Genomic DNA, 1,040,048 nt, shown 5'->3' on the forward strand with positions numbered 1-1,040,048 from the left:
ACGTTAGAAACCTCAGGAAAAAACGTGGTTTCAACGCCTTCTGCGCGAAATTTCTTCTATTTCGAAAAAAATTTGTCGCCAGTTTTATTGGAAAAAGTCGAGAACCTAAGCTTGAATTTATCAGAGCGAGAAGGGAGAGAGAGAGAGAGAGAGAGAGAAATTAAGAAAAAGAAGATTGAATAGGCATACAACATGGAAGAAGAAAATTGAGTGGAAAATGAGAAGTCGCGGTTGCTCGAGCTACAGCGGTGAGCAGTGTTGGATGTTGGATCACTGAAAAAGTTGAGCAACTTTCAAACAAAATTGAGAATATTTTAATAAGACTGTCTTCATTTTGATCTTCTGAGAGTTCTCAACTTGAAGCATTCATATCTTACTTAATTAATCGGTACGTCCCTTGTCTTAGATTAAATAATAGTAAAATGGCGGAAGATAGAGAGTTTGACGAGAATTTTAACAATGTGCTTCGAGACTAGTTCGTCCTACACCCTTCATTTTCTCTATGATATTCTCTTTATTTTTATTAATACTGTGAGCGACCGCGTGAACGAGAATCGATTGTGTTGCTTCCGCTAATTTAAATAGCAATTAGACGAATGCGCGAATTGATTGGAGTTCTTCTTCCCTTGAGTTTCTTCCCGTAATTGGGTGAGTTGCGATCGATACAGTTCTTTTTTCATTTGACAGCCTTGTCAATAATTACACGAACGTGTATCAGCAGGAATGATTTCCGTTGATTTCATTGTCGTATCGTTACACAAACGCGTCGCGATTATTGCAAACCACGTTTGGGTAATTCCCGTACATAATTACACGAAACGCTCTGATGTAATAGAACGTCGCGATAATTGATAGCGTTAAACGTCGCATTAGATTTAAGATACCGTAAACATACAATAGGGAGATTTATCGAATTCGAGTTCATCCACGACAACAAATGTTAATACGTGTAACGATATATTGACTGACAAGGTATTTTAATATGGATCGAAATAATTGTCGTAAATGCCGTGGAATTTATAGTTAAAAATGTTGCACAAGATAATTGTACGCCGTTGTGCACTTGTTTACGGTTGTTTTAAAGTGTTATATGCACAATATTAAGATTGGCAATATATAATCTTATTAACAATCTAAGTAACGGTATATTAGTTGACGAAGTGTTCTAGCGTGTGTTCATACTATTGTCATAAATGTTACACAAAATAGTTAATTTCATATCAAACCATACTACACTTATTTCAAGATTCAGAGTCAATTACACATACAAAGAAATTAATTTTGAAATTGACGCGAGAAATGTAATAGTCATTTACGGACTATTACATTTAATTGTATTGGGTAATTGCTTATTTATTCTAACCAAGATAAATTTCTAATTTTATCTTCGCGAACACGAACACTTGTAAAACTTGTACCCAGCTATTTACAAAAAAGCCCTAAGATTTGTTGTCCGTCCTTTTTACTCTGTCATTACATCCACCTCACAATTACCTTCTATTATTTCCTCATAGAAATATTACCTGTTTGACACGCCACTTAATCAGATCTAAAAATAATTAATCTTTCTACTTGAAACTCCTCGTTAAATAACGAATAATATCTCTTAAAAAAAGAGAGAGAGAGAAAACACTTTTAAAACTCACCATTGGTCGAGGGCCGCAATACGGACGTTCACGGTCGCTCGTTGTTCGAAGTTCAAGGAACGTCCGCTTTAGTTTGTGGCAACGAACGCAAGAGAAAAAGTCGTTTACCAATCACTTACACAACTTTCGTGATCGCAGTTCTCACCCCGAGTGTTGTTGTTTATGTTGCGGTTACACAGTCGAGCGATGGGATTCGACACACATAAGGGACCGTTGTTTCGCGGTTGCACGAAACGCGTACGATGGAGTGCGTCGCGACGCCGCGTGCTGACTGAAGCCGTCGTTTTTCCTTCTGGGACCACAGAATCGCCAGGAGGGGGTCGGGTGCGTCTACCGGCGCTGGACGCCAACAACCCCTCCCCCCACCTCCATGTTTTCCGTCCCCTTTATCCGAGCTAGGCGCAGTCTACCCCTACTATGCTACCCCTACTGGCGCGAATTCAGATCCACGTGGTGCGCAATCGTCGCCCAGTCGACGCTCATAACTTGTCGAAACGTACTGTCTGTTTTACTTTTCTCTTTCAGCAGAGGATTCTACTTTCCTTAGTTAAGAAATAGTATCGTTGGATTATAGATAACTATAACACAGTAGAACCTCAGTTATCCGAATTAATTGGGGATCAACGGTGTTCGGATAAGAAAATTTTCGGATAATAAAAAAGCATCCTGATGTGCATCTTCATGTATGAATTTCAGAAAAGAAACATAAATATTAACAACAATACAAGTAATGGAATTAAATATGATTCGATTAAAGATTTATGAGTGACAAATCTCTTCAGCTGCTAAATCACACGACTTTTTCAGCAGATTCAATTCGCTACAGTCACAAAACTTTGTTCCTCTTACCATCTTAACTCTATTTTAAAAGCTTCAAATACTTCAAAATGTCGAGGAATATCATTACTGCTATTATATCCATGTCTCAATTTATTATTCGAAGCACACATAACATTAGTATCATGGTCAATTGAAGGAGATTTATTACATTGAAACCATTCTACCACGTCGGTATTATCAGTCATCGAATCCTGGTATTGTATTCAATGCAGAAAGAGCCTCTTCTACATGCTAATATTAACTTCTATTTCCTCCTGTATGGTGTCTTCAATGTATTTCGTTAGCTTTTTTCACGCTCTTTTTAGTGTTACACATTTAAAGTCCACTCAAGCATATACCACCACATAATAAGAATTATTTTTTAATCTAATCGGTGATGAAGTTATTTCCTCTTTTTGCTAGTAGTATCGTTGATTGTTAATGCGAAACGTATTCGGATAATAGGGACTTCGAATAATAAGTATTCGTATAATCAAAGTTTTACTGTGTTATGTCAGATTATTAAAATTTAGGGTATTTATTTTGATTTTGTATTTTGTATCTTGCGTTCTTCGTGATAGGGATCAGTAGTAAAATTAAGTTACTAATTCCAAAATTATTCATTGAAATTAAGTGTTAAAATGTCTGATTTAGCATTTTTGTCATTTTTCAAAGGTTTATATTGAAATATCTGAAATTCTCCGTATTTTTTACTTATCGTTCAGAGGTCATGCTAATCAATAAAATAATATAAATCTAAATTCATAGAGAACTAACAATTACAGAATTATTTTTTAAAATTTATCTCGGAATTTACAAAGATTTATACTGTTTCCTTACATATAAAATGGAAATAAGACTTTTGTTTAAGATGTTGAGATATTGTTTTTCTTTTTGATTATGTTGTATTAAAATGAATCCTTTTAAAATATGTCGTAAAATATATCTATTGAATAATGCCAAAACCAGAAAATCAATAAAATTGTATGTATCAGATTTTTCCCTTTAGATTTCATATATAATATTTCAAACATTTCAAACTGAGAAACAGTTGTAGAAAAACAAGACAAAGGTAAAAGAAAATAATAAAACTTTTAGTATTTTGTGATGTTGCAAACATTTTGTATCGGATATTTTAATCAAAGACGACAGTATTACATGAATGTTTATACAGAGGATATTGACTCTGGGTAGGGTTTATGTTTGTTATATATGAATATGTGATAGAAATGAAAAAGAATGAAGTTTCTGAAGGAATGTAGGTATGAATGTTAATGTGCAAGGATGAGACATCTTAGGGGTAAATAGAGATTTCAGGGTGAAAGTTTAATGAAATAGTCTTCGAAGAACTATCTATTGTGAGACGCTTTAAGGCAAAAGAAAAATACTGTAATTATTATGTTCATATATTATTACTTATCGTTAGGATATACATATTATGTTTCGGAGGAGCATAAATTGTTTCATAGATGAGGGCAGTGGTGACGACGTATCTCTCCTTTTACGTTAATTCTTTAGGATGTCATTACTTCGTTTTACTAGTCAGAACCTTGTTTAACATCAAACATTGCAAGAGTGAACTAAATTAAAACATACAAGTCACCCTTTAATGATGTCAAAAAATCCATTCATAAGCAACCCTTTAATTCTATGCCTTTAATCCACAAATTCGAAACCCCGCAATAACATAACACCAATCAACAAACAATTATACAAATATACAAGCCGCCTCTCAATGATGTCAAGTGTGTCATCCAAAAAGCAACCCTGTAATTTTACGAATTTTCTTGATCAAACAAATTCTAAACCGCGCATGATATAATATGAGTTAACAAACAAACAAAAGAGAAGAAAGATCCAAACCGAGATTAAAAAACCAGACCGAGAGGCATAAGGCACCCTCAAACCTCCGAAACCACCCGAAAACCATGAAAAGGAAAAGAAGAAAGAAACCTAACCTAAAGGAACTAAATTAAGACACACAAGCCACATCAGCTGCTTTTTGCGAAACCGCGGAACACCGTTTCAGACTTTCGTTACGGGGATAGGTTGAAAAGCTGTGGCTCTTGTCGCATTGTGCGCCGTCGGAGCGGGAAACGTTGCGCCCTTCGTCGACCATGCAGCCGACGACGATCGATCGGTGCACCGTAGTATATGTGCAACGAGGATAACGCTTTGCCATGACATCGTCGAACGAACGAGGATGGTAGAATACGCGCCTCGAAGAGGGCGAGGAAACCAGCGAGCGGAATACCGCTCGTAAATATCGGTGCTGAGTTCACGGGCTGTGACGGAGGTCAAGTGCTTGGCCATGGTTGCAGTCATTGGATAGTTTGAGGGCCACTGGATCACCGTACTCCGTTGTTCACCAGGAAATCGCACACACTTTTCCTGCAATTTCGTGAGTGTGTCGTTCCGCCCAACTGGGTTATTTGTATGTACTATATACGCGCTAATAAATTAGCGGAAAATTTTTGACCGGAGACATCGCGCGATCAACTTGCTGCGGTAGATTGTCGAGACTGGAATTGAGAGTCATAGGGAGAAGAATGCGATCGCTTTTCAGGGTTTATTCCGCAGCGGTTGTAAACGCCGTGCATTGAACTTCGGCTAATGTATAGTTGGATTGGGGCTTCGGGTTTACTTTAATTTCGCTATTTGTGTTCCGCAGATTTTACGAAATGGGAACTTTTATGCTGTTTTTGTGGTCCTTTCGGATGTGTTGATAAATATTAATACTGTTTTGTTTTATTTTATTTGGTATCGTCTGCGGAAATGATTGTATTGTACTTTGTGTTGTATTTTAATAATAAAACTATCAGAGTGGTTAAAATGAACGATTTCTATGCTTTTGTAAAAATTTCATATATTTATAGCAACACACTTTTGCGAACTTGGATAACTTTTTTGTAAAGTACTGAAGTTACCAGAATGGTTACGATGATCAATTCGTACTTTTTTTTTAGTAGAAATTTTGTAGATTTGCAACACGGTTCATGTTTAAAGACTTTAATAAGTTTTTGCAAAGTATATAAATAAATACTTGCCTTTTTCCTTTCATTGATTCCTTTGATACGAATTCTAGACTATAGTGAATTATAGTGCTGTCACTTTTTTTTGGCGTACATTGTTGTCTTTATCTTATTCCAAGAAAATTAATTGGTTTTTATAATGATACAGTTGCTTCTATATCATTATTCATCCACAAGATGTATTAATAACTTTTGTTGTTAGACCTGTGAAAATCTATGTTCGCCGTACAAATGTGTTGATTGAACTAAGTGCAGCGGATCTTTAGAAAAAGTGTTAGATTTACGAACGTATCGTGCAGTCAGGAATTAAATAAAACGTGGAAAGAAAATTAGATTGGATCGAATGTACATCAGTACACCTTTCCGATAATTAATTAAGCTTCGTATTCTCTTGGTAGATAAAAACAAAATGTTTGATACTCGAATATAATCAAAATTAACATGGGTATGTTTAAAATATGCATGTAGTCGAAATCTGAGAATATTTATTTTAATACGTCCATAATTATAATATGTATATCATTAGAACCTTGACAGGATTAACAAACATTTTTCCTCAAAGAAATTGGTGATGATGGAATAAAGTAACCATTACAAAATTTTCAATTACACAGAAATATCATTTCATTGAATCATACCTCAAGTTACATACATACGATTGACGAGCTTCTATTTCGATTCTGAAGCGTTGCTTTAGAATATTCAACTAAAATCTTTAATCAAACATGAGATATTATTGCATAATAATACAACCCCTATTACAACTCCTACAAACCCTTTGTAGTTGGTTGATACAGAAATTCTACATTTATGTACCTATTCTTCCGAAACCTTATTTTATTTTCTTATCACTGCGGTAATATAATTTATCTATATATTGCATATATATATATATATATATATATATATATATATATTGCATCTATATATTGCAATTATTGCTGTTTAGTTTTTAAATCAAAGTAAAAATTATAATCAATTACAATTCTCCCAAAAATTGTTCTAAATACAAAATAAATATTTACCGTACACAAATGAAACGGAATTACTCTCAAGAAACTTCCCGGTTAGAAAAATTCAAGTAAACTCAGCGGTCAAATTCCACACTCTATATGCATCCTGTATTCTATTCTCTTGCGTACACAATAGCCAAATAACGAGTCGGGATAACGGAGGAAAGCTTGTAAAAGCCCACCGAAACAAAACGCGGAACCTTTTTGCCTTCGTTCTTCAAGGGATATGTTTTCGCTCCCTGTTGGAAGCGTATTTTCTATCCAATTATGGTTTACGAGATAGCTCTTTCGAAGTAGCTTTTGGGATACTATTTCTACATATGAAACGAAACTCACGAGCAATTCTTGATTTAACCTGGATCATGGAGCCAAAAATTCTTCCGTAATTTTGCAAGAAATATTGAAGAAGACAGAGACAACTGTGGTGGAAGTGTCCTGGGTTCTTCTGCATAATAATTTATTTAATAATAATACTAATGAAATCGACAAATAACGAGTGCAGGTTATAGATTTTTGTTGTACAATTTTATTATTTTACATAGAATAAAATAATTAGCTAGCTTGGAATTTGATTAAAATTGACTCATAGAATATCATTTCTAATTACTTTCTTGCCAAATTTAATACTATTATGTAAGGAAATTTATTAGCACTGGTAGTCTGGTATCTGTGATTTGTAAAATCATGCTAATGAGTTTAATTGTACAAGAAAACCTACGCCTAGGCCGACTAATGGTCAATTTCCTTTGGGCTATGACTCGCTGTCGTTTGTTACTACTACCAATGAAGTACTTAAGCGACGGGATTATAGGCGGTCCCTCTGTGTTTGCCCTTTCTTCCCTTCAGTGGGGGCTTTTAATAATTCTATCAGAGGTCGTTTACTTGTTTGGAACGAAGGTGAACGCTCCTATAGGAAAGGGACGAGTGGTTCGCAAGAGGTTTGGAGATTTGCAATAGTAGAAGTACAGTCGATTAGTTGGCAGAAGAGGAAAATTAGGCTGCCGCTTTATGATGGACTGAATTTATGTGGTTGTATTAGAGGTACTTAGTGGGAATGTTTTATAGCTATTCTCTTTGACGTAAATGTCGTTCAGATTAATAAAGTTGCTTGTATTTAAGTGACTCAAGCTTGAGTTTGAAATTAGTTGAATTCAAGTTTCTATTCATATAAGTTAAATTATTAAAATAAATAGCTTGAATTTCAATCAAATTCCAAATAATATCAAACCCTATCTTTTTAAAGAAAATGGGTAAAATTAATTTCCACTATGGCGATATGTAGTGGAATAAATCTAATAATATATATCACGATATTATTGTTTTATTGTCATAAAATGTAAACGTGAACCTATTACTCATGACTACACTTGTATGAATCACCACGACCATAAATAAGTATTCTACATAATTGTCAATTGCAAGAAGAATTCCAATAAAAAAATGTTACCACGGGACATTTCATCTTTTTTATATGAATAAACAGTCAGTTTCATTTGACGTCATAATCTCAAGGCATGAGATTGACACAACACGATCAATTTGTCGATGTATCCACGTTTACGATTTTGTCGTATCTTCTCTCTTTTTTCCTTCCTCGTCGTCACTTTCGTCCTCGTCGATGGACAGATCCGAACCATCGTCCTCTGCCTTCTCTGCTTTTTTTTCACCATCGGACTGATTTAGACGTTCGTTTTTCTCGCTTCCGTTCGCGTTATCTGGACTCTTCCTTTTCTCTCCCTGTTTCTCGAAGTCGTAATCATCATCGTTCTCGACCTCTACCACTTCTTCCTCGGCACCAGATCTAAAACGAATTCGTTCGGTTTAATTACTTAGAACGGCGGCCCTGGCAACGACATCAAGATCAAGTTAATAGTACTAATTCTATTATGATTGTCCTTCGGGATGGTTCTATGAAGTTAAATTTCTAAGAAGAAGAATGTTCTGGGAAGCTACACTTCATATTCCTAATATAAAACTTTGATGTGAAATTAATAATCAGATTATTAAATGTAAATGAATTATTACACTGGAAATATTGGAGTGCTACTATCGATAAATTATGGATTTTTCTATGTTTGCAGAAAATTTGAAGCAAAAATATACGGGACATATGCTGTTAGCAATAAATATAGTAACATACACTAATTACGTTTATTGGGAAATTCTACCTCTTACTTTATTTACTGTATTACGATATGAAACGCATATGATGCGAATCGAGCAATAGATTAACCCAAGATAATTGGAATAAACAGATCTTCTTTAAAAATACAACAATCGAAATCTTTTCATTCAATTGTTGACCGTGGCATTTCCTCTCTTAAGAAGGATGACATTTCCAAAAGGCTACTTTATAGAGTATTCTATAGAGTATTTTGTTTTATTGAGCTTAGATCATTATACGTTGAACATTCAATTTGAGCTTCAAACTTTCACAATACGCGTAATTGAAAGAGTTTCTATGGGTATTTCTCTTACATACAAACTTTATTTCGGGAAGGTAAAAGAAAAAAGAACTTAGTAGAATTACTCGTCACGCCTCCTGCCGTGTCTTCTTCGTGATCTCCTTCGCGATCTCCTTCGCCTTCTTCTGGATCCACTCCTGGATCTCCTTCGCCTTGAACTTCTCCTCCTCCTGCTCCTACGTCGTCGCCCCCTGGCGTCCTGCACCTCGTAGTCTTCGAATCTAATCGGCGTTCGACGAGGCTTTCTGTCCTCAACTTGTGAAACCGTGCTGTCCGACTTTCTATCCTTACTTTCGTAATTGCCTTCGTTCATGAGATCCGAGGATACACGGAGAACTTTGTACGCCGCGTCTTTCGGGATCAGATAACCGGATTCTACGCCGAAATCGATAGCCTTCTGGATGTATCTTTTCATTTTTCTTATTCCTATAGAGAAATAGGACTTTATAATATATTTGATAAATATAATGTATGCTCTAAATATAGAATTTTTAAGAATATGTACAATTTTGAGAAATGTTTCGCGTGTATTTGGTATTCAAAAATTATTTTCAAAATTATTGTGCTGCATTGAATAATGGATAGAAAAAATAATGCGTTGAAAAAACTCATAAATGGTTTGTATACAAGACTTGTTGTATTAATCAAATGATGCTGAATCAATGATATTGGTTTATCGAAAGAAAACGTGACTTGGAACGTGGAACTTCCAGTAAGTTGTATGTTGAAAAAAAGGGACGTTTTATTTCTATTAAGCAATACGTTACATATGAGGTGCAGTATGTCGGATTATCATTTAACTGCCTTCGATAATAATAATGCACTGCTGTGTTAATTAATCATTTTATTGCCTTTATATAACGGTGCAATAAAAGGTAACAATACCCATTGCTCGACTTTCGCCCTCATTAAGCAATTGCCATTATCCTCAGATCATAATAAATATTACTCGATCTACGATTATAGTTAAGTTAATTAGTAAGTAACAAATAATGGTATTTAGACAGGTGTGACTCATTATATAATTTCAGTACGTCATTAAATTGACCTAGATACTATGCCGATATCACAAATGTGACTGTCTTAAGTATAGCTATAGAAAGTGTAAAATATAATTATTGAATAATACAAGAAAAATCTCGAACATAATAATGATAGTTTATTTTTTCTGCCTCTTAACTATGAAAAGGCACAGGGTTTACAATTGTTATCTTTATTCGCCTTGAACTCTCGACCATACATCCTTCTAATACATATATCTCACACTCTTTTTACCAGACTATTTAACTATTAACCTAGCTATCGATATAGAGTATTCTACGCAAAAAGCGTAAAAAGAGATCTCTACTATAAAGGAATATAAAAAGGTTTAAAAGTTATACATAGAAAGTATTTATAAAAACAATTCTCATTAAACACCAGTCTAATGTAAACAAAGTATCAAAGTATATCTATCATCCATAAGATGAGAAACTCATAATAGCTTGTAAAAAGGAAATATATAATAAAACTTGAAAAACCTATAGTATCGATTTAAAAAGTTTATACAACAGTAGATTAAACGTAAATAATCTGCTAATCTGTTTCGGACAGTGCATCGTCTAGAATGTAGGAACAATTTCCATGACATCCATTGCACTAACCTTCTCCTCCATTGCCCCTATACATGCATGACGAGAGGGTGTGGTCCTTGGAGGTTTGGCGTCGTTTCACCCGGTGAGTGTTGGAATTCCTTGCCGAACCTTTCCGTTTGTTGGCCATGTTACCGCCAGGTCGAGAATCTAGGCAATCCAAAACTTCCTCACGGCGTTTCGGCCGCTTGCAGTACCGACACCTCGTACTGTAATTTCGCAACGCTTCACAAGCTTCCTCTTTGCTCCCGCCAAGACGTAGGAATTTGTACACCAGCTCCGAGATATTTGGTTTACGACGTAACTCTGAAACGCGATAAACTAGTCGCCGCGCTAGATTCCAGCTATACTTAGACAAGGATTTTCTTTTTCAAAGCTTCCAAGCTTTACGTGTAATTCTTTCGCAAGTTCAGGTAGAAACGCGCAGGAGATGCAAGAGAATTTGAGACGACTGCTAAGTGAAAATTCTGACGCATTGCAGGTTGTTTGATATTGAATGTAACTTTTTTTTTAAGAATTTTGTAAGATTTAGAGATTTATTGGTATTCTTAAAGAGCTGTGGTAGGGTATGAGAATTCTATGAAATTCGACCGAAAGCTTCTGTTCTTGAAAGTCCAAGGATGGAAACTGGAATGTGTCTATTCTAAACTTTGGAAAAAAGGTATTTCAACTTTAAATATTTCACTATTTGTGGATCGTCAAGCAATTTCAATATTACAGAGAAGTTCTAATCCAGAAAAGTTACAGAAAGTTAATCCGAGTGATCTTAAGCTTAAATGTAAAATTTCTAATCTTTTAAATCGAATACATATTTTAGAAATCCTCGTAAAACGTAGAGTCGATTATTTTTAGGCTGAGAATACAATGTAAGAATATACTGAATTTTTCTCCAAATCAAAAATATCTATATCGAAGTCGCGAAATTTCCAGTATAGAATAGGAAATCTAGGCTAAGTAAAAGAAATTGGCAGTTGTTTCAATTGGTCAATTCGATTTGAATAATGAAAACGCTTGGAAGGTACCTTGGAATTTGCGGGAGAAATTTTTAATGATGTTCCACGATGCTTGTTGCAAATATCGAACGAAGCTTGGCGTTTCAGTTCAAAGAAATCAATTGAAAAACGACGGAAGAATTACAAAGTACCAGACGTGGGTGTCGTTACGAAATGTAATAAACAAAATAGAATATATTTTCAAGCGATGAATGGCTTCTTTTGTGGCCATTGCTGACAATCAAAGAAATAGGTCAATAAAATCTGCTAGGCGATAACGTATCTTTATTTTGAAAAAAATATGTATTTTAGTCTCGATAATTTTCCAAATTAATATTCTAATGCAATTTCATTTCACCTCTTTCATCGGGAAAAACAAAAAAGTGTCGAAGAATATAAAAAGTCGTCACTTCTAAAATATATAGAGAATACGCTACGTCATCATTCCAATGAATTTCTCGTGGAAATAAAACAAGGATTTTGTCATCTCAAATCTTTTCCAAGATCATCACTCACTCATTTTGTGATGGCTTCGCGCATGAGGACGTCTCTTTATGTGGGCCATTTTTTGCTTACTGATGGATGTGAAACTCCTCTGGACGTCCGTACTTGTTCCTCAGCCGCCGTTGTTTCCGAAGGATTTCGATAGTGCAGCCGAATTTTTTCTAGGATTTTGATCGGTCGTGGCGCCGAATTTTGTCTAGGAATTTTCAGGACATTGATGAAAAGAAGAGAGGCACGACCGACGGTGCCAATCCATCGGTTCCTTGCGCCTATTCTTTTTTTTCACGGAACAACGAAATCTCGTCTCGTCGACTACATTCACACGTTTGCTGTTCTCTTTACGCGTTTCATAAAGCAGGCGTTGTCTTCTGCCTACTTTCTCATTCATTTATTTTCTATTTATCACTCGAAGTTGCCGAAGAATCATTTTCTTTGTCATTTTTTTGAAACTTGATCGTATTAAATACTCTACTTTCGATTTCTATTTAATTTCAATTAAAGAAAGATCACGAAATATATTAAGAAAGATAATAAAAAATGATTAATTAAATTGCTATTACACAATATTATGTACCAATTACTGTACCGATTGTAGTAAAGCTCATAATTAAATTAAGCTTGTAATTACAGAAAATGAAACTTTTTTTTATTAATGTGAAGGAAATCCGCACGGACACCAGACCGCTTCTGGGGAAAAGCGGTGTGATAGTGCCGGACTCCAACAGACTAAAACCTCCACGATGACCGTCCCGGCTGCGATCGAGAGGGGCCCGGGAACCGATGTGAGCGACACACCGCCCCCCCCCCACCCCTACGCACAATACATCCCCTAATGGAGCGGTGTGCGGCCATGTCACACCGCGCTTCGTCGTCGGAGCCGCCGTGCCAGGCAGTCCGGTTCCCCTAACGGACTGCTTTGCGGCCCCGAGGCGCTGAGCTGCCAGCGCCTAAGTTTGAACCCTACCCGGGCCTCTGCCGCACCCTCGCCGGCCGATCCTCTCGGGGTGGGAGTCCCGCACCCTCGCCCTCTCCGCAGCCTCTTTCCGAAGCATAACCTGCTCACAAAAGAAGGTCACGGCCCTCCTCCCTCTCTCGTTTACCAACAATGCCTCGAGGATCGCCGGAGGCGAGAGGTCCCATCCGATTTCCACGATCGCGCGGTCGCCTCTTTCCCGATTCGGTGCAGGTACTCACCGAAGCGTCCCAGTTTAGAAGGACGGCCTCGAGCATCGGGCCCGCCGTGCCCGAACCCTAACGTCGGCGTCCACCGGGCCGACCCCGCCCGACAGACGCCGAGTGTGGAGATAAATCTCGCGACACCTCAGGGCCTGCAATTCGAACGGGGGAAACCCGGCGAGCACCGCCGCTGCTGCCGCCGAAATGGTGCGGAAGCCCCTCATTACCCTGATGGCCACCGTTCTGTGTAGCCTCCTAACCGCTAAGAGACTGCGACGGTTGGTCATCAGGTCGTCCGCCCAGATTGGAGCTCCGTAGAGGAGCCTCGATCGCACCACGCTGGCGTACAGCCGGCGCACTCCGACGCCGGGCACGCCCAGCCGAGGCAGCAAACGTCCTAAGGCGTTCGCCGTCGCCTCGACAGACGGTGCCAGGCGCTCGAAGTAAGCGCCGAATGTCCAATGGCTGTCGAGGGTCAGGCCCAGATACTTTATGCTGGTTCCGACCCCGATCTCAGCCCCCTCCAACCTCAAGCGATAACCCGCTGGAGGCGTCCCGTGATCGGCCCTGCGGCAAAACCACATTGCCTCGGACTTCTCAGGGGGCACCCTCAGTCCCAATCCCTTGATCTCGGCGACCACGCAGGCCACCGCCAGCTCCGCCAGACGAACGATTCTACTCCACGCCGTGCCCCAGACCAGCACCAACGTGTCGTCGGCGTAGCACGTCAGTGCCGAGTTCGAAGGCATCGGCGTCCGAACTACCGCGTCGTACGCGATGTTCCACAGCAAAGGACCCAATACCGAATCCTGCGGGACCCGGCGGTGTACAGCCCTCCCAGTCATTCATCCGCCCCGGACGGTGTGGACGATACTCCGGTCCCGGAGGAACGCCCGAACCACACCCCGCAGGTACGCCGGTACCCGATGAAACTCGAAGGCCCGGCATATCCTGTCCCAGGGGATACTGTTGAAGGCGTTGAGCACGTCCAGCGATACGGCCAACACCACGTAACCACGCAGCTCGGCCCCATCGACAAGGGAGCGGACACGGGCGACAGCGTCGGCCGTAGACCACCCTCTCCGGAAGCCGAACTGGCCGTTGTGCAGTCCGGGAACACTCCGGGACAAATGCGACTCGAGGCGGGCAGCCACCAGTCTCTCCAGCAGCTTTCCAGCCTCGTCCAAAAGTCATACCGGCCGAAAGGCGGAAGGCGAGTCCGGAGAGCGCCCCTCCTCCCACGAAACGGGAAATTCGCCTCGAGACAGGCATCCCTCGAACAGACGCATTAGTCTCGAGGCCAAGACCCCGACGACGTCCTTCCGCAGGCAGGCCGGGACTCCGTCGGGGCATACACGAATCGCAGTATTGCGTGCATGTCGCGCCTCAGCCGGATCGCTCCCGCCTTCGCGTCTTCGTCGGTCGGGGATCCTTCCAACCAGGCGACGGCTATAGCAGCCGCCGCCATGAAGTCTTCGTCGCAGTGACCCACCGCCCACCGTGGAAATCTTCTCCTTCCCAGTGGGCCGATGGGCCTGCCCGCACCTAACGAACGGTCGCCCATCGCGCCGCCAACCGTCACCTTCATCAAGATGTAGAGGTAGTCTGAGAGGGTCTCCTCCGGGGACACGCCCCAACCGGAAACACGGCGGGATGCGGCAGGGTTTGCCCACGTGAGGTCCATTATGGGCTCGACCCGCCACGCCACGCACGTGCTGGACGACCCCTGGTTCATAAGCCGGAGATCGAGTGCGGCCGCCCAATCCTGCACGTCGCGCCCCCTTTCGTTGGTCCTGCAGGAGCCCCATGCCGTTGAGTGGGCGTTGAAGTCCCCGAGGACCAGTGACGGACAGCATTCCGTCCGGCTGATCTTGAGCGACACATCAACGGCCACCACGGCATATGACTCCCACGTTGATCTCGTCGGCGCGACAGCCCCCGGCCTCGGAAACGGCGGCTACCACCTCCTCCGGGGTGGCCGAATCCTCCAGTCCGGTCACTCTTAGCTCGGTCGTCCTTCGCGTCACGGTTACCTTGGCGGGCAAGTCCTTCAGCGTAGCCGCCATCCGCTCGGCCAGACATCGCATCCCTATACGTGAAGCCCGAGCCGTCCCTCACGGTGAGCGATACCGCGGCACACCGTGGGGGTCGGGGAAGGCCAGGCACTTTCTTACCGCGCGCGTCCCGCCACTGCCGGCCACCCTCCCGGGCGCCAAGGCCTCTGTTCGCAACGTCAACGACAGCAAAGACGACGATACCCGTCCCTTGGTTCTCGCGTTCTCGGTCGGCGCATGGACCGTTCGAAGAGGTTGCGCCGCTGGTTTCCTGTTCTTTCGCCTCGCTCTCCCTCTTCCTCGTCCTATGATGGTGGCGAATCCTACCTGGTCAGCCGACGACTCCACGGTCGACCGCGAGGTGTCTATCGCCGACCACAACTGTGCTTGCACGGTTCTTGCGGCGGCGGCAGCGTTTCGTAGCTGGGAGGATCGCTCCCCCTGGCATTGTTTCCCGCCAGCACTCCTCCAACTTACGGAGGAACTGGATCTTGAGATCCTCTAGTGGATCTCGAGGTCCTAGACCACAGAATCTATCCGTTTTCTTAACTTTTGTATTACTCCCCAACCCGTCGGGATAGCGGAAACGGCGCGACGCTGACCAGGGGTGGAGGGGGGTGGGAGGAGGAGGACCCATAATCGCTCCCGTTGAGGCCCCGGGAGTATTTTCTTTCGTCCCCCTCGTAGAGGTGATCCCCACCTCCTGTCCTTCACTACCTGTCGTTATTACCACCTTTGGCTGCCCTCTCCGTGCATTTCTTGGTCAACCGTTCCACCGTCTCTTGGAGACGACTGACTTCTCTCTCCAGAAGGCGCACCCTCCTCCGTAGGTATGCGACGTCCTCCTCTTCCTGACCGTGGGTCGGTTCCCCGTCTTTCACGTCACTTGTTTGCTCATTTCGTTACTCCGCGTGTCGTCGCCGCCGTCGGCACCGCCGCGGATGGTAGAGGCGGCGGCGGCCACAGTGGCAGCCTCGGCGTCGGTGTCGGTGTCCGGCCCGCACCTCGCTCCCCTTTTCTTCCTTTTATCGGGAGCCGGCAGTAACGCGGAGTCCGGATCCCTCACGGACGCGTCCCCCCGCCGCGAGCGTCGTCCCGCGCCTCCGCCGCGACAGTTGGCGGCGAGACCCCCCGGTTCGCGTGTCTCCTTTGCCAGACGCATGAACGTGTCCGGGGGTCTGGCGGCCAACCTTCGGACGGCCACAGGTACTCGATGACGACGCAGCGGGGCCTGCTTTACAACCCGCGGCTGCGCCGGTACTGGAGTATCCCCTACACCGTAAACGAGTTTTTGGTTCGTTTTATTGTCCATAATAATTCATAAAGAGTCGCCGAGGTCGTCAACAAGGGTTTCCATCCTGGTGCCACTCACTCGTTCGCACCCTACCCCGGTCAAGGCTGGTGCAGGGTGACGGGGAGCCCCACAAGAAGGTGAGGTGAGTGGTCTTGGCAGATACGCCAACCGGGCCCACCAACTTCTTCGAAGTTCTCCGCACCGGATCGGCAAACTGGCGGGTGCCAAAGGTGCTGACCAGCCACCACCCGGCTATAGGAGAATATTAGATTTATCGGGGTTTCCCAGGGCGTGGTCCTACGCCCCGAGAACCCGTACCCGCCTCGTGCTCCCCACAGAAAATGAAACTAAATTAGATCTATGCACAGAAGAATTTCAGCTTCATTATCTTTTATATCTAACAGGACAAGCAAATACTTCACAGTTTCTCATTTAGTTTCCTATTTATGCAACTTTCAATGTTATTACACTATTACTTACATGGCCGACTTGCATGGTAGAGAAAATCTCGTTATTGACTTTGAGAGTTCAGTCAATCGATACAAAGAGTTTCAAATATAAAATCTGTTATTTATAATTAGTATAAATCTAGAATCGTATTTCACGCGTGTTGTGATGAAAAGCTTGTCGTTGCTTGCACTGTAGTACAAATTTTAAGACATATATATATTTTATTCTAAATTCATGGTGAATGTTGTTGAAATTTTCAATGAACGTAAAATTATACTAGATGGTACAATCTTACGATGGTACAATGGTACGATCTTACACGATCACGCCGATGTCCTGCGGTAAATTTATACATTTCCAAACATATACTAAACTGCTATAGTTCTAAGAAATACATACTAGAGATGGTCTTGTTTCGCTAGAATTACCAGAAAATCGCCAGAGTAGCTGATATTACATATACGATTCAAAATTAATTTTATTTGAAATTTATATAATTACAAAAGGAATTAAAATTGTATACATACTAATAATACACTCCTAGTTAAAAGATATCCAATAAATCTCTATAAAAAGCTTCTTCTTTTAAATTTAATATTTCAAAATTGTGTAGAAATCTTTTACAACATTTTCTTCACTTTTTTCTAAATAAATTCTACAATAAATAGTTAATCCAAATTCTCAATTGTATCGTTCTCGTTATTTTCTTCATAGGAGGCATCCAACTTTTCTTCGACGATTTTCCCTGGATTTCCGGATGATCCGCTGCTATTTCGCAAAGCATCCTCTCGACTAGTCGTCGATTTCTGTCGTACTATCGCCATTCTTTCGTTGATTTCTTCGTTTTCGCTCAATTCCGCGTTGTATACATCCTCGTTGCTCGAGTCTGGTTTATTCTCTTTCGAATTCTCATTATCTCCTTTTTTTGAACGGGAAGACTTAGCCCTGCGATTTCTGTGATCCTCTTTTCCCTTGTCCACATCGTATTTGTACGAGTTTCGCGTATTTCTTATTTTCTTCTGAGTCTCATCGATTTTGTTGCTCGGGCTCTTAGACAGCGTTGATATTATTAACTTATCTCTGAAACAGAACATCAAATTATTTTTCAAGCATTTCGTCGTTTTGTTCGTAAGTACCCATTGCATCATTTTGCTCATAGTAGGTGAAATTTATAGATATTTTGCTGTTTTGTTCGTAAACACCCACTTGTTTGTTTTGCTATCCATAGACCATAATATTAGATCACTTTTTCGTTTTGTTTGTGAATGTCCGTAGTTTTCTTGTTATGTAATGAACTATTTTATCGACGAATAAGACTATAATAAATATTTTAAATAAAATGAATCGCTTTTCAGTAATTATAATATTAGAGGGATAATTTAGAAATTACGATTACATGGAAATATTAACATTGTTAGAGTTTATAAATCTCTATGTTCGAATCTCGATTTTGTTTCAACAAACCGGAAGATATTAGCTATTTTAAGAAAAACTTTAGTACAAAACTGAAATAAGACAACATTTCTCAAAATCAAGATATTTTTTAACGATATAAAAATATAATTAGTACGATAGTGATCTGAAAAACATAGTAAGGTTTAAAGATGCATTACTACATTGCGGGTGTTTATACAATTAGAATTATGTAGATTTACAATATAATTATGAAGTTGCAAATATTATAATTGTATAAAATTCATATATAATATGCAAAAATATAGAAAATAACAAAAATATGAGAATATATAAAAATCAGCAATCTAACCATTAAAACAGAATTCTAACGATTTTAATATTGGAAAAAGATTTTAGTTAGTATTCGATTAATTAAACCCTCATCAATTATTCAAACTTGACAAAACATCATTAATAGTAGAAAACATTAACCAGCAATGAGCAAAAAAGGCCTCATAAAAATTAACTAATGGTCCGTCACAAAAAGTGCAAGCATACCCAAAGATATTTGCCCCTAATTTCCAAAGCTCTTGTAAATCCACAAAAAGCAAAGAATAACATAAGAAACACATAACAGCGTTTAGATCACTAACTTTTTTCCTTTCCTAGTTCTCCTTTTTCTACTCTCCCGTGGAGTACGTTCCATGGTTTTCTTCCTGGGACTCTTCTTCACCTGAATCGAATTTTTCGAGGTCTTCCTTCTTTTTCGAGGCGGAGTTTCCGGATTTGGTGTAGTTTCACGGCGTGTGATGTTCTTCGTGTCCCAAGGAGGGGTCAATCGACGCCGTTTCTGGGCATCGGCTATCGGGTCTTCTTCACCTCTTCTGGCCCTCCTTCGTCTTTTCCGTGATTCTATGTCACTCTTCTTCGATTCTATCAACGTTGGAGATACTCGTATCACTTGTCCTTGTGGACCAGCAGGAATTAGGTAACCGGATTTCACGCCGAAGGAAAGTGCCTTGCGGATGTACTTCTTCGCTTGCCGTTTTCCTAAGGATTAGGTAAAAAGTTTGTCGCGATATAGAAACTTTATAAAGGTTAATAGAATCTGAAATGAATGATGAAATTCTGTAGATTTAAAAAACTAACTATAATCGAGTTACATTGATATAATAGACGTGTAAATTGATTCGGTGCCTTTAGATTTATCCGTCGCTAATCTAAATTCACGTATTTCCCCGCTTTATGGAAATTTTGAATCATCTTCGTTTATGTTTTATACGTTATATTTTGATGACTAAATTTATATTACGTGATCGTCAGGTTGATAAAATTTCTTCTTGCGATATTAGATACAATTAAAAGAATAAACTGAGTTAAAAAATATAAAGAATATTAAAAAGTTCCATTTTTAGAGATGTAGTTAATTTTTTATGACTATCAAAACTAAAGAAAACTTAAAAGAAAACTTGTACAAAATTTGTGTATAGTAGTCTTTCTATTTCCTCGAAAGTATCCCTGACAAAAAAATTGATACCAACGAACAAGGCCTCGAGCTTCTAGCAAATACCGGGATTAGAGAGCATCCAAGCGATACCTTCCTCTATTCCGGCCTTGATGTAATTGTTGATGACCTGAACGAAAGATTTTTTCTTCAGCAAGGCTCTAGTGTTATCGATCGTCTTCGCGAGAGCAATCGGTTCCATGGAGACATTCGAAACGCTGCTGTTGTCAGAGCTGCTGGCTATTGAGCTATTAGTGGCCTCCATCTCTCTCGACAAGTTCTCCACGGACGTTGCCACGGATTTTGTGTACTCTGAGTCCTGAATGGACGGCGAGCTATCGCGATGGGGCGAACTATCGTATGAGGACTCCCGTGTATTTTGGTATTTCCGCATGCTTCCATGAAACCTGCCGCCTCCAGGGACTTTTTGCTTTTTTCCTGAAAGAGATTCACAATTATTATTAATATTCTACGTGTTCGAAAGCTGTAATATCGTGTGAAATATTCCTTTTTCTCACAAGAACAAGCAGTCTAGAAGACTAGTGAATGCTCTATCGAATGGAAATAATTACATTTTTTGCATTTCAAGTTTTGCTCTATTAAATAAATTTCTTTATCTTTTTACTGTGCGGCAATTATCTTAGATCTATTCTATTATTCAAAGATTAATTTGTATTATCGCAAAATTTACTACTAGAGATCGATAAAAAGAAACTTCTGAGGAAGAAAGAAATTAAATCCTTTTTTTTTACACGCAGCTCTTTTATTTTCATTTCTAATAATATTCATTTCAATTGTTTTAATTGAAATGTATTGTATCTTCTTGGAGACTATAAGAAAAATAATATTATCGACGAGACTCGTTATGACAATTCATTATGCATAATATAGCACCTTGGTTATGTTTGCTGTTGAGCAGCCTGTACACCATTTCTCGTACAGTCGTGGGTTGATAAAGAGTCTGTACTCGGCGTGGAATGTTTTGTCGCTTAGGACGTTGTTGATAGCTATAACGTGGCCCTATTATTTGTTTCTTCCAGAGTCGGCCTTTTGATTTCCCCTTTGGCGGTGCCATTATTCAGTAATGACACTTTTTTTCTTCGTCCCGTGGATTGCTTCTCGCTGAAACAGCGGAGTTGTTGTCGCCGTTGAAAAACACTCGTTTCCTTCGGTTCATCGATTAGCAGCTACGTCATGTTGTATAAAAAGATGTCACATGTTTGCGTTTTTGTTCAGTGCCAAACTTTTGTCGAGTTTACTAATTCATTCTTAAAATATTATTATTTTTCGAAGATATTATTCGATATTATTCGATTATTTTGAAGATAACAACAAAATATTGGAAATCTAATATTTCTATGCAAAACAAATTATAAACATTGTATTATATATATAGTACAATATTTAGTATATTACTATTGTACTACTTTTATTACTACTAGTATTATGCTATATATATATAGTACTATATATATATATACAGTATTATATATATATAGTACAATAGTACAATGTGTGCGTGTGCGCGCGCACGTGCGTGTGTGTGTGTATGAATATATGTGTATGAAAGTACTGAAATTTGTTTGATGTTATTTGGACATTGACATTTTAAGCTATTTCAATTTTGGAGGGCCTTTGTGCAATGGTCTTTGATACTTAGGGTCATTTGAATATCATGAAAGGTCATATAAATCGCATGGGTACTTAGGGTGATTTGAAGATCACAAGGTTCATCGAGATCGTGTCGTTGCCAGTTAGATCAGAGTTAGTACGTAACATTGAAAATTTGGTACTGAAGATTATTTAAAGGTCATGAAGGTTCATCGAGTATTAATCATCAGCATTTCATGCAACTAGGAAGTGCCATATACATCATGGTGAGAATTTTCTGGATACAGGCTACTTGGAAAATATATTTAGGCAATAACTTGCTTGCTGTATGAGTTCTCCGAGTAATACACAGGAAGATCTGTCACGGTCCACCATCCACAAATCCTAATCATCTTTATTCAATTCCAATTCGAAATAGCTTTCACAAGTCCAGTATATATATCACAGATTTATTACTCTTACTGCGGCCGAATTTCACAATCGTGAAGACGTCAACCTTGGCTTGCTCAACTTAGCACCCGATGGATCTAAGTGTAGCGAGTCTCGAATCGTCTCGATAAGGTTTCCTTATTGCGGAATTAAGGATGTCCTGTTTTGTAATTTCGTGACTCTAACTGTCGTATTTTGCAACGTGCACGTCTTTTTTAATTTCAATGTATCCAATTTTCGTCATCATCATCTGAGGATTTCGCAATTATAAAATGAATCAAGCAACACTATATTGCCATCGGCGGTATTAGCAATAGCGCACTATCGTTCTTGTCAAATATCCAAGTTATTCCAGAGTTTCATAAAATTTTACAAATCCAAAATTCACCCCACTTAACCTTGACATAAACGTTGTCGAATCCCACAACAAGAGATTCTGCCAACCTCGCTATCGCCTCGAGCTCGTCGTTATCACCGTAGAAGCTATCTTCATTCTACCTTCGTGCATTATAACACTCATCTCATAATGTTTCCTCCGTTGTACATAGTATTGAAAGTTAATTCGACAACAATTTCCCTATCAGACTTTCTCAAAGAATCTCCCCTTGCAGATGATCGTCGAATTTTAAATTTTATACAAGTTATCTAAAATTTTGATATATAAGATCTGTGATCTATACATCTGGTTGTAACAATCTGATCACTAGAATGCGGATATTTATGCAGTCATATTTTGGTAAATGCAAGTAAAAGAATGGAACTTAGGTAGAAAATAGTTTTATTCTATTTTGGATATTTTTCATGTTTTTTGCGTATTATCTGTATTTTCTACATTTTTATTTTTAACATTATATAAAACAATTTTTTGATCTTTATTTGAAACTACCTTTAAGTTTCCCATAAATGCATAAAATTGACAATATTCTTAATCACTTAAAGATTATTACATGTATTATACATGAGAGCGTCTTTCTTGCAGAATCGCTGCTCGATTTATTGTACTTTAATCGTTGTTCGAGCAGTTAGCTCGTTTGCTACTTTTGGTCAGTCTGTGTATCGATCAACTGTCACGTGGACGAAAAACTTTCAAGCTTTGTCCTTGACTATGCAAAGCCACCCAGCGCCCCTCGCGAATTTAACGTTCTTCGCGCTCGACTGGCCACAAGGGAGAGTGTCACGGCTCTGTGAATGCCTCGCCGTTGGGATTGTCGCGGATTTCTGTCTCGTTCGAGTTGGAACACCAGTCAAGAACGCTTGATGAAACTCGTCCGTGTTAAAAGACGATGCATTTGCTTTAATTCGCCCTTCGCGGAAACGTCGCTCGATTGAACAATGAATTATAGTTGAAAAGCTTCTTGATAGGTCGATGATCGGTACGGTGTTAGGATGAAAACATTCTAATTCAATGATGTCAGATAGGGAGAATGTAAAACAGATGGGGAAGTAATGGATCGAACGTGCAGAATTCAAAGAGAATGGAGGTTTATTACAGTGTTAGGAAGTCGAAGATTTATTGCAAAATAAAAATTCTATTGCTAGGTTAAGTATTGGTGTATAAGGGCAACTGACTTTAAGGGATGGTTAAAGGGATTCTTTAAGAAATGAGCCAACTTTTTACGATTTGAATCGTTCTCCCAAAACGGAAAGTATATTTTTTACATATTATTAGTTTTTTCTATAGTCTCAGGAAATTTAAAAATTGTCGTAGAACGTGTCAGAGAGAGAGAGATTATTCCCTTCTTTTTCTATCACATGTTAGATACTATGAAATCTCTGAATAAATAAATATAAATATATGTTGGTAAGCAATTAAATCATAAGATGTGTCAAATTAATTATAATATGTTATGTCAAATATTATATCATTTTAGTCGTGCACTATAAAATTTCTTTTACAAAGAAACGCATCGTTATTTTCATTTCTTCTGCGAGCTCGTAGAATATCGAAATATGTCTCTCAGGAGCAGTTCTTTTTGTACCTTTCCTGAGAAACTAGTATGTATTCCATTTCTATATCGTGGAAGGCCAATAACGCTCGAAGGGTTAAGAAACATTACCAAATATAGAGAAACGTCTCCAGTTACGTTCTTACATACGTATATTGCAATAACTATTCCAAAAGGAAAGAAGGAAATGCTAAGTAAAATCGAGGCGTTCAAATGAGGACCAAATTTAAGAACAGCAGATTTCCTTTGATGTATCGGCATTATCTTAAATGTACATAAATATTAGCAATCCTTAGTTATTGTTCGTCATTCGTATCTCCGTCAAAGAAAATTCACATTAGCGAACATTAGCGAATATTAGGCAACATTTTGAACAGCGAGTATGTACTCCAGTATACAATTAAAAAGGATAGCGAGCGTTTGAAGTAGTGTTGACACATTAAAGACAATGGCAGTTCATTTTTGTTTTTGCACGTTCGGTGGAGATAAATGGCTATTCACCATTTCTACAGATCGATGGTAAATGCTCAGGTACACGTTTTCATTCACAATCATTTATCTGACACGGATATTCAACAATGATGAAAATTTTCATAAACGTTTACGAATGTTTATGAACGTTTGTTAAAAGCACGCGTTTGATGGTTATCCGACATTTAATATACGAAATTATTTTAAACAATTGCAAATACAATTATTCGTAAATATTCGCAAATGTTTGTTAAAATGGATATTCAACTTTTAATACATCCACATAATATATCTCACTTCAAACACTCGCAAATGCAATTATTTACGAATGACTGCAAATATTTGTCAGAAGCTCTTGTCACTTATAAATACTACAATTCTACTACAATACTACAATACTACAATAGTTCGCACACACTTCGTGTTTCCATTGATACAAATACATACTCGCGAACATAAGCAAACATTCTCAAACATTTTACACGAATATCCAGCTCTACATCCTCCGTTCTAGAAGCCGAGTGATTCTATGTAGGCTTTCTTTTCGACATAAAATACGTTTTGAAGGACGTGTAGCAACACACGAACGAAAGAAGTTCGCCGTGATAGCGAAAGCAATGTCCCGTGGAAATGTCTTACTTTCCTCTTAGAAGGACATCGTAAACTAGCGGTTGCAGGTGAACAACGAAGAAAGGAGGGAAAGACACAACGTAAGAATCCTCCAGGGAGGCTTTTCTTCTCCCTAAGCCGAGACATTAAAGGGAGTCTCGCGTTGCTTCTCACCCTTACGGTCGAGTTAACGTTTGCCGGTTTGCAGCTTGTGAAAATAGGTCAAGCATCGAACGATTGTCCGATCCGACGTCTCGCGTCGTTAATGGCTTGATGCAAACGTCGTCATGCCTCGTTTGAGAATGGAGTATATATATGGTTGGATTCGGATGATTATGGCAGTGAAAATGAATTCGTGAGTCGAGGATGGATAAGAGGTTTCGAAGCTTACAAATATAAGACGTGTTAATTTGTTGGAAATGTTAAGTGCGAAATTTAAGGAAAATTTAATTTAGAAAATTACATAGGTGATGTAACAAACACGATGACATTTGACGAACATTTCTAAACATTGTTTCCATACGAATAATCCATCATTGACCATTTACGATCTCTTGAAAAATTTTTTGTTCATTCGCAATCCACAAGATTGGAAAATTTTAACATTGCAAACGTAGCAAACTTCGTTATCAGGCCGATGTTCATAGTAAATAATCTTTCTCCAATTCCGTTAAATACAGCCGAAAATACATCATCTATCATAAAACAAACTTTCTGAGCAAACTAATATGTGAGAAGAGATTTCTTGTGATTATGAAAAAGGAGGTGATATCTATCTCCATGCTTTCTGTAAAGACAGGATCGATAGAATATAATTATAGTGATTCTTATGGAGGGAAGTTTAGCAACTTTGGTGGGAATTGGGTTTGTGTAGTCTTCTGTGTGTGAAGATACTAAGGCGAACATTTAGGATCTTCGACAGGAATCGAATTTGGGTAGTCTTCTGTGTATGACGGTACTAAGGCGAACATCTAAGACTAGGATCTTTGATAGAAATTGAGTTTCAGTAGTCTCCTTTGTGTGTGAAAATATTTAAATGAAGATTAATGGTAATTGCTAAATTGATTGGACCTTTTTTGTATTAGAGAAGGGCGAACAATTCTTTAAATTAAAGAGCATATAACAGGCGTGTAACAAATTCAAATTAAAACATTACATTTTTTAAGAAAATTATATACGCAGGAACACATTTCAATATCTGATTCATAAAGTAAATAAAAATGTCTCACATTCAGTGGGGACTATAGTTTGTATTTTCTTAAATCTTCTAATAGATCAACTTTTTTAGTGTTAAACAAAAAACAATTTCTGGTATACATAATTTAAGGTGTTTTATTGTTGAAGTTCCCATCTTATTTCGTCTCGGTGACTGGTTGTTCGGGTTTCTCGAGATCGGGTTGAATTGGCAGTGGAACAAGCCTTTTGACGGCCCGATCCAAAACGCTCTTTGCCGTCTGAACTGTAGCTGTCCGGATGACACCATCGGCGCCTGGATGAACCTTGATAACTCGGCCCAGAGGCCAATGCATGAAGGGCACGTTGTCCTCTCTGAGGATGACGATTGTGCCCTCTTGGATGCTGTGTCCACCCTTGCTCCATTTATTGCGGTTGGTTAGCTCGTTCAAATACTCCTTATGCCAACGGTTCCAAAAATGCTGTTTAAACTGTTGGATATGCTGCCATCTGGAGAGTCGGTTCGATGGAATGTCTCTGAAATCTCGATCACGTAAGCACATTAATGAATCGCCAATGAGGAAATGTCCGGGAGTGTGGACTAGGAGATCATTTGGATCGGTGGAGATGGGAGTTAGCGGGCGTGAATTGAGAACTGCTTTTATTTCTATGATGAAAGTATTCAATTATTCAGAGGTGAGTAACTCGTTGCCGACTACACGCCTAAGGTGGCGTTTGAATGACTTCACCGCTGCTTCCCATAGCTCACCGAAATGCGGGGAATGAGGGGGAATGAAGCGCCATTCGATTTGTTTGTCGGCTAAAAATGCGTTTACTTTTTCTTTGTGGTCGTCCGATTGTAATAAATCATGAAGCTCTCGTAATTCGTTGTTTGCTCCTATGAAGTTGGTGCCGTTATCAGAATGGATGATGGAGCAATACCCTCGTCGAGCGATAAATCTACGAAGAGCGACGATGAAGGCTTCGCTAGTGAGATCGTCAACGAGCTCGATGTGTACCGCTTTAATTGCTAGGCATACGAAGATGGCTACGTATACCTTTATCTGACGACGGTTACGATCTCGTTTTTCCTTGATATGGAACGGGTTGAGTCGCGTGAGCTTACCCTTTATCGCCGCGTTCCGATCTTTTTTTTTGCAACAATTTTATTAGCTAATCGTGTGTTATGCGTAATTCGGTAACGGTTAGGGGTCCTTTTTCTGTTTCCAACGGAGGCAACGAGCTATGATTCGTATCAACTTGGGCCAGGATGAATATCAAAACACCTCCAGCGTCTTCAAGGTTTGCGAGTCGCCCAAAAAATGTTGGTGATTTGTTTCTTCTAAGGAAAATCCGTGTAATAAGTCATTGTCGTTTGATGCCCATTTTCGTATGTTTAAGCCGGCCAGTTGAAGTAAATTGGTGAGTTCTGTTCTGAGCGTGAGGGCTTCGTCCTTCGTTTCAGCTCCGGTGAGAGCGTCGTCGACGTAGAAATCTCGGTGCAGTACCTGTGCTGCACGTGGAAATCGATGTCCTTCGTCCTCTGCCAGTTGCTTGAGGCACCGAATAGCTAGATACGGGACTGCGGATAAACCGAACGTTACGGTGTTAAGCTCGTATGTTTCTGTTTCTCCACTCGCGCTGCGCCATAATATCCTTTGATATTTCCGATCCTCTGGTCGTACGAGGAATTGCCGATACATTTTTTCGATGTCGCCAGTGAGTACGTATTGATGAGAGCGGAATCTAATTAATATACAAAATAAATCTTCCTCTAACTTGGGTCCTGTGTAAAGTGTATCGTTTAGGGAGATTCCGGTAGTGCTTGGTGCCGATCCGTCAAAAACTACACGGAGTTTGGTGGTTTGACTCGATGCTTTGGTCACGCCATGATGGGGTAAATAGTATCCGTTGTTGTCGGAGTGGTTGACATTGACCTTCGTCATGTGTCCCAACGCCAGGTATTCCTGTATTACCGTTCGATATTCTGATTCGAAGCGTTTGTCGTGCTGGAATCGGCGATTGAGTGCGGGGAGTCGTTTAATTGCCAGCGTTTTAGAGAATCCGAGTGACTGAAGCTGATCGTTGAATGGTAGAGCGACGATGTATCGTCCTTCGCTGGTGCGTCGGATGTGGGCTTGAAAGTGCTCTTCGCATCGTCGGTCTGCCTCTGAGATATGTTTAATCGAGGGCCCTTCGTCGATTTCCCAGAACCGCGCGAGGTCTGTTTGTAGACTCGTCGTGGATGTGTGAAATGTGTTTGTCGCGGTTTGGAAAGTTGGGCTCCCCCCGATTACCCATCCGAATCGCGTTTTTTGCAGACGCAGTTCAGGCTCGTCTGGCTGCGTTAGATTGATTTGTCCCATACACATGGACGCAAGTGTTGAACCTGAGCTTAGTAGCACGTCGATCGGAGCTGATAAATGAAATCGTGGATCGGCCAATTTGAGATTTTTTGGTATCTCAAGTGTCGACCGATCGGTGGGTTCGCTTCGAATTAAGGTTGATATGGTCAGAATGACAAGGAACGTTAATGTCCGTGTGTATGTGCCGTTAGTGGAAGTGATCGTAGCCGCGATGTGTCGCTTAGAGGTCGTCGCCAAGGTATTTAGAGTTCCGATTGGGACCGAATTTTGTTTTATTTTGAGCGATTTTGCTAATTCCTCGGTAATGAAATTCATATTAGATTCGGTGTCGAGCAACGCTGTGATGACTAGATCATTGGATAATGATTCGGATGGTGCTGGTCTGGTATGTTCGGTCGTCAACGGAGTCGTCGATCATCGGCGTCATTGGTTATGTTTTCGTCTGTCACTGGGCGGTGGACTTGGAGACGCGACTGTTCGTGGTGTTTCCGATCTTGTGGTCTGTTGTGTGCCTTTTGCGACGAGTGGGTGATGAGTAGGGTGGCAAGGAGGGTGTTGTGGATCGGCTATTTGATGGGGAAGATTTCGGGCTGGGCGTGCTGGAACGAGACCCTGAATGGTGTTTTGCTCTATGCAGCAACGTATGATGTCGTTCACCGCAGACGCGGCATGACCCCGTGAAACAATGCTTTTTTGTGTGCCCTTTCCCGAGGCAGTTGAGGCATAGTGATGCTCCTTTGACCTCCCGAATGCGTTCGCGAAGGGATTTGGTTTTGAAGGTGTCACACCTCCAAATGGGGTGTGGTCCTTGACAGGTGGGGCATGTCGGAGTAACCTGTGTCGCCGTAAATGCATGCCCTCGTGGTGCGCGTTAACGGACCGGAGTGGTTTGTTCCGGTAATTCTCTTGTTTGTTTGACCGTGGTGATCGGTCTGGAGCTTCGTGCTAATCTCTCTAGGAAGTTCAATAGCTGAATGTACGGAGGCAGCTCCTTATTAGGCAGCGTCATTTCCCATTGTTTTTGGATGCTTGATGGGATTTTCGATAGAATGAGGCTGTTAAGTACGGCGCTGGTATCGGGGTAAGAGTCTCCTAATTTGTTTAACGCGTATATGTGCTGTTTGAATGTATGGACTAAGCGCCTTAATTCCGTTGGAGATTCTTTGGTTAACTTTGGATAATCAATGATTGCCATGCTGTGACTGACAGCTGTGTATCGTGGACATTCGAAACTCTCCTTAAGAATCGTTATAGCCTGGCTGTAGTTTATATTACTAAGGGGTAACGCGTTTAAACAATCTGCTGCTTCTCCTTGCAGGGCGGACTGCAGGTAATGAAATTTCTGTACTTTCGTGAGATTAGGATTTTTATCGATGGTGGAAGAAAAAGTGTCATAAAACGTGTTCCATTTCTCTAAGCTTCCGTCAAAAGTAGGGAGCCGAAGATCTGGTAATTTACCAGCTATCGGATTTAAACTAGCGGATAATGCACAGGTTGGAAGGTTTATGGATGTCGACGGCAATGCTGCTTGCGCATTCCTCAGAAGATTTTGTAGCTTTATGTCTACCGCGACGTACTGATCCCTTATTTCGAAGCCGCGCGCTTGTTCCTCCTCGTCTAATACTTCTAACTCGAGTTGGATCGCTTCGAATTGACTCGCAGCTTCGGTCAGTTGTTTCTCGTAGTTCGTTAACAAGGAGTTTTGCTGACGCCCGGATTGTTCGTACTCGTCCAGTCGGTTCGATACGTATGTGAATCGGCCGCTACAATAGCCTCGTCTCCGACGCAGGGAGATGAGTTGGTCTTCGCTTGCCATCGTTGCCGAGGATAGGAGATGGTCGATATAAGAAACGAGCTTACCTTACTGTCGTGCGGCGTGAGGTCGCGTGTATGCTTGGCGAGGAACGCCTCGTTCCTTCCCGACGGCCACTCGTTTGGTTGTGTTGTTAAGTTGTGGAATTCGTTGGTTTGATGTTCGTCCAACTGTGGCGGGAGGCTGCGTAGTTGAGTTCCTTTGCCAATGGGTTGTGCTCCTTCGAATGTGACACACCTGACGTCACTGGCTTCGATGTGGTGATAACACTCCCGCTGCTGGTTTAATGTATTCACGTGGCACTGTGTGGTCACTGGCAAGTACACCTTTCACTGACATGTGATCCGGCTCGAAGGACCAAAAATGTTTCGACCATTCGCACGTCAACGGAAGTCGTAAATTCCCGTTACGATTGGATAATCGACGCCACGAAATGATCGATCCCTTGATTTCTATTGCGATAATAGGGGTGGTTGAATTGACTTTACACTGAATTAACGGATATAATTAATGTTTATTCCAACAACTTCTTGACTAGAAATATACAATTAAATTCGATTGATAGCTAGAGTAACAAGGTGTTGTACGCGACGCACGCTTAGATGTTGAAAGTTCAAAAAATGTATAAAGACTGACTTTCTGTAACGATGATGCAGCGGAGGACACTTGCGATGGGTGGGTCTAATGATGCGAGAAAAGCTGATTTGTTAAGACCAAGTTCTTGTTGGGAGAGTGAGGGAAGAACTTCTTTGGTAATTGGTTAATTTTCTGGATTGGTGTGGAAAGGTGGAGGAAGGGTGTTAACCGCCCCCGAGAGAAAGTTGCTAGTGTGAAACATCGTACATGAGAAAAACGAACTTCTCCTATCTTTCCGTAATAAACAATAACCTTTGGACAGTGACTTAGTGCAGGTGTTTGGTTCGGTCTGAAGGACCTTAGAAATTCCTAAGATTTATGATCGGCTCTTAAGACTATTGAAGGTACGCAGTGAAGGCGTGCGGACATCTGGTTGCCATCCTGTCAGCGGTGTGTGGCCTGGTCTAGGTAGAATGTCGCCCGACGTAACAAAGTTTGTAATGATCTAATTTGATTTTTGGCCTGATTTCCTCAGTTCCTTTTAGTCATAGGTCTCATGCATCTGGTATGTGAAATACGCAACGATATTGAATTATTCTCAACGAATCTCAGCCAGCTCGATACACCACTTATTCTTTCGTCTAACCAATAAAGCTATCAGTTCGTGCACGTTTCCTTGACTATGGTCGTTCAGATGGATTGAAGAGTAATTGAACTTGACTCTTCATCTATGTGTCGAGGTCTGTCCTTGAATCTTACAGCAAGTTCATGGCACAGGCGTGCAATAAATCACCGTGACTTGATAGACTATAGCCACGTCGTGAATTAACCGCGAGAGCCTCAGTTCCCCTTGTATTTTACAGCGAAAGAGCTTTTGCCTATCGAACGAGCGTCGCCTGCCAGGAGAATCTGATCGATCGATAAAAATTCAAAGTCGATCGTCACAGTGATTGCATAATCTTCGTGGACGTGTGACAAATTCACTGGGGATGGTTTCTGAATTGTATCAGAATCGTTCGTTAACATTAAAACTATTTACGAATTTAATACCTACAAAGTATAATAGTTGTACCAAAAAATTTAAATGATATATGGGAAAATATATAATTTTTAGAGAAAGAGCAAGTTTTTATTTGTATACTTTACATAAAATAATTTGAACCGCCTAAAATGCATCACTGTCGACAATGATTCAAAACATGGAATATATTTTCTTATCATTTATATTATTTTATCTAGAAAGAGAAGATATTTCTATATATGTGTTTAAATCAAATGATTAATTCGACAAATTTGAAGAATCAATCTACATAAACTATCAATTAATAGGGAATCCTGATATGATAATAAATTTGCATTTCTGCCATTTACCGAATTTAAATTGCAGTAGAATACCAAAACGATATGTACAATACTCGAATACTCGAAATACGTAACATAATATCATTATCTCAAAATAATCATAATTTCAAGTATAATAACATCCTAAAATTACGTTACAACCATTGAAATTCAAATCATAATAGCGTATCGAAAACTAACGAATTTGTTCTCTGGCTTCACATACACCTGTCTTCGTTCAATAAAGCCCCATTAACAAACTAAACAGTCTACAAACGCAAAATAATTTGTTAAATGTCATAAAGTACAATCTATTAAATAATAATTTATTAAATTGTAATCTATTACATTATTTCATTCAATACGAGTAAAGTATTACGTGTGATATTACGTTGGAGCGTTTCCAAATGAAACTAAATAATCGCCCACGAAACAATGGTCACGAACGTAACACGAAACGAAGAAACAAGCACGATATTTTCGACGTGATGTAATAAAACTCGGCGAAGTTTGAACGTGCTAGATCGTGGAAAAGTGAGCGTAATGACAGGAACGCGATGCGGGAATGTCGTTAACCGCCGATTGCAATTACAGTTTCCCATTTAATTACATGGAGGATGTCTGCAAGTGTTGCGAACCCGCGGCATTTTGTCTCATTACGGTCCACCCAGGAACAGGACCGTAAACTGATGCCCAAATTACATACCCAGCTACGACTACTGTACCTTGCTATTTCTTCATTATCCAATTTTATTTTGACAAATAATTTAACTATAATACAATGAATATATCTCTTGAGTCGCGGGGATAGATTTTTCACTTATGAAGTGTTAAATAAAATAGAATAGAATAATGATAAAGTGAATACAACTACAAGAAATATTTACGCACTGTTTATTTACTTATTTATTTATTTATTATAACATTTACATATTATTTAAGTAATTCACCGTACTTTCTTTTTCTCTAGAGATAACAGGATAAAAATTCCTACGGAAATATATTTAATAATACATTATTAATAACAACAACAATTTTCGATGTACTCAATGATGCTCACTCAAAATTCTTACTCTCGATTCCCTTATTTCTCGATTAAAAACTCTCGTCTCATTCAAAAACAATATGCCTGTCGTATTCGTACATTATGATATTAAATATTCTAACATCAAATCTCATATGTCAATTATTATTCCTAAACCTATTTTTCAAAATTATTGTTGTGCTTTCCCAATTTTTACGCCAATTACCATTTCAAAATCCATCTTCCAAAATTATTATTCCTTATTTCTAAGGATTCAAATCTAAGGATCTCCTCGATCCAAATAGCCCTCACTCGTGTCTATTTTCTATAACAATAATGATTGATATTCTATAATAATAACGATGCGATATTTTAGAGCCAGGCCACATGATACAGAAAATATCAATGGACAGAATTTATTTGAATAATTTTTCAATAACACACAGGAAGATCAGTGGGCGTTTAAGCTCGACGTACATATATTGCGTGCAAGGATCGGTGAAACGTAAAATCTCGTTTACCCGGTTCAGTTGGGCGTGAGAAGCGCCGAATTTTCGATAATAAACGCGTAGCTTTTTTCGTTCAGGATTCCACAATTCTGGAAATTCCATCGGTTTATAAATTTTTTAAATTTTCATCGTCGTCATTTTATTTAATATCTTGGTCAAAGGAGATGGAAATTTCATTGTGAAAATTAATCTCCGGATTAGTTGTACATTGTCCCAAATTTATTTTTAAGAAGATCCTCTTTTAACCATAATACGATTCTCGAATTTATATAGTAGATTACTCGTTACAATTTTTAGTAGATAAAACAAATCTCTGACTATATTCCACTGATTTAGTCGTGTTCATAAAAATATGAATTTGCATTAAAACCTACAATCTATCGGTAGGTAACTGTTACGTCGCGTGGAACATCTGCACTCCAGCCGACGCTACCTGGCAGCCAGCGGCCCACCTCCAGTCATCCTGACCCTCAATAAACTCAAGGACCCACCATAAAACGTTAACTTTTAGCTTCATTGTTTCCACATGTTTGCCAGTCAAACTGCTTGTCCGGAAGGAATTTACCATTCTAGAAGTATTTTCAGTTTATGTCCGCAGTTCGCTGTGGAGTGCCGAAGCGTGCAGACGTGTCCCTAGTGCCCAGCGTAGTTCGAAAACAGCACGTGTCGCCCAACCGTCGAAAGAGAACACAGCTAAGTGCCCCTTACCCCCTAGGGAGAAGAAAATCCCACGCACCTAACCCCAACACGAATACTAGCCTCACAGCCTCACGACTAGTTGTTCATTCCGAATTAACTAGCTCGATGATGGCCCAGCAACCGCGACCAGGCTCTCCGGAGCAGACTCGCAGCTACCCCGAGCTCCCCCCCCCCGTGGCAGAAGCGTAGCAGAACTCTCCGCACTAACGACGCTAACACTACAAAGAAGAGGAAAATAGAACCAGCAACGCAAATAAACACACACAACAGGTTCGCCGTATTGGAATCCTCAAACGACGCCATGGAAATCGTAGAACCGCCATCAAACCAACACTCACAGAGAATCCCCCCTCCCCCACCAATTTTTGTGGACGACGTCATTGACATACAGACAATGACCAAGTCCCTAGAGAGAGATACCAGCAAGGAGGAATATAACCTTAAGATAAGCAACAACAAGGTGAAAATACTACCGACGAACCCAGAAGCTTACAGAAAACTCACCAAGACACTCAGGACCCTGAACGCCAACTTCCACACCTACCAACTTAAACAGGAAAGGCCTTTCCGGGTGGTCCTACGAAACATACACCACTCAGCAGACATAGACGAACTAAAATACGAACTCTCAAAACTCGGCCACGAAGTCGTCAACGTAAGTAATATAAGGCATAGAGTCTCGAAAGACCCGTTATCCTTATTCTTCCTAGACATTAAACAAAAACCGAACAATAAGGAAATATATAACATCAGTCGCCTAATGAACGCGATAGTAAAGATCGAACCACCGCTCGAGAAAAAAGAAATAGTGCAGTGCAAAAGGTGCCAAAGGTACGGTCATACGCAGAAATACTGCAACCATACTTTCCGCTGCGTTAAATGCGCAGGCTCTCACTCCACTGACCAGTGCGCCAAATCATCGGAAACCCCAGCGAAATGCATCCACTGCCAAGGGGACCACCCTGCCAACTACAAAGGCTGCCCAGCATATAAAACACTATACACGAACAGGTACCCTAAGCTCAGAGCAAAAGAGGTATCCAACCAAACACCCAGCCCGCCGAAATTCACGACTACCCCAACCCCCTCAACCAACCAAACGCACAGTCCTACCAAATTCATCTCCACCTCAACCTCCTATGCCCAAGCAGTACAAGGCATCCAAAATAACCCGAACAGCCAAAGGAACCTTCCCCAAAACAGTGACCCCAACCCACCAAACACAGACAACTCCTCAAGGCTTGAAAAGCTAATAGAGAAACAATCGGAGCAAATAAATCACTTGCTATCGCTACTAACACTCATCGTGGAAAAATTAGCACGCCCCGACTCAAAATAAAACCAAGGCGCATAGCACTCTGGAACGCCAACGGTCTAGCGCAACACAAACTTGAACTAGAACTCTTCTTAAAACACCAGCAAATCGACGTAATGCTCGTGTCGGAAACCCACTTCACCGACAAGAGCTACCTGAAAATAAATGGTTACAAATTCTACCATACCCAACACCCCAGCGGAAAGGCCCACGGTGGCACCGGAATAATAATCAAAGCAAGTATTAAGCACTACGAACTCTCATCATTCCAGAAAGACTACCTCCAAGCAACAAACGTAGCAATAGAAGACTGTCATGGCTCAATCACCACCTCAGCAGTATACTGCCCTCCCAGACACTCCATCGCCAAAGAAGACTTTGATAACTTCCTGGACACCCTGGGCAACAGATTCATAGTTGGAGGAGACTATAACGCCAAGCACATCCAATGGGGCAGCAGACTGGTTACAGCAAGAGGCAAAAACCTCTTAAACAGCATAACAAACAACAACCTCAACTACCTCACCACATACGAACCCACATACTGGCCCACTGACACCAACAAAATACCCGACCTTCTCGACTTCTTCATAACTAAAAATATCCCATCAAGACACGTCCAGATCAACTCCTCGGCTGATCTCTCCTCTGATCATTCTCCCGTGATAGCAACAGTCAGTTCAACAATCATCGAGAATACACCTAATGGCTCCATTCACAACCAACACACCAACTGGCAGCTCTTCAGAGAAGTCTTTACACACTCAACCTCAGCCTTCACCCCACTAAAAACAAAGGAAGATATCGAAGCAGCCACGGAATACTTAAACACGAGCATAATAAACGCAATCCGCCTCTCCACACCGACAAAGCCATCTAACAGCAAACAAGAATATCCCCATTACATACTAAAAAAAATAGCAGAAAAACGAAGACTAAGAAGAGTATGGCAGACCCATAGAACACCGGAGGACAAACGCAAACTTAACAACGCAACTAGAAAGCTATCCAGAACCCTAAGAAACTATAAAAACGACTGTTTCCATAAATACCTCGCCAGCTTATCCCCCACAGCCGACGCCAACTACTCACTATGGAAGGCCTCCAGGAAACTCACACGCCCCCCACAAATAATCCCACCTATCCGCCGTCCGCAAGGTGGATGGGTGCGAAGCCCTATAGAAAAAGCCGACCTGTTTGCAAAACACTTGTCAAAAGTATTCAAACCCCATTCCCCCCAAACCGCCGCGGACGTTATTGAATACCTGCACACCCCCTTCCAAATGTCCCCTCCTATCGAACCCTTCTCCTCTGCTGAGACTATAGAAACAATCAGTCGCCTAAACCCCAAGAAAGCAGCAGGACACGACCTAATAGGCAATAGAGCAATCAAGGAACTTCCCACAAAAGGGATAGCACTCATCACATCGATTTTTAATGCTATCCTTCGCCTGGAACACTATCCTAAGGCTTGGAAAATCTCATTGATTACCCTCATCCCCAAACCCGGTAAACCGATATACGAAACCTGCTCCTATCGCCCAGTCAGTCTTTTACCTACCCTGTCCAAACTATTCGAGAAGATGCTCACGAACCGACTCCTACCAATCCTAGAGAACTTGAAAACACTCCCAGATCACCAATTCGGCTTCCGAAAACATCATTCTACAGTAGAGCAAATCCACCGCCTAACTCATACGATCAGCCAAACACTCGAAAAGAAAAAATATTGCTCAGCGGTCTTCCTAGACATCCAACAGGCATTCGATAAAGTATGGCATGAAGGGCTACTATACAAACTTAAAAAGATCCTACCCCACCCCTACTACTCCATCCTAAAATCTTACCTAACCAATAGGCAATTCATGGTTAAATACCTAGACGCCACTTCCGCAACATTCCCAATAGAAGCCGGCATACCCCAAGGTAGTGTCCTCTGCCGACCTACCTACTGATATACAATAGCGACATCTATTAGCTTCCCACGCTGACCCGGTAATAGCCTCATCCACTCTCCAGCGAAGTCTCGACTCCATGGAAAAGTGGTTTCACAAATGGGGCTTCAAAGTCAACGAAAAGAAATCCACACATGTAACCTTCACGCTCCGAAAACAAACCTGCCCCCAGGTCACCATCAACAATGCAACAGTTCCTAGCAGGGACACAGTCCGATACCTGGGCATGACCCTGGACAGGAGACTAACGTGGAAGACACACATCTCAGATAAAAGGAAGCAACTAAAGGACAAACTAAAAAAACTCTATTGGCTCACGGGCCGACGCTCCAAACTAAATATACAGAATAAAATTACCCTCTACAAGACCGTAATAAAACCTGTCTGGACCTACGGAATCCAACTATGGGGAACAGCAAGCAACTCCAACATTGAAATACTCCAACGCTTTCAATCGAAAACGCTAAGATCCCTAATTGACGCACCTTGGTATGTAACCAATGAAACAATACACCGCGACCTCAAGATACCCACCGTCAAAGAGGAAATAGCAAAATATAGCGACAGATACAGCAAAAGAATCAACAAACACCGAAACCCCCTAATCACTGGACTACTCGATACGACGGACCAGACTCGCAGGCTGAAGAGGCACTACCCGCTAGACCTAAACGTCAGATTCATTTAATTATCCAAATTAAGCATATGCACTTACTTATAATACTTATAAATTATACCTATCTATAATAAGTATTAACTTATTGTAAATAAACAGCCATGTCACTGCGCCACGCCAGAAAAATTACTGAAAATTCTCAACGCGAGAATTGATTGTAATTTCAACAAATAAATAAAAAAAAAAAAAAGTTTATGTCCGGGTTTCGGAAACGTCCTTAAGTTTATTAGGCGCTCTTAAAAATCACGGAGAAAGCGAGTAGTCACCCAATGGGAAAAACGAACATATGTCTACCGAAAAAGGCTGATTTTCCCCACGAACGAAGTCACCCCCCGATCCGCGTTGGTGGGAGACTTCCTCATATCCTTTTTCATTAGCATGGGTCATAACCGATCGGCATCGTGGATCGCTACCCTCACTTCCTTGACGAAAAGTGTGAACAACGAATCCGCGTTTTTTGTTCAAAGGGCACACCCACACCAAGCTTTCTTTCGGAAAAAGATAAGAGCGAATCGGTCAGTCTATCAACTCAAGTCAATCAGTCTCGATCAAGCATCTTATCAAGCAGTCAACAAGTCGAATACAGTCAGTTGACAAAATACATGTAATATCGTGATATAATGTGTTTACAAAGAGTGGACAATAGAGATGTTAATCAGACAGAAAAAGATGATTGTTGTTCAACCCGAACTATTCACGCCAAACGCACAGAAAACAGCGCAAACCAGACTCTCTCGGCAACGCCACTCGCAACCTCTGTCTCCGCTCAACTCGCACACGGCTCCTCGGCTCGCACTCTGCTTTTCTAATCACACTCTGTTTTTCGACTGACTCATCGTTCCTTTGTCTTTTTCTTAGCCCCACCACGCACGTGCTCCGCAACCGCTCGTAGTCAAAGTCACGTAGGCCTTTTTTTGCGTAACCTATTCGACCGAAAGACCGACGATACATTGTTGGGCCTGTCGGTGCTTCGACTTTCTGGCGACATTGTTTATAGTTCGCCCGATATTTCTTAGGCCTTTCGTCCACGATACTACATACATTATCATACGCGACAACACGAATAGATTCTCAGGTCGTACTCATTCATAGTCATCTTATATTAAACATTTATTTTGTATTACATCGAAGTTGTTGGATCGTGCAAATATATATAACCTGTTAATAGCAGCGTTATCTTCAATTTAACTATCCTTATTATCTCACAAGAAATAAGGGATCGAACGATTCGTGGCGTCGATTAGTTAATCGTAATGGGAATTTACGACTCCCGTTGGCGCGCTTCTTCGAGATCGCGTCTCCCCGCGAACGTGCGAAAACAGTAACAAAAACTTGATATAATTGAAATCAAAAAATGGATAATTTTCCGTTTCTAAAATGACATAAGATACGTAGTACACACAAGATAAATCCATCCCAGACATCATTTTAACGTGCCAAATTGCCGACGCACGGAAGTCGCCGAGTCTAGTTCATTTCTCATTGCCGCGGATATATCAATGTCAAGCTTTTATATGGTGCAAAAAAAGTGTGGTTGATTCCGGTAAATGCACTCTCAGTTCCCTCTTTTTCCGATGAAGGGAAAAACGAAGATACACGACGAAAAATTTATGCGGGCGACAAGAGACCCAAGCACGTCACCGACATGCAAATGAGCTTTTTCGCTTAGGCCCGTTCCATATACTTATTTTTTCAGACACGTCAATTTGTCATCTCGCATTTTCGCTTCCAATTATTTTTGTGTCACATTGTCTCTTTTGAACCGCGAACGTCGATTTACAATTGGAGAACTGCTGTACTATACGCTATCAATAAAATATCATGAAGTGAAGAAAGAGAATTATATTTTTCTATACTGTCTAGTATCTGCTATATGACTGGCAAAATTTTGCCATGAATGGACCCATATGTCAGAACCATATCGTGGTATCCTTTATTAAAAAGATGTTTATATAACTATGAAATCTCCCCTCTAGGTTTGCTATAGTTATTATATAAATATATCAATATTTTTCTTATATATATATATATATATATATATATATATATATATATATATATTGACTTCAATAATATAATAATTCAATCATAATTGACTAAGTAACGACTTCAAAGTTATTTACAAAAGTTTTGAATACTCCATAGCAAGGAAGATATATCGTAGCTATCAGTTTGATATTGCGATACCAATTGTTCGCTATACTAAAAGGTCATGCCAGGAGAAAATTGCTACGAATGATGACTCGCCCTGTACTTTGATCCTATCCCTACATTGTTATATATTTTATCCCTCAATTTTCCACGAGATGAACGAATATTGAGACTACAAAATAGTTTAGAGAGGGATCTATGTTCCAATAAAGAAGAACGTTGACAATGGCTATGTTAATAAAAGAAGGGTCTCCAAGGGATGTATTCTGTATAAGATCATAATCACATACCCTGTTGATATATTTAAAGTTGTGATTGCTTCTGTAGTAAGTTAGAAACATAATCGTTGACAATAACTTGATCAAATTCATTTACAATATTATCTAATAGAATTCTGACACTCCTTACTACTTACTACTATGATAAATACATTCGGCCGAAGCCTGAAGTAAATAGATGTAGTTCACTTAGTCAGCTAGTGAGCTAAAACTAGCTTTTTATTAATATATTTTTTATATTATATATTTTTATATTATATATTATTCTTCTAAATTATTTTTAGGCACATCCGATAGGCACATCTATCAGATCATCATGTTTATAATCTCCAAAGCTTAAAATCGAAATAATTTAAATATGAAAATATGAAAATCTTTTAATTCAACTATCTAAACTACTTGGAAGCATAAAAATGAATAATTTGAATTCTAAAATATTGAAACATTCGAATTCATCCATTACTAGGTCACTATCTCTAAGTCAGTTTCAATTACAATTTGAGTTTCCAAAGCGTTCGAGTATCGCGATGCTCGAATACAACGCCACGGTTTAAAATTGAATTGTTATATCAACGTTTGTCGAATTCGATGCAAACAAAATAATGGCAGATATTATTAGTTCTCAAGTTTTACCAGAAGCAATTTCAGTTATTGTCGCGTCGTATCGTCACGTTTCTCGTCGTCGTTTCAGTCTATTTGTTGCAATGATAAAAAGCGAAGCTAGCATGTTCTTCAAGTCGTGCCACTCGTCAGTCCTTACTCGAACTCTTCGCCTCCCTTTTCGTGATCCTTTACGGAAGAGACATCTCTTTGCAATCATTTATTTGCCACTTTTCTTATATCGTCTCCCAGTAGAATGTTTCTTTTCCTTCGATAGCAACTGCATTATTCGTTGCAGATCTTATTAAATTTTTGACTTAACAGTATGTTGAATGGCAACGATGTCTCGACTCTCTTTCACATTGAACCCTTACGATTCGTTTCTTCAAGCTTCACCTTTTCTGATCGAAAAGCACGTTGTCCTTGTCGATGGACGATATGAATTCGCGAACGTGAATTTTTAAATTGGACGTGAAATGTCTAGCATAATGTACGACAATGAAGAACTGTGAATATGTAGCAAATATTGCATACAATTGAAATAAATTGTTTTGATCATTGAATTGTATCTTTTGGTTCAATTACTCGCAGATTAGTTACTTCATAACTGGCATGATCACTTATTTAAAAAATTATTTCACTTATAAAATATCAATATATGTATAATGTATCTCTGTTGTATAGCGTACTACGTTAGTTTTATGGTGTAAATACTATTATTTATAACCATACAAAAAAACCATTTTATGCAAAAATCATCTCATGCTATCGTTTATATATATAGTTGAACATATATTTGTAGTAAAAATCGATAAAATTTACCAAAAGTTTCTGTATTTCTATCAATTAATCGGTTATCGATTTCCCTAAAGTTAGACTTCTCCGTTAACCAGCCAATATTGAACTTTAATCAGCACTTTATGCGAATCACCAAGACCAGTATATAAAATTATTTTTTACCTCTCACGTAAAAGGAATAAAAAAGAAGAAAATGAAAAAATGTATCGTATAACTTTTTCTATTAACAAAAAAAATAGAGAAAAATAAGGAAAGGAGAATTCACGTAACCCTTTCATACTCCGTTCCATAAAGTATTCGAAGCTATCGCGTTCAAGGCGAATTTCTACGCACGATCGAAGAAGAGTGCAATTTTCTTGACAAACAGGCAATACCTTTAACGATCGACGAAACGTACGGTAATTTTCTTGCTATTTCACCTTGTAGCAGCCCCGTGTGGCGTTCATTATTAGCGATATAGCGAGAACGTTCGTTATCCGCCCGTTCCTGCAAACAAGATCACTCGTCTGGGGTGGTATCTGCATGCAAATAGTCTAACAATCGAGCTCAAAGCATTGTTTTGTACGAATGTCTTCGATTAACATGCTCCCTGTGGAGATCAGCGGACAATTTTCCTGGAAAAGTGTCCGTAGAGGACAAGACGAGTCAGCGTTGTTTTCTGAGAGCAACAGTTACAACTTTTGACCCATGAATTGGGGTCACATACAAATATTTCATCTTTCTAAATATAATACTGTATTACAAATTGCATATTAAACTTGACTATCCACATTTCTAACAGATCAGGCACTTGTCTATTTATATTTATAACAATTCTGAATTATAATAAAGTCAAATTAACATTTTGAACTTTCCGATTTTTTAACTTATTACATATTTTTTTAATGGAATTTAAATCAGACTATCATGGAAGATAATGATTGGTAGTTTATTTTCATCTTGTAAATAACTTCTACACATTTTATTGCGTGTTTCGTATCGTTATTTTAAATAAATAAAAAATTCTGATTTAATTATTTTTCTAATAATCTATGCTAATCTGTCTAATATGATGTAACCTTACATAATTTTTGCTATCACATAGAAATCGCTTGTTCCCCACAATTCTACTGGAAAAGTGAAAAACTTCGGAAGTTTTATGTGGTTTTAAGTTCAATGGGCAAAGGCTGTGGAATTTTTTAAGATGTGGAATGCCATTAACTAAAATGTAATTAATAAGTTCGCCGATTTGAGAAACTTTGATGGTTATTGTTTTCTTCTATGAGATACGATTTGTAATTTGAAAAGGAAATAATTATACACCATGGATTCCGGAAAACGTAGTTTTAACTGGAACAATGGGAGAATGAAGGTTAAAACTGGTAGAAAATTCATTACGTAGGATGCGTGGGATGAAAGAAAATTACTGCAACATCAAGTGTGAAACTCGAACGAAAACCCCATTCAGTATAAACATTTACACCATCGTTTGTGTTCTACACACATTTCTGAAGTTGAAATCGCATTTTGCATACCATTCTGCATCTGTTTTTTATTTTTTCAAAGTTCTGTTTGAATTTTTGCTTTCAAAATAATTGCATGAATTTAACACTCAGTGGCTCATGAAAGTACATATTTGAACTTGTAGAGATCTTTCATAAGATTGATATGTTATGTGTGTTATAAGAAACATATTGAAATTTCATTAGTTTTGAAATGAGGCACAGTTGTCATAACTATATTGATACAATTTGAAACTAATCTGAAAATGTATATGCTCAAAGATAATGAAATAAACTTAAAAAATCATTCAGAAATTAAATTTATAATTCATGTTTTTATTATTTTATATGTATGTATGATATATGCGTGGTGCATGAAAACTCTATTTATTCTATATTGTAACAAAAATCTTATAAATAATACAATTATTTTAGCATTTGTGTTATTAAATTTCCTATTATATTCGTTATTCTTTGATTTTATGCATTTCATAAATGAGATTCATATTTTTACAAACTTGACTGAATTTCCTAACTAATTCTATTAAGCCTTTTTAATCCTGATCAATTAATTTTTCCTTTGACAATATAGATTAATTATGATTTATATGAGACCAATGGTTCTGTAAGTCATTGTATATGCAATCCAAATGCTAAAAAGCGGAATTCGAAATTTTATTAATCTTCTTTTAACGTTTTATTTAATTCCCGGTTGAAAACAAGAATAGGGCTGTTTCGAGAAAAATTTACACAAATCACTACCAGGAAAAAGTTGTTCCATTTTATCGAATTTTCAGTAGAAGTGAATTTCTCGTCCTTTGTTTTTCCAGAAATTTCTGACAGCATACGTTTTCGAATACAGAAGCGACAAGTGTAAATTTCACTTGTACAGTATTCACTTGGCAAGTATCCTGATTTCAAGTTCTCCTTGTTTTTCGATAATATAAATTTCTCGTATATAAAATAATTATTGCTATACACAGGGTCCTTCTGTTTTCGCCAGGTCATAACTTTGGCTCGTAAACATCTTTCTGTAAGACGTGTAACCGCAATAAAACTACGAAACATGCGAACGTAAAATCATTGCGCGACTTATCCAGTTACCGTGGATGTCCTTGAGAACCTCGATTTTAATTGTTCAATTTAATTTTAATTTTATTTAAATTGCTACAGAAAGTGTCTATATATAATCATAAATATACTTCATAAATATAAATAAATATATAAATATTTATATATATACACAAATAAATAAAAATATGATAAATAACAATTTATCGGGAAATAAGGACTGTGAGAATACTTCTTTAGCCTCTGTAAAAACTTCCGCGTTGTAATATTGTTCCAATATTATCAAACAGGAGAAAATTTTTGAAAAGGGTTAGTATTATTTTAATATCGTTAAACAAGGAAATATTGCATTGGCACGTGCTTGACGCTCGATAAAATGTGCGTTTTCACGGTTTTTTCACCTTTAACCTAGATCTGAAGTCACTCCTATATATTTTTTCTTCATTTCTGCGCGTCTTGAATAGCACACTAGCACACGACATTCTATTTGACGATCCAGTAAACATTTAACTCTTCAGATACATACTAAGGAAATGCAACTTAAAATAATATAAAAATTCACAGAAATATCAGTAATTTCTGTGACGTGATTTTGATTTCAAGATCTAAGTAAGGAACGCAGAAAATAAGAAATTTTCGAGAGAAATAATACGTCTATATGCAACAAATAATTGCATGAACAATGACGAAGGTCATAACTTGCTCATAAAATTAGACCGTAGTAATATTAATAACTCGATTATACGTGTACTAGTCCAGGAAACTATGTCGAGTAGCAAATTCCTTTTAATCGACATATTCTCTTGAAGGGTGTAAAGGGTGTCTTTATCATCCCTTCCGGTCGGTAAAGAATCTCCTGAATTATCCATAGTAGCTGAAAGAGTTGCTTTTCCAACACCAATCCAATGGTGAAATCGTGTCTGATCAGTGACCGACTCATACTATTGAAAAATTAAATCTTTATCAATAAACAGTATCTTTTAATTAATAATTTTTAGTTTTCATTAAAGTAACTTTTTAGTAAGTTTTTGTAATGATTATCTGTAAGATATTAGCATTATTAATTAATACGAACAAGCTGTATTTGATTATATACGGATTAAATATGGATATTAATAAGGAATTCTTAAGTGATTTCTTTCTAAAGATTTGGAAAATCTGCGTTATCATTAGATTACGGATGTATAAGAAAAATGCTTTTAGAAATACAATTAAAAAAATAGAATTTAAGCAGGAATATGTTTCACTCACTCAATATTAGACTAAAATTACTATAGTAAAGTTCAGCCCTTTCAATTTCTTTTCATAAAACATTTCTAAAACATAGTTTAACTGATAATTTGCAATGCAACCTCATAAGTAATTGACTTTTAACAGGAAACTTAGACACAATCGAAAAATGTAATTTTGATATAAACTACAACTATACTTAATCGGTAATGTTACATATGATACGAAAAATAAGAGTTGCAGATGACGCCTAACTCGCTAGACACGAAAAAGTATTGCGTATCATGTTTATTCTGTACCTCCTCTGTTCTGATATCAACTCTGCTTTATCAATCTCCACACCAAACCTCTTTGCCTGACTCCTGATCGATTCGTTCTACTGCAACACCGCTCTTACCGATAGCCAAACTTGTTGTAGCAGCACTGGTTACGTTTCCATGGAGCTTACCGTCGCTCATAGATTTGATCAATACTTCCCTTAATCGTGTGCCGAGCATCGTCCAAGTCGTGCTGGCCTTCGTGTATCGTGTACGCGTCCCGACGTTTTCCTCTTCGAATCTTTCAGTCCGTGACATGTCGTCGAAGGATCGATAGCGTTGCATGTATAAAAAAAGAATATGTTGCTACTTATTCTCCTGAACCTGCAAAAAGCATGAACGACGCGCGATCTGTGTTCGTGCAATCGAACGTGTAGAAAGAAACGTGACGACAAATCGTTGGGAGGTGTGCCGGATTTCGCGGTTCTTCTTGACAGACTGTGAAGATGAAGAGGCAGAATGTGAGGACTTTGTCGTTGGTAGTGTGTACGTTTACTTATTTGCTGATTGGCGCGGCGGTTTTCGACGCGTTGGAGTCGAACACGGAGAGGAAGCGCTGGGAGTTTTTATCGGGTGAGACTTGTCTCGTTGTCTTCAAGTGTAAATATGCGAATTTGTTGTTGGTAGAACATTGATATGAAAATAAATGCTATATGGAAAGTTGATGATGAAAGTTAAGGGTGAAAATGTATATAGAGGAAGGATGGAGGCAGAATATATAGAATTTGAAAATTCTATTGGATAAACTTTGCTTATTTTCACGTGTAAATATTTGAGTACGCGATTGGTAGATATATCTGTGGAAGACAGAATGTGTGTTATATATGGATCGTTCGTGATGTGAATTGATAGTGAATGTATGGAGAAAGAGGTAGAATATATAAAATTGAAAGTTTCTATTGGACGAGTTTTGTTTCGCTGTTCACGTATGTGAATGTGAGAAATGCTTAGAGTAAGAGATTGGTAGGAAATGAATAGGCAAATGAACAATATATAGAACACTGATGGCGAGCGATAAGGCCGGTAGTATATATAGAGGGGTAGTATAAATACACACGCACATATCAGCTGCGTCGGGGTTGATATTTTCACGTGTCGATGTTTAAGCGTGGGATTAAGGTAATCGTATAACGTTGAGGGTTGAAAATAGAGAGATAGGATGCACAGTATAATATTCAGCGCTGATATTTTCATAGATGAATATTTATATAATAATTAGTAGCATTTTCCGCTTGTGAATATTTAAGTATGTGATTAAATATTATGTTAAGAGTTAGGGATGAAAAATAGCAAGGAAGGGTAAATTTGGGGTAGCTATTCTCATACCTGCAAATTTTAATTCTCAATTAACAGAAAAATATGTAGCCAAGAATAGTAGAATATATACATTAATAATAATAATAATAATAATACTATCGAAAATTGTGGTTATGTTAATGATTTTAGAGGTTCGTCGAAACATGATCAAGAAGTACAACATCACGCAGGAAGATTACATAATGTTGGAAATTGTTATAATAGAAAATAAGCCACACAAAGCAGGCCCTCAATGGAAATTCGCTGGTGCCTTTTATTTCGCGACTCTTGTGCTTGCTATGATAGGTGAGTGATACCCTCAAGCGTGTTTGCTACGTGTTTAGAATGTTTATTTTGTGCAGTAGAAGTTAAATATGTATCGTAGATAATCGATATCAAGTTACAACCTTGGAATCTTTAATGTGTATGTATTTATAAAATACATAATAAATTCCTATATTCTATATGACACATAATAATCCTAAGTTTTTAGTTGATAGAGCATTATTCTATTCTATATTTATTATTATTCTATATTTGTATTACTCTAGATAAATTAATTTGACATATTCTGCATTATTTATATCAGAAACTTTCATATTAAGAGTTTTTATATTTGTCGAAGATGAAAGGACATCGAAGCCTCCCCTTTGGAACTTCGGGATAACCCCCCCCCCCCCATAACACTGTAATCTAGAGTCCACTATAGCTGTAATTAAACAATCGTAGTTATTCAATCCGATTGTAATTATTCGAGATTAGTGACAGTGAACTTTGGCTCGAGGCGGCAGTCTGTCGTAGTCCAACGTAGCCGCGGTTGTCACGTAAACTTAGGAGTTAGTTGACGAAAATAAAAAAATAGCTGAGTCGTAACACAACTATCGTCTTTAGTTCACAGCACAGGTTTACACAGATCGGAGAGATGTTCACTGTTCGGTAGTTTTGTCTATTTTTCCTCAGGTGTTCTCGTCTCATTACGGAGGAAAGCTCGGTGTGGATGCGCCCTTTTTAATTAACAACGCGGATTCGCTGTCCACACCTTCCGTTAGGAAAAGTGAGGGTAACGATTCACGATGCCAACTGATTATGAGTCATGTTAATAAATGAAGATAGGAGGAGAAAGCCTCCTACCAACGCGGCTAGTAGGTAATATTGTTTATGGCAAAAACCAGCTTTTTCGTTAGTCGAGTATTGGGTTTTTCCCATTAAGTAACTACCTGCTTTCCACGTAATTAGTAAGGACGTGTAACAACCTAAGGGTTGTTTCAAGGACCATCCATAAACAGATAATAGAAATAATAAACTTAAAAAGTTTAGGTTTATGGTGGGTCCCTGGGGTAATTGAGGGTTCGGAAAATTTCTTTTTTAAAACCAATAGTACATTAAAGTATGACATTCGAAGAATATTGTATAAAATTTTCACGGAGAAATATTAAAAAATACGGCAATGGCAGCAATTATTCGGACGTGTCTCGGAAAAAAGTATAATTGCGGTACCCCTCAGAACTTGGTGCTGTATCATCAGAAACCAAAAAGTTAAAGTTTATTCGTTAAGTAGCAGTTTTCCCCAGGTAACGCTGCGAAGATTTTTTCAAAATTTCAATTTCTCACTTTTTTGGAACACTTTGAAGGGAAAAACGCGATTTTGTGCGAAAATTTGCGGCTAATTTGTTATTTTAAAATAAAAATAATTAACAAATTTGAAAAAACTCTACAGTGTTACCTCGCAAATTATATACAGAAATAGTTTCTAAAATTTCAAAAGGATCGGTGCAGTAGTTCTGAAGTAATTGGGGGCACCGACTTTGAAAACGTGAGTTGTGGGGAAAACGCTTTAAAGTTTCGAACACTAAAAAATCTGGTATAAAACGTTCATAAGTGAATTTTATCGATTTACCTCTTCACTAGCGTGGCAATTGTTGAAAAGACTAATAAAAAATCAATTATCCTATAATATTTTTCACGATCCTTCGTAACTTGATCTTTAACAGTCACTTTTATTTTTTTAGCTGACGCACTATTTGTTGAAGTGCCGTGAAGTTCGTATTTACGTTTATGCGGAGGTACAATTTTTCTAGGTCTCGAACCAGTTGATTGTCTATCAGAACTAGTAACTTTTTTAGGCATTTTAGTAAGAATTTAACACAAAACTTAATGAAAATGGAATATTTACTCTTACACTAAATTTTTTACTCTACACTGACAAAATATACAGTACAGGTATAAGGAGGTTTGTACTTAAGTCGTTAAGTACTATAAATAGATCTGGGGGTAAGATTAGGTATTATATAGAGAAAAAAAACATCTGCGAAGTAACAATAGCACGCTCGGGTCGGGTAGGTAATATCATCCGACATGTATAAAAATACTCCTAACTTCGTCAATTTTGCTCCAATCAACTTGAAATTTTGACACAATATTCTTAAGATGTTATGCATTCAATTAAAAAATAAAAAAAAATGCAAAAAGAAAATTTTAAAACCTTACCTTAAAAGAAATATTTGTGGCGGCACGCGACAATAAACATCCCAACGGTTTCTGTCCCGTGGCTCGCCACACGCAGACCCTATTCTTCGAGTAAGATAATTGCCAGATGTCGATGCGTCTCCGCAGTACATGTTCAGCTAGCCTGAGGGCCCGTTATAAATCTTAAGATTTAGTTGACTAAAGTTCTTCAAACAGACAAACAGTCTTTGTCCCAACTACGGGAAGGTAGGGGGGACCTATCTTTTTCAACGAACGGCGTCTCCCACTAGCAACTTTCCCTCGAGGGCGGCTAGCATCTTTTTCTAACCACCGATATGGAGATTGATCAATTAGCAGCAACGCCAATTTCCCTTTCTCTCTGAACGAAGACGAATTGGATGGTCTCGTGTCCTTAGACACACCCCATCATAGTTTTCCTCTGTGGCATCATCGGGACGGAAACTCACTCTCTCGCTTGCGACCTCATCGACGAAAAGGTTAACACCTTACGGTCAGTGAATATCACCAAAGAATCCGACTTAGAGTATGTACACCTACCATTCCATTGACCGCGTATTCGTTAGCGAACCTAAGACCATTGTCACTAGTGTCGCGAGTGTGTGACCGCCGTGAGTTTGCGTCAACTTTGTAACCTCTTTGTTTGTGTCAATAAAAGTCACTTCCGTGGTGTAAGAAGATGGATAGCTTCAGTGAAGAATCATTACCTATCCCAAGCCCTCACCGTGATAGCGACTCGAGCCCGGACTCGGATCGTGACTCGACATCAGAAGTGGGATCCGAACATATGTTGTCGATGCGGGATCATATGTGCGTGAACTAATCCGGTCGCTAACAAAGAAGAACAAGGGACACAGGATAACAAGGATATCGTTACCGCGTTTTAACCCCGAAGCCGCGGACGCAGATCCAGCCGCCTGGTGCTCAGTCGTTAGTCTGCTTATGAAAGACAACCCTCTGAAAAACAGCGCGCTATATTCTGCTTTGAACCGTGCCCTAGAAGGCCCGGCAGCGTATTGGCTTATGCAAATAATGGATAGCGAAGAGGTCACATGGCCAGCTTTTAAGGAACAATTCATCGCGCACTTCGCTGGCCAAGAAACAGCAGCCTCGTCGCTAATCAAGGTATCCAAGGAACTACAGCGGGAGAACGAAACATCAGGAGCATACGGAAACCGTCTTGTTTCCCTCCTGTATTCGAAGTGGCGAAATTCAACAATGGAGGAAGTAGTCACCGCCACCGTTCTCTATCTAATGGGCTCGCGCGATCGACGCTTTGAACGACTAGCACTCACGCGTGATATTAAGTCGGTGAAACAATTTCGAAGAGAGATGCAGCCTTTCCTCTACGAGGAGAGGCGGACGTCTACGTCACGGAGGCCATCATCGGGCTCCGGAAATAAACGAAGCAGGTCATCCGCCCCCCGAAACAAGTGCCGCCACTGCAATAGTTACGGACATACGATATCTAAATGCCGCAAGAGGATGTAACGTCAATTCATATTAGAGGCAGGATGTGTGCAGGTTTTCACCGCGTACCCTCAATTACCCCAGGAACCCACCATAAACCTAAACTTTTTAAGTTTATTTCTGTTATCTGTTTATGGATGGTCCTTGAAACAGCCCTTAGGTTGTTACACGTCCTTACTAATTACGGGGAAAGCAGGTAGTTACTTAATGGGAAAAACCCAATACTCGACTAACGAAAAAGCTGTTTTTTACCATAAACAATATTACCTACTAGCCGCGTTGGTAGGAGGCTTTCTCCTCCTATCTTCATTTATTAACATAACCAATTGGCATCGTGGATCGTTATCCTCACTTTTCCTAACGGAAGGTGCGAACAGCGAATCCGCGTCGTTAATTAAGAAGGACGCACCCACACCGAGCTTTCCTCCGTAATGAGACGAGAACACCTGGGAAGAAATAGACAAAAACCATCGAACAGTGAACATCTCTCCGATCGGTGTAAACTTGTGCTGTGCTAGAAAATAAAGACAATAGTTGTGTCACGACTCAGCTATTTTATTTTCATCAACCCACCCCTAAGTTTACGTGACAAGGATGAAGTTGGAACCGAGGAAGGACTCCCAACGCCTGGAGGAAAGCCGACCGGCCGCATGGCCAAAAGCATCGTGCTTTAAATGCCATAAGAAGGGACACCGCGCCTCATTGCCCGTTGCAGCTATTTCCTTTTTTTAAAGAGACTTATAGAATTACTCCATGCCTTTGTTAGACAAAGCGTTCATCCCTTGACCGCGGCTACGTTGGGCGACAGACTGTCGCCTCGAGCCAAAGCTCACTGTCACTAATCTCGAACAATTACAATCGGATTGAATAACTACGATTGTTTAATTACAGCTATAGTGGACTCTAGATTACAGTGTTGGGGGGGGGGGTTATCCCGAAGTTCCAAAGGGGAGGCTTCGATGTCCTTTCATCTCCGACATATTTATATTCTTAATCATCATAAGATTTTATTTTAATTTATTCTATAAAATTTCAAGGGTACGGACACTCAACGCCAGTCACCATAGGAGGAAAAGCATTCTGCATGGCATACGCCATGGTAGGCATTCCTCTCGGTCTGATAATGTTCCAGAGTATCGGTGAACGTCTGAACAAGTTCGCCTCTGTAGTCATTAAACGAGCAAAGACGTATTTAAGATGCCAGAAAACAGAAGCAACTGAGATTAATCTAATGCTCGCGACTGGTTTACTTTCGAGCATAATTATCACGACTGGAGCTGCTGTGTTCTCGCGTTACGAGGGATGGAGCTACTTCGACAGCTTCTACTACTGTTTTGTCACGCTGACTACCATCGGTTTTGGTGATTACGTCGCCTTACAGGTAAATTCGTCTAACGATAAATTCAATATTTCATCGAAATCTTATCAAACCTTTGTCAATTCGTATTAATAACCCTGATATTTTATCGAAGTTTCATAAGAAGTTAGAATTTGTTAATTTTTAACAAGAACTTTTTTGTTGCTTGAATTTTATTGCTTCGTTATTATTAGTTTCTCAATTCATTTTTGTTGATAGGAGAATATTTCTTCTTCAATTCGCTTTATCTTAATATTTAAATTTAGCAAAAGACTTTTGTAATATTTGTTTGTGATAAAAACGTTGCAGAATGATCACGCACTTTCCAATAAACCTGGATACGTGGCCTTAAGCTTAGTCTTTATACTATTCGGCCTGGCCGTCGTCGCTGCCAGCATAAACTTACTCGTCCTCCGCTTTATGACGATGTAAGTACATATTCCCTCACCCCAAAGCGTGCACATATATCTCACTTGTCCCCTTTTACTTATCGCCATTCTGTCTTCTCAGGCCACGCAGTAAATGTAGGTCACGTCCAAGATATTACTCTTCAAAAATTTATGTGATATCTTTGAGCACATTTCCACTTATTTCACTTCTTCAATGATCAAAAAGTAAAGAGGGTTTCTTTTAATAAAATTTCAATTATTCACAGCCAAATTTTTTTTATTAAAAACTTCCAAAGATTGAAAAGAATTCTCCAGTTATATTTATAACATTACACTTAATAAGAGAGTTCTATCCCTAGATATCAAAGAAATATCAAAGTATTGCTACCGATTGTATGTTCTCAAGTCGTATGACTTGAAATTTTGAATCTTGAATTTTGAAGCCCTGAAAAATTCTGAAATTTCTAATCTTTCTTAATTGTTAAATAGGAACACGGGTGACGCTCGCCGCGACGAAGAGCTTCAACCAGCTTCTCATCACGTGTTAACACTAGACGGTGAGGTGGTCGCTGTAAATGGAAAACTATTAGCTGGCCACGTGCCCATAGTTCACGACACGGATGACTGCGTGAGCGTGTGCTCGTGCACGTGTCTAGGACCACCGAATTCTGAGCTTCTGGACCAAGGTTACCAAGGCTACAGGCCTCCTTCAATCTCGAGCCTTCGCGTGAAACGTGCATCCGTCTGATGGAAGGAGTTCCGTCGTCGCAGTTTACGTCGTCGATTATCGAGAGCTGACAGCAGAGAACTACTTGGTATCGACGTGTAAAAGATCGACTCGAAAATTAATATAACCAAATGGATTTAAAAATCCGCGAAGGAAACAATGACATTGGAAATAATTTCATTGGTATAGTTCACAATGGAGATTTTCAAGTTGATTCAAATTGGACCGATGTTCGAAATTGTGTTCTTATAAGATCTACCTTATAACGTTATAACGTTCAAGGACTCGTTATCGATTTTTGAAGACGTATTTTGAAGACAGCCAGTGGAGTTTGTTCTGTGGAGGTGACTTTAGAATTGAACTATTGAATTGTACTTGGCTCATGTTGTAACATTACGAATAGTCGTAAGAAGAAGGACGTTCAGAGAATGTTTGATCGTTTGTAGACGATTTTGTAACGGTTTGTAACGGTTTCGTACGTTTCATATCGTACCACGGACCATTTTCTCCCGGTGAATTCCGAGAGAATTTCAAATTCTCTAGAAAATTTAAGAATTCGAATTCGTATTCGGTGTTTATGCTGTGTCATATGTATTGAACGATTATTGAAATTATTGAAGATTGTAGATTAGTCATGAAGGTTGCATTGGTATTAGAAATTGTTGCTTAGAGGATTGCTTTGTTCCGAAGATAAGTTGGGTTTCTTCGAATAAATTTTCAAATTAAAATTTTTTATGATTTTCACTACCTATGTTGCATGTTAATAAAATCTTTTACATTTTACAAAAATCTGTTCTCAAAGTGTACGTATATGATTTACATAAATTATGACAGAAACATTTGCCTAGATTTTGATATCCTTCAAAAATGTTATACGGACAAAACGATCCTCGTAAAAGAGAAAATAATTTGTTTGATGAAAGTTGAAGAAGTAGAGATCGCCGTTTCGATCTCGGTTATTTGTATGTATACTGAATATATAAAACGTAAACAGAACAATATCCAGGCCTCGTTAGCATGATTGTTAAATACATATATACGACTCGATGTTTGTACTAATAAACGTAAAAGCTGGAGAATGTGAAAATTTCACGTAAATCGTCAATCGACGAAAAGAAAAAATCGATCCTAGGAAGTAGCTTAATTTTGTAGCTACGAAAATTGTGATTGTACAATTTTCGAGAATTGTAACTTGAACTTGAATAACAATTTTATCGTACTTGCGATGCGAAAGAAACATACATACATCTCAGCGTCGTATTTTTTAAACCTAAGATTAGAGAATATATCAACCGACAAACAGGAATAACCGGGAAGACTGATAGTTGAATTAACTGACTAGTTGTTATCTTTTTAACACAAATTTCTCTAGGCGCCTGTTTTAACCCTCCAAAAGTTAAAAAGTTAAGAATTGTAAAATATTCATGTAATTTTAGTATTTTTATAATTCATTTATTGTAGTATCTACGTTTGTCTGTTTAATTTTGTAATTATGTAGTATTTGTGTAAGCGATCGTGAATTTTGTAAAAGTATACGATAAATAGTCGCTTATTTGTTGTTGATTAAAAGCATTCATGTTTAGTTTAGTTTAAACGTGAAACGAAATTTTTGGAGACTAAAAAATGATATATTGTGAATATTTCAAGTAACTGCAGGGTGGTTTCTAAGTATCTTGTATTTTAGATGTTTAAGATATTACTAAAGATACTGAGATTTTAGAGGGAATTTTTAAACATTAATTTCGATCAGTCTCTATGGCCAACAGGAAAAATTTAGATTTTCGAAGATTTGAATATTTTGATAGTCTAGATATCTGTTTAGATGGTTTAAGTATCTAGAGATATAAAACATAAGACAAATAATTTTTCATTTTAAATATTACAAATATTTCATCGAAGCATGTTCTAACATTTTACAAGTGAAGCCAGATTATTCAACGCTACTTCGTAAATATTTAGTTTCAGAATATAGGGTCATAAATTTATCAAAATTTTCACAGCATGCACAAAGAATAGAAACATGGATAAAAGGACAACAGTTTACTTTTAATAATCATAATTATAATAATTAAATATATATACAATATAATTAATATATATATAATAAATTTGAAAATAGCATATTTTTCGTTTCAAACTAAAGTAAGCCAGAAACCAAATAAAACTTATTTCGATGAATTTGATTATTCTGGCTTCAGAGTAACTCACATACGTATAAAAATATTTGCCAGAAAAAATGATGCTCAAAAATGAAAGTGCATTAAACATAGCAAGCAAACTGACTGGAGGGTTAAAACGAATTCCAAAATATTTTATGTTTTATTGTTTCTTACATTCGAACTTACAGTTGCCGGTACCATACCATATCAATGCTTCTTTTCTTCCCAACGACGCGTTCTGTTTTCGTCAATTATCGATGATTGATCTGAGTGATCAACAGACGCACAAAAGCAGTTACGTATCGTTTAACAAAAATAGCGACAAAACCACGATCGATCCTCATAGGAACATCGCTGCACAGAGTAAACGATAATGTGCACTCATTTGTATACATGTACCTTAGTTCATAGGCGCTCGTCGTATTCTAAGACGGTATATGATTGGGTATATTTTTTATCGTCGAGAGTTTTTTAATAAACGACAGTTCATTATTTTCTTTCTCACGTTCATTTCTTCCCTGCCTGTTTTCACTTACATCGATTCAAAATTTGCAAACTTCGGATCGGGATTTGAAAATCGTGAAAACCCTTCAGGTTATGAATTTTGATCCACAATCGAGGAAAAGCTGGATTATGATAGAAATAAGTCAATATGGAAATTATTTTACGCTAAATTATATTCGCGGTGTACTCGAACTGTGTGAAAATAATCAAAATTAAAGTTTAAAGTTTACAGTTCATACTTCAGAGTTCGAAGTTTAAAGTTTGGGGTTAAAAGCTCAAGATTCAAGGGCGAAGTTCCAAATTTAGCGTTCAAAACTTCCGACTAGAAGTTCAAGATTTAATGTTACAATTCCAGATTTCAAATATCACATCTTAAGTTTCAAGTTTCAAATTGCTATATTACAACTAATTAGACAATTTGTAGCAAGAGAAAAGCATGGATTCCGGCGTGAAGCCCCATATCTGTGCCTTAAAAAATAGTGACAAATACTACATGTTTGGTTCAGATGAGGACATCACGTGTAAAAATATATGGATAAACATGTTCCAAATCAATGGGAAAACACCGAGGGCGAAAATATTTTTCGACAGTATAGCGCACGTGTGTGCCGAGAGAAGAAGGCATGCTTTGATACATTGGTGGATTATTCATCCTTGCAGTAATTGGAGGTACCTATGAAATTAAGGGCACAAACGAAAAAATAAAAAATATTTTTAAAAAACGGTTAAACAGATACAGCTTGCATTAAAGAAATTTTTTAGGTTTCTATGGGACTTGGTAATGACAGTGGTATATATGGTTGGCTTTCTGACGATCCCATTTTCCGTCAGTTTTATTGTCATGAGTCACGATAGAATTCGAATGGATAAATTCAATTTTTTAATCTACGCTTTCTGCTGGATGGATATAGTATGCAATTGCTTCACTGGATATTACGACAAGAAACTCATGCAGGTGGAATTGGCTCCCTTCAAGATATTCATGTACTTTCTTTACATATATCTTTTTAGAATGCAGAATTTGCATATAGAATATTTTGTATTCATTTAAATTTTAATTGATTTAAATATCATGTGATATTAAGAAATATCTAGTATGAAAGTTGATTGATTTAAGAGTGCAAATAACATGATTTATTCTCACAGGAACTATTTAAAAACCTTTCTTATAATGGATATCCTTTCCTCATTGCCATGGGATCACATAACGTTGCCATGGCGAAGTCTTCCTGGAAGAGAATCTAATCATTTAGTTTCTCTACTCAATCTCTTACCTTGTTTGAAGCTGTCGCGTTATAGCTACGTTAATATGCGAATCTCCGAGCTTTTTAGCGTAATCTCCCTTTTTTAAATTTAAAGGAAATTTTAAAAATTTATAAATAATTTTAACTGCGCGCGTACATCATTGTTACGGATATCTTTATTCGGCATTTTAGCATTTCGAAGTGATGCACTTTTATTACGAACTATTTTCCACCTTCATGCTGGGATTTTACATAATGTACTGGTCTTCGTGTCTGTATTACTTGATACCAGTGTTAGTTTTGCACTTCAGTAACTCTTTACCAGAAGTAAGGGATGAAAAATATATACTACTACCTATTCTTAGATTTCAAAATCTAATTAATAAATAATGTTTAATAATATATTATGTTCATGAGTGAAAGTTCATAGCATTGCATCTTTTTTTAAATTAAAAAGATTAATGAAGTTAAACAAGAAGAATTAAATATTTCACTTTTATTCAATATGAAGAGTAGAGAAATAATTGTTTCTAGTGATTGCAAATAATAAAATTGCAACAAATAAATATTATTACAAAACGATAATATTAAAACACAATTCGCGTGAGATGAAATTTCACTAATTATAGCCTCTAAGAATTGCAGAAATGTAGATAGAAAATTTATAGTAATATAATTTTATAAACGTTATACAGGAATGTCCTGAATGTTGGATGACAGGGTTAGACAGCAGCAGCATACCTTCCAGGTTTCAATATACACTCTTTATCGTCGTGGAGAAATTAGCAGCGAGTGGTTACGGTGGTTTCGTGCCAAGAACAAGCGGTCACATTGTACTGAGCTTTGTTCTTATACTCATTGGTAGAGTGCTCGAATGTTACATTGCAGGCAAGATACTTTCTAAAGAATCACGTAGACGCATATATTTTCAATCTCTAAATAGTATATGAATCTCATTTTAGTGATGCTGATTCAAATAAAAGCAGGAAAACAAGCATCGGAATCGAAATTTCAAGAAATAATAAATCAGTTATGCGCTTACACGAGTCAAAAACAATTACCAAAGCACATGAAGATTCGTCTTCTGGCTTATTACTATTATCGTTTTAGGAATAGTTACTTTCGCGAAAAGTCTATCTTATCTAATTTATCAGGTAACCAAATATAATTTACTATTTCATTCGTTTCTTGATTAAGATTTATAATTAATTAATAAATCGTTGTAATCTAGAACAATTACGTCAAGAGATTGCGCTTCAATCGAGCCATCGTTTAGTCCAAAATGTAGCAATATTCAAAGACTTACCCAAATACGTTTTACGATCCATCATAAAGAATTTGAAATTCGAGCTTTATCTACCGAACGACGTGATCATCAAAGCAGGAGCTTATGGCGATTGTATGTTCTTTTTATCTGCTGGAACTGTCGCTGTACTAACACCCACTGGCAAAGAGGTATGTGTATCCTTAACATTTCTAACCAAAGAAAAATTTAAAATTTCCATTAAATCTAACTTAAACTTTTAAATTACAGTATTGATTTAACGTGTCATATATTAATTTTCCTCTCTATTTATATCTCTAATCCCTAAACGTGTTTATACATGCTAATATAATTATACACAAATTAATAAGAACATATTAAAAAACATTTATTTACAATTTTATTATCGAACTGATACCATTAGATTCCATTTCTCCCGAAATACTTTCCCTGGTTTCAAGACCAAATTCCGTTCATGAATGTCCTTCCTCTTCATACCTACAATTTTCTCCTACCCTATAAATGTAATTATACACGTATCAACAAGAAAATATCAAACAAAATCATTTTCTTTCAATTTTGTTGTACCATTCATTGTTCAAGTACCATTAAACTCCATTTTGTATACGTTACATTTCATTTTTCATAAAGGTACTTGCCCGATCCAGATTTTACTTAAATTTAACACACCAGAAAGATCGAACCCTTCCCTTTAAAATGCTTTATGATTTAAGGTCCTACGACTTTTCGTCTTTAGGATACGTCAGTTTAAAATGAATGATAACTTGCAGCATTTCGCTATCGCTGTCCTTCTCGCACTCTCGGATCTCTCTGTCGCACGCGGCTTTCCTAACCTACTGCACACATGCTCATGCGCGCTAATTAGGAACGTGTACCGTACTACGCGCGTAAGCACGTGCAATAACTAGGTCACGTTGTTTCCGGCAATTTCGGTCATTTATCTTTTCGCACAAATTCGTACGCGTCGCTTTAAATCGCTGTATCTCCGAAACCACTTGAGATATCGACTTAAAACAAAAAGCATTCTGAAGTGTATGTTTCCTGCTATCTTTCAAGCTACTTTGCATTCAACTGAAGTGATTATTGCGGTAATTTGTTGTTGATTTCTATGACTACCTTTTTATAAGATGAATAAATTGTATGGCAATTAACGAATGAATGTAATGATCAATATTATAGAGCATAGTTAAAATTATATGATGTCTTTATAAAGATACTGATTGTGAGCTAATAGGCGTGTTATAGTTTTCTCACATATTAATTGAGATTAGGATAAAATGCTTGTTACTGATATATTTTTGTAATTACTTTTGATTATTTGAAGGAATTTCGCAGTAATTATAAAATGAGTACAAAAATCGATATAGAGAGATTTTTTTTGCAAAAAAGGTATTCGATGTGAGAAACAATTCTCTTTCAACTCGTTTCTCACTTTCGTTTCTTAAGATTCAATTTTATTAAGGCAGTAATGAGTATTCGTTATTTTCATCATTCACGAAGCTAATTTCTTTCCTTTTTTTTTCTTTTTTTTTTGTAGATCTGTCACCTGGACGACGGAGCCCATTTTGGAGAAGTAGCGCTTCTAGTTGGTGAACAAAGAAGAGTCGCAAGCGTGATCGCGATTGAAGTGTGCGAGGTGTACCGTTTGGATCGCAAAGATTTTCGAAAGTGCATCTCCGTGCACACGGAGTTATTCGCGAAGATCGAGAGACTCGCGACCGAGAGGATCGAGAGAGCTATGATCATTGAAGAACACCATAAACGTCATCTTAAGCGAAGTTCTGTTCAAGCTGATAGAAAAACTGTAGGACGTTATACGTAATACGTAATACGTAATAATAATACGTAATATTATACTCAATAATAATAAATGTTAATATAGTAATTATGTTAATAATTCTTGTAATTATTAAATAAACAATGTGATATAAAGATTTAGATGCAACAAAATATTGTTAGAAAAATTCGCATACCTATTAATTACGAGAAAGAATAATCCTCGTCAAGAAGTCGCTGATAGCAACAAAGTTCGATAAGAAAAATAATCATGCTAATCGTTTAATCATATATTTAAGGATCTTATATATTATTATTGTCCATACAATGTTTGTATAGTGGCATTCCTTCATTTCTACCTTTATTTTATATATATAATTATATATATTTATATTATATTAATCGTTACCTACGGTATAACTTACAAGTACTAAAATCACTAAAATCTTTAGCACTGTCGCGATGTGTGTGATGATACATTAGAAACACGAATTTGTATGATTAATCTAATCTTTCTTTCACGTCTTTCATTTTTCTCTTTTTTGGCGAATTTTCTCGTTTCCTCGTATTTTTCTCGTGTAACTTACGCTTAAATCCTTCGTCGGTGTATTCGTAGCAACAATCGTAAATCGTAGCTGACTCGTTAAGAGTTTTCTTCACTCTCTTTAGTTTATATAAGAATATTAAAACAAAATTTTTTGAAAAGACTTCTGTTGATTCTACGCGAGGTACGTTCCATTGCATATTTTTGTTTAACTTTATTCTACAGAAATTAAATGAAATGCGTTTCTCAAAACTGTAAAACACGTAGAAAAAGAAGTGAAATGAATTTCAAAATTACTCGTATAGAAAGATCCTATTTTCACTTATATTTTCCAAAACGATTAAATTCACAAAATTCAAGTTCTAAATAACTGATTGAAATTATTCATTACACGAATCAATAGTTCTATTATATTATCTTAAATCCTTAATTATTTGCGTATACAATTATAATATATCATTGTAACTATCATAGCCATTCTAAACATCACTATATGTTAATTATCATTATCACACTACCTTTGTGTTACAAAAAGAAAACGCATTGATATTTGGAAAATTGATTGGAAATCGACGAATCAACCGGTCACGATCGTTTCTACGAATTTTACAAAGTTTCCATAAGGAATTGTCCAGCGGTCTGTAAGATAGGTTGATTAAACGAGTACAGTACGTAATACAGGGATAATTATATACATGTCCAGTGTATAACGTGTAAGTGAATATGTTGCCATTGTATAGACTTTAAAATCACACGGTACAAATATAAATTATTTACTATAGAATAGAGAAAATCTACCGAAACAACTTGCTTGACGTTATGTACCTTTTGTTCTTTCCTTGCGTTATCACTTCTTGTAATAAACACGATACATTCCTTTCTACGCTACATTTTCTTTAGTCTTCTTTTTTTTTGTATTTTTTGCTTGTTACCGATATGCAATCAGTAGGATATATCTATGTAAACTAGGAGAATTTATGCTATTTATACATTTACTAAATAATGTCGTGTTGCTACGTTACTACAATCGTGTCATGTCTAGTTTGGTCATATCTAAAGGATTACGGAGGAGAAGAGTACTCAATATCTTTCCATTATTCCTTGTTTCTTTCCTTTCTTGCTACGATTCCTCCGGGTAAATGAAGAAAACGATAATAAAGGTTTACATGCTTCATTTCTTTTAAAGCAATACTGTGATTGTCACAATTTCCAAATTTTATCTAGATTCTACTGTACATAAAGACCACACATGAGAAAAATATGACAAGTTCATTTTTGTTGATTTTCTCATTATTTTGTTACACGTATTTTAATATAAAATTTTAATATGTTTGTTATACATTTTTTACGTCTATTTTAATATGAAATAGTTCAAAAAGGGCATCTTGTGATAAATGATAAATCTGTAATATTTTGTACGAAACGAACAATTATGTTGCTCTAACTTCATTAATATAATATCGAATATACAATAACATCGAATTTTGAAATTGCTCTTCTATAGAAGACTTGCTAAAAGAAATGTGACTTGAGTCATATTTCCACTTGTGGTCTTCATACGTTTGATACGTAATTAGGAAATAATATACGAATATATATTTTATTCGATAAGGAAACATAAAAAATTGGAGGAATAGCTTTTTCACACTTTGGTACGATCGTCTAATATCTTTTTCTTTTTAATGACTATCAGTAAATTTCTGCGATTGAAAATCTTCAGACAATTCGTTCTGCTTCGCGTATACTACTATTTTTGTATTTACACTAACGGTAATCTGTATGTAAAGTTCTATTTAGCACTCCTTCCTCGACACTTTCGAAGGGCTTCTAATAAGGCACTGTCATTTACTGTGACTGAAACGATCAGACGAAAGAAGAATATCCTTTTTTTCCTACAGTTCCGTGGATTCTTTCCATTATCGAGTAAAACTTACGCTTACAATATATCTATAATATTTATATATAATTATAAATGCTTTTGGTACCTTCCTTCAGAATTTTGATACGCTACAAGCTACTGATATTTTTGCGACACTTCAAGATTAAAAGCATAAATTATCTTTTACCGATGTTGGAACGAATTACGCATACAATTTTCCAATGATATGTAACCTTCTCCCACTCTATATTGAAATTAACCCTTTGTTGATTGAACCTTCCTGAACTTCTTTTTTGTCAATCAGTAATAGAAATACATTTTTTCCTATATTTTTGTGAAGAAGAGACAGTATATCAAAATTGGTATCAGCTTTACCAAGAAGAAATATGTCGTTTCTAACTTGTTAGAATATAATATCGTGTAAGAAAAGGAAATAATTTTATATAAGAGTTTCACGCTACTTTTTGATAAGTTCGGAATTGACAAACTTATGCTCTTATTCTCAAACATCGAGGCTTCACGATAGATGATACGCTATACATAGTAACAGTGTGTAGTTAACATTACGATTAAAATGTTCAGGAACAAATATATAAATGCAACACGTTAATATGGTGAAAGAAGGTGCGTATCGTGATTGAATTACTGATAAATGCTTGTAAATTGTTATTAACCTCTAACGACTTAACTGTTCGACCCTCTTTTTAACGAGCTTTGCAAATAAAATTTTAACCACCAAAACTTTTCTAATTTTATCGATATGTTTATTAATCTATTATACAATTTTCAGAACGAAACTACGTAAAAGCGCAAAACTTAAAATAATTGAAACGAAAACATTAGCAAAGAGTCAATTTTCCTTTCCTTTTTTACCAATTCTTCCCATTCTTACTCATTTTACGAGCCAGCATATTGTCGTCACGATGTTGCACCTTCGCCATCCTTAATCGTCGCTATGATAATCGTAAAATGTTGTTCATTGACAGAGGATTGTTTTGTGTTATGGCAATATATTGGAATATCGATAAGGGATATAAGTAGTAACAGTATCATAGAGTATATAAATGGTGTACTGCGTAATAAACTATTTATATTTTACAACGTAACGTGCGTATATTTGTATGCTTCATACAAATAGGTACAAGTTCCCCCTCCCCCGAATTCCCTATTTCTTCTTTTCTTTTCATTTTATGCGATCGCTTAATGCGATCTATCCGCTTAAAAAAAGAAAAAAAGATATAGCGATCTTAACTCGTTCTTTCGCGACATTTTCTTTGTTCCCCTGACATGTCTATTTTACGAAGCTCTTTCACTTACAGAATCAGATTGATCGATACATCGCGTTGTCGTATGGATTCATCGTGACGACTTCCTTGGAACCTTGCGAATATCTTTTATTCTATCCTCAAGAGCTTAAATTTTTGTTAAAATTTAACAGAATACGTTATTATCGCAAACGTATGATTTTTGTTTTAAATCTAGAATTAAGATATGTAATGGAGTTTTTTTAGAATTTTGAATCCTTTTATTTCTTAACTTAGAATACATTAAATGATAAAACAAAGAGAGAATTTTAGAATATTTGATAAATTGTCGAATTGTTTACGTTAGAGAAAAATAATTTTGCAAGAGTTGGATATTAAAAAAAAAGATCGTTTAGAACCTAGGTTTACTCATAAATTGCTAAATTATTTTTCCTCGACTATATCTTCACTAGCTATTTCGGCTTTCAATTTCTGTATTTCATCGCATGATTCCAGATTATATTCTGAGATGGCCAACGACTGGAACGCGAATTAAACGGAAAGTAAAATGAAAAGAAGAGCAAATGTTATCGATCGATTAATCGATCGAGATGCGCTTTCTCTCGTTCCCCGGAGGACAGCGATCATTCCTATCTTGATATGGCTTCGACCGACTAGGATTCCAGCGTCAGATCGTATATACATACATAAAACGAACAACGACGAACGACGACGTTGAAACAGAATTAAAGGAAAAGAAGAAACAGCAACGATAAAATCATTTTATGTCTCGTTCTGCAACTCTTTCGTTCTCGCGCTCTTCCGTCTCGCTGTTGCTTAATTATATATTAAAAGTATCTATGTATAGACGTTCTAAGGCTTTGGCAGTGAATTAACGTCACGTTTATGCGGCACGTGTTCGAGACAGAGGAGTTTTGTGTCCTCGAATCGGATCGAATGACCACGCGGCCTCGTCGTCGTCCTCCTTCGTTTCTTTAGTAACGATACATTTGAGAGCCGAGTCTTCTTTTTTTCAGACGTCTCTTTTGCATGATAATAGTGAATTTGACAAGCTACAATTTATAGATTGTAAACTTTTCTTTCGAAGTTTTACGATCCTACATCCTAGAATTTTTAATAATTTTACTATCCTGTGCCATCGAATCTTTAGTAATTTTATAATCCTATGTCGTAGAATTTTTAATAATTTCACTACATCATGTCCTGGAATTCTTAATAATTTTTCTATTCCATATTCCATCCAAGTAGGATAATTAATAGTCTCATAATTTGAGAAATTTATTTTTCTTCTTCTCAAAATTCATCAGTGCTGAAAACTTGTGACTTGTCAAATTTTATTAACAATACTAATTGAACTATGCAAGAGAGACCTTATCGTAATTGCTCTGCTTTGTTCATCGGGCTCGCAGGAAGCAAACGAAACTTTCTTAGACGAGATTCTTCAGAATGTACCTTCGCCTCCTTCTCGATGTGTTCAGGTGAGGCCCTCTGGAAGGAAGCTGGCCGGCTTCGGTACAGGATCGGCAGCAGAACTTCGCATAGTATTTGTGCGTACAGTATCTTGCTTTCACGATCAGGTCACACTTCGCGAAGAACGAGTTGTCCTGGCAATTAGGGTGAATGAAGATTCCTAGGAACAGAAAAATTATTTCTTGAACTCTAATCAATTTCGTTTCTTTCATGACATAATAACGTCATTTATCAAAATGTTGAAATTGTTGAGAATTTGTATATTTTGAATTGGTTGAAGATAGTTGCACTTTCTTGCACAGTTGAACTTTTTTTACTGTTGAAATAAGCTTTTATTTTTTAAGAGAGTTTTTATCTGTCTAATTATATGTATATGTCGGGTTTACATTAGAATTAGGGTTAGGGGCGTGAAACGCATCTTCATTTGGATTACACATTGTCGTTATGCAATAGAGAAGACATTGACTAGTGCAAATACGATTATTATAGAATTGGACAAGTAACCGTGGTAATTAGATATTCGAGAAACTAATGACAATGATCCTAGGTTCAATAACGAATCCGCGGTCAACGGGATGATAGATGAACGTTCTCACAAAATCTAAGTCTGAATCTTTATTGATAAAACGTGAAATAATCACTGATCGTAAAGACGTTACTCTGTAGTTGATGAGATCGCGAGAGAGAATAAATTTCCGTCCCGATGATGCCACAGAGGAAAACTACAATGGGGTGTGTCTAGGGAAACGAGATTGTAACGTCAATTCACATCAGACAGTTCGCTGTGGAGTGCCGAAGCGTGCAGACGTGTCTCTAGTGCCCAGCGTAGTTCGAAAACAGCACGTGTCGCCCAACCGTCGAAAGAGAACACAGCTAAGTGCCCCTTACCCCCTAGGGAGAAGAAAATCCCACGCACCTAACCCCAACACGAATACTAGCCTCACAGCCTCACGACTAGTTGTTCATTCCGAATTAACTAGCTCGATGATGGCCCAGCAACCGCGACCAGGCTCTCCGGAGCAGACTCGCAGCTACCCCGAGCTACCCCCCCCCCCGTGGCAGAAGTGTAGCAGAACTCTCCGCACTAACGACGCTAACACTACAAAGAAGAGGAAAATAGAACCAGCAACGCAAATAAACACACACAACAGGTTCGCCGTATTGGAATCCTCAAACGACGCCATGGAAATCGTAGAACCGCCATCAAACCAACACTCACAGAGAATCCCCCCTCCCCCACCAATTTTTGTGGACGACGTCATTGACATACAGACAATGACCAAGTCCCTAGAGAGAGATACCAGCAAGGAGGAATATAACCTTAAGATAAGCAACAACAAGGTGAAAATACTACCGACGAACCCAGAAGCTTACAGAAAACTCACCAAGACACTCAGGACCCTGAACGCCAACTTCCACACCTACCAACTTAAACAGGAAAGGCCTTTCCGGGTGGTCCTACGAAACATACACCACTCAGCAGACATAGACGAACTAAAATACGAACTCTCAAAACTCGGCCACGAAGTCGTCAACGTAAGTAATATAAGGCATAGAGTCTCGAAAGACCCGTTATCCTTATTCTTCCTAGACATTAAACAAAAACCGAACAATAAGGAAATATATAACATCAGTCGCCTAATGAACGCGATAGTAAAGATCGAACCACCGCTCGTGAAAAAAGAAATAGTGCAGTGCAAAAGGTGCCAAAGGTACGGTCATACGCAGAAATACTGCAACCATACTTTCCGCTGCGTTAAATGCGCAGGCTCTCACTCCACTGACCAGTGCGCCAAATCATCGGAAACCCCAGCGAAATGCATCCACTGCCAAGGGGACCACCCTGCCAACTACAAAGGCTGCCCAGCATATAAAACACTATACACGAACAGGTACCCTAAGCTCAGAGCAAAAGAGGTATCCAACCAAACACCCAGCCCGCCGAAATTCACGACTACCCCAACCCCCTCAACCAACCAAACGCACAGTCCTACCAAATTCATCTCCACCTCAACCTCCTATGCCCAAGCAGTACAAGGCATCCAAAATAACCCGAACAGCCAAAGGAACCTTCCCCAAAACAGTGACCCCAACCCACCAAACACAGACAACTCCTCAAGGCTTGAAAAGCTAATAGAGAAACAATCGGAGCAAATAAATCACTTGCTATCGCTACTAACACTCATCGTGGAAAAATTAGCACGCCCCGACTCAAAATAAAACCAAGGCGCATAGCACTCTGGAACGCCAACGGTCTAGCGCAACACAAACTTGAACTAGAACTCTTCTTAAAACACCAGCAAATCGACGTAATGCTCGTGTCGGAAACCCACTTCACCGACAAGAGCTACCTGAAAATAAATGGTTACAAATTCTACCATACCCAACACCCCAGCGGAAAGGCCCACGGTGGCACCGGAATAATAATCAAAGCAAGTATTAAGCACTACGAACTCTCATCATTCCAGAAAGACTACCTCCAAGCAACAAACGTAGCAATAGAAGACTGTCATGGCTCAATCACCACCTCAGCAGTATACTGCCCTCCCAGACACTCCATCGCCAAAGAAGACTTTGATAACTTCCTGGACACCCTGGGCAACAGATTCATAGTTGGAGGAGACTATAACGCCAAGCACATCCAATGGGGCAGCAGACTGGTTACAGCAAGAGGCAAAAACCTCTTAAACAGCATAACAAACAACAACCTCAACTACCTCACCACATACGAACCCACATACTGGCCCACTGACACCAACAAAATACCCGACCTTCTCGACTTCTTCATAACTAAAAATATCCCATCAAGACACGTCCAGATCAACTCCTCGGCTGATCTCTCCTCTGATCATTCTCCCGTGATAGCAACAGTCAGTTCAACAATCATCGAGAATACACCTAATGGCTCCATTCACAACCAACACACCAACTGGCAGCTCTTCAGAGAAGTCTTTACACACTCAACCTCAGCCTTCACCCCACTAAAAACAAAGGAAGATATCGAAGCAGCCACGGAATACTTAAACACGAGCATAATAAACGCAATCCGCCTCTCCACACCGACAAAGCCATCTAACAGCAAACAAGAATATCCCCATTACATACTAAAAAAAATAGCAGAAAAACGAAGACTAAGAAGAGTATGGCAGACCCATAGAACACCGGAGGACAAACGCAAACTTAACAACGCAACTAGAAAGCTATCCAGAACCCTAAGAAACTATAAAAACGACTGTTTCCATAAATACCTCGCCAGCTTATCCCCCACAGCCGACGCCAACTACTCACTATGGAAGGCCTCCAGGAAACTCACACGCCCCCCCCCCCCACAAATAATCCCACCTATCCGCCGCCCGCAAGGTGGATGGGCGCGAAGCCCTATAGAAAAAGCTGACCTGTTTGCTAAGCACTTGTCAAAAGTATTCAAACCCCATTCCCCCCAATGCCGCCGCGAACGTTACTGAATACCTGCACACCCCCTTCCAAATGTCCCCTCCTATCGAACCCTTCTCCTCTGCAGAGACTATAGAAACAATCAGTCGCCTAAACCCCAAGAAAGCAGCAGGACACGACCTAATAGGCAATAAAGCAATCAAGGAACTTCCCACAAAAGGGATAGCACTCATCACATCGATTTTTAATGCTATCCTTCGCCTGGAACACTATCCTAAGACCTGGAAAATCTCATTGATAACCCTCATCCCTAAACCCGGTAAACCGATATACGAAACCTGCTCCTATCGCCCAATCAGTCTTTTACCTACCCTGTCCAAACTATTCGAGAAGATGCTCACGAACCGACTCCTTCCAATCCTAGAGAACTTGAAAACACTCCCAGATCACCAATTCGGCTTCCGAAAACATCATTCTACAGTAGAGCAAATCCACCGCTTAACTCATACGATCAGCCAAACACTCGAAAAGAAAAAATATTGCTCAGCGGTTTTCCTAGACATCCAACAGGCATTCGACAAAGTATGGCATGAAGGGCTACTATACAAGCTTAAAAAGATCCTACCCCACCCCTACTACTCCATCCTAAAATCTTACCTAACCAATAGACAATTCATGGTTAAATGCCTAGACGCCACTTCCGCAACATTCCCAATAGAAGCCGGCATACCCCAAGGTAGTGTCCTCGGACCCCTACTGTACTTCATCTACACTGCCGACCTACCTATATCAAACGATATAACAATAGCGACATTTGCAGACGACACAGCGCTATTAGCTACCCACGCAGACCCGGTAATAGCCTCATCCACTCTCCAGCAAAGTCTCGACTCCATGGAAAAGTGGTTTCGCAAATGGGGCTTCAAAGTCAACGAAAAGAAATCCTCACACGTAACCTTCACGCTCCGAAAACAAACCTGCCCCCAGGTCACCATCAACAATGCAACAGTTCCTAGCAGGGACACAGTCCGATACCTGGGCATGACCCTGAACAGGAGACTAACGTGGAAGACACACGTCTCAGATAAAACGAAGCAACTAAAGGACAAACTAAAAAAACTCTATTGGCTCACGGGCCGACGCTCCAAACTAAACATACAGAATAAAATTACCCTCTACAAGACCGTAATAAAACCTGTCTGGACCTACGGAATCCAACTATGGGGAACAGCAAGTAACTCCAACATTGAAATACTCCAACGCTTTCAATCGAAAACGCTAAGATCCCTAATTGACGCACCTTGGTATGTAACCAATGAAACAATACACCGCGACCTCAAGATACCCGCCGTCAAAGAGGAAATAGCAAAATATAGCGACAGATATAGCAAAAGAATCAACAAACACCGAAACCCCCTAATCACTGGACTACTCGATACGACGGACCAGATTCGCAGGCTGAAGAGGCACTACCCGCTAGACCTAAACGTTAGATTCATTTAATTATCCAAATTAAGCATATGCACTTACTTATAATACTTATAAATTATACCTATCTATAATAAGTATTAACTTATTGTAAATAAACAGCCATGTCACTGCGCCACGCCAGAGAAATTACTGAAAATTCTCAACGCGAGAATTGATTGTAATTTCAACAAATAAATAAAAAAAAAAAAAAATTCACATCAGAGACCAGGCCACACATTACGGACAGGATGGCACCCAGATGTCTGCATATCCTTGGCGCGCACCCTCAATAGTCTTAAGTGCCCACCAGGGGCCTTGGCATTTTCATAGTTAAGGTCCTTCGGACCAAGCGAGTATTTCCTGTCTTAGATTTCCCTTTACGTTTATTGTCTACCACGTGTTAGCTTAGAAAGTTAGTTTTCTCCACATCTGGTATGTTCCGTTGGCAACTTTCTCGCGAGGGCGGCTAAAACCCTTCCTGGTCCACCAACCGTCTTATTATCCAATCGGAGACGGTGTCTACTGCCCTCACTTCCTTAACCAAAATTGTCATCAACAAATCCGATAGTCCCGTGTCCTTAGACACACCCACCCCTAGGTTTCCTCAGACACAGTATCGTCAGTAAAACTTCACTTATTCTGTATCCTTAGAATAGTCAACATATCTATATCGGTCTCTACCCTTATAAGTCGCGTACTTAATGTATTGTTGTAATTAAGTCTTACATAACGTGGTTGGAGTGAATTGTGATTTATGCTAATTCATTGCGTGTTACATTGTGATTGGTGAATTCACAATAAAGGTTGATTAAAACAAAGTTAATTGTTGTGTTACGACTCAACTATATTTTATTTTCACCAACCAACCCTAAAAATTACGTAACAAGATCATCGAATTCGTCGAGGATAGCCTTCGTTCAGAAAGTAAGGGAAATTGATGTTGCTAGTGGGAGACGCCGTTCGTTGAAAAAAATAGGTCTCCCTATCTTCCCGTAGTTGTTTGTCTGTTTGAAGAACTTTAGTCAACTAAATCTTAAGATTTATAACGGGCCCTCAGGCTAGCTGAACATGTACTGCGGAGACGCATCGACATCTGGCAATCATCTTACTCGAAGAATAGGGTCTGCGTGTGGCGAGCCACGGGACAGAAACCGTTGGGATGTTTACTGACGCGTGCCGCCACAAATATTTCTTTTAAGGAGAGCTATAGAATTACTCCATACTTTTGTTAGACAAAGCATTCATCCCGTGACCGCGGCTACGTTCGGCGACTGGCTGTCGCCTCGAGCCCAAGCTCATTATCACAAATCTCGAACAAATACAATCGGATCGAATGACGACAATTGTTTAATTACGCCTATGATAGAATCTAGATTACGGTGTTAAGGGATTATCCAAAATTCCAAAGGCTCCGGTGTTCTTTCATCTCCGATATATATATATTATTATTGACAAGTTGAATACTTGAAATTCAAAAATTTCTGTTTCTAGAAGTTATAGTTGTTTCAAAATTTGCGTAAATAAAATAATGGTAAATAAAATATTATTTTAAAATTATACTGGCCAGTAAAAATTAATTTTGATTTCAGCTTTCGGATACTTTCGTCTGTACAGTATATAGAAAACACAAAGGTTTACCAGCAACTTGTATATCCACCATCGCAAAAGCAGACGAATAATCGTTGTTCGCTTCGCAACGGTATTGACCAGAGTCTTCTCGATTTGCGTCGCTGATCACAAGTCTGTTCAAATCTGGAAATAAAATTTCACACATTTTTTGAACAATTTCTCTGCTGAAAAAATGAATTATTCAATAATGCTAGATAAATAGAAGTACCTACCAGTAATTTGAATTCGATTGTTTTGGTGAATCAGCTCGTTATCTTTGTACCACAATACTCGAGGAATCGGATATCCATCGACGTTACAAGCGATAGTAACGTCACTACCTTCTGGGAATTGGTTTTGTCCTATCGATATGTTGGCCGTGACAGGCACTGCGAAATAATTGATTTCACATTAAGAAATATTTGTAAATGAAATTGTCAAGAGAAAAAAGAAAGAAAGAAAAAAATACAGAAAGTAATTTGAGTATATTATAGATCGTGTGCTTACCTCTTTTTATCGACGTTTATTATTAACATAAACATTGTACATAAATTGAACATAATCATTACTAGTAAGAACATGCATGCAAGCAAATTAAGCATGGTCAATATAACATATAATGAAACCGAAGCATTCGCAGTCGTTACAAAAGAAGAGAGAAAAACCAAATTGCACTGTGCTCTCGAAAGATATGCGTGCCACTTCTGTTTAACATCATTTCAATAAAAGTCAGCATTAATTTTATCTATAGGATTCACAAATTTTTACTAATTGCAGGAATAACGAATTAAAAAATTCTAGTATTAAACAACACCTTTCTTCCATTTCATTTTATTATTATAAATAATTCTATGATATGAATTTGGAAAACATCAAAATCCTAATTGATAATATATTTAATATTTTGACAATATCTTTCAGTACGGTGCAATGGGAAAACGGGAAAAGACTACAGTAGAGTACCCTCTCACCTCTGAACCTCGAAGCAAAGTCCAAAGTAGTATATCCAATCGGATTGACCGTAGAAATATGTGTTTGTCTGGTCGTGTACACAAATCCATAGGTATGAAAGTCAGTAGTTTGAGTTCTGTTAGGTCTATAGGGATACAGAATATTCTCATCTTTTTTAGGAGGATCGACCAGATACTTGAGATATTGTTCGTATTCGGGATTGATGTTGTACACTGGACCGACAGCTTGTAATATTACCGACCAAGAGGCAGCTCTGCCAATCGCGTTAAACGCTTGACATGTGTAAACGCCCAACGTGGGCAGCGTGACGGTTCGGATCAAAAGCGTGTAGTCGGAATCCTGTTCGTAAATTTCCGAAGACAGTGGTAACATGCGATCGCCTTGCCACCAAGTGACAAAAGGTCTAGGCCAACCCCACGCGTAGCAGTGCAGAGATATGGGGGAGTTCATGGTTACCGTCACGCTAGCGTTAGGCTCTCCAATGATAGCCGCAGCCAGTTCTCTCGGCTCTGTATAGTGTGTAAGAGAAAACAGCATGCAGAAGAGAAGAACGTTGAATACCATCACCAATTATTGCAAAGAAAGGTAGTTTAAAAGTAAAGCTAACTCTGCCGCGGTTTATGGATATATTTGTGTTTCCATTTTCTTCTTGTTCTAATTAATTGCAATTCTTTTTAAGTGAATAGTTAAAACGTGCTATTACTAGTAAACACATGGCAGAACATTTCTACATAAAATTGGTTAGATTAGCTACTAAAAGATCAAGTAAAGAGATCAATCATTAAGTCTACGATGCACGATACATTCATCATTACAAGACGTCAAGACAGTCTTTATAGTACTTAACGTATAGTACGTACCTGTGACCACCAATTGGTATTCCACTCTTACCGGTGGTCCTAAACCATTGTCAGCTGTGCAGACATAAGTTCCTCCGTCGTATCGGTCTAAATTAATGATTTGAAGAGAACCATCGAGCAATATGCGACGCCTGCTCTCTGAAGCTGCAATCTGGAGTCATTAATCTTTGTTATTATTACAATTCCATCTAATATTTAAATTTTGCAATACTCTAATCCTTATCTAACGTCATTTATTTCTAGTCTTTTATTCTTACAAAGGCAGGATCCGATAAAATTTAAAACAACACAAATCCTTTTTTATAATACTTATGGCGGCACGGATCACGGAACTTTCCAACGGCTTCGTGATACAAAGCGCTACGCCGTCAAAACGCAACACCGACGTGCCCAATGTGCCATCGATATCTTCACGCTCCTTCCGCCGAATTTCTCGGAAGAGCATACACGTGCCAGCCGCGGCGGCACATCTAATGAACGCACGCTAGTGGGGATATCGATAGGCAACGAAGGGAAGAATCAGTTCGATCTGAAAAAAGGACATTCTACCCCGAGCCGCGAAGCGCGAATGGTAAAGAGAAACGAGTCGGCTATTTTCGAGAGATCGGTCAATCGTCGCTGTTGTTAATCGTCGTCAAGCGTCAACTGTTGTTAATTGTTAATTGTTATTCATTGTTATCGAGTGATAGAGTTTAATAAACGTTATTGGTTGAACATACTTGAGTGTACCTTCAGTACCTATTACACCATACACCTCAAACTGGTGACCTCGACGTGAGTTAAAGCTAAAGAAGTGACTGTGATAGTGATACTGAGACTCTAAACGTCGCGAATTAAAACAGCTGTGCGATGGCAAATACCGACGGGATCGTGAACGGCACACAACGAGCCTGCCAAATAATTAACATGCTCCCGCTGCAGCCTTCAGAGGTCACGGCGTGGTTTACGCTTCTGGAGATGCAATTCGAGGACATGGATCTTACGGACGACAAGCGAAAGTTCGCGACCCTCGTCAGGTGCCTCGGCGACCGGTATCTGTCGCATATTGAGGACGTGAAGAGGATACCAGAGGCGGAACAGTACGATAAGTTAAAAAACGAGATCATTCGAGAGTTGGCTGATAATGCCGGCACGAGGTCACGCAGGCTGCTGACTGATTGGGCGACCGAAAGCCGTCCCAATTCTACCAACACCTGAGAAGACTAGCCGGTCCCTCCATGCCGGACGATTTCCTCCTCACACGCTGGAGGGAGCGACTTCTGGAATATCTAGACATCGCTCTGGCCGCGGTGGATGAAACGGACGTAGAAAAGTTGACGCGGGCGGCCGACCGGATCTACGAGACACATTCGTTGGAAAAAGACAGAAGGTCGCTGTTATCGAGACCGAAAGAGCGGGAAGCGAACGACGAGATCGCCCCCCTGAATCGTCGGATGACAGGCTCTCCAGAATAGAGGCACAAATCGAGGCACTGCGCCTCGACTGGCGCCGCTACCAACGTCCAAACACGAGACGGTACGGACCGCGCCCGAGAGAAGAGTCACAGGATTCCGGTCTTCGTTACTATCATGCGACGTTCCGAGCACGCGCGAAGAAGTGCCGTTCACCATGTACATGGAACCAGGGAAACTAGGCCGGCCATCCGTAAACGCGACAAGCGACGACGGCCTAACATCCCGCCGCATATTTGTGAGGGACAGGAGCTCAAAAATCTCCTTCCTAGTGGACACCGGCGCCAACGTATGTGTATTTCCGCGCAACAAAATACACGGGCCCGCGAACGAAGATACGTACGAATTGTTCGCGGCTAACGGGTCACGCATCGCGACCTACGGCACCATCCTAGTGTCCCTCGACTTGGCATTGCGTCGAGCGATGAAATGGCGTTTCATTACAGCGGACGTCGACACACCCAACATCGGTGTGGATTTCCTCAGTCATTACGAATTGTGGGTGGACGCGAGGAATAAACGCCTTATAGATTCTACTTCGAACCGGTCGACGAGAGGATACGGCCACGACTCAGACGGCGTCGATCAAGACAATTATCGGAGAATCGACGTATCACCGACTCCTCGCCGAATTTCCGGATCTAACCCGCCCACCGGCTTTCGGACGAGAGAAAACTCGGTACGGTGTGGTATATCACATCGAAACCACACCAGGCCCGCCTGTTTACAGCAAACCCCGCCGACTCACACCGGACCGACTTAAACAGGTTAAGACGGAGTTCGAAATCATAAGTGAGAAAGGCGTGATGCAGCCATCGAGAAGTCCATGGGCATGGACTTACACGTCGTTCCAAAAAAGGACGGAGGGATTCGATCGTGTGGCGACTACCGGCCGTTGAACGCCCGCACCATCCCGGACAAATATACACCGCCGCACATAGAGGATTTCGCACAGACTTACATGGTAAGCGCATTTTTTCTAAAATCGACCTCGTTCGCGCTTACCATCAAATTCCGATTGCACCGGAAGATGTCGAGAAAACAGCCATAACAACACCGTTCGGTCTGTTCGAAGCGACCAAGATGATGTTTGGGCTTCGGAACGCCGCGCAAACATGTCAGAGATTTGTGGACGAAATCGTACGAGGTCTTGATTTCGTCTACGCATATATAGACGATTTCCTCGTAGCTTCCGAGAATGACGAGCAACACCGCGAACACTTGCGGGTCCTGTTTAAACGCCTCAACGACTACGGGGTCGTTATTAATAGAAGTGCGAATTCGGCGTCCGCGAAATTCAATTCCTCGGTTATACTGTAACCGCCGAAGGGATAAAGCCGCTGGCTGGTTAAAGATCTTCGAAGATACCTCGGTATGATTAACTTTTACTGATGTTTCATACCGAGAGCCGCGCATACTTTCCGACCACTCAACGACTTATTGAAAGGCACAACGAAGCGCAACGCGTCTATTGAGTGGTCCGAGCATGCCGAAAAAAGCTTCCGCGAGTCGAAACGCGTTTTGGCCGACGCGACAATGTTAGCCTCGCGGTTGACGCATCCGACTACGCTATTGGTGCGGTATTTCAGCAGCGCGTCAACGATTCTTGGCAACCACTAGGCTTTATGACGAAAATTCTATCCCCCGCGCAACGAAAATACAGAGCGTAGGATCGGGAATTGCTGGTGATGTACTACGCGGTTAAACGCTTTCGACATGCCGTCGAAGGTAGAGAATTCGCGATCTATACAGATCACAAACCCCTAATTTACGCGTTCAACCAGAACCTCGACAAGTGTTCGCCAAGATAGTTTCGACATCTGGACTACGTCGGACAGTTTACGATCGATATCCGACATATAAAAGGGGCAGAGAAACATATTGCGATATTACAGCCGAGACCGTGCGACCGTACGTACCGGAACCGTTACGGCGCATCGTATTCCAATCGCTATATGGACTTTTCCCATCCGGGGATGCGTGATATGCAAAAATTGGTAAGTACGCGCTTCGTCTGGCCGTCCGTAAATAAAGATTGCCGAACGTGGACGCGTGTCAGCGCAATAAAGTCACCAGGCACGTATTCTCGCCTGTTGGAACGTTTGGAAAGTTAGCATGCCGGTTCGAGCATATACACTTAGACATCATCGCCATGCAATATTCGCAAGGATACCAGTATTGTCTAACATGTGTCGATCGTTTTTCGCGTTTCGCGAAGCCATTCCTATCGCCGATATGGAAGCGCCAACCGTGGCTTCGGCCCTCCTTTCTACCTGGATATCTCGTTTCGGCGTACCTTTGAAAATTACGACCGATCAAGGACGTCAATTCGAATCGCGTTTATTCGAGGAATTATGCCGGTTGCTCGGCGTCAAACATCTGCGTACAACGGCCTACCATCCAGCGTCTAACGGGATAGTAGAACGCCTACACAGACAACTAAAGGCGGCGATTAAATGCCACGACACGAGCAACTGGGTCGGAATTCTGCCGATCGTCTTAGTAGGTATGAGAGCCGCGATAAAGGACCTAAACGCAACGGCGGCCGAAATGATTTACGGCACCGGCATACGTTTGCCGGCGGAATTCTTCTTATCAACTAGTCAACGGGCCAACTCGGAATACGCGAATCGGCTGAGAGAACGTATGGAGAGGATCAGACCACACCCGGTTACGCGTCACGGCGTAAAATTTTCGTTTTCTAGGAATTAGAGACGATGCCATACGTGTTTGTGCGCCATGACGCGCGATTGGAGGACCATTACAGCCACCGTACGATGGGCCGTATAAAGTTATACAGAGAGGCGATAAGACATATACGGTAAAAAATAAATAATCGCGACATAATGGTTTCCGTAGGTCGGTTAAAGCCCGCGTTCGTCATTCCCGAAGACCTCGAGCAAAGAACCGCTGAGACTCGCAACGTGCTAATTCCGGTAGACCAAACGAATGTTCGTGACAAAAACGACAATAACCAAACGACGAACGAAGAAAATACCCGGAATAGATACGTTACGCGGTCTGGGCGAAGAGTCCGATTTCTAAATCGGCTTCAGGCAGGTTTCGGATAGGCGTTAGGAACCGGCGAACGTGCACTGCTTTGTAATATTTACATATTTTTTATTTACGTAACGTTATCACTGGTAAGGGGGTACTGTGGCGGATACAAAGCGCTATGCCGTCAAAGCGCAACACCGACGTGCCCAATGTTTCATCGATATCTTCACGCTCCTTCCGCCGAATTTCTCGGAAGAGCATACACGTGCCAGCCGCGGCGGCACATCTAATGAACGCACGCTAGTGGGGGTAACGAAGGGAAGAATCAGATAGATCTGAAAAAAGGACATTCTACCCCGAGCCGCGAAGCGCGAATGGCGAAGAGAAACGAGTCGGGTATTTTCGAGAGATCGGTTAATCGTCGCTGTTGTTAATTGTTAATTGTTATTCATTGTTATCGAGTGATAGAGTTTAATAAATGTTATTGGTTGAACATACTTGAGTGTACCTTCCGTACCTATTACACCATACATCTCATACTTTAATAATATCCCTAACTTTAAGTTTTATCCAATTTCATCAATTTGCAATCGTTTTTCCGATAAATTCAGGATCCGATAAAATTGAAGATTATAGACACGAAGGCAGATTATATTTTATAATTTATAAAAAATCTCACCAGCATTGTGCCCTTCCTCCACGTAATGGTTGGTTTTGGATGCCCGAAAGCAACACACTTCAATGTCACATAGCCACCCTCCTGAGCGCTAACGTTTGGTTCTTCCGGTGGCTTGATCGAAGCTGGTTCCGAACCAACCGGCCGTGCAGTGATTACCGGTCGTGGAGTAGTCGATAGAACTTCATCGACAGCCGGTTCAAGACAGGAAGCGCCGCAGCCATTGTTACAACATTTCATTTCTCCGGCGCAATCAGCGTCTGTGAGACATTCCTGTTCGCATCTTGTGCTGTTCGACACGCTCGGACAGCGGCCTGGTTTCGTAACTAAATTAAAAACGAATTATTATATTATATACAGTTAAATTATGCAAGTAATAGTAATTGGGAAACTATTAGTTGACGTCATTCGTATAACAATTTTTCGTCATATATTTAATAGGTTTATCGTGAATGTGAGCGGTAAATTGCAAAGTTAAATCATGGCAAGAGAAATTCATTTGGTCTACGAGATATTCTAGAATGTTAATGTCGGTTTGTTTCTTATTAAAAGGAGAACAATGTTTAATTACTTTACTATGTAACTTGTCGTCAGTCGAAATCGGCAGACTTTCGTTAGAAGAGGGAAAAATTAACAAAGTTAGGATGGATATGGTATTTGGATTCTTGTAAGTGGATTTGGTTATGACTGGATCTGAAATCGATAAATGAAAAGAAGATTAAAAAAGAAGAGAAGGTATTTTTAATTTTATCGATCTACCGAATGTTCTCCTTTTTTATCTTCAATACAGACAATATAGAAAATATAAAGAACTTAATGTTTCCAGTTACCTGATCTACAAACTCCTCTGTATTCGGTGCCATCCTCGGTACCAACCAGAGTAATAGCACATTTGGTGTCATCGGGACAAACCTGTGTCCTGCAAGGATCCACGCAACGACATCGTCCGCAATCCTGAGAATCTACGAACTCCTCTTTGCCGTAAGGACAACGAATCATATTGCATTCCTCGCGAGCTTCCGCACAAGGATCCTTTTTATTCCCTTCGGAGTCGATCTCGTTAGTAGCTATGAAAACACCCATTACAGTCACAGCAAAGAAAAATACAAACATTCTTACAACAGAAAGAAAAAAATATAAAAATGTATACAAAAAGTAATAATAAAAGAATAATAAAAAACATATTGCGGTGAAAGCAATATTACACAAATTTTGAAGCTTACAACTAGGAACAATAATAGCTGATAGGATAAACGGTTGAGAAATAAAAACTGTGGAAAAATAAGAAGCAGAGATTTCAGACAAACAGACAATGTCGCTTTATGACTCGGAAGGAATATTTTAAAGTAAAATGATTAAAATTAAACAGTTAAATTAAAATCCATTGCTTTGTAAAAGAGAAATAGAAAATGTGATTTATCGTGCTCTTCCCCTCCAGATAGAAAAAGGATGTTAGGGAAAGGTAACAACAAAGGATTTGTAACAACATTGATATAAAACATTAAGGCTATAATGTACAGTGATATACAATAATGAAAATGTGTTCACCATGTTCGAAGCTCAAAATATTAAACGTGTAACAAAAATATCGTTTAGATCGTTGGGGAACACCGTTCCTCGACTTACTCGACTTACTGGTAAGGCAAGTGCTAATGCAAGACTCGAAAGTCTTGAATCTGTTACGATTTCCACCACATCCAGTATAAATGAACCCTCGACATGTTTGTTGTTCGTCGTCGAAATAGAATCGCTTGGTATAATCATGTCGACCCGAAGCACAAGATCCTGTGTCGACCGGTTCTTTGCAAATCGCTGGATCATCATTGTTCAAAATTATTGTTGTCGCGAGCTAATTTTATTCTCTCGAAAAGAAATTCCCGATTTCTTTTCAAAGATTTATTGATAGAAAATTATGAGAAATTCTTTTCGAGTAATATTCTTTCGAATTTCTTTCGCGTTTCGTTTAAAGATTTCGGAGATCGTTTACGTTGTTAGTAAGTTTGGGTGGAATTTTGCGTATCAAACGAGTGGAAGTACTTACACAAGCTTGAGAGGCTGGTACCGTTTCCAGGTGGCACGGGTTCTTCGTGATGAATGCAAATCGATTCACACTCTGCCATCGTGCTGAATCTATTCGCGTTGCCTTCACATCCGCCGTACAGAAATTCGCGACAAACGCGACTGACATAATCATAGTAGTATTTGGCGAAAGAGCCTCTACAAACGCCAGAATCCACTGGTAGATTACACATATCTGTAAAAAGAATTTTTTAATAAAGATTTAATAAAGTTGCACAACAGAGGAATCTTTCAAATTATTACTCAATTTCTTTGGAATACATATGATAATCTGTTGATTAGACAATAGAAAAATTAGACAATAATTCATGAATATATTTTAAATAAAATCAATATTTATTAATCTGTTTTATATAATCATTATATATCTATATAATATCACTGAATTTTATCTTACTAAATATCCTAAGAATAGTAAAAAGAATTATAAAACGATAATAAAACCGCTTAAAATGTCTAAAATCTCTAAAAATACAATTTATTACGAAAGATTCAAATGTAGCTATATCTATAAATCCATTAAAATTTTGTCATCATCTTGATGTCTAGAATCGATTCTATGCATATATCTGTAGATATTTTTCCGATAAATTTTGTAATATCCTGTATATAGAGCTATAGTCCTACAAACCATGCTGCCTGAATAGTAATAAAAGTAATAAAATCACTACACATACCTTGACCATGGAATTTTCCGCAAAGACGTTCACACTGTTCTTCCGTCTGGAACCTATTCGCGTTTCCTTCACAACCGCCATAGATAAACGCCTGACACAACTGATTGTGTGAATCATAGTAATAAGCGGTGATATCACCATTGCAAGAACCAGGATCGACAGTCTTGTAACAAATCGGATTCTTCGAGACAGTTTCAACTGATACAATAGGTACGACAGTAACATTTGCAGGTGTTTCTGTTTGAACATGTTTCTGACACTTCCTTTCACAGGATTCTTTATCCTGGAAACGATTCTTATTACCCTGGCAACCGCTATATTCGAATTCGTAGCAAGAATCTGATTGATGGTCGTAGTAGTGTTGTTTAACGACACCATTGCAGGGACCAATGACTTTGGGTAGAGTACATGGATCTGAAGAAAGAAATAAAAAGAAAAAAGTATGAGAAAGATACATAGTGTAACCATTAGAGCAATTAGTAGTAAGTATTATATTTAAAGTAATTATTTCTCCATTTTTCTCAAATTATAATTAAACGACTTGCAATTTGTAAAGTTTATTTTCAGAATTTCGTGTCTTTTGTTGTCAAACTTGTTACTATAGTGCAAGAGAATTTATTATAGTGATTATGGTAAATTTAATATTTATGGTAAATTTATTTACAGTGATTGAAACAAGAAAACGATGATTACTTAATTAGAGCTTAATGTAGTAATGTAATATAACTAAAACAACTAAAAGGATAATTCACAACTAATAACTCACAACAACTCGACAACTAATGGCTAACGACTCTTTCGCAACTAACTCGCAACTCGCCCCCAACTCGCTCGCAACTAACTCTCAACTAACGAACAATTAGACTAACTGACTTTCTCCACCAAGACGTCCCTTTATCATCATAGTTTTCGTATTCCCACAACACGCACGCGTTCCGCAGTCGTCCATGACCGACGATGGTCACGTACGCCTTTCCAAGTAACTATTTTTCTAAAGGACATATTGATGAGCCACTTGGCCCGTTGGAATTTTCCCTCCCTTCTGGCCTATGAGTACTTCCACCTTCTATCTGCACTGTATTTCATCGGGTCTTTCTTAATTAATCTTTACACGATACTGCATTATTAATTCTAACTTCGTTTTCTATTTCAAAGTTTCACTAGTAAATAATATTGGTTGAATTGCGCAAGAGAAAGCGCAGTCACATATGTGTAATGTGTAATGATACAAACCTTGAACATCTCCACATCGATATTCGCACTCTTCGTGACTGTCGAAATTATTTCCATTGCTCTGGCAGCCGCTATACATAAATTGCTTGCAGACACCATCGCCGCTGTCGTAGAACCATTTGACGTGTTCTTCGGAGCATTGACCAGTATACTTCGAAAGGAAGCAGAAATCTGGAAAATTTTACGTATTAAACTTTAAATTCGCATTTTTATGTTTAATTCATGTAATCCCAATGTTCCATTTTATCTGCAAATATTGGGGTTGTATTAGACAAAATATCCGATATTTTAGCTACAAAAAATATTACCTGGTCTAAATCCGTCCTCTTCCGATGGTGTGATGGTGCTAGTGGTAGTTTGGCACCTGTTAAAGCAATCTTGTTCGGTAACAAAATTATTCTCGTTCCCGCCGCAACCACCATAGTAAAATTGTCTACATTGTTGTTCGTACGAATCGTAGTACCATCGTTGAGTATAATTGTGGCATTCTCCCAAAAGCGCGGGCAGGAGACAGGTGTCTTGTTCTGTGTTTGGACAAAGATAGCATAAGAAATCTGCCTTGTTTCAGCATATGATACCGAGAAGTAAAAAGCTCAATAAAATCCTTGGAAAATCACTAAAATATTATCCTGAATCTCGAATAATTGTCGGGAACAATTTCTTGAAAAATTCTGTAATAAATCTTTTTCGTTTTCCTTTCATTCGTTTTAAAGATTTATTGAACTTCTTTCCTCACATTTTGTAACAAATAAAGCAACATACAACGTATATAACTTAATTTATTGCAAATATATTTATGCGATGGACGTATATTAAGAATATATTTGTTTTTGCAAAAAACGCACATTCGAGTGTAATCCGTAAAACAATTTACGTGCATGCGGTACGGTTGACATCGAGAACAATTACACAAGAAAGGAACAATAACGGTAATACAGCGAAACTGACACGGAAAGCGTTAATTAAGTTGTAAGCGTTAGATTATTTTTTGTTAATTTATACTAAAAGGAGTATGTTGAAAGATACTTTATAATTTAAAATAACCTAAAGTTTAGACAAAACAGAGAAGAGATAGTTGTATGTTTAAGAAATATGATGAAAATAAGATGAATGTGATTAGACGAAGTCTTACCAATTTTAGTCGGGCAATCAGACTCGCATGCGTCCCTAGATTCGAAATTATTTTTATTCCCACCGCAACCGGTATAATAGAATGGCATGCACCGATTCTCCGACTGATCAAAGTACCATCGAGATTGCTTCTCGCCACAGTTACCTTCGGCTCGTGGCAGCAAGCAACTATCTGTTAATCGCATTAATTATTATATCATGCAATATTAGATTGTAGTATATTGTCGTTAACGATCTGCGGTCTTTTTTTCTAAATTAATGCACGATACAGAGTGCTAAAAAATATTAAAACAATGAAAAAAATGTACGTACACTTCAAGTAATAAGTAGTTCAAACTAGTAAATCAAAACTGAAGATAGAAATTAGTTAATTTTAATCACGTTTTAATGATTAAAGTTTTAATCAAGTAAAATTTAATTTTTACGAAATATTTAAACGCTTAAAATTTACAAAATACACATAATATGCAGCAATCTCCAAAATAAAATACGCATTATACTACTTAAAAAGTGGCATAAATCTTTAAATTCTTTAATATAATTCTTAAAGCATATTTAGTATCGTGTACAATTATTTATACCATTATATATTTAATTTTATGTTTCACTATTTTGACAGATTAAATAAAGGTCATAATTATATAATTTATTGTAAGTCGTAAATTGTTGTGTTATTGCAACTATCTTACGACCTTTGAAATATAAGCATTATTTCGTGCAGCTACCAGTTCTATTTCTACATTTCACCATAAAAAATATCCCGTTTAAAATTTTTCCGTTAAATTCTCTTATCACAATCGACCAATAAAGAAATAAGACAAATAAAATCAGTGCGTTCATGAAAGAATAAGAAAAGCTCGATTATTTGAATTTTAAAGTCATACGAATTAACCAAGTTAAATGACTTTCCTTCTTTCTTGTAATACCACCAATAAAAAATCACCGACGCGATCACTCATAAAATATTAATGAAAGGAAATCGCACTACTCCATTGAGAGAGCTCGTTCGAAGCCAGACAAAAGCTATCGAACGATCGATCTCGAGACGAGAACCGCTTTGCGGAGGACATAATACGACAAAATCAAGTTCCATTGATTGGATTGACTCGTAGAACGCTACGACAGCTTGATATCGCGTGCAACTTAAATGGAAAGGGTGCTTTTAAGTGCATACTGTGCTTTGATAAAAGGCAATGCTTGATATAATCGATTACGATCAATAGTTAGGCAGAAGAAATAGAAATTTGTAAAACCAAGATATTCAAATTACAATCAACACTTTTCTCGTTAACCCCTTGACATCAGTCACTTTGAAGAAAATACTTTACATGGAATGAAACCTGGCGAAAAATAATAATTTTCACGACTATTTCTCGGAAGCTGTCATGGATGAAATTTCATCCCATGCGAATTTTAGCGTTAGTTAAAACCCTGTTATATCTTTTAGGCATATTCGATACAATCGAATTTTTCTAACGTTAAAATGAAAATATTCTTATTGATACACGTTATCCCGCGATTTAATTTCGTTTTAAATATCTTCTTGAAATAATACAAATCCTTTTCGTTGCTGAAATAAACACAGCAGAGTTAATATTAGTTGTCAAAGGGTTAATCGTGTTTTGTGCCAACAAATAGAGACAACGACAAACGAACCATCACCAACGATAACATCGAGAGTAATTTCTCAATTATCCAATATTAAACCATTCCTCAAATATCAATGAACGAGAAACGACTCTCTTTCTGAATATTTGCTAGCGATACTGTTATACAAGAAGCAGATAAGCTTGTTCCTTTGATCTCCCCGTTTTCTCTTTTCTCTGCTATCCTTTTTATTTGATCACTTTCTTTTTCTTGGATTCTTTTCCCTTCTTTTTTTCTTTTTTTCTTTATGATTGTTTCTTTTTTGCTTTTTCTGATACCTTTTACGGGGCAGCGCTGCTCACAGGCAGCACGTGTAAGGAATCTATTGGCATTGCCTTTACAACCGCCGTAAACAAATTGGCTACACATCTGACGCACGGTGTCATAATACCAGCGTAACACAGAGCCCGGACAAGGGCCCGGATCTTTCTCCAGGCGGCACACGTCCGTCAGTTTTACTGGAAATATGTATTTTTACGGATTACTCATAGAGCTTTGATATATTTGACGATGGTCGGTGCCAATTTGGTGCTTTTATGTGACATGTGGTGCCTGAATGTTTGCTGAGATCGTGTTTGATGTTTGGTTGAAAATGTAGATTCGGATTGTTGGCGTGATATTTTCAGACGAATACTAAGTCGCCAGAATTGTAGTACAATAGAAAATCGTAGTTCATATCCATTTAATATATCCGAATGTATTTCGTTGTATTGTATTGTGGAATTTGAACGAACTATCTGGCGATTTAGTTTCAATTATTCTTCTCAACTTCTCCGATTGACCGCAGCTTGAAAATTGTCTACTAATCAAAAAATTCTGTTCACAGTATGTAATAAAAAATAATCTTGCGTGAATTATTTTTCTGATCGTCTAAATAAATTACTATTAAATAAATTAATAATAAATCTTTCCACTCCCATTGCTAGCTGTACTTCTGTTCCCTTCACGTTCGTCAGAAAACAACTGTAAAAAGATCGCTTAAAAAATGAAAATCAGAAACAATTGTCAAAAAGGTTGCCATACGAAATATACGTTCTTCGATTCGTTCTACAAGCAAAACAATAGATAAAAATCTGAAACACTTTCAAACGAATCTGGTAGGAAAGAATATCTAATATGAAAAATGGGTTCAGGCAGTAGAACGAGCATGATACGTGCGAATGTCGAATCAAGAGAATTGTGCTGGAGAACGTACCTCGTGTCCTCCCTGGTTGCAAGCATTGTTGGTGGCATGCGATTTCCGTCGCGAAGTTGTTATCATTTCCTTTGCATCCACCGTAGCGGAATTGCTCGCAGGCTTGCGATTCTGCGTTGAAATACCATTTAGTGAAGTTGCCTTCGCAGGGACCTGGCTCTTTCGACTGTTCGCACGGATCTTCATAAGTAACAAAATGCAAGAGAGCATATTAGCAATGAAGTAGCAGTATATAAAACATAAACTTAACTTTTACTTTTTGGAATTACAGAAATTGTAAATTGAAAATATTTATTATCATATTAAAATAATGATTTGTCGTAAATGTTGTCAAACATTGGTAAAAACGAGAAAGGAATTTTAATAAGAATTGGTGAAGTTACCCAAATCATCGGGAGTGACACAAAGCTCTTCACATTCTTCTTTCGTTTTAAATTTATTCGCGTTTCCGAGACAACCGCCATAGACAAATTGACCACACTGTTTCCTTCCAGAGTCGTAATACCAAGTAGGGAAGTAACCCTCGCAGGGCCCAGAGATTTTTGGCAGGTTACATGAATCTGCGAAATGTTTTGACTTCTAATATCTCGGATATAATTAAAATATGCAATGTTTAAAACTATAAGAAAAATTTAACTTGTACGCATAAACGTTGTAAATATTGCGCAAATATTATAATGTCACAATTATTACAGATAAGGTGCATATGTTTTCTAATAAAAAACTAATTCCCTAAAAATATATCATTTTTAAATTTTTCTTAAATATCCAATTGTATTTCAACGTTTTAAATGAATTTGAATTTTGTTTTGTTTTATGTACTTTACCTTTTCCTTTGGGCTGCACACACACTTGCTTACATTCTTCTTGCGTCTTGAATCGATTCTCGTTGCCCTCGCAACCTCCATACCAGAACCGCGAGCAACCACCATACTCCGTGTCGAAGTACCATTTGACGGTGAAGTCCCGACATGGTCCTCTATCTTTCTCCAAAGCACACGCTGCCCCAGGAGTAGATGGAACAGACAGACAGCCCTCGAAGTTTTCTCCTTGAGCTTCTTCCACCCCATCGGGACAACATCCATACTTCGAGGTGTCACAAGTGCATCCAGCGAAGTTTGGACCCTTTGCTGGAGTTCTTCCATCCGAGCAGCACTTGAATTCTGTATTCTCACAACCGCAGCCTGCAAGAAACGATGCGGTACTGAGTACATTTTGAAGTTATGTTTCTCCACAATATGAAGTGAATTAGAATTAATTTGTATAAGGAAGAAAGATAAAGATTATAGATTTGTCTATTTCTGGTTCCATTTACATCTGTATTTCTATTTCTATGTATTTTTATGCTTTGATTATTAATAAGGATCTTTTCGCAAGGAAAATTCTAATATTAATAATTAATAGTAATAATTAAGTTAAGGCAGATATGAGTAAATAAGAATTTTAAACTTCCCTTTACCACGCTACTATATGTATATCAGAATTAACATGATTTCAGTTTTTGGCCTAATTACCTTGTCCATGAGGTCCTTTAGCGATGGTGACACCATCAGGGCAGCAACCAAATTGATACGTATAACACGGACAGCCCTCGTAATTTGGTCCTGTGGCTGGGGTGAAGCGGTTAGGACAACAACCATTAGCTGTATACTTGCAACCGCAGCCCTCGTTGTTTGGACCACGAGCAGCGGTGCTGTTATCTGGACAGCATCCGAATCTCGAGTATTGACAGCCACAACCGTAGAAATCTGGACCGCGAGCTGGAAGTATGTTGTCTGGACAGCACTTGAACGGTGTCGACAGACAACAACCCTCTCTGTTTGGACCATGAGCAGGAGTGCTACCGTCATCGCAACAGCCATAAGTACTGTTTTCGCAGGGCATGTGACAGCCATAGTTGTTGGGACCCAGGGCTACATGTGATGTGTATTAGCTGGTAATTATCTTAGAAAATTGGAAGACTGGAATTCTTTTTATATTTAATTTACTCTGATATATCACCAGCCTATTTTTAGAAAATTAGCGTGGTAGGATTCTTGTTTCTTGTTTTCTTTTTAGTTTATTTGAATACAATATTAGATGTTTTAGAAAATTGACATAACGGAACTTTTAGAAGAATTTATCTTGGAATAGAAATATTGAAGATGGCGTAATATGTGGGAATTGGAATTAAGTACTTTTACAGATAATAGAGCAAACCTAATAGAATCATTTGAATTTGTAAAAGTTTGACTAGAGAACTACAGAAATTTTCGAAAATGTATATTTTGAGATTTTTATATAATTATGCAACATACCTGGTGAGACGCCATCAGGACAACATCCAAAGTACGATATAGTGCAGTTCTCTGCATTTATAACACTGCATCCTGCGAAGTTTGTGCCAGTAGCAGTCGAAATACCATTCGGACAACATCCGTAGGTGGTATTTGCGCAATCTTCCTGTACTGTAGTTGTTTCATACTCTTCTGTGAGAGGTGTGACAGAAGTAATTTCCTCTTCGCAACCTGTAGTCATTATATTAACCAAACATCTCAGTATGATTAATAACATTTAAGGATTTTTAAATACACGCAGTAAAAATTACAATGTACCTTCTTCATTTGGTCCAGAAGCGGGCTTAATTCCATCAGGACAGCAACCAAATTCAGTGACATTGCAGCATCCGATATTATCCTTTCCGCTAGCTGGAGTCTCGTTATCCGGACAACATCCAAATCTGAAATATTTATTTAATATCATTAACAAATATCTAAAAATTAAATAAATATAATATATATTAAATATCGTACTAATTATTGCAACAGAATTTCTCATAACAGTATATTAAACATTAAATATTATTCTTATGGCGCTTAAAACATTATGTAGATTCTACTTACTGTTTCTCTTATCAATGTCTTTAAAATATTAATAAAACCTATTTTCTGGAATATTGTAAAACATAATAACTATCGCGATGTTTAAAATATTATGCTAACTCTGTTTCGCTGCAAGGTTTCTTGCATCCTTCGAAGTCGTTGCCCTCAGCAGCGATAATTCCATCAGGGCAACAACCGAACAACGTTTCCTTGCAGTGTGATTCGGGGCAACCTTGGTTCTCCGGACCAGTGGCTGCAGACACTCCATCCGAACAACAACCGTATTTAGTGTCGTTGCAAGTCTGTACCGTGGGACATCCTTGGCCAAATGGTCCTTCAGCCTTAGTAATTCCATCGTAACAGCAACCGAAGGGCGAGGCCTTACAGGTCTTCTTCCTCAGCACTTTGCACACACGATGCTTGCGCGTGGTTTCTTCTGGGCCAATGGTCGTCCAGAATCCGAATACTGAAAGAGAAAATTCATCCTCGTGTATTATTTAACGTTATTTTGTTAACCGTTTATTATTTAGATAATAAAATTAATATTCTAAAATAAAATTGGTCAATGTTTTTATAATTTTTATTGTATGTACTTTTATTAATACATTTTCATTTTATGAAAGTTTCTTTTATCTACCTAATCCATCTCATCAAATCTTTTAATTTACACTAATACAAAACATATCAATGAACTAAATGTACTTACGTCTGTCTATCTTCTCAGTTACTTCCGATTTTGCTTCCTCAGTGATCGGTGTCAATCCAGAAACAGTAGTATCAGTTACGCCAGACACAGTGGTTTCACCGCTCTCAGTGGTTGCACCAGACTCTGTAGTTTCTCCTGATTCGGTCGTGGCGCCAGATTCGGTGGTTTCGCCGGAAACTGTCGTTTGTTCTGTCATTGTTTTGCCAGGTTCTGTAGTCATACCAGATTCTGTTGTCATGCCAGATTCGGTAGTTTCTGTTGGACCAGATTCCGTGATTTCGGTAGTTGCTCCAGATTCTGTTGATTCTGTCGTGGCTCCAGATTCTGTCGTGGCTCCAGATTCTATGGTGGTTCCAGACTCTGTTGTAGCTCCAGATTCTGTCGTGGCTCCAGATTCTGTCGTAGCTCCAGATTCTGTCGTAGCTCCAGATTCTATCGTGGTTCCAGATGTTGTCGTGGTTCCAGATGTTGTCGTGGCTCCAGATGTTGTCGTGGCTCCAGATTCTGTCGTGGCTCCAGATTCTGTCGTGGCTCCAGATTCTATCGTGGTTCCAGATTCTGTTGTGGCTCCGGATTCTGTTGTAGCTCCAGATTCTGTCGTGGCTCCAGATTCTGTTGATTCAGTGACTTCCGTAGCTCCAGATTCTGTTGATTCGGTGATTTCCGTTGCTGCAGATTCTGTCGTAGCTCCAGGTTCTGTCGTAGCTGCAGATTCTGCCGTAGCTCCAGATTCTGTCGTAGCTCCAGGCTCTGTCGTAGCTCCATATTCTGTTGACTCAGTGATTTCTATTGGCGTACTTTCTGTCATTACACCAGATTCTGTGGTTTCTTCTGTAGCTCCTGATTCCGTAGACATCGTTGGTTCTGTTGATCCTGATTCGGTACTTTCTTCGGTGGCACCTGATTCTGTTGTTTCTCCAGTCACACCCGTTTCTTCTTCTTCTGATGTTGTTTCAAACGTAACTGCTGATATATAAAATTAATAATTAACAGCAACAATACTTAGTTAGTTCGGAGTTCAGAATGAGAGGCAAAACTTTTAGAAAGAAAAAAGTAGAAGCCTTTATGTGAAGAATTTGTAGTGTACTTTATCATGTAGATCAAAAGTCATCGTATAATTAAATTGCACTTATACCATTAACATATAATTAATTGTTAATATAATTGCGTTGTTATTTAGTATTTCAAAATATTTAATTGATTGTGTTTCTAACGTAACATTTCTGTTTATACAATAATGGAATTACGATTTACCAGATTCCTCGGTAGGGGTCATTTCTGTTGAAATGGTCTGCTCGGTAACCGTGCTTTCGGTTTCCGACGAAGACGTGGTTGGGCCCGATTCAGTGGATTCCGTGACCTCGGTTGGTCCACTCTCAGTGCCCTCCAGCATTTCGGTAGTCTCGTCGCTCGATCCAGTTGCTGTTTCTTCAGTTTCGCCAGACTCAGTTGTCATATCTGTTCCTGAATTATTTTGTGATATTTTTCAAACAATGTAATTATTCAATAAGATAATTTCACAATAGAATTTGTTGTCAATACATTAAATTTATACCCCAATTAAGGCCAAAAGACTAGAACTTACTATATTATCGGGTTAAAAAGGAAATGTCTTCAAATATTATTTTTTCGGAATACAGATAGACATTTCAATTAAGCAATTTCTTTACCACGCTACAATTCTTAAGAATGAAATCACATCAACTCACCATCAGACTCAGTCATCGATTCAACTGTCGATTCGTCAGTAGAATTCATGGTGGATTCGATCTCTTCGGTCACGCCGATTTCCGTTATTCCAAATTCCGTTGCAAACAGATCACCATCTTCGGTAACCTCGTTGGTTCCACTGCCTTCGAACGTCGATTCAAACCCTGATGTGTATGTGTATATATCCGTGAAATCTGTCCCACTTCCTTCACCCATTTCCATTTCTCCAGGAGATATGTCGCCCCTGGTATATCCGGCATCCCCTTGCATTTTATCATATATGTCGCTTCCGGTAGTATCACTCGTATCTGGCGAGCTCAGAGGAGTTGCTTCCGTAAGATCTAACATTTTACTAGATTTATCCTAAATCAATAGATAAAATTACATTTTTATGTAAATCGGGAAAATCATAAAAGTAAATTGAGAAAATAAATTTTAATAACACCTGTACTAATAGAAAAATGATAAATTAACATCACATTCATAGGAAAATGAGATATAAATGTAACGATGGATGAAGAAGCTGTGAAACTAAGTATTTGATTAACTACGACCAAATTTCACTTACGCTAGTTATCAAGTTTGAAGAGACAGTCACGAAGTTTTCATCCTCGTACACTTCGCACTCTTCATCCTCTTCAGTGAGATCTGGGATTTTCTCTGGTTGCATTGGTATCACCTCGTCTGAAAACAAGATTTTGATTAACTAAATTATCCTTGATTATTGTTTATTTCTGGAGAGAAACGATACTTACATTAAGAACACTGAATACATAAATTAATATAATTAAATTAGTTTAGGTGACTTATTAAAACACTAGAAAACCTGATTTTTTAATTGCAGCATGAATCAATTTCTAACTTTTCTGGACTTCTCCCAGATTTAGGACGTACCTTCCTCGCAAGCTTGGTTGTTGCAATTTTCCATGGAGAATATGATCGTATTAGAGTCGCAGTTGTTCATTGTGACCGTCATGTTGGCTTTCATGCAAATCACCTTGCGATTCATCGTGCCACCACCACACGGTTTCGAGCACTGGAACACGGTAAGGTGATTAATGGAAGAAATTTGAGGCGGACGCTTCTTGTTAGGTTCGCTACAAAGCCGTCGAAGATATTGAATTTCTTCGGCGACCGAGGGAATAGGACACGATGTATTTCTCGCGGATATTTCACGTCGCTAACGAGATTTTCGAAAAAAAAAATCAGCCTCTACACTTCTTGTCAACGATTCCGTTTGTTCAAGGAGAAATTGAAGAAGAAAGGCTAGATGAAGCATTATGAAATTATTTGAAAGAAACTTCGTTTCTCGAGTTATCCGTGTCAATGGTATTTACTTAACATTAGGACACCATTTTTTGGTTATACTTGCATTTGTCTCTATCGTTATTTTGTTATACATCTGTTCTCTTATATTTATTATTCATCTTAATAATAATCCTTTTATTCGCTACTTTTTTTTTAAATAAATTTTCTCATCTTTGATATACGAAATTATTCTTGAAACTACATACTTAAAATGAATGGTCTTCGTCAGAATCGTTGAGAAAAGTTGAAGAGGAGAAAACCTAGGGAATAGTCAAGATTATTTCAAATATATACATTACCTTGCTCCACGGACCAGCGAACCATTCACCTTTGCACTCTTCCTTGGCGGTGCAGCTCTTCGTCTCGTTGAATTTCTTGTCTGCGTCGCACTTCTCGTCTGGCACTTTCTTCACCGTTTCATCATCGAACGTGCCACAGAACACCTTGCGTGTCTGTACACCTGACCCACATTTCGCTGAACACTATGGGATCAAAATAATTGTGTGTCAAGTGTGACTTGAATAATGAATTTTGTTGATTTTGTGCCATTATATATGTCCTTTATGTTAAACTAACATCAAAGGTGTATTAACCCTCTCGAGGCGGACTTTTATTTTAATAACGAACGCAATAATATGTATAACAGTACAAACTATAATCCTTTTAAATTTGAAGAAAGTATCGGATTAAACGTTATTTTTAAAGTTCATTTTGTTTCATTTTCGTAATAGGACGTTCTAGACTTGTAGAAGTTGTAAATGTCTAGAAAATGAAGAATAATTGCAGTTCCAATTCTTCAAGAAATAAATTTAATGTCGCTATATAATTTGAAAAGCTTTCCAAGAAGAAATGTAATTGACTTACATCGCTCCATTGAGAGGCGAACCAGAGGAATTCGCAATCCTTTTCAGCTTCGCAATCTCGCGTCAATTCCGGCTTCTTTTCAGCATCGCATTTTTCGTCCGGATAAACGGTCCCATCTTGAGTAGCGCAGTACGTGGTCCTAGTCTCTTCAGTCAGACCACATTTGTCGTCGCACTAAACGAAAAGTGACCAGAATCAGGTGATAATCGCAAAGAATGTCCGTGACACGAAAAGAAATGGGACACATTTCATTTGTACGTGGCTTTTGTAATATTGCTTGCCAAAAATATTTCTATGAGAAGCTTCTACTTTTTCGCGGGGAATATTTTTAATGGAACGCGGTGATCTTCGGGTGGGTATCGCGTGAAAAATTACGAGCTTACTCCACTCCAATCCGACGTGACCCAGTCGAGGCCGGCGCAAGGTCTCAATTCGCAAGATTTCTCAGATTTGGGAACCTCTCCCTCGCAGGCCTGATCCTTCAGCAGTTGAATCTTTCCGTTCACCTTCATGTAACACGTCACTTTTCTCGTTTGCTTCCCCGGACCGCATAAATGATCACACTGTCCAAAAGATAACAAAGATTTTTATAAAATTCTAATTGATAGTTTCATTGTTTAATAAGTTGCCTAAAAATATATTAACAAAGTGATATAAATATATGCTAAACAACCACACTGTCTGATAACAGAGAATAAACACATTTATAGAGTTATACTATAATTAATACTTTCAGTGATTGACAAGTTACAGAAAAAATTTATTGGGTGCGGAAATTGATTTGGTGTCTGGATTTAAATAATTTCTTCTTTAATTTCATATATTTGTTCGTCTTTTGAAGAATTTTGAAGAAGTATTATAACAATGTCGCAAGATTTACAATCTTTTAATTAAAAATATAAAAGTAGAAAAGCAGGCATGATATATAAAGATATACGAAATAACATTATAAAAACGCTATGAAGTTAACTAGGTGAAACAAATCTCTGATTAGGCTCCATTCTTTTCATTGCATTCATAAAAACACGACTTTCTTTCAATTTCGCCATTTAGTGAACATTGAAAAGATCAAGTTGGAAAAATAAGACGTAAGTTATTCGTACCGGTTTCCAGGGTCCAACGTGAAATTGTGGGCACGTCACGTTCTTGTTACACTCCTGTTTGGTCGGTCCTTTTGGTCCCACCTTCTCCAGACACTGACTATCGTCCACCACCGTAGGGATTCCACCAGAGATGACCTGTTCGCATTTGATCCCTCTGCTCTGCTCACCTCCTTCGCCGCAATGCTTGCTACAAGGACCCCACTCGCCCTCCACCCACACAGGTGGACATGGATCCACGTTACAGGCGTCGGTTGTATCTGGTTCCATCTGTGGATCGCAAAGGCTCTCATCCACCGGTTGCCTGTCCCTTCTTCGTACGCAGGCCACTCGTCTCGATTGATAACCTTCGAAAGAGAATTATTCAACATGAATATTTATAAAGCAAAGTCATTGACCTATAGAGATTTGTAAACATTTTTTACTAAATTTTTAAAATATGTTATTATTTGGGAAATTATTTTATTAATACTATGTTCCTTATTGCAATTGTACGCTGTATTCTTTTAATGAATATTGATTTTTCAATAACTGAAACCTAATAATTACCGTATTATTGATTTTATGAATAAAATATGAAGGTATTAACGTTGTCAATATGCGTATAATAAGTGAGACGATACAATATAAAAGTAATCTAACAATTTAAGAAAATAATGTATCTGTAATTCATAATTTGCCTTCTAAGTAAATAAATTACGATAAATGATACTTCGAAACTAGAAAGCAAGAACTGCTTTTATAGTTAGCGAAAATACAACAACTTTCACCTTTGGCGATCTACTGATTCGATAATTCAATATGCGATGAACACAGAATGATCTGTTTCAGGTAGGTTAAATGAAAAGCATATTAATTAATAAACGTTCATCAAACGCTGAGTATCCGTCCGTTCGTAAATTACTCTATCAAATTTAGAACCGATGGAAACGCGTTCGGTACGCTAGCCGGACGGGCTATCCGGTTATTGATTACATTCACCGTGTATTTAGGTAACGGTATTAATTTTGGAAATATTACCTCCGCCACAAGTCGCACTGCAGCTGGAAAATTCATCGGTTATCCATGTGTAGCTATCCGCATCATTTTGCTGCGAGATTCTCTTCGGTACGCTATACTCGTAATGCACGCCGACATTGTGGTCTTGATACAAAAGCTGTCGAAATCAATTCGGCAAATTATTCTTTCTCTTATCCGATATAATGTAGTATACCCATCTACTTATTCGATTGATCATTTCTTAACAGTATTTTACATCGATTATTATATTATTATATTACATCTACTATTATTATATTGCATCGATTATTTTTAGTACAAAAAAATTATGCTCGATGAAACATTGTAGTCGTATTTCATCAAATTAGCTTCATAAATCAAAAGTGGAAAGAGAAATAAAAAAAATTATGGACAAGGCCCCATTTCACTATTTAGCGATTTCACTTATTTTATTGGGAAGAATTTGCACTTTTTTTTAACTGGATGACGCTGTAATTTGCTATTTAAGAGCGATGCAGCCACTCACCACCACGTAAATTGGTTCACTCGTCGGCCCTAAGGCGGTAATGGTATCGGGTGCCGAGAAACCTTGCGGATCTCTCGAATAATGGAATATGGTCCCGGCAAATTTTAAGCTTCGTGGAAAATCTATCCTCCAGTTTCCATTTAGATAATAATTGCCTGAAGTGTTTCTAATAGCTGCCGGTATAAAATGTATTAAAACATCAACAACGACAGGAGTTTCATCAACGCCTTATTGGATAATCATAAATGGTAATTACTTATAATTAAGATATTTTACTTACCTAGATAATTGTTCGATGGTTTGATTTCTTTTATTATCACGTTTGTTGCAGCCTGCGGGATTAGTATAATATCGATGTATCCTAAAGAAAATTTAATAAAATTGGTAATCTTACGATAAAGTTTGTTTCAGTATGTTGAATCGTGTTTCATTTACCAATCGTATCGTACAATAATATTAAAAATATAAAATTTCTCAGCTTACCCACTTGAAGATCGTCGGTATCGAATAAACCGGAAACGGTGTTACAGTTGGACCCATCACCACCGCATTCCCTGCATGCATCCTCCTTCACGTCGCTTCCAAGCATCATGTCACATCCGACGTGCTGACAATCAAACAGAAATTACGTGCCGGTACAGTAATGTTCCTCGCTAAAATTCCAATGGAGTTGTTTTGCCTAAATTCAAATGCTCCCCAACAACAAACCCATTCTACAATATTCAGTATTTAGAACTCAGCGTAACCTGAACCTGACAGAAATAGTACTTAAATAGATACAGCGAGAGTAAACGAGAAATATTATTTCTCTTTCTTGTTCTCGCTAAATCTACTCTTTTTCATGAGCTTTCGTCGTTCATTCGATTGTCTCCCACAGACAAAACAACTCGACGTGCACGAACGGAAACGAATTCGCGTTGGTCCCGCTGCAGTGAATCGAGGATCGTTAACTCACCATGCATTTGCCTCCGACACAGACGTCGTTCTTCTCGATCTCGCATGGCGTCCCGTCGATCACCATCTGTTTGTGCCTGTAGAAGAAACGCTCGCCGCGCGGCATGCAATTCAATTCGCACTTGTTCGGCCCGCCGGTGTACGGAATCCAACTGCGAACGATTTTGCGCGATTAGTCTCGCCGTGGGCCGTTTTATGGCGCGGAAATCGGGCGATCGTCATCGATCTTCTCGATAACTAGCTGTTCTCCCTTCTGAAGGTGTTAGCAGTTTTTTGAGTCACGATTAGGTACTGAGTTTTCACTTTTTTTGTTTTATTTTTATTTTATTTCATTTTTTAAAGATCTTCGTCTATCGACCAAAAATGTGTGTGTAGAATCTTAAAATTAAAAGATAATAGAGAATCAATTTTAAGTCATGATTCTCTTGCTCGATCACCTTTTATCGTGTTTGGAATAAATATAAACACATGACATCAGCGATCAATCTCGTTTCAAAGTATTATTGTTTAAGAAGATCGGTCACCTTCAACTGTTTAAATGGATCTATATACATATTTATTGCGTCTGCTTTCTTGGCCGCTATAAAATTAATATGAGTCGTATAACTCGTAACAAAAAACGTGCACCGGCTCTGTAATGAATACTGACGTTAAGTGCAAAACAAGGCTATATAGTTCTACTAGGTCAATTCTAAATTCGTATTCTAAATTGAGCACTATAATGGAGGTTCGAATTTATTACTATTTTCGTACTCGATGAGAGATCTGAAACTTTTGATAAAATAAATGAAGGTTTCACAGGAGAAGAACATGATAAGTATATTTTCGTTGAGTTTCGAATTTTAAGACTTCTTTATAACTAAACTTGTTATTAAGATAGGCAATATTTCAATATTATAACGACATTTAGCTTCAAAACTAAATAAAAGAACAATTTTAAGAACATAGAATTCACTCGTAAAGTATTGAATTTTAAAAGTACTTCCTTGTGTAAGACAGAAAATTGATTTATCGTGTTCTCTTTCCCCATAGCCTTGAAATATAATAGGATTATGGATTGTAGAAACCAAAAATTGAAATCCACAAAAAACAGAAAAAAATGAAAACATGTTACAATAAAAACATTTCAATAGATACTGTCAAAATATTTCTCTATCAAGAAAAAGTGCTTTTTTACAAACAGTTCGGGGTTTCAGCATGTATGTAGCGTGACGTGAAATTCGAGCGTGAAACCTCGCATTGAACGCGAATTTAAACGAGCATGGATTTCAACTTCGGACGACCATTAAATTTTGTCGGAGATTCGCAAAAAGTCCGTGACCTTTTCTTGTCGAAAATGACGTCGACAATAAATCATTTTCGCCGTGTATCCAGAAACTTTATCGGGATTCCACGACTATTTTGAGCGAATGTACTGACAAAATGGATCACAGGCAACTCGCGGTTTACGATACTCACTCATAGTGAATTCCTTCGAACGGAACGTTGTTGAATTCGGCGCACTGCTCTGCTCGGAAGTCCTTCGGTTCACCGGGACATTCCTGAATAAAGAAACAAAGAACACTGCATTAATAAGTTGCGCGAAATTCCTTCCTAAACGTGCGAATTATTTTGATTTATTCAGAAACTTTAAACAAATAATTTATAAGTAGACAAGGAATTAAATGCACATTCGTATTATTATTGTTGAGAATGCAGGAAAGATATACTAGTATATAATTTTGTTGGTCTTATGATTTTAATGTTATTTAGTGATTAGAAAACTTAGGTGTATTTAAGTATGACATAGTTGAAAAAAGAAATAATGCATTGGATCTAGAAATATAAGCATTTCAGCAATAGATGACAGATCCATGAAGTTTTGTGAAAAGATTAATCAAAAACCTTTTTCGTATACGAAGTGGAATAATCAATATTTTTGATGTAAACATTTTTCGAGAGAACTCCACATTCAAATTAAATAAAAAAGTTTTGGTAATATGTGAATGGTTGACAAGGTAATGGATTCTAAAATTGCTCTCATATGAAAAACAACATTTTACGCTCTTCAATTGCATCTATTAAAAAGAAAGATGAAAAAAACCCGTGCCAAAAATGATTCATCGAATGGTCATTCATTGCTGCATCATTCACAAATATAATTTGCTAAATCCGCACATCTGAAACCTGTACTCTAGATTTAGTCACCCTCTTGTTTTCGTCATATACCGTGACCAGGCACGTTTTCTAATCTTCGTCGTTGCTATACGCACACGCACATTTCTTCGCGAAGGGTCCGCCCCCGTTGGGTTACAATATTTATTTCCATGTTTCACAAGATCGTGTGGGGCAAACTGCAATTTTATTATTTCGTAGGCAACAAAGCAGAAAAAGAAAAGCACATGAACGCACGTTACTCGTAATCGTAACTGTGAGCTTTTCGTGTGTTTTCACATCAAGATTTTTTCCTATTCGCCTCAGATTCTCTCGCGATCCAATAATTTATCGTCAATTTCCATGTTCCAGTTTTAAGTTCGGATTTATGTTTCTCACAGACATCGTTATTGCAAAAGAAGCAGCAACAAGAAGTAAATAATAACCTGTTAATGATAAATATCAAGGTTAGTAAGTTTTGGAATGATGTATATGTATTTCAAAGCAAGAGGTACATATACAGGGTGGTTGGTAACTGGTGGTACAAGCGGAAAGTGGGTGATTCTACGCGAAAAAAGAAGTCGAAAACATAGAATAAAAATTCTTTTTTTAATTTTTTTTTTTTAATTTTTCCATCGAGACAACGATCTACAGTGAGATCCGTTATAACGTACCGCACGCGTACCGAGCGAAAATTCAAAGTCGATTTTCTCGAAAACAAAGCCTCAAACGAAAAATTTTTATTCTATATTTTCGACTTCTTTTTTCGCGTAGAATCATCCCGTTTCCGCTTGTACCACCAGTTACCAACCACCCTGTATAATCTAACATTGCAACTTTCTTAATTTAGTCACGTTTCTACCATTAATATTGCATACAGAGTAAAACACATTAAGTTAGTAAATATCCACATTGAGTTTTCATATCTAATAAATAAATATCATTTCATCTATCCATTTAACAAGTTCAACAAAGAACCCTTATAAAACCACAAAAAATCCTTGAAAAACCTCTATTTCTGGTCTTCAAACTGCGCAAAATCCAATCTCAAACAAATCTCAAATCAACCTGCAAAACATCCACACGTGTCCCCTATAGAATCTCCCGTATCAATCAAATGCAACCACCAAATCAATAATATCGCACACCCCAAAATTCCCCTTAGAACGATCCAACCATGATACTCCGCTACATTATTTTCCACCAACAACTGGTCACAAAAATTAGATGGTCCCAATCACACATGGGGAAACATTGTGAGTCAACAGAAGAGCTACAGAAAAGTTGGCCTGTTCAGGTAATGTCGATAAATCGAGCGAGGTGAAACGGGCAAAAAGATATCCCGGAGGGACTGGTACAGCACGCACGAGGATACGTCGGCTAGGATTTATGACGGGAGATTTCTTGCGGAGACACGGGACCCCGTGGAAAGGGGTGGGGCCATTGGGTGAAATCGGGCCTCTTGGTGACCGCAAAAGAAAAAGGATCCTGATCGCGAAACCCGCGATCCCGAAACGATGTCAAAGGTTCTGTGACCCTGGTGATTTATGGCGAACCGCTTTGTCGTGGCGGTCCTGCGATTGACCTTGAACGCTTGGTAGGGAATCGATTCACGGGGCACCGTTTAAGAGTCGGAGGAACCTGCACGAATCTCGTGGAAAGTCTGCAAGATGCATGACTCGTGATCAGAGACTTCGCCTCTTTTCAGGATTGCAATTATTGTTTCAAAATTGTGGTTAACTTCTGTAGTGTGGTATCAAAAAAAACTGATCGCAGATGTTGGTTTATTTATTATTGGGTTTGAAAGCTACGAGTTAAGTTTGATTTGATCTTATTTAAAAATAAGCATATGTACATTCTTCATACAGAAAAAGAATTCATCACCCAAGTTTTATGATTATGGAAATGAAACAATAATTTTATAGTAAAATGAAACGAAGTTATCCAATTGCTGAGGTAAATGGAGTGGTTTTTTAAATAAATGGGATGATCTGTAGGTATTATTAGAATGGACAGAAATGGAATAAAATTCTTCAGTTGTGAAACCAATGAAATTATTAATGAATAATGATATGAGAGATAAAATATGAACAATGAACATAATGTAACGAAACGTAATGAATTAGCAATAAAGGCCGTGAAAGAGAATTTAGAAGTACGTCTTTGGTACAGTACTACTACTGAATGATTCAATTTTATGTTCTCTTTTCCGTGTGATTTATGGACATAGGGGTATTAAAGCATACGATTGCTCTATCATTTTGCCAGCACCGTGGTCGTAATTCTCAAAAGAATCGCAATATCTCACGTTTGGGATACGAGTATGCGGAACGTCTGTTTGTTTCGATCTTTTATATGCCACTTGCCTTTAGCAGGTGTCGTCCACCCCGTCAAACGTCAAACATGCTTCAGCATAAAAGAAAGAGGAAAAATATGCAATGCATGTTTACTTAGTTTCAAAGAATGTTTTCCTCAAAGAATATAGAATAAACATCCAATATTAATGTAGAATGCTTATAAATCGACTATACTCACGAATGTATAATTAGATCTAGAGTTGCCAGACAAGAAATATATAGTTCTAAAGAAAGATCTGTTACATTTTCCATGTCGTCATTTCGAAGTGTCAGACGTAAAGAAGAGGAATTTATTCGATCTCATGTTCAAATAGCTCAAGTGGCGAAGCAATCGACTGACGAGTGGGAGACCTCCATCAAAATCCAAGTGTAGTTCGATTCATCGACTTTCATACATACTTTATCTACTTTCACACGTCTCTTGAAAATTTTTAAATCAAATAAAATATTAGGCATCGTAGGAAGTTCCGTTATTTTCTTTAAGCCATTTAATTGATAATAGTAATATCTCCCATAAAATTATCAAACTATCACCTTTCTACGATTCACAATCTACAAACTCAAAAAATAATTATTACATGTAAAAAGTCCTACCTAAGTCCTAAATCTTTTAAAAAATGGAGGAAAAAACTAGTAATTTCCATTGCTGTATTAATCTTAATAATTTTATATCTTACCCTACAATTATTCTCCTATCTAATTCCAGCAGTAAACTAGAGAAGTTGGCGAGAATTCAGTGGAAACAGTTTCATAAATACAGGATCGAATATTCCCGCAATTACGAGGACTCGCAATTAAAGGTTTGCCTCGTTAAAGGAATCCATCTTCTTCAGCCTCTTTTCCGTTCCTTCGTTTATTTCTCGTTCTGGTCTGGCTTTCATCCACCGAAGTCTCCTGGGAGTTTCCGCCGTTCAATAATCTCTGTTTAGCCGGCAGGCATTGTTACTAATTACGAAATGTTTCGCGGTGCCGGGACAAAGGGGCGAGAACAATGAGCGGTGTTCTGGGAGGGAATTTTTGCAACGGCGAGCAATTCGCGGCGAGAAATGGATTGCCCCTGATATCGTAAGTGGCCTGGCGTTCGTTCAATTCCCTTGGAATGTATCGCAGCCGTGGGACGTCTCTTTGCCGGGGAACTAGATTACCCGCCGAATGATTTTAGCAGAATGCACAATGGGACGTTAGGTAAGTATTAAAATTTAACGAGATTAATTAGTGTTCAGGGGATTTTTTCTTGTTCTGAATGTGAGGAAAATAAAGTAAAATTGAAATAGAATCGAAGGCAAAAATAGAAAATTTTTCATTCCGTTACTATCTTTTAACTGTTCGATTCAACTTTCTTGTCTTTTCTGAAAAAGATAATAATTTTGAAAGAATAGAGCGAAATACGATGAATCAAGGGACTTTTATATACTTTTTTAAAAATTAGAAAATCTTTTGCAGTGAGAACACAATTGAAGAATGCAAAATTTCAAATCTTTATAATGAAATTTAATTTATAATTTACTTATGAAAATTAGTCTCGAAAAAAATTCTTGTAACACACCAAAGATAAGAGATAAAGATAAAAGCGACACTTCTCGCGTCAATTTTCAACAGCTTTCTCGCACGGAATAAACGTAATTAGATGATGCTTGAATGTTAATTATCATTAATTCACTTATTGTTATGTTATATCTAAAATGTGACGACAATAGAAAAAGTAAAACGATATTTGTCATAGAATATCATTAAAAAAATGTATAATCATATTTAATGCGGGTGAACATTTATAAAGATTTGAAGTTGATTATCGTGGGGCAAGCTGAATCAGCGATCAATATCCATAGGCCGAGGACGCATAACAGCGACGCAGCTTGCGGCTCGTTTCATTTAGCACGTCACTTTAACGAAGTTAATACTTCGCGAGTCCATGCTGTATAATGCCCAGCCGTTCATAAATTTTAGCATCTCCGACAGCGCACTGCTGCGTTATCGGGTGGTTGGGTCATATTGTTGCTCTCGAGGATCATTAAAGAGCCTTTAAGCCACGCAAGATTTTCGACGATTCTCCTTCTATCAACTAACGTCCACAGTGTGATCTATCGTATTATAATATGTATCCTTTCATATTGTTGAATTATCATGTTTTGGAACTCATATCCTAATTAAACAAATACTTTTATATTGGTATTCTTCTTGTTCTCATTCTTGCAATGTTTTATTTTCTGCATCTATTATCTAAATAGTTCAAAAGTTAATCTTCAAACTTGATTTGTATTCAATCAATCGCGAAAGTCTTCTAGAAAATTTCACCGTGAAGTTAGTACGTTCTATATGAAGAAGACAAATTAAAAGCTATTTTAAATACAAAATATTATGCAAAAACATTAGTTCAAAATAATAAGGGTAAACAAATACAAAAAAAAGAGTTTCACTTTTTGTTTCTGCTTAAATATCTTTGTGAAATAACACATCTTGCTATAAAATATTCATTTCCATATGCTGTTGTATTATAAAATACAGAAATATGTTATAGATATGTATTATGATATGCATGTATGATATATAATATCATATATGTAACATCTATTGAAACATATCTACGTATAATATTTTAATTGCGGAAACATCAAAAAGATATCCCAGAAACTACTCCATTGAAAAAAAGAAATTTATGAATCTTTGAATTTTTAAGATTTTAAAGAAATTCTCTGTACTTCTACGGAGACCATTATATTCCCGGAAGAAGCGCGATTATGAGGACGTGCTTAATGCTGCATAGAAGTTCGAGTTAAATCCATCTAGCAGAAAAGTAATTCGAAGCATCATAAGTTTGGCGATGTGGTGGAAATAATTTTTATAGCGGGTACGTGACTTTCAGAAATACATTTTCACTAGTGATCTTCTCCATCTAGAAAGAAACGGTCGAGGGTTGGAGCAAGTGGTTCTGTTTCCGAAGTAGTTTCTTGTGTCTTGGTAGGCCGTGATCGAGGGTTCGTGATTCGGGAAAATGAAATTAAAGCTGTGGGATCGGTGGCTCGATTGGCGTGGCGGGCGCTCGTGAAAATTGATGCGACGACGTAGCTTCAATTACCGGCAGGAACAGCGAGGGAAAATCCCGTGGACCGTGTGTGACGGGGAAATTAATTTTTAACACGAAAGGGAAACCTCGTACGAGACTCTCGTACAATTTCTCAAAAGTTTGTTTCAACTCGATTCGATACGAACAAAAATTGGCTTCGTTGCTTCTATCGTACGGCCACTTGAAGTATTAACAATACGTTTCGACACTTAAAAGTTTTTGTTGTTTCTGTTTCATGGTTTGAGTAAGAAGTAGGTAATGTTCGCTACGGAATCGAATAAAAAATTAAATAACACACAAGTCTAAGAAAAAGTTTGCTTGTACTTCAACCCAATTTTAATCGAATGAATGAATTCATTCAGTAATTGAAAAGGTTTTCAAACCTACTGGTATGTGGCCTCAAGAAATTAAATAAAAATCCATTTTAACATTTTCTTCTCCTTGGCAAATCTTGCTATTTCTCTAAAGAAATGGAACTCTAATAAATAAACAATTACTAAAAAATCCACTTTTAGAATTACTTCTCCTGAATAAATCTGCTCTTTTCAAAGGAGAAATAAATAAAATTACTAAAAATCTACCGCTCAAATTCTTCCTCCCCAAAAATACTATCTCTGAACAGAAAAGTACTCTGCCCGCTGAATTACTAAAAATTCACCTTTAACATTCTACCTCCCCAACAAATCCCTTTTAAAGAAAAAGGAGAACTCCAAAAGAAGTTTACCAAACTCCGAGCCTCTCTACCACTCCGTTTTCCTCGAAGACGACTATGTACGGTCTCCATGTGTGTTTACGATTGCCACGAGCGAGATCGTACGGTTTGAACCTGACCAACCTTCCTGAATACACCCCCGAGTGCCCTCGACTCAAGATTTAGTGTTGGCTCGTGGGAGGGCGATCTTAACCGTGGCTATAAACTTTTAATCCCTGCTCGCGGCTTCGAAACGGGTCAACGCGTCCATCAACCAACGGATGTACTGCGAAACGATCGTCGTGGCTGCTGCAAACGCTACCTGGGCCAGAGATTTTACGGCGTCCCGGTGACCTCGTGAGCTTACAATCATCGGCTGGAATACAGCGGCATGCAACGTTTCAGGGATCGGCTCTGCTTGTCGCCGATTATTAACCCTTCGTTTCGCCTAGTTATTGATCGATAATTCTCTCTCGTTCATTTTCGTCGTGGGTTGATTGGAATCGACCGTGTCTTTGGCAGAACGTGATCGTTTAAGTGTTTAGAATCGTGCGTTATTTTATATCGTTTGAAGTATTTATTTCGCAACGAATGACTGTGCTTTTAAATTTTGGGATATAGTTTCTGACGTAATTGAGTGATAGAAAAGTAGAAGGTAGTTTCAATCGCCGGACGAAAATTGTCAAACTAAACCAACGAATTTTATTTTTCAAGTAAATTTAGTTATCAGATAGAGGTAAAAAGTTTTTCAACCGACTCTTTGCTTTATCAATATAAAATCAAATATCAAATCAAATTGAAATTCGGGTCCTGCTGAACGAGGATTGAGAAAGTAATTGTTTTAACCCTTTCAGTACCAATTGTTTTTCAAACTGACGAAGTTCTCAATTTTGTAATATCACACTATAAAATAGTGAATATTCTGCTTATAAAACTAAGTAAAAAGTAGAATTTGGATAATTAAACAACATAATTTTACGTACCACTCCTAACAAGTTTTCTCATGTTAGTGGTTCAAACTGTTCGTTTTTCCATGTCAAGAAGTTAGTAAGAAGAATAAATAACAAAGAGCTATCACTTAGAAGTAGCTAAAACATACGAGTGGAGAATGCAATATCCTATTGTAATACTCCAGGATTAAAGTCGTAAAGCGCGTTCGTGACCTGAATACATATTTGCTCTCTTTGCAAAAATTCTGAACAAATAATACAGAGATTATTTTCGAAAAGAAAGCTTCGGATTTATTTGATCATTTCTATCACTTTTCACCTTCAAATACTTATTCATAAATCGCAATAATACAATTTTTCTTGATCCATAAATATGTTTGTACAATAAGGACACATCTAAATTTATAAAGTCAAACAAGTTAAAATTACGCTTAGTAAACGAAAACAACGTTTCTCTTCTTTGAAAAATAGCATTCATAGATAGATTTTCAAGCAGAACCCGCGGCTCCATCCCTCGAATCGCGACTGTTAGTGCGGATTAATGGATCGCCAGACCAATTTGTCAAAATGGGGCGAATCGGACAGAAAGAAATGGTGATTAACAGTATCGCTTTGATTAAGTGGTTTTAAATGAAAGTTGAACGGGCAATGCCACGTGTACGGAGAGTCAAAGCGACGAGAATGATAGCCGGATCGATCCAGGTTAAACGGTGGAACGAGACGCGTGATAAAGGGACAAAAGTTCTTTCGAACAAGCCACACGTGAAACGTCGATCGTCGATGGGAGATCTGTCGTCGGGTTCAAAGTTCAGCCAGTCTGCGGCTGACATTTAACGAACTGAATTAAATAATGGTATAAATCATTTTATTAAAGACCGTCGAACCGATCCGCGAGAAATTGACCGACATATCTAAAGGTTAGGGACATGCACCAGGCAACGTATATTTACTCATAGCAAAGCCGTTCGTTTGATGAGAGATCTGCTTTAAACGCGAATAGCTGAGAGAAATTTAGCTGACGAATTTCTACTTCACAATACATTACGAAATTTTAGGAGGGAAGAGTAAGGGTGAAAAATGATTTGTTTGAATTGAAAAGTTCTTCTTTAATAAAATGATGTAAGGTGAATGAGATAAAATATTATTGTGTGATCAATTTTTATATTATTTCTTATATTATTTAGAAAATCTTTAACTATAGCAAGTTTATTATGCAAATTTATTTTTGTAATATTTGTACGATATAATATGCACACAGATTTATATGCACACATATCGAATATGAACTGTGCTGTATTTTACACGAATTAGTTTTCTGGTTCATAATTGTCAATTATGTAAACAAATTATTAATGTAAATTTATATAATACTGAAGTCGACTTCGCACGAAAATTGTTTATTAGTTTTATTCCACATAGCATGCATAATGAAAATGCAATCAGTTGTGGATATGTTAAATCATATATCTATGTATAGTTGTATAAAAAACTTGTTATTATCATCATTACTACAGAACTATCATTATATAATCTTCTTGTTAAACTCATGTGTAGGAGAAGCATAATTTCTTACGTGCCGGTAGAGATTCAATAATAACAGAGTAGAATGTATTAAGAAACTGTTTAGCCAAAGTGAAAATATCGGGCAATTCTAGATAATGGAGAACGATACTCATTGGCCATGCAGATGCAAGTAATTGAAGCATGTGACACGCGTCGCGGCCTCGTTACTGTTTGATAGATTGTCCAGAGAACTGACCTATTACAATAATAGATCACATAGATTTTCTCTAACTACATGACTATTAATGATGTATAACTACGCGTTTGATTTGTTTATCTTATGCTATTCTTTATGTCTGATATAAAAATAAAGAGAAAATTGTTTCAATCAAATTAACGTGGATGTTATCGAATAATGTTTATTATTAAATGATTGCTAAATGATTACCAAATAATACTTGAAATACTTAAAAAATTGATTTGATTTACGCAACTATATTTGGATTTTTTATTATATTATTGTGCTAAAACTTTATTGATATTTTACATATCGATATTTTGAGTAGAATAAATGTAATAACATCGCGTTTTATAGATCACACTCACCTGGATATTGCAAGAGAAAAATCGCCTCGACGCACCACTGCACCTGTTGTAGCCATTGTCGCTGCAACGATAAGACATCTTTATAGCATTCAATAAGCCTTTTCACAACAGAATATAGGATCAAATAATCAATAAGATTGATACTCCCGATATTTATCTTAGATTTAACTTTAAAATGATTCCACATTTATTGTTCTTAACAAGACGCAAAAGAAAATTTAAAAAAATCCAAAATCACAATTAATTTCATAGTTATCACAAATTTATTGTGACCAAATTAAATTTTAAAAAATTCGCGATTTCACAAAATTGCAATTTCATCCACAAAGCATGATTAATTCCATAATTCGATAATTTTATGATTAATTCTGCTCGTACCAAAATTTAATAGATAACACAAACAGGCGAATATTTGTAGCGTGTTACACTGATCCGTTCGATTCCAAAGCGTAGATCCAACGATCCGAAAAAATGGCGGCTCGTATCTCTAATCGGAAATTCACAGTCCGTTAAATCTTGCGTCGGTCGTACCTCCACGTTAATGAGCTTCTTTCGAGGAAACTCGAAGGAAAAGTGGAGCGACGAATTTTTTTCGCACCGTAAACCGCCAACGTTCTCCACCTCGACACGCTGGGAAAAAAATGCGATTCGCTGGCTCGGTTTCTAAATAATTCGCGCGCAATCCTTTCGGGGAAATTGCTCTCCCTCGCCTTACACGGCTTCCATTCGAATGAAATTTTCATGCGGAAATCAGGCGGAAGGAATCTAACGTATGAGTTTAATGCACTTGTAAAGCGGTGCTGAATTACCGCCCTGGATTAGTTGAACTACTCGCTAGAATTTTTTAAGTAAATATATACTTAGTACGAAGTTTTGAAGTTTGTTTCAGATACTTATTCCTGACTACTTTTTACTTTTAGGTCATAAAGCAAATCTTTATAGTACAAATGAGATGTCAATTTATATTGAGCTTATATCTGTTTACCTTTGTTCGTCTGAACAAATAGATGGGTGAAATGCAACAGATAGTAGTAATTCCCTACTTGTTTTGAGTAGTATATTATTAGATAGGTGTTTTGTTTGGAAAATTACGCTTGTTTTTCTATGTTTTTCAAATTTGAGTGTATTATGGTTCATACAATTATTTTATTACATCCACTAATTAAATTTAAAATACCTATCTTGAAAGATTTAATCTAAATATTTTATTAATTCCAACATCGTATTAAACCAGTGATTATAAGCCAATCAAAATGTTAAAATTAACTTCTATCGGAAACAATTAAAAATAGCACCTAGAAAGTTTCTATTTCACATCGTGAACACTTTCTTCAGCAATTTCGGATCACGATATTACGATGCAATATAATCGTAACATGAAATTAATCTAGCATCGGGTTCTTTGAAATTATATACGCTAGACGCAGAATGTTCGAAATTCTAGTCGCGGAAGTCGTGAAACGAAGTTCGTAAATTGAAAAGAACTGCAAAGCAACGCGATTAAGATTGACCTACGACATGATCCATCCATGAGATCATTCTACAAGCCGAATGCTTTCACAAGATACGATTAGCCCGCTTTCTCGTTTCATCGAACGTGTTATTAGCGATTGGCTCTCGATTTCTTCGACCGATATCCATCGTTCTCTCATTCGATTTTCCTCTTTTCCTCGTTTCATTTATGTAACGAACTTACGGTTTCCGCTACCTTCCTTTCAGTGCGAAATTCTTTGAAACGATTGGAACGATATCAGAAGAATGCATTAGTGGCTACGATTAGTCTTATTTCTTTATTATTAAATATATTATTATTATTAATAATTTGTTATTTATTATTATTAAACAGACTTTAGATATATTTTAAATAAAACAAATTTCTTAATAATTTACATAAATTAAACATGTAAAGTTTTATAATATAAGAAATATGGTTTTCTATACGAAAATTGCGAAATTCTTGAAAACGAAGTTTTAAGACGACATTACGTTGAAATATTTCTTTAATGTTTCGTGATCTTTTCTTTGGCTACCACGCAGATAATATAAAAACAAGTATTGATCAAAATTCATAATATGAAAACCTGCATGATGAAAGTTATAGCTAGAACATTTTACTCCTTTTAAAACTTTTATATATGATCTAAAAATATGTATTATAAAAAAGTGCTTCATAATTCATATAAAGCACAACATAAAATCTTACGATGTAGAAACAAATTTTGTACGAAAAAAATTGTGAGATCGTTTGAGACGAAGCTTCAGAAGGACACCGGAAGCGCGCGCTGGTGGTCGCGATTAATCTTAGCCGTGCATCCCCCTTCAGATAAGAAGGATTTACCGTGATTCTCCGCAAGAAGTTGACCCGTCAAAAACTCTCACCAGAAAAGTCTTCGAAGCGTGGAAACGGCGACGAGACCGAATTGAATTTGAATAAACCCATCTTTTGCGAAAAGACGAGATAAAAAATTAATTTTCCATTACCGAGTCCGACTGGGGACATTTCGCGGGTCGTTGGAATTTCAAGCTCAGTTTCGTTAACGTTTGCCTGCAGTTATGTCTTGTAATGAAATATTAACGCGGTATAAGAAATTCTAAACGTAGGAAAAACATCTCGTGAATATTTATAGGAACGAAAACCGTATCTGAGAATTGTCGTGAAAGTCTTCAGGTGCTTCCTGTTTGGATGTGTAATAGTGACTTAATTAGAACGTTCTCTTCGTCACATTAAACTGTATATATACGTGTAATTAATGTAAAGTATATATAATTGGAAGAGTTTCTATGGTAAACGTGGTCATTAGAATGCTGAATGTTCTCGTAAAATTAACATTATTAGCAACTAATGTAATAACAATTATAGGAAAAAAAATATAATAGAGCAATATTAACAAGATTTTATAAATTACCAGTGATAATAAATTCTCTTATAATAGTTATTTTAATAACAAATTTTCTGTTAAAGCGAGTGAAGTTCTATAAATGAATTCTATAATACAAAGTACGGTTTTACATAAAACCGTAGAGTTGTAAATATTTGTCAATTTATCACAAAGTCATCAACCAAACTTATCAAATCTTCCCCAAAAGGAATAAGTCGAATCACTTACTCTATATCAAGACACTGTCTAGTCTGATGCGCGACACCACCACCACAGGATCTGGAACACGAGCTAGGCGTGGACCATGGTCCCCACGTTCCTTGTTCAGGTTCATCCGTATCCAACACGAAGCTACTAGGCAAATAGCTTTCTCCATGTTGACGACGATGTCTTTCGTGCCTCAATTTTATGTGATGCTGAAACATAGAATCACGAAAATACACTTAGCACATTGTTCCTGTAGCACAAAATCCTCCAAAGAGGTTAAACAAAGGGCAAGGTTCGACTATCGAGTATCAGTATCAGAGGTCGCGCAGAAGACGTGGGAACACAGGGCGAAGGTTTCACGTTAAGTGCCTCCTTATTCACCTGTGTGTTGGGTTTTGCGTTGCAATAGGAGCATGACTGACCTTCGTGGGGAGCAACATAGGCGTGATCCCCTTATCGGTTGGCTTCGATAAGGTATAGGCTTTTAGCAGTGATAAACGGCCAGCTAGTGACAGGGGTGAAACGTGAACTGCGTTATCGTTGCCTGCAAGTGTATATTCGATGGCTTTATGGGTTAGATTCATGTTAAACAGCAGGCACAGGTGTGTAGTTTTTCTTTGGTTCAGCTGGGTTTAAGTTGGAGGTGAGGTGATCGAGTTACTATGGTATAGCTATATTTTAGATTCATGACGTAAGTTGGTGGCTATAAGTATTAAGATACCTACGCATTTGTTGGAAAATTGCAATAAATCTTTCTGTTGTAGTTTTCTTGGTATTTTAGTATTATGGGATACGTGTGAAGTAACAGATTTCTAATGTGAAGAAAATAAAAGCAACAGAACGCACTCAGTTTGTACCAAATACAGTATTTTATCGAAACGCAACAGGTGTTTTCGCAAAGTCTAGTTCCTTTTTATGGAATAAGAGATTTCTAATAGAAGAAAATAAAATAGGTAATAAAAGCTTAAACATCGAGCAACGTTTTCTTCAGCAGTTGATTAAGGGTATTAGAATGGTTTCATTTATATTTCTTTATTTTTCTGTTTCTACCGCTTTCGTCTGTATAATTCAGCATCGTTCTACTTGGTCCTACCATAAATAAAACAACCAATATTAGCAAAGTTCTGTTTCGCACTACCATCAAAGAAGTTCCTGTCTACGCTTATATTCTAATATTCCTCTCTTTCTACTGTTTTCGTCCGTATAATTCTGTATCATTCTACTTGACCCTCCCACAAACAAAACAACCAACGTTAGCAAAATTCAGTTTAACTTCATTCAAGTAACAACGCTGTATAATAGAAACTCCTGGTTTTGTTTATATTTTTCTACTTCCCTATTTCTTTTAATTTCGTCCGCATAATCCTGTATTATTCTACTAGATTCTCCTACCGCGAAAGGAAGCAACGGAACACTCCAAGAGACGAACGTTCCTCTAGTCATTCCCCACTTTCATACTTGCAAATTAGAAACCTGGAAGAAATATCGCAGTGGGTGAGCGTACCCCTTGCTCAGTTGACCCAGAAAGAAAAGCTGGAGATTAATATCCAAGCAAATGGGGCGACAATCGTGCGATCTTGAAAGGACTCCTGGGTTCTCCTTCGTGCCTCTTTTCTCTTTTATAGCTCTTCTTTCACCTTTAGAACGGCAGTCACATAACGTTTCCGCCGGTCGACCATTTCTGGCATGGCTCCAAGCCAGTTTGCATTGGTTGGTTGTAAAGTGCATGCCCTCCCGTTTCCAAATAGAATTATCGCTCCACACTTTTTGCCCTTCGGCTCTTCTCTCCTTCTCAGATAGATAAGATTGCCTTTCATTTAACGATCTCTACCGTTTCCTTCCAGTTTCTATATCTTAATATCTGGGAAGTTTAAGTTCTAGATTCCAGGTTCTAGATATTAGAGTATAGCAGGGTTGCTTTATTAGAGTCGGCTTCAACATCTTAAAATTCAACTTTGCACAGAATAATCAAAGTTGTTGTATCTTATGTGATATCGTTACTCCTTAAGATAATAACGAAAGGGTGAGAAAATATCGTATCCTATGCAATGTATTTTATCCAAATATTTCGTTATGTTAACGAGATCAATAACAACGAGTTACACAATCCATTTTCCATTTTAAGTTACTTAAAAATTATTCATAACCAAATTTGGCGAATTGTAAGGTAACTCGCTTAGTTCAAACATCCTTTTAATTCAAATGATCCTATTCTAGTTGGAGCTCATGGATCGAAGATACTCGTTGGTTAGAATCGAAAGGAAAGGAGAAGTTGCATGTTCAACTGGCGTCAGTGTACATTTCCTCGAGATTATTGGTCCGCGAAGGAAGTTTCCAGAGTTTCTGGTAACCAGTTGAAACTTGTCCCACGAGCTGAGTTAACCTCGCGGCACAATTTCGAAAGTTTCCTTGATCGAAGTGTATCTCCGACCGATAAATAGCGGTGATAAATGAACCGGCCCGAACAGCCGCTCATTTTTCACCGACTTTATTAAATTTCTTGCCGCTCTCGGCTCGAACCCAGTAACGCATTTACGAAGCTGGGTCGCGAGTAATCGCTCGATGATAGTCCGAGGCGAGATACTATTTCAGAGGAGCAACATGACCTGGGAAAAGTAATATAAATCGACACTTTTGGACAAATAAGGTATAAACCTCGATATGATACTACTTCGATATAACATGAAATAATTGGTCGGCAAGATTTATGTTTGACGAAATTTAGAAATTTTATATTTTCTTACAGTTCAATTCGATCGAAAATGGTAATTTTAGTTTCGGATATTCGACTGAACGGATGCTCTGTACCATAATGGAGGCATTCATAACCATTTCAACATTTTTTCAGATTTTTTAAAGGACTAGAACAGTAACAAAGAAAGAACTTGGACATGGGCGATTCACGACCGGTTTGACTACGGATTGTGCACAAATATATTTATGTATGAAAAGTTAAATGGCTCGAAATAATAATTTGTATAACATACAGTTACTATATATTCTATTTAAATGATTTTGAAATTCTCTAATTGTTATAAATATTTTAGTTTGGTAAAATTCATATCCCTGTTCTCTTCTTTCAGACTGATTGCTTTTCTCGTTCTTTAATTTACATAAATATACAGAGAATTTTCACCGTTTTAATATTTTAATTGACGCACATACAAAGAATTGTACAGTACAAGCGGCGGTAATTCAGAACCGAGCTTATAAATCTTCGAATCTTCACCGACCCGGCGTACCATGTTGGATAACACGCAACGAGATTTATTCAAACATCGGCTAATACATTAAGTAACTCTCAGGGAATCTCGTTTCATGATCTCATCAAAGTTGGAACACAAGCTGGGCATAATTTAACGCGTGGCTCGTGACTCTGTGCCGTAACTTGCTAATTGGATGAATTCCACGCGGCATAATCAATACGAACGCAATAAATCTATCTTCCATTAAACATCCGTGCAATTACGCATTGTAAACCCATCCATTCCTTCTCCGATCCCTCTGCGTTTGTCTTGGTCAATTATTCGTACACAAAATAGTAGTTAACCCACGGGTGAACCTTAAATTGGTTTTCACGATATCTCCAACGAAACAATTTCGAAGCAATTATCCACTGACACGCCAATGTTCGATTTCAGATTAGCCGGTAAACACTACACGAATATTTCTTCCTTCTTTCCTTTTTCCTCAAATATACTAATTGTATTTTCAATATATATTGAATATATATTGATATATATTTTGTATATTCGTTGTTATTTATGTACTTCTTGTGGAAGAAATCGAAAGTTAGGAAATTTTTTGAATTTTTGAAATATTACAAAACTGAATTTTTGAAAAATTACAAAAACTAGAATTTTGGAAAAGATTGAAGAATTTGGAAAAAATCTTTGCGAAGTTGCAAAATTAGAAAATGCTAAAATTTCTGTAATCTTTAGAAAAATTTATAGCAAAAGTTCCAAGTTTACAAAATTTTTAGGATCGGCTAATGGAATTTCCTAAGAATGGTACGAACTTTAGATTATCCCAAAAGTTTCAAAGATCTGTTAAATTTACACGGAACGTTTTACTTTTTATTATACACGCCACAGAGAATCATCGCTTCAAATTTCGACGAAGCCTTCAAGCGAACCATCTTCGATCGTCCATATTCTAAAACACTCTCCAACCGCAACCGGTTAACATGAAAGAAAAAAGAAAGCAAAAGAAAAATCACACAACTTAAGACGAATTTAATTCTATGGAAGTCTCTTCGCTCCCTTTGCAGTCTCTCCAGTCGCAATTAAAGATGTGTCGCGAAGTCTCTACGTCGGCCGTATCAAGCTTCAAAGGGTTCCATATTCCTGTTCCTTGTGGCGCTTTTTCCGGCCGTTCCTCCGCGATACAGCGAAAAAAAATAAGAGATTACAGACTGGCAGGCTGTAAATAAGTTTCGTACAGCTGTACGTGGATTTTTGTGGAGCGTGGGAGAACACATGGGCTAGAAGTGTCGTCAGTGTTTCCGCATGAGTCGACTCAGAGGCTTTTCTTTCCAGTGAGCATCTGCGCCGTGTGTCGTGTGGAGCCGTAACGTGAGAATATACGACGATAATAATGGCACGATTGCAACGTGGGTGACTATAAAACCCCGTAGACGCGATTCCGTTTTGCAAAACACCTCTCTAAGACGTCCATCGACATAGGGAAAACCGTGCAGATTAAAACGCCGGGTTTCTTCTTCGACGGCGAACACCCGGTGGCTGGTGTAATTTATGCGTCGTCGCTCGGAGAATCGTAATTTTTCGACGTTCTTTCTTCTGACTGGCAAGGACTTCCGGTCTCGCTCGCCTGAGTTACTCGCGGTTCAAGTGAAAGGTTAACCAATGGTAGGGATTGATTTACAATGAAGGAAAGCGAGAGGTGAATGTGGGGTGCGTAATTTTGTATTTGAGATATTGGATATTTTGGAATTTCGTTAGGTCAGTAGACTTTTAGGTTATGTTCTAAATTATCAAGGATATTAAGGATATCTTCGAATCTTTAAGCATAGTTTATTGATGATACATAATAAAATACAACCTCGGAGTAGAAATATGAATAGTTGATATGTTTGTTTAATATTGAAAGATACGACTGGTGTGTACGAGTTAATTCGCCAAAATTTCTTGAAGTGAAAATTGTCTATCTTCGTGAAACTTACATCCGTGTCAGTTAAGGTAAATATGAACCAATTGACAACTCATAAAAATTCCTTCAAATGAAGATCATCTGTTATTTATTTAGAAGGATACAAAATTTAAATATACAGAATACAGAACAATATTTAGAATTATACAGAATTACATTTATCAAAAATTGTTAAGTGCTTCTATGCAATAGTATCCTACATCCTCTTCTTCGTACATCGTACAAAATTCCTAGTAGAACAATCAACCAAATATTCCTAATCTAAAGTCACTCTGTCAAAGAAACAAAAAAAGCTCTCAGCTAAGAAATTTAAATGAAAGATTCCCGAGAAGAAGTGATCTCAATTCAAGCGATGACACAGTTCCTAAGATTGATCCAGCAGCTGTGCAGATTCCAAGATCTCGAATATTATCAATGACTCACTTCATTCCCTTTGATACCGCAGCTATAAAGGGATCTTTTGAAAAATAAAAGGGGAAAATTGGGTCTCCAGCAATTCTCACAGCAATATAGCCGCGATCACGACTAGCTCGCGATAAATCATGTAATTAAACCGGCTTCTTAAACGGTGACTAACCATTCCGTGTACGTGAAGCCAGCTGCTACTGTTGTATGGTTTACGTTTACATCATCGGGCGACACGCGCGTGAAATGATCGGCTATTTCTGCGCCAGACTAGCAGACGCGGCTCGACTAAATTGCAAGACGGCGTTCACTTCTGGCAGCCTAGTTGCTTCTGTTGGATACACACAATTAAAACAACTGCCGGGTTTTCTAGCCGCTTTTTCTCGTTAATCATGGAATAAGAATTCTTGGATTAACCCAGTTCCCGCGAGTCGAGTCGATGTCTGTCATTGGTGACTGTGCGTTTATTTGTGGTACGCTGTCTCATGACTCGTAAAGCTTCGTTAGAATGGTTCATTGTTATATATAGTTCTCCTGTATCGTATCATATTCTCGTATTGGCAATGACCATCTTATGGCGGGCCGAATTTTAGATTGAAATTGGAATGTGTTCTATTTGCATCTTCTTTCTTTTTTGTATTATTCGATATCTTTATTTGATATTGTTCCATTGTTTTTCATTGCGTTGTTATTATTAATAGGTAATAACGTAATTAATAATTAATAGATTTGTAAGTACAAAAAGTTGAAACTTCAATTAAGATTGAAGATCACAGACAAAAAACATGATAAGCAATTTTATAGTTGAATAATAATCAACTCCATGTTATCAAAACTGTTCTTTTATTTGGTCGTAGAATTGAACGTATATTTTTGCACTCTATTGAACATTTCGAAAATGACTTTTCAACTGTTTAAAGGTTTGAACCTCGAATTTTATACAATTTCTTTCTTTTTAAAATTTTAATTTTTCTGTGAACGGAACTGAAAATTTGATAAGAATGACTACAGAGAAAAGGTAGAATTATCAAAATTAGATGGCGATTAAGTTCCATCCTTATTCGACAGTTTCCAAAAGTCCGCAGATGAATATAATTTGGTTAGAAATTGCTATAGAATGTGGGCGGAGGATGAATTATTCACCGTTCATTTGGTTGCTTGCGCTCGTTCCTGTATGAGCATTTAGAAACGCGCGAAAGCCGTGCCACAATTACACAAATTATGTCAAAGAATGCGTTTAACCCGGTGCAATGTTTCACCGTGTGCGCGTCACTATATTAAAGCGGACGATCGTTCAGCCGTTTCTGACATCAAAGCGGGGACCTTACAATTGTTAAGGTTTACGACGCTCCATGGACGACCGGCTAATTTATGCTAATATGAGGTGGTTACGCATCGAGGAAGTGCAACGTCCGCACCTTTGCGGCTTGACGCGTCGGCATTCCAAAACGATGCTATCCAAATGACCATGGAATGCACCAAGAAATTGTTTCTGCTCTGTAACGGCCTTTCATTTCATTCAACTTCTATCTCGCGAGATATGTGCAATCCATACAAAACTGTATATTTCAGATTCTATAGGTTTTCAATTTACGAAAAAAATCGTATAATAAATATTGCATTTATTAAATTACCTTTATAGTCAATATAAAATAATACAGATGGAATTCAAAAGTTCAGTATTCGAATTAACAATTAAACAAAATCTTTTCTTCGTTGGATTAATTTTTCATTGATTGCGAGTTCACGAAAACTTTCTATGAAACTTTTCTATTAACAATATTCTCGAAACTTCCTCTAGATCATTTAAAATAGGAAATCCGCCCCGGAGGATCCTAAAATTAATATACCTCAATTATTAGCTTCATACCATATAATATCAACTTTCAATTCTAGCATCTATTCTTTCACAAATTCGTATGAAGCTCCTAAACCTCACGGAATCTTTTCGCTGGAATCATTCTTCAAATTGCCTGTACAAATCAACCGAATACGAAATGCATGGAAAATGCAAACAAGAGCTGCGAATCCTAAAATTATCATGCTAAATACCAAGGCAAAATATCACACTATATTAACTTTCAATCACGGTGTCGATTCTTTCAGTAGGTTTCATCAGCTGTCGAATCGTTGATCAAACAAGAGACGATCGACACGGATCGAGGCTCGGTAATCTTGACAGTGTCGATCACGCTCGTTTCCATGATCGATCCTGTAGTCGATTAGCCGTGGCATTGGCTCCGGCGCGTCGCACGTCTGCCGTGACGAGATACGAAACGTAACCTGTTAACAGTGAAACATAATCCAATATCCCGAGGGCAACGATCCGCAGGAGAGGCTTTCTGCGACCACCGATCGAATAACTTAGCCGAGCCACCGCTTCTCCGCATCGAGATTAACATAATCTCGATGACAGTGAATTAAGCTGCTCGATCGTATACGCTTACCTGTCGGGCTCGTTCTCGTTCGCACCTCGATAAAACACATCAATCGTTCTATTCTATTGGAAATCATATTCACTCGAAAACGATTTCATACGTTTATAGAGAATTTTTTTTCGTCGAATCGAAATCCAAGCGAATTTGATAGATCTCTGACGTGAATGAAGCTGATGGAAGATTGAATATTCTCGACTAGAATGTGGAAGCTCGAAAGTCGTTTCAATTTTTCATCTAAATTTGAATAAGTATGCTATGTGTCGAGATAAAGTTTCTTATAGATCTATGTATGAAAATTTTTAATTTATTATCCTACCTGGAAATTTCCAAAAATATATTTAAATCATGTTAGTTTTCATATATTTATTTTAGTTTTGAAATACTATGTGGAGCAATTCATTTCTCACTCATTTTTGTTTTGGTTATTTCTAAAAAATGATAGCTTCTTATACCTTAATCTTCCATATAATCTTTTATTTTTGTCAAAGAAAAGAGTTCGTAATGTTTTAAGATGTTTAACGTAAAATTGAAATGAGAAATCATGTATCACATTAATTTTTCATATTTTATGTGTGCAGTACTATGCAGCCATCTTTTAATAGAAGAAATTTATAATTGGGTCGAAAGTGATCGAATGAACATAACAGGTTTAAAACAAAGACACAGTATTCATAACTATATGACAAAATTCCTGTTTGAGATGACTGAATGACTATAATAAAATTATAACTTTCATCCATTTAAACTTCTCTTTGACTAATTTTCCCAGTTGGGATGTATAGTTTTCTATTATGGTATTAAGTGAACTTTGCATGGATGTAGTATTGAAAGGTTAAGAAGCAATCAAAATTTTCTAAAGGACGAAAAGTTCTATCGGCCGCATAATTTCCCATGAGAACGTCGTTATAACATGTACACGCCTAAAACACATTTTCGTGGAGCATGGACCAATAATCGCGACATTAGTGGTTAGATAAGCACGAATGCTTTTTAGTAGCAACGTCTCAGCAATAGAACGATAACTTCTCCTAGCAAGAAGGAGATCATTAATCATGCACACCATGAATTCGTGTTATGAAAGGTGGAGCAGAACTGGCAACAAAAACGAGGATTTAAATGCATCGACTTACTGCATCTCTGGTACTTGCGTTCGTGAAACTCCAGAATAGCTGGAATCGTTGGAAAGACTCACATACAGCATTATCTCCAGCCCTTTGGCCTTAAATTTCTAGATAATTGCGCCTTAATTAACCAACGATACAACCAAACTTCATGCTTAATGCCGTATTAGATAAATTTTAATTAACCTTTTTATAAAATCTAATCTCTATTACAAGTAATAAATGTATTTGTTCTAATTTTTGTACATTATATATTTTTTATAAAATCATCCGAAAAAAATGTTTCTATAATAATTTGAGAATAATTAATGAAAAAATAGCCTTTCTAACTGACAAAAATAAATTTGTTCCTGAAAGAGTTAATGGGCAATTTCAAATTTCGTTTAACTTCTGACCCACATTTCATTACACGTTCGTTGAAGTTATGCACACGATTTGGAGGCCGTGAAATATTACAATCACGTTTCGTATACTGACCACTGCTCCATGTTTTTGAGTATACATTTTCATTGTTGAACCTCATTCTAATTGGTCAAACAATCTGAATTCATGCAACATGCATCACCCCTTTATCAGTGTTATCCTGTCATTTACTTGAAATATTCGTTCACATTTCTATTTGAAGTATTCACACGAAGTTATTCAAACAGCTTCAAATCGAGGAGCACGACTTGTACCAAGACAGACTTCTCATTCCACTTATTTTACGATACTTTCTGTAGCCACTGTACTTAAAACAATAAAACAGTAAACTAAAAATTCATTTTACTCTTCCAATCCCCATTAAACAATTTTCTACATAATTACCCGCAAACTCATTCAAACCACGCCGGGCATGCATTAACCGCAATTACTCAAGAATTATCTACAATAATTACTCGAGAATTTCATTAACAGAGAATTTCACTAAGACATGATATACCTCCTGTACCAACCAGTGTACCTACATATCAACATTTACCTACAATGTGTCTGCAAAACAAATCTCATGCCGCAAACGTTTATTCGAAGATCAGTCATGAAATGCGTTAGGATCTCCGGTGGCCACTGGTCCTTGAAATTCGACGGTCATACGAGATTGCGGTTAGGAAAGAGTTAATTAAATGGTTCGGAGAAGTTGATGTCGCTTGGGTCAGTCGATGAACCATGAACGAAAGCAACCGTACACACCACCACGCCTTTCCCTTAATAATCAGTGCGTATACATTCCGCTCGTCTGACTGCTCGCAGAGACGAACCGTGCTCGAATCGTGCAAATTGCCACGACGATTTCGTCTGCTCGAGATCCGGCCCGATAACACAGGCGAAATGGGAATGTCTCTGACACGACGGTGAATTTATCGCGCCGCTTCGTTCGTTGACGAGCCGTCGTTTCGAGCCTTCGCGCGATGCAACCGCGCGCCGCGTTAACGAACGCGTTTTTTTTCCTGTAGACTTCCCTCTTTTTTTCCTTCTTCCTTTCTTCTCGCTCGCGTAAATCACGGACGACACCGAATCGCGGGATTTCTGGCAGACGGACGAGTTAACAGGATTTGGTAATGATGATGTACGATGCGTTGCTCGGGGTAATAGGTAGGCTTAAACGCGACATTGAGGGTGCAATTTAGAGACGAGTTGGGGATAAACGAGTTCGTTTAAAACGACGTTACGATTATGTGATTGTGTCTGCGATTTATTTGGGGAAGTATTTTCTGTGTGGATGGACCTGTCCCAAGTATTGTCGCTGGACTGTGTTAATGCAAATTATGCTTTTACGAATACGGCTCGAGAAATGAGATCTAAATGGACAATCTTCTCGCATCTTTTTAATTTGGATATCTTCTATACCTTTGTATATCTGTGTACATTTAATGTTATGTAATATCTTGGCGTGCAATCATCTTGGATAATTGTGAGTGGTAGAGGTTTGGTGTGGTTTCTATGGTGGAGCTGGTGGGTGATCTATGTAGAAAATTGTTTATTGTGGGATCATGGCCGTAGTAACAAAAGTATTTTTGTTTTATTCTCTCTTTCTGTCCTTCAGTATGGATATATTGTAAATGTTTGTTGAAATCCATAAAAATTTGTAATCTAGCAAGTATCACTATTTAGAGAATTATTATAAAAACAACGTGCTTAAGGAATTGGCTAATATATTTCATGAGAATTCTATTGAAAGTAAGTTTAGTGATTTACAGATTCATTAAAACTCAAAAGTAAATAAAGTGACCTTATTCAGAGAAGTATTTTACAAATTGATTTTTAGATATAGCAGCGCATAAACGCGAACCTTTATCGGATTACTTTAAAGTTACTTGTGTAATTAACGTTTACAAATATTCTGGTCACAACGAGGGTAATCACAGATAAGTTATCGTGTTTCTTAACTATTGCGGAGCCTGTAAGCTATGACTTGGCGCGTTTCCTTTCGCCGCTGAAATTTCTGTTGCATTCGGTGCTTATTCCACGGAGATACAATTAAAAGTTGCTTCTAACCTGTTTCCCGGCTTACATCTGCGCCACAGCGAAACAGCCAAATATAAAGCGAGAACCGTACGAAAATTAACGTTTACAGAAAGTAAAGAGAAAGAAAGCATTGCAAGAAAGAAAAGGCGTAATTCCAAGAAGTACCTGAGCAGTAACTTTTCGAACTGCCGCTTTATTTCCATTTTTTGCTACGTTTTAAGAACACGTGGCTTAAAAACACCGAGGAAAGAACGTTGCCGAAATAACCAAATGACTTTAAATTGCATTTAAGAGCATTGAGGGAATTAACCACGTTTTATCACAATTCGTTAGAAAATTACTTTCCGTGTTAATTCGAAAATTGGATTTGACGATCTGTTCTCTTTTTACAAAATAAACTGTTCTGTGTGCAATGACAAAAAATATATCTACTCTATTAAATGGCCCATAAAATCTCTTCACGTTCGTTTTACGAGCTGGATGCTGTGAAAACGAGCACAAAGAGATGGAAACTCGCAAAAGGAGTTTAATTACTTCATTCCTAATCCATCGCGGCTGATAGATACGGATTCGAGCTCCTCGTAAATTCTGCCACCACCACATTTCCTCATTGGAAGACAGGGACTGTACAATCGTCCTTTATCTTTTCCTCGTATGGTACCGTTATGATATCCTCGTTTTGTAACTATTTTTACGGGCACTCAGATTGATGTAGGAAGTGTTGTATAAATGGAAAAGAGGTAATTTTTTATGAAAAGATACTGTTAATTAATATGTTCGATTTTAATGTCAAGTGAAGAATGACATTATTGCAAAAAATGTCATAAAAGAGGAATTTAGGAATGCCTAGGTAAAGTTCGAGAAAACAAAATGTAAATTTTATCAAAAATATTTTATATATCTTTTGTTTCTGACGGATTTGTTTCTAATGGATTTGTTTCTAAGAAAAATATAACGCACTAAAATTTGGACCAGTTTCATTGAAAATAAATATATTTATGGTTTAACACAACATGTAACGCGAAAAGATTAATAACTGCGGAAAATTCGAATAATTTGAAAAATTTCATTCATTACCAAGGTACACGAGTTATGTTTATGCTCCATATATTCTTATATTCCAATATTCTCTCAGAGTTTAAAGTTAATAAGAGAACGAAGGGCATTAGTCGCGAGAGATTTCTTCTTTCGTTCATTGCAAACGTAGTTACGTGACAACCCCGATCGTACCGCTATTCACGGTGCTTTATTGCTCTTATTATATAGCATAGTTTCAAAGTACCACATTTGATACCTTCCTCTTCTTTCTTTCGTTTATGATCCTTTGAACCCCCTGATCCTTCGTATATACACCTAAATGTACACATAAACAGGGAAAAGTACCGTACCGATAATTACAAATCTAAAAGAGACAGGTTTTCTCCGAACCACGAGGCAACTTCCGACTATCAACGTTCACGTTCCAAGAATACTGTGCTCGATTCCCAATAGATTCTCAAGATCATTTGCATTCGTTCGACGTACGAAGATCGACGAGACTGACCTAAAGAGTTGCGGCCAGATTGACGCGACTCTCTTCAAGATTTTCTCGTCCTTTTAACTGCTATTTAACAGAGAAGATCGTGGATCACGGATCTAGAAATTTGAGCACAGAGCGTAAAATTAGTTAGCTAATATTTAATTAATTTATAAACGAGGGAAATGAGAAATCTATTTCAACTGTAAATTAGATAAATTAGGTTGGTTGCATTTGTAATTATGAAAATTATTGGGTTATTTCGTGAGTGGTTTAGTTCCATTATTAATTACGAGAATTATTATTTGGACAGCTTACATCATCACAGTATTGTTTTTTTACAATCCACTCCTTTTATTATAGATTTGATAGGATAGATGGAGAACTATATTATTAAGAATAACGAAATAATGAATTCGAACAAATGATAATTGACTTTAACAATAATTTGTACTCTCGCCCTCGTAAACTCTGTACATCGCGCCTGCAAAATTAGTCAGGAGAACCCTTAATTCAAATTAACCACGTACACCGCCAAAGGCGTCCACGTTTGCGATTGCAAAAGGTTACTGCAGAATCTAATTGTTATAACAGCACAAGCACACTAAATAGTACAAAATATGTAATAGAAAAACACAGCGTAAATTACTACAAATGAAATAAACTTTATGTGCAAGCGAGAAAACGAGAAAGTAGAAGAGATAGCGTGGGTCGAAATGACGCGCGATGCTCAATGGGAACACTCGGACTGCTTTTCTTCCTGCTTTTCTTGCGCGTTTCCATTGTGCCCGGTGAAAATGTCGTAAAAATGCGAGTCAAAGGTTTACCAACGTTTTCTCTGCGCTTTTTATTCCTTTAACACCTTTCCCCAACGACATACCATTGTATTCTAACTAAAATTTATGAAAATACTAATTAATAGCTACAAAAAGACGGTGTCGACTCTCTTGACCTCTGATCCAATAATCCCATCAGTAAAGTCACTGTGGATGTTTATGCATTTGTGAGAAATTCAATGGTGTCAAAATACACAGAATGCACAAAATATGCAAAAATATATAAAATATCTAAAGTATAATACTAGTTAAAATATTTAGTAAATGAAAGAAATATGTGCGTAGGTTCTATTTTTTTTAGAGTGTGTTCATAAAAATACCAGTTTGGATAATTTGTAGTCAGTGTTAAAGACATCACGGTTTTGTGCAGAAAGAAGCATTGCAAGCTTGGATTTTAAACGTAATTTCCAGATGTCGGTTAAAATATTGGCGCGTGTGACAAGTTCCTGACAACCACGAAATCGATACGATTTCGAAATGGGAAAATGGACGTAGCCGGTATTTTATATGTTGTTGGATACCCTGTCACGCGTATTACCGAATTGTACGATGTTCTTTCCAAATGAGCGTAATAGAATCGTCGAGAAAATGAACAGATTGCTGTCTTGGAACGTTGATAATCAGCAAATGATAATATTGATATTTTCACAGTTAGTTTTGTCAGTTTAGTATAATGTTATTTACATGCGCAGCGTAATGAATTGACTGAGGAGCTTTGTGCAAATTTATATTTCTGAGAATATAATTAGGAAAATAGAACCTTGGCAGAAAATTGTCCTTACTAAGTATTATAGAAATAATTAGTACCACATTAAATAATACCACAAAGTTTAGTAAAGAAAAAAAGGATACAATTAGCTTTTAACGAGATGAGAAACACACATGTTCAGTAATATAAGATTATTCGGCAGCGTATTGAATTAAAAAAAAAGTAAAAAATCTAAATTATCATATTTGTCCTCAATAGCCTTCTTACTTAGTTAAATGTTCGATTGTCTAGAAGCTTTATCGTTTTAAAAATTAAATTAAGTCAAATTCATGCTTGATCAGCAGAAAATATGTACGTTCCACGTAATACTGAAGTACCCGTCGTAGAATATATAACTAAGAGGATCGTATTTCTGAATATTCAAAGAAAACCAAGATAACCTAAACTGAATCACACTTCGCAAGTCAAACCACAAACACGCCATAAAGCCAACTTCTAAGTAACACAAAATCTCCAACGAGTTTTCCTATTTCTTATTCCACAATTCATCCTCTATAATCGCGATTACAAAACCGCTTCCTCAACGATTAATCAATTGAAATTTCTTCGAACAAAGCTTCGAACGAACACCCGCAGAGTTGATCCCGAGGCAAGAATACGGGAAAGGGGCACACGTTCATGGAGCAAAGTGTCGCGTAAAAGGGCCAGAGGGGGTAACACGATCCTGAGTTATTCCTACGGTGAGTTATTTCTCATGAAAGACGGATGCAAGGTGTAGGTACGTGTATGGAACAGCAAAAGGAACGGCAGCAACAGCGACCGAGCAACGAGATTATCGTTTCTCGTCTTCCACATTTCTACTTCCCCCTTGACTCCTCTACCCTCATCCTGAAATTCTTCTCTAGCAAAACAAAGCTGGACTTCCATTTCACACGCGAATATTCGCGCCATAACGATGAGATCTTCCAAACGCGCGTTTTTATTCCTTTTACCTTCTCGTGGTACCTTTCGTGCCTCGAGATTGTTTCTTTCGAAATTAGGGACCGCGTGGATGATATCTTCAGGATATTTGGGGTTTATTTACCCTGAATAGCATTTCGTGGTCTTTCGAGCGTCTTTATACGAGGAAAAATGGTTTTAGCCAAGTAGTTTCCGTTTTACCACTAGAAAGCAAATTGGGAAAATATTGCTGTTAAAGTTTCTGATTCAATTCGTGAGTAATGTTGAGTTCAGGTAAAAATTTGAGAAAATCTTGTTATTCTAACAGAAAACGATACGAGATGTTAACGATTTTTTAAAAATACGCTTACAGTCCCAGTATGTAAAAGAATTGTGGGTATAATAAGATGACATAGTCATATGCTACTTAAATTTTCCATTCCGGAAACACGTGTTACGATCCTTGTAGTACTTGGTTTGAATACGTTTCATATTCCATGTTAAAGGACTGTTTATTAAACATTAAGATTCATTTTAACGATGCTGTAATCTCCGAATTTTATTACTATCGATTCTTTTCAAATATGGCGTTTTACATCGAACGCGACGGGTCACCCGTGGCTTTTAATTCGAAATTAGCAGTGCTAATGAGTGAGACTCATTTGACATAAATTCTACATTCTACGTTTCCATATTTTGTACAAATTACGTTGATTAAGATAATTCGATCGATAACGTTCCTCATTCAACCTGCGGCAGTGATTTCAGAAACAGTAAAATTGAAAAGAATGTATCGAGTGGGTGTTTTGTCGAAAATGTTTTGTAATTATCGTTAAAGTTGAATAAAATAATGAGCAAAATAAAATAACAAGCTTATATACTCACGTGTTTTGCGAAGACGTCGTGCAAGCATAATCCTATAATAAATATAAGAAGCACCGACGACCTGAAACAAAATAATATTCTTCTTTACAATCTCGTTTTATCATCAAAATTAACACTTTAATTAGTATCCTACCAATAACTAATTTGCTGCGATCGTGATAAAAAATAAACGAATATATCGTATAATAAGTCATAAATCCTTAATGAATACTTCGTTGCCTAAACTATACTTTATTTCATTTACCTCGTAACATCCTTATTATATAAATCAAAGATAGAAAAAGAGTAAAACCTAACTTAAATTTAGAACAAATATAATATTCTCGTTTACAATCTCGTTTTATCACCTAAATTAGCGTTTCAATTAACATTAGGATATTATCTAATTTTCTATGATCATGATAAAAATGATCATATGATAGAGGAATGCAACTATACCGTATAAATTTCTAATCGGCATCTTCTAAGATTTATCTGTACAAAATTTACTTCATAACATTCAGTTTAGTACTGAAATCAAAGATTGAAGGAATCTTGACTCGAACCTAATCCGAACCTGAAACGAACACAATATCTTTACAATCGCATCTTATTGTCTAAATTAACATTTTAAGTAATACCACAGCGATATTTAATTTGTCATAGTCATGATAAAAATGATCAACGATACAATCATATTCTGTCAAATAAATACCCAATCAGTACCTTAAATTGTACTTTACAACATTCACTTTATAACATCCCCTTTATTACTTGAATCAAAGATAGAAAAAAGACAAGACAGGTAATAATAAACCATGGCTGAAATAATCACGCGTGTCTGCGTCACGATCTATTCACATCTGTCCTTTTCACGATTCACACATTCACCCATACGAATCAATCACTCGGCCATCCAACAAGTAATACCGCCAATTAAACCACCCAAGAAACCGCAAGCTAATTACAAGCCGCGCCGTCGTTTTCCACGATAAATCAAACGCAACGGGACCAATGCACGCGAGGCAAACTGGCGAGGAAACTGGTCGCCGGCAACATTGACCCAGACTTTGATTCTTGCGTGAACGCTGCGACGAGTTTCACCGCGAACTTGTCCCGCAAGTAGTTACGTCAGCCTTGGATACGCAGTTACGTGTGTCATTAGGTGAAACGAGTTCTGGCCGTCATCGATATTACTGACCGTAGTTACTGGAGAAAGGAAAAATGATTCTTAATTCGAAGATTTCTGAAATGAGAATTTGCGATCAGTACACCATGGATTTTTATGCATTTTTACGAAATTTGAAGATACAGAAATACACACAATGTATATAATATGGAAGAATATAATATGTTTGGTAAAAAATTTCTATTTAAATTGGATTTATATATGTCCATAGACATATAAAAATTTATAAAAAGTCTGATAATGAGGTTTTCGTGTCAAGACACGCTTTCGTAACTGAGGAGTTGAGATGGTAAATGGTGTAAGTGCTAAAAAAAAACAAAAAAATAAGATATGACCCTTTTTAGTGGATAAGGATGAAAATTCTATGAGAAATACAGAGAAAAAAGATTAGAATAATTTATTGTAGCTTTTTACCCTCTTATCCTCACGACGCAACGTTGCGTTACTAAACTAAATAAGCGTATTTAATGTTGATAAAACAGATCGTAATTTTAATGCATTATATTTTCTATTATTCTATAATAAAAATATATGTATATATTTTGTGAAAAATTTAATACGGTGAGTTTATAAATTCTATTTAAAAGTTTAAAAAATTCATACAAATACACTGTTCTAAATCTATAAAATCTCTATGAAAAATTACAAATTGGACATTTGGACTACTGTAATAATTGTACAACTGAAAATATAAATATATCTTCTCCCAATTGATTCTCAAAGGAAATCTGTCAATTGTACAGAATTGCAAATACTCCTATCGAGGTATTTTCGCAGAATCTTCGTGGGAGCTCTATCGAATGTGGAGAAATACGTGCAGTGCCTTAGTTTCAAGAAGTTCTGAGTTAGTATGCGAGTCTCACATCTGCAATTCATTCTAGATTTCACTGGAATCCCAATGGAATTTTGGAAAATGTAGACTGGATTCCGGATGTTAGTTTTAAGCAGTCTGCTATCCATCCTAAATTCTGTGTATAACAATCCATTTCGGCCACCGAGCGTCTAACATAGATTGTAGATTAATATTAAGATTAGTATCAAGGTCTGGCATTGAGGTTTACGCTAACATTAAGTTCTGGATTAACTACAATTATAATATCGTAAATTTCATATCCTAGATTATGCTACATATATACAATATAATTATTAGAATCTATCATTCTATTCAATCAATCTATCAATGTCAAGTCATGTTTTTAACATCAACTGTTCTTTTGCAATTCGTTGTAACTTTATCACACAATGAAACATTAAAAAAAATTTTAATATGACCCAATTTCACTCTACATGTACGAATACATACATATACATAAACAATTGGAAAAATAATATCAAAACGTCTGAATACGTAACGAAAACGACGTGAGATATATGATGGAAGCCACGAAGATCTCTAACTCTCAGAATTTATCTAATTAAGCTGATAAGATAGCATCTCAAGAATGTCGTCGACGTCTTCACCTGACAAACTGGAAATTCAAGATATTCTCCGTGCGTTACAAAACTGGAACAAGCCACTGGGTAATCGAGCCGATGCTCTCCCTTGTGGACGAAAGGATTTATAGAGAGAACAGGCGAACCATCACGCGCTCGTTGTTCCCCGCCGTCGCGACCGACGCGATAAATTATTTTGCAGCAGCCGCGAGGCTCCGCTCTCTTGCTATTTACATGCGAGCACGCGCCGAGGCTGCCGATAAATCTACCAACTGTCTGAAATTGTATGAATTAGTCGCGACGCTCGCTACTTTCTCGCCTGATTTATCGGCGAGTATCATCCGCCTGCGAATCAGGAGTTCTCACGTGGTACGAGTGCTGTTAGGTCGCAATTTCGTCGTGCTACCATGTAAAAGCGTGTTAAAGTAGTGGTTCCTGGGTGTTGTTTTAAGGAAACTGGAAAATTTTTGGTGAAAAAGATTTATCTGTTCGTATTGATTTCTGATGAAAGTTAGTGGGAGGGAAAAAAATGGAACTTGTAAGAGTGGTATTTTAGGACTAAAGTATTATATTATCACACAATAATGATACAAAATATCCTTTGTACTCATTAAAATCGTCATCTTTAGTGAATTATAAAATACTAAGACACATATGCAGATTCTTTATTCTTATGCTAGTTATGCTCTGTATTTTTAGTAAATTTATAAAAGACCAGCAATGCGTATTATATTACAGTATAATTTGTACCTTGTAAGGGTGCAATAAAGAAATTGAAACGGTATTACCAACAGATTAACAGTACATTAAAGACAAATTCTGGTAACTGAAAAAAATGTATATCCTTTCCTATCGCAGCTATCTCTATATGCATATCATAATTTACCTACTGTAATCTCATCTAATCTGTTTAAATTATCTCCTATTCTAATTTATCCTGAGATCACTCAACATAGTCTTCAAAGAAGTCACACATTCTTAAAGGAAGTTATAAACCCATTAAACAAAGTGGAAGTAGGTGTTACAAGTCTATAAACAAAAACCAATCACCAACAGACAAAATCGATCAGACCCTTTCATCCTCCGTCTCGAAAAATATTCGAGTAATGTTTCGAAGTAACAACGATTCGAATACACGTGTTGGAAGTTGAAACGTGCGAGTGCGCATCGATGTAAGTAGGAATGAAAAAAAACGGCGATATCTTGAATCGACCGGTGCAACGACTGCTTGTCCATCGTCAAAACGTGAATGAACGTGTTTTTCTGCTGCATCGGCGCGCGTCGTTACGTAAGTTCTTTGAGTGGGCGTCATTCACTGGTTTGGAACGTTGCCCGGGAACTGGCGTGAGCCATTCGCTGTTCGAATCGTTGAATCGGATCGTGGCAACGAGAGATAGAAAGAGAAAGAAAGGGAGTCCGTGTTCTGCTATCGGTCGGAAGATATAATATTCTCGTGAAAAATGGCTCACCGGTGCTATTGGCCCAGAACAATGCGAGATGTCGTGCCGTTTTAATGGCCGGTGAACAACAATCTTGCCCTGGCCGGATATAAATTGCTAAAAAGCTCGCCGCCCGTAAATTTCGCCACGCAGCTTCCTTCGCGAATTATTTCCGGCATTTCCACCCCCCCTCTCTCTCTCTCTCTCTCTCTCGCTGGTTGAAAAGGGATTTATCGCACGGTGAATTATGTCAGAAAGGGAAAAAGAAAGAATGTTTGTTTCGGTTAACGGCATACTTTCCTTCGACGGGAAAATTTGAATTTTTATTGGAACATATCTCTTACACGATAGAACGAAATCGATCATAGTTGCATCTACATTTATGTTCTTGTACTTTGCAAGGTACTCTTGTATTATAATTTGTCAATGATATAATTAATTAAAATTTAGAATAATAGCAGCAGCAGTAAATAGAAGTAAATACTACTTCTAAAGGGTTGTTTACTTTTTGATGGTTCCCTTTCTCCCCCTTATCCTTCTTTCTTTTCATTCTCTTCCTTCCCCACAAATTACCTAAATTTTCTCAAAACATATAAATAGAACAATAAATAGAAATCAATAACATATTCAAAAATAGAGTTATTACTTTTATATCTCATTTTGCTACTAAAACTTCTTCCGATGATCCATCTAAACTCCATATATTCGCATTCGAGTTGCATCATAATTCTACATGTACGTAGTATGTACGTGTAACGATAAATTTGATCGAATGAAACAGGCGAACGCACGAATACCTCTTTCGATCTACAATTACTTTGTAACCGGTCACAGGTGTAAGATACTTGCCCGAGGCGGTTGCATGAAACATGACAGCGAGCCACAGGGATCTACGGGGGCGTTAATTGGAACGCAGTTTTCAGAGATCTAATTGCGTCCGCGAAATCCTCGTGTGATGTTTCTGTTCGCGCGTGAAACACCATGAAGCAACCGGTTTCACTGAAACACGAGACTGGTTTATCGTACCTCGGCCTTGACGTCTGGATGCTTCGTGGGTGCGGTAATTGATCCTCGGTGAATAATTTTAATTGGGTGGCGAACGTGAAATTGATGTTAAGTGGAATTAAATGGCTCCGCTAAGAGACGACACGATTCTAACGCGTACAATTACAAAATCTAACCATGTTACGATGCGACACGCGTATGGTGTCCACGAAGATACACACTCGGTTGAAATTTCAACTCTTGGTTCCGTATAACTTGATGTTACTCGAGTTTTTATAGTTAATTAAAAATTAATTAACAATAGGATCGTTTAAGTAGAAGTGAAGACTGTAGGATCAGACAAATCAGTTACTTAAGTTCATTCTCAAAACTATTCTTCAAATCTGTACTGTTCTGTTATGGTGGTTATAATTCAGTGAATTTTGCATCACATTCTTGTAAACCTTTCCCCATTTTTATAAGAATTTGAGTAATTCTGTTGCTTGAGAGTAAATACATGTATACATCATTTTCATGAAATAAGCATTACTAACATATATCTACAATTCCAATTTACAAGGGTGATTTTTAAGTTAAAGTAACGAATCAATTTCACAAAACGATGCCATACCTGCCGAATTGATCCATTTTGTCAAGTATAATGTAATATTTGGTATTCTTGAAATATTTAGATATGAGATCTTTAAACTCCCCTCTCAAAATTACCTTAAATAAAATCATAACAATGCTCTAAGTGTCCTGTCAAACAGAACAACTAGTAAAGAAAATTTCTGTAATCTTCAAAATAACCACGAGACATAATCTTCTGCCAGCGTGGCTATTAACTCGATCCTATCGAATATTCTATTACGTTGTAAGCTTTTAAAGGATGGTAGTTTGGCCCTCGCGGTAATACGCAGCATCTTTTACGATTCCAAGAACGAGCTAAGCTTATAAAGCGACGAGCAGTTGGCAACTGTGAAATTCACGGTTCGCATCGAACGAGATTCGGAACGGCATGAATATGTAAAGCGAAGCGACCGACCGAACCTGCATCCTGAAGGCTTCTAACGAGGACCTCCTACGGTCGGGTTCGTTACAGATGACAAGTTCTTCGGCTTACACCCAAGTCCTACCCTGTTGCTGAGGTCAGAACAATTACGACGATCCTGCTTTCCATGCGGACCTCGAAGTTTAAACAAGGTTTTATGTCTAATTTTCGAAGGTCTATTTCAGGGAACCAGCACCAAGCTGTTTACATGGTGATACTACCTGTCCGTGATTATTTACGGAGAACGCGAGGAACTTTCTTAATCCTTTGCACTTCAAAAATATTTATGTATACTTTAATACTTCATGGAAAATATTAAACATGTGTCTTGTTTCAAAAAAGGAAGATTATAAATATACCGTAGATATTAATACAATTTCATGCTTTCATGAACATAGCTAAAGAGATGGATTTTAAACAACGATTTGTTTTCTCCATTAAATATCATAACAAATACTTTATTTTGGGTACATTACATATTTCTGCATATTAATTTCACACTTTCAAACTTCCCACAAATTATAAAAATTCACATTCTAGTTATAAACACTTGTAAATTAATTAACACTTGTAAATTGTATATAGACAAATAAGATCATACATTACTTAAAGAATTCTTTCTCAAATATTTTATACTAACATCTAGTCAAATAAAATCATCTACTGCTTGAATATTCATTTCTCAAATATCATATTTGAATGACGCTCGAATTTTTAAAAAAGAATTCAACTAACCCCAGTTCAATTTTCAACACAGCCTTTCTACGTACCCCCAAAGATTCTTAACATCCACCTCTCTTAGCTTCTATTCTCCTAAATATCCTTCTCCTTAATCTGCAAAGCAGCTTTTTCGTCACACGTTTCAACCATTACCTTATCAAATCGCAACAAGGACACGATGGAACCTTAACGAACCAGGGCCACACGTTTTCTCGTTATCCAACCCCGGTTCTCGTCAACATCCGCGCGAGCCGTGGCACGTTTTCAGCGACCACGCGAAAGTCGGCTGCCTAAACCGCAAATTGCCCGCGCTCCGGACGGAATAGGATCGTGATAAACGACGAGAGAGAGAGAGAGAGAGAGAGAGAGAATTGTAGAGGCGGATACGATGGGATCGCAGTGAATCCCAGCGCGCGGACAACGGGCTCATTAGTAGCGAACCGATATGCAGAATACCAAAAGTTGCAAAAACGCGGCGGTATGCGCACGCGAAAGTGCAATGTGGTATCTGATCGCGACCACGGAGCCACGCGTGCCTTCGTTGCATGCCACTGCAATGGATAACGTTTCCGACTGCGCTTTAACCGACCTATCGGTTATTCATAATTGGACATACGTGGTATCGAATACGTCGCGTGTTTTCGAGCAGACGCACGGAAATTATATTATGCACGTATTGTATTATGAGTTAAGTAAATTGTTCCCTGAACTGTCTTCGCTTTTTGATCGCTTAACCAATACGTTTATAATGTGCTTATGTTATCGTTTGGCAGTTTCTTTTTATCGTGATCATTGATTTGTACGGATTCAAGTTATGATATCTAGTGTCAAATCTGTTGCGATCCTCGATATTTATATTTCTTAATCTCGTTTTCATTTTGGCGAACTACAAAGGTTTTCATTCCTTTTTTCTTTTTAGAAATTTTTTGATATTAGTTTCATACGATTAATAATTTTTCGTTGGTGATAAAAGACTTATGCTATATCAAAACTCGAAGCTTGATATAAAAATGCTAACAGATACTACATCTTTGAAATTTATATCGTTGAGAATAGAAAAATGTTCAAAATGGTGTAAATAAAACAAAAATACAAGATACAAAAAAAAAAAAAGAAAAGAAGTAGAATTGAAGTTACAAGTTATTCGTAACTGCAACATATACATATACGTGTGTTAGAGTGCAATATCATCACACAGGATGAACATTTGTTTGGTAGACCAAAACGTTAACCACTTAATGAAGCGGTAAATGGAGTGGTAATCAAGCGACGTGTTGAACCAAGAAACCGTAAGTCCGCTTTAAAAGTGTAATTCCACACAGGCGACTCTCAAGCATCGGATTAAGCGATCAGCAACGCTGCTAATTCGTTAATCATAAATATTCAAGAGTCAATTAACACGGTGCGAGGGGTCGTGCACTCTCGCCGGATCAATTAATTATCGATTTCCATTACGCTTGCGTAATGACCTATTAACAACGCACGCTCGAGATCCTCCAGGCCGAAACTTCAATTTTAATGCCATGATTCGTGAACGTACGACTTATCCCGAAATTATGTTTTATCGATTCTGTTTAATATTGGATTAACGCCAGAACGCGAAAATCTGATTTATGCATCGATTAATTTATGGTGAGAATAATACGATGTTTTGGGATAAATAAATTCGAACGTTTTGGAGCTAAAAATTTCAAACTATGTCGGATTGATTTATTTTTTTCGATTTTAGAGTTCAAATTACTCGCTCACTGTCAGATGCACGACTTTGAAAATCCAGGATAGTTTCTATCGAATTAGTAAGATATTATGTAATACAGTTTATTATAGTATGCTAATATAATTTTATGGTATAAGAAACGTTTTTAACTACAAACAACATAACAGTGTTAAATTACGACTAAACAACTAAATGAACAAATATGAATTAACTTCAATTAACAAGTGGTTGCAAGAAATCTCTAAATAAGGAACAAATTCACATATAAGACAAATTCTAAATACTACTCGATACTTTATTCTAATGATTAAATTTCATTACGTTAACAACGATATCCTCTTACGTTTAAAATATTTTCATATTTCTGTTACAATGTATACCTCCTTTTCCCTTAACGAATCAGTTGTGGTCCAACATCCCAGAATAAACGAAACATTTTAATTCTAAAAAATATTCATATCATTTCGCGAATCTCATTAAAATCGACAGATGGTTTACACGCTAGCCCATATATCGCGCATCCTTAGTACATTGATTTTTGATCGATAACAGAAACACGGATATCATTGACCACCCAGTCGTTTGAAACCACGCGAAATATTGAATCCGATCTTGGTTCAGTGCATGCACCACCTTTCCAATGTAACCACGTCTTGTACAATGGATAGGCGCACCCCGTCAACGGCTCCGGTCAATTACTATCGTCTGAAAAACAAATGGCCCGGCTTCGATAATTAACGACACGGTAATCGGTTTCTCGAAGCGTCGACCCGTTTCACGCACACGATTCGCGATGAAATATTTCGTGGTGATTATCGCGTTTCGTAACGGTATATCCCTTTCACGATGATAACCCATATTACTCGAACAATTTCGCCATATTACATTTTTTAATTTTATAGAATCCCCATTGCTTTACATTCGTTTGTACATTATATTTCCTCGAACTAAATCGACAATATGATCGTTTCGATCGACTATGTGATTTTTTTCTAAGCGTAAAACGAACGTTTTGAAGGATAAAGAATCCGCTTTATGAAGTTTGACGAAGCTTGAATATGTTTGTCGGTTGGCACCGATGATTAAGAGTAGCAGTTTCTACCGTAGCGATTTTCGATCTTCTCGATGCGAACTCGCAAATGGAACGAGATTCGGAGGTGTATGATTTTCGAGGTTCGGTGAACACGTGCACTAACGTAATTCGACCACCCGACTGAGACGTGTAATTTTCACGATTGCACCGGGGAAACTGATCCCTTTTTATCGAACGCGAGCTCGCTTCTCCCTGTACTTGATCAAGTGTGATTACTGTGGACAATACGGCTGGGTGCTAACAGCACCAAATAAGAGTTATGAATGTTGTTCGATATTGTGTAATTTGGCGAGAATTTGCTGGAAATTTTTATACACCAACTTTCGACTTTACGATACGACGTTAATATCATTCCAAATTTTTCCATATCCATATCATTCTTTCATAACTTGTAGTTTTTAATTGTCTGTTAGATGTTGTTTCGTAAATAAAATTCACCTCCAGATTTTCATATAAACAATTTATACAATTCATCAATTTCATCTAATTTCGATTTGATAATCTCATCTGTGGATTTTATTTTTTCGAATACTGTTTCATAACAATAAGTTGGGATAATCTATAGCAGTATTAATAAAATATATTTACTCCAGACACTTGAATTACTTTATACATCTGATATTGGCATAAGAATATGCAAAATTCGATACAAACAATTTTTCTATGAATTATTGAAATACATATTCTCACGAAAAAAGCTCAATTTTTTTCAGATATTCCATTTTTTATAAGCTCATTTCTCTCAAACAATATTTCACGGGGTATTTAGCGCATTAATCGCGATCGAGCGAAGCAATGCGAGCTCCAGCAATTACTATCGATCATTTTCCCCATAATTTACGATTTCCCCTCCTCCCAACGGTGTTCCGGGACAAATTGGCCTTAAACATTTTTATGAATTCGGATTCGGCTCAGCCGTCGTCATTTAGGTCGTCACGATTAATTTAGGCGATACTACGCGTTTCCATCATCTTTCACATCCATCGTTCCTTCCTTTTTTCTTTCATTTTTAAACGCATAGAAATTCTCGAAGAATATAAACGAGAACGACCGCGTCAACCATTCATAGAAAATTGGTTAAGACGCGGCGTTAACTTGGAACTCTTTAACCAGACAGACGGGACCTCAGAAACCTGGCAAGTTTAATATTTTATCGAGCACTTTCTGCCTCGCCTCCGTCGCTATGGTTATTAATTGCGTGCGTGCAGCTCGTCTAGTTTTTCTCAAGTGAACATTTATGAGATGCGATAGGTATTACTTAGTCGCTAATAGACAACGTGGTATTACAGCAATCGTGAAGACACTTGTCTGAAATCAGCCAATACATGTGAGAGAGAAACCACTGAAGTCCAATCGAATTATTCTATCAATATAAAGACCGCAAGGAAAGAACATGGTAAGCAATTCCATGTTACCAAAACAGTCCTTTTATCTGATTTTAAAATTAAATATGTACTTTGCACTCTATTGGAGTTTCAAAAGTTTCGATTGTTATAATATTAAATATGATTGCCTAGAAAATTTCTTTGCAACTTATCTATCAAGAGACATAAAAATAAACAAATCAATTGAATAGCGTTCTTCCCATGTTTTCTTCATATATCACGAATTTATTTTTCACTTATAACGATTTCATAAAAAGATATAAGAACTATCATAAAAAGTACTTTACACCTTCATAATATCGAACAGTAAACGCTCTTCCATTTACGTCCTTCTTTACCCAATAATGCCGCCCAAGTTGCTTACTTTCATTACGATAATTCTTCAAAATACGTAGTGACTTTATACGCTGTAACTAATCCCTTCTTTTAACCCGACAAAGTTCCATCTACCATCACCGTGGAAAATCCGCCATCTGAAAATCAGATTCATCTTTCAAGATCCTCTACGATAAAAATTTCACGGGTCCAATCGCCAATTTATTCTTATAAAATTCACCCTTTTATCGCAATAATTTTCACCGTGAAAAATGTAGCTTGAACGTGTTATCAAATCAATTTCACGGTGCGAGTTTCGACGTAAAATGGAACCGGCGATCGCTCGAAGAAACCTCGATCCTCGAAAATTTGAAACGCGATTTCGCGGTCCTTATCTTTTGCAGCGCGAATAATCTCTTCATTATATAGCCCGACTTTGGTATCCAATTACTCGACTCCAGGGCCCGCCGCGGAGATCACTACCCTATTCGTGGACGAAAAAGAGCGTAAACCTCGGCATTAGCCGGTTATCCGAGTGAGCATCTAGCCGCCGGCCGGTTCTTGGCAACGTGCCAACATTGATGGTCGAAATTATGATGCCTCGTAAAATGGCGGTTAGAACTCCGTTGGTTAGCACCTGCACGCGAATCTCAAATATCTTATTCCCGTTTCATATACTATTGACAGTAACCTGTACCTCTGGCACCTTCTGCACTTCTTTTACGTAAATCTGGAATTGCAACTTCGGCTTTATCGTTCAATACAATATTTGTATTTGTGGATTTATTCTCCCCAGAATAGTAGTTCTTGTTTACTGTACGAGATCGCCAATAACTCGTATTTTTGGCACCTTTCATGTCTATTGTTGCGTGAATATGAATTACGATCTGGAATCCAATTATTTGCGGAGTTAGTCTTTTCGGAATATGTCTATAAATCTCTTCCATCAATTCCATTTTTTTTGCAAATTTCTCAAGTTTATTATTCAGATGCATGATTAGTATTCAACATATCAAAAAACAAACGACTTACTTCCATAAATTCGTTTATCAGGACGAAGTAGGATAAATACATAATTGCAAGTACCAAAGTCTTTTTTACTTAAGTATTCTAAAATGTAACGTTCACAAGATCGTCATTTTTCTCTACGTCTCATGTAACATTCTTAGAATTGATCACAATAAAGCGTACAAACAATTTTGAAGAAACACTGGAGCTCTGTTCCATAATAATTTATTGACTACGGTAATAAGATGATTTGTAAACTTTGATTGTAAAATTTCATTTGATTTAGCACCGAACGCATTGTGCGAGAAAATGTATTACTGTTGTGTAGTAATTGATGACTCTTGTCTTGTAAAATTTCATTATTAATATTACTCGAATTGTGCAGGAGGAGCCGTTGAAAAAACGGTCGATGGAAAACATCGAAGAGGTGGGTCCGAGCGATCACTCTAACCGCGTACATCGCGTCGTTTCGAACGTAGAAAAGTCTGCGGCTGACGCCCGCGGCCGCGTATTTCAGCTTTCAATTAAGCCGATTCGCCGTAACGAAGCCCGTTTATTAGCCTGCTCTCGAGGATTCGAGGATCGTCCGGAGAGAGTACAAACCCACTTTTGTTCCTCTCTGACACCGGCCGTTGCGTGGCCAGGTATATTGTTGCAATCCTAATGCGATTGTATCATGAGAGCAGGATTAAGTCGTATTCAGCCGGCCAATACTCCATTGTTCTCGAAAGAATACCGGTTACCGATGCTCAGAATCGATAGTAATTGCGGAATTCGATCGGCTCGAAACAGGCATGTTAGGCATATACGTACACGCGATTAGTATACTTCATGGCACTCATCTTCGTAATAAGACGTTATGAGTAGATGTAGATTGCTGCCGATATTTGACAAAGATGAGAGACTGAGAGCATATTGGCGACATTGTGTTTGCGTGCGTCCCTACGTTAAATCAGACTACGTCATTCTACGTTGTTCAATAGGATTGCGTAAAATATGTATGGAGTTCAGATTTTATAGAGTTTAACGCAGTGAATAGGACTCGTTGTGTATGAGATTAGAAAGCTTTAACCTTAATTAAACCTTCAACTCTGTCTAAAATTAAAGCTTTAACTGGTGAAGAATGAACTAGAGATGGATAGATGTAGAATTTTGACGATATATCAGAATGTTCGCTGATTCGCTACCGATATTGGTTGTTAATAATTAAAGGATTTAGTGGAAAATAGTACAAGCCCATCTTTCTCCGAAAAGAAAATGAGTATTTATGTGTGAAGAATCTTTTTCTGAATTTCCTAATCTTTGTAGTACGTACGTACGTGAGTACGTATGATGTACATATATGCGTCCATGTCTGACAGCCAACAAATTTTCCTGTCAAGATATCGGGTAACTTATAAAATTTCATTTATTCTATTGCCAAATTTGTCGCTGTCATATGCAATAGAATTTATCAATTTGGGTAACTTATGACACGTAACATTTCTTCTTACAACTTGTGGCTTGTAAAATTTTACTTATGCACGGCACACATACAAGTATAGTAATACAAACGTCACTCCCTTATACTAATAAAAAATCCCTAAGAATTAGAAGAACCAGGAATTTCTTTTCAATCCATCTCTCAACCCACCGATATCGATCAATATGAAATTCTTTCATCTTGCCCTAGACCCAGTCCCTCGAATCACATTATAAGACATTTGATTCCTTTGTCCTACCTGCAGAAAGAAGATAAAACGAACTGCTGGTTGAGAGAAACGAGCCGTCGAGGAAAGAAAACCGCGGGCGACGCAGCGTCGCTAATTGGCCCGCGTCCGTGGTCAAGCTGACGAGTCTCACTTCCGTCGAACTGCCAATAAATCCCGCGCTTTACGTTCCTTTCCGCTCCGTGTCTATATATATAGATATGTACGAACACTAGTTGTTGAAGTCGCACGAGGAAATCAGCGATCAGGTTTTGCATGGCGGAAACGGGTCGTCGTTCGTCGTTATTCGTTGTCGTCATTAGAGAATTAGATACGCATTCTTCGCGAGATGATTAATTGCAACAACTGGTCGACTCTTGGTCCGGCCTTAAGTCACCGGCGATTTTCTCATTGCGATAAACTCTCGCGACTAAAAAGTTTCGTTTGTGTTCCTTTCTCTCTTTCTTGAATATACAGTATGTTTCAAAAAGTATCAAATTTCGGGAGCATATAGCACTCGTCAAAATAAGCAGAAAGAACTTTATAAATCTCGCTAAAATAGATAGCATTATTTTCGAAGTTATAAGATAGTAGTTACGAGGAACAAGATATTTTTGCCTGTTTCGTTGAATATTACTTTTGGTGCTCCTGGAGTTTGACCCTAACTTCTTGAAACACTCTGTATAGCTCGTACCAAGATTATTATGGATGCAATATAATTCGATTCGTTTGCGGTGCAGCGCTCAAAGGAGGGTCTTAATGGGGAATATATTTAGTTATGCGGCCGGAGGAGGATTATTACGAGGCAGTGTTCTTGGCGAAAAATCGGAATTCTTTTCTGAGAAGCAAGTATCTAGGGCCTGATTGGTTCGATAAATGGAGTCTGTCCCGAAGGCTACGAGCCACCCACCGAGCACCCAACTCTCAGCCTAGTCGTTTTTATCCAGTGCTTTTTGCGCTTTGATCTTCCGCTGATAAATAGACCTCGCGTGCCTTCGACGGTGATGTTAAGTTTTTGATCCACTTGCTGGATAAAGTTCAATTTTTACTTCGGCTATGTTACCGCAACTTCCTTTTGTGAAAGCGTTAAGTGACAGAGTTCGCGATAATATACTACACGCTTGTGATAGAAACGCAGCGAAGATGATATTTTTTGGAGGTTATAGGATTCCAGTAGGAAATTTTCTTATATTCTTTTCTTTTTTTTTTATTGATCACTATTTCGGATAAACTGTATCACAGTTGACAATTACTGAATTAAAATTAAAACCGAGGTTGTGATATTTTCGCTAGAGTTTTACTCGATATTTATAATAAATATCGAAAGGATCGCGGTGATCGCATCGCGACACAAATTTTTGAACATTCGAAGATTGCACGCGGGTGATAAATCTTAACTCAGTGCACGACACAATGGAAACTTATCACAGAACGAGGAAACGATTTAGACGGAACACTGCGCCAATAGCAGCGAACAATTTATCAAATCCGCAGCGAAGAATTCACGGCTACCAGAGCCAGCTGTTCTTAAACCCATCAAAACTCCGCCTGATGAATTTCTGATTACGACCGGTGGCCCAAAGACTCTTCGAAATTAACTTTATTCCTGATATTCTTTTTTCAATAGAATCCACCTTGACTCGAGAAACTTCCATATGTGTAGTCTCACTAATGCCTCGATCCATTGAATCTTTCTAACAAAACATCTTTCACACAAATAATATTGTTCGAAAAGTAAAAAAAAATTTGAAGATTGTGTATCTTTATAGAAAAAAAGCAAAAAGATATTAAATTATTTGAAAAGTTGAAAGAATTTTTTACACAGTTTCATATTTTTATTAACATAGTCAAAAAAATAGGAACTACATAATTTGTTTCTCCCATTAAATCCTATAACAAGCACTTCATTCTGAATACTTTTTATATTTTTGCATATTATATTTTGCACATTTTGCCTATCATATTTTGCACGTTTTTGCCTATTATATTTTACACATTTTGGCAGCTTTAAATTTTCCATAAATGTATAAAAATCCACAGTTTACTCATCAAACATACAATAAAAGCACAAAATATGAAAAAAGTTGATCCACTGTCAAAAACGTTATGAATTTTTCAATATAACAAATCGATCTTCGACACCAAGCTATTCACCAGAGAAAATAACAGATGTCGTATCAAGACTATGCGCAATATTTTCGCGGCGACGAAAGAAAAAAAGTAGCGAGGAGCCAGTGTTGCTACATTGTTGTCTGCTGGCCGAGACAAAGAAACCGATTTCAAGGGTTTCTTTGCCAATGGGGAGGATGAACGTCATGTACCTGTCCCTATCCACTGTAACACTTATCTGTCTCCTCGTTTTCTGCTCATGGTCGCTGCAATCTTACTTCCACTGATGAAACTTTCCATTTCCATCCGTCCAACCTTATTCCTGGCGTTCTTTGAAGCGACGCGTTTCGTCTCGTCCCAATGAGTATCTTTGCCGAATCATCGAACACTATGGCGCTTTGGGTTTGCCAAAGACTATTCTATAGCGGGAATAATGGAGGTCCGGACTGGTTCCCGGGAATAATCGTGGATATTGCGGTAGACCAAACAAGTATCGTGATTGTTTGAAGGGTGTTGGGTATTTCAGTTCGTGATAATGATGTGGGTGTCCGATATTGTACTTGTGACTTGTTAGTTCTGCTTTAGGTGAATCGTACGTGTATACACTACAGTTCATAATTATTCGAACGACGTCGATAACTGGTGGATGTTGTTTGAATAATAGAAATTTGGCACACGTATAATTTTTAAACAAAGAATATGAGCAGTGTTCATCATCAGAATAAATTACTTGGTTTTATAGAAAGTTTAAATAAAGTATTTACATAGTGTGTATAGTAATACCATTCTCTAGTCCTGATTTATATCTTTCTGATTATTTTCAATAACTTTCTATGGCATATTACAATTTCTATATTTTCTCAATCTTATTTTGTTTATCATACAACTGAAAGATAATCTAATCTACAGTTTCCCTAAATTAAAGATTTCCATGATCCAAGATCTTTTTTCAATCTCTGTATTATACAATTTTTGCTCTGAACTACCATTTAATTTATGGGATAATATATTACTGTATCAAGATATGATGGACTACCAGATCTAGTTCTCAAAAAGTAACCAAGGCATACTCGAGGTCCATGAATCCTGCAACTTCTAGGGTTTCAGCATCGTTGGAAACCTGTTAGTGTCGAGGAGAAAAAAAGGATGTTAACACTGAAAATTCTTTATTAATTTCAGAGAATTCTTTTGATCACGAATCTCTAACAATTTCACGCACGTAAACCTTTTCAATTTTACTTTTAAACACAATTCTACAACAATCACTGCCATTTCCAAATCTGCTATACGATTTATTGAAAAAAGGTATTTTCGATTTTCAAAAACTATTCGAGTGAGTAATCGTCGACAGAGTTATAAATAGAGGATAAAGTAAATGTAATAAAATTAGTCTGGTATGTTCATTAAAGGGTTACGAGCGTTCTTATTGTATTGTATTATATACGAAGACCGCGGTTGTACGGTCGCTTTTGTAATGTAGTAAAAGAGGACACGCGGAATTGCGGCTAACATTACTCACTGGCTTCGAAAGCACGTCCAGTTTCACGCTCGGATGCCGTAAAAACAAGTGTCCCGGCCACGGCCACGTGAAAGAGAAGGGAAAACAAAGGGATGTCCTCGCAAATTCTAGTCTGGCCGCCGTGAATAGATTCACCAAGATATCGACGAACGGTTTTATTTTCTGTAGCTCGCGTTGTTTCTGAATGAATTACGGAACGGGCTAAGCGGATTCGTTGTATATGCTCATGTACATTCTCAAGTATTGATCAGTTTCGTGCTCGTTCTACTTAGAATATTGTTTCCAATGTTACATGCATCGAAAGATGATTACATTGAATATTAATTAAATTAATAAATGTTAGAAATTAATTAACGGAAATGTGACACATTGTGTATCCTCAAAATACTTTACAGGACACATACAATTTGCTATTCATTCCTTTCTGAAAAATATATAACTTCAGATATACGATAAAAAACATCATTATAACCAATGTTATTATCGTTACTGTGTTAAAATTTCTTTTATTATTTGTTTAGTACATATATAATTATCTCTTGAGTTAAAATTAGATTTTTTCAGTTTGAATAATAACGAGATCATATGAAATAATTCCAACTTAGAGGATCATTTCAATCTCAGTGCAAGATAGGAGGCTTTGTAAAATAAGTCAATGGATTCATTGTAGATTCCCGTGACGCAATTTTATTCGCTGCTACGAAAGCTAGTTGAATCCTGAACTCTTCTACGGAAACCGGCCGCGTCAGCAGAAATGTAATTTTCAGCTGTTTCCAGCAAACGTATTCCGAAATATTCTTTCTTTGATGTGGGCGTCCTTTGAAAGCAAAAACATACGTGGTACACAACCACCGCCGCCGGTTTTAAACGGAAACTTCGTTAATTTCATTCATAAATCGCATCAAATCCCGCGCATTGCATTAACTGCAGGCGGACGATTCCATTTTCTCCTAGTATCCTCCGGTGGTTCGCGTAGTTCTCGGAACAATAAACGATGAGAGCTTTATGGCTCGCGGTTAATGAGCAATTTTTTGCCAGAGAGACTCGCCACCAGTTGAGACTAACGAAATCAAAAAAGAGAAAGCCACCGAGACAACCTTAACATACGCTATGACAATTAAAAAATGGAAAACTGAAATAGACAAAAATGGAAAAGAAAGAAAAAAGTGGAAAAAGAAATTCCAGTGGAAGGATATTTTTATCCACGGCCCACAGCGCTATGATCAACGATTTCAAGCACCAGCATAATATATCAGATTCCCTTTTTTTTCAACCCTCCCCTCGTCAACTGCCTCGTGTATGTATTACGTTAAGCTCGCAAAAAAATTACGGGTCGCGTAAACGGCACCCTCTATCAAGATCGTTGTCCCTAAGAGAGACGATGGAGTAACGAAGCAAAATAAAAAAAAATGAGAGATACATAGGGTGGAGGATGAAGAGAGGACACGGAGAGGAGAAGGAGAGAAAAGAGATTCGTCGTCAACTGCCAAAACCGTCGGTAGCCCCTTTGTCTCTACTACGAGCTAATTGAGCGGAACCATAGCCATGGCCATAGGTAGAACAGGCTTCGAAGCTTCGATCGATTCTCCGCTTCTCTCGTCCTGGCCGGTTTTCTCTTCAAAGTGTATAGCCGGCCAACTTTGGCCAACCTCTCTCTCTTCTCCCTGCCGTTTTTACGCTAGCCCTTTTGGAATTCCTTCCACTGGTCGAGAAAAGGACCCTCTTCCTAGGATCATCGTGAGTAGGAGCCCTATGAACGCTCAGAGAATTCGCTACTCATCTCGATGCCGAGTGGCTACGGAGACGGCGAAATAATTTCAAGGAATGGAACATATACAGTTTCCAAAGGCACCGCGGTGCAGTCGTGGGCGTTTGTAAAGAGCTTGTAAAGAAGCTTCACCGAATACATGAAACGGTACACGAGATGTGTAATATACTTTATGCGTGAACGTATCAAGCATCGTAGAGAAGTTGAATAATTTAACAGTCGGCGTATGCTCATGTTTTCAAGTCTCTTGTTCTGAATCGAGGTTTGGTTAAGATGAAAAATTGAATGTAAGATGAGGCTTTGATATGTGTGTATTTGCGGAGGTTGGAATTCTGTTTCGTTTGAAAATAAATATGGGATTTTGTATATAGAACTTTATAGTACTTTTAGAACCTATCTTGCTTTTTTTCAATGTATGTATGCTTTGTTTAATATATGATACACAGAATCAGGATCGAATCTCGCGTTAATTTTTCAGCAACAAGTTGGATACTCTGGTATAGTCGGAAGATTGAAATATTTTTTCTCGCTGATGTTTTCATCAATCTCCGTACCTCAACATTCTGTTAATGTAAGCAAATCTACACGATTAAAACTGTCGTTGATAGCGCGCTGGCAATTCGACTATTTCAAATAACTTTAGTTACCTGCTGACCTATTTGTTGTTTGCATTTGAACGTGCAACAGTTCAAGACAGTTGTGTTCATAAGATGAAAACAGTTGAAAAATTTTATTGCAGTTTTTAGCTGCAGAAAGAAAGATTGAAGTTAATAGTGGTTTTTAAATAATATTAGTAAAAGACAGATAATTTTTTTGAGGATATTATAATATTAAGAATGAGTGAGTATGTTTATGTAGTATAGTTTAATACAGTTAATGTCATTTTGGGAAGACAATTATTTACTGAGTTGGGTGGTTTGCTAAAAGTGATGACAGCTAATTTACGAGAGGTTATGATGTAAACATTAAAATGAACCTTCTTGAGTGATGACGAATGGAAGGAGGAGACAAAAGGGTTTTGTTGGCGTCTTAGAGGCATTCCCAACCAAACTGTCGAAGAGCTTACGACTCACTGTATTAGGAGTCTTGATATATTGATATATTTAATCTATTTAATTTAATCTATCGATAATTGACATTGCATTGCAAGTACTTTTAAATTACATTCCTACAATCTCATAAATAATTCTTTCTCAATTAAATACAGTATATAATTCTTAACATTAAACAAAAATATCTGCCAACAATTGATGTACTTCTCCTTATATTTTATAATGTTTTCTAATATTTCTACTAATTGCAAATTTTCCATTGCTGTTTTATACATAAAATTTCTTTCTTAGAAAATTTGATCTAAGTTCAATTCTAAACAAAACCGCATTATTTACGGGATGATCTAAAGAAAAACCTTATTTAATATTTTATTTGATAGAATATGGTAACTTTCAAAGTATTGATTGCTTCCTTCGATCAAAACCAACTTCGCGTTTCCCTGAGATATTACAGTCCTTTGCTCATCTGTAACACGAAACAAATATCGACAAAAACGAAGCTAACAAATAACATAAAAGACTTTTCTTTCATCGAGCCACCTATCCAACCGACGACGGGAACCATCTTTCCATGTCCTCGCTTACAAACCCTCCATTTATCGGAGCAAAACTCTTTTTCCAGTCTGTTACACAAAAACATCCCCCGTTTGTTTCCTTCTATATTTTTGCTCACATCAAAGTTGAGCCAACATCATGAGAAACGAAGCAAATCATTCGTAATATTGTCCACTACAAGAAAAATCATTTTTTAATCTCGGTTTGGTCAACTTCAATTTCCAAACATCGCTCTACGTATATATAGAATTATCGTAAGTATTCTCAATTAAAAATGTTTTATCGCAGTCATCTTTTTTCTTCAATATATGTGAAAAAAATTAATTACAAACAAATTTTTTAAAAAATATTAGAAGTAATATCGCAAATATTTTGGAAATATTCTGTGGTAGAAATATCTCAAATATTTGGACAATATCAAGTAATATTTCAAATACTCCCAAACTACCGAGTAATATTTCAAGTATTTCGAAAATATCAAGCAATATTTCAAGTATTTCGAAAATATCGAGCAATATTTCAAATATTTGCATTTCATTCTGGATCGCTTGCAATCCTATAATATTTAAAAAAATCTCAACAAATTCAACACTATCGTTTTAGAGTTAAATCGAACGGTTCGCAGCAGCCGTGTTTTATAAAAAGCGTATGAGGATCGGAGGATCATCGCGTGAAACACACGATCCGTCGCGAAGGACGCGAAACTCCGTCATTTTCGGAGGATGATGCGTATTGAGCGCGAGGAAATGCGGGGGAAGAGGCACTATCGTTCGAGCATCCGGGATGTTGTTGCTATCTAAACGGGCAGAGGCTGGTATCGTCGCCTACACAATACGCCTGGCGAATAACTGCTCAATGAATCGACGATTTCGTTACGTTATTAAGCTTTTTGCGCACGAAATTCTCGTTGGAATTGAGTTCATCGTTGGCTAACTTGGTGGTACAAATTTTGACAGATAAAAAGGATTTTAGACAGATTTTATAGTGAGCCTGGTCCACACGAGAATTTGATAAGGAGAATTCTCCTAAAGTATTATGGTCATTTGATTTGCTTTCAGTTTTGGAAATTGAAACTTATCTTTCTGACAGTTCTTAATATTAAAAAAAAAAAAACAATAAAAATCTAAACTTTTTCTATTTGTATAATTTTTATAAACGAACGTAAATGATACTACTAACAATTAATCTATTCCTAAGAAGATCAATAAAATATTTTAAAATCTTCGATCTTTGTTCGATAAGCTTTAATTTCTTTAATAAAATAATAATTAAACCATTGAACAGTATCTAAAAAGTGCTTTATGGTTGATTTAAGAAATTCTCTATCCCATAAAATTTACTATTGTTTCTCCTGAATTTACGTTAAACCGGAACTTTGAACCATGTCAGTTAACGAAATTCAAACACCATCCAGCCTGAACACGGTCGAACGGTGGACCTCAACATCAGGCCAAACAACCATGAAACTAGATCTCGCGAGTGTGGATAGGACGCAAGGTTGCGTCGTTGCGACGAAAACAGTGTGAGTCGTAATTAAATCGTTAAACAATTTCATTTGCATCCGGACACGATCGCAAATATCGAAATCGCCGCGCACTACGTAATTCGTTGTTTACCAGGAACAACGGTGTACAACACGGGGCTGAAAGTTGTTTAAATGGTGGCCACGAGCCGCGTACCAATATCATTGTTATTATGTTAATGCCAGAACGAAACAAACCCCAGCTTTAATTATAATTGCATGGTGATCCCTGATCACGTGAGCGAAATACTAATCAAATTTCTTGGAAACTTTCAAATTGCCTCCTTTGAGATTCATCCACTGTCCAAAAGTGATTCTTTCAAAGCGAATTGTTGAAATTAGAACATTAAGAAAATTAAGTAGCGAAGGTGATTGTTATATTTTCACTGATGATTTTAATTTCTTGGAGCTGTTTCCGATCCTTTTATTATTATATGGTAATTAGTTATATCTATTATGAGAAAGCTATTTTACATTGATTAAATTTTTGTACTCAGGCTTTCGAATTATAAAAATATAAAATGATGAAGTATGAAATAGAGTTTAAGGAGATTAAGATGTTTAAGGAGATTTGTAAAATTTAAGAATAGCTGTTCATATCAATTATATGTCCAGTTGTAAATTTAGAAAATACAAATAGAATGTGCCAATGCCTGCATATTCCGATAACGATTTACATAACGACTTGCTAATATTCATATTAACATACATCGATCTTATCACTAAAAGTATGCAAATTTACCTAAGTAGAGAAATCAATTTCGTGCATGTAAGTACATTCACCTGGACTATTTAAAATGTTGACTAACCAAATAAAAGCTCTCCTTTATTCCTTGTACCAATATCTGAATATCATTAAATTTAATTATAAACAATTTCTCGATTTACAGGATTTCGATTTATAGACATTTTATAGATCAATAACGACATATTCTTGGGGATTCAAGTGATTTTTGATAAAATATATACTTGTCTTTGATTTCTCTGAAACAAGTTCCACATTTTAGTCATAATACAGACAATATAATTTTTAATAATATCCACAACACTAATCACCACAATTCAATAGTTACCACTTAAAAGAATTATTCATATCTTATCACCATCAATACCATCTCCAATCTACTACCAACTTCCGCCAACAATCACGTACGGAAGTGCTCTTATGAAATCCGCTTACATAAGCTTGCAAAGAATCAAATCCTCTTGCGTCCCTTACGTAAGATTCTCAAATAACAGCTGCAACATAAAACGTTGCGTTTCAAAAGGATCCTTCGATCGATCGATTTATGAAAAATTGCTCGATATTTTGCCCAATTATAGCGATTTACGAGGAACACCGATGCGCCTCAAGGACGCGGAGGACCACCCGCGCTAACGCGAACGCCAGACATGGAGACGGGAACACGTGGGACCTCCGGAATTTTTGATACTGTCCGCGTAACACAGCAACGAGATCTGCTGACGCAATCGTGCAAGACTTTCCTGGTTATTTTTACACGAAGCAGCACGTGGCGTGGATGGCGAAATTCAATGGAGAATTTCCCTTCTGTTTCCATCTTTCCATCTTCTCCCCCCCCCCTCTTTCTTTTCTGCTTTTTTGTCAGTATACGTTGGCGTTATGAAGTGATGAAAAAGGTTTCTGCAACCTCGTATGTGATTCCACGAAACCTGGTAAATTATGACCGGGCGGGATCGCTTTGACGCTTTTTTCAGAGCTCTTCTTTATGCATCATGGTGGTTTGTCGGCGTGACTTGTGACTGTTTCTTTTTGGTGAGGGTTTCGTTCTTGCTGCGTCCAGTGGATGTTGGGATTCTTGAGGATCTCCAGGAATTAGATTCATGATTTATCATGAATTCTGAATGCAATTTGTGTAAATGTTTATTTAGTTGTAAAGACATCGCCGTGATATATCTCGAAGATTTAGGTTTATGATTTGTGGTGAATGGCGTGTTGTGAAGTGCAATTTGTAATGATTATTTATGTAACTTTATAAATGTATTACTGTACTATGATATGTATTTTCAGGCCTCCGATTTGTGATTTATGATGAAAGAAGTGTTATGAGTACAATGTAAAACGATTACTTATTTAAGTGTATATATATTACTATGATATATCTTAGTTCCTTGGATTTGCAACTTATACAGAGTAAAGAGTTATGAATATAAATTGGAGTAAATAGTTTGGTTTCTCAAAAAGTCTAGGAATAGAACTAATTAACTTATTACTACTGCTGATTGCGATGACAATATATAAAAAGTTATAAATGCAACTGAAATATATTCATTTAATTTTCATAATATAACGTTACTGCAGATTAACATGAGAAATATTATAAAAATTTCGAGCTATATGTATCTTTACATTTTTAACAATCTTCCATCTATTCGTACGATTCTTCTGGAGCAATCGTCGGACGAATGAAAACATTTTTTACAATTTACTAAATGCGATTTTATGGTGAAAGAGATTTTCAGGTGAATTTATCCAGTAATTCGTACGTGGAACGCGTATTCTTCGGAACGCATACACGATTGAGCGAACATTCTGACACGTTTATATTTGGTGTTTTAAGTTTTGATGCGTCTCTATGGCGAGTTGAATGAATTATTAATGACGTTGTGCTGGATGTGATTACCATGTATCGCATACTGGTCGTGTGCGTTATGTCACGTCTTTTTAATGTATGCAGATGACTTGAGCGATGTCATCGTTGTGGTTTAACTGCGGCCGAGATTCGTTTTAGTTTGACACCAGTGTCGTTCCGCAAAAAATTATGTATGTCGATAAGGGGAAACATAGAAATGCTTCCACGTTCAAACACTTACATGTTTAGAGGTTTCCTTTCATAATGTTCTATTCTATTTCGCCTCCTTTTTTTCTCAAAGTAAAAATATCCTACAAAAATGACACAAACCTTCTTAAACATTAAATTCAATGTAATTCTGATATTACTAAAATTTCATGCTATAAATGTCTCAATTCGTACTTTTCTTGGAGTAAGAATATTTTATAGAACTAGCAGGAAGTTTCTTAAATATACGACATAATGCAATTTTGATATTGCAAAATAGGTAAAAGATCGTGCTTCAAAAATTAACGTACGTTGTATTATAATATTTCAATACGTCCTGTTTTTAGAGTAAGAAACAGGAAAAAGGTTTTTAAATATAAAACTAGAACTACTATGAGATTTTAATGAAAGGATAGCTAAAAAGTAGTGTTTGAAAAACAAATGAAAAATTTTGTAAACACTGAACGATTCTTTTTTTCTCAATTCATATAATACTGAAAAACAAGGTATCATAGATATATGGAATCTATCATGTACGAGGAGGCTCCGAAATTCAATAAGCTGAATGGAAATGCCATACAACTTTTACGATATTGCTGCCAAAAAATATTGAAAGCGGTAACATAAACCTACATGACAGTCGTCTGCTGCAATGCTATTTTTATCATTTTTGTTTTTTTTTAGATAATATAAAAATCAACCGAAAAGTAACGGGTATATTTTACTATCCATGTCCGCAATGTCTATACAAAGTCCCGTAATGCAGAAGTTGTTTCACAATTTACTTCGAATCGCTTTTTGGATTTTAGTAGCTCGACCACCGATGTTCTAGCGATGGTTCAATATTTGCGAACGACGTAATTATTTGCTTACGAAAATTCTCATCAATCACCGCGGATCCTACATTTTCAACGAGTTCTCGATTCGAAATAAAAATAATGTGTATCTCTACTCTTATGGATCTCGGAGAAATTGAAAATCTTCTATTAAATTATCTCAAAGAAACAAAACTTTCTGATGAAAACCAACTTTTTAAAGAATTTACACAAATTTCTAACGTTTTAATGAATAAGAGAATGATGAAATATTTATGTTGCAGGATTGATGGATTACTTATAGAAACTAAAAGTGTAATAAAAAGATCATATTTGCGACTAGCCGACATACTCATGAATAATGAAGTGTGTCTGAGCGAGTGTAAAATTGATTAGAAACGGGTCGATCAAATTTTCCATCAACCAAACACCGCGCTATCTCTGTTTCGATTCAATTCTCGATTAACTCAGTAGCCTCGAGGACAAGGCAACGCGCGCGTACATTTGGAATTAGTTACAGGCTAGATTAGGTATGGTGGGCGTTTCAATCAGTCATCAGGCATTTCAATGACGACATTAGTGAAGGTAAGTAGCCGAGACGCAGGGTTTCCGTTATGGGCCTAATATCGCTTGTCTCTTGTGCAATCATATAATATCGATAGAATGTCCATTGACTTCGCAGACTTCTCGTAATTATATAGATAAAAATCATAGAAGATTGAGAAAACAAAACCGAAATTCATTGTACTCGAAATTCAAGAACTTATGTATAAAAAATTAGTGCTACAGAATATGGAGTCAACAAAGTACAATCCTGTAGCTGTCAAAGGCTTCCAGCCAAACTGTAGCTACGTTTCAGGTCAAATTATATATATAAAATATTTAATAACAATGTATTCAACAAACTACGGCGTACAATAAGCCTTTGTTTTAAAATTTGATTACCTCAAAAATGTGTATAATAGAATTACGTCCTGGCTGAATATTTTTAATATAATTGTTCGAAGATAGGCAGTTTAAACACACAACTGAAATTCATATATAAGTAGAAGTTCATTAATTCTTCCAAGTAATCCATAATTTTTCGTACAAACGATATGAGTTCACTTTCAAATAAATATCTCTTATTAACTCAATCAGATGCATTTAATCCTGATTAAAATTTCGTTCCAATAAATGTATTACCATCGAATGTATTATTTTTGAAATAATAAATCGAAGTAAAAATTCGAAATATTTCTCTATTTACAATTTTCGGAGTTTGAAATATAAATATTATTCCCATAAATATTATTAATAATATAAAATTTATTAAATGTAAAATATTACTTACAATAATATTATGTAAATATTAAATAACATATAATATTGAAAGTTATATCACCGGCAATGATGTAACAACGGGTTCCATATTCCTCTGCCGATACCGATATCGCTTAAAATTTCCCGAACTATGACTAATAGAAATACCCAGTCTAAATCGAGCAAACGCTAATGCGCGGAACACGTTGACGAGGAAAACAAGAAATCACGTTACGGACGAGGAAGAGCCGATAAATAGCTACGCGTATGCGCGCAATCAGCGACTGGCTGCCGCTTCCGGTTTCCCGTGTCTCCGTGGCTGGTACTTTTAGAACATCCGATAAACAATCCCTATAATAGAGACGACGAGACGACGGCGTCGCGCCAGATAGACACGATAGGCTTTTGATCCTCTAATGGTATGCTGATGGAGTGACGCGCTCTGCTAACTCCGACCGATTGCATCTCGTTCATCGAATCTCTTTCCCCTTGTGCACGCGCGCACATTCGTTTGACCTGGCTAATGGCACGTGGCACGCGCCAACCTCGGAACATAACTTTTCATGCAACGAATCGCCAAGAGTTTGTTGGAATTTTCAGATGTTTACGACGTTGTAGAGCCTAATGTCTTCGTTTTACGAGGAGACAGAGAGCACTGAATGTTTGGATGACCCGGGCGAAAAACGCGATCTGGTTTTTGTAAAATCGCGCTGCACGCCAGATTTTATAGATGCTGCGAGCCGATGCGCGAAAGAGTTAGGGGGATTATTCTGTCTGTAGCGATGAATATTAAAACAGAGACGGTGTTAATAGGCTCCTGGAGAAGAATCTAAATTGTAAGAATATTCTTCAAATAAAATAAGAAGTGAAAAAAACGTGACAAAATAAAGAGAATTTTGCACATCAACTAATTGACCACTATTTGTAATGGAGGAAATTCTACCTATTTTTTACATGTAGCATATGTATGTACTCAAGTAAACTCGTTGTTGAAGGTGTTAAAATGTTCTCGAACAAGAAATAAATTACAGGAACACACATTTGGTGAATAAAAACGTTATAAAAAGAAATAAAAGATTATCGGTAGAAGAAAAATTGGCTTCCACTAATTATAAATTTTTATTCATTCTTATTTCTACCGTTTAACTTTCTCCTTTTTCGATATTTAAAAATCCATATGTCATATTTCGACCAGCTAAACGTCAGTTCGTTTACATATTGCCCAACGCTGTTTCATTCCTCACCCACCACGAACCATTCAAAACGTGCTCGAATGCTATTCATTGTGACAGCTTCACAATCGTATGAATTTATGAAGTTCCGAAACTTTCAACTCGTAAAACAAACGTCACCCACAAAGTCCTCGTTGTTAGTCGTTTAGTTAAATAATTCAAAAACAAGTAAACTCGTACGAGACTACTTTGAATTTAGTTATGCGGTCACGACACTTTGTGACGCTTGCGTCATCTCTGTATTTAAACAGTTTCTCTCTCTAAAGGAAAAAGAAGCGGTTTGCATCGACGAAGAGAAATTTAACAATGCGATAATCAAAATGTCCGCAGCCGCTTCCGGGCTTTTACCGTTCGCGGTTGAACCGCGTTATTTTTGGATACGACAGATAAAACTCTTCTTAAACGCATTTATACTGAGAGACGATGGAAGTAAAAAAGACAAGCCAAGGGTGCCGTTAAAAGTTCCCCCAGGAGAGAAGAGATCCGAAAGGTCGTCGCTTTGATGGCTTGGGGAACGAGTTATATCTTTGGAGGCGAAAGAGAACGTTCTCGGAGAAGACGGGGATGGAATTCTTGGAAGTTCATTGAATTCTACTTCGGTACTCCTAATTGACGATCGAGTTTCTGCTTGGATTTCTTCCTCTTTGATGGGCGTTTACTAAATTTTCGAAACTTTTGTAGTATAAACCATCTTCTTTCAGAAAAATATTACATAATCTGATGCAGAAAGGGTTATTTAACTTCAATGTGAAATTATCTTTCTGCTTGGATTTATTCCTCTTTGGTGGATTGAACTTAAATTTAACTTATTTTACTTATAATTAACTTGAATTTACTGGATTTTCGAAGCTTTTATAGTATACATTATTTTGATTTATAAATTTATTATTATTATTATATTATATAACTTATTATTATTATTTATAAATTATTAATGTGACGTAGAAATATTGTTATTTAACACAAATGTATAATGATCTCTCGTGTTGGGATTTCCTGTTTGTTGAAGCATTGAGCGTTCACCCGATTTATAACTTGCAAAAGTTTTTGTACTCGAAAATTATCACGTTTCGAAAAAATATTGTTATTTAATACGACGTAGAAATTATGTTGCGAAAAATATTATTTGATTTGATGCACAGATATGTATCTTTATTTAGCCTGATGTAAAATAATTTAACGTTTAGAAGATAATAGGAAACCCGAGAAGCTTCCTTTCATGCTATAAAATCAATTGTATAAATTTGAATCAGCAGTAAACACATTAGTAGCTATAAGTTTCACGAGTTCATTTACTTTTAACATGACTCAATTGGATGAATTAAGTGTAAACCATTTTCATTAATTCCTTTAATTGCTTGTTAATTCAATTTAATTAATTCAATTTCCACTACGTTATTCCACTACTGTTAATCATCAAATCACCCCAACCATCCTTTCTACACCTCTTCGGATATTTCTCCATCGTCATATATTTATTGTAGTATTTTCTTTATTTTTCTTGTCATTTATTCCAATATCAATTAGTTCCATCTGCGGGAATTTTTGGTAAATTTGATAATACTATGTCGTATTACGAAAAGTAACTTGTATTACTGATTCTTTATTGGATTGAAAAAAATGTGAACCTCCATAAAATACAAAGTGAGATATAAAACAGAACAGTAAAGAAAATAGAAACATTTGCGACGAGAGGAACTATCAATTTCAAATAAAATACTCGCAACGTTCGCAAATGTTTTAAAGAATTTAGAGCACTAAATTTTATTTACAGTGCAACTCGACGAAGCACTTATTGTTTCATAGAATTCTTCCGTTCAAAGAGCTCTCGCTGAAAGGTATAAAAGTCGAAACTGGCGCAAAATGAAAGCTTTTTGGACGCCATCAAAAAGCTACGAGATACTGGAACGTGTGCACGAAGCACGCGTGAAAAGTAAACGCCGCGAATATTGGAGAAGCAAGTGTAATTCGCCTGGTGCGAGTTTAAAAAAAGCAGGCATTTGCTTTCGCCTGGTAGCAATTGAGGAAACTGAAAGTCTCGGTCGCGAGTCGAGTGGAGAGTGTTTGGAAAAAAAAGAAAAAGCCAGACACGTTGGAGACGAGGATTCGTTGACGGGTTACCGAGCTATGATAAGTGAAAGAGCTAGTGTAGGATGATTAAAGGGAACGCACGGGCTGTTCGTGGAAGAAGGTACTTTGTACTCAATTTTTCTCTGACTTAATGACAACACTTCTTCAGTGCTCTTTCCAAAGTCTCGAGTTTTTTTGATAAACGAACAAGTCAGAAATCTGAAAAAATTGAAGGCGAGTTAAGATAGAGGTAATTAATTATTGCAGGTTAAAATAAGACTGTTGAGAGCCTATTTTAATATTTTATCCAAACTGGCTCAAACTTGATAAATCATATATATGCATCTATTAAATAAGATTTGAATACGAAAGAATGTATACTTTGTATCCCGTTCGAACTTCATTCAAGCAATCAAAGGATTTATACTTACATGTTACCTTAAATCCTAGAAATTAATCCTTTGCAATTTTATATCGAGTTGGATCTTAATTTATTGTAATTCATTTCGTTCCTCTATTTAATAGATGATAGATATATTTAATAGATGATTTTCAATAATTTATAATAATTAGATTTGTTAAAAGTCAGAAAAATAAAATTAAGTTTAGGACGGCTAATTATTAGGATTTAAAATGGGACCAAAATATAGATCAAACACAGATTGTTTTATCCAAGTTCGAATGAAATACAAATTTATTTAAAATGAACAAGATTTCATAATTGTGCATACAATATAATCATTCGCTGTTGCAAATAGAAAATCTAGCCATGTTATCTCATCGTTATCCATTTGAATCAACGCTGTCGAGAAGTCGATGGCCCGTGGGCCGTGGGTCGTGTCATTTCCAAGAAGGCATTCAGGACTACGAAAGTGGGTTTGAAGGATCCACCGGCGTACATCGTAAGGGGGATCTTCAAGAACGTTACTGCGCGTGAGTGCACGTAAAGTGGCCTTTAAGAACAACGCTCAAAAGCCTAATATCAGTATACTCGTTAGCCATAAATACGATACGAACGAATACATGTTCTCGGTTCTTTAAACGCCCACATTAACCTCCTTCTACGAAACCAAAAAAAGAAACAAGTGCTTTTACATATGTATTTTAGCAATCTGTATGAATTATCGACTAGCTAATTCATTTCGAATTTCATTTCGAATTTTGTTTGAAATTTTGATAAATTTATTTAATTCTTTATGCTCTGACAGGATTTTCAAGTATCATTACCATTAAAACGTCGTTACGAACTAAAGTCGTTCTTATCGAAGGAAGTTCAATAGCAAAGACTATTTCAGATAGCAAGCGTACTTATGAATTAGAATTCAGACGTTTGACGATGAAATATTGATAATGATTCCGTAGTAACACGTTTCTGAGCTCTGAATGCGTTCTGTTCGTGTCAATTAACGCTTGAAGTTCTATATCGTACTCCTGAGCTATGCAGCTCGTACATTGTTGGACTATTGTATGCTGTAGGTTATTGACAAGTAATAGATCATGTAATACGACGTCTTGACAGGTATCTGTGAACGACAGATTACACCGTATTACCGTAGGCGCGCAGTATATCAATTAATTGCCTCGAGTTTCGTCAAATTATGTTTCAAGGATTATGAATTAGACCTACAAGCTACAAGTATAATCCAAACCTAATACGCGATAAATAATATTCAACGTAATATCCCACTTAATCTCGATATCACTCGTGTATCGCTTTATACGTTTAACGGTTAGAAATCTAAGAATCCAGAATTCGCTTGCTTCAACAATTTTGAAATTTCGAAGAACGAAACCACTAACGAAATTCTCCGTTCGAATCCAGTTCGTATTCGAACAACACAGTTCTGGCAAAAATGAAATTAACCCTTCTCCACGCGAGAGCACGGGTGGAAACAAACGGAAGTAGCAGCGATTGAATCTTGGAAATTTCATAATAGACTCGCAGAAACTCGCTCGGGCGTCGTGAATTCGCAATACTGCAGCATTTGCAACTCCTATTTCGAATGTGCGTCTTTCCACCCCGTTAGTAGCACGCGGTCCAAAGTGGCGCTCGAAATTTCAGTGTTATCAAGCCCGCGAATGCCCGTACAAGTAAAACGTAAGAGTTCTTCTCTTGCGAAGTAACGTCAACAACACTCTAAGAGTATCCACTCTTTTCTCTCTTACGTAATCTAAGCGAGTCTTTCTGTCTGTGTCCTCGCGAGGGTGACTTTCTTCTTTTCGCTCTCTCGTTGTCCCTGTTGGAATTTGAGTGCACTCCACACCACGGGATTATCCTCCGTCTCACGCAAGGATTTATATGTATTACATGTGCTATACCTGAAGTCGAGAAACGTGTGTGCGAGATGTTTGTTTAGCTTTTTATCTCGGGGTGAAGGAAGCCAACGTGGGAGATTGTGTTATTTTCGTTGATAGATAGAGAGATAGAAGTTGGAGATAGGAAGATAAGAAAGTAGGTGGCCGAAATTTTTAAAAACTACTTACATAATAAAGTGAAACAAAACGAGGGTAGGTGAAATTTAAAGACTATTTTCGGAGTTTGTCTATTGAATTGTGTAATTTATAAATTGACGTGGAATGTTGAAATAGAAAGACAGTTCCGCTTTCTATTAATTTAGTAAACCGATAAAAAACGACTCAAAATCAATAAAAATTAAATTAGTTTTTCAAGCGTGCTCTAAATACCTTGTTAATTAATATTCGTAGCAATAAATATTTGCACTTTCGAATATTAAACTTATATCTTTCTTCTGCTTCCAATAAGTATTAGATATTGGAAGAACTTTATTGCTGCAAACTCTTCAATTTTTAATAGAAATATGTACTTCTAACTCTTCTAATTAATATGTTAGCGAGTTCAGAGTTAAGATCGTGAAATGTGTAACAGTGATAAAAAGACTTTTAGAAAAATTTTTTATTTTATCGTTCCATCATTATAAAAAATAAAAACCCGTGCAATTTATGAAAATTACTGTTTTTAACAAAAATATTTTAATTGTCTACAAATCCACGTTTGAGTAGAATGGAATAGGATACAAATATATGCAGACATATATAAAGATTTATTTTACACTTTAAATATACTATGACAAGTACATAGTGTACCTTAAATATTTTTTATATATTTTAAGTTTACCATAAATGCATACACATCCGCAATCTAATGATATCGAACGTGTCAATAAAAAAAAAATGAAAAAACCAGAAAACAAATTCACGCACATACATATACCCGTGAAAGCGTTAAGAATCAAAGTTTATAGCTAATATTATCACAATGTTTTACATTATGTTCCATTCCTAATTCCGTGCTTACAGTAAAGTACAATGTTGTATGTACATAAAACTGAGCGAGAAAGGATTAAGAACCTAAGTTTGCAGCTAATATCGCCACGATGCTTTGCATTATATTTCATTGTTAATTCCCTGCTTACAAATATCGGAAAACTATTCAGTATTAAGATCCAACGACAAATATTTCATTCCCTTTGGACGTTATTTTCCAGCCCGTATGTTAATAGGAAAACACCCGTGTCCCGTTTCTCATGCGAACGATTCCCTTGTAATTTTTCCGGGCTTAAAAAGCTTCCAGGAGATCTGCTCCTTCTCCAGTTTTTCAAGGAACGCCATTCTTCCAGGAACGTCCTTTGGAATCTTCCTCTTGGAAGGTCCCCGCGGCTCTTTATCGTACGAAGAAGGAAATATAAGAGAGTAGATGTATCGTCTAATCCTGTTACATTAGATTACTGCCATGTTTTTTTCGAGCTTTTTGTCTCCACGTTACCGTAGTTGTAACGCGGTTCGTCCTTATTTAACGAATAAAATTTTGCAACTGCAGCACAGCGTTGGAGTTTGTTCAGACGCAGGAGTTTAAGCTCCGTGGGTTTTGCCGAAGGGATTATGGCCGGCAGGTTGTTGAAATAATTTTAGCTGCAGTAGATAACGCCTGTTTCCTTGTTGGAGTATTGTAATTGTTTTGCTAGCGTTGCGTGTTTTATGTGGATAGAAATCTGGTGCTACGTTGTGTTGTAAAGTGAATATGGGTTAGAAAGATTAGAAATATCTTCGTTGAAAAGGCACAAATTACACAGTACCTTTCTGTGATTTTTACAACGTACGATGAAGTGAAACTACGTTTTCATGTAATAAATAGATTAGATACGTTTATGCATTTATGGAAACGTTTAATGTAAAGGAGTGAAAAGCCTGTATAATATTCAAAAATATATAGAAAGTATTTAGTACAAGCAAAGTTAAATAACTTTAAAATGAACATGATGAATAGCGCAAAAACTAATTCGAGTCCCATTAAATAATGTCATTACATTCGTGCATGTTTTCAACACATGTTATCAATATATACCATATATCGGTCAAATCTATTGTATATCAGAGACGTAGTCACGATCGCATATCAATAAACGAAAACGCGAAACAAGAACGCAACAAAGGCTCTTTCGAAGTTACTTTTCACTCGAATGTCATATCCCCTTCTAAAAAATTAAAAAATAAAAAAACCAGGAACTTCACGCCTCGGTCGATGATTTTCCAGCAGCATTGAGCGTGGTATCGTCGCCAGCTCGTCAATTCGAACGAGTAAAATTTTCATTTGCATCGGTGCACTTCCACCCACCTATCCATTTCCTCCTCCCACATTCCAGCTTTTCCTTTTTCCCTCCTTTTTTTCCTGTTTTATTATTTTTTTTGTTGATCCGTTCCTGTTTCGAGCGAAACGGACGCAACTCGTTTACGGGCGTCATACGAGTCGCTAGTTCCCATTGCAATTGAAGGGCGGTCAAAGCCACGCACACCGCTATTATTCCATCGCGGCGGAAATTCAATTCGAGATCGTTCTTGACCACTATCGCTCGCCTGGCGAGGAATTACGTAAAACTCAATGAACGCAATTCCGCGTGGTTGCGCGTGTACCCCGTAATATCATGCGAATTTATGCAAGAATCTTCGCGCGCGGAAGAGAGAGAGAGGGAGGAGGAGGAGGAGGAGAGAAGATTGACCCCGACTGCGACGACTTATCAGTCCGTCGAAATCGCGGGATTCTACGAGCCAGGATTTCTCTAGTGAATACTATAGTTCAATGGTAGGTTAGCATCTAAATTCACTCGTTGGGAATTTTATTCAACGATCATCGTCGATCGGGGAAATTGTGAAATTTCCGAAGATGCGATTAGAAGATTCTTACTGTACGATAGAGGGTTGTCTCTGAGAATGAAGATTCCTAGGGGACCTGTGATTTTGGATATGTAATGTACTGGTACACGAGAGTGTTTGAACGCTTATTATAGAAAATTTTTATGTATATGTTGCATATATTATACAAAATATTTTTAAATTGGCAGTTTTTGATAAATAGAAAGAATCGTTATCGTGATTTCAAAAACGGTGAATGTATTACGTGATCTACCAAAGTTTGTGGCCTACAACATGTCGAAAGTAGCCAGAACTTACATTCTTGATATCGAATGAGGTTAGATACTATTGGCGGAAATTCCAGCGAGGAAGAAACGAACGAAAAAAGTTATTGATTCATTGTAGAGGTAGTTGTAGTACACGCATTACATTGGAAATAGATGAAAGGTTATTGAACTTATAGTCGATATGTGTTGCAATACAAGATTCGTTTCCACGTAGATGGACGTAAGAAAAATTCGATTTAGGAGAATTTCAGGCAAATCTGCTTGGAATAAATATTCCGTGAAAAATAAATTTATCGGTTCTGCGGCAGCTGGAAAGCCTGGCAGCTGGTGCTGAATATCCAAAACGTAGTGAGAGATATTAATTTCAGCTTTTCATTCTCACACCGATGTAACTGTAGATGTCTCCGAGAAAAATAAGAATGACTATAAGATCTCGTGGAACCTGTTCAGAATGGATTTATACGGGGCCACCCCATAGACCATCTTACAGCCGATGAAACGTTTGACAATAATCGTCACGCAGCATCTTCTGGCGATAATATCTACCGCCCTTCATCATTCTTACCTGTTCCTCAGGCTCAGCTGAGCGGACGTTCCTGATTAAAGCCAACGATACCGTAACTGTTAATTCTCCGCGAGGACCTCTGCCTCTCGTCGCTCGTCGGAAATAAACGGCGAAACCTTGCTTGACGTCTTTATGCGTCCACGATACGGAATTCCAACGTGTAGGCCGAGAAAATGTGGTGAAAAATTCCAAAATTTTTCAACAGGGTAACGTGGAAGAGCTGTAAACTGGATTTTTAATAGAATTAAAGCAGCAAGAATGTTTTAACGCTAGATCAATATTTTTGAACTGTTCACAAGAATGGTAAAGATACATAATAACTCACAAACCAAATAGAAATATGATCCTAATTATATCTCAATTATATATATGATATTATATGGATATGTAATGAATTTTAATATCGAATCTTAAAAATCAAATTTTGACTTACTATCGAAACTCCTATCTAAAATTCAACACTTGGAAATTTCTATTCTATTATATTCGAATTATGTGTATGTACGGTAACATAACAAATTTTAATATCAATTCATGAAAACCAAATTTAGAATTACCATCAAATCAATCACTTATTTATAATCGAACAAGAAATTTTCAACAAGAGTAATCAAACAGCGATCTGACAGGAATGAAGATCCTCTAAACGAACAAGAAACCGCCAATTTCTCATTCCATTTAACACAGAATAGACAATCGATCGAATTCCATAACAAGGATCGTAATTCTCCATGAACCACGCGAAGTTGTAGGAAGTTGCGGGAGGGAGGAGGTGTGGAATAGCTCGTTCGCGTTTCTCAATCGAGCTAAACACGTGGCAATCAGTGTTAATTACATTCACGTGTCAGCAGTCCGACCTCGCGTTGTCAGGCTAATATCGTACGTTCCGGATTACGGCGACATTGTAAGTTACAGGACACGTTTCTGTGGTTACATTTGTGTTCAACGAGGATCCCTTGATGCCGTGAAGAGCGAGCTGAAGTTGCTAAAAGAACAACGATAGAGAGAGGAGGGACGACGATAGAGAGAAAAGGGACAACAATGGCATCTCGAGCGTTCCTGAGGATTATCTCCTCGACGAAGATACCCTCTCGCGTCATAGTTTCTACTCTTGATCTTCAGCTGATTGCCGGACCTCGGAAAAATTAGTCGGATCGCTTGAAACGGTGGCTCTCATCCTCTTACGGAGGATTTGTTCCACTTATTTCGTTCTTAAACCGAGTTTGCTTGTAACGATATACGCCTATTTATGAATCCGACCGGGCAATCTCGTCTTCTTTCGTTTTCCTATTCTATGTTCTCCTTTCTTCAAGGATTATTCAACACCGTTATAGTTTTCCAGCTTCAAAGTCCCAATCTTGCTTATTTGCTTATTTTGAGAAGAATTTTGATATTTTTTATTAAATTTAAGAGATCTTTCAGATAGGGAGTTGGAAACACAATTGGGTTGAAAATGCCCATAAGGACGCTGCAGAGTTAACAACAAAATCTAACGTTATCTTACATCTTATGATTTTATTGTGATCTTCGAATTTTTATGTGTCAACCTTGATCTCGTTACGACATACAAAGAGAACTTTCAATATCTTGGGGATTTATCTTCGATAAAGAAACTATATGAGATTGTTTTGAAAGCTTATTTGTTTGCAAATTTCGATGAATGATCAATGGAGGAACAAGTTTCACGATAGATCAAATTCATGAAAATGTTTGATATCAGACCTGTCAAATATGTTTCCTCGGTAGAAGCTGTAGTTTGAGGAATCTGCTCAAGTTCTTTCTCATATTTTCTCATATCTGTTACAGATAAATGTAACTTTGACGTAAATTCAATGCTCAGAAATATTAGAAGAAACATAAAAGGATACAGATACTATGTTACACAGACTAACAACATTATTTTGGTAACACATTGCATGAGGGATGAAGATGACTCTATTTAATCTAAATATACTTGAACTTTTTAAACATAATCGAATATATTAATGAAATTTCTGTGTTTTCCACTGGTAAATACTTTTATACAAAACAAAGTTGCCTCGCAATCATTCTCTTGCAAGAACAATAAAGAACGTATTTCGATTAATTTAATATTCAGTCAGGTCATTGTGGATTATAATATTTGTTTAAGTTTCATCGCAATATATGAAAGATAAAAAAACAAATAAATGCATAGAACATAATTTGTATTAAAATATAGATATAAACATCCGAAACATGAAATTAAAACTGAAAATTATTGAGTATACAATACAATAATAAATAGATAACGTACGATATTCAGGTTATCCAAAATTCCAGCCTGCAGAAAAGTTCATATTCGCTTATTAAAACGCGGAGACAAGCTCAGTATAAGCGAAACCAGTTGCATGAATAAATCTCATAATTAGAATTTTATTACATAATTTGGTTGTTCTAGGAATTCGTTTTTACGTTCATGATTCATTATTATCTTCTTGACCTGCATTATGGCTGGGAAATTACCCGGATTGTTTCTAATGACATCGTATATATCCTCTTAAAGGATTTTTGTTTCGTTCCTTTCCCCTTCTCGATTCACGGCGTCTGAAAACACGGTGGTGTACGCATGCACGAAGATTACGTTGCATATTCGCGGCGAGGCGAGGGTCAACCTGACTATTTCCTGATTACAGCTTTGTTGAATTTATTATGCGCTCGAATAATGCATCCTATTTGAAGGATCAAGCGTTTATATATCGGATGCGATTGCGACTGCAATGATTCGACGACGAACAATTAAAGATTTTACGGATCGATTGTGATTTGATAGGACACTCGCGAAAATAAAGCAGGATAAGAACATTCGAAACATTCACAATAAAATATTTCTGTTCCAGCCTAGCGAAACAATTTAACTTTGTCATCTATCCCCATCGTAGCGAAGATTCTCAACAGCGTTCACAAAGCAGCGCGAGCTGTATTCAGACTAACAGCTCGATTCCGTTACAAACATTGGAGAGATTCTGTCAAAGAGTCTTCGGACTTTTTGATTATCCCGCCTCGTATCTCTGACGATCGCAGTACAATCCTTTGAGCCCACATTTATCGCGAACAAGAGCTCCATCGAGTGCCGCGATCGAACAAAATTTATACGAAACACGGTTTCTCGTCGGTGTACGGCAATTTGCTGTAATCGCCGTTGCTGTTACACGCTGGGAATCTTACGGCCAACGACAAATGGTAAACATCGTGTTCGCTTTGTATAATCGCACAAAAGGAAGATTAGAAGTAAATGGAGAAACATCGTGAGACGATGGCAATTAGCTACGAGGAAATTCGTGGAAATTTATCCCGTGGAATATTCATCGGATGGAAAATTTAATACTTCGTTTGTCGGATTTATTGGTGAATTTATTGGATTGGTTTAATTTATTCTCTAATAATTAAATTAAATTAGAGTCTAATTTATTTAACCCTGTTATTCTTGTGTTTACCTTTGTATCCTTACAGACATTTTCTTTCCCAATTTTAAGATACTTTATTCACAAAAAGTAGTAGAACTTAAATCTGTATAAATATTCCAAAGCTATCTATTCAAAGAATAGTAAAATATTCGGTTTAGATCACAAAGAGAAGTTAAGGGATTAAAAGCTAGCGGTATACACACATATGTAGAAGTAAATGCTAGAATTAAAGTTTTGTAATTTCAAGGAAAAAGAGATTAGATTGGGCAAAAATGAAAGGAAAGGAGAAAGGATTAAATGATTAACCTTGCTATCAAAGAACTACTTTAGTATCCCGTATCACTTTACTGAAGGATTTAGGAAAATCCCGTGATAGAATTGTAACCATAAACCGAGTAGGAAGAATTTTTCTTAGACAAGTTTGACAAGTTTATAAGAATATACAAAAGTACTAATAAAAAGAAGTATTTATAATAGTCCAAAAACGTACGTGTAATCCAGAAATCCGCCAACCAGAAGTTCATCCACTTATTTGATCGAGTAGTAAATTACTCGAACGAAATTCCCATACGCCAAACACTCCTTTCCGAAAATTCGTAACTGGCTCGTTAAAAATGATAAAAAAACGAAATCTCAAGCAGACGAATGGAATTACCTTCAGCCAAAGTCGCTACGTAAACGGCACGAAAAACGGAGCGCCAAAGGGACAAAAGAGATTCGAGGTACGAAGGAAACAGATACCAAAAGAAGGCCAGAAATCCGGGTTAAAAAAGAGACCAAAATAAACGAGAGCAAGACAAAGAAAGGGGAGAGGAGGCAAAAAGAGCTAGGAAAGACCGGAGAACACAATAGAAAGAGGAAAGAGAAGGACCTCTTTAAAAACCGAGCAGAAATCCGGAGGAGGAAGAGGAAACGCGTTGGACCGCGCGCAAGTTGAAGCGGAGAGGAGAGAGAACGAGAGAGGCCGGTCGTTTGCGCGGAGGATGGGAGATGCAGAGAGCATCAGGAGGAGACAGAAAAATCGAGCAACAAAGAGTAACGCCGGCAGCGCTGAATATTGTATTCGCATTCGCCGGCTGCGTCGTTTTCGTCGTCGCGTCGCCGCCACGTATGAATGCTGCAGCCTCCTCTCTCGTCCGTGAAGTCGGCTAGCGAGTGTGCTCGCAGTCTTATTTGTGCAGCTACACAATATGCAAGTGTGCACACGCGCCTGCAAATACCTATACATTTTTATGGGGGAACGCGGAGATCGGCTTTCGGCGGTGCTATTCGCGTCAGGATTTCGTTGAAACCTTCCAGCTTCTCGCGAAACGATCGCGCTGCTTTCCTATACGATGATCTGGCAACGGTTGGACTTATTTGGCAAAGTAGGATTTGCAAACTACGAGGATCTTACTTTGGATAAGGGGTCTTTAGATCGTGAATTGCCGAGGATATAGCATCTTTTTTGGTGGATGTATCATTTTAGTAAGAGAGATTGAAGAAGATGGAGCTTTGGGAATTGAAACGTTCTTCTCTGATAATAAATGAGAGAGATTTAATAGTTGGTCTTTCGGTGCCAATTTGTCGTAGAGTATAAAAATCTTTTTTGGTATGGAAGTAAAGATGGAGCTTTGAAAATTTGATAACGATTGATAAATAAAATATGGTCGTTGGACTATTCGCTAAAAAATACGATACCTTTCTTCTCAATTGAAGCAATTTTAAGCGAGGAGATTTTAATTTTGAAAGAAGGAATTTGGCAGATCGAAACGTTCCTCCTCGGTAATGATTGATAAAAGATTTAGGATTTTCGTCTCTGGCGATCGTGGAGAAGCGAGCTCCTCACAGAATTCTGTCATAACAAGTTTTCCAAGAGATTTTCCGCTCTGTATGGAGGGCGAGGTGATAAAGGGAAAGTGCCCCCGAAGAGACGGAAAGTGTCGGAAATTGAATGAAACGGGACTCGAAGCGACACGGTAACCCTCATCGACGAAGTCTCTTCAGACGCAATTAGTTCAATCGCGCGTCTCTTCGTAGTTCTATCGATTTTCTCTTTGAGGTTCGGAGTGGCAAAAAGTCGGGAAAATGCCGGGGAAAGGTCAATCGTCGGTCCTCGAAGCTGTAATCTTCCTCTTAGAAAAAGGAGGCATACGCTGGCCGACAGAGAAGCGACGTTTCACCTTTGCGTCGAGGAGCGATTCGAATTAAACGAAAGGAATAAGACGGCATGGCGAACGAACCGAAAGGGGAGCGGAATGGAAGCGAAAAAAGAAGAAAAGACGCGTGGAAGGTCCGAAATGGGGTGGCACAAGGGGATCCCCGGATCAGTAATTAATTGCACCGTTGGTATCAAGATAATAGTTACTAATTAACTCTACCGAGGCCATCGTTGGCTCGATCGATTCGAGCTCTTACCTCGCATCTTCCACCGTAGAAAGGAAAGAGCAGAGCCGTGGTCGCGAAACCGAGATGCTTTTCTGTACGTATCACCATCACTATAGAAATTATGCAGCTGTATGCGCAATCGATAGTAATTTTTCTCCAGGCATTGCCAGATGTCGATACAGATACCCCGGAAGAAATGAATAACTTAGCGTCCTCTCCGGAAACCGAATTTCTCAAACTGCAGCTTCCCTCCTATTTCCATTGTAATTCACTTCTCGAGGCTAAATACCCGAGGATGAATTTAATCAAGACGAATCTTCCTCGTTCTGTCGTAATTGAATCAACGGACACCGCTGAATGAGAAACTTTAGGAATTTATCCTCGACGGTTTAATAAATCAGAACGAACGTTATCTTTATCACTAAGTTCTCCTCGCAGGATAATTTACTAGCTAATAGTATATTAGCAAACCGACGTGTAACTTCCGTCGCAGAGATCGTTTACGATTCTATTATTTCCAGATTTGCTCTGTAATTTGCAAAATTTATTTGTAGAAGTTTATGTATTTCCTCGTATCTACGATAAAACCATGCAACCCCATTGTCAAAGACTCTGAGTTTAAAAGAAGTTTTCTTATATTTATTTCAATCAATAATATGTAGCGTAAAATGCGATAAACACATACGTACTTCAAACTCTTATTTCTCTCTCATTTTCAAAACCTCATAACTTTTTACTTCGAAAGTTCGACAAGCATATTAATCTATAACTAGCTTGCGACTTATCAAGTTTCAAATCTCATTAACAGAATTACTTCAATCCTACAAAAAAGAGATCTGAGCGATTCTATGCGTTAAACACTTGCCAACCAATCTAATGGTCAATCATAATTAATTATTCCCACTGCCGGCAACATCTGTTATCCAAAACGCGAGCGCCAACGAAATAATTATCATGACCAATTAATCTACGCTGAGTTCCATCGGGAATTCCACGCGGTAAAACGCACTCACGCGGTTCGTCCGAGCTTCCTCGAAGCAAGTTCTCTCTCACTACGAAGACGTTGAAATTCCACTGGGAGGCATCACGGTTCTCTTCCTTTAAAATCGACGATAACGGCCACGGGGGGGACGTTTGTTCCCCAGACCTTCTCCCTCACCCCCCTTTTAAGAGTGGCGCGCCTTTAAAGCTTGGAATCGCAGGAAAACGACAGGAACGGGGACTTACCTGAAACAGATAAAAAGGTATACGTTAGAGGGCGACGGTTTTTAATTGGGACGACGTCATTTATTGCAAGCCAGCCGCCGCTGCCGTCACCGACGACGACGACGACGACGACGACGACTACGACGACTACGACGACGACCGGCTCCAGAGATTCCATGGTGGCTCTTTTGTGGACCATTAAAAGGGCTGAGAGAGAGCCTTTTAGAAAGGCCTGGCCGCAATAAATGACGGATGCCCCGATCTCGCACAATGCACCAACCGCACGAATTCAGACGGCACCGCAACACGCCGGAAGTGGACACTTTTTCCCTGCTTCCGACCGCCCCGTTTTGTTCGAACGAGATGGTGATTTTACTCTAGCTCGTGGATTTTTCAACGCGGAAATTGGAGATTGAGGTTATTAACCCGTTCATAATGAAACGAGGAGAAATTAAAAACGGGTGATATAGAGAGTAATTGTTTATTTGGATTACCGATGCGTTCAGTGTAATAAAGTGGCGGAAGATTTGAAACTCGTTATATTAAAAACAAATACATTTAACGTTTAGTTAATTAATAGCTTATAGAATGTACCACGTCAAGCGTGCGAACAGTTAATACTTACTATATATATAATTATTACGCGTATGTATTACGTAAATGTTACATTAGCAATTACGTATAATGACATCGGAAGAATAAAATTTCTAATATTATAATATCTCCGACTACTGAAGTCTCTTTGAGGACATTATAGAGGGATTAGTTCAATCGTAGTGTTGATTCAATATTAAATGTTTGCAAATTTGATGATCAATCACAGTAGCTATATAAAAATAATAACAAACGAAGAGAGCTTGAATAGTTTATTCTGCTAATTATTTCTTTGCATAAATAAACTAAGAAGCTTCAAATAAAAATTATTGTGTTTTGCTGGGTAAATGTTAAAAGAGTTAATAAAAATACACTGTGCTCACGAAGGCGGGTTTCTACTAATAAAACAAGCTCCCTAATCCGCTTGATCGGTCGTACCGATTTAAGCCGACTCTTCGAACCATGGAACGTGATTGAAGCAATATTTTTTCGGTGTGCGATTCGCGACGGCCAGACTGTCATGATACGGTTTTAAAGTCAGCCGGGAAAGAAAATATTGATCATCGTTCCACAAATTAAAGAGGATACAGAGTGTGGAGAAATAATCGGCAGAACGGCAAAAAAATGATCAAGCGAAACGTGCCTCAAAAAGAGTAGCATGATGGTGCGGTTTTTCGAATGGATTTAAATTAATCGAACAAAAAAGAAAGAAGAGAAGGGGAAAGCTCTTTCGAGCATGTAGCGTGTGTTCGTCCAAATTGCCACATAACAGCGCATGGGGAGAGAAAGAATGATAAATCTTGATTGTACAAGCAGTGAAAGAAATCGAGCTACTGTCGTTAATTCAAGCAAAACGGTGAGCGCGTGCCTCACGTTTTCATGAGCGTTTCGTAAGCGAAGAGACCGGTCCTATCGATCGCAGTGATCTACGAGAGTATCTCGATCGTAGTTATAAAATCGTGGTGTTGACAGCGAATTACGTAATTGAGAATGAATGATGAAGATAATGATGGTTCATAAAATAAGATAAAAGACGGTTCAAAAAATTTGGGACAGATCGATGAATCGTTTATTTGATTCTTAAAAAAAATTGGACGAAATTTTATTTTAGTTAGTGGAATGGTTATTTTTATATTGTGGTATGCATTATATGTCGCTGATACTCATTTTCGCAGACAATTTAGCTGATGGCTATTGATAGCAGAGACTGGAAGAATATGTTCTGTGTTCTCCACGTGAAAAACAGAAAGTACGTAAGTTCAACAAAGATTCAAAAAATATAGTGTCTCTTCAAGCCCATTTGTGTATTTTCGCCGAGCATTAGATTCGTGGCGATTCGATGGACAAAAAAAGAGATTCGTACGAATGACAGAAAACGAGTGAAGGCAAATGGTCAGAAACATGTCCGGGGCTAAAACGTAGGATAAAAGATGGAGGGTAAACGTCGACGGCGATGCGCTAAAAGCGGCTGTAAGTGCTCCACGGAAATTCATCGTTCCAGCATAAGGGACCGGTAACTCGATGGTCGTGTCGCTGTGAATGATGTAATGGCGATGATAAAATTCGTTTTCACTCTTCACCGGTGACACTGGTGAGTCGATGGAACCAATGGTCACGAGTCCTGTTTACTTAGTGCTCTCTTGTCACGTTGCCGACGCAAATTTCCAAGAGATAAGGAAACAAATTTCACTGTAATCCTACTTTTAGCATCTCCTAACTTCTCTCATATATTTTCGTTTCTACAGAAATAAATCTATTTTCCGAGAAAATTGGAATGAAATAAGGAATGGGAAGATTAACCTTCTATACTGTTCCCATTAAAAACATTTTCCAAAAACGTTTTTATATTTCCACAGGGGGAAACTTCAATTTCTTAAGGATACAAATAATAATTGTTCTTTAATTTTCGTTATACTTTTCTCTACAAAGATTTATATTTATTATCGGGGAAAATCAATGAAATATCTACGAGATTAAAGATGAAACATCGCTATCTGAATGAAAAATATTTTACGAATATCCTTAAAATTCTGTTTCCATAAATATTTCCAGATTTTCAGTTTGCAGAAAAAATTTCCATTTCTCTAAAAATCAAGCAGGTTAGTTCTTTTCGTGACATCTGAAAACCCATCCGTTAATTTCCTTCATAAATTTTTCGCGTGGAAATAAATTCTACCTTTTGATAAAATTGCTAAAATAAGGAATCGAGAGATCAAGCTTACACTCTATTTTCAAGGAAAACATCCTAGGAATATTCTTACCGTTTTATTTCTTCACATTCAGAAAGAAAAATTCTCACTTCTAAAAATTATACAACTGACCAATTCTAGTTACAACACCTGCATAAAACAAATCTTCTAACTTTTCACATATTTTTCCACAGAAATAACTTTCCTCTGCCGAAACGTAAGACATTCGAATCTCGATTTTAACAATTAAATATTTTCATTATCAATTCATAAAACACTACCCTAAGAACTTTATTTCCAAATAACTTCAAAGAAAACTTCCAATTAGTCAAATACATGCAACCAACTATATTATAACACCTATATTATCTATCAATAACATTTATGTCTCTACAAAAATAACCGTATTACCTTCTTCCAAATAAAACAAAAACTAAATCTCATAGTCCCAAAATTAAATACTTCCATTAGGAACATTCTACGGATGTTTTCCTCACAAACAAAGATCCCGTTCCTCAAAAGCATAAAATCATCCATTCCTCTTTACAAAACTCGCTTAATCCGTATCGAAACGCATTGTACCTTTGAAAAGTCAAATAAAACTGTTCGAATTCACCCTGTCAACGTCTCTCCGCTAATTACTACTGCGTTTCCGGCGTCGTGCAACATTATTCTCTCGTGCAACGGGATGTTCGTCGTGATTCATCTCGCGAAATATCTGTGGAACCGGTGATCCCAGCCGTCGACAGGGAACGGCGATCTCTCTGGCTTGGTTGCCAAAGGGCAGACTCTCCCGACGTAATTCCGCGTTGCGTAACACACGATCGGGGGCACGGCCGTGCGAGAGCGCGCCGCGCTGTCTGCACCGACGAGACTGCAAGGCGGCACCGCGATGCACTTGTTGCAACAATATGCCGAGGCTTATCCACCGCCGGCTAAGTGCATCCAGTGATTCATACTGGCCGCCTATGCAATACCAGCCGTATGTACGCGCCTATCCATGCGACTGCGTGTGTGTATTGTTTGCATGTACATACAGTTACGCGCGTTCGCTTTTTTATGCGTACGAGTTACGCGCGCGAATCAGCATCTGGTTGAGCCGGCGGCAGATCGTGAGGATGTTTTAATGTTTCTTCGAACGGTATACGAGGAATGAGAATAAAAGGCTGTGGATGGAAGACGCAAGAAGAGCTAGGGACAACGAAGTATGTGCGAAGAGGGTGGTTTATAGGTGGAAGATTGATGGAATCGTGAGGCGGTTGTATGACTATTTTGAGGATCGTATGAAGCTTCTTTGGTAATTGGGAAGATCGGTTTGTGGTGTGGTTGGGGAGCTTGAAATAGATTTTGCCTGGAGCGGATGAGAGATCGTTGAAATATATTTGTGGAAATTAACCCGTGTGTGACCAGTCTCTGGTTGTCATGGGGTGACATAATGCACATACTGTACACATATACATTGCACGGTTAACATGATTCACTGGTGTCTAATTTACATCGTAAAATGACAAATGGCAAAAGAATTAGCAAATATGAGATTATAACATTGGATTATGTGTTCATTGTTCGAATGTATATTACAAATGTATAAAATGTGTTTCTGGAGTTACAGTTAATTTCCCTCGAGCTATTTTCTACGATAATTCGCATTATTGTTTGTTCATAGTACAATCACTCATCCAATTGATTTATAAAAGAAAGAAATTAGTATTTGCAAAACGATTTTCAAAGTTTTGTTGATTATGTAAACGGTTAAAAATAGAATGAGATATAAAATGCTCAAATGATTCCTTCCAATTAATTTGTTTTCCTCAAGCAAGAAAGTATACTACAGAATATTTTCCGCTTAAAGACCTACGAATTCTATCATAAATTATATAAATCAATAATATATTCCCATTTGAAAGCAATTCTCGCTAGTTATATACGTTTACAACACGCTATGTAATCTTCTAGACCGGAATTATCGTAATTAACTAGAACTAAAATCCTCTTTTCGTTAACGTTGCTTAGTAGATACATAGTAAATACACACGAAATGCGTGTAACGATTTGCAGACAAACTCGTTGTAAAATCAGATTCCGTAACGACGGCGTCAACGTCGTCTGTCTTACGCACGATCTTCATCTATCATTCATCTTCCCTTCGTTGACGAGATTCCAAATGCAACTCGAAATGTGCGCAAACAGTTGCGACGACGTTGCAGGTTGCCAACGCAGGCTACCGTTGTATCAGCGAATGCAGCGATTATGTGCACTGAGGTGTTTATGGGAGCAGTGAACTCCTCGGGAAATCCCGGTAATCCTTTTCTCTATTCCTTGTCGTCATTCAACGACTACTTACTTACGTTTCCGTTCTTGCTCGCTGTCAGAGACACGCGCGACTATATACGTGAATTGATCTGCCTCTGCATTGTCAACCTGAGCGTAACCTTACGATAGCGCTCTTCCTTGTTCCACGAATTTTTCCATGTTTTTCCTGACGCAGACTGTTTGTCTTTTTCCTCAGAAACTTACTTTTTTCTATATTTTCACGGTATAGTTTCGTTTATTGTTTAATTTCATCGATTATGCTTTTGTACTGTAGAAAGTTGTTCTTGTTATATGGTGTTATTTAGTATTAATAATACTATATATATTATATAGTATTATTGATATAATATTATTATTTATATTACTATAAATTTATAGTGAGAGTGAAATAATTTTATCATTGAAAAATTACTGGATAAATGTTTAAATTACCAAATTATTCAAACTTTTAAACATCCGAACTTAATATTCAAATATGCAAGTTTTCGGAAACTTAAATATTTCCAAGCATTTAAATATATTTCCATATATTGAGATGTTTAAGTACTCAGATTTTTAAATGTTTAAATCCTTATTTTTCGAATTTTCAAATTGCGAAATGTTTGAATCTATGAGTTTCAGAATATTGATTTTCCAATTTTTTTTTATTTGTGTCATCGCCACACTAGCAGTGGAAACACCAATTTAAAATTCTAAAATTTCTAAAATCTTAGAAATAAAATTAATTCTCAGAATTAACAATGATTCATAAACACAGTAAATTCTCTTATCAAACTGAGAAGAATTCAACGTACCATTCGCCATTCACAACGAAGGACCTGTCCATTGATTTCACATTTGACCCTTTTATCCACATTTGCCATAGCTCAAATTTTATCTACATGTGTCTACAGTCCATTCTTTCCACCGATTGATCATTTTACCCAGGCACTTGCATTTCGTGGTTACTTCTTCCCTGGTTCTAGCTGGACTGGTTTCCTTGTTGAATTCTCAGTTCTGATCCGGTAAGTTCTTGCTTCCTACGCGCGACCACATGAAGACGTTCTATTCAGGGAACTCCTGTCGCAGCAAAACTTCCCCTCGTGAATCTAGGTTTATGGGTACAACGCTGCCGCCAGATATTTCCGAAAGAGAATATATCGATCGATGGGAAAAACCGTGTTTTGTACCTCTACGGCCGTGCCACGTTATAAATATTCCCAGCTATCAGCGATTCGGATTCGGTTGACTTTTGTTAACTATCAGCCTGTTTCACTTCGAATAATGTATTTTGATAAGTTTTTCGACAACTTCGTGGAAAGGTAATAAAGTAGTTCGGTCGAAAGATCGATCAATTTTTATTTAAGATAAAATTGGATTGAAGTTTCCGCAGTTTATCCGCTTTAAAGTCGATAGATACACATTGATAACCATTGTTTTACTAAAATCATGAATGATGCACCACGCTGTAGGTTTTGTTTCATGCATATGCCAAAGTATTTGATGACACGATATTGATAGAGTGGTACGTGGCTAATTAATTCAGCACATCTAGACAAATTAATTGTTCGGGTAAAGTTGTATGATTAAAATATCTCAATTTGCATGCTCAATTGGTATTTGCACCGGTTCGTAAAATTTTAGGAGAATTTGAACAAATTAAAAGATTTTTAATATCTTTAGAAAATCATCAGACACAAAATTGAAACAATAAATTCACGTGTCTGAATAACGATCTTATCATATTTTTCTCAAATCTATGACATTATTTAACGATAAAGAAGTAAAAGCGTACAACTGTGTCAAAAATAATAAAAGATGCGATATAGTTAACCAGAAATACTATGTACATATATAGAATGTAGATCCATAGAGTAATTTAGGCAAACGTACCAACCCTTTTCCTGTCTACTTATTTTACTTACTTACATACTTTACTTACATACGCATACACGAATTGTATCTCTTCATCTATGTTATGCTTCCTCTATTCTCTCAACTGTACCTCTTCGTCAACTCACGGGCCGATTTTTTATCATTCTTCTGACAAAGTGTATTTCTTTAGTCCACGATTTTCGCGAATCCGCTCGTGCACGATTATGCTCTTCTATCAGACGACTTCCTTGGTGGGAAAGATGTCAGGCACGCAGGTACGCCAAGGAATTCCATCGAAAGGTATCCTTCGCATTGCAAAATTCCTGCGTGCATCGAAATCTAGACGCGTGCAGCGAAATGTCGATTTATAAGAGGAAAACCCACGGCAGTAAATTTTTCGTAAGAGAAAGAGAGTAAGTTGTTTCTACAACTTTTTTCTTTTTTTTTTTTTTTTTTCTTCTTCACCAGGGAATAAGATATTCGACCGACGTGAAGTCTATTACGAGAGAAACACGTAAGCAAGCACGGCTATATTTTCACGTAGGCTCTGAGACCGAAATACCATCGAGGGATATAAATTATATCTGTTAGAGATACACGCGTTACGCGGTTAAGGAATAGTTGAAATGTGCCGGCGCGGTTTCTTAAGTCGTCGACGTTAATTTACGCGTGCAAGTCGTTGGAACGTGGAAATGTTTCGGTGGAACTTTCACCGACAGTTTAATGTTGTGAAAGAGATATTTACTTTATCTCGTGTATTTGCTTAATTCATAGGCGTACATTTATACTTGTTCTACGTGCATGCATACCGAACTGAGAAGTGAGCTTCAATTAGGTTGCTTTGGCTCTACCATCGTCCTATTGACTTGCCAGTATTTAATCGTTTAATCTAAAACCAAAAGATACATAGACGGAAGTTTGACGAGACTATGGTTCATTCCGATTATTCAATGTTTACGAAGCCTTATTAAATTATATGTAGAATGATTCATATGGCCCATCATATTTCACATTCTAATTTTCGACTTTTCATTTTTCATCGCGGAATATATATACGTCGGAGATGAGGGGACATCGGGGCCTTTCTTTTGGAATTTTTGGGAAGATCCTCAATACTTTAGTCTAGAATATTTATTATAGCTGTACTTAAATGATAAAACTTAGAAATAGTTGTTATGATTCAATCCTATTATGTTTGCCCGAGATTTGTGACGGTGGGCTCGGGCTCGAGGTGACACAACTGGTCGCCGAACGTAGCCACGGTCATGGGATGAACGATTTTACCTAACAGAGAAGTGCCAATATTGTGGAACACACGTTCTATTAACAATCAAACTCCGGGCAGGAGCAATGTCAGCTCTACGCGGGTCTGCATAGCGACGGCGGCTGGAATTTTGTTGATATCCCCGGCCAATATGCAACGAACAAACACGATCGTAAGGAGAGGAAAATTTCCATCAGTCTTTTATTCTTGCGATCACCTTGGAGAGTTTGCACATCGTCTTTACGTGTATTATTATACCGAGCGTCACAGCAAACGTTACTTTGTGCTTTAAAATACATTCTACGTTTAACAAAGAGTTACCCCGTTGACCGTGATTTCGTTATTGAACCTAAGAACATTATCACTAATATCTCGAGTGTTTAATCACCACGGTTATTTGTGGTGATTAAACAACCCATTTCTTAAAGTGTCGCTAAATAATAAAATAATCATATCGCCTATCATATTCACCACTGTTTCTTTTCTAAAATATACAACGAGATGGGAAGCTTATAGAACGATGGCTTGCTGGGATGATTATATAGCACATAAATCTTGTGAAATCATAGAACAACCAAATAATGCATCATATCTTCACTTTCACTTTACCAAAATAAACAAAATGCTTCTGAAAATTATAATTCGCTTAATTTTTCAAAAATCATATAATATTATATACTATTATACATTCATCTTTTCCAAACCTACCTCAACTGCATAAAAATTTATCTTTATTTTGTTAAATCCCTCGCAAAGATTAAAAACTTTCCCGATATTATGATTGGTTTCGAGTTTCCAATTTCTAAACTGTAGCTCATCATATCCACACCTACTTTCCTCCAAAACAAGCGAAACGTTAAAAGAACTTACGAAATACTGGACCAAAATGATCAAATTAGCTGGCGCGTGAATTTCTCGAAAGTTTCACTAATCGGAACCCCGTACGATCGGTGACGCGGCGGGACAGTTTCTCCTGCGGAGAACACGAGGAACTTTCGAACGAAGTCTGGGCACGTCGAAAAGTTGGGTCGATCGACGTATGGCTGGTTGACGATTCGACGTTTAATTGATTGTAATTACCGCATACCGAGATAAATAGTTAGTGTTCACCTTGTGCGCGGCTGGCACGGTGAACGTGGCCGGAGGTCGCCGATATCGATTCGTGGCAATCGGAAAACATAATTCGTCGACTAATGAGGCCGACTTGGCTCGTGTTCCATCGAAGAACGATCAGTGAATAGGAAGAGAAGGGCGCAACCGAGTCGTCGTTGCGGTGGTCCGACACAGATTCAATAAAATCGTAAAAATACGGTACAGCCAGCTGTTCAATAAAGGACAATCGATCGATGGCAACGTCCAGGATGATTATTTCGATGACTATTAGTAGAATCGACTCGGGATCAGTATTCGGGAAAGCGACTACCTTTGCGATTCGTTTTCATGCCAACAGTGAAATTGCGCCGCCTTTTAAGGACAAAAACGGACAGAAGCTTCGAATCTTAATACTCGATCTTGCTATTTATTGCGAGAAATTGAATGCGAAGGTTGTCTTTGGCCGCTGCTTTTATCATGGAGACAGATACGTACAGGATGTTCCTAAAATGGTAATCTTTGAAGGTTTAAAACTGCGTCACTGAAAGTTGTAATGCGTCGAACAAGATTTAATGAACGGGCTCGTAAACTTCTTTCTCTTGCAAGTGTAATGGTTTCTGATATTAATACAAGGACATAATTCGTGGTTTAATAAGAAAATTATATCTTGTATCCATAAAGGTATATAGAATAGGTCGTATTTTATTATGGATAATTGCTAATTACAAGAAACATTAAATATAATTGAAAAGGCATTTTAAGTAACCTTCGTTACTCTACCCGTACACAGAGGAATCATCGCTGAATTAAAATTTCAAATAAAGCAGCGAAGTCCACAAATCTAAATTTTAAATCCGCACATTTCCATCGATCGCAAATTCTGCATGACATTGTTGAATTTTCGGATATCATTTTGAAATCAACCTATATAACACAGTTTTCCAATTATTTTCTAAAGTTATGAATCAGATGTCGATCACGGTTTCCCTATCAGAGTGCCATATATAACGCCAAGATAAATATCCCAAGGGGTAGATTTTTGCCGTGCGTTTTACCTCCGATCATACCTATACGTCTCTAAATCATACCACATCGTTGCCCAGTTCTAAATCATCGTCGATTCGAGCAAACTGAGCAACGCTGTCAGCCAGTTTAATCTGATCTGGTGGCCACCGCGATTTATATTTTAATCAGCGAACTTCGGCCCCGCCCCACACCACACGCCGATTAAATCGCCTGTGCAAATTATTGTCCGACGTATTACCACCTGCTACGTCAACTGACTCCTGGTAAATATTCGATCTGTGCTGCCCATTTGGAGCTCTCTGTTCAGATTCGACGATTTTCATAGACAAATTCGATAGCGACACTTTGGCTGATTTAACGATATAATATGAGATGCGAATGTTTATTGTTGAATTAACAGTCATGAACATGGAATCCACAGTCATCATGTTACTAGAAACTCAGTCTCTTTCTTTTTTTCGTTTCTACTTTCTCATTATCTATTTTTTTAACGAAAACTTCTGGGAGCTTAATTATAGGTACGTGAGTTATAATTGGCAAGCTTGCTTTCTTAGGATAACATCTAGGACCTTAAATAATAAAATACACAAAACGTCTTACGAAATTACGTATATATAAAACGAGTTTATAACAAGAACTATCAAAGATCAGAATATAATTCATGGATATAAAATAGAAAGAAGAAGAAGGTTAGTATAAGTGTATAAATAAAAATCCATACATCACACATGGTTTTTCTTTACTGAAAAATAATTCTCGTACTGGAAAGATTTATTATCCTTGGAATTATTAGAGATATTAAATGTTATAACAATACTTCAGGTATAAACTGGGAAGCATTTTATGACCCAATTAAAACAGGTTACCTCTTATTTAATATTTCGAATTTAATTTCTGTTATTGGAATAACTTTAATAACCATCCAAATATTTCCAATAATTTACACAAGGAGGACGAAATTGTGGCAATAGCAGTAGAAATTGCAACGAAACTTTCTGTCGTAATGTTTTATCGCTGAATGAGAGTGTTTGAATGAAATAGCGAGCGATTATTTAAAAGAATGACGCGATCATCCAGTGCAATGTGATCACAAACGTTAATGGGGCTCTTTTTTCGTGGCTATGAATAAGTATCATGGATTACGTCAAGCGCCATGATATAAATAGTTTCACGGACAAATATAGAATTCTGCATGCCTCGAACGATTCGTACTGAGGTGTGACATCCGTGAAAGCAACGTGAACAGCATCGATGTGAGACTTCGCTTCCTACCGACTTCGTGGTACATCGATAACCAGTAATGAGTTACAGTTAAGTTAACGTAGTTAACTATTTCTCTCTTAGCGCTTAATCGCGATCACTTTCATTTGGATCGCTTGTTACGCTTATATCCTCTCGACACACACGCTGCTTCTCACCAGCTTCGCGAGTGAAACTAGACTCACAAGCAGTTATTAAGAAATGGCCTAATATTTAAGGCTGCACCAAGTAACCAATTCAAAATAATCACCCTATATCGTTCACGATTATCGTTTTACTGAATATTTTATTATTAATTCCAGAAATTTCTCGTTATTTCAACACAATCGAACCTCAATTCTTCTATCGACGACTCTCGCAATGTACACTTCATATTATCAACAAATTAGAATCCTGCAATTTCTCTCACTATCCCTACACAATCATACCAAGCGATCAACTCAAAATAAACTTACATCATACACAACTACTGTTTCCCCGAATCATGAAATTATTGGTTTAATCAACAAATTATCCAGAAATTCTCAATGTGATCTCGATCTTTCACTCGATTGTCTGCTTTTCCAACCTGCAATACGCATTATCAACAAACTAAAACTTACTGATCGTACATTGTTCTTCAAAATAATCACTTCGTATCATTCGAGAATACCGTTTCACCGAATCCTCGAATCATTAATTCCAAAACTCGATTCTTCTATCATCTACGATCCATTTGAAGCTATATACACATTTACACTTTTCGATAGCGCAGAGAGTATTATAAGCTTGATAACGAGCCATACCTACTGATCGCAATTGAGCGTGAAGTCGTGTGGCGGACGGTTTCTCGTCTTATCTCGCGGTTTGCACGGTGTCTCTACGAGCGAAAACGACGCGGCGAGAAAAGAACGGAAAATAATAAGAGGAAGTTTTGCAATAAATCGAACAACGGTTCCGCCTGGACCGGAAGCGGATCGCGCTCGAAGGAACTCGTGAAAATAAATTTCTAGTCCGGCGGCGATCGAGGTGAACATCGAACGGGCAACCGGTGAATTTCAGCGGGAGGCGACGTGTCCGGGCCTAGATTTACTGCTTGCCTTCCAGGAAAATAATCGACATTATCGATGCGCATTGCCCCGGTTCGGCGTGGCTGGCAACGTGTTTCGTGTCATCGTTGGCTCGATGGTGAAAATCCGCGGCTCCCAGTTCCGATGGAGAAATAAACGATTCGTTACTAGATAGCAGAGAACGCGAAGATGCTAAATTTGTCCACGATCTATAAATTCCTCTCTCCGTTCTTGGAGCTGCGAGATACCATCGTCTAGAAGCGATATGTACGATCGTTTTGACCAGCTTAGTTATGTTAGTTGAATACGTATGAAGAGATTTTTGGTGGTGTAAAATCCTAGTAAAGAAATGATACTTTATAATTTAAATATTTTTCTGGTTGAAAGTTTCTATGTGTTCAGTTATATGTATCATATAACCTAGAGTGAGATATTTTTGGTGATTTAGAATTTCAGTTAGAAGAAGATACTTGATATTTGTATTGTATTGTGAAGGAAAATTGAAATATTTTGTTGGGTGACAAGAATGTATCATATCACCGTATTCTATTACATTTAGTATTTACATTAAGGAAGATTAAAATCATCATTTGTCTTTTTATCTTAAATCTGATAATTAAGCCGTACCGTGATTATAAAATCGTGACATCACATTATACCAATATAATCCTTGTGTATGGCGATTTATGTGCGAAACTGAAGATTCGGGGAAAGACGAACAGTTGGAAGTGCAGGATAAGGTTCTTACGCAGACTCAAGTTATACAATGCAACGAGTAAATTTCAATTACGCTAAAACCATCCATTAATCATCTAACTTCCGTTCTACCGCACGAGTGAGTGGTCGTCATGAAATTCGGAGATAGTAATTAAGTCATCCAAAGGGCGCACAGACCAAGAACACTGACGGGCCGGTGTTCGTGGCTTTGTACTTCCGGCCGGCTTCTCCTGGCCAGGTCAGTGATAAATGGATCGTGGGCACATCCTCTTCCTTATGGTATTCGGTGAACAAGGAGCGTCAGCAACAGCGGCTGAGCCAAGATATAAGATCCAGCCAACTAGATATACTCGATTGGTTCTGGCCACGATTGGCCCTCGCGCCTCGTCCCGAAAACGTCCTGTCGAAGACGTCGATTTCAACCAGCGAAGATTTTTAATAAAACATCCCGTGCGTCACCTCCCGCTACTTCAAAACTTTCTTTTCAGTGATATCTTGCCAAGGAAATCGTTCACCTAGGTCGAAACGTGACCATCTCCATTTTTGGAGAAGTTGGAGAAACTTTGTTCGAGGAATTGATTTATGGGAAATTTCTTTAACAAAGGTACTGAATTCTAGGAGTTAATATTAGTACCAAATTATGGATGTTTGATGAACTGAAATCTAAATAAAAATTTATTTTGTGTTCTAAACATTATGAATACGTTACTTCGAATATCTTAGACACATTCACGCATTATGTGCACGGAATGTGCACAAAGGAATAAATACCTATAAGTTATTATAAACAAAGTGGATATTATTGATAAATCTGGATCTATTTGGAGTAATTTCAAAAGACCTAACAAATTCCTGAAGAAGAAGAAACTATACAAATCACCAATACTTTTCACCTAAAAGTCAACATCCAATCGATCGCTGCGCGTTAACTCAATGTAACTCTTAAGCACCGAAGTTTAATAGAGTTTTAGGAAAACAATGGAAGACACAAAACCCCGACACCCTACCAGAAACTCGAATCTCGTTCCATCAACCTCCCGTCTCGGTCCATGCACTTCGCCTGCTTTCCCTGCGAAACTGGTCCGCGGTGTTCGCGGAACATCCTCTCACTGGAACAGTTGGAACACTTTAGCGCCGATTTCCCGCTAGGTGAAAGGTGTCACCTCTTTTCGCGAGTGTTTGACTTTTCCATTAACGTCAGAACAACGAGAGGACTTTGATGTTTCGCGGTGGTTAATTAGCGTAACTCGCGTTAACCCTACTTGTGTGCTTTATGCCCGAAGAATGCGTGCGCCGTGCGAAAATCCAACGGCGGCGTTTCTGCTAATTAACCGGCGCTCGTGTGCTCGATCTGCGTCGTTCCCGCGCTGATTGAAAAATTCGTATCGCGTTACGCGACGCGCGGAATTTCTGCGAAAGTCGTTAACGTAACGAGCCAGCACGAAATAAAATAGGCGAAAAATCTGCTCCTAGTTGTTTGGTATGCGCTTCCAAAGAGTGGATGGAATTTTTCCGAGATTGAGGGAGTGAGCGAAATCCGCGATGGCTATGGAGCGTAAGCAGGATTTTTTGTTTTTGAGAAATTGAAATGGACGGAGGAATTTTTAACGCTTCGTCTACGACTCGCGAAGTATTTCGTATTTTTAGTTTCAGCATTTCTCTGTAAATGTGGTGATTTCTGTTCGCGAGTTATGTCGAGATTATATGAAAAGAAAGTGTAGAAATTAATTAATTTATTAAGAAATAAATGTATAAATTAATGATTCTGAAGGCAGATTTTAAGAAATTAATAACTAATTTCACAAAAGGAACTTTTTCTGAGAATTACTCGTTTTTAAAGATATCAATTTTGACTATATTCTTTAAAAGGCATATAAGAAATTTAAAAATTATATCAGAAATATTTTCTAAATATTTCTGCTAACACTAACAACTAATTTAGGGCTCAAATACATTCGTACTTTGAATAACAGGAATTATTTCAATGAAATAAGACTTGAATTTTGTTCTAACAAATACCTAGCATCTTACTCCTTTCTTTTTCCGCAACCAAAAATCCACCAGCAGCGATCCAATGTTTCACTCACCCAAAAGAACCGATAATTTATTAAAAATGACACCGAAAATCGTAGGCCTTGAGGCGTTCGTGGCATCCAAACGCTCGTAAAAGGAAGCAGAAGAGAATGGCGGAGGCAGAGGTATTCCGAATATCGACATTTTCGCGGAATCAAGGAGGCCTTCGAAAACCCGAAGCGGATATCATGGCGTTGGGCCAAGATGGAAATTATGGCCTACCTAATCTTTGGGATTTTCAAACCGGACTGATGAGAGAGCACCCTTTCAGGAACCGTGGAACGACGCCGCGAGGGACGAGCCACGCTCGAGGTGCCGACTTGTTATTAATGCTAACATAATCGCACGATCGTACCACGCGAAATCATCACGGCACACACCGTGCGGTCGATAAGTCATGCGCCGGATCGCGTCTCCCTGTGAATATTGTAATTATCGGCTTCGCGGCCGTCAAGAGACTGGCCCATGTAATGAATTTAATCCGCTTGCGATTTTCCACCGAGTTCTCGTTACGCGTCCATCACCGGTAATGCTCTCCTCAAATGGACTGCCTTCGATCGTGTCTTGCTTCGCTGCTCGATTTTATTAGCTTCTTTCCTACCTTTCGACGAGATACTTCTTTATGAGTTTTGGATACAAGTGTGGTGGATAAAGTGAGTATAGAATAGGTGCAATACAATCTTCAAGAAGCGTTTTTTGTTTTTCGAGTTATACATTTTCATAATAGCCAAATGACTTCTGTACGTTTGTACCAATACTATGTTTACGACTATAGTATAACCATTGCGCTACTATCATTATGTAGAAAGGCAGGTTTAACAGAGTAAAGTAGATACATGAAAATGGATTTCTCAGACTATAATTTTAATATAATTATATAATTTTATTTAATTAAGAAATTAAATATAATTTCTCTATCTTTACAAGGAGTATAAGCAGCTTCTACTTAATGAAAAACAGTAGAGGTACATTCATCGTTAAAATTATATAAACATGTCTTGACTTGTACCAAAGCATAAACATTGAAATACATAAGTTGTCATAGACGAAAAGACATAAATTAATTATATTTGATAAGTAAATAATTCTATAAAAACAATTCTAGTTAAAAATGACCACGACCCTTCAGAATAAATTTTACGATCCCCTTAAGATTCGCCCCTCAAATTTCACCCCTTAAAGTTTAAGGTAATCCAGGGACTGCTTCTCAAATCTATAGAAATTCATCCTTCTATTTCATATAATACATTCGAGTAATCTTTACCTGTCGAAAGTCTCATCGAAATTCCCATCGAAATTCACCGCTGTCGAACCAGCCATCCATAGACATACTTTATCACCGATACGTAAAGCCGTCACAGAGCGAGTAACGGGCTATCAACTACATTTTCTACGTAGAAAGTTGAACCAGCCTGCCCGATAATTACAGTTGACAGGTAAATAGAGAGGGCGAGTTTTCTTTTTTGGCGCGATTAATTAAGATTAATTAAACGAAACGCAACCGGTGCCCCACGGTATTTGAATCGGTCGTTGGTGGTCGTTAGTCGTCGACGTCGACGTCGACGCCGACGCCGACCTTTCCAGGCAAGAGAGCGTTTGAAAAGGCTTTCGCGGCTCTCTAGCGGTCGCGCGCAACTCCTTTCACCGTAGTCGGTTTAATAAACGCGTAGAAAGTGCCGCGGAAAGGCTGTCATGCACCATCGGCGCGCCAAGTAACACGTTTGGGTTCACGGAAAACGATACGAGCGTAGAGATACAGAGGTGCAACGTTTCGGAACGAGGGGCCTCCATATACATACGCGTCCTTTCTTCCATATTGAATAAATTTCCGACGCGAGGGTAATCGAACAAGTCCATCGGGGCAAACCCGATTTCTCACCGCGTGAGAATAAAGTAGTTGCGCGTCCGGATGGTACCGGGATGATCGTGATAAATGGCAATCTCCGTACAAGGTACATATTTCGTTAAATGACTTTTAGGACCAAGAGCTTACGTATACATATATGTATCGTGGCGAGCCACGATCGAGATAACCGGGCGCAACACGCTTCGAAAGTAGACGATGGGTCAAAGATGGAATATCGATCGTGAGAAATGGAAATTTTGAAAGATCGACGACTTGTGCATGTCGATGAATTTCTGAGATTGGTAGGAGAAAATAAAATTATTACGGCTATATTTCGTATCGAAAGATACGTTTAGTGTCTGATTACTCTATTATACTTATTAATTAAAAATTAATGTATGTCGCAGATAAAAATGGAAGAGAGAAATACATTGATCTATTTCTATTGTGACATTTAGTAGATACTCGTATTTAAGCCGTTAGCAAATAACATTAATTAACTCTATATATATTGTTAACTATGTTAGTACTACTATGTTAATCAATAGTATTACATGCAATTGAATAAAATACAATTTTTGCAACTATTTACTATTTTATTGCATTCAACGGTGTATTGAACCGTAAACGCGCGAGTCTAATTATTCGCTCGCCCTCTATACGCGTGTCCCTATTCTATTGGCCTACTCCGAACATCGAATACCTTCGGTTCCCGGAATACACGGAATACCTGTTATTCGTCGATGATTATCCCGCTCTATGCATCAATGTCATCGCGAGGCCCATTGTCTTGGCGAAGCTGGAATTGCGTTTCTGTAGATATTCATCTTGACCGATCGCAACTCACAATTGCGACGTTATAAACTAATGTCGACTAGGACGTTGGCTACCGGGTTTCAAACGATGTCTGATTGCAAGAAGGATCGAACAGAAAATGAGAATTCATTGCCTGTCGCATCGTCAGAAGAAGAATTCAATTGGAAAGTGGAAGAGTCATTTGTAACAGAGAAAAGGTAATAAACTCTAAGAGAGAATATAATTGAAAGATGTTTGGAAGAAAATCAATTTGTTCGCGTTTAAAGGATTGCATTATATGTAATAAAAAAATATGTTTATTAAAAAAGATTTAAGTATATTAATCCTCGTTATTTTATATTTATGATAAGAATTTATGAATGTTGCGATCTTACCTCATGAATTAAAAAAGGAAAGGAAGATGACACGATTACGAAAAGTAAATGGAAAGGTAAATGACCTAGATCGAATCTCGAAAAGAGTTTAATGCGTTTTAAGAGAAAAGAGTTTAAACTTGGAACGCTGGAATCGCCAGATATCTTCGTGATTCCACGCGAAGCTGTGGATACTATTATCATTGCCTTGTCGGAGTTGCGCCCGCCCTACTCTCATAATATTTAGTTAGACATCGGAGCAGGTTACCCTTTATCGTGTAACCCGCAAACTACCGTCTATGATAACGACGGCGAGATAACAGAAGCCGGATTTTCATGAAACGGTCCGTTCAAGAGACAAAAATGTTATTCATGGGCATTTATCTCGCATGGAATGAAGTGGCATGATCTTTGAAGCACGTACCGACGGATAAAGCTGTCGACAACCGCAAATTTTACTTAAAAAATATCGTTGTTCAACATTAGTTTAAAATTTGTAAAGATATTTTTTTAAGAACGTCCACGTTTCGCTAATTAGGATCAATTTTTTTCTACTTTTTATACTCTACTTTTTACACGTTTCTTTACTCAACAATACTTCAACAGTACTTTCAACAGTACTTTAATATAGCCGTGAGACACCCAGGTGGCGTTTACATTTCATTCTGTTCTCTCACGGTGCAACAGAGCTGTTCGACAAAGAAAAGTCATCAGGCAGTCATCTTATTCACCGAATCTCGCCTCACGCGACTTCCGGTTGTTCTCGACACCAAAGAGCTGGCTTAGAAGGGTCAACGTTTCGCGTCGGTGGAACGAGTCCAAATAAACGAGACGTGTTTTGGGAACGAGCCCACAGAAGGCTTGTTCGACTTTCTACCTACGCTACTATTGTAGACTTTTTGATCTTGTCGCTCGTAGTTCTCGACATTCAAATTTTCTCCAACGTAAATATAATCGAGGCTTTGGAGAACTCGGTCTTTCGATATTTGAAAGTTTAATTTTTTCCAAAATTTCTCTCGCCATGCCTACATTTCCCCGGAAACCTTTACACTTTGCTTCGAAAAAGTAAACCTTAGAAAAATGTCAAAACAATAATATTTCTAACGCTTTGATCAATCGATCAGAATTGATTAATTATAATTACAAAGTAAACCTCTAATGAATAAAATGTAACAGTTTATTCCCCATCTATTTATTAACAATATAAAGAACATTTTTAAAAAATAGAAGCAATGTCTTGTTACGAACATATGGAAAAATGGAAAAATACTGGATTACACAAAAGTTGCCAATTTTTGTGAAATTGTACGAAACGAACTATCTGCGTGCAAAATTTGCTCGAAAATCACCCAGAAACATCATTATGTTCGTCTACTATTTTACGACTTTTCTATCCCCGTATACTGCAACAAAAGAAACGAATCCAGCTCTTCGACACGCCCAATCAAAAATAAAAAAAGCAATTAATGAACAAACTGCTACACCCTGCCATCTCATTTACAGGGGAGCTCTAATTAATATCATCTCGGAACACTTGAAACTTCTCAAGGATGGCTGTGGGAAGGAGCAAGCTTTACGAAACGGATCCCCGTCTTAGGACTGCTAATTGACTTATTCCTGACGAAAATCCAGACGGCGTCTGACAGTCGCTTGATTCTACCTCTTCATTGCGAAACGCGCCTCTCTTCCTCGACACAGGCAAAGAGAAAGAGCAAATTTCGTGCGAGAATCGCGGTAAGAAAGAGAGAACGAAGGGGTGACGTTGGACTCCGCAAAAATCGCTCATTAGCGAACGGACTCGAAATTAACCGCGACCTTTTTACCCTCGTGCATCCACTAGCTGTTACCATAGCGGATTTTTACGCTACGTCGAATCCCGTTTTCTTTTCTTCAACAGCATCTTCTTAGACCGCCATTACGGTGTTTATTAACCTCTATCTCGGAAGCAAAATTGTCGGTTCGAGTACGGTTCCGAGGAAAAAAGACTCTATGGGGGTAACACGGTGTTCGTGAACTTGTGAATAGGACATTATGCGTCTTAATTTCTGATATCGAGCCTAGTTTCTTCGATTTTCATAAGGTTTCGGATATCTATCGAATTTCTAAGAATCTACACCGAATGTTTCGATTTGAGTATACTTTTTTTTTATAAAATTAGTGTTGTACATTGTTCGTCATTAGACTATGGATTTTTATTTAGGAGATGCAAGGACACAGAATACAGAGCATATACAATAATGTATAAAATATCCAAAATAGAGTGCTCGTTATAATTTTTAATAGCTAAAACAGATCCCAATTTTGAGATCTATTTACCTGTGTTCATAAACATATAAATTTACACAAACCGCAGTCGATTTGTCACTGTAAATACGAATAGATTTTATATTCCACAAAATAACATATTTTATTTTATTCAAAGTTTCAATTACAACAAGCTAAAGGTACAAACGTTATCAGCCTTTACTGTATCTCTATCATCCCATGGAACTGTGACAAGATTCGAAAGCTACGTCGAGCGAAATGGTGGTCACCCACATGGTTAGCAATGGTCAGCAATGAACGCATGTCGGAGACACCGATCAGAATATCGAAAACGGCCATCGAACGCCCGTCTGTTCGGCACATTAGACCGTGGCAAAACACTAATTAATGAAGACAGTGCGGCGACAACTCATGCACGAATGTCGAGTGCAGCTGCGCACGCGTGTTTCGCGTATGCCGGCGTGCGGGACAAGAGATGTCACATCAATTAGATTAATCACGTGTGCCATAGCCATTTGGATTCTCCGCTGGCCGAAATGCGGGCTGACGTTTGTCCCAGCCACCGTGTACGTACTTAAACGGCCAATTAATCATACGTGAGCATCGTCGCGCTCATATTTTCTTCAGCCACTGGACCTTGTTGGACGCTGTGATTTGCTGGTCGCAAGGGCTGGTTGCTTATGAAAGTTCCTTTTCTTTATGAGATCTTGTATTACGTACGTATGGTAGAAAACATCGAGTGAGAAACAGATTTATTTTTCATTGCAAACCCGAAATTCATTTTCTGAGTTAGTTTCAGCTCAAAAGTGAAAGCACGTTCTTTTAATCCTTTGCACTTAACTGACATAATATGAAAATTCTTCTCTGTACTAGTTTTACGGATATTAATAATTTGAGAATTGTTCTTTGTATTTCATGCATAAAAAATGAAAAAGAAAGAACATTTCATTGTAAAAATGAAATTATTAAAATTTATTACGAAAATATTAAAGTTAGATTATTAAAATTTATTGAAAGTATCTTTGTATCTGTACAAGGATGTATTTTTTGAATGTGACGTCAGGAGAGCAAGAAATTTTGCGGAAAAAGGTATCATTATTTTCGAAATTGTTCCTTTTGAATTCTTCTTCGTTTTATCACACTGTGAACCGGTTAATAATAATAAGTACATCACTAGAAAATAATTTTATAGATTTTATAATCTAGTTGCAGAACATTAGCGTAGGAGTGAAACTGAATGAGCCATTTAGCTTTGATATTCTTGGAGCAGAGTACAAGGTAAAATCAATGAATAAGAGCGTTTATATTCGTGTGTAAAAATCTATAAGTGTATGGTTTCTTTACGATCTCGAAATCACTGAAAGCTTTCAACAATTAAAAAAAATATCGCGAAAGGTATTGTGTCTTAATCGACATCGCACCAGTCTCCGAAACGACTAAAGAAAGGGAAGAGAGAAGATGTGCACGTTGCGAAATGCAAAACACTAAATATACAGACGTTCATCCTAAGTCAATAGTCATCAGCGGAAGATTTGTTTGCCCACTACTCACTGGTGGAGATCTTTTTCCGCGGTTATTCCAAGGATCGAAAGCGAATAATCATCGGACTATTCGTCTATTGTTCGTGGAATGACATTTGAATTTTAAACCGGGCGATTCATTATTCATGGGACAATGCAAACTTCTCGTGGCGTTAGAATTATTATTATGCTTCTAATTTTATAAGTAGATTGTGGGTGTTTATGGAGAATTGATATTTTTCTGGGAAAATAATTGAAGAAATGGAATATAAACAGAAAATTATTTCATTCATTGAATGTCATAAGAGTAGCTACCCTGCGTATATTTTATGTACTTTTGATTATTTATCATCTTTAGATTTTTCAGAAATATATAAACATCTGCAATCTACTTATACTAAAGTATATCGTTGATCAATGAAATATTTAAAATAAAAGTATTAAGTAGTATCGAATAATACTTATTTTGAAAATGATTACTTAATTCATAAACTTTTAGATTTACATATTTATAAACCAAGAATGATTAATTCATTCGAATATTTCTTTAATTCAGCAGTTCAAGTAATCTATGTAAAAACAAATTACATCTACAAATTTAAGTAATTAGTCCACTGTTTCGGATACGAAAATAGAGAATGAGATAACCTATGGCCTATACAGCTTTCTGACTAGATAATCTCTTGCGCAAAGCTCACTATTCATTCACAAGATCCCTAGGGACTATGGAAACTTTATTTTCAAGCGTATCTAAAGCAAATAATTTCCAGAAAATTATGTTTTCGTTCATCTCTGACGACGTAAAGATTTGTTGTGGCCAGAGGTAACCAAGGGGCCAATTTGTAGACGAGACCTTTCGATGGAGATTGAAGCGGCCGCTGAAAGGGAAAGGGCTCTCGTCTACCTGACGCGACCGCAAAAATGCTCGTTTGAGACGGGAGAAGGATCATCAAGGACACCGCGACAAAATAATCGTGGAACGTGCCGGACGAAATGGACCTCGAAAGAATGCACCTGCTGCCGTGGCGACAGATTGAAAGAACTTCAGGAAACTCGGTCAGCATTGTTCCCTGAGCGGACCAGAAAGACCTCAAAGAAAATTTCCACCGTAAATCTTTTCCCACTGCATGGCGAATAATTAACGACCATCGTGAAATTAATTAAAGACGAATTAATCGCGAATCTTTGAAAACGAAATGCGGTCTAGAATAATTTTTATTCTGCATCTGACATTGAATTTACTTTGACGAAAGACAAACGGGGCTGTAAAGTACAATTGCAAATAACTACAATTATACTTTAATTATACATTAAAATATAATGTATAAAAGTTAAACAGGCTTACATACGGTGTACTTGAGATACTTTCAACGAAACAATTTTCAACTATATTTTTTAATTATTTCCGAATTTGGTATAACTTTCTGTGCCGTTTTACACAATTTTCTTACGTAGAATCACATTATACTCACTAGTACTACGATACATTCTGAAGTACAGTGCATACGATCATTATCGTATCATTATTATTTATCATTATAAAGAGAGAGTCTGCAATTGTAGAACCAGAGACGAAGCGTAATTCACAATTCTTCCTCTCATCGTCTTCTGAACAGCGACAGAGCCGACGTAATGGAAGTGAAATGAATAAAAAAGCACGGCCGGCCGTCAACAGCCAAATTAGCCAAAAGTTCGGTTCTTTTACGGCCCGTCCAAACAGAAAAGCGATTGGTTGGTGAATGAGCAAAAGGAAAGACGCCTGTACGTCGATACACTATCATGGTCTGGAAAAAAACGTGGAAGGGAGGCAGGCATAAATCTCGCGCAAATATTGGCAGAAAAACCAATAATGTCATCGAGACCCGACGAATTGCGCCATTCACGAAGAAGCCGTCTATTGTCTCTGTCGCATAGGGGTGCAACGACCCCACGAGAGTGCCTTGCGCGTTTACGATACAACGCAGGGCGAAGATTTTCATTCACATGGGCAGAGGGATAGGCTCGGCCAAACCCCTAGTGTACGCAAGAGCTTTTGTTTGTTCCAGCCTCGGTATAGATGAAACCCTCGCGAGGCAAATATTTTCTGCCAGTGCATTGTGGAAAGCTTTCTGCCTACAAGGGTGCTTCATTCATACGAACTACATCGTGTCTCGGTATCGAAAAGGAAAGATGAATCGTCGACAATGCGACACGTGCCGCTCGACACTGCGCCGCGACAATCTCGCGCGACTGACGATCTGCAAACGAACAGGTACAACGTGACCGTTCCCTGCAAACAGGGCTCGATTGTATTTTTAATAATAGTTCTCTGCTTGGTAGTCCCAGCCTCTGGCGGATCTAGTACTCTTCCACCGGTCTCGAGGGCTGTTTAGATGAGAGCGTCGTACGGGCGAGAAGATGAAAAAGTAAGTCAGAGATGCAAAGGGCAATTCTCGGTGCTTGCGCTTTTCGGTATTCTTTCACTGCCGTTCTAGGTGAATAGAGAGCACGGAAATGGTTGCATATTCTGGTTGAATGACATTGTTTTCGGTTTAAGAATTTACTCAAATGATAAAACGTGTGATACATGTTGTAAAAGTAGAATTGAAGGTAGAATTATGTATTAACGTGATCGTTTCACAGTGAAGAATCATTTCTTGGACAAGAAGATTTATGAAGATGGATTGATTTAGTCTAATTTTTGCGAATCTTCAGACGATTTTATTATGCTATTGATAAACTTTTAAACAAATAATATAATATGATTACACGAGAAGAATTATAATTTTCACAACATTAATAAAATGCCTGCACCACGTTACTATAGATCGAACACAAAATACTCACGAGCTGTGTATAAAGCTTTATAAAAGACACTTATAAATAAGAACCATCATCCTCCCCGAGCAAAAAATCTCTAAACTTCTGTAATTATTATTCAAATTAGTATAACTCGCGCCTACAAGTAACAGGATAATCCGCAGCTCCGCCGCGGTACCTGAAAACTTTCTAGGATTTTAGAACTGAGAGGATTAATTCCAGCTACCGACATTGGTAACAGCAACTCTGCCAGAAATTTCACTTGACAATGCTTGAATACCACGTAGAAACCACTGCGAATGTTTCAAGAGAAAAGAAAAGAAAAAAGAGAAAAAGGTTTTCGGAAAGAAGAAGACACCAAACAGTCCACAGCCTGAAAGATGCAAACGATGATGCTTATGATTCAAAGAAGAGATCGTGTTGACTTTTGCGTTGCAGGTGCAATGGCGTCGCGGGGAAATAAGCTATCGCTTTGTCCAACGAGATTATGGCGGAAGTGTGCTTCGACGCGTCCTTGCTAATGCACTATGCATACAAGAAACTTGTCTTCAGGCACGGTAGTCGCGGGAAGAAGTAACGAGAGCTCACGCGGCCTTTGCACGAACGTTGCTTAATGTCATGACACACACGACGGAGGCTTATTCATAGGGAATATGGGTCGACGTTGCTCCCACAGGACAATTGAAGATAGGGATAGTATAATTGGCAGTGATGGGATCAATATGAACTTATTGCAATCAAATCCATTATACAGGGTGGTTGGTAAGTGGTGGTACAAGCGGAAAGGGGTTGATTCTACGCGAAAAAAGAAGACGAAAATATAGAATAAAAATTTAAAAATTTTAAAAATTAAAAAATTAAAAAAATAACGTCAATCGAGACAACGATCTACAGTGAGATCCGTTATAACGAGACGTGATAAAGTGCACACGTACCGAGCGAAAATTCAAAGTCGATTTTCTCGAAAACAAAGCCTCAAACGACAAATTTTTATTCTATATTTTCGATTTCTTTTTTCGCGTAGAATCACCCCCTTTCCGCTTGTACCACCAGTTACCAACCACCCTGTATATTCGAACTTTACTCAAAACATAGAATCTAAGGAGCTAAACTAATCAATTCTATTTTTTTACTTCCATAAGTTCGTTCGTAGCAAAAAGATGACATAAATAACATCAAGTTATAGTAATGGTAAATCATCACTTTTCTTCACTTTTCGATTTATGGAGTTGATGAACGTTACTTCTGAACAACTTACGTAATTGTAAATATTCGTGTCAAATATTCAACCTTCACAAGTTAACTTCGAAGCTCAATAACTTTTACTTGGGTATTCGCACTTGTAACTTTATAAATGTCCAAAAATTTCGATCACACGAATCAAAAAATGATTTCAAGTGAATTTTTGGCTATAAAGTTTCGAAATTATTCATCCAATCGCGTGTCTTTTAATCTACAATATCTTTTCTATGTTTCAAAACACTCATAGAAAGTTTGAGTCTGTCCTCGAACTTATCTACAATTTCGAACTTACTTGGAAGTATTTCTTCTTTGTACAAGATAGATACTTATAGAATGTTGAAATCTAATCTGTCAATGTTTTTACCTAGTTACGGCGAATTTGAATCCAAGACTAAATAAAGGGGTGAACTTGCGGTGAAAGGGCGGCGGGACTCTTGGGGTCGTAAAGAAAGACTTTAGGGTGAAAGACTTTGTCGAAACGAAATGAATCGTAAACGTGTCGATAGGGAATGTTTACGAAGTGTGCCTTGCAATTTCGTAATTGATATTGTGGTTGGTACTGGTGATGATGGAGTTCGGGAGGCGTTTGTGCGAAGTGGTAATGAGTTTTCGAGAGTTTAACATTGATGGTATGGCATTGAGTAAGAGTGACAGTTTTATTATGAACCGGAAAGTGCTGTAAGGCAAACTATTGAAATATCCATGGTGCGCCACAAAATTCCTAAAGACGCAGTTACGTAAAATATCGTCGTTCCAAAATTAATGCATAATTGCTGTTTTGATCTATATATATTTTATTAGTTATGTTTACTCGGGCTTAATGGTTTGTGGAGCCTAGTTATAACGCTATTTCTCTTTTATTTACAGTGCTTGGTCAAATTATTATTGTCACTTTGAAATGTGATATGTGAAACTTGTTTGAAGTTTAACATAAAGTAACGTTATGTCTTTTTAAATAAGGATCTTTAATCTTGTTCAAACTATTTGAAATTTCTAACTTTTTCGATTAATAGTCGTATAATCTATATGGTTTATTTATAATTTACTTTCCATACCATAATTTACTTTCTCTACATAATTCTTCATTTCTCATCGACCGCTATGTCAAAAAGCTATAATTTAAACACGCGATCAAATAATTGTTCGTTCGTGCCGACAGCATTCCAATTGTTGGACAATAAAAAAAAAAGATACGCGACGTTTTCCACGAGATCAACGCACTTGTACGAACTATTGAATCGATTGCAACGGGCCAATAACGAGCCGACCGTGATTTCCGGATAGCTCGAGTGAACGCTGGCATGTCAACGATCTCATAAAATTCGGGAATTCGAATTGACGTCACGGTGAAAACCGCGAGCGTTGGTTCTGCCGGATATCGTGCCAATAAACGCTCGATTTCGTGATATTCTCACACCTCGACTGATCCTGTTCCGTTCGATTCTGCTCTATCTATAGTCACGGCCAAAGATTTTCAATGTTCAAGGACAAAATTTCTTCCGTCGTTAGATACAATTAATTATCTCATAAATTTTCCACAAAAGAAAAGTAAAAAATTCCACGTTATTTCAACGAAACACAAAAAATTATCTTGTTAATCGTCATATGGATTTTCTATTTCTAAATGTATTATTTTTTATGTTTCTTTTTAAATACATTATGTCAGTTGTAAAATTGAAATGGATCTTTCTTCGTTTTACCTTTAACCCTACGGTTATAGAAGCTTCTAATTGAGAGATAACTTGCCTAATAGGTTAAAGAGCAACATTTTGAAACAATTTTTAATTACTGGCCTTGAATAAATAGAATCTTTGATTCGAACTACAAGTGGGAGATTGTGTCTCTGGTGTCGTCTTGACTAGTCTCGTTTATATTTGATTCCCGCGCGAATCCCGGCAGATTCTATTACAGATTAGACTGCAATCCGGGCTAGGATCTACGCGCAATCAGTGGGATTCGAGGATCGTTACTCGAAGTTGAATCCCTGGCGCGTACATTCGTTGAATGGCTCGATCAGCTCGATCAGTTACGCGATAGTGAAACTCCCTCGTAACTCTAGGCTTCACGTAATCGGTCTCCTTTCTTCTTTTATCTCCTAACGCGTTCTTTTCTTTTATGAAATTTCACTTCAAAAAATTCTAATCACAAATTCTAATTCTTCCCCCCTAAAAAACGAACATACACTTTTACTTAAAGTTAAAATTACCAAACAAAATTTCTTAAAAATTTAGAATTAATACTAAATTAGAATCTATACTAACAGTGTTGATACTAAAAATATTATCAAATAAAATTATTCAAATTGGCTTATATCTTGATATTGTTATTTTCTATTTGTTTAACGTAACGATGAAACGCAAAGCTGTGTGACAATGAATACATTTGCCGGACGATGAGAGCTCCAGATAGAACCACTTCGAAACGAGTATTCACCGAGATAAAATCTTCGAATAATCATGGTACCGTTTGATATTGTTCGCCGCTCCTATGCGTTTCCATTTCCAACTGATTCAACCCTCTGGAAACGTATCGATCTCCCGCGGGAACGCTATAATCCTTCAGTAGATCCAAACTATATCAACGTGGCACAAACGCGCGTCTACATACCAAAAGGGCTGGTTTCGAGAAACAGGACGCGGCGACGTATTATGCTATGTCATGTCGTGGAATATCGTGAGTAAGAGTCAAGATGACGAAAATGTACGGTGGTCAATGGTCGTTTTCTTTTCTACACACTCTCCTTTCTATACTCGTTGGAAGGCATTGACGATTGATGTTCCGTTTTTGGTACGAGGTTCCAAAATCCTTTTATGGTTTAAACGATCTTCTCAACAGCGATCATTGTGTGTTCGATGGCAAGTCATTTTTCAGGATTACAGCGGATAAATGGTTGTTAGAGATATTAATCTGTAAGATTATGGGTATTAATTTATAATAAATATCATTACGTAATTAGTGGAATTATGAGATAGAAATCTTTGATATACCATAATCGTCTGCGATTTTATTTTTCAGGGTTAATCTGCGAGGTTCCAGGTATTAATTTGTGGTAAATATTATTGCATAATCGGTAAATTTATGAGCTGGAATTACACACATAGGTGGGAATCGTTGATATACTCGTTTAGAATTCTAGCTAATTCTTGTCTGGGTTTACCATTTGCAAACAAACTGTATAGAGAATATAATTTCACTTTTTAATCGTCTTCTATTCGTTTTATATTCAAACATGGATAACCAACGAAAAGTTATTAAACCAACAGTCTCGTGAACGTAAATATACGGCTCGAACCGAGACCTGACTCGTCGGTTTTCACTAAAAACTGTATCGTTCTAAATCTCGAAAACTGAACTAGCGCGAAATTTTATTTCACTCTGCTATAACCATTTTCCATGTCGAACGACCAATCATTTACATCGAAATTTTTATTTGGATAAGATAACGAATAATAGGAAAGCAGTAAAATTTAAAAGTCAGCAATTATCGCACGGCTCTCGTATTATGCAAAAGCATTATTTGCAAGAGACGAAAACTATTTAGTTAACAAAATGCAAATACTAGTAATCACTGAAATTATAGCACTGGTCAGGGCATAACTCAAGCTGTATACGTATTAATGAAATGTTAAAAATCTTCAACCAAAAATAACCGCAACGGTCACCAAAATATACTCCGTCGAAAAATCTCCTTTACGTTAAAAATTTCTTGATACAATCTTAACTAAAATCTCAACTTCTCGTTCACTATCCGCAGTTCTCTCAACTTCGTTATTTTAACGTCTAGAACACGCTTATTCCAATTATCACCCAATTTTACGATCTCCCTATCTATACCATAACGTGTACCACGCTTAAACATAGGAAACTTAATCTATCCGCGAACTTCATCCAACTTGGGTCAGTCGGTAAACCACACTCCGTGTTGTCCATAAAGGAGGTTTACTAACAAACAAAGTAAAGTTTAACGAAACTATAACAGTAACGAACAATCCCTCCAATAAACTCTAATAAATTTTCGACAAACGACCCACGAAATTCGACGTTGTTCGAGTGTCAGGTACTTGGAGTGCACGTGAGACGTGTATCGAGTGACCATGGCAGGAAAGAGGGGCCGGTTGCTGGTAAGATATTCGTGGAATGTCGAAAGGATCTCGGGCTTTGTTCGAAAGGATATAGCCGTGCGAGTGCGTCGCGTTACAGCGCGGGGGTGGTTTAAAGAAGTCGTTGCTCGAGTACTTTGTTGGCATTGATTCATTGTGCGGTTACTCGAATCGTAATTCACAATGAAGGACGTTTTGTACAGAAGATACGCTCGCCTTGGACACGTGCGGGATCATTATAATGGCATGTTTGGGATACCGCGACCTACTGAGATCCAGTTCGTGTTTCGTCGATGGGAACCGGGAAGATGGTCAAGGACGGTTTATGTAAAAACGAACAGCGAACTAGGAGCGAAGGTAGATTTTTATTCCGTTAATGGTAGAATTACGAAATTCTATTACTTTACTAGCTTTGTAATTAATAGACTGCGGATTTTTATGAAAATTCGTATTTTTGAGAATATAATGAAAAAGTAGGATCTCGGTAGAAAGTTATTTTACCTGCCAAATATTATAGAAAGCATTATACTTTGGATATTTTATATATTTTTTCGTATTATGTGCATTCTGTGCAATTTTGCGCTTTTAAATTTCCTATAAATGCATACAAATCCGCAGTCTAGTAATTATAAAAACGTGCTTTTAATAGAATTGATACTGACTATCAAAAAATTGCGAATAACTATACTTATTGAAGAAAGTAATAGCTTTTATCGACTCCTTGACTAAAATAATCCAATTAATCGTTCTAATGTTAATCTCATATAATACTCCCATAAACAAACAGAGAATTATATTTTTATACTAAAAGTATTGATTTTAGAATTCATATGGATTAAACGTTTTTTATGAATGTACCATTTCTTAGTGAATGCTGTATAACACTTTCACTATAATGGTACATGCATTACAGATCTTAACACTAAGTTCTTCGAAGAACTCGCAATATAAGGTAGAGTTTACCTACTATACCTAAATATTACGTAAATGTTACGTGTAGAAAGTAAGAAGGTGAGTAACAAAATCGTCTCATTCGACGTGCAAGAAATATACATGTATCTCTGTGTCAATATTGCTTTAGAAATATTAAATATTTATGCAAATAAGGTTGTAAAGGCAATAGTTCGTTATCGTGATATTTATGTAATACTCCAGGTTAGAAAGTACGAGGACGAGACAGATTGTGTCTGTCCGTACGGGAATCACGAATTAATTTGTCAACTCAAGAAATCCGCGATGTTTACGACCTAACAAATCGATGTCTCCGATAAACGTTCAACACAACTGCACTCCAGCCGTCTAAAATTAGACGTCGCGTAACTCTCTCCTTATTTAAATATAACCGCGCAATTCTATCGGATTATATCATCCATCTTCAGAAAAAATAGATCATTAACTAATCTAATGAAATATATTTTATAAATATTTTTAAAACGTTTGGAATTTCTTGCACATTTTTCTAACGGCATCAGTAATCATATTTTAGTGCTATAGTACAATTTAATTTTTATACTATACATATAATTAATTATTTTAACAGTTTTTGGGATATTACAGTTTTAAAAGAAAACAAAATTCTTTAACTCGTAACCTTTTTTGTATCCTTTATATTACTAGAACGCATACGTATAATATGTATGTATGTGGTTGTAGATCTTCACAACCAGTAAAAGAGAATAAATTTTGACGTCATGCGAATAAATATCGATTAAAGCCAAACGCCGACCGTAGAATAATTATCGTTTCCCTTATGTAATCGTATCTTTCTGTCGAATAAAAAATAAAACAAAAAAAAATACAACTATATAATGTTATGACAATAAAAATGAAAATTTCCTTAAATTTTCTTTCATACATGATATTGCAAAGTTGTGGTTCTTATTACTATGTTGAACGGTGGTATAGTGATAGCTAAAGAAGCTATTATAAAAGTACTACAATTCTTATATGATTATTCAGTAGTCTGAGTAGTAGTTTTGAAAAGGATCAGCAGGCATGAAAGCAACCAGCAGACGATGAAGCGAGCCTCTTGAAGGGGATGTACGAGCACGTGAGGGATTATTGTAATGGGGTCCCAGCTTTAGAATTCTTTCGACAAACAGGTCCTACTGTCCTACATTCAACCGGGTGCCGGAGATACGAAATCGAGGCGTTCTCGAGAGGATCGCCACACCTCGAAAAGACCACCGGCACTCGGAACGGCGCGGCACACGGGCCTCGAGCAGTCTAAATGTTTCCGGGATGGTGATCGGAAACCTATAACTAAGCATGTTAGGAATTTAACTCGGGATCGAGGCCGCAAATCGAACAATCGCGCGGAATATATGAGAATTGTTTGACCTTTTTTCGATTGGTTGAAATGAAATTTGTATTCGTGTGAAAATAAATGAAAAGTTCGGTAGGTATTTGGTAGAAAAATGGAATTTTTAGCTGGGGCAAAATATGGGCGGATCACGGATTGTCATTGAATCTTTTAATAAAAATTAGACTCTGAATTGTTTTGGATCGCGTTTAAATTTTCACGATTGAGAATTGATCTTGATACGAGTTGTGGATCATCTTTGATTCAATCACGTTTTACTATCGATAAAAAAATTTTTGAATTTGTGGAATCTGAACAAAGCATTTTCGTTATGTATGCGTGATTTGTTGTTTCAATGTCATGTTAATCGTTCTCATATTAAAAGTCTTTCGGTTTTTATTAGATTGGAGAAAGATATACTTGTAGATTATTATATCTGAAGGAAAATTCGCTTAGAAAATGTACAACATAATGTCATCTGTTACGTGATATTTGGTGCAATTGAAATTTTGTTGAAATATATAAAATTCCGCGTTTAATAAAAGAACATCGTTACGTCAATGTCACGATACAACGCCATGGACGACGAATTATGGAGGTGTTTTCTTGGTAACATTGTGTTTGGCCAAGCGGAAAAGGAACAATAAATACATATTGCTATTTCAAACACTGGTATCAGGTTAATTGAATTTGAGCAAATGAGCTGAAATGCTTGTGCTTACGAGAGATTCTAATCGATCGTTTGCTAGCTTCCTCTTTCATTCATAATGAATACCAATTATAAAGACTAATTAACCGAGTGGAATGAAATATATACTGTTCGCAAATTTTTCTTCTTTTGTCGTGTACAATATTTTAAGAAATAAAATATTAATTTTAATACACTCCATATACAATAATTTGATAATATCTATGTATAAGTATTTATTATTAAGAAGAATATTAAAGAAAAAAACAAAGAATAAAAATTACAGATTACAGAAAGACTCATACATGTTCCATGCATAGTATCGTTTCGTTTAAAGAAAGGACGGACTTTTATTTAATAAAATAGAGACCAAAGCAAAGAAAAGGATAATTGAACGATGTCCGGCTAAATCGGCACATTGCCCGAGACTCGTCAAGCGAGAACAATTTGATTCGAAGCTCGAGAAGCTGCCGCGCCGTGCACGCGGATGGAAGTTCCAGTCTGCTGCGTTCTCATCTTACAACGTTAGACTGCGCCGCGGCTGCAATTGCGATCTATGCACCGGAAGTTTCGCGTAATGAGCGCTGGCTTTGAGGGAACGACGCGTACCATTAATACAACGTGAACCAAAAGCGTCGTCCATCTTTTTAACTGTCTGGCAAGATGTCTTTACATATGTGCGAGTATTATACTTCGACCTTCTTCACGGCTGGAAGAAAGAATTTTACAGCTGTCTGAATGTAGCTTGTTTATTAATGTATTCAACTAACATTGAATTTAATTTTAAATGTATACTTTTATTTAATTACTTCGTCTTCAATTGCAAAACGATAATCAAAGGTTATATTACATTTCTTTTATATTAAATTTTATTTTATAATTCTGAATGAATTCTATATTTAAAAATTAAGACAAAGAAAAAGTTGTTACTAACAATTGCTTGTAACTTCGATGAAAATATCGATAAATAGAGTTAAAAATATCTTAATGTGGATATATCGTTAATTTCATATTATATAAGTTTCATTAACTTCTGCTGCGGATACGAAAAGTAATTATCAAAGGCGGCCTTATAAAGGCGAAATTTGTTCGAGGATGAACGAATCCACAGCCATTCAGCGGCTTGGGACTCGTCCAGACTTTGGGTGTTCTGCGGTTTTTTGACCGCAGAACGAGAGGTGAAGCGCCGCACCGCAAATCGTCCCAAACTGTCTGCTCTGTTATTAGTCGCCCTCGAAAGCCACCGTGGTCTCGTTTGCAGTGATAAGAAAAAAAAGCGAGGAAAAATGAAAAAAGAACAAGGGTCTGGACGAAGAAAGGCGTACCTCGACACAGACGCCCCTTGATGCTCGAAAACCTTGGCTTCTCTTCTCGTGCAGAGACGATAATAATTTTTAGAAGACAGTTATGGCTGACGAACCACATCGTACGTAGAACAAACTATTGGATACAATGGCACCCCATGGTATTTGCAAATATTTATGATGAGACGTCATTCAACTTCACCATTCTTTTTCTGTCTTTTTTATATACACGCATTCTTTTGTTGTTTCTAGCTCTTTATTTTTTAACATATTTTTAAGTTCGTAATAAATTTGTAAGATTTATACAGTGGTTCAATGCTACTTTTCAAGAAATAGTGTTCTGTATCTATCGCTATAAAAAAATGCATTGTATTGTTTTGATTCACGAAAAAGTTCCGCTTTAAACATAGTTTTAATAAAACTATAAATTAATTAATTGTAAAACTAGAGAAGTGATACTCTAAAGAGTTGAAATACACAACTAAAATCAAATTTTCAAGATGTTAAATTACACCTCTATCTGCTATGTATCTTGAATCGAAATAAGCTTTCAGAAATTTTTTTCAAACCATATATTAATGTGATTTTATTTTCTTATCGCGTGCGAACGGAGTGTGGATGAAATTATATTTTGTCAAACGTTTCTCGGGTAATAATCATTAAATAACATATCGTAATAACGTTATTTAGCAGAACAAGTTTTTATCAAAAGGTGTTGCAACTTGAACCGAGAAAACTGGCCCCGTATGATGTCGTAATGGGTTGCTTGCTTCGACCAATTTATGTGAATCGATTAACTTCCTTCCTCGATAAAAATTCATGAGCTGACACCTCTTATAAATCGTTAGCACAAAGATGTCCGCGTGCTACAACAATTTGTTCGCGTATCTCCTCCTGACGCACGACAATATCCATAAAGATAAAGCTAAACGATATAACTAAACGTTTCGTGTGCGCGTGTTACCTTTCAAGAACCAATTACTTCCATCCTCTCACATTATCAGAACGACTGCAAATCTGTCATACCTATTAACACCATTCCGTGGCAATTGAGCCATTGATGGTCGACGGAAATCGGCACAAATGTAACTTGCATTAGGAACAATCTTCGTATTCATAAAGTTCTTATGATATCTTCAACGCGAATCCCATTTTTATGGAAAACTTAAAACTTTATGCACCTATCTGAAATATTTAGGGAGCAGATCTTGTGGCCATTTAATAATAATTTAAAATAATTAAAACTTTACTGTGTGGATATGTGAACAACCATCCTTCCGTAAGACATTTATTTATTTAGTATTTAATAGACAATAACCGCATTTAATTAATTAATTACTTAAGTTGTAATATATAATTAATTTATAATTAAGTTGTGGCAAAGCATTGCATCACCCGTGTCTATCAACCTAGAGTTCAGATTTAACTTTTAAGAACTGAAACTTTCTCCAAAGCTTTTCGTTACCGAAAGAAAACGTGACAGGGCAACTGATAACATGCCAAAACAGTTCGTCTCAAATTATTGTATAAATTAACGATCAAAACCCTAAGGAGAATGCTTTGAACGATCTAAAGCACCATTACTCCACGTAAATATGTATTATACACATCATTAATTTTTTAATGCCAAATGACTGTATATCTCTTAGGCAGACTTCGCACGTATACCAGTACCGAAGTAGTTAGAAAAAAGATAGGATGCAATGTCGAACGAGACCGCGCTCTTCTACATCGAGAAACATCGGATCAAGGCATCAGTAGTCGGTAGAGGAGGCAGCCGGCGCGAATTCGACCCGGCTAGAAAGCAGCGTGTACCACCGCCGCGACGCTGGAACGTCGTGTACGGCACACGCGATCGCAAGAAGAACGAGGAAAGCGAAGAAGGAAGAGCCGGGACGAGAAAAGCCTAGACGCGTGACAGCTGGGATGTCGGGGGACGAGCGGCGGCAGTGTGAGTCGACGAGAAAGCGGCATAGGCGTCGGCGACGGTGCGACGAGGACGAGGCGACCAGAACGGAGCAACAGAGTGCGACGCGTCCGGCCTCCGCGATACCAGGAGAACATAAACGCGGACGAGTCGCAGACGAAGGGCGTTCTATCGTTCCTGGAAAGAGGGAAAAAGACGAGAGGCAGCGGCGGAGCGCGAAAGAAAGAACCCCGACTACCAGCCAGAAAGAGAACGCACAGGCGTCGACGAGGAACGAGCCGGTGCAAGAGCAAGACGCGACAACTCTGCCGGTCGATCCCGAAAGAGGAACCGAGAAGAACGCCACGACTGGAAGCAACAAGTTGCTGCTGGGGTCGCAGAATGCCACCCCGGCCGGGGATGTGCGACCCCGGAGAAATTCCACGCTGATAGCCGCGATACACGCGTCACGACACGTCCAACGAAATTAGCAAACACACCAGAGGACCCGGGGACGCCACTGCGAATGATCGAACGACGCGTGGTCGCTTCTGCGCGATTACCGCGCCACGTGCTCGCACTACGTATGGGCTTCGTTCCACGGATAGTTGGACGTATGGGGAGTACGATGAGGGTGAAAGGAAACATTTTTGGCAAGGGGATATGGGTATCTGCGTTAATGTATTTTACGAATACAGTCAAAGGACGAAAACTAAATGGAAATTCGTTCCATCCTTTGTACATGCTTTGAACGTTTTGGATAATTCTGCATGTTATATATTTTTATACAAATTTGCACATTTAAAGTTTCCATAGATATATAGTATAGTTATAATGTTTGTCATAATTGTGTAATGACTATGTAGCTATGTGATGTATGTATAATGTTTTTTACAATGTTAGGGAAGTATCAAAGAAAAATACCACTCTAATCTAAACATGATTAGAATGTACGATATTTTTAAAAATAAATTGTATATCGAAAATATTATTACGATCATAAATGTGTCTGAAATTAATATGGTGTATAAAAAACGATTTAAATACGTCAATAAATTCCCAAAGAATTTCACTTAAATTTAAAAATGCTAGTTAAATTTACCGAGCCAAGTTAAACCGAGAAGTTCAAAGATTTTCACTCCAAACTCCCCCTATATCGAAAGTAAATTTTTCCCCATATAATTTAATGAGAAATATCTCCCTAATTCAATATCTACTCCAATATCTTGAATAATTTAGTTACTCCCTGACTGCGATCAGAATTTCAACAACGCAAATAGCCCGAACCCGACAGACAGAATGTCTGGCTCACCAGCACGGATCGTGGCACGTCGCCATGTGAATCATATTTAATGCAACAACGGCGGTGAGCATCAGAAGCGATCGTAAAACATGCTGCACCGCGGTGGCCAGCAACGAATCGCGGACTTTTTGCCTGCCTCCAGTAGAACACGTAGCGAGAGCAATTCTCTATGGGCATCTGGTCGTTCGTTTCTGATCGGTGATCCCTCGATAAACGTCCAACGAAACAGTAAAATTTCGCTCTTAACAACATTCTTCGCGTAGCTTCATCTTCGGCTTAATCTTCCTTTAATCGAAAAAGGATCGTGTTGTGGTCAAGGTAAAACAAGGTTACACAGAACTTTGTCTTTTTTTTTTATAAAATTCTGATTCTATATTTTTTCGTTGCTATATTGAACTCTTGACTATTGACACGTAATTAAACAGACTTTAATGTTCAGTAAGTAATTGAAACAAGTCCCATCTTTTTCAGTTTTTATCTCTTATCAAAATTTAGAATACGATCAATACATTCATTATTTCATTTTCGTATAAAGATTACGATACAATGTATAATTTCATAAATATATAATTTATAAGGATTTGATACTTGGAAGACAGTTATCAGTACAGGATTAATCTTAATCGCATTTGATTCTCTCTCCTATAAAATTCCAAAAACCAAGGTTTTCTCTTCACTTGCCCCTTCGAATAATAAATTCTCAAGCTACTCAATTTGCAATCCCATCAAGAGATTTATTCCGGACTAATCCCCTAAGGTTTCCCAAGCGAAAATCTGATCCAAACAAAACCAGCCACTCACTTCCAGGGCGTTCATCGCAGTCTACATTTCCCTTTTCACTCCCATCCTCAATTTCGCATCCACGATTCTCAGTTTCCTCCTCCTGATCCCCTCAAACCATGAGGCTAGAGGGTCGCATCCCTATCATGCCGTATCATCGAAAGATGAACCGTGCACTGTGCCTGTTGTTCTTTTTCCGCGAAGCATTATCATCCTGACCAGGAAAGAATCACGACGCGTGCACACACAGGTGAAGCTTGCCGAGGAACCAGCGACCATTTTCTCATCGCTTTCATGCTCGATCCTTTTGCTTCCTTTGCCAGGCATCTCGCGGCTCTCGTAATTACCATCATCAAACAATGCAACGGAGAATAGTTACGTTGCAACAGGGAATACTCGACGGCGTCGATTCCCTTCGTAGCTTCGCTGGTCCCTTCGTAGTGCTGCTGACATCATGAGATCTCAGCAATGCGGGATCTAAGGAGACATTCCACGATAGACCACCGCAGAGGCCGTGGATTGATTGTGGTTATACAAGATGCTCTTTGATCGGTGCATATGATAATTCTCAAACGGATCTGAAGAGCTATAGTCAAAGAATATCTTATGTAGTCTCATTTGCTCATGACGTTTACACGTAGAAAATTATTATCAAGTGTGATAGGTAAAGCTGTGGAATAAGAGGATTCTGTGTCCTCCATTTCTAAGATAATTTCGTATGAATTTCTTGGGGATCGGATGTCTTCCCGTTTTGATTATTTTGTGAGAAAGACTAATTTTTATTTCTTAGACTTCTTAGGATAAAAGCTTCATGGAACAATTGAATATCTTTTCAACATGGAAAATTATTATCAACTGTAACTAATGAAGCTTCGTATATACGAAGATCCTATGTATACCGTTTCTAAGAGAATTTCATGTAAATTTGTCGAACGGTGGAGAACAGTTCTATTTGATGAAAGTATCATGGAACCATTAAATATGTTTTCGGTACGGAAGATCACTATTAACTGTGATGGAGATACCAAGATTCTACGTAACCCATTTCTAAGAGAATTTTATATGGATCTCCTAAAAGTAAAAGTCGTTGGGTAAGAAAGATTAACTTCAATTTCTTAGACTTCTTAAAACGAATATGTATTACGAAATCGTGTTTTTGACGTGAAATATGGAACTGCGATAACAAATTCGATTACATCGATAGATTAAAGCTTTCTAGAAGATTTAAAAGCTCGAAGTTTACTGCATATCAACCATTCGACTATTTATCTCATCGGGAATCGCGTTAAAATTCCAGAAAAAGACTGTAGGCTGCTCGCCGGGCTAGTATATCCTAATCAGGATATAGAAGTTGAAGGAGGAAGAGCAAACGAGAGAGATGGAATAGCGTAAAGTGTTCTCCAGTCGGGTGGTGAAATATCCTTATCGTATAAACAAGGATGGAAGGTTATGGTGGCGCATGAATCACTTCAACCACGGGAATAATTCATGGAACAGTTAATACTGTTGCGAAACGTCTCGGCGAAAAGTTTGCGCATCTTTCAAAAATATAAAACCGAGAGGCTCGAAGTCTGGTCGAGAACTTGTAACTTCGCGCTACGAGATCGCACAAAGTTTAACCAGCCACGAATCTGGCCAACTCTTTGTAAATATGTATGTATTTTGCAAGACTGTGAGTTTCATTCCAGGCTATTTATGGTTCAAGAATAATACTCTTTAATGAATGAGTTGAAAATAATATAACTTATCTCCTGACTGAATATTTGTAAAGAAATCGTAGACGACTATTTTGAATGTCCTCTTTTAATCCTTTATGACAATTCTAAATGTGATAAAATTGTTTAAAATTGTCAATTTATGTATCACACTCTTATAGGAAAATAACTTTAAAAACCGACCTCACCTTTTTGTATCTTTTAATTTAAGAAAAGAAAAGAAGAATATTTTGTGCTTATCTAGAGGAAAAATCGATGGAAGAATTCGTACTTAACTAAAGCGTAACTCGTAAAAATTATATAATCCGCAAGAACTGAGACAATCCAACAAAAACAAAAAAAAAATTGTTAATGGGAAGTAGTTCTTAAAAATCAATTTTATTGCATAATTAAGCTGTATCGTGTTTTTTGAACGATACCGTAGGTATATACATAATATTGCCAAATAATTACGCTACGCATTAAAGGGCCAAAGATATTCGATCGGCATAACACTGCAAGCAAAGTGCATTGCGGCTATCGCAAGTACATTGACTTCGTAACCCGTAAGAGCACGATTCAATTAGTTTCAACGATCATCCGGTCAAATCTTCCGAGAATTAATTATCGTTCCTATCGAGTTTGACATTGAAAAAATACTCATCTAGAAACTCACCGTCATAAAGTAAATCTTCGTAATTAGATCTTAAAAAAAACACTGTGAATAATTTCTAATTCCAACATAAATATTTTTACGCAAACTACGTCCGATGAAATTTCTAATTTTCCAAGAAGCAAAGCGTTCAACGTTCAAAGCGATTCTCCTGGGAGACTGATATCGATCGCGGGCGTAAATTTCGGATTATCTGAGAACAGCAGCTCGCGAATGGAGAGCTAACGAGACAGAAAGAAGGTTCCACGACACCATCGTATCGCATCAGCACGGTCTTATCGGCTTCACGTCAACTTGTATACAGCGGGCAAAATATTTAAGCCGCGAAGTCAGCCTCGAACTTTTCCAGACGACATCCCTCGAAAGACACGGACCAGTTGCGCCAGTTTTACCACCTATTTTCGAGACGTGGAACGCACGAAATCGAACGGAAGGGTCTTCGCAGGGATTGAAAAAAAGAAGAGGAGAGGAAGGTAAAAAGAGAGGAGCACGCAACCCTCTCGAACCGAGAGGGCAAGAACCAGACGAGCGCAATCGAAAGGGCCATTGTTACCAGGAATCGGGGACAGGATATTACTCGTTAGTTGTGATTCGAACTTTTTATTACGACATTGTTTAACCCCTGCACCGCCCTTCCTCGCGTGTCTTCCTGTTATTCAAGCCTGCAATGGAATATTAAAATGCATCGTGCATTAATAAGTTGCTTCGAAATTCTGTAATTGCGCTCGTTACGATTGTACACTAGCGAAGCTTCATTGGGAAGTAATTAACCAAATTGCTGGAACGTTAGGTAGAATTATGAAACTCTTGTGACGTGTGCGAAAACGTAGTTATGTGTATAATATCGTGTAATCCGTATAATATTTGTCATGTAATTAAGTAGATGCTTGATGAGATATGTACGTATATTGTCGGTCAATGTACAATATTGTCTTTCAGTCCAACACGTTTTATGTAAATTTGAGCCCATTTGACTAACACATTCGCAATTGACAAGTTCATCGAGATATTACGGCAAGATATTATAAGATTATTCGATTAAGACACAAATAAGAATTTGGAGTTTGGTTGCAAATATGTATCACGTTTTGTATCACGTATGAGACTTGCCGATTTTTTATATATTTTGTAAATACAGGCAAAAAAGCTAATTTCAGTATTCATGACGAATACTTTGGATATTTTGTATATTTTTACATATTAGGTATAGCATACTTTTGTACATTTAAATTTCCTATAAATATATACATAAACATCTACAGTCCACTCATTGTATCAATTGAAATCCATATAAGAAAATTTTCTCAGTGTCAACGATAATAATTGTCCCATATTGCTCTAATCATGAAAAAACAAAGTAGTAGCTTGTGGTCGTTAATGGAACGTTAATATTCCGTCGGTCTATCGGGATTCCAGCAATCCAGCTCTCCGTTATTCTGCTAACATCTCGAAAGTAGAAAATTGTGACAGAAAGAGTCGATATTCCTAGCAAATGAATGTTACAAACGTGCATATAGACGTTCAAGGCCACACGAAAATATCAAGTACAATCCCGTTTTTCACAGTCATCGATATCAATCCAATTCTATAAATAATGGAGCTCCGTTCATTGAGTTCATAAATAATGGAATTCTTACTCTCCGGCTATTCTTACGCTGACAAGAATTGACTGGCCGCTACTACGGTTCGTGAATTCGAGGATACAACGTGCCGCTATTATTTCACGTAGAAGAGCAGCACGTGGAGCATATCCCGATGGATCTTCGTCCACCGTATGTATTTTTAATGGCAAAGGGAAGAACAAGGGGCTCTAATTTATTTACGTTAAACCGGAGACGTAAATCTAATTCGTCTTGAAAGAAAAATTGCGCCACGTTTTGGAATTCGAAAAAGGTATCTTTTACCTACGTTAGTACGTTGGTTCTTTTCAATAATTCCCACGCGAATTTCACTAAGAATATACATATACGAAACCATTCGGAGATATCGGCGTTTCGCGGTTCAACAAAGCGTTCCAACTTTGTTCCGCGCGTGATGGTTTAGCAAACAATTTTACCCGACTGAAAAAACATTGAGTATTACGTCTAAAGGTACGTCGATCCTCTGTACCGGAAATTGCGGGCGCAAACGATTATCGAGTCGGCCAACGCTACCCATCGACAATGTATATATAGGATCCAGAGTAACCAGACTAACATTCGAAAGACAAAAATATCTGTTGCAATGGAAATAGAAATCGAACCACTCACTGGAATTTCCTTTCGTACACTTGTATTCATTTGAAAATCTATATTCGATGAATATCAAATCTTTTCTATTTTTAACTAGAAAAAACTAGCTATTTCAAACCATTTACGTCATTTATATGACTCATTGAAGCAACAAAATACTTAATTAGTTATAAAGAAAATACATATAAATTCTAAAAAATTTTAATTTTTACAGAACAAACCCTTATGCTCACGATCGTTAAAATATTAAAGATATCATGCTTATCACAAGAAAATATTTGTACCATCTTTCTTCTAGATAAGAACAGATTCTACGTATCATTTTCTATATTTATCTTACAATTAATTATAGAAAAAAAGTACATTCCTGCTACTTTTCCGCTCAGCTCCTCGATTATTATGTTCCATTTAAATCGAATTATATCGAAAGATACAAAAAAGACTTATTTCGTTTAATATTTTACAAAAGAGAAATATATTAGATTGTATGAAAAACGTTTTTCTATAAAAAAAGTTTACTTCAAATAAACACTATCACTAACGGAATACTATAAAAAAAACACTAAATATTATATAAATACTATTTGCTGCCATAAAACAGTGATCTAAAGTGTGAATACACGTTTAGTATAAACGGCCTAATATATATTATACTAACAAAAAACCCATAATATCCTTAATATCATTAAAAAATGTTTTTTTCTCAATAAAAATGTATTAAAAACTTCACACCAAAAATATTTTAACAAAACGAGTACCTTAAGGCTTTTAAAAGCCTCTTTCGCTATCATATCTATTTAACAGCTAAAACGTTCCTCCGTGGCTCTTCATAGGCGTCACGGTATTCCCAGGCCGGCGTAAATTTAAAGTCGTATGGCGTGGCCGGAAAGGTCGTGGCGGAAAGTCTAGAAGTTAACGCGCGCGTCCTTTTCGGCCGACCTTTCTCCTTCCGCGAAAAAGCCTCGTGTCGGGACATGGATGGGCAACCGGGGAAGAACACATGTGCGCCACAGCGAAAGTTTAGCGTCGACCATTGACCTGGCTTTTCGAATTATTCAGCAAGATCCCGCCGACCCTCTGGCTGAAAACCGACCACCAGAGATATTGGAGTTGTTCCGTGAATGGTGGAAGTTGAGGACCCAGTCTCGAAACGCGTGATACTTAATTCACGAAACTGTGCTTTGTCACTTACACCCCCAGGTTCGGTTACATTCAACTACCGTTCTGTCTGTATCTCGTAGCTTGGTTAGGGTGTTGCCAACTACGTAGTTTTTACGAATGTTTAATAAAAATTTACAGTGGAAATTTGTTTGCTTACAGGATATTTGTATTAAGAAAGATAGGTGACTTGCATGTAAATTCTTACACTTCTATCATTCTTATGACTCAATGACTATTTGCATGTGTATTACTGAAATTAGTAACTCTCATTTACAGAGTTTTCTTCATATGCGTTAGATTTGTAAGGGAAACAGAAAATTTTGCCGCTTATAAGGAAGATGATCGAAACTAATAATATAATATGAAGAGCCTATTATGTTCTATTATATGAAATTCTAATTAGTGTTCGATTATCTAAATTCTCGCTTCTTTCATTCACTAATTGCAGGAATCGTATGTAATGAAGTAAAATCAGTAAACGCCTACACGTATTACGTATGAAATGTATCTTTATTAACTAACTGTTTATCCCTTGACAGGTTCAGATAAATAGAGTTCTACAGTATTGTATTTGTATTACGTAACCGTATTATTGTATCTGTATACCGAAAAATGTACAGTTTGTAATAATGGGATATGGCCGTAAAAAATATTCGTTATAATGTTATATAAGTTTCTTAGTATATATAGTGGTCAGTATAGTAATTGTTAAAGTTTCCGCCAAAGTTTGATGAAAACATAGAGGAGGTGTATATCTTGCGCATAAAATTTGCTATGAAAATGTTGCAGTTAATATTCATAATATTCATATTGTAGCATAATAGGGTAGAGTATTACGATGGCTCTGTAATTCATATATTAGGAAATTCATGGATTGAGAAACCTGTACAAGTACAATAATATATCGTTGCATTGTAACATATGCTTAATTTTTAGTGGTAGAGAGAAGGAGCGTTACAGATAGTAGTTGAGTGATTTTATATATTATTCAACACAAAGGGCCAATTGATAGGGTATTTTTGTGTATTTCGACGTGCTCCTTAAAACCATCCCGTCATTTCAATCACACTTTACTAGGAAAGATGAATTACCTTAATGAGCACTCGACGTTCATTTCGTTTACTGTGCAAGAATATAGGTGGCAATTACAGGCAACGTGCACACATGTGTGACTACTAAAGGGACGTTTGGTCGGCTGCATCAAAGAAACGTGCAGTCCCTCTTATTAATTCATGCTAATCGCCTACCCTCTAAAAGCGGTTCTCAATCATTCAAGGAACTCGGTTGTTCCAAGTATACGCATTAAGCATGGGGACGTTTATCATGAGAACGGAACGAAAAAATTTTATGCTGCATAAGATTAGACACAGAAAAAATTCCATTTATCTAAATAAAAATTACAGCTTCGAGATCATTATCGGGATAAAAGGTTCCAATAAGTAATCACTGGTGTTAAAATGGAAATTTTGAATGAACGTAAGAGACCATTTTAAACGATGCATTTTTATGCAGATTGTGGGACGAATTAGTTGTTTTAGAGATAGGGCTTGGATAAATGTAATATTCATAAAGAAAAATGGTTCTCCGCTAGTTCCCTTCAAAAAAAAAAAAAAAAAAAAACATTGTCGCTTTAAACGAATGATGAAACCAGTGAAATATATAATAGAATTATAGACTAAAACCTTTTGAATAAAACAATATACCAGCGGAAACAATACGAAATAAAAAGAAACCTTTTGAAAAAAACAAACATCAACTATTTCATAACTTTAAACTAATTGAAATGAGTCCGTAAAAGCCAAACATTTATAATGAAACAGTAGAACACCACTCATCTAAGCTTAATTTGTAACCACCACATCCTCATTTTGTAAACCGTCATATTCATCATTTACGTCCCTATCGTTTCGGATCACAAAGCCAAGACCTTCGGAAACAACCGAAATATCATCTTCCATCCACATTCAAAATAATCGAAGCTACTCTGTTCCGAAACGATGCAATGTATTCACTTAGTCTAGCAGAGGTAAACGTACTCTTCTCGACTCGAGAGATCAAAGCTACTATTTCGACAGCACTGTTCCGTGGGTAAAGTGTTCAACGCACGGAAAACAGTAATTTCACTTCGGCAAACAACAAGTTGCCTCGGCTACAATAAATAAACGGCAATACTTTCGAGTTGATCTCGCGAGCGACCGCGAATAAGGAGGCAGAGGAGGTGCATGCGTGTGCAGAACGAGAACCCGGTACCGAGGTTGCCGCCGTGCGTATTAACTTATGGAACAGAAATAACAGCTTTCCCCACGGGAGCCAAAATAACCCGGCGGAACACAGAATTGTCCGTGACTTACAAGTCTTTTTACTCGAGAGACCGCTTCCCAACTTGGGAATTCCGGGTCGATGCATATTCGAGGGCGCCTCCATTTGTTCCTCGTCGTCGTTGCCTGGTTATTTATTTCGACAACCCTTTACGGACACCCTGTCGCGAAGAGACAAAAGTTCGAAAGGCATAAGAGCCACCGATGAGAAAAGAGACCATGACTGGGACAGACACTTGTCCGTCGTTGGAGGCATTAAGATTAACCTTGATAGACATCGTTTTCTACGGGCGGAGGGACACAGTGGAAACGCGGCCTCGGCTAATCGTTTTAAATGGCTCCGAATCGGTTCTCACAGACGCGTTTAGCTTGTTCAATTTGTCGCGTGATTCTCGAGGGCGTGGAAGGACTGAGGCGCGAGTACGTAGTAGTTACGTATACGGTTTTAGAAAATTTTAGGACAATCGTTTGTTTGCGGGAGTATGTTCGCGTGGCTATCGATTAGGATCGAAACCATAGGAAAGGAAAATACGTATAATTCGAATCGTTTCATTCCTGAATTTTCAATGTTTCGATTATTTAAACTTTCATACTTTCAATTTTCCAAATTCTTTCATTCTCAAATTTTCAGATCTTTTCATTTCCAAATGTTCATATATTCAAACTTACACGTTTGAAAGTTTTCTAACTTGGAAATTTTTTAATTTTCAAATCGTTAAACCAGAATTTTTTAAACTTTAAACTTTACTTCCTTCTTTATAGACACCGCTGTATCACAGAGATGCAATTAAACCGGATGTTACTTCTTTTCTAATGTTGCAACCAAAATCGAGATAAGGTAAGAACGAAGGTAAAGATCCAAGTATAGGTATAATAGCTTGTTGAAAGTTTTTACGAGTTCTAGGCTGAGTGTTAATTACAGTTCCTATCGAGATCTAAAGCTTCCAGAGGGTTTCTTCTCGGAACACCAATCTGGATTTTATTTTCTTTCGTTATGACGGTGGTCTTGTACAGTTGTACGCGGAGAACGAGCATCAACCGAACACGGCTCACTGGAATATTACGGAACAAAATGATTTCTCAACGTTGCTAGCGATATATATTCGTGTCATAAAGGGTACAAATGGAACGTGTGCAGGGAGACAGACCGATGATCCGAGTCAGGGCAGACATTTCTTCCGCGGATTCCCGAATGGGCTGATTGATGACGCCGTTAACGTGTATTAACGATATGGTCTATTCGCAAGAAAAATCCTACGTCGAAATTTCAATTCGCGATTAAATAAACGCCGATTCCGATATGGATGAATAATCTGCTTAAATGAAGTGCGGAAATATTTTCACATGACTGCAATACTAGCTCTAATAAAACAGAAAATAAACTGTCGTGGAAATTCGTAAGTTCAACACGTTTGCCACTATTTACAGATTTATCTGTAATCGACGTTAACAATTGTAATAAATTGCAGAAACCAAAAGCCAATAAACATATTCGTTTTAATATAGCAATTTATGTGTGAAATCTACTTATCTCGCAAATAAATTATTCTTAGTCCCATCGAGCGTTAAACGAATACATATATTCGGTAACATGTATAACACGCATTCACGAAATTCACTCTAGATTCAAGTTAAATTTACATTTACACTCTGCCTCTGTCAGAAAATTCGCCGATATTAATAAATATCTAATAAAAACAAGTTTACAAGCAAATTTTGCAAAATTAAAATTTGAATAAAAGCTGATTGGACGGTTTTAAAGGTCAATAATTAAGAATTCACTTGTCAATTCACTAATATAATCAACTAATAAATTGCGAGAGGATCTTACTAGTCAATTATTGCAACTTAACAAAATCACCAGAGAGTATCCCAAAAAAATCAAACGCGAACTGTAGCCAGAGGAAGTCCCACGAATTCACTTTCGAAACCACTCGCGGGATAAGACACGTGGAATTAATCGCATCTCCTGTCGCACTTTCTTCCCTCCGTATTTTCTTTTTTTTTCTCCTCCTCTTTCCTCATATTTCTTTTTTTCTTCTGTATCTTCTTTTCGTTTCGCGTCCGCAAGCTCCGATGGTTAATCTTGTGCTCGCCGCGAGCGTGACCCGAGCTGAATTTTAAATCTGACGTATTACACGCGTAGCTGGTGTACAGGAGTCGGAAGGACATCTACATAGAGGCAGGGAATTAGCATAAGCCATTGTCCTGCCAACGGCTCGACCAAGAGAATGGTACCTGAAAGCTCTACCAGCTACAATAACCCTTTATACAGTGCAGGTGGAGTACTGTTATAACCGTAAATCGTATGAAAACGTATCGTGAGCGCTTTTGCGATTCTATTCGGTTGGCCAGAGGAATTACGACTTGCCAATTAACCGATTAGATTATCGCCAGGGCCAGATATTGTCAACTCTCAATTATATGTGCGAAGGGATGTCTTGATAATACAGGCCAAGTGCGATAATCGTTCCTCCTATTATATGGGACCGAAATTGATTTAAACAATCGCGTAATCGAATGTAAAATATCGATCGTGGTTATTCCCATGTTGTTGAAATAGAAACTTTGCTGATTCTTGAAGGATATTACGAACAAATAAGTAAAGATTTCTAAAAGTTAAAAGAGAGAAGACACTCTCCTAGAAAAACTTATTTTGTATTAGTTATTTGATTCGTGGAATATTTATTTGATAATAAGTTATTGAAAAAATGTTTGGCTTAGAGAATGAACAAAGAAGGAAGACTGTAATTTTGTATCGATTAGTTATTTGATTCGCAGAACTCTTTAAGGGTAACGGAAATGAGTGGTCGAAGAAATCTTTGACTTAGAGAACGAAGCGAAAATAAAAATTGATATTGCGAGTGTTGATCATTTGATTCGTAGAAGAATTCTTGCAGTTTGATGTGAATGGGTGGTTTAAAAAATCCTAAACTAAAAGTATGGCCATACAATAAACAATGATTTTATATTAATTAATTATTTGATCAATAAATAAATTTAAAAAAAACAGAGAAAATGGATGGTTAAACAAATACTTGGCTTAAGGAGTGAAGAGAAGATAGAAATTCGTTTTACCTTTCTTAATTATTGAATTCGTAAAAGAATGCTTGAAAATGAGGAGAATGGATGGTTCACGAAGTACTTGACTTGAAGAATGAAACAAGAAGAAAATTGATTTTATATAGGTTAGTTGGTTTATATGCTGGTTTATAGGTTGGTCTATGGATTGGAAGTAGACTGTAGTCTACTTCGTTATTAATATCGCGTGCAAGAGTACGTGGGAAGCTTCCTGTGATCTTAATTACTCTTTCGATTAAGTAAATACTGTTATATCAATCGTCATTGATTGCATAGACGCGTTCTACTAACATCCGCAGAACCTTCCAGTAAGTTTCAATCGTTCTTTTCGAAATATTAACGCAAATTATCAAGTATACGCAAAACTTGCGGTCTTGAAAGACTCATTGTCAGATAAATCCTGTACACTCCGTTTTAATTGGGAGACCACGTTAGACGTCAGGAATTTGCAATTGACGTAAGATATATTTTCTGTCTATATCGAAAAGAGGAAGCAAACAGTGGTGTACTAAGAAACGTGATTCATTCTATCTCATCCGGGATTTCAACTTTCCCGAACTTTGCTTCCAAGAAAAAGAGAAGAAGAAGCAAACGAAATATACAAAATTTCCTTATATAATGTTAGACCAACTTACTACGACAAAATAGCTTATAGCGACACACGAATGCTCGTAAAAATGCGACGGATGCATTTCCCTTGCTAACACGTGTCTGGACGAGAATAAAACTTTTATTAACGAAACAAAAATATTTTACTGAAATAAAGTAGAAGCAAGGGAAGGAATTTAGTATTTTTTGTTTTTTAATTAACACTAGCACTACGTGAAAAAAAATTACGCAAACAGCCATTGCAGGCTCCTTTCTATATCCACGCCTCGTAATTGCGATATTTATGTAATTACGCTTGTGTAGTACGATCATCCTGAATATTCATTTTTATATATGTACTTCTTAATCCTTTAGTACTACGATCGATCAGTCACGCGATAAAATGTTTAATACATTGGCATGGCAATTAAGTAGTAGTAATAACACATAGTACTTTACTGTATCTAGGTTAAGTAGATTAAATTACTATGTAAGTAGTGGGTAAGTGTCGTATGCAATTATATGACTACAGTGTTGCAACGAAGATGACACACAGACAACAACGAGTGATTTTAAACCAATTTTAAATAGCTGCTCATAGAATCTTAAAGTTAGAACTACCAGAATGGTGATCTGACAAAGTGATCAGTTCGTTATTTTTCATAGAAATTTTATAAATTTACAACAATGCGCTTTCTAGAATTTTCGTAAAAGTATATGAGTAAAAATATGTTTTTCTTCTTGGATTATATATTTTTTCGTACATCTTTCATCTTAATTTCTTTGTTCGTTTAAAAATTTAGTCTAATCAAAGATTTAATTGAAATTTGTAACCGCACATAAAACTAACATTACCAGAAATCGAAGAGAAATTAATTCTTAAGTGTGAAATTTGTCCAACTAACAATACAAGAAAATTCTAATAAGGTTTTCTCATGAGACATGTAATAAGACGCGACAAGCCTCTTTATCTCCCTTGAAGGAAGAGAACTGCTTACAAAGAAACTATGAGGGAAAAAAGAGGAACCGTACGGCACATGACGCAACACACAAGCTTTGCTGGAGTGTTTTGACAAATGACGAACAGAGTTCTCGGGGAGAAGAGTGCACATGTCTTCGGTTCGCATCTCGAGGAACTCGCCAGAGGGTCTACCCTCTCATAGCATATGCGAATTGTGTGTCAGGAGGATCGTAAAAATCCGAGAACAGCCGGGGACCGAGGATTTTTCGATGAATTTTCACACGAAAAGGACCCAGCTATCGACTCGTCCCCCCGTTCAATTAAGTTTCAACGCCGGAAACATGTGAACCTACTTTACGCTTTTAAAGTCATGCCTTATTCGGCTGAAAACCGGCGAGAAAAACCGCTTTGCAGCTTTCGATCGGCGATCCTCGATTAGCTGAAACTCCATCGAGCCGCGTTCTTTCCCCACTTTCGAAAATTGTCCGGTGTATTTTGTTCGAAGCGATTAAAGGATTAAATTTTTTGGGCGAATAGAGCAATCGAGGAAATACTTGAAAATTTCAAACATTTATTTTATGATCATAAAGGACAATTTTCTTGTAGAGCTTTTAGAATATCGATACAATAAGTTTTACTAATAATACATATTTGTAAAAGTAATCTTTTAAAGTAATTTTATTTGGATAATTTAGAGTAATCTGATGGTTAAGAGAAAGAAATTGAGGTTCGTGGAATAAGAGAACTCTATTCAATAGAATAATACCTATACTAAATATTTAACTTGTGGATTGTAATATAGTCTTTAGAGAAATAATTTCTTTCAAGAAAAATACAATTATAATATTTATATAGATAATCCTCTGATTGGAGAATTTCGAATAAAAGAGACTTTCCATACTTTCAAACATCAATTATAGAAACATTTCTAATATCTCCTATGAATCATCAAATGTCTATCTAGTTTGATACTTGAACTATTTCCTAATTTATTCTGATTAGTATGGCGCCGAACAGACAGCTTCTGACGACAATAAATTAACGAGAAATTTATATCGTTCAATCCGGCACAAGCAAATATGCATTGATGCATTATCTTCTTACTTGATGGACCATAACATCACTTACGAAAGCAGAAGCAACTGGGCTCGAAGGAAATGCGAAGGCAAGGTCGAAAAACCTGCGAAAAAAGTGGACAAATGCGACGTGCGGCCTCGTAATTATGTCACAATTGTACGCGGCGCGCGTATGTGGCGTAACACTCGGATAAGCGGAGTAATGAGACCGATAAAAATGTGTAGTCCTTGTATTTTCAAAGTTTTTACGAGTTTCGTCGCTAATACAATACATCGTCAAATAATTGCCTGATGAGAGGATCTACGTCTCGAAGTTATCCCCAAATTCAAAATCGAAATATAAAGTTAATTCACTTACTCACTTACTTCAAGAATGATAATTCATTTGAACCACACTACATAATATTAATTAATATTCGACCAGCATAAACTCTAATGTGTCCTAACTATGAACATTCCATGAAATATTCCAAGGCAAAACGAAGAATATCAATACAATAATATTTACCCACCAATTACGTGAATCTGGTGGACATCATTTCCTATATAATAATATTTAATCATTGTAAACTCTAATCTGTCTTACGTCCTAACAATAAATTTCAAAGTCCTCCGTTTATACTCCAAGGAGAAACGAGGAAATTAAATATAACAATATTTATCCACCAACTATATGCACCTGATGGCCGTCATTTCCAACGATAATAATTAATATCCGATCACTAGAAACTCTAGTGTATCCTAACTATGGATAATAAATTTCAAAGTTCTTCATCTATGCTCCAAGGAAAAATGAAGAAAATAAATATAATAATATTTGTCCACTAACCACGTGCTCCTGATGGCCGTCATTCCCGCTGAAGATCGGCCGGACCCACGGCTTGGATACCGGAAAACCCCTCTCGACACTGGTATGAGAGCCGAAGGAACGACAACGCGCACCACCTCCGCGGACGGGAGTCGGCCACTGACTGAACGTGACTCTGATTCTCTGGAACCGGGAGGAGGCTGCGTCGACCGGTCAGGGACCACGAGCCTGCGGCCTTCTGACACTCAAGTCACCGTCAATTTCTCCCCCTTCGTTCTTTCTCTCGTTCCCTCACTCTTCTTTCTTTTTCTCTTTCACCGAGCTGTTGCGTTTCGTTTACACTTTTCTTTTTTCCTCGATAAACAGACGATCCCTTTTACACTGATCAACGGAATTTGATTCTTTAGAAAACCGTCTGTGTGCTTGGTTACTTTCTTGCATGCTTTCTATTTGTCTCTAGTATCGAGATTCAAAGGTGTAATTCGAAGTAATGGTAGTTTCATTGGTGAAGTTTGGGATCGGCATCTTTTTGGAGATTACGGCGCAATAGATGATCCCAGACGTAATTGAATATACTTTGCACCGGTGTTTCTGTTTGAGGATTTTGTTAGTCCGTTTTTGCTAATCGTTCGCTAAATATGCTCACGAAATGGAGGAGATACGAGAGGTTCTAACAGATGGTTCGAACGCTATTTCATTTGCACGTTGCACTTTGGAAAGTTTCTGTTTCGTATAGACGAAAATTTTACTATTTTTAAATATGCTAACAAGCCAGTCATAGTGTTTAAATCAATTGAAAGGCTCAACAAAAAAGCGTGCAAGCGTATTTTTTCGTTTTTCTCCTAAAAGCATGTTAAATACGAAACGGTATACAATACATAGGTAACACTTATAATAATGTACAGGATTTATTCAGAAGTTTTCAAACGTTTATAAGAACGTATAACGATATGTTTTATATATAACGATATCAACTTTATTTATAATTTTTTCAAATTAAAGATTTTATCGCTTGTACAACATTTGCTTTTGACCTCTGCAATATTAATAGAAAATTTCGATGAACATCAGTCTATTTAGTTAATATATTTCATGCAATTTCTAAGAACCTAGTCCCAACCAACTAGCACGTTCTTCACACGAAACACCATTAATATTCATTCCTCATAGCAAACTATTAGATTGACCACGACAAAATTCGCATACTACGTCGATAGCTATCAACAGTACCAATGATCTATGTTCATATAATATTTTTTGTTTGGTTATATTCATAAAATATACTGATAAAATATAGCTATTACACTTTTGGACACTTTATATATACCATAAATTTTCGATATTTTACGTCAATACTTTCAAATCGTAAAACAAGAATATCGCCAATTTCTATACTGAAAATTCTCGATAATAACCGATAATACCATTGATATCTCTCTATTTCTCCCACATACGTGTTAAATATGACAAGCTGTAGAAAAATGAAGCAACACGGTTGTGACCCAGTGTGGAATGGTTCAAGGGCAAGTGGACAGGAAGAGCAATGGATTCTGGAAATTCATTCAGCCGCTCATTCACTCTACTTGCGGACGTCTTAATGAAAAGTGAACCGGCGATTTACGAGCGATCGTTCGATGCGAATGTAGAAACGACCGATGAATAATGGAACGCGTGCTTCTTGGATAGCCCCCTTAGTAGTAACCAGCGACACGATTCCATCATGATGGGATACTCGAGCGACAGAAGAACAGAGATAGGCAAAGTCGATGACGGGGAGTAGCGAGACAGTTAATTAAATTTAACGGGGAGGTTATCACGTCACCAACGATCGTTTCTATGTAGGTATCATGGACCAGCTTTTCGCGATTCTAGCTGGATTCTATTCTCGATCGTCGAACGAGAGAAGCGTACGACGTGTCTCACGCTTGAAAGAAGCTCGAAACGACAAGAAAGTTTTAACGACAAGATTTAATAGCTATGGGACAGGCGGTAAATCGTTTTAACAACCTATGTGCACAGAACCAATTGTTCTTTCGCCGTTCCTTTCCCAGTTTCTGCCCCGTTTTCTTTTTCCAACCCGGTTATTTCCAGTTTTCCTCGATGCCCGAGATGTTCTACTACTGTGAACGATTCGATTTTGATGCTTGAGAAACAACTACCTTAATCGCGCTGCATTTTATTCCCTCATCATGAAATTTATCCGGTATTTGAAAAGAAATCATGGATCTTTCGTAATGATTTTTCGATTTTTAATAATTCCGGAAATTAGGTTAATGCAATTTTTTTTTTTTAGTCAATTTATAGTATCAAATCCTATTCTCTCAGACTGTTCCTATGGTTATGAAAGACAATTCCAAGGATTTCTTTTTAGACGCTGGTTTTTCTTTCGAATTTAAATATTTAGGTCCTACGATTTTATGAAATTTGTACTAATTAATGTATTTATAACATTGTAATAATCTATTTTTTCAAACCTGTATGGTATACTCCTGTAAACTACCTATTATTCTAATATATTTTTCAATGTGAATTACCATATCCACGTTTTCCAATAATCTTATATATATGTAATTTTTTGTCGCGCTCAATACATAATACCTTAACCATAACATTTACTGGGAACACTAGCGAACGAAACGTCGGATGTAAAACCCTTCTTCACTAAAGTAGTCCCAAAATTACCAAATCGTTCAAATTCAAGTTTCCACTGTAACACAAATACATACACTCTCTCACCACCGATCGATCAATCATGCAAAACACGAAGCAAGATACAAGCCCCTCGACCATCGAACGTTCCGTTCGCCAGAATCTCGAGACGAATATTCACGGAAGAGAAAAACGACGTAAGTCGATCCATTAGGACTAACCGTGTGCTTCGACGGCGCATCGTGGCGGATGACAGTTCCCCGTCCAGCGGGAATCCTTCGACAAGAAGCCTCCTCCTCTCTTATCCGGTTAATTCACGTTAAGACCGGCACCAAGTGAAATCCTTGCGAATGGACGCGCGCGTGGAACTCACGAGAGAAAACTGACCGAAAGAAGCGCGGTACACGAACAGAGTACCGACCCCCGATACCGAGCTGCTCTCTCGGTTCAAGTCGAGAAGGAAAGAGAAAGAGCAGAACGTACGAAGAGAAATAGAGAAAGACTTACGAGAGACGCATGGAGAGAGGAAGGCAGATAGAAGGTTGGCGGCAGAAATGGTCGTAGAAGGGGCGGGAGGGACGAGAAACAGCGACAGGGTGGAGGACCAAAAGAGAAGAGAATAGTTGGAGGGTGGGAGAGAGGGTCTGGTGGGGACTTCTTACTCATTCATACTCAAACGCCCCCGCAAAATTGCAAGTACCGTAAAGACGGTGCTTCTTCTCCACGCTCGAACTGCCAGCTATACGCTGCTTGATTAACGAATTCGATGCACTCGGTTTGATCTTGCTCGAAAGATTGGATGGCGAAAGTTTCGGACGAATGCGGTGATTCATGAATAGAAGATTTTTGTTCGGGTTTCTTGGATGTTTTTCTATGAATTGGATTTTCAACCGGTTTGAAAATGAAAGCCTTGATAAGTAAGGGTGACCGATGTTTGAGAGATTTTTGTTTGTGGTGTGTTTGGGTACGATTTTAATTTCTGGTTGGAACACTTCTGGAGATTTATGAGTATTCTGTATGAATGAGTACATGAATGAACTGATCGGTATAAATGCAACCGAGTTACACGTCGTGTTATAATAACATTGTAATAAAGAGGTTAAATAAACAATATAGAGTTCAGCGATAAGATAGAGCGATTTGTCTTTAGATCGTGCTATCAGTTGCGTTATAGATTAAATATAAAAATTAAATGAAAATGTCGAATAATGTACATAAATAATGTATTGTTCTAGAATTACGTATATTTCGATCTTTGTGTATCTTATTTAATATTTACTTGTTTTGGAAAATCAATAACATAGTGACTTAAAATATTCGATTGTCGCTTCAAGATTTTAATCTTCAATTAATCAAATTACAAACGTTGTCACGAAGCTGACATAATCTGACAACCAGGGAAGATGAATCAACTCTTGGATAATATAATTTTTTTTGTATAAGTGACATATTTGATAACATAATTCCATCTGGAAGAAATAAAATGGATTTATCTAAAATTTATAATTATCGAAATTTCTCGTTAAAATGTGACCTGGATAGAATAAAATTTTACCTGATTCAATATAGATGCAATCAGAAAGTGATCCTAAGTTTTTCACCTGTCCGTTATCCTAACGATATATGGCAATATTACCCCAATCGCCATCTTACGGGCCTCCTGTATATTTTCCGTGGTAACGGGCAACGAGGTCACCCTTAAGCCGCAAATAGTTCACGCAAAGTAATCAAACAAGTTGTTACGATGTTGCAAAAAAAGGAAAACGTTAGCGTAACGTAATTAGAAGCGTGCCTCTTGTCGGTGCTATCGGGCGTGAATCTCATTTCGACTCGGACGCGACGTCGCGCGAAATTCGACGGACGCGATTAGCGGACGAACGTTAACGTCCGTTTGTTAATTAATGCGCGTGGTATGGTCGCACGAACAATACGCTCGTCGAACCCGCCAATTCAATTTCGACAAGCCGGATTAACGCGTCAGGATGAATCGGCGCCGGCGCTCGATCACGGCGTCAACACGTGCCTTTTATTAATCACCCTCCGATTTTGTTAATTATCCCCTATTACCAAATCGCCGCGATCGAAATAATCGGGCCAACATCGATCACACCTACGCCACTCTGCGTGGGCTTAAGACGAAATGGGCTCGCGATTGATATCAATTTTTGTATATTTATGACATAAATTTATAATTAATTCCTCTTTGGAAATTACAAGAAAATTTATTGATATTTTATTCTAGTTTATCACGTGTGTAACCAAGATCACATTATTTCCAAAACCAAAAGCACATTATTTCTGCTGTGTATATCTGATTGTGTATCAGGTTCAAGGATATACATGTCCTTTAAGCCTGAACGTGTATAAGTTTTGAGCTAATGATATCGATATGGACGAGAGTGATTGAAGCGCGAAGTTTAGATTACAGCGCTAATATAATGAGTGAAATTATGTATTTGTTTTTAGTGATAATATCTGTGAATGATTAACATTTATTGACAGTTATCCATATCTCGATGTCGATATTTGTAATAATCATCGATACAGTTTAATCGTCACTGCGAAAGATTTATATTTCGAAACTGTGAAAGAAGGCATGGAGTTATGCGAATGTTGTTGACAATTATATGATAATATTTGCCGTTGGTTATCGACATTAATGAAATTGATTTGGCGTGTATTTTACTTTTTGTATTATTATATTTTTGTCGATATTCCACTCTTTAATTTTGTTTTGTTCTGTACTGTGAATACGTATTATACACGTGTGATATTAAATATATTGTAAATATTGTTACAGATTAGTACTTATTTAAATATTATGCATTTTTACAATCGCATTCTGTACCTCCTCGTTCATTTAAGAGATTAATTCTAACATAAAAAACAAAAGAAATATAAACTTGAAAAGCAAATCTCGTTACTTCTCGGAAGCTATCGCCGCTTATCAATATTTGCCGACAATTATTGACTTTGTTCAATGTCTGTCGACGATTTCAAGATGAATTCAATCTAATATAATTTAAAGTTCCAATATTAAAACACAAAAACATATAAAACATCAATGATACTTTATACATGGGAACACTGATAATTTCCAATAAAAATATGTAATAAAGAAAATACAATAGAAACCTAATTATTTTTTCTACAATTCTTCGAACATTCATTAGCTTTGCACATCCATCGAATGATGCTATCCGATCACTGATCGAAGATCGATAACGTTTACATTTCCGCCGTTGTAAACGCGAATCCCTTTGCCAGACGCCACCTGTTATACCATTCGCGAAATTACGAGATTGAGATTATTAGCGATTCAGCCGTCGAAAATTCGCTATGTGCTGCGGTTTGACCCCTCCCTAACCGATCCCTCATTGACGAATTGACCCCGATGACAAATCGCGTCGCACGTGTGACTAACTGATAGCGGCGCGAGTTTCTGTAATCCCCGCGATCCTAAAGCCACTGGTGGCCGATTAGCGAACGCGATTGCGTTCAGTTAATTAGTGCGTACAGATTGTCAGCCTGCAGTCAGGATTTCCTCTCTCTATTCCAAATCTCCTGGTTCTATTGATTTTCCTGCAACTCTACATATTCGTATTTTTATCAATGACGATGGAAACGAAAATTAAGATTAACGGTTCCGGCTTCAAATCTCTAATTTGCTAGTCGTGATTTTTGATGGAACAACAATGTTTTTTGAATAGCTATTTTCAATTACTGTTTGTATAGAAAATTTGATCACGGAAATATTCAAGCAAAGTAATTATCTAGTTCAATGTGATAAAAATCGTATTATAATGGTTTGTCGCCGTACGCAAACATTCCATATTATGCTTTTAAATATATTATTTGTTATATTGCTTCAGTTTAATTACTTTTCCAATAGTAGTCCACAGTCGAATATATATTAAATTAAAATTGTATTTTGATAAATCGAATTTAGATGCGTTCCCTATTGAAAACACGTTTTAGCCAGTTCTGCGGGTCATTCTATTATAGGAAGGAATCGCGACCTGAAGAAGATTGAGAAATATAGACGAATTTAACCTGACTTGAAAAAAAAGATCGGTTGAAAGTATTGTTAAAATTAGACGGCGATGATGGAAAATTTGTTAATAATATATCGTTGTAACTTTATTGGCATTAGTTATTCATAGTGAAATTATGTATTTTGAAGAAACTAAAAACATTTCCAGTAGAGCAGAATTGTTTTTTCAATAAATAATCTTTTTGTGCAACATGAAACTGTAAACATACAGACTCTTACGCTCTTTGATGGAAAATATGTAGAACAAGAAACATATACTTAATCGGTTTTAAATACGAATTAAATACGAATTTTAAATTCTATTCAATTTATTAAACATATTTCCAGTGATCTTTTCGAAAAATTTCTTGGAAACAGGGTAATGCGTCAAACGTTGCGTCACATTTCATAAATAACATTTGGCAGACGAAGAGTTACAAGACCAATTGCGTTTCGTGTATGTAACGTAATCATGTTTAAAAGTCAAGGTGCTTGGTAAACTATTAACACTACGTTGGATGATCATTTCTCTGCGGCATATCTCCGTCGTGGTTCGAGGAGCGCGTGTTTAGAAACGGCTTGTCGTACGGTATAAATTGTATATACATATTGTAAGAGAAATTGGTCGTGTTCAAATAAATAAACATCCGTCTGAAAATGGGAGCGCTAAACAAACGATGATCTTGATCGTAAAATTCGCGGGGGCGGTGGCAGCATCGCTATTTATTTAAATAGTGGATATTTTTGTAAAAGTTCTCTGCGCGCTACAATTCTCAACTTGCTTGTAATTTCAATTTCTTTTTCTTTCTACTCTGCAGACTAATTTTTCTAACCCTTTCACGAAATTGTATAACTTTTGTTATTTCCACTTCCGCAATGTTATATAATTCTATAATTCGTTGTACGTAAATATGGTAGGTTAATAAATTCTAAAATTTACGTAATTTACGAACGAAATCAATTATTCCTTGCGAAGTTTATCTCTCTATTGGTGTAATCTTAGTTTCAATTCGGATCATAACGATCGGATAATTGGAATATCGGTAAATTCAAATTGTACGGTTACGTATTACCTAAAATATCACGGCGATGATTCCTTCGTTTTCGTTATTTTTATTATTTCCAAAAGGTATTTATCCGAAGATATTCTAAATCGAGCTGTTTCGTCGGTTATCGCTCTGTTAGGTCACTTTTTCCAATGGCAGGACACGTGTCCTGTTACACAGCACTAGGGATGGGCGTCAAAGGAAGCAGCTAGTGACCTCGAGAAGCAACGTTTCTATTTAGGGCAGACGATAGACGATAAACCGTGCTCCAGGATGCAGCCTGATAGAAAGCGGCGCGTGCGATTTAATTTCATTAAGATAGATGGTCATTCATATGCGCGACATAATTCATTCTCGCGTCTCTCACTGTACTGCGCCATTAGCTTGTTCATTGTTGATTGGATTTTGATTATCTCCGATGTTATATACTCACTATTAAATCATTATCGTATAAAATTTATATCGATATAGTAAAACTTCTAATTTGTGATTTACCTGAATTATTACAAAAGTCTTTGTTTTAATTTCATAACGTATATTTAATTTATTACTCGCATTCAGATCGACATCGTATACATAAATCATAAAAAATGCATTGCACTCTACGTCAGAAATATAAAACCATATCTTCTGCGTGTAATTTAAACCGAGTCTATCATCTATTTTCTATCTAAATATATTTCTATCTAAATACATCTATTTTCCACTACTCAGCCATCAGAAATCAGATTGTTTAAATCCCAGCTTAATTTCAGGTTAAATAACTTCAGTCGTATAAACACAAAGTTCAATAATTTAAATCTGACAATACATATATCTAGCCAAAAGGTAACTCATTTTGATACAAATGAATATGTTCACGATGAATCTCCATTGTGAATAACCTCATTATTTCCAGAAACAGGTATCAGCGAAAAATCAGCGGAGTAACATTTATCTGCAGGTTTAATTAATTTCATTCTGATTAACAACGTTTTCGGTTCGTTAATATAATTGGGTCATTAGATAACGCTTTCGAAACTGTAGCCGCGAGTAACCTAAAGCGTCCGTGGAGCGGATGAACGACACTGATTATACGCTGAAAATAAACGAAGGCGACAGAAAAAAAGAGAGAATCGCCATTGTCTGACACCGCGATATACGCGTGTTACAAAACGATGACATCAAATGTATAAAACGGTTACGTTTTAGTGTACGATAAAAATTAGATACATTTCGCGTAGTTTGCATCGAAAACAAGAGTAGAATCGTACAGAAATGCGTTGGCGGAGAAAATAAATCGATGTTTAAGATGGCGTACAGCTATAACATCGAAGAAGTACCGCCCGACGATGTTCCCTGCGTGGAACATGATATACGGCGTGCTAAAAAGTTTCTTCAAAAACACAGTCCGGAGTCAGGTGATAGCTTGTGAGTTCATGAATTTGAAACGCGACTTGCTCCACCGAATTTAATCGGTGGATCGGTGAATCGTTGAACGTAGAAAATTTGAAAAAGAAAGAGGAATTAACTTCTTGTGGGATCAATTGATTAAACTTAAAAGAAAATTGGGATGTGTTTCTAGATATAGAATGACTATGGAATATCGAAATTTCTGAGAAAGAAAAGTTTGAAACTTGTTAGGAATTGTAATTGATTATATTTCAAAGTGACAGTTATGATCACGATGTTCTTATTTCTCGATAGAATGTATGAAAAGGTTAATTTAATGTAAAAGGCTGACAGCGTACCAAACTTTTGAACGTATGTATATCATTGGTCACTATATCATTGTATATTTGGAATTATACTCGTTGTAAACAGAAACGAAATGTACAGACATCTCCTAGCATCCCTTATGAAGTTAGAATTTAATAATAATTACATATCAGCTTCTTAGGAATAGCGAGACGCTTCGAGGAAATCTTATCGAGGTTATCAAATCAAAAATATTATCTTTGACTACTACTCGCTTTTGAATATAATCAACTATTTTAGTGGTCGATTTATTATTAATAAGTTTGCTTTACGATCTTCTGGAAACTACTTAAGGCAACTTCAACTAGTAATTGTTACCATATCATGTTACGATAGTATATGAAAAGATTACACACAGACAATTTTTAATTAGTAATTCCCAATCTGCAAAAATTGCTAATAAGGTTGGAATTTAAATTAACCTTTGTTAGACATATAATCTTCCTTTATTGAATCAATACCAAATCTGTAACATGAATGTGACTCGATATTATAATATAAAAGAAGTGTTTAATAAAATAAAGACTCGACTGTTTCATTGCTCAACCTATAATTAATTAATAGTGACGATCGGAGTCGATCACATTATCTCTACAAATACAAAGTATTGTAATAGTAAAAATTTCCTTAGATATTATTTTCGATTCTGAACGATTCTTAGGTACGATCACTTGACGGAAGTTTTAGCGAAGATACTCGCCGAGAGGCCAAAGAACGCGGTGGATATTTTCGAGGAATTCAGCAGAAAAGTCAAGGAGGAGAGATTCAAGACTCAGTCCAATCATCTACGAGACGTATACGTTGCACCGGCGCAGTATGAGGATGCGAAAGAGATCATCAAGCTGTTCAAGGTACGGACAGTAGGCAATTAACGATTAAACCGGGATCTTTGATTTAACTGTCGTATAAAATAGTAACGTGAATCGCGAGGAAAAGTTGGTCGTTATATAGACGGATACTTTGAGCGTCTTACTGCAATTCTAGAATGTTCAGAGTATCTACGAAGACAAGGGAGAAAAACTCGAGACAGAAGAGGAAGAGGAAGAAGGGGATATAAAGAATAAAATACCCAACATGTTGGATCTTCTATTTTATTTCGAACAGACTGGCGTGGGGTTGCCACGGGGACAAATGGTATTGCTTAATTTGTCTATACGAAAACTCATGGCCGAGTCTCCTATAGAAAATGTCAGGTAAATACCGAGAAATTTTATTATCGTAAAAGAAATGTTCGAAAATTAATAAATTCGCGCGATAGATTTCGGATAAAAATCCTTAATAATTTAATTTTATGCGATATATTTTGGACAAAGATTCTGAATAAATTTTTAAACAATATTCTTAAATTAATAATTTCACATGATAGATTTTGGGGAAAGGTACTTGGGAGTCCAAAAAATTATTACGTGGTAGAAGCAGACTTGCAAACAGAGGAATTGAACAGAAGATTAGAGGTAAAAGAATGACTTGGAAACAAAACTTTCATTTTTCACAATGAAATAAATCCAAGTACTGTCTATCTTGATATTATTTGCTTGAATCACGAAACATTGTAAGCCAACACGATAGAGTAAATTCATTTTAGAAAGAGAGAGAGCAAAGCACTTTCTGAATATCGTCCACGCGTCTGCAGAGAATGGCGGAGGAGGAGAAACAGAGGCGTGAAGAGGAGCGAACCAGAGCGGAAGAAATGGCTATAGCAGAGAGAGAAGCTGCTGAAAACATGGAAAGAGAAGCGACGGAGGAAACTGAGGGAGTAGCTGAAGCAACGGAAGAAAAAGAACCGGAAGGTTTGAAGCTCGTCTTTCCGCCTCTACCTACTCATTCGTGGGTACCACCAACGGAAGTACCGTCGGAGAGAATCGGAACTGGTGCGAATACCAAGGTATACTTCACGAATATCTTTAATGTAGGAACAATAAAGACAGCAAAATTTTTTTACCGAAAAAAGAGATAGAAGTTAATTGTTACACGCGAATTAGATTGAGCTTTATGAAACTTATGGAAATTGTAATTCATGTGTTATTTTTTAAAAATAAAACGCTTTTCATGTATTCGTACAATTTTTACGCAAAATTACGACGTATCGTAAAAAGTTAGGAGCACAACTTCCACAGAATTAAAAATGAAATTATCTAATATGAGTCATGGTTTCTGACTAACGATTAAACGTAACGATATCATTACGTAACATTCCATTAATCGAAGTGGAATCACATTGTACGAGTGGAAAACATCAGCAGCATTCAAAGCGCAACGTTCGATCGAATTAATATGCGACGCAAAACACGGGGCGTGTTTTCCTGAGCGTGATCCCGGTGGTCGACTTTGTTCCAGGTGTATTTTGTATGCAACGAGCCCGGTTTGGACAAGTGGATCGAACTGCCACCGGTTACACCGCAGCAGATAGTAATTGCACGACAGATTGTTCGCTACTGTACAGGAAATTTGGAAACGCCGGTACGTGTTCATTTTCCACAGAGACAAAAAAATAAAATAAAAAAGAAAGAGAAAGGTGAAAAATATCAAAAATCGAAGAACCACGATTATATTTCCGATTTATAGTTTCACACTTTCCCACCATTCCCCGGCACCGAAAAGAATTATCTCCGTGCACAAATAGCCAGGATTAGTGCGACCACCCAAGTTTCGCCGATTGGATTTTTCACTTTTGGCGCCGGAGACGAGGAGGAAGAGTTGATGGAGGAAGTAGAGGAAGGTATATAACGTTTCGTGTTTATCTGGAAGAAAATTCGAAGAAGAAAGATCGGTACTATAAATTATTCGCAACGCTCGTTACTGTTTTATATAAGACTCGTTTTATTAATCATAAAAGAGGAATTTTTCTACTTTATTCTAACTTTATTCTACTTTTCTAATATTCTTTAAATACCATTCATTGCATGTATAGGCGGAGAATTGTCAGAGAACGTACATTACGATCCTTTGCCTATTAAGGATTTAATAGACCCTTCCATGTCGAACTGGTGTCATCATGCACCGTATCTTTTGAAACAAGGCCGCGTCGTATGGTGGAATCCAAAGGCAGCACAAGAAGAAGTTAGTCATTCTTATAATAATAAGAACAGAAACACAAGTTTGTAAAGAATAAACGAAACTTCTAAAACGATCAAATATACTTCGTTATGGTCGAAACAAAAGAATCTTACCGAAAAAGTTTAGATAAAATTAATCGAGAACAAAATTTTATTTTTAAAATGAATATTGCACCGATCTAACATTGGAAGCTAAAAGATTAACTTGAAAAAAGGACAATATGTATATAGAGTACTACAGAATGTAATCTACTTAGCATATATCTATGTAGAAAATATCTACATAGAAAATATCTATTATGGACTACTTATCATGAAATTAGGAAATTGGAGAGGAAGAGGAAGTGGGTGAAGAAGAGGAGGAGGAGACAAGAGCTGGACCCGAGGCAGAGGTTGGTCCACCACTTTTGACACCGCTATCGGAAGACGCTATCGTGGATTCGATAATACCGTGGAGAGTCTTGCAATCTTCTCACGTCCAACTTGACCAGGCAGTTGCGTTAATTAGATCAAATATTTGGCCTGGCGCATTCGCGTTCGCCTGTGGAAGGTGCGTGCACTCTAGCCCCTACTCAATAATGATTTTCCATTAAGCAGACGTATCTTTGATATTTATGTCGCCGACGAATATAAATTCCCCTTGGGATATCGAAGAAACAGCACGCCAAGCTTGGCCACGAGGGGTACGGTTTTATCATGGGGCGAATCAACCGGGAAAAGAGGAATTATGGCGCGTTAAAGGAAAATTAATGCGCGAGAAATTACGCTAATGTTACTTTAATGGTATCTCTCCACAGGCGTTTCGCTAACGTGTACATCGGCTGGGGTCACAAATACATCACGTACAATTACAGTCCACCGTCCATGCCACCTGTGCAAGATCAGTACATAATCGGTCCCGAGATTATGGAAATACAAGATCCCACCTTCGAACAAGAAGAAGCTTACAGAATTTCTCAGATGCCACCTCCGCCAGTTATACCGATGGGTAAAATCAATGAAATTAATAGTATAATTGGGTTGAGAAGATTTTATTTTTCTCGCGTTATGCAAAAAAGTAATTGTTCTTGCAGGAGAGGAAGAGGAAGAAGGAGTTGAAGAAGAAGAGGAGGAAGAAGAAGAGGAAGATTAAGAAGATGAGCAATTTGGATAACTACGTTATCAGTAAGGTTTGGATCTAAAGGGATCTAGATTTACTGGTAAAACAGACGAAATCGACTGTTGGTACCCTTATAATTGACTTATCTTGAGAGAGAGAATAAGATTTCTTACTATTTAAATCAGTCTATGTAAGAAAATAATATTCTAATGTTGAACACTTCATGTGAATACTGCATATGAAAAACTATGATACTATATATTATATATATTATAATTAAGTTTAGTATTTAAAAATTAATTGAAAAGATACATGATCTTTAAAAGTTTATATCTATCAAAAAATGTTTGGAAAATGGTTCAATATAAGTATTAAAAATTATAATTATGGTAATTTGTATATTTTAGTGGTGTACAGCATTTTTTAAGAATTAAAGTAAAAAACATTTCTTGTAGATCAGTTTTCAATCGGTAAAATAGGAATTCCTTCCTAGGGAATTTTGTTTCCTAAACGTTTAATTCGAATTACTGTAACACGTGCTATATATATATATATATATTATTCTATATCGTATCATAACCTCTAAACCACGAATTTCCCGCCAAGTATAATTAAACAACATATGCTTTTTAATTGTAAGAAGCGGACATGTCTGAAGAAACGCCGGAAGGTGAATTTAGATTACGACCAATGAATTGTGAATTAAACCAACTTTCAATGCCTGATGGATCGGCAATGCTAATGCAAGGTAGGTTAACCTTAATTATCACTATCATTATTTATTAATAACATTTTATGTATTTTAGGAAATACTGCTGTAGTTGCTGGTATATATGGGCCGATAGAAGCAAAACCACAAAAAATGATTTATGATAAAGCATCGGTCGAAGTATCATACAGTCCTATCAAAGGTCCAGCAAGTAAGTGAAACAAAATTTTTATTTATTGAATTAAAGCTGATTCAATTGCTCAACAACATAATGATATTAATACATTATTAATTTTTCAAGAGGTGGATGACAGAATGACAGAAATGTATATCAAAGAAACTTGTGAAGCTGCAATAATTGTTACTTTTCATCCAGCAACTGCTATATGCATTAATATACAAGAATTAGAAGATTCTGGTGGGGTATGATCTTTACATTCCTAGTATAAAATCACTTATACTATATATTAATAAATATGAATAAATTTTAGATATTAGCCTGTACAATAAATGCAGCATGCTTGGCACTTATTAATGCTGGTATTCCAATGAAATTTACTATTGCAGCAGTGAATTGTATGATACAGGAAGGCACTGAAAATATTGTACTAGATCCTGATACTACTCAATTACAGGTATTTAAAGGAATATTTATATACTTTAAGGGAAAAATTGAGATATTTAACGAATTATCTATCCATTTTAGGAAGCTAGAGCAGAATTTACATTTGCATTTGATAGTATGAATAAAGATGTTATATGTTGTAATACTGTTGGTAGTTTTACGGAGACAGAATTTTTGGAAGCAATGGAAAAATGTAAACAAGTTAGTCAATATGTATTTGATTTTTATAGAAATCTTGTAAAAAAGTATGCAAAAGTGATATAATATATATATATTGTTTGCAAAACATGTTCTAAATACTTCTGTCAGGATCAAGCAATTTGCCATTACCATCTTTTTAGCACATGCGAAGGAATTGATTTAATGATCTATTAAGTCAATTAAAAATGAGTATTTTGATTTTATCTCAATCTTAATCAAAATGATATAAATTTTGTCAAATATTAACTTTAAATATAAGAAAACAGAAAAATTACTTATTTATTTATTATTTATTTAGGGAAAAATTATAAGGAAATAAGTTCTGGCAACTAATAATCAAAAAGTTCTAAAAACAATCGCGATATCTCGTTATTCGTAACACTAAAACAAACACAACTATCATTTCATTGCATTAAATTTGTCGGGTCTCTTCTAAATTTAGTCCCGAAAATCTCTAATTACAAAAAAAAAAAAAAAAGAAAAAAGGAACCATGGTTAACCATTGTCTTACATACGTACGTGCAAACAATTATAATGCCCATACATAATTATAAAATCACAAGTTCGTTTTGAAAGCCATCTTGTGACCACGACCGTAATAATGAATTTAATTAATCGATAAGTAAAACTAGAGACAAGTTGTATTTTCTACTCGTGCCAGTTTTACGGTCGGTTTCTTAAATTTGAATTCCAAAGACAGGTTGGACACGCTATAACGCGCCTACCCGATCGGAGACTGTCTGATTTGTCCTGATCCTACCCATTTATAATTAACACTCACACCAGAAGGTATGCTACCTGTCTACCTAACACTAGATTTGGAAAAATGGCAAGAATCGAGTAAACCAACACAATCATCCTTCAGTTCTCAGACATATCCTCCGGATGCGAAAAGCTTACACTAGGGAGAGGTTCCGAAACGTCTCCAACATTCGAGTCTGACATACAACTTTTACATTCTAATTAACGTAACATTTTCCTGAAATCAACTGACGGTGGCTAGCGACCATTGTTTTATTAGCGATTAACTCTATCCTGAATTGATAAATAAAGCATAAAATATTATTACTCGCAGGTAAAAGATTTACGTTATCTAACCAATCACCCGTGTCGATTCGGACTATTCGCCTTACGACATGATTGGGTGACTGGAAGAATAAAAGTTACATGCAACTCATCATTAGACGCGAAAGATATCGTCATTAATGTTATCTCTGTTCAGAAAAGATCGTCCCTCAAATATCGTATCCTATGGTGGAAGTGAAGGTTATGCAAAATCTATAATAAAAAGTAATTGTACTCCATTAAATGCTCAAATTTACTTGGATGTTATAAATTAATGACTTAACTGTTATAAATTAATACCAAATCTCTGTAAATCGTTGAATACGAGAAAGTACTTTATGTTATATCCACTTCTTCAGTACCTTGACTTTGTTTTAAATTTTACCAATTTTCACGTTCGAATTGAGTATACAGTAGAATTACATTTATTTGAATTTATCGTGGGATAAATACGTAATTCATATAATTGAAGTTCATATGATAAAAGCGTACTTATTCTCCTTGCTATTTATAATTTCTTCTTCATATCATAATAGTTCACGTCCAGAGAAGTAAATTTAATCACCAAATGTTTATTTCATTAAAATTTTGTATAAGTAAACGAAGTGCGTCAAACGAACTAACTACATTCGACATAACGTTATAAACTGTAGAGGGCGTAATAAAACCTCTAAATGGTCGGTGTTACAGAACATGTGGCGGAATTTCTCTGTGGATATAATATCACAGAATAAGAACTTTATTCTGACTAATTTTTAATGCTATATTTTTATAATACTTTTTATAATATTTTTTGTAACATTTTTATAATATTAATTATTAGTGTACATAAAATATTACAAGACTTTAACACCCTATTCCTACAATCTTTTGTTTGAAATTAGCGTTTAGTTAAATACAGTAACTGCAGATGACTCCAATAATTTCTCTGTAAAGTGCTGCACTCTAGTTGTAGCTTTAGTGAAGAATTGTTATTCGCGGTTTGTGGTTTGTCACGTTTAAAGAAAATTTCGTTTTCGTCTTGTTGTCGTGTTATAAATCATAATTCAGTTTTTACTATACAACGAGCACAGTAAACAATCTAGTTAATCACTTTTCTGTTATCATTTTTTGCAATACAATTCCTTATTACGATGTACTTATTTCTATTTTCAGATCAGCGCTAGAATCAATTGGAAAGTACTTCTAACCGTCATACTTCAAATTCAATCAATTTCTGAGGAGATAGGTTCGTCTAATCAGTTTATTATTTAATTACATATAATTACATACCTGCATGATCTTTCTTATATCTCAAACGCATGCAATTGCGTTAATATGTTCAGAGTTATGTTATCGCCTCACCAGACATTCTCGTGCAATATTTCCCTGTAATGCATAAATATCAAGAAGCAAATTCAAATCAACAGGTAGCTTCTCAACTTCCTCCGTCGCCCTAGCAATATAACTTTAAGTTTCGCGGTCATTTATCATCGCAGCCCATTAACTTACGCCATAACAATCGGCGTTTCTTAGATTGCAATTATAGTAAATTTTCGTGCAGCTTTAACGAACCGTGTATATGCTTCTCTAATAACAGCTACGACTTTTCGTTGCCATCTTGTCTACTGGATACAATGAATTATTATACAAGTGTTTCGTTACTTCCCTCTTCCATCGTGATAGCTTGAGTGTCGTGACGAATCGCTGACTCAGCTGTGTCAATCATTTCGGTTGCGTTAATTTCTCTGGTTGCTTTCAGGGGAACCGTGCAGTAGACGATTTAAGAATATAGTATGCATAACCATATAGATACCTATAACCTATGCATATGTATATATACCTATCTGTAAAAAATAATGTATATATGTACCTATTTGTAAAATACCACGTTTGTGGAAATAATTCAAATGTAATATTATCATATTATCGCAGGAGTTTGACTTTTACATAATATTTCAAGTAATCGATCATATTCGCGCGATTTCGAAACAATGTAACAATGCATACAAATAGACTTCTCCGATAATCTTTGCATTACCATGCAAGAGTAGATATGCATCGGTTATGCATGTTGCTTCGTTAAAGGCAGTGTGGCGTGTAGCGAACGTGACATTGTGGAATAAATAAAGTTATATAATATGGTAGAATAAATGTGCATATCGATATCGTGTTCGGCGAATTTGCATCCGCGCACGTGGTACTATATTTCGACCTATCGCCGTAGCGCGGCGCTATTAAAAACGAATGGCAACCAATTACGCGGGAATGCAATTGCGACCATCTCCGTACGAAAATGATCGTTCTCTGCGATATTTCCCAGATCCGTTCTCCGACTTTGATAATTGCCAGTTGGCCAATTATCATTTGTAATTCCGTCAGAGATCGAAGCAAACCTGCTCGAAAGTAACTATGTTACCGTGAGTGAAATTCAGCTGTGCTTGTACGTTCGTTCTCCGTTTCTAAACTGGCAACAAACGGTTCCCTTAACGTACAGGATAATGAGGTCTATCCGCGATTCTGGTTATCGTTGCCGAGTATCTTAGACCTTTTCCAGAGAGGCAAAGAGCAACTAACTGACACGTAAAAAATCCTTACCAACGTCCTTGCTTGACGGTTTTCAACCTTGTCGGGAGTATTCCTACGCGATTATCCGTGTCATCGACGAGCGATTGACTGTGCATGCTAGTCGCGTATGAGTGTATCGTATGTGTACTATGTAGCGTATCGTGCAACGTGGGTGACAGTGGAGAGAGTAATGCCTACGAAGGAGATCTCGAAGAGGAAAGAGACAGCTAGCCTCGACGAAACAAGTAGAGTGAGAGGGGTAACGATGTGAAAGACGAAAGGAGAGGAATAAGGGGAGGAAAAGGGAGAGGAAGGGGGACGGAGAAACGCGTAGCATGAAATAAAAGGGGAGGGAGTGAACAGCTAAGGGGGGAGAGCAAAGTAGGGTGGGCGGCGACCGTTTCAAGCGGAGGAGTGCCGTAGGGGCCGATAGGAACGAAGACCGTTGAGTTTGAGGCGAGGTGAGTGAAGCGCGGGCGTCACGACGACGTCGGTATCGTGGCTGGCCTCCGCCAATCCGTCCCTCAGCGGCCATGTTGCTCGTATACCTGGGGCGGAGCGCCATGGTCTCTGTCTTTTTACGTTCTCCAAGCTTCTCTTCCGCTCTCTCGCTTGCTCTCCTCCTTCTTCGCAACCAACGTCGCGTCCTCGTCTTCTTGTCGTTTCTATTCTTCTCCTTCTTTCTTTCGTTCTTTCTTCATTCGTTTTGTTTCATTTTTCTTCCTTCGCCTCGCTCCCTCTGGTACGCGTACCTTGTTCTTCTCGTTCGCGCTCGCGTTACACTTCTCGCAGTCGCGTTTCTTTGTAGCTCCTCTTTCTGCTCGGCCACCTTCTTCTTCTTCAGGGGTAGCCGATCGCGCACCTGTGTGACCGGTGACGTAATACAGCTGGTATCTTGACCGCCAGCCGACCCTTTTCGCTTCGGTACAAGAACCGATCGTGTCACGGTAGCGTTGATCTTCGTTGAACACTCCTTGGTTCATCAAGTCTTGACGTTCTTTGGTTCATTTAGTTAGATATTCTATACAAACCGTTTAAAAATTGTACGTAGAATTATTATATACAGAATATTCTTAATCCTACGGAAATTTGATGCAATATTGCGGTATGATAGGTTATATAGTATTTCCGGGACAATTACTTATCTCATATTCTTGCCAGAATCGTTCATTTTCTATCATCATTTTTAAATGCCTCTCCTGCGTTCATTTTGTAACAGAATGATTTGGGACGTAATTGGGGCGTAACAGGACCATAGAAAAGATCTTATAGGAGAAAATACAAAATGGAGATATATGTATAAACTTAAGATTGTTTCAATTATTTCTGAATACGAAACGAATAATAATTGCTATTGTGCTATTAGTGTCATTTTCATGTAGATATCATCCCTTTTAATGCGATTTTAGGTATCCATCTTCTAGTACATAAGTATGTCCTACTTAAAGTGGGATGACTTGAATTCAGACAAATTTTAAATCAATTAACGTGTATAAACACAAGCTGGATATCAAGTTGTAAGAATTCATCTAACTCGACTAATCGAAACGAGGCTTAATTGAAGAACTGTATCCCTGAACAAGTGATCGGTTCGCGTGGAATCTTCCATGCGGTGGTTACTTAAACGCATCGACTCAATAGAATCTGTAAGATATACGAGACGGAGAAACGGGATCTGTGAAGTCGAAGTGAATTATTTCCAGCGTGGACACGAGCAATTATTAGGATGCACACGGCCACTCGAGTTTCCCTCCGCGTCGTTCCGTCTAGGCGGCGGCGTAGCAGTTGATTTACGCCGCGTTACTCGGCAACGTTTTCGCCTCGCAACTGGGAAATAACAGTTCCGTACTTAACATTTCGTTTTACGATTACGCGAATCGTATGTAATTGCTGGCTGCGAGCTCTGGCCGCCAGCGCGATTGTATTTCGCCTTCGAGACCGCGTCAACTGTCCTATAGATCTTCGCGCGGCGAAAGAGAGCCGGGATAATTGTACGAACGCGGGTCCCGCCGGGAAACTCTGCAATTATTGGTATAGTATAGCGTTGCTCTCGCGCGGATGGAATTCCTTGGCTCGTTACGATCTTTCTTACAAATCAATTAGCCGAACATGAAGATATCACCGAGGAAATCGAGAACGATCACGTTTCGTTGCACGCTTTTCTTTGAGAATTCATCTTTTTAAGTTGTTTGCTCTGCCGGATATGTGTAGGACAGAAGGTAGCATACCAATTTCTAAATACTTTATATATGTAACACGTAGATATATTAAATGGTTTATTTATTGTTAGTATATTAATTTAAACAGATTACTAAAATGGTTTTATTTCTTTATAGTAATAGATTATAAGTAAATAATATAATTGTTCAAGGTGTATAAACATCATTAAATTTGTGACATATGCTGTGTTTTTATTGCATAGAAAATATACAACGAGTTTACAAATCGCTAGGATTTAAATATTGAAATATTTTGTTGTACCTATGTAACTATCTACTTATATTAAAGACATTTAAATTATTAGAAGTTAAATTTGATATAATTATTAACAATTCATCTTTATTCATTTTTAATTTCGCGATTAAATTCCGATCAAGAAATAATTCAGTAGACGTCTATTCCAGTGAGTATTTTATCAAGATGATTTGAAACGTAATTACGATATCATTTGGCTTAAAATTAACTTTTCTTAACGTTTATCAACTTCTTTCCACAAACAGAGATAGTATAATTAAATATTATTCGGTTGACGACAGCGCGATGCGACATCATTCGGATTCTTTTGGTGCATCAAGGCTTATGCTGGAGCCAAAGATAGTAAATTGACAATACTAAAAAATACGATACACAAACGTAGTGCAATTTGTTCTACATTTTTTATTTATTTGTCTCGAGAGTAAAAACTTGAAAGAATATTTCAAATTCAATAAATATATGAGAGTTACATCGATATGGTAATTTCAAGTTGCTTGAGTTCGGATAATTTGAGTAATCTGAACAAAACTTAGTGATAGGCACTTTTATACAGAACTATAAAATGGGGATAGAATTTTCACGTAGGTATAATCCGTAAATATTTTTTCATCATTTTATTTAAGTACCTATACTTGCTTGCGTTAAAATCGTATTTAATCATTGTGAAGATCGCAGAACAGCATTCGAACGATCGTCCTACAATTCAACCGTCTTTTCCGGTGGAAAACGCGGCGTCCGGCATGCGGATCCCCGGTGTTTGCGTAACCCGACAAAATATACAGATCGAATTCGGAGTGATTTGTTTTCTTTGCCGTTAGAAATTTTGTTCGGCCGTCCTAGATGGCTACCGGGTGAAAATAAACATTTTTCCAGGCTTTTTTGCCGGTGCACACACGCACACGTTATTCGCGTAGCGTCGACGCGCGCGTCAAATAGTTGGAAACGGCCGAGCATTCATCTTCCAACTATTATCTCCAACATAACTCATCTGTTTTCCCCATCAGCCAAATTGCCGTTCTCTCTCGAAATCGACCAATCTCCTCCCTTTCATCCTGTTCTCTCTCTATTCTGTCAAACACTGCCCGCTTTTACATCGGTGACTTACGATTCGCGAAAAAGTATCAACCTGAAATCCCATCCAGTTTTGTGATTTACTGAAAAAGACAAATTTTCACCTAGATGTATGGTACAAAAATTCGAAAGTTGTTGCGGAAATCAAACCTATTCGGAGAAAAGTCTATCGTTATTTTTGACTGGCGATCAATGTAGTTTCAGTCTGAATAATTCTATGATCGTTAGATTTCGGATATTTATGTGGAATCATATTGTTTATCTATTACATATTGTAACTAACATCATACTTTACTTTGGATATTTTATAGATCTGTTTTTAAATTTCCTATAAATGCCTAAGAATGCACAGTGCAATTATCATCCCTCAATTTTGTCAGGCTTCTAGCGTCTGCCCTAGGTATCTGGGACAGCGATTTAACGATATCGCGTTATTTCACGTTACTACTTGACTTTCTTCCATTGGGGCATCGAATTTCAGGGTTCTGGGGGTTCTAGAAGCCAGGACATCCCGCGGACGAGACCTAGCTATCCACGGGGGTCAGAAACGTAGAAAGATAGATAGATAGAGAGAGAAAGAGAGAGAGAGAGAGAGAGAGAGAGAGATCGTGCTCGATCCGTTCTCGGCGGGGATGCTCCGAATTCCGAAAACGAGACCGTGCTCCTCTCGTGGGCGGATCGTGGCCCATAAATACTTGCGGTGTAAACACGAGTCGCCGAATGTTTGGCCAGCCCGAGCTCGGCCAACCGTGCCACGGATTCGATCGTCTGATGTAAACCCTTTGGTTAAATAAACCGGCCGGCAGCGTACGAGCCACGTTTCGTACGCACACATCCAACGATCGTTGTCTGACGGTGTTAGTGAGCAATAACGCGAGTGAATTAATTATTAATTCCACCCCTGGCCTGGCTATCCTTGCCTGGACCGAATGGCCTGGTACTGCGTTGAAACCAGACGAGATTTGCGACGATCTTCGGTTAGAAGAAACGTGTTTACGATACATAGAAAATATCGGTTTTATGGAGTATCGAAATTCGTAACATAAGGGAAGGAAATTTAACCGGTCGAAGTAAGATCCGCGTCTCGAGGAGCGAGGATTTTATCTTCACAATCGCGAGCTCTTATCTGATTCGGCAAAATACCGTCGGAGGAAGCAATAAATCATTTTGCCCCGGGAACAATCGAAATTCAGGTATTGTCACGTGACGGTCATGAGATCCGTCGTTGCGACATAGAGCTCGAACGTTCGATCTACGTTTCATGCACCGATTTCTCGGAAACTTGAAACACTCGTATCGTAATATGATCGTAACTGAGATATTTTTATACTTCTGAATAATTTTGTAACATCATGGCATGCAGCTACGTGATATAAGGCACTATTTACAGAAGTAGCAAATATTGTAGATAACGTATGGTTAATTAATTAAAATATTTAACAAATTGTACATACATATATTTGAGAGTTTATAAGTATTTGGTCATGCACGAAAAAATATACCTGCCATTGCATTGTATCGATATAAAACGAGGATTTTATTAAGAAATACTATATCCTTGTCATCTTATCTATGCAATTATTTAACACAAAGTACGGTTTGCTTCTCTTTTTTAACAAATTTATCGCGTCTTTAAATAAAATAAATGAGATTGATATATATTTCCAATATATCGACGCCGATCTCTATTAGCCACAAGCCTCAACGAAAACCGTGTATTTATAGTAGTAGCACCAAAATTAACCTCATTTGCGTCACCAAAAATTATCTCGCTCTTACTTTAAACACCCATATTTTTGCAAAATCGAAAACCTATAAACTCATCGATGAAAGTAATAAAAACTTCTACCAATACGTTAGCAATAAATATACCTAACCATTATAATGTGAAATAATGTGAAAAAGAAAAAATCTCGACTCGACCCATCAATTAAATCGTCCAACAAAATAAAAAACAGCAATTGATCCTCAACCCACCGGGAGAGCAGGCATTCCACCCGAATACCTCGTTCGTAAACGCGAATATTACAGAACTACCCTCAAACGGACGTGTTGTGTACGCGCCGATATACGAGCGAGTATTAAAACGCGTTATCGCGGCAAATAGCCGTCGTTTTTCGACGTGGGTAACAGGGAAAGAAGGGTCGCGAGTTTCGTCGTCAAGGCTTATTCATAACGCGCGCGAATGGACGCGCGAGTAGTGCACGTGTAGCCGCGAGGCGAGAGGCGCGTTTATCGCGCGATGCAACGTGCAATGTGCGTCGGGTGGGCTGCGCCACGGGGGTCTCTCGTCCTGGACGTGTATTTATGGCCGAAAAAATATTTTATCATAATAATACGGAGATACGTAGCCACGGTAGACTCTACCTTTCTCTCTTTCTCCTTCTGCTTCTCCTTTTCCTTCTCCTTATCCCTCGTTCGTGGGATCGTGGTGCAAATGAGCAGCTCGCGTATCCACCGTATAAAAGAGAACTCGAATCTCCACCGTGTTCTCTCAATGTTGCCTCGTTTCCTCGTAAGGACTCGAAGGTAGTAGATACGTGGTACGTAACCGACGCGATAGGTTCGCGCGATTACCAGAAAAGTTATTAGGATATCGATCGGGATCGAGGATTTTTCGTTGGTTTTTACGCCACTTTGTCCGTGCACGGGGCACGGGGGTGCCACCGTGTGCTGCTGGAACCGGTGTCGGCTTGCATGGCGAAACCGAGCCGCGCTATAATGCACGCTAACGAAGCATAAAATGTGAGAACGAGCGGAACGTATTACACTCCCTAGTACACTGTTCGTTTTGCTTGCTTCGTACGCGCGAGTGCACTCAAGAGTGGTCGAGAGGCTCGTCGTTATTACGCTCGATGGGGGTGGCGGGTGGAAAAAGAGGAGAAAAACGAGCCAGCGCGAACTCCGCGATACGTTACATGCATCGCGACGATCTCGCCGCCGGTGGATCGTCACTGGGGTTCAAAGGGTCGAAGTTTCGCGGGCTCCGACGTTCTCACGACCCTCGATTCACGTCGGGTGCTTCTTAATCGTCTCTAAATCTCGGAGGTGTTTCTCGATGTCCGAGCAAGCTTCATCAGAGTCAACTAAATCGATGATAAAAGCGCACGCTTCCTCTCCCGCTGGCTGGCCTGACTCGCGCGTACAACCACTTAACACATTAGCCGAGGCGTATACGCGGGGTGCAAAGTATCCTCGTTTAAAGAAAGTCCTGGAGAAATCGTGGTATCGTGTTCGGTTGGTTACTCGCTGCGACGTATGTTCAGACGAGTTACGAGGCGGCCGCGCGAGCAGTTGCAGCTGCGACTCTAATTGCACTACCGACTCGTATTTGCATACGCGAAAAATATCCTCTGCTTCGTAGCTATGATTATTATTAACTTCTCGACGGCGGGATACTGGTATTATTGAACCTTCGTTGCACAGCTGAATTTTGTGACGGCCATTTTACCGTCGTTGTTATTATTGTTTTGTGTTTATTGCGCGTCATAATCGACTCATTATGATCGACTCGACGAGGCAAGAGAAAATATGTAGGTAGTTGAATAACATATATTGGGTGCGGGAAAGAATTTTGTATACTTTATAATTTTAGTTTTACAGTCCATAACGTTACTTCAAATTGAGATATCTTGTTGCTTTTTGCCGTGTCTATGGAGGTGATATTGGAGTTTTTAGATAGCGTTTACCATTCTGTTTGGAATATAAATTGAAAAAATAGCCGTAAATGTATGAAAAGTATATTCAATAGATGTTATGTTTTCGTTATGCATTAAGTTAATAAAAATGTTGCTTAAGTTACGGAAATGATTTATTCTGCTTTTGATAAAAATCAACATCAAGATCGTGTAAAAGATTTTAATTTTAAAAGCTCGATGAGACGTACATCGAAATTATATCCATTGTTAAAAACAAAGATACATTTTATTCAGAAGAATACAGAACTCACTTTTAATCTTTGGATTTGTATAAGTCTTAAGATCGTATACGATGTTATTCAATGGTTTTTGTAACTTTTTATCATGATGTTTAAAATACTATGCAATATATTCACGAATCATCGATGTATATATCTCTTCTGTTATATATTTGTATATATATAGATGTAGTAACACTTATCTATATGGGTAAGTAATGCAGACAGTTGGGTAGGTTCGTAATAACAATATACAAGTGGTTAAAATAATGACTAAAAGCAATATTTATCATTTTATAAGATCAACAGATTATAAATTCGTGTAGTTTATTTAAAAACTTACCAACAGTATATTGGAATTAAATAGACAATTCATTGACGTGTTCACAGGCTTGAAACGTCACTGTTTATTAATCAAACATGATAGCATTTCTCTCTTCCTATAGTATACAACGATGTAGTACATCCGATCCGTAATGTAGAAACAAAACAATCCGAGGATAAAGAACTTTTGGAACAACATAATTGTTATATAACGTTTGGTACTTATAGATTTTATTATTGCATATTAGTTTTCGAGAATCAGGTTTATTACGTGGTATAATAGCTGTAATAGTAAAAAAGGATAAAATCGTCACTAGTATATTTACGCGTAGCTTCCTGTAATTACATCTCATCGTGTTAAAAATAAATAACATAATTGCAATGGCAATATAGTAAAAAATAATAGTAATAGTAAAAAAAGATAAAATCATCACTAGTATGTTTACTTGTAGCTTCCTGTAATTAAATCTCATCGTGTTAAAAATAAGTAACAAGTATAACATAACAAAATAAGTAACAGTAATTGCAATGGCAATATATGCTCATGTATGTATGAGGATAACATAATCATAACATAATAATAAGTAACATAATCGCAATGCCAATATATGCGCATGTATGTATGAGGATAATTTATGAACTTAATGCTAGTAGCTTCTGCAACAGTTAACATCAACAACTAAAATTAACGAAGGATATAATAGCCGACGAGTAGAACGCTAGATGCAGTTTTTCTAATCAGTCTTTCATCAAACGAATTATACATGTAACATTTTGTGTTGCGTTCATGTTACATAAATGCATAGAGTTTATCGTTAACGTAGACGCTAGACCTACTAAATTCGTTAAAATGATGTTCCAGGCCTTTGGTCTTTACGATTATTAAAAACATGTATTATACAGTAGTATTTCTAATTTTTAATGTAGAACCATGATTCTATCTATTCATTTTCATTCATAATTTTAGTTATAGTAATTTGTGTGTTACTTATTGTAGTACATTATAAGTCAGAAGTTTTGCGTTAAAGAATACAATTGCTTAATTATTAGTTCTCGCAGTCTATTTCACAAATGTTTCCCATTCATCTTAAGCTCATCACTGGACTCCAAATATTATCGATCGTAATAACACGACGATCGCAGTCGGCAATTTCTAACGACGACTTTTTGACAGGAGTCGCGGGTACATCGTAAGCAGCCCCGCTGGCGATCGTTAAACTTCCATTTATAACCCAGCAAGTAGTTTACAGTTTGGCGAAACGCGATGAATAGAGTTGTTTGGGCTGATCCTCGAGGATCCGATGACACGGCACTGCCCGCTGAATCGTGGGTGTATCATTAATCATCGTTCAGTGAAAAAAACAGATCGCGTCGCTTCGATGACGTCACAAGTTTCGCGGATTGCCAGGTCACGTATCATCATCGCTGAGTTTCTTATTGTTTTTTCTAGATTAAAATAGCTTGAAGAAAGTATTTTTATAGCTGTATTATGATCAGTAGAATGACTACGTTAAATATAATAAGTGGACTGTTAAGAAGAAACGCTCAATTGGTGTCTAGCACGTGGGACTTTAAAATAGGTATCGATGATCTTAAAAATCAATAAAATCTTTCGAATAAGTAATTCAATTATTCTAGTTATGAACTCTGACTATGAGATTAGATGGTAATTGAATTATCCATCCCAGTCAATCTTACTTGGAGAATTTACATTGATATAAATTGACACAACTACTTTATATACTTTTCCTGGTATATATTCTACAAAACAGATACAGTTAGATAATTATTTTTCCTACAACTAATGCCAACAACACCAGCGTGTCTTATACCACAATGATTCTCAGCGTACCAATTCTCTCAAAACCTTTAAATCCATATTACAGATCTAATAGAATCGTTAGCGAGAAAATTCAGTTCTATCCTTCGTGTCTCCACAATATTTTCTTTATCAACTTTACACATTATGCCAGGCTATTGCAAGTAAATACATACTCGTACTTATATTCATTGTCACGAGATCAGCTTAGTAGCTGAGGGAAAATACTACGAGTTTCGAGCTCTTAACCGGTACATCTGACGCAGGCAGCAAATGGAGAGTGAGAAAGAGAATTTCGAAAGAATCGGTGAAACCCAAGGGCTACAGGGGAAATTTCACCCTGACAGCAGGTGAAACGCCCGCCGCGTCCGCCCACATTTGACGGCTGCGGGTTACCTCTGGGCACTTAAACTGAAATCTTGACCGTTCCCCGCCCTTCGCTTCCCCTCTAAACTGGTGGAGATCGGTCGTCCGGGTCGGTCGATCTCGCGCGCTTTTAAAAAGCGTGGCAAGGGGTGGCCCACCGCATTTTGCCGGGCATTATTCGTCCCTGCGGGTGATCCCCACGGCGCGCTGCTTTCTCTTCTCCTGACCCTTCCATCTTTTCTTTCTGGCCCCGCGAAGCTTTTTGTTTCTTTTTCTTTCCCTTTTGTCTCCCCTCCATTCACCCAACTTTTTCCTTCTCGTAGGTCGCATTGTATCCTTTTATGAAGTCGTGCGCCCGTCTCGGATCGGCTGGACGCGATCTTTCGACGTATCGGTGTATCTCTGCCTCTCGTACCTTTCCCTCGTACCTTTCCCTCGTACCTTCTATTTGACGCGACTCTGCTCGAAAATAGTTTCTACTTTAGATGGATTTTTGTAGCTGGAGTAATTGAAACGGCTATTTGTAATCTCTCATAGGAATTTTATGGATTTGTAATGTTCTTTACATCTTTAGTTTCGTGATATGATATTGCACACTTTATATTTAGGTAATAATTTCACGTGTTGTTTAATTAAAAAATATAGTAACCAAACGTGTTATTTACGTTAGATGAAAGATTCTTTAGTACTATGAAATTGCAAATGTTTGTGATCCAAGGCTTAAAAATTTATCTATGGTCATTCTGAACTCTTCTTCGATATAAAACTGCAGAGTTGGAAGAGTTAAAATGGTAAATGATACAGGTGTCGAAAAAGTAAAAAGTTATTTTTTTAATGAAGGGGAATTTAGCGAAAGTAAAAGGTTATAAGTGCTAGAATAATCTGCTTTAACTTTTAAGTCTAAGTATTCCAAGATGGTACGTACTAGAATCGTGCCTGGATTTTGCGTAGATTGTCGTCGAAACAGACAAAAATACATATAATGTATAAATACATAAATTTAACCAAACCGATATTTTCTTTTTTTATCATTTACTCAGAAGAGTTTTAAAAGAATTAAATGGATAAACAAGTAGTAAAAATCCATATCGTTCATGAATGATAGCTATAAATACGATAATTAACAGAATTGCATTTTTCGTTTCCATCAGAAGCCTTAAGTTCGAACACAACCGTTTACCATTCCAATCTGCAATTCAATCCTCTCGATATCGATTCATCGTTTCGAGATACCTACACGAATGAAGCGAGCCGATTCTAAACTTCTGTATGTCGGCTCGGTCTGTGGAATCCGTGAAACGATTGAAAATCTAAAAACGAGTCGTATAATAAGATAAGTCGGAACGATCGGACGACTCCGGGGATCCTCATTTCGAACAGAGTCCGAAGGAAACCTATAATTACCGATTACTTTAACCGAGACTTCATAATTCCACGGCCGACGAACCAGGCACACCTGTTGAAAACACATCGTCGCGGTGTCTAGGAATTCCTCGAGTTTCAACTGGCGGAAACGGGTACCTGGCCGAGAGAGAGAGAGAGAGAGAGAGAGACCAACAAATTATATTCGGCCAGTCACGGCGAAAAATTAATGCAGCAGTCCGATCACGACGCGTAAACAACCGTAGTTCCACGCCAGTTATCGAGGATATCAGCAATTTCCATAAGTAATTTCGAGAACTATTAATTACAATGGATAGAAAATAACGAGGCAGATCAATAATCGACAGAGAAATTTCGTTTGGAGAAACAAAAATCGATTAATCCGGAGGTAACTTCTGCGTTTAACGAAATCTGTGCAAAACTACGATTTATAAACCATATTTATTTCCATAATTCATTCAAAAGCCCGACGAGATCATTTGATAGTTGCTTTCAAATATATTGACGTATCTATTAATAAAAATTCGTTATAAGAAAATGTTTTAATGAATTATCGAATTTATTTTGTTCTGAAATGTTCGTGTCATTGCTGGTCAATATATTGGTGGAAAATATTGCTGGTCATTTTCCTGCTCCTGCATAGTTGAAAACTGTGATATGGTTGCAAAAGTCAAATCTGTACATGCCAGGATACATTAGTATGGGGTAGTAAAACTGGCATATGAAAGGTTATATCCTGGACACTACTGTCTATAAATTATTGTCTAATTTTTTAGCAAATAACAATTATAAAATAATGCATTTATGCAATAAGCATAAAACAAACGAACTGAGAAAAAGTAGATAACAATGAAAATGACGTTTGTTGTATATTTTCACGAACAATATGTTTTGAATTCATTGAATTCAATAAGTGCAAAGTGCAAAATGTGCTAGATAGATATACAAATTTAAATGACACTGTTTTCAGTTCAGATTAAGATCAATGCGGGAAAATTAGAAATACGAAAAATTTTATAATTCGAGTATTATATTTAATCTCTGGAATTTTATTTCCTTCATATCGATTATGAAATCACTTAATATGTAAATATAATCCTAAATGCACAATTTATTTTCTAAATAAAACAGTTATAAGATCCAGAAGCTTAAGTATTCGGTTACATTATAACATTCCATTCTCCCGAAGCGCATTCCTTGTTAGTATTTCTTACATTACGACAGTCCTCCTAGATTCATAGTCTGTCGTGTTCTGAGCGACGGCGCATGTTTCATCGATTGTTGAAATTCGTCAAAGATAGCCAGAGGCAAAGAGAACGATTTGAATTTCGGCATCCTGTGAATTTGAGAATGAAATAGCAGGAGGAGCAGAGGTTAGTATTTGTAAACGGTAGGTAAAACTACATTTTGTCCAAGGTAAATCCTTGTAAATCCTTGATTTTATGTCAGGGATGGTTAGCTTTTCCCTGGACCAGGTAAAAGTGTCGGAAGCGAAAGTTTGCAATAAGAGGAGAATTGCGCGTTTACAATAGCCAGTGATACTGTGAAGAAGGAGTTTAAAGCGATTAATAGTACCATGTAATCAAATTCATAATCCAAATTGCAAACCGCATAATCCTTTTATAAAGCCGCATTTTCGAGGGACCTGGATACGTTTTTTTTTATTTAGTTGTTTACATTCACAATTTGTCCGATTTAGACATTTGGTAGAATTTTGGATACGTGTCACCTGAACATTGAATCCGGGTTACGCTTCGGTATATCGCGGGAATATTGGAATTCCTTTCCATGTATTGTCCCTATGCTTCCCAAGCAATCGATCATTTTCAGCAATTATTACTGTCTTGAAGTGCTTTCCAACCATTTTGTTTCAGAATTTCATTTTTTAAGATTTATATAAATTAAATCATGTGAAATAGTAAGTAAATAATGAGTAATATTTTGTCGAAATTGAATCTTTTAAATTGATCACGATACTAATGCAAAGACAGGGGGACGTATTGAAGATTTTCTTACTATTATTACACTTCTACTTCTATTCATTTTCATTCAAGTTACATGTAGGTATTACTTGAAATATTTATATCTCGTGTTTACACATTGCAATATATATAATATATACTTATATTACAATATAATAATTATCTTATACAAGGTGGCAATTTTGGCGTGTCTTCGTTATTAAAATCTTCGTGAGTAATCAATTGTATACGAATTATTGCATGAAACTATTGAATATTTAATTCAATTCGTATTTCAAGTATTCAATTCAACTGCAGCGACTCATACCTCACTATTCACGAATCTGGTGATTCACTTCGTTGAAATAAAATATTTCGACGAGGGTTGTCGAATGACTTTTTCATTATTGAACGAGCCGATACACAGTGTGTTTAGTTGTGCTCACGTTGCTATATTCGGAGCCCTTGGGTTTCGGGGATCGGAAGAAAAAACGCTTTCGCCATTACTCATTCTTGCTCTTGTTTAAAAATACCATGCGCGTGAAACATGGACCGAATTGAAAGTCTTCCGTAGTGGAGGACAAGGAAAGCAGGCTAGGAGGGGTTCTCGTGTTTAAAAGAGAAAAGAAGGAGAGGGAAAGGAAAAAGGAGAAGAGTAAGCAACCCCTGGCGTACGAGTCATGCCTCGGCTAACAGGGAGAGCTCCTGTAGACGCATGACCCCCAGAATATTTGAAGACAATTAATCATAAGATAGCTGGGAGAAACGCGCGTGAGAAATACGAGACAGGGATATCGCTTCTTGTATCTAGTCTATCAGCTGCGTGCCACGCTTCTCCAAGAGCCGATACGTCGACTAAAAATAGTAATCAAGTTTTGCGACGATTTATAAAAGGATAATTAAAATGTTGCTGATCTAGTCGTCATTACATTATAATTTACCTATCGATTGATAATATCGGTAAATCGAGAAGTTACAATCTGTACGTTATAGAGACATGTTTTTTACAATTGTATAATTTTATATCAAATTTAAAGATTCTGCAATTTATAAAATTTATTTAGAAAGATTCGTTTATTTTTTATCGCGAAATTTGTTACTGTTACATAAGAGAATTTACTACTGGTAACTTGTAACTTGTGATTCGTAAGATTGAATCAATAATAATTCTATTTTTCTGATTCAATTGCGCAAGAGCTTTTTACGGTATTCTTTGGTTTGTTAGCTTTTGACTCGAGAAAAGTTCTATCCTTTTTCAGCTTCAAAGAAAACATACATTTCAACAACTGTACAAAATTCTAGTACGTAAATCTCACATTCGTACTAGTATATTTTCATTCTAAGCACCTGCCATTTAGTCCAAACTAACTATTCCGGGCGTGCTCGATTAAACGCGCGAAATCCACGCGGAGAATTCAGCGGCTGTCAAGAAAAGCGTGGAACGCCATGTATCTCGAGAGCAGGATTTCCTCTCAGAATTGATTAGTCGCACCGTAGTCTCCATCCCCTTTTTTTAACTTGGTAATCTGAGCACCGAGTACCGGAAACGAATCTTATCTGCGGAAGGCGAAAGAGCAAACAACAGAATCGGCGAACGCGTTTCCCTCTACCGTCCAAACAAACCAGGTTTCTCCGTGCTCTAGTGTCATGAATAATCGAGGATCCACAACGTGGTTCTCCTTTTCTCCTTTTCGTTAGCTCCTTCTACCAAGGACCAACTTTAATCCCGTATGAATATGTAGAAGACCCAGACCTCGACCTGGTCTGTCCCTTTTTCCCTCGAATACCTCCCTTGCCTTTTCGTCGTTGCAATGTCGGTGACTCTTTGGCGCCGATCACTAGCCGACACTCCTTTATCTATGATTTGTAATTAACATAACATTTGTAATAAACATTGATTTGTAATTAACCAGACATTCCAGGACAGAGTGCCGGTTATGCGAAAATAAGAAACTCGGTGAAACTTTGTTGAAATTTGGATTTATTGTATGGTTCTAAAAATGTCTTTATATTGTGTCTAGTGGGAATAATTTACAAGCATACGAATGCAAGTGAAAAGGTATTAAGAGCTACTTAGTTTCTTTCGTATTGTAAAAAAATTTGTGTACGAAGTTGAATCGTCCAGCTAAATATCCATTACGGATCATATTTTCTATGATACCTTCGTATAGCATATTTGACTTTCACTGTAAAATATAAGTGTTTCAGATTTGTTCTTCTGTTAATACATCAGTTGTATACTCATTTATTTCGTAACTGAATGTTACAATTGAATTACTTCGTAAAATAAAATATAAATCGATCTTAAAGTATAAGATACATAGTAGCAAATGTTTAACAGATCAATGTCATTATTACTTATTATCGTTAGACCAATGTTTATCCGTTTACGATAAATTAATAAATTATATATATATATATATATATACGAGAATATATATATATATATATATATATATCTATATATATCTCGTATCTATATATATCTCGTATTAATTTATATATATAACAAAATAATGTAATATACAAAAATATTCAAAATATTCAACCTAAAGTACACGTTACACCATCAGAGGGTTAGGCACAATATTCAGGTCCATGAAAAACATAAATCTGCATAAATATCCAGACTCCAAACATCGCTTCTATCATAAAAGTAACTGAATCAACCACAGCGTATAGCTCATTCGTCAAAGCATAGAAAGGCATTTATACTTTTGTTCCTCGAGCAAGTTTTCGAGCAAGCATCAGGTGATGCTCACAGTGTTCCCCGAATCGCAAATCAATTTACCGTTTCCTTGTGAGGAAGCGCGCGTACTCATACGTATCCCCTGTTCCTTCTTCGCGTTCTAATACGAAATGTGTTGCACGCGGCACAAAGAGAGCAAGAGTCGATCCTCGGCTCGGGGGCAAAATTTATGGACGCGTGGTCCCTTAATAGAGACTTTGAAAGTCAGGTCGGTGCTGTGCGGTGGAGCTTTCGTCGTAATGGGTGGTATAAGCAGGCATTATGCACTTAGCGGACCGCTATAGTCACGCGTAAATACACGAACGTGGCGATCTCTACGTGGCACGAACCGGCGTAACGAAAGAGAAGTGACGCGAAACGGTTTCGAACGGTGCGTCGGTTCCTGGCGTTGTGTCATAAAAGGGTTGACGGTTGTATATCACTTCCAGAAGACGGAGAGACAGTATAGACAGATAGAAAGAGAGAAAGAATACGAACCATACGAATACTCGTCGTGTTCGACGAGGATCAGTGGCGCGATTTCTCATGTCTCGAATGCTACAGGTGTACCTGCGGGGACAAGATAATAATTAGTCCCGATGTCGGGACACCGATACTCCTTTCTGCCCTTCTTCTTCCCTCTTTCTTCTTCCTTCTGCCAGTTTTTTCACTCCTACTCTCTGGTCTTTTCCTTCTCCAACCAACGAACGGGGATAATAAAGCGGAACAACTATGCGCAGTCCATAAATAATTCGGACCACGCATTTCAGTGGTTGCCGCGCGCGATAGCCCGCGCTCGATAATTGTTTTTATTCGTTGAACCGGCTAATTTCACGTGGCCCGTTATCGTTTCCATTAGCTGGCCATTTTTTACAGGCTGCGTTTATCCGCGACGAAAATCTGGGATAAATCGTTTAGGTATACTCGAATTGGAGGGGTTTGTTACGTTTTCTGGTTGCGGTTCGTGTGCAACATTCTGTCCTCGTAGAACATAGAGCAGAGGAGAGGGATCGACATCCACTGACCGATGTATCTACTTATTAATCGGACGGAATCGATTGAAAAAGCTCGCTGCATCTGGACAACTGATCTTTCAATTTCCGACTGGAAGCTTGGCTGCTTTATTAACTTTATTGATTCGCGTCTACGTTGCTTCCACTACTATGCTACTCGTCCCAGTGGCAGATTCAACTGTGGTACAAGATAGTTCTTGAATGTAAATAAGTTGGAAGTATACGTGTGCGAAGTTTGAAGTTGTCGGTAATTTCAGTGATTTTATGAACATCGTTTTACATATTATTCGAGAAATGCGTTTTTATGACCCTAAAGAATACAGGATGTAAAATAATTTTTGTCACTTGGTTACAGATGGTTCTACGCCTTGAACTTGTTATAGCGTACTTTTGTAAAAGTTATTATTGTGTATAATAAAACACAGAAACTTACGAATCGAATTTTTCAATTCCACTAGATGCCCTCTTGCAGAAACTTGAAAGCTTTCGAGCATTAAAATATCTCCATAACAGTTGAGTTGCTCAGAAGCCATATATTGATTAACACTGTAAATTGAAAAATAAAAAGAAGTATGCTAACGTTACAGTTTTTTGATATTTAGCTTTACTTGCAGTTTTTCTTGCAGCAAAAAAAAAACATATACAAGGAAATAGTTTATTTCTTCGAGAACATGTCCAGATAATGAAATTAGAAAACTTACAAGAAGTGGAGTTGATCAGTTCGCATTTTTAGAGGCTCGTTCACAAAATTTCGTATTTCCAATATACTTTCACCAAGAAGTACTTTTTTGACGAATGACTCGAACCAAAGGCGAACACCAATTACCTCCAGCTGTATCCAATATTGTCACCAGGTGAAGAAATGCCGCCGTTTACGATCACGGTGACAAAAGTCCAGAATTGCAGACACTTAGAGTTGCATCTTGTCGGCTTTATGTCTGGTCGAAGGCATTCGGCCGGTCGTGTCTTCGCCTGTGTCCGTGACGAGATATTGCACTACCTGAAAGAGTGACAAAAGTGTGTAGTTCGGTTTTATTGCACTAACGACGGACGAAGGTTAAGGAGGAGGTGCCGTTTTTATAGAGGTCTACCTTTTTACAATGTTTGCATACAAGATTTGTCACGGCTATTGCAACATCGTAAATTATCACAGCCAACAATCCGCTGCCAGAATACAGTGGAAAAGCAGCGCAGAAAAGGGGTAATTTTTCTCTTTTGTGACGTACCATTGCATCCTTGTCCCTTCGCAATTCGATTTCTGACCTTTCCGTTCCGTTTCGTTCAACATATCAACGTATTCTGATCTTTTTCACTTTCGAATTTTGTGGTATCTATTATGTATATGCAGATCGAGGCATGGAAAAATCGTTCGAACAAATTAGATTAAAGAGTTGTCTTTCTCTCTTATACAATAATTTATTAATTAATAATGTTAGTAATTAATAAGCGACGGTAGTATAATATGATTGATAATAAATATTCTTTAGATTTCTATTTATTTTAAATAGACTATCCAGTCGATTTAAAAAGTACTCGTAAAATTCTATTAATAAAACTATTAATAAAATTTACATGTAAAACCAGTTTTATTATCAAACTTGTTACTACATGTGATGTAAGCAAAGACTTTAGTAATATGCAACTTGGTAGCATGCAAGTTATAACTCACAGGTTTGGGTAAATTGTAGACTGTGTAACTTGCAAAATTCTATCAATAACATTAGTTCAATGTTGCATGAAGGAACAGTAACTTGATTTTATCTGGTTAATATATCTTGATCAATTTAAATTATCTCGTAACTATCGTTTTAGAAACTAATACTTTGCATACTTGAAAATTATTTGAAGTAACACTATACAGGTAGAATCGCAAACATTTGCAACGTAGTAATACTCCAAAAATCCCATTTTTCCTCTTTCCCTACGTAATGGCCTAAATCACGTGTCTTGTACTCAAACTCTCCGTTGTTTAATCGTTCATCGATATTGCTACGGTTGTCAAGGCAATTAAAATAAAGACATATTTCCTTGAAAATATATATCTATGTAAATCCGTGCAAAATTGTAGTCCGCGGTTGAATTCATTAGAATAAACTCCGCCGTCGCGTTCAGTCCTGCGCAGAGCCTGGTAAAATAGTGTTTCAGATAGGAAAGACCAGAAAGTTTATCTCGACCGTACTCCAGCCTCTATAAATAATATTCTGTTGCAACGAATACGTGCCGGCGAAATAAATCCCTGGAAATATTTGCTACTTACTATTTAAAACTATATTCATGATTCTACTTCACTGCTCGCGAAACCTTGAATCGACGGTTCTCACGTAATCCCGTGAAAAAATTTATTTCATTTGCAACTTTTTTCAGTCAATTTACATTATCGAATTTTGCTTTTTAACATTGCCATTTTTAAAGGAAACTCTCATATTTTGCTGAATATTTCCTCTTTAATCTTCTTACATTCTACATTTTTATGAAATTTGAAGAAACATAGTATCTAATAACGTTATGTTTCGTACCATTTCACTATTCGACTTCTAATGACTCAACTTAACATTCATCACGACGTAATCATCCGAGATCCGTCAGAAAAGAATCGAGAGAGAGAATACGGCGATCGTAACGTTTAACGATTAATAAAGATTGTTTCTGGCTACAAATAAAAAGGATGGAAGAGATCCAAGGGAAAAGGTTCCCCCTTTTAATTCTTCGATCGAAAAGAAAAGGAAAAAAGGTACAGAAAAAGAAGACATTGGCCCGTGTCCCTGCAACAATGGCGTGAAAGATTTGAATATCGAGAGACCGACCGGGTAGCATCAAGTTTCCAACGGCACAACTATTCGAAGAATATGTAAATGCCTTTTTTATCTAGACATCGTCCTTTCGCGATCCGTTCGACGGGTTAAGCCGTTCGTCGCGTCCTACGCATCGCGTCGTTTATCCTGTTCCTGATAAAAAAGAAGGAACAAACAGGAGATCCGTGAGGCGCGTGAAAAAACGATGTCGCGACAATACAGCGGAGTTACCAGAGTCCTCTACCCCCAAACTTTTTCCCCATCGTTTGGTATCCATAGACTCTCGTAACGAAACGAAATTTCAAAAGTAGACTTTCTCGAGAAAGAGAGAAAATTTAAGAGAACAGTGAGACGAATAAGAAGGCAACTCGAACGAACGGCAGAAAGAAAGCCGAAAAGCAAAGGAAATCTAAATGGAAAGGAAATCTAGGGGGAGAGGTACGAGAGGATAGCCTTATGGGCAACTATGGAACGCCATGGGTATGGGATCGCACGCATGCGTCTCGTCCAACCCAGCGGGTGGTGGTGCGTGCTCCTTTTTTTCTTTTCCCTCCTTTCTCTCCTTCTTTCCGCTCTTATCCCTCTTACGGACTAGAACCGATCTCTCCTCTCTTTGGCTTGCTGCTTCCCCTGGTACCTCGCTGCCAGTCAGAAAACTCCTCGTTTTGCCTCCACGAGGCCCTTCTTCCTCCAGTTGGTTCCCCGCTCGCGCACACACGGCTTCGTCCTTCGTTTCGTCTCGTTTCGCCTTTGGATTTCGGCCTCCCCTTTAAATAATTGTCCGCCACGGGGAAGACGAGACGCGCGGCTTCGAACCAGAGGCCATCCTCCACTCCGGGGGGATTCAGAGATGCATCGGGAGATGCATGCGATGTAGTCCTCTTCCACGAACATGTGGATCGCGTTTTGGCCCCCGTGGAACACGCCGATCGCGTAAGTTCCTTGGAATTCCTTCACCGTTGCGATGCATTTCACTAGAAGTCGCCTAACATTTTTACTGTTATCGGAATCTCAGTTTTCTTCCCTAGCAAGGGATGATTTTTCAATCTGAAATTAGTTGTACGAAATATGTCATATACCTGTCCTTGTCAATATAATAATCTTCTATTAAGTAAAAACACGAAAGAAATAAAGTAGCTTGATCGAAGCTTAAAATTAATGATTGCAATGTTTCCATGTTCCAATAATTTCTAAATTCTGTTTCTATCAAACATTCTCTACTGAAGAAAACAAACTTGAAAGTCAATGCTTATACCGAAACAAGGATTATTACCAAAACATCGAAGATGATGGGAAGCGTCGCGCCATCAAGTCGCGGTCGATATTTATCGTTTGAAATACCACGATCATCGCCGTTGCTCCTTCACTGATTTCCAAAAATATTCGACCGTTAACTCGAACGATACCGAAGAAGGAGCATCGAAGATCGACGAGGCGCATTCTTCGGAAACGAATCGAGAACGGACGGATCGAAACATGGAAGACGTAGGAAGAATGGTGACCCGAATGGTCCCGGGTGCGAGGGCTGACAAAGGCGAAAGAGGCTAGCAGCTCGCGCGATTCACTGGAAGCGGCGGAATAGACGAGGACAAACATAATTCAGAATTATCCCGCGAGGCGGTCCCGTCTCACATATTTCATTTCTGGAAAGGGGTTTTGTCGGGGCCAAGGGGTGGAGACGCAGAGATCCCCGAGATCCCGCGGGCCGGCCGCTCTCCCGCGTGTATACTGCTGTACACACACGGCCGTGCGTAATCTCGTGATTGTCGAGCATGCAACGAGCGCGTTACGCGCGTGTACGCGATCAGTTCGAGCCAGAGTAAACTTTCGTTGGAGCAGAAAAGCGCTGGCCAGTGTAAATACGCTGGCGATTCGCTTGCGCGTTCGACCTGTCCGGATCTGGATTTCTCGCCATGAGGCACCGGACCCGCGTAATTTATCGAGCAAACTCGCGGCACGTTGGTAACGCGAGCTGCGGCGTCGTAAAAAGCCTATAAATTTGTGCCACCATCTATGGAAAATATTCGCTTTCGTTCTTTGGTCGTGTTGACCAAGTTCATCGAGGTGTTCACCGTGAAACATGATCAGTTGGAATCATCGTTCGATTCGATCAATCTTACCGAGCAAAATTAATTAAAGGAAACACTTTCGGTAGTAAGGAATGTGTCGCCCCCAGCTAGATTATGATACAGATAGCACACACATAGAATGCAAACACGACTTATCATTGCATGCGACTTCTTTAGGTAGGTCGACGTCGATCGATGGGTGGCGCGTCTTAAATCCTGGCAGGTGTCGCTCGCACCTGTCACCCGGCTACGTTGTCTCTGATGTCCCCTCGCGACAACATCCACTTTGACCTTTTCGCCCATTTTTTTCGCCTCGACGCGCAGCTGACCTTCGTTGACTGACGATCAGATACACGCTCGGTGCAGTAACATTGTGCCGGACGTACGGCCGAGATAAAAGATCCGCTGTATGTCCGACTCCAAAAGGGCATAGGGTTTATACGTTTCCCCTTGCACGAATTCGACTTCGTTCCCAAGGAGTTAACGACGACGATAACGCGATGCATTCGTTTCGCTAGAACGTATTAACCTCGTCTGTGCTCCGATCACGATCATGGAGTTTCACCTGTGAGGATACCGATGTTAAAGAGGCGTGTTGGTTTCGAGTTGAAACAGCTCGTTTTTACAAATGACACATACTCGTCGTGGCCGCGCACCATCTGCATTCGAGGCGTAGGCGGCCACGCCAATGTTTGCCTTCGACAGACGTGTCGACGTGGCTCAACCCTTGCGCCACACGTCTATTTTCTTTGCTTCTTAATTGTGTTTTCTCAGTTGTGGAATAACCTTCTAGCTCTCGTCCACTGATATACTTTTATGCCATGGCTTTAGCGTCGAACCTGCTCGCGAGCTCTGATCGCGAAAAATGAAACCGCTAGTGCGAGGTACGCGACGTTGATATTATCTATTGAGTTTAACATGTTTCATGACCTGTGGAGTTTTGGTACAAAGAGATAAAACGATAGATAGAGACGAAACTCTCGTCGAGGAAATGAAGATACAGAGTTCTTGCCATACTGTTTTGAAGATTGATGTTATTATATCTTAAAATATACACTTCCCTTCGTGAATTTAGATTTGCCCTAAAGTGTTTATACGTTAGGTTGTCTCATGTAAAACAACCGATTTTAGAACCACTTAAAATATTTCCGAATTTATAGTAATTAAACATGCAAACTAACTTAATACAATACGATTTGTATTTCGTGAATTGTTTTATTATAAAATTGCGAGACTGTGTATACATTACTCAAACCGAACCATGCATCAACGTCTAATTTGATTACTTTTCTTATATGAATTTCAACACGAGCATAATGCGAGGAAATCTGTTCGCAATGTTAATACAGCTTTGGAGAATAAATAACCTGTCGTTTGTGTGAAAAATTTCGATCGAAAATTATGAAGATAAAATAATAAACCATGTAGTTAAATAGTACCAATAACGATCAACTAAAAATACTAATCTGAACGACGACTTTGTTTTACAATAGCTAGGGTCTATTGCACCTGACCATGCTTTGATTAATATTATTTCATTGATTGTAATCAGGAACTCGATTATTTCGCCCGTAACAATCTGATATTCTCCTCGATCAATGGACTCGTTAACCGAAGCTTCACACAGTACATTGAAAACAATACTCTAAACTGCATCAGAGAACAGTCGATTAATCTAGGTTGTAGATTCTAGAACGTCGCTGGTTAATTAGATAAAACAGAATTATTGAGCACAGTCGTCCGCGTTAACGACAAACGTTTATACGAATAAAACCGGAGAGCAGCGCGTATAGGTGTCGAGGTTCGTAACTGCTCTCCGTATAAAATCTAGAATCTTAACGGCAGATAAAGGTGCAGTAAAATTTACAGATGGAACAAACAAGGTTTCAAAGGCCGGGCTATCTGTAGGGCAGCTGAGACGGTGTACCTGAAAAGATACTATCCAGGATGTAAACGTTGATTCAGAGCTCGAACGAGCTCGTTCAACGATGTGGCTTAAGCAGGGCGCGAGTTTAAATACGGCAGCGGAGTTCGCGACAGCTTTACCGCTCGCTGTAAAACAAATCCTAATCTCTTGACGTTGCTACCGTGCCACTATCTGCTCCACTTGTTTGCGCTGTGCCGAGGCAGACGATGGCGCGTATAGGCACACGCGTGAACTCACGAGGTTTTCGAGCGACTTTGATAAAAACGATCCGCGCGCTTCGTACCCGTTACAACGGGACGATGTTTAATCTTCGCGGTGGAAGCGAGGTGGGCGGGCGAAACGATGAAAGGAATCGAAAGAAGGCTGGCAAACAGTCTCGAAACAGGTATCAAGTGGGCGAACTCTTTGGAAAAGCTATCTTGAATATATGGAATTCGTCATTCTCTCTTCGTTTACAAGTGGAGTGACTCGGCCTCGATTCTCTCGAACGAATTTGGATTGAAGTTTGAAACTGAAAATAGAATATCGAATTAAGGTTTAATTGGCCAAAACTTTGGTTTTTGATTGATTTGTCCCTTGTTTTGTTGGAATGGAGTTCAATCGCGTTAGACAAGCTATCTCGAATATCTATGATATTCATCACGAGGTATTCAAATATTTGCAAAAATCTTTTATAAATATATAGTGTGTGTTATACGGGACATTTTCAAATTTCATTAACACTATAATGAGATTGATTTATGATTTATGATTCTCGGCTTATCGTATAAATATATATAAGAATCTATTAAACCTATATAGAACTTCCTTATGTTTGCTGAACTGAAGCAATAAAATCGGTCATGGTCCTTTCCTTATGGTATCGAGTCACATTTGTGGTAAATACCGTTGCTCAACAAAGACTCCTAACAAAACTTAATTTCGATTCTAATTTAAATTTCAGTCCTTCGATAGAGATCACCAACTTCAAGTTACATACAATATTTCAATACTGTGTGTCTGATATGACGTTACAGTAGCGAATACATAACGTTCGAGTAATTAGATATTTAAAAAATTATAGAATAAGAGATTGAAGCGTTAAAAATTGAATAAACGTAATAGGAAAATCAATTCGATCCAGCCATATTTCAAAGTCGCTTTCGCAAACTCCTCAGAAGAATCGATCGTTGTGTAGGAGAATATATCGAGGTTTAGACGAGTCGAACCGACAAAGAGCCGGCGTCCGCGCGCAGAAAGCGTCCTCCAGGCTAGTTGCATCGGATGGACTCATGCAGATGAGCATAAGCGATGCCTGAAACAGCGTGCACGAGCTCGAACAGGAGAATGGGAGGGGCCATTCTCTTGTTCCAAGTTCCCTTCCACGTTGCATCGGCTACCAAGATGTTTATGTAGATGAGCGAACCTGGTTGCCGAGCCGTCCTCGTCGTCGACGACGAGACGTGGATTCTGGGCGCGAATCGGCGAACCGATGGAAGAAAAAGAAAAAAAGAAAAAGGAACACACGGTGCCCGTTTCGCATAAATATCGAAAGGGCCGAGAAACGAAACGTTCGCGAACGAGGAAAGAAGATTAAACCCAGGCGGAAATTAACGTTCGATTCCAGCGGATGTCTTTAAACGCGAATAATTTCGTAAATCAACGAAATCGGCCAAGAAATCGAGGTATCGTGGGTTTACAATCGTCCGTGAAATTAGTAGAGCAACGTTATCGTATTTTTTCATCGCGATAACGGCTGCGTTTTCAAGCACACACTTTAGGAATTATATTGTGTTTACGACTTCGGTTTCGTCGTGTTCTTTCGATCGTATAGCCTTTTCGTTTCGTTACGGTCGTTCATGGAAAAGGATGCGAGAACATGGTTGAGAACATTCGTTTTTCGAAAGTAGCCTCTCTATGGCCGCGTTGAGCAGCTATAGTGCAATAATCGTCATGGTAGACATTGTAGAGTTTTTGAGTTATTCGACGAGACTTAATTACCCTTCAGAATCGAATCGTTTGTAAGAAATATAAAATCGAGATTTTTTTAGAAATCGAGTGGTTCGCGTTCCGATGATGCTTAATGTTAACGAGTTAACACTTATCCCATAATATTTATTGTACGCGCAAAATACAAAATCTATTATTTACTGGATTGTGAGTTGTAGTGTAAATTTCGATTTCTAGAGACTCTTCGTCTGTGACGTTCATTTTAAATGGGAACGGTGTATAGTTTAATGTCATCTATCTATTCACTAATTCGGAATATATTTATTCGGAATATTATTTATTAATAATTCATTGAAAGTTTCTATTCCTTTATAAATTGCGTAGTGTGTTTACCAACTGTAAACGACATATCTATTTATTGCAATTACATTCCTCGTTAAAGAGATAGCCCATGTGAGCTATCTTTCATTTCTCAATGACACGTGTAAAGTTTTTCGTCTGCAACGTATAATATCAAAACACTAGCTCAGGATATGCAGTTCGTTGAAAATAATTAAAAATATTATGAGGTTTAGTGTTTAACAAAAAAAATTATTTTATTTTAAGAACGAAATGATAGCACATGTACAATAAGAAAATAATAATCAACATAAATTGTAACTAACAATAATTACTTATCAAACGTATATACTTATTTAATAATGGGTACATCCCCCTTATTTTCTATTACTCCTATTGTACGATTTGGTATCGATTTATATAGTTTCTGGATGTAATTTTGACTTAACGTATCCCATTCGCGTACAATTGCATTTTTTAATTGTTGTACGTATTGATACTGCTTTCCACTCGCGTATACGCCGTGAACAAGTTCTACCCAGCCATTTTCAATAATATTAAGGTCCGGGAAGCGTGCAGGCCACGGCAAAATAGATATATTATTTTCATTAAAGTATGATTGGAGCAATCGTGATATATGTACAAATGCATTATCTTGTTGAAAGATGTAATCAGGTCCAGAAATGCGTTCTGCATGATTATTTATTTGTTCTCTGATTAAATTTATGTATCGGACACTATTCATTCTCCCAACGATGAAATTGATACTTGTGTTGTCGAAATAACCGATGCCGGCCCAAACCATCACGCTGCCTCCTCCCATTTGTCGTCGAGTTGCTGACATTGTCCGTTTTCTTGTGTTATGAAAATAATATTGGAACCCATCAGGACCATCCAAGTTGAATATTTTTCGTCTGAAAATAGTACCCTTCTCCATTTCTTTTCCCAATGCACTCTTTCTTTTGCAAAGCGTTCTTTTGCAAACGTTCCAGTTTGTGCTTCGTTGAATGAAGGTTTCTTTTTCAATTTTAGCCTCTTGATATTTTTGCAAGATAGTAGAACTCGACGAACACTTGAAACACTGACACTAACACTAGATTTTTCCGTTATTTGCTTCGTTAATTGTTTGCGTTAACTGCGAGTTGGATGCTACACGCAAAATCGCTCGCTTATCACGATCGAATAACGATGACAGCCGACCGGTACTTTTCTTTTTGCCATAATTTTCAACATTTTTTAAGAAATTGTGAATTACTTCTTACGACTTCTTATTATTACTTTCGATATTTTTGCTACTGATAACTGTTGCTGTTTTAGTTCTACAATTTGCTTTTTTTCAGACTCGTTTAATCCTTCTCCGCGTCCCATACTTACAAATTTATACAATATATATACTGTAACCTTTTCTCGTGGATAGATCATGAACTATTGAGCAATTTCTAAACATATTAATAGAGTGTGCTATCATTTCGACCTTAGATTGGAATAGTTTTTCTTGGTTGTATAAAAACATCTACGACATTGTGACTTATTTCCAGCAAGCCGCATGTCCTGAGCTCATAATGTTTTGATATTATACGTTACAGACGAAAAACTTTACACGCGTCATTGAGAAATTAAAGATAGTTCGCATGGGCTATCCCTTTGACGAGGAGTGTATATTTAATTATATTAATTTACGTTACAGATCAATAATTCTGATGCTCATTCATAAAGATAATAGCAATCTTTCAGAAATTTCTATTCCCTTATTAAATGCATACACATTCAACGTCACTAGGAGAAATCTTGTAAATTTCATATTTTTCCATCAAAGAAAATATTCTTGATCTTTCTTGATCAATTTACAATATGAAATTTACAAGATTTCTCCTAGTGACGTTGAATGTGTATGCATTTAATAAGGGAATAGAAATTTCTGAAAGATTGTTATTATCTTTATCTACCATCTTCTAAATGATATTTTCACCGGCTACCATTCAATAAAATCAGCAAGTAGATATAGATTCTTACACTTGTCAATGGAAGGGACCACCAGACGATCCGCATGCTCGGCATCGTGCCTTACACCCGTCGACCGACCCCGTTAAGTGATTCAGCTAATTGCGTCGTCCCAGTGACTCGATCCCTCGCCCTTAATCACCCTAATCGCCGTCCGCTAATTATTCGCGGCGCGATTGAAGAAGCCAACGTGGTCTACGGGCTGTGTGTAGGTCGGCCGTCGTGGTGTTTTGCTCGAATTTAAAACACAGGGACATAGGTTTCTTTGTTTTCATCCGATCGCACCTTTTTTCAAAATTTGACTGCTCGTTAAAACACAGTCGCTGTAAGATAGAATAAGATAGGATTATTTGAACCAGCTAAATTCAATCTTGAACTTTGCACAGGATAATAAATTTTATAATATACGTATTATAAAACGTTATTGGTCTAATAAGAGAGGAATGAGAAAATATCGTGTACTTTAGATTCGACGAGATAAAATATTGAAAATGAGAAAATGATTCTACGATAGGATTATTTCAGACCATGAGGAGTTTAGGCGAATGAAGTAAGAATTTCAGGCTTAAATGAAAGACGAATAAACGAAGATAAAAGTATTGACAAAACAATAAAAATAATATGATAATAATATTACGTTAACTCTGCACAACTCGATTCTTTCAAACTTTGTTTCTCCGAACTCTTCCTACAATCGATCTCTATCCCCTTTTTCAAAATAAATCGTTTAATCACGCGAAATAAACAAGCGTTGATGGTTCAAGTTGTTAAATTTAAATCGTGGACCGGGGAGATCTCTCGTAATTTCACCGTAAAGAGATGGATGAACTAATTGCAGGAATTTCGTTCCTACGTCGAGATACACGGGGAAGCAGGCAATTAGGAACAATAACGAGTGCCGTTGTTCCATGCATGAGCGGTACGTAGCCCTATAAATCGTGGTACGAGGCGTGTCTTATTTTTAATCGGCTTTTAATTTGTCCGTGGCGAACCTTTGTGTTCGCCGACACCAAGTGTTATCTTACTGCTAGTTCCTGGTGTCTGAAAATTTTCTATATTAATCGTATCACGTAATTATATTAATTTTAACGAATGCAAATCCGTCGCGCTTTCTAAAATATTTTCTATGGCCGCGATACTTTCAATTCTTTCATGCAACACGACAGCAGAAAGTCAAGAAGGAAGCGATGAACACGGATAAATAACTCCTACGGAGCAATGAAGAGATTGAATTGCAAAGGTTTAATTTATCTTCATGAATTATAGATAGTATAGAATTAAAATAGAATTTTCTTAATTCAATCGTGCGATCGAAAGTTATGAATTTACAATTGCTCCTCAACCGTATAGAATCTCCAATGCACTGACCCCACCGATAGTAAGTATGGTATCGAAGCAATACACGAAATACTATCACGCATTCCTTCGAAGTTTACTTACCTACTTACTTAAAAATCTACCTTAGAGATTTTGCTAATTCGTCTCTTATGCTCACGGGCAGGGGATTAACGCGTTTTTCGTTGCACGTCCAACGATCCAGCTACGATGCGAGGATCCTTGAACGACGAGACTGGATCCTTCGGTGATATCGCAAAATCGCGTGAGAGATCAGCCAAGGGGGATATTTGAAAAACAAAAATCTTGACGGGCGAGTGTCAACGGAACGATAGCCTTCATCGTAGGCGCGAACAGGATACGATTAGCATTTTCCATTTGCATATTGACGGGATTTCGAAAAGTTATGAATATTTTACGACCCTCGTTGCCGCAAAGCGGGCCACGACGTCGACGACAATGTCGACGACGTGTGTACGCTCGTTGGTCCATTGATAACGTTATCGTACGATCGCGTGATGAGTTTAACGAGATGTGGATACGTCAGGATGATCGTGTGATTCACGGAAGTCGAGGAACGTCTAGAGTGAATTATAATCGAGTACCTATCGTTGGATTCGCGTATCGTTGGTGGATGAAGGTTGTAACGAAGAGCAGTCGCCCCGTGATGGACGTACGATAAGGTTGAATTCTAAGCGAGGAACGATGACCTTAGAACAGTTTGAGCTGATAAGGGTACTGGAAGTATCGGCCGAGTGTGAATAGTTACGCTCTTGGTCGAGAGGTGGCAGCGCTTGGCCCTTTGCACTCTTCATCGAACAGAAATTATCTGATTCTTAATACAATATGATTTTGATTGTAGGAGTAAGATAATATTTTGAGGTGTAATCAATACTGAAATGGTTTAATGTCGGAATAGTATTCCTGAATATCCTAAATTATTGAACAAGCGGTAGTTAGAAATTATTTGTCTTCTAATTAAATATCAGTTCCATTATGAAAGTTACTAATAATATATTAATATAGTTAATGAGTTATATAATATAATAAACTTAATAAGTAATAAATAGTAAAGTGATAAGTTAAAGTTAATAAAATATCTCAATGTTAAAATTTTAATATCAATTCGTTAATACTATATGCTGTAGAGGAAGAGAAGGAACTTTTGCTTATGAATTAAATATTCCATTTATTGGAAAATAAATCGTTATATAATAATCGAAAGTATATAACGAATGTATAGAAAATTATTATATAAAAATATGATTTATATGTAAAAATAATAACCAGAGTATCGTACGAAACGATCGGCGATGGGGTATTTTCGATAAATATGACATTAATTCATACAATATTGACCATAATACCTATCGTAATGTAATCGTAATATTTTGCAACGTCGATCTTTCTAGGAAACAGAAGGGTTACAAATCATTTCGATGTCTACAGAACATCTGTTTCATTGCGGAAATTGTGTAATTTTTAAGATACTATCGACGATGCAATATTTTCTTGTCAAAATACTGTTATTTAAATACTATATTCTAGGAATTATTGGATTGGTAATTACGTAATTGTTGAACACTTAGTTTCCAACCCTATAAATTAGCTCAAATTTGTCTAGTTTGTAATTAATCATTGATATTGCTGAAAAAATTATATAATATTTTAGGGTGTAATCAAAGAAAAAGTTGTTTCGTGATTAAATATCGTGATATTATAACTTTTACGTCTAACTATTGCATCATAGAAAATAAAAATTCAAAATGTGAAACTTCAAAAAAAGAAAAAAAAAAAAGAAAGAAAATTTCCAAAAAGGAATCTCTCTGGGAAAACTATGTTTGAATTGAAATTGATAATTATAACGACTCCGAAAGAACATCTCGTCTCCTGTATCTACGGACGAAATAAAAATGTCACAGTAGCTAATTCAATTATTTGAGTAAGAAACACATTCGATACCTCTTTATTTATCCAGGAATGCTGTTTCAATAATCGGCTATCTAAAATATAGTACACATTGTACTATTTAATAGCGGAAATAAATCTTCGAATAAGTTTTATTACTTCAGTTATGTTCATAAATCTATGAATTTGTATAAACATGCGCAGTCTGTTAGAAGACTTTTTAGCTTCCATTTCTTCTAGAACCTCTTTGCTCACAAAAAGAACAGACATTTACAATATCTATTTCTCCAAATCGAACCAACAATATCATATTCGTCGTATCACGTATCTACCCCTAGAATTTGCCATACCATCCGCAATACCCTTGTGACACGGCCGCGCGTATCCGTGGAACCGAACTAGCTCGTTAGTCAGAGAGCAAGTTCAGTCGAACCGTATAAAATTCTGATTTCGTCGCGACGGAATTCGAGCTATTTGAAATTGACATTGAACCGCTTGCAGGTACGCGTTTCGCTTCCGGTACATAAGTTACGTGGCAGCAGTCGTGACTGCCACCAATCAATGTCCCGATTATCGATAGTTTCGGAATTTCATTATCACCGAGCATAAAACGGTCGTTATTTAGAAAACTTTCGAGCGATGTGACAAATAGTGACGCGAGAAGACGTAGAATATTTTTGCGAACCACTGCGCACGGTTGAATCACGAAGAACGATATAATAAGGTAGGATTATCTGAGACAGCTAGGCCTTAACATGTAAAAAGTCGATCTTGAATTTTATACGGAGTAATTAAACTTCCTGTACGCTATGAGCAGACCACTGACTTTTATGTAAATTTACATTTTTATGAATATGCATTAGTATAGTTATAGAGTTTAAAGAGAGAGACCTGTTTCAAATACTAAAAATTATAACAAGTGCTGTACATTGTACACTTGATATTTCACGTACTTTTGCAAATTATATATGTATATGCATTCTATGAGCATTCGCGTTTTTAAATTTTGTATAAATGTATAAAAATCCGCGGCTTAATTACGTGGCATCACTAGTCTTTAAAGTAATAACGGAGGAGTGAAGAAACTTTAGGCGTGCTTTAGGCCTAGCGAAAAGAAAAACTGCAAAACAAAACGAGAAAATGATTCGAAGAACTCTAAGGTAGAGTTATTTATGACAACGATAAGGTATTATGTATATAAGCTCTGATTAAATAAACAATAAAACAACTTGGTCACTAATAACCAGGAACCTACATAGTATATTTTCAAATCTATGCTGCTTAAAAATTATTCATAACCAAATTAGATAAATTACAAGAAAAATTACTTAACTTGGCTTACATATTCCAGTGACTCAACAACCCTATCTTATCTTAATAATTAATGGAAACTTGACCGGTGGTTGATACGTATCTGGCACGTGGTTCTGGCGATAACGATTCATCATTTCGGACACGTCGGGATGAATTTACTCGGTCGATGTATCGGTCCATTGGTTCGAATCCAAGAGGAGAGGAACAACGATTTAATAAGGCGTTATCAACGGAACTCGTTGAAAATAGGCTTTTCAATTGACAGCCGACGGAAATGACCGGGTGATCGATGGCGCTAGCAATGTTTTCGCGCACGGTGAAAAGAAGTCGCAAGACACATCAAAATAATCTCCTCTTCTCTCACTGGCTCTTTCTTGAATTAAAAGATAACCTGAACAAATCCGAATCGCCTAGCCACGACGTCGAAAAGGATGTCGCTCCAAAACAAGCGATTTATCTTTTCCACTGACTCATAGCGAGAAGATATCGCGTTGACTATCGTCGAGAGAAAGGTCCAGAACGTGTGGGAAAAAGTCGTGGAATAGTGGATCACTGACTCCAATCGAAGAAACCAAAGCAGCCACGAATGGACCGTGAGGTGCTGCCTTCTGGTAGGGAGACCCGACGTAGATCCAATCACGACGAGTCCTTGAACTTTGACTTTTTCCAACGAGAGCGAACCGGTACGTGTTATGCAACCCGTCTTGGAAGCTACTGTCCGATCGTTGATGCGACACGAATCGGCTTCAACGAAAAACAGCGCGTAATTGGTAGCTATAGCGCCAGCGATAAATTTTCGTTTCGTGTTACTCTTCCACGAGAGTTCACCATGGGTGCCTCGTCACTTCGTCGATTCCTCGCGTCTTCTGCCTTCGCACAAGGCATCGGCGATAAGATCGTGCCATCCAGATAGAGGGATTTTACTCATTGGAGCGGTGCCGAGCTCGTCATATTCTTCTCGATTAGCCGCGATAATGTCGCCTAACTAAGGAACGCGCGCGACAAATCAGCGCGTAACCAGAAACCCGATGTAAAAGTCAACGACGAGCGCGGTCGGACGAGAGCCTGCAAACCCGTTTCCCCGAAAATAATTCCCAAGACGCGGTGTGTCCCCATGGTGTTCGTAACCCGTCCCGGTCTCGGGACAGTCGGTTGATTCTCATCCAGGAATTCCTCAGGTAGAAGAGAGACAGGTCATGAGAGGAGCACGAGTTGCAGCCAGGCTGCATAGGGCTCCTTTTTTCTCTTCTGGGGCGGAGCACTGTCCATCTACCTGCCCGCGACCGGAGCACAAACGCGCATTCTAATAATAATCTATGGGAACCCTGCTCAAAGGCACGCTCTGAAGGGAGAGAGGCGAGGGCAAGCGCACGGGATGGAAGGAGCAAGAGGAACAGAGATCAGAGGTTAGAGGAGGACCGACGAGGACGATACAACGCGAGGATACGGTCAGGTGAAGGTACGCGGTGGGGCTGGGGGGGGAGGAGAAGCGAGGTATTAGAGGAGCTTAGCTTCGTAGAGCCTATTATGAACGCAGCGGGTGTGGGTGGACACGGATTGCGGTGGATGCGACTGAATCTCGGTCCATGGAGGGGAACCCAGAATGGATTCAGGCATTTTTCTCCTGATTTCGCTGCTCGTCTCTCTGCTGAAAGCCGGCTGTCGATATTTAATGCGATAATGTCCCGTCGCGTGTGACCAAACGTCCCCGTTGACTGACTGTTCGACCGACTGACTGACTGACTGACTGACTGATGTCCCGACTTTCGTGCTCACGGCCGTCGACATGGCCGACTTGTCTTCGAGAAACCCTCCCTTGGGCTTCCGGGACGAGCAGCTTCTCTTTCGCTGTTCAGCGCCCCGTTTTTCTGGACCAACCTCTCCGCTCTTCCGTTCACGGCCCACGTCTTCTCTCTTCCTTCTGCCGCGGTCTATTTCTTTCGTCGTACGTCCGACGGTTTAACGATTTTATTACCGTTGCGATTAGATTTCGTGCCGTTTTTGCGGGGCACGGGGCTCGACGAAAGAGTAACGGGGTCTTATTGTTGCTTTGTTTCGCCGGATTTATGAACCGACGGCTTTTTCGTTGATCCTTCGTTGGCTCGAATTGTTCAATGAACTAGCCACGATCTTTGATCGATGATCACATTATCTGCAATTAATTCTTCATTGGACTACTACATTTTCTATTACACAAGGAATCCAAATCGATCACCCTGCTTCCATTATTCACACTTTCGCTGTCAATGCGCTATTAAGACATAAGGAACCTGTCTAGATCTTTTGATTCACCGAAGTACGTCGTTTCGGTCGAGAGTAAACAAGAACGATACGACTTCGATGGGAGTAAAATAGTTTCGGCCGATATCTCTAACGGAGGGTGGCGTCAGTAGTTCATCTTCCAGGAGTTCGTGGAGGCGTTTTTACTGGCCGAGGTGGGCCGTGGTTGCAACGAAAGGGCTGCACGAGATGTGTGCGGGATTCTAAAGAATGGTTTCCCGCGGCGCATCACTCTTCCCCGCCGGTTAAGGCTCCGGATCTCTCTTCGTCGTTTTATCGGCTGTGTTTACACCGGGACTCGAATGGATCTTTTTCGGGAAGAGAACTTCCGCGACGTGTCCGTGTCCAAGAAGAACGATCGTCCTACAGCGGCAGATAACTCACTTGTCCGACCGCGTCAAAACAAAGGATCGTGTCACAGGATCCACCGAGGCCTGGCAAAAAATTCCGTTTTCAACAGCTCCCTCGGCCTCGTGCGTACGTCACAACGAAGCAGGATTTCGCGCAAATCACCGTGTCCCAAACTCGGTTACCTTCTATCCCCAAGGACGCTTGAAGACACTCCGATGGAGTGGTTCCCTGGCTGTGTCCTAAATTTCAATACGTGAAATTGCTTGCGACTTTTTCTCACACTCACTGATCGATTCAAAATTTATCGCGCGAATGTTCCATACGATTTCTTTTTATATCCATTCATTATACGTACGTGTAACAAAATTTCAGTAGGTACACTTTAAAGGTCACTAAAAGTCACGTCAAATCTATCTGGATGGTATGCATAGTAATTTAAAAAGATTGTCAAATGTCGTTTAAGGTAACTTAAAAAAAATCAAGGTTACACTAAGATCATTTAAAGGTCATTGAGACTATGTCAAGGTAGTTTGAAGATAGATCAAATTTGAGGAAATGCGGTTTATAGGTAATTCAGAAATAAATTGAAGCCTTGCAAGAACTTATCGAGTTATTGAAGAACATTCAAGGATCGATCAAGGACTGAATTATTGAAAGATTATCTGAAGTCGAATAAAGATTATTGAAGGTTTGAGATAAATCGTTTACAATTATCCATCGAAGATCGTGCAATATAAGACCATTTAAAAATCATTGGTTATGTCAAAGTCTTTCATCATCAGGGTTACATTTTGGTTTGTGCATTCTAGTTTTTGCAGAAGTATATTGAATTTTTCTAATAGCAGTGTCGAGAAGAATATCAAATTTTGGTGAACCTAATCTTTCTCGAAATTTAAAATACAGAGGCTTTAAATGCGTTCCAATGTTTATCCTTTCCCTGGTCGATGCGATGTTATCCTCCAGTGTCATCTACTGGAAAGGTATCCTCCGTTCCCCGGGTCGCGAAGTAACCACGGCAGTCTTACCGCCATAACTCACCCTCGCGTAATTACAGGGTGTCTATCGCACTCCTCCCCCTTTTCTCTTCATTCTTTCTCTCTCTCTCTCTCTCTCTCTCCCTCGCTCGTTTTCTTTCTATTTCGCTTCGTTTCACGTTCGGCAGTGGTCAGTGAAGCGTGGCTGCGAGGCCGTTTACCCGGTACAGGTATGGGACGCGTGTCACCTGTTCCGAGACATCTCGTAAATAACTGAAATAACATCTTAAGTCTGCTACGCGATGCCGATCCTTATTGCGAACATCGGTGTTTGTAAACACGCTCGATGTTACTCTGTCTCGATCGACTGTGCAACGGCTACGCCAGCGATCAAACGAGCAACGGCTACGCCAGCGATCAAACGAGCAACGTCGCCACCAGCGATTTACGACGTTAGTATGTATTTTACGTTACCAGAACAAGCACGATACCGCTTCTTAATTTTTGCCTTCGAGGGATACTACCTATCGAGCGAGAAATAAAAGAAAAGCGTTGCGTGAATGCGGCGCTCTATAATCTGATCTGATGATACGTTATCGGTTCGACCAAGTGTTAGGTATTCCGTAACTGATTATCATCTCGTGAAGTGGTAGGTAAGTATAACTTTGTGAAACGATAGCCAGTATACGATCTATGACACGCGTCGTGTATAAGATCATACACATACATACATGCTTTCCATCGTTCAACATCTCCGTTGAAATTACCTATCGCAGATAGTCCCCGATTTCCTTTGCTCGAAGAATTCGATGCAATGCTTCTCTCGTCAATGTCAACGCGAGTCACAAGCGACAGCAGCGCGTGTACTCTTTTCACAGTAATTTACGCGATTAATAACGAGACGTTGTCGTGCGTCGAATGCGTCGAATAAATTTTCGCGACGAGCGCAGTTCGAGCAGAAATGATAAATAGGTCCTGGCGAATACTGTGGCGCGAGTCGTTCGGTGAAACCACTCCTCGAGTACACACAGCGTTGACAAGTCGACTGGAACTGCAGTCGAGAAGGATAGAATTGGTGCGGGGCGACAATTGAGTCGTTATTATTATTGATTTCTCAATGGATAATTAATAACGTCCGTAGAGGCGGAGCGCACGGGTCGATTGAAACATTGTGAAGTCTCACCTACGCGGATCTCTGATCTCTCCGACGTCGAACGACAGTGTCAGATCGATGGATCTGTAAATGCCGCGTCGGATTGTCTAGGAGAGAATCGGACTGGTCTCAATAACCATGGCAGCATACTAGTCAGGATGAGTCCGCGCTTTCGAGACGCTCGAGCGGAGCGTTAAGTGGTTGTCGAATGGGGATCGAACATTTCCAAATAAAAGGGGTACCATGGATCATCCGGAGAGTTCGTTCTCGGTGGATCGTGATCTCGAATCGCAGCCACGCTCTGACATCGCAATTTTTTCGTTGGGGTGCACGCATCGTTCATCTTAATTATTCGTTCCTATATCTCTGTCCGTTCTTCGATCTTATTATTCGTATGGAACCGCTTCTTTTCTTCCTACATTATTCTTTATTCGTTATATTCTATAGAACGTGCAATATGAAATACGAATGTGATATTTATTTTGGATATATCTGTACGATTCGAGATTTTGGAATTGTTTTTTCTATTTAATTAATTAATATCTCGAACATGAGCGAAGACCAGTCGCCTCCTTTACTTTTTGCCCTGATACACGTTGGCTTTGGTTTTCCACGTCGTGGTTGTAGATTCGATGAAACTCCTTTCACGATTTCATTTCATCGGTATTAGGTTAGTCGACGCGAAATAGGAAAAATTGGATCGTGTTATAGAAATTAAAAAAAGAGATACTATTGGTGAAACGTCCTTCTGACCAGTGAAGCTTGAAATATTAAGCAAACTTTGGAAACTTGTTTCTCGGTAGATAGTCGCGTTAACCTGATTGGAGAAAACAGAGAATCATGGAGAAAAAAAAAAGCTTCCGGTCGTAGAAACCGGAGAAGAATCCGTTCATCTTGCGTTTAGTTATTTACGAGGAAAAGTGCACAATTGCGTTTATTATTCTCCGTCACCCCGTCGCACGTAGAATTTCTATGCATTTGCAAGTGACGACAGGGAGATGCAACGGGGGTTGGGATTTCTCGCATGTCATCGCCCGCCTGTGTTATGTATATGTATGGAGATGTGTACGGCGTTCTCCATTGTGAGGCAAACGCCATTCGATTTTCCACTCCGGAAAGAAGCCTGCACGGTTTCCCCGACGAATTCATTTCAAGTTTGTCCGCGCGTTGCCTCGCCAATACGCTTGCCTTTAATTTTCCATTACTTCGATATTTTACATTCACGTGGGATACTCCAGTTTCAAATTAACGCAACGCTTGCAGCCTCGCGTACAATCTTTGACGGCAACTTTGAAAATTCAACTAGGGATATGTCCATCCTCTAACTCAACAAAAAGAAAAAAGAAAGAAATAAAAGAAAGAATCGACATAGGAAAGATGTATGCTTGGATTTCTCCGATTTTTGATTGAATTTTAACAAATATCTGTTCAACAAGGTACAGCTTTATTCTTTCACAATATCTTTCGCAAAAATTAAGAAAACGGACACAGAGATGATTGATATGCGAATTTTTTCGACAAGTGGCACGAAGCTGGATATCGCGACACGGATTCGAAATTTGTTATCAAGTAGTCGGCGATGTGACGGCCGCGGTTAAGATAAACTATACAAATATGCCTATTTCACGGTGGGAAAGACGGTGGCCGGTGGGCGAACAGGCAAGGGGTCAGGTAATTCGGTCATTTTAGAAAATGTATGGGCCGACCTTACACGAAATGCATCTAACCAGTCCGTGCGCTCGACGGCCTCCAGTCGAGATAAGGTAGCCTACGAACGAGCATTACCGTCACCAGAAACGAACAGAATGACCGAAAGTGGCGTGGAAGGACCGACGGGGGATCCTTCTTTTCTCTTTCTGTCCTGCGGCCTCCTTTTCCTTCGACTCCGGGATAGAGAAAGAGCCCGGTACACCGTTGCCCGCTTTGACAGCGGCCCAACAGACGTAATGAGAGTGCCGGCTTGCATACTGAACGATCCTCGAGCGTGCATCGAGATTCTGATCTCGCGGTGTGTACAAACAATAACGTCGCCGCTGGATCGTTCGTCATTTTCTGTCGTAAATCAGGCTGCGCGTGTGCTCCCGTTGTAACGCTGACGAATGTCCCGCCGTCATAGTTGACTGACGTCATTTGCCGAGAGCAAAAGCCAAGGTCTGAAACGTGGAATATCGGAGAAGAGAGTCGACTTTCAAAATTCGAGAGGTATCCTCTAAGAAACCTCTATCCTAGGATGTTGCAATGAAGTGGACCCCAAGTACAACGGCAATACGCATGAGAAACCACGCTTTTGTATCTGTTCGGCTGGAAGAAACGAAGCTTTTTAAATTCTTCCAGACCTGTTAACTTTCTCGCGCATGCATAAACAAGAGATAAATGTTGTGTTTTACAAAAGGAAGATTGGAAATTATGCCAAATTCGTTTGATATGATATACACAATCGGTTGTTCGTTATATTAATAAACCACAATATTTAATGGTACTATCTTTCACATTTATTACATGTTTCGTATATTCTAAGCACTACTTTTATTACCGCATAAATGTCTTATAACTTTTATGTATATACGTTTGTAAATTATTTCAAATTTCACTGCTATAAGCATAACAGTCGTCTCTCGTTACAACGCTGATGAAATTTCAAAATGTTATATCCGCATAAAAGTTTTTTATGGTAAGCGTCTAACTATTTCCTAAGCTACTATGTATGATTCATAAAAATTGACTGTGGTAAACATCCAAGTACTTTCACGAGCCACCAAACTCGCCACTCGCGCGAAATTAATATCTCACGCCGATACTCTCATCCCACGATTCAATGATTCGACGTGGTCAATGGCTATCGTTCGGTAGACAGTTCCTCGAACGATCTTCGTTTCGATGCATCATCTCCCCGCCGCTCTTTTCCTGTTTTCCCCCTTACTCCTCCCTTTGGCTCGACCAAAATCTTTTTAAGTTAGCAGAGAGAGAGAGCGAGAGAGAGAGAGAGAGAGAGAGAGAGAAAGAGAGGCAAAAAGAGAAAGAAGAGATGTTCCGATGGCAATACCCGGGTCGACCCCAACCCCTCCGGCTGCATCCCGTATGCAGCCGGCCTGCCAGTCATCCACGGGGGTTTAGTCACACTGGAATTTCGTTGGAGGATTTCTGCTGGGCTGTCCTTTGCTCGATCGAGCCGCGTCTCCTGCTGCCGTGCGAGCAAGGCGCTTCGGAACGCAGCGAGCGACGAAATTCCTTGTCCATCCGGCGCTCCGTGGAATTCGCTGAGTTCCACACGACGGCCTCTTCCGAGTCGTCGATGCTGGTATTCGGGACTCGTTAGACCAAACTATTCCGTTTTGATGCGCATCGCGGCTGTTACTCGGTCTGGATCGGACCGAGGGAAAATGAAACGAGGGTTGTGCTACGTGTCGCCTCGATATTTGATTTACCTTTCGGTATTCCAAGTTCGGCTCGCAATTGTCTCTCTGTGGCATTCAACGCGTTACCTTCAGCTCGTCTTAGGATATTTCTCGGTTGGATGTGTTTGACTATTCTATTTTATTGTGTTTAGATAAATTATCGGTTTTCGAAAAGACTTTTCATATATCATGGTTACTATGATTAGATCGAGGAGGCGAAGATATCCAAGGATGAAATAAATTCTATTTATGTTCTATTACTTAATTGTGTTCGTAAGGTTATGACTTCAAACAACCATAGTATTATTCAATTGTCGTTATCAATATCATATTCTATATTTACTTGTCATCTTAAAGCGTTTGTGAGCAAGAGGATGGAATATAATTACAAGTTGGAAGAACTCACGGTTGTGTTTATGTGGTGTTCGATGTACAACGTTGGACTAATCCTTAGATATTTCGAAGATGGATCCATCGAATATTCAATTTCAACAAACTACCGGCCTCGGAAAATTTCTCCAGTATACCAAACTTATTGCCATTGCTAATATTACGATACATAATTGGAAATTATACAAAAAAAAAAAAAACAAAAATACGGGTACAAGTAGCAATAATCGACGCAACTTCAACGTCGATTCGCCTCGGCATTGCAACAAAATACCCTAAATTGAAGATCGCTTGACACTAACACGCCTGTCAATCGTGCTAGCAATGAGCAACTTCACCTTTGCTACAATTTTTATCCGAACGTGATCGACGTACCAATTATGTATGCACGATAGAATTTTCCATGGAATGTCATTTAAATCGATACTACCCACGAGTAGGATTTACAGTCTTTATCCCCCTTCGTACGTCATTGGCACAGAAAAAAAAGGAATATAGATATGAATCGTGCACATATGTAGCATCCTATTCGTTTCTTCGCGTTTCTATCATCGTTCCTCACTCATACCGTTCTTTTTTCCAAATATTCAAATTTATCGAATCTGCCTACGAACGTAACAAAAATCGTATGAAGACTACAGCAAAGAAATATGAAATATTATACATCATTGAACTTTCAAACTGCTTTTACAATAAAATATAAATGCATAAACATCGAACATCCACGAATCAGCCACACTCGGAACTAGCCGCGATTAGTTAAAAGGCCACAAGAATAACACGAAATGGAAATTGACGAAGCCGCGTTTTATCCGCGTGTGAGGTTTGGACAGCGTTGATTTAAATTTCAGCTGTCGGAATCGAAGTACATAGATCATGGTAGCCGGTAATCTATAAAAATCGCGAGTGCAACAAGGGAACAATTAGCTGTCCGTTGATAAGAAAACATCGTACACGCGATTATTGGCCGGAGCGCGATGCGGAACGAGAAACGAGACGGTCGCCGTTTTGTACGCTCGTTACCGACAGTCTCGGAGACCCTCCTCGACTGCTCGCGTTTTTACGGGCGGCGCGGTCTCGTTTTAACGCTCGCCGCAATTACGGCCTATCGAGGGAACTTCAGTATCGCGGAGGAGCGTTTAATGACGAGATCAGATTCCCTTTTGCTTCATTCACGATGGTAATTTATGCCTGGGCCCCGGTACTCTCGCGCGCCTTCTCGCTAAGACGCCCACGTTAACTTCGTTGCCTGTCTATCACTATTATCGCTAACGCAACGACCGTAAGAGGTACATTCGGCTAGATTCCGCGGATAGCGGGGAAAAAGACTTGTAATTATTTCACTGTTCAACGTCGAGCTCGTTTGTCCATATACAACGAGCAGATCCCTCGATTTCATGGAGATCATTGCCATTTAAAAACCGTGAAACACGCGATATAAAGCCACCCTCTTTGTAGCGATGCAGCGCGATGCTAAGCAGTTTAGCGGATCGCGATAATTGCTGCTCAAGAAGCGATTATTTTACGATCTTCGTTCTTTTATTGTCCGTTAATTTGCTTATCGATTTCTGGCTCTTTTAATACGATCAAGGTCGTATGTCTAGTGTCCAGAACAAGAATTTCCGTTCTTTCATGATCTTTACTTCAGATGTATCAACATATTTCTCGTCATTCTTCATTTAGGTAGTTGCAATATTTCATTTAACTATCCCTTATATATAAAAAAAAACACTCATGTAATTTAATGATAAACATGCACAAGCTTTAATAATCACACCTACATATCTGTCTCTTCATTCCCCATACTCACTAACACATCATCATCCCCAATAGATGTAATCAAAGACAAGCAATTTAGTGCTCAAATCAAGAACTATTCAGCACCTTTGATCAGCGACTCTCACGTACTTCCCACATGAGCTTCCAAAACATGTTTAAACATACCAGCCCCCTTCATCCCCCCATCACTTGTCACCTAGCCTCCGAACCTAAACCTAACCCATTACTTAATAACGTATCCGACAACAGCGGTCAAACATCAACTAGCATCATCGACTTCGATCGATCGCTGACGAATCGCAGGGGATCACCGGACTAAAATATCGAGCGTGGCCATTTCGTTCAATTATTTAGCTCTCGAGAGGCAAAAGACTGACGATTCCATCGCGCGAATAGAATGGTTTTAGGGCTGGAAGGTTTCGACTCGCGATAGAAGCGCGCGGTTCGCAAGGGCGGGCTTAATGGGGCGCGGATACGCGTTCCTAGGGGTGTCGCATTCACGTCGAGTGATCGATCACTGGGTTATCCGGCCTTAGTCCTGTTATAATACGGCACCCCGTATAACGTGTATACGCTTTCGGGGCTCCAGGACGAGATCACGCGTACGAGATGATAAATTCCTGAAAGGCGTCCGTCACGGTGCATCGGGTCACTGTGTTTACCATGAATAAAATTTGTATCGCGATGCGGAGGGTGGCCTCCGTCGTGACTTGGTTCGAAGCCGCGCATCTGCATAAGAAACGTGCGAAACAATGTAGCCGGAGTGTGTGGCGAATCGTGTGCGCACACCGAAGATTATCAGTTGGTCCTTTAATACGATTGAGAGCAATTGAACGCTTAACCTGCTTCAGAATCGTGTACGTAGGTGTGTCGTGATTGTGGGAAGGAGCTTTAATTGTTTGACGGGAATAATCGGTCATACGACATTAAAAACTACGTTCGACGACTTTAACACGTGAGCTGATGTACGATCGAATTTTCATTACCATACAAATAATCTTTGTAGCATTTTTTTATTGTAGAGGTCTAGCTACGGTATACGTAGAGTAGCTTACGGAAGTATTCAAACACATACGGAATTTCGTAAGCTCTATAATTAGACTGTTGTCGTAATTACGTCAGTAAGGTTTGAAACCAGTCGGAAAATTTATACAGAAGCAACAAGATATTTATTGCGAATATATCATTTTTTTGTAGAAAGTGTAAATACAAATACTTTCGCAAACTACTGCACATATCTGGTTTACGCGAATTATTGTAGGTATGCATATGGAGCAAAGTGTTTGAATATGGTAATTTATGAATATATTAAGCTTAGAGTTGTGAATATTAATGAAGAAACGGACGTGAAAGAATAAAAAAGAAGGAAGGCTGGGATTAGATATCCTCTCTTACATGTTAATTTAATTACTCCAAATAAATTTCTGCTATATATGTCTCAATTATAGATGCGAAAAGATTTTTAATCGATTAGTGAGAGTAATTAGCGATACAGTATTGAATTTGATTTATGACTGTAAAATAACGAAGTTTAAATTCGATGATACTTTTTCATCTTAATTCTCTTGCTTTGACCAAGTTTTGGACAAACGATTACGTGCAACGCAAAGTTATATATTCAGTTGTTGATAACCAAGTCACGTGACTCGATGAACACAGTTAAGTCACCTTGGTTAGCATACTTATCAGTCTGAATTATGCGCATGAATGCGCCACCGTATCGCGACTAAGTGGTACAGTGCGTTAGAAAAAAGCAACGCTTTGAAATATCCTTGCAAAGAACAAAATCACAAGCCCACGTAAGAACAATTCCACGATAACGATAAAAGGAAATCCTAGCGAAATGGAGCAAATATAAATAAGTATACTACACCATACCATACATAGTACAAACAGCAATTCATAAACTCGCAAGTCGTTACCAGCACACGTTGAGTCTCGTCACGTAAGTGGAAACCCGATCCACTATTACAACGACCATTTACGCGATCATTACCCCAACGAGAGGAAAAAAAGAATAACGTCGAACTTCTAGTCGAACAGCGTATCGACAAAAAACCAGTGGTTTCTTCGTGTCTCGCGAATACTTCCCAGAATGGTCTCGACCGAACGACTGGTAAAAAAGGGGCGAGGAAAAGAAGAAGAAAAAAAAATGGGACAAAACAGGGAATCTGCAAGATGTTCACGAGTCAGGAGGAAAAAGCTTGGTTGTTCGAAATATACGCACAAATGGTCAATGAATACAGGAAGATCGGCGGGAGGGAAAGAGAGGCAAAGCAAGCGACACGGTTTGCTCTGGTTCTTGTGCTCGAGGCTGGTTACGCCGAACCGTGTGGTCCGTGTTTACTAACAGACCTTTTTTCTCACGGACTTCAGCGTGTCTCCCGGATGGTGAGACGCTCGCAAACCCACAAATTCTCGCCGTGCGCACTCGTTGAAAAACCATAAACACGATTACAAGCGAGTCGAGTGTGCCTCGAGTGCGACTACTCTCACGAAAGAAAGAGAAGGGGTGGCTGTAGTGTCGCGTTTAGGAAACAGAGAAAGCCTCGGGAATTCGGTAATTTGAGAAACATAATCGGATCGGTGTCGCGTTTCGCGAGCCTGACGAACCACGCTGGTTCGAATCCTCCTGGCCTCGTTGCAATCGGGGATCAGCTGTTTTTATCCATCCTCCTCTCGCCCGTTTTTTCGATGGTCCCTAGAGGGGGTTGGAAAATTGGCGCGACGACGACTCGCGTCGTTACCGTTCCCATCGGACAGCTGCTAATTAGGCATCTATGTAATTGGCGAAACGAGACGGGAAATCGGTACGATCGTGGTTCGTTGATCGAGTTGAAAGATCATCACGATCATTAATCATATTAAACCGAATAATGGTTAGAGAAAATTTATTTAAATTTTGAAGAGAGGTACGTTTGATACTTTGGATAGATTACTTATTTTTAGTACTAGCTTGCGGATTTTTATACATTTATCGGAAATTTAAAGGCGCGAAAGTGTACACATCGCAAGCATATAAAAATATCCAATGTAATGTCGTAATAATATTTAATAAGTGAAATAAATTTCTATTTAGATTTAATTTATTTAATTGTCTTCATAAAAATATGAAATTGTATAAATATACAACTATCAAATGAATCATCATGAATATTGATAAAAAAATATTTTCAATTTTCGGAAACGAATATTTAATATTCCGAGAAGATTACTTATTGTACTCTTAGTTATCGATGATCAGATAAAATATCTTTAATTCTTACAGATAAAAAGGCATATATTATACTTCGAGTATAGAAATTATTTTATCTATTTATAGATATGCAGTGCCTACTTCTCATTGTAGTGTATTTCAATTTTAATTGCTTCAATGTTGTAACTTGTACTTGCTATTCAACGATTTAATGTATTCTATTATGTCTTCTTTTTTTATTCTTACAAGAGACACGCCTTACTTCAGGTAATTGTTGCTTGTTACTAGTGTACGTATGAATAATTTATTCTTATTGTGCAATTTATCAATGGCACTAATTGTTGTTACCGTACTAGTTTCCTCCGTATAATTATTCATGCGATTTAATTCAATACAATGCGATATTTATTACTAATTCAGTTCATAAAATTTATTCATAATTCAATAATTCGATTCGATGGAATATTTATAACATAGATCTGTGTATAAATGGTTCTTACAAGATAAATGAGTCTACACACGTCGAAATAAATAAATAAGATCTTTGACTTGTTTCCTCATCGGTTCGAAAGTAATCGAATCGTATTTTAATTTAATTTCTTCTTTGAGTGGAAAGTTTAAGCGCTGTAAATACGAAGCACGAGTTTATCCTTTCGTCAGTAAGATGAATTATAGGAAACGTTGGGATGATTCCAATTTTCTTGAATCAAATATTGGACGCTTGCATTGAGTGCCAACATCAGAAATCACTATCAGATGGTCGCGTAAATATATTAAGACTGTCAGAATGGAGAAGATAATTTTAGTTGCACGACTTGGTACATTAAATGGGTAGATATAAAAAAGAAAATTTCCAGAAAATTGTAGTGCCTTTCCGATAACGCTATTCGTCGATGTTGTAAAATTTTTCGTATCGTAAAAGGAAACACCTACACATACATTCGATATAACAACTGAATAATAGAATAGGAAGCCAAGATGCAAGATGAACTTAATTCAAAGGTCAGCTGTCTGGTGCTAAAAGTCATAATTCGTTTTCTTGCACAAAACTCGAAATATCAAGAGGCGAAGTTTCGATTCACAATGGTTTTCTTCCAGTCGTTCAAAGTTCGTCTTATTCTTGCTCAACCAATTTGGCTGCGTTCCTCGTCCGTCGCAAATACGTTGAAGAAACCAAAAGAAAGCCCTGGAAGAGGCTAGCTTTTCCCCGTGGAGTCGAGTTTTGGCTCGTTGCCGGCGGATCGGGCGAGAATCGCCTTGGATCCGCGGTTTAACACCGCCCGTACGTATCCTCGGGCACGTGAAAAACCGGCTGATAGTTTACAAGGGCTACCAGTCCCGATAATCCACGCTGGACGCGACGAACCCATTTATTTCGATCGAGCTGAAAAATCATTTCATACTTGACTATAAAGTTTCATATACTACCAAAATCTTTGACTTAATTTATGTAGTATATATGTTCGAACCTGCAAATTGTAAAATATAAAATTTCTATACATTCAGGTGACACATTGAATTTTCATTGGTCGTATCGTTGTAATTCTAGTTTTTCTGGCTTTTTTTACGTCTATTTCAAGTATAGCTTACGTTCCTCTAAATAACTGGTTTGCAGCAACAAGAAGGTAGCTCCGATATTTAAATTGTACTTATTGGGAGAGAAAGACAAGCATATGTTTCGTATTCAAAAGCGTAGAAGTTTATTATCACGAATATTAATTAACTGCAAATTCATATCACGTTCGAAAGAGTCGTTTGATTTTGATTGATCTTTTACGTTGGTCGTTATTGGTTTACTCAAATTACTGGAAAGCGTTCGAACTTAGATCTCTTTCTCTCGAGAGCCTACTCACGAGAAATTCAAAATCTTCCAGTCAGATTCCACCAATATTTGTAATATACTGTATCCCATCCGAAGAAAAAAATGCAGAAGCTGTATAATTGATGAGGTTGAGCGATACGATACATCGTTGTGGAACCCATTACGAATCCTTAATTTCAACAGACATAGTCTGGATTACTCGTTATTCGGTTACGAACTTTCTCGAGGAACGGCTCGTACCTGGATCGATCGATCGTTATGTAACCTCGAACGAAGCGAGCAACGCGCGCTTCATGGAAATAGAGTTATATTAAGATGGAAGGCATTTCCGAACGATACACCGGGTATAATACAGCAACGTAGCGTTCATACAATGGGTCTACGCGACCTAACTCGTCCACTGTCCCTGCGTAATTCTGCGAAACACCCCTACTGTCTCCTCTATTGTGCCTCCGGGCATAACAATGTCAATGTCTATACCGTTAAGCCGTCGACGAAACGTGTACTATGCGATGTACCCCAATTATTCCACTTCCGCAAAACATTTTCCTAACCCCGACTGTCGGCGATCCTCGCCTCCTTCTTCGCCTCCTGTAATTCCTTAATCCCTTAAACTGACCCTTTATCGACAAACTAAAATCCAACGTACCTCAAGGACAAGGTTTCGAAATGTGTATAGAAATGGCGAATCATATTTTCTTTCCGAATGAATTTTCTGTTCTGTGTATGTATGTATTTTTTACATTTATTTAAAGGTAATGAGGCGTATTGAATTATAAGCGACTATCGAAACTGTTATTTAATCGGTTCCAAGATTAAATTGCAGGTGTTTGATTGAACGTTGAAACTATATAAACAGTTATATAGGTGTGTAGTCAATTAGAGTTAAAGCGATATCACGAGAATAAATAAATATACCTACGTAATTATGTTTTCATTTTAATACAACATTAATATTGGCAATAGCGTACTAATTTCTAATAATCGCGCGAATAAAAAGCCTGATAACATCGACTTCGTGTTTCGTTTCAACGATTAAGGTTTGGTTTAAGTTTTATGAAAAATTATTTTACGTAACTTTCATCCGTTCCTCGTCTAAATTTCTTTGTGTATTTTATCCTAGCAACGTTATAACGTTATAACGTACAATAAAATTGCATATTTTATTATGGAAATTTTTATGAATAATTTGATGGACTAACGGACATGTCGAAGGTCGATTTTGGTAGTTTCCCAAAGAATATAAGCCTGGGCTTTCATGTTACGTAAGAATCGATCATCTTCGGGTATTACGCGCAGTTTAATGGCTCGTGGCTGTTTACTCCGCGAGGGGCCAAATCGCACGGGGGAGAATCCCTCGTTACTATCGACAAGCTCGGTTCCATCTCGCAGTGTGATTTATTGCGAAATAACAGGCTCGAAGTGTCCCGTGCCAGGTAAACCCCCGACAATGTCCGGAACACCTACGAATTAACCGGATAAATGGAGTTTCGACCGGCGAGAGATCCGCTCTCACAGTGATCGTGCGATTTTCATCGTCGCTGCGTGTGGCGTCGAAGGTCCGTGCTAGTTTCCTGCGCTTTCAGCTTTCATAACTGCTGAAAATATCGCGCGCCCCGAACATGCAGAATATTTTACAAATTCGATAGAACTCCAATTTCTAAAGCTCGACGCTTCAATTCAGAAAATAGAAAGATAACAAAAAAGACGATGAAATTTGCAAGCGCGTCACCGAATAACTTGGAGAAGCGTGTAACGATATCAATCGCAGAGTAGAATCAAAAGCAGATCCCCGTAGAATAATCGACTGCTGCGGGTAAACTTGCGATTTCGTTCAGATGCGATTTGAAATATGAAATGCCTGCGTCGCTTCGTGGCTCGTAAATATTTTTACTGCAACTGGAGGAAACCGGCGTTACACATGAAGTAACGCGATGTTGGCGAGCGAAATTTAATAGCTGAAAATTTACAATACAAATGTTTAGTCGTGGCAAATAGGTTTATTATACCGATGACTTTATAATAATTAGCGTTTGCGAGTGTTTTCATAAAAAGTATTACTTATTTATGCTCACGAAGGAATTAAGATTACTTAACGCTGTCTTTGAAGGCGGGCTTATAAATCGCGAGAACCGCTGCCCGCTCGTTGCCTCGCACCCTGGCTAAATGAATAGTCGTTCTCACTCCCGTGCATAAAACGTGTAATTATCCTATTTTCATCGAGACGCGTACTCGTTTAGATAATGAAGAATGCACGGTCTGATATTTCAGAATCAATTTAGTCATTTGATATTTATGGCACTTTCTTCTGGCCACTTCGTTTCGTTCGTTTTGCATAAATTCACGCCAGCTTAAAAGGCGTAACCACGCACAGTCGTTTAATTCATTGCGTTCGCTCGAGACGCAGAAACATATCGCGTATATATTACACGCGGTAATTAATCGATCGCGAAACGTTGAATAACGGATGGAGAAAAATAGTAGAGAGGAACCGAAAAGTGGTGAACAGCTTTCGGTTAAAACGATAGACCAGTTTTTGCTCGCGAGCGTTGGTTTATTAATGCAACGGATGATCGTTCTTCGCTTCGTTAAAACGTAATCACGTTCAATTATCCGAACAAAGTGTCCGCCATTTCGGTCGGATAATCGAGGTCGCGCTGTAATTTGAATAAACCACCGCGCGAAAAATCCGCAGATGCGTATCGCTAGTAAAAACGAAACGTTAAACGAGCGGGTGCATTCATCGACGACGAAAAATATTTCAATCTAACGAACGTTGCATATACGCTAGTATACGACTTTCTTTGTACGAGGAAGCTTCAAAGCGCGACGCTTTAAATTTTTAACGGGACGATTTAGTGTTCGTGCGATCGGGCATCGTCTTCTTAAAAAATCTCATGAATAATCACTTAAAAAAAGAAGGAAGAAGAAAAAAAAGGAAAAACGAAAGAAAGAATATAAGACGAAAGAAATCGAAGGAATAAGATAAAAAACAGAAATCCACGAGCATAGTCAAAGACGAAAAAAAGCCAACGGAAGAGGAGAAGCGCGCCCGATGTTCGGGGTCGAGGATTAAGCGCGAAAGCAACGACGTCTGGCCCATCCTTTAATCCGGCCGAATATTAACCAGATTCGCGGCTCTGGTCCTTTCATATTTCGCCGGTGACGGCATTCTTCGACCGACTGTTGAACGACTGTCTCCGATCGAACCAAGAAGAACGACTGACTGGACGAGGCAGACGAAGAGAAACCGAACGAACAGAAACGAAGAAAAAAGAAGCTACTTACTCGAAACGTAGAAAATAAATGGTGGAAAAAAAGTCTGACCAAAAACGAGAGACAGACCGAGAGGAGAGATACAAAGGAGAAGATGGAAGGAAACGGATACACGTCGATTCGCGATATTATGCAAACGCGAGGGGACACGCGTGTACGCGGCACTGTTGCGAACGCAACGGGGGCAGAACCGTAGGGGTCTGGGGGGTGGAAGTATACGCGCGGGATGAGAGAGAGTCATAAAATCGAGCGAAGTGAACGCCAGGAGGGAGACACTGAGTGATGTCGGTGACAGCCGCCTCTCTGCCCTCCGCCGCCTCCGCCGCCTCCTGTCGCTATTACTCACCCAACGCCGAATACCATTCAAAGTTCGAAACCGCACGTTCGCGACCCAATTCCTGCGTGGAGTCAGCTGTTCGTTCGGTTCATTCAAAGCTCGATCGACCGCCGCCGCCGGCTGGCCGTCCCGCGACCAGACGCGTTGAATTAATAACCAGGGAATAATAAAAAGGAAAAAAACAGAGAAGAAAAGAGAAAAAAAGTAGCGAGAGAGAAAAAAAAGGAAAAGAAAAGAGAAAAAAGAAGAACGATAAAACGAAACGATGTTTAACGCGCGAAAGTCGAGGGCTTTCCAACCTCTCGCCCTACTGCGGCTCTAACACCCCTTCTGCCCGAGCAATGAAATATGGCATCGAGCCGAGAATGACAGCGTCGATACGCGCTGGTCGATTCTGTAAATTCGTCGAGTCTTCGAACGCGTTCCAACGGGTCCGTCCGACGGCCGGCATTTAGCCGAGCCTCGTTATTTGTCAGGATCATCGGCTGCGTTATTTAAGACGTCGAGCTAGCGCGACGAATTCCTTGCCAAGAGACGCGCTCCTATCTCCGCGGCTATTCTACTATTTCTGGCGCGATATACGCGCACCGGCTTCCTCGCCTTGGCAGAGTCGAACGAGAAATGTCGAGTGTTCCTCGACTGTCCGTTAGAACAATACGAAGAGCGCGCGGAAGTTGAGCGATGGCGTTAAGATTCGTAGGACTCTCCGGCAAGCGATTAGAAGAAACTGCCTAGCTCGCCTCGACACTCTCGTTTACTGGTGGTAACCATAGGTTAGTCGTGGAATATATTCTTTATCACACACGGTTGGATTCGTTCAACGTCAATGATACAGTCGCGATTCCTACAAACGAATGCAGGAACATACATAGAAGGCTATCACTTGTTCGTCGTTTCACGGACACGGGTAGAACGGTACGCTTGTTCCGTTGGCTTCGTACAATCTTCGTGCATCACATCGAACGCGTAACAAGATTCTACCGTGAACGGTAGAAACCTGGATACAGAGCGGAGAGCGTGATAGAAGCGTCTAGTTTAACCGATACGGGCTTTCCTCTGTGCGAGAAGGTAAAAGCGGAACAACGCATTCTCGTGTACGACAGCGTCGTCCTCGTCCTCGTGTTCGTCGGCCTCTCGTCTCGTTCGTCGTCGTCGTCGTCCGTCGGCGGTCTCGTTGGTAGTGGTGTAGCGATGGCGGAGAATCCCGTGGTTCACGGTTTCGCCGGCGCGGCGCTACTTTCGTGGGCCGGTGGTAGGGAGATGGGCGGGACCAGAGGACGCATTGGCCGCGTTCGATGGGCGTGACTGCGCGCCTCCCACTCCTTCGTGTAGCACGGCGCTGATTGACAGTTAGCGAACGACTGCGGACGGCGCAGGATCTAAAACCGCGCTAGGCGCTGCTCTCCACGCTCGCTCGCTCGCTCTGCTCTTCTCTTACCCGTGGATCTACCCGGTGCTTTTTCGTGGGGGAAGAACTCGAAACACGCATATTCCCGTGGTTGCCTTTGCCTGCCGGCCCGCGCGCAACATATACACCAACCTTCCACCTTCTGTCCGCCGGAGTTACGAGTGGCACACGCAGTAGTAGTTACGGTAAGGGAGGTGGGTCGGACGCCGTCTCGCGGACAGCTCTCTCGCGCGTCACCTCTTCTCTCACTCCTCTGCGTGACCGGTTCGTTCGTTCAGTAATCGCCGCGAGGAGGAACGCGCTTCTTCTTCCGCCGCGAACTCTCCGTCGACAACGCGTATTCCGCACCGTTTCTCCACCTTGTCGCGTGGAGGATATTGCCGCTGGTACGAACCGCGAATCGCTCGGTGTGTCTATTCGTTTATCATCGTAAAACAACGGGCAACCACAGATATGTAATTTGGCGCGCGGTATCGCAATATTCGCAAACAAAGAGAGAGAGAGATACATCGTTACAACGCCGATACCGCCGCACCACCGACGCTCGACTTTTCGTTCGTGTCGCGCGAATACGCGACGACGAACGAACTCGGCTACCACGAATCATCCGATTTAACCACAGTGGACTGTTGTTTGTCGCGCTTGTGCGATCTATGCACGGGAACCTTTCTGCTTGACCAATTCAACGACAGCCCGTCGTCATCGTCCGACAGAATTATCGCGAAAGTAATATTATCCGCATATCGGGCAGATATCTTGATTTCTTTGTTTCGTGCACAAGTTTTGAAGCAACAGTGTGACGCGCGCGCGATCAACGGCCACGCGAGTTAAGCCGTCCGCTCGTGTGCTCCGCTCGATTTCCCTATCTCCTTTCGTTGGAATGAAACTCCAACGACAGCCTTGATTTCGCGCCAATACTCCAACGACTACATCGTAACGAAGGATGTAAACGTGTTCCGGCAGTGACGTATGCAAATCTTTCCGGTGTTTACCCGTGTCGTTTTATCTGTGAAAACAATAATAATCAGTGCAGCCGAGAATTGCTCTCCGACGGCCGACGTGATAAACCGTGTGTCGATTCTGAGCAGACAGCAGCGACGCAGCAGCAACAGCGATAATATCCGTGACAACTAGAGATCAAGTGATACGTCGTGGTGATACAAATCAGTTTTCAGTAGAAACGTGATCGTGAATCTTGTCCGTCGGGAAACAGAAATAATCTGTTGTTTCGTGTCGTATATCGGTGAAGTTTCATTTATCCGTCTTTGATATCGTCGATCAAGAGAAACTTATTCCACACTATCGTCGAATATCCGCAAACTTAACATAGATAATAGCGTCGAACAGAGAATCTATGAAAGACCACGTGTTGGAAAAAGCGGACTAACTCGAGCGTATAATGTGGCGAAACTGACGCTACGAAGAGACACGCTCCGTGGGTGCTTGTTTTGGTTTGTGAGTATCAACGGAACATCCGGCGGTGTGACCACGACGATGAGGAAGCACGTGTGTCCGGCCGTAGCCGTAGTCCTGCTGCAGCGTTCAATCGCGCGTGCTGAGCTCTGCTGACGCTCGCCCCGATTTCTCGCCATCATACAGTTTCTCGTGTCGCCGGTCGACTCGGATCCGGGGATCGTCGAGGACCGACGGAGCCAACAGCACACGTTAATAGTGGTTAAAGTGCAGTAGAACAATCGCCAAGTGCTGTGGGCCCGTTTTATTGCAAACCGTCGGCCGCGTTTCATCGTTGGACAATACTGCGATCCATTATCGTGACGTGACGAAGCACGAGGAAGAAACAGAAATTTGGAAGCCGATAGCGAATTACTCGAGAACGGACGTTTGCTGGCGACGGTCTAGCGTCGTTCTCTCTTGGTCGTTTTGTGCATTCGACGAAGGCAATAATCCGCGAGTCCTCTGAGTGTGACGAACGGGAAACGGGCAAACCGATCGCCCCGATAAGGCGAATCGAAAAGTGGGGAAACCAGTGTGTGTGAAGTGTTCGAGGTTACTTGCTTATACTGTGGGAAAATACAGCCGCTACGGTGGCTCAGCACGCAGAGTTCCCCGGCGCGGCCAGGGCGTTCATGGCGCAGCCAAGGGTACGTCGATTTATCGATGATTTTACTATGTTCAGATCATGCGTATTTACCTACTCGATCAGAACTCGATGAAAAACTTAGGTGCGTGGTTAGGAATAAAAAGAGCTCGCGAGTGAACCGCGGTACGCGATTCGTGGATAATTGTTGCCTTGCGTAATGTGATTTATAGTTCCGTACGATTCTAGGTGTTCGCTATGTAGGTATCTAAATAATAGCCGCAATACGCATGAACTTGAAAATCGTTGGCCGCCAATAGGTGCGCGGCTACGACCTTACCCTAGCGATCGACCGGAGATTTCGACGCTCAAGGGACTATAAATCTTTCGTATAGCGTAGCGTCCAGATAGATTTACCTTGTGACGTAACCGTTTGGGCATAGGATATTCGTTTGTAAGAGACGTGACAGTGTAGGTTTCGAGGTGCACTCGCAGAATCCCGTGAAAGTGGTCCATAGATCGGGTTAAAACGAGTTCGTAACCGGCAACAGGACGCTTGCTGTTTTGGACGCGTCGTATCGTACGCGTCGATACTCTGGCCAGACGATTCCTGCGCTACTCGAACTGGTCTCGATAGGACTTTGTTGTTTAACTGGGGCTTCGATGTAATCGAGCAACTTCGAAGCTCGAGGCTCAGTAGGTTCACGTAGGCAAAATCGTGGTAGGTAGCAGCACTCGAAGGGCGTCTCGAGGGATCGATTCATAAGCGTGTAATTTTATTCCCGACTCTTTCCACGTATATCTCCGTTGTAGCAGTGAAATCGACAAAATTTCTTGAATATCGCTGACGGAGTAGAAAATCGTAATTGCTTAGAAATTGGTAATACTCGCGAGACAAACAGTATATTTAGGAGAAACTAGGAAAATCTGTCGTTTGTCGAGCAAAACGGGTCGCGTGCAAGTGTAGTGTCGTCGATCCGGAATCCGTGTTCAAGTGGTCCGTTCCAGAGAAACTCTCTCGAGGTAGACAACCCGAAATTATCATTTTACGTGAATATCGTGCACGGCTGGATTGACATGCCATCGAGATGCACGAATCGATATGTGAGAGCGTCTGTTGGACGCCCGCGGATAGCCGCCGTTCGAGGAATTGATTACGATTCTTGTCGTCGACTGGAATTTTGTTCACGCGACGATCATTCCGACCCATTGCTCGCTGTGGATAGTATTCCCCTTGATTTTCACTTGGCGGCAGTCTCGAAACTCTGGCTGGCGCTGGTCTTCACTGTCCGTCGGACGTGAAACTGCGTCCACTTTGCCAGATGTCCTCTCCTTTTATACCTCGACTTTTATGTCTCCCTATGGGAAACCTCTCGAACCTTTTCAAGGAACGTAGGAATTTCCTTCGCTATAGAACCGTATTTTTAGGGAAAATCAGTGAAAACCATAGGATTTTTGGAGTAAAATTTCCACCGTGATTTACGAGAAGCTTCTTCTATCGTGAGATCTTATTTTTAGTGAAAATTAGTGGAAATAATTAGTGGAATTTTCGTGAGAAAATTTTAACCAATCTGATAGAACCTTCCATCGTTGTGACATTTTATTTTCAAGGAAAATTAGTGGAGATAATCGGTAAAATTTTTCCTGCGAGATTTAAACCTATATGATAGAACTTTGTTTGATAGCGAAATTTTATTTTGAGTGAAAATTAGAGAAAATAACGTGGAGAATTTTTGAGCTAAAGTTTAAAGTATCGTTCCGTGGCCTATAATTGGTAGAAATTTCTTTCATCATGAAATATTACTTTTAGTGAGAATACCGGAAAATAACCAGTAGGATACCTGGAGCAAAATCTGAACCGTGGTTTAATCTATTCCATAAATTCCCATTTGTTGAAATGAATATTCCGAGATAATAGTACAATTTGAAGAACTCTTTGGAAGAAAGACATCCAAGTTCGTCTGCGAGTATTTCATTAACGTTCCATTCATGCAGCGTTTAACGCACGAAAATGGCTATCGTTAAGAAATAAAAGGTTTCCCTTAGAACGATAGCACCAGATGTCGAGATAAAATTTATCAGCGGGTACGTCTAGTCGATCATCGTGTCATGATTTCGTCTAGCATAATGTTACTACTCTTGTAAAGGGTTAATCGGTCAGATTTTCTCTGACGTTTCTCAAATTCCAGCGACGATTACGGTTTTATCGGACACGGCCAAGTGAAAACGGTATCGGTGTCGATAAAGAGCTTTACGAGATCGTCGATAAGCGACGATTGCTCGCGTGCCGGTCGATTTTCAAGTGACGGAACTTACCTCTCGTTCAGATTCTACCGTCGGTCTCCTCTTCCCTGTCAGTATCGTATCTCGACAAAGTGCTTCTGTCGATTTTCCATGTGTCCAATCAGTAGACGTTGCTTATCGAGCTAAATATTTCCTTTTTAACGCTATCGCTCCATAATTTCCCCCTTTTATCCAGCGTTTTTGCGCAAAATTGCTTTGTACGAAATATCGTCTTACGTAAAAGTGGTTCAGAAATCGGACGTCTTCGAGAAATTCGACACGTTTCGAATATTTGAAACGGCGATCGATATTTATTGTGTAATATTTGTGTGGCTCGCTTTGTGAATGCCAGGGTTCTTCGAAAAGTGAATATTAATCAAAAATTTGTGCCACGTTTCGATAATAGATCATAGTTTGAACAGTGGCGCTTGGAAAAAGCGGCAGTGAGTCGTCTCGAATGCATAATTCGAAATTCGACATCGGACACAGCCGGTTTTGTCTGAGCAATTTCGTGGACGAGGAGACGAATGAATTCTCATGTATACGCGAGCAAGGTGAGGTTAGTTTCCGTAAAGTACGAGCGAACGATTTGTTAATATTGCAAATGTTACCTTGAGGCGTTTCGATTAGTCGTACATTATTCAGAAATATTATTTGAGCAAAAGTATGTTTGATGTGTTCCGGTCTGAATTATGTATCCAGCATTCTAATATATTAATTCGATAGAAAACTTCACCTAGAAGGCGCACCGATATTCCAAGTACGAGTAGAAGGAACGTTCTTTATTAATCTCTCTGACGCATTCGTGCTTCATAAACCTTTCATAACCCGTAATATGATCACAGCTTGGAACATTTAGTAAAAATTCAAGTCGGTTCGAGTCAAAATTCAATTCGACATTTGTATTACTGTATTCGTCTTTCGTTTCAAACACTGTTAAAATATATATATATTTTCGACTTGTCCGCCGCCATCTTGGTCATCACTGACCGCCTCCACTAACTTTAATTAAGCCGTACACACCACGTTGCCACTTATATCCGTCAAACCGCGACCCTGATCGATACCAGAAAAAAACTACCCTAGCATCGAGTGTACACGAGAGAGTACACTCTAGCTCAAACATCATTGCAACTCTGTTACGCAATCTGTTTGTCTTTCGAATCGCGAAAAATGATCCACTTCGAACTAGCGATCGAAACATTCGATGAAATCTCTTCTTCCATCAGCCATCGACTTTTGCTACACAACCGACGACCCAAATATCTTTGAAATTCAAAAAAATGTCGACAAAAAATGCTAAAAGATGCATCGAATTCACGGTATCCGAATGTCTAATCAGATGTTTTACGTATTGTTAAAGTACGATTGTAACGGTTAAACTAACTTTGCCATCGAGAAGAACGCAAGAAACGATAAAAATCGCGATGGTGATGTCGACACGGAGGACGGAAGCAGAAGGGGAGGCTTCTGTGCGTTTAATTGCGAGTCGGGCGAGCGTGGAAATAATGAGAGCCGCGGATTGGCTGGTTGTACGAAATAACACGGTGCATCGACGTGGCGTCTCAATCGCTTATCTTATGGCTGTGCACGTTTTACCGCTCAATTTTCCTTCATTGCTCCTTGCTCGAAATTGCCAAGATACCAAGATGCGTGCATGCACAGGTTTCGCGTGCGAATCGCTCTTTTCGTTCCATCGCCGAGCTCCGAATACCGCGTAAACGCAATTCGTGCGTTGCATCCGGGTCTATCGAGCTTATCCTGTCATATTAAACCAGTTCGTCGGTAATTTTATTGCGTATGCTTCCTCAAGTCGTGGCAGCGACGCTGTTGCCGTGATTAATGCGCACGAGACTTACGACGTTCCGACGAAATGAATTCTCTTTTTTTTCCCCTTTCTTTCTTTTTCCCCTTTTGGTTGTTTCTGGAAAAAATCGCCAGCCAGAGGGGAATTTCGAAAGTGTTTCGTCAATATGTTCGTGAATTTCGTGTTTTGGCGAATCGGTGCGCGCCGGTGTGCCGAGCGTTTTCGGGATTAAAAATTCCAAGGTTCGGTGAATAGCTGCGACGAGCGCGGATTTTTGTCCACGCGGTGGCGAACGAACCGTGATTATGTATTTATGGGTATCCATCAATCACTTTCGCTATCCCGATCGCCGCGGATATCGGCCTTTAGCCTGTGGATTAAAGTCGTATCGATTTCTCGCGCGTTCCATTCGCTGCCCTCGACCAGGCGATATTTTTTTGTCCTCCTTTTTTCTTTTTTCGCCAGGTTTCTGTAGGTTTTTCGACGGACCCCCTTCTGGTAACGGTATACGGGTCGGAGGAAAACGTTCGGCTGTTGAAAAAGAAAGTTATCGAGGGATTTCTGTCGCCTGACTGGTTATTTCGGAGTGAAATTTAGTGGGGGTCTCTAAATATCGTCTGCTTCCATGTGTCTTGCTTGGATGCCAGAAAATATTCCAGCAGATGTATACACCGTCCTGTCGTTTGTTTTCACCGTCGAAAAAATATTCAGGTCGCGGGAAAATTAAGAATATTGCGTTCTGTAGCATGTTCGGTTCTAAACATCAACGGGCGTCAGCTTGAATAATGCCCCTTCCTTGGAATTGTACCTGTACGTACTTGTAATTCTAATCCAGTTCTTGCTTCATTCTCAATTTCAGTTCTGTACTGATATATGTCAAAATTTCTTAATCGTAGGTACTGATTACTTTCGAGTAATCAGCCATGTTTTTTCATTATGCCACAATCTTCGTTGCGAGATAGACATGCTTCATTGCTATCTCAAAGCGAGACGAAATTGCTCCACTTTTATTCTGCAATCTTTTCATTACAGACGGTATTTTTGAAATTGGAAGCGTTCATAATTTATAGAATATTTAGGCCAGTCTTTATTGCCATGAAATACGCATATAAAAATTTAGATATTTTGCTTAATTGTCTAAACGGTATCGTCGGAGAAAGTCCATCCTACACTTTTTTACATATAATTATTCAATTCTTAAGAACGTATCTGTACGTATTCCGCAGAGAAAAAAACCAATGTCTCGCGATAGTCGTCTCTATGACAAAGACAAAAAGCTCGATTAATCGATTTCCAATTTACCGCACTCTTTCGCGCTTCCAATTATTTCGAGCATCTTCGTAAGACGTTTTAATCTAAGCCCAGTTTCGTCCAGCAGGGTCGTAGTGGTGGTATCGCCGAATCTTGGAGCGATTCGAGGGCTAAAATCGACGAGCTCGTTGAAAAAGAGCGCGCGATAAAGCGGACGATGCACGATGCGCCCTTAAGATAGGCGAGGCACATGGCGTTGTCCCGATGCGTGCTTGTACGTCGCAATGTTTTCCAAATGTCGACATCAATCAGAAAGTAACGAACAGTCGCCGGGCCCTTTCTCTCTCTTTCTTTCTCCTCGCCTCCCTCCTCTCCTCACGACTTCTTTCTCCGTCCTGGAATCTCAGCCATGTTTCTGCGAGCCAAACGTACTCGATAACCGCGTCCTTTAGGCTCTATTCACAACTGGTTTCTGGCCCCGTATAAATTTCTCCGAGAGCGTGGCGCGATTAATAATCGATTTACTTGTGGAACGTGGCCCGAGCCGCTATCGATTTGAGCAAATTGCCCGAACGATCGCGCTCTGAAATCTGTCGTTTCGCCACGCGTTGCAAAGTTAGGCTACGTCGCGAATATCCGCAACTTGCAAACCTCTCGATTTTTAAGATTTCTTAGAATAATCCTGTTGTGCGTGAAAGTATTAGATTTAACTATCAAGAGTTTTGAAAATCGTACGTTTAGTGGTTGTGTTTATTTCGTTTCTTTCTGTCGTGTGGATTTTTTTTATATTTCTTCGTGCGATTAGAAGACGAATGAAATTTAAATTGGATTGGTGGAAGTAAAAGTGTTGGAAAACCTCACTCATCGGCCATGATTCGATTAATCCACCGCGCCATCATCGTCGCGAACTACAACCACTTCTCCGAGGCGTTCGAATATCTATTTTACATTACGTTTCATCGCATTAGCGTCGGCCAGAAGTTTATACAAGCATTGCAACTAAGCCTGTAAGCTCATGTCATGTCGACGACCCGCAGGGTAGCCTGCACGTTAATATAGGACACCAGCACACCGTACGACCACCTTTCGAAATATTTCCGTCCAACGGAACCCGTTTTTATCTTTTTTCAATTCTGACTAAACTTCAGCAACGTGCAAACATTTTCAGTCGGACAAACTTTTCTTTCTTGCATTTTCATATTATCAACAATTTCATAGCGCATACATAATGGTTACTGATAATGATTATTGATATCGTAACAGTGTGTATAATACTCTAATTCACTATTTATACGAAAACGTATTTATGGGAACAGTAACTTTCTTCTACGAATACATCCTCATTTCTAACGTAACTAAAAATACACTTTTTATCCGTCATTAAAATTTTAAGTTCAAAGTTTAACGTTTATTTCCACGTACTGTTCATTTAAACAAATTATTGTTTCTTCTTATTATTAAGCCTTTTTATCGCACACAAACTCGAAAGCATAACATTTGCGTGAACAGAAATATTTAAATAATTGAATGAACTTAACAGCGAGTACACTGAAAAAAGCTTGGAGCGTTACGTTATTATCCAGAGTTCTCAAAATCCCTCCGCTTACTGGCGATGAAAATTTTTTTCACGGCCATACGAGATTAATAGCCAAATGGGAATGGCTTCGATGTTTCTTGCCGGCGCGTTTATACCATTTTGAAATTGATTTCGACGTGAAGGGTATGAAACCATACAGAGAGAAGGGCGAGGGAAGTAAGAGGGGGAGAAGGACCGCGATCGAGTTATTGGTGTTTACCTCGTCGGTTCGAAAAATTCGCCGGCGGCTGCTCGTCGATCACCGGCTAATTTTCTGGGTCCTCTGGCTGGGTGATCCGCCATTCCCGATGGATTTTCGTCGATTTATATTTCCGGTCGTGTCTATAATCGCGAGCAGCCGCGCGCGCGCGTTCACCGTATTGATCGTGAAAGAGAGGGTGCACACGCGTCTTCCGCGTCGTGCCCCTGCTCGCCCCCTTACTTCGTCCCCGGTGATTTATACCGTGGCGTTTAAGCACACTCGCCTTGACCTATCCGCTTGCAAATGAGCCACGTTTCTCGGACCACGGTGAATCCTCGAACCGGTCGATCCGATCGATCGGTTCCGTATGCCTCGTATCGACCATTCTAATGTGAATTCCATACTCGATGTGTTTGCGAGTCGAAACCAGTCGATTTTCGCAATTCCTTATGTATCCGCTTATGTATCTGCTCCCATTCTATAAAATAAACAAATGTATTTCAGTATCTACTTTCTAACGTATCATCTATTTTCTTACATGTCAATATTTGTCGGTTTCTCGTATTTATAAATTTCGATCAAATTTAATAACATTACACGTACGATATAGCGGTGTATGATGTTTTTAGGTGTACACGACGTTTCCTTCCTAAATTCCAACGGTGAAATCCTGTCTGATGATTCTTGCATGTAAGAGCGATCGTTTCTTCCGAATTTCTTAGGAATTTCAAGTACCTACAAAGGAGAAAATTTTTGCGTTTTGTTATCTTTGTCGAATTTCTAACGACACGTAGGCTATATTAACGTTATTCATTGGTGTACGTGATATTCTTTTGATAGATTCTTGCGGTGAAATCGTCTCTACGTTTCCGATCCAAGGATTCTTATTTTTTAGAATTTCTCGGAAATCTAACATATTCGAGAATCTCTTCGTGCTTCTAAATGTTTCATCGAGTTTCCTAATATGTAATGCGTATGATATGTTAGTGTACGCTGTTTCGCGTTCCCAGTGTTCTTCTGTCTATCAAGAACTAATGATGATTTGATGTATTTCTTCGATCATAGTTTTAGATATTTTAGTAATATCTACTTACTATAACACGTGTTTATAGAGATTCTACCGTTTAGTATAGGTACGCGATAGTCATCTATGTACTAAGAAAATTACGTCACCCTCGAAAGACGTTTTGATCCGGGAAACAAAGAAATATGCAAATGCCTATCCTCAATCAACGCTGTCGCAACGCAAACGTAGTGCACTAATAACGAGCATCGGGCAGCCTTTACCCATTTGCAATAACTCGTCTTATTTTCTTATTTTTCTACCTCTCTTATCGAGTATCGTTAAAATTTCCCGCTATGCGCATTTGTCGAATCGAGCGCGGCTCAGAAAAGTAAGCTCTTCAATCGCGTTATGAATATTTCATCGCGGCTGCAGCTGCGCACCGTGGAAATTCATGCCAAATAATTCGCCTCCAGGCATTCAGCGTCGTTTTACATCGGCGGAATTACCGCGTGAAAACATTTCTACGTTAACGCCAGATAAACTTCTGCATCTCGAGTCGCGAATCGACTCGCAGCGTTTTTTTCTTTCACGCTAACAATCGCCAACCAAGAAATTATCGTTTCAATTTTATTACGAAAAAATAAAGGAACAAGCGTTGATCATAACAGCGGGTAATTTAGCTAAAAAGTTGTGCTATCTTTCAAGTTCTTCGTAGGAAATAAAATCGTGGAACCCGGTATTGCTCCATTGCGATCAAGGCTTGAAGTTACCGCGTCCTCCGTTGCTCTCTCTCCCGTTTAAGATATTCTATACGATCGACTAGTGATATCTTCATAGCTTTGCTCTCCATGCTGTATTATTAGACGTTAGTCGTTTTTTCTTTATCCTTTTCTGACGATCGAATTCATTTTCCTTTGCAGCTTGCCGTATTTCATGAATTTCGGCGACAATGGAAAGCTACGTATAGATCGATTCAGATTCGTTTTCCTCATATTTTATGTAGTTTCTTTTATGAAACGGGATTCTTGATGCTGCTAACAGAGTCCTCGTAACATTTTACGATCAACGACGTAGTAATTATGCATATCTTTAACTTCGATTAAAAAATCCAACTTCGAAGATGGATAAATCATGCATCTATGACGTAGTATGCGTAGGAATTCTTCTTACGAATGGAAATATCAAAATATATTATACGTATCACTCTGTTTCTCTTATATCAAAAATGCACTTAAGGAAACGGTCAAGGAACTAAGGAAATATCGTTTCGAGTTTGCTCCACTCGATCGCAAACCGGACGACTGGCGTTGTTTTTACGATAATGCGGTGAAATCAGATGGCTCGTTCCGTCCTGCACGAAATATTTTGTACTCCGGTCTGTAACACATTCGATCGATAGTACTAGTCAAATTGAAAGCGCACGAAATAGAACTTTTTCAACGTTTCCATGTCATTTTTGCTAACGCTTGCGATCAAAGATTCGCGATTTACCGTGTAAACCATATTCCTTTCGAAATCACGATAGCCGAAGAACAACCGTCGTTCATCCCCTCTTTCATTTTCTCTTTAACCTTCCTTCTTTCTTCTTTTCCATCTTCTTCTTCTTTCCTTTCTTCCTTTATTTCGTCGTTTTTCTTTCCGTCGCGAAATTACCAGCTCTCAAACTTGACGGTCGAGCCACGTAATTAGCAATAATAATCGCCTTGCTTTCGTTTCCGCGATATCGTGACAAGGTACATGCCACGACGAGTCAAGAAAAATCATTGGCTTCCTTGTTCCTGATCGTTCCACGATCGAGATATCTTCGATACAAACTCGAGGAAACTTGCTGGCCGACGTTTCGCTGTCTCGTCCGTTTCACGTTCGTTTCTCGCACAAGCTCGTTTGCCGATATTCAGAAACTTCCTCGATTTTTTGCGCTCGAATAGCACGTCATTTACTGGCAAGTTAAGTAATTCCCTCGCACGATTCTCCGTTTAACGTTCAACGCTGATCTTCCCCGTAATCGACTCCGACTTCTGGAAGCTCCATTATGTTTCAGCGGCCAGGTTTCTAAATTCCCTTTGATTTATTTGATCGTTAATTTATTTTAGCGAACGGAATCTTTAATTCATGCTAACGTCCCGATCTCGCCATGTCTTAATTTTCTCCGCGAATTCCTCTCAAAATACGATTCCAGCGAAGCGCCTTCCACTCGATCAAATTTCAACGATTCCGCACACGCCACGTACCACGCACGCTTACGAAATTCATATTTCACGCGCGTCGCTATCGTCTAAAGGTTCGCTCCACTCATTCCACTTGCACCTCGAATTGCTTGATCGTGCGTTGCTTTCGCTTTCTAGCCATCTTGTACTATCCCCTACTCTATCACCTCTCTTCTTGGTCCATCAATATTGATTACTCATTCTACTTACGTATATTCTACTTACGTCCAGTCCAATGATAAGCTAAAAGAGAAAGAAAAAAAGGTGATAAAATAGATAGATGTAAGGAGAATAAAAAGAAGAGTAAAAAAAGACGCAGACAGAAACGCAGAAGAGGTTTCGCAATAAATTCCCAAGTGTCCCCCTCGGTATTTCTGTAACCCGGTGTATTTTCGATTGCGCGTACACCTCCCCGTTTGACGACGGTTGTCTCGCGGAGAGCGGAAATAAATTCCGCCTATTTTTGCGCGGAACAACCAGCATTCCATGGCTATGGCACTCGGAACAAGGACGGTCGAGTCTTCTATATTTAATGCATTAATAGCGCGAAATCGATGGATCCGGTTCGTTAAAGTTTACGACCGCCTTAACCTGTGACATTCGACTTTATCCTTCAATTATTTGTCACTGACACTCGTCGAATCGTAAGTTTCATAAAACTGTATCAAAGTCGAGCGTTGCTTAGATAAGCCAGAGATAAAGGTGCCTCGCTGTTGCTGTTCATTCGTGCCTTTGCTAATTAAAAACGTATTAACAAACAATGTTGCTCGTTTTTCGTTAGAAGGTTCACTTACGTTCATCTCGATATCTTAATCTACGCGAACTTATCGCGATTATCGCGAGCCGCTAAGGCGGGATAATAATGATGGCTGATAATGGAGGAGTAGCCGCTTCCGCGAAGTGGTATTTCAAAGCTCGCGTACGCGCTTCCGACGAAACAGAAACAGTCCATGAGTATATTAAACGATCTGCACACGATGATACGTACTGCAGCACTATCATCGATTTCTATCGATCCTGCGATAGTTGGATGATTATGTTTGGGTGTAATGGTATCGATGTATCGGTAGTAAAAATGACTTACATCGATAGAGGAATGAGTATGTAGTACATCTTTAATTGACTATCAGAGGAGACTTTATCGGGTCAGTTATCGCAGGTGACACGGAAATCTCGAGTATAGTAAACTTCTACTTATTTTTAGTTATCATCAAAATAAATAGTTTATATAGTAGAAATTTATTGGTCCTCTCTATTGTTTAGAATTTGTCGTTCACATACAGTCGATACGCTAAAATATCCATGCGTGCTTGATGTTTCATATTTGCTTGAAATATAATTTTCCAATGTATAATTTTCCAATCTGTGGTCACAGTCATCTAACGGGTGATAATAAGGAATATTTATCAAAAATAAATTTTGGCTTATTCTTTCTTTCCTATTTGTATATTATAGCGTCACATGAAATCTACAGATCGCGAATATATAACGTAGCCTGGGTACATTTATGATTAATTAACAGAAGTTCACGTTCGGATACATGAATTCAATCGGCAGAAATTCATTGAATTGGACACGAATAGTTAATTGCGCTGTGTCTCTGTTTTCTATTAAATGGAAATAAAATATATACGAGTCTCGTTGCACGAAATCAATTCTAAGAATCGATTGGGATAGAAACGGTCAGTTATCGAAGTACTGCTATATCTAGCTAACGAACGACATCTAATTCCGATATAGTTTCAGGAAACCTCGTAAAACTAGAGAGAAGTCAATAAGAACAATATGTATCAGCGTGCGAAGGCTGCTTTAAACTGCGCGAGCACGTGATACCAACTAGTCTCGTAATTACGTTCGATTAACAACTTTTTCGAGCTGAATGAAACCGAGCGTCGCCTGTTTTAACCTCGTAACGCGTAAAACGATTCACTCGAGTTAAGAACAATGGTAAATTTCCTTCTGGTCGATACTGTTTGGCCGATGTAATTTTTTCGGTCGCCTCGAACATCTGCCAGCAGTCAAGGTGTGGGTCTCGCGCTAATTACGAGCACTGCGTTACGCGTTTACATATATACATATACGGATATTCACACATATATACGTGTGCATACGCGAATACATACGATCGATAATTCGTACTAATTTTTTTTTCTCGCTTTCTGGTGGTTTCAGTATGACGACGGCGGGCTGCACGGGAGTTACCTCGAGGGCGGAGGTGGCGGAGGTGGCGCAGGGCTGTACGATCCACACGGGAGCGCCCGAGGTGTACCAGGTCTCCATCACAGTCCACACCTCGGAAGTATGGGACCTGCACATCCCCAGTATCCACCGCCCCCGCCGCAACCACCCCAACACGTTCTCGCGGCGGCAGCCGCGGCTGCAGCATCTGCGGTACCCGATGTCCACAAACGCGACAAGGACGCGATTTATGGGTGAGTTTGCCTCTTTACTCTCTGTTTTCTTTCTCTCGTCTCCACATCTTTCTATCTCTTTTCCCGGCTTGAAGATTTTTATTCTCATTATCCTTCTTTTCGTTGGTATTATGGAGTAGCGAAATACAATTGGAAAATACAGACAGGAAGCGACGAATATTTTTATCATTATTATTGTCCACTTTCTGTACCTGTCATAAGATCCAGAATAGTAAAATATAAAGAGCATGGCAGGGTAATTCCATGTGACGAGTAGACGAAACTTCTTATTCTTTTATGTATATCATCGGTGTTTTCATTTTTCACTGAAATAAAATGGAATACGGAGAGCAAACAACAAATAAGTATTGATTTTTTATTTACTTTTATCGAGGCATAGGGCAGGTAGTAATAAAATGAAGTAAAAAGAGTGTAAAGTGTAAATGATTTTTCTCAGTCTCGAATATTTATACTTCTTTATTTTTTAATTTTTCGCGAGATATAGAATTGTAAAACGAACTGTAAGAATAAATGACAAGGTGTATTGCGGTCGCAATGATGAAATCTAACCATATAGTATAGAGTATAATAACAGGCGAGTTAACGAATTACGTATAACGTTCAAGGATAATACACGTGACGGTGTGTTTGAATGATACGTATAGTTCTGTTACACGTATGGCTAGATGCAATAATATGCGTAAGTAATATGAGAAAGATGCTTACATGATATAATAATCTTCGTTACTTGGACAAGTATAAGATACATAAGTATAAGTGTAATGAAAGAAGAACGGTGAACATGTAGAAACCAAACAATTATGCTGTAACATGTACAAATCGTTAAGTTAAGTACTAACGTTAAGTACTAACACATAGACGCGTTTATAAGTATTTAAAAAGGAAGAAATTTGTCGACAATAGTTAAATTAATCAAATTAATTTCCATTTAGAGTAATCATTTGATTTCCGAGAAGTTACACATATATCGTACATATTGCTATTAAAATTAAGAACTTCTCGGACAGTATGATCTACTAGCAGACTGTGAATTTTTACGCAAATTGATATTTTTATAGACACAAATAGAAAAGTAGGATCTAAGTAGGAATTCGTTTCGTTTACTTTACTTCGGATATTTTACACTTTATTTTTATCTTCGTCTATTATTTGCGATCTATGTACTGTCTATGTACATTTTCTACATCTTTAAATTTCTTATAAACATAAAAATTTGCAATCTATCGATCATTTTGCAAGCCCATTCATTGGTACTCGCCCCCAAAAGTCTCATGTTCTCAAAAAATAAAGAAGATTTTGTAATCCCCCCCCCCCCACCTAAAAGTATATAAATACCTAAATACTTGAATTATCGTTCGATAAGGATTTTCGTTATCAACCGGTAGAATTACAGGCAATTTGAAAACGTCTAGCAGGGAAGAGTGGTATTGCGTACGATTGCAACGATAAGAGTTCGAAGTCCATCGACGTGCACGAACCTTGGAGCGTCGCGCAATTAAAACGCGCGTTTAAAATCGGTCGAATTAAAATCCATTATCAGAAGGGGGTCGGTTAATACTTAGAGGCGACCGTTTAACGCCGACACTCGTGTTAATACGCCCCTATCGGCATTAATCTGCTCGTAATTTCGCTATACATCGGCTGACATGGAGGAATGCAGCGTTACAATGGGGTTTGATAAATCGTAATGGACACGTGATTTACATGAAAATTCATGACGCGTTACGTGTTTATTTCTTTATTGCAACACCTTCTTCCCCTTCCTCTCTTTCTCTTTGCATATTCCTTGTCGTGTGTGCTTCTCACCGTGTTACTATCAAGAAACAAAACCTTCGTGCCGGTGTCAACTTTTAATATTCAACGCGTTCGGGTTTCTTGTCGCGTCGTGGAAGGTTCTTCTTCCATTGAACTTTCCTCCCCTCCTTCGACTACACGAATAAAATAAATTTCGAATGTGCACACGTACACGAGTCCCCGACCGATGATTCATGATCCAGCCAGCCAAATTCAGAGGATCCAGCGCCAGCGTCGTTCTTTTTCGTTCGCGAAACGAGGTCCAACTTTCGATCTTTCGCCATGCTGTTCGCTTTTCTCTCTTCGATATTACTTCTTACCGTGAGCGAAATTATCTTACGATCCTGCATTTCTTTCGCATTATACGCGTTTAATAGTTCGCGTGGCAAAGCGACGTGGCCTAAAATTCTAGTCGCGTGTTTTCAATACGCACCAGCCCATTTTCCAGTAATAACATAATTCAGCATATAGTAATCGACATTCCTACTAAGGTATGCGCGTACGTGAATTTCTATACTCTCGGTAAAATTCCAAGCTGCTCTGAATCTCAAAGTTCAAGATTTCCCTCGATCTAAAATCTTGCAGATAAAAAACGTCGAAGCGAGTACGTTGATAAATGAAAGTAACGGAACGCGTAACGACAGAATACGATTTATGAAAGGTACTCGATATCAACTTTGGGAAGCGAGTGTAAAATAACTTTAGCTTTAGCTCGTATCGAGAGACGCTTTCTACGACTCTCCCACCGAATGATTTCCCGTTTTTTCGTATCAACCGCGTTGGATTCGCAGCTCAGAAAAATAATAGCTAACCTTAATGGATTGCGCTTCGACTCTGGCAATATATCGACGTATTTCAACAAAAAATAAATGAGAAGATTAATAAAAAGAGAAAAACATAGATCTACGCGTGAAAGGTGATTGAGGGAAACGATGGCGGAAGGTGGATATGGTGAGCAAACGCGTTTCGAGACTGTGCCTCGTGCCACGCTCCCAGCAGGCTCTGAAACTCGTCAATTGGCCGTTTTACGAAGCGGCTCGGTCGTGTTCCGTGTGATTTATAGCCGCGAGATGGCCCGATTTCTGGTATACATCCTAGAACGGGAGCCTCATTATTTCGTGTACCCTGTAATTTGTCCACTCGTCGTGTGCCCTGGCCGCCGATCCCGAATGGATTCCAGCGCTTTCTCGCAACCGTCTCGGAGGGCCGTTACGAGACGGCGTTTAGCCCCTTCTAAGCCGTTCATTTCCTTGCTCGTTGATAAACTCGTGTTTACAAACTGATCGTGTACGCTCGTCCAAGCCGATTGAGTCGTTCAGGTGAAATCGACCTGCTGCTGTTGTCTATACCGCTCTCATTCGCTACCGCGACTCGTCTCTGTCTTCGTTTAGACGTGGAAATTGTGGACGATTTATTTGGACATTGCGAAGACAGCGACCGGATCGTTGCCTTATTTGATAGTCTGTCTATTTTGGATGGACAGCGCGAGATTACAGAGGATAGTGGTGATTTAGGATGTAAAGTCGCGGAAAGCAATTGGTTAACCCTTTCGAGATTAACGCGAGAATACGTCACGCAAATTACCGGGCATGGTTAACGATAAAACATCTAATCCACGGCGCGTTAACGTACGTTCTCTGACAGGATATTAGAAATCTAATACGTTACAGTAGATAGTAAATCTAACACCTTGTCTCCACTTATTAAAATAAATTATTAATGCCCAATTAAATGCACTTTGCCGATCGAATCTACTTATCCGAACTTGAACGCCAATCATGTAATTTCCAACTATATACATGAATTGTTTTTTACTATTTGCACTCAAACAAGCGATCACCTGATAGTGCCAAATTAACAAACTACTCTCCCTTTGTTAATCTCTGATCGACGAAATTTCTATCAAATTTCTATCAAAAATTCTATTCGTTGAAGATGTTATCATGAACGGATCAACAGCGAATAAGAAGGGGGAAATGCAAAAAATTTATTCGAAACGAGCGTTGATTTTTGCTATGGTTTTACGGCTGCACGGCGATCGCACGAAAGAGTTTTACGTAAGTCTGGCAGGCAGACGTAACGCACAAGCGAATCTGCCAATCACGGCTGGGCTCGGATCCTTATGCAAGGAGCATGATTGGCCGAGTCATTTATGGATTAGACGTCTTACGCAAATCTCTCGTTCTCTCTCTTCGGCAGCACACCGCGGAACACACGTTTGGCGTTTGTCCGTCCCATGTTCGCTCAAAGTGCTTCGTGATTTCGTACGCTGAAGCACGGGACTGTGGTCCTGTTTAATATTCCATTTTTCTGATTGACGATAATTAGTGCATTAGAGTGACGTTTCAGCAGATGAGCGGCTAATGAATATTAATGCACTGTTTAATGGAATTGATCGGTGCGCGTCGGCTCTATGATTACATCACACGCGTTGCAGTTAGACAGCCACCCGGTAAAACAGGATCCCGAGGTTTTATTTCGGTGTCTAGCGTACGTGTCTGGCTTTTTTCCCTTGGCAAACGGTTAAAACACTTTTCGTGTTCGGAAAAAATGCAGGTTTATTTATTTATCTGATTATTAGCAATTATTACATTTATTTGGTTACATAGAAGTCCGTCAGTTTGATATCAGATACCAGTAGTGAAAAGTAGTGAACGGAGAGGCACAGGAGAGTTAAGAGGAATAGAAAAGACAAAAATGTGGACCATTAGTTTCTCGCTACATTAAAATCGATTTTAATATCGACAAGCGATAGTGTTTCATTAGAAAATGTTCGACGCTTGATAGCAGTTTCTTTTGAGGGAGCAAGGAAACAGCTGCAAAAACCACCTGTGGACATTTCGATGAACCACATTGAATAAGATCGCGGTTTTCGGGAAATATAATATCGCGATTGATTTTCAACCCGCCACCTTTATCTCTTATTATCGGCAACGCGCATTCCCGTTGTTTTTATTTAAGCTGCGATAAAATCAGCGTACAAGAGCAGATATGCGAAGCAGAGTTCACTTTCACCGGCGACGGTTTGCCGCCGCTTCGCTTTGTCGTGTTGCGAGGGTTGCATTTCGATATTTCAATTCGCCGTTGATGTTGATTAATACGTGTTGATAAACTTTCCTCGACGCGTAGGAATGCTAAACCATTAGGATACGTATATTCCTATTCAGTTTTCTCACGCGTTGCACGCGTCTAAAACTTTAAGGCCAGCTAGTGTTTGGAATATCGGAATGATAGAATTCTCAACCCTCTCTAATTACAAATTAATACGTTTACATGTAATCTTCTTCTAAAAAAATTTTTTCTGTACTCGGATATTTTCAATCCGCCATTCTATTGTCCAGTTTTATATACTGGAAAACACCGAATAACCAAATAACAATTCTTTTCCAAGTTTAATTCCTTCGTAGCGAGATAAAACTATCATCCAATTATCCAATATCATTCGCTGAAACCATACGAACTGAAAATAATTCGAAATGAATGTAACATCAAACGAAGAAACTTTTAATTTGCCACAGAAAATCTCCGTGATCCTCTCCATGGATCCACCTTTTACGCCCAATTAATACCGCGATTCGCCACGCTTAATAATAATCATGCTGCCTTAACCACTGTTACAGACGTTCCACAGAAAAACATGGGCGTAAAAAGCACGATGTTGACGAATCCCGGAATCACTGTACCACCGAATAGTGTGTATCGTAACTGGCCGAATCACAGCGTGAAATTGCCGATGGCCGCATATAAAAAAGGGCTGGGTCGGCAAGGGCAAAAGGGGGTTCGGCGGGGACTAGGAATCGAGGGCGGAAACCACAAAACCGCAAATATCCTCCGCGTTCAACGGACAATCATATCATTACGTTCTGCGGTTCCGTCATTCTGACACCTCGTTCCGACCCGTCATTTGTCATCGACGTTGCACTTTGCTGCACCGCGACCGTTTAAGAAGCGTGCACCTCCATTCATAGCGGCGGTTTTCCTGATTGCACGAAAGACAAACCGCACGCCCCTTTTTAGAACCTGCTGAAACCGCTTTTAATTTTCCCCCGTACAAAAAAGAGGACGCTACTTTTATAATTCCTCTTTTTCACGTTACAGTGGTTAGTACCTTTACTTTGTTATCTTTATGCTTTGGAGTATAAGCGTAATTGTTCGCGGATGTTCCAAGGTTGTTGTCCGTTAAACGGCTCGTTGTTCGATCGGATAAAAGTAGGAGTAGGTTTTATTGTTAGGTATTTGTGGTTGATCGGTGCGGCGAGATTGAACCTGTGACGATCAGGCCATATATGTGGTGAAAGTGATCGTTTATGTTGGTCCTTTTTGCGCTGCTTCGGTGTTTGTTAGGTTGTACGTTTATAACAGGTGGAACCCGATATTTTTTTCCCAATACGCATTCAGAAGTAGACGTTTATTGAGCAATTACGTACAGTGCAGGCACGGTCTTGTATTAAGAATTACGCTTTTAATTAGCACGTTGTAAGTAGACCTGCTTCACGGTTCATTAAAATTCATAATACCCACCCTTCTGCGATCGTACAACGATCAAACTTCCAATTACGGAAACGACTGGTCCTAGGAAGTTCGACAGCCACGTATTTATGCATATACTTATGCATGTACGATATCATAAATCGCGAATACCATGATAATGGTTCTATCCATAATATCGCAAACCGAGTGAGCTTCTTCAACCACACGGCACTAATTAAATCGATACAATCTTCCAGAGACGAAAAGAACGCCACTCTTTTCCCTCGGCGTCAATAAACACGCACATAGTTTAATTTCACTGTTTCACGAGTGACGGTAATGGTTCGTTGATACATGTTACGCAATAATTAAGCACGGCCGAGACAAGCCAACTTTTAACTTTGCTTTTCCTTCTGCGATTTACCAGTGTTCGTTCGGCCGTTTTGTTGGTATCCGTTGCGGTTAGGCTAATAGGTGAAAATAGAAATCCCTTTCGGGATACGACAGAAAACGCAGAACGAGTCAACAAATGGAGAGAAAATGGAGGAGTTTTTCTCTGTTTTTTCTCCGGCTTGGAATTAAAAACAGGATGGGACCGGGGTTTGAAAATACACGGAGGGCTTCGTGGTGGACGGAAGAAAAGAGAACGAAAGAGGGCACGAGGGAAGCTCGTTTTTTTTTGTCGGCTAGACGGTTCAGCTCGGCTCTGCTCGGCTCGCAGAGTCGTTGCTCGCGGCGGCTCCGCGTCAATTTGTCGAAATTCGTTCCGATTCGTTTTATGTCTGCCACGCCGCGAGACGCGACCCGCTACCATGCGTACACAATGCCTCTGCCCATAGTGCTACCACGTATCTTGGTTCCACCGTGTAGCCGTTTCGTCGACGATTCGTCTCGAGACCTCCCGAGGCCGCGTAAAAATTCGTTCATCTCTCTTTCGTTGGTAAGAAAGGTGGTAAGAAAGAGAAGAAGGTCGTTTTCGTGCTTTTCCCTTTTCTCTTCCTCTTTTTTCTTTTCTCTTCGCTATCCTTTGCCTGTGACCGCACCACCGAGAAATTGTTCGTTTCCCGCTGGGAATTGTTTGGCGATTAGAGCACGATAATTGAGCGATTAAGGCTGCTGCACGTTGTCAGGGTTTTCGGAAGAAATGCGGGCCCGTATCGTGCCTTCTGTGAAATTCTACTTGCTGGTAGGATATCGAACAATAACCATTCATATAATCTAGAAAATAATATCGTATATACTTGTATAGTTTTTGATAGCTATATACCTGATTAAGAAAGATATATACACGACGCGAGGAAACTCGCCGTCTTTTTAAATCAGAAAGAATTGTAGTAATTAAAGAAGAACAGAAAATAATAAAAAAATAAATAATTTACGAGCGCACACATCAATAACTTAGCAAACGAGGTAGCATTATCCTTAGACTAACTCAGCGGTCATTTCCTTTTCCTCCGCTTTATTCATTTATTACGCACTACGTTTAAAAATACTAATAAGCCTTTCTTGCCTTAAGCTCGATCTTGCAATCAACTATTTACATATACGTTGTAAATCATAAGCCGAAAGGCTGTAAATCGTCACGGGTATATCTGTTTCTATTTTTTTCCTTCTCTTTTTTTTTATACAGATACACTCGTGTTGCGCGCACTTTAAATCAAGAGCTCGGTCCCTTCCCGGTTGCAACGTGTGGTTGCACCAGCATCGACTAATCTTATCTTATCCGGTGATCCTCCTAATGCCGCGGTTAACCGCGCTCGGTACGCAACACGCTTGAGAACACCATGGAAATATTCTTTTCGCCCCTTGGTTCGAAATAAAAGCGTTTAGTGCAAGTACAACTTGCGGCGGATGTTCACGATCGCGTCGATACAAGAAACGGGATAATTAAGGCGCGAAATAGAAAACCTAAGGCGAGACTTTATGGCAACACGTCGATCGAACACCTTCGTTAATTGACGCGTTCTTCCATTCTCTTTTCTTCGGTTTCTTTGAACGAGCGCGACGACGACATTCGTTTGCTCGCGGAGCAATCACTCAATTAGAAAAGCGTCGCCGGGAGAAGAAAAATATCGTCGCCCCTGGCGAAAAACCACGTGAATCGGCCACGAGCTACGTGTAAACGTCGATGGACTTATCGGACAACGCTCGTAAGAACGCTGGCCGTCGGACAGCGAAAGGATTCACCTTACGACTTTAACACGAACGAACGATTGTTATTTTTTGGTGAACGTTGATTGGCCTGCGAATCGAATCGTTCTATAATCGGGAACTTCTATGTAATGGAATTAAAAATATTGATACAGGGCGATCAATTTTAGTCGTTTGTAGTTTCTGCAAATGTAAATATTGCCACCTAATGACAAAATCCGGAATCACTTAGTTGCCAACTCAATATGAGACAACTTATTAAAAAAAAAAAAAAAAAAAAAGAAAAGAGAAAGAAGAAATGATATATCTGTGGCAGGTAAAATGTTTCTCTTTATTATTATATTACTTATATTATGATCGATTTGTAATTTTTGTATACAAATTTTAAGATTTGAAATTCTTCGTGCATATTCGCGATGTTTTTATAAAGTATGTAAATAAAGTATTTTTTTCATATACTTTTACTTCCTTTGTTACAAATTTTTCACCTTAGTCGTCGATAGTTATACCCGCGTAGTGTTAATCGCTAGTGTATTACGCTTACGTACAGTTTATTACGCTGATATCGCAAGTAAATAATTTAGATAAACAGAAAAAACACTCTAATCTCTATTATTTTATTACACAACGAAATACTTGTATTCCAGAAGTTATAGCTATTTTTGCCACCGAGGACAACACATTTTTTGTTTTTATCTAGTGACGCATTCAATAAGCGCCGCTTTCACCATTTCGTCGTTGTTTTCGCGGCTCTTATCTGCATCTTCGATAGTATTTAATCGCGTTTTAATCAAAGATATCGTTTTCCGTTCTACGGATAAATTTATTAGACGTTAAATACATGTCCATCTCCGTGCTCCTTCCTTTTAGCAAAAGAAAGTCGACCAAATGAAAAGTCAAGCAGGAGTATTTAAAAGAAAAAAAAAGTCGCTCGAGAAATGAAACGAGTTTGTCGACAGTCATGGAGTTAATTAATACTTCGAAATCCTCTCATGAAATACATTTGCTTGAGTTCTGGTTGAATTGGTAGGTTGCAGGCATTTATCTCACCGTGGCTTTCTCTTGCTGTGTTACAGACACCCCTTGTTCCCGCTTCTTGCGTTGATTTTCGAGAAGTGCGAGCTGGCGACGTGTACGCCGCGTGAACCCGGCGTCGCGGGCGGTGACGTATGCTCGTCAGAAAGCTTCAACGAGGACATCGCTGTCTTCTCTAAACAGGTAAGTGTCTCCAATTTATATTTTGAATATCCGACCGACATCGTATTGATAGCGTGGGGAAGTATATTTCTATTTTAAAGGTTCTATCCTTCTATCTATCTCTATTTTATTTATTTTATTTTAAATTTCTATTTTATTTCAAATTTCTATTTTATATAACAGAATTACGATATTGAAGTTCGTTCGGTTTTGGAAAATTTAATATTAATTACAAATCTCGATCTTATAATAGGTAACTTTATAAAACGTAATATAAATCAGTTTGGTTCCGAGTACAAAAACAGTAGAAAATCGAATAATCGTTTTCCTTTAAATTAAAGCTTCTCAAGAATAGTTGGGCTTAGTTAGACAACATAAAGAATTAAAGTCAGTATAGACGAATTTCACGGGACTCCGAAATACTCTCGCCCTTCGTAATTCGAAAACTAGAAACAGCGGTCCACTCCCCTGGTTTCCTCAATCCTACCCAACAACATCGTCGTCGCTTAGATGCTTCGTGAGAGAATGTTCAAATGTAACCTCTCCTAGGTCTCTGAAAAGAGAAAGAAAAAGAAAGGGAGGAAGATTTGAAGCCGCTCTAAATGAGTCACGACTCTCTCGACACGTCCTTTCCTCTCCGACAACGAAATAGCGTTGCGCGGCCATGGATGTAACCCGTGGGATGTTTCGGGTCCAAAACAGCGCTGGCTCTCATCGTTGGGACTTATTTTTAGGAATTCCAGCGAGCTAGTCGACGACGAGCATCGAGCGAAGGATCGTTCAGAACCGCGTTCTTCGTGGTTTGCCGCGGCCAACCAACCGGAAGAAGACTCGTATTCACGTTGTTGTTCGCGCGGCATGCTCCTTTCCTCCTGCTTTCTCACTCTTCGTTCCTAGTTTTTCTCCCTTGGGTATTTCTGTCTTCGTCGACGTTTCTCACTCTGGTAACTCACCTGAGGCGAGTCCTGTCAAGGACACACGCGTAGGTAACCGGAGAACCTATACGCGAAATCATTTCGGCCTTTTAAAAACACACCGTTTCGCCATCTACGTTCCTTAGCCCAGGCCGACGAGAAAGGTGTTCGTAGATCGGTCTTCAAGCACGTTCAGCCGTATACATCCGTAATTGTATCTGGATGGTATACGTTCTGGGATGTCGATGGATTTGTCGTCCCGAATAAATTATCGATTTTCCGTGCTTAGAAAAACGAAGATTCGTAGCAAAGAAACGGAAAAGATAGTGTTTCTCATAGGTAATGATAGAACGGTTTCGCAAAGACACGGAATAGTCATGGATAGTTCGCTGGTGCAAAACAAAGCGGAGGCGATTAAGTCGAGCCGACAGTACGAACGATAAAAATGTTGCCTTGGTGGTTCTTTGCGCGTTTAGTCGATGCAAACGAATGCAGCACATTTAGATTGAGGGATATCGACGCCTATGTATATCGTAGAGCTAGATAGCCACGTTGTTCGTGGGTTATCTTTGCATAAAATTGCACTTCTGCCTTCGACGAGACGTTCCTCGGTTTCTCTTGCCTGGCACGGTTGGCTAATTATTCTAGACGAGCGCCGTGCGAGCGCGGTTCTCGATGGCTTTAAACGTTCGAGAGCGTACGAAGGGTTACGTGCGATTTCATTGAGCGTGTCACAGATGGAAAAATCAGCTGATAGGTCGTAACGTTCAAATATAGAGCGTCGGTAACACGGTAGCAACGGACTCGAGCTACGGATACGCACAGATAACGATAAGAGTTAAACCTGGCCGCAAGGTAGGATAAGGAGTGAGCCTGGTTCTTCGCGTTAATTCCATGCTGCGTCATTGTTTCGGCGTCGTGTATGTAATTTGAAAACAAACTACGCGCTTTTTTTTTTTGAAGACCGAGTTTATGAATGCCTGCGATTCTTCTTTATCCTCGATCGTCTAGTATTCTCGTTAAATCGTTCACCCGTTCTATTATTTATCCGCGGCATGTCGACATTATACCGAGCGACACAACAGCGCGTACTATTCTCGAAGAAGTCCGTTAGGATTGCGAAATTGACATGACATTTGCATCTTAATAAGGTGCATAGTATTACGCGGTTGGACGAGGGACGGAGCGGGAGCGGAACAGAGAAAAGGAAAAAAATGTTGAAAGAAGGATAGCCGAAGGCTCCGTCGCGTTTCTCTCAACGCGGTCGCGTATTGCGAATCGTCGTTGTGCCGCGTGTAGTAAATTGCGCGCCGCCTTTTGCTCGTTTGCCTTCCTATCCGCGGCGATCCACGCCGTGCAAACGTATCTCTTTTTCTCGTTGACGCTCTTTCACGCAGGGACCTCGTATTTCAACCGTGCTATCGACGCAATTAATTTCCCTTTCTGTCCGTTGGAAGCGCGCAACGTCGCGAAGAGACGTCGTTATACCTCGCGCGCCTCTGTCACTATCTTCTCGAGAAGATGAAGAAGATTGCGCGACGCCGTGAAAAACTTTCGAAACGAGGAAGTGGTGTCACAGTGTATGCCCTCGCCCATGGGACGTGTCTCGCTAATTCAGAGATTACGCCGCGGTCCCCACAGAGCGGATAAACAAATTGTCGAGGGGGACAGCCGGTTACCCTGTTGTCGCGATCGTGTTCCCCCATTTCTTCCCAGTACAGATAATGAATTTTGATATCGAGTCAACACGGTCGTTATGAAAGTTTTTGTACATTCATCTTCTCGTTTCTTCTTGGTTGCTCGTAAGCACGATACTGAGAGTTAAATTCATTTCGCTAGTCTATGGTCGTCGACGGGAAGATTACACCGGCGATTATAGCGAAATCCGCGCCGCCTCGCCCATTCGTTCTTTGCTTGCCATCGATCTGTCGTCGCCGATGTCTAGGCAGGTCGTTTTATAATGTCAGAGGTGGAGGGGTCAGGGAGGTGAGATTATGTACACGCACATCGGCGGTACACGTGAAAAGATAAGCAGGTGACAATCCTCTTGCGGTGGTTTTCGAGGCGTGTCGTTCGAGCCCTTTTACACTCCGTCGATACTTGGACGGAGAGAGATATAGTAGGGCCGGTGCGCGTGACAAAAGGGCCGCGCGCGCCTCGCGTACACGGGATTATTCGTCCGCGTTTCGTTTTCGTTGCGTGCGCGGCACAGGAGCGGGCGCATGCGTCGTAGCTCGGCGGTGGCGGTCGGCGCATGCGCAGTCTCAGTTGTGGCACGACCACCGCCGCCGCCAAGTCGTGAGAAGCGACGAACCGTGGCGAGAGCACAGCACGTTGGAGGGGGCAGAGAGAAGGGGTGCTCCGCAGCCGCTGGAGAGAGCGCTGCTCATTTTCTGCCATTGTAAATTGATCTATTCAATGGGGCCTGGCATTATCCCGTGCGGTCCACGCATCGTGCGTGCCCTATGGGGCCCCGATACATTCCACACGCAACCCAGTTCCCCGTGGTCCGCGCGCTCCCTTTTTGCGCTCGCGTTGCCTCCGAGCTATTCGGTTTTGGCCTCTCCGCGTTCAGCCCAGGCTGGTAGCTGCCTGCGACGTAGCAGCGCGCACCGCAGGAGCGTCCCGCTGCGCCACGTTACGCGCATTGTTGTGCCCTTTTTTACCAGATGGATCGGCTGTCCCAGTTTTCGTGCCCACCGTGGGCGCTCCGCTGTGAAAATTTCGCTTTCGTCGGCGTCCCGTTGCGACGTGTTGCGCTTCGCCGCGCCCAAATTAATCGCGCGTCCAAGGGAGCATCGACGCTCTTTTATTGCGCGACCGAAAAACTCGTTCGACGAAATTCTTCGCCTTAGCACCCAAAAGGGGATTTATTCGCGTGGCCTGCGGCAACAACTTAAAGTTTAAACCACGTCACGAGGTAGTCACACTACCTGGAACGCATACGTCATTACTCTTTCAGACACTCGAACTGTGGTGATCTGCAACGTCAGTACAACGTCACTGCATTGACCCAATTCGTAAAGGCAGTAACGGTATAGAAAGGAGACGTACGGAAAAGTGCCGCATAAGGATCCGTTGTGATTTATCGTTGCAATTAGATTTCACCTCCGGGGACATTAAACCCTTGTAAAACGTTAGCCCCCGCATTTAGACGGCTTGACTAATGCGACCACAAAACAGGCACGTCCGCCGCGCACGCTACTTGCTTTACCGTCCCGAAGGTGCGGACACCGTTCCCCAGGAATGTATGTATTTGCCTCTTTTCTTTTCCTCTGGTGGAAGCATTTATAGGCATTTACATAGAATCATGCAATCTGTATGATTAAAGAATTTTCGAAGGGTTTACCAGACTTAAGTCAATTAGGAACGAATCAACGAATTGTTTACGCGTATAATTTTTAACGATCGGCATCTCGATAACCGCATCGATGACGTGTAGCATTCGAGGACGCTTCATTCCCTCTGCCCCGAGCACGAGGGGTAGTGTAAACAAGCGCAAAGCCGGATTATCATAATCGCGATAACGGCATCCGCGACATCTCTTTTGTCGCGCAGCCAGAGGCGTGATCGTCGCTTCCAAAGATCGATGATGCATCATCGAGTTATCTACGCTACCGGTCTTTCCATGCGAAGGTCGGTTCGTTTGTTCAACAGTAATCGTACGATTTTACGAATCCTTCTGTCTCTCTCTCATTTTGTGGAATGGAAAAATTTAATAGACTCGCACTTTATTGCTCGCTTTATTGGCCGCTTATAAAACGATGCAATTAAACGCGATTACACAGAATTCCAGAGCGTTGAACGATCGCAGGTTCCATTCCTGGCTTATCGATGCTTTGTGAACGGCGCGGCGTGCTGATCGATTCGAAGGTAATTAACCAAACGCACCTCACCTGCGAAAGCTGAGTAAGATTTTTCAAGCTCATTGCTTAGTACAATACTTCTCATTGGCTTTCGTATTATTCTTCCATTTTATCGTGGAAGAATTATTTTCTTCGTTATTCAACCATAAACGGTATTTAAGGCTGTTACACATTACTACATATGTTTTGCACTCACCTGGCTCCCCTCTGTTATCTTTACTAATCGCTCAATTGTTATCTTTTCGTTCGAAGACCAATCGATTATCCTATGGTCTATTTTAAATACACACATAATTTTATAACTACTTCGATCAAGGTAAGTGGAATTTTACAATGATCAATTTAAATAGTGTAATATCATAAAGTAATTTAAAGTAGAAGTCGGTTGAAATTAAAAAAAAAAATCGTGTACGTCGTCCTTCTGTGGTTCGTTTACATTTAAGAGCGCCTATGTGACTAAAGTCACCTAGTTCTTACATAGGTATGAGAAAAACAATAGACAACGTTAGATCAGAAGGACGGTTTCGTGTTTCAAGGTGGGACAATCGAAAGATCAGAGTGTGCGAGTCGAAAAGTGTGTGTGTTGCGAGAGTCAGAGCTAATCGAGTCGTCGAAGAGTAGAGTCGTTAGAATTAATCGAGACACCGAAGAGTAGAGTCGAGAGAATTGATCGAGTTGCTAGAGAGAGAGATAACTGTAAAGCTATTTGATATAGATCCGAGTATTGCATTTAGTTTCCGTTAAACAAACATCGTTTCTGTCCAATTTATATTTGTATATTCAATTTAATATTAATAAATTGTAAGCAATCGAAGAAAAAATTTATACCTTTATTTTCCGATTTTACAATAGTAGATAATTCTATAGGACACTTTAATAAATTTAGAAGAGTATTTTATCTTCTATAATGGCAATTAAATAATCATAATTTCCTAAATATAAAATAATTTCCTTTTACAGTCTCCTGTGTCGTGTTCGTCAGGGTAACTCCAATTCCATTTCGAATCGGCACTCGTTCAAATAATAAGTTGGACAATTATTTTAAATTTCTTTACGATCGCCAAGTAAAACTAGAAAGGATGACCATCAGAATCAAGGCCTCCGGGAGAAGTTAACAAGCATTGAAGTTTAGGTTTACGTTACGTGAAAAGGGACGAATATATATCTTCTCGTCCAGTCAGGTTCGACAGGCTTTTGTCTATTGCTTTATTGCGGCAACGTGCCTTTTGCCTAGCCACTTTGGAACGTGCTACGCTTGCTATTTCCACCAGACATTTCAGGCAAGGTACAAAGGTCTCGTGAAATTTACCTAGAGTGCAACTTGTTTTATCGTGCTAAGACAGTTAAAGTCTACCGGTCTCGGAGCACAAACACTATTTTTCCGAAACAGCCCTTTTATTTTAATTTCTCGTCGATTTTAGTAGAATACCGACAAATTCATACAAATGACTTGACAAATCGTCCCAAATTCCTGTCATTTGCGTTTCATGGTCGAAGATGGAAATTTAGGATACAAGGAAGGTACGTTTTTGGTGGCTCTAAAGCGATGGCCAAGGAAACAGAAGTAACAGCCAGACGGATGAGCAGCTGCTTCGTATATCTCTCGACGGGATCGTCGTACACCACGAATGGCTACGTGCATACCAGCTAGTCCTAAATAGACGTGTCGGAGCGAGAACATTTTCTAAATATTATCGCGCAATACATATTTTTATCTCGTGGTCGATGGAGATGTTGTATAGGTCCCGCGGAATTTCTCTGACGTACTCTATATTTATTATTTTTCACTAGCAGGCTGTCCGTCTTTTCCCCTGTTGTCTACAGCGAAGAAAAGAAAAACGAAGGTGTTCAGATATACTTCGTTCATGTTTTTAACGGTAATATTTTGCTTCGCCGTCGAAATTTCCACGTGGTTAGAGAAAGTTTACCTCAACGCTGCCTTCGTCGAAGTCGGATGTGTCTTCGTTTCATTCACGAGTTGGCGTGCGATAAATATGAACGATCTCAGATATTTAACGGCAAACAACGTCACATTAATAGCTTTCGTATTGCTTTATACATATGTATGCATGGGCTCAATTAGCTGTCACTCGCAGCCCCTCTACCTCTAATCGCCGTGATACAGTCGTCTCAATCATTCACGATAGAAGGCGCAAACTTTCATGTAGATTTTACTTTATCTTTATATCGAAACGATTAACCTCAATACTATCTCTATTTCTTACATGTTCCACGTAAAATTCTACGGTAGAACGATAAATTATACGTTTATTCGTGACCAGTGGTCGAATAGTTGATGATAAGGAACGAAATTCGAAAGGATGGGAGAGAGAAAGAGAGACAAGAGACGAAACTGCTTACAATTTGTAATCGTCGTGGCTACCTGAACGGGCGTTTAGTTTGCCGCTTGGGGATCGCCGAAAAACTACAGTGACAGGACCTTGCAAGAACTAGTTTCCCCACTACGAACAGTTGACAGTATTTTTGTGAAGCGTACGAGACGCCTTCATTATCCATACACCCAATGCGAGAGGAACTCCCATTCAGAATTCAGACTCATGAATACGCTTCTCGAACCCGTTCCCAGAATTCTCGCGATTGCGTTTCGTACGTCGATCTCCGTCGTCGACCGGTAATTCGATTTTAACGTTCGACCCGTTTTTTCATCTGGATTCCCCTTTTCGGTCTCTCGACTCTGTATATCTGAATTATTCGGGGGAAATTTTTTATTCGCCGAAGACACGATTTTATAAATCGTTATGCAATAGGAAATACAGAGAGATGAATTTCGATGGGGAATTTAAGAATTATGTGTGGCGCTTTGGGAAACTATAACCTGTTCATTACGCTTTAATGCGATTACTAAAATTCTTCAAGCATTTCTAATAGCCGCTTTCTTCATCCATCATGTATAGTTCCAAATTGATTTGCCCTTCGATGTCAAATTGGCGACGAGAAAAAGTCGATATGACGAAAATCCAATCAAATTTTGTTATTAAATTTATACATTCGAGCAATAAGTTCGTCCGCATCACGCGTCATTAACGAAGCAACGTTAAATTGAAACAAGAAATGGACGAAGGTTAAACGTCGAACCTATATCAAAGAAAATTGAGAAAACTTAATGTTCTTCCACGTCATGGAGCAATTTTCGACCCTCTTAATTCCTTTCTCCCATAGAAAACCGCGGGAACTGATTACGAAACTTCATTGGGTATCCTATTTCGATATACCGATCAGAGAAACAATATCGAGGACCGTGGCGGCGCGGGAAGAATGTTAACGATATTCATCCGAGAGTCGGGGACGAGCGATCTAATCAGATGGCGCGGTTCGGTGTCGAGAGAGCATAATCTGCTGCGGTCCGTCGGTGGATTCCACGAGATTAACCGGTACTTCCATCAAGATTTGTCGTTCGTCTTGTTCCTTCTTTTTTCCCTTGGATCCCGGCTCGCTTCCTTTCAGTAAGAACACCGTGGGTCCAATTAAGAGCGGGCCCCGAGCATCGAGCGCTCTCGGGCATCGAGCTCTCTCCCCCGTGCATTCTGTTTCCATTCTGATCGGCACTATGCGGCGCCATGAAAATGCTTGAGAATCTCCTCGTCTCGTTCCTCTCTCGTTTTTCACCGTTTCCCCTCTTTTACGCATCCCCAATGGTTGGAACTGTTCTCTTGCGCGCTTCAGAGAATTCCATCGCGTTCACCGACGCGTTTCCGTTTCTATACGTACGAATTGAACCGTAGGGGTCCAATTAAGAGAAAGCACGCGGAGGAAATCACTTGGAGAGAGACACTAGGCTGGAACAGCGAATCCCATGGCCAGTCACGAGGTGCACGGGAATAGAATAAAATGATGGTAAAAAGGGGATATGGAACGAAGGATCGATCTAAGAGAAGGAGAACCAGGACGTACAAGATAAAGGAACGCGCGTGTGCGCATATATAACTGGGCGAGATACGATCGTCTCTATAGTTTTAATACAGCAATTACCACCGAACCTAATTGTTAAAGATTCTTACGTGTCTGTTTGTGTGTTACAGATCAGACAAGAAAAACCTTACTACATCGCAGATCCGGAGGTCGATTCGCTGGTGAGTACATTGGTGTTATATATATATTGTTCACAGCGATATAGATTTTTCCACTAGCCACGAATGACAATTTCCTTACCGATAGACGTTTTCTTTCTTTATCGTTGGTGTTTCTTTGTTTCGTTTCGTACGCTCGACTCATTCAAAGGCTAATCGTTCTGTTTTATCTGACGATCGCTACTGGCCACCCGGCGCGTTCCTTTTGAAGAATGACGATGGAAAAGATCGTCGTCTTATATACGGGAAACGTTTAATCATCGGTGGAAATTAAGGGAGGGGAAAACAAACTGCTGGAAAAATCAAACCGGACGTTGCTACGAAGCTTCCGTAAACTCAGCTTGTAACTGGATTGTAACTTGCATATCTGATAATTGAAAAAAAGTTTGAAAATTACTTCCCCTTCTACGAACTGAGAGTAAATTAGTTTTTTTACATCGCTGTAGAAAGAAACATCCTGGCTGCGCAGAGTTATTGTTATTACTCCCTACGAAATTCATAACTTACGAGACTTATGGAAAATTCAGTATGAACAGCTCGTAAAGCAAAACGCGTGTGAAGCCAGGGAAGGGTGATAATTAAAAAAGAAACGAGACACGAGGACACGTTGCTGGTGCGCCTTTGTTTTCTCGTGCGCTGACCGGCAGCCATTCGAATGGCAGACCTTCGAAACACCGGAGGAAGAAATATTTCAAACGACCCTTCGCGTTCTCCGATCGAGATAACGGATAGTGGCCTTTTTAAATATCTCGGATGTATTCCTTGCTAGTCGAGGACGTGTATGAGGCCCATCGATGCTCGGACCAGCTCAACGTCGACCTGCCATTATGGATTCCTTCTTCTAGACAGCGCTGTCCCTGTTCTGGTCATTTAGTTTCGATTTTCTTTTCTTTCGATTTTCGCGTATATACGGTCGCACATGAATTCTTATTAATACAACAGAATGTTGTTCGATAATAAAATTTACACACACGCTTACGTTCGATGTTTTCAAAATGCTTATGTCTTTTGACGCTGCATACGAAAACAAACATAGATATTTCGATTACTTCGCTCTAATGCTTCGATAAAACCATATAAAATGCATTGTCGAGAACGTAAAAATGTTGAGGTGCGAAGAAAAGTAGTGTATTAGACATTTATGGCTATATTCGTTTCCAGATCTGATTTCTAACCATCCTTGAAAGAGCGACACCGAACCGCCACTACGATATTTCATCATAAAGTTCATTCAACGAAGTGAAGGCCTTATAGAGGCGCGTCGTCTGCTCGGAAAAAGGTGTCGCGCGTTTTCGAATATTCGCTCGTAATTCAAAATTGGATATATCGAGCGTGTTAATGGTGAACCGGTGTACGTTGTTTCACGTTGGCTCTCTTTTTTTGTTGTTCTGTTTTGTTGCATTTTTTCCTGCTTTTTTCGCGGAGCCAACGCTCGTGGTGGTGCAGCGGTGGAAAAAAAGGGGGAGAAGGAAAACGGACGACGAGGATGCATTTCGTTGACGTTGTTCGCATCGTTGGCCTCAATTTTTCAAAATGTCACGCCCGTTATCTGAGCTGTCAGGACGGCATCGGTCCGCGCGCAAACATCCACGCAAGGTGTACCGACTCGCATCTCGCGCCGCTGTTGTCACAACTGTCGCTCGGTCTCGATCTGCTGAAACAGAAAACGAACGAAATCAAAAAAAAATACGAAAAAAAATCGAAACAGAATGGAACAAAAATAAAAAATAGAAGGGAAAACGCAGAACCGCGTGAAAAAGGACGGGAAAAGCACGCGAGAGGAAAAAAACGAGCAAGATATATTTTACTATAGTTACCGATGGTGTTGTGTGCCTCTGTAGCTTCGTATCATCGAAAGGGCCGCGTCGAATTATGCATCCGTGATATTAAATAAATGTAAGCATGAAACGGCCAGACACGCGTTTCATCTAAATTTTAAAAGGAAATGAGACTGGACGCTTCGATGATTTCGCAGTGACGCGTTGGAATTAACTGTTACTACGTGCTTTCGAATGTTTTTTACCTCTATATTTGGTAGCTCGAGTATATATTATTGCATTCAACGAACGTATAAAGTCTCTTTTAGGCTTTATGCAGTTCTGTCTTCTTTTCACGTAGATTCTTTGATATGTTCATTGAACATATGGTTTGGTGAAGTTTATTATTTATTAAAGAAATATTAGGAAGAAGATATGTAGTTTGAAATTGAATTAAAATTTCAAATTTGTAATTTCCAGCCAAATTTAATCAAAGAATGAAGCGATAGTTAACGCGGTTCTTTGAGATCACTTTTCTATTCTTTTTTGGGCGCTCAAGTTTCTCTCCACGGACATTATTGCTCCAGTTACGCCATTATTACATCTGTTATTACAAATGCAATAATTCAAAGCGTTTCGTACAAGAAACCCCAATCATAACAAACCAGTTTAATCATCAATTACTAAATCGTCGCCCAAATCATTTTCATATCTCGTATATCTTTCATCACCATGCACACCGTTTCTCTATCTTCCCGGTCGTGGAATTTTCCCCCCAAAAATGACCATTGCCTCTCTGATTTCTTCGAAAGTAACGCTATTACAGACCCACGGATCGAATTCAATAAAAAATTCGAGAAGTGCAGGAAGGTCGAAGAGAATCAAAAAATCGTAGTCGTGGATCGGCGTAGCTCGTTCGCCGGCAAACGCCAGTAGCGTGGCTTCATTAAGTCCGTGGCAAATCGCAATCTACGAGCAATGAGCTTCTATCGTAAAGAACAGGCACGTAACGTCCGCGGTTTTTGCTGTCCGCGCCCTTTGCCCGCCTCCTCTCGTTCCCCTTCTTTTCATCCTTTCTCGGGGTCCTTTTTTCTTCCCTCCCCTTTCTCGCCGACACACGGGTCCTCTCTTCTCTCTGCTCTGTCTCGCGAGAGATGGCCGTCGATCGACAGAAGCCCGGTTTTTGCCGCGATTATTTCGCCGAACGGAAAGTGCTTCGCCACGAGTACTCCGTTACAGAGGTCCGGATCTACACACGCGAGAGACGACGACCTGTGTCTGTTGATTGGAAAGGTCGCCTGGAAACGACGTGGTGACACGGTCGAGGGAACAGCCACGAAAGGGCTCGAGATGGCAGAAAATGCGACACAGCTGTGGTGGTCCCCAGGAAAGCCCCGGGAAAGCGTAGAAAAGGAGCCTCGCTTCAGCTGGGCTCAGCTCGGTGCAACACAAAGGAAATTGTTGCGCTGTTCCTGAGTGTTTCCGAGCTTCAGAATCGTTCTGTCGTGTAGTGCGATTTGTGGTTGAATCGATCGTTTCGGATTATTCTTTATTTCGAAAGACTCGTTGGACCGCACAGTGAAGAAATTGGAGGAGATTTCTGAAAAAAATGGACTTATTAATCTGTGAGAAGTGATAGAATTATCGAGCGTATTTCCTAGTCAAATAGTTGGACTACTTTATAAAGTATTTTTACTCATTTCGTAAATCGAAGAAAACGAAATTCTGTTTCAATCTTATTATTAATTTTCCAAACGAGAAGAGCTTAAGGTGTTTTAAAAAGATGTTTAACATAAAATTGAAATGTCAAACCTGTCGCGCCAATAAAAATTTTTTCATATTCTGTTCAAATTCAAAACGCTTTTCTAAAAAAGACGTTTCATTAGAAAAATATCAGTGAATCGAAAATGATCGAAAGAACCTAACGGTATTAAGTCCTTACGAAAAATAAAAATTAAAACCCCATACATAGTTTGTTCGATTATCATTTTTTCTTCCTCCCCTCTCTTCCTCCCCGAAGTTCCTCGATATCAAAACGAAATAATTCTCGTTCAGTCAGCTGTCTTGGCAGTATGGTTGTTTCTTCGTCTTTAGGACGCGAATGACGCCCCAGAACAGGACAAACGATACTTGTATCGCGAGTACGTCGAATGTCGAGCAGTCCTCTTCTTTCATTCCTTCTACCTTTAACCTTCGACAACGGCATGCAAAACGGAGTCGGGGAGTTGTTCCACGCCGGAAGAGGCACGTACATACAATGGCGGACAAGGTAAGGCGTGTAGCGAGCTCGTTCTCTCAATTCAACGAAGGTCAAGGGTTTCCTTCGGGGTTAAAAACGAGAATCCACGTTCGCCCTCTGCGAATTCTTTGACCGCGAAGAAAGCGTGCTCTCCATTCGTCCCGCTGGAATCCATGTTTTCCAGCTGGCATGCGGATCTTATCTGAGGCGTTCCGATGGCACGAAAATATCCAGCGTAGCCTTCGAAAACTCTCTTTTTAAGTCGCCCCTCCTGTTCCTCTAATTCCATCGAACCTTATCTTTCTTGTACTTTCTCTCTCCCTTGTTTCGTGTTATCTGGATGGGTGTTAGTAGGCTTATTTTCGCCAATCTTGATGGAGATCGGAAGCTTTTCGATGGTTAGAGACCCCTCAGTTTATAATGATTTTTGACAAATACCTCTCGTGTTGAGGGGAATTTTAACTTACCAAGGCTTAACGTTGTGCCAATGTAATACTTGCAAGTTTTTCTCCAGTCAATTTATAGCTTTAAATTTTGCTCTTTTGTTTTTAACAAAGTGATTATGAACAGAAATTCCAAAGACTTGCTTATTTTAACAATGTTATGAAATTCGAGGCAAATTTTTAACTTGCTTTTCTCATAATAATATTACGTTTACGCAACTTCTCCGCTCAGCTCTTAAAGAATCAGCTAATTTCTGCTCTTTACAAAAATATTTCTCACGTGTTGTCCTCTCGTAACTGATAAAAATTAATTCTCCACACCTCGATATAACTTTTAAAAAATCTTTCAAAATCATTGCTATCCATCGCTCGAATGTTCAAATTCGTGGCTAATTTTTCCCGCTGTTTCCATGATCTTCACGAAGAAGCAACGCGGTGGAATCGCGCTAGTGGTCGAAATTTCGTCTCGTGGGCGGAGGAAACGGTGGTCAAAACATCTTCCACGGCGTCGTAAATGAAACGAGGAATGGTCTTATGCTGTTTCGACCGCGGAAGAGAGCAAAGCAAGCATACGAGAGTTTGAGCAACGTTTGTGAGAGGACCTCTGTGAAGGGATCTGCCCTCGCACGCGCGCTTTAAATAATACTCCCATTAGCATAAGCGAGAAATGAGCCAATGAGATGCTAATTGCCGCTCTCGCGTTTCGAGAATAATTATTACCACGAGGATACTTAACTCGCTCGGACGTTAGCCACCGGTTGACGACGTTCTCCATGTTGCTTCTTCGGAGGGGGAACCGATTCGTGTGGAGCCACTTTTTACACGCGCCAATACTTGCACGATTTTGGATTTGCTTCGTTTCCGTCCGGATTGAACCGTGGAACAACTACAATTTGGAGGTTTCTGGATTTTTAGAAGCAGAAAATAAGAAATATGCTGAGAATGATTTATTATTATTACGTTTTTACGTTATTACGTCTCACAAAGAAAAACACGACGCCAATGACGTACACATATCTTTTTACGGTAGTAAAGATAGTGCCATTTATTTATAGCGCTATCATCTATCTATATTTTTTTAATAGTATTACTCAGTAGCATTATTTTCCGTAGATTTCTAATGGCAATTTATGATATTCATTAGTTGTTGATTCTTTCATTGACATGAAAAATTATCACTGATCATAATATGAGAAATCCGGTTACGGGAAGTTAATGGCTGTTCTACCCTCTAATCCAAATATAATTCCAAATAGACCGGAGACATTAAAATGATCCAGTCGAGCTTGGTAGCTTCTCGCCTGTGTTTTGACTTATCGAATACAATCGACGATACATTGCACCATAGTTTGAGAAGAATCTTAAATATTGGATTCCTATCGCTTTGGAACGACTACAGAATTTTAAACAATTTTCTTGCATCATTGAGACATCGCTACAAGAATATAAAATTCTGGTATAAACGAAGCTTTTCTTTAATTTACTTTTCTTAAATTATCTTAAATACTTGTCTTAAATTTCAGCGTATTGTAGTTCGCGTTACTATATCATTGAATTCATCGTAAAAAACGAATTCACCTCGGAAGGGGTAAAAAACAAGAGCGAAATTATTGGAGAAGCTGTATAAAATTCGTAATTGACGTTCGTTAAAAAGTGAAAGTCAAAGAACGAGTAATCCACGAACGAAGTCATTGGAACCTGAAAGTATATTGGCCGAGGATCGTCTTGTAATGAGAGGGCGACCTCGAATGGGTTAAAGTCGTTCGTTTCCGCGTGGAATTGGTGTCCTTCTAGTCCGCTCCAGACAGTTATCGACAACGAACTCGAAGAGGAAGAAGCTATAAATTCTCGGCGAGTCGTTATTTTCTTCCCATAGGAGGCATCAGAAATTGTACAGCGGTCGCAGGGCTGTTTTTACCGACGCGTTGCAAAATGGAGAAGTATCGTGGTATCTATAGGTCGGCCAACGTCTATCACGGACAAGGTACACAAAGAAGCTAATTACGTGGCGGGAAAAACGCGTATCGTTTGAATGGATGTTAGACGAAAAAATGAGACGAAGTGCAGCGTCAATGATTAATGGATAAATCGAGAGGATGCACGAGTGTAATAACACGTAGACAGAGGAAAACAAGAAGATTGACTAATCCTCACGACGCATATTTACTATGATAGTACAAAGAAAATATCGCGTGTTAATGAGAATCGAGGATCTAAGTTATATAAATATAAACATCTATTTTCTTCGTTGTATCTCATCTGTCATATCAGAAATTACATTTTCCGTTTCTTTCTTGATGATTTTCATATCCGACACTAAATTTCTTCGCAAGTTTTGGACCGTTTCCAATTCCACCATCTGTTCTATGAAACATTTCTCATTAGCTGGCTCAGTCTTTGTAATTGATATATCGAAAAACTGAAGTTTCGTTTTTTCATCGAGATAAACCATTTAATAAAATAACAGAAAGTGGAATTATTGCGTGAAATTGCAGAGATTGAGGAAACGAAAGTCGATTAACGAGGTGATCTCAAGCATGTAATAATCTGTGATGTTCGATTAATAAGAGGATGCGAAAGGTTCGTCCGAGTACTTACACGTCGTGGAATCGATGTGTGAAAAGTGGGCGCGTAATGGCGCGAAAAAGAAGGCGGCAGATTTTCAATTGGAATGCATTTAATATGTCTGGAATTATTCCTTGACACGTTGAACGAGAACCGATGATTTCCAGCAGGGATATTTTATTCGTGCGTGCCCTGGTATACCGTCTATCAATTTGTTACACACCAATTTGTGCCGATCAAATATTTATTAATTGACCCTCGTTCGCCAAACCACTGTTAATATTACACGCGAAATACGAGATTTTTTCTCACGAAATATTTTCTTACCTGCACGTTGTCAAGATTCAATTCGATGCTGTATTTCTGGACGTTTACTTAGGAACGTTTGGCCTTACAAAATAAGAGAACTTTGTGAAGTACGCACAGAGAAAAAGGTCTCTTGAAAAAACGAGAGTATCGAAGTTAGTGACTAGACGAAGTTTCTTCAAATGTATTACCCATTCCTATGTTAATCAGTGGAAATTGTTGGTAATAGATTCGAATAACTTACACGTCCGTAAGAATTCTTTCTTGCTTCGGAAACACGTACGAGGAATGATCAGTTCGACGTTGATTATTTATAAACTGTCTCGGAATCTGTCTGCAGTCTGAGCTCAATCTCTCGATATTTTCTTTATTACTTTTTTCACAAAGTTGTAAATCAAATTAATCCTACATTTACAACTTTGACAATATTTCTTACATTTTTACGTTTCTAGAACTGCACCAAATCGTGCTCTATAAATCTTTCTCAAAGGAGAGTATCAAAAAAGGGAGGATAAAACGATTAATTTGTTTATTTACCTCCCATTATCTACTTCTTGGGGTGTCGGAAGAAAGGAACACAGAAGAGAAGAAAGTTCAGGCGAGGAAACATTAGAAGCCTCTTTTTCATCGGCTAGTAAAACTATACCCTCTCGTTTTGTTGCGTATCTGCTCCATTTCCATGAATAAACTGCGCGCGCTGGACACATCGGCGACGATGCGACGCTACGGTCGCAGGCGGTTGCAACCTTGCGTCGAAGCGAGCCCAATAAAAGCGACAAAACGCGCTCCTGCTCTCTGAGAGCCGGTACAAGAAGAGAAGAGGCATGGTAACGGTACCCGGGAAGCCAAGGATACCCGAAGCTGTGCCGCAAGGATCAGGAGAACGAAATCTTTCCGTCTTTTTTTCATCGGTCTCTCGATCGCAAAGCGCGCGTGTCTCCTTCAAAATGGAATCATCGCGAGTTTCTTCGCTTTTCATTCTCTCGATATCATTCACTTTGCACTTTATCCAACATTTAATGAATTTTATTGTAATTTGCGAATCGTGGATCAGGAGAAATTATATAATAGGAAAATCGTTGCATCGGTCGCTCGATCATCATGCGTGACACGTTTGTCGCATTCATTGTGTAGTCATCGCGAAGTTTCTCGTTCGTTACTCTCTTACCATCCGCTTTTCTTATTATTCAAGGATCTATTTCTATAAATTTCTGTGAATATAAATATCAAATGTAAATGATTCTAAACGTAAACCTTTATAAAATGTCCCTAAATTTCATCAATCGAAGCTAACACTAAAAGTTGGGTGAATCGCCTAAACTCTAACACACGTGTGTCGTGTTCGCCGTGGAATCGCCGCAAATTTCTTCATTCTTCACTCCCTCGTTCCATCACACTTTTCACACTACCCAAAAATCAAGGAAAAAATTTCATCATAAATTTCCCATAAATTTCACCAATGGAAATTAGGAAATGTTTCTTGCTTTTTATGTTATCGTATTTCTTCTCATGCTAGGTAAAGGGTTGATCGTTTCGAACGAACGATGATTTACATGGTTGATCGCGTGCCCGGATGCTCCTCAGATCTAATGAGCGACGCTGGTAACGAGCTACGTGACAGAACGGTAGTTACGCGGATCTCGAAGGTACGCGATGCGCAGCTTGTTATTCGAACCAGGTTCTGCGCGAATAATTGCCCGTCTTGGAGACAACGATGTTGGCCCTGGTTGCGTGTTTGATTATATGTATGATTGGAAAATCGAAATCGTTGGGTGGCTAACTCGTAGCACGTACACGGAATTTTCGTATCTAAAGGCGATTTTATCCTGAACGATGTAGAGTGTTGTTTATTGACTTTCTTATATATCCATGTGACAAACATAATTGAGTAATTGAATGACTCGTTTCTTGCTTTACCAGTATCATTTTCTCAGATATCTATATTTACTCACTTTCTTTTTGTAGAAAATTCCAAGAACTGGCTGGAAATCTTAACAAATGACTGAATACTTGAATAAATCATCTTACTTTATTTATTGACGTTATTTACTTAGAAAATTTTTCTCGTTTTTGTACACAGAAGTATCAAGCATGTACCGGCGAAATGTTTTCGTTACTGAAATAGAAATATATGAAATAGAAATTTTATTCAAAGTAAACGATAAATTGCTTTCTAAGGTTTACACTCCAAATGTCAGTTAATTATCGCGATGATTTTTAGATTAAGCTTCGAATCTGCTGTAAATACTGTGAGTAAAGAACGAATGATTTCTGCGAAAGACTCCACGTTGTTTCGAAGAGTTTCACGTTGATTTCGAGTAACTTTCGGAGCAGCTGGCTACGCCGAAACTCTTTACGCCCACGCCACTGTCGTTCTGCCAGCGATGCACCGCTTCGCTCGTGCGTCGTCTGGTTTCTTTTGGAGGCCGGTTCGCGAATTAGAAATAAAAAGCTGTCCGCGAGCTCGTAGGAGGTGTGCCTCGTGGAGATTCTGTTGGACGAGTCGGGAGTTAAAGAAGCGTTCTCCAAGGGGTGGGGAGCAGAGAAGCATGTGTAAAGTATAACGTAACAGAGGAACTGGCGAACGCGCTGCCACGCTGGTGGTCCATTATACCGGTCTTCCTGGCGACGAGGACAGGGCACTTTCTCGCAACTTTGTGTGACGCAAGATGTGTCCCCGTCTAAATTATCGAAATATTTGCTCTCCGATGGCTGGCAATTTTTGCCTGCAAGCTTTGCACCATGTATCCGACGGCGTGACTTTTCATCTGTCCCGTTATATTTTATTTATGCACATCGTTGGATACAAATCGGTGTAACGTATATATAACGAATAGTGGAAAGCAGTCTAAAATGTACACGGTCATTTGTAGGTTTACGAATATGGCATGATAGTGGACGGAAGTTACTTTATAAAGCTGCAAGATTTATTGGTTCATTCGTTCGCTCATTAATGGAGTGGCGCGCTAAACATGCAAACGCGAGAGGGAAAATAAAGTCGTAGAAAATTACAAACTCCCGATGGTATCGCGGAAACGCGGGTATTATTATGGAGAAGAGAAGCGTCGAGAAGCAACGGACAATTGAGACAACAGAGCGAACTGGCAAGATAAAGCGTAATAGCAGCTATTAGAGGACTTCCTATAAAACAATCTGATAGGTGGCTTAAAAAAAAAAAAAGAAAAAGAGGAAGAAAAAATACGAATAGAGAAACTACGAAGCAAACAGTACAGATGACAGAAGCACTTTGCAAAGCCGTTTTAGCCATGCTTGCACTTATCACGAGTAACTTCAAACATGCTTTACATGTTATTAAACGAAACTGCGTGTTTTAATGATTTTTAAACGGTTAAGTAGCAATGAAACGGGAATGGCAACGATATCGAGGGAAATATCTGAATACAAAATTATTTCGCGCGGTTATATCGATTAAACTGCGGTTGATCGTGCACGAGACGGTTCGATAATGACCGATAAGCGGGAGCTGGCTGATTCTCCGTGTTTCTGCGTGAGTTGTTTACCTTGGCGCAGGTGACGTTGAAAAATAGGTTCACGAGGTACGATCGACGCCTGTTGCGAATCGCTGTGAAAAATGCGCCAGGAATTCCACGGCCTCGATCGCATGCAAATGGATGCGCTGACGCGTTTTTCTTTCGAGAACGACGCCAGGCACCGCTGCTCGTCGGGAGAGCTATACGTTCTCCGCAAATTTTATAAAGAATCTTGCGTAACCTCATTTCCCTATGCAGAATTGTGCAAATGAGAAATTAATATGTTAGAGTTATAGAATTCTGATCTACATAAAATTGTACGATTCTACTCTATCATGATGTTGCTTAATTCTATTATTCTATATTTCAATGAGTATAATTATTATACAATGTAATAATGTAGCGCTTCAGAGTAATAAGAAGTAATAATACATTGAAATTTTATATGTTCGCACTCGATATCGAATCAGATTCTTCTTTTTCAAAGGAATTTCTTTTCAGGGTACAGGATTTTTCACAAAATTTGACCCTGTTGAGGTCAAGTGACGAGACCTTGTTAGAACGTTAATAGCCTCGAAAATGTTTCGTAAAACGCAGGTGGCGGTGGCACGGGAAGCCACGCGTGCTCGTTACATGTATTCTCGGTCGGTTATCGTAAATCAAACGCCGATTAACGTAATTGCCGGCTCGGATCGGCGCTCGTTCCTCCCGCCCGTATCTCTATGGTCTAATCTGTACGAATGTAAAATTGAAAATTTGCGGAATCGACGAAAAAACGTCGCCTAACGATGTTGTTTCCTGTTCGGCCGCCGAATAAATTTCTATGCCGGCCCTCTCGATTCTCTGTTTTTGTTCGTTTCGCCAAATATGGCGATACGTCGCGAAAGCAAGTGTCGTTCTGCTATCGCTTAAAGCGGAAAGAAACGACAAACAGATGCTATATAAAACACGCTAAGTTAATAATCACCGGGAGTTTCGACGATGTTCTAATAGCGTTACGTTTAAAAGATTTATCGTGGAAATGTTAACAATCGGGCTTTGAAAAGATATAAATTACTGATCTACTGGTAGAAAGATTTATATGCAGGGATATTTATCATTTCTATGAGCTATTCGTCTAACGTCAGTTAAATATTCAGCATTCGTATTCACGACGATTAAACGATCGCTTATTTCATTAGAATGAGAAATCCCGTAAATGATGTTCGTGATGCAATGATCTTAATACAATACACGACGGTACATATCGCGTTACATATTGTACCATGAAAGGTCGTTGGATATTATCTATATGTTTCCTCTTTTTAAACGTATCAATCAAGAACAATTATAATTCAAGAATTAGTAACAATTGAAACATATGTGATGAAAAAAACGTAACTGACTGGTGACATTGTTGGCAACATGTTCGTCTTGATTCTGCTATGATTCTCGAGTCCTTGTAATAATTAACAACCGTTTCTTTAATCGTAATCGTTTTAAGCCCTTCCATTAAACTTAAGAAATTGTCTTTAGAGGTATCTCACGTGGATACTTTTCACGACACACAGACCTGTTTCTAAAATCAACATCTATAAATGTCTGAGAAATTCGTTTGAAAACAACGAACAACGATTCCATTCCATCAAAAATTATTATTCGCCTGGAAAAGCGGCAAACCGAGTAAGTTTGAACAGGGAACTGAATGCGTGCAACCCTTGGCACAGTGTTGGCGGGTATAACGAAGAATACATATTAAGATGACAGTGCGTCCTGGCACGGGCCATCAAAACGGCGGACTACCGTCTTAATAGCCGGAGATTTATAGTCCCGACGAGTCGACGTGAACGTCACAGCCGAAGCAGTAAGAGAGGCAGGCCCAGCCTCGTCGTAACCTAATCCAGTCCATAGTCTCGAGCGCAGAAAGAACGACCGCGAGGTGTAGGTATATATAGGGACACGGCCAGGAAGAAACACGAGGAGATCCGTGGAGGACGGGGAAAGGTCTCTCTTGCCACCGCGAGAGAGCTGCAGCCAAAAGAGAAGAGAGCAGAAGAGACGGGGGAAAGAGGAAAAAAATGAAGGAAAGGGAAGAAAGAAGTTATCGCCTAGCCTGGGTGGTCCGCGAGGGAAGAAAGAAAGAGAAAAGGCCAAAGGACGATTCTTTGGGAAAAGGGAAGCGACCTATTCAAAAATACTAACCTCGAACGTCGAACTTTCGGGTAATTGGAAGATTTTTGTTTCTGGAACGTATCTAGGATCGAATTCCTTCGCAAGCAATTCCCCAAATTTTATTTCCATCGAATCGAGGACGAATGAATCGACACATTGTCGACAGACTGGTTCAGAATGGAATCGACAGGGTGTATTTTCATCGCGGTATGTTTATCGATGGTAAGTATCACGCTGCTTAGCAATATTTAAATATTGTCACGTCGAGTATGTTGGCCCGTCGAACGTGCCGGAGGGTCATATATAAACCGTCCTTTGCTTGCACAACGTTCTTGACTACCGTGTACCGCAGCTTCCTCGACAGTTTCCTCCTGTATACACAGCCAGGGAAACGAAGTCCATCGTTTTAGTCGAAAGTGCCTCGTCGGCCTCGAGGCGATCGTTTCCTCCATCGCTCCTGTTTCACGCCTCCTCTTACGTTTCTCTGAAAGATTTCCTCAAACCCCGAAAACACAGTCCTTCAAATTCCTTCTTAATTAAGTGTCAACGCTTCCGAAAGGAAATATGGAATAGAAAAACACTTTAAACGAAAATCGTCGAATATCGATAGATATTACATGATTCTTTCTATTTCGAAGATCTTCCTATTCCAATTTCCAGGTTCTTTCTGCGAAGCGTTAAATGTCAATAAATATCGACAAATATTAAACATATCTATAGATATTCGACGAATATCCATTAAAAAGTTTTCTAATATTTGTAAATATACATTCACTGACGGATGAATGTCATAATCTTTTGCAAAATAGGGCATTCCAACTCTCGTGTTGTCGTAAACTCTCTTTTTCATTGATACCTTGCGGTATTCGTCGCGCAACGGAATAAACTCCTCACAATGAGGAAACATTCTCAAAAACAGAAACTATAAACAGAAAGGTAGAAGGAAGAAATGAGAAAATCGCGCAGGCAGAGAAGTAAACGGAGTAGACGAGGACAACGAGAAAGCGGTTGGAGCAAATGGTCAATGAATAAGTCACACGCGATCGTGACAGTGGCCGGGATCGGTGGTTGGAAATTAATTACCAGGAAATAAGGGTGCGGCAGGGGGCGACGTCGGCGGTGGCAGGGCGTCGCGCAGTATTTTCGACGTCGGGCACACGAGGCACGACCGATAATGAAGCGGTCGCGAATCGGCCAAGTGTTGAGTCGAATCAAGGTTTACATGTCGGAAGAAGACGAACGTATACGCGATAGAGACGAATAGAAGGAGAGAGGAGAAGCAGAACGAAGTGAAGAGAAGGAGGCTCGGCTCGTAAATCACTGGACATCGATAAGAGTCGTCGCGGCGTTCGCGCGATGTCCCTCGTTAATAATTGATACAATTAACGACCATTCATTAGAGACGCCGCTCGTGCACGTATATAGATAGACGAAAGACGAAAGCAAAGGATTCGACAGCGAGGTGCGCCGTCACGTGATTCGCTTTGTTGTTAGCGCGTCTCGTGGTTGCGCTTCGAGATAACTGACTATCGGTTCTTCCTTATATTGAATGCTTAACAATGTTATCGGAATTGTTTGGTCTATGGATATTCTTGGACAGAATCGTTGTCGTCTATTTTTCTACGATAAACCGCACGATAGTGTGTCAAGTTGCTGTATATGTTCTCCCCCTACGTTTCGTAAGGTACATCACCTTGTAAACTTTACAAGAATGGTATATTAAAATTATTCTTTTTTAGCTAATATTATTACAATATATTATCATTATATTATAGATAATATAATCTTAGGTATGTTAAAATATTAATTCTTTATTAGATAATTATCAGATCGCGAATGTTTATGCAAATTTACAGTTATGAATACAACGGAAGAAACAAATCGTTCGTAGAAATATGTATTTATTGCTCTATTTGGTAAGATATGAAAAGTTTGTTAGAAGATAGTATTTTATTATTTAAAATTACACCGTCGTACCTGTTAAGATCTTGTCGGTTGCGCTACGCTACGAAAAATAATTTCTCTACTCGCTCGAACAAGAATAACATTGTGTAATCGCTTGTAATAGTTTTTAGATAAAGGTAGTATAACCGTATGGATCATTTAATTACTGATAGTAATACTCATTATCTTCTGATGAGATTGATATTCGTATTATGGATTTAGCGCACACGTTATAGGACGGTATGTGAAATCTATTCGTTTATACATGTAGTCGTTTTAAATTAACGGCGGTGGTCTTTCTATCAGTTTCAAAGAATCTTTTTTTATCAGTCCTGTAACTCAGAAATTAAGCAGCTCCCAGATAAAGAACTTTTATAATAACTAAGTAGTTTCGTCTGGTTTAAAAAGCTAATACACAAATTAAACAAAATTAATCTTATCACGATATAATATTTTACGATCGTTGTACTAATAATATAAAACAAATCTACTGTAACTCGTTCTGTCTATAACTTTCCAGTTAAATTACATGTTATCATCTTTATCTTGGGATTCTTTAATTATGGTCAATACCATCTAATGACAAAACCCGCAGTCACTTAGTTGCCAACCCAATAGTAAATTACAGGTTAGATTAGGAAGGTACTTGCAAACTGATACAAACACTCTCGACATTAATGCATGCAGTTTGCATAGTATTCTAATCAGTAATTAGACACTTTCAATTTGTACTCCTTGTTAATAGAAATTGATCAAAATGCTCGAATACTTATAAACTATAGTAGTATTATAAGTTGTAGTAATAGTCATCGATATTGACGGTTTTCTTTCTCAATACATCACGATCGATTGATACGTTGAAAAGAATCAGACGAATAGGGATCGAGGAACTCTTCATCGATTCGCTGACGTAGAATCGCGGCGCAATTCAATTAGCAACGGCCGGTGATTCGTTTATCGGTTACAATTATTAAATCATCGAGGCTCGTTCCGGTGGTCGCGCGGCGACGACGCGACAGGAGGAGGCCGCGCGGCGAGCGTAATTTATTTCGTTTCTTTCGCCTCGCGCGCCGCTTATCCATATTTCTATTTAGTATCACAACGGACCGCGCCGCGTCAACCGCGAGATTTACGACGTCGTAGATCCTCTCGACCAGTTGGAAATTCCGTTGAATATCGGCCGTTGAAGCACAGAGACTGACCTTCCCTTTTCCACCTTTCGTCGTCGTACAAAGTTCTTGGCTCTTCTTCCGCTTCCGTCAGTCAACTCCTTACATGTTGTTAGAATTCATTGGTTTTTTTTTCTATTAACAAGCAGAATTACTAGCTTCTAATTTTCTATTAGAAATTTCCTAAATTTTGTGATTTGAAGGAAATATAGGTTCGATATACTTTGACGGGAGTTTTATTGCTTTACTGATTTTATAATTGTTTTATAGACTTATTATAAAGTTATCTTTGGAAGATATGTTATAGATTTGTTTTTAGGGATTGCAACGATTTTTTGCAAAGAATATGAACGAAGATTTGTTTCTTGCTTTGCGTCGCGTATTTGTTTATATAGGTACCATCCATTTTGATCTTTTTGGTTGCAAGTTCCATAGTTTAATTGTCGATAGTTCTAGTGTTAATGTTGCAATAGTGAAATGCGTAATATAGAAATATTCAATGTCTTAAGTCATATTAGTGGTATATATAATTCCATTATAGTTATAATACTAAATCCGCAAAAATATATCAACCTTCATTTCAGTTCCATTTCGTGAGATTTGGAATGATTAAGTAGAAACTGCAATTAATATTTTGTATCATCGATGTTACAACAATGTATTGCGAGTACTTATACTTCTGAATGATATCCTAACACGTACCATTAATTAGCTACTTCAACTCGATAACGAGCTATCTCATCGCTTCTCACAGCTACTCCATGAATCGACTTTATTCATATGCAACGCAACTTTATAAATTCTTTTGGTGTCTCTTTCTTTTATAATTGGCGTTGGTGTCGTCCGTCTGGCTCGTTTCTGACTTTTTCTCTTCCTAAACGAGGATCAATTAATACGAGGACGACTTGGCGAGCGACTTGGTATGATCGAAACTGAGCAGGCAGACGAGAAATCGCGCGGTTTATAGGTGTCGAGGATGACGGGGTTCATTGGCGCAGATTAATGGGCGTCATTGTCGCGTTAGCTAATTTGCGGCTTGGTCTCAAGATGGCTTTTAATTAGATTGCTACATAGTGCCAGTAATTCGAAGCTTTCTTGTCTGGCTGTTTTCCTTTTCTTATTTCCTTATAATCAGAAATAATCAATTATTACGTTCTTGATATATTACGTGAAATATTATGCATATTTTATGTGGAACGAAAAGTTTGGATGTATTAGTTTGGAGAAGTAGAATTCTAACAAATGTAGTATTACAGCCAATCCTCAATTATTTCAAGCGGCGTGTCTAATTCTGAAGTCTCGCGATCCGTCTCGTTCTCTTTAATTCGGGCAAATTAGTTGGCATTGAAGGAGTACACTGGCCGCCAAAAGTTGCCGAACACGACGCAATCGACGCGGAAACGAGCTCTCCGCTTACCAAAAACATATTCCTATCTATTTTCACGTATTAAATCAATCGGCAGTGTATGGTAATTATCAAAGGTAAAATCTTCGTCAGACGCAGAAACGTGTCTTATAAATCATCAGCAGATACGACTTACATCAAAGGAAGCATGAAAATTCTCAGAACATTGAATACCACGTTTATTCTCCTACATTTTATACAACTGTACTTATATCATATTACAGAGTTGTATATTCTAACTATAAAAATAATTCAAATGGAATTTAAATGTTCGATGCACTAGATCAAAAGTGTATAGATCTATTGGCTACTGAATAGTCTCCGTCTTTCAATTGTCAGAGATCTCATACACAATAGGACTAATACTACTACTGAAATTCCACGAGTTATTAGTATCAATACAACGTCTTGCATAACGATAACAAGTTTAGTAACAAAGCGAATGAAACTCCAGAAATAAATTTTACGAGCTACAAGTCAGCAGATAATCCTATTTCGCCCAAATTCGTAAAGTTCTAATAGTGAAACGTGAAACACACGATATACACATAACTTTTCACTTCACCAATACATACTATTTAAGTAAATTACTATGCAAGAGGATTCAGAAAATGTGAACAACGAAAAATTAGTACCTTTCAAAAGCAATCGAAATGAAAACGAGTGACGACTGCACCAACCCATTATAGTACACTCGCGAATAAAATTTCTTCGAAAACCTGACATTCATTTGTCATGTATATCTCGCATCGCAGATTTTCCACAACATGATCGCGTCATAAATTTCCCACCAATGTTTAAAACATATAAAAAATGCAACACATACATTACGTTTCTTCGCGAAGGCTTCGTTAAAGCGGAATCAAGCCGGACAAGGATGTAAAAAACAGTGGAAATCAGCGTGCATGAATCGCTGGGCCCCGACACGGCGCTCATTTACGCGCGTACGCGTTTCGTATCTTGGGCATCCATCAAATACGCTTGCGTATACACGGCAGCGTGCGCGTCGAACGCCGCCGGAAAACGTGCAAGAGCGAAGAGGATCGACAGGCGTTTCGAGCAGGCAGCGAGCGTAGGGCGGAGGCCGCATCATCGGGCGTCGCTTCCGACTGCGTCGTCCCTGTCTGCTTATAAATAACACCATCTCCTCGTTTCTTCGCGCATTTCGCAGTTTTTCTCGTCCTCCTCTTCCGATTCTCCTCGAGGCCCTCTTCATCCTTACAGCATGCTGCTGCAAGGCTAATTAATATCACGTGATGAGCGATCGTGGCAAAACCTCGCCGCCGAGATCGCGAAGAAAGAATGCACATCGAGAATGGCATAACGGGACGGAGGCGGTTAACACTCGTGAATTACGATGACTCGATCATTTGCGATCTATGCTTCTTACGTATTGCGTGTCCGTTGTCTTGCTCGGTTGCATCTTTGTGATTTTGTTCTTTGAAGTAGAAATGGAGAAATGATAAATCGACGAAATGGAAATAGAGAAACGAGAAATTCTAATTATGTTATATTATGCAATTGTATAATATAATGTAACTGTAATTGATACATAAAATAATATAATTGTAGTTAATTACAATTGGTATTAAAAAGGATGGATTCACTTGTTTTTATTGCTGTTCGTTTACTGGAAGCTTATGGGAGATTTGAACTATGGAATTGATAGAAAGTATGAAAATTTCACTATGTAATGAGAAGTATAGAATCCTAAACACAAGAAGAAATAATATAAGTTAGGTATATTTTGCAGAGTAAAAGTTAAGTTATTATAAACGCTTTTTCTCGAAATATTAGAATATACTGCATAGAATATTAATCGTTTCAAGATCGAATGTCTCTTAAGTTGTGGCTAGAAATTTATTGTTATTAATTGCTGGTGATAGAAACATATTTTTCTCTTTTTTATCTTCTCGCGAGGATGACACAGTACACTAAAACTGTTTTATCAAACACAAACTCAATTATCAACTAATTAATTATTGACAATTTAAAACGTAATATTGTTTATACTCAACGTGTCAAACGTGAAATTGTTAGAAAACGTATTCTCTTATTCCATTTAGAGCTCAAATCATAAACGATCGAATCACAGTGAGCCAAAAGTGATATGTAGTCTATAAGAGCATAGAGATGATATTGTGCTTTCAGAGGAAGTTCAAGAAAACTTCGATGCATCTGGCATTCGTTTCGATAATTCTCGAATTCATACACAGGATCATCGTACATATATACGCTACACATATTTGCGATGGCGTTCGATCGAGGCGAGAGAAACGCGCGAGAACATCGAGCTGGCCGGAGCAGATAACGAAACGTGCGGCGAGGAACGAGGCAGCGGGTGCTGCTTTCGCTGGTCGAGAAGCAACAAAACCGCAGCTCGGATATAGAGGACACATTGTGCGCGCGCGGACAGAGAGCGGAGGAACGCGTCGCAGCGAATCGACTGCTCGCCTCGCACCATCTCGTCAACTCGAGCACTCGCAGCCCCTGCGAGTGTTGCGCGTCCGTTCGTTACCACCGCGATACCATCTTCTCTTTTTCTCTTGAAGCGCATTCTGTTTGCTGCGGCGTGCCTGCGCGTCTTTTTTCACCTCGCCTTCTTCGACGCCCTTCGCTTGTTCCTCGTCGACGAACGTCCAGTCGTTGCAAACCGTTTGAGATTCGATTCTCGATCACAGATTTTCCTTCCTCTCGCGATTTTCTTCTTCATTCAACTAGTGGTGGGAAATTAAGGAATTACGTTGATTTAAAAATTCTGTTGCGTGTCGGTAATAATGCGAGGTTGATAGAAGGGATGAGATATGCGATGTGAGTTTACTGGGCAGAATATGAAGTGCGCTAGTTTAGTAGAGAATGTAGAGATATATGGAGCTGAAATATTGCGACTTCCTTGATTGTATTAATCAGATATGTGGCTAGAAATTATCGTGTTTATTGAAATCCATAATGTTTGTTGCATAGTAGGACGAAATTTGTACCTACGAAATAATTATTCTTTCTGTTTGTCTCCTGTTTAAGCTGCTTAGAAGCGATAACCTGCAATTAATTACATAAGTTAAAAAGTGGAAGAATGATGGTTTTTAATCATTTTCTCCAATTCAATTTTTAATCATTATTTCATCAAAAAAGTAATAACTCATACGCTTGTAAAAAAGAGACAGCGTGAATTTTACCTCATACCTATGAATACACGATAGATTTTAGCGCATGCTAAACATTTGACAGATGCTACGAAAATTATTAAACCTTCATAGATAAAATACGTCAAAAAAGATTTTAAACGATAAAAAAACTCCTCATCGTTTATTATCATGTACAATCTGCTTGCATCTTGATAAGCAAAAGCTTAGGGCGCGACAAAATCCAGTCGCGACGATATTCTAATAACGGTTTACTACGTTCGAACATGCATCAATTAACCCTTCATTTCCAATTACGTGGCTCGGTAATTGCGAATAACGAGCGCCTCGATGATCATCGGTTTTCCCTCGCTTGGTTTACTCTCCTTCGACGGGGAAGAAAACAAGAGATAGTAAACGCGAACAAGACACTAAGATCATGCATTTAATTATGTCGATCCGATCTGCTGTGATTCTCGCTTTAACGCGCCGTTTTAGCGAACTGGACCTCGATTTTATAACCCAATGCGCTGGTTCGGTGTGATATTTACGGGACTCGTAACCGTGGCCACTTTTCACTTCGTTATCCGACTGTCGGCATCCAATCGGAGGTTCTTTATTATTCGACGAATCGGTGTTATCGCATCGAGAGACGCGTTGACGACGTCCTTTCATTGTGGCCTCTTCTTCTTTATTATCTCGCAGAAAGCTCCGATACGAGGCTCTCGTCACGGAAGTTAGTAAAGTGTGCTACCTCCATTATAAAAATTCCTTCGTGTACCGCGCCAAATTTTTGTCTTACTTACGCTCGGGAATCTCATGGGGAAAGCTTTCATTTCTAAAACGCTTAAACAAATTTCCATTAGGATTTATTCTCGTTATATAAAGATAAAACTTGTATTAGGGTGGTTATCTGCCTTCAAGCTCCTCGAGGATATCCACAAATAAATTAGATAACCAGATTAGTAAGAAATAGTAGATTATATAAATAAATGTAAGGTATTATTTTATATCGTATCTACACTTTTCTGTGAAATTTCGAAAAAAATTAATTATTTCATTATATGAGTCAATATTACTAACCGGCTGAATCCTTTCTATTATATTGAATGAGGCCAACTTCTGCATAAAAGTACGTGTGTATATTGCTCAAAATAATTAGCGGATTATTTAGACATTCGTTACATCCGAACATTTTTTTTCTCTTTTACAACTGTTTTAAATACCGTCTTTAACGCAATGTCATTCGAATAGCGTATTACTCAAGTCTATAGAGTTTCTTCTTTCCCTCTGTTCATTTAGTTGATACGATAAAATCATCCATGCTAACAATTCTCTAATTATATTGACTAGTATATAATTTCTCCATACTAATTTCTTTTTCTAAACTCTATATCGTCCCACAAAACAACATCTATTACCAATCTTCTGCTGTAAAATCCGTACTTTCATCGGAAGATTCGTATCAAAGCGAGCTCTCTCCGATACAATAATTTCTCCAAACCGCCTTCCTTACGGCACCTCTTTCAAAAACCTTCACCTACGATTGCAAAGACTCTCCTCGAGGTTGACCACCTCCACTCCATTAAAAGCTAATTGCGGATTGTCGGTATCGCGAGGACTCGCATCGAGAGGCACACGTGCGTCCTGTGGATCTCGTTGATCGGTGGCGGTACCGAAAGGGCCGGTAGGAAGAAGGTGGAGACGACGAAGGTGCGTCGAGAAGGATGGCGAAGAAGAAAGAGGTAAGGTAGCTCTCGAAGCAGTCACTATCTGAGGGAGCACTCATCGCGGCCGCTTCGTTATCGGCCGCGCGGAATCATAATGGGCCATAATTGCATAAATATAATGTTAATTAACAATTAAGATTGCCGCTTTGCCTAATTGAATCGCCGCTCCTGAGCTGAGCGGAGAAGAGGGAGGACACCCCGTTTCCTCGTTCGATCGGTCGCCAAGTGGTCGGTAAAAGAGGGACAGGAGGGGACGTGGATCCGGAGAGGGCTTCGAGGTGGCTTTAAACGTAACGCCGTATCGGAAAATTATGCCGATGGTCGTACCTCGAGTATGCACAATGCACACGTTCGATACGAAACGCCCTCGGAGAAGCGTGACCGTGTGTCGCTTTAGAAAAACGCGTATTTATATATACACGGCCGATGCCGATTCGAAGAAATAAAGAAGGAAGAGTGGAAGGTTAGTCGGAGAAGAAACTGCCCGCGATGAGCACAGTCCATTCGCGCGGACCTGATAGCGAAGGCACGACGACGATCGAGCAACGTGAAATCGTGCCGAGAGAAAATTACGAGATATCGTTATTTTTAGCAATTATCCAGAGGAAGAGGGTGGAAAAGGAGAAAAAGGAGAAGAGGGAAGAAGTAAGCTGGTCAGTATTAAGGCGTCTAAATATATATATATATATACATATATATATAATATATAATATATAATAAATATATATATATATATAGGTAATAAATATATATATATATATATTTATTACCTTTTATTGATAAGCTGCGACAAGTTCTAAGAGTTAAACACGTATTTAACTAGTTACGCGTAAATATTTAAATATCGTAAATATTTATTAACGGAGAACATGCTAAATACATATTTTGGCACATTTAATACAAACAAGACGTGACGAACGAAACAGATGGAAGACAAAGGCAAAAAGATAAGATAAAGAATAATAATTGATAAACTAGTTATTACAAGTAATAACTGTTGGCGATGACTCACTCGGTTCAAGGCTGTTATAGAATCATGAAAAATATCGATTTCGTCATCGAGCTTGTTGACCGATATACACATTCGGTTAATAGAATTAAATTTATCGAAAGGGATACGGTGTTATTATATAAAAAGAGTAAATAGGAATTAAGAGATGCGGATGCGATGCGGATAAAGTAACAGATTTATCGCAAAATAGATAGAAAATAAAACCAATGGGAAAAATTGAATTCGTACTAAATATCAGCAAGTATCTTAATACTTATATACGTAGGCGAAGCAAGAAATCGTGTACGAAGATCTTCTAATGGTCTCTCTTCGCTGTGTTTCTTCTTACTCGAGAGGTCTGCACGTCGTTACATACACGATATCGACATACACGGTCGTTGAACCGGTACCATCTATGCCCGATGCGTATCGATCGCTCGATGGAGCACACGGAATTTCGGGGACGCAATTAGCGGCGTGCAGATGCAATAATAATTAATTCCCGTTAATCCTCGCGGAGTGAATCGACCGATAGTCCGCGGAGCTTTCCATGTACGAGGGAAATAAATGGAATCGCTCGCGATACGCCAGTCTCGAAATCTTTGATTGTGGATTCTGTGAGATCGTCGAAGCTTCGTATTCCACCTTCCCTTTGGTTCGATTCCCTTTTACTCCTTTGTGTCGATCCGGTGCACAGCCTCTGGCGAACAAATTTTATTCGGTTCCTTTTATTTTCTTGTTTCAGATGGTACAGGCGATCCAGGTCCTCCGGTTTCACCTCCTCGAGCTCGAAAAGGTGAGCACTTTTCAGATTCCACGTTTTCTTCCCATTTCCAAGGCTATATAAAATGTTGGAAAGAATTATGATTTTTTGTCTGATGTAGTTATATTTCTTACAACATTTTATATAGCTTCATAAATTAGTTAAGATCGATTAAAAAATAATATACTTAGTAATATACCTAGTAGTGTAATAATAGATATAATAATATCGTAACGTATGAAATTTCCTACTTTGTGCTATCAAGTTTCTAAATCTTAATTAGTTTTACCTTTTTCATAGATTACTTTATTATCGTTTTATCATTCCCGTATGTTTCTAATCCTTTAATTGTTAGATACATTAACAATAGTTGATGGACATTTCTTGAAACAAAACGGTATTCATTCTCGATAAAGAACCGCATAAAAACACCTTCCACGTCCACGTTTCTCAATTCTCTAAATTTTATATTACTTATCGTTTGAAAGGAAGTATTTTACAACTACTACATGTAGAAGCTCCTCAGGTTTCAGAAAAGAGGAGGATGCGAAAGACAATTCATTTCGAAATTGTGTGAAAGTATATACTTATAAATTTTATAAAAATATGATTTATCATGTTGTCTTCATACTCTACGGCCTACAATATAAGTGTAACGATGACTAGCATAAACCAAAGGGTATAGTTCCATTAACAACTGAACAAGTAGGTAAAACTGTAGAGTAAGCGCGAGGTTGACGCGTTTAGGTGAACTTTCAAGCGTACTAGCGAACGTCAGCGAGCGGCGTGTTCTCTCGTCCGCTCCAATTGTCGGGGATTACCGGGTGTCGCGGTAGATAAGCCGTTCGTAACGCTTGAAAAACAACTGTTACGGGCGGAGCGCAATTTTCCGTAATTGTAGTGAAAGCTCGGCACCACCCGTCCTCGGTCGTCGGTCAGCTATGGTGCACACCTTGGCGGTTTGCTCGGCTCGGGCCGAGTTCCAGCCGTAAGTGGCGTCATTTAGCTGTCCAATGGCCGCTAGACGTACGAACACGGTGCACGCTCCAAGTTGTTTGCATTGGAACGGCCATCTTTCTCCACCGAGATCGTGATTTTTTCCCTTGCCCCTCTCGTAAACCGGAAACCTGTAAATCGGAGTACATGTCTCGTATTAGATCGTATAAAATGGTACGAACTGTGTTATACCGAGAAGCCGAACATAGAGGACATGTATTAGCATATTCATTCTTAATACGAAAGGTAGTTAGTAAAATATAAATATAAATATTAATTACTAAGATCGAGTGATTAAATTATTCATCGAGCTTTGCATTAATCAGAACCTCTTTTAGTCATGGTGTTGAAAACGAATGTAGACGAGACAATTTTTATTACGTCAGTTTTAAATCCTGCAATCGTACAAAGGATTATTGGATAATTAAATTAGTTGAAATAGTTTATAAATATTATAGACGCATAAAATATCGACGGTCCATAACGAGTGACATAATTAAACGAAACTCATTCACAAGTCTTCGATAATCCACAACGACATTGCTTTGTAAAGCTAGTACAGGTATTACGATTAAAGATTCTATCGGCAGCAACTTTCGATTTTCCCCGAATTCTAATTAAGACAGGGTCGGAAGATACCGCGGCCGCGATCGGTCCCAGCGGACGTCGAAAAAGTTGCAGGTTGGTTCGTGTCACGGTTCAATCGACGACACGAGAGGAACAGCGTTGGGATTAATTGAACCGGGCAGCCGGTTAATATTCCGCGTGCGTTCTCGCGTTGTTACTTCGGGACCAGGGTAAATAAATATTGCATTAGAAGGCCGGCATGTTTCGGCCCGTTTTTCCCCCGCTAACGATTGATAACCGTTCGACCGGTAAAGCCGGTGTACGCAACAGAAAAGAGAAAGGGAGAAGGAAAGAGAGTGCAAGTTTTCAGGAGGAGCTGTTTGCGTGGCCGCAGAATACCGGGGCGGGCCCCGTTCGGCCTGGCTACGCCGTTTTTGCGCCGATATTTTATCATACGAAATAGCGGACATCCATCGCATTTCCATCGAAATGGCAGCTGACGTGGCGGCAGCCATTGGCCAAGGGAGACCAGGCCGTCTCGATGCGCCCCTCGTGTATGTTGCTCCCTCTCGACAGGCCCGCCTGGATCGACCGGTCGATCCTGCAATTTTATACCAATTTTCCTCATTTGCCGCGATTACATTATTATAAAGGCCGGGGCTACCTACCGGCGAATCCACGTTGGCCTGGAGTACACGCGGGCCAACCCTTCTTCCTCTCTTTCTTCTTTAAGCATCCTGAGTAGGTACTTTTTCTTATGCACGTCGATTACTCGTGCAAAGAAATTCTGATGGTCGTGCCTGGTCCGTTACATGCAAAATCGTAATCACTATCGTCGTTCGTTTATTTAAGAAGTCTTGGCAAAAAGGATGATAAGAAAGATGCGTTAAGAAGACTGGAAATATAGCCAACTGGACGATAGGCGAGATTAAAACTAAAAGAAATAAATATGTATATACGAATTGTAACATAAACGTTCAGGTTCTGTTGCGTTCTATCCGCTCAAACGTAAATAACTTCCGCATCTTCCCACTGTATTAACAAGACGACTAGAAAACTGGACTCTAGAAATTGGAAGAACAGTAACATTTCTCTAGTTTCGTCAATTTTTATACATCGAAAGAATTACACGTACACTCCCACGAAAGATATCAATCGATATCGATACTGGAACGTCGAAAGTACAGATCGGAGTTGCAAGAAATCGGCGTACAGTCATCCTCCAATGGAAGACCGCTAAGAGATAAGAAACCGTCTCACCAGGATCAAGACGCCAAACCGATATTCGATCCCGATCGTAGCTTTTTCCTCCCACAAGTCCAGGCTCCTACGATTCCAATACGCCAACCGGTGGATTTATTTCAGCGAGATTGTCGGTCGCGATATCGGGGCGGGTCTCGAAAAGCCGCGACAAAACCTGGCCGCAATTTGGCACGGTGTGCGCCGCACTGGCATCGACGGTAATGAAGATTGAAACGTTCTTGGTCCCCGGAGTCCTCCGGGGACGAGCCGAGCCGGGACATGGAGGACGCGGAGCGAGCGAGCAAAGCGGAATGCAGCGAACGCGCGATCAAGAAGATTCCATAAATATCTGGAGCTCCGAGCAGCGAACGACAGACAGAGGACGAGAAAGTGATAGATGAAGAGAGAAACGAGACGAGAGAGGAAGAGGTGTATCGAGAGGGACGAGGATGTTTGACCAATAGGGAGAAGCATGGTAGCCCGCGGTGCTGCGCTTCGTGCATTTAACATTTTCGAGCCAATCGCGTATTAGCATAATTACGTTTTGCAGGGGCCCGGTGCGTGGAAGGAAGGTTTCTTCTTCTTTATTGCTCTTTCTTTCGTTTCGTTCAACTTTCTTGTTCGCTCTATACAATCTCTCTGCCTCCCTCCATCGCGAGTCGACCTCTCTTTCCACATCGATCTTTCCTTGAGTTGCAGCCTAGTTCGTCGTCTTCGTTCAGCTACCATATTTTCCTCCGTTCGTCTTCGTCGTTCGTTCTTCTCCCTTGGACCTGTATACTCGTGGCACACACCACCGTATATACACGCTATCACCGGTTAGAGAGCGGTAAATTTCTTATGGGGTATTATGGCGCACCGTGCATACCAACCGGGATTCATACCGGCGCAACACGCGGACACAACCCTCTCCTCCAGCTGCCCTACCTTAGAAACTGGTTCTAAGTTATACCTAGTCCTGTAGGGACATCCGCGTGCCTCCTTTCTCTGTTGTTCGGGTTATGTGTTTTCGTGGACATCTCGACGGCCAGGACATCCGGGTTGCTCCGTAGGCTGTTACCCTCTGCCTCCATTTCAGCGCCTTTTCGATCGTGAAGAATAGCGTAGCCGTGGCCCTTAAAAAGGATTCACCTATCTGGATCTCAATTGTTTATTTCGAAATTAATAGAGTCGGTTGTAAAATTAAAATTGGGGCAAAAAACTGTGAAAATTGAAAATAACTTTTTAAAAGCGCAGACTATAAGTATTCAATCTTCTTTAACATGGACTGCAAGGTTTTGACTACAAAAAGAGAGGTTAAATAATAATATCTATGATATATCTGTTCCACAAGACGGTCCCTGATATGAGATGCGTCTCCATTAGCGAATGTGTTGGCGAACACTGTTCGCGAATTAAACGTTCGAAAACCAGAATGACTCCCCACTCCTTCCGTTCGCCAGGACCAAGATGTCATCTATAGCCGAATGGAACGCATAGTACGAGTCGTTCGTAGGCGTACACCCGGTATATAGGTATCGTGCGTGCCGTAAGGGGTGGTCAGGTTGTGAATCGGGGCACGGTAGAGGAACTGAGACAGACACCCCGAAACCTTCATTACCTTCGGCTTCAAAGGAACCCATTGTGCCGTAAATGGGGTTCGCTCTGCGCTCCTCTTTCCTTCTTTCTTTCTTTTTTTCCTCCTCTTCTTTCTTTCTTTCCCTCCTTTCCTCGCTGTGTTCCTGCGCGTACCCCGGATCCGTTCCATTCTTCGAGCCGTTTGCCTTTCCGAGAGGCCGTCGACAGAAAGGGATGAGGTACAAGGAGAGAGAGTACAAAGAGGGAGAGACACTTGCTCGTTCGTTTCTTCGTTTACGTAAATTCTCGAGTAATTTCGGGGGTCGAATGAAAGGAGGAACGAGGGGGAGGCTGGGGGTACGCGAAGTTCTTGGGGGCGGAGAGGGCACGTCGCGATGGTATAATGTCGCCTCGTGCGGAACCTCCCCTCGCACGATTCAAGGGGAGGAGAAAGGAGGCAGAGAAAGGAAGAAGGGACAACGGGCCGTTTAAGAAGTCTTTGAATCGAGAACTCGTTTCGAATGGAGGGCCCGCTGCTCTCCGTTCGTCGGCGACACGCTTCTTCTCGCTGTCGCTGTCCCTTTTCAGCCGGAACATCGACGGTCACCGCGGACTGGTTGAACTCTCTCAAACGGAAACTCACGGGGATCTATCTGAGCGTGAACACCCGTAAGCAAGGGAATTTTCTTCTTTCCCTAGATAATCTAACAAATGCAATTTTAGTTCTTAGAAGTATTACTTAGTCGATCGTAATATAATTTTGAAAATATCACGTGGGTTTACGGAATAGCGCGTTTACTCCAAGCTTCTTTCTGTTTATTTACTGTTTATATCCTTGGACGTAGGTACGTGTTACGATCTTTATTTTTATGTATTTATGTAACGATAACGAGGAAGATAGAATGTTGACGGAAAAATCTCTGACGCGCAATAGGGACGAAATCCGGCGGTTTGGACAACTGGCGAGCCATCGAATCGACACCCCTATCCGCTCGCAACTTGTTAAATCGGCCATAAAATGGGAATAATCTCGAGTTACAGGCGACGTTGTCGCTGTAGCTGGTATCGTGCTCGGTCATCGCGAACCAGCCTCGATTTTTCGTCTCCTTCTGTGGCGTTTCTTCTACACGCGCAGAGGAGAGCCACCTTCCGGTAATGGCGTTGCCTCCGGTGTCGCATGTACCTTACGGAGGAACACGAGAAGCGTTCGCGGGGACGCGATGAAAGCGATACCCCTCGCTGTTTGCAAGTGTATACGCTCTCTCTTTTTATTCCTATTCTTGGCTTTTATTTCGGCCTCGGAGTGGCACGTGAAAGTTTACGCCCGCGGTTCATCGCAGAAATTAAATACCACCGCGCTTCGCCGGATAATTCCATCGATAGGACGAAGAGGAGAAGAGCTTTCACCTTCTTCGATGGAACCAGAAAGTTGACGAGGAGAGAAGGAAATGGCGATCCTTTGAGACACTCGATATTTTCCGTGCCATGTTCTTCTACCACCGCGAACCGTTCGCCGTATCAGAAAATCCGAGAAGCTAGTACCCGCTTGGATGAATTAGATACCAAAGAAGTGCTGCGCTTCCTAGCATATCCTTGGCTTTAGGACAGGGGGATACTGTGTCAACCATGCGGCAGTGCGAGCGGTGAAAGGATATGATATTGTAAGTGGAACGGCAGAAGAATCGTCCGAAGCCTCAAATTTGAATATTTATCATTATGTCATGGTAGTTCTCGAATCTTCTAGTTAAATTTGAACATTTTTTTAAGGGGGTTTCTATTTGGTTTTCTTCTTTACGTACATCTTTGTTCACTAGCATCGAAACACTTGCTGGTCTTGTATAAAACACGAAATTGGATGCGGTCTATCACAGAAACGATTGAACCTTGTACCTGAGCAAAATATGGTTCCGAAATGTACTATAGCGACACATGGTCATAAGACGATTCGAATCGAGGATGACTCATGTTGTTGTTTTGCCTCGGAGTCTTAACACCGTTTTGATATACGAAATGTAATAATAAACAAACTCCGGGCAAGACAATATGGCCGCTACACGCAACCGTCAACCGAAGTCGAATTTAAACTTTCTGGTACTCCCCCCACTAATATAAATAAACGAACACGATCAAGTGAGTTAGTATCACAATCAGTGAGTTAGTATCGAGCAATCTTATAGCGATTAATATCGAGCTAACGTACTGATTACCGTGTATAACACTGAGCGAACGACGACTAACTCTGCACTACAAATAATTTTAAATACATTGACTACACTAAGCATTAACCCGTCTCGTCACTACATACACCAACACGTACAATCGTACACCACAGTACGATGAAAATTGGCAGAAACCGTTTGCTAGAGAAGTAGAGGAATAATAAATTAACAATTATATGTTATCCTCACAATCTCCGAGGTAAAATTCATTAAAGAAATTTGCAGTGAAATTAAATGGGGAACTCGTGGAACGTATAATTTATCTGAGATAGCAATCTTTAATGATTTTAATAATTTCTTGTAAGTAATCTAGTATTCATGAGTGGGGATGTAAATTTCTCGACATATCACCTGTTATACCTGTGATAGATATTTAAAAAAACCCGCAGGCAGATCACCAGGCCCTTTTACTCGTGACAAGAAATCGGAGCAGAAAATGGTCACGCCGTTTCTAATAAAAGTCGAGAGCGGTCAATGTCGTAGAGGATCCGTTGGATCCTGTGTCAGTGCCGGTTGGACCGATCGTCTGCGGTATAGGGTGACGCGATTCAGAGGACCGATAGATGGCAAAAATTCGTGTCCGCGATGCATCGTATCATGTTCTAGATCATGAGCCGAATACTGGAGAGGTTTTTGGTGAACGCGGAGTACGGTATCAACTTCGAGCATCCACTCACGCGAGCCGATACAAACTATCCGCGGCACGGTCTCTTTTGGGCCGGAAGTTAGAGCGGTTAAAAGCGATTATAGAGACGGGAGATTCGAGTTTCACGCGATGCCAAGTTCGAAAAACGATTTTTGCTCAGTGATGGGGTCGGGGTGTGTTCCGAGCTCGTGTACGAGCGGTAAAAAATGGCTCGATAACCGTGTTCTGTGCTCGCCACGTACACAGAGAAAGGCGTACGGTGTAGGTGAACGCTTCTCAGCGTTCAGGCCGTGGCTCCTTTCGGCGATCCGTCCCGGGGAGGAGAGAAAGAGAGAAAAAGAGAGAAGGAAAGACGGAACCCCGTTTCTTTTCTTCGGTGAGCATTGTCGGCCGGTTCGACTCGACTCCCGGCGGATCAAATTCTAACCAGTCCAGCATTATAGCTGCTGTCCTTCGAGCTCTCTCTCCACCGCCCCCCTCGCCGCCCTTTTGGTCCCGCGTTAAAGAGAGTCTAGTCATCTCGAGGAGGCATTGTGTTACCGTGCTCCGTAGCATAGTTGGTACTTGGAAGAAAATTCTGGAGAACCTCGTGCGCGCCACCATGAGAACCACGATCTCGCTGACCCAGTGTATATACGTATAGCCAACGCGGCCGTCTTTGTCGATCTTCGATGTTCTTCATGAAGAAGCATTACAGAATGGAGGAAAAAAGAGGAAAAGAATCTCGGAGCAAGAAGTATAAAATACCGTACTATGTAACGTACTAAACGTGACAACATACGGTATGGTACGATCTATGAAAAGAGGATCGACTGCGGATCGGTTTCGCGTCCGATCAAGCGTTCTCTCGCATACGTTTAACGCATGATAAACGCGTGCATTGTCTACGGTGGTCGGTGTCGGCCACGGCCTTCCACCATTGGACGGTGCCGCCTACGGCAAAGATGGCCGTCTTCTCTATTACATATAAATGCCTAATAAGAAGAACGTCGTATAAGTATCTACTAGGTGGATAGGTTGCCGAGAGGCAGCCAGGCAGAGCCTGTTGGAGAAGTCCGTCGAGAAGGGAAAAGAAGAGAAGAGAAGAGAAGAGAGAAGAGAGAGGCCAGGAAGAAAGCGCGTGTACGCGCTTGCAACGAGAGAAGACACGCCGCCTCGTAATGCGCCTGGCTTCTCTCCGTTCCTCCTCCCTGTCGATTTACATATAACAAGATAAGCGTTTTTATTTGCTTTTGCTTATATAATACATTTTTTCTAAACCGAATCGAGCGACCAGGCAGAGGCGAAGTCGGTCCAAGGACCGGGGGGTAGGGAAAGGGGAGCGGGAGGAGGATGAACCGTGAGGAGGACGCTGGAGGACCGGGTATCCTATAGGCCTGTCAGACCTCATTTGCATACATAACATTCTGGTCGACTGGACACCGGTCAGACCTCCTCGCTCCCTCTCGCTTCGACTCGCTATCGACGATACAACGGGTCTCGTTGCTCGCTGCCGGACCGCTTCCACGGCCTCGAGATGCAACGAGCTCTTCGCCGGCCTCCTCCATCTTTGTGTATCGATACCAGCGTTCGTATCGGCCTCGCCATCCCGCGCGCGGCCCTTTCGGAACCGTGGCTTCGATGGTGAAAATACCGGGTGAACGTTTTACCCGAAGCCCATATGATCGTGGGTCCATTCCGATTCGACCAAACGAAATCATTGCCAATTTAGCCGATGTTTATAGCGGTTATAAGAATATTGAAATTACGGAATTAATCGAAGAGACGAGAGAGAGAGAGAGAGAGAGAAAGTGAAAGTCTCGGTTTAAATAACTCGTCTCGACGGTTCCTAGAATAGGTCAAGACTCGTTTGTACCATTTCGAATATCTATATTACGTGACATTCAAACGTCCATCAAAGATGTCCAATGTTTAATTCAATTCGTTCTTTCTTTATGCAATCGTAGGTCCATGAACTATGCGACAATTTCTGCCACCGGTACATCAGCTGCTTAAAAGGAAAGATGCCGATCGACCTAGTGATCGACGATAGGGAGAGCTCGAAACCGCCGGAGATCGGGAACGGTCTGGACGGTGGCGGACCAAGGAGCACCGCTGACAGCACCAGTCACACAGACGGAGCGAGCACGCCGGACGTCGTGAGTACCTCACCATCGTCAACGTCTTATTATCCGCACGACGCGATCACCCCCCACCATCACCACCACCACCATCACCACCACCACCACCAGAGCCAGAATAATAATAACAATAATAATAATCACGCCGGTATCGGCAGTACCGCCACTACCACCCCCTTGCAACTGAGCCAAAACCAAAGCCAAAACCACCACCCTGCGCCGCAGTCGAACACCACCACTACTACTGCTATTACCCCAAGTAGCGCCGCCACAACTCCCAACTCCCTAAAGCGTACGCACCAACAGATGATGATGGCAGCCGCGGCGGCATCCGCGATGGCCACCTCGCCGCACGCAGCCGCATCCGCGCCCCCTGCGCACGCGCACGCCGCCCTCGCCGCCTACCACAGCATCAGCTCGGCCGTTTATCCGTGCTCGTAATAGACGACGCGACTTCCGTGTCGATACCGCGAGACCTTTTCTCTTTCTATCCCTCTGTTACCCTCTTCTATTAAGTCTTTTTCCAATTCTATCGTCATTGCGCGTTATTCTGTTTCAACCTCTACTACTATTACTACTTCTTTTTTTTCTTCTCCATCTTCTTCTTTTTCTTCTTCTTACGATCCTTTATCCAATTTATACGCTGTCTGGCTATTCTTCGTCATCTAGACGTTTCGGTCATTCGTACTCCCCTCTGGTGACAATCTTTCTTCGAGATTTACTTCCTCTTTGTCAGCTGTGAAAATTAAAGGAGTTCGAACGTTCTTTCTATCTTGCGATCAGCTTCGTGGTTATATCCCGTCGCGTCTTAGTCTTTTGAAATGAGAAATTTGATGAGATCGCTGGTAACCCATGCCTCAGGATGGTTCGATCGCGACTGACCGTAGCGGGAACCACCGCGAACGCGCACGGCGCCCTCTTGATTCGTCCTCGTGGCTCGAGGTCACGTGTGTACACGTCTGGGCAGAAGTGCCATCCGAATGAACCACGCGAGCCGCTCGAAGAAAGATGTGTACCTAGACACGTTCTGCTCGTAACGCTTTCTCTTTCCTCTTCTTTTTCTTCTTCTTCCAGTTCTTCTTTTTCTTCTTCTTCGACTTTCCTCTTGTACTTCGTTTCTTCGTCCAAATCTTACGAACCAAGTTTCGACGATGAAAAAAATCGAGGGTTGCAGGGGTGTCACGTACGGGTCGTTAGGTTACGGTAACGCACACGATAGGTCGCGAATTGTTGGACTGGCGCTACTTGTCGGAATTTCCAGTACGTTGCTAGCGAGTGTCTCGTACTGCTCCAAGCAAAGGACGAGTGTTATTCTGTTTGGCACTTGGCTGGCTTTTGAGTTCATTCACGTTCCGTTTTTTTTCTCTCTTTTACTTCCGTTCTCTTCCACTCTGTCACTACCTTTCTGTCTTTCTCTCTGTTAAACGTTGCTCAATCCGTAGAGAAAAACCGTTCAGTTCACATCGTATGTACATAATTTTACACACGGTCTCAAAACATTCTCCGAATTCTTCCTTCGAGGGCTTCCTCGCGTTGATTCAGGTCGCTAAAGGAAACCACTGGATCTCAAAGATTCCACTCTACCTCCTTCGTCTAGAAGCTACAGACGGTGCAATGAAATTTATCGCAGGAATTTCTCCACAAATGGTTCTATACGGAAATACCATGTGTCAGCCAAAGTTCGGGCAAGTTCGCTCTTACGGTCGATTACGTAAGATCGCGACGTGCTAAGCGAGGAAGAACGCTTCTAAATTCGTCCCGAGTCAGAGACACCAGCCGTCCGATGACATCGATTTTCGGCTAGTGTTCCGCTTTCAAAACACGTCCGGAGATGTCCTCGTCTCTCCGAGACCGCCGTTTCGAGGTCCAACCAGTCACGATGAGCTATTATAGCCGAACGGGACCTCATGCAATCAATTCTACGTTTCGAACCTGTTGTTCTCAGGCGCTTATGCTTCTTCTTCTTCGTCTTCTTCTTCTTCTTCTTCTTCTTCTTCTTCTTCTTCTTCTTCCTTCCTTGGTTTCGGTCTTGAGCATCGTCGTGGTAGCACGTGGTACACGCGCCACGTGCTCCGCCGAAGAAACGACTGACGCGTCCACCCTTTCTCTTTTTGTCTTTCTCTACCCCCTTTTTCCTTCTGTTCTCCAAAAACGAAAGGTCTGTAGCGGTGCGGCACAGTGCACGGAATTTCGTGAACAAACACGGGCATTATAGTGAAGAAACGGCCGCGTACGGCGACTCGATGTGCTAGAGAAGGTCGTTAGGCGAGGATCAGGCATTCGAGGGGCACACGAACGAGAGCGATAGTCGTTTAGGTAGGTCGTTTCTTAGGTTTCGCGCGATTCGTTGCCACCTATAGCGTTTCTTTTAGTCACTCGAACTAATAATATTTACGATAGTTGACTTGCAACTTTTTACACTTTCGATATGGAAGATTATTTTAATTCGTTTTTCTTATTTTAGGACATAACTCGATTCGAACATCGATATATTGAATTTATTTTAAACGACTGACAATATCTCCCGTTCTCTGAACGCGGTGAACGAGAGCAGCAGATCGCGCGTGTCTGTCGAAACCGGGGAACCCTAAATCGTTCTTCTTGCTCTAGTTTTGTCTTCTTTCGTTTGTCCCCCTCGATTGTTCCCCGTTTGGATACTCCAGAGCCGGGGAAACGCGCTCAGCGTCGCGGATCGCGCGATCGATAGTATCGCGAGCGGTAGGCGTGTTTATGACAGGCGTTATATCGTCTACGCGGCGTCTGCTTTCTGAATGGTCCTGGCTCGTGGGCATGTGGAAGGTCGCGCGTGTCGTGGACCATAGTATCGTGTTTGGGTAGAAGAAAAAAGAAAACGAGCGAGAAAAGAAGAAAATAGATCAGAAACAAGCGCGAAAGAGAGGAGAATATGAAAGAGAGGACGAGTGAAAACGACGAGACGGTCGTTCGTGGACATCGCGTCGGGGCGTGAGCGATGCGAATTCATTGCTGAACCGAACTATTAATCGTGATCAGAATATACGTAATAGGATGTAAGGCTTATAACGCGTAACAAAATGAATTTTGTGTCTATTTTTAAACGGGAAAACTTGTTCAAGTTATTTCTAATTTAAGAATGAAGTACGTGTGCAACGGAGAGTGGAAACGATGAGAGTGCGAATGAGAGCGAGTGCTAGAGAAAAAGGTGAGAATGGGAACGCTCGTTCAGCGGTGGTAGACGTAAAATAGTTTTTAACTTATTAGTAGCTTTCGATTAATGGTTACCGGGCGGAACAAGCGTAACTGACGTTGATCTGATTGAAAAAAGGACACGAAGGAATAGCGTTGTTAATTGTACAGCGATAGAGCGGTCTCGACGATTTCACCCTGCTTAAAGTACATCGATAGATCTTCAGCAAGCATATTCCTATATCTCTGAACACTGAATGGATACGAAACTCGATCATTTTAAATTATAAATTTAACAATGTGGTAGTCTAGGAATCTATCAAGGGTATATTAAGCAGGGTGTCGTAACGATCTACGGAAAAATCGAGACTCGATCTCGGAGGTGCACGCGATCGAAAGAGAACAAAAACGGAGACACCCACGGTAAAGCGCGTGCAAAACAGCGACGAGAGCAGAGAACTGAGCGAGATGTCCAGAAGTCGTACGCGATCGAACTATCATCACCAGAACACTAGGTCTCGGTACTCGTAACTAGGGAGTTGTGTGAGGTACAAGTCCTGGCCGGCAGGGCGCGCGAGGTCCACCCCCAATCCCCGTACTTAATAACCCTTGATTTATGCTGCAGTAAAAATAAAACAAAAAAGAGAAATAATAATAAAGAACAATAAAAAAAAAACAACAAAACGATGAAACTTTCTGCATATACACTGATAGGAAGGGGTATCGAGAGAAGCAAGAGGCAGAAGGAGCCGAAGGAGCCCTTCAGCTGGTGCCCGTCGTAGAAAACGAGCCTCGAGAGCTCCTTGACCCTGGAAATTAGCATTTTCTACACGCGAACCGATACATATGCGATTCGCTGACACTCACTTATACGAATACATACATACACACATCTATAGACTAATACACAGAACACGATCGTTATGAATCACAGGAGCACACGAGAGACTTATACAAGCGGACACACGCGAACATTTGAACCAAATCGTCTCGCGGGTGTACGCTGCCAGGTACATGATCTACTGGTATACGCGACGATACACATTTACTATCAGAGGGAAATATATACACAATTACCATGCAAGTATATAGTGTATATACATATAGAGTAGAGTCTATGGGGAACAAACGTTGATCACTGACGGTAGGTACGTAACGCGGAAATAGGGTACAGGGCGCAGGGCACCAGACGAGGGAGGAACGTTCTCCAAGGCTCCTCGTGTTTCAATGTTCTCCCTTTGCTCCTTTTACATGACCAACCCCAAATTAGGATCTGAAATGAATGACGAAATGCAAGAACCAAAAGACGAAAAAATATGACGAAACAAAAATATAATGACGAAAGATTTCAATAATAAACATATATTATGCAACGATTAAAAAAAAGAAAGACAAATGCAAGGGTGTGTACGGAGGTTGGAAGGTGGGCTCCGGCACCAGTCGGTCGGAACCCTAGTTACGAGTGCCGAACCTAGGGTCGAGAGACCTCGAACACGGGTCTCTCGGCTTTTCTTTCTTTCTCCCCCTGAAAGAAAATAACGCTATGGATCCTGGGAAACGACACACGGTGGAGTGTCGAACGGAACACAGACAGCGCGATGGAAGTTGCCATGTTTGAAAAGACCGGGCTGAAGAAATGGAGAACCGCGCTACCGGTGTTCTCCGACGTGTTTTCTATTCGATCATTACATTGTATGTATCCATAACGACGCTCAATTTTTACATATTTCGCTCTGGAGGATAAGCTGCGTTTTCCTATTATAAGTCTCGTTTGTTCATTTTTTTTTTTTTTTTTGTTCAGCGCGCGGATTTGTACATTTTTTTACGCCTATTTTTGTGATTATTCAATTCTCGTTTGTTGCGTCTTCCAGTTGAGAATCGTTGGAATTTGTATATTTTTTGATTACCGCAACTTTATAGTAGAAGATAGAGAATATATAATTGATCGTTGCATCGCGATATTTACGTGATATTCTTCCTTTGTCTTCTTTAATAATTTCTTTTCGTACTATTGTTCTCGACACATAGAACTTGATCGAAAAGTTCTGTACTTACTACGATTATTAGAAGTTTACGCAAAAACAGATTTGCTCCAATTTACGCTTATCGAACGAACGACCGGATCCACGTCACACGCGGAGCGTCTTCTCGAGCGCGTTCACGAGATGAACCACGCATAGGTGATGATAAAACTGATGTGAATACATAGTGCCATAGGTGCAGGGCAGGCGCTCACGCGTGCGCTCAGACTGTGTACTTAATTATCATTAATCAAAATCTTACTAACTAATGGCTTCGACGCGAATGAAGCATGTGTCGATTGACCACGATCGCTTGACAGTCGATGCTGTGACACGAGGGACAAATCGGGACGAATCTACTTGTTTTTATTTGTACACGATTCATTTCCTGATTGAAGATCGCGAGCCACGTTTGTTGTTTTTCCTTCGATTTTAATATGATTTCGGTGGAAAAGTTCATTTTATTCGAATAAATTGTTGATAAATTGTCACATTTGTTATTCATTGCGACAGTTTCCTACTTAAGGTATAACGAGAGACTGACAGTTAGGGATCAGTTGTTACGAAGATGTATCGTATTACAATCTAACGCGTATATCAGTTTAGTGCATCGATAGAACGAGCTCTTCCACCGATCTAATGTTTTCAATTTCGCGATAATGCATGGATCTCTCTGCGATCGTGGTCGAATCGTTTCACGGAGATGTTCGGTCGGTATGGCTTGCGTCTCACGTGCTCTGTACACTTATTATTTTTGGGCGGGCGAGGCTGGCCTCGACGAACATTGAGGAAGCTCTCGTAAAGGCGAGAGGAGGCGAGCAATCGCTGTTCGATCGATTCCTCCTTCTATCAAGTGAAAAACTATCGTTTGTCGAGGATGTCGCCTTTTATATATTTCTTCTTTTATTCTTATTCTTTTCTTTCGTCGAATAACATTGTACGTACTTCGTTCTTCGTTTTTAGATTTTGTTCGTTTCGTATCTTGTTTCGTGCGATTGTTAACGTTTAGTCGAGACGAGACTTTACTCTTTCACCGTGCAAAGTCACATATGTATACGCGCGTGAGTAGTTGAATGAGTTTACGAAATGCATACGGACACTTAGAGGGTCACACGACACGCACGCGCGCGCACACACGGACACACAAGCAGTCACAACTATAGGGAGAGACATACGCGGCACACTTGCACACGTAGATCATACACGTATACTCAGCGGCAAAGAGAAGACACACGTGTACACGCTGTTTCGATTAACCGACGGTACATAATTATTGACGCGCGTCGGGAGAGACGCTCTCTTTCTCTCTCTTGTACACATCGACGGACATTGTGCATGTATGTGTGTTTACGATTACATCTTTTACCTAAACGTAGGCTTAAGGAACGATTGGATGAGATTTGGTACGGAGAGGGATCGGGCGTAGTATCGAAAAGAAAAGAGATGAAGGAAAAAGAAGAAGCGACGAGAAAATAAAAAGAAGGCGGACTCACCCGAACAATTGTATACGACTAGCATTACATAGCGATAATATATTACCGATAATGATAAACTTGTTTAAACTATTGTCTCAATCAACGTATTTTCATTATAAATAAATGTTAGCCTTTTGTTGAGTTAAAAAAAGAAAAAGAATATGAATGAATTACGAGAGATGAACAATACATTCACTTGCCTGGTAATTTCCATTAAGAAAAAAAACACCGATACCAATGAGATCTTCGCTCGAGATAAAAAAAACGAAGCCTCCAGCTCCTATCCCTGTGCATGCAGAACACCTTCGTGTCTTTTTTAATTAAAGCGTCAACGCACGGCTGTGCGTCGTCATCGTACTATGTTGAATAACGCGCTCCGATCGTCGCTGTTCCTCGTCGTCTATGTCGTCGTCATCGTCGTCGTCTTCGTCATGCTCATAGTCGTCGTTGGTTGTGTAATTGCGATCGGCTTAATTAAATTCCCTCGACTCATCGTCGAACGCTTGAGCGTAAGGGAAGACGTCTTCGTCCTCTCGACGTGTGACAATAATGGCGAATACACGACGAATCGCGAGGATAGAGACGATTCCTGGAACGATTCCTGAAACGATAAACTCGTCCATCGGGATCGTGGGAATTAATTAAGACATGAGTCAGGGAAACGCGTTCGGCGTGGTAAAGATTTCGCTGGATTCGCCTCGATTTTGGCTCAAGGACGATGTGGATCGTTTTCGAGAGAGCGGGAGAATATCGATCATCAAATTGCGAAGACGAGGCTGCAGAGAGGAACAACGTGGACGATATTCCCTGGAGGAACGACACACACCGGACGCGACGAGGGAATATTAGCAGAAGCTTGGCCATAAATCTCGGTTAACCCTCCGCTAATAAATATTTAACCCTTTAAATTTGCAACAACCCTCGGCGCGTGTAGCGATTTGCATAAGACTTCTATTTCATTTACACATCGCATAATTGAATATTTAAATTCAATTGCCTGCCGTTACGCGCTCGCTGTTCCGAGCCGCAAAACTGCAGTAAAACTTGTAACAGGGCCACTTTCCATCCCCCGAAAACCCACCCCCGTTTCGAGGCTGGCCTCTTCCGTGGCGAGAGGAACGGCCTCCTAACCTACCCTTCGCGATCCACGCTGCGATCAACCCTTGGAAACTGCTTCGAGAATATTTCGCCGCCCCCGGGGAACCAAGAGGGACGGACAGATTCTTACCTCGGCGAACGTAACGCGTAAGAAGTCTTCTTCGCTCCCTTGATCGTACCTTTATATCCCCGATAGTCACTCGCCCCCAAAGAATACCTCTCTTACGACGAATTGCGATAATTCGTCTCTTGTGGTGGTAAAATAATATTTAGAATTGTTTTCAGGATGATTATCGCGGGGTTTAACGCGTTAATATTTATGGCATCAGTTGTCATAGTTGATAGATTAAATTAGATCGAAACAAATGACAAAGCGTACAATTAATTTTGTGTCTATAGAAAATGTTTTAACTCATTCGCTCACAAATTATTCAGGAGCTACAAACATATAATTTTTCTGCCTGTTATATGTCAAAAAAGTAATTTAAACGAGCACTTTGACATTTCGAAAATCGAATGATTTACGATACCATTCGCGAAGAACGAAAGATTTAACAAAGCCTTTTTTAATATTAGACCAAAGATTATGACATCATCTAAGACACGTTTGATCTTTCCGGAAGGGATGCAGAATGGCAATCACGTGGACGATACTCGCGTCGCGTCGCGAAACTTTGCGTTCCACTAGCCAAATTAAAACCGAACCCTCCGGTCCTCTTGTTTTCCTCATTTTTTCTCGGTGCTCGTCCCGCCGCTAAATATTTTTAGAAGCGTTTCATCGAGTGACGAACGCGTATATACGCGCCACGTGTCGAGGCCCGTTCGTGCTTCGTGGTGAATGTCCTCGCGCCTTCTCCTCCTCTTCTCCTCCTCCATATTCTTCTTCTTCTTCTTCTTCTTCGTCGGGGTTCGCAACAACGATCTCTTCTACATTCTCATAGCGACATCTGGTGTCGCGGCACGTATATGGCCGTTAGCACTTTCACGAAAGGGATTACCATTGTCACGTTATTCATGCTAACGATGATCGGCTGAGATCGGTTGCGACGATAATCGCCATGTCACTAAAATCGAGGAGGCGGTCATTGTGAGCGACATACTGACAGCATAATAAATTATCCTTTCCTTCTCCCTCCCCTCGCCTTTCGTCTGTCCTCGCTCTTTCTTGCTCGCTCTTCGACATCCTCGCGTTCTCCAGACTTTTGCCCGGTTGTCGTACGGATCTTCTTCTTTCCCTTTTGCGAGATGATGCGCGTACCGGTACGTGTAGCGTTGTAACGCGATACAAGACGGTCCGGCACACCCGTCCCCCGACAATAATCGCGAGGACAGCCAGCGATTATATCGCGAGAACAGTGCCATTCTTTGGTCGCTGTTTATCGGACCCGTTTGACCAGTCGCCATCGTTCCAATTGCGACCGTGGAGAAATTAGCGCCGCTATGAGGCTCTCGGAAGAGTTCAGATTAAATTTTATCGTGTACCTACCATATTGCCTGAATCTCTTTCGATGTAACTGCTCGATTTGGACAGTCGGTAATTAAGCATTTTTCTTTTTAACGCGATTATTCATCTTTTTCCTTAAGAAAAGTATTAAAGATAATTATATAATTTCTACCATGGGAAAATTTTGTTCTTGGATACACACTGATACTCGTAATTATTCGAGCAATTTCACTAGTCGATTGACTGTTTTAATGGTTTAGATTGAAGTCACGTACAATCTTTAATTGACGATACAATCAAAGCAGCGTTCATTCTTCCAAAAGAAGATCGAGTGCGTTAATAATGGGGAGAAACACTTAATTGACTTTTATAGTAGAAGTGAAGTATACAAGTACGTATGAACGAAGAAAAATCGAAATAATGTCTTTGTCAATGGGTCAGTTGATAATATTCTCATTATGAGTAGAATGAGGGATGAATCTAAAATGTATAATACATATATTCCCGTTTGCATATTAATTAAGTTACAACGTTGCGTCGTCCTGGGTATGAAAGCCATGATGCTCATTTCTCATCCGTGATACGCAACACTACACGTATACACATCACTTGGCACCTACCACTTAAGCAATTTTTCACAACGATATATGTGCCGAGACCGACGATTATTCAAAATATTCCCGAAGCAGCTATGGTGCATGCCACATAACTCCGTTTCTTAGACCTCGTTTCTTTTTTTTTCATGCCGAACTATTTCTTAAACTTTAAGGTTGATTCCTGAATTACACTTTAATAAAATACTTTAAATATACTGTTGGAATATTTACTTCTATTGGAATATTTAATTAAAAACGATTAATTAAGAACACTAGATTGCTATTTACTTTTTTATTCTACTTTACAATTTTTCACCACGTGTCTTATCCACGAGAATATATCGAAAATTTTTCATCACCATTGAAGGGACAGAAATAGTTTCCGAAAGTTGATGCTGTATCTTCTATAATATCATGGAAACTAGACGTTCTGTAGTTTGTTTTCTGCAATTACGTATTACTGAATTTTGGAAATTTACAAAAAATTTATGAAGAAGATAATACTATCTACCCTCGAATTTCAAATTCTATTAATAGAACATTCATAGTTTCACTTAGATATACTTTCATAAGTAACTTTTGAAAATTACATGCTCATTTGATAGAAAAATACAAAAATTGAATAATACAACAGAGAACACCCCAATTTCGTTAACAAAAATTTTATCCCGCCATCAATGTCTACCTGTCTGTTCAACCCAAGTACGTAATAAGGAACGTGCTCACGAGGTAATATTCATAAATCCTGAACGAAAGCGAGGCTGCTGATGGCCGCGTCGTCGTTTTTTCCTCGCATCCCGACCGCACCAGCCACAAAGGAAAATCCGCTTGGATCGCCGCAAAACCGCGCGATACAAACGTCCGGAGAGCCGCGTTCCCACACCCACGCGACCATAGAAACCTTCCTAAAGATGTGTAATCATCACACGCTTATTTCAGACCCATGCTCGCGATAAGTATAACGAGTAAACGGATCAATTGCGTTACGTGACATTAGAACCGACTGTCTATACTAGTAAACATGCCAAACTATACGTATAGTAAACATACGTTTTGATGTCATCATGTAACATCGTCTTCTTCGTCAACGACACGCGTGTACGAATAGGTAAAGACGTCATGTGATGTCACTCGTAAATCTTCTCATCTCGTGGAAAATTCCCTATCGAGACGTTAAGCAATTTCTGTGTACACGTGCCTCTTACCTAAGATAGATAAATCCGCGGTAATTTGCTCGTGACGGTAGTTTCAACTCAATTTTGTCTGTGAGTTTACGTTATGTTATTCGTCTGTGACTCGAGTTTATACACGAATCGTGTGTAGACGATTTTTGGTGACGAATGTTTTGGCTCCTTCCTCGATAATTTTTGTATATATAAAGATTTCGTAAAGAACACCATTACATTGGTGTTTTAGGCTTTCGAGACTGGTTTTCGAGATTCTAATAGTTATCCGGATTACATGATTATTATGAAATGGTGTTTCTAATTGATTCTATACAACGAATCGATAATCGTAGTCATAGATAGTGACGTAATATATTCCGTCGAATATCGAAACTGTCCCCAATTAAACGTCTCTATAATTAACGAACAAATGTCCATCGTAATATATGCACTATCAACCATAAACATTTAAAAACATAGAAAAGCAGTTATAAAATTCAATTCATTGTCGATTGGTTTCGTATCACTGAAATCTTTTCATTTATTTTTTTGAAGCTAAGCGTGTGTTCTTTTATCCTTTTTCAAATCTTCCAACTATCGAAGATATTAAAATTCGCAACTTGTCAGCGACTTTTTAAACATTTACATCTTCAGATCTAATAAATCGTTTACATTTTCATTTACGCCATATTAAAATTCTCCTTTTTTATTGTAAAGCGACATTAATATCAGGTAAGGCTCCAACAACAGAGAAACGTAACTCCCAACGTAACTTTAAAAATATTACGAAAATCTAACGTAATATATAACAATAATAATACAATATATAACTCATAATACAATATAATTTTGATTGAATTGCATCAGGTGTTCAAACAGCTTATCCACAGTACTGTATATACAATTATATCGCACCAGTAACATCAACCACTCGCACCAGTTTCCACTTAAACTTCCCTAACGCGGAAGAACAGAGGACCTCGTCTTTCCAACCTTGTCTTTCTAACCTTGTCTTTCCAAAACTCGTGGTCGTGGTGCAAAACTGCGAGGCAGCCGATAATAACATCGTCGGGGCGACTAGCTACGTCAGCTGGGGATGTATATTTTCATAATGTAATATCGTTGCGCCACTTAGGGGTGGACTTTCTTTTCTGGAGGGTGGTTTCGTGGAGCGGATGCCACGCACAGCGGGCGTCAACGCTTCAGGGAGAACAGAGAGAGAGAGAGGGGGGGGGGAGGGGGGAAGTAGATGGGGGTGGAAAGTGCGCGGAGGGTGTTTTGCTGGTAATTGGTGCCAATTTAAACCTGCCCTTCGCTCGACGTAGCCTGTATTAACGGTAAGGGAGGCACACGGGAGTCTCGTCGTCGACGACGAGGGAGACCAAGCACGGGAGTTCGTGCACACCCTTCCCACGCAGTTCGTAGGGGCCACCCCACGTTCCATAGCGAAAACACGCACGCACACGAGCGCCACGCCACGTGCTCGCAGACGAGGACGAGGGATGAGTAGCGGGTACGCGCAAACACAGGCCTGCGTGCTGGTGAGAGGCCAGGAAAATATAATTAACGGTAATCGCTCGCGTATATGGCTCGGATTAACTCCGAAGGGGAAGCTCCGTGGAGCGGGAGACCCGCGTCAAATTCTTCGGGGTTACCGGATCGAATGAGTTTTCCTACGGGATTACGGCTCGCCGACTTTTGTTCGCTGTGGTCGCCAGCCACTTCCGGGAAATTGGACCGACTCTACATATTGTTGACGAATGGACCAAGACATATAAAATGACATTCGAATTTGAAATGTTTCGTCGTTGACTGATAGGCGAAATTTTGACTAATGTACGAATCTGTCACTTAGATATGCGTCTTGGCTTCATTTATGTGTCATGTTCCTAGCTCGTGATTCGTGGCAAGTCAGGCTTAGAAGGTGGTGAATGAACAAGTACAAATTGTCACACTTCGGGTTCTCCGTGTAAAACACGTCTGATAGAAATTATACATACTTCGTAGTTACGCTTCGTAAATGTTGCTGCTAGCTTCTTTAAGGATCAAGTGATTTAGTAATTAATTTCATCTTCCACAACTTGATAGACGCGCTTGACATATTTTCTACGTTTAAAATCACTGTACGGTATCTTCCGAATACGCGTGAAAAATTTCCAAATTTCATCAACCACGCGTCTTAAGATTTAAACTCTTCTAAATTCTTTAGTCCCCAAGGTCGTCGCTTACCTTGAATTCGAATGGACGGTCTCGCCCATTGTTCCCTACTGAATCCCTTTTCGACCGCGAGGTTCTGCCCTCACAGAAAGCGGCGTATATACAAAGTTACCCGCGAGTCGCATTCGAAGGGACGAGTTTCTCGATCGAGAGGATGAAAAGGAGAGGTGAAACCGAAAGAGCCGAAGCGGGAATAGCGGGAAGCGGGTCGCGACAGCGACGGCGACGACGAAAAGGATACTGCATCTTCTACCCTTGGAGCAAAGAGGACGGAGTAGAGACTGTTCAGAAGAGAAGACTCGGTAGAAGGAGGAGAAGGGGAAGATGCCAGAAGATCTTGTATGCAAATTCTCTCGGTGCATCTCCGTGGGATCCTGGCGGGATCCGTGGAGGATTAACGGGCCGGCTCGCATGAAAGGAAAAGGACGACCAAAGGGAGGAAGTGGGGGAGGATCGGCACTCTCTGTCTCATCCCCCTCACCTTTGTGTATCTCTGCTCGGCCAACTCTCTCGGTGTACATCTCTCGTTTCTCTTTCTCTACCCCGAAAGAGGATCGTCGATGCTGCCGGTTGCTCGTGTTCTTCGTCCTTCCATCCGCTCGGTTCGGCCAAGGACCGCCAAATAAGAGAAGCGTTTGCTCGCGCGCCGCTCGGCTAGAGTGGACCTCGAAAAAAAGAAGAGATCACGGCGTCCCGTCGCTTTCAGCCAGCGAGTCGAAGCCCAGTGGACACGCATTCCGTCGTCGTAGCTGCGATTCAGCCTGTCTCTCGGTCGCCTTCCGATCGTACTCGCGCAGGAACTCAGAAAGCAGAAACCGAAAGGAGCGGGTGTAACGCGAGCCAGCAGGAGAAGCTTCTTTTGACTATTCTTCCTTCTTCCACGTCTTCCACTTTCTTTCGCTTCTTGTCTCGTCGTTATCTTTAACATCGCATGGTTCAGTTGAGAGTTTGTTCAGAAAAATCACACACGAGGCTTTAGGCACGAGGATTCTTGGTATCTGGACTGGTCTTTCCGATAAACCCTTAGGGGAGGTAACGAAGAGAGGAGGATACGTTGAAAGAGGTGCGAAGAAAACTATTTGACGAAGATTTTTGCTCGGAACGAGCCGTTAGATATACGATCGCGAAAGAACCGCGACGCTACGTGAGTCGCCTACGTGAACGGAAATCTCCCCCTCGTTTCGCGTCACCGCGCGTTGGCTTTATCGTTATTGCGGCAGTTGTGGTGGAAGATGAAGAGGAAGATGGAGAGAGGGCACGTGTTTCGCGCGATTTTCTTCCAAAAGAATAGTGTTTGGTGTTCCACGAACGCGTTAGTTTTTTGCTTGCGAGTAGATTCCGCTGCGACCAGATTCTCTTTCGGATTTTTCTCATGAGCACTCCCACAGCTACGAAAGATTTCTCGCGCTTGTGGCACGCATTCCGTTCCTCTGCTCGTTCTCTTGTCCTTCGTGCCGCGCGATTTTTGCGTCCCTTCAAATCGAAACTCGCCACCTCTTTGCGTTTTCGGTTGTGTCCGATCGTGCTCGTCTGCGAGCTGCTTTTTCCCAGCTGATTAACCGATCGTGCGGTGAAATTAACGCGGTCAACACGCTTACGTCGTACTTCGAGCCCGGTGTTATCCTCTCGAGCGAGGGTAATCGAGCCCGAACGCATAAATCCTATTAGAGGATCAGAGGGACGAGCCCGCCGCACTGTACGTGCGAACACGCGCGTTACCGCTCCACTTCCGTCCTCGTCTGCGAAACTGTGCCCGTAAGGACGTCTCAACGACGATCCACACCGGATGCATTCGGGTAAATCGAGCGCGAGAACGACCCTCCGACTCGGGATCCTACGACTTCCCGACTGGAGCCCGAGCAATGGGACAGATACTCGATTCGTCGACTATAAAGTGGCTGTTTCGAGATTTCACCGATATCCTGGGGTGAATTTCGGTTCTTTACAAAGTTTTTTCTTCTGCCTTTTTCTTTCTTTATGGTACTTTTAGTACTCATTTTGCTTTCTTGGGAAACGTTTAATTCTGGGCACAGTTTTCTTGTGATATGTGACTATTTCGAGATTTCATTAATATCCTCGAATAGATTTTGGTTCTTCAGGTCTATCGTTTTATATAATATTTATAAAATTTCTATTGCTATTTTGGAATAGAACATTCATACATTTTTCATAACCTGCTTATTATTGGCAATTTCATTGTTCTATCAATATCTCCGAATATATTTCGGTTCTTTTTTTGCGGTATTTTCCATTGATATTTTCCTTGTCTTCCTTTTTATAAAGTGTTTAAGTACGAATGTGACTTTATAATGTTATAGATAGCAATTTCGTAGTATCATTCAACATCCTGGGGTGGTTTTCGGTTCATTCATATCTTCTCATATCTTGCCATTTTATAATATTTATATTTATCTGCTATTTGACATATATACATATGTTGTTACAAGTCTCTGGTTTTAAAGTTAGTAAAACGAGTATTCCAGATCTGTTCCAAAAAACGTTCCGTAGAACTTCTTAACTGATACTGCAGAACATGCCAGAGAAGTTTCATCTTCCAATTAAATCACTTGTCTATCACGAGCTATCATCTTTAAGCATGAAATTACACGAAGAATTCTCTTGTTTTTCACATAGTGTCATTTCTCAGTAATCAGATCAAATATCTTCAGCTTCACAGTCGAAAAATGAGTAGTATTAAACTTCGTAAATATTTCGCAACGTCATTTTCAATATTGCCTCCGTATCTTGGTCCGTATATCGTCGTCGAATAAGTCGTTCTCCCAAGATTTACATTCCAATCTCAATTAGTTTATACGCGTTGATCCTCTAACACATTGATTATTTATAAAAAATTGTGCGAGACATTCCACGTATGCAAATGATATTTCGATAATCTAGCGAGCCGTGAATTACTTTCGATAGCCCACCTCGGTTTTTCTTCTCGGTCGAGCGATAACCGTGTTCCCCTAGCCAGCTAACGCGAGTGGCTTCGAGAGTCACGATGAGTTCGTTTTTCGACCTCAGCCGGCTAAATTTAACCCAGTCGCCGCTTCAGAATTCGTTCGGCCTGAAAAAGGGAACGCACGCCGCGAGAATCTCGAAAAATCGACGTGCCTCCGATATTCTGTCCAAAAATTCACCATTCCCTCTCTTATACGATATAATTTCGCCTTAATAACGGAAATCATGTCGAATTTCCTTCTTTTTTCGACGTCGTCGAATTTCGTACTTGAATTCGTCTCGTTTCATCGCGACTGTTTAATCGATCGGATTCCAAGCGAGTCGATCGTCGAGATAATCGGCGTGACTCGAGAGCCCGACGACGGGCTGGTGTTAAGTGCTACGTTTGCCCTCTGCGTGCGGCTGTCTTGTAACACGTCAGCGCAGCCTGATTTCACGGGTGGAGTTCAGGCCGAGTCGCGACGCCCGTGTGTCACTCGGGGACGTTCGACAGCGGCGCTCGTCCATTTGCATTACGAACCACCACGGCCAACCAAAACGAAATGATCGAACGATCGAACCGCGCGGCGATCGCGACCTTAGCCTTGTGCTCGCTTTCGCGAATAGATACGCTGCAATTAACCCTGTTGCTGTCGCCTTACCACCTTTTTAGTTTCTTATTTAGAATCGAGAGACTTATCGGTTGTTTTGAATAGTACCGTGGCCAATTGGATATTACTTTTGAAATTTGATTGCATAAGTTCGAGCGTCTTTAACCCTGCGTAAATTGGGTCGTAAGGAACGAAAAATCTTCTTAGCTTCAGGGTCTTTTTAGCTTTTCATCTTTAACCTTCAATTTCTCTATCTCGAATTTTCATTTTTATCGGGTATATTTTGAAACATTTAATTTAACCGACAATCGTGCGATTTAATAGAGAAGTGTATGAATATCCCAGAATTTTTTTACATCTCCGAAAATACCGAAACATTAAACAAGAATTCACGTCGTGCACAAGGGAACAAATTGCCTAAGTAAATGAAATAAAATTAAGTTAAATTAAATTTAATATAATCAAACAAAATGTTAAGCGTTCTAATAAATTTCAAGTATACGAATGTTATTGTAAGTACGTTACAAGGCTATATTAAATTAATTTCTATTTAAGTCATTCCAATTTCGGAACTATACTTTCAAATATTAATTTCCATTCTGGAAATGATCGAAACTTCCTCCACGTCGAAATTCTCATTTACCAATTTTGCTCAAAATACGTTCGAATGCGTTTGTTGCTACCAATTGTTATTTGATTCACATTTTTCCCCGATACTCGTGATTCCCTCGTCGTTGTCAAAGGAAGAGAAAGTTATTGCGTGAATTGACAGTGAAGTAATCGCGCGGTAGTCGCCGCGGGAGTCACGCGTAAACGTAGTTCTGGCGATTTGGCAACAAAAGGCGCAGACGAAACGCGTCGCAGTGAACGACGGCAATCAGCGTTGGTCCGCGGCCACGCGCGTATTGAAAGACGCGCCGCTGAGAGGATCAGTCAGTCGGTCTGGTGCGAACCACGTCCACATCGCGACACGATCTTTTTCTTTCTGTCAACGTCGCGTGTGGGCGTGGGCCTTCTCTCTTTCCTCTTCTGCCTTTCTCTGGAATCCCTCCCTTTGTCGAGATCACGGAAAAAGGACCTCTTTCTCTTCCTATCCGGCTTATCTCACTCGTCTTATCTACGCCTCTCTCCTTCTCTATGCTATCTATGCGAGTTTCATCATTCAACCAGATAGGACAAAGTGCTTTCCTCGGTGGATGATTTCTTGTCAGTGTTCAGAGATGAAGCACCGTGAAGTTCGATGTTGCAGACATGAAATATTTGAAATTTTTAGTTGACGCAACTTTTTACCTTGACGTAATATGTATCGTAGTTTTTATTCTTTCGGTTATTTATAGATTTCGCATGTTCGTGAATTTATGGAAAATTGCAAAAATCCGCAGAGTGCGCGTAACAGACAAAGATATACAAGATATCTGATAATTTCATTTCTCGAAATATCAATTTATATAAACCATATCCAGGGTTTTGTTTTATCTTTATCTATTTGTTTCAATCTGCTCCATTATTGATATTACTTATTTACCATACATTTAGAGGATCACTACCAACTGAACTGAACCAAAAAACACAGTAGAGTTAGATTCATTTAAAAATTTCGTTTCTATAGGTATATATATATTGATATAAAATTGCTCCTTAGATTAGACATAATATTTTATCTTTTGTGGCCAATCACGATTATATTTGTAAGGATTAAACCTTCTTTTCCCTTTCGTGGTGTCACTCGTTTCTCGTATTGGAATCCTATAGAACTATGGACGATAGTATATCTCGGGCGTTATCTTCTGGCAAGTTGTTCCCACAGCGGCCCGGATGTATCGCGAGGACGCATTTGTCATTCACGAATAGGCGCTAGATCTTGGGTGGTCATCGAGTTGAGGGACAGACAGGCGTCGAAACCTTTTGCCTTCGCTTATCTTCTTCGACAATGGTCTCAGCATCTTCGATTAGCCCGATAACTTCGGCCTGTCGAGTGCTCGTGACTCGTGACTCGTCGCGTCTCTGCACGAAGGGAAATTGAGGAATTCGTTCCTGACCCGTTTATCAACGATAATAATACAACGTTACTAAGGATATTGTAATGCTTAACCATTTTACACTCTAATATATACAATATTATACTTCAACAAGTAAACTGTGGTATAGTATGTCTTTTTTATCAACTTGTGAGAAATTTGGAAATTGGTGTTTCTATTGTTAGTAATTGATAAAAGAATATCTTGTCCCATAGCCTCAAAAAAAAGCTTAATTTTACAAGCGTTAATATAATTATAGAAGAATCTTTAGTACAATTCTTGTTATGCTTATAGTAGTGGCAAGAATATTACACTCGAATATTACACTCGAATATTTGCATATATATCTGTTATTACACCTAAAAATCTATCTCTATGGCCTTGCTGTAGATTTTTAACAATTCTAAATGTCATCGAACTTTGCAAACAGAGAAAGAAACTTCGCGTGACGAAAAGCTAACAATCAATATCTTCCACGTCCACCCGTGTACGGTTGCGTGTACTAAACATCCTATTATGAAATCTCTGTCTACCCGGCGAAGATAACGAGATAACGTCGAGCCGTGACAATAACCCGGTGAGACCTACGAGTTTGTTATACGTGCTCCAAATATCGACTCAAGAATCTCTAACAGGTAATCTTCTAATCAAAATAAAAAAAGAGTTTCTAATCGGCTACAAAATACCTGGATCGCTATCCAAACAAAGAATCCTCGCTTTTAACAAACCGCTTAAATCCAATTATTACGTCGAGTAACCGAATGACGTACCTTTTAGGCGACAAAAGACGAAACGCGAATAATAAAAATGACTTTATATCTCTAACTTAAAAAATCTCTATGACTTTTTTTCAAGAACTCGACCAAAAGCTCATAGTAAAAGTTTTCTTATTTGAATATCAGAAACCATTTTTCTTCTTACATTTAGCTTCTGTACGAATCGAGTTAATATCTTCAATGCAACTGTTTTTCCTTCAGGAAATTTATAAAACATATAATGTCGAAAATTCTCCTAATCTAGGCTTTCGATCGCCATTCACTTATCATTTCGTCGATCGTTTTGAAATGTATACTTAGTGTATAGATTAAATAATACTATCTAATTGGGAAAATACGGAAATAGTTAAGAATTAAAATACAGTGTAATCTTGATATGTACGGTACAATGTTTCATTGATAACATATACGAAATGACACATACTGGATAAACTTTCAAACTCGACTTTTTCGAAGAAGGAGGTTCAAATGAAAAAATTGTTCTTTAAAGTGTCTATATATTTTTGCATGAAGAACAACCTTCTATTTACATGTATTACAGGTCCTGTCACATTTTCTACATATACATAGATATTTACATAGGACGAGCGTTATTTTTTAATCTTTCACCAAGGTATGCAGTTCTCAATTTGGTAAAACGCTCGAGAAAAAATCGCTAGCCTGCATCGAGCTTAATGTTCGTCCAGGGCCAGATAATCGGTCTTGGGGCGGCAGGTGCTTGTCCAACATGCACGTCTTTCATCATTGGTTCGGGAACGAGGCGACGTATTGCTAAGTGCTCGTTCGCGTGACACCGAGCTTAGGATAAACTTAGTAACGCGAAACTTAGAATGCCCGGCCGTCTTGCCGACCCTTGTAGAGGAGGCGCACGTGCATGCACGCGGACCTCTGATGCTACTTTTCGCAGCTCCTCTGCTTCTCTTCGTCCCTTTCGGCCTGTGTTCGATGCTGAATCCGCCGTGTCGGTTGCAGATCACGCGTGCGATTTCCCTTTTTCCGCGCCGCTTTCGCGCTACGCCCGCTGCCTACGAAGTTGCCGGCTCGTTTCATCGTCTCGTCACATCCCGTGAATCATAAGTTCTTGTTAATTGAGGATTTATAAGCGTAAGTCACCAGAAGCGTTGACCTGTGATCTAATGATCGTTCGCAGAGGCTGCTGCGTTCTCAGAGCGAGTTCCTTGTCCTTTTTTTTGAAATTCCGCGATTTCTTTGGAGTGTGGGAATGTTTCCAAGATCTATAATCGTCGTGTAATCGTCGAATGAAAATTAGAGCAATCTCTTTGCTTGCCATTGTAAAGAAAGCATTACCGATCTCATATTATTTAGAGCAACACCAATGTTTTGAAATAAAAACTTTCTAATTATTTGAATGTATCTTTCTCTATCTTTCCTAATTCTGATGACACCGAAAAGAGATTGACCCTTAACTTTAAACAATCACTCATTTTCCACCTAAGTGCTGAATATATATAGTTGGCACTACACAATTGTCGCGAAAGAGATTTATACCACGAACGTTTAGTATCCGTCGTCTTCAAAGATCTTCGTCGTCCATTTGCTGACACGTTTAATGAAAATTTAAATGCACGATTAACGCCAATTGTTATACGTTCAACTGCTTTCTGTTCGGGCCATTAAATGGGCCGACTCGTAGATCGAGAAATTGCAAAGGAGGAACCCGAAGGTGTTACTTTTTTCATTCGCGAACCTTCGACTCCGAAAAGTCTGGATCGTACAATGGATGCGGGGAAAATATGAATCGTTGCTAAGATAAACACAACCGAGAACGTCGGTGTAGATTCATAAATCCCGGATTCATTCAGTGCTTCACGCAGTTCCATTCATCTTGGCCGCGTTGTTCAGCTACTCCCTGTGATCGATCGTTAAAGCTTGGATCCCCTATGTTAGAATCCCGAAAGTGATAAGGGTCGCTAATCTTTGTCGTCTTTTGGGATTATTCGACTTGCTCTCGTCCCGTCCAAATCTAGGTATCTAGTCTACCTTTAAATTTCTTTCCGACCTTTTGATACATTATATAGGACACCTTCAACAACGCTTTAACAAATGTCTCGTGTTACAAATCAATCAAGATCTTTCCAATATTACTTGTTATAAATTCCTATGAAAAATTGTTTATCGTTTTGAAATTTTATATCAAATTTTGACCTATGTTTGTTGGGATTTTCTTCCTGCATTTGGAGTGTACTATTCATTCTTTATCTACGAAGCTTTGAAGCATTTTCTACTTACTAGCCTGTACGCTTTTATAATACATAGATACATAATTTTTACCAATAATTCTTATTAATATACATATTATATATAATATAAATAATTACAAATAAATAAAAATATAATTAAAATAAAAAAGTAAATATATATATAACATATGTACATAATTTTGATCAATAATTCGTATCAACAACTGCACTTCCATTCTTAACTTAACGTCCCATATCTGCAACCCCATTTTTACCAATATCATGCTATACATCTACAATTCCATTTTTAGCAGTAATTACAAATGTGTATACGCCCCATTTTCATTAATAATCGTGAATAATCTTCCGTTTTCAAATTTTCATCCACGATTGCTAACCTATTCACCAACCTCATGCCGACATTAGTGAACGCAAAACTTTTCCATGAAACGAGACGAGATACAAAATCAGGATCGTGTAGGAAGAGAACAAGAGAACGAAACAGCGAACGAGATCATCGAGCGAAACCGCTCGGCGTCGATGTCTATATGGAAGTGTGACATCCCGATGGTTATTCCTGGCCGCTTCGGCGTCTGCCCTCTATTAACGTGTGCGCGTTCTCTTGCGCGACTTTCCCCTTTCTCCCCTTTGGTTCGCTAAGGGGACATCGTCGTGGCTGGGAGGCGGCGGACCAGGGTCCGTGACGTGGGACAGGCCGAGAGGAGGCAAGAAGAAGCTTCTTGTCAGAAATAGTGGCAGTTCCCTGTCTCCGCGCCAGCCACCACCGATATCTATTCCGGCGCTGCAAAACAACATCTCTAGCCCTGTCCGACTAGCCTGCCCGCTATCTCTTGGCTGCTTGCGCCTCGCGAGACCGGCCACGTGGAAAAATATCGCGAATCCTTCCTTCGGATGGCCATTGAAAGTGGTAGAAAGTTCATTGTTAATTTGTGTTTCGTAGCGGAAGCGTCATCGTCTGTAAAATATTCGCTGTAGAATGCAGATCTGGAAGTCATGAAACTTTGAAGAAAGCTTCCAGAATAATTTAATAATATAACGTTATAATTTAACCGTATCTAAATTAGTCGTTTTATTAATCACAGAACTTAGATAAAATAAAACAGTAGAATGATACAAAATAATACATTAAGATATTTTCTGAGAACAAAATTAAGAAAGCTGATTGTTTTATCCTCTAAGTGACTCCATATAAATTTTTACGTCGAAACTGGTTCGGTAGGTTATTTTTGAGATACGAAACAGACGAAGAATTTCCAGTTACCTGATCCCGCGATTAATTAAAAACCATTGACAGGAAGAATTCCTGTATCATCGAGAAGAATATAAGCTCCATATACTTTATGTCGCGATATCCTCGGGATAAAAATCGTCCGGAAATTGGTAATAATCCGGGAATCAATTAAACAACGATACGGTGGTTAACAAAGTACCCAGATTGGTTAATTCTTTGAAAATTTGTCGGGCGATCGAGATAAAACGGCTTCAATCAACAAGCCATTCGATTCCTCTTAATTACGGTTAATGCACGTACGTACAACGCGCGAGAGCTCGTGCAATTAAGTTGTTATCCAGGGGTACAGGCGACGCAACTGTTTTACGACGACCACGCTCGTAATTCAGCCGTTTCGTAGCATCTGATTTGCCAAGGTATTTCCTCTTTTACGCGTGCGCCACTCTGACGCCGCAGCTGGCCTCTGCGTCCTCTAAAAAAGTGAACGCTGAAAGCCCGAGAAATTCAACCATACCGAGGGTTACGCTCTCTCTCTCTCTCTCTCTCTCTCTTTCTCTCTTTTCTGCCTTTCTAGCAAACGCTGATGCACCTTTCGGTTTCCGTGTGCGGGCGCGCAGCTGTACTTCGTTGGAAGGAAAGGTTCCATTTCCAAGAGAAAAATAACAGCAAGCAACACTCGGTTCAACGCAGAAAATGAAACTCGTCAAACATGTTTGATGCAAATTGTAATTTTGTGATAGGGGTTGGCATTTTTTCACGAGGTTTAATTCGTCGGAAAATGGTATCTCTATGGAAATCTTGAAAGGAGTTTGACGTTTCGTTTTGAACGCGTTGTGGTTCTGTCTGTTCCATGGGAATATTAGAGTTCATTAAATATGTAGCTAGAATTTATCTTTTTCTAAGAATTGAATGAGGGTTGAAGAAACATTCAATGAGATATATATTTTGATCTTTCGTATTTCCCATTTTCCTTGCCTCTTTTCATACTTTGTCATTGATACCACTTACGATTTACGCTTACAATAGAACTGTATCATGTCTGTATAAGATACAATAATTAAAAAATTAACAAATCTTGTGTAGATATTCAAACAAAAATATTCGTTTATTATTCTCAGCATTCGTAGCCTACGAAAGGTAGACTTTATTTATATATCTCCTTTCTATATCTAAGAGAAACCTCGAAGAAAGCTTCCAATACTTCAAATTTGTTGAATGCCACTCATTTAAAGTACTCCGTAAGATCACAAAAAAAAATTCACCGTCTACAACCAAACTAAAGCGACCATCTATAATCAACCCAAGATTACTCGAATCTTGCCACAACCCACCGTTTGGGTGAGTTTTGCACAAAATTTGTTGCTCCGTGAGCGTGCACCATGCTAATGGTTCGATCGGTTGGAAGACAACAGTGCACGCCATTAGGCTTTGTGAGGTCGAGGTCGGCCTCGGGTTGCTCTCCGCTCGGTGGAGGCACGAGCAGCGCGTGTAAAGAGAAACCAGCGCGGGGGAAACAATGTAGGTAACGCGGCGAAGGTTAGGGGCGTCGTAAATCAAGAGAACGAGCATCGACGCCCGTAAAGTCATCGGCCACGATCACTTCTATCGACACTGGTGGGAGAAACGATTAGGCCGTGTGCGGCCACGAGGCAAGAGAGGAAGAGACTCAGAGGCCGAGCCTTCGTGTTCAAACATCCTCCTTTATTGCACCTCTAAACCCGCCACGACGATCCGTCGATTGGAGTCGAATGTAAATCTGATCGCTTCCTCTTCGCCTGTTATGCCTTTTCATTTGCTATATTACTCTGTGGAACTTTCTAATCGTGCAGCTTGACCCGAAACGAATGATAGCGTTTGGTAATATGCATTTATTAAATGGAAGCATTAATTAGCATGTTTAATAGAGATGATTTAATAGAGTTTACTCGAGAGATAGTTTACCGTGTAGTTATAGTGGCGAAGATACACATTGGAATTCTGGCTTCTAAAATAACTCCTTTGAGGTTCATGATGAATGATATTAATCATTTTTGCTTCAGTGTTACATTATTATATAATTGGCCATCGTGGAAGATTTAATGCCGCTAAAAGTGAAGATTACGAGCATCCATGTTGTTGATAGTTCAATTCGTCGCTATGTTTAATGGTTATAAAGAGTCATTTAAATGTTTGAAAACTAGAAAAATTTCAACCGAAACGAATGTGAAGACCTCAATTAGGAAAACGTTCGAGTGGAAAAATAATTTGAAAGATTAAATAATATTGCTTTTGAAGGGAAGGTATTTCGATAGGATAAATGTTAATGCTAAAATTTGAGAATATTCATTCAAAACTTCTGACCCTTCTGCTTAAACAGATTCTCTTACTGCAGCCTAAGAAACTTCTAAGAACATATTATCAATAATATGAATAATTTTCATTGAAAATTCTCTTTTAGCCTAAATAAAGTACATTCGTTTCAACTTAAAAAGGACTAAAGAAAGATTCTAGCAAATATCGTATCACTATATATATGCCTATCACTATATATGCCAGCTATATAGCAGTCGTGTCACCGTTCAAATGTTAACTCCAGCCGGATGGCTGTCATCGTTCGCTACTTTACGCATAAAGCGTAAACAGCGTCGAATTAATCGAGAACTCGCGCGGTTGTGCGTGCTCGCGAGGGTAAGAGGAGGCACGCGGCGAACCGACAGATACAAACGGGAACCTTGGTGCGCCAGAAATCGGCTCGTTTAATTTTATCGCCGGAAAAAGGGAGTTCCGCGGCTCCCGCGGCGAGATCTCTTGGAAACATCGTACGCCACCACGGGCACGGTAGTAAGTATGTTAATGACTCGTAGGCGACAGCCTTTAGATCTAGACGTCTCTCTGTGCCGTGCCTTTAAGCTCCCGCTACGCTGCCAGCGAATAGTTCAGCATCAATCCCGACGTCTTATTATAACGTTATTAAAATAACCGGCCCTCGCCAACTTAGTTCACGATTCCTCCGCCCCCCTGTCCCTCGCTTCTTCGACTTGGGCGTCTCTTGGCTTCTATGACGCGCTCATCCCCATTTCGAAAACGCTCCCATTCCCTTTGAATGATTTTCCTCGTCATCAATAGCGTAATCCCTTATGATTTCTCTTCTTTCTCTTTTTTTTTTTTTTTTTTTTTTGAAATCTCGATTGAATGGGATTCCTTTGAATTGGTGTCATATGATGTTATATTTGAATCTTACGATTGGTATTTGATATCGTTGGAGTGATTTGTAAGATGGTTAGATTGACGATATAAACGGTAAGTGCAAATTACGTAGATATTGTTATAACTGATGCTTAAAGCTAAAATTTTTGATGAATATTAAATGACTTCCTCCTCTGTGTTGATATGTACGTGTATGTACGGAATTTCCATCGAGTTCTTTGAATTGATACTGTCAAAAATATCTTGAATTAGTGGCTAGTAGGAATATTAATACAATATAATATGATGTATGTACAAATATGAATTGATTTTTTAGATATGGTCAATATTATCACAGCAGATGCTAGAACAGACTGATTATTACTTAAATTAGTGGAAATTATTAGCGGCATTACAATCTTTATCCTTAATATTATTGCAACAAAAAACGTTCTAAGTCAAAATGTCCTTATTTTCATATAAAATATTTATAATCCTTTTTTACAAAATATCCAAATCGATTAGCCATTCGAGATTCCATCGTATCTATGAAAGGACCTATTTCCAGGTTAAATCAAGATTTTGCAAGGAAAGTGGCGTTAAAACGGAGTAAATGAGCCACCCTCGGCCACCCTCGAAAAAATCGCTCTTTTTCATTCACAGCCCCGTTCCCCGTTTCGCTTTTTCTCCATTGAAAAATATTGCAAATTTCCTGCCCTTTCGCGCGACACCCCGGTCGTGCAATCAGCCGCGAAAAGATAACTTCCCCTCGAAATCGCCAGGAGCGCATTTTTATCGTGTTTACGAGTTCATCGACGTGTCGCGTGTCATTGATATATCGTCATTATTTGCCTATTATCGAATCAACAATTATGCTGGTTAAAAACATCTGGTAGTTGTTTTTATCTTGTTGCTAATTATCGAATATTACGTGGTTGCTTTATCTGCCTTTCAGCGGGAGAATTCTGAAAGTCTTCTGAAAAGAGCCCTTTGTATCCACGATGGTGTTACGAGATCTTGTTCTATCTATTTGGCAAGCTGTATTTAGTTTACGTTTGAATGTGAATAAATTGAATCATTCGGAAATGAAAAAGAAATTCAAATACTATAAAAATAAAAATATAATATATAAATAAATATACATACATATATATAATTTATATTATATATATAAATTCATATATATATAAATAAAATATAAAAAATATGAAATTAATATAAGGTATGAAATATGAATTTACAGCTTCCATTTTATGAAAACTTCACACATTTTAATTTATGTATCATTACTAAAATAGGACACCAGACTTAATTAATACTTCAATTCTACAGACGTTCATATTTCAGTTTCATATTTTTATGAATAAGGTTGGAGAAATGTAACTTAAGTAGAGACTTTTTTGATTGCCTCACTGCTCTACATTCGTGTTAAATGTAACAAATACTCTATTTGGATATTTTACATATTTCTGCTTTCTATTTTCGCACTTTTGAACCTCCAAATTTCTTATAAATGCGTAAGATCCTGATCGTCATCGATTAATTGTTAATACTCACCCCTTAGATTTTTTAGGAAGTCAATGTTCTCCCTTGTCAAATCAGAACACTGTATAATATACTAAAAGTCAACACGCGATCAAGGAATTAATCGAAGGATCAAACGAACGTTTGCTGTTTTACGTGACTCGTGTTTTCGTAAACGGCGGCAGTAAAGTGGCGTTTTTTCAACGGGCGGTTTCGTGCGTCCCACCCCCGCTCGCAAATCGTTTATCCCTCTCGTAGCGGGCCTTCTACACGCTGGATATTGTATTACAGGCTTGAATATTTAACAAGTCCGGGCGACACTTGGCACCAGAGGGGCAGAAGAAGTTCTCGAACTCTTATACGTCTCCCACCCCCGTGGGAGGTGTACAGCCGCTGCCCCTAATTCTTTTCGCCTCGATTTTCCCGATAGTCGAGGGGCGAAAATTTTTCTCCTCTGCTTTCCTTTTTTTTTTCACGGAAACCACAGCGATAGCGACCCTCTTATCTGCTTGCTACATGTCACCAGCTTTATATGCTTAGGCGAGACTGTAACACGACACTGAAAGTCGTCGATATCGGTGAATTATTCAGCCAAAGGCGTTTCTTTTAATGGGACCGCGTGTTTTGCGCCTGTTACCGTGGCGTTCGCCTCTTTAAAGTTTCACTCGACATGTGTCCCGCAGCGTTAAATTTTTGTCGTGCAAGTAGCTGTTACAGTTACGACGTCTCTACCTTTAATAGGCTGTTTTGACGACACCTGTCTTAGGGTAGATCCTACATCCTTCATAGGCGAAATGATTTATCGAATGAGACATCAGTCGGACAATCGTGAGACGATTCACACATTCGCTTGGAGGTCTCCTATAATTGAAGTAATTCTAATTCCAGAAGTGGAAAAAGACAAGAGTTATTGGAAGAGGGACAGTCAAAGTTGATATGCGGTGATAGGAATTTGGTCGCAGTCATTATCGTAAATTATTCATTCTACAGAAGTTATACAGATTTCAATGTATGTATCATCGCTAAGTTACAACACAGAGATTTAATTAAAACTTCAATTTTATTCTTTGCCATCACCGATTAACTTCTAGAACTTCCTCCGACTAATTTTTATTAATAACAAAGATTTGTACCCTATTCCAATGATTGCGTGAAAAGTTGATATAATATATTAACATATTTAAATACATATTATAATTTGGTAATTGCAATATATCTTTTCCCTTGGTCCTTTTCTTTCGTTAGTAGTTTCTTCAAATAAGGAGATAAATCTTGCTCGTAATTTCGATGTATTTTTCTTAGTCGTTCAAGGGGGAAAAAGAGAGAATAGGGGGTAGCCGAAGCTGTCGTGTAACTCCAGGAACCGAGGCGTATCAAACCCCCGTCTCCGCCTCCTGGTTCCCTGCATCACCGAGCCCTTCGTGCAACGCCATAAATCACCTCGACAAATTTAATTATCCTGCTGTCTGCGATAAAGCCTGGCGCGCATCCTCCTTGTTGTCTAACTTCACCTATCTTGCAAGCCCTTTAAGCTTTCGGCCGCCTCCATCGACCCCTTTCCTCCACGTTCTTTGCGGAAAATCCGCGAAAAGATGGTTCCTACATTTTCCTCCTTCTAAATTGTGAGACGCCTTTCGTAAATTGGAAACCCGGCCTCTGCTGTTTTTCCGTTTCGTTTATGTGTCTATAAGACTGGCAAGGAGAGGTTCTTTGTAATTTGTGGTGCTTATTTCGTCTCAGATGAACACGAATTAGATTATTTCTTGTTACCAGAGGTTCCGTGCATTTAGATGTTTGGCCGATAATTTACTGTAAATAGGTGAACCTTGGGTAAACGTAGAAATTTCTAATTTTATTTGTAGGATTTTATTTTAGAAATATTCTATTAGTGAAAGATTACTGGAATTTTTATCCGTAATGCAAAGATATTAAAAATTTAGATAACGTGTAGAAGATATAATTCGTGAACTTGTTGATCAGATAGGAGAAGTTAATTTGTTACTTGATTGGCTATCTTCTTGGATAATTTCTCTATTAGAGGATTTTCACATCTATTATGTGGCATTTCGTTGCTTTCAAAGATAAATTACATCACGTTTATATCCGCACGAACTAAAACCAATTTAATGCAAATTTATTTGTTTCTATTAATTTTGAATTCCAAGCTTATAGAAGTTTGTACTTAAGGGATGACCGAGCTTAAGCGATTAAAATATTCTAATTTCTGGCGTAAAATTAGAGAATTGCGTGACAAATTGTTAGGTAAATTCCCCTATAATACGCGTTCTGATTCTGCCGGTTAAATGCACGAACGCCCAACAGTTTAACCCGCTACCATTATTACCATTATTGTTTATAAGTTTTCCGGCTAATGAAACGTACAGGGTAGAACGTGATTTCCGGTTCCAACCCCCAGATTACTCGGGACCTCTCGTTTATTCAGGTATACTCCGAGATTATAACAACTTGTTGTCCCATCGATTAATCGAAATTCACGTTTATCCCTTTCTTGTAGTACCCGCTCTATCTTTGCTTCTTATGGTGGGCTTATCCAGATCGTAGATATCAGGCCCGGAATTTACCTTGGTTTACCACGATTGTCTTCTTTCTCTCAAAAATTGAACCACCACCTACCTTCTGATCGTTGGAAACACTTCCTACGCGATTGTACCCACCACTGTGATCAAAATTTCATCGAAAAGGGATAGATGAAAAATTCAATTTATCTCTTATCGCTCTTTATCTCTAGTTATACAAAAAACAAGTTCCTCGAAAGGAAACAAAAAATTCTATTCCGTGTTCTAAGCCGATGAACACAAGTTTGATGATAAAACGTATCGATTCTGGAAATTCCGTAAAAACTCAGTCGCACTTTCTGGAAATATTTTCAAGAACTTGTCGACGAACCTATGGAAAGATTTGTGCAAATCATCTTTTTCTATAATTCCTGTCCTGTGACAAAATTTGATCCACTGACACACTCTTATTCAAACTACTTATTCAAAAGCAATTTTATTCACAGTCACGAGTAAACGAACTCAAAAAGAGCTCTTCTGCTTGAAAAGTACCTTGGAAAGCCTCCTGAATGGACTGCTATGAAAAAGTACTCACAAACCCACGATCATCTTTTTCGACAATTCCAATACCTCATTCAAAAGAAATTTTACTCATTGTCGGAATATATAGCAAACGTAAACCGACTTCGGAAAAAATTCTTAGCTGTTCACGGTTGGCCCACGAGCGGACGTAGGATTACGAGCGTCCGTGGTTTGCCCGATTAATCGAAATTCACGTTTATCCGCGTGGTCGAGCATCCGCGAGCTCGCCTAACCTACCTTTCGTTGGAGAGCTTACCGAGATCACTATTAACTGGGCCGGGATAAAGCAGGGCCGAGCAGGTTCTTATCTGTCCCCGCCGCCAGATAAATTTCGCAGGACCCGCGGATTAGGTTCGTGCGGATAGTGCATTCCGTTATCGGCATCGTTGCAGCGTCCTGCCACGCGCGTCTCGTTTCCGCGTTCCTGCTGCTGGATACGCGATTAGACGACACTTCGTGTGGGTGCGTGACTTCTACCCTTTGTGTTCCATTGTTTCCACTTCTGCTAGATATCTAGCTTTGTTGCTAGGAAAAATTTGAGAATTTTAGTATTAAAAGTGTAGTTACATACCAACATAGGATACTTGCAAAAGAGAAATTTAATCGTTTTAATTTTTATCGTAACATTATCTTTGAAGCAGAATCGCTACGACAGGATTTTAGTTGTCTTTTTTTATCATTCGTATCATTTCTTAAATCTTGTCAATACGTCATGCAATCATAGAAAATCAAGCCGGCTATGGTTCTTGAATTTTTACATCCCAATCTTGTTTCTGTTTCAACAAGTAAAAATATCTTCAACGTTCTAAGAAATTCTGTAGCATACCTAGCATACAACATCAATTCTTTCATACTTCCCTTATACTTAAGAAATTTATTAGAAATAAAAAGAAAAACGATTGAACCTAAAATGATTTAGAAAACACAGCAGGATTAACTAACATGCGTTAAAACATGTTTCAACACAATTTACCAATGACTTCCCTAAACAAGTAATTCGTCCATATCAAAGCACCTTCGTTACCATACTGTGTGATACGTCCACCGAACGTTACAAATCGTCGGTCCAAGACACCCAACAATGTTAGCTGCAACAAATAATAGTCCTGGTTTCTTTAGAATAACGTTACATGTTACAAGTATATTCTACGAATCCAAAAAGTTCCAAGAAATTTCACCGTATACACGAGATTCAAACAATCGCAGCTAACGAACCTTATCGCCGAGGAAGGAAAAGAAGGAACTGTTTCGAGGAGGGATGTCTATACGTAGAACTCTTTCGCGCAGTTTTCCCCGTAGCCCGCTCGGTTCCTCTTCATTGAAATCGTAACCGCCTCCGCCGCGAGATTGGCATAAGGCAACTTGACCGAGCCGCTCCCTCATTGTCCTGGCTGCATTATAATACAATTTTCAGTAGCTGAAGCAGAGGTTGTGGTCCTCGTGGGGCGAAGGTGGAAAGGGAAGAAAGACACGGGGAAGAGAGAGCGAGAGGGCCACCGTGTGCGAGCACAAGAAGAATATTGGCGTACGCACGCCGATTACTCGTGTGTATGCCTGTGTGCTTGCAGAGGTATAAAGTGAACCGGTGGCAGCGAGCACAATGCGCCATATCAAACAAAGCTGCTGCGCGCACGGGACTTCCATAGAAGTGTGGGTGGGTTCGCGAGGTATAGTATTACTCATTCAAATGATCCTTTCCAGAACTAGCTCGTTCTCCTTCTCTCCTCGTTGTCTTTCTCTCGTTCTCTCCCTCGCTCTCTTTCTAACTTGTTACCATCTCCTATCTCTCTTTCTCTGACCAATGTTGCGGCGCTCTCTTTCCCTGACAACCCTCTCACTCTCCAACCACCGCTCGTCACGATGCTTTTAATCCACCAGGCCAGGCATTCACATCTTTCTGTGCTCCAGTTAAATAAAGAGTCCTGCGCTCCGGGCCTGTTGCATGCGCAAACGCGCGCCACCGGGACCAAAGATCGGATATATGCAATAGGTATATATGCACGCACGCGTGTAAGAGACACAGATATCTAGGTGGTTCTAGGGAGAGAGAAAGAGAGAATGGCTAACAACCCCTTTTGCCTAGATCCCGTTTCGGAGCTCGAGAGCTTCCTCCCGCGTCCATTGTGCCGACAACTTTTACCCCCTCCCTCAGAGACTATTATTCGAGTCACATATCGAGGACGCCGCGGCACCGCTGATTTTCGAGGCTACCATTTTTGTTCGCCAGACACGCGGCTGACGGGCATTCATCGAATCGCGTTGTTCTACGATCTTGCGTGTTGTTCGATTTTTTCACGTTTGTTCGATTCATCTTGATTGATGGTGCTGGGTTTAGGGAGTCTGAGAGTTTTCAAATGGCTTATTAATTAGATGTATAATTTGTTGATTAACAGCATATCCATTATTAAAAATTCAGCTACTGCAATTTTGAGTTACATATTGTTATAAGAAATGTTTCTATTTTAAGTATTAATATTCGTTTCAATATATGGTTTATTGTATTTCTAATTTAGACTATTATAGATGCTAACGATTTCATTGTAGATCTGAGATATATAATTATGTTTTATAGTTTATGATACTAGAGCCATCAAATTCGTGAAAATAATAGATTCCTGTTCCCTTTATTCGAGATAGTAAACATTTGGAAAAATAAACGAAATATAATTAGATATATCTTTGAAAGTTCATATTAGGCGTTGTTTACTCTTTATACCATGCAGATCCGTTTCCTCATTCTCGATTATTTTCCATGGACTTCTGTCGCATACAGCGTGGTTCCGTCGACATCGGACTTTCTCCGATCACAACATCAACCTCGACGAAAATCTACCGTGTCCTGCCTTTCACGCACATTTTCCATCAACAGTGTTGTGCATTCAACCCATCCGGTCGGGAGGAGCCACTCTAAACGGATTTCCCTGTGCACCGTTCTAATGCCATTGTGCAAAATTGTCGTTCGCTTTGCCTGCGTCCGGCAGTAAAGTGTTTCTCAATTCTGCGCCCTTCTTTTCCCGCCCTTTTTCTAGGGGATTGTCAACAGTTATCCTGGGTCTCGGAGAAACGGACCAGGTTCTATGCCATGGAACTTCTTCCTTCAGCCTTTGTTGAGCGGAAAATTCTCAGAAGGATTCAAAAGGAAAATAGATGGACGAAGAACGGGCCTTGGAACACCCCCGCTGAGTGGAACCATTGTTCGAACCCACGTCAGGCCCAACCGACCTGTTTTCAACGATACCTAAGCTGCCCTGCTAGCTTGTGGATTAACGAATTCGGGGCTTTCGAAAGGATTTTCCAGCGGCGATCTTCCAGGGCCCTCCCTCTTCTTTGGTGTTCGGTGTCTTTCGTCCAAAAGCAGAAGAATTAGGACGATCTTCTTTGTAATTTTCCTAACTTTGAGTGGAAATTCGTTCTTCTTCCTCGTTCTTGAACAGGAAATACTAGGTTGTTCTAGAGTTCTCATCAAGTTTTAAGGGATACGTATTTTTGTAGAAGTAAATTTTAGATAATATATGTATATGTGTGTCTTCTTTGAGAGAATTTTTGTAATTTGTTGGATTGCATCGTGACCGTTTCTTTCTTTTTTTTATTTTTTTGAACGGTTCTTTTCCACCATGAATTTTTGAAGTTCCTTTCCACAAATTTCTAGAGTATCGAGTTTCTTTTATTCCAGAAAAGCTTCGTAAAAACCAAAATAAATGATCGTTTAATCACGCTATGTCTGATGGTTGGAACAAATCGAAATCAGTATTCCAATTATCATTCAATCGCGTAATACGCAAGATCATAAAGAGTAGAAGAAATGTACTGTTATTAATGTCTTTTTCTACTAAATGAACTTATCAAAATATGCAATTTGTTTTCTGAAAATTAAATATTGATCGCGTACATATGTAATGAAATCGAGAAATCAATAAAAGGTGCAGTTGATCGGTTTGATTCGTGAAAAACTCGACACATAAGACAAAAAGAGTGAGAGAAAAGGAGAAAAATAACCGTGTGAAAAGTGGACGATTCTTTTCACGACAGAACGATCAATGTAAACGTCAGGATGTGTGCAGGAGATAGACCGCGGACCCTGATTTCATCTTACGCCGGATTATCCAGCGCTCGCGATTATATACAGGGTGGTCCATTGTCAGGCGGAAATTACGGAAACGCAAATTGGCCGGTGTGACTGTGACGGGCGCAGACGTGGGCCACGTGCTGCCACGTCGCCGCCGTTGCGGTTCTGTAATCAGTAATACCGGCGTTCGAAGGGGGTTGAACAGGGGATGGCGAGATCGGGGCGGATTTCTAAGCCGTAAGCCCCGCTATTGAAACGATCAGTCCCGAAGGCTGTGTTCCGATCGTGCATTTCGGCAATTACGCGTTAACGATGCGCGCCCCGATACCAAATTGCCTTTCTCTTCTCTAAGCGCGATCCATTCACGATAGTTTTCCTTTGGAGGTGAAACACGTGCCCGTTGACTCTGACATGTTTTCTTGTTATTCGTTTAATTTCTTGAGAAGTGAATTTCCTACTTTTTATATGTTATTATACGGTACGTTGGTCTTCCATTTTTAATGGAAATATATTTTTCTGATATTAAAAAGTATCTCGAGTTTCGAACAAAATATAAGATAATTATCATTGATACGCATAATTTTTCATTTCAATTCTCTACAGTATACTTTTTTTTTAATATCGAGGAGCTGTTTTGCTTGCCAAAACTAGAGTAAGATTGAAATATAGTAAATTCGAGTATTGCAATAGGAATAACGAAGCTTGCGTATTTGATAACTTAAAAATTCTAAGAATTCTTCGAATAAAATTATTGAGATAAAATATTACATTTAAATATCTTTCAGAGATTATTTAATTTCTTTCTAGTTGCAGAACACATATAATGTCTGTCTCAAGACTTTTGAGCAGTGAATTCAGAGATTTTTTGCTTTCCTAGGAAAAATAATGTATACAGATTGCTTCTTGGAACCAATAGTGAGATAACCCAGAAGATTAATATTTACAAGATAAATTTGCATGTTTAAAGACGCGCGAATAAATATGTCTTGAGTTAAATCAATTATTCCCGCATGTTACATATGTAGAATGAATACTAACTCTGGTTTTGCAAGACTTTGACATTTGATATTCTTATTGGACTGAATAACTTTATAATTATTTAACTTTTTATTTATTTCTTTGAAACACCTCACACATAACTAATAGAAGTAACATTCATTTATATGATAAGGAAACTCTACATATCTAGTTCACTTGTACAAGAAGAACAGAATTGATTTTTATTTACACAGTTATTAATGCTAAAAACCGATACTGACCATTGCAGTGAAACTTGATTATTCGTGAAATCATTGATCGTGTACTCGACGATATTTATTCACAACGATAATCACTGCGTTGTTTGAAATTTACAAAGAAAAAGCTGAAACGACACCTGTATTTATTAAAAAGTTAATAAAAACGATAAAGATTCTGTTGATAGGAAAATTACCAAGTACTTTGTAAAATATTCAACTACATCGTTTTAAGATCAATTTAAAGTCTAGAGGATGAGTACTTAATCAAGCACTAATCGTGAAATGTTAATCGTTTCTGGATAGATCATCTTACCAGAGACATCAATTATTTCGTTTCATAGGGGATTAGAAGCAGATCGTTCCCACCAGTTAGATAGCTATCTCCTTAATGGAATATTTCTGCCTTACCTGTGTATCGCTGCAAGGTGCAGTCTTAAATTAACAAATGATATCTCTAGACGTTCTTATCGTCCAAACGTCCCTATCACAAATGCATCTTGATCTTCGGTATATCCTATCCCCTCAATACTTCATCGCTATTTTCACTCTCTTAAAACCAGTTATCGTATTGTTGTTTTCAGCCAAGTCTCTAGAGAACGTGTTATTAACAATAATTAATAGGTCTTATGCATAGATTATCTAATTATCAGATTACAGATCTTTGTGCAATTTCATATTTTTATATACAAATAGAGATAGATTTATTTCATTTAATAAATATTACAGCTTGATTATATTATCAATATTACTGACCGACAGAAACTACTTGTAAGTTTCCTCGACTTCTTTTCAACTGGGAATACTATTTCCAGCACCTGGACTCTCTTGTAAAATAATTTATCAACCAGTAATATTTCATGATGCCAAGTTACAAGTTGTAGGTTATAGATTTCGATTTTGCAATTTTGCGTTTAATAGGTTAATCAGATAACTTGCAATTTGAAAAATTACAAATGCTTCCGAAGTTTCATTTGTTTTATTAACTAGTTACGCTGGCGAGAAAATTTATGAACACTGATAATTTCAAACGTGCAATTTGTAAAGTGTTATTAGTAATATCAATCAATTAATATTGAATAATGTCAGTTCAATTACAAAAGAGAGCGGTATACGACATCTACTCAATGTCCATAAGAATGTCAATGTCGTATAAACCATGCAGAATATCGGGCTCTCAAAATATCCAAATATCCAAGGTATACGCATAAATTCGAGAAGATAGCAGCAGGGTGTTCTCACCGATGTTCCCAAATGTCCATTACAGGGGTACTCGGTGGCACTGTTTGCAAAAGTCACTGGCAGACAAGCGGGGCGGCGCGTAGTACAACATTGCGAGCGTTTCTCTCACACGGGGTGGCTCCATTGTCGTCGCCCTTCGGCTTTTCCGCAATTTTTTCAGCGTATCCAGCCCCTTCGTTCGTCATTCGAGGTTTACCCCGGAGTGAAGCCACCCCTGGTGTTTGCGGAGCCACCCGTTACGCGTATCGTCGATCGCATTAGCCGGTGCGACTATGAATTTCAGAATGCCTCGTAATTGTTATTGCGCCGTTACGAAGATTCAAACCCGCAATCGCGCGTTCTCGTATTCGCTGACAGCGTCTCATGGTCGGATCTATCCTGTCAAGTGGACAAATGAATAGATTTTCTATTTTAGAGTTTTTCGTTTACGATTGTTCAAGCTTCGAATAATTTTTACTTTCTACAATTCGTTTTAATATTTTTTTCTTAGAGGAATACGCAGTAGTATTTCAAGCTGTTTTACTCAAGGAATATTTTATTTATTTATTTATTTAACGATGGCACGTAGTAAGTACATTTACTTCAGTCAATAAATGCAATGAGTATTTCGTATGCTAAAATATTTATATATCTTATAGAAAAGTATTTTCTAACCATTTAAGCCGTAAGTTGTTCTTTTTATAATAACTTGATGATATTCGCTAATAAACTGCGCGCAAGTTTATAGGGCAAGCGGATAATTCTTATTTTCTGTAATAATTTCCAATAATAATATTTATTCAGAAATACTTTATGTTTCTACGTTATTACTGCAAGAAATGGAATGAAACATAATTTAAGAGGTTGATGATATCTATTACTTATAACCTCGAAGTTTCAAAGTTGATTAAATCCGCAATTACATCGAATAGTCGAGTTTTGTTATTACTGTATCACTTCACCATCACAGATCTTGGTATTTACGCTTGCAAAATATCGTCGTGATTCATCGTAACGTTTTAACAATGTTTCGACGATTACTCAAAAAGTTTCTCGGATCACCAGCAAAGTTCATCGACCACGTGACGCCTGAAATCGATCGATTTCCCGTATCGTGGCGGGGCATCTGCTGACACTGCATCGCGTCGCGTGATTCTCGGCGAGATTTTCGCAAACTTAGTCGTGACCGATAAGCGTAGAAAGTCAGAGATATCGGAACCCAGCCTATCGTTATCGTTCGGTTATCTAATCGTCGTTCGATAATCCACCAACATTGTAACGAATAAGCCGAATGGACCGATCAAGGTCGCCAGTGAAAGATGAAATTAGGCGAAGCGACGAAGAACGCACGAGTCGTGGGTGAACGTCACTCGTGGTTCGCAGCAACGCATAAATACGATTTCGCGTAACAACCGTTCGATCGATGACTCGACTGTGTCGACAACGTTCGGACCAGAGAGTGGCTATCACGGCCGGTTGATTAATTTCGCAGATAATCGATCGAAATGAACGCAGATTCGAATCGAATCCCGTCGATCCGTGGCCGATTGTTTCCACGCTGACGCGTAGCTTGCACGCCGTTATCTTCGAAACTTTTCCTGGTTCGATTGCGACAGATAGGCTCGAGTTTCGATCAAACGAAATTTTTCTAGATTGTACTGTTATATTTTTTTATTTCTATTTTTGGCCGGGATTTTTTCTGCACGGTTGATGTTTGGACGCTTCAGACGGTTGTAACTTTATTTTGTAAAAATTTCAACAGCAATATTTCTCACCTTTTCTGTATTTGCCTTTAGTGATAATGGTATAAAATTTAGAATAGTTTTGATCAGGAAAAATAATTTAATGGAAATGAAGCAAGAAATTGCACGTTGAAGGAGCTATGTGGAACACATGCTGACAGAAACGGAATTTAAATGATTGGAAGGATAATACGATACAGTTGATCAATTAAGAGCTCAGCAACTTTCCAATCTATGTAGTTCCGAGATATTATCTTCTCGAACGATTCTCGGCCGAGTATGGAGTTGAAAAAAATTCGTTCGAATTATAACCCGTCACAGTGGCCGCGGAACGAGTTAGCGGGTTGTAACTGTATCAAGTTGGCCGTGACACGGCCGTGCATAAATCACTTCTGCGGCGTAAGAAGCGTCGCCGACAGAACGCATTCTCATGCGTATTAAGAAAGGAGCGCACGCGTAACCGTATATTCGTAAATTATGTGTTCTCGCGTACCATTCATGAATCTCTGAAACAACGTCAGATTTTTATTCGGCGATCATCTATATTCTTTCGAAAAAGATAGTTCCTCCCATATTTACAAAATAAATATAAACTTAATAAAATAATTCAATAAATACTAAACTAAAGAGCATACTCTCCGTCTATGTATATATTAGCATAAATTTTTGTTACAAGACCTCTTTTCAGCAAGTTTCTCGATAATTACGAAATATCGTGCTGCTCCCTCTTAAACATGGCCTTCTTTTATTTTCTTCTGTCGCAAACTTGAACAACCGCGAGGCGGCTTAAAATTACTTCAGAATATTCGTCTGCTCAAACACACTCACGCGAAGTTTCAAGACACGATCACAATTTCCATATCGAGTAATATTTTGGTAAATGAAATTCCAACAGAAACGCGGACAGGTTGGGGGTTGCACGATATGCTGCGACGGCGTGCACGCGAAGTGTAACGAACGTCTGTCTTTTGGTCTTTTACATTCACGGAAAATTTCAAGGCTGAATTTACGGGCGCGGACAGAGAGAGAAAGGGGGTGAGAGAGAGTGAGGAGGTTGAAGTGGTTGTACGTGGGTGGAAGGGGTAGAATCCAGGTCCGTGTAGCGAAGTGGCGGACGGAGAGGAGCGAGTAGAAGCTGATTCAATCATGATAATTCCTCGAATGAAATTTACCGCCGACCATCACGCACGTAGCCAGTAACGTAGTGGCGGCCGAGCACCGAGGGTGCTTGGTAATCGGGGGATGCTCGCCACCCCCCTAGACTGCCAATCTAATAATACCAATTGACTCGAGCGGCCGGCGAATGCTCGATTTGCGGTCGTCCCTCGTTTTCTTCGCGGTCTACGCTCTTATCCTGTTAGTCGGTGGCAACGCCGTTCGAAAAGTGGACTGGGTTTTGCTCGGGAGTCGAGTGCCACTTCCGCGAAAAGGGGTTTCTATTCGATTTGAATGCGTTCTTCGGGAAAATTCGATTTACCGGATGCGAACGGGGTACCGCGGCTTCCGGCTATGGGAGATGCTTTGTTAAACGGCAGTTTAGAATTTAGAACGTCACGTTGAGGGAGTTGATGTTTGAAATATGAAATTCGTCGAGGGTGGTTTTCGACTGCGTGATCAAATGAAACAATGGTGAGAAATGGGATAGCGGTATGTTATGATTATTTATTGATATTTATGAGTTTTTTTAGGACATAGAACGATACTTTTATTATCGATACTTTTATTAACGATACTAGTACAGTTCTAATTGAATTAAATTAAATCAGCGTTGGAAGTTCTAGAAGTTCGCAAATGAGGGATGTGAAAGAAATATTCTCGACTTAAAAATACATCTTAAAAATAGTTTATCACAGCGTTATAAATTTTTCAATGTCTTCAAACTTCATAGCATTATAAGATATATATATATATATATAATAGAAAAAGTAACGATGAGAAATTTATTAGACACATCCTTGGAATTTCTTTTTACAATCGCGATATTAAAAAACAAAATTCAACAAACAAATGTTTGTTAAATTAACAAGAAAGACTAAAGTTACAAATAAGATATTAACGTAACATTATCGCTCAATGGATCACCCTATCAAGGGGATAAAAAAATACATAGTCGTGAGATTCCATTTTCTCTGCAAGTTAAATCGTTCGGCGATTGCCTCACCGATAGAGAAGCTTTCAATTTAGTTACTAGAGAGACTGCTCCGGTTCTTGATTTGATCTGCTCATGGAAACCACGTTCGCTGCCCCTTTCCCTTGAACCTTCTCGTTTATGCACCCTCAGTACGTTCTCGACATGTTGCGCGCATTGTCGATAGTCAAATGCATAACAGGGTACGGTGTAAAGGCGGCACGCATGGATGGTCCAGATCCCAGGCAATGCCAGATGGGTGACTGATGCGACCAGTAACCCCGCGTCAACGTGAAACGACGAGTCGAGTGACAGGGCAGACCGCCCGGGACCGAGTCGAGGGTCAAGTCGACACGATATTACATTTCCTGCCGATTTATTCGAAACTAACGAAGTGCAGCCCCTTGCCAAGAAGCGATAAGGTGTCACCGTTTGCTTTTGCCGCATCGTTCATTGGCAAGCTTTACCGATCACTTCCGGGATGGATTTTAGGGGTTTCTAATGACGAAAGGATTGCTTTTATGCGATATAATTATTTCATTATTTATTTCGTAGCGTGTTCACGATTACTTCGTGTTATATAGATTTATCGGAAATTAGAAAAATAATTTTCTTAAAGAGACGAATAAGATGTTTTAAATATATTAGTAGCTGGAATCGCGTTTCAAATTCAGATAGATAGATTCAATTAGAAGAGACAAATTTATCATTAGAATTTGTTGTCTTAAATATGTTATACATTTTTAACATCAGTGGTATGATGGAACTAACATCGACGCTTATTTCAGTCTGAATAAAAAGCAACATTAACTTGCCATTAATTTTCTATGAAACAAAATTGTAATACAATAGTTCTAGTAGCCAGATGAAATAAAATTTCTTTTAAATCATTCGTGTTCGTATACAAAAATTTCTACTGAAGTTTAGTAGAAACGAATTAGAAAATTCGTATTCCTCTGTATTCTACATTTTATATCTCTCCTCATAAATCTCCAGACATGAAACTGTATCTTTACGATATCTTCATTCTTCACGCACCGATATTGTTCGACATTGTCAATAAAGGTATACGGTACGACACAATTCGAGTGGTTACGTTCGATCAACGAATACACTTCGTGTATATATGCGTTACAGTGTCAGTTCTCGGAGGGCCACGGAAGGCAACGCGTTACACACTCGCTTCCGCGGTTCGTTTCACATTCCCTTCGAGTGTCCGCAGCTGTCACGGAAAAGTCGGTTGCGCCGGCAAACATTCCTTTTTTCCGGGGGTTCCTTTCATTGTTCGTGACAGTGGATCGCGAGCCGCCAGAAGAAACGATTCCATTCTGGTCCACGTACGATCATCCCCATCGCCGCTAAACAGACAGAGAGCGAGAGAAAAAAGTAGGAAAGAAAAAGAAAAATAAGAACCAGTCCTCCCTGTCTACCGTCCCTGACGTTATGTTCGACGAGGTAACACCTTCGATGTACATACGTACGTAATACAGAGGGTTAGAAACGAACTAGAAAAGGAGAAGGATGCAGAAGAGCTCGTCCTCCTTTTCTAACTCGAAAGAAGGGCAGGTTTGTTCGATTCAACGGTAGAGATCCTGCTATAGTTACCCGTCGTTTCTGCGGTGCCCCTAGCGCAGGACGCGAATAATGACGTAACAATGGCTGCCGTGAGCACACTACAAAAACAGCGGCCATTGTGTGCCGACGAGAGGAGCGCAGAACCGAAGCGGGCCGCTCCTCTCACCGGGTAATGTGATTACACGAGCGTGCAGGCCGCGCGTCGCTCGGTGCTTCAGGCGATTGACAGTCATCCTCGTTAATGGTGTTTTTAAAAACAATATCCACGTGCTCCGACACACCGGCCGGAGTCAAGGGTGCTTCTGGATAACTTATTCGCGCCTCCCTCCGCGAGCCGGCGCCTACGGATTTTTCGCTGCTAAGGGGATTACGCCGGTTTTATGGGGGTTTTAGATTTGTTTGTTGGTCCAACCTGGAGTTTGTTTTTTCATTTCCTTCGTTTCGTTTAAACACAGTGATCGGAGGCTTTCGGTCTAATATGTAAAATTAGTTCGATTAATTTACTTTATCGGATTTTAAATATATCGCTAAAGTAATTACTGTTCTTCGGCCTGTGTGCTATAACAGAAAGGTTTGAGAAATAAAAAACTCGTTATTTAATATTTAGATCTACGAACATAATGAAACGAAATATATGCGACGAGTATATTTTAAAAGCAATGAGTGCGTCAGAAATGCAGCTAAAGCTATTTTCTAAAAATCGTTTCGCACGAATGGTGAAATTCCCACTCTATTCGACGAGTAACAGTTAATTCCGAAAACATTGACACAGAACGAGAATAACTGACGAGCGCAGTAAATTTTATTGCAAATATCCATTAACCAAATAACGCAAAAATGCAGAGGACGAATAACTCAAATCTCGTTTCAAATTCGCTCTCCATTTATAACCTCCGATTACAAGTTCTGTTTTCATATTTTCCCTTGTCAACTCAATAAAAAATAAAAAATTTAGTAGTAGACTCGAGATCGTATAAACACCATCTAATAGTTCATAAAAAGAAAAATCTTGTACGATCCATCCCATAAACGTTGACGTATCCCTTTTTGCGCGGGAATCGAGTCTCGAGTGTTATCGTTCCCATATGATATTCCGGCTGTTCCCATTTTTCACCTGTCTCATGGAAAGGAAAGTCGTCCCGGCGATGATGCCGTGATCGACGTCTGCGATGGTGGTTGTGTTCGGTTTCCAAGATAATCGAACCGGGTTCTGAGAGCGGAACACGATGCATCGCGATTAATTACCTAACCAAAGCGGCGCGCCCCTTACATCTTCATTATGTAGGCCAGCTCGTTGTAGGTGCCTTTCATGGCGCTCACTCTCTTTCCGCGAATGGAGATCGGCTGCGTTACGAGCAATTTCGCTGTATTCCGATCACGTACAACGCGTGGCGGCTTGGCAGTGAGTTGGCCAACTTGGAAAATTGCTAACGTCGATAAGCCACGACTCTCGGAGATCCACCCGGTCTTGGCCAGGGACGTGTTCTAATTAACCGCCGGGCTACTGGTTTAATTAACGCCTGTTTTTCTTCCTTTACCTCGCGTGGTGAAATCGACGATGAGAATACTGCCGGTTTTTTAAGTATTCGCTCGATCGGTTTTGTCTTCGGGAAGTAATTTTGTATTCCTCGGTGGTATCTTCACGCGTCTTTCTTCGACTGAATTTATGGGGTGTTGATTGCTCTAAATGTTAATTACCGTATGGAATGCGCTATACTTACGATTATTCGAATGATTGTTTTTAGTTTTATATCGTTGAACAGACAACTATAACTTTCTCTGTTAATTATTATAAATGTACAAGTAGTCGGACTTGGTTCGCATTTATTAATTTAAGATTAATCGAAGGTCATAGAGAATCGTCAATTCTGTATTTCCATATTTCTATATCTCATCGAGACTGAAGATCGTGTGAAGGTGATAAAGGATCATCTATGTCGTGTTACACAATTCACATGAATTGTACTATTAGAGTTTCCAGTTATCTAGAGGTGATTTAAATGTTTATGATATAAATACGAATTCTCGACACGTATGCCCGTTATTATGCATGCATGCTGAGAACTCAATGAGTTCATGATTCTAAAACTGTTCCCATTTAATAGCAACGAAACGTAAAACTTTACTGAATTTCTTTCAACGTAAAAGATTCGAAACTATGGTTACTTTCAAGCCGTTCCGATACAAATTTATGCAGTTTCACCGAACTGTTAACTTGACCGCACCTATTAACTTGATCCACAGACACGCCTTCTATCTTCTCAATTCTCTCGGAATTATTAACAAATCGAGGTATCTCCAATTAACGCAAATCGATCGACATATACGTATGTATTTTTATGTTCCGGATCACGTTGCTTTCCTTATGACTCACAAGAACGCGAGATTCCTTCCGCAAATCATCTTCAATGAACCATAGAAAATCCCATTGCACGCGATCGTTACTTCGCCGATCCAGTTTTATCTTCGGAGTAAACAGCCTCGATCAACGAAGTGATTTTCTCGGGATTTTCTTCGAAGCGTTCACGCTCGAGGAAACGTAGCTGTCGCGCCGGGGCAATTTCCCATGCGCCAGTACCATAATCTTCGTTCTGGTCGGCGCTCCTTTCCACCGAGATTCGCGTGGCTTGCGCGTCGTACTCGCGTGTACGATCGGTCGGCTGCTGAACTCAGCCGTGTCCTGCTTCTGCGCCGCTTTCTGCCCGCCAGCCGGTAATCTCGTGTCCGTTCCCGTGATTCCAAGCCTGGCAACGCGTAATTTCGACCTCGATGTCGCGAGTTCCGCGACCGAGCCCCGTTCTACCAACAGGTAGAACGGTGTCTCGCGCGAGCTGCTTCTCGATGAGCTTGTCGCGCTCCGTCGTTCGATTCGCTTTAGTTCGCTTTAATTTCTTTATCGGGGCTATTAGCCGAATTGTTGAAATTTTTCTTCATGACAGGACCAGTGTTTCGTTCTTTGAAACCTTAATCGTGACAGGATTGGAACTTTCAAGGGACAAGTGTCTTTTAATAGTCGTCTTTTATAAAAATATTTTCTCTAATAAATCAGTTAATAAGTTATTCAAGTACTGTGAAATGGTGAACCCAAAATATTTGTTATACTTCAGTTAAATTGAATTCTTCATGTGAAAGCATAATTTCTTCTATTGTTTTGGGCTTCCAAAAAACCTGGAAAGGTTCTGACATACTCGTCCTTATCTCCGTTACCAACCAAGTTAACCAAATTAAGTCAAAGATCAGAAACATTTTTTGAATACTAGTTAAACGTTGCAAGGTGAGAAAACCACAGAATTTTGTGGCTTTAATTTTAATGAATTAAATAAATTCATCCTGTTTTTAAATTTACTCCCAAACGGGACAAATATATGTTATAACGTAATATTTAGTTAAAACGTAATTTGATAAAAATTTGAATGTATAAGATCATTATATCTCGAGGGAAAGGCAATGAATCCGCGATGCACCGAAGCATGCAGACGTGTGACTAAATTCAGTCACGTATTTACACGCACTGTAAACTTCGGTGACGAACGGGGAAAGCTTTATTAAGACGAGACTCCCCTCTTCGTTGCGAGGTATAAATCTCTTGGTAACGTCGCGCTTTCTGTTGCTTGATTTGTGACCGTGGTTAGGTCATGATCGTTGTCTCCGGCTACTTTTTAGCAGCTCAAAGCTGAACGTAGAATATCTATAGAAAAAAAACCTAATGGACGTTTCCAATTATTCAAACTTTTTATAAACATCATTCTCTGTTTCGCTATTTCCATAATAAGAATATTAAATCACTTCGTCTCATGCATTTTTTGTATCACTGTAAAATCTTCGATTAGTTTCATATGTCACGGAAAACGATTTCTACATTATTCTCGACAGTTTAAACTAGCATTTAACAGCAAGAAGATAATTGAGAAAAATTGCGAGAAAATGTAATCTCGATAATTATGGCTTTACGAACAAATATATTAGGATCTAATAATAGTACCGTAAAATCGAGATTCCTAATAAGTTTCCAAATTACTGTCGCATGAATTTAATTTCAATTATGTTTCTCTCAAACCATGAACTAAACCAGATGATTGGTATACATTTAAAAGCCTACGTCGTGAAAAATTTAATTTCAATAATTTCTTTTATTCTACTTCACAGTAACATATTTTATAGTTACAGCAAGATCAAATACTTCATAAGAAATTTCGAAGCTCTCATTGGACAAAGATTCAGTTTCAAGAACTTTACCTTTATTTCGCAATAAAATATACTCGATCAAAAAATGAAATCATCACGGGATGAAAGTCTGTGTAAAAAAATTCGAATTTCTATTCTCCGATACGTGTGTCATGCTCGTCAGATGAAACCGAGACCGCGGTTTTCTCTCGAACGGCGATTACAGTGGTCGGATGATATATTTTTCTTCGTGGCACCGTATTGCCGTGTAAACCCAATAAAGAGGCACGAACGAGCGGCCACACACGACGAACGACCAAGGAGAGGAACGCGCGAGGACGAGTGGAGAACGCGGGTTCCTCGCGCGCGCGAAAGGCGAGCCGAAACGAGATCGTTCCGGGCCGCGCGTTTCATTTCGAACACGGACAATAAAAGGATTCCGGTGATCGGACGTGGAAGAACGTTTCCACGAGGCAGACCGGCCCGCAAACAAACGAGGCCGGAATTTTCTCTTTTATAACCGGGCCAGAGCGGTTCACTTCGCGGAAGCCGCTGCTTATCGGTCGCTCCCGCTTCTTCTTCTTCCTTCTGGATCAACAAACGAGTAGCGTGTCGCCGCTTTTGCAGGCCCCCTGCTGTTCCTCGATTTCTTTTTCGGTTGCGCTAAAAGCACGTGTTATCCCGATATCTTCGCTCTATTTTCCAGCAATATGCGACTATTGAAATATACCTAAGCGAAGTATATTAAGCAATATGTATATAAACGGTCTTTTTTAATGAAATATGATATTGTGACGTATAGTAATGAATTGTTCGAAAAAGACAAGATATGGATTAGAAGTAAAATATATAGGTCTTTGACAAGGATAGTTAATGCCTCTGTGCTAAAAAACATTTAAATTGTTACATTAAGTGAAGTGTGCAAGAAGATAAATGAATACAGGTGACTAAAGTTTTGTTCTAAAACTTGTACCAGAGAAATTAGCATAATATATACATACATGAAAAAGCAATCGGAGCACTATCTTACACATATCTTAGAAGAAATCACTTAAACTTAAAAAATGAACTTACTCGCGAATCTTCTCTGACGAAGAAAGCTAACATTTTTTCCATCTTTCCTTGCCTGATAAGACCCGATTTGTTATTAAAACAAAATTATAGGAAACTACGAACTATGAAAAAAATGAACAAATATAGATAATACATAGATAACAATTTAACCAGAAACTCTCGAAAGCATCGGTTCACAATTTTCCAGAATTGCATCGATAGATCCTGTCACGTACTCCCGAACCGCGTTCTCCCGGCGAACGAATATCGTCCGCGGAAATTAAACCTAGATATCCATCTGGCGCGTTTAATATCGCGAAGCGTGCTGGAGCAGGAAGTGCGAGACAGCGCGTTTCTGCCATGCTCTATCGTTACGTCGAGATTAACGAAAGCGTGTAACGAGCGGCGGATTTCACGCGCGTGCACCCCTGTCAGATGAAACGTGTTCCCGTTTCGGATATGGGCTAACCCAACGCGGTCTACCAGTCGGTAGTAATAATAATACGATAGAAACCCGAAGAGCAAGCCCGTGGCGGGTGGTCAGTCACGCGGCCAAAGATTCCTCACAATGGCCCCCGGCTGGAGTCCGCCTGTAAAAAGCACAATATCGTCAAATTTCATTATCGATTCAATAATGCGGCCTTAATTCGCCTTAGACCGGGGCCCGTTGCTCTCTTACCTCGTGTCGCGGTTCGCTGCTTCCGTTTCGCGTTCAATGGCACCCTGGAACGTGGGTCCCTAGGGACCGTGGTTCACGCGTCGACCCGCTCAAAGAGCACCTCGACTCGAAAACGTCCCCTTCCCCAGCGATCTTCTTTCAGTTTTTGTCCTTTTACAGTGCCTGTTTTTCAAACGTAGATTGTCGGTGTATGGGGTTACGAAAGGAAATTTGATTAATGCAGGAGATGCAGTTGAGTAGCTAGATCAGGGTAGCTGGTGTTGTATTTAAGTTGGATAAAATGTTATTAAATTACGAAAGGTGAAAGTTAATAAGTTGCGATAGTTCGAACTGATTATATATAGAAAATCTGTGGAAGACTTTTTTAACGAAGAATTTTTTGTGTATAACATAGGTAATAATTTAATTAGAAACTTTCGAGAGGATGAATCCACATTTTTAATCTAACAGAAAGTTATTACATTATGATAGATGAAAGTGCAGGGTTATATAGAAGCTACCGCAGTTATTCGGCTTTTGAAAGTTTGCTAATGAAGAATTTTTTCTGTGGACTCTTGTATATTAAACGAAATACTTTTATCCGCTTTTAAGAATTCACCAGTTTGCTTTTAAAATACTGTCGCCACTTTTATGTTCCTTCACTTAGGTACCTATTAATTCAAGCTTGTCAGTTGAATGGTGTGAATTTATTAGCCTGTTACGTACGATCTTGCACTTCAAAATCTGGCTAATGGACGTCAATTACGACCGGATTATCGTCATTTCGGGAATCGGGCGTCGGCTATCTGTCGGAAATAACGCGGTCGATTTGTATGCACGCTGGCTCGTTAGACGTTTCACGGAATCATTTAGTCGGCCGTGTATGTATGTAGGTTAGAGACGTCGAAGATGGAGTCCCGGTCGGTCCATTGGCCGACCGGGTTAATTTCGCCCGTTGATTTCTCAGAATCGTTACCCAGAACAAGAGCCAACATGAGGAAGCATTTGCATCCTTCGTCTTCCCTCTACGGAAAATCCCACTGAATTTCTATCATAGTTTCATTAGTCAAACATTTTTTTCATAATTTATCGGTAAGCCGAGTCACTTTTTCCTAATTTGAATTTCTGCTAGAGTTTTAAAAAAATTCTAGCGTACTTATCAATGTCAGATAACCGATAATAAACAATAAAAATTAGAAGGAAGAAATACTTTAAAAGCGAACTTTCGTTTCAGTAGTAACCGATCCTCTTAGTCTATGAAAAGTTTCTCTGTGCGAATCCTAATTACATACAGATGTATGTATGGCTTTTTAACTTGAAAGATTTGTATATCGATCTCACTACTTAGAAAAGGAAATCTGTAATGAAGTGTGAATAATTAAATTCAGAATTTTAGAGTTCTTAAGAATTTTTCAAAATTTATAATTCCCTTTAAAAGGAGCGAATAAAAAATTATGATAGACACAGTTTCACTTCTACCACTGTGCTCGCAGAACAGACAGAGAAACTAACAAAAGATCGAGAATGCTCCGAGATTCCGACCTAGGGAAAAGAAGCATAGTCTCCAGTCAGCTGCTTTCTTTGCAAATCCAGCCCCAGAGAATCTGCCCCAAATGGGGGAGGGGGTCGTTTCACCGTTTTAAATAGATTTAAGCGAGTTTTTCCAGGCCAGGTAAAGCTTCTGCGCGGTCGTTTGACTATGCTTGTCGCGTTTATCTTGCCACTAGGAGAAGCGGCTGAAAGCAGCAACCACCAAGAGACGAGGGAAAGAGACTCCGCTGACCCCGTGTACTTCTGTACACAAACACGCTGTCCCGCGCTATCGCCGCAGAGATGTTTAATGTTTCGGACTGTTTGAGAATAATATTTACACGCAGCGCGCGCCCAGGACCTTGGATAGCTGCTTCCGGTTTATGCTCGTGTGCGCTCGCCGTCGTTCTTATCGCGTCCAGCAGATTCACCATACAGTCATTGGTCATGCACGCACGTGCCTTGTCAAGAACATCGTGGCTTTTGGTGTTAATCGTAAAGTAGCTTGCGTGGTTTCAAATTTGACCGCGATCAAATTTGGTTTCGATTCTTATTGATGCTCGTGCGTGTTCATTTCGAAGTAAGGGGAAGATCGAATTTCTGCCACCGCATTCTCCAATTTTTGTCTTTGAAAAATAGAAGATAATTGCAATAAGTGAGATTTAAAGATACATTTTATCGTTGAAATTTTCTTAGCATCATAAGTACTGATCTTTAACCTGCAATTAAGTATATAGTATACATGACTCATAATTTAGATTAATGTGATATGATGATTAATAGATGTGATGTAGTCCAGCATGCGTTTATTAACGAGGCAAAAGATATGTCTATTCACGAGGGAATACGGTGGTCTGTGGTTCAATAAAAGTCAACATTAATTTTGTCAAACATACGTATCCTCTTTAATAATCGTAAAACTAAAACGATCTGAAAAATTTCGTTGAAGTTTTATCAAACTTTGTAGTTCCCATATTAATCACAGTCCAACGATTCAAATGCATGAAATATCATTTTCAACGAAACTTTGTCGGCCTTCGGAAGCACTGGAATCTTCACAAAAATTCCAAACTCGCCGAGAACTCGTTTACTCGCGAACGTTACTATACCAAGACAGTGGCAAATCGAGCAATTTCCCCTTCCAAGTTCTTAACGCTCGTTCACAATTAAATGTCAAACGTGTTCGAGGGAAATGGAGTCCATCGATTCCGTGAAAGTCTTGTCAATCGAAACGTACGCGAACGGAATGGCAAGCAACGTTTCCAACGACGCGTCACCGCGGCGTCGGTTCGAAGGTACACCACCTACGAGCAACCTTCACCTACGAAGCAAGCCGCACGCGAGGTAATGATCGCGCGGTGCAATTACCCGACGTGACTTGCATTCTGCACCCTCCGCGTCACGATGACCCGTTCTCTCTTTGCCCACCGACGCGACGTTACGACGACGGCTCTCCGACCATCATGAATTTTCACAGCCGACCGGCGACACCGATTTCCTCCTTGTCGATCGATCGACACATTCTATTCTCGATCGACGGGCAAATTTGTATCGCGCGTGTCATCCACCTTCTATGCTATTCGCACGATTTTATTGTTAATTCTCGGATGAAAGGGTCGTGGTGTCTGGTGAACGATTATGCGATAGATGATTTATGCCTTATTTTATTTCTTCTTTTCGTTTACTACGGATGTTAGTATGCAGATTGCAATGGAAAAGTTTTGCAGATGTACTTTGTAAAAAAAAGCAGATAAGCATGGGAAATGATGCATAAATAATATTTACATTTATTTACATAAAGGATTTTGTTATGAATGTTCAGACTTTTTAGTGTTTAAAAGTATATAGATTTCTTAGAATTCCCATCAGAATTCTTTATTAAAGTTCTGGATGAGGAACGTTCGCCGCTATTTTCTCACGTTATAGATATCACTTTTCCTTTAAACTCTTCGATTAATCATACATTCCAATTTTATTTGGCTTCCAGAATTCCTCTATTCACGAATAAAATTTATCTACCAACTGTTATTGATAGGAAGGTGTCAACTATGTCTTCCCTTTTCAAATTTACGCTTCAATGACGCTTCAGAACGACCTTTAAGTCATCGCAGGTGCATTTCTAGCGTTTGACGTGCATCTCGTTCGAATTAGACGGGGTGATGACCGTAGATCGGAAACAGCCGTCGTGTGACACCGCAACGGGCAGACGAACGATCGAGAAAAAGAGAAAAACGGAGACGCGCTTAAGAGGCGACATTGGGTGCTTACACCCGAGAAACGAGCCCTCATAAAGTTTATCGTCGTGGCAGAAGTGAGAACACCTTACGAACCACTGAAAGAGAAAAAGAGTGGGGACTGCCTTTCTACGGAGGATTGTCAAAATAGCCGATCTTTATGTCGCTTTTATAGCCGCTCGACTCGTGGTCGTTACGAGCGTGAAATCCAAGCTTCTTCCGGGGACGACGCGGAGTCTGCACGCTTCTTCGACGCAGACTTTTACGAAAAACTTGCGGCCAGCCCACCGTAACCGGCTTGAAGCGTCGCGAAGGCCTGTCTGTCAGTTTGGAGACCACACCAAACCTTAGACGAGCAGGGATGTCCTTTGAAACACATGGCGAGCAAACCATCATCCGAGAGAAAGACTTTTACCCCAGGGGGCGGCCCACGTGGCTTTTCAAAGTCTTGTGTATTCGTCTTTTCTAACCGGAGTATTCGGTTACTCGGGTCCTCGGCGGTCGGAGAGCTGGAAAATATTCAGAAGTCCTTTTCGAACAACATACAGAATTTTCGGGGGGCGGCTTGCTACTAATTAAGAGGATTCCCGGTAAAACTTTTGCTTAGGACGCCGTAATTTAGTTTTTCCGACGAAATGGGATGGTTGGGAGAAAAGAGGTTGCTTGGATATTTGTTATCGTGGTGTCGATCGATTTGTCTTGACAGACGGCGAGTGGGCTTGGAATGCATTGCTTTTTTTTTCGTTGCATATCGGTCGTGATCTATGAGGGTCTGGTGTTTTTTTGGTGCTGAAATGTATGCTGTTTGGTACCGTTGAAGGGTGGGTTTGCGTGAATTGAAATTAAAATTAGGGGTGAAAATATTTGTTATGTTTTTCTACATTTCCTTTTTTTATAGATTGGTTGCATGTTAGAATCGGAGGATAGGAATTTTTCATATATTTTTATCTCCTTTTAGACGTCTTCTGTGTACAGCTATTATGTTAAATTTATTGTATTTCTAATTGTAACAAGAACAGAAACTATCTGCTACTGTGCATTATCGCAATAATTAGATTGTAAATATTCATGTTTGTCCAGATTCATATTTTTACAAACACAACTAAATAGAACCTGGAAAAAGATATATTTTATCCTTTTAAATATTAGAATGAATATTTCGTACATACTAAATCCATGTTAAGTATTTAAAAAGAGGAAAAATATCTTTCCGTCAGCCGCATTTATCGTTTACTAAAACTTTAAAACTTCCAATGACATCACGAAATATCATTGGTCTCGCATATTATTAGAGCTCCACCGGTGCCTTTTCTACCTTTTCTCAAACAAATGCCGAGGTTTAACCGGGGAGGCGCGTGGCCAACCTGCAATTATTACGCGCGGCTCCTTTCAAGCGCCCAGAGAACCGGACCATAAAAAATTCTGTCTGCGGTGAGCGCTATCGGACGGTGGCCGGAAACGTTCTAATTTCCGACAAACAGAGCGCCACTTTTTCCCGCGGCCCTTCCGCGCCCCCGGTATCGCCTCGTTGTGCCGGTTTTTGTCGTTCGGTGGACGACCTACTACCTGTTATTATCGCGTGTCGGTCCACCGGTGAGAACATAAAGCTGTCGACCAACACGGACGCCTCTCTGCTCTTTGCCACCCCAAAAAATATGAGCACAGATGCTTTCCGTTTAAAAGTTCTTCCTGTGCCGGTATCAGAGTTATTCGAAGGGACTTCAAACTGTGGCTTCGATCGAACGTGTTTCTTGTTTTTCTCGTTCAGGGGATATATACCGCAGTGTCAGATTTAAGAATCGAAAGAACTGCTGTGGCGGAAACAGAACGAAATCAATCAAAATCAAATCATTTTTTCAGACGTGTTATAAATTCGTGTGTACCTAACACTTAGCCAACCGAATAGGGACCTCTTCCCATTTTAAAGTATATCGTTGCATGATCTTAGCAACGCGTTTTATTTTTTCTTTTTTTTTTGTTATTATCAGTTATTGTTTATCTGAAATTGTTCCCATCTAATTGCGTCACTTTTTCTGCTTTTATAAAGTATAGTATATAATAAAATACACCAATTTAGTGATGTTAAAATTAATAAAAGTTACACTATCAGTTATGACTAAATAAAGTTATAATAGTATAAGGTGTAAAAACTAAATATTAAGAAATAAAGTATAAGATATTATGTCCTGTGACCCAAATATATTTAAATCCAACCTTCGGCCAAGACGGACAACAGCTATACAGATTGCTCGGACCTGCAATAATCCTATGAATAATCCGTTAAACAAAACCATTACTACAAAATATAATTGACCACTTAGATAATTTTTAGACTTCTTTGTTTTTCAAGTAGTGAATATTAGTCTGCGTTACTTGGAAAAATGCGCGATGGGCAACGTATAGGTTGGCTTGTTCGAGCGCGGTGAGAAACGTATAGTTCGCGGTTGGTTAGATGTTAAGTAATGTTCGTGGTGATAAGCTTTTGCAATTTTGGATATGGGATCTGTATTATTCTTTTTTTGCCTGTAAATACAGTTTAGACATTAGAGCTGTCTCCTTGCTGGTACAAACCCTTCAATTAACAACATTAGAATTACTTACTAGTGGAATTAATATTCAAGGTAAAATTAAACACTTACCATAATAGATATTTTAAGTAGAACAGTAGATAATTTATATTTGATCTCTCTAATTATCATCATGAAGCAGAAATTCCACAAATATTCTATCTATCACGTATCCAAATAATAAAAATATTATATTCTTTTACACTCCAAGCCTCCATAATTTAATATAACTGTGGCGGTGAACATCGAGCTTGGAATCGGTACTTTCGCGACACTTTCTCCATATGTTATCGAGTAAATTTTGCGCGTCATCGACTGAGAAAAGATTCCTCGAGTTCGCATTCCACGACTAATAATGATTATTCGTTTTATCGCGGTTTCTCCTCGTAAAAGGCAGTACGCAAATTCGTCGAGCGACGCGTTTATCGACGCCTGGAAGCGGTTGATAACGGAAACGCGACGGAATGACCGTTCGCGAATGATCAGGACAGGGTGGTCCGTCGTCTTACTCGACGACCAAAGAAACCGTAGATACGGCAGGCGAATAAGATCCGGAGTAGCTAGCGAGGAAAGGCAGGTGTTGGCGACATTCATTAGACTCTCCTCGTTGCATTGCTTCGGTATGAAAGCATATCGCCGAGTACGATGCGAGTTCTCATCATCGACATGGGACAGCGTTTCCGCTGGCCTTCTTTTTTCGTCGTGAGCTTCCGTCTTTCGATCCTTCCCACGTGATACGCGCATGGTGGAGTGTTTGTGTAATACCTATTTACATTGGAGCTTAAAAGCCTTCGATAAATATATGTTTGTACCTTTTATACCTGCTTCTGAACACGTTAATCCAGAAGTTATTTTGCAAATAAGCACGACTCAGTGTTTTTAAATTTATGAATATTTTACGAGATATCTATTTTAGGCTTTTAAGTTTTTTTCATTTTACGATGAAGTAACTGTATCTTCGCATTAGTTTCTTGAATTACAGACGTTATTCTAAAAGACGTTTGACTAGCAGCTTAGAGTAAACATTATTGTTACGTCGCTTTTATGTAGTTAGAAACAATAAAAAAGCATCTCTAGTGATAAAGGAAAAATTGAATTGAATATTTATATAAGAGGAACAATAACAAGCAACGCATTTTCTTTTATACAACATATTCTTACAATATACGATTTAAGGAAATTAGCTAATTTTCTGTTTCGAAAGAAAGCATGCAAAATCTGTGTGAAAATTTTCAAATATCTTAGAATTCATTCTACGTTCAATGCTCATCTCCATTACGTAAACAGTTTCCCTGTGAAAGCATCAGAACTTCGCCAATGTCTTCGAGACTCTCTTAAAATTAATTACAAGTAGCTACCAGGACTCAAAGTACGACTAAAAACGTCGTTTCAGCTACCTTTTAAAGACACGGGGGAGCATCTTAGGAGGGGGATGATACCCAACCACCCTTAACCATCCAAAATGGTATCCTTACAGGCTCCACGGCAGTATCTCGTTGTAAAGGCCGGACTCAATTGCTTTGATGAATCTTCAATTAGAGGGTCTACGGTAGTTTTAGGTTTAGAGTCGAGGGTGGGTTAACGCAATGCGGTGATAATATAAGATTGCGATAGGGCAGCGAGTAATCGAAACACGATGGCTTGCTTGATAACGTAAAAATTTGTCGACGGGCCAACGAGAAGACTTGCTAACGCGTTTCTATTCCTACGCGCGTATTTTGGCTAACGAAATCTCGATCGAGGAATTATCTCCTCTCTCTTTTTATGCTTATCCCTTTCCTCTTGTAGATTTCGCCTCAATGACTAGCGAGTATGTCGTACCTTAACGATGTAATTATACATTCCTCGTACGATGGCCGTCCGTGGCTCGATCGTTTTCAGCTTAATTGTCGCGCGCATTAAAGCCATCACAGTTTTTTTGTAAGTTCCTCTAATTTACGCCACCTTCCCCCCCTGTGTTTGTTCTCTCGTCTCTCTCTCTCTCTGTCTCTCACTCTCTCTCTCTCTCTCTCTGTCTCTCACTCTCTCTCTCTCTCTGTCTCTCACTCTCTCTCTCTCTGTCTCTCTCTCTCTCTCTCTCTCTCTCTGTTTCATTCGTTCCTTTTCATCTGAGAAAGAAAAAGAGAGAGAGAAAGAACTTACAATCAAGAAATTCCTCGTCCATATTTGTGTACGCCGTGGCTCGTTAACACGTGAACGTGACGAAGGGGGGACGTCGGACGTGAAAGAGGAAAAAGGACCGGGAGTCTTGGACCTACGCTACGTGGTAATCGGGAATTAATTAAAGTTTATGTTGCCGCTGTAAACGTTTATAACTGTCGGGGGAGGGGACAGGTGTTTTATTCCCGGAGACAGGCACGTGCCGTCCAAGAAGCTTCTCAGAGAAGACTCGTTTATTTGCTCTCTCGTCCCGCAGAAGCGCTTTCCTTTCTGGCCTACCGTGAAATATTTAGAAAAATCGAGCGGCCGTTGTATTCCGTCGCGAGCAACAGGTTGGCGGCGATATCGCGGCCTGGCCAAGCGCGACGCGGTTTAATTTATAAAGGGAAACCGCTTCGTCGATTTGGAAGCCGCGAGGACCTCGTTCGTCGATTCGATCCAGTCTCCAGTCGGAAGTGTAGCTCCTCCGGCGGCGTCCCGTTGTAATTTGTCGAAAAACTCGAATTCTTGCCAGTTTATGATTTTTTATCGTTTATGAGAAATACAAGAGCAAGATTTTCGTCTATTCGGGGGACTCTTTGGATAGTAATACTTTTCACGGAGTGCAATGAGAAGTATTTTAATAATAGACATTTCGATGTTACTTCGAGGTTTTGACATTTTTTGGATAATCCATTCTCCAATATTGTTCGACATTTGACACGCGTGACATTTACTGATTTTTATTACTAGCACGTACATCGCTGCAAATGTTATTTAATTTTAAAAGTTAAGTTAGATTTTGTTTAAAAGTAATTTAGATTTTGCTAAAAAAAAGAACGTTTATTACATCGTAGCATTTTCAACAATTACATTATTTGAACACTGTACAAGAGCGAAAGTCGAAATAGAAAATTCAGAATTGAATAAAACTTCTCCGTTGAAAAAAACCAGTTAAAATGCCACACCTAGTGACAGACAAGCAAGAGTACCGTGTAAATTTCCGGATAACACGCAGCATCCGGGTTATCGTGCGCGACTAATTCCCCCGCTAGAAACGCGGTAGCGCGACACGATGCGAGGCGCCTCGAGACCATGTTACGACGCGACCATAAACGTTCCCCGGCTAATATTGAATTATGATACCGGCGGCGTAGGTACACTCAATAAAATATTAAATTCCGCCAGATAAGCGGGACTCGTTTATTTAACCTCTCCTATTAAAATCTAGTTCCCGAACTCTCTGGCGATACCCGATAAGAATATTTCATTGCGCCGCGTGGTTTCCCCGAAAAACTCGATGGTGATTGGAGAAGAACGGTGTGTCGTCGAAGCCACGTGGCTCGTTTACATACACACTGAATCAGCAGAGGGCCCGCTATTGCTCGCTAAGCTTGCGCAATCTCTTATCAGATCGCTATCCTTCTTGTGAATACCGGTTGCAACAGCTTATAAGCCGAAAATACATAGTCGCGAGCAAATCGAGTTCCTTTCCTCTTTAGTTAACTGATCAACGCATGTCTGACGTGTAGTTGGTTACAAGGAAACGACATCGACGATATTGTTTCTATTCTGGAAATCCCTGGAAATCGACGTTGCCTAGGCATATCTCGAATATCACTCAAGATCTTGTGGGCAAATATGCTCTGTAGATCGTGTCAATTCTTTGAAAATAGAATTATTCGATAGTTGAAGTTCTAGTGAAAAGCGACGTGAAACGTGACATTATAGAACAAGTTTTAGGAAAGCAAAAAAGATACGAAATTCGGATCGTTTTAGAAGATGGTTACATTAGATGATAAAGGACAACTGCTATCAAATTTTGGCTACAATGATCATTATTTTGAATCACTTTAGAATATTTTTCAGTGTTAACAAACAAACGTATGAACGACACAAGTGACTCTCCATCAACATGCTCACGTACTTGTCTTTCTGCATATTCATCACAAATGAAGAATTGATATATGATCAATGTAACATTTGTTACCTATCTTCAAGAAGACATTCAAAGGGCATTGAACTCCACAATTATCAATTCGACAATGACCAGCCTATCTACAAAGTTCCTCTGACTTTATAGTTCGTCTACAAATTCCATATATCAAACCTAAAAAAATAAACCAAGAAGTACTTCACATTGCCAAAAATGTGGTAAAAAAAAGTTCACGAAGAAGGAAGAAGAGGACAAATGGAAATGACAGAAGAGGGATAAGGAGGAAACGGGTTGGCGAGTCGCGAGAGCGTAACTGGTATTCTCGGTTAAGTGGGAATGGTCGATGGTTCGTTAGGCAGAGCAGTTTTTCAGGGCTGACTTCAAGGAGTTTTTCGAGGCAGCTGCAGGGCGAGAAGGAAGACGACGCGAAAGGGGCACCTCCTGCACGTCGATCCTCTTCCTCTCGCCCTCTCTTTTCATTCCTTTTCCCTTTTTCTCTTCTTCGTCCAGAGGGTCGACATATGGACGCACACGAAGGACGCCTCCTTCGGTGCACGCGAAAAAGATCTTCGAGTATTCGTCGTCTTCGAGGTTCGCTAAAGCCTCGTTAAAGCGGCCAGAAACTTTGCATACCGCACACACCACCGTGCCTCTCCTACATTCCTCTTCTTTCGCGACATCTTTGCCGCGAGCTGCTTTTCTTTCTTCTCTAACGCGGTTCTGGGTTACGTTTCTTCTGTTTCTTCTGCCGTTAAGAATTTCTATGGTCAATGGAAATCGAATGGCAAACGGTTCGGTTCGAATCGTTTGGTTACGGTTTCTTTACCAATTTTCCAAGGTACAGACGGCGAGTATTGGGGACAACTTATGTCTATCGCAAGTGAAATTGACTGAAATATTGGAGCAGCCGATAGGAGTATCTAATCGAGATCTCCTTTTTCCTACGTATATGTAAATCAAAGTAACTGATCCAGCCGACAGGTATCAGAGACTACTAACTGGTTATTTAATAATTAGAGCAATTTTCATAAATTGACGTTAATGAGCTGCCTGTCGATAGATTGTAATTCATGTGTCAACCGGCAAACATATTGGAAAAATATTCATATACGCTGTCCCATCTATTCACGATGAATCTCTCTTTCTTCTACTCTGTTATTATATCGTATAGAACTTGATTTTAATCATATCTGTGCACATATATAACACAGAGAAAGAGAGAGAAATATAATAGAAAATTCACAAAAAGAGAGTCTATGATGGTCAACCTCTGGTGTCAAATGTTCGGTTTCTATCTACAATTCAATTTATTAACTCACACAATCTAAAATATTTTTCAACATTATTTTATCTATATATTGTATATATCTATATCTATCACTTAATATGTTTAATTTCTTTTTAATGCAGCCTTTGAACTAAAGTATTTTATATATAAGTAGAAAATAAAAAATTATTTCTTTGAGGACATAAAATATTTGTACTTGCAGAGATCAAACTGCTGACCAGTCACAGTTCCAATCGCAACGCCCAATCTTCCTCCTGCTCAAAAATTTTTCATCGTTCCACATCTTCTGTACTATTTCCTCTAGAAATCTCTCAGAAATCGTTTAGAAATCCAGGAAGTGGCAATCGAAGGCACCTGCGAGAAACGAAAGTGCCCTCGCGGCAAACGCGCCTTTCCAAACGATTCGATGGCGGAAAACTGCAAGAAAAGGCGGAGAGGCGCGCAATTTGGTCGCGTAGGATCGTCTATTTGCATAAGCTAATGAATATGTTAAATCAATTTCACAAAACAAGCAGAGTCGAAGCTGAAGCGGGCACCGGTTACTCGCTCGCACAACTGACCGCGGAGGCCTGTTATTATTGTAATTGCCGCGCGTGCAAAACCGTCTGTGGAAAATGAGCCTAATGTGACGTGTGCGGGCGGCACGTAAGCGGTGGTTGCTTTGACGCGCGTAAGCACGCGTGTCATTTACACGCTTCCCCGTTTCTATATTTTCGAAAGTTCAAACTCGATCGTTTTGCCAGCTAGAGAATAGTTTCAATGTTGCTCGATACGTTGCGTTGGTAATTTTGTGGCCAAACGTTAAATTGTCAGAGTCGAAAGGTAGATAATGTTGACGAAGACTGAAAGCAAAAATTGTCTTGAGTCTTAAAGTATTCGATGCTAGATACTAAAATGTGGCTATGCCATGTGTGGAGTTACAAGTGTCTTTATTTTAACAATGACTGTTTCAATAGATTGTTCACTGCTCGGTTGAATTTTCTGAATTATTTCATCGGAAGAAAAATAAAAATACAGCGGTTGTGTCGATCTTCGTACGATGGTTGCCAAGTACTAAGCACAGGGATTGCTTGGAAGTCACAAAAGTCTGAGAGTTGGCACAGAAATTATTCAAAAGATATCGAGATAGCAAAGTAGTTGTGATCTAACTCCTTTTTGAGAGCTATTATAATTAATACTCTCTCAACATGCTACAAAGACGCGCTACCTGTGCCCAATTAGAGTTGTGCCCAGTACAAATTTATTAAATTCCCTTTATATCATAGATAACTCTGCTAATAAATCTAAACAAACGATGATGATCTCCCGTTCAATTAGTACCTAATATACATATCTTTCCTTTATTTCGCCGATTTTTTCTTTTTTTTTTTTTTTTTGTTTTTTAGACCTCCGATTTCTTCGATTCGAAATATAAAATTATTTTTTAATCATGAATTCTTATGGATAGATGAAAAGTGTATATGCTGTTGGCTCATTTGAGTAGTTCGATTAGAAGACTGAACCGAGAGACGAAACAGTAGGAGAGCGGGGCGCGTTTTCAAAGCCGGTTGCGTGATTCAGTCGGATCGATGGAACGCAGCCTGATCCAACGATGGCTAGCTCGTTTGCTCTCGAGCATTTATTAAATCGCGCTGTTGGGAAAGGGAATCGTAAACGATTCTTCGCGGCGGTTTACGAGACTTTCTAAGAAAAGGTACGGGGCATTAGAAACCGTCTGGCTGAGTTTACGAGCCCTTTACGAACGATCCGCGTTGCGAAATAAGAGATCGTACGCTCTCGCGCTGGTCCGATTCACGACGACGGGGAACAAATGGTTAACAGTATACAATTCGCGATTCTATTGTGGTCACTGATTCCACTATCGATGAGAACTTTCTGGTCGTCAGATTTCTTTTTGCCATCAAACTGGAATTCCAATGTTGCCTTGTCTCGTAGGTATAGAACAGTAGAGTTTTGCTAATCTTCAACTAACTTAGAATCATTTAGTTCAGTTGGCTACTAATTTTTCTAATTATTAGTAAAGATGTAAAAATTCTGTAGGTAAAAATTAGGGAAATCTAAATATTTTAAGTCCGTAAAATTTTAATCTAAAAATTCCTAGAATTCTAAATCTAAGACTATTAATCTAAAAATTCTATAAAAATATAAATATACATTTTTATAGAATTCTAGACCTAAAACTGGACGTTACAAATGTCAATATTTCAAATAATGGTTTCTTCTGACAATTACCATTAATCACGCTTCACAAGGAGCAAGAAATTTTCTTTAAATGGAGAAGATTCATTAAGTGGAGAAAAAGTTTTTCACGGGGTTGAGAATCAGTTCATCATTGCTCTATTCTAGAGCCTAGCGAATCACGGAGGTGCTGCACGTGTCGAGAACATTACGCAGACCGAGCGTGCCATTATATCGTCATTAAATCGGTGTGCAGTTCTGATGCGTCTTTTCGGTAACGACCTGGCTCGATCCTAGCCGAAGGGAAAACCGCTGTTACGGAAGTAGTGCGCGAATCGCTTCGAGTCGATTGAGGTTAATGCAAGAATTAAGGAAAATGCTCTTGGTCTCGGGTTAGCTCGCCTGGGTGGCATGGTTAAAGTAAAGCGCGCCTCCTTTAACGAAATAACAACGCATTCGACTCGGTCTGGTCGCGCGAGAAATTTTACGTGACACTTTCTTTTTATGACGTTTTAATGGCTGCTAACTTCCACCACGCCGTTACGTTTCGCCTGTTTGTTTTCTACTTATACCGAGCGCCCGTAATTCTCCTCCTAGTCGACCGCTTTCGGTCCTTTATTACTCTGTGTAAGAAAATATTCTTCCGCGGTAAGTCAGGGTAACTGAATCTTGTATCTGTTATGAACGTCTATCGAGCGACAAAAAAGATCATCAGCGTCTATGAGATACAGATATCTTCTTCTGTATTTTCTTTTTGTAACTTTATCTTGCAACGTATGTTATGAAGCCTCAATTTTCATATAGAAAATTATTTACCACAATTTTACATCTGAAAATTAACAATTAATTTCAATTCTGTTACACCTGTTACCGACAAAGAAACATCAAATGAAAGAAAATCAGGATAGTTTTGTATGACAGTGAAGATGAATATTAGCAAACTTCGAATTAAAACATTAAATAAAAATCATACGAAATTTTAGAGTCACTCAAAATCTTTAAAACACGAATCCTTTTGCTTATTTCTCGATACAGGACGTCAAATTTCGTATGTATACGTGCATTATTTTGTGGTATTCATTCAACAAGAACACCCATTCTACTATTCTCGCATAACATATAGCTCTCGATACAATGCGGTACGTATCTACGTATTCTAATAATGTTACATGTACCTGAAATATATATGCAAAATCAAAACAAAACTAAATGAATGAAACCAATAGTACCCAAAGAACCAGAAGCTAAAAAGAATGTATTACATGTATATACTTGCATTATTGCAAACGATACGAATCTCTCGATGAAACTTTGTGGTCGTAGACGCTTAACGACGAAACAAGACGAAGAACGAATTTGCAGGGGAACAAGCTAGAAGGAACCACGTTAAAGATAAAAATGTCGTCGGCCGCACGATTTCCAACGGTGCCCGCCAGTTTCCCTCGCTTCGGGAGCGGCGTTCGCGCTTTGATTCTTTTTAATTGCGCGCGTCGCTTGATCGAGAGCGGCGAAATAACGTTCTTGGGGCACCTTAATGAGAGGGAATGTTAAAACGGCCGCGGACCCGGAGCCATTTAGCGGCCAAAAATTGCGGAATACCCCAGTGAGAAACAGCGGTTGGGGGACCTCCTCTCGCGCGAATCGCGCTCGGAAGATACGTTCGAACGACGTTAATGTTTTGCCCGTATCCCATCTTCTTCCCTCCGTTTGCTTCTTTCATCTGTGTCTCCTTCGTTTACCTTCACCACGTAGCGGCGTTTAAAGGTTGGAGCCAGGGGATGAGGTTCTGAGAGTACCGGTGATAAGCGTTTAAAGAAGTTCCAGAACCGGCGTATCTTACGAAGGATATTAACGCTCTCCTGACCGCCCACGTATATACCTTGGCCATGAATCTGAATATTCTTATCGTTGTTCTTCCTTTTGCATTTTAGTTAGAGGGAGATCAAAGATAGATACTCGATCAGCGTAATATGTGAAATGGTATAAAATACATAAGATTATCGGTTCTTCGGTATCAGAAAGATGTCGGAGATTCTTGGATTGATTCTTAGTGGATAGTAAATACGGATGGATTGAGAGTCGCGGCAGCAATGGAATTAGAAATTGAGAACAGATTTCAGATTAGAAAACTAGTCTAACGTTATAACCTGTTAGTTAGCCGGATCTTAATCAGAATCTTTCATAAACATGGAACTATATAGATGACGATAAAGATAAATCAATTTCAATAGGCTTGGTCTTAATCCCTGCACGTGTAGATATGATACAATTTTTTAATTTGATAGAAATCAAGCATAAAGATATGATTATGTCTAAGAGATTAATAATTCGAGCGTCTAATTAATCGATCCCTTTCAGATCCAAAAAAATTATATCTTAGACACGAAAACATTTCCGTAATGTGAATCTTTTTAGGAAACTTTTGGAAATCCCCATGGAAAAATGAAACAAGTTAAACAAATTCTAAAGGATTAAAAGATTCTTTCAAAGAGAAGCCATTTCATATAGCTTTGTCTTTCACCTATAGGAGAAATTCTCCTAGAAAAAAGAAATTGTTCCTCCTAATTTCCATATTGTCGTACAGTCTACCGCCCGAGCGTCAATAAAATCATCGGGCGTTCGCTGCGCGCGTCTAACCCAGTGACCGACAGAGGCAACAGCTCTGACAGTGAGCTTAGAGCGTGAGAGGCGGAGGGAGAGAGTGTTCGTGGCAGCAACGAGAGTCGAGACGGAATTGGGGGACATGTAGACGGTTGGGCGGATGCGTCGAGTAATGTGCTTCCGGTTATCGAACGCCGTCTGAAGGTTGACGGGAATTTCGGAGTTCCGCTGCGCTCTGAGCCGCGTTGCAGACTCCTCTGCCTGGCACCTGGATCCTTCTCGGACCTTTCCACGTAGAGAAACGCGTTACCCGAGTCCTGTACTCAGTCCTGATTAAACAGAACCATCACGGAAACATCTGTCCATGGGTTTGCTTGATTTTTTAACCGTTTATCAGAGGGATGAACGAAAAACGAAGGGATTCTTATTCATTGCTGGTGAGGTGGAGGACGTGTAGGATTGACTGATAGAGGAACGAGTAGATGAATTTGTAATAGAAAAGTATATTGAAATAAGTACAAGTACAGATATAGCGTATGCCGATCCAAATCCCCACTCTCGCAGTACTACAATACCAAAAAATCTGAACACGTTCATACATTTATAGCAAAGGGCATTACCACAAAAAGTTAACCTTAGTGTGAAACTCTAGCTGAAGGCTACAAGAAACAGCAATAACAATCTACTTGTAGTTCTTCTGTTTCTAGACCTTGTAACCCAAAACAACATTTATATCGAAGGACACAACAATGTGGGTCTCTCCCTGTTTTGAATTTTGTGCTTCACTTTTGGAACTTTCCCTACGGCCTTGGGCCGCTATACCGGAAATATTGAATCTTCGTTGAAGAAATATTTGATTTAGTTGTAAGTTTCGGAGTAACCAAAGTTGTCGAGGTGGTAGTAATAGTAAGGAAATTTATTTACAGTTTGCTACTCCAGGAAATGATCAAACTATTTATTAGAACTATTTATTAGGAAAAAGGGACGAGGTAAATCTTATTCATCGTTGCGAATGTCGGTTTATACTACGATTTAAATTTGGAGTATCGAGTTTGCTGAGAGTTTAGGAGGAACTGTGGTTAGTGAAGAGAAATAGACAAAGTGATACCGGAGAAATTGGAACTTTGATTTAGAAGGATATATTTGCCGAAAGTCTATTGAAGTCTATAGAAGTTAATAGAGGAAAAAATGGAGTGATAAAGTAGTGGTGAGGAAAAGGTTCTGTAAAAGGAATGCGAATATTGGAGCGGCGAGACGGTAATAAACGCATAGTTTATCAAAGTGTTTGCTCAATAATAAAAGCCACCAACCGCGGTGTTGTAACGCGGCGAGCCAAATTATCGGCGTGTCGTAACAATTGCTGCGGGCTGAACCCGTGGAATTTTCCCTCGGTGCATCTCTATCGCTTGCTCGCGACCAAGGCGGCATCGTATTAAGAAGGATTCGCAAAGTCGAGACTCGTTAAAACAATTTACAAACAGAAATAAAGAAACTTGTAGCGAGAAATTTTCAACAAAAGAAATTCGGCTTTTCCTTGAGAGAGATGAACACTTCTTTCTTGAAGAAAGAGAAGAGTCATCTTTTCAAGCAGAAGTGCTTTGTTCATCAACAATATTGGTTTATGCATTCGACATAACATCATGAAATACGGTTTCCGTCTACACGTGGACACCGGATATACAATTAACAATTACAAGTGAAAATACTCAGATTATTACAAATACAATTTTTTATTAAGTTCGAACTTTTTGTTGCTTCAAGTTTTAATCTTTCTTAAAATGAGAGCGCGATTTAAAACATATTTAATTGGAAATTCAAAATTATAAGAGTTCCAATCACAGATAGCAAAAAGCGAGCTAAATAAATTTGTCGAACGAAAGTGGTATTTCATGCAACGCGTTACGAATCCATTTCCGGTTGGCGTTCGCGTGAAACGATCGGATGAGAAATCAACGCGAGGCATCGTCGCCTAATAAAAGCCACGGCGGACCGTTGGTAATCCATAAAATCGACGTTACATCGTTCCTAAGGCGAGGTTAGTTCACCGATGGAGAACCCCTTGTTCCGCGGCTTTACGTCGTTGTAAACACGAGAGGCGGCTTGCCTCTGTTGCTTTCCTCTCTCTCTCTTTCTCCATTTATCTATCTATCTATCTCTCTCCTCGGCCGAATACACATTTAATTAGAGCCGCGTCCGACCGTAGACATAATCGTAATATGATAATTATACGGTGGATCCGTGTCGCTACCGTAAACTATGAAGCGAGTATAAAACACGATGATCCCTGACGATGGAGCCCCCGCGAAACACCTCGCCTTCGCTCGATGAATTCGCTCAATCAACTAGACGAGAATTCGCGATTATTTCTTCGCGTTGTATCTTTCCACGTGATCAATTATTCCTCGATCTCGTTTTTGTTATATTTGCCGTACGATCGAGTGCGTCCGTTTCTTCGCTTAGAATTCTTAAGTTAAACGGTTTCATCGATGATTGAGAGGGAAAGGTTGTCGAAACTTTATTTTGAAATAAGTGAAATATTTTTGTAGTTCAAAAGGAATAATTGATTCTGCGTAAATTTCGAACAAATTATTTATTGTTTGATATTTTTTGTTCCAGTCATACTCGATATCAACAAGTTACTTACCAGATCCGTTCGTAATTTATATTTCCATGTTGTATTTTGTAACAGACCTTAAATAAAATAGTAAGTTAATTTTTATTATTATATCGTAATAGAAATAAATAAGTTCATATTCTGCCTGTGAAATGGAAGAAAATAAAATATCGAGTTGAGTTCAGCATGGAATCGCAAAGAGAAACACTCTCGAAATAACTTCTCAAAATAATCGTCTTCTTTAAGCAACATACAACCGAGAAACATTCTAGAAAAGAAACCTGGTTACAAGTATCAAACGTAAACGAATAAAAACACTTCTTGTCTCCATAGTCTTTCCTCGTTTGTCAGACAGACACTCTACCGATTCACACGTAACTACGTTCTTCTTGCTGCGATCTCTAGATCAACCTTTACATTCGCGCTGATGTACGGTCACTTTCCACGAACTGTCAGTTACGGCAGTCGGTACAGCGGTCAGAGAGCTCTCTTTCTCCTCGTTTACGCTTTTTCCAACAGCGAACGTGCAGCTTGGATCAAAATGTAACTGGAAGAACTATTGGCCGGTAGATCAGATTGTTTCGATCCAAAATCGGACAGTTGCACTCTTGGAGGAATAAATGCAAGCTAATTCAATTCCAGGAGTGCCTTGTTATAGTCACAGAGTCACACCGATTCCTCGTGACAACGGCGATGGAAAACGCGTCTCCGATCGAGGGTCAAGTGAAACCCAGCAATCTGTCGCTGCCTTTTCTTTCTATAAAGGGAGAGGAGTTAGAAAGCGTGATAGACTGTTTCGACCTCCGTGAATTTCGTATCGGAACAGCAACATTAGTTCGCGACATTCGATCGATCTCATGATCGCATTTTGTTCGAATGCGGAAAGAAACGAGAAATTGAATATTAGCTGATGACTACGGTAGACTGAGAGTCAAGTCGGGTCGTTCGGACGTGAAATCGAATTACCGTTCGCGACTATGCACCTGTTAGCGATGTTTACCTGGTCTGCGGTTTTCCTGCCACCGCGAAAGAGTGGCCCTGCACGAAAAATATGCGAACACGCGCGGTGGTCAGCGTAATAATAGCTTGGCATGCGAGAGAACGCGTTGCGTGCGCTTTGTGACAGACGTAAGCGAAGGAGGCGCGCGAGAAAGTGACCAACCCTGGCACTCTCTCCTTCGCTGATGTTTCTTGATTTGAAAAAAAGACATTCTTCCTCACGAAGACTTTTCACTAACCACTTTTTACTCATCGTTGTGTCTCTGTTTGCGACAGAAATGTTCAAATATTCGGAATTTAGAAATAGATCGAGCTATTACAAATGGAAATGAAATATTGAGACTACATATGAATTATATATATAACGGTCTACTCGTGCAACTATTTTAAAACGTACAAATATTCTAAAAATATTTCTTCTATATTAGGACAATTGTAGTGGGAACATTAACTTATCATTAAATCTGTAATTGATTCCTTAGGAGAATAAATGATTATTTTCATATGGATGATATGCTGCTAATGCTAATAAGGAACGATATGTTACGCTGATATGTTACGAGGAATTGTAAATTCCAAGATAATCTAAAAAAAAAAACAATAATTTTTGACATAATGTAATTTCCACATAAAAATGTAAAAAAATAATACTATCGCAGAGTTTTCAACAAAAATAATCTGATTGCTTTTCTCAATCTTCTCTCATAAAGCAGTGAAAGTACTCTCTGTATAACTCTTAATTTCATTTATAATCTTCGCTATACTCTTTCATATTAATTGTAACAAATTCAACATCCACTTCAATTTGCGAACCAATTTACCTAAAATAGCCTGGATGACTATATATACAATGAAGTCAGGATAAAAAAGATCATTCTGATCCGTTCAATGCACCGTTTCTGGACAGAGATCGTACTGGCTGGAATCGATTGGAACAGAAGTCAGGCCGCGTGTCGAGATAAACGGTCATTATTGGCTGACCGTGCGTTTCGTTATCACAGTAGAGCGGCGCATAATGAGCGACGACTGGAGTAGCACGCTAATAATAAAGGCCGTAATTGAACGGTCGAGTTCTGGAGGCGAGCAGCGTTATATGAAGAACAAGCGGCCGAGGGTTTCGCGTTCGTGTCGCAACGGGACGAATGAATGGACCGTCGCCGTATAACAGGCCCGCCGCTGCTTCCGGTTTCGCCTCCGGTAATTGAGACCGTGCTGCTCTCCGGCCTTCGTGAGAATATCGCGAAGATTTCCTCGTTTGCTCGCGCATAGAAAGCCAAACAGAACTATCAGTTAACTTTATTACCGTACTCTGTGTAGACTTTCTTTCGTGAGTATTATATTTCACCTCAGAATTAAATTCTCCATGTGCCACGTGAGACATGAAATATCGAACGGACACTCCAGTGCTATTGTAAATCAAAATTATTTTCGTCTGCTCGAGGAATGGAATATTTAAGGAAGATTCAACTCTCGAAAATATTTCTCATCGAAAAATTTTTTTTATGCTACGCGTTGAACTTATTTGGGAGAAATATTGCTCGACTTAAATATCGATCTTTGTTTCGGAAAAAGATAGATTAGAAACTCGTGTATTCATTTATTTCGTTAGTCAACAGCATTCACGAGAACTGGGCGAACGATTGACGATCTTCCTTCTTTCAGAATCTCACAAATTTTTCATTCTACTTTCGATACCTAATTATACGCATATCGCAAGAAGTTAAATATTCGAGGAATTTCTTCTCAGAATACAAACGACGCCAAAACACATATGCCCACATCAAAAACCACATCATCTTCACTACATATGGCATCGCCAAAAGGTAAAACCATCCTCCAGTCACGAAAAACCTTAGTTCCTCAAAAAGCGTTCACGCACTCGATGCAAATCTATATTTGATCACTCATGGGAGATAGATACGGCGAGCTCTCGACTGAGAATTGAGGAGACGTTCTTCCATTTGCCTCGAAGACGTTGGGGCAGGCTTTCATAGAAATTTGCATCGCGAACCTTGTTCGTTCTCTCTTATTCCCGTTAAATATGGATGCATTTTACGTGCACGGATCCATATTCCGCGAAAAAGGGGACTGTATGGTGTGTATCTATGTACGTATGTGTGATCCCTTGGTGATGCGCGATCAAGGGAGAGCACGTGACACGGGTGTGGCAACCGGTGAATATATCCCGGATGCGGACGAAACCGACTGACAGACGGCGAACCGCATGTCATGGCCTCTCCGGTTCGCCTTATCGCGCCTCTGTATCAGATCCACCCTCGCCTAGGGGTTGCGGCTCCGGTAATGTCGCTGCCGAGCCCGTGGTTTCTGGAAATATTCGCGTTCGATCGCTCCATCGATCTGCTAACCGCTTCAGAAGGTTCTTTTGTGGTTTAAATACTGATTTTTCGCGGGAAACGGAAAATAAGGAATTATTAAATTAAGAAATACCATGTGAATGTACTAGAATATATTAACACTAGAATTATCAAAATGAACAAAATTAATTGGTAATTTTTCGCGGAAATTTTATACATTTGCAACGGTAGATCCTAGTCCTAAGGAACTTTCGAATGACCTGATGTTCTTCTTACATTATGTGTATATAGAATTACACATACAATTTTTCGAATATTTTCTATTGCGATTTCTTGGGCTTTTTTTATACGTTTTAATCGCACAATAGTGGCTGAGATGATCACAGACAACGTTTGAAAAATCATTCAATTTGCTAGGATAGAAACAGAAAAATTAATAAGAATTATACATATACTGCGATGAGTTCTCAGAAAGCATTATCCTTGCTAAAGGAATTTCTATTAGGGAGTATTATTAGATATTACTGGGAAGTATAATGACAGCAAGGATAAGTAACAATCTGATTGAGATTCACTGTGTCGATTATTTTATTCCCTTGCTCTTTAATTGGAAGTCCTTCTGGCAATTTGATTTAGCGTTTTCCCAGGGACAATTTCCCGTCTGGAAAAGTGGCATTTTCATGGTCTGCCGGATTTTGGGGCACTTTTGCTGTTACCCTCGTTCGATCATGTGTCTACCGTATGTGTACGTTAGTATATGTCACACGGTGCCTATGTGAATACGTTAACATATGTGAACAGAGTGGTCGCTATCAAGGCTTCGTCCGTCCGGTTTGTCTCTCTCTGACTCCCTCCGCTCTCTGTCGATCAGTGGTTCTCACAAATTTTACTCTGTCCGTCCAACTAATCTCTAAATCTTGAAAATAAAGTCGAAACTCGATGAATACTTCGAAAATACTCTTTTTTACCAATCTACAATTTCTAACAAAAAGTTACTTCTTCATTAGCTATAGATTATTATATATCAGAGCGAAGCTGTAAACAAGTTTATCTGACTCTGCTGCGGTAGTCGAACCTTGTACTTCTTTTAACAAAAAATGAAGTTTTTTAACATTTTAATAAAGTCTCTAGCAAAGTCGGAATCGGGAGAATCATACGTATCAGTAATAATTATTTCGTACTTTCCTCAGACGTTCGAAATTTGTTAACGCAGAAAGAATTTAATCGTGTCAAAGGTGACTCAAAGAATTGGACAGGATCTAATGTAATACTCAAATTCTCATATTATATTTTAGTGAAACGATAAGAATATAAATAGTGTAAAAAAGTTTGAGCTAACAATTAGTTATGAATACAATAATCTGAAATTTAAAACAATCTCTATAATTCCTAGCTCACCACTTCGGAACAATTCACGCCGTCAAAATTTCATTAGCCTTGTAAATAAGCTTCAGTCTTAGAAACCAGAAAGCATTAACATTCTTAAACGAAACCATCGCTGAAAAACATTATTTCCAGATTTCACACAAATGCAAGTAGCGCATTACCGAGTCAGCAGGTGCAATTCGTCATTCGGCCCCTCGAGATACGCTCCGTGCCAGCCAGCTCGTTCCGTCGGTGCGTTTTCCTCGTTACACAGCGCCAAATAAAGCGTCGACGGGCGTCCGGCATAATTTTCAATAACAGATAGACGATCGGAGGAACGTTGCTCGCGTTGTTATCCACCGGAAAGACAAAGCCTACTGGTGCAACGCGCGCGTCTTTAACGACTCGAGACGGGGCCGCGCGAGCACCGCTCGCTGAACCCTCGATTATTTTTCGCTAATGAACGTATATAATAGCGGCGGAGCCTGGGTGTCACTGTCCACGCTTAATGCGATCGCAACTCACGATAAGATGCTCGCTTCTTGGCAATCGTTAGCGGACAGCGCTCGTCCCGTACGCACGCGCCCCTTCCGTACGATTCGCGCGCGCGGGCGTGCGATAAAAATTCGCGCACCCTCTCGTTAGAGCCGCCACGTCGCGATCCACCGATCCTGATTGGTCGCTGGCACTTGAATATCCGATTTGCATTGTAAATCCGTCTACTGGTATCGATCTTCCTTTCGAACTGTCGAGCAGGAAACCGGACGAGCAACCTGGAATCAAGGAGTTAGCGCGAGTGTTGAAAGATTGGATAATATAAAGGTTTGAAGTTGTTCAGAGAGGTGGGATTAGTGTGTTGTTGGAATAATATTGTTGGTGATGATATCAAGGTTTTGTTACGCGGATAGCTTTATTGTGGGAATAATGGGAATATCGTTGATCTTCGAGTGGATTATTAAGACGGAGAAATGGTAGGGCAGGAAAATAAAGGAAATTAGCATTCCTTTTTGTGGCGTTAATTAAGAGCAAAAATAAAGATTCTGAAGACTCCGAATTTTTAACCAAAGACACCAAAGCACGTTTGCAAATATCAAATTTTCATTCCATAAATTCGAAGAATGTTTAAAATTAACAAGTCCTCATCGATAATTCTCGCTGACCAATCACAGGAAATTAACAATAACGCCCTCGTTATCCATAGCTTTTTGTCGATGAAGAGATTAAAAAGGAAGGAAACCGCGAAGGACGTAAGGAAGGTTGTTCACGATGGAAAAAAGGTGAACGATATGAGAGAGAAGAGAAAGGTGACCGCCTTATCCCGAGGGAGGCGAACGCAACACGGGAAACCAATTAGCCGAAGAACGCTGCGCCACCGTGCTACTAGATATGAGTCGGAGAGCTGTTCGTAGTGTATTCGCTCGAGCTGCCGGCTCGACCGCGTTGTTATACCAGCGATCTGGTTCCTGTTATCGTTACCTGCGAGCCTCGTAGACGAGGCGTCGATCGACGTCGCTTAAAATCCCCTGTCTCTTGCAGCCGGAGAACCATCCTCAGTTTGCCGGCTGTCGAGATACCGAGCTCATGCGGGTCGATCAGTTACGTTTCCTTCTTTGCTGCCCCTTCCTCGCTTTCTTCATCTCTGTTCGCGATATAGATGTCCCGCAACATCGTAGCTGTAGAGTAATAGCGAAGGTTTTATCGTTGAAGAAACTTTTTCTGCTGGACGATGTGGGCTGCGCTCTATGGAGGAAACTTTGTAGGATTTTATGCCTGACAATTGGTCTTGTCCGTGTTAATCCTACGTCGGCATGATGGTTTTAACAACGATGGATATCGTGAATCACGATGTTTTAGTCATTTTTGCATAGAAATGTTTGCGTTGCACGACCAGTTTGGATCGTCGCGTCGTCGGTCGACAGCAACAAAGGCAGGATATCGTAAGTCGTGAAACTCGATTTCGAAAGAAACGTAGGAGCCCCGAGGATCACCGAGCGACGTAGGTTTTTCGCCGGTCGCCGCGGTTTTTTGAAGGAGCACGATCATTTGGGAGTCTAATTTATACGGCGGCTAAATTAAAACGAATGCGTCGGCCGGACGCATCTGCAAATCTCTGCGGGTCCCGGGCTCTCGGCGAGAAGAAGCGTCTCGCATACGAGGAAAAAGAGGAAGAGGCTTGGTGGCGATCCCCGGGGAAAAGAGAGAGGCGACTATATTGTGATTAGGGAGGAATGTTGATTAGATCCATCAGCTGGTCGAGTGTCGGCCCTCCTTCCTCTGCTCAACCTTCTTGAAACTCTCTCGTCCGACTCGGACGAGAGTCTGTGGCCTCTGTTCAGTGGGACTCGTGTGAACATACTTGCTCCAACAATTTTTCTCGTTGCGTTATCTCGCTTGAAGTTTCTTTATACTCGAGATAAAGCAGCAAAGAGAATTTATATTTAGCGAGTTTCACTTGATTTATTTGGCTATCAGTCTGTTAACACTAGAAGTACTGATCTATAGTGTGTGTGTACTGGAACATATTATAGACACATTATAGATGGTTACAATTAGAGTAGTGTGATGAGAATAAATACGTGAAGAAGTCGTACAAGAACGATATCTGGTCAATTTCATAAATTAAAATATAAAAGAAACTGAAGATTAGAAAATTAAAAACATTATACCTTGGTATTCATAATTATTCGTATTGTCTCCTTGTAGTACATAAATTTATGAAAATATTTCATCTGTTTTTTGGAACACCGGATATTAAAAAGGGAATTGACCAATTTTAATTGATCGGCGTAATTGATTTATTAGTCCTAGTGTTAAATATAAAATAGTACATGTTTAAATTAACATAATTCTGAGTTAAATTCATGGAATCGGAATTTTATGTCTTTTTTATAGCTTGTGTTTCTTTCTACCTGTTTAATCGGTCGATATCTGCGATCTTCGCATCGATCTCGTATTCAATGGCGGTAGGTAGTCGGAACACGACGCAACTACGTTCCTTGACGAACAAAAGCGAAACACGCGGGTATTATGCAACGCACCTGAACGTAAAACATGGTATGGATGCGTGCAAGCATGATGGAGACTGTCAATACATAATTGCTCTGTCATTTATCACACTTGTCCCTACGTTCCTTCGGTCTTCGTCTACGATCTACAACGATCGCGCAACGTACCGGTAAAAAATATAAAACCGACAGAAACGTAAAATTCATGAAAAATTCTGCCACCCCTCGGATTCCCTCTTTCTTTTCCATTACAAGAGTCAGCATTTCGGTGAGCGTCGAACGAAGAGCACGATCGCGTAGGTTTTCAAGCGATAGGTGTGAAATTAACTCGATGCAATAAACGTCATCGACAAGCTGCTCGTTTTGAAATAATTGAACCCAGGATCGACGTGCACGTGCCCGTTTTATTATTTATAATCGCGCTTACGATCGCGCCGATAAAATGGCGTTGATGGATCGTAATGGCGAGAACTGGTGAAACGGTCTCTGCTATATTGTTCACGAAGAAAATTAATGTTCCACGCAATTTTTTCCCCCGATTCGCCGAGTACACATCATTGAAACTGAAATTCATCGAAATAGAATTTGAAGAAATTGCTCATCGCTTTAACCACGTCACACAATATTTATCTACCTCTCTGTTATATATGGAATATTATGAATAACAATTCTAGAAAATAAAAATATATGATTCATCGCAAACTATAAAATAACATCTTCAGCGAATACCTATACAAAGCTCGCGAAAATATTCGAACACTTGCAGATACTCTTTATAAATATATTACGCGTATTATACGAAACATTTAAGAATCTCATTAAATAATTTCATTAAGTATCTTACAATTTCTACGTATATTTTCAGATTTAATTCAAACTTAATCAATACGATGACAGTCGTGTCTCCTTACAGAGCTAATGAAAATTCAAGAAGTTTTATATAATACGTACAATATAGACGTAAAAATTTTCTCTGATAAATGTCCAAATACTTTCGTGAACCAATGTAGTTACCGTTTCTATGTCGTTCTTGTTCCACCGGAAGCAAGGGTGACGAGGCACCCGTTGAAGATTTCCCGCGGCGCGGTGTCAGGCGCGAAACCAACAACCCAGAAAATCCGCTGTTCCGGCTACGATCGCTGGGACTTCCGTGGCAAAGCCGGCCGGAATTCCATTACCGAGGAAAATGTAAATATAATTGTGGCGTGCTGACATAACGGCAAGATAATCCGTCGAGCGGAGGCGCTGGCTCCGCAATAAATCGTAATTTATGATCGCCGCGGACAGCCACCCGGTATCGTCGAGAAATTCAAGACCGCGAGACCGAACCGAGAAAGCTCGACTCTTTCTCTTTCTCTCTTCTCTTCTGGTAACTCGTCTTCGTCACTCGCGACCGACGATCATTCCGCGTCGCGCCCTCGACACTCGCTATCGTGGACGGCCTCTGCGCCTGTTTTCTCCGCCTCCTCTTCGTCCAGCCGAGAAACGACCTAGACAGGCTCGAGCCTCGATGAATCTTGGCCTCGCTCGATGGCCACGCTCTCGAACCTTTCGCGCTTTCTCGCTTCTACGATCCAGACTCGAGACTCTCATCTTCTTTCTCTTTAGAAACTTCGTCTTCCTTGCTCCTCACGGATCATCCATCTCTTTTAGAGACTCATCTATAGCTCTCTTCGTCGCTCCTACACATCTTATGGCGTGCTTGTCCTTTTCTATCGTTGGGACTCGCGCGACGTCTGGTCGTTTTCCTCCCGAGCACCAATAAATTAATTGCAGAGATTTACGTATCTCGCCCGTAAAACAGTCAGCGAGAGTAATGCTCGGCCGCTAATTACATAATTATACGGCATTATGTTACAACGACCAATTAATACGTGGGTACAATGACTCGGAGGCGCGCGAGAAGTACGAGCGCGTAAGTCATCGGCTTGCGATCACCACGCCGATAACGGCGCATCTCGCGTCGCCACTTCGACCATCGGCCTTATAATTTATCGTCCGCGTGCGTTTACGCTGTGAACTACGATCCCCTATTTACTATTGTTCTCTCTCTTCTGAACCTGACGTTTCCGACTTTCACATTTTGAACTATGCTCAAATTTGGCTTGTTGCTTTGCAGAGTCGTGCGTTAGAAAATTATTCATGACTAAAGATAGTTTACAATAATTACTAAATTCTTATATCTTTCTTAATCCTTTAGAAACATTTGCAAAAATTTATAAACGTTGATTGGTTGAATCAGTGCGTGTCATTCAAACAGTCAAATAATATTTAAGTTTAGATGCTAAATGCGCATCATTTAAAAAGTTAGTGGATCTTAGAATATCTAATCTATTATAGCAGTTAGTAATTCTGTTGCGTGTAACTGTTCAATGAAACATACAATTGTAGAAAAACGTTTAATTCCTTGTTTAATGCAGTGTGCGACATATCCAAATTAAAATTCAGTACGTGATCACAAATTATCGAAGAATGCCATTCACTAATCATTCGAACCGACACAGCTGTTGACAGATCATCGATCAATTATCGACTGTCTCCGCGTATCTGTTACAGTTCTCATCTGCGCAGTAAATCTTTATTTATGCTTCGTGATAGAATCTTTTGCCAACCTTGCATTCGCATATCGTCGACAACATTTTTAACATCCTTTTTACCTTCTGGCACACATCGATCTTATGTAATAAAAGATAGAATCTGATAAAAAACACGTTTCATTGAAAAATAAGTATTTTTCGTAAATACTGTACACAAGCTGCCTCACGAAATACTTGTACTAATTATTTAGTAATTTACATCGCTTACATTTACTCGTACATATATATATTTTTTCAGATCTGTTGAAAATTTTACCAATATAATCACGATAGTCAAGTCTCATAAAAATGCTAATGAAATTTCAGAATGCCTCTCATAATGCTCGTAATATATTCATAAAAGATGTTTACGAGTATTTGAATACGTAGTGAACTTATGCCCATGAATTCCTCCATTTTGCTCGCGTTGAGAGCAACAGTATATTTCCAGAAGTCGCTGGATGAAATCGAAAAGAAGGAATCACGCGTTGCTCATTTCACCGAAACTCGTGATCGCCACCCAATCGTCAGTCTTGTTTCGTCACCGATCACGCGTCCCGCCAGCATCTTGTTAGCTCATCGCTTTTCTTCCGTTCGGGGACGCCTTTTGACCCGGTGTTTTCCATCGTCGAAAAGGGGGCGGAGAGGGAAACGCTCGGTTACCAGAGCGGGGGTGGAATATGAGATGCGGGCAAACTGATTTATTTAAGGGGCAGACCAGACATCCGGTTTGTCGAATTACGCTTTAAGAGCGCCTGTAGACGGAGTGGCAGATAAAAACAGAGAGATGAACAGATTGGAGAGAAAGAGAGAGAGCGGGCAACGAGGTGGAACGAGACCGCGTAGCCCGTCGACCCGTTAACCGTTTATCATTGCATCGACACAAGTCACGCAGCCGGACCCTTGCCTGTCCATTTAAAAAACGAAAAAGACCGACGGGACTTTAGTAGGAAGTGACGTCACCAGGCAAGATCCACCTTCAAACCGTGTCGTTCGTCCATGCGAAATTCAATGGCAGATAAAAAATAGTTTAGAGAAGGTAAATGGTACGAAGAAATAGCTCTGTAATATAATACGAAATTATACTTGATAACAGTAACTAGGTGAAGTCATCGATTTTAAAATGGTCGGAGGTGAATGAAAACTTTATTAGAGGTAATTAAATGGTTGGACTGATGTATATAACTGCTTCGAAAGTGATGTGCTCCGTTACGAAGGTTTTATCATCTGTATTTGAAGAGTATTAAAATATGTTTGTGTCTTAAAACAAATAATTTTAAATAGATACTTTAACTTTAATTTTGTGAAACTTATCCTACGGAAAACAGGGAAAATGTAGTCTTGTATTTACGTTTACATTTTCGTGCATGCGTCAGGATAACTTTTTGTTATTTACCAATATGGTAAAAAGTGTGTAGTACAAAGATTTACATAGATATCAACTTCACTTGTCACTTTTTTACTATAGAGTTCTTAATACATATATGTATTTTATCTTCTCTTTCTTCTTGTATTCAGAAATAAAAAGTCTAGAGAACAAGAAAATGTTTATTCAATGGAACTTGATGTTGATGGAAAACTGCAGGAACCTAGTTACCTTTGACTTAGAGCGATCTTTAATATGTATACTTCGTTTTGTACGAAGTTATATATAGTAGAAGGGAATAAGGTTGATTTAATCGATTCGTCAACACGTTCGGATTAGACTCACCCATCGGAACGATCGTGGCCGACAAGATCATCTTCGCCTCGTAGGTGACAATGACAAGCATCGCCCTTTGTTTCGTACTTGCTGCTAGTAGGAAGCAATCCAGCGACAACCGATGCATTATTAATGTCCCCCTTTCGCTTGTTACCGCTCTTGTACTCGCTCGCGCGACGTATATATCCTCCGTGTGTCCGGGACGAACGATCGCGGGCCCCTTCTAATGAAAATTAAGACGTCCCGGACGAGAATTATGTGAAATTAATTGGAACGTGTACAACCGTGTCTATTCAATTTTCTTTGCTATTAAATCTAGATTAATGACCATGGGGACACGTAAATGCAGATAATGTAAATATAATACAATACACATCCGTATACAATAGAGATATGACCTATTGTCTTTATTCTTAATTCTTATAAATTGTCTTTACTCTTCATCTAATAAGGATTGTGGATGTTTATGTAAGTTTATAATTTGAAAGTAGTAGAACCTAGAATTGGAATTTATTTCACTTTCTATTTATTGTTAGAAGTACTTTGTTAGAAGTAGAAGTTTGTTTATTTGGATGAAACTTTAATTGCTCTTCGAGCAAATCAATTCTTGCTATCTGAATCTACTTATTTGCATGCGAATTTTTATTATATGCAACAAGGAAGAATCACAGATAGTGGGAAGAATTTATGTTGCTGTATTTTGTTATACTGTATTGAGTATCACGTGTGACGTACATATATGGAAGCGGGACATCGTAATCCTGTTAAGAAAAGCAATAAAGACACATGCATATATAGTGGGAAGAATTGATTAATTCCACATAAACTCCAATAATTATTTATACATTTTACTACTGTATTTTATATATTTTCCCATATTATGTACATTCTGTATAATTTTTTTACATTCAAACATCCCATGAACACATAAATATCTACAATCTACTTAACGCTTTCAATCAAATTCATGTTTGCAATATTTTCTATCGTTACAAGCTTACCACCCACGTGAAGTCGTAGCCATTACAATTCTATACAAAGCACGCGAATCGAACGCCATGGCGCCTCTACTTACGTATCATAAATTGCAACTAAAGTACAAAAGCTAGAATATGCGATTATTCCGTTGCCAAAGTAAAGTAGTTTATATCTGAGAATTCCGTTAGGTTGGTTCGCATGGAATTTCAATGATTCGTCGTATCTCCAAGGTGAATCGCAGTGACGACGATCTTTTCCTCGGTCGTGCTTTCATCAGCTTCATCGTCGTCGTCGTCGTCGATGCGTGCACACGTGAACACGTCCTCGGGACGCAGGAAGGTCCTATAGATTTGACCGTGTAACGATTTTAACCAGATACGAGAGCGACCAATCGAGAGAGGGAGACCGAGTCGGTACATTATCGCGAAGATGATGCCTATGACAGCATGTGGGAGTCAGCTGTCACTCATTGTTGCCCTGGTAGACGTGATATATCCAGACATTTCGCTTCGTGATACCGACCTGCCTGGAATTCTTATCCTACGACCTCGAGCCACGATCGATACTGTTGCTTTTCGCGTAAACAAATCTGCCAGGGTAGAACGATCCTGCGTGATCCCATGATTTCTTTTCTGCTTAAAATTCACTGATAAATAATATACACACGTATACGACTTTAATAAAGAAAGGGTTAATAATGCGATACAAATGAATGAAAATGGTATTTACTTACGAGGGTTGAATATATTCTATGTGTATACTTCGAAATAATTTAATGGTTAGCATTCGTAAAGTGAATTTATTCGTTTATTAAAATAAATATGAGTAGTCGATCAAATAACAAGAGGTTCAACGAGAACGACTACTCGAGTCGAGTGTTTCGTTTCCCAGTCGTGTAGCAAAACTTTCTTTCGATCAACGACACCGTGAACGCTAACAAAATAATAATTCCATTCTTACATTACTCATGCTGTTTCGATTCTCCAACCACTATCTATAATACGTATACAACGCCCTGTCTTCAACATGAATTCAATACCTCATTACTATACCAGTCCTTCCTCTTCTTACAATCTCACACCAGTAAGTAAAAAAAAAAAAAAGAATATAATACGTCAAATGAAAAGAAGAACACTAGAAATTTCCATGTACATATGTACATACAATGGCTGCGAAAGTATTAGCGCATTCCCTTATTTTCCAATGAGTTAACTTTTTCTTATCACGTTTCGTTTCTTTATTTTCATACTATCAAATTTTTGCAATTACATGAAAGGATTACTAAATAAAGCGAACTTCGTTATATTTGTGTTATGTAAATGCTACAACAAATGCAACGATGTGTTGATATTGTTTGTAGCCATTGAATGTACCATACGCGTCCACGAACGAATACTCAAAATACATAGTCGTCAATCCGGAACAGCCTGAACGAAGCCCGAGATCGAACGAGACATCGAAACGATCCGAAATGGAACAATTAGGCTCCGGTTCAAAGAAACGTGGGCCTCGTGGTCGCGTATTCCTCGCACGAGGGGCCGGCAGGCAATTTGCCGCGCGTATTTTCCCGAATGGGCAGGTTCGCGGCTTCGTGATTATCACACAGCTACACCCGCGGAATAAGCGAGCGTACGCTCGAGAATATTCAGCGGTTGGCGCGAGGCCGATTCGTAGGACGCGCGCGTCGTCAAATCGTTTATGCGATGGGCATTTTCGAGGAGTGGTACGTGTGCTCCGCCTTTAATCGAGATCGAAATCGGCCGCCGCGGCCTCGTCAATGGTATTCCCCGTGGATGGGCAACGGTATTGCGCGCGTACGCCTCGAAACAACCCTTCGGACGTGACGTTTGTTTCGAGTAACACCGAAGAAAGGGACCTTTTCGAACTCGATGACCGTGTCGTTCGATGCTTCGTGGCCGTTTCGTGTGTTGTTTTAATGTAGTGTAAGAGAACTGTGTATCTGAGCGTATCATCTGATCGTTTTTTGTTCTGTCCATTACAGAGGCCACCCTCCTCGTCACTTTCGTACCCCGGTGCGGGTGGTAATGACGACGCACGCAGCCCCGGAAGCGGGGGCACACCCGGACCTCTCAGTCAACAAGCGCCCGCAAGTTTGGACTCTTCGGATCCCGGTAAGCACATTGATGACTCTTTTTTTTGTTTGTTAATTGTACGAGAGAACGTAGCTATTTATGTGGCAAATAATTTTGTGAAAAGCTGCCTTTTTTCTATGATCGATTGGTCATCCAAGATTGTTGAGGATAGAAATACCGGAGTGTCTTTTGGTATAAAAGTGTAGAAATTAATCATGTAGATGGTAATGTTTAATAAATACTTGGATATAATAATTGCTAGATAATTGAAAAAGTGGCCTTTAGTTAAAAATATAGTTTGAACGTAGTTTGGGGTTAAGTTCGGAATGAATAGTACTTTCTCTTGTATCGTGTTAAGTGTGTAATATTAGCATTTTAAGCCGGAGCAATCTTCGATATAAATTGCTGGTTGGTAAACATTGTCAATAGTAATTATGGTACAAAAATCGTCGTATATTTAGTATGCCATTTCTACTAATTCGATAAAAATCGATAAGAATCCTAACTCAATTCTGTCCTTAATTCAATTACGGTATCTCCATTTTTTTCTAAATTTTTCTTTAAATCTTTTCCCTAAATCCAATGCGTGACCTTTCTTTGCTGTTCGATTTTGAAGCTTAAGCCGAATTTATGTACGCGGATAAAAGACGGGGATAAAAACAGCGTTCGCCCGTCGTGTTCTTCCAAAGTGGAACAGTGCAAGTTCAGCTTTACGACTCCTTCAGTCAACGATTTTCCACACGTTTGACGATAAAAACAAACATTTTATGATGTCTATCGATAAAATCGTACAAATTATTAATAAAACGGAAAGTTGATAAAACTCGAATTCACTTTAAATTCAATTCTTCACTCTACTTTCACGACATATAAATTATGTAAAGAAGGAAAGCGAGAGAAATAAAAGACAAATGGCTCTTGTATGTAAATAAAAGATGACGGAATTATTCGCCTAATCGTCGACCATCGACAGGTTTGCAATCGACGTTTACCGAATGTTTATCGATCGTATGAAGATTCACTCTGTAGAAGTCGACGGATCGTGAGAAGCATTCGAACGAATCGATCAACGTGGATCGATCAACGAAACGCGAAGTGGGTCTCTGCGTGGACGAGAGTGTCAGCGTTCTTCGGGGTTCGGCGCGCTAATGACAATATCACGCGACAAGCAACGGCTTGATGACAATCAAGATGCGACTCGTCGAGACCCCACGGACCTTCTGCACGCCCTTCAAATTTTACGAACACCGACTCGCGCGTCAACACTATCAAAGCCGCGGCAACGCCAGCGTCGGGTCTAATGAGCAACCCGTCGCATTGGCGTAATGTTTCCCCTCGTTTTTTTTTTTTTTTTGCTCTCTATGAATTATCTTCAAATGAAAAATTTTCTATCGAAAATGGACAAGGTTTACAGAATTTTTTAATCGAAAGTTTAATCAAAGAAGTTTAATTATAGGAACTATCTGATTTTGTACAATGGATATAATATATCTATGCATCTTAAAGGTGGGAAGTTAGATCCTATCGATCCAGTAAGGACTAGAGTTTTGTTAATGGAACATTTGTAACTTTTTTCCCAATCAATTTACGTCGTCGAATAGTGTTTTTTTAATATGAAAGGAAATTTCAAGGATTCGCTTCAATTACTGAGTCGCTATTTCTCACACCTACGTATTTTACAATTTTATGGAACTAAATATTTATAACATTATAATAAATTATTAATGGATTAATCCGTGAGTCATCGAGAATACTCCTGTCATTTGAGTTTCTTAAGTTACGTCCCAGTTAACGTTTCTAATTCGTTCTTCTAAAATCGCGAGCTTCCAGTATATTCCATTCATTCTAATACAAAATTTCATTTCCTATGTCGACAATCTCGTCATCAGGATTGCAAACAGTTATCACAAATTTCACGAACGAACAAAACGTTCCGCTTTATACATACCTTGCTAAACATCCAAACCACCTGCTGACGAACTACCCCGTTCTTACCCTTTAAAATTTCCGGGTACATTGGTAGTTTGAAGCAAATTTGCCTCGATCTTCACGCTGGTTGAACACAAAAAAGAGCGGAGGACAAACCAGAATAGAAGCATTCCGCGGTGATGAGGCGCGCCAATGGTTAGCGCGGCCGGGTTCAGTCAGTCACCGGAGGGTACACAAGTTCACGACACCATCCCATAAAGATTCATTAAGGTCCGCCCGTCTCTCTATATTCGCTGTGTCGTGGCAGCGTTATAGAGCCGCGTGGCGTGCCAGTTCGCTCTTGTTGCGTGTGTATCGTATAGGTGTACTCTACTCGTGCTCGTCCTCTCACTTTTCTGCGTGCTCGTGTAAGTACACGTCACAGTCAAAACGGTTGATCAATAATAATCAAAAGCGTGCGTTGCGCTGTGTCGATCGTAGGAACAACTTGGGAAAACGGTGTCGCGAGTTCCTTAAGCCGTTTCATCGTCCTCGATTAGACTCGTAATAACGCGTCGATAAGGTGGTCCATAGATTGCAATAATGTCTTTGTTAAGAGGTTTCTTTTTCAAATGCTGTATCTTAATTGGAATCTCACGCGATTGTGATTTCTTGATGAGAATTCTTCGAAATCTGTCTGTAATTAAGATCGAATTATCGCGCCTCGCGAGCATTGTTCAATATATGATTAATTAAGATTGTGTCGAAACGTGTATTTCAAAATCCCGGAATTTGATCGAATTAGTCAACAATACATTTATTAACGATCTTCTGTGAATTAATCGATTCTAGAAATAGTACGTAATTATTATGCAGATCCATACATTTATATTATTCTTATGTGTTACGATGAACGCTATGATATTTCGAAGATTGATTCATTGAGTGTTGCTCCATTTACATTCGGGGTGTATATAACGTATTAGCTTTAATTGATGAAAACTAGTATTGATGAAAGAAATTTGTCAAAATTAGATTTGTTGAAATTCGCGTTAACCAGGGAAAATAGACCTTGATGAAATTCGAATTTTATTTATTACAGTAAGAATCGATCCTGCTGAATTTTATAAAGGACAAGTGCGGAAATGAAATGGTCGATGATATAAATTGCGATAGCATACATTTTTTAGTTGAAATGTAACCTAAGAATAGTTACTTGTTCTACGAATATTTCATTAACGATGTGTCTGTCTTTGTCCACTTATAAATAAACTTACTAACTAAACAGAACGCTTGATTTAAAAACATTGATGTCCACTGTAAAGATGTGATAGAACTGACTGTACCGTAAGAATTTTTGGAGTGCAAATGCTTGATTATTCTTTACTGCCATTTAAAAAGAGCGAACTGCGAAGAACTTGTATTTTTCCAGGAAGAAACTTTTACACGCGTTTGTGGCCAGTGAATGTTCTGAGAAAATTGAGAAACGATTTGCAAACAAAACTTACATCTAATCAATATTACTATATTATGAAAATACAGTAAACTCTGAATATTAATTTCAACTACATCGCATAATGTTCATCGAATAATTCTAGCCAGAAGTAAACGAAGCACGTAGTATCTTTACGTTCACCGATGATGTCACGAATTCTTCTCGCTAAGCGTCGACGATTGCCGGTCGCATATTTGTCATCGGCCTTTAAAATTCATCGCATGAGAAACATCGGCCGTTTCGTGACGAGATTTCGATCAGGCACATTCTCGTTCGCGACTTGCGCTCGCACGTTTGGTATTAATTAAATGACGCTAAACGGTAACGCAACACCCCGTGGATCAAACGTCGTCGCGTTTCACCACGATCAGCACGGAAGCGCTTTTTATCCGCGAACGTATCGCCGCGCGAGTTACCTTGTTGAATATCACGATCTTTATCCCAATGTGACGCGGTCAACAATGAAATCACCACGATCGTAAAATATTATCCAACGTAATACATATTGAATCTTTTGCTCGATCCGAGTGAATCGAGGATATTCAACCGGATATCGATTTTAAAGGAAAGATTCTTCGCGAGGAGAATTCTAAGACGATGAATTGCGAGAAGGATGTCGTAGCCGCGACCTCGAGGAATTTTCGCGCGTAACGTAAAAGTGGAAACGGCCTCTGCTCGCTGAAACGCGGCAATCAGCAAGACTTTCTCCTCGATTCGCCTCGATCGCGTGCTAGAGCGAAGAAATTGTTTCCTCGTCGATAGATTTAACATCGACGTCTTGACTTTTCCAAGATTAAAATGGATTTGGATATATAGATTTATAGTATAAACGCCTACATACAAGATTTTGATTGTATAGATCTATAACTATTTTATTGAAAAATTTCTTTAAAATATTCATCCTGAACATGCATTTTCTTTTAGTAAATATTAAAAACGTTTCTAGTTCTATTGAGAACCTCTGTTAAACGTTGTTCAGCGAATCGATTCCCCTCGGTAAACGAGGTAGCGGGCCGCATGCTATTCTCTCGTTAATCCTCAATTACAATATTGTTTATACCTCAAACGAGCTGGAGAATCGCATTTCTGGAAAAGCACGCCGCCTTAAATTGTCCGTGCACGCCAGTGACCGTTGCGCACGGTTTGTTTGTCGGAACGAGCCATTCTATATCTTCCGATCTCACGTTTCCATCTCCGTTTTCTCTTTTCTTTTCTTCTTTTTTTTTCATTTTCAAACGATGTCACACGGTTACGAGCTTTTTTCACGATGGTATAAACACCTCCGACCTCGCCCACGCATTTCTACAGATCGTATGGAAACTATACGATTCGAACAGTTCGCGTTTGGGACACGAGTTCGTCAGGTTACCTAATGTCCAGATAGCATCAGTCTCATCGAAGTTGTCACCGACGGACAAGGCATTTGCTCGGCGCCCATCGAGGCTTTTCTTCGTCGTTTCAGCCCTGTCTATCGGCCCTTTTCGTCGTTTCCCTCTGGTCCCGTGGGCTCGTTAACGTGCCGGCTTGTTTGCCGATAGATATCATCTTCGACGAGGTCTCTCTGTTGCGTTCGTCTTGTCCGCGACCGTGGAACCTCTCTGGTTGGACCTAATTTCTGTCGAATGGAGGCTTAGATCGTAGTATCTATCCCATAAACGTATTCCACGACTATTCGTCTAGGTATAGAAATGCGAACCATTTGGAAATAATTATTCGCTTTGAGATTACGAAGCAGCCGGTTCAATTTCATGCCTCGTACTCCGTTTCTTTTTCCCATTTCTTCATTATCTAAATGAAACAGACGTTCGTGAGTCACAGTTAATTTTGGCGTGCCAGTTCTTATCGACAGATATGGATATTTCTCGAATGGGATAAGATACGGCGCCGATGGTCAGAGATTGTATTTATTCGTTGGTCGACGAAGATGAGTTGTCGATCTCTTTGACAAAGTAATTTCTTTATCTGGACATTATTTATCGTTTTACGTACCACTTCGATTCTTTTACAAATAAATCGTATCGTATAATAGTTAACGAAAATTGATTTGTTATTATTAATTGTTAGTTTCGTGATTATAGAAGTTCCTAGTTTAGGAGACGACCCGATTAATATATTTGAAGGAATCTTGATTTAGATTCGTAATTTTGTAAATTAAAATTGACTTCGTTGTTTGTGATGATTTTGTTTTAATAGTAAATGATTTCTTCGGCTTGACGAAATTATATTCGCTCACGGGTATATCGATACACGTCATTGGGGCGGAATATTTTTCCAGGACACGATGGAAACGCATGTCAGCGTCACGTGGGAAGAGCGCAGCCCGGGCATTAACATATCGTGTCGCAATCGCTCGCGGATAAACACGTTCGTTCTCTCGTCGAGGCTAGAGGAGATTCTATCTCGTCTAGCTGGTCGATCGCGATACGTCCTCGATGAACAAAGCGTTCCTTTCAGTCGAGGAACTGTTCGATTCTTGCTTTGTTGCACCTCGTGAGAAATCGTCAATGTTCGCAATAAAGTTTACAACGTTTCGAACAGTTTATATTTCATCAATATATAAACTTCTTAAACGATCAACTACATTTTTTGTAAGTTTCTTCGTTTTGTTTCCCTCATTTCTCTTCAATTGTTAAGAAATGATTTGTTTCTATAAGTTAAATATCCTAGGGCAACTCAAGATAAGTTCATTTATTATAAGAAGGAGACGTAAATAAGAGTAAATTCTACGCTTGTATCATCGTGTTCCTCCAAATTCTAAGTTTACAAAGTTGATCAGTATGGTTCATATAAATCACACCTACTAATATGGACACTCGGATAACTTTGTACGAAATATATTCATTGTGGCTCAAACGCGATTAACAAAGATTCCAAAAAACCAAACGATTTAGTTCAACGTCCACTTCTAACCATGCGCTTAAATACAAACTCCAATACAACTATCGTCAAACGGTCCGAAACTTCGATTCGATTCTCCGTTTTCTTGACCGGAGACCGATTGTTAGAAGGGGTTCGTTAGCTTAACAAGACGTCGATCTACGATCTAAAGCAGCGAACCGACGCAGACCTCGAAACAATCTCCGTGAGTCTCTATCGATCCCTCTATCTGCTATGTGCGCGGCGACCCATCTGGGGCCCCAATGTGAAAGGGGACCCATTCCACCTCCGCGCCCGATCGTTTTTTCCTACTATCCTCGGACTTTAAACAGTTAGATCGACCCTCTCGATTCGGCAGGAACGAGTCCTGTCAACGGAGGGCCCGTCCTCGTCGTCCTCCACTCTCTTCCTCCTTCTCTCCTCTGTTGCTGTGTAGAGTCTTCCTCCGGTAACAACCTTCCTCAAGCTTGCTGGGACTTTTCGTGCTTCTCGTGGAGATCCTTAATCGACGGTTCGTCGACTCTGTGGTCTCTGTCCCCTCTGGCCTGGCCCCCTTTCTTCCTCCCTCGTGTCGAAAGAGGGAAAAAGCCTGGGGACCAGATATCCTCCGGTTTCTGACAACTATCTGGCCGAAGACGGTTGAAGAGGCACGGGGAGGTTGGGTGAAAGAAATAAATGAAGAGAGAATCGAGGAAGAGAGGCGAGAGATACAACGAGGGACGAAGAGGGAGGGGTGGGAGCGTGTTAAAGCGTGTACGGGGACCAAAGATCACGGAGAATTCCTGGAAATCGGCGCATGTAGGAGAGGGAGGCAGAGAGAAGGAGGAAGATAGAAGTAATGAGGCTGATTCTCTGTTTTCTGTGTTTTCAGCGAGCGGCGGTATCGGCTGGTTATCGGGGGCCTTCTTTTTTTCCTTCTCCTTCTTTTCTTTTTTGTTCTTTCGGCCTTCGTCTTTCTTTGTCCCTCTTGGAGTTCTGTTTCACCGCCATCTTCCGCCCCCGTATTCCCCGAACGGTTCGCCACGTCGTGCCGCGCCGCTATCGGGGTCCCTCTTTCTGCCTTTCGAGTTTCCCTCGCGCGGCATAATGAGGCCTTCATGTCGTGAACTTCTGCGCCTTGTAACCCCTTTTTCATGCTGCTCCAGAGATCTCGGTGTCCTGCGTAAAACCTCGTCCCCGGATACCGACTACCTTTCCGCGTGTCTCTGTTAGCTGCCGTTTAGAAATCCGCTTTTAAAGCGAGAACTCTGTACTCCCTTCTGCTCGAACGACAAGAAAGTGCTAGTGGAATACATTAATATCATAAGTCTCATCAAACGCATATGACAATTTTCTTATTACATATTGCTTGCATATTGTTATCGGTTTCTGATATTCTGCTGTATGAGATATAGCCAGAATGACTAGTTACGGTGATCATGCAGATTGCTTATTCGTAATTTTATATTAATAGTATAACATTTTTTTATCTGGTATATTTTATTTTTTAGCATAGTCGAGTAATTTTAAGCTACATTCTGGCAACGATAAGTAAAAATTAATTCGTTTCGCAGTTTATGCGTCCAGCAAAGTATGGCCAAAATTCAACATTAAAATGCTTGCAGCGAAAACAAACGTTTCATCTATTACATTATTTTATTGGATGAAACAAGAAGTGAAATCAATAGGTTAAAAATTCCTATAAATTCTAATTATTCTTACGTGTACTATACTTATATTCAAACTGTCAAGCATTTTAATGTTGATCACAAGCAATTTATACTTCGTTCATTCTAAACATTCATCGTATGTTTCATTTATAGTAAATGTTCATATCCGGAATAATCAGTGCTCAGAGGGTTAAGAATATTCTCAAGATACACTTCGTATAAATACACATCTATCTACAGCTTCTCTTTGCCATTCTTCTAAACAAAACTTATTTCGATATTATCTTTATCTTAATTGCAAGTTTCTCCATATGCAAGTACTTTCCTGGTTCATATCCCATTCGAAATGAAAAACCGAATCGATAAGCGAATCTTACGGCACGTGGTGAACGCAGATGTGTTTTATGAAGTGACGCGAGAACGCGTACAAAGTTTACGAGGCTAGCTGCAACAAAGCGGCGCGGTTCAGGCATCACGACGACATTGGAGTTAATCGACACGTTAATGAATAATAAAGTCGCGCGTCAGCGTGGTCAGCTATCGATGGCTCGCGGGACAGTTCGATAGCCGAACATGACAGCCGGTGGAACTCTCATTAATATTACTGTTTACTATGCCTCTAATCGCAGATTTTTTCTCCGTTTCATACCCTCCCATTCCTCACGCTGTACTGTCAGAGTTCATTGATTTGAATAATTCTCGTCTATCGCGCTTCCTCGCTGATTTCTCGGTAAAACGTTAGTGCACGGTGCAGCAAAAATTCTCTTATCGAACGAGCGAATCGCTGACCGCGAATTCCTCGATAAATCCTCTCACTCGAGATTCCGACCCGAGTGCAGAATTAGTCTGCTTACTCGTTACGTACCTTCTTTTCCCCTGCAATTACGTAATATAACGTGCGTATTTAATTATGTAATATAATTACGTAATATTCAACCTTGGTTAGACGTCGTTCGGAATAAACGCGATTATCGTTGCTCTGCAAAAGTTCTTGCCGATAATGTAATATCTAACGATAGAACACGAAAGTGATCGTGCGATGCTTGTGCAACGATAAATCTCGCGAGGCTGAGCGTTCCACGGATCCGGATTGTCCGGATGGATGCGTGCGATAGCGCGATCCCCGCGGTTCGGTTCGACTAATAAAAACACAGCGACGGATGAAAAAGTGACGGGGCGCGAGAGGATCGCAGGTGAAATCGGCGATGGTCGAGCTCCCGGCCGCTCGATAATACGGCCATCGATAGCCCGGCTAGATTTGGCAATCGCGCGTAATTGCATCGATATTTCACATAAGCGGCTTAATTGATTTTTCTCTCGCTGGTTGGCCGGTTGGTTAGCTCGGGTGTGAGAGAAAGAGGGAGAGGGAGAGAGAGAGGAGGATGAGGATCGAGCAGGGAGAACGAGAGAGCCGTATTTACGACTATTTTTAAATCAGCCGGAATATACGGACGTTTATTAGGATGCCGATGAAACGGGCCGCGTGAAGGTAAATATTCTGAAATTTGCTGCTCGCGAACGCGGCAGATAAATAATGCAGCCCACGTGTATTTAGTTTTGTTAATTATTGCCACTGTTACCAGCACGCTCTCGATATCGAGAGAGATGCTCCAGCGTTTGTGATACGGATACATTTGGGGCTGCATCGATACGAATAACCACGCTGTTTGATTAGTTCACTGGGTTTATTGAAAGAATTTATCAAGTGGTAGCAGAGAATAGGACTCGCTTGTATGAAATTCTATTCTATACTGGAGGCATATAAGGAGTATACTTGAGACGAAGGTTTATGAACACACATTTTTTGAGATTCCATCTTACGTGTACGTGTCTAGTTGAAAAGAAAACTAATGGTGATGTAAGGGAGATTAGATGAAGATGATTACACGTGGAAAATTTCTTCCCGCTGCTTGCAACGTTCACCTATTCTGCAAGATTTTAAAGATTTACTAGTTCTTGCTGATTCGAGAATCAATAAAAAAAAAAAAAGAATTAAAAATTGAAAATTCAGTGTCTCTTCTGATATATAATTATAACAAGTTATCTGAGAAATTTCTTCAGGGGGAAATTCAACCCTCGAATATTTTATAATTTGATTTGTCTTACTTCGTTAAATAATGAATTCAATTCAATGTTCGTTTGAGGCAATATATTATTATATTATCCATGTCTATTATCAAAGTCATTTTTTTAATTGATTTATAGCTACTAGTTACGTATTAACAAATTACAGTGGCTGCTAAAGGACCTAGCAGTTAAAGTAGAAACCAACTGGGGAAACGTAATATTTATTGTACCTTATACAATATCTCGTCAGGAAATAGAAAAAGAAAACTAGGTACAGAAGATTCCATTAATTTAAGCTTCAAATAACCTTTTAAGAGACAGGTGGCCTAAAAACTTTTGACAACCACTGTACATTATCATCGATCGACGAGTAGATGGTCGAAACCGGAGCAGAAAGTCGAGAAGGACGCGAAGATCGGGCTAAAATGTCGAGCAAGGTCGCGTGCTCGTTCGCGGAACCTCGTCCAATTTCGTGTTGCCGATTTTTGCCCGCTTTGTTGCGGATCCTTGCTTCCGAGAAAGGAAGTCCACGGTGTCCCTTGGCGCGTGTAGCGTTGATTAACACACAATGTGACAGCCCCCCGGGAAAAAGAACGTGAATCGCGCATGTGTTATCGATTCATTGGCGAACATCCCCGACGACACATGCACCTGTACATCCCGCGACATCAGTGTCGGCAGCTTTGATCACGATCCACGTCTGTTCGCGATCGCGACGCTTTACTCGCCGCTCGTCGTTAGAAAGTATAATACTCGAGCAAAACGCAGCAAATAATGAGGCCTGGTTTTTCTTCGCGCCGGGACGCTCTTCACGCTGGAAGTTTCCACTTCGATGCAGGTTTTTTCCCGCGATTTTTTCATTTCTCATAGGGATACTCGTGTTACGGTAGTTTTCAACCGGGCAGCTTTCTTTCGTATCCCCGCGGAGAATGCGAATTGGCTGGAACTTGGAAACTACGAGGACTCTTCGTGATCTTTGAAGGGACGTGCATAAAATACGGTATAATCTGTAAGCGTAATTTACTAATGTTTTTAATTTTTATATCTGTGCTTTGATGAAAATATCTGTGCTTTAATATCAATCTTTAGTATTAAATCGCTTACTGTGTAGTGACGTCCGAGACCGTGGTGGTTTAAAGGTGAAAAATACAAGTCACGCTCGCGATACGCGTTACAGGGCAAACTTAACACAAATCAGACTTATGGCCTGCATATAAATCCAGCAGCGTGTAACTGAACAGTTTCTATTTCAACGCGTAAGAAACTTTCTCATGTACCGTACCACGTACGATTACAAATTAAGCCTACTGCAGTTTTCGAATTTTTGTAAGTCAATTTCGTGCTCGCATCGAAAATCAAATCATTCATTCTGTTCACGATAAAAAACATGAAAAGCTATTTGAAAGTTACATATTCTACTCATCACGAATTATTCGAACAATTTCAAGCATTAATATATGTTTCAACATGCTACTTATTTGTAAAAACACGCGAAGGAAAGGAATGTACATCAGCAGAATTATTAACGGATAAATGAACGGACGTAATGTATACATTAGCAGCACAGAACATATTAAGAAAAGAATTTCCTCCATTACATAGAGAATTCTGGTCCAAAACACGATCTCGATGGATTCTCCGTGCTATCACGGCGCAAGCAGGATTCGCGGTTGAATCGAGCCATGGATCAAGGCCTGGGGCCATTTTTCACCGCGACAAAGCGTTTTCTAATGACGCCGGATTAGCCTTGGCGACGGCGATCAGGCAGGATCACGCGATCCTCACGACGGAAAGCCAACGACGAGTGATCTGTCTCCATAATTTATTCCGTCGCGGTTGAGCACCTCTGACCGACAGCTGTTCCGACCACGTAAGATAACCTAACTCGCCTTTCTGCTCGCGTGCGTGCGTATTGACGTAGCAGTTTGGATTTTTTTAAGTCGTCAATGCCCAAATGGCTGCCGCCGTCGCGCCGTCGCGGCCTAGCTCCCTTTGATTGTCTTCTCGGAAGCACCGAGATTCTTTCTTCCTGTCAGCCGGTTAGCAGATCGGTCACGAATTACCGTGAAACTCTGTTCGCTCCTTGGACCACGGGTTCTTCGAATCGTTAAGTTTCAGAATAGAGAAAACGTATGGTCGAATCGATCCCTCAATGAATGGAGAAACGACAAAGTGACGAACAGTTGTCTGAAACAGGAGAAAATCTTTGGTAAGAGAGTATTATTTGAGAATTTGACGAGAAGATTTTTACAAAATGTTCTGTCGATTCGTCAGTGAACGAAAAAACTAAAAAGTGACAAATCTTGAGGACGAAACAGAAGGAAATTTTTCGTGAGAAGATTTCCATTAAAATATTTTAGGGGTTGCTTTTCCTAATTTACTAGTAAGAAAAACAGACAGGAATTTATTTTTCACTCGTTCTCGATGTTGTTAAGAGAAGTTCTCATGAATTTCAAATATCCTAGGAAATGTTAGTCGTCGTTGTTGATTTGCTTAATGAGGCAAATGATAGAACGATGTCTGTTCGAGCGTTTAGTCTTGCGGTGCATTTCGTCTCGCCGATTTCCAATTCCGAGCATAGGTTCTCTGTACAAATTACCTTGAAACAATCTTTGGATATAATTAAACGAATACTTCGAATAAAGTCCCCCTAAATTCGAGTATGTACTTATTAAATCAAGCAACGTTCAATAAATAAGAGAATTCTAAACGGTTTTGTTGGTTTCTAGGTACTGTACTTAAATCGAGAAAAAAACATTAATCTTTTCTGATATGAACGATGTTTGTAATAATTTGTAGATTCTGACTACTCGAATGTATAATTATCTAAAATGTCGAAGAATTTGATATCATATTTTGTATTATGAACTAAAACAATTCTAGAAGATTTCGATTCTATACAACCTCTAATAAAAATAAGTAAAAGAAGGAATACGTGTGTTTCATCTAGTCTATTTACCCGCGTGAAAATCGCGTTTCCTACGAGCTCGATCAACGTCGAAGATGTGTTTTGCCCGTTTTATCGTATGCTAATGAACGGAGCGCACAGTGACGCAGATGCGGTCGCTATTAATATAATTAGCATAGCCAGCTCTCGCGACTGGGGTTATGCAATATTTTTTTCCCTCGAACACGACGCGGAGGAAACGCGAACTCGCTGTCTCGCGTGCACGCGAGTTTTATATGGTAATTAGGGAATCGATTGCGAACGCTCGAGCGTGATTGCGATCGCGGCGCGGCGGCGGTCTCGAATCGGCCGCCTTACGCTCGGCCGGCTGGTTCGAACGCTAATTAGAGTCGAAATCGGAAAATTGACCGTCAGCGGTATCGGCTCGCTTCGCTGAAACGATCCGCGTTTCCCAACCTCTCTCCTTCTACTCGTTCCCTTCGCTTTGAATAAAGGGAAAATGTTCCGTTACAGAGGGTGGGGGATGCTTGGTAATTAATCGCGCGCGTCGAATATAATGTAGAAACTAGCAACGAAATGCAGAAACGCAACGGTTACGGAGGTGATGTCGAAACATCAATGAGCTTTTTCATTAAACATTGAGGATCGTAAATCGTGATAGATCTTATTTTAGAGCAAGGGCGACTGATACTTATCAAATATAAATATAAGTATGTTTCCTGAAAACCGTCACTGATATAAATTTAAGTAGTGTCCTGTTTTGAAGCATTCCGAATTTTTCATGTAATTAGCATATAACCGACTTGCTGTCCAGCACAGAACTGCACATACTTATATCATTATATGTTTATTAAAATAAACGTACTTACTGATTATGGAAAGCTGACGGTGCATATTCTTCGTATACGATAAGACTTTCGTTTTCAGTTGTTTTTTTAATCATACTGCGAAAGAGCCGAATATCGAGCTTCAAATATCGCATATGAAAGAAAATATCGCGTCATCTTGTTTCTTTACCAACAAAATATTCATACGCAGATCGAGAAGAAGATCAACAGCTTCCTCTATTTTCGACAAAGTTCCAGAATCAAGATCATGCTCGAGGTCTTCGCCAAAGTTTAAGCGAGCCACCTTTGAACTTCTCGCACGTTGCTCTTTATCTCGGCTAAATAAACAAGTTATTCCGTCCGATCTGGCTGGTCCCCTCTCGCCTGTCTCTTTTTCACACGCCTCGAGCCGATATTCTTGCGGGCAAACATGCAGGCGTGGCGCGAAACGCGATGAAACGCGAGCGACAATGGAGGCTGTTGCAATTGCCGCGACGATAACGCGCCGGCTGGACCGTGTCAACGCTCTCTCGTCTCGTTATACAAGAGAGAACAGGCCGGCTGGGACTTTGATTTAACGATTTCTTGCGGTATGCTGCTTCCACGCGCCCCGTTCCACCGCTACGAATCGTCACGGATACTTAAGACGCCGCTCATAAATCGCGCCGGTCCTCGAGGGAGTCCTCGCGACACCTCGTCGAAACGTATTCTTCTGGAGTTTATGTCCGTGCTGGCAGTAAAATCTTATCCTCGAGAGATAGCGGCGTGCTCGCGACCAGTGCCGTTCGATATCCACCGATTTCTTCTTTCCTTCCGGAGAAATACGCCGATCCTCTTCGACAACTGCCAGTTTCGTTTGTCAAACATGTTCGTAAATGTAAATGATGGTTTTCCGTCTTCGACATTGTGCAAGCGTTGGAAAAAGTATACATTAGCTGTTTCTTTTCTTGTAGTTTTTGCAAAAGTTACATCGTTTTTCTATGTACAATAAATTGGGAATTGCATTTCTGTATTCTAACATACAGTGACTACAAAATATTTTACAAAGTGTTTATCAGCTTCTTAAATATATATACCTTTTTCACAATATCAGTTATTTCATCCAGCAAAATCAATTTTAGGAGCGTACATAACCCATCCTCGTAAGGCAACATCCACTATCACCGTATCCCGAAACGCATCTCGCTAGAACCTCTCTGAAACTTCAAACTTAATCTTTTTTCACTCAATTTCATCAACTCTATCCGACTCGCCGTATCAATAAAAGGAACCAAGAAACGGAAAACAAATTATAAAAAGTCGATTTAGAGAAACGAGGACCAAAGATCCACCCCGAAGAAATACGTTGACTGAGGCAGCCTCGTGGCCGATTTCTGGCAAACCCCGGGAGGAGTCGGCTCTCGAGGCGCAAACAGCATTTCGTTCTAAGAGAGTCTGAGTCGCTCTAAGCTTTTCCGCAAGGATTCACCGGGTGGGCAAGCTTGAGTGGCCACCCCTTTTACCGTCGTTCTTTCTCCACCGGTCTCGCGTGTTTTCCTTCCCCTTCTTCCCCCGTCCTCTTTCTCTTGCTCCAACGACGTTCCCCCAACGTGGAAAGAGCCCTATCTATGCTTCTATCTTGTCTGCATTCCTTGGGGTATTACTCGGACGGGCGTAGCACGATTTTCCTCCAAGCTTCTTCGCGAAGTCGACGCTTGTTCCCGCACCTCTCCACCTTCGTTTCTCTTCGCGTAGCGAACATGGCTGGCCCGCAAACTCGTTCAAATCCCGATGCGGCCCCGGGAACAGCGCAAACCCATTACGGATTCATCGTGCGCCATTAGCTAATTCTTCCCTGCTCCTAACGTCTTCCTTTCCGCGCTCCCTTTTACCGTTCCCGCTGCGGTTTCCCTAGGCGTCTTACTCTGTGTGTTTTCCTCGCCTACGTCTTCCTCTCTCTCTCTCTCTTTCTCTCTCTTACTCTCTCTCTCTCTCTTACTCCTTCGCTCGTCTCGGTCTCTTATTCCTGACTCGGCTTCTCTCCCGAAGGAGCTCTTCGTCAGCTCTTCTAGGACCCCCTTTCAGCGAGTCCTTCGCAGGCTTCCCGAAACGCGAGAATGATTCGACGGTTTGGAAGCTAGCTCTTTGTTTCCACGAAAATTCGTGGGATTGGAAGGGTTTAGTTCAGTGGAATTTAAAAATGGAATTTCTTCTCTTGTTGGTTCTCGGAATCCTTCGATTTTGAAATTTAGATGGCACAGGTACATAGAAAATGGACTTGTGAGAATGGATTTGTGGATGGAAAATAATGGAAGAATTAGTAAATTCTACGAAAGTATTATTTCACTTTCGTTACATTGAAAAGAGTCGGATAGAATATTCGGAAATAAACTACGTGTAATAATATAATATCCATTTATTTTCTCCATTTATAAAAATTCGAATAATCTCAACGCAGCCACCTGTGCACTCAATTCGGTTCCGCCAGCTCAAAACCGAGCGAAGCATATATCGCGATGTCCATAATCAGACCATAGATAGAAAATCAGCATGGAAAACGAGAAAATAAGGGAACGAACGAAAGGGAATAAAGAGCGACGACTCGTAAAGATGCGCGACGCGGCGCGAGTAAACTCGACTCGTCTCCTGTGCGAGACGCATGCTTTAGCATTCGCCGGAACGAGCGAGGACGTGCCAGATTTTCCATCGTGTGTACGACCATCGAACAAAATTGCTTCGCCGTGGAGGAAAGATCGGCAACGGTCGGAGTGTAGAGAGGGAAGAAACAGGAACGCACAGGGGGTGAGTAGAAAGGGTGGCCCCGCGCGCGATGGAACGAAAGTGCAGTCACCCGGAATAAACGAGGAGGAGACCCGAAGTTGTTGGTCGAAGTTCAGCGAGTAAGAGAGAAAGAGAGACAGAGAGGGGTTGGGAATGAGTTTGCGTCGCGGCGGTGATGAAACTTTGCCGTGACGAGAAAGAGGGGTTGTCACGCCGTTCGCCTCTAAAACCCACCCTTTCGACCGATTCGCCGCCATTCCTGCCTTCGCGAGGCGTTTCTGCTTTTAAACGAACGACCAGCACCGTTGCTCTCGATTTTTCCTCGGATCGGTCGAGATACTTGCTGTTTGCTTTCTCATTGGCGGATCGATGTCATTCGAGTGCGTTCTTCGTTCGCTTTCCAGGGCAAAATTGGTAATCGAGAGCTGCATCTGTTGGTTTTTTTCTACTCTTCTCCTTTGTGCGTTGAAAATTTGAACGTTTTACATCCTGACCTCCGTGGTTTATTTATGAATTTTTAATTTTTTATCTAATTTTATTACCATGGTATATTACATTTATATACAGTCGATCAAACAACTATTCGTCCACGTTAATCAACACCTTATGATATTTCATTTAATTCTTTGTGGCTTCTATATCCGCAGAGAATAATTTCTGTGTACTTTGATTTCGTGTATTCATTGATTTATCTGTACGCAAACCGAGTACGGTACGCGGACGATTACTTATACAGTCGACTATATGTCAAACTCCTGTGACGTATCTGAAACTTCAAACTTTCAAGTTGTTATCGTGGTCTTTATAATTTGAAATTACATCTTTCAAAACTCCCCGGTTGGAAGTTTCGTTCGAGAATTAATCTTTCCGGATGAAAGAACACTATCGCGACGCTTTATTTGAAATCATCCTTAATTTCACACCCTTAATTTTCTGAAGAAAGATCCCCAGTTTTTTGGCCAACTAAAATCCGAACTTTCTCCAATATGAAATATATATTAGATACCAGTTGGACAGAGTATTAGGATCGCGATTAGGTGATCTTCAACAAAGTTCTCAACATCGCTGACGTTCCCAAGGGTTTTACGATGGACCACACATTACGACTGAAGGGCGAAGATACCTCGTGGTCGTGATGCATGGATATAAAGAGAAGTATGACATATTTTTGCGAAGATCGTGCGTGTGAGCACAGTCGAGCGCGAGTACGCGTCTACGAGTGTCTAAATATAGAGCGTGAGTCACGGTAACGCGCGGCTCCGAGAGGAGAGGAGAGGAAAGGAGTCGTGCAAAAATACAGAGGCCAGAGTGTCGTCCTCTTCGCCTTGTCACGAGGAACTCGTGCACGTAACCTCGAAGTGTCCCCGCATTTTCTGCGTTCACCTTCTCCACGCTTTCCGCGTACTTACGCGCTTTCCGCTTGCGATATGTCTTCGGATCTTCTCTTTGGATTTACACTTGAAATCTGTTCAAGGGGAAATAGTATGATATTTGGAAACGTTTGCATAACGTTGTTGATAATTTAATATTCCTTCTTGGTTTCCTGTAATTCGAAGAAGTTTTACAGTCGATCTTCAATCCTTTCATGTAGCATTGAATAAATTGATAAAGTATAGAACATAAATTTCGCTGTGTATAATGTGATTATTAAAAGTCATACGAGGTATGTGAAATAGTATATTTAACTATATATATATGTATATTTTTAACTGGTTTCGCAAGTAGTAATATAGATTATGCAAGAAGTACACGTGTCAATAAAGTGATCGAGACAAAAATTATGAAACCATGATGAGAGTCACAGCCGTTGCGTACTTCACCATACATTTTTTTATTATGTTTTCATATTTTAATTACATCGTTCTGTAAATTCTACCATTCTACTCAAAGACAAAAAAATCCTTTTCAAACTACTGCGCTTTTCGATATTCTGCAAATAAGAAATTTCTTCTTCGTGAACTATTTAAAATTTAAACTGTTCCGTTTCTGAATAATACTTCCTTGCCACAGAAACAAGGTGCAAAGACATCTTCCACGAGAGATAGCTTCCCTTGTAGTAACCCCAATCACGAAGGAGTCTCCAGTTGCACCCTCAAGTGTACTCGATGAGTCGAAACGATGCTCGAGGCGAACTCGAGGCGGTATCGTTCGTCAGGCCGGAATTCGTAACCCAATTCCCAAAGGCAAGAGAGCTCTCTGGTCTCCTCTTGGATGGTTCGACTCCTCTCGAAGCCGAGAACGACACGGCGAAACGAGATCCACCGATAGACCGGTGTATCGTATGGCAGCGTATCGCGATGCGCAACGGGGGACAAAACGAGGATGCGATCGTCGTCGCGAGGGACGCGCTTCGACACTCGAAACGTCGCGTCGTGGCGGAGGAACGGGTTCCGCGCGACCACGAGAAGGTCGCGGAGATGACGGCGGAAACCGCAGAACGATTGAATTCTTCGGGATAAAACACGACGCAGACGTATAAGGTGAAAAATAAAGGAACGTTGTCGGTGGTAAACGGCGCCAGGGGCAGCGAGGGGTGAAACCCGCTCTTTTTTCCCGCTCGCTGCGTCGAACAGACTTCATTCTTGGTTTACAAGCGTGCGGTCTACAAAGAGGTTGCAACGTTGTTAAAATAACCGCAGAGCTCGCCGCTCGCAGCCGTGCGTTTCAAACGTTCGCGCGTATGTGTGCCTGTGTATGTACGTGAGTGCATGTGAACACGCGCGTGATCACTCTTCGCTCGGTACGCGCAAATAGAAGCGTGCCCGCGTACGAGCACGAAGAGGGTGGTGACGAGAATCAACCCATTCAATGGGTCGAAGGCTTGCGGTTTTCTTCCGTGATTCGAAAGAAGGGAATTCTGCGGTAATTTGAGTTGTAATTGCTTGAGAATTGGGAAAGAAGTCAGGTAGAATTTTTTTGCATTGAAGTATTTGAATATTCAGTACAGTTCGAAAGTCTGATTCATGTTAAAAATGTTGTAGCAATTTAAACTGCAATTGCCTGAGAATCGTGGAAGATAGAAGTCGCACAGGAGATTTAATTATATACCTTCAAAATCTCTATTAGGATTTCTAATTTGTTCAAGAATTAAGTACACAAGTAAAACAATCATTTAGAATTATTTGATCGTAGTAAACCCACAGCAACACTTTCAGTCACATTATTTATCGTAAGCTACTTCGTTGCAACTTATAATTTGTATTGCACACCGTAAAGACAATTAATGCCATTTATTCTGTGAAATATGGGATATAAATTAAAATAAACCAACTTAACTCGGTTCAACCGAAATTGGAACAGTCACCTGTGACTTAACCGTACCAGCTGTAGAGTTAATGAAGCTTGGCGAAACATTTAAGCGCTTCTAACCTTAAGACAATTGCCCGATCTCCATATTAATATTCATTTGCATATGGTCAATCGTCTGAATATCCGCAACGAGGTTGCGTTCCGATTGATAAACCTCATTAGCTCGAACGAATAGAATTCCAAATAGAATGCGTTCGAAGTAGAACGGTTTGATAAACGTTTGTAATTTCCTGGTAATCTGTGAGGTGCGTTACAGCTAACGCGTAATGGCCGCGCGCGGCAATGGAAAGTGCAGCGATCAAAGTTTCGAAATACCTCTCCGGGTAACGCATCGGGTGCCAACGTACCAGACGCGAATAGATAAGCGTGAAAGGGTCATTTCCCCGAGGAGCGTGCTCATCACAGGTCCGCGAAAACAAATTGCTCGCGTTTCGAAATACGGAAGGCGAAACGATAACCGAAAGACAAAGTTCACCCGCGCCTCCACCCGAGATAACATCCGGCATCGACCCAAGATAAGTCGTCGAACTCTCGTACGAGCCTCGACGCTCGTTCCAAAGAAAGAGAGAGAGAGAGAGAGAGATAAAGAAAGAGCAAGAGCAGCCACTTCGCCCTTTCTCATGGTGTTTCTTATAAACCATCGATTTTACGAGAGAGCAATTTGCACTAGGGAAAAAGCTGTAAGCGCTTTGTTCATTCCTTGTACGTTTGGAAAAAAACGATCGTCGAAATTGCAAAGAGATACAACGAAAACCGCTTTCGAGGAAGCGTTATCGAGAAACGAGATAAAAGATTCAATTACTCGAGAAAGTGGACATGTACTGGCGAGATTGCTGCCTATCTGCGGATTTGTAAAATATGCTTTATAACTGTAAACACATGTCCGAGTTATGACCAGGCTACTATCAACTGGCTATAAATGTTCTACCCAATTCCAGGTTTCGTAATTTCGTTTGTAATGAAGTGCGAGACTTGACAAAGCTTCTTCTGATTCACGGTTAGCCAAATTAAAATTAGGATAATATCTAGTAATGTCTAATATCGGAGAACTTGGGCTTGGATCATCATTGTGAAATATTTTATTTTACAATAATAAAACGAAGAGCCGTCTGAAAATGATTTTCTCTTGACGTAATAACTATATTTACATAACAAATAAGATCGCTTGCATTTGAGTAGAGTAATAATACAGATAAACGTGCCGCGGATATTTCTGCAAATTCAAATTTTATTAATTGTAATTGAAAAAATGGACTTGAATATTCTAACGAGTTTTGGACATTTCATATATTTTCCTATTATTATGTGCATTCTGTGTGTTTTTGCATTTTCAAGTATCCGACAAGTGCATAAAAGACCGCGATTTATATCTGAGTTAAAATTATCCAGCCTCCGTCATGCGACGGTCATCCAACTCGCATAAAAGCAGGTAACAAAAAGTTACCATTTTACTTAAATATTCACATCCTCCTCCGCGTAACATCGATTCCCCGAACGACAAGTTCCAGCAGAGTCAGTTTTCCGGCGGATGATGTGTTCAAGCGTGTGGCTCGGTCGCAACGCAAGAAACTCTGGAAACCGCAAAGTACGGTCGTAAATGGGTGGGCCTCGTGCGCGTTTTCAGCAAGGGGCGCGAGAGACGAGGATCACATGTCGAAAGAGACGAGAGCAAGCGCGAAGAACGACGAAGACAGAGGAGCGAGCCAGGGTGTTCTTCGTGGGTTGATATTTTTTGCCTGGCGTCCCTCGTCGACGTCGTGACTTTTATTGCGTGTACGGCGTAAACGCGACGTCAAGAGGCGAGCGTGGCTTTATCTCGTTAGAACCGCACGGTTAAACTCGAACGGCAGAAGCTAACGAGTCGATACACCATCTGGACGTTGCGCGTTTGCAAAGAGAAACAGGTCTGAAGGAGCCCTATTGTCCGCGAACACCTTCCGCTAACGGCCGCCATTTTTACTCGGGCCTTCTCGTTGCGGTTTTAAAACGCAACGTCGACCGGCGAATGATGACGCGCCCACAATAATCGGTAAATGATACTGGCCGCGATGAATTGTGTATTAGTTCATTGTTGCCGTTAGATGGAAATTACAGCTGCGTTCGTAGTGTTTGAAGAAACCGCGATGGTTCGACGAGATTCCCTCTTTTGCTTGCGGTACCGAGGGTGTGCTTTGTGGTCACAGGAAAAGAACATCACCGTCTGAACGAGGTATTCCTTGGAATTGTAGCCTGGCTTGTTTCTGGAACAGATGTTACGGGTGTGTGGCTGCTTCCATAAACACGCTCTTTCGGAAGAAACTTGCCTTTTTTCCAACTGCTTGCCGCTTAACTTCACACTTTATGGTTTCTTTTTTTAATGAGAAGCATGCAAGGCTTCTCATCGATACATTGAATACTAGACCTTTTATAAATTTCTATTTCAATTATATATGTGGGCAATTATAAGATCTTAATTTTCCTTATATTTACGATTACAATTTTTTTCATTATGTTAAAGTCACCGTTTTAACTGTACTTTAACACAGTTTCAATGCCATTATATATTTTTGTAAGTAGGATTATATGGAATTTATCAGTGTTCGAAGCCTTAATGAAACCGTCGATCTGCACCCTTCTCATAAGTCGACCAAGTTTCAATGAAAATACGTTACTATAGAAGAAATATAAATATTTGTAGCGAATCTACCTTATTATATATCGTGAAACTTCCAATCGATTGTAAACGTTCATTTTAAATCTGACGGACAAGGGTGTAAAATATAGAAACGTAATTTTCCCCTATCAGAATAATAATTTACCATGGCGTTGTACGTGTACATGCGAGATAGGAAAAGGAGAATGAGAGACGTTTATCGATTACTCGGGGACTTATTGCCCCCGGAGGAGGTCTGGTCCCGAAAAAGGAGAATGCGAAGAATGCCTTCAAACTCGGTAATAATGAAACTCACTGATGTGTATGATTGAAAACGCCGGGGACCCGGTGAAATGGCTCAGCGAGGAGGGTCGATGTCGAGGAAGGGACGTGGCGCGCCATTACCGTCCCGTAATGCCGTTACGTAATTGCGTTTTTCTCCTCGCTTATCGCGCCATTTTTCGCGAGTTCGCCGAATGCTTTCTATTTGAATAAATGGCGTGCTGTGTTGTGGGGGCATAACAAAATTTCTCGACAAGTTGAATCAATATTCAAAACCTGCATTTCTTTGACTTCTAGTATCTGAAATAATAATTAGAGTTAGGTTACTTGAGGTTATTTAACTTTAACTCCCAGCTATTTAATTTAAATTGTTAAATTTCTATTCGCGATTAGTAGTTCTTGCAGTAGATAAAATATAAAATATGCAAGAAAATTAAACACTCTAAAATCAATCCCTGATATAGACAAATATATTTTTTCATCCCTGTTCGTTTGAATATTGTAGTCGATGTATGAATCTAATTTTTGTTCTGTTTTATACCAACAAAAATCTGAAAAGTTTCCATGATACTTTATATAATTATTCTCGAAGCCTTACATTTGACGTTTTTTTCCAATAAAAATGAAATATTTTTTCAAAAAATTTAAAGATGCAGCAATCTAATCTAAATCATTATGATTCCACTCAAGTTAGTAATACCATTAAAATAACGATAATAATATTCAAATGATTTAAAAGATGAAAGTCTTTTGTATTGTTGTGAATCTTCGTATGAATGGTGTCATATAAGGATCATCGAATCGGCGCGTCATCCGCTTTTTATTCGAGCGCAATTTTTTCTCCGACTCGCGTAAAGAAGAAACGGCGAGCGAGTTTCGCGTAGTGTGTTCTCTGGCCGATAGGAAAAAGAAGTCGGACGAAAGTGTTGCCGTGCGAAAGGGAATTTCATTAGTCACCGGGCTTTTTCGTCAGGCTTGTTTCGTCGAGCGATTTAACGCGCAACGAGGAAAAAAGCAGAGACGTCGGCGGTGGTCACGGCTCGTTTCCCTCGATTGATTCGTGACAAGGCGCGAACGAACGGACCGCTAAACGCCTTCGCGCGATTCGCGCGAGTAAACGCCGTTTTACCTCATTTCGTCTCGGAATATCAAACCTTTCGCGCTTTTACGCGCCGTTTAATATTTCGCCGCTTTTTCGCCGCAACTCAAATGCCACTTTGCAATCGTTTTCTTTTCCACTGCTACTACTTTTGCCCCATAGCAAATACGATTATCCGATGTTAGAAAATTCAATAATACGCTACCCTTCTCTCTGTCGAAATTCGAAATTCCAGTTCTGTTAAATATTTAAAATTACCACTTGTCCAAAGTTCGTTCTATACATACAGCGGGATTAAAAATTCAAAATGCTAGAAAATCCCGATATAACTATTCGGAAGTATCAAAAATTAGAAATGCCCAAACGTTGCTATATAAATCACGATTAGATAAGCTTTCGAGTAGAAATTTCGATCGAAAAATCGCACTCCTTTTCGAGAACCAGTAGCACCAAGTGCCCGTGGGTGGTCGCCGTGGAAAATGGCCAGATTCCCTGTGATTCGTGACGGATTCCAGCGTCTGTGATCCGTCACATGCAGATACTATTCTACGCTAGCTGCGATCGCCTCTTACACAACGTCGATATCGATACAATGGAAGGGGGAACTCGGTCGGTTTTTTGGCCACGCATCAATGCTCTTTAAAGCGACCTGCTTCTTCACTACGCTCTTCTGTTTGGCCTTTTTTGGCCGTTCTTCCTCCCCCTTTGCTACGTTCGTGGTGAATAGTTCCGTGTCGAGGGTCCACACAGAGGGGCAAGAGGGAGTAGATAGAGCAACGAAACGGGGTTGGGCAATACCGAGAACGCTAGGCTCTCTGTCTGGCTGCAAACGTTGCATTGTGTCACTTCTTCATTCATTTCTGATTTTGCGGTCGGCTTGCGTGGCGAATCTGCAAAAACTCTCTCTCTGACCCTCTCGCTCCCTCTTGTTCCCGTCTGTCTCCGAAATTTAGCTTCCCGTCTGCCTCGACGAGTCTCTTGTCGTGAATCGTGTTTCTCTTATTTCGACGCTCCTCCTTCGAGATCCGCGGGAACGATTCTCGTTTCGCTGTGAGAACGTCGAATATACGACAAACGTTGTTTGGAGAGTACGCTGAAGTACTTACACTTAGATCATCGATAGTCAAATGATTTACGATGATGAAATCCTCTTAGAATTGTTATTTTAAAGTCATTCCTATATAAATAAATTGGATCGTTGACGACGGACGCGAAATTTTTATTTTTATTGATATCAATAAAAAATTATATAGTAAGTACATCGATACATATCCCAGAATTTTTTCTATAATTTGATGTTTGCATATCTAGAATAGCAGAAATATTAGATTGGACATTAATTCAGTTTGTCCATAAAGTATAAAAATATATGTGTGTTTTTGAAGGGTTAATTAGATAAGGTAAATGATTGGTAATTACCAATTTAAACGGTGATTGAATCGAAATGAATCATTAAATAACAGTGGTTTGTTCAGATATGTTTTCCTCTTCCCCGTCTCTTATAAAACACTCGTGCAAACGGCTCAAACAATGAATCATTCAATTACTCATTCATTGGAAACTCGAGACTGGATTTATCGATTACGTAATTATCACCTGAATTCTTGAGAATTCCATAAGATCGCGTGGCAATCAGCTCTCCATCACCCTCTGTCGTCAATGCGACGATCTTACACCTGGATATACTCCTTGTATGTCGAAATGAAGAGAAAGAGAGAAAACGAGGGATACTTGGAAGCAGACAACGATGTTTGTTGTGTCGAGTAATCGAGCGTTACTCGAGTGGATCTCGCCAGGTTTGCCTTCGCTGAGAAAACAAACTGTGAATCTGGTCCGTGTTTCTCTTTCTCTGGATTGGGGGAGAGGCCCCCTCGACCCCAAAGGGGACAACAGGCTCGTGATTGGGTCCATTGAGGGTTTTCAGATGCACAAGCGATCCCTGTCCCTCTTCCGATCGTGGGAGACAACCTTCACGCTGTCACGAAATTCCTTCGTTCCCCTGCTGGGAACTATTCCTCGCGCTGAAAATTTTTCGACCACGAGTAACTCTGAATCTCTAAATCAGAAAGCAGTTTTGGTTTTCATACTGATTTATATTACCTTAATCCTTTGTCTTGTAATAATATGTATGTCAGGCTTGTAGTATGGTTCATGGTTACGATCCAACATAGGTTTTAGTTGTAACAAGGCTTAGCTTCATTTCTTTAGGCTGAAGATTTCTAAATTTAAGCAATTTTATGTTATCATGTTTTAATATTTTGTGTCAGACATAGTGTTACAGCAATGAATAGCTAAGTTATATAGCTAGCAGAAAGAGTTTAAGGCAATGAGTTAAAAATATTTTAAAAAAGGAAAAATATATGAGAAAATACGTGTAACTTCGACTCAATCGTAATGACAAATATAAAAACTATGAAACAAGTATGTTTTTACCTAAAACATGTTTCACTCGGTAATCATATTATTGAATAAACGTAGGGCTCATGAATATTCATCTGAATATTTGCTAAAATAACACTGTCGTGTTGGTCGGTGTAAAATGATCGAAGACTAAAAAAGGTAGAGTGCGTTCTAATCGCGATTATGTTTATTACCAACTGTAATCTTATTTTTTCTTCCCCCGTAATTCATAATGGATTTCTCTGAAATTATTGTTGATGGACGGGTTTGTCACGGCTGCCATTACGCGCCTCCTCTTCTTGTCGTTTCACACCTCGCGAGATAATCTCCGAATAAATTTGCCAGACGTATATCGTATCGTCGCGGCGTTTCTCGGTAGCCCGTGCGAAACTGGTCTGCAATCCGCTGGTGTGGCGCCTCGATGCGGAAGATCGTCGATCGGAATTCAAATTTCTTAAAAGGTTCAAGATCACTGGCGATTAATTTCTGGTTTAACTTGTTCTTATCTGAGTGAAGGTTTAATAAAGATGAGTAAAAAGTTTGATTTAATACTCGGGACATAAAGTAGTAACGTGTTCATTAACGTGAAAATATGGATCTCTTATTTAGATAGTAGATTTACATATGCATCCACCTGTCCACGATCTATCGTTCGCGTACGATTGATAATTTGCATTGACCATTCCAGTGTATAAAGTATGATATTCGTACAAACATATACAAGCTTCAAGTCTTTAAAATAAATTAGATATCTTCTAATTAATAGATATTTTAAATAGATATCTTCAAATCTTTTCAATTTCCCTTAACTTCTTCCTTTCTCTTGCGATATTAGATCGTAATATCTGTAACTGGAAAAAGAATGATCTATAATGTGCCCATGTCTCACATCAACACGATAACTGAGATTAATTAAAATTGACTTAAATAGTTAATAAAATTCATCCATTCTTCTCTGCACTTTCACTGACGACAAGTCTTCTCCGCTACATTGTCTCACACCACAACCACTTAACATGCCTTTAAAACACATCTACCGAAAGATGAGCGAGATTTCACGCACCAGACTTTCTCGAGCTTACCGTACAAGAGGAGAAAATCCTCCTCGCGTCACCGGAGCCTCTTGTGGAGGCTGCGGCATTCACGGAAGCGTGGCCCGGCCTGGCAACCCTCTCTCACCCTGAAACGACGCGATAAGAATGAAACGGCGCGGCTCACAATGAAGGTGTCGTTGCAGGAAATTATACAGCAGTTAGACGAACGGGCCTTTCCCTCCCTCTCCTCGTCCCTGGTCGCGAGCAATTGTCTCTTAGGCTGGTATTGTCTCGAACGGAACTCAGCCTCCACTCTCTCTACCTCCGTCTCTCTCCCGCTCCTTCTCTCCGCTTCACTCTCCCCGGGGGCCTAACGAACCGCTTGTCTGACACCGCGCAGCACAATGAGAGATCTAATCGCGGGTAAAGTACTTAATATCTTAAGGTCGGACGAGAGGCCCCCGGGGGTGGCCGAGCGAAGACGATGTGGATGGGGGTGGGGGCGTGTTCTTGTGCCGCGCGAAGATTCGCCTCGGTTACAGCGCGGCGTATCTGATGAAGAGGACACCTTCGAGTGACAGCTCGTGAACTCCGACGAAGTCACAGGTGTCTACGACTCAGAGAGTAGATAACCGTGTACCGTGACCTTGATCTGCTAGGGTGAGTGTGGTGCGGCGGAATGAATTTTTGCATGGGTGCTTTTAGAGAGATAATCGGGGAAATGAGAAATGAAAGGATTCTTGGGAATGATTGCGATAAGTTTTTGAATAGAATGTGTCTGGTTCTTATAAGTTACTTTCTTATTGTTTTCTTTCATCTTTTTCATCAGCTTCTTGGTGCAATAATAGTCATTAATAGTAATTCAGCTACTTGATAATGTTAACTATAATCTTGATCAAAGCTAAGGAATACACATATTCAAAAGAATCTGAACAATAGTTGTTTGTTTTTGACAACAATTAAAGTAAAAACTGGTTCTAATGAGGTATCGATCATTAATTTGTAAATTTCGATCAAATTTAAATACTATAATGGTGTACGTAGCTGAAGATTGATTAAACAATCGAGGAGTTACACCCACATATCCCATCAAAACCAGGAAGAAACCTTAAAATCAAGCATCATTCACAAACGCACCGCGGTAATTAAGCGATGCACGAGCATAAAGGAGGAAGACAGCGAGGAGTCTCGAAGCTGCGAGTCATCGACCACGACCTGGCGCAAGAAGCGGAACCGTTTCGTAAAAAAGCGCCTGGGTGATCCCTCTGATTACGCGTAGATTGCAATCACGGGGCCCGCGAATTCATCGACAAAGAGCGCTTAATGATCGCGCAGTAAAGGACCTTTTTTCACGCAGTTAATTACTCGCTCCGTCCTTTTTCGTCGTTGCACTTTCACGAGCGCCGCTTTCTGGAAAGCAGATGCGTTGCGTTACGAACGCGGCCCAGTCCGCGCAGGAAAACGGTGACTTGTAATATCGGGAACTAACGTAGGAGCCACGAAGGAGGATGAAAAAGGAGAGGCGGGGAGAAAGAGGAGAAGGAAAGTTGTTTCGTCGAGTCCTTCGGCAGTGTACACCTGCCACCTGGCAAATGAACCCTTTGTCTCTACTCGCCAAGTCATTAGGTGTACGCTGGAGGCAGTCGCGGCTTTAACTAGTTGACTAACCGAGAGTAATAAAAAGCGAAATAGCGGGAGTGAAACAAATCGCGAACGTTGCGTCGTGGTAACGATGATCTCGTCGCTGACACACGGACTTAATCGAAATATTCAATCTCGGGGGTGGTATATTACTCTTAAGCTCGACCGGTTACTGTACACGTTCGTTTCGAATCGATCATGCATGATTTACCTTTTATTTTTAGAATATCCTTAGTCGACGGCTGTTGCGAAATTTAGGGATGTTTATTCGATGGTGAAATCGATCACTCGTTTGAGCATACGATCTTAAAGTCGAATATTGGATCAAAGTTGCGTGGCGTTTGATCGATAGATCGTGACTGTTTGAAGCGAACTCTTTTTGTACGATGGTTTGATGTTGCCTAGATTTTTAATCGATTGGCTGATATTGGCGATATTAGCGACGGTAATTGACGGAGCGTGACTATGAATTTACTACATGAATTAATTAGTGAATATGAAGAAAGCGTAATGAAATAGGTTTCTTATGGAACACCTGAATATTCAATTCTCTAGTTGATAAAAGGAGAACATTCATTCATGAAAGTTTCATAGAGGGTTTTACTGCATATACATATATGTCCCGTTCCATGCAATAAAAACATTTACAGTGTGTCTGTTTGAAACTAGTTCTAAAAAGATTTCATATATGCGTATCTATCGCATCAACCTTCTGTTTACAAGAACATCTTCAAACAACAGGAACAGATATTCTGCAACGCGGCCAAACGTATCCCATTCCGGAGACGAAAAATTCTCTCCCCATTTCTTATCGTCGCAAGCAGAAGCACGAGGGAAGAAAGCGTTTCCCGTAAGAGCCGGGTACGAGGTCGTTTCGATGGAATAACCGCTTGTAGTTTGCCTCGTATGCCTAATATCGTAACCATAATGATACGGCGGCATGAGAGAGCTACGGATTCTCTGTAGGAAAGAGAAGGCGGAGGAAACGGCGCGTTTGAAAAGAAGGGGGAAGGAATATGGCGCGGAGAAGAGGCGTGTGCACGTCGACGTATGCAAAAGCGTGTCGAAAAAATGGAGGGGTATCTGGCTGGTCGGACGCGTATATGCAAAACTTCTGGTCGGTTTTCGGCTGCTCTTTCGTCCGGCCTTGCACTCGTTCCTCTTTTTACCGCGTCCTAGAGTCAGACAGCCCACCGAATCTCTCATTGTTCTTTTTTTTTCCCCGCCCAACATTTGCAATTCAACGAATACGCCGCGACTCGCACGCGTACGGGCCGATTCTCTAGCGATCTCATCGCCTGTGCGCGCGATACACGCGCGAGAAGAGACGTTGCATAATGAATAATAATCGCACATAACGTGGCAGTTGGAAAGTGGCACGCCACGGGGGATGCACCGTGTTCCCATTGTGCTCTTCCTCGACGCCTATCGGCGACCTCGACTCGTAATTTCTTTCGGTTTCCGCGTGACGATCTTATATGCTCGTCCTCTCTTTTCCTCTTCTTAGTTTCTCACCGGCGACCTTGTAGGCCCCGGTTTTATTGCTTTCTTTTTTAATATGCCACGAACCGAGACACCCACCGCGATGGTATGAAATTGAACCTTTAATATTCTATGGAGTGGCAACGCCGTGAGAACGGGGGTCGCCGCCTCTCTCTTTGATACAGTTATATAAAGCATCATTACGGGGACGAACGACGACTTTATATTGCTATCTTCGCGGCGAGTCATCCACCCCACTGAGAATCCTAACTTTATTAACGTTAACCATACCCCCATCCAGCTTGGGGCAAGGTGGTTTCTTGGTCGGTTACTTCTCGACAGGGGATGATCTTTTTTTAAACTTCGACTTTAAATCTCTTTGTTTTCCTATGATGTCGTACTACGAGTGAAGCTTGCTTCTATTAATAAGCATACAATGTTTTCCTGAAAAGGCATAAATCTGTAGGTTTCATTTTCTTAATTACATTAGTAGAAATATAAAATTGCATACGAACCCGCTTTTTTTAACGGCTGGGAATTAGTTACGACCAAATGTGATCTGCAATTCTGGCGCAGACTTCCTTCCCAGCTCGGCATACTATATACGTTATATTACAGAACTTGGCAAATCAAACGCGATATTCCATTACGTAAATTACCATTGAAGCATCCGATGAAGGAAAATTTTGAATCGGTTGACAAAGTCGATTAACGCGACACGTTCCAAAGAAGCCAGCCCATTAGGGGGTGGTTCGTGCGAACCTCAATTTCGCGCGGTGCGATTAAAGTCGGACACCGGGATGAGGGAAAGAAATTCCCCCACAGGGCTCCTCTGCCATTCATCGGGTCTGTTTACACGGGGGCGCGGCACCGAGTAATTTCTTTATTTCTTTCTCCGGCAGGAGTGCAAGGGCGTGGAACCCTCTTCGTTCCGTCTTGCCTTCGCGCCACCATTTGTTTTTATCAGAGGCTCCCGGGGGACGTTAACAGCCACCTGCCGGTACGTCGGCCTCCTCTCCGTCTTCTTACCACCCGACATCCCTGGTTTCGTTTTCGGAGGGTCCACAGTGAAGTACACGCGGTCTACTCCGCTCCTTAAGGGACCCGTTGCGAAAAGCTCCGGGAAAAGCCTTTCGTTCAGACACGAAGGGAAAAATGGCACGCGTGTCACACGTCGCGCTTCCCATGATTACGTTATTTCTTCGCGACTTACATTTATTATTCAAGTCCGCGACACCCTCGCGTCCTCGACAGGTTCTTTTCCTTATTTCCCCCTTTTTAAAACTTAGTTGACGCGAGTTTGAGGTTGTCAAGTTGAAGCGTGTAGCTTCTTGCTTACGTACTATGCGCTATCACTGTGTTCCTTAAAGCTAGCAGAGGAAGGAAATGATTAATGAAAATACAGAGTATCTTGGTTTCGCAACTTCGTTCAGTGACCTAGCGTTTGTTATGAGTAAAATCGTAGAAACAGTCTTCGTAATCGTCTATCTGCAAACATTTCAAGCGAGATGATCGAGAGCAAAGCTGAACGCATTTGGCCCGTGCCCAGGAACAACTAACGTAGCTGCCGATCGCCATTCGCGAGTGAAAAACGCGTGAAGTTTCGATCGGTGAATTTCTTTGCTGGAGCGTTGCCGGACGCCTGGGACGAATGATCGGGTAGAAGGCGGCCTGTTTAAAGCGACAGATTAGAATCTGCCTTGAAGCGTCGTCGATGCGTTATAGAGAGATTTCGGTGCAGCAACGATACGAGGGGGTGGTACGGGCGTAGTCAAGGTCCATTAGGAAACCCCCAGGCTAAGGAAGAGGAGAACGGCTGTTGAGCTTTCTCTTTTTTTCATATAGAAGAAAGGCTCCCTCTATCTCGAGAAGTGTCACCCATGATGAATAGTTGGCATGAACAAAAAGAATGCTAACCGCGTCCCTCCGGCCGCGCCCCGTCGACGAACCACCCTCGTGAACCCCCTCGGTTCGTTTCGAGAGCGAACTCTCGTTCCGGCTCTCTCTCTGTTGATTTCCCGGAAAGGAGAACGCGCCACTCGAGAGCGGGATGAAGCGAGAACGATACCATCTTAATTAAAAGTTGCCAATTCATTTCGACCACCCTCTTTCACCCCCGTCGCCAGTTCCACGCCGGCCAACGCAAGACATCCTTGCCGAAGGCTGCTTTTGTCTCGCTTTGCAAGGGGAGCAGAAAAAAGCACGTCGAGAGATGATAATAAGAAGTTTTCGTCCGTGAAGGAAATTAAGTAAAAGCAGCCACCCTCTTTTTCAACGCGGTCCACCGGGAAGACTCTGCGGACCACCCTCTTTTGTCTTTTCTCAGCTCGCTCTCGGCTCGTTTAAAAACGTGTACGTGGAAGGACTGAAACGGTGGCAAGGGTTTCTTAATCGCGGCAACTCGCCTGCATTGAGAAACGATAAAGAAGTACGCACGACCTTAATGGCCGTCCGACTCTTCTGTTCTCGTGTTATCGTTTGGGGTTACGCTATGGAAACAGTTAGGCGGGTTGGTTGCGATTGTTCGTTCATTGGAAGGACGAGTTTGTACAAGCTGGTCTTAGGGGAACCAATTATTCGGAGATTTGTATGTTTCTGGTTTAAATAATGCTTGTAAAAGGGATGGTTAGACGTCAGTAAAAATTTTAATTTCTATTTATAATACAAAATTCTTTATTCTCAGCAGAAGTAGTCAGAATTTTATATATAACCTAAAAGGGGGTCTCCAGTTTTATATATTTCCTATCACATCCAATAATTTCTCGATCTTAGCTCGAATATTTTAATCGTTTCTAATGATATTTTTACGGAATTGGAATGGGTTGATAGAGCTTCAATGAAGATCTTTATTGAATTCATTCCTAATGCACGATTAAATTCACTCCTATTTACAAACTTCCCAACTCAGCAAAAACATTCGCAGCCGTGCCAATCGTCCAAATAAAATCCAGATCCTGCACACCACTGAAGCATCGATTTCTCTATCTCGGCTCCGCAATCGTAAAAGTTCCTCTCTGTTAGTACGGTGCACAATATTACGGTGAAATCGCGGCGGAGAAACGATCAGGATCGTCATGACGAATCGTAGGTTTTCGTTGATGGCCCGTTATGCCACCGAATGCTAATTAGTTCATTCATGGGGCCGGAACCGATGAACCGAGGATGGAGCGAGTCGCAAAAGGACAGCCGCACGATTCGGCGCGGTTTACGCGCGAGGATCGAGAACAACTTTGTACAATGGCGTGTAAATAATTAAGAAATAACTCAGGTTCAGCCTCACTCCGCGTCTCTTCGTCTCTTTCGTTCTTGCATTCGCGCCTTTTCTAATTTCAGCCGCGCTCTCTCTCTCTCTCTCTCTCTCCCTCCCCCCCGTTTGTCCCCGCGTGCTTTACTTGCTCTAATTACGAATTTTTCGCCGATGTCCGCCGCTAGGTAATTTAGCCTTCCAATTTATATAAAATATCGCGCGGCTAATGAAGCAATTTGAGGCTGTCTGGCCGCCTAACGTATGGAGTCCGGCTCGCTTCGTTGTAATGGAGAGAAAACGGGGGTGGCTGGTAGAAGAAGGGCTTTACTTACAGAGATACCCCATTACCGGGCCAGGCATTAACTTTCCCGCTACGTTTCCCTGTTCCGATGAAAATCTCCAGTCGACACTCGCCGCAATGCGATACTTTCCCTTTCGCGATATCGCGTCTCTGGCTTCGACTTTGCTTCCATTATAGAAATAAATTGGTCTTTATGAGGTTTGTAAGTTGTGTGCTTAATTGTCTATTAATATTAGATTTATATCCTGGCTGCTGGGTATCGAATTTGCAATGATATAATACTTGCGTTAGATGACGTAAAAAAATTCTTTCGCCTTGAAGATACTTTCTTTTCGATGATAGAACTACTTCAGTGTTTTAAGTAGTCAAGGATGCATCTTTAGGATTAATATAATTTTTGATAAGATATCCTCATTTTTCAATGATTCATACCTCCTCTCAGAAAGAATGCGTTTATTTAATACACATGTAAATAGTAAAACATTAAAATCGTACATGAAAGTTAAAACATCTATCTACAAAAAAATGACTTAGGAAATCAGGCATTTTATATATCGCAATCTAATATCCATAAAAAATACTCAAAGGCTTGTATTTACTTACAATGTATTTTTTTCCATAAATGTTCACTTTAATATCTTCCTTCAATTTTCCAAGTCATGTATTATTCTTTCATTTACTCTTTGGTAGCTCTGGCGTTAAAATTTGATAAAGAAATCGCGGCTGTGATCTTTGTTGTATGTTTCGTTGCCGCGGTTTTTCCAAACACAGCATCTCGCCGGATTTCGTCAGCTCGTCTAGACGGCGCGGGTCACTTAATTGAGAGCGACCCACGGCTGCTATTCGTGCGCGTGACAGCGTGAATTATTTATGCACGCGAGAACCACGTGCCGTCATTGACGCGGCCGTCACGCCGACAGGCCGCGAAGAAGCCGTTCAAAACGACGAGAGGTGCTCGGCGCCTCCTGCTCGTGACGTTTTCATACCTTCGAGTGCGGTGAATAAAAAATAGTCTTATCGCGAAAATTCTCCTCGTTCCTCGTTATCGCAGCTCTATTACGACGCAACTGGACACCACTGAACTCTATTGTTCTTTTGTGACTTACGTGATCACTAGTGACAGAAAATTATTCTTCAAATGCTTTTTGTACTCTCATTAACAAATTATTGGGGAAGGTCATAAAATCTTTAGATAAAACTCGAATCATAGCGTAGATTAGTGGAAAGTCTATACTAGTAAATTCCAAATTTTATAGAATTTTAACGGAAAGTATTTCTGAACTATGAAGTATGTAGTATTATTGGGTCATAGGTGATCCACATCTAATTTTAATTAGAATTATAGTAATTTTATAGTATTTCTATAAGCTTATATTCTATATTCTTCGTTAGACCTGTAGATTTTTACATAAGTTCATATTTTTGCACAAATACATAAAAAGATAAAACTTAAATATAAAGATTCATTTCGTTGTCCAAATATCGCAATGAGTGCTTTATATTCGACATTTTAGAAATTTTTCCATATTATATACATATACCGTGGCACATTAAAATTTCCCATGAAAGCATAAATATTCACGGTCTAGCCATCGTCTATAATCCAACGGTACCAGCCAAGGATCAAGTATCTTCGTTCCATCTTCTCGAACTCCACCGATTTTTATTCAAACAGCATGTATATCTTGCATATTTCGTTTGAAATCACCTCGGACCTTACCTGTCGTTTAATTTCCTCGCAACGCGAAGGTTGATCCACGTGATAGTTCGTTAGAGCATCGTCGCGACGGAACACGGCTCCGGTGGCCGACTGCTTACGCGGCCGGCCATCAAATCGAGCTTAACGTTCCGGCGACTTCGGTTATTTGTATACACTCGCTGGCTAATGGAGCAGTTACAGCGTGGTCGCGACAACGCGCGAATAAATCGACAATAATGCCAGCGAGAGCGTCTAACGAGAGCCACGTTCCCTGCGAGAAAGCACGTCGTTTACGACGCTGCATAATTCCTTATTTATAATCCCACGCGTACGATGGGACATGTACGCGTGGAACGAGCAATTATCGCGTATGGATCATCGAACCGGCGGTTCGGCTTTTTCCGTAAATCTGCTGTCTGGTCGTTAATCGTGCCCACGGTTTATTCGTAATTTCAGGCATTAATCCTTATGTATTCATTGGGCAAAGTAGTCGTTAGGGATTTTTTTTCGAATTGTCCGGTTACTGGTTTGGTCATGTTTTGCTAGACATGACTTGAAAGTGGAGTCGAGAAGACGTCAAGTACATTTCGTATGAAATAAGCTAGTTTGCGTATTGCAAATTCTTCGAAACGTAAAGAATATTATCGTCGACGTTGCTGTAAAACAGATACCCTTGATCTTCGCTTTGAAGAAGATTGGAGAGTGTTCACTATAGCTATGCAATTCTCTTTTTATAAGATACATTTATCGATGTTATTGAATATGTGTTTAAACATACAACTCTCTAGTGGGAGAACCTTTTTCCAGTTACAAATTTCTTCCATAAGGAACAATGACGCTATCTGACGCACATTAGATACAAAAGCATGGAATATGAGTTAAATCATCACTGTGATTCCTAATTTCTTGAATATAATAATTTCTTTTTAAATATTCTACTAAAGTCAGTTACACATATCATTTTTTACACTTAAGGACACAGAACATGTTTCTGTATAGATCTCCTACCTTTTAATACGTCATGTCACTTCCCTTAAAAATCTAAGAACTACAATCAACCTAATTGGAATTATCTTTATAGTCATTTAACTCTGCAATTACAAAAATTTCTGATTAAGAAACGACCCGATTAACAAAATTAAAGGTACTTTCTTATTTAAGATAATTCCATTGCTCAAAGACCACTGACTGAACGTTCCACTGACCCAGTGCAACCCTTAAAATACAGCGAGACACAGTGGCACGCGAGAGAATCCGCACACGGTTCATAAAGCAACGAATGGATGATCGGTTCTGTAGGATATCGCACGCGTAGCAGGTTGCTCGTCGGCGAAAGCGGGCTAAAGCGTCTGCTCGTAAACTTGATCCCTGTATAATTTTCAATCGGGCCACGGATTTGACGACCTCGTCACGGTGCTACGTCTACTCCCTTCGGCCGACTTCTAGCCCCGCTCACTCGAGATCCATCGTCTTCTTCTTCTTCTTTCTCTTCTTCTTCTACGTCCTCTTACTCGGTATTCGTGGGGGGTCCCCGAGATAAGGGAGGAATGACGAGGTCGCAACGACCGGTAAAAAGGTGATCTCGGGCGGATAGTACCGGCAGCCGGAGGTGGAGGAGCTCGAGGAAACTGGAACTGGAGACGGTTCCCTGACTCCCTCGGGCGTTGGGAAACGCCGCTGCCTGCGAAGGCCGTAAAAAGACAATACCGTTCTCGCGCCACAAAAGAGTCTTGCCACCAAGTACCATTACCAGCGAGGGTTGCGCCGGTTCCGCGTGTACGGACATCGACGACAGACTGATCCCAACTCCGTGCGTGAGTTCGTATGTTTCTCTTGTTTCTACTTTTCCTTCGTTTCATTCTTCTTCTTTGTCTTTTTCCTCTTCGTGATGATTACAGAAGTTGGTGGATCATAGTATCGTCTTCGATTCTTTGAAATCATCCTTCGGATGTAAAAAGATCTTGGCTATATGTGGACGTGCGTATTTTCTCTTTTTCTTCCTTTTTCTATCTCTTTTCTTTCTTCTTTTCTGATTTATTCTTTTTCTCCGACTTTTTCGTCCTTGTGATAATTAGAGAAGTTGGTGGATCGTGTTATCACATGTGACTTTCTGAAATTATTTCTTAAACATAGGAGCCTTGACTATGCATGAGCTCGTAAATCTTTTTCCGTTTTTTTCTCCTCTTTTTCTCCTGTTCTATTCTTCCTCTACATGTCTCCCTGTGACGATTAAACTGAATTGATAGATCGTCCTTTCTATGCTTCCTTTTCCTCTTCTACTCCCTTTCCTTCTTCATTTTTTTTCTCGTTTAAAAGGAGTGGAGAAGTCGATGAATTCTACTACCACCTTCAGTTCCTCGAAATCAACCCTTGACGAGACGCAGCAGCGGACTGTCATGAACTCGAAGAAGCCTATAACGCGAGTTATATATCAAGAAAGTTATGCTCAAGAAAGAACTGTATTCTATACCAGAACGATTTATTTATCGATGCTGTTCACTCTGATCTAATCTTCTTTCTTCTCGAATTCGAAAGTTTTTGAAGATCGAACGAAGGATAGATTGTTTGTGGGAATGTTTAAATTCCTAGTAACGTTCTAACGAGGAGGAAGAAAGATATTTAGGATTTCGTAAGTAAACGATTACCTCCGACAGTTTATGTTTCTGTCTGAATGCAACAATGGAAAAAAATGTAAATGTCGAGATGGTCGATATGAAAATTTTTTTTTTTTTTTGCCAGACGAAGTTGCACCGGCTAATTAAATAAAGCTACGTATGTCCTGTTTGAGCCGATTAAAATCTCTATCCGGAGTTTCGCGCCGGATTTATCTTCGATCGCGTAACTAACCGAGTAATTCTCTTTTGTTTCAGGTAAGTGTGAATGACTTCGTTTCTGAGCGTGGCGGGTCGTGACTCGTGTGGATCGTGAGTACCTGGCGTTATTACAATTGAGCGTAACACGCTGATCGCCGCGCCCATTTCCCCCGCGATTACCTCGCCAATCATATCGTTGCTCGAACTTTATGCGGTTCCATGGAATCGAGTTATACCACTACACTTTGTTACACGTCGAATGTTCTGACATTAAGGCCGCACAAGATCGTAGGATACATAGATCGACGCTACAAGAACTGTTTGATACCTGAAACACTGTTCCATGGTTTAATTTAAGCAGTTTTATGGAGATTTTGTACATCGTGTACATTCAGATGACTATCAATATGTTAAGTAGACTGTCTCGTCGTGATATAATCGTTTACGATTTTTTTTTTATTTTCATCTTTCCTTCCATTTCATTGTTATATTTTATAAATACTACAACATATTTTCACTGGATCATCTTCAAAGGTGTTATCATCTTAAATCATTTATTTTTTCTCCCGAAAAGAGCTAGTTTTTTCATTATTATTCAATTCTAGACAAAATACAAAGAACAGTAATAATCTTTTAAAACACGTACAGTGGCGAGGACTATAAACAGGGAATTAAATTAAATTATATGTTATATAAATACAAAAGACGGAAACTAAATTACATTTTCGATTCATATAAAATTTTAAATATATTTCTCGTACTTTGAAGCACTATAAATATAGACTACAAATTTTTACTTCTAGTGCCAATTACAAACAAAATTAAGTTGAGAAAACTAGCTGTAAGAACTTCCCCTATTTATATGCTCGCCACTGAATAACAGACTATTGGCAATCGCTGAAAGTGCCCCCAGAATACGAAATCTTTATCCTCGGCTCGTAATTCTCTCGGTGGTAATGGCTCAAAGAAACGTCGACGCGATCGACTTCCCATCGAACCCTTAATGGCAGTCGGAAATTAAAATGCGATTCGAGGAGCTCTCTCGCGTTTCCCTTCTCGCGAGACGGCACCCTCGCCACCGTGTAGGGGGTGTCGGGGTTCGGCGGTGGCTTGATCGCATTTAACTTGGACGCTCATCCGTTGATTTCATTAAACGATAACCGGCGCGCAACTTTAAACCAGCCTGAGAGTACCGACGCATACGAAATCACGATGCCTCGTTTGGAGACAAGAAGCGGGGGTTGGTTTCGAAGGCGCGAAACGAGGGCGGTTCCAAATTCCAGAGGCGATACATTAACGACCCGTAATGACATCGGCGCGAGGGGAGGCTAGATAAAAATAACATTAGTCATTTGGTGTCGGTGTAATTGCATCTAGACTCGACTGGTTGCGATTTCGATTCGTGCCTACGTATACTTCAACGAAGAATAGGGTTGCCTTCTCAGTTTCGTTTCACTAGGAATCGAAACTTATTGTTACGAATAATTGTTTATTATTCATAGATGAGTGAAAGTTTATTCATATCTGAGAAATTTGATAAAGATTTAAATTTGGAGTTTATTCGTTGTTTGCTATAAATTGTATAAAACGCAGTACTTTAAAGGTTTAACTTCGTGGTATTCACACAATCATTTTTAAATCATACATATGATGGATAAACCTTCAACTTTATTTTTATTACAATATATTTTGATCAATTTATTCGAAAATGGAGTTAACACTAAACCTACCGGTGCGGTCAAATTGACCGCTCTCTCGACTTCTACACAAATTTAACCATATTTAAACTTTATGATATCGCTTCATAATTTCTGACTTTTCCTAAAACATGCATACAGTATATTTTTCGGTAATTAATTTTAGTTTGCTCTTTTATTTTCTGAGAAAAATTTGTACACTGTCTTGCCTACCATGAGCGGTCATTTTGACCGCCCGACAAAATATATTAGTTATTCTTAAAATAAATGCAATCAGTATAAAGAAAAGGTTATTTCAAGGTCAGATGACACACAAAATCAGTAATAACAAATAATAACAGCTGTTACATTCGCTGTTAGTCAAGATAGCCACCAGCAGTCAAGACATATCAACTCAGGTCCATAATAATCCTAAGGAACCGCCACAAAATTTAGCATTTTTTACAGTCTATTGTTACAAACCTTTTAAAAGTCGAGAAGTTTCTTAGGGTTATTGCTCATTGCTATAAAAGCTTTCCCAACTCCACCCTCGAGTAACCGTTGGTGGAGAACGGTCAATACTCACCAATATTTTCGTATAAATATCGCTGTCATAGATCATATTTTTACTTGCTATTGTCTTTTCGACTAGAATACATCTCGGTTTCTAAGTCGATTAGTCGACATCTAAATTTGTTATCTCTAAAACGCAGACAGAAAGCATCTCAGAGTGTTTTGTGTAAAATTGTTATAAAAGGAAAAATAAAACATATCAAATTTGACAATAACTTTTGTATTCCGTACATGGTACTATTCTGTGATAAATATTTACCCTAGAAGTGTCAAGATTTTTCAAAAAAAAAAAAAATTATAAAAAAAATGACGAACATAAAAGAAAACTGTTCAGTGTTATCGTTGACAGCAGAGAGTGAAACTGTTGAGTGTGAAAAATCGCGGGGAAAAAAGCCATGCAATAAAACTATCAACAAGTTCAGATTCATTACTACAAAAAACGTATCAAGTAAAAAATTGTAAAAGTTACAAAATTAGGAAAATTTGTTTAAAATGCGGAAAATATTTATGCGGCAAATGTACATTTGATAATAAGATAATTTGTAAAGAAATGCAACAAAGTTGAATAAGATATATCTTTATATAAATAAAAGTGTAATTCTATTTAAGTCTATAATTGAAATTAAACAAAAGTAAATTTGGACGAAATTTTATGAAGGTTCATCATTTTATATACATTTAGTTATAAAGTAAGCATTATCTAAGTTAAATCATAAAAACTATTACTTCTTTAATCACCGGTCATTTTGACCGCACACGGTAGAATAGGTATACACAAAGTGTCGGTAACTTTAGTGTTAAGCAATAATTATGTACCTGATAGATCAATATACAAATTATTCGAGTCTATTTGATCCGCAATAGGATATCTTTACATTATATCCGGATTTAGTTGCCTAACTCGATAAGAATTCCAGGTAATCGATTTCAAATCACACCTCTTATTCTCACTATCTAATCGTACAAGTATATTACATTAAATACGACTAAACATACAACTAACCAGACCAGAAAAAGACACGTGTCTTAATTATCATTGGCAAGAGTATCCATAGAAATATTCACGGTTCTATCGATCATGTAATCAGATTCATCGATCAAAGAAAAGGAATGGCGCAGATTTCAGCGTGTTCTCCGCGTTCTCCAACTAACGACGTTGTTAGCGGTCCTGTTACCATTATTCCGTCACAATTCCGCGGAGATTTATCGAATTCGGCGGGTGCCGTGGGTGTACGCGTATAAATGTTAACGACGTCGACGGTGCGTCCAGGTGTCGCGGTCACGAGTAATTGATTCTACCCACATGAGGATTCTCTCCGAGTAAGAAGCGTTCTGCTGCTAAGAAGCTACTGCCGCGTGTCGCGTTCAGGTGTAGCATAACCGTCGAGCAAATCGCCGATCTGTTCCCACGTTTTCTTGCGATCCGAGTAGTCCACCTTGTTCGAGACACGTGTGGGACGGAAGCCACAAGCCCTGGCTACATTTAAGTTCTGCTTAAGTACTTCTATTCGGCGTGACGATCGTGTCATTTGACGTTGGATGAATGATTTTTAGGCACTCAGTGAATGTCCACGTGTACGCGAAAGAGATTCTATCATTTTAAAAGTTCTACCTTCTACATGAGTGACAGGATTAATGACAATGTTTTGCAGTAAGTTCTGCATAGTACACTGTGCTTGATTTTCTTTCGTAAGGGACCGTCGAGAAAATGAATTTGATGCATCGAATTTTGCGACTGCTGGAATGTTTTGTAATAATTGTCCAGAATGGCAATTGTACGTGAAGATTTACGAGTATTGTGATAGAATTAATACGAAAAACATATTTTCTCGATGTCTTTATCACGATCTGTAATGTCGATTTATTCACGAATACTGTTCATTGCTTTTTAAATCTTTAGCAGATTATACGAATATAAATAGCACGATCAATTAATGTTTGGACGAGTATAAAAGATTAACTAATTATTATTTGTTTAATCTTTTATTGCACGTGTATATCACTTGAAGAGAATAACGAATGACGATGAATCAGAAACAAGAATATCTCCTTCATGCGATTCACCTTACTTAGACTCGCAACAATATCTTCTTCGCATAATGAAACTCCATTTATCGAGATGTAATATTGATTAGTATCTTAACATGAACTTCTACTATTTGTATGAGAAATCATGGATATACTTCTATTATATGAATTATCTGTCCTGCAACGAGATCAATGAAAATAAATAAAGTACCGTTCCATTGTTGGAATTGTACTTACGAATGAACAAAGAAACAGTATGTGAACAGTACGAAGCACGATACACTGTTACCACATGTAACAGATAAAAACCGACTTATCCAAACTTGCTAAAGCTTGGCTCAAACAATCAAGCAAAGTAACTTCCCATAAAAAGTAGAGCACTGTATGACAAGTAATTCACTTCATTTACTCATAAGTTACACTCCCTGGTGGAATTGTATTACCAGGCAATCTCGTCTTCCCGCGTCGAACAATCGTCGAAGCGCGACCAAACCATTAAATCCTCCCTCGTTTACAGACGTACAAGCAGCAACCAGCGGAACACGGTCTCGTTACGAGGTCTCTACGCGAGACAAGTTGACAAGACTCTCTTGTATTGGAGCAAAGTCTAATTAAATCGAGCAGAATCGTGGACCCATGCCTTGTGTCCACATTCGATTCTTGCCTCCCGGTTTTCTGCGTGGAATCGCCACAAGCCGTTTTCGTCTCGAGCCGGAAAACCAGCTAATAAATTATCGTACAGTCTCAAACGCGCTGCTGGGCGGAGAGGATCAGAATGGCGCGATCGCCCGAAGCTTCTCCGCTCGAAACGTGACTATCGCGGCGCCGTTCACGGTGTACAACGGCGGTCGATGTTAATTTAATTGGACGTTCGATTCGCGTAAATAGTCATCGATTTACAGCTTTCATCCTAGCCCATCCAGTCTTGACTATTTACGTACCGACTGATCATTTCCTCGCCTTTTTTGATCCTCTGTCGCTGGTTTTCATGATTTATCGTCTATTGCCACTCGCCAGATGCAATTCTGTTGGGAATCAGTCCGTTTATCCGGACGATTGCGATCGGTGATAAAGTGAGCCTCGTTGAGGAGCTAGCTTTTTGCTGGCTCGTGGTTTTTCACGATCCTTCTCAGATTAACATGTCGAGTAGTTGACTCTTCTTACAGGTTTTGTACAATCTGTAGTATTATTGATCGTAGTAGTTCACGATATACTGTGAGGTTACGAATAACTTTGCGAGTGAAAAGAGATTTGATTTGCATAGACATTTCTCAAAACTGAGTTTATAAGGATTTTTATTGCGGTGAGAGTTTCATCGAAGAAGATTAAAAAAGAAATGAAGAGAACAATTGGAAATTATTTTGCAGCACGGGAAAGTAAATTCCAGATGAGAAAATAAAATGTGGATCAGATTCAGATTAAATTCTCAACAGCTGTAATGAAATGGAAATATATTAACTGCGTGATAAGATTCAGAGAAGGGACTCTACAAAAATTGTAAATATGGATTGCAGAATCCATTTAATGGAAGATTGTACTGATTCAAAATCTTACAAAATACCTTATATGAAATTGATATAATCAAATAATTCCAACAGCAAAATATCACTAACAAGGCTTGTTTTCCTAGAACGTCCAAAATCTTACAAAATACATTTCTATACACATCGCCAAGAATCATATCGAGCACGACATGTTACTCTCGACATTCGTAGGATTAGCCCTCGCGTAATTACTCCGAGGGACTTGTATATCGGTTGCGTGCTTGGCGCCGTGAAAAGAAGTATTACGACGATGGACGGTGCTTAGGAGTTACTCAGAGCCAGATCGATCTTAATCCAGGAACAGAGGTGTAGCACTCTGGTATCGGGGTATTAGCTTCCATCATTCGTGGGATAGATCGCGTACGAGGCAGAGCAGAAACAGACGATAAAAAAAAGATAGAGAGAGAAAGAGAGAGAGAGAAAGAGTTCTAGAGAAGATGTGGTGCGAGTTCGGCACGGTGCGTTACCAGGCGAAAGCACATACATCAGGCTCGTCGGCTAATCTGATTCCCCTAACAATGTGCACGCGTCGGAATCTTCTTACATTCCCCTTCTTGCTTGGCTACCGCGTTCCATGTCCTTATTTCTCTTCCAGTCGTTGCTAGAGGATGTGTAAGAGAGAAACGAAGAGAGAATTCTACGTCCAGACGTTGCGTTAGAATCATAGTACCTCCCCGGATGTATAGATTTTTGGATTTGGTCCCTGTTCCAATCTGAGCGCAAACCCACGTAATCTCGCGCTAATAACCGCGATTTATCCTTCCGACTCTCGGTCTGTGCCGTCCCGATGATCAGAGCGTCGATTAGAGAAATCTTAGGGTTCAAATGATTTCCGTCGATGAGGGAGAGAAAGATTTTTCCGAACGTTTGTAATGCGACAACGTTCGTATCGTAAGGGAATACCCGCGCTTCCAACTTCTATCGAAATTTAAACTAGTCGCGTGCACATCAGTGCCTCGTATGGATGTTATGTTTGTTTAATCCACTTTTAAACAATTAGTATAAGACCTACGAAGGAGAATATCACCGATATCATTTATATCAATCAAAGTTAAAAAATATTGTTTGTAACATTGTCATCTTTACGCGTTTTTCAATTTATAGTATCTGTCAGTGTGACTTCTAAACGCAACATAGATTTAATCTAGACTACAATTAGTTGGAATAAATAGTTCGTTAGAACACTCATCCATTGTAAGCGTAGTCTAATGTTTTGCTATTTATAATATACGGAGTGTTACACGAGTCGTTTGAAAGCCAAATCGATTAACACCACTTTCCGTAATTTCCTCCTTCTTCTATTACTCCTAGTGAATTCCTAGTTATTTTTCTGAGATAGCTGCAAAATTTAAGACAATTTTTTGCAACACAAAGATTGCGAGACAAATTTATTCAGTTTGCCTGATCGACAACGGAAGTTTAAGCTTTCGATATCGCTCTTCCGGCGAGGATCTCTAAACTGGTTTGCCGGAGCAAGACGATTCTCACGGAAATCGCGCTGAGATTACGTCCATCCGTGGCGATTCGGGCGAAAACAACGGCACCTTTCATCGACGGTGTGATCTTGTGTGCTCGTCGCGAGACAGGTACAGGTTGAACGCCTCCTGTCGTAAACGTAGATTAGATTATCACGCGTAGGAAACCGGAAATTGTTGCTTCCACGAGGAAAAACGGAGCTCCAGAAACAGTCACGCTTTTATTGTCTCCGGTTTCTTGGCCGTGAAAAGGGCCCTTTCGTTAATAGGGCCGAATCGACCCACCTTTCTGGCTATCCCTCGAACTCTTTCTCTTTCCCTCGATCTTGGACGAGTTGTAGAAGCCGGCGGTGTTCGAGATAACGGCCAGGGGATCCGGCCAGGTACAAATATTTGACCGGTTAACTGGCTCCGTGTTTACCCTGTTAGCCGCGCTCATGGTCGTCGCGGTGCTTGTTGGCCCGTTCGTTGTCGCCGACGACTTCCTCGTGTGTATATTTCTGCGACGCCCCGGCTGGTACACACGTCGCCTCGGTGATAGTCCGCCCTCAAGCCGAGCCGGCGCGTTACACGCTCGTGGAACCAAAGCGTGGGATGTGTACCGTCTGGATAACGCGCGATGAACGCCTTGTTTCTTTCTCAGCCTGTTAAGAGGCAAACTTGGGGACCTGTTTATCGATCCTGCTCTTCGTAATGGTTCCTCCTCAGTGTTTCACTCGACTAGCGTTTTAGATTTGGTTCCAAGGAGATCTCTGCTTTTTCGTGTTGTTTCAATCGTTTTAGATTAACACAATGTTTCGAAAGTTTCTGAAAATTCCTCGGGAGGTTTCATAGTGTAGGATATTGGGTGGTTAAGAGAATTTATAACGCAGTAAAGAAATAATTCCAAAAAGATATTATAACGTAGATGTGGTCAAAATGTGTGTATCTCGGGGTGAATCAATAGTGGTTGGCTCGTCCATTGCTAGAAAGGATTGTACTAACGATAATGACAAGCCTACGAGTCCCGTTGCCTCGAGTAGCGGACAAATATGTTCAAACATGGTCGAGCAACAAACCGAGCAACACTTGGACGAACGACGACCCGTCTGCCTCGCGTTATCCTAAGCCTAAGCCAACAGGCTCCGATGCCAAGTGCTCTTCATACACGGTCTCGTGCCTCCATCTCATAACGAATGAGGAACGTGACTTCTTCCGTTTGTCACGCGCGGATTTTACCTTGTGTACGTTACCGAAGTGTCCCTCCGTGATAGCATTGAAATCTTTTTTGTTAAAGTGTAATATATTTCATACGTTAACTCATTTACGTAACTATGAAAATCTCTATTTTAGAGAATTATAAATTGCAACTCTCCACGGGTTAAAATATTCTGCTAAAAAATCTACGAAGAATAATTTTTGGCAATGATTTACTTATGAATGACAGCTCAAAATTAGAGCGTGAAGAAAGGTTGCGTGACTATCTGAGACATAGAGTGGACATTAATAAGGTGTTGAAAATGTCTGCGTAGTGTGATTAGAGTGAACGAAAGTAAATTGTTTTAATTACTTGCTATGTATCAAACTCCTATCTGTCCCTTAACTCTATCCAAGATATTACCTAAAGTGGTAATACAAATTTTTGTAATAATACGACGAGAGAGGTTGAGAAACATTGTTCTCTACTATTTCTCTCGCTCTTCGTTTAGTAGTACCAGAAATAATCGAACACATTCTCATGATGTCGATGTTTTCCATGTTTCAATTCAGCGACGCCGACGACGCGAATTTCTACGATTCCTGGCATAATCAAACAGCGTTTTCACACGCGCGCCAGGCCTCCGGGCGAGGGGTCGCGTCTCGCGGAAGTGGCACGCGGAGCTGGTTCGCCGGCGTGTACGGTGAGAAAAAATCCGGAACTCTGCCGTGCCTTAGCGAAGGACCGTGTCGGTGGCGCGCACGGTTCTTAACATGGAAACGTACTTACACACGCGCACAAGATTTAATCAAAACGCAAATGCCGCGTCGCCAGCCGAGGTACGCCGCTTAAGAGAGCGTCATCGAGCCGCATGCCTCGCCATCTCGTACCTGTCTTCGAGCTACTCTCCATGAGGAAGCCTCATAAAGAGTCTCGGCGGGTCTCCAGGCGTCTCTGGTTATCGCGCGTGGTACATTCTCGCCGCTTCTCGTCGCGAAACGACGATAATAATTAAGGATTCCCGGTGAACCGAGACGTGTGCATACGTACCAAGCTTACCGAGGCGAGAACAATTTTCGTCGTGCTCGTCGACAACAGGATTGCGCACATTCTCTTTCTCTCTCTCTGTCTTTTTCTCAGTTTGTTTTCAGTAGCGTACAGGCCAATAAGGAAACTCAAGTTCCCTACTCGTTTTGTTTTTAAACGATTGGTTTAGAATCTTCGCGCGTGAAAGGAGAATTATGGTACTTGGTTTGGAAAAGTTCGCACGAAGTTGCGGTGAGACTGATAAGAAATGTCAGACGTTTGATGTTCGTGGAACTTTATGATCACGGTGACCGATTTACGAGGAAAGAATTGAACGTTCTACTTTGTTTGCAATAGGACAGAATGGCTGCCAGTATTACAGAATTACAAGCGTCTTGGGGATGTAAGACGGTCCTTGTAAGGTAGTTCATATATGCTCTAAGAACTACTAAGAAGGAACAAGTGTTCAGCATATTGTTTACTTTGAAAACTTTGCCTAGGCCATAGCTCGGTAAACTCGCTTCGCGGGGGCCATTTTACCCGAAATTTACATAACTTCCGTCCCTCGGCCAACAGAATGACATTTGTAAAACGCAAACGTGAAATCTCGCGTTCCTTCAACATAATCATCGAAGTACAATTACCTCCAAAATTTCTATAAAATATATTTACAAATCCTCTGTTCGAAAAACAAAGGATTTAAATTAGAAATGAAAAATTCTATCGTTCTATTTGATCCAATTAACCCCAAACCAAATATCTTATCTATCCTATACAAGTGCACACAATTTATTTACCGCCTTATTTACACGAGAATTATTCAAAAGAAAAAATTAAGAATAAAAGCTCCTCCATTCTATTCGGTCTGAATTTACTCGAAGCCGAATATCTTATCCTCTCAGCGATTAGGTACCCCATTTTATGAAACGCCACGAAGAAAGTAATCGTACGGACAGATCGAGACGCGAAAGGTGTTCAGCTACGCCAGTGTTAAGAGTGTACGCATCGTGTTCTTACCGTTACGTTCACCTGGCCTTTTAGCGAGCGAGAGAAGGTGAGGAAGAGATCTCATCCGTGCTCCTGACGCTCGTTATCGTTCGCAGGTTCATGCCAGCGGACAGTTAAGGTCCCTGGTCCGCTGAATGTTCGACGTTATAAATTCGACCGATATAAACAGAGACAGACTATTGAGGTGGAGGAACCGAGGGATGGGGGATGCAAAATGATTCGAGATGGTTAAGCGGAGGTGTGCCTGAACCGGCCTACCTTTTAACACTCTCTTCTCGCATCCACCCCTCTGATGAAACACGCACGCGGCCCATTACGGACAACACCTTGGTTCCACGTCTACGTCGAGTCGTTCCTATCGCTCCACAAATTATGGTTAATTGTTACTTTCGTAAATCGTAATACACTATGATTTCATAGACCATGGATAGGTTACATAGATCGTAACATGAGTTGATTGTAGGATTGATTAAGAATCCTCTTTCTTTAATGTCGTTCTTAACTCTTGAAGATTTCCTTACTTTAACATTGTTTAATTGGTGGAAGGATATATTTATATATTTTCTACACATTTAATAAGATGATGGTGTTATGTTCTATTTGTATCTCGTTCGATAAAGTTGGGCGTAGTAAATAGATTCTCCAGGGAGACAGGATTTTCCCACGTTTTAGTGGTCATTACTCATTGCCACGCGAATCGACATACATGTCTCCCGTTGTCTTGATTTCCAATCTCGTGATATCTTGGTCTTCCCACGCAAACTAGGTCGAGCTCCAATTCGAAGACGGTAGCTGGGTATCTTTCATCTCGTCAAAGGTGCCCCCTTTGCCTATCTTTCTTGTTCGGTCAACTTTTCCCCCTCTCTTCCACGAATATCCATTTGTCGAAACTGTTTCTGAAACACAGAAAATTGCAGAAAAAGAAAATACAGAAAATTACAGAAAAATGAAATACAGAAAATTACAGAAAAATAAAATACAGAAAATTACAGAAAAATAAAATACAGAAAGTTACAGAAAATTCTCGTTTATCACTAACCATTTTTCGACCATCAAAGTTTATCATTCAGAGAAATGATTCTTATTTTTAACTATAATTATTTCTATGTTGTGAAACTCTTCATATATAATTGCCGTAAGTTATTTTAACAGTTTCCGTCGATTTTTAGTTTATATTTATTGAGATTGGTACTATATCCACAAAATAGAAATACTTATTTCCTCATTATATATAACGAACGTGTTAAATATTTCATCAAATCGTCCTAGCTTTATCCCTATTAACTAAAAGTCGTCTATCCTTCGCGAGAAATTAGAATAAGCTCGCAAACGAAGTGTTCGCGTGAAATGGTGGGCAAAGTCTTCGCGGGAACGAAGGGCGCGAAATACAAAGTCTTCGAAGGTGTAACCGCAGCCACGCCCCAATTAGGTTCAGCGGACGGTTTACGGGTGTAGCTGGGCCGATATTTATGATGAGAATGTCCGCACCTGTGGTGACACTCGCCACCGAACGGCTAGCAACCCCTCCTGGAGCAAAGCGCGAGTGTTTTATGGCGCGAAGATAGCCTCACGCACACCTTCCTTCTACGGCAACATTAGCTATAGCCAGGTGATATATGACGCGTATATTGCTCTTGGTGAACGGCGAACAGCCGCGAGCCACTCTATCCCCGTACGATCCTATATCCACGTCATCGCTTATTTCTAGGATACCCTCGCCACCGCGCTGCAAAGTTTTCGTGATGGAAGCGAGGCCAGACGATAGACGAAGGGTGGAAAGAGGGTGGAGAGTCTGGCTTTTTGGAAAATTCTCCGATTTTTCTCCGATTATTCTATCATCGTGTCACCTACGCCATTATTGAGAAATATGATAGTTCCACCCATCATCCACTGCAGTTATTGGAGTATTGGAGGATATACAGCTGTTTATTCGATTAGTTTCTCGTTCTCATTGTCGAATGGATAGTTAATTGTGAATAACTTTCTGATAGCCAGTGTGTAGTAACCTTTCAAGAGAAAGTTTAAGCTCACACGACCGACTGAGACAGCGTGTGACTAATGGTCAAAGGTCAAGGGTTAAGGTCAACTAAAAACAAAATCAAAGTATGAAAGAACGCTTCTACACTCTGGGTAGTTCTCTAGATATATTTTCGCTTTAGCTAAATCTTCAGAAGATATGTACATCATAGAGGTAGGTAGGTGAAGTTGTTTCGAAAGGAGGATAAGGGTTGGTCGCGCCTCCGCCTGGAGACCTCTGACATCAGAGGTATCCACGAGGAAGCGTTCGTGACGTCAGCCGAGAATATCCGTCCATCACTGTCGGCCAAGAAAACTCTCCGGCAACATTCTTCTCCGAGTAGAAAATTGACGGCTTCATATACCTAGCTTGTTTTTGGTCTAACGAAAACCAGGAATCTTCCACCGGGACTAACTTCCTCTTTCCTAATCAAATTATTTTTACTCGATATAAAACAAGGTAATCAAAACTATACTTCCTAACAGAATAACAAAGATAACTTTTAGAATACCTTCTGATTCTCTCGACATTCTCTGAGACTCTCAAGTAATTCTCTCAGATCTCACGCGCACTATAATTCTTGTCACGTGCAACCAAAGTTCCACGTGGTGCTATGCATCCCAGTATACTAATACATTCTTCGAATCCTCGTGGTATAAACGTGTGCTTTATCGCTGGTCGTTTACACGAACTCTTCCACACCTTCGACAAACAAATTTTGCTTAAAATAATTTAATTTTTTAGAAAGAAAAAAAAGGGGGAGGGAAAGGTCAAACTTTCTACTCAACGAATTCATCGTAACTTAAACCCTCTTGCGAAAGACACTCGAATCGATAGCAGAAACTAATCAGCTTGGTGTTCCGCGTCGCTCGCCGGTGAATCACGCGTGTCCCCGGCTGCGTAAGGCTCCGCTACAAGTTGCAATTCGATTTCGTGTGCCTGACAACGGAGGATCTCGACGAGGAGAGGGCGGTGTACGGAAGAGAGAAATACAGGAGTGTGGAATGGGAGAGGATGAGGCTGTTTTCCATCCGTTTCCATGAAGTATCAGCTCGCTATACGCGCTTTAATCGCATTCGAACGCAATGTCGTGGAAAATTTCATTGGGACGGAGGCGGAGGCGGCACGGCGGCGGAAGAGCCGAGAATCGAAACTGAATGGATCCCGCTGTGACTTTGTCTCGACGTTGCGGGACCCCCAGCCGTGTTCCATCGGAGAGATATTTGCATATCCACCAGTTCAGAACAGCGTCCGCGAGCTGCAATCGCGCCGAGCCGCGGCTCGAACCTTTTTACGAGGCCGCGAATTATGGCGTTACGATATCGTGCGCGCGTACATGTCGCTGATAAATGTGTATCACGACGCGTTGCTCCTTGCTTGGGATATCTCCTCGTCCTCGTTTCGGACGATCGCAGACTCTATTTTTGCCGGGAAGGATCGACGATTTTGCAACCGCTACGTTATCGCGACGCAAACCAACCGTTTCTTTTATACCGACTCTGGATCACGCGTGCTGACTCGTTTAGCTGTTGGAAATATCGTAGATTATTCTTTGTAAAGATCGTGTAGGGATTATTAATGATTGGGATTTGGAATTTTATATTAATGTCCGTTCTTATCGATTGCTTGTAAGGACAACTTTCTGAGTATTTTTCATGCAACAAATACTTCTGTATACTTATATCGTATATTTATAGATCCGCTTATAAAGGTGGACAGTTTAGAGCTAGAAACATCGAATAGATACTTCTATGTTGTTCGAAACTGTGATATACGGGACTTGAAATGATAAAACTGTCATGGTTACGGTATACAAAATACACTTACATTTTGAAGGAATAATTGTCGTCGTTCGATACTTAACTGATTGTGTGCTACCTGCTAGAAACGTCAATATATTTAAGAATTGTGCAGAAGAAATCTTTATAAAAATCATACAATTGAAATACCCCGTGTTATATAAATATTGCTCCAATTTCCTACTATGTTACAGGAATAATTAAATTATTCAAAGATCGCGAGCCATCTCAGTCTATTTCTTGTATACATCTTGTATCTTATTCTATTTTTTTCGCCTTAAAATACCTCACGCGCGATTGAAACCTACAATGCAACGCATATAACTGTGAAAACGATTCGAGTTTGAAGCTGTTGGTTAAACTATGACCTCCGTTATCCATGGCAATCTCATCTGGCGAAAATCTCGGTCCCGAGGGCGTAACACGGGTCGTCTACAAAAATGCGCGAAACTGGTAATTCCAGACGCGCCGCAACCATCGAGAGAAAGAGAAAGAGAGAGAGAGAGAAAGAGAGAGGGAGAAGTTCGTCTTGCAAGGACTTTCGTCATTATTCGTGCCGCGTACCATTTGATGCCGTCGTTACACGTCGGAGCAATGAGTCGCAAAGGTGTGGCTAACCGGCACTGGTGCGTGAACCATTCGTTTGTACACGTGCCGATTCGTTTGGAGTTCGACATGCGCGGCCGGTGGTACAACGCGTTAACAAGTTCTACAAAGATTTCATAGCTTCTGTCTTTGAACCGCGTTCCTTTCCCGAAACGTGTCGTCAATGATCTCGTGTATCGGTTCAGAGACAGGCAAACGAGTGGAGTAGCTTTGTCAAAATGGAAAACTAGGCTCGACACGCGAATATTAATTTTACTTGATAAACGTGTACGTGAGAGGCAAGGCCGTTTAAAGCCACTCGAATATCTTTGGATTTTGAGTACAGTGCAGTCAGTATGCTAAGAGGAATGTACGCGGATTCTGGAATTTTGTTTGCTATAGCCGTTGTTCTTTCTAATATGCATTGTTTTTTTTTTTGCAAATAATATATTCCAGAATATGAAACAAATTTCCTATGTAATATAAAAGTAATAAGGATAATATCAAATTCATTTATTCGACCTTTATACTGCACGATAGCTGCAAACAAATTTTTCTTAAAAAAAGGAATGAAGAATTTAACACAAATGAAGGAAATAAATCGCGTTCGTTATAGGATCCACCTTTTTGTTGTAGTATCCTGACTTTATTGATAAGTAACTGATTGTAATAGCATTCATTTGTCGTAGCATGTTCCATTCAAAAATACTCTGGTACATTTATAAAAGAAAGTACGTAATGTACCCCTTAAAGTGATTTTTGGAGTTGTAGATAGGTCATGCGTTTTTATACTGATCATTTTTCAAACTTCCGTTTGAGATATAGGAGGGAATTTGTATGGCAACGGTAAATATCTTTCTCGATAAGGAGCAATAATTAATTGGGTTGTTATAGCGAAGAAAGTATAAGACCTTCGTTGAAATCGCGCGGTTTCCGTTACACAGCGAATTTTAATAGCAACAGGAAACGCGTAATACGATGTGCAGGATGTGTCGTGTAGCTTCCCTCGTGTCTTGGAGCAAATAAACCAACGCGGCGAAGTCTGAAAGAAGTAGACAAGGGGGATGTCCTGATCGACTGGGACCGAGCCGGTGCATTTACATTTACAACGGGACTGATTGAATCTTGATTGAAAATCCACTTAATTAACGATCCGCGCCATTATGTTTATTGCAGACAAAACTGACCACGCATGGACACCCCTGTATTCCTTTTCTTCGCTCTGCGATATATTACTGTAGAAAAAATCGATGAAATGCCTGACAAATATTTGATCGTAATCACAATCCTTCGTTGCAGCATCAAGAATCTATGGAAACTGTCTTTGAAATTAATAGATGACAGAATATTCCGAAGAAACTGCAATAGCTACGAAAGTATTGATACATATCTTTGTGTACTCCAATAAAGCGTTTTGTGTCAGGTTCTACATTATTCTCGTAGTATTAATTTTTGTAGGCATATGAAAAATCATTAAATGATACGAAATTTAATATGCTTGGACCTCATAAGTATCAGTGAATATTAAATAAATACAGTTACAATAAATACAATGGTGTGCCAATACCTTCTGCAGCCACCGTAATTGATCCTTTTGCAAGAACAAAAGGAATTCCATTTACACTTGTTCTTTACTTACTAAAAAAACCAGATTTTCTTATGCCCTTGAAAAATTCTCGAAATCGCAAGAAAAAATCGCGACCAAAGGAGGAAGTCACCCCCTTGGGATAGGTCGAAGCACAAGAAATACCGCGATGATCGCGGGGCAAACGGCCGAGTAGACGCGTGTCGCTTCGCGGCGAGATAAATCTGGTCACGAGACGAACGTCCCGCTATGGGAGCGCATTCTTTCAAGGTGCACCAGCCGCGCAAATATCGATCCATCAATACCACCCAATGCGGTGAACGAAGACTGGCGTGGTCCGCGATCCGCGATTCCATCCGAGATCGATCCGTCGATCGACCGATCCATCCGTTCGAAGGGAGGAGAGGAAAGAGCCGTGTGCCGACGGTCACACAATTTGCAGGATCGACTTGGTGCCGCGTGCTCTCGCCCCACCACGTGACTGCCACGAGAGGACTGGCCAGGAGCGCGCAAAAAATCGCTCGTTAATTGGGATCAAGACGTAACCCCTCGAGCATGCGGACGTATAGGGACATGGCGCGGTAGTTACACGTATCCCACAGGTACCGGGACGGTTGCCTTCTGTGGATCACGCACACATCGGTCCGCGGCCTGTACGTAAGCGCCGCTGCCACGGGAAATAACAAACGACGTGCGATCCTAATTAATTACTTGTCCGCTAATTACTGTAATTATATGTTGCCACACCCGCCCGACCGCCTGTTCCTCCCCCACCCCTCTAATCCTCTCTCTCTCTCTCTTTCTCTCTCTTTCACTGGCTGGTTTCATCGGACGGGAGGAGAGAGGAGGAGAGGATTTGTAGCGGCGCGATGTTTATTTTCAGCCGGCCACTCGCGGTAAATCTGCTCGTAATTTCTCTCGCGTGTCTTCGCGCGCCACCGACCCGCCAGCCATTTCATCGTTTCACCTTTTCTCCCTCGATAGCGATATCACGATCCCTGTAATGCCTGTACACGTTGATGCGTCGCGTTGGCGTATCGTGGCTAACTCGACTTTCACGCGTTTAATTTTTAATGGAATGAAGAATGGAAAATTCATTCGAATTTAGTTTATCATTATATGTTGATGAAAGTGGCGTTATTTGGAAGATTTACCAGAGAATTCCGTGGAAGGCCGGTTTAATTATGAGAAGCTGGTTTAACGAGAAGATGGAGTTAGACTTAGCTTTTAAGTAGGTTTACGATTATTCGGGAAAAGGATTGAGAAAGTTAGCACGCTTTCCTACACATATATGGATTCTTCATTTGCATTCATGCATGTGATGGCATTCACCACAGATTGGAAAACAATGAAAACTATTTAGTTTATACTATGCTTTTGCTATAAATGGAATTGTCATTTATGAAAAATTAATAGTGTACCTGCCTGAAATTAATTCGAAAATAACACAATGAAAATGCCCGAAAGAAGTCGACCGTGCATTTTCTTCATAAGAAGGTATTAAAAAGGTGGCCAGACTCGAGGGTCTGGAAAAATTTCGGATCGCGACCGCTAAATTGGCCCGTCGAGCAGGGCGCGCGGCAAGAAATATGACAGCGGATCGAGGCCGATGATCGGAATAAAGGATCGAGGGCGGTTGCCCGAGCGACAGGTGACACTGGCAAAAAGCCACCGTCTCCAGGATTACGAAAGAGCCGATGCGTTTCATACTTGGCCTGACGAGAGGGCATCCGATCTTGGAAGAGTAGGTACGATCGGAGCTCTCTCTTTGCGTTGAAAACAAGTAGACCGAGAGCGTCGAAGAAAACGTGGGACGCGGTGTGCAACCGGGGATAGGGGAAGAAAAAAGGAAGAGGAATCGTCCGTGTCTTTGTCTCCAATTAACCGACCTCCAGCGACAAATTAGGTCGCGTCTGCTACGTGGCTATAACGATCGTATACACGTTCGCCACGGATAGACCTCTATCGGACCATCCTTGGATTTCTAAGAGAGAAACGCGTCCTTGAGAGGATCGAGGGAATTTCTGTATGATCTAGTCGTCGAAGAATCCTCCAGTTATCTCGCAGTTATCATTCAGTTCATAGAAATCGACGGTCGCCTGCGAAAGATACAAGTATCTTTATAGATTCCACTAGAACTTTGTCTATATACGCTGTATTCATTTAAACGAAATTTAGTTAGTGTTCGGTTCGATAAAATCATGGTGCTTGAAGAAACTTATCTCTGAATGTGAATTCTTATTGTATGAATGAAAAATCATAGATAGTAGGGAGAATCAGCGGCCTCCTATCGTATAAATTCCAATTACATATGTGTATAGGTTATTTCTTCTCCAACAAATTTATGTAAACGGAGTTCTACTCTACTAGTTCTACTGATTCTGTTTCATCGATTAAGTAGGAAAATTTTCTACATTATTAAATGGCTAAGAGAAAAACGTGTCCTTGAAAGAATCGAGGCACTGGTCTGTATGGCCGAATGGTCGAAGAATCCTCCAATTATCTTCCAGTTATCACTCAGCGTCTAGAAACCAACTATCGCCTTCGAAAAGTGAAAGATACAAGGATCCTTATAGAATACTGCGGTTCGCCGACTAAATGCGAAATTCTTGGAACGTAAGAAGAGAGGACGATAATCTCCGGACCGAGGAGTCTGCGCATCGTTAACTCGAAAATAACGCCGGCAATTTCAATAATCCGAAAAATACAATATATTAACGTTCCTGACAGAGAACAAAAAGCTGGCGCACATGGTACTCGAAGAGAAAAGACGATGCCCGCAGACGATGGAAGCGCGAGCGAGAGAGTCCGAAGACCAGTCCGGGCAGACAGTGTGGCACGCAGAGTGGTATAGTTGCGGCATTAACCTCTCGGTGGTGTGTATGATTGGGCCGGCAGATGTCACTCGTTATGTAAATGCCCGAGTGTTTACGAGGAGACACCTCCGGTAACTAGCACTCTGCACTCGCGGCTTCGTCGTAATGATGCGCTAGAAATGACTTTTCGTCTTTTTGCCCGTCCTCCCGTTCTTCGTATTGCCTGTTCTCCTGCTCGTTCTTCCCTCGGCCTCGCTGTACGGTCGTTCCCTCGTTCGTCAATATCCTTCGCCTCTGATTGCTTTCGCTGGTTAGTTCGCCGGACAAAATAATCGGCAATGCATTTGACGGAGACTCGATTCTATTGGCACTCGTAAGAGGTTCATTAAGTTTCCATTTTTTTTTTGTCTTTCTCGAGACACGTATCAAAGTTCAAAGTCGAAGTACAAGAAAGGTTCGTGAAATCTCGCTCGAGATACAGAGAGTTCGTCTACACTTGCTTGCATCGAATAGATAGAATTGAAAGATGTTTTTAGTGACGAATAGGCTGCAGATTTTTATGCAGTTTTATATCTTTACAAACATAACTAAAGAAATGGAATCTCCATAGAAGTTTGTTTCATTGCTGCATCTCAAAATGCATAAAAATCCGCAGTCTGGCGATAAATATTGGAAAAATCGAGACATTTTTTAGGGATGAAAGACAAGGGTTTAGATTATGTGGATATGAACAGTTACTGGTAAAGATGCTAATTACTTCAATTACGTTGCTCGACTAAAACTCGGAAAAGTTGAACGAAAAGTTGAAGTTACGAAGAATTGAAATTAATCATGGAAATGAATCTTCCGTTTTATCCGATTCCGCTATTAATGGAATTATCAACGCCGGTTCTCAATTTCTTCTCTAGTCAATGGACTCGATTAGCTACGATTGATGAATTCCGTTTTCCATCCTCCTTGACAATATAGAACGTAATTCATTCGACACAAGGTTGAAATTAAAAATTTTTTGAATGTGTTAAAATTACTCATTAATTTATTATGTTCGACTTTCACTGGAGGAAAGAATTTCGTTATGAATTTCTCCGCCAATACTCGATTTTCGTTCAATCATTTATTTCCTACATTATAAATTATCAAAGCTTCACGAAATTCATTCAATGAATAATTTGCGTCGATGCCTTAGAATCCTAAATAAATGATGAAGTAGCGCGCTAAATAATAAATGTTTTTTATATCAGCGATGTTCAATCCTCTATTGATGTTACTTTTGCAGACATCTTATGTTAATTATTTTAATTATTTTCAAGTCCAGATGATTTGATCATTCTTGGAGCCAGCCAGTGCAGTGCAATGACAAGGTCGTACGCGAATGGCTCCTCGCTGTCGCGAGATCGATATCTGCGCGTCGTTCGATGACGAGGACACCGATGATCATTCCGACTATGCTGTATCTTGATCTGCGCTAGAGACTAGGCTCCGGTTATTTCGAACTTTTCTGTCTCCGTTCGATCAGGGTGAACCTCGTATCCTTTGATTTGTCCGCTTAATGTCCTGCAATAAAGCTGTTTCGATATCTAGAAAATCAGTCGACCTTGTTAGAGCCATTATTAAACTGCAGATGTTTATGCAAATTCGTATTTTTATTAGGTAATTAAAGAAACGGAAGCTAAGTAGAAATACGTTTTAATATTTAAATATTGTAACGAGTAAGTACTTTGAATATTATCTGGAGTTTGTATATTTTTGTACATTTCAGTTTCTCATAAATGCATAAAGATCGCGGTTCGATTGTTACATTCTAAATGAAATTACATCTCGTGCTCCAAAAAACAAATCCACAATCAATCGCGACAATCTTCCTACGCCCTATAAAAGTACTACTTTAATCAGAATGAAGTGCTAGAAAATTTCACTGCAAAGTTAGTGCTCCAAATGTTATGTATGTGGACGTATCACGCGTTACTTCAAATAAAATTGTCCCTTTAACAACGTGTACGAATACTTTCGTGAATAACTGTCTATTCAAGAGGGCCGCGGTAACATCAATTTGTACAAACGTTAAAATCGAAATAAAAATCAAGATCCACAGAACGGTTACGGTTTAATCACCGTCACAGCAGCCCGTACAAATCAAAGTGAATTAGCCGGACAGGAAGGTCCGTGTTAGCGAACAGCCAATAAACCACGAATTTTCAGATAAACGCGGAATAGAAAGGCTTTTATTGGCGGTCGTACAACCAGGACCATAAATAAGGCCTCGTTCTGTGTAAATAGCATCTCATCTCAAAGAAGTGAGAGAGGAAAAGAGAAGCGAAACGCTGTTCGCTTTCGCGATATCTTCTCGCGCGAGCAGTTGGTCGAGAGTGTGCCACGCAACAAGGGGCCAGGACTTGGCGTCTAATTGCGTTAGATAGCGACGGCCTTATTAATAACCTCCGTGACGGAGGGATTATCCCGCTAGGAAGATATCCAAGAACGAAGGAAACGAGCCCTGGTTGAGGCGAAGAGCCGCGTGAGAGCCGGGAGATAGTGGACACGGCATTTCACTTAATGATAACCCGTCTCCTTTTGCTCCTCCTTCGCCCCCACCCTCGACTCCCGCGCCTTTCTCAACCTGGACGATCCAGAGGACCGCGAGAAGACCGGACTCCCTGACTCTTCTTCTTCTTGTTCGCCGTTCATCTGTCCTTGCTTCTATCGTCAGCCCGATCTCACCGACGCAGAAATGCCACATCGGACTCCTTTTTGCCCTTTCTATGAATATTGCTTTATGATGGATATTCTTCTCGGTTTCTATACCTGGATCGTGAGAATATAACGTGCTACAGCTTTAGACAGTTTTCTTTTTTTATTCCGACAACTTTTTATTTCTCGAGTGATTCCGTTCGGTTGCTGCCGACTCACGACAGACTGGTACAATTTCATTATTCCAGACTAATTTAACTTATTCCCGATACTCGTTATGTCGATATATTAACTGATATGTGTTACTTAATTTTGAAGCAGTAAATTTTAATTTGCATTTTATATTTTACGCAACGAAGATCATCCGTGGTATTTATCACGTACATGAGATATAGAATATAAATTAAAAATAAATACTGTGAAATTAAATAAATCGAATAAATCAAATCTAACTCGGATAATTGTGATCATCCATGATCCACTTAAGGATTACAAATAAAATTGAACATTGAACATGTACGATATAAAAATTGGTCGCTCTGAAGCTGCAGAAACTGAACAAGTCTCATAAAATACGTCAATGTAACAAAGAAAAGCGAACGTTTCCCACGATCAGACCGGATAATACGTACCCGAACAAAAAGTGGGGCGTGTCAACGGATCGGTTCTTTATTTTTTTCCTCCATCCTCGGGCTATCTCTTTCCACAAAAGTTGAGGATCCTTTCGCGGCAGGAGAGCCGACATAACTTTATACTGGAAGGGATTTGCATGCGCGTGTGAAATCGGCTTGGTATCTCGTTACACAGTCGGAATCATCGTCGTTGCTACTTTCGCCCTGACGATGCTACGGGCGACGAATCGAAATGTTCTCCTGTGTACCAGCCCTTAAACATCGTCAATGCAACATTGACAAACTAGGTATGCAAATACCTACTGCAAATACCCGGGGTAACGGCCGGCGATCAAAAGTCATGTAATGGTATGACCACCATCAAGGCAAATGGCCGTGGCGTGGGTGTAGCGGAACGTTGGCGTGGATGAGAGGAGGATAACCGCGAACAGTGCGAGCAAGAAATCGCGACGGTCCCGCGGCACGAACAACGCTATTCCGGCTGGGCATCGTTTCACAGCCACGTCAACGCGCGCGAGCTCGATATCTCAGCTCCGAAAGAATTTATCAAGTACAATCCGGTGATCGATCGAGGGGACTCTGAGTACGGTGTCGTTACCGGTCAGAAGGGAATAATCGTTCGTTTGAGACCGAATGTTTCGAAGGAACGCTCGATTGATGCCATTACTTTCATCGGGACACTCGAAGAAGCTTGACTTTCTTCGGAGAATTCATGAAACGAGGCTCAAACATGTGAGACCTAGAAGTCCAGAAGAAAGATAGCATCGAATAGAATCCTCGTTGCGTCTTCTAATTCTTGCTTCACGTTTAACTTAGTCGTTTCCCGAGTTCCAGAAGATCCTCTGGTACGTAGGATCGTCGCCACAGAAGATTTGAGCAGAGAGTAGCCAGGTCGTAAAATTTCAGAATCGCGGAAAAGATTCATCGAGATCGTTACCGATGCTGCCGGTCTCGTAGCTAATTGCCTCTTCAATCGTGCACCGGGCCGGTTCGATGTGCCCGTTTCGAAGGAATCCTCGCGAAACGGACAGCGATCTCTTACGGCGAAGGAGAAAGAGAATTCCGGTGCGTGGATCGTTCTGTTCGTTACAAGCCAGCAGCATGGGAGAAAAAACGGTCGATCGTAAAACTACCAAATCGTAAAGAACGTCTCCGGGAATCATTAGTATACAACGTACAAGTATCTTCGCATAACTAAGCGGGCGAGTTTGGTCCCTGCGTCGCGTCTCTGACCACTCTAGCCGCGCCACTTACCTTCCTCGCGCACGGTCGACAGATAATAACGCGAAGAAGAAACTAGTTGCCTCCGTACGATCCTCCCTCGTTTCTCTTTCCTTCTAGGAGTTGGCTGTGGTACGTGGCGGGCACGGATTCCTCGCGCTAAGAGCGGTTAGCGCAAGCAAACGCGCGTGGAATGCCGGCAAAACCGTCGCGTGCGATGCGATCGCCTTGGTCTAGCCGAGCATTCGCCGCGAGGAATCGGCCACGGATGGCGGTGCCGCGACAGCATGAATCCCCGCGTGTAAATTCGGAGTATGCGGTGATACTAGCGATCAGCTTGGTATTTTCGCGCGAACGCCGCGCTATAATTGATTTCTTATTTACCGGCGGTAAGAGTTCCCGGAAGCGGCGCCGTTTCGCCAGATCGCGAACGTCTGCGTGTCGTTCCTTCGTGAACGAATCGAGGAGAAAGAGGATTCGTAAAGCGATCCTCGCTTCGATGGAAGAATTCGCGGTAATTTGCGACTTTTTGCCGAGGTACGGGTATCGCCGCTGCGTGATGCTGCACACGGGGTGTCTGATGTAACTGGTACCGTGAAACTTTAAGTCATTGTTCTAGCTGTTTTTCAGCAGCACGTGTGCATTAGGTGTTTTCTGTTTTAATATCGTGTCAGATGGGAAATTTAGTTTTTTCGGCAGTTGTTTTGAAGTAATGCAGCAACATACGTTTTATGTGTTATATTTGCACTTTATCTAACTTTTACTGACTGCCTTTCGATGTGTGATCTCTTTGCTCCTTACGAGAATACTCTCGTATTCTTATAAAATAAGCCATTTATATCAAACAACCTACATTGTTCATTAACGCAATGACAACTTCCACGTTTAGCCAATGTATTAAACACAACGTGTATTAAATCTTCAAAGAATCATTGGCACAATACATTTCAAACTTTGTCACAAGTATGATTCATCTATTGCGAATCTAATCTCCATATCACAAGAGAAGAGATTCAAATGTCAAATTCTCAGCCATAAATCAGCCTTTTGCCTTCTAAAAATCCCACTTAACTCGAATACTTTCTAAACTATCAACATAAAATCCTCACGTCGGACGCGTATCGCAGCCGGAGGCTTCCGTGCGTACGCGAAAGAAGAGAGAGAGTGAGAGAGAGAGAGAAAGAGAAAGAGAGACAGAGGCGGAGGCGGCGAGAGCAACCATCGTGTTGCATATTTTACATTCTGCTGACGTTCGTGCCGGACACAGTTCGTTCTCGTACACGCGGAGTGTCGGCAAAAAGTATGGTGGTTCCGAGGCGAACGGCAGGACCAGGGGCCCCCGCAGCCGGGTCACCAGTTTTGTACTTTTTGTCCGGTGGCTGAGGCGGTTGTGGTTGCGGCCGCGGCTGCGGCGGCACCGTCCGCTCGGTATGCGTACCAGGACATCTTTTGACCCGCGAGGACCTCGTCCCTAATTTGTGATTCCGTTCGTCTCCGAACGCACCATGACTGCGTTCTTTTGCTTTCCATCAACTTGCTTCTAGTTCGCCAGAAGTCTTTCGCTAACCGCTGTTTCCGGAAACTTTTTCAAATTAGAAGCCCACTGCTTTTACCCCGTCCTATTACTTTTAATAAGACATTACAGAGAGGAATTTCGGAAAGAGTGAGTTTGATGAATTTTTTTTTTTTTTTTTTAGAAAACCGAAAAACGAATCACATGTAAAAATTGCACATTTCTTATTAGAATATTATGTTATATGAATAGCAAATTCATTTAGGTTACCTAAGTTATTACTGAATATATAAACAATTATATACATAGTATACTGAATATATAAACATATTATATACAAAGATAAGAATTAAGTAATTTATTCAATATAGGTATACTTAGTAACCTGTGGAGTTATATCACAGAAGATCTTAGTACTTCCATGGACATGCAAGTCATTGGATTAGGATTCCCATCGAAAGTATCTGGAATTTGTTAAAATTATATGTTTCAAGATATTTGGCAGTAATGGAAAGGTAAATTACACGACACGGTAATGCATACAAATGGGGAAACACAGATTATTAACATACGTGTGTATAACACCTCGGTACTTGATAAACTTCGCTACTATAGAGTTCCATGCTTTTTAACTTTCCTAAAAAACTGAAAAATGTTGAAAGGTTTGAGTGGCCCTAATTCGATAGCCGGAGGCGGTACGTGAAAATTAATATAAAATACTTGGTAGCTTCTGTACAGAGTTAACGACAACTCGAGCCAAGGTAATTGGTCAAAGTGAAAGAGCTTAAGCCTGATTGTTATAGCGATCGTGCAGACGGTTGCTAGCAGCGAGCATAAAACAGTGTGCTTCCAGTTAATTTATGAAATTAATAATGAGAATGCTGAACAGGCTGGCGTTGCGTAACGCGAATGGATACGTGGTTCGGCTTAATTAGTAGTTACAGTCGATTACAACGCCTTGACGACCGTGCACTCGGCATCTTCCTCGGTAATTCCTCAGAGAACGTTTCACCGTCGCAAGAACTGTCGGCGTTAAATTGGAAAAGATAATAAAACGGGTTTACGCAGACTCTTCTATAATCACGATTTTTCCGACGTTTTGTCCGATAAAATTGACGATAGTGTTAGAATCAAAACGATTCCGCTATTCGCAACAACGTAACCGTCTCCATCGCGAGAACTTCAATTTATTTTCCTCACTTCGTGTCATTAACGATTTATGTAATTTTCATATTCTACATCGTAACTATTCCACTTCAATATACCGATAAGAAAATTCTTGATTCATACTTGTAGTTTTAAGAAAAATAACGTTTTTGCTATTCAATTACCTCGAAGGAGGATCGGGGTCGTATCAAGACATATCCATCGCGGTGATCGCGTTCCTCGATCGTTGGATCATCAACGTTGGGGCAGACGCACGTTCGCCAAATGTCGGTGGTCAGGCCGGCCCGAAAATTTTATTTAATATGAAATAAAACGCATTCCCGCGTGCTGTGCGTGCCAACGACGACGAGGAGGGCATCGACGCGGCCGCATCCTCTCGCGGCCATTGTGTTTCTCCTGTTTGCCGGTTCACTCGGACGTAGGTATCCACGGATCGTCGCGGGTTCTCAACCTCCCGGTTGTTCTACGTTTTCCCGCGACAGAAACAAACGAGTCCGCTTCCGCCACGCGAAAAGGGGCGCGAGCTACTGTGTATGTGAACCATGCGCTCCTGTCCTGCTTACCCGGCCACGGAATTACGTGCACGCAAGTCCCGTGCACCTGTCGTGCGGAAATTTCTCGACGTGCGGACTTTCAAGATCTCGAATGTCGCATTTTCGAACCGTTATATCGGCGATGATAAATATTCAATCGTGTATGGATGGAAGAGATGTTTGTCAATTGTAATACGAAGTGTAGAAGCTGCGGAAAGCAGATCATATTAGACGTAGGTCTGATATCTACGTGATATCTGATGGTTTAATTGAAATCACACGAGATAGCTACACGTGTAGACACAGATTACAGATATACACTTGATTTCCTTAATCTTAAACAAAATAATATCAAATACATAGTACTGTAAAACCACCAACTAATTATTCTTATTCAAACGATTACCATCACGTTTCGTTCATTTTTTATGGACCATTGTTCAATAAATCAAACAACATCATGTACGGGGTAAAGAATATTTCCTGTTCGTTAATTCCAGCCCAAGAAATCGAATGTCCTCCTGTCTCGATTAATAAACATACGATGAGAGAACCCCTGACTGGTTGACGTTTCTTCGTGAGACCCGTGCACCGGCATAAAACGTATACATGTTGCGTAGCTCGGAGAGAAGGACACTGTCGCCACTAGCAAAAACACTATTGAGTTAATCAACTAATTTATAATTAAAATTCCACGCTGCGAGCCGGCGGGAGTCTCCGGTCGCCACTGTCTCGCTGCGAGTTGCGCAAGAAGCGAGTCTACTGGGTCCAGTGGCCGTGGTTTCGCGGTAATCGCCATCAAATTCATAGAACACCAATTAGCCCCTCATCGACGCTCACGAGCCATCCTCTTGTTTGGTTCGTTGCCTCTTCCCGTCTACCTCGGACAGCTGGAAAAAGTCGACCTAGTTCCGGTGCTCGAGTTTAGACTCGTTCCGACTAGCGGTTCCTCTATTTCCTTTTCATCGCGTTTCGTGCTCGATGCTTCTTGTCGGTGGTTGGTTATAGAAACTGCAGAATGGCAGACGTTTTTCGTGGTAAAGAATTAAAGCTCGAGTCTCAGAGTATTCCTTTGAATGTCTCTCGAGGATTTCTCTAAAGGATAATCTTTGACATTTTTTCTTTTTTTACGATCCTCTGTTACTCGGAGAAAGCGGTATCTTCGGCTGACTACATCGTCGATTTATGTTAGCGACGATATGAAAAATACGCTATGGAGCTGTTGGAGCATTCAGGAAGAGCTTGGAGAAACCAACGAAGCGGCGATACGAGGCACGCCGCTTCTGGAGTCCTTGTCACTTGTCATGGTCCGACGAACACGTTGCTGAGATCGCATTAATTACACGTATTAGAGCCTCCCGTTTTCCTCCCGCCTATCTCGCGCCACCCACATAGACGCAGGATTCTTGTTGCTCCGTTGTATGGCAGGCTCTTCGTTCGTCGAGGTCCTTAACCTTTCAAGCACATTTCAAGATTTCGCGGAAATTTATCGTCACGATTTATTTCAACAAAACATGAATTAAATATTAGTTCCATTAAATTTCATCCATAATGGCGAACAGAGAGAGAGAGAGAAAGAGAGGGAGAGAGGGGGGGGGGAGAGAGAGAGAAACGGTGAGAGTACGGAAAAGCAGAATGAAATTTCGGAGCGGAAGAGGCAGAAGGTTCCCGCGGCGGTTTCTCTCGTCGAGAAAGGGTGGAAGGGGAGGAAAGAGAGGAACGGTCGAGTCCGCTTGGACGGGGAGGCGTCGGGCCCCGAACGGGCATAACGAGTTTTTGCCGTTGGAAATTTGTTAAGGGGAATGTAAAGAGAATAAGTGGCGATTCCCTTTCTCCCGTCCCTTCGTGTCTGACCGGCTGGTTCCCGTGGCGTATATAGGAGTCGCAGCCAGCCGGTCGCGGCCTGACTCGGTTGATTGACTCCCGGGAATTGGAGGCACGGGATACCAGAAACGAGCGGCGCTAGCTTAGCGAGACTTAAAAAGGAACTGGAGCCCGAGCATCGCGTATGTCTTTTTGCGATCGCGGCAACCCCCTTTAAGCGCGCGCGGATCGACGTGCTCGCGTTTCACGGTGTCTTTCGGCCCTCAGAAACGATCCGACCGACGACGATCGGCCGCCACTCCAACCACGCCGTTGCTTTTCCTCTCTGCCGACCACTGCGCAGGATATCTGGCTTCGTGTCTGTCTAGCCGCTTGTTCACCGGTCCCTGCTAGCCTCGTTTCGATTCATCCATGGGAATCGATCTTTCGTGCCACGGTGCCGCGACCAGCTCTTTTATTCTAACCAGAACACACGAGACGAGAAACATTCAAATTCTTTCGTGTCGTAGTAAAACGTTCCAAAATTATCCATCGATCTATCCCCAAATCGTGTAAATTCCTCGGAAGTTCGGACTAGCTGGAGAACTCGCGTTAATTAGACCAATTAATTGATGCCTTGATCAGGGCCCGGAATAAGGAGAAGTTGCGGACTAGCAAAGTGTCGCCGGAGTTTGGCGGCCTCTTATACGCTATGTCGAAGTGAGACGTTAAGTGCGGCTCGTACGTTTCGCTGGTCTCACAAATTCCCATTAGGCGCGACTCCCGATTCCTCGGACGGTGTTAAACGGCCGGCCGGGTTTTTCGTTGGATCGGCCGGCACGGCGTGTTGAATTCGGCGGATTCCAGGCGTCCGAAGGCACTGGCTCCCGGTCATTGTCACCGTTCTCGTCCGTATTAGTAGCGGCTGGCTTCACGGTCCGGGAGGGGCTTCGTGGAGATTAATTAGGGACGATGTTTTAGCAGCAAAAATGAGCCGGGGCAAGAAGCCGGCACCATCACCAGCCGCCTCGGATTCGCGCTAACTAACCGGCCAACGCCGCTGATCGGCAGAGCGCCTGCTCGTCACTACTGACCGCAAGAACGTGCTACAAATTAAGCCCAGATCGGCAGAAACCATCTCGAAAATTCGGCCTCCTTCCTCTCTTCCTCCTATGCTTCCCTTTCCGCTGGACCGTTGTAAAGAGTCACTGCGCACGTCTAAGGAATTCCGCGGACCAGATCGAATCACGCGATTCGATCCTTTAATTACACCTCATCGATCGTTTATACGTTGGGAAAAATGTCCTCGTCAGCCTCATGGTTGTTTCGATGCATGGACAAGTATGGAGTTGGAAATTTCTGTTCATTTCTGTTAAGACGATGGTTAGAGTGATCTGAGTGAAGCCGAATCCTTTCTGGAGAATACGACTGGCTCGGGCCTGATGTTGATGACGTTTACTACTTTGTTTAATAGCGTCGCTCGAGCTATCGAATACTATTTTTACATCGTATCATTCTATGTAATTATTAATATTTATTTCCTATGAAAAGTTGGAGGTACGTATTCTTCGTCTTTGCTACCAGAAACGCAGAAAAATTTCAGGGTAATTATCTTCTAAATCAACAATTTCGAATTCTTCGTCATTTTATTACACTATCAAAGAGTTAACAGAATCTATCCGACTATAAAACTATCGATTACAAATATTTTACGGCAAGAACAATTTCCTAGCTTCGAAGACCAAAGAAAAATATTATATCTAAATACTAGAGACTCCTAGACACTTGCTGCAAAATTGCTTGCTACGATTTTATGAGCGCGAGTACTTCCCACATGGAAGCTTTAAAAATCTTCGTAAATTTGAAAATCTCGATTCGTGGTGGAAAATATAGTCGACGAGGACGTTCGTGGGTGCCAGAAGCGACTCGATACTCGAGGAAGACGGGAGAAGGCGAATTTCAGGGATCGACCTCGTTCAACGATTTCAACGACGATTTCGAAACGGTCGGTCGAAGAAGACCCGTGAATATGTCGGCGACCATCGCGGCGCTCAGGCGGGGTCTGTCTTTTGGCAACGTTGGAACGATTATCGTCGAATTTATCGCGCTCGTTCCGTGTCATCGTGTCATTCATCGCGGAGACTATTCGGATCCGCGCGCCGTTTTATAGACGCGCTGCCAATTTTCACCCCCGACTTGTCACCATAATTTTTCCCTATATTTAAGACGTTGATCTCTCTCCGTGTTGTACACCTTTTACACTCCAGCTCGTTCGGTCGTTTCTAGACAACACGAATTATCGCGCCAATTTATTCTAGCGATAACGTGCTATCTTAACGTTTTTGTTCTTTTACTGGCTTTAATTAACCGTTGGTTCGTGGCGTGGTATAATTAACGCTGGAAACAGTCGATATTTTTGTTAAATTACTTCTGCGAATTTTACTTTCGCGCTTATCACGTATAGGTAGATTAAATTTAACATAAATTTACCATTAGTGTATTGATACAAGATAAATAAATATACGAGTTAAATGTTTCGAAGGACACAAATAACATAACATACATCATAACGTACATTTCTATTCAGCTAAAATTTATTCACGAAAACAGACCACAATGAAATTAAATTTTGTTTAAACTAACGCTGCTTGCATGTAAGGAATTGTAGTTAATAGTAGGTTTTTAGTAATCGAGATTACTTTTATACTGCAGTATCACTCGCAACTCTGTCACAATCTTTGTCTTACTTTAACACATTTCCAATACGCTCAAATTCAATTCAAACCGTAACACATCTGTCCCGCTCCGTTCACGATCACCTAATAATTCAATGCTACATCCTCCGACTTCATCAGTTTAAAATTTTAATCAGAATTTTCTCTATTATGATCACTCCGGAAAATCTATAAAATATTTCTTCTGATAAATTGAAATCTAGCAAATCGTCGTACAACATTGAGGACATATGTTACGCGTTGTACAAACTACATCTTTATACCAGCCATACCAGTATAACTATAAATCATTAGATCTAATTACCTGGTGAGTGTAACGAGTAAAATATTGTTTTGAATTTACTTGACACCTCGCACACGGTTAGCAATCGTATTTCACGAACATTGTCGCGATTTTTTCGTCGCGTTATGCGAATCCGTGTTACAAAGAGCTATACACGAATCCATTCTACAATACCTATCGTGGTTGATCGTGGTTATCCCTTGAGTAGCTTCGTGGCATCAGCAGGAAGCGGTTGCCGGCGCCTTTATCGATCGATTCGCCGTGTCGATCGGCAGCCGAGGTGCTAATGGGTTAGTCAGCTCGAACACGACTCGAGGTACGGCTACGGTCGCGAAAAATTCGCCGCTCTTTCTCTCGCTCCTCCGAACGCGGCTGCAACATATGTAAATGGCGCGCGGGAGAGCAGCGCAACGACGGCGGCAGAACGCACACTCGCCGCTCTCTCGCGTGTTCCCGGACCCGTTTCTCCAGCGTGCTATCTCTCGCTGACTTGCGCGGAGACGCCAAGTCGCGCCTGCCGCCTAAGAATAATAAATAGAGATAGAGGAGCGTAGATAGCTGGCATGGGCCAGGGGGAGGTCGCGTATCCTGCCCACGCAGAGATTATCTCGAGGAATTATGAGTGACCGCTCCGGCTTCTAGGTTATGTAAACCAGACATGACTATCGACGCTGTTCGTCCGTGAAATGGGCGATGGTTCTGGGTACAAGTTGTATAGACGCTTGATCGGTTGTCAAGGGTAGAGGGTTGAATCTTCCAGTCGATGTGGGAAGGGTTGGAGTTGTTGCGGAAAGAGGGAAGAATTCATTTTGTGAAATTGTTTTAGCTTCAACTGGCATCTTTGGGTTGTAAATAATTACATTAGATTTCATTAAGGGATTATTTAATTTTCAAATATTCATTTTTAATGGTATTCTATATACCGCTAATCACCACTGATAGCCGACTAAAATACAAAATGTGAATTAAAATACGGTAGTTTAAAATTGTAAAGATCCAAGTTGTGGGTTGTCTGTGATTCAAAGATATTGAGAACTAAATGAAAGAATGTAAATTAGTCGTGTCAAACAATGCCACGAATATCAAAGACCATTTCAACAATTACCTCTTCAGTGTTTCCAGACAAGGCGAATAATTAATTCTTGTACTTCATCCTTATTCAACGATATTGCTCAACGTCTCTTTCCTTCGTCAATCATCTGTCAACAACCAGAGACATTTCATAGCTTATGTATTTCTTTCAATCGGCGTAATTTATAGGGTTATTTCGCGCGAACGCAGTCATCGTAACAATAGGAAAGAAGCGGAGCACGACGTCAGCCGTCCGTGAAACTTGCACGCTTGTAATTTGTCGCTCTTTATATTATTGTGTTGTACGATCGAGCACGGTCGCGCTCATTTTGTAATCGTTCAGTATCACGATGACGATCGGCAACGATCATCAGATCGAATTATCGTGTTGGCTAATCGCTGGAGACCTCGATTATCTTCGCGATTAAAAGCTGCGAGCTTCCATTCCAATGGCATCTCGGCTCGATTGCAATTCCTTTCCCTCCGTCTTGCTCTATCTGCCTTCTTCCTCGCTTCTATCCCTCCGCTCTATTGCTTTCTTGTCGCTGGAAAAACAGGCGAATCGACGGCTCGCCTTCCGTCGTACGTTTCAATTAAACGCAACAAAAGGCGAAGGAACGGATTTTCGCATTTTTACAAGAACCGAGGTCGGGAACGACGGCACACCGGGTAATTGCGACTTTTATCCTCGCGGCCGTATGGCGCGGCACACCGTGAAGAGAAGAATGCCATTCGCGCTCTTAATCCCCTTTTCCACGGAGCCACGGAAAGTCAGTTTTTCGTCGTGAAACGCTCTTTAGCGCCAAGAAGGCAATTAGCTCGGAATTAGCTGTGCATTCTGTTAGTTTTCCCATTTACGCATCGCTCTATCTTCCTTCCCTTCTTCGCGCGTAACGTCGTTCAACGGGTGACTTTTCACCCCTTGACAGTGATCGAGAAAGAGAGAAGCGGCGAGAGTTATTTAAAATTGCTAAAACAGCGAACGTTGGTACATTATTATGAGAAATATATAATTGGCATTTTGGTGTAGAAAAAAAGGGCACGATGAGTGAATGTAATTTTTATATATAATCATCGTGGAAAATGAAAATTCGACTAAAGCTTCTCCCTTTCTTTTGTTTCAGACGTCACGGGTAAGTGGACAAGCGAATTCTTTCTTCTTTCTATTCATTTCTATTCTACTCCTTCGTCATCCCGGTTTCTTCTTTGTTCTTCGCTCTGTTTCTCGTAATCAAGGATCGTCCGTAAACTCGACATGACCGGATCGATCCTTGCGGAAATCCATCCGTGCAATTGCCGCTCACGCACTTTAATGATCTTAATTAACGAAGTTATTCTTTACACTTGTAACTCTTGCGACTCGGCCGGCTACGCAGGTTTTCATGCCGCGTGCTCGATGAAATACCTCGTTTGACGAAACTAGTCGCTCGAACGATTTAATCGCGGCCACCGCTATCTTACCGATACTTCGACGTCGGTGTCGTGAATTTTTCACGTATTGTTATTCTGAAATGTATACGAGTATTTTTATTGATAATTATGCTCTTAAAAACTTTACGATATCTTTAACTATTGCTGCCCGAGTCAAATTCAACATTTTCTCGCGACTGGTTTATACTAATTGGTAAAATTCGAGGCTGTTTATAATTGCTCTAATCATATCTACATAATATGATAATATACGTACGTCTTGATATATGAGTCAGTTAAAATCTAGAAATAGCACGCACCAGGGAATTAGCTTCAATATGTCCAACTTGAATTTCTATTGAACTTCGATTAAATTGAATTTTAATATCAAAGAATCTATCTCATATGTCAAAAGTACAAGAAATGGGGGAAAATATAATGATGAGTCTAGTGGTGTGCCACAAGTAACGAGACTAAAAATATGCAATAGAATTTTAGAAATGAATTTGTTGACTAGGTATTTATCATTCATTACTAACGGTAACCATATGCTTGTTACATGTTAAATGAATATAGCAAGAAGTAAAAGCGATAGACTACAATAAATACCATTATCAAATCTGCAAGTAGCATTGGAAACAGATCATTTGCAATTTCATAATCTACAAAATATTTTCATTGCCAACAGGTTTCCATTAGTAGTATCTTCAAACGCGAACATGGCTAGTTCGATAGCAGTGATATAATTAGTACCAAATAACAAAGTTTCAAGTATTTCAAAGGAATGACAGTGGCTATACTAGAACGATCGTGAAGCGATCCATGTCTCGTACCGATGGTCTTTCGCGGAGCGTTTCTTCAACTCGGTTTTGTGTTGGCGCGTACGGCGCGCGCCGCGGTAACGAGCCGCTCCGGCGGCTTAATTAGATTAATTAGATTGCAGCCGAGGCGGATCGCGCGTTCCGAGATCTGTCGTGATCCGCGATCGCCTCCGCCAACGTTACGTTTTCATTTCTACGCGATTCGAACCGTGACCGAGCTCGTTTCCACACCATTTTTTTTTCATAATAATTCTCGACTGTAATTTCGTGTGCGTCTCGGTCTGTAAGCTTGGGGTTTTGTATTTTGTTATACCGATGGATTCATATGCCTTTAACTTCCCAATTTTATTTCATATCATCTTAATAAAGTATATATTGTTCCGATTTCAATTTCATTTCAGATGGTGTGGATAATTTACTTCTAATTTCTGTTATGTTGCAGAATTAGATGATTCCTACAGATTCCTTTGATTTGTGAAGAATTAAACATAAATCACCATTTTAAACATCCGACACCGAAATAAAGTCGATCGATTTGATTCCAAATATTTGAAATCCCTGGCAGAATTTCGTATTTATGCTGAATATTTCAATCGCCGCCACACGCAACTTCTCGATTTCGATCATTCCATCGACTTTGGTTACACGATTTTTGTCGCCTGGCCCGTTTCCCGGCCGGTTTCGCCGCATTTATAAATAGGTTTTTCAGACGCGTGTGGTATCGGTCGCGCTCGTCAGCATCGCGGCTGAATGCTAATTTTACTAAATCGTATATCAAAAGCGTAATCTACCGTGCGTCGCGCTGCACCGTGGAATCCTTAACGACGTAATTAATATGTAAACTGTAAAATGTGTACGGGCCCGAATCGATTCCTATAAATATGTATGCGACAGATCGGCCGGCGCATTCTTCGTATAGTAACGTGTAGTTTTGCCGTCATATTTTTTTAACCATCGACCCGTGTGCGTCGATCACAAAGTATATTCGCCGAGTATACCAAGTTTCCATTCGTGGCGTCTTTCGACGCTTCGGTAAAAAAGAGCAGTTCCGTTGATCCCTTTAATAACGATATGTCGAATCTTTGACGTCGATGAATTTTTATCCATGAATATTTATGCTTTGAACGTTCCTACGAGCACAATGTGGCATGTTCGACGCGTCGTCTACGCGACTTTCGCGCTTCTTCGGGGAAGAAACGCCCTCGAGTCACGAATTATCGCGGATTATTCATTCGGTCGTATATCAGACTCATTGCGCGGTTGCGTGAAGTAATTAATATATAAATGGCTAAAGGTGGTGGTGCCCAGGAACGTGGTCGCCTATAAATATTTATGTATTGTATTATTCAGTCGGTGAAACGAGCCGGATAACGACGACGCGATGCCGCGGGTAATCTCGAAGAATAGAAATGGCGGATTGCGTGGGTAATAATTTTGCGACGGCAAGTGTGCGGAAAAAGGACGAGTCCTGGCACAATCTGCGAGTTATGAATCTCTTGACCTTACTTTAGTCCTTACTTTATAAGGAATTATCATCGTTCTATGATGATAAATTTTCTAATCGTTGAATATTTCGATTATTTTCGCTTGTCATTGAAACGAGTAAAATCGCGAACGAACGAATGACTGAGAACTTGAAAATTTCACACCTGTTTCGCACGAATATCGAACTACAAATCGATAACGAAGAAAGGTCATCGATCGAATCTGATCAGCGTACACGTCGAAAGATGGTGTACAAGCGGCTGAAAGGAGGAGAGATCCAGAGAAGGTTCGAAGCATTGACTTCAGTCTCTCTTGCTTCTTGAACCGCGCAAAAAACATCCGCGCTGGACCGACTTTTTGGTCGTTAATTAGTTGCATTTTTTTTACGATCCCTGGCTGCGTTGCACGCACGTGCAGCGTAACAGCTCGTCGGAAGGATGAGATACGAGACGAAAAGAAAAGGATAGAGGAAAAGATAGAACGAAAGAAACCAGAAGATGAGTAATGAAGAAAGGAAAAGAGAACGGAGATCAGGCAGAACGACGTTAGTAGCGACGAGACTTAATTTTTAAAGCACGCTGCCCCGCGTCTGAATCACATAATGTCCAGCATTGTGCGTTCCACGATCTTCTCACCGTTCTGATCGAGTCCCTTTGACAGACATATGCGGCAATCAGCGCGAAATACGCTCGCCATGTGGCGCGTTTAAGTGTAATTACCGGCCATGCTTCTGAGTATTCATTAACGGGTCCCGCGTGTCCCTTGTGGGAGCGACAGGTTAGATCGATGCCAACGCGAGCTCGTCTGCATTGTGTCGAATCGCTCGCGACTCGATCATCCCGTCACTCCAAGGATAATTAAAAGACCATCTCAGGTGTTGATGTTAATGATCCTGGGAAAGCTGTACGAGAGTTTTGCCCTCTGAGAATCTCGTGGAAATTACGCTCCGTTCCATAGAATTAATTCGAGGAAAGTATTTTTCATTATTGCTTCTTTTTATAGTTTGTATTCAACCTTTTTGTATTCAGATGTAACTTCAACCGAAAGTTTCTTCCTTATGCAAACATAAACGATACAAGCACCCTCGTTTTCATTCATGCTAATAGCAATATCGTGTACCAAGCGTTAAAACACCGAGCGCTATAAAACAAGGGTGAAAGAAATTGATTCTGTATGTATGGACAGCTTATCAGTAAGCCAACGAATCGAAGCGTTTAGCGACGCATAATTCGCATTGGAATGAGCAATCTGAACCGATAAGCGGAACACTTGAGGCCATCTGAAGCAGAGGGCAATTTGAAAAATGCTGACATTATGTACACGGGATAACAACCTGAATCGACGTTAAAACTCCACTCAGGCGCGTTCACGGTCAACATGATATAACCATGTTCATAAGTACTTTCCTCCCCGGGATCGTCGTTTTCGAAGACACCTGCGTAACCGGCGAATCTCCACTTTACGTCTACCGTATTACCACTTTCTTCAAAAGATACAAACCGATACATAGTATTACTTTAACGTGCAATAAAATCTGCATAAGAGTAGCCGGGTAGCTAAGGAAATGGCCCAGGATCCAGGATGGGATAGTGGGGTTAATTAAAAAATTCAGTAGCCAGGGTAAATGAGGAAAATTAAATTTTATGGGCACGCGGTTAATCCCGTGGTGCGGGCACGTATTTATTGGCTACCGGGCTTCGATCGAGCCTGACGTAATGGGAATGATTTTTGGGAAGGACCATCGGCCCACCGATAAGATAAGCATCCTATACTCGCTAGAGAGAGCGAGAGAGAGAGAGAGAGTGTGTGTGTGTGTGCTTGCCTCCTTTACCTCGAATACGAGCTCGCATACACCCGTCAGCGTTCTTCGACACCTCAGTCTATCCTCATCTTCTCCGTTCGTCCCTCGTGCTTTCTTCTCCTTTCACGATACCTCGAGCCGGGTCGGATTATAGCCGCCTGTTTGTCAGATCATGCAATAATTAGAATGCAAATCTACTAGGTGCTCGACATGTGTAAAACTTTATTCAGTACTAGCTAGCCGATCCTCCGCTTCTCTTCTCTTTACTCTTCCACCTAGAAATCCGTAAAATTCCCTGCTTCCGTATAAATCTACGCGTCGGAGATTAACCAACAATCCGGTTTAATCCGATTATTATATTTGGTAATTAATTACCGATTGTTTGGTAATTCGGATAATAAGAAATGGTGTTTCTCAAAATTATTCACAGTTGATGTTGATAATAAGAAGTACGAAAGGGGCAAACGTGGATTACTTAAAACATCGTTTTGACATCATGTTTTTTGCGGTGCCTTGCGATTGAAAATAATTAACTCCTTATTAACGCCGTACTATAATTCTTGGATGAAGACTTTGAAAATCACGAAAACGTCTTTGGGTTTACGGCTTTAAAAAGTGACCATAAATACGCACGACAATAAGGTCCTTCGAAAGGTATTCGAACGGATGGACGCCTCTTCTGAGACGTTCGGATCTGATGGAACGGCAGACCGCAACAGCTCGGTGAACGGCACCGAGATACAGAGATTCTTACGAGCGGAAATACGACAGTATTAAAGTCGGTTTTACATCGGCCAGGAATGGATACGAGCCGGTTAACGTCGTTCGTAGCGGGGATTTTCCTTCGCGTTCCTATCGCTCGGTCCCCGCCGGATTTGTCCCTAATAGTGATTCTTACGAGTTTCGAGACATCGCGGAGTTTCCCGATGCCCCGAACGGTTCCTTAAACGACTGTTTGCTTCGCTTATGCTCGAAACGATCGCAAGAACTCTCCTTCGCCCGCATTGTAATATTTAGTAGGCGGTAAAGGTATCGAGAAATTTGGTTGAATCGAAGGGAAGTTTCTGAGATGCTTTTGACACGAACATGGTTGTTTAAAGCGAGTAATTAACAACTTCTATAGTTGGAATATATGTATGTAATATACCCAGGGGACTTTAGACAAATGAAATCTCAAAATGAGAAATTTTAAATCGGACAAAATAGCACTGTGGCGCTCGAAATAAAAAATAGGGAAGTTTATTTCAATAGACAATAGACAATGCTATAGCCATTAAAAAATATAATATTAAAATACATATGTAATATAAGATAATATCAAATGAAAGTAATATACTTTCAAAAACATCTAGATTTCAAAAGAACTAAAAGATAAGTAAAAAATCTGATAGTTTCTAATCCTTCAGCTACCAATCAGCTCCATAGAAGATTAAGATACCTTCTCAAAGCGTAAATAGAAATTCGAAGCATTTTGCAAGAACAAAAGATCTTCGATAAAATAAAATCTATTACTTTTCTATAAGAAATATGAAACAGCATTTTTGAACGTCGAAAAAGGAGCGAAATGGTTCCAATTTTCGCGTCTGTCTTCCACTGGCGTCCCCGCTGGGACGTACGCATCTTTCCCGGGCGAACGAAGTTGCGGTCGCTCAACAAATAGATTACGTGCTCGTCGAGGGTTTTCCAGGGGGTTGTCTCGCGTCGACACTCTTCACACATGCTACTCACGTAGTCATCCCTCCCGTGTTGCTCTCTCCTCTCCAAAAATTACAACGCGTTAGCTCGAGATCCGCTAAGCATTCCATTATTAAATCTACGCCCGTATTACCGTATGCCGTGCGAAAGGGGCCCGGCACTCGAAGGGGGCCGACATTACGATTCAACTGGCGTCGAAGCCATCGAAACGGTGGAGACCGACGAACCACGCCGATTCGTCGTCGAGAGAGGTTGGCATAGATTAACCGTAATAACTTGCCTCGATTTGCGCGTATAGCACGCGCGATCGCGTTTAATCGCGCGACGATAACGTGACTCAATTCGAATACTTCGTTTACATCATTTGCCTTTGCTATTCGATATGGCGGAAGATGGTGACTCTACTTTGAAGGAAATACGATTCTTTTTATCAATTGTGGATCAGTTTGCGATATGCAGCATTTGAGAAATTAATTTTCGATTGAAACTGGATTGATTCTGATTCATGCAGATATTACTTTACCATACCGATTTCGTTCCTAATGAAAAGCACAAATTCATCTGTTAAAAAAAAAAAATTAAAAAGAAAATACTTGCCACCGTTTATTTTAGTGGCTTCATTCCTAATTAATACGCCATCCAATGAATTCGATAAGATGTATTATTGTGCATTAATGCGCGATACATGTAAGATACGGAGTTTATTCTTGTAAAAGAATAAAAGGACAGGGGTGTACATATTTTTGTTCCGTGACAGGAATCCATTAAATTTGAGAGTTCCAAATTACATTAAACACCCGTCGAAAAGCAACGCGGTCGAAAGATTAGTGTCGAACAATATGTTCTTTGAATAAATTACCATTGATCAAGGCTCGTGATGCGCGAGTCGCGAAATTAATCACGAGCCTCTTCCAGAGCCTCGTACCAACGATTCGCGGATTTAATTTCCCATTAGCGTGGTCACACGTTGTTCGTCATTAAGGTTGTTTATTTGCCGGGGCTGGGGAGCGATCGGCGCTTAAGTTGAGCAACCAGAAACGATAGAAGCATTTCATTAGAAGAACACGTTTGCATACGAATCAACCGCGCACGATCCTCGAACGATAGTATACGATTCTTTTTTTCGCGCACACCTAGTCGACAACTTATGAAAATCAAACAAGTGCGGACATTCGATAGCCGGAGGCTGTTAAAAACGTTAATTATCGGTTGAGGAACGCAATCACTGATCTCTCTCATGGACGTTCACGTAAGAATAACCGGCTCGTTTTCAACAGATTTTACTTTCAAATCGTCCAAGACATTCTCTTTAAATGTTATTTCTACATACGAGAGGATAACCCTAGCGCTTCGTTGCGTTCTAGGGTTTAGTTTAACAATTCTTCCGAAGATGACGTCGTTCATCGAAGGACAGTCCTCTAGCGATATTGTAGGAATAGTAATAATATTGCAGTCTTTATAATGTATTCAACTACCACGCAGTGCAACGCTGACGTCAAAGCTATGACTCTCAGACTATACCTACGTATGCCGGTGTTCTTTTATACATTTCCGGGTACCAACATAGAACAAAAGTAAAGTGTTTTAACAGCGCAATAAAGAGTTAAGGATGTACGATTTAGAAGTCAAAGGAAACCAAGATTTAAGATTTTTTACGCTTCTAACATAGGATACAAACAATATATATTACTTTCGACCTTTTATACGAAATTAATTCTACTTTGCTAATTTTTCAACGTTTTATCTTCGCTCGTATCAGGCCCATCTTTTGTCGATCGCAAAGCGCGGACAAATCTCGCGATCAGAGCGGGAAAAAGAGAAACGCGAAACCCGTTCCCGAGCGCGATAATCACCGGTCCGATCGGACTTCAAATTTGACAGGGCACCGGTGGCGGCTGCCCTGTTCCCCGATAAATCTCCGACCCCCTCTAGGCCCTCCGTGTCGACCGTCCGATCGGCATGCCCGGCCCAGGAGAAGAACAGTTTCAGCGGCACGATTTACCGGCAAAACGAGTGGAACCGCCGCGAAAAACCGGAACGTTCTTGACGGACGGGTGACTAAATCGACCCTAAAGTAGTACCGTCGCCCTGGCACAAAGAGACACGAGGCGACCCAACCAACCAGCTGAACACTGCAACCAAACAAAGAAAGAACAGGGATCTCTACCTTGAGAGAAATAGAGAAACGAGAACGAGAGAGTAGAGAAAGCACCTTGTGGTCTGTTCTTGTCACGGAGACCGGATACCCTCAGAAAAACTTCGCGCCTGTGATCTCACCGCGCGAGAGGATTTAGAGTTGTTTATCTACTTATTATGTCAGCCCGGGCTAATTGGGCATATTTGAGGATCAGTTCTCTGGGTGGATGCTCGCACGTATATCTACAGTGTATAAAAGAGATCGACGGAGTTCTCATCGTCCGGTCCCCTCGTCCGCGGCACGATTGCTCCGCGTTCGTGGCATTTCGCGGGGGCCGCGATTACAAGAGGATAATATCTGGCTACGAAAGAGACGGAAGCCGTGTCCGTGCCGGTTGCTCCGCTCTGGTCCGAGCTGAGGCAAGAACGTACGCATAACTTTCAACGATCATGACTCGGCTACCATCCGTCTTTAGGGAACTATCGCGCCATCAAGCATCCCACCGTTGGCCCCGGTGATCCTCTCCCCTGTCTTTCTCTCTGTTCCCTCTCTTTTGCCCTCTTTGCTTCTGTATTCTCGTCTTTGTTCCTCTCTACTCCCGTGACCACTCTCTTTTTCATGCTAGTACCGTCTCCGTGCTCCGGCTTTTTCTGCGTCTTCCCTGGATTTCGTGCGGCATCGGCCGTCTCGCTCGAAAGATGCATCGCTTCATTCCGCGCCAACGGACGCAGATTTTCGAGGCCGCTACCGAGCGGAATGTCCCGAGCTCGGCTTTATCGGTGATCGATCTTGAATGGTGCACGGCTCGTCCGAGATCGCCGGTGATCCTGGAATCGCCGCAGCTGATACCGTTCCCGCTGGAATTCCTGACAGCCGTTCACGCGCGACTCCGCCACGCCAGATAGCGCTTTTTCCAGCGACCGTTCTCGCGTAAAAGGGCTTCGATGGTCAAGGAAACTTGAGATCCGTGAGACGATTCGGGGGGTTAGAATCGGAGGCCTTTGAACCGAATCATTTCTAATATGGTTGCGTTCAAATTTTTAAGCGGCAGGTTGAAATTTTTGCAGTTTCTTAAGTTGACTTTCTTTGGTCCCTGAAAACATAGTTTCAAATACACGTTACAGCTGTTGCAATTAAGGAGATCGACAGGCAGGTGGTACAAGTGCAAAAACGAAGTACATGTTTTTCAAAAATGAATGAAGCGCACAGATACGTAACTTTCATATTTATTTAGAACATGTTACATTTAAGATTGAATCGTACATCGTAGCGTCGGTTTGGAAGAGGAAAAAAGAGAAAATAAAATATATTCAGAAAATGTCTGTTCAAAGAGATGGAAGGTAGACTATCCGCCGCTGAATAGAACGTGTGTAGCAAGCCAGTGAGGTTTATTAATATGATTTATGGGGGAGGGGGCGAACACCATCCGTCGTTTTGGCCATGGTTACTCGAGGTTCCTCTGACCGTCTTCCGTCTTGTGTCGAATCGATCGATTCTTGTTTTGCCTAACCACGAAAGCGTTCATTCGGAGGGTGTGGGTTGAAACAACGCGGGTTACCTCGTCGATTCGGTACCCTTTGTAACGGGACTCGAGCTGGATCGTGTCGGAAACTTGGTCCTTTCTAAAGACCATGTCAAATCGTGTCGCGAAATTTTATGTTGCCTAACGATCGCAATTACAGTTGATTGATGTGTCGTGGCTGAGTGAATGCAAGTGCAACTCGATTCGTAAATGTCAGACAGGTGTGCAATACGATCGTCTATCGATGTATGATTGGAAGGGAAGGTTGGAGACAGGCGAAGTTCATATTTATGCAAATTCGCAGTCTTCCGGGTAATATGGTCTTGATGAGAATTTCTTTCAGCTCTTAGGTAACTCATTTTCTCGCAATTTTGAATCCTCGATTGGAGTCAATAGGTTATAGATGATCACAACAATTTAAGATAAATTTGAATCAAGTAATTTAATTTTAGAATTGTTAATTTGCATTCAGTATATATTTTACGCTATAAATGCCACAAAACATAAGGTACGAATAATAGCTTATAATATCTAAGATCTTGTAAGTTTTTTCCACGATTCCACTGTTGCGGTTAAAGAGAAAAGGAAATTGTAGAAGCTTCTGACTCCGTAACCTGTGCCACGGTTCAGTCGATTTCTAAATTATAAACATTAGAAGCATACGATCAATATTTCTATAAAAACATTGTATAAATCTTTCTCATTTTAAGAACTCTTCTTTGCCTCTTTACAACCCTTCCATTCTCTCATGGAGGTCTCGATCCGCCTCGTTCTTGCAGCTCGACCGACCACGTCCTCCAATCGCGCATCTCCACGATTGCTCTAAAATGGTGCACAGTGCTTGCAACGCACTATCGGTTCCATTATCCATAAAGGAATTAACGACTTTCTTATCGCGAGTACCCAACCTGGTCCTCCTTACCCATGTAGCATCCACACGTGGAAGGGGTGGGAAAGGGCTACTCAGCGGACGATTTATCGTACAATTAGCACCGTTTATCCGGCCACGCGGCGGAACATAAACCCGAAAAGGCAGCGTATAGCCGGACGACCGGTTTAACGACATCCGTCGCGGTGTTCGCGTAGTAGATCGCGGACCGCCGGTATCGCGGTTCGAACGCGTCTTGCAACTTAATAAGCTGTTGGCCCCCGATCAACTGCTTCGTGTCCTCGCAAAGCCACAGAATCTGGTCCAAGAGTACGCAACCAAGCGGCCCGGTGCACGTCGGCCGAGGCGTGTAAACGCGCCGGAGATTCGTGAGCCTGTGTTATTGGCCGACGTCACGCGATTTATCGTGTTCCCGCCGGTTATTGTAAATTGCCCGATGAAAGAGCGAACGGGACGGAGAATTTAGTGGCGCGATTATCATATTCCTATGACGTTCTAGTTGGAATCGCAGCCGCTCTTTGCTGTGGATAAATTTACGCTTATCGGCAACGCATAACGTTGCCGTGGAGGGTGAGTTGTGATATCATCGTGGCTAGGTTCGTTTTTCCGTCGGTTTTGTTTGAACGGGAGTTTGATAGACCGAGTTGATTAACTTGTTTTTTTTTTTAATAATCTTTGTTTGAACATTTAAATATTTGGTGGAACAATGGATGAAGAATACTAATTAGAAATTGAATGTCTCCAATGGTTTGTCTTAATATCTTTGCTATGGATATTTGCTTTGGTTCTATACAGATCAGAGCAATTTTTTTTTGATAGAAAAAGCATATGCATGTGGATATCTTGTCACACGTTCTCCGCTTGAAGATTTGAATATTTCGTACAATAAAGAGCAGACTTTTGGTTATAAATTGAATATCTGTGATAATTATTATATCTAATATTCTTGCAACTGTAGATACTTACTTTCCGTTTCATAAAAATTCAAGCAGTTTTTGTTAATACGAAAAAGATATTTGTGCGAACATTTCAATACTTTTTCATAATTAATTGTACATATAATGGAAATATGTTTAATACAGAGATGAACATTTGTTTGGTTGCAGTTAAAAACGATTAAAAATGTGTTTCGATTTCTATGTCGGAAAAAAAGCGCGAAAATTACTCTAATGAGTCTGCTAATTTCCAGCTCGCGATCGGATGCTTAAATAAACAAGCGATCGGATGGCGGGAAAAATTTATAGCTACGCAGAGCGACTAGGAATCGGACGGGGCGGTCATAAACGTTTGAGTTACGATCGATTCGATCGACCCGTTCAAATTCCTATAAATTATATTTATAGGTGCACAGCAGATTCGATTCAGAAACGATAATTGTAATTTTGCACGGCGTTACTTATGTATCTAAATACTTGAGTTCCTCATATTGTCCCCTAAACGCTACCTTAAAAATGTCAAAGAGTCAGATCCCAATATTTACTCTGAATTCCAATCTTCGACAATAATCAAATACTGTTCTATAAGTATCGATTCATTGGACAACTCGACTTTAATCCATGTCCTCCTAAAACAAGGATAAAAACTATATGTATGCTGATCGAAGAAAAGAATGCAAAAAATATAGAAAAATAAACTTCCATGATTATAGTAAAGAAAATAAAACTCGGCTAACGAAATTCCAAAGTACCTTAAGAGAAGATTTAAACTTAAGCCTATAAACTGTAACTGTAAAATGGACATTAGAAGATTACCAAATCTCTTGAAGTTACTTGAAAGTGAAATTATGAAGTTGTTTATGTCCAAAGCGTCCTCTGGATGCGATTAAGAGTTCAAGAATTCTCTTTTTCGTTAAAGATAAATACTTCTGGAGAACGTGTGAAGAAATCGTAATAATTGCAATTAGTCAAAGCCTGGGACAAAGCTACGTCGATAATTACGCGACTAACCCACCTCGGTGTCCAAGTAAATGTATATACTCCCTCGGTCCAAGGTTCTCAGCGGGCTTGTAAAAACGTTTTCCTCGGTGCACGGCACGTACGTAGATCCCAGCCGGTCGGATCGAGGCGAGAGGCGAATTCTCTCGTAGCCGTGGACCACGGTACGACGGGCACGTATATATACGGAGTGGTTGGGATGAGGGAGGCGCGCAGATCCACACGAAAGTAGCGAGTGGTCAGCGCGTCGAATACCAAACGAACGAGTGTCCGCCCTGCGGATGACGGTGGCGTGCTGTACATAAGGTATGATCGTGTCCACGGACACGGATGCGGGAGAGAAAGAGAGACAGAGAGGAAGGGAGAGAGAGAGAGAGAGAGAAAAGAGAAAGTAGTAACGCAAAAGGATGAGAGCGAGATAAAAGGCGTGTATTGTGGAAGAAGCGCGAAAATCGCATAAAACGAACGAGGATGGGAGAAAAGGGAGCACGCGACGGTGATGGAATAAAAAAGGAGAGAAGAGAGTAAACGAATCGATACAGACGACGACGATGTTGTTGCATCGTGTGGCTCGGGATCCACGTTCCCCTCGGGACCGGAACGGACGATTTCCTCGGGTTCTGATCAAAGGGAAGGCCGCTGGTACGCGTAAATTCTCACCGTGTAATATTTCATGAGACGTTTCGCTTTGTCGATGGCCGTCCGCGCGAGGAATAGGGAATGCCGTGTGGCTGTTCGACGAGCTGTGCACACTATGCTCGCCACCGGCTCGCTGTCTTCCGATAGGCGAGCACACTCGGCTCGCGTTCACCTCTCTGCAAAGACCTGGTCGAACGAACGAACGAACTGACCAGGGAACGGAACGGCCCCGCCGGCCTGAAGGGGGATAATTGCACCGGACACGATCCGCTGTCTCGAGGTCTCTCACGCGAGACAGGAAGGCGAAGGAGGAGACGAAGGATGGAAAAAACAGGGAACGTCGGCCATTCGCGGACGTTCTGTCGCCGCTTAATCGGCCTCGATTCGTGTAATTCTACCCTCTCCTATCTTCTTTCGGAATTATCGCGTTGAAGCTTGCCGCATGTACTCGTTAGGCGCCGATAACGGTATGGAATAATAGAAAATTATGAAACGGTTGGCCGATGGATCGCCGAGAATTCAGTCGAGGTGAAGCGGGGAACTTCAACCACGTAGGATCTCAACGCGTGAACAAACGACGTGTCTGCAGCGACTACAATGGCGTCGAGAGATATGCTGGTAGCAATGCATATATTAGGCACAGCGATAAACCGTAAATAATATAAGTCTGAAGATTGGTGGAAAGTGTCGCTTTGAACGGAGTCCCGTGACCCGTTCGGCATAATGATTCATGCACGTGCAACACACGTCGTCCAGGTGACACGACGTTGCCGTGGCAAGATAATCGCAGTGAGTCTTTAAGGTCAGTCACGGATAATGAGCGTCGTCCCTTCTCGCGATACGCTAACGAAGTGCGGCGATTTGCGTTTAAAACTTCCAGCTTTGTAGCAGATCGTTAAATGACAGAAGATCACGTTATTCTTCGTTGCATTTCGCGTTTTATTGGAGTTAAATGGTTCTTCTTGTTTCTCTCTCTCTCTCTCTTTCTCTCTGAAATAACTACTAAATTATCTGATAATAGTGACAAGATTGAGGTTTCTATTAAGTAAGGTGAAGTCGAAGCAAGCAACTTATTGACCCAGTATTTCTCACCAGTAAACTCTTCCAAAGAAACGTGCAGAGGACCAATGGAATCGATATTCTCCATCAGCTCCACGATTTCCCACTAACTTTCCAACTAGCAGAGATAATGTGTGCGAAATTAAGATTGAAAGATAGCCGTGGAAATTCTGCAATTTCTCAAGACTTCTTGCACCTGTTTAAACAATAAGAATGGTGGTCCTGTGGCTTCACCGAACCGCCATCGTGAAATTTAAAATGCAATCCTGGTCGTCATACTTCGTACGCTGCATTCGGAATCGGCGACGATTTAAGGAAATTCAAACCGCGAATTTTACCCATAATTGGATACCAACGGCCAAGGTCACCGGTCGTTTCAATTCGGATTCTGTCCGCTATCGAAATTTCATTCGAAATTCCCGTCGGCGAGATCCTCGGGCATTTGGACATCTGGCGAGTTTCGTGCGTCTCGCGGTCGGTGCATTTAGAAAACTATCTCGGGGTGGAAAGAGGGAGGTCCTGGGGCGGGGAAGACGGAGACGACGTTTTAGAATTCACGTGATGGCGCGCACGGCTCCGCCACCGACGACCGCTCTTCCTCCCGGACATTTTAGCGACTCCCGTGCTTCGCATCCACGAGCGATTTCGTTTCTTTGCCCTAAATCTAAAGGCTCTCCGGATTCCGTGTCTGCCGGCGTCTTAAATTCGCTTTTCACACTGCTAGTACCGCGTAAGCTGCAAAACCTGGAAAACCTTTGAAGCCATTTTACACGAGAAAATTTGAATCTCAGCGGACAAAGAATCGACTTTTAGAATGAAAATTCAAATGTGCTACGATGATGTATGTATTTATACTCATATAGATAATGGCGATGGTAATAATAACCATGGTAATATAACAATGATACGATATAATGAGGTGATCCGAAAACGCAATATGATATGTATACTACTATTTCGCTCGACGACTCGTACTTAACCGTGTTAACCGTCAGCGTTCGGCGCTGTGGACCAATTATTAAAACCCACGAACAAACGTAATTGTAAGAAACGTAAATTTGAACGAAATATTTTCCTGTATAAATCCGAATTAAATAATACGAAGAAGCCGTTGGTATTCGGAGTAAATCGAAATCGATTTCGAACGCTGACGCGCCGTACCCGTTTGGTCATCAAGAAGCAATCACGAGGCGGTTGAACCGGAACCGACGAGAGACGTAGGTACGTCGGTTCGTTCGTGGCTCGTCGGGAACGTCACCGGTTCTCCGGTCGTCAAGGTTCCCCCGTGCAACACGCATTTTTGCTCGCCGCGGACCGATAGATCGACCAGTTGACGTAACGCTCGATGCAAATCACCGAGTGACAGGTGAACGTGCACACCGTTTGCGGTGGATGGAGTTCCGCGGGAGCGCAGCGTGACGCGGCTTGATCTCTTCGTTACCGGATCGGGACCGCGAAAGGGAACGAGAGGCACGAGATGATGCACGGGCATCGGAAGCACGCGGCTTGGGACGAAGACGAGAAACGAGGGAGAAGGAAGCAGACACGTTTCTGTGGGAGCACGTTGCGCAATTCGAAGTACACGACGAAGGCAGAAGGAAGCGCAGAGACAACGACGCATTCACGAACGTCTCTAGGCTGCACGTCGTGCATCCATCGAAGAGGATCGCGGCGGTTATCGGAGATAAATCATTCGCGGCGAGTAAACGAAGTAGTGTACTCGTGGATCTGCTTGTTGCGAACAGGAAGTGACCACTGGCGATCTTAGGTAGCGAACATGGAGAAAAAGAGAGACGAAGATAGACAGGAAAAGAGAGAGAGAGTCAGAAAGAGAGAGAGAGAGAGAGAGAGAGAAGAGGGCTCATAATCGATTCTTATCGTTGCGAACTCGCAGATACGCAAGTAATGAGGATTTATATTAATTCCGTTATTCCATCTCAGTTCCAGATTTGTTGGTCGATTGAACTTGCTTTTATGGCAGAGGAATTATCGCGAGTTAGGTACATTCAATGAATCGATTTGCATCCGTTGGAAACGTTAATTGCTGTGTTAAAAGTTAACGATGACACGGTATGTTGTTATATTCCGTTTCAATAACGGGTCGTATTAATTCCCATGGAAATTAAAATTAATTCCTATCGATAATCGTGGCCGCTCCTGATAACTGAGCCTGTTTTGCGAATGATCTATCTTGATATTGTGCCGAGTTTATTTAAACTTTGATAACAATAAGAATACACGCTGCTGCCACGACGAGTGTTCGTCTTTCGTTCGTCGTTCGTATGTCAAACCTGTCGACTGTCGTATCTTCCGTATCGTTTTAGAATCGAATCTCCTCAGCCTATCACAACCTTAACGATTCTGTCCTTTCGTGAATGGGCGCTAAGGGATGCACCCATCGAGATGCGAAAGTATCTATCCACGTTGGATCCCCACTTCAATCAGGCTCAAGTTTACAGACCGCGCGGTGGCTGTGGCAAGCGCGTCAACGCGCCGTTCGTAAATTCTCGGCGGACAAACTGGCAAGAATAGTTCGCATAATTCTTCAAGGCCTACCAGTTTTGACGGCGGCAGGCGGCCTATCTTGGCACAATCTCTTTCTCTCCATCCCCCGCCCCCCTTCCCCATCACCCTTCTTCTTTCTTTTTCCTCCTCTCAGCCTCTCTCTGCTCTTCCCTCTCCTTTTTTCATTTTTTTTTCTTACCTCGTTCTCTTCGAGCCGGTACGTCAGCATCGGCTTTGGCTCGCGCGAGCGATGGAACCTCTCGAGACCAGATCCTCGTGGAACAGGGAAGGAGAGGCTGGAAGAATGCGGCACCCGATGGCTGGAATAACGTTGCACGCGGATATGAGATACGGTGAAAGTGGATCGTTAGCGCGACGCGTTATCGCGACTCCGCGATAAATCGACGTCTATAGAGAATGTCTGTGTCGTTTAGCGGAATAGGCAAATGAAGAAGTTATTAGTACGGGCGTGTGCGGTTGCATTGGTCGTTAGAAGCTAATTAAATTGTCCTAGAAATTAAAGTGGACTCCGCTGGTCGCTGGTGAACGCACACTTACGCTAGTCGATTAACGAGTTCCTCGAAACTCTTATTAACAAGCCTGCTATCGGTCCCGATCTCCGATAGTTCCAGGAATCGCTAGGAATGATACGTGGCGCGTTACGCCGTGATACGATCTGCGGACGTGTGTACACGTGGGTCGAGTTGATTTCTGATTAGTTCGCGTTGCACAATGAGGAATTGGAATCATCGTTGCTTGTTGTAGGTGAACGGTTCGCGGATGATCGCTCAGCGCTTTCAGAGTCCTGCGTTTATTCAAACTAATGGCAATTCAAGGTTAGCTGACTGAGCTGTATAGTAGATCGGCGATCGATTGTTCGCGGGAGATGCCTCGACTCGCTTCATCGAAGATCTATCTTTAAGCCGAGCTAAAAGATTTTCTTTGATGTAAATTGACTTGGAAATTGCAAATCCCCGCGTGGAATTCCATGTGGATAGCCAACTGGCTATCTTTTAATTTTTCTCTTATGTAAAAAGTCCGTGATAAATGTTATCTTTACGGTTATTTTGCTGTCCGGCTTCCTTCAAATTTATAAGGTTATATCATTCATTTTGTGCAATAGTAACATTCTTCTTTGTATGCGAAAAAATAAAAATTAAAGATTAAGTTTCGCTTGTATGTCGACTATGTTCTACAGAGATTTTAGTTTCATTTGTTAAATTTTTATTTCACACAAACTGGACAGGGAGTTGTTCGTTGAACAAACGTACAACGAAAGCGGCACATGCTATGGGAATATAGCGCAGCCATCTCGAATCTAGTCCATTCTTTTTTTCACGGTCGCGCGACTCGAAGGCCGTCAGAACGTAACAAGCCGAATTTGCGGCCCGTGACAGAAGCTAGTGGAAAAAAACCGTGTTGCTTATCCGTCCTTGATACGAGGCTGCCCAATTCTCAGAATGATGTCACCGCGTTCAAGAATGGAGCATCTAAAAAAGAACAATCAAAATAAATTGAATTCTCTCCGCGTCATACAATTGTGAGATTCTGCTGATTCTAACTATTACCTATGCATCGATTGAACTGTATTATATCGTTCCTGGTATTCGTCAATTGCGTTAATCTATTCGGCGATCAACACTTCGTTAACCATTATATCGGTTTTGCCGATCTGGTCGCGGGAAATTCAACCATTAGGAAAGAACTGATGACGAATTCAATAGTGCAATTTAGTTTTCATTAAAATCCGGAATTCTGTTTAAACGCTTACTCTTCTTCGACTAAGGAAATTGCGTTAATATACACATGGTATACAGAAAATGTATCGTTTTAAAATTATTTTATCGATTTATTATTAATCGTTTAATTATCGTTTAATTATTGTATCCAAATATGGAAGAAACACATCGTACATTCTTGTTCACGAAGATGGAGGAAACGGAAAAAGTTTGATCATCGCGTCTCACCTGGACGTCGTTGAGTTATCGAGTCCGTTCGATGTTCTCCATGGAATCGGATTAAACGCGTCACGCGCAGAAGCCCGTGAAGGGAAACGAGCAGCTGGACTGATTTTAATTCCGCCACTGGCTCACTGCCCGCTTCGATTTTCGCGTATTGTCGTTCTCTTCGTTCAAACTATGGCTATAGAAGTCTAAACCTCGTGACTATCTTCTAAATTTAATATTGATCTGTTAATAATCTTCTTCGTTGCATCTTCAAGCTATCGAAGTTCACTTTTTGAAACAGTTTATCCAGCATTTCATACAAATGATTTCATACGAATGGGAAATAATAAATTTCTTTATTCTCCAGATCGTTTGGATTTTTGATATCAGATGCAGAAGGTGTCTACTTTCAACTATTTTCAGGCAAATAAATAACGACAAATATGTTACATGCGATGACATTTTTAAATGTAAAATTTATACACTGCATCGCTCTTGTAGAAAATTATATTGGAATCGACGAGCGTGTAAATATTAGATTAATGCCTTCTGCACGGAACAAATATACATTATACAAGCGCGATTCCAAGAATGTGGAAATTAAACGCTGCGCCATTTTCCAGTGGTTGCAGAACGCGTGCACCTTGAAATCTTGGCGTACTGTTTAATTCAATGGGAAAGGATGTCTGAGATCTCCCACAAAGAAGATAATTTCATTGGGTCACGGTTTTCTTCATGGCTTTTCGCATTGTATACATAAAAATTCGTCGTGCAAGGTTCAAGGATGAGGCTCGTCTCGCTCAGGCCACTTCCGACGCATAATTTCGTTATTGTCGGGATAAGAGAGACGGGGCGACATAAACGAACGTCGATGTGTAGTTCCAGCCTCGTTTGACCCTGCACGGTTGAACTCTCGTCGCGTGACACGTTGTAAATCACCGGGGCCCGACGTAGTAGCGATACGTGCCTGACCAGTTTGATGGCCGCGGCTCATTGACGCGATTCCTCGGTGCCCCGCCATTCACAGGATTCGTGGGTGCGTTGCATATTCGACTGCATCTGCTCGCATCGGCTGCTATTCGGGCTCCCTCGATGGTATTCCACGTGAAATTTCCTCAAATATCATTGCAGAATATTTTCGAAACTCTGAGAAAATTTGTTTCATTTTATTCTAATTCTATGAGGATTTGCGTTTTGAACATCATGATTAGTTGTGTTACAGATTAGATAGCTTTTTTGGAGATTGCAGTACAAATTCAGTTTTGGTAATTTTCTAATTTTTATTTTACGTGACTGTTAAAATGGAGTACTTTTTGCGTGTTTACAGAGTTAAAAAGAGAAGCAAGTTGTTAGATTTAAATTCATGATGTTTTGTGGAAAACCAAGGGTAGAATTGCTATTACAATGATCAATATCTTTGGGATATTCAAGAAATTGAAGATACGTATTTAATCTGAAAACCAAGTAAAAAGACGGTCTTATCGTTTTTACCAGCTGTACATTTATCACACTTTTGTAATCTTCGGATAAAATTTGTACAGCTTTCGTGAGAAAAAGCATCGAATAGAAAATCACGGTTTTTCATAATCTTTCTTTAACTGAAAGAAGGATACGTCGATAAAGAGACGGGATCATGAGCGCGAGACGACGCGACGGCATCTGAACTGGTCTGCTTTAATGATATCGTGGTGGCGAAGGTAAGCGCGCACAACGCGACATATACACACACTCGTACACACATGTACACACCACGTCTATAATGTATTCTGACCACGTGGCTTATCAACCGTTCGACCGAATGAACTTATCGAGGAACTGGCTCGCCTCTCGGTGTGCGTACCCGTGGCCGCTCTCGGTACCGCGAATAATCCCGACCGGCCGTGAAATATGGCGTTAATTCCGATCTCGGCTACTGATTTAGACGGCACCGATTTGCACCGCTAATTCGTTCCACGGTGTGCATTAACCTTACACGATGGTTAGAGAGTCACGCGTTTAACTTTTAGCGATCCTCTTCTGTCCACGTTGTCCATTTTTATTCTCATCTTATAGCATTTTGGATTTCCCTCAATCCTGTATCTGACGATTAAGTTATTAAATATGTAAGGATTTCGACGATAGGTTGAAGGATTTGTAAGAAAATCTGTTCGATTGTGATCGTTATGAGCCTTAGACAGAGAAAGCGAGATTACTTGAGAGTGTTACGAATTAAGTTCTTCTCAGTGACTGTGTATGTAACTTCAGAGAGCATAGAATAATTCTTAATAACTTTATTGTACGCTTACAACAACTGAAGTATAATACCCTAAATAATCAGGGTTCAACGTTTGACCATTTAGCTTCGTGTTTCGGTAATGACCCGGTAAGAGAGTATGTTGCCGAGGTGGCGCGACAACGAGCTGCTGAATCGCGCGCGACTCTTCTTTTTAACTCGTCGTCAGAACCATTACCTACCGTGGTCCGCCTACTAGAGTAGCGACTTCTACTCTCGACGCTCAGCCTCGATACTCCCGCTGGCCGACCGAGATCGTGGATAACAGTTATTAGGGGCTTTTTATAATGCGCGCGTACCCCGCTCTCTTTCTCTTTCTCTTGGTACCACGCCGGTTTTGCTCCTCGTTGCTCTCGCAGTTCGCGGCAACCACCTACCAGAAGGCCGGCTAACCATCGAGAGAGCCCTTCGAGAGAGTAAGAACGAGAAACGAGGAACGAAAGGAGACGGAAGCAAGACGGGCAAGGGAACGAGAAGAAAAAAAGAAGCTCCTGTAACGTTTACCCGTGCAACCGCGGTAAACGTATGCGTAGGACACTCCCAGCCACTTAATTATATATAATTATCGGCATTTTAATAACTAATCATTTTCCCTGGCTTCTTCTTCTTCCTCCGCAATTCTGTGGAGAAAGGAGCAGCTTCCGACGACGAACTCCGCTACCGTATCTCCGGCTCCTTTTGCTCCTCCTCCCTCGGCAAGCGTATACGCATCGTAATCACACCGGTGTCTTTACTCGAACAAACGAACCGAGATCCTATCGATAAAAGGGAATCGATGGCAGCCGGTATAAGGATAGATGAATTTGTGGATCAGACGTAATTACCGAGTCATCTAATCGTGAGTGTAACTAGTGTTGACAAACGAGAGTTATCGTGGGCTGTAGAAGATAGGTTACCAGATGTTTAAAAACAGCGATAAAACGAGAGAAACAGGCTAAAGTGATGTTAAGTTTTGAAGAATAAAAGGGATATCAGAGAGAGAGAGAGAGAGAGAGAAAGAGAGAGAGAGAAGGAGAGAGAGATGTTTAGATAAGATAAATAGGTTAGAGATTTAACAGAAAAAAGAGGAGTCTATATGTTGTAAAAAGCACCTGCTGTATGCCAGTGGTATGAGTCTGTCTGAGTAAGGCACGCAACGTTAGCGAAATCAGATAAGCAAATTATTAATAGCCAGACACGAAGTGGCTTATAACGAGCGACTAGAATGGGAAGAAGGTTTCGAAAACATCGTAGCTTGTTGATCGCTTCCTCCTCTTCTCATCAGCGTCATTAACCCTGTGAAAGTCGCGGTTGATCTGACAGATAGAGCAAAATCTTGTTGTAAATGTTTTTAATTTGTCCTGAAATGTGCATCAGTAAATACGCCGCACATTGATAATCATCGTTCAATTACTTTACTCACAAGGGAATAATTGTATATTTATTTAATAATCATAAATTGCCTTCGCATTAATAAAATTGAACATTTTTATCGCGCGTATATAATTTACTATATCTTTTAGATACACCGCAAACCAGTACTAAAATTTTTAGGGCTGCGATCTCCACAAAGCTAAAGACAACCCCTAAATCGTTTCGCGAATCCTATTTCCTATCCCTCGTCGAATCTTCCGATTGCGTGCCAACGGTGATCGATTGTCGAAGGAAGAGGCAGGAAGAAAGCAGGGAAAAATCGCAAATTCTGCGTGCGCGACTTGGGCTATCGGTCGCCAGGGTACGCAAGGAGATTCGCAGGGGTGCGCTCCGGCCGAGCGCCGCTCGTAAATATCCCCCGGAACGTAATTAAAAGCTATCGATTTGTCGTAAGCCGCGTAATTGCACGAGTTACTACGCGCTTCGAATAATCGCCGCTCCCGACTGAGAAACTTCGTAGGGCCGCGCCGACGGAGATAACGGAATATTTACATATTATCGCGAAGCCTGCACGATCCACCTACGCCAGTCGCATGATGAACCCGTCAGCCTCCGCGCCCAAAAAGGGGCTTGTGTTCGTGTCATGGATTTCGAATCCGCTTCCATCTTCAGTGATCAAAGAAATTGATGGTTCCATTGGAATTTGCTTATAATATATGAAATACTGAATTTCATTGACTAAATCTTAGAATGATACAGCCTTCCGCTTTCTTAGTATTTAGAAGATATTTTGACCTGTTTATGTGATATTCAGGTAATGGCGATTTCTTTCTGGGATTTCCTGTGACTAAAGTTCCCCTCGAGTCTAGTCTATTGGCCGTGGTCGCGGGTCGTAAAACAGCGAGATCCCTCTTCGTGATTAAAAGACCGTCGACACTGTCGTTCGTTATGTAGACTGTTCCATGATTCTTCCATTTCCTGTGACACTTTCTACGTTTCAGTTTCGACGAGTTGAGTATTTCAAAGAATACGTAAATAGAATAGTACGACGTTGACCGGCTGCATTTTTCTTCATTAACTGGCTGCCGCTGATTCTTGGAACTAACATTCTTAAAATAAACATCTTGCGCAATAATTTGTCAATAATATTAATGAGTTGGCAAATTACAAATTAGAGCTTGTAGACTTCTCTTTTACAATTTCAAAGTGAATAGGATAATCGCATTCACTTCTTATGTTTTAATTATTTGGTTTACTACCCAACTGGTAGTATTGGTAATTTGTAATTTGCCAAATTTCATTAATAATGTTAATTCTGATGTGCAAGGCGATCCTGATGTTACATATGTAAAATAATCAAATGCTTCGAGTATCCATATATACTGTATACACTTAGCAAAAAATGGGTATACTATGATTTACCTAAAAATGCGCATCTCCGTTGCCAACTAGCGAAACTGCTACATAAACTAAAAATCGTAATGGATTTCGAGACGTTCGGTTCGAGTGAAAAAATGCAACCAGCACGAGCGTGCCGTGAGTCGAGAACACGCGAAACGCGATACGAGTAAAATGAGTGTAGGGGTGGGTTGACGAAGGTCATATAGATTTCAGGACACCCGACACCTTCGAATCGGCTGGGGGTGGAGCCGGATCGCTCGGCTTGTTTCTCGACTTTCACGAGCACTAGGAACACGTGTCCGTCGCGATGCTTAATTTCACCGACCGGTGAATATTAATCTCGATCTTCCTGTCGCACAGAGTCAATCGACGCCTCGTGCAGGACCAGTCTCGTTCCCTCAAAAAAGCCAAGGCGGCCATTTGCTGAGCTTGTGGTTCTGGCTCGCGTGGTTCCATATTTTTCTATACTTAGCCTGCAACGATGAAATACGAAAACGGCCACTGATCGCATCCACCCATGAGGATCAACTGTTTTCTCCCTTTTTCTCCTCCAAACGAGTACATCGCTGTGGCGAGTAGCGTCGCGTGATACCGGTCAATCATCACCGTGGAGAGCTAGTCGTTGAAAAACTACATGGTTGCCAGCTTCCTGACTTTGTATATGCAATAATATACGTGTTTTTATATACACCGTATTGAAAACGAACGTTTTAATTCCCTTAGCCTTTCCTACATTTGAATCGGTCATTTTATCTTTTCTCTTTTTGTCTTTTTCTCGTATTTCCTCTGTTATTCGCGAGAAACTAAGGCTAATTGTTAAAATATTAGTAAACCACATTTGCCTAGAAACAGCGAACAAAGTGCTCGTTCATCTGCGAGATTTTTCTTTCTTGCTTCTCGATCCTGTCGTTGCAGCTAGATAGCATTTACATTCATTCATCGTACACGTGTATATTTACTGAGAAATATTCTTATGCATGTGATCTCACGAATAAGAGATTTAATCGCGGCTATTCATAAGGCTTTCGTTCTCGGTAAAATCTCATTTGTGTTTTAATATCCTTGTAATTTCTGTCGGCCAGATTCGCGGCCACTTCCGAAGATGTCAGGCGTCCCGATTCTTCAGGCGAGTCACGTTGAATTATCGCGAACGCATCGTCGGCGAATTAATTTTCTCGCTCGATTGTGCATGCGAATTTGCTTGTGGGAGATGGTTCGAGCGAAATTTTCATGGAAAGGAGGCGGTAGGAAAGTTTAAGGGGTGCGACACTCCACTCGAGCGGCGAAGTGGCCGAGCTTTATGAAGCACACACAGTAATGGTTACCTCTCTTAGAAGTCGGGAGAAGGGGGCGATCCAAAACGCTCTGTGTGTGTAGTCCCGCGAGCATTTTGCGGATCCATGGATTCGTGGACGCCCGTAAGTGGACTGCCTTCTGGTAAGGTAACGGTGAAGTTAACTCGAGTGAAGTTAAGGAGGGGTTTGGATGGCTCTTCCCACGGGAATAGGAAGTCCAATCCACCCCGTGGTTCCGTCTTCCCTTTCCTTAAACCCTGGAATGCATAAATCACTCCTCTTGCCCTCTGTCGCGGCTGCTCCTTGCTAACGTTTCGCTTCCTGCCGATGCTACATAGTTTCACTACAGCTTCCTTCGAATTACCCTCCTCTGACCAAAATGCGAATATTTGCTGGCTACTGATGATAACAATTCAATTACATCTTGATCCATCAACACGTTTATCGCTAATCGAATAAATAGTTCTCGCAAATAAATCTATTTCCATCCTCCTAGTAATATGTACGTTACATGGATTATTGTAAAAGATTTTTTGACGCAAGCAACGAATACGTTAACTTACACGTCAGTTTACAGCTTTGGCTACATGCTTTGGACCATTTTCCAATATCACTTCTTGTTCAGTATTATGCTAAAGTTTGCTTACGACACCCTAAATCTGTTTGTTCGAAACGAGAAAGAGATTAGGATATAGAAATTCAACGACCATAGTTTAAACTCCTCTATCTTTAAATGAATCGTTACTTCATTATCAAATGATCTAATATGCAAAATAGTGAGTCTATTATAAATTCTTCTTGCACCGGTTTCCATAACAAATGACAAGATAGACAGAGAAAAGTAACACGTGACACGTAGATAGCCGAGCAGAGAGACGATTTGCGTACGCGTGCAACGTACACACGTAGGGGTGACAGAGGGGTTGAGGGCGGTTGGTAAATGTAAGCAGTAAGCCATTTTCCAGACGATGAGGCGCGAAGCCCTGTTCAGCCTCTTAGCACGGGTAATCCCTGCTTTACCAACCGAACCAGCCGGAGAAAGAAGCCACCCGCAGGTGCGAGCCCGGGGCTTCTTCCCCCGTGGCGCAGTCCATATTTAATGTCGTTCGTCCTCGTTACATTCCAACCATCGACAACCTCGACCGGAACTCGTTTCTTTGCTTCGTACTCGCGTGGCAACCGGCATATATTACGTCGTCGACCTATTTTTTACGCGTGCTGCGGTGTCCGTCGCGGTTTAATATCTTAAATTTAGACGATACACATACGACCGATAATTATTCGATCGTCGTTAATTACCCTTCTTAGTAAGTCATGATAAGCGAGTAACATCAATTAAAATTAGCGCCACGATAAACACAGCGCGAGACCGAGGCAGAAAGGCACCGCTGCGGATTATGAGCCGCGCGTACGTAATCAAATTAATATAGACAATTATGGTTTAGCGTTAGTCTTAATTATTTACGCTTCTCCTGGTTGTTCGATTGTTACTCTAGTTCTTCCTGGATCATCGATGACGTGGCAAAAATATTCTAATAAATAATGTTTATGTTAGGACATCGCGGTGATCGCTCAACACAGATCAACTTTCACGCATTGCGCGACCTCGAGGACTGTTCCTTGACTGCGACCAGGCACAGACCGAGTCACGTCCTTGACACGAATCCACACTTGGTTTCCTGTTTCCAAACCAAGTTCAGTTGTTCCCGTGACGATTCCCGATCGGTTGAGTTCGTATTGGAATAATCGGGGAGGCGGAGTCCGCAGACCAAAGGGGGTGAACGTCGCGCTTCCACTTGGTTCTCGTTGTTCGTCGCCGCTCCCGATCGTCATTTGTCCGTGGGAAGTTGATCGATGGCGATCTGAAATGGCGCCGCCTTTTTTACGTCCGACCGGATGTCGTGATTGCCTCGCGTCAAATTGGAATTTCGTTCGATCGTTGGTACCATTTTATTAAAGACTAATCGTCGATCAGAGGCAAAGTTACGAGTTGAGCCAAGGGACAAATGGCAACATACAATTTTCTCTAGAGCAACGTAGGTGATTCGACTTCGGTATAGTTACACGGTTCGCCTCGTTCGTCGAACAGCGGTGCATTCCACTCGCGTCTCGGGCGTAATTAACAGCGTGACGCAGGTGGAGACAAACGCGCGACCTCGTTAGCAATATCGTCGCTGCACGAGGAGCTGTACAAAGGAAACAGCGGAAGAAGTTTTGCCGCCCAATTGCCCACGACGCGCGCGATAAGAACTCAATTACCGTTTTATCCAATTGCGCGCGCCTCTTCCTGGCGCCGTCCTTTTCCCTCGCGCGAGCGCAATTTTTTCCCCCGCGTACCTACGATGGGAACGGAAAACGCATTCCTTTTCTTTGCTTCGCTTGCGGCTCGAGTTCCACGCTTTTTGTTCGACGATATTTTTTTCCTGTTCGACCAACGGGTTTAACATCTTCATACGCCATTGGGGAAGACCGGCGTTTCGCAAGTTGGTCGACGGTGTGTCAGTTGTAATCCTGACGTCGAATCCGTTTCCCGGTCCCCGAGCGAATCAGTTGGAAATGTTAATTAAAAGTTCGGGACTGGCTCGTTTGAAAATGTAAATTACGCTCTAGTTATTTATTATTTGAGCGGTCACTAATTTATGCGCTGCAGCTGTGTAATTCAAGTCCAATTACTTCGGGATCGGGAAATTTTGCGGTAATGAATATTTATCGAGCGGAACCTTCGAATAACCTGCACGCTTACGGACCAATAAAATAAATCAAAATATCTTGCGCATCGCCTCCCGGTTAGGTCGAGGGGGACGAGGTGCCAGAAAACGGCGGTGCCGTTTAAACAATGCCCGTGTAACGCGACCGGTTGCCCGGGCTACATCGTTTAACGTTGGCGATCCAACAATACCATATCTTATTCAATCTGGCCGAGCGGCTAACGTTGCCAACGTTTCTAAGAGGCATTGTTCGGCATCAACAGTTAGCCTTGATTCAAGCAGATGTTGCTCGACCATCGAGTGCGTTGCCACGTAATTAGTGGCGCGTAATCTGGCCGCGTGGCAACGGCAACGACGCCATTACGGCTCCGACGGCCGCGAACAATGAGAGATACAATACCAACGAGAGACGATTGTAAACGGTCGGAGAGACTACTCGCATATCGAATCAATGTTCCTCGTGAAACCGAGCAACGAACGCACCGCAACAATGCCTGTCCTCGCCACGCCCTCGCGTTCACGTTTTTCGTCTTCTTGTTAGATGAAACGCGTCAGATGCGTACACAGACCGCCACCTGCTTCCCCAGGAATGGAACAGCTGAAGAATAGTCTCTATGCGTTCGTCGCGGTAATCCTACCGAGAATAGAGGTTCCTTTTAAGTGAAAACCTAACGACAACTTTGTGGAACACGGACGATACTTTCTTTTTTCTTCAAACGACTTTTGATGGCTACGTGTGAAGTCACCTGACACGGAGACACCCTCTGCCCGTGTGACTCCACCGTTTGAAGTTTCGTGGGAGAATGTCGATGTAACTATTAAATTAGGGAAGCAGTTGGTAAAGAGACTGACTTATATATCTTCCACCACACAGTTGTTCCATTAAATATGCACACGATTAAAATATTTATAATAAAATTCTCAAAATATGCTAATCGTAACTATCCATCAATTTTTTGCTTGAATTCGATATTTGATTCAGAAGCGTAGCTCGCGAAACACATTAAGCCGACATTACAGCCGTAAAGATGCGAGCATATGCAAGCTTTCAGAGTTCGATATTGACGCCCCTTCGCGAAAAGGCAATTTTTCGTAGAGGATACACGACTATCGCGTTAACGTTGTTCCCGCGGGATGCTCTTGTCGAAGGGGTGCGCCACTATCCGCGCGCGTTTTACCCGTCCTCCGATGGTGTACGACTATGGGGGGTTGAAAGCACCACGCTCCACTATTTCGCGGACAAACAGATTTTAATGAGTAAAACGGTGCGGCCGAATTGCATCATGGCGTTCCCGCGAATTTTACGGGCGTCAAACCTTTCGGTTCCACCCCCGGTAACCCCCTCTATGCCAGCTCGACGTTACACCCCGCCATAGTCATCCATAGTTTATATCGCACGAACACGCGGCCCCCGCGTAATGGCCGTCCGTAAAATATTTATCGCGGAAATTAGTCGCACGATGATGTATGTCGCCGACTGTACGCACACAGTCGAACGTGATCGCGCTAGCAAGCACGCGCGCGCTCGCGGCCAACCGTCGACATGCGTGCAAGTTGGCGCAGGTAGATGGAAGCGTGTTTGCGCGAAATCGCTGCGACCGCACGCGCTGGGGGAAACTGCCACCCCTGTTTCACCTACCCCACAGCCTACCGAACGTACTCCGTGTCGTATCGGCGAAATATCGATCTTCCGTTTCGATCGATCTTTTCGTTCTAGAACGGCACACGCCGCGTCATTAGCGACCGAACGAATTATCAAAGTTAAAACGATGCGTCTAATTACCCAGCAAATTTTTATATTTTTCTGTTACTAACCCGTGTTTTTTTCTGTTCTGTTTCAGGTAAGTGTTGGAATCTCGATTCTACGGGATTGGTGCTCAACTATCGTAAGTTTGATTAAGTTTGATCAACTATCGTAACTAGGATTAAGCCACTCCTTAAAACGACCATTATGCGAAAGAGTTTATGAAGAGATTTCTCTTTGGTAGAAACGAAACGATATCTCGAAGTTTAAAACTTCCTATATAGTTGTACATATTGTTTTAGACAACTGATTTTATCAGAATTATGAAAAATCGAACAATCGTTTTGTTACGAGTCGGTTCGTTGTCATTACGTCTAAAGATAGGTTTTCTATAACTATCGAATACGTTTAACGTTGACTTCGGTCAACCAAGTGTAGCTAAGAAGGACGCGTAAGGACGCATACAGGCGAAGCTTGACGTTAAGAAACGAGAAACACGAGACTGCCGTTACGGGATATGAGTGACGAGGACGTAAAGGAGCTCGAGTGGCTGTATAATGAAATCGCGGGTCACGCGACCGGAACATTAGATCGAATCCGCGGTTATTTCCCTGGGATGGATGATTCATCAACGAGAAGTAATCGGAAGACTAGCAGGCGTTGATCGTCCTATTAATTCGGTCACAAGACCGTCGATGAATGAACGATTCGACCAGAAACCGTTTTATCGGATCGATCGACGAGTTTGTTTGCCATGGAAGCGTGAAGCGGAATTCGGTCTCCTAAAGTTTTCCACGATGGCTGTGCTCCTTCGTAACAAGCAGTTAGACGTAATGACGTGTGTTTACGCTTCTGAAAAGTTTCCTTCGATCCTGGTTGTTTCGTAGCCGGGGACGGAGCTTGTTATTAGGAGGTGCAGCGAGGATAGAGTCGTGATGTGACCGGGGTAATGTCAGGTTGGTCGAACGTCGCAAATGACAACGGAAAACACGGTATTAATTAGCGATTGGACGTTATTTACCAGTCACGACCACGGGAACCGTATTGTGGGCTGCGCTTCTTGCTCTAGTCGACTTTTGCTATTACATGCCATTTAGCTAACGGTTCGACGTGCACCATTATTTTTACAGCACTCGGTTAAAACGCGCAGAGAAACTGTACCTCGTCCTTTTCGTTCCCCTTGTCGCGAGACCGATCCGACCTTCTTTCATCTTCATTCTTTCGATCGTATCGATCGTTATAAGTCAGTCTTGCCAACTAACAGAGAACATTAACTCGAACGTCGTCGTTAACTTCGATCTTTCGCCACGAATTTTCATCTTCGAATCAACGACAGTGCAGTTGCCGCGACCGAATTTGCCGGTTGTCGTTTCAGCAAATAATTAGTCTAATGAATTTCGTCAAATTCGGACGGTTTTCGGAGACGGTTTTTTACTCGAATTATCGTGTCGACGTGGTTTTCGTTCATAACAGAGGGTGGGATGAAATTCGTGTCGTCGAATTTCCGCTAATCCCGGGCCCGGTTCGTTTCGCGGGTCCGCGAAACGAAATTAAATCGTGCGTCGGCCGCGTTAATTAATACGCATTGCCGGTGTGTCGATTCGCGTGCGCGATAGGTAATACGCGGCTCGATTCCACAATATGTAGTAGTTTCTAATTAACGGGAGACATTGCGATCGATCCAATAAAAGTAGGCAAATAAATCGCTGATACCCTGTCAGTACGGTCGACGCGATAAATCAGTACTTTCGGGCAATTATACGGGTTCGTTGCGCTGTGCCCGGTACGAAAAACAAATTTTGAGCAACAAGCATCGATTTTGATCTCGAATTTATTTAACGCCGATTAAGCTGTATCGGGATATATTCGCCATTTATAATGCTCGGCTATCGCGTTATAAATAACTGGTCTGTTTATGCGTTCGTGCGGGCTTTGAACATTAATCTTCGCGTCATTAATGTCCGATTAAAAGAACGAACGAGGGACCAAAAAAATATCAATAAAAAATGAAGTACATGGCGAACGGGATCGTTTGAACGCGCTTTTACACAAACATCGTGAACCAGACAAAGAGAAAGAGAGGGAAGCTCGATTTGAATAAGAAGCAAAGACGCGGTCGCGAAATCCGCGGGGGACATCAACTTTTCCCAACCTTCTGACATTCAGCGTGCTTATGGATGCAGCATTAACATCGAGAAGTGACAGAAGTTAAGCTCTCCGTGTCATTTCGATGTCTCTTTAGCCCGTCCCTCTCCACTTTCGCTTCCATTCCACTTTCTTCCAGCGAATAACTATCCCAAGAACCTCGGGATCGGGGACGGATCCGTCGAGCTCGATGCATTTTAAAATTGCACGCGATTACGTTGCGCGCGACCTTCCGTCATCGCCAATAATGCATAAAGCCGAATGAATTAATCAAGACTTTGCGTCGAGAACGAGAATAGATTCTTTTGAAAGAAGCATGATTAGAATTTCGGGATCTTGCGCGTTCTAAAATTTCACAGCTACGTCGTGGATCAAGTAAGTCGGATCGCTACGATATCAATAGAATTTCTACGAGCTCTTATTCTACACCTTTCACTTTGAACCCTTATCTACCTTGATCCTTCGTTCCATCGATCGTTGATAACGAACCGTCTGCTTTAGAGCACCTCCTTCACAACTGTAATTCGCATACCTAGTGCTCTTTACCGCGTTGCACGAGCTTTTGATGAATATCCATGCCACAGTTTACCTGAATTATTTGTAGCAATTCTAAGGAAACCTCCGTTTCTTCCGCTAGACAACGCGAAACAAATATTCGTTGGACGAAACTGAAGAAAGGGAGATGCACAAGATGTTGCTACGAACTCTCGTAGGTGAGTCAAGGTGCAAAAGTTTAGCTCGCGAAGGAAAGAGGGGCTTTGGTCGTCGAGGTGCAATGACGTAGGGCGTCGGAGGCGTTGGTGGCGCTGAGCTCCCACCAGCGTATCGATTCCTCGATGCCAGGCAAGGAAACCAAACCCCACACCCCCTCCCTTCGGCTTCCTCTGCCTTCAACCACCCCCAGGCGGCCGTGTCGGCTAACTCAGCCTTCTCTTTCCCTCTTTCCGCCCACCTAGTCGGCCCAACCACTCACCCATCTGCCTCCCTCCTCTGCCACCCCCGTCTTCCGCCCACCGACAACCCCGTCGAACAGCCCTTCCTTCCACCGTCGTTTCTCTTCCGAGCGACGGCCAACTTTCTAGATATGAATTAACAGAGTTACGGAGCTTCTGCGGCGGCCGAGCTTCGAGTTATGCGGCTTACCAACTTGAGAACGTCTCCGTGGCACTCGGTTGCTGCGTCGTAGTTCATGCGTTCACTATTCGCGTCCCCCTTATTTCCGGCGATACATCGATACGATTCGTTGATCTTCGAAATTGCAACTCCCCGTATCGAATATTTCGATCGCGTACACCTTTTGATTTACGACCATTCACCGGCACACAGCGCTAAAGCGATGTCAGGCGTTTTTTGTACGCCTGACACGCGTAGGACTAATAGGGTAATTAAGTCGGACAGCGTGGGAGTGGTAACTCGTCACGAATGCTGATTATCGTCGATGCGTAATCTGTCACGAGATCTGTATTCGATGGAATCCCGTTGTTAGCCTATACACTCTGCTCCCCGTCTCCCTCTTCGTTTATATCTGTTTCCATTGTTTTATCGCGAAACGATCGCGTTTAAATCGCGCCTCGGCGCGAACGTTGCCCACGAATTCCATCGTGTTTCTTGTCGCCCACGCGAATCGTGCGCAATTTCGTCATCGACGCCAGTCGTGTCTTTTCCACGTTGTCCTATTGTCGATCATTAAATTTCTCTTATGATCGTGAATCGAGCGCACGCCCGTGATTTCACCGACACGACTGTGTCGGCCACAAAATTAATGCGTCCTTCAAACCCTTTCTCCCCGGGCCTCGTTTGACCCTTGCACGGTCATAGAAGCATCCGGCTGATAATGCCATTCCGCGGCACTGGGTTAGTGCAAGCACGCGGGTGCAATGTTGGAAGAGGAGGGGTCGGAGAGAGAGAAAGCATAGAGAAACGTGAGGAGACGACGGGCGGGGGTAGGGGCCACCGGTAGTCAACGGAGGAAGGGGCGGTCGTAAGGGATGCGCGGGTAGCGGCGGAGAGGGAAGGGTTTGGGGTATTAAATCATAGAGCCGGAGCGCCTGCCGCCGGTTTACTGCCGGATAAAACGCAGTGACTGTTATGTTATGGACCACCTGTATGCCTCGACCCTGAACTCTCTCTCCCTGTCTCTCTCTCTTTCCGTCGCTTTACCGGCTGCTCCCGAGCCGACTGAAATCTATATACGTCCGAAAACAGCCCTCTCGCGTCCGCGTGTACCCGCGATATTGCTCTAGATTTGATAATTTCGTGAATTTTCTGCGACCTCGGTCTCGTTCATCCACCAACGACACACTGGAATTGTCCTTAGACTTTCCAAATATTCCAGACACTTCGCTGATGCAGATAGAAATCGTTGATCGAGGGAAGTTACGCATGTTACATCGAGCTTGAACCTAAAATCGTGCGATCGAGAAACAGAATCTTCCCGATGAACGATAAAAATTTGTCCGAGCGCGGCGCGCGAGTGAAAAATAGCGCAGAATCACGCGAGCCGCAACGCTAACAGGCGTTCACCTGCTCGCCTCGGCACTAATTAACGCGTCGCCCTCGACAGGTCTGACGTGCTAGCCGCTTCAGAAAGGAATTCGCGACGGGAAGCAGCCACTTCGCACCTAGTCCAGACACCAGCTGACAAAAACGGGGCCTCGAGTAGCTCGTGGAAAAGAGCAGGAAGCCTGCTCCTTTCCGTAGAAAGAAAAGCCGGGACCACGCTTCGGCTGCGTTTCTTCGTTCCTATTCCGGAATTCTATTCTTTCTCTTCTACCCCTTGCACGTCCTTGGAGTTGAGTTTTTTGTTTCTCCGCGGAGATCGGTATCCGCGATTATATTATAAATATACATGTAACTTTCCAGCGAGGGAGCGTCCCCTCTTGTCGAGAAGACGGACACAGCACACGAGCACCGTCCTCACGTGCGCGAGATACCTGCCGACGCAACCGTACACCATGCGCATTCGGTGCACAGTCACGTGTATTGTATATGGCCGGTACCATATCTGCCTTCGTATGAACCCAACGCGTAACCTTCGTCTTATCTCCTTCTCCTTCGTCCTTCCTTGGCTCGCATTCTGTACCACTACGCTCTATCATCTCTGTCTCTCTCGTCGTTCCTCTTGCTGCCGAGTTCCTCGGCCTACAACTCGCGGTATTAAATACAATAAAGACATTCAATGGGAATTAATCGGATATCTACGTATCTACCGTCCACTCTGGGCTGCATTGTTGCGCTGGTCCCGTGACGGCGCGCGCTCGACCGCCTCTCTTTTCTCTTCTCGTTCCCGCTCGTTTTTCTCTCGTTCACCGGCGCAACTCCTCCTACTCTCCTACTCGTTCTTCGTATTTCACCTTTTTGCCGGTCGAGCCGCCGGGTCGAATGGAGATATTCCGCGGCGGAATAATATCGAGGCACGTTTTTAGAGAGCGCACCCAACGCTCCGATGCACCCGCTTGTCGGCCCTCTACACACCACGCTACCGTTCGAGAGCCTGTGTAGTATGTTCAGTCGATCGACAAACACGAGCACGACGCGGGCCCACGACCACGACGAAGCCACCCTCGTTCGCATTCTCGCGTGAGCGACGTATGTAAGTACCTGCGTACATACGTGCACGAGGTGGATACTTAACGAACCCGTCCCGTGTGCCGCGAGTATGCGGCTTTTCGAGCGGCGGCTTCGTTTTTCTGACTGGAGGGAAAGAAGCGACGCCGACCGTACCGGCTCGATACGCAACGTCGACGGGGAGATTTTAATCTCGATCGGGGAATTAATTTGGTGCCTTGTAGGGAATTGCGCTCGAGGAATCGTAACTGTCTTTAATTCGATTATCGGCTGCTCTCTATCTTTCCGTGGTTGTATTGTGCATTGGGATACCTTAATGTTTTAATTATGTCGGTAACGAGCTTTTATGCGCATTATTTTTAATTCTGTTCGATTAGATCATAGGAACTTGTCGCTGCTGCTAGGCGACTACGAGGCGATTTATTACGCGGTGGTGATACTCGCTAATCTAATTTTGGAGTTGGTCTGTCCTCGCTATCGATAATATATACGACGTTATTTTCTTCTTTTTTTTTAATGGCAGTTCGTATATCGCGAATTATGCATCAGCGAGTTTCACGATCGCTTCCGGAAATCTTGGTTTCGAGGAACCTCGATAAACACACGAGCAGTTGCCGTGAAAGTTTTCCATGCTACAGGGTTCTTCCACGTTGGAACTTTTCCTCCGCGTATCAGGACACATCGTCCGCCTGCAACTCTCCGGGAACATAGTCGCGTAAGTTCGTCAAAACTGTCAGACTGTTCGCTCGCGGAGTTACACCGCGCATTAAACTTTGAGCCCTGTTCCAATTCTTGCCACCTGTTTATAGTTAGCCTCCCCTCGAGCGTATCGATTGTTCATTACTGTCGCAACTTTGCGGTGAAACTTCGCCCGGAGCCAATCGACGTTACATTGTAACGTTATACCAGGACGGTGTGTTGTGCTGCGAAGAAAGCCAACTGCGTCTAATGATGGCTATATAGGGAAACTCCGTAGAAAACACGATGAATGATAAATGCGAGTCGAGTCGATCAATGAACACAGAATAAAACACGAGCGAGAGAGATTCATTATTAAAACTTAGGAAAAAATATAGGGTCGTACGCGACATCGTGTACACTCAGGTGTCGTTCGCCGACTATCTACAGAAAATGAAAATTCATCTGCATGTCGATACTGGTAGCAAGCACTCTGGTAATTGCGAGATTGCCTCGGACGTAGACGTTGTCTTATCGAGGACGAACCTTCTTTCTTCGTACCGTTGCCTCCAAGACACCCCTCCCTTACTGTTACAATTATTATTCATCTTATCTCAGTCGATTTGCATTATATTTAAATTTAAATACACAGCCAGGCGGTTACCGCCGCCTTCTCCACCCCACCTGTCGCCTCTTGGTCCCTCCTCCTTGCGTTCTTGTCTCGCTCGGAGCCGACGGGGGCCAGTTTGCCACCCGCTGCCTCGTAACTCCCGGCCTGTAATTGCAGGCCACGCGAAAACAATGCTGAAGTCGATACGATCACGTGACCAACTCGAAATAATTCCTGCTTGTTTTCGACCAGCCGAATCGCGTGGTACCCCGTGAGAGTTCCGTCGGCTCGGCCTCCAGATTCGTCGTCCTCTTTGTTGCAGGCTACGAAGGGTAGAGCGAGAGCGATGGTTAATTAAACGAGGGCCTCGAGCAGTCAACTCGTGTCTGCATATAATTTCTGCTTCGTGATTCTTCTTTCCCCTTTTTTCTCCCGTCCGTGTCGTGCGAGGGAAACTGCTCCGTAATTTCGTCAGGCCATAAATAGAAACGGAAACACGGCTTCTTTATATTCTTTTCTTCTTGTTCTTTCATTCGAAAAACGTTATTTTTCAATTACCTCGAGATATCATTGATTTTCAAAAATATCCCTGTCGAAGATTTTTACGAAGAATTTTCCAACTTCCTTTTTTAATCAACGTCCGATAATGTTCGCGTCGATTCGCATCGTCATAAACATATCAAGTATCGACTATCGTTGCCGACCTGGCCCAACTGAAACATTAGCGGCGAAACGACGTCATAAATAGCGTCTTAAGTATAGCGTCACGGTGCGGCGTCGACCCTCTGCAGAAAGCAAGACCGACCTATGGGAAGTCCGTGCGCCTAGAATAACGAGCGGTAAAAAAATTCATACATCGTTCTTGATATTGTGATCGTAATTCTCGGCAGCAGAGTATCTCAAATGTCGGAGAGTCGGGAATCCTTCAGCTTTTCTCCCTGTGTACACATGCCGTTTCTTTCATTTTTATACTTAACCTGATTCGTAGGAAACGTTAGTGGGAGAAAAGAATCGAAGCTTTACTCCAATCCAAGAGGCAGAAAAAGAACGGTATCGCTTCTTTCTGCTATTTAGGAGATACGAGAAGAAATAAGAAGGTGATAGAGAAGGGCGTCGGCGATAAAGGTGAGGTAGGGCGTCGCGACGTCCGTCAAAACGCGCCGGTTGGTCTTTCAAGAGAGCATCCTGGCTCCTTTTCTATCATTTTCTTTTTCTCACTCTTGTTCTCGTACTTGGCCTTCTCTCTTTCCAGCCCCTATGCTCTATGGATTTCGTCGAAGAGAGAATCTTCCACCCCCTCCGTGTTTTCCTCGACCACTTTCCTTTCGTGTCTCTCGACTGAAACGAGCGAAATGCTTCTCTTAGGATCAAGGAAGAGCGCAGACTCCAAACGGCACCGGCGACCCCCGTGAATGGCGACCCTCACAAACCAATCGTATTCCCGTTTCCATCCCTCTTCGCTGCCGGAGGAGACTCCAACGGGAGTTTCCCTCCGCGCAACCCTGTCGACGTCGTTACTGTTACCCGACCTGCCCCTCTTCGTCTTCCCCTTGCCACGTCTCCACCCTTCGAAACGCTAGCTAGCTCGACGATGATCCGACGTTTTCCAGCTTAAGGATGGTGTTTTCGCGTTTTAAACGCGATCTAGGTTTTTAAAGCGACTCGAAGAAAAATCTTCGACTCTAGTCAAGGATTTATCTAGAAATATAAAATAAATAGATACGTTATTGTTGCGTTAAATCATCGAGGATATCGTAAAAATGAAATTAATTCGTAATTAACATTTACAGTTAGATTCTATGTCGCGTACCCTCGCTATGTCTGCGATTCATCGACTTCAGTGGCATATTCAGGAGTCTGAGTGCACGATCGTTCGGGCGTCTACGTGAGAAGGGATGGTTGCGCTTAACGCGACCGTTTATCGTCCGTTATGTAATGGAAACGTTGCCGCGTTAGCCGAACATATTATTCGAATCTTGATCGACACGACGGGGCACGGTGACCGGCTACGATTTGCAATTATTGTCGGCACCGTTATCGACGCGCACCTGTCGTGTTGCTTCGCTGATAGCCAACGCGACACTTAACGCACTGTGTCAGTCACGTGACGGACTTGTGCATGCGTGTCCAAGAGACATCCGTCTATCGAGACCATGTAATTCCCAAGGAATCCTTCTTTTTGTTCCACCATACGTATCTTCTGACGTCCCAAATGTCGCGAGGCGTAATAATAGAAACTGCTGGATCCAACTGTTTCGCGGTAATACCTTCATATAACTTTCCATCGATTCCATTGTTCTATAAAATTTATTAATCAGAAATAGCTGATCACAGAGTAGTTAAGATACCATACGGTGTATTTTTAGTGGTATTCATCTGGAAAAATCAGTCCATACGATTTTCTGCTTCAAAAGAAAAGGAACACGCCGGCGAGCTATTCGCGTTTCTTCATGTTCGGACGTAAAGTACACCGATGCGTTTGTATAGGTATTCGAGCACGGAGAACGGGCGCAAGCGGTGTATCGGGGACGATATCGGAACGGGGCTTCCGGGCAAAGAAACATAAAGAAAGCGGGGGGCGCGCCTCCGGGACAAAACAGCTGACGCCATGGCTGCCGCCAACCTCGTTCCTCCACCTCCGCCACAACCTCCTCCCTGCTCCGTTTCCTATCCGCCTTTTCCTTCTTCTCTCTCCTCTTGTTTCTTTTTTCTCCGCTGCGCTTTCCTTCTTTTCCGCCGTCGTGCCGCCCGAGGGATTTAAAAACAATTCGGTAAATTGCATCCCGGTCCGGAGAGAAACAGAGAAATCGGGCTGAAAGAAGACTGGTTGGGTAGAGGTTAGTAGAATGGGGAACAGGATGTGGGAGGGTGGCGAGGAAGTTGCAGTCAGTATCGTCGTTGCACCGGCGTGATATCACCCCGGATCCTTTCTGCCACGAAAGTAATTAATGCCGGCAAAGATACGCGGGCTGAGCTAAATTCTTTCCACCCCCGCCTAACAACGTTCACGAAAGAACGGCCATCGTTAAAAATCCCGCGGCACTTTTTAGATCGGGGAAAACGGACGTGGAGGGATCCTTGTGAGTTCCGGCGCGCCACGATCAGGACCGAAGATAGCGGCGCGGAACATTGATAAAGTGTCCATACTATTTGTACTGGCGGCCTGTCGGAAATAAATAGCCTTCGAGGTTTTCTTCGTCCGCGCTACCCGGCGAAAAACTTGCTTCTCGTTGGTGGTAGTTAAAAATCGTCGAATTCCAACTGGCAAAATAATCCGGCAACCATTACGGAGCACGATCTATTTTCTATCCCGGTGACAACTCGAGACACAAAATGAGGTTCGCGTAGGAGAGCTGTTTCTGTTAGTTCCAATTTTCTGAAAAATATAAAAAATATAGGTCACGTAATAGATGTAGTAATTACATACAGAATTTCTTTACATGTATTTGCTATAATCGATGGTTAAAATGCTGGAGAATTCTCAAACGATTAGCTGCCACGATCTATTAATATTAAGATCTATTTTCATTATGCTACGACAAAGAAATGGCTCGAGCTGACGTAATTTTATTTCGTTGGGGCTTAAACGTTATTACGCGCGAATAAATGCACGAAAGCAGAGGCGAGGCGAATTGATTGGCGTCTGGGCCTAAGCCGAGCCGTAAGAATGCAGCGTCGGCGAGGCCTTTGTGTCTCGCGTTTTAACAAGCCACGGTGCATAAATTAATCCAGAAGCCCGATATCGTTTGATTCGCCGCTGTGCCGCCATGTCCGACCAAATGCACCCACCTCTCCCTCTATTTCTCCCTTTTCCTCTCTTCCCGTCTGTGTGGCTACGTATTTACCCTCCCTACCGATTATACTGCTTACCTGCCAATGCACGGTACACTTCGTATGTAATACCTCGCGTACGTGCATACACCTTATGCACCCGCTTCGATATACACTTTTTATGGCCGTCGTACCGTACTACTTCCAATGGTAGTCTTTCTCTTTCTTTTTCTTTGATGTTTCGGTCATCGTCCTCGCGAAACGCTGTTATTTTCACTATATGTCGCGTATAACTTTTGATACGAAATCGCCAAATTTAAAGTGAAAAAATGGCGGAAGATTACTAGGAAACTATTCAATGATAGACTTGTTGAAGGATTGGAATTGATAGATATCATGTAATGATCAAAAGTTATTTCTAAGTTTACTGGATGAAACTGAACGACATCAGAAGTTTATCCTTTCCGTATCCGTATAGAGCCTAGAAATAGAAATGGAAATTATGTCGCATTTTACAGAATCCTTTTGATAATGTCGGAATAGGTTTCCAAGGTTAAGTTTGTTTGGTTCTCGTTAAATATTCATTAGTATATTTGTTGCCATTGAAAAAAGTTTTTATTTATTCAACAATCGAAGAAAATGTTTTTATGGAGTTCTTTTAATATTCCTTCTTATTCATAGCCAACTCCTTTACTTCTTGCCTGCTTACCATACAGCACACCGTTCTATTGTCAACATGATTGAATATAGGAAATCTAAAAAGAATTCAATACACATAGCGTTTATTCGATTTTTTCAAGTTAATTGTCGCGCTCAATAATGCATTAATTCAAAAAGAAAAAATCTGTAGCTTACCCGCGAAATTGTCACAATTCCTCAATCTTCTTCTACCATTTGTACCCAAGTATTCATAAATTTCAATTAATTTAGCGAATTGAACACATATTCCCCGTATACGTAATCGCTGGCAACGAATAACGTGAGTGAGCCGTGTTAGTTCAGACAGCTGCCGATATGCGGCGCTTCGACTGGATCAGCGAGTAGTTACCCTAAGCCTCGCTAGTTGGCAGCACAGGCAAGGCGCGATTGGGTTGCATTACGTGTAGAAACGTGAAAAATTCGTTAATTATCTGAATAATTAGTGCGTAGTGTCGTTGATGGCCACTAGTTAATTAACCGACAATCGCGAAGAACTTGCGGACAGTTAGGATGACAGTCGGGATGAGACAACTTTCACAGATAGCTGTTATCTGCATGTAACGCAATGTAAGTATATACGTAAACACGCCATTCATGGAACATAGCACGTAGCAAGTCAAAATTTTACGATAAGCGTACGACGTTTCTACAGCGTCATTTTGCCGATCGGATAAATATCGACGCCGACGAGCTCGTAAAAACGCAACTAATAGAGCATAATCGTGTTTTATGTATTTTTATGGGCAATTCGTAATCGAATCCCTTGGGCGGTCTCGTCCCTACCATTCTGTACCCATAACCCCCCCGCCGCTTCTGAGCGGCTCTTCGTCATCGTTGCGCCGCTGCGCGGCCGATTGGTCGTCCCTTTGAAATATAAACACAGTGCATTTGCATGTTTTCCGGATTTAATTAGCTCCGATGCGATTATTAATTGCCACGGGAATGGTCGCACGTCGATACATCTACCTCGCCTCCCCCCTACCGCCTTGTATTTACAATTTTCGTTCGTAAATAACAAACCGTGGCGACGCCGCGGGTCGGATTTTAACGAGGGAATTAATAATTCGGCAGAAAGAGGGTGACGGGCGGAGAGTGGGAAGCGGGGAGCGGTGGTGGGGAGAGGACGTGGCAGGGCCGGAGAGGGAAGGCAACGGGGCGAATTCAAGCGAGCATACACAGGGAGAAAAGTAACGACCATAATCGCGTGGCTGGGGGTTTAATGGCGACGGATTGACCGCGTAGCAAGGTGGCCGCTGATAAGTCGAGTCAGTTGCAAATGGAGCTTTTCTGTGCGTTACTTCGGACGATCGTTAGCGGAGATCGAAGATACGGTTGGTTTCACAAGGGAACGTAATGGTTTGACGAAGAAAATTCGTTCAGAGCGTAAGGCACTGGATGTGTATATGCGGTTTATTTGTAATTTCAGATTTGACCTCCAACCGTGTTGCGTAATGTATAAATGTCGATCTACTTTTATTCCTTACATAATTCGTCTTTCTTTTTGGTTTATTTACATCACGAATTTTAAATTGCACTTTCGAATTTAAATCGTGTTTCTCTGAATTACAGTGACTACAAAAAGTATTTACAGAGTATTGTATTTATTGTAACGTTTATATACCAATTAATTGGTGTGTGTATATAACCAAGTACATATATTAAATCTCATATTGCCTAGTAATACTCATATGATTATGATAATGATATGTAACGGACGATAAAAAAATTCTTCGTTAAGGAAGGAAAGTGAAAGAAGCTAAGGAAAATGAAAATATGTACAAATATCTGTCATAGCCAGCGCGAGTGAAAGATATAGGAACGTTCATATTTACAAATAATTGTACGAGGATGTCCCGATTGTTCGATCAAAATTGTGTAATTTATGATAACTAAGTAACTGGAAAATCCAGTGATCCAGGATTTTGCGTCTTGGTCAGAGCAGAGTTGACGTGTTTTAGTTGTTCGCCCGTGCACGTCGAGCGGCGAGTAGTTTTGTTTTTTGGCTGTAATTCAAGTCGGTGTGCAGGGTCAGTCTACCGGGACCAGTGAGATAGTTTATCATCATTTAGTCCTCCCGACCTGCCGCAACATTTTAAATCTCTCCTATCTCGGCCGTGTGTCGCGCTGGCCGACGACATATGCTTCGCTACACGCGCGAGCACGTCAGCTTTCGAGCCTGTCCGCTCGAGGAAAGATTCTTCCTATCTCTCGCCTATCGTGAATTAGTTTTTGCACTCGAAACTTGTTTGGAAACATGGTTACGTCACGATAAAGATTTTTTAACGTCAACCAACTAACTAGAAAAAATAAAAATCAAAATCCCGTTTCTCTTAAAGGTTCTTTTTTTCTTTTTCATCTTTGTCTCTCCTCTTCTATCGAATAGTGCAAATCGAACAGTCGAACGAGCGATCAATATATGCTTCAGAGAGAAGAGAATGAAATCTTTCCTAAGAACAAGCAGGCATAAGAGCGTTTCATTTTAAAAATATCGAGGCTACTCTCGCGTCCATCTCAGATTCTCCCGCTCCGTTTCCACGTAACATTAATTCCAGAGCAAAAGCAAGAGGAAAGCGTCTCGACGATCGGTATATACACGAGATATAGAAGCGAACCGGTGCACCGAGTGGAGAAGGAGCGCGGTCCGGAGGGGGAGGAAATTGAGGGGTCTGGGAAAGGGGACGTCAAGCGCCGTCGATTCGCCCTGAATTTACGCTAAGTGCACCGCTGTTGCAGCGACGGGACCGGTAATTCGGAGAACGTGGTCCCGGGGTCCCGGGGGCGGGTCGTAGGTCGGCAGGCAGAGTGCCAGAAAGAGAGGAGTGAATCGTAGTCGGGAACAGGGCACACGGGTGGTGCGGTTTGCTCGGGCTTTGCGTCCTCCATCGTCCGATTTCCGACCTCCTCCACCTCCTCCCTCTCGACCTCCTCTTTCTCTCGCTGCGTTTCCACCTTCTGGCTGCACATGCACACAGATTCGGCATTGTAGCGCTAATTAAACCAGCGCGTGTCACGAGTCACGGGCTGACATCACTCCGTGATTCCTGACCACCTCCGACCGCCCAACCACCTACTACTACCTCGCCTCTACCTTCTGTGTTCCGTTCGGCCCCACGTTCTGCAGTTCCCTTCCGTCCCTTTCGGTCTTCTCCTCCTATCTCATTCTCTTTCTATCCTCCTCCCTCGTGTTCTCTGCTACTCCGTATTCATCCCTCTCTCCCTCCACCTCTCTACCGCGCCACGCCGCGACTGGCTTTTGGCTGCCATCGATCAAACGGCCTCCGCTGCGGGCTGCGTTTATAACTCGAACAATCGGACGTGAATACGGATAGGGAAGGCCGACGAGGATCCGTCGAGAATTTCCCTCGACCTGTTTTCTTCCGTCGACGCGACGATAATTCACCCTTTCGTTTGTTGTTTCAATGGAGGCTAGCGAATTCGACTTCGATCTTCTTCTCGTCTCGCGAATTCGGAATAGACACGGTCAAGATAGGTCTCCGCGGAGAACGTAAAAATAGCCGAATTTCGAGGTCCGAGGAATGAATGTACGTATGTATTTTGAAACGCAAGGGACACCTTCGCGAGGCATGACGAAGCGCTCCGTGGAAATTTTCCCAACAAATTCCAGGCTTCTTCTATTTGTGTACTCCCAGGAGCGAATCCTAAAAATGGATCTATGCTTTCGTCAGGGATAGCCTATTATTACGCTCCTTATTACGTTCCCTATTTTAAGACCAGCGTTTCTTCTTCAAATTCCACGGACTTTCGGTTTATTATGTCTGCTGACGTATTTCTCTCAACGAAATGCTTCGTCTGTCTTCGTTTCCATATCGATCTGGAAACTTTTCCCATGACATATAACAGCCATAGCGAATAACGATAATCGATTCAACGCTGTAGACTGATCGGAGCACTATTTAAAGGAACTAATAAACCACGTTTTGCAAGGTGCTTTTATTTCCGTTTGAGACCGTTTCATGGTGTTTAAAAATCCAGCTTACGGTTGTTCGAATCGGCTGGCAAAGGGTGACGGGGAACGCGACGACCGCGCTAAGTGGCAACGTAAATTCAAGCGTCCTGGAGGGAAAGAGTGTTAATTGTGGATTTGCGTTTTATGGAGGAAGTCGCGGAAGCGGAGTGTGTTCGCGAGTGGCCGCGCGCAGCACCGCAGCTTGGTGCTCTCACCTGTCTCCGTTGAGTTACGTTAACACCTTTGTTCGATGTTATCGTCGGTGACCAGGTTCCTTCGGACCCGTTTCCATTACGCGTTTAATGGTAATCGCGCGTTCGCGCGACACACCGTGGACCATAGCTGCGTTTGTCAGCCGCGCCTACGTGCGAGACCCCGATCTGTACGCGCCTACGTGTTCTCCGTGATCTGAAACGCGCGTTTTCTATCCCGGTCCCACTTCTCCTCAGCTTATCTTTATTCCTCTTAATAACGTCCACTCGATTCGGCGCGCGTGTCACGCTATCGCATCCCTATCAAACTCGTTTCGTTTTCGTCTCGCCGTCCGTTTATACCATCCCTTTATGACGATTGTCCATCTTGATGGTCTTGAGAGAATATCCAAATGTTGTGAATTGTTCTAAGGAGACTCATCAAATTATTTTTTTATTATTACGTACGGACTTTGTTAGTATATTGTTAGAAAGTGGTTTTATTAATAATATAATATTTAATAATATAATATTATTTTAATAACGCGGATTTACAAAGGAGAATGCTTATAGTTAATTCAGTATTCTCTTCATAGTTCACTCATAATATACAGATAGTACTTATCGTTAATTGAACACAGATCTGATGTAGGAGAGTCTAGAAGAGATCTATGTCGTTCTCTGTAGTTAAAATATTCTATCTAGCAATCCGTCACTTTCTACTAAGCTGATGTTTTATACCTGCTCTGTATTGTCTTTGTCCCTCTTCATTTTTTTTTATATTTATTTATGTTTTCGTAACAGACTGTGTAAATAGCTGTGCTTAAAAATTAAAAAACATGGGGAACTTGAAATATTTCTACATATCTTAAAAATGAGAAGACACTAGGTAAGGCATTTTAACTAAAGAGGGCAGTATATAAGTTTGAAAGAGAATGTGGACTTAGTTTCTCAGTAACCAACTGGCGAAAAACAGGAATTCGGAATTTGAAAGAGCAGTCACTCGCGAAAAACTAATAAGCAAAACGTACCGCTAAGATAGTTTTCAGATATTATGCGGCATTCGTGGGTCGTTGAAATCGCAAGTAATTGAATTAGCAGGTGACTGGAAATCGCGCGCGTTAGAAAGAAGGAAGCGCGAAGGGTAATCGTCTGTCCGGCTGTGGCGAGGGTGTGTTTGTCACGGTCAGGTGGAGAACGGCGGAGACGAAGAGCGGTAGCGTCGAGATAGTGAAAATCGCGCAGCATGCTGCTTAAAATTAATTACTATACTGGCCGGTCAGTGAAGTCGTCCGGCTTGTCCGACAGCCGGCCGTCCCGTAGCAGCGCAACCCACCGGCCATTACAAACTGCGTCCTGTTTATCAATTTGAATTCGAAAGACGAGCCGAGAGAAGACGAGTCCGCGGCCCCGCAACAAATTACGTTTATCGGGCGTCATTAATCACCCGGCGTCTCGAACATCTGCGAACGTCCCTCTCCTCTTTCTCTCTCTGTCTGTTTCTCCACCTACTCCGCCTCCAGCTTTGCCACCTCCCCCCGGGAGAGAAAGACACCGACTACGCGAAATGGAAAATACAAGCCGTGGTGCGCCTCTGGCGTCGTGGAAAATTCTGATCGCTTTATCGCTGTGATCTTCCATTCTATGCGAAGAACAACTCGATAACGGTGGAAGCTTGCTGGATTAGGAGTTATCGTGTATGTTCTTTCGTCTTCTTCCCCTTCACTCTGATTTATTCGAAGATACTTAATGGTTAGAGAAAAGATACTAACTACTCTACGTAATTTATCATAGTGCCATCGGTGACACGTGGTAAATGAAAAGTTCATTGGGTCTAGTGGGAAGAAGGGACACGAGGATTATAGATTCATTCAATTTGGCGCTACATATACTACAGGTGTTAAGTGTACTTCCTAGTCAAGTAGTTGAATTGTTATGAAATTTTCAATCTATTTATGAATACGAAAGGAATAAAGTTCTTTGTAATTAGCAATTGAATATATCTAATATTAAAGACTTAGAACTAAAGTTTCTCAGTTGAAAGTGTCTTCCGAGGTTGGATGCGCCTCAACAGATGTAAAGTTGTCACAATTTTAACACGACGAATTATTGAAAATTAATTATTATCTCGATATATTCACTGATTCATCTATGGATTATCCTTAAACGAAGAGTCTCGAGAGTACGGACAAGGAAGATCGAGGATAGCTATTCCAAATAAATTTCGTGCCGGTAGCACGTTGGTGGGTGGTATGGGCTGACATTAAGGTTAGATTGAAGTTACCGGAAGAAAGAGGAAAATGTAGAGGAACATGGTCACGGGAAGAGAAAGGCCGAAAGTGAAAGAGAAGAATAAAGAGAAACGGGCGAGGAGAGTTACAGGCGGCGGCAAGAGGAGAGCAGGTGCAAACTTGGCCTGTCAGGAAGTCGCTTACAGCTCGAGGACAAAAGCTTCCCGAGGGACTCGTGCACGCCTGGAAGCAAGACTAGGGACGAAGCTCGGTCTCGGATAGAGAAGATGCCAGCGTGGAAGAAGGTTGAAGGTGGCGCGAGCTGGGATGGGGCCAGCCTAACTGTGAAATAACAGGGTGGCCTCCTCAACCCTCGTTTCAAGAGGATGCGAGTCTCATACGTCACTTCCTTACGGAGAAAGAGGGCGGCGTCTCAGAGTGGAAGTAGGTTATATTGATTTATTTATATCGAGGACGCAACCTCAATACGATGGGGTTTTTGGGAATGTATCTATATCCGGCCTATAACCTCGTCTATGTTTTCTATGGTTGATGAATCCTGCCGTTACGTTATGCCCTTTTAGATGTTTATCTATACCGATCCTTAGGACGTTTCATCCACGTTTAATTCACATATACATTTAATATACAGTTGATAGCAAGCAATCGTAAGAACTGAAAAGACACTTATATGTTGCGTTTTATTTTCGCGCGATGCTGGTCGAAGATTAACGAACGGGTCAAGTAACCCTCAGCCAAGCGAGATTCCAAACGAATTACAAAACCGATGACAGACTACCGAATGGAGTAACACGATGCATGAGGCTGACTCATAAAAAGAGAGCAGAATTGTAATTGAGAATATCCGTGCGATTGGCCAGCGAAAAAGTTCAACGAACCATCCGCTGAAACTGGAAGCACGACACTCGTTAACGCAGATGAATCAGTGGCGGACAGCGGGGGACCCGATACCGATGAGAGATCCATGGACGCGCTGCTCGAATTACATTCCAATTTACAATCGTCGAGCGTATGATAGTCTGTAAAAATAAACCAGAACCGTAGTGAGAGACGCGCTCGCGCAGAACGTATCAGACTTCGGGTCCTGACTTTTCGTCTCCGGTTAAGACGGCGACAAAGATGAACAAGACGGTCGTCGAATCATCCACCTCTCCTCCAATTCGGCCCTCCTCGATTCCTGACTCTCCTTCCCTCCGATCTTTCTATCTCATTCACTCCGGGTTTCATCTGCTACACACGACTCGACCGCGTGGCATGACTGTCGCTACACGCGAACCCCGAAGTTAACCCGCAATTTAGCCGCACAGCGATCGTTCAAAAGAGACGTCTCACTTGATGCCACTTAACGAATCCCCCGCTCGGCCCGACTCGTGCTCCGTTTCCAGATGCGACGATTGCTCTCCTCAGAACACGGAATCGGCCGTGATTAAAGTTTCAGGGGCGGAATAATTCATGATGCGGTTCGAGCGCTTCAATGAATTCGAATCGTCGCTTTCGTGTGTCTGCCATGGACTTTCCCTCCGGATTCAATTATCAGCTCGTGACTATCTCGTCTATGAACGATTCGATTAATAGGACGAATTACATTTGCTGGTAAACTGTTAAAAAATTGATCGTTATCAAACGAGATGAATACCGGAAAATAGACAAATAGAATGGAATTCGTGGTATCCGTTTATAGAGCATCGCAGACATTCTCGGACGTCTTTGAAAATTCCCACGATAAATCACGGTTACAGAGTTGACGGGGTGACGCGTATGATTACACCCTGTCTCTTAGCGGCTATAAATTTCTTCACGGCCGCTTCACCTCCACTCTAGGATCCTACAGGTATTCCCGGAGTCCCGTTTCATCGACGACTTCGGGGATAACTGTGACGCACGGTCTGCCAGTGTTTAATGGGTCGACAACGCTGGCGACCGACTCCGAATAATCCTGATGTATCGTTTATTCGCTCGTTCCTCCTTCCAGCGTAGAAAGGCAGGATTCCATCGACGTGAAGCAGTCATTTTCGCTTTCTCCGAAGGATCTCGAGCTGGTCTCGACTTCGTTCCTTCTCGACCCATACTTCTACCTGCCTGAAGCGTCTTTCCTCCTATAATACCGTCCTCGTCTCTGTTATTCCAAAATATTATTTCACTCTCGTTTGTCACACGGATATATTCGAGAAATTCATTCGAATTCGTCTTTCGACGCACGTTGATCCGTGAGTTAGGCGTCATCGAATCTCTAATCTCCTCATCATTAACGTGAATCCAGCTGTCCCCCGAGCCAGGGATAATCATTACTTTCGAATCACTGGTTCGGCCCTGTCATTTGGCTAGGCTACAAATTAACACGACTAACCATAACCGTAACTTTGGGTTAAACGCACCTTCTCCTCGGGCCGTAGAATTAGAATCCCAGCTCCGTTTTTTACTCCGCTGAACCTTTTGAAAAGAGAGAGACTTTTACTTTTCGTAGTGGCACCTTAAATCACGGGTAAAATTCTATATTTTTCACGCAAGTTTTAGTTTTCCATCGCATTATCAGGAGCTGAAAGACAGTGCAGTCGGTTTGTTTAATTAGGTGTCATGGATAATAAAATGATTCGTTATTTTGGTCCGTGGTTCAGACACACGAAGGAGGACATCTAATATCGGCGCGCTTGGTCCACAGCTTCCGAAGCAATTTTCTGCTTTTCAAGAATATAATTTTCGCCGGGGGATGGTCGGCTATATTTCCGTAGATAAGACTATAGCTCCGGCGGATCCGGCGGCCGCCCGGGCGAGACCCTACTCTCTCGTGTGAAATTACTTCGCTCCGCGGCTTACTCTTATCCCCCGGTGCCACCCTTTCTTACCGTGTATCCTCATTCAGCTGGGATCTCCCTGGAAATAAAGTAGATACCTTTCCTATTTTCGCATCCGGAAAATTGCAATACCTTGGCTACGAAACTCGTTCTTGTCCGCCTTATAAATCAGTCTCGCGGCCTCCCGTTTGCCACGTTAATCGGTTCGTGATTCGATCATTTCTCCTTTCGTAGTTCCTGATTATTTTCGTCGTATGTATTTACGTTGCTGCTGAGTGCTTTGATTTATCATCGTACTCTCGATGTCACGAAGAAAAGAAAAAAAAAAGATATAAAAGAAGAATTTTTTCGAACACGCTATCGTCAACGTTGATATTAATCGACGATAATTTAATCGTGAAATACGAAATATCTCGCGTTTCGGTATCGCCAGTGCATCTGTCGTATCCGGCGCGACGTTACGAAGATTCGTTCGATACATTCCGGTAGGCGGTGAACCCGTTTGAGCGAGTACCGGCTCTTAACGCAACAAGCTCTCCTCGCGCGTTTATCTAATTATTATAATTGTGCGATTATTCTTGGTCGAACGAGCCGCGGCAGGGGTGAGATCGCATGCCGACCAGTGAAGCCGGGAAAAAGAAAGGAAAGAAGTAACGGGATATATATGGAGCAGCACGCGATAGAATCTCCCTGGTCGAAGTCGTGATCGTTCGCATCACGAATTCTTTGCGCCCTTTGTGTATCGAGACTCGGTGCATTCTTTCCACGCGCACATATTGCTCTCCGCCTTTTTACGTATCCGTGTAATAACTGTTCCTGTGTTGAATTTTTACTACAGAGCCACATTTATTTTTGTATCACCAAGAGGAACTCCTCTTTCGATGGTCGACAGAGTTTTTATGTTTCCCTATGTATTTGCAGGAATTTATGTGTTTCATTAAACTCTCGAACGGCGACTCTCTCGGTGATTCGACTCGTTTCTGATATCGTTCACACGATGCAAATTCGATTCGTACTCCGATCGGTGTTCGCTCACGGTCATCGATTACATGACCGTGCGGTTCTAATTCAGCGTTTTTAGAAAAGAACCGGTCGAGGGCGATTTTGTTTGATACCAGGTCATATTGAGAAGGCAGTGATTAACGGTGAATCGATTTTTTTCTTTGCTTCAGGTAAATGGTGTCCGCGTAGGGAATGGAGTTCGCCGCCGGACGCGCAACGAGCGGCGAGCGACGCGCGTCGTGGCGTTCTTTACTCTTCCGTCTTCCTCGGTAGCCCCGGTAAGTTTTACGAACTTCTCTCTTCTCACTTCTCTTCTGAAACTTTTCACCCTTCTCTAAATTGAATATCCCGGGCGAAATATGGGCCGGCCTGGTTTTCTTTGGTCGCGTACTCTCCGACGTTCTAGCCGAACTCTTGTGGAAATTTTCAGCCGCTCGTACGTTACCCTTAATTAAACGGGACTCTGGCTGTTTAACGTCCCCGTGGAGTACTAGCATTAATCGTCGCGATTAGGCTCGTGATTTCGCGCGTAGTATATTTATCAGGTACTCGTCGGGAATTTCCACTCTCTCATCGAAAGCTACTAGCCTGCACGATGTTTACGAGGAACCTGAAGAGTCTCGTTCTTAATCCTTCGAATAAATTTCCACGAAGGAAGCACCGAAGAGGAGACGAAGAAACAAGTGTAAAAAGGAACGAAACGGGAGCGAGAGTGTCTGAAATACGCATGCAGACACGGTGTGCAGTGAGGACGCGCGCGATATACGCGGCCGTCAGTGGGAGGAGCGCAATCGTTCGCGGCATAAACAAGTTTTAATCGTGCCTCGGGCATTCGCCGCGTTGAATAAATATTGATATCGGGTGACGCGACGGCCAATCAGAATCGGGGCTTATAAAGCAAGCCGCTTACACCTCCGCCTGTCTATCCATGCTGCGACGCGTACACACGCGCGCGCGCCCCTGTTCCATCTCGACGTGTTACAACATCGCTGCCTATCGACGATATACTCAGGCACGAAATATCCAGAGATAAAAAACGAAAAATATATTATATATGCTCTGAGACGCGAAAGAGGGGATTGATTTCTTGAATATTCCTCGTCTGTGTCTCGTTAGTCTCGTTTTGCTACCGGTGGGTCGCGATCGCAGTGGCGTGATGATGTCGAGCATCGATACCTATCGATGCCCGTCCAATTCTCGCGGAAACGATCGTCAAGCTGTCCATCTTCGATTTCTCCTTTAATTAAATTACGCGGCCGCCAAGGAGGACCTCGATAAGGGGACGTAAATCACTTTCAGCCGATAACTAATCGAACGATTCCAAACGAAAGACGTCCAGGCTCGTCGTGGAAGACAGGAGTATCGCGCATGCGCCCGCGAACACCGCCGCTTCCTCTTTATCTCGGGCCCTCTCTTCCTCTTCGTTCGAAGGAACGGAGAGAATATGAGCGAATGCCAGAGGTAGAGAGAAGCCTGGCGAGTTGGCGCGACGCGACGGGGAGAAACCCGGAGAGAGGGAATGAGAGAGACGGTATAAGAGATCCCGGGTGTGAGAACGGGAAGGAATCGACGATTGGTTTGGGGGAAAGGGACGTAGAATCTGGGAGGACGAAGAAGACAGACAGAGGGTAAGCGAAGGTGAAAGAGAGAGGTCCACGAGGCGTCTCCATGGCAACGAGGCGAGGCGGGAATGCGACGGTAACCATGGCAGCCGCGGGTTCCTCTCTCGGACCGACCTGTCTGTCCCTCTTTCTGGTCCCTCTTCCTCTTCGTTCGCCTCTCTCATATGGACCTCTTCCTTCCGCCCACGGACTGAGCCACGAGCACACCGACGGATCCGCAAAGAGAGAAGGTGGAGCAGTGGACGCGGGATCTGCGCTCTCGAGAAAGCTTCTGGCTTCTTCGTTTTGCTCTTTTCGCGATCTTTTCTTCTATACGACGACAATTGCGATAGCAATAGCACCGTTTTATCGTGCCGGTTAAACCCAGATATCGACGCGATGGATAAATATGCGAAGTAGCAGAGGCCGATCGAGGTTTAATTGTAATTGCGGTGTAGAGCGCGGAACTTTGAAATACTTTGAATACATGTAGGGGACTTTGATAGACAGCTGGTAGAGAACGTTAAGCAAAAAGGGGGGTAAATAATGGTGTAGCTCATCGGTAATCAAACAAACTAGTAGAAGAAAGAACGATAGGTATATATATTTAGTTTATCGTGTTTGCTGTACAATCGGACGAGTTCCATACTTCGACACCTTCTTAGTCGATTGATGAAAGTATACAAAGGTTTAGAATTATTATTGCGCGTTTTCTCTTCGTCCATTGAGTTTCGTACGGTATCCATTCGTTAAAACGTCAGCCTGTTCCGCGGCGGTGCGTTAATATTGTCATTTAAAAAGCGCTACGGGAGCCGCATTAATTAATCGAAATACGGAAACGGGGGATAAATTTTATCTCGGCCGCGCAGCTCGACTGTTAATAATGAATCGTTAATGCTAATTTTTGATTTATGCGTTCATAATCTTTCCCCCCGACGCGTCTCTCTGCGGCTAGATCGCACTGGGCCGCGCACGTTTTTGAATGCAACCGATATCGGTGACTGAATTAAACGACCGGCCGGAAGCGTGGGATAAATTTTGTTGCAGGATGCACCGGTTATTAATAATGACTATTTCCTAGCAGCTCGTTAATAGAACCGCAGCAACGATTGCAATTTACGCGTCCCATCCCGCACTCGGTTGCATGAAATTTTCGAATCGCTGTTTCCACCCCTCGTAATTTCAAATCGACTCTTTTGTAGCGTTCAAGCTGTAAATTTCTCAGAATCGCAGTGGCGTGGTAAAACGTAGTTGAAGCTAATGGAAAAGTTCTCGGTAAATTCGCGAAAGTCTCGCTAGACACTTTGAATTTCTACTCTTGAAGACGAACGTGGACGACCGTTGAAACAGCGTGATGGCGGTGCGTGTGAGCGTTCAAGCGCACGTAGTTTAGAAGCTATCGACATTCTTCGACACGAAAACGTGGTTCGCCGTTTAACCAGCCGCGTGAAAGATCCCAGTCGTAGACCAACTTCGCAAGGCTAATTATGTATGACTGCCGAGAAATCGCGGGATTCCAAGCGTCACTTAACTCTCGATACGTCGACCCTTCCGCGCACGAGAATCGAGTTTCCGCATCGACGACAGCGTTACCGCGTCTGCATTATCCCCGATTATATATTTTTACCGCCTGATTCATTACGGGCCGGACCGTTCGCTCTGTGGTCTCTGCTCGATGTCCACTGTTATTTTCAGTTTCGTAAAATTACAGCTCGCCTTCAAATGTAACTATTTTCGCTCGTTCAATCCAGTCGACGATAACGTTTGCAACGTGTTCTTAATTTTCGTTAGTACCGTCGACCGAGCCAACAGGGATTAGCGCACGGAAACAGCGACAAACTTGTTTCGCGACCTCATTCTAATTTGTTCTCTACTCCTTCGTCACGCGTTTCGCAGATTTTTCGTTAAGATATCTGACGTCAATCGTGTGTACTTTGTTTATCTTGATGAGGATAGAGACTTTTCAACGGACAATAACGTTCGAAACATCTGGAGAAAATAGATCGGTCTCTACATTTCAACGAAAGACACGAGGTTACATGAATCCTCTTCTTTTTTCTTTCGTTCGTTCGTCAAACGAGAAAACTTTATCACTCCGCTTTGGTTACTCGAAGTGGGTCGCGCCTGTCGCTGACAAATTTAAGAGACGTTTAAATTTTCCTTCGTTCCGAAATAAATACGGCCGAGAAAGAAACGGCCTCAGTTTCGCCCCACTCGGCGGGATTTCAGTGTCGGCGAACAACCAGGGTGCGGGCGAATAAATTACTACGCGGTCGTGTTTGTCAAATTCGTTGAAGTTCCGTCGAAAAGCTACTTGACCGCTCATTCACGGGAGATCTCGTTACTGTCCTAGCGGGTGTGTTGGGGGTTGGTCGAGAGGTATAAGGGACTCGAGGCAGGGGTGGTCAGAGAAGAAGAGTGAGTCGGGACGGAATTTTCTCTGTTTGGTTTTTCGTGGATCGCATATCAACCCCGTCGGCACCCCTTTGCCCGCCTCGCAGGAACGGTGCTCTAGGCTAACCCTCTCCTCCTTCGCCACCCTCGGTCCACACTGGTGCAATGGTACACGACATGGCTCCCTTTTCCGCCGAGTGTAACGTAATGTAAGGGTTGCGCCCGCGTCGACGGTGTTTTGGGGTGAGAGAGTTTAAAACCCCTCGGGGCTTGAGGTCCAGGCCGGTTAGATTTATCGGATGTTTTGGTTGGCGGCCATTGTTAGCCGCCCTCTCTCCACTCTCTTTTCCTCTTTTAACCTTCTCTGCGGCCAGTGGCGTAGTCGATTCAATAGCAAGTCGTTTTTTCGTCTTTTTCCTGGGGCACTCGAAGGCCCATCGAACGCGACCGGATATCGAGATTTTGCCTCGGTAATAACGCTAAGAACGTACCGCTGTTTCGTGTTTGTCTTGCAGTGGAAACGCAACATATATTCCCTGTTTTTTCCGACTCTATTTGGTGGTTCTCGAGTCATTTTCGTAGCGTACGGAATACTTTAACGAAGATGAAATTTATCGTCTATACGTATATCCAGTTCGTTGATAGATATCGAAGTTACGCTATTGTACCGCGCTTCATGCGCAAACAGTCGTTCCAGTAGGATTTCTCGGTAACGCCAATCTCCAGCAACCCCTCCGCTATTCCGCAGCACGGTGGTTTGAACGATGTTCGAGCTCACGGTTCGCGACCCTTCGCTCCAACCCTCGTAACCGCACTTCTCTTTGCCCATTCTAACCGGTACATCGCGATTCGCCCGAGAAAACCGTGGAACACTGTCTCGCTCGGTGATCGATGCGGTCTTATAATTAGCTCGCCTTAAAAGCGAGCTTCCACCGTTCTAATTGCAGACTCGAACTCTCTTTGTATTACCACTACGTTGCTTAAACGGTGTGTCCGTGAGATCTGCCAGAAACCAGCTTGAATTTCTCCATCTGTCGATGCGTTGCCGATGAACGATTGAAACGTTCGGCGTGGAAACATCGTTCCGTCATTGCGAATTCATCATCCTGGTCAGAGTTTTCGCGGAAAGGAGTTAGCAAGGAGCGGGTTCGTACAATAGCCGAGAATCAGGCTTCGCGAAGAAACGACGGAGGACAGAGAGAAGGCAGGGTTTCTCTGGCGAGGCCGCACAGGGCCACCTCGTGTTCTTCGATTAGCAGGAGACCGACCCGACCATGACCTCTCTCCTCTCCTTTCCTCGTCCGCTGCGTACCATGCCATAGGTGGAGAAGATTCTCCGGCTCTTTCATTCTCTCTCCGTTCCCTTTCCGTTTCTCTCGTGCTCCATCTCGCGGCACTGATTGGACGATCCATCACCGGCGCTCCTCTCTCTCCAGCCTTCGTCTCCGCGTTCCTCCCTCTCCTTCTACCCCTTGTCTCTCTTGCCCCTTACTCTCCAGTTTCCTCTGGAACCATTCTTACGGAGGAACCGGACACACGTTCACGTGCGTATGTACGCTCGTATATATATACCTACATAGGTGAATACATAAGCTTACGAGAGGTATTCAGGGAGTACGGCGTCTCTGTATATGAGAATCGCGCGGACCAATGTATTTCAGCTGTATTTCAGTTTTTCGAATTTCTTTCGTTGAAATAAAATATCTCGCGTATAAATGGATTTCTTAGAAGAATCTCAAGGATCTTCCCTTTCCTATAGATTTATCCTCTATGGTTTCGTCAGAACATCATACGGAAGAAGTTTAGAAACGATAATTGGGTCATTTACAAGTGCGATGCATCGCAACGCATGCATTGACGCGTGCACGTAGCACTCGCGTACTTACACGCAGTCACTCAGCAACAGGAACACAGGCGACTCGCATACCGGCGACCATCGCCTAGAGGGGCGGCCATTCTTGCGAAAGGGTGGGAGGGTAATTGGTTCCCATGGAGGCAGAAAACGCCTCGCTCGAAAACGTCCCGTCGAAACTGCACGACGAACTCGGCCGTGACGCGGATCTCAAAGTAGGAGGAACTTTGAACAAGGCGAAACACGAGAGGAGGGGAACTTATTACGAACGATGAAAATTTCCGTGTACCGTATGGAATTTTTCTGTGTACGAATCGTATTGTAACGAAACGAATCCGCCGTCATTATCTTCTCAATGAAATATCGTCGTTCCGTTGCGATACACCCTGTATAACGGAGGAGTTATGGTCGTCGGAGTATCAGAAAGAAAGGTGAAACGGTAGAAGGATTAAAGACACAGGGAATGGAGATAGGCGACCGGTGGCAGCGGGTGGAAATAGCGGATCGGTGGACGTTGGAACAATCGAGGCGTCACGTGACGATACGGCAAGTTAAAAGGGAAAAAGAACAGGCAGGGAAAGGAAGTAAGGAGACGAAGAAGGAAGGCGACAGCCCGATAAACGTGATACACGTCGCGGGATATACACAGGCGTGCCGCTATCCACGGTCCGTATTCATTAGTTCCTTACTCAAAGGCACGGAAATAGTTCCGGAGTTGCGGGAGGCACAAAGCACAAAGCTCTGTCGCAGAACAATGAGAGATAGCGGGGAGTGAGAAAGGAGCGAGAGGTGGAGTCATACATAACAGTGATAGTCGCGAGAGAGTAAGAGAGGAGGAGAAGAAAGAGAAGAGAAACGGAGAGGGAGAACTGCAGATTTCATGAAGTCGAAGATAGGCACAATGGTTTAGCTGGTGAGAGTGCACCATTTCTCTCTCTTTCTCCGTCCACCTTCTCTTCCCTCCCTCCTTCTCTGTTCTTCCTTTTGCTATCTACCTTGTTTCTTCTGTTCATCTCCGAGCAATATTCATATGTGTTGAATATATTAATGCGCCGAGATATATGTAAAGCGTGTGTGACTGGGATTCGCGCGACTCCGCTCTCGCTTCGGCGGCTGGGCCGCAGTGCAATATTAGTGAAATGTGTCTCAGAGCGTGCCCATATGCGACTCCGATATTAAACAGCAGCCGTCGTTGCATCTGCGTTTCCCGTCTACTCCGTACGTGTTTCCAACTATCGCGTAGCAGACTCCCGCGCGGCCTCTCCGAATTTCGCCTCTTCCTTTCACTGTCGTTATCGACTGCCTCACGGCGTCTTTATTCTCACTTCAGCGTCGAGCAACGCGTGTAGCGCCTCACGGTCATGCGATATTTTCCGAAATATGAAAATCCAAGCGACCATGGTCCTTCATTGAAATGCAAAACGTGTCTGCGTACCGTCTGGAAATAATGATTATGTGGGTTACTTATTATTTCCCACATTTTTCCTAGAGCAGATCATATTTTTCGTCGGAAAATTACGTTTCTCACGTAGAACGTATTCCTAGTGTCGTTCATCAATCGTTGCCGTTAGTCCAGCGTTTTAGAAGCTTTTCAGGGCAGACGTGCTCTATTTCGTCCACCTCGAGAGATGTGCTCGAGCACATTGGCGAGTACGCGCGCCAAAGGACAAAGGAAACACGGCGGAATAATTAAAACGCGGAATTTACGAAAGGACGGAGGCAGCGAGTCTGCCGGCTGCATCATCGGGGGACAAAGAAGCGAGAGGACAGAGAGCAGGACAGGGAGAGAAGAACACGCCAGGAAAATATACACGGAGAAGCGAAGAGACAAAAAAAGAAGGGAGAAGAGGAAAAGAAAAAAAAACGTGGAAGAGACGAATATAGCTTGAAAGTGTGCTAGTGGAGGGTGAGTCGAAGCTATATGGAATAGAGAAAGGTAGGAGGGAAGGGTGGTTTCTCGATGTAGCACGGTACGGCACCGTACAATCGGTGGTACCGGCACATGGGCACACGCCGACTTGCTCTCCCTCTCTTCCCATCCTTCTCTCCACATCTCCCTCTCTTACCCCTTCGTCTTCTCTCCGCTTTGCTCTCTTTCTCTTTCTCTGCCTCCACCTCCACATCCACATCCACCTCGAACGTGCCCCTGCACGGAGTTCTCCCAACCTACGGCCCAGCCCCGGCAGCAGCAGCAGCAGCACCCAACCCAGACCCTGGGGCTGTCAAACGCAGGCCGAATCTTCTTCTGCTCGTGACAGCCTGGAAATGAAGAGAGTGCCCCCGCGTGGCGTATCCTACCCGCTTTCCTATGTACGTTAACGCGCGTCCTAGGAATGTACGTTCTGTTCTCACACGCGTGTCCACGTTATCCCTTTAACGTGTACGTGGACCAGGGGCCTGTGTGACGAGCACGAGTTCAACGGAGGTCGGTGCTCCTGTCTCCGTCTCTTTCATTTTGTCCGGTTCTTTCATTACCCCCACCCCTGCCCCCCTTTTAATTTTGTCTGCGTCTGGATAGATTCATTTTTTTTCTCGCTAATTCGTCCGTAATTGTTCTCTCTGTCGATGGGAGTTCACAAAATTGCTCGACAAAGGTGGATCGGCTTTTTCTCCATTTTTTTCTCTCATTTTCTGCCCTTCCTGTCTTGTTCGAAGGGCCGAAGGGAAGGGAATTATAATCCGACTCTCTCGTTGGCGTATACTCGAACGATTTTATGCTTTTTCCCGACGGTGACACGACGGAGGCTTTCGAACGATTCATAAGCCCACGACTGTGCGTAACCCCTTTTATTACGAATTGCAACTTGCACTTTTTAACAGATTTCAGACTGGACGAAACTTGTAATACTTTCGTAGGATACTTTAAAGGATGACTAAAGAGGCGGAAGGGGTTCGTACCCACTGATTACGAAGCGCTTTTCGAGCGCGATCATTAGCGCAATTATTATTGTGTAGGAGCACAATGCGCGCACCGGCTTCGTCGACTACAATGGGCGCTGAAGGTGAAGAGGCGAAGGATGGAGAGAGCGCGTGCAGATGGAACGGACTGGAAACAACGGAGTCGGTAAATTCTTGAGACTTCGCGCGAAAATAGAACGAAACTTGGCGTAACCTTTCAAGAAAGGAGCACTTGGCAGTTTGACAGCCGATACCCGGATAATTAACGAGTTGGTCCGCTTTTAAAAACTATAAAAGTCACCGATAAACTTCATAGTGTTCAATGGGTATCCTATTACGCGAGGAACAGTATCGTTACGTTAACGTCTACGCCTTTGCAATACACGATAGACGATTGCAAAGGAATTCCTAGCGTATCCTTCAAACGTTAGGCACCAGACAGGAACAACGTTTTCAAGAAGTAAGTGCCAGCAGGTACCTTTAACGTGTATACAACCCGACCTTTGCCGCTCGGCACTACGAGCATAGCGACCGCATCGAATAGTCATTCGAGTCCCTTTTCGACGTTAGCTTAAAGTATGTTCGATGTTCATTGCTAAAAGGATATGGTGGAAGAGAAGGTATATCTATTAGAACGTAGCCGAACGGCACTTGATGCGTTTACATCGTCGTACAAGAGGTACTTCGCATATACCTCGGCAGATATTACCAGTACGTTCACCGTGTTATTACGGCGTTACATTCCATCGTACAAGGAATCCGTCGCGTTCGATCCACGAGTACAATGATCCTCGTTGTTCTCGCTTTTTTCTCCTTTTTCGTAGCGGGGCCGTCAGAACTTGGTCGGGCTTTCGAGAAACACGCCGAAGAAACTCACAGGGACACACGCTACGATCCCTGTTCCCTTCTTTCGAGCGGTGACACTCCTTGAAAAGATATTATCGACGATCATCGCTCCTTTTGCGAAATAACGGTACATGGAACTCGTCCATTTTCCATCCGTTTTATTATTGTTTTACTACATGCTCCGGTATATCGCCGTACGAGAGCGTGTACGCAACCACGATGCCTCGCCCACATCGATAAATCGAATTTCTTATTAGAAATGGCGTGCACGGGGTGGGGGAGGATCGATCGTAATTTGCAATTCGATACAGGTGAGTCAAGCCACCTTTTCCAAGCCTTCGTCCCTTTTTTCCCTCCTTTCATCTTTTATCGTTACACACGCGGTGCGCTGTGTTTTACCCTCTTCTTTTTCCCTTTACCGTGGATTCTCTCATTCCTCTATAATTGAGACAACTAACTCTCGATCTTCTCTTCTTCATCCCCGTCGAACGAGGAACGTTCTACGAGGAAAGAGGTGAGAGCACAAATTATTATGCCGGGCCAGATGGGTCTCTTTCTTCTCTCCTTATCTGTTCGCCGACGTGTTTCTCACCCCGCCCTATTAGTTGCCCGTGTCTCGAGAATCCATACGGTCGACCGGTGCCCGTTTTTTCTTGCGGTCCCCGTGGCTCGTTTCTCGGGCTTGCGACACGCTCGTCGCGCGGCGACCAGAGGTTCAACCGGGGTCTCCTCCACGTGAAATACTGCGACTCGATTTCAACACCTCGCCGTCGTTAATTAGCCGAGCCACTCGACTTTTATTCCGGCAGCATCCTCGCCGTTTAATTACAACCGGCGTCTCTGCAACGCCGGGGCCAGGGAGGGATAGGAAAGGGGGGGGGGTGAAAAGAAGGTTGAGCGCGTGTGCTACACGTTCTGCCGCTACCTGCCGGACGTGACACACGGAGCCTCGCGACTAACACGCGCTCCCACCACGTATCGACTAGTATCGCCGCTATCAGTGCCACGTATACGCGGCTCGCTCGCTGCCAGACCAGTTTTGTTCCACGTCGCCTTGCTCGATCTGCTGCGAGATTCGGTAATGAGCTTGTGCCTCGACCGAGTCCGACTTTCTTCGTTCTCCGTCTACCTGACTTTTATGTCGTCGATTGGAATTTCACCACATAGACATTCTTTTTCCTAATTTGAAACTTAATTCGAAAATCGACTCCATAAATTCTGACAACAGTTCGAGGGCTGAGAGATACTCCTCCATACGTGTGTTGTTCGGAGCGTGTAGCAAGCAATCGGGTAGGCTCTCACGATTTCTCGCCACGCTACATCCAAACACCGTCCACCCCAACGAAAGAGAGTAATCGCTTCTCTGTTTGTTTGTTGTTCTGGTTTAATTCTTTCGCAAAGCCGTACCACGAAGGGGTCCGCGGTATAGGTCAATGGGAAACTAATTGTCGGCGTTTGGAGGGTGCGCATGCATGGCCGGGGGGGACTTTCCGCTGCTGCTTGGAGGGTCGATTCGAGGGTGGTTGAGAAGTCCAAGCACTCGACGAGAGCACGGACGTGGAGAAGCCGGAGCTGGACGATGAGACTAGACGGAGTAGAAGGGCGAATGAGAACGCTCGACTGGAGTGCTCCGACAAACGGATTGCCACGACAAGAGAAACAATGCGATTCCGCTTTCTCCTCCTCCTCCTCCTCCTCCTTCTCCTCTTCTCCCTCTGCATCCCTGACAGAGAACCGTAACCCGTCCCTGTTCTCTTGTTCGTGTAACACGCTTCTACGTGGCACTTTGGCATCGTGTATCGAGGAGAGCCTCGTTCGATCTCGAAACACGAAATCCCTGCGATTTTATATCGATGAGGCTAGCCGGCCGCCGATAAAGATGCCAATATCGATGAAATAGTACAGCGTTCTATGCATTAAGGGAATCCAGAAAATCGGGGGCGTGGTAATGGAAGACAGCTACCATCTGGAGCACCGTGTGCATATTTATATTCGCGGACGTTGTTGCGTTGTAGGCGGCGTAAAAAATTCTCAAAATTGCACGGTCCTCGCCGGAGGCCACCACTTACCGGCGTTCTTTAGGTCTCTTGGCCGCGCAACATGTAAAGTACCGATATTATGTATTTATTATAATGCGATCCAGGCTCCGGCCGATCGAGAGCGGCTGCGTTGTTCCATCGGGTCCTCGCCAGAGAGAGGCGAGGAGGCACGGGGCAGCAGGGATAATCAATTTATCACTGCAGGTGCCTCCGCGCATTTACATACACGAGGACGACGGAGAAGTCGTCGTTACCTTGCCGTCGCTCTTTTCGCATTCTCTGCGCAGTTATTCGCGCCGGTACAAATTGCCGCGCTGAAACTCGATGCAAATTCCCCTTCGATCGCTTTACATGGTCGATCATCTCGCGACGCGATACCGGGAAAAGTACTGGGTACACGCCAGTGCGTTTTTCGATACAGCTGAATATTCATTTCGCGGCCTGCAAGCCTTCGTGTAGCTCTGTTGTCGTGCATCGGTTAACTTCCAGCAATTTTCTACGATTTCGTCCCTCATTTCGTGTAATCGGTCGATCGAAATGTGTTTCTTTAAAGATACACGACCTCGAGATGCCGAGTAAAATAGCAAGGTAATGACCTTGCCTGTTCAGAATCGGAACGTTTATAAATTCGTCGCTTTCATTAATCACGAGAAAGACAAGGGTCGCGGCACCGAAATAGCTTTTATGTAATCGTTCTTACGGAACGTTGACACGCCAAGGATCAACGTCCTGGATGGAAGATCCCATCCAATAGTTTCTCCAGCATCTCGGTATAGTTAACCAAACGGTTAGATATATGGCACTATCGCTGATATTTCGCAACCGCCAGGCTTGCGGGAAGTGTCTGTCGAAGGTCGTCTGGATCTACTTCATCTTTATCGCGTAGCGCTTGTCGTAAAAACGGTGCTAATGCGAATGCAATCTGAATACTTGTCCATCCACGAGGTCGTACGATTTTCCGACTACTCCATCCTATATCATAATTGTCTATCTCTTCTTCGACAAATTTTATCGGTCCTTGATACTCGCTTCTATAGAAATAAGATTTAAATAATTCAAGGGACCCGCTCTAGACAACTCGAGAATTTATCGACGGATAACAAGCACTTGGACGTTCCGCGCGAAGCAGCCAATTTCCTTATCCTAGCATAACTTGAGAGAAACACAGTTTTTACAGTTAGCCGAACGTTCGAATAAAATTCGCTGGATCACGGAGCATCGATTATCCGGCGGGACATCCAATCCGTCGTAAACGATCATCTTTCCTCGTGTTTTCCCCTCGACGTTTTTCTGCTGCGATTTCAGCGACATCAAGTCGGGACAGCCGTGCTAAAATAATCGTAAAGTAACGGAAGGTCTCGCCCACGCAACGGGTCTCCCGAGCGACGTTACATACTGTACACCTACTTCTTCTATCTACATATCGACCAGCGCGAGCTCTCTTCCCTCCTTCTTTCACGCGGGTTCACTCGTTTTGGCCTCTCGTGAGATAGCGACGTGCCGTGCAAACCACGTACTCGCCGTCGCCATAAGGGGTTAGGTTTACGAGCCGAGCCGGGTGTCGATATCGTGGTCGTGTCGCTGCGAGTGTGCCTGACCTCGGCGACTTCTAGATCCATGGACGCGTGTACCTGGTCCCGCGCCTTCGACGAGTGTATTTGCTCGGTCCAGGTATCCTATGATCACGCGAAATCTATCCTCGTTTCGTGGCGAAATGTTAGGAGCGCTAACAATCCACTGTTTCGGTTTTTACGGATCTACTTTAACGATGATAAAGAAACGAAAGGGAACAGATAGAGAGTGGCGATATTTCAGAATGAATAATCACGGGCTTTTTACGCGCTATTATGTGCCAACTTCGGTTCACTTTGGTCGTTGACGTTTAGTAGAGGACCGAGACTTGGCGATTACAACGTTTGCTAGTGAGAGACGCGCGGTTTCAATAGTCGTGTGATGCGAAACGAACGGGAACCGGCGCTAGACTTTATGTACTCTTACACCACTTTGAAGGTGCACGCCAAGGGAGCGACGCGAGGATTCAAATGAAACACAGTGGAAAGAAGGGGACATGAAATTCGGTTCCGACACCGTGTCGTCGTAGCCGTTTACATCGTGCTCGTTTTTGTCGCAGCTGTCGCTGTTTTGTCTGCGATGAACTCCATGGGCTCTTCTCCGCGGCAACGAAGCCGAACGCCGCGTTTTTGCCGCTATTTTCGTGCCGTTAAAAATGCATCCATCGGGACACGTCAACGCGCCCATTCGCTGTCGCGTCGTCGACCTTTCTCGCATCCGCGAAGAGTGATGCCCTTGTTGTTGACACGGAATATCAATTCTGACGTCTCGAGAAGAATTCAAGTAGAACACGCGTCCCACCGTTTCCACTTCTTTCAGTCGTTTGTTTAAATTTCAACAGTTTCACTTCGTATCGCTTCGTTCCCCAACCGTACGAAAATAATAGAAACTAATCGCCAACTGCTCCGTTCGAGACGAACACGTTATTCTCCTCATCCTCTCGATCGGCGGTCCCTTGATCCCGCGCAGGCTTTACACGGTGTTCATAAAAAACGAGGCAGCCGCGGATGGAGCAGCGTTCGATCAGAATTGAGAGAGGAGCGGAAGGAGGACGGATGGATCGGGGACGAGCGCGGAAAGGAGATAGAATGGAGATACGTTGCCTGGGGTTTAAACGTACATAAGATGGAGTCTGGTTTGATGGAATGCTGCCTCCATCCCAAGCACACGGGGGCCCTCCCCTAACTTCTGTCCTCTCCCCTCCCTCGTCTCGGATGTTCAGCACCTTTCTCCCACCTTCGCCGTGCCGGAACATGTGTGCGAGGTTGTGTTAAGACGACTCTCGCGCTTACGAAGCCGACGCGTATCCACCAAGATGGAAAGAGAAAGAGAGACGCGGTCTCTCGAATAGCCGGGGAACGATCTGTATCCACCTAAGGCAGCCAATGAGACGGACCGCCATATTAGGCGCTTGTATATGGCCTCCTATATGCGCCGCAAGACGTTCCGCGTATGCTTAAAATGGAGATAATAATCGCGCCGCGCTGATTAGACGGCTGTCGCGGATTCCAGGTAGCTCTCGAATCGCGCCATTCACGGCTTCCCCTTATGCGATTCTCTTCTGGTGCCGCGCACGCTGCAGCCGCCGAAGACGATTGTCGGTGTTTCCTGCGTACGCCGCTCGTATTAGGGCACGTCGGTGGGAAGCACAAGGTACGGCCAAGGGCCGCCGAGATCATCGAGCGCGCGTACACGCCGCCGCTGATGGACGTCGTTCTCTGAACTCCTTGAAACCACGGCGCACACCGTTGTTTCTTATTAACCTTTTGGTACTTTGCGCGGTGCACCGCTGCGGTGCACTGTTATTTGCCGAATGGCTTCGCAGCTTCGCTCGTGGTATTCGATTTTATAATACGTCACGCAGACGGATGGGGATATTTGGAACGTGAGAAAGCGTACAGGAAGTTTAAACCCAAGTTTCGATCCAGGAACTTGTAATTCTGAAATTGTGCTACGGTAATACGTGACATATTTTGTTAGCCTTTCTATGTTGATTCCGTGGTATTACGATACGTTGAGAAAGGTTTCTTAAATGTTCGTATTGGTTGAACGATTCGCAACAATTCTTGAAGTAATATCTCGGAGAGATTGCTTCATTATGATTTAGGAGAAGAGAGTATAAATTGTTAGTATACATCTCTACATGGGAAATTTTTTATCTCGCACATGTAAAACGTTCTGTACTAAGGCTGTCTAGTTTCGTGGCTGTTTATAGCATTTCATTATTTTTGAAGGCAACTCTGTTCTTTATTAAATGGAATATCCTATGTTTTATACAATGCTTCAGAAAATGTGGAATTACGAATAAAATATTCCGTGATACACCCATTAACAATTAGCAATCATAAATTCATTAGTTGACTAAACACTTTGCTCTCTGTATTGGAAACTTTCTTCTCCTAACAAGTTGAAAATTTGAAGGGGAAGTTTCTTATTTCTGTCGATACTCGTTTTATTACGTTACTCTTGGGCTTTAAGGATCGCGTGTGCGTCGTGGAAAAATTTTAATGGCATAAAGTGTGTCGCGATGCACAGCAGCCCGGCCACGATCTCTTGCGAGTAAGGTATATCTCGTGCGAGGCATTGTTCGATAGGACGGGGGTCCAACGAGATAGCAGATCCGGGAGAGATAAGCGCTCTCCGGATGATGTATCGCCAGCGATGCTTCGCTGCGCCAGTTGATCGTAAGTACCGGCCTGAACTTGGTACCGTGCTGTTTTCCGACCAAGGACCCTCGAGATTCGAGCAGGCATTCGATATCGGTACAAACTGTTCCATAAACCACCTCTTTCGCGCCTGCTTCTACGACCTGGAAGATCATTTATATTTCCAGCATGTATAAAAAATTTCTCATCTCTTTTGTACACTTCGTTACCTTTACAATCGAATGATCAAATATTCCAAAGAATTGCCATATTTTTGAAAACGACAAGTTCTATTTAAGATACAAGACAAGCGAATTTATTTGAGAAGTTTCTCTACTTCTATGTACTCGAAGAAATCTACTCGTTATTTTGGCCGACGGACGCGAACCGAGCCGCCCTTTCCCGCTTTCGACAAACTTTCCATTATACGTCCGATCCCTGACGGGACGGTACACGGTCACGCCCCCTTAGCGCGCCCTTGCCCCAAAGGGATGTAAGTCACCGGAGCACTTAAGCGAGTTGAGACGAGGCTCGCCACTAAATAACGCGACGCGTCCAAAAGGCGAGCGGGCAACAAACTAGCTTTTTGTACGTCGCCGTTCGACTCTCCCTCGCGTCATCTTTCTGATCCTTCAAACTTCTCTCTCTCTCTCTCTCTCTCTCTCTCTCTCTCTGTCTCTTTCTCCCCTACCTCTCTATTACACTCAAGAAACTCTAGTGGCCGCCTAGGTTACCGAATCGATAATGAAACTTCTCTTCGACGTTCAGCGGAAAATCGAAGGACCCCTGTCCGTCTATCTATCGGGAAACGCACGAGAGAAAAACACGTTTGCGAAACGTTCTCCGGCTGGTGGAATTCACGGAAATGGAAACGGCGCGCGTAAATCACATTTACAGCGTTGGCAAAGTTATCGACGGTTTTATGGGAAATTAAAGCCCTGCCGAGCGGACCGCAAAGTCGCGTCATCATCGTCGCGGAGCGCGGGGGAGACTCGTGACTGCCGGGCTGGTTTCGATCGTGATTGCCGAGCAGCGAATTTGTCGCCACGTGTTTTATTGTACGATGAAATTGGATGGAGAGCCGCGGCCAGGATCGCGCGAAGGGGGACGCGAAACCGGGACCGTAATAAAACGGACGCGCGTGCTAAACGTGTCACTCAACGTGTCACAGATAGATGCGGAGCCGCGGCAACGATTCCGCACTCTAGCCGGTGCCGTAATATCCAACGCGAACAAGAGTTTTGTTTCTGGCGAAAGCGGAAATTGCATCGGAACAGTTACAACCGTCGGACGGCTGTGTTCGGCAAATCTATTCCCGTCGACTCCAATATTCTTCGACTTTCGATTCGGCGAATCGTACGATTTGTAATTAACTGGAGACGATAAATAATTTCGCTAAAATATACGTTACGTGAATATGTGAACATACGGAAGACAAACTCTGTGAGAGATCGTTGCACCCGTTTATCTGAAATCGTTTCTCTATCTAGATTCTATATTACCCATATCCCCCGACAAACAAGCCACGCCGCGTAAAAGGCATTCTCCCGTTGACAGGGAAGAGTGTCACGGTGCCATTAACGTTAACAACACGTGTCGTGGCGAATTCGTAGGAAGGCTATCCCATTCCCCTGACAACGTTCTCAAACAACGATCTTCGTCGTCGTGAGCACGCGACATTACAGGCAGCGTTCTCCTTCCGTGCTCCTGGATAATTTACGATCCCGCGTGGTCGTTGATACGAAAAGTCTCACAGGCAGTCCTCTATCGACCAAACGGTGCCGACGGATCCGCTGCCCCCTTCGTGGCCTCCGAAACGAGGCCCGGTACCCCGGCTGAATTCCAGTTGATCCAGCTAAGCGGCCTCCTAATATCGTCCGGCCCGATTCTACCGGTCGGATTCTCCCGATGCTCGTTGTCGGGAACTCCTAATGGCGATGCGTCGAAAACTCGCGCCGGCTCCGGGCAAAGGGAGCGAGAAAGAGAGAGAGAGAGAGAGAGGGAGAGAGAGAAAGGCCAACGCGGTGGACCGGTCGAGCGACGCTGACGGGTCAGCATGAATAATGTCGACTCATTATTCTTTCGGGGGGATTTATCAGGTCGAAGTACCGATAACGCGCTCTTTTCGTTCGGTCGTTCTGCCGGGGAAGATGCGGTCGGAGATAGCTATGCATTTATGCGCGTTGGCGGAGTCAGAGGATCGGAAGAGCAAGAGGGTATATCTTGACTTCTTCCTCTTTCGCTTTCCTCCACTTTCGATCTTCTATCCTACTTCCACGTACTCGCTTCTAACCACGTCTTTGTATATATGCCCTTATTCTTCTTATTCTATCTCTTTCCCTCCGTTGCCCCTCCTTTGCGTCTCCTACTCGCGTCTATTTCTCGTTTTTCTTCTGTTGCTCCTCTCATCGTGGATCGTCGTCCCTCGACTCGTCCCTCGAGCGGGCTGCGTATATCGGTGGAACAGACGGTATCATAGTTAAGAGAGGTCCTCAGTTCGGTTTCTGCGGGGCGCTAACAAGACGGGCCTGCGGGCCAGTCGCAGTGAGTTATGGGCCCGCGCGTGCACCGACACACCAGCGAGAACGCACCGTGTGTACGTACTGCGAAAGAACAGAGACGCGGCCGTGTGCGAGAGTTAGATGCGAGAGAACGTCGCACAATATCGCGCCTCGTCTCGTTGGGATAGGATATAGAGGGCATAGCGTAGCTGTCGCCAGTTTTCTGGCTCATTACTGGCCACCGGCGCCCATTTCTCTTGAGCTCCTCTCCGCGTTTCTCTCCCTTCGTTCCCTTCGTGGCACTGTCTCGTGTCTGTCGGGCAAGAACTGTGCTCGCTATTGCACCGAGTTTCGTATTTGTATGCTGATGCCGTGCACGCGGTCGGCCGTGTGAATACGACGTCACGGTTAAATTTCTAGTCGGCTTGATAGATCGTCGATATTAAGGTCCACGGCTCTCCGTCGTCGGTGTTTCATTCTTCGAGTTAATTAGCCGGTTAATGGGACGCCTCGGCCACGAGCAACGCACTAATTGCGCACGAAGAAAGTCGGTGGAATCGGTCGAGTTTCTTCACGTTCGATACGAATTTCAAAATTTTCTACGGCGACGTAACGTAAATATAGTCGACGTTCAAAGGGGAGTTTCGACGCGTTCGCACCCGATTAGGTTATAAATATGAGGCAGACTACTGGAAATAAACGGGAGTTAACGCGTCGTGATGCATGACGAAAAGTTTAAACGCGTCGCGACGCCGCACACGGTGACAAAAAGTAGAGCTGCCTACCGCTTCCCTTCCGTCGCCGGCCGCGAAAACTCACTATCTCTCTCTACCCGCTTACTAATTCCAAGGCGAAAGCCGATACGTACCAGTTCGAGACACGTGCTCGTCACATGTACCCGAAAGCCATCCCGCGTACGTCAACCAACAGAGAAGTCGGAGTAGACGGAGAAGAAAACGACGAAAACGGCGTCCCGACGTATCTACCGGTGGCGCATCGCCATTAACGCTTTTATTTCTACCACGCGTTAAGTTTCCGCTCATACGAGCGATTTTACTGGCTCTTCCGCGGATGTTCGTCTTCGCTTGAGAAAGTAAAGTAAACTTTTAGCCAGAAGTGTTAAAATTTCTATCCGCGAAATTAATCTACTTAAAATTTTTTTTTTCTTTTCTAGCTAGTATACCTTATGATCGACGCTTAATTTTTCAAAGTTTAAACGATTAGTCCCGACGAAGTTGATCGGTTTCCTACTTCTCTACGATCAAATCTTACATTTTTCGTCCTACGTTGTAATTTATATCGTGCATTATCTCTGCTATTTTCTTTGATCCATGCTTGTCTCGTTCCATTATCAAGTAACCACGAATTCGATCAAATGTCCTTTACCATAGAAATTGCGTTCCCTTAATGAACGTCAACCGGTGACGTTCCCATCGACGATAACTAATCGGAAGCGAGCAATCGAGAAGCTGTAGGAGGTGTCGCGAAACGGGTCATCGTTGGTGTCGCGTTATTAATTCGCTCCGGTAGTCCCAATTAAGACGGAGCCTCACGTTCTGCCGGTAATTATCATAGTAACAGCGTCGTTCCTAGCGGCAGCACATCAGCGAGTCCGCAGCGTCGGCCTCTCGGTCCCGTGGCATTAATTAGTGCAATCTCCGTACGTGCCTGGCTGCCAGCATCGGCCACGTTGATATCTCCCTTTCGCGTTTCTACGTTTCTCGTTTCATTTCACGTTCTACGCTAACGTTCAACGAATGCATTGCCATTCGAGCTGATGGCTTTTGACGCCAGCTGGACGTTCCAAGATGACATCAACTACCTATCTGTCAGAGAATCGGACGCAAGTCCAGATTCGAATCGCGTCACCTCGATTTGCATTTGCTACGATCATTCCAACATCTTACGGTAGGTACACGAAACGAACTAAATACAGAATTCTCTGGTGTCTGCGGTCGACTCGTTTTTTTTTCGTCTTCTTTTGCACGCGCGCAATTACGCGATTTCTGACGCGGCGCGTTACCGCCATGGCTAATGCTCGCGTTAACCGAGGCGCCTTCGGTGGTTGCGCAACGAGCTCCGCGCGTCGTTTCCCGCTGACGATCGTTATTTACTCGCCACGATAAATCTGCGTCGCGACTTTTATGTTAATGCAGCCGCGTCTGACGAGGATTCGTCTTGCCGCCGAATATCCGTGCACGCGAACGATGCGTTAGCCGGGACCAGAGCAGATTAGTTCGATGGAGTCTCTTCCGCCAACGTTCGACTTTCTCTCCGACCGATCCGATATCGCTTTCCCACACGCTACACGCGTCCCGTAATCCTCTGTATCGCCTGCACGCTGCGCGATCACGACAAACGTAATTGTAATCGCTCGCCGAGGACGAAGACGAGGAGAAGAGTTCGAGAGCGGTTGGATCGCGAGTCGATTTACGCCGCGTCATTTCGTATCGGAGGACAACACGATGCGTCGATACAAATCGGCGATTTATCACGTAGATTGTTACCGGATAAGTATCTCCGCGGATCCTCGCGGAACTGGTACCCGGACGCCTGATGAATCGTAATGCGATGTTCCCCGCCGCGCAGTTCCGTCTAACGCGACGCGCTCGTTGCATCGTTGCTCGGCCGCATAGCTTCTTCGCGTGAGTACGTGCTGCGGCGCGGCTTCGTCCGCGTACGCGCGCGTAATTGATATATCCATATACGCGGAGGTACCTATGATCTCCTCGGGCCAGTCGAGCCGCCACGGCCACCGCTGTCCCGCGTCCGATCGATCTGTATTCATAGGTCGTACGGCATAAAATATACTCGGCATGTCCATGAATCAGATAACTGTCACAGCTGCTCCGTCGATGTCTCAATCAACCGCTCGACTCGCTCGCTCGTTCGTTGCTCGCCTTCGCGCGCGGCGATCCAACGCTTGTCCCCGACCGCCTTCTTTTCCCTTCTTTCGTATGGATGGATTTTCTTGACCGTTTTGCAACAGGTCTTCTTTTTTCTTCTTTCTTCTTATTCTTTAACGGATGAGACGATGGAAATGGAAGGAAGGTGTGGTTCGCCGGAGAGTTTCTTTATTTAAGAGGCGCGTGTGTGAGAGCAGGTCTAAGAATAAATTGCGCTCTCGTGTTTCGAAATGTTTTGGATGGAAAGTTTAAAAACGTTGCGCAAGGGGATGTTATGAGATTGGGAAATGGATTCGGTTACGTTGGCGATTCGTTTCGGAAAAGTCATGGTTGAACGCGTTCGACCACCGCGAGAAGTGCCAAATAATTTCGTGGAATGAAGACGCAGGACCCTCTTTTACGAGACCTATTAATACCTTCTATTTTGACTCGGTAAATAAGTGGCGAGCGTACGACGTTCATCGTTGACGAGCTGCGTCAGGTGTCGAAAAATACGTGTTTCTCTTTCGACCACTTTGACTTGCTCGTCGCTTCGCGCGCCGTTTTCCCAAGTTCGTGTAAACAATTACTCGAAATCACTCGTTCGATTCAACATCTCCCCCGCGTTTCTGTAGTCGCTTTCGGAAATCCAAAACGAACAAAAGAAGATGCAGCTCCGCTCGAAATGAGAGAGTTCCAGATATTACTCCGAAACATTAATTCGGACAAATTCGGTGTCATCGCTGGTTTTTTCTTCCCTTCGACTCGTGTTCCTCGCCCCGTGATGACGATAGGTTGGTATTTTCGTCTCTACGTTCGGTTTTCGACGACGTGTCTTACGTCACCGTGGTTGCAGGAATTTTACAAAAGTAGAGTCTCTCCTTTTCGACGAATTGACTGCTACATTTTTGTACGTTACGCAATCGAAAACTATTTTCTCTATTTGCGAGTCATCAATAGTTCATAGTAGACAAAAATTTCATTAGACGAGCAATAATATATCTTAGTACGATTAGCGTATAGCATTTTTCTCAATTAAAATATCCTACGGATAATTAGAAAACGTGTCTGCTTTTCCTCATTTTACTTCAAATATTTGGTCGCTATTTCGTAACAGACTGTGTAATATACCTTTACCTAAGATATAAAGAACACGAAGATTTCAAATCTTTCACATTTCATTATTATTATCTTCTAGAATCATGTGGCTATGAAAAATACCTTTTCGAATGATTTACTTAAAGTTCTACGGTAGAGAGGTCAATTTTCTACAAAAGCTCTCAGAGAATGCAATCAGCGATGAACTTGTCCAACTCTTGGAATAACTTTTCCAACTTGAATTTCTTTAAAGTCTCCAACGATTCTCTCTCTATACAAAGAATAAACCAGAATCCTACCGAACGTTTTCTCCAAGACGCGACGTGTCGTCGCGTACCACTTTCTTTCTTCGCATATAATCGAACCGTGAGATCTGCTCGCGATCGTTCGCACCGAATAAGGCATAGCCAGCCGCGTGGTAAGCAAAGCGTAACGAGCGCGTCCAAGTGTCGCGCAGCGAAAGGTTAACGCGCGCGGCCGCTGCGTACTAAATTATCCCCGTCGCTCGGCTCATTTGTAAGACAAACTCCTACAAAGCGTGCTCGCCGTTGGCTGCCGCCGCGCGACGCCGACGCGGGCCGATTTCGTTGCCGCGGGACGCCGTCACCGCGACAGGGCAAACTCCTCATCGCGCCTCATCTCTCTCACAATCGCCAATTAATCTTTTGGTTAAGCAGATTCTCGGATTAAGCGGCCTGTCCGTGTCAGTCGTGATACAAGCGCGCCACGGGAAATCGACCGTGGTGATCTTAACGCAAGGGCGACACGAGAAATCCACCTTCGCTGGCCGTGGAGGAAAAAAATGGGGGTGGGAGTCAACCACCAGTGGAAAGTAGAGAGGGATGCGGGAGGTGGGCTACGATCCGTCGAGCTGCATTTCATCGCCGAAAATAGTTTCGGAATCGGTGAACAGAGAACCTGCACTCTCCTTCTCTCGCTTTGGTCGTGCTAGTATAACTGGTCGAGGCCGTTCTGAACGAACGAGAATAAGCGTGTTTTGGTGCGTTGACCCCTTTCGTGATTTTCAACCACGCGAAAAATCCTTTCCTCCCCCCGGTCGAGATGGCGTATCGAACTTTATCTTACAGCCGTTCGATCTTTTCCAGCTTTCCCTTCCTTTTTTCCCCCTTTTTTTCTGTTAAACGGATATGGAGGAAATATCGGCGCGATTGTTGGAACTTTCGTTGACGTTTATGGCGCCTCTAATGGATAGTGGCCGTGCTGGTTTGGATAATCGAATTAGAAGCGAAATGGTTATTGATAGAAAAAAGTGTTCGTTGCGTGAGATTGAAAAAAAAAAAAGGAAAATAAGAGCGGACATTTTAGTAAAGCACATTTTTATAGCGTTCGAATCTAAAATATACACCGGTACGACTTTATTTCATACGTTCAATGCGTGCGTGGAAAACTGCGTGAAAATACAACGAACGTTTATTGCAAATATTACATCATAGAGAAACATGGGATATTAAATTTTCCACTTAACGGCATTCACTCTTTATCGTTTATTTTTGCGTGACGTTCACGATGTGTTTTGAAAAATGAAATGTATATATACGTATCTATATACACATATATGTATCGCTGGGCTTGATTTAACTCCTTTCATATTTCACATCCTCTAATATCGATAAATAAATCGCGGCTTTAACGGGCCAATATTTCGTCAAACTTTAGCTATACTGCTCGCAATTTACTCTCAAATAATGCACAAACTTGCGTTTTCCATTAAACCACTTTTTTCCGTTTGTAATTTTACCATACACTGCTAAGTCGAACATCTTTCGAAGAATGACTTCTTCGTTCCCTTATCTTTCCTCTTCCGTCAAATTAGTTAAGGAGCAACCCAAGATTCGATACCTTAAGCATCTCAATCGCGTAGGAGACATCCGCCATTTTTCTACGAAACGCGATAGTTATGGGAGCGTGTAGGACGATACTTTTTATTTCGTTTCTTCTTGCTTTTTGCTTGGACACATTTTCCAGACCTTCGTGATTCTATGCGTGCCGTATCAGCTAGCGTATCAGCAAATAAATGCCTCGGTATCCGATGCGTTCCTCTACCTACGCTGGTAGACAGAAGGTTGTGGCGCCTTTACGCTTGGTACTTGCAAAGAGTTCGAAGCAGATCCGCTCGGCTGGAACGAAGACTGGGACGAAGACTGGAACGAACAACTACGAGAGATAGTAAAGTAAGGGAAGAGGAGTTGAAGTGAACAGGGTTCGTTCGACGGAATGGGAATAAGGAGTTTATTTTCGGTGGCCATATGCGCGGTTTATTTCGACAGTCCGCACGGCCACCCTAAATAGAGGTAGGGCTCTCGGTTCCGACGAAGACGTATTCGATGGTGTTGAGCTTCTTTATCTCGTCTCTGTCATCTTCCAGAACACCATGAGATTCCCTTTCGATCGTCGATAAAAATGACGACGCGTGACACTAATTGCTACTTGCTTCTATCGGAATTATTGTGTTATCGTAGCGTTTAAGCTCGTTGCTCCCTTGTTATCTTCTTCGTACACGCAACTTTGCTAATGATCACGTACATACGTCCGCCTCATTGGTTTTCGATCACGATTATTACAGTCATCGTGGCTTATTATTTCCAAAGGCGAATCACCGTGCACGATGCTCGGTCAAGCGAACACGCTGCAGGCCCATGAACTCCACTCGTGGTCATCCTGATCATCCTATCCTCTATTCAGTTCAAGAGAATAACGTATTTATCACTGCGAAACGAATCGCCGCGTGTAATTAACCATTCTTCGATTGTTTCGCGGGCCTTAGATATAAAATATGACGCGACTTTCCTTCTGATACCGTTAATCCTATTTCATATAAAGATACGTGTATCGTGATACGCGATATGAAATACAAGGTGGCTGGGTGTCGAATATTTGCTTCTATAACACAGCATAATGAAATGTTTCGTATAGCACACATACAGTGTATAGAACATATGCATAATACCCATGGAAGGTATTGCCATACCACTCAATCTAGTATAGAATTTACATACTAATTATTTAGGTCCAAGAATATTGCATTTCGTATCATTTAATAGGGCTCTCATACGTCTACCAAAATTTGATACGAAAATGAAACCTAGAACCTGATAAAAATATGCTTCATTGGAAGGTCAGGGTGCCAACGCCTTTTTAATATACTCATAAAATATGTCTACAATCGTAGCGCTCTTATCATCGGTACGAATACCAAAGCAGAAAAGATTGTTTCCCCGATGGCAACCAGTTCGGCGTAGAGACCGCGTGTTTTCACCGTGTCCCCCGAAATAGCGTATAGTCAGGCCGACGTGAGACTTCGCTTATTCTTGACCCATCGACTAAATATAGCTCGTGAAAGCTTTCGAAAGAAAGAAGCTAAGAAGGAGAAAGAAGGGAATCGGTGTTCTCTCTTGCATCCGCGTTGGTCCCAGAACGTGACGATCCTCTCCGTCGTCTGATGTTCCCGGCACCAGGGGGAACAGGAACGGCGTAAACGTATAATTGGCTACACTTAAATCTCTATAACGTGGCAGTAAAAATGCGCGGTGCGCCGCGGTAAATCAACACGAGGACGATATAGCTCCCACCATGGCGTTGGCCGCTGTGTGTCGCTCGTAAACGCGTCGTAGAGGGAACGCGCGCGTGCACGCGTGCACCAGCGCATGCCATCCACAATTTTCGCGACTTTCCGCCCTGGAATTTATCGCCGCGTTAAATTTCATCCCGATGCCTGCACGCGTTTAATTTCCTATGGTTGTTGCCTGGTTACACCGAGGAGACACTTGTTTCTGCTTCGAGCAATGTTTCGCAATGTGTTTGAGGTATTTTAAGGCGATCGAGAATCAAATTGGGGTAGCGGTTGGTCATTGAATTGAAGGATCGGAAGGTAGACAAATGTGGTTTCGATGATTGACAGGACGTGGGTAGTTGGTCACGCGTGAATAGCGCTGTGACTGGATTATAAACGAGAACGTTATTAAGTAGTAGCGTAGCGAGGTCGTGTGGAGTAGCTTTCTGATTCATGCAGTTTCAGCTAATGCGGTATGCGTAATTTTCCATACAGATTTAATTCGGACTAAATTATACTCCATAAAGACTTTCTTTTTAAGATGTTAATCTTTATGTATGTATTTAGGTTTCTGTCGATTCCACTACTGCGACATTTAAACATCTAAATATCGAAGCCTAATCGATGCATGTTATGATCTCATGGTACTTTCTTCACTGATGATGATACCTATCGCAATTCGAACCTTGGTTCACGCGTACTGAAGTTCATCTGCAAAACTGCGGATGTAAAATTGCGAAACGACATGCGCGAACTATACAGAACCGGATTCTCCTTGCCAGGATTCTTAATTGCCGGGTCTTAATTGCTCTAGAATGGTGGGAAATTAGATGCATCGTGCTCTAGATGCGTATCCTTTAGCCTAGCACTTCTAGTTACCTTAATGCTTTAGATAAAACGATACATATAAACAAGAAGCAACTCGCTTTAATCATCGACGGTGAATATTAGTCGGCATTTACGATACAGGATTTTAATCAAACGTAACCTTCTTCCATTATTTCTTCATCTTCGTTTCTGAAAACGTTCGAAATATTCCACGTGCTGAAAAGTGCGTTCCTTTAACACGTTCTCCACATTATTGTCGATGAATAGGACACGGTATTTCTTTCACATAACTCTGATCAAACGCAACCTTAGTTCGAGTAATTCCATTATTCTATCTTTTTCCTTCCTGTCTGAAAACAATCGGAGCATTCCATGTCTCCTTGGAAAACGTATCTCTTTAGCGTTGGTGTCTAGTTCGCGACGTCCGTCTTCCGTTTCTTGTAGCCGCTCAGGATGGGAAGGTTCGTTTTTCGGTGGGATTAGTTTCTCTCTCGCGGAAATGAGAAATTCCTGACGAGCAGGAGCCGGAGAGCACGGCTTCTTCGACCGATACGTCAGGGCACGGTAACGGCAGCGTACGATCGGCACGCTACATTAACTCGATTCACCGAGTAAATTAACTGCAATCAGGGGGACGGTCCGCTGGCCATTCCGTTATTCCGTTAGCCGGTTGCTAGCCGTTCCGCGCGCCTCTAGACCGCCCTATTCTCCAGTACGGGCTCACCATTACAGCCCGTGGAACAACGTTGGTCGACGAGGAATCGAGAGAGGACTTAACGTCGTTTTTGTGTTGTGAACACAAGGACCACCACGAACGGCTCTCTCTTGTTCCCCGGACGAAAACAAGCGTCCTACTCCAGAGAGGGAAACGGATCGACGCCAAGACTCCTGGTTCCTTGTGAATCCAACCGTGATGGCTCGCTGTGATGACGTGATTTCTTGGCCGTTATTGCGCGATTGCATGAGCCTAGTCTTCCTGCACCGCGGTCTATACCCGTTCTATCTGCACGTTCCATCGCACTGATTTCTACATTTAGTTAGATACATTAGAAGCAATTTGCGATTGTAGGATAAATCGTGGCCAGTCCGAGATGTAGATTCACCAGATTTCTCCGTGAATCTTTGATATATTGAAGAGAAGAGAGAGTTATTTACCTATTGTAGATATGTCTGGTCACGTTATGGGAGCAGAAAAATATAAATGCGGTAGAAATACGCTTACTGGAACTTGTCGGGAGACAAACAATTTATATAACTGGGATTCATGTAATAGGGATTCATCAATTTCCCTCTCTATGTTCTCTCTCTTCACATCCGTGTAATAGAAGTTCTAGCAGCGCAATTAATCGAGTAATAACTAAAATTTCGTTCGATAAGTAAATATAAACGGAGTACAGGTAATTAAGTTCTATTATACAATTTTCTTACAGCCTAAAATTTGTCACTTTATTAATGGGGAAATCACACGAACATTAATTTCTGAGTAGTCCGTAGAAACGATTATAGAAATCGTATCCTGACAAACAATTATCCGATCTCGAAGGATATAATATAAATTGTCTTCTCAGGGAATGTATCGAATTACTGTCGAATTACTGTTACTACTATCGATCTAGCCATGGCGATTGTAGTTCGAAAGCCACACGTTCAAAAGAATTCGCCATTCTTAATTAAACATTCGTGCGTTCCGCTTGTCGATTATTTCGTACAGTGAAATACGCCGTCAGATCCGAAATCCCGTCGGTGAAATCGAATGGCAGGTGGTCCACGGAGGCTGATCGAAGTCGATCGCTTTTCCCTTTGGTTTTCTCCAGTCCTTGATCGTTGCCGGAGAGAATGGCGAACGCGAAGATACGTCGTGCACGGCTCCAATTTCCATCGATCTCCCGCCGTTTCGCTCCGTCCGCTCCTACGACGGACAAATTTTTCGTCCTGCTGCTGGCCACCCTTTTCGCCGGACGAATTCAAAGTTAATCTCGGTCACGAGACCGTTCCTCGGCTCTCGAGGGGTGGTGGCGTTGGTGGCGATATTGGGTTGGCGCCCCGGGCGACCTGTCATCGTGAAACCCCCGGGAGCACCGAGGCTCACCCTGATCTCTCTGTTACGATAGAACCTTGGGAACCGGAGCCTTGGGCGGCACGATAAGGCTCGGTCATTTATAATCCGTCGGCGTAAGTAGCCTGCCGTTCTCCTTCCGCGCCAATCCACAGGGAAAGAGAGAGAGAGAGAGAGAGAGAGAGAAAGGAATAAGAATAAAGGAAACCTCGAACTTCCGGCCGTTTCAAACGAGATCGATCGGTACGCCAGCTGAATTTTGATGATCGCGTTTACTGCTGCTCCGATTCAATCGTTCGTTACTATTTTTATGTACCACCTAGCGAGCGATAGTCCAGTACATAATCGACTTGAATTTAGTGCAATTTCTAACGAAGAATTCGTTTAGAAAGCGAGTGATTTGGTTTCGAATATGGGACCAAGTATCTGACCAGGATGTTTCTATTCTACTTACTAGTTCCAGAAGTAAACGTTTAAGGCTATGGTTACGGTGGATGCGTATACGGTGGACGATACCGACATTCTGACGAACTCAATGGCGTCAATGTAACCGAACGTGCCGATATACAGATTTTTTTGAGCATATGCATTGTAATGTTCGAATGTTTGATTCGTCGCTACAGCCTTGGCGTTATGTGTAACTGAACAAAAACGATCCGAGTTGTTTTGTGATACTTAGGCAAGTTCTGATTGTATAATATGCTGACTTCGCAAAAAATAGCATCGAGTGGCTTTCTCGAAAGCATCAATTTTCACCCAGCCGGCAGCACCGGACGAGTTCATCAGCTCGGCTCTTAATTAATGCGAGGAATGGATCTGACGGAAAAAGGGGATAGAAATGAACGGGGAGGATACCTGGAAATGGCTCTGGCCTGATAATTTATAAAAATGATATTTGCTTCGGCAAAGCGTGACCGTAAGCCGTCTTAATATCTCTCATTACCGTCTCGCTGCTCGAGTCCCCGGTGACCGTGCAATTAAAAAGCTAAGATTGATAAATGACGGGGAATTAATGCGCCCAGGGGATGAAAGCGAGGGATGGGGGGCAGAGGCACGGCATCAGAATCGGGGCTAGAACGTTTAGGGGGGCCAGCCGGAGAAAGAGGGACAGGGTGATTGCGGGTGGCTTAATGGTGTTTGTATGCATGGGAACCGGTCATAGGGGTGAGACAGTTATCGCGCTCAGTCTACTTTGCGCCGAAAATCGGGACGTGGTTTAAAGTACTTTAAAATCTCACCCTTAATAATACATTCGAAATATATTTCGGTTCTAAAAAGGGTGACGTACGAAGTGATCGTTGTAATTTTTTATATCTATGTTAAGTTTTATTGTTGTTAGAGCTTGTTCTTAGACCAAGTTCATGATACGATCGAAAGCTCTTCTATTTCTAGGAACAGATTTGATTCTTTATGCTATTTACCAATATTTAAATGGCACGTTATCGTACGTTAATCAATTGTTACTTTTAATCGTTTCAAATGTAGTTTTTTCGGTGATTTTTAATAGAAGATTAATATGATCGAATTTCGTTTGGTTACAGGTGACGCGAGTAACGCGAGTATCGGCAGCGGCGAGGGCACCGGTGAGGAAGACGACGATTCATCGGGTAAGAAGAACCAGAAGAAGAGGGGCATCTTCCCCAAAGTCGCGACCAATATCCTCAGGGCGTGGCTATTTCAACACCTCACGGTAAGTCTTTTGCATATATCTTTCATCGTGCATTGCACGTCTCCATGACGTTTCTCTGTCCGCGAGTCTTTCACACGCGTCGCCAGGCAACGACAAACGACGTCGTTCGTCGTCTTCGTCAACGATCGCTCTGACTCTCACTCGTATATCTTCTTATTGCAAACCGTACACAAACGTGATCTACATGGAAGAAACCTACCTAAGTTTCTCCCTTGCAATAACGGTAGTAAAGCAAGTGAAAACCTATCCGTTTAAATATCGTTTCCAAACGATTATTCACTTATCAAGCGGCGCTTAAAACCGAGAAGCGAAGATAAACGACGCAACGAAACGTCGCGGCAAAAAGAAACATTTCCTAAATTGCTTTTACCCGGCGCTGGAGTTAAGCTCGGGGAACGATGAGAAAAAGAAAAAGCAAAGGCGAAGACGGAAAAACGCGTTCGAGAGCAGAGGGACGTACTAATCTCCTAATGCCAAGATAAGGAGCGGTGGCCGCGGTGCCTCCTCTGCTCGTAACCCACCGGGTCCTCGGCCATCTAATGATTCACGGGTAATCTGAGCCGCAAAAAGCGCAACGCGATTAAAGGGACCGGGAAGGGAGAAAAGAGAGAGAGAGAGAGAATGTTGCGCGCTGGTTGCCGGTGGCCGCGGTTGCGTAACGTTGCGCGCGGCAATTCGGAGCACGGTACATTGTCCCTCATACTACGGACACCCCATAGATTTCGGGTGTGATCAGGTTACCTTGCGAGAGCGGTAATCATATTGCAGCTCGGTTAATGCCATTACCGCACCGGGGGGGAGGGTTGGCAGCTACCCTCGAAACCACCCCGCAACCAGCACACCGTCCGCGTCCCCCGATACCCCGCTTTCTCTACGCTTCTCTAGCGCCGGCTTCACCAACCCCCTAACAACGTGTATTGGATATGACGTCGGGGATAGTAGGTTCATGGTTTAATGCATATACGCTGTTTGCGCGATGACGATATCGCGCGTCGTGAAAAGACGAGCTTCGCCCCCTGATACCGCGACCGCGGCCTTCCTCTTATTCGGTTAATCGCGTTCTCCAGAGCTTGCAGCAGGTTAACGCGGCGGTGCTTGAAAGGATTTTAATGTTACTCTAGAATGTGTCTCTGTGTTGATGCTCTTCAAATACTCGGTCGTTTTAGGTTCCTTTAGCTGGCGATTTTGCGAAATGTTATTTAGCTGCTTTCGCGCTAGAGTTGGCGAATAGTTCGCAAATATTGTGGATCATGAATAGCATTCAGTGGTAATACGTACTATCACGAGTAGCAACCAACGAACTTGTTGGAAATTATTATTCACTCGGGAGATTAGATTCGCGGTATATCGAGGTAATGTGAACAGAATGTTACAAGATAACACTTTCGCTACATAATTTAGAAGCAAGGTGATAATGCCTTCTTAGTATGGTATATACAATCTATGGTTTATATAAAGACGCCGATATCATTCCTATGTTAGATCAGAAACTACCAATCGTACGTAAAATAAAAACGAAAGTGTGTGATCTGCTGTGTAGTTTATGACACTGATTTGTCGAGAAGAGCACCATGTACATTTTGTTCACACAAACGATATGAAAGAAAACTATTCACAAACGATTTTCGACGATAGAAGCGGAATTTAATTGATTAGAAAGATCCTGTTTCTTCAGCAATCTAACCGCGTGACCAAAGTATCGATAAGTACGTTTAGAAGATAAAAATAATTTTCATGAGGGATATACTCGCAGAATTCGTTGCAAGTCAGATACTCCATGGCTGTACTATTACGCGATATTCACTGCCAGAAATTACAGCGGTTTTTCGTGACGGTCGTCTTGGTCAGACATTCGTCTCGGCTCTATTACGAGCGATTAAGCAACTATATCATGAACCAGAATTCATTCGGCGCACTGGATACATATTACGGCTTAAAAGAGTAACTGACTCGAGCCAAGTGTGTATTCACTCGAGTGGCAGTCTCTTAAAGAGCTCCTTCCGACGTTCCCTTTTTCCAGCAAACGAATTACGGCCTCAACAGCCTTGATTTAGCGTCCTAATCTTTCTCTCGCGATGACTTACGACCGCAACAAGGGCTAACATTCTCCTTGTTCACCCCGCGGGACCGTTTCGTCGGTAATTATTGCGGAACAGATGTCTGAAACGAGTGTGGCTCAATCACGGTACAAGCTGCTTTCGCACGAATTTTCACCATTCTGCTTCTCTACATTTCCTTCGATGTAGCTTAATGTTATTATATCTATATATTCTACATATTCGATATCTACTTTCATCGGCAGGCAGTGTCTCTTTGGTTGCTTATTGTGTCACGTTAAAGCGCAAATAAATCGAGTAACGGTCGAACTTGAATACCAAGCTGTTCGCTTCGGTAAATTTATCACCGTGAAAGCGAACGCGACGTTGTCGTTCGTTCCATCGTGTCTTGTCGTGGTCGTGGTCGGGCGTCGCGTCGTTTTCATCGAGAATTCCAGATCGTAGCAGGCCACCGGCCACGTCGTTTCACCCCGTCGGCGAAACATTTCGGAATCACGGGGACCCGCGCCAAGGAATTCGTCGGAGCTCGCCAATAACCTGTTCCCGTTCGAGAAAGCCAACGCCAATCTCGCGTTCCGCATTGACGCAGAGCGAAAGAAAGAAAAAAAGAGAAAGAGAAAGAGAGAGAGAGAGAGAGAGCTACAGGAGCGGGAAAGCGGCATCAGATAGTACATAGACATAGTTTATATACAGCCATATATAGATGACTACGATTGAATAAGGAACGTGGCGGTCAGTTCGGATAAAAGCGCTTGTCGCGGTCGTAGACGATGAAAAGGGAAAAACTAATGTGTTTTGGCCGATGTTAGATCAAAGGAGACGAATATGTTGCATGGAAAGCTGCACGATTGGTAGACGCTAAGAGTTGTCAGCCGAGTCTTGTACGACCGAGTATACATTAAATTAATTTGATGGAGGCGGAGTGGCTACGCTTAGTTGGCTTGCGTTAGACGCAGTCTGATGTTCTACGGTCTAGCTTCTTCTTCTTTGTGTCACTAAATATCGTAACACAGCAAGTGGGGATGTTGACTCTGGTTGAGAAGTTTCGCGACGTGCGTCGTGTAAAACGCGAAAACTGAACGGGAAAGTCACGGTCAACGGGGTGACCCGTAACCCAGGAACTTGTAAATAGCGTTCGGGACACGACGCCAGATCGGTGATTTATTTGTCGTCTGGAAGCCGCTTAGAACATGAATAATTTAGACGTGCTCGCGAATAGAAAGGGTCGACGTTAATTCGATACAAGGATGTTCAAACAGCGAGAACGTCGTAACGCCGTTAGTGTACGAAATCGTTCCGGTTGTACCGACGAGAGGTTGGGAGAAGCGACGTCTTTCTCCGGCGGGTCTCTTGTTCGCCAGTTCTCACCGGGTTTCAGCCGCTTTCGCTCCTTCTCTCTTGCTCCTTGGCTGTCATTTTGAAAGCCATCCCGACGGCCGCCCCTCACCGGCCGTCCGTACGTCTGTCCGACCAGCCAGCGTACCAACCAACCGACCAACCAACCAACTCTGCGACCCTCCCCAAGTTTAATTAGACGGAAGAGGAGCATACATCATGGTCGACTCCGTGTCCCGACCTTCCATGCCAGCCAACTTGGGCTTTCCAGAATTGTGGCCACCGACCTACTACCACTTCTCTCTGTTCGTTCCTTCCTTCGCACACGTTGCTTCGGCAACGATGTTTGGAACTACGAGAGAGTCTTCTCTAGGATTGTCCTCCTTTTAGGATTCTGTGTTGTCGTACATGTATGTAGCAATCTGTTCTATGTAGGAAATTATTCTTCCCGACGAAACTGGCGATATAATCCGCGATTCGCCGACTGGTATCGAACTGCAGTTGATATATAGTATCTGAATTTACCAGAAAATCTAAGACAACGAAGGAAGGTTTCAACGAAAGAATAGAAATTCATTAGGAAAGTTTCGCTCGAGCCAGTAACAATTGCGCGTGGCGCTCGAGCGATAATGCGGAAGTACGCGGGGCAGGAAAAGAAGAAAGATTGAAGATGGAGTCGACATATATAATCCATTTTAATTTACTCGGAAGATATATCCCGTCTAGCTTGCAGTTTCCTGCGACTTCACCGCGCCGCGCCTTCCGTTTCCAACCCCTGACTCCTCTCGTTCTTCCATTTTCTATCTCCGCCTTTTGCCCGCCTGTTCCTCGATCTTTCTTCCTGCTTCGGCGTCGTCCTTATCCCTAGACATCGTACCGGAGTCTTCTTATATCAATGGAAACATTTCGCGAAATTACATTTGCCAGTTCCGCGCGTTGCGCCGTTTCACGTATCGAGTGGCTCCCAGGAATCTCTTTTACCTTCGGTCAAATAAATTTCACGGCGAGCAAGCTAGTTTCGTATCAGATTCTTCCTCGGCGAGATCTATGAATGTTTAACTCCGACCTGTAGCAAAGATCTTCGTTTAGTCTCCGGTCATTAATCGATATAATTCTACTCGTCTTTCGTCTCGTCGAAATTAAGGGAAAGATGAACTCTACCGAAAGAACGTTTAAGGCGTAAAGAGATAGAGTAACCGAGAAGCGTACGACTATTCTTATTCTGTGTTTCGTGTTGTAACGCGAGAACGGAGCATAGTCGTGGCAATCAATAAGCCATCTAAGGCAGGTAATGCTGCTATGGTACAAACCACAAACCGGCAATGCCATTATCTGCACATGCACATGCATACGTACAGGCGCACACGCACGCGTGCACACCAGCGACCGCAGGTTGAGAGATGCAAGCGCAGTTTCATCAAGATCGATAATGAACCGCGTTTCATTTAGCGTATTGCGCGCCGCCATACCAATATATCTTGCCGCGATCTTTAATTCATCCGTATCGCGCGCGCCGATCGGATCGGGACTCAGCGTGAAGCTGCGAACAAAAACGGGCAGATCGATCTGACGCGTGGCGGCATTCTTCCACGTTCGACGTTACTCTCTCCGTGTAAAACGCCATAATCCGGTCCTTTTTCTCTGACCAATAGAATTGCTAATCCGTTATTTCCGACCGAGATCATGTTTCCCCGTCACGACTACGGTCAAGCCTTTTAATCGTCTCTTTCTAAATCTACTAACTGTTGTACGTCATCATTTCACGAGAGCCACCTTTCAGGAGAGTGAAATCTTCTCTTGAGATCGTTCGTCGAAATCGAGAGAATACAGTAAGATAGAGTTATCCGAATTATTTAAGCTTAACATCGTAAAATTCAGTCTTGAACTTTGCACAGAATTATGAAATTTGTTGTACGTTATGAGTTTTCGCTATTATCTGATATTAAGGTGGTTTATTAAGAGACGAGTAATAAAATTGTAATAGTCAGTGTATATTGAAATCACTGTTGCGTATTATCGACTAAAGAGCAACCGGTCAGGTCAAACCGATCGGTAGATATCGCGTACCTCGAATGACTTACCATAACGTTCAAGGTGGAGGAGATGAAATAACTCGAGTGTTAGATTTAGACGGCACTTTATTTGTACTAGTTGTAGCACTTAACCGAACTAAGTGAGGACTACTGTCGTCCTGAGTTTGTACTGTCCGATGGTTGGAGATGAACTCAACTCCCCCGTTCCTGATTCTCTCCTCCCGTCGTTGGATTTCTTCTCTCCACCGTGCCCTTCCGGCTGGTCCTTTCCTGGGGGTTTTTCCTGGCCTCGAGTCATTACGTTTACCGCCCTGGAAGGACATGTAATTCGGAATTTCCTAACGAGAGGAATGAGCCTGTCCGTGTCATAAACGGACGGCCACTCAAATTCCGAACAATCACTTTAAATATAAGTGCAGAGATAGTCGGTCGTAATCGTCGCTTGCTCAATGCTACTGTAGGACTCGCAATACTGATATACTGTACCATATACTATACTGTAGGATTCGCTTTTCTGATTCCTAGAGAGCACGTATGTTTATCTATATCGATCGGTGGGCTTCCAAAAAGTTTAAATGTAGTTCCGGTTGACGATTACAAATAACGGCGATTATGTTTTGCGCGGAGTTGGTTTACTTTTGAACCTAGCAAATCAAAACAATGTTGACATTAAAAGGTACAACAATATGAGTCACACGGATTTGAATCTTTCGTTGACTCGTGTGTCGCTACAATACAATAACAAGAGAATGAAAAAATATCGTTTAGATGCAGTAAGGAACAATATAAAAAATGAGTACTCTATTATAGGATTATAGACACGTAAAAATAAAGTAATACACGCTATTGATTAATGATAATTACAACCGAGAATATTGACGTTAATTGAAGAAACTTCCCGTTTGATGAGCTTAATTTCATTCCCGCTATAAGTAGAAAACAATGGCCGTCGAGCTGTCAATGTAAATACACGATATACTATTTCACCGTTCATCATGCCACAAATAATAGGTCGAATTGGTCTATTTTCAAATTACCTAAAAATCGTCCGTAACTGAGCATGACGAATTACAAGACAATTTACTCAGATTGACTAAAATATCCTACGATGGTCGTCCGCAGGATTTCTCTCACTGTTTGTCGAGACAAACCCCCGTCGGCAGTTGTCGACGAGTCTCGCGCAGCGGATTTCACGGAACGACGCCCTCCCAAAAGACGGTGGAACGGTCTTAGTTCGGATATTTTAAACAATTTGCATAGACAATCATAGCGGCCGTTTTTTCGGCTATAAAGGGGCTCTCGACGACACTCGAGTCGATTGCCACGATCCGCCAGCTGGCTGACTGGTTGGCTTCTGCCCGCGTGCCGCCCTCTTCGTCGCCGCAACTACTACTACCCGAGCGTTTTATGCCGCCATAACCGTAGCACACCATGGCCCACTTAGATCTACTATCTCGGTCCCGGCGTGGTGTCCGCGTACACCGGCTGATATCTATTGTCCCCTTGCCACCCCTGGACCAGCCGTTTAACCGACTCCCTTCTGCTACCGGGTTACTCGTCCTTGCCAATTGCTGGGTCAAGGTCTACGAGCCCGCCTCATCTTCTCTCTCCAATGGCGTCTGACGATTATGTTTGATGAGTTCGTTAGCTGTAATCCTTGCATCGTTTCCTTTGGTGGTTGGACAATTGTTCCGCTGCGAAGTTACAAGCTTCTTCGACGCACCCGTTGTCACCCTATCGGCTCGAAAGAACGTGGAGGAGACGTTTGCATACATCGGGTGGCAGTTTTCCGCTCGAACAAATCCTCGCGACTCGTTTCGCCTTCTTTTCCCTGGCTGGGATGTCGATGCTTCTTCTCGCTTTCTCCTCTTCCTGCGCCGATACCGACGCTCGTTTACCCCTCTGAGCGGGCTTTCTTTATTCCAACGTGTTTCTCCGTTTTACGATCTGCCTACGTTAGGGATTTTCTCAGGGAAAGCGATACACGATTCGGATGCTGTATGTCATGGATCGTGTTAAATGGAGTTCGCAGTTAATTGTATCTTTAATCGTTTCTTTTATTTGTGTTGAGATCTATATGGCCCAATCACGTTCTCAGATTGATTTAATTTTATTGCATCGAGATTTTTAATTGTTTCATTGATGTGTATAAAGAAGTATTTGCACACCAGGAGCAAGTATATTATATTTCATGCCATTTAGCAATAACTTCACTTAACTACAATTTAATACTATGAAAATAAAGCGTAAAATTCGAGAAAAAACTTCAATGAAAATTCAAGTATGTTTAAATTTTTTTTGTGACCACTGTATGTTAGTTAGGACACGTCAATGGATTCGTCAAACTTTGTTCTGTTTAAAAAATACGCATAATTGTTACAGACCATTTTTACAAACACAATGAATCACTTCAAGAAAATCTAATAAATCATAAACTCTTTCGCACTGTGCGTTTATGTCCCTGGATTCTCTTTCTCAAAGTGTGAAAATATATCGTTTGGGCGAGTTAGAGGGTTCAAGCAAGATGATGTAATTTCCTCTGTCCGTGGGGTAGTCCGCACGAAGGGACGTTTCCGTGTCCTCTCGGTTGTCCTAGTCTGGCGAAAGGTATACCCCATCCACGCTGTGTCTCTACGGTCAACCTACAACCTTCAACCTCCGCTGGTTGGCCCCGGGGTACGGCAAACCCTTCTGGCTTTTGGTTCGTGCTCACTGGCGCCGCCTTGGCTCGCATTTGAATATAATACTTGGCCCTCGTCGAGCGACCGTCCCGGCAACCGAAGCGAACTGTAATTATGTTGATGCGCAGCCATTGTTGCGTCCATCCTGGACGCCCGGTTGAATGCCGAATCTCCTTCTTTCCCTCTTTGGAAAGGCCTCCACTCTCGCCCACGCCGCCGCTATGGCGAGAGATACCGAGACGATTATTCTCGTATGCTTGATGCGTTTTACCGAAACCGGACAACGAGCAAAACGAGAAAGTTCTGGTCTGTTACTAGCAACATGCTCTATCTCTATTCTACGTTTCTGGTATTTATATTCGCAAGAAAAAAAAACATAAAAGGAGAAAAAGGAAAAGGGGATTGGTAACAATCGATCGTGCAATTTCAAAGGAAAACTACTGATCCCCGTGCGAAATTAATTGGCGGAGCTCAGTTTCCCGGAGATTAACTCTCCGTGGTGGAAGGATGGGAGCGGGCCACGTGGATGATTAAAAAAAGGAAGAGAATTCTTAAGAGCCGGTTGGATAATTGCAAAAACTGTACGCGGTTAGCGTCGTTGTGACGGTATTGGAAGTTAGCGTGCAGGAACGGTGCACCGGGAGCGTGCAACGGGTTCAGTGTCGAGAGCCACCATCCCCCGTCTAGGTGAAGGGGTGGCGCGCGCGGACCCAGGATTAGACTGTCGCCCCACGACAGGGTAAGCCCCTATTTTTGCGAAATTTATCGCCGTTAATCCCTCACCCTCCTCACCCTCGGCGTTCTCTCCATCGTGCTCGTTGTTCTCGTTGTCCTCTCCGGTTTTGCCATTCTCTTTCTACCTTCGCCCGTTCGTCTCCTCGTCTCTTGTCCTCTTGCGCTACTCCTCCTCCTCCTCCTCCTGGTGCTGCCACCGGTGCTGCTGATCCCTCCCGCCCCCGTTGTCGATATGAAAAATAATAAAATGCCGCGTCTTTATAGTCGCAGGCGCGCCCTTTGCCCCGCCGACGCGGCGCCTGGCCTCTTTCAGCTGCGCGCTGGACTACTCGTCGACGGGTAATCCGGCCGGGATTTAAAACATTCGTATCTTGAATATGCATTCATAGGTTTAAACCTGCGGGGCTGGCTCGCGTATATCCCATCGCCGGCGTGCGGGCAAAGGGGAGAAGAGAAAGTCGTAAGCGCAAACGTGGACGCGTGTTCGTATCGAATCTATGTGTGTATACGTATGTAGCTGTGATTGTATGCGTCTCTCATCCTTATGCTCGCTAAGCGGCGAGTAGAGCCCGGGTATTAGCTCGGCCACTCATTAGCCTTTCTGGTCCTACTTGTCGCTTGACGTAATCTCACGTCCGTCCCGACCGGCCGGCCAGGCTTAACTTTGACGCTGCTCCACGTCGCTACTTCCGGGGCTATCACCTTCGCCGCCGAGATCTGCAGCTCGTGACGCTCGTTAGGCCTAGGCTCGAGAGCCGCTTCCTCTTCTGTGCACTTTTCGCCACACACACGGGATTCCTAGCTCCGTTATCAGATACCACGGTAAAGTACAACGACGACAGACGAAATGAGTTATTATACTCTGTTGGTCGAGCCGTGCAACCAAGAACTTTGCGATTATTTTCTCGCGTATCCGATTGTGTACGTAACACGATTCGGTAACGCTGATTTTTCGCTCGATACCGAGAGGGTACAACGATGGATAGACTTCCAGGTGAGAATCGTGTTCGAGATCCGTCAAGGACGGTGCTTTCGTTACAGTTTAAATTAATCCAATTATGCATGCCGAGCAAACCGAAGAATCGACTACTCTGCCCGTCTCGCCGCTTTCTCTCACTCTCTCCCTCTCTCTCTCTCCCTCTCTTTCTTTCACGGCCGTTCTCCTCTGGTTTGGACTTTAAAGGTTTAAGCCGAATAATGGACGTAAGGTCCGCGCCGTCATCCATATGCAAAACGTCCTCGCAGCGGCAAGGATTAGTCACGGTGATTTCGAAAGGATCCGGGACGGCGGAATTTACGTGGCGACTCTCCTCCGCTGAACACCTTGCACGCTGATTTGTCGTCCATCGTCCCTCGTTACATTCGATTCAATCTCGTATCAAAGCAATTACTTCGACGTCAAATGTAAAACATCGCGGTTTTATCCTGAAAAATGTCTTTTGCCCCTGATCGCTTTTATCTTTAAAATAGAGCTCGCGTGTACGCGTGAGGAGTAACCGGACGTGTACGCGTACTCTGTTTCATCAGCATCCAGCCGAAGCTCGATTACTGTTAAGAGTACTCGCTTAATAACCGCTTAACGTACCGCACTTATCGCGACTCCGAAAGAGTGTAGTCACGGCTGGTCCCATGGGTGCCTCCGGCGGATTTATGAGCCAGAGCCACGCTGTCCGTGAACTAGGTTGAGCCGAGCTCCACGGATAAAACGTGGCTCCTCTTTCGAACGCCTCTTTCGAATTTTCTCTCTCCCGCCGGTCGTCTTTAATGATCCTTCTGCGAACACCAATCCCATTAGAGGCGTCTTATCCGCGATTCCCCCTGGACCTTTAAATTTCTTCTAACCGTTCAGCTCGCCCTGCACGACGAAGATCCGGAACAGACCGCGAGAAGTACTTCTGTTAGTCTATGAACTCGATTCTAGTTCATCCATGCCTTGTTCTAAAATTCATCGTGTCTAGGTGTGTTTGTGCCAGAGAACGTTTCACGGATCAGGATATCAGGCGGCACCCATTAAGGAGAGTGCCGGACATCCAAGCAGCCTGTGTACTTAACTAGCATTAGACGCTCCCCTGTTCGTGTGACGTCGAACGGGTACGTGCGTGCACGCGCATGTGTGTGTGAATGTTTTCGTATCGATCAAATATCGATACGCGCACCTGTGCGTGTCGATCGACCAAGAGGCATTTATGTCTACGACCTTCCCGATCTATCTATCTTATTCTTGGTTTTTGTTCATTTGCCCGCTCTCTCTCATCCACGATCAGGACTAGCAGTTTAGATTGTACAGCTACTAGTCGAAGCGCAGGGCTGTCTCGTGGATTATATTATTCACAACACGTTGGACGCTTTGAGAGCAACGCTAGAGTCGCATTCTTTCGCGCATCTCCTTCTTTCCATCAACGAATGATTTGCAGCGAACAGTCGATCAACAGTTTCAATCCTTTTTCGGTTCTCTGCCTTTCTTTTCTCCTTCATCTCGGGTTAACCAAGTCTTTTCGCCCGTAGCTCCCGGCATTCTGACACAATGGCGCAACGTTTATGTGCGGAACATTAATTACCGGGCCGTTAACAAAATATCATCGAGTTGTTTTCAATCGATAATAAAGGCGCAACACAAAACACCGGAACTCCGGTATAAATTATTTACGGGCGAATAGCGACGAGCCGGCCAGCGTATTATGCCGGAAGAGCGAACAAACGCGCGCTCGGCTCGTGAATTTCTATCGCGCGCAATTAACGAAATGTTAATTAATAATTACTACGTCCGTTGACCTGTGCTCGTTCCAATGGCTGACACGAGACGCGCCATTCCCGCTGTTCGAAAAATACGACTCGATGATACGGCTTCGCAAAGAGCGAGGCGTTCCTGGTTTCTCGCGGTCTCTCAGGTAGAGGTTTCTTTCTCTGGCCACGTCCACGCGTGCCAACCGAACGAGGTGACTCTCGAACAAAGCCAACCTCGCGATTTTTGCGGCACCTTTTGCAGCCGGTACGCCGTCATCGCGATTGGACGGTTAACGAACCAGCGAAGCGAACGAATCGCCGTGGCGATTCTCCACGCGGTTCTCCTCGCGTTTCTCCTCGCGTTTCTCGCGCGAGTATCCTCCTTTTATTGGATTGGGCATCCAGAAGAGGGTTAGTGTGAGAGAGAGAGAGAGAGAGAGAAGGGTCTACGTTAGAGGAAAGAGAGTTGCTTTACCGGCTGAACGGGGCTTACAGTGGATCCGGATTTCACGGTCTTCAGGCGGTATCGTTCGTCGCCTCTTCCTTTTTCTTCTTCTCTCATTTCTTTCGCCGTTCTTACGCGGCGACTTCTCAGAGCCTGAGCTGTTCCGCGCTCCGCTCGATCCTTCCGCCAGCATATTTTACGCGTACGTTCGGATATGTTTGTAGCGGCTGGAAATGATTGAAGAAGAAGAGGTAAGAACGAGAGAGAAGCCGCTAGGTTTTTGCGTTAAGCTGCGGGATATTCTAACTGGTAGCGGTAACTCGTTGATGAGGTTCGTTGATTAGAAGACATTTCATTGCTGCGAATTTACGCTACGTAAATATGGCAAAGTTTGGAATATACATAGTCTGGTATGAAGATTAAAACGATGCGTGCCTAACTTGTAATTTCTTAGTTTTCGTATTGCTATCTTCTCAACAAATGAAAAATTGGGATGAAAAACTTTGCGTATTAACGATGATTTTTCTATATTTTTCTCAAATTTGAGGAACTTCTTAAAGATAAAAAGATACGGTTGACAGCGAGAACGCAGCCGGATCCCGTAATGATAAATAAATAGGAGTGTTCGCGAAAGGGTATCAACGAGTTAGTAGCAACATAAAAGATGAACAATTTAGAATACATGAACTTCCATAATTTTGTTGATCTGTTCAAACATTGAAAGTACCATCAACAGTTATTAGCAACATAAAAAAAATCTACTCCGAAAGAGAGAAAAGTAAATTCTCTCATTGTCGCCGAATTTCACACGAATCCCTGGTTCCATTAATGTATTACACCGAAACCCAACTAAGATCCGCTCGAATTCGCTGGCGAAACAAGCCTCGAGAGTGGCCGAACGTGGACGTCAAAACACCGGTATCCTCTCTATGGTTCCTCGAAATGGGAGTTAACCTGATCCGAAAGACACTTCAATTGCTAGAATCCAGCATAGGCGAGTATAGCACAGACGGGTTCTCTCACACGCGTCCCACCCGACCATCCTTTAATTCAGGTTGACAGGTGAATTCCTTTCCCTTCCCGCCGCGACGCCGCTATCCCTCGGGGTAAGATAGATCCGTTCCCGGGATTTCCTACGGGATCCGGTGGATCTTATATCACCGACGGCCATCTCTATATAAGCAATCCCGCCCTTCGTCCTGGCTCATCCGAATTGCCGGTAGCGCTGGCATTCGATCTGCTGGGAATCCAGAAACATTTCCTCTCGGCTAATGCGCCGGAATTACGCAATTCTGGCTGCGCCTTGCTCCTCTTTTATCGGCGCCTGGGAAATCCCCGCGCGATGGAAATTGGAACATATCGATCACCGGTCCTTTCCTACTCTTTCCTTTTTTTCTTTTTTTTTTATTCTTCTGCAAAGATCTCTATGTCACGAGGAAGTTCACGCATCGTCATCTTAATCTTCTCGCATTAAACGTTTACAGATTGCCTAGCCGACGACTGTATGACGCAACTAAATATATAGGAATACCAATACAAATATCAATAAGAAATAGGAATTAAATACCAATTTATCTTGCCTATTTAAAACTATAATGAAACTTATCTAGTATTTTTGGACTTTCCTATCGCCCACAAATGTCGTACGTAAAAACCCACTATCTACTAATATTCGTTGAGAATAGCAGCAGTTAGGGCCGTTTGTCTAGTTCGAGTATAGAAAGCATTTTCGTGTAACGTTAGTTTAGACACGGGCTTGTAAAAGGGTGTTAGAATTGCACAAAAGCATCCAGGAACCTTAGTTTGCGTTTCTCACAGCACAAGTAATCGTTTACCAGCCAGTGGTTACAGCCGACCAGGCTCAGACGGCCGTTTTTCTTCTCCAACAACGCGGAGAATAATTTCCCTGCGTTCTCTAAACGAAGCGTAATGATCGGTTCCGCGTGTCTTGGTCTTGGCGAACGGGGTATCCCGCGCCACGGTTCATCCTCTCGGTGATCTCCAGCGATCGCGACGGATACGTTCGCGATCGAATCTCGCGATGGATGGACTAAGCTCTCGGATCGGTCGGAATACCGACGTCAGATCGCATTAATCGTAATATCGCGAGATGTAGGACTGGCTCGCGGGCCAAGATTACATCGGACCAGAGATTCCGCAACGCGGTGCATGCTAATTGGAGAAAAATCGGGTGGTACTTGAGCGCGCGGACTTTCTCGTTTGCCGCTGAACGATCCGCGCTCGAATCGTCGGTCGTAGAGAGAACACGGTGAGATAGGGATCGGCTTTCGCTCCTCGTGAGCGTCACTGTAGGTAAGGTACGCGTATACAAGCCGTGGCTAACCACCGGGGAAACGAGGAGTAACGATTTTACAAAGTGCCTATCTGGACGTTGCGCCCTGCCTTCCCCCTCGTGCCGCGTCTCATCCGCTTTTTCTCTCCGCACGCACGATTATGCCGGCGCATTATCCGCGTACGTGCGTCGCGAGTACGTGTGGGCCGCGCCACTAGGTGTGCGTACTTCTTGCTCAGAATGCGTGCTTCGGCCTCTCTCGTAGTCGCCACTCGTTCTTTCTCCCTTTTTCTCTCCGACGAGATGCCCTGTCTGGAGGTCCGACCGTGGCTGCTAGGAGGTGGTAGCGTGAAGAAAGAGCCCGGACCGAAGGAAAAAGGAGAAGGAAAGAGTGGCCGGCCAAAGAACCATTAGTCATGATTAGGCCGTTGACATTGACGCAAGCTTGTAGCTTGAGGCAGATGGAGTCCTTTGATACATACGAGCCGAGCCGCGCTCGACGATCTTCTCTCTTATCTTCGGGCTATCTGCTAGCACCGGTCGAAGCCCCTATGATTTAGCGGTGTTATTCGGTGTTCGCGGAACTGAAACCGCGACTGGGGTCGTGTCGAGACTGGTGTCATCCAGGAAGAGTGTTTTAAGCGCGGTATCGCCGATCGGAGATGCGATCTATCCGATGAATTACGGAAACTTCATGCAGCATTCGTAAACCTTTTCCTTTGATCATGATCGTAACACCCTGTAATGTTGATGGTACTCTGTACCTTTTGTTTTTATTCGTTACGTAACATGTTTATACGGTTAATGTTTGTTATCTTTGCTAGTTTTTTTCTTTTTTTATCGACGATCGTCAGTCATGTGTAAAATATACTTCAGATTGGTAGTCAGGGTCAGAGAAGAGCGAGCCTAGTGTCATGCATACGGGTAACTTTATACAACCTTACAGCAATACCGAGATAGCTCTCTGCCCTTTACGCAGCCTTCTTTACATTATATTATACGAACCGTGTCGGATTACTGTTGGAAGTGACTCTAGACGTGTCGCCTATCGTCTACGTTGGTGATCCAGTATGCCAGTATCGATCGCGGTCAAACGCGTCGGGGACGCTCTTCCGTCGCGCGTTACCTTCTTGGAGTTAGACTATGTTTCTTCAGTCTTCTCAAACTACCTATCGCATCTTCGATGTCTGTAACGATGCATCCTCTCATAATCTTACTCTCGTCATAATGTAGTTGGAACATTAAGAAAAATTCTCCCTTTAAACCCTTTAACCCTCGAACTCTTAAAAACTTCATGTCAAAGCTATCGCTTCAAATCGTCACGTATCTCTTAAACCAACTCCAACGATGAGCAATACGACTTTAACACCGAAACTTTTAGATTTTCCATCTGTATCTGCTATTCCGAATCATCGTACGTTTCTCGAGCATCCTCCATCGATTTGCATGACGAGCAACTCGGCATCCACGAACCCTTGCCTGTAAAGATCGAAACGAAGCAGGCGCAAAATCCTCGAGATCCGACGCCGGAGCGTAGAAATGCCGGCGAGGGCCGAGTTTTTGCGGTCGCGTATAGCGATAGTCGGGCCGGCGAAGACTTGGCGAATCGCATTCCAGTGTCTTTCACGGGTGAGAATGAGCAGCGGGCCACGAGGGCTCGGGGAGAAGTTGGCGAGACCGTAGAAAACATCCGTGGCCCGCGCCGGCTCATCAACGCCTCCGGCTTCGCGGCGAAACCCATTGGCGCCCCGGGACAATGCCATCTGCATTCCGATCCCGAGGGCGAGAAAGCCGTCCGCACGGGCCCCGCGATCGTCGTTTCTTACTTCTATCTCCTTTATCCCCTCGGTACTGACGCGATTTCAGTCCGGCACCGACGCGCGCCACCAAACTCTCTGCCGCCAGCTTGATGAATTCCGGTTTAATGTTCTCCGTCCGCGTTCTTTCACCCCGTGGAATTTATTGGGGAAACCAGAAACTCGTCTTGAGGGTTGATGTACGTTATGGGAGACAGCAACATGGTTGTTTTATTTTATTTTATTTTTTTCATTTATCTTGTTGGTGTTTTTAAGAGACGAAGGAAATATCGCTGTTTAAGTTCTGTAAATTTTTCGTTACGTCTTAATGTGGATATGGGTACTACGAAGCTCGGGTACCTTCATATTGGAAAATTACCACTTTCTATGAGCATTTTTCTTCTCGAAATTAAAATGGAAAGCTTAATAAAGTGTCAGGAAAATGAAAAAGCAACGTAGAATGTTCTGTAATAATGCAGAAATTGTTCAAAATGCTCCTCGTGGAGTCAAAATATTCTCGGGATTATAGCACTATATATACTTTTAGATATATTCTTAATTCTTCGCAGTCCTCGTATTTAATTGTTGAACAAAAATATTGAAAGTCGATTTACTTGAAAACAAAAATGCCATATTTTCGACTTATCTTCGACTTTGCATAATCTTTAAATACGCTTAAATTAACACATACATCACACATACAAATATATACTATAAATTATATACGTCATATAATTAAAGATCTAACGTCTGATCAAAGAAACTTTCTTCAACTACCAAGCATTGTATGAAATTAATCTCTGTAGTTTCATTAAACGGATAATCCCATTTCTTTCTCGCATCTTCTCAAGTTCGTTGAACTCGAAATATGTTTCGGGGATGTGCATGGGGCGAAAAGAAAATGGGGAGAACGCGCGGCAGCGTAGCTCTCGTCGGGAGCGTTTAAACGGAGGCGCGTGATTTATCAGCGCGACGTTGGCGTCGTAACCGGTGAATTTCACCGAGCAAGCGTAAATGAAGCGTCTAACGACAATCTCACCCGCGAAGAAAGCTGCGACAAAAGACAGACGGGGAGGGTTGTAGGTCGCTCGGGGAGCATCTCCTGTTTTCCTTCCGTCTCTGCAAGTACGTATCCTACCTAGTACCAGCTTTTTCCTCAGTCATCTCTCCTCCCCGCGTCTCTACTCAATTTCAACGAGCAAGCAGGAAGATTAGGTCGCGGAACGAAGAGTGGCTGCGCGGAAAGAAGCCGAAAATACGGGTTCCTCGTTATTTCTCCTTAAACAGAGAGACTACAGAAATGGACGTTCCGTGTCCCTTTCCCCCTCTGACCTCTCTGACCCGAACTTCTTCCAGTCGGCGCGACCCGAACGTAGACGCGAAACGAGCGGATCCGTGCTCCGGCGAAGAACGGGGCAACAAGGTCGTGGTAAGAAGAAAAGAAACGTAGAAACACCATGTCGGTGTAACGAGGAGAGAAAAGCCTGGAGTCGCTGGAACGCTAGGAGAAAACGCTAAGAAGAGCGACGAAGGTAAACGAATAGATAGAACGAAAGGTTAGAAGGAGTAAGAGAGATGGGGAAAGACGGATGGAGAAGAGGAAGGTCGAGGGTGGCCTCGTGGAGCGGGTGGTAGGTGGAAACAGTGGGACAAGGAGGAAGAGGGGCAGAGGGTGCTCCTGGAGATTTATGACAGGCGTTAAGCAGTAATGAAATTGCTCGTTGCTCGTTCCTCGAGGGGTGTGGAAGGGATGGGAACCGAGTGGGACCCACACGGGGGGTTTGACGTTGTTCGAGGCGCACGAAGGCGCTGGTGGTGGAGACGGAGAGAAAGGTATAGAAGACGGGCGAACGGGGAAGGGAAAGAGAAAGGTGAAGAGAGGGTTGGTTGCTCGGTGCAGTGTACAGGAACAGAGTCACGTGGCGCAATTACCTCTCGCCAGCTGTGTATCTACGCTATTCTCTGAAGGACTTTTAATCGCGCGCCACCCTTCCGACTTCTTCCTCTACGTCGTCGTGTCGTTTATCGCGTGCCGCAAAGATACGAAATGCAACGGCTTCTCGGTAAATCCGCACGGCCCGCCGAGCTACACGAAATCTGCAAGGTGAGTTTTAATGCACGTGGTATCGCGACCACGTTTCGTACACGCTACACTGTCTTGGCTGTGTCGTGAACGTTGTACGTACGGTTCGTTTCACGGCCGAGGTGGTCGTCGTATTTCAGGCGGACGAGGAAACGTACAGTCGTCCGATCTAATCTTCGAGGATTCAGTTGGAAGATATCCCACGATATAAATTTCGAATGTTAGCAATCCTATATGCGTTAGAAGTTTAACGCTGAATTTAATTAAACTAAGCTGTGTCGTTGCACTCGTACAACCGTATTTTTATCGTAAATTAATTACGCGTTAATAGAAACGAATAATCGATCGAATTGCAATATTTTTATTCAAACGTGTAACATTCAAAGAGTCACGCGCAAGAAGCTATGGCCTCTAGTATATCCCTGAAGGATTAAACGTTTACAACGTGCAGAGCAATTTGTCGTCCCCGGTCTTCGAACCAAAGGAATCGCGATCGAGAGGCTCTCACGCCGGTCGGATCCATTTTCACACCGATCGTTGCAGAGTTCGGGTTACGGAAACGATCCGACGTGAGTATCGGAGCCGTATTCGAGACGGAATTCGACACGCGGCGAGCGGATCGATCGATCATCGAGCGGTAAGCGAGCGCACGCTCAGCGATCCAGCGAAGTCGTCGTGATCGTCTGGCATCGAGCACCACCTGTTCCGCGATTCAGCGCCGATCTACCACTCGCTTCGTCGTTCACTGGGACGATCGTCGTCATTTTTCTGCGTACGACGCGAATTTTTGTTTGGACAACACACCCTTTGTCCAACGTTGATCCGCGAAGGGGGACGCTTTGTGTGGCCGAACGTGGATGTCGCGGACATACGAACCCAGCAGATCGCGTTCTCGTGCGCGCGACAGCATCTCTCGAATCACGTTCTATGCATGGCAGCCTCAGTTTGAACTTGTCCCGTATGATCTTCCTCCGTACTATGGAAAAACGCGAAGATTAAAAGAGAAAATAAAATAAACGACTACGGTTATGTTAATTGCAGAACACAGTGGCAACTCTGACGAATCGCATGGTTTAACAAACGACAACCACTGTCGAATTTCTGGAATCACATTTTTGAGATTCCTCCATACACGAAAGTATCTATTGAAGAGAATTGTTGAGTTTGGTTTAGGAATTCTAACGTGTAACAGGACTTTAGTATATTTACCCTCCGGATATCAAAAGCTGTTACGAGAACGAGAACGTGGCAGAAAAAAGAAGTCGCCGAGGCAAACGAAGTACGTATCCGCATCCGAGCACAAGCTTCTATTTCCGGTGTCCGCCAGAAGTTGGCTGTATTTCCGAGACATTTATTCCGGTTTGGCTTTCTCTCGAAGGTATCGATGCAGAATCGCGGAGGAACTACGTCCTCCGAGGGTAGTCCTAAGATCCTGTGAACTAGATACGGATCCTTCGAATCGGCCGCTTTTGTGCGATAATATATCTTCTAGCGTGAGCCGCTGTTGTTACTTAGTAATTCAACTATTATTGCAACACGCGGGATAATAACGGAGTCAGTGCGTTACGGACAGCTAAATCGATGACGCTTGTTCGCGTTTTAATTCGACGCCGGCGTTATTACGATCTAATGTTCCGGCTTATTGCGCAGCTCGATAAGAGCCGAGATATCGAGTTCATTTACATTTCTATATTTGCCTCGCGAAATGTCCTAACGACCGTATCACGCACGTGCCTGCGTAGCGTGGGTTCGTGCGCGTTAGAACGGAACAGGGAGAAAATGGAGGAAGCTAGGAGAATGGATACGCGTAGGGACAGACCATCGAGGTCCAGACGAGCCAACTCCGCGATGGTTATGGCAAACGGCCAATCAAATTCCATTCTCTGAAGTCGCCAGATGACGCCGGATAAATACGCCGCACGCTCATGACCCTTGCCACCCCTTGTCGCGAAAAAGGGACCGTCGTTTATCGTGGTTTATCGCCAATCGACCCAGCTTTCGGTTAAAATGGGCCTCACTGCGGTAGCTCTGTCTCTCTGGTCCTACGTTAGGATGTTAATTAGATCTGTCTCGACGAATAGAACAGAGGTTCCGGAACTGTCGACAATGGTTATCCCTGGAAGGCGACTAGGGCGTTTGATTTATGAACGGAGGTGAGCCTCTTTCTACTAGACCGTTTAGACCGTTGCTACTTCGCCAGATCTATGCTCTTGTGATCGTAGTATTCTCTGCTTTTTGGATTGAAGCCATCGGTCATTGCACATCGATGCTTCGATATCCCAATTGTAGCACGATGTAATATATTTCGAAATATCGGAGAATGTAATAAACTCCAAAGAGTTTTATTACTCAATAATATCATATTTGCATTTGGTATAAAATTTGTGGACTTGACTACTTGCCTCTTATTGACCGGTATTTTTGTGATATAAGTTTATGCTTTTATTATTTAGTATACTGTATTTACGTAAATGTATACTTTGCTCACTATCGAACTTTCACGGTGATGGATGCGAGTCTAAATATTTCCTAGCCTACGAATTTTCTCACTGAACCGAACTATATATATTTGACTGAACTATGCTACAACTCTTGTTGTAAAAAACCACAACTTGTTGCAAAACATAGCAAGAACTTATAAAAGGGATCGGGTATCATGCGACGAAACCATCGTGCAACACGGAGCCGCTTCAAAAGTCATCGAATAGCTCACGATCAGGTCCGAGGGCAGGTGAATAAGTTCCCGGACGGACGCATCGCGGCGGCTGTTGGCGAAACATCGGACAGGTCCGCCGGTGACGGGCCTCGTTCTCTGGGGAGAAGAGAGGAGAGCGTTCGATGCATCGGGAGCTTTAGCGGGAAATAAATTTCGAAAGCGACACGCGGCTCTCTGGCCTCGCCGCGACAAGAGAAGTGGATGTTTTCGAGGGCGTCGCACGGTGCATTGTTTGCCGTGAGAACCCGCCGCGGAGATGCGCAGAGAGATATTGCAAAGAGATAAAGACAGAGAGAGAGAAAGAGAAAGAGAGAGAAAGAGAGAGAGAGACGGCGGAGAGGAATGGAGAAGGGAGAACACAGAGCTCTGGCATCGATCTAGTCGTCGGTTCGGCCGGGGGCGGAGCAGGGACACAGGTGCTTCTCCGCGTCTACGGGCTTAGTGTCTGAACCAGCCCCAGAACCACCTCTGCGAATCAGCCTTGATAGCGGCCACCGGCTGCTCCGTATAGTCGTGCTCGGGACTCGCGTTGGAATTAGGCGATACCGTTCCCCCCTTTCTGAGACGTCACTCCGCGTGTATTCCACGCGCGCACGATAATTCATCGTCTGGCCGAAGCCTGCACGCGTGGTTGCTTCCGTCATTAGAACTGGCTACGGAACGTTTCTGGAACTGCATAGCTTATTTTCGTATCGGAGAACGAATACGATAATTGATGGTCGTACTCTTACGTTAGATTCAGAGTTTTACATACGTGCATAAATTTTCCTTGGATTATAGTTTTATGTTATTGAGGATATATTGGTGAAGAGAATGAGGATGGTACGTAGGAAAGACTAAGCTAGTAACGATGCTTAATGATGGAATTCTTATGCTTGTCTTACAGTGACTTGCTGTTCTTACGCAATGCCTTACAATGCGTATCTAAATTTCCGTTGTATTATGATTTCATATTATCGAGGATAGATTGGCAAAGAAGACGAGACTGATATATGGGTACAGAACATAGACATTCGATAAGCAAATTTTTAAAGTAATATGGATCTTTCTTGCACTATGGTTTCACGTTAGATTAACGAAGAGAATGGGGGTGTAGTGGCTAGGGTAACGTCTTAAAAATCTGTTTTTTCGTTGGGTCGGAGCGTAGTCCCTTCGAGCGGGGATCGCGACAATTACGGGACGTCCGAGAGATTTATAGACACGGTGGAGGGAGAAAAAGAGCGTAGAAACGCGGAGCGAGGAGGCGAGGATCGAAGAGGACGGAACTTTCGTCCCGAACAGTCGTCCCGTGAATAAATTAGAATTCGAATATCCGCGGTGATGTATAATGTAATGGATACCGCGACAAGCAGAAGGATAGAAAGAGGAAGGGTAGAGCACGAACGAGAGAGAATGGGAGAAGAGAGAGCGACAAGCCGCCGGCGAAACGGCCCGACCGCGCGAGCTGATTAATTATTTTTGTTTAAACCTGAAACTAACAACCATCGGACCGGCCGGATTCTTGGAACAGAAGAAACTTTCTTTACGATATTTGATGCTTCTCCGACGAGGCGACGCTTGCTGGTGATCACTGGACTCCTCGCAGGCCCGTACTATCCCACGATCCGTGTCTCCAATTGATGACGGAGCAATGATTAGATTTAGAATCAAGTTCCTCACCGTTCGTTTCCGGGGATTCGATAGAGATCGTAGATTTCTGGCTCGGGCGTGTCGCATCTCTCTGGCAGAAGCTCTTTTGTTCTTCCCTTTAACGGTGATCCTTGTCTTGGCCTTCTTCGAAAATCTTCAAGATCCACATTGATCATAAGACGCTAGAAAGTTGACTCTTAAAAATAACGCTTTGAACGTGAACATTGATCTCGTTGAATTTCTATTGGATGGAAGCTGATACGGAGCTACCATTCGAAGGACTCGTATCCGTAACGGGAAAGACCTTGCAAGTTGCGTAATTATGAGGATAGCGTAATGGTTTTGCGTTTCCTTGCGAAAGTCGACGGATCAAATAGGCGATCTATTTGTCTTCGAGTAGCTTCTAATACAAAGTAGAAACCGGAGCTATCCGATTCAGTTACATAATCGTAGTCAGGTTTTCCGCTCTATTTTTCTAACGCTTTATAGCAGAGGATATCTGACGATCGAAGTTTTTGATCATTTTCAAGCAACTGGATTCTCGTCTCCTCGGTACGTGTAAATACACGTTTGACGATACATACTATTCCTCGGAGGTGGACGAAAGTAGCGCGTTTTTACGATCAGATGGAGGTACGTAGCGCGCACGAGCCTCTGAGAAACGATGGGAGTCGCGGCGGAGAAAATAAGGAACCGAAATAAAAGGAACGGAGTGAGCAGGAGACGTGGAGCAAGAGAAGAGAAGAAGCAGAAGAAGAAGACGACGACGAAGACGACGACGACGATGACGACGACGACGACGACGACGATGACGAAGAAGAAGAAGAAGAAGAAGAAGAGGAAGAAAGAGAAGGAGGTGATGGCGGTGGTAGTGGAGAAGGACGAAGAGGGAACGAGGGGTTGAGGAGAACTCGACTCGGAGATCATCTGCCGCTATAACAGGCTGCCAGCTGGCAAAAAAGTCAAACGCGAGGCTCCCTTCGCTATGCGATGCTATGTTGATGGCGTGTCGCTGCTTATTTTCAACCCGCTGCCTGCATACCTGGTTAGATCCGAGAGGGATCTCTGAAATGTTCTTGGCTCCGATCCGAAATCATATACTACTGCTTTCATCCCTCTCCCCTTTGCTTCGATCTATTCGTCTTGCTCGAACCACTCGTCGTCCTTTTCGATCTTTCGTTGTTCCGTCTCATGTCGTGGTTGTCGCGGTTGTCGCGTTTGTCGTCCTCGACCGCCCATCGTTGACGCCGACGACATCGCGATTCGCGTTTTCTGCTCTTTTCCGCCGCGCCTACTGCCGCAAATTTGTCTCCGTTCCCGTTTATTTATTTGCTCGAGTCGGCTCGCGTCGAACCTGCCTGCCTACCAGCGTGTGTATCGGCTGCGCGTCGTGTGTGTCACGCGAAAGCCCGCGCGAACGTGCTAATTATAATCCTCGATGGGCGCAATTGATCGCGCGGTCGCGCGAGCACGTCCCGTTACGGCTCCAATTACAGCCTTGATCGCGTCATCGCGCATCGAAACCGCGGGATCCAGCTTGTATCGCGATTTTTGCTCGTCTATCGTTTCTCCGCTTAATTACCCCAGTCGTCGCGACAGAGGCGATAATTGCGTTATCGTTGTCACGCTCGTTGTTAGTTGCCTGATGAAACGCCGCCATCCCCGCGAACGAAGATACGCATACGGCCAAGCGAATAAGTGGAATACTAATAAAAATAAGACGACTACAATATCGTCGCTCGTAGTATCTTTTCTTTTTCCAACTGGTTATCTCGTTCCGTATAGAACAAAGGTAAGATCGTTTTTGGTGCTTCGAGACGGAACTATTCAGAGGCGTATCGTGACGAGATTCGTGTTGGATCGTGACAAAGGAATGCAGGAACAGGTAACAGTTAGAACCGGGCTTCTGAGCGCAAAAACCTTTTCCGCGCGTTTCACGGTGAAACTCTAACCCTTTCGACCCGTTACACAATCTTATCGTGAGCCCTGTTCACCACGGCTTTCCTCCTGCCTTCTCGATCCCTTGCCCCGTATTCGAGGTGGTGGCGGAGTTCTCGTAGCCTTCTACTTACCGGAGAGGGAACGACGCGACGAGAGAAATCGAACCTAGGAGATAAAGAGAAAGCAAGAGAGAGAAAGAGAGAGAGAGAGAGAGTGAGAAAGAGAGAAGAGAAGGTACGGCAGGCAGTCAGGCAACCCCTGCCTTGATCCACGTTGTACCCGTGGCTCATGGGGGCTGCAGCAAGGAGGGGGGCTGAGCGGATGGAAAGGGGTGCGGGGCACCCCCTGGCTAGGTAGTAGAAGGGGTGTCGTGATAACGTCACGCTCTGACAGAGTGCCGCTGCTATCGCGCCGCCACACGCCGGCAGAGAAACAAAATGGAACCTCCGACCGTCCTACCCTTCCCACCGACCACCCCCTTGCTTCGCCTTGCCATTTCATCCTCTCGACGAGCCACGATTTCGACCTCGACGAACTTTTCTCTCCGCTGGTCGACTCTCTTTCCAAGCTAGCTCGATTTCTACTATCAACTATGGGCGGACAACGTCGACGTGGCGTAAACGCGAAGTCGAGGAAGGTTTACCAGGTTCGTAAGAGCCATCAAGGCAGAAAAAAGTGGAGCGAAGAGCGAGAAAAAGCGGAACGCGAGACTCGGTAAGGACATTGCGGCGTATCCACCTTTTCCAATCGTCCCGAGGCGCTCGAGATTCGATTCGGGAGATTAATGATCGGTCCGGAGGATCCGGACGATCTTCTCTCCAGTCTTTCCTCGAGCGCCTCCGGGCGACGAGGCGAGGCCTTTCTCGTCCTTCTCCGGGAACGAAGGACACGAACGGCAGATCTTGTCTTGCTCGGGGAGAGCCGCGTCGGAGAGCGAAAATGCCGGTGATATACAGCACCGTTCGATTTGATTCCCTGATCGCTAGAAAATGATAGTCTTTCCGAAAGATTGCATCTAATCGATCGTACCAAATATCTTCGATAAACGATTTCTGCGAATCTTTGCAAATTTCCGAGTTACAACGAGCAGTTTTTGTATTCCAGGCGCATATGCAGTTCATGGTTATGAGTAGGTTCGTCAAATTTTCCTCGATTCGATCTGTACATCAAATCTCGTCGATTTACTGGAAGAATAGCATGAATGAAAGAAATATATTTTTCAGAAAAAAACGGTTAGAAATTAAAAGATTGAAACAGGAAGTTATTTGGTTATTTAGAAATATTTTTTTTTACGACTTTGCCATTAGTCTTTCGGTTTTCAGAGTTTCCAGAGTTTCTAACAAGCTATGTGTTGTTTATGATCGTTGACGTATCGATTACTAGTTGAAAAATGACTTGAAATAATTCTATTTTCAATTGTGACGTTGCTCTTATTAAAAAAACTTTCCTATAAAAGTATATTACTTTCAAAGTTAATTTTTCAATGTGTCCCGGAATTTGATTTTATTTGAGATGTTTTACTCCCCCAACAAACTTAAAATCTGTTACCTGTGAAAAAATCATACATTGTATCCTTTCCTTTAAAGTAATTGTTTTTTCACTGTATCTCTATTTATATTCAAACAATTAAAAAATATCGATGTAACTCGGTAACGCGTTAACAGCCGAGCATTTCAGCGTCCGATACAAAGCGAAGCGCGAGGGGTGGGATCGATATGACGGGGGTACGCATACGTGGTTTCTGGCCGAGCACACGTCCTGGTCAAACGCACACAAGGTAGTGGCGGAAATCCAGCCGCTATCCGCGGCACGTATAGTTCACGAAACACGGCCAACTTTTAGGCCGCGGCTGCGAGTGACCGGATCGCTTCCGGCGTATGCAAACGTGCCGCGTACATCAAACGCGCGAGAACGCGCAATAAATAGAAAGCAGCTGATATTAATTCCGTTAATTGCGTAGCTCGAGGCCGTGGGTAGCAATCCTGCAGACCACCCTCTTGTGTACTCGCGAATAACAGGTGCGCGTGTCTCTGAAAAGCTTGATTTTTCAAGCGTGCCGACCGTTTACGTGTGTGGATGCTGTGTGACATTGGCTGTGTGTTGGTACCTAGAGAGTACCGACGTCGGCTAATGGTACGGAAAGGGTGGCGAAAATAAAGAGGGTGACCGGCGGGTGGAGGTTGTAATTAAAACAGGAATGTTAATTACTCTTTGCATTACCGAAAAGCCTGTTATTGCCGGTGAAGCTGGCATGCGAATCGTAGCGCAAGCGCGCGCGACAGCAACAGCGCGAGCGGAGCCGTACCCAGTAGGTATCGTTGGAACATTTTAACCGAGCTTTTCTTTTTTCTCCCTTTCTCCTTTTCGCACGGATGCGCCGATAATAGTCGCGTAATACTCGCCTGTCGAATTAATTGCAGCTATCGGGAATCGATCATGAACCGGAGGTTTCGATGAATTGATGATAACCGGAGGATGCCTTATGCAATCGTAATTGGCGCGCGTTATTCCGCGAGTAATTATCACTCGGAAACGTCTTATTTTAGTCCTATGACGACAGGAACGAATCAACTGTAGGAGCAAGGTGAACGTAGCCTCGCGCGAATGTAACCGATCCATCGTAATAATTCCCATACGCCTGCGGACCGTGGAACGTCGTCGTTGGCCACTGCTGATTTCTCGTTTTGGAATATTGAATATTCGTTCCAGGAACCGGTAGTAAAGCGGACCGCGTGGGAGCCGCCGCGCTGCCGGTAATTTATGTTGACGACAGAGGCGTTCGCCGGGACCAACCGGTCAGAGGAATAGAAACTTAGTCGAAATCGACAGAATACTTTGTCGTCGTGGTTTAAACGGTCTCGCGACCCGCAATACAAAGGAACAACGGCGCGGATGGAATGGAGGCCTGGCTAGGTCAGCCGGTTGGCTAAGGTCGAAGGGTCGTAAATACGGGGCCGAGTTTCGAGTGAGCGAGATGATTTATAGAAACTTAAATCCCCGGGGCTCTCGTCTCACCGGGCAGCTCTTCGTTCTCTCTCCCCTCCGCCTTTCTTTTAGACGCGGACAACGAAACGAGCCGCGTGTCTATCTATCTTTTCTCCATCAACGCCGGATACGGACAGGACGCAAGCAAGAACTCTGGCGGTGTTCAGAGGCGGGAAAGACGAGATGGAACCGCGAAGAGAGAGTCAGTCTCTCTCCGGGAGACTCCGGCCGCCTCTCTCTCTTTCTCTCGCTGGGAATATTTAATTACAGCCTTCGCGAGGAGTCGAGAAAGAACGGGAAGAAAATAACGCGGCGGGGGCCTCTTTCGAATGGCTCCGTTCGAAGGCGCACGCTCCTCTGTGTTTACCTCGTACTTCTAATTGCTTCGGCCTGGTCCGACTCTACCATTACGGCCGAACGGAGATCGCGTATCTCTGTATGCAGCACTGCACCGATGCAACCGGTCGCGCTCGTGTGCACGCGTTTTATCGACGAGCTCGTGGATGAGCGAACGAAACCGCGCGCACGCTCGAAATCTGAGCCTCTAAGTAATAATTATTGAAGCGGTACACCCTAGGGGTGAGTCGACGAGTCAGGGATTTCTGATGCGCATCCGAGCCAGCGTTTCGTAGATTCGTCGAAGGACGACGAGTCGATGACTTTATTGGTCGAGTGAGGAGACGTTTGGAGTAAAACACCTGAGGATATTCATCGTCATTTCGAAATAATCAAGACTTGCGGATTTTTAACGGTACGATCAGCAGAATTCTTTCATTGATAAACCACCCTCTTATACCATCCACGTACAATCTATTCTATTTAACTCGACTGTTCGAAATTTTATACGAACAACTTTCGTATGATCTTTGCGAATAATCCCTCGATATTAACCCTTTAAATGCGGCTGTTGTCAATAGACGTTGAAACGAGAATTTTATGAAACACCGCTGTCGAATCGATGGACGATATTAAAATTTTAATTGAGTTTGAGACGCGGGAGTCGTTTATTGCCGATTCCGTTTGATATTGTATCTAGCTTTGCCGTTCTTTTTGCCTTTGATAGGATTCGTGAAAATCTACCCGTGCTTAAAGGGTAAATAAATATTCAAATATCCGGCAACGTGAAATAATTTCAATTTTATTGGAAGTCGAAGAAGGGAGTAAGCAAAGTTTCCGCAGATCGACAGGACGAAGCATGTTGGACGATAACCACGGTACCTTCGCTTAAACCGTACGGACATCTCGGTAGGTTGCGTTAACGCGCTGTTTCGCGATGGTGTTAGTGAGGAAAAGGGGTACGGCCATGTTGGTGAGGTGGCCAATGGCGCGCAGAGCACCTGCCTCCCGTCTCTCGCGTGTTTCGTCGGACGTGTGTGCCGGCACACCGTGTGGGCGTGCGTTTGCACGCGTGTATGCGTGCACACCTCGTGGAATTGCGCGCGTGCGTACGTGCACCGTCCCCGCACACGCACATACACTGTGAACATCGCGCGCGCACTTCTTCATGAGTGCTTACCATGCGTTGCTGCCATTGTCGCCACTATTATATTTTCGTATCGATGTATCGATCTAATATCTTGCTCCTATTCATGGTGTCGTATCGATTCTTTGATCTTTTACCGATTCACGAATTTTCCATTTAGCAACTTTTGCTTAGGGATTGAACATTTAGCGACCTAGGTTATACATTTGCAAATATTTTATTGTAATGGATGAACTTTTGTTTCGTAGTTTTACGGTGGTCTTTTTGTTTAATCGTTGCTTATAATTCAGATATCGTGATCGTTAATATGACTATTAATTGGTTTTATAACAAAATCAATATTTAATGTCAATGACTTAACTATCTGGCAAGGTAGCGCGTTAATTGTAACGGAATTATTGATATTGATTTCCTGTAAGAAGTTGAAGGCATGTATTTGTGATTGACGATTAAACGTGTTGGCTTATATAGCGATGAGAAAATTTGATATTTTGTGTAGTCAAATGTATTTAAAATTATTCACAGTACAGAGTTAATCGTTGTTTGCTCAGTGTTGTTCGATATGCGTATGCAAGATAATGCTTATGTTCGCTCGATGCTAATCGCTATAAGAATGTTTGATACTGACTGTCCTGAAGATCTTGTCCGTTTATTTATACTGGTGGGGGGAGTATCGGAAAGTTTAAATTCATACTGTTATTAAATTATATTGTTTTGTCCGGAGTTTGTTTATTATTACATTTCATATACCATAACGACATGAGTCGCCCTCGATTCGAATCGTCCTATGACTCATATGTCGCTACATATTTTCCATATCTGACGCCAGAAACACAAGAAATCTTGACGACAAAGTAATAGGTGATTGTTTTCTACATTGCTCGCTGTGAATTCTTCACCGTCTTATTATACCGTCAGAGAACAACAGAAGCTATCAGAAACAATCTTCACGATCCCCGAGAAGGAATCAAAAACTTCATGATGCGTATTAAAGAGCACTTCGTCGAAATCTTCGGAACCTCAGCTCGAAATGAATTCTCAGCAACATCGTCGTGCTTGTAGATCACGTCCCTTCTCACGTCAGCGATCTTCATGGTTCTCGTGAGTCTCCAATTTGTTTGGCGATCGATCGGAACGAGGTTCGTTCCTGTAAAAGGAAGAGAACTTTTAATCTGGAATTCGAACGGCTGCCGATACGATCGCGGGTTCGGTGGATCGAGGCGGAAAGCAGACACATCGAGCGTCCGTGACACGTGTAATTATCCGCGCGATTTCATTTGTACGTAGATCGGCACACTGGATGCGCGACATATCCTCGAGACGGTCGACCGTCCTGGCGTGTCGTCATCGCGATAATTATGCGCGAACCGAGCGTGCGATGCCGAGCCGCTGATATCGTTGCCTTCGGCGCGTTCAAAAGCTCTGTTCGCGACGAATTCCACTAGGATGAAAGTTGATTCTCAGGACAGGCCAAAGAAGAGGAGCCGCGACTAACTGACAAGGTCGATCTCCACGACGACGACGATCCTCCGGTCGTATCGTTGGTATCGTTCATCGCCAATTACGGTCAAGATCGATGGAATTTATGCACAAGTATGCGTGTCGACTAGCAACACTCTTGCCTATCTTTCTTGATTAGAGGGGTGTACGATACCGAGGGAAGATCGATCGTTCGTCTTTGACCCACTTTTTCTCGGCTTACGCGGCGCGAAAAGACGCGAGTATGACGGGTGCAATGGCTTCTAGCGAGGTATCGAACATCTCTCGTATGAAAGAAAGTGAAGGCACTCCAAGAGACACGATATCTTATCCTATCTTTACATTATTCTCTTAATTCGCGGTTATAACTCTATATGTCTGTTCTTGAGTATTAGAATACTTGTTGGTTTCGTATTCGTCAGAAGCGATAATAATTTAAATTGTTGGAACACGATTAGTTGGATGGAATTTTGTATTTAAACATGCTAAAAGAAACTGTGAGAACTACTTGGAAGAGTTTCGAAGAAATATAATGAATCGACAATTACTCGCTTGGCTCGTGTATAGCTCTTTGATCTAAACCTCGTTAAAAGAACTCCGGACGAATCAAATAGCGCGAAACTCGTAGCAAGTGGTTGAATAACAACATGTATAGAAGTACGAGTTATTTATAATCGATGGTTCTGATCGAGGTAACGATTTTCATAGACTTTAATAATTTTCTAATGACTTGTTAAATTTCCCTCGTTTCTCTATAAACGTCCCAACAGTTACGAACAAGGATGTATATATGTATATATTAAAATCGAGAGGAGAACTTTGGTAATGACGATACCGTAACAATTGTCGTTATCGTTTAATACAATTGCGCTCGATCGGTAGATAAAAATGATCGTCGGTGACCGTGCTACTGCGAGTTGGCCCACCGTGCCGCGATTTTAAATCATCCCCCGTATATGGGGAATAATTCCGCGCGATGGCTGCCTTAACGATGCGGTGAATTTATCGTAATTACCGACGATTAATTGCTCTAAAATAGATACGATTCTTCCCCCGGCTCGTAGTTTCCTATTTCGGGCAGCGGTTATCGCGATTACATAACCATTAACCGCTCGGCGATCCGCGCTCGCTTTCTCGCCCTCGTGGCGAGCGCGTTGTGTGCGGTCGCGAGCGCGCACCCGCACACCTTGCCGCAATTTCCGTGAACGTTCCTCCGGTATACAAATAACCCCGACGATCGTAGCCTCGCCGGGAATGGCCTCGGTAAATCGTTTTCGAGGAGAAAGGAACGAGGGAAAGAGATGCCGAGGAGCGAATGATAGAGAAAAGGCAGGCAGAAAGAAACAATAACAAAAAGAGCGAGCCGCCTGACCAGAGAGAAAGAGCTCGAGACCGAGGTACCAGTTAAAATCTTCATTGCGGTCGGCCATTCTTCTCTCGGAGCTGCCCTCTGCTCGTCTCAGCTCCACCTGGTGCTTTCGCGCTTTCGTTCATCCTCTCGTTCTCGCTCCACTCCCGATGTTCCTCCTCAACCGACGGTCCTCCTCGATCATTCGACCGGAGGGCAATGATGCGTGTACGCGAAGGTCGGAATCTTCCTGTACGAAGAGAAGTCCAATCAGAACCAGGTTTCGAACGTGCCACGACGTAAGAAGATTTCCCAAGGGGATGCTCGCGATATTCTTATGGTACCACCATGATTTCCTCTCGTCTTTGATATGATACTTTCTTAAGCCTTCTTCTTACGCCTCAGTTTGATTCTGTCGTTTTCGTGAAATCCCGTAACGTACGAAAGTGATAGTGTATCTGAACGTTGCTTTCTTCGCGGCTTCGTCGAAAATCATGGCGAGGCCATTAGAAGACGATGTTTACGATACTTGTATGTGGTGACATGTTGGCTTCTACTCGCCTTTGATGTTCCGCTATTTCAATCCTTTTCCTCACGCTCTCGTTCGATTTCACGATATACAGTGCAAAGGCTATACTATGTTGCATAAAATAGAATTCTATTCAACCGTATCTCGTTTGTAGGAGCAAAGTTAATACTGAATTTCCATTATCTGGAATTACGAATGTACAATATATATGTCGCATGTACAATTTATATGTTATATACATAGTATTAATCTGTACTCAAAATAAATTCTGTGTATCAAAGAAGGAACGGCCAAATCCCATTACCAAAAGTAATGAAAATGGGGAATAGCCAACCTCTGTTACTGAAATTTCTCCGTTATCCGAAGACTTGTCTTCCGACCTGCTTGCATATAAGGGGCTCTACCGTATTGCTTTCACCGCGACAAGCGCAAGCATTGGTTGATTTCGTTAAAAGCTTGATGAAATTATTAGATAATTACGAAAGAAAGGTTTCCGACGAAACGCAAGTGTCATCGCGCTGCTTCTTCCCGTGCATCGATAGTCGAGTGCGGATCTTACGGTCGCGTAAATAATCGACTTTATTAATTCACCGGACGGCTGACAAATAGCGTACACATTCCAGCATGAAATATTCTAATAGCGTTTGCTTTATACGCCGAGCTGGACGTCGTTTATCGCGGAATCGCATTCGCGGGGATCCTGTTGGTCGTTCGTCGTGGAACGAAGCGACGAGGAGCATACTGCTCGTTAATGGGTCTGCAGGAAACGAGTCGATTGTGGAACGCCGCCCATTAAGAATTAATAAGAAGAACGGACAGGACACAGCCGCGGGATCGATCCAATTGCGCTAGCATAATTGGACGGCAGTTTCTCATAAAATTGTCCGGCTGGAAAACCGGAGAGCCTCGATGGTGAAAGAGGTCGTAGCTTGGCAAAACTCGGCCGCGCCACGAGTTCTTCTCGGAGCCGCGTTAGCGACCACCATAATAATTCCCCCGTGATTTTTATTTGGTCCCGTTTCATTGCACGGGATGGCCTATGGGCAGCCAGTACGGTCTGTTATTAGCGTCTGGTGCTCGCCGTTATTGCCGCTCGGCTATACGCGGCTCTTCTCTTCCCTCCTTCTCTCGTACTCGCGTTTGGTCAAGCGTCCTTTCTCCCTTTCTCTCGTTCTTTCTCCCTCTCTCTCTTCTTTATCCGTGGTGTGCCTCTCTCATTCACCATCGACGAAATGGTGGTGCACAAGGTACGAGAAGAAGAGAGATTGGTCGGATGGGAATCCTTCTGCTGGAATCGACGCCATATTGGACATCTATAGGGATACTCAAGGAGGAACACTCTGAGAACTGTCCGAAGAAACTCTCCGAGATATTACTCTCTGAGAAACCGTAGTTTCTGAATTACATTTGCGGAATACGCCTGTACTTGTCAATCTCTTCGGTTCTAATTCTTAATGCATGCCTACAGGGTCTTCGTTGTTAATTATTCGCTCGTCCAATTTGTAAATATTCATAGTAGGGTGGCGCTCCGGAGAGAGAGACAGAGAGAGAAAGCCTATAGTCTATAGAGACGCCGTGACTTTCTGGTAAATTTATAGCTGACGAAAGAGGAAATATGGATCATAAAAGAAAGCGCGCGGAATATATTATGCGAGTTCACAGAGACAGCCCCGCGCAGCGATCGCGCGAGCGGCGACCAAAAAGGAATATCGACTGGACGATCGAGAGCAGAGAACGCGTGAGTCGTTTGGTAGCTACCGCGTTGCTGCTACGAAAGACATCAGGTTTGTTTTACGGCGCAGTTAAATACGATTTAGGTTTTAATTAAACCTAACTCGGAGCGAGCGAGGGGGCGGGCCCGCCGACTCCGCCGTACGAGACTGGCAGCGATAAAATATATACGTAGGTATACAGAAAGCGTTTCGCTGCCCGGTTCCCGTCCCTCTCGATTTCTATTTCTTTTTTGTTTTTATCCTTCCCTCCGTTTCCTGGCGTGGCGTTCGATTGAAAGAAAAAAAAGTAAGGAAAAAGAATAAAGAAAGGTGGGAGGGAGTAAAGAGACCGAAGAAAAAAGGACAGCGTATTCGGTCGCGCCGATAAACAGGCAGAAAAGCTCGTAAAGACCGTTTACTGCCGGCGAGAGTTGGCCGCCCTGCCAGAGGAGCTACCATCGCTTGGCACGGATCGACTTAACGCGATCATGTGTCTCGCGCCGATCACCGGTCGTATCGAGTGATCGATGTCGTGGTATCGAGAAATCTTCGGCCATCGTAATTTGCCGAGAAAATCGACCTGCACGATCGCGTGATCTCCGTGAAGAACAGAAATTACGATATAATAGAAAGGCGAGCGAGTTCCTTCGGGCGTTCACGACCCGCGAGTTCTTAACATCGAGTTTACGTCGAGCCTACTCGTAGTAATTTTTCTAAAGCGTAACTGCGTTTTATTCGAAAGCGAAACGAAAAACAAGACGGAAAGTGAGACAACATGAGAGCTATGTGTAGGTTTCGAGGTAACCCTCGAGCGACCATCGCGTCGGTGAAATTACGCGAAGCCGCAAGGTGGGATTTCGCTGCTCGCGATCGGAACGTAGCCAAAGTCCTCCGACAGTTCGGAGTTTAAAATTATATCTCCGGTCGAAGCCGGTGGCCTGGGAGGTGGGTTGGGATGGAGGGACCGCGGGGGTAGTCGGTTAGTCAGAGGCGCGAGGTGACCGCAGCCACGGCGTACAGGGTTTGGCGTAATGCACGCGTATGACGTGTGCGGATAATTGCAGTAGTTACAGCCACGACCGTGCAGCCGTGGTGGCAGCGGCGCTGGCTGGCTGTTCGGTTGGGGTTGCTGTGGCAAAGGGTGTCACCAGTCCTCCCCTCGACCACCCCCCGAATCCTCCTACCCTCCTTGCACCACTAATCAAATTCAAATGCATATACCTAACAACCACTGCACACACAGTCGTGCCGTTGATGAAATTATGGTCGACTGCACTCTGCACGCCGCCGTCGTTCACTCCGCGTCACCGACGTCTCCCGACGTTGCGCTGCAACGATCTCGCGCGCCATCGACTCTCGATCGAAAAGATCACGCCAGTCTACGTCGTACGGTGCGTCGTTGCTCGACGTCTCCTGTTTCGTTGCTTTAACAATCACCATCGTCATCCGACACACGGTATCCCGTGGCGGTCTTTCGATTAAATTCGAGCGAAGTCTATCAATTACGGGCGGAGCGAGGTAAAAATCGGCCGTGAAATTCGATGGCTGGCCGGTAATTGAAAGAGGAGGATAGGGCGAAGGACGATGCGCGAGACAATGTTGCGTTACGCGACAGAAGTGGAGAGGAACGTGAATGAGGAGCGAGGAAGAGAGAAAGGGACGAGGAAACGGGACAGCGAACAACAGGAGGGAAGTGCATCGTCGGCGATATCCTACGCGTCCATGGTCCACGGCATGGCAGTGCACGGTGCAGTGATGCACATAATGGGCGGGATGTGCACTTGCCGCAGGAGCCAATTATTCGATACGGCGGCCGGTCGCTATACGTGCCGCCGCTATCTCTTGCACGCATCGCGTATGGGCCTCTGGCTAACTCCTTCCTTTTCAGCCTGATTTCGCCCCCTGCATCCCCCTTTTGTCCACGCTCGCGACGTTCGCCGATGTTCTTCTTATTGACAACTTCGCGGCCGGGACAAAATCACCGGCCGCCGAATGATCGATCGCGTTTCAGAACGTAAAGGCAAAATATAAGACAAGTCTTTGAGTTAAACGTTTAAACGGTGGTAAATGTCGATGATACTGAAGTCGCGGCTCAATTATCGAAGTCAATTTACTGTAATTACGCGTTTATGAAAAAAAAAACATCGATCGAATGGATAATCGAGTGAAAACTCTTAACGTTAGAGTATACATATTTTGAAGAATTTACACACAAGATTCATTCACAATGAGATGCCGTGATTAATTCACGACGCAATTAGAGAAAAAAGTGGGTGGAAACCACACGCAAAACAGAAATCATCGAGTTCCTACGTGAGGGATCGAGACGTTTCCCACGGAACGGCAGCCATGATAATTCAGCGAAGACCGTGGCAGGGCGCAACGTTAATGGATATGAGAACTCGCGAAACGTGCGAATCCCGGCCCGTCAGGCCAGAAAAAGTCCAGGTTGATTCCCGATCGACGAGGTGCCATTACAATACCAAATGTCGACGATTCTCCTTCTTCTTCTCCCTCTAGGCAACTTCCTCGTGGTGGACAGAGCCGCGACGATGTCTCGCCGCGGGGGCAACAATGGCAAAACCCTTCAATTGTATTGAAATCCTCGGCGAACAAATGTGCGGCCAAATTCGTCAATAAATCTACAAGTCAACCAGGGCCACCTTCCTCTACACCCGGCTTTCTTCGAGAAAGGAAAAGAAGGGCATCCTTCTACGCCCTTCGTCGCGTCTCCCACGTCACCGACAGCGCGTATATATTCATGTTAGCTGCGCGTGTATGCATATAGGCTCGTACACGCGCGCCGATGTGACGTATACACGGACGTGGTCAGGTGTACGCTCGAGAATAAGGAACGCATTAAAATGCAGCCGCGTCTTTGCAAGCCGACTTCCCCTCCACGGCGAGTTCTCACGCGAGCGGGGCGGCGACGATAAGCGCCATTTTGCTTGACGTCGATGCGCCAATTCTTATCCCTGGCATCTGCTGCACCCTGGGCGCATGCATTATGCATCCTCTTCGTCGTAGCTCGCGTCCAGCGTTCCCCTGCATGTGGAAATCAGTACGAGTACGTTGCACTTTGGAAATTAATTTGAAACACCTTCAACGATGCGGTTCGAGATGAATGGCGGATATGGTCTCTGTTTAGCAAGATCGTTGCTGTATCACGGTTTTCAAGCTTTCGGATGCTGGTTCATGTTGCTACGGATCGGACGGTTAGACGGATTCGGTTTTCATATGCAGCCGTCAGAACATTCTACGTCAATCACTAGTTGCCGCTAACTGCTGTTAAATTCCAGCTACTTATAATTACACGCTGCAATGTTCACTCAGCTAGATATTAATACACGGTATTCGGTTCTAATAATGCGATGATATTCGAGAATCATTTGATCTTGTTTAAATAGAGAAATAATAAATGTAGTTACCGATGTGACAAATATTGATTTTGGAGAACGTTTGGAAAAATTGTTATAGCTTAAACGGTTTAGGTTCGAGTTTTAATGGAACCGAATGGTTTGAGATCCGGTCTCGTGAGTCACGTTGAGCCACTTAACGTAACGAGTTCGATCTGTCCCGTGTGCCCGACGATCTACCCCTGCCGCTTTAGAAGCGACGTCCATATACACGAAAAAGCGTGGCCCCGCCGGTAATCGAGCGAATGCGTGTTGCAGGACACATACGCGCCACTGTTCCCGCGGGATGCTGTGCTCGATCGTTTCCTAAGAGCTGCTTATGCAATTTTTATGACGCTCTGCCGATTCCTGCCAACGTTCTACCGCCTCTTCGTAACTACGAAACCATATAAACGCGTCTACGTGATATTCTCACCGGACCCCATTTCGTTCTTTTTCGTCGCATTTCACGCGGTTGCTTGGGAGTAAAAGTTTCGGCATTTGGGAAAAGTTAAATTCTATCGAGGTAGAGTTTCAGTAGAATTTCTTAGTAGAATGTTTTACATCCCCTCGTTGATTGTGTCTTCGATTATTTTACAGGATGGTGTACTTTGTAATATACGTTTCGTGAAATAAAATTTTCTTCACTACAGAGTTCGTCGTTTTCGTGCGAAATTCATATAGCAAAGGAAGATAAGGCTTCTAAATATTCCTTGGAAGATTTTTCATCTGTTCTTCTGATTTGATTACTTTCATATTTTTTCTTAGGCTTTTCATACTTGTATCACTTTCGAGGTATATATGTCTCGATAGAGAGTAGTAGCTCCAAATTGTTATCATAAGAATTTTTAAATTCTCTGTGTGAAGATATGCACAAATTTAAGAGACTTTATGAATTAATATACAAAACCGACATACATGATTAAACATTTTGCTACAAATTGGTGACTTTCCACTGATCGATGTTCGAATAAAGAATCTATCGAAACGTCACAAAACCCGGTCAGAAGTTTCTCGATCGAACGAAGAACCGTTGCATACGCACGGTTGCGTATCCGCTCGCGTTTCCAATCATAGTAAAACCCAGACAGACACGTCGGTCCATAAACCGATCGGGAAAATGATACAGGGCCGGTGCGTATTATAGCGAAGAAGGTCGTGCGTGGATATAGGTATGCATAATATAGAACGTAAGAGAGCGCGCGTCAGGTCGTAATGGACGCGATGCGTTATCTGAAAATGGTTTTACAAGGGCGACGCATCGCCCCCGGGCTCCATAAACTCGGCACTGAGCGACTCGTTTCCCGGTAGCGAGCTGCGAAAGGGAGTTGAAACGGCGCGAAGTAACGGGTCCCGTCGCGGGGAAAACCAAATCTTCGAATACGATCTTCCGCATCGCGATCCCGCGCCCTCTGGCCCGATATCTCTGCGATCGCTCCTCCAGGATTCGCCTCCACGACTCTCGAGGCGCTCGTACGATCCAGTGAAATTGGTTTCGCTGGCGAGTGCGGCGAATTTATAATTTTCCAACGAGTTATGTCCTGTGGAAGTATGGCAGAAGATTGCATGGAGACACTATAAGTTATGGTTTGTTGATTTTCTAATTTTCATTCAGAGATAAAGGTTTAAAATAATGTCTTTTAAAAAAGGAGAATATGTTGTTACTGGGATGACAATCGGTAGATCGGCTAAAAAGAGAATTTTGTTTAAACGAGTGTACTTGGAATTTTTAAATTACTCTGCATTTTTAAATTACATAAAGTATGTACTATATGATTCGTCATGTTTTGCCCTTATGTTCTTCATACGATACGCTAACAAGATTGTGATAATTACAAATACACAGTTAACTAAAATTTGTAACACAAGGTTTATTAATCAAGAATCTTTGTATTATACCTTCATTTCCATAAGAGATAGTCATCAAGAACAGATACAATCACCGTTTTACGATATAATCATTCAGGTCGTGGTCGATAAGAATCGCCGATATATTACACGCGCATGTAGCCAATTTCCCGGAAGGGTCAGTTGCCAGCACCTCACACGGAAGTCGTCTAACGCGTTAGTCATGGGTATAATAGACAACCGCGCGGCTTTTTCGAGCCGGATAAAAGGCAGTAGAAGCTTGGCGCGCGATCGTTAAGAGGGGTAAAATTTTACGAACGAGGAAACGCGTCAGTCGGACACAATCACGCGCGCATTTATCAATTGTGGCATCGTTGCCGCGATAAGGAGCGTTTACACGCGCGAGGCCGCGGGGTGTCTGGTAATCCAGCGCACGTTCGCGGTCCCCCGGACCGACGGACGAGCCGGGAACGCAGAAGAAACAGCGAAAAAAGAGGATCCACTGAGTCCGTCGAGCATGCCGGTGTACCTGTTTCTCGGAGGATATTAACGAACGTACGTGTACTCGTGGCGGCGATCGCGAGAGCCCCGGCCAGACCCAGCACGCCTCCGAATCTCCGCGTTCTCTTTTTTGCGAATTCGACCGAAAGGCGTCGTCGATCGATATCGTTGTCCGTCCTCTGCCTCCAACATCACCCTCTCTTTGTCTCAGATCTTAATTTACGGCCAGGTTATCAACTGGCAGAAGGTTCCTTTCCTCCCCGCTTCCTCCCAGAACAGGACTCGATCTCTGTCACCAAGACCTATCGGCCGTGGTAATTATCTTCGTTTTTCAGCGGCAAGCTCGACGACTCGTTTTAATACCCCGGGCCACGTCATTCATTCGCGTGTGGTCCATGGTATCGTGATTCAAACAGCCTCCGATTTCGTGTTTTCGTCCTTTCCGTTGATAACAGACGGCCACGAAGCCTCTTACTTGATAGCAGCAACATCGAGGTTTTTGATTTACGAAGTTTCCACTTTTTTGATCGCGTTAGACTGAACTTGGTTGGAGGTCTTACAGATACGTACGTGTATTATTATTTATTGATTTCCTAAATTTCTTCTTTGGAAACTAAAATTGGTTGTCGTTCTTAAAAAGCTGTTATTTTAGACACAGAGGTAGAGAAGATATATTATTACGTCGATGTATACGTACAGTAATCGATATTATGGACATACTAATGATACGCTAGATAAATACGTTTACTAAGAATAATAGACATTATTAAATCTTGCATAAATGAATATATTGACTAATCAATGTACATTTTCTAAAACTCACACATCTATCTACATATCTACATATCTACTGTTCTTTTATGCCCGTCCTAGTGTTCTTCATCAAGTTACAAATTTGCGTATCTTCTGTTCAAAATTTTCATTCCAATATAACGCTCACTTTTTCTCCTACTGACAGAAACAAGTTCGACAGGACTTTGCTCGTGCACATTTTCCAGAGGTCCCGTTGCGACGTTATCATCCGGACGAGTCGAGTGCCGTAAAAGCGGCGACGTGTTTCGCGTCCTCTCCGTTTCCTTCGTCCGCCGTTTCCTGCGTATGAATAAGCTGGGGTTACACCCTACGGCTGCCTCCGGCACAAAGCTCGCTGGCTGCTTGTCGCCGGAAAACTCGTCGTGTCCTCCCGACGTCCCTCTTTTCTCGTCTTCCGCCAGCTCTCTTCTTCTTCCTCGATTCGTCGTCGTTGCCTCGCATCGGGAAGTCCTTCTCGCGTTGATTTACCGTCGGACTAGCGGCGCTGGTTGTTCGTTGTCCGTCTACAACGCCACTCTCGCTCCATTTCACTGTCCACCTTCTTGTTCCACGAATGTTACGAGCGTAAATGCCAGTCGGTCCCGCGATTTCCCACGGCGTCCTCTTTTCTCCTGTGCAAATCACGACCGTGCTCGCTAACGACGCCATTTGAAAAATTGGTTCAAGTGCCTAGAGCGTTTTCCGCGAGGTTGTTTTAACTACTTCTCGATTTGTCTGCAAGCTTTTCGTTGGGAAATTACCTATATTATGTAGTGAATAGAAAGGGATGTTTAACTTTTTAACGTATGGTGTCTCACACAGCTCTTCGCAATTAGTAACTTTGAAATGTGAGAGTAGAAAAATTTATTTCTTTTTAAATTTGTTAATTTCCATTGTTAAGTTAATTCAATTAATTTGTTAAATACTTATTGTTTCGCAGATAGAGAACTTTTATTAGTTGCAACTTTGGTAGCTTGGGGGTATTTATCAGAAAATTATTTGTATTATTGTTGTATTAAAAGTAACAAGGTTTAATTCTTCTCACTAAATGCAAACGAAGTTTTACTTTACGTTATATATCATATAATTTTACATAACTCGGGGATAGCATATAAATATAATATTCAAAGTGTTAAACAACTTGGAGCGTTGAATTACTCGGATGAATGACATCCAAATCAAACAAAGCCCAAGGACTCGTATTTGCTCGATCGATATCACGAATGCGACTTTCACGTCGCACATAGGAAAAGGAACGCGACGCTGCGTATTTAATCGACTTAATAATTTAATTACATGATCCTCTGGTTGTTGAGTGAGCGCAGGAGGCCGATATTGAAATACGAACTTTAATTCGCCGCCACGATTTACATCTTTCTTGTCGATATGGTCGTGGACCTCGCCGCGAATCAAGCTGGTATAAGAGCACACTGACCGAGCAGAAAACACCGAGTTCTGTCCTCGCGAAATTAGCATACCGGTTTATTAATTACACCGTCTCACCCCTTCGCCCCCTCCCTTCCCTCGTAGCCGTCCCTTGTCCACGAACCGACCGGTACAAGATTTCGTTCTCGATTCTCGGTACAAGCAACGAGGGGATGCGGGTTTTTTCTTCCTTTTCGCGCGTACAACATAAATCTCTGTTCTTGGTTCGTTGAAGAGGCCGAATCGACGTTCTCCGTTCTTTTTCCTTTCTCCGTTCCATCGTGGAATACATGTAGCCACGTCCGCACCTGGTTATTACAGGATAACGAGTTTGATAGCGAGTTATTATTCGCAAGAACGATACACAAAGATGGAATGGTGTGGACTATGGTGTTTACGGCGAGAAAAATGGAGAAACACACGGGAAGAATCGAAGCGTGAACGATGGACAATAAAATACGAGAACACAAAGCGCGCGTTTAACGAGGTTACGATCGGTGACTGATTGAGAGGAAACAGAGTAGTCATTTCGAAGACGTTTTATATACTCGCGTGCGTGGCAATCGGCCCCGTAAGATAGTCGCTTAAAATCAGTACAACTAATCCCCCCGTTTTCTTTTTCTGTTTCAGGTGAGTTGCAAAAACACATCCAATTTCGAAGTTCGCTGTCCCCGCGGGACCAGGATCGAATTTCATATATATATATATATATATAAGGGACGTAAGTAAAAACGCTCGCGATCTCTCGCTTGATCACGGTTGTTCGATTCTTAGGATATTCAGCGAATCACCGATGCGAAAAGTAATCGGGATACCCTCGCAAATCCCAGCTCGATCTTTCCAGCAAGGATTGCCCAGGCTTCTTTCTTCCTTTCCCCTTTCTTTTCCCTCTACGATCGTTTCTCCTGTGTCTTTCACTCTTTCTCTCTCTTTCTCTTTACCGCTCTATTTCTGCCCGTGAATCTCCCTATATCCGAATGCAATCTAGAACGCATTTTGCGGCCGTCCTGCAGGACGTATACATCTCCCGGCGTATTATGGAATAGAATGGAAGGAAAACGGGATGTAGAAACCGAGTGGAAAGAGTAGGCCTCGGAGGCTCATAACCCCATCAGGGCTTGTCCCAGGGGCGGCATAACACAACCCAACCCCCGGCCCTTTCTCCACCCTCCGCTTGGCCCGCGTCTCGAAACCACCTCTTGCGGTCTTCAGGACCAGATCTAGAAGTCTTACTCCGTTTCTTCTTCTCCTTCTTTTTCTAACTTTTTGGTCTTCCCACTTTTCCTCCTTTACCATTTCGTAGCCTTTTTTCTCTGCTCTGCAAAGTCTCTTCGGAAGCTTGGCAAGGTTTCCCGAAAAAGAAAAAAAAAAAAAGAGGAAGGAAACACCATCGCCGCCGCTCGGTTCACGGGGATTGAAAAGAGGCCTTAGTTACCCACCAGAGACCAGACCGCGTTCGCGAATGGAATGAATTTTCGTATTTTCCGCGAGGGCATCACCCCTCAGGAAACTCGTTATTAATTTCCCGTTCCCCGATGCCGCGGGGAACTTAACTTTTTACCCTCGTTCGCGATTTTTTCGCCCGCTACAATCGTGAGGGAGCGACTCTAAGGAGAAAGAGTAGTCGGATATGATGGCGGAACGTGGTTGAATTTACCTCCACGTTTACTTCTTGCGATATTTACCTGTTTTATATAAGACAGTTTTCCGTTGCAAACATTCGAAGGTTGCTATTCGGTGATACAAACGATGTCTCTTCCGTGGTTGCTGCACGGTAGTCTGGGAAAGGGTCTGCGGTAGAGCGCCACGTAAATTTATTTAGAAACCATCGAGGAAGCGCTGCTATCAATACTACTGGAGGCCGGACATCCTTTGAAGTATTCACGGTGCTCGAAGCGGAACAAAGGGCGGTCGACCGGCGCCGGATAAAGACGCGAAGTGCTCCGTTAACCCACGTAGCCGGCCTTTCTTTCCTTCTGTCCTCGGCCGCTTCTTTTTACCCTCCCTTTTCGAGGATCCCTCGTTTCTCTTGGCCGTTTCTCGGTAAAACGAAAGGCGTACGGACGGTCGCCTTGGGGTTCGGAGAAGCCCGATAATGGAGGCCGCTAATAAATTCACCCGTTAATATAAAATAATCGTTAAATGCACTTAGGACATACTTACAACGACGTTGGCTGCGGTACGCGTCATCCTTTTTTATCGAGACCAGCTTTCGTCCTCTCGACGTCTTCGACCTCTCCTTCGACGCCCTACGGCCCTTTCGCCGCGAATCCCACGGATGGGCACGGAATAAAAATGAAAGGAGTTCATTTTGTTGCGGGTTCTGCCCGCAATGTCGAACTTTATATCTGCCACGATATTGTGCTACACGCAGAATCGAGGTGATTGAGGTTTAGTGGATTTCGATGTAATACGCGAGAGTTCCCGGCCACTCGTGATGTACGGCTGTCTGTGCCCGACTGACCTTTTCTACTGAAAATTCAAGAGAGCTTTTATTCCCAGCGACTGTGTACGATAAGGTTTATTCATGATTGTACGAATACACATATTTCTGTCGACGGTATTTCAAACTGTGTAGGAGCGTCTCAAAGGGAATACGATGTTAACGTTGGATATTAGCAAGGAAACTTAATTACTAATTTAAAGAACTGTTTGGGGGTAACATTTTTGTCGACCAAAAGGAAGAAACAAAGATATTAATACCACTATCTTTAATTCTGTCGCATTGCTCGGGTTAATTGTATCTTAAAAGAGACAGTATTTAATAATGTAATGTCAAAAGATTAATGGTATCATTAAAGGGATATATTATATAGAAACACATATCGCGTATTAGTTAAATTGCAACAAAAGATATTCGTTCGGACGTACTGTTTTGAACAGTTTCAACGTGGTACTTGCTTATACGATTACACGGGGACTAAAAATATTTGTAAAAGACATCTGCTCTCGAATACAGTCAAACATATCAGTCTCTTACACGTCCTTACATCTCCGATACGTCGCCACAATTGCAAATCTTGTTTCAACCGTCGATTATCCCTAACACGCAGCTAAATTCCTCGCGAGTTTTCTCAATTTCGAGTTTCGCGACAAAACGTCACGTAATAAAATCGCAACGTTACAAGTCTATAAAACGATTACAGCACTGTATACAAGACTCTCCAGTTGAATTACGATTACAAGAATGATGAACCGGTAGTAATGGTGATGTTTGGTGTTCAGAATGTTCGCGCGTAATTCAAGCGTAACACTGGATTCCGCGTGATATTGGAGGTTGTGTCCAAGGGCTTTTATTGGCCGCCACGGAAACGGACGCCAGTCGTCTATTTCCGTTTGGCAGACCGTTTCTGCGCCGCGTATCGCGTCGTCGACATGATCAGCGGTCGTGTAAACTGAAATGTTAAGACGTGACGGGGCTGCACGGTGACACGCTGGTGCTACCGACTCGTCGCAATGTATCAAAGCATACACGCATCGCTGGCATTAGACGCTGACGCGTTTCGCGGCTTGTGCGCATTACCACACCACCGCTTCGAGAACTACAACGCGACCGTCTCGACCGTTTCCTGTTCCGTTCTTTTGCATCCTTTTCGTCTTTGAACGTTCGAAACCTTCCTTTCGAACATCTGCCCCGTTACGCGTCGCCAAAAACGGTTCTCCGTGACGCTTTTTGGAGAACGTGGTCTCTGCCGTAGACATTGTCAAGTTTTAGATCCATCGAGGTGTAATTTGGTTATTAAGTTAACAAAATTCAGAGGAATGATAAATCATTGAAATTACTTCCGTAGATATGTCATAGATGTCACTATTTTCATATATTGTTTCAAAGGTATTATGAATGAATTTAATGGTAAAAGATCCAAGATTTAATTCGGAACACTTGTCGTTTAGTGAACTTTTAAAATTCTATAGATTTTTTGTAAATCTGCACTCAACGTCTGTTAAGGTGTTCTCGATAGAATTTTAAACTTCTGTTTCAATTTCCTCGTTTATCTCGGTTAAAATTACCTATCTACCGTTCCGAAGTTAGCGGAACACTAAGTTTTATTATCTTCTTTGTGCCATCTTCCTTCTTCTTTATTCAATTTAAAATGAACGTAATCTTTATCTAAAGTGTACAAAAGCCCAGGAACTTTAAATACTTTCATATATCCATAATGGAATTTTGCCAACATCCAACCTTCTTACGATAAACGAATCTTTCACTAAGTCGATCTTAATAAAATTAAAAAAAATTTTGAATACGAAGATATGGCATAATGTACTAAATGCGGATACTGGCTGTCAGATGGTGACGCGTTCTACTGGTAATTTCCTGGGGCGAGCGTGGTTGCGCGCGGCGTCGCGACGGCTCGCGGTCGCCGATTCGACGGTGAAAAGGAAGCGCGTCGCCGTCGCCCTACCGTCAAAGTTAATCCCTGCCAGGTTTCGAATCGGTCGAGAACCGAGAGCATAATTCAGGGATTCGTAACTTTACCCCTTTCACGTGTTCCCTATCGTCGAGAAACTCCGCGGGGCAAGTAATTTCCGGATGACGGTGATATATAGGATGACTCCGGCACGGAAAGTTTTCGCGCTCGAGCGCGCGGCACCGCGTACAAAGTCCGCGCGGGAAAAACGATCTCTCCTTAATTATGATCGAACGTACCATGCCTAACGAACCGGCCGAGGCCGCTCTTTGAAGATAGACACACGCAGTGATTTAAATTTAAATGGATCGCTGAGTTTTTTCGGCTTTCGAAAGCGAATGACCTCGTGCAGATTTTTACGCTCAGTATTTCTTTGTTTATTCTCGAAGATTTAGGACTAATGTATTCGCAATAAACTTCTTTTTGTCAGGTTTCTACTAACTTCTTAACACGTTCATGAGTACAAACTGTTCCCTCTTTGTTTTCATCGGGCATCGAATGTTCACATTGTAAGGGAAAAATGTTTCATGTTAATGTGATATTATTCTCTGATTTTGGGGGATTATTTGCTGATACTAAGCTTAAATTGATATAGACATTTCTAATAGAAAAAGTGTGTTCTCTTATCTTTTACATAAAACATAAAAGGCTTTTCGCTCATTGAACACTTAAAAACTCTAGAATAATCGTGACAGATTCGATGTTTATTACATCAAAATCCTAATCTTATACAGCAAACAATCAACGAGAGGATGATAAAGATTTTTTAAATTCATCAAAATTACTCTGATATCCTTGCACAATCTTAATCTTCAAAAATGCCCAAGATATCAACACTCGATGAATTCTCCCGTCTTGAGTAGACCCTCTATTGTTTATAGCAATCATCTACGCCTCATACGTATTACAAAAATCCTCATTGTTCGATCGTGTCGCGGAATCCAGAGCTCTTAATTAACGCTGCAATACACTGCGCGGGTGGAGAGGTTCTCGCGTCTGCTCGTTATTCGCAGGTAATCAAACGGAACAAGTGGTGGCCGGGTAATATAGCAAAGAATCCAAGGGAGATTCTTGCATAGCCGGTCGACGTGGACAGAGAATCCGTGGAACGAGCGTGGAAGAAAGAGCGAGGGAGGCTCGATTCGCGCCTCATTGCCGTCTAAGCGAGAGCTATATCTCTTTGTGGAAACACGAGCCCATGCATCTCCCGCCTTCACCCTGTTCATCTTCCGCGATCCGCTGGAAGGGCCCCTCTAACGAACTCGACGTCCACTTAGAGGCCCTGAAAGGAGCCACGTAACGAGCACCCCACCCCCACGAAACTCGAACTGCGGCTCGGTTGCGACTCGCGCCTTCGGGGCCACGCTGTCGCAACGTGTGTATGGATACACGGCCCACGTTTTCATGTATGTACAATGTACATGTGTGCGAACATTCGTGAGTCAGGGTGCGTGGCTTGGTCGCGCACCAGGCTGACCCAATATTTTAATAAAGCGCACCACCCGTAACTAATCGACTAACCTGTGGCTAACGGAGGCCGAGAGACACACAAAGAGGGAAACAGAGTGAGAAAGAGAGATAGGCAGAGGGAGAGAGAGTCGTGCAACGCGGCGCATCGTGATGTACGGGCAATCAGACGCATTAATGCACCGCGTGCGCTGCACGCTCTCCTATAAACTATATTTATAACACTTCGTACCGTAATATATCCCGGAGCGTAGCGCGCGGAGAGATTATCGAAGGGGGAGGTAAATCGCCGAGAGGTAGAAGGGAAGAGTGGATTTGAAAAAGGAATAAGAAAGGACCAAATGTCGAACATTGACTGATGGGTAGCGGTAAACTCTTTATGATACGCCGTACCTTGATACGAGCCTCACAGACGCCAAACTGATCGACTCCACTTTTCCCATATTATCCAGATACCTAATTAATATTCAGCATTTTAACAAAGAAATCTTATTTTCGAAATTTATTTATCATAAACGAATAATACTAATAATCACCAATTCTAAGATAATACTTTAAGAAACAATGAACGCAATTGTCACTTTTCTACGCATTCCAATTTAAGTAATAGCGTAGCATACAGAGGAAATATGTAAGAGGAAGTGACGAAAGCAAGTATAGGAGAGAGGATTTAGAAAAGGAATGAGAGAGGACGAAGCGTCGAACGTTGACCGATAGGTAGCGTGTACTCATTATGTGAGAAGTCTAACCGTTGGTCTAGATAGATATTCCTCGAGAATGGTTATCGATGAACGCAGAATGGCCACTCGGTTGTACGTGCGCATTCGTTAGCGCGGTCTTGTTCAGTTGTTTAAAAGTAATGAAATATTAGAGGTAATGTAAGCACGGTTGTGCGCACCACCTTCTAGCATATTTATGAAGCGGTTATCGGCGTTACGAATCGGCGCGGGCCCGGGCTACGAAGCTCGCCCCGGCATTGAATTCAGTTTCTATATCACGCGCCGATCCAATTACACTGTTGGTAGCCCTGCTGAAAGGGCTTCCATTCTCGATGCCACGGCGCATACGCCGCGCCCGCGGAAAAATCAAGCGGTCCCTCGTTTCAGCTGCCATTCCGACTACGATATCGCCTGTATCCGTAACATCGAATATTATACCGTTCGCCGGTGTTCGACTGATAAAATACGATCCGCGCTGTCTTCCGAGTTACTGGCGAGATGCACCAAAACAATATCCTTAACGCCATGTTGGTTTTTTCCGTTTCGCGATTTGGGTAGTGAAAGAATTATGTTATTTTCTTCTAAAGATTCATGTATCAAAATTAGCAATGAGGGAATTCTTTTCTGGTAACCTTAGAACATAGTAGTTTAGTAATTCTTTTCTTTCGCGATGTAAAATAGCAGTGCTTAGCAAGTCTAAGTTTCTAATGCCAAAGTAAAAAAATAAGATAAGAATCGAATTATTACAAATGAAATAGCTTTCTCTAATTTCCTTTTCGTCGATCAATTTTATTTTAATCTTAATATAATATAGATCGTTTCCTCTTTATTCACTAAATATGTACACTGTGTATATAAACGTCCAAACAATACTGAATAGTACGGATATAAAAAATATCTTGTAATTTAATCGTACAAAGTATATTGATCCAATGCTTTCAAGTTTGAAATTGTAAGATCTAATCCAACCCCTCTTAACACTTCCAACGATGTTTTCATCAAACTTCTTAAATCGTTCAATTCACTCTTCCTCCATCGACGATCCTTTAGTAAAGATATATTCAGCACGAAACAAACATCAGTTTGCAAAGTGTTCCTTGCGGACACGCGAAATGGCTAGAAATCAATTCGATGATCATTAGAATATTTACTCTGGCGGAATCGGCCGTTGGCCGATTACAATGGAACCATGGGGTGACTATCGTTACAGATACCGCTAATCAGAGCGAATCATGCCGTATCGCGGTCTCGCAGTACATCATGCTCGCAGGTCCGTGCAGAGGGTTGAGGGGATGGTGCTCCGGGGGTTGACTACTGTGCAACGACCGGCGGAGGTGGTGGATTTCGCGTTACTGCCGACCCATTATTATTCATATATTCCGTATCACGTCTGTTCGTACAAACCTACACAGAGCGTCCGCGAGCCATAACAGCTCGTCGTCGTGCCACCTCCGTAAATAGCCTCAGGTATACCTACACCAACAACCACTTTGCGTCCTTCGAGATCGCGCTCTTGAATATTCTGTCGGAGCTGTTTACCCCGACTCTAACCGGAAATTGACTGAATCGCATTGAAACTTTCGCTTGCTTTTGCTTCATCCTCTTTAACGTTCGTTTCTTTTATTTTATAAGAGAAAATGATTATTTTGTAAGTTTAAGATTTTTCAATTTACCAGAAAATTCTCGCACGGACCGTTGAAAGTATCGCCACGCAAAATCAGCATTTGGTTGAATGTCGCAACGAAGGCGAAGCATACGTGCAGCGAGAGGTCGAATGTGCGGTTCAGGATGCAGGAGGAGGCCGTGCCCGACGGTAATTGCCGTAGGGACTGGTCAGAGCCACGATTTGCCGAGGACCAGACCGCCCGCGCGACTCACCTTCTTCTCTTTTCTCTCGCTTGTTACTCGCTGCCTCTCTCCTTTCCCTCTTTTATTTCCTTCTACTTATCTCTTTCTCTTTTCACGTCCTTCTCGTAGCGTGGTTACTAATTACGAATCGCTGGCTCGATCTCGATAGGCGGCTGTCCGAGTATACCGAAATTGCACTTCGCGTGCGCGAGCACCTTCTGACGAACATTCTCCTCTCTCCTACCTTTCCCCTTCAAATATTTAAACGTCTCGGTTTTCGTACACTCAAGAATGCTTACAAGGTTCCGATGGCTCGGTGATACAGTTATTAATTACAGATTGCCAATTCCGTCGATGGGCGGCTATTCGATCCTCGAAATTGCGTTTTATGTTTCTTCTGCAACACTTTTTGTCTTCCTTCGAGTTAATGCTACTTTGAGCATCGACTGAACATCGGTGGCACGTTCAAAGGACGAACAGCATGACTGGAAGTTCCTCTTTGTATCAACGATGCAATTATCGGTTGCAGATTATCGGTTTCGTTTCGACGGTTGTCTTCGATGATTGTCGACTTCGGAAATTCGACTGGATTCTTTTCCTTTCGGTGGGCGGTTTCATTGATTCGAGGTTCCAGCGTGACTGGCGCACGAGCATCACGTTGCTCCCGACATAGGCTTAAATAAACGTCCCCCTAGCGAGCACCTGCTGCCCACGAATTTCTTTATCCAGCTGCGCGTCTATAAATCGAGCGGCGAGCGACGCGCGCCAGCGTATCTTAGAGCACCGACAAAGGTCCAGGAATTACCAGCCTGTACACACAATTGCGTACCCTGTCCCCATCGGTTGCCCGGTAAAAACACCGAGTTTTAATAAATTCTATCGTGTCTCCTATTCATCGAGTTAATTAAAATTACTCCCTCCTTTCGGCGGCGGAAAAAGAAACGTTCGTTTCGTTCGTGATTTTTAGTCGTCCACGTTAAACGATCTACTTTCATACAATTCTGACTTTTCGAACGTATTATAGAAACTATAGACATGTAGAATTAGAATTTATGAAATTCTCGAATCCTACGATCCTCGAATCCTGTTATAGAATCGCCATTTGAACGCTGCCACATGCAAGCACGTAGGCTGCAGATTTTGATGTATTCATATAAAACTTGACAATGTAAAATTATACAAAATGCATTTAATATGAAAACGTATATATAAAATATCCAAATTATAGTTCTTTCTATAATACTCGATAGATAAAACAATTTTCCATCGAGGTTATACTTTCTCAATTATATCCTCAGGAATATGAATCTGCGCAAAAATGCGCAGTCTAGTGATGATATGCAATCGATATGCATCGTACAAGTATTGTACGTCGCGTGAAATAGCTCTTAGCCTTCGAATACTAACGACCAAGAAATCTCGCTGAACACGATTCTCTCCTCTTCTGCCGCGTTTTCGTGCTTTCCCACGCGACAGAGTCTTCTTCGTCGCCGTGGAACGCGTCTCGTGAGTTACGCCGTTCGAATCCGATCTTCATCAAGCTCGCTCGCTCCCACCGGGGGTGAAGGTACGCGCGTAAAACGTCCGCGGTTCTATGCAAATTTCTGCGTGGGGGTCTTTGTTGGCCGGAGGATACGTGTTAGCTCGGGATACCCTTCTTTCCGGCCCCGCAGGGAGATAAATAATGGTAACGCGACTCCGCGCGATTCTGTCTACCTTGCGTCCGTCTTGTTTGCATAACCAGCCATATCGGTGGGGTACTCGGTGTGGGCCGCTTGCGTGGAGTCGCGGCGGTTCGCTTAACCGAATCAAAGCTCGCTCTCGCCGCTCGCTACGATTCCCCGTGTCTCTGTTCTTCCGTCCTTTGTTGTCGCCATCGCGACGCCGCGGTCCGCCGTCGCTTTCTTTCGATGTCGGCGCGGGGGTGAGTGTGAGTGAATTTGACTCTGAAATATATGTTCCTTTTCTTCATTGTTAGGATGGTTTTTAGGAAATTGCGTTTTCGTATGCGCCAAGGTTTCGGAAAGTATTAGGTTAAACTGACAGTTTACGGCGACTGTATTGTATGTATTAGGTAAGAAAATACTTGATGTTGAAGTTAACCAAATATCGCGTTCTTTCCGATTGCTGAATTTCGACGTGTTTATTTCTTTTTGTCGTTTGCCGAAGAGGAAACGTTTAGAAGTACCAAATGGAATAGTAATCACATCTTTTATTAATTCGCAATTACACGTATTTTTGTACAAGATTTATTTATATGAGATAAATAATGGCAAAGTTCAACAAACATTCCCCTTTATCGTTTGCTGAGAAGGCAACGTTTAGAAGTGTCAAAGCGGATATTAAACAATTACACTTGGCCTTTTACAAAACTCTCTAGATTTTATTCGACTGTGATAAATGGCAGGTAAAGTTCAATAACCTTAATAACAATTTTTCACTGCAGCGGCCGTTTAGTCTCATACGCCTTGTTCACCACGTTGTTAACCTCAATTTTGAGGTACGTAATGCTAAACTCACGAGAGGAAAATTCAGCGTGCTCTTTCTCGGGTACGAAAAATCCCTGGGCGATCGCGGTGGCTCGAATTTGTTGGCAATTATTATTAGCTTATAAATATCTCGAGGGATCACGCGAGGCCATTTCAAAAGGGGTGTTGTCGGTGTTTATGACCACGGCGCGGTAAACCGCTGAGAGGTCGGAGAACGCGTGTATCGCGATCGGGCAAAAGCATCATCTGTCAATAACCTGGCCGATAAAAAGCGAGAGAAAGCGAGAGAAAGAGAGAACGAGCGCGAGAGAGAAATTGCTGCGTTACTGGAAAAGAGAAGGCGAAATGGGAACGCACGGTTAGCGCGGTGCTAAATTTTCGCGAATCGCGTGCACTCTTCTGTCGATTGGTCGATCGTCGTGGCTTTTCGACGCGGCCACGTGTGTGCGAATGCACGCATTATCGACACGCGTGTGCATTCACGAGATGGAGGAACGCGGTGAATACGTCGTGCCAAGGGACAGTGGAAATTCATGCATTACGCGTAACGTCACCGCGGGCGGCAGCCATAAAACAACTCGCGGATTATCGAATGGGGCTTCGCATAAAAATATCCGGCTGTCAATCTCCGCTCCCGCGGTCACCTACCTCCCGTCGACCTCTTCTTCGCGCTGTTCCCCGCTGCCATATGGCAAATTGCCTTATGAATTCTTCGCTCGCGCGAAATTAGTGCTCATGATAGGGGTAGTCGGTTTCACGGACTTTGATGAAACAGAGTTGTTGTCGTGTACTAAGATTGTAGATATCGAACTTCACTGATTTGGTATCTTAAACAATCTTCCCTACATTTTTATATTTTCTCCTCTCTTTGCCAAGAGTACAATAGGACTTAAGAATTTGAACTTTCGAATTTATCAAGGGGCATGCAATTCATATAATAGGATTTCACTGATTTTCTCCATTACCTATGAATGTTCGTTCGTGCAATAGAAGCTTATGTCCAGACTAGTGAATTCAATCAGCAGTTTATTCGACTAGACAGCAACTAAATTCGATTTAAAGAATTGAATACGGAGTTCCGCTGTAAATTCGTGAAAGAAAAAAGGAAATGTATTTTATCTATCGTATACACCAACTACGTATTTTATTAAGAAGTATATAAGTATATAACAATGGATTAACAATTCCCGTTTCACAAATAATCCTTACAAAATCTCACCACTTTCAAAATTAACCCTTCTTTCATCGATTTCATCGCAAGAGACTCATCTGTTTCCCATATGACAGTCCAACTATCGAACCGCCAATGATCAAGAGTACAATTTTCGTCTCACGAAAAACAGCGTGGGAGCACCTTTCTGGTAGAGAGGATCGCTATTCTCGGAACGTTCCACGTATGCGATGCGACGATATCGCTCTACCCCTTATTACTCTGTCCATGTAGCGCGATCGCTTTTTCCAACGACTGTTTTTGCTCGCTTAAATCCAATACCAGACGCCCACCTTCCTCTCCCCGGGCATCGTAGCCAGGTCGTAGCGATCGCTTCTTTTCGAGCTTAACGATTGCCGGCCGACATACCGCTGCTCGATATATAACCGGCGGTTCTCGTGAAACCATCCCCCGGCGGAACCGCGCCGATCCCGGACGAGGATAATTAAACCATCGTGGAGTCGCGTCGCGCTATTTAACCGGCGCGGCAGAGGCGGTCACGCTGTTCATCCGCTCGAAACAGAGACTTCAAAGCTCGCTGGCGTCGCGCGCACTCGCGTGCAAAAAGCACGCGAACCGATCGTCCCGCGAGGCTGCGGCACGGCCTGAAAGCCGGCACGAGTACATAAACAACACTCTTGAGTGGCACGACGGGACGCGCTAATGACCAGGATATTAAATAACGATAATGACGCCGTCAACGGGGCGGTTTTTTTGCCGGCTGTATCGCCCACGATGACGCCGCTTCTCGTGGAGCGAGAGCCCGTCCTCCATCGTTGTTGGATCCGATCACGAATCACGCGAATTTCAACAGAGAAATTTCGCAAACTTAATTAGCCGGAACATTGACCGGTGCGTGCCACGAAATAATCGACTTCCTTTTACGCTTCGGGTACTCTCTTCCTCCCTTTTGTTCTTCTCCTACCCTGACGCGATTCTGCCCGATTGCGTGATCGTGATGTGCACGTTCTGGTTTTGTTCGATTTCAGTTCGAATATGTGTGGTGAAATTCTTCAGTCTCCCCATGGTTTGTTAAAAGGAGAGATTCTTTGTAATTTTAAGCCTTGTAGACCGAGAATTTTTTGACACAATTCACGAGAAATTGTAGTAGATACATTTTTGCAGTTGAGCTTTTGGAGAAATTTGGAAAAATTTTGCAAAGGAAAACATCGAATGTAGTGAGTTATTATTTACACAGTATCCAATAGGAAGGATCCGTTTTCCTATCTTTTATTAAAAAAATTAAATGGAATAAAAATTGTCATACTAATTATCAATGTCGTCGCAAGAGTATCGCTACTGATGGATGGTGGAAAGGTGGAAAATACATGGTAGTTTGCTATTCGCTGCTCTAATGGGGAATCTCGATTATCGCGAATGAAGATGAAACAACTGAAACAGCAGTCTTGTACGATTAAATACATCTACGTAAATTATTGAACATATTATAATCTTCTATCAAATTTCTTGGTTTCTAGTCATCATAAAAACAGCCAAATTTTCCATCGTACGCAACACATATTTTGCATAAAAACAAGTACAAAAAAATAAAAATGGAATTGCGAAATACAAATTACAATACTGTCGCATGAAGTAATTTGTTCGAATAGAAAAAAGGAGGATCGCTAGAACAATGAATAATTGAAAAAGCCCTATCGATTGGCTCGCGCGTTGTGTACCACATTCGTTGGCGCATTAAGCGTCGCATCAGATAACAGGAAGCCGTGGTGGAAGGCTCTCGAGATTGGCCGGTTCTTTCGAGCCACGATAATCGACCGCTCTCGTACTCTGTTTTTAGTAATTACTCGGCCGTTCGTCGATAAGACAAGATGATCGATCGATCCAAACGCGGCGTCCGCGTGTCAGCTACTTGGCCAGCGATAATCATTACTCGGTATAGCGCATCCCGCGATGCTCTAAGGACGTTTGAATTATGGATCGCAAGTAATTAAGCTATCCTCTGGACGATCCCAGACAACGCCTTACTGCTTTTATATCGACGTCGTCCGCGATACAAGAGAATATCTCGATCAGGACGATGGAGGATTGTTGCGCGGGAAACAGCCTCTACCAAACTTCCGTTCGCCATCAAATCCTTCATTAGCTTGTCTCGATACCATTTAATATCCCATCCTCTGTTTTTAAATTTTGTTTTTCTTTTCTCTTTTTTCGTTCGTATTGATGATCGTATCGTAAGAATCGATCCTTTCAGTTTCACATCGACCGAGGAAACATAATAGTCGGTAACGAATTAAATCTTCAGGATCTCAGAATTTTTCTTCTATTAAATTTTCTATGGAGACGATCATCGTATCTCTAGCCAGATGGCAACAGATGGCAACTTCCGGCTGAGTCGTAGAGTTATACGAGTCCCGGGCAATTGATCCATCCTACCAGGTAGCCAAGCGTGCACCTGTGCGGCTTGCAATTCGCTCCGACGCTGGATGCAACGCGAGCCAGGTACCGGACAGGTGATTGTCAGTGCCTCGGGCGACGCCTCGAGATCTTCATAGAGCGTCGGTTCGCGCGGCTACAACCCGGCGTCGAACCAGACGCTGACATGCATGCTAGTTACACGCCCCGGGCATAGTGATCCAAGTAGCAAAAAATTGTAACATCCGTGAGAATCACGGTGATATGATACGCGTTAGTTGGTTAATTACTGGTAGTATTATACCCTGCGAATTTCCGTGTAATTTCAACCTGTTAACCACGTCACCTTTACACGGAGATTTCGATAACAGAGGTTTATGAAATGAAAAGATGATAAAGGTAAATGAATTTGGAATGCGTCGATTTCAATTCTTTCAAACACAAATATTTTATAATTTATTTTTGGTAGAAACGAAGCAATTATGATACAATAAATCCATTAAACGGTTATTACGTTTCAAACATTTAAGAAATTTGGTTACATTCAATTAAGGAATACAAATTATTGCCTTTCATACAAATTTTTATTCGTCGAATACAGAAAGATTATCATTTCGAGTAATTACATATTCAGAATTATTTAGGAACTCTGATTATGTTTAAAGACTTTGGCATAGCAGGAGAGTACGAAGTTATCCGATCACAATCTCGAAAAATAAAATAAAAACGATCCTCGCGAAAGTTTGTCGAGATATTCGCGAGACGGAATGCCGATAAACGCGTGATTATCGCACTGAAAACGAGCGGTTGGGATGGTCCAGGGTCGTGCATAGTACGTAAGAGTGGAGAGCCGGCCCGTGTGTGAAACGTGCCGCCACGGCCAGTTCGTAAAATCGAATGAACTGTCGTTTTTATATTCCGCCTGTGCACGCGTTGTAGTCGTCGAAAGCGTTTAATTGTCCGCGTTATGAAGTCTCGACAGTGTTTCGCCGAGCTCCGATTTCCCTTAACGTGCCGCTCCTTAAATATTTTAATTCGCCTCCACTGACCATCATTGCCGCTGTTATAGTTTAAATTATTGCCACTTGCCGTTTATTATCATCGATATGGTGGCAATAACGTATCGAGGGAGACTTCTCTCGCAGAGAGTTCTGCGCGAAAGCTTACCAGAATGCCTGTTTGTGACTCAATTTTATTGATTGTCGACGAGCTACACGATGTTACTCTTTGCTCTTGCCTCTCTAATTTTCGACCACTTTCTCCTTTCAGTTTCTTTGAAATGATTCATTTCCGAGATATTCGACATCGTTGTCTTTATGATAATTTGCCTATTATTATATGTTGTGCATATGCTTGTATTCAAATAGATTAGTGTGTGTTTGCGAATTCGCGGCTGATTTTCATTTGTTTCGCAGTAACAAGGTGAACATATCCATACGTAGGTACAACTACAGAATATTCTACTTGATTTTATTTTTTCATATTTGAATTTCTACATTAAAACTTCTTTCGCATTGAAACGCAATATGTAATTAAATACCAAAGTGATTTTGAAAGTTGTTGGCAGTATACGAGCCGATCTCGACAAACCATATAATATCTTTAACTTGAACCAGGAATTATTCTGCCTTAAACTATTAGTATTCCGTTGAACGTTAACAAACATACAACGATATACAAATAACCATCTTCTCGCAACAAGATTAATTTCCTGCACCAAAAACATTCCTTCAAATCCGGGCAAATATTACTAGGGCAAACAGTTCGCATACATATGCGTGTACTATAAATATCTTAAAAAAAGCGCGGGTTTTGTTGATGGGCACGGAAGTGCTCGTTGGCCGATATTTATTGCCGGGCACGGGGGCTAGCTTTAAAAATGCATTCCGCGCACAAAAGAGAACGACGGTGAGCGGTGTGCGCGCGTGCTCGCGCCGTGGCCAACGGGAACGTAGGAATTTGTTCCTATTTGTTTGAAAGCGTTATGCAGCTGTCAATGGGTCGAGCGGCGCACGTATGTTCGCCCGGAACGAGCGGTCAACACTTTTCTCGTGCGCGCATCACGATCTGTTCCATCCGATCGCGTCAATCACTCAAACTCTTCGACGCGCGCGGGTTATCGATGCGCCGCCGCCCGCCGTCCCCGCGATCCAACGTACGCGAATCCGATGCACGCTTTTGACCATCCAACGGTCCTCATTATGAATATTGTATTTTATGATCGCGCGTTTTCATTCCCACCCATTTCTTTCCTCCCCGTTTCCGACTTTTTTTATTTCTGTTCCTCGATCACGACACCGCGTTCATCATGGTCGAATCATGAGCGTGTTTTCGATGGTGTTGTAATGCCAGACTTTGATGGATTTCGCAGTAATTTTCCATGTTGATGTTCTGGAGGTGAAATTTAGAACACGTATTTCTGAAAGCGAGATATGCGATGGAGATATGGTATTGAAATTATTTGTGAATTGTATGTCTCGTTTATTGTGTTAACTCTGAAATAATGTTGCGAAGTATTGGTTTCCTTGATCAGTTTTGTGCTCTTTATTTATCTTATTTGGTATAGATAGTATATACATGAGAATGCGTATAAATACAGCGGCGCATATTTTAATATTGATACACAATGAGCTTTAGTAACTTTTATCCTAAAAATTTTTTACCATATTGATAATTGCAGTCGTCTGTTTTGTTGTACATATGATATCTATTTATTGTTGTTATTAGAAATAAATCCGTTTCATGTAATTGTACTACTTTATATACTTCTTGGTTTCTAAACTCTCTTTTGACCGCAATTGTATCTTGAACAAATTTTATTCTATCTATTGCATTCACGTATCACGAATGAAAAATTCACACAAAGAATCGGTCGTCCAACAGCAACGTTTCAAAATACGAAAGCGCAAAGGTGACGTAACCGATCGATCGGACAATATAGCTGAAGGATCAAAGATCAGATCGAAGTGCGTTCGCAATGGTCGGAGAATTTTTCCGAAGGTGGTTACGAAACGACAAGCAGCCATCGTGCGCGCAATTTTTCTCCTCTCGAGGCGGGTTAGGCTCGCGGAGTGCCAGGCAGGCCACGATCCCGATGACGTAGCGGAACGTTGAAAACGTACTTGAGAAAACACCTACCTGACAATGTTAATGTTGCCGGGCACGACAGCCGGCCGGAATTATTGAAGCCGAGGTAACAGCGTGGCTCCAGCGATAAAGAATGACAGGAGGCGGCCGTTATCGCTCTTTCCTTTCATGAATAAGCACGCAAACATTCGCATCCATCGCGAGGAGCGGGCCGAGGGCCGATAAGCCGAATCGCTAAAGTCGGACGGTCCGCTATCGGTCGTATCGTGAACGTGCCGTATTAATTTGAATATTTAACCGCGCGCCGCTTCATAGGTTGCATGGCCGAGCAATTTTTTCTTTTACTCCTCGCTCTCTTTCCTCCTTTTTCTCCTTCCTTCATTCTTCTACGATCTCGTCCTCGATTCCTCACCCTCCACGTCTCTCCCCTTACGAATGGTTGTAACGTCTCTATCTGTCCATGACGAAGGATCAAACGATAAAGCATGAAGCTCGGAGTTAGGTAATTTGTCAGAGAGGATTATGTTAGCTGGTTGACACATTTCGTGGTTCATGGTTGTCGACGGAAGTCAAATATTCATTAGGCAAGTAATATTCTTTACTGTTATATATTCCGTTATAATTAATGTACTTATATTCACTGACCTCAGGCACTTCGACTAGATTACTTTTTTCGCCTTTATATATCTTTTTGCAAAGCATTCAAATCACAAAAATTCTAACAGGCTGATTCATGGAGGTAATCGGCGATAGTAAATGTCCATCTATCAAGAAAAATGGAACCTAGAAGTTTTAAATATACCGACAAATTCATTTTTTTTACTTGTCGAAGAAACACACGATCGTGCATGGATTTTACATTCTATAGCTATATTTAAGACGATTGGGAATTTAGTTCGTCATCGAGAGGCTTCAAAAATGCATGGAAACCTTGTTCGCCCGTAGCAGTAAGGGATCACGGTGGAAAATGAAAATCTCGTTCGCGATCGGCCATTACATGGCGGGGCAAATCGTTTCGGCGAACACGAGCTAACAGAGGAAGGAGGGTAGCGGTACACGTCAAAAGAGGATACCGAAAAGAAGAAGAAAAAAGGAAGGAACGAGAGGTGGAGGTTCGTGGATCTCCTTGTAACCCGTATAGCCCATTTCAAGCTCGCGTATATGAGGCCATTCGCGCGGAGCTCGACGACTAAACGAAGTCACCCCTACGAAGGGCTGTCGGCGGAAAGGGGTTGGTTGCCCTGCACGGGGTTACAAGACGAAATAAATACAATATTATGCAAACGGGCGGGGCTGATCGCGCTCGGCAAAGCCTCGGGAATCTCGGGAATCCCGAATAAATTGACACTAAACGTGGAAGGGTCTGCCCCTTCCTCTCAACTACCCTCGCCAGCGTTTCCTCGCTAGAGTGCAAGCAACCGGGCGATCCAGCTACGAGCACGGATCGCTCAGAACAACGGGGAACACCGGAAATATATATCGATGCTCCCACAACACGCCGTATTCCAATATCACCTAACAGCTATTTCGTTTATACGCGCCCTGCGCCGAAGTTAGGGCGAGAGAGGGTGAGATCGTGCCGACCGGGAATGTGTTTTTCCGGAATCTATGCATAGCCGACACGCCGAGTGACGAAGGGCCAATTTCTGCTATCATCGTCCGTTGTTTCGCAAACTCTTTTGTTCTTGAAAATTTGTTTGAAATGGTTCTGTTGTTTGTTTCGTTAGCGGTTGTGCTAGTTGCAATTGCATTATTCTCCAGGAATTACATTTCTCCATGAGAGAAAAGGAATAAGAAAGATAAAAGAAAAAATAGAAGGAGGAAGGAAGAACCTCAGAAAATTGAATAATGGAAAATATGATTCGCTGTATCTTTCTTCTCTGATCTTCGATCGAGCCGGTTATTCGACAAATCGATTATTGCACAAAACAAAAATTAAAGAAAATCGATGAAATTGTAATACTTAGTAAACATAAAGATCAATCAAGTTGCACTAAAGTTCCGAAGTTTCATATAGTGGAGTTAACAGTTTCGTCCTATGAACGACTCAAGTAACTTGGCGCTTTAGGACAACATTTTTATCACGATAACATCCACAGGATCGAAAATATGGTGTACAACGAGGTTAAATTCACGCAACAGGATTCGTGAAGGTTGCACAATTTTTCTCAGAACATCGTCGATGGGGAGGTAGAAACGACGATCCTCGTTATCCCAACAGATGGTAATTCGATAGAAGTTTGGCCCGTGTTTGGATACGTTCCCGTAATTTATCGGCGCGCGGATATTCCGTCGTGCGGGGCGGTTGTTTCTCCGCCCGTAATTTCTGCCATTTTTCGCCGGGCCCTGGTAACGGCGTAAATAGCGGAGGTATCGTATAATCATCTAAATTACGATCTCAGAGCATGGCGTTCGCTGCTCCGCGCTTGGACAGAGGGTTGGAGAAGAGCGAAACGCTCTCGCGGATCGCGTCGATTCTAATCTCCCTCCCTCTTTATCTCGCAACCGCGTCGAACGTTGGCCCGGACAGTAAACCTTCGAACGAAATGGCACTCGCCGCGAAGCGTATCCTTGTTACCGATACCGGTAACGACGAGGACGACCATTCCCGCGCTATGCCAGCCTCCACGCGTATATACGCCGAACTCCCACGCTTCCTGTTGCCGTGCAATCCAATTACTTCTTCCTTTCTTCCACCAGAAAGCGTAGAAAACATCTCGAAAAACTGCAAAAATATACGACATCTGTAACCATCACTGGCAAATTCTTTTTTCCTGTTTATTTCTTTCGATGTTCTTTATCATTGCTGAGAAGATAACACTGACGTTCTTGAAGCCTTCTACTCGATGGACATATTCTATCTGCTGACATTGAAGTTTGTAAAATTTTCCGCGAGATAGCTTTAATTGTTGCTATTTAGTATGGTATATTTTTGGATAACGAATTTGAAATTCCGAAGGTTCCAGCAGATTAATTCATATAGATAATCGACTACTAACTATGTTGCTGTCCTTGAATATTTATATTCCTATTACACCCTTGTTTTAGTCCTTCCATATTTTCCTCGAAATTCAAGAAACTTATCAACAATTAAAAAAACAGCATGCCTGATCTAAGAAACGCATAGATACGAAAGGAATGGAAGTTATGGAAATTTTAGATATAATTCTACTTTCCACTCACTTCTTCAGAAACTTTATCTTTATCAACAAAGCAGCACTAGCGTCCTTGAGATATTCTACTAGATATACACGCTCTATCTGGTGACACTGGTAAAACGTTGCTTATTGGCGAACTAATCGTTAAAAAACAGTTCGAACCGGAGGCGCCATAAATCAGCCTTGCGAAAACGACGACGTATCGCATAGTCACGACCTAGAAACGGTTATTTCGCAACAAAGTTGCTTGCCATCCTTATCTCGACTTAGTTTCAAGTCGATATCGATGTACCAACGCCTGTCCATCGGTGCTTGTGTACGCGAGAGATCCCACGTTACGCCGACGCTCTCTCGTATCCACATATTCGATCTGCATCGCACAGTCTCTCGATATCTCGCCCGATTTTCCCCTGTTCGCTCTTCTTCTTCTGATTGTCGTTGTCTGAATCGAGAGCGAGGCACGAGTGAGAATCGCGCGGTGCCCCGTAGCAGAAGATTATACGGTTTAAATGGATAATTAAATAGCAACGAAACTGACTGAAAGACTGACTGGGGATGATTGCCGGGTAGCGGCGCGAGCATGAGCGTGGAATTGCCGCCCGGGGGCCCCTTTGAAGAGGAGGAGGCTACGTTATTACGGCTCCGTCCTCTCACCCCAAAGTCGCGTCTAAACCGAACGGAAACGTTATAATTATCCTGATTCCCACAAGTCACGAGGTCTGAGCTCTCTACGGTTCCGATTGACGTGGCGAGGAAAAAAGGCCCGGTGCAGCCCTTACCCAGGAAAACAGGACTCTGTCAGTGTTGCGTCGATGACGTTGTACCTTTCGAGCACCTCGGAGACCTCGACTTTTTGGTCTGCCTTGAATAGTTAAATGTCGGCCCGGTGCACAGCCTACGCTTCGGCCCTAAATGCATTATTAGAACTCGTTTTGTGAAGTTTTATAATTTTCGACGTACATATCGTTGTGATGATTGTTTTCTTTCAAATCCGAGGATGTAACGGTAATTAACACTCTCGTGTATGTTATGGACTATGTAATTTACTGAACGTCTGTTCTCCATAGAATTTTACGAAGAATTTTTCGATTAAATCACTATTAATATATTTTTTACTCTTTTCCAGTGGGACTAATTGAGGAATTGTCTAAAAGAAGGGTTCATAAGACAAAAAGCTGAATTGAATAAATGTTAGTTCTGTCATTTTAATATCAGCCACATTTGTCTCGATAATTATAATGGCTCTTAAAGAACCTTGCTCTTTTTATACTCATAAAGTAACATATACCACTTGGGACTTATATATTTATCCATGGACCTAACCATCTTTCTTCAGAATATTCTCCAATTTCTTTACAAAATCTACTCTCTAATAATATTATTGCAACATATATCACCTTCTTCCAAACGTTTTTATTGACGATATCCTACGAAAACAACTTCCTTGCGTAACTTCAGCAAAATAATCAAGCGCCCGACGTTCCATCAGCGAAGTTCTCTGAAAACAACGCCATAACGAAATCGCAGGTGTGCACTTTCCTCGGACTATTAACCGGTCAGTTAATCGCAACCAGTGGTCCCTCTTCGGTGGAGATTAGTCCGGAGTAGCCGTCAGACGTTTCATTAGCACGGTCCAATCAGTTCGATACGGCCTCTAGACGATCCTTAGGGCGCGGGACGCGGCCTAATCAATGAAATTGGGAGACAAAGCCGGGTCAGTAGCTTGGGTCAACGGTCATCGGTTGTCGCGACGATTGAACTACCTCGATCTCGAGGCTAACGCTACCTCGAACGACACAATGAGGTAGGTGTGTCTAGCCGCCACGTTTCAGGGTTCCTCCTTTACGCACCCTTCGTGCTTGTTCTTGACGAAACACGATCGTGGGAGACTTGGAACGCACGTGCACTTCATTCGGTCCAGGGGAAACGCAACGCAGACACGCTCAATGTTCCTCAGTTGTGTACGCGCGCGAATGGACCCCATGGTAGACAGGGTCGCGTGATAATGACAGGCCTGGGCGTTACACGGTGATTGAGGTGGCCGTGTCACAGAGACCCGCTTCGACCACGCCCTGCAGGTCGCCGTACCAATTCGCATCGATTCCTCGGCCACCCTGCCGAATCCTGCTCTTTGACCTCTAAGAAGCTAACAATAAGTTATGTAGTGTTCCGGGAAGATTGGAGCTCGGTGGCTTTCGGCTGAGGGCGATCTGTTTTTGCAGGAGGATCAGGTGGTTCGAGTAAGTGTTAGGGTGTGTTGTGAGACGTTAAAGATACCTTTTATGTGATTTTAGGAATTTTTCGTTGAGGAAGATCTGTTTTTATAGGAGGATCAGATCGATTAAAAGTCTAAAAGGTGTTATGCTTTATGGTGTATTGTAGGATGTTAACATAAGAATGAATAATATAAGAATGAATAATATTGATTAATGGAAGATTCAGGCTTAGGTGTGATAGGACTAGAAATGTTAGTTAAAATTCGTTGGATAATTGACACGCTCTAAGTATAATAATGTAAGTCAGTATGAGATAAACCTTGTAGTAATCGATAAGCAACAGTTCCTAAAATTTCCAAGCTGCATTTTTCTTAGACGTGATCTTCTCCTGTAGAAGGAAAGGAATAACGTGTTTTTCATTAGCGGTCTTTATATATTTGTTTCCTTGGTATCTATGAAACATACAATACAAAGACTACGTTTTACAAAATTTTTTAATCCTTCGTCGTTAGAAAGATACAAGTACAGTTATCAACGAAAACTACACATATACGTTTCTATTAATATTCATGGTGCACGTTATCGACGATCACGAAAAATCATAAGAAAGAGCGAAGTCAGTGGTCCGGGAATTTTTCACGCCGTCGAGCCCGGTATGCAGCATACCGGAATAGCTGATTATCGAACGCAAGCAAGCGCGGCCGCCGCAATGACGAGGCAGATTCGCCGACGATATCTATCTGGCAGATGGAGCTCCACGTTTGCTCGGTTCCCGTCGTCGTGATGTTCCAACGGGGGTCAACATCGCGGCGGCATACCATCTTTGGGCTTGGCTTATCTCGTATCGTTCAGAGCTTGCCACGAATAGCCAGCAGGCGCGTCCTCGCGCATACCTCCATACATTCCATTGTATTTCGTCTGTAATTACACCGAAAGGGGACATGGCGCGTCTTCGTTCGGTGCACGGCTCGTCGCTCGGAGAATGCGTTCCCCATCTCCGATTCTAATCAGTATCGTGCATCCCTGACGGCCAAACGTCGCATTGACAGCGCGTTCCGATCGTTGCAAAACCGAGTTTCTACATTCAATGTTCAAACATCACGGTTCGATCTACTAACGCTCGCGTACACTGGAATGCGTGCAGGTAACGAGCTTCGCGGATGTTCTGTAAAGTCGTGTCACCACGTTACACGACTGTTTGACAGACTGTGATCGAGAAATGATAGGATTATGGTAATATGTATTTTATCCATATATGGGAAATTTAAAAGCGCTATCATGCACAGAGTGCACATCATACGCGAAATTATGGAAAATATTCAAAGTGAATTTATCGTTATTAAGATTACACATTTCTTCCCACTTATATCCTCGCATTGCATCCTCGCATCGTTCTTTTAACCAATTCTGATGTTCGATTCTTTAAATTCTCTATATTATATTTATCGATACCAGATTTCAAATTTTTTCTCAGACGTTTTATATACGTATAAACTTCTTTGGGTTTTGTATCTAATTTGTCCAAACATTTTTCAGTGAAGTTTACATAACTGTTTAGAGATAATATATAATTCCTAACTTATGACGTTTATCCTGTAACGTCTACAGATAGCTTATACAAATACTTAAATCAGTGTCTTGCACAGAATTCAGAATTCAGAATTCAGTCGTTACATTGATAATTTGTACCGATTATCGCGTTATGTATAAAGATAGAATGTGCCTTAATACATATGAACGAGAAGCATATGCCGAATAATAAAAATGGACATTCGTCATTCTAGTTTCATTTGTCATAATTGTCGCATTTAACTGTAACTGACGTTTCGAACGTTCAAGCAGACACGTTATATCTCCGGCAAAATCAGAGAATCATCGATCAAGAAGCGTATTACAGTTCTCTCGATTCTGTCTTTTATCCTGGTCCTCCTACCGATTGCCGAGGTCTTGGCCGAGTTTCATCGTCGGGCCCCGGTTTCCATAATATCCAACCGGCTCACGAATTTTCGCGTAGACGATCCTCTCCTCTTAAAGGAAATCCCGTGGAAGTCCTTTCGACGTGCGCCAGCCATTACCTCCGCGCTACTCTTCGCTCTCAGCCCGCTTGCAATAACGGCACATTAGAGGATTTTAACGCCGAAATTGAATAACCCCCGAGACGGTAACGAAGTTATGCTCGCTCATGGAAATGCCTTATATAGCTATCCACCGATGGAAGGAGACAGTCGGAATGAAGGTATTAGGGATGACTGACGCGCTGACGTCGCCGATTTCGTCCTCCGGTTCTCTGGTCCTTTTCCTTCGCGCGCCATTCGCTCGTCCCGCTTCTCGCATCAGCAAAGACCGACCCTCTGCTTTCAAATTGCTCGACCATGGCAGCTTTACTGCCGGGTTCTTTTTACCCTCGGAAAAACGGTTATTAAAAGTTAAGATAATTGATTTCATCGCGAGTGTCGAATAAACGAGTTAAACTGTTCACGTATACAAGTTTCAAGTTATGAACATACCACGCCATTCTATGAAAATGTTGTGCAGAGTTGGAAGAAAATTTTATAGATGGAATTCGATTGGTTACTTCTCGTAGAATTGGCCAAATTTATTTCTTGTTATTGGCCAAAAATTTCGCGTATAAAAATAGAATTTTATACCATCATCTGACACCCAGTGAAAAGGAAGAGAGGAAACAACATTAGGCAATTCTTTTCCTCTTTACAATAGTTGCCATTTACCACTCACTAAATCTACGAGTGCTATACATTCGTCAACGATCCCAACGGTAGCACAATTCCATAGCTATGTACCGAAAAATGTTTTTAACCTTTGTAAAATCAAACCCAAGCCTTCGAAAAATTACGAAGCTTCGCAGAATCCTTGCTCCAACGCGTAACACTTTTGCCGCGAGATCTACGGGTACTAGAAGGGTGAAACCGAGGCGCGTGATGACGGGGCGCGATCTCTGCTCCCACGCCCCCAACGCCCCGCTCGTTAGTCGGAGTCAGCAGCGATCGTCATCGACGTGTCATTCAGCGCCGCGGTTATCGAGGGGAAACCCGAGTTTCGAACGAAGGACACGCGGATGGAAAGAGAGAAGAGGATCAGGAAACGGGTTGGTCGGACGTGAAAGTCCGCCCATTCGACATCGGCGACCTGACGCAGCATCGAGAGCCAGCAAATTATCGTGCTCGCGGCGACGTAGCGAGATCGTCGATCGTCGGGCGTTACGTGGATAGCGTAGTCAAGGGTGGACGACGAATCCGGGGGAGGACAGCGGCTTCTTCGTGACAACCGGTTACTGTATCGTCTCGTTTGATCGTAACGAGGATACGTGCGCAATTGGTCCGATCAGGGTGCAAGATGTGGCTCGGCCATTCTGGGGGCCGGGGATGTCGTCGTCGTTATCATCGGCCAGACTTTGGCAATTCTGCGGAAACCAGTCGGTCGGTTGCTTATCGAGGACGATTAATAACGGGCTCGGCTTGCTTCTCGCTTTCCTATGATTTATCGTCTGTAGCCTGGCTATTCGCGCTCGAGAACAGGTTACAAGTTGAAACATTGCGCGATGCTAATGCGCGTACATTGAATATTAATAGACAGTGAAATTAGTTTTCTTCTTTTTACGTTTTTCGATTCCGTATATCTCGAGGTAGAAGTGGGCGTATCATTCTTTCAGTAATCTTTCGGTGTAATCCTTCAATTAATTTGACGTGGAATCGGTTTGCCACGACGTTAAATTCTCCCGATGCGTTTCTTGCGTTAATTGATCATCCTCAAGGAAAGCGCGTGATACCGATTCTCCACCGAATTTCATTTTTATTCCAAATCATCGCAGTTGAATTCTGAATATCGAACGCTGGTACCACACACACACCTGTGGATACGCTAAGAGGTTGGAACTCCTTAGAAAAGATACTTCACCAGCTTGCGAGTTTGTACTGATTTGAATTTGGGTCACGAACGATCTCATTGCCTCGAGAATTGTCTTGCAGAGTAGTTCGTTCCACGAAAGGGCCGTGGTTATTTCAGCTACGTCTCCGCTATCAAGGTAGCAGCCCGTGCGATGAGGTTAGCGTACCACGAAAAGGGGTCGTCTCGAGGCAATCGGGCTAAACTACGGACTCATTTACACACTTAGCCGGGCTTCCGCCTCGCTCGTTTCTACCCCAACCCGAGTCGACCGGGAGCACAAATGGTTTTCATATTGTCTTTTTATCGCTCATTTTCATTTTATCGCTTGTTTGGCTGCCGACTCGAGTCATCCGCTTCGACAATTCCGCGTGTCTCTTTCTTCTACCAGTTCTGATTCTACGCTTGAAACGGCCACTATTCTGACCTCTATTTTCTTTCTCGCGTTTCGTGCAAACCTATTTAATCTATCTGACAGTCGTCTAGCGAGCTGTAAGTTTGGAAATTTCGTATATGTAATTTAGACGTCACTAAAAGAAACACGTTATAGTTAGAGAGCTTCAAGTTACAGAATTAAGGTCACGTAGATAATATTTGTAATACTCTTCATGTGTCAATCATCAACTGGTGTGGTACAGATTAAAATCATTGACAAATATAACATATTTCCTTCCGGATTTTTCATTTTTTTCAATATCTATTGTACTTCTATTAGTTGATATACTCGTAATACAAGGACAACTGCTACCTTCTTATAAATGACTTCTATAATCATTACTTGCTAATTTATCAGCAATGCGAACCTCATCATATCAGTTGCGGATTAAGCTAAGAAAAATTGTAGGAATATTCCTTTTAAATTTCCAAACTCTTTATTAATTCTTGCCCATGCTTCATTTAACGCGCATACCGATCCAACGTTATCTACTCTAATCAACGCGGTTCCGATCGTTTTCTCGTGCGATAATCGCGTAAGTATGGTGGAATATGGTGGTCGACTAAATCAGGCCCGATTTTGCACGGCGACACTGTCGCCCGTAATTCACCACCAGGTCGCGCAAACACTAAATTCGACGAGAATATTGGGCCCCACGAGCCGATGCCAAACCCGATGGTAGCGCGCACGAACGCGCGAGCGGATCCGGCTGCGCATAAAAGCCCGCGGCTGCACCGCAAGCGACCGAACCGCATCATATTTTTACATAATTAGCACGTGGCGCTCGCGGTATTACGTTCCCGGCCCCTCGTACCCCCCTGGTTAACCTCCCCCCTTTGCTCGTTACTTTTTCCCGAAGCCTGCGGTATTTTTGGAAACCGCTGTAAGCCCGCCGCCAATTCCTCTACCCCGTTGTATATCATGTTTCTTGGAGGCGAGCCATAGTATACATGCAACAGAAGCGTGGCTTCGACTCTCCTCTCCGCTCGAACCGCTCTCCTCCCTCATCCCCTCCGTGAAAGCCCATTGTGCGGCCGTGTATACGCGATCCAAGCGATTCTTATCCTAATTAAATCGGCCCAGAGCATTGTCTGCCCGTGGAGTTTCTATCGGATCTTGCCTGGCTACCTAGCGTTCTCTCCATTTGCGGCGGTAACGTCATACCGACGGTATACAGCCGCGAGAGGGTCGATTGAGACGTAGCTGCGTATTCGACGAGGATTGATCATGGCTAAATAAAGAGCGAAGGATTGAGAGACGCCAATTATTTTGGGAAGGCAAGTCGTGACGAGTTTGGGACTCGAAGGGAGAAAGAAACTTTGATGGAAAATTATGGATACGAATTTTGTTATGTAGGAAGCGAGGAATATAACGAGGAATGTAATACGAGGGTGCAAATCAGTGGGAAGTTACAGCGAACGTGTTTTGCTTGTCGTGAGCAGACGAGCTATCGAAAGTATCAACAGACGAGGATTTAAAATTTCGTTTGAAGAAATTTTCTATTATAGATTCACGTATTTTGTGATTGTATATTTCTACTTTCATTCTGAATTCTTCGGGCAGTTGTTATATTTATTTTCAAACTGAGAAATGTTAAATAATCCTTGAAAGGTATAAAGGAATGATTTAAAGCAAGTAATCTAGAAACATTTAATTCCTTCGTCTGTGTATTATTAACACAGCTTTTTGAAATAAATTCGCGTCAGTAACTGATGTTCAGAGAAATGTAACCGAAACCACTTTTGTCCTTGACGAAACAATAAGGAGAAAAATTGGCTGGCGACAGATTTATCATTAACCGAGAAAGGCAGGAACAAGCGGAAAAGTCCGAAGGAGTTTCAACTGGATCGTGTTTCGTTCGCAAAATCCAAGGACCGTCTCTCCCCTCCTATTGGCCAAAGTCGCGTCCGCCTCGTTGGTGTATGCATAAAACAATCAAGATAATTGTTGAAGCTACATGGGGACCGGCTGGCTGACTGCTTTCCACCCTCGTCTGGGATCGTGGTAGCTGCCGGAACGGAAGGCAGGCGGAAGTAAAAGGGACAAAGAGGGAAAGAGAGAAGGCAGCAGCTATCCAATTACATTGAAAACAATAGTCTTAAGTGCTCGCGGCGGTCCGTTCTGGCCTGCCCACCCTCCTCCCTCCTCCGTACCGCCGCCGATGCTTTTCCAGGAGGGTCGCCCCACCCCCGCTGGGGCCACCCGTGACGATGCACAACTTTGACTCGCTAAAAGTATTACCGCGAGAAAGTTACAGGTAACACTCCGCGAATTGAATGAATCTTGCAGACACTTCTCATTCCTCCGGTTGAACGTTCCCCGATTAAGAAATGATCGTGAGGTGGACGAGGGGATGTCGAAGGTACATGAAAAAGGGGGATGAAGAGGTGAAAAAAAATCGAAAACCTTTGACAGTAGCATTGTCGAGTAGGCGTTTTATTAGATGTTCTTCGTTGTTGACTGGAAGCATGGAAATAAAATACCTTGATCATAAAAATTTTAGTGCGAGAGAATCACGAGGTAAAAGAGAAAAAGTAATACAAGAGTATCAGAAAAAGAGAATTCAGCACTTAAGGAATGCGTGGAGAAACACTAGCGGTGTAACGACATAGAAGAAAGTTACATCGATAAAAAGAGTCTGGTAATGAAATAAAGAAACGAGATCGTGATAAGATGCGGAAAATGAAAGGATAGAAAAACTATGCAATAACTCCATAAAAGAAGCGGAAAGGCAGTAAAAAGACTCAAAGAAATAAAAAAAAAAGAATGTGAGAAGATACGAGGAACACGAAGAATACATACCCTAAATAAGAACAAGCAACAATGGCATCAGAAAGAAGGACGATAACACTAAAGCGCTTGAAAGAATGAGGTTTCATGAGGAGAATGACTTGAACATGAGTGAAGCTACGACGAAAGATACTTCGAATCTCCTAAAGATTCTCAAGAACATATGCCAGAAATCTGAGAATGGTAGTTTTAGATGAGAGTAGAACTACAAAGTTGCTGATGTGAAAATGCGACATGATATATCTACAGGGCTAGCAATGTACGTACGTAAGTTCGACATTCGTACGAGTTCCATGCTTCCTATGATAAATGGATCCATGGTAACCTCGATTTGTTTGTTCAGTGACGACTTTAATATCGCGGTGGGAATTAATACAAGAGATGAAAATTAAGATGCACGACGCATTGTCCCCGGGGGACGAGCGTTTCGTGTAGCTCGTGATGTAATTAATGTGATTATCCGCGGATCGCGTGCGTTCTTTTTTCTTCATAATGCAGGATATGATTCTATGCTCTGACAGGCCATTCAGCTAGCATTTTAGTTTTGTGTAAAATTGATTCAGTTATTTGTAACATCCATAAATTACGTATGATATCGTTTAATAGTGTTCGGAAGCTTGTTTATCTTTGACAGGATGTTATTCAGTTACAAAATCATAGCTATAAGAATGTAGAATAATATTGATCCTTATTCTGTTTATGGCAATAAAATTATTTCTTGGTGTTAATTGGCTTGATTTCGAAATTATAAATCGTACAATTAAGTTTCTTTTAAATTACTATAAAGAATGCTGATATTTCGAATAATGATATATAAAAAACATAAACATAATAGCAAAAAGAGGGAATATAACTGCTCCGTCTTTTAATAAGTAATATAAACCAATAAAATTGTACATTTTAACAAAATTAATGTATCTAGGTACTTATAGATGGTAATTTATTTTCACTTTTTCTTGATCAGTGATCGTACTGTTTTTATTATGTTTAAAATACTCAAGAAAGAAAGATTTGAATCAAGACGCACCTTTAAATTTCAAATTTTCACAGATTATATTTTTCAGGGATTAACACCGTTTACGAACCAAGACATTTCGCGTGAATGTTTTCGTTGTAACGCGCGTAGGTTCGGGCACGTGTCGTTCGTCTTCCTGTTGCTCGGCGTGCATCGAAGCGGTTGGTGTTGCCGCAAGTGCGAAATTAATGCGAGCAGTAACTTCGCTTGGAGAACGATGAGATTTATACACGAATTTATGGACTCGCGCAGCAAGACCGATGGAATAACCGAGGAGTGCATCATTTATGCATCTAGCTCCGCTTTCGCCGCCGCGCCTTTGAGCTCTTGCCAATGGCGAGCTCCCTTCGCCACTTGTGTCACAGTGAATCATTTTTTCGGTACGGCAAGCGAGAATCTGAATGTATCCTGATGGAATTTTAAAGTGGCGTTTATATACGTGTAATTTTATTTCGACAAATTAGAATTATATTATGACTTTGACGTAGTTAACTCTTAAATACTGTCTAAGATACAAATAAAACCAAGTAAATACTGTAGTTTCACCTTAGTTTATATTTTTTAATTTTCGAAATCGATAATCGGTAATCGATAATCATCCTCTAAATTTCGTTACAGAAACGAATAACTTTTTAAATGTTTTATTATTAAAAGTATTAAAAATAGGAAAGTTGCCGGAATGTATGGAAAAGTTTGCGATGATATAAAACGAACTTCACATGGAGTAAAATTCCATTCGCTTTATTAAGCATTAACGTTTTAAGTCTCGGCGCTTTAATCGTAAATATTTAATCTTGCAACATGTTCCATTTAATCAACAATTTTTGTACGACCGACGTAAAACCATAATTACAGGCGCGCCTCGTTGGGGAATCATTTTAGCAACAAAGTTATAGCTCGCAAAGTTAACATCGTCCATGTGCCGTTAGGAAACAAGTTTCTGCAAAAGGGTAACGTTAAAACGCAACAAGAGAATAATTTACAACGACATAGCGTGCAACCAGCAACGAAGTTGCTACGACCTTTCTTGCGACCACTAAATCCAGCTTGGTCATGTAAAGCTGTCGTTTCCGAGGGCTTTATCGCCGCGGATCCGTCGATTTCCTTCAATAATTCGCGACACAGAGATTATCTTGTAAACCGCCTATCCAGAACGTGTCCCTCCACCATTGACCTTTCTCCCGTATATCTTGAATGGCCTCTCGTAAACTCTGTCTTCCCTGAAAGCCAATACGAGCATCGAAGGACTGATCGTCGTGCGTGCATCTGCATCGACACAACACGATAAAACGCTTGTTGCTCCGTTATAGAGGGACGACCTTTTTTTTCTACCACTCTTCTCTTACTTTTTCTCTTTTTTCTTCTTCTCTCTCTTTTTTTTTATTGTCGTTGTTGCCCAGCAATAAATATAGCATATAGCATTTCGCAGGTGCGTCCAGACGACGCGATGCCCAGTAATGCGACTGCCGTCGCGCAGATAAAAGTCCCCCGTGCCATCTATGCGCTCTGTGCACTTACCTGTTACGCGATAAATCACTCGATAAATTGTTTAAAAGCATAGACTGCCGGGGAACGCGGAACGACCCGGGCTTTGCCCTCGCTTCGACGCTGTGTCGTCGTAAATAACGCGTAAGTTGCGACTGGCTCGCCTCGACTACTCTCGCGTATAGTAAGGAAGATGTAACATTGGCTAGAAATGTTTTCGAGTATTACCATCGAAGGGGAAGATTCGCTGAGTTAGTCGCAGATAGCATGTGATTATGATATTTTGTAAAATGTACGTGGTAATTAGATTTCTAGAGGAAGAAAGTTATTAAGTTCGTTCGTATCTTTTTGTTGTAGCATCCGTACCCTTCGGAAGACCAGAAGAAGCAACTGGCTCAGGACACGGGGTTGACTATTCTCCAAGTTAACAACTGGTGAGTGCCACGAGAAAATTTATTACGTTAAACTGTTCGAAGAACTCGTAGCGAAATATGTGAAAATTTAGTCTTATTACATAAATATATAATCTTCATTTTTCTTCAATGATTCTTTTTCAACGAATTTTTCTCGAAAAGGTTTTCATCCCTTTTTTTCTTACTTCACTTTAGAGATTTTACTCGAGTTTCATTAAGTTCTTAGAGTATTTTATTTCTGACAATTAAAAGAGTTTTATAGGAGCCTGAATAAATGGCAGCGCGATTTGTTACATCCTGTGAATGAAATTCAACATTCCATTCAGATTCAATATTTTAATCTTCATCAGTTTATCGTAAAGGAGACGAAACTTTATTATTAATCGGATACAGATATTTCATTTTAGTCTCTTTTAGTATCAATACAATTAGGAACTTCTTTTTAATCAAATACTAAATAGAATACTTCGACTGGTGTCAAACACGCTATGAATTGTTCGAACAACTCAATAGGTATACATAAATCGATTACATGAATTACAGTCTTTCACAGACAGTTAATATTTCGTTTTCCAACCAGAGACACTTTCTCAATCTTAGCCTCATTGAAACACAAATTTCTTTTTCCTCTTGCCTGGTTACGACATCGATGTTATCCATAAAATCTGAATCGCATTAAGTTCGTCGGTTAAGCTAGTCAAACAGAGACAAGTAGATTAGTTGAACGCGTCGATCGCGCGAAATACGGAGAACTGTATCGACAACACTTTGAAACGTACGCAACCGTGTGGTAGATTTCGAAATTCCCGCGATACCTGTCTCCGCACCACCATTAGACGGCATTGTTGAGCCCGCGGGATTCCTGGCGTGCCCCTTGTCGAAGATAAAGCTGCCGTTTCAATGGGTTTTCGCGTTCCGTTCGAAGGAAAGCTATTGAAGCAAGCTGAAAAGAATTTGACGTATCGGTCTGTCGGCCAGGAATTTAGGAATTCGATTTTTGCGACTCGTAGTTACAACAAAGTAGAATGTGCCAATCTGAGAAATCTTATCTTTTTATTATCGAAGATTTACAAATGGCACCTTTATCAAGAACAAAATTTTATCGATCCGAGTAAAGGTAAATAAATCACGAAAAGACAAAGGACGTGACAACATCGTTTTCTTAATTTCCATCTCGCTATCTCTCTATCCGCATTTCCCACGTTCCCTATCCGACAGTCATCGTCGTTCGACTTTCACCGGTCGTAAACCTTAACGACCCTCAGAGTGTCGCATTGTTCGACGATTATTTCTTTAAAACCGTACCACGGTTGTTCTATTCTGTTATTCGCTGCGGTTCGACCACACGCGTTAACACGGGTAAGGCGAATATTTCCCGCGGAATAAAACCGTAACACTGTCGAAGCCGGCCACGCAGCGACGTAACGAGACGTTCAAAATAATATCTCGTTCGCGCGGCTTGCACGCTTGGCAGCCAGGTAGGCGAGCAGCCTGTAAAACGTTTATGCGAGCCCGCTTTATGCACCTTTAATCTCGGCGCGAAGTGCCGTACCGGATTATACTAGCCGCTATTATGTAGCGACTTTACGATTTTCGTATCTGGGCCGTCGAGGGAGCGAGACAGAGAGATCGTCTTTCTTCGCTCTCGACCGATTTCCGAGACAAGTAAACCGCCTCGTTCTACTTTTCTCTTTATTCTACCTTCTTCGTTTTTCTTCTTTTTTCGCTGTTCGCCTCTGTGCTCTTGTTCCTTGTATTCGACGTTCGTATATCGAAACAAGAATACCGTAAATTCTGTGGAATTTTGACGCTACCGATAAACGCACTCACGAGCGCGTGTACTCCGGCGAGATTTTCGGTTCCGCTCGCCATAAACGCGATAGCGAAAAATGCGAGACACCGCGAGCCCATCGCCGCGGGTTTCTGCGGTATACAAACGCTGGTATCGTCCGCTGACCAGGATCTCGATCGTCGCGAGGAACAGGTTAACCGGCCCCTCGTAGGTGGCTGCATCCGCTTAGAATGCGGCTGCAGGTGCGGCTGATAAGCTCGACAAGGCGTGCTGCCTCTGCTCTTGGAATACTTTCCGCACGGTTTCTAATTCCGATCTCTGAACAACTATCTGATCGTGTGTTAAATTATGTATGTATTATTCCAAGCTAAATTAGTCTATCTGAAAATATGCACTTTGTACTCGTTTTTTATTATCGTTCATCGTACGCGGACCTTCGAACAATAATCGTTAGCAGCAACATTCCACGAACGCATCGCTGATATATGGAACGCGTTACGAGTGGCTCACTGCCTCCAGTTAAATGTCGACAGATTTTTTTTTCACGCTCTCCCCATCGATGCTCGAATTAAAATGAAAAAGAGAGAACGGAAAAAAGGGGAAAAGAGAGGGCAGGGGGAAAAGAAACGAACACGCGCTCGAGATTCCAGCCAACAAGATGGCGAGGTTACATTTTACGGTCGTTCGCGTTACCTTACGGCAATTTGCCATACGCGGAATGCCGCTTCGGAACGATCGCAATTAATAAGCCGCTGCCTTCGTTCCTCTTATGATTCATAATGATACGGTTAATCGTTCGACTGCTGTTTATAGCGGGCCGGGATTAGTCTCGCGGGATATGCCGCCTTTCGTTTCGTTCTCCGGGAAACGCGAATTTAATTGCCGATGCGCCTTCGCAGGATTATCATCCCTAAGTTCTCCACGAGTTTGATGGCAGTGGCGCGTGTGCACGGGAATCGTTTAGTTTTCGACATTCGATTGTGAGTTTCACGACCGCTTATGATAGTAGGCCTTTACGACGAATCGATAAATTCGAAGGAAATTCAGAAGGGGATGAGTGGGAGCGAGTTTTTTCAAATATTTTCGGGTATCAGTGAGATATCTGTTTAACGTTATTAGCATGAATATTCCTTTTATTTGCTGGATCGAGATAAAAAGGATCAGATGTAAGTTTTTCAGATCCATAAAGTCAATAGGGTACATCTAAATCATTAGGACCAGCGTTTTAGACTCAACTTGTATTATCGAATTCGAATTTCTAAAATTGTGTTTGTGGTCAGAAATTCCCAGAATACGCTTGATATTCTTTTCGTGGCTGTGTTTTTTCTTTTTTATCGTTGTACGAAGTTCAGAAAGACTGAAGTGTCTTTATGAAATATTCATAGATTCTTATCCTAATCAAAACTGACGACATACAATACGTACCGTATTATAAATAGAACTCGTGTTATCGTTACTCTAAATAATTTCAGCATTGGAAACATAGTTTGCGCACGTCATGAAAAAGCACTAGCATAGAAAACATTGAGTTAGATGAGTAGGCCATAATCGAAACCGTGAAGACCGAGAAATATTTCTAGGAATTATCTTATTGGTTACGTTCGTGTGTGTTGTTATCAAATATATTAATCGATTAATCGGTGGTGGAACACTAAATCCGAGTTTCATTAACAGCAAACTATTGAATATAACGACACATAGTATCGTTCATCGTACTTCATATCGATTTGCATAAACACTCCAGTCTAACAATATCCATAATTAAATAACTATTTTTTATAAACCTAAAGACACATATTAAAGCTACCGGTTTCACAAAATTCTGATCCAAATCCAAAATAAAGATCCTCCTAATTCACGTCACGTCAAAGGAAGTTCCTGGACAAACTCTTGGAAGAGTCGCGCGTCCTGAAGAAAAGTTAATTCCACGCGATCCGTTACGAGGCGGAAAGGGTTAAGACGAGCCAGAGAGCACCCTCGTGGAAGCTTAGTACGTCCTGTCCCGTGAAATCCCTCGTTTCTTCGAGTTGATCCACAGTTACCTCTCCCCCTCCCCAATCCACGCCGTTCTCTTTACAGAGGACGAAAGCGTCCCCCTTGACTCGTATCTCGCTATCTTGATAGATGTTTCCGCGTAACACCTGCGCCAGCATCCGAATTACACCGGCCCCTGTTTACCGTGATGTTTAAGCGGCCCTTTCACCCTTCCGTTCTCGTACAAGTTCTCGGAAAATACGCGTTCCTTCCCCGCTGTCACCCCTTGAAATTTCGTCGCATTCGTACAGAACCGTTTAGGGGATTGGATTTGCGTTTAAACGTTTCTTTCCTAATTTATTTCAGGGATTATGAGAAGGTATACGAAATGGGATACAGGTGCTTCTCAGAGAAACAAGTTATAATCCTTGCAATCTTTCTGGAGAATTATTTTTTTTATAATTGCTTAAGAAGTTACATAATATGTGGCAGAAAGGGATGCGCTAGTGACCAAGAAAGAACATTCGCGTAATATTATAATAAGTACGGTATATAGGTACAGTATGCACCGCTCACAGGCCAAGTTTCATCGATATTTTCTACTCTTTATTTCACGGAGTTAAATTCATTTGGCAAACGAGCGGCTTATATAAGGACAATTTAACTACAAGATTGTAACTTTCACGTGAGTGTGAACTTTCTATAACATACACTCGATAGCTTCTTAGACTGAACTGTCCTGTTGCACATAACCTCCATTGGACTTGCGGGCCAAAAAATTTGTCGTGGTTTTTAACGGATCGCACTGTAACTCCGTCGATGTATCGGCGTCGTTCAGCAAGAATCTTGTTTATACCGACCGGAATGTAAGAATTCCCCGGAGGCTGTCTCAGGTTCAGTAAACCTCACCAAGGATCGAAATAATCCGCGTTCCCGTTTACGGTGTCGTCCACGGGGGTGAATCAGCGACGGTTCCTGCGGCCGGATATAAAATGCGAAACGAATTGCTCTACGTTTCCCATCCTCTTCCTCCCTTCGCCCATCTTGGCTGCACGCGGTTGGTCCGGCACGTCTGCTCGCGTTCTCATTGCATCGCGACGCCACCGAGACGCGGGTGGTTTGCGGCGCGTATAAATAAAATCGTCGCGACGCCTCGCGAAACGACGAGCTCGTATAATAAGACGGAGAAAGAGAGTAGAGGTTGGCTCGAGACAGGAATTGAAAGGGACAAGAAGACGGGGGATAAAGGGTGGTGGACGTGGAGCACGGTAATTGAGCACAAATCAAGTTTAAGGAGGCCTCCGGCGATCGGGATTTTTTTCATCGAGCCACGCGTTAATATTTATTTGGTGCACGTTCTAGCGACGCCTACGCGATGCCACGATAATTGCGCGGCCGAGTCCTGAACGGTGTTAATTGCGTCGCGGCGGTGCAGCCGCTCGCAAGAAGAGAGGGAAAGAGAGAGAGACGCGTGCGATGTAACGCGCGCGGAATTTTTGGCAAGGCTCCCTGTTTACGTGCTCCCCCGTGCCACCAATATTTTCTCAGGCATCTGTCCATATCGCTGACATTTTCCGTCGCTGCCGGCCTCGTAATTAACCGTAACCGATGTCCACGCGCAAATTAGTAGCGCATAACTTTTCACCGCTCGACCATGCTCCGATGCATCCGAAATAACCTCGACGAGGCTCGTCGTGCGGCTCTTCACATTCCGCGGTAACTTCGAGGTTAATTAAGTCGATCGTGGTTGAGCCAAGAAGGAGGTTAAAGAAATTACGTAAAAACGATGAAGTTACTTCGATGTTCGGTCGCGGAATCTCGTGGATTTTCCTGAGAGAAACTCGCGAAACGAAGCGAGAGGCATGGAAAGGAGGCGTTCTGTTTCTTTTCTTTCTGCTTTCTTTCTTTTTTCACGCAGACCGAAAGTGCGGGCTGTGATGTATGCTTCGCGTGGGTGGGCAGGTATAAGGGCGCACGTAGGCGGGCCGCAGAGCTTACGAGGCTTGCACTTGCGCGCCGGCGAAGTGTATGCGAGGGCCGCGGCAATTTCTTCGTGGCGCGATAAGTTTCGTGATATATTTCGCCGGGGGAAACTCATGTTTCCGTAATGCAATTAGAGCATGGCCGTTGCACCGTGGAACGTTAGCTCGGACGAGGGCTGCGTTCAGGAACGACGGCGACGACGACGTCGACGGACGATGCCAGTGGTGTTGCTTAGAAATAGCAGGTCTAATTAGAATACGCGAGACAAATGAAATAATTCGTAAATAAAACGCGTTCCCCTTGCGTCTACGTGCACGAAGGACGCAGTCCGCCCTCGCCCAACGGCAACCACCCCTTTTTCTTCTTTCCGCGATACACCTCCTTCACTCCCCTCCGCTACTTCGTTTTCTCCATTCGCTACTCTGTTTCTGCTCACTGTCCCGCTCTCTCTTTCTCGCTACCTTCGCCCACAATTTTCCGTCACATATATCAGCCCGGACAGTAGTTAGAAGCGTTGCCAGCTTGTTACCGTGTGTAACCCTTCGCGATCCTCCGCGTACGCGTGCTAACTTACCAGGAATCGTGTATCGCGGGGATGAAACAGCTCTCGAATTGAGTTCAAGATGGAATTTATCCGATCGGACAACGTATATGTCATTTTCTCCTGGACCAGGCTGATTAATCCTACAGTCGGAAGTGGAACTCGATTCGTTAGATTGTACAGTGCATAGCGATATCAAAGGAGGTGTTGTAAATTATTTTCGAGGACAAAATTTACTAAAAGCTAAAGAAGAATATTATCTTTTTAAAACTAGAGGTATCCTGGACTTTCGTACAAGTTAGCCGATCAAAATCAAATTAAGAAATTTCTTTATGTTAATGTTTATAGCCAAACAGTAACGATAACATCGTTATCGAAATTCAAAACGATCTATTAAATCCAATTACGCCACTTCCATTACGTAAAATCTAATAAGATTGATGTGATTTATTATTAAGTTAATTTAAGACTGAGTTGTTCTAATTTATGCGAGTCGGAGAAAACATACTTCGAAAACTATTCTATTCCATCTCCTTGTTTGTAGAGTATGACACACGACTGTCACTACTTCCGTTGAACAGCAGCGTGTTTCGCAGTGGCGCAAATGTGTACTAATATTTCTGCTAATTTAACCGTTCCCTCCCCACCGTCGCGTATCTGGCTAATAAACCAGCAGTTATTTATCGGTCTGCCCGTCCCCCCGGTCCATCTCCTCCCGCCCCACGTGCGGCAACTGCCACTTAGGCCGTTTATTTCGACGCCGCGTCCGACGCGTTTTTCCTCCGCTGCGAATCCACCATTTACTCTATTTCGTCGAAATAATTTTATCGCCTAGGCCGTTCGTTTCGTCGACACCTTGCCGCGCGTTGACGACCGTTTCTCGCTGTTACCGGCTCCCTGCTCGTGCGCCTCGCTCGAAATAAGTTTATCAGTCGGCCCGTTCATCCCCGATGACGCGTGTTCTCGTAGACGTTGCGCAATTTGCGGTAGATTTTCGTGTCTACTCATGACGTTTATTTCTCTTTTCTTGATTTCGCTGATAGTTAGATTACTATCGCGTGGCCTTTAGTAACTAACGTAATTTTAATGTAACTCGTTGAGAAGCATAATAATTTATTACGTAGCGTGCTATTCTTTCCGATCTCCATTTTAGATCGAGAACTCTTTGCGAAGAATCAGTATTTTTTGTATTTAGCTTCTTCTAGAATACCATTTTCGATCAATAAATCTTTATAAAGGGCCTATTTTCTTTTTGTATTTAGCGCACACGCTACTATAAAGTCTGTTCGTTTCAAACGAAACATTAATTATTACGAACGTTTGCTTTCCCAAAGTACTTAGTCGCAACAAATTTACGCAAGAAGGTAGCCACGTTCGTTAATCAATTTTCAGAGGGCGCTTCTCGCAGGTATATCATTTTGCTCTTTGCTCCAACCGCGTGGCTGTCGACGAGTATCGCGCGGCGCCGCGAGACTTCCTTTCTTAACATCGCGTCCGAAATAATTTTATCGGCCAGGCCATTTATTCCCGCGCCGCGTCCCCGCGCTCTTGCGCGCATCGCCGTCGAGGTGTTTTTCTTCGCGCGATGCACGTCCGTCGTGGAGTTCGCGATTTGCTCTATTTGACCGGAGGTTGAAATAATTTTATCACTTACAGCTGCAACCGAGCTGCCGCGACGGCGAACCGGTGTCTTAAGAGGATTTTGATGTTAACGGAGACGAAGAGCGATTTCGCTTAAGCCCCCGAGACGACGCTTAATCACCGCTCGAAATTTACCGTCCTCCGGCCCGGCCTTCGTTCTCCAAGCAGAGGAAAAAGAGTCTGGCACTCGGCTCCGTTGCCATACAGCAACGTCGCGTTTATTGAAACTCTCGTTCTTCGGATCTTACTTATTCCCTTGATGAGAAAGTAATAGTGATTTCGTGGAATGTAAAAATGAGTTAATTCATTACGATAGTATTATTTCGTTTCATATTGTCATCATCCATATGATTGTATGAAGATTTTGACTGAGATGCTGTACTCGTTGGTTCAGTCATACGTCATCCATTTGTGAAACAATTCATATGTCTTCTATCTAACTAACTCCGCAATGTCTGCAAAAGGTGGTAGTCAAATAGTGTCATGGAAGAATATCACGTAGTTGTATTCATATCCTCTTCAAACTTATGTAACGTAATGGACCTAAAACAGACATTGTCGCACACTGCGCCTAACAAATTCGGTCGAGGTTCAAGTTTCTTGTGATCACAGAATATCATTTTTGCAAAACGATTTTATCATAGACTACGAAGTATGAGTCTCTTGAAATTATTTCTCTCGGTAGGTACAGGTTTAGTAAGAATCGAAATTACATTTAAATCAAGCCAATACGCATCGATCTTCGTATATTTACAACGCTTATTGGACTTATCGGATGTTATCGAATAATCAGTAGACAATTTCAAACGAAACAAGCTTAATAACTCGTCCACTCATCCAAAACAAAACGAACAACTTTATCGACGCCGCTAACGAACCTAACACGTTTACCACCAACACCCTATCAAAAGGAACACGCTATTTTTTTTCATCTCGCGATACGATATCTGTTTTGAGCCGAAGAATCTGTTAACATTCACAGAGTGATTTCGCATGCACCAGGCGACTAGCACGGTGTACAGGCACTCGACCACCCTTCCTCCCTGCTCCGTCGTTGTCGCGGTTCCTCGAGCGGATCGTTAACATCATAACTGTACGTCGCACGGGTAATTTAGACCGCTGTAAAACCACCAAGCAGTCTTCGTCCCGGTGTGTACGTTATAAACGTGTACGTACATCCATGTCTATATATACACATGCATATAACACGTGGACACGCAGAGCGTTCGGCTGTAAGCGACTTGCTAACGAGACGTTTCGTTTTACAAAATCGTCCGAGACCCGGGAGCCACGCGAATGGCGCCGTAAATCCTCAGACCGGATGTTAATATCCCTCCCCCTTGGTCGACACTGCACCCTCCCTTCCTCGTCACATCGCCGATCCTACTTGTGCCGCGTGCTTCGCAAATATTGTTGCACCGGGCGCGCGCGGTTGTCGCAGTTTTGAGCGCAATGGCCATTAAACGTCACTTCTGCGGCCACGGCCGAACTAATCTCTTTTACGCGTTCCGCGAAAACGTTGCTGGGCCAAAACCATCGCTGTCGGGACGATGGAATGATGGCTGATGGTAAATCATCCGGATGCGCGGAGGTGGCAACGTGTTTTGTTAACGTGAACCACCACGGAACCTACAGACAGCGTTTAAATAAGACGTGGTAATTGAATATGGTATAGTTAGACTGCCGTTTGATACGAGGCAAACGGAGTTTGGTAATGTTTGCGTGAAGTACAGGTGGGATTGTACAGGTTGATCCTCTTGGTCGGTTTGTATTGGCTGGATTTATGGTGGGCGACGCTTTCCGTTCCTGGTCCTCGTGGGAAGAAAGGTTGCGCGGGATACGGCCTGAGTCGTTTGCATTCCGTGTAAGGAGCGATTCGACTCGAATCCGACGAAGATTAGGCGATTCGATTAGCCGTGAGAGCTGGAGAACAGCCGATTCGCCGCAAATGAGCTCGTTCCGGGAAGCAGGACCTTCGGTGCACGAGTCGGCCTTTGTCGGGTAAAAGAAAAATTCCTTCTCTTTCTGATGCTGTTCCTGGGATTGGGAAAATTGATCTCTCGGAGAAATTTTTCTTTATATGGCGCTAAAAAGTAATTTAAATTTGTATAAACCATTTGAATAAGAATCGTAATACTCTATCTTCGTGTCCATATTTCAACCCCTTCATATGCGAAAAAATATCGTATCACAATGATAAAAATGAATTCGAAAATAGTTCGTTATAAATACAATTCCCCTTTATTTATTCAGTCCCATAATTCGTACCACAGCAAGGAAAATAAAACAACGATGTTAGAACGTGCAGCCTGTTGAAAAACGTGTGATTAACATTTCAAGAGGATTTATGGTGGATCATCTAAAAAACTCAAAAAGCAACAGATTATTAAATATTGATCAACCAGACCACAAAGAACACACCTTCCTGCATCTTAAAAATCTTCGAAACTGCAAATTTATACCACGGAAGCGTATGAACATCCTATACACTTTCGAGCCCGGTGTATCTCGAGGCTCTTGGATTTCTGGAGACGACGGAAGATCCGGATGCGTGACAAGGATCCAAGTTTATCGTGGGTCGCGGCCGCTGCTGAAACTCTGTAGGGTAACCGAAGCCCCCGCGCTCATGCTCGACCGAGTTGAAAATCTTGGGGCAGCCGTGTAAGGCGCGTCAGCGGTGCGAGAAAGGGCCTCGAGGTGATGGAGTGACGCGATACGAGCGCGCACCGGTGACACCGTACACCCGGCTGACTTACGGTCCCCGGCATCACCTGCTCTTACAACGTACAAACGAGCCTGCACAACGTCGAGCTTGATCCGCGACGCGAAGGAGGCCCGCAGGAGCTCGCGCGCCTCGCCGCGCGATTGATGGTGCTGCGATAGAAGCGGACCAAAGGGAATGGAGCAACGTTCGTTGCCAGACTGTTTGGTCATCATCGAGTGATGCGTAGAAAAATGTGCGAAAACTTTGGTTTGATGTTGGTGGAAATTGGATCATACTGAAATTGGATATTTCATTAGGAACGGTAGGGTCGATGGTTTGTGTGTTTAGTGTCCTTTAGTAGAATGTCGTTTAAAGATGCTTGAAAAAATTTTTTCTCCGATATTTGATAAGTTCACTGTTGTCAAAATGCCAGTAAGCTAGCAGAAACATTTGCAAAGGTATGGTAAACGGAATATTTGTCTTCAGTATTCTTTGCAAGAGCGTACCTCAAAGTTCTTTGATCGATTCCTTCTTTCGTTTCCGGCTTGGTGAAATTCTTTCTTCAAATCATTTGTTTAAATTGTGATAGTTCTAATAATCGACCGACTTTCGTGTATCGTTCGTAGAACGATAAATTTATTTGAATGAATTTCTAAAGACTCCAGAAACAAAATATTAATTAGAAAACGAAGAGGTGCAACGAACGTATCATCCAAGATAAATGGTAGAAGTTAGCAAACCCTATTAACAATAAGGCTCAAAGATAACTCAAAGAATACACGTCACGTTTGACAAACGAGACTAAGCAATGCATGCGCGGCTGGTGCGTTCGTCCAGCCAGAGAAATCCAAAATCGTGTAGTACACATCGTTGATTCGGACTCATTGGCTGGCTTCGTGTAACAATCTCATTTAGCAGTGCTTTCCACCCTCAGCTGGCTGACGGCGTCTCTCTCTCATCAAGTACCGTCGGTCGTCTGCGAAGTCCCCTCTCGCAGTGGTACGACCACCACCGCCATCACTATGTCCCGTATAGCGAAGCGGGAAACCCTCTGGGGGCCGTAGGGTGGGCAGGAGTCGGATATCTAATTAGCGGGGGCTGATCGGTAATTACTACGATTAATCAATCCGTTTTCCATTTGTGCGCGCTGTGCGCGTTCGCCTGTGCGAAAGGGAGAGAAGAACCGTGGTCGCGAAGGGGGCGAGACGATATTAGGGGTGAGTGTAGGCGGGGGCGGCAGCCACGAGGAGAACGCGAGAAGAATAGGCGTTCGTGACGGGCGACGACCGAGAAAGGGTTGGTGTACACGAGTGAAAGGGGTACCGAAGTCGAGAGCGAAGGGGTGCGCTCTGTGGATCCACGTTGTTCCACGATTCCGCTGGTAGTTTCGAGATTGGGATTGTCGGGCTCTCGGTCAATTAAATTCTCACAATGAGCCGCCGTTTTCGTAGACTTAGCGGTCCTTCTCGATTCTTCTCGAGTACGGATGTTGACCTGTGAAAACACCATTGTCACTCGTTTGTATACTTGGTCGGTGGAAAATTAAGGGCAAATGTAATCGATATTATGAAGGGGATGACACGTTTTAGCGTGTGATTTGATTGCGATATAGTACGTGTCGATTGGTTTTAGTAGGAGAATTACACGAGTAACGTGTTTGGACTTTGAAAAGCAGCGTGAATTACGCACGTACGTACGTCTCTCGTTTTCTCAAGGACGATTTGCATACGAGGCGACAAAGAGCTGTGTGTTATGGAGACCGGTCCTGGAAATCGAGTTAAATGCGTTTCAATGAACGGATCGCACCTACGCAATGGTGAGCCGTGGAAACCGACACCAATATGGAGGGGCGAGGAAGATGGAGGTGTGGATGATCGGTAGCGTTACGAGATTGACCGGGTCAATATGCATACGTTTCAACCCACTCGACAAACTTTTATTGCATTACGCTCCACACGTGCATTTGCTGGCCCCTTCCTCGGCTCGTTTTACGCTCGTTCAGAAGCGGCATTATCACTGGCGTAGGCAGGAAGGACGTTTTTGACTTTGACGGGGCCACTAAAAGCTTCGATAACATGTAATCGTTTAAACCTAAAGCTGATAGTATTTATGATCTCACAACAAGTGTCGGCGTTCTAAAAATTTGCGAAAACCGATTAACTTCGGTGTATATATGTAAGATCATTCGTTACATTAAAATACACTTGGGCCACAATTGAAGAGTCTGTCTTAAGTAGCCACGTGGCGATGAAGATAAAGATTTTTAAATGTTGTGAATAATATGTTTTCATTAACTTTGACATTAAGCTGCTCAGAGGACACACTGATCAACTCCATAAATTGGAAAACACAGAAAAATGATGATGTTATAAACACTATATTTTAAATTTACTTTAGATTTTACCACCACTTATGTCATCCTTTTGGGGAGAACAGCTAAAAGCAAATTGAGAATTGAACGTTAATCGTGGACTTGTATAACGAAATTAGGAAATTAACAAAAAACGGATTGATTTCGCTTCGGAGAGACTCATTTACGGAACGAATAAATAGAAAAATTCGAAAGAAAGGAGATGGTACGCCACTGGAGGCTCAGTGGATCTGGTTAGAAACAGTACGCTAATGTCGTAGAAGAAAGCAAGAGAGTCGTAGTAACGAGCGAAATTCTGGCAGGGGCGTCGAGGCATATGGAGCGAAATCTCTTGATGCCATTAGCCCCGACTTTGTAAATAGTTTTCGTTGGAAGAATAACAGCGCGACGGCTGCGTAGGGGTCGTAACCCTAAACCCCTGTATAGGCTGTATTCTCTGCGAGCGTCGACGTTGCGAAGAACACCCTCGAACGAAAGGAGCCGATTGTGATCGATCATCGGGGATTGTTCTCTCTCTTTCTCTCTCTCCTTCATCGCAGAGTTTCAGGAAAAGGGTTGAAGTTAGCCAAGGGGCAGGAACCCCCATTATTTGTTTTGCACGAGAAGATTATCGCGTTATTACGCGGGACGAGTCAAGGGTCTTCTGTGATCGGCTCGTGGGACTCCGACGTTCGAAGACACGCAAACACTTGGCTTCTCGAATTACATTCCTGAATTGGGGTTGCACGTCTCGTAATCTTCGTGGAAGCTCGCCTCGGACGGACACGTGTCCGGACGTTCTCGAGGACAGAATGTGGACCGAGTAATTACTTCCGTGTTAAGTCGTGTCTCGATATTTGCTGTTCGAACCGTGATTCAGACACTGCCACCTATAGCAATTCAAATGTGTTCGCTATATTAAATAATAATAGATGAAAATGCTACATATCAAAGTTTAATAACAGTATCAGAGTATTAAAGTTTAAGGAAACATATAATCATATTTTTCTTAATTATTATTACATAGAATATTACGTAGAATAGTGAATTCCGAGTATAAAAATGCTATAGATCATTCGTGCTAAAACTTACTACACAACTTTTCTAGTTCCAAAATTGGACGTATCACATTAGTCACTTGACTACGTACCGTCACTCATTCTTCCCTTTTCCAATTAACCTAACCAAGAAGACGTTGCTCGTAAAATCAGTATCAAGATTTAACCGTCCTAAGTTGGCAACCGTCCTAGTTGCCCATAGTTCCTGTAAACGTCGTTTTAAATAATTTTGAACGTCACCTCTGCGGTGAACACAGTGTCGGAAAGAACAAAAATCGGATGTAAAAGGAGGGGGATGCCGGATACGGACAGGGGCTGATGGGGCGCTGGCGAAGGTGGAGAAGATGGTCTGGCCGCCTCGAAGGCTCACAGGGAGAGGAGCCGTTGAACAGGGACAATGCTTTCATCATTGCCGCTCTTTCTTTCATTCCCCGTGCCGGAGGTGGACCGCTCTCTTTTGCCCTCTCCTCCTTTTTCACCGACCCAACCCCTCTTACCCCTTTCTTTTTACGCTTTTTTGCCCGCAAAGGATCCATTGTCGTCGGGTTGTAGGTGGGTACCGTCAGCCGGTAGGTATCAGTGTCTCTACGCGGGCCAGGGTTTGGGGGATGGATGAGTTTTGTAAAAGTCCCTTCTTCTTTTTCCGTCCTTTGCCGGTGATTCCTCTTGCCTTCCTCTCACCGTCCTAGCCAGTCGCCTCTCGTCCCATGGCTCGGTGTATGCGCCGCGCTTTTAAAAGGCAGAAACGGTCCTCTCTTCTGCAACTCCTCTTTGGCCGGGCCGCGCGATTATGTGTGCGCTTCAGGTGGATGACGCGCACGAGCGAGTCTGCCATGGAATGAGCACCGGCCCTCGCAGAAAGTCGTCGAGCGGACAAAGTCGTATCGGCTGAAAGGAAGAGGGTCGCTTTTGATTCTAATTCGTTGTCACAATACCGCCGTTTCTTCCCGTCCTGCACCGGTCCGCTCAAAGTCGTCTCTCCACCGTCCTTCCGTGGCAGCCGGCGAACAACCCAGTTCAAAGGTAGAATTTACGAGAATATTTTTTTTAACAAACGCTATTATGTTAAACTGTCGAGGAGATTTGTTAAAAAATTATGAAGGTTACGCAGTTGAAGCTAGTAATTTAAGGCTGTAGTTGCCAGAGATGAAGCGTTGATTTTTATAGAACTATGTACTTAAGAATCAGAGTAAAAAAAGGAAATGAGGAATAGAAATGAAAAGTTTTAGGAATCATTAGAAGAAGTGACTAGGAAATATTAACACTAAAACGATTAATGTGTTAATGACGTGATCAGTTCATAATGTTTCATGAAATTTGCTTAATTTTATAATAGCGAAGATATGAATGCATTATATTCTTTTTCATATATACGCAATTTATTCGCTTTCTTTTATTTACGCTTTAATTGCTGGCGATTCTAGTATGGGATCATAGGATCTCATGGACCTATAATAATTGTGAAAAATATCTGCACACCATTATGCAAGTGTATTATTATAACATTTATATATCAATTAATTAGACTCAAGTACATTAAATTTCATATAATTTAGTACTATTTCTATATGACTACAAAAATTTCATACTGTGAAAATGAAATTTATAGAATTTGATAAAAATACATTTCTCATATCATAACAAGATAAGGATATATGCAAATCTTTTATTTGTAGCCACTGTATATTTGCAATTAGAACATCTCCATTCGCTTTTCTCGATAATTTCGTCGCAATCTAAGCTATGTTAAACCTCAAACGTGTTAGTACAGAGAGAGTGGCACACTAATCGCGGGGACTCGTTTATCACGCGACACACGGCCCGGCTGACTTCTCCGTCCCGATCTGACAAATCCTCCGTTTTCATCCGACGTGTTCCCCTAGCCGAATGAAGACGTCTTTCGGTGTATTACCTCGCGATTGTAGGATGATTGTCGTCGTGGAGCCCCGCGGGAGGCCGGCAGATGTTTCGCGGCGACCCAATCAGACGACCCCCGAAGCGGTGCGCGACAATCAACCATCAAACAATCTGCCACCCTCCGAGTGCTCGGTTGCTTGGATGGCGAACCAAAACACAACCCTTCAGCCTTTTCGTGATCCGCCTCAAGTGAGCATATGCCTTCGCGGCTGGAGTGATTATTTTTCACCTTGCACGCTGAGGGTGCAGCGGAGGGTGAATAGGGTGCATGGTGTAGTCTATTGATTTTTGAACGTCGACGAGTTTAGGGAAACTGAGCTTTTGATTAATGTTTCTGCAATGTAGATTATATTTTGTTGTATTTTACTGTAAACAAAAATGTTAACGTTATTAGTAATCAAACCGAGGTCTAATATGTACTTAAATATGAAATATGGAAGTATAATAAGAAAGAATAACTATATAATAATTATGTTTTTGTCTTGATAAAAATTAAATTTATTTGTTTATTGTTAAATTGTTAAATGTTTGTTATTGTTAAATTTATCACTAAATATTTCTAGTAGTTTGTGTTACGTCGCGTAACACTTTACCTAGACCAAGCCACACACCGCGGGCAAGATGGCAACCTGATGTCTTCGGATACTTACTGCGTACCCTCAATAGTCTCAAGTACCTTCCATAAATTTCAGGAATTTCCTAGTTGAGGTCCTTCAAACAAAACAAACATCTGTTTTCCGACTCATTTCTAAAGACCATTGTCTACTACGACTCGACAAGGGAAAGTTAGTTTTTCTAACGTACGATGCAACTTTCCTCCTACTAATCACTTTCTATCGAGGGCGGCTAAGACCCTTCCTAGTCCACCAACCTTCGTTTAACCAATTAACAACGAAGCCTTCTTCCCTCACTCTCTTAGCCAAAATCGTCACGAACAAATGCGATGGTCCCGTGCGCTAGACACCCATCCTTAGCTTTCCTCCGACACAGCATCGTCAGTACTGATTTTACATCCTTCGAACAGTCAACATCCTTTGACCGGGAATACACTCGTAGATCAGTCACTCACTCATCTCGTACATACGCACCAGCGTAACTGTCTTCGTTATAAGTTGTTAGAATAAACGGTGATATATAACTTACTATACTGTGTTACAATCATTTAACCACCTCTATTATCTTAACCGAAACAGGGGAACGGCGTCGATTAACCGAATCGTAGCGAGAATTTACACCTCTCGCTGACGCGTTTTCCGCGTCTCTCCGCGAACGGTCGTAACAGTTTGAAAATTAAAAGATCTAACACCGGTCATTTTTATTGGTTTAGTAGCTCCATTGTTAATCTTTATACATTTGTATTAAGTCGTCAAAACCAAAAGTATTAATTAAGCTCTCGTGTTATTATTATCGATTACTCGTTACAAAGTCTGAAAATCGACACAGAAGGATTTATGATCTTTCTGCCGTGCGATATACGGAATAGAATACAACGAATGGACTATCAAAACCGCCACGAACATACCGAACAATCTAATATTCTCACCATTGTTTTCAAACCTTTCAAAGAGCATGTTGCTTTTCTCTCGTTCCAACTTTTCCCCGATGCGAAGGTAGCGACGATGGAGTTCCATTTGGCCGTACCAGGGACGGCAGCCTAAGCCACTTCGTAACTCTTCCTTTGCTCGCGGTGGTAACTTTTAATTTCCTTCGAAGAAAGGTGATTCTAATTTCCGAGCGTGCCGCGGCGTGTATATATTGCGGAAGTTTTACCGGTCGGACTTCATATTGCTTCGCTGTGCGGCGGCTGCCCAAGACTCGGCTGACTTAACGCTTGTCTACCTAGTTTAGCGTCATCCCCGCGTTATTAAAGACTCCGCCTAGGAGTGTTATTACGCACCGGGGGCAGGTTATTACGATGTTGTCCGTGAACTTTGTTCGCCGCGGATTCTCGTTCCCGGGCGATGACGATAGCTCGATGATGAATCGTTCGCCTCGCGCCTCTCTTTCATCCGAGCCGAGTTTCTTGCTTTAATTCCGTTCGGTATACCAGACTAACGACGTAACGTCTTCTTACTCCCGTGGTCGGAAAATCAGGAAAAAGCGACGCCTCGGCTGTGATTTACAAAATTACTTGCCAGTTCGACTCGATTAACGCCATAACTCTGCCTCGTCTGACAACTGGATTTGCTAATGAGACAGGCACCAGCTTTTCCATAACGACGAGCAACCGATACTCGGTGCATGTTTCGATCGACGAAGATATCAAGCACAGGTTTAGACATTTTTGTTGATTTCCCGATTTGCATTTTATCTGATCAGAAAGAAGAATATAGGATAATCATGATTTATTTATAATAAATTTAAAGATGCAAGATTACACCGATTGAATGTAATAAAATCTTTAATATCAAAGGTGTGGTAATATTTATGATTTTTTGTGAACGAAAGAAATTTTCACCGAACTTCGTTTCTTGAAATTTGTATGGAAATCCAGCGTCTAGTAATCGTTGATATGGTCCCCCATATATCGTTCAATGACGTTATCCAACTGGCTCATGGAATATCTTCCTTGTTAGAAAGTTTCACCATGAGAATGCAGGTCTTTGGCGAAAGCTGCAAAGGGAACGACTGTCTGGGTATTTCGAGGCTCGTAAAGGAGACACCGAGACGAGAGACGCTGGTTAAGGATACGCGACCCAGTATCTGGTACGAAAGCAAGGAAGGTCTTGTGTTATAGCGTTGCTGAAGTCCTTGCTCTGCCATTTGGACGCTCGGTTGATGGCCCATGTAGCCGTTATTGTCTCAAGACGGCATCTCGTATCGTTAGCTCGCTCCTTACAACGCCGTTGACCACACGTTCGATAACGACAGTCTTGGAAATTGTTAAAAAACATACGACATCACGGATCCTACTCGAATTCTATCTTACGTTTATCTTTCCTCTTCTATCTTCTATGTATCGATTCGATGCTCTTTCACCTGCACGATGCTTTCTCTCGTCGTGTTGGCTCATTCGCTAGCAAAGTCTCGGAGAAAAGATAACCGATCTTTATTGGATCGTCCATTACGAGGACCGGCGATGGTTTCCGTCTCGGCGGCGTCTAAGTTAAGCGGATAACAGTATATTTCCGAAGCAGAATCACGCACCTGCGTTCCACAGCCCGAATCTCTCCCTCTTTCCGAGTCCACTCATTTTCCTTCGCAATTTTAACCTCTTATTCCGTAATTTGCATCTCCGGCTATATTATCCACGAGTTTAATTCAAAACGAAATTCCTTCGACGGAGAAGAATCACCGGCGAATCCCCACTTGCAGTTTTAGCTTTATTCCTTCTACGATAAGTCTTCTCAGATGGGTTGAAAATCACTTTCGAACAACTCCATTACACTTTTAAAAGCTATTTTCATTTCAAAAGCTATTTCAACGACTATTCAAAAATTCCGTCGCAATATTAAGTTTCATCTTAAAAAATCTAAAACCTTTATAGAGGACTAGTAGAGGATGTTTGACCATGAGATTTATTGGACGAGATTTCTCGTTGTTGAAACCGTCGAATATATTTAAGAATAATTGAATAAATTAATGTACAGACAATATTCGCTGAGACGCTCGTACAGTGTATAAGTCGTAAAATAGGATCGCTAATGACTCGTTAATTGGATCGCTGTTAATTCGTTGATAACTGGTTGATAACTGACTGTAACTAGGAAGTCGGAAAATTCAAATTCGTCTTTGTTCGACGGTTGCATGTAGCGGCGACATTGTTTTGTCCGGAGCTCATTTATTCTTACATTACGTGTATCCTAAATCTTGATACTCCAAGGCAAAACAACAACATGATTTGAATTGTCTTCTAACTTGTGTGCCGTTATACCTTCTTCTACACAATAATCTCATTGCAGGTTGAAATGAATTGTCAAAGTCGATATAATAAAGTTTACAAAACTTCTATCACAGGTACCTTCTAGTTTCAACTTGAATTCAAGGTTATCCAAAAATTCTGTCACGCGATTAATTTCTAGTTTGAACGTGGACTGCGACGAGGTACGTAGACGCGATCCCCTTCCGCGGCGCGCTCGTTCGCCTTTATTAATTACACCCCCGGCCACGGTCTGGAGCACGGTAACTGGATTGCATTATATTAAATTTATCATAGTTTTCACCTCCCGCTCGGTATTAGATCCACGAGCCCTCTTACTGGGAAACAATTTACGCTAATTACAAACGCTGCCTAATTATACATCCGACCTATCCTTCCTTCAACCCGAAATCTCTCGCCGCGCCACCACTCTCTCTCTCTCACACACACATACACATACACACACACACATACTCTCTCTACACCACCCTTTCTCCAGCGCAGCCCGAGGAGGAGCCCTCTTCTCGTTACAGGAAGCGCGGAGGGACGCCATTTATAATGAAGGTTCCGCGCGAGCGTGTACATGCACAACGCGTACACCTGGGTTTACCTAGCTCTTCCGGCACTCCTCATGGATGCTGAAATTGCTACGTACGCGCCACGAACACCGCAAACCCCCTGCCATAATGCACCGCTCGACCCAGTTCCATCGATTCGATTCCCTCGGGTTTTTCGAACGGTTCCGACTCAACGTTCTCTCTGCATGGCCACGGAATCTTATTGGTCCACACGGATAACGAAGTCACGGCAGGTCGTGCGGGATTCTAACTTTTCACGCAACTTTTTAATGGATCGTTCTGGATTAGACGTATCCAACCTGGAGCTTGCTTGCTTTACTGCGATACGGTATCATAGTTAGTGATAAACATCGTATGTGTTTTCAGAGCGAGCTGGCGTTTCAGATATGAAGGTTCTGAAGCGTGTTAAGAAAGGAATGAATACTTGAAACGTTGTTAGTGTACGTTTCTATTAGATTTCATTGACAGATTTTTATGATTGGATCGTAGGTTTTGTACATGACAGCTTATAATTGTAGCTATAATTGTAGTTAGTTACATTTGTGTGACTAATTGTCTTATTCACATTCTTATGATTGTGTTCTAACTTTCTCATTCAAGCTTCTGCGACTGTATTCTAGCTTTCTCATTCATGTTCCTGTGATTGTATTACAGTTTCCTCATTCAATTTCTTGTTACCTTGTAATCAACTTTCTGTGATTGTATCTTTATTTTTTCATTCGGGTTCTTTATTACAGAATTTCTCATTTAGATTCTTGAGAGCGTAGTACAGTTTTCTCGTTCTACTTCTTTCTTTGCGTAACTCCATAAACACGTAATTAGTGTAAGAATTGCGTAACTTGAATTGGACGCTGATACAGGAACAAAATACACATATTTAGAACGTATCCCATCAACGGCATAACAACATTCTGTTCTTCAATCTCTCAAATAAAAAACATCACAGACAATAATGAGTTTCATCGATATGTTTACAGAAATTCACCTTACACTGTTGATTATCGAGGATTTATTTATGCAAATTGGTTCGAGAGAGCGAAAGGTATTAGAGAGGCGTACATGAGATCGCGGCCTAACCCCCGTGGAAAATATAACCCGGGTATCTGAGCTCCCGTGGGACTTTGCACGCGAATATTTTCAGATTCGGGAATATGCAAAGTCTTCGAAATATTGGGGGATCCTCGTGGGCGGTAGGGAGAGAGCGGCAGCCCGTTTATAATAAAGCGCAATATCCGAGGATTTCCTTAAGTTGCATATTCAATGATTTCCTCGGAGACTTCGGCCGTTTCACATTCCCGAATCGAGGGGAAGAATAAAAAAAGCGGCCACGGCAACGGTAAAATTGGAATCGTTAAAACCAAATTACTCCCCCGCGCTTCGACGAACTTTACGCATTGTTCTCCACCCGAACGAGTGTATTATTAATGGTTTCGACCCCACAACGATCGACTCGCGTTTTCAAATAATTCCCCTGTCGGTGTTAGACAAATTCCTCGTTTCGAATTACGCGACACTTGACTATTTTTATTTAAAAAGTAAATAGGACTTTTAAGATGTTTATTTAACATGCTTTTTAAAGCAGATATATTTTTAATTGAGAAATTTCATGCTTTTTATTCGCACATTTTCTTGTATAATTATTGAAATTGGAAACATCTATTTTAAAAAAAACTATCATGAATTAGAAAATATATCTATTTATCGAATAAACGTGTGTATCAAATGTTACAAGTACACTTCCACCTATTTTCGACAAATTTTGAAAGGATGTTCATCGTGAAGAAACTCATGAAACAAACACCGAACATTAGAAAAACTTCTGATCCTATCGTTTTTTATTTTCAAGAAAATAAATATAATATGAATTATTACACGACCAAATGTAACATTACAAAATTGAGGATATAAATATCCATCTCTTAAAAACAACCAATCGCAAAGCATTAGAAAACTTTCGCTAAAAGTAAGCTGGGAACCGTATCTGACATAATAAAACCTTGAGTACATTCAACCTAGCGATCATCTCATCTAATCTGTTTGCCACAAACGTCGCATTAAAAGATCACCAAAGCGCGCGCCCACGACCGGCAATCTGTGCCTCGTTCACGATTCTCTAACAAATCGAGCAAGAAAGACAGAGAGATACAAAGAGAGAAAGAGAAAGGAAGAGAGAGAAAGGGAGAGCATATGTCAAAGGCTTCCCAGAGCGCGATCAGCGGATGGAATCGACGAACGCGGTCGAATCTCGTTCGGAGACGATTATGCAGACAAGGCCATGACGTCTACGGGGCTTGGTGCCGTGGGTGGCACCGGAACTCCAATTCAGCTTGGCCAGGGGCCCCGGGACCATGATAAATATTGTTTAGCCTTGTCCGACAGTGAGTCGGTAAGTGAAGACCCGGGCATCGTCGTGGCACCGATGCCACGTTGGACCGGGTGAGTGATGTCCAGGCGCGCGCCTCCCGTCAACGGGATAGGTCGGCGCGAAGGAGAATGATGATGACATAATGACGTCCCGGTGGGCGAGCAATAGCTGACATCCGCCACCGAATATTCTAAATCACTTGCTCGTCGTCGCCGTCTTCTTCGTCGGGGCCCCGTCGTTCCTCCTGTCGTCGGTGTCATGTTCGCGTCCTTGTTCCACGTCATTCCATGTTTACGAGTTCACGACTGTCGGTGGCCAAGCAAGCGAAGCGCGGCTGATGCACACCTCGCCGTCACTCGCGTTCCCTCTTCCATTCCGCCGTTACCCAGTCACTGGCTGAATATTTTATCAGGAATTTGTTGGATTGCTCCGAAAATATTTCATGCGAGCTGGATACCTAGCATTACACGCTCCGTTGCTGCTTCACGATTTGAAGGAAATAAGGTTTGATAAACTGAAGTGGCTGTTTGGTATATTAAATACATGGCTCGGCTGAGAAAGATTTTTTGGCAGACGGGATTCACGTGACTTATAGATTTGCTAAGTTTCCTGATTTTTTTATAGTTCATGCTTTCTGATTTAATTCGACAAATACGGTTGCCATTAATAAAGAAAGACACGAAAATTTCGTGAAACACGACTGTCATCGAGGACCAGTAACGTCAATGATATGTGTCGTATTGATACTGTATTTAGCTTTGTTATCTTTTTGCGCTTAGTGGGAACGATTTATGAAAATGTGCACATACTTTGATTCGTGGTTCCAAATAAAACAGGGAAGCTGTCCTTTATACGTTAGGATAACGCATTATAATAATTTGCGATACGTACTATGAACACATTAACTCCTGTTATTCATACTGATTTCATACACAGATATTATACAACAGTTAAGTGACTATAGATCATCTGAAAATACCTTTACGGTACGATGAAAGTTCACCCACGTTTCCATATGAATATTTTTTCCTCAATCGATAAAACTTTTTTACGAAAGTGAACCACTAAGCTTTCGTCGCGAGCAGAAAATCAGCTCGGGCGGATTCAGCCCGTTAGCAACGATGACGCAGCGTTATTGGTCGAGTCGCTTAAAAGTGCCAATGCGGTTCACGGTGGCAAAGAATAAGGGTATTACCTATCTCCTTCTCTCTTATCCCTTCGACTTGACTCGCACCGTGTTGCCGGTGCAAAATGTGTCGAGGGTGACTGTTCCGGAATATCGTGAAAACTCTCTCCCCCGTTCAAGAAGGGCGAGACCGAGCGGCGACGGGGTCTATGAAAAATGATGACGCGGCGCTTGTAAAAGAAATGAAATCGGGCCTGGTTGCCGGAGAGAAGGCCGAGGGTTGGAAAACGATCGACGGGGACAAGAGAGTGTATTGCTTACGTACGAGGAGTAGAACAAAGAAACGAGGGCTAATTCGATGTGGCAGCGAAATAACAGTCGAACGCTTTGAGAAATGATTCTTACCCTCAACACTCGAATCGATCTTCCCAATTCTCCCGTTCGGCGATCGAATTACGTTAATGGCCTTCATATTCATGTTATTACAGGTATTTTAATAGAAGTGCATCTATTTAACAACAAGGGTATAATATTGATACTCTTTTACCACTCCAATTTGCTGATTCTGACCTTTCTGCACAATTGAACTAAGGTTATTAGTGAAATTGTATAAGTCGTAAGATATTGGTATTAATAAATTTTTCTTACACAACGATAACAAGTTTGGTAATTAAATTTAAGAAGTACATTTTGCAAATTTTATATATATAGATAAAATTATTTGATTTGATATACAAGTTATTTAATTGTGGTATTTGAATTCAAACTGTAAAATTTTGAAAGGAAAATTCATAATTTACTAATATTCTTATATCTCGTAAATTATTGTACAAGAAGAAATAACGACATGTACAAAATGGATAACGTAAAGTTCAGAGAACTAGTTCGAAAATATCGATAGAATTTTAGTTCGTCATTAATGCCTACGTAATTTATGAGCTTCGTTCTTTTTTTCTTGATTTTAATATTTAGGCGCACAGTGAACCTCACGATGCGTGAGCAAGTAAACATTGTTGTTTTGATACTATGTCGTTGAACAAGGGATAGTTACGAATGTATATCAATGGTTGTTCGATACCGTTCATTATGGTGTTAGAAAACGATGTCTTTAAACCTACAATCTTTCAATCATTTATTGGCTTGAAAATTCCAATCGCCTGGAAACCGTCCCGTGAAACTTTACATTTTCAGAGCACGTTCGTGGGCCGTGGGGGCATAAAGACTTTAAGGGGCGAACCTATTTCTCGTAAAACGATCACCTAACCGGACGAGCAGACTGTAATCGGCCTTCGTGGACTCGTAAACACCGCGGGCTACAGCCATAATCCAAACCCTTACCTAGCTGACCAGAAACCACCACGGTGAGGCCGAGTCACCCCTTAATGGGTCAGGTGGCCGGCGTTTTGATTCCCACGGGGGTAGTTCGCCGTGTCCTCTGTGACGTCATCGAACTTTACTAACGTCCGTTTCCTTCGAGTGTTCAACGGCGTCGCGTTGCAAAATGCAGGCGAAACCATTCGGTGTTTGGTGTCGTTTCTCCCTCGAGACGAAACGAATCATTGAAAACACGCGATGGAACGTTTTACTCGCGTTATAACAACGATCCAAGAGAATCGTCACTGACGAGTAAGCGGTGAACACGATTTTCTGTTCACGTAAAAACGAATTTCGAGTCTTTAGACTACTTTCGTTCTCCGTACCGCTGTCTATGATCGTGTTTAGCATAACAATGAGAGGGAAGAGTAAATGGACCGGGGGTTGGAACGAAGAGAGGGCGCCGTGGCGCGTTTTGACAAATCGCCCTGTTCCTCGTCTTCGTTTCGAAGCTCTCTCTTTTCTCTATCGTCTTTTTCTATATTCTTCCACTTTTTTCCTCTTTCTTCTTTATCTCCTGTCGAGACTCCGCGTCTAATTCCCCGGAATGTTTTCGACCGATCTCTCGCTGCGCCCAGCTTGCCCCCGTCCACGCGAGGATTTTCTTCCTGCGTTTCTTCATTCTCGATCCCCCACTCTTCCCTGTCGAATTTATTCGCGATTCCGTGGATAGATACGTCGGGCCGCGTCTTTCCTCTGTCTGCGAATTCCTCGCGTTTCTTTAGGCCCACGAATTCCGAAACCATCCGCGAAAATATTTTGTAAAGCGGAATTCTTCGAGCGCTTCTTAATTAGAAGATTATTTATGTGTTTAGTTGTACGGGGGAAATTATTATGAGCGATAAGGAACGTCTTTCTATGTCTCTCTTTCTCTACCCCTCCCCTCTCTCTCTCGTTTCTCTTGAATGCGGCAATTTTTGTCGATCAACACAAGGGGATGGTCAATTACAAAGAATAATAGAGATCCGCGAGTTAGTTTGAAAAAAAAGTTTTCAACTGTGAACGAAGGGAGGAGGCTTGTCGTCTCCCCTACTTTCATTTCCCGTAGCAATAGTTCATTAAAAAGGTGTTTCAGGGGTAATTCCGTGAGCTATTAGGTAGCCTCTATTACTCCTCCGGGGGCCATTTCTTTCCTCCCTCGCCGCCGTCCTGGTCGCGATCCCCATCCCTGCACCCCCGCCTGCGGGACTACGGATTCAGCACGGACATTACGATAGTATAGCTCACTGGGATACTCTGCTCCAGCGGAAACGAGAAAAAGAAGACGTCATATCGTAACGAGGTCTCCTGTATGGTCTCTGCTTCGTGGCTCCGATTTTGCTCGGCGAAATGGCGATGAGAAACGAGGAAATAAAGATCTTTATAGTTTCGATAATTAGTAGACTACGGATATTTACGCATTTATGGGGGAATTTAATAATTAATCTCTGAACGTAGCCAAGAGAGCTAATTCGGAAATCGTTATAGTAATTTTATAGATTCACTATGATCCGTTTTCAAGTGAAAGTGATTTTTGTTAGAATTTTTGATAGAATACAAAGATAGAGGGTTCTTATCTCTCTTGAATTAAGGACACGAAAATATACAAAATGCATTTAGTATACAGAAATATGTATCGTATCTAAACTAAGGTGTTCGATTACAATATCTGGTAACATTCTAATTCTGGCGGGAATATATTTACTTAAATTCTATTCCTTCGTGTTTATGTTCACAAAAATATAAAACTGCACAATTCTCCTCGCATCCCACTATGCATTAAAATATCTTCTTTCTACGAATTTCCAAGACGTCTAAAATTCGTCTCGCCCTTCTTTATTAAGATACCAAATGGCGAAACATTAACCTTCGTAGATACCTTCTCGATTCACGAATTGAAAACGATGGAAGGAAACTACTACGATAGGAAGCTAGGAATTCTAACTGATACCAGAGACGGTTCGAACGAGATGGAAGCGAATTTTCAAAGTGAAATGGGGTTTCTGCGTGTGTGGCCACTAACGGGGATGGCGGAGAGAACGACGAGAGTCGGTGCGCGTCCAAGTTGATAAGACCTTCTCGAAGGACGGAGGACGAGGGTGGATGGAACAAGGCCATTTATCACACGCTGGGACCAGGTGGAGAGAAAGCGAGAAGAGAAAGAGAGAGAAAGAGAGAGAGAGGATGGCACGAAGAAACTAGGCGAAGCAATATAGCCTGAAGAGACTCATTCAAAGAATGGGCATAGAAGGTGCGACTCGAGAATGTAGATCGTCGTCGGTTCGCGAACGACCGGATTATTCCTTCATATATTACTTTATACAAATCATACGATTTAATACGTTTCGGATTGAAAAACGACCGCATTAATTCTTTCCATTGCTCATCTGTCCATTTCGGGTTTCGGAAAATTTCGGGAAATTAAACCTCGCGGTAAATAGGAATTCCTGTTTTTAACAATGGCTCAACCCTACTTTCAATTAAAGTCACAATGTCTATGAAAGAAAATGTTCGAGCATTAGTCGTTGTAGAAAAGGTAGAATTCTTTTTATCTTTACCTTAAGAGGTATTTATTCATACTTTTGAAGAATTATAGAAATTTCACACTAATATTAACAAAACATTTTACAGTTATTTGGATTTGTTTATTTATGGAGAATCACAGATTAAGCGTCACCTAAGTGTAAACAGCCAATATAACGTTAAGCATCGTCTCTCAAAATAGCTAGACGAAATACAGAATTTAATATAGAAGAATGCACATAGCCACGGATCAGCAACATATGAAATATACCTACTATAAAGGCAACAATTCCAGAAAACGATTACTTTGGGAGGAATTCGGGCAAACAAAGAAACAAGCAATTTTCACGTGGCAAACGGTAGTTAATACCTGGTCCCGGACGATTTTCGTGCCCGTTTTTCTATAAATCCCCGAAACGTGTCAAGAGCCGGCATAACGAGGCGATTACGCTATCCCCTCTATCCCCCTTGGGTCCTCCTCCTCCTCCTAGAAGGGTCCTGAGGATTTCGGCTTGGGCCGCACGAGGAAGTCGCCCCGGGGCAATAACGCGTCATCTCCGGAAGGGGCGTTCGTGTAATTATACGGTAGCTAGCGACTGCCTCCTCTCTTTGCCTCTTGCGTTCTGCTCTCTCGCCCTTTCGCCTTTCCTAAACCGTAAACTCGTTGGTCCCACCGGCTACCGGTCTTCCCTATAATGCGCCCTATCTCTCATAACGTAATAACGGCGCGGGGGAGCAAACGAGTGGCCGTAACTTCTCATCCTCTTCTCTCCTTCGCCGTCGTCGCGTATTTTGCCAATTACTCAAATTCGCCGCCCGTTTGGACCTGATCTTTGATAACGTTCCCTTGTATACTGAATCTCTGCTTCCTTTTTATGTCGTGACGTCTCGTCAAAACTGATTTAAGTATTGTTCTAACTCCACGAGTTCTGATGCAGCTACACTAGGGCGATGTAAGTGTTAACAATCAGTGCTGTATATATATTTATTCATATATTTAGGCATCTCTTAAGTTATTTGTTACTTCTACCTTTCTATTTGTCAAACGAATAAAACCATTGAATTTTTTTTATGAATATATTAAAAAGAAATGTTATGCGAATTCTTGGCGTAGAAGTTGTGCTCGAAACTAGCCGGCATAGTGTTGATTTGTAATCTGACTAAAGTGCAAATGGTATTAATTAGATCACGGCTATTTCTGCATTTGTGAGAAATTCAAAGATACAAAAATGTCTGGTATATGTAAAAATATATGAAGCTTCGAAAGTATAGCATTCTTTATAATATTGAATGGAAGAAGCAAATGTTTGCTCGGATTCCATTTCTTTCATTTACATAAAAATTCGCAGTAAAAGTAAATTGAATAAGAAGAATATTTTGCTCTTCTTAGATATTTAGCTGTCGCGAGATCGCCACGGTTTTTCTTTCGGTGATTTCGATGCAGATTTCCAAATAGAAAGTCAAGTTCGCACGACAGTAAATTTTCCCGCGAATCAGCCATAGGATTAGACGGGGGAGGAGTTAGGGTACCGGGAGGCGAAAAAAGAGATCGCCTCGCAGACTAAACAGATGGTATAAATTTTAACTTCGGCTGAGAGTCGCCCGGCGATGAATCAGACTAATCGTCCGCCTCTTAAACGCACTTTCGCGCGTTTCTATTTAGGGCTGTCTCCGGTGCCAGCGAACTGTCTTTCAATTATTCGCCACTTATATAGAAATTCCTTTGTCCCATTGAAATTGATACTTTATCTATTCTGGTGCGACAAGCAGCGTAATTTTTCAGCCAATAATTTGCAAACGCTTCCCGGAACCGTCTCGTTCTCGAATAGGATTTAGAACCTTGGAATTTTAAAATCATAAATAATTGCAATAACAAAGTTTAGAAATTTTTCAATTTCAAGCATCGATGTTTTGTAATTATTTTTTAAATTTCTGTTACGTTTACAGACTTGTTTAATCGCATTTTCATTAATTCATAGTTGCAATTGATCAGGGGTGCAACAAGTCCCGTATTGTTTCTGGTAATCGACCGTTTGCTGTATTCGACTAATTGCATATTGTACTAATTTACATATATTTCATTACGATGAATATTCAATGGAGAGGCACCTCGGTATTGCTGTGCAAGAACATTCGCATTATATCCTCTTACATGTATAACACATCGGTATATATCAAAAGCACCTCGATTTCACACTAATAAGTGCTAATTATATGTAAGATATCTTTCTACTTGTTGTAAGTAGTACAACTCAACCTATCTGCAAGTTATTCCCAGCTTTTTCCATGACGAGAACCAATTCACGTCTTACTAATCGTTTTATAATTATAGATCAACAACGATGAATGCACTTTACTACACGAAGTATCACAACATTAAAGAAAATCATCGATGATTTCAAACGTCCAAAACATTTGCCGCTAGAAAACGAAACGAAGTTCGATATACATTTATTGGACAAAAAATGTTTCTTTCTGCTATCTTGCACTCAAAAATCATTCCTAAACATCAAATTCCAATGTAAGATCTATTGTTCTATTCTTAAATAGCATAGATGTAAAGCATCTCAACTCAGTTATCAATAGGATTTACATTAGCAGACAAAGAGTATGATGCTCGATAATAATTCTCGGTCGACTAAAGATAAAGCCGGACCTGGTGGCGGTCAGGTATCGACCTTTGGGTGTTAGGAAGCGGCTGGTGGTTCGTTAAATCGACGTGTTCGGCCGCGGGCAACCCCGGGACCGCGTATTGTTGCAAACTATTTCGAGATCGTGTGATCTCGCGCGCAACAGCTGCGCTATCTATCACCAACAACGATTCAGTGATCGTGTAACGGCGCCGCTTCTGCTGCTGCCTCCGTTTATAGAGCGTAAACCGAGAAAGGAAACGGCGCGGGCGAACAGAGAGAAAGAGAGCGACAGTGACAGAGGGAGCGTGAGAGAGAGAGAGAGGAAGAGGGAGAAGGAGAACAGAATGGAACAGAGAATGGAGAGCCTCGTGCCAGACCTCTGATCTTCAAAGTATGGGCGAAGCTTTTATCCTGTGCTTCGCCTCGGCTAACCTATCGCTGTGACACCTTGTCCCAGCTATATGTCGCTCTAGAAATCGTATTCCTGATTTCCTTTGCCACGCTATTCACAAGACCGCTTTGCGTTTGCATTCCTCTTTGAGCTCTTGTTTGGGTAATCCCTTGTTAACAGGAAACTTAGATGAAACTTAATTTGTATATATAATTGCTCACGAAACTTCCAAAAGTGATAAAAAGGCAACTGATGTTAACGATGAGCGATATTTAAATTACTAGTAATAAGTAACATGCGAGTATATTATTACTATGTTTTTTAATAGTATTTACAATCTGATGATTTCTCCTGGCTACTAATCCATCATTAGTTCAAACGCTTCGATAAAATTCACCTACTGTTACTACAAACCAAACGAAATATTGGAATATTTATCAACAATGATTTCGATGTATGTTCATCGATAGTAAGATCGTATGTAGGATTTGGAAATTAGATCTTCTATTCTTTCCTTCGTTACGTTTCGTGTTTCTTCCACGATCGAGCTGCGTATAGATCTCACGTGGTGCAACCAGGTCCATCATGCGGTCAAGCGTCGCCCATTATTCCGCTCTTTACGACGCTCCCAGCAATCGTAAATGCTTGTCGAACGTGACGCGAAACAGATTACAGTTCCGTCTAACGGTCTGGAAACTTTACTGCTTCGAAAGATACTAATCATTACCAGCCCTTTTTTTCCTTTAAAATATATCTACACAATATTACATCTACCATGTGCAAACATCTAAAACACATAAAGCTCCTCTTGGAATATTCTTTCCATTTCCCCCTCAAAAAACACGTTTTACTCAGTCTACAAACACGTTGCCGAATCAAAGAGAAGACGACACCACTGTCGCATTTTCCACTTTATTAAGCCTCTCACGATCCACCCCGTAGGCCAACGCACTCTCTCTCTCTCTCTCTCTCTCTTTCCATTCTTCCTTCAACCGAGCTCTCCCTTCGCGAGAACCTTAGAGTAACCGGGCCTTGGAAATCTTTCCTTCGCAAGGGTTGAAATACCGTCGGATCGAGGCGTTTCCTCTTATCGAGTGGAACGAGACCTCGCGCCAGGAAAGAAAATGTAAATCAGACCTTGGGGTTAGGGAGAAGGATGGCGCTTGCGCCTCTGTGTGCCGCCAGCTTCAGGGGGTGCACAGGGGGTTGTAAAAGGTGCCGATCGGTTGCTTCAGTGAATATGTGTGTGCAACATCGTTTTCGTACGTGTGTCTCTCTGTTTGGTTCACGTCGTCGTGTTTGTGGGAGAACGTCGAGTCCGTTGATGCAAATGCAACTCTCGTCGGGGGTTGGTTGTTTCGTCGCCCGGTGATATATCGCCCCTCTTGCGCGTAAAACTCTCTCTTTCCTGGCCTGTATTGCATCTTCGTCTCGCCAGCCAAAGCGAGGCGAGGCCGACGTATTTTCGAGCCCCTGGGGCCGACGTTGCCGGCCCCTCTTTCCACTCTTCGGACTCGTCTACTTCTTTTTTCCTTTCCTTTTTCCCCGTTTTCTCTTTCTACCGCCCCCTTTCCTTTCTCCTCTCGTTTTTCCCTCTTTTTTATGTGTCCCTCGCTCGGGGAGAGAGAGCAGGCTTTAGGCGGAGCCGGACCAACGTCGCTTCTGTATTAGTTTTTACGAGGATAATACACAACGCTTAAAGGGATAAGGGATTAAACCCCGGCCTGCTACGACTGACCACCAATCCCCTTCGCCCGCGCGTATTTCGCGAACTCCTCTGCGGTGCTCTTGCGGACACACCTGCGAATTTCGCGTCGAAGTTTCTCAGACGATCCGGGGCAACCGCAGATTCAACGTATTTTAGAGATGTTGTCGGTAATACTCGATTTTTGTTTTATCGAAGGAATCTGTATTGAACCGATCATCAGAAACATTAAAAGACTCCATAAATTGGATGAGAGGAGAAGATGCTACAAATATTATATAGTAAAATTTACCTTGAAATTTATGATTTTATGTATGGTATTTCCTTGTACGCTATTCTTGGTCAATGTAAATTATTTCCGTTTTACAGAAGTTGCACACGAATCGTATATCTGGAAAAATTGAAATTGCAAAGGGTCTGAAACGTAGAGTTGACCGATTTAAGTTCCGCGTGTTTGCAAATCTAAAGCATCCAATCTATCTTTAAATAGATTTAGAGATATCAAAAACCTACGTGCAGAATATTTTGACAGTTGCACCCTGACAATTTTACACTGTAGCACTTTAACGTAAGATACGGATAGACGAAACTATGATATTTCCACGTCTGTACGCACCTGCACCGTGTCCCACGGTACAACCCCACGTGTCGGAAAAACAGAGGAGGAGCACGTGTCACACGGCGAATATCTGAAATATCGTCGCCGAATTTTCGACAAAACGAGGACAAGGTTTTCTGTCAGAAACATCCCACGGGTACCGTGCACGCGAGCTCGGGGGCTCGAGCCGCGCGAGCACGCACGAGACACGGTAATACGGCGGCTCGCTTGTCACGTGTCCCGTTATTTATGAATGTAACTCGCACCGTCGACCCCCTTATTCGTGGCTGGTTTTTACTTGTGTCTCGCGACGCCGTAGACCGAGTTACACCCCGAAACGCCACGGGTTGCGAAGCCAGGCCGATATCCGTGGACCGAGAAAGCATTCAGCAAAAAAGTGGGAGGGGACGAGATGGCAAGAGGTGCGCAGGGCGTCGAAAAGAGAAAACAACAGCAGATCCAAAGTTCGCCTGTTATTTATGACGCTTTCTCCCGGAGCAACCGCGACTTTCGTAAAAGCGCGATCATCCTTCCGTCGGATTCGCCGTTGTTTCCTCTTCACGACTACTATCCGTCTTGGACGAGATGTTGCGAAATTTTCTAAGAGAAACGTGCGATGTTGGCACGCGTTGAACCTCGAAATTAAAATTCTGCAGTTCGATAAAGAATTCTTGGGATATAGTGCGCTCTAAATTTCTCGTTTTTCATGCAATTTTTGTATCCAATGTGTACTATGAATTTCGAGTTACGAATTCTGATACTTTTAGAAGAATATCTAGTTTTCTATAGAATTTTAATATTCAATGCAGATTACGAACTTCCATTTGAGGATTTTGGTACTTCTTTTGTGAGAATATCGACTCTTCTGTCGATTTTTGCGAGAGGGTATTCCATGAACGTTGTAACCTTCCATTTATAGATTATGAGTCTTTTCAATAAAATAGTTGCCTCATTAAAGAATCAAATAGAATAACATTCCTATACGTCATTTTTATCAGTTGTTTAATTTTGTTGAATTTCTGTTCTAATATCCAGGCAATCTACAACGCCAGTAACAAGTTCTAAATTCATTCCCATCGTACCAACACTACCCCAGGTGCCAATCAAGCTTACAGTCGACCATTTAACCATCCGAAGTACGAATTTCAAGCAAGCATTGCAAATTCGAATCGCTCGAACCGAACATTTCACCCCTTTCTATTCTCGTTAAACCACAACTTGCCTCGCCCTTGAACCATCGCTCACGATCGCTTAGATTTTCAAGCTGGTTCGATATGTATGTATCTGTGGAAAACTTGCCGCTGCCATTATCTGGAGCGTACACACGCTGATATCCGCTGGAAGTCCCGTTCCAGGTGAACTGGTACCTGCGCGTGCCACGTATTCCGGTATCACGTGAGAGAGCGATGCACGAACAACGGTGAAACAGCGGAACGCTCGGTTATGCGCAGCATGCACGCCAGCTATCCCGCGAAATAATATATGCGGACGCTAATACATAGACGTTAGCCGCCACCAGATACCGGCGGGGGTGGTTTCGACTTCGCTGTGTATCCTGTCTCCGCGCTGAGTGCATACTGCAATATTTACCCCCTCGATCCACCGGCCGAAACACGCTCTCGAACGTGCACCACCGGCTGCTAAAATAATGGGCAAAATTGTCAGATTCTTTGACATTGCTGCGTCGCGGTTCCGAATAATTCAGCTCAGTTCTGAAAGCGTTTTCACCGATTGATTTGGCGGTTGCTACTGCATAAGCTATGCGATAGTAATTACTAATGTTTTCAAAAATATGAAACGTGTTACTATGAGGCAGCTTTGAATAGAAGATGTCGGAAGTTTGGTTTTGATTTTTAAGAAATCGTTGATAGGATGGTTAGAGTGTGAGAGTGATTTTAACGATTAATTTGTGGTTGCTACACGTGGTAAAGATGATTCGCGATAAATTTCTGCTGGAACATATTAAACATGCGTAAATTTTGGTTTTATTCTTTGAAGGATTGTGGATAAGATTTTTACAAAATTTGATGTAATATATAGTAGGAAAGAAATATCACAAGCAATTCTCTAGTTATGTACCAAGTACAGTGGATTTTTTACTATCTTTTATTATTTCTCACATTTTATTATCGAAATATGTCGTTTGTTTCCCGAGGACTTGTTGAAGCGGTAACCACTTCTAAGAAAACTCTACATCTGGTCTTTTTAGTTTTCTCAAGCACTGAAGCCATCGACAGCGCGTAGACAAAAGACTGCGACGAAGTCAGACCATAAACAGTAGACAGGAGACGTTGGCTTCGGGGTTTTTCAGTTATTGGGTAACACAGGTAGCGTGCGGATCTGGACCAGCTCAAATTGTATCCTTACTCATTACACTTCTATTTAAATATATTTTCTGCCTTACAATTTATCCACGTATTTTCTCTGTTTACACATCGAATAACCTCAACAGGACTGAATATTAATTATGTACCTATGCTATGAAATTAAGAAATTAATGAAAACAGGAGTTAATGAAATTGACTTCTAAGAGGCTCGTATCTTAGTAATGATTTCTTCGCGACTAGAGAGTTTTCGCAACAACGATCCATTGAAACTTACATAGAGCCCTGTTCTTCTATCGATTACTGCAATTCGTGATCGACTCCAAATAACCGTCCGGAGGACACTAGGTGAACTGACCTGCAGATGCAAACAATGAGAAAGGAATTCGTGCGGAGAACTCTACGGCGGACGGGTGATTACTTTCGTTAGTTCGTTTGCGGCTGATCGTCGTCCGGATGAAATAAGAGTCGCGGTACTAGCGCGCAATGCAAAACGCGTGTTGCACTTCTACGGCGCGCGCGTGTGCAACAGCGTGTGCACAGATTCTCGACGCGTATAATACGAGCGCCGATGTAAGACAATGCCACGATTATCTATCCGTCTGCCTTGTAAGGGGCAACGTTCGGGATACGGAGGAGTATCCCCGGCTTGTCGACACGGCTACGGCCACCTAAAACATTATATTAACATGCGAAGTAGACTCGAGTGTCCTGGCATGGACGTTGTTCCAGCCTGACTTTGTGTTTTGACCAGGAAAAATCGGGTCGTGTGAGGTCATGCTACGAAACTAGCAAGTAGAAGAGCATGTGTAGGTTGTGTAAGACGTTGAAAAATTCGAAACCCGTGTGGGTAATTGATCTGTAAATTCACGCGGAAATATTGTTGCTTGAAAATTTGAAAGTACTGCGTGTTACATAATATTTAGGAATTTGAAGGAATTTTGAAATGTTAAGAAATATTAGTCAAAGATATAAAACTAAAGGGAACTGCTATTTGTAATTTTGAATTAACTAATTTCGAATTAATAACTAAATTAACAGGAAGTTTGGTATAAATACATTTGAAGAAGTAATTCTAAATTACTGGCCGGCAGTGTATGTTTCCTGTTTTGTGGAATTTAGAAGAATTTCGAATGACATCCTCTTCTCAATCTCTGTTCTCTGTAACTACGAACGTCAACGAAATGAAAAGAGTTTCAGGCAGAAATAGAATCTACTAAGTTAAACGCTATCAGTTTTCCCAAGCAGCCGTTCAAGATTCAGTTTTCAAACAGAATCTCAGACGTACGAGGCCACGGTGAACGACGTTAAAAGCGATCCGGTGGAATCAATTTCAATAAACGCTGGGAGCAGTGTCAATCGACGAGAGACGCGGACATCGCGAGGATCCGCGAATCGAAGTTCTGCCTAGGAAGATCCGGTGAAATTGCACGAATGACAGGGCATGGGGGGGGGGGGAGGTCGAATCAGCAGGGGAGAAGGTAATAGAAAGACACCGGGAAGCTGGGGTCGGCTTCCACTTTCGCGGCTTTCTTTGTCGGCCTTTTGTCAGCCCGTGAATTAGATCGCGTAATCCCGTTTGTATACGAAATGACACCGTCGCTCTTCGTACGGGCTCTGACATTTAGGCAGCGAGCTAGTCCGGGCATTGTCAGCCTGTAATTGACTCCGATTGGAAGATTGGATTTGGATCGTCGTCGTAACTGCCGTATGGGGTGTGGAACGCGAGCGCGCGCTCGTTTCGACGACGAATTCGTTTCCACGCTGCCAGACACTTCGTTAAGTTCAATTATCCGAGGAGGGGTTATCGATATGACTGGCGTCACGATGGTACCAGGAGAGAGGGAGAGAAATTCCATTGTTAAATTCAAACTTCGTTTCGCTTATCCTCGAAAAGTTCTGCGGTCGCCAGCGACTTCCAGCGTCTATCGTTTCAACGTTTAAACATCGGTTTTCATGGTATGCGATATAATCGTATCACCGAGATAAACGATTTTCATCGATATACAAGGCTTTAAAGTTAAACTTCGATGACTTAACCTCGGTGAGCTTCCCTTAACTTCAAATAATTTTGAGTCTTAATGCCACACTCTCGATCTCCTTCTCTAGTTTTCAAATAATCTTAAATACCAGTTACACGATCACTCGGGTGGCCGCCCTTCAACCTTTCAGTTCTTAGTCCTTCAAGAAAATGTTTTTAGACATACGGTATCCTTCGTGAGCGACATAATAATACTTCCGGAAAATCGAAATATAATTCAAAATAATACTCGCTTATAAAAACGTAGCCATCTTTAAGGCATTCACCGGTTCAGTCAGGTTTCTTCAAACGAACGCCATACTTTTTGCCTCGAATCACGTTTCCTCTAGCCACCGAAACGAAACGAAACCACGTACCAAGATCGATACCCTCTCCGACTAGCTACAAACGCGGCCGACTTCCTGTACGGGGAACGCTTTCGTCCTCGTTAAGTATTCACAATCGGTCTCGTGTAATTTAGAAACCGGCGCTCACGGATACCGGCACGCAATTAGACAGTTTCGCGGAAAGCAAACGCGCCCGCCTGCCAGCCAACTGGTCCCGGCTACGACCGATCTAAACGAAATATCTGGGATTCCAGAGTTGCCCGCAATCGTGTTTCATAAGACCGTAAAACGTTCTGTCATTAAACGCGGCTCCCTGTTGCGGTTCCCTCGTTTCGTTTCCTCGCGAAACGAAGCGAGACGCAGCTTTTTCGCGTGTTTGCGGTCCCTTCAGCCGACCGAGAAACACCTGCTCTCGTTTCTTCTTTTTCAACGAGGAAAATAAGATCTCTCTCGAGAACTCTCCATATCGCGGACCATGCAGGCGAACGAACTGCGGTTTGCGGACATTCAAAGCTGGTTTTCAGTATTCACAAATGCGGTTACGATGCTTTGTCGCGCGCGGTTCGTTGAAATTTTTTGGTGACATCGTTTTGAAGGGTTCAGTGATTCGTAAGTAATTCAGGAATATTGGGCGACTTATGTGAAAAGCGAAGCTCAAATTTTTCAAATTTCTTAACTTACAACATCATGGAATCGATATTACTTCAAATGATCTACGTGAGTGAAATGCTTTTTTGTCGAGTGAAAATTAGTTGGTTCTATAAAAACTTTTGTTATGTGCTCCACAACTTCGTGATTTGAGTCAATACAAAATCCTGCTGCGATATAATTACAAAGTAGGTTATAGAAGTTATGTAATATAACGAATATTTTGTTAAAGAATAAAGACAAACTAAAGGTAAAGATGCTTCCCCGGAGAAAGATAAACCTAGACACAGCTCGTTTTCGTTACGAGATTTGAATTCCATGTTCGTATTGTATTTACTAAAAATATGATTTAAATTTAACATTTTACGATTCTGTGTCTTGAAACACATCGTGTATCACTTACAAAAATTACGTCTCATTTTTTCGTTCGAACTTTGAAACTCTACTCGAGCACAATATCTGTTCTACGTAGACAATAATTAACTTAATGAGTATTTGCGCATTCTATGTGTCTCGATAAAATTAACAAGCTCTAAAGGTGATAATCCTCGAACAACAAGTTCAAAACATCGTTAATTTCCACGGTGACTGTTTCCATTTAACGAAACGATTAACTCGTTACTCGAACCTTGACCATTAACTGCAATTTTTTTCATCGGTCGCGGATAACGACCGAGCGATTTTTCCTGTACGTTCGATAGAACGAACCCGGACTCGCCATTAAATCACGCAAAAACGAACGCCATTAGAGGAACGGTCGGCTAAAGAGAATTCAGATAAGAAAGTAATTAAAGCGGCCGTGGCAGTGTCTTTAGTCGCGGCCCGTGCGATCCGTTTCATAGCGCATTGTGCACCATCGACGATTCTTTTTCGCCTTTCGGCCGGCTAATCGACTCGATCGACTCGCCATTAGCGCTTTCTTTCGCAACCGCCGGGCCGATTATGCATGCCACCTACAGGAAACGTTTTGCGGTATAATTAGCGTTCCACGTGCAAACGTAGACAATACCGAAACGGGCTGAGAATTCTCTCTTGAAGGAGCCTTAAGAACTTGCATGAGAACTCGGTCGCTCGTGTGCGCGCGACTTACACCGCAAATTCCGCCTCGTCATCGCACGATGACGACGCTCTTCGTCTCGTACCGGGACCGAGAAAATAATACACTGACCTACTGACCGAATCGCATGTAATCCGCCGATTAATTCTTCATCGAACAAGTTGCACGAATTGACAAATTTTCGTTGTGCGTAGGATTTAGAATCCGTTTCATTTATTTTTACCGTGAATTGCCCATAGTTTTTTCTTCAGAAATAACTGTATCTATCGATAGTATCTAGGGCTAAAAGTTTACTCAAAAGTCTCCGAAACTCGCGAAAGCTCACACCAAGATACATCGACCTTCGAATCCTCTAAAGCCAGAGAAACCTAAAAGTATCCCAGATGTAACCGAGATACATGGATCCGCAAATATCTCAAAATATACCCGAATCTCTTGGAAAATCAGGAAATTCTAAAAACAGCGCGTTCTCCAGGCGATTAATACGTCTCGAGGCGAAGTGGCATGGCGCAGGAGGCCGAGGTAGAAACCGAGGTTCGATTCCGCTGAGCGATAGGCGTTCCTTTCGGTTTCTTGCGGGGTCCGGTGCATTTTTATTGGGCTCGTGAATCGCCTATGAGATCGGTTCGAGCAAAAAGGAAGCGGCCGCAGCGCCGCGTCAGTGGCCCCGTGGTGAATCAAGTTGTGTGTGTCGGTCGTGCGGCAGGGGGTCGGTGGCCGACAGTATCGCGGCTGTAGCATCGCTTCCATAACGCGCGAAGGGGCCAAGCGTTACCATCCTCTGATCCAACCCAAGTAAACAGCTCTGCTCCAACTGCTGGACCGTCATCAATTATCATTAGGTTTACGCGTGCAATTAGAAACGTGCGCGACTTTTGTGAAAATAATGTCTCGTCGCCCGATGAAGAAGAGTGGAAAGGAAGCGAAAAAGATTCGCAAAAGGAGAAAAACTGCCCTTGTAGGGGGGAAGTCGTGCGATCGATGTCGACGTATTAATAAAATCGAAGCGGGAGGACTCTGTCTCGGGTCTTTTCGCGGCTTGTTTATTACGCCGGGCATTTATCTTGTCGTAGGTGCACGCAGGCCGGCGATGCTGGCCTCAAATGAAAATTTATGAAGCGCGGATTGCCGCGGAATGGGAGCGGAGCTGGTACGTACGTGGATACGGAGGCCGGGGTGACGCCGCGGCCGGAATTAAGTCGCCTTCCGGATGAGTTATGACATCTCGGACGCAGTCAGCGATCAGCCTGATCCTCTTTGTACGATAAACCAGGCTCGTCTTTATCTTCGTCTCTGTATCTCGTTGGCTATCGACACGTGTTAGGTTGTTAGGTGGACAAGGTCTAACGAGGTGGTCTGTGAGCGATGCTTGTTTCCAATCGTCTTTCATGAAATTGAGCAGACGTATGTTAATTACGATAAACAGTTCAAAATGATTTGTGGTTATATGATTTAAATCACAAATTTATAAATATCATGATAGATTTCATTATATTCAAGACTGTTCAGTGTTATATAACGAAGTACATACGTGGAAAAAATTCTTCTATTTCATTCTACACAGAAACGACACGAGAAGATTTGATTCGATAAGATACAGAATATAGAACAGTATATTGATTGCGCGGATTAGAATTCTAGAATCAGATCAAAACGCTTCTAATCCACTTGTTTTCCATTAACTCGCTTATCATGTCGCTCCATCGTACCACACAACCAGTTTCTCTGCATAATACCGCCTGTAGTCTGAGAAATCTGTATTCTTCCACTAATCTCGCAGCACAAGAAGCATTTTTCCTCCAGTTTTCGAGCAAAACCTCTAATAGACCAGTTCCATTTAACGATCAGCTGGGAAACATAGTTCGGTCCGCGGCGTTAGATGAAGTTTTTGGTAAGGCGATCTCGGGGAACGGCAGAGAGTGCATCGTTAATAAAGAATACGCCCTGGGCACGCATACCATCGGCGTTCGCAGCATCTCGTTATTCGATATTAATAACGAGCGAACCAACGGAGCGAAGAAGCGCCTCCCCGGCTGCTCCTCCCGGTAGATTTGAATCATTATAATGATTCCGCTCGCTACCGGTTAAAACTTAAAACATTCCTTCGACGCGCGGTCGGAGAAGGAAAAGAGAGACAAAGAGAGAGAAAGGTAGAATGAGAAGTGGAAGGAGGTCTTCGAGGGACGTTCACGTTCTTTCTGATGCTCCTCTTTCGTTGGCTGCCGGTCATTTGGTACTTCTAATCACGTGCCTCTCCGTCGGGGTTATAAATGACCCTTTGCTTTCGTCTCGTGCTCCATCTTGCGTCCCCTGACTGCCCTGTTTTTTCGCCGCGGACCTCTCGATTCGTACTGCCGTTGCTGCCTCCGGCTACTGATTATTGAGAGGTACCTTGGCCGCCGCTTGTTTTGTCCGATTCAACGGTTTCGTGTGTTATGTATATGGTCGAGTCTTCAGTAAGAAACATGACGTTGGACGTCAGGGGATGAAATTTAAGAGTTGGATGACATATGTTGATAGTAAGAGCATCGGGGCAATCTACGCGAATTTATATTTCTTTGCTATTATGTCTTTAATTTGTTAATTGAGAAAGACGAATTAATTTCGTACTTGAACATAGGAATTTCTTTACCTAATTCTCCTACAATTCATAGGTTGATTCAGTAAGAAAAATAAAAAATTGTTGAAGAATGTTTCGTGCGGCCGAAATATTCCAAGATATATCCAATATTAACATTGTTCCCCACTCGTCCATCTGCCTCAAAACCGGCTGCCCCAAAAAGTCATCATCGTCCAGCGTCATCCTCTGTCCGTACCATAACGGTGCCTTCTCGCGCGCATCAGGATCGAGCACACGTTGATCCACACACGGTCGAAGAGGTGCATGGGTCACATTCCACGGCGCATTATTTCCTCGCTCGTAACGTGGACCAACAAAAGGCAGCTCCTTTGAAAAGAGAACCCACCCCGTGTGCCCCTCGACGCCGGCTGGTTCAGCATCTTTTCTCTGCGTTCCCCGTTTCTTCTGCTTCTCGTTCCCGGACGGGCCCTCATTAATAGTATTCACCGGAGAAGATTCCAGCTTGATCGCGTTGTACGCTCTCAGCTTGGATACGAGATGATATCCTCCCTCATCCTCCTGACCACTGCCACGTTTAAGGTTTCTAACGAACTTCGGATGATACATGGGTTTGTCGGATTAGGCTGCCTCGGGACGCACGCTCCTCGGAACCCCACTCGTGTGCTCTTCGTCATCGGGACTTTGCCGTCGTTCGGTGTATTTTCGGCCGAGATGCTCTCTTTGTTTCCTTCGTGTCTCTGTGTCGCTGCCAGGAAAAGCGTCCGCTTTGTGCTACGTAATATACAAAGCTTAACGTTACAGCTGCCTTTTGGAAAACGTACTCTAAAGCAACGTCGGTGTTGGAAATAGCTATACTAGGGGATGAATGATAATTAATAATGTATCATATAATACCAACTTCTGATACGATTTTGATAATCGTATGTCGCCAAATCGAGATTGCCTCGAATCTATCAACATAACATTGCGTTATATTAATTTGAAATAAAATCTGTTTATAATCGAGACGTAACTTATTTCATTTCTCTACAACTTTACATAGCTACGATCTTTATATTTTTATAATATTCTCTGAAAATGTACACACTAGTGGAAGACTCAAGCCACTAATTTATCATGTGTTCGGACTAGGACACGTTGCGTGCATAGGACTTCATATATTCGTAATTATCAATCTATAAATGCAACACGTCTGAATATAGTCGTCTAATCAAAAACATGTTCTGTGCGAAGACCTCGAAACCTTCTACTTACCTCAAAAAAGTCTGCCCAGATGGACCTATATTTTCTAAAGTCAGTCAGAAACTTTCCAGAAAGAAGCTGCTTAAAACCTGGAACACACAAATACTCTAGAAACATACTTACACGCGTGTATCCAATCAAGCATTGACCCGAGCGTAGAAAACATCCGCCGCCAGTAAGCTTGGCAGGATCACCCACCACCTCCGGGTCCGATGCTCTCGAGGAAGGTGTACTCGTGGTCGCTGCAACGTGTACGTAGGTACACCCACACCGTGGCTTGGCGGGAAGCGACGGGGGGTCGCGTGATTTGTGGCTGCCCCGAGAAGTCACACAGCGGCTGATATATTTTACGGGCGGCCGTCCTCCACCTTCACTTCTTCGCCTCCTTCTCAGCCACCATCAGCACCGAGGCACCATATAACCCTCTTCCCCCTCGGGCTCTGGTTCGGTGCATCATCGTGAAGCTCTGCGTGGCCCGCGAGGGGCCAGCAGCCGACATTGTGCCACATACACGACCGGTCAGCCGCCTTTACACGCGGCTACATCGTATTTACATGAGAAAGGAGTCGCCTCCACCTTTTCCACCCCGTTTGGCCCGGGACCCGCCGTCTCCTCCCGCCCCCGATCCGGATCCCCGACGAGGCGCCCCTCGAAGCTCCCTCCAGTGTAAACACGGTTCATCATTATCGCCGGGGAGCCTATATTTCAAAGGGTACGGCGCTCGCCTCTTTACGCTTGTCCCCCGTCACTTTGGACACGACTGTACGTCCTCCTCCTCCATCTACGATCGCACTATTTATGCTGGTTCCATTAAGAATTTTTGGGATTCTTGACTAATCTTTGTGTTCAAGTCGTCTCATTGTAAAGATGCTAGAGATGGTGGAGATTGAAGTTAGAAATGACGGTTTTGAAAGAGCATTTTCGAGTAAAGGAGTGAAATGTATACTAGGGCTTTGAAATTTAACCCTGGTTTTGTAATGATAATTGTGTAGTCATTACAACTACAGTTTAGGATTCTAAAGTTCAATAGATCTTGGAATAACTGAACCGTGTTTATGGAATATCTGATCAGTACATCTCGTAGATGGACTATTGGGCTATATAAAATTCAATGAACCTCAGATCCTGCTACTAAATTTATGGAAGCTCTATTATTTTCACAAATACGGTACAGTAATAACTCTAATTATCACGAAATATCATATGACCTCATTAATTTTCATTTGAGCTATTTATGTTTCCTGGTCATTTCCTAACATTGAAATATCAATACCACTCAGTAACTGCTTTAACCTTATTTGAAGCGGTTATACGTCTAATCACTTCTACAGTTAGAGTATCCATTTCCTCCACATATCATCAACCGGATTGTATATAGTCCTGCTATAGCACTATTAATTAAACCAACATATTAGAACTCATAAAAACGGCTATTTTCCTTAACTCGCCACACGATCAACCAACTTCCATTCGACGATCCAAATCTTGAATACCAGCCATAATACCGGCTTAAAGTAATTTCAGCAAAAGATAGAAGAAAGTCGTTCTTATCATTCGAGCAATCGTAACTCAAATTACCGATGAATCAGGGATTATATTGGTGGAAATCCACGCGGAGTGGCTCTGCGACTGGGTTAAAAAGTTGACGGCGGCGCGTTATCGGCGGCGAGTAATCGTGTGGCAGCGCGATGCTTGAAAAAATACAATCAAAGGCGTGCATCGGAGTAATCCAACGCGAACGGAACGCGGACGGTTGCGGTCCGGCCGGACTTCACGCTCGTCGATTATCGTTATCGCGGCTCGATGCGTGCTCCCTCGGCGAGCGGCGGGGCTTGAGGGTTATAAAAGAATTTAGACGCGGTCTGGTATTATCGGGATATCCACGGCGAGATAGCGGGGGGAACGGTGTTGGAAAGACAGGTTGGTCGCCGCGGGGGTCTACCGCGAAGAACGCATGCAACCAACAACCAGGAGAAGAAGAGAAGGAAGAAGAAGGAGAAGTAGGAGGAAGAAGCAAACGAAGAAGGAGAAGAAGAAGGAATGGAAGAAGAAGAAGAAGAATAAGACGAGCCAGTCTCTTGAATATACCTATATAAGCTCTTCTCTCTCACCCACATGCTCGAATCGTATCTACACGTGTGTACCAGTATGTATGCACTTGCGTTTTTGCCTCGCCGCTTTTTAATGCTTTTATGCCCACCGCGGACGAGCTATCGGGGATCTCGCGTCGTAAGTCTGGAACTTTATGTTTACGCCGGCTAACCTTCCTCCTTTGCCGTCCCACCTTAACTTACGATTCCCTCGCATGCCCGCGCCGCTTGCTTTCGCCTTGCTTGAGACGTCTCGTGTCGTCGTCGTAGTCCTCTTCGTCGTCGTGCTCCTCCTTTTCCTCTTCGTCGTCATCGTACCGCTTCTCGTTCACTTTCTTCTTCCTCCTCTTCTCCTCTACTCCGCCTTTTTCTGCTGCCGTGTCGTTGCTGTTGCTGTTGTTACCGGCGCCGGCGGCGATGACGATGGCGCTCGCGGCTTACCTCGTGTCCCGTACCTTATTCCTCAGCTTCGAAAGTTCTTCTCGAAGAAATGCGTAAATTCCCACTGTCGGGAACTCAATTTTATGCAACTCTGCAATGCGCCTGGCAAGCCACCTATTTAAACCAACTGTCCCACTCGATTCTTGGAGTTTGATAACCTTATCCACTGTAGAAGTACGAGTTGTCTAGGAATTGGGCTAGGAGTACACTGAATTTTTTCTTAAGAAGAAAGAGAAAGGCTGCTGGGACACGGGCATATCCGTCTGTATCATAAAGAACAGTACAATTCATCGCGTGCTCTCCCGTGGTCGACCGTTTCTCAAGACAAAGAGCCCAATAACTAACTGGCGCACCGAAAATCATTAAACCTTCGGCTGGCCTCTGGCGCGCGCGAGCTGAACGCGACCCGAAAGAGTATTAATAATAAAGCTTCATTACACTGCGGGAGACGTCTGGTAAGCCTACGCGCGCGCCATGGAGAATGGCCAGTTAAAGCCCGGTTCATACTCGCGCCTCCGCACCGATGCTACCCCGAGATATCGATATCCAGCCAGGACAGGGAGCCCAAGGGAGGCGAAGGGGGGATGATCCAGGTCGAAGGAAGACGGGAAACAGACAGAGGGAACCAGCGAGAGGAGGACGAGGAAAAGCTTATAGACACCCTCAGCTATCCATGGAGCCACTAATGTATGTAATTGATCTATTGTGCGATGCATTAGCTCTACGGGTACCAGATAGTTTATCCTCGGGCCTGATGGCGAAGGTTCCCAGAGGTGGAGGGGTCGCGAAGAAATGGAAGGACCTTGATAGAATGACGAGAACGGCGGAGGAAAAGGGATCCCCGAATGGGAAACGGATTCAGCCCTGGCTCGCTTATTAGTTCTTTACGTCATTAGATTAGGCTAATGCACTATGGGTTCCCCGTGCTATTTTCTCCAGAGCACGCTTGATAGAACGACATGGTGAATAGCATTGTCAACGAGCCCTTTCGCGCAGTCTCGATGAGAGAACGCGGCGAAAACTGGGGTGCTTGAATTTTTCATTTGGATGGAGTATTAGGGAGGCTTTGGTACTTGGGAAAGCGTATTTAGGTCGTGTTGATTCGTTTGGTATTATTCTTGGTATTATTGATTAATAGTTCTCAAGTAATATTATTAAGTCTTATGGAATCTAGTCTGGCTTACTTAATTCTATTTTTTATTGTATGTTTCATATGATAGAAACCATCGATCACTTTCATCGAATAAGATACTTGCGTATAGAATATGAATTAAAATGAAGTGTTCACTTATAACGTTTAATTATAATATAAGTTGTTGATTTAAAAAAAAAAGATAATCTATTGTGGTTATGCACACCTTACATTTGAGATTCGTTAAAGAAAACGTGATTAGGACAAGGTATTTGATTTATTACAGCTAGAAGCTTCCAACAGAAAAGAATGCACGTTCATCGGTGAAACCACAATTTGCGGTTTCCCAGTTTCTTGCTGCCGCGCCGTCGTGCCGCGCACTCGTCGCATCCGGTAAAGGTGCATATTCTTTTCGATTGCAAAGGAAACCACCGTCGCTCATTATTCCCTGTTTAAGGCGAGACGATGGCGCACTTAGGCTTGTCGACACGTCACCTCGCATGACTCAAAGCCACCCCACTCTTTTCCTCGGGGTTAGACCCGTAACTGTTTATGCGGTCTACCGCAGCAGGGCCATTGACATATTTTGACTTCGTCGCTGGCTACCCTTTCCACGGCTTCGCCCTTCTTCCGCGTTCGTTAGCTTGCGGTTCTTTGCGTAACCGTAATACTAACGGCTTCAATAATCCTGGAATAGGATTTCGTGAAATGGAAGGTGGTCAGAAAAGAAATCGTGCTGGAAGCTAACAGACGCTCGTAATTGGAACAGGATGTGGCAAATTACGCGTTGGTCTTAGAAGCAGCTAGTGATATCTCGACGACGTCGCGTTCAATCGGTCGTATGAAATTACAGGAAACTCTCCCTTCGTTTTCGCTTACCATTGTTTCAATTTAATTTCAGCATTCGATAACTCTGATGCTTATAAAAGTCTTCTTGAAAGAAATAGTTACTACGAAATAAAACAGGCGCATTCACTTGTCGTAGAAAAATTATTGCGAGGACGAAACTTTCTTTCGTCCTTAACTAGTCTTCCTTCAATTTAAATTCGTTATTCGACCAGTTTTTACTAAAATCGGTATCCATTACGAAATACTTAAATTTCCTAACTGAAATCATAGTCATATTGGAGCAATAAATTCGCTCATAGAAGAGAAATACTTGTTCTCATCTTTAAACGAGAAATTTATTTTTCATTCCTCCCACTCTTATTTCAATTTAAATTCTCCATCTGATGACTACCTAACATCGATATCCATTACAAAACACTTCGACTTCTTAAAAGGAATCATCATCACAAGATAATGAGAATGCGTTTATATTAGGAAGATACGAATTCTAGCAGAAACTCTTATGGAAACGAGAGAAGGTCCATCATAACCGGAAGTCCTTGGCTGTCCCGCAGCGGCCGTAGGCGTCTATGCGGAGCACAGCGTGGCCGGCCGAGAAAACTATTATCTCGAGTTGATTATGATTGCATGACTATGAAATTGCTCGTGACGAGAGCGGGGGCGGGCGATCGAGGAAGCAGAAGACGAGGAAGCGGCGCGACGGAAGGGGAATGGGCGAGCATTGCATGACTCCGAGTTTCTCGACAACAATCGTAACTAGCTTTCGGTAGCAGGCGTTTCGGGGTGGAACCACGCGGCGTCTTCCCACGTCAGCGTGACGGACAGACAGGCCTGACGGACTGACAGACAACGCGACCGGTAGCTTGTATTTTATTCAATGGCCCCGACGACCGAACAATTACGACTGTTCCGCGTTTGGCCCTAGCGGACACGCATTGCACAGGATGCAGACGCAGGATTCGCTGCAGGATACTTCGATTGTGTGCGAGCGCGACCGGTAATTATCGTCGAACGATGCGCAAAGGAGAGACACGAATCCACCGATGCGCAACTCGCTAGGTGGTTAATCTTGCCAAGCTTATTTGTGACCGTATTTAGACGGGTTTAACCTCAAACGCATGTCGAAGAAGCAGTGATTCGTTGTAATGGAGCGAAGAATCTTACCAAGTGTATGTAGTAAGCTTTGTTTATCATTTAAAATTAGGCTCTAACTGCTTTTCATGTTATGATAAGATTTCATTGATTTTTAAATGTCAACGAGTAAGAGTGAAATTTGGGTATGCAATTGTCGAATCTTGTATAATTATTTTATGCGAAGCTTGATCTTCAAATATTTTTATTTCCAAGCTATGAATTAGATTACAAAAGTTCTTTTAAACTGATTCCATGAACGGCACAGTATGATATTTAAATGTTGCTTTTAACTACATATTAACTAGCCCTGATCAAATTAAAATACTGTCACTACAAATTGTCTAAAGTATCCGAGTTCTTACGCAGAACAGCGTACATACAAAGGTACGAAGTATACATTTTTTCAATTTCGACCACATATTCTACAGCGTCTTTCACGTTACCCGAGGTCTTCTTTTCAACGTTCTCCATTACGAGAAAGAAATCACGTCCCTATTCCCTTAATTACGCTCCAGAATGAAAAGAAAGTGTGTGCGTGTGCAAGCAGAAACGTCCATCGTGGCTGGGTTTCTTCCCGCGATACTCAGCTCTTATACACGGCCATTGTGATCTCTTTTAACGATGGAATAAAAACCGTAAGAGTAAAAGCGACGTAAAAAAGAGGAAGAAAAAAGGGGAACGAGAATTCGAACAGAGCTGTCGCCACGAATAATTGGACTGCTAAACGAATGCTTGTGAAAATTCCGTTCGCACGACGACTCTCCTCGCTCGGTTTCCCAGGGATTAACGTTGTCGTCGGGTCTTTGTTCCCGAAATTAGGATGCGGAAGTGGATTTCCAGTTCGTCGTGACTTTTAGTAGCGTCGTCGTCGTTGTCTTTTTCCGCGTTGCGCCCGGAACAATGGCCGCTTTCCGCTCCTTCCTACTTTTCGCCGATGGAATTTCCATGAAGAGCCGCGACGACGACGTTCCCCTCCGCAGTTTTAATAAAACTCGCGTCGGAAAAATTTCGAGTCGAATTCGCCCGATGGACAGGAATCGCGCGTTTCGAGACGCTATACACCGCTCCATCGCGTTCCCCGACCCCGCTCGTCTTTTTTGCGCGGGGCCCCGGTCGTCGCACATCGCATTCTTCTATTTCAGCGTCGAGAAAACCAATTTCCTGGTACCTAAATTACGCGCGCTTCCGCACCCACCGCTCCCACTCACCGGTCGCTTGGTGGGGAACGGTGCGGAGAGAAAGAGAGACGAAAAAAGCTCGCTGTAATATCGCAAGTTTCCTCTTTCTGTCTCCGTCCCACGGTCTACGCTCTCGTGTCTAACGCGAGCTTCACGTTGAAGCGCCGCAGGGACGACGTGCACGGCTGCTGAAGAGAAGAGGAGAGGCGCGAGCAGAGCTGGCTGCTCCGGCAAAAACCTTAATTTGAAAACGTCACAGTTTAATTTAAAATTACGTAAGTAGGGGGCTGCGCGCACCCTCTCCGCCGCCTCCACCCCTCGTCGATCCACCACCTCGTTTCAACTCTACGTTCTCTCTAGTACTCTTTTCTCCTCTATCTGCTGCTCCTTTTTTCTCGCGTCTCGTCCTTCTTCCACCGGCTACTAACCGTTCCCAACCGCTTCTTGTCTCTCCCTCGCGAAATCCCCTCGTCCGCTCCCCCCGAGGCTTCTTCTGCACGTCTGCCACGGCATTCTTGCGATCGTGGTAATAATAGACGCGAAGTTTCGCCCGCGATTCCGCCTTCTCTCGTACCTTCCGTCTACCGCCGCTTGCAATTATTCAACCAACGAGCGGAATCCTCCTTACTCACGCATAGATACCCGATCGTCCACCGATCTGTCCTCTGGCGCGGGGGTGGATGTTGAAAGTCGCGCCGAATTGGAAGTTTGTCTATATTGGGTATATTTCTGGTACTATGGCGTTCGTTCTTAAAACTCCGTTTCTGAAGAACATTTAAGAATCGAAAATCAGACGGAGAAAGCATGATGAGATAATTTGTTGATTTTCTAATTTTTATATCGCTCGATGGCTACAAGAACGATTAATGATTTATAATTTCATTTGCGAAACAGAACTTGCTACATCATTGTCTTTAATTGCAAAGGAAAATAACTTCTACATCTGAAGATTATTTTAAAAAACCTTCCCCTCTATACATACAAGTTTCCAACTACGATATTTGTAAGAAAGTTAAGCGAGTGGCACTGAATAACTCTATAAAAACACGACGCTTCATTACGATCTTCAATATACCGGTATTCCTTTTGCATAGCAAGGATTTCGCAACCATCCGTAATTGATCAGCTCGGTATCGATAAGAGTCACGCGGACGCATTGGCCAATAAATATCTTCGACACGTTTCGCGACCGCGGTACACGCTACGTGTCCCATTTCAGATTATTTATGAGCTGACGTCTTCAGTGGCGACGAGTCTCTCTCTAACCGGGCATAGGAACGTCCAATTGGATTTGTTTCGCGTCGATTCTCCCTCTCGTCTATCCGCTTTCTATCCACGAGAACATGTGCAGAACACGGTGGCAGGTGAAAGGTCCCACCTTCTGTTTCCACCTATGATTCTATCGACGAATTCAAATGCAATGGATCGCGCCACGTCTCGCAGCTGTCCCTCACAAACGATTTAACAGGCTCTTCGTAGGCGAACGAACGTCCAGCTCGTAGAAATATTAATGCTTCGAAGAAACGCGGAAAGGGTTCGCTCGCTATTTACTACGTGTACACGGTTGAAGATTATCGAGGCGACGAGGACGTTGTGGCCTGCCAGGGCGGTCAGAGTTATAACGCGCGTCGCGGTAATTTAATGCGAGCATCCACCGCTGTAAATTTGAACTGGCAGCGTAGGTGAATCTATGAATCGCAGGAAACGTTTGTCGTTGCTTCGAGATCGTGTATCGCGAGCGCCGGTCACTTTCCGAAGCCGGGGATGGAGTACCTTCAGGTGTTGTCGAGAGGGTGATGCGGATAAATTATGTAGGATTCAGTCGGACATGTTCGATTGGGTATACAAGAAAGGGAGTGCTTCTAGAAAATAGATTGGAAGAATGCTAGAGTTTATAAGTATATATTATAAGTATAGCTCGGAGTATCGGTACATTTAAGTTTTCTTTAATTCAAGCTTGATCGTAGACAAGCGTTTTACGAATGGGTGGCATTAGCTTTTAATTGCTACTGTCAGGCTATCTTGACTACTTAACATTATAAATATAGTCAAAACGTCGATCTCAGGTAACAGATAAGGCTAAGTGGCTGAATAATTTTCATTTATATTTATAACTTATAAATTTAGATTTTGAACACTCAATGTTCATATACGTCCGTCTTATTCTGTTGAAAAAAATGAAAGATAGTTGGTCTGGTCTTAATAAATTCGCCTCTGATAAAGCTAATACATGTTCTCTATATTTTCAGGAAAGATATAAAGAAATACTAAAAATAATCACTAAAGACAATCACTAAATTCTTCCAACATATCTATTATTAAACTCACATTCTCCCAAAACCTAATCTGAAATTCATAATCTTGGCCTGATATTTTACTGGCAATGTCTCCATAACTTCTGACTAACCTCGGAATGACAAAACTGTTCAATGTCCAACCATCATCGTTTTCGAACGTCTCCGGCCTCTTCGTGGAAGACGAACTCCTCGTCCTGGGTTAGATGGAATGTCGAAGATCGCGATAGGCTAGCGTACCTACCGCGCCGTGGAACCTGATACGAGAATTCACCGGACAGGCCAGGCATCTCGCGAATTTGCCGAAGAGTGCGACTCTCGAAACGTTTCCTTTTTCTTTCGTTTTGCTTGCCACTACCTCATCCTACCTTTTATTTCAACTTCGTTCATTTGCCGTGTGTCACTGACTACGAGGACACGCTCTCGCAGGCGCTCGTAAAACTTCTCGAGGCTCCATCAAGAGATCCGCGCGTGGATCGACGAAGATATAGTGTCCTTGACCTCTCTTGCGGCTCCTACTCACATGAGAAATTACTAAATACTGGGTTCAGTGAAGAAGAGATTTCATCTTACCACGATGTTCCTCGAGACAGTTGAACGAAATACTACTGCTTAGTCTGTATCCGCGAAGATTGTTCACACCCTTTGCGTCGGTCACGTGATGCATGTTATCTCTTTCACAGCGTGGCACGCAAGTCTTTCGTACCTTTTCCCCTTCCTCTCCTGTATTCTTTCCTGAAAAAGAGTTTGGCGAGAAAGTGTCCCTTGGTTTTCGTAAAAAGGAATCGAGATTTCATCTTGAATCTCTGATACTCTGAATTTCGTGGCTTTTATGTTATCCAGAATCACGATAAATTTATAATACGGTCTTGTTCGTAATCAGTTTGCAACTGAAATATTATTAATTTTGATTATTTTCTATTTCTGTTACAGGTGAGTACATTGGACTCTGCTGTTACCTATTGTGCGATCTGTCGGTAAGATTCTCCAGTTTCGTGAGTTTTAAACATTTGTGACTTTTTTTTGAAATAACGAAATAAATTAGATCCCTCCTGGGTCGAATGTTAAAGAATTTCGACGGAAATCATTCCGTTTTAGCTTTTCTACGGTTCCGTCCTGTAACTTGATGGACAGCACGATGACGTTACTGTTTATTCGTGGCATTAATAGGGTGACGATGAAAACAGGGGTTGCATATGTTGCACGATGTTTCCGCACGGGGTGAGAATAAACATGTTTGTGCCAAATAATGTGTCAGAAAGGCAGGGGGTTTTCCGTCGGAAGCTATATTTTCTTTGCGTGACGTTTACTGGGACGATTTCGGTGATCTCTTTTCCTCCTTTCTTCATAGTATACATAGATACCTATAACATAATTTGTAGACATTGTTTCCCAAGTGAGACAGTAATCTTTCCTTTTTCTTAGTACCTTTCAATAGAACATTAAACTTTCCGCGATACATTGATAAAAATACTAATATAATAACCAGCAGAACAGACAAATAAAAAATCCGCAATAGTTTGAAAAATTCCAGAAATTCTACGTATCTTTACTCTTATAAAACAGCAATGCACATTTTATCATTGCCTAATAGTTCAACACGTTGTTTTTGCTTAACAATTTGGAATCAATCATATTACATTTATGCAATAAATGAAAGTTTAGTAAGTCAAACGTCCAATTTATAAACTACAAACGGCCTAAAAGTGAACCATCGAATTTTCCGAAAAACGATGCATCTCCCTTCGATCAAAACGCCAAATGATTTCTCACACAGTTGCACCGTTCCATCTCGTCGTACCTTACTTCGTTGGAAATTGCGAGTGTCCGCGGTGACGAAAACGCAAACGGGCCATTCCGTGGTATCCGCGCGCTGGAAACGTAATATTCCGCGCGGATTGCTCGCAGCTCGCGCCACTACCGGTCCCGGTCGAATCGTACAATGATCGTTTAATCGGCCGTGCAGCAAACAATCGCGTTCGGCGATCCCAGCAACGACTCTGGCCCGATTCGCAACCGGCGTCCGCTCGTCTTCCGCGCAAACGAGCATCGCGCGCGAAACGCTCCGGCAAGCATTTGATCGGCCGTACTGCTGGCCGCCGCGTGTTCCGCAATACGCGACCCGTTTCCAACGCCCGACTATCGACAGGAAGCGCGAGATCGGCAAATCGCTGTGCCGGCTGAAAACTGTACAGGCTGGACAAAGGGGTGACGATTGATCATGGTTCCCGAATGCCTACACCATATATCGGCGACAGGTTAGCGATGGAGCCACAGAAGGAATTTTTGAAGTGAAAATTGATAGGATTTGGAAAGTTGGCTTTTAAGTGCAGGAAGAAAGTTTGTGGGGATCTGATGCGCGAGTAATCGAGTATACTCGATTATGGGAAAGGACAGTAGTAAAATTGTAGAGAAATTATTTGTAAAAGTTAAGAGTATGTATTTTTTGTATTTGACACTGGAGCTGCAGAAAATCTTGAAGAGGAACGGGGAAGGTACCAGGAAAATTATTTTTAAAAGTTAGAAGTATGTATTTTTCGCATTTGACACTGCAAGCGCAGGAAATCCTGATGATCGTCGTTCATCCTGATGCTGTTAAATTATGATCATTCTGTGTTTTGATTCAACGTAAAAATGTAGGGAAATAGTCCGAATAAATTCTAAATCGTTCCATTCACATTTAATATTTTATTCCACGTAAAAGATGAATTTTTATTTAACTGATTAACTCTATTGAATTTATTAAATTCATTCTATGCAGAAAGTTTTTATTTTCTTTCAAGTTCTTCAGCCTTATATTTCATGCATTTTGTACATGATTATGTAGCAAACTACATTTTAGTTATTGTCCTTCCTAATTCATGTCTCACTATTCAGTTCTTGAAGAAGAATTAGATCGAGCGAAGGTTGCAATATTTTCAAAACTTTCCCATTGTCTAAACTTTATGGATTTCTTAATAACTCTTACTGTGACTGCTTAAATTGGCAGTGTCCACCGCTTTTGATGCGACGAGAAAATGCCGAATAGTGTGACGGATTAGTAAAATTAACATATCGCGGAAAATGTTTCTCGGATGCGACACCATATTTCTTCAGCGTTGCGCGAGACACCGAGGCAACACAAGATCGTGACCAGCGAATCCGCGTTTCCGGCGATGTGTTCGAGCGGCGGGAGAACAACGAAGGGCACCGACGATGATTCAGAGATATTTATGGGGTGCAGAGTGTTGCCGCGCGAGCTAGAAGAGGGCATATCGCGTACGCTCGAGCAGAATTACACGATGTCGGCAATGATATAACGCGCTTCGCGCGTCCCTCTCTCCTCTTCCACCTTTTCCAGCGAATAGGAGATCCAGCAAAGTCCAACTACAAGAATTCTCCGCATTTAGGCTTGTTCTAAGCGCATTAAATCATATGTACGTTCAATCATTTCTGGCTTCTAGAACCTTTGCTTAATACCTTCTCTCGTGATTTCTCGAAGATTTGTTGAAATATTAGAAGCTTATCATAATTTATATATGTTACTTAATATACAACTGTTCGATTTTAATTCTGAATGCCTGTCTTTGCGAAATATTAACATGCAGAAGGTATATGTAAAATATTAGATATATAGTTACTTGATGACTTTAAACAATAAAATATTATATTTACAGTTAAAATTACACGTATACCAACTGCGTTAATTATAAAGATACACAAACTTCACAGATGGTAGTATAGTTACATTTTCACCGTAATCTATAATAGTAGCTTGATTTAATATTACAAAATTCTCTTTTCTGGAACGATGCGTGCAGAGACGAGCAACTAGAGTTGGAAAAGTTCACCTGTTCACCAGATGGTCGAATAAATCTTCCGAGGCAGGTCAACGTCCTCTCTGGTGCTCGTCATACGGCTCCCTGGAATGCTCTCCGCTACGCTCCAGCGGAGGAACTCCAATAACTTCGGCACCGAATTCCTGTCGACCCACCCACCGCCTCCCGAAACGAGGCTGCTGTCGGTAGATTTGATCTAGGAAATTCGAACAGGGCTGAAATGTGCTGAACCGCTGGATTAAATTAATCCCACTGACCGGCTGTGATCGACACGCTCGATGTTTGAACGTTCTTCGAGTCCACACATTTGTAGGTTGCGACCGAATCCGGAGACAACAATAGCGAACTAATAAATGACTAATGGCCATCCCTAGCCTGTGGAGAATCGCGTGAACTGCTCCACGTATCCGGTGATTGGGTAACTTAGAGGCTGGAGTAATGCATAGAGATGTTTCATCTCGAAAAAGCGCAAGGATATTCTCTTCTGTTGTATTTCTTTCTCCTTTTATGAGAAGTAGCCATTTAAGAATTTCATTAAACGCTATATTAAGTTAACACGTTGGTTGTCATAGATATCACAGTGACTTGCACTAAATTTATTAAAGAAGCCTGGATATTTACGTATTTACATAGGACATTTCAAGTGTGTAAAAATGTATAGAATACATAATATATGCAAACAGATACAATATTCATAGCAAAGTATTTAATATATCATATATTTAGACGAGTGAATAAAGTTTCTTTCCATGTTTTTGACCGTCTTCATAAAATTGTGGCAGTCTTTAACGAACGATGACATTTAGGTTCATGACATTTTTAATATCAAATAAGCCGTCGATCGTAAAGTCTTTAATATTTCGAATGTTTGAAATAAATGCTTAAATAAGTTTATTCTTTTTCACGTGTATATTACAAGGTGCCACGTTGAAATGACAAACAATATTTCAATATGATGTGCGAGACGTACAAAATTCATCAGCAGTGAATACGTTAAATTCAAAGCTGAGAATAATGGTAACAAACTTGAAACAAATTCTAAAAGAGAAATTCTCGAAGCAATGAGAAGAAAAACAGAGTGCAGGGGTCGACGATTAGAAGACGGATCGTAGATCGCTAGACTGGTGCACGCGGGCGCAGGGGTCGACCACTGACTTCCTTTATCGACATTTTGATACAAAATGGCTGCTCACCGCGGGGAGTCCCCGCGTAATCTCTCTCGATTCAAATTAACACACGCAGCGCTCGCCGGGGGGCCGAGGTTGTGCCACGGGGAACTTGCGCGGCGGTATGGAAGAGATAATATCGCCGTGGATCCCGCGTTTCTTTGTCTTTCTTTTGGCGAGCCCTCGGTCCATCCTCGTTTTTTCTTTCTTTCGCCCTCCTTCACCTCCCCCACGTTAACGATCGCGCAGTAAAGAGACGAATGACAGGCGCCACGCCGGTTTTGACAAATCGCTGGCGACGGGGGACGCCAGTCGGTGGATATTCCGAGAGTGGCCCGCTTCGAAAAAGTACGTCTTGTTCCGCGCGCCCGTGGCCACCGATCTCCCCAGAGAATTTGTCCGTCGTTACGTTCTTTCGTGAATCTTTCTTTTTGTCTCCAACCAGTCATCTAGAAATCGAATTTGCTTAATTTTTTTTTGCGGAATATTCGAAATATACATTGGCTCCGAATGATCAAGATTTTTAAAATTAAATACAGGCTTTAAAATTGCGGAGCGTTCAACAATGATTTTCATCTGTGTATCGATCTTTCAGATCTGTCCAGAAGGGTTTAGTTTATTATACCTGTTAGTGGTTTAATCATCTTCCTAGAAACAAGATGTACTCGTTTTTACGTAACATTCAGAAACACGTTTTCCGGATCAATCTTTCTTATGAATATAAACTTGTCCAAAGTGAGAAACTTATAGCATCCACATCCAGACAAAAATATTTGTCTCCGTTGAAATGACTGTTAACTTTGTTAACGATTTTTTAACGAAATTTCTAAATTGACAATTTTTTACAATTATAGAAAATCTAATGAACAACGTTTATTATCCAACATAAGGAAAAGAAATTTCCTTTGCAGAAATTATGCAAAATAAGGAAAAGGTAATGAGAAAAACCGAAGACGTATGTACAACTATTGCGTATAGAACACTTGTCGGTGAAATAAAAGGAGAACCGGAAGAGGCACGTGCTCCGACATAAATTCCAGTGTTCGCGGTCGTTTTGATGGTTGCGCGAGACCTAGGGAGGCACGTGGTTGTTTGCGCTCGCGAATCGCGTAAATAAGATCGACGCGGCAAAGATAAATCACGTTTCATAAACTGCACCTGCGATCACACCGTGCAGTCGGTTGTACGCGCAGTTGATAGATCGTTCGCCTGGAAGAACTGTCCGGGAATAAACAGCAGCGTCAGCGTGATTCGGCTGATTTCAGTAAGCGAGTTTCTTCTGGCTGATTCCGATCTGATTCACGCGGTAAAGGATCCCCGGTGAATTGATTGCGACTGCCCGGACACTCCGTAAGTCAGCGCGGATTAATTTTCAATCCCAACCCCGACGCAATTAATTCTTCCTTTCTTCGTTCTCGCTACGATATACTTCTTCTGTCTTCCCATGTTTGAATAATATTTTTCTTATGGATGATACGTTTGAAGAATGTGCAGAAATATTTTCAAGTGGAAGTTTCCTGTTTGATATAGTCTCATGCATTAGGAATGCTTGTTATTCCAGAGTTGTGGAAATACAGTTCGCGAAATGTGGTTTTTGGAATGTGTCTATTAGATCAGGTTTTACTGTAATTAATTGTTTGGTTAATTATAATGAAACGAAGAAACGCTCCGAGTTTAAAAAATAATTATTTCTTTGCCATCAAAATTATATACGATGCTATATATTTCCAATTTTTTTTATAGGATACGTATGATAACATTTAAGATGTGTTTTTCAGTATTGTATTAGATATTATACAAAGCTTGTATTAAAGATGCCAACGATACTTTAAAAGATATATAATGCAATTAAAAAAGCAAGCCTGTATGTTTTATAAAATGTCACTTAAGTACCCAAAAATGTACCATTGTATATCTATACAATTTCTATAAACAATTAATTATGGATACTTAATTTTCATTTTACTGTTGAAAGAACATCGTACTTTTTCTTGGATATTCATTAAACACGGATTCGATTATGTTTAAAAGGAGAGTATTGCTGCAAATTATCAACTAAAGAGGAACCGGTCAGGTCAAACCGATCGGACGATATCGCGTACCTTGAATGACTTAGAGCTCAAGGTGGAGGAGGTTTAATAGATCGAGTGTTTGTGTAATTTAGCACTTTATTTGCACTTATTGTATAAAAGTAAAGTTTGATGTTATGAACACAGCGGTTCTAAGATCTTGTTGAGAATGATGTATTTCCTGACCTCGGAGTCACCAGGGAAGGCAGGTAATTCGAAATTTCCCAGAGAAGGGATAGGTGCTGACCTAGCCATAAACGGACGGCCACTCAAAATCCCGAACAAGTATCTTTTTCTAACGATAAAACAAAATGGCAGAGATTTAATTACGAAGGATATCGAGTGAATCTAGTCGTTTTTAGAAACTCCTGTTTATATCCATTTTTACCGGGTTTCTGGTTATCGAAGGAATAAAAAATAGTAAAATATTCAAGGACCATGGTGTAACATCGTATGCACATGTGCGTGTATTTGCCATAAGTTAGCGAGAATTAAGCGTAACGCGGCGCCGGTTGGTTCGTTTTCGAAAACAGGGTAGGGCAGGGGCAGATAACGGAAGAGATTTTCTCCAACAATGGAATAGAACTGTTTTACATCTAGTCGCCAGATAACGATTCCCTGATATCTGTTTAATTATCTAAATTGTATTGCCCCTTATTCAAGGCTAGAAAGCACGCGACTGGTTACCGCGACGCTCGCTTTATTTCAACCGATAGAAACGACACGTCATTCCGCCGTTTTCATTACTTTTTTTAATTTCCCTCTTGCTTCTAACTCATTCACCTCCTGCGGTGTATCCAGCTAATGATCACAAGGAATTAAGAACTTACACTCTTATGTTAAATTAAAATCGACGAAATCTTCTCCTGCGTATCGCCATTTCTTTGACATTTTCCGTGTGATCTATCGCGACCCGGGGGGCGCACGAATTCCTTCGATTTTTCCGTGTCGCCGACGTCGAGCTCGTAGCAGAAAATCGGATCTGCCTGCGAGGGGGTGAGAGAGCGTCGGTGGAGGGTGCGGTATCGAGACGGAGATTCCACCTCCGGGCCGGTTATAGGACGGCCGGATTTGTAATAAGAATGTCGACGTATAAAACTGTCAATAAGCGCGCTGACCCCAAACGTAATTTCAGAACGCCTCCCGGTTGCAACTCGGGGGCGGTAGTGGCAGTGGCGGCGGCTGACCGGGGACGAGAGGATAGATCGAGACTGAGGCGGGAAATAGAGAGCGCTGGAGAAAGGTGGCTGGACCGCTGGTAGAGAAATCGAGAAAAGCGAGAAAAAGATATGGGGTGAAAAAAGAAATATCGAAAGAAAGAAGGAAATAAAAGGCGGCGGCGTTCAGGGCGAAAGGGTGGAACGAATCGTCGGAGAAGAGGAAACGAATCGAACAAATCGAAAGAACGGAAGCGGAGGATAACTGGAATTGTACGGGGAAGGGAATGGAGAGGAAGAAAACGAGAGAAAGGGGAAAAAAGGAGGAGAAAGAGGAGAGGCAAAAAAAGGGATAGGAACGGAAAGAGAGAAGAAGGAGAAGAATCCGAGAGTAAGAGAGCGGAGTGATGCGCGAGAGCGCCTCTGCCGGGGTTATATGGAAATGTTGGTCAAATATATCATTCCGGCTTGACAGTGCAATTCTCTTATCTGCCTCGCGCCGCCTGCCGCTCTACCCCAAACCATCCGAGCTCCAGGGGCGGATGGAGCTGCTGGTGGAGGCGAAGCCGGGCTACCGGGAATGGGGATGCTCGGATCGGGGGGTTGAAGCGGCCGATAGAGGATCTGCAAACACGCTGCCCTCCTCTCTCTCTTCTGTTCGTTCTCACTCACCCTCTTACCCTCTTCTGCTGGCATCCTCCACCATCCCTCGTTCCGTCCGTTCAACCTACGCTATCCACGAATCTTCCCCACCCCTTCACGACCACCATTCTGCTTCTCTCGTCCTCCGTCACCGTTCGTTCTGCTCCTACGGACGATTCAACGACATGACGGACTGCCGAGCGAAACGAAAGTAGAATGTGGAATTTCGTAAACAAACGAAACACGTACATTTATTGGAAGAGCTGATACGAACGGCTTTCTCTTGGGAACGTCCGTGGTTAAAGTTTCTCGTATTGTTAAATTTGATTTTTATTGGTTTTGCCGAAGCTAGTTTAGAATGTTATTTTACGAAATGTTATATATTAATGTGATACTTTGTTGTAACACGCAGTACTTGTTTTCGTAGTCGTATGGACGTTGCTGATATACGCATAGCGCGGAATTACGAGGACGCCGCGTGTTTCAGGGAATTAATCCTCATTATTCGGAGACAGCCTCCGGCGGGAAATTAAACCAGTGCTAATTTTGAGACAAAGCCATGACGATTTGTCTTTTTTCTTCTGGGGGATTGCGAATACCGTTATACACTGATATCACGTTTTAAACGGTTTCATTTCCACTGTATGTTGCACGCTTTGTCTCGAACACGTAATTTTAAATCTGAATTATATGAAAATTAATGTTAGCCCCTTGACTTTATTTTAGAACGAATCTTCTATGCTACCAGTAGCTCGAATATGAGATGATTTGTTATAATTATTGCTACTTACTACTACGAATACGAAAATGGCAGAGGAATCATGTTGGTATTTGTAAATTTTTTCTAAAATGTATTTTCAAAAAACGCTTAATAATTTCGAAATCAACGCATTCGACGCTCTATCGCAATAATTTCATTTCCACCAATAATGTCCAGCCCATTGCTCATGCATGTGAAATAACACACACGCGAACACGTAAAATCAATTTAATCCACGTATTTCCATCAGGTTTTTCGTCGATCCCTCATGCTATGTTCTCGTCCTCCTCGATCCAAATTCCGCTCTGGAAAGTGGCCGCGCGAGACTTATACATAAACATGGTTGCACGCGCGCGTTTCAGTCTGATGTATTGCCGGCACTACGTCTCCTCGCGAGTAAACACGAAAAATCGGTCGACGCCGATAAGGAGCAGGGCTGAATTTCAGCGCTGCCTTTTTCGCATTTTCACGGCCCAAGGGGAAAGGGAGCCAGGGCTAAAAGCCTGGGGCTCGTTTCGGGGCCGTGGAAATGTATGCACGTGGCCGTGTTTGCCGGGCTGGAACGTGACGTGATCGATCACCAGCTCGTGAAAATTAGGCCCGAAACGTCGCCTAGTTCAGGGATTCGGGTTAGCTAGGCAGCGTTTCTCCACGAGAAAGCGTACAGTCCGATCGAGCAGATCTCGTTGACAAATAGCGCGACAGTAGGGAATGCGTCCCGTCGAGACAGTGCACAGTTTGCTGGAAAGCTGACGCTGCTTGATTTGTTTTCGACTTACGTTCATTTTACTTGCAGATTTATAAGATAAGAATATTGTTAGTGGACTCTCGAATAGATTATTTTTAATATTTATTTGAAATTTCAGTTCATGCAATACGTGCACACTACGCGTTCTTATTAAGACCATGAATATTATGCCAAAAAAATTCAAAAGTCTCTTCCTCCACTGTCAGATTTTATTTTTTGCCTGCAGTTAAATGATCAATAAATTCATATCAGAAATGTTCCTGAAATTTAACGTTTACAATTATCGAAATTGTACTTTTAATTTAAACACATGTTGTCACGACCGTATTTGACTAGAGAAAGAAATTATAATGCACATGTAAAAAATACATATTATATACTAATTGGCGCCAAATATATGAATATCAAAATATTTAATCTCTTTATAAATGCAAAACAATATTCACAAATTCAAGTTTACAGTAATACATGCCACAAGAATAAAACAAGATCAATATAATCTATCCCATATCATAGCAAGAGGACAAATAGCATTCCTCCAAGAATAGCTTCGATTAAGACTAAGAAAAACAGAAAAGGAAAATTACATAACGCTTCGCGTCGAAGTGCCTAAAGCGACAAGGAGCGACGCGTACAAATCTCGCGAGCGTGCCTACGGATACGCGCAGTGCGTCACTTTCGATTTCCCGCATAATTACCTCGCGAGCATAGTTCCGCGACAGTCTTGTTATCTCGGCCGTGATAGATAGCGCAAATAAACATCTCACGGTTGAACCAGAAGTCGCTGGCGTGCACCTAAGATGGCTAACGGCAGCCTGGCTAAGAATAGAAACGCCTATTATTGCGTGGCTGACGGGGTGAGGAGAAGAGAGAGAGGGGAGGGATGATGGGGTGCGGCGAGAAAAGAGCTTTTGTCGCGGTTGCAACTTTGCCTCGACGTTCCACAAAAGTTCGTCGTTTAAGTTGTAGGGAAGGAGAGACGCTTTTACCGTGCCGCTGCTGAGAGACTGTTCCTATTTTCCAGTCGGTGAGACAGAATGAAGAGAGGAGAAAAGAAACAGAAACAGAAGAAACGAATAAAAGAGACGAAATAGAGAAAGAGTTAGAGACGCGGAAGTACGAAGAAGAGGACGATCAGTTCTCCCCTTATCGGTTCATTCGTATCTGCGCTTGTAGTCCGTTCTATAATTGCCTCTTTTAACTAAGATTACGGGATTTAACTTTCGGATGGATGCGTGGAGCCCGTTCCGTGTGGCAAGTGGACGGGAGGAAAGATAGAGTCTGGATTTTTAAATTGGTTCTTATAACTTTGAATACGGGGGGCAGGGTTCGCGCGGAATCAAATCACCGCCGTCTTAAAAGTTCTGCGTTATCTCGATCCCCTGCCGAGTGTTTCTTCCAACTCCGGTGACCCTTTTTATCGTTCCTTTATAGCTGCGGTGGGGACCCTGCTTTTCCGCTGGATCGTTTAATTGTTTTTGCTGACTTGTATCGTAGTTGAGAATCCTATGCTTTGTACTCGGATACATATATCATTACATTGCCATATTTGACACGTGTCAAACGTATTCATACAACATAGTCTTCGTTTAAACTACCAAAGGAGATTTATTTCTAGAAAATTCTAGACATCTCTCTTTTCAATTGCATACGAGTGAAAATTGAATATTTAGGCGTAAAATTAGTTGCAAAATTAGTTCCAAAATTTTATTCGGGTAGCGATAGGATAGTTAAAGGAGGAAAATTCCTACCTTTTAACATTGTAATACTTACTAAATATACCGTAAGGTACTGGGGTTGTTGCTCTCGGGGATCGACGAATAATCACCCAAAGTGATTTCCATCAGCCGACACGATTTAGATCGACGGGCTCTGTGAAAGAAACCTGTTCGTTCGATCCTGCGGATGGTTCGTCCATTCCCAAGGATCGGCCAGTGTCGTCACCAGACTGACAGATCGCTGACGCTCACGAAAGGGTTTCGTGACAGCCGCGTTATCGTGATTCGATTCCACGAAATCACGTTGATCCACGTTCTCACCCAGTCTGTTTCGAGAGTCCTTCCAGCCTGTCCCCTTGTCCGCTATCTTGCTACAGGATGAATTGCCTTCCTACCAATTTCCTGCGCCGGTTCAAAGCCGATCGCTTTCGGCCTGCAATTAGAGGGATGCGCTCCTTGTGCATGGTAATTCGGAACTGATTCAAGAGAGAGAGAGGGGGAGAGAGAAAACAAGAGAGAGAGAGAGAAAAGAACAAACGGAAAGAAAAGAAAAGAGAATGAGAGCATGAGACGTGCAGTGAACGAAGCGCCATCCTTTCACGGTCGAAGGTATATATCGGACCATTATTTTCTGCAGTATTTTAACGTAAAACCCTCCGGATTCCTGGAGCCATCGTATCGATTCCTGTAGTAGGAATCGACCGGCGCGGGGGTGCACGGGGGTGTGGCAGGAGACGTAGGGGAGGCAGCTTCGCACGAAGCTTTTCCTGCGATGCAATCTTTGAAAGGAGAGCCGCGTCATTACGTCGTGGCGGTGGTTCACGGGCCATTGCCCCACCTCCCCTTTCGACGTACCCTTTCCACTACCCCTCTTCCCCGACCAGGCTTTTCCTTTTCTTCTTTTCGCTGATCGCGAGCCCTCGTTCCTCCACCATTCCATGGGAGCAAGGAGAAAGCCCGTGCTTACCCTGGTTTTTCCCGATTCTGTACGGCCCAATGACACATGACTCGATATGCGACAACCCCATGCGTCAACCGAAGCCCCGTGACGCTGTTTAAGTCGTCCTTCTTTCTTTTTTCCCGAAGCGAACATTTAACCGAATCGTTTGAAATACGTGAAGATTCTAAAGATATTTATTCGAAAGATTCTATAAAAATCGTGTGGTGAATTATTAATTGTTCCACTTGTATTATATTGTATTATATTGTGTATATATATATACACGTGTATTTATAGTATGTATATATGTATGTATATAGTATGTATATAGTATATAATATGTATATTTATAGTACAAATTGATACTATACGTGGTTAGACTGATGATTAAAAAATGTATTTGGCTAATTCCTAAGATCACCTTATAAAATCGGTAACCATAAGTGACTACACGTTTTATTAGTTATTAAGGTTGAACTTTGAGCGACCAATCAGCTGACTGATAATATCGAATATTTACAAGATGACTCCTCTTGGCAATGATTTACCTCTATATAACAAAGTGCTCAGTCTTCCTCCGATCTGTAGATGTATTTCGTTTCAATCAATAATAAAAATGTATACATGTGCCTTGTTTTCAAAATTATGTCTTATTTGAGGTAATTCTACGATATTATAAACTAATCAGACCTGCATCTTCAGCATCCATCATTTCGTCCACGAAGAGTATTGAATCTCTAGGAGGCGTGTTTACAATAAAGTTACTCACCGTTCGGCCGCGGCTTTATCTCGATAATGAAGCCACAAAGCAGAGTCTCTATTTACCCGCGGACCTTCCTGCTCTGGCTCTCTTTCTGGATACTCTACGCGTCTCGGTGTGCACGCTCCTCCGGTTTCTGGGTGGTGCGTCTCCGGGATATCCGTGCTAACAAGGTCCACTTGGGTGGCGCGGCCACGGCTTACCTGGTCGTTTGCTTCGGGTAATATTACCGCGAGACGTTTCGCAAGTGGACGGAGAGATGTTTAGTCGCGGTGGGTGGAACGGGTCGAATGTATACACAGGCGATCATTCGCTCGCTTGGCCGCGTGCACAAAGTTGCGCCACAGCTTTCAGGTTCGCGAGAGAGTTTCCAAGCTCGTGGCCGGCCTCGGCATACCGCGACAAAGATATTGCCGGTATTAGTAGGTATGCGATGATGGTTTAAGCTTCACCGTCCACGGTCGTGATTCTCCCTTTCATTTTTTCTCTTCTTTCTCTGTTGCCGCGCGTATAGGAACATTCGAAGCCGAGTAACGAGCGCATGCAAATCGCTGCCACGACCCTATCAGTTATTTTTAATGCCGGCTTGATGCTCCGCCGCCACCAGCGGATTTATCCGTCTCCGTAGCCGACCTGCCGCTCGCTCGAATCGCGCCGCGCCGAACTTTATGGAATAACGTTAACGATTCCTATTGAAAAGGGTCCGCGTCGATTTATGGAACGCTCGTCCCGCCGCGTCATTGTTGTTCCAACGTTGCGATCCTCCGAGTCCGCGGTTTCAGGGAAATGATCTATGGAAATGCGAGCCACGGTGTCGTCACGGCTAGGATTATTCTGCCCTAGTCGTGTTCCACGGTTTATCGCCGTCCAAGGCGGATTTTGTTATGGTGGAAAAAGTTTGGTCAAAAATTGCAGATTTTGCTGCATAAGATTTATCAACAGTCGTGATAAAACAATTGCAGAGGTTAGTTTAAGGAGATACGTTAATTTTAAACATCATTTATCCTATTTGTCAATTTTTTATATTCAGATAAATTTCAGAAAAAGCAATATACCATGAATAGCTTTTTTACTTGTCTGAAAATTCCATTTCTTTGTAATTTACTTCCTCATTACGGCGATCGTAGTTTATAGTTACACCAATTCGATACTAAAACGTGCATCGAGCTAGGAAAAGAAAAACATGAACAATGGTCGAAGGTGATTCTGGTGATGCAGAATTATTAAGTAGCGAAGAAGTTTGTGCAGATAGATAACTACTGAGGAAAGATCATCCTATTTCAAGTGCAGTATATATAATTGCTTATTTATGCAACAAAATGAAATTCGATCTGAATCCCAGATAGCCAATTAAAAATTTCTCACTCGCACTCCAGATACGCAACCCCGTTTATTATTGCTTGTTTTCGGAACCAGATTACACGGTTAGTGAGGGTTATGTGGACGGGAATCAAGGTCAGAGTCGTAAAAGCGAACGACACATCGCGGAGAGGGAGGGGTAAAGGCAGTGGCCGATCGATGCGATCGTCTGGGAAGACGCCGGTTCCGCCGAATTCTCGTTCTCTTTCTATTCTTTCCCCACGAAGTTTCAGCGCTCGCAGGCCATAAACGCAGTAGTGGGCCCTGGGTGCAAGCTCCGGGGTTTATTATCAGGCCGGGCTCCCAATTAAGCGGCAGCAGCTGTGAAAATTAATGGAGCACAGCTTTTAAGATGTAATTGGGCACATTCATAACTCAGGGGTGGAAGGAGACCGGGAGAGAAAAATCGTGGCCAACGGGGAGGGGGCAGGCCAATCTACCCTTGCGCAAGAATACACTGTTGTAATTGATACAGCTATATACGCGTCGCCTTTTTTTCATAGAGTGAAACTCGCCAGTGAGTTACAGCGAAACATTTCCAACCAACAGCACTCGTTTGTTCCAACGACGAAAGAACTCGATGAATAAATAGGGATGAGTGTAGTGGTTAGTAGTAAAGATACGTTGATCGTGGGTTTTCATTAGCTGGATTAGACTGGTCGTGTCGTGCATTTGGTTTTTGATTATTGATGTTCATTGCCGATCGTAGGTATTAGAACGCTTATTCGTTACATTTATTGGAAAACTAACAGATTGTATTTTAATTGGTATTTTATAGTATAAGACACATACAATGGACGTGTAATAACAAATTTATAACAAAATAATTAGAAAATAAAAACAGTAGGTCATTTCGATACTTGTTACATTACAATTCTAACTAATTTTGTTTTAGTTAATATCATACGTTATAAGACACGTACGATGTAAATTAAATAACAGATCCATGATATTTAATGAAACAACCAGAAACTAAAAGCATTCGATCACATTAAATATTAGTAAGTATCTTAATATATATGACCGTGTATATAAAAATGCATCCGCAAATTTCAACGATAAAAGTACAAAGTTATAAAGAAAAAAATATTAAAATTAATTACTCGACGTACCACATTTTATATAAGAAAACATATCAAAATTTTCACATCTCTGTCTCAAAAAAAAGGACGAACTAGAAAAACAAAATATTGTTTTAATCGTCGAGAATGTAACCCTTACAGGAAGAACAGTATGGCAAGAAGACGAGACTGAGAAGATCGGAAAAGAGTGGATTCAAGAGTGGTCGTTGCTTCCGCGAGATGGTGATAGCGACGATGTAATAATACCGAATGACGCGGCATTGTACCATATCTGTCTCTCTTTCTCTCTCTCGTAGGATACGGTTCGAAGGGGTGGTGGGGACTTCGTCGGGGTTGGACGCCCCTTCAGACGCTCGTAAACATTTCGTAAATTTGCTCCACAGGTGTGCCATCGCGGCAACTAAGCCATCCACGCCCGACCGAATTCGCCTATTTACTTGCGCGACGTACACCCTGCGCTACACAACCACCCCTTTCTGGAGCTCGTTATCCCTTCCGGTCTGTTGATCTTTGTTCCGTAATTGCGACGTCTGGAGTTTTTCTTTTCCCTCGGCTCGCTATCGTCCGTCCGGGACACTTCGCTTCCGGCTTGGAAAATTGCGATTGCGTCTCGTGACGTTGTTTCTTCTCGTTCTCTTTCCAGTTTTCCTCGAGTCGCGTTCGAAATAGTGTTTCCAGTATGATCGTTTTCGAAAGGCAACGACTCCGCTTCGAGTATTCGATGGAAGAAATTGAATGGAGATTTCCTGCATCCCTTTACGTTCTTGGCATCGAATTGTCTTCTTTGGTCGTCTCGATTAAGCAAAGTGCTCTTAACGTATCTTTCTCGTTCTCTGATATCTCGTTTTTACCGATCTCCGCAAAATTGTATCCCACATAGGAGAAGAATCTTTTCCTAAGAACTCTTTTTGCTATTTCTCTTCCAGCCAAGATCTCTTTCTTGAAACCGAGCCAATTATCAACAACCTTGCCTTTCTTCAAATACCGCAGAGCTTTGTCAAGTTTTTGCTTCAGGGGAACGTTACGTGTTCCCATATATTTGGTTATAGGTGGTCCGTGACGGTGGTGCATCCATCGGTTGAGGCCGAAGGTGGTCGTAGGAGGAGTATGCAGAATGGTGGAGGCGGCAGAAGAGGTGGAAAAGGACGCTGTGGAGGGCACCGTTCCGGAAACTGCGCGCGGATGTTTGCTACGTACACGTCGTGCGAGCAATGGCGGCGTAACCCGCTCCACGCAGAGTGATGGAGGAGCTTCGTGCCCGGGATACCGGTTTCCGGTTCGGTTCTTCGCCGATAATCTCGATCCTGCCCCGCCGCACCTGCGTCTCTCTCTATATATATTCTCGACGAGCGAACCATGTAAAAATAGCGCGAGCCTCCGGGAAGAAATATGTAAAACACGAAAGCCAGACACACGCGGCACGTACGCTGCTGCATTTCTTGTTTCCTGTTTCCCTCTTTTGGCCGAGCTTGCTTACCCCGGCTCTCCCGCTCTCAAATGAGATGGCCGGAAAAATTATGATTCCGAGGCTGCCGCGGTGGGACCGTAACTGAAATTTGATTTGGGAAAACGTTTCGTGGGGTAAATTCTGGAGAGTATAGGTACGAATATCGTATCGTGGAAACGTTGAAAGAAATAGTCATCGTTTCTCGATACTCGCATAAATTTCCTAAGCGAATTACAATAGGATCACTATCGACTTATCGGATTAGTCTCTCGAATATTTTCGTTGCTACTTCAGTGTGGTCTGTTTTTACAAGAATGTATCGATTCTTGCCTCTTACTTTTCTTAGCTAACGTCACGAATTTCTACGTTGCTATTTGAACTATTATATCGATATTTTTTCTTTACACAAATCAATTTGTTGAAATATTCTTAACTATACTATAATTCTCGAATCTTTATAAATCAATCTTATTTCAACGAATAAAAAGACAGGTCACAAGCGTGTGTGTTAAATTATTAAAATGACCAAAGAAACGCAACGAAAAATTGGAAAATTACCAAATTCTAAATTCTACATTCTATCACTTGCACTGTGTCTTGCAATGAACAACGACCGAACCCGGGGCCATCGTGACACAATTTCCTACGAAGGAAACCTCCAGCCCCGGACGTATTAAGAACCGGGGTATAAAGCAATTTTCTATCCATTGTTCCCCTTCGTCGACCATTATTCGAGTACGCGACGCCCGACACCTATCCCACACACGAGCGGAGACGTGTAACGACGTGGCAGCGAAAGGGTTGAACTCCGGGCAACCCTTTTTGCTCTCAGTTGCTCGGAATAACCGAGAAGAAGAGAGACAGAGCGAACAGAGAGTCACGGCCAGGGGGATAATTCTCATTTGTGTGTAATCGCGCTCGCAAAACTCCATCACACTTTCCTAATAGAGGCCACGAGGGAATACGCGGGTCGAATGACTCCTCGGACGCAGCCTTTATGCTTCGACGTTACGTTTCTGTCAGCCTGCTGTGTACGTGCATGGATGAGCCTGCATCCGGGGAAGCGTAATAGGGAACACACATTGATAATAGAGATGACAACCGAGATGCTCGTCCAGAGACTGTAGGTCCGATTGTTTAAGTGGCGAAAACACTTTGGGAATTACTCGTGATTTTTTGACACGGCGAGTTATGGAAGATTTTAATCAAGCACTGAAATTAGAGATCAACCTTGCTGTGTTCTTTCCTAAACGTACTTTTTCTTATCGTTAAAATATTTCTTTGCCTCTTCAGAGATGAATTTTTCCTTTGAAACATATATTGGAACATACATTTTCCGATGTTTTTGTAAAATTAAGTAATACGCCACATTTCATAGCTCGTTGATCCAGAACATTGGTATTTACGGATTTAAGCTATTTTATAAAAGATATATTACATCCATTTTCATTATGACACTTGTTTCCTTTTTATTATGAAAAAAGTTTAATCAATTGCTGCCAATAAACTGGAGAAAACTACGTACGTTATATAATTAATACTAGAATAACTAAGTGGCAAAAATAGTTCTTTACTTCTTACAAAAATTATATGGATTTACAGCAGAATCTTTTGACCATTTTCAAAATATATACTTAAAAACTTGTTCCTTTTCTTGCACTATATATCTTTTCATCCATTTTGATTTCCGTGATAGTCCAACTTCTATGTGTACTTCAATGTTATCTTTTTCTCTACGAAATATCAAACGTTCTATACCACAAATATTTTTCTTTTCATTCAAAATTCCCACTGTCTCGACCATATTTGGTAGAAAAGAGTATATTAGATTTATGTTCAATCGATGCAAATACAAGCCTCCGCAATTCTTCCTGCGCGTTCACCTAATCCCTTTACGATGTTGCTGCGATCGAAGAGGGGCGAGAAGGAGCTGGTCATCGACGGCTTCGTTCCAATCGCCTCCGTCGAATCTCAAAGGCTTTGGCCCGCATATTGGCTCACTCGTAACTTCCGTGGAAGCTTTTGTTGTCCCACACACACCCATCTCGTGCACCGAGCATGTGGGTTAGCGTTCTACACGTTCAGAAGGAAGCGAGGGTGTACCAGGAGGTGACTCTACTCTCACGCGTTATTTAGCGACAATGTGTCGCGCATAGAAACTGCCCTCAAGTAGCCAATAAACGGCGTTACGCGGCTGCCCTTTCCATTCACGGCCTTTGGGGCCAATTTCGTCAGATTTCAGGAAATTGTTGTTGCGTCCAGGAACGGCGTCTGGTGTCGCGTGCTGAATCGACAAACGTGGATCGCGTCGAGAGTCACGAACGCGTCCCGATCGCTGACGTACGGCCTCTTCGCTATCTAAATTACTCCCAGGTCCCATTTCTCTCTCTTTGCAATTTTGTCTGAGGCCGTAAATTTCATCCGATTCGAAGTGATAGAATCGAGGTCAGTTTTGGAGAATTATCATTGTTTTATGACGTTTAGATTCAATGACAATGGATTGTAATATCTTGAATCTTCGATCGTAATGAACGATGGATTTTATCACTGAATTTGTTTATTCGATAAAATGAGTTTGCTTTCCGATATGATAGCTTACGGCTTTCGATTCCTGATTTCACGTTTTTCGCTCTGGTTCTGTTTAACTAACTGTAACTCGTGCTGACGTTTTTCCCAATTATTTATTCTTACATTCCTATGTATATTTTCTCTTTATCTATTATGCGTCGCATTATACAAAGATTAGTTCATCCATATGCCATCTATTCATTGTTCGCTGCATAAAACACTATCACTCCAAGGATAGTCCCTCACCACCGTTGAAATTCTCATCTTCCTCAACACCATCCATAAACAATCGAAACGTTTCCCAGCATTTCCCTGGTTACGGGCAAGAACAACGCCGTCAGTGGCAATAAATTGGTGAATCAAAGCGTCGCGTCGCGGTAAAAGCGATCGCAGTATTTCCCAAGGAGGGCCATGCATCAGCGGGCCGGGGCGAATTATCAAAACAGGAAGCGATCGATCTCCGTGGCAGGAAGATGTATAACGAGGATCGAGCAGCGTGCAGAATCACCTGGCCACGAAGAGAAGAAGACAGAGGGAGAGCAAGAGAACAGCACGTCGAAGCTGTGAGGCGAAACCAAAAACGAAGCCGTGCACACCCCCCAAGGACCGGTTCCCCTATTAACTCCCTACGTGCCGCGACGGCTAAATGTTCCCCTTTACGCGGAGATAATGAAAATTACAAATAGCCCCGCACCGTACGTGCGTGCACGGACGTATGCGTCCGGCGTCCATACTGGAATTTCCACGTCGAAAGTTTCGCCAATGTCAGGAGTGTGTGGACCGTGTGGCGGAGCACGCCGCGCCCTGGACTTATAGGAAATTGTCGGCTGTTATATTCGCTAGCGACTGGGGCCGAGGATTGGGGCGGCAGGAAGCAAGTCATCGCGTGGAATACATTCGAAGTGCCGATAAGTAGATTGGCTACCGACCGAACCGCGCTCCCCAGCCTGATTCCAACCAATTGCCACTGACCGGCTATACTATGCTTCGTTCTCGTCGTCGTCGTTTCGTTGTTATCTGGAGACAAATGTCTGGCATCTAGGTTTCTCGGAGGATGGAGTGATTCGGTAGTAAGAAGGGTTGGAATTTAATGCGATAGGTAAACATCTTCAGGGTTTCCCACAACACGCGTTTCCATTACACGTTTCATATTTCACATTTTTATATTTTTCAGCCTGTAATATATTTTCAGATATGTTCTTTCCTATGTACTATGCCCAATATTTATTAAATAGTATCATATTTAATAAATCGCGTATCCTTCTCTGTGTTCGATATCCTACGCTTTATTTGCTTTTTCCTGCATTTCAAATCAAACTACCAATTTTCTTAAACCCATCTTCCATGTACTATACCCAAACGCGCCATATATTTCAAATGAACTAGAAGAAATATATTCTCAAGCGAGAAGAATATATTTATGCGTATCGTTGAAACGTAAAATGTAGCCCACCAATTGCCTACAAGAAATCACCACTTCCCGTAAGGGAAATTAACTATCCCACAAAACGACCATTTCTTGTGGATTTTGTTAGAATAACGAGTCGCTTCGATCTTTCGACTATTGCTTTGAACGAGTAACGTAATTCTATTGTATTATGAAATCTTAACAATGAATTGGAGATATAAATACGAACTTCTCAATTGCAGAGAACGCGAAACATAATAAAAGTGGTAGTTTCAGGATTTATAACTTCTTTCTCCAAGTGTAATGAAAACAACCGTCAGTCTGACACCTTCAACGTGGCGGGGGATGAAGAGCAACGCGTGGCAGGGGGTGGCAGTAGCAATAACGCGCTCGCGCGCGCGTTGCTGAAATTAGTTTTCCAGATAATCATCTCACGGCATTGTGTGTTGCGTCTCGTAGTTTCCTGGACGAGAGAGCAAATGGATGGGAAGAGTGGAGAGGGTGAAAACGCTTCGAGGACGAGGTATAAGCTTCACAAATGCGGCCAGCAAGCGCGATTTAAAATACAAATGCGGATTAATGACTAGTTATGAACGCGTATTCGATAATCAATTTTTTCACACTATTCGGTGCTTTTTTATATACTTGACCTTTGATAGACTTTTAAATCAACACGCCATAGTCTCGTCCAATTTCTTGTCTTATAGCTTGCCTTGCCTCGTAATTGTTGTACTACAAAGAATAGAAACTATTGTAGAAATGTTAGGCTGCAGACAAGTTTCTAGTCATTGAATGTAAAGTAAGATAGTGGAACAGAAGTCGAGGAATAGCTCGTTATTCTTGTCAAACCCTCTTTCTTTCTCTCTTTTCGGCTCCCAAATTACTCTTTGAATGATTCAACGATTCGCAGAAAACTTGTGAATCGTATGATTATTCTTAAAGATCTAGTACAAAACAAATTCTTGTCACGTGCAACCAAATTACCACTTACACTCTCCGAATCGTCCCTCAATCACTATTTATAGTATGGCATAAGCATTCCCTCAGTTCTCTCTCACACTGTTGTATCTTTTCCGATTCTCCCGGGAGTTTCGTTAAATTATCAAATAAACTGTCAAGAATTCCGATAAAAATCATTTTCAAAAATACTCGAAAGCAGTAAGACATGATATCGTAAAGCGCGCGCGCGCGAGAGAGAGAGAGAAACACGATTTCAATTGTTCCACGTCACGAGTATAAAACAACCCTAACACGAAGCAAGGGGGATGGAACGCGTCATTCTCGCGAGAATCGACTAATCGACGATTCGCTGGCCGTCGATGCCGCGTTCTCCTGCGAAAGCGCGGATAAAGGACAGGAAGCATGACGTTCGCCGTGCATCGACCCCCTCCGTTCGCTCGCCCGCACCCCTTCGAGCATTTCGTGGCGTTCCCGGTGATTAATGTTGCCGAACAAATTGTCTAGAAAAACATGTCGTAGCCGGGGCATTTCCCGCGCGTGCACTGCACCCTTTATCTACCCGAGTCACCCTTATTTCCCTCGAGCGTGGAGGAGGCGCACCCCTGCACGACGCCACCCCACCCACACTCGCCGATTTCTAACTCACCAACCAACCCCCGTGTATACACGGTGACCGTGTATACATGCCTGCATACATACATTACGCAGATGATATCCGAGTAATCCGATTTACTTCGACTTCGCTATCAACGTCATTGCCTCCGCCCCGTTTTGGGTAATTATACACCGACCTGCGCTTCCAGCACCCTCCTCAAGCTTAACGAGAGATTAGACGAGCCGTTCTCATCGATATCAGCTCGCGACAATCGACCGACTTTCGATGAACAACGTTACAAAATTTTATGCATTGCAGAGATGTAAATGAGGAGATGGCATTTTAAGAATGCTTTTGGTATTGTCGATGTGTGATGAGAATGGAAGAATTTAATTTTTACCATGGTCAAAGTGTGGTATGGTGCGGTAATATATGGGAGAAACGTAATACGTTTTTGTTTTTGATGTCACGCGAAAATAGAGTATTTTTTAGTGTGACATAGCTATATAAAACAAGAACGATCTGATAAATACGAGAGGTCAGGTGACCGTGAGTGCTTATGCAAATTCATATGTTTGTGGACGTAGCTAAATGATAGAAATTAGCTAGAGATTTGTATCATTTACAAAGTATCTCAACAAGTACTCCGGTAATATTATATACGTTTAAAAAATGTTTAATTTTCCACAAACACACGAAGCTTTTGTAACAATGCTACAGTAATCAATATCTGAAATATCACTATCATGAAATTAATTGACAGCGAATTAAAATTTTAAAATAACTGCATCCCTAATTTCAAGCACGTGTTTAATCACGTTTCTCCCTCCTGATCTGCAATTATTCTCCACGAATTAATTTTTCGAAAATACTTTCCTCTTCTTAAATGAAATATATAAATTGACTAGATTTGAAGTCGATATTTGAAGTCTAAGATGAAACACGGGCGGAGCAGAATTTCCTAGCTATCGTGGAGGATCGAGATCCGAAGGATCGCGCGGAAAAACGGCTGTAGAAAAATTTAGTCGGCGGATTCTAAATGTCGCCTCGTTATAGTCACGCACAACATCGGTACATCGTTTGCAAAAAGGCCGGACAAGCTACGGCGTGTCTGTTCGTTCGCCGTGCTCCTCTCCACTAAATCTTCCCGGTATCTCGCATCTCTCCGCTTCCCACCTGCGAATTACAAATTACCGGAGGACTCGTAGAACTGCACTGGCTCCGCTCCTTCCTCACTTCTCCCTCGTTCGACCGAGTCGTCGCCACTTTAAACGTCGCGGTTCGTACCGTGACCGAAACTGACACCGATATTTTCGTTTCTCACGATTTCACCTGTTTCGCGTACGATCTTCACGAATTTCACGAGGGAAACCTCTATGATTATGTAGATCCATGAGTACGAGTTTGTATGATTTATGCGACGACGTTTATGAGAAAATCGCGATTCTTCCTTGTAAGACTAGTGGTCGTTCACCTCACAGAGCAGGCAGTATGATGTCATTTTTGCAGCGTTTGGGGGTTTGAACGGCACATTAATGTCTTTAGGATAGAGGATGAATTTATTAAGGATAGAGGAAGATAATGATTGTTTGACTCTGTAGATGTATTTTCTTGAAACACAGTTGCGAATATTAACGGGGCGTATAATATTGAGAAATATTTTGAATGCTCGAAAGCAATTATTTTGATTTTTGTGTAATTTGGAAACTTGTTTGAAGAAAATTAAATGCACGCATATTTACGTGACAAAACCTTTCAAGAGATTAACGCTAGAACTATTGATCATTAAAGTATAAAACCTGTACTGGAGATATAAAAATGAAAGATGCGATGCGAAGAAAAACCAAATTTTTATGCATATATATATTGAAATTTCTAAATTTCTGTTATAAATTCATAGAATTTCTATGAATAATTACGATTGGTTCATTTTGATCACTCTAATCTGATAGTTCTAATATTATCCGTTCTTAGAAATATCCACTGTTATGGTCGTATATCGAAGTTCGACAAAAAGATTCATATCCTGTTTCCAACAAACTTAGATACAGTACAAATCTTGGTTTTTATTGTTTCAAAACACGTTATTCAATTTTCCAAACTAGATTAATGATTCGAAGTTCATCGATTTCTCATAATAATCTCAATAGTAAAATTCGACTTTTCTAAAGTCAAAGCAATCAAAAAACGAATAACAAAGACGAGGCGAGATAAAATGGAAACGCGAGCGAAAAATTGCAGAAAGAAGAAGGAAGGAGACTGGTAACAATTTCGTGGTATTATTTACGTGTTCCGTGAGCGGGACGCGGTCACCGACGTTTTATACCTGATCAGCGACACAGGCCATATAGGCGGAACCTACCTGTATACATTTCACCTTTTCGTAGGTAAATGCGCGGGCTGCACGAGCGCACGGGGTACCAGACGTCGCATAAAGCCCGGACTTTATTACAAGAGGATTCAAATTCCGCGCACACGGCGAGCCCCCATGCCGCGGTTCGTGGGGGGCGGGGCGAAGAGGACGAGCCGGAGAAAACGAGAGAAAGACCGTAGGAATATAAAAAATACCGGCTGGACCCCGTGAATCCTCCCGCGGTGTAAACCCATAAACCACTCTCGTATTCTATTTCTCGCGGATAAAAATTTCGATCTCCTCCCTATCCTCTTTCTCTCTTTTCTCACTATTCCCTTTTTCGTTTTTCCCCTTTTATTTTCTTTTACGCTCTTTCTCGTCGCTATCAAAGGAATGTTTTTAAACTTGTTTAAGCGCGGATATTAGTTTCCGTTGTTTTAATTGGTTTAGCGATTTATAATCTTTTCGCTGTGATTATCTTTGATAAGAGGAAGGTTTATGATGGGGATATTTAGAACACGTACTGTACCTATATTGTTGTGCTATTGTCAGTTCTGCGTAAATTGACTAATTTGATAAATTTTGCAGTTCAGTTTCGAATAAGGTATCTGCTTTTGAATATATAAAGTGTAAGACAATTACACCGCGTATTTAGTATTTGTGGGGAAAAGGAGAGAGGAAGGTGTTGATCAGAAACAATCATAAGAGGATGTGATTAATCAGTTTCATATAAATACATAACTACTTTCAGGTGCACGATGCTAAGTTTATGATTGAACATAGTCGATACTATGTATATATTATATATTATATATGCTATGTATTTTTTAAATATTCTTTCCTCTGAAATTTAGCTCACAGGTTCTCAAGTACAACGTTTACGAGAACTATTTTACAAAATCTACTGGCCCACATAACCAGTTACAGTAGCAAACAAATTCAAACTTTCTCTTTATACGTTATCAGAATATTTCTTCATTTTTTCACGGTCTCGTTTTCCAGACCTCACACAAATCTTACTCAGCACCGATTCAAGCGGGCAAATATATAAAACTCCAACTTCACCCTCCATAAATTTCGTTTGCTTCCTCTTCCCCTATTTCTCCACGATCCTCGAATTTTCGGTATCAAAAGTCGTGAGCAGAATCCTGGCAAAGGAGCCGCGAGGCACGCGCGCGAAAATACGCGCGACGCCGCGCGATGCAGCCGGTCGCGCGAAGGACCAAACGTCAGAATGAGAAACGTCTTGGATGTACGTAACGCTTCCACGTGCACGACCGAGCGGAGATGTAGGTAAAAGATTTCATGGCGCGCAGAGATGGTAAACGGGACGCTTTAGGGCCATCCAGAGGACGAACGGTCAATCTAAACGACCCCTTATCTCTCCACCGCGAGGCAGGCCTTCTCCGACAGGCTTTTTCCTCTCGCTTGAAATCTGAATAAAAAGTAGTTACTCGAGTGAAACACAGAGATCGCCGAGATCGGGAATAATGGGTATCTTTTTCCTCGGGCCACCGTCTGGGACGGATGGCACGGCCGCGGTTTTAGAAGCCTAAACAACCACATTTGCCTACAGAAACGGCGTGCTTACCGACGCGTCTGCTTTACTGCCGCCACGTGCCCCTAAATTCGAGGCACCCAGTGGTGAAAGTCAATCCTTGGTCCGACTTAACTTCTAGTTCGATTTCTTTCACTTATCAGTGGAATGAGAGAGGTAGAAGTCTTTTGGTGGTTCATTTCGGTTCTTTTGGTTGGTGGAGACAATGTCTCTTTTCAGTTTTCGAGAGAATTTTGTTGTACTTAAAGATTATTTTTTATTTAGTCCTGGTGTAATAAATATGCAAAGAATAAAACATGGGAATAGAGACACTAAGAAGAGGGAAAATGAGAATATTGGAGACTTGCATGTTAAAGGAAGTAAAGTAGAAAGTTTGTAGAGTGTCGTAACGTTCATCGGTGCAGGGACCATACGGAGAAACTTCATAAAATATAATTTACGATAGGTACGTTTAACAATAAATATCGTGTCTTGTGCACTAGCATATAAAGTACGTGAAAGTTTATAGCCTATCTCGGAATAATAATCCAGGTGCAGTTCGTAATTCTTTTTCCCGAGATCTAAGAAGAAAGAATAAGAAGTTTTTGTTAAACTGCATTGAGATTGCAGTACTAGTAACAGTAGTGTTACAAGAAATACTAAGTAGTATAAGTTTCCAAGGACAATTCTCTATTATTTCAGAAAAAATTATGACTATAGGGGCAATTACAGAAAGAATGTCTAGTGGCATGGTGAAATTGACTCAATTGGTTATTAAATGAAAGATAAAAATATTACGAATGACAATTGTTAGAAACGTGAAGTGGTACGAAGTAGTATTTTTCTTCTTTTGATCAATACGACTGGTTAGCGTCGTACATACATCTTGAACGATAAATACTTTCCTCATCAATTTTACAGATGACAGAGAAATGATTAATTAGTACACCACTAAAAATCTCAAGGCTAAGAATCTAATATACTTCTTCCTACGAAAAGCGCGTAAACGCACTCGCGAAACGTCTGATCGTTATTTGCGTAGTCGGTGCGTCTGGTCTCGCGATTCCTGCGAATGCCACGAAGACGGGGGAGGTATAGCAGTTTATAACGGCGTCAGCAGTTGGTACATATAGTGACTCGGGTGCCGGAGAGTTTAAGAGACTGTTACAAGCTGACGCCTTCGTCGGGGACGACGCAGATAGGGTGAAAATCAGGCTATAAGGGGGCAGACATGGAATATAGAAACGGGGAGGAAAGTAGACGGACGGGAGAGAATGTTAGGCGCGGCGCAACCGGGTATCAACCCTCGACCCGACGACGAGATGAGTCTGACCCCGACGACGAGGTAGCCGGTGACAATCGGTTCGAGTATCCACTACCCAGTAACGGGGGAGGGTTGCAACAGCTGTGGACCCAATAACTTGCTTCCGCGAACTGAACAGGCTTGCCCTCAAAGGGCTTGAAATGGCGACAACCTGGCTCGACGTTTCTCTGCCACGATGTTCTATTGACGATGGTTCAGAGTTTCGATGCTGCTCTTCGAATGTATTCTTAAAATCATAAGTACATTAGTTTGGATGTAATTGGACACATTGATGATTTTGATAATTTATATTACATTTATATTAGAGAATTCGTATAGGATGTTCAAAAATTTTGTAGGCTATGCAAATTCTTCTTTTTCTTTTCTTTAATAAACAGGGTCCCTTAGGGGTTGATAAAGTTCGTGGATTATGAAGTGTGGGATATTGTGATTGATCCGTTATTCACGTAGATAACAATGATAGTAAATTTATAGTGAATTAATATGTAATTAGATGTGACGACGAGAAATCTCAAGTCTCATCCTTCTCATCTCAGTAAATAAATATTACCAAATTTTCCTGTCTAATATAGTGCAATGTCTATTACAGCCAAAAATACAAGATATCAAATTTAGCATGTCAAAATCCTGCCTCAGCTACAAATCCCTAAAAGCAGCATCACCAAAAACGGCTCCATTCCATTCAATAACCTCGCTACGCTCTTTTCAATCACTTGAGACTAGCCTGATCCCCTCTGAACCGAAAAAAACCAACGAAACACAGCTCTAAAAAAGAAAAAAAGAAACAAAAAAAAAAAGAACAGTTCGTTTGTAAAAGCAGGAAAATCGATCGTACGTTAAAAGTCAGCGGAAGAGCGGCGAAAATCGGGCAGGCGAGTCGCGTCGGACGTCGAACATTTTTCCGGATCCTTTTATTGGCGGGATCGTCGAACCGCCCATCAACATCAGCGCGAAACGACGCGCCGGCGCTATCGCGCTTCGGAACACGATTTAGTGGCGACCCCGGCAAAACAATTATATAAATTCCACTGGCGGGGCGGCTGAGAGGGAACCGAACCGGTCACGGGCCGCGGCACGGAGGTGAGGGGTGCAGAACCACGGGGGTGGCTGGTCGGGGGCGGACGGGTGGTGTTCGCCACGGAGGTCGGAATTTTCCGAAAAAGCGTTGCGCCACGGCCATAGATTAAACGCAGCCGAGCTGCACACGTCGATGCGACGCGGCCGTGCGGCTGCAGTGGCAACGAGCGGCGGGAGCTATCAGTGACACGTCGCGTGTTAAATCGCTTTGTTGACACACATAACCTGTCTACGCGTATCCGATACGCGCGATCGCCGCGCGCGCTCGTTGCGCGCTCATAGCCGGCCGGCACAGCGCCGCGACCCCCACAAACCCCTCGAGCCACCAGAAATTCGGCCCGCGCATTTTTTCCTTCCCATCTTTTACGCCACCGTTCCCTCACTTTTTGTTTCACTATTTTTATTTTTCACTTTATTTCTTCTATGCGTTGCTTGTTTTTACTGTTTTCGCGGGAAGTAGATTAATATCACATTTCTCATTCACGTTGATAACTAGCAACTAATAATATTAGTGAATTAATAAATGATAAATTGTAGGTTAAAAATTTCTATTACCGATTTTAGTATTTCAGGCACTTAAGAGGGTAAATTATATCGTAGAACTAATAGGTACAATTTTCCTTGTTTTAATATTAAACTTGCTGTTGTTAGGGAGAAAATTGGTTAATATTAATAATTGTCATCTGTGACTTTTAAATGTGCAAAAGGCTCAGGTCTTGTTTCATTAAGTTCCTGATGTAGCTTCTTGCGAAGCAACCCTAAATCTCAATAATCGATTCCGTGTTACCAAACCTGTCTTTTCATTTTTAAAATGATAACATTTCGAAAATGATTCGTCGCGTAATGGTTTGTCTAATTATTTGGTTTATCATCTACCTTCAGGAAACTTATATTTAAGAATCTATACAAGTTGCTCGAGTAACATCAAAATGAAGAAAATAGTAAAAAGGAACCTGTTCTTCTGGTATGCATATAAAATCCTCAGTCCACACGTTACAAATATTGCTTTGCAAAATTACCAGAGTTTCGTACACGTAGCTATAATTTATCTACGAAATAGCACAAAACTACTCGTCAGAAAGTAGCGAGTCACATGAGTATCAACGGCATATCGAATGTGTATCCACAGTTTAAACACCAGCGAGCAAGGCGAAAAGCAGCGTGGATCGATTCCGTTTAGCTCGCACAGAGGGAGGCGAGTTTTTCAATATCCGTGGGCGTGAGTATCGGCCGCTAAACAGATCATAAAGTATTGATAAAATCGGGGATGGCGCGGCAGGCGCTTGGATACAAATTTTCGATGTGGCCACGCGGGCCAACCCCTAAATTCGGCGGAGGCACGGGGGCGGCACTGCCGCGATTTTGGCCGCAACACCGCCAGGAAACCCGATTACACGCTGGAAGGATGCTCACGGTCTACAATGCTCATTGAATTTGTCGAACGGGAATTATGTATCGCGAGTGCTGTCCGAATGGGGAACAGAGAAAAGGCGAGAGTCAAAGGGTGTGGGTTAGAAAACGAGGATTCGGGGTCCCGGCGGCGCGAACCGATCGCTCGAATGCATCACAATGAAATCGCGATCGCGATCGAAAAAGAGCCAACAAGAGATGCGACGAGGAGAAAAAGGGATAGGCGGTAGGGAATGGGAGAAAGAGATACGGAAAAAAGAGGATTGGAAGAAGAAGAGCGTCGAAAGAGCGAGAAGAAAAGAAGGTCGGAGGAGGTGGAGGCAGAGAGGTATGGCGCGCGAATCGAGCGCGCATTATATTCGGATAAAATGATTTTATCGATCGTAAATGCAGCGGTTGGCATCGCCGGCTTATGAGCGTCTGGATTTACAACCATCGGCTTGGTATGTCCTCCGTGCTAGGCTCGCACGCTCCTTCTTTCTCGCCGGTGCAACAAAATTGTCCTGAAAGGCATGCGATTCCAATGGCCGCATAAAAATTCGACGTGGAAGAGCCTGCTTTATGACTCTATCGCTCGCAACGCTTGGATATTGGCGGCTCGACGATCTTTTCACCGTCACCTCCGTTTTTCTTTCTCGTTGGCGCTTTGTGACCCTAGGCTTCGAGTTTTTCTGCAAAGTACTAAGCTTTTGCAATCGGATTTAATCGACGTGTCGATGCAATCTTTAGTTGATTTATTATGTTTTGAAAATACTTTATCAAGGAATATGAAACTTCTATTATTATAATGAAATGCCTGACTATGTGTTCACTAGATACAGAACTATAGATATAGGTATAGATAGAGATACTATGAAGATTATAGATAAATTCTCCAAAAATAAATCATATTGAGGTTACAAATCTTATAGTAGATGTGAGTTATACAGAAATTAGATTAGTAGACTGTACCTGCATTAATCGTTTAATTTCTGAATGGTCGAAAGTATTAAGGAAATCTTCAGAAAATGGAGTTCTCTAATCATTTAATCTTCTAAGTAGCACATATAATAATATTTCTATAAAGCTTAAGAATATTCTTATTTTCGCAAGTTCTAATAACTTCCTTAAAAATAACTACGAAGAATTAAGTCTCAACCAATCGTAATCTGTAGAAACATGAAAAACATATACGAGATTTGTATCTATCGAACCACTCGAAGGAACGGTTCTTCGGGAAATCAACGGGAAGCTTCCGCGGTGCTCGATAGGCGATTCGATTCATTCTCTAATGGGCAATGATCACGGGGACGGCTGTTCGAGCCTCGCTAATGCGAAAGCTCGCCGTTCGCGTCGCATTAGTCCGCGGTTCTCTGTACAGCAGCGAAATTGATTACCAATACCAGCTCGTTCGCTGGCTGGCCTGACTATCGCGCGTTCTCGTGTCCGTGCAGTAATGATGTTTTGATGCGAGGACCCCAGTGCACCGCCGCGTATCGACTGCAGTTAACTAATGGAAGCTCTCCGATAATTGCGAGCGCCGCCGGAGAGTAAATGTTGCCAGCGCGACAGTAATCATCGTTACCACCGCTGTTCTACCACATCGCGAAACGAATTCGACCGCCGTTGAGAAACTCTCGATAGTACGGGTTTGTTTGATGAGATGAAAGTCGGGAAATTTTTCAACCGGATAATATTGGTTCTTACGACTAAAATAGAAAACATGTACGAGGTAAATGAGAAGTATAAAGCACGAACTATAAAGAACGCTTACGCTATAAAGAACGATAGCTTCCGCTTTTTACTGTTATTTAATATAAATTATTTAGATTCGATACATTTTTTGGAAAATTGTTTAGTAATTTTTTTAGTGATGTGGAAACTTCAAAATTGGATGATATATCTTTCTTTCTAATTGTGAAACGAATATGACAAATGTTCCAAGACTTTCGAGTGTTGTATATGAAGAAGAGAAATACAACACTTTGTACGTATATTTATACGTTATTCCAGAAAAATTTCTTTCATATCAGAAAGAAGCCGAATAAATTAATAATAAAGCAGGAAACATATTTTGTTTGTGAAAGTAAAGTCTGCTTGAATACATTCTCTGCGAAGGTTTTCCGCATTCTGAGCATTCGCTTCTAGAAGATTATTCATCCAAGAAGGGAAGTTACTTCATTTCCGCAATTCGCTTTGATGACGGTGCCGTTTCTTGCCGAAAGTCGACGCGCAAATGGCCGACGATTCGCTCGATACTCACGACGACGGTAGATGCCCATGAAACCGTACGAATCGAATCCACGCGGCGTATAAGCAAATTCGAGCATTATTCATGTATGCGTTTGGAGCGTACTAAATTTCGTCACGGCGCTGGAAGGTCATGCGGGAGACACCCTCTCGTAACTCTGGCTTTTATATCTTTTTCCATGGCAGAACCGTGTCATATGTTCTTACCTCTCTCCCTACTCGTATAAAAACGTAACGATGAACTTAAGCCTCACCATCGAGCATCAGCGATTCGTCAATTGACTTCAAACGATTTCGGATTATGCACTTTTCAGAGGTTGATTACTTAGTAAAATTATTTTACATATAAGATGATCAATATAAATTGCGAACGTTTATGCAAATTTATATTTTCATGGGCATATTAAAAAAGAGAAACATAGAAGAATAGAAATTTGTTGAATTTCCTATTGTACTTTACTGTTTTACTAGTACTTGTGTGTACTAGTGAGTACTTTAATAAGTAGAGTATTACAATATTATAATGAACACGCTATTCTATACATTTTTATACATTTTCCTGTAGATGTATAAAGATTCTCATAATGGTAAAAGATTGCAATTTACGAATTTATTATTTCATTTCAACCCTCTTTGCACTTCTTTAATTCATGTTTCCGGTGTAGATACCTAAATTCTTTCTACTTTTAAAACACTCGCATTATACTCATGAAAATACTTAGTAATTCCATTCTATTCAAATATAAATAATATTTATTCAAGTATAAGAATTTAATTCTCCCATCAATTCGAATTTCCAGAAAAACTAAAACCATCCCTCGGATATACTCGATTGAGGAGGGTTCGTTAAACGCATTTATTAAAGCGTCTTCGACGCGTAGAAAGACAGAGAGAGGGCACGGTGTTCCATGAAAAATTCAAATTCGTTTCCGGAACGATGACGAGGCGGCGAGAGCCGGGCTCTTTTCACCCCTCGCGTGACGGGGGTTTGTTTCACGCCGCGAAACCGAGATGCCCCCCACCTCATCCCTTCGGCTTCATAATCAAAACTGCATTAAAATCCTGAAAGCGGCGACGAGGGCGCGGTGAAAAGTGTTTTGTCATCCCACGGGGGTTGGCACGACGCAATATGCCTCTCCCTTTGCCGCGTCGCGAGCCGAACACGGCGTGAATCCTGCGCGTCGTAAACCGATAATTTTACCGGGCCATTACGATCGTCCACGATAACAAACCCGTAAAAAGTGCATCACCGCTCGCGATGCTTTCCCGCGAAAATACTAGCGAAACCGTTTTAATCGCGCTCGCTTTTTTCTCGCGCCTCCTCGATCGCGATAATAATCGTAAAAACTAATTTCCTATCTGTCGATCAATGGCACGATGATGCCCTCTGATGTGTCTGGAGGTGCTGGAATTTATTGGAATAAATGGAATGGTTTATTTTATTGTAGATTTTTAGTGTCTATCGTAAAATTTTGTTAAACGTCTTAGTTAGCAGTTATCAAGCCGTAAACTAGATCAGCCCTTAATTGGAAGCTCCTGTAACTGTAGAATAAAGAAGTTGTTGAAGGCGAATCAATTTTCAAGTTTTAGTTGGTTGTTTGTAATAAAATTTGAGGTTAGAAAAAATTCAAAAAATAAAGAATCCATAAATAAAGAACTTCTAAAAAAGAAAATTAGAGGTCCGAATAACGAACACAGTTAAAGAAGAACTTTCAGTAATATTTATTTAACCATAGCCTATAGAATTCTATAATAAGATAGACTTCACTCGTACTATCCTGAAACATCAGACGCTTAACTAAAACTCCACTATTTTCGTGAAAACAAGAGATCTAAGCTGACCAACGAAGAGTTAACGGACAATTCGCGAAACCAACCCCGCGATGAGGCCGCCGGAGGGTCGAGGGATGACAGTACCGTTTGCCAGCCGCTACCTCAACTGTAAAGTTTCATCCTGTCCGTTCTATGTGCGGTGAGCTTAAGTTTTCCGGTGGCGAAGATATTTTTACCGGTTTCCAACCCCCTCCCACACATCGAAGAACGAAAGAAAGAAAGAGAAGGAAAAGGTTGGGCAGTTGCCACTGCTTCCGTCCCTTTTCTAACTCTCTCTCTTCTCCGCCTCTGTTCTTCTTTGACTAGGGGCTGTGCGCCATTGTTCGGGCGATATTTCAGCCACGGGGATGGTTGCCAGGAGGGTGACGCGGGGGTTGGCGGCAGTAGTCAGCTGGCTGTGACACGCTGCCTACGCCGCCAAAGGGGAACCAGAGGCGTTTAGGAGTATTTGGGGGCTGGAAAGGGGCCCTCGGTTTATACAAGCAGGGATACTCTTTCATCCAACGATAGCCGAGGCCTTGACTTTGTGGGTAGTCGGTGTTACGATCCTCCCGCGCGTTTACACACCCGCTGCTCTCCGTTCCAAGTACGCTATACTGTGCTCTATCGACGATCTGTGTTTCGTGCCCACTTGTCGTTTGTTTTAAGAGGGTGTCAACCCTATCATTTCATTCTTTAGTACTGAAGGAACTCGGAGGAAGATTAAATAGTCACAGTAGTACGCGATATATTCGCTATTAAAATCGATCTAGATTTCTCTTATCTTGAAAGCTTTCATGGCGTTTCGCGCATTGTCATTTACTCTGAAGTGTCAGGTTTTGATTTTTCTTAGCAGTTTGTTTCAAGAATCTTTTACTTCTTCAAAGAATTTCTTTTCTGTAGTAAAGTATGCAATGTGCGGATCTGTTCTATTTAATAGTATCCACGCGCATACCATCGACACTCGTCCAACCGTGCAGCTCTCCAATTCCTTCTAATTGAACCGGAAATCTCCGTTGTTGACTTACGCGCGAGTTTCGTGCCGGTCGGACCGGCCACTCGCAACTAGCTGAGCTGCGTCGAGCGTTAGAGTTTAATAATTATTATTCATAAGTCTCCGGACAGGGAGCCGGCCAGGCGTGAGACCGAACAAGAAAGATGCGACGCGAAACAAGAGGGGCTGCAGCTGCCACCGCGTTCCTCCTCTCTCGCTCATCCCTCTTCTCGCCCATCGGAACCATGGTTTTCCACGATGAGAGAGGGAGGAGGGGTGTGCTCCCGAGTCAGTCGAGCAGAAACCCAATCACTTCCGGCGTCTGCGCCCATTAGGGCGCCGCGACGCTGACGTCGGCTGACGTACGCCCTTTCGCCTGTCTTCCTTTCTCCGTCGCGCCCTCCCTCTCTTTCTCGTTTCCCTCTTCGTGGCCTGCAGCAACCTCCCTCTCAGGTTGGACCTCTACCAAACTCGAAATAGACCGCAGATCTATTGTTTGGAAAGCGCTCGCATGGAAGCTCCTTCACCGTGGCTAATGACGTATCGAGGATCCCGGCAGTTCTCTCTTCTTGTCGGCCCCGGCTGCTCCGTCTTCCGCCGACAACACACCGCCTCCTTTTTCTTCGTTGTTAGCCAGATAATAGGTCGCGAAGCGATGGAGAGGAGAATATACTCCTCTAGGATGTTTTTTGAAAAATTTAGTCAGGATTTACACAAATGATCCTGAGAGAACGTGCTTTACGAAGCGTTTTGGACAATTGATGGATGTGATTGTTAATTAAATCGTGGAAAGGAATTAAACTGTGTCACTTTTTTGGCGAGGTATCTTGCGATACGTTCGTCATATGTCATAATGAGGGAAATGGTAATACGCGAGATATCTCGTCCATAGATATGGGTAAAAATCTAATCCACTTCCGTTTTTTTACTATGAAGATCTATAATTTTTAACGAATGATAAAAACAAGAGAATCGTGATGAATTGACCTAGATTAATCTAATTAATTATCTTGCAGTTTGCAATGAACAATTGTATCCACCTGTAATTTTCATTATTCTATACGAGAAACTTATTACTCTATGTTCTCCCACTACTTTCTTCTCTAAAAGTACACAAGAATTATAAAAGGACGGTAGAAGCGAAAAAATTATGATCATTGGAATTGGAACAGTTCGATACAAAAGATTTGCATTTTAAAGATTTGTACAAATTTTAAGCTTTGTCTTTGCAATCAGAAGTTACATCCATTTGTCAGTCTTTTTATACAAGCTATTTGTTGGTCTGTATTTCCAAAAAAAACTTTACTTTCTGAAAAAGAAAACAAGAATTTCGTACAGAAGATAGATATAGGACGAAATGTGATCGATGGAACGAGGACAGTTCGATTCCGGTCATTGCGGCGCGCACCTGTAGTTCTCTTTCGGGCGTGCATTTCGCTCGGCCACTTCGTCAAATTAACATACACGATTCGGCCGGAAATTACGTCCGACAATTACCGACCTTACGCCGATGAAATATCGACGGTAACCGCCCCGGCCGGCCAAATTGAGATGAACGATACATCGACGTACGTATGCGCGTTCTGACCGAGCTTTCGACCTTATCACGCCGATCGCCTAATGCCCGCTGCCCATGATCCACTGATCTACATAATGAGTCATGAATACGTCTGGCTACCTGACTGTTATCGTTATCTCTGATTACCGGAATAGATTTCTTGCCAAGGACGCTGCTACGGGGAGATCCGTAAGCAGCTAAATGACCGACGTTAGACGCTGATTGGTGGCATTACCGATTTATTTGAGGCTATTTTTCTTCAGCAAGCTAATGTATAGTTCGCATTTAACGTGGTAGATAAATTGACAAATGTTCTTAGATCTTGTTTGGAAATGTAGAAATGGGTTTCGAGGTTATAAAAATGAAATTATTTGAAACTGTTGATTTTCTTGTTGGAGTTAACGAAAATGGAAAAAGTTGATCATATTTCTGATCTATATTTTGCTACTGAAATTAAGAACTTTTACAGAAAGTAGAATTGTTCGGTTCCCTTCTGAGTGACTCTTACGTATATCGAAGGGATAATTAAAATAGACACTCTTTTCTGTATGACGAGACTTGCACTCAGCTGTTTCTATAAATGTTTCTTCATTAAATATATATTTCACTTTTATGATATTTCATAGTCAACGCCATATCTAATGGTATTGATTCAACAAAAATACGATACATCTCTAATAATATTTATAAATCTCACCTGCATCTTGACCTGCAATTTTTCAATGTGTATTACAAATATAATTATAAAATTATAAATATAAATCATAATGTTTTTATATTTTCCATGATATGATTTTATAGCAATAAATAACTAACACAAAATTTACATAACCACTAAGGAAGCCTTAAGACAACTGATTAAATAGAAGAGGAAATATTTTTAAATAGAATTATCGAATATCTAAAGATTCTACATTCCATTTCTAATTGGTACATTTCTTTTGTTACAGGTTCATCAATGCGAGGCGTAGAATCGTCCAGCCCATGATCGACCAGAGCAATCGAGCCGGTAAGACGAGCCCAATTCTGTCAACAGACCCTTACACACATACATACAAGATCGAAGATGCGTATAATTTCATGTCACCTGTGCCGGGTATGCATCACGGATACGTTTATCCGGCTTATCACGAGGGTTACACTCCTGGTCCTTATCGCTTGACGTAGATCGATGTGTTGTAACGAAGGAAACCTAGTTACAAGGGCTCGTCGAATTCGATATCTCTTATTAACCTAAGATCGTTCCATTAGAATCATTGCTTTACCTATTATGTTGTTTAACGTAGATGTTATAATTTCATAAAGTAATGTTGCTCTTTATTATATGATTTATAATATTCTTTAATCTCTATATCACAGCAAATGATTATATTATATGCAATATTTTATTTCTTCTTCTAGCATAATTTCTTAGAGTACTTTTAAGAAAAATATGATCTATTGATTATTAGAAAAATCTTTTTAGTTAAATAGTTAATCAATTATACTCCCTTTTTCTATAATTAGATATCTTTGTTAACACATTTTTATTACTTCAAGCTGACAGTTATTTGACATATGATTAGATTTATGATTAGATTGATGTATTTTTTTTACATATAACATCGATTCTAGATATTCATGAGGAACTGTATTTGAGAACTGACAATCACGTTGCCCGTTAATTCATCTCTTCTTTCATAATTTGGCGAAGAATTGACCGCGACGTGTTGTCCGTGCGATTTATGTATTTTTCGGCTGCTCGGAAGTATTCGCGTTTCCAAGCACTTTGATCATTTATCAATAAACGAACAATTTGAACTGTATTAACCGGTAGCTCGTTTTGTTTCTTTGGCGGAAGGCAATTATTCCTCGTGACTCGATTATCGTCGATCGTAATCGTGTACTTCGTCCGACCTCTCTATTTTCTGTCTCGTTAACGTTCCGACTTCGAATTCGATCTCTGTACTTTGTCATTTTTGCCCTGCAGAAACGAATTCAATCTTAATCGAGTTGATACACATCACAAAACACGAATTCTCTTCCTTAATTTTGCTTTGCGAAATATTCTTAATTTTTTGTTTAAGTAGCATTTCTTTGACCTAGAAATTTAATAATCAAGAATTTATTATTCGAAAGAAAATTGTTACAGGAAATTAGACAACACGATGAAAGTATAGGAGAATAATTTATTTTAGAAAATTTAGTTAGCAAGTATATAATATTTGGCGCAGAGTTTCTTTTAAAATAAATATTTAATATCCAGGCATTCGGTATTTAAAGTACCAAATGAAGGAAGTTTGTTGCGAAAATGCTTAAGAAAATTTAATTTTTATATTTCAGGAAATTTAAAGTTACATATTTTCTTACTTCTATATACTTTATTTTATACTTTATTTTATTTGTTTTCCACTATAATATTGTACTTTATTACAATTCTACTAATACTAAAATCCTGAAATATATATAAGTCCTGATTCTTATCTCTAATAAGGAAAGAGAAAAGTAGAAAAGAAAAGAAAATTCTACTCGTATTGTAAATATAGAGGGTTAATAGCGTATTCGAAAATTTCCCTTGATACTCAAGCAGCGGGAAAGAGCAACGAAACACGATAGGAGGGAGAAAGAAAAACAAGGAACCTCCGGTTTCCGGGCCGTGTAATCTGTAAAGACGTCGCGTTTACGAGGAGGGAATCACTTCGTTTGCAGTAAAAGGCGACAACAACGGTTACCTAGCCCGATATTGGGGATCGTGGAAGTAGCGTTGCTCTCTTCGTTCTGTGGACCTCTCCTCTAGGGGTTCAAGGGTTCGCCTAGTGATTCGGATGATGGCGGAGAGGGCTGTTTCGTGAGGGCCCTGGTCGGGCAAAAGGTGGATAACGTTTCGGATAACGTTCGGATAACGGCGGGATAATTGGTAGCGGTGATCAGACCGGGTTTTACGAGCAGTCAACATGCCTCTCACCCCTCGACTCAATCCCAAACCGCGTCTTTTTCGACCTTCCTCTCGTTACGTTTCTTTGTTTCGTCGTAGATGAGCTAACCTGCCGGCGATCGGGGTTGTTTCTCTCGGTTAAACGCTCGAAACGAGAGAGAATGCTCGATACAGCGAGTATTTTTACGACTGACTCGCTCATAAACACTCACTGAGTTACGGGTTGTTTGCTCCAGCCCCGAGTTTGCCTTCTCGGAAGCTTTCTCCTGTGTTTCGCAAGTGAGTTAGTTTGCTTGGATAGCATTACGAAATCATTGGATTGTAGTTAAGATAGAAAAATCTGTTCGCGACAAAATATAACGAAAACGATTCTTTTTATACCTATATTTCATACCATAAGCTTATCAAGCTTCTAATATTTTTCTTTTTTTGTAAAAAAATCATTGATATCTTTAAGAAATTCTAAATTCTAATTCTTATTACATTATTATATCTGGAACTAAATTATTAATTAATATTTATTCAACTTATCCGCTCTTAAATTAAGAATGTTTTACCAGTAACATTTTATTATCTACTTTGAATGAAAAAGTCACTGTCGCCGTCAACAAATTCTAGAAAGCACCACACGATTTCATTCAAATCCAATATATTTCTCTCAAAATCAAAAGCCACGTCCGTTTATCGAGTCCTACTCTCCTAACTTGGGAATATCGTTGGCCAGCTAGGAGCATGTTACGCTAGCAAATCGCGACAGTTAGAGAGCGAGCATGCGTGCACCGTCAGGGTAATTCCAGTTCGAGAAAGAGCGGTGGTAGAGGGAACTAACGAGCCGAAATGTCGCAGTCCGTATCAAGAGTAAAGTGGAAACCCGTGTACGGTTAGATTGTCATCCCGAGTCAATCCTGATCACGGGCCACTTCGCAACCCCTTTTCCTTTGCGTGTACCAACGTTTCTCTCAGTCTCTTCCCAAAGAGCTTTGCCTCTCGAATTGAAATTGATGTCGTTACACGTGAATTTTGCGGACCATTCGACCAAACACAGAGACCAGGAAATATTTCTAAAGGTGGGCGAAGCTTCGACTCTTTTCTTGTGAAAGAAATATTCGCAAGATCACGTGCAATTCGCCCTCGTTCTCATCCATTTTTCCGATTCCTCCGGGATTCGATCCTGGCATCGTTCGTTCTCCCTCTTGGCTTCTAGACGATCAGCAGTCCATTAAACCTTAATAGCCGAAGCATTAGGCCCCTGGGCAGATTTTGCTCCAACGGAAGCGAGATGAATGTGTCTTTCAAATGCTGCTGATCCCCCGTGGATCGTCCAACTTTCGAGCCTTCGTCGGTTTTCAACCTTGGTCGCTGGCTGAGACGTTTTATTTCCAAACCCCGAATCGAAAATTGTCTCTGCAATTTGCGTGGACGCTCTTCACTGTTCATTAATTATTTGCGGATCGAGATGGCTTTGAGATACGATTTGTATTGTTCGCTTTAGTTAACAGCCGTAATCCATATTTCTTTTTCTGATTGATATATCAAATACACTGATCATATCTCTATATGATTTACATTTTATATATTAATTCATTTTACGGATTACGGATTTAATAGCGTGGATTTATGTAAAATCTGTGTTTACAGGTAATAAGATGATTTTAATGCCTGTTTTCTTTCGTTTACTGTCTACTTACTGTACTGTTTCGTACTACTTACGTATTCTACTTCGTTTCTCTTTACGCTGTACATTGTACACATAACAGGATGGATTTATATTACATTTGTGATATGTATTTGCAGATAATAAGATGGTTTTAATGCTTGTGTTTTTCCTTCTTATTCGTCACTATAAATTAGTAGCTACCTTTCAACTGTTCGAAAGAACCGCTGCTCTGGTGCCCATTTGTCTCCCACGTTCTTTTATCAGGGACTATTACGTCCGTTGCGGTAAAAGAATACTCGGAGCTGAGGGATGAACGTCGAGCTCGTTCGAATTATATTAGGCCAGATCGCTAATTCAAAACACGTTTCACGGCGACATGGCTGCAACATCTCCCCGGATGGGACGAGAGAAAGGTCTCGAAAGAGGTAGACTGTTAGCATCCTCCGCGTCGTCGCGCTTCTTCGTGTCGACCTAATGACGCGCGTCGACTCGATCATCAATCATACTTTCATTACGCGAATCGCAGCTGCTCCGCATTGACTTCGCGTGGCCCGCGGCCCATTGTTATTATTCCCAGCTTCCATCCTCGTCGCGCAAACATTCTCGTTTCCTGGCTATGGCCATGTTCTTGCCCCGCGATAACGATGGAACCGGCGCAATCAGTGATTTCATGCTTCGCTTCTGCCTCGATAACGATTCATTGCAACGTGTGAATCCAGAGGAATAAAGCTGATGATGAAGATCGCGCGCGGTTCTTGTTCTAGTTTGCAGTTGCAAGAGAACGTGTTTGGTTTGGTTGGAGGACTGATGATAATAAGGATGATTGGAGGATGCTTGTCGTGGCTGGCGATGGTTGGTTAAGATATTGATGAGCGGATACGATTTGTCGGTTTTACTGAGAACCGAGTTTGTATCGGGGTAATGGCGTTTTTCTTGGGCGTTTATGAAGACTCGGAGCATTCTGTGGTGAAAGTTAAACACTAGGTTGACAGATATGAATGGCTAGGAAATCGGTTATCCGCTTCAGTTAACCTGTTAGCCGGATTGTTCTTTAATTAGAAATTGCTGGACTTATGGAGTTACAAGTTAGCAAACTAATCTTATTTAGATTGGTTTTAATCCTTGTAAAAGACGATCCATCTCAAGAAATTGTTATGTCCAAGGGATGGGCTACCGAGTGATAAATTAAATTCTTCTCTGGTTAACAGGTTATTTATAGCTCTATTATTACACCTGCATATTTCACATAATTATGATATAATACATACATAGTAAATGGAATACATACAACAGAACACAATAGGATACATACATAATGAATAGAACAAATGTCATGTATGACAAAGTATACCAATCAAAGTAATCCTTCGAGTAAATAATTCAAATCTGCTTATGGCGATTTTAAACTTCCTCCGATTGGAACCTTATTTCCCATCGCTAAACACAGCAGAAAAAGGCAATTTTCCAAGTAACAGGCTCTCATGCCCTTATACTCATTCGAGCAAGGAAATCCCCAACGCGTGTCTCTTTGATCGCAAGGAGGGTACAATATAAACCTAATAGAATCCGGATTCGGGGAGACACGGAGGCAGCTTGTACGTCGTAAAACGATGCGTCGTGGCTTTATACTTTATAGTTCGAGTGGCTGTTCGTCCGTGTATCGTGCTCACCATCGAATGGGGAAGGATTTAAAAGGGATCGCGGTTTTACGGCTGGTATTAGGAGGGCGGTAGCGTTAAAACCGCACGAATGCCTTTACTGCCATAGCAGGCGTGCGTGAGCACGGCTAATTTTACACTAATTTCGAGCTACAGACTAGATCCGGACGATATCGCCGATGAACTCAGCCTGGACCATTTAATAACCTTAAGATCACAGTAGAAATGAATGGTTTGCTGATTTCTTACACTAAGTGCCTTTTAGCTTTTTTGCAAGATTCTATCTCTTCCGTTGATGATGCTTGGAACGTACGATTTTCTGATGAATAAAGGGAAAATTGGACGTTTTATTCTTTCTATAAAGTGGATAGTTATTTAGTTTTGTAGCTACGAAAGGTTTTAAAGTTTAAGTATCCTATTATTTAGACCGAATTGTTGGGGTTGTAGGGGAAATTTCCTCTTTATTAGTTGTTGATAATAGGAACATCTCTTCTGATATTCCTATAATGAAGGCGTAGTACACTGACATTTAATGTCAGTTTCATCGAAGACAAATGTAGTTGTAGTTTAGTTGATATATTGTATATATATGTGTGTGTAAAGATTGAAAGTCGGATGGAGTCATAACTAATTGTAAGCGATGTTCTCGCTCGCTAAGGAACTTGTGTTTAACAGCGCGCCATTCAGTGGTTGCTCTGTCAATAATTCTGGTTGCCTTCTCGTTTCTTAGAATCCATCCAATTTGTACGCGGAACAATGTAAAATTTCTGCGTATCGACGTCGCTTTATGATCCAGGGGTGCCGCGTGTTTTTGGAACGCGGCCGCCAATTCCTATTAGTGAATTCTACGTTGCGAGCATCGTTCAAAAACAGAGAGACCTCCGCCTCTGCTCCCTGCGCACTTCCTCCTAAAATATTACATTACACTTTCAAATCGGATGGTCAGTGTGTAAATTGAATTCGATTACGGGCCGTTACGGAATCAAAGCTCCACAATCTGCTGATTGGAACGTGTGTCGGCGAAACGCGTGAAAACACCACCGATCATTCGTAATAAACTACCAACGTTTTCAAAAATCTGACGGCTATAGAAATGAGCGTGCAACGGTAACGAGATATGTAAACCAGCGTTCTTGCTCCTCTTAAAATATTCCATCAACGCTACAATATATTTACGGTTAGTAATAGCTAAAACAAAGTAAATGAAATTATAATAACTCATAGTATTTCATAATTGCGTAGTAAAAAATCTCAAATCCAATCCACTGGTGATTGATAAATTTGGAATAAATCTCACATACGTGATCTATGATCTTGTGGAAATAAATATCAAGCAACTTAGTTTCACGAGTGTTTCGCCAGATCACCTGAGATTTGCAACCCTTAATCACGAAACAATCGACTACACAAACCTTGCAACTCTTTATACCTACAAACCTACACATTACGTTCGTAAATTGTTCAATTTGTTAAATACGTATTCTTTTGTTATTAACTTTTCGCATCATAATTTACTTCATTCGTACTATCACAATTCACAAAAAGAATTTCGCGATACAAAAATTTCCTAAAATTTCCCTTGGTTTACTTCTAAGGAATTTGAAACTCAGTTCGATCATCTCTTCCTCGTTGAATGAAACGTTTATCGTTTTATAGGCACGAATAACTACTATGTTTCATAGTAGAATGTTTCTCGTGCGTTCTTTTACCTTTAGCCCAATAACCTGACGTCCCGACGCCAACGCGCGAACGACGCGCAAGCAACATAGCCAGAATCGTGGTCCCTTCGCGTGCTCGTGAAACGACGCAGTAAAAACGTAACAGCGGCCCCGAAGTACCGTAAAGCTGTGACCGTACGGTGCATTTCGTAACGATGCCGCGATAAAAGGCGTCGGCCAAGCTCGCGCGAACCTTCCAACGGTTGTTTCCCTTCGTTCCCGCTGTTGAACAAGCTGTTTCTGATAGCACGAAGTCGGTCGAGTGTTTTTCATCACCTACCTACGATTGGAATTCCAAGATTGGAGTTTTATGGTGACGATGATTAATTGCACTCTTTGCAAACTAGGGTGCTACTAATCGAAAGAGAAAATTTCTTTCTCCTTTGAGTATTTCAAAGCTTTTAGCGCAAGCCTTGATTAAAAGAACAACCTGTTTCAGATTAGAATCTTGATAACTTGCAAGTTCTATGCTCTTAAATCTTTCAATGGAGGCGTTTGTAAAAAGAAGGTAATATATGGAAGATTAGAATTTTGATAACTGACAAAGTCTTTATTTTCAAAATTTTCAGTGTAATTATTGGCTAAAAGAGCAGCATAGGGCTAAAAGCATGGTAATTAAGGGACTTTAGACGTGAGCATTTGCTAAAAGAACAACGCTGTCTGAAATTTTGGTCACCCAAAAAATGTTTGTTTCGAAAATTTTAACTTCCAATATAAACGTTTACTAAAGGGGCTAGTTTCGAGAACCATGACGCTTCTAGAACCCTAGAATTCTTCTAGAATTGCATTCTCAACAATTAAGAAATTTTTTATTTTCAAAGCTCTAAATAAAAAACATAAGACGAGACAACAATGTTCCCACAGCTAGAATCTTGGTAACTTGGATTGTCATTTCCAAAGGTTTTGATATCAAAAGGACGAAATTCTCAGTAATTCCAAGAATTTGCGTTCTCTAGTACCACGAGAATCTCGATTTCCGGCCAGTCGTTCCCGACAAGCGCGATTTATCGCGAATCGCCTGCCACCGCAGTCCCAATAAACATGGCCGGGCCCGCGTTCAATTTTACGAGACGCATTCGATTTACGCGTACCGAGAAACGATGGCCAAGAAAAGGGCAAAGGAATCAGCGACTAGCCGTGACGACTCAGTCGAAGATATCTTAATTGCCGGGTTTGCTTATTATTCTCAGCATTCGGTAGCCAAGGGTCAGCGCGAGAATATGGGAGTTCAGAGCCATAGATCACGGGGAAAGGTCGGCTTCGTGTCGACTGTCTTCCGTCTTTGTTCCACCAACCGTTCCAACCGAACGATTCCGCTCTTTCGTTTTTTCCACGACGTCTTCAGCTTCCTCTCTACGCTCACTTTCACAGAAGCTCGATTGTCGTTTACGATCGCCTGTTCGTTTTCCCATGCTGTCAGAGATCGACAAGCGAACGTCCGTGACCGTCGACTGTTAATAGCCGATGTCCCTTCCAGGTTCGACACCGCAGCGCATCCGGCGATTAGTGTTTAATTGGCCGGCTTGTTTTTAATTCGACTGGTCGCATGCGTGCGACGTAATCGCGTTACGGCCTGATCCTAATCGGATAGGGTTGGTGCGGACGCTTTGGGTGGTTGATCGCTGGCTGGAGCGTGGTAGGATGTTTTTTGTTCGTGTAAGATTCAAACGTTAGATATGTGAAAGTAATATTAATGTATGATCTTTCTAATCTCCTGAGGGATGTATATATGTACGTATGTGTAATATCCTTTTAATTGCTTGATACTATTGCGAGACAGAAACTTTATGGTCACATTTCAGGGTGATAGCTTTGTAATATGATTTCACGAATTAGCAGAAGAATAACAAATTCTTTCCCTTTTACAATTAGTATAAACTAAAAATGAATGAATGATGATTAAATGAAAATTAGTGTTTCAAATTTTAAGATCACAAATCAAAATACAAATTAGAGAAGACATTTCTGTTATTGCACATAAATGCAGGATCCGTGGCGTAAAAAATTATTTCAATTCTGATAGTAAAAAATTGAAACACATACACAGAAAATTACTCGATGTGACTTCGTTTGTTATATACCAAGTTTACACTCTCTTCAAAGTCCAGCGAAAATTCAAAGAATATCAGTCGGATCTATCCACTGCATCAACCCCATTTCCTTACCTTCAGCCCCTAGAGCCGAACGATCGAAACGCCTTAACGAAACTCGTACGATCAAAGATCCTGCGTAGTTCATCGAATATTCGGATCGGTCCGCGAGAGCAGCCCCTTGCGAATCAGCTCGCGGACCATTCGTCACGCACTCGCTGAGAGGTCTCGGTTGATAACGCGCCCCCTGTCCCCGTCCTCTTATCGTTCCCTATTGCACGCGGAACGCTATCTGACCGATGTTGGAAAGAGAGAAGGTCCCTCGAAGCGGAGTCCAGTTTAGCCCGCCGCGCGCGTTCACTACATCCACTCCATCTCACTTGGCCGGCATCCCCTTCGGCCCGTCGCAACCCCCTCGGTCTCCTGGCACATTCGATTCCCCTTTTCTCGTCGTTCTTCCCGGCCTATCCTTCGTTCTCTCTCCTCTTCTCGCCCGGCCAGCGGATCGGCTGGCGTCGTCCCTTCCGCGCTGACCATCAATCAAGCTTGTCAATTTGTAATGGCGATTCTCTGTGTCCATCTCGGGAGAGCGGTCCAGACACCCCAGCCCACGCTCTCTATGTTCCCTTCTTCCGTCCCGTCTCTCTCTCCACCCCGTTCGGTGCGGTTCGATCTCCGCGCCACTCTATATCTGGCTAACTCGTCGAGAAGGGGGATGGTGAAGAAGGTTCTCTTCTTTCTTTTCTTTATTTTCTTCTTTCTTTCGCTCTCTCTCTCTCTCTCTCTCTCTCTTCCTCTCTCTCTCTCTCTCATTCTCTTTTTCTCTCTTTTTGTCTCTTTCCGTTTTCTCTGTCGGTGGCTGGACACCAGCCCGCTGTAAACGTTCCTGCTGGCACTGATGGGATATCGGTAGATGGAGAAAAAGAGAAAGCCCCTTGGTCGTCGAACGTCCCCCTCACTTGCCTCGTGGTCCACCGGTGCGCTAAATAAAATGGATGTCCTAGGGTCGGGAATCGGGAGAAATTGCGAACACCCTGTACGTCACCCAAAGCAACTCCCGAGAACGTCATCGGAAGCGCCGACGTTGACTACTTCGTGCTCTGATATAGACATCGTGGTAGATTTGAATTGGGCGAAAAATTGGGCGGTACGGTGCTCTTGCTAACCCTTAATTAATATGGTAGTCACTTTATTAAGTAGACCGTAATGATATATAATAATGAGGAATATAGAAAACGTGGTACTTTGGTTAATTGTATAATGTGTGACGACTGATATTTTGCAAATTATCGCGGAAGTAAAGATCGTTGGAGTTTCTCTTATATAAGAACAAAGATGATTTGAGTAACACGTGTTAGGATGAATTTGCGGATATTTGTATAATATTTACATGTTTATGAACACAACTAAAGAAACGAGGTCTTAGCAGAGATTTACTTTATCTACCAAATATTATAACGAATATTATACTTTGAATATTTTTTATTATGAATTTTTATATCTTAAAATCTTCCATTTGCAATCCAGTCACCAGTTCTATTTTTTACAAACTCCATCGTGTCTTAATAAAATTAACATCCTTCTATCCACGATATTCAGATAAACGTTTCTTGCGTCAACACGTGTTGTGTAACGAATTCTTTGACGAATAAGGAGCGATATTTCATTGTCTGCAGAGAACAACAATGGAAACCGAGGGGACAGTTAAAAGATCAAGGACAATTCTTGTCCTTCTCGACCATATAAGATTTTTTTTCTCTGCGTTTCGTGTCACGTAGACGTGATATAGAGTTACTTAGAGCGGCGATCCCTCGCGCATTACGGCCCCAACGTTTGAAAGGTGCTGGATACGGCTCCTTATACGACATACATCATACGTTAATTGAAATGGGGTGCATGAGCGCCAGTCGTCGAATACAAACGACCGACTTATAGAAATGTTATTATTTGCCGGAGGGTGAGTGGAACTGGGACACAACCAGCTTAACCGGGGAAATTGCATCCGGTCGTATTAGAGTTTCGATCAACGCGCTCAGTTTTCAGTGGTTAAACGTAATATTGAGCCGACGGAGGTTGACCGTTCTGAATTATTCGATAAACTATCAATTTCTGAAATTTCTCTGCGTCTGTCGATATTAAGATGGAATCGATAGGTTGCCTCGATTCGAGCACATTGCACATCAGTTTCTCCATAGATATCGTTAACGAAATTCTGTGTTAAATTTAATCTGTTCTGAATAACAAACGAATGTCCATTGCATTTAATACCAAATCTCTGGAAGTAGGTAAAAGTAATTCTTAACTTTTCATAGTAATTTTACAGATTTGCTACAGTTCTTTTTTATACATCAATATATAGCGCTGTATTTGTACATACAACGCTATATTAAAACTGCCGGAATGGTTAAAACCATCCATTTTTGATTTCTTATAAAAATTTAATAGATTTGACACAACACATTTTTCAGGGTCTCATAATCTTTATAAAATACATAGCTTAAAGCTTGTCTCTCTTATATTATGTATTTCATCATATACGTTTCATCTCAACCAAATACGAATCTTATATTTCAGTCGTCGGTAGTTTTAGAAACTTTTATCAAGCTGTCTAAATATCCGAAATGACAAAAATAAAAGTCTATATTCACCTTCTCCGCAAGAATTCCTTCGAAAATACGCTGACTTTACTCTCATCCTTAGATCGAAATACCTTTTGTCCGTAAATCGTTTCATCGGCTAATAACGTAGAGCTACTGATACCGCATTCTGAACACGCGGTTACCCCGTCGAATACAACGCGTCGACTAATTTCCTCCAACGAAATCCGTGCCCACGTAAACGAGCCAAGAGGTCCATTTTGTTACCGGTTACGTTACGTGTATAAACCGACGCTGGGGTGGCTCCTCGAGCACGGAAATGAAGTCTTGGACGGTCACGATCGCTATGAAAAGATAAGGTCCGAGTTCTCGGGGGCGCTGGACACCGCCCTCGCTTCGTCCTCCCCCTTTCCATTCGCCGCCACCCCCTCGCCATCCACCTCTGCTTTCCCCCGTCTATCGTCCCATTCTCGTCTCTTCCAACTAGATTTTTCATGCCGTGGATCGCGTCCGGTGTATCAGACCCGTACCTAGAACGTTCTGACCGTGGCTACTACGTATCACGGAGGGTGGACCTATCTTATCGGCGTAGCCATAATGGTCTGTTCTATCTCATCTCGAGTCTCGTTGACCGTTTGCCCCCTAGACCACTTTCGCCATCAAGGCTCCGCCGCGGTAATGGCAAGCAGGAAGAAACCTGGCTCGCTTCGAGGGACAGGCAAGGGGCAGGGAGTGGTATCGTGAAAACGCATCGACGCCGTTCCTCGGCTGTTAAGTCGCTCTATCGTCCATCGGGCCGTTTTTTGATTCCACGACATGAGATCGACGCGTCATCTCGCTTCTTTCCTCATTCAGTTGTGTGTTGGTCTATGCGTGAATTTTCTGTCTTTTTTTTTTTTTATTAGAAGAAATATTATAGGGTGGTTTTATCTCTTACTATTGTTGCTGTAATCGTTTCCAATGAAAAGAATAGAATTAGTCTTCCTTTTTATCTTGCAACGAATATTTGGTAGTATATGAAACAAATTAATTTTTAGTTTAAAATTAATCGATATAGTGAATTGTAATAGTGAAATTGAATAATTGAAAAATGTAATTTTATTCATATGGCATTCTTTTGACGAAGGTCGAGATTTAGATATCATTAGAAAGTATAAATAACAAAAAGCTAGGCATCTTTAACATGCAGTAGTCCATCGTAGTATCAACGATTAGTAGTATCGTGTATTATTTTCCAGTAGTTTAAGAAACTTATAACATCAGGAGGACAGAAACATCTTGACCAATCCTTTCAAACAAAGTCACTTTAAAAGATGGTCTCATCTCTTGATCAGTGAACTTCGTTTAACAATATAAAGTACAATGATTATAAGTAAATAGGTGCCTAGAAATAGTTGCATTGTAATATTCCACTACCTTAATATCTCACTGCCTTCTATCATATCTCGATCACTCAATTTAAAACATCTTCTGCGACTCCCAGTAAAGAGTGTATTTTAAAATATTCCCTAATAATTCATCAAGCGCTGCCTCAATTTGGCCCGCACGCTCTCACCGAAATAAAATGCTCAGATCAATAACCTCCAACGAAGAAACTAAACTTTACACCCATCAATATTCTTCGACCATCAAACAGACACATGCGAGAGCACTCAGTCTCTTGCATAAAGAATACAAAGAACAAGCAGCCACAGATTACAGCGAGGAAGCCGAGCGTCGAAGCAAAGTTCACTCGGGCCAGGGAGTTACTTCGCGACATTTAAACGACCAGCCAGCCGCTGCTCGGCTTATTTATGTCCGTCGTAAGGAGAGACACTTCCGACGTTTGTGGCTCTCATAACCTCCGTTTATTGACACTGTTAAGAATGCTCTCTGTAATCCAGCGGTCGGGGTGCCCCCAACGGGGCTGTTGCATCCGCTGGCCTCGTTAAAATCGTAATTCCTCGTCCACCTTTAGCTGTGCATTATTATTTCAATGCCTCCGCTTCGTCTCTTACCGCACGATGGGTGGAATTGAAAGGAATCGCAGGATGACGTTCGCTCTCCAGACGCTTGATTAATCGAGGCCCGTGCAAGGTGCCGAGTGATGCGTCTTTCTGTTTGCTGACGTCCACTTTGATTCCCCGCGGGACTCCTAATAAATATTCAGAGGGAGAGACGATACCTTCGATTGACGTTAAAAAGCGCTTTTAAGGAATTCTCGTTTCGTGTGGACGTCGAATTACATACGTTCTTATATTCGGTTTAAATACGCCAACAAATTACAGACAAATTATCTATAATTTGCTGGCTCACAATTAAACACCAAATATCGAAGGTCTTTAACGATAGGACGATCAGTAGAATAAGTAACTTGCTAGCTCCTACGCTCGATTCTACGTCTCCCTGGGCTCTCTTCAACTTCAGTTTACGCATAAACCGTTTCCCATAAACGTAAAATAACGTTCGAGGAGGCCGAGTAAGTAGCTCTTGAAGAAACGGTCGCAAAATCCAACTTAACGATCCCGTTCCTTCACCAACGACGTCTCTCGGTTTGCCATATGGCGTACTACATAAGCAACACGCGGGAATTCAGGAAACGTTTCTAATCCCCGAATTCGGGACGAGACGATCCACGGCGATACGTCGTGCACATGTTAACTCGTCTATAGATCCCTGGTGCAGACAAAACAACGCGAAACTCGACAGCGTAGGCAGGTTCCCGTGCGCTGGTCCTCCTTAATTATCATAATTTATAGCCGATCGGTTAATTAAAATATCTAAATACCGTATAGGCCGCATAAGATCCGATAATATATATCCGAGTCAGGCGGTTGTCCTGCCGCCCCCTCGCTTCTCCTCCGTTTCGTACCTTATAAATATTAAATGTTTTATGGACCAGCAATACGCGTCTGCTCTTCCTTCTCCTTCGCCTTTCTCCTCGGCCCATACTGGCCGTTCGATCATTAATTATTTATCGCGTCAACTAAGGAGCCAGTCAGCCGCGAGCGCTCCACGGGTTTTATCGAATCGCCTCTCGGCGGATTTAGCGAATCTCTATCCGTCTGTGTCCGTTCGATAGAAATTTATGTGGACTCGTAACACACAGAGGGCGGAGGGTGAACGGTCGAGGGGTTGGAAAAAAACACTGGAGGCTGAAGAACTGGGTTAAAATATGCCAACGCTCGACGGTCTGGAGTAGGGGGTAAATTAATTTCGGCTTGTCACGGGGAGGACATCCATAAATGCAGTAGCTTCTTTGCTACCCCGTCCCGCTTTCGTATACTCGTTCCTCCTCTTCCCATTCTCTCCCTTAGCCCCCTTCCTATCTTCCTTCTCTCTCCTTCATTCTTTAGGGAGATTGCTCTGCATCTTGTACGATAAAAATCTGTCTTGTAACGCTGGTTGCTTATGCATTCGTAAATAAGTACTTCGTTGAACGTTGCTCAAGGCGAATCAATACTGCTCTTCTCTCTGGTATACAGTATGTCTTCTTGTTTGCAGAAGCCTAGAGTTATTGCTCTTTTCTCTTGTGACGTTTTCGCGGATTAAATTTTTGTGAACAAGTAAGAGCTTTGGATGAAACAAATTGATAGGATGATATGATTTTCACCAGAATGCAATTAGATAAATGAAACGCTAGTAATTAGAATGTCATAAGTGAACTACTTTTTCTGTTATAATTCCCATTTGTAATAAAAATACCTCGGCGCCATTTATAATTTCTATTATTGTACACCTTATTTTACCTTTAATCTTTTATTATATATCTGCTTTCGTATCCAGAGCATTCTTACTATAAAATATTTAAAAGTCGAACTAGAACTGGCGTAGTAGTAGCGAAGTTTTATTTATTATATATCCTTATAACACATTAATTACTTAGTAAATAATTGAGATTGATATTTACATTTTTGCATAAAGAAGCCGCGTTTCATGAAATTCCATCGATACCTATTCCCATTGCCTGCCTACTCACTTGTATCTCTACTGTACTTTAAAAAATACTGCATTCAGAACTTCAGGATTAAACTTTGCGTGATTCTTATATTCAACAAAAAGAATTTCTGACAAATTCCGCTAAAGAACAATCTTCGGAATTTTCTAAAATACATAATTTCTATATTCTTTCTTCGAACGCGAAACATCATTACTAAAAATACAGTTGTCGTTCGATTTGCGCTATAAAACGCGATCGAAGAGGCTGTTCGATGTTCCGAGAGCAAACAAAGGCTCGCGTGGTCTCGATTTCCCGAAGATTTGGTCGGTGTTACGGGATCTTCTGGTGCAACAGAACAGCCGGCTGGTCTCGATCGATGTCCGCCGCTGGATATCCGAGAGCAGGAGCGTAGGAAAGTACCGAAACGGCCGGGCGGGGTGCACGTTAGGATAGGGAAGTTGCTTGCTGGAGACAGCGGAAGAAAAATAGCGGAAGTCATCGACCTCCAAGGGGCTATATATCAGAGGGCTGCAGGGGGAGTTTTGTGTGTGGCCGTTTCCACTCCGTGTACACGCTCGCCCCTCTCGCGTGGACGTTTCTGCACGTACGAGAGAAGAAAGAGGCGAAGTCAAAAATCGACCAAAAGAAGGAAGAAGAAAACGTTCTTCTCTAGAGGAGAGAAAAAGAAAGACCGAGAAGAGGAGATGTTAACTGAAGAAAAGAAGAGTGAATCTAGGATAGTAGTCCTAGCGTTTCATCATCGGAACGACAACGATGACCCGAGTTCGCCGTTCTACTCGATGTCGCCGACTCCTGGATTTATCTTAAATGAGACTCCCTTGGGGCTTAACTCGGCTTGGCAAGGCTAGGAAACTGCCGTGTACTCACGTTAGGGTATGTTTCTGATTGATTAAATTCCTGCAATTACGTCGTGTCGTATATCACACTGAACATCCTCCAGAGAGGTTGTTTTAAGTCCTACCAGCGAGTATTGTTTCGTCACTCAACAGGGTTCCTTCGGATAGGGTGACTTACTGAGGATAGAGCTGTTGCTTTTTGTATCTTGAATTTGAAAAAGGTCTCGGTAGCCAGTGATTCCAGGTACAGACTTTTTAACCTTCTAGATTCGTTGTTCTATTTCGTTCGACTCTGCTTTAACCGTAGAGATATGAAGAATAGTTTTAACACGTAAATTATATTCTTCCGTGTTACGTATGAATTTGGTAGAAATATACAAATTATATATAGATATCATAAATACGAAAATACAAATATATTATTGGTTACGAGAATATAAAAATTCATTGAAATTATGAGCAGGTTTCGAAAGTAACTTGTATGGGATATGAATCAGTCGAGATAAAATGTCAAATGTCAGATAATTAATGTACGTGCTCTCTTCGGATCTTCCAATAAGCCTTCGCGGTTCTCGCTCGTAATTTTGAATATTTGGAATTTTGATCGAATAAAATATTCAGTATCGTAAGAGATAAAGAACGGAAACCTTCAGTTGGCAAACATTGACCACGATATCCGACATGAATTACCGCGGGATCCGCGTTTTGACAATGCGATGTAAAGACTGGCCGGGCAAGCGAGCCGTGACGATGTCAACCAGTTTCCGGAATTGTTTCCATTAGCCGTTTTAATCATACCATTTACGGATCTCATGTACGAGCCGGCAATGACATAGCGCCGCCGATTCGGCAGAAATTCATTGTGGAATCGTCACAATACACACTGGCCTCCGTGACACCGATATTATTCTCTCCTCGCCCGACGACATTATCTTCGATCGCCGTCGAAACGAACAATGCGCTAGGAAACGGTAGACGACACGGCACGAGAGAAAAAGTGGGAGACGCCGTTACAGGAGAATAGATAGAAAGAGAGCGAAAAACAGAGAAAAAAATACAGCATGGATAGTCGAAGGGAAAGAGTGTTAGGAAAAGAGAGAGGAAGCGAGAGAGTGAGAGAGAGAGACGAAGAGTGGGAGAGAGCAGGCAGCAGGCGGATGAGTTATTAGATCCGGCGTATCCGGTATTGCGTCGCGGATGACCAATAGTTTCATCGAGGGATTGTTGAAGGTTCCGGAGCACATTTCCGGTTTCCGCTCCACGAATCACTCTTCCCTTTCCCCGTCTTCTTCTTATCCGTGTCTGACTCCGCAACCTCTCGGAATTTGCTTGCCCGTGAACGACAAGGGCTGTATAAGGGGAGAGGGAGGATTTTGGCTCCCTCTGCTACCCACTAACCGTGACGATTTTCTCTCTTCCTCCTTCCATGAGACTCAAGGGTAGTTTGCCTCCCGATGTGCATTACTGTTTTAGCAAAACATTCTTGAGAGACCATTTTGGGTTTCAAAATGTTGATATTCTTAAATTTGGAGTACATGTTAGAAACGTATATCACGATGATATACGAAGTAACGTGATGTGTTTGCTACTTAGTATTAGAAACTAGAGACGTATATGCAGTATGACCCCATTTATCTGAATTCGTCGAAGGACAAATGGTTCATGTAAGTAGATCATTCATATAGTAGAAAGATTTCAATATCCTTCGTTAACTATGATTTTTTGTCGATCAGGTTAGATAAAAAATACATATGACGTACACACTCCGTCATCAATTTCAAGTGCGTTAAACGACTAGATGTAATTTCATCGAATCTATATTCGTATTCATCAGTGATTAACTACGATATTCTTGCAGAAAAAAGAAATTCTCACGACAATTTTCCACCATATAGAACGTTAGAATATGTCGGTAAGGCATGGACAACTACTGCACCATATCTCAACTTTTCCAAGAAAACAGATCCATAGCACTCGCTGGGCTCGCAGTCGGTTCCCGTCGCTAATTAAGTCGTCAATTTCGGTGGGAGCTCACGGGGGGCGGGTCGAACTTGCCGGCTCCTTTAAATCTTGCCGGAAGTTCGTTACTAGACTCGGCCACGGCGTGAACTCTCCGGGAACTGATGCTTGTTACTTAGACTGCTCATATTTATCACGGTTCTCGGCTGGTTCTCCTCAGGTTCGGTGGCCGCCCTTCTTCCGCGGTTTTCACACCGCGTTCCGCCGGTGAAAGCCCCTGGCAAACTCCTAGCTGCCGCGCTCGCCCGGGTTATGCCCTCTCCGTGGCTGGAAACCGGGCAGGCTCTTCGAACTGGAACTCCGGCCGAAACTCACGGTGTCGCTGGATAACTAAGTTCAGAAGCTCGGTTCGCCTCGGTTTCGTTCACCTTCCACCCCTTAACCCCTTCCCGCAAAAGGATTCCACGCTCGTCTTGGTTGCAGCCGGTCTCTCTAGGCTTCGACCTCTTACCACGGTTCCGTAGCTCCGGATCTACGTCTGAAACGCAAGCAGCCATCCAGCCGCTGGGCCGCAACCATAAGTTACTAATGTTGTTCCCGTGTTGGCGGGCGAACGCGCCACCGAGAAGGCACACCCCCAACCCTTTCCTCCCTCTATACGCCCCCGCAAAACGGATTTCGAAGTTTTACCTCGTTTCCGAGGGGATTATCTTCGCCGGTATAATAGATACGCTTTAGTGGCTGCACGAAGGTGTCTTTCCGTGTTTTGCGGTTTGCTCCGGCACGCTGATCAGAGGTAATCGCGGACGAAACTTTGCGCGAGAGGAAATCTATCGCGCAGCGCTTGTGATGCGGCTGTTTGATCTAACTTTTACGAGTTGGTTGTGTTACGTGGCCGAGCAGTAGATTGTAGTTGTTCGTGCGGTTTCACATTTTTCTAAATAACTAGAGACGTGAGATTCCTATGAAAATTTGCCTTTTATATACTTTGTGTATTTGAAATATTATTGTGTAGGTGTAGTTTTGTAAAATTACGCTGAGATGAATATCAGACGTTCGATGAAACTTTCACGAGTTTTTCGTCGTCTATATACTCTACGCAGTGCTAAAAAAATGGACTATGCATTTTAAATATCACATGTATTCTGTCTAATTTTAGAAATTTTCGATAAGAAGGATAGCGATAGCGTAGCATCCACGATGTAATTATGTGACGAGACATTTACTATTTTGTCATTTATGTGTATATCACGAGCAGTCTGGATGTTTATGCAAAATTTATACTTTTTTATGATTATAAAATTCATGAATATAAGACGAATAGACCCTCGGTAGAGATATATTTTACCGTTTAAATATCGCAATAGCTACTACATTATAGACATTTTGTATAATTTTGCACATTATATATTCACCGCATTCTTCGCATACATTCTCTACGATCTTGCACCTTTATATATTCTATAAACACATAAACATCCGCAACGTAATGATAAGATTTTGAATTTTACCATCGCTAATTTTATTTCGAGCCTAATTTATGTCCATTAATTACAGCTTGTTTCTCGTAGCTTTTGACGATATTAATGTCAATTCGTAGATAACGATAGAGTAAACGTGCTTCGAGATAGTCCATCCTGATTTTTTTTTTTTTTTTTGGACTTCATCGAATTTCATCGACTCTCGATACATACGGCTCGGGAACCGTCTCATAAATTTCGCCAGTCGTTTCTGCATCCGCAGTGGCTCACATAATTTATCATCGATTATAACGATGCACAGTTTAACGCGTCCTTATTAATCAATTCGCTGGCTATTTATTACGCGGCCAGCCAATTTGTAATCGTCGCTAATTCAGTCATTATTCAATTCTATAAATCGCCGGACGTCAAGGAAACGGAGTATTGACACTTCCCTCGCGCGATCTTCGCTTTGAATAATCGGCCTCTCTTTAATTTCATAGATCTCTAATAAAATATAGTACCGAATATACATAATTTCATTCAGTCGATTATTGTTATATTAACAAAGTGATTACGTGCCCGGATGTGTATGTTAAAGTGAGCGATCTGATAGAATTAAAAATGATACTGACTGAAAATCGTGTGAATATCTCAACAAGTGATCCGTATTAATTAAGTATTAATTAAGTGTTAATATATAGAAAGGGTGTCGCGTAGAAATCTGGCTGCGCGTAGAATTTCTGTCTAAAATACAATAAATCGGAAATGTAGAATAGAATCTTCCCTCTTGGAATCTCATTTTCCTATATAACTGCGGTGCGATTGAAAATTGGAGCAGTTTCGCGCGAATAATTGAAAAGTAGAATATGTTCGGTAAAAAAATCTTGTATGAATATCACGACATAGACAATGGCATTACATGTTACCAGTAGAATCAGTGTACATCTTTATTTATTGAAGTATTCTGCTTATTATTTGGAGATATTCACAATTATCACAAAAGTCAGAACAAACATAATTCTAACGCCATTCGAAGATTCAAATCCTTGGCCTGAATCGTCTTGACCCTTTAAACGACACACCAAAGTTACTCCCAGGCGCATCCTCGACATACTTTCTCGCAAGTTGCCGCGTCTGCAATTAACCTCATCCTCCAGGAGTGTCTTTAAAATAAATGACCGGCCACCACGGTATTGCACTCGTAGTTTCGGTGTTAAACCCCTTCGAGGAGGGTCCGAAGCGTGCCTAGGCGAGAAACTTCGCGGATTTACGCGCGTTAGTAACACGCTTCGAGCTAAGTACGAGCTTTATTACGCTGCATCAAGTTTTTCGTCGTTACCAATGTGACCCTCTCGTGTCATTGGCCTATCGGTCCTCGAATGCTTGCACGTCTCGAGCTTGAGGAAAGGTAACGCGGTATACACACTCGTGATGAAGGGTCCTCGGTTAACGAACTCCCTCTACGACTGTGAAGTGCTATCTCCACGAGGCTCAAAGGCGCTGTAAGAAGTGCCATTAAGGCGGCGATCATATCCTCCGATAGTTCGTCTTTGTGTATTAAAGCACGATGAAAGGTACGAAAGCGTTTGAGATACTCTGGAACCTGACGACCTGGAGATACCATCGATCCTTTTGTTCTTGATTCGATAATGGTCGATAGCGTGGTTTTGTAGGCTTCGTTATTTGAGCTACGATATGCCAAAATAGTGAGTTATACAGGGTGTCCGAGAATGTAAGTTATTTAGGATAGAGCTGGACGCTGTGGAATATCGTAATTGTATTTCATGGTGTCAGTATACCATAGTGTTAGTTCGTTTCTTCGTATCATTTTGCATCTGATTGTTTTTATACGTAACTTATATTGAAATCCGGTACGATTACTGTATTCCTTTCCATCTTTTATAATGTGTCGGTGGGACTTCGAATCAGTAACATTGTTATTTATACTACCGAGAGAGTTTCCTTGGTTTCGTACAGATAATTCAATATCACGATTAGTCTATAAAAGTGGTTCCTATCGCAATCCTATATGGCTTTTACGCTAATACAATGACTCTATTTCGAAGTAACTGATCCCTATTTCAATATCATTTTGAATAATCGCGAGTTTAAAATCACGTTTCCATATGAAGTTCTTATCGACTACCATTACAAGACTGTAACTTTCAACAAAAACTTGGATCATAATCATCCACCCGAGACAAGTCATACGAGCATACCGATCGTTTTACAGCCTCTTACGCCTCATCCTGCTCGAACAACGAGGAGAAAAACGAGAATTACAAGCTGAGATTGCAGCATCTGACAGGAGACGAGCGAACAAACGTTCGATTCGTTTCCCTGTGTGCGATCCCGCGGCGAAAAGGATCGGTAAGAACCGTTTTCCACCAATCACGGGTGCATGGAACGATTATCACGAGCCCGATGAAACAAGAGGGTCCGAGAACGATTCCTTTGAGCGTCTTTCGCGTTGCCCACGAAGGCTGTCATGGAATGTAATCTCGCGTTATAGCCGCCACGATATTCCACTAACGAGGGACGCACGCTTGTAGTGTGATTAAACCGCGCTATAACGCAGCGGGGCGTCCCAGGACGTCCAGGACCGGCCACAGTATGGGAAATTAAGGAATCGGCCGCGCGGGAGGCGTTCGAAGAAATCGCGCACTCGAGGAATACGCCACTGTGCGCGTCAGCTTCTCGTCTTTTTCTCCGTGTGCAAATTGCATCGTTAAGCGCACTCGCAGAGTCTCTTCTCTCGATTATTCCTCGCGAAATCAGTCGCGAATCGAAAGTTACATTCGCGTCGAGTCAAGACGAAGAAGAGGTGGAAAGGGTGTGCGTTTACTGGGAATGTGTTTGGTTGGTGTTACTGTGAAGTTGCTTGAATATATTCTATAGGATCTATCAGATACCATGATTTTGTTATTTGTACTGGAATCTTTTGAGGAAGGATGTAAATTGGTTCAGAATACTGTACCTAATTTCTATTCAATCTAGGGAATTAAATTAAAATTAATTGAGTAATGAAGGATGATGTTGAAAGAGGGTGGCAAGAGCTTATATATGACATTTATTTGTCCAATGTATTAGGTATTATTCCTACTTTTCATTTTCTCAAATATATTCTCAAATATATATATATATATATATATATATATATATATATATTTATATTATATTTATATTTATATTTATATTTGTATTATATTTTTGTTATATTATATATTATATTTATATTATATTTATATTTATATATATATTTGATATATATATATATATATATATATATATATATATATATATATATACGAAAGGAGATCATGTATGACGCTTTACTGATTCGTTATAGGAAAGGGGTTTCTACATTTCAAAACAATTTCAAATTAAATGAAGGAATGTCGGTAAGTGCTCAGTAGGTGATCCTACAAGTCATCTATCTCAAGCAAATTAAATTGCATTCTACTAGTTACTTAAAATTCTGACCATCTGTTTAAACCTTTCCACTACTTTGATTTAGTATAACTAACATATTTTCATAATATTTCTTGAAGTGCATATATTATTAAGAAGTGAACAAATTTATTTCAATATATTAAATGACAAACTTATTCTAATATAACAAATTGCTTTTTCAACATCTTCGTCGCACTTAACGGCAACTTAACAACAATTTCCAGCAGGAAATGGTATGCTGGTTCATCCAATGGTATTTTGGTTGTTTATTTCAATGAAGAAACGGAGAGGGAATTGAGGTTACGATGAAATTATTTGCGTGCCATCGTCGGTGCTCCCTCGTCAATCTGCAATTCTTTGAGTTCCTCCGTGGGGTAGAGCGAACGAATCTGGCGGAGTATGGAATTCGCGGCAGAAAAACACGCGTCCGGGAAAACGAAAGAGTCGTGGGATGGATAGAGATTGGCGAGGCAAAGAAACATTCGCGATAATTGTGATTTACGGTACGGTCGCGAAGCAAATCGCGAGGAGTCTGTTTGCAGCGCGTCACGTCCTAGAATTATCTGTTCCTTGAATAGTACAGAGATAAATATCGCACTTATTTGATTAATTATCAGTTGCGAAATTTGTATGAAAATTATTTTCCTTACTGTAAGAGAATTTCCGGTAAAAATCTTGCGATTGCGTTTTAGAATATTAGCCTCTTTTCTTACAATTTTTTCAGTATCTACTTAAGCAGACATTTGTTATTAACTACTGCACCGTATAAAACGCAAAAATGCTGAAAAATTAGACATAATTATTATCTAGTGAGCCTTATTGAAAAATTGAAGCTACAGATTGAGTAAACGTTACGCTTTATTCTTCGAAAGGGAATAACTATCCATGTCACTATAATTAAGCGAATCTGACCTAAATAAAAATCAAAGTATCTCAAAGAACGCTTTGTACACGCAATAAACATGGCGCGTTGCAAAATCTGTTAATTTTATCGTTCTAAATACCGAACTTTCAAATTACAATACTCGTCAGCGAAGATGAAATAATTCCCCTTGAGATAAATCACGAGTTATTCGAAATTACTTTCGCATACAGCTATCCATCCAGATTATCGCAATCTCCAGCACCCAACACACCTCCTCTATATATATATATACCATCGCTATTTATCAACACGTGGAACAATTACTCGCATTCGCTGTAGTATTTTACCAAGAAACCAAGTCTTAACGCAACAGCCTGACCCGCACAAAAGATCTCGCAAAACGAGCTCGTATTCGACAGGCAATAAACGACCAAACACGAGCAATATCGTTCCCTGGAAGATAGCCTGACCAGATTTGGCATAAGAAAGGCTTAGAAGAGTGTTCGACAATGGCCGGCCTCCGGTACGAGATTTCGAGATGACGCCGCCACCGCTCTCTTTCTTCCTCTCGTCCCATTTGCTCTTCGTCTCACCGCGTATTGGTGCCCGAGGGTAGGACGCAATCAGTGGCCTTGATTTATCGCGGCAATATACATTAAGATACCGACATTAAAACTAGGGGAGCGTCCCGTGGATTCCTGCTCCATTACCGCTTACGAAAAGAGAGAGGTGCTGTCGTCGCATCGACCGTTTCGATATACGAAGACGAAGATTGAATTCCCCGATGTCGAGTCCTGAGTGAATTGCTGGCGTCGTGTGCGTTTCCGGTCCGTACCTCTTTCCCGGTATTAGGGTTGCGTGGGGGATGGATCTTGTTTTAGATAGATGAATATATTGATATTCTCGAAGAGAATCCACCACTTTGGATATTCCCTATCTTTCGAACAGGGATGATGAATTTTCTCAGGTGACATGAACGCGTCGATGTAGTCGATGTCACGAATATTCATTGCCGTTTCAGTTCTTAAGCAAATTATCGTAGTTCTTTTTAAATAAAAGTGGGGAATTAATTAAGTTTGAGTGAACTTTGCCGTGGACCTTCTGTATATTGTGTTCGAAATAATCGTGAATATAGCAGTTTAAATGTCGATTATCGCTTCCAAATGAAGATTTTGCTGCGTGGAAAACTTGCAGCATACGATAATTTATGGCAAGGTGTCTAGTGATTCGGAGTAGTTATCGAGGTTTAGAATTAATCATTTAGAAGAAACGTACATAAAAGAGAATTCAAAGGTGGCAATCTGCAAAGGTGGAACTACTTTAATGAATGAGAGATTAGAATAGAATAAAAGATTCTAGCCACACATTAAAATAAAAGAAATGATATATCTTCGAGATCACGAGAATCCTAGTATCTTTGATTCTTCCTTTCAATATCTAATATATCGCATCAACTGCTATTCCCCTATTATCCCCAAAATTAAAAAAAAAGAAACAGAAGCTTAAGCACGTGACATTGACTGAAAACGATACACAGCTCGTTGGATCGCATTTTTAAATTCACGAAAACGTCATTTGATTTACCGCAGAGAAGAAAACGGCAAGCGAATGACGGTTTCAAGGGATCCAACAAGCTTTTCCAATATCCCCTCGCCAATTACAGGACAGTGATCTAACCGTAGTAACGTGTAGTGTTTCCGCCATTGTCCGCAGGTCCGAGCGGGGCGTACAGTCCGGACGCGACGATGGGTTACATGATGGACGGACAGGCGGCGAGCATGATGCACCGGCCGCCCGGTGATCCCACCTTCCACAATCAGTACCATTACCCGCCAGAGTACTATGGACATCACTTATAAAGGTACGTGGGAAAGTAGTTCGACCGGTTCCGCGTTGTACGTGCGACGTCGAACACGACACCGGCGGCCATCGTTGATTTGATAATCGAGTCGGTGACGAGCTCGATGACGATGGAAAGATTGATAGCCGGAAACGAAGATCGAACGGATGGTTAAATTGGTAAACGTTAATGAAAACCCGGATAAAGGGTTAAATTTGATGAAATACATGAAACATCGTTCTTATCATTGGGAAATTGTAAGTATTTCTTGGTATTATTGGTGGAAATGATATTGCGAGGTCGTGAATGGATCTCTTAATTCGTGTAGGATTTTCAATTTCTTGGACTTTGCTTGTCTTTTTATATTATGTGACTGCTTTTGTTATTGCGTTTGGTATCATTTTTTGATTCCGTGACTCTGAAAGTTCCTGATCGAAAAAATCAAAGTATTAAGTGGCTATATAGAAACAGACTGGTTGTAAAGAAATTCTTGAAAGCTTGAAACGGGAAATGTCTTTCATCGAAACTGTACTGCTTCCAATATTTCATCAAGATTGAATGCTATTAAAGTTCACGATATCTCCCGTTGAATAATAATTCCAATAAAAATTGTCCCATTTTTCAAGCGCTTGTGAGAACATTTATTGACAAAAAGTAATTTACGACTACATTAAAAATACGCGTTCTTATTTTTAAAAGGTATAAACATATCGCACAGTTGAAACTAGCCTCTCATGTCTTAACCTCAAAGTACTTCACCCCTGGAAGCACATCGATTCTATCTCCTAACAAATTTCACGGCCTTATCGTCTCTTTTCCACCAAGTATGATCGGAAGACTTGTACAAATCATAGATTCTCGTACTATTTCAAATTACCATTCAGTCAGTCACTTCCGGATATAGCAATCAAGTCAGTAATCAAACAATCCCTGAAGCTTTGAAAATTGCATATACAAAGCGGGGAAGAACGCTTTTTTCCATCGTCCTCGGGGCAAATAGAAAACGAACGGTTTTATTAATAGAATATGATTTGTCACATTGCAGCAGTAGTCGCAAATAAAGGTAGGCGATGGAATGACGATTCTTGCGGAACGGGAAACGTAGCAGCGTGACGGAAGCGCAGCGTGCTCCGGTTGGCGTTTAGAGCAAGGTGCACGGGGGCAACAAGGAGCGATTCGTCGCCTCCAGGGCGTGATCGACGCGGAAGCGGAGAGATATTTCTCGGCAGCGTCGCACGTCGAGGCTCGTGGTGCCAGCTGTTCGAGCCAGGAGCACACGATGCGGACGGTGGAAGCGGAAAAACAGCCGTCGGTCTGGTTGTGGCTCGGAAATCGAGTATCGAGGCGGGGCAAAAGAAACTCGTGAAGAACAGGAGAAAGAAAGAGAGTCAAAGGACGGCGGATTCGTTCGCCAAAGCAGAGAAAGGCTCCGTTGGCGGAGAAAGGCCGACACGGGGCGTGTGGATCGCGTGGAACCGGAAGCAAGATGGCTGGAGAGAAAGAGAAAAGAAAACAAATGGCGAGAGACGCGCGGCTTGAACGAGGACGAGAGTACGAGGAGCCGCGTAATACGATGGAAATTCATGTGATTGTTCTGTGTACAAATGTCGCGGTGTAATATTGTAGTGATCGAAGAATTTAAATGTTAAATTTTAATACGGTCGCGATCGAGCTATTATTAATTAACGATTATATAGAGAGGACATTGGGGGCTACGAACGAGGTAACCTCGAACAGAGTGATATAGGCAATTTCTAGCGGGCATGTGTACATTAAGAATGAGTGGTAAGAAAAGCGGGATAAATAAAAAGGTAGAAAAATACAAGTAACGAAAGTGGTAGAGGGGGTTGGAGAACTAAGGCAAACCCGATACTCGCGAACTCAGATCCGATTTAATTAATAGATAGATATCCACGTGCGGAGAGAGACGATGAAACGGAAAATTCAGAAGTTCTGGAGGCACGAAACTACGGAGAATGGAATTCAATATGATCGAACGGTATATATATGTATATATATATACACACAAACGCGCGCGCGCAGATGCGCATCCATGTGTATAGATATATATGGGTGTATAAATAAATATATATAGGGAAAAGAATTTTAGATACGTGGTGGGTGGCGTTTCGGAAGCCTACTAGGAAATGAAATGAGAGGAAGATAAGTGTGGGGAAAATTGAGAAATAGTCCGTTCAAACGTTTAATAAACGTTTAACAAACGCATGTACGCACGATCAAAACGTAAATGCGAATCCGATAATGAAAAAACGGTGCGAGGGTAAAGAATATAGGCAATGTGAGGAACTGAATGGAACAAATTTAAGAATAGAAAAACATAAACGAACGAAACAAAAGGACGCAGCAGAACAAAAGAGAAACTTTTAGGACAGAAGAATGAAATCGACGCGTGTGCCGGACTCGAGCGTCGATCACATTCACTTGCATATATATAGGTGACATTGAAATTTGTACAGTTATTAATTATAAATGAATTTACTAATTAAAGGAAGGAGTTATCATATAATATAAATATATACATAACAGACACACACACTGAAGTAACATGTGCGCCCCCCTCCCCCGATTGTAATATATATATACAAGCAAGCGTTTTAATTGGACTTTGGGACGATAATTATTCTCGTGTGTGTTGTGCCGTGTTCGATGTGCGTACTGGACCGAGGAGACGCGTCGAAAGAATAAAAAAAGGAAAGAAACGGGAAACAAGAAGAATAGGTAAAAAAGCAAAGAAACGGATAGCAAAAGCGGGTAAAGTACACCGAAACAGACATGACGATAGTGCGCGAAAATGTGCGAGCGCGAGGAAGGAGAATAGTATACGCAAGCGACAGTTGGTGAGGGATTATATATATTTATATATATGGAAAAAGGTATATATATAAATATAAATAAATATATATGTATATACATATATACATATATACACAAAAATATAGATACCTGCGAGAAGATCAGACGGTTCTTCGTCATTCTACAACTCGATGACACAGTTAGACCTCTCCTCCCCGACCTGTCCGACTCCACACGTATAGAAAACGATACACACGCGTAAACACACACACATATATAACATATACAGCGATACAGAGGAAAACACGTAGACACAGGCGCGCGTAAAATGAGCGTTATTACCCAAGCCCCGTCTCCCCGCACCGTAAGGATAATTACGAAAGGAAAGGAACGCGCGAGAATCTAAAAACAGGCGAACTACATGCGATCTACAAGTTTAATTAATATAATATATTGTGTATATATATAAATAGTTAATTGAACCGCGGCGAGCGTGGGAAGGGAGGAGGGCAAAGGAATACCCAAGATCGGCAAGGCTTTACGAGAGATGTTCGCGACCGCGCAGAATTCTCTCGCTCTCGTCTTTCCGCTCCTTTCTTTTCCTGCCGTTTTCTTTTCCCCTAGCCGCACCGCGGGGAGGTGAAAGGGCTCGGTAATAAACGGAGAATCTGTGGACCAGTGAGATCCTCGGCGAACAGTGGAGGTTGAATCGGGAAATACGTGCGACAACGAGGAGTATCGTATTGGAACACATTGGTTGGTTTCTTTCGTTCTCGTCTTCTCTTAGTTTGTAATTCTTCCTTTCTCCAATTAGTCACTTTTTGGATACATACATACATATATATATATGGAATAAATATCAAGAGCTTAAAGAAGATACTATTTATTTCATTCAGTACTATTAAAGATAATAATCGAGACGAATGTCATGCCCTTTTTTATTCGCCTATGTCTCAAAACAGAACGAATTGGCCCTATAAGACGTAATCCTTCTAGTTTGCTGTCAAAAAGGAGAAAACCCGCCCATCGATTTAATTTTTGTATTAATGGAAAAGTTTCTAGCAAAACTGCCTACGATATCGCAGTGAAATTCTCGAGTAACCCAACGACACCGCATTGTGCCTCGGGCAAAGAGAAACATCAAAATCAATGAAATTTCGAATATTTACAACGATCCAAAATTGGTTGCAGCTTCGTCGAAATTTTTCCCATTTCCAAGAATAAGTTTGAGAACGAGATCAAATTTCGTCCGAAACATGGACGACATTTCTACGAAACTGTTGATCGGTATTCACGATCTATCGAAATTCCATTGGATTCTCGAAACGAATGCAGCTCGTGACTGTAATCGCTGTGTATATTGGATGGAACTAGCCTTAGAACTGTCTCGAAACAGATCGTCGAATAAAATCGCAACTGTAAGATGGGCCATTTTGATCTCGACACTTTTCTCGACACTTTTCTCGTCCTTCCCGTATCGTTTTCCTTTCAGAAATTACTTACCCCGTTGTTCATACAATTTTTTTAACAAACTAATTGACGCAGTTACGATGCTGAAAATTTCTTTAGTGAACAATTTTTATTTCGTATTTTTATTTTGAATAACTTTCCAAACATTGCTTCAACGTTTAATTTTATTCGGTAGACAAGAAACGCAGAAAAGAATCGAAGAAAGAGGGAAAGAAAGAAGCGATACAAGCAAAGAGTATACACAAGCGAAGCGAATTTTTGTGATGTAAGGATAAAGGAGAGAGAACATGAATTAGAGAGAAAGTGTTAAAAATTTAATTAAATTAAACGTCGATTATAAATCAACGCATGGAAGGATGAATAGCGTGAAGTTCGAAATAGCTCGTCCTAGGTATCTTTTGATAATCGGGTGAATTGCTCGATAACAGGAGAAACGGAACGAAGGTAAGGAGAAGGGAAATTGTGAGAGAGGCTTAGGAGAAAGAAGATGCGAACGAACGAAAGAAACACAGAGCATACGAGACAAATTTTATCGATATTTTCAATACGCCCGCATACACGCAATTCTTGTATAAAAAATTTTAATGTAAACACACTGCTCTTGCCGCGAGTCGTGACGTTCACGAGAAAATCGATGCTGTCGTTTCTCGTTACCCCTGTTCGATCTCAAAATACGATCTTTCAAATTGTATTTGCGAGAAAAGTCAATCTTCTACGGAACGATAACGCGAAACGACGCTCGATTTTTTTCTAGCCACGGTCGAGCGGCGTATTAGTATACTGAAAGAAAAAAAAATGATAACCTACGTATACCGAAAGACTCAGGTGCGAGAGAAGTCAGTTATAGGTCCTGGTTAATTGGTGAAATTTCCGACACTCGTCGAGATCCATCGCGACCGATTTTCCGATCGGTGAGCGCGAGTACGCGTGCGTAGCTCCTCTTCACGAATGCGACAATCGATCGTGCGATCCTTCATCCGCGAATTTTTTTCCAAATTTCGACAATTCGAATCTGTCACTTGAAACGAAAAATACGAAAACTAAAAAAGAAATGTATAAAAAACTGAAAAGAGAAAAGCAGGAACATGAAAACGCGTTAGCATCACGTTTTCCCGGTTGAAATTTCTCGACGACCTGGTTACCTGGATACATCGTATACGAGAAAAGGCGAAAATAGTAGAATCTCGCGCGTTCGAAATCGTCCCGCGGCTACGACGTGTTTTTTAACATTTTGATGCAAATTCTCCCAATATTTTTAGTAAGAGCTTTTTACGTCACGGGGACTGAGACTTTATACCATTTTACTGAATAAGCAGCGTCGTTCTCGTAGACGTGGAATTTTTTCGTTTTTATCCGAATTCGACCTTGTCAATGCTAGAGGGGACGATCTCGCGACGTCCGATGAACAATCGTATAATACATAATCGATTATCAAATACGAGACAATCATGGAGACGAACGCGGATGATGGCCGACGAAATGATGCCTAATTGAGCACGATCGTTTACGGAGCGAAGTGTTCTTACGAATTCTATTTGTTGTACGATATATTGTTTAGTTTTGTTAATGACCGCTCCGTCGATCGTTTCCGATTCCGCGCCGATTCGTCGTCGCGCATACGAGAAATTTCAATGGGAATCTTTAGCTAGAGCTTTATCAAAATCGTTTTACCAAATAAAATGAAACAATATTTCCAAACAAATGAAATTATAAAACGAGAATGTAAATGAGCAACATTGGGCCGTCGTTTTCGTCTGTGATGAATTTCTCGAGTAGATTGATACACGGTAAATGTCCCGATTTACCAGCGACTAGGGACTACGACAACGACGATTAAATTATTTTTTCATGAAGAAGATCGATGTCCGATGAAAATCCCGATGGAACAGACGCCGGTGGAACGTTCGTCGGCGCATTTCCGTAGCAGCATGCGAAAGTGCAACGTCCATGGTGGACTCGCGTACGAACACGACTCCGTCTTTTTACCCCGCTCGCTGACACACCACCCCCGAGGTCGGAGAACGCGATCAATATTTTCGTGGAAATGCCCGGCGACGCGTTACCCGGCGAAGAAAAGAGTAAAAGGGGGAGAAGGAAAGAGGAATAAACAAAAATATAGAAAATAAAAGTAGGATCGCATGAACGATTAACGAAAAGAGCCTATACAATTGGTGCGAGATGTATAGACGTGTAAAAAGGGAAATGAAAGAACGAACGGAAAGAAAACATAATGTTGTAGCGCTTATGAAAGGAATGTGAAGACGGCGGCGAACGGACGACGTTTATTGGCTGTTCGTTTTCTAAATGAGTTCACCCGATTGAATGAATCATCGCCTTAAAAATGTATACGAAGTAACAGTAAGGTATCTAAGTAATAATCATGTTAGAAGGTAAAGAAACTTAAAACAAAGATTTTATGAGCGACGACAAGAGCGGCTATAGGGCAACGAGAGAACGCGAGTGAGAATGAGAGAGAAAGAGTCTGAGAGAAATAGAGTGGTAGCGAGACAACGGTGCGATCGAAGAAATAAATGCTGTGTATGAAAGGAACACGTGAATGAACGAGCGAATGGAATGAAGCGACTAGGAAGAAATGATGGACAAGGAAGAGATGGCGCGAAAGTGTAAAAAAAGGAGAAGAAGAAAGAGTAATGTATAATTATCGTGTAATTACGGAAGAACGACGATGTTAGTAACCGCGTTGCCGGCGTTGGCGGCGATGATCATAATGACGACAGCGATAACGAGTGTTGGGCGGGGTTTGTCGGCCACCTGAAGATCGCCACTAATCGTCATTATGATCATCAAGCGATGAAATGATTACGAAATAACGCTGATGATGATGCTATTCACAACAATGATGATACTGATGATGATATATGATGATGATTATGATTATGCTGATGGTGACGATGATGTGTATAGTAAGCTAAAAATTTATTATATCGGTATGGAATCAGATTTTTTCAACTGTTTGCGTATTGACGACCTATTGACACTCTTAAGTAAAAAAGATTAAAAAATGCAAAAATAAGAGGAACGGTAAATAAATTGAACAAAAAAAAAATGGAAAAAAGAAAACTTAATCGAATCAAACTGTGTTCTGTGTTTGTGAAATCGGGAAAAAAACACCGCTTCTTCGATCGTTGTTTCAGCACGATTGTGATAGCGCGACGACGCGGAAATTACGATACGCGTGTGGTCGTGCGGGAGGTGGTTCCTCCTTCGACCCCTCGAGAATCCCCGGGGCGAGGATGTTCGTTGATCCCTCGCGTCGATCTACGTATATTCTCACCTCTCTCTCGAGCAACTCAGAGAGCGAAAGAGAGAGAGAGAGACGCGTGTGAAACGGAACTAAAGGAAACACGTAGAAACAGAACAAAACACAGTGAAACGGAAACTGATACCTGTCGATGTAAAATATTAGTATTAACATATACGTGGGATTACGTGCACACACGCGTCCATCCGTTAACAAGAAAATGTGTCTGGACACGCGCGTACACGCGTCCCCGGCTTGCGTAGAGACGCGTGACGGCGTCTCTGGCATAGAGGGAACAGAGTCGATCAATCGCGTGAATTGGCCCGGATCGATTGTGTTCAAAACACTCACGGATCGCAACGTGATGACGATGAAAGGAAGGACGATGTCAAAGGTGGTCTATGTTAGAGAGTGTCCATTGTATAGTGTTTTTTTGAAACGTGAGCATTAAATGCTACATCTTGTGTACGCCCTCTTGTGTCCAGTCTTTTATTTCACAGTGCTCGCGAGTAAATACGTTGACGTGGGTGTGATGCTCGTACGTCTCGTTTTCGAATATGTTTTTCTTTCCTTATTTTTCCTTTTTCTTATTTTTATTGGTTCTTTTGTAAGACTCTTTCTGAAAAATGTTCGAGGGAACAGTACTGCGCGGAAGAAATCGTCCTTCAATTTTGTTGGAGCATCACGCGCGCATCGCATTTTATCACGAGTGACAAGGCGTTGCTCCAGTTCCTTTTTCCCGTCTACTAGAAGTCTACGGAACTTGGCCGATTTTCTCATATTCAAATCAAGTTAATTTCATTTTGCTGCAATTTTATACATTAAAAATAGTTCACATACCCAGTAAAATAAAGTAAACATTCACCTTGTATCCCTGAAAAATTCTCATACGATCTTTAAAAATAGCCAAGTTTCCACTTTATATAAACTATAAACTATAGAAACCAAGTCAACTCTATCAACTCTATCGCAATTCAACCTCGACAGCCTTTGAAAATTCACCTTCCTTTCTCTCGAAGCAGGTAAGTCATGATACGCTACATATTTCAACTATAGATACCCTTATCAACCCTCGAAAACCATAAATATTCTCGATCATCCCAATCGTCGGACCATAGTCAGGACCGTTTCACACAATCGACATATGAACCAAACTAAATGAGATTCCAACGTGCCTCGAATGACGTTCGAACGATGTTGGATGCACGACGAGTTGTCGAATTCTGGCAAGGTGGACGCAACGGAGAATCGTTAGCGAGCTGTCGATGGCTCCGCTTTGTTATCCGCAAAGGTCACCCCCTCGGTCAGACTGAAAAACGAAAGGGTGCCGTCGATGTATAAAACACGCGTTTGCGATCCGCATCGTCGCATCCCCTGGACCGTGTTTCCTGTTCCTGCCTTCTCTCCAACCCCATCCACACTCTCTCCCCACCCTCTCCTAGTTCGCCTGTGCTCGTTCTGAAATATGATAGGGGCCGCGTATCCACCGTAGGTGCCAATTACCGCTGATGGTTATTCCATGGAAATGGACCTTGTTACGCGAGTGTCGAGAATCAAGGGGAAGGCACCAATTATTTTCGCTGCCGTCGATGCTTTCTGGCGGGCGTCAGAGCCGGGAAAGCGCCGACTCGGCGCTCTGTCGTCGACGTTTTCCACCTTCTAACGAGACAAATCGTGATCCCAGGCGTCCCCTTTCTTCTCGCCATCGCGACAGTTCGTTTCGCTGCGTCGATTGTTTTTCTTTTTTCGTTTTATTTGGCGCGCGTGGGTGGCACGGCCACCGAGATGGATCGAAGTAACGCGTGAGTAGCTTTGCGGGGGTGAGTTCTGGTATTATGGTCAATGTTTTGACGGATAGAATGAAATACTCGTAAAATAAGGTAGAGCAAAATAAGAATTCTTGCGTCTGAGTACAAGCAAAGGTACCAAAAGCTTAATGAAAAATTACTTTTTATAAGAAATCTTGTCCGACATAAATTTTTGTTAAATTAGATAATGGCAAATATAAATAAGATATCGAAGACATCGGGTGTTAATTAAAAATTCCGATTTAATGAGATTTTGGTGACTTTGGAAAGCGATGATAACGGATGGGAGTTGATTATCGCGGAAAGTTGGTTGAACGAGCGGGTTCTCTCGTCAGACACGGGTGAACGCGTCAGGAAGTCGGCAATACATTAGACGAGACGCTCCGCGAGCAAACAATCTCGTAATGGCAGCACGGCACGGCTGACTGGTGGCGCGGTAATGAGATATTAGACTCGAGGTTGGCCTGCCAGAAGGGAGTGGCCACTTCGGAGTAGTAATGCGCGATAGGCAGCCGTTTATGCCGTACGAACTCGAGGGTCATTATTAGGGAGCGCTGCTAAGGGGCTGGTATCGCTTTCTCTCCTGGGACGCGATTAGGATGTTGTTTTCTTCGATGTCTTCGCGTACCGAATTGCCAACCGAACCACAGAACTCAGAAACATCCTGCTCCTTCAAGAAGAATATTTTGACGAGACTATATATCATCTACTAAATTGGTAGCTATAGCTTGAAAGCGGCTTTGCATTCTTATAAGATTAATCTCATAAGCCCATGTTGCATAAACTCAATATTATTTGTAACTTTTTTCAATCAATTTACGTTATTGAATTCTGTTTATTGATATCATCGATGTAAACGGTAATTCGTAGAAATTTCTAGATATTTTCTTTAAGTCACTATTTCTCCTACTAATTAGATCTTATAATTTTATGATGTTTAAAAAAAAATACCCCTTTTTTATCATGGAAACTTTTTATGTATTTAAAATATTTACTATTCTAATATCTGTTTTGTGTTTTGATGACACATTATATAAGTGACTTTATTTGCCATTTTCAGGAATGTTCATGCAACTTCTTGGTGTTATTTCACTGCATAGTTCTTAATGTCTCAAAAATGGAAAAGAAACGAAAGCTGTTGTACAAGTGCTGTTTTAGCCATTAACCCCTTAATCTACGATTTACGTTCGAAAATTTTGGACCGAAAACGTAAACAAGCTATTATATATTATATTATATATTATATTTGGCCCGATCATCGTACTACGGGCTATGCCCGTAGTTGTAGGTTAAAGGGTTAATTTGATAAAAAAGAAAGATCTCAGACTAGCAAACACGTTCCATTAAGATCGTTAACAGTCGCTCGGCGCGTAACTAGAATCGCGAAAACTTGGTTGCGCGACACGGAGACGATCGGATCTGAGAGGCAGTGTCAACTACGCGTTTATCTCTTAAACGCTTTCCCGGTGTTATTTTTCAGCGTCCGCCTTTCCGTTCAGAACCGAAAGCATCGTGCGAAATAATGGACGGCTTTATCGTCCTTCAATAAACATTAATTTTTCCATTCTTTCCGTTCAACGAGCCACCCGGGGAGACATTACACGCATTAACATTTCACGTCTGGCTCGACGCGACGCGAAATAAATCCGAATATTTCAATCGAAAGAATTTATCGTCCCCGATGAAAGAGACGTAGTAATTTTGTCAAAATTATCGGCACTCCTGACTCGCTAGAAACGGCCAACACAATTTCTCCGGCGAAAATCTCCACGATCAACCAGCTCGAATATATACGTGACAGGAATTTCCCCAAGCACGTTCGTCCCACCCTGTCCCGAAAAATAACGAGGTAAACAAACTCGATGTGGCCTCGTGCAGGCCGACCAGTCAGCCAGCCATTCCAAGATTAAATTCATCCCCTAATTCATTACTCAGCGGTGTGCCCATTTGCTCGCGCGGTCGCATCAACATTTTCCACGGATATGCCGCGCGGCGTATCAATTACAAAAGATTAACAGTTAACTAACGGCGGCGGTATCGGGACCAACGATCGTCGCTCGAGTACAGAGAACGATCGTTCTGCAACCGTTTCACGACCTCGTTTTACGCGGACGGCACACGCATCGCACGACCAGGGTAGATCAGAGAATCGCGAATTAGTAGACGACACGGCGGTCGTAGCCGACGGTCGTCGTTGTCACTGTCCCCACTTTCTGTCCTCTGGCTTCTTTCTCTGTCTGCCAGCGTCCACCACCCCTGTCCCACCCCCGCGCGGACAAATGGGTGTCCCTGCATATGTAAAAGCGGCGCTGTGTTCGGCTCACCCTCGGTCAGCCATTTGTCAATGTCAAGGCGCGAGCGCCGTATCCATGGAAACACCCCCGGCCAGCCGACAGCGGCGTAAGCGAGCGAGCGAGCACGAGCGAGTGAACGAGCCGAGCGGAGCCGTGGGCGACCCTTGGTTTTGCGCGACTACCACCCCGCCGGCAGAACGTAACCCCCGGGCTTCCACCACCACCATCACCATTCTCCACTGCCGGGCTATACCACCCTTTCGTTCCTCCGATACCCTCCGCGCGACCACCACCCCCGTAGAACAGACTCGTCGCGCCGCCAACCTACACGCATGCCCGACGGAAAGCCGCGACGGTTCATCGTTTCGCCACCCTCGCCACTGGTGGCGCCTGAGGACGCGTATCGTTTCACCGTGTCGGGGGTGTATTGTAGAGGTTTTAGTTCGATGGTAAAGTCGGGGCATGGTGTTGCTTTTTAAAAGAGTAACCAGCATTTTTGAAGAATTTAAATGTTTTATAACTCGATACATTTTTTAATAGTGTGTAACAGGCGGTGTTTAATATTCGATGGGACGTAACACTTATTCCTTTCCGTTTTTATTCTCATTCTATCCCTTTTTATTCTCACGTCGATCCTATTTTTTTATTCGCCGTTTCACTTTCGCGTCCTCTTTTAAGAATGCCCCTGGTTAGAAGAATACATCGAAACGCGTGGGGCGATTCTTTATAGAGGTTGTACAAAAGCGGCGGACAAAGCGAACGCGGCAAAGCGAAGTGGATGTTGGCGCGGGGGTCGGTGATGGTGGAGAACGGTCGTCGAGCGGTCGGCGTAGGTGGTGCGGGTGGCTGCATAGCAAGACAGCTCGCTTAAATATGCAGGATGGGCGGCGGCGCGCAGCATTGTAGCGTGCTTGTAGCACGGAGCAACGGGGTGAACTCGCTACTGAGGGAAACGATGGGGATGAACGAGCTGGAGAGAAGGCGAGAGAGAAGGACAAGCAGAGGTGAACGCGAGGAAGAACGAGAGGATGATTCGAAGGAGAAGCGAGACGCGCTCGCGGAAAGAGCGAAAGGGGAAGAGTGAGACGGACGATGGGAGGGGGTTTGAAGGACGAAAAGGGTGAGTGGAGGAGAAGGAAGGTGGGTCGTAGGCGCTTGCGCAGCCCGTAATGATTGACTGGCTCGCTGGCAGCCAACAGACAGACGTTCGCCCACCAGACCAACCGACTCACTCCCGCCGCGGCTCGCTTCCCACCCACCCCCGTGCCCTCGTCCTCTCGAAACACCCTCTGCCGGCGCTAGCACGGTCGTGGCGTCGTCCCTGGAGCAGGCTCGCTCAAAAAGCTCGCGATACAATGCATGACTGCCACCCCTGACGCCTCTACCCCCTGTTTAGCCAGGCCAAACCCTCCTCCCTCTTCTCCCTTCAAGCCGCTTCCTCTTTTCTTCTCTCTGGACCGTGCACTCCGGCTAGCCATCCTCTCTTATCGCTACCCTTTCAACCCTTTTTCCAGCAAACCTGTGTCCCCGATGTTGTGTTGCGAGCACTCGTGTGCAGACTCCGTACAAAAGCCAGCCACCCAGCAGATAGCTCAGCCATTGAATCTTTAAAGGTCGACATACCGGGCCAGTGTATCGAGGCGCGTACCTGTCCGGATGGGATTCGGAGTCGGATAGAATTCTTTCTTGGAATTTCTCGAGAGCTGGACTGAAGCGAAGTGGTTTTCGTCTGTGGATTATTGGAATTTTTGGGCCAAGCGTTAACGTAGGGCTGATATTCATTTATTTTTTCTTTTTCGGGTTAGAAATGGATGGCATGGATGAAACAGTATTTACATTCTCAGAAGATTTACTTGAAGAAATGTAAAAAGCCTTTAAGACATTTCTTATCTGCGTTTTTTGAATACTAAAGAATAGTCTAAAATAATAGTTTATTAGAAATTCTCAAAATTTGAAGAATATTAGTTAAATCGTAAGAAAAGAAATATTGTTTCATTGATAAATAGTTGAGTAATTAATAATTTCCTATTGCACCACGTTTCGAATACACCAACTTTCACTTTTGTTTTCCTAAAGCTCTTCTAAAACTTTTCGCACCCTTTAAAAATACAAAGAAGAAAAACAGATGTGCAGACATGTTTCTTTCTCCGTGCACATTCGAAAGCTTAAGTCATCGATGAATATGCAGCTTAAGAGAGTGGTCAATGGATTCTGACCAAAGATAACTTTGTAAGGCTCTGCAACATATACTGTATAAATTCAAGCGACTGCGATTCCAAGTATTTTAATTGTCAAATATTTCTCCCGTTTTGATCAACCACTTCTTTAACATTATTCCATGGCAATCAAATACATCCTCCGCTTTCCTTCTTTTTCCATGGTGAAACTAAGAATCAGAAAAAAAGAATTCAGCACGATAAGAAAGCGGTTTTTAAAGCGTGTTCAGACGACCAAACTAAAGCTTAATGAAAAATCGCTGACGAATTTACAATGCACGATTTTTTTTCGCTGTGAGAGGACCGGACCGAAATTAAAATTTAAAATAACTCGCGCGCGCGCGCGCTCTTGCAATACCGATGAACCGGTGCGAAAAGAGCGGCGAATTTATCGTCGGATTACCGTGTAAATATAAAAACGGTTATTCGCAACTTTTCGATGCAGGCGCGCGCGTGTCACACGTTGCATCCCCATTCGAACATTAGCGAAATTTACGCGCGTTTAACTATGAACGCGTTCACATAATAAAATCGACGAGCGCGCTCCGCTGTAACGCAGTTTGCAGAACAGATTAACGCCGTTCGTTTAAAATCGTACGCGTTATTCCGGATTCATGGTTTTCCCCGACCACCGACCCCGCTGCCCACCGCTCTGGACATTTTTACAATTATGCGTTCAGCAACGAAAAACGGACTCGATGCTTGGCCGTTGGCGGATAAATTTTCATCCTAGTTTAATAAAAATTTGATGAATTTTGTAAAATGTAAACGTCAGGTAACGATGGTTATAGTTTTAACGAAGGTCGATTGATTGCTCTACAATAAAAGAAGAATATTAAATATGGTACGATAAAATAGGAGAATTATGAAAGTTGTCAGAGGCTTGAAATAAATGTATGCGAACTTTGAACTTTTGTTGTAATGGCTTTTGGTTTCTTAGAACTCTTAAATATTACATCAATTTACCGTTACCGTATGATTAAGTGTCAGCCTAACCTCAAGTTACGACTTCTTTCGTAATAACCCTCTAACAACCAAAAACTTGAAATCTTTTGCATCTCCGATATTTGACGTACGTATGATTGTATGAGACACTTTACTACGCGGTTCTTCGATTTCTCATTAACATATCGGAATTCATTAAAACCGTCAAAGAAATTTCTTAAGTATCCTTGTAAGATATCCTTCGAGATTCCCAAATAAAAATATAAAACGCAGATAAAAAAAGAAGGAAGTCGATAAATGGTTTAAGCCTCGACGACCAAACAACACAAATATCCCAAAAAATCCTATTCCAAGCACGTATCACCCATTCACCAAAATCATTCACCCGTTACCGAGCAATCGATCATCTCATTCATCTTTCCCTTCAGCCCATCGCAATATTTCGTCGATCCAGCAGATAACAACGGATACTTGCAGCTTCTTCCTTGAAACAATAAAAATGCACGTCTCTATCGCGCAAGCGGTATTCGCGAAAGAAACCTCGGCTCGGCGCACAAAGGTTGTCTGCATATTTTACCATTCTTCCATCCGGTCGGGCGTATCGCGATCGGCACGTTCGCGACGCGAACCGCGGCGGAAAGTCTTGGCACAGACGGAGAAAAAGCGAGAGGAGAAACAAGGAGAGGAGGGCTGCTCTGCTCGGGCGGCTGCCCGTTGTTATTTCCTTTTCTCTTTTTTTCCAGGCGTTTAATCCAATACCGGCCAGGCGTCCATCAAGCCTGGGGGCCGGTCGCAAAGGTTTTGTCCGGAGCTGTGGCCTCTAGCGCGGCCGTAGCCTCCCCGTAAATTCGCGCGCGCCGCGCGCAATGTTCTGCGTGTCGCATAAAGCGTAAAACCAACGTGAATTACGGTAGGATCGCGTTACAGCGGCCGCGGGGTCCGCGTACAACTGCTGCTGGCCCGTTCGACAATTCCCCGTGTCCTTTGCCCTTTAGAAATTCATGTAATTTTTTGCCCGTTGGTCCCGGCCCCGACACGCCAATTTTCCCACGGACCACCGTCGCGACGATCGAGAAATTTAAGGCCGAACCGGTGGACGCGACGCGAAGCTGTAAAACACGCGGCTGTAATGTTGTAACCAAGCTGCCCCGGAGGCCGCCGCTCGATCGTTACCGGGCGTCTGCGCGCGATATTCTTCCACAAGCGACTCTCTTCTTTTTTTTCTCTCATCCTCTCTGGTTCCCGTTCTTCTGCGTTTCTCTTTCGTCATTCTATTTTTCTGCTAGATCACTTCTTTTTTATTTGGTAACGGTGCTTTCTCTGTTAGACTCGGATGATCTTTATTGTGCGTGCAATCTTTAGAAGGATATAGCTGACGTAGGAAAGGGGTTTGATAGTATAAAATGGATATTTTAGATCACGTTGAAGCTTGAAGGTTCAATTTAAGTAATTCGTTGTAATAGGTTATTCGGAAATGAAATTCACATCGATTCTCAAGTTTGATACTAGAATTTACCATGTGATTACTTTAAGTTACACGTGGTGCATATAACAATAATTATAAGCATTGACTACTGATAATGATTACTAATTTAGGATTATAGTCTCGTAGAAAATACGATAGGTAATAAAGCTAATTTAGAAAGCCATTAAATTAATCAAAAGGAGAAGCCACAAGCATCTAAAGACAGATGAAATCAAAGAACAGGAAACCTATTTGCTAAGACGTCGTTTCCAGATCGTAACCATCAACAATTAATCTAACCGATATTTTATCCTCAAAAAATATAAAACGAGAAACGAATACGTACCATTAAATATACCACCGCGTCATCTCCTAACGACGACAAAATTCAGAACGATTCCTGTGAACATTCATCGACTCGATACGCCGTAACTACAGCTACACCGAGGGTACCATCGCTCTAATCCCCTCAAAATCCAGCTAACAAAAAAGACGTAAGCTCCACCTTCTCCTTCATCCAACCCACACCATATCCCGAGATCCGCCAACCCGAGTCACCGATAAACCAACCAGTCACGAGTTCCTCGAAGGAAAAGAATCAGTTCCACCGGGTCCCATTTCATTTACGCGTGTCCCTCTCGAGAGGGAATACGGCCTGTTCGTCCTGCGACGCCCGTTTCAAGCCTCTCTTTCCCCTCCTTATTTTAATCCAACTCGCCTTCCACAGCTCGCTCGCAATTTCTTGCGTCGGCAGACACGGGAATCAGGCAATGCTCTCACGGAGCGAATGCAATTCAAATGCCGTTTCCGTGGCTGGTTCTACGTGCTGGTTCGCGCATCGGGGGCCCCGAGTCAACGAGAGGTCGTCGTTGCTAATTGCGGCTCGATCCTCGAACACGGTCGGACGGAAATGGAGAAGAGTTGTCGCGAGAACGAGTTGTTGCCGCGGCCTGTCGCCTCGCGTTTGCTCGGTTTCCGTGCTCGTTTCTCGCACAGCACGGCTCTGTCGTCGTGGCCTAGCGGGCAAAATAGCTTCGTGTCCAGTCGTCGTCCAAGGGGATCGTCGTGCAGAGCGTCCACCGTTTCCGCGGTTCCTCCCTCGGCTCGGAAGTCGCCGATAAATCGGGGGCTCGCGACCACGCGCTGTGGAATTCGAGTGCGAACGAATTTGTAGGCAACCGGCTAACACGGGCCCGAGTGCCGCCCGTAAATGGCCTTACAACCTCTCGCCGAGTAGTCGGCCGGCAATTAATCGCGCGGCATTAAGCGCAAATGAACTTTCATCCTCCTCTCTCCTCCCCCAACTATTCGCGCGGCCGAGGGAGGCGCGCACTGAAAATCGACGGCAAGATTGGCGTCGCTTCCGGCTAATCGATCGTCAAGTATCCCCGGGCTCGCTGCTTCCAACGATTTCCGATAATTCTACGTTCCAGTTGTTGCGTTACTTTCTTTTAATCTGGTTGTCCACGGGAAAGGATGGAAGGAGTCGATGCTCTCTAATAAGGAAAAGATCTCTGATATTTTAAAATTCATGAAAGGTTGTCTATAGTGCGTACGTACGTTCGGAATTAAATTTCGATAGAGTAGTACTTAAAGGAATTTTCTTGATATTCTTACTTATATGCGAGTACTAGGCTATTTTCTTTTAAATCAGCCTCTACGTTCGCACTGAAAAATGGAAGACGGTGCGTTATTTTGATCTTGTAATGTTTAGGGGAGGCTGATCAAGATTCAGGATGAGATTGTGACATAGTAGAATGCGGAAAAAATTATGTTGATACAATTATGACTGTTAGGTTACTTTTCTTTGAACCAATATCGGGATTTTTATGACAGAGTGGGAAGCGATATTTGTTTCTGTAACAAAGAAAAGAGAAATGTTGATTTTGTAAAGTTCGTTTAATGGTAGATCGAAGTATATCTAAGATAAAATTACGATACAGTAGGATTTAACGGAATTATGTTCCTGATACTTTCCGCTATTCAACGGAAGTCCTCTCAGGACCCACGTCACGGATCTTGACAAATCGTTCTATCCATCCTGCGTTCGACCCAAGGAGGCCTGGTTAACGATCGTTTAACGATGCTGTGGTCTAAATATTCCAACGATTCTACAGCAAGAAAATCGGAAGATCCCATGGGGCGACTGAGAAATAGCGAGATGGTTATCGGTTACTTTGATGGATCTGAAAACGAAAAACCTTCGCATTGTCATCCTGTCCCTCTGTAGATAAAGAACTTATACTTAATCTTTCTTCGTGAAAAAAATGTTGAAGTCGAGATAATCTCTGACAATAATGATAATTATTGAACCAATTCACAATTCGTACGTACTTTCATTTAATACAATACAGCGACAAAAGTTAAATAACGAAGTTTATTTTAATCTAAGTATAATATGTTTCCTATTATTCTAACAATTTCTTACCTTATCCACGTTCGTATTTTTAATACACGCGCGAAGATAGACATGGATTTGTAGACTGTCCTCTTGAACACAAATTTATCAACTAATAAAACGACTGATTCGACGTGCGATACGTTCCAAGTCTACAAACTTCTATTGCGCAAATTCTGCTTTAACAATTCTGTAATTTTAAGTCAAATAAAGCAATGATTATCAATTCATAATTTGTAAAATTCATTTTACCCATTTTATTATCAGACTTTCTACTAACATATGACAGAATTTATTCTCATTCGTAATTTCTAACTCATAATCTATAATCGTATATAATCGTATTATATTTCATCGATAATATTCTATTTATTTAATTATATATAGAATTGTATTACATATTATAAAACAAGTTAGTATCATATCTTTTTCCAATTCTGTTAAATTCTTGCGTTCAACAAGCGACACGAAAACGCCTAGTGCACCGAGCGACGGAATCGGAAGGAAAAGAGAAATCAAAGGATCGTCCAGTCGCGAAGGGACAAGTTTATGGTTCTCCGTCACCCTCGACGAGGAACCACTATTCATTAATAGCTGCAGCCCGAGTTAGCCTGCTACGACGTCGTGGCAGTCCGGGCCGTCGCCAAAGCTCGACCGGCTTTATGGCCGTTTAATTGGCCGAGATAGACGACGATATATTATTATGCTAATTTTCAAGGAACTTCGCGGCCACGGGAATCGTTACCGGGAGATTAAAGGCCCTATGTGACATCGCACCGTTAATTACCGCATTGAACATAGACCGCACCGATGTTAGCGGCTTATCCGGCCTTCCTGGACTATTTGTTGTCTGTTTACACGGGACACTCGAACAACGCCTACATCGAAAATACAGGAACAACAGGATCCAACCGCGCCCTGAGAGAGAGAAGGTTCTGACTCTAATTATAGACAGGTCCACTCGTATCCGTCATTCGAAACTTTGATACCGCTTGTTATTTTCTATTTCCAAAATCACACAAGGAAACAAAAAATGTTTTCACGATGGTTAGTGGTATGATGACTAGAACTGGTTGACGTTTAGAGAATCAGTGTAGTAGTATCGTGCAATTAAAAATTCTTGATGATCTTCGCGTTTTCTATATAGCGAAACCTTGTTTTATTTTAGTATCGATATTCTAGAATCTTTATCGAAGAAATAAATGAAACATTTTTCATCAAATATGCACAATTAGTTAAGGTGTAAAGAATTGAACAAAATATCGCATGATTAAAAATTCATAAAGATTGTTGCGTCTTTCGTTATAAAACCTTGATGTATCTTACTTTTCTTCAAATTTCGCTAATTTATACTATATAATATTTATCCTCCCACAAATGTACGCTTCCTCCCATAAGTATTTGATCGCTTACGTATTTGCGGACTTCGCATAAACATCTTAGGAATATAGCTTTTTTAATGAATTGATTACGTTTCTTTGTAATTTTCATACAATTCTTGGATGACATAAGCGATATTTATTAACGAACAATGTTGGCAAAGTTATTATAAAGATAAGAAAAAAAACCGTACGAAGACTGAAATCAGCAGAACGCATGCATCGCTTTTCTCTCATGTTTATGAATCTTAAATGATTGATATCCAACTAAAGGTATAGAAATATCAAACTTTACAGGACATAAACATATCAAGTAGATCGCACCGTAAAGGACAAATCGATGGGACACGAAATCATCTGAAACTGTTTTTTATCATCTTGATAACTTCATATCACTCTTATGTGTACGTTTCTTCTTACCTATTTTTATAATAATTTTATCAATATTTGTTAATAAATATTACATAATATTGGCTAAAAATAACATTAAGATAGTAAAACAGCATAATAAATGCATAAAATTCGCAAATACGTAAGTGCACGCGTACTCACAAGAGTGTACATATTACCAACTTAAATTTCAGCAAACTTTCTTATCGATCAAAGCTGTCAAAAATTTCTTCTTCCGCCAAATTTACACCCTTCCAATAAAAGTACATAGAGCAATCTCTCAGTATTAAATTCCTATTAGTCGATGCTAATGATAATTTGTAAAAGTCACTTTTCTTCCGGCCACTTTACTCATAATCGACGCGCGAAGTCCAGCTAGTTCGCGTAACCATTATCGGTTTACCTTTCCGAATCGCTCGCTTCTCGTGGTTGGACAAACGAACGATCGCGTTTATCGAGGTCAACGATTCCTGCTCGTTTTTCTCGTATGGGAATCGTTCCAAAAGAACATCATGCTCCTGTGGCGATCCAGACATTTTTCGCCGCGGACAACCTTTCTCCTTCGCGAACGATTTCGTCCATATATGATGCAACCCCTGTTCGCCATTCCAGGAGAATACACAAGCGAAAAACTCCAGCTAACTCGCATCTGTATCAATTTATGCCGCCGACAGCGTGGCCGATGATAACGAAAGCACCTTGACTATCGGGTGGAAGGAAGATAAACTGCCGGAGTAATCTCGCTGTATGACGATGTTTGAGGATGTCCGTGTCGTTCGACACATTGCACTTCCTGGTGCATTCCAGCTGGATTATTTAGGTGAACGTCTATCTGTGATGGTGTAGGTCAACAGTAGAATTCTCTTAATAGAAATTACTAGGAATTTAAGATAGCCTTTAAGATGGAGATTTTTGGATTTATATATTACACAATATATCGCGAGTATTTTAAGTCTCAAACTTTTGAAAATTTAGAATGGTATGTATATATTAAATTCAATGCACAATCTTTTAGCTTGATATTACTTTCGCAGGAGGGATTTTTGAAAAATGATAGAAATTATTAAATTTATCGAATATATCTTCCATTAGAAAAATCTTAATTGCAATTGAATATGAAATCGAGATTTATAAACTTGCTCGGCACTCAGAAATATTTCAGGAATACATGAATTATTCAACAGTTATAATAATACTCGGTAATACAATTATATTGTACTAATAAATCATAAAAATTTCCATTACTGGGTAATTTTCAGTTCCTTAATATTCAAAAGCTTGGCAATGATATTAATGATTCAACAGTTATACGAATATTCAGCTTTCTTATTCACAATTATAATGTGAGAATAAACGACCAGAATATTATTTTTGTGTTGGAAGAAGCTTAAAAATTTTATAAAGATGTACCAATAATGAGATTTTCATAACAATTTTAATCATACTTGATTAATAAATGATAAATAAAATGATTTTTCTATAAGAAAAATGGATTAACTAGCTAAGAGTGGTAGGCGTTAGTATCATCTCCGTATCTCTTTACTACCCTGATTAAACTCTTTATCTATTTAATACAAACAGGTAACATCGTTTACCTCTTCTAAATGCATTACGCTTTCCTTAAACTATGTTGAAAGGTAACAGAAATATAGATTTTAATTAATCAACCTAATACATCCTCCTTCGTCCCTCTATTATTCAACATGCAGGGCTCGTAACAAGATCTGCAATTTTCTTCGCCAAACATCACTGCACGCCACAAATTCCATGATTTCACCTCGATTGCAACCTGTACCTGGAAAATTCCGCGAAATCAGCCCCGGAAGCGAATTCCAGGCCTCTTCATTCCGCGATTTCGTCGTCGCTTTCGCGCGACTTGCACACAGGAACGAGATGCACCCCCTGTCCCCCTTCGTTGAAACAAATTGTTTGCGCGGTCTAGGGTGGCGTGTATTCGCGTCGCTGGAATGAGTAATGGCGGGCTGGCGGCCGACCGACCGAGTGAATCTACGACTCTGAAACCCTTTGGAAACGACCGTACTGGAACTGCCAACTGGAAACTGGCTGAGGGGCTTTAACGTAACGGAGTAACCGCGATTGGCGCAGATGGCGTGGCCCTAGCACACGCACATACACGGAACCGTCACCCTTTTGCGTTGTGTGCAACACCCTTCCCACAGGCTTTACCCGGTGAACCATCGTCCTTCGCGAAAACTGCCGCGTTCCAAGTAATTTACTCCGACTCTTTCCCGATCGGGAGCAGCAGGTGTTCCCCGTGAGCCGCGGCTTCGTATATTTTTTCTTTCCTTTTGATCAACAGGATCACCGGCCCTTTTTATTGTCGGATTTGAAATTAGCATTTTAAACCGAAGACAGTCAGTCGTTTGGGTTAGGTAGAGGGGGGAACGTAAATTGGACGAACATGTGCGCGGGATATTCGAGTGATTTATGTTACGTTTGGCTGATTGAACGAGATGTTGTCCGAAGGATTCGAGTCTCGGTAAATGTCGGCAGCTAATGATGCGTGTCTTAATGATTTTAGGATAGACAAGTTTTAGGTTGGAGGAAATATTGTCGACGTTGGAGTGGATTTTCCCATTTTGTTGTAGGAACTTCGAATTAGGTAAATGTACGAAAATGTTGTGTATCTTACAATTTTTCTGTTTCTACACGAAGGTAGGAAAAAGAAACATAACAAGTATGTTCCCTCGATTTCATAATTTTAATATTTTAATATTTGTGACCAGGAAGGAATATTTTAATAGAAAATAGTTAAAGGCGAAAAAATCCTATTAGTTTGATCGGAAGAATCTTATATAGTTCATTCATATAAATGGTAAACATAATTGATGAACTTCGACTATAATAAAAGGTATAACTACTAAAACAAATATTAAATAGATAAATATTACGACGAACGATATTTTTAAAGTTATGAAGATAGTAAATCTTAAAATAAAATAAAACCAAATAAGAATTAAGATATACGATGCAAACTTCCAGTTTGTAATTAAATTGATTCTGTCAGATATTAATCCATAAGTAGCAAAGAAAAAGATTTAGTATACTCGGAATACGCGACGTATGTTAACATTCAGTAGCTACCTATCTCTTGCTGCATTTGTGCTAATAGAAAACGTGCCTACGGAGCACTGCAGATGGAAGACAGCGCGAAAAATCAAAGAGTTACGAGCAGCAGAAGCAGCTCTCTAGAGCTGCAATATCTTAGCCAAGCAAGTCATGAACTAATTTTTCGATCAACCGTGATTTGAACGTATGGATAACAGCGAAATCGGTTCGATTGAAATTAGAAACGTCTTCCGATCAAGCTTGCTTTAATCGTGCCAGGTAATTGCCTATTCCCCATGCGATTAAACGAAAAGGAAGAAAAGTAAAGTAAAAAGAGAGTAAAAAGAGTAAAAAAAAAGTGACAAGAAGTAAAGCAAGGTAGCTGGTCCACGACTGCATAACGTAACAGCGTTGCTTTCGTTTTGCCACCGGTAATCCCGGAGGGGAATACACGACCCCCATAGGCTTTGATCATAATTTATGGTTATATAAGAATGCGAAAGGGACTCCCGGCACTGTTTACTGTCCTATACAGGATTACACGTGATACCCGTCCATTAATTTCACCGACCATCACCTGTCCCTTTTTCTTTCCTTTCGATTTTGTCCGTTCGTTTGCGGTGATCCTCGATTTTCCTGGATCTACCATAATATCTCAGGGAATTGGATGAATTTTACGTTGTTTCATTGTAAGTCAGAGGCGTTTTTGCTTAACTGGTTCGATCACAGAAACTTTGTACTAGGTCACTGCATAAGTATTATCGTGATTACGTATGTGACATAAAAACAGTAACAAAAATTTTCTCTAATTTTTGAAGTTACAACACTCACTGTTTGATTTTACAAATAAATAGCTTAAGATTAAAAGAAAACGTTACGTATGGAATGATATCCAGAAAACGATCATAAAAGACTTTTCATATAATAACACGACAGAAGTTACAATGAACCAATCTTTAACATAGTCGATATAATCATTAGCTCTTATACTGTTTATTTAAAAATTATGTCCATTATTTTGATTCTAGCTCCACCTCTTTCTATCTTTCGTACTTATCATTTCTCCATTCTACCTAACAAGAATTTTCCAGATCAGTCATGAAACCCTTTCGCAACAACTGGCAAAATGGTCAATCCGAAATCTTCTTGAAATTTAAATCCAAAATTCGTTACACAACCACAAGTCGATCTACCGAAAGGAGCGGAACGAGTTAATTTTAATCGAAGTCACGTAACATCGGCCAAAGCATTAACTGGAGCGTATTACGTGCGTCGCGCTCGGCCATTTGGCTGCAAGTAGTAGCAGCGTATCTTTTGACCACGACAGGCCAGTATTTCCCAGTTAATGAACGCTCAGCCGCCGACAACGGTCCTGATAGACAGAGACGACGATACGGGATTATTAAACGCTGGTACGTCATTGTGTGACGTCGGTCTTGCGGCGCGTGGCGCCTCGGGTTTCTGCGTACCTAGCCTACGTAGCGATACGTGGAGGTAGCAGGCGCGTTACGAACGGACGATTATGTCACTTCGATAACGAGGATGGAAGGCGGCCGCAGTCATTTGTAACGTGACTCTGCGGAAATCACGGGGAACGAGAGGAACCGTTCTAACAGGAGCTTTCTCTCGCCCCTCTCTCTCTCTCTCACACACATACACTCTCACTCTCTCTCTCACTCTCTTGCCACTCTCGTCCTACCTCCCTTTGACCCATAGATCCAACAGTGTCTGTCTTCGTCTTTCGTCGACAAGCACGAATCACACGCGCGTGCTGCGTCAGATCACGACTAATGGTATTAGTGTCATTGATAGTTGATGCGCTGTGTGGCGAACAAATATGTATTTATTGATTTCGAGAATCGCACTGGAGAAAGAATGAACTAGACGAGTGACGAGGACCGGCTAGTAGAGAAAGTGAAAAGTATACGAGAATGGATAACACGAGGTTGGGAGATCAAGGAAAAGGAAGAGAAGATTTTTAGAGGAATGTTCGTCCTTGGATCAGATGATTTCGAAAAATTAGGAGCAAAGGCTCGTACTGGAAAAAGGACGAATTAGACGAACGATGAAGATAGGGCCGAACAGAAACATAAGTATATAAGAAGATGGAAATATAATGAAGTTGAAAGTGGACGAAGAAGAGTATAGGCCGAGAGATATAGAAAAAGTAGGAAGAGACTTTTAGCGGAATTTTTACATCAGTTTAAACAATTTTAGAAAATCACTGGCAAAGATTCGTACTGAGAAAAAGAGCGAAATGGACGAACGACGAGAAGAATATAAAAACAAAAGATAGAAAGGGAGAAATTGAAGATGAAAGAAGAAGAGTATAGGGTGACAGAGACCAAGAAAAAGGAGGAGGAGTTGTTTGGAGAAATTTTTAACCCGATTTAGACGATTTCAGAGAATGAGGAGCAAAGGGTTGTCTGTCTTGTTGGCGAGCCAGAACCTCGAGTGGGTTTCACGCTGGCCAATATTAATGGCTTCCAACCGATTCGAGCCAAATGGAATGGCTAACGTGTAAATCGAGAATGTTTGCGCTGTCCTCTGTGAGAGAATACTCCTGCATGTGCACACATCGTGCGAGTTGTCATCGGCTGCGAAAGGGATGTTCGTCTTGCTATCCGATGTGTTGAGACTATAGTCGAACGACGGAAAAGGTTTGTGAGAATGTTCAACCGTGTCTTCGTTGCGTTATCGATAGTTGGTTTTTATAATATCTTTGTTGTATTCTTCGCTTATATCGTAGAATGATTCAATGGGAACTGCTTCTTTTAGAAAAGTGTTTTTGGCAATTGGTCGTTTAGCATCAGAGGATAATTGAAACTTTTATCTGTAGAAAAATTGTAATCTTTGTTTGCATTTTGTATCTCGAAGGCCGAATATATGTCCTCTTATGTTTATTCTATGTACGTCTATGTATATTTATATTTATCTAATTAATTTTTCAAACAATATTCTATATTATGATACGAATATTATTCGAAAAATAAGAACCAAATTCAAGGAACCATATTCAAGATATGTACTACTAACTAGTTTAATAATCGGCTCAACTATTTCAATAATCAATTGCCATCAACGTCAAGATGTCTAAAACACAATTCCTGACAATCCCGAGCGTTATTCCTAAATTTATTCCTCGAACCAAATTCTCAAAAATATGAAAGGCGTCCCCTTCTGGAAAGCACGATGAACTCGACAGAAAAAGACAGACAGTCATGGAGGTGTTGAGTGGAAAGAACAAGGGGAGAAGGTCGACGGTGGGTGAAGGAACACTTTGTTGTTCTGACTGCAGCAAGAGTATCAGAATGGTAAACGACTCGTGTCCATTAATCACGTTTATAGCGGGCCACTGGCGCAAGTTACCGTGTGTACTGTGTAAACGTACGCGTGTTCCCTTTTCGTTTCAGCCTCTTCCTTTCTGGGCCCATTCCTTCTCTATCAACTCTCGCTTTCCGCGTTCGAGCACCGTTTCAATCGGCCGCTAATGGGAGTATTGCTTCTTAGATCCCATTCAGAGGAGCGAAGCGCGCGAATGGTTGGCCAATGACGCGGCAGGTATGGTTTCCTGCTTCTATTACCGAGGACCGTGAATTCTTCGAGGTTCACGTGGCCTATGCATGGTCATTGATTCCATCGAAACGATATTTCCCACGCGTATACTCCAGCAGCTCTCCTTTATTGTCCCGGTTCCACAAACTGAATGCTAATGCACCTGAGACAAAAACAGAATTTTAGTAGAAATTCCTTATTGAATGAAATCAGGGAGCGGGGAACAAAAAAGACGCGAAGAGTAAAAGAGGAGAGAGGAAAGAAATGAAAATATAAAAATCGAAGGAAAAGGTGTGAAAAAAGGAGGAGCGCGGAGCAAGGAAAGGAAGAAGAGCAATAGCAGGGAGAGAAGAACATAACATTTTATTTATCTCCATTGTTGCTGAATTCAAGATCTCAGCAAGAATTTGTTGTTTATCCACTCTGATGTTACTGTTACACTGATGTGTGAAGTACAGAATTCTCACTCATCATGCTCCTTATTAAATCTGTAACAATAATTATAAAACAACTACCTGAATCTAAATCAACTTAATCCACAATTATAGAATAATTAATGTTACGTTCCTTGTCGCATCATCGTACCATAGAAAGGTTAAAGAACCCAAACAATACCAAGAATGCCGATGTTAACTCGATCTTCACAGAACTTCCCAGTCACTCATCGCCAGAGAAGAAAAAAATCACCAGTCTCCTCGGGGTTACTAGCTATTAGCTTGTGCGAGCGAGCCGACAATGTTGCGCTCGGTTCTTGAAACCGTGGCACAAAGGTAGTCCGCCCTCGGGGACGATAAGTAGCGCGGTGCCTTCGCGCTTGTCCCGCTTTAGAAAACCGGGATCCGACGGCGGGACGCGCTTCCTTTCCGCGGAGAGGGTTGGGAGCCGTGCAAATTTTCCACGCTCGTCGGCTCCAAACAGAGATACACGCGTAACGCCTGTCAGTCGTCGCTTTGTCGGCGCCGCTCGCCGATGTTGTTTTATTAATAAAATTCATAGAGACCCCAGGCTGGTTTCAAACCACCCTAAGAGAAATAGACACAGAGAGAGAAAGAGAGAGAGAGAGTCTGGTCTGGCAGCCATGAAACGAACGAACGAGTCGAAGAAGCGAGCGGGACAGGGGAGAGCGGCGAGAAGGCAACAATAACAGTGACAACTCTGATTCAATAAAGCATAATATCTGGACGAGGAGGGTGAGTGGAGGGCGTCCTTTCGACACGGGGACGCAGGGGTGAGAGCAGCGGACGCCACGACACCGAGGGGTTGCCATTGATATCAACATAAATCACAATAGGAATTTGTATTACAGTTACAGAGGCTGGTGGATAGGAAATAAGGAATGTAATAAAGAAAATGGCCGATCCAAAGTCGGGGGTGGCTGATTCCAGTTGGAGGATGGCAAACAGAAGAACGTCGAGCAGTCATCCCGATTTTGTCAGGAATATTTTTCCGGGATGACTCGTTCAAGATCCGTGTATTGTATCTCGTGAATGGAACCATTGCGGGCTTTTTCTTTACTCTCGCCGATGCTTTACGGACTTCCGAGGGGCGGAAGAATTTGTACTCGAAGCTTCTTGACGATCCAAGAAAGATAACGGTCTTTCGGTTTTGATCTACAGCCAGACACGTTTATCGAAGAGATAGCCTGATCGATGTAGCATGCACGACAGTCATCGGATGGAATTTTGATGTATCTGCAGGGTGCAGGATAAACGCGGGATTTATCGGTTACGCTCGTATATTTATAATTTACGAGAATGTCAGCGGGCCGGCGTAACCTTCAAAATTTTGCGCCAATATTTGACCGCAATAAATCCCCCATCGCGACGAACTTACCTCCAAACATTATTCGTCACGCCGACTGCCGCGCTCGATAGAATAAAATCCCCTTATCCTAACCTTTCACCCCTACGAACAAAGGGTTGCAGCTCGTCGAACCGGTTAAATTAGGATTCGATCTCGAGCAGGATGAAAGACGATTAAACGAGCGATTAAAAATTAATATTTTTATTATCCTGTTCTTCTTCTTCTTCGCCTTCGCGGGGATGATTTCACGGGGGCAAAATAGGTTGCGTTTGCGCATAAACGTCAAGAGAAAGGGGTAGGAGAGACAGAGGAGGAGACGAGGAGAGAGAAAGCGAGGAAGCACAAACGGCAGAACCCTTCGTTGCCTCCGCTGCAGAAACGAGACGTTCGAGGGCAGCGTGGAGAGGGGTTGGGACGCTCGGGGCTTTGGGGAAGGGGGTTAGTTCAGAGGCGAGGAATGGGGAATTGTAATGAGCAGCCCGACAGTTACAAATGACAGGACGGAATTCGCGAACTGCGATAGAACCCAGCTTCTGCCTAAAGGCCGCTTTACACGCTCGGACGGAAATGTTTCGTCCGTTGCAGGGCAATTCGACCTTACCCAAGGTCGTAACTTCATCCTCTTCAGCACGTCCCATCGTTAATATTTTCACCTATTTCCCTCTCCCATTCTCTTTTCTTTTTTCTCAAGTTGATAATTCCTACGTAAGGCGAATTATAAAATTCGTTTCGGGTAGCTATTCACAGGCGAGGTCGATTTTTCTAGGCTGGATTTCATTACATTGTGCGACTTTACTTCGTGCTTAATTCGTTTCAGGCGTTTGAGATATTTTATTCTCGCATGGAATACTTATTTATTATCGTAATATTAAATTCATCGAGCAATTACAGATTACAGATACATTTGTTGCACCTTCGATATCTGTCTTGTAGCTTGAAACAGAGATTTTAAACAATACATGGTCAGACATCATCTTCGTATTTTGTTAACGACGTCAAAATCTTACCGTTATTACGGTTTCCAAAATTGATCTACCCTGATCGTTTGTTCGTTTCAACGGAGATAAAGAGACCTTTAATATTTCAACGGTAATATCATATTGAAACGACAAAATATAAAAGTTGTTCAACTTTTCTATCTCTCAAATTTCCCTCAAATTTAAGGAACTTTTTAACGACGAAAAAGAACACGTTAAGGTTCGAAACGACCCAAGGGACGTAGCGTGGTTCGACTAAATCATTCAGTACCAATTTCTCGTCGCAGCTAAACCGACTTGTCCCAATATACGAGACCCATCCAGGGGAATGAATTCACGGCCGTATAAATCGCGGAAACTTGGGATGATTCACGCGTTCCCCCATTGTCAATCTTCTCGTGTAAACTCGCCGAAACGAGAGACAACCATTTCTATCCCGTCTAATATGGTAGGGCGCAGGAAGACCCTGGCAAGTAACGGACTGGTGTTTGCGCATTCCAAACGGCTGGGTCCCGTGCTCCAAACGATAAGGTATGCCGCTAACGATGCCGTGGCCGCGCGAGTTGATGCGACGAGGAGAGAACGACGACGACGACGACGACGCTGTTCGGCCCGCCGAAACATCCTGGTCCCAGCACCTACGAGGAATTCCGCGATTCCGTCGGCTGCCACAACCGGCCGAGACATTCCGAAATTGTCGGAACGAGCCGTGGAACGCGCGCTTATACGCGATTAAACTCCGGATGACGGAGGGAATTTCCGCCGGATTATTTCGTTTAAACGTTCAGACGATCCCGCTCCACCCAGAGAACGGATATTGGAAGAGTTCCTTGTTCCGGATAGGTAAAAGGTTTTTCTTTTTAGAGGAAGAGCGACTTGGTTTATTCAAATTCTATACGGCTTTTTAATTTAGGTAGTTTGTTCTTTATTTTTAAGGTGATTTTATTGTATTTTAGTAAGGATACATCCGATAAGAGAAATTGTTGTTATGTCGCTTTCTTCTTAGAAATGTTGATAGTTTGTTGTAGATTAATGGCACAGCCCTACTGTGCTGAGTAACTGGATCGATAATTCAGTAGAATATTTAAGATTCTGGAGTTTATCAATTCATAATTCTTATGAATAGACGCTTATTAGTCTCAAATGTAATTTTCATTGAAATGAATTTTTTAAATCAGATATAAGACACAATGTTACATATTACAGCTTCCTTCTTAATATATTAATTTCATTTCATAATTACAACATTTATTTATCCTTATCCTAAACGATTATTATAAGCATCCAGTTATATATGAACGAGAGTGTATATTACTTCGATAGAAATAATTCCAAACATCTTTCGATTTCTCACAAAAAAAAAAGAAATGTTCAACGATAAGGTAAAGTGACTCATCACATTCTCTCACCCCATTCGTATCCCGATGATGTGTTGGAACACAATGGTTGCCTAAAAACCGACATCCTGAAAGTATCCTTTATCCCCGCGAGATGTGCCACTCCGGTCCCAAAACAGCGGAAAATTCTCGATAACCTACCCTACTTTTCCGGACGATCCAAGCTTCCACCCCTCGTGAAAGAACGCGCGAATAAGCGAGCTTGAAGAGGACAGCGGATCTCTTTGGCGGAAGAGGCGGAAAGGAGGCGAAACGTTGAAATCCCTGAGGGAACGGAAGCGACGTCATACGAGTGGATCCGGGATCTGATTCGGAATAAACGGCGCGAGGAGATATTTTGCGGGCTGGCTGGAGAAAAGGGAAAAAAAGAAGAAAAGACCAGAGATGTTCTAGATCCCAGTGTGCGCCATCATGGGACGTCCCGCGAACGCGAAGAGGTCATGGTTACCCGTAAAGGTTTTATCGGCCCGTACTTGCGGCGAACCCCTAATGCGCCCTCGCCGTGGTTTCCAAATAACTTTATTTTCCCAATTGGATGCGTCCTGTTCCGTGGACCTCGGAATCGTGTAATCTGCAAACCGAGGGTGTATTCCCACTTTGATGAATGGTAGTTTTGTAACGCATTTGTAAGCGATTAGTCTAGATTTTTAATTTAATAATCTTTGTGCAACTACATTAGAACATATGCTGTTATTGATTCTTGCAACAGAGAAGAATAAATTTAAATGATACGCGAACTAAAGTTGAGTCTGTCGATAAATAGGAAATGCAAATATCTTCGACTAGTTAAATGTGTCGACGTAAAAAGCAATTACATTTCTTTGTAATACATAATTAGGAAAATAATTGTAGATAAGTAGGAGACTAAATAAATTTGTTTATAGTAAGCGATTGGCAATGAAAATGAATGTGATATATCATTTTGTAGCTACAACTCTTGAAGATTAATGACTGCGATAAGTAAAGTGCCAATAGGTGAGTATTGGCCATGCTGGTATATGTACGTATATGTATAACACTTATTTCACGATTTAACGAATAGAAACGAAAAAATAACGCAGTCTATTATAAACAATTTCATTTATCTTACTGCAATACTTTCTTGGGATATTCACATTTTCGCAGAAAAGTTCTCTTGGAAGTGGAAAGTCTGGAAGAAACAGCAGAGCGAAACTCCTTTGAACAGCCACGCATTTATCATCTGAAATTCAAACTTCTCGCAGATTGATGAGGTTTGCGAGGAGTCAGCTGAGCCGCATTATTATTCTTTATGGTGTACCTGTTAATAGCGTGGTGAACCGGTTTCCCATTTATGTTCATTGCTTGTAAATGTAACAACCGTTCTTTTCTTTACAATATATATAACAAATAAAGGAAAAGCTTTTAATGCAGCTCAAACATCCACACTAACTTCACACTTATATTTTCTTAATCAACTAAACGAAAATCCTCCTATATAGTAAACATGACTTCATTATCATTGACCAGCTTTACTTTCGTGAAATTCTCACATCCATTACCCAAAAACATAACCAGCATTCAACTGTTTGAAAAGACAAATGATTTACTTTTACGAGCCTATTAATTGCGAACAGACATTATAAATAATAATAAATTCCATGGCGAATATTAAAGAATAACACTTATAATACCATCGCTTGTTTTGTTCTTTTAATTCATAAAGTTTATAAGTTCAATTATCGTAATACTTACTCAATAAAAATTTCATTCCACTGTTTAAAAATTAAACGACTTTAAAAACGAGCAAGATCAAACATCAAATTAAAATCTAGGTAGAAAATCGCCGGCCTAGAAATGAGCCAGAAGATGACTCGGTGTCCGAGCACCAGGTCGAAGAACAGGCCAGCAGATCTAGCATTTAGACTGGTCGAACAGAGAAGCTCGTATGAAGGCAAGAGCAAAGAGAAGAACGAGAGAGAATATAGCGAAGCTCGTGGACGAAGAAGCAGGGTTCGGTACGTAGCAATATACGGGAGACTTAGCCGTGATAAATCCTTATATATGAGGCCACACCGCGGCGGCCCTCTATATGAAACTCCCTCCGGGGCACCCCACGGGATTACCCTTATACCTCTCTGGCCGACCTATACCGGCGAAGAAAAGTCACTACGTAGCTACGTAGACCGGTTACATCGCCGCTAGAAATAGAAAACAAATGAGAAGTCAACAGTTCCGCTCACATCCAGGGATTCCTCTCTGTAATCGGCGGCTGATAGCTCTACGAATATCTGGCAGAGTCTGGCGCCGCCTGAAGCATGCGAGCTTCTGATAAGCTTGGAAATGGTTAGTGAAAAATTTAAGAATAGCTTTCAGGATTTTCTTTCCAGACTTTTCAAGCTTTTCTTGAGAGGCTTTGCTTCAAGATTTTAAGGGATGTTCATTGAGAGCGGCGAGGGTCCACGGAATTTTTCAAGAAAATTATTTCTTCAGCAAATATTGCATAAAGATGTCCACGATGTTGCGTTATTATTTAATACTTGGTTTGGCTTCGAAAATTGAGATTAAAATAGTGCAACTTTTGATGGTAAGAGTTTTATGAAAACATAGTAGGAAACTTAGTAGAATTATGGAAAATGCAACTGCAGGCAACGAGGAGGAACGTATTATTGGTTAAAGAAATGTATTTGGTGTGGGATAGCCTAAGAATGTCAATGAAAAGCCACAGGTCAACCTGATCGTCGAACGGAAGTTGGAACTGACGATGAAAATTTCTGAATTCTAGTACCAGTAGTAGGACGCGTGAGTAACAGTGAAATGATTAACAACGATATAAAATAATAATAAAAATTAATAATGAATACAACTAAAGAAGCGAGGCTGAAATAGAAATTCGTTTCACCATAGAATTGAAATTCTACAGAAATTCTACATCTACATAGAATTTTCTTCAAGTATTTTATATATGTATTTTTGTTCATTTAAATTTCTATTAGTCTAGTAATTGTTACTATTTTAACATTTCACCAAAGTAATCTCACCGTCGGTAAAGTTGATCGATCAATTTCATCCAATTAAACCTCAATTAAAAGCCAACTGAAATATAATAGATTCAGAATTGCTCTTCCCATATTATAATCGTACAAAGAATAAAGTATTCTTCCCTCTGCAATTATTTTAGCAATAATCAAGAGGAGATGGCATTTCGTTTCCGGCAAAATGCCCGCAGATCGCGGAAACTTACGGGCATTTGGTACATTTTCACCGTGAAACACTCCCGGGGGCGTGCCTCTGGAGCGTGTTTTCCGGTGCGTTTGAAGTTATAAAGATTCGTATCGGTGGCGATAGTGATTATCCCGGATGGCGACATAATCGTTACGTCGTTAACTCTTAACGGCTGCGTAAGCCCGTAGCATCGCGCCGGCACAAAAGCGAGCCGGTATTTTGTTTTATTGCGTCGCACGGAAGTAGTCGTGCCAACACCCTAAAGAGTGTTTTCCTCTCTTTCACCGTCAATTACGCGCGACGTTTACGCGCCCTCTAATCAATTCCGCGTCCCCCTCGAATGGCCGCAGAGAAAAAAGAGGAAATAAAATGGAAAAGCCTCTTACTGTTCTTTCCAGATATTTTCTATCAAAGCTCGATGCCACGACGTTTCGCGATTTTTCGTTTTTCTGTTTTTCCTTTCCTCGCCCAGAGGGCATCGTGCTCCTGTTTCTCGTCCACCACTGTGCACTTTGTTAAGGAGATGACACTACATAATCTACGTATATTAATTCGTATCTATTTCATTAACAGCTACGTAGAGTTTAATATACAGCTAAACCTATAAAAAAGTTTAATTGGCTTCGCCGTGTTTTTGCGGAAAAATTTACTCATCCATCGACAATCGATTTCGCGATATCGGGAACAATGGGGAGATATACATTAAAGAAATTTACACGATAATACGCGGTACAGAAAGGGGATGAAATTCCCACGGTTTGCAAGAATTATCAGTCGGTCGGGACAAAGAATTTCATAAATATTTAAACAAAGCCGAGGACGAGTTCGAAGCTCGATGTAAATTCAACGTTCGAACTGATCGGAGAAAGCCCGGGCAAAACCTGCGTTTTTCCAGCCGCTGCCTCCGCGCCGCGGCCGGTTCCAACGAGGGCGCAGCGGTGCGATTAAAAATTAGCTGAAAATCCGATATCGTTCATTACATCATATCCCCGCGACGCGATTGTTTTTATTTGATGCTTCAACGCTCACGGTAGCCGTTTTAAATTATAGAGGATGCATTCGACGCGGCCGCGCGTGTGAATTCGACGTTTTTATTTGAAAGCTGATTCGCTTTTCCGTCCACGGTGCGCGCCCTCCCCGCCCGCGTCCTGCTGCCACCCCCGTCATGACGCTGTGTGCAACCCCTCGGGCTGGGTGGTGGCACCGTTGAAATTTCCGCGCTCGCTGATGCGTATGACGTATGTAGAATATAAAATGCGCAACGTATTACCGAACAATTGCCAGCCGATAATACGTTCGAATAGACGTCAGTGCGTGTCATTAATGGTTTCGCGATTTTCCGTGAGATTTCCAAGAAACTCGGAGAAGCACGCGGTGTCGTTTGTTGCCGACACGAAGCAAAACCAATCATCAACGTCGCGCAAAGATACGAGTATAGTATGTACGTAATATATATATTATATACTGGTGTATATATTGAATTCTAGATGTCGAAGAACGAGAGGAACAAGAGTAGGACAAAATCGACGTGGAACTACAGCGGTGATTTCGTCGTCGAAACGACGACGATCGTTTTTCGAAAAGTATGGTGTTTTCCACGGGAGTGAAACGCGGGAGAAAAAAGCGCTTTGAAGGGGTCTGGAATTAATCGTCAGACATTATCAGAAAAATTACCGGACTGTAAAATTCACTCTGCGTCCGCGTTCGAAACACTTACGGCTCGTAAAAACGCTTCGGAATGGGGTAGAAGAGAGCGATCGTGAGGGGGTGGCCGGGGCGTAGGATCAAAAAAAAGCTGCGCGCTTCGACGAGAACAGACCGAACAAACAAACAATCGAACAGCAAAACAAAAAAAAAGTGGGGAAAAAGAGGAAACAAAACGGAAAGGAGAAAAAAGGAGGACAAAACGTGCGCCAAAAAAAAGGACGGGGAAAAAAAAGGAAAAGGGCGGAGAACATCAACGCGTAAAATGTTTGCCGTTGCGACGGACGAACGGTTATCGCGCGTTGGCTGCGATTTTTGGTACACGAATCTCGCTGGTGGGAGGCCGGAAAATCGGCGGGAGGGGCGCTGGGATGGAAACAAACAGAGAAGATCCGCAGAAAATAGCGCGGAGGAACGGAGAAGGATAGAATCAGAGAGAAATCGAACGACAATAATTATCGTGAAAACGGAATATCTCGCTGGGTAACGAAGGGATGTGTCGGGGATTGGCGGGGGGTGGGACAGACCAGCCGGATGTCATTCCCGGTCGCGTCGTTTTGTGCCGTGAGCGAACAAGAGAGACAGATAGAGGGGACCGAGGGAACGAGGGAAATGGAAAGATCGGTGAAAAGAGACGGAAACGGTGGAGAACGGAACGGAACGAAACGGAGCGAAAGGGACGGCGAAAAATCGCTGAAACCACGCTGGTTCGGGAGGGGTAGAACGAGTTCTGCACGAGGGTAGGGGATGGTGTGCCGTTCGGTGCATGGCTGCCATTGTGTTCGTTATAATTAAAAACGCGATTCGCAATTGCAAATTGGAAAATGGGAGAGCGCGTACACCGGGCGGCGTTGTTTATGGGCTGTTCATTGATTTTTATGCGTCGAAATTAATGACCGACCTGCGATTTCGGGGCGTCGCCGTATAATCGGCGACGTGTGTGTACCTATGGGTGCCGTTACGCGTTCGCGCTCGCTTGCTCGCTCGTTCGCTCTTCGCTATCCCGCGCTGGCCGCGTAAAAAGGCCGGAAGGGATTCCGGACAAATGCAAAATTTGCAGCACGCCACCGAATAACCGAACGATCGCCGTGCCGAGGCCAACCGGTTGCCATCGATACCTTATTTGCAGATACACCCGGCCGCTTTAGCCCACGGGAACCCGTGGGGCCAGGGTTAAATGATTGCCGACTCGTTTCCGGCCAGCACTTGCTGTCCGAGTATTTTTGATTTCACGGTTTGATAGAAAATTTGAGTTTGTTTCCACGTTCGTTCAGTCCGTGAGATTTTTCCCTGCTTTGTTCTCCTTTTTTTTCTGCGGGCAATTTTAGTGAACGATGGCGAACGAAATGTGAAATATCGCGATTGGAATTTGTTCATCTATTCCGCGTAGGTGTAAATTCGCGGATTTGTTTAAATATTTGCGTTTACGCTATTAAGTGATATGGAGTTTATTACCGGAAACTGTATGTGAAAAATTGTCATTATTGCCGCAACAGTTAGTGAAATTGTAATGAAAATTTTATCATGTCGTAATACAATTAAAATAAAGGCAAAATAACGCAGAAGAAATAAAGCAAATTAAGAAAATCGACGAATTAAGAGATGACGCCTAGTGGAGTAAAAAATTACAATTTACGCGGGCAATTATCGATTCAAAGTGGTATCTAATCGGCAATCTATAATTTCGGAATTCCGTCTAACTAGCCCGTTCAGAATCCATCAATTCGCCAAGGCTTCCTCTAGCCGGACTCACAACATCCGATGAATGTTTACTGCGCACGGATTGCGTTTGGCACGGGGCGGAAATATTACACGGCGTGCATTGTGCCACAGGCTGCTCGGATATCACTTAACAAACGTTACGTACCGTGCGATAAGTTTTTATGGAAAACGACCGGACCGGAACCGGGCGTGACCATGTTGATTAATAGAACTGGACTCGGCGGAGTTTTTATTGGCTAAAGATGAGCGCGTCGATGCACGATAAAAACACGATAACGCCATGGTTATTATTTTCGCGAGAGATACATCTGCGCGGAATTCTCCTCTTTTTCTTTGATATTGCCACTCGGATAAATCGCGCGTGTCTCATCCCTGTTGTATCCACTGTCAATTTATTTCTTTCGGATAATATTTTTCCGAGAAGAATGCTCGAGGATCCTTCTATTCATTCGTAGTTGATTTATGAAAAAGTCGTATGCTTGCTTGATCTATTTGGTTAAATATTCAACAAATATACTTCGTACCATAACTTTCTCGTTGTCTCGATTATATGAATCAGGTTATCTAAGTTCAAACATCCTTACAAGTTTCCGTGTTAGTTGTTATTGCTCGAGTCACTTGTCTTCAAACCTCTTGAAATTATATTACTAATATCAATTTGTTAACTCGAAGTTTTAAGTCTTCTAAGTTTTAGACAAAGTTGATATTCTTTCAACTATTTCTTGACTTGAAACAAACGAGGATTGGTAAGTAACGAAATATTATTTCTGCTTGTTCATATTAGTTCCTCAAAAACGAATTTTAATCTTTGAAGTATACTTCATTTTAGGCGACCTAAAGTTAGGTGACATGAATTCAAATCACTTAAGTAACTTGGTTTATATAAAGACAAACTTGAGGTCAACTACTTGAATTCATACGACTTGAGTGATCCGAATCCGCTTATTATACTATTCGATAACTTCCATAAAACACACTTTACGTCATATAAAATTAACTTAAAAAGACTTAACAAGTAATTTAATTTGAAATTACTTGAATTCGACCCAAAACTTCACTCTGTATCGCTTGTTACCATACGATAATCCTTAGAGGAGACACTTTGCAATAAAAATTTGTATTGGAGAAGCTTGACAAGTGACTCGAAGTTATTTGAATTCAACTCGAGGCTCGACTCTACATCACATATTACCATACGACAATCTCCGGAAGAGATACTTCAAGCAATAGGAGGAGAGATAAATCATAATCGTGACGATAAAGACGACCATTTCGGTCTCTCACGAACGAACATCGTTTAAGATCTCTATTCCCATAGACGGTCAGACTGGCAGCGCACGGTAGCGGTTCCTAAGTAAGCACAAATCCGGATGATGCGCTCATAAAAGCGACCCGCCACGTTACCATGGCGGTGCTCGCGTCGGAGAAGAGTACTCGGATCTAAAAGCGTCTCACAAGGGTCGGAGAAAAGCTCGAAACCGTGGTCGTCATCGAAGACACGAGATTCTCGTTCACGTGTCACGTTACACCGTGAACTTATGTCGCCCGGATGGCCAAGTTTTACGACTCGTCCTTACTTCTTACCTTGTCTATGGCTGGACACGCCTGTGCACCATACATGAGGCCACACGACAGAGAGTCCCATATAAATACGGTACCGGCTTGTGGTCCGTCAGGATGCTTCGTTTTATTATATCGTAACCCACGACGGCGACCTTATGGATTTCTGATTGATAAAATTGTCGGCGGGACCGGCCTTTTAGTTGCCTATGATCTACTCGTACCGGCGAATGATGTTAGATTATGTTTATGTCGACACAAAGTTTTGATAGAATATATGGTAATATATTTGGTATGCGAATCCATTGAAGATAGATTTTGCAGTTACATGATCTAATAAAATAGAAGCCCACTTCCGAAAATGATATTTTCCAAATAATTCTCATATAATTATGATCTTTAATTCAATGGATTTTGAACTGTTTATTCGTCGATTCTCAATAAGTAAAACTCTGTTAATGAATAGCTATGATCTGCAAACAGCTGTAGCTAGTGCACCTCTAAATCCATTTGGAATTACTACATACTTGTATATCTTTGATATTCGTGAAACACTTGTTACAGCTTCAGATTCACAGGTATTTTATTACTGCACACCTCTGGTTCCATTTAGGATATGTTCATGTAAATTCACAGAACTCTAAGCAGCTCCACTACGGTAGCTCTGAATATCTCTTTCTATCTTTAAAGTATTCCTTTTGTAAAGTCGTTCTTAACGCAGTTCCTGAATTAACTAAAATGAAAATATACAGCGTGGTATATGGCAGTTCCGTCGTAAGACCATCCTCACCCTATAAATTTAATAAATAACTTGTAGAATCGTAGAAAAATAACAGTTAGAGTTTATGATATTATCGTTCGGTATTGTTTTGATCCTGAATTAATTATTATTCTTATGAATAGTTTATAGCTGTCCTACACATAGATTGTAAACCGCACAACAAAATTCGCGCTACTGAAACTCACCAACAAGAAGATTATTTTCCGTAATAGATCTTTCGCGAAATGGCTTTTAACAAATATCAAAAAGCCTCGTTGATGGCTGCCCTCACGAAGCTTCTACAATAACGTCGGATATCGTTTCCCGATACGACATTCCACTCTGCTCAGATTCGTTTCAGCCGGCTCGGTGAAAAATATCGCGGAACTATCTACGGGAAACGCGAGCTCTTTCTCGTAGCGTGACGCCGCCGAAATTCAGGATCACCGGAAGTGAAAGGCGACCGAAGACGCGGCTACGTTGAAAGCACTTTTCGCGGCAAATGTTCCGTAACGGCGAACCGTTCGCCACCACTCGTCCCTTAGATGTCCACCCCTAAACAAATTTACGTTCGACCGGAAAATAAATGTTCTCCAATAGCCAAGCCTTTACGTATTCCATACGCGAGATCCTCAAGAAACTCGTCCACGTTGTATTTTCCTTAGCTCCGGTAACGTTATACGTTCTGCTCGGTTAACTCCGCCAAGTTTCCATCGTCTGTGCATCTGATTTCCGCCAAGAAATCTTGAATTCTTCTTCTTGTAAAATTAACAGTTTTGTGCACGACTATGGTAAAGAAATTCTCTGTTTAAATATTTCCTATCTTAATTTTCCATCTACGCTAAATCACTACGAGTAGAGACATAGGGTATTTTATCTAGAAATTTTCTATCTAAATTTTCTATCTATACTTTTGTCAAAGATAAATGGAGATTCTGTTTCAAAGAAATTACGATTTGATAAGTCGTCGACAGAAGATTATTCAATTGATTGGATACGTAGATAAAGTTGATTTCGTAACAGAAGCATTTCTTCTTAAATGAGCGGGTTTAAAATTCTTCACCCGGGAATTCTATCTCCGTGAGGCTCGGTCCTTGCAGTCAAAGGTGATTCATCTAATCTAAGAATCTCGTCGTCCGTATAGGATTTCTCCAACTGTATCGAATGTTTTTAACCTGTTTGCAAGGCAATCCGTGTTTTCACTCGAAACCATATTCAATTGTCTTCGTATTTTATATCCTACAAATTAACGTACGAATGTCTTTATTTCCAGAGAAATATGAATATAATATCTTTTAGAATTGTTCTGGATCAAAGAAGAAGATCAATCTCCATTGTTCCCCTATACGTCGAATTTTACATCTTGAAATGTCTTAGCTGTCATTTTTCTATTATGTAGGATAGTATTGTCAGAATCGAGGAAATTGTCGCTATCGTCGACAGATACAGTAAAATTCATGAAGTTAAATTCAGACCCAAGTGTCCATCGAAAACTAATTTACGTCTACGAAGCAGAAACTTTTGACAAGAGAGACTGGATCCTCGCGGAATAATAATTTTAAAAGCATGTCAAGAGTGTTTTTTAAGCAATTATACGTCTCGACATTAATGTGCCTTCGACCTCCATCGGAATCGAATATTAATTTGACAACCGAACTCGAATGTGATTAGTCAACCTTTCGTGCGATCTTAATTATCATGGAAAACCTACAAATGTATTTTATTGCGTTATATTTAACGCAAAAACATTGCAAATCAGAAGATTAAAATCCTAAAATGATTCCTAAAAATATATCTACAACGTATGCCTCTCTATAATCTTACTTTACTTTTGTCACTTTTGACAACGTCGTTTACCATTTGATTTCCTCAATCATAATTAATAATCAATTACCCGACACGAGAAAAGGAAACAACATTCGTTCCATGTATCGAGGAAAAGTCAGCGAGCGGAGAGCGATCGACACGCAGTAGAAAAGGACAGCCATGATCGGGCATTCTGAAACGAGAAACAACACGAGCCGCGGACGATTAAAGCGTAGTCGCATCGGCCGTTTAAAAAATACACAAAGGCCCGGGTGACAACCAATCACAAGTGTCGTCGTTGTAATGCAATCGGCCTGTGAAATATCGCCGTGCCCGATACCGATTTTAATTTGCCTGCCTAGCCCGACGAAAACGTGGCTCACGATACTACATATCGTCGCCGCAAAAGAATCGCCAAACGGACGTGATAATTATTATTCTCGAGACAAAGAATGGACACACCGATGCCAGAATCCGGTCCCAATCGACACCGATCTACTGATCCTCCAATACACACGCACACACATACATACATTTTTCTATGTTCGTTCGTGTATACGTGAAACAGCCGTATGGACGACGTGCACGTCCAACGAACGAGGCTGGACTTCTTTGATGTTACACGCAGCGATGCGAGGCTGCTGGCAAACTCATTTTCTGAAGCCTGTCCTCGGCTGTCCGCGGACCCGTCGGCCGGATTACGTATTTTCCATTTACCAATCGACTGGCCTTTTCTCCCTGTCTAGTGGCGTCGCTTGACGTACGTACGTTCGGTTACTTTATAACGACAAAAAAGCGATTCCAGACACACGGGGAACCTGGTAGAGTGGTGGTGGGGAGTCAGATCGGGTGGCACGAGGGTGTAGGTAACAGGGGGGAAACGGCTCTCTTGTCAGGAACTAATTAACGGTAGACGTCGACGTTCTCCATCGGCGGAAAGGAATATGTCACGGTTTATATTCAGCCCACCAACGGTCCAGCCGGCCGGAAGATTCCTATCGTCGGTATAGATTTATCGGGGCAATTGTTGTGTCTCCCGCGAACGATGCCACGAACCAGACCGTTTTCGGTCTACTATGGCTGAGCTAACATGTTGCGTTTGCCACGGAATTATTGGCGGTCACGGGGAATCTACTATGTATCGTGTCTCATGTATGCTTCATTTAAAATATCGTTTCGCATCTTGATGAATCAATATAAATACTATTTGTAGCATTGGAAACTAAAGTAACAGGGTTTCAATAAACGAATCGTTCTAGAATACTTTAAATATTCTCTTACAGGATAGATCGTTTTAATCACGAGCAGACACTTCTTCCTGCGCGATCTAACATTCTTAAATTTGTTCAATGATATGAATTCTTCCATGTGTTAAGCAAAATCCATCCAAAATTTTAAGATATTTTTGGAAAATATAGTTGATTAGGTTGACTTCTAACTGGCTCATATATTCGCTGGAAAAATTCATTGTGTCCTATAAACTCTCATATACGTTCAACGAAGTTCGTGATTATTTCTCTGATCAAATATGGGTTGCTTCTAAATCAGTTTTGCGATTAAAAAACTCGATTTTCTTTACTCCGCAGATATCGTTGTTAATATATTTCATTCCATCGATAATGGTATAAAAAATAATTCCTACGAGCCGACGATAATCCAAATCTGACATCACGAGAAAGTGAAGTCACCAAAATCTTCTCCTTGCTCAAGTGCAAGTCATGGTTCCATCTTCGACGAAGATGACTGGTATTCGATCCACGTCCGTTCGTTTTTCCCACCGCATCGATTAGCGCCTATTTATAGTAATTTGGCGCGGAGCCCTTGGGTTCGTAGAAGAGGAGCCATCCGAAGATAAGGGATCGTCCTTGCCTCGGCGCGAACCGAACCATCCACGCATTCGCAATCGTTCACGATGGATCTCCCTTTTCTTCGTTCGTTTCTCCCTTGTTCCACACTGTGTCCGGCGCACTCTCACCTCAACGCGATCTTTCTCCCATTCTTTCTCCCGTTCTGGGCACGCACAGACACAGCAGAACTTGCGGATTCGCGTCATGCGGCTACCGGGAAGCCAGGCGACGTCCTGCATTGCGATGCGACATGGTGCACCGTCGTCCGTCAATCATCCAGAGACACGTCCCCGTCATCGCGCACTCTGCATGTAATATAACCAAACACCGGTCCGGCTGCCCGATCGTGTAAACAATCCGTGTTTCTGCTGCTCTTTCGAATTTTTTCGCATTTGTCGGGCGGAGAGGATCCGCGTGTAGTTTGGGACAGTGGTTCACAAACTGACAGCAGATGTCAGCCGCTAATTTGAATGATAACAGCGATAGAAGATGTAATTTGTATGTTTCTGTGGATGAGATTGAAGGAAGTTGTCTTAATTCTTAATCGGTGTTGTTAAATTGTAGGCGATCCATAAGAGTTTAAACGGAGTTGTTCCATCTTACGACATCTCATTTCATAGCTTCTATTCTGTGTCATCAATGGGATTTATTACGTAGAACATAAACTAAAAGAAGGTTTTCTTGACCTTTTATTCGTATCGTTGAATAGTAAATGATCCATAAGAATGTAGATGAAATTATTTAATTTTGCGTATGGCGAAAACCATCGCATATACACATACAAAATGGAATTTATCATATGAGGTATAGAAAAATTAAAATATCGCGAAATCGAAAATAAATTTGGTCCAAACTATCGTAATCACCTAGAACGTAAGGATACTAGTCGAGAGTTTGCGTGAATAGTGTTGGAATAATTCCGCGGGCAAGATACATCGGTATCGATTAATCTTCAATTTCTTTCGCTTCATTTACGTTAACTTTTAATCGCGTTACACCGTTTATACCTGTCTATACGAATTGGAGCGTTTATCTGTCACTTCGTATCGAAATAGGGCGAAAAATAAACTGGAATTTTCACGCTCAGCCGACGTTTTGAGAACACGCATGTCTATTGGGCTCAACCGATCGGCTGGCAGGAATGAAAAAGGACGAGGCAGGTGACGTACAACGCTCCAGGTAATTTTCCATCGCAACGGGAAACAACAACGTATTCGCCAGGCGACACGGGACCATGTGTAACCGAATATTGTCATGAACGATCGAGCCCCGGCGGGGAGGCGTTTCACCCTTTTCATCATCCGCTGCTCGTCTTTTTTCCCCGTGGTGCTTCGGGGATACGTAGCAGCAGCACTACGAGAGAAACGAAGACTGTCGGCCCGATTGAACGGCTGACATGAATCGCTGCAGGCAACATTACGGTAAATTCGTGTAACGTCCCGCTCGTACAGACGGCCTGCTTGACACAATCGACGTGCATTTAATTCGGTACCTGTCGTATTTGTACGCTGTAATCGGATATTATACCCGTACGGGGAGACGGTAAGCTCGGGCATTACACACGTTTTATTTAGATGCTCCGAGGCTTGTATTAAACAGACGATTGCCTGTTTTGTTTCTGCCGTTACGGAATGACGTTTGTATCTTGCAGATGGTACTTTCGATTCGTTTTTGCTTGTATAATTTCACGTGTTCATTTTACAGGCTTCGGGAATAACAGGAACAGCTTGTAAGGATAAACGAAATGGGAATAAATCGGATGCTCACCGAGCAAATGTACCACGAGATGTTTATGAAGATTGATTTAGCAAAAATATGGCGAGAAGTGCATTACTACGAGTACCCATGAACTGATGTTACCTCTCAATTAGTATGTCTGCTTCATTATAAGCGAAGAATTTGGATTACGTTACTTAATCTTTGGTCTTTCCGGTAAACTGAGACGTTTATATTCGAGCTTAATTTTGTTATTTGTATCGTCCTAAGTTTCCAAAAAATTTAAAAAAAATTGTCATCGTCAACTATGAACCAACCACATTACGTGAGGATTAACGTGTAATCGATATGACAGACTCAGAAGAATCTTTAACAATTTCCATACAAACCAAATTACACTACCGTCCCCTCAATCACATCAAAAATCATCACCTTCGTAATTTCGTACCAAGGAACGATCACCAACTACGGATCGGCTACGACATCGATACCTTTCCAAGCACGGAACCATCGTTGATCCAGTAATGATACTCTTTGTCCGCGATCCTAGCGGCGGATGCAGCAAGAGGACACCGCGAACTGTAGAAGGAAGGCGTGGAGAGAGAAAGAAAGGCAGAGGGAGAATCTTGCTGCGAAGGGAAGGTACTCGTCGTACCCTGGGGTGGGAGAGAGAGAAAGAGAGAGAGACTCTCGGAGATGGTATCGGATTGCGGGCGAACGGAACGTTGTTACATTCAAATTAGAGTGGACGACGGTATGCGTGGCGGAGAGTCGCGTCGGGTCGTTGTCGTCTCCGTGGTAGGACGGACCCGGTGTGTGTACGGGCGGTTCGCTTGCACACAACGCGGCAAACACGAGGACTTACGGACGGTGGATCGTATTCAAAACAGCGGGAGGCTCCCAAGCCCTCGAGCCGTCATGCGATCTTGTCCTTCCACAACGACCGGGTCCCATCGCGCTCCGTCTCCAAGCGGAATTTCAATACACTCGTATATTTAACGAATCCTTCCCTCCTCTCCTGTGGCCCCGTTCTCCACTAAGCGTATTCCTTATCCTCGAGGCCTGGTCCTTTTCTTTTCCTCTCGTCTTCGAGTCGCGCACAAACTGTCCCTGTTCCATGCTCCTCCTGTTCTTCTTCTTCTTCTTCTTCTCCTTTTCCTCGTCTTTCGCTCGTTTCCTCTTTCCATCGTCTCTCTGTCTGCTTCACCGTCATTTCGCCGTCCTCCTTTTTCTCCCCTTTGCTCGGGGTTTCTTCGGGGTCCCCCGATACCTGGAGAACTCGTTCGCTCGGCCGCGGAATCGACTTTTTATATTTCCCCGCCGCGAATCTGCCGCAGGGCTGTTCCAAGCCCAACGCCGGGATTTATCGCCGGTTAAACGGCCCTGGCCCACGGCCACCTTATCCCCTGCTGGAGCTTTCGACGTGAATCGCCATCCCGGTGACTGGCTTCCCCCGCGAAAAGACGTATCGACGAGCCACTTTCCGACAGATTCAACGGAACCTCGCTCGAGGGGGTGGCGCGTACCGTGCACGAGATACCACAGGCCTCTGGGAATAATGGGGTTTCTGCAGGGATCGTGGCGTTGGGTCGTCTCGATTGTTGATGGTCTAAAGTGTTTTCGAATGATGTAAAGATGAGGTGTTGTGGAGATGATGGTTCAGATTCAATTTTTTGGTTTCTGTTAAACTTCAGTGGATGCGATGGTTGTTTAAATATCGTGGAGATAGTGTATGAGTTACGAAGATGAGATACAAATCTTACAGATTCTTGATATATTTGTTACAATTAGAAATATTAACACAAAATCACAGTCGAATGAAGTATTAATTATTGGTCGATTGCTGGTATGTGAACCACATACTTTCGATAGTGCGAATTGTGTAATTCTAGCATCACTTTTATACGAATTAAGTATAAGATCCAATCAAATACACTTGCAATGAAATTGCCAATTTCGTTAATTAATAAACAAGTAACATGTTTTCATACATTTACTTATTACAAAGAGATAGCATAAATAATCACAAATTCTCAGTCAAAATTAAAAAAAAACAATGCCTGTAATGAATCGATCAACTTCTCAGCGTTTTATGTATCTATGTCTGATTAACGCACACTAAATCCACTGACAGTTAAACTGCGAGAAAGGAACATACTCTTATTACTAATTCTTCTAACCAATCTAAACTAAAATTTCTGACTAATCGTATCATCAATCGAACAACCAATTAGAACATGTTACACAATCTCTTTAGAAAACAACTCACACAAGCAAAACTTCATTTCCCTATTCCTAAATCATAACTTGTCCGATCTTCGACTGCGTGGTATGGCGAAAAAGATGCAACAAAATAATAAGACGCGACGAGCAAACGGAGGCACGTGATCGCAATGAGAAGGCGCCCTCGAAGAAAGTTCGACGCGTTGCCGTCCTGCTATTCGGCCATTATCCGTGCGTTGCCCTTCCCGGCAATTAACCTGCGCGCGTTACTTTGTCCGCCTCCTCGTAAAATCCGTCTCCTCGCGTGCCACGAGTTTCCGCGAAAGGGAAGACGCGGTCTGCATGTCGTGGATCGACAAGGTCGTTTCTTCGATCGACGCTCTCGTCTGACTGTTCGCCATGTCTCGCCGACGCCGCCGTCTGCGATGCTTCCGCTCCTGGTGTATTTCTCGATCCTCCGGCCTCCGTTTCCGTGCAGACGCGGACGCCGTCATCCGATGACGCTTGTATCTTGTTACATGACGCTTTTTTTTCCTCGTGACTACGATATTTTATTTACAAGTCAAGGAGTTGCCACGGAAGAGAGGCAAAGGCAGACGACGACGAGGAGGAAGAGGAGGAGAGAAAAAGAGACAGAGAGAGAGACAGAGACAGAGAGAGACAGAGAAGATGTTTACGAGTAAGTGAACCATGGAGGACACAATTCGTAGATTGAATTAATTTTGATGCTATGATGATAATAATTTTTAAAATTCCGAGTAAAAAGGGATGAGATTTTTAAAAATATTCTTGGTATTCGAGAAACATGTTTTCATAATTATATGGATTAAGAATCGAACGAATATTTAGAAGTATCGATCCCAAATGTGATTGTTTGTGTGCGATGAGAAGTGATATGAAGAATGCGCGAATGAACTGAGATGCATGGTATCACGTGGAAATTTGACTGCAAATAGCAGGATTATGTATCCTGTCCTTATATGTCCTGTGAGAAATAAGAAAATTCCAGCCGTATTCGCGGAAACCTGTTATCATATTATTAAGTATGTCTATTATTCCATTTTATATTTATGAATAAAAATTTGCCTACAACCCAGAAGACTTACAAATTAGAATATCGATCAGAATTGCTTAAAAAAGAATATTTGATCGACTTAACAAAACTTCTTTACTTCAATTCATAAGATAAATTTTCTGCAATAATCGACCTAAATTTTTCGTTTCTTCGAAAGTAATAGTACCAGGGATAGGCCCAAATTGTTCGATTGTCAGGAACAAAGAGGAAAACAGCAAGAAGCACGATCGACGCGAAGGAAGAGATACTTCCTTACGGATGATAGAGAGGAAGCCAAGAAGGGGTTGCGTTTTTTTGCGTTTAAACGCGAAAACGAACACCGTTGCCGTTCCGATCTCGAGCGTATTTCTGACACAGAACATTACGAGTTTCAGGGCAAAAAGGAGCGGAATCGCGTTGGAGGAAGAGTGACGCCCCTCGAATAAAGTATGGCTCTGTTTACCCAGAGCTAATGGCCGTCGGATCGACCATCGTCTACCACGTAACCCGACTCACTACTGCGGTTCCTGCACGTTTTATACGTCCACTCGGCGAGGAACACCAGCGATCGTCGTTTCTCGAAAACAATAGAAATTTCGTCCGAGAATCCAACGTGGAATCTTTGAAATATAACTTCTTTATTACATACCATTTCTGTTCTTATTTCCAACTATATTTTATTATCCATACTTTAATAAAATTTCTGTAGAATTTTTGCAAAAACAAAAATTTTTGGGCCAACAAGATATTTTGCTATGAAGAAAATGTATATATTTTCTTCGTATAGAAATCTTTATGTATATTTTAGGTTAGAAATCATACAAAGTCCAAAGGGTAGAACATATCGGAGACAATAAATCGTGATTGAAGGTATCTCCAAGATCCTCCGCGGAGAATACTCACGTTCGAGACGTTGTGATGTCTCTGTCCAGCAGCGCTGGGGGCATACATTGTCTTCGCCTTCATCTGGTCATCTCTTGACCCGCGTTTCCATACGATCACGTTCGTATTTCGCTGGCTGGTAGCTAGCGAAAGGTACGAACAGAAGTACACCCTATAACTTTGAAAATTCCATCACGAACACCTACAATATAGCATCTCTATCCAATTTCCTTCAACCTGTCAGAACCTCAATCTCCAATATCCCAATATTGTAGTACACATAAATACTTCAAAAACTATTCTAAAAGCATTCTACTATAACAAACCAAAGAACACGCCACAGCCAGCCTACCTCGTATTCTTTTTAATCCAACTCATTCATCTCTGAAGCAGCCAAGAATTTGCATAATTCTACGGTGTAGACATGATGCAGGCACGATTATAATTCTTGGGCTGAATGCCAGCCACAAATTCCCGCACTGGCGGACGAAAAATTCTCAAACATTCATAAATTCGGGGGATGAAAGTTGACCTTGTTTTCGCAGTACGTCACCAACGTATTCCGGTTTGGTGACGGCTACGCGCGCGCGCGCGAGAGAGAGAGAAATAGATGGAGAATGATAGGACGAGGATGGCGAAAGAGGAACAGGAAAAGAAAAACGGAGGCATGCCGTTTGTTTATAACTTTCACTAGCAGTACGAGCCGAGTCACCGAATGGCAGAGGGCTCTTTGCATAATACCGGCTGCGACGAGACAAATGGCGATCGTTTGGACGCGAAACGTCGGAAGTAATGGTTGCCCTTCTGGCCCTCTTTTTCAGCTTTTCCAGGCCAGCATTATTGCGCGTGGGCCGCCGCCGCGCCGTGTCCCCCTTTTTCCGTCGTTCCCAAGTTTGTAGGGAACAAAACGACGGTGTACGCTTGCTACGTCCGTGTTGGTCCATCCCCGAAAAACGTGCCGACCACCAAACAAACCATTTGTTATCTATAATTGCGAAGGTAACATTTTTCTCGTTACACCGGCGGCAGAATTAAAAATATGGAAATACGGTGGATGTAACATGGCGTAATGCTGGCCCGCGTAATTCCTGCGTTCAACGAGCCTGTCCACGCAGACTGTAGTAATTCATTTCACCCCGGGAAACACGGCCAAAAGAAAACTGTTAGACCGGGTTTCAAACGTATCTTTTAATCGTTGCAAGATCTCCGATATCTGTTCCTTTTATGGTAATAACGTAACATATTGTGCTTGTATATTGTGACCTTGCGTCTCTGTTTCGCAACACACAATAATGTTTTTTATCGTACAATGTGGAATTGTATTACACGTTGATTTTGATGAGATTAAAATTGTTGTGGTCGGGTGGTTAGAACGTTTGTAAATTTATATGGTGTTGAGAAACGTGTAGAAATTTATGGAAATTTACAAACTGAAAATGAAAATGAACAAACTAAACTGTGAATAAACGAAGGTGTATGTTAACATATACGTATTTTGAGACTCGTTTATTTTGTAAGAATGATAGATTCATTTTTTATTAAATAAAATATCAAGAATGTAGCACTTATAAAATCTCAATATCTATTATAATATCTATTTTTGTTATAAGATTCTTATTTTAATGATAAAACTTATCCAAATTTTACAAAATTTAATACGCTTGGTCATAATTAACCAAATTCTCAATATTGTAACACTATTTGTACTATATTTCCAAATACTATAATCCTGTTTTAAATTGTATGTTTCTCAGTCCGACTTAAAGCGTCTCCTTCTCATACAAGAATTATATAATGCTCTTTATGGTCTTTTTAGTTGTATCAGCTGCATCATTGTAAATATTAATGAGATCTGCGAGGTTCTCGACCTTTCCTGTTCACATACCACCTTTAGGCTGGGTCTTATTCGTGTCTCGCTTTCGTATAGACAATGACAATGATTACATATTTACTTGTACACCAAAGGGCTATTATTCAACCCATAAATAAATAAATAAATATTAATGAGATCTACGAGGTCCTTGACTTTTCTTGTTCACATACAATCTTTAGATGCCGTCTTATTCGTATCTTCTTATCTTCCACGATGATAATAATTGCATAGTTACTTGTACACTAAAGTGTTCTTCTTTAACCCGATGATAAATAAATAAATAACAAATACAACGGTGTGCAAATACTTCCTGCAGCTCAAATATATACACAATATATATTGTACTATAACAATTGACGTAACTCTTCTACACCTAAAAACCCCTAAACTCTCCCCGTCGCAATTCATCCACCAATCCAAGCTCTTTCTCACCGAACTCACCCCTTCGAGTAGCCTGTTCATTGACGGGTGCGATAAATCTTGTCGGGGAACGGGCGCGTGTCCGTCCGCTTTCCGCGGCGAGGGCGCATGGAGATGAGGACCACCGTGAGGCGCGCGAGAAACTCTTTGGACGTGTTTCGATGGTGATTTAATGCAACGGCGTGCAGGTGTCCTGGTAGTGGCCCGGCTTGGCTATCACGGGCTTTGAAAGACCATCCACAATGGGAATCGAGGTTGAGAAGAGGTGCGGTGCATTTTGATGGAGCCGATCATCCGGCCCTCGTTGACTGGCCCCCGTGGCGGCGGCGTGGTCTCGTACAATGAGACACGTATCATCCTTATCCTGCCACATCTTGTCACGGAGCCAGCGTACCGAATGCGTCGTGTCGATTATAACGATTTGTTCGCACCGCCGGGGGCAGGCCTGACCGGATTGCCAAAGCACGCGATCTTTCTCAGAAAAATCGACACCCGAAATCGCCATTCCAGTCAGACAACGACGATTTTCGATGGTGATCGAAAGTAATCGGCCATTCACAGCGTCTATTGATTCTTAAGTGTTTTGGTAATTTGGGTGCTGCTTTGTACCGGGAATAGTTGTTGAAGAAGAAAACAATGGAAACACTGACTGTTTTTCTCTTTGATTTCCCATCTTGTTCTTAAACTTATTTTTAATTCTCTTCTTTTTTCTTAATTTTGTAAACTGTACGTTAAGTTGCTTGGAAATTCTTTGCGCTTTTAATGATTGCTTTATTCTATAATATTTTGTGCATTGTATATTTCGAGAGATTTCAAGAGAATTATTTATTATGTACTTTTATGGAATACTGCTGGATAAAATAGATTCTAGATTGAAGAGAAACATTTTTATATAAAATTCGATGAAAAAAATTAAGAAACGTTCAATCATTAGAATCAACTACCGCTCATTCCGATGTTCACAAAACTTTCTCTTCTGTGATAAGAAAAGAGTAAACAAATCTGGAGAAGCTATTTCAACGAATATTTAAAACCCCAACAAATTATTAGAAAAGGCGAGTGTCCCGCAAAAACACTCAATACTACATGAAAAATATTATATATGTTATCATTTAACAAAGCGTTAATTTTGTAAAATCACACTATCTTCAAATTGTTTCAAATTCTAAGAATTTTTCAAACCTAAGTCGATACTTATTACGACCTCCTGTAATAAATAAATATACTCCCATGATAAATTCTGGTAAACTCTAACAAATACTCTCATTATCGTAATAAATTTCAAGCGCGATAAATCCTAGTCATCGACTCTTCGCAACCACTTACCACCTCGTGCTTCTCACCTAAACCACCGAGTTGCACGTAGCGAACGCGCAATTTTCAAGCTTCCTTCACGCTATCCTGTCGAGGGAGGCAGCACCCCGCAGCGTATCGACTCGGCCATCAATCTCTGGTTCCATCGCGGACACAAAGTCGGCCGATTCGAATATTCATTCGAACCGGCGACGCCGCGTCCCCCAGTCAACTGTCAATGCGCCGACAGCGGGACGGCGGGTTAGGCGAACGCGGAGAACCGAGAGGCCCAGGCTGAAAGAGGGGCAACTAAGATCCGCGGAGGCTGATGTATTTATAAGGAGGAGGATTTGCATACGATGCAGCAGATCTTCGATAGCGAAGACCAGTGCGGGGCGGCAAGGCTCTAAGATTCAAAGAAGCTTTGTGCCATTATATCCTGCCAGGCCTCTCTCTTTCTCTTCATTCTTCTCTCTTGCACTTTCGTCGAACCGGGCGTCCTGCCAGTTCTCTTTTAGCGGGTGAAATAGCGGCCCTCGTGCTATATTTCTTGTTGCGCCGCGATTCGCGGCCCCCAGACGTTCCACGGCTCTTTCCTCTTCTCCATCCGAGCCGAACCGGCGCCCAGCCTCCACCGCAACGTTTCCCTGATTGGCGTTGACTTATGAAGCGATCGCTTTTCGCCGTTTGAGTCCGACCGCGCTCTGCCCCCACGACTATCTCCAGTATCGTGGGACCATCCTTCCTTGCTTTCTTCATGCGGTCGTGATGTGTCTTTTCCTTCGATGATGAGTTCCTGTTATGGAGAAGGTTCAAGCAAGGAGTCTGAGATACGTTTTAAGACATATCTTCTCCGCCGATGCTGCTATATTTATAGTTCCTTTTTTTTCGATATATCTCGTGTAATTGAAATCGAAGACTTCAGACAATGTAAATGTATTCTAGGAAAGAAAGATTTCTTCTGAGGAATTTCATTAGGGTCTCTTTAAATTGTAGATATACCATAATTTAGATGTGGTATAGTTTCAGCCAACGATATTTCTGTTTTGCCTCTCTAAGTGTAATAGATGAGTCAAGCTGATTTTATATGAACTTGTTATTATTAACTAGTGTATGATTAACACATATTTGGATGCTTGTATATTAGGAATTTAGTTCCACAGTTTATCGAAGATTTACTCAAATATTCAAACGCGATATTCAGTTTCGAGTATTTCAATGTAAAATCGGGTTAATTACTTCTCTCGTCATCCTTTTCTCTCTTTTTTGGTTCTTCGCCCACGTGTTTAAGTTACAGACATTTTCCAGATTGTATATATTTCAAAAGATAAAATTAACTTAATCAGCGACAGAATTTCCAAAATTGAAAAGATCCTCGAACCTAATCTCTTTACCACGGTGATTTCGCGATTAGACTTCATCGAAGGAACTGAAAAAGGAGATCGTCGCAATGGTGTCCGATCACAAAGAGCAGCAGATATAACCTCGACCTTGTCCTTCGACTAGTACGCGGCCATGCACGGTCACTGGCAATTAAGGGACGGCTAATTAATGGGTAATTAACGGTAACACTGCGAAAAGGAGACGTCGACGAGAGGCCAGGCTCCCCTACACAGGTGATCGGGTCCTCTGTGTCCCTTCTATCTGTACCGTGTCGGTATCTCTCGACTCAGTGGATCCCCTTGATCAAGGTGCACCTCCTGCGTGCCGGTTTCTTCTTCCTCACCGCTTCGCTTCTACCGGCTGGCATTGTTAATTGTTTGATCGACAAGATAACGACCGCGTCTTACATGCACCGCATCTCCTTAACTCTTCCACGCTTCCCTTCGACCGACGTTACTCCCACTCTCCCCCTGTCCTCTTGTCTGATGCTAGTCCCGCTTTGGAAACCCGCCTTTGCGTACCGATATCGCGATCGTCCGCTCCTTATCGATCGTAGATTAGACTATTTGTCCATATTGTTCTTTTGTTTGCCATTCAAAGAAAGAAAAGAAACTTTAATACCGAACGTGTGGTTTTTTAACGTATTTTACAGTTTCCCTTGGAATGGAGTTTCTGAATATAGCAGTGAGAAGGTAAGTGTTTAAAAGTTTACTGTGTGGGTGGGTGTTGCTGTTTAATAGTTCAAGATCTAATCGCTTAAGAACAACGACAGCCAGTTACGAGCCGGCCTTCGACAACTATTTTGAAGATGAGTTTGTGGAATGAGTATTTCTTACGTATATAGAATGAACAAATGTCACTCAACGTTGAAGAAACATTCTTGGGATTTTTTAGAAACATATCACTCTTCGTAACTGGCGAGTTATGGTCTTGACTTGTAGCTAGGATAACGAGACGCTACTGTATTAAACATCGACATTAAATTAAAAATACTATTAGCTCTGCTTTTTCAAGGCTTACGCACCATTCTTGAAAAACTCGTCAAAACGTGAGCGATACTTCGAACCTCTGCTTGTGAGTATAAAAATTGTTCCACAATTTCATTTAAAAATATCGAACCCGCAATAAGAAAAACATGAAATCTACATATTGTACTTCAAGTACACCAATCCATATCCTCGCAGAATTCTTCCAGACCTATTCACCACGTTGTTCATTATTCGACATCCCATCTATATAATCCTGCTCCGATCCATCGCAAGTTCGCCGATCAATTAACACGCGGCCTCCTTTAATTGCAGCGATCGATTCAGTCACCCCCCTCGGTTTACGTTTCCACGCAAAAAGACACTTGGCCAGCGATAACGAAGCGCGCTACCGCAAGTACGTCGCGGTACGCGCGCAAGATCGATTGGCCAACGTTAATTGGCAGCGTCTTCGACTCGCGACGTCAACAGGAGAGACCGATACCCTGCGGTGTAAATAGATCCTATGTTGGTTAATTAGCCACGTGAAACGCAAACGGGGCTCCGTATTCCGAGAGGCGGAGGCCAGACTCTCTACGGGCGACTCTCATTAAGATATTCGACGGACCATTTCTTATCGGGCCAGTGACAGCGTTCAATCAAAGAATCAGCCGGTCCCCGATCGTGGCAGCCTCGTTGTCAATCACGAGGGGCCTCTTACCTCCGGTCCTCGCCGCAAGGGTCCACCCGGACGTCTGCGCGAGTCCGTCTGTCGTCGAAGAGCCGCGACGGTTCCCCCGGCATCCGTATCTTCATCCATCTAATCGCGGAGTAATTGATATGGATGAAGATATCCCGGCCACGATCTTCGTCCGCCTGGATCGACGAACGGCTTTGTCCACCACACTGAGCGGATTAGTCGCGACGTTTCCTTCTTTATGCGAGATCGCGGCCAACCGCTCCAAGAATGGCGAAAAGGGACACGCGACCGATTGATGGATTCTAAGCGATAATTAGGCGGCGCAGATTGATTGGCGAATTGTCGGCGATAATGTATGGAGAAACGTGTCGTGGGGGTTGGTAGTCGAAGAGGATGCGCAGAGAACGTTGATAGCAATGGTTTTACTCCGTACAATCGTAAAATAATGGAAATCGATGATGTAGCTGCTTTTTGAAATTTGTCTTATTGTATTATTTTAATATTATTTATGTCACCTTCTTGCATTAAGCAAAGTTGTGGAAGTGAATCATATGTTCCTTTAGAATTGGATATTAATCAGGTATCTGCGTTGCAAAATTTTTAATATAAAAGGCGGTTGATTCATTTCTGCTGTGGATTTATTAAATGAATTTTTCAGTATTAATTGTTCAAATCAATTAATACTGAAAAATTGTGAAAAAAAAGAAAAATGGCGTAATCAGCTTGACCCCTGAGATCCTACATTTATATTTTCCACCTATTACTCTTTTTTATCGTTCCTATGGTATGGTGATTCTTTATACTACATTCTTTCTTATAATCTTTTAATTGATTTTAGGAAGGTGAATATTATTTTACGACAAATTTCAACTCATTTAAAGTGGATATTATATTAATATGATGATGTTTTTCAACTGTCTATACTAGTATATACAACAGATATACGCGATTTATGTTACAAATTATAATACACGATCTAAAAGTAACCATTTAAAAGTATATCAGCTTTAAAACTTTTATTATATGAAGAAGATTTCAACGGCCCAGCAATTACGACGGTTATATGCAAACTTTCCCATCTCTCTCTTCCATCGTATTAATAAGTGCGTCTTCGATTATCCAGCCATCTAGCGAGAAATAAAATCACGAGCGAAGTTCCAGGAATATTTGCAGAATGGCAATAACGTTTCCGCGGAGAGGTTATCACCGGGGCCGTTCCCGTCTGCAGTCGTTAATTAGACGAAATTTAATTTCAGCCTTTGCGATCCCTTAAGTTCCCGAAGGCTCGAACGAAGGACCGAAACTTACTGCGAGAACCGAACCACTCTACGAACAAAGACAGCGAATTAAAGGGAGAAAGGAAGAGTAAGCTAGAGTAAGAGAGAGAAAGAGAGAAAGGAGCTTGTTAAACAAATTTAATATTCCCGGGGCCACGCGTTAAAATTTCTCGGAACTCAGGAAGACCAGCCGGAGGAAAACTTCTTGGGAAACTTGCATCAGCCCGGAAGGCACATCAAGTTCGTCGTTTCGCCCGCGACATGGCAAGCTGGGCGTTGCAGGTGCTCCAACGGAGCGAAAGCAGAGTCAACTCGAAGCCGTGCAAGTCGCCTCCACCCTCTGTCGAGTAGGCTCGATACACGTTGTTGGGCCTAGGCAACGTTTCCTTGTGAGACAGGAACGACGGAGTAGCTTTAACCGGCTGGAAAGCAACACCTGGGCCACGACTAGCGTGGATGCTGCGAGCTGAAAGAGGATAGCTTGCGGCAGAGAGCCACGGATACGGGGTTAGACGCGGCGGTAAAGTAATGCCGGGCCAGACTTAGGAAGTGGCGTCGTCGAGACGCCGTAATTTCTGCCACCCTTGTGCCAACCTGACGCCGCGCGACCTCCCTCAGGATATGCATGTAAGTTTCCCTCGCGGCGACACGTACCTTTCACGCTCGCGCAACCGTTCCCCGCCCGACCCTGTCCTGTCCTATCATATCCTTATCCCGCAACGTCTCCGCTTCCAGAATCCCGACCTCACACAGGATGCACACCTGGAACCGAGACTCGAGGACCTTTGCACTCTCGACTCTTGAACAAAGTGTTGGAATTCTGGCGATATTTGACGTGGGATAGATATGGGTCGAGATGTTGCGGATATGGGCGCAGTGATGTTTTGTGGTGTTGGATGTGATAAGACATTTTTTAGTACTATTTGATTGTGAAATGTTTTTGTAACTTTATGGACTTATGGTTACGAATACAGTTTAGGAAATGTTGTTTGCATTGTTCCATCTCCCAAATTTTATAATGAGAACTTCAATCTCGATAGTTTGTGTTTTATATACACCCTGTATATTTTAACATATTTTCATAAATATATGAACATTTACAGTCTAGTTAATAATTTAGGTTGCTACGAGAAGCGGAAGAGAACATGAAATCTGTCATGGACGTAAGAGTTGTTATGTAACTGTTATAATCGCTACGTAGATACCTGATTCTGACAGTTTAAGTAGAATAGGTCGGATTAAACTTTACTAGCCAGGCCGTAATGTTACTTTCCTTCGAATTCCTAACGTCTTTTATATTATGATTTCGAGTATTTAAGTAGGATGGGTCACTCTGGGCGCTAATAGTCAGACAGTAATATTACTTTTCTTCGAAGATCAAGAAATGTCCTATCTCGAACTATCTTCCATCTATGACGTACTGAACACATTTCCATATCATTTTTACACTTCAAACAAAAATATGTGGACATTTTTCGGTTCCAAAAATTAAGTACCGAACCAATGATAAACCTTCCACCACTTGTAGCACATACCATGAGGAAGTCAAATAAACATCGATTCGTTAGGGAATCGTTAATTTTGCCTTTTGTGCTGCGAAACGAACCTGAGACTCACGATTGGCTTGCGGAAGAGCCGCGCGAAGAGGAACAGGTTTCTCGATCCCTTGCTCTCGTGCCGTCGACCGATCCAATTCGTAAATAAAGTTGGCAAGCGGCGAATTGCGATCGTGCACGCCCACGTAACTTCCATAATGGCGCAACAATTCCGTTGGCGTGGCCAGCAGCAGGGATATCGCGAGGGCAGCTCGCGATCATTGCGTGCCGACCGGTAGTGAGGTGTTTCGTGGATGACGAGTACATGGAGGACGCCCTATTGAAAAGAGCCAAAAAGAAGCAGGGTGGCGTTGATGTATGGGTTACTTAGGGTATTATCATCACTAACACCTACAATTCAAGTAGCTCTATCGGCAGAGTTATGGGCAATATGCGATATAAATCTTGTATCAAGAACAAGAAATAAAAATGGAATTTTCCTACCAAAATATTTACAACATAAGATACATAATGCTAGAAAAGAAACAAACTTTTATCCCTTACTATGTTATGACAAATTAATCATTTTGACATTATTTTATTGGTTCTAGTGTTGAAAGTTCGTAAGAAAGTTCATGTTCGTAAGTGTCGAAAGTTCATGTTTGTTCCTATAAGTTGAAGACGAGTACTCCTGACTATTATTCTGCTAATTAATTGTCTATTTTCAAAAAGCTTATATCTTTGAATGTATCAAGTTATTCAGCAATTTTGCCTAGTGTAAATGATATTTGCAATCTTGGCGCCACTTTTTGGACGAACCTGTCTTTTACTAAACACGTGAATATAACTATCTAGTGCATTTAAAGCTTTAGGTTACCTGCATATTTAAATTTTTTAAGAATATTAATACTTTGAGAATTCTGTATTGTTTATGTGTCCGTCCTGATTTGGAATACTTGAGAGCTGTCTGATCTCCATATCAGCATTATATTTGTAATATGTTTGCAAGTACCAACGGCCCATCGAATGGGTCGCAGACCCATTATACTTGACTTACTGATGGCACATAAAATGCTAAATGATACTATCATGTGTCCTGAGATACTGTTTCTTTTTAAGTTAAATATGTCATTCAGAAGAAATCGTATGTTACTACATTAAGAAGCTTACCATACGATCTCTAAACGATTTAATTGCGTTAACCGCATAATAATAAACGTCAATAAAGTTTGTGATTCGATAGATTTTTTCTGTTCACAATCCTCCTTCAGGTATGATATTAATAGAACTTTGTCATCCACAAACGACTTGTAACAAAATTGTATACTTAAGGCTTATATATAATAATAATAACAATTTCGAATAATAATAATAACAATTCCATATCAAAGTACTACTTTTTAGCTACCAAGTAATCTAAGTTACAAAATCAACAAAAATGAACTTAACATATTTTTCCTGTATGGTCTTCATTCAGTTAAAATATCTTATTACTACCAGTATCCGTTTTTAATATTCATTCAGCATCCATTCTCAATATCAAATAAACGTTGTTTTATCCATCCAATTATTTACCCCGAACTCAACTCACCGTCAAACGAGTCTAAAAGACAAGTACCGAATAGTAGCTGCCGCACGTTGAATTACATCAGACCGTTAGCTATGTCGAGAATATCTACATAGTAAGGTTGGACTAGGTCTGACTATGCGAGGCACGCGAGGGAACGGCTTGTAAATTTTGCCCGAAATGAGAGTGTCACCGCGCTGCCACCCTCCTCGCCCCCTTTCCTTTTCCCTATGTCCCCATCCTTCCTCGTTCTCTTATTCTCCCGACGCTCAGGATCTTTCCCAACACCACGAAGAACCACCCCCAAACCCCCTGCAGCCCGATAGGACGATCTACTCTGTTCTGAAGTCTCGGTCGTACGTACTGCATGAATTCTAAATGAGATTCCGCGTCCCGGGCCAAGCAAAGGGAGCTTCTTTCGCGCGCGCGAGTCGCTCGCTTTCACACGGTCCCGCGAAATCTTCGCTCCGTTTCGGATGCAATAAATTCGTCAGCCGAAGAAAGAGAGGAGAGCCTGCGGAGAGATCCGTCGATGAATGCAGAACGGGAGAGAGAATGGCCGAACGACAGGAAATCACGAGAATGTAAAGTGCCCCGCAGACGTTTCGTGCATCGGTAAGATTATTGTGTGTTGCGTGCCGGGCAGATATGGCGACCGAGGTTCAGGAGATTGTCGTGGAATTCTTAAATCGAACGCGTTTCTTCAAGTTTAGTGCCGCCATCGTAGTTAGCGATAATAGATAGATTATAAATTGAAGATCGAAGGAGCTGTAGAAGTCGAAGTAAGGATATTCGCGATAAGATAAAAATATTTAGTACTAGGTCATCTCAAAGGTTCCTTTCGTTTTAGAAGGAAATAATAGATGCACAACATTTTTCGTTTTATATTATCTTATTGAGTTATGCATTATCCACTTTGTTCAATTATTACAAAATGTATAATCCATTTTGTTCTATTATTACAAAATGTATGATCCATTTTGTTCTATTACTACATAATTCAATAAAATAATATAAAACAATAAATGTTGTGCATCTATTACTTCTTTATAAAACGAAAGGAACTTTTGGGACAACCTAATATATTCCTGTTCTTAAATACTAAGACACCTCGTGGCCTCGTATAAAACCTGTGATATGATGCATTTAGAAGCCACGATAAAAACATATAGAAAGGTCATTTTTTATGTCATTCTCTTGCGATAAATGAATTTGTGAAAGTCAATCGCCTCTTGAGAGTAAAACGCTAATTGTATGTCTATATAATGAAACTAAAAAATTAGAAAAATGTAGAGTTGATCGATTTAATCCCTAAGAGGCTGTATTCGTGTAATTGAACAGTTGTTTAAAATAATTAAACTAAAATACTCAACCGGTGGTACTTGTAAAAAACAAAGTAAAAATGTTAAATTCGCATGAGAAGAGTTAAGTCTCCCACGCAACTTTACCGGTTGCTGTTTCACTCAATTTCGTATTCTTACCAGAGAAGCTGGACGCTTCAGCACTGTGCGAACAAGTTCTCAAACCTATTTCCCTGACTCCCTCGTTCTGTCGCGTTCTCCAAGGAGTCATGGATCACCGGAGTGCTGGCACTCAACGTTGTATGATAAACGTTGGACAGCCCCCTGTTTCTACGAAAGAACGTCTCCGAGCAGAATCTAGCCAACGAACGGCGCGGCGACTCCACCCTGTCGGCACGTTTCCATGCATAATTGTGTATCAACACGCGGCGTGTGCGGCCGACTTGATAACGTGACGAATGCCGTTGTACCAACCGCCTTTCCCCCTGTTCTATCATGGTGGCTGCCGATGAACGACGAGTATCGAGTGTCGAGCAACCGTATCACGACACTGACGAGATGATCGATTGACTGATACCAGGACTCGAGGGAAACGCGCTTCGTTGGAATCACGCTGGAAAAATATCCGCGAACCCTGGCACCTTTTATATGGGTTACCGTGTTAGCGAGCGCTGGATAAGGCTGGATTTAGAGAAAGATGATAGTTTATGAATCGGATAATATAGAAAGAAAATAGAAACTATGGCTGTGTGCTTCTATTTTTCTTTTCGTGAGGTTTAAAGCAGTTTATTTGAAGCAGTTTATAGCTGGTTCAATCAATTTAGAGTGTTTTAATAACTAGAAATTTCTGAAACCTTTTTTTCTTTTTCCCCTTACTTTCGTTTTCTCCCTTTTTTGCAGTTAGTTGTAATTGATAAAGGCTACATAATGCACGAATAATTTTGGAATTAACTAGTATGAACTGTAATATTTACACAAAACAGATTTGTCAGAAATAGTATCGATTAACAACATGAAATTGTAACTGTAACAAGTACTAATAAATCCGACATTCGTAGTTACACACTACGTAGCTACTACTAACTAATGATACTAAACAAGCAATATAGTAAATTATCGTACCCGTAATTCTGGTAACATCGATCGATAACGAATCATTCCTATGAATTTCAAACTCGTCCATTCGCAAATTCTACAAAATTCCTCTAATAAATTGCAACCTAAACAACCTAAATAACCTAAACAAGTTGGCGCAATATCGAAAAGAGCACGTAAGCGGTGCAGAGGGTGGCATGAAATGTGCATACGTGATAGGTCGAGGGTCGAGTGGTTCTGCTTTTCGAACCTTCCTTAAGAATCCAAGGGTGGCCCTGTGAAAAGGTTGGCTACCATACAACTACCAGTTTTACCCTCTCCGAACCACGAGATCCAAATGAAAAAGAGGAGAAAGAGGAGCTCGACCCAGAACATTTTCCCCGCGCACGCTTTCTGCGGGAACCGTGGCGCGGCATGCGGCCCACGTTTCCCTTATTTATCGTTTCCCGATGCTTATGTTTTACTAGGCCGAGCCGTGGCGCGGTACACGATAAGGCTGGCAAGGGTGGAATCACTGAGAGAACCAATAACGTGATGTATTATACATAATGCATGGCCCGTCCCGCCTGGTCGCCTGCCTCGCTACCTGTGTAGACGTGCGCGAGCACCGGTTTTCCTACGCCGCCGACGTCACGGAGGACTCGAGAAAAAGGCTGAAGGGATGTGCTCGGTAATGGATCGTCGCGAGAGACAAATTCGATTTCGGCTACTCGCGTTCCTCGGGAGATCGCGCCGACGACGATCGGACAAACGAGCGTGGATGTTCTTCAACGCCTGTTCTCGTCATCAGACTTGATCGATCTTCGTCGATGGGCCTTCCGTACAGGAAAAAGCTGCTCCGGGTCTTGATTGTCGAGGTTGGTGGGATGGAAGATTGGATTATGGCGTTATCGAGGGAAAACACGTTGTTACTTTGGATATACCGTCGCTGGGTGTCCGAGTAAATTGTAGTTGCTTAAATGGTTAAAGTGAGGATGAAAGTAGAGGTTCGTTGCGTAGAAGAGAATGTATGACTCGTGAATACTTCAACAGGGGTTGAGAAGGTACCGAAAATAACTGTTAATACATATCCGTTATACGAACCGTTCAGAAGACACATTGATCGGCGCCATAAATTGAAAAGCTGAAAAAGGTAATGATGTGACGAACATTATTTTCTTCATTTACCTTGGAAATTGCTATTGCTTATGTCAAGTTTTTGTAATAATGGAACTCGTGACGACAAGTAACTTGTCCCTCGATAATTGAATATTAATTGTGTATTTATGTGATAGAATTTAGTAATTGCTAAAAAGTTGAGTTGATCAGTTCGAATTCTGAGGGGGTCGTATAAAGGTTCTAACAAAGAATCGAGATGTCGTCTACTCTTTAAAGACTCACAGATCGCAACATATTTTAGGAATTAGAATTTTCAAAAATTTGATTATGATTAAATCATATACGTATAGAATGAAATATTCGTACGAAGGCAAGTATTATCGACCAAATAACAAAGTAAAAAAGATGAGTAAAATCTATTAATACTCTTATTGGAAATAATGTTGTGGTTGGTGCAATCGTGCTTTTACGACTGAGAGTGAAAAGGTCGTGGCTAGAAAAATAGCTCTGATCGCTTAACGAGTGTGGTAAATCGGATAGGTGGAAAAGAAACGATAAGGCAATGAAAAAGAAACTTGGTGGAAGTTAGGAAGTAATAGCTCCTTGACTTTTCCTCACATTATAAATCAGAATCCGAAGTTCGATCAATTTTCATTTATCCTCTTACGTTCCAGCGACTCGCTCGTTCGAAATTGACGCGTTCTGAATCATTGATAGATTTATATCGACCAACCAATATTCGATACATTAATATCGTAAGCTACCCTCTAAAAGATTCAATACCGACCCCGAATCCCAATTCGGTCGAAACTGAAACGCCTTAATACCGCTCTAATAACTTACGACATTGAATTTCCGACGAGCATCGATGAATCGTGTTTTGAGAGAAAATTTTCGTAAAAAAAATAGTAGAGAATGTAGTTGCCGGAAATGGTGGTGTAAGAAGGGTATCGCGCGAAATGACTTTGCATTCGAAATACTTTAATATAGGAGAACGCATAATTCAAAATTGCACTCTAAATCATGGTCTCGATTCGCCTCTAGGCAGTGGATGTTTCAATTTCCTTGAAGCGCAATCTGATGGTCCCTGCACCGACCGCGGGAAACTAGGAACGAGGAAACGGAACCTGAAAAAAGGAGCCATAGATTGGCAAAGGAGAAGAAAATCTACGGGTTAATTTCTGCTTAAGTTCACACTATTCTCTTACGTAGATTATATTTAGAGTTTGATCTAAATCAAGGAAATGGTGCTGTAACCAAGTTAGTGGGTAAGTGTCTAATCCGTAAATTGAAATGTTATCAGTGAGTGGATATTTAATAATAATGCGGCTGTTTATGCATATTCATACTCTTATGGATATAAGCGGAGAAATAGAATTTAGATACAGATTTGTTTCATCAATGTTATATATGTTCCACATATTATATTCACCTTTAAATTTATTGTAAAATTGTCTCATTATTATTCTAGATTATATATGTTAACTAGAATAAATCATTATAAGAGAAGGTATTATGTAGATCGTCCCTACAACTAAAAAACCATAAAAAAGACTGAAACCCGTCTAAGGCTAAAAAAATCATAAAGCGATTAAAACCTGTCTGACACATAAGGTACGATCTACTTCTACCATTTCTGCACTCCATCTAATCTCGTAACATAATTCTCGGCAAAACATCATCGCGAATTTCCTTCTCCAGCAATTACCCGTTAATCACAATGTGCGACTCTATACTCAAGAAACGCTGAATCAAACAAGTAGTAGATGGAACCGCGTCATTATCATCGAGACGGACGAGTTTCATACGCGTTATTCATTCGAAGCGAGTCGACAGGCGCGCGAAGAGTTCAGTCGCCGCGTAATTATGGCGGATGATGGGGCCAACGGGGGCAAAGGAAACAGAAGCAAAAAGTTGTCCGACGGTGGAAACGAGGAAGAGCTGGGGCCATCCATTAGCGCACCCTTGATTACTTTTTCTCATCTCGGCATCTAAATAAATAAAATATCGGACTCGCGCCTCGGTCGGCGTCACGACGACGGCAGCGGCATCGTGACGCTCAGATAACAGATAATGGAGAACGGAAGAAGCTGACTTTATTTAATTACGATTCTCCCCCGCCGACAGCCCTCCACGTCGTCCAGGGAAACGGACGCACAGTTATCTCGTTTCTTTTCATTATTAACGTCGAAATCGATGATCCCGCCTTGGCTTCGTCTCGACTCTCGAAACAGCTCGAAAATATGCATGAGCTTGGCACGAAGAGCCTGGCTTTAGGCGAGTAAGACAGTTCCGCTGTCGAGAAATTTTGAAAAAATGATACCGTGCGTTTAATCTTTACAGAAAGAAATTACAAATTATAATTGGAATTGATATTGATGAATCTCTTGAACGTTCTTTGCTATCTCAGTTCATACGAATATTTCAAGTATTTTAACTGTGGAATTTTATAATGAAATGCTGCGTTCTTCGCCCATTTTCTTTTAAAATTCATATTTACAAGAAGTGTATGTAACTCAATAGTAGATCTAAATTTGTTTCAAGCGGCTGTCAATAAAATTATACTCTTCTATCATTTTCATAGTTGAAATATTCAGTTACCCAAGCTAGGATTAACAAGATTCTATATAGATATACACGTAGATATATCTGAGAATTAAAGCGAACATCGAAGACTCATAAATCGTAGGAATAGAAAACGAGAGCAACTGCAAGTTAGTTATAACCATACCGATATCTCCGAATCCTAATATATCAAAGTACCGCGAATTTCAATGTTGCAAAATACGAAAGCCACTTCACTCGTAGTCGCATGATTGGTATTCTCTCAAGATACGATGAAGTAGCGTTTACGAGAAAAAGGCCGATCGATCGCGCGTTTAATTATCGGCCAAATTATCCGGCAATTTTTTGCACGTAATACATGAATCATTGTGGGCTCCTCATTGGCCATCCGGTAATGGCCGGGCGCGATTTCGTCGATCGGTATGCAAAGTGGCGCGAGCCCAGGCCCGTAAATCACAAGCGTGGCCATACGATTCAGCATTCTTTCGTTCGGCCCCCGCTCCGCCTTTCCCCGCTTCACCCTCCGCCGCCTCCCAGGTCGCCTCGTTCAACCCCCATTATCACGCCTGGCAAAAATAAGGCGGCGAGAGCCTTTTCCTCTGCCCGGTTTTAACGAGGCCTGGGCGATCAATGTAGACTCTTAAACACCCCGATTAGCTAGCTGTCACGAGCAGCCCACCCTCGGCTCCACCTCATTCTTTTCTTTAATTCGTTTTTTTTTATCGAGCCAAGGGTAATTAGGGTGGCATCCCTGCAGTCACTACTCCCTCGAAACGTCGTCAGCCAACCGGTGAATCTCTCTTCCTCTTCCTCTCTCTCTCTTTTTCCCACTTTTCCCCTTTATATCGTTGCGAGTTTTCTGTTCTTCTCTGTCTCGATTGCGAACCCCCTTCGATCACCCCCGAGGCGAGCTCCGCGTTTTAATGAGATTTAAGACTGTTGCTGGCTAAATTTTCATAAGGTCCCACGAGAGGCCATTTTTACTTCCCTTCGGTAATCTTCGTTTGGTTGGAGTTGTAGCAATTTCAACATTTTGCAGAATGGTTTTATAGCTCCGATGAAAAAACGTTGGAAGTTTAATTGTTAAATCTTGAAAGGTAATGCACTTTAACTAGTTCATCAGTTAGGATTGTTTCCTAACTCCAAGCTATCTCTACTTCTCATTAATTTCTTAACGTCATTACACGATCACACGATTAATATTCGGCTCTCAAGAAACAAATGACTTACTTCCATAAATTCATTCGTAACGACGAATAATAATAATAATGTCAAATATTGAGGTAAATTTTAAAAACAATTGTAATATCATCGCTCTTCTGTACTTTTCACTTTACGAAGTTCATCGTGTGTCCCCTGAACGTTCTATTACGAACGTTTCTGCAATGCAGCATTCCTAGAACATCGAGGAGTCACATTTCCAAGATATCGAATATATAAAACCAACGTTCGTATAGTCACACGAGATCTCGTCAAATCCAAAATTAAACTGAAAAATCCGTGGGCACGCGGCGTTCGAACATGGACAAGGCAAATGACAGGCGCACGCTAATGCACGCAAAGAGCTTTCCGCTGGCTAAGGATCCCGAACGAGCCATGCAGCCGGAATGGATGAAGGAAAGGCGAAAGGCAGATTAGGGACGGCGTTGGCATTAGCAAGAAACGTTCCCGTCCAGGGGAATTCGTCTCGCGGCTTAACAACCAACCGACTTAAGGCAACCGCGCCGCGACAACGGATTCTCTTCCCCCTCCAGCCTTCTCCACTCTGTATCGTTGCATCTCTGTTTCGCTTTAGTGAACGGCGCGTACTCGTGTCTCGGTTTAGTCCCTGTCCTCGTCTGGTACCTCGCCAGAAACACAGAGCCGTGACAATCGGCTGCAAATGCATCTCCCTCTCCCAACGGCGGCGGTGTTCAGCTCGATGCATCGGCGATGTGTCACGCCGGATTACCGGAGGACGAAGCTCCGCGCGACTGCCTCGTGAACCGCAAGCATTACTCCGGGCTCTCGTGGCCGGGACTGCCGCGTGTTTATCCCACGAAAATCTCCCGATGAAAATGTCACGCTAAGTGGCCCCGCTACGCTATAATGTCCATTAGGAAAATTAAAGGACGTGCACGTTCGACGAACGTGTATCGTGCTTAATTGCACCACCCGCGGTTCCTGCGTCTTCGAGGAACCAGATTCGTCAGCATGGTGTGGAATTTGGGAGTGAGTTGGATTTGGAGATTATTTTGAAGCAAATCTGAAGTTCGAGGAGTAGACTCGTTTCATTCTATGCATATGTATAGCTTTTCATAACAGTATAATTTTAGGCACTGCGATATATCAATCGATATTACGAAACCATTAAGTGTTTTAATTTATGACTTTGCTATATTTTTTTCATTGATTGTATCTCGTAATATAGGATATCACTGAATTGTAAGTTTGCATAACGCGTTATACCAACATTGTCTTGTTTGCCGTATTAAGATTGCACCGATGTTAGTATTGTGCTATGCCAAGTATTATACGGCGGTTTAATGCATGGAAAATTTGGATAATTCAAGATTTTTTATATTAACTTTGCAGATCTGTATTTATTACGTATTTATTATACGTAGTTAAAGTTAAAATGCCTGTTAAAGGTGTACTTTCCACGAAGTACGTTCGTTGTTCAGATTATTCAAGTTGCTTAAATTAAAGTACATGAGTACAAGTTTAAATGTGTGTGCGTAAGTGAAAGGTTAAGTGTGTGCAAGTTACATGAATCCATGTCGCTTTAATCTAAACGCAATTTGAATTCAAGAAATTTGTTTTCAAGTATTAGATATCTACAAATGGTACTCACAATATACACCAGCTCATAACGTTACCATTTATGGTAAAAGGAAACCCAGCTGCTCTTGACACTTAAAAGAATATTTCTTATCAAATAAAATACCAGTTTCCAACTAACCGACCAGCTTCCAGCCGACCAACGTCAGCAAAGCGATTTCAAATTACTTGAACTCAGGTCGTTTGCTTCAAGCTTTAACTTAATAAATCTGACCACAGCTTTAAAAGCACAAATACAACAATTTTATAGCGTGTACGTTAAATCTCCAAAGTAAAACGTCGCTATAGAAAAAAGAATGATAGATGAACGGGCACACGAACACTCTGCAAAAGCTGCAAAATTCCTCGACTTCCTTCGAGGGTGGCTTACAGCCCTCGCGGCCGATTCTCGACATTATCCCCGCACCATCCTTCGCAACAGTTTCGCGCGGTTGATCGTCCCGGACGAGCGTGCCTTTCTTTTTGTCAAGCCCCGGTGAAAAACGTCGTCGCAGCTGCGGAATGCTAATGTACAGCGCCATGGTTCTGTCTTGCACTTTAAACTGTCGCCCCGCGAAACTCTTTCCTGAAAGAGGAATACACGGACTGCGTGGAGGGTGGAGCGTAAAGGGAAAGAGGTGAGGAGACAGAAGAAGGGAGGAATCGAGCCAAGGAAAGCTTTCTCCGACGATTCCAGCAAGCGGTGCACCGTGAAATTCGAAGCAGTAAATTCCAATAGCACGGTGCAAGCTCCGGCTGCTGGCTGCCACCACTACGCCGTTCCATTTCGGATTCGATATCGGCTATCGACGAGCATTGTTTCACGTTGCGACCGCGCCACGTTCTTCGGGATAAGTTAACGGCGACACGGGGAAGAGTGGAACCGACCGAGAAGGCCGAAAATAGCTGTGCTGTGTTCGGGAATGTGGTTCTGCCCGGTGATCTTTGACGCGAAGACTTTCTGTATAGTGGTTGAGAAACTAAATTCCAACTGGTAATTATATCAACTCCCAACTGGTGTCTCATAAGTCGCTCAATTTTCTAGCATTCTATCTTCGTCTATTACATTCCGCATTTGCTTGACAGAGAAAAGACAGAATGATATTTTTGCATATGCATATTCAAAAATCAAGCAACCTAACTCCAATCTAACCAAAATTATTATAGATGCAAAATAACCCTACGGAATCAGAGGATCAGGAGGGTGAAACATCCTTTAGACCTAACAAATTGTTTTCATTTTCAGCTACGTCCCATTAAGATACTCTTCTCCTACCATAAAACGACAGTGAAATCAAAAGATTGATAAAAATGCATTTACCGCGTTTATCTGCTGGGTAGTTCGAATATCCTCGACGTGCGTAAAGACGAGAGACAAGCGTGACCGCGGAAGGACGCGGGAACGGGGCCGAATTTAAATTCGAACTTCAACGACGACCGTGGGACCACGGGTATGTTTCGCCCGACGTCATACGTGCGCGCGGTGAAGCCTCAAGAATCGGAGGATCGGGTAGCGCAAACAATACACGTTGTAGGCAAGCCGTGTCCATGCATAATTCAAATAGTCGCACAGCCGTCCGTGGAACCGCGGAACCGAGCGAATTTTCCCTTCCGTTTCTGCCTCCGTTCCTAGTAAATACGTAATCAGACCTCGCTATCATCCCGTCGCCCGCCTCCCCTTCCACCCTATTCGTATCTAACCCCGTGAGCCGCTGTATTTCTCGTTTCAGCTCGTCCCGTACAGCTCTGCGGGAACATGGACTCCATCGTCGTAGACGCGGTTTCATCCCATCGACCAGCTTCTCTCTCGCTCTCTTCACCCTGCTCGTCCCTGCCGCCAACGTTCCATACCGATACGGGGTTTACACAACGACGCCTATAAAACACGTATGAGATCTTCTGTACCGCATTGCGACACTTTGACGCTACCGGCTGCTGGCTGGGGGAATGCTCGAGTGCCGTTTTGCACCGGCCCCACCTGCTGTGCTTCGCGGAAAATGGCAAAGTTTCCGCGATCCCGATCCTTCGCATCCGCGGTCACGATCCGTTGAGATCGCAAAACGACATTAAAGTTGATCCCGGACCCTGTTAACAGGGACATGTACCCTAGTAGATACCTTCGTGGGTTGGTAATTATGATATTGATGTTTCGAGGACTCAATAATCGATGGACGTTTATTGAATAATTGTAATCTTACACGTACTACTTGTAAGTAATAATGGAATGAAGAAAATGCTCACTGTTTCAATACAGAATCGTGTGTTAACGATAGCAAGGTATTTTTACTGAACATATGTAGCAAAAGGAATGATGGATAATGAATGTTGGAAACATTTGGTTTGTTTTTTGGAGATTTTGAAGTCAATGGATAAAGTGGGGCGAGTGAGTGAAGATTTGTACTTGCTGTTGTTGGAAATTAAATCGACAACTTACGCTAGAACTATCAAATTTGTCGAAACAATGGGCTTTAGAATCTTCGTGTTTGCAATTATGAAAGCATCACTTCTCAAAATTATGAGGCTTTTATAAGACCTGTATGTTTAAGCTTGTTTCCCACTGATTATAAGAAAAAGCACTTTAATATGAGGGAACTATAAACTCAATAAATAGAATAATTCTGTTACATTGTATCACGAAAAAATAACACGACTTTCGTCGTTATCTGATATATAAAACATTTCTTTAAAGTACTGTAAATGTACAGATGAAACCATAAAATTATCATATCAATGCAAACCCGTGCAAGAAATTTTTTCCACGAAATCCTTACTCGATATTAATACATTCAATCCTAAAGGCACTTTCGTACACCGCTGTAAATTTTGTGAAACACGCTTACAAAAGGAGCCAATTATACCGTAGAAAAGAAATCTGTAATTGCACTTTATGGGCCCATAAACATATTACATTTACAAAAACGTGTTCCATACTATAAAATTAACAAAACATGTCTTCCTAATAATTTCTGTTACTGAAACAAGTCCTCGAAGCAGCACGCTCTATCGCCAAACGCATAAAACTTGCAGCGTGATGGCGCCAGGTCGATTAAGTATCGCCGATGAAATTTATAAAACAACCGTTCCACTTTGGGATGGAGCAATTTCGTTTCAAGCACTCGTTAGCGGCAGCTTCTCCGCTTGCTCCCGCTGTCGTTACCGGATCGTTCGATCGTTTGAGGGATCGACAAGGTACCGCGTGAGATCCACGCGGTGCGGCTACCGGATCCATAATTCTCGGTCTCGCATCGGGACGCTTATCCGGTCTGCCGGTTTCGATGCAAAGGTATTAAACTGCCGGTAGGTGGTCTCCTGGCACCGAGAGGATAAAAATGTATATGGCCTCTGGGGTTATTGGCAAACGTATATCGGAATGAGCGGCCGCCTTTGCTCGTACGAGACTACTCAAAGTTCCGTGACTAAATCTTCTAGAAATTCATCCCGTATAATTACAGATATTTTCATGAGAAATTAACACGTTCATTGCATACGACACGGTTTCGATATGGTACGCATATAATTTCAGATTATGCATGGTAAATTTAAATTATGATATTTAAATTATTATATGGAAGTTATTTGTTGGCATACGGTATTGTAAGAATAGACGCGATAGTCTATGGAATTCAAACAGATACACTGGAATTCCAAATATCTCCCCGAACGTGAAAAATTAGAAACAAGTGGTTCGAAGAAAAAGACAACTATTCGTTAATCCGATGGTAAATAAAACTGAATCGAGTCTGGAGGAAAGACGCCCGGTTTCCATTCGCATCGTAGCGGCGAGCAAAAAGAGCTGCCCCGATAGAACCGGTTCGTCGACGTGCAACACAGTCGATCACAAAATTGCTCGGAACTTCGAATTACCCGCAATTACTCCGACGATTTAAGAACGTTGTACCATAGCTCTTCGAGTGAAAGAGCAGTCGCTTTCGTTCCGTATCGTTGGTCTTTTCAACCAAACGGAGTATCCCTCTTAAAACAGGGACCTATGGACCGGATCGTTGACACACGGGATGGCCTTTGCTGAAATTACTTGAAAATTCTAACCGCGACACGTTGGAGCAACGAGGAAAGAGAAGGTGAGGAGGTGGAGGGAATGGCGAAAGGGTCTGCTGGATATCCGTTTCTCTCTCGGTAACATCCACGGGAAAACGGTATCAGTATGCGAGCTACGATTCGGCCACATCTCGCGCTCATCCCTCGACTTATTGCGGCTTAACTCCCTCCAACGTGGTACACACGGCATCGTATTCGTCCTTGTGACCGGTTGCTCGCACCCTGAGCACATCCCCGAGCCGAGCGTAGCTCCGTGCACAGATCTGGCCGCCGCACATGTCCGCCTCGCAGCCAAAGCCTCTAAATTGTTTCCATCATAAGTCCAGATACTCGTGGAGCATATATACACCGGGATAACCTTCCACGGCGGAGCCTCGCTGGCGCGCCACGAAAGGTGCTCGTGAAATACGCGAGCCGCTCGTACCATTAACCCCCGATGATAAGCTCGTGGGAGCAAGGGAAGCGGGGACCTTCTTGCTCTTTATTTTCTCCGATTTTCTCCGCTCCTTCATGTCGATCGATGAAAGCACGCGTACGTTGAATTGTATTGTTTCATTCCTTTTGTAATGAGGGTGATTTTGATGTCGATATGTGGGAATAGAAATTGCGAGAAGAAAAATAAACGCTGAGAAGAAATGGGACTGGTTTCAGAAGTTTGAAGTTTTGGAACACGATTCACGGTGGCATTGTTAGGCTTGAATAATTTCTATTTGCCGAAATTCTACGTACATAAATTAATGTCTTTGTCTGTGAAATGTCTTTGTTCGTGAAAGATATTCCTGCGCAAATATATACTCTCCTCTGCTCTTTTTTAGTAATGTGTTTTACTTTTGTTTTTATCCTCGTTATTATGAAACACGTACTGATTGTTCGAAAACATATTAATGAGACTTTCTTTTTAAGTTTTAACCTAGTTTATAGTCTACCTTTTATATAGGCTGAGTTTGAGCATAAAATGTACTATAAAAGGTATCATAAATTCTCTTATGACACCATTTTTGCCTTGCAAATATAATCACGTATGTAGATGAAGACACTTCTACTCAGACAGAGCAAACCTACGAATATTTTTGCTGTATATTCTAACAAAATACCAGAACAATTTAATTTCTTCATAAAATTCGTGAAACACCGACGATAAAGCGACACCTCTTTTGTTCTTTTTGCAACGTTGAGGGAAATCGGTGCGCGTAGAAGTAGAAGCTAAGAAGAGAGACGTAGCTTTGGCTGCGTCGTTCCCCGTGGCGCTCTCACCTTGGACTTTTCAAGTGGTGGAAGGGCGTCACGGCGAGTGAAGACGGACGTCGCGACGCTACCATAAATCCTGAGCTTACCCGCCGACGGAGTGCGTCCTTCGTTCTCTTCGGGGTTAGGTGCGGCACTTCTCTTGGCCGTTCCTCGTCCTCGTTACTCCGGAACGATCACTGCTCTGTCTACCGCGTTACCTTGCTGTTGCCGCCGCGAAAGCAACTCGCGCCGCTTGTTGCGGAAGGTTAACTCCTGACCGGTCGGAAAGTTCGACCTCGTCGAGATTTTACGAGGCAGCGATTTCGACAGCTTCGAAGTCATTATTGCGCCTGGCATAGAGCTTTCTCGTACTTTTTGGAGGTTGAGGTGCCTTAGATACTGAGAAAGTTCGTCGAAGTTTCCGTTCGCCGTGTTTGTTCAAAAATCGGGCTTACGATTATTCATGGCTTTTGGAAATAAAGGTCCGGCGCAATAATTGTTAATTATATGGAGTGACAGGTGCTCATTCGCTTCGTTATCGATACAGCATCGAATTATTTTTCACGAGGGACCGAGCACGAGTAAACGAGCGAGCCTCGCCGATACAATTAAACATTATTGCGCTGGGAGAACTTCATCAATGTGGTTCGGCTGGAAAATACAAACCGAAATAGCGCATCCGATGTGGCCACTTTTTATTCATCGTTGCTGCCCGAATAAAAGCGGAACTTTCCGTTACGTTCATAAAATTTCATTTTGTCATCTAAGTTACTACGAGCGAGCGTTATTTCATAACCTATCGCTTTCCGAATTTAAAGGCTTGCAAATAAGGGTGTCCAACGGCGATAATCCAACGAGCTGGCGATAAAGTGTCGTCTATCCTCGAGACAAGCGGGGTTAATATATTTAATCGACCTCTTTTTATCACCCGTGAGGCGGAGGAGATAAGTAGCCGGTAGGATAAAAAATGGTAGCAATGCGGCAGATAAGGATACGTTTTTAACTGTAAACTAATTCTACCTGGTTAGCAGTGGCTCGTGGCTTCCCCGTTGCAGAAAGTTTCCGGTGATGTAGTCGTCCCTAGAGTACTGATACCCAGCGACTATTCACGGTCTGAATATTATTCGGGACGAATATAGATACGGCGCGCGAACTAGCCAGCGAAAAGGGGTGAGTCGCGCGGTAAAAATACCTGGAATTATAAAGGCACGCCCCGCCATTACAGAACAAATTAAAAACTAATTAAAACAACCGGAGCTCGCATCGCCTTCCCTATTCAACGAGGTGCAACGATTTTTCTTGGATCACGAAGCAAATAAACAGCCAAGGGGTAAGAGTTGTGGACAAGAAGTTGTTGAAATAAGCGGGAGGATTGGTGGGGATCGTATCGAGTTAAAGACACTATAAAAATTAAAACTTTTATCGAATTATGTGCCTTACAATGGCCGTGAATAAATTTCAATCCTCTTTTTTTTTTTGTACCTGCGATAACTTTAATTTAAGGAGTAAAATAATCCTTCAAAATTCGACTTTGTTCGTGTTGTCCCGCGAGAAAAACGCTACATAGAAGCGGTACGCATCTGCTCGAACACAGAACGTCGGGGCAAGGGTAACGTATGTGACGTCCACGAGACGACGTTAATATTTGAAAGCCATCTTCCCGCTGGCTTCTCATCCTCCGTCCTCCATCGTTCCACCTCCACACGTTCTCCGTCCCACGCAGAGTGACACCTCTTGTACGAGCGAAGGCACTCGACGATTATTTATTTATAGGCAAATGAAGTAGAGGCTTCCATTAATTGATGGGCTCTCAGTGGCCGCCAGTCGAGGGATGACGTCTATCATTTTAATTTACCGCGTCGTTATTAAATCGTCCCTACCAGTGCGAGGAACGCTCGCCACAGACTGCACACGCGGAAGGGAAAACACGCCTCTTACCCCCCTCGTCCCTGTCGCCACGCTAGCCACCATATAGATCGTACAAATATGAAAGTTAGGCTCGATATATCTACGTTTTCTCGTTTCCTTTTTCCCCGTTTTTGCATACTACTTTTTTCATTTTCGTTTGTTCGATTTCTCCTTCCTTTCTTTTCGTTTTGGTCACTCTTCGTCGACGCTTTTTCGAGGTGACGTTCCCAGTTCTGTTTCGTTTCACGAATTATTACCGCGGGAATTACCAGGTCCGCGTGCAGATATTCCAAACGTCAGGGGGAGAATAAAAACGTGTGGGGGGTTTATGGACTGATCAAATGGAAGCGCTTCGATATGTAATATGTAAAACGACGATAAAATTGCGCCCATGTTTCGTCGTCGATGCCACTCTCCACTTTTTAGAAGTCTAACGCATAGGGACTTTGCCTTTAACGTTCCCTGAAAGGGTTTACTAATTCATCATTAATCGTATCCCAATAAAACTTACAACCTTGCGCAAGAGCCTTGCACGAAAGCCTTCCATGAGTATAACCTGTCCTATCTCTTGCTACTGATCATCAAATTCGAATTCACTTCACCCTCGATTAAATACCATTCAACGCGATCTAACATTTAACCCTATACGTTAAAGGTTTCATGTTGCAGGGAAAAAGAAGTCTACCCTCCTTCAAGTGACACGGAATCGTAGAAATTCAAACTAATTCGGCGAACTCGTTACCGTGGAGGAATCGAGAGCGTTTTAAGAGGGTGGCAGAGGACGACGGGTGGGCTGGCCATCCACTGACATGCCGGAAATATTTGGCAGCTGATGGCGAGTATTTGGAGCGCGAGGGAGGCCACTACCTCCGGCTTGTAATTAAAAATGTCTCCCGACCCCTTCCGGCCGCCGCTCTTTTTACCCTACTGCGACCACCCCCTCGCGAATCGGCTCTCGCTCCCAGGTTTCGCGTCGAAGCGGCACCACGGGGCTGTCTAACAGGAATGCATCGGCGGGACTAATGAAAAACCTCATCGGCGTGTGTGTGACACTAATGAGAAAGACAGCCGGCGAGAACGACAGTGACCGATTGAAATTCGCGAAGAAACAGCGGCGCGAACGAATATCGACTCGTAGACGGACGCTCTTCATGCCGGAGACAGTTTTTATGAAATAAAATCGTTTCAGCAGGAAAAGAACGGTGGCGCGATGACGAGTATCAGGAACGTTTGTCTTTTCTTCTTCATTCGATCGAGCTGACAATGATCACAGCGGGAAATATTTATCGCGGCGTATAGCCGTCAGCGAACGTAGGACGCTTTCGAATTTGTAAGATCGAGGCGCGATCGTAAATCTACTACGTCTCGTTGCGTGCTTAACAATTGAATTTCATTCCGGCCGACTCGCGGGAGATTCGGCAGCATTGTTCTCCCCTGGATCCGGGCATAGACTACTTTTGGGACATTAATCTGTTAACTCGCCGCGTTTTCGCCGACTAGTTCGACGGCTACTCGATTTATGTAGTAGGATAAAATAAGGATATTTGTTCTCTGGAAGCGTGATTTAGACGTAACCGTGAGAGAAAGGAAGAACGTAGATTACCTTCAACGGTGACGCTTTAGAGGCTGATCCGTTGAAATTTGTGTTTTACGACTATAATAAGAGGAGGTTAAACAAACTTACGAGTCATCTCTTTGAAACAAAGGACTGACTAATGTTCGGGAGTGATGTGCAACCAAGTAGTTAGCCAAAAAAATGTCAATTTTCAAAACTGTTAACTCTCTCGGGACTCACCACTTCGACTATCAAATCACTGTCTCAATTCTTCGATAAATTTTTCTCTCTTATTGATTATATTACACTCTGAAAAATTTCACGTGGCCAAATTTCCATGTTGCAGTATGCATCCTATGCTAATTTATATGTATATTTCGAATCTTTCCTTCATCCCTACAGATACCGTAATACTAAATATTCATTAATTTCTCAATCTTTCGAACTTTCACTCATAATAATCTCCTCATAATGGAGGCTACCTCTCCAAACCGTTCACGACACAAATTACCTGTCAGATCTTGTCCCATCGCATCGATCAACGATTTCCTACTTTCAGAAAAGGCCGTGTCACCCTTGGCCCGGCGACATTTAACCAGACCCTTTGACATCGAAGGACAGAGAGGGGGTTGGTTGTGTCCAAGGCACGGAGATTCTGGCGCAAACCTGGCAGCATTTCGTACTCTGCTGAATGATGCGAAGGCGGTAGTGACGTCATTAGCAATTCCGATCTCGTCGGGCGGAAATTATGTCCAGCGCGATGCGAGTCGCTCTCAATATCCTTCCCCTCCGTGGGCCAACACACGTTTACGGTAACGTTGAGAAGCGTTGGCGAAACGGGCGCGTACGTACGCGTACGTACGCCACGTACACCGTCAGACGAGATTCCTTCGCTTCCGGTTTCCGGCACGGGAACGGCTCCGCTGTGATTGGTTCTCCCTGACAGATCCGACGAAGCAACGCGGCCAGAACCACCGGACGATATCGTTCGCCAGATATAGAAGCGCGATTGTCACTTGACCACCGCGACGCTGAGACGCTATCGCTGGATAATTAGATCGGATCCACGTCACGTTCCGATCGATGCGTGTTTCATCGAGGCCGTCGAAAGGAACGCGGGGATATCGATGATGCTACTTTGAACGGGGAGCGTTCTTGTGGATAGATGGTGAATGACCTTCTCAAACTGGATGCCATTAATGCGATCGTTCGTACGTGAATGGCGAGCGACGTGGTTCGTGTTTTACGATTGATGTATGTCTTTAGGGATGATAGGTTAAGGAAATGTTGTATAACCTTCTATTGTATCATAGATTTTAGTAGACTCGACGGTTAGTTTTTTGTTTTAACTCTTAAGTAGTATCGTTGAAGCATTGAGGAGTTATAACGGTTTAAGATGAGACTATTTAATTTTTAAATATTTACGATAATTTAATTACTCTAGTAAGCTATGTAACGAAGAATTCAACATACAAAATAAAATGAAACAGCCTAAATTTTAGTGGTCTATTATATATTATTATAGCCATATAACGCAACGATACTACCTATATCCTCAACCAATCATGCTGAGTGATCTATAATAGTCTGAATGAAGTTACTTAATTTCGCTTTCCAACTATTATAACTGCTTATCTTTTCGAACACTCTTACGTAATGAAATAACGAAATTAACTGAAAGCAGAGTTGATAAGTTTGGTTTCTGAGAGGCTGAAATACAACCCTTCCGTAAATACGATCTATCCAAATCTACTCCTATGTCTGATTAACTTACGCAAGTATGAGACCTAATTAGAATATAAATTACGATAAAATCCGACTCTCATTGTAGAAGACTTTCGCGACCGGTTCGTTCGTCCATGGAATGAAGGCACGAAACTGAAAGCTCGAACAATTCGATCGGATCCGATGAGGCAGCGCGAAGGCAACGTCCGCGTCGCCGTTGCCAGATAGAAACGTGATTGTCAGCCTGTGTTCCGCCTACAGGATGCGGCGCGAGACATTGTCGCTAGATAATTGGATCGGCGAATCGTACCCATCGTGCCACTTCCAAGCTGAACAATGGCGCGACAAAAGAGCTAGTTTCGAGCTCGTGTGTCACCGCCGGAAAGATGAGGGACGTTCTATCAGTTTTCAGATGGCCGACTGTCCGGCCTGGAAAGGAAAGTAATTAAAGCGTCATGCGTCGTTTTCATCGGAGAAACGCGGAATCGGCCATACCAGAAGTGACAACTATGTCTCGTGTAATTTTTGTTGTGATCTTAACCAAGCAAGAGAGAACTATTGATAATCGTTCATTGTAGTTATCTTTAATTAACTCGTATAGTATACGAGTAATCTATACGTATCTGTTAGAGAAAAACGTAACAGAAATACGAATCTTATAATACGAATAAGTTAAAAATTCTTCGTTGATTACTATATTTTTTAACCTGTATATAGTATGGTATAGTATAGTGGTTTCTTGTCAATTAAATAATCAGGTCTTAGACAATAAGAATGTAAAAATATCGCTTGTAAAGTTGATTTGTGATGTAACCCCTTCGACATTTGACGATAATAACAAAATTTACGATGGAGGCTGTCATACACAACTATCAACTACATTGGACGTGTGACACAACCTCTATTAAAATATGATTCATCAATTATAGAATTTTTGTTGAAATACACTTATTTACATACATACATTTAAAAGATCTTCGAGATTCTTTGACTTTCCACTCACAGAAATACGAGTTTCCAGCTATATAAAGAAGACAAAATATTGCCGATACTTTAAAATCTGTGGAAGAAGGCGTCGCTTTTTTCTCTGCAGATATTCAAATTCGAAGATTAAGGGTGACCACGACAGATGATCCATGAGAATTCGTTTCTAATGCAAAGCGTGGCGAACGGATGATACATACGCAAGTCCGAGCGAGTGTTTGCTAGAGAAAGAGCGGCGTGTATAACGTTGTTTCAACGAGCTTGAGTTATCGTATTGGACTCGAGGGAGGAATGCTATTTTCGCGTGAAAAGCTGAATGCCGAATATAATATATGTCCGACGCTCGAAAATCGTAGCATGCAAGGAGGAAAAGATATTCCCGCGAAATCCTGACTCCCTCCCCGGGGGATGTACGATCGCGATACGAGGGATCGACAGTCCGCCGTCCACGCTGTATACCATCGATGGCTTCTCTGAATGCACGCGCAACCACTTTCGCATGATTTATGCTCCCAGTTAGATTTCTGTAATGTAACCAACGCGATCCGACAAATTGTAACAGTGGAAATCCGATCAAATTGCTGCTTATCATATCTGCTTCTACCAAAAATATCCAAAATAATTGGAGAAATCGAGTATGAAACAATAATTTAACTTCATAGAAACTTCTTATATCAAACTTAGCCCTCAACTGGCATTGTTTGGTTACAGGTGGCTACGATAGTTTCCCATAGCCTTCTAATATAGCAGCTTTCTACTAAAAGTATTCTAACAAAAATTAAAGCTTGGATACATACCGTTCAGAGCTGCTAATTGATGGTTGAAAATAAATTACCCACAACAAAATTAAAACGACTAATGCCATTATTCCAATTACGTTAAAAACCACTTAAACGTGAAAAGATAGTTTGTCCCAATCAACCCGACCCGATTACTGACGGTAATTCCCACTTTCCTTCCTGTAAACTTTCCATCTATCAAAATTACACCAAACAAGTCACCGTCGAATTTTCCATCAACGATGGCGCCGATCAGCCACTCGTAGCTGACGCGTGAAAGCAACGAGAAAGAGAGCAGATGGAGTCGGGAGGCAAAAGGTGCGTTCACCGGTCCGCGATCCGGCCAGATAAGAATTCCAAGTTTTAACGACCCCTGGCCACTCCTCGTGGGCCTCGACGGCCGTGGAACTCGCACACGAACGACTCGGGTTTTCGCACCTTGCGAGGCCAGGTTATTTCCGGTAATGACGTAAGAGCCAGGGAGAAAGGCAAGACACGGGCAAGAGGTGGCGATGGTAGGAGAGAGCGGAGTCGAGCTTGGACACGATGCTAATTTTCACGCGGCTCGAGCATTAATTCTAATTAAATATGTGCGCACGAGGGGCCACGGCGAGATAAGCGGGACGAAAGGCAATTTGTACGGGGACGCGGTCGGTTTCCGAGATAAAAATAAAGGAAAGGAGAAAAGAAAAAGTTTCGCAGAGGAATACCCCGAGCCTTTCTGGCTGTCTCATCCTATATTCCCCATCCCCCGACGAGTTCCCCGTCGTTTCTCTTTCTCCCTGTTGCTCCGTTTGCTCGTCCGTTCTTTGTCTCTCTCTCTCTCTCCCTCTCTCTCTCTCTCTCTCTCTTCCTTTCTCTCTCGTCTTGGCACTGGTGAGCACTCCGGGGCTGATCTCTGTCCGGAGTGAGATGTTTAATCATTCGGTAGATTGAATTCACGGATCTCAGCGAGACGCTCGCCGCTGAATATTTTTGCATGCGATGTTTCGCAAACTCGAGCGATGTCCCGCGGCGCGGCACCGATAACGCTTCGTGATATCTTCCTTTCTCCCACGGAACGTGAACGAAAGAATCGTGAACACGCCGGTTATCGCCGCCATCGATTCTCGTCGAGCTGGGAAACGAAGGCAGCTAGTGGACGTTTTATCACGCAAACGAAATATTCGCTAATTCCAGCTATGCTTGATGCTCGACGAACTGTTTCGGAAAGAGCTCGATCGAGGGAGATCCAAACCGGAGAATTCAATTTAAGTATCTTAATAAATATTCAGACTCCATTAACCGACGGACACTGGAAGCTATGAGGGAACGGTCGCGGTCGTGGTCGTGGTCGCGCAAGCATTTCCTCCGAGTTTCGAGGACACGAACCTTAAGCTTCTTTTCATTGCAGCCAATTTTGAGGGCAGAAGTTGGAATACTTAGAGACTTGGTGCTCATTTTGGACAAACTAAACGCGTTGCTCCTTTAGAGTAGATTTGCTTCCATTTAGTTAACCAGATAAATCTTTTTGTAAGAGACAGAAAGACGAAGAAATATTTGATTACAAGATCGAGACGTTTGATTTCGTAAACACTTAGTTCTTCCAATGAAACGAAGTAACCAACAATTATTTCGCCTTTCACCATCAATCATTTAGCCAGTATCATCGTCAAACATTTATTTCGCTGTTTAATTGCAAGTCTGACGAAATAAAGTTAATCTCTTTCATCTTCTAAAAAGTTACTTTTTAAAAATCGTATTATTGCTCTTGCTGAGCAGCGAAATATTCACGGACATTCCAAGATCTAGCGAAGCACGAGCGAAGGAGAACGAGTAAGGAGAACTAAGTCAAACCCTTCTCAAGCTCCCGTTTCACAGAACCAAAGCGGCAACTCCTTCCATCATCCACCCGCCCCCTTGTTCCAGCAAACTCCCCAAGGGACGAGAAACGAAGTCACCGAAAGCGCAAAAACTTAGACGAAGTATCGATCGTCTACCAGTGGAAGCAATATCCGAGTGACCCGACGAGACGATATATTAATCCGTGGTTAGTTATCACGCGGATTTCTCCAGGATTTCTCTCGGATATCGTCGAGGTACGGTGCACCGTGTGGTCGAAGTGTGTTTACTGTGCCACCGCATAGGTCGAGAAGCTAAAATATATATATTTGTGGGCGTGGGCCACGGCAGCAGTTGGTTCACGGTCGCTAGGTCGAGGGACCATTGAGTTACAGCCTCCACTATTGCGGCCAGCGACGTTTCTGAGACCAGCAACGTGCAGCGGTAATGAGCATCGTGGTTCCAACCGCGTTCGTGGATCTTGTGGCAGTGGAAATTCGTGTGTGTGACGAGTGGTAGAAAATCAAGCGAATTTCTATTTCAGAATATTGATAAAGTTGGAAGGATGAAGCAAAGAATGCCCATGGAGAGTTGGTACACATGGTAGTAGAATACGTGGAAATTTGATTACAACGTTGCAAGAATAAAATTTTTAAAGGCACAGTGAGATTGAGATACAAGAGAGTTCTTCGCAAGTAATTTAAAATTTGACAGTGGATTTGGATCTCTATATGGGGAAAAAAAATATATGCGACTATTCCGAGTTATTCATTCGTTTCGATATTCATTTGGCTTTATTTAATCTGTCGTGTTGTTCAGGAGATAGAAAGCGATTCGTTCGAACAGAGATTAGTTTCAAGGGTTGTCTTTCAGAGATAAGTCTTACGACGATCGTTTTAATCTTCTGTATCGTGATATTTTATTCTCTCCGCGTCAACTTAATACCTCTGTCCCCGATGTGTTCGCTTCATTTCTGCCCTGGTACACGATAAAGGACAAGATAGGAGCGTAGATTTCGCCAGGAGGAAATTTATGGATCGCGCGTTTTATCGATCTCGGCGGCACGTAACTTTTAAATCCGTCGCCGACGGTATGGAGGCATTTCGAGTATTTAAAGCGTTCTGTAATTACACGAGGCGAACGAAGGAGGCGGTAGAATCGGGGAGAAGTACGAGAAAGGAGAGAAAAGAGAAGAGAGGTGAAACAGGCGAAACGAGAGTGGAGAATTCAGAGACGCGAAGGGAGGCAGAACGAAGCAAACGGAGTTAATTTACCGGGATGTCGCGGATCGTTCCCCTCTCTCGCCCTCTCCGAACACCCTGTTCCTTTTCCTTTTTATCTTTCTGCTACGTCGAACCGGCTGCGTTTCCCGCGATAAGATCTACCCGGCCTCTTTCTCCTCTGGAGATCGAGTTGCAGGAGGTCGAGAGGCAACGAATGCACCCAACTGCAGCGACAGGATGCAGGTTACTCTCTCTCGCGTACGCGAGCGCGAGACAACGCTCGCAAACGACTCCTGCGGTAGCTGAAACTGCTCATTCCGCGGATGCTTTCAGGTACCTGGATATTTGAACGAGTGAACCGGTCGATATCTTCTTAGATAAATCTTCTTAGTTTTAGCACTGTCATGACTAACATAATAGCGTTCTCTGGTTGTAACTGCAGATAACGCCTGAAGATCGAAAGGCGGTAGAAAGCTTGTGCGGTAATTTAATCGAAACAGGTGAAACAAGTCTTGTCAAACGGATTAGGTAAATGAATTAAGTACATCAGGAAAGTCAGGTGAAGCAGATGAAGCAAGCGATATAAGGACAGCCACATCAAGAAGATAAATTCGTTCAGTTAGGTGAATTAAATAAATCGAGATATTCAGATGAATCGCATAAGAGTCGTACCGAGTAGATCAATTAGATGAATTAGATAAATCAGACAAATCAGGTGAATAAGGCGAAACGAATCTTGCAAGAACAATAATATCGAGCTGATTAATTACAAGAATTAGGTGAATCAAACGAAGCAGGTTGTGCATGGGCAATTGTATCAAGCAGATGACACAAAGGTACATTAGACGAATCAGATAAATCAAGCGAACTAGATGAATCGAATAAATTACAAAAATTAAATACACAATATAAATCAATAATAAATCGGATTGAATAACGACACAAATTAGAAGAATTAAGATACATCAGACGGTAGATCAGGTATACCATGTACGTTTGCCGACAAATTAGGTAAACAATCCATCTCTCAAATCTGCAAAACTAATACAATTCCTGATACCTTATTCTCGCGAGCTGAGCAAGAAATTGACGAGGCCGCTACAAATTCTCAGGAGCAACCGTGACTTTTACCCGACATTGTTACCATACCCGTTCCAGCAGGACGCGACGCACATCCTGAGCACGTTAATCAAAGGACAATCGGCTGTTCGAGCAAAAGCTTGAGAGAAGCGTCTCCGCGTGGAAAAGGTCGCGGCGAATTCCAGCGTGGAAAAAACGAAGAAACCCAGCGGCGCGCTACCGTAAATTCGAATCATCTCATCGCGGATCCGGCTGCTGCTTTATAATGAGGTGCACGCACCTCTCGAACATCCACGGACTAGTTGGTATTTGTTTCTCGTCAGAACTTTGCATACGGTCGTGTGCGTCAGCGAACGTTGCAGTATGCAAAACAGCCGGGGGAGGTGCATCAGAGGTGCACGCCGAGAGCGTGGTCTGTCGTCCTTCTGCCAAGATAGCCGGGATTACCGATCCAAGGCGCGTCAACTTATAAGGATTTCTCCCTCCGTTGAATCGAAAATCCTTCTTTATACGACTGCCATCCGAGCTTTTCATTCTTCAATGTCTTCTTTCCTCTTTGTGCCCGGTGCCCGGTATACGGAATAAGGCGGTTAATTATCGCCCCAGCCGTCCCACGTCCACTGCCTGTACGTCACTAACTTGGAAAACTCAAATTTGTTAAACACATAAAGGATTATCTCGTTGTTCCTTTCCTTCATACTTTTATTTTCTCTTTGATATCGTGGAAGTCTGAAGAGTTTCTGAGAGTGCAGAAAAGAAAGTAATCGTCCTAGAGTCGATGAATTATTGATGCCTGATCACTCCTGTCTGCGACATGTTCCTATTAGAAAAAAACCCTCAAAGATGCGACATACTAAACAGTGTCTGGCAGTCTCAACAGACAAGGCTTCTTTAATTAGACGTCTCTTAATAGGAAATGGTCATAAACAATATTACATAAACATAGAGGCCAGATTTGCGATCGTAAATGCAATAGAATTCCATTCATTAAAACAAAATTTTAGTTCATATGCTCGATTAAACCAACTTCCTTCGATTAAGTTCACTTGCCTGAACCTGAAGTTCTAGTTCTACTAGTTGAATAAGAAAATTATAGACGGCAAGAAGAATCGGTGAACTCAATATTAGATGATTATTATAAAGACCGCAGGAACCCAAAAGTAGATCTTCAACTTTCATTCAAACAAATCCATTAATAGTCACTGCATCCTATAACTTGACACGCTTCGTATCACTCACACCCATTATTACTTTCTGACAGTGTAATGAAATGATACAGACAAATGAACTTATAAAATAATTATCCCACTTTTTTATGAAAAAGAAATATTAATGATTATGTCATGTACGATGATATTTAAGAGCTGAAATTTACAAGCATATGAGTTTATTCTCTCTCTCTCTCTCTTTCTCTTTCTCTTTCTCTCTGTGTATCTTGAGTTGTACCGTTAAAGAATCAAAACTAATCGTCCCAAAATCACTTGTCCATGAACCCAATCGTTCTTCACAAAAAAAAAAAGAAAAAAGGTGAAGAGGAAAGACCAGCAGAAGGAGGTCGATCCGTTGGACATGCATCACCGGTTAAATATCTACACTATATTCAGTCTGTGCGAATGACGGGCCGCAGCGTGCAAGAGAACGACGAAAGCAGAGAGGCCGGTGTCGCGCAAGATTTACAGCGATTAATTCAGGCACGCCAGCTGTGTTTCCTGATCGCGTTGACGCCACCTTTGGCGCGGAGGCGGCGGCGGTGGCCCGTCGCCACGGCATGGCAGAGAAGATCGGGGCCAACTTCAATATTTGAGAAAGCCCGTGGAATCCCGGCCGCGGCGCGCACGTTATCGTGTTCAGCTACGGCACACGGAAATCGTGGCGTGGGTCCGCGTGCGGCGAGCAACCGTGCCCGTCCTCGCTCCTCCTCGCTGACTACCGAGATTTACAATGAGTTTCCGGTACAACCTGGAAGGAAGTTTGCTCGCGCCAGACCGCTCGTACCAACCACGCTACATAAACGTTATCGCCGACGTATCGCGCATTCGGATCTCAAACAGCCCTTCCGCCAATGTGGAGACGCCTTCGTCGCGGTTGCACGCAACACGCGCGGAACGTCTCGCGTTGCACGCGGAAAAATATATCGTTCCGTACGAACTCTCGCTCTGGCCCTCCATTTTTCTCCTTTTGTTTCGCGTAGATGTTCGATCCGACGGAAGAAGATTGGGAAGAAAAATGCTTTTTTAATCCATTAACACGTTGACACAATGGTCACCGGTGACCGAAGTTTCTAGATATTTTAGAACGATTGATAAATAATAAAACATTTTAGATAACGTAGATAGCTAGATAACATTAAGAAACGAAAAACAATTTCAAATTTTTGCTTACTATTAGTCTGCATATGTAACTAATGTTTTTAATATTTTCTAGATGTCCCTGTGGTTGACGTAAATCATTCAATAATTCATTCAAATTCAGAATATTCAGAATATTTAATTCTGAAAAGTAATGAAAAGATAGCAGATGATGTGGAATTGATCGACAATGTGTTCATTTCTAAAATTGCTATTCTATAAAAGATTGTGAATGTGGCTTATCATGTTTTATCCTTGTGGTCTTTAATTATCGTTATGGATAATTATGATAATCGCGACATTTGAGTGTCTCGATCAGTTTTGTCAATAAATTGGCACAATAATAAATTATGATGAACTATCCATGTGTCAGTCGAACCTCTATCAAGCTGCACAGTTGACGAATCGTCAAGGTATACGTGTGAGTCGTTCAAAAGTCACATTTATCAAGTCTCTCAATAGAAAAGTAAAGAAAAATAATGATATGGTGAAAAAGCTTTTTTTTCATGTACCTTGCGACTTATTATTTACAACACCTCCTTACTTATGAAAGTAAATCATTTATTTTTTGAGAATCGAATGTATTAGTCGTATTTCTAGGTAATGAAATTGATAACTTATAACCTATGATTTAAAAGATTTTGCAAGAGAGTGTCATGAGAGTTCTAAAGGCATAGATAAATTACGAAAGAAATTAATATTCACTTGCTATACGATGGAACTCCTTTCTGATGGTAATTGAGGAACATTTGACGCTATTTATACCCTCTTGTCTTCGCATTTAATTATTCGAATCGCACTTTATTCTACTATAGCGTCGCGTCGATGCACGAAGCACCGTGCGTATATTTCAGCGCGCTTCACCATTTGCGACGTATGTAACCTTCGACTGCGCCAAACGCTGCTTGCGATTCCGAGAAACGTCGACGGAGGTTAGGCAAAATGTCAGATAGGAAGGTTAAACGTGGATGTCATTAAGAATGTAACATCGGATGCTTGTGCTTCCATCGCACGAAAGGCTGCCAGCTTGCAACAATCTCGCAGCGATCAATCTTTCCGCCTCACCTCCGCTAATTCGAAATGACAACTTCCCTTCGAATTCGATCGAGAAGACTATTCCAATGTTTACCCAGTCTCGTAGCAATTATACGTCGATAAATATTCGATACAACCGTGGGAAGATAAAGCACGTTCTTCCTTCCGTTTTTTCACGATAAAACAAGAAACAATTTTTTGAACGTGGTTCGTGACAAGAAGCGGTCCAATTCCGACAAAAAAAGGATAATTCATCATGTTTACACGTATAAATTTATTACGACGCGAAAACAATGATCCGATCGAAGGAATAAATCTCGGGCGGTTGTCCACCGACTAGTCAACGTTTTGCCATTGACACAGCACTTATGTACGTTTCGTCGGTACCGATATCCTTGCCTGTTTTATTTATCACACCGGTGAAAGCGAACGTTGACGTGTCACATCGACTAGATGAATTATGAATTCTGAAAATAAGCCGGCTGTCCGGGAAATATATCGATCGATCACTGTCAAATCCCTCAGGGTCAATGCTCAAACGGTGCCTCTTACAGCGTGGACACGCGTTTCCACTTACACCCGGATTAATTCGTTCCCCTTTCGTGCTTCCGCGATTTGTTCCTTCCTCTCTCGCTTCAAGCTTATTTAAAGCTCCCTTGACTTTTGCCTCGTGTATTTACAGAAAGCCAGCGAACTTAATCTTGATTTTAATAAACGAGTGGCACTTGATAGTAGCCAAGATTATATTAAAGCAAAATTCAGATAAATCAACCAAACTTGGATCTAATCAACGCGAAGTAGTCAAGCATTGTTAATGAAGGTTTTTACGATTAACCTTTTACATTCACAAGACTTTTATGATACGATCGACCAAGCACATTGGCGCAGTGTTTAACTTACAGTGAAGCATCTTAAAATGTATATCGAGAAGAAGAAGGTTTAAGATGTTTCTAAATTTATTCATATAGCATCTTTTCCTTCTTCGTTCGTTATTAATGAAAAAAATAAAAGAAACAATTTTCATATTGCCAATTCCATTGCAGCAATGTCAGTGAGCTGTAAAGTGTTAATGCATTATCCGCTTGATGAAATCATATGTTTGAAATCCTACGACATTGTCTGAATAATGATATTAAGAAGAATAGCTTCTGCTACCTTGAAACATGGTACTTCGACTTCATTATTCTTTGTATCAAACAATAAACTGTAATACTCGTGGGAAGTAGAAAATAAGAAAATCACATTTCGAATACCAAAAAGGTAGTTGAAATAAGAAAGCAAAAAGAAAAAAAGAATCAGAGATGTAACAAGCAATAAAAAGTTATTTTGAGAAAACAAGATCAATCTCGCTTAAACGAACGGATATCACAAAACCAGTCGACTAACCCAATTCCCCCTGTTACACGGCCAGAATTTACGCGTGAAGTCTCCGCTCCAGACGTTTCATATAAACTCATCAACGTCGCTCGTTGGTAAGTCGCGTTCCCAGCGAGCAATTATCGCGGGCAGCGAGGAGCGCAATCTTTATTTTCCATCTTCGCGACATTCTTCAGAAACCGCACGATCTTTCGACTCTGAATTTATTTCGCATCAGAATTCACCGAGAGATACGATCCGCCGTATGTTTCGAGGGACCCCGTTAAAATCGCGGAAGAGTTAATTAAAGGCTGCCACACGGCGAGACATATCCAGCGATCTTGAGCGCGTATCTAATCTGAAAATCTCTAAATAAGCCTGGACGAGTCCCCGTGGCTAGCGAGATTAGCTAGACGTAGCTTCACGATAAAGAGAAATGGAAATTATAGGCATTTCGAAATTCTAGAGAATTAACCCATTGACATGCTCAGTCCACCGGACGGTTGTGAGACACTGTCTGATCCTTATTTATTTGAATATTATTAATACGATTCTTAGTAATTTAAGAGTCTAATATTTAATACTTTGAAGACTAAACATCTTCTTGGGTTGTTGGAGAAATTTGTTCATTGATCATTAATAGCAATAAATAGTAATTTTGAGAAAGTTTTGGTTCCAGCTTCTTTCATATTAGCTACTACTGGACTGATAATTATTCAGGTGCGGACATTTATCCAAATTCGTAGTTTTATGTATAAAACTGAAAGAGTAGGATCCAAGTGGGGATTAGTTTCACTGATCATAACCACTATGTTACTTTGAAAATATTTTTTATATCTGTACGCTTAGCGGTTATACTTGTATGTATCAGACCTAAAGGTTCTTTTTTCATTGTTAAAACTCCTCCGTTATAGTCCGAACTTTGCGATTTCGTACAAACAAAGGAAGTGTGTCCTCGACGATGAAAGAAGACAGGATCGAATGTGAAAAAGAGAAAGAGGGTGAAGAATAGAGGTCTCAAGCTTTTTACGAGTCATAAAGTCACTCGTGCTTCTCACAAGTCGCTTCCGAAGAGTAGGACTTCGACCCTCTTCTATTCTCTTCGCTGGCCCTTGACCTTGCCTACCGCCTAACTGATAATAATACCGTTTTTATTGTACGATAACCCTTAAACGAGCCGATAAAACGGCGCTTTATCGCTTAAAAAAATGAGCCTAACTCTGGTATTCACGCTTATGTCGCTTCGAGAGGGAAAGTTGGGAAGACAGGTGAAGATCTCGTGTTGTCGATCCCTTTCACGGTACGTTGAGAAACGATACTGCGATCGTTTAGATGTTGTAAAAAAGTTTGAGATTTCCGTGATTTATGTACTTCATATTTTGTTACGATATTGTAGCTTCAGGTCTGTTGAAATCGTGCAATAAGCTTGTTTTATGATTGTCGTTTACCGAAGTCCAAAAGGAACCGTGTGAATGCTTCAGCACTAAATCATATCTTTTGGTTACAAGGTGACAACATTGAATCGAGATTCTTTTTCTGTTACGATAAATTTCTTTAAATTATACAACATATTTTAGGTAATCTCTACGCATCTTTTTCTTCGCAAAACCAAATCGATATCAGAAATTATATTTAATTTTCCAAATGTTCGTCTCAGATTTAAAAACACGTTCTCATATCTCGCACATTTTTCACAAGATTATTCCGATCAAAGGGACGTCGGGAAATTACGTCTTCCTGCCTTTCCAAAATCCTATCTAATTTCCTCTTCCCTTAAATTCAAAAAAATTCTTCCATCTCCCACGTCGTTCTGTTACAATAAATTCCTCTAAACGATACAACACTTCTTTCCTTCTCCACAGAACCATTTCAATCTGGCAAATGTCCCAAACTACATTTGTCTAACTTCTAAAATATCTATCCTGAAATTCTTCTCCTCCACTTCTTTTCCTCAAATTCTATAATGTTCTTTTCTCAATTTCTACGATATTTTCTCATCTATCACCTCGAGATCCAGTTCTAGGTTCTACTACCTTGAAGTACCATTCTCTACCGCCGTTCGCAACCTGCTGGCTCGTCCTTTTCCACTGCAATCGATACTCCTCGCTACATCTGTCGGTGTCCCGCGGAACTATGTACCATTCTCCATTGGAACAACCGCCAGCTCGTCCGCTATTTTGCCACCATTTTTGCCGCGAGCGCCGCGATTTATGCGATAGCTTCGTTAATATGTAATGAATATTAATTATTTGTCAACGAAGGCGAACGGAACCACGACAAGATAGGAGAAGGGGGAGGGAAGAGGAACGAGGAGGGTGAAGGAGTGCAGGAGAGGAAAGAGACGGTTGGTAGCGTAATTTGTAATCTGCTGGCGTGAAGCGTATCCACGCGGCCAGCCGCGTGCTCTTTGCATCGATATGAGCCATCGCTTCGTTATGCGTAATGAACCGAGCAGCCAGAGCAAGCTCTCGCGACAATGAAAAATTTTCGGATGCATAAGGGGATTAATATATCGGTTTCTTTTTCTACCTTGCAACGGATCGATGATTCCTTACTGCGTTTCGGTATCAAAGATGTTTTAAATTCGCCGTAGCATACTCGCTTGTTAAACGATTACGTAGCTTTCGATCTAATTTCTTGATACTATTACGATTTCTAAGTAGAACTGTGATTCGTGAGAGCAAGTTTCGGAAGCATGAGATTCCAAGTTAAAGAATTCTATCCATCTTGCCCTGATGCAAATAGAGCGCAGCTGAATTTCTAAAAATGTATTAGGCAATTGCGCAAACGGTGTTGCTTTTTAAAAAACTGAATTTAGGACAATGGAACTCGTCGAGATAGAAGACTCGAGAGTATTAGCATTTCGGTCTTCAGATTCAATAGAAAGACAGTTTATCAGAATACTCGTGCACTGTAATCCTTAGCTTTCCAATTTGTTATTTTCCAATTCCTCGTTTCTAAGAACGCAAGTCTTTAATTTCGCGAGAGTATCGAATTTTAGATTTCTTCTACGGAAGTAGTTTCGAAGTATTTAAGACTCTCCACTTCTCGGTGTCCCTAATAGTAAAAGGATCTAAACTACTCATCACCGCCCATCAAGCTTGACTTTTACTATCTGCCTCGTCGTTTCTCGGAGCCATCATCCACCCTTCCTTCCCTGTTCTGATATTCGTCCGCTTTTCTAGTAGTTCTCTCTGCATAAAAAGATATCTTGTTCCTTATCCAAAAGAAGAAGGAAGGAAATACTAGTAACGATCATCAGAGGCTACAAGCGAGACGAGCGTGGTTGAAGGGGCTGAAGCCGGTGGGCCGTCCTCGGTTCTTCTGCTTTTGTTTGTTCGCATTTCGGTGGTGTACCACGGCTGGCCTGCGAAACCAGAGGAGGCCGACGGAGGCGCAGAGGTGGAGAACGAAAGATGGACAGAGAAAGGAACAGAGAGGGCCAACGAGATTGGATGAGGCTCTCGCGCAGCCTGCGGTATAATTAAAATACAGCCGAGCACCAACTGCTGGCCCGTGCTGCTGTTGTTGCTGCCTTCTCCTCTCCTCTTCCATCATCCTGCTCTTTTCTCCGTTGCTTTACGAGAAGGTGCTCCCGCTTCATTTTCCACTCCTTCCTCCTCTTCGCCATCTTCTCTCGCACCGTTACTTCTTCCCTCGAGTGGAGCCTCCGGCTCAGTGATTAGTATTTAGGAGCCAGAGTATTGGCGTCGAGGTACACGGGCTTCCTTTCGCGGTTCTTCCCCTTTCCTTTTTACCAGCTTTCTTTCGTGTAGGATTTAATGAGAGAAAAAGAGAATACCCGTAAATTGCGGAGTTTGATCCAATTTTGTTTAGTCATAGTCGAACAAGTGTCGTTGAGGATGGAGCACGATCACCTCGATCGTGCAATATCACGCGATAATAAATATTAAATAATAAATAACGACTCCACGAATTTGTCTCAGTAGATCGATTTTTTCTTATTTCCTACAATTCTTTGTCGTCTTTTGACTGTTCGTCGAAACACGCATCCATCTCAATCGCAGCCTTAGACTTCCACCTTCTTTTGAAAAAAAAACCACACTGACTTACACGCACATTCTTCCGAAAGAAGCTACTTCCACAGAAAAGTGAAATCTTCTCCCGATAAAAATCATCGACGATAAATTATTCCATTGCACGGCCTTCGGAATATACCTACTATTCGATCAAATACTCATCCCCGAGTTCCACGGAAACGTTGAGAACTCTTCCCTCCAATGATTTATTACCTTTCCCTAAACGATTCTCGTTATTTAGCAGGACACGATTGAAATCTGGACCACAGACATTCTTGACCATTCTCCCGCGAGCATCGCATATAAATCTTCGTCGAATTGCAGCACGCGCACAGACGTGTTTCTCGCGGGAACGCGCGGCGTTCCGCATCCATGTAAGCGGCCTTATTATTTCACGGTCCGTGCATACTCATTATACGCGCTGTACATGGCGGCCTGTTACGTTTACCGGCCAATTTGGTGGCGGACTGCCTCGTCTTCTGCCATCTGTTCGCGGCCCCGCAGACAGTTCCGTCCGCGGCGTTACGCTTTAATCCGCGAAACGAGCTCGTTTCGGATAAACTCCTCGTTTAAGTGAAACTCTAACCGAGCCAGCCTTAAGTGCCTCTTACCCTCTCGAGCTTCGCCGTTTCAAAACGATTTTGTATTATCTACGTCGAATCGGAGATTTGCATTCATCTTCCCGTTTCCTCTGGCATTTCCAGTTTACTGGTCGAACAAGCGTCTTCCGAACGAAATTAGACTTGGTCGAAGCGATTTGTCAATTCTCAAAATTAACACAAGGCACGTAAATTAAGAAAAATTGGCCGTTCGGTTTTGTTTCCATTAAATGCCGATGTTAAGTACGCGTCGTAGAAACTTGAAAATTAGATTTGAATTAATTTGTCTGGCGAAAAATCTATCAAATTTATTCTTGTACTTTTTTCATATATTATGTCTTATCTCTTGTTTTTGTCTTACGTGTATTTTCTATTAAAATCTTTATAGTGTATTTTATGCTCGACCAATTTCTAGGAGCAGCTTCTTTGAAAAATACAGTGTTAAATCGATACGTCGACTCGGAGCTCTTAATACAATCCCTAAAATAGATCCAGGCGGGAAATAGAGCGCGAGAAGCGATTTTTTTGGTTCTCTGCGACGGAACCACGAAATGATATACAGTTGTTTGGCAAGGTGATACGAGGATCCTTTTCAGCCGGTCGTCGTCGCTTGTCGTCGGCCACTCTTTTACAACGCTCGTACAACCACGGCCGACATCAATCTCGTCATTAGTCTTCCTTTTCCTCGCTCGCTTCTTGCCCGAGTGTCTTTTTGCTAGACTCACGGTTCGAGTTATTGATAATTTGTCACGCGATCTCCGACTGCGGCCCATCCATCCTTCATTCGCGAGCGGACCGTTATTTCACGGGAACTTCTGCCAGATTGTCGTTGCGACGTTTACTTTTCTGGTTGACCTATTATGATGGACGATGGAACGAATCACGAACGATCCAGCTAGTTCACGATCGACAGATTCGTCGACGTATCATCGTTACGGTTTCGTTTATTCTGACGAGCACAGAACGATATGCTCGAACGAGAACCATGTTCGTGGCTTTTCGAACAAAGATTTAAGGGTTGATTACGAGCTGGACACGTTCGATTATCTCTCGTTTCTTCTGGGAAAAAAAAGGAAGTGAGGTTAGCGGTAGGTTCGATGGATCGAGAAAAAAGGAAACGATGGAACAGCCGGTGAACGAGTGAACACGAGAGGAAACGCCTTCTCCGCCCTGAAACGCCTCCTGTCCGTCATGCCGTCATCCCCCTTCTTCTCATTTTATTCCCCACCGTGACCCAGACATTTTTCGTTAACGTTCGCCCCTAGCCACCTACCTAGACATAATTACAATTAACAAAACGCCAGGTTAAAAAATTCCATTTCATTCATCGACGTCTCTCGCTCATTTTGCTACACTTCGAATATCCACTCTGCCTGACAATCACTCTTTCGTGCCTTGGAAATTGAATAATTAAATTTTGAGATTGTCGCAAGTTTTTACGAATTCCATAATTGAATATCATCTGCGTTCTCGTATTAAAAATTCCGACAGAGATGGAATTTTTATTTCTATTTTTATTTCAACTTTTAGCTTCGAGGTATTTATTTGATCAAATGGGGGACGAACGCGGCGGCGTATTTCCTTTTCATCTTTCCCACATTCGCATTTAAACGACCCATCCAAACCGTTAGCCGCGTTTCTCGCTTTTCAAAAATTCATCAGCCATTCAGTCTCGACGCTTGCGTTTGCCCGCCCACGAAAAAAGCCGTATTCAAAGCGTATGCTCAGCATCGCGCGTCTCTTTAATTAATCAAAATACGTGAATACCTTTTACCTGGCTACCTAACGTTCATTAGCTTTTGTTCCTGCTTTTCTTTATGCGAAGCATTATACAAACTGTACGAAGTATTATAGCATGTAACTGGACATTGTTACTCAAGCACGAACCTATATGTATATTCGAAACGTTAATTGTGGTACTTGTGATAATCGTGAACGTTCGAAAGAGTAGACCAGACCTTCTAATGAAAAAGATCAAATACGCACTCCTTTCTGTACCGTCGTCTGCCTTTTTCCATTTTCGCTCTGCTTCGAACGCTTCCCGTTCGCTCTCCGTTCTGCTCGTGAGTTTCTACTCTACCATATTCAGTTTTTGATTCTTTGTTTTCAGAACGAGTTACCTCGGTTTCATAGATTTTATTTGAAAATCAGAAATGTCTATGAAGGATACATTTTACGATTTTTTACTTGTGCAATGTGTTTCTTGACTTTCATCGACTTTATATTCAGGAATGTACAATTCTTATGAACATCAAGATATTCTTCGATTTTCTGCTCTTTCGCTACACTATCCAAATTCTATACATCTAATTTCGTAGAATGCATTTTCATAAGCAGTAAATCATTTTTCACGTGTCTCAAATGACTTCCACTGATATCTAGTTAGCAATCAGTTCGAATTACCGTGTCAAACGCTCGGTACATTGATTTCTCTTATCAATTTACAAGACACCATCGTAACATCGTCGCAATCTCGAGGAATGGAAAAGAGTTAAAGAAAATAGAGTAAAACGATCTGTTCCGACGCTAAACCGGCTGTACGGTTCTCCCTCGATTCCATGATTTAGGGTATCGTCTCGAAAGTACTACTTTTCTGCCATTCCGCTACCAGCCGATCCCACAAGTCATTTCCACACCTAAGCATTAGGAGGCAGTAAGAGAAACGGGCCTCGGTCGATGGAAAAAAGGAGAAAGAGAGAGCGGACGAGGGTAAACGGGGTGGTGAACACGGCACGAGCAGTCTGTCCGTGAACGGATCACAGCTGTGCACCACGAAATTGCAGCGTGCGAGCAGTTACGAACGTTTTCGACCGTTTAATCGCGATAATGGTAGGCCACGCGACGGAACAAACTTTCCGGCCCCGAAGATTACGATGTTCTCGCGCGAGCGAGAATAAAAGTCACCGAACGCTTGTTATATCGTCGGTGTCACTTGGAAACACGCGTGATTATGGCCCTTGTAACAAGGGTTCGGCACCAACGTCATGCTACTGTTCTTGTAACTCGACCTTTCCTGAGAATTTCTGACCGTTTCCTGTTTCCTACTGCAGAACTCAATTAATGAAACTTCGTAAATTATAAGTTGCCAATTCTATGCGATAAATTTTCATGCTTGTAAATAATAACTTTAAACGTGTTTATGGGAAATTGTAATATATAACCTACCTACAGGATGTGCAACAATACTCAAAATACCTAAAATAAAGTAAAGTAGTAAAGGAAAGATGATCAGCGGGTACGTTGCAGAAACAAAAGAAGTATTTTTTATCGCTCAGCGGCACGCGTTGCTATTTGGTCTTATTTGAATATATAATGACATTTTCGCTGAATACAGGGACTTTTCGCTCATCCTTATGATTCTGCCGGATTTATCAGAAAAAAGCCTAATCGTTTTTCCAACTGTCTATTACACTTGCATAACGATATTTCCAAACAGATTTCTATTCAGGTTCTAATGAGATAATTATTAATACGAAATATGCCTCGTCCATAGTTACAGTGTACAATTCTCACAAAATACCCAGCTAACCATGTAAACAAACGTTGCGGACAATTCGAAAAATTCCGTCGCCGGATCCTCTGACGAAGCAGAAAGTTCGACTAATGATCCCAGGCCTCCTTCGAGCTCCTACGAGAGGCCAGAAAGAAGAAGAAGAAGTCAAGCTCGAAGAAGAGATGGAAGAAAAGGAAGAAGACGCGTCGGGGGATCGGTTTCTTTTCGACGCGAGACCGCGGATGATCAGGTCGCTCTCGATGGTCGGCGGGGTGATCAAAGATCCCGGGCTGCGCCCTTACGAACTGCCCGAGAAAGGAACTAAAAGAAGCCAACGAGAGGAAGAGCAAGAAGAAAAAGAGGATAGGGAAAAATCGAAAAAATATTGCGGGTGTCGGGCCTAGTCGGAGAAGGAGGCTGCGGCTTGCAACGGAAAGAAAGCGAGAGAACCTGCAGGTCGGAGGGTGAGGCGACAACCCGTGACCAATCTGACACTAAATCAACTGACGTACGTTCCGTGCTCGATCACGTGCACGTGTAGCAAGCGTGAGGCTGTGTAAACGATGCAACATGCACCGCTGTCGACGATATGAACGATTTTGGGAACGGCCACGATCAAGTGATGCAACCACGGATTCCCGCTTAATTGATTCCGATATTACGTAAGGATGCGGTTGATTACGAGCTTTTGGAAGTATTGGTGATACTGTACTGGATGAGAATGCACAATGTAATTGAATATAAAGGACTGCTGCGATAAGAAGCAGGCCCTTTTTCCAGTAATTTTAATCAACGAACAAAAACCAACTCAAGGGGAATCAAATCACTTTTTCAAACGTACTATAAATTCATAGTTGATTATAATAATTATTCATAGTAATAAGCTTTGCACTTTTGAATATACACCTTTCTTTGTCTTCGAATAAATGCAATTTAAATATCGGAACAGTACTCTTATTGCTTGATATCCTTCTATTATATACGTTTAATCTTTGAGGTTTGCTAAAACTTTGTAAGAGATGTCATTGATGCCTCGAAGGAATTTTTTGAAGCAAAAATTTCTGAACAGCATATGTCAATAGCGAACAGAAACAAAGGATTAGAGTTTTTAAGAAGAACGAGGATTTAAATGGCTCTGCTATAGAAACATCCGAATAGAAAGAATAGCAAAATTCACATTGTCATTGCACAATTGATGTACGATTTTTGATACGAAGTAAAAATTTAATCACATAGTTATAGAAAGTAGTAGGAAATAATTCTTACGAAGTGGTGCTGGAAAACTTAACAAGACACGAATAATCATCTCGAAAATCGAGATTTTCACTTGGACCACGCCTTGCGTTCATGAGCGACTAGCGGATCAACTCCAATTTAACTGAAATTTCGTTCAGGTACGTCACTAACGAGCCAGTATATATACAGATGTTTTCAAAATGGAAAACATCGGAACACGTCCCTTTTTATTATTCCTCGTGCGATTTCGTGCGTGCGCCGCGCGGAATATTACCGCGCTTTAAATATTTGCCCGCACGTTCTTTCAGGATTCTCGTTCAGACGGAATAATAACCTCGAGTATCAAGCCTTTCGATCTTTTTTTCTCCTTTTCGCGTCGCTTCTTTCTTCTCTCTCTTTGCTGCAATAAAGCGAGATCGTTGATACGTGAATTATGCAAATTGCGGTCGAATGCGTGCTCACCGGTGAATTCGAGCACGATTACGTGTAACTGGCAAGAGCGAAGCTCGATCATCGAATTGAGTACAAGGAAACAAATTTGAAGGACTAAATTTCGTGTATAATGAGTCGACACTGCAAAGAATCGATTGGAAAAAAGAGAAATTGACAAGGTAAAAAACCGGGCGCTTTAATCGAGACCCTTCGAGAATAATGTCCATGGATATTCCTGCCAATTATACAGACGACTGATTAATTATTATTTTTCACGTCTTAGTTTCTTCAGTTGTCTCTAAAAACCCATGAAAATACTTCATTTTTAGCAAGGGGAGAACTTTAATTTTTTTGATGTTAGTTTCTTAAATTCTTTCTAAAAATTCTGAAAAATTCTTCTTCTTTAATAATTAACGTTAAATGAAACCCGAGTAGATGATTGTTATTTATTTGAATTTAAATGCTTAAATTTCCTTTAAACATCCTTAAAAATTCTTTTTCTTTACGTATTAATGCTAAACGAAATCTAAGTGGAGGATTTTAATTTTCTTGGTACTAATTTCGTGAGTTTCTTCTCGTTTCTTGGAAATAGTTTTCTTCTAATTATTTTAACATCAAAGGAAAGTTTCAATGTTTACTTCTAGCATGCTTAATCCTCTTTAGGTACATTACTCCACCTAAATACGGGCACGCTATCAAGAAAGATCTCGTTCATTTTTTCCCGAAAAACGATTCCTTGCTCGGTGAAACGGTTTATTAACCAAACGACGTATGCATCATCGCGAGGAGAACGGTTCAACGTGAGGCATTAAAGCTAAAATTCGCCTGTAAATCAAAAGCTGGCCGCGATACATGCCGACGATCTTGGTCGCTGTACGACCCGTAATCGACGTTTATTAATCAAACTACCTCGGTGCTTATTAAAAATCATTCCCGCGCTAAAAACCATACAAGCATCGCACATTATCATGAACGAAATTTGCCTGAAGGAACCTTATTCCGTGTAATTATTTATCGTCACCGAAAGATCGATTCCCCTCGTGAACAAATTTCATTCATAGATATCATAACACTTAAAGGAAAGAAAATAAATTTATGTAATCATTAGAAAATTGTTACATTCTTTAAGAATTATCGTCTTATTTGAAACTTAAGATTGTAAGCATTTTTAGTATTGTAATGACAATCTGATGAATCACATGTAATGGAATGAAGTATTTTTCTTGCTTTTTATATTTGTATTATTAATTCTACGGTAAACGATTTCACAAATCACCTTCAAATTTAGGCACATTTTGCTATCAATTTTCCATATAATTTGTTCCAAATCTTATCTGTGGAAATCAGTTAAAAAAAAATTCCAGGGCGAATACATAGATCAATCTTCGTTTATTTTTCCCCTTGTGATTCTTGCAGATAATTTCTGCAAATTTGAACTGTGAATCATCATCTTGCATAAGCAGAAAGTTCTTATTTTCTGGTCGTTCCTTTGATAATTTCGATGTGTTTATTCGACTATTCGCGGAGAGACGCGATCGCGAGAAAGCACGTCAACGGGAGTCGTAAATTCCCGTTACGATTAGATAATCGACGCCACGAACTGATCGATCCCCTGATTTCTGTTACGATAATAGGGGTGGTTCAACTGAGTTTACACTGAATTAACAGGTATAAATTAATGTTTATTCCAACAACTTTGTAAAGAAAACAGTTACACTGATACGTATGTATAAGTTAAGTAAGTGATTGATTTAAGGGTAGAAACCCGGTAAAAATATGTTGACTATTCTAACGATGAAGAATAAGTGAAGTAAAGCGACGATGCTGTGTCGGAGGAAAGCTAGTGATGGGTGTGTCTAACGCAAGGGACCATCGGATTTGTTGATGACAATTTTGGTTAGGAAAGTGAGGGCAGTAGACATTGCTTCTGATTGGATGATAAGAAGGTTGGTGGACTAGGAAGGGTCTTAGCCGCCCTCGATAGAATGTTGCTAGTGGTAAGCATCATACGTGAGAAAAACTAACTTTCCCGTGTCAACCCGTAGTAAACAATAAGCTTTAGAAACAATTCAGTAAAGAGATGTTTGTTCGGTCTGAAGGACCTTAGCTAGAAAATTCCTGAGATATATGATAGGTCCTTAAGACTATTGAGGGTACGCAGTAAGGATGTGCGGACATCTGGTTGCCATTTTGCCCGCGGTGTGTGGCCTGGTCTGGGTAGAGTGTCGCCAGACGTAACACGATGAGTCATCGAATTTTATAATAGATAAGGAGATGTCCCAATACTTACAAGTAGGAATATGCACACTTTCCTTTACTCTCTTTTTGTTCTTTCGTTGATATTTCGAAATTGCAATCGACTCGGATCCTGACGTCGACGCGTGGGTTCTCCGCGATTGGATCGCGCCTCGATCGCGGATTAACGCGGAGAAATAAGCGAAGGATGAGACGAGCGTTCTCGTGGCGGTGGGTCACGCGGTTAAATCGCGGAATTCAAGCGGACGAGGAATGCAGAAGCGTTTCGAGCGATCGTTCGATAAATTCAGGTCTCCTGCGTGTTTATGGACTCGAAGTTCCCGGTATCACAGTGGGAGGAATTATTATAATGTTGCTGCTTGCAATTTGTACGCGTCGTTGCTGCTTGGGGTACCTCTTCGTTAATCGCTGGAAGTAACGCGACGTAAATTCCCGGGAGAAAGGGGCAACGTTCAACGTTTCTGTTCGCGAGAACACTTCAGATCGGACTTCGAATGGGATTAACCGAGAGTTATGTTTCGTATGAGTGGTAAGAAATCGCCTGGGATTATGACAAATCAAATTATACTAGGTGTTAAGCAAAGGTGAGTCCGCAATTGATGGAAGAATTATCTTTTGCTTTTGCCAAGTACTAATGAAAGTTAATCGGTTAATATTTAAAATTGATAAAAATTTCAGACTTGTTTGCTTCTTTAGTTGCTAAGGACAGGTCGTTCTAGAGCTGACAAATGGAATATTGAGGACTTTCATCCAATACGTTAATTTTTATTTAACACACAGAATAGGAGCAAAATAGTCACCGCAGACTATATTTTGTTTTTTGTACCCATTTTTATACGTATTATAACACATTTTTGTTAAAAACAACAATTGTCTGCGACTGAGTTTTGTAGCTTGAAATTAAAACCTAAATATTAAACAAATTCACTATTATATGACATCGAACGTCTGAAATAGAGACACGATTATATACTATCAATTTTCATCGTAATTATAATTACCGATGTAAATATATAGATCGAACACGTTAGATAGTAGATACACAATATGGTTCCAGAATGAAAGACGTCGAACTAAAGTCGAGAAACACCTCTCAAGAACTGCAATACTGGTATTAAAAGGAAAAGGCAAATAGAAACAAGATATCGATGACAAGCCAACAGAGAACGAACAGAAACCTACGCCGGAGGAACACAAAACGAAGTCTAGGACGAAGAAAATAGTAAGAAACGAAGTTTCCTCCACCGAGACGAAGAAGCGAGGAGTACGACCGATAAGACTGGAATTTATCCGCGAGGATCGGTCGCAATAAATTCGGATCAACGAGGCTAGCCGTCTCCGAATTCGCATCTTAATACGATCGCGACAGTGTAGGACGAACGACGCGACGAGGAACTGCGGTTCGAACATCTCGTGAATGGAGAGGAATCCTCGATTGAAAGAACGTATTCTATGCGCCGTTTCTCTTTTTGTTTCTTTCTCTCATACAGAACCTCCATGAAGAAAAGACGAAAAAATGAAATCTTCGTTCGTTGGAGAAACGAGGAAGCTCGGGATCGCGAATCGACGGAACGCAGAGATGGCGAACGTGAAATAACAATGTAAAGAAAAAAAGAAAAAATAAGAAAAGAAGGTACAGGCAGAGAAAAAGAAAAAGGGGCAGAAGGCGCGGCGCGGCGCTGGCCGTTGGCTCCACTCGGAGATTTTTCAAAAAGGAAATTATAAAAGCGGTCTGGAAACGAGAGGGGCGGCTATAAAGAGGGATCTTTACGAGACACGGGGCTGCACGAGGCCCTGCTTTCGAACAGAAGAAGCGCACGGGACCTGCCGTGACATCTCGACGTTGTTTATCGAGTTACGGAATTCGAAGATAAAATCGTGCCAGCGGAGAACGGACGCTGGCCCCAGGGTAAACTCCAGAGACGGGATTCTCGTTAAGGGATCGCGAACATGCTTGTTTCGCCACGTTAGATGGTTACTCTTTGTCGGGTGGTGGAATTGTCTCGCGGGGATGCTCGGACATTCCTTCCATATAGGTCTTTCGTTTGTTTAATTCGACGACGAGGTGCAAGTTTTCGATACCTTCGTGGGAGTTTTGGTGGTTACTTGTTGAACTGTTATAATTCAATGGTATTAAAGGGTTTAATATCGTTTTGCAAAATTAGTTTTCAGTAGAGATTTTTGTCTTTGTCTTGTATTACATAGATCTCTAATTTTCTCTATGCAGAAATTTATCGTCTAACCCTTCGTCTTATAACGCAGAATGTAGAGTCACGTGTACGTCGAATAGGAGATAGGTTATACTTGTCTGATAATTCTATTTACTTCCGTTTTCATTCTCTTCGTGTTTTCTTCTGTCGTTAAAAAGGTTCTTAAGTTTAAACAACATACGAAAGAAAGAATTACTTTTCCGAAAGAATTTCTCGTTACAATTATACGCTAAGATTCTTCTTCGAATATTATAGATAATTTACCTTGTTGGAACAACAGCTAGATTATACTACGATGATTGTAAATAATACGTGTTGTATAAAACATTGTATAGCAAAATTTGCATAGTAAATAGTTAACGTTGATGTATGTAGCCATAGAAAGATTCATAAGGCAAGGTGTTGATCTAATGGTCTAAAGTGCGAGAAAAACGGGAAAATAATTTGATACTTGTTCGCAATCACGAATAGAATATTCAGAAAATATTTCGAGCAAGGCAAAGCACAATGAGTTCCCTGTTTCAAGCTACAAGAAACGCGGAACCTATTTGTACAACACGACGCAGGAAGTGAAGCGATAAAGGGGCGAAGAATAATTAAAATGTAACAAGAAGCTGTTTACCGAAAATTCCAACGGAGAACCGAGCACCATAGGGACACAGAGGGTGTAAATTTCCCGGGTGGAGAATAAACTACCGGTAATATGCCTGGACTCGCCCGCGAGAAAAGATCGTCGTCATTATAAAGATAGAATTATATTCTGACGATATTAACTCTGCAGAAGCACTCCGCAATTTCCAGAACGATAAATAACCGTGCTTGCTTCGTGAGATACACTCGACGACGCTTTTATTGCGCAGCACGCGAAATTAGCGGCTGCTTCACGGAAAAATCTCGTTTTCTTCCTATTTTCATACTTTCGATCTTTGCATGATCGATAAATGCACCAGTGGTCACGCAGTCGTCATCATCCCCCGAATCTATACCTTTTCTCTTGGGAAGGATATCAATTTTTGTCTATGAAAATTAAGAAAGTTTCTTTGCTGCTACTACCAGTTTTAAATTTACATTTGTCGCTTAATACTTTTGATTGAAACTGCCAATGACAATGGCAATAAATTTAAAAAAATGCAAGTTTCTTTCCAAGTGAAGTTTCCATGCATGTTGAAAAACGTTTAGAAAAATGCCTCTTTTTCTTTGTTAAAGTGCTGTAGAGCATTAGAAAGGGCCCAGAATATAAAAAGAAATACAGAATTTAATGTACTTCTTCAGTACCTGTTACCGTGGCTCCTTCTACTCCGTATTCAGAGGTTTCAAATTCTTCCTGTACATCAATTTGTTACAAATTCCTACTGTTCTCCCTGTACCGTAATTCTGCCTGTACTTCGCCGTTTAATTCTTTTCTTACTACCGTTTGCTCAACCCCCTTCTGTACAAGCTTCAAATTCCTACCACGTTTTAATTTATCGCTTCTTCTGCCACCGAATCTGCTTCAGTTTTTTCTTCGGCGAGCTTCAAATTCCTCTTGCACTTCAATTTATCGCAATCTTTTTCCTCCATTCGCTGCAATTCTTTTTCCTACTTCTCCTTCTTTTTCTCCTTCTTCCACTTCCTGACTTTTTTTCGACCGGCTTCGCTTCTTTCTTCGACCGTCTCTAACAGTCGAAACGAGAAGACGAGGATGGAAGAAAAGGATGCAATTACATCTGACGCAATTTATCGCGATCAATGCACAAAATAGCCAGATATCGCGAGCTTCGTTCTTGTTTAATCCTCGATTACGATCATGAATGGACAGAAGAACGCGCGGGAAATACTGCCGCTAATGGCACAGATTTAATTCGGTCTCGTACCTGACCTCTCTCTCTCTTTCGCTGCGCCACGAGAAATACGAGTCGAACCGTACTTTCATTTATATCGCAGCGAATCACTTAATGGAAGACAGAAACCCGATTCGATCCTCTGAATTTTTGTCGTTCAATGAGATATCACTGCTAAGTCGTTCCTGTTAAAAAAATATATTTTCATTTTTATTATAAATTATCATTTACGAAGTAATAAAATCATCCCTCGAACTAAACCACCTAGTTTACATTAATCTTTAACTAAGCCTAATCTAAAATTTAAAAAAGTTTTGAGTCGTGATAAATCGCCAATAATTTTTTCTGAAATGCGGTCCTCAAATTTTTTTATTTTCTTCGCTTTTAACGCTCTTACGAAATTCCATTTCCAAGATAATAAAATCAACCGACTCACTGAATCAACTAGATACAATTTCCTTTCAACTAAACTTAGTCCAAAATTTAAACAAGTTTCAAGCCGTGGTATATCCCTAATAATTTCCCGAAAAACTCAGCGTCCAAATTCCTTTCCATTAATATTCCTAGACCATAATCCAGCGCGATGTCGCACCCGTTCACCGTCCAAAAACCGTCCGCAAGTATTTTTCCAAGCCGTTAGCTCGCTCGTAGGAAGGACCGGCGAACCCGGGCTGGAATTAACGAGGACAAAAGTCCTCGAGTTCCAGCCGATCGTGGTGCAACAAGAGAACGTGGAGGGCATTATTTCCTCGTCCCCGACGGTAATTCCATAGAAGCATAGAGAAGAAGAGGATCCGGTCGTGCTTCGATCCCACGGTCTCGCTAGGCTCGAGAACTTCTCTTCTCTCTGGTTCTCTCGTAAAATCGCCGAAAGGAAGATTTTTAATTGGCATAGCAGTCGAATGGAAGTCACGTTGCAACGGCGTAGAGTGGCAAGAGGGATGGAGGAGCGTGCGTAGAAGAAAGAAGGAGAAAGATAACCGAGAACGCAGGAGGTGGAGACGTTAGAAACGATCATCGTCGCCCTGGACGATCTCGTGGCCCAGAACGAAACCGACGATTCGTGGATCCGGGCTTCGATATTTCATATTTACGACGACGTACCGGGTATATAACGTGTTCCAGTGGACAAGGACAGGACCTTCGGGAGCTTTAATAACCTCGGTCCTTCTTTCGTATCGAGGGGATTATATTCCGTGGATTAACATATTGACGCGGTGTTCTTGGAGCCCCGCCGTTCTATCCGCATCCGAGGAAGGGGAAAAAAGGAACGAGTTAACCGACGAGTTACTAAATCACCGGCCGGACCCAGCCGTGGAACCGACCAGGAATTGTTATTAATATCCTGGTAACCCGGGTTTCGTTCACGAATAGCTGACAGCCGCGACTCTGGACGCCTCCGTTCATTGTGATCACCCTGGAACGATGGATCTCGTTAGGAGACGAGCTTCCTCTCGGGTCTAATTTCGACCGACTGGCCCCGTTGATTGGATCGATTCGGCCGGTCCCACTCGGTGGGCGTTCGTTTTTTTCCAAATTATAGAATCGTCCAGCGGAGCTCCGCCAGCTGGAAGGAGGAATCAAGGGATCGAGAGTAAATTGGTATTCGACGTTTCCAAGTGACTTTGAAAGGGAAGATATTAGCTTTTATTCCTCCTTATTATGATAGGAGATGCACGGTTGAATTATTACCTCGTATAAGCATAATTGGAAGATACTTTTTGTGAGAAGGGATCAGAAATTTATGCGAACAGAAATGGTAAAAATGTATGCAGATGAGAATGGAAAAGCGGAAAAATTCTTGAGATACATTGCTACGTAGCAAGGGAATAATGGAAGAGAGCCGTGTCTCGTCACGACAGGCTACTTGCTGTAATAATGAATGATACTCGAAATCCGCTCGTCATCCAAGGAGACAGCTCCTAACGCCTTCGCGATACCTCGTGCCACTTCCGGAAGGAATTATCCGCTTGTTATTGTAATATCCTTATTGGTGGATTTCGTTACTGAAGTCTGAGTAAATTTGATCCATTAGAGACTGTGAATCTCGTATTCAACCCGGAAGTTGGCTCGATAAGTTCTGTTGAAAACTGTATCGCAAATAATCGTACACTATGTGTTCACGCTATTACAATTTTTCTGTACAATGAGCTTCCTGTTCATGCGAATTTGTCGAGAGACAAATAACTCATACAACTGAAATTCGTTACATTCTTACCACGATACGATTTCTCATTCAAACGATACGAGTTCACGATCAAATATATAAATACGTAGAAATGGAATTCTGCTGTACTACACGACAGATGGAGTTTCTAGAAACGAACAACGACCAATAACAGAACTGTCGCGTGAATCATGTGACACTATATCAGAAGAGAGAGAAACATTCGGAGCGATCTCTAGATGCATCGCTAACTAAACGAGTCTTTTTTATTCGGCTGAAAATGCCAAAAGAAATCAAGTAATTTCTCAAACCAATCATCAAAATCAAAGTGGTCATCTCAACTATTGCACAAAACAAATTTACATCCATCAATGGCGATTAGAATAAAAGTTGCTCACGTTCGACCAAAACATTCGAGAAGTCAAAGACTCTCGATCAGACAGCAGAAAGAAGAGTCGTTCGTTTCCAAGCCGGTCTCTGGTGGAAGACTAACGGTCGTTCTCGCATGGAACGAGAGGGCAGGACGAAAAGTGTGCGTGAAAGCCCGGTGATAAATGATAGAACGTACCGGGAGGCCCTAGAAGACCCGCAGACCCAGAGACCCACTGAGCGCCGCGGACGAGCGGATAAAGGACCAAGCTGCCTTGTCTCGGCGCATATTAATGGACAAACATAATCGCCGCATCTCAGCAGGAGCCGGCAGCTGAAATATCCGCTCGTTGCTCTGCCTCTTCTGCTTCACGCCGCCAGCAGACTGGCGGCAGTTCCTCGCACGATGCCAGGAGGCGACGTACCTCGCCACGGAAGTGTCTTCACCGTCTTTCCTGTCGCGCCTGAATCCCACAGGATTCGCGGAATGCCACGACCAAGATCCGTCAAACAGCTTTACGACGTTCAACCAAAGTGAAAGTGTTTCGAGTGTTTACAGTGTAAACTTCAAACCGTGTCAATAGTGTCGTGTATTATCGAGCTCCCTAGTGCTCACAATTCTATTTGAAATTCTATTTTAATTTTAATTAAAAGTATCGATCTTTCATCGCAGCTGTTTAAGAGTATCAGAGAGTACGAGCATGAGTATCGTTTCTCATGTGACCATGAAACGCGGTTCTATAGTGAAAAGAAACCGAACAAGCGTCGAAGAGAAGCACGCGAAGAAGTCACGCCCCAAAACGATCGTAAAACCTCGTAAAGATTGGCGATACCGCGCGAAAGCTTGATCGCTCCATACACGATGGAGTTACGAGAGGCTCGTAAGCGTGGTAACTTAACGCGCGGCGTAAACCAGCGGGGACCAGTGGCACACGATTCCGGTCGCGTTCAGTTTCGGCCATTATTATGCTCATTTTACACGTCGACGGGCACCACTTCCCTGCTCCTACGGCAGCCAGAAACGGTGGCGCACGAGCGAGCGAGCGAGCGAGTACGCGGAGTCACGATAACGCTCGACGTCGCGGCAAGTGCCGTTTGATTACGCTGTCCGCTATCAGCCGCTATAAAGTCGATGGAAGGCGGGCGTTAAAGCCGCCTCTCGGGCCCGCCTCTACCTCCTGTGCATGATCCCCCACCGTTTTCGCCGTCTCTCACCGGGAGACGCTACCAGACCTGCCGCTAACCATGAAGTTGCTCGCCGCGCTGGCGTTTCGCCTCGCCGGAACTGCCGGACGATCGCGAGCCAACGACTACGTAACACGCCATTCCAACGTGCCCCTCGCCGTGTCTTCTCTTTCTCTCCTTCATTTTCCAAATATACTCCTTCAGTTTGGTTTATCGTTCGTTTTGTTTTCTTTAATTAATTATAACGCGCAGATTTTTCTTCGTTATCCACATGGATCTTGTTTCAGTTCTGTTCTGCAGATACGAAGTAGACACAATCAACTTTCCTAGATCAAGATGTAAATGGTTTTACGCAGACTATTCAAACATTCTTTAGTTTGGTTTCTCATTCGTTTTGCTTTGTTTAATTGATCACAGCGTGAAGCTTTTCCTTTGTTATTGAGATTTGTTCCCACTTTCGCTTCGCGGATACGAAGCAAATGTAATTAAATAGATTTAAACGATTGTGCGCAGACTTGATAGATGAAGTAGGTAACGCGACTGGTTGCATGAAAGAAACGAAAATGTAGATATACAGATTTGGTAGAGTTCTAGCAGATGAATGGTAGGCTAGTAAGTAGAGTCCGGTATCTTGATTAACGTCATTTAATGAAATGAAACTGTAGAATCGCAGTACGAATTCAATTTAGAAACTCAAACGAGTTGGACAAAAGTCGACTCAAACTCCTAATAATTCATTTTCATTAAAAAATTCCAAAGACAAAAACTAAAAATCCATCTGAACTAATCACTTGAGCGATTTTTTACCAATTTACTTTTAATCTATTTTTAACCAACCGTTTTAGCAACCTTCCGATATAGAAAACAATCCAAATTCCAAGCAACACTCCTTCATTTTACTATTCCAAGAACACACAAGTAGAAATCTATCAGATCTCCGTAGCAATCGTTCAATAGCATCGTCAGCTGTCCAAAATTTTTCGCCACGACTCGTTCTCCACTTTCCTTCTCTCTCGCGCTTCTTCTCGCAGTTCTTCCATTTCCTACCCTTCTTCCATGACCAAGCGCACCCCTCTCTCTGCCCTCCGACAACACGCTTCCCCCCTTCTTCTGCTCAGCCCTCCTCTCTTCCATCCCTGTCGATCGTTTCTGTCAGCAGACTAGCGCTGTCCTTCGTACACCACCATCGAAACCGCCTTCGTGCAAACGCGCGTACCCGCTCACGGTGTACCGTGTGGCCCCGCGGACTGCGTGCGTGCGTGCACGTCCGGGGGTTTAATGGGCCCAGCTAATGACTATTGGCCGGCAGACCTGGGCGGGACCCGGAGAACTTGTCCGGTGCACACAGCGGCGCGTATGTGGGGCAGACTTGGTTCCTCGTCGACCGGCAATTGCCTGCTGGAATATTTCGTTCCCTCTGGCCGATCTTTCTGGGGATGTGGCCAGGATAGATTCTCAATCTCGATAGCCAGCAACGCGTTCCCGCGCTGTTTCCTCGCGGGAAACGCGTGTCTAGAACTCTGACGGTGATGAAAGAACTTTGCTGTTGAAACTGTTGAGAACGATTAATGCGATTTAGATGCATCGTAGATGTAGGATTTAATTCATTGTAGTAACCTGAAGATTGCAGAAAAATTAGGATTAATAGGGTTGTACGCACTCTCCCTACCCTCGCCGCCAGAAGTCCATCGATGCCGACACTTTCTCGCAAATGCTCCTTCCGTCTGTCAGTTCTGATAATTAGGACTTCCGATCCGATCTCTCCTATCCCCAGTGTCTGAAGCATTTGATTTACCTTTCTGACAAGTTCTCTAGCGGCTCCCATCGTCATTCTGCGTCTCATTCACAAGATAAAACCTTTACACTGTTAATAGGAATCTATCGGGATTCCTCCATCGTTTGGTTTGTCAACTAGCTGTCGACATTATGAGAATTCAGTAAGAATTACGCATATACAGTGGCAATTTTACAATGTCAGAATTCCGTGATCGTCCGTGAAGTAAGGAACGCCACCGATGCAACATTAATATCCAATTTCCATAAATCTTCCAGCGGCGGCTTCTGGCCCGAACGGTGTAGCTTATCAATAAAAGGCCGCCATTCAGGGTTTCTAACGTGCTCGCGCGCGTTTCGACCGCAATATCAATACCATCGAGGAGGCAACAATGCCAAAGGGGCCGATCAAGGGGAACGAAAGAGACGGAGCGACGAACCGGGTACCGAAAAAAAAGAAAAAGGGAGAAGAAGGACGAAAGGAAAAGAAGAATAACAGGAGAACGAACGAAAAAGAAATCGATATTCAAAGTACACACCCCGGCATCGGGTCCGCGGCACTCTAATTTCCCCTGCGATCAAAGCGGTCGTCCGTTTTAATGTCGTGCCACGACGTCGTCCTTTGGAGGAGGCCCTACACGTCCTACGGTCCTCCTCAAGGTCCAGTGGTGGTGTCGGGTCTTTTACGACGTGATTTACATAGAATGGCCGACTGCCGGGGCGTATATCGGCGGCATTAGAGACCCGCAGAAGAAGAGGAAGAAGAGGAAAGAGACGAAGAAACGGGCCAGAAGAGACGAAGAAGAGACTGGTGGTTAAGCGAAAAAGGTGGTGGAAGAGCAATAGCGACACACAACGAGGCAATGGAAAGAGAAAGAGGGGAAGAGGGAAAAGGACAACGGTGTCCATAGTTGCGAGCTCGTAAGTCAGTAATACGGAGCAGACGCGTAGCAGACGCTGAAAACATCCATCACGCTCGCGGGGCCTTATCTCCTCCCGTAGATCTCCGCTTCATAATTACATTCTCGCCAGCTCCAACAGTCCCACCCTTCCCCATCCACCACCCATCCCCTGAAATATTCTCTCGCGCCACTGTATCACCAGATACACGGTGGTTGAGATCGCGCCACCCTCGTGCATCCACTTCACCGCGTACGTGCCACGATTAAACGGAAAAATGTGACACGCGCGAACGAGTCGACTTAACTCGCGGACATTATTAGAACGACGCTTTTTATTTGCTGTCTAGTCAGAGAGGGATTCGCGGTGGACGTGACTTTTCGTTTCGATGCTACTTTCCCCTTCGTACTTGTCAAAAGTTCGCGCTGAAACGCGAGGAAATGCTGTTTTCCGGTCTCATGGCTCGTTCGGTGGCGCCTGCAGTCGCGAAGACAGACCGGAAGATCGAAGCTTTGCGGAGAATCAGCAACAAAATGAATGATTGGAGCACGATGGTCCGTTATTTTTTCGTGTTCTTCTTTTCTCAGAAAGGTTTAATCAAGGGATGAAACGAAAAGAAGAGCGAGTAATGTTTCTAAAAGGGATGCGGTTGATCGTGGAACGCTGAGGCCTTCTTGTTTCAATTTTACGGCGGTAGGGTTATCGGTTTACGAGCGAATTGCGAGTCGGAGGAAGTTGTTCGTATCTGTACGTGTTGATTTAGGAAACTCTGGTTTACATTATAGTTTCTCATAGATTGTAGTAGTTCGCCGTGTTGCTTGTAGATAGAATAAAACGTGGATTGGTCTACAATTTTTTATTTGTGACTACGCGCGGCAAGTGGAATGACTATTTATCTTGATCCAGGAATAGATCACGAATCGGAATCGTGTTCGTAAGCTGTAGCCTTTGATATGTAGCACAAGCATAACTCGTGTTTTTCACAATTAATTCATAAACCGTATCACGATTTTTCCACGTTGTTATCAAGCGTCTAATTAATTAAGGTATCTAGAAGCCTAATACCTCGAATTTCTTTTAGATCTTGATCACGTACAAATGATTAAGGCTCTATGGTTATAATGAATGTCTGTTCTAACTAATTGAGATATCTGTAAACCAAAATGCATACACTCGTAAAAATCTGTCTACACATAAATACATTTCCTCTGTTCATATTCATTAGAACTGCAATTTATCAAAACACGCATCCACGCGTAATCATAGATTAATTACTTAAAGAATGAAAATTCTTCGAGCGCTCTTATCGCGTTTCTACTACAAAATCAGAAATTCTTGTAATTACACACACTGCATTTAAAATAGAAGAAAGAAACGGAACCTCTTTCGCATCGTCCATCGATTCGCTAACGATTCCCTCAATCGATTGTTAGGGCAAACCGACGCAATAAAATTTCGAAGAAAAGGAAACGATGCTCGATAAGGGTGATGCAGCAGGCCACGGTCCAGCGTCTTGCACGTATATACGTAACAGAATTGTTCGCCGTTAAGAGCGGCTATTAATCACCAGAGAACGAAAGAACTCGGCCGAAGAAGGATAATCCAATAACAACTCACTAGAACACGATACGGCCGCGGCGATAAGCGCGCGCGCACGCGGTTGATTGCATCGCGGCTCGGTTCCTCCAGAGATCGAGACAAATGATACCCCCGCGTTATCTCATTATGCGGAAGGCTAATTTAAGCGGTACCTTCTGAAAACTCTGGTCCGATAAATCGACGATACCAGCGGCCAGTAATTACTGGTAATACGCGCGATTACTTAACCGGAATCGAGGCCGATTGTCGACTCGCGTCTGGTAATTGGATCGGAATGTCTGACATCCCGGAGAATAATTAGCGTCTGACACGCGTTCCGTGCATCCGCGATTACGATGCGCATTATTAAGAAATACGACGATCGATAGAACGTATCCAGCAATTACAAAGTAAGAAGCTCGATCATTAGATTTGGCAGTTGGCAGGATGGTTTGACAAAGTAGAAAATGACGATTTGATATATTTAGTTCCTGCTGATATATGTGTGGAGGATGTCATGATGTTTTTAATATTCATTTAAATCAGGCTGAATTTGTGTGCTCCGAACGTTACGCTTTCTAAATTGTGGAATTAAGAAATTTTAATTCGAATAATTATCACGCGACAACGATGAGGATTATTAACAAACAGAGTAATCGATGGAAAAACGCATCGTGAAATTATAAAGTTGGAAACTCGATCGTTGGATTTGACAGTCTGCGGGTTGGTTCGACGGCTGATTTCCTTGTAACGTTTCTCGTGGTTTCGTGGGTTTCTTGTAATATTTTAGTTGGTTTCTTGCAATGGTATACGCTTAAGATGATTCAGTACTGAAGAGTATTACTATGAATTTTTTACAAGTAGAATTTTATTAGAAGATAGAAGCTTTTAAGAAAATGAGAGAGTAGTTACATTAGGAGATGATAAAATAGTCAGGAGAATATAGTTCATTTGGTGAAATAGTTTCCGTTTGCATATACTGTGTTTTAATATTGAATAACACGATATGATGTACTGCAATGGGTAGGAATAGAACTTGAAACTGAATCTGTCAAGGAAACAGATATCGTGTAAGTAGGTTCATCTGTGTAAGTAACGAATTCGTAAAACAATGATCAAAAGCTGAGTAAAAGCTACAAAACTCCTTTAATTCATTTAAGTATTGCTCATAGACTCATAAATGAAATCATAGATTCTATTATTTCGTTTTATCGTTCCATTTGGTAAATATTAACTAGCCATTCAGGTTGCCAATTTCTCAATACGTAATAATTTCTTTATTCAAGGAGCTCTTATTACCTTCTTACGCGTTGTTTCATTTCAAAATAAATTATATCACATTCACATTTTCAAGGATTAGAACCAACTTAATTCAGTTTGATTTATCTTCAAAAATATCTAACTACTTTTAATTCCATGATTATACAATTATACAAGAGTCTGAATAACAACTTCTCCTCCATACAAGTTGATTTTTATCTTTGCACTCTGGACTAAATACGAGGCCACCAAAGACCAAATTTACGCCATGAAATGTACACACCGTGGGCTGCATATTCACGTGAAAATACAGCGGCGTCGACTGCGCGCCGGTCGAAGGGCGCGTTCTTCCAAGAAAATAGGAGAAAGGTAGCCAGGTGAGGAAGCCGATTAAAGTTTCAGCGACTCGTGACAATAACTACAACGCGAGCGCCAGGTGCCCCCGCTCATCTAACATTAACATTGCTGGTCGATAACGCCTGGCAACGCTAGAGAAAGAGTAGCCGTGTAGAAGACAGAAAGCCAAGCAGAGAAACGAAGACGGAGGATCGAGCCCACGGCGTGGGCGGAGACAATAATCGACTGAATAACTCGTTTGTCTTCTCGCCCGGCTGTTCGTTAGGGACTGTCTATCGCAAATATCGTGCGAGCACGAACGTATTTACCGACGTCTCGGATTGGAGTCGTGAGTATGAATCCGCCGGGGCGAAATGGGAAAGCGAAATGACGATCGGTGCCTGGAACGAATGAAAAGAGAATTGTAATTTGCATTGCTCGCGAGACTCGTCCTCCCCGCAGCTCGTTCCTCTTGATTAGTTTAACAGTCACGCGCTCGAATGTGGTGCAAGAGGATGTTGCCACGGTGGGAGAAACGACGATGGGAATTCTCTGTTGCCAACGATTAGTCGGAGGATTCTGCTATAGCGATCATACGTCTACGATAGGATCTTGACGATGAATTATTTATAATTGTTTGTAATGATTCAAAATGATCTAATTGTAAATGATATTCAATTCGATCCTTAATCTGTGTTCTTTAAATATGGAGGTAAATAGGAAGAAAATCAAACGCTTATATGAAATTACATTTATATTGAAGGCTACAAGTACTTGGACGATTCCAAATTATTGCAAATGTATAAGATATACTGTAAATGAAACTCTTTAATATAATCTTTACCTCTGTCTAAATAAACTATTCTTATCTTAAATAACGATAGTTAGTTGATAACGCAATTCATTTTGTACAGATGCCTGAGTTAAGCAAGTTTAATTGAAAAGGGTGTTCCCAGCCACATTCTAAAAGTTTTAAACATTACAAATAAACATAGAACTTGAATGATATAAACATGCTTGCCGTTGCACTTTAAATTTAACAGAGTACTCGGTTCTAATTATACGAAAAAAGTAAATAATTAACAATTGATAAACGTTCCGCTATAATTTTCAAAATATGACGAAGATATCAACTTTCTGATCGATTTGTACTAGGCGTTCAATGTACCTACATGTGTCGAAAGCAACAAAATTAAATTCGAATGTCACTCGAAGCTATGCAAATTTTATTTGAAATTACAATTGAAACCGATCCCAGTGATCGCGTGTCAGTGCAATAAATCCAATTATAGCCCGATAATTAGCATATGCCATCGAATATCGCGGAACGATCGAACGTCGAGCATCCACTTCCGTTCCTCGTCGATCCTTTACACACATACGTTCACCAGACAAAAATAATCGCGTGAAACCCTTAACGAGGGCTTGTCGAAAATATTTCACTGGTGAGGTGGCCGCGCGCGTCCCATAACCGAGTTTCACCGGGCCTCGTCCTTTTTTAACGTCCACAGGTGATTTCCTGTGGCGTGAGCGGCGGCCATCGCGATCGCGGCGCGGGCGAGCCTTGCAATTTTTGTATTTGCAGGAATATTTATAGCGGCACAGGTGGATTACCATAAACAACGCGCCGAAGAAACTCAAAGATTACTGTATTTAAGTCGCGAGGGGGAATAATTACCGCTACCAGCAGGCTATCCATGTCGACGGCGGAGCCTCCGTAACCTCATAGAACGCTCGCCATTCTTTTATATAAGAACCTATTTTTCCGTCGGCGTTCGATCGATGGACGCGATCCTCGAATCTCATTTTCTATGATAAAATTTATTTATGTAAATTACCCGATAAGAATTTTGTTATTACTGTCAAAAGAGAGAAAAGAAAGGACATTGTCTTGTACTGTATTAACTGAAATACGTCTATTATCCGTGTAAAGGAATCATTGCAAGATGATTTTCATATCTATTTTGGGAAATTTAGTAGCGTCGCATTATTCCTCTATTTGCATGACTGTAATAATAGATACGTAATAAATAATATACGCGCGATACAAAAGTTTAATAAATATATGCAAGTTAAATCTGAAATAGGAAATATTGTCTTTGAAAACCATAAAATATCTGGGAATATCTGATTTAATTGATCAATGACAAAGAGCTAGTTACTAGGAATAATTTCTTTAGGAAGAACATAAGCTAATATTCGAGTTAATAGTCGAGATACATAAAAGTTGAGAAAATAGTGTTATATATACATATATATAATATAAATGGAACCTTTAAAACGGTGTGAACGACCGTACAAAAGTTAACATCGAAGGGAATACACAGATAATATTCGATAATATATTGTAGTAGAAAGATTTACACGTGTTCCATGTTTTAATAAACCGATATTCACGAACCTTACGTTTTTGAAATACGGCCACTTGAAGTTATTGAATTATGTCGTATTAAGCGTTCTCCATTGACATGTACACGCGTTCCAGCAATCTCGCTGCATTTCCAAAGATACGTAGCGATATTATGGTGCAATGAATTAACATATTGTGATAGGTAACATCTTACGAGCGTACGGAATATTGTAAATTCTACCTTTTCTAGCATAAACTAAGGTAATTGTATTTCAGAAACGAAAGGTTTATTGAATTATGATTTACTTGCTGTAAAATCATATCAAAAATCTAATAAGCTTCGCAACTATTTCAACGAATATTCTGGTAATAAAAGTCACTGATCTTTAGTAACCATCATAATGGTGATCCATATTTATCGGAGCTTTGCGTCCATTATGGAGCTCAGGATACGCCCATGAATATTCAAACTTGGTTATCAGAGTGAACAGTACAAGTCCACAAATCATTCAAAAAATATCTAGCGATCTGGTCACGTTGATACCAAGGCAATGAAGCTTTCCGCGTCGAAAGGCGACTTCGAGGCAGAAAACCGGGGACGAAGGTCATTGAATCGTGGACCTAACGAGCGGTAGCCGTAAAAGGTATAAATTCGCTTTACGTTCGTGTCCCGTACTGGTCACGCAGCGTGCCTCGCGACTTGATGATGATGAACTTCCTCGGATCCGTTGTTCTACCTCGCGAAGCTCGCTCGTAAAGTCGACTTTAATCTGGGCGCCGGGCAAAAACCAAGTCGTCCAATTGTTCGCGTTGTTTCGCGTAGTCGCGCGCCGCCCGGAATTTTCTAATAACGTCTACCTCGAAAACGTAAAATAAACGCCACGGCGAACGAAAGGGACGTGGTGCTTATTTATTCTTGAACGTGAAGCTTCGCGACGTGATCGCGTTAATCGAAGTACTCTTCAGCCCACGTTTAGCAAAACTACAGCAATTTCTGTCGCCTTCGGAAGAATTGCATACACTCAAAAAATCACTCAATGTACGACAAGGTCTCGATGGTGCGGATCGAAGGTTAATTAAAGTTTCTAACTTCCTCGCTAAAATTTTACCACTTTTTACCGTGTACGTATTTTCTTCCTAAGCGCGCGTCGTATTCGGTCAGTTTAATAACCTCTGATATATGACAAGACGCAAGCAACGATCTTTCTTCAAGTTTCCTATAAAAACTACCTTGATATTGCCATCATTCAACCACATTCCTCTTCAAAGATTAGAAATATCGGAAATAGTCATATAGGTAATCGTGTAAAAGTCGGATGATTAATATCGCCGATGATATTTCCATGATTTAGCGGCGGCGCGTATTAACGACGCCAATTCCCTGGGTAATGGTGTCACTGTCAGCTCGGAGTCGTAGCTAACGACAGCCATACAACCATTTCCCCAGTGTCTGTTCAAAATTACGAAATTGCCGGCAGGCCAAACTCTAGAAAAGACGACGAAACTGTTTGCGATCGTGTACCGTTCCGATCGCAATGCATTAACGTCAACCTTATCACCTCTACGCTCTCAGTCAGCGGTCGCGGCGAGACGCGTACGCCATTGTTATTACCTCCACGATTATCCTCGCCTTCACTTCCGCCATTAGCATGATCGACAGCATTATTATTCCCGGCGTGCATTTTTCCAGTGAGTTCCTTTCTCGTTTGCATAATTAGTATTGCGTAAAACGCGCGGACAGTTCGAAACCGACTTTCGCATGCAGTCGATGCCACAGCGAACGGATTCCTTGCGCAATCGACGTATTTTTTTTCTTTTTTCATTTCTTCGTCTCTCCTTTCTTCCCTCCTTCCCTCTCTCTCTCTCTCTCTCTCTCGCGCGCGCGCTATGCTGTTAGGTTTCACAGTTTGCAAAAGTCAATCGTCGCGTCAACGCAATAATGCAACGTCTTTGATATGAATGAAAGCTGGTAGACTGTGCGCCGGCGTTCAAGTTCTTTGGGTTTAGTTGGAGCATAGAAAATAGCGATTCGAAATGCTAATCTTCGTTGATTTAAAGTTGGAGTATTTCGTGACTGCTGTGGTATTGATTTAAATTAATGTAAATTCGTATGCATTGAATGGCACGCTACTCTTCTTTTTTCCTTTTTTTTTTTTTTTTTTTTTATAGAGTTGTAAAATTTTCAACTAGAGAATTGAATTCTAATGTTTCGAGTATTATACCTCGGAATTTGTGAAATCCGAGAGAAATAGAACTGGTAATTGATAATTTAGAATTGGAGAATGTTATAGCTCCTATAAATTTGTATGCGCGGATAAGTACGTTACGCCTTTTGACTTGGAAAATTAAAAAATGTAGGCGCTTCAAATATCATTGTGTGAGCTTTAGAATTTCCGGAGTTAGGAGACAAATAGGATTTTAATTGCTTAATCGATTACTATCCAAAGATTTCGATGCGTTGCGACTTGCAAAATTATACGGTTATTGAGTTATTAACGTTATTCGATCTGAATTATTCCGACGATGAAAATTTCTCTCCATTCTACTGTCCCGATATTAATCTCGGGGGCATTAAGAAAGGCTGGGATAAAACGTTTCGATCTCGAGTCGATTCGAGATCGAGCAGGCTGATCGATAAATTTCGTGCGCTTTCGACGGTTCCCGCTTTCGTTACGGGACCAACGTTATCGATGAATATTTATGAACGCAATTTGCAAAGTGGTACGTCGATACGCCCGTGATTATCATGAGTAATGTATTTTTTTTTTATTCTTTTTCCCTCTCTTTTTTCCTGCGTTTCATTTTTTTTTTTTTTTTTCGATCGCAGTTTTCCTTCCTCCGTTTTAATCGATACGAAATATTTATAGCAGTGTTATCTGTTGAGTGAAATTGAAAAGCTTCATCATGCGTGACAGTGGCAACGATGACTCGAAACCGCGATCTGGCTTTATATTTGTTATTATATACGCGAAATTAAATATCGCGCGTTCGATGCGGAACCCGTAAATCGAACAACGCCTTCCGTAATGGAACTCGTTTCGAAAATTTTTCTATGTAGCCGACCAATCAATTACCCACCAAGGAACGACTAAATTAAGCGAGCAAAATAACGATACTTTTATTACAACATATCGATGTAACAATCAACGAAGATAAAATAATAATTCTCGATCGTCTGGAAATAAAACGCGCGCTTTCGTTTCCGAACGATGCTCATCAAACGAGTAATTATTGCTCACACTGACACGTAATTTGCAGCGTCGAATATCTTTTTCCATTGCAGATGTAATCTACCTCTCGTTGGTGCATAAACAACGCTCGATGTTCGCAGATTCCGCCAGCCAGAGAGGGAGAAAAAAAAAGAACCGCGGTTAACTGTCGATTTGAGTCGGTTATTGACAGTTCATTAAATTAAACGTTACGCGGCTACGGAATCGGCATCGACGCCAATGTCAATAAAACGTGAAATAGATTCGACTTAAATTACGCAACAACCGTTTCTTACGCGCACTCTTTCCCACTCAATGGAAAATTGAAATCGATTATTTCGTCGCAGCGTGAAATGCGTCCCCGTTAAAATACACGTCTCTGTTACGCTTTTTAATCGGTTATGTCGACTTACCGTTCCGCTCTTAATTTCCTTATTCGCTATTAAATACTACGTTATACGGTTTATTACCAGACAGTTTAGAGAAACAGCTCGGCTCGCAATAATTTTATGTTAATGCATGATTATCGTTATCAGGCTCATGTGACGTCTTATCTACTGTTTTTCAGAGGATTATGTCGTTTATACAGCCGCGAACCTTCCATCAGCATAAAGAATGTATGAACCTACGCGTATAATTACGATCCAATAACCATCGCGTTCAATAGCGCATGAAAATTTATCGACCGGTCGTAAAAGAGTCGTTCGTTGAACGATTGCTTGCTAATGTTGAAGGTTTGTTAATATTTTTCTAATAAAACGAGTCGGTCGATAACACGAAAATGTATTATTCTTATGTATTTATATTAAGATTTGGTGGTGGAAATTATTTTTCGAAAGTCGAGACTGTCAGATAGTTAGATATTTAGACGTGCCGCGATCAACGTGTACGATTTGCGATCGACGAGAGTCGTGATCGAATAAGGTACATGGGAATATATTGTCCCGCGTGTATAACGTGGAACGGAAACGTCGAAATGATCGTAATGCCCTGATGATCGATGGATCCTCGACCCCGACGCTGTCACAGAGTTCGTGCGCGAGGTTTCTATCGCTAGACCACGATCGCTCGTGAACAGCTGTGACAGGTATAATTCTATGTAACTGTGCGATAAAAATGCAATAAAATAGGTTGTTCCCTGACATTTAAATACCACTTCGAAATCTTTACTATCGGCAGAATTACTTGTTTTGTCTCAAATTTTTATCGAACGTTATACATACTAAACAAGAAGAATTAACACGATATTATTTCAGATATTTGTATAATTTTTTTTACGGCTTCAAATTTGGAATGTTCAAGTATTAAGATTGTTTGGAGTCGATTCGTATAATTTAAAAATAATGATCCTTTATAGGAGAATATGTGGAATATTAGAGTATTAGAAAGTGCTACGATAATCTTTCATCGACAAGTAGTAAAGAGGATAATACATGAAACAAAACTAAGTTATTTTCTGATTACTCGACCATTGGGAAAAGATAAAAGAAATAAAGAAAGATGAATATGACGAATTCTCGAATTTTACAACGTAGACTTACGAATTGTCCTATTTCCAAATATTTAGACAATTATTCAATGAGAATAAATTCTTCCAAAATAAAGAAGCATTATGTTAAGACAGCACTCGAAAAATACTGTAATTTCGGAGCTGGTGCTTTTTATAATCCTAGGACAACAAACTTCGATGATAGACGGAAACGTAGAAATGAAGAAAACCTAACCCGGATCTAACAAACAACGAACTAAATAACTCCGAATCTCTAACAAACGTTGCTCACAGCAAATATCTCTGATCAAAGTACAACTTCTTCGCTATTACACGTGTACGTAAAATCGAGCTTGGCGAGTCTTATTAAACCTCTCCCTTCCTGGGAACCCAGTAGCCTTGTGTCTGTGTCACTCGAGGATGTTCTAAAACTATCCAAGACGCTTGGCTCCCTTGAAATAACGTCCCAGGGAGATCCGGAGCTCTTACGGGTTGGAGGATGGTTTCGAAGGAAGCGTGCGAGACGGGGATGCTGGCAAGCCGTGTAGAGGTAGAGGCATGGAATGTAATCACAGGATTCCCTAGCGATCCTTCGGGATGCAGGTGGCCATCTTGGATTCTTAGCCGGCTGTTCGCCGCCTTATATATATTGTTCATTAGGCGTTGACAGTGACAGCGCGGCGGCTTCTATTTCTGAGTGCTCACGTGGCTCGTACACCCGCGGTATAGTACCTTCCGGTAGTCTCTCTCGAAATCGCTTACTAGCCAAGACCATGAAAACGGCTGCGACCACGAAATAAGTGTGGCAGGGTGAAGAGGTTAAGGTAAGTTTCCTGTTACACGTGCCGGCTCGTATATGACCGAGCGTAAACTTGCATCGTGTTCCGTGCAGCCGACGCGGCCTGATATTTACTGGCCCTTAACCGTCTGCCGGACGTAGTCGGCTTTCGTCGCAAGGATTTTTCTCGATTTTTGTGGTCCCTTCGGCGTAACGAGTTTCTTCGGCCGCGGTTTCTTTCGTATCGATCTGCAACACCAGTGGCTCGCGCTCTTATGTACTTAGTGGCGTACTGGCTACCGCGGTATACCTGTCGAGACTGCGAAAAGATCGGGGCTCGAGAAAATTGATACTCTCACCGAGGCACGTGTATTTTGTTAATAAAAGAAAACACATTTCGTCCGGAGGAATTTGAACAAATAAAACAAGAGTCTTAATATTTCTCGACTAGTTTTATACGAGGTATTCGTTCCACTTTGCGCAACACCATCGTTTGAGAAATCGCATCGGCTTTGTCTCGATTACTCGCTCATTTTTCCACAAGCTTTCACCGTCGTACTGGGAACCGAAAAATCTAGGCACTAAGTCGTGGCAATTTCGTCGTACAACGCGCAACGAACTGCCTTATTTATTACGTACATAACAAACGTACGGTTCTAAATGCGAACATTAACGTCTACACGAACGCGATATAAAATTATATCGTAGGCTTGGAGCGGCTGTAGTTACCGATAGCCTGGAATACATCACGAATTCGCGAGACACCGGTTAATCCGTTTTTAATTAATCCCTGCCACGAAGGCCGGATTACGATACAAACGTGGATGGCCGGACGAAATTGTTTGTACCCTTGTTGGTTCTCGGTCTGTTTCAACTACCGCTCGATATCAAGCATTTTCAGCGGATCTACGTTTTTATTAATTAAAATGGAACGCGACCGGGCAATAAATTGGCGCGATTAAAAGGCAGTTTCGCGTGGTAACGATTCCCTCCTACTCGTGACCGGGTCGAAGAATAATCGTTCCTTCGGTAGCGAACAGATTTGTTTATCAGCTTATCGACCGTCCGTTTCTGCCGTCGTAAGTTATATTGTAAAGCGAAACCGGTTCGGAACGCAGCCCGGAATGCCCGGCTGCCAGCCAGCCACGATGAAGTTACATTCTCGGGTTCATCGATGCATAACGATCACGCTCAACTATCACGATCATCGTCGCCGTCGATCGAACGTCGCGTGAACCGTGAGGGATGCGGATCATCAGAGAGCTTGTTCGTTGATATACTACGTGTACTTTCAGGATCAAAGTCAGTAATTCATGGTGAACGACGTAGTTGAACGTGATTCCTGTTAATGGTATTCGTTATGGTCAATGTGCAGAATCAATCATCTCGAGTTGGCTCTTTCAGGTGATTAACCTCTCAGTACGCAAATTCTTACTCGGTTTAATAGCGAACACGATTAAGTGTCTTTGTAACAAAAGGCACGAAAATGTCCGCGTAATATATTTTTGTACGCATAATATATTGTAACCTGAATCCATGAGAACCAATGTCTGAAATAATTGAGTAAATTGAGAACAATCTATGCTCGCTCCTGTAACGCGTGTTAAGTGATTGTCATAATAATAGCAAAATTGTAGCAATATTAAATCGACCAGAAAAGTCGGCGTTAGAATATTTGATTAGATAAATATCTGACATTTTGAACAACACTTCGAACAATATTTTCATTCGCCTCTGTGAAATGTTTTACTTTTGTCAAATAACATAAACACTACTTGGTACGAAACATATTGTTTAATCTGGATGCTTGTAAATCTGAATATCAATTTTATAGAATTATACTTCGCAAAGTATAAATACTTCGAAAAAGTTTTAGAAAGAGGCTTCACCAAATATAAATAAATCCTTTACGATTGTCAAATATTCGCAGTCAATGTTTCAACTAATAATCATCACGTTTTACTATTCGCTCTCTGGTAAGATCCGCTACGATTAAAAGCATGAAAGGTAGAGCAAGGTACGTTTCTTGGCTACTGCAGTATCCCTTCCCGAATATCCAGCAAGACGATGACAGGGAGAAAAAATGTACCTCGTAAAGAACAGCGCAAATATGCATGGGAATTGCATGCGCGGGAGGAACGGCGGCGACCACGAGAAAGAGAGCGAATTCCGTAGAAAGAGGAGCGGCGTAAAATAGACAGGAGCAAAGAAAAAAAAAGGAGAAAGCAGACAGGGGTTAGAACAGAGGAGAGATGGAGAACAACCCTCTCGAGCTTCCACGAACGGCTAAAAACGAGCTGCATGCTTTGCACGTTAAAACGGCTCAGCCATAACTCCGAGGATTTTTGTCGCCGGCTTTAGTCGCAAACTTTATGAGGGTGCGACGAAGAGATTCGAAAAATTTCTCGCTTAACGAACACCCCCGGAGGGGATGATCAGTAGCTGACCTTACGGCCAGCGCGAAATTTTATTCGAGCATTAACTTGGTAAAAGGTGGTTCTTGATGGAACCCTCGAATCGAGTGGCAAAGCGAAAGAAGAAGGTGAGATCCACCCTCTGTTTCTCTCGTCTCTCGTTCTCCTCCGCCTCGAGCTAACATCTTTGCATCGAACACCAATCTATGAATATTTCAGCCGGATAAATTATTAACGCGATAATTGCCTGGCGTGAAGAAGCGGGTTTTTTTCGTTGCGTTAACGAACGTATTCCTGATGGCGTCCCGCGATTCATTACGACCTCGTATAATTAGGTAGCGTTGTGCGGATCCCCGTCTAGGAAAGCACCATCGACTTTGATCGTGATAACAGCGACCAAATTATTGCATATCCATTTCCACGTTACCACGAAAAAGAAACGAGAATCGCAACTTTCCCAGACAGGTTCGAGCGTTAATGCGAGAGTTTCTAAGGTTGGATGTAGGTTTCGAAGGAAGTAATCATTTCTCCAAAGTCCTTGATAAAGTATGCTTCACCTTTTTTTCACACCTGCGAACCACGGATGTTTTAATTCGCTACAAAAACCAGCTCTGACAAAGAGAGACAAGAAAGGAACAAGGACCAACCACGGAAACGATTCAACGTTCTCGACAATCGCGATCACGATGGACGTGCGGCTGTTGTGTCGGGTGTCAGCCATGATGTTCGTACTCCTGTTATCGCAGCTGCTTTTATCGGTGCAAGCAGAGCAGTGGGATATACGGCGCGAAATTGTGCAGTTCGCCGGCACGAGCGGTGGCCCGTATCTTTATTTAATTAGCGAATTACACGCGTTCAAAAGCAATGGAAACAGTCGTTTTTCGATCAGATAGCAGATATTTATACGAAACGGATGTGACTGGTCGAAGAATTACGAAACCTGACTGGCGAGCAATATACTTCCTCGTCTACGGTCACAAAACGGATAAATATTTAACGATAATACGAATGTATAACATATGCTTTATTGTTCGCCAGGCCTCCTTTCTATAGTTCTTCCTTAAAAACACAGTTTATAATACACTTGTATTAAATCGTTTCGTAGGTTCTCTTATTCTTTCATTTTAGATTTTTTATCAAGTATTTTCTAACTATCAAAATGACATTGTTTCCTAGTCGTATATTTCCTTATATATCCTTAGTTAATCGTTAATAAATGCAAGTTTCCAGAAGATCGTCAGTGTAACGAAAAATGGTAAACAAAGATCTGAATCAAGAATATTTAGGACCATTGTATGACTTTTTAACATGGTGAATTTTTTGAAAGGGTAACAGACATTAATGACTGAATTCATAACGCTCTTCAGAATCTTCCGCTAATTTCCTCAACTTCGTATCAAACTATTCATACAGGAAAACTTATCATCACAAATACCATCATTATTATAATCGTCAGAAAAATAACTACATATTTTACTATTAGCAAAAAATGATAGCGTTTAACTTGAAACTTGACGATGCTTCTCAACATGATCGTGGGATCGTTTCAGATTTATCCCATGGAAAAGGGAGCAAAACAATAGTTTCGTTAAACCGTGATTACGGGATAATTAGTGAAAGATCTTGAATGTTGTACTGAATGTTGAGAAACGGGAGCTTTCGTGTAATTCCCAACTTCAAGATGTACGACGTTCTTCTCCTTTCTTGTTTTACCTTTTTCAAAAACGCGACTGGTAATTAGGAGCAGAGGCAAAAGGAGGCAACTGATTAATTATTCCTCCCGTTTAACATCAGATACTACGCAACATCGTTAATGGATCACAATTTATGGAAATGAACTGCTGGCAATGCGTACCACTGTTCGAACGTCTGGAATCACTCGTTGCTATGAGTTCATGAATACCTTATTAACGTCCAAGAATTAGAACATTACAGATCTACATATTTTCACTATTAACAGAAGGAAGCGAGGCATGATGAAGCTAGCGTGTATTATACTTCGTTGCATTTGTATGAATGTATATACCATTATATTCATTCCTGTTCAAATTCCCATTTAAATACGCTGACTATTCTATTGTCTATGCTTCTATGTTTTGATGTTGCGTATGCCTAACATTGTGCTTTATAGGTTGTTAACTAACTACGTAATAAACTTATTTGTTTTTAACAAGATTGCAAATCTTTTTTCATTATGTCCTTCTTACAAACATATCAGAAGAGATAGGTATGCTCCTATTACGAATAATTGATCAGAACAAATTTTTCTCAAAGTCAAAAAATGTGGTTCTGAAGAGTTGTAAATAATCGACTTACTGCTCCATTTTACCATTCATTTCCTATCGTTTCCGTTTTACTTGAACTACGAAAAATTACGAAATTAAAAAACAGGAATCTATAAACTTACAACTTGTTACTTTACCGGTATTATTGCTAAATTAATTTATAAGAATATTATTAAAAATATCAGAAGAGGTAGGTATGTTCCTATTACGAATAATTGATAAAAACAAGTTTTTCTCAAAGTCAAAAGATGTTGTTCTGAAAGGTTGTAAATAGTCACTGCTTCATTTTACTTCATTTACAAATTACAAATTCTGTAATTATCTTATTCGACGAAAAATTATAAAATTCGTAGAGGGAAATCTAGAAACTTTTATAACTTGTCAGTTTACCAATATTATTACTTGGTAAATTATCGTGCAAGAGGATCGTACAGAAAGCGTTTCTAAACTACCAACATTAAATTCTCCAGTCACCTTCATTCACGTTGCTATGTATCATCTGCGTGATCATTTCTCTTAATTCGTAACTCGATTCGAGGAACACCTAGGATCCCTGGTGAGCGGAGACAGCGAGGAACCACGAAGGAAGACAAAAGGAAGAGGGCCCTGACGGAAGTAGGATAAGAAGGGAAGTGTAAACAATAAAAGCCGGACGGTAGGGTTGAGCTCGGCTAATCTTGTTACGGTTATGAATCGCCGTACTCAGGATAATGCTGTCTACTCAGGGACGCGGGTTAATTTTATTCTCGCCCCGTCCGACCAATGAAGTCTTTCCTCGTGCTTTAATACGCCTTGATATGCTTCGTCTCGCGAGGATCCGCTTGGAACTTGATAATTACCCTAGTAGAACGATTATCGCACTAGTTCCTTCGAATAAAAGCGTTGAGTGAACATTATTGTTTCTTCAATGACACAGTACCTTCGAGATAACAGGAGATCTCGATTGAAAAATCTCGTCGCGGTCGATACTCTAATTATAAGCGTAACGTGTTTATTTTTCCACTAATTGGATCGTCGAGGCGTGAGTCACGCCGCTGTCTGTTGCCTCTGATTATCTGAATCATGGGGAAATCATAAAGTAACCAGCAGGAAATTAAGTCTTATCTCAGTGAGTTTTTATACACAATGTAATATTCGTGATGTCATTGGCACGTTACCGTGTGGAACGACAAGGGTTCTTCAACATTCTAGTTCTCGATAAACGCACGAAACCACGCGTTCTGCGTAATTCACACCGACCTGCGATAATGGACGCATAGTTAGCGTTCTGACGAAATGCTCCACGGACCATGCTTTTCCGCGGAATCGTAAATGTTTTCTTAATACGTTGCGTTGAAACATTAACCAATTGTGACATGCAGACCACCAAGAAAGTTTGAAATTATCTCCAGATTAATTTGAATTAAATCAACATTCCATCTACATATCAAATATATTATAAGAGTATATAAATATCTCATTCGCGTGGATAAATCACTTCTTTCATTTTCATCTAGATATCAACTACGAACAAGAGAATCGGTTTCCATCGCGAGGACAATCTCTACATATCTCGAAGTATCCACGAACCGAAATAGAAAAAGGGCGAAGAAAGAGAAGCGAGAAAGTTCTGTCGCGGTTTCGACGGCTCGCCCTTGCTCCAACAGCGGCTCCTCTTGGGCCTAGCGTTAATTAGTTTCGCCTGAGTTAATGACTGTTTCCCCGCTAATCAGGTAATTCCGTATCTCTTTAAAATAATCTCGCCGCTCGTCCGCTAATGAAATTCTGAACTCGTTACTTACACCCTCGGCCGTTGTTTCCCTTTCTGTCGGCGGCCCCCATCTCTGCTTTCCTTGCGAGTTCCTCGAAACCGATAACGGACGTGGAACCCGCGAAGGAGGCCACCATATCCAGCGAGGCTCGTCGTGGAAGCATCTGCCCGAATTTTTCTTCCGCCTCGCGCGCATCCACCCTTCCCACGAAATTACAATGGCGGCGCGCTGATGAAAAAGCGGCGGATTTATGAAGCCGGCACCGTTACCTTCTTCGCACGCGCCACGATTATTCGTGAAACGCCGCTGCTAAAGTTCGTTTAATGGCCCCGCAGTAATTTCGCCCGGCGCTGATGGCCCAGGGATGGTTTGTCGGCCTGTTTTAATCGCTGTGCGATGTCGAAACTTTGGATCCTCGTATTCTCGGCTAGCCGCCGATATATTTGCCTTTTATGTTCGACTTCCGCCAGCGGTTGACGGTTCCAGTGTTTAAATTAATCAGCAGATCGTACGCCGTAAACGTTTTTATTATGCGAAGAGCGCACTAGAGGCGTAGATTTGGTTAGAAATAAAAGTTCGTGTAAATTAGGAATTTAAGTAGTATTCTGTGTACAGTCGATTGAAGAATAAGATACGTACGATGTAGAAAATGAAATTACAATTGACATTTAATCATTTGTACTGGAGAGGAGATTAAATCGTAACTATGTTTGGAAATCTCATTACGATAAAACTATCTTAAAAAGTAGCGAAAATACAAGTATTATTAGATTCCACTTCTCGTAGACATTTTTAAAAAAGAAAATTTCTACATCATTAAGAGAAACTTACACAAAGTTTACGTTGCTCTCGTATTACGTATATAGAAATATATACTATAGTTAAAAGACGTATTGATGTTATATAAATTCTGTATAATATCAATAAATATTTCAAGCGAACCCACGAAGTCCTTTCTGATAATAAAAATTCGATCGATGTACCGAAAGTTGACAACTCCTACTCGAGTTGCATCGGCGTGACGTTTTCCATATTTCCAGCGTCACTGACGACATTTCCCGAAAACCATTCCAGTGTTCGTTCCTATCCGGCCGCTGAATCGTTCCCATACATTCGAGCAACATCTAACTGGGACACCGCGATTCCTCGCAAATCGAGCGCGAACTTCAAAACGTACGCGTGGGTGTACCTGAGTTCCTCGAGTTGATCGTTCACATGGTCGAGGGTTTTCGAACGACCACCATAATGGTTGCAGATTACGGTAACAATTCGAGGCACGGTAACAACGCATTGGTTACGAAGGGCCCGCCACTTTTCTCGAGAACCCCACCCAACGTTCGCGTGACTATTCGCGTGATCGATGTGGGTCTCGCCATTCAAGTCGTTTTAAATGTGCTTCGAGGTTTCGTTGCAATTTGTTCGTCTGTCAAGGGCTGGGTGAGGTTTTATACTTTCGAGAGCACCGATACTCGCTCGATCGTCCGAGATTTTTTTACCCTGAATGTGAATAAAAATGGATAAGTTGTACTGGGAATACTATTTTATCGTGTCTTTACGATTTGTAGAGATTTAAAGGAAGAAATACAATAAGGCGATACGAAAGTAACGCGTCTAAATGTATAACAATACAAACTATGATAGACTTGAATTTAAAAAAATTGATTAATTGTACTTTTTCATATGTCGTTTCATTCATAACGAGATCCTATCTTTCAATGGGTTTTAACGATAAAAAAATTGTAGCAACCTAACAGCCTTCCTAAAAATTGCTTCAAAACATATTCTATCAGACTCATACGGGTTACTTCCCTCGCATGTATCAGAATTAAAAAATTTTTAAAGGTATTGCCTTTGGATCATCATAATTGTTTAGTCACTATCCCATCCGCAATAATGAAACAGCCAAAACACATTTAACAAAACATTAAAGATACGGAACTTGTAATTTATAATATCTGCCGAGTAAATCTACGTAGTTCAATTTGGTTTAACAACCGCTGGAATAGCAGAGAGACGCCGTTTAATTAACGTTCAAAGGACAGAGCACTTTCACACGTAACAACGATGAGAGATTATTATTCACGCGTTATTTTTCGCGTAACAAGACAGGTACACGGTCGCTATAATGAACACGCTCGTGGCACGAGAGGCCTGACGATCGCCATCTTGACCGAACTAACCGCGTGCATAGACGCAAACGATGGCCACGCAGGTGGTGTGCATTATCTGTCACTCACACAAACTGATATACAAATGGTGAATTCACCATGGCTTCCCATATGAGCCTGGTAACGAGCATACGATTGCTTTGGTTGGTCGACTCTCCTGAAACAATCGCCTCCAACCCCATTCCCATAGAAATAGTCGACACCCCTCTCGAGGTATAGCGAGGTGACGATTCTTTTAATACTCTTCCAATTAAAAACGCAGCCATGATTCTAAAAAGAATCGTTAAAACAAGTCTGCTTCAAAACGCGCGAAGATTTATTATTTGTGTTGATTCTCAGATTACAAGGTAACGTTCAGGTTTTACGAGATTTTCCAAAGCGTGAAAATAATACGGTGATAATGTTATCATAGTAGTATGTTTAGCTGACAGTTAAGTCGATAATTAATCGCCCTGTAGAATCATATGGCATGCCATTATTTCCGCAACTTGGTTTCACCAATCTTCAATCACAGAAATAATGAAACGCTCCATGCACTCAAGATACGGTTTTCTAACCATCGAACAGCGAAGGCTAAGTTAACAATCACGTTTGTTACTTTCTATGTATTACTTTATCAAACTACATTGCTGATTATATTTTCTAAAATAAAAAACATCTTCACTTGATTCTTGGCTTGATCACTATAGTAACGATCCAGTCTCGTTTGACGAGAGTTGATTTCCACTAAAACTATCAAATATTAAAAACATAAAATTTCCTTTGATTCTAATATTTTTACGCAACCGAATTCTTTCTACCATTCGAAGAAGCAAAAACTTCGTTGCCCTTCAGTAAAAAAATTCTTTTTAATATTCCTAAGATGTTATCTTATCAACATACAACCAACTTAAATTCCAGTGTAAATATTACCTTTATTCGAAGCGAAAACCACGGAAAACGGGAAAGACACGACGAACGCTTAATCACCGCGATAACAGGATCGTATCAGGCCGTGATTCCCCCTACGACGGGAACAGAATTTACGAGGATGCCGGGCGATAGATCGTGCGGGTCCGGAATAAATTCGCGGAACGTCTAGCGGGAGACGTTCGAATGGCAAAAAGGGGCGAGTTTTCCTCGGCTATGAAGATTCAACGTGCGCGACCGCGTACAACCGAACAGACTCGTCGTCCCGTCAATGTGAAACATCACCGTGCCACCCCACAAATAGAACCGACGGGATTTCGTTGCCGCGTGCTCGAAATACGCGTGTCAGCCGCGTCGACGTTTACAATTCTCCTAGCCAACGGCAACGGCGACATCTCAGACCTCTTTTTCCGTTTCCTGCACGTTATCCACGCGTAACCGTCAGCCTAAAATCTGCTCCTTTCTTCGGATAACACCGAATCAAAGATTATATTTCTGATACGAGTCAGGAATGATAATGTGATCTATCGCGTGAACACTGGTTACGTTCTTGAAAAAATCGGTTATTTATCGCTGACAGAGTTTGTTTACCACGTACTATACGTGTAAAATTTATCACTATAATTGTCAGATATCATGAAGATCATTGTCACCTATACGATATTGCATGTTATTCTCATTCCCTTCCAGTTTAGCTATCGTGGTTCCGATCGTCGTTATTATCAATTCCTGCATCGAGAAGTTGAAGAAGACAATCAGAAACGTATAAGACTCTGAATGAAATATGTTTCCATAAACGATATTCATGTAAATATATCGACAAATTCACATTTTGCTTTGTTAGCAAGGTTAGGGAGAAGAAAGTCATCGTAAGAAAACATTCGAACCTACAATTTTCAAATTGATAACGTCACTACCCAAAAGATAGCCATTCCAAAGAATTTCGATTATTTCATCTTTCTCTCATCTAAACTGGATCCCCTGTTCCCTGCAGTCTCTTTCCGAGATTCAATAACAAATCACCTCGAGTTGGACCTGCAAACTCATATTTTAATCATACTACAAACTCCGAACAAACGGCATTGAGGCGTCTTTCGCGTCATACTTAATCCCATCGCGCATGAAAAACATTCTGACTCGATCAATTCTTTAAGAAGAGTTCCTGCTCTTACCGTATGTTACAATACGTTTGCATCATAATCAGGAGGGAACAAACAAGAAACGTGGTACGAAGAAACTTCAAGATCTCTTCCAACAAACTTCCAAAGCCAGCGCTGCTGTTCAATTTTCTCCCACAATTAAAGTACCTTGATGTCCAGCCGAGACATCATAACTTCCGAAAATGATTCTCATCTCCTCTCATCTTTCTGACAGCAATCACGCGGAAACTCGACAAAGCAGGGACAGGGGGACGCCGTTTTACCGGTTTCGAGAGAAATAGAACCTTGCCGGAGAATTCTTCTTCCGAGTACGTCAGCATAGTTCCGTAACGCGAGGCGCGGACAAAAGAGAGAAGCGTCTTCCGTGGCGAAAGACGAACGAGTCCGGAACGCACGAGACGCTTGGCGGGGAATGGAATTTCGCCGACGAATTCCGGAATTCCAGCCAGCGTCTTCGGCGTCACACGAGGGATACGAAGTCTCTCTCTCTCTCTCTCTTCCTCTTTCTATACGCGGTAGATGCACGTACGAGGACGCGTCCCGAATAACCGTTTACCGTTCAGCTTAGGAATGTTACGAACCGTGGCTCGGAACCGCCATGGGCTTGCAAATTGTTCCCACGTTGCGCGGCAGCCGTTGTCAAGAAATTTCCCAGGGGTCCTCCACCGACGCGCACCGGCATACTGAGCGGCCAGATCCGACAACTTCCAACGATTCCGTTCTCCGTCCGGCTCACCATTGTGTTTCCGTTCCTGACGTCCTCCAGGATCATCGTTCGTCCATCGCCCGAAGCCTTAGAAAGTGTTTAACGGAATCGTTGAAGATTTCGGAACTTCGACCTTAGATTAATCGTAAGATCAAAGAATTTGAAGCTTTCGCGTTTGATCGTATGTTGTTAAGGCCAGTTCACGATTTAGCGTGTAAGACGTGTTTGTTAAGTACTGCAGGTTCTTCAGAAGGTCAACAGATATAGCGAAATTGTCATGTATCTGGTACCATTGTGTGTCACGAATCATTTTTTGGTCACAAGTCAGGTTAAGTGATCAGCTGACTAATTATAAGATATTGTGTTGTATGCTTGAATATATTATAGTTATTTTAGATTCTCATTATAGAAGCGCACAGTTTTCTACTGTTTCAATAAAAGTCATCGATCATCAAAGGCACCCTTCATCCACTAAGATTATATTATTTACATGTGAGAAATATTTTCGTATTTCATAGCATGTAGAACTTTCTACTCCTCCAACAAAAAATTTCTTGTCATCAATAGGATTCCTACAAGACTCTGTCAACTTCCCCCATCAACCTGCCATCGTCCACTGAAACCTTCGTCTCCTTCCACCGCGGAACCGTATAAACCACCCAGGAACACCAGGGAATTCAGAAATTACAAGCTGCGAGGACAAATCTATCCGCGGATCAATCAACGACAGAGAAGTAAACAGGGGAGACTGCCTTAACGAAGCGTGTGCAGAAAAACAGGCATCCATCGCTTGGTAAGGGGACGATGACGCGTCCTAGAGTCGAGGATCGCGTTCGTGTGCGAGGGATATAACGGATTGACCAGCCACGCAGAAGTTAGTGGTAGCTGTCCAAACGGTTGAGAAGCTTATATAGGCGGCGACCAGGGATCGCCATTCGGTCGTCCGCGGGGCCAGCTAATCGGGGGGGAATTAGATGAATATCTTACCTGGAAATCAGGAGAGGCCGACCGTGAACGCGGGATCGGTTGTCGGACAGAGACGGAAACGGTGGAAAGAGAAATGGACGGCGGAGGAGAGGAGTCTTTGGCCGGTAATATAGTGGCCGGGCTGATCGCAATAACTTACTTTGAATAAATGAAACGCCGCGCGCGGCCGTTTCGAACGCGAGTCAGGTTTCGCCGGACGAACGGCAGCAGTCCTTCAACGGGACAATGTTTTAAGCGTTCGCCAAAATAAACGACGACGCCCGCGAAACGACGCCGCGGCCCGATCCACCCGCCCTCCAGGCTTCCAGCCCTGTCAACGTCGTTCCCGATCTAGGATATCCCCTCTAACATCTCCGGCGACTGACCTGCGACCGGACACAACTCCTAGTGACACCAGTATCTGTCCGGATACGGCATAAAATAGCACCGATCCCAGATTTTTCTCCACGTGTCGTCTTCTTTCTTTCATTTATTCTCTTTCCTTTTTCTTTTGAGACGACTGCATTTTCCGTGGAATTGACCCGTTGACGATGGGACGCGCAATGAGTATCGAGTTTAGAAAAAAATAGGAGTAAAATAAAGATAAAAAGAAGATTTTGTGGATGTTCCGTTTAGGATGCAAATGTAATTTGGTTTTTAATCTTTGTTAGTCAGCTTAGAATGTTTTCTAAATCAGTAATTAATTAGAAACGATTAATGTTCCAAGATTCGTTTCTATACGATTGCTCTATGCTTGAAACGTATAACGCAAGTAGATTCGTACCTTCATACACGGACACGTGCGATGCTTAGTATACCATAAAAAAATGTTCCTTTCTAATTCTCCAAATGTTTCGGTTATAAACAAACGTATTATTATGAAACATACCATTTTCTTGCCCAACTAAATAATCCTATCCCAATCCACATTTCTTACGGTTTAAACTTTAAGCACACATAACTACTTTTCACTAATTTAATAATATTCTTGAAACAATTACTCCTCTAGAAGTAGCACGTACAGAAACATGATCTTAAACCATTTTTTAAGAATATAAGCTTAACAAAAGCATATCGAAACACAGTGAGGATACGGTATTTTTATAAAATTGAAATCAACAACCTTACACGAGTTCACTGATAGGAACGAACCTATTCAGACAACTTTTACTTGAATTAAAAATTTCCATTTTAATAATTCGTATCTCGACAAAGGCATTTATAGAGACTCTGCATACCAAACGTACCTTTCACCAACGTACAACGTACAATCACCTAGCAGAGTGTTGTTTCTCATTAGAAATACAAGGATGGCGACCAGAGGTAAAACAAAGAAACGCGATAATCGTGTCTGCTGCTTGCGTAATCGATTACTGTCGAACGGAGAGCCCTGTCGAAACATAATAGCGTCGAAGTTTGCAGCGCCAGATTTACGTATAGAGCCGCGCTGCCTGTCAAAGTAGAAACAGACCGTGCGGGTCTTTGGTGAATTTACGAGACAGCCGGGCCATCTTTTACAGAAGAGCAACGCTGCAGGATTTTCAGCCATTGTATCGGCCGAGGCCTGCTCTTTGATAAGTCGCTGGCTGACTAACGAAGCCTAAAGGGAGTTCGCCGCTTTTCACCCCTTTCCCTCTTCCCTTCGTTCACGACTCCACGTCCCCGATCGTTTCGCTGCTTCTTTTTCCTATCTCCTACGTGTAGCACCGCGGCGACTCTCGAATCGATTCCGATCGACAGACAGTGACGCGTCGACCATTCGCGTAAAAGAGTGTGCTTAATGAGTAATTAAGATCGAGTTAATGCGTGTTCAAATTTTCCAAGTGGAAAACGTGTTATTTTTAAAGAATCTGTAACTTTCTCCGAGAATTACGTTACACTCGTTTCGGCAATTATAGTAGTTATTGAATTAGTAGATTGGAGGAAAAAGAGTGGATAAATAGGTAGTTAAATATAGAAACTGCAATCCAACCCGTTTCTAGATCTTGAGCTGGAAATTAATAATTCAAGTATGGGCACATTTTCATAAATTGTTCTCTCCAAACGAAAAGAACGACAAAGCTAAATACGGTATCATTATGGATACAATCTTATATCTTCGCTCATCGACCACAACCATATTTAAAGGATTAATAAAAACCAATTTACTCACTTTCCTTAAATTAATTCCCTAAAATATTAGGAGACTCGGTATTAGAAAAGAACATGAAATGTTCTGGGAAACTTTCGCCTATCTTTACAACCACATGCGAAACTGGCGAGAGACGAAAACTAGAAAGAAATTTCCAGTACGATAGGTGCACTGAAAAATATAATGAACGAAAAGAAGCAGCATTCTCTAAATTCGCTATCCAACGCCACCTCGACACGAGTAAACTCTAGAGAGGAAACGAACATCGGAAACTAGTGCGCCGAAATTTCTTATTCTCCCTTCTTCTCTGCACTCGAAACGATTAGAAGGAAGCAACACGTGCCAGACTCTCGCCTTTCAAAGGGAAGAGAAGATTCCACAAGTCGGCTGTCGCCGTGTTTCAACCATTACGATCGGGCTCCAAGGACGCCTTCTTCGGTTATCGCGATCGCGGAGACTAGAACGGCGATATTAATTCGCGATTCCATTTAATTTTCTCGAGGCGGGCCCACCGCAGCGAGAGATCCCGTCATCGCCAATCAATATGCTAACGAGCGATTCCGTGGCTCGGAACGAGGTGAGACAGAACCAACGAGGTGGGGGTGACTTGGAATAACAGAGAGAAGAAGAACGAACAGAAGGAAGAGAGAATCTGATCGGTAATCGAAGTGGACTCGCCGTTGGGGAACCTTCCACCTTCCTCTTCTTAGTATCTCTTTTGAATGTGCGCCGGCCAATTAAAATAATTAGCGACGAAACGAACGAGACCGGGTTCACCGTGCGATTATAGATACAGATACAGCAAGGGAAAGAGATCGATGGGCGGATAGAGACGAGGGGGAAAAAGAGATGAAACGAGACGGTGGTCGAGCCCTGAGAATGGGAAAGGGAAAACGATGAAACGCGTTATTTACCGTGGATCTGATTTAATAACCGCTCGAGCGGAGTGTGTAGTTCGTTACGACGAGTGCAGAGGAAAGGCGACGCGACGGCACGCGCGGATCTTAATGAAAATCGCGTCGTTCTGCGTGGAGGCAGCTCGCTGATGAATGCTGGCAGCTTGTCGCGACGATCGTCCCTCGTTGCATGAATCTTCGTTCCGTTCCCGCGGATCCATTCCCAGACCAATCGCATGGTCTTCTTTTTCTTCTTCTTTTAGGTAAATTCTACATGGATATGTACCGTTGTAAACCGATGAAACGTTTTAAACTAGAAATTGCGGAGCTTCGAAGATAACATTATGGAATAACATACGGGGACACGTAAGTTAAGATTTAAAATCGATGAAAGGTTCGTGAACAGGAGCTTTATAGATTCGGTGAAGAGATAAATTATGGGGATAAAAGTTGAAGCGTTCTTTTGAAAGAGAATCGGCGATAGTTTCCAGCCAAGGTTGAGTTTTTTAAAACCGCAACTGGTCGGAAAGATCTCGGGACAGTGCCACGGAAGAAAGAAACGGGAGACGGATCACCATTATTAGTGGGCACGCCGGAGCAGTTTCATTTTCGTTATTACCGGGCAATTTTACAGTAGTAAAGTGAAATTAAACAGAAACGTGTTATTTGGACGGTCCTGACGGGCGCGCCGGGTACCGATCGCCCTAGGCGATCATACATAATCCTTTAATATTTCCTAGCAGCGTACGGTAGAAATGCTGAAAACCTGTGTGACTCGAAAATCCTAATATACTCCTAATGTTTTAAATAAACAATTCTTGTCCTGCTTTCAAAATCATAGCTTTACTTACTTTCGTTAGAAATCGAACGAACGAACAACGTTTTTCATTCTTTTCTTTTAACTATACATTTGAAGCTTCGATGCGTGTTTATTTCAGCTATATCTGTAGATGGGTTAAGCTAGAGCCTCCCACGAGAAAGGTAGAGAAAGGTTAGCTATGCAATCATCATTCCCATACTGGAGTTAAAATTTTATACTTTCTAAGTTTCTGAATAATTTCAATCTTTATGAGTCGTGAAGTTTGCACTATATATAAAATTTGTATTTTCATTTTCAGAATTGCATTTGCATTATAAATTATTTATGCCAACATGAGTAAGAGAGGTCGACAAATTACAGCAATTAGTTAATTGCAACGATAAATTCTCTAGTCACGTTATTATGAGTACCATAGCAATTGGTTCTTATTATAACAGTGTTGCAACTATGTTTTTTCTTTAATGATTTCGTAGAGATTATTCTAAAATCACGAAACAGTAGCAATATGAACGTTCGTAATCATTACTACTTTAAAATAAATCGTTACTACTTAATAACTCATAAAAGACCATAATTACGCCACGGGTCGGAAATTCTCTGTAATTCACTATTCTTCAACAAACAAATCCCTTGCTCCTAAAAACTATGGTCGGTCGTGCATCAAAATTTCGCTGTCGGCGATCAACGTCTCGCATCGATACCTTCAGCAAGATGGAGAGTCAGCGGACTGGTTCGATTACAAAGCGTTACAGGTGTACAGAAGCGATTCTTCGGCGAACGGATCCCGTACATATTTCACTATCATCGTCCAGTTACCGGCGGTGTCTCTGCTGCGCACACGGCGTAGCGGCCCTCCCCTGTATCTCGTCCAATCTCTTCGCGCAAACGTCTCAACTGGCGGCAGGCATAAATCTTAGTTCAGCCTCGGAGGAGCCAGTGTGCCTAAGAAGCAACGTGAACGACAACGACGACGACAACGCACAGCCAGTGCCACAAGACGAAGAAGAAGAAGAGACAGAAGAAGAGGACGAAAATAAAACACGAGAAGAAAAAGAAGAAGAGGAAAAGACGCTAAAAGAAACAAAGAAGCGACAGGCATGGAATTCGCATGAACGAACCACCAGCAGTAGCTGAATCGACGAGGAAAACAATCGACGATCACGTGCCTGACGGAAGACAATCTTTGCTTCGGAAGTTCGTTTCGAACGCGACCAATGCGAACCTAAGCGGCGAAACAAAGCACGAGCTCCGCCTACGTGCTCATCCTTTTCTTCGTTGTTGCTGTTGCTCCTGGCGTTGTTGCTGTTGCATCGTTGCCTCCTGGACAGCCACCACCCGTTGTTTTCGTCCCCTTCCAGCGTATCCTTTCTCTTACTACACGTCGATGAAGAGAACGGGGTCCCCTCGTTTCGCTAGCATTCGGGACCCTGTTCCTTCGCTCTTCCCTACCCCGCCTCCACCTCGTGTCAATTAATGTCCCTCCGTATGCAACATCGAGCGGCTACCTTCGCCGCATCGTGTCGCTTCCTTCTTCCAGTCGCCTCTCCCTTTGCCCCTTTTCCCTCGTTGCTACGGATTGATCGATGGCCGCGGTGGCCGCGATGAATTGGGCCCATTCGCCGCCGTATTTTTCGGCGGCCTCTTCCACTCCGCTCCCTACACACCCGACTCGTCGATGAAGGTTGTCCAAAGCGACGAGCTGGCGGCCGAACTTCCACCATCTCGCGCTCCACTTCATCGAGCGAACGATGCCTTGATAACTGTCAGTCGTTTCGCGTACAGCCTCGATGTCTCTACTTTGATAGATACTTCGGTCGATAATATTTATACCAACGATTAATTTTTTTGATACCAGGTGACAAATAATCGTTGAAAAATAATATCGGTAACACCGTGTTGTTATTTATGTGCAGAACAATATCGTCGTTACTTTTAGAAAAATATAATTCCCATTTTATCCTGTCGACTCTTGCCTAATTAATAGGATACTTTCGAATATCTGTCGATATTACTTAATTAAATTTACCGAAGATGCACATAATGGAAAGAACGTTTCCGACAATAGCTGTCAGGAAACTTTCCAACTGGAAATTTTTCAGCTTTCAATCATCCTCGGAAGCAATATCTTTTAAAAACATTTCCTTTATCCTCGTTATACTTGCTCCTCAAGAACACTAATCTATCTCTCAATAACTCGACTCGTCTTCATCTCTGTTGATTACGCGAAAGCAAACGATTGAGAACCAATGAAAAGAGAAGAATCGAGGAGAGTCGAGTGTCCGACCGGGCGTCTCAGAACGGTACGCCTTCGCGGGTAAACCGGGCTAATGAGGCAGTTTGGCTGCGTCAGGGAAGCCGGTTATATTTTTCTTTGACGCATCGAGCGCTTGTCCGACTGTCCGTCCATCCATCCGTCCGAGAGAGGCTTCGTGGCTTCAGCCTCTCTTTCTCTCGTGCTGTGGAGCCGCACGAAGACGAAGAAGGCGGACAACGTGGTGGAGCGTAGCGAGCTGGAGATTGACGTGGCACGCTGTCCCGCTTGACAAGAATGTGACAAGAACCAAACTGACTTCGCTGTCCCGCTCGTTTCGAGCACCGACGTAGGCGGCGGCCGTGGCGAAATTGCTCGTTCTTCTTATTCCCCCGGCGCCCATCGAAAAAAAGGGTAACACGGTGTGCGCCTCAGCCTGGCCACGGTATCCAGCGCCACGAATTATTCGCACGATCTTCGCAACGATCTCACCGAGAAATCCCTTCTGTGTCGCCGAGTTTCATTTCCAGGATTCGATAATCTTGCAGACACTGACATACGGTTTCGATTATAATCTTGAGATAATCAGCTTGTGAACACGAAGAACACGAGCTTGAATTCTTCGCAAGATTTATCAGCATTTTAATGTTCTAATCTGAGTTGTTGAATATAGAAAAATGTACAGGGTGTCTGTGATATGTAATAAAAGAAATATATTTTGCGATAAGGACAAATTTAATGTAGCTCTGTACGATGCAAATGGGTTAATTGTTAAGTGGGTTAAAAATGGAGAAAATTTCAAGAGTAAAGTACTTGTGATATTTAGAAGGTAAAATAAATTTCTGTCCAAGTTTAACTTTTTTGTACGACTGTCAGTGTTTTACGTTAAGGATAGGTAAAAGAGATGGAAAAAATCCACTAACATACTGAAATAAAAGAATCTACGTGCTTCTAAAGATTTTAAACACGTTACCTGTTTAGAAAATGTACCTACTTGATCCGCTTTTTCAATTTCTTCGATTTATTACCAACAAGTATCGATGACACGCGAAGTACGAAGCTACGAAACAAATTTACATAATAAGATAGTATCTCTCGTGTAAGTTTATCAGAAAACACGATATTAACATCGGGTTATTCAAACTACTGACGTATTGGAACACCTAAAAGCCTCCGTCTCTGAAACACGTATGTATCTAGCCACTTGAAATAGACAGAAAGAGAACTTAAAAACTATTTTATCTACAACGGTTCTCCGAAGAAAGAGCACGTTAATCTATCACGCGACGAGTCCATTGATCTCCATTTCGCATAACCGAAGAGTTATACCACCGCGAGTATAACTGTGAAAGGTGCCCAGAGAGCAAGAGACGTGGGCAGAGAAAATGGTCCTTGTCAGCGGCGAAAAACCATGTCGTTCGAGTGGTAACGCGTATTGTGACCACCTGGAGTGCTGCGTTGCGTCGATCGTTTCGCCGGTTTTTCTCGGTTATTAAGAAACCATCAATCTTGTCGGGCGATTGGATCGAGCGGCGTCGCGCCACGGGGTTCTGGTCGTGTTCCTCCTTCGTTCGTTGACCTTTCCTTCGCGGCGTTATGCTTACACGTACCAGGAACACTGTCGGAAGCTCGACGATTCGCTCTTTCGCGCTTTATCTTCGCCACCAGAGCCAGTTTTCGGTCTCGTTTCACCATCTCCTCACCCCTTCGACAGAGAAAACGACTCGACCATCGGATCTCTGACTTTTTTTTCTTCCCTCTTTCTCTTCGTCTTGATCTTCTGCTTCCTTTTTACTGACTGGGTCTTCATCCGATCGACGAGACCGATCCGATCACCAAAGACCGGTTAATCATTCGAGGGGGCAACCTTATGGCTTGTAAGCGAGGCTGACAGATCGACAACGGAACCGTAACGTCATCATTGTGACCGGCTTTTTGTCTCCTGTGTAAACATCCGCTTCCACCGTGTCCTGTTCGAGGATCAACCGGGATACTTGGTGGATCCCTGGACAGGAGGTGAACGATGTTCGAGCTGGAACCGCTAGGAACCTCGATCTTGATGATCGTCGAGGGCTTGTCAAAAGGAGCAAGGATTAGGGCGGAAGATTGGAGGGTGTGGAGACTTCTTGCATTACAAAAAATCTTTTAAATATGTCGTCTCGAATTAAGTATATTGCGCTCATTGAAATATAGCTGTGTGACCGAAGGAATAAAAATAACGCGTATTTATCATATTACTCAAATAAAATTATTGAGATATATGTAATTTTGTGTGCTATACTGGATTAGCCGCGTAGTAGTAACACACATATATGAGTATGAGTGTGTGTGGAAGTATATGTGTGCGCAGCGTCTCGTAGAACAGAAGAATGCAACTGTTCCGTACTCATGGTGGTAAAAAAGATGGTGAGACAAAAAGAATGCTGAGACACGTGCAATGTGTATCTACGAATATCTTGTAAATCACATATTAAATAAATATGAAACTATTTTAATATCGTTTCTAATGTGTGTAATGTGAGTATTATACATATATTTCGGCGACTAAGATCCACAATTCTCAATAAAAATAACTAGCGTTGTAGCGTAATAAATTGTACCGTAACGTGTAAAAAGAAGTTTTCCTTGTACGAATGAAAATATTGCATGTTACATTGATGTAGAACTTAAAGCGCAAGAACAGACCGAATGACCAAAAATGTCATTTCCCTCTCATTAAGTATCCAACGAAGTTTATCTAAACGAATTATAAGTATCGCAGCATACCAGGAAGATCATTTTCTAAATGTCACAGTGCCTAAAGCAGGAAAAGGAACATCGATTGGTCGTTCACCATGGAAGTCATAGATCGCACAAGCTGTTAGTCGTAAATCAACAATTCGCCAAGGAATTACATAAAAGATTATCGATAATAACGTCGTTTATAGCGGCACGTATACGCGCATCAGACGTATCAAGGGAATTTCACCGGAGACGTTTAGCGAACGAGCTACGTGACAGGAATCCATCATCCAAATCGGGCCTTGTTCCAACCAGCGGTCCCAAACAGATCGAAAAAAACAATCCCTACCGTTTCGTTTCTATCTCTTTCTCTTTTTGTCTGTGCGTGTCTGTACGTTTCCCTTTCCTTACGCGTGTTGCGTGAACGGGTATACGCGTGCACCAACAACGGGTGTCACTTCCAGTCGTGTCAGCTGTCAAACGTAGAACTTGTAGCATGAAATTAATCGATCTACGCTTAGATAACGTCACACCATGCAGAATCCCGGTTTCACCAGGAATTACGTTATTCTCAACGATTGGTGTGAACGTTACACCAATTTTCCTTCTTGGACACCTATGATCCAATGAATTAATCATATAAATACCTGAGAGATCGACATATAGATACGAATATACGAAGTGAGATTTCTTGTGCGACGTTTATTTGGAATACGTTCTCCGATGACGAAGCACTATTGCATGTCATTTGCGCTTATTCAATTCGCCGTTATCGCACGATCTTATTAGAGAATCCTCTTGTTCAAGTTCTACCTGATACATGCGGTGCATATATGCAATAATATGACAATTCTTTAAAATATCAAATACAATTGCGCAGTTTTGCACCGTTTTCATGCTTTCCAATATCTCGTATATCATCCGACCCCTACTACGTAGAGAGTAAACATAGTATCACAGAATTAGCTCTTATTATATCTCAAAAATGCATCAAGATAAATCACTTACTTCTCTAATTAAGAAAAGTATAAATCTACAATGAAAACATTCGATTGTAATTATTAAGACGTTTACATGCTGATCAATTAGATTCGAGTATATTAAATTTCAAATCATCTAGCATTATATATTTTCATACAACTACAAAAGTTTAATTTAATACTATGAAGGTGAAATGTTAAATGAAAAAACCATCATTGGAAAGTAACAGTATATAATACTCTTTGTAATATAACGTAATATAATATAACCTAATATAATATAACGTGATACATTATAACGTGATACAATATAACGTAATATAACATAACGTTATATTAAATAACGTTATACAATATAATGTAATATATAATAACGTAATAGAATATAATGTTCTGTATTATAACGTAATATAATATAACGCTGTATATTATAACGTTATTTAACATAACATAGTATAATATAACGCAATAGAATATAACGTAATATAAAGTGATATATTATAACGTGATATATTATAACCTGATACATTATAACGATATATAATATAACGTAATACAATATAACGTAATATAACATAACGTTATTTAATATAAGGTTGTATAATATAACGTTATATAATATAACGTTATATATTATAACGTAACAGAATATAACGTAATATAATATAACGTCGTATATTATAACGTTATTTAATATAATGTAGTATAATATAACGCAATATAATATAATGTAATATGATATAACGTGATATATTATAACGTAATACAATATAACGTAATACAACATAACGTAATACAACATAACGTAATACAACATAACGTAATACAATATAACGTAATACAATATAACGTAATACTTAATATAAAATACTCTCTGCAACCACTCTATATATAATTATAACTGTTCCTAAATAAGCATTGTCATTCATTTTATCAAAAATGCTCTCACGTTTTTACTAATAGTAAAAGAGAAAATGTAAAATGCACCACTTTGACGAGTTTGATGAGTTCCATCGTTGACCAAATACAAGAAGAAGAACCAACAGCGCCTAGCAGAAGCTTTCCACTGTGGCCGCGAGAGGATGGTACGCGTGACGGGAATCCATCATCCCCGACGGTCCCAAAATCGCATCTTGGTCCCCTGACGGGCGCGCCACGGACCCCGAGAGTGTCAGTTTCACGATGCACGATTCCTGTCTTACACAAGGCGGCTGTCAGTTCGAGTCATGTCAAACGTCAAACGACTTTCTCTGTCGCTCCAGCAGCTCGAGCTACTGTCGTTCGGCCCCTGGATTCCATTCATGGACCACGCCACGAAATTTCACCGGGGACCGCGCAAAAAAAGGGTCGAATACAGGCCTGCAACGCCGGACGAACCGATCTCGGCTCTCGTTCGAAACGAGAGCGCTGGAACGAATCCGTTCAGGGCCGACGACTCAATTCCGACGGGAGGATCCGCGAGGCCCGCGACGCGTATTAATTGCGGGCCACGGCGCGTGTAATTAGTTTCGTTGGACGATAATATCGGACGATGAGGGCCGATGCACGGGACCGATATCGAGCGTCGCGCGCTCGCCATCCCTGCCCTCTAATTATTGATATGTATGTAATTAAATACGAACGATGGGAATTCGAAAGGGACGAGAGCAACGTTCCTTCGTGATTTTGCCTTTTAATTGCCGGGGGATTGATAAACGTGTCGCTTTATTTGAGAAAGCTCGGCATTTCTGTAAGTAGAAAGATCATGACTAGCTGGAACCTCTTGCGCGATCTAAATAATGTCATTAGTGAAATTTGACGAGTCGCAAGATACGAGCTTTCAGTATTACATTCCCCTTGCACAATGATGACAGACTTATAAAGCGGAAACAAACTTTACAAGCTGCAAGTTATTTGGTTTAGATTATTGTATTTGACTTAACATTTTGGAAGACAAGAAGGATCACACTTACGTTTTCCCCTATGCTCTGCATATGCGAAGTTTTATAAGATAGAAATAGATAGGTGCCGTATGAAACTTATTTGTTAACATACAACATCGTAGGTGATGAAAATCGGATTCCTAGTAAATGTGTTGCTCCGAAACGGACACGATTAAGAAACGTATTTGTGTTTAAATGTCATACCATTTGGTGTGTAGAATTTATCGGGGAGAAAAATCTCTTGAACGAGAGTGTTAGAGAAATACTTTGTGTTGGAAAAATACGTTTCTCGAGTTGTGGGCTATTTTATAAAGAAAGTACGATGTGTAGCTTCAAGAAAGTTTCCTATTTCCTTTCTACGAAGAACCAATATGGATGGTGTACGATAGAATGTATATAGGGTTGGCAGGTTAACCTAACTGGTTTATCAATTAATACAATACAGCGAAGTAATATATAGCATAGGTGGTACGACATGGAATAAGAAACGAGTAACAAATGAACGTGTTACGTAATTTATAAGGAAGAATACACGGTCGCCCATCGTTGCTTTAATTATAGGAGGCATAAATACACGTCTCAATAAAATTGCCACCAGTTGGGAAAAAAATTAACAGATGCAGCGTTTCTGTGTTCGTAATTGAATCTTTCTGTATGCAAATATATGCGACGTACTTCGAGGAATTCTGTCCGAATCGAAATACTTTCCCCGCCCTTAACATCGAGGCAGAGGGTTAATTAAAAACAGGCCAGATATCGCATTAATACGCATCAGGCTTCTTAAATGATTAACATTCGCTTCTAAGGCTGTGGTTACAACGGATGCGTGTTCCAATGAACTGGCTTTATGAATTTATCAAAAATGTAAGTCTGTTCTGGCCTAAAGATGTAGCTAAAAATTAAACAAAGATTAAAAATAGCTGAGAAGTTGACGAAATTTTGTAGAAGTCAAAAGCATACTTATTAACATAAGCAACGTTTTAACGTCTCTGATATCTTAATTTTATGACAAACAATGTTTTAAAATTTTCGAAGAAACACGACGACATAACATTGAAAACGAACGAAATTTAAAAGCTGCTTCTCTGTAAAGAAAAATAGGAAATATGACTCATCGTATTTTTCCTCCGTAATCTTCGTATTTTATGGATAACACACGGATATCGAGTATGTCAGTCAAAATCTCGAAAATTCTCGCCTGGCACGATACAATCCCGCCCCGATCGAAAGAATCCCTCAATAAGTGACATCGCCTAATGAACGCAATTAGTTAACCGAACGAGCTGGTCGTTCAGAGATGCATAGCTCGGGTCCGCGGTGTAATCTTGGCACGCAGCTTCCATTGAGACATCGGAACTCTTAATTGCAACGGCGTACGTGGAATGAAGAAGAAGCCGAAACGGAACACACGGGGGTGCGTGGAAAGAGTGGAAGATCTTCTTCATCGACGGTGCAAAGACGTTGGGGGCAAAAGGCTCGTAAATCGTTGCAGCCCAATGGGACGTGGCGATGGTACCGTCTCGGGCTCACGATTGGCGGCACAGGGCAAAGCATCCGGTTCCAACCGGCTTATCCAATCCCAACGTGGAGCCTTGCAAGCGATTACCTACGTAGCCTCGGCCCGATCGCTCATGCTAATTTCATAACAACTACCCTTGCGCCAATGGGCGAGCCAGCTATAGAAAACAGCGAAAACGAAGGCTCGACTGGCCGCAAGGGACTGAACAAATAACAAAAAAAAAAGAAGCAGAAATAAGGGTAAAGGAGATCGGAGCGTTTGCGAGACTCGGTCCACCTCCATCCCGGTGAAGAGGCAACGAAAGCCGCCTATTTCGTTCAGCAACCGTGCGTCCGCGCATTCACCGTGGCCCCCAGTCGTAAAATGGAGAGCTCATCTTCGAGTTTGTAGCCGATAGAGGTTGAACGAGCCGCGGGTGATGCTGACGGCAGACTATCGGTAGGGAAAGGTTGGCGTACACCGCGTTGTCATCGCCGCTGGAAGTCGTGACCGTTTAAAATTAACTCGCGCACCGAGGATTTATCGGAGCGAGTGGTGGCACACCGTCACGCGAGGTTATATCACCGAGAAACGTTACTTACTTAGAACGACGTGCACGGTCGCCAAGCTGGCTCTGTACCTCGCCAGCCACGGTGTTCGACGATCCTGTACGCCGACTCCGAATTGACCCCTTTGATCCTTTCCTTCGGTTGCATATTCTTGGGTATCGTTGGGACAACGAACGTTTAATCATTACGATTGACATTGAGCAAACGAATGTTACAAATCGACTAACACATATAGCCCCCTTACAGTAGTAGTAGAAAGATGTGTTTCAAGTTGATTGTTAACGACTAGAGGATATTGCTTTTTAAGCAAGTATGTAGCTCATAATGTTTATTAAATTCTGTATTATATCGGATATAATGAATGATTCGTTATAATTGCGATATCGCGGTCGTCGAAGAAAGGTAAAAATGGAAGACTTCCGGGGGCAGAGAGTGGAAGACTCGGTGGAATTAGCGAAAGAGAGGAACGGCCGGCTATACGGCATTATCGACGGTTGGTCGGGGCAGAGAGAGCAGAGGCGGTCCCGGGCAATAATATTTCGCGTTCCGCAATTTTTTGCCCGGCCGTGAGTTCCATTCGAGGCTCATCGACGACTCGGGTGTTGCGCCACCGGCTCTCCCGGTTCCGCCGTGGGTATTAATTCCGGGAGAGAAGGAGAGGGCCAAACGGAAACAGAAGAGGGAACGACCGCTACGACGTGGAGAGGAACAGCGTGCCGAGGGTACGAACGGAACAAAACGATGCAGAAGACCATCTATGAGATGAGAAAATAATAATAAAGTGGAAATGAGCGAGCCGGTCCATAAATTGCTCCGCTCCTTGTTAATGGTCTGGGGGCCTGGGGCGACCTCAGCTAAACGTGGCCCGGTCTGACCCGGCTCTATCCTTCTTTATCCTATAGCCGTTCTCTTTTGCACTTTCTTATTTTCTGCCGGTTCGTTCTTTCCTACGATGGTCGGGGCCCCGACCAGAGGATCTGGTTCGACCCGTTCGTGGCGCTCTTGGAAGGCTCATTTCTGTATTTAATGGACGTCCAGAGATGGCCACCGAGTCCCTGGGCTCCCGAGAGTCAGAAAGAGGGACTTAAAAGGGTCCGGAGGACACAAAGGATCCACGTCGAAGCTCGGTACTGGCTGTGATTGGCGACCGGGCGTGGCCCTACCGACAGATATCCTGCTTCTTTTTAAACGCCGCTGGATTCGTGGACATATTCAGGATTTAGCTTGTTCTTTCTTTCTCTTTTCGTGTTCTTTTCTTTTTTCGCTGAGTTTAAAGAGTTTTGAAAACGCGGAGATTAACCGTGGGCAAATTTGTTGCATTTTTGTAGTATTCTTTCTTGAGAGATTTTGTGAATTGCGTGATAGACTATAGTAGTTGAAAGAATAGTGAAGTAATTGCTTGGATGTCTGCTTAGAATGAGGAGAATTGTCTGTTGAAATGGATGAAATGGAAGAATCTTTGGAACCAGCAGTTCGGAGTTAGAATATCACTTTCCATTATGGGAAACATGAATTTTATACAATAATTGAAATAATGGAATTAATGATGAATTTAAAAAATGTATGCTAAGTTTTATCGCCTGTTTTGTTTCTCTCAATTAAAAGTATTTAAAGATCTCCCGTATAGAGGGCAGAAGCAACCAGGAACTCTGTTACTGCCCTCTTATAAAATTTGTGAAAAACAGTGTGTCGATGTGCCTATTGTGAAGATGTACCAACAAACTCGTCTATAGTACCAACCTACTTTCTACCGTACCGACGAGTGCTATAATATGTATAAAGTTTGACAATTTCTTATTTTCGAAATGAATAAATTAAATAAGTTATTAATAAATAATGAAAAATCACAATAACTTACAATAATATAATATTGATAAATATTACCAATACTATTAATATAATAAAATGAATGATTAAAAAATAATGAAAACTAACACGCACAGAGATAAATTATTAATAATGGAGATACTATTAAGATCTTTTGTTATATAGATATAACAAAATTTATTAATTCCTAGTTTCAATTCGCCAATCGCCATACTTCTATACATCATCTGTGCTGCCCTGTATACCTAAGCCGGTTTCTAGTTCCCGGTTCCCTACTATATCGACCATCGACCTGGCCACAGTTTAACTTTACCGTTTTATATTCTGAACACATTGAAACTATATGCATTAAAATCGAAAATCATAACACAATATACATAAATAAACGCGTTTGTCTCACGAATGGCACAAAAATTAATTAATTTGTAACTGAGTTGCATTTCGCAATGGTACATGATAAATCGCTTATATAATGTTTTCTGTTTCTCTAGTCTCGCAATCACTATACTCATTAAAATTTTGTTCATCATAAAATCGTAAAATCTACATGATTTAACCAATCATCCGTACTGATTCGGACCTTTTATCGCACGTCGTGATTGAATGATCGGAGGAACAAAAATGTATGCGACTCACGATCAGATACGAAGAACGTTGCCTTCGGTGCTGCAATAGCCCAGGGACAAATATCGCGCAGACATTAAATTTTAGTTGAAAATTTGTGACAACTAAATTTTAGTGATAATAATAATGAAAATTGAAATCCTAATAATAATAAAATAGAATTAATTGAAGTACAATATTAAAAAATACTCACATCTTTGGATCTTGCAACACAAAGGTTGTCATCACAAAGGACTCATTGGCCCCATGATAGAAGTAGAAACTATACAAAATGTTTACTTTTAACTTTTTCAAAGTTTCGAACACATTTTATTTCTTCATTACTATATTGCTATTGTATATACAAAGATGCATACTATTTTTGGCTCCTGGAAAGATTAGGTCTTCTTGAGAGAAATACTGATTCTAATACCGAAAGCGAACATTTAAAAGAAATATTTATACAAATCGGCAAGCAAACACTGACTCTAATTTCGCGTATGAATTCTAATTGAATTTACAATGATTAAAATGTATTTAAAGAAATTATAAATTCTTTTAAAAAAATTATTAATTATATAATTTATGTAATTGAAAATATTATTACGCAGCAAACACTGATTCTACTGACCGCGCAAGATCACAAAAATTCTCTGAAAATAACAAGGACTTAGTAATTCAACGTTTATTTAGAGAAGTATTGCTATTTTTTCTAAATCTATCAGAACTGACTATTATTTATTTTACGAACTAACGTAACCAATGTTACAGACACGAATTACGCATTTAAAATAGATATAAATAGATGTAAAATATTATTTGTAAATGTTATAAAATATCTTTGTATAGTGTCAAATATATAAGAACAGCATAAAGATAACATAACTGATTGTAAAAATTATACTGCACCTTGTTATCAAAGTTTTTAGCGAAACATGTTTTTCAGAAATAAGCTATGTGATATTCTATAAATATTCGACAATATTTGTGTCTGAGCATTTAAAAGGTTTGTTGATAAAGTATCAGTGGCGTGGTTACACTAAAGAATTTACGTGTGAAACGGAACAAAATAAAAATGTTATATCGTTTTCGTGTTGTAAAGTAGCAAAATCCATAATATATAAAAATCTACTGTATTAAACTATTCACAATTTTACTTTACAATATAGATTGGAGCAAAGAAATAATTTAAAATAAAGAAATGATTCAATATTTCAGAACTATAAAAATGATTTCTTTAACCGTTTCCACTTTCATCTTAACGTTTTGAATGAAATATAAAATTATTTATAATTTAATTATATTATATATGAATTATGTGTTATGAAGAGCATATTTGGTATATATGTACATATATCAATTGTATATAAAATATATTACGCGTTTGTTCATTAAAAATAATTATTAATTAAATAGAAGTAATTCGTATACGTTATATCTCTTATCTTTATTACGATAAATCATGGCGTCAGCAAATCTGTATTCAAAATCACCGAATTGACTGATAATTGTCAGGGCGCCCTCTGCATCTTCGAAATAATTTCTGAAATCATCTAATGGGAAAGAAAATCAAAGATTTAAAACAAATGTATAAGAGCGAAATTAATTACACCAAAAAAAAAAAAAAGAAAAAGTAAACGAACTCAAATTCTGTCTCAAAACCATATGACAGAAGTTATTGGAAAATAAAAGTATGAAATACATGCTTAAGGGAAAAGGAACAAGAAACTATACATATACATGTATAACTTCGTGATAACAATATCCAAGAAACTATTATATAAACACGTACTTATGAAACAAGGGTAATAATAAACAATAAACAGTAATAGAATATCCAGAAAAATACTATGTAGTCGAAATTACTTCAAACAGAATAATACATATTGACACATAAATTTTCGTGAGCAGAGTGATTGTCCGCGTTAGAGCTTCGCCTAGACGATCCCTTATTGGATGGATGGTACGCGACTGCTTTCGCGCAACCGCGCGAAAAATTGAAATATTAACGTCATAAATATTCTCCTAGTCAACGAATTATGAAGTCTGGGACTAGGAGCAATAACAAATTTTCAATATTTCCCTTTTTCCTCCTTAGAAGATGCATATACGTACATGAGTAAAGCATTTCCTGAAAAAGATCAGAAATATATCCAATATTTTCGTAGTGCATTGTTTAAAATTCAAACAAATGAAATTGAATAATGAACAGAGAAGATAATTAAAGACGATATTCTTTTTGATACGAAATAAAATTATTTATTAGTAGGAAATTGTAATAGTACTTTATACATATGTTTATATTATTTTTTTGTTGCAATAAGATGCAGTATCCAGCAATTTTCTCTCCAACGATACAACCTAATAGTTAAATATAGCATAAAAGATAACAAGAGAATCTTTCTTTACATTTTTACCAGTTTAATTTACCAATTTCGTACTACTCTACGAATTACCGCTAGATGACGCGCGTAGTTTGTTCCGGCCAGTTCTAATTTTTAGAATAATATTGGAAACGTTGGCCAACCTGGTTACTTAAAGTTCAATAAGCGGTATTTTCTTGAAAATTGTTAAATTTATTTTACATTATAATAATATTAAGACAAAAAATTTAAATTAAAAATTATAAAAATATTAATTTTACCTCTGTTATTGTTAAAAGTTAATTTCCCGCGATATTTGTGTACAATAAAAGTTTGTTGTATAAAGTATACGTAATTTGTGTGCTTCTTTTTATGTTTTTCTTAATATAATTTATAATTAATAATTTTCCCCAGCATCTTTTTGTTTTAATTTTATTTGTAAAAACAAAATTCTATAAGCCAAACAGAAAATACACGCAGATACCAGCGTCTCCTTGCGGAAGATTCTAGAAGTAAAATCAGCTGACCCTGTCTTCCAAGCGTCAAATGCGTATTTATAAATAGTGTACCGAGTTCATCGGAAGCCGAAGTTACTTTTCAATAACCAAACATCAAAATGGTTGATATGAAAAGTAATGTGAATTTTGCGTGTCAACGATGTCTACAACCTCTCAGACTAGATCCAAGTTTTTATCATCTCGGAGAACACACGCTAGCCGAACTTTCACGTAGGTAATTTCTATTTCGAACTATATGACTTTATAAGTTTCATTGCTTATTTTATCTCTATTATGAAGAAAAATGAGATAACATTTTTCCCCGTAATAGTACTTTTAAATTATGCTATTCTACGACTTTTTATGATTTATTTATATCTTAAGAGTGATTATATTCACCATCAATATTTCATTTATATTAATTTATATTAATTTAATTTTATTAATATAGTTCCCATTCAACAACATGTGGTGGGTGAGCTAGAGCCCCAAAGTGGAAGTATGGAACATCTAGTGCCACCATTCAAATTAACTGAATCTGCAAATGGAACAAATGGATTCATGTTAGTTGGGGACTCTGGGGAAACAGAAAGTTTAAGTCATCATTTAAAGGTATTTAAAATTTATACTACTTAGTTACGAGAAATATTAATGGAATTTATTTGTTGAAGGTACGGGCAACATTGTTTGATATCCTTAGTAGTAGTAGTTGTGCTGATCATCCACTCTGTGATGAATGTACGGATAGTCTTTTATTATTAATGGATCAACAACTGAGAATGACTGAAGGGGAATGGTCAGATTATAATGAGTACTTAAAGAAATTAGAAATAGAGCAACAACATCAGGGTCATGAAGATATAGAAATGGAAACTCTCACAAAAGAATTGCAAGATGTAAAATCTGAAGAAGAAAGAATGATAAGCGAATTAGAAGCATTGAGAAAGGAAGAAATTGCTACCAAAAATGCCATAGCTCAACAAGAAAGGGAAAGGGAAAGGTTACAAAGCGAAGAAGAAAGGTATTGGAAGGAATATTCAAAACACAAAAGAGATCTCATATTAGCAGAAGATGAATACCGTAGGTAATAATGACAAGTTGTTGCATTAAATATACCTTTCATATTTCTGTTTCATTAACAGTAATAATTTTATTTAGCTTGGAGTGTCAGTTAGCTTATGCTGCTTCACAACTAGAGAGACTGAAGAAAACAAACGTTTTCAATGCTACATTTCATATTTGGCACTCAGGACACTTTGGAACTATAAATTCCTTCCGGTTAGGTAGATTACCAAGTGCACCAGTAGATTGGAGTGAAATAAACGCTGCTTGGGGACAGACCACTTTGCTATTAACAGCTCTTGCTAGAAAAATGAATCTCACATTTAAACGTTTTCGTTTAGTGCCATTTGGTAATCACAGTTACATTGAAGCTTTAGATCAACACAGAGAACTACCATTATATGGAAGTGGAGGATTTAAATTTCTATGGGATACAAAATTTGATGCAGCAATGGTGGCGTTTCTTGATTGCTTGCAACAATTTAAAGAACAAGTGGAAAAAGGAGACAGTGGATTCTGTCTTCCATATAGAATGGATCGTGGAAAGATAGAAGATTCTGCAACAGGAAACTCTTACTCCATCAAGTAACTATTGTTTATATCAGTATGATTTTTCCAATTATATCTATTTGATGAATGTCTTGCGTTTCAGAATACAATTTAATTCAGAAGAACAATGGACCAAGGCATTGAAATTTTTGTTAACGAATTTAAAATGGGGCCTTGCTTGGGTTAGTTCCCAATTCACAAAAGATGAGGCTGAACATTAGCTTCATGTTAATTTATGCAAATTCATCCAATCTTGATACATCTCTCTTACACTCATTTATGTACATACACGTTATTTGTAAATAAACTCAGTTAAAGGATAATCCTTTTATTTAGAGTCCAATCAGTAATACTTATTTTGAACAAGTTTGAAAGATATTTGATTCTAAGTTAAGAACAATGTTGAGATTTATTAGCTAAAAACCAGGTGACACCATATAATAAACAAGGTGGACTTTGAACTTCCTTAGAATTGATGTATTCTTTTACTTCTGGGATGCTTAGTTCCACCACTTCGATCAGTTCACCTTCAGATGCAGCACCCCCTCCTTTAATTTGACGAATTACTCAAACTTATAAGGATAAAAGACATAAGATTTTTTCAAAAACATTTTATTGAACATTATAAATTTATTTAAAGCTTGTATCGTTATTTCTAATATAATTTTAGAAATAAAGGAATATTGAAAACAAATATATTTATAATTAAGCTTACCAGGATGTGTATGCATCTCATCTGTAACTTCCACGTAAAACAGTGTATGTTTGCAGACTGAAGTGGAAACATACCTATAATCAACCCACAATAAAATAAATAACTAAATATAACAAATTACAAATGACATATTTATTGTTATTATTATTATTATTTTTAATAAAACATTTTCTACATATGGACAGAATAAAAAGGTACAGCACATGCGCGTATACAGACACTATGACATTTCACTTATTATTTCTTACATCACGAAATAAAATATTGACAACTCTTTACTCTACAACTTACTCAACAAAATTTTAAAATTTCAATAAATGCTTGCCATTAACACACCTGAAAGTAATGACATATTTAAAGGCTTCTGTTGGCACTTCGTATCCACATTCCTCTCTTACTTCATCTTTCGCAATCTCGACAAGTGGTTTATCTTTATCCACAATACCGGCGCAAAGTTCCAAAGTTAAACCCAGTGACGGTGGATATTGTTTAAGATCTACCGGGCCTTGTTTCTCCGGAAGAAACGTATAAAAGAACGCTGGGCGATATTGTCGAACAAACACTAGTTTCTTTCGGCTGATGTTGAAGATAATTATACTCACACCATCATGTGCTCTTACCACATCCCAATCTTTCTGTTCGCCATCTTGTTGGTAATGTATCCGAACGGGTCTGATCCACGGTGAATCCGACGGACATTCTGCTATACGTAATTGTTGCACATCGAGTATTCTTCGACGTATATTTTTATTTTGCTTCTCTTGTGCCTTTATATCCATTTCTTATGCGCTATAGAAACTGATTATTCGATTTAATTCAACCGTTTAACTCCCGTCGGTAATATTTCGATATACATGCGCGCTGAAGACCTGCAGATGCCGCACTCAATACCAAACTGAAATGCGCAGTCTCAAACTTGCATTAGAATAGTTTCAAGTTCAAGTAACATTCATAAATCATTCCATTATCTGTGTTAGGTAAGATAAGAATATATCAAACGGTATTAATGTATTCTTTCCAACACTCTGTACCATTGTTCAAAAAGTTTCTATCTATTCTATGCTGTAATCATATCGTACGTTTCAAATTTCACTATTCAATGTTCGGTTTTAGACGAATTCTTTTTAACTCTTTTATGACTCTTTTTTCAACTTCTTTTCCCTCCTAGGTCCTCTTCTGGCCTTTCTCCTAAACTCTTCCGCTTTGTACGCGTCTATAATTTCCTGCTGACGAACCTGGGTATCAACGTGAACAACATCAGGCTTTTTACGATACCTGGTTACAGCTGCGGGAGGAGAGAATTCAATTTCCATATCAGATGCCGTCGAGCTAGACGTGATAGAAGCATCGTCCTTGTTCTTCACGATTTTAAACTGCAGCGGTTTCATTGGCTCGGACAAACGAGGCTCGGCAGATGTCTCTTGCCTAATGGGATACATCGTTACATAGTAAGTGCCATCTTTCCTGTGAATATGTAAAGTCGGTGGAGATCCCGATCCTTCATCTTCTCCCTCCATCTTCGATTGCTTCTGCATCGACTGGTAACTCATAGTTCTTCCGGCTCTCTGTCTTCTTGTGCCACTCTTTGGCCGCGAAGGTGCTGATCTCGCGCGTTCTATTATTCTGGTGCGATCAGTTTTTCCACGATCGATTTTTACGCGATCGAGTCTTCCACGATCGGTTCTGCCACGATCGGCTCTTCCACGATCGACTTTTCCTCGATCGGCTCGAGCACGATCAGTTCTTTCTATTCCTGCTTTTTCTTCTTCTATTTCATCCATAGAGACATCCTTCGCATCTTGCAGCATTTCGTACAAATAGCGGCCAATGGCACCCGGCCTCCAACCAATGCGCGGCTTCAATTTTCCCGCCTTGTCCATCGTGTTCCATAACCAACCCATGTTAGCCGGGACTCTCATGGGTATGTCGATACAGTCTCTGTGACCGAAGTGAATCCCAGGATAATAATCACCAACGAAGTAGACGTATCGCATTACTCGTCTGCTGATTGGAAATGCCTGTTGTGAGGTCATAATACCTGATCCAGCTACATAGCGATCACCACCAGGTCCTAGAGATCTTTCCCTTGCACTTCGTCGAATCACCGTCTTAGCATCATGGTGCTGATCGTGTATCGATGCGTGTACCGTCAGATTGTCCTGCTTCGAGTGCGGACTACGGCGCTTCAAGTCCCGTTTGGATCCTTTCTTCGTTTTACGACGGGCTTTTGGCGCGGTAGCGGCGGCACGCTTTACACCGGTCCGCGTCTTAGAAAAGACATGAGTGCTACTCTGGGTCGCGCTACCATTATCTGGTGGCTTCTTTTTCCTCGATTTGCATCTCGGTTCACCGCAAGGACCCACCTCCGAGTCCATCAGCGCGGACGACGTGGCTTCGAGCTCCTTCTGTTTGTCCGTTTTCTCGTCCTTCTTCTCCTCCTTCTTCCTATGTTTTACAGGCGCGGTTGGTAAACCGGCCTCTGGTAAAACAGGTATAGCCTCGCGGACGATTCCCAACCGAGGCGGCACGATTCCTCGTGCAATCGAAGGCGAGTAAGCAACAACGTGAGGACGCATATCGTCCATAGGTTTGATGCTACAGGGAGCGGTGCAAGTAGGAGTCGTTGTCGCTACTGCTGGTTGCGAAGTCCCATGTGGTATCTTCCTCTTCGATGCTAGTCGATCTGGAGGCACGTAGTCTTTGCTGATATCTCTACCAAAATAAGGACTCTCTGATGGATCCATTAAACCGAGTCCTGGCAATCCTGGTACTTTCCCAATGGAATCTACAAAGTCTTGTGCATCTTTGAAAGCTCGAATCAAGCAATCTATCCCCAAACACGGTGATTTCATACATTTAGCAGTTCCTCTAGGAAATTTGACATCTTTTCCAGGACAAATGCAACCAGGAGTCGTCCCAGTCGACGTTATACGAGGCGTGCAAGCATCGAAGATGGGAATTACGTCGTTATCTCGGGAAGTTGCTTGTGCCGAAACCATAACCGGGCCACCGGAACAACTGCAGCTGGACATATCTCTATCCTCGCCGCCACCTTCTAGTCGACTTTCCATATTATGCTTTTCATTGTACCAGGGATGATCAGTATCGTAATTGATCCATCTGAAACTAGACGGATCCAGATAAATCTGCTCTACTTCTCCGCCGCCTTTCAATCTAGTTGGTTTACTAGACGAAGAATCCTGTTTCAGAACGTACAACGCAGGCAGGGTATTGTCAACGCAGTAAGTATTGGCTAATGGATCCTCCACGCGTTTGTTCTCGTCCTTGAGTAGTACATCGGGATTTCTTAATTTCATGCAGCAAGGATAAGTACAGCCTGATGGACATATCATAGGATGTATCGAACGATCCTTGGGCAAGCAGCTACACGTCGGCTCATCTGGATAGGCTTTGTATATCAGTTCTCGATATTTGGGATCGTTGAGCTTTTCGGCCATTGTTAGAGTCTTAAAAGCGGGATGATCCATTGGAATACGTGGAGAAGAGTCTGGTCGCTTCAGTAATGATTTATCCAAACCACTTTCATCTTTCGGATCTTTTTCAACCTTTGAACTTTCTGGAAGAATATAAGGACATAGAAATTTTTGAAGTGGTGAGTCCTCCAGCATAAAAGATTTGCCGCTCAGAGAAAATTGCTCGATGATACTGCTTCCAAAACACGATAATCTTAAAACTACGGCTATGTTACCAGACGTTTTCCCACTAGAATCGGTTACATCGAACGAATTTTTTACTGTACATGGCGTAGATAAACCGTTAGTGTCATTTTGTGAAGCAATCACATGCTTACACATACAAGTAGGCAAAGACACTTTTGCGGTTCCCAAAAAAGCACCATTTTTGTTTGAGCAAGCAACGTCTTTACGATACAGGTCTAAATACATAGGTGACCATCTTAGAGCTCTAATCAGGGAATTAGGAGTCTTGGCGAACAAACACGATTTTCCAAATTTAGAATCTCCAGGTGATTTATTATTATCATTTTCTTTACTTTGAGGGACACTTATCTCATACTCTGGCAGATCGACGAATCTCACGCATACGAGTAAATTATCCTTATTAATGTCTATAATTTCGGGACTTAAAGTCACTTGATCGGCGAACACTTCGAGCATATAGAGCTGTTCCTCTTTCGATTTCACAATTTTCCTTTTCAGAGCCATTTTCCGTTTTGTCTTGCTCGATGTTCGTTGCACACGGGAATTTAGAAAAGAATCGCGGGTACTTCTGGAGAGACTAGCCGAAACGCGCCATTAATTTTGCGGTCGTTTTATGGCCAATAAATTTATATACCTAACCACGCCAATCGGTCAGTTTTGTATTTAATGTGCCTCTTATGATTACCATGGCAACCCATATTAACAGAATTCCTATATCAGGTGATCATCTTATAAATAATTCCCTTGACGCTCTTAATGCTTAATAACGCTCTTAAAAGCTGTTATCTGGCTCGCCTTCCACCCTCTCCACCTTTTCCCTTTCCTTTTCCTTTCTTCTTTTTTGATGGTTGTTCTTTTGCCTTTCCTTTCAGTTCATCAAGAGTCGTTCTATCCGGATACTCCGAAATATTCTTAGCAACGCCTTCCTGATAACTAGATGGTACTAAGCGTCTAACGCAGAACTCTCTTTCCCGGTCCTTATTCCTGAAGGCGAAGAACTTAGGATGTAGTTCATAGTGAGTCATGATCGAGCTACCGAAACACGACATCCTCATTTCCATTTCCAATGTTCCTGAGGGATTTTCGCCAGGATCCAGCAGATTGAAACTACCTTTTACCTTGAACGGTTTTGGCAGATTTTCTGGATCGTTTTGAGCCATTGCTACTTGATCACATAAACAACCAGGTAACGTTATTTCGGTTTCAGCAATGGGATATGTGTCCCCAAGGCGAAACACACCGACTTTCATCGCAGTTGATTGTAATTCTGCTACCAGGTGTTTCGGTTGCTTGATAAACAGACAACTTCTGCCTATCATGAAGTATAAGGTGCCATCCTCGGTTGGTGGTGGTGGTTTCACCGAGTAAAAGTCGTGCTGCGTAATCTCAAATGTGGGGAAATCAAGAAACGAGACCTTCACTGTAACTGGATATTCACCGATGTCCTTGATTTTACTCTTTGTCAACGTCAACTTGTGAATCAGGATTTCGACCATGTAGATTTGATCGTCGCTACCACCGAAACAGGACATTTTGGAATTGGATGGTGTTGAAAATGATTAGCATCGACAGAAGATCCAGAAGAAGGTAGGATGATATTTTACATGTATGTAATAATTTTCATACCGGGAATTTTTGGAGGTTCAGTACGTCGAGAGTGAATGACAGATCGAATGCGTAACAATCGAATCGCGAGTACGATGTATGATTGATGACATCGGTGAATTTATACATGTATCTATTTATTCCTACAAATTCTCAGCATCATCGAGTTAGCGCGTCGATGGATTATCTCTTACGACAATTTTCTCCAAGGGGAATCTAAACACCGATACACCAATGACTCTCTTCCTATACTTCGCTTCCGTGTCTATAGATATCCCATCATCAGTCTACCGATAAAAATCGCGTCGACGTATAGTCACGTATATCCCATCTAGCATACGCGACCGTACAGCGTCTCTAATTCCATTGGCAGTTATTACTTAGCTCCCACAGTGGTGTATACTTAATCTTGCGCCGTGAAACAGCTTGCCAGAACCGTTACGAAAATCTAAAGGGAAGCCTCGTCGCAAAACCGCCACTTTTTTTGCTAGCCGCGTGATAATCCCGCTACTCGGTGTCGTCGAGTGTATCCGAAACACCGCGTAATCCCAGGTAGCTCTACACCTTTTACATCCCTATTCTTTCTCATCAGCCCGTGATAATCCGTAATCGCCGCCTGTTCGCGAACAAGCTGACCATTTGCGTCCGTTGCAACCTGCAGTCATAGGAACCGCGCGATAGTTTCCTTTCTCCTCGGAAGCTAAGACTTTCAGAAGATGCCGAAATGTGAAACAACAACCTTGGAACAATTCGTTCCATTCCGTGGCCGCGGTTTCTGTTCTGGACTCTGGCCACCGAAAGCGACCGACTGGGCCAACGTTAGGACCAGCCGAACACCGAGGGCCGAAGTATGCGCTAATTGGTACGGGTGCACGCACGCACACACGTGAAAGAAGACTCGAATCCTACGTAAAGATCGAGGCAGCCGGAAAGGGGCGACCCAGTCGTATGGTCGAGGAAGGCTTGTAAAGCGAGAACGGAGAGAGAAGAGATATCGTGAATGCGCCGTGGCCTCTGGTTCGGAAGACGCTCTGGAAGCCGACCAGGCAGAAGTAAAATTCCGGACCGGGCGACACGGCGGCTCGTTAAAATGCTTCTGGGGGTTTCGGGCGCGGGACGCTTCAGGTAATTGGCGATTAGCGATTAAAACGAACGAACATCTCTTTCTCTCTTTCTACACCGTTCAAAACGCGTCGTCTTCTTGTCGCTGCCCTTTTCTTCACTGTCCCCAACCGCGTGGACAGAGTAACGTTCGTATAAAGCGCCTTTTATCGACTCACCTTAGAAAAGGAGAAAAAGAAAGGGGGAAAGAGGTCTCTGTGTAGATTGGCCGATTTTATCTTCTACCTGGCAACGATGACACTCGACCAGGCCGTTTTTGAAGCTTCTTTTCTCTGGTCGCGAGACCAGGGAGACGGAGAATGGCGTCCTTAATCGTGCGACTCGAGGCAACGATGATCACTTTCCGGACGGGATTGGGAGACATTTCTTGCTCGCTTGCCTGGGAATCCAAGCGGGCCGCAATCCGCGCGAACGGTTACCGGCATCCGGATGACCGGAAATAAATACCGAACTGGCTGGCCACTAATTTGATCGTATTTAGCCTCAAAAGGGGGCTTGTTAAGCCGAAAATTGGTCGCCAGACGTCCACTGTTTTTAATTGCGTTTTATGGCCACGGTTATTAATTTTCATGCTGCTTTTTAGAACGGTACTAAAATTCTCATGGTATCGGTTCTGCTATCAGCTTGTGTCCAAAAAAAATAATAGTATTTATTTTTGCATCGGTACAGCAGGTATATGGAGTGTTAAAAAAAGGGTGCTTCGGGTAATATTCTGTCTGTAATATATAAGAGAGCTTGTACAGTATATAAATTGAAGAGTTAATTGGTTCGAAGTAAAAACACATTTTACGCTTCGATAATACAAGTTGCCGAAGTCTTGTTAGGGATTATATAAGATACTGGTTTTCTCTCTTTATAATCTTAAACTTGTGCACGATTTTAAATACGATGCCAGGAAAGATTTCAGCGTTTGTTCCGTAATAAATAGCACCATGCCTTTATAAAATTTACACAGAAAGTTCTGCAACACATCGTAAAACAGGATCATAACTTCATATATCCAACAACTTTAAAAACGATAAGTAACAGTTTCCGCAACCATACTATTCGAATTCCTTGACACATTTTAGTCTGTTTCGGAGTCTATAAAGAAATTACACATGATCGCTGTCCTGGTTATAATGTTGACTGCGATTAAATCGTGGTAGAAACCGGAGGACGTGCACGCCTGCTATTTACTCAAGATTCTCGCGGGATTGCTTTTGTTCGCGGCTCGGTATCAACGATCAGAATTATATAGCAAAAACGGCGAGCTCGAGTGAAATTAAATGCCGTGCGGCCACTTAAGGATCGACCATTGTGATTTGCGATTTTTTCCACGGTAGCGGTCTCGAATCCAGTCAGGTTAATTTGCCTTCTCGCCGATAACCGTTATTTCGGTATTGCTCGAAAGCGGTTACCCTTGTCCCGACGTCCGGTATTGGGATTAGTCATCTTGCTAATCCATGATGAGCCTGTACACGCAAACGATTTGCTCATTTATACATACATGGATAATATACATAGATGATGTTGATCATTATCCTCAAACATATCGATTTTCGATCTGAACACTGTAGGTATGATTTGTACATTCAATACATGTTTATGATTGGTAAGCCAACATTATTTGATTAACATATTGCTACTAATTTTAACATGGAGGATATAGTATTATATTAGGGTATTTCAGAAAATATTGCACGCTGCGGAATGTTGCTGTAGCGTCTATAGGTAGTTATTTACATGAAGCATATGTAGTTTCTTACATTAATAGAAATTTTTCTTTCTGTTTATATTTCCACTTTTCAGTTAGGAGAATTTTATATATCTAGTATTTTATCATATTTTCTTACAGAATCTTTATTACATTGCAATGCAGTTAGCAACAGCTTAAACATTTTTGCCTCGATAGTTATTCACGTTCGTTTATTCAATTTATATTTTATAATCTATCGAATCATTTGTCGTCCGATATCCAGCGGTGCATTCATTTATTCAGCATCCAGAGGGACGCGTGGCCTCGAAGCAACTCGTTGAAACCTTGATAGCGCGCGAAACAATCCCACGACATTATTTCCTCTGCAGAGCTCCCCGTTTCCAGTTGTTCTTGGGCTTGCTCGCGCGCGCGCGCCCACCGCTTCTACGTACTTGTTACTGTGCTCGCCGCGGAATACTGTTCCAACTGGCGGGTTCATCGGCAATTTGAATAATTCTCTCTCGAAAGGAACGGTTTCTCATCTCGAATTCGCCTAACGTCCGATGTTTTTGTTGCACCGGTCGGCTCGCTTGCTATTTACCTCGGAATGCGAGTGCTTCTGCTCCACGCCACTTCGTAAATGTTCCATTCCCACGGAGAAAAGTCCGCGAAGCGACTCCCTGATTCTGCCATCCGATTTCCGTTTTCCAAGTAAAAGTCTGTGAGTGTCCCCATTCAGGGTCCAACTTTCATTAAGACCAACGAACATTTACTTCCTTTGTGTAACATCCGTAAATTGACCTAATAGAAGAGTTGTCTACAGAACAATGTAGTGTCTCCTAAAATATCCCAGACAAATGGGGGGAGAAGAACAAAAGGACAGAAGCAAACTATCGACTCTCCGAATCTGTTTGGCGATCGAAATATCGCGTGCACAAGAGAGTTTCAAGGGAGTCTCTTTGGTTAAATCGATCTACTACGTTGATCTTCAGCGTGAAGAGCCAGGTTCGCGAAACCAGAGAGACCCTCTTCTCCGATTTTCGATGATCTAGATCTGGGTAGCACCAGGAAGCCAGGACCGAAGGCAAAATTACCGGTGCCAGTGGAAGGAGGCCTCGTTCGCTCGCCTCCAGAGGTCAGAGGGCGATAGCGGTACCTTCTTCAGAGCCAAGGAAGGCCTCATCCTCCACGTCCTACCACCTATCGTGCTAGTATGCATTGCACGCTCCAGTACGAACGTTCCTCGAGCTCGTGCTCGCGCGCATCCATATACACATGTACATGCAGATTCTTCTGCACACAAGTACAGACGGAACACACGGACCTGTTCATAGAGCAGGAGAAAAGTGGTCGTGCAACGAATGCTAAAGGATGGCCGGCGGCGGCGAACCAACTGTGCTGGAACAGAGGGCATGGAAGAAGGAGCGAGGGGGATGGGAGATGCCGGAGAACAAGGAAGAATCAACCGGGAGGATATTAGAAGGCACTCTCCCGCGGCGCTAGACGAAATTTGTCAAACAACCCAGCGGACCCCAATTTGTTCTGCTGCGTGTCTTTACCACGATGAAAGAGCCGTAGGTGGTTCTCTGAGATCCTTTCGCTGCACGATCGGTGGATGGTCGTTATCGTTGCTACCAATGATCTTATTAGGTTATTAAAAGCTCGAGAATTAATATCGTGTCTCTAGCTCGTTCGATACATTTATAAATCTTCCGATACCGATTGGTTCCTTTGTTCTGTACAAAAAGATACGTGCTACCGTGAAACGAATTAAGAATCAACGTTGAAGTCCACGTCATGTACCTATTTTTATCGCACACCGTTTAATCAAGATCCGAGTAGCTCGATTAAAATCATGACGTTATCAGGCGTAATTAGGCGACGAAAATAATGTTAATCAAGAGAATATCATACATACGGACGTATACATATACATACAAAGGAAGATACGGAGGGCGTAACACGCCATGTTATTTCAATTTGCATGGTGGCGAGTAATCGCGTTCCCAGAACTAATTTAGCCGTATCGGACGGGGGACACGGTCTGTGATCGTAAGCCAGATAACGTTGCAGATGATTATCGGACGGCGCAATTTCTTGCTCGCCGGAAACCGTAAGTAAACGCGCTAAGCCGCGCGTCAGATGGCCGCTACAAATTAACAGCCAGTTATTTACCGCTTGACACTGTTCAACGTCATAAACTTCAGCCCGCTACCATTCTAGACGTTCCCCGGTTTACTTCATTGTATGGTAATCCTTCACGAAATATGGAGAGGAAAAAGAAGAGTAAAAAAAGTGAGAGAAATCGTTATGCAATTCTCACCGAGTTGTTTTCTCTGACTGTTGGATCCATTCATATACAGTAGTCGTAGAAAGAGCAACGCTACGACGTGTGTAGGATATATCCATCTGGAGATAACATTTCCAGATTCTCATTCGATTGCGTCACAAATTAACAGAATTAATGAGCAAAGCCGCGACCGTGACTCGTGACAGCAGTCACCACAGTATTCGAGAGATGAAAGGATGATCACGTTAACCCCGACGTTTGTTTTACGACGATCTCTCGTGACCGGTTAACTTGGACGTGTAACAATCATTTTCGTCGGAACGCTCCAAAAATGTTATCGGCGAAATGAATTGGGCAGTTTTTATCTCAAGGTCAATTCGTTCAGCCTCGCCTCTAAAGGGAAATTTTGGTCGGTCGCTAAAGACACGGAGGTGAACGAACTCCATAGGTTTCCTGATATTTTTCTAGAAATTTTAATTGGACTATCAGCTATAGTGAAAGAAATGTACGGGGAAAAATCGAACAATCTTGCCAAGAAATCATTGCAATCGCTGTAACATGCTGTCAAGTACGATTGTTTAGGACAGAGAATGGTATTGGAATAACTGTTCAATCCAAAGAAAGGCGGATAGAAAATGTTTGAATTTCTTTTAGGCGGTTTGGCGTCATTCGATACCACAAATCCGTTTTTACCACGGCGATCCAATTGATTCCTGGAAGGTAACTGTTATGATTTCCACTCGTTGTTACCGTGCTTCTTCAGCAGAGAAGCGTCGCGTTTCTTTTCGTACCTTCGAAAGAATATCGAGAAGATGATTATTTGCTTCACCAACGATGGCTAGTGTCAATTCTTTCGACTTTGAGCTTCCTTGCTTTGAGCTTCCTCGTATTGAGAAACCTTTCAATCCTCGACAGCCAACGAGATTTCAAGGATCTCGTAATGAAATTAACACTTTTTGCATACGAACACTTTTTCCAGAAACCAAGGACTTCCGTTCAACGATCGTTTGAGTTTCTCGCGTAAATATAATACGTTCTAGAAATTATGCGGCCTCACCGGGCCGTGTATGCACGTGCAGCTCGCGTTTAAATCGTGTAACCTATCGGAAAAGATCGTTACCAGGAACCATAAGAGCTCCAGCCACGTCGGCACGAGACACGGGATGAATCTTCAAGAACCGGGTTAGCAACGACCGTTGAGCGGCCGGTGAAGTGCAAGCCGGGATCCAGAGACGAGAGGCAGTTTGCCAGAGAAAACGGCCGAGCACCCACTTCGAGAACCTCTAAAACACTTTAAAGGGGAATGAAACTAGTCGTAAGGGAATATAGACTATCGTTGCCAGCGTAACCACAATGGTGCAAGTCTTGGAAACGGCACCACCGACTGGGCCTCAGCCATGGAATACCTTATCCATTAGACTATTATTTAGACAATGTCTTAAAGGCCGGTGCCTCGAACGGCCACAGCCTGTAACTTCGCCTGCGGGCAACTTGTAATTTGAAAATTACCGCGGTACCCTTCAGCCGCGTGAAATTAATATATCCGATGCGTTCGGATTATTTGAAGAAATTGCGGTCGGGCTGGCTACAGACGAAGCGTATTCTCGCGCGTTTTCAAGCTCGTTACGCAACGATAACGGAGCTCGTCGATGGATACGTACATTCGTCGATGACACGACGTATTCCTACGGAGATACAGTTAGGAAGTAGTAGCGGAGCTGATGACAAAAATCGTATCGCGCAGCGTCATGAATTCCTCTGTCCGCGGCTGGCAGAAAGTTAATTACAGCCGCAAGTGTTTCCCCTAACGAGGCAACAGCGACGAAGCACAAGTAAAGTTGAAGTACGGTGCCGGTAGCTAAGAAATTCACGTAATCCTGTGCGTTCGTCGATGAACGCGCGATTAAATTCCGGTTACTGAATAGAAGTGGAACGTAGGTTAATCGTAGTCGGGAGAAATTAAGTGGCTTGACCGGGTACCTGATTCCTATGGTGGAACGATCGATTCTTCTCTCTCCGCGGAGTTATACCACTCGTCGCGTAGGACTCTACACGTTCCCGCATGATTAAGCTCTTCCGATCGCGGAGGTCGTGATCACGAGCCGCTCGATCTATGTATGCGCTCGCCTCGAAAATCAGGGCAAGCTACTTCTTCTCGCGGGAACGTCGCGGGAACTTACGTCGACATCTACCTCACGAACAGTATATCGTCCTCCTCTCTTATATTCCCAAGAACCCGTTCTTTGCCGCGATGTCAACCTCCGATCCGAACCTCCTAACCACCGATAACCCAAATCTATCCTGATAGCCGCGAGAGATGCATCTATCCAGCGGGTGAAGTTAAACCGTCGGGAACTCCCATTGGTCATCGTCTTGGCTTTTACTAACGAGAATGACTAAGAATAGACGACTACGAAGGATCCTGGACAGTTGAGATGAGACGCGAGGAGAGGCAACGAGACGCCGCCGCGCCGCCGGAGTGAAGCCGAAGTGAAGCCGGAGAAGAGCGAGTAGGCAAAGGGAGCCGGGTTAGGTAAAGCACAAAGGTAAGAGAGAAGGGAGGTAAAAATGTTTGGAGAAAAAGAAAAAGCGGGAAGATAGGAAAGAGAGAAAGACGGAGAAAGATGAAGTGAGGTGAAGGAGGCGAAGGAGGCAAGAGGAGAACGAACAGGGGGCGGGAAGGGAAGAGGGAGTGGACCACGTTGAGGTCGCGACCCGTAGCCCGCAGGCCTCAGTGAAAGGCCCAACGGCGATCCGCATCCGCGGGGCCCTGAGCAATCGAGACAGGCAACCTCACGAGAGACCAAGCGAAACCGAGACGAACGGCGAGCCCTGTGCCGAGGCACCGTGAGCCGTTTCTTAAGATCGCGTTCTTCTTAGCGAGCCCACTGCCATTATGGCGCACTTAAAGTGGCAATCGTGTGGAAGGCAGCACCGCCGCGCAATGGCCACGAGTTGCGCAACCTTCGGTGACCCCACCCTGTGAAACCACATCGTGAATCGAGTCCTATGAAGAAGCAAGTGGTTCTATGTTCGATAACTAATAAATTGCTGATAACTGGATGGCGACGAGTGGCTGGCTACGTTGTACAGGAGATTTGTAATAGGGACGATGTGGATGATTAATGTATTTGAGAAAAGAGGGAGAGTTGTTTGTAAATTTAGTACCAGCGATTGTTAGTAGCAGAATTATTTTTCAGCAGTTTTTAACTACAAGGGAACAGATATGATCAGTGGTATTACTATAACATCTAATTTATGTAATTGTGCTTCAACTTAAGTAAGCTTCTATTTCCTGTCTTCATTGTAGTAATTATACAGCGAAAAATATAGAAGATAGTAACAAAGTAGTATAACCAACTAGAGAAAGACTAATTTATTTCCGAAATATAGCGTTTCGTTATTTAACATAAGTATTTTAAAAAATGTTTCGATATTATTTTATATATAATGTAAAGTTTTGTAGGATAAGTATCTCAGCAACGAAATACTAATTTATTTTTTAAACGTAGAATCTATATTTTATCACCTAAGGTTAAAGTTCCCATAAAAATAATAGCATTCTCCAACGTCGTTTTGCATAGAGTGTTCATTTCTTGCACAGACAACCCTAGTTCTTCATAGCAGTCAAGTCTCTCCCGGTGGCTGAGGGTCCGAACAATCACGAATACAGCTCTGATCGAACGATAATTGGATAGATTACGCGGAACCTCCTCCAACTCCGATAGCATCTCGTTTATGCGCCCGTTTTATGTGTTATACAGCCCGTGGTCCTCCGCACCGTGTACTTGACTACAATACGTTTACAGGATCAGTGTCTACAAACACGGTACGGTGATCGGTGTGAGAACATTTTTGCTTGTTGCTAATGCTTAAGAACCATAGAGAATGATCGCATTGCCTCCTTAACTTCCGACTCAGTCCGCTGCTGTATTTGGCACTTCTACTTTCTCATTCACTTTTGAACATTCTTGATTCATTATATATTCTTTAACAACAAAAATAGCTCGATATTCTATATTAATTTTCTCAAAAATAACTAGGTCGCCTTTTGTGCAACACGCAAGTTTCATTAAAAAGTTTCGAGTGAAAGATTTTCTTAGAATTAATTACTTCCTCGGATATTTTCTTTATCTCGTTTGATATGAACTGCAATATTTTTAAACTAATATGCACATTACCATTATATCATTATTATTAAGTTTGTAAAAAGTGGCACTTCAGTGTAAGATATGCCTGAAACATGGTTAAAAATAGTTGGAACGAGATTCTTCAAGTAACTCGCGCGAAATGGTAATTCTAATAGCGATAAGGAAGCCAGCAGTTTCGCTGCATCCAAGTCAGGACTCGTGAAAACGTGGAGGAGGCGTGATCACGCGATCGCATAAAATTTCAGACGCCGTATCCTACGATTTAGACGCGGCTGTCTACCACGGCCATGGATCTTCGTGGAACTCTAGAAACCTTATCGTTCCTATTTTCACAGTCGACGTATCCCCGATCAGTACGCGTTTCTAAAACCATGACAGAAAAGAGAAAGAAGTTTGAAGTACGAGTCAACTATTCCAGGACGATATGATCAAGGTGGACTTACATAATCTGAAACAGACCGTTCTTTCTCGTTCGAGTAAGCTATTTATTTCCACGCGTCTACGATAAAATCAAGGTGGCGCGGACTCGATCATGCGGACGAATGAATGCGTGCAAGAAAAGCAGATCTCAGTGAAAAAGCAGGGATTATTTGCCAGAGGCTCGATAACAACGCGACCACTGATTCTCGATCGATTTTTATCTATCGATCCCATGTACAACGATTCTCTATATCTTTAATTATACGATATCAACGACAATAATTAGAACATGTAAAGTGATAATTATAGGGTATCTGACGTTTGACAGACTGTGCATACTAGAGAAGAGATGGAAGTTTGCTACCGGACGTTCGATAGATTGGTATAATCGATTCTCACCTTTGGATCTAATTCTTGGTTGTTCGAAGTGTGATACGATTTAATCGGTGGTTTCAATTACACGACGGCGTTAGCTTTTAATTAGTGCCGCTGAAGATGTGGAGTGAAAGATAGCGTAAGGTACTGGTAGCTCTATTATAGCTACATAATTCGATCAGTACTGTTGGAGTAGCTTTGAATCAAAACAACGTTTGGTCTGGAATATACACCCATGTATAGGATACAGAAAAGATATAGGATGACAGAGAAAGAATTTAGCGGGGCAGCATTTAGTAGGGATCATACGGAACATATAACTGGTTATGTCTTGCTCGCTGCAACTAGAGCATCGATCGGACGGTTTAATATCGAATCGTTCAAAAACACCTCAACTTGCGAAATGTTTATCTCTACTTGGCTTGAGTTATAGTTCGACACGCGAGGCGATCGATCAAGCAACCGTATCGTCGATTTGCTAGAAGAATAACATAACTAATTGTAAGAAAAATAAACTTACAGGGAAACTGGGTTGGAATATAAAGTTTGTTAAATATTCAACTATTTAGCAATTAAAAAATTTTTTTTAACAGTGTAGCTAATAGTGGCTGAATTTTGCTATTAAAGAAAGAGTTAAATCCACTCTATTTTAGGTTATAACATTGTTCTTATTAAAGAACATAATTTTATTAGGAAAACACGAGTATCATTGTTGTACTAATACATAGCTCAGTTTTACAATTTTTTGCTGATATCATAAAATTGACTTTGCGTGTCTTCTAACAAGCCGAGAATATAACTTTTGGATCGTTCAAGGAAACTTCTTTTCCCGATCATTCTTTCTTTCTTAGTAAGCAGTAGTGTTTCGGTGGTTTGCCGCGAAATCGTGTAAAGTGGAACGATCGACGGTCGTAGACACACGTAAGAGAAAAAGGAGCAACGGACGAAAAAGCGATAAGAACCGCCACGATTCTAGCCGAGCGAGGAGCCAGCGTGCTGACTGTGGGAAAACGATCGACTCCGGCAAAAGAAGGTCCGTAGACGTCGTAAAAAGCGTTAAACTCGTGATTAGGCGCGGATTCGCGCATGCCCTTGCCCGCGATTCTTCTTTGTATCCCGATATTCTGCAGCCCGTAGTTTCTTTTTCTCTCCGTTTTTGGCGATCGCCCCCGAGATAGTTGATACACTCGATCCTACCCTAGCACGTGTACGATCAACGTTGTCGCCGTGAAAAAGAAGCTGAGGTTAAGAAACGATTTTCGAGCCGTTCATCTCGATCCGCAAACCGTGACGATCTTTAAGAGGTTTTGATTTAACGCTTCTTTCATACAGACGATCAGCTTTGAGCGTGATTTCTGCCAGCAATTTCCCATTCCCATTAGTCGACGTCGTGTCCGCATCTTTCGTTCAAATAATTTCGCGACCAGTTAACGCGATCTTTTAAACGAAATAAAGATAAGACGATTTAAAGATCGAGTGGTCAAGAATAACTACCGTAGGTTAAAGGCACTGTGTTTAGCAGCCGTGTCGCTATTAACGCATTAAATATTGCGCTCCACAGAAGGCTGAAGCGATATCGAGAGTGTTCTGGATGAAAGAGTTCGGTTGATCGTTGTTACAAATGTTCATGGATACAGGGAATGTTACAGAGGCAAATTAGAGCCGCTTTTGCAACGTCTTTCGTTTGAAACTAGCTTTAAATGTCGGATTAATAGGAACGGTCTCCTGTTTATTATCTGTGATTGTAATTTAGTATCCACCAGCGGAAGACACGACTGGAGCACACTCCAAGAGAACTGTTAATTGCTGGTCAAAAGTAGGAAATGGAATCGTGTCTGGACGATTCCACGGGTCATTAAGTGCGATGTGTGTCGTGTAGATATTCAACATCCTTCCCATGATCCTTGTATGTCTTCAGCTTCCACAAATTAGTTTCGCAAGTAGCTACATGTTTTACTTTTCAGGAAAGGTACGACGGATGGTGTCTTCTGTTAAGTAATTCGATAAGGATGATACGTATTAGAAATGCTTAGAAGCTGTTGAAGTACAGATCGACGCACTAATAACTAAGCAAGGAAAGTATCACAGAGTATAAAAAAGACGTTTTGGTCGCTCGTGATAGCAAATAAATCACTTTCCCTTTATCTTTAAGAAATATTTGGAATTTAGTATTAAATAAACTGATTTAATGTGAGTTCGACATAAAGATTTTGTCTTATCTGTAACTAATCTTAATGAGTGCAAGAATATTTTTTGTAGCATTATGATTGTAAATACTTTGTTCAGGTAGTAAGAAATTGTTCAGTAAAAAGAAAGTAATGATGAAAGAGCCAGAGTTTCTTCGCGCGGTTCGCGGCAGTCTTTAATCGAACTCGTTCCAATCTCACAGTTTCATGGATGAGCTTGAGCTTAGTATTTTCCACGGGTACGGTAAAAAGCAACTGTATTTGAGAAATTTATCGCACGTGCTCGCGGTGGGTAGTCGAGGTGAGAAAAGAGGGATCGTAGAGAGCTACGAAGAAAAAAGACGGAACAAGTAGTTTGAAGCACGTAGCGTGACCCAAACCCGTGACAAATTCATCGTGTCACGCTGTCTCACGTGTTCCGGGGACTGTGGACCACCGACGGGACGATAGAACGCAACGCAATCGTGACTCTCGTCGTTGATATAATTTTGAAGTAGAAGAACCGTGGCCATTAACGAGTCATTAATGGCTCTGATCATGCGTGACTCCCTCCAGAGGTTTAAAGAAAGAGGTTAAAGAACCGTCTTTTGAAGAACATGAACCATGTAGATCATTGTTCTAAATGATACGTCACAGTTAACCTTTTTTGATTAATTTTTATTTTTACCTCTTTTGCAATTCTCCAATTATCCCTTCAGCTTCCAAACATTTCGATACTGCCAGTTAACGAGAATTAACTGACGCGAATACATTGTCATGATATGAGAAACCTAATTCACACGTTTCTATTTTTATATAAGAATAAATGATATTTCTTGCGATCGCTAGAAAGTTAGTCAGATATCACTTATACAACACAAGCTCGTATGTGTCAAAGAGCACTAGAAGGTAACTTATTGAGATTTCTTCTAACATAGATCCTAACATGCGATATTATTCTTTACAACTTCAAATTTGTTCCTCGTTCACTTAAGTTTCTTTAAACGTCGCGAATTCCCTCATTCGTTTTCCTCGTTAATCATGCAACATCCCTGAATGGTGGTCAGGACCGTTGCACGCGCAACCAGACCGTCATACCAGTTTTATCTGGCTTCGATATCATCGGTCGCGTCACCCATCGATCAGTCAATCTCTCATCGGATCTGTGAGTCCCATAAATGGTAGTCCCGGACGTTTGTCGTTGACCCGCTTCCAAATTCCAGATTCGTCTTGGGACTCTCTGTTAGACGATTCTGGAACAGGTACCGGTGGTGTCGGTGTCGCTGTTCCATCAGCAACCGGCCAATGAATTTAAGCGAACTGAAACGATTCGTGGTGAAGCAAATACCGATGGGGTTGAGACAGGGGCATATAGGATCGATACATCATGGGGCCACAGCGGGGGTCGTTAGATAGCATCTTAGTTAGCGTCCTCGAATAGACGCGTACGTAGCTCACTCAAACGAACCAGCCTCGTCATTATATCCATATCTACTTATCTGTAGCAGCCTAATATTCACGAAGCTTTACTCGAGCTTTTGAAATTATACAGAGATTATCGGCTTCTCGTTTAAAGATCGCTTTGTTCCTGTATTTGCGCTGTAATGGGGTTAACGAGAAGCTTACGCCTGTTTGTGATGGAACGTGTTACGGGATGATCGTGATCGCCACTAAATTCTGATGTATGTACGTTCGAGAACAGTTTGGATGATGGGATAAAAGGAAAACGTTTCGTTAAAGGGTGAAGGTAAGGAGATATTCTGGTATCTGAGAGAATATCAGGGATGAATTTGATGAAACGATTAGATGGAAATATGAGCAGGGTCCTTTTATTAGCTGCTATTCCTGCATGGGTTATTATGAACAAAATTTTATGACAATATATTTATGTACATGAGTATCTTGCTGGTTGCCTTCTTATATCTTCTTAATTCCAACATCTTCGGGAATGGTATATGGATTAAGTATCAGTTATTTCGTACAAGATCCCAGAACATCGCGAAAGTAACTAACGTCTTACACGTTTTCTACTTTCATGAAGACCGCTCTCCTTCTTATCTTACTTCCTGTAGTTGCCACTATTTATGTCCAACACATTTATTAAATCTTGGGAATTAATCGCGAAGAAAATACGCAAATCTGAAAAGACGGAAACTGACTAGGCGCATCCGTTGCGCCACCCATTTTAAACTCTCTACAAGGAGAACTGTGTGGGTACTTTATGTTCCTTGAAATGTCCCGCCATTGTCTTCGGACCCGGTTATTAAGGTTTGTTTACATAGTTAGGCAGTAAATCCTATAAAAACTACCTAACTAAAAGTTTTCTCTGACTATCTTCCGATCAGCTTCTTCAATTCTAATTAGAAATTTGAAAAATTCATAAGACACCTTATACAGATACAGTATATGATGGGTACGTGATTCTACAATTCTCCTATCTAAATAAACTCTCACGATTCTACATAATATTTAGCATCATACATTTGATCTTCAGTGTCTTTTTAACAGTGAATCATTTTAATTAAAATGTGCCGATCTTTACACAAACCCGACTGTGTAAACGCAGCCTTAAGAATCCACGTTCACCGTCGAGGTAGTTGACGTACGCTTTATCTCATTGTGACGTCTCGTGGCACGTATTACAGGACTTACGAAACACTTCCGCGCGTTCGACAAGTTTGCTAATGTTGCTCCCATTTTTCTTCGTTTTAGCAACGATACGATGTGATACGATTCTTTCCTACGAACGATCGATTTCTTACCAAAGAACCGATATATTCTTGATCAATGTTTCACAAGACGAAGATTCACAACGGGCGCAGGGAATCGCACGGTTGAATCAATTTCGTCATCGGGCCAAGTCCGGCGTCTGCTGGCTGGAAAAGTTGCAACAACCGTCAGAGCATTCCGCGTCCCAGACAATTACGGGCACCGATCGGCTCGGTTACGCCTACGATCGTTCTGGTTACAAAATCATCGGTCAGCGAGATTAACAAAGGGTTCGGAAACTGTTTTATCTGTTCTCGATCTGAAGGCAATAAAAGCCCATCGGGGGCCCCTGAGAGATAGTGCAGAAAATCTTTGCGATACCCTTTCTTACATCTGTAAGTCGTCGTGTTGCTCGATATAAAACGATCGTCGATCGAAAATTAACGGAACGATCCGGCACGGCCACGCTCTCGATCCGGTAATCGGCTCGTTACGTAAAAATACTTTCCTTTCTCTTCTTCTTCTCCTTCTGCTTCTCCATCTTCTTCTTTTTCTTCTTCCTCTTCTTCTTCTTCTTCTTCTTCTTCTTCTTCTTCTTCTTCTTCTTCTTCTTCCTCTTCTTCTTCTTCTTCGAAGCGGTGCCTCGAAAACGGTATCGTTGTATATAAATTACGGATATCTTCACGTAACTATAATACTCATAATTGCCGGATCATAATAAGCATGTAAGTTATAGGTACAAATCATTATTACCTGGTTATTAGGAATCGTATGGCTTTCTACATGGTAATGAACTCTTGTTATGCCTATTGTACAGATATCGTCGCGATTTTCACTTCCTAATTAGTTTAATATCTGTGTGGGATAAGCGGGCATGAATAAACGCGTTAGATTTTCGCAATAAACTTTATTAACAACAGATATATCATCATTATATGTTAAAGTAGACTTTCTTCAAAGAATTTTATGAACATTCTAAAATCTATTCTTTAAATGCGTTTCGTAACGTGCACTTATTGCTAGTACAAATAATGACATTGTCAATCATAGGACAGTCGTAAGTACAGCTTAAATTGTTACCTTCTCTTCTGACTGTTTCAAGGATATTCACTATTCCATCATAAACCAATCTTTCCAACAACTCGCTGTTGCTTTAAAAATTATATACGTTTACATCGATCGAACCTTGTCTTGGCCCGAACCATAATACTATGAACTTAAAACTATATAGTGCTACGTAGTTAAAATACTATCTATCACCTCCAAGTAATTTCGAAGATAAAATCAAGCACAAAGTTGGCTTAATTTCCCATTTCAAATGGAGAAGCTTTTCTGTTTTTCACATTTTTCGTTATATTCGAACAAGACAAATTTAGGTGTCCCGCTTCTCAGCAAGCTTGTACATTCCACTAGACGCGTACCAATGACTAAAGGTAAAGGAAGGAGCCATCAAGCTGCGATCGTGGTTCGCGGAATCGAATCTGCCGGACGTTCGCGTCGATTCGCGATGATAACGCCAGGCGTCTGAAGAGTCGAGCGAAAACGTATCCGGACGCGCTCGTTCCTAACACGGTGGCAAGAACCCACATCACCGGCTCATTTATTCAGCCGGTCGACGTGGAAGTCGCCTACCAACGTGGCCCCGTTCCACCCTCTTGTTCGGTCGTCTCCGCCTCGAAAACCCTTTACGTCGAGAGGAGACTCAGGACAGCGAGACGTGGCTCATTACGCGGTACGGTCCTCTTTTATTGTTCATTACGGTAATGAGCGGCCCTGCCTGTTGCATTTCGGATTAGCCGGCGATCAATTAGTAGCCGGCCACGACAAGGAGGAGTAGGTAACCCGAAACTGGAAAATAAATAAAAGCCTGAAGGGTGAGAGGGGGACATCTTACCGGAGAAGAGAAACATCGGTGGACTGAAGTTAGGAACCTTGGGTATATAATCGGCACCGAATTCGAGAGAATGCGAGACACGTGTATTAATTTCACGGGACGGCTCGTAAAACTCGTGCCTTTACGATTCTAGCGCAGATACCGGCGTACGTTGGCTCTCGGCTGAACGTCGGCCAGTCAGACAGGTAGGTACAGGTTGGTACAGGCAAAGGTGTATCCGATACGCTGCCCCGAACGTTTATTTAAAACACCTTTTCCAGCGGAGCTCCGTGAGTAATATTACTACGTAGATACTTTCGAAGATCTTCGTTCAACTGCATTTTTTTTCGTCTTTCTTTTCGTTCCCGGGTTCTTTTTCTTTTGGTTTTTCGGCGAGATTTGTAAGAGGCGGAGAAAATGTAATGAGCGAAGGCGTGTAATTCGCCATGTACGGATTGTTCACTTTTTTCGTATGATTCTTTCGAACAAATTTGTGTATTTGTATAAAAGTAATGTAATGGGAGATAAGTAACTTCTAAAAAATTCTTTTCGAATCTGGGAATGGAATTTTCTTGTACTAGTTAGACATCCATTACGTAGTCTTAAAAATTGCTTAATTTGTACTTGGTGAATGGGCCTCATTATTGTTTTTACACGGTGTTCCACCTAACTTCCTTACTTTCAATCACAGAGTAAGACGTCAGAGGAAGAGACAAATACGATAAGCAAACAAATTTTCCCAAGCTCGTACTTTTCAACATTTCATTGTCATTGTTATTTCCTTAAATAAGGCTACATGCTGTGACCATCGCGAAATAGATAAGTCTTAGATCATTTTAATGATCTATAATACCATATCCTTCACACATTTGCAAAATTCGGATATGTATAGGTATAAAAGTACATCCCAAAACCGAGAAGTTCATTCAGAAAAAATTTGTTTGAACCAATTGCAAACTACTCGATATACATAGAAACAATTACATAGAAATAGTCTTAGACTATTGCTCGACTCGATTAAACTTGAAGCAATCTATCATTCGACAAAAAACCAGATCCTTTTTTCGTTCTCTTCACTTCTTCCTTCAACATCCAGCGGAAATTACGATTTTGTCTGTTCGATTTTGAAAACAGTTATAATTCTCCGGGTACGTTCTTGCCGCATTGTTTTACGCCCGTTCCGATCGTTCCTCCGTATCGACGTGCCTGCAGCGTCCGTCAAAATGGCCTCAGTCTCGTGAGAACTTGATCGAAATCCGGGCCGTTTCTTCCTGCCGGCTAATCCGCGAATGACGAGGACGACGCGTTGTCGCGCCGCACAAGTGATCTCGCTGTTTTATCACAAAACTCTCAACCGTCCGCTGGGAGAATTCTTTTTCATGGCGCGTTTCGCGCGCCTTCTTTACAGCGCCAATTACTCGGTCGTCGATGGAACGGTTGCGGAGTATTGACGAGTTGGTTCCCGTTATTTCGAGGGGCAATCTTCCAGTACAGGCTGTCGATTTGCCCTCGAAATCGAATCGAAAGCCGCCTCGACTTCTCGTGCTTGTTCGTCTGTTATGTCAATAACAGTAACCACGAATGGAACCGGCGAAAGGGTCTACCTTGCACAAACGATCAACAGCTTGCTTTATTTCGCGGTTAAATCGCCATTTCTTTTTATTTTATCTCTTGTCGGAATTTATCTGCTGGTTTTGTTTTTTGGGTAATTAAATAAAGAATGTGGACGTTAATGAAAGCCGAAAACGATCACTGGAACTCGTACTGGTTTGACTGATAGCAATTATTATTTGCATGGAGTACATACTAGGCTCGTGTAATTAAAATTGAAGAAAATTCGGCATACTACATGTGTTATTGAACTAGTAGCGATTTTTAGGAGTTAATTCTCGTACTATAAATTTTGAAGTATTCATTCACACAGTGTTCTTATGTTAATTTTTGTAGTAAGTTCTAGTCTTTATCTCGTTTAGTATACATATCTATTATATTATTCTCTTAATAAATATATCTTCATAAACCGTGGGATAGTGTATAAAGTTGCGAAAAAACTTACTTTAACGAATCGAATTTAGATGTCAAGTCATGATCATTACTTCGTTTATAAGATTGTAGCATTCAGAGATCCGTCGAATAATTTCACATGCCAATTATGAATATGTTTGTATTTGTGTATTAAAAACAATTACTGCAAATATAATATTCATAGCGTGAAATAGCGGTTACGTAAATTTGTATTTCTTACACATTTGCTGGTGAGCCCTATAAAGGCCTCCTAGTAAATATAAGATAGGAAATCCATCGTCAAGGAGTTTTACCCGAAGGTCGGTTAACACATATTTTAAAACTTTCTTTTACAACAAATATCCCATGGTCTCAATCCCAAGGATTTATAAATATGGAAACAAAATCGTTACGTCTGAACGCGCTTTGGTTTCCCCATGCTAGCGCCATTCGATGCATTCCCATTACCATTCCGTACGATTAACGCGTTTCCTATCCTCTGTAGCATTCCCGAGAGGTTCGATCGTCGGTTAATCGGATGCAGAGCGTAATGAAGAGAAACTCGAAGATCAATCTCGGCGTTCACCCGTTGAAACCCGTTTTATCCCCTCCAACCCGCCATTGTCTAATTTATTCGAATGATCGTGTAAAGACTATCTCGTATAAGGTGCACCTGTAAACGCGAAACACCGACCGCAGGGAGGGCCCAACTCAAGGAACACAGGTACCACAAAGCGTCCTACTAATAACGCCGCGATCGGACTCGTAAAAGCTGCCGAACGAAAACCGGGTCCAACCGATTCGAGGCCTCGAGATACTCCTTTTTCTCTTTCTCCGACGTCTTTTTCTTTTCCTCCTGACTCGACCTACGCCGACCTCCTCGACGTTTCATCCTCGTGGACCCACGCTTCGAGAGTGATCTTTCGATCGCCGGCTCCAATAAATGCAATTAATGATCTGTCACGTTTGATCCTGGCCCACCGATCGTTTCAGGGTCCTGTTTCAGCGGTGCCAAGGTTGTATAGAGATTCCGATATACCGTGGGCTGACGGTTTTATGAGATCGGAAACGATGAATTTTGTTTGAGAACAAGCTCGAACAAGATTTTTAAAACTATGCGGAGTTTGGAGCAAGAGGAAGAAGGACAGAGCTCGGTGTGGTCTTTTTGCACTACAAAGAGATTCTCCAGGTCGTGTTTCGCGATTCGTCATCGCGATGCTTCGTGGATCCTCCGGATCCTCGATATCAGTTCGATCTAATCGACGCCTCATTAAGGATCTACTAACGTCCCTGGTTAACGTCCCAACGCGCAGTGTTGGGAGCAGTGGTTCTCAGTTTGACTCTTTTGTCGTTATAAGATAAGGAAATATAGGAGATATGTATTTTTGATAATGAGTAGTAGTGTTTCTGTGTATTATCGGTGACAAACGAAAGATACAACTATCGTCAGTTAAGGAAATAGATATATTCTTCCATACAGGGTACTCCAGTTAGATTTTTAAAGAAGATTAGAGACATAGTAATTGATGTGATCTTAAAAGAAATGTTTTAGTACTGCTAAAATGTTTAATATCAAATTTTTTACATACAAATCAATGTTCTTAATATATAGTAACTTTCAACTATTATTGTTGAATCCTAGGTGATCACAAGCGCTTGGATTAGACTTAACTTACTTCATTTTGGATTTATATTTCAATATTATTTGTATTCTATATCATATTCAATTGTCACATGAAATGCAGAATGCAAATTAAAATAAAGTGCTCTAAAATTGAACAACTTGTTCAGAACTCTTGTAGATTACCATCTATCTACAAAATCGATCAGTTTCAGAAAGAATTTATCAAGATTCTTAACCTGTCTACGACACGTAACATTAAAAGTAATAAGCCTGATTATACAAAACATATAGTTTACCTCTTCTCGCACAATTCACGCTATTTTTTTCTCCTTGATCGTGCCTGGAGCATCGATATTTCAGTTCAGTTTACTCTCGATCGACTGACGATCGTCGTCACGCGTAAATCCGGGAAGACAATCGGCACTTTTGGCGCACGTAATCGTGCGACAGAGTTTCAACGTCTCCTCGTAATTACCACGAAGTCGGCTAAAGATAGACAACATGTAGCTGTCGAGCGAAAACTACGGAACGAACGGTCACGTAGCAACTGAAGAAGGTGGGAATCGAAGACGATTGCGAAAGATCCGATCAAGGGGGTGGAAGGAAGAAAAAATTCGCAGGCAAAGAAAAGCAGAAATCACAAAGTGGAAAAAGTTGGTCTCGAAATAGACGAGACGAGTCGATCGAAACGATCAATGGGTAATTACGAGTCCATGAGTGACTTGTTCTCTTGATTCCCTCTTTGTTGCATTCACCTTTGCAGCCGTTTCTTGTTTCCCTCGTTGCAACCAATAACCATGCCATCCATCCTGATGAATTCCGGCCAGCACATGCGAAACCTGCACGCTCACAGGACAATAGTCCGCATTATTTTTCCCCTCGACTCTTCGGGGTCATTCCCTCTGTTTTATTTGTCTGGATGTAAATTGCGATTTTTGTCAGCGATATTTAAAGTTTTGTATAGGCACGTACTACAAATTTGACACGATGACGTATTAGGCAAGTGGTTTTAATATGTCGGGAAAGTCCAACGACATTTACACGATAACACCGCCCACCTGTATCGGAGTTAAAGTTTCAGAAGGTGAACAAATCGAACTATGAAACGTGTTTATCGTTCTTGTCTTTCTTACTTATTGTATATCTGTCGTCAATAGACTACCACTTTTTTAAGTATTTGTACGACGTCTGACAGTAGAAGATCTTTTATAGTACAGGCAAACTTGTAAACATTTTTAAGAAATTTCTAAATCTGAAAATTCTGAAATCTTACATTTTTGTATTATTGGAACAAGAAAGGGGGCTTGTATATTGTTGGTAGAAATATATGTGTATAAATTGTGATATACTCAAAGCTCTAATAATAGTGACCTAAGCAGGGACATTATTTAAATGCTCAAAATTGATTTTACGCTGTGCATGAAATTTGATAGACGTATACATATATTTATGTATATATACGTATATATATACGATGTATATATATATGCAAATCTGTGAGAAGTATCAAGTATTTGCAGTTTTTAACTGTCGCCTATCAAATATATACACATACATACATACACACACACATATATATGCGATCCAACAACAATTTCTGATATTTTTCCTACATACGAATACGGCCCGCTTAAAACCTGTAAAAACGACTCTTAAGCAAATCAACGACCACTTGGCTCTAAGCTATCTTAGTCACAGCCGTGTTATAACATGTTGCAAAACGTCCTGTTGCAAAATCAGATAAAACTGACTCAGCGAGCTTGGCGCCCGTCAAAATGCAATATTTTCATATTAAAACGACGGCACCTGAGCGTCTGCCATGAAACAGCCGAGCTCAGTCCTCGTTTCAGTTTCCCATATCCCATCGTCTAGTTTTCCCCTTTTTTCTCTTCTTTTCTCGTGCCGCCACGACAGCCAATAATCGTAACATCTCTGTGAGGAATTTCAAAGATCCGTGCGACTAGCCTCGTCTCTAATGAGAAAGCTGTCCACTAGCCGCTTCCACGCTAGCTCGAAAGCCGGCCACCTTTCCTCGTCCTTCCGACGAGTGTGAACGCTCGGCCACCTACCAGATGATTCATGCTCATGCCCATCCACGTGGAAAACGAGCCGAGGAGATCCGGCGCGATCGCCGCACGCGGGTACACGCGTGTATAATGCTTGTGACACGGATCCGATCCAGTCGATGTAACCGCCTTTTTCCCTCGGGCTCATCACGATCGACCATCAGAGAACTTTGAAAAAACATGTCCTAGACGGGGTGGTTAGGGTCGAGGTTGGAACGTTATGGAGACTTCATACAGGCAAGTCTTTCTACCAATTAATACGATGAGCAATTGGAGACAGTGACGTTAAGTTTTGTTATTATCAGAAGGTATAATGCGCTAGATTACACAGTGGTAGCTAACTGCGGGATTTTATTTGTCCCTATGATTATTAGACTGCGAATGTTTATGCACGTTCATACTTTCATGAATATAAATAAAAAGACGGAATTTAGATAGAAGATTATTTTAACTAGGTACTAAATAATAGAAAATACTATAGTTATGTATTTTTGTATATTACGCATATTTTGTGCATTTTTCGATAAAGTGTTAAAATTTTTCTTCTTTATTTTTGTAGAGATCTTTAATATTCTAGAGTATCTTTAATATCGTTATTTATTTAATATTATTTATTTTTAATTATGATATTCCTGTTAAATGTTACATATCGATTTTAGTAGAATTCCTTATATAACCCCTAGATGTAGACAGATTGTCTCCAAATTTGGGAAACTCTACACAAAACATAATTTCCTCTGATCATTCAAAATTTCCATCTTGTATCATTTTTTGTTCCTTGCGACAACCAATAAACATCTTCCTCGTGATTTCCTTCGTTTTGGTTGAAATGAAGCGAATCAAACCTTCCTCGAGAGGGAAGGTCGAATTAAATGAACTTTTCCTAGAAGTGAACGTTCAATACTCTGTCTCGTTTCTTCGAACTCGCCCCTTTCTTTGCGTTAACGATAGCTTTCACATTCAATGTCCGAGCGGCAAACTGCCAGTGTCCGCTTACAGTACGGATCCATGGGTTTTTTGCGTTAAAAATAGTAATACCAGGACTTGGACCGGTCTCGATTACCGAGATTGTGTTCACAAACGATGCAGACTGATACCGTGTATGTACAAGGATCGAAATTTCGCTGCGGCGCGCCTGGGCCTAATTTTCGTCCATTCGAGAGAGGCGCCCGATAAGAATTATCGTATTAGCAACGGAGCAGTCGTTCAATCGAGATAAACACGGGGGACAAACGAATGGAATAAATACCAATCGACGGGACTCTCTGATCCGATAATCTGTCGCTCGTTTCGCTCGTCGAAACATCTGTCGCGACGCTTTGTCAAATAATTCTAGCTGAAGCCTTCAATTAACTTCCAAAACAATTATACTCGTATTGTTCTTATCCAATGGTGACTTAATAGTTCTTTTTTGTAACTATTCTTCTATGTTTATAAGAGCTTGATTGTTTCGATTTAGCGATGACTTCAACGGTTAAGTGCCGACAAAATGGTGCGAAACAGGGTCGAGGACATAGCCGCGGGACAAGCAACGTTCGATTCTTTCAGAGGCGAGCGCATCGCTGGGATTCCTGTTGAATGGAATTCCTCGATGCATCCCGCGAGGTCGGGTTTTGTTACCAAGTTACGAATACCAAGGTCGTCACTTCTCGTTGAGAGGATATGCGTGCATATAAGATCTTACTCAATTGTCCTAACGAAGGATAATCGATTTATATTTACCAACGATATCCGTTCGATTAGAGTGTAATTTCCAATAATATCTCGTTTCAACAGATATATAAATGCGTATTGTAAAAATTTGACATTCTATATAAATCCTTCCACATGTATTTAAAAAATTAATTAACTTGCGAAACCTTCACGGGATATATCCACTTCTTTTTTCTATCTTTGCCAATAAAAATCTCACAGAAAGGAACAAGTTTCTAAAATACTCTTTACTAGGGTTTGCGAATATCGATACGATTGTTGGAATTTCAATAGCAGCGTTAATAATGTCCTATAATTGTTAAAATTTCAACAGCCGCATTTCTAGTCTTACCATATCCTTTGCTCCACCATTCGATTCTTCCCATGAATCTACAAAATTCATTCGTACGTAATACCTAAACAAACAATACAAATGAAGCTAATATAACCACCCATCTGATAACACCTCGGCAAGCTTATTCTCAAGCAACGAAACCATCTCTGTACAGTGAGGAGGAACACTCCATCCAAACCAGTGGTCGTTTCACGTCGAATTACACGAAAACATAGCGACAGGCTCTCCTCCTGGCCATACACCAGCCAGGCAGGGATCGACGATCGTCTCTGGTCGTCTTTTTGATCGGCGCGTTGCGTCCAGCGTCCCAGGGGCGGTCGTGTCTCGTCAACGGGCCACCGGGATGGTCGGTCGAGAGGTAACGACCCACGGGGTCACAAGAAGGATCCTCCCGAGCCCAAGTATTCGCGACGAGGCACGTCGAGGGGGAAAGCTCGCGCACGCCAGAGTCGCGCCTCGAAGATCGTGGATCGGCACGAAGCAAGATTCGGCGGACGATCGACGCGAAGGGAGGGAAAAGGAGATGTTCGACTGAGATTCGATCGGTGGTCCCGCTCTTCCGTCTGTCCGTACCGAGGGATCGTCGCGACGAAGAAGCTCGACCAGGATCACCCTCGTGTGTTGCACGTACCCCTCTCTGGTACTCTTTCTCGGCGCGCTGCGTACCCGATGGTAGTCGAGTGGTTGTGTGTTGGTAGTCGAGGAGAAGTTCCGTGTACCGTGGCTTACCTTGGGTGGAAGGGAAGATGCTGCAAAGAAGAGGAAAGGAGTATCGTGATCGATCGAGGTAGGAGAGAGAGGGGACGAGGGTTGTGAGAAGACGGAAGAAGAAAAAAACGAACGTGGACGCGATGGAGGGAGGAGGATGATGTTCAAAAAGGATAGACGAGCAACGACGTTGAAAGGGGAAAGAAAGAAGGGGCGATCGGAATACGAAAAGGAAGATGGGTAAAGAAGGAGATACCTGAAGAGGGGGAGCTCTCGAGAAGATGCCAGAGCTTTTTCTCCGTCTTTCAAGCAGAGTGAAGAAGGAGAACGAAACTGGCAAACCTCGATGGACCACCTACCGTTCCTGATCTGATCTTCGTAACGCTCGTACGTCTGTCCGTCTCGCGCGTGGGGTACTTTGCTTTGCTCTCGGTCACCCCGACCCCGCTGTTCCCATCAATAACGCTTATAATGTCTAATTAATCACAAATTATCTAGATCCCCGGACCGAAAATCGGAGAAAGCAAACCGCACTGATCCGTGGTCTCGAGGACTGCCATTCGGTCCGCGGATGTGTCAATAGAGGTTACAAAGTGGAAGGTAACTGGCAAGAAATTCGTGTACTATTTGTCAAGCCCGCCGGCTAGGATGATGAAATTGTCGGCGAGAGAGACAGCCGGCCACTTTCCAGCCGCGTTATGTAAGCGATTAATTAATCGTCTCGTTAAGCGACCAAGACGCGTTGGATACCGTGCCGGGATTATCTCCTTGGATCATTAATTTTCCTGTATTTAAACGCGCCTCGTTTCGTGGATTACCTGCTTTTTCCAGGCCGGCCACGCGAATGATTTATGAACGTCTCCGCCGAGCGAAGTCGATTGAATCCAATTCGAGTGGCCGATGAACACGTATCTAACTATGGAGACCCGAGGAATCATTGTTCGATCGTACGCCTCCGCCGCTGTACACCATCCACTTTCGATGGGTATTCACGAGCTGTACGACTACGTGCTGGCCGAGTCGGTGTGTAACAATAAGCGCCACTGCGTGCCGCGTTTGTAGCAAACAAGCCTGTTCACCGTGGCCAATTCCCACTGAATGATAACACGTAGGAGGATGCCTACGCGTTATACACACGGCTCTCTTAGACGTTCACCAGACGACAGGCTAATCCCCGAGGGGAGAAGGACTGGCAGTGGATTTCTACAAACAAAAGGGACGGAAATTCGAAGTTGTATTCCCGTCGCGATTGCTTTTGTTCGGCCGGTTCCAAGGTATTATGTTGGCGTTTAATTGAATTCGCCTTACCGTTGACGCAACGTAGGATAATACCGGCGTTTTATTGATTAATTAAGGCGTATTGTAGACGAAACACGGAAACGCGCACTGCTCCGGCGTTCCTGATAAATTCTTGCTCTATTAAGGACATTATTCCATGACTTTCAATATTGCACACGCAGCTCTAGAATTCTTAGAAAGTAAGCGCGAGAAATGAGGTGATTTATGAGGGATGCTTGCTAAAAATTCAGATTGCTTTTTCTTGTTCCTTTAGGATCAGAGTTTCCTAGAATCGTATTAATCGTTTAAAAGTTATTAAGCTCTAACATCGAGAAAATAGAAAGTCGCCTCAGTAAGCAGTGCGCGTATGTTTGACAATGAAAGAAGTTAAATGTTAGTTTGCATGATGTACTGGAAGACTGTTTTTCATTCCCTGTCATTAGAAGAGAACATAAGTAAACAACATTTTAACTCCATAATAAGGAGTAAGTAATAGGAAAAGCTCTCATCGCGTGTTTCAAAGATGTTAAGAAATCCAAGTATTTCAATCCTACAGAATATTAATTGAAAATAAGAGACTTTTAACAAGTTCCCTCGATTTTCTTCGATCGATATCTCCGCTTCTCGAGTCCAGTTATACCTGTCTCGTCAATCCGCAGATAAAACCTATCGAACCACAAGATTCGTCGTCTCGAGTGGAAAGAAAAGAATCCAAAGCGTTCAACCGTCGGAAAACGTGCTAAAAGTTCCCAGGGATCACCGTCGGCATGGCATTGACGGGCAGAAACGCGACGAACAGAGAATAAAACCGGCCAGGTATCCGGCGGTCCAATTAAATCTGTAGCATGTATCACGGTTATAGAGAGTGCTTTTTTGTGGGCATTCGGGATCACGCTAGGCGGTCCAAGAAGGCCGTTCCCGTGCCTAACACCGTGGAATCGACGCAACACGAAAGGCGGATTGCTTGGGCTGCTCTCCGGACTGCTCTCCGGGCTGTTCTCCGTTGGCTGTGTCTTATGTTCAGCGAACGGGAGGTGACGATAAAAAGGGAGCAACGAGAGGAAGAGAACAAACGGGAAGAAAAAGGGGAGGAGAACAAAATCATGGAAGAAAAAGATGGGTCGAGAGACGATGTTGGAAAAAAATCGAAAAAAGTCAGAAGGAGGTATGAAAGTTAATAGAATAAATGACACGGTCGTGGTGGGTATGCAGGATCAATGTCGATCGCGATGCGTGTCGAATCGTTTCGAGAATTAAATTCGTTCTTTCGTAGCGTGCTCGACCGTGTTGACTCGTGGTACCGTTTATTTTTACGCTCTCTCTCTTCTTCTCTTGTACACCTGTACATTTTCTCCTTCCGTTCTCAGGAAGGCTCGTAAAGTCGATCGAAGGCAGAGGCTGAGAGCTGTTGACGTTCCTCACTAATTTCTCTCTGCTCGAATATGAGAGTTTTATTGAAGCCGCTTGATCGTCGAACGCGGCGAGATATCTGGTTGTAATTGGTCCCGGCCGGACGGTGTCGCTTTTCATTTTATCGCGAGGAACCGGTTGTCACCGATGGTGAATCTCGCAGATCCACCGGTCGGTGGCCTCCTTTCAACAAACGAATACGCGCGTTACAGGAAATTAATCGCGGGAGGAGTGCGTAAGATTTGGAGCGAGTCTACTTTGGAGCCTTTTTAATCAGAGCGTTGCGCTTAATTAATTGACCTGTCTTGCGTTCGATCTCAATTCACACCGTGCACCATCCAATGAGAATATCACACTCTTTTTCTCCTTTCTTGCTCTTGCTCTTCCTTCTTTTCGTCGAATCTGCACAGCGACGATAATCCGGATAAAAATAATTTCATCAAGAGCCTGTTTCACGTTCCCTCGTTCCATCCTCGTTTTTCGATTGGCCCGGAACAAGAGGAGCAGCGGATGTCTGCTTGCAGGATAAACCTTTTTACGATCAAGATGATCGCAAGAAAAAGAGGATCGCCGCGAAAAAGGAAAGGGAAGCGTAAAAAATCACCGGTTACAGGATTCAGGGAAACAAGACGGGCATATGTATGAGGCGGGAAGCGAGGGCAGAGCGGTGTTACAAGATTGAAGAGCAGTTGTCGGCCCGAGGCCGATATAGTGTTTGTACTACTACATCGTCTATAAATCCAAAGCACCGCCTAACACCTACCCCCTATTATAAAAGTTGCAGCCATAAAAGCTTGCTCTTGCTCACCTAACATGTCCACCATTATTATTTAATAGTCCCATTATTGTAATTGATAAGTAGTCGCCCGGCCCCGTTCGGCCTGTTACGGCAAACACGTTTTATTACGTCGAGTGTTAGGAGAGGGAAACCGAGCTGCTCTTTTACTTGCAGTCCCCTTAATGAACAAAACTGCTTAACGCCAACTCGATAAGAAGTCAAATTATCTTCAGCCGCTTAGATGTAATCGCCCCCATTAACGTTCGTTTCGTTAACCCTTTTGCACGTACGTAAGGCCACATAAGTACGTATGGTCCACCACGAGCTCGTTATAAATACCCGTTTAATTATGTTGATCTTTAACGGTCCCAGTTTTATCGGCGTCCCTCCCATGAACAGGCCCTGAAACTCGGGAACGGGAATCACGTTGATTTTACATGCGCGGATATATACCATTAAGCCGGAAATTATCACTGATTACGTTATTAGAGGCATTACCTCGCGCCTTCGACACCCGTTATCGGGTTGCTTCTTTTACAACGCACCTGATACACGGTTCGCTATCCTGATCCCCTGTAATTGGTTTATTGGTTATTGTAATTACGAACGCGTATAGGCGTGCCGTTGGTTATTGCTTCTCTCTTTCTCTCTCGTATTACGTGAAAATTGTCGCGTGCCTGGAATTAAGTTATCCAACTACCAGTTTTCCCTGGGAATGATCGGCCACCAGTGAAACTTTAATTTATGAAATTACTCGTCGAGTGAAAGAACGCGACATAAAACGTGTTCTTGTTGCGTTATTTAATAATTACCGCGGCTGTTAGTATACTTTATGCTTTTCTCGTATTTTAGTCCGGGCTTGAGTAATAGTAATTAATCAAAATAAGTAATTACAAATGAGTCGTTTATGTCCTTCGGAGAATAAATTTCAACTCCAAAGAGAAACATAAACCAATTTAATACCCTTCAATAGATTCCAAAAATAAAGTTTATCGGCTCGTGAACTTTGGCCCTTATGTAATTACCAAAACCTTTTTCCAAATTCTTATGTTACTATACTGTCGTCCTAATCGTCAGTGGTTGCATAATGTTAATATTCTTTCAAAAATCTGAGAAACTCTACAATCTAATCTAAATCTTTCCCTAACTCAAACTATCTTCTCGGTTTTCCTACGGTATCAACTCCTGTTCGCGTTTTAAAAATATTTTCTCTTTTGCTTCTTCGCTCATCGAATAATCGAAAAGAATGTAACGCATTTTTAATTTCTGAAACCTTCAAATTCTATAAACAAAAAAATACTTCTACCTCTTGAACTGCTATTCAAGAACGTCGCTAAAACAAAGATTCGCAGCCCGAGGTCGGCTGGATCGGAAATTAAATTCGATTTAATAGGAACCGCTTCCGATCAAGTCGATCTCATGTTCACCGGAGACCGGTGTACGGTTGGTTGGAAATATTAGCAGAAATTTCGCGAAGGATGTCGGCTGTCCGCGCGCTGGTTGAAGCAAAGGGAGACCGGGAACGCGGCGATCCATCCGCGATGCCCCTTATGCGCTTGTATATACTAGCGTAATGATGGTTTATGGTCGATGGAGGCGCAGACCCCGTGGCGGTCGTGTTGGACATGCGGTAAACCGCAGAACGCAGCCGCGGCAAAACCTACGGTGGAATACCGCGGACAGGAATCGCCGGTGGCTTGCAAGACGATGCGCGTTAAGCTTAATTACCTCGTCCCCTGCCTTTCATCTTGGATGGTCCGCAACCACCGCGGGCAGGCTGATGTCATCGTAAAATTCGTCAGCCCTCGACGAATTTTTACATTAAATGGAAAGCCTGGTTTTCCATGAAGAAATGCAATTTCGAATTTATCGACGACTAGATATCAAAAGAGGTAGGTATATATTTGCTTTTGTTATTGAATCTCTGACATCTGCTTGGAGATGGTCATAAAATGGTAGTTCGCATATTTTTGGGTTAGAGGTGGCGAGAAATTATGCGGAAGTAGTTAGGGAGATGAGAGAAATTAATGTACTAATATGGTGAATGATAAAATTTGAATTTGTTAAGATCAGGAGTTGGTAGGGAATTACTGGATGTAAATTTAATATTCCTGCTTATGCTGGCTGTCTTTTTTTTTTTTTTTTAGAAGATTTTAATTTCTTTGAGTTATTTATGTTCTGTAAGATATAAATACATGATACCTTCTACTTTGTGGTTCAAAACTAGTATACGCTGCCGGCTATAAGTATCGGTACTGCTCGTTACACTTATTGGGAAACATTGATAAATTTGACTTTATTTAGGGTTTTACATTATAAAGCATACGTGATACGAATAAAGCAACAAAATAATTAAACAACTAGAAAATAAGGATAGTGAAAGCATTCAATTTGTACTACGGTAGGTTTCTAATAACTATAGCTTACCGCGCATATTCATATAGACACCATTTTTTATTTAGAATAATCTCTTAAAAACCTACCTTTTCAAACTTGACAACTATTGACAAAGTTTCGACATTACTATTTAAAATCTTACTCGCATTAAATACACGTGTATTATTCCCAATTTCTTCTTCTCCTTCTTCTTCTTCTCCACCAATTTACAACAAAGAAGAATAAAATTCACCAGATAACATCATCGAATTTCAACTGCAAACAGAAACATTTCATCAACTCGCAAGTGTCCAAAGACGCTCCATTAACAGGCAGTCCGGACACAAAGGCGCGGAATCAGCGTGAAAAACATTTCGCCGTGGAGAAATCCGTCGATTTATCGTGACGCAGATATCACGGCACGTAAGCTCGCTCCGTGGTCCGGGGTTCCATTCGTTTGATCGAGCGCCGCAGTGATTGCCCCGGCCGATATCTGCTCCCGCATCTCCGGCTAATGATTATTAGCCGTGAGCCCTCTTTACCTTATTTTTCTACCCCCGTCTGTGAACTCCCTTCGTGCACCGGCCTCATATTCATAGGCGCGCGATCCGCTCGCGGATCGTATTCTGCGAGCGATCGAGTCATCCAGGTAGGCCTCCAGGCAGATGGACCTTCCACGCGCTGATATCGGCCCCGGGGATCGTGACTTTTGGTTTGCGGTGTAAATCGAACGATGTTGTGTGTGTAATAAAGATCGATTGCGAACGGCCCAACCATGAGGATGCATCGTCGGCTTTTTAATCCACGAAACTCGTGCGCGAGAGCTTGTTTGTAATAACGTGATACGTTGTAGTGGAACATGATTGTGCGATGGCTACGAACGGTGAAGAAGGTAGATTTGTTAAGGAGGATGGCTATGTAGTAGCTTTGTGTTCTTCATTTGAATCGAACTCGAATATCGAATTTTATTACACTAACTATTAGCTTTTATTCATCTGATTGTGTAAATTGATTTTCATTGAGAGTCGAATATTTTGTGACATAATTGTGATTTTTAGTATTGTTGATTTGTTGTAGTAAAATGGTGATTTAATGGTATTTTTAATAATAAGATGGTTTTCTTTTATTATTAATTATTATTATTTATTATCAGTTTTATTTTATTAGTTTCTAATTTCGAATATCATACGATATAATTGTGAATTTTAGTATTAGGGTGTAACGATGCTTCTATGAGTACGATATTTTATCGAAATAAATCCTTCGGGATATCCTTTTCGTATCCCGCTCGCATTATTCCCGTGGACACCCGGCAAGACCGAATGAATTATGTCGAGAAGAAACACGAGGTCGCGCTGACTGGTTGTCAAGCGCAATTTATAAACTTGTATCTGCATTAACGTGAATTATGGATCATTTATTACCATTATTTCGGTCGGTTTCAACGTGATTCCGTTTGACGTAATCTCTTTTATCGGAATCATCGCTGATCAACTCGGAATAATTAACGATCTCTTATTCGCGATTCCAAGGATCTCTGTCGTAACTCCTTTGTTTTTATCGTATCACCATGTCGAATTAACCGAAGATCAAATCGAAGTGGAATCGAATTAAGAGGTCAATGAAATCAATAAAATGGATCATTATGAGAAATTGTTAAGATGCGACAGAACCAGGAGAAGGATCGCGATGAAAGACAGCTTCTCGGCGAGCTTCGTAAGAGGAGACTAATACACGTGCAAACTTACGCCTCGTTCGAGGTTAGGGTAATTAATAATTCGATACCCGCATATCGACAGTGCCCCGTCGATTCTAAATGATCTCACGTTCTGCATTAGACTTTCAGCTTGCCGTTCCTGTCGTTTCGAGGAACATAAGCACGAGATAGCGATTGCGTAATACGCGTGTCCACGCACACCATTAACCATCGAAACATTAATAGGATCAATCCGTTTTAAACGGTAATTTTATCTTTCGCCGATCTTTTTTTCCTCTTCGAATTCTCTCCGAGAGAATTGATCGCTGCTATTAAGATACAGGAATTATGCGTGGCAGTTGGCAGACTCGGTTCAAACAACCAATTTTTGATACGCGTTATTGCCTCGCTAAAATAGCGGTCGACGTATTGTAATTGGTTTATCATTAGAATGGGTTTTATTGACACATTACATTTAATTGCCGTATTAATAAGGCGATTGGAAACCTTGTTGTACATTTTTTATTTTTTAATATTTTAATATTTTAGAAATCTTCTATCCTTCTTATATTATTATGTATATTAGTAAACATCGAATAAATACAACATTAAAGTAGTAAAGAAGCATGAAAGTACCTACAGTTTCATACAAATAAACAAGTCCAATATGAAAAAAAAGCGAACGTCGGAAATATAGATAAACAATCTGAACGAACCCAGAAGATAAATAATCAAACTGAAGATGTAATCGGTAATGACAGCCTAGTGATATGTATCGATATTATCAGTCGAATGTAGAACATTGCCAACTACTCTAAAAGAAAATCCAAGCCAGGAATAAATTGCGATCAACTTAAACAATAAAACAGCCTCTCACAAGTAGTAAGATCGACACCATATCGAAGAGAGCAAATGCAACGTTAGATGCATCACCGTTCGACACCGCATTTAGTCCAACGGCGAACGATTCATCGACGTCTATCCGAGCATCGAGGTGAAATCGCGGCTGCTATCTTTCTGATAGTAATTAATAACCTTGTAGCAGTCAGCACTCGCGATTCCATCGGAATTCAACCGATCGATCAGTCTTCAGCCATCCGTCTGCTTAGACGTATCCAACTCGAGCCTAAGTTCCAAGCAATATCATCATTACCAACAGCAACACGAGCACTCCGGGGCTCCGCGTAAAATCGCATGAAATCTCCACGTGCGTCTGCAGCCATAGATCTCGAATCTTATGCCGGTGAAGACCGAGCTAGATGAGAATTAATGATCGCGAATCGTGGGTTACGCCGATCACAGCCAATCTGGATTACGCCGTATCGATCAACGGTTCCGTTACGCACCGCGCATGATCGTTTTTCCGCGACTACCTCTCTCTCGTTCTTCTCTCCTTCCACCCTTTTTTTTCTTCCCTTCGATCGCTTTGCCATTCGTTGGAAACGATTCCCCACGCTGGTCCGAACTTTGTTACGCTGCCTGGAGGCGAACATTGCGGAAGCAATCTGTTATGCCTCGGAATAAACAGGACCTGCAACTTTCAGATTCGGTTGGTTGGTGTTTTTGCCAAGAACAGGTATCTTCGGTTTATTGGTATCGCGTTCGGCGATGGGATCTGTAATTTGGGAAGGTTTTTTGATTTACTCGAAGTGGATGGTGCCTTGCCCGTGGTTGGATAAATGAAGGGAATGCAAATCTAATTGGTTTTTGATGTAATAGGAGTATATTTTGAGATACAATCTTGAAAACAGGACATGCGCACTTTTGTTACTTGTACAAATGACCATATGTAGAAATTGGTTAGTTATGTCCACTTCTCTTAGTTTACTTCTCATTAGTGTACTTTCCTGCAGATATTACATATAGCACATACGTTTTCGCGCGATTACTATTATAAAAATATGACATGTTCGTCTAGAACAGTCTGCATATATTGTGGGTAAGCTATAGACTACATGCAATATAATATAATACAACATATGTAAGGTACAAGTTGAGAAGCAAATATTAATTTACCATTAAAATGGAAAATAAGGAACAGTATCTGTGGACTATTAGGCTTATATATATGGATAGAAATTATCTATACTCTTCAATAATTTATTTTTCCTATCTTTTACTCAGTAATGGTCTACTTCATTAACGCGAAATCAGAGATATATGCAATAAAATAAAAAGGCGATATTGAGCAATACGACAGATAGATTTCAGTAGAATAAGTACAGTCGTTAGTCAGACACAAGTATGCCTCTAATAGAGTGCACTCTATCGCTTTACCAATTTTCACCCTCAATAAAATGACACAATAAAACTTCCTCGTTTCGTTAGAGCTTCGTCGCTCGAGTACGTGACATGAAAGTCGTGAAATATGACGCTAAACCATCGATCAACCCCAAGAGATGTTCATGATGCTGCATCAGTTTATATATGACGAAGGGTACGCGATCAATCGACGACAGGATGTGGAAAAGAGCCGTCTGTCGCCATTGGGAAGACAACAAGTGTCCTCAACATCCTTTCACCCGTGTGTCACTCCATTTTAACTAAACTGTCTCGTGGCATCCCTCGTCAACGTCTCCCTCGTTGCACCTGGCTATCGAGATCATCTCGTGAAAACATTATACAAAATCTTAACGGTAAATTATCTGATTTTGATACGTCGACAGTAAGACAGTAAGAGACAGTAAGGCCTAGCTGTTCACAAGTGAAATTCTTTTTTTTTTTTGGTAGTCTAGGGGTATAAGGTTTGAATAGAATTTTCGTGAAAGATAATATAAGATACATAGATACTACTTATTGATATTTGTACGGCGGCAGCTGCGGCAACATAGAGAAAATGAAGCAAAGAATTACGCTTAAGTACTGAATATGAGATAAAATAATATTAATATCTAAGCACCTACATATTACATCGATGTGATTCGCTATGTATCCACCATTACTAAACAGCGGATGTTTACGCAGATTCATGTATTTACGAATATAATTAAAGAAATGAAATTTAAGTAGAGAACTGTTTTACCTGTTGAATATTATAACGAGTATTTTACCTTGACTATTTTATATATCCTTGCGCATCATACAACTTCAGGTTCTCCACAAAAGCATAAAAATGAGCAGCCTAATCGTTACCGCAATTCTTCATACGTCGAAACTTAGGCTAGCGTTATGCTTTATCGTTTTACACCTTCTACTATTTTCTCTTGAAACACGCAACACAACTGCAACCTTAACATCCGCATCTCCATTTCCATTTCTTCGCACTACGTCAGTTGCAACGTCATCGTCATCGATTCGTCGAGAGACCGTAACTCAAGTTGCCAACTGGATACCAACGTAACACAACGTTTGAAAGATTAACCCGTTCGTGGCGTTCCACATAAGCAGATACGTATCGCGCACGCGTAGTGGTGGTTCGTTTAAGCGGCTCCACGGTTTCGTCTTACGTTTTGGCGCCGCTGGTGTTAGCCTCGCGGCCTAAACGAAAAAAACGAACGAAGAAGGGTGGAAAGGGAAGCTAGCCGATGGGGGTTCGGAAACAAGAGAGCCACAGGATAAAAAGAAGCGGCGAACGAACGCGCAAACGCTCCCGTTCTCGAATTACGAGCTGTCCTAAGCTGTCGCACGTGGATTCTGCCCGTGCACAGACACCAAGCGCGTGCGGGATCACGCGTGAACACGAAATTCGTCAAAGCTGCGACGCCAAACCTCCGACCATTGGCGTCGACATAGGTGCTTCTTGAATCGCCAAACCTGATTCGAAATAGGTTCCTTAATTTAAGGGACAGAAGATTCGAAAGCGTGTCAGGTTTGTTCTATGAGTATAAAGTTTGTGGTTACTTGGTTATATGATACGTTCAATTTGTTTTTATAATTGTGGATAATTGTTTTAGGATTATTTAGAATGGTAATAAGTGTTTCTAGCAAGTATTGGAAAAATCATTTAATCTTGGACAAGATGATTAATATATTTGAGACACGCTTATGTGTTAACCTTCAGTTGCAAAATGAAAGAAATGTTCAAATGCCTGTCAGAGGATATAATACGTAGAATATAATAGAAGAAGAAATACAGTAATTAATATAACAATATCGAGCACAGTACTTAATATGCAACGCAATCAAAACGTGTATATATTCTGCAACCATCATACATTAAGACACTCGAACATAAACGAGTTACCGAGAGCAACATTGGCTCGTGCAATACTCGTACGAACAAACTATTCCAATTACCATTTCAATATACATTTTACGCTATCCCTGAAAACCCAGCGCCTCGACTGCTGCAGGATAAAACAACAATACTATCCATTAAAAATTTTAAACGCTCCCCAAACTTAAACCGCATGCACAACAGCCCACGTAAATAATAGCAGGCTTAATAAAATCATGATTCCGAAAAGCGGCGCCAATGGTCGTAAAGCTGAAAGCGGAAGTACGTTGAAAGGAGAGGAGGCGCGTGGATAGAAGGGTCGGCGACTAAACGCGTAGCCCCATTTAAATCGCCTATGGCCTGCTGACAATGCCGCGGTGATTGCGACAGATGCGTGGTCGCGCGTGTCCCTTTAAAAGGACGTTTTCGCAGCCCTCGTGCAGGGCTCCTCGTTCACCGATGGCCCCAACGGCGAGGGCGCTCATTCACCGCTGAAAAACGAACACAGGTGCGTGCCACCGGGGTTCCCCATTGACGCAGGCGACCCGTCTCTTTCTCTTTCTCCCTCGTCTCCCTTCCTTTCACGGTCTCCTCTCTACACCAGTCCAGATGCGTCGGCGGCGTAACGCTCCCGCGGGCGCAAAACACGGGGGCGCCCCGTTCTCGTCGAGCACCGGCGTCCCGTCGCCGCATCTGCGGCCCCGACACGGCCCACGGCGATTCGTAACCGGATCGAAGGTAAACTTAGTATTCTCGTGGCGTACCGCTCGAGTGCCTGGGATTCCAGGCTTCCAGCTCTGGCCGTGCGGATCGGCCAATTTACGAGATCTCGCGCGCGGCTCGTTTTCTGCCTCGTCTCGTATCACGTAGCGATACCTACACAGCTATTAAAAACGCGGTCGCCGCTGCTTTCACTTCTTCTAATTCTACGCCGATTGAATATTTACGAAATAAAGGGAATTTCATAGGGCGAGAGAGTGACGTAACGATATGGTTTTGGGTATACTGTCGAGGCTCGAATTTTTTGTTACATGTAGTATCGGGTACCGAGCTGAGGAATAAATGTTAGGAAATAAAAGAAATAGTAGAATTGCTTTTGAAATAACATAGTTGCTCATCTATGATTCTTCGTACAATCCTCTGCTTTGTCAGAGCTCTTCCTTTAAATTGCCAGGAAAAAGTGACAATAGCCATCTTGAACCAAATATGATATACTTTTTAATGTGCCGTAGAATTTTAGCAATTAGTTTATATCAGCTGTGAAATGAAAAATGTTGAAAATCAATATATTATATGCTACAATGAACGAACACAAATTATTTAGCTTGACTCAAATAACTCTACTTTACCCTACATATTGTAGCGGTTCAGGAAGTCAGCTCTGTTTTGGACTGGTTGTTCTTTTAGCGCTGGAATGTCGAGGATGTTGGTATCCGAGAGACAGAAGTACGCGTTAGAGGTGTGGCTGAGGAGGTTTCGTTGGATACTAATGAGATGAGATATTCTAACGAGAGGAAAGTCCAGAGACAAAATGAAAGAGAAAGGTAGGACGAGTCTCCGTAGCAAGGAGAATGACAATTATTTCAGCATCCCTGGAAACTCGCAGATACCAAAGAAATTCCAGAGTATCTTCTGCGCGCTCTTGTACGCTTGCTTCTACGCACTTTAAACACGCTGCTGCATTTCTAAACTAGTACTTAAGAATCTAAGATATTCTTGAGAAGGCCGCGCTCGTCGAAGAACCTTCAGATCAAGATCAAGAAAGTCCTTCGAGATATATTTTTGATAAACCTGTTCTACTTTTTATTGATGAAATCTTTTTTCTGTCTGTTACTGCAATTTTTTTAATGTCCTTGCATTGCTATTTTAGTACTGAGACTCATTTTTTGCGCTGCTCTTTTTCTAACCATGGCTTCCTCTTAAATATTCTTGTGTTACTCTTTATACCTGGAACTCTCTCTCCACAGTCCTCACGTCATTTTTTATTTCTGGAATTTCTCATATGTTTTTTTCTTATTTCTACGACACTACATTCTCTTTAAAATACTAAGTGATTAATCAGTGGCCTTGGCATTAAAATTAATATGTACATCTCTCAAACAAACAAAAAAATGAATTCTTGGAGTTTGGCAAAATCCTGTAAGGTATACCTTATCTTTAAACAAAGATTCAATCACTATTGAGAAAGGTAGATAATATTACGCTTATAGTATTATAATTCGAGTCCTACTTTATATCTACACCGAGTCCTACCACATACAAAATTACACATTGCCTCCGGCTAGCTGAATCTAACGTCTAACATCCATTACAATGAAAAGGCGCGTAACGAGCCCCGCCTGTGTGCAATCGAAGCGCGGGATAAAGATATATGTAGTTCGCGTAGATCGTAGTCGTAGATCGATCGAAGGGGGCGTGCGAGGAATCAATGGCAGCCGCGTAACTTAATCCATTTTGACGCGGCGAGGCCTGAAGCGCAATCTGTCGGATCTCTCGATCGGAACCGGGCATTTGACGGCCTTCGATATTGGGTCCCGATTGGAAACTCGATCGAGGATGGCTACTCGAAGCTCGCGACTTGCAAACAGAACATCGGAAACGCGGGCTTAGGAAGAGGGGCCCCGGTAATATCTGGCGGGTCGATCTGTGATCGTATCGGCCGCGGTGGTACGATCCAGCTTGGCAAACAGGAATCGCGATACCCGGGGGCCGGCGTCGCGGCACAAAGCTCAAAACCGCGATTTATATTTATCGTATATATCCAAGCTTGTAGAATCCGTCGTGAATTTTATCGCCGGCTCATCGCCGCCGGTGAGTTCGATAAATTTTCCACGAGGCTCTACGTGACTGCTGTCTTCGATCGTTATTCCCTCCGCGATCGAGCAATTTCGATTATTAAGTCCGGCTACTATTTAAGGTCATAGAACAGGTAGCCCTGTAAAGGAAGTAGATCCCGTTGCCTGATCATGAACGTGTAGTTTGTACTTCGGATAATTGTACCGAATATTCCTGCAAGAGTTATCTTTCCACATGTTAACAATGTTGCTGTTGATTGCTTCTCGTTACACACGTTTTATGCGTACGAATAATTTTTGGAAAAAATCTATCATGTATAAAGAACATAGGGGTAGATAGGTAGGTACAAGTAGTTTCTTGTAGGAGAGCTATTTTAAAATATAATTTTGTTGATACGATACCGAGACCAAATGTAGGATAATCAGCTGCTAGAAGTGCTAGTTGATGGTATAAAACCGGCTTCACTCCTATCTTGTATGCTACTTATTATATCAAAATTAGTTGTATCTACTTACAAGCTATTTGAATACTTTCACGCATATGTTTTTATTAACAAAAGCTGCTGCGAAAAGATTAATATAAATACTAACCAATTTTACGTTAGCAGAACTACCTTCTTACTTTATCTTCCTCGTGAATGTTTTAAAAAATATCTATTCCAATCTACAATTTACGTCTTTCAATTTACAGGCTTCTTCTCTCCTTTAGTTGTGTTATATTAAAACATTTACTCCTTTTTATTAGCTTTTTTTAGTTTAGAACTCCTTCCGAGCATCTTCATGTTAGTATGATAAAATCAACCACGAATCAATGGTAGTTAATTTAATTGTGTCGTATTAGAACACTTTCCTTTTTATTAATTTATTTCGGCTTAGAACTATTTTCGAGCATCTTCATATTAGTACGGTGAACTCCACCAAAAATCAACGGTAGATAGTACCGCTGACTCGGTGGTATCTGGCGACTCGATCCGCGATCGTATCGAGACACGAAGCATTCCGTATGGCAAACGGGAGCCGTGATATCAAGCGTTGCTCGAAAGCACACGGCGAACCTCTGTTATTACACCGCAGCCAACAGCGCCGGCGAATGTTTGCCTTAAGGCGTCCGCTGCTTTTCCTCCTTTTTACGTCATTCTCTCGAGCCGTTGAGAATCCGCTCGATCTTAACTCGATGATACTTACAAAGTGCCCTTCGGTGCTACGTGCACCTGTATAAATTAGCAATTAATTCGGATATTGATTTATTTCGTTCAGTTTGTAGAAGCTTAACAAAAGTTCGAAAACAGCGAGAGATAACTTCCACACATTTATCAATATCGCGTCTCCGGTTCTTTCCAACGAACCTATATCATACGTGAATAACAGTGGTTATTTATAATAAAGTCTATTCTGAATATTTTGTAAATTTTTATAGGCCAGTATCACTCATGTGTGGCACGTTATATAATTCATATATTCGGTTTGTCTATTTACTACGTTTCATGCATACAGGTAGGCATGCAACAGACAGAAAGTAATTTTTCATTTTGAAAGCAAGATAAAATCAATTTCATTAAATCAAAACTTTCTGTATCTGTAAGATACATATACAGATTTTAGATCGTATAGATTCGATCAAAAGACTCTAGATCTATCGAATCGAGAATTTAATATGCGTAATGGAACAACAAAAAAATATTTAATAACGAAACGAAAAAAAGGTTAGTACATTGATTTATGTGATTTTATTCCGTTCAAACGATTATGCATTTCTAAGACTAGTGATTAGTCCTATTAAGCAAAACGTTTCGATTCTACTCCCGTATCTTAGCCTTTCCTAAACAGCAATAATATCCTACAAACGAGTGAAAATTAAATGACTATCAGGCAATAGTCTTCCTTTTAGCAATTCTCACGCGTGCTCACCAGGAGAACAGTTGCTCGTTTGTGCTCGTACTGTCGGACACGCATAACAGCGTGCAGTTACCGGTGCATGGGCGTAGGTTGACGGGTAAACCGATAATCAGCACATCCAACGAACGACTGGTGCACCTATTAAGACTCAATAACGACAGGTAATAGCTCAGGTGTTACGAAGGATGAGCCGATGGCTTCTCCACGTGGAGAAAACGATCGACGACGACCGACGGCTCGAACAGTGTGGGAAGCAAATTCAGATACAGTAGTGAATTTCGTTGCATGACTGGCGTGACTAAGCTTCGTCTTTCAGCCGCGACCGCGCGCCGAGTTCTATCATCGGCGAGAAAACGGAAATCCGTGTGTGTGGCCTCCGTCGTCCCGGAATTTCACGGTACTCCGGACTTAAAACGATCACGACCCACCGCCGCCGTTCTTTCCATCTTGTCGTCTGTTAGATACCTGGCTTCGTTAGAACGTCGTTTGCAGAAACTTCAATTAAACGAGGTGACGAGGGAAAAAGTTTTCCAGAATGTTTGTTTTCTGTTTAAATCAGTGGTAGTTGAGTTTGTTGATTTGTAGAGTGGCCAGGCTATAAGTAGATTCCTCCCTCGTATTTTCTGCTGCTGCTGCGTTCACGAGCTCACAAAAATATTCGAATACCTGTACATATTTTTTGTGAACATGTTATGTGTGTTGTGTGAAACATTTTGATATTCAGCTCTGTTATGGGACTATATTACCGTGATTATATTGTTAAGTTTAAAAGAAGTCTAAAGGGGTATGTTAAAATTACAAATATATCTATTTTATTTTCAACTTTGTTAATTCTTCTCTGAAATACTCATTGCCAAAACTGTTTTGCAATTTTTTTCCATTTATCTTTAACAGTTTCTCTTTAACAAATCTCTTCCCTGTGATTCACATACCTTTTCCGCTTAAAATATCATCCACATTCATCTCAACTAACACGCTGGAACAATTCTCATCGAAGCTCACACTGCACGATGTCACGCAGCCGAAAAATACAATATTCATGTCTTCCACGAAAGCTGCAGCGTTCCGCCGTTCTATAACAGTAGAAAATGAAGAGATCGACGCCTACGTTTCAACACATCCCACGTCCCTGTCGTAACGTATATACGACCTACCTTCCTGCTCCCGTAACGAGGCAGGGTGTCCCATAGCGATGTCACCGAAGAATATTCCTTATCCCTGCAAAGCCGTCCCGTTATTATTTCTACGATCTCTCGAAGAACCTCCTCGCACTCGTTTGCTCTCTCGCGGGGCGGTTCAGTGCGGGTCAATCGTCGCTGGTAACGAGCGACAGCAATACAATTAACGCGCGTGCACAAGCGTAAAGGAAGGAGCCGGTTTCGCCCGTTGCCGTTAATTATCACGGCGTCGCTTATCAGCGTGCATTGCCGCGTTATCGCGGATCGCGATCGGTGACTCGTATGTTCGCTCTGTTTACTGCGTCCGCCTGGTGTCCGCTTTCCCGCGCGATTCCACCCCGCCACTAACGGGGCGATGCCGCACGTTTGTAATCTCCTGGACGCTCACGCCTCTCCCTACGCCGCGATGCCAGAGCGAGGAAGCTGGAAAACCGCGCCTTTTCAAGCCATGCGTAATTAGAGATTCGTGTCGCTCCTTTGTGAAACCCGCTCTGCTTTGTAATTACCAGCGTTGTACAGGGTATTGAGGGGGTAGGAGGAGGCGCACGAAAACCACAACTATTCGCGACATGAGCGGAGACACTGTATGCCGGAGAGTAATTAGAGAATTCTGCTGGATTCTAGGGTTGAATGAGTAACTGTATTCGCTTGATTCGCCGTGGAATTGCTGGGAAATGGGAATATCGGAATTTTACTCTATACGGGAGAAAATTAAAGAAATCAACACTATTTATTAATTTCTTAATTTCTTTACGTAATATACGTGAGTATAATATTCAATTTTGAAGAACGCATAACAAAAAGATGATTTCTGCATGTTCGTTAGTTCCAAGAAAGGTGGCTAAGTAATGGGGAAAAAAGACAGTTTCGATTAATCCATATGACTTTTGTAGAATTTAATTGTAGTGTAAGTAATGCGGTGACGATTGTTGAAACAGTTTAAAAATGTAGTTTAATCCTGGTACATCGATTGCGTCGTTTTCGACCCAGTATTCTTGCATCAATAGAAAATTACGAATTAAAACAAGAAATTACGAATTATATTTTTACTTTTTAGTTTTTGTGCTACAGTTTTTTCTTAGAATGCTATACAGAAATTTTTTTTGTATAAACGAGAGGATAATTGAGATACAAAAATTCGAAAAAATTGTTCCTTCGTAGAGAGATAATCTTAAATCATGAGATAATGTATACACAAGCAGTCTGACCTTTCCTCCAAAGATTTCTTGGAAAGACATTTTACAGAAAGTAGAACATTACGATTATATTCGGGCTAAAAAAGGAGTAAGTAGCAACGTAGCTAACGATAATTTAGCAGAAATTAAAGACAAGGTTTAGAAAATCCTCGTAAGAAGAATCCTTAGGTTTCTACTTGGTCATCTCTCAGTCCTTTCTTCGAACGGAAGTAATCAACGTCGCGAGATCACTCATAATCAGCCCGATTTTTCCTCGAAAGGTGACATTTCTTCGAATATTAACATCACATCCAGAATGATAATGCAACTATGTAAGTGTAATGCGAGGGAAGTCAAAGATAAAATTTAAAGATCCTCATAAGAATCTTCTCTTATACTCGATCGTCTGTGCATCTTTCTCCGAACGGAAGTAATCAACGACGCGAGATCACTCAACATGATTTTTCTTCGCGCTTGTTACGATCACGCCATAAAGAATTCGCAGATTGAAGTAGAGTCCGAATAGCCAGTCGAAAAGTTCCTAGTCACCCATCTAAGCTTCAACCATGCCCAATGCGGCCCAGCTTCAGCGATCATCCGAGAATTCATGCGTTTTCTGCATGTTAGAGCCGGCGGCGAATCGAGAAAATGATCGTCGCCGGTCGAGGGAACACTCTCACGAGTTCAACGGGAAGGGAAAGTGAAACCTTAACAGCTACTACAATCAAAGCCGAGAGGAAGCCTTTTTAAACATAGAAAACTTCATCTGTAACACCCGAAAGTCGCTTTCTCGCACCCTCTCACTATAATGATCGGTTAAATCGCTGCTTGCTTTGCACGACTCTCACGAAACTCGTGCCACGAGCGATTCGCATACTTTTGATATCTTCTATATCTACCTTCTATTTACCATAGGAAAATTAAAATCATCTTAATAGATCCTATAATATCTTCTGTACTTACCTTCTTGTATACCGTATGAAAATTAAAATCATCTTAAAGAAGTGTATAACTCACATTATTCGCAAACAAATAGCGATGGATTTGATTTAACTTCAATAAAATAATAATCAAGTATCAATGATAAAAAATTAACAATAAACTTCGAACCTCTTTTATCATTTCGCATTCTACTAACTCTTTGATAATATAATAATAGGGAAGATTTCTTATATATATAGCACCAAATGTGAGAGATACGTATCTTCATTTTTTTACAGAAAATATGAATGATTCCATTACGTACGATGATACAAAATTTATAGTGCGCTATATTTAAAACTTGCCTCCTCGTGCTACGTAATACGATGGGATTAAATAAATGAATCAAAATATCATCTTTGTTTGCTCTTCATAACCCAACATATTTCTACTAATAGCTCCTATCTTACCAGTAGTTGAACCCGGAAGCCAACAAGCATAGAGCGCCAGTTTATCGCAGAAACTCACCCCGTTTCTCAATCTACCCCCCGTAGATACGCAGTTTCGTTTCAGTAGAAAAATGCAGGTTAACTGAGAGGTTCTCTCGCGTGGTTGACGGTAACGCAAAGCAGGTGTTAAAAATAACTTAATTAATGTTTGGTAGATACCGATACGATAATTGGGCGGCACTGGTGGAAGGTAGAGAAACTATGATTAACTCGGCATCCAATTAGTTCGTATTAGGTGCAATGTCGACGATCGGCGTCTCTGTGTCCGTGTACACGGTCTCTTTTGCTCCTTTTTCTATTTAACCGGTACGTTACATGTGCACGGTAGTACAACCGGCGTCTCGACGTTAGATCGGAATTATCGGCAGATTGTTCGCGGTCCGCGAATATCCCGATAATAGCGACTCGCCATTACGTATGTATGACGGGATATCGTTCGTTCGATTTCTTGCATTCGGAAAGGCTCGCTGTGTCGGGACGCAGCCTCATTACCGTGCCACCGCGTCCCTCCGTTCCAATACGTTCGCTTTCTTGCACCTTTCCCATCGAGCGGTTTTTAAGCGTCGATTTGTCCGCCGTTCCTTCGAAATCGACTTTGTTCCGCTTCGAACATGTTTGATGACATTTGAAGATGGAGAGGGGAATGTGGATATAGGTATGGATTTAAGAAACAGGGAGGTATGTTGATTATGGTCGATGAACGCTCAGGTTCTTCTTTTCAGGCTGTATTTATCAAGGAAGAGTTCTTTCAGCTATGTATTTGGTTTGAAGAGGAGAGTAAAGTACCATGTTGGTTTATGACATTTTTAAACTAAAGTTCAATATGTTTCTTTTTATTTGAAAAAGAAGCGTTTGGAAAATAATAATGTATATAAAATAACAGTGCCATTCTGTGTTCTACGACCAACTTTCACTGACAAAGGAACAAGATATTCAAAGTGGTTCAAAAATGCTTTGGAAAGAGAAATGAAAAAAATTAGAAATTTCATTGTAATAAAATCTAAGGAATAAAGAAGTTGAACTCCAATAACAAAATAGACATTCGTATAAGGTAAAAATCCAAGTTAACAAACGCATCGCAACAAATGTGTGCAATTAATTATATAATTAAAAAAGTAAAGAAACTCCATCAAAGTGTATATATAAATAAAAAAGCCTAGTTTAAACCTATACGAAGACATATCGAAAATGTACCCTTCTCTTTCTTTAATTATTTCTAATAAAAGAGGTAAAAAGCATTGTAATAATGTATATAAAAAGAATGAAAGGAAACAGTCGGCATTTCAATAGAGTGTTTATTAGCTTCTGTTTTAATTATCACTATATTACGCGATCGGAGGAACCGGTAGTCGCTGGACTTACATATGCAACAGATATTACTATTGCTCGTTCCACGGTGTTCAAGTAAAACGTAGCCGTACAGATCCCGCATAATTGTGCAATAAATTGTTGCTTAATTGAGCGGCGAGCGTCTCTGATTTACATCGAGCTTTCACCTCTTTCATAAATCGGCCAGATACGTTGCGAAGTTGGAAAACTATCGGTGATGTTCTTGCTTCCTTTTCATGTTCCGGAAGTTGTACTGTGTCGACTCTCCGGTAATATGTGCTTTGTATTGTTGTTTAATCACGGGTGCGGCCGTAACTTTCGAGAAGCCGATATTCTTTATAAATTCCGAAGAAATGCAAGTTATACACCGTTGAAACTATCTTGGATAGTAGGTACTTATTACACATAGTACACATTACATTGAGATATTATTATACAAAAAAATTCGTGCACTCTTCGCTTCTGTAAAGAGTCAGTCGGTTGATTTGAGAAAGATCTTTTGAGATTATATTTAAGAAATTCTTTGAACTTCTTTCTTAAATTATTTTTATTCCTCGTTGCAAAATTAAATCAGCATCAAAATTTCTTTACGTCCTACTGCAAACATACACCATTTATTAACCTATCTCTGCCAAAATGAATTTTTAAACTCGTACGGACTCATACAGATATCGGTCTTTACTACTTGCGTTTAACTGACTGCACAGTTACTCGAATAGAGGTCTTCGATACTGCAAAAAGTCAAAGAATGAAACATACGAAGCTTTACAAACAACGTAACATAATTCAATGCCAAAGTATGTACTCAGAAGCATCCAAGATTGATAAAAAAAAGACAGGATCGTAGAAGGTCTGCGTGACAATGAAGGATATAGCTGAAAAATGAACAGAAAACGTTGGCGAAGGTTTCGCTAAGAGGAGCTCGACAGGCAGCTGCACTGCGTGGCAAACCGTGGCGCTCTTTCCGTGACTTTTTCTTCCCGTGACACGCGGGCTGACCCCTTTAAGAATGTTGCTCACCGGGCCCTGGCTCTCTCGGCCTTACCCGTCACGGTTATTACTTATTGCCGATCTCAAGGAGATTCGCCGTGTGCATTGTTTTATGGTGCAACGAGAGATTGGCCGGCGCGATGAAGCGATCGTGAAACGCTTGTCGCGAGAGAGCGACGTCTGCCGTGGCGAGAGGATCCCGATGACGAAGTAACTCCGACGCTCGATTGGAAACTCGTCTATTTTTGCCACGATGGAAATAATGATGACGAGAGTGCCTCGGGCGAAGTTAGCGTGGTAACTAGCTGCGGGCCACTCGAGAGCAGGCCGACAGTTGCCGCAAGGATTATTTTCGTTGCACGATCGTTCGAGAATTATCGCATTAGCGGATGGCTGATCGGTAATTGCCAGACGACGATCCCCTTGCTCGTCCATGTTAATCGGTATGGTGGCGAAGAATCGGGAGCACGATTACGAGGATGAAAATTAATCGGAGAGCTTTGTGGGAGGAGGGATATTTGAAAAATTAATTATGTTTTAGACTTCTGCACAGGGGAACTTTTTATGTAGCTTTGATACGTCTTTGTGCGTTATGATTATAAGAGAATTAGTTTAGAGAGAGATTTTCTTAAAGCTTATATTTGAAAATCTGTATACTTTCGAAAAGTCTTCGTTTCGTTGCTAGCCACATAATCCTTTCAACAAATTTTCACTTTTAAGATTTACCTCAGATGACGAGTTTTTGTGTGGATTTATAAACATTTAATGAATGCATGTATCGAGTACTTTATATACACTTACACTCAAGTAACAAGCCGCGAAATGCTTTCATACCTCGTCAGCAACGTTCTATTCGCAAAAAGATACCGCCTGGCATTTAAGAGGCATTTAATAATTGTCATTTACCACTGTCGCGTTTTCATCGCAACACAGACTGTAATTTTCCCGTGTACCAATGCCCGCGAAACCTGAAGCAATCACGAACTCTGTTCACGTTCGCTCCCGATGTGTCGTCCCGATGTTCCATTATCTCCTTTCCCGAAGCAACCGCAAGCAATGAAATAACACTGGCTCCGACTTCTCGATTCTGTACCATTCTCCAATTACATACATCTTTCTGTCTGTTTCTCTTTCTTTCTCTTCCCAAGCCACGTTCTAACGAATATTTTCCAAACTCTCATTTCGAACAAACATTTCTTTAAAAAAAAAAAAAACCAGGCAACCAAGAAGAAAAATCCAACGAAACCAGCTATAACTCCCTGTTTACGTCAAAAAACAGCTTCTCCCTAACTAAAAAACAAAATAAAACGCGGTTCCATCAGCTCTGCTACTACTCGTTACCATTGTTTTCCAAAAACTAATAGCAACGAAGGATCGAACGATCGGTCCATCTGACAAATCATACGTTCCTGGTTCCCTCGAGGCAGTAGCAGATTCGTGAATGAAACCTGACGAGTTTCAACGTTGAACGAACCCTGGCCGAACCACGAATGTTCTGTTTTTGGCACGTGAGATGGCCCTGGCTTCCCGTGCATCGACCTGTTCGCCATCGAGGCAAGTTGTTCGCCAATCCAATGGAACATAAGGAACGAAAAATTCAGTTCATGGCAGGAACATCGCGTCATGCTCCTCGTCTTCTACGTAGACGTCGCCATCGTCGTCATCTTTGTGGACGTCGTTATCGTCCTCGTTTTCTGCGTCGAAGTCGTCATCGCCCTCGTCTTCTACAAACACATCATCGTGGTAGACGTCATCATCGTCCTCATCTTTTACTTTAACGTCGTCGTGATTCTCGTCTTCTACGTCGACGTCGTCCTTGTTCCGTCAAGTATCCGGACCATGGTATCTGATTATGGTGACGGGGTACGGGTTGAATGAGGGACAAGACGGCCGGTGGAGCGATAATACGGCAGTTAGTATGCGGCAGGTACTGTTACTTAATGTTAATGCCTCTGGACCCCATTGATACTTGTGTACGCGACGGAACGAAGAACAGATTCCAGCTACGAAACGGAGAAGTCCGCCACGGATGCGTCCCCTTCTCCGCCACACCGGCAAACACCGGGGTGGTGCACGAAGAAGCCGACTCAGGAATGCTACGAGTCCTGATCCGGTGTACAGTCCGGGTCCGTTCCAACCTGTCCGGCATGTACCACCGTGCAGTCGAGTCGAGGGGGCAAGAAGGAGAGCCCGCGACGAGGGATCGGCGAAGGATGAACGAGGGGCAGGGAAGAAGAGGGAAGAAATCGCTTTATCGCGCCACCGTGGCCCCCTCGCGGAGTAGCTCCAGCCAGCTCTCCGCGGAAAAATTGCAAAACCCACCAGTTTTGCTTCCATAGTTCGCGGAATTTATACTTCTGTGGGTTGAATAGAACCACTGCGATGATTCATAAACGATCGTATTTTGATATTTTATTAATGCGACCTGTTTTTAGGTTTGTTTTTACGTCCGAGCATTGGGTATTTATGCGAGGCGTTTTATGAAGGATGAATTGGTTTACGGAAATCTCTAACCCGTTTTTGAGTTAAAAGTTTTAGAAAAATTGAGAAAGATGTGAGGTTTGCTTTTGGAATTATTCATATTTGGATTTCTATGCTATGGAAATTGGAATTTTGGTGATATTGATGTTTTGATAGTGGAAGATTCTTATTTTCATCTGCTACTATTTAATTCTTGCCTAATAGATTTAGTAGAAGAAACGAATCATCTTATGTCGTTGTGGGTTTCGTGGTTCTTTAGCGGTTCACATTGATCCCACGGGATAATTACGAAACCCTGAAGTATTGCTTCTAAAAAGCGGGGAATTTATATTTCCTTAGTTTCCATAAAAATTGTACATTTCTTAAAAAATTACACCTTCGATACACGATTAAACGAAGTTTATAATACTGTAGCGTTTATAGTGCATTATAGGATCCGTGCTCCTTCGCAAAGCTCTTGCGATCAGTGTACGCTACCAATTCCACATTTCTCACAATTATTTGTATTTCTCTAACTCCAATTAAAATGACAAAATTTCCAATTATTCACTGACAATTTTCTGATATAATAAATACTCGATTACCAAAACACTCGTAACTTTATTTCTGATATTTAATTAATTGCTCGATATTTGACGATATATTGCACAGTACAGCTATCGGTATGCGATCCGAGTCTTTTGTCTTAATCCTTTCTTACCGAGTTATCTCTGACCGTGTATTGTGCAAAGCCCGTTGGCGATAATTAACCCAGCGTTGGTCGATCGATCTCGAGACCACAATAGAACGAGCTCTTTTACCGACCCATTACCTGTTCGCAGTATTTTAATAAGGTCGGGGATGTCTTTATTACGCGGACACCTAGGAGGCCTGAGGATCTATGAGCGCCGCGCCGGCCGTAGTCCTCGTTCCCGGGCATTCCTGTTTCGCGTCACGTAGATCCGTTTAATCTACGCAGGTATAAATCAGGTTGATTTCTTAAATGAGGCAACACCAGGCTCAACATCTTCGAATTAACCTTGCACGCCGTGACATCATCTTGTATATTTCTTTCCTGGCTTTTTAATGGCGTCGAATAATTCACTCGGAAAGGGCGACGAGTGAAAAGAACAACGAAAACGACCAGGAGGGCGGGGAACACGTAGGAAAAAGAAAAGGAACGAGAGGGTAAGAAAGACGATGGTGAAAGGAAGAAGGAAGGCAGAGCGAGCAAGACGGAATTCGAAAGACGGAAACGTTGAGGAAAAGATACGATGGAACGAAAGAAAGAGAGGAGAGTAAAAGGAAGGGGCGGTTAGAGGAGGCAGACGATGGTTTGGTCATACTTCGCCGGAAGAAATTTTTATGGGGGCCCATCTACGAGCTGCGAGCTCTCGACGGGAACGCCTGGAATTTTTAGATCCATTCCAGCTCACTCGTAAAACCGCACGCGCCGTAATTAAAAGCCACGGCGATCGCAGGATCTTCGCGTTTAGTGTCGCGGACATTTTCATTATTGCCAGTTACCTTCTCGGACAGATACGGCCGGAAATACAATAAAATGACCGGGAGACGCAGGGTACGTGCAACGAATGCGGCCGTAATGAACGAACTTATCGAGCATGAAACCGATATTTATTGTATATTCCTTTATACCGTTGCCAATTGACTAATTAGTAGCAGATAAAAAACGCTTAATGTGTATACATTGGTCAGAAGAGTCTAAATAATTACCCGGTTCGGCTGCGAAAAGCTCGTAAATGATTCGAGCACAGAGGATCCACGTAACCCTCGTTCGTGATCATTCTTCATACTCCATAAAACAAAGCAACTAACGGAACAACTTCTAATGCAAGTTCACGAATTCTCCCTTACGATTATGTCAAACTATCGGAGTACTGAGCCGCAAAAGGGGTAAGCACCGTGAACACGGTAACGAAGAGGGTTTCGCCGTGCCCCCGTGACGAGGGAAGAAAAAGTAGAAAGCACGGAGGGAGAAAAAAAAGTCGAGACGAGAAGGGATCGGTGAAAGATATCGATGAAGAAAGACACGGATCGAAGGCGAAAAGACAGAAGAAGGATGGCAACCGAACAGGCAGCCGGGAACCAGGGAAAAAGCCAGAGTGGAAGAAGGACGGACTGACGAAGATTCTCGAAGGATGGAACTATGGAAGCAAAAACAGAAACCAGTCTCACTGGCTCAAGGCTGCCTACCCCAGAGAGTATCTGGCTTCGGTGCAGAGGCAACAGCTCGAGCCTCGGCTACCTGGTCTGCCCGTGAGTACCTGTCTGCCTTTACCTCCGATTTTCTTCCTTCTTCTCCTTGTACATCACTCTTCCTCTTTCTACTCCTTCTTCCCTTCTCCGTTCGTCCTCTGCTTCGTCCTCTTCTTCGTCTCGATCCTTCTCATCCCTTCCTTTCTCTCTCCACACGAGTCAGCTCTCGTCCAAGGGGGGCCCTCCATCACGCTGCTACCACCTTTATCCTTGGTCCGTAGCACACCGATACGCGGAGTCGTTTCACGCAAATTCACCGGGAACGCCTTCGTCGAGCGCGTATACCCGAACTCGTTCCCCCGTTAAAACCGTGACGCATCGTTGGACCGGTCGAAGCCAGCATATCGCGCGGGTATCGTCCTCTTTGATCCTTCGACTTGGCGAAAGGACCCAGAGACCCCTCCGTCCACGCTCGACTTCGATTCTTTCCACGTAATTATACGTGCTTCGTTCCCGTTCTTCCTCGATAACATATACCCGGTTACACACCCTGAACCATCGCCGATTCCACCGACTGGTTGTACCTCCAGGAACAACCGATCCGAAAGTCACACGCACGCACGGCCACCAGTAGAACGAGCGGGACGAAGAAGCAGAACTAATTAAGAAAGACGCGATAAATCCGAGGACAGAACGATAGTAAAAGGGCTGGAAGGACCGTTAAGATGGATATTAGGCTGTGGATGAACGAGCGACGCGAAGTATCGCCGATGAATCGATTTCACGCGCACGCCTGGACACCGCGCTAATGGCGTCCTGTCCGCCGGCGAATCGGCGCCCGGCTATGACACGCGAAATGATAAGTCCTTGATGCGCCGTGGCGAATCGCGATAATTCGAAACTGATGACTCGCCGCGGGAACCGGCATTCGAGCCGGTGGCGATTGATAACGCGACGAAGCGACCATCGATTTGCCGCGGAAAATTAGCATCCGCGCCTATACTACGCCGATGACGCGTTCCAATCGACGACAATTTCGCGGTACCATGGAAATTGTGTTATTTAATGGAGCCAGGGAAGATTCAGTGGGAATCATCGGGCAATTGATGGTATCGGATGTATGATTTCTCTGATCAATTTATTTGTCTTCGCGATTTTTTTAGTGCTTGATAATGTTTGCCTAGTCATTTCATTTTCTGTAACGCCACGTGACTTTGAAGTCACGTATTCGCGTATCCGTATTTGTTTAATTTAGTTCTACTTGTTCGTCACTGATTTGCTAAATGATTTATTTGTATTTAACTAATTATTCGGAACTATGCTTCACATTAAATTTAGATATACGTAATTCTGATTAGAGTTTCTGTCAAGTATATTCCAGTTATAGAAAATTGACTTATTAAACTTCTTTTTATCGATGTTAGTGCAGGTCTCGACGATTGTCTCGGTTTAATTAATTTTAGTCTGTTTCAAAATATAATTTATTATACGTATAACCGAATAGGTGATAGATCTTAAGCATACAGTTCAGGACAACGTTACAACTCAGCACAAAATGGTTTAACAACGCAAATGACTCGACTAAAGAAAATTGCTTTCACTCTCGATTCTCTATAAAGACTAACCCATTCAACGATTATCCATATTCATATTTCCCACATGGTATGTATATTCCAATGCTCGTATATTTTCTTTTTCTCTATCTCAATTCAGATAAATTACAAAATCTTCGATGGCGATGTACTCTTCTTCTTCAAACATTGTATGCCACTCGTTATAAACAAACTAAACACGCAATTTTCAGAAGCTGCGCGTAAACTGCCGAATGCGTAATGAGGTCCGTAAAACGGCCGCATAATGCGCTGACTTTTATTCGGCAAGTATCTGACTAACCACTACCTACTCTTTATAGACATTCCTATCAAATTGTATATTCTTTTATTTCATATGCAAATTCTTGCTATCAACGTTCCCACAATATATCGATTAGGCAGCAAATTTACGAGCAAATTATCCACCGCCAGTTACTTACGTAGCAAGTTCAAAGCAGCGACGATAAATGTGTCTTTAACGCTTCGTTAAGGCAGGATATAAATGATAATCGGTAGTCGTTACTTGAAAATAACGAGAGGCTAAAGGTGGTAGCAGTGGATCGATTTCCTCGTTGCTCGTGGTCAAGCAAAAATTCAGCCAGCATCCTTACGAAACCGACGCGACTTCGTAACACAGAAAATTCCCGTTTCTTCCAGCGGCAACCGTAGCGAAGAATGTGAACTCGTTATTTCAACGATCAGACTGTGTCCTGCGCGACGCGAGACCCACCACATTCCATCGTGTATCCACCGTTTGCTTTGTCATTCTTGCTTGAACAACGAATTTACCCTTATTTTGCGTTTCGTGCAGTGTGAATAACGTAAGGGATAACGTGGATCAATAATTGTGTCATCAATGGAAGTAGACACTATATCTTGATAAGAAAATAAATGAAGTAGAAGATGATAAAGATACTCGTTGTTTTATGTTTAAAGACTACAGGGGAAGAATGTGCTAAGTCATATTTCCTATTTTTTTACGAGCATAGCTGACCAATAATAACCCCTTATTTAGTTTTGCAGCTAAACACGTATCTTTTCATTCACTTCCAAATTTTGAAGATGTCTTTAATATCGCAACACAAATTATTTGGCTTCTACAAAACTTCGTTAACTTGCCAGCTATTTTTAAAAGATTACTTGAAATACCTTTGAACCTAATAGGTTGTTCCATTTTCAATTGTGTCGTATTAAAATTCCTTTGTTTAATCATAACAAACATGTAACAATTCTGTTGCATATTCTTCTCCCGTAACTTTCGTTTATATGGTATACGATACTGCTACACTAACACTCCGTAACTTTTGCATTTGCAAAGATGAGAACAATTCACCCGCCTTTACCGATCTTCAATTTCACCCCTACAGACAGTTTGAAACTCAAAATCGATCCAGTTAAACATCCTCGTCTTTACCCTTCGCTCATTCCATTTTCCTCTTTTTTCCCGGCAATCGCGCGCATATTCTCACGAACGGAGCAGGCAATCTCCCTGTGCCCCACCCTCCGTACTGTCCATCGACGACAACGTCCCACTTAGAGGCCGGTATAACAAACTGCCTCCGCAGAAACGTACGCAGCTAGTCCGGTCGAGCAGCCAGCCAGTCGCGTTGTAATCGCGGAATAATTGAATCCGCGCTCACCACGCACCGATCTCCTCTACTCTGCTCTGTCTATCCACCTGTTCAACCTCGAGTCACTGCGCTGTTCCCTTCCATCCTGCGACACGGGACGAAGAAAGAGAGGAGGAAAGAGAGAAAGAAAGAGAGATAGAGTCTTTATTTATAAACGCCTGCAGCTACCGGCATAAACGCGGCGAGGACTGCATTCATAAAGGCCGCCTCCGGCTGCCGCCAGCTTTCCTAGACCAGGTCCGCGTGCTGTTGTTGTTGTTGTCCCGGTCCCCGGCAGTCGCTGGCGACGCTGGTGGCGCTGGCACCGTGCTCGGTGCAACCAACGACCCCGTTTACATCGGCTCCGGTCTGCTCGGGCCCCAGGGCACGCTACCTCGCTTACTCGAACTCAAACGATCCCCTTTTTGTCTCCCCCTCCCACTCTTCACCTTACCGCTTTCACCTCACTGTATCTTGCTCTCTCTCTTGTTCTCTTTCCTTGTTTATTCTCCTACGCCCGCAACCACCTTCTCTTCTCCTCTCGATTCTAAACGCCGCCGCCGCGAGATTAATGCCGTATCCTCCACGATTCCCGAGCTCGTCCCCCGAGGCCCGCTTCCGGAGATCGTTTTTCTCTGTTGGATCCTCAACAGGAAGTGTTTGTATATCGTGGGGTTAGAGAGGCAACCTGGGTGATATTCGGGCATTACAAATTGCTCGGAGGAGGAATGATGAAGGTATTGCTTGTTGATCTGTGGTGAGACTACTGCGGCATTGGAGAGGGTTAGCGATAGACAGTGGTGATTAGTGGTTAGGAGTGTGCCGCGTCAGGGTTTCAGTAGGTAGAAGTGTGTTTGTGGGATTTTTGTTATTGAAAAATCGTAATTTATTTGTTGCGTGAAATTTTGTGCGGTTGTTTTTTGATGTATTAAAGACTGCTGGCATGTAATATCGCAATATATTTCTTCGTTGTTAAAGTAGAGTAGGCCAATTGTCAGTAACTCGAGAAAAAAAAAGAGAATTTCTCGTACTCATTTTTTAACAACGATGAATGATACAGATCTTAAAATTCCCATCCTTGCCTCGCTTGCAAAAACTTGCAATTTTCTACTTTAATAGCTCCGTAAAATGAATATTACCAGCTGCGAATATATTAATAATTCATACCGTGTTGTCGTCAAAAATATATTAACTGATATTAAATTTTGATTAACAGCCCGTTCGTACGTTTTGCGAGGCGTAATCAAATTAACGTACAATCTTTCCATCGTTAAATTAATGTACAAGTAACTGGTAATGGAATTAAAACACAGTAAACATGAAAGGAATCGTGCTCGTTAAAAAGTCTACCCATAAATCAGTGTAACTACTTGATGTTCCTTAATCAACGGTTTCAAAGTTCCTCAAAAACTCGTACCATTTATTCACACATTACTCAAACGAACTTTCCCACCGAATAACCCATTTCCCTCAAGTTCCTCGGCGAAAGTGTCGCGTCTGTTTTAAACGAGCCAAAAAGCCACGTATATTTAACAAGGTTCAGAGACGCTATTTCTCCAATGGACAGGGCTCGTTAAGCGAATGTAACGAAGATGAGACGCTCGCGCAATGGTGACCCGAATAAGCGGATTGAGCGTGGATCAACGAGTGAAAACGTCGCGGAAGATGCATCGAAACGCACGCAAGCGTTTCTACGATCACGATCAAGCTTTTAAACACTGCACGGACCAACCACGAGACGTCATTCTGATTTCACGCTGGTGATTCCGCAGATTTATATTTTTAATTATGTATTCACGTACTCATGAGCGGATATTTATGCAAAATCTATATTTCTGCGACCAGGATTAAGAAAATGAAGCTTAAATCAGAGGTTTCTCTCGTCCAAAAAATACGATAACGACTTTCGATATTGTATGTATTTTTTTATATTACGCACCGAATTCTCTGTATTTCCTCATCTTCTTTTAAATTTGACAAACTTTTCGTAAATACGTAAAAATCTGCGGTCTATTCTGGAAATATAATAGAGGGAGAATAGGAGATTTGATTGGAATTTAATTAATTGGGATTGGATGAAATTGGTGTGGAAGAAGAAAGTGCAACCGTTCTAATTTTAATGAAAGCGAATATTAATTTCGATAAAATCATACTTTTATTATAGTTTCATACTTGGCGTAAACGTAAAAATAGAATGCATTGCGTCATTGGAAACATAAATCTAAATCCACCAATCACCAGTTACCGATAAAAATTTGTAACGATATTGCGTTGCTCCTCTCTACCGAGATTAGAGTTAACCATTGCGAATCCTCTAGTTATCGTTGAAATATTTGAGAGCATTGTGACGTTCAGACAAGAGAATAATAGTCTTCGAGAAACAGCAGCGCATTACAAAACTCGCTGGTCTGCATCGAGCTTTAACGCGACCAGTATTGCGACACAGCATACATTCTCGTTGGATATCGTCCCGGTTTTCTAGGGATATTTATGAGGGACAGTGGTGCGCGTACGATGGCATTTCGTTTATTCGTGAGCACGATGCTCTCTCGCCAGGGCATAGAAATTCAGATAGGTCGCTTCATACGAGGAGAAAGAGACTGAGCTCAGGGAAAGGTTAAGAAGAAGCTTCTATCGATGCTCGTTCATGCTCCAGAGATTTTCGACCATTCTCATCCATTTTTTATTCAGAGTCTCCGCTTTAATTCAATTCCAATTTAATTATAGATTTTAAAGATTATAAAAGATACGGTTAAATTTCAATGTTTTGTGGGAAAAATACTTATCGATGTTCAAAAAGGATTTTAGTATTTAGAATACTGGAAAATGTCATATTCGACAAATCTTAAAATACTTTCTCTTAAATTATCATACGATTTACATTCTACTTTGACTGTTATTTATTTTACTTCAAATACAAAATTATGTGAAGCTTGATAGCTAATGGAATTAATGACCAAAGATAAGATATAAAATAAAACAGTTTACGAATTGAACCAGCTAAACGCAGATAAAAGAGAGCAAGAGCTTAGGGAAGAAAAATCATTTCTTCGACATACTCTTAAAATTCTTCAGTCGAATCAGTCCTTGAAATTCTCCTCTAAAAGCTACTTACACACATCAACACAAAAGATAAATTGCTTGTTTCGAATTAACCAACGTTCCGACACTCCAATCTGAACAGCACACACAAGCCACAAAAAGCCTCATCACCTTGAAACTCACAAAAAGTTCTCATATACAAATCAAACATAATCTTCATAAAACATTCGACACCGTGTAGAACCACCCTCGCCGGCGAACCGGAGGATCAAAAGCCCGTGCGCGTCACGAAGGCGTTCGGGGACGGTGGCTACTCAATTTTATTGGCAATAACAATGGCACATTGAAAGCTCGAGGAACGCTAATGCATCATTCTGATTGCGAGCCGCAATAAAGGGAACGAGGATGCAGCTTGGGTCGAGAAGGAGTCGGCCGCCAACAGCGTATAACGCATCCGCCGATTTAATGCACCTGAGCAGAAGTTTAAAGTCGCGTAAAGAGGATAGGAGTCTCGGGAGCGCATCCTTGAGAGCGGAAGGCTATTCCCTGGCCTTGGATGTCCGTCCGTTGCAGACGTCGGCGTCCGTGGAAACGATTCGCTCGTTATTTTCCAGCTGCGTTGTGTAATGAAGCAAGTTTCGCTACGTCGAAGCGCACGCCGATCTTTATTTCGTAGTTTATTGAAACCGGACGATATTAACGCGCCTCACGACGAGGAAAATAGAAAAATCGAAAAAAGAATATCGCGTACAGCTACCGGTTATAGCGAAGCTATTTGCTTGTTCGCTCGTCCGGAAAGAATCGATGGATCGTGTAGCCGATAGTTACTTAGAAAGTGGCAAGAAAGAATCTCGAGGTGGAATCGCGGGTGTTTGAATCAGCGGACAATGCGGACGTATCGTTGGTTTCCGCCGCGAACCAACCTTCTGCCCGATTATCCTTGGATCGCGAAGAAACCGTAAATGAACGAGCCTTCGCACGAATGTGTTAAGGCTTGTTCATACTATGACAAATAAGCTGCATATTGCAAGCGTCCGAGGAATCCTATGATTATCGCGTTTGTGGGAAAATAGTAGGATGCAAAAACTTGGGAAAAATTAACTTGTAATACGTGCTTTTTAAAGTCTTTGGAATTGCTTGTGCAACTTAGACAGTCCATAAGTCTTGATGTCATTTTTACCGTGCTTTATGGATTCACGATCGTTCATACGAAGTCTCATAAAGTGAGTCATAAGTTGATTCGCACACCGAATTCCATGGACTCTGAATCACTCGTATCGAGTCTCATAAATACCAACTTCTGAATCGAGATCGTTCACACGAACGTTTCATGTTCATCGAATTCTACGAATTATTATAATTGTTTGAACTAGTCTGGAAGAACTGGATGTCTTGTGGTATCAATTTCTGTACTGCGAGTCTCTCATGACAACTTGTTAGTCTATGGTTATAGCGATTGCGTGTTCTAAAGATTCTCTGATGATTCTTACGACCATATGCATTTTGGTCAACAGTAGTTTTATTCGTCGAAACAATCAAACGTAAAGATCCCTAGTGAGTACGTATATGAATTTTGTTCTTCATACTCCTAATTTTTAGATACTGAGGCTTACTGCGATCAAAGCCATGGGTTCAAGATAGCTTATACCATGTTCTACAAACTTTACAGTAGATCACGAGTTTTTTGCCGCACCCTATATATCCGCATTTACGACTATTCGTAACAAATCCCACGGGTGCAGGCTCAACTGTACACGTAATTACCATGCTCGGTAAACCTCTAAACCAGAAATTAGAATAGACCCTTCCCAGGCAGTTCCAATCAAGCTCCACACTAAACTCCGCATTGCAAACGTAGCATAACGTTCACCAGTGCTTAGTGCTTATTCCGCGGTGCATCGATTAAGATCAACGGTACTCCTCGCGCTAAATAATCCTCGGCTAGCCGATTTTTTCCAGCTCATTAAGCCGGACGTCGACGGTCCATGGTGTTTGCATTTACTGGCTCGTTACTCGCCGGCTCGCGGTAATTACTCGTAAATAATAATATATCCCATTATCGGTTCATAAATTTGTAGCCGGCGGAGCGCGTCGAAACTGCGAGACTGCTGTTTCACGAAACTTTACCTCTACTCTGCTCGTTCGTACAAATATACACACGTTCCCTGTGGCTGCTCTTTATCGTGGAAAATCGCGTATGATCATGATACGTACCAAAGAGCGGTTGATTTGGAATTTCATGTCTTGATTTACGGAATTCAACTTTGCTCTAATTAAGCCATGTACGTGCTCATTTACCAAGATTGCTTGAACGAAATACTCTTGTTATCGAGTATGTAATCTCATGGATTGGATCACGTGCATGGAAATCATAGTACATATCGATTCCCTGGAAACATTTCAAAAGTGTCTTTTAGTTTAAAGATTGAGGGAAAAATCTACCGGTCTTAGATTCTGCGAATTTCATCTTGTTAACGTCACTGAGTATTTCCAATTTATTGTATACAAATTGATATTTTGCAATGATACGTGTAATGGTTGCAAGTTGTAGTGGCTTTAATGATTTTATGATTCATAGTATCCGTTATCTGATTTGGATGAAACTTAATAAGCTTAAAAAACAGCTATAATATTAAATACATATATTTTTACAATATGCCAATTTTAAGTTGTGGTCCATTACCGATCATCATGCGATATTTAACAAATTATATAGTATTCACCAATAACAAATGGTAATACTCCCAAGAATTGAAAGCTTCTTGTAAACAACGCTGTAAGTGCAAAAATTAAAAAATGTTGTTCTTTCATCGTTTTATATACTGCATGCCAATGAAACTATTACAATGCAGAATTTAAAAGTAATTTCCATTTGTAAATAATTACTAATAGCGTTAAAAGGTGATGCCACCGATACGTCCAACATTGCCTCTGTAATAAAGAATGTAAGTGTCATTACAAATTTTAGAATAATTCTCACTCGGTACATTACAAAATATACCTCTGTAATAAAAATAAAAAAAACATCTTAAAAATACAAGTCTCTACAAGCAAGAAGTGGCACACATAAACTTTTCTACAAATACAATTCCTTTTCTGATTTCGATTGCAATAGTCCAAAGGATAGAAAATTTTGTAATGCGTTTGAATTATTTTTTGTACACGTAAGATCTTACAGTAATAGAAATAAATTAATTTTCGAAAATAATTTCATCTCGGAGAAGTTCTATCTTGTTATTGTTATTGTTATTGTTGTTGCTGTTGCTGTTGCTGTTGCTGTTGCTGTTGCTTGCTGTTGCTGTTGCTGTTGCTGTTGCTGTTGCTGTTGCTGTTGCTGTTGCTGTTGCTGTTGCTGTTGCTGTTGCTGTTGCTGTTGCTGTTGCTATTGTTATTGTTATTGTTATCCGATAATATATATGAAAATAAATATAAATATCTATAGACACCATATTTTTGATCGAAATTTTATACACATATGAAGGAATAGAGAAATGGCAAAATACGGGGACCCATTTTGAAAGCCGTGGTTGTTCTAATAACACGGGAGCACGGTGGTCGATCGAACTCGTGGGACCAAAGCGCTCGACTGGTAGAAGAAAATCGTGGCTCGATATTCCAGTTTCGAGGGCCGCTGGCGCGCTTGAATGGCCCCGTAAGAACCCGCAGGGCCCTCTAGACGCTCCTTTTAACCGGCTCTGATCCGTGACGAAATATTAATTGACACAAAAAGTGGTAGCTCGCCGCCACCTTACGAAACCGCCTGCGACCGTACACGCTGCTTTTCTATGGGCCTCGAGCCGCGTATATTAATTCGTATTTAATCCTAGTTGCGTGTGGAAAGGGTCTGGCCATTGTCATTAGAGCCGTGCCATTATTACCTTTCGGGTATTATAATTGATACCGGTGACTTTAACACCGAACTGTGAACCAAAGGAAAAGAAAAAAGGGGAGAAGGAAAGAGAGAGGGAAATACGGCACAAAGAATAGACGGTTCCTAAGAAATTGATCGTTTTGTCCCGCATAATTGTATCAATTTCTAAGGATGACGTAGAACGAATCTTTCTTCTCCCCTAGTTCCTTCACAAAAAAAACGGTATTCGATTCTGTCTATCTTTTTTCTCACACGATTCTAAGTGAATTTAATTGCACAAGTTACTTCGCTGCTATCCTTTTGTTTAGGTATATCCTTTTCACAACGAAGAACACAGCGGAATCGAGACAATTCTGGCTTCTATCGTTTCTGTTCTCATGGATGGTATTAAATTGCACCCGATTCACATAAAATAATTGTTGTCCGAAACATAGTTTCGAATCCAATACTTCTAACAGGAATGTTTTTACCTACTACGATTTTTCCTCGGTGGAACTCTAGAAAACTTTTGCATGCTTATTAGGAAATAAGCGGGAGAAGATCCTCTGGTGATTTCTTTAGAAAATCCTCCGTAACTTTCTTCTTCCTCTTCTTCTTTCAGCGATAACTTTAAGAGGAGTCCTCGCGGTATTTTCTTTTTCTTCAGTGAAAGCTCTAGAAAATCCTCGCATGTTTTCTTCTTCCATTAATGCGAATCATTATATAATTCTCTACTCCATATGTAATCATCGTAGAAAAAAAGAACTCGAAAATTACTTTGATCTGCTTCTGTAATGAACGAAAAAACGATACGCGGAAATGAAGGAAATTTCACTTGAGCAAGTGAAACTTGATCGGCGTTGATCTGACGCGTCGAACGAGCTCATAAGAAAAGGGTTAAACCAAGCCGAAGAAGGGAAATCACTTCGGTTGATACAGACATCGTTTCAGTATATTACCCGGAAATTATATCAGCGGTTAGGTTGGCTCGTGTGAAAGGTATATAGACGGCCAGTGAAACGCACAGGTGCTGAGAGGGAGAAACGAGAGCATCGAGGGTAGCAGTAAACTTTATATGGCAGCTTCTTTGTCCTTTCACGAATTTACGAAGCGTTTTTACGGCGGCCGATGCTCCTCGTAAATCGCCGGCACCCATGTAATATTCCGTTGTAAAAGCGTAAAGGCGAAAACAGAGGGAAACAGGGGGAGCAAGTAGTAAAATCCTTTGCACGCGGAGCCGCGTTTACGCGAACGAGTATCGATCACGCGGCGCGTTTCTTCGAATCAATTTGCACCTAAAATAAATACCCTTATTTGCTGTGAAATTAGGGGCGAATTTTATGTGATATTTAATGTATTTAATATTTCTGAACTTGCCCTTATGAATATCTTAATACCTGGTAAGTCTGGATTTTACAGGCAATATTTGATGAACTAAAATTAAGGAGTTTTTTTTATTTGCTGAACTTCAACCTAGCGATACTGTGATGTTAGGATATTTTTATGTGATGTAAGTAATTGAAAGAATAAATTATCTTAACGTGGTATCTTTCGAAACGTGGATTATAGAAAATTTTCAATCCTCATGTTGGATTTAGATAATTCTCAGGTACAGTGGATCGCTCTTAAACCTGTTTACCTCCTAAACATCATTCAAGGTCGGATTGGATTTTGTTTACAATTGCTTATTGTTTCGATTGTTTTTATGGATTCATTAGGAAAAAGATACACATAAATACGAAAAACAATACACAATAACAGATTTTATTGATGTTTATATACAGATATAGAATAATGTTTTAATACAAATTTCTCTATTCAACATTAATTCTATTCACACTTTGAAAAATATATTGTTAGATTACTATAACCATACCAAGTAACACAATTATAATACCATAATTATACTTGCAAACAAATTTGACAGATACAGAAAACCGATAAATATTTGACATCTAAAAATGGATAAAAATCGTGGAATGAAATTTGCTTGGAAAAATTTCCTATTCAAAATATTCGCTTTGAAACGTTCCATCTGGCGAACAATGCAGGACAAATTGCCGGCCATTATGATTCTAATTACACGGACGAAATGTTTGTGGTCGAAGCGAACCGCGTGAGAGTTGGAACCTTAGCCGTGACTCTCCTCGATAGCAAATCAGCTTCTTTTCACCGCTCCTAATCCGTGGCTGTAATCCGGTTAGCCGAACGCATTAGCCTTTCGGCCTCCTACGACTGTCAAGATGTGACAGGTGAAAGAACAGACCCGCGAGAACGGTCTTCACAACTTTCGCCGCAGCCTCGCTACAAAACGACTAAAAGCGCCACGAAATTCCCCTCCGTTGGGAAGTCGAAACCTCTCAACTTGCGTCGTTGTATTCCGTTGTCGTTCAGTGGCAAAGTTAACCAGTCGCCCAAGATATAACGGTGTCACTATCGGCTGTCAAGCGAACGTAATTGCTCGCGACAAGCTAATCTCCGAATAGGATAAACGACGCGATACCACGGAGCTAAATCACGCGGTGTAATTCGCCGCCGGCACTCGGATACCTCGAGATCTGTCCGCTTTTAATTTGCCAATTCTCCTTTGCGCGAACACGAGCCTGACGTGTTTCCTATTTGGTACACTTGTTAATTGAATCGTATGCACGAGGTTAAACCCCGCCGAGTAAAACTGGTCTAGTTTCTTTTAAGAGATTCAGAACAAAGATACGGTTTTTGGGAATTCTACTCATTGAACGATCGGAATTTTAGAAATTTTCTAATTGTATAATTAATCATCTCTCAGTTGGAATCAGGCTATCTATAATTCGAATTTCAGAAATTCCCTTATTCTGACGAATCAGAGTTGTTAATTGCGTAAAATTTTTAATTTAATGAAAGTTTTAAAAGATGTAACATGGATTTCCCAAAGCTTTTAGAAACGTGTTGGTCCTATGTTTCTTTATATAATAGAGATTAGAGGACGAAATTTTCTATGTTACAAAGTTTGAGAATGATTGTTCCAAATAAAGTAATAGTAACTGTATCTAATAAAATGATTCTGTGACGATAGTAATATTTCTCACAATACGTTTTATTTTGTACAGATTATTTTCATTTATAACGTTATTTTTCTCGGAATTAATTCAAACCAGCCCTCCGATATATCACTTCAGTAATTACTCATCTTCTCTATCAACTTAATCCGACACTCTGCCATTAAATTATTCCAGTAAATCGTGCAACCCTTGTTCAAGATATCCTGTACCAAACACCGTGCTCACTAAGCGTACCTGAAGAATGAAATTGAGCTGGGTCTCTGACCCAGGGTTCGGAAAGGTACACGAAAATCCCGGTGGAGAGAATCGAGGCCCGTTTATTAATACCAGCCCCGAAGGCTCTCGAGCAGAACCGAGGCGGCGAAGCGTGCTCGCAGTGTTCCCCACCGATTAGCCTGCCTCGACAGAATCACTCCGTGAGGGGCCCATAGGGGACCCATTCTCGCGGGGGACGTAGTAGTGGAGGTGAGACGATGCCTATGCAATTTTTTAACTCTTAATATCGCATTCGAGACCCATCCGACTACACAAAACTGCATCAAAAGCACAGCACTTTAAAGGCAACTTTACGTCGAAATTCCAGCGGCACGAGTACAAAAAGAAACGAACGAAACCAACACGAGGACGAAAGTTTAAACATCGAAGAAATCTCGAGAAAACTTTTTTTGGTTAGATCGAAGTTCGATTTGGTAGATAACGAAGGTCGGTCGAACGATGGTACGGCACCAGGAATGTTAATTAGTTAATTAAAACGTCTTGGCCTGTTTCCACCTTGAGGATATATTTAGATAAGGTCGGTGTGTCCTATATCGGACGGTTTTTGGGGCTGAGACCCGGATCGGCCGTGATTACTACGACCTAGTGCGTTCGACCGCAAGATAAGTCGTTGATGGACCGACCACTTCCGAAGACATTGCGTTTAGATGCTGTTGGATCAAAGAAACAGTAAATTAACGGTTAATTAGCTACAATGTCTGTTGTAAAATATGCTGAAGTTTATTCTAAGCAAAGATTTTCCAAGCTATAGAATTGAAAATCGTAGATTGAACAAAAGAGCTTCGGGAATTTAAAATTAGAAATTACGATATTACCGTTGCAAATTCCAAAATTGGAAGTTGTATTATATTAACGTCCTTTGTCGTTTATTTTTCTAAACATACGGCAAATTTATCTATTGCAAGTTGCCTACCCCATGAGTGGCAGATGCCGTGTAGATCTCAGACTAAATGCTCCACCACCAATAATATATTTACCACGAATCTTTGCATGAAGAATATCTAAACTCTGAATTTATTCTAAATTATTCATACCTAACACACTCAATTCCACATAAATCTGAAAACCGCTATTCGTTAATAGCATTCACCATAAATTCCTTCGCAAAGTTCTCTACATTTTAAAAATGTGTTCCCATACTTGTTTCAAATCGTATCTCGACGAAAAATCGTCATCATAAGGACCTTCCAGCAATCACATTTACCACAGATCTCACCCCGAAGTATTTCTAAACTCTAGATTTATTCCAAATTACGCTTCAACGAGATAATCGATACCATACAAATTTCAGCGCATGCAACACCACTAGTAGCATTTACGACGAATTCCTTCCACAACGGAATCCCACCGCTGAAAGGGTTAATCTATCCGCAATCGAAACGACCGTGAACGCGAGCAACAACGGCCTCGTGCCGTTTCCTTTCATCTGTTCTCGGAGTCGAGCGATTAGATCCGACAGCGGGGATCGTGAACAGATGGGATCCTTGTGATCACTGGTACTCTAACCAAAGCTCGAGACACACTTTCTGCTCTCTCGCGCAGGATAACGTGATTATCCCACCGCGTATTATGCGTGCCTCTATTACGTAGCCGTGGCATTTGCATCATGCTTGGTCGTTATTGAAAATCGCGATGAGCCACGATCGGTATCTTGACATTGATCGCGGATAACGCCCGACATGGTTCGCTATCATCGATCATTACTTTTCAACCAGACTAACCGTAGATTAATCCACCAGATCAATACGTAGATCCTAAAGGCGTGGAAAAAATCCTTACCGATAAAAATCTCGATTTCTTCTTCTTCTTTTTTATGCAGTACATCTCTAGAAATTGAAGATTAATTGTATTTATTTATCGAATATTTTTCAAGAATCTTACTTCTTATTGGGATATTTCTCAAGTATCCGTATTCCCTGAATTCCTGTAATTTTAAACTTCCTAATTACGAAGCACGATTATTAATGTTTAATGTAATAACGAAATACTCTGGAAAATCCCATTTAATATATCAGTTCCGTATCGTATGGTATAAAACCAAACAATTCAAATTACAATTGTTCAATCAACAATTTATCGAAGATATTTTACGAAACTTTCGTTTTCCCGTTGCTTTACAACTCTAACATCTCCTTGAGGATTCATTTTGGTCTGCTAAACGATCCATAGCTAATGGCTGATAGCAAGCAAAGTCGAAGGAAAAGTCGTGGTCCAGGAAACTCGAATCGTCCGATGAAATATAATGTATGTGCATAATTCCTTTTTTTTTTGAAGTTGCTTTAACGACAACGTTTAGCGGTGTAAAGTATCGGTTTGTGACATTAGAAAGTACACGTGTAGATGTTTCAGGTGTTGGAATGAGTAAGTCAGGTTGCAAGACGTGAAACAGGAGAAGCATGTTAAGCCGCAAACGGTTAAGCGCGAGTGTTTGTGGAGTGGTGAGGTGTATTTATATTTTCTTGCATACGCTCGCTGGTTAGATATTCGAGATACCGACGTATGAACATTTTCATAACTCTGAAGCTGAACGAATTTAATATCGAAAATCCAAATCGTAAGTTCGATTGCTAGACCTAACTGATGGCAGAGCAAAATCAAGGAATCCCATTATTATTACCATTTCTTTAGAACGTAGGAAACTATTTTTCAATCGCCATTAATCGACAATCGGAAACTTCTTTTTTAACCTCTTATTATTATCACGTTACAACTCAAACGGTTCAAAAATCTGGTTAAAATTACCAAATGGAAACTGTATTATATACGAAACATGAAATTCAAGAACCTCATTGTAACCAGACATTTCATATTATTATTGCAACCAGAAACATTGTTCTTTACCTTGAAATTACTATCGCAAATACAATTCCAGAAACTTCAAACTACTTTACAAATAAAACCACCAATTTGAAGTTTCCACGTACATAAAACAAAATCTGTACCGTAATCAGAAATATTATTCGTTACCCTAAAATTAGTATCATGGTATCACAATAGAATTCCAAAAATTCCAAGCGTAATTGTAAATAGAAACTATTGCTGTAATATTCTCCTGTATATCAAACAAACTCTAGAAAACTCTGAAAACCCTATCTCGCCCACCATGGTTGTACAATTCCAAGAGTTTCAAGTTCAACACCCTGTCTCATCGCGTAGAAACAGAGTCACAAGCTTGAAACCGAAGGTAGCCGAGCTTGTCCACGTCCCGATGGCCTCCCCAGGGAGGACAAAGACCAGATTTGCGTGGGCCAATGCACCGTGTCCCGTGCTCCACCAAAGCAATTACTCGTCGATCCTGTTCGGGACACGGGGAGGAATCTCCATCGGTCATCGACGATCCGGATGCCCGTCACGTGGCGGCGTTTTGCGTGAGTACCACCGTAAGACCCTGAAGAGCGGTCCATTGAATGGAGAACCGGAGAAAGAGAGAGAAAGGAGAAAGAAAGACAAGAAGAAGAAGAGAAACGGGGATGGGACGAGGAGGCGTACGGATCCTGACGACTGTCGCGTCAATGCAAACGTCTAGACGTCACGAATAATGCTCTGACGACCCCCCTTTGCCTTTTATTCGTACGTGGCTTTCTCGCGATTGTCATTGATGTCCACGACCACCTCTAGCTAACCGCCTTCGAACGTTTCTCCGTTTTTCAGATTCAAGGAGAACTGTTTGAAAGTTGAATGTGCTGTCGCTGTGCACGCTAATGAAGCTATATTTGCTATTTCGATCGGAACGTTTCTATCATGATAGAAGTACGTTCCATTATTATGCCGATAATATAATTCTATAAAATTAATCTTCGGAATAATATATGAGCCGCCCAAGATAGCTAGCTCCGTTTGTTGAAATTTTTCAGTTTTAATGTATATTCATATAGAGCACTTTTATTAAACGTTATTGATGTCTGCCTTATACTATCAATTCTCCCTGCATTTTGCTTTGCGGAGTTAACCGACTTAGTAAATAAACGGATTATATAATCCTACGAACGAAGTAACTGTGATTGCAGAGTGAACGTCGTTGATAGAAAATCTAGTCTAGTTTGCTTAAAAAATTGGGATGACTGCGTGTAGTGAAAAATAGTAGCGCAGGGGGAGTCAGAAATCAGAATGTGCGGAAGAGTATAAAAAGTGAAATGAGCGGTGGTAGAATAGAAGGAAAACTGAATTGCAGAATCGTCGTTCCTAAAATATTCCCTACAGTGTACTCGAGAAATTACTAACTACACGTACAGAAAATCAACGTTGCTATAAACTACCAATGGGAGAATCTTCATTGACGAACGGTCCAATCTATTTCAATTCACAAGTTAGCTACAATTCACAGTTATAAAAAAAAAAAACCTCTCTCAAGAACACCAATAGTAATCTGTCTCAAAATCGTCGTTTCTAACAAGAAATCGGACCAGAACTATAAGAAATAATCAATGCGATTCATAATAAGGTATACGAAGCCGATTTAAAATAATTCATCCGCAAGGGTTGTTTTTCCTGTGCCTATTAGCAGTCGCAAAGACGTGTCCTTGTAATTAAATACCCGTACCCGATACATTCTCTCCGATACATTACGTGCTTCTTCATATAGCGGCCATTCACGCAAAAAGGGTTACACCCGTCTGCACGCAAGGGCAGCGTTCGTTTAACACGCGAAACGTCGGGATACGGAACGTTCGACTTTATTACTCCGAGCATTCCCCGCTAAAATATCGCCCGCGTAATGGAACGCTTCTCACCAACGAGGTGCAACGATTTTTTTCTGTATTTTCACGCGTTTAATCGCCACCGTTCTCGGATACCCGAGGTTCACGCAACACGGCGACTATTCCGCAGCATCGAGCAAGCCGATAAGCTCGATGTTTCTCCTTATCTTTATTAAAGTATATACTTGTTAAACGTTCCGAAAAGGAACCAGCAAGCGGAGGAATGTACTCGACTCCTTTATTTCGTCGCTATTCGCGCGTTCCATACAAACGTTCCATACATGGCGCTTCAGAAAGTTGGTGCAAAAATTCAGAAGCATGTGATGCTAGTAGAAACAAGCAGTAAGATCTACATCCTCGCTCAAAGATCTTGGCACAGTTGTTATATTTACTTTAGAACTGAAGACAGTAAAATAATTGTTAAACGATGTTCCTGTGAATATCATCTACCTTGACACTGTATATGACTCAGAAAATATCTAATTATATATACTGTGTATATATTGTAGTATATAGAGTGCTAGTGTATTAAAATGTATACAATAACGTGTATATAGCTTAAAATTGATAATCTACAAAAGTACTGAAGTTTTATTAAGAGTGAAACATGCCGTAAGTTTTTTCAGCAGGAGTGTACATGGAACCAAATATCATTAGTTTCAGAGTTACCTAGAATTGTTACGTGGTAAGAAGACACCAACTGGTAGTCTCATGATTCTTCGTATAGTGATACATATAGCTAACAATCTCTTCATGTACGCTACTCTTCGACAGATTATATCTGAATTCTCGTAGATTCTTGATGAAACTGATGAAAAATACGATCTAATTTCGACTTTCCACACTCATCTTATCAACCTATCTTATCAAACGTAATGCTGACCGAGTGCTTGGAATTGTTCTGATCTCCGAAAGCTTCTTCGCGCAATAAAGCCTCTTGGACTGTTACAAGCTCGTAGTTCAAAACGTTTTATAACTGCGAAATTAATATTTAGACACGCGTTTATCAAGACTCGTTTGCTTGTTTCAAGCACTGCTTGGTTCTGAAGTTTAGTATCAACTTTCTGAGACATCCTATATACGTACGTATTCAGTTTTGCCACGGTATTATTTCTGAAAACTTACACGCAGCAGTAATAAAACTGACGGCAGTGTTGGTGTGCGCGCGAGGGAGCGCGCGAGTAAGTTCGCCAGCGCAGCGAGTGCAACCGATCGAGAAAGAGCGGGGGAGGGAAAAGGAGAAGAGAGGAGCCGGTTGGCAAGAAATTCCTGCAATTTAATGGGATTCTTTGATTGGTACTTGATGCCAGTCGCCATTGGGCCGATACATACGCCATTCACGTACCCGAAAGGCATTCATAAGAATCGGGCTTTGTGTCCTCGACGAAATTTAGGCGTCATCGATGTCAGCCGATTTTTCTCCCATCCATGCACTTTCCCGGATTCGAAAAATCGTATGAAGATACGAGAATCCGGTGCCAGGATGAAAGACTTCGGTGGATATGGACTACTAGTTGTTACATTTGATATGTCTAGTTACACATATTAATTAGTAGCTTTCTTTCCAAAATTATTATATGTACAATTGTAGGGATTTCTAGTGGTTTAAAATGGATTTGAAGAGAATATGTTTGTAGAATATTAGTTATGTGTAATTTTAAATAAGTCGAATAAAATCTTCGTTTGAAGACTTTTGAGACTTGAAACTGTGACATTTCTTTTTGTGACTCCCAAATAGGGTGAGTACAGAATAGGCAGCTACATCACAACAAGCTTTCTATTCGACAATTTAGGCGAATTTACTTTGCGTCATAGTAGTTGTTGCATATTTTCTTTCACCATATAATGTCTATTTAGAAATTTAATGCACTTGGAAGAAGAACGGTTAAAGAATCAGATTGATACTTGTTATTGTCAATAATTAATAACAATAATTGCATCTGTACTTAATTGTTTCATCCCTAGTGAAATCTGTATTCAACACGCAAAATTCTACTACTGCGTGCAACTTGATTCTAGTAAGAAGCGAGACTTTTAATTTTACTTTTCATTTTATCGTAATTCAATAAATCAATAGCGTCTCGCCGATTTATCTGAGACTAAAATTCCAATACGCACTGCAACAAATTAAAAGCAATTTATCATCACGCCATGGTTGCGATTCAGTTCAAGAATCATTGAACCATAAGTAACAATATTTTTGAAATCCAGGAAAAAGTTTGCAGCAAGAACAGACAAACGTTTCCCGTGTTCTTTCCCGCGGCTCGAGCGTACACGCCTGGACGTCATGCGAGCCCATTTTACAATTGTAATTCCGCGAATTAATCACGATATCCCGACTAATCAGCGGTCTCCTGTATTTCAATAAACCAGCGGGAGAATTTATAGCGAAACGAGAGAACGAGGTGCCAAACGTTCTGACTCGAGCCGCGTTAAACACCGACTAACAAAACTCGGTTTAACAGGCCAGCTCGGTTTACCAGCCTTGATTACGGCAATCTTCGCTAGCAATCGCGACGTTTCTCCCGCGAGCAACGCTCTAACGCTTCGCGTTTACCTCAAGAAATTTCAATACCGCTCGAACCCATCCTGCCGCCGTTTCACGATTTTAATCTGGAAACGGTAATAATTTTTCCGTCAATTACGTACTGATCCGTGTTCGACCGTCGTTATAATTTATACGCGCGATATTCGAGACGATTCTCTGGAGTATATAGCGACGAAAAATCCGCAAGAGTTCATTATCGATTCGAGTTCGGGATCACGAAACGCAATTGGAGTGAAAATGACGCGGTTGAACGACCACGCTTCCTCCTATAAATAATATCATCGAGATTCGAGCTGTTTATTCTAAGCTTATTAACTGCCTGGAATTCGTTGGTGCGGCGTGTGTATATCTCGACTTTTCCACGCGCAGACATTCCGGGAATTTCTTAAGGATCTGCGGGATTCCGACGATGGCGCCCTTGTGTCGCAGGATGTACGCACGATTTGCTTTCAGCAGCTTCCCTTTGGCCCTTGGAAATTCTGGTCGTAATTAACAGGTGTATTCCAGGGCGTTTATTATGTACGTTTGTGACTGTGTTAACTGCTCCGGGTATTTAACGTGTTCACTACTATCTTCGCTACTTCGCAATGTTCTACGTGCGTGCAAGTACAGATGATTATTGTCGAAGAACTTGCAATCATTTCTCTGATTATATTCACATTGAATCCTGTAGCAATTTTGCTACTAATTTAAAATTATTGCTGCGAATATCAATAGCAATTTCCTGCACTCCGATAGGTCTTTTACCGTAGAACATTTGAAGATAAAGGAATTTTTAAATTTCCCTTCAAGTTCTTTGCTTCTATGGATCACGCGATTTTTCATTTTTTAGCCACGATTTACATCTAAAAATTATTACTACTAACATAAGTAACGATTTCCAGTACTTCGATAAATTTTTTTAATCGAAGATTAACATTTTGTTACTATTTGTGATTGCTTCTTCGAGTAATAAGATTTCAAGCTTAGGTAAATGGAATCGATCGATAGAAGTAAATTAATCGAACAGCAAAATTTCATTTTAACAAACGAAGTTCAAAAGTGGAATTCTATAATATTACAACATGCGTGTGACAGGATATTCGAAATATTTTTGGAATTTATGCCTCGTGCCTCGCTATGTACGCTCGTCTATTAGAAGATAGAAAAAGAATACCTGAAACATTCCTTAAGGTCTTTCGAACGATCGTAGAATGGCTCTATGGACTCTCAAATTTCGCTCGTTAATCTGACCATCTATACTTCGTCGCGTCGTCAAACTGAGAGTCCCAACCGTAATCCTTTATCAAGTACGATCTTCCTGGGTTCCTTAAACCAAAGATTCACCAAGCCTTAACGAAGGAGGACCAAAAGTCATTAATAACCTATCGTGCGTATCTAAAAGGTCTTCCTAAATTTTCACAAAGGACGTTTCGGGAGGATAAATGGTCAATTTTCCGAATGAACTTGCTTAATTGATGGGACAAGTGTTTCTATTTAGTGACTGGAACACCCAATACCTCAAAGTGGGTGTCTGGCCATTGGTGTTCGGCGTTAGTCTTGCTTTCGCTTCTTCCTGTGGATTCGCTTTCTCTTCGCTTTCTTTTTACTGCGGTTCGACCTCTCGTTAATTGTTAGGTAAATTTCTGAATGAAATCATTTGTATGAATTAAAATGAAACGAAACTCAAATTTCGCAATTTTAAAAATGTAGAGAGAAGATAAATTTAATAGCTTATTTAAAATATACAAATTAACAAGATAAAATTATAGTAAAAGGTAATACCGACCCATGCAATGAGACAGGGTTTTAATTAACCTTTGTAACAATTATTGGATATATTAAGTTGCCCCAAAATTTTCTTTATTATATTATTTTATATTATAAAATGTTTATAAGGAAATAACAGATGCATAACATTTTTTGTTTTATATTGTTTTATTGAATTATGTATGATCCATTTTGTTCTATTGGAACAAAATTCCTTATAAAAAGATAGAAACCTTTGGGACAACCTAATATTTAGTTGCTTTAATTACTTAATATTTAAAGTATTTTAATAGCTGAAAATTCGTAGGAACCTCGAACAAGATACGGTGATCGTTTATAGTTAAAAATCATGATCGAGATATGGAAAAACAAATTTAAAATTTCCTAGTGTGCATGTAGGTTGTATTCCTGTCAGACAAATATTAGGTTATTCCTATTGAAATCCTGGGATCAGTAGGACTGAAAGTAATACTTCTCTTCCATTCTTCCTTTCGTTCTCCCTTCCTTTCTAGCTTTCAATTATTTTGTCTATGCAAATAAATGTATCATTCATAGCCGTATTTCAAAATAGAAAAGAGAAATTCGTAAAAATCATTTTATCGTTGATATACCCGACGTGAAAGGGAGCTCGCCCTCGATCTTTCTTGAAAGTGGACAAACCTCGATAATCATATTTGCTTCCGTAACTGTTAAACGAAGTTCGATGAAACACGAAAATCTGAAAACAGGTAGAAGGGACACCTGTTGATTCTGCTCATCCCAAAAATCGTCTCTCACGGGGTAGGACACTCGGTTACTCGTTAAAAAGCCAGGGTTCGCTCGCTCTCAATATATCACGGCGGTGGCAGCTACACCGCTGACACGGACAGACGGCTCCTCCAGAAAACCGGCGATCTTTCGGACTAATGGGATTTTAACTAACGATCAGTAGACAAGAACCGAGCTGGCGACGAGACGCACCAAATCGATCGATCCCTCCCTGGAATTAAGGATACTACGCTCTTTCTTCACCTCTCTTCTCTCTTCGAGGAAGAATGTGTCACGGCAATAAATTGAATTCTTTTGTGTCATGAATCGAATATTCGCTGTCTGTAACCGTTGGAATTAGCAAAAATTGACGGTTTGAAGATTTTGTCGAGTTTTTAAATTATAATTAAGAGATTAGTGTTGGTAATATGTTGTTTGGTTTGTGTTGATAATATTAATATATACGACGATATTCTTGTTAGATTTTCTGTAAAAATATTATAATCGGTATTTCAAGAAATGTGACCTAATGCAATAATCGAGAATGAAATATGATTTTTGTTTTTCACATATTTCTTTTTCTTTCCATTTCTTGGTTGCGTTTGCGTTTATTTGTATTTTCATTCGTCTACATTTTTTCAATCACGTCATTCATCGCGTGCTTTTCTTTTTATTCTTCTCATAGTCAGAGGTTAATTAAATACTCAGCCATCATCGTTATAGTTATTAGCCGCTTTCTACGCCGACACCGACAAAGTTTCCAATTTTCATTAAGAATTTTATTTTCTCGCCCTACCTTACCAGAGAAAGTTGCATCTCAGAAACACAGATCCGAAAAAATCGAATCACCTTCTCGTCCCGTAAACCTCGCCGGGAGATCGCTATCAAGGAATTAATCGAGCTCTCTCCGCCCAAGTTTTCACGAGGCGGTCGTCTCCGTGCTACTATCAAAATCAGCTTCCCATGCACTTTATAAATCCACAACGAATCAAGCACGCGATCAGGTTCCCATCAATATCACGAAAATCATTACCGAATTGCACGAGCGATTTCGACGTCAATCCGGCGAGTCTCATTAAATCTTCAATTAAAAATTCGCTGATCGACTTTCCATCCCACCCCTTTTCTCCCATACCTCTTTCCTTTCCACGCGTCAGGAGAGCACGTCTCTGGAAGCGGTGAGATAACGAAGAATATCTCGGGACTCGCTCCACGGCAGAGCAAGGGAGTTCCTAATGATCGAACCCTCGAGACCGACGAGGCTGAGCGAGCCCATGGATGCCGATCAGCGGCACTACGACCGTCGCGCCAGATTAGATAGGTCCTTACTCGAGTTTTTACTCCGATCTCGGCTTAGATTATTTCGTTTAACGAGCACAATATGCATACACGTTGGCTTGTGTCGCGTCGAAGCTCGAGCCAGTGCTACGAAGGAGGTCCACCATCACGCGAAATCACGCACGCACCACGAAACCCTCTTTGCGCTGCTTATCTCGCCCCGTTTTCTCTGCCATTAATTAACCGAGCCTGCTTTTATCTGCCTGGTCTACCATGGCTCGAACGTAGCCACACGCTCGTGGTCTGTTCGATGTTGCTGGTCACCCCGATGACTAGTCAGCCTGCAGAAAATTGAACGATCAGCCGGTTCGCGGCATTCTCGATGTATCCATACCGGAACGTCATCGACGATGATTCGATTATTACGGGCCAAAACGTTCTTGACCCGCCCCGTTTAACGACCAAGACAACCAGAAAGAAAATCACGGGATCCTCCGTGTAATTACAAAGTTTTTTCTCCGCCGCGCCCAAAATCGTCTTGCGTCGTGGTCGCGCATTACGCCCGCAAAACGAACGCAACACGACCACCCAATAGTAAACCGCTCGGCTTTGGAGTTAGGCTCCGGTGTGGTTTTTTACGTGGTGACGAACATTAAACAGCGTCCGCTAGTCGATTTTTCTTGGTTCGGTTATCGAGGATCCGAGCCTCCACCACGACGATAAATCTCCGCTTTATCCGGCCGTCTATCTATACATCTTCGCCCGTCTTCGATCGTTATTGACAACGTCAGTGAATTAACGGTACGAGAACCCGGCTGCGGATCCTTCCTTCCACGTTTCCCCACGGTTGAAAGGCGCCTTCTCAAAGGACGAATTAGAGGCTCATAGAGCAGGTACTCGTCGTGTATACACGGTGGATCGTAAATTGTGTTACAATGGGGGTAGGAGTATGGTTGTATGAGTTAATATGAAATAGAAATTAAGGATGATAATATTATGTTGGGAGTTTTCTTTCTCTTGTGACCCTACCATATTTTAAGCAATGAAAAGAATAAAGCAAACTCGAGTAAAAGTAAGGTGGACTATTCATAGTATTACTTGTCACGTGCGTCGTATTCATTTAAAAACAAATTACAACAATATATGATACTCTCTCAAAAGGATAATTGGATGCTATTTAACAGCTGTACAAAGAGAACAAAGTGGACTGTAGTGAAATTCATAATATCAGATAACCTTTCTGCACAATTGATTCAATAGAAAAGTAATTTGATTATCTTATTTAAAGTAAAATTATAAGATTGTGAAAGAGAAGTCCTACAACTTTGAATTTATTAAGGTAAACTTAAATACTCTGTTGATTTTCAAACGTGTGTCTGACAGGAAAGGAGCTTCCAAAGCAATTTTCTTATTCTTAATTACTTTATTTCCAGGCATAGAAACCGTCTCGTCTTTCTACTTCGAATCGCAGTCTACTCTATATGTATACCTATAGAGTAAATACTTAGCGACGTACATATACGTCAACGCGATACAACGCTTATCAAACGTTTTTAACACGTTTCAATCGAAACGTGTCTCGCAGGCACGAACGTAATTACCTAAGGAATCGGCATTGTATCCCATTTCGTGACGCGAGTTAGCGCGAGCCACGGGTACGTGTAATTTACTGAATAATATGTTTAGCCAGGCCACGGGTTATTAATTCATGAAATCGTGGTGTCCTCGCGTGAGCATCGATGAAAAGGCGTTCAATAAGCAGCGCAGAAAAATTATACATTATTGATGGCGGAAGGATCTCTCTCTTTCTCCTCCGTTTTTTCCCTTTATTCTTCGATGGGTCCACTCGTTCGAAGAAGGCTCGACGTGTTATTAGTCCTCGCTGTTTAACGATTCAACAACGGCTGAATACACGGGGCTATTATTCTTACCGTTTTGTGCCTCTTTTCGAACGAGAATTAATACGTTGTTAGCCGCTGGAGTAACTTAATAAGATAGAAGCCGTAAGCAACGGACGTTTTTTCGCTTTCTTTCGAGCCTTTCGATTCGATGAATAATTCGTCGTTTCTTCGTCCTTCGATTTTAATTGTGCGAGTTTACGATGCCGATTCTGGCTAAGAATTCGCGATAAGATTTCGCTACCTTTTTCTTGTTTCCCGCGTGGTTCGCCGCCATCGAACCGATACTAATTGCACCATCCTGCCACGAACATTTGCATGGCCACGGTGGAAGCGTTCTCCGTTTAGATTTAGCGAGAGTCGACGCGATTTCGACGCGCAAGACGGGCGAACACAGCGCGGTATGCGATTTTTAATTCGTGACTACGTAACGGGTACACGATTTCAGCCGGAGCAATTAACGTGCCGTGTCAGAAGGACAACTGACGTGTGTTCGTGGTTAACGGAACCGGGAAGAACACCGGGTTCCTCGATGCTTCGTGATACGCATGCAAATTCTCCCGGGAATCGATCAACCAGCACTCCGTCCTGAGTAATTTTTCTCGTCTTTTATCTCTTCCACTTTTCCTGATAAAGTCGTTTTGTTAATTAAGGCGAAGCAAACGAAATTAATCTGATACGCTTGTTTACTCATATTTGTACGGTTGTACTTTTTGTATTTGTTTCATGCGACAGTCTTTAGATTTAGATAATAACTGTAATGATAATAGGATATGAATAAACAGAGATGAATCTGAAATCGAATCTCAAATCTTTTAATAATATATAATAGTATTGTAAATACAGTGAAAGATGTACAGATTAAACACGATGAGATTCCTTGACTCTATCAAGTAACGATTGTAGAAAATTTCATAAAATCTACAGACATTTCATTTTGAACAAACCTACAAAATTTTATATTTATCTTACAAGAGACATTACTCTGTTAGAGTCATATTTTGCTTTGTATTCGAATAATTTTTCAAAAAGGAACTCTTCTTCAGTGATTGTGTAGGATCCTCCTAAATTGCTATCAGATAATGTGTCCAACTTTTCTTTGAAGTTTTCCTAGGCCACAAAATTCGCGTCCATAGTGTTATTTTCTACGAAATAAATTTAAAGTAAATTCTCGGTTCATTCATTTTTTGCAAACCTAGAGTCAATTTCCCGATGTAAATTTGTTTACACCGAGAAGAGTTACGTTCTAGACGTGGCGCGTATTTCCGTCACATAACCGGTAGGAGTTCCTTTAGGAACGTCAACAGGGAATAGTAATTTCGCGACAGCGTGTATCAAACGCAGAAGCCAGAGGCAAGAAGCTCTCGGTCGGCGAAGCGATGACGACGACGGGAAGACGCAGTGGATTTTCAAGCGGCGCGGCGGCGGCCCAGCTGGAATCTGGTATCTATAGCCAGCCGACGAATACCTGAAGAAAGATCATTAAAATCCCTCAGCGTATACGCTCGCGCGGTTTGTATCCCGTCGCGTATCCATTACGCCTTAATTTTGCGAAGGCCTTTCGGTAAACCGACTCACGAATAATACCCACGGGAATAATCGAAATGGAAATGAGCAAGGAAACGCATCTACGGAAACGCATCTCGATAAGTAAAACCAGAAGAGAAATCGGGAAAAGAACCATCGTCACGAGGGTTAATAAATTTTCGTCTCGAAGAAATTAAAACAACCGAAGAAACCGTGTATCTCCTTAAAGAAAATCTTCGATATGGAAGGAACGACGAAATTATCCTCGTTATGGAACGATTTCTCTTATTTCGACAGTGTATACTCGAGCAGGCAGGAGAGGGAAGAGTAGAAACACCCCAAGTGAACGAATCCGAGATGGTCTCACGACACGAGGGGAGACAACGAAGACAAGGCAGATGAGCACGGCAGCAACGGGCAAGATATCACAGGCAGCACAGGTGGAATCTGGTATCTGACGAAAAGGCAGGCCTGGGACAGCGTGGCACGGAGAAGGATGAGGAAGAGCGAAGAAGAAGCGAAACAAGAAACGCGGAGAAGAGGACAAGAAGATACAACGGGAATGTGTGAAAGAGAGAGAGGAAGAAAAGAAACTGACGATGAGAGCGGAGAACAGTGGTGGCTGCACCTAAACACCCTTGCGTGTACCGCACACGCGTTTTCTCCAGGCAGGCAGAAGCGCGTGTGCGTTTCGCTTGGGTTTTAGCCCCATCCTTACGGACCCCCCAGTCCCGTGTAACCCCCTTGAAAAGCCCCGTGTGCGCTTGCTCTTGCCTCTGTTGCGGCTGTAATAATGTGCTCACATATTGGAGTACCCAAGAAGAGCCGAGAGAAGAGGGAACAGCTCGAAGAAAACAGCGGGAAGGACGGAGAAGAAGATGCTCCCAAGAAGAAGAGGGGTCGGAGGAAGACTGACGGGCCCCGAGCTGGACCAACGCGCGCATCGTGTGTATATACCACACGTACGTGTACCAATGACTCCGCGAGGTAAGGCGTGTGAGTGCGTTAAGCGTGGCCACATGCCCACCAGCCGGTAATAAGAGAAAATAAGTAAAACCCTAAGGTACGAACCGGAGGGGGCATAGGGCGGCTGAAGGTGGAAAGGGGGCGAGAGGGAGGGCCATGCCACGAAGAGAAGAAGGAACGATAGGAGGAGGGAAGAGGGAGTACAGCGCGGCATGGATGGAAGAAGGAGGAGGAGGAGGAGGTGAACCTGTTCCCGAGGGAGTTCCTTGACCCTCGGGGGGCACACTCTGTGTGTTGCGAGCGCTTCGAGAGACGCGAGAAGCCAGCGGTGTAGCCACCATGATGCCCGCCGGCTAACTTCTCTTCGGGGCCCTCGAGAGGTAAAGCCAGTCGAAGACGAAGACCGAACGCGCCAACGAACGAAGAGATGGAGTAGGATATAAGTACCTACTGCTCTCTGGCTGCGGTAGGCAGACGGGAAAAAGATGAAGGATGAGAGGCTACGGGGGAAAGAGACGCGAACAACCATTTATACAAGGGGACCAAGGGGATTATACGCGAGAGGAAGAAAGATAGAGAAGTCGGTGAGACGCGGTCCAGGCAGCATCACCGGCGCAGCAGTATCCCACTACTACTGGCTGTCCGTCCGTCCATCCGTCCGTTCGTGGTCCACGGTGCACCATACTGGCACGCTACCATCCGAGCGTCGTAGCTCGACTTCGTCGGGTATCGCGGGGCTGCCTTCGCGGAGACGGTCGGACGGAGAGGGAAACCAGAGGCGACTCCGATGTTGCGCCGTATCGTCTCTCTCGGCTGTACAGGTTCTTTCAAGCCAGAGCTGACCTCGCCGGTGTAACGAGTGGAAGAGATCAGGGCTGCCGGGAGGATCGCGAAAATTTAATTTCGATCGCCGCGGGGATCGTTAAATGAACGCTCGTTTTTCTTCCGCGAACAGCAGGAGAAAGAGAGAAAGATAGAGAAAGAGAGAGAGACGCAGGGGGTGGAAATAAATGTTCGAGATCGAGCGCGGCTGATCGCAATTAGGCTAACGCGATCGAGCGGTTCTCTACCAGGGGGAAATTAATTTTATCATCCATATTACTGCTTGTAAACGTGGAACACATTACGGTAAATCGATTTAGAAGGTATTTAAAACGTCGGTGAAAATCGGTCGACGTTAGGCGCTACAAGTTTCTTTGCGATGTTCCGTTTCGCGGAATAACGCGCAACAAGCACTACGAGACACGACTAGAAAGGAGTTCAAGCTCGCCAGAGGCCCGGTTACCGTTGATAATTTATTGCCATTTAACCGGCCGTCCCTTCGGCCCGCGCGATAACTCGACACAGGGAATTACGCGGAACATCGTATACGGGGGCAGAAATTCAATGACGAACCACGCCGATGGCATTTCTCGCTGAGGAGCCACGGTACCATGCCTCCCGATCCGCAATATAATGACGGTGGACACGCGACAGCCACTTATCCATTATTCATCGTCCAAAATCATTCTTCCGGAATATACATAATTTCGTCGGTCGAGGCCTCTTGTCTCCCTTTTTCTTCCCCTCTCTTCCCTTCTCTCCCTTCATTCTCGTATCATTACGCTTCTGATCGTGTAACCGTACATTAAACAGCATTAATTCCCAAACGCAAAAAAACGGAACGGAAACTGAACAACTGCTCGACAACTCGATCTCGATATCGTCAGAGACTTCCGTGCTGAAATTCTCCATCGTACGGGAATCTGACTCCCGATCGACGAAATCCGCGCCGTCGAACCCGATGGAAAGTACGTAAACGTTCCTCGTGTTGTCGTGTCGTGGAACAAGCGGGGAA

The 1,040,048-nt window shown here is 41.4% G+C and overlaps 13 protein-coding genes, 1 long non-coding RNA gene and 1 pseudogene across 28 annotated transcripts; 7 read left to right on the forward strand and 8 right to left on the reverse strand.

The window, feature by feature from the left end:
• Positions 1-7,815: 7,815 nt before the first annotated feature.
• Positions 7,816-12,360, reverse strand: LOC117236683 (uncharacterized protein DDB_G0283697-like). The gene is made up of 4 exons (XM_033499838.1): positions 12,115-12,360; positions 10,619-10,912; positions 9,041-9,401; positions 7,816-8,311 (listed from the first exon to the last, which is right to left on the reverse strand). The coding sequence occupies exons 1-4, from the start codon at positions 12,161-12,163 to the stop codon at positions 8,068-8,070; spliced, it is 948 nt and encodes a 315-aa protein (XP_033355729.1). The 5' UTR covers positions 12,164-12,360; the 3' UTR covers positions 7,816-8,067.
• A 5,259-nt stretch (positions 12,361-17,619) lies between these two features.
• LOC117236662 (cyclin-dependent kinase 11A-like) lies at positions 17,620-20,369 on the reverse strand. The gene is made up of 3 exons (XM_033499796.1): positions 20,069-20,369; positions 19,125-19,521; positions 17,620-18,156 (listed from the first exon to the last, which is right to left on the reverse strand). The coding sequence occupies exons 1-3, from the start codon at positions 20,367-20,369 to the stop codon at positions 17,745-17,747; spliced, it is 1,110 nt and encodes a 369-aa protein (XP_033355687.1). The 3' UTR covers positions 17,620-17,744.
• Positions 20,370-27,491: 7,122 nt separating this feature from the next.
• LOC117236645 lies at positions 27,492-30,396 on the reverse strand (annotated as a pseudogene).
• Positions 30,397-46,580: 16,184 nt separating this feature from the next.
• Positions 46,581-56,184, forward strand: LOC117236663 (two pore potassium channel protein sup-9). Its single transcript, XM_033499797.1, has 5 exons — positions 46,581-46,987; positions 47,861-48,016; positions 52,702-53,045; positions 53,331-53,449; positions 53,900-56,184. Exons 1-5 carry the CDS (start codon positions 46,861-46,863, stop codon positions 54,156-54,158), a joined length of 1,005 nt encoding a protein of 334 aa, XP_033355688.1. The 5' UTR covers positions 46,581-46,860; the 3' UTR covers positions 54,159-56,184.
• Positions 56,185-56,889: 705 nt separating this feature from the next.
• Positions 56,890-58,151, forward strand: LOC117236646 (potassium/sodium hyperpolarization-activated cyclic nucleotide-gated channel 3-like). Its single transcript, XM_033499771.1, has 3 exons — positions 56,890-57,469; positions 57,563-57,784; positions 57,947-58,151. The coding sequence occupies exons 1-3, from the start codon at positions 57,237-57,239 to the stop codon at positions 58,149-58,151; spliced, it is 660 nt and encodes a 219-aa protein (XP_033355662.1). The 5' UTR covers positions 56,890-57,236.
• A 595-nt stretch (positions 58,152-58,746) lies between these two features.
• Positions 58,747-61,151, forward strand: LOC117236647 (potassium/sodium hyperpolarization-activated cyclic nucleotide-gated channel 3-like). The gene is made up of 4 exons (XM_033499772.1): positions 58,747-58,932; positions 59,007-59,198; positions 59,276-59,499; positions 60,867-61,151. The coding sequence occupies exons 1-4, from the start codon at positions 58,758-58,760 to the stop codon at positions 61,149-61,151; spliced, it is 876 nt and encodes a 291-aa protein (XP_033355663.1). The 5' UTR covers positions 58,747-58,757.
• A 3,429-nt stretch (positions 61,152-64,580) lies between these two features.
• On the reverse strand, positions 64,581-229,564 carry LOC117236618 (papilin). Of its 11 annotated transcripts, none has more exons than XM_033499728.1 (40): positions 229,392-229,564; positions 129,534-129,594; positions 113,092-113,279; positions 109,985-110,045; positions 100,139-100,221; positions 98,682-98,832; positions 98,210-98,333; positions 98,007-98,087; positions 97,727-97,899; positions 97,222-97,357; positions 96,205-96,548; positions 95,485-95,664; positions 95,102-95,275; positions 94,537-94,719; positions 93,824-93,965; positions 93,498-93,613; positions 92,929-93,292; positions 92,474-92,683; positions 91,220-92,185; positions 90,634-90,979; positions 90,247-90,371; positions 89,950-90,159; positions 89,167-89,565; positions 88,480-88,836; positions 88,036-88,212; positions 87,653-87,832; positions 86,736-86,915; positions 84,812-84,982; positions 83,988-84,203; positions 83,680-83,850; positions 82,447-82,860; positions 81,732-81,944; positions 81,317-81,502; positions 80,521-80,757; positions 79,694-80,016; positions 74,567-74,717; positions 73,706-74,215; positions 72,968-73,123; positions 72,765-72,878; positions 64,581-66,423 (listed from the first exon to the last, which is right to left on the reverse strand). In XM_033499728.1, exons 1-40 carry the CDS (start codon positions 229,409-229,411, stop codon positions 66,221-66,223), a joined length of 8,796 nt encoding a protein of 2,931 aa, XP_033355619.1. In that variant the 5' UTR covers positions 229,412-229,564; the 3' UTR covers positions 64,581-66,220. The 11 variants fall into 11 exon arrangements, with proteins under 11 accessions (XP_033355619.1, XP_033355620.1, XP_033355621.1 ...); XM_033499729.1 differs by lacking the exon at positions 229,392-229,564 and adding an exon at positions 226,543-226,696 and having other exon boundaries at positions 91,220-92,182; XM_033499730.1 differs by lacking the exon at positions 229,392-229,564 and adding an exon at positions 226,543-226,696 and having other exon boundaries at positions 81,326-81,502.
• A 5,976-nt stretch (positions 229,565-235,540) lies between these two features.
• LOC117236687 (radial spoke head protein 6 homolog A) lies at positions 235,541-240,204 on the forward strand. Its single transcript, XM_033499840.1, has 11 exons — positions 235,541-235,659; positions 236,648-236,837; positions 236,971-237,179; positions 237,353-237,440; positions 237,620-237,871; positions 238,324-238,446; positions 238,552-238,705; positions 238,898-239,046; positions 239,366-239,592; positions 239,840-240,030; positions 240,116-240,204. Exons 1-11 carry the CDS (start codon positions 235,541-235,543, stop codon positions 240,172-240,174), a joined length of 1,761 nt encoding a protein of 586 aa, XP_033355731.1. The 3' UTR covers positions 240,175-240,204.
• Positions 240,205-240,677: 473 nt separating this feature from the next.
• LOC117236664 (exosome complex component RRP46) lies at positions 240,678-241,774 on the forward strand. The gene is made up of 5 exons (XM_033499798.1): positions 240,678-240,889; positions 240,948-241,061; positions 241,152-241,273; positions 241,342-241,485; positions 241,557-241,774. The coding sequence occupies exons 1-5, from the start codon at positions 240,790-240,792 to the stop codon at positions 241,737-241,739; spliced, it is 663 nt and encodes a 220-aa protein (XP_033355689.1). The 5' UTR covers positions 240,678-240,789; the 3' UTR covers positions 241,740-241,774.
• A 2,192-nt stretch (positions 241,775-243,966) lies between these two features.
• LOC117236694 lies at positions 243,967-245,943 on the reverse strand. Its single transcript, XR_004493895.1, has 2 exons — positions 245,319-245,943; positions 243,967-244,567 (listed from the first exon to the last, which is right to left on the reverse strand). It is a non-coding gene; the product is annotated as an uncharacterized LOC117236694 (long non-coding RNA).
• A 52,291-nt stretch (positions 245,944-298,234) lies between these two features.
• LOC117236609 (homeobox protein homothorax) lies at positions 298,235-801,813 on the forward strand. Of its 4 annotated transcripts, none has more exons than XM_033499701.1 (14): positions 298,235-300,421; positions 312,862-313,121; positions 322,613-322,754; positions 331,554-331,604; positions 355,660-355,710; positions 364,851-365,042; positions 447,663-447,792; positions 520,263-520,271; positions 571,599-571,706; positions 601,756-601,904; positions 676,835-676,911; positions 767,760-767,818; positions 793,652-793,820; positions 794,848-801,813. In XM_033499701.1, exons 1-13 carry the CDS (start codon positions 300,407-300,409, stop codon positions 793,816-793,818), a joined length of 1,410 nt encoding a protein of 469 aa, XP_033355592.1. In that variant the 5' UTR covers positions 298,235-300,406; the 3' UTR covers positions 793,819-793,820; positions 794,848-801,813. The 4 variants fall into 4 exon arrangements, with proteins under 4 accessions (XP_033355592.1, XP_033355591.1, XP_033355595.1 ...); XM_033499700.1 differs by having other exon boundaries at positions 298,236-300,421; positions 794,845-801,813; XM_033499702.1 differs by lacking the exon at positions 520,263-520,271 and having other exon boundaries at positions 298,237-300,421; positions 794,845-801,813.
• Positions 801,814-949,432: 147,619 nt separating this feature from the next.
• LOC117236656 (beclin-1-like protein) lies at positions 949,433-951,317 on the forward strand. 2 transcript variants are annotated; one of them, XM_033499787.1, is made up of 5 exons: positions 949,433-949,614; positions 949,835-949,995; positions 950,055-950,467; positions 950,542-951,030; positions 951,098-951,317. In XM_033499787.1, exons 1-5 carry the CDS (start codon positions 949,503-949,505, stop codon positions 951,213-951,215), a joined length of 1,293 nt encoding a protein of 430 aa, XP_033355678.1. In that variant the 5' UTR covers positions 949,433-949,502; the 3' UTR covers positions 951,216-951,317. The 2 variants fall into 2 exon arrangements, with proteins under 2 accessions (XP_033355678.1, XP_033355679.1); XM_033499788.1 differs by having other exon boundaries at positions 949,496-949,618.
• On the reverse strand, positions 951,212-952,606 carry LOC117236659 (uridine diphosphate glucose pyrophosphatase NUDT14-like). Its single transcript, XM_033499790.1, has 3 exons — positions 952,046-952,606; positions 951,710-951,783; positions 951,212-951,542 (listed from the first exon to the last, which is right to left on the reverse strand). The coding sequence occupies exons 1-3, from the start codon at positions 952,486-952,488 to the stop codon at positions 951,385-951,387; spliced, it is 675 nt and encodes a 224-aa protein (XP_033355681.1). The 5' UTR covers positions 952,489-952,606; the 3' UTR covers positions 951,212-951,384.
• A 78-nt stretch (positions 952,607-952,684) lies between these two features.
• LOC117236655 lies at positions 952,685-955,944 on the reverse strand. Its single transcript, XM_033499786.1, has one exon. The coding sequence runs from the start codon at positions 955,891-955,893 to the stop codon at positions 952,843-952,845; it is 3,051 nt and encodes a 1,016-aa protein (XP_033355677.1). The 5' UTR covers positions 955,894-955,944; the 3' UTR covers positions 952,685-952,842.
• Positions 955,945-955,952: 8 nt separating this feature from the next.
• On the reverse strand, positions 955,953-957,020 carry LOC117236657. Its single transcript, XM_033499789.1, has one exon. The coding sequence runs from the start codon at positions 956,919-956,921 to the stop codon at positions 956,172-956,174; it is 750 nt and encodes a 249-aa protein (XP_033355680.1). The 5' UTR covers positions 956,922-957,020; the 3' UTR covers positions 955,953-956,171.
• Positions 957,021-1,040,048: the final 83,028 nt, after the last annotated feature.

This window comes from Bombus vosnesenskii, unplaced genomic scaffold, assembly GCF_011952255.1.
Source record: "Bombus vosnesenskii isolate JDL3184/JDL3185 unplaced genomic scaffold, Bvos_JDL3184-5_v1.1 scf7180000013351, whole genome shotgun sequence".
Classification (NCBI taxonomy): domain Eukaryota; kingdom Metazoa; phylum Arthropoda; class Insecta; order Hymenoptera; family Apidae; genus Bombus; species Bombus vosnesenskii.

Coding starts and splice junctions, on each gene's coding strand:
- LOC117236618 (XM_033499727.1), bottom strand. CDS start 226,565: ATGACGGCCATCAGGAGCACGTG. Junction 92,186..92,473: donor GACCCCTACCGAGGAATCTG/GTAAATCGTAAT, acceptor TTTATATATCAG/CAGTTACGTTTGAAACAACA. Junction 74,216..74,566: donor ATACCAATTGGTGGTCACAG/GTACGTACTATA, acceptor CACACTATACAG/AGCCGAGAGAACTGGCTGCG.
- LOC117236657 (XM_033499789.1), bottom strand. CDS start 956,921: ATGTCCTGTTTCGGTGGTAGCGACGATCAAATCTACATGGTCGAAATC.
- LOC117236662 (XM_033499796.1), bottom strand. CDS start 20,369: ATGCGGAAATACCAAAATACACGGGAGTCCTCATACGATAGTTCGCCC. Junction 19,522..20,068: donor CAAGGCCGGAATAGAGGAAG/GTATCGCTTGGA, acceptor CCTAATCCTTAG/GAAAACGGCAAGCGAAGAAG. Junction 18,157..19,124: donor AGAACTAGGAAAGGAAAAAA/GTTAGTGATCTA, acceptor GTTCTGTTTCAG/AGATAAGTTAATAATATCAA.
- LOC117236646 (XM_033499771.1), top strand. CDS start 57,237: ATGGATTCCGGCGTGAAGCCCCATATCTGTGCCTTAAAAAATAGTGAC. Junction 57,470..57,562: donor CATCCTTGCAGTAATTGGAG/GTACCTATGAAA, acceptor GAAATTTTTTAG/GTTTCTATGGGACTTGGTAA. Junction 57,785..57,946: donor GCTCCCTTCAAGATATTCAT/GTACTTTCTTTA, acceptor TTATTCTCACAG/GAACTATTTAAAAACCTTTC.
- LOC117236609 (XM_033499701.1), top strand. Junction 571,707..601,755: donor CGTCTTCCTCGGTAGCCCCG/GTAAGTTTTACG, acceptor GTTTGGTTACAG/GTGACGCGAGTAACGCGAGT. Junction 767,819..793,651: donor CGACCAGAGCAATCGAGCCG/GTAAGACGAGCC, acceptor AGTAACGTGTAG/TGTTTCCGCCATTGTCCGCA.
- LOC117236656 (XM_033499787.1), top strand. CDS start 949,503: ATGGTTGATATGAAAAGTAATGTGAATTTTGCGTGTCAACGATGTCTA. Junction 949,996..950,054: donor GTTTAAGTCATCATTTAAAG/GTATTTAAAATT, acceptor TATTTGTTGAAG/GTACGGGCAACATTGTTTGA. Junction 950,468..950,541: donor GCAGAAGATGAATACCGTAG/GTAATAATGACA, acceptor AATTTTATTTAG/CTTGGAGTGTCAGTTAGCTT.
- LOC117236664 (XM_033499798.1), top strand. CDS start 240,790: ATGTCTGAAGAAACGCCGGAAGGTGAATTTAGATTACGACCAATGAAT. Junction 240,890..240,947: donor ATCGGCAATGCTAATGCAAG/GTAGGTTAACCT, acceptor TATGTATTTTAG/GAAATACTGCTGTAGTTGCT. Junction 241,274..241,341: donor AATTAGAAGATTCTGGTGGG/GTATGATCTTTA, acceptor AATAAATTTTAG/ATATTAGCCTGTACAATAAA.
- LOC117236655 (XM_033499786.1), bottom strand. CDS start 955,893: ATGGCTCTGAAAAGGAAAATTGTGAAATCGAAAGAGGAACAGCTCTAT.
- LOC117236659 (XM_033499790.1), bottom strand. CDS start 952,488: ATGGATATAAAGGCACAAGAGAAGCAAAATAAAAATATACGTCGAAGA. Junction 951,784..952,045: donor AAATATGTCATTACTTTCAG/GTGTGTTAATGG, acceptor GGTTGATTATAG/GTATGTTTCCACTTCAGTCT. Junction 951,543..951,709: donor TGAGATGCATACACATCCTG/GTAAGCTTAATT, acceptor GTCAAATTAAAG/GAGGGGGTGCTGCATCTGAA.
- LOC117236647 (XM_033499772.1), top strand. CDS start 58,758: ATGACAGGGTTAGACAGCAGCAGCATACCTTCCAGGTTTCAATATACA. Junction 58,933..59,006: donor GCTCGAATGTTACATTGCAG/GCAAGATACTTT, acceptor ATCTCATTTTAG/TGATGCTGATTCAAATAAAA. Junction 59,500..60,866: donor TAACACCCACTGGCAAAGAG/GTATGTGTATCC, acceptor TTTTTTTTGTAG/ATCTGTCACCTGGACGACGG.
- LOC117236683 (XM_033499838.1), bottom strand. CDS start 12,163: ATGGCCCACATAAAGAGACGTCCTCATGCGCGAAGCCATCACAAAATG. Junction 9,402..10,618: donor TAGGGGCAATGGAGGAGAAG/GTTAGTGCAATG, acceptor ATTTCTCTATAG/GAATAAGAAAAATGAAAAGA. Junction 8,312..9,040: donor CACGGCAGGAGGCGTGACGA/GTAATTCTACTA, acceptor AATTCGTTTTAG/ATCTGGTGCCGAGGAAGAAG.
- LOC117236663 (XM_033499797.1), top strand. CDS start 46,861: ATGAAGAGGCAGAATGTGAGGACTTTGTCGTTGGTAGTGTGTACGTTT. Junction 46,988..47,860: donor GCGCTGGGAGTTTTTATCGG/GTGAGACTTGTC, acceptor TAATGATTTTAG/AGGTTCGTCGAAACATGATC. Junction 53,450..53,899: donor GTCCTCCGCTTTATGACGAT/GTAAGTACATAT, acceptor ATTGTTAAATAG/GAACACGGGTGACGCTCGCC.
- LOC117236687 (XM_033499840.1), top strand. CDS start 235,541: ATGGCGTACAGCTATAACATCGAAGAAGTACCGCCCGACGATGTTCCC. Junction 238,706..238,897: donor GATGGAGGAAGTAGAGGAAG/GTATATAACGTT, acceptor TTGCATGTATAG/GCGGAGAATTGTCAGAGAAC. Junction 239,047..239,365: donor CAAAGGCAGCACAAGAAGAA/GTTAGTCATTCT, acceptor TCATGAAATTAG/GAAATTGGAGAGGAAGAGGA.